Source organism: Vicugna pacos, chromosome 20 (genome assembly GCF_048564905.1).
Source record: "Vicugna pacos chromosome 20, VicPac4, whole genome shotgun sequence".
Classification (NCBI taxonomy): Eukaryota; Metazoa; Chordata; class Mammalia; order Artiodactyla; family Camelidae; genus Vicugna; species Vicugna pacos.
Window position 1 is genome coordinate 282 of NC_133006.1, and position 1153433 is coordinate 1153714.

At 44.5% G+C, this 1153433-nt stretch overlaps 5 protein-coding genes and 5 long non-coding RNA genes across 23 annotated transcripts; 7 read left to right on the plus strand and 3 right to left on the minus strand.

The window, feature by feature from the left end:
- Window positions 1-245: 245 nt before the first annotated feature.
- LOC140687540 (uncharacterized) lies at window positions 246-46256 on the plus strand. The gene is made up of 12 exons (XM_072944658.1): window positions 246-520; window positions 7787-7946; window positions 8351-8627; window positions 11024-11304; window positions 11831-11909; window positions 12150-12218; window positions 34706-34764; window positions 34997-35114; window positions 35651-35774; window positions 40347-40406; window positions 40941-41061; window positions 46159-46256. Exons 3-8 carry the CDS (start codon window positions 8555-8557, stop codon window positions 35000-35002), a joined length of 567 nt encoding a protein of 188 aa, XP_072800759.1. The 5' UTR covers window positions 246-520; window positions 7787-7946; window positions 8351-8554; the 3' UTR covers window positions 35003-35114; window positions 35651-35774; window positions 40347-40406; window positions 40941-41061; window positions 46159-46256.
- Window positions 46257-77074: 30818 nt separating this feature from the next.
- On the plus strand, window positions 77075-595120 carry LOC140687542 (trafficking protein particle complex subunit 9-like). Of its 5 annotated transcripts, XM_072944662.1 has the most exons (17): window positions 542833-543109; window positions 543387-543611; window positions 549646-549845; window positions 550149-550275; window positions 562200-562326; window positions 580243-580363; window positions 580629-580827; window positions 582420-582536; window positions 582955-583129; window positions 583248-583329; window positions 586564-586650; window positions 586985-587055; window positions 588239-588326; window positions 590527-590659; window positions 591047-591100; window positions 593340-593449; window positions 594846-595120. In XM_072944662.1, the coding sequence occupies exons 12-16, from the start codon at window positions 587017-587019 to the stop codon at window positions 593341-593343; spliced, it is 318 nt and encodes a 105-aa protein (XP_072800763.1). In that variant the 5' UTR covers window positions 542833-543109; window positions 543387-543611; window positions 549646-549845; window positions 550149-550275; window positions 562200-562326; window positions 580243-580363; window positions 580629-580827; window positions 582420-582536; window positions 582955-583129; window positions 583248-583329; window positions 586564-586650; window positions 586985-587016; the 3' UTR covers window positions 593344-593449; window positions 594846-595120. The 5 variants fall into 5 exon arrangements, 2 of the variants coding, with proteins under 2 accessions (XP_072800764.1, XP_072800763.1); XR_012061920.1 differs by lacking the exons at window positions 542833-543109; window positions 543387-543611; window positions 549646-549845; ... (12 more) ...; window positions 593340-593449; window positions 594846-595120 and adding exons at window positions 77075-77341; window positions 78734-78902; window positions 100031-100216; ... (2 more) ...; window positions 102693-102917; window positions 103541-103813; XM_072944663.1 differs by lacking the exons at window positions 542833-543109; window positions 543387-543611; window positions 549646-549845; ... (12 more) ...; window positions 593340-593449; window positions 594846-595120 and adding exons at window positions 109090-109171; window positions 163259-163385; window positions 167103-167173; window positions 180341-180868.
- LOC140687651 (uncharacterized) lies at window positions 294551-325502 on the minus strand. The gene is made up of 4 exons (XR_012062054.1): window positions 325303-325502; window positions 322652-322766; window positions 317622-317706; window positions 294551-294626 (listed from the first exon to the last, which is right to left on the minus strand). It is a non-coding gene; the product is annotated as an uncharacterized lncRNA (long non-coding RNA).
- LOC140687652 (uncharacterized) lies at window positions 326366-338149 on the minus strand. Its single transcript, XR_012062055.1, has 3 exons — window positions 337954-338149; window positions 328566-328691; window positions 326366-326530 (listed from the first exon to the last, which is right to left on the minus strand). It is a non-coding gene; the product is annotated as an uncharacterized lncRNA (long non-coding RNA).
- LOC140687653 (uncharacterized) lies at window positions 359443-362256 on the minus strand. Its single transcript, XR_012062056.1, has 3 exons — window positions 362006-362256; window positions 361651-361858; window positions 359443-359651 (listed from the first exon to the last, which is right to left on the minus strand). It is a non-coding gene; the product is annotated as an uncharacterized lncRNA (long non-coding RNA).
- LOC140687533 (uncharacterized) lies at window positions 391914-510964 on the plus strand. 3 transcript variants are annotated; one of them, XM_072944649.1, is made up of 15 exons: window positions 392434-392709; window positions 415485-415543; window positions 415741-415893; window positions 416430-416553; window positions 421123-421182; window positions 421717-421837; window positions 426939-427048; window positions 428388-428511; window positions 452701-452872; window positions 452981-453036; window positions 453326-453465; window positions 457899-458117; window positions 482490-482610; window positions 489268-489394; window positions 510692-510964. In XM_072944649.1, exons 8-15 carry the CDS (start codon window positions 428435-428437, stop codon window positions 510698-510700), a joined length of 921 nt encoding a protein of 306 aa, XP_072800750.1. In that variant the 5' UTR covers window positions 392434-392709; window positions 415485-415543; window positions 415741-415893; window positions 416430-416553; window positions 421123-421182; window positions 421717-421837; window positions 426939-427048; window positions 428388-428434; the 3' UTR covers window positions 510701-510964. The 3 variants fall into 3 exon arrangements, 1 of the variants encoding a protein (XP_072800750.1); XR_012061913.1 differs by lacking the exons at window positions 392434-392709; window positions 415485-415543; window positions 421123-421182; ... (8 more) ...; window positions 489268-489394; window positions 510692-510964 and adding exons at window positions 391914-392104; window positions 416814-416946 and having other exon boundaries at window positions 415776-415893; XR_012061914.1 differs by lacking the exons at window positions 392434-392709; window positions 415485-415543; window positions 421123-421182; ... (8 more) ...; window positions 489268-489394; window positions 510692-510964 and adding exons at window positions 391914-392104; window positions 416835-416946 and having other exon boundaries at window positions 415776-415893.
- LOC140687552 (uncharacterized) lies at window positions 437954-439137 on the plus strand. Its single transcript, XR_012061934.1, has 3 exons — window positions 437954-438054; window positions 438138-438363; window positions 438900-439137. It is a non-coding gene; the product is annotated as an uncharacterized lncRNA (long non-coding RNA).
- LOC140687553 (uncharacterized) lies at window positions 498650-499802 on the plus strand. The gene is made up of 3 exons (XR_012061935.1): window positions 498650-498905; window positions 498989-499214; window positions 499751-499802. It is a non-coding gene; the product is annotated as an uncharacterized lncRNA (long non-coding RNA).
- Window positions 595121-603427: 8307 nt separating the features above from the next.
- Window positions 603428-696752, plus strand: LOC140687539 (uncharacterized). Its single transcript, XM_072944657.1, has 17 exons — window positions 603428-603504; window positions 605901-606181; window positions 606708-606786; window positions 607027-607095; window positions 627758-627784; window positions 629592-629650; window positions 629883-630000; window positions 630537-630660; window positions 635405-635548; window positions 635827-635947; window positions 641045-641154; window positions 642495-642618; window positions 667496-667635; window positions 672074-672292; window positions 693996-694181; window positions 695511-695632; window positions 696663-696752. Exons 1-7 carry the CDS (start codon window positions 603432-603434, stop codon window positions 629886-629888), a joined length of 594 nt encoding a protein of 197 aa, XP_072800758.1. The 5' UTR covers window positions 603428-603431; the 3' UTR covers window positions 629889-630000; window positions 630537-630660; window positions 635405-635548; window positions 635827-635947; window positions 641045-641154; window positions 642495-642618; window positions 667496-667635; window positions 672074-672292; window positions 693996-694181; window positions 695511-695632; window positions 696663-696752.
- On the plus strand, window positions 696669-781827 carry LOC140687543 (trafficking protein particle complex subunit 9-like). Of its 8 annotated transcripts, XR_012061922.1 has the most exons (4): window positions 732490-733007; window positions 755533-755676; window positions 756868-756928; window positions 757459-757503. XR_012061922.1 is itself a non-coding variant. In XM_072944667.1 (3 exons), the coding sequence occupies exons 2-3, from the start codon at window positions 768086-768088 to the stop codon at window positions 781547-781549; spliced, it is 297 nt and encodes a 98-aa protein (XP_072800768.1). In that variant the 5' UTR covers window positions 696669-696783; window positions 768048-768085; the 3' UTR covers window positions 781550-781827. The 8 variants fall into 8 exon arrangements, 5 of the variants coding, with proteins under 5 accessions (XP_072800768.1, XP_072800769.1, XP_072800767.1 ...); XM_072944667.1 differs by lacking the exons at window positions 732490-733007; window positions 755533-755676; window positions 756868-756928; window positions 757459-757503 and adding exons at window positions 696669-696783; window positions 768048-768133; window positions 781301-781827; XM_072944668.1 differs by lacking the exons at window positions 732490-733007; window positions 755533-755676; window positions 756868-756928; window positions 757459-757503 and adding exons at window positions 696669-696783; window positions 768063-768133; window positions 781301-781827.
- Window positions 781828-1153433: the final 371606 nt, after the last annotated feature.

The following is a 1153433-nucleotide window of genomic DNA, read 5'->3' on the forward strand; positions in this document are numbered from 1 at the left end:
CAACAGCTTTGTGTCAGACTTTGGAAGACCGCTGCTGCCCAAGGTGTTCTCTGGCAGTGCAATGACGAATCTAGGTCCCTCTTTCACTGCTACATCAATGAAGTGGACCACTTGGACAAGGCCAAAGCTGGTATCCCTACCATAGCCCTTTACAGTGTTATTCGGCTCCAGGAAGCCATCAGATGCAGCAGGTGTCCAGAGGAGGAGCCGAACAGACTCATGAAATGTGACATCCCCAACTTTATCAACACGGACCAGAACTCTGCCTTTGTGGAAGATGATTTCCTGATTTTGTAACTACCGATTGTTCTAGAAAATAAGCCAGTTGCCCAGAACTCACACAAAGACTTGAATTGAGAAACGTGCTTTCTCAGGTATCTTTCTGAAGATGTGAAGTCTGTCTTTGTATGGAAGGAAGTCCCCTTTCACAAAACTGAATGTGTTTGTGTCTGAGAGAGGGAAATGGAGACAGAAAGACGAAGAAGCAGAAGAGAGCCCCCTCAGAAGAGATCTAGTTAAGGTGAGTTTTTGTGCCTTTAAAAAACATTTGGGGTTTTAGGGGGAACAAAGTATTTACACTGTCTTATTCTCCTCATTGGAAACCTTGGCCCCGTCGTCAGAGTCAGCGGCCTTGAACGGGGGTTGCACGCTGCGTTTCATCTGGCACTGCGACTTCCACGCTCTGCCTTTAGCACGTTGCTTTGCCTGTCAGGGTTGCCACCCTTTTAACTGTAAGGTGAGGAGTCTGGAGTAGATGATCCACCCCAGCTCTGCTGTTTTGCAAATTTCTGATTTCGTATTCGGATGAGTCTGGGATACACCCAGAGCAGTATAAACCAGGCCCTACCTCCTGCCTATTGCTGGGGCATCCCTCAGGTCTGTGCCTTCTACTCAACCCTTTACTGAGCCCAGCTTTTGTCAGGAGCCCAAGTGCCTACCGGGATGGCAGGGGACTTGTCTTTCGTGGTCACGGTGGCCAAGAATTCTATTGGTGTGCTGAAACAACTCTTCTGAGATCCTCCACCCACCCCTGCTCAAACCTAATGACAGCACTACGGTTCCTTTCCTAGGAGGAGGATCAATCCATGGTGCATTTTATGACAATCCTGTCCCCAGGGATGCACGGAAGTTTATCAGCTGAGTGAGGGGAGGTGCCTCTGTGTCCCTGTATCTCTGTCTGCTGACAGTTCGCTGCCACCGGCTACTGAACAAGAAAAGTGCTATTCACCATGTTGTGTGTTTTCCAAATGTGTAGGTGATGGTCTTGTGGCTCGTGCGTGGGCTTTGATTTGGGATGGTGAAGGGCTTATAAATACCTCATCAACATGTATTCGAGGTGGCCTGGTGCCACACAGATTTGATTCATGAAGGCATCAAGCCTGCACACTGGTTTGGAAACAACTTGGTTTTGATCATTCACACTGCATGCATGACTCGCTGCTAATCTCTGGGTGGTTTTTTCATTTCAGATTTATTCACCCCATGTCTTGCTTAAGCTGAAAAATACATTTATTTCACCAGAATATTCTCTGATTCTTTGTTTACACACATCCAGTTTTTTTAATTCCTTTAAAAATGATTCTGTGTTTATAATGCCTCCTAATTTCTATCATCTCTATGTTGCCAGTGGCCTGAGACATGCACCAGATTTGATGCCGGAACAGTTCCACCAAAAGAAATCCCTTTGCCGTAATATCTTTTGAGGAAAATATTATTCTTTAAGGCTCTAACAGTAAATCGTAGAAGAAAGCATGGAACATTTCTTGTAGTTAATACATGTTCATGCGAAAAGAAATGATATTTTCATTAAACAATGTTGATTTTAATAACTTTTACAAATGTGAACATTATTATTCATAATTTAAGTAACCAGATAAAACCACAGTTATTTATTATGAAGATTGAAAACTATTTACATGGTCTCTTAATTAGAAGTAGCTTTATTAGAAGACTGAAGGGTATTTAAAAGATGGAAAAATACCCATGATGACACCATCATTTTTATTAACTAAATATCAAGAACTGTGCAGGGATAAGATTTAACCCTCTGCAAACTGCCAAGTTAGCATGAGGTAGTTTGTGGATGCTGCCAGAGGACAGGACACTCCCCCAGGATCAGAGACAAAGGACTCCCTGCCAGCACAGAAGGCAGCCTGTGGTTCAAGTTCATATTGGTTCCTGAGTTCCTTTCCTATTGCTGTTGTAACAAAGGACCACAGACTCAGTGGCTTAAAGCAATACACATTCATCTTCTCACTGTTCTAGGGTGCAGTAGTGCAAAGTCAATGTCAGTGGGCTAAAACCAAGGAGTGGCCAAGGCTAAGTTCCACACCTAGGCTCTTGGGAGGGATTCATCATCCTACCTTTCCCAGCTTGCAGAGGTGCTCACACTCCTTGGCCCAGGGCCCTGTGTCACTGTGACCTCTGCTGCCACTTTACATCTCTGTCTCTGACTATATAGATATAGAGGAAGAGTCTTCTACATCTGGTATGGACCCTTTTCCCTACATGGACATTGTATCCTTATTTATGTGCAGATGAAAACCCCTTCCCTCCAGGGTGCGGTGGCATCAGCTCACAAGATGACCACTCTGGGCTTTAAGTGTCCTCTTTGTATTGTCATCAGGGAACTTCTCTCTCCATAGTTAGCTCTGTGTTACTTTGTTGTTATATTTTACCCAGAATTACTGAAAGTTTTACTTAAAAGGGATCCTAATTAGCTCTGTTTACCTGTTTCCAGAGCTGAAAGCTTCAGTTCTAGAGTATCAGTTTGATTTTTCCTAAAAATACATTCCAGTATATTTCTCTGGTGAAAGTCTCTACCCTGTTATCTATTCTCCCATCATTTCCTTATTTTCTTGAATATATTAAAAGTATTTTATAGCCTTTATTGGTAACTCTGATGCCTACATCACCTGGGGTTTGCATCCTTTGTCTAATGCTCCTTATTCTCATGTTATCTGTCATATAGTCTGGACATGTTGCATGTCTAGAAATTCTTTATTACATGGCAGACATTGCAAATGAAAAATCCATGTTATCTTCTGTGAGAGCTTTTCTACCTTCCCGTTAGGCAGACAGTGTGAGGGACTGATCATGTCACTCCAATCAGGCGCTGAGGTGGATCAGGACTAAAGTGCCTTTTTTCTTAAAACAGCTTTGAGGTATACTTGGCAAAATAATTTTCACACGTTTAAAGTGTACAGCTTAATATGTTTTGACGTAAGAATATCCCCAAGGAACCATGACCACACTCAAGACAGTGAACATACCCATCACCCACAAAGCTTCTCTCCTGACTTTTTTTGTCCCTCCCTCCCTCCCCGTCTCTTCCCCTGGGAACCATTGATCTGCTTTCTATCACAACATATTGGTTTGCATTTTCAAGATCCTTATATGAATGGATTCATGCAGTATCTACTCTATGTTGTCTGACTTCTTTCATTCAGTGTAATTATTTTGAGAATCATCTGTGTTGCTGTATTAATAGCTTATTTGTCTTATAGTAGAGTATTGTTTAGTGCTGAGTTTTTACTGAAGAGTTTATTGTGAGCAGTGTTTGTATAGACTATCATTTCTTTCTGCATTTACTTCTTGATGGATGCATGGGTTATTTACAACTTGTGCTATTATAAATAAAATAGCAGTGAATATTTGGTTATAAGTCTTTGTATGGACATATGCTTTTCCTTTCTAAAGCACCAGATGAGGAATGTCTGGATTATATGGTACATAGGTGTTTACCTTTTTAAAAGAATCTGTTAAAGACTTTTCCAAAATGGTTGTACTATTGTAAATTCCTCGTGGTGTGTATCAGTTCTGGTTGCTCTACTTCCTTGCCAGCACCTTGTAAGGTCAGTCTTTCTAACTGTATTCATTCTAGTATGTATGTGAACTAGTATCTCACTGTGGTTTTTAAAAGTATTTCTCTAATCATTAATGACACCTTTAATCAGCATCTTTTCATATGCTTATTATCCATCTGGATATCTTTACTGAAGTGTGTTTTCTGGCCTCATTCATTCAGGTGTTTGAATTATTATTGAATTTTGAGACCTCTTTATTCTGGATCAGATACAAAGAGAGACCATTATCAGATATATGATCTGCAAATAGCTTCTGTCTATGGCTTGTCTTTTCATTTGCTTAGCAGTGTTTAGAAGAGCATTGAAGAGTCTTCATGTTCATAAAGTTCACTCTATCAGTTTCTTTTTAAAATAGATGATACTTTTGGTGTCATAGCAAAGAAAAATTTGCCAAACCCAAGGCCATAAAGCTTAAGCCTATGCTTGTTCTCCTAGCTGTTTTATAGTTTTAGATTTCCTATTAAGATCTATGATCCATTTTGAGGTAAATTTTGTATATTTTGTGAGGTGTGAATCAAAGTTCATTTTTTTTTTTTGCGTATCACTATCTAATTGTTCCAGCACTACATGCTGAAAAGATCCTTTCTCCACAGCATCCTTTTTGAGAATCAATTGTCTGTATAAGTCTTGGTTTAGTTCTGAACATTCTATTGTGTTCCATTATTCTATTTTCCTGTTTTACACCAACACCATAATTTCTGATTACTGTAGCTTTATAAAAAAAAAGTTTGAAAATCAGATAGTGCAAGTCTTCCAACATTGTTTTTCTTGTTCAAAGTTGTTTTGGATTTTTGGGATCCTTTGAATTTTTATATGAATTATAGAATAAGTTTTTAAATTCCTTACATCCTGTTCTGCCAAAATTCCACCCATGTCTTTGGCCGTCTCCAGAGCCACATTTTCTGAAGAAGTCTCTCTAGATCCCAGGTGAAAGGAATTTCTCTTTCGTCTGTGCTCAAATCACATTTGATATTATTTGATTCCATTTAATCATATTTGCCTGTATGTACTTGTCTGATCTTTCCAGCCATTTAGTAAATCTCAAAAGATTAGGAATCTTGACTTGGTTCCCTCTGTGTGCTGAGAAACTAGTTCTATGCTTTGCAGGAGTGAGCCCTGCAGTAAGAGGTATCTGCAGCACACATCTAGCTCATTGCTTGAATATTGTCAAGGAATTCTGCAGATTTAGAATTGTTTATTGATTGTTGTCTCCAAGACGGCTCAGTCTTTTTTATTTCTATTGCTACTGCTGCAGTTTCAAAGAACAATGGGCTAGTTATTTTCCAAATATCAAATCATACTCTAATTGTGTTGTCACGCAAATTATGTGCTGCTGTGTCTTAACAACCTGCTTAGTGTTCACAGGCTCCTTCACTCATGGAAAATTTGGGAGAATGTCATATCCTTAGAGATAGCAATGCTGTCTTTGGCGACCTGAGCAGCAGTATCTGAATTCACTCCTGCTGTTTTTCCAGTGTCCCCTCTAGACCTCCTCCAGCCCTCCATGGGGGGCCCTGCAGTTCTGCCCTAGAAAAGCCTGTTGCTTCTCAGGAAGACTTCCCTATGAAACATAATCATGTCCTTCTTGTGGGGACATTCAGTCCAGAGACCTGAAAGCAGGGGAAAATGTTCAGCCTGCTTTTGGTAGAACCTAAATTCTTCCATACTTGTTAGAAGCAATTTCAATGAGGAAACTGTTTTGGCATCTAACAAATCAGCAGAAATGACTGATGAGGAAGATCAGCTTCCCCATCCCACTCAGTCGTCATGTTGATGTGACACACACATTGGCAAACGTTTTCCCCTGTGAGCAACGTAAAGTTCAAGACGTTATGAATGGCTTTTTATTTTTATTTCTTAGTCTTTCCACATTCACTGTGTCTCGTGAGATTATATGAATCCTGCTTATTTTCAGCCCAGCACTAAACTTTTTAAAAGGATCACGTGTTTAAAAGGCTAGTGGACAATTTTTTAGAAGACAGAAATCCTTAGATTTTGGTCCCAGAGTTGAATCTTGGTTAGTGGTGAATGAAAATTCCCGTTAAAATTTTAAATTCAGTGATATAAAGTCTTAAAAATAGTTAAATATTAGTCAATTTCATTAAACACTATAAGAGTTATTTACCTTTAAGCCTGTTTCTGGGGCAATTTTGCAATGATTCCCTCCCTTTATCGATTCCCTCTTTATCAGAATCCTTGAGAGGCCCCTGTCATCATTGTCAGTATCATCATTATCATCATGGAACTGATTCTTCTGGAAGATTCTAGGAAAATAAAGAGATGGACGGGATTATGTGTAGGTCAGTGTGTGCATGTACAATAAGAACAGCTGTCAGGCATTAGATGCAAGATACCCATTTCATTTAGGGGAGAATGTGGTCATGAAATCCTGATGTGGTGAATGAAGGAAGCGGTGGGAACAGGATAGTCAATGCAAAGGAGGAGGAAGTGAGTGAGTTGGAGAGCATAGATCCTTGGTTAGTTGATCAGCACATTGGTAAGAATGAGGGGAGTGTGATGGCAGAATCATGTCCCTCCCCGGCCACAGGGTAGCCACCTGTGACATGTTACTGTACATGGCAAAAGGGATGACAGATATTTTAGGATTAAAAATCTTAGAGGATTTCTGTCTCCTAAATTGTCTATTAGTTAGCCTTTAAACCCATGATACATTATTATAGATTAGTGCAGGGGCACAAATAAAAAGGATTCATATAATTTCACCAGACAAACTGAATGTTGAAAGGATAAGGAAGAAAAACAAAAAGTCACTTATAAGTGCCTTGAACCATAAATTGCTCATGAGGAAATGTTACACAAGGTGAATGTCACAGCCACATACATACTGCCTGAGTGGGATGGGACAAGGGGATCCTGAGATGAGACAATAGGGTGAGTAGTCTGGATTGTCCAGGTGGGCTGAATGTAATCACAGGGGTCCTTAAAATGGAGGATATTTCCCAGCTGAGTTTAAAATCAGAGGGAGGTGTAGCGATGGAGCAATGTTCAGAAAGGCTGCTGACCATGAAAATGGAGGAAGTTGAGGGGCACAAGCTAAGGAAGGTGGGTGACCTCTGTAAACTGGAAAAAAAAAAGGAAACATTCTCTTCTAGACCCTCTAGAAGGAAGGAACCCTGCTGGTATCTTGAATTTATCCCAATGAGAACTGTGTTGGATCTCTGACATCCACAGCCATAAGCTGATAAGTCTGTGCTGGTTTAAGCTATTAAGCTTAATGGAATTTGTTACAGTGGTAATAGGAAAATAATATAGTGAGCGGTAGTGTAAGGGATTAAAGGTCTAGGATGGGGTGTGGAGAGAATTCTGACATTTACACCTAAAAAACAACCAGGTGAAGTGGGAAGGTGTTTTAAGGAAGTCCTACCTGGCAGGGCTGTCAAGCAGACTGGAGTGAGCGAATCCTTGGAGTTAGAGGAATCAGTTAAACCTCTACAAGGAAAATAAGAAATAAAATGTAGCAGGGCTTCAGTGTTAGTAGATGTAGGAATGGAAATGGGCAGAGAGATATAAACATTATTTTGAAATTAGCTACAGGTTTGATGACTGCATGTTTGGGAGAGTTAGCCGATGTGTGGACTGAATGCATCCCCTCAAAATCCATATGTCGAAACCTCATCTCCCAGGGTGATGATATAGGGATGCGGGGCCTTTGGGAGGTGATTAGTAGGATAAAATGAGGTCATGAGAGTAGAGCCCTCATGAATGGTATTAGTGTTCTTATACAGGGCCCCAAAGTGCTTGCTTCTCTCTCCTCTCTGGGCCATGAAGATAGTGGGAAGACAGCCATCTTCGAGCTGGCAATCCTCTCCCAGATACATTGACCTTGAAAGCCTCAGCCTCCAAACCATAAGGAATATGCTGGTTGTTTAAGCCACCCGACACACGGTAATTTGTTACAGAATCCCAGACTGACGAAGACAGTGGAGAATGCCACTGCGTTTGGCACTGATTGCCTGGAGAATGCTGAAACCCAGGGAAGTGGGCAGCACAGACGTTTACTCATTTAATCCTGCCAACACTGTAGGGGATAGAGTCTACATTTTCCTCGCTATTTAAAAGGTAAGGAAAAAGAGGCACAAATAATAACAATGACAACGACAACAACAGCAACAACAGCAACAATAATTTGTCCAAGATTCACACAGAACTCCCTGGAGGGAGAGTGAGAATTAATACTTATGCAGGCTGGCCCCAGAGCCCCTGCTCATAACTACTAAGTCAGATCACCTTGCTTATTTAGATCAGTTTTTTTTCAACTGTGATATGAGTGTACTGTGTCCAGTAACTTATAATTTCAAAATACCTCACTGTAAGGGAAACATTAGTTGCAGGCATTACAACCCACAGAAAGCTAGACATACAAAAATAACTTGTTAGGGCAAGATAACCAATAATGTTTTTAAATATTATACCTGCTGACCCTTTGCAATAAAGTGTTTATTTATAATTCTGTCTGGCTACAGAATAACATCATAATCCTGCATGTGGCTGGTGGCTCCCGTGTTGGACAGCACGGGTCTAGAGAATTTAAATGACTTGCCCAGCCTTGCCCAGGAAGCTCGTGGTGGGATCAGAGCTATAGTCTGGGACTGTTCCTTCCTATCCAACAATTCCCTCATGGAAGTTTAGAAGCTTCTCCTTTGGTGCCCAGCTGTCTATCCGTACTTATGACATCTTGTCAGGTGCCCCGGCCTGCTCCTGAACATCAGCCAGAACCCACTTCTGCTCTTTTTTGGCCAGGTAATACCTTCTAGCAACTTCCATTGCCTTCTTGGCATCAGTTTTTACATGGAAGGGTAGTGGCTAGAGAAGGAAATGTGTCCACATGACAGGTTTTTCATAAATATAGTAGGAGTGGTCAAGAGAAGAAAACCTCAGGAATACGAGTGGAAGCAGGTCATTTAATATACCAAATGCGTACTTTCAATGTATGTTTGTGTTTCCGAGTCCACGCTTGTTCTACTCGTGCATTATAGGCCAACACATCAGGAGACAAGGATTTGGGGCAAGAAATAGCGGCTTTAATTTGTAAAGCCAGCGGAGAAGATGGTAGACCAATGTCCTGGAGAACCATCATCCCAAGTCAGAATTCAGGCTCTTCTTATATTAAAAAGGGGAAGCGGGAATGCTTGGTTGTTGCAAACTTGGTGTATGAATTCTTTATTGTTAGAATCCTTTGTTCTTGCAGCTCTTCACCTGGGTCAGATCCGTGTAAACCTCCAACAAGCAAATGTTATTTTCTATTCTGTATCTTGTTATCTTTATACGAATGGAAAAGTGATAATATCCTTCAAAGTCAGAGCCTTGAGAATAGGGTCTCCTGTATATTTCAGGATCTAGGCAACATTGTTTCACAAAAGGTGCAGAAACAGCAAGACTAAGCCTAGGAAACAGGGCACATGTTTAAAGTCAAAGGAACAGATCTAATATGGAGTCAGATTTGTTCTTTCCTATTTCAGTAGTGCCATGGAGAAGGCACTGTGGGCAGCTTTCTGTAGGGTCCTGGAGGCTTTCTCTCTCAGCCTCTGTGCGCCTCTATTGAAAACCCGTCATCGCTATCTGGCCTGCTGGAAAACCAGTCCGCCTGTTTTGCCCTGAAGTTGTGTTCTGTTTATAACTCATCTCTACTCCTTGGAAAACAACTCAATAAAAACTCAGTTGGTTTCCCACCAGCCCTGAGCAGGGGTGAGGGATAGCATGTTATTATTTTATTAAAAAAATATATAAAAGAGTTTTAAAACAGCACTGGGCACATAGGAGAGAGACAATCAATGCTTCCTGGCTTAAATCGAAAATGATGACTCAGTGAGTCTATGGCTGCTGTATTTGCTGAGCTAGTTACTCCTTTGCTCCATTACACATTTATTTTAACTGAAAAAGAAATATATGCATATGGTTAAAAAAATTCAAACAGAGCAAAAAATACTCAAGTGAAAGAAGTTTTCCCTCATCCTCTGTTCTTACACGCCTCCCTGGAGATGCCAATGTTTACAATCCTTTGTGTGCTTTTCCAGATATGCTATGCAAGTTCCCACCAATGTATGTAAATTCCTTTAAAGTTTTACTTATTTTTAACTTTAAGGGATTTAAATCCTCAAGTGGCTTCTGCCACAGTAATAGAAAAGAAGAAATCTGACTCCATATTAGGTCTGTTCCTTTGACTTTAACCCTGTGCTCTGTCTCCTAGGCTTCTTCTTGCTTGTAAAACAATGTTGCCTAGAGCCTAAAATATACAGGAGAGCCTATTCTGAAGGCTCTGACCTTTAAGGGTATTTAACACTTTTCCAATCATATAAAGATAACACGTTGCAGAATAGAAAATAACGTTTGTTTTGTTGGAGGTTTACAGGGATCTGACCCAGGGAGATAGCTGCAAGAACAAAGGATTCTAACAAGAAGGAATTCCTACACCAAGAAGTTTGCAAAAACCAAGCACATAGGAAAGCAGCCTGAATTCTGACTTGGGGAGATGGTTTTCCAGGACATTAGTTTGCCATCTAGGTCTACAGAAACTTGCTATTCCATGCCCCAACACTTGGTCTCCCAACTTACTGGCCTGTCCTGCACTGAGGAGAATGAATTTGGACTCAATAACACTTCTACCTACCTAGCAAGTTGGACACTGGGACTGAGGGCAGCTCTCCCACACACAGGGGCCTACGGTGAGCCCTTGATTATTCCCCGAGGTTGGGGTGTGGTTTACCCAGGAGGGATGGGGACTCTACACCAACACTCAGGCAGTCTGCTCCTTCTGGGGCTCTGACATTTTACCTCCCGCTCCCTGCCAGCCCAACATTTGGGACAGTGGAGCTAAGGCAGAGATCGTGCCTGCCTGTTTCCCAGCGTGTAAAAGGGGAATATGTACTCTTCCCAAGGTAGTTCTGAGAAACAACACCTGCGGGTGCTTGGTTCCCTGAGCAACAGTAAACCTAGCTCCTTGTGGGGGCAACGGGTATGATACCCGTAGGGTTTCTGCAGAGACCTTAGCTGGAGGGCTGGGCCAGGGACGTAAAAGATGAGCTGTGGGCAATGACGGGTAAGAGAAGGGTGTATAGGCAGGACTGCTGCCTCCTTCGGGGTGCCACAAGAGGTAAAACGCTTTCTCCCCATCTCTGTTACTCCCCTCCCAATTCCAGATAACTGCCTTCCCTCTGCTCCTCCTGTCCATGTGTCTCCCTCCACTTTTCCCCGCCTCCCCTCCTGCTCCCCTATTCTCCCTCCCTCGGTTCCCCTTCTCTCTCAGGACCCAGAGCGGATCGCTGGCCCTCCTGCGCATGCGCAGTTGCTGCCAGCTGGACCGCGGGTTGGAAGCTCCAGCTCCGAGCCGGGGATCGGCCCCAATGGCTTCTCAGCTCTGTCGCCCTGTAGGCCTTTGGCTACTGCCTGGGGCCGGGGCCTCTGGCTGTGGAAGTGCAAGGTGAGGGGATATCGGGAAAGGGGTGAGGCGGCTGCGGGAGGGCGGTCGGCGTGTCACAGCCCCCCAGGGCGCCAGTCAGCGTGTGTTCAGCTGGATTGCTCGGGCCAGACCCCTCTGCCCGCGCCACCTGCCCCGGCGCACCGGCCACAGCTGCCCAGGGCCAGGTGTGCCCCTGCCGCCTCTTGACCCAGCCGGGCTCCCCTCAGTCCGCGGCTGGCATCCGCTTCCCCTCTCCCGCCGGCGAGTCCTCCCCTCCCGGTCTTCCTCTCCTTGGCCGCCGACCCGTCCCCACCACTGGGCGGGCTGTGTCCCGGGCGGGCAGGGTCTGCACACCCGGACGGGGCGGGCGGCTTGGGCTGGGGCTGGGGCTGGCCTCCGAGCGGGGCTGCAGCCCGCGTCCCCCACCCCGCTCTCCCTGCCCCGCGACCCCGGGGCTGCCTTCCTCTCCCTTTCCCGATCCCTGAGGTCCAGATTAGCGGCGTGGGCGCTGCTCCCCAGGCTGAGAGCCCGCGGCTGTAACTCCCAGCTTCTCCTGGTGGAGTCGGGAAAAGGGAGCGGCAGTGCTGAGGGAGCTTCTGTCTCCTTGATCAGGATTTCTGCCCCAGGTAAGTACCTTGAACACTTTCAGGTGTTATGATGGCGGTGCTTGTTGATGTCACATGTTTTTATACTGAGAGGGATTACAGTGGTGAAAGCAGGGCTTGGTTCAGTTAAAAATGAGCTGAAGGCATGAGGCTGTCTCATCCTCCATCATTCACTCTCCCAGGGTGAAACGTGAGACCGTCGATCTTAAAAAGATACTTATAGTCCCTAACTAGTCCAGCCCAGCTACTGTGTGTTAACAGGAACAGCACAACCTGAGGCGTTGGAGACCCAGGGACATTGCACTCCTAAAGAGCTCCTGGCAAAATCTGGTTTGTTTTGGTTTTTTTTGTTTGTTTGTTTTAATTAAATTGTGGGACAGACTAGTAGTATAGAGGGAAAAATAATTGGCAAGAAGGATTTTTTCATATAACAGCTTTATTGTGATATTGTTCACACACCATGAAGTCCACCCACTTGAATGTTACAATTCAGCAGCTTTTAGCATATTCACATTTGTGCAACCATTATTATTCCAGAACGTTTTCATCACATCAGAAAGACCAGTTGAAATGCATGACCTATCCACCCCTTCCCAGTGGTGGTTCTAAAGAAGTTTCTTGGCTGTTCCTGACCATAAATTAACTTGTTACATTCCATGAAATATCTGGGAGGAATTCTAATCAGAATTGCAATGAATCTGTCTATCAAAGCAGGAAGAATTAATGTCTTTATGGCATAAACTTCTTCTACACATGAATATATCTGGGACCCTAACTTTTCATCTGTCCAGAGCCAGGCCTATGGGAAATCCTCATTAATTCTTGGGTTTGTGAATGATGAGATTCAATACATCATTAGATGGAACTGTAGCCTTTCACTGAAGAGAAAAGTAACCTCGTAGAAGCCAAGTGATTCTCTGATGGTTAGAATGAGAGACCGCCAGTGCTGGAGTATTCGAGTGGACTTGGTGCTTGCAGAGTTCTCCACCACCTACAGCTAAGGGGATTACCGTGTTCTTTTACTTTTTTTTTTATGGCGTTGCTTTTATTTTTACTTATTATATAAAATTATTTTTTATTGAAGTGCTGTAAATTTACCATGTTAGCTTCAGATGTACAGCAGAGATTCAGTTATAAGCTTATGCATATGTATATAAATGTTTTTCAGATTGTTTCTAGTACAACTCATTACAAGAAATTGAAAATAGTACCCTGTGCTATATAGTAGGTCCTTGTCATTTAGTTTATATTTATTAATGTGTATCTGTTAATCCTCCCTTTCCTGCCTGCTAACAACAGTTTGCTTTCTATGTCCATGAGTCTATTTCTAGCAGCACCGTTTTTGCTAGCAATATATGCTGGTTGGCTCTTTTCTGTTTCAGTAGTTCCATCTTATGTGTGGGCGTTTTTCTTCTGGTGGGCCTGTGTGTGGTTTGCACACGTGATAATAGAGATCTGTATTTGGGAGAACTCCAGGCCTCGTGTAGTCCCTCGTATGGAGCGCCCACTGAACTGATGCTTGAACTTGGAAAAAAACAGTAAATGTTGGAATTTCCACTATGGTTGAGACTTCCAGGTTTCTATAACCTCTTTAGCCCACCTAAATTTTGGCTGCACCCAATACTGGATAATTTGGTGGAACTTCATGGTATGGTGGTGTAGAGACAGGGCCTTGTATGCTTCTTCTCTTTCCTTTTTCTAACAATCATTTTCCTGGGCCTTCCAGGTACTCCCCCAGAAGGGCCCAGGGCTGGCTTGGTGCTGCACTGAGGCAATATTTGTTAATAAGTCCCTTTCCTCATCTCTTCTGAGCCTCCATTTCCTTCTCTACACAATGAGGGCTTAGACTAGATAAGTGCTTTTCAGTTTCTTTTAAAGCCATGTTTCCTTTGAGAAACAGAAAATTCAAATCTCTCCTCCCATCACAACCCTTTAGATTTTGACACGTCCTCCAAGGAGTCACATAGCTCTTTGTGGTAAATTGATGTGATTGTGATTCCACGTGGCACAGAAAAGACTCTTCAGAGATTTATTGCAGGGAGAGGGCAGGAAAGGGGCAGTATGTCACACTTTCTTGTGTGAGCACTGGAGCAAAGGCTTGGGTTTAAATACAGTGTCTGATGTGGCATCTCTCTAATCTTGCACAATGTGATAAACCTCTATCCCTAGTTTCTTAATGTGTCAAGTTGGGGTGGTAATGTTTTAAGGCTTTTGTGAAACATTATACACATAAGCCATTTGTGTCTCGGTAGATACAAGACCTGCTAGAGAGTCGGAATTTCTTTAAAAATACATATATATTGTCCACATCACTCTGTCTGTGTGTATTTTGAAGTTCCTGGAGGGTGAGGGTTGAGTGTAATGTCCATCGTGGGACAGGTGGCCCATGGGTCTGTGTGCCTCAGATTGCCCCCTCCTCCCCAGTCCTCTTCCTCTCAGTCCAGGATGAAGTTCCCTAGTAGATTTACACACAGGTCTTGTGGAAATGGCTTTTCATTTTATTGTTTCACCAAGGAGGGTTGCCATCATGATCTCTGTGGTCAGGTTTTGGTGACCTGAAGGCTATGCAATTGGGGATTTCTATTTTATAAAAAGAAAAAAAATTACAAATACAAAATTAGACCTAGGTTGGTGGCAGGGGCTTTTGAAAGTGGGGACCATTAGCTTTTTTAGCTTCAGGTGCAGTGGCCTCTGGCCACGAGGACACATCCTCATGCTCTGAATTTGGAGGGACCAGTGGGTTCAGTGGGAATATTTACTGAGTGCATCTCATGGGCTGCGCATTCTCTTATTTGTACTGTGTGTTCCTTATTTGAGATGGTGAGCTGATTTAAACTCAATAGCCTCTTTAAAATAATAGACTTTTTATTTTTAGATGTAATGTAGATTCCCATGTAGTTGTAAGAGATAATATGGAGAGGGCCTATGGACTCTTTGCCCAATTTTCTTTAATAGTTCCATCTTGCAAAGTTGGGGTACTATTCATTCGTGACTCACTAACCCTTTTAGGTTTGTGTTATTGCCCTCACTTCTATTTATGAATAAACTGGTGTTGAGAGAAGCACACAGGTCTGCCCAGGTCACCCACGTGGTTAGTGAAGATTTGGGTGGAACGTGGGCATGGCATTTCCAAGCAGTACCATTATGATGGTCTGTGGCAGGGAGCAGCATTCACTTTGCTTGTTTATTCATTCATTCAACAAACATTTATTGAATAAACTCTGTGGGTCAGATGCTTTCATAGGGTTATCTGATTCTTCAGCAGTATGGAGAATCAGGTAATGTTTTCTTTTTCTTTTTTTTTTTAATATGAGAAAAATATCTCTGAGAGGTTATAATCTCCCCAAAGGAAAAATAGCTCATAAATGAGGGATAGTACATTTGTACAGTTCCTTCTTCTTATGCAAATGGTACCCTAGGCATTTTACATTTGCAAACTTCCATAATCCAGATATATTCTTGTAAGGCAAGAAGTTTTTTTTTTAATTGAAGTATAGTCAAGTTTACAATGTTGTGTCAATTGCAAGGTGGTTTTTTTTTGAATTTTGAATGGAGAAAATATTTTTTGAGGGGGTTAATTAAGTTTATTTATTTGTTTCATTTTTCTAAAATGAGGTACTGAGGATTGAGCCTAGGTCCTTGAACATGCTAAGCACGTGCTCTACCACTGAACTGTACCCTCCTCCCCAAAGCAAGTTTTCTTACCCATTATTCTGCACCTTAGGAGTTCAAATAAATTGGCGTTGAAATCCAGATATTTTGATCCTACTATGGTTCTTTGCATTATATCCTGCTGAGGGGTGGGGAAGCAGTTCCTTTATTCATTCATTTATTCAGCAGTTTTGAGCACCGACTTTGCATCAGGGCCTGCCTAGGTGCTTGGAAACAGAAAACAAGAAATGATCCTTTTCTGCAGGGGATGGAAGCCTAGACCAAAAGCTGGGTAATGTGATCTGAGCTTCAGTAGCCATGTGCAGACGCTGAGGACAAACTTATCCCCGATTTGCTTGGACTTCCCTTGCCTTCTGGCTGGTGCACACCAGGTCGCCGCATCCCAGTGAGGCCCGCAGCCCACAGCACAGTATGTACATCGATTTACCCTCCCTTCTCGGCAGCGCCTGCAACATGAACGCCCCTGACTACATGCAGTGCGCTGAGGACCACCAGACTCTCCCGATTGTGGTCCAACCCGTGGGGATCATCTTAGAGAATTTCTTTTGCATCTATAATGGAATCTCCTTGGTGAGCCAGATCAGACCGTGCGGCTCCCAGTGGGCACTCTGTATCTACTATAGGTATCTCTATGCGCCCGAGAATGGATGGAGTGACTTCCAGACCCACCGCAATGTCATGGGCCTTGTCAACATTACTGACTGCCTCTTGGCCAAGACCTTCTAGAAGCTCCACGCACAGAGGAGCTGTATGGCACCACGCTCTATGACTCTCAGCTCTTTGTCTTTGTGCTGTATGGGGAGGTGGCCGAGCAGCCGCACACCGACGTGGCCTTCAATCTACGAGGACTGCAGGGTGGTGGAGAAGAGGATCGACGACTTCACTGAGTCACTCTTCATCTTGCCCAAGTCCAAGTGGCTGGATGGGGACCCCGAAAATTCTGGGGAGAAGACCCCCCTCCTCTACATCCTATTTGAGAAGGAGGACTTCGTGGGACTGGACACAGACAGCAGGCAAGTCAACCTGAAGGCCGGGCCACCCTGGCTGTGTGACAGATTGCTTCCCTACATCCAGAATGGGATCATCAAGGAGGAGGGCTTTCTTGTAGCCAAGGCGGGAAGGAGGTGTAGCCCGCCGGTTTTCAGACGTTTAAAACTAAATCCGCCTTTGTTTCAGAGAGATCCTTTTAGGGTTAGTGTGGACACTTACTCCCCTCTTTCAGCCAGGACACTTGGGGGGACCCCTGGAGTTGCTGTCCAATAGAGTAGCCACAGCTACTGTTGTTAGTAGTGCTGGGGAGGAGGCCGGTCTGAGCTGAGATGTGCTGTAGGTCAAATGCACATCAGACGCTGAAACTTGTCTAGTAAAAAGAATATAAACTATCTTGTTACTTTCTATATTGATTACACGTCAAAATGATAGTATTTTACATACAGTAGAATAAGTAAGGTCTGTTCTTAAAATCAGTTACTTGGTTTTTTTTGTTGTTGTTACATTTTAAACGTGGCAACTGAGAAACATTATTTACATGACTCTCATTTCATTCCTGTTGGACAGCCTGTCCTGGGACAGTTTCATCCCTTTGCTTATAAATGAGACTCTGAATCCCGAGACGCAGAACGAGGTGCTGGTTGAGCTCAGGGTGGAGCCGATGTCTCCTGCCTCCCAGGCCCAGCACCAGCACGGCTCAGGCCCTCTCCCCTGCCTGACAGCCACCATGCCAAGTTAGGGCATCAGAAACACTGCCAGGGGCTTCCGAATTAGCTCCTTACGCAGGGAAAGGCATGTCACGGTGTATGGGACACAGCAGGGAAAAATTCGTCCTCACTTTGTCCCTGTGATTAGGTCAAAGACCCCACTCTGCCTTGGAAGTGCAGATGATCTCTTCTGGGCTGCCTAACCCCTCACCCTCTACTATGTTTCCCTGTGTATCTTTCAAGCTGTCCCTCGGGCAGAAGAGGGTGAGACGTCTTTGCCGAGAGGTGGTCCCCCTTTACTGGGGAGAGTGAGGTGAGCTGTGTCCCCCCGGCCTACGGCCTCGGGCCTTGAGTCTGGAGAGCGCTCATGGCGGTCCCACAGGTGACGGTCGGAGGACATGGCACGTGCTGCCGGGCCCGCTGTGCAGGAGGGGCTCTGTGATTCTCTGTGATTCTAAGGTCAGATTCTACTTTCTTGTTGTTGGTAAGATGGAGGAGAAGATGCCAGAGAATTGATAAAAAGAAAATCCACACCAGTCCTGTGAATGACAGACACAGGGGATCCGTGTCCCACCTGCGTGTGGTGCCTGGCAGGCTCTGGAATAATTTTCACTTCCTCCCCGGACATTCCTCTATGGCTTAAGGAAGGGGAGAGGCATGTCGTGGCCATGATCTGTACTTGTCCTCACAGGGCCCTGTGATCTACATGCCCACACTACACTTCTGCTCCTTGGAGATGAGGTGTCAGGTTTAGGAAACTGGGCACTGCTGAGGGCATAGCTGCCAGAACCGTGCTACACCAAGGCTGGCTCCGTTCACCTCACCTGTCACCTCCTGTTGAGTCCTAAGGCGTCATTCAAGGTAGGTGCATCGGTGCAATGAAAGCAGGGACCTCCTTCACCCCCTGGACAGACTGGTGGGTGATCAGTGGAAGCCTGGAGCCCTGCCCCAGCCCCACGCCAGTGCCTCCTATTTTGTCATAGGAGGCACTGGTGACATTTTTGCTCAGCAACTGCTTGGCTCTGATTCTGCAGAGCCAACAGAGAATGCCAGCTTGTTTTTGCCTTTTGAAGTCTGCCCTTGGGATTTGGCGGAGTAGCTGGATGTGTGCTTAGCCCATAGTGGTTGACACTGTCACCATTGTTTACCCAGAACCTCGTGTACCAGGCATGGCTGCCGGCATCAAAATACAGCAGCACATTAAACCTCCCTCCTGGTGGGTCTGTCTGTTCTGGTACCATAAGGGCTCAGCCAGCATCTGAACGTCAGTGAGATAACGTGGCCAGTGAGCTCGGGTCAAGCACGTTCTCCTCCAGTGACTTTTACTCCATTGTTGCTTTTACTATTACACAGTCATTAATTTTTTAAACAATGCTTTGGTTCAGGAGCAGAACCTAATTCTCCCCTGTTCCTCTTGGTGGGAGTGAGTAAAGTTGTCCAGCTTGAAATGCGACCACATTTTGTAGCTCAAAAGCTGTCTACACGCATCTAGGTGAAGTTTTGGTTTGGGGCGCTGACCACGTTGGGGTCCCCCGGCAGCATCGCTCCCCTCAGGCCCCTGCCTTCCCTGGATCAGGAGGTGAGGGTGGGTCTCACCGTCCCCGCGTCCCTGTCCTCATCACACTCACGTAATTTCTTGTAAATGCTGTCAAAGTCATTTTTGTTCTCGTGTGTTTCTAATTTTGGCTGTTCCTCTATTCCTTTTTCTATTTTCCTTTATCCCTTATACCACCCCGTGAGCATGTTGTTCGGTCTGAAAATGTGGGCTGTGCACACCCTGCATTGGAATAGCCAGATCGCCCTCTGTGCCGTCTCCATCGCTATAAAAAGCAAAAACTTAACAGTTGCCATGATTCGTATATTATCCTAGTCATCTTATTTTCTACTTTTTTGGAATTTTTGCTATGTTAGCACATCACCCACTGGAGTTTGATATATGTTAAAGTCCTTGCTTTGAGGAACCTATTAGTTCGTCCTTATATTTGGTAACAAATGCTCTCTTACTAATTTTGTTTATTTGTTTTGAAGAAGTGAGATGCGAATTGATTTAGGCGGCTGCTGAGGGATGTTTTTCATGGAGTATTTAAACTTGGAAAGTCAAAATCTGCAGCACCTTGCTTGATTCTGGCTTTTACACAAACGTGCTCGGCACACGGTTCCTGGCTGTCGCTGTGTGACGTGCGTGACGGCGCTTCCTGGCCGGCGGTCACTGGTGAGGAAGTGGCCGGCTCGGGGGTGAGCAGCTGCAGGGGACGCTGTTGGAGGAAGCAGTCACCGGTTTTTTGTTTTTTGGTTTTTTTTTTTGCATTCACCTTCCCAGTGCCATTTACTTTACTTTGCATTCATAGAGGGGCAGGAGCGGGCCTAAAACCATGCCACTCTTTTGTTCCCTTTATGAGGCTGGTTTTTCTAAGTATCAGGAAAACATTGCCTTGTCCTAAGGAGCTGGTTCACTTGGATCTGGTGGACACAGGGACCCCTAAATGGGACCATAGCTTCCTCTCTGCTTCAGCCAGTGGGCATTCAGAGCCGGGTCTGTGGTTTGCCTCAGCAGCCGTGCAGGCCTCCCTGCACCGGCCTTTACTTTTACCCCTTTTTGGCAGTAAATAGCTGACTCTGTGTCTGTTGCAGCTGATGTCCACCACTGACGGCCGTGTGGTTATTTTGCGGTAGTGAGTCTCCAACACCCCTGTCAGCCGTGAAGGGACCTTGCATTCTCACACCGACCCTGGTTCATCTCACCCAGGGAAAGGGCTTGGCCACCACCGTCATGCTGGACATGAGGCCTTGTTTCTCCTTTCATGCTCTGGTCCAAATGTGGACACTTCATCCTTCACTGACTTGGTCTCGCTTGAGACAGTCCAGACTTTCTGAAAGAGTCCATCACATTCTGGGGGGGAACAGAACAGAAGTAAGGGTCGCAAGTAGGAATCTAGGCTGTCTGGGTTGGCAAATGCAGGCTGGGATCTGTGATGGCCGGTCTGTGCCCTGGAAACTGGCCTTTCCCGTGGCTCCCGAGAGAAAAGGGGTCAGAACGAGAACAGACTTGCCTGGGTTGCCACCATCCTCATCTGCTCACTGACAGGAGTGTCAGCTAACTAGGAGCTCCCCCAGACCTCGGGCCCTTCAAACCTCAGATCACGGGAGATCCTTGAGTCCCTTCTTCTGGTCCTTCTTTGTGAGAATCCAGTGCCTTCTGAGGTGACTGGCAGCAGGAGATGCCTCCCCCTCCAGGGAACTCCCTTCGGAGGACTGTGACTCAGTGCACCTTGCTGTGAGCTTGTGGGTTTCCATCGTACTCCCTGCAGAACCAGACTTGAGACTGGCTTAGCGACAGAAATAACAAGACTGATTCCAGGGCAGGGCCAGGTGGAGGGAACAGTGGAAATTGAATGTGACCTCAAACACCTAGGTGGGTGCTGGGGCTGTTACTAAAATGGGGAGCCTGGGAGGTACCTGCCAGGAATCGAAGTCTAGAGTAAATGGTGGACATAAGGCCTTTTTTTTTTTGACATATGGCATTTTTAAGATGCCATTTGTCATCCAAGTTAGGACTTCCAAGAGGCACTCGTGTCTATGAGCCTGGGGCTCAGGTGAAGGAGCTGGACTAGAGATACACATTGGGATTCGTCATTCTTAGCTGGTGTTCACAGCCGTGCAAGTGGATCAGCTCATCTCAAGAGGTGCAGACTGTGTCTGAGGGGGGGCAGGGCTGTGTCTGGTTTGGAGGAAAGCCCGGACCATGCAGCTTTGGTGTGTCAGACAGCGGCGTTTGTGATTTTCAGAGCAATGGCATTTATCCTTAAGGTTCTGGGGGGTGGGCAGGCCCACCCAGGAAGAAATCTGAAGAGAGGGTTTTGGCCACGTGTGCACGTCTTGGGACGATCCAGAGGCTGCAGGGTCCAGAAGGGGAAACTCCTCAGAAGCTGGAGTCGGAGTGGGGAGTTGGGAGAATGTAGTCACACTCTCCTGTGATGAAGGGAGGCAGGCCTAGGGAGTCCGCACCCTAGCGGACTCTCTTTCCCACGAACAAAAGGCAATCAGACAGAAGATTTGAGGTAAGAAGGGATGGGCGTTGGGAGAGGAGCCAACCTGGAGAACGGTGGTTGAACAATTCTTGAATAGTCTCCCTGAAACATAGAGTTAAAAAAACCCAGACTCTTAAGAATATTGATAGTGACTGGGGAGGAGGCAGTTGTTTTTCTGACCTCCTAAGGGTAAGGTATGTATCCGGGGATATACAGAAGAATCGGGCAGTCTGTTCCTGGGGCTTCACCCTTACCAGGGGGAACAGTGCAAGTTTAAAGGGGGAGAAGGGCAGCGGAGGGAAACTAGCCAGGCCCCGTGTCACGTACCAGTCGGCCGCCCTACTTGCGTGTTGCATTCACATCCATGCCTCCCAAGTGGGCGGTGGCAGCCCCGTTTTGAAGATTGGGAAGCCTCCTCAGAGGTTTAAGGAATTGGTTCATTTAGCAGCTAGTAAATGCTGTAGCAGGATTCCAGCAGGGCCTTGTCAGACTTCAAGGGCATGTTCTCTCTACTAATTCCGGTTGTACCTGAAATGGTGAAGTGAGTCAGTTTCGGAGCCTTTCAGAGAAAGTACGCTTTAAGTGCCTCAGGACTGTTGCACAAAGCTCAGTGTTCTTTCATGGTTCGGAACCACCGCAGTGCTTTTTGCCCCACAGATGTAAGGTCTTACTCCTTTGACGATGGCGTGGTTGTAAATGACATACAGGTGCAAAACCACACTTAGCAGCTTCTGAAGGGAAACTCTCCTGTTCTCCCTTGATCGGCTTTCTTCCACGGGATGTAACTGTGCTGCAGCTAAGGCCTGAGCTTTCCGTATAGAGTGAGGGTTTGATATCCAAATTTAGCATAAAACAGTCAGATGGAGAAAATCGAAGATGACAATATATTTTGGGGTTTCATTAGACAAGACATACTATCTGTTAATGGCTCATAAAGCTAATGAGATTGAGTACAGAACATTTCATTTCTTATTTTCTACTGAGAGCTGTCTTCCAACATAAGGTTCTCTGCTTTGGAACTTCAGCTCAGCCACTAGGGCGCCTGTCATTTTGTTGGTGTGATTGCATTTACACAGTGCATGTAATCTGGGCTTCCTTAGCCCCAAACACTCCAGTGCAGAATCATAGGCTGTAGCCATCACTTAGTTATACAAATACTTCTAAAACTATATGATACCAAAAAAATAAATAAATAAAAATAAAGAGAGAGAGGGAGATTGCCTTTATCAAAGTTCCTTTGGATTTTAACTGCAAAGTGTTGTTGAGCAGCTCTGGTTTCCTTTGGATATGAATATATACATTTCTTTGCATGTAACTTGGATTTCAGGCTTGAACACCAAGCTCTTGTTTTCCATGAGCCACAAAAATCATAGCCAAATGACACACGTATGAAACAGTTTATTCTTTTTATCTGAGACAGAATCCTTGAATTTGGGACTTGAGCTGCGACTTTCCTGTTTGCTCTTCCCACCCCTCTTGTCACCTCACTCCTTTTTCCCACGTGGCCTCCAAGAGGTCATGGTCTCATAGGAGCAGGTGGACAAATACCAGTTGGTCGCCAAGCAGTGCTGCTGTAGATGGAGCCAGCCAAGAGCTAAAGGACATCATCAGGGAGGACTTCCTGGAAGAAATTGGCTCTACATTCAGTTCTGAGGACAGAGTAAGAGTCAGCCAGGGGAAGGAATCAAGAGGGTGACTCAGGTGGCAGGAGCAGCCTGGGTAGAGGCCTGGAGGCTTGTGGGGTGAGGACTCGGGGAGACTGCCCTGTGTGGTCCAGGGTGGTGGGTGACCCTGCTTTGAAGGACACTGGAGAGGGCCTAGGGGTGGAGGGCTTTGGAGGAGCTTGGTTTTTACTAGAACTGACACAGAAGAGGCAGTGAAGGGTGTCAGCAGGAAGTGACCCTTAGGAGAGCAGCTCTGCCTGTCCTTTTGAGTCCCACCCCTTCATTCTTTTATTCACAACACACGCAATTCTGAGTGTCTAGGGGAGAGGGGGTGGACCCACAGTAGTAAGCAAAATGTACTTGCTTCTTGAGAGCTTAGCAGTGTCAGAAGTTGACTTAGATTAAAATGTTTTATTAACACAGCAGGGCACCTAATCCAAAGTGCGGAGGTTGGAGGGAAGGAAGACTTCCTTGACAAACAGTTAAAATGAGCCTGGAGGCTAGTGGGAAGTAGCAGCAGGTCACGGGGCCCCTGAGGTCACTGGGGACCTGGTACTGAGGTGAGGATGGACAAGCAGGGTCGGGGGTGGGGCTAGAACTCTACCAGGGAGCCTCTGATGGGTTTGAAGTGGGGGAGATGTAATCAAATTTGTGCTTTGGGAAGGCTGCCTTGGCTGTGTGTGTGTGTGTGTGTGTGTGTGTGTGTAGCGGGGAAGAGGGGGAGGGTGTCACCAACTGGGAGGGTCATTAGAAGACCATTCACAGGCTCGGAGGCCACCAGTGGGAGAGGGGCGTCGGGACTGCTTGGGGACCGCAGGGGCAGAGTGGATGCCGGGTTTCCTTGTGTGGAGGGCTTGTTAGCGGGGTCGCTCTAGCGACACCTTGTGGCTGGAAGTAAACAGATGGAGGCCGCCAGGTGGACTTACCTCTTCTCTCCTTCCCTGCCTTGTGTGATGATCTTAGCTCTGCCAACATATGGAACAGAAGAGCTAAGTTCCAGAGTAGCCCAGGACTTTGCTGGGCTCGTTCAAGTGAGAGCAGATAGGATTTAGGCTTGTGTTGAGATCTGTAAGTTAACTTAGCTAGAAACGTCCTGTCTTTTGGATTTTCATAGGGGTAGTAATTCTTGATAAAGATTGCTTTCTTGGTGAGAGGAAATTTAATACAACTGATGTCTTTCTCAAAAAATATCTTATCTTTTAAGAAATTTAATATTCAAAATAATAGGAATATTTTAAAATGATAAACTAAGGCTTTCGTGTAGTTTCTTTGGTTTCTGAGTTGATGTGTAGGTAGACCCTTTGCATTACATAATAGCACATCTTTGACAGTATTTAAAGAGCTGTTAGTGAGCGCCCCCAATTTGAAAGCATCATTAAAGCTTGCTCTGAAATAGTGAAGTCATATAGGTCTTGTTTGCAGAAGCCAGATATTTGGTTTATAATCTGCAGCATAGCTCCCTTTATAAAATAATAATAGATTCAAAATTAACAAAGTGGAAAATAATTGATTTTTTTTAAAAAATGAAACATAAACTTTCTTGTGCTATTGTTGCAACTGGAAATTTTGAAAAGAAAAATCCTATTGTAATATCATCTAAGTGAAATACATATATGTCTGTCACATTTGAATAGTAACTGCACAGTGGTTTTTGAAGTCAGGATCATTCCAGCTCAGATACTGGCAGTGATGGTGGCTGGTTTTCAATGGAAGAGCCTAAATTTGCTTTCTTAGCTTTATTCTTTTCTTTTCTTATATTTTCTTTTCTTTTCTTTTCTTCTGTTTTCTTTTCTTTTCTCTCTCTCTCTTTTTTTTTTTTTTGGGGGGGGTAGTGCGAGGGTTGAGTAGTGCTGTGCCAGCATGATTTGGGGGCAATTTGTGGGCAGATGTCGTGCAGCAGCAGTGAGATATTTCCATGCATTTTACTTTCCGGACATCACCAGGGAACATGTGTGGTTTGTGCCTGCAGGATGGGATGCTGCAGGACTCCCTGGTCCATCAATGTTATGTCTTGGAGCTGCTCCGGTCAGTGAATGATTTTCTGTGGCTTGGAGCTAATGTGGTCTGATGCAGATGATCAGATGTGTAACTAAAGTACTGTTACTTGAAATAAGAGAAAAGCTAGCAAAAATGTCTCTAAAATACAGGATGAGGGAGGAGAATTGGCTGAGCTGCTTGCAGTGGGGATATTCTTAGGTGACTCCCTCACTGTGTCTCCTGTCACTATCCCCCACAGCCCTGCATGGCAGTCCTACTGAAGCAACCATTCACTTTCTCAGAAACGCGCTGAATTTCCTTGTGCCTCTGATTGTTCACTTTTTTTTTTGAAAGCACATCTTGCCCTTTGCTTAAATGCCATCCCTGCTAGCCACCACTTACACTCATTCTTCTGGACCTCATCCATATATAGCTGCTGAATGAAAGAACAAAATGTAGTATCTCCATTTAGTGGAATATTATTCAGACATAAGAGTGAATAAAAAAGAAAAAATAAATAAAGGGGAATATGAAAAAAGCCATCTGCTCTGGGTAGTCCACCCTGACTGCTCAACCCGGACTTTTCCCTTTGAAACCCCATCCCTTATACCCCACTCTACTATTTTTGATAGTATTTACCACCTTCTAATAAAGTTTAACATTTTCAAAAAAAAAGAGACATGCTGATACCACTTCAACATGGGAAAGCCTTGATAACAGCACGTTAACTGAAAGGAACCAGACACAAACAGCCACATATTGTTGATTTCAGTGATCTTAGAAATGCCCAGAATTGGCTCATGCAGTGGCAGAGAGCAGATGATGGTTGCAAGGGGCTGGGTGGAGGGGGGTTGTGGAGTGACTGCTAGTGACAGGGGTGTTCTATTGGGGTGATGAAGTGTTCTGGAAATAGATGGTGGTGAGGGCTGCACAACCGTGAGTGTGCAGAAGACTGCTGAGCGCTGTCTCTGGGAGTGCTTGTTGTTGGGGCGGCTTTATTTTGTTCTCATCCTGTAATGTGAAGGGTCATCTTGTGCTGAGACCATTCAACTCCTGTGAGTGGTAAGGCTAAGAGACTTTGCAGAGTCATGTTTCTTTTTTCCCCCTTGCTGAGTGTAGGCAAAAATGGTTTAAGCCTGAGAAAGTGCTCCATATGCAGAAATGTCTTTCAGTTTTGGCTGGTGTAAAAATCTTGTGAGCTTTTTAATCATTTAGGACAGTCTGTAGGGGGAAACAGCCTGTGAAGCCTGGGTGAGACTTGGAAGAGCCGCGCTACCCTCCCAGACACGGGTGGGGATTTCACCCCCATTCAGGCAGTGAAGGGCCAAGACCCGTGAGAGGAGTTGACAGTCATGAATATTTATGTGTATCCGCTGCTTCATCTTGGATATTAATTTCTAGCTGAGTCATTTTGTGGCGGCAGCCTCATCCTACATCAGGAATTTATAGTATCTGCTCTTTGAGGTGAAGAGCTGACAGACTTGATTATTTAACAGTCTATCTTGTATTGATATCTCAGATTCCTTTGTCAATCGCAAAACAGCAGAAATACAGACGTCCTTTAATGCCGATGTGATCTGGAGCAGGTTTAGTTTCTGTACCTCAGTGACCTTATCTGCGTGTGGGGAAGATGATAACAGTGCTTCCCTCAGAGGGGCTGGTGAGAGGAGACTGAGAAGCATAAATGGAAGACTTACACGAGATGCTCATGAATGACAAAATTTAGTGCTCTCAGCCTGGTGAGGCCTCAGGGGCAGAGATGTCAGAACAGAGCAGTCCTAGCCAGAGTTCGATCCGCATTGTCAGGTTTTATGATCACTATCACCACTGTGGGTTATCAGGTAGTTTTAAGACTTGGTAATATGAATTCATGAATAATGTTAAAGACTAGACAACTCAGATCCGGTTTACATAGTTCTCAAGATTTCCTGTGAGAAATGGATATTTTTTCCCCATCTTAAATCTGAGTGGATTCTCTAAAAAAATTCTGTAGTCCTCCATCTTTTTCCTTTAATTCTCCTTTTTTTTAAATAAAAGTTTTTAAATGGAGTTACTGGGGACTGAACTGAGGGCCTCATGCGTGCTGAGCACATACTCTCTCAACTGAGGTATACTCTCCCCCATAATTTTTTTAAACTTTACTTTCTTAGTATTCAGAGGTTAGAGGCCTCTAATTCTTTTTTTGGAGACTTGTCCATAAACCGGTAAATCTAAAATTAATGGACAAAATTTGGTTTATTAAAAAAATCATTAGAACTTTTATCAATCCATTCAAAAGGAAATGCTTATTGAGTTAAAATGTTTCTCCTTTATGGTGATTTCTAATTTTTGGTCTAGCTTAACTTATTAAAAGTAATCCTCATCATCATAATGACCAAGCTTGCTGTGAGTGGACACCTACCAAAGGCTAAACTGTTTTTCTCATGTTTTACTTCAAAGCAGGTGTTTGACGGTAGGTATCAATGTCTCCTTTTTGCAGCTGAGGGATTGAGAGGTGGGCAGCTTGTCCCAAATCAAACGCAGCTGGCGGTGCCTAGCTCGGTGCTGGAACCCAGGCTGCACAGGATGCATTCTCAATTTCTCCTCTGATCAGCCTCCCGTTGAGTGGTTTCCCGAACTCCTGTGAGTCCATAAATGACCGATTTTGGCGATCTCAGCCTGATGAGGCCTTCAAAGGAGAGACACCAGTGAGAATGTGAGACAGAGCGGCATAAATTAAAATTGTACATTTTCACAAATGTTGCATTCTCAGGTAATGACTTAAATAGTTTATGTTTTCTTTATATTAGTGCTATGTAAGCACTAAAAACAAAACATTAAAAATGATTATAGTGCAAAATAGGAGTGGGCTTTGAAAGTCCAATCATTGCTAATGATGTTGCTTGTTTTTCTCTAGTGGTGTTTATTGACAGAATAATTTACAATGACTGAATTTGTTTTATGTATGTAGTCTTAGTATGGAGGAAAAGTTTGTCAGTGCATATTGAAAGTAAAATCTTTACTCTTTTCTTTCCTGATGATAAATATGTACGTTGTTTCCATGGCTTAAGTATATTTCCTCATTTGTGAAATTTGAGTGATGCCGTTTACCATGTCTGACTGTGAGAGGTAGACGCCTTGTATACAAAGCATCCAAGAGCTGCTTAGTAAAAATGTGCTGTCACAATGACAGATAGTTTAGAAGGATCAACTGTGAATACTAAAGAGGGTGGCTTGTTTCTGATGCATATTCAATATGGATATATATGAATATGGCTTAAAGTAACAAGGATTCAGGGTTTTGTGTGTGTGTGTGCGTGCAGTATGAAGTTTTAATGAAATCTGTATCATTCTATTGAGACAGGGACTAGTTAAATTGACTTAAGCAGACGACCTTGAAGATTATTTACACAGAATGTGTATTGTTACAACTCAGTGTTCATGCTGCCGTGTAACTATACACTCAGACATTTAAATTCGTAGGACTCTGACCAGAAGCATTAAGTTTAGAAAAATCCACATTGATCATTTTCAGGGAATAAGCTTCTCTCTTTTGTGATTAAAGAAAATTTTGATTTATTTTTCTGCACTCTTAATAGGTTTTAAAATATCAAAACATTGATTTGACATGTCAGCTTTTTTAATAGAAAAAAGCTCATGCTGTTTTAATATGTAAATAAATGTTTTTGTATTTCAATACACTTCTATGATTTCCTGGCTCTTTGAGAAGTATTTTGCAAGATACTTAGATTACCTCCTGTTGGAAAAATACAGACATGACTTTTATGAATATAGGCCTAGTACAGGTCTGTTGGTTTTTGCTACAGTGCAAGACATGAGGACTAGGAGAGCAGTATGTGCTACATAAGCTTTTAGTTATCTGATTCTTGTTTCTGATCCACAGGCAATTTTTGTGTTGCACCTTTCCAGGCAACCAGGAAGGCCTTTTAAGCCATAGGTGGCGCTGTTACACCTTCTTACAGTCTTAACTTTCCTGTTTGTAAAGGAAGTCTTAAACAACGTTTTTTTTTTTTTTTGATTCCTTTGCTTAGTGCTTCAGGGTAGCACAATGTCCATTATGTCTGACTACCTGGAACTATTATTCTGCTTATGTCTTAGTTTTATTCTATCATCTCGCTGTGAACATTTCAGACTTCCTGTGCAAACAGTTGCAACATCGGACTTTTCTTGCAGTGTTAGAAACCAGTGAGCCGGGATTTTATAAAAGAGCTAGAAGCGGCCTCTGGAGCACCTTAAAGCTGAAAAGTGTACTGAGTTCCCTAAGTATTATCCCCACCGCTGTGTGTCAATGGGTGGTAGGAGATTTGGTACATATACAAAGGGGTGTGGTGTTTTGACTTGGGTTTGCGTGCACGCGCTGCCACTGAGCTACGTGATCCTGAGTCAGTTCTTTCTGAGTTTTTCCCTCGTCTGTGAGATGGGGACACTCATTTCTGCTTTGTAGAATTGTGAGAATTAGAAATTATGTAAAGTGTTTAGCACAGTGTGTATGACAAGAGGGCTCATAATCTTAACTGCTGTTTGGTGTGAAGCCATCATTTGATAGTCTTTGGCAATTACTGAGAAACAGGAAAATAAGAAAAGCTGGTTTTATGATGAAAGATATTTGAGGAGGTTCCATAGTTCCTATACACATAATTTAGCATCAGCAGAGTCAGGACAGTTACACAGTCGCCCTGAACCAATGTTAAGCCACAGAATTTTTGTTACTTCATATATGTTGGGGCTTAAGGGGACCCAATACTTATACACATGTTGTGTCCAGCAGCCAACTGAGAGATGACAAAGAAGAACAGGCAGGCGATAAATGTCTCCTTTATTACTGATGAAGCCACGTTCTCCATGAAATTCAGGGCTGTGGGAGAGTGAGTGTCATGACACTATGTCCCAGAATTAGAGACTTATGCAGTCCCAGGTAACTCTGGTCCACAGCGAGCATTCCCTTGAGAGATTCTGACCCATAATGCACAGGACTGTCTTGCCATGGAACTGAGCATCCTGGCTGCTTCCTAAGGGTGGCCAACACTGGAGGGGAAGGAAAGCTTTCATATGCCCTGCTTGTCTCCCCGGACTCACACCTCAATCTGTTAGTGTGAGGAGGGCTAGCCGTGGGCCAGTGGTCAGGAGTGTGAAGGGAGAAGCAGTCTCCCATGGACCAGAGGAGTGGGGAGGAGGGAATCCCCCCTCAGTTTAAACAGGTGGTGGCTTGAAACAGAAGGGTGCTCCTCAAGAGTTTATAAGAGGGGAAATAAGGATTTCCTTTGGGACTCAGAATAGTCATGAAACACAGAAGATGATTAGATGGGAGACTTGTAAATCACTTTCTTATTAAATTGAAATTTGTTGGGCACCAAAAATGTGCTACATTCTTTTCTGAGAGTTTTACAGAAATGAATCCTCCAATTTTCACAACAAGTGAGTAAGAAAGATTTGATTGTTATCCCAGGTTTACAGTGTGGAAATTGAGGCACACAGAGGGTAAGTAATTTGGCCAAGGTAACAGAGCTAGTAAGTGGCAGAGCTGGGATTTAAATCCTGGCTATCTGGTTTCCAGGCTCCCAGGGATGGGCTTTGGGTGTTTACAGGTATCTGCATCCCTGGATCTCTGTACCTCTGCATCAGTTAGACCAGAAAGGACAGGGAAAGTGGAGTTATACAGGTGCTCACAGTCGTGTCTCAGCCACTGTCCATGGAGTGTGCCCCGTGATTGGCATTAATTGTTTTCCAGGCAGTAGATCTGTTCTTATAACAGAAATTTAGTCCATTGAGTTAATCTAGAAACCCTTCCTGCTCTGCTTCTGTCCACGCTTGCCATGTGACTGCCTGCCCGAGATTGGGCCGTGGAGGAGAATCTGTACTCATGGTTGAACTCTGATATTTCAATCTGGTTTGTAGTTTCACATCTCCTGTTACATTAATAAATTAAATTTCTGGTTTTCTTGCATCAGTGTGTCATAAGTTTGCTTAATGTGAAACCAGTCCATGGGAGCCCAGGGGTGCTGACGGTATAATTTCTGAGCATGTGGCATTTCTACCCGTGCAGAAATGGCTGGAGGATGTCCACCTTCCTCACTGATTTCTCCCAGCAGCAGGGTCCTCTCCCACCCCCGGATGTGAGGATGGGATCTCTCTGAGTAGGCCATTCAGAGGCCGAGTCCACCAATCCGAAAATGATGAAGTACCTGGAAGTGGGTTTAATAGAAGACAAGGGCTTCCAGGTTGTCAGATGTGCTGTTCGAGTCCATTTGGTGAAAAGCTGTCCACTGTCTGTGGTTGAGCTGCTTCTTTGCTGTTTAAAAGTCTGTATTACATGAAGGGATTTTAAAAAGCAGAAAGGTGTGATTTCAGGTGGTACATCCGCACCGGTGAGTAGTGCTGGATGACCGCCTGTGTGAGGAATAGACAGAGTCTTACAAACTTCATAAAACAGCTTTTAAAGCTCTTCCATCTGAGTGCACTTCGTATGGGGTCCAGTTCATGACTGGTCGCGCTGAGAGGGCACGTAACTGATGATGGCAGAAAGGACACGGAGGCATCAAAAAGGTCCCAGACATGTTCTGTGTTTAGAGGATGGGGCACAGAGTAACATATTTGAGCTGGTTTTTCATTGAACACTTTTGAGTATTTTCTAGGACTCCCCAATCCCCCATGGTTCCATGCAGCTGGGTGTCCCCTCAGTGCAGCTCTGTCAGCGCTTGCCCTGGGCTGACGCGGTGTCACGGGGAGCAGGACGGTCAGTGTCCCCGGCTCCTCCGAGCTCCGTCTCCTCATCCGCAGAGCCGGGTTTCTCATCCGTGTCTACTTAGTAGGATTGCTGAGAATCACACGTGATGGTTGTCAGGTGTGACTTTTGGTTGTCTCTGTGATTGGCGTATAGTCAATATTTGATAGAAACACTTGTTTTTTATTATAATTGTGGCTCCTAGATTGCAGTGGTTTTTAGTCTGCATTTATTTTTTTATATAAATTTATCCTTATTTTTAAGTAAGCACTTGTATTTATTTATTTTCATGAAGGTACAGGGGATTGAAGCCAGGAACATGTGCGTGCACAAAAGGTGCTCTACAATGGAGTAATACCCACCCTCCTTGTCTGCACTTAAAAATAAATATTTCAATACACAAAATATTTCTTAAACACCATCATGGGTCCTATTTTCTGCATAGACAATTGAATACATATGCCATCTCAATAAGAATAAATGTCATGGGGACATACCTTTCTAAATCTGTTTACGTGTTTTAAAACGATCATAGCTAGTGAAAAACACGAGTCTTGGATCCACTACTTCTTAGGGTCTGCTTTGCCATCATGGGGAATTACATTCTACAGAGAAGGCTTATTGGATCTCATTGATATTTGGATGATTTTGCAATGTTCAAGGCTTTCAAAAGCTGACCGTTTTGTATTTTAAACTAACTACAAAGTTATCTTCTAGAAGTTGTAAGTCCTTAGCTTGTGAAGTGCCCAGTAATTCAGTTTGTATATGTCTGTGTCTCTGTGAACGTGTATGTGTGTGATTTCAGGAATATAGCAATAAGTTCCATATAGCCTTCTGAAATCTTTCTCCTCCAGTTCAAGGTGTAGGTATATATTTACACAAATAAATTGATACTCTTTTGTGATTTGGCATATTGGTGGGAATAAGAGGTTCTCATAATTGTTTCAGAAGGGTTGGGGAGCATGAGCTTAGAAAATGGGAGGAGATAGAGGCAGGGAGGTTCTTTAAACTTTGTGCAAGATGAGAAACAGTAGCTTTTCTTTTTTCTTCTAAAGCAAACTGGCACTGAATTGTAACATACTAATACTCAGAATTGCTTTTCTGATCAGAGACAAGTGCCTCAGATTTTTCAAGGCAACATGAATGATGAAATGTGTTTTAGCAGTTATCTTTAAAAGTAGTTTTATTTTTCAAGTATAAGTCTATAGACTGTTCTTTTTTTCCCAGCTGCACAAGAATTTCTCATTGACCCAGGTACGTGATCAATGTGTTTAGTTTCTTTGGGTTATTTATTTTTTTTAAGTGCTTGATTCATTCTGGTGTGAATGAATGTTTAAAATTTCTGGATTTTGATCTTTAAAACTTGCTGATTTATCAGAACTGCAAAAAACCTGATGTTTGTTCCTTGTTTGGTGGGGCAACCTATTGATTTATGTTGTCTGTTATAGAGGGAAATTCTTCCTCTAGCCTGTAGATAATTAAGTGAATGGTTTGCAGTGTGCCTTAAAAATTATTTGAATGCATTGAGCATGTTTGTCCAGTGAATTTTGGATTGAGTCATAATAATGACTTTGCTTTGATTCTGTGGCTTTTGTCCTCTCCACAAGAATTTGAATTCTCTGTTGCATTTTGTATTCGTGTTCTTAACAGGGGAAGGAATTTTGCATTTTTTACAGAGGTGGGTTTTCCTATCCCCTCTGAATTCCTTCTGTAATTGATACAGCGAAAATCTGTTATTGCAGTGCTTAATTATTTCATAAAAAATTTTTTGGCTTAATCAGAAACAATGACAAAGAATGATAATAAAAAATACTAAAACCTTCCTTCCTTTGAAGAATAGAAATGAGGTGGTCAGGCTCACGCATGCTTTGTACCTGACACACTTACTCTCATGTCATTGTGTATCATGAGTCGGAGATGGAGTTGCTTCAGGTTTATAGATTTTTGTTTTAACATTTGTGTTGAATTCATTCTCTAGGCCTGATGATTCCTGTTGCCTTTGTGGAAAGTGTAGATGAAGGGAAACAAATGCTTTGTTTTGTTTTCAGGAGGCCTGAGATGCTGATGAGAAAAGAGTAGAGGGTGGGCTGAGGAAAATAGTGATAGACCCTAACCTCCAGGCTGAAATTGATGAACAAAGAAATCAATTAAGTGTATCGGTATTTGACTAATAGAAGTCAGACAGCCCAGACTGTCTAGTTATGCCCAAAGGAAAGTACTGAATTCACCTGCAGAATTAGGTGCTTTACCATGTAGAAGCAGCTTACAGCAATCAGAAAAATCAGTGATGAGATATAAAAAGAATATAATATCTTTTATTTCTGAAACTGTTCTACATTAAGTTGTGTAGAGCTAAAATTAAGTTTCAAGCACCAGGAGTTAAGAGTTTAGGTGGTTCTGTGGGATCGTTATTCAGGGATGTGTCTAGACCCTGCTGGAGTGGCCGAAGCTGGCAGGAAAAGATCCAGAGCCAGGATTTGTCATCCTAGGATGTCCTCCATAATGGTTCCATGTGGGAGCCCATGATTGAGTTAACAAGTTGTAACACATCCCAGCCGCCTGTCAACTTTAAGAAAAAAAATGTGCTTATTAACTGCTTTAAAGCAAACACCTGTGCATCCTCACTCCTGTCTCCTTGCCATAAAAAGCAGAGACAATGCCTTGCTTGCATATTTGAGGTTATAGATAGCACACTGCTTATTGCAGAGCAATGACCCAGGCCCTCAGCTATAAACGCCAGGCCTGCGTGGTGTTAGATAGTCTATTATCCCCAAAACAGGGACCAGGCTGGTCTGGTGGTCTGCTTTGTAATGAACATGTCTAAAAAATATATCTTGTTCCCCTCAGCCCATGACTTCCCTAAAGGTAAACTAAGCCTTAGTACTCATGGTGGAGTCTACAATCTCTGTCTCATCCCTTCTTTCCCCAAGTTCCTGCCTACTATCTCACAACTGTTATTGACTTTTTACTTTGATTATACACAATAAATATGGGAGCATTTGAGAGACTCGTGGATTTGGCTCCCTAATCCCTCTCGCTTTCTTTCCTTTTTCCGCAGTCTTGAGAAATTCATTCCGTGTCGGTAAGACTTCCGCCAGCCAGAACCCACAGTTCCAGGTGAGAAGGATGCAGGCTTTATCCCTCCTACCCGAGGGAGAGAGAGGAGATAATTGAGATATGCTCCCCTGTGGTCCCTTCCTGCCCCAGGGCCACTCCAGTTCACCTGCAGCCTTCTGGCCTCTGCTCACAGGGCCTCTGTCCCAGGATTGACCGCAGCCTTTTATTCCCTTGTCAACATTCCCTGTGCCTTTCAGAGGTTGCTCTCTTCTCTGCAATTCAACCCTGGCAGATGTGATGGTGGTCAGCGTGCTGATGGGCAGTTACTTGGGGACTCCCAGGAGCCATGCTGATTCTCCTGAGTCATTCGGGGTTACAGAACTGTCAAGCACTGCAGGAAGCCCATTCACGTGAGTTCAACACAGCATTACATCACTTTCATTTTATTTTTGAATTTTCAGTGGAGAAATTATTTGTAGCACACTGTTCCAGATTTTAGGCCGCCTGCTTTCCTCACCACCATTTCCTTGTTGGCTCTGGTGCTTGTTTTAAGAACCAGGTTTCTTCTCTGGTCATTTGTAGCAGCTGGGCTTGCCGAATCCTTGATTTGCATTTGAAGCAGAATGCTTCTTCGTGATGTCAAACTGATTTTCCTTGTCATGTCTGAATATTTCTTGTACACTCAGCAACAGTTTCAAGTGAAATGCTCTTGTCCAATTTCGGTTAACTAATATTTGCTGATCTCCTGCTTTCATGCTGAGGGCAGTTTCTTCTTCCTGTAATAAATGTTAGCAATTTGCATTTACTATGGAAGGTACTAATCCGAGGTGCTTTTGTTCTTAACAGTTTTACTACAAATCACCCATTAAAATGTACAGCGGATTTTACTCTATGCCCAGAAATGTGCATCCCAGTCAATCTTAGAATATTTTCTTCCCCCCAACAGGAAACCCAGTACGCATAAGCAGACATTATCAACTTCCCCATCCTCCCCAAGCCCCAGGGAGCCACTCTTCTGTCTCTGTGGATTTGCCTGTGCTGAACATTTCATGCAAATCGAGTCACTTCATGTAAGTGGAACCGTCTATTTTGACTGACTTCTTTCACACTGAGTAACGTTTTCAATGTTTGTCCATGTTGTGGCCTGAGTCAGTACTCTATGCTTTGCTATTGTTGAATAATATTTCACTGTATGGCTGGGCCCCTTTGTTTACCCATTCATCACGTGATAGTCATTTGGGTTGTTTCTGTTTTTTTGGCTCTGAAAATTAATGGCGAAAAGTAATGGTGAATATTCCTGTAGGAGTTTTTATGTTAACATTTGTTTTCAGTTCTCTTACTTGTGTGCCCAAGAAGCAGAATTGCTGGATCATTCAGAAGCCAAATGTTCAACTCTCTGAGGACGTGCCAGGATGTTTTCCAAAGTGGTCACGCTGTGTTACATCCTCACCAGCAATGGCTGCGGGCTCTGCTTCCTCTGTGTCCTCATTAGTGCTTGTTAATCTTTTTTTGATTTTAACCTATTGTAGTGAATGTGAAGCGGTTTCTCCTAGTTGTTTTGACTTGATTTCCTTTAGAGCTAATGTTATTGAACACCGTTTCATTGTGCTTATTGGCCATTTGTATATTTTCCTTGAAAAATATCTTTTCAGATTCTTTTTTCATTTTTTAATTGAGTTGCCTTTTTATCGTTGAGCTGTGGAATTTTTTTTTTGATACACAAATTCCTTATCAGATAAATGATTTGAAAAAATTTTCTCCTGAGTGTTGTTTTTTCATTTTCTGGATGGTGTCTTTTGAAGCAAAGTTTTAAAGTTTAATGAACTCCAATTTATCTCTGTTTTCATTTTTCCTTGTGCTTTTGGGGTAATATTTAATATCTGATGTATTTTATTAAAGCTTGTATATATAAAATAACTTAATTCTTAGGACCGTTCTAGGAGATGGGTGCGGTTGTTGTCCCCAGTCTATGCATCGGAGACTGAGATGCAGAGAATTTGACTGACATATTAGTGTCAAAGCTACCCAGTGCTGTGGGAATTCAGACCCTCATGTTTTTCCCTAGCATCTGAGCTCAACACCACCATGCTCCAATCTTTCCAGGAAACGTTAATGAAAAAATCTTTACTTTTTTGATTTCTTGTTAGATTTTTTTCTTATTGGGGACCTCAAATTCTCATTTTCTTTTCGGATATCAGTGTCGATTTATTTTAGGTCTCATGTAGGGAGAAGCATTGCTATCAGTTAACTTCTTTATTACTCACTCTCCAGTGATGATTGTTGCTAGTTGATCTAATCAAGTCATGCTTAAGTCTTTCCTGCTCATGACACTAACAGCAGAGTCATGACTTATAGAATGCTCAAAGAAGAAAGTACTTGATTGATTTTATTTTGCCAACAAATCAAACCAATCAGATAAAACCCTGGTGTTGACACAGACTATAAGCCCTCCAGAATAGGGTCACTGTCTTCATTGTGTTTCATTTGTTGGGTCACAGTGTCTGGATAGTGCCTTGCTGTCCAGCAGTTTTGTGAGGATACGGTGCTCGTGAATCATTGTAAGGACAGAATTTTGACAACAGACTGTGTTGTTCATTTCACGACGGGAAAGGTAATATAGAATTACTGTTCAGATCTGTTTTAAAATTAAGCTTTGAATTTTGAGAATAGTTCAAGAAGCCATACAAAGCTCTTTTTCACTAATTTTAGATCTATCTTAGACACATTATGTTTACATAGCAGAGTAACTTATCAAGTAGATTTGACAAAAGGAGTGTTATATTGATTATTTGTTTTAGTTGAAATATTCTACCAGGGATAAAGTCATAAGTGCCCATAAATGAACAAATATATTTGTATTTAAATGCAACATGGGAGCAGACTACATATGTTTCTATATAATATATATGACTGTGTGTTTTAATCTTTCTGTCAGTGTTTTAATAGTTTTTCAGCAATTTTGTAACTTTAGAATTCTTCTATGGAAATCACCCCCAATTCTAGTGCAGTTTGTACTGTGTATCCTGTCTTATGCATGGGATTCCACTGTCCCCTCAGTGAGGAATTTCCTCTCCTATTGTGTTAGGAGCAGAGTTAAAGGAACTGTGATTTCTAGGCCTTTGCTCTCCATGTGTTTGCAGTTGGCTCTCAGTCACGATTTTCCCTTTCCAGAGTTTTTATTGTTAAATTAGAATTTCTGAAAATAACTATTAATATGTTGCATTGGTCTCCCTAGAAACTTGACGTCTTTGTGCTTTTCAGTTTTCAATTTATGAAAAATGCAAATGCACTCTTGTTTTTAAGTTGTCCTTTTTCAATAGATATTTATCTCTTAATTGATAGAATAATTTTTTCCCAATGAATGAATCGGTGTGCATGTTTTAAAGGATAACTTACTTTTTATTTTTCTTATTGTAACAGTAATATTCATTGTAGAGAATTTAGTAAATAAGGATTAACACAGTAATAACTTCACAATGGCCTCTAATCTCACCTGGAGATACAGTTGTAAGGTTTGAAATTGAGAATTATAAGTCCTCTCAAATTTTTCTTTTTCAAGTACATATTGGTTACTGAGATCCTCGAATTCCCATATGAATTGTAGCAGCAGATAGTCAGTTTCTGCAGAGGAGCCCGCTGGGATTGTGATCGAGACCACGTTGAATATACGGATCGCTCTGGGGAGCACTGCCATTCCAAGAGCACTTTCTTTTGATAGGGGAATGTGTGTGGAGTGTCTGTCCTGGTATTTAGGTCTTCTTTAACTTTTTTTTTCAACAATGCTTTGAGTTTACAGAGTATTATTTTACTTTAATTATCTTTGCCTTTATATTGAGGACAAGTGTGCAAGGTACCGGGATCAGAAGTGTATTTGAGCCCCGCAACTTGCTGCCACCATGGACGCTGCGCTCTTGCTTCACCCGCTGTACAATCTTGCACAGAATACGACCTCAGTAACTCTCTCTTGAATGAATGATTATATGATTGTTGGATGATGCTTGAGAGTCCTTGTGATGATTTTTTTCCCCAGCCTTTCCCCAGTTCTTAACTATGCCCTTTCTCTTCCTAAACTCCAGCCTGGGTTTCAGCCTGCCTGTGGCATTGATTTTCCTTGTCTGTGGACTCTTCCTTTCACTGGTTCCCGATAATGTTACATGTGGGCTGTGGAAACTTGCTAGATGTCAAGAAAGAGCTAATCCATTGTAGGCCAGTATTTTTAGAGTTTGTTATTGTTTTATTGATTGAAATTAAATGAGGCTGCCCCCTGAGCCCTCCCATGAGCACTTTTGACCTTCCTACAGCTGATACTGCTCTAGTTGCTGCATGTGCCCTTTCCCCAGCCTTGATTTTGTAATTGAATAAGTCACCATCACTGGAGCCCTCTCTTTAAAAGATAAAGAGAACATTTGCTCCTTTTCCCTGTTTGGAGACTTCGATGAGATGAGATCCCAGATAAAGAATGGAGCCCCACCTCTTTCTGACCCCCGCTGTTTCCGTTCCTTTCTTCAGGGGAAAAGAGTACAATTCAACAGTATAAAGATTGATTGTGAGCTAATGAGATAGACAAGACAACCGATCATTTATTAAATAACCTTTCATGATAGAAACAAATGTATTATACACACAAACAGCACACAAAGCACTGTAGTACCATGGTTACAATCGTGGGTCCGAGTTCGTGTCCTGCTCTGGAGAGACCAGTCCTGTGAGATGGAGAACTGGTAAGTCGGCTTAGCCTCTCCAGAACTGGTTTTCTGTCCTGCAGAGACGGGGCTCGCTAGGCGTCCCCCCCGTAGAGGTGCTGTGGGGTGTAAATGATGCGCATGGGCAGCCTGAGCACAGCTGCTCATTCCTCGTAAGTGCAGGGTAGCATAGCTTTTGCGGTGATGGCTTTATGACCGCCCCATGTAGACTGTCAGTGCTCTGAAGGGATGCCTTGTGGTTTGGAGATGGGATTCTCACTTCTGTAAATACCCAAGTGTAGTGTTATTGGGCCCTGCTGATTTCAGTCTATTCTTTAGAAAGTACATATTGTAGATATATTTTTCAAGCATGCGTGCTTTTTTTCTTTTACTATTAAAGTTCTACCCTCTCATCTCTTGGTGTTACTTTTCATGGAATCCAGGAAACAGTCCTAAGCTACCTGCCTCTTCACACTTTTCCGTGGTGGTTTCCTTCCCTGATTAGAAGAGGGTTTTGCATAGGAAATTTTATTTGTTCCCCTTTTCTTGGAGTCTCTCTCTCTGTCTGCCCATCTCTCACCTCTCAATCTGTCCATTTCTCAACCCACTGCTTCTTCTGACATGTTCCAAAACGCATTTCAGGTAGCTTACAGAAGAACAGATACCAAATAAACAGGTGAGAAAATGGGGCCCAGTTCAGACAGTGAGGCTAGGAGGCGAGCCTGTGTGAGGGTTGCAGGCGTGAGACACATGCCTCTGCCATGTGACTTATAAGATCGACAGCAGCAGTGTGTTTCAAGCTCCCAGCAGACACAGGGAAGCAGGATTTGAGGGAGATGCTTACTGGCTGTGAAATAAATAAGTGACTTAGGAGAAGCCCAGCCTTTCCAGCTACTAAGGCTTAGGAGAATATTTTGAGTGTCTTCCAAAATCAGAGTATGGCATCTTTTCTTTTTTCAGAGTTCTATGTATAGTTGGTTACATTCTATACCTGGAAATTTCTCCAAAACTGCTTCCCACGTGAGTCCCATGGCTCGGGGATTGGGTGGTTCTGCTCATTGATGGGGGTTGGCCAGAAACAGAAAATGAGAGCCTCAAAGCGGCCTGGGATTTGTCAGTTATGTTTTGTCAGTGCTGTAGGGTTCAAGAAATGCTTTCACCGTTTCTCTCCATCTGAGGCGGCAGCGTAATCTCTTACCAGCATCAGGAGCTCAGGGCCACGGGATGGTGGGGGCTGACTGCACTGCCGTCAAGACAGCTGAGCTAGTCACTGCAGGTGTGGTTCTTTTACATACTGCAGTTCATGCTCTTTACTAGAATGTTTCAACAGGGAGTTAATTAACTGAGTTAATTAACATTTAATAAATATGATCTTTGTTGAAAAGACAGTTATAGGCAGAATATAAGCTGTGAAGTCTTTAAAAACGGTTTCATTACTGAAATTTCATTTGGGGAGATACACGGTTTATCTTATATATGGCTCTCTTTTAAAGTAACAAAGAAACAAGACAGAAAAGGCAGAGGATGATTTCTGTTCTTCCTCTCGGCTTGCAGGTGCCTTCACCTCCAGTGGCATCCATCCAGACACCAGCACTGACACTGGCCGTGCTCAGAACTGCCTCAGCCCTGAAGACACTGCTGACAAATAGAAGGGGGCCACGCCCTGTTACAGCAGGTGCTCTCACTTTGTGGGTCCTTATGTAACTGCGTGGTGTTAATCAGGATCGCCCGTCCTACATTGTGTGACGCTGCTGCTTTGTCTCCTAGTTACTTGTTTCTCTAAGTATTCTTGTATTATTCTCCAATGCATAGTACTACACACCTAAAAATGCTTTTTTTCAGATGAAAAAGAATGTGCATTTAAAATAATAACTCTGAAAAAGGGGGCAAAAAAGGCTATCCTTGTCCCGCTATTCAAAGATAATAATTAACACGTTAACGTATATTTTCATCAGTGTGGATCACCTCTGTCATAAAAAACCAGAGAGCACTCTGTGACTGTTTACTGTGTGGACACCTCCATTTTCCATTCGGCTTTTTATATGTTTTTCTACAATATTCTATCTCCTCTGGCATGATTTTTGATGACCAGTATAGCATTCTGTCTTGTGGAGGCATTGTCCATTTTACTTCGGACTTAAATAAACTTTTAAATTCCAAGTATACTTAACTGAAATACTGAAAAGAGAACTGTGGTGGTAGAGGAAGGCCCTACCTCCCTTCCCCTTATTTCCGAAGAGTAAAAACTGTTGAAAATTTGATATATATGTTTCATGACCTTTATGCCTATGACATACATATATACACACATATGAGAATTCCATGTATACGTGTGTGTATATATGCTTTATTTAAAAATGAGACCATACTATATGTTTTTCTGCAGCTCGCTTTAATCACTCAGGTGTATATCATAGACGTCCTCCCACTCCAGACTCACACGATCCTTTCAGATAGAGTGGAGGGGTCTCCTGATTTGCGGGTGTGGTCTCTTTCCCACGCACACCTTTGGTGAGAGAATGCTGTGGACAAGGCCCTGGACCACGGCGAAATGCCGGCTCCCTCATTGCTCGCAGCTCGTCGTGATTTAACGCATCATTGTCTTGATGGTGGACAGTTAAGTTTTCTCCATTTTCCACTGTCAGAAAGGATATTTGACTGGCATCCTTCTTGTACAGACATTCCTGTGATCTTTTATGAGTATTCCTTTAGTTAAGGCTTCTGGAAATTTAGTCCCTGGATGTGACATTTACATTCATCACAGACTCCATTCAAGTAACTCTAGAAATTCCTTCCATAGGGGAATGAAAAGATGCACAATTACTTATGTAACCAATTCTCTATTGCTGGATATGATTTCACTTCAGTTTTTCTTCCCACCATTGTAAACAGTGCTGTGTAAATGCCCTGATGGGTACATCTTTTTGGACTAAATTTGTTTTTTCCTAGAGGAAACGATTCGTAGAAGTGGTGTTGAGTCAGTGTGTACGTACGTTTTTCAGAGTTTACATATCCATTGACATGTCGTCCTCTGAAAATGTCGCTCATGGTTTCTTCTCCCACAGATGGACACTAGATAGAATATCTTTTAAAAATATTTGCCAATATGATGAGCAAAAGTGCTTTTTCATTGTTTTAGTTTGCATTTGATGACCAGTGAGGTATTGAGCATTTTTCACTCATTAGCCATTTGACTTTTTTAAAATGAATGATTCCTTTTATCCTTTGCACACATTTAAGTGGGGGAGCTTCTTGTTGGTTTGTGACAGCTCTTTGTATGTTATGAACATTAACTTCTTGTCTTCAACAACATGTATCACAGAGCTTTTTCTTGTCATTTCTTGCCTTTCATTTTGTTTAGGAGGATTTTAATTTTGGTAGTGTCTCAAAATATTCTTATGATAATAAATGTATTCCTTATGTGTTTTATCTTTGAAATTATTCTTAAAAATAATTTCTTATACTGGAATAAATCTCCTCTGTAGGTTTTTTTTAATCTCTAAGATGGAGATGATAATAGTACTTGTTAATGTAAGGGTAAGTTGAGTTAATAAGAACAAAGTGTTGTATTTGCTGTTATTAGTACTTTTTTATATTTACATCACTGTCTGTAAATTATCTTGTGGTCCTTATGAGAGGAATAGTATTTATTCTTTCTAGGTGATTGTCTGATTGTCTCAGGACAATTACTGAAGTCATACTTTTCTCTTTGATTTGAAATCCCACCTTTACAAAATACTTGTGTACACTAGAGTCTCTTTTTAAGCTCATGGTTCCCTTCTGTCAATCTGCCTTTCTTACTCCAGCACCATAACTTACATATTGTAAAAATTTATTTAATAATTGGCAGTCTGAATTTTTTTCATTCTTTTCTTCCATCCCAAATTTTCTTGTCTAGTATTATGATTTTATCATTCCTGAAGAATTCCAAAATATTTTGTTCAAGTTAAAAAAAATCAGATTGGAGTTGTCATGGGAGTTTTCAGTAAGTTTTGAATTATTCTGATGAGAACTTACATCTTTACAAAACTGCTTTCCTCCATGCAATTTGTTGATGTCTCTACATTCTCACCTCTTACTTTACCCCTCAGTACAGCCCTGAAGTTTCTCCATTTAGAACATGGGCATTATTTTTTAACTTATTCCAGATTATTGTTTATGTTTTTGTCAATTTTGTAAGTGAAAATTTTTTGCTATTATATTTTTAAACGCTTAAAACTGAAATTTAGAAAGGAAGATTCGGTTTGTAAATACTCACTTTGTATTTTGTCATTTAAAATTGTAAGTATTAAGTAGTTGTTCCAGAATCCTTTCTTTTTTGTTTTTAAAAATTTGTGTCGAAGATTCTCAAAATGTTCATAGCTAAGTAGTATAGGTGGGGAGACAGATGGAGAGAGGTAGTGTGGCTCATGTACAAACTGTGAGCAGTTTCATGGCTGCCTTTAGGCTGGAGAAACCACAGAAGAGCCCAGGTTAGACAAGGAATGGCTTTGTATGCACTTGAAAGCCAGCTTTCCTGCCTGTATGGTGAAGCCTGGTGGGCGTGGCAGGTAGATGATCAAGGTCTGATCAAGGTCATTTGCTGCACAGAGCGCTGTGTCTGTGAGAAATGGTGACCATTGCCATGGCAAATGCTTGGTGCCAGGAACAATGCAGGGGAGCTGGGGAGCCTGTGTTAAGGATTTTCCAGTCCTGGGAGTGGGAAGATCAGACTCTGCATTCAGATCTGAGTTTGAATTAATCCTCTTTAGTTTACTGGACCTCTGACTTTTGTCAAGTTATGCATCCTGTTTGAACTCCTGCTTTGTTGTCTCTCAAAACAGAAGAATTACAGCCTGCTGCTAGAGTGTTTGATCAGGGTAAGTGATTTGTGTCTATAAGATGCCACGTACAGTCACAAGCTCAGTGAGCAATGAGCTGTCCCCTCTTCTCCTGCAAATCAGTGCTCGATAAGTCATCAGCAGAAAGCGAGTCCCTAATTTGTATGTGGTGCAAGGAAGAACAAAACTAACGTCTTGCCTTTCCCTGGCAGTATTCTTAGTTCTTTGCTTCATGTACCTCTTTCCTCCTTCACTCTCCCCTTTCACCTCCTCCACCAAGAGCCTGAGACTCTCTCAGAACACTAGATTCAAATTATTTAAATGGTGGCTCATTCCCATGAAATGACAGTGACTTAAAAAAACTGTACACATCCCAGAATTCATTGTATTTGATTTACACACACACACACGTGCACACACACACACACACACATCAGGCTACCTCCCATTTGCTGAGGGAGAAGGGCCACTTTTTCTGAGTTTTCATTTACTCAGCGTGAGAGCAGTCTCTTAAGCAGAATTTCACCTGGCTTCGTGCATGGTTTTTCAAATTGGATTTCTGCTTTTTGTCCATAAAAATATTCTCCTATTAGAAGACAGGAAGTGGAGACATAGATATTCTGCTGAGATATTGGTGTTATCATATTTGAGTTTTAATGGACATAAGGCGGCATAGAGTCATACATTATTATGGATGAGAATCCATGATGATGTAACTTAGACAAGAATCTGGGTCTCCTGCCATCGTGTCCACGTGGGTGAAGAGGCAACTGGGTGGGGGATGGCAGGGAACCTTCTTGCTTGAGTTCCAGGTTCTTGTTAGTTTTCATTGCTCAGCTGCCTTTAGTTTATGTCCATGAGGCCTCTCATGGGAAGGTCACTATGTCCTGAGAGACTGAGTTACTAATCAGCAGAAAGCTCTGGACCCACTCATATTTTCCAGAGTTTTTCTGCTGACCTGCTGACACTTTATATAAATGAGACCTAACAAACTACTGGATATAAAATACTTATTGTTATCATTTGCCCTCGAGTTCCATAGGAATGGGGTGCTGTCTCAGGCTGTCTAAGGCTAGATCTGAACAAAGATAGGGTGATAGGCTCTGCTGCTGGACCCTCCCCAGTCAAATGGGATTTCCACCTTAGTTTTTAGAATCAGGCAGATGAGTTCAAATCTTGTCTTTACCAGTTATTAACTTTGTGACCTTGGGGAAATAACTACTGTTTTGGTTCCAATTTTCTTTATCTGTAAATAAGTTCAGTATTTATTTTAGGGTTTTTGTTTTAGAATTGAATGTGCTAATTCCCTAATTTATTCCTAAAATACTGATCACATGGTTCTATGCTGGTGCCTTAGTAGTTGATTGCTAAGGGACTCAACAGTGAGAATGGGGGTGGAGCCCCCTGGATCATACAGCTTATATTCCAGGATATGCTTGTAAAAGACAAGATTGCAGTGGATTTTTAGTAAATGTCCATTCCTTTCCTAATCCCCATTGATTGTGTATATATCTTTATACTAATATATGAACAATTTTTTGCAGTTTAAATCTCTTTGTAGTATTTAAAGAATGTAGCTATAACAAAAATACGTGAAATAAAATGACTTGACTTTTATTTTCCTTTCAATAAGCAAAACAAAATAAAATAGAAAAGAAAAGAAAAAGTATTGAAGGAGTAGAAATAATTTTATTTCCGTGGAATCAACTCCCTATGTTAGGTTTTTCCATTGTGTTGTTCAACATCATATAAAATTGACAGGTTGTGACTTCAGTGTTGATAGCTAGGTGAGTATAGTTTCTTTTTGTGGTTGTCTTTGATGAATTATTTGCACTAGATCATAAATGATGTGCATGTTACATATTGGAAATGAGGAAACATTGGAGACATACTACCTCCAATGCAGTCATTTTGTTACTGAGTCCAAACTCGTTCTGCTCGCCACATGACAGGCCAATAAACCGGGAGATGAGGTGTTGGAGCAAGGAATAGTGACTTCACTTGCAATGCTGGCAGACCCAGAAGACGGCAGACTGATGTCCTGGAGAACTATCTTCCCCAAGTAAGAATTCAGTCTCCTTTTATACTAAAAAGGGGCGGGGTTGTGGTTGGTTGTTGCATACTTCTTGCTTTATGAATTGTTTGTCCTTTGAATCCGCTGTTCTTGCAGCTGTCCATGTGGATCAAATCATGGTACCCCTGTAAAACCTCCAAAAAAACAAAGGCTATTCTCTATTATGCAACTTGCCATCTCTACAGAAGTGCAGATGAGCTAACATTTTTAAAGATCAGGGCCAGGAGAATAGGCTTTCCTGCAGATTTCAGGCTAAAGGCAACTTTCTTTTTCAAATGGTGCAGAGCTACCAAGTCTGAGCCCAGGAAACAGGGCACAGGTTTAAACTCAAAGGAACAGATTTAACATAGGGTAAAAACTGTACATTTTATTACAATTCCGTTTCCAGCTTCATAGATAATATTAGTAAGAAATACGAGCAATTTTGTATTTTTGCTTCTTAATAACCGATAAGTGTACCAACTATATTTTGTGAGCAGGGATGCTGTGCAGGCATTGGGGTGACAGCAAACTCTTGTAGGGGGTGGCCGACCCTGCAACATCTCTGATGCCCCGTGAGTGTTGGTGAGGGTCCCCGTAGCCAGGGGCTCTCTTCAGGAACCAGCATATGGGCATTGACCTCTGGAGACCTCTTTTTCGGCTGCAGGAATTTTTTTCAGATATTGAGATTGAAAAATCACTCCAGCTGGGAATAATTAGGGAAAAAAACAAAAGGAAAAGGGTTTGGAGTAGAGTAGAAGAGTAGGACATAAGATCACGGAGCCTGAGTGCTTGGCAGCGGGGCCTCGGGAGAGAGGGGAGCAGAGGTGGGGAGGGGCCTGGCTCCAGAACCAGCTCCTGTAATTGCCCCCGCACGCAAGCCACATAGCTTTAAATTGGCCTGGGCCACCTCTCTGGGCTGGATATCACCCTGGGCAGAACCGTGGTATCTGTAAAGTAAAATGACTTCACAACTATTGCACAGAGCTGCAGGTGTAAGAGAGCCTAAGCCTGTCTCAGAGTGCAGGGGACAAGCGGAAAGGAATGGCAAAATTTCCACTGACAATTGAAATTTTGTTAAATAGCCTGCTACAGTTGTTTGCATCACTTGAATGAATGCAGGCATATTTCTGTGGGCATTTATAGGTTCACTGAACCCCACCAGCCCCTCTTGCCCCCATCGGAGATGGGCTTTCTCAAGCACAGTGCCCCTCCTGCTTGGGTGGAAAACGCTGCTGGTCCTTGCCTGGGGCCGGGCTGCTGCAGGGCACTGAATCCCCGAGGCACGGCCTGTGAGACACGACAGGAACATCTCTGCTCTTGACTGGGTGCCTCCGTTTCCCCTGCAGTGTAAAAATGCCGATGACTGAGTTAGAAGCATGCTTCCAAGCTGTCCATGTCCTTGGCATCCAGAAGCGGAGCCTGGAAGCTTTCGAATTTATCCAGAATGCGGTTTACATTCACCTTCAGCAGGTGAGTGTATGTCCTTACACAAGTGGAGGAATTACTGCAGTTTTCCTGGAACTTTCTCACTACAAGTCCATTTGATTTTTCTGTGCTAGGATTCAGTATGGCCTGCTAAAAACTCTGGAGTGAGATCTTGAAACCCTGATGAAGAGCATTATTTATTTCATTTCTCTATATGATACTCTTTTACTTTTAAAATTCAGAATTTTTGGTTGTTTCAAAAATTTTTGGGGGGGTTGGAGAATCATGTTTGCTCTTACCATCTTTGCAACCTGTTGCTTTGTGCCTCTCACCTGTCTTCTGTCACTTGTGAGGCGGTTCCATTTGTGACCCTGTCCGGGTTGTTCATGTTATAAAACATAAAGCCTGTAAAAGTACAGTCCCTTTTCCTCCGAAGACATTCCACAAATACTCCTTTAACCTGGGTGTGGTTTTAAGAAGACAGAATCTTTAGAACATGTCCTTGCAGGTTGCTAGTGCAAAATCCCAAAATCAATAGTCTAGCTCAACATCTAAAATCTTTCTAATTTACCTTGGAATTGTATGGATAATTGAAGCAGTTTGCTAAGAACTCAGACCAGGTTTAGAATACAGGCTGGTGTAGCTCAGCAGGTCCTCCCAAGCTGATGCTCTGCCAGAGGGCGGGGCCGAGGGGAGAGGGCGGGGCCGAGGGGAGAGGGCGGGTCCTGCCCTCCCTGAGGTGACAATTTCATGGCAAAGACTTTCACCTGGTGAAGAACTTGGAGTTTCTTCTAAGAAGAGTGGGTCTGAAAAGAGTCCAAAAAGCGCGGGAGTGACAAAGTCCCATTTGTCTCAAGTAGGGGAGAGTGGCTGTGGGGCCACGTAGGAGACTCATGTGTCCAGGTGGGCAGTGTTGGTGGCTTCCACTTGAGCGGTGGGACGGTCAGTGTTTAAAAGCGAACATATTGAAGGCATGTTTAGATGGTAAAAAGGAAAAGATGAAGGCTGTCTGTGAATGTAGGATGGAGTAAGGCCCAGGTTTCTGGGTGGATTAATGAGGTAAATGATGGTCCTTCTGTGCTCTGAGGAGGGAAAGCTGCAGAGGGAGTTCTGCGGAAATCTGATGAGTTCAGCTGTGGGTAAAGTGAAAGGTTGTTAGATGTGTGGTCTGGGAGCTCAGGTGAGAGCCAGTAGTGAGTAGGGGGAGGTGAGAGGGACTTTCAAATAATTTTGTATTGTGAACATACAAATAAGTATGAGTAATGACACATTTAACACCTCTATATTCTGGATTTAAAGCCCAGTAACATTTTGCTATACTGACTGCAGAGGTTCTTAATATTTTTTAATAGAAATAAGTAGAAACAAAATAGTGGAGTTAGTGAGCATCTTAGAGTAGATGTGTGTCCTTGTATGTATTTTTATACCTCATCTGTTTATAACCATAATCTACAAAAAGTTATCTTGCTTAGCATAAGAGTTAAACACAGGGACGTGACACACATTGTTGGGGGTTGAAGCTGATCTTCTCGGGCAAATTATGGACCCTCTCTTTGCCTTAGTTGCATCGTCTGTGACTGCCCCAGGGCCCCTCATCACAGCTGATTTCCTAGAGTAGATGTTGGGAGGGAGGCTGCTGAAGGGAGTAAGAGGTGGCAACTGCTAGGGATATTGAAGAGAGACAAAAACAGATTAAAGCCGATAAACTGAGTACAAATACCCTCTAAATAGAAGGAATCCCGCAGTGTTTTGAGCCGCTTATCATAAGGGAAAGAAAATCACTTGGATCCAAAGCTCTTGAGCATATGAATATTGTGGGTGGGAGGGTGTCATTATAAAAGTGTTGAGAAAAGGCCTCTTTGTTTTCCTTGACATTACCAGTAAGGATGGGGAGCAGAAGCGAAACCCTCTGCTTCACAGTTGAAGGTGCTCTTTTGTGTGAAACTGACCAAAGTTTGGAAACCAGTCATCAGCGATGCTGGCAAATGAAGAGGCTTCTGGATTGGGTGGGGCACTTGCTGTGACTTCCAGGTGACCTGCTGGCTGGGGGCTGTGTGGCGGGCAGTAGTTTTGCAGGGTAGCCCGGGCATAATCCTTGGCTCTGATGCTGCTGGTCTGATTAACAGACCTGGGCGCACACTGTCCTAATGGGGCAGCTCGGGATGTGGCCCTGCCGTGCTGAGAGCGAGAAGAGGGCTCCCCTGAGGAGGTGTCCCTGCGGAGAGTGGAAATGTACTCCTGCAGGGGAGGAAGAGCCTCTGAGCAGCGGGCCGGATGCACAGGCAAGACCAGCATGAGCACTGATGTTTCCGGGAGCCGGAAGTCATACAGTGGCCCAAACGGCCTTGTTCCTGAGAGACTGGAGGGAATAGATGCTGAAAAGGCAGGCTAGGGTCAGACCCTCTGGTGGGCTATGAGTGACAGGAGAGGATTGTTCAGGCAGGCATGAGACAACCCTGTGGGCGTCCCAGCTGGGGCGTCACGCCGAAGGGAAGAGCAGAGTTATAGACTTTGCCACTTATTAGCTGTGTGACTTTAAGCAATATCACCCCACGTCTCTCTATATATATCTTCATCTGTAAAGTGACACAGTGACAAGGTCGTGTCATCAGAAGTATTAGCTTAGCTCTGATCCTCTTTGTCGACTCCTGTCAGTGCTTCCCTGCAAGGTTCTGCAATGGCTGCTTTTACTCTGAGACAGGAGGGCGTAGAGGGACACTGTAATACCCGAGGGCAGGAAGGGGTTGCTTTAAAAGCAGACATGTAACAGCCTGCAGCTGCAGACCTGCAGGCAGTTTGGTTGACGGTCCTTGAGAGGACTTTGGAGGCCTTAGCGTCGTCTTAAGTCTTGTTTCCCCTTGGGGACCGGATTTGCCTTTGGGGATTGATGTTGAAGATTTGAGCTTCTGCAAAGCTGTTATCAGAGATGGGTATATACGTAAAATATCATATAAAATAAAATGATTTATTTAACGAGTGCGAATTTGTAGCTGTTAGGAACAGCTCTGTTGGCCTGGTCTCCACGGGGGACACCAAGGGTCAGCAGAGCGTGCAGGAGGGCAGGCAGCCTGCAGTGCTTCTGCGGGGTGTTCTCCCCAGCAGGGCGCTCTGCTGAGTTGAGTCTTCTCTGAGTTTGGTTGCCAGAGGAGCAGACAGCAAATTAATGAGTTCTAGAGGGATTGTATAATGACAGGAAGAAATAGGAACCCGGAGATTTTCCGGACTAAAACACGCTTTGGTTCCTGATTCAGTGTGTTCCATTACAGAATTGATGAGTTGTGTCTATTCTGGAACGTCATTGAAATAAACGTTCAGCCTAAATGTTAAGGGCTTTGTTTTATTTGGCTGGAGGACTCGAGCCGGGATGACAGCCTCTCAGATCACTCTGAGGGACTGCTCCCAAGAGGTAGGGGAGGAGCTAGGATATATAGAAGCTTACAACAAAGACCAGGTAATTGGAACAATAAAACATTGCTTGTTATCTAAAGAAAACCAGATATCTCAAGTTCAAGTATTTACTGCTTTTCTATGTATGGTGAGAAGCAAACATTTGGGTCATTGAATTCATTCCTTTGGCAATCCCCTGGCTATCTAGGGCCAGTATCCTGTCCTTTCTTACTCTGAGTCTGCTCAGAGGGCACCACTGTGAGTGGCTGAGAGGCCGGGCTGTAGGCATGTACTCGCTGGGGGTTGGCAGCAGCCGCTGATGACTCGGATTCAGCATTCTTTGTTTACTGTCATGGTTGCAGTATTTTCATGCACATTGTAGTATTTTCATTCACAGTGCTCCCACTTGGTCCTAAATTCGACCAATATTTTGAGAGAAATTTCATGACCAATTTTGTCCCACGGTGCTAGGATGGCTCATTCCTAGTTCAGGTGAAGAATCTTCTGAGTTGCCATTCAAGGTGTTAGTTTTTTTTGTCAGGCCCTGTTGATACTAAAAGTTCTCTGGATCACCTGTCTTACTAGTCTATTATGATACAGAAAGTGTTTACCCATCTTTGCTCATTCCCAAACCTAGAATCACACTATTATATTTATTTTATTCAGGGTTATAAATTTTATCTGTTTCTTCAAGATGTTTAGCCATCATCAATCTTATGGGCCTAGTTACACATTGGGAATTGTAACAGACAACAATTTTATAAAATAGACAGGATATAAGTAATACAGCTAGTAACGTTAATAAAGTCACGAGTAAGAATTTAATAGTCGAGAAGTTGTATTTTTGGGTTAAAATTTTGCTTGTGTTTCTGAGTTTGATCCTATGAGAAAGTTCATATTTATGGTCAGGGTCAGAGCAGGTATTAATTGGCCAGTTGAAATCTCCCACCTTGTAAGATCAACAGTGGCCTAAACAGAACTATAAATTCTTTTTAGAATAACGTTTCTGAGGGCTATCTAATTAGAGCCTTGGAGTAGGGAAACCCACCAAGGTAACACAGAAGTACTAGACATAGGTAATTTATCATAAACTTAACAATTGGAGTAGTTCATAATCAAAGGTTGGAGAAATTATCAAAGTAATTGATATACAGTCCTGGTCCGGTGTCTTGGGTCAGCTGTCTAGCTCAGATGTCATCTTCTTCTCATCCTGGTATGGAAGCTTTTTCTCCATTTGGGCATTGTTTTCAGGGGAGCAGCACTCGATAGGCCAGTGCAGTGCAGGGGATGTTTCAGATAGGAAATGAATCGGAGACTCCGTTTCCTTCAGCTTTGGTGTTTATGGTCTGGTAAAGAGTACCTGAAAAAGGGTCCTTCCATTCAGGTTGGAGACAGTTCTTTAAGTCATGCCTGTTGCAGTATGTATAACCCCTGGCTGCAGGTCATGGGGCATTGGAACTTTACCCAAGGATAGATTTCTGAGCTTCAGAAACAAACCTAGAGTATCTTTTTCATAATTCAGTTAAACCGTACAGTAATCTGACATAACAGCAAGGAATGATCTGGGAAGTGTCTTAGTAAATATGGACCTCAATTAACAAAACTAGAATTTAATATCCACTAAAATATAATTTATTTTCTCTCTTAAGTTACCCTCAGTTTTCTCAAATATAGCCAAATCAAGATTAATTTTTTACAAGTTAAGTCTGATTATTTGATCATATAGGCTTTTTTAAATTGGCTGTGTTGGAAGTTTTAATACGGAGTCTCAGGGTAGAATGTTAAGGTTTGCTAAGGCCAAGAAAGCCACGTCAAGGCTTTTCATGGGTTTCTGCCTTACAGATTTAGGTAAATTCTTTTCTCTTTAAAATCCTTAAAATATCTTTATACTCCTATATCTGTTAGGAGATGATCTCCCTAGTTTGTTTGATAGAGCCACTGGGGACCTAAGTGTTTTTAGTCTATTGAGGGATCAGATAGAGAGAAAAGATAAGTGTTCCAAGTGTGATTACATAGGTATAATTTATCAAATTGCTGTGAACCATAACTAGCTTAAGGAGAAGAGATTCTTTACGTCTGGGAAACAGGTTAAAAGCCAGTAGTATTTCAAACAATATCAAAAATTATAACCATATTCAGCAGGTTAACCAGTCCCATGTAACTAATTCTTTTAATGAGAGTTTTCATTAGAACTTTAAAATTTCTTACCCAGTTTAGTTCAGTGCTGTAGTTTGAAATTTATTAGAAATCAGTAAATCTCCTTGAAGAGAAAGCATTTTGCAAAACCATTAGAAGAAAACAATTAACTGTCTATAAATGACAAAAATTTAAAAGCATGGTTAAACACCGTTACACTATAATCAATAAAGAAACCTGTTCACTATACCCATAATTATCACTGGTAACATTTCAGATATGCCAGAATTTTAGGGAGTCCATGTAATTTCTACAATACCTATATTAATAATATTTCTCATTCAATATAACCTTAGAAGTTTTATGATTCATTTGACAATTCCATGTTATTTAAAATGCCAAATGAAACTTTATAGTTAAAAATCTCTCTTTGGGATGTTTCAGGGGCCTTCTGTAGCATCCCAAACTTAACTGGAGATTAAAAGAATTTTAATTAATTAAATTAATTTTTATTTAATTAATTAGAATTTTATATTTGGGGAGCTTTGTGAAAGATTTCAGAACACTTGATCAGATAAACATATAGATCACTGTAAAGTAGTACTAATTCATTAACAAGAAAATATGTCAAATGTAAAGGCAGAACAGATCAGCTAAGTGGTATAAGAAGTTTTACAATCTGTTACTGAAGGTGGATTAATATTTTAAGAAAATTTTTTCCTCTTAACAGAGAGAAAACCAAATCTAATCTTGTTCCAGCTAACTTCTAAGATTCCTTTACGTTGCCCAATTTGTTTCTAAACTTAGCCAATTCTGACCATGTACAAAACTCTTCCCTCAGGGTTCCTTTTCCACAAGCCTTCCACAGCTTTCTATACTTATATTAGTGTGTCCCTTATTTTGTCTTCCATTCAGAGGTAACCAGCTTCAGGAGAAAGTCACTATTTTTCATTAACAAAGTATTATTCCATTCTTACATCTTCCTTTACGCATTTATATTACTTTCCTAGGATACTGAGATCATTCCCTTACTAATAGAGACTATTTCAGTGTGGCACCAACCATTTATTAATATTTCTATATACCTTTAGTTTCACTGTAAGAGGAAGTCAAATGTTAAGTAATTCGTATTTCAATGTTATTTTATCTGAAAATGGCATAGCTATTTAATAAAATCTTGTCATTTAACTTAATTTAGCACACCACTAGAGTTTAAAGATACCAAACACTTAGAGATTATCTTAAACATACATTTTAAAAATATATTTTAAATATTTACCCAAAGCTCTCATCTCATTTGCATTTAATTTACTTAAAATTTTACCACAGCACATTACTTTTATTTTTTTTTTTGACAAATCTGCAACAGATATAACAGGATCTTATTTGACTTTCATTAAACCTAGGTACAGTAAAGGTATTATACATAATATTGATGACTTTAAAGATGTCTATATTAATTAGAACATACTTAAACTAAACAATATCAAATATTATCTTAATATTGAATATTTTCCATTTCACATGACGCTGAAAGTCAATTTGTTCAGTTGTTATTTTAAAAATACTTAATGTTTAAGCTCTTATATTTTTACGTCAATTAAGCAGAGCTCTATGACTTTGAATTTTTTTTCTTTAGCAGTAGAAATATCTCACTTCTATAATGTGTACACAGGCTTATAATCAGAAAAAAGCTAGAGATCTCATAGCTTCACTTTAAAACTTACTTATAAGATAGGTATAATAATAGTTGGAGTAAGCTGAATTTGCTTGCTCAAATCACTAAGGCTTACTATTTATGAAACAGACAGTTAAAATTTCTTCACAAAGGCTGAAGGACCCTTCAGAGTTCTGAGTTCTAATATGCCAAAAATTTCTTGGCCTTAAGGTTTATTTCGTTGAGCTAATTAGACTCAGTCCTAGGTCACTGTTTGTTGTATTTATATTTCTGATGTGCAAGACAAAGACACTGTCTTCCAGGTCCCCAGAGAACTGCTCTCTCACCCATGCCGTATTTTATCTCCTTAAATGGCATTTTTGTATCAGTGAGAAGAGCTGTAAACAAAGAATTCCATGTTTTAAAACATTAAGGCTTACTTAAATATGTCTTCCAAAACTTGCATAAGGCATTTAGTAAGATCTCTTTTCCTTGTGTTATAAGTTAAACCCAGGGTAAACCTGTATTTTTTTATTAGCCACTCAAATTAGTTTTTAGTTTTACATTATATTGGACGGCTTATGTAACTATATTGGTTTATTTTAATTTGTTCAATTAATATTTTCAGAGGGACAGATATGTGCCTAGCCTTATAATACCAAGAAGGGGAAGTGTTTTTCCTCTTAAACATATGTATCCCACAACATAAGCAAAAGTTTTGTATAAAGACCATTTAAATATACCAATTTCACAAACTTTTATCTCAATTTTATTAAATCTTATACCTTTAATTTTTATATTTATTAAGTTTAATCAATAATTCTTATTTCTAGAAGGAGTGCCAGAAACCTTTTTTTGTGTGTGTGTGCATTGTATATAATTTTATAGAAGTCTCTAAGATGCCCAAGTTTCAGCCAAAGAGCTTAGGCACTTCTCAGTTTTTAATTTCATTAATTGGTCTGTTATCCCAATTATTGATCAAGTATTTCAGTCTATATATACATATATTTCAAACTGTGGTAAGTAAAATGGGCTTGTTTGAACTTTAGTCTTGGGGGGGAGTAGGTGAACTCTTTGGCCCTTTTTTATTTAACTTTACGTTGTGTAGTATCAAAACCCTGTATGTAAATCCAAAAATGTCCATTTTATGTATTTGATTCAAAATAACCATATAAAAATATTTATCCTTTTGGGATAAGCCACTTAATTTTTTTTTCGACATTTTTACAATCATTTTTCCAGTTATTCAACCTAATTAACATTAATAATTCTAAGTTTTTATTAGCATATCTAGAAACATTTATAAGAAAGGAAAAACACAAACGTAGCTTTTCAAACCAGTTTTATTTTTTTAACTAAGTTCTTAGGTTAACCATTAGATATATTTTTCTACATTTAAACTTGATTTTAATAGAAACCATAAAACAACTGTTTATAATGAGATCTCTTTAAACTTTCACCAATTAAAAAGTTTTCCAAATTAAAAAATCCATCATATGGCCGTCAATTTATATACAAATATAATATATATATAGTGATTTTAAACCAATAAGATGAAGAGGCCCTTCCACATGAGAGTCGGGGTGTTGCCTAAATAAAATTCAAAGGTTTACTCTCCAAAAGCTAAAAGCCTTTGTGGTCCAGGCTGATGCAACAAAGTTTAAGATGGCAAAATATCTGAAAATTGGTACTATCAAAGAATTGCTTAGAATCCCAATTTATTTGCGTGGCCACCATATGTACACAATACTTGAAACTTTTGTATGGTGGAGTCCAAGGTTTCCTTTAAAAAATAAACTAAACATACATATACATACATACACACACTTAAAACACCCAGAGAAAGATAAAACATTTACATTTCAAGGACACAGGAAGAGAAATCCAAGTTACCCCTAAAGGGGATTTTGTTTTTATAAGTTCAGAGTGCCAAAAAATGTTTTTATCAGGCCTGGTTAGTTATTTTCAGAGTGAGTTTTTTTTTTCTTATTCCCAATTAATGTTGTAAATTTTGTATGTACATAAACCTGGCTGGGGTAATAGTTGGAGACTGGCAATCTGTCATTTCTTTTTCTTTTCTTTTCTGTTCTTTATTTTTTTTTTGAAAGTTCTATTCCCCATTGTAAGGTCGGGTTCTCAGAATAAATTTGCTAGTAAGATTTCCCACAGGGACAACTCTGTGTCATGAAGTCTTTGTGTCTACCACTCCTGGAAGATTCTCTGTCACCCGAGAAAGCTGTTACCAGCCAGGAGGATGGTCCGAATTTTGGAGTTGAAAGTTTCCTCATAAGAGTTTTACTTTTATCCTGAAAAATTCAATGGAGGTAACCAAATTGAGGAAAATATTAGACCAGACTCTTACCTAACCACTCAGTCCTGAACCCAGTGTCTTTCAACTTGGACTCACTCAGGATGTCTCCACTGGGTGAGTATTTTCCTCATATGTTTCCACCAGCCCCACTTTGGACATATCCTCAAGGTGGATATTTCCTGTTATCTTTCAACCAGGCCCCACCCAATATGTCTCCACTGGGTGGGTAATTCACCTCAGGTTCTTTCAACTGGAGGGCCACGTACCTGGATACACCGCCAGATAAACTTAGGATCATCAACCAATATGTGAGATCCGAGAACCAAGAGAGACTCACCCAAATTCATCTGGACTCCCCGAGGAGGTGGATGGGCACAAAGGGCCACTGCTGGTACCAAGGCTCCGGTTACTTGGAGAGTTCAGGTGGAGAGAAATCTGCTGTGGTGCTTCATGGTGTCCAAAACTGTTGACTGAAATACATGTGCAGCCTAAAATTTAAGAGTTATGTTTCATTTGGCGGGAGGACTCGAGCCAGGATGACAGCCTGTCAGAACTCTCTGAGGGACTGCTCCCAAGAGGTTGAGGCAGAGCTAGGATATATAGGAGCTTTACAACAAAGACCAGGTTGTTGGAACAATAAAAGATTGCTTGTTATCTAAAGAAAGCCAGGTATCTCAAGTTCAAGAATTTAGTACTTTTGTATGTGTGAGAGGAAGCAAATATTTGGACTCACTGAATTCATTTTTTAGACAAGCACCTAGCTATCTCGGGCCAGTAGCCTGTCCTTTCTTATTCTGAGTCTGCTCAGATGACACCATTGTGAGTTGCTGTAGCAGCTGGGCTGCAGGCCTGTCCTAGCTGGGGGGTGGCGGCAGCCTTTAATGACTTGGTTTCAGTATTCTTTGTTTACTGTCATGGTTGCAGTATTCTCATTCACATTGTAGTATTTTCGTTCACAGACTGATTATGGATAATCTGCAACCTTGGAAAGCAACCGAGATGGAATTACTGCAGGTACCTTCTGCTTTAATAAGCCGTGTGCAAACATAAACAGGGAGGAAGCATACACTTGGATTTGGAGGTGTAGGAAAGGGATCCTGCACATTGCAGGAGAACGCAATGCAGAATTCCTTAAGTCCACCTTTCTTTACTGTAGTGGTTTCTGAGAACAGTTTATGGTAATTAACCAACATTGACAAACTGCACAAATTGCATTTAAGAGCTGGCCGGCTGAAACTTGTGTATTGGAGAGGTGGAATTCAAAGGCAAGTGGTCAGGTGGATTGGAGAGAGATGGAGCCAAGGCCTGGGCCCAGATTCCGGTTTAAATTGCCATTTCTTCACCATAGGGCCTTGAAATAGAATTCAAAATCTCTTAACCTGTTGGTGAATCTGTGAAATGGGCATAACATTCGTTTCACCCTGGGATTGTTGTAAGATCTAAAGAGTATTATAGCACACATGAAGCACTTAACCCACTGGCACTTAGCAGTGTTCACTGTGTGGGGCCGCCCCGCTTAGCATGTGTCAGAGCCGTAAAGGCAGCATTTGTCTGTTGAGGATGCACTTGTAGCCCCTTGGCTAGGTTATGAATTTGGTGATTTCCTATAATCCTTGTAATTCTATGTGCCATGGACAGTTATTTTCATGGACAGATGAGGAATCTCATGGTAAAAAGACTGTATAATTTGCCCAAAATCAGACCATAATTTTGGGTGCAGAGGCCTCGGTTCAGCATGGCCCCCTGGGCCTTCTGCCCTCTCTGTTCAGCACCAGAGCCAGATATGGAGTCGGCTGTTTCCCTGCCCAGAATATCCGGCAGGCCGCAAGACACATCTGGCCCTGTGCTGCTTGAGCAAAAACTCCGAAGGAGAGACAGTTACAAAAGGGATAAACATAAAAACAAACGACAGCAAATTGTGATCAGCTCTGAGAAGGAAAGGAACACGTCTCGCCGTGCAGAGCTGGGAGCTTTCCCGTCTGGGCTGCTCTGGGGGTGTTCATCTCAGCTAAACAATTTCTGCTGCTGCACCAAGGCAGGAAGGCAGGGCGCGTGTGGCCAGGTAGACAGGGCCTCGTTGATCGTACTCATTCCCCATTAAGCGGCAGCTTTCACGGGCACTTACCTAGTAAACAGATGTTGGCCATAATCATCACGCACTTTGCTTGGTAGTTTTCTTGGCCCCAGCATTGAGATGAGGTCATTGAAGCTGGGGAGTTTGCTGCATGCCCGTGATTACCTTGCAAATACCCCGACTGTTCTTTCAATCTAGACTGGTGTGGCTGTCATGTCCCAGCCCTGTGAATGGCATCGTGTAGCTTCTCCCAAGTGGCCCAAATGACTGACATTGATATGCTTAATTCGTTGGAAATAGTATGTGACAATAATAGAAAAAGGTAGTAAGAAATTGTTTGGAAAACTGGAAAAAACCTTTTCTTCCCCAGCTGGGGGAGCGTAACCCGTATCACTCACCCTACTCACTGCCTGTCACCTCCTCCCCGCCGACTCCGTGTTCATAAGCCACACTGAGCCTTGGGAGAACATTTTGCCTCATGACACTTTTGACTAGGACCTGCAACTTCTTTGTCCCTAGTTAACTCTCTCTTCAAAGCCATTCAACTTTTTTGCAGGCTCCTCCACTCAGATGTAAGAATAGCCTCTTTAAACTTCTTGATGCAGCTCCTTAATGAAGATCTTGTGATGGAAACCTAGCCAAAACTGGGATGTATGCATATAGTGACTGCAAACTCAGCACTTTGTTAGTTCAGAATCAGAGGGGTGAGTGACTCAGGAAATGCTTTTTTAAGGTAACAAGGGGAAAGTGAAAGGACGCAGGCTGTGTGAGAAAGAAACATCTCAATCACAGCCAGTAAGGCACCTGTGTTCAGGATGGGGTGTGGCGAGTGCAGAGTTCTCACAAAAAATAGTGGTGTGATGGGAGCGAGGACAGTTGGGTACTTTATTGGGGAGGAAGAAAAGTGGGCTGAACATTTCCTTGTTGAACAAGAGGATTGTGACATGATGTGCTTGTATTTTGGAGAGAAGGGTTTTGTGGGGACAAGCCTAGGAGTACGCTGTATGTCTGGGGAGTCAGCACAACAGAGAAACACAGAGAACCGGGCAGACCCCAAGACCCATGCTGGGGGAGAGACTGCCCACCAATTGGAGCCCTGGAGGCTGCTTCTGTCCCTTAGCTGTGGCCTCAGACCTCCCTTCACAGCCCAGTCCTGTTGATACAAGAATAAAAAACGTTGGGCATGAGAAGGGCTGTGTCCCAGGCTTTCATTGAGCCCCTGGGATGTGCCCCACCAGATTTTGTTCCTTAACTTCATGCAGTAAAGAATTCAAGAGCAAGCCAGTGTTGAGTAAAGGTAGATTTATTCAGAGAGATACATTGAAATGCAAGAGAAACGTCACGAGGTGTGGGGGTTTGATGCTCATATTAGAAGTAGGTACACACTCCACAGATTGAGGGCCTTCCCCAAAGAGGGAGAGAGAGTGGTGACCGCGAGGTGGCACTGTGTTGCTTGTTTTCTTGGGCTTGGTGGTTTCATATGCTAATAAGTAGAAGGACCAGCCTTAGGGTAAGGCGCTGTGGATTCCCAGGGAGTTGGCCATTTCCCACCCTTTGACCTTTTGTGGCTATCATTGGGACTGCCATGTTGCCTGGGGCATGTTATTGACCAAGTTACTAATACAATGGATGTTTACTGAAGCTCAAGATCTGCTAGAAGTTAAATCTCTTCATCCTGAGCCTCAAGGCCTATTGGGGGTTGAATCCTTTAACATTTTGATGTTAATTTCTGTGGCCTTCCTTGAATGGCTGTGCTCTTCCCCCTTCCATCCTGTCTCACTGTGATGACACAGAGACAGCAAAGGTCTGGCCCTACCTGTGCTCTTGCATTTAACTGCGGGAGGTGTGAGGTGGGCTTATGATGACCCTGAATGGTGAGAAAAATGTTTCAGATTTTCCTACGTGAGACATGGGGACCTGACAGCAACCTCCGCAGATTTATCTCACGGGCATTATCGCTTGTGTTGTTATAGAAACAACAGGCAAGCCAAGAAACAAGTATAACTCACAGGGTTGTAGTACTGAGATTTATTATGCTGACACGCTCAGAGGGGCTTCTTTTCCAAAGCTCTGAGCACCTCCAAGACGTGCACATGAGGTTTTATAGGGTTAATTACAAGTATGGGGCTATTAGCCAATAAGGCTCAAACAACAAAAAGCAAGGAATCAGTACACTGAAGCTTATCAATTTGGAACAGATCCCGTTACTGACAATTGTTGTCCTTGGATTTACGTGTTAGCTTATTAGCCCATTAAACTGACACTAAACTTCATGTTTACCAAGTAGCTCAGCAAAACTTAGATCAGTAAACCGACATTATCACACTTAGATTTGTGACTTAGCTTGTTAGCCCAGCTGGGGTTTTCCTTCACAGTGTCACTTATCTTTTTTATTTTTCTTTTTATCTGTTTTTAAGTATTTAACCCAAATTTAATATCAGGGTTTTTTGGGAAAGAAATTTCTCTTTTTCTTTTCTTTGGGGTTCTTTTGGTGGGAAGGTAATTAGATGTATTTATCTGTTAGTGGAGGCCCTGGGGCTTGAACCCAGGACCCCGTGCACGCTAAGCACATGCTCTACCACCCGCCCCTTCATCATTTTCTTTTTGCTTTAGCTGCCAAGAATCTTACAGCTGAATTTGTAGTCGGCCTTTAACACTTGCCCTGACTTCATGGAATCCATTTTTATGAGTTTATCTCCCCCTGGTTTCATTTAAGTATTGAATCTCCATTTTCTCTTCACTCTCCGTTTTGCCTTTTTGTTGTTATGGTTGTTAAGCTGTGTTTAAAAAAATTGTTTAAATTCTCTTTTAGCAAGAGGCTGAATGTAAATATGCAAACAAACAGCACAATTAAATGCTTTTATATATTCTAAGCTGTTTAGTATTTACTTAAAAACCGATTTGAATATTAAAGTGATAACATTTTAAAAATATTTTTTAATTTTTTATAGAGATATAGCTGATTTAAAATATGATATTAGTTTCAGGTGTACAATAGATGCTCCATTTATAGTTACTGTAAAACATTGTCTGTATTCCCTGTGTTGTAAGATACATCCCTCTAGCGTGTTTACATTACATGTTGCAGTTTGTATAAGAAAGTTGGGTAACGCAGAGTCTGGAACGTGGCTGTGTATGACTCAGGTTCACGCTCACCCTGCATGGCAGAGCTCAGGCCTTCACTCCTTTCTGCAGGGGAGCGAGTGGAGGCAGCTCTCATCAGCGCTGGCACCACCCTCTGAGTGGCAGTGACAGCAGTGACTGTGTGTGGACGTGCAAATTGTTTTTCCAAGAGCTTTATATGCGTTTCTGCATTTAATAATCAAAGCCCTCCTGTGAGGAAGCGTTTTAAGTTTTTAATGCATAATACATTTTATTTTGATATTGATAGATTTCAAACCTCTGGAAAATTTACAGGAGTAGTACAATAAACGCTTAGATACAGTTCACCTTAAAGGGCACTATTTGGCTTTCTGTGTCTGGCTTATTTTAGCATAAAATTTCAAGGTTCATCCATATTGTAGCCTGAATCAGTACTTTATTCTTTTTGTTTGATAATATCCTTTTCCATTTTTTTTGGTTTTAGTCTATTTAAAAATATTTTCATTGAAGTCTAGTCAGTTTATAATGTTGTGTCAGTTTCTTGTCTACAGCACAAGACTTCAGTTAAAAAGGAACATACCGGCATTCATTTTCATACTGTTTTTAAACATAAGTTACTATAAGATATTAAATATATTCTCCTGTGCTATACAGTATAAACTTGCTGTTTATTCTTTACATACTCAGTAACTGCAAATCTTGAACTCCCAATTTATTCCTTCCCACACCCTCCCCCCTCTGGTAACCACAGTTTGGTTCCTGTGACTCTGTCTGTTTCTGTTCTGTAGAGAAATTTATCTTTTTGTTTCTTTCTTTTTTTTTTTTTTTGTGATTCCACATGTCAGCAGTCTCATGTGGTATTTTCCTTTCTCTTTCTGGCTTACTTCACTTAGAATGACATTCTCCAGGTCCATTGATGTTGCTGCAAATGGCATTATTTTATTATTATTTTATGGCTGAATAGTAGTCTATTGGACAAATATGCTACAACCTCTTTATCCAGCCATCTGTCAGTGGACATTTCGGTTGTTTCCATGTCTTGCTATTGTAAATAGTGCTGCTGTGAACATTGGGGTGTAGGTGTCTTTTTTAATTAGGGTTCCTTCTGGATATATGCCCAGGAGTGGGATTGCTGGGTCATCTGGGAGGTCAAGGTTTTGTCTTTGATGAACCTGTATAATTTTTCCACAATGGCTCCACCAAACTGCATTCCCACCACAGTGTAGGAGGGTTCCCAATTCTCCGCAGCCTCTCCAGTATTTATTGTCTGTGAACTTCTGAATGATGGCTATTCTGACTGGTGAGAGGTGATATTTGATTGCAGTTTTGATTTGCATTTCTCTGATAATGATATTGAACATTTTTTCATGTGCCTACTGGTCATTTGTGCGTCTTCATTGGAGAAATGTTTCTTTAGGACTTCTGCCAATTTTTGAATTGAATTGTTTGTTTTTCTTTCTTATTAAGTGTAAAAGCTGTTTACATATTCTGGGAATTAAGCCCCTAGCAGTTTCATTTATTGCAAATATTTTCTCCCATTCCATAGGTTGGTTGTCTTTTTGTTTTGCTTACTGTTTCCATAGCTGTGCAAATGTTTGTAAGTTTAATTAGAGCCCTCTTGTATATTTTTGGTTGTTTTTCTATTGCTTGAGTAGACTGCTCTAGGAAAACATTGCTGAGATGTATGTCACATGTTTTGCCTATGGTTGCTTCTAAGAGGTTTATAGTGTCTTGTCTACATGTTTAATTCTTTAACACATTTTGAATTCATTTTTGTGTATGCTGTGAGGGAGTAGTCTAACTTCATTGATTTACATGCAGCTGTGCAGTTTTCCCTGCACCATTTGCTGAAGAGGCTGTCTTTACTCCATTGTATGTTCTCACCTCCTTTGTCAAAGTTTCAATGACCAAAAGTTTGTGGGCCTATTCTTGGTAAATGTGTTTATCCGTTCATTGATGGATGGATATTGTTAGTAACTTTTGGCTACTCTGAATGATACTGCTATGAATATTGATGTGAAATTTTTATGAGAATATGTTTTCATTCTGTTGGCTGTACAGTTGGCCCTCCATATCTGTAGTTTCCACTACATGGATCCAGATGGCTGATTGTAAAGGGACTCGAACATCCTTGGATTATGGTATCCAGGGTGTGGGGTTCCTGAAACCAACCCCCCAAGGGTATTGAGGGATGACTCTACATATAGGAGTGGAATTGCTGAGCCGTATAACTCTAAGCTTTTGAGGAAATACCAGACTTCTCCAAAGAAGTTGCACAATTGTCCCTTTCCCCTGGCCGCATATGAGGTTTCTCTGCCTCCTGAATGACATTTGTTATTGTCCATGATTTGGTAATAACCATCCTAGTGGGTGTAAAATGAGATCTCATTTTGATTTTGATTTGTCTAGTGATGTTGAGCATCTTTTCATATGCTTATTGGCCATTTGTATATGTATCTAAATTCGTGGTAAATTTAAAAATTGGGTCTGTTTTATTGTATTGTTCAGTTGTAAGAATTCGTTATATATCCTGGATGCTACTCTCTTATTAGATAAATGTTTTGCAAAATTGTTCTTCTATTCTGCACATTGTCTTTCACTTTATTTTTTTTAAACATTAAAACAATTTCTTTACAGGGGAGGTAGTTAGATGTAATGATTTATTTTATTTTTCTTGCTAAGCACGCACTCTCTGACTTGAGATACCCATTTCCCCTGTCATTTGACTTTCTTGATGATGTCTTTTGTAAGAAAAGGGTTTTAATTTTGATGAAGTCCAGTTTATCTGCTTTTTTCTTCTATCACTTGTGCTCTTGGTATTGTATCCAGGAAACCAAAGCCTATCCTAGGACCACAAAGATTTATACTGTGTCTTCTTTTAGAAAGTTTATAGGTTTAATTTTTACATTTCTGTCTGTGATCTACTTTGTTTTAATTTTTATTTGTTATATAAAATATGGGTGTTCAGATTCCAGATTGATTCTTTTGCCTGCAGATACCCAGCTGTCCCTGCACAATTTGTTGAATAGACTATTCTTTCAATGGGGTGTTTTTGGCCCCGTAGTGGAAAACTGTCTGTAAATGTAAGTTTTTCCCCGTGGGTTTTTATTGTGTCTCATAGATTTATTTATCCAAACTTATGCCAGCATCATACTGACTTATTACTATAGCATTTTAGTACCTTTTAAAGTGAGTCCTCCAACTTTACTCTTCTTTTGCAAGGTTGTTTTGCCTATCCTGGGCCCCTTGCACGTCCATATTAATTTTGGGATCAGTTTTTCAATTTTTGCAAAGAAGTTAGCTGGAATTTTGATAGGGATTCCACTGTATATGTAGATCATTTTGAGGAGTCTTAATATTTTTAATAATACTGTCTATCATTCCATGGAAATGGGATGTCTTCCATATATGTAGATCTTTTAAAATTTATTTTGGTGATACTTCAAAAAGTTCAATGTACAAATCTTGTAAATTTTTGTTAAATGTATCCCTCATTTTATTTTTAATGCTGCTGTAATTGGACATGCTGAGTTTCTTATGGGTGGGACTATATATCAATCTTCTTATTTCTAGAATTCCTTAACAGCAATTACCCTAGTTATATATTTGCTACTTAAATCTATCCACAACTATTCCCCGCCCCGTGTTATAAGAAACCAAGACCCAAGTTAAGCTACCTGAACACCTATGTGGAAATGTGAAATGAGACCCTTGGGTGGGGCTTTGTGCAGATGATACTGGAGCTTATTCAGGATGGCTTCATCGTAATCTCTTTTAAACAACCCTTCCGGTGTATTTAGTCAGATACATTAAGAACATGCCCTTTTGATGTGCGGAGTAGCTAAGACTATGATTTTCAAATAATTTCTAGTGAGAGTGTTGTTCTTGAAACCTAATTTGCATCAATCTTTGAAGATTTATGTTTCAGGTGCTTTGACTAAAGAACCCCCACCTGTCTTTAATCAATAACGACAACTAAATGCTCAAGCAACATGTAAGAGCTTGAGCAAACTGCCCCCACCCCGTAGTGCTGGGTGGCTGCAGCTGCAACTGGAGTCAGCGCTTACCTATCCCAGTACGCTTGTGCTGATCTGCTCAAAGTGGTTCGTCCAACAGTTTGTCAGTAGTCTGTTGGACAAAGTCATTAAAAATTGATTGAAGGTTGCTGGAATGCAATATATTTTTATTAATGTTAATTAAGCACATATTGAGTGCTTATTGTATGATGGAATTGTCCCTCAGCCTCACATGAATATTATTTCTCATAAAACCTCACATATTTCCTTGTTAATCTCACTTTACAGATAAGGAGACTGACAATTAGGTCTTCTCTCTTTCGGGGGAGCTCATTATCAATGATGGGAAGTTATAAGGAAAAAGATATTTATTCATCATGAGAAAACATTTTTCTGAGGGTCAGCAAAGAAGAAGATGAACACTGAAGAAGGTGATCATTGTTCGAGTGAGACAAGCCCTGGGTTGTGCGGAGTCTGCATCCCTGTCCTAGAGAAGGCACGTGTAGAGCTGCGTACTGGTTGAGGCGGCGTGGCCGCGCAGGGAACGCGGATGCTGGGCCGTTGGGCTGTGCTCAGGCCTGGTGGGGCTTTCTCCTAAGGGCAGCGGACCATCATTGACAGATTTTATGTTGGAGAGTGGGGTGCTCTCGCAGTTCACTTTTGTCTTGTAGAATGCTTGGAAACATTTAGAAGGCTTGGCAGGAGGTGATGTGATGAGTCAGAGTAGGGTGGCTGCGAGGTGTAGCAGTGTTCAATTTTCAAGTGGTTTTCAGGCCCAGGCTTGTGGCTCAGTAGCCGTGTCAGTTTGAATGACGCACTCAAGGAAGTGAAACAATTTATCTAATCAATTGAAGCAGCGATGTACCCAATTCCCAGGACTGTTGTGGAGATCCAGTGAGATAACGTTTGCAGTGTGCAGCATGGTCCCAGCACAGAGTCAGTGCTGAGTGAGTGCCAGTGAGTATCTGGTAGGTCAGGTGTGGGTGGTGGGACTCGGTGTCTGAGGATATCTGGGCCCTGAAGGAGGGGTCCATTCACATCTGTGAGTGATGGGTCTGAGTTGGGAGAGGCACGGAGAACTTAGCCCCCGACCAGAGGCCCTGGGCAGGACGGCTATTGGAGGAGCACCGTGAAGTCAGCTCTTTGCAGGTGGAGTTGGAGGTGCCCTTGTGACATCTAAGTGCAGTGTCACGAGCTGAAAGTGGAGGTCTGCGCCCAGGCTGTGCATTTTCGAATAATGTCAACTCCTGAGGACACCGAAGTATTGATCACTGAACGGAAGTCATACTTTACAGGACAAATGAATAGTAGTATCACCTCTGTCATCAAAGCTCACGTCTATTTATTCATCACTCAGTTTGCTAATTGGGTACTTACAGAGCTCACTTCACCGTCCTCCCGTGGGCTCAGGCTCCACAGAAAAGAGCTGGTGTGCCTTCCTCTTTTCCAGAAGAAGACACATTTAGCTTGTAGCCTTCTGTACCTCGCCAGACTTAGGATATTAGTTTGTTGGTTTAATTGTATTTTCTGTTGGCCATGTCCTGACAGGAGAGAAATTTTACCTCATGGTCATTTTTCAATTAGCTGTTACTGAGAATTGCTGATCTGATACATAGTGTATGTATTATATTAACTTTGTAGAGTAGTTATCATTTTTCTGTCTTTGCCCTTTAATTTTGATTGCCCCTTAAGTGTTCTATCCTTTTTGGGGCCTTATTTTTTTTTAATTAAAAAATGTCTGTTAACAGTTAAGAAAACAAAAACAAAGAAAAAATGCACATGGGAGCTAAATTTAGAAAATGTCTAGTGTGTTTTCTTTCTCGGCAATGGAGGGTTCTAGAAACTCGTGAAAACTTTCATTACACAAGTTCCTTAAAATGCTGATTAAGAAATAAAACCTTCCTTCCTCATCTTTCAAGCTGCACAACTAATTGTCAAGAAAGTGAGGGAAAATTCTCAGAAGCCAAGACAAACGAGAAAGCAGGGTTTCTGAGAGATACGTGAGCGTTAGAAGCCGTGGTGTGCTGGTTGGCTCCTGAACTGATTTTCAGTTGCCTTGACAGGAGGGAAGCAGGTGAGCCCCAGACCTCTCACACTAGGAGTTGGATGGGTGATCATAAAATGGGCCAAGCCCATCCTGAGAATCTTGCTTTACTAAAGGGTGAAATAGGAAAAAAAAATTCCTCAAGACAAGAAAGTAAGAAAAGTCAATTTTGGTGGAAGAGGGGAAAAATAACAAATCCAAATTAAGGATATAGTTTAAAGCTGTTCTGGCATGAGAGTGACCACAAACTCCTGGCAGAAAAGCACAGCTACTCCTTGATTGATAAGTTGTATTTTGAATGAATCAGTGAACAGCTATTCCGAAAAAGGCCTCCAGAGTCTTGTGGATCAAGATACTGGACAGCAAATACCTCTCTTCCAAGGTCTCATTCAAATAACCAGAAAGGTTTTAAAGGAAACTAACAATAATCTGAGTTGTATTTATTGACATTACTATATGCTAAGAATTCAGAGGTGACTATGGAGTTGTCTCCTATTTTATGGACCTTATTTTCTCTTTGGGGAGAAAAATGACATAGTTGGGTATCTTGGTGGAGGAAGGTGTTAGTCTGTTGCAATTAGCCAGGAGAGGAGATTAAGAAAACAGTGAAAGATCGGTGAACTTTTTAGCTGAGGACAGTCTTGTTCACTTGGCTTTTAATTGCAGGCTCAATGAGCTGTCACTGGAGGGAATAGATCTTACGGAGGATGGACTTAGCTCAGGCCTCTTTTGAATGGACAAGTGAACCTGGAAAAAGACAGTCAAATCTGTGCAGACATTAAAGTTCACTTGAACGTGCTGCATCCCTGAGCCAAAGATAGGACAAATATGCAGCAATTCTTGAGGACAGAAGAGTGGTTTTTAAGGTTCTCCAAGAATGAATGCCATGGAACCGAGATGGCCAGTTCTCAAACTGAGACTTTGTTCTTTGGACGGTGTACCCAGCAAGGGTATTGGCCTTTTATATGTTTCCATTTGTCTTTAATACATGTCTGTTGATGAGGACATGGGCACAAATGTTTGACACCTTGTCGAGGCGATTTTGGATACCTGCCTAGAAGCACGGGCACAGTTGTGGCTGCTTCATACATCTTGCAGCCCATCCCTTTCCCCGGCTCCGTGATCACGGCAGAGTGGTTCCTTGTTGACCTGTCCGTTTTCTCTGTGACATCATAACCCATGAAAAGACCGGAGCATATTAACTTGGCTTTGTTAAAGTCAAAGAAACAGATCAAATATGGAGTCAGATTTGTTCTTTCCTATTTCAGTAGTACCATGGAGATGGCAGTTTGGGCAGCTTTTTGTAGTGTCCTGGAGGCTTTCTCTCTCAGGTTCTGGGTGCCTCTATTGAAAACCCTTCATTGCTGTCTGGCCTGCTGGTAATGCACACTGCCTGTTTTGCCCTGAAGTTGTGTTCTGTTTATAAACTCATCTCTACTCCTTGGAAAACAACTCAAGAAAAACTCAGTTGGTTTTCCACCAGCCATGGGCAGGGGTGAGGTAAACCGTGTTATTATTTCATAAAATAATAGTAATAATAGTAATAGTCATAGTAGTAGTACTTGTAGTAATAGTAATAATAATAATAATAATAATAATAATAATAATAATAATAATAATAATAATAATATTAATAGAAGTCTTAAAACAGGACAGAGCACATTGGAGAGAGTCAAAAAATGCTTTCTGGCTTAAATCAAAAGTGATGACTAGTGATTCCATGGCTGCTGTATTTGCTAAGCTAATTACTCCTTTGCTCCATTACACATTTCTTTTATCTGAAAAAGAAATACAAGGAAATGGTTTAAAAAAAACTCAGAGAACAAAAATACACAAGTGAAAGAAGTTTTCCCTCATCCTCTGTTCTTTCAGCCCTCTCTGGAGATGCCTCTGTTTACTATCCTTTGGGTGCTTTTCCAGATATGCTTTGCACATTCCCACCTATGTATGTAAATTCCTTTAAAATTTTAGTTATTTTTAACTTAAAGGGATTTAAATCCTCAAGTGGCTTCTGGCCGGGTAATATAACAGAACTAATCTGACTCCATATTAGATTTGTTCCTTTGAATTTAACCCTGTGCTCTGTCACCTAGGCTTCATCTTGCTTGTAAAACAATGTTGCCTAGAGCCTGAAATAAACAGGAGAGCCTATTCTGAAGCCTCTGACCTTTAAGGATATTTAACACTTTTTCATTCATTAGAAGATAGCAAATTGCAGAATAGAAAATAACGTTTCTTTTGTTGGAGGTTTACAGGGATCTGACCCACGCAGATAGCTGCAAGAACAAAGGATTCTAATAAGAAGGAATTCCTACACTAAGAAGTTTGCACTAACCAAGCACATAGGAAAGGAGCCTGAATTGTGACTTGGGGAGATGGTTTTCCATGACATTAGTTTGCCATCTAGGTCTACAGAAACTTGCTATTCCATGCCCCAACATCTGGTCTCCCAACTTATTGGCCTGTCCTGCACTGAGGAGAATTAATTTCGACTTGGTAACACTCCTATCTACCTAGAAAGCTGGGCACTGGAGCTGAGTGTTATGGAAACAGGCCAGCCAAGAAAAAAGCACCAATCAGAGTGTTGGAGAACTCAGAATTATTATGCCGGTGGGCTCAGAGGGGCTTCGGCTCCGAAGTTTTGAGTACCTCCAAGACGTGCACATGAGGTTTTAAAGGCTTAATTACAAGTAAGGGGGGATTAGCCAATAAGGCTCAAAGAACAAAAAGCAAGGAATAAGTACACTGGAGCTTATCAATTTGTAACAGATCACATTACTGACACTTGTTGAGCTTGGAATTACGAGTTAGGTTGTTAGGCCAATAAACTGACACTAAACTTCAGATTTACGAGATAGCCCAGCAGAATTTAGATCAGTAAACTGACACTTATCACACTTAGATTTGTGACTTAGCTTGTTAGCCCAGCTGGACTTTTCCTTCACATGAGGACAGCTCTCCCACCCCCAGGGAACTACTGTGAGCCCTTGATGTTTCCACTAGGGTGGGTATGGTTTACCCAGGAGGAATGGGGACTATGCACCAACACTCAGGCAGTCTGCTCTGTCTGGGGCTCTGATCTTGTACCATCCCGCTCCCCGCCAGCCCAACACCTGGGACAGTGGAGCTAAGGCAGAGATCCTGCCTGCCTGTTTCCCAGCGTGTAAAAGGGGAATATGTGCTCTTCCCAAGGTAGTTCTGAGCGACAACACCTGCGGGTGCTTGGTTCTCAGAGCAACAGAAAACCCAGCTCCGCGTGGGGGCAACGGGTGTGATCTCCCTAGGGTTTCTGCAGAAGCATCGGACGGAGGGTTGGATCACGGTGGTAAAATTGAGCTGCGGGGCTTGAAGGGTAACAGAAGGTACAGAGGCAGGTCTGCCGCCTAGGGGTGCCCCAGAGGTAAAGCTTTTTTTCTCCAACTCCGCTAAGACCCTCCCTTCTCCAGAGCCCTTCCTTCTCTCTGCTCATCCTGTCCATCTGTATCCCTCCAATTTTCCCGTCCTCTCCACCCCCTCCCATCTTCTCCCTCCCTCGCTGTCCCACCTTCTCTCACAGAACCCAGAGAGGATCGCTGGCCCTCCTGCGCATGCGCAGTCAGTGCCAAGTGGTCCGCTGGTTGGGAGCTCCATATCCGAGCCGGGGATCGGGCCCAAAGGCTTCTCAACTATGTCGCCCGGTAGGCCTTTGGTTCCTGCCTGTTGCCGGGGCCTCTGACTGTGGAAGTGCAAGGTGGGGGGCTCCCAGGAAAGGGGTCAGGCGGCTGCGGGAGGGCGGTCCGCCTGTCACAGACCCCAAGGGCGCTAGTCAGCCCGTGTTCAGATGAATTGCTCAGGCCAGACCCCTCTACCAGCGCCACCTGCCACGGCGCCCCGGCCACAGTGTCCAGGGCCTGGTGTGCACCTGCCACCTCTCACCCAGCCGGGATCCCCTCAGTCCGCGGCTGGCGTCCCATTCCCCTCTCCCTCCCGCTAGTCCTCTCCTCCCGGGCTTCCTCTCCTCGTCCGCCGGCCCGTCCCCGCCCCTGGGCGGGCTGTGTCCCGGGCGGGCGGGGTCTGCGGACCCGGACGGGGGCGGGCGCCTGGGACTGGGGCTGGGGCTGTCCTCCGAGCGAGGCTGCAGCCCGCGTCCCCCTCCCCTCTTTCCCTGCCCCGCGACCCCGGGGCTGCCCTGCTCTCCCTTTCCCGCTCCCTGAGGACCAGCTCTGTGGCGTGGGCGCTGCTACCTGGGCTGAAAGCCTCCGGCTCTAACGCCCAGCTTCTCCTGGTGGAGTCGGGAAAAGGGAGCGTCACTGCTAAGCGAGGTTCTGTCTCCCCCCTCCATGTTTCTGCCGCAGGTAAGTACCTTGAACACTTTCAGGTGTTATGATGGAGGTGCTTGTTGATGTCACGTGTTTTTATAGTGAGAGGGATTGCAGTGGTGAAAGCAGGGCTTGGTTCTGTAAAAAATGTGCTGAAGGCATGAGGCTGTGACATCCTCCTTCCTTCCCTCTCCCAGGGTGAAAGGAGTGATCCTCGATTTTCAAAAGATAGTTACAGTCCCTAACTAGCCCAGCCCAGCTAGTGTGTGTTAACAGGAACAGCACCACCAGAGGCCTTGGAGACCCAGGGATATTGCAGTCCTAAAGTGCTCCTGGCATAGTTTGGCTTGTTTAGGTTTTTTGTTTTTCTTAAATTGTGGGACAGACTAGTGTATAAACTGAAAAATAATTGTTAAGAAATAATTTTCATAGGACTGTTTTATTGTGATATAGTTCACACACCATGAATTCCATCCATTTAAATGGTACAATTCAGCAGCTTTTTGCATATTCACAGTGGTGCATGCATTATTATTCCAGAACGTTTTCATCACTTCAGAAAGAGCAGTGGAAATGAATGACCTATCCACCCCTCCCAAGTGGTGGTTCTAAAGAAATTTCTTGGCTATTCCTGACCATAAATTAACTTGTTATATTCCAAGAAAAATCTGGTAGGAATTCTAAACAGAATTGAAATGAATCTGTCTATCAAAACAGGAAGAATTTATACCTTTATGGCATAAACTTCTTCTACCCATGAATATATCTGGGACCCTATCTTTTCATCTGACCAGAGCCTGGCCCATGTGAAGTTCTCACTACTTTTTGGGCTTGTGAATGATGAGATTCTATACATCGTTAGTTGCAACTGTAGCCTTTCACAGAAGAGAAAAGTAACCTCAGTGAAGCAAGTGACTCTCTGATGGTCAGAAAGAGTGTCAGCCAGTGCTGGAGTGATCCAGTGGACTTGGTGTTTGCAGCTAGATTTCTCGACCACCTACAGTTAAGGGGATTAGAGAGTTCTTTTATTTTTTCTTAATGGCGTTGCATTTATTTTTACTTATTTTTTAAAATTATTTTTTATTTAAGTGTAGTCAATTTACAATGTTAGTTTCAAGTGTACAGCAGAGATTCAGTTATAAACATATGCATATGTATATATATATATGTTTTAGATTGTTTTTAGTATAAATCACTACAAGAAATTGAATATAGTTCCCTGTGTTATGTAGCAGGTCCTTGTCATTTATTTTATATTTACTAATTTGTATCTGTTAATCCCCCCTTTCCTGCCTACTAAACACAGTTTGCTTTCTATGTCCATGAGTCCATTACTAGGAGCACCGTTTTTCCTAGTAATATATGCTCTTTTGCTGCTTTCAGTTTCAGTAATTCCATCTTATCTGTGGGCGCTTTTCTTCTGGTGGCCTTAATGTGGTTTGCACACGTGGTAATAGAGATCTGTATTTGGGAGAACCCCAGGCCTCGTGTAGTCCCTGGTACAGAGTGCCCACTGAATTGATGCTTGAACTGGGAAAAAAGCACAGTAAATGTTGGAATTTCCACTATGGTTGAGAATTCTATAACCTCTTTTGACAAACTTAATATTGGCTGCACCCATTCTGGGTAATTTGGTGGAAATTCATGTTATGGTGGTGAAGAGACGGGGCCTTGTATGCTTCTTCTCTTTCTGTTTTCTAACACTCATTCTCCTGGGACTTTCAGATCCTCCCCTAGAAGTGCCAGGTCTGGCTTGGTGCTGCGCTGAGGCAATATTTGTTAATAAGGCCCTTTCCTCATCTCTTCTGAGCCTCCGGTTCTTTCTCTGCACAATGAGGGCTTAGACTAGATAACTACTTTTCAGTTTCTTTTAAAGCCATGTTTCCTTTGAGAAACAGAAAATGCAAATCTCTCCTCTCAAACCAACCCTTTAGATTTTGAAAAATCCTCCAAGGAGTGACATAGCTCTTTGTGGAAAATGAATGTGATTGTCATTCCAGGTGACACAGAAAAGACTTTTCAGAGATTGATTGCAGGGAGAGGGCAGGAAAGGGGCAGTATGTCACACTTTCTAGTGTGAGCACTGGAGCAGGGGCTTGGATTTAAATACGGTGTCTGACGTGGCCTCTCTCTAATCTTGTAGAATGTGATAAACTACTCTACCTCAGTTTCTTGATGTGTCAAGTTGGGGTGATAATATTTTAAGGCTTTTGTGAAACATTATGCAAATAAGCCATTTGTGTATGGGTAGAAACAAGACCTGCTAGGGATTCAGGGATTTGTTTAAAAAAAAAAATCTTGTCCATAGCACTCTGTCTGTGTGTATTTAGTAGTTCCTGAAGGGTGAGGGTGAGTCTAAAGTCCATCGTGGGACAGGTGGCCCATTATTCTCTGTGCCCCTGAATGCCCCCTCCTCCCCAGTCCTCTTCCTCAGTCCAGGATGAAGTTCCCTAGTAGATTTACTCAGAGGTCTTGTGAAAATGGCTATTCATTTTATTGTTTCACCAAGAAGGGCTGCCATCATGATCTCTGTGGTCAGGTTTTGAAGGGCTGCCATCATGATATCTGGTAAGAATTCTATGGAATTGGGTGTTTCTATTTAATGAAAAGAAAAAAATTACAAATAGAAAATTAGAACAAGGATGGTCACATGGGCTCTTGGAAGTGGACACCATTAGAAGTTGGAGGGACTAGTGGGCTCAGTGGGAATGTTAACTGAGTGTATCTCATGGGCTGGGCATTGTCCTATTTGTACTGTGTGTTCCTTATTTGAGACAGTGAGCTCACCTAACCTCGAAAACCTCTTTAAAAAATTAGACTTTTTATTTTGAGATGTAATGTAGATTCCCATGTGGTAGTAAGAGATAATATGGAGAGAGCCTATGGACTCTTTGCCCAGTTTTCCTTAATGGTTCCATCTTGCAGTGTTGGGGTACAATTCATTACTGACTCACTAACAATTTGAGGTTTGTGTTATTGCCCTCATTTCTATCCACGATTAAATTGGGGCTTAGAGAAGCACACAGGCCTGCCCAGGTCACCCACATTGTTAGTGCAGAGCCTGGTGAACGTGGGCTTGGGATTTCCAGGAAGTATCATTATGATGGTCTTTGGCAGGGAGCAGCATTCACTTTGCTTGTTTATTCATTCATTCAAAAAACATTTATTGAGTAAATTCTGTGGGTCAGATGCTTTCTTAGGGTTATCTGATTCTTCAGCAGTACTGAGAACCAGGTAATGTTTATGTTTTTTAAACTGAGAAAATTAGCTCTGAGAGGTTATAACTCCCCCAAAGGAAGAATAGCTCATAAAGGGGGGATAGTACATTTGTACAGTCACCACTTTTTATGCAGGTGGTACCCTAGGCATTTTACATTTGCAAACATCCGTAATCCAGATATATTCTTGCAAGGCAAGGATTTTTTTTAATTGATGTATAGTCAAGTTTACAATGTTGTGTCAATTGCAAGGTGTTTTTTGACTTTTGAATTAAAAAATACTTTTTCAGGAAGGAAATTAGGAGTATTTATTTGTTTGATTTTTTAAAATGAGGTACTGGGGTTTGAACCCAGGACCTCGTACATGCTAAGCATGTGCTCCACCAATGAACAGTACACTCTACCCCAAGGCAAGTTTTCTTATCCATTACTATGAAGCTAAGGGGTTCAAATCAATTGAATAGAATTCCAGATCTTTTGATCCTACTGTGGTCCTTTTCTTTATATTCTGCTGAAGGGGTTTGGGGAAAGCATATCCTTTGTTCATTTCTGTATTCAGCATTTTTGAGTAGTGACTTCATATCAGAGCCTTGCTAGGTGCTTGGAAATATAAAATAAGAAATGACATTTCTCTGCAGGGGCAGGAAGCCTAGACCAAAAACTGGGTAATGTGATCCGAGCTACAGTAGCCATGTGCAGACTATGAGGACAAACTGTACCCCCGGATTTGCTTTGGCTTCCCTTGCCTTCTGTCTGGTACACACCAGGTCACCGCAACCCAGATGGGCCCATAGCACACAGCAGAGTATGTACCTCGATCTCCTCTCCTGTCTCGGCAGGGCCTGCAACATGAGCATCCCTGACTACGTGCAGTGTGCTGAGGACCACCAGACTCTTCCCGTTGTAGTCCAAACCATGGAGATCATCTCAGAGGAGAATATCTTTTGCATCTATCAGCTACTCACCTCGGTGAGCCATATCAGCCCATGTGGCTCCCAGTGGACACTCTGTATCCACTACAGGCACCGCTATGTGCCCGAGAATGGGTGGAGCGTCTTCCAGAAACACTGCAAGGTCGTGGGCCTTGTCACCATTACCGACTGTCTCTCTGCCAAGGCCTTGGAGAAGCTCCACGTGCAGAGGAGCTGTATGGCACCTCGATAATGACTCTCAGCTCTTTGTCTTTGTACTGCATGTGGAGGAAGTCGAGCAGCCGCGCACCAACGTTGCCTTCAAATTTAGAGGACTGCAGGGTGGTGGAGAAGAGGATCGAGGACTTCACTGAGTCACTCTTCATCTTGCTCAAGTCCAAGTGGCTGGATGGTGGCCCCAAGAATTCTGGGGACAAGATTCCCCTCCCCTACATCCTGTTTGAGAAGGAGGACTTCATGGGACTGGACACAGACAGCAGGTAAGTTTACCTGGAGGCCAGTCCACCCTGGCTTTGTGCCGGATTGCTTCCCTACATCCAGAAAGGGATCAGCAAGGAAGAAGTCTGTCTTGTAGCCAAGGGGGTATGGAGATGCAGCCCGCCGGTTTCCAGACATTTCAAAGTGAATCCGCCTTTGTTTCACAGAGATCCTTTTAGGGTTAGTGTGGACACTTACTCCCGCTTTACAGCCATGACCATGGTGGGACCCCTGGGGTTGCTGTCCAATAAAGTAGTCAAAGCCACTGATGCTAGGAGCACTGGGGAGGAGGCTGGACTGAGCTGAGATGTGCTGTAGGTCAAATGCACATCAGACACTGAGGCTTGTCTAGTAAAAGTATATAAACTATCTCTTTACTTCCTATATTGCTTACATGTCAAAATGATAGTATTTTACATACAGTAGATTAAGTAAGATCTGTTCTTAAAATCAGTTTCTAGTATTTGTTTTTTGTTTGTTGGTTTGTTTCTTTGTTTACCATTTTAAACGTGGCAAATGGGAAACGTTATTTACATGGCTCTCATTTCATTTCTGTTGGGCAGCCTGTCCTGGGACAGTCTCATCCCTTTGCTTATAGATGAGATGCTTAACCCCGAGAGGCGGAACGAGGAGCTGGTTGAGCTGGGGCTGGAGCCGGTGTCTCCTGCCTCCCAGACCCAGCACCTATTCTGCTCAGGCCCTCTCTTCTTGCCCGACAGCCTCCATGCCAAGTTAGGACATCAGAAACACCGCCGGGGACTTCCGAATGAACTCCTTATGCAGGGAAAGGCGTATCACGGTGTATGGGACAGAGCAGGGAAATGTTCATTCTCACTTTTTCCCTGTGATTAAGTCAACGGCCCCACATTGCCTCGGAAGTACAGACAAGCTCTTCTGGGCTGCCTACCCCCCCAACTTCAGCTCTGTTTCCCGGTGTATCTGTTGTGCTGTCCCTCGGGCAGAAGAGGGTGAGATGCCTTTTCCGAGACGTGGAAACCTTTGCTGGGGAGAGTGAGGGAAGCTGTGTTCCCCCGGCCTACGGCCTCTGTCCTTGAGTCTGGAGAGGGCTCATGGTGGTCCCACAGGTGACGGTCGGAGAACCTGGCAAATGTTTCTGGGCCCGCTGTGAAGGAAGTGCTCTGTGACTCTTGAACTTAGCTAAGATCAGATCCTACTCTCTGGTTGTTGGTAAGTTGGAGGAGAAGATGCTAGAGAATTGATAAAAAGAATGTCTAGACCAGCCCTGTGAGTGAGAAGCACAGGGGACACGAGTCCCACCTGCGAGAGACAATGTAGCGGGCTCTGGATGAATTTTCTGTTCCTCCCAGACATACCTCTATGACTTAAGGAAGGGGGAGGCATGCTGTAGCCATGATCTGTACTTGTCCTCTCAGGGCCCTGTGATCTACATGCCCGCACTCCCCATCTGCTTCTTAAGATGAGCTGGCATGTATAGGAGCCTGGGCACTGCTGAGGGCATAGCTGCCAGAACCGTGCTACACCAAGGCTGGCTCCGTTCACCTCTCCTGTCAACACCTGCTGAGGCCCCAGGCATTAGTCAAGGTAGGTGCATCGGTGCAACATAAGCAGGGACCACTTCTCCCCCTGGACAGACTGGTGAGTGAGCAGTGGAAGCCTGGAGCCCTGCCCCAGCCCCCACGCCAGTGCCTCCTCTTTTGTCATAGGAGGCACTGGTGATATTTTTGCTCAACAAATGCTTGTCTCTGAGTCTGCAGCCCCACCAGAGAATGCCAGATTGTTTTTGTCTTTTGAAGTCTGCCCTTGGGACTTGGCGGAGTATCCGGATGTGTAATTAGCCCACAGTGGTTGACACTGTCCCCATTGTTTACCCAGAACCTCGTGTACCAGGCATGGCTCCCAGTATCGAAATACAGCAGCGCATTAAACCTCCCTCCTTTTGGGTCTGTCTGTTCTGGTACCATAAGGGCTCAGCCAGCTTCTGAACGTCAGTGAGATAACGCGGCCAGTGAGTTCGGGTCAAGCACATTCTCCTCCAGTCACTTTTACCCCATTGTTGCTTTTAGTATTCCACAGTCATTAATTATTTAAACAATTCTTTGGTACAGGAGCAGAGCCTAATTCTCTCCTGCTACTCTTGGTGGAAGTGAGTAAAACGGTCCAGACTGAAATGCGACCACAATTTGTAGCTCAAAAGCTGCCTTGAAGCTTGTAGGTGGAATTTTGGTTAGGGGCGCTGACCACGTTGGGGTCCCCCGGCAGCGCCGCTCCCCTCAGGTCCCTGCTTTCCCTGGAGCAGGGGGTGAGGGTGGGTCTCACCATCCCCTCATCCCTGGCCTCACACACTCACGTAAATTCTTGTACATGCTGTCAAAATCATTTTTGTTCTTGTGTGTTTCTAATTTTCTCTTGTTCCTCTTTTCCTTTTTCTTTATTCCTTTTTCAATTGTACTGCCCAGTGAGCATGTTGTTGCATCTGAAAATGTGGGCTGTGCACACCCTGCATTGGAAATAGCCAGATTGCCCTCCATACTGTCTCCATCGCTTTAAAAAGCAAAATCTTAATATCTGTCTTGATCCATGTATTATCCTAGTCATTTTGTATTTTCTAATGTTTTGGAATATTTGCTTTGTTAGCACATTACCCACTGGTGTTAGATACCTGTTAAAATCCTTGCTTTGAGGGACCTGTTTGGTCCTCCTTTTATTTGGTGACAAATGCGCCCTTATTAAATTTGTTTGATTGTTTTGAAGAAGTAAGATGCGAATTGATTTAGTCGGCTGCTCAGGGATTCTTTTCATGGAGTATTTAAACTTGTAAGGTCAAACTCTGCAGCATTTTGCTCGATTCCTGCTTTTACACAAACGTGCTCGGCACGCGGTTCCTGGCTGTCGCTGTGTGACGTGCGTGACGGCGCTTCATGGCCGGTGGTCACTGGTGAGGAAGTGGCCGCCACGGAGGTGACAGCTGCAGGGGACGCTGTTGGAGGAAGCGGTCACCGTTTGGTTCTTTAAATTTTTTTTTTGCATTCAACTTCCCCGTGCCATTTACTTTACTTTGCCTTCATAAAGGGGCAGAATTGGGTCTAAAATCCATGACACTATTTGTTCCCTTTACGAGGCTGGTTTTTCTGGGTATCAGGACAACATGACCTTCTCCTAAGTAGCTGGCTCACCTGGATCTGTTGGACACAGGGACAGCTAAAAGGGCCGTAGCTTCCTCTCTGCTCCAGCCAGTGGGCATTCAGAGCTGGGTCTGTGGTTTGCCTCAGCAGCCGTGCAGACCTCCCTGCCCCGGCCTTTACTTTTAACCCATGTTGGCAGTAAAGAGTTGAATCCGTTTCTGTTGCAGCTGACATCCACCACTGACAGCCGTGTCGTTAGTTTGTGGTAGTCAGTCTCCAACACCCCAGACAACCGTGAAGGAAGATGATTTGGCCGACCTAGGACCCTGGATTCTCACCCTCACCATGGTTCATCTCACCCGGTGGAAGGGTTTGGCCACCACCATCATGCTGAACATGAGGCCTTGTTTCTCCTTTCATGCTCTGGTCCAAATGTGAACACTTCATTTTTCACTGAATTTGTCTCGCTTGAGACAGGCCAGAATATCTGAATGAGTCCATCACATTCTGGGTGGGGAACAGAACAGAAGTAAGTGTCGCAAGTAGATGGAGTCTAGGCTGTCCGGGTTGGCAAATGCAGGCTGGGATCTGTGATGGCTGGGTTGTACACTGGACACAGGTCTTTCCCGTGGCTCCCGGGAGCCCAGGAGTTGGAGTGATAACAGCCTTGCGTGGGTTCCCCCATCCTCATTTGCTCACTGGCAAGTGTGTCTGCTAATTAGGAGCTCCCCCAGACCTCGGGGCCTTCAAAGCTCAGACCACGGGAAAATCTTGAGTCCCTTCTCCTGGGCCTCCTGTGTGAGAATCCAGTGCCTTCTGAGGTGACCAGCGGCAGGAGATGCCTCCCCTTCCAGGGAGCACCCTACGGCGGACTGTTAGTGCACCATGTTGTGAGCTTGTGTGTTTCCGGCCATGGTCCCTGCAAAACCACACTTGAGATCAGCTTATTGGCGAAAATAACAGGACTGATTCCAGGGCAGGGCCTGGGGGAGGGAACAGTGGAAATTGAATGTGACCTGAGACAACTAGGTGGGTGCTGAGGCTGTTACTAAAATGGGGAGTCTGGGAGGTACCTGCCAGGAATCGAATTCCAGAGTAAATGGTGGACATGAGGCATTTTTAAGATGCCATTTTTCATCCAAGTTAGGACTTCAAAGAGGCACTCGGCTCTATGAGACTGGGGCTCAAGTGAAGGAGCTGGACTAGAGATACAAGTTGGGAGTCGTCATTCTTAGCTGGTGTTCACAGCCTTGCATGTGAATTAGATCATCTCGAGAGCTGCAGACTGAGGCTGAGGGAGGGGAGGGCTGTGCCTCGGTTGGAGGAAAGCCCAGACCATGCAGCTTTGGTGTGTCAGCCAGCGGCGTTTGTCATTTTCAGAGCAATCCCATTTATCCTTAAGGGGCCTGGGGTTCAGCAGGGCCAGCCAGAAAGAAATCCAAAGGGACAGTCTTGGCCACGTGTGCGTCTTAGGAAAGTGCAGAGGCTGCAGGATACGGAAGGTTAGAATCCTCAGAAGCTGGAGTTGGAGTGGGGAGAAGGTATTCACAGTCACCTGTGAGGGAGGGAGGGAGGCCTAGGGAGTCCCCACCCTACCGGACTCGCTTTCCCATGAACAGGAGGCAGTCAGACAGAGGATCTGAGGTAAGAAGGATGGGCACTGGGAGGGGAGCCAACCTGGAGAATGGTGCTTGGAAAGTTCTGGAATAGTCTCCCTGAAAAATAGAGTTAAAAATACCCAGACTCTTAAGAATATTGTTAGTGACTTGGGAGGAGGCAGTTGTTTTTCTGGCCTCCTAAGTGTAAGTCATGTATCCAGGGATACACAGAAGATACGGGCAGTCTGTTCCGGGGACTTGATCCTTACCAGGGGGATCAGTGCAAGTTTAAAGGGGCAGAAGGGCAGCGGAGGGAAACTAGCCAGGCCCCGTGTCAGGTAGCAGTCGGCCACCCTACTTGCGTGTTTCATTCACATTCATGACTCCCAGGTGGGCGCTGACAGCCCCCTTTTGGGGATTGGGAAGCCTTCTCAGAGGGGTTAAGGAATTGGTTTGTTTAGCGGTTGATAAATGCTGTAGCAGGATTCAAGCAGAGCCTTGTCAGACTTCAAGGGCATGTTCTCTCTACTGTTTCCAGTACTTCCCTGTTATACCTGGAATGGTGAAGTGGGTCAGATTTGGAGCCTTTCAGAAAAAGTATGATTTAAGTGCCTCAGGACTGTTTCACAAAGCTCAGCGTTCTTTGATGGTTCTGAAGCATGCAGTGCTTTTCGCCCCACAGAGGTAACGTCTAACTCCATTGTGGATGATGTGGTTGCAAATGATATACAGGTGTAAAACCACACTTCGCAGCTTCTAAAGGGAAACTCTCCAATTCTCCCTTGGTCGGCTTTCTTCCACGGGGTGTAACTGTGCTGCAGCATAGGCCTGAGCTTCCGTATGGAGTGAGGATTTAATATCCGATGTTAGCATAAAATGGTCAGATGAAGAAAACCGACATTGACAATTTATTTTTGGGTTTCATTAGTCAAGATATACTATCAGTTAATGGCCCATATTGCAAATGAAATTCAGTATAGGACATTGCATTTCTTCCTTTCTATTTAGAGTTCTCTTACCGAATAAGGTTGCCTGCTTTGGAACATCAGTTTCACCACCACGGCACCTATCAGTGTGTTGGTGTGATTGCATTTACAGAGTGAATGTAATCTGGGCTTCCTCAGCCCCAAACACTTCAGTGCAGAATCACGGGCTGTAGACGTCTGTTAGTCACGCAAATACTTCTAAAATTATATGATGCCAGAAAAGAAAGAAGAGAGAGAGAGAGATTGCCTTTATGAAAGTTCCTTTCAGTTCTAACTGCAAACTGTTGTTGAGCAGCTCTGGTTTCCTTTGGATATGAATATATACATTTCTTTGCATGTAACCTAGGTTTTGGACTAGAACACCAAGTTCTTGCTGTCCACAAGCCACAAAAATAGTAGCCAAATTGCACACGTGTGAAATAGTTTATACTTTTTCTGAGAAAGTATCCTTGAATTTGGGACTTGGACTGTGATTTCTGCTTTTTGCTTCCCTCAACCGTCTTGTAATCTCTCACTCCTTCCCACGTGGTTCCCAAGTGTTCGTGGTCTCAAAGGAGCGGGCAAACGCCCAGTTGGTCACCATGTACTGCTGCTATAGATAGAGACCAGACAAGACCTAAAGGACATTATCGGAGAGGAATTCCTGGAAGAAATGGGCTCTACATTCAGTTGTGAGGACAGAGTAAGAGTCAGCCAGGAGAAGGAGTCAAGAATGTGTCTCAGATCGCAGGTGCAGCCCGGGCAGAGGCCTGGAGGCTTTTGGCGTGGGCACCCGTGGAGAGTGCCCTGTGCGGTCCAGGGTGGAGGGAGCCCCTGCTGGGGAGGACACTGGAGAGAGTCCGGGATGTAGGGCTTTGGAAGAAGTTGAGTTTTACTAGAACTGACACAGTAGGCAGTGAAGGGTGTCAACAGAAGTGACCCTCAGGAAAGGTACTTCTGGTTTTGCTTCTGATATTCTACAGACCGAAGGATCGGGACGGGCGAGAGCAGTTATGTCTGTCCCTTTGAGACCCAACCGGTCATTCATTTATACATTACACGTGCACTTCTGTGAGTCTAGGGGAGAGAGGGTGTAGCCACATTAGTAAGCAAAATGTATTTGCTTCTTGAGAGCTTAGCATTGTCAGAATTTGACTTAGCCTAGAATGTTCTAGGAAGAGAGGAACAAATTGTGGAGGTTGGAGGGAGGGAAGGCTTCCTTGGGAAACAGTCAAAATGAGACTGGAGCAAGTGGGAAGTAGGAGCAGGTCAGGGGCCCCTGTGGTCACTGGGGACCTGTGTACTTAGGTGAGGATGGGCGAGCAGGGTCTGGGGTGGGGCTAGAACTCTAACAGGGAGCCTCTAAAGGGTTTGAAGTGGGGGTTGATGTAATCAAATTTGTGATTTGGGAAGGCTGCCGTGGCTCTCTGTGTTTGTATAGCGGGGAAGAGTGGGTGGGTGCCACCAACTGGGGGATCATTAGAAGACCATTCACAGGCTGGGATATGGGCATCCGGGCTACTTGGGGATGGCAGGGGCAGTGTGGATGCCGGCTTTCCTTATTGGGGGACTTGTTAGCGGGCCGACCTAGAGGCATTTTGTGGCTGGAAGAAAACTGATGGAGGCCGCCAGGTGGATTTTCCTCTTCTCTCCTTCCCTGCCTAGTGTGATGATCTTAGCTCAGCCAACATTTGGAACAAAAGAGCTAGTTTCCAGGGTTGCCCAGGACTTTGTAGAGCTCCTTCGAGTGAGATCTGATAGGATTTAGGTTTGTGTTCAGATCTGGATGTTCACTTAGCTAGAAACGTCCTGTCATTTCGATTTCCATAGGGGTTTTTATTCCTGATAAAGATTGCTTTCTTGGTGAGAGGAAATTTAATACAGCTGTTGTCTTTTTCAAAATAATCATATCATTTAAGAACTTTAATATTCAAAAGAATAGAAATATATAAAATATTTAAGGAAGTCTTTGGTGTAGTTTCTTTGCTTTCTGAGCTAATGTGGAGTTAGAGCCTTTGCATTACTTAATAGCACATCCTTGTCAGTATTTAAAGAGCTGATAGTGGGCGCCCCAGGCCCCACCTCTCAAAGAATCGTTAAAGTTTTCTCTGAAATAGTGAGGTCATAAAGGTCTTGTTTTCAGAAATCAAACGGTTTATAATACGCAGCATAGCCACATTTATAAAATAATAATTAGTTCAAAATTAAGAAAGTGGAGGATAATTGATTTTTTTAAAGCCTATAAATAAACTTTCTTGTGCTAATGTTGCAAATGGAAATTTTGAAAAGAAAAATCCTACTGCAATATCATCTACATGGAATACATATATGAGTTTTACGCTTGAAAAGTAACTGCGCAGTGGTTTCCAAAGTCAGGAGCATTCCAGCTCAGATACTGGCAGTGATGGTTGCTGGTTTTCAATGAAAGAGCCTAAATTTGCCTTCTTAGCTTTTTTATTTTTGTATTGAGAGGGTTGATTAGTGCTTTGCGAGCATGATTTAGGGGCAAATTGAGGGCAGATGTCGTGTAAAAACAGTGAGATATTTCCATGCATTTTATTTTCTGGACATCACCAGGGCACATGTGGGGTTTGTGCCTGCAGGCTGGAATGCTGCAGGACTCCCTAATCCATCACCATTATGTCCTGGAGCTGCTCAGGTCATTGAATGCTTTTCTGTTGCTTGGAGGAAAGGTGGTCTGATGGAGATGATCAGATGTGCAGTTAAAGTGCTATTACTTGAAATAAGAGTAACCTAGAAACATTGCTCTAACAATACAGGATGAGGGAGGAGAATTGTCTGAGCTACTTGCAGTGGGGAGTCTTCTCATGTTTCTCCCACACCGTGACTCCTGCCAATATCCGCCACAGTCCTGCACGGTAGTCCTGCCGAAGCAAGCAAGCACTTTGCTCAGAAACGCACTGAATTTCCTTGTGCCTCTGTTTGTTGGCTTTTTTTTGAAAGCACATTTTGCCCTTTGCTTAAATGCCATCCATGCTAGTCAACTCTTACACTCATTTTTCTGGAACTCGTCCATAAATAGCTGCTGAATGGATGAACAGAATGTAGTATCTCCATGTAGTGGAACATTATTCACACGTAAGAGTGAATGAAAAAGAAAAAAAAAAGAGGAAAATGAAAAATGCCACCTGTTTTGGGAAGTCCACCCTGACTGTTCAACCCACACTTTTCCCTTTGAAACCCAATCACTTATGCTCCACTCTACTCTTTTTGATAGTGCTTACCACCTTCTAATAATCTTTAACGTTTTCAAAAAAAAAAAAAAGAAAGAGATGCTGATACCACTTCAAAATATACAAGCCTTGATAACAGCTTGTTAATTGAAAGGAAGCAGACACAAACGGTCAAATATTGTTGATTTCAGTGATCTGAAATGCCCAGAAAAGGCACATGCAGAGACAGAGAGCAGGTGATGGCTGGAAGGGGCTGGTTGGAGGGGGATTAGGGAGTGACTGCTAGTGATAGGCGGATTCTTTAGGGGTGATGAAGTGTTCTGGAAATAGAAGGTGATGGGTGCTACACAACCGTGATTGTGCAGAAGACTGCTGAGCGCTGTGTCTGGGAGTGCCTGTTGTTGGGGCATCTTTATTTTGTTCTCATCCTGCAATGTGAAGAGCCATCTTCTGCTGTGGTCATTCTACTCCTGTGAGTGGTGAGGGTCAGAGACTTTGCAGAGTCATGTTTCTTTTTTCCCCCTGGGTGAGTGTAGGCAAAAAAAGATTTAAGCCTAAGAAAGTGCTCCATCTGCAGAAATGTCTTTTTGTTTTGCATGGTGTAAAAACCTTGAGAGCTTTTAATCGTTGAGGCCAGTCTGTGGGAGGAAATAGCCCGTGAAGCCTGTTTGAGCCCGGGAAGCACCGTGCATCTCTCCCAGACACGGGTGGGGATTTCACCCCCGTTCAGGCAGTGAAGGGCCCAGACCCGTGAGCAGACTTGACAATCGTGAATATTTACGTGTATCCGCTGCTTCATCTTGGATATTAATTTCAAGCTGAGTCAGTTTGTGGTGGCAGCCTCATCCTACATCAGGAATTTATAGTATCTGCTCTTTGAGGTGAAGACCTGACAGACTTGATTATTTAACAGTCTGCCTTGAATTGATATCTCAGATTCCTTTGTCAAAAGCAAAACAGCAGAAATACAGACGTCCTTTAATGCCAATGTGACCTGGAACGGGATTAGCCTCTGTGCCTCAGTCGCCTTATCTGTGAGTGGGTAAGATGATAACAGTGCTTCCCTCAGAGGAGCTGGTGAGGGGAGAGTCAGAAGCACAAATGGAGGACTTACACGAGGTGCTCATGAATGACCTAGTTTAGTGCTGTCAGTCTGGTGAGGCCTCAGGGGCAGAGATGTCAGAACAGAGCAGTCCTAGCCGGAGCTCGATCCGTGATGGCAGCTGTTATGATCAGTATCACCACTGTTGATTATCAGGTAGTTTATGACTTGGTAATATGAATTCATGAATAATGTTAAAGAACTAGATATCTCAGATCCAGTTTACATAGTCCTCAAAATTTCCTCTGAGAAATAGATGGTATCTTCCCCATCTTAAATCTGAGATGAGTCTCTAAAAAAGTCTGTATTCCTCCATCTTTTTGCTTTAATTCCCCATTTCTTAAAAAACAAAGTTTTTAAATGGAGTTACTGGGGACTGAACTGAGTGCCTCATGCATGCTAAGCACATACTCTCCCACATGAGGTATAACCTCCTCCCTGATTTTTTTTTAATTTACTTTCTTAATTTACGGAGTTTAGAGGCCTCTAATTCTTTTTCTGGAGACTTGTCCATGAACCTGTAAATCTATAATTAATGGACAAAATTTGGTTTATTAAAAAAATCAATAGAATATTGTGCAATCCATCCAAAAAGAAATGCTCATTGACTTAAAATGTTTCTCCTTTAAGGTGATTTCTCCTTTGTGGTCTAGCTTAATTTATTAACAGGCATCCTCATCATCATAATGACCAAACTCGCTGTGAGTGGACACCTACCTAAGGCTAAAATGCTTTCTTCATGTTTTAGTTCATAGCAGGTGTTTGATTGTAGGTATCAGTGTCTCCTTTTTTGCAGCTGAGGGATTGAGAGATGGAGCAGCTTGTCCCAAATTACACGCAGCAGGCTGTGGCTAGCTCGGTGCTGGAACCCAGGCTGCACAGGATGCTTTCTTAATTGCTCCTCTAATCAGCCTCCCGTTAAGTGGTTACCCAAACACCTGTGACTCCATAAATGGCCGAGTTTAGTGATCTCAGCTTGATGATGCCTTCAAAGGAGAGACACCATTGAGAAGGTGAGACAGAGTGGCAGAAATTACAATTGTTTATTTTCACAAATTTATAATTCTCAGGTAATTACTTAAAAAGTTAATTTTATATTTTAGTGCTCTGTAAGCACTAAAAACATAACATTAAAAATAATTATAGTGCAAAAGAGAAGTGGGCTCTGAAAGTCCAACCACTGCTATTGATGTTACCTGTTTTTCTCTAGTGGCCCTTATTGACAGAAATACTTACAAAGACTGAATTGGTTTTATGTAGTCTTAATATGGAAGAAAAGATTGTCAGTGAATATTGTAAGTAAAGTCTTTACTCTTTTCTTTCCTGTTGATGAATATGTAAGTTGTTTTCATGGCTTAAGTACATTTCCTCATTTGTGAAATTTTAGTTATATTGTTTAATTTGTCTGACTGTGAGAGTTAGACGCCTTGTATACAAAGAACACAAGAGGTGCTTAATAAAAGTGCTGTCACAATGACAGATATTTTAGATTGATCAACTCTGAATACTAAAGAGTGTCGCTTATTTCTGATGCATATTTAATAAGTATATGTATGATATATTTGAATATGGTTTAAAGTAACAAGGATTCATTTTTTTTTTGGTGTAGTATGAAGTTTTAATGAAATCTGTATCATTCTAGTGAGACAGGGACTAGTTAAATTGCCTTAATCAGATGACCTTGAAGATTATTTACACAGAATATGTATTGTTACAAATCAGAATTTATGTTGCCGTGTAACCATCCACTCAGATATTTAAATTCGTGGGATTCTGACCAGATCAAATAAGTTTAGTAAAATCCACATTGATCATTTTCAGGGAATAAGCTCCTCTCTTTTGTGATTAAAGAAAATTTTGATTTTTTTCTACACTCTTAACAGGTTTAAAATATCAAAACATTGATTTGACACATTACTTTTTTAATAGAGAGAATAAAGCTCATGCTGTTTTATTATGTAAATAAATATTTTTGTATGTCGACAATCTTGTATGATATTCTGGATCTTTGAGAAGTATTTTGCAAGATATTAGATAACCTACTGTTGGAAAAATACAAACGTGACTTTTATGAACATAGGCGTAGTACAGATCTGTTGGTTTTTGCTACAGTGCAAGACATGAGGCCTAGGATGCCTTTGCTGCCGATTGCCAGGAGGACACATTCCATGTCTCAGTTTCCCCTCCTGTAAAATGAAGTGGCTGAACTGGATTCTTTCCTCTTCTAAGATGAGTTTCCATGAGCCTATGTCTTCTGTTTATATTCAGGAGTATTAGCAGTATCAAATTAAATACTGAATATCCCTCCCTTCCCCCGAATCAAAGTGCAGTATATGCTACATAAGCTTTTAGTTATCTGATTCTCCTTTCTGATCCTACAGGCAATTTTTGTGTTGCATCTTTCCCGGCAACCTGGAAGGTCATTTTAGCCATAGGTGGCACTGTTGCACCTTCTTACAGTCTTAACATTCCTGTTTGTAAAAGAAGGCTTAAATAACTTTATTTTATTTTGATTTCTTTACTTAATGCTTCAGAAGAGCCCAATGTCTTTTATGTGTGTCTACCTGGAAAAGTTATTCTGCTTATATCTTAGATTTATTCTGTCATCTCACTGTGAACATTTCAGACTTGCTGTGCAAGCAATGGGAAAATCGGGCTTTTCTTCTAGTGTTAGAAACCAGTGAGCCGGGATTTTATAAAACAGCTAGAAGCGGCATCTGGACGACCTTAAAGGTGAAAAGTGTATTGAGTTCCCTGAGTTTTGACCCCGCCGCTGTGTGTTAATTGGTGGTAGGAGATTTGGTACATATACGAAGGGGTGTAGTTTTTTGACTTGGGTTTGGTTGCACGTGCTGCCACTGAGCCACGTGAGACTGAGACAGTTCGTTTTGAGTTTTTCCCTCGTCTGTGAGATGGGGACATTCATATATGAATTGTAGAATTGTGAGAATTAGAAATTATGTGCAGTGTTTACCACAGTGTGTATGTCAAGAGGGCTCTTAAACTTTAGCTGCTGTTTTGTGTGAAGCCATCATTTGGGAGTCTTTGGCAATTACTAAGAAACAGGAAAATAAGAAGAGCTGTTTTTATGATGAAAGATATTTGAGGAGGTTCCATAGTTCCTATACCCATAATTTAGCATCAGCAGAGTCAGGACAGTTACACAGTCGCCCTGAACCAATGTTAAGCCACAGAATTATTTGTTGCTTCATATATTTTGGGGCTTAAGGAGATCCAATACTTATACACATGTTGTCTCCAGCAGCCTACTGAGAGATGACACAAAAGAGTAGACAGGCGATAAATGTCTTCTTTGTTACTGATGAAGCCACGTTCTCCATGAACTTCAAGGCTGTGGGAAAATGCGTGTCATGATACTGTGTCCCAGAAATACAGACTCACCCTGTCCCATGTAGCTCTGGGCCACAGCGAGCCTTCCCTTGAGAGGACCTGCCCCTTCATGCACAGGGCTTTCCTGCCATGGAGCTGAGCATCCCAGGTGTTTCCCAATGGTGACCAACACTGGAGTGAAAGGGAGGGTTTCACATGCCCCGCTTGTCTCCCCGGACTCACACCTCACTCTGTTAGTGTGATGAGTGCTAGCTGTGGGCCAGGGGCCAGGGGTGTGAAGGGAGAAGCACTCTCCATGGCCCAAAAGAGTGGTTAGGGGGCATCCCCTCCCTCAGTTTAAACAGGTGGTGGGGTGGAACATAAGGGTACTCCCCAATTGTTTATAAAAGGAGAAATAAGGATGTTCTTTGGGACTTAGGCTAGCCAGGAAACACATAAGATGATTAGAGGGGAGACTTGTAAATCACTTTGATATTAAGTTGACATTTGTTGAACACCCAAAATGTGCTACATTCTTTTCTGAGCATTTTACAGAAATGAATCCTTCAATCTTCTCAACAAGCGAGTAAGGAAGGTTTGATTGTTATCCCAGTTTTACAGTGTGGAAATTGAGGCACACAGAGGGTAATTAAGTTGGCAAAATCACAGAACTAGTAATTGGCAGAGCTGGTATTTAAACCCTGGCTGTCTGGTTTTGAGGCTCCCAGAGATGGGCTTTTTGTGTTTAGCGTTATCAGCATCCCTGAATCTTTGTACCTCTGTGCATCAGTTAGCCTATAAAGGACAGGGAAAGGAGAGTTACATGGGTGCTCATAGTCATGTCTTGCCGCTGTCCACGGAGAGTGCACCGTGATTGGCGTTAATTGTCTTCTGGGCAGTAGATCTGTTCGTATAATAGAAATTTAGTTCATTGAGTTAATCTAGAAACCCTTCCTGCTCCGTTTCTGTCCATGCTTGCCATGTGACTGCCTGCCCGTTATTGGGCAGTGGAGGAGAAAATGTACTCATGGTTGAACTCTGATATTTCAGTCTGGTTCATAGATTCACGTCTTCTGTTACATTAATAAGCTAAGTTTCTGGTTTTCTTGCATCAGTGTCTCATGACTTTGGTTAATGTGAAACCAGTCCATGGGAGCCCAGGGGTGATGACGGTATAATTTCTGAGCACGCTGTGGCACTTCTACCCATGCAGACGTGGCTGAAGGATGTCCACCTTCCTCACTGATTTCCCCCAACAGCAGGGTCCTCTCCCACCCCTGGATGTGAGGTTGGGAGCTCTCTGAGTAGGCCAGTCAGAGGCCCAGTTAACCAATCAGAAAATGATGAAGTACCTGGAAGTGGGTTTAATAGAAGAAAAGGGCTTCCAGGTAGTCAGATGGGCTGTTCGAGTCCATTTGGTGAAAAGCTGTCCACTGTCTGTGGTTTAGCTGCTTCTTTGCTATTGAAAAGTCTGGAGTAGATGAAGGGATTTTAAAAAGCAGAAAGGAATGATTTCAGGTGGTACGTCCACACTGGTGAGAAGTGATGGATGACCACCAGTGTGAGGCATAGACAGAGTCTTACAAACTTCATAAAACAGCATTAAAAGCTCTGCCATCTGAGTGCACTTCATATGGGGTCCAGATCATCACTGGTGACGCAGTGAGGGCAAGTAACTGATGATGGCAGAAAGAACATGGACGCATCAAAAAGGTCTCGTTCACGTTCCCTGTTTAAGGGATGCGGCACAGTGTAATATATTTGAGCTGGTTTTTCACTGAAAAATTTTTAGTGTTTTCTGGGACTCCCCAGTACCCCAAGGGTCTATGCAGCTGGGTGTCCCCTCAGTGCAGCACTGTCAGCGCTTGCCCTGGGCTGACGCGGTGTCACACGGAGTAGGACGGTCAGCGTCCCCGGCTCCTCTGAGCTCCGTCTCCTCATCCGCAGAGCCTGGTTTCTCATCCGTGTCTACTTAGTAGGGTTGTTGAGAATCACACGTGAAGCTTCAGGGGTGACTTGTGGTTGTCTCTGTGATTGGCATATAGTGAATATTTGATAGAAACACTTGTTTTTTTAGTATAATTGTAGTACCTAGGTTGCAGTGGTTTTTAGTCTGCGTTATTTTATAACTTTATTCTTATTTTTTTTGTTTTGCAACTTTGTTTATTTATTTTTATTTTTATTTTTTAACATTTTTTATTGATTTATAATCATTTTACAGTGTTGTGTCAAATTCCAGTGTTCAGCACAATTTTTCAGTCATTCATGGAAATATACACACTCATTGTCACTTTTTTTCTCTGTGATTTATCATAACATTTTGTGTATATTTCCCTGTGTTTATTCTTTTTTTTTTACATTTTTTATTGATTCATAATCATTTTACAGTGCTGTGTCAAATTCCAGTGTTCAGCACAATTTTTCAGTCATTCATGGACATATACACACTCATTGTCACATTTTTTTCTCTGTGATTTATCATAACATTTTGTGTATATTTCCCAGTGCTATACAGTGTAATCTTGTTTATTTATTCTACAATTTTGAAATCCCAGTCTATCCCTTCCCACCCTCTACCCCCCCCCCGGTAACCACAAGTCTGTATTCTCGGTCCATGAGTCTATTTCTGTCCTGTATTTATGCTTTGTTTTTGTTTGTTTTTGTTTTTTAGATTCCGCATATGAGCGATCTCATATGGTATTTTTATTTCTCTTTCTGGCTTACTTCACTTAGAATGACATTCTCTAGGAGCATCCATGTTGCTGCAAATGGCATTATGTTGTCGGTTTTTATGGCTGAGAAGTATTCCATTGTATAAATATACCACATCTTCTTTATCCAGTCACCTGTTGATGGACATTTAGGTAGTTTCCATGTTTTGGCTATTGTAAATAGTGCTGCTATGAACATTGGGGTGCAGGTGTCATCCTGAAGTAGTTTTCCTTCTGGGTACAAGCCCAGGAGTGGGATTCCTGGGTCATATGGTAAGTCTATTCCAGTCTTTTGAGGAATCTCCACACTGCCTTCCATAGTGGCTGCACTATTCTTATTTTTAAATATGCACTTAGTTTATTTATTTTTTTGGAGGTACTGGGGACTGAAGACAGGACATTGTGCATGCTAATCAGGTGCTCTACAACTGAGTAAAACACACCCTCCTTTTCTGCACTTGAATATAAATATTGCTATACACAAAATAGCTCTTAAACACCATCATGGGACCTAGTCACTGTATAGACAATTGAACACGTATGCTATTTCAATAGGAATAAATGTTGATGAGACATACATTTCTGAATCTGTTAATGTGCTTAAAAACGATCATAGGTAGTGATAAACACGAATCTTTGATCCAGTACTTCTTAGGGTCTGTTTTGCCATCAAGGGAAATTACATTCTACAGAGAAGGCTAATTGGGTCTCTTTGATATTTGGATGGTTTAGCAGATGATGAAGACTTTCAAAAGCTGAAAGTTTTGTATTTTAAATTAACTACAAAGTTATCTTCTACAAGTTGTAAGTACTAAGCTTGTGAAGTGCTCAGTAATCCAGGGGGTATGTGTCTGTGTCTGTGTGAACGTTTGTGTGTGTGATATCAGGAAGATAGAAAGAAGTTCCATATAGACTTCTGATAACTTTCTCCTCCATTTCAAGGTGTAGGCATATATTTACATAAATAAATTGATATTCTTTTGTCATTTGGCATGTTGGGAATAAGACTTTCTCATACTTGTTTCAGAAGGGTTAGGGAGGTTGAGCTTAGGAAATGGGAGGATATAGAGACAGGGAGGTTCTTTAAACTCTGCAGAATGAGAAATAGTAACTTTTCTCTTTTCTTCTAGAGCAAACTGTCACTGAATTGTAACATAATATTACTCAGAATTGCTTTTCTGATCAGATACAAGTACCTCAGATTTTTTAAGGCAACATGAAAGATGAAATATGTTTTAGCATTTATCTTTAAAAGAAGTTTTATTTTTCAAGTAAAAGGTTATAGCCTGTTCTTTCTTCCAGCGGTACAAGAAATTCTCATTGATCTATATAAATGACCTCTGTGCTTAGATTCTTTGTGTTTTTTTTTTCTTTAAGTGCTTGTTTCATTGTGGTTTGAATGAATGTTTAAAATTTCTGGATTTTGATCTTTAGAACATGCTGATTTATCAAAACTGTTAAAAACCTGATTGTTCTCTGCTCCTGGTTTGGTGGGACAACCTACTGATTTCTGTTGTCTGTTCAAGAGTGAAATTCTTCCTCTAGCCTGCAGATTATTAAGTGAATGGTTTGCAGTGTGCCTTTAAAATTATTTGTATGCATTGAGCATGTTTGTCCAGTGAAATTTAAATTGACTCATTGTAATGACTTTGCTTTGATTCTGTGGTTTTGATCCTCTCCACAAGAATTTGAATTCTCTGTTGCATTTTGTATACGTGTTCTTAACAGGGGAAGAAATTTTACATTTTTTACAGAGGTGGGTTTTCCTATCCCCTCTGAATGCCTTCTAAAATTGATACATTAAAAATCTGTTATTTCAGTGCATAATTATTTCATAAACTATTTTTTGGCATAATCAGAAACAATGACCAAGAATGATAATAAAAAATACGAAAACCTTCCTTCCTTTGAAGAATAGAAATCAGGTAGTCAGGCTCCCTCATGCTTTGTGCCTGACACACTTAATCTCATGTCATTGTGTATCATGATTCGGAGATGGAGTTGCTTCAGGTTTATAGATTTTTGTTTTAAAATTTGTGTTGAATACTTTCTCCAGACTGATGTTTCCTGTTGGGTTTGTGGAAAGAGTAGAAGGGAAAAAAATACTTTGTTTTGTTTTCAGGAGGCCTGAGTTGATGAGAAAAGTGTTGAGGGTGGGCTGAGGAAAAGAGTGACACTCCCTCTCCTCCTGGCTGAAATTGATGAACAAAGAAATCAATTAAGTATATCGATATTTGACCAATAGAATTTAGCGAGCCCAAACTGGCTAGAAATGCACAACGGAAATTACTGAATTCAGCTGCAGAATGAGGTGCTTTACCAAGTAGAAGCAGCAGAGAGCAATCAGAAAAATCAGTAATATGATGAGATATAAAAGGAATATCTTTTATTTCTGAAACTTTCCTACGGAAAGTTGTGTAGAGCTAAAATTAAGTTTCAAGCATCAGGAGTTAAGAGAGTGGGTGGTTCCGTAGGATCGTTATTCTCGGATGTGCGTAGACCCTGCTAGAGTGGCTGAAGATGGCAGGAAGAGACCCACATCCAGGATTAGTCATCCTAGGGTGTCCTCCATAATGGTTCCATGTGGGAGCCCATGATTGGGTTAACAAATTATAACACAGCACAGTCGCCTCTGAACTTTAAGAAGAAAAAATATGCTTTGGTACTGCTTTGCAAGCAAGTTCCTGTGCATCTTCACTCCAGTCTCCTTTCCTTAAAAAGCAGAGACAATGCTTTGCTTGTGTAGTTGAGGTTTTAGGTAGCACTCTGCTGGTTGCAAAGCAAGGACCGAGACCCTCAGCTATAAACGCTGGGCTTGTGTGTTGTTAGTCTATTATCCCCAAAACAAAGACCTGGCTGGTCTTTTGGTGTGCTTTGTAATGAACATATCTAAAAGTGTATCTTGTTCCCCTCACCCCATGACTTCCCTAAACATACACTAATCCTTTGTACTCATGGTGTATTCTACAATCTCTGCCTCATCCTGTCTTTCCCGAATTTCCTCCTTACTATCTCACAACTGTTAACGAATTTTTCCTTTGATTATACACAATAAATATGGGAACATTTGAGAGGCTCATGGAGATGGCTCCCTACTCCCTCTCGATTTCTTGACTTTTCCCACAGAGTCTTGAATAATCATTCCGTGTCGGTAAGACTTCTGCCAGCCAGAACCCACAGTTCCAGGTGAGAAGGATGCAGGCTTTATCTCTCCAACCGGAGGGAGAGACAGAAGAGAATTGAGATATGCTCCCCCGTGATCCCTTCCTGCCCCAGGTCTACTGCAGTTCACCTGCAGCCTTCTGGCCTCTGCTCAGTGGGCCTCTGTCCCAGGACTAAACTCATCCTTTTCTTCCCTTGTCAACATTTCCGGTACCTTTCAGAACTTGGTCTCTTCCCTGCAATTCAACCCTGGCAGATGTGATGGTGGTCAGCGTGCTGGTGGGCAGTCCTTTGGGGACCCCCAGGAGCCATGCTGATTCTCCTGAGTCTATCAATCTGGGTTACAGAACAGTCGAGCACCGAAGGAAGCCCATTCACGTGATGTCAACACAGCATTTCATCACTTTCATTTTATTTTTAAATTTTCGGTGGAGAAAATATTTGTAGCAAACTCTTCCAGATATTCGCCGCCTGCTTTCCTCACCACCATTTCCTTGTTGGCTCTGGTGCTAGTTTTATGAATCAGGATTCTTCTCTGCTCATTTCTGGCAGCAGGGCTTGCCGAATCCTTGATCTGCATTTGAAGCAGAATGCTTCTTCGTGATGTCAAGGTGATTCTCCTATTTCTGAATATTTCGTGTACACTCAGCAACTGTTTCAAGTGAAATGCTCTTGTCCAATTTTGGTTAACTCACATTTGCTGATCTCCTGCTTTCATGCTGAGGGCAGTTTCTTTTTCCTCTAATAAAAGTTAGCAATTTGCATTTACTCTGGAAGGTACTGCCCCGAGATGCTTTTGTTCTTAACAGTTTTAATACAATTCACCCATTAAAATGTACATCGGTTTTTACTCTATGCCCAGAATTGTGCATCCCATTCAATCTTAGAACATTTTCATCCCCCCAACAGGATGCCCCGTATGCATAAGCAGACATTCCCATCTTCCCCATCCTCCCCCAGCCCCAAGGAGCCACTTTTCTCTCTGTGGATTTGCCTGTGCTGGACATTTAATGTAAATCGAGTCACTTCATGTAAGTGGAACCGTCTATTGTGACCGACTACTTTCACACTGAGTAACGTTTTCAATGTTTGTCCATGTTGTGGCCTGAGTCACTATTCTATTCTTTGCTATTGCTGAATAACTTTCCACTGTATGGCTGGGCCCGTCTGTTTACCCATTCACCAGGTGATAGGCATTTGGGTTGTTTCTGCTTTTTGGCTGTGATGAGTAATGTCGCCGTGGACACTCATGTGGGATTTTTTATGTGGATATCTGTTTTCAGTTCTCTTTCATGTGTGCCCAGAGAGCAGAATTGCTGGGTAAGTCAGAAACGAAATGTTCAACTCTCTGAGGCCCTGCCAGGCTGTTTTCCAAAGTGGCCACGCTGTGTTACGTCCTCACCAGCAAGGGCTGTGCGCTCCACTTCCTCTGTGTCCTCATTAGTGCTTGTTACCATTTTTTTTATTATAACCTATTGTTGTGAGTGTGAAGCGGCTTCTCCTAGTGGTTTTGACTTGATTTTCCTTACAGCTAATGCTATTGAACATCATTTCATTGTGCTTATTGGACATTTCTATGTTTTTCTTGAAAAATACCTTTTCAGAACATTTATTAATTTTTTAATTGAGTTGCCTTTTTATTGTTGAGTTGTAGGTGTTTTTTTTCTTCATTTGGAGATACAAATTCCTTATGAGATAAATGATTTGAAAAAATTTTCTCTAGTGTGTTGTTTTTTCACTTTCTGAATGGTGCCCTTTGAAGCAAAGTTTTAAATTTTGATGAACTCCAATTTATCTCTGTTTTCTTTGTTCCATGTGTTTTGGGCTATTATTTTAAATCTGAAGTATTTTATTTAAGCTTTTATGTATAAAATATCTAAATTTGTAGAAACAGTCTAGGAGATGGGTGCGGTTGTTTTCCCCCGTCTTTGGATAGGAGATTGAGGTGCAGAAAATTTCACTGAAATATCAGTGTCACAGCTACCCAGTGCTGTGGGAGTTCAGACCCCTCATGTTTGTCCCCAGCATTTGTGATCTTCACCACCATGCTCCACTACTGCCTGGAATCATTAATGAAAACATCTTTCCTTTTTTGATTTCTTGTTAGTTTGTTTTCTCATTGGGGACCTCATCTCCTTATTTTCCTTTCGGATGTCAGTGTAGATTTATTATAGGGCTCATGTAGGCAGAAGCATTGCTATCAGTTAACTTCTATATTACTCACTCTCCAGTGATGATTGTTGCTAGTTGACCTAATCAAGTCATGCTTAAGTCTTTCCTGCTCATGACACTAAAAACAGTCATGACTTACAGAACGCTCAAAGAAGAAAGTACTTGATTGATTTTATTTTGCTACCCAATCAAACCAATCAAGTAAAAACCCTAGTGTTGACACAGACTATAAGCCCTCCAGAATAGGGTCACTGTCTTCCTTGTGTTTCATTTATTTGGTCACAGTGTCTGGATAGTGCTTTGCTGTCCAGCAGTTTTGTGAGGATACTGTGCTCGTGAATATTTGTAAGCACAGAATTTTGACAACAGACAGTGTTGTTCATTTCACAAGGGAAAAGATAATATAGAAATACTGCTCAGATCTATTTTAAAATAAAGCTTGGAAATTTGAGAAGAATTCAAGAAGCCATACAAAGCTCTTTTTCACTAATTTTAGATCTATCTTAGATACTTTATGGTTACATAGCAGAGTAACTTATCAAGTAGATTTGACAAGAGGAGAGTTATATTGATTATTTGATTTAGTTGAAATATTCTACCAGGGATAAAGTCATAAGTGCCCATAAATGAACAAATATGTTTGTATTTCTATGCAACATGGGAGCAGACTACATATGTTTCTATATAATATATATGACTGTGTGTTTTAATCTGCCTGTCAGTGTTTTTTATAGTTTTTCAGCAATGTTATAACTTCAGAATTCTTCTAAGTTATTCACTCCCGATATTACTGCAGTTTGTACTGTGTATTCTATCTTATGGATGGGATTCCACTGTCCCCTCAGTGAGGAATTTCCTCTCCTATTCCGTTAGTAGCAGAGTTAAAGGAACTGTGATTTCTAGGCCTTTGCTTTCCATGTGTTTGCAGTTGGCTGTAAATCACGAATTTCCCTTTCTTGAGTTTTCATTTTTCAATAAGAATTTTTAAAATAATTGTTAATATGTTTCACCAGTCTCCCTAGAAACTTGATGTGTTTGTGCTTTTCAGTTTTCAATTTATGAAAATTGTAAATGCACACTTGTTTTTAAGTAGTCCTTTTTCACTAGATATTTGTTTACTTCTTTAGAGTTAAAATAATTTTTTCCCAATGAATGAATCGGTGTTCATGTTTTAAAAGATAACTTACTTTTTATTTTTCTTATTCTAACAGGTATATTTGTTGTACAGAATTTAGAAAATAAGGATAAACAAAATAATAACTTAAAAATGGCCTCTAATCTCACTTGGAGATACAGATGTAAGGTTTGAAATTGAGAATTACAAGTCCTCTGACGTTGTACTTCTCTTTCAAGTACGTTTTGGTTACTGAGACCCTCGAATTCCCATATGAATTGTAGCAGCAGCTAGTCAGTTACTGCAGAGGAGCCCGCTGGGATTGTGATCGAGACCACGTTGTATGTATGCATCGCTCTGGAGAGCACTGCCATCCCAAGAATGCTGTCATCTGATCCAGGAATCTGCGTGGTGTGTCTTTCCAGGTATTTAGGTATTCTTTAATTTATTTCAGCAATGTGTATGGTTTACATAGTATTATTTTATTTATTTTTTGCCTTTATACTGAGGACAAGTGTGCAAGGTACCAGGATTAGAATTGTATTATAGCCCCGCAACTTGCTGCCACCATGGACGCTGCGGTCTCTCTTTGCCCTTTGTAAAATCTCGCACAAAATAGGACCTAAGTAACTCTCTCTTGAAAGAATGATTATATGATTGCTGGATGATGCTTGAGAGTCCTTGTGATGATGTCTTTTTCCCAGACTTTCCTCTCTTCTTAACTATGCCCTTTCCCTTCCTTTCTTCCAGCCTGGGTTTCAGCGTGCCTGTGGCATTGATTTTTCTTGTCTGTGGACTCATCCTTTCACTAGTTCATGATAATGTTACATGTGGGCTGTGGAAACTTGCTAGATGTCAAGAAAGAGCAAATCCATTGCATGCTAGATTTTTTAGAGTGTGTTATTGTATTATCGATTGAAATTAAATCAGGCTGACCCATTGAGCCATCCCCTGAGCTCTTTTCGCCTTCCTACAGGTGATACAGCTCTCGTTGCTGCATGTGCCCTTCCCCCAGACTCGGTTTTGGAGTTGAGTAAGTCACCATCACTGGAGCCCTCTCATTAAAAATGAAGAAAACCTTTGCTCCTTCTCCCTGGTTGGGGACTTGGATGAGATGAGGTAACAGATAAAGAATGGAGCCCCACCTATTTCTGACCACCGCTCTTTCCGTTCATTTCTCCAGGGGAAGGGTACAATTCAAAAATATAAAGATTGTGAGCTAATGAGATAGACAAGACAACCGATCATTTATTAAATATCCTTTCATGCCAGAAACAAATGTATTATACACACAAAAAGCACATAAATTACGGTAGTACTGTGGTTACAAACGTGGGTCCGAGTTCGATTCCTGCTCTGGAGTGACAAGTCCTGTGAGATGGAGAAATGGTAGATCGGCTTAGCCTCTCTTGGACTTGTTTTCTGTCCTGCAGAGATGGGGTTCGCTAGGCATCCCTACCCCGTAGAGGTGCTGTGGTGTGTAAATGACGTGAGTGGGCAGCCCGAGCACACCTGCTCGTTCCTCGTAAGTGCAGGATAGCACAGCTTTTGCGGTGATGCCTTTATGACCACACCGTGTAGACTCTCAGTGCTCCGAAGGGATGCCTTGTGGATTGGAGATGGGATTCTCACTTCTGTAAATACCCAAGAATTGGGTTATTGGGCTTTGCTGATTTGAATCTATTCTTTAGAAAGTACATAATGTAGATATATTTTTCAAACATGCATGCTTTTTAACTTTTATTATTTATACTTCTACCCTCTCATCTCTTGGTGTGACATTTCATGGAATCCAGGAAACAGTCCTAAGCCACCTGCCTCTTCACACTTCTTTGTGGTGGTTTTCTTCCCTGACTAGAAGAGGGTTTTGCATAGGAAATTTTGTTTGCTCCCCTTCTCTTGGAGTCTCCCTGTTTGTCTGCCCATCTCTCACCTGTCCATCTGTCCATTTCTCTACCCACTCATTCTTCTGACTTGTTCCAAGAAGCATTTCAGGCAGCTTACAGAAGAACAGATACCAAATAAACAGGTGAGAAAATGGGGCCAATTTCAGACAGTGAGGCTTGCAGTTGAGCCTGTGTGAGATTTGCAGGCGTGAGACACACGCCTCTGCCTTGTGCCTTATAAGATAGACAGCATCAATATGCCTGAGGCTCCCAGCAGACACAGGGAAACAGGGTTTGTGGGAGATGCTTACTGTCTGTGAAATAAATAAGTGGCTTAGGAGAAGCCCAGACTTTCCAACTACTAAGGCTTAGGAGAATATATTGAGTGTCTTCCAAAATCAGATTATTGCATCTTTTCTTTTTCAGAGTTTTATGTATAGTTGGTTTACATTCTATACCTGGAAATTTCTCCAAAACTGCTGCCCACGTGAGTCCCATGACTCGGGAATGGGGTTGTTCTGCTCATTGACGGGTGTTGGCCAGAAACGGAAAATGACAGCCTCAAAGGAGCCTGGGATTAAGCAGTTATGTTTTGTCAGTGCTGTAGATTTCAGAAAATACTTTTACCATTTCTCTCCGCCTGAGGAAGCAGCGTGCTCTCTTCCCAGCATCAGGAGCTCAGGGCCACGTGATGGTGGGGCTGACTGCACTGCCGTCAAAACAGCTGTGCTAGTCACTGCAGGTGTGGTGCTTTCACGTAGTGCATTTCATGTTCTTTAATAGGTTTCAACAGGTAGTTAATTAACTGAGTTAATTAACATTAAATAAATATAATGCTTTGTTGAAAAGACAGTTATAGGCAGAATATAAGTTGTGAACAATATAAAAACTGTTTCAATACTGAAATTTCAGTAGGGAAGATTCAGTTTATCTTATTTCCACCTCTCTTTAAAAGAGAAAAGAAACAAGACAGAAAAAGCAGAGGATGATTTCTGTTCTTCCTCTCGGCTTGCAGGTGCCTTCACCTCCAGTGGCATCCATCCAGACACCAGCACTGACACTGGCCGTGCTCAGAACTGCCTCAGCCCTGAAGACACAACTGACAAATGGAAGGGGGACGCGCCCTGTTACAGCGGGTGCTTTCAATTTTTGAGTCCTTATGTAACTGTGCGGTGTTATTCAGGATCACCCATTCTGCACTGTGTGACGGTGCTTCGGTGTCTCCTAGTTATTTATTTCTGTAAGTACTCATGTATTTTTTCCAATGTGTGTTACTAGACATCTAAAAATGCATTTTTCAGATGAAAAATAATGTGTATTTAATATAAAATTCTGAAAAAAGGGTCAAAAGGGTCTATCCTGTTCCCAGTATTCAGAGATAATAATTAACACTTTAAAATCTATTTTCTGTTCTTTTCATCAGTGTGTATTACCTCTGTCATAAAAACCAGCAAGCACTGTGTGCCTGTTTGCTGTGTGGAGACCTCCATTTTCCATTCAGCTTATGACAATTTTTTTTACAGTATTCTATCTCCGCTGGCATGATTTTTAATGACCATTATAGCATTCTGTCTTGTGGAGTCCTCGTCCATTTTACTTTGGACTTAAGTAAACTTTTATATTCCAAGTAAACTTAACTGGAATACTGAAAAGAGAACTGTGGTGGTACCGAAAGTCCCCTACTTCCCTTCCCCTTTTTTCCTGAGAGTAAAAACTGCTGACAATGTGGAGTATATATTTCATGACCTTTATGCCTATGTCATATATATATACACATACATAAACTTATATGAGAAATCTATGTATATGTGTGTGTATATATGCTTTATTGAAAAATAAGGCCATACTTTATGTTTTCTGCAGCTCGGTTTATTCACTCAGGTATATATCACAGACGTCCTCTCCTTCCAGACTCACCCGGTCCTTTCAGATAGAGTAGAGTGGTCTCCTGATGTGCAGGTTTGGTCTCTTGTGTAAGGACACCTTTCGTGGGAGAGAACTGTGGACAAGGCCTTGGACCACGCCGAAACACCGGAACTTTAGTGGCCACAGCTCACCGTGATTTACCGCATCATTGTCTTGATGGTGGACACTTAAGTTTTCTCCATTTTCCACTGTCAGAAAGGGTGTCTGACTGGCATCCTTCTTGTACAAACATTCCTGTGATCTTGTATAAGTATTCCTTTAGTTAAGGTTTCTGGAAATTTAGTCCTTGGATGTGACAACTACATAAATCACAGGCTCCTTTCAAGTGAATCTAGAAATTCCTTCTCCTGTGGGGAATGAAAAGATGTAGAATAACTTATGTAACCAATTCTCTATCCGTGGGTATGATTCCACTTCAGCTTTTCTTCCCACCAATGTAAACAGTGCTGTGTAAATTCTCTGATGAGTACATTTATTTGAACTGATTCTTTTTGTAAATGAAACGATTCCTAAAAGTGAAGTTCAACCTGTGTGTACACACGTTTTCCAGGGTTTACATATCCATTGACATGTCGTCCTCCAAAAGATCGCTCACAGTTTGTTGTCTCAAAGATGGACACTAGCTAGAATATCTTTTAAAAATATTTGCCAATATGATGAGCAAAATGATTTTCATTGTTTTAGTTTCCACTTTATGACCAGTGTGGTATTGAGCATTTTTCACTCATTAGCCATCTGACTTTTAAAAAGTGAATGATCCCTTTTGTCCTTTGCAAATATTTAAGTGAGGGAGCTTCTTGTTGCTTTGTGACAGCTCTATGTATATTATGAACATTAGCCCCTTGTCTTCATCAACATGTATCACAGAGCTTTCCCTTGTCATTTTTTGCCTTTCATTTTGTTCAGTAGGTTCATTTTTGTTATGGCCCAAAATAAACTTTAGATAGTAAATGTCTTCTTTTTCGGTTTTATTCTTGATATTATTCTTAGAAATGCTTTCTTATAATGGTATAAATTTCTTCTGTAGGTTTTCTTAATCTCTAAGATGGAGATGATAATAGTGCTTGTCATAGTGAGGAGAAGCTGAATTGATATGAGCAAAGAGTTGTATTTGCTCTTATTAGTACTTTCTAATATTTACATCACTTTCTGTAATTTTTCTTGCAGTCATTTTGACCGGAATAGAATTTGTTTTTTCAAGGGGATTCTGTGATTGTCCCAAGACAATTATTGAATTCCTACTTTGCTCTTTAATTTGAAATCCCACCTGTAAAAATACTTATGTACACTAGAGTCTCTTTTTGAGCTCATGATTTATTTCTGTCAATCTTACTTTCCTACACTAGCACTATATCTTACATATTGTAAAAATTTATTTAATATCTGACAGTGCAAATTTTTTGATTTGCTTTTCGATCCCTATTTTTCTTTGCTAGTATTATGATTTCATTTTTCCTGAAGAATTCTAATATAATTTTTTCAAGTTAAAAAAAAGGATAAGTGTTGTCATGGGACTTTTTGGTAATTTTGAATTATCTTTAGGAGAACGTACATCTTTACAAAACTGTTTTCCTCCATACAAAGGTTGATGTCTCTACTTTCACACTTCTTACTTTACCCCTCAGTACAGTCCTGTACTTCCTCCATATACAACATGGGCATTGTTTTTGAGTTTATTCCAGATTATTGTTGATGTTTTTGTTAATTTTTTAAGTGAGAAATTTTTGCTATTATATTTTTTAACTGTTAAAACTGACACCTAGGAAGGCAGATTCGGTTTGTAAATACTCACTTTGTAACTTCTCATTTAAAATTGTAAGTATTAAGTACTCGATACAGAATCCTTTCTTTTCTGTTTTTAAAAATTTGTTTCCAAGATTCTCAAAATGGTCATAGCTAAGTAGTATAGGTGGGGAGAGAGATGGAGAGAGGTAGTGTGGCTCATGTACAAACTGTGAGCACTTTCATGGCTGCCTTTATGCTGGAAAAGCTGCTGAAGAGTCCAGGTTAGACCAGGGGTGGCTTTGTATGCACTTGAAATCCAGCTTTCCTGCCTGTATGGTGAAGCCTGGTAGGCGTGGCAGGTAGATGATCAAGGTCGAATGGAGGTTATTGGCTGCACAGAGCGCTGTGTCTGAGAACTGGAGACCATCGCCATGGGAAATGCTTGGTGCCAGGAACAATGCAGAGGAGCTGGGGACCCTGTGTGTTAAGGATTATCCAGCCCTCGGAGTGGGAAGTTCAGACTCTGCATTCAGATCTGAGTTTGAATTCATCCTCTTTAGTTTACTTGTCCTCTGACTTTGGTCAAGCTATATACCCTCTTTCACTTCCTGTTTCCTTGTCTCTCAAAGTAGGAGAATTACAGCCTGCTGCTAGAGTGTTTGATCAGGTTAAATAATTTGTGTCTATAAGATGTCATGTACAGTCACAAGCTCAGTGAGAAAAGGGCTGTTGCCTGTTCTTCTGCAACTCAGTGCTTGACAAGACATGGGGGAAAGCCAGTCCGTAATTTGTGTGTGATGCAAGTAGGAACAAAAATAATGTCTTGCCTTTCCCTAGCAGTACTCTTACAGCTTTGCTTCATTTACATCTTTCCTCCTTTCCTTTCCTCTTTCCCATCCTCCACCAAAAGAGCCTGAGACTCTCTCAGAATAATAGATTCAAATTAATTTAAAGGTAGGCTCATTCTCACGAAATAATAGTAACAGAAAAAAAAATCTGTGCACATCCCAGAATACGTTGTATTTGATTTACACACACACACGTGTGCACACACACACACACACACGCACAATCAGGCTACCTCCCACTTGCAGAGGGAGAAGGACCACTTTTTCTGAGTTTTCACTCACTGAGCGTGAGAACAATGTCTCTTACACAGACTTTCACCAGGCTTCGTGCATGGTGTTTTTAATTGAATTTCGGCTTTGTAGCCATAGATATAGTCTCCTAATAGAAAAGAGAAAGTGGAGACATAGACATTCTGCTGAGATATTGGTGTTATCATATTTTAGTTGGAACGGACTTAAGACAGCATAGAGTCATAACATTTCATGGGTGAGAATCCATTTTGTTGTCACTTGGACAAGAACCTGGATCTTCTGCCATCTTGTCCACGTGGGTGAAGAGGCAACTGGGCAGGGGATGGCAGGCATCCTTCTTGCTTGAGTTCCATGTTCTTGCTAGTTTTCATTGCTCAGCTGCCTTTAGTTTATGTCCATGAGGCCTCACATGGGAAGGTCACTCTGTCCTGATAGAATGAGTTTCTTATCAGCAAAAAGCTCTGGACCCACTCATATTTCCCAGAATTTTCTGCTGATCTGCTGACACTTTATATAATTGAGACTTAAGAAAATACTGAATATAAAATCCTTATTGTTATTGTTTGCCCTCGAGTTCCATAGGAATGAGGTGCTGTCTCAGGCTGTCTAAAGTTAGATCTGAACAATGATAGGGTGATAGGTTGTGCTGCTTTACCTCCAAAGTCAAAGGGGATTTCCACCTTAGCTTTTAGAATCAGGCAGATTAGTTCAAATCTTGCCTTTACCAATTATTATCTTTGTGTCTTGGGGGAGAAACTGTACTTTTTTGTGTCCAAATTTGTTTATCTGTAAATAAGTTCAGTATTTATTTTAAGGTTTCTGTTTCAGAATTGAATGAGCTAATACTCTCATTTATACCTAAAATAGTGATTGCATGGTTCTATGCTGGTGCCTTGGTAGTTGATTACTAAGGGACTCCGCAGTGAGATTGGGGGTGGGGGACTCCGGGTTAATAGAGCTTATATTCCAGGATATGCTTGTAAAAGACTGGATGTGCAGTGGATTTTTAGTAAATATCTACTCCTTTCCTAATCTGCATTGATTGTGTATATATCTTTATACTAATATATGAACAATTTTTATTGCAATTTAAATATCTTTGTAGTACTTACAATATGTAGCTTTAAAAAATACGTGAAATAAAATGATTTGACTTTTATTTTCTTTTCAATAAGCATAACAAAACAAAATAAAAAGAAGAAAATGTTTGAAGGAGTAGAAATAATTTTATTTCTTGGAATCAGTTCCGTATAATAGGTTTTTTGTTCGTGTTGTTAAACAGCATATAAAACTGATAAGTTGTGACATTCTGGAAATGAGGAAACAGTGGAGACATACTACCTCTAATGCAGTCACTTTGTTACCAAGTCCAAACTCGTTCTGCTTGCTGCATGACAGGCCAATAAATCGGGAGATGAGATGTTGGAGTAAGGAATAGTGACTTTATTTGAAAAGACGGCAGACCCAGAAAATGGCATATTGATATCCAGTAGAACTCTCTTCCCCAAGGCAGAATTCAGTCTCCTTTTATACTAAAAAGCGGCGGGGATGTGGCTGGTTGTTGCAAACTTCTTGCTGTACGAATTGTTTCTATTTGAAACCCTTTGTTCCTGCAGCTGTTCATGTGGGTCAAATTATGGTGCCCCCGTATAACCTCCAAAAAAAAGAATTTTTTTGCAACTTGCCATCTGTACATAAGTGTAGAAGAGCTAATATCCTTAAAGATCAGAGCCCAGAGAATAGGCCCTCCTGGGTATTTCAGGCTAAAGGCAACATTCTTTTACAAAAGGTGCAGAAACAGCAAGTCTGAGCCTAGAAAACAAGGTACAGGTTTAAAGTCAGACGAACACATCTAACATGGAGTGAAATTTGTTCTTTTCTATTAGAATTACTTTTTCTACCTCATAAATAATTTTAGTAAGAAACATGAGCAATTTTTTTATTTTTGCTTCTTAATAAAGGACTACAACTACACTTTAGTGAGCAGGGATGCTGTGCGTGCTTTGGGGTCACAGCAAACTCTTGTTGGGGGTGCTCGACCCTGCAACATGTCTGATGCCCCGTGAGTGTTGGTGAGGGTCCCCCTAACCAGGGGCTCTCTTCAGGAACCACCATATGGGCATTGACCTCTGGAGACCTGTTTTTCAGCTGCAGGAAAATTTTTCAGAATCTGTGATGGGAAAATCACTCCAGCTGGGTATAATCAGGGAATAAAGGAAGAGGAAAAGGGCTTGAATTAGAGTAGAAGAGAAAGACAGAAGATCAGGGAGCCTGGGGGCTTGGCAGCGGGGCCTCGGGAGAGAGAGTAGCAGAGAAATGGAAGTGACCGTCTACGGAACCAGCTCCTGCACCTTTCCCCGCACCCAAGCCACACAGCTCTTAATTGGACCCAGGAATCTCTCCTGTCTGGATGTCACCCTGGGCAGAACCTTGAGAATCGAAGGTAAGGGGTGGGCAGCACTCACCTAGCGAGTCACTGAGGACTTTGATCAAGTCCACATTGACATTCCCAGTCATATGCCTTCACCTGTTCTTTATCTCAGGATCTGAGAAGCAGGAGCAAGGAACACAGGGAGAGATCCAGGAAGACATCTGACTGTGTTAAGAGACGACAGTCACAGCGACACTGGGAGTGAAAACACTTGTAGCAAAATAAAATAACTTCACAACTATTGCATCAGAGCTGCATGTGTGAGAGAGCCTAAGCCTGTCTCAGAGTGCAGGGGACAAGAGAAAAGGAATGGTAAAATTAACACTGATAATTGAAATTTTGTTAAATAGCCTGCTACAGTTAATTTTATCACTTCAATGTATGCAGGTGTATTTCTATGAGCATTTATAGGTTCACACAACCCCACCAGCCCGTCTTGCCCCCATCGGGGATGGGATTTCTCAAGCACAGTGCCCCTCCTGCTTGCGTGGGCCACGCTGCGGGTCCTCGCCTGGGGCCGCACTGCTACAGGACACTGAGTCCCCGAGGCACGATCTGGGATACATGACAGGAACATCTGTGCTCTTGGCTGAGGGCCTCCGTTTCACCCTGCTGTGTAAGAATGCCGGTGACTCAGTTAGAAGCATGCATCCAAGCCGTCCTTCCGTGTCATCACCATGTAGAAGCAGTGTCTGAATCTTCTGAATTTCTGCAGAATGCGGTTTACAGTCACCTTCAACAAGTGAGTGTGTGTCCTCTTTCAAGTGGAGGAATTACTGCCGTTTTCCTGGAACTTACTCACCACTAGTCCATCTGATTTTTCTGTGCTAGGATTCAGTATGGCCTGCTAATAACTCTGCAGTCAGATCTAGAAACCCTGATGAAGAGGATTATTTATTTTCTTTCTTTAGATGATAGAATTTTATTTTCAAAATTGTGAGTTTTCTGTTCTTGGAGGAATTTTTTCGGGAGTTGGATAAACAACTTTGCTCTTACCATCTTTGTGACCTGTTGCTATATGCGTCTCACCTGTCTTCTGTCACTTGTGAGGCGGTTCCATTTGTGACCCTGTCCTGGTTGTTCATGTAATAAAACATAAAATCTGTAAAAGTACAGTCCCTTTTACTCCGAAGACATTCCACAAATACTCCTTTAATCTGGGTGTGGTTTTAACAAGACACAATCATTAGAACATATACTTGCAGGTTGCCAGTGCAAAATCCCCAAATCAATTGTCTAGCTCAACATCTAAAATCTTTCTAATCTACGTTGGATTTGTATGGATAAGTGAAGTTGTTTGCTAAGAACTCAAGACCAGGTTTATAATACAGGCTGATTTAGCTCAGTAGGTCCTCCCAAGGTGAAGTTCTGCCAGAGGGCGGGGCCAAGGGAAGAGGGCGGGTCCTGCCCTCCCTGAGCTGACAGTTTCATGGCAAAGACCTTCACCAGGTGAAGAAATTGAAGTTTCTTCTAAGAAAATTGGGTCTGAAGAGTCCAAAAAGCGCGGGAGTGACACAATCCCATTTGTCTAAAGTAGGGAAGAGTGGCTGTGGGGCCACTTGGGAGACTCATGAGTCCAGGTGCGTAGTGTTGGTGGCTTCCACTTGAGTGGTAGGACAGTCAGTGGGTAAAAGCGAACAGATTGAAGGCATGTTTTGATGGTTAAAATGAAAGGATCAATGCTGTCTGTGAAGGTAGGATGGAGTAAGGCCCAGGTTTCTGGGTGGATTAATGAGTTAAATAATGGTCCTGCTGTGTTCTGAGGACGGAAAGCAGCAGAGGGAGTTCTGGGGGAAAACTGATGAGTTCAGCTGTGGGTAAAGTGAAAAGGTATTAGATGTGTGATCTGGGAGCTCTGGTGAGAGCCAGTAGTGAGTAGGGGGCGGGGAGAGAGACTTTCAAATCATTTTGTCTTCTGAACATACATATAAGAATGAGTAATGACATAACCCCTCTATATTCTGGATTTAAAACCCAGTAACATTTTGCTATATAGGCTGCAGGGGTTCTCAATTTTTTAATAGAAATAAAATAAATTGAAACAAAACAGTGGAGTTAATGAACATCTTAGAGTTGATGTGTGTCCTTGTATGTATTTTGATTTCTCATCTGTTTATAAACATAATCTACAAAAAGTTAACTTGCTTAGCATAACTGTTAAATAGAGGGACGTGACACACTCTGTTGGTGGCTCAAGGTGATTTCTTGGGCAAATTATGTAGCCTCTCTGTGCCATAGTTGCATCTTCTGTGACTGCCCCCGGGCCCCTCATCACAGCTGATTCCCTAGAATAGATGTTGGGAGGGAGGCTGCTGAAGGGAGTAAGAGGTGGCAACTACTAGGGACACTGAAGAGAGAGACAAAAACAGATTAAAGCCAAGAAACTGAGTGCTAATACACTCAAAGGAGAAAGAATCCCGCAGTGTTTTGAGCCCCTAAGCATAAGGGAAACAAAATCACGTGGATCCAAACTCTTGAGCATATGAGTATTGTGGGTGGGAGGGTGTTATCAGAAAAGGGTTGAAAGAGGCCTTTTGGTTTCCCTTAACGTTTCCAGTAAGGATGGGGCACAGAAGCGAAAACCACCCGCTTCACAGTAGAAGGTGCTGTTTTGTGCAAAACTGACGAAGGTTGGAGACCAGTGATCAGTTGTGCTGGCAAATGAAGAGACTTCTGGATTGGGGCACTTGCTGTGACTTCCAGGTGACCTGCTGGCTGGGGGCTGTGAGGCGGGCAGTAGGTTTGCAGTGTGACCTGGGCATAATCCCTGGCTCTGAGGCCCCTGCAAGTTTCTGCAGCAGCTGCTCTTGCCCTGCGATGGGAGGGCATAAAAGGGCATTGTAGCACACGAGGGCAGGAAGGGGCTGCTTTAAAAGCAGACATGTAGCCTCCTGCAGCTGCAGACCTGCAGGCAGTTTGGTTCATTGTCGTGGAGTGGACTTTGGAGGCCTTAGTGTCGTCTTAAGACTTGTTTTCCCTTGGGGACCGGGTTTGCCTTTGCATATTAATATTGAAGGTTTGGGCTTCTGGCAAAGCTGTTTTCACAGATGGGTATATACGTAACATATCGTATAAAATAAAACGTTTTTATTTAATATGTGGGACTTTGCAGTTTTTGGGAACAGCTCTTTTGACCTGGTCTCCACGGAGGACACTAGCGGTCGGCAGAGCGTGCGGGAGGGCAGGCAGCCTGCAGTGCTGCTGCAGGGGGTTCTCCCCAGCATGGTGCTCTGCTGAGTTCACTCTTCTATGAGTTTGGTTGCCAGAGGAGCAGACAGCATAGTAATGAGTTCTGGTGGGATTGTATAATGACAGGAAGAAAGAGGGAGCCGTAGTTCTTCGGGACTACTACACTCTTTTGGTTCCTGATCCAGTGTGTTCCATTACAGAATTGATGAGTTGTGTCTATTTTGGGACTTGATTGAAATAAACGTGCAGCCTGAATGTTAAGAGTTATGTTTTATTTGTCAGGAGGACTCGAGCCAGGAAGACCGCCTCTCGGAACACTCTGAGGGACTGCTCCCAAGAGTAGGGGAGAAGCTAGGATTATATAGGAGCTTTACAACAAAGACCAGGTAGTTAGAACAATAAAACATTGCTTGTTATCTAAAGAAAGCGAGGTATCTCACGTTCAAGGATTTAGTGCTTTTCAATATATGGGAGGAAGCCAACATTTGGGCTCACTGAATATATTCTTTAGACAAGCACCTAGCTATCTAGGGCCAGTAATCTGTCCTTTCTTATTCTGAGTCTGCTCAGAGGGCACCGTTGTGAGTGGCTGCAGGCCTGTTTTCACTGGGGTGCAGCAGCAGTCGCTGATGACTTGTTTTCAGCATTCTTTGTTTAGTGACATGGTTGCAGTATTTTCATTCACATTGTAGTATTTTCGTTCACAGAAAATTATGATATTACCCTGATTATGGATAATCTGGAACCTTGGAAAGGAACCGAGATGGAATTACTGCAGGTAACTTCTACTTTAATAAGCCGTGTGCAAACATGAACACGGAGGAAGCATACAAAAGGATTCGGTGGTGAATGGGAAGGGTTTCTGCACGTTACAGGAGAAGGCAAGGCAGAATTCCTCTTCTTTGTGGGCAGGGACGTGAGTCCAACTTTCCTTTCTGAAGTGCTTTCTGAGAACAGTTTATGGTAATTAAGGAACATAGACAAACGGTGGCACACATTGCATTTAAGGGCTGGCCGGTTTCAAACTTGGGTATTGGACAGGTGGATTTCATAGGCAAGTGGTCAGGTGGATGGGACAGAGATGGAGCCCAGGCCTGGGGCCATATTAACGTTGAAATCGCCATTACCTCACCATAGCACCTTGGACTAGAATGTAACCACTCTTAACCTGTTGGTGAATCTGTGAAATGGGCATGATAATATTCGTTACTTTCTGGGATTGTTGTAAGTTCTAAAGGGTATTATAGCACACATGAAACACTTAACACACTGGCACTTAGCAGTTTACACTTTGTGCGGCCACCAAGCTTGGCGTGTGTCAGAGCCGTAAAGGCAGTATTTATCTGTTGAGGATGCACTGGTAGCCCCTTGGCTAGGTTGTGAATTTGGTGATTTCCTTTAATACTTGTAACTCTGTGTTCCATGGGCAGTTATTTTCATAGACAGATGAGGAATCTCAGGGTAAAAAAGACTGTAATTTGCCCAAAGTCAGACCATAATTTTGGGTGCAGGGGCCTCGGTTCAGCATGGGCCCCTGGGACTTGTGCCTTCTCCGTTCAGCACCAGAGCCAGATGTGGGCTCGGCTGTTTCCCTGCCCAAAATATCCGGCAGGCCGCAAGACACAACTGGCCCCGTGCTGCTTGAGCAAAATCTCCGGAGGAGAGGCAGTTACAAAAGGGATAAACATAAAAACAGACGACAGCAAACTGTGATCAGCTCTGAGAAGGAAAGGAACACGTCTCGCCGTGCAGAGCTGGGAGCTTTCCCGTCGGGCTGCTCTGGGGGCGTTCATCTCAGCTTACCAAACTCTGCTGCTGCACCAAGGCAGGAAGGCAGGGCGCGTGTGGCCAGGTAGACAGGGCCTCATTGATCGTACTCATTCCCCATTAAGCGACAGCTCTCACGGGCACTTAACTAATAAACAGATGTTGGCCATAATCGTCACGCATTTTGACTGGTAGCTTTATTGGCGCCAACTTTGAGAGGAGGTCATTGAAGCTGGGGAGTTTGCTGCATGCCCGTGATTACCATGGAAATATTCCCACTGGTCTTTCAACCTAGACTGGTGTGGCTGTCATGTCCCGGCCCTGTGAATGGCATCGTGTAGCTTCTCCCAATTGCCCCAAATGACTTACATTGATATGCTTAATTCGTAGGAAATGGTATGTGGTAATAAGGGAAAAAAGGCAGTAAGAAATTGTTTGGAAAACTAGAAAAATACCTATTCTTTCCCGGCTGGGGGAGCGTACCCTGTATCACCCACCCTAATCACTTCCTGTCACCTCCTTCCTGCCGACTCCATGTTCAGAAGCCACTCTGAGCCTTGGGAGAACATTTTGCCTCATGAAACTTTTGACTAGGACCCGTGATTTCTCTGTCCCTGGTTAACTCTCTCTTCAAAGCCATGTAAATTTTTTGCAGGCTCCTCCACTCAGATGTAAGAATAGCCTCTTTAAACTTCTTGATGCAGCTCCTTAATGAAGATCTTGCGATGGAAACCTAGCCAAAACCTGGGAGGTATGCACATAGTGACTGCAACCACAGCACTTTGTGAGTTCAGAATCAGTGGGGTGGGTGACTCAGGAAAGGCTTTTTTAAGGTAATAAGGGGAAAGAGAAAGGATGCAGGCTATGTGAGAAAGAAACATCTCGGTCACAGCCAGCAAGACACCTGTGTTCAGGATGGGGTGTGGCGAGTGCAGAGTTCTCACAAAAAAAGAACTGATGTGATGGGAGGGAGGACAGTTGGGTACTTTATTGGGGAGGAAAAAAGTGGGCTGAACATTTCCTGGTTGAACAAGAGGATTGTGACATGATGTGCTTGTATTTTGGAGAGAAGGGTTTTGTGGGGACAGGCCTAGGAGTACACTGTCTGGCTGGGGAGTCAGCACAACAAAGAAACACTGAGAACCGGGCAGACCCCAAGACCCATGCTGGGGGAGAGGCTGCCTTCAAGCTGGAGCCCTGGAGGCTGCTTCTGTCCCTTAGCTGGGGTCTCAGACCTCCCTTCACAGACCAGTCCTGTTGATAGAAGAATAAAAAAACGTTGGGCATGAGAAGGGCTGTGTCCCAGGCTTTTGTTGAGTCCCTGGGTTGTGCCCCACCAGATTTTGTTCCTTGACTTCATGCAGTAAAGAATTCAAGAGCAAGCCAGTGTTGAGTAAAGGTATATTTATTCAGAGAGATACATTGATAGGCAAGAGAAACTTCACGAGGTGTGGGGGTTTGATGCTCAGATTAGAAGTAGGTACACACTTCACAGACAAGAGTGTGGGCCTTCACCAAAGAGGGAAAGAGTGGTGACCGCGAGGTGGCGATGTGTTGCTTGTTTTCTTGGGCTTGGTGGTTTCATATGCTAATAAGTAGAAGGACCAGCCTTAGGGCAAGGGGCTGGGATTTCCAAGGAGTTGGCCATTTCCCACCCTTTGACCTTTTGTGGCTATCATTGGGACTGCCATGATGCCTGGGGCATGTTATTCACCACGTTACTATTACAATGGGTGTTTACTGAATCTCAAGATCTGCTAGAAGTTAAATCTCTTCATCCTGAGCCTCAAGACCTATTGGGGTTTCAATCCTTCACCATTTCTATGTTAATTGCGGTGGCCTTCCTTGAATGGCTGTGCTCTTCCCCCTTCCATCCTGTATCACTGTGATGACACAGAGACAGCAAAGGCCAGGCCCTACCTGTGCTCCTGCATTTAAAGGCTGCAGGTTTGGGGTGGGCTTATGATGACTCTGAGTGTTGAGAAGGATGTTTCAGATTTTCCCACGTGAGACATGGGGACCTGCCAGCAGCCACTGCAGATTTATCCCACGGGCATTATCCCTTGTGTTGTTATGGAAACAACAGGCCAGCCAAGAAACAAGAATCACTCAGAGGGTTGGAGTATTGAGATTTATTACGTTGGCGGGCTCTGAGGGGCTTCTTTTCCAAAGCTCTGAGCCCCTCCAAGATGTGCACATGATGTTTTATACGGTTAATTACAAGTATGGGACTATTAGCCAATAAAGCTCAAACAACAAAAAGCAAGGAATCAGTACACTGAAGCTTATCAATTTGGAACAGATCCCGTTACTGACAATTGTTCACCTTGGATTTTCGGGTTAGCTTATTAGCCCAGTAAACTGACACTAAACTTCAGATTTACCAGGTATCCCAGCAAAACTTAGATCAGTAAACCGACACTTACCACACTTAGATTTGTGACTTAGCTTGTTAGCCCAGCTGGGGTTTTCCTTCACAGTGTCACTTATCTTTTCTATTTTTCTTTTTTGCTTTTTTTAAGTATTTAATCCAAATTTAATATCAGGGTTTTTTGGGAAAGAAATTTCTCTTTTTCTTTTCTTTGGTGATCTTTTATGGGGGCAGGTAATTAGACGTATTTATCTGTTAGTGGAAGCCCTGGGGCTTCAACCCAGGACCCCGTGCACGCTAAGCACACGCTCTACCACCCGCCCCATCATCTTTTCTTTTTGGTTTAGCTGCCAAGAATCCTACAGCTGAATTTCTAGTCAGCCTTTAACACTTGCTCTGACTTCATGGAATCCATTTTTATGAGTTTATCTCCCCCTAGTTTCATTTAAGTATTGAATCTCCATTTTCTCTTCATTCTCAGGTTTGCCTTTTTGTTGTTAAGGTTGTTACGCTGTTTTTAAAAGAATTGTTTAAATTCTCTTTAGCAAGAGGCTGAATGTGAATAAATACGTAAACAAACAGCACAATTAAATGCTTTTATACATTCTAAACTATTTAGTAGTTACTTAAAAACCGAATTGAATATTAAAGTGATAACATTTTAGAAATATTTTTTAATTTTTTAGAAAGATATAGCTGATTTAAAATATGATATTAGTTTCAGGTGTACAATAGATGCTCCATTTATAGTTACTGTAAAACATTGTCTGTATTCCCTGTGTTGTAAGGTACATCCCTCTAGCGTGTTTACATTACATGTTGCAGTTTGTGTAAGAAAGTTGGGTAATGCAGAGTCTGGGACGTGGCTGTGTCTGACCCAGGTTCACGCTCACCCTGCCTGTCAGAGCTCAGGCCTTCACTCCTTTCTGCAGGGGAGCGAGTGGAGGCAGCTCTCATCAGTGCTGGCACCACCCTCTGAGTGGCAGTGACAGCAGTGACTGTGTGTGGACGTGCAAAGTGTTTTTCCAAGAGCTTTATATGCGTTTCTGAATTTAATAATAAAAGCCCTCCTGTGAGGAAGCGTTTTAAGCTTTTAATGTATAATACATCTTATTTTGATATTGATAGATTTCAAACCACCAGAAAATTTAAAGGAGTAGTAAAATAAAACCTTAAATACAGTTCACCTTAAAGGGCACTATTTGACTTTTTGTGTCTGGCTTTTTAGCATAAAGTTTCAAGGTTCATCCATATTGTAGCCTGAATTAGTACTTTATTCTTTTTGTTTGATAATATCATTTTCCTTTTTTTCATTTTTGGTCTATTTAAAAATATTTTCATTGAAGTCTAGTCAGTTTATAATTTTGTGTCAGTTTCTTGTGTGCAGCACAACATTTCAGTTAATTAGGAACATACCTGTATTCATTTTCATACTCTTTATAAACACAAGATACTATGAGATATTAAATATATTCTCCTGTGCTATACAGTATAAACTTGCTGTTTATTTGTTACATACTCAGTATCTGCAAATCTTGAACTCCCAATTTATTCCTTCCCACACCCTCTCCCCTCTGGTAACCATAGTTTGGTTTCTATGACTCTGTGTCTGTTTCTGTTCTGTAGATAAGTTTATCTTTTTGTTTCTTTCTTTTTTTTTTAGATTCCACCTGTGAGCAATCTCATATGGTATTTTCCTTTCTCTTTATAGCTTACTTCACTTAGAATGACATTCTCCACGTCCATTGATGTTGCTAAAAATTGCATTATTTTATTATTATTTTATGGCTGAATAGTAGTCTATTGGACAAATATGCTACAACCTTTTTATCCAGTCATCTCTCAGTGGACATTTCGGTTGTTTCCATGTCTTGCTATTGTAAATAGTGCTGCTGTGAACATTGGGGTGTAGGTGTCTTTTTGAATTGGGGTTCCTTCTGGATATATGCCCAGGAGTGGCATTGCTAGTTCATATGGGAGGTCAATTTTTTGTCTTTACAGGAACATCTATACACTTTTCCACAATGGCTCCACCAAACTGAATTCCCTCCACTGTGTAGGAGTGTTCCCAATTCTCCGCAGCCTCTCCAGTATTTATTGTCAGTGAACTTCTGAATGATGGCTATTCTGACTGGTGAGAGGTGATACTTGATTGCAGTTTTGATTTGCATTTCTCTGATAATGATATTGAACATTTTTTCATGTGGCTACTGGCCATTTGTACGTCTTCATTGGAGAAATGTTTCTTTAGGACTTCTGCCAATTTTTGAATTGATTGTTTGTTTTTTTTTCATATTAACTGTAAAAGCTGTTTACATATTCTGGGAATTAAGCCCCTAGCAGTTTCATTTATGGCAAATATTTTCTCCCATTCCATAGGTTGGTTGTCTTTTTGTTTTGCTTACTGTTTCCATAGCTGTGCAAAAGCTTGTAAGTTTAATTAGATCCCTCTTGTATATTTTTGGTTGTTTTTCTATTACTTGAGTAGACTGATCTAGGAGAACATTGCTGAGATGTATGTCAGATGTTTTGCCTATGGTTGCTTCTAAGAGGTTTATAGTGTCTTGTTTACATGTTTAAGTCTTTAACAGATTTTAATTCTTTTTTGTGTATGCTGTGTGGCAGTAGTCTAGCTTCAATGATTAACATGCAGCTGTTCAGTTTTCCCTACACCATTTGCTGAAGAGGCTGTCTTTACTCCATTGTATGTTGTCACCTCCTTTGTCAAAGTTTCAATGACCAAAAGTTTGTGGGCCTATTCTTGGTAATTTTGTTTATCTGTTCATTGATGGATGGATATTGTTAGTAACTTTTGGCTACTCTGAATGATACTGCTATGAATATTGATGTGAAATTTTTTATGAGAATATGTTTTCATTCTTTTGGCTGTACATTTGGCCCGCCATATCTGTAGTTTCCACTACATGGATCCAGATGGCTGATTGTAAAGGGACTCGAACATCCTTGGATTATGGTATCCAGGGTGTGGGGTTCCTGAAACCAACCACCCAAGGGTATTGAGGGATGACTCTACATATAGGAGTGGAATTGCTGAGCCATACAACTCTAAGCTTTTGAGGAAATACCAGACTTCTCCAAAGAAGCTGCAGCATTGTCCCTTTCCCCTGGCCGCATATGAGGTTTCTCTGCCTCCTGAATGACATTTGTTATTGTCCATGTTTTGTTTATAACCATCCTAGTGGGTGTAAAATGAGATCTCATTTTGTTCTTGATTTCGCTAGTGATGCTGAGCATCGTTTCATATGCTTATTGGCCATTTGTATATCTATTTAAATTCATGGTAAATTTAAAAATTGTGTCTATTTTCTTGTATTGCTCAGTTGAAAGCATTCGTTATATATACTGGATACTACTCTCTTATTAGATACATGCTTTGCAAAATTTTTCTTCTATTCTGCAAACTGTCTTTTCACTATATTTTTTTAAACATTAAAACAATTTCTTTACAGGGGAGGTAGATAGATGAAATGATTTATTTTATTTTTCTTACTAAGCACGCCCTCTCTGACTTGAGATAACCATTTCCCCTGTCATTTCACTTTCTTGATGATGTCCTTTGTAATAAAAAGATTTTAAATTTGGTGAAGTCCAGTTTATCTGCTTTTTTCTTCTATCACTTGTGCTCTTGGTTTTGTATCTAGGAAACCAAAGCCTATCCTAGGCCCACAAAGATTTATACTGTGTCTTCTTTTAGAAATTTTATAAGTTTAAATTTTACATTTCTGTCTGTGATCTAATTTGAATTAATTTTATTTGTTATATAAAATATGGGTGTTCAGATTCCAGATTGATTCTTTTGCCTGCAGATACCCAGCTGTCCCTGCACCATTTGTTGAATAGGCTATTCTTTCAATGGAGTGTTTTTGGCCCCCAGGTGGAAAACTGTCTGTAAATGAAAGTTTTCCCCGTGGGTTTTTATTGTGTCTCTTAAATTTATTTATCCAAACTTATGCCAGTTTCATACTGACTTAGTGCTATAGCATTTTAGTACACTTTAAAGTGAGTCCTCCAACTTTACTCTTCTTTTTCAAGGTTGTTTTTGCTGTCCTGGGCCCCTTGCACGTCCATATGACTTTTGGGTTCAGTTTTTCAATTTTTGCAATGAAGTTGGCTGGAATTTTGATAGGGATTCCACTGAATATATAGATCACTTTGAGGAGTCTTAACATTTTTAATAATATTGTCAATCATTCCATGAAAATGGAATGTCTTCCATATATGTAGATCTTTTAAAATTTATTTTGTTGATACTTCAAAAAGTTCAATGTACAAATCTTGTAAATTTTTGTTAAATGTATCTCTCACTTTATTCTTAATGCTGTTGTAAAAGGAAAGGCTGAGTTTCTTATGGGTGGTACTATATATCAATCTTCTTATTTCTAGAATTCCTTCACAGCAAATACCCTAGGTATATATTTGCTACATAAATCTATCCACAACTATTCCCCGCCCCGTGTTATAAGAAACCAAGACCCAAGGTAAGCTACTTGAAAACACCTATGTGGAAGTGAGAAATGAGACCCTTGGGTGGGTCTTTGTGCAGATGATACTGAGAGCTTATTCTGAATGGCTTCTTCTTAATTACTTTTAAACAACCCTTTCAGTGTATTTAGTCAGATACATTAAGATTATGCCCTTTTGATGTGCGGAGTAGCTAAGACTATAATTTTCAAATAAATTCTAGTGAGAGTGTTGTACTTGAAACCTAATTTGCATCAATCTTTGAAGATTTATGTTTCAGGAGCTTTGACTAAAGAACACCTATCTTTATTCTATAACGAGGACTAAATGCTCAAGCAACATGTAAGAGTTTGAGCAAACTGCCCCCGCCCCGTAGTGCTGGGTGGCTGCAGCTGTAACTGGAGTCAGTGTTTACCTCTCCCAGTACGCTAGTGCTGATCTGCTCAAAGTGGTTCATCCAACAGTTTGTCAGTAGCCTGTTGGACAAAGTCATAAAACATTGATTGAAGATTGCTAGAATGCAATATATTCTTACTAATATTAATTAAGCACACATTGAGTGCTTACTGTATGATGGAATTGTCCCTCAGCCTCACATGAATATTATTTCTCTTAAAACCTCATATATTTCCTTGTTATTCTCACTTTATAGATAAGGAGACTGAGAATTAGGTCTTCTCTCTTTAGGGGGGAGCTCATTATCAATGATGGGAAGTTGTAAGGAAAAAGATATTGATTCATCATGAGAAAACATTTTTGTGAGAGTCAGCAATGAAGATGAACACTGAAGAATGTGATCATTGTTTGAGTGAGACAAGCCCTGGGTTGTGTGGAGTCAGCATCCCTGTCCTGGACACGGCACGTGTAGAGCTGCGTGCTGGGTGAGGCAGCGCGTCCACGCAGGGAACGCGGATGCTGGGGTCTTAGGCTGTGCTCAAGCCCGGTGGGGCTTTCTCCTAAGGGCAGTGCACCATCATTGACAGATTTTAAGTAGGAGAATAGGCTGCTCTCGTAGTTCACATTTGTCTTGTAGAATGCTTGGAAAAGTTTAGAAGGCTTGGCAGGAGGTGATGTGCTGAGTCAGAGTAGGGTGGCTGCGAGGTGTAGCAGTGTTCAATTTTCAAGTGGTTTTCAGGCCCAGGCTTGTGGCTTAGTAGCCGTGTCAGTTTGAATGACACACACAAGGAATTGAAACAATTTATCTAATCAATTGAAGCAGTGATGTACCCAATTCCCAGGACTGTTGTGGAGATCCAGTGAGATACACTGTGCAGTGTGCAGCGTGGTCTCCAGCACAGAGTCAGTGCTGAGTGAGTGCCAGTGAGTCTCTGGTAGGTCAGTTGAGGGTGGTGGTACTCTGTGACTGAGGATATCTGGTCCCTGAAGGAGGGGTCCATTCACATCTGTGAGTAATGGGCCTGAGTTGGGAGACGCAGGGAGACCTTACCCTCCGACCAGGAGCCCTGGGCAGGACGGCTATGGGAGGAGCACCGTGAAGTCAGCTCTTTGCAGGTTGAGTTGGGAGTGCCCTTGAGATATCTACGCAGAGTCACGAGCTTAAAGAGGAGGTCTGGGCCCAGGCTGTGCATTTTCCTAAAATCTCAACTCCTGAGGACACCGATGTATTGATCACTGAAAGTGAAGTCATACTTTAAAGGACAAATGAATAGTAGTATCATCACTGTCAACAAAGCTCACGTCTATTTATTCATCACTCACTTTGCTAATTGGGTACTTACAGAGCTCACTTCACCGTCCTCCCGTGGGCTCAGGCTCCACAGAGAAGAGCTTGTGTGTCTCCTACTTTTCCAGAAGAAGACACATTTAGCTTGTAGCCTTCTGTACCTCGCCAGACTTAGGATATTAGTTTGTTGGTTTAATTGTATTTTCTGTTGGCCATGTCCTGACAGGAGAGAAATTTTACCTCATGGTCATGTTTCAATTAGCTGTTACTGAGAATTGCTGATCTGATACATAGTGTATGTATTATATTAACTTTGTAGAGTAGTTATCATTTTTCTGTCTTTGCCCTTTAATTTTGTTTGCCCCTTCAGTGTTCTATCCTTTTTGGGGCCTTATTTTTTTTTAATTAAATAATGTCTGTTAGCAGTTAAGAAAACAAAAGCAAAGAAAAAATGCACATGAGAGCTAAATTTAGAAAATGTCTAGTGTGTTTTCTGTCTCGGCAATGGAGGGTTGTATAACCTCTTGGAAACCTTCATTAGACAAGTTTCTTAAAATGCTGATTGAGAAATAAAACCTTCCTTCCTCATCTTTCAAGCTGCACAACTCATTGTCAAGAAAGGGGAAATCCTCAGAAGCCAAGACAAACGAGAAAACAGGGATTCTGGGAGATAAGTGAGCGTTAGAATCCGTGGTGTGCTGGTTGGCTCCTGAACTGATTTTCAGTTGCCTTGACAGGAGGGAAGGAGTTTAGCCCCAGGCCTCGCACACTAGGAGTTGGATGGGTGATCATATAATGGGCCTTGCCCGTCCTGAGAATCTTGGTTTACTAAAGGGTGAAAGAGGAAAAAGAAAATTCCTCAAGACAAGAAAGTAAGGAAAGTCAATTTTTTGGAAGAGGGGGAAAATAACAAATCCAAAGTAAGGATATAGTTTAAAGCTGTTCTGGCATGAGAGTGACCACAAACTCCTGGCAGAAAAGCACAGCTACTCCTTGATTGACAAGTTGTGTTTTGAATGAATCAGTGAACAGCTATTCCGAAAAAGGCCTCCAGAGTCTTGTGGATCAAGATACTGGACAGCAAACACCTCTCTTCCAAGGTCTCATTCAAATAACCAGAAAGGTTTTAAAGGAAAGTAGCAATAATCTGAGTTCTATTTATTGACATTACTATATGCTAAGAATTCAGAGGTGACTATGTAGTTTTCTCCTCTTTTATGGACCTTACTTTCTCTTTGGGGAGACAAAATGACATAGTTGGTTATCTTGGTGGAGGGAGGTGTTAGTCTGTTGCAATTAGCCAGGAGAGGAGATTAAGAAAACAGTGAAGGGTGGGTGAACTTTTTAGCTGAGGACAGTCTTGTTCACTTGGCTTTTAATTGCAGGCTCAATGAGCTGTCACTGGAGGGAATAGATCTTACGGAGGATGGGCTTAGCTCAGGCCTCTTTGGAATGGACAAGTGAACCTGGAGAAAGACAGTCAAATCTGTGCAGACATTAAAGTTCACTTGAACGTGTTCCATCCCTGAGCCAAAGATAGGACAAATATGGAGCACTTCTTGAGGGCAGATGAGTGGTTTTTAAGGTTCTTCAAGAATGAATCCCAGGGAACCGAGATGGCCAGTTGTCAAATTGAGACTTTGTTCTTTGGACGGTGTACCCAGCAAGGGTATTGGCCTTTTATATGGTTCCATTTGTCTTTAATACATGTCTTTTGATGAGGACGTGGGCACAAGTGTTTGACACCTTGTCGAGGCGATTTTGGATACCTGCCTAGAAGCACGGGTACAGTTGCGGCTGCGTCATACATCTTGCAGCCCATCCCTTTCTCCGGCTCTGTAATCACGGCAGAGTGGTTCCTTGTTGACCTGTCCATCTCCTCTGTCACATCATAACCCATGAAAAGACCGGAGCATATTAACTTGGCTTTGTTAAAGTCAAAGTTACAGATCAAATATGGAGTCAGATTTGTTCTTTCCTATTTCAGTAGTGCCATGGAGAAGGCAGTTTGGGCAGCTTTTTGTAGTGTCCTGGAGGCTTTCTCTCTCAGCTTCTGGGCGCCTCTGTTGAAAACCCTTCATAGCTGTCTGGCCTGCTGGAAAAGCACTCTGCCTGTTTTACCCTGAAGATGTGTTCTGTTTATAAACTCATCTCTACTCCTTGGAAAACAACTCAAGAAAAACTCAGTTGGTTTTTCACCAGCCATGGGCAGGGGTGAGATAATCCATGTTATTATTTCATAAAATAATAGTAATAATAGTAATATTAATAGTAGTAGCAGTAGTAGTAGTAGTAATAATAATAATAGTAATAATTATATTAAAAGAATTCTTAAAACACGACTGCACATTGGAGAGAGTCAATAAATGCTTTCTGGCTTAAATCAAAAGTGATGACTCAGTGATTCCATGGCTGCTGTATTTGCTATGCTAGTTACTCCTTTGTTCCATTACACAGTTTTTTTAACTGAAAAAGAAATACAAGCAAATGGTTAAAAAAAAAACTCAAACAGAGCACAAAAATACACAAGTGAAAGCAGTTTTCCCTCATCTTCTGTTCTTTCAGCCCTCTCTGGAGATGCCACTGTTTGCTATCCTTTGGGTGCTGTTCCAGATATGCTTTGCACATTCCCACCTATGTATGTAAATTCCTTTAAAATTTTAGTTATTTTTAACTTAAACGGATTTAAATCCTCAAGTGGCTTCTGACCGGGTAATAGAACAGAACAAATCTGACTCCATATTAGATCAGTTCCTTTGAATTTAACCCTATGCTCTGTCTCCTAGGCTTCATCTTGCTTGTAATCAATGTCGCCTGGAGCCTGAAATATACAGGAGAGCCTATTCTGAAGCCTCTGACCTTTAAGGATATTTAACACTTTTTCATTCATTAGAAGATAGCAAATTGCAGAATAGAAAATAACGTTTGTTTTGTTGGAGGTTTGCAGGGATCTGACCCACGCAGATAGCTGCAAGAAGAAAGGATTCTAACAAGAAGGAATTCCTGCACTAAGAAGTTTGCAACAACCAAGCACATAGGAAAGGATCCTGAATTGTGACTTGGGGAGACGGTTTTCCAGGACATTAGTTTGCCATCTAGGTCTACAGAAACTTGCTATTCCATGCCCCAACATCTGGTCTCCCAACTTATTGTCCTGTCCTGCACTGAGGAGAAAGAATTTCGACTTGGTAACACTCCTATCTACCTAGAAAGCTGGGCACTGGAGCTGAGTGTTATGGAAACAGGCCAGCCAAGAAACAAGCACCAATCGGAGTGCTGGAGTACTCAGAATTATTATGCCGGCGGGCTCAGAGGGGCTTCTGCTCCGAAGTTCTGAGCACCTCCAAGATGTGCACATGAGGTTTTAAATACTTCAATACAAGTAAGGGGATATTAGCCAATAAGACTTAAAGAAAAAAAAGCAAGGAATCAGTACACTGGAGCTTATCAATTTGTAATAGATCACGTTACTGACACTTGTTGAGCTTGGAATTACAAGTTAGGTTGTTAGGCCAATAAACTGACACTAAACTTCAGATTTACGAGATAGCCCAGCAGAACTTAGATCAGTAAACCGACACTTATCACACTTAGATTTGTGACTTAGCTTGTTAGCCCAGCTGGACTTTTCCTTCACATGAGGACAGCTCTCCCACCCCCAGGAAACCACTGTGAGCCCTTGATGTTTCCACTAGGGTGGGGTATGGTTTACCCAGGAGGGATGGGGACTATGCACCAACACTCAGGCAGTCTGCTCTGTCTGGGGCTCTGATCTTGTACCATCCCGCTCCCCGCCAGCCCAACACCTGGGACAGTGGAGCTAAGGCAGTGATCCTGCCTGCCTGTTTCCCAGCGTGTAAAAGGGGATTATGTACCTTTCCAAGGTAGTTCTGAGCGACAACACCTGCGGGTGCTTGGTTCTCAGAGCAAGAGAAAACCCAGGTCCGCGTGGGGGCAATGGGTGTGATCCCCATAGAGTTTCTGCAGAAGCATCCCATGGAGGGCTGGATCAGGGAGGTAAAACTTGAGCTGCGGAACTTGAAGGGTTACAGAAGGGTACAGAGGCAGGTCTGCCGCCTAGGGGTGCCCCAGAGGTAAAGCTTTTTCTCTCCAACTCCGCTAAGACCCTCCCCTCTCCAGATCCCTCCCTACTCTCTGCTCATCGTGTCCATCTGTATCTCTCCAATTTTCCCGTCCTCTCCACCCGCTCCCATCTTCTCCCTCCCTCCCTCCCTGTCCCACCTTCTCTCACAGAACCCAGAGAGGATCGCTGGCCCTCCTGCGCATGCGCAGTCACTGCCAAGTGGTCCGCTGGTTGGAAGCTCTATATCCTAGCCGGGGATCGGGCCCAAAGGTTTCTCAACTCTGTCGCCCGGTAGGACTTTGGTTCCTGTCTGGGGCCGGGGCCTCTGGCTGTGGAAGTGCAAGGTGGGGGGCTCCCGGGAAAGGGGTCAGGCGGTTGCGGGAGGGCGGTCCGCCTGTCACAGTCCCCAAGGGCGCCAGGCAGCCCGTGTTCAGATGAATTGCTCAGGCCAGACCCCTCTACCCGCGCCACCTGCCCCGGCGCCCCGGCCACAGCTGCCAAGGGCCAGGTGTGCCCCTGCCACCTCTCACCCAGCCGGGATCCCCTCAGTCCGCGGCTGGCGTCCCCTTCCCCTCTCCCGCCCGCGAGTCCTCTCCTCCGTGGCTTCCTCTCCTTGGCCGCCGGCCCGTTCACGCCCCTGGGAGGGCTGTGTCCGGGCGGGCGGGGACTGCGGACCCGGACGGGGCGGGGGGCTGGGGCTGGGGCTGGGGCTGACCTCCGAGCAGGGCTGCAGCCCGCGTCCCTCCCCTTTCCCTCCCCCCCGGGGCAGCCCTCCTCTCCCTTTCCCGCTCCCGGAGGACCAGCTCAGTGGCCTGGGCACTGCTCCCTGGGCTGAGAACCTTCGGCTGTAACGCCCTGCTTCTCCAGTTGGAGTCGGAAAAAGGGAGCCTCAGTGCTGAGCGAGCTTCTGTCTCCTCCCTCAGTTTTTCTGCTGCAGGTAAGTACTTTTAACACTTTCAGGTGTTATCATGGCTGTGCTTGTTGATGTCACGTGTTTTTATAGTGAGAGTGATTACAGTGGTGAAAGCAGGGCTTGGTTCTGTTAAAAATGAGCTGAAGGCATGAGGCTGTGACATCCTCCTTCCTTCCCTCTCCCAGGGTGAAAGGAGTGATCCTCGATTTTCAAAAGATAGTTACAGTCCCTAACTAGCACAGCCCAGCTAGTGTGTGTTAAGAGGAACAGCACCACCAGAGGCCTTGGAGACCCAGGGATATTGCAGTCCTAAAGAGCTCCTGGCACAGTTTGGTTTGTTTTGGTTTTTTGTTTTTCTTAAATTGTGTGATAGACTAGTGGTATAAACAGAAAAATAATTGTCAAGAAATATTTCTTCATGTAACAGTGTTATTGTGATATAGTTCACACACCATGAATTCCATCCATTTAAATGTTACAATTCAGCAGCTTTTAGCATATTCACAGTTGTGCAACCATTATTATTCCAGAACGTTTTCATCACTTCAGAAAGACCAGTGGAAATGAATGACCTATCCACCCCTCCGAAGTGGTGGTTCTAAAGAAATTTCTTGGCTATTCCTGACCATAAATTAACTTGTTACATTCCAAGAAAAATCTGGTAGGAATTCTAATCAGAATTGCAATGAATCTGTCTATCAAAACTGGAAGAATTAATGTCTTTATGGCATTAACTTCTTCTACCCATGAATATATCTGGGACCCTATCTTTTCATCTGTCCAGTGTCTGGCCCATGGGAAGTCCTCACTACTTGTTGTACTTGTGAATGATGAGATTCTATACATTGTTAGTTGCAACTGTAGCCTTTCACAGAAGAGAAAAGTAACCTCAGTGAAGCAAGTGACTCTCTGATGGTCAGAAAGAGTGACAGCCAGTGCTGGAGTGATCCAGTGGACTTGGTGCTTGCAACCAGAATTCTCCACCACATACAGTTAAGGGGATTAGAGTGTTCTTTTATTTTTTCTTAATGGCGTTGCTTTTATTTTTACTTATTTTTTTAAATTCTTTTTTATTTAAGTTTAGTCAATTTACAATGTTAGTTTCAGGTGTACAGAAGAGATTCAGTTATAAACATATGCATATGTATATATATGTTTTAGATTGTTTTTAGTATAACTCATTACAAGAAATTGAATATAGTTCCCTGTGTTATACAGCAGGTCCTTGTCATTTATTTTATATTTACTAATTTGTATCTGTTAATCCCCCCTTTCCTGCGTGCTAAACACAGTTTACTTTCTATGTTCATGAGTCCATTTATAGGAGCACCGTTTTTCCTAGTAATATATGCTCTTTGGCTGCTTTCAGTTTCAGTAATTTCATCTTATCTGTGGGTGCTTTTTTTCTGGTGGCCTTTATGTGGTTTGCACACGTGGTAATAGAGATCTGTATTTGGGACAAATTCAGGCCTCTGTAGTCCCTGGTACAGAGTGCCCACTGAATTGATGCTTGAACTGGGAAAAAGGCACAGTAAATTTTGGAATTTCAACTATGGTTGAGAATTCCAGGGTTCTATAACCTGTTTAGACAACCTTAATATTGGCTGCACCCATACTGGGTAATTTGGTGGAAATTCATGGTATGGTGGTGTAGAGACAGGGAATTGTATGCTTCTTCTCTTTCTGTTTTATTACACTCATTCTCCTGGGCCTCCCAGATCCTCCCCCAGAAGGGCCCAGGGCTGGCTTGGTGCTGCGCTGAGGCAATATTTGTTAATAAGGCCCTTTCCTCTACTCATCTGAGCCTCCGGTTCTTTCTCTGCACAATGAGGGCTTAGACTTGATAAGTAATTTTCAGTTTCTTTTAAAGCCATGTTTCCTTTGAGAAACAGAAAATGCAAATCTCTCCTCTCAGCCCAACCCTTTAGATTTTGATAAGTCCTCCAAGGAGTGACATAGCTCTTTGTGGAATATGAATGTGATTGTGATCCCAGGTGAAACAGAAAAGACTCTTCAGAGATTGATTGCAGGGAGAGGGCAGGAAAGGGGCAGTATGTCACACTTTCTAGTGTGAGCACTGGAGCAGGGGCTTGGATTTAAATATGGTGACTGACGTGGCCTCTCTCTAATCTTGTAGAATGTGATAAACTTCTCTACCTCAGTTTCTTGATGTGTCAAGTTGGGGTGATAATATTTTAAGCCTTTTGTGAAACATTATACACATAAGCCATTTGTGTATGGGTAGAAACAAGACCTGCTAGGGATTCAGGGATTTGTTTAAAAAAAATCTTGTCCATAGCAGACTGTCTGTGTGTATTTTAAGTTCCTGGAGGGTGAGGGTGAGTCTGAAGCCCATTGTGGGACAGGTGGGCCATAGTTCTCTGTGCCCCAGATTACCCCCTCCTCCCCAGTCCTCTTCCTCAGTCCAGGATGAAGTTCCCTTGTAGATTTTCTCAGAGGTCTTGTGGAAATAGCTTTTCATTTTATTGTTTCACCAAGAAGTTCTGCCATCATGATCTCTTTGGTCAGGCTTTGAAGGGCTGCCATCATGATATCTGGTAAGAATTCTATGGAATTGGGAGTTTCTATTTAATGAAAAGGAATAAAAATTACAAATAGAAAATTAGAACAAGGGTGGTTTCAGGGGCTCTTTGAAATGGACACCATTAGCTTTGTTGGCTTCAGGTGCTGTGGCCTGTTGCCACGAGGACCCATTCTGTTGCTCTGAAGTTGGAGGTACCAGTGGGTCCAGTGGGAATGATAACTGAGTGTATCTCATGGGCTAGGCATTGACCTATTTGTACTGTGTGTTCCTAATTTGAGACAGTGAGCTCACCTAACCTCAATAACCTCTTTAAAAAATTAGACTTTTTATTTTGAGATGTAATGTTGATTCCCATGTGGTAGTAAGAGATTATATGGAGAGGGATTATGGATCCATTTGCCCAGTTTTCCTTCATGGTTCCATCTTGCAATGGTGAGGTACAATTCATTACTGACTCACTAACAATTTGAGGTTTGTGTTATTGCCCTCATTTCTATTCATGATTAAACTGGGGCTTAGAGAAGCACACAGGCCTACCCAGGTCACCCACTTTGTTAGTGCAGAGTCGGGTGAACGTGGGCTTGGGATTTCCAGGCAGTACCATTATGATGGTCTGTGGCAGGGAGCAGCATTCACTTGCTTGTTTATTCATTCATTCAACAAACATTTATTGAGTAAACTCTGTGGGTCATATGCTTTCTTTGGCTTATCTGATTATTCATCACTACTGAGAATCAGGCAATGTTCATATTTTTTAATCTGAGAAAATTAGCTCTGAGAGGTTATAACCCTCCGAAAGGAAGTAAAGCTCATTAAGGAGGGATAGTACATTTGTACAGTCACCTCTTTTTATGCAGGTGGTACCCTAGACATTTTACATTTGCAAACATCCGTAATTCAGATATATTCTTGTAAGGCAAGGATTTTTTTTTTAATTGAAGTATAGTCAAGTTTACAATGTTGTGTCAATTGCAAGGTGTTTTTTGACTTTTGAATTAAAAAATACTTTTTCAGGAGGGTAATTACGTGTATTTATTTGTTTCATTTTTTAAAATGAGTTACTGGGTTTTGAACCCAGGACCTCGTACATGGTAAAAATGTGCTGTACCACTGAACTGTATCCTCTTCCCCTAGGCAAGTTTTCTTATCCATTATTATGAAGCTTAGGGGATCAAATAATTTGGATACAAATCCAGATCTTTTAATCCTACTGTGGTCCTTTTCTTTATATTCTGCTGAAGGGGTTTGGGGAAATCATTTTCTTTGTTCATTTTTTATTCAGCATTTTTGAGCAGTGACTTTGCATCAGGGCCTTGCTAGGTGCTTGGAAATAGAAAATAAGAAATGACCCTTCTCTGCAGGGGCAGGAAGCCTAGACCAAAAGCTGGGTAATATGATCCGAGATACATTAGCCATGTGCAGACTCTGAGGACAAACTGTACCCCCGGATTTGCTTTGGCTTCCCTTGCCTTCTGGCTGGTACACACCAGGTCACAGCAACCCAGATGGGCCCGTAGCACACAGCAGAGTATGTACCTCGATCTCCTCACCCCTCTCGGCAGGGCCAGCAACATGAGCATCCCTGACTACGTGCAGTGTGCTGAGGACCGCCAGACTCGTCCCGTTGTGGTCCAACCAATGGAGATCATCTCAGAGGAGAATTTCTTTTGCATCTATCAGCTACTCACCTCGGTGTGCCATATCAGCCCATGCGGCTCCCAGTGGACATTCTGTATCCACTACAGGCACCACTATGTGCCCGAGAATGGGTGGAGCGTCTTCCAGACACACCGCAAAGTCGTGGGCCTTGTCACCATTACCAACTGTCTCTCTGCCAAGGCCTTGGAGAAGCTGCACGTGCAGAGGGGCTGTATGGCACCGCGCTTAATGACTCTCAGCTCTTTGTCTTTGTGCTGCATGGGGAGGTAGCCGAGCAGCCGTTCACCGACGTGTCCTTCAATCTACGAGGACTGCAGGGTGGTGGAGAAGAGGATCGAGGACTTCACTGAGTCACTCTTCATCTTGTTCAAGTCCAAGTGGCTGGATGGTGGCCACAAGAATTTTGGGGCAAGATTCCCCTCCTCTGCATCCTGTTTGAGAAGGAGGACTTCATGGGACTGGACACAGACAGCAGGTAAGTTTACCTGGAGGCCAGCCCACCCTGGCTTTGTGCCGGATTACTTCCCTACATCCAGAAAGGGATCAGCAAGGAAGAAGTCTGTCTTGTAGCCAAGGGGGGAGGGAGGTGCAGCCCGCTGGTTTACAGACATTTCAAAGTGAATCCGCCTTTGTTTCAGAGAGATCCTTTTAGGGTTATGTGGACACTTACTCCCGCTTTACAGCCAGGACCATGGTGGGAACCCTGGAGTTGCTGTCCAATAAATTAGCCAAAGCCACTGATGCTAGGAGCACTGGGGAGGAGGCTGGACTGAGCTGAGATATGCTGTAGGTCAAATGCACATCAGATGCTGAGGCTTGTCTAGCAAATGTATATAAACTATCTCTTTACTTCCTACATTGATTACATGTCAAAATGATAGTATTTTACATACAGTTGATTAAGTAAGATCTGTTCTTAAAATCAGTTTCTAGTATTTGTTTTTTGTTTGTTGGTTTGTTTTTTTGTTTACTATTTTATACATGGCAACTGGGAAACTTTCTTTACATGGCTCTCATTTCATTTCTGTTGGGCAGCCTGTCCTGGGACAGTCTCATTCCTTTGCTTTTGGATGAGATGCTTAACCCCGAGAGGCGGAACGGGGCACTGGTTGAGCTGGGGCTGGAGCCGGTGTCTCCTGCCTCTCAGGCCCAGCACCTGTTCGGCTCAGGCCCTCTCTTCTTGCCCGACAGCCACCATGCCATGTTAGGACATCAGAAACACCGCCAGGGACTCCCGAATGAACTCCTTATGCAGGGAAAGGCGTATCACGGTGTATGGGACAGAGCAGGGAAATGTTCATTCTCAGTTTGTCCCTGTGATTAAGTCAAAGTCCCCACTTTGCCTTGGAAGTACAGACGAGCTCTTTTGGGCTGCCTACCCCCCCACCTTCTGCTCTGTTTCCCGGTGTATCTATCGTGCTGTCCCTCGGGCAGAAGAGGGTGAGATGTCTTTGCCGAGAAGTGGTCCCCCTTTGCTGGGGAGAGTAAGGGAAGCTGTGTCCCCCCGTCCTATGGCCTCTGTCCTTGTGTCTGGAGAGGGCTCATGGTGGTCCCACAGGTGACGGTCCGAGAACCTGGCACATGCTGCTGGGCCCGCCGTGAAGGCAGTGCTCTGTGATTCTTGAACTTACCTAAGATCAGATCCTACTTTCTGGTTGTTGGTAAGTTGGAGGAGAAGATGCTAGAGAATTGATAAAAAGAATATCTAGACCAGCCCTGTGAGTGAGAAGAGAAGTGGACCCGAGTCCCACCTGCGAGAGCCCACCTAGCGGTCTCTGGATGAATTTTCTGTTCCTCCCAGATATACCTGTATGGCTTAAGGAAGGGGAGAGGCTTGTCGTGGCCATGATCTGTGCTTGTCCTCACAGGGCCCTGTGATCTACATGCCCGCACTCCCCTTCTGCTTCTTGGGGATGTGCTGGTATGTTTAGGAGCCTGGGCACTGCTGAGGGCATAGCTCCCAGCACCGTGCTACACCGAGTCTGGCTCTGTTCACCTCACCTGTCAACACCTGCTGAGGCCCCAGGCATTAGTCAAGGTAGGTGCATCGGTGCAACGTAAGCAGGGACCACCTTCTCCCCCTGGACAGACTGGTGAGTGAGCAGTTGAAGCCTTGAGCCCTGCCCCAGCCCCCACGCCAGTGCCTCCTCTTTTGTCATAGGAGTCACTGGTGACATTTTTACTCAACAAATGCTTGTTTCTGAGTCTGCAGAGCCACCAAAGAATGCCAGCTTGTTTTTGTCTTTTGAAGTCTGCCCTTGGGACTTGGCGGAGTAGCCGAATGTGTACTTAGCCCACAGTGTTTGACACTGTCACCATAGATTACCCAGAACCTCATGTACCAGGCATGGCTCCCGGCATCAAAATACAGCAGCGCATTAAATCTCCCTCCTTGTGGGTCTGTCTGTCCTGGTACCATAAGAGCTCAGCCAGCTTCTGAACGTCAGTGAGATAACGCGGCCAGTGAGCTCAGGTCAAGCACATTCTCCTCCAGTCACTTTTACCACATTGTTGCTTTTAGTATTCCACAGTCATTAGTTTTTTAAACAATGCTTTGGTGAAGGAGCAGAGCCTAATTCTCTCCTGCTACTCTTGGTGGAAGTGAGTAAAACGGTCCAGAATGAAATGCGACAATAATTTGTAGCTCAAAATCTGCCTAGACGCTTGTAGGTGGAATTTGGGTTAGGGGCGCTGACAACGTTGGGGTCGTCCGGCAGCACCGCTCCCCTCAGGCCCCTGCTTTCCCTGGAGCAAGAGGTGAGGGTGGGTTTCACCATCCCCGCGTCCCTGGCCTCACACACTCACGTAAATTCTTGTACATGCTGTCAAAATCATTTTTGTTCTTGTGTGTTTCTAATTTTCTCGTCTTCATCTTTTCCTTTTTCTTTATTCCTTTTTCACTTGTACTGCCCAGTGAGCATGTTGTTGCATCTGAAAATGTGGGCTGTGCACATCCTGCATTGGAAATAGCCAGATTGCCATCCGTGCTGTCTCAATCATTTTAAAAAGCAAAAACTTAACAGCTGTCTTGATCCATGTATTATCCTCGTCATTTTGTATTTTCTTAATTTTTGGAATATTTACTTTGTTTGCACATTACCCACTGGTTTTTGATACCTGTTAAAATCCTTGCTTTGAGGAACCTGTTTGGTCCTCTTTTTATTTGGTGACAAATGCGCCCTTATTAAATTTGTTTCATTGTTTTGAAGAAGTGAGATGCGAATTGATTTAGGCGGCTGCTGAGGGATTCTTTTCATGGAGTATTTAAACTTGTAAAGTCAAATTCTGCGGCAACTTGCACGATTCCTGCTTTTATACAAACGTGCTCGGCACGAGGTTCCTGGCTGTCGCTGTGTGACGTGCGTGACGGCACTTCCTGGCCGGTGGTCACTGGTGAGGAAGTGGCCGGCTCGGGGGTGAGCATCTGCAGGGGACGTTGTTGGAGGAAGCAGTCACCGTTTGGTTCTTTAATTTTTTTTTTTTTTGCATTCAACTTCCCCGTGCCATTTACTTTACTTTGCCTTCATAAAGGGGCCGAATTGGGTCTAAAATCCATGCCACTATTTTGTTCCCTTTACGAGGCTGGTTTTTCTGAGTATCAGGACCACATGGCCTTCTCCTAAGTAGCTGGCTCACCTGGATCTGTTGGACACAGGGACAGCTAAAAGGGCCATAGCTTCCTCTCTGCTTCAGCCAGTGGGCATTCAGAGCTGGGTCTGTGGTTTGCCTCAGCAGCCGTGCAGACCTTCTTACCCAGGGATTTACTTTTAACCCATGTTGGTAGTAAATAGCTGAATCCGTTTCTGTTGCAGCTGACGTTCACCACTGACGGCCGTGTCATTAGTTTGTGGTAGTCAGTCTCCAACACCCCAGACAACCATGAAGGAAGATGATTTGGCCGACCTAGGACCTTGGATTCTCACCCTCACTATGGTTCATCTCACCCGGTGGAAGGGTGTGGCCACCACCATCATGCTGACCATGAGGCCTTGTTTCTCCTTTCATGCTCTGGTCCAAATGTGGACACTTCATTTTTCACTGAATTTGTCTCGCTTGAGACAGGCCAGAATATCTGAATGAGTCCATCACATTCTGGGTGGGGAACAGAACAGAAGTAAGTGTCGCAAGTAGATGGAGTCTAGGCTGTCCGGGTTGGCAATTGCAGGCTGGGATCTGTGATGGCCGGGCTGTACCCTGGACACAGGCCTTTCCCGTGGCTCCCATGAGCCCAGGAGTTGGAGTGAGAACAGCCTTGCCTGGGTTCCCACATCCTCATCTGCTCACTTTCAAGTGTGTCTGCTAATTAGGAGCTCCCCCAGACCTCGGGCCCTTCAAAGCTCAGACCACGGGAGAACCTTGAGTCCCTTCTCCTGGGCCTCCTGTGTGAGAATCCAGTGCCTTCTGAGGTGTCCAGTGGCAGGAGATGCCTCCCCCGCCAGGGAGCACCCTACGGAGGACTGTTATTCAGTGCACCATGCTGTGAGCTTGTGGGGTTCCGACCATGGTCCCTGCAGAACCACACTTGAGATGGACTTATTGTCATAAATAACAGGACTGATTGCAGGGCAGGGCCGGGGGGAGGGAAGAGTGGAAATTGAATGTGACCTCAGACAACTAGGTGGGTGCTGGGGCTGTTACTAAAATGGGGAGTCTGGGAGATACCTGCCAGGAATCGAATTCCAGAGTAAATGGTGGACATGAGGCATTTTTAAGATGCCATTTTTCATCCAAGTTAGGACTTCAAAGAGGCACTCGGTTCGATGAGCCTGGGGCTCAAGTGAAGGAGCCGGACTAGAGATACACGTTGGGAGTCGTCATTCTTAGCTGGTGTTCACAGCCTTGCATGTGAATTAGATCTTCTCGAGGGCTGCAGACTGAGGCTGAGGGGTGGCAGGGCTGTGCCTGGGTTGGAGGAAAGCCCAGACCATGCAGCTTTGGTGTGTCAGTTAGCTGCATTTGCCATTTTCAGAGCAATGCTATTTATCCTTAAGGGGCCAGGGGGTGGGCAGGGCCAACCAGGAAGAAATCTGCAGGGAGGGTCGTGGCCACATGTGCGTCTTGGGAAGGTGCAGAGGCTGCAGGGTCTGGGAGGGTAGAGTCCTCAGAAGCTGAAGTTGGAGTGGGGAGTGGGGAGAATGTAGTCACAGTCACCTGTGAGGGAGGGAGGGAGGCCTAGGGAGTCCCCACCTTACCGGACTCTCTTTCCCATGAACAGAAGGCAGTCAGACAGAGGATCTGAGGTGAGAAGGGATTGGCAAAGGGAGGGGAGCCAACCTGGAGAATGGTGCTTGGAAAGTTCTGGAGTAGTCTCCCTGAAAAACAGAGTTAAATATACCCAGACTCTTAAGAACATTGTTAGTGACTTGGGAGGAGGCAGTTGTTTTTCTGGCCTCCTAAGGGTAAGGCATGTATCCAGGGATACACAGAAGATACGGGCAGTCTGTTCCGGGGGCTTGATCGTTACCGGGGGAACAGTGCAAGTTTTAAGGGGGAAAAGGGCAGCGGAGGGAAACTAGCCAGGCCCCGTGTCAGGTACCAGTCGGCCGCCCTACTTGCGTGTTGCATTCACATCCATGCCTCCCAGGTGGGCAGTGGCAGCCCCCTTTTGCAGATTGGGAAGCCTTCTCAGAGGGGTTAAGGAATTGGTCTGTTTAGCGGCTAGTAAATGCTGTAGCAGGATTCAAGCAGGACCTTGTCTGACTTCAAGGGCATGTTCTCTCTACTGTTTCCAGTACTTCCCTGTTATACCTGGAATGGTGAAGTGGGTCAGTTTTGGAGCCTTTCAGAAAAAGTATGATTTAAGTGCCTCAGGACTGTTTCACAAAGCTCAGAGTTCTTTGATGATTCTGAAGCACGCAGTGCTTTTCGCCCCACAGAGGTAACGTCTAACTCCTTTGAAGATGACGTGGTTGCAAATGATGTACAGGTGCAAAACCAGACTCTGCAGCTTCTGAACGGAAACTCTCCAGTTCTCCCTTGGTCAGCTTTCTTCCGCGGGATGTAACTGTGCTGCAGCGTAAACCTGAGCTTTCCGTATGGAGTGAGTATTTAATATCCAAAGTTAGCATAAAACGGTCAGATGAAGAAAACCGACGTTGACAATTTATTTTTGGGTTCCATTAGTCAAGATATACTATCAATTAATGACCCATATAGCAAATGGAATTCAGTATAGGACATTGCATTTCTTGCTTTCTATTTAGAGTTCTCTTACAGAATAAGGTTGCCTGCTTTGGAACATCAGCTTCACCACCACGGCACCTATCAGTGTGTTGGTGTGATTTCATTTACAGAGTGAATCTAATCTGGGCTTCCTAAGCCCCAAACACTCCTGTGCAAAATCACGGGCTGTAGCCATCTGTTAGTCACGCAAATACTTCTAAAATTATATGATGCCAGAAAAGAAAGAAGAGAGAGAGAGAGATTGCCTTTATCAAATTTCCTTTCAGTTCTAACTGCAAACTGTTGTTGAGCAGCTCTGGTTTCCTTTGGATAAGAATATATACATTTCTTTGCATGTAACCTGGGATTTGGGCTAGAACACCAAGTTCTTGCTGTCCACAAGCCACAAAAATAGTAGCCAAATTGGACCCGTGTGAAATAGTTTATACTTTTTTCTGAGAAAGTATCCTTGAATTTGGGACTTGGGCTGTGATTTTTGCTTTTTGATTCCCCCACCTGTCTTGTAATCTCTCACTCCTTCCCACGTGGCCCCCAAGGGTTCGTGGTCTTATTAGGAGCAGGCACCCAGTTGGTCTCCATATATTGCCGCTATAGATAGAGCCCAGACAAGACTTAAGGACATTATCAGAGAGGACTTCCTGGAAGAAATGGGCTCTACATTCAGTTGTGAGGAGAGAGTAAGAGTCAGCCAGGAGAAGGAGTCAAGAATGTGGCTCAGGTCGCAGGTGCAGCCCGGGCAGAGGCCTGGAGGCTTTTGGCGTGGGGACCCGGGGAGAGTGCCCTGTGCAGTCCAGGGTGGAGGGAGCCCCTGCTCGGGAGGACACTGGAGACAGTCCGTGGTGTAGGGCTTTGGAAGAAGTTGAGTTTTACTAGAACTGACACAGTAGGCAGTGAAGGGTGTCAACAGAAAGTGACCCTCAGGAAAGGTACTTCAGGTTTTGCTTCTTATATTCTACAGACAGAAGGATTGGGATGGGCGAGAGCAGGTATGTCTGTCCCTTTGAGATCCAACCTGTCATTCATTTATTCATAACACGTGCACTTCTGTGAGTATAGGGGAGAGAGTGTGTAGCCACGATAATAAGCAAAATGTATTTGCTTCTTGAGAGCTTAGCATTGTCAGAAGTTGACTTAGCCTAGAAAGCTCTAGGAAGAGAGGAACAAATTGTGGAGGTTGGAGGGAGGGAAGGCTTCCTTGGGAAACAGTCAAAATGAGCCTGGGGGCAAGTGAGAGGTAGGAGCATGTCAGGGGACCCCTGAGGTCACTGGGAACCTGTGTACTGAGGTGAGGCTGGGCAAGCAGAGTCTGGGGTGGGGCTAGAACTCTAACAGGGAGCCTCTGAAGCATTCGAAGTGGGGTTGATGTAATCAAATTTGTGATTTGGGAAGGCTGCCGTGGCTCTGTGTGTGTAGCGGGGATGAGGGGGTGGGTGCCACCAACTGGGGGATCATAAGAATACCATTCACAGGCTGGAATATGGGCATCGGGGCTACTTGGGGACGGCAGGGGCAGTGTGGATGCCGGCTTTCTTTATGGGGGGCTTGTTAGCGGGGCCGCCCTTGAGGCACCTTGTGGCTGTAAGAAAACTGATGGAGGCTGCCAGGTGGACTTTCGTCTTCTCTCTTTCCCTTCCTTGTTTGATGATCTTAGCTCAGCCAACATTTGGAACAAAAGAGCTAATTTCCAGGGTTGCCCAGGACTTTGTTGAGCTCGTTCGAGTGAGATCTGATTGGATTAAGTTTGTGTTCAGATCTGGATGTTCACTTAGCTAGAAACGTCCTGTCATTTCGATTTCCATAGGGGTTTTTATTCTTGATAAAGATTGCTTTCTTGGTGAGAGGAAATTTAAAACAGCTGTTGTCTTTTTCAAAAAATCCTCTTTTAAGAATTTTAATATTCAAAAGAATACGAATATATAAAATATTTAAGGAAGTCTTTGGTGTGGTTTCTTTCCTTTCTGAGCTAATGTGAAGTTAGAGCCTTTGCATTACTTAATAGCACATCCTTGTCAGTATTTAAAGAGCTGTTAGTGAGCGCCCCAGGTCCCACCTCTCAAAGAATCGTTAAAGTTTGCTCTGAAATAGTGAGGTCATAAAGGTCTTGTTTTCAGAAATCAAACGGTTTATAATACACAGCATAACTCCATTTATAAAATAATAATAAGTTCAAAACTAAGAAAGTGGAGGATAAATGATTTTTTTAAAGCCTAAACATAAATTTTCTTGTGCTAATGTTGCAAGTGGAAATTTTGAAAAGAAAAACCCTACTGCAATATCATCTATTTGGAATACATATATGAGTTTCACGTTTGAAAACTATCTGCGCAGTGGTTTTCGAAGTCAGGAGCATTCCTGCTCAGATACTGGCAGTGATGGTTGCTGGTTTTCAATGGGAGAGCCTAAATTTGCCTTCTTAGCTTTTTGGTTTTTTTATAGTGAGAGGGTTGAGTAGTGCTTTGCCAGCATGATTTTGGGGCAATTTGAGGGCAGATGTCGTGTGCCAGCAGTGAGAAATTTCCATGCATTTTATTTTCTGGACATCACCAGGGCACATGTGGGGTTTGTGCCTGCAGGCTGGAATGCTGCAGGACTCCCTGATCATTCACCTTTATGTCCTGGAGCTGCTCCGGTCAGTGAATGATTTTCTGTGGCTTGGAGATAATGTGGTCTGATGGAGATGATCAGATGTGCAGTTAAAATGCTATTACTTGAAATAAGAGTAACCTAGAAACATTTCTCTAACAATACAGCATGAGGGAGGAGGATTGGCTGAGCTGCTTGCAGTGGGGAGTCTTAGTTGACTCCCTCACCGTGACTCCTGCCAATATCCACCCCAGCCCTGCACGGTAGTCCTGCCGAAGCAAGCAAGCACTTTCCTCAGAAACAGACTGAATTTCCTTGTGCCTCTCCTTGTTGGATTTTTTTGAAAGCACATTTTGCCCTTTGCTTCAATGCCATACATGCTAGTCACCTCTTACACTCATTTTTCTGGCCTCGTCCATAAATACCTGCTGAATGGATGAACAGAATGTAGTATCTCCATATAGTGGAACATTATTCACACGTAAGAGTGAATAAAAAAGACAAAAAAGAAGAGGAAAATGAAAAATGCCACCTGTTTTGGGAAGTCCACTTTGACTGTTCAACCCACACTTTTCCCTTTGAAACCCAATCACTTATGCTCCACTCTACTCTTTTTGATAGTACTTACCACCTTCTAATAATCTTTAACGTTTTCAAAAAAAAAAAAAAAGAAAGAGATGCTGATACCACTTCAAAATGTACAAGACTTGATAACAGCATGTTAATTGAAAGGAAGCAGACACAAATGCCCACATATTGTTGATTTCAGTGATATGAAAAGCCCAGAATAGGCACATGCAGAGGCAGAGAGCAGGTGATGGTTGGAAGGAGCTGGTTGGAGGGGGATTAGGGAGTGACTGCTAGTGACAGGGGGATTCTTTTGGGGTGATGAAGTGTTCTGGAAATAGAAGGTGATGAGGGCTGCACAACCGTGAGTGTGCAGAAGACTGCTGAGCACTGTCTCTGGGAGTGCCTGTTGTCGGGGCATCTTTATTTTTTTCTCATCCTGCAATGTGAAGAATCATCTTCTGCTCTGGCCATTCTACTCCTGTGAGTGGTGAGGGTCAGAGACTTTGTAGAGTCATGTTTCTTTTTTCCCCCTGGCTGAGTGTAGGCAAAAAAGATTTAAGCCTGAGAAAGTGCTCCATCTGCAGAAATGTCTTTTAGATTTGCATGGTGTAAAAATCTTGAGATCTTTTAATCATTGAGGCCAGTCTGTGGGGGGAAATACCCCGTGAAGCCTGGGTGAGCCGGGGAAGAGCCGCGCTTCTCTCCCAGACACGGGTGGGGATTGCACCCCCGTTCAGGCAGTGAAGGGCCCAGACCCGTGAGCAGAGTTGACAATCGTGAATATTTACGTGTATCCGCTGCTTCATCTTGGATATTAATTTCAAGCTGAGTCAGTTTGTGGCGGCAGCCTCATCCTACATCAGGAATTTATAGTATCTGCTCTTTGAGGTGAAGACCTGACAGACTTGAGTATTTAACAGTCTGCCTTGAATTGATATCTCAGATTCCTTTGTCAAAAGCAAACAGCAGAAATACAGAATTCCTTTAATGCCAATGTGACCTGGAATGAGTTTAGTCTCTGTGCCTCAGTGGCCTTATCTGTGAGTGGGAAAGATGATAACAGTGCTTCCCTCAGAGGAGCTGGTGAGGGGAGAGTCAGAAGCACAAATGGAGGACTTACAAAAGATGCTCTTGAATGACCGAATTTAGTGCTCTCAGCCTGGTGAGGCCTGAGGGGCAGAGATGTCAGAACAGAGCAGTCCTAGCCGGAGCTCGATCCGTGATGGAAGCTGTTATGATCAGTATCACCACTGTGCGTTATCAGGTAATTTTAAGACTTGGTAATATGAATTCTTGAATAATGTTAAAGGACTAGACATCTCAGATCCAGTTTACATAGTCCTCAAGATTTCTTCTGAGAAATGGATGGTTTCTTCCCCATCTTAAATCTGAGATGAGTCTCTAAAAAATTCTGTATTCCTCCATCTTTTTGCTTTAATTTTCCATTTCCTAAAAAACCATGTTTTTAAATGGAGTTAATGGGGACTGAACTGAGTGCCTCATGCATGTTAAGCACTTACTCTCCCAAATGAGGTATAATCTCCTCCGTGATTTTTGTTAAAATTTACTTTCTTAGTTTACAGAGTTAAGAGGCCTCTAATTCTTTTTCTGGAGACTTGTCCATGAACCTGTAAATCTATAATTAATGGACAAAATTTGGTTTATTAAAAAATCATTAGAATATTCTGCAATTCATCCAAAAAGAAATGCTCATTGACTTAAAATGTTTCTCCTTTAAGGGGATTTCTCCTGTTTGGTCTAGCTTAATTTGTTAACAGCCATCCTCATCATCATAATGACCAAACTCACTGTGAGTGGACACCTACCTAAGGCTAAAATGTTTTCCTCATGTTTTAATTCATAGCAGGTGTTTGATTGTAGGTATCAGTGTCTCCTTTTTTGCAGCTGAGGGATTGAGAGATGGAGCAGCTTGTCCCAAATTACACGCAGCAGGCTGTGGCTAGCTCGGTGCTGGAACCCAGGCTGCACAGAATGCATTCTTAATTGCTCCTCTTATCAGCCTCCCGTTAAGTGGTTACCCGAACACCTGTGACTCCATAAACGGCCGAGTTTAGTGATCTCAGACTGATGAGGCCTTGAAAGGAGAGACACCATTGAGAAGTTGAGACAGAGTGGCAGAAATTAAAATTGTTCATTTTCACAAATTTTTAATTCTCAGGTAATTACATAAAAAGTTATTTTTTTTATTTTAGTGCTCTGTAAGCACTAAAAACAAAACATTAAAAATAATTATAGTGCAAAAGAGAAGTGAGCTCTTAAAGTCCAACCACTGCTAATGATGTTGCTTGTTTTTCTCTTGTGGCCCTTTTTGACAGAAATACTTACAAAGACTGAATTGGTTTTATGTAGTTTTAATATGGAAGAAAAGATTGTCAGTGAATATTGTAAGAAAAGTCTTTACTCTTTTCTTTCCTGTTGATGAATATGTACTTTATTTTCATGGCTTAAGTACATTTCCTCATTTGTGAAATTTGAGTAATATCGTTTAATTTGTCTGACTGTGAGAGGTAGATGCCTTGTATACAAAGAACCCAAGAGGTGCTTAATAAAAGTGTGTTGTCACAATGACAGATATTTTAGAAGGATCAACTCTGAATACTAAAGAGTGTCGCTTATTTCTGATACATATTCAATATGTATTTGTATGATATATTTGAATATGGTTTAAAGTAACAAGGATTCATTTTTTTTTTTGGTGTAGTATGAAGTTTTAATGAAATCTGTATCATTCTAGTGAGACAGGGACTAGTTAAATTGCCTTAATCAGATGACCTTGAAGATTATTTACACAGAATATGTATTGTTACAAATCAGAATTTATGTTGCCGTGTAACCATCCACTCAGACATTTAAATTCGTGGGATTCTGACCAGATCCGTTAAGTTTAGTAAAATCCATATTGATCATTTTCAGGGAATAAGCTCCTCTATTTTGTGATTAAAGAAAATTTTGATTTTTTTCTACACTCTTAACAGGTTTAAAATATCAAAACATTGATTTGACACATTACTTTTTTAATAGAGAGAATAAAGCTCATGCTGTTTTATTATGTAAATAAATGTTTTTGTATGGCAACAAAATTGTATGATATCCTGGCTCTTTTAGTATTTTGCAAGATACTTAGATAACCTACTGTTGGAAAAATACAAACGTGAATTTTATGAATATAGGCCTAGTACAGATCTGTTGGTTTTTGCTACAGTGCAAGACATGAGGCATAGGAGAACTTTGCTGCTGATTGCCAGGAGGACAGATCCCATGTCTCAGTTTCCCCTCCTGTAAAATGAAGTGGCTGAACTGGATTCTTTCCTCTTCTAAGATGAGTTTCCATGAGCCTATATCTTCTGTTTATATTCAGGAGTATTAGCAATATCAGATTAAATACTGAATATCCCTCCTTTCCCCCGAATCAAAGTGCAGCATGTGCTATATAAGTTTTATTTATCTGATTCTCGTTACTGATCCTACAGGCAATTTTTGTGTTGCATCTTTCCTGGTAACCTGGAAGGTCATTTTACCCATAGGTGGCACTGTTGCACCTACTTACAGTCTTAACTTTCCTGTTTGTAAAAGGAGGCTTAAACAACGTTATTTTATTTTGATTACTTTACTTAATGCTTCAGAATAGCCCAATGTCCATTATGTCTGTCTAACTGGAAAAGTTATTCTGCTTATATCTTAGATTTATTCTGTCATCTCACTGTGAACATTTCAGACTTGCTGTGCAAACAATAGCAAAATCGGGCTTTTCTTCTAGTGTTAGAAACCAGTGAGCCGGGATTTTATAAAACAGCTAGAAGCGGCATCTGGAGGACCTTAAAGGTGAAAAGTGTATTGAGTTCCCTGAGTTTTGACCCCGCCGCTGTGTGTTAATTGGTGGTAGGAGATTTGGTACATATACGAAGGGGTGTAGTTTTTGATATGGTTTGCCTGCACGCGCTGCCACTGAGCCACTTGAGCCTGAGTCAGTTCGTTTTGAGTTTTTCCCTCGTCTGTGAGATGGGGACATTCGTATCTGATTTGTAGAATTGTGAGAATTAGAAATTATGTGCAGTGTTTACCACAGTGTGTATGTCAAGAGGGCTCTTAAACTTTAGCTGCTGTTTTGTGTGAAGCCATCATTTGAGAGTCTTTGGCAATTACTAAGAAACAGGAAAATAAGAAGAGATGGTTTTATGATGAAAGATATTTGAGGAGGTTCCATAGTTCCTATACCCATAATTTAGCATCAGCAGAGTCAGAACTGTTACACAGTCGCCCTAAACCAACGTTAAGCCACAGAATTATTTGTTACTTCATATATTTTGGGGTTTAAGGAGATCCAATACTTATACATATGTTGTCTCCAGCAGCCTACTGAGAGATGACACAAAAGAGTAGACAGGCAATAAATGTCTTCTTTGTTACTGATGAAGCCACGTTCTCCATGAACTTCAAGGCTGTGGGAAAATGCGTGTCATGATACTGTGTCCCAGAAATACAGACTCACCCTGTCCCATGTAGCTCTGGGCCACAGCGAGCCTTCCCTTGAGAAGACCTGCCCTTTCATGCACAGGGCTTTCCTGACATGGAGCTGAGCATCCCGCGTGCTTCCCAATGGTGACCAACACTGGAGTGAAAGGAAGGGTTTCACATGCCCTGCTTGTCTCCCCGGACTCACACCTCACTCTGTTAGTGTAATGAGTGCTAGCTGTGGGCCAGGGGCCAGGGGTGTGAAGGGAGAAGCACCCTCCATGGCCCAGAGGAGTGGTTAGGAGACATCCACTCCCTCAGTTTAAACAGGTGGTTGGATGGAACATAAGGGTGCTCCCCAAGAGTGTGTAAAAGGAGAAATAAGGATTTTATTTGGGACTTAGGCTAGCCAGGAAACAGATAAGATGATTAGAGGGGAGACTTGTAAAACAATTTGATATTAAGTTGACATTTGTTGAACACCCAAAATGTGCTACATTCTTTTCTGAGCATTTTACAGAAATGAATCCTTCAATCTTCTCAACAAGCGAGTAAGGAAGGTTTGATTGTTATCCCAGTTTTACAGTGTGGAAATTGAGGCACACAGAGGGTAATTAAGTTGGCAAAATCACAGAACTAGTAATTGGCAGAGCTGGTATTTAAACCCTGGCTGTCTGGTTTTGAGGTTCCCAGAGATGGGCTTTGGGTGTTTAGCATTATCGACATCCCTGAATCTTTATACCTCTGTGCATCAGTTAGCCTAGAAAGGACAGGGAAAGAGTGTTACACAGGAGCTCATAGTCATTTCTTGGCCGCTGTCCACGGAGAGTGCACCGTGATTGGCGTTAATTGACTTCTGGGCAGTAGATCTGTTCGTATAATAGAAATATAGTCCATTGAATTAATCTAGAAACCCTTCCTGCTCCGTTTCTGTCCATGCTTGCCATGTGACTGCCTGCCCGTGATTGGGCCGTGGAGGAGAAAATGTACTCATGGTTGAACTCTGATATTTCAGTCTGGTTCATAGATTCACATCTTCTGTTACATTAAAAATTTAAGTTTCTGGTTTTCTTGCATCAGTGTCTCATGAGCTTGGTTAATGTGAAACCAGTCCATGGGAGCCCAGGGATGATGACGGTATAATTTCTGAGCACGTTGAGGCACTTCTACCCGTGCAGACGTGGCTGGAGGATGTCCAGCTTCCTCACTGATTTCCCCCAACAGCATGGTCCTCTCCCACCCCTGGATGTGAGGTTGGGAGCTCTCTGAGTAGGCCAGTCAGAGGCCGAGCCCACCAATCAGAAAATGATGAAGTACCTGGAAGTGGGTTTAATAGAAGACAAGGGCTTCCAGGTTGTCAGATGGGCTGTTCGAGTCCATTTGGTGAAAAGCTGTCCACTGTCTGTGGTTGAGCTACTTCTTTGCTGTTGAAAAGTCTGGAGTAGATGAAGGGATTTTAAAAAGCAGAAAGGAGTGATTTCAGGTGGTACGTCCACACCGGTGAGAAGTGATGAATGACCGCCTTTGTGAGTCATAGACAGTCTTACAAACTTCATAAACCAGCTTTAAAAGCTCTTCCATCTGAGTGCACTTCATATGGGGTCCAGATCATCACTGGTCGCACTGTGAGGGCAAGTAACTGATAATGACAGAAAGGACACGGAGGCATCAAAAAGGTCTCAGTCACTTTCCCTGTTTAAAGGATGCAGCACAGTGTAATATATTTTAGCTGGTTTTTCACTGAAAAGTTTTTAGTGTTTTCTGGGACTCCCCAGTGCCCCAAGGTTCCATGCAGCTGGGTGTCCCCTCAGTGCAGCTCTGTCAGCGCTTGCCCTGGGCTGACGCGGTGTCACGGGGAGCAGGACAGTCAGCGTCCCCGGCTCCTCCGAGCTCCGTCTCCTCATCCGCAGAGCCGGGTTTCTCATCCGTGTCTACTTAGTAGGGTTGCTGAGAATCACACGTGATGCTTCAGGTGTGACTTTTGGTTGTCTCTGTGATTGGCATATAGTTAATATTTGATAGAAACACTTGTTTTTTTAGTATAATTGTAGCACCTAGATTGCAGTGGTTTTTAGTCTGCATTTTTTATAACTTTATTCTTATTTTTAAATATGCACTTATTTTTATTTATTTTTTTTGGAGGTACTGGGGACTGAAGCCAGGACATTGTGCATGCTAAGCAGGTGCTCTACAACTGAGTAATACACACCCTCCTTTTCTGCACTTGAAGGTAAATATTGCTATACACAAAATAGCTCTTAAACACCATCATGGGACCTAGTCACTGTATAGACAATTGAACACGTATACTATTTCAATAGGAATAAATGTTTTTGAGACATACATTTCTGAATCTGTTAATGTGCTTAAAAACGATCATAGGTAGTGATAAACACGAATCTTTGATCCAGTACTTCTTGGAGACTGTTTTGCCATCAAGGGAAATTACATTCTACAGAGAAGGCTAATTGGGTTTCTTTGATATTTAGATGGTTTAGCAGATGATGAAGGCTTTCAAAAGCTGACAGTTTTGTATTTTAAAGTAACTACAAAGTTACCTTCTACAAGTTGTTAAGTACTAAGCTTGTGAAGTGCCCAGTAATCCAGGGGGTATGTGTCTGTGTCTGTGTCTGTGTCTGTGTCTGTGTGAACGTTGGTGTGTGTGATTTCAGGAAGGTAGAAAGAAATTCCATATAGACTTCTGATACCTTTCTCCTCCATTTCAAGGTGTTGGCATATATTTACACTAATAAATTGATATTCAGTTGTCATTTGGCATATTGGGAATAAGACTTTCTCATACTTGTTTCAGAAGGATTAGGGAGCATGAGCTTAGGAAATGGGAGGAGATAGAGGCAGGGAGGTTCTTTAAACTTTGTGCAGAATTAGAAACAGTAACTTTTCTCTTTTCTTCTAAAGCAAACTGGCACTGAATTGTAACATACTATTACTCAGAATTGCTTTTCTGATCAGATACATGTACCTCAGATTTTTAAATGCAACATGAATGATGAAATGTGTTTTAGCAGTTATTTTTAAAAGTAGTCTCTTTTCAAGTAAAAGGCTATAGCCTGTTCTTTCTTCTAGCGGTACAAGAAATTCTCATTGTTCTGTTGCAATGATCTATGTGCTTACTTTCTTTTTTTTTTTTTCTTTAAGTGCTTTTTTCATTGTGGTTTGAATGAATGTTTAAAATTTCTGGATTTTGATCTTTAGAATATGCTGATTTCTCAGAACTGTTAAAAACCTGATTGTTCACTGCTCCTTGTTTGGTGGGGCACCCTATTGATTTCTGTTGTCTGTTAAAGAGTGAAATTCTTCCTCTAGCCTGCAGATCATTAAGTGAATGGTTTGCAGTGTGCCTTTAAAATTATTTGTATGCATTGAGCATGTTTGTCCAGTGAATTTTAAATTGACTCATTGTAATGACTTTGATTTGATTCTGTGTCTTTTGCTCCTCTCCACAAGAATTTGAATTCTCTGTTGCATTTTGTATACGTGTTCTTAACAGGGGAAGAAATTTTGCATTTTTTACAGAGGTGGGTTTTCCTATCCCCTCTGAATGCCTTCTAAAATTGATACAATAAAAATCAGTTACTGCAGTGCATAAATATTTCATAAATTACTTTTTGGCATAATCAGAAACAATGACCAAGAATGATAATAAAAAATACGAAAACCTTCCTTCCTTTGAAGAATAGAAATCAGGTAGTCAGGCTCCCTCATGCTTTGTGCCTGACACAATTAATCTCATGTCATTGTGTATCATGATTTGGAGATGGTATTGTTTCAGGTTTATAGATTTTTGTTTTAACATTTGTGTTGAATTCTTTCTCCAGGCTGATGTTTCCTGTTGGGTTTGTGGAAAGAGTAGAAGGGAAAAAAATACTTTGTTTTGTTTTCAGGAGGCCTGAGTTGATGGGAAAAGAGTTGAGGGTGGGCTGAGGAAAAGAGTGTCACTCCCTCTCCTCCTGGTTGAAATTGATAAACAAAGAAATCAATTAAGTATATCGATATTTGACCAAAGGAAGTTAGCGAGCCCAAACTGGCTAGAAATGCACAATGGAAATTACTGAATTCAGCTTCAGAATGAGGTGCTTTACCAAGTAGAAGCAGCTTAGAGCAATCAGAAAATCAGTAATATGATGAGATATAAATGGAATATTATATCTTTTATTGCTGAAACTTTTCTACGTTAAGTTGTGTAGAGCTAAAATTAAGTTTCAATCACCAGGAGTTAAGAGAGTGAGTGGTACTGTAGGATCGTTATTCACGGATGTGCCTAGACCCTGATAGAGTGGCTGAAGATGGCAGGAAAAGGCCCACATCCAGGATTTTCATCCTAGGGTGTCCTCCATAATGGTTCCATGTGGAAGCAGATGATTGGTTTAACAAATTGTAACACACACCAGTCGCCTCTGAATTTTAAGAAGAAAAAATATGCTTTGATACTGCTTTACAAGCAAGTTCCTGTGCATCCTCACTCCAGACTCCTTACCTTAAAAAGCAGAGACAATGCTTTGCTTGTGTAGTTGAGGTTTTAGATAGCACTCTGCTGGTTGTAAAGCAAGGACCGAGACCCTCAGCTATAAACGCTGGGCTTGTGTGTTGTTAGATAATGTATTATCCCCAAAACAAGGACCTGGCTGGTCTGGTGGTCTGCTTTTTAATGAACATATCTAAAAATGTATCTTGTTCCCCTCACCCCATGACTTCCCTAAAGATACACTAATCCTTTGTACTCATTGTGTATTCTACAATCTCTGCCTCATCCTGTCTTTCCCGAATTTCCTCCTTACTATCTCACAACTGTTAACGAAGTTTTCCTTTGATTATACCCTATAAATATGGGAGCATTTGAGAGGCTCATGGAGATGGCTCCCTAATCCCTCTCGATTTCTTGACTTTTTCCACAGAGCCTTGAATAATCATTCCTTGTCGGTAAGACTTCTTCCAGCCAGAACCCACAGTTCCAGGTGAGAAGGATGCAGGCTTTATCTCTCCTACCGGAGGCAGAGACAGAAGAGAATTGAGATATGCTCCCCCGTGATCCCTTCCTGCCCCAGGTCTACTGCAGTTCACCTGCAGCCTTCTGGCCTCTGCTCAGAGGGCCTCTGTCCCAGGACAGACCTCAGCGTTTTCTTCCCTTGTCAATATTTCCTGTGCCTTTCAGAACTTGGTCTCTTCTCTGCAATTCAAACCTGGCAGATGTGATGGTGGTCAGCGTGCTGGTGGGCAGTCCTTTGGGGACCCCCAGGAGCCATGCTGATTCTCCTTAGTCTCTCAATCGGGGTTACAGAACAGTCGAGCACCGAAGGAAGCCCATTCTCGAGATGTCAACAGAGCATTTCATCACTTTCATTTTATTTTTCAATTTTTGGTGGAGAAATTATTTGTAGTGAACTGTTCCAGATATTTGCCGCCTGCTTTCCTCATCACCATTCCTTGTTGTCTCTGGTGCTAGTTTTATAAACCAGGTTTCTTCTCTGGTCATTTCTGGCAGCTGGGCTTGCCGAATCCTTGATCTGTATTTGAAACAGAATGCTTCCTCGTGATGTCAAGGTGATTTTCCTATTTCTGAATATTTCGTGTACACTCAGCAACTGTTTCAAGTGAAATGCTCTTGTCCAATTTCGGTTAACTCACATTTGCTGATCTCCTGCTTTCATGCTGAGAGCAGTTTCTTTTTCCTCTAATAAAAGTTAGCAATTTGCATTTACTATGGAAGATACTGGCCCAAGGTCCTTTTGTTCTTAAGAGTTTTAATACAATTCACCCATTAAAATGTACATCGGTTTTTACTCTATGCCCAGAATTGTGCGTCCCATTCAATCTTAGAATATTTTCATCCCCCCAACAGGAAGCCCTGTACGCATAAACAGACATTCCCATCTTCCCCATCCTCCCCCAGCCCCAAGGAGCCACTTTTCTCTCTGTGGATTTGCCTGTGCTGGACATTTCATGTAAATCGAGTCACTTCATATAAGTGGAAACGTCTATTGTGACTGACTTCTTTCACACTGAGTAACGTTTTCAATATTTGCTCATGTTGTGGCCTTAGTCACTATTCTATGCTATGCTATTGTTGAATAACATTCCACTCTATGGCTGGGCCCCACTGTTTACCCATTCATCAGGTGATACGCATTTGGGTTGTTTCTGTTTTTGGCTGTGATGAGTAATGTCGCCGTGAACACTCATGTGGTATTATTTATGTGGATATTTGTTTTCAGTTCTCTTACGTGTGTGCCCAGAGAGCAGAATTGCTGGGTAAGTCAGAAACGAAATGTTCAACTCTCTGAGGCCCTGCCAGGCTGTTTTCCAAAGTGGCCACGCTGTGTTACATCCTCACCAGCAAGGGCTGCGTGCTCCACTTCCTCTGTGTCCTCTTTAGTGCTTGTTACGCTTTTTTTTTTTATTATACCCTATTGTAGTGAGTGTGAAGCGGTTTCTCCTAGTGGTTTTGACTTGATTTCCCTAACAGCTAATGGTATTGAACATCATTACATTGTGCTTTATGGACATTTGTATATTTTCCTTGAAAAATACCTTTTCAGATACTTTATTAACCTTTTAATTGAGTTGCCTTTTTATTGTTGAGTTGTAGGGTTTTTTTTTTCTTCATTTTGAGATACAAATTCCTTACCAGATAAGTGATTTGAAAAAATTTTCTCCTCTGTGTTGTTGTTTCACTTTCTGGATGGTGCCCTTTGAAGCAAAGTTTTAAATTTTGATGAACTGCAATTTGTCTCTGTTTTCTTTGTTTCTTGTGCTTTTGGGGTATTATTTAAACTCTGAGGTATTTTATTTAAGCTTTTATATATAAAATAACTTAATTCTTAGGACCGTTATAGGAGATGGGTGCAGTTGTTGTCCCCAGTCTATGGATAGGAGACTGAGATGCAGAAAATTTCACTGAAATGTCAGTGTCACATCTACCTAGTGCTGTGGGATTTCAGACCCTCATGTTTGTCCCCAGCATTTGTGATCTTCACCACCATGCTCCACTACTGCCTGGAATCGTTAATGAAAATGACTTTCATTTTTTGATTTCTTGTTAGTTTGTTTTCTCATTGGGGACCTCATCTCCTTATTTTCCTTTCGGATATCAGTGTAGATTTATTTTAGGTCTCATGTAGGCAGAAGCATTGCTATCAGTTAACTTCTTTATTACTCACTCTCCAGTGATGATTGTTGCTAGTTGACCTAACCAAGTCATGCTTAAGTCTTTCCTGCTAATGACACTAAAAACAGTCATGACTTATAGAATGCTCAAAGAAAGTACTTGATTGATTTTATTTTGCTACCCAAACAAACCAATCAAGTAAAAACCCCAGTGTTGACACAGACTATAAGCCCTCCAGAATAGGATCACTGTCTTCCTTCTGTTTCATTTATTTGGTCACAGTGTCTGGATAGTGACTTGCTGTCCAGCAGTTTTGTGAGGATATGGTGCTCGTGAATCATTGTAAGCACAGAATTTTGACAGCAGACTGTGTTGTTCATTTCACAAGGGAAAAGATAATATAGAAATACTGCTCAGATCTATTTTAAAATTAAGCTTGGAATTTTGAGAAGAATTCAAGAAACCATACAAAGCTCTTTTTCACTAATTTTAGATCTATCTTAGACACATATGGTTACATAGCAGAGTAAGTTTTCAAGTACATTTGACAATAGGAGTGTAATATTGATTATTTGTTTTAGTTGAAATATTCTACCTGGGATAAAGTAATCAGTGCCCATAAATGAACAAATATGTTTGTATTTCTATGCAACATGGGAGCAGAGTTCATGTTTCTATATAATATGTATGACTGTGTGTTTTAATCTGTCTGTCAGTGTTTTTATAGTTTTTCAGCAATGTTGTAACTTCAGAATTCTTCTAACATATTCACTCCCGATACTACTGCAGTCTGTACTGTGTATCCTATCTTATGCATGGGATTCCACTGTCCCCTCAGTGAGGAATTTCCTCTGCTATTGAGCTAGTAGCAGAGTTAAAGGAACAGTGATTTCAAGGCCTTTGCTCTCCACGTGTTCGCAGTTTCCTGTCAATCACGATTTTCTCTTTCTTGTGTTTTCATTGTGCAATTAGAATTTTTGAAAATAATTATTAATATGTTTCACCAGTCTCCCTAGAAATTTGATGTGTTTGTGCTTTTCAGTTTTCAATTTATGAAAATTGTAAATGCAGACTTGTTTTTAAGTAGTCCTTTTTCACTAGATATTTGTTTACCTCTTTATAGTTAAAATAATTTTCCCCAATGAATGAATCGGTGTGCATGTTTTAAAAGATACTTTAGTTTTTATTTTTCTTATTCTAACAGGTATATTCGTTGTACAGAATTTAGAAAATAAGGATAAACACAATAATACCTTAAAAATGGCCTCTAATCTCACTTGTAGATACAGTTGTAATGTTTGAAATTGAGAATTACAAGTCCTCTCACTTTGTTCTACTCTTTCAGGTACGTTTTGGTTACTGAGACCCTCGAATTCCCATATGAATTGTAGCAGAAGCTAGTCAGTTATTGCTGAGGAGCCCGCTGGGATTGTGATCAAGACCACGTTGTATGTGTGCTTCACTCTGGGGAGCACTGCCATCCCAAGAATATTGTCATGTGATCCAGGAATTTGCGTGGTTTGTCTTTCCAGGTATTTAGGTCTTCTTTAATTTATTTCAGCAATGTGTATGGTTTACATAGTATTATTTTACTTTAATTTTTGCATTTATACTGAGGACAATTGTGCAAGGTACCAAGATTAGAATTGTATTATAGCCCCGCAACTTGCTGCCACCATGGACGCTGTGGTCTCTCTTTGCCCTTTGTAAAATCTCGCACAAAATAGGACCTAAGTAACTCTCTCTTGAAAGAATGATTATATGATTGCTGGATGACGCTTGAGAGTCCTTGTGATGATGTCTTTTTCCCAGACTTTCCCCTCTTCTTAAATATGCCCTTTCTCTTCCTTTCCTCCAGCCTGAGTTTCAGCCTGCCTGTGGCATTGATTTTCCTTGTCTGTGGACTCTTCTTTTCACTAGTTCATGATAATGTTACATGTCGGCTGTGGAAACTTGCTAGATGTCAAGAAAGAGCAAATCCATTGCATGCTAGTATTTTTAGAGTGTGTTATTGAATTATCAATTGAAATTAAATCAGGCTGACCCATTGAGCCATCCCCTGAGCTCTTTTCGCCTTCCTACAGGTGATACTGCTCTCGTTGCTGCATGTGCCCTTCCCCCAGACTTAGTTTTGGAGTTGAGTAAATCACCATCACTGGAGCCCTCTCTTTAAAAGATGAAGAGAACATTTGCTCCTTCTCCCTGCTTGGGAACTTGGATGAGATGAGGTAACAGATAAAGAATGAAGCCCCACCTCATTCTGACCACTGCTCTTTCCGTTCATTTCTCCAGGGGAAGAGTACAATTCAAAAATATAAAGATTGTGAGCTAATGAAATATACAAGACAACCGATCATTTATTAAATACACTTTCATGCCAGAAACAAATGTATTATACACACAAAAAGCACATAAATTACGGTAGTACTGTGGTTACAAACGTGGGCCGAGTTCGAGTCCTGCTCTGGAGTGACAAGTCCTGTGAAATGGAGAACTTGTAGGTCGGCTTAGCCTCTCCCGGACTTTTTTCTTTCCTGCAGAGACAGGGCTCGCTAGTCATCCCTCCCCCGTAGAGGTGCTGTGGGTTGTAAACGACGCGCGTGGGCAGGCCAAGCACAGCTGCTCGTTCCTCGTAAGTGCAGGATAGCACAGCTTTTGCGGTTACGGCTTTATGATCGCACCGTGTAGACCCTCAGTGCTCCGAAGGGATGTCTTGTGGATTGGAGATGGGATTCTCACTTCTGTAAATACCCAAAGATTGTGTTATTGAGCCTTGCTGATATAAATCTATTCTTTAGAAAGTACATAATGTAGATATATTTTTCAAACATGCATGCTTTTTTTCTTTTATTATTTATACTTCTACCCTCTCATCACGTGGTGTGACTTTTGATGGAATCCAGGAAACAGTCCTAAGCCACCTGCCTCTTCACACTTCTTCGTGATGGTTTTCTTCCTTGACTAGAAGAGGGTTTTGCATAGGAAATTTTGTTTGCTCCCCTTCTCTTGGAGTCTCCCTGTTTGTCTGCCCATCTCTCACCTGTCCATCTGTCCATTTCTCTACCCACTCATTCTTCTGACTTGTTCCAAGAAGCACTTCAGGCAGCTTACAGAAGAACAGATACCAAATAAACAGGTGAGAAAATGGGGCCAAGTTCACAAATTGAGGCTCGGAATTGAGCATGTGTGAGAGGTGCAGGCGTGAGATACACGCCTCTGCCTTGTGACTTATAAGATAGACAGCATCAATGTGCCTGAGGCTCCCAGCACACCCAGGGAAGCAGGGTTTGTGGGAGATGCTCACTGGCTGTGAAATAAATAAGTGGCTTAGGAGAAGCCCAGCCTTTCCAAATACTAAGACTTAGGAGAATATTTTGAGTGTCTTCCAAAATCTGAGTATTGCATCTTTTCTTTTTCAGAGTTTTATGTATAGTTGGTTAACATTCTATACCTGGAAATTTCTCCAAAACTGCTGCCCACGTGAGTCCCATGACTCGGGAATGGGGTGGTTCTGCTCATTGACGGGTGTTGGCCAGAAACGGAAAATGACAGCCTCCAAGGAGCCTGGGATTAAGCAGTTATGTTTTGTCAGTGCTGTAGATTTCAGAAAATGCTTTTACCGTTTCTCTCCATCTGAGGAAGCAGCGTGCTCTCTTCCCAGCATCAGGAGTTCAGGGTCTTGGGATGGTGGGGGCTGACTGCACTGCCGTAAAGACAGCTGAGCTAGTCACTGCATGTGTGGTGCTTTCACGTAGTGCATTTCATGTTTTTTAAAAGGTTTCAACATGTAGTTAATTAACTGAGTTAATTAACATTTAATAAATATGAGGCTTTTTTGAAAAGACAGTTATAGGCAGAATATAAGTTGTGAACACTTTAAAAATGGCTTCATTACTGAAATTTCAGTAAGGAAGATTCAGTTTATCTTATTTACGCCTCTCTTTAAAAGTAACAAAGAAACAAGACAGAAAAAGCAGAGGATGATTTCTGTTCTTCCTCTCGGCTTGCAGGTGCCCTCACCTTCAGTGGCATCCATCCAGACACCAGCACTGACACTGGCCGTGCTCAGAACTGCCTCAGCCCTGAAGACACATCTGACAAATGGAAGGGGGCCGCGCCCTGTTACAGCAGGTGCTCTCACTTTGTGGGTCCTTATGTAACTGCGCGGTGTTATTCAGGATCGCCCTTTCTACACTGTGTGACGGTGCTGCGGTGTCTCCTAGTTATTTGTTTCTGTAACTACTCATGTATTTTTTCCAATGTGTGGTACTAGACATCTAAAAATGCATTTTTCAGATGAAAAATAATGTGTATTTAATATAAAAGTCTGAAAAAAGAGTCAAAAGGGTCTATCCTGGTCCCAGTACTCAAAGATAATAATTAACACTTTAACATCTATTTTCTGTTCTTTTCATCAGTGTGTATCAGCTCTGTCATAAAAACCAGCGAGCACTGTGTGCCTGTTTACTGTGTGGAGACCTCCATTTTCCATTCGGCTTATTACACATTTTTCTACAATATTCTATCTCCCCTGACATGATTTTTAATGACCAGTATAGCATTCTGTTTTGTGGAGGCATCGTCCATTTTACTTCGTACTTAAGTAAACTTTTAAATTCCAAGTATACTTAATTGAAATTCTGAAAAGAGAACTGTGGTGGTACCGAAAGTCCCCTACTTCCCTTCCCCTTTTTTCCTGAGAGTAAAAGCTGCTGACAATGTGGAGTATATATTTCATGACCTTTATGCCTTTGTCATATATATATACACACATACATACACGTATATGAGAAATCTATGTATATGTGTGTGTATATATGCTTTATTGAAAAATAAGGCCATACTATATGTTTTCTGTAGCTCGGTTTATTCACTAACGTATATATCATAGACCTCCTCCCACTCCAGACTCACCCGGTCCTTTCAGATAGAGTAAAGGGGTCTCCTGATGTGCAGGTTTGGTCTCTTGTGTAACGACACCTTTCGTGGGAGAGTACTGTGGACAAGGCCTTGGACCACGCTGAAACGCTGCAACTTTAGTGCCCACAGCTCTCCGTGATTTACCGCATCATTGTCTTGATGGTGAACACTTAAGTTTTCTCCATTTTCCACTGTCAGAAAGGGTGTTTGACTGGCATCCTTCTTGTACAAACATTCCTGTGATCTTGTATGAGTATTCCTTTAGCTAAGGTTTCTGGAAATTTAGTTCTTGGATGTGACAACTTCATACATCACAGGATGCTTTCAAGTGAATCTTGAAATTCCTTCTCCTGTGGGGAATGAAAAGATGTAGAATAACTTATGTAACCAATTCTCTATCGCTGGATATGATTTCACTTCAGCATTTCTTCCCACCATTGTAAACAGTGCTGTGCAAATGTTCTGATGAGTACATCTTTTTGAATTGATTTTTTCTAAATGTAACGATTCCTAAAAGTGGAGTTCAGCCTGTGTGCACACACGTTTTTCAGAGTTTACATATCCATTGACATGTCATCCTCCAAAAGATCGCTCACAGTTTGTTGTCTCAAATATGGACACTAGCTATAATATCTTTTAAACATATTTGCCAATATGACGAGCAAAATGATTTTCATTATTTTAGTTTGCACTTGATGACCAGTGAGGTTTTGAGCATTTTTCACTCATTAGCCATCTGACTTTTAAAAAGTGAATGATCCCTTTTGTCCTTTGCAAACATTTAAGTGGGGGAGCTTCTTGCTGCTTTGTGACAGCTCAATGTGTATTATGAACATTAACCCCTTGTCTTCATCAACATGTATCAGAGAGCTTTTACTTGTCATTTCTTGCCTTTCATTTTGTTCAGTAGGTTCATTATTGTTGTGGCCCAAAATAATCTTAAGATAGTAAATGTCTTCTTTTTGGGTTTTATTCTTAGTAATGCTTTCTTATAATGGTATAAATTTCTTCTGTAGGTTTTTTTAATCTCTAAGATGGAGATGATAATGGTACTTGTTACAGTGAGGAGAAGCTGAATTGATATGAGCAAAGAGTTGTATTTGCTCTTATTAGTACTTTCTAATATTTACATCATTTTCTGTAATTTTTCTTGTGGTCATTTTGACAGGAATAGAATTTGTTTTTTCCAGGTATTCTCTGATTGTAACAAGACAATTATTAAATTCATACTTTGCTTTTTAATTTGAAATCCCACTTGTAAAAAATACTTATGTATACTAGAGTCTCTTTTTGAGCTCATGATTTATTTCTGTCAATCTTACTTTCTTACTCTAGCACTATATCTTACATATTGTAAAAATTTATTTAATATATTACAGTGCGAATTTTTTGATTCTTTTTTCGATCCCTAAATTTCTTGGCTTGTATTATGACTTTATTATTCCTGAAGAATTCTAATATAATTTTTTCAAGTTAAAAAAACCAGATAAGTGTTGTCATGGGATTTTTTAGTAATTTTGAATTATCTTTAGGAGAACGTACATCTTTAAAACTGCTTTCCTCCATACAAAAGGTTGATGTCTCTACTTTCACACTTTTACTTTACCCCTCAGTACAGTCCTGTACTTTCTCCATGTACAACATGGGCATTGTTTTTGAGTTTATTCCAGATTATTGTTGATGTTTTTGTTAATTTTTTAAGTGAGAAATTTTTGCTATTATATTTTTTAACTGTTAAAACTGACACCTAGGAAGGCAGATTCGGTTTGTAAATACTCACTTTGTAACTTCTCATTTAAAATTGTAAGTATTAAGTACTTGTTAAAGAATCCTTTCTTTTCTGTTTTTAAAAATTTGTTTCCAAGATTCTCAAAATGGTCATAGCTAAGTAGTATAGGTGGGGAGACAGATGGAGAGAGGTAGTGTGGCTCATGTACAAACTGTGAGCACTTTCATGGCTGCCTTTATGCTGGAAAAGCTGATAAACAGTCCAGCTTAAACCAGGGTGGCTTTGTATGCACTTGAAATCCAGCTTTCCTGCCTGTATGGTGAAGCCTGGTAAGCGTGGCAGGTAGATGATCAAGGTCGAATGGAGGTTATTGGCTGCACAGAGCACTGTGTCTGAGAATTGGAGACCATCGCCATGGGAAATGCTTGGTGCCAGGAACAATGCAGAGGAGCTGGGGAACCTTGTGTTAAGGATTTTCCAGCCCTGGGAGTGGGAATATCAGACTCTGCATTCAGATCTGAGTTTGAATTCATCCTCTTTAGTTTTCTTGTCCTCTGACTTTTGTCAAGCTATATACCGTCTTTCACTTCCTGTTTTCTTGTCTCTCAAATTAGGAGAATTACATCCTGCTGCTAGAGTGTTTGATCAGGTTAAATAATTTGTGTCTATAAGATGTCACATACAGTCACAAGCTCAGTGAGAAATGGGCTGTCGCCTGTTCTTCTGCAGCTCAGTGCTTGACAAGACATGGGGGAAAGCCAGTCCCTAATTTGTGTGTGATGCAAGTAGGAACAAAATTAATGTCTTGCCTTTCCCTAGCAGTATTCTTACAGCTTTGCTTCATATACTTCTTTCCTCCTTTCCTTTCCCCTTTCCCATCCTCCACCAAAAGAGCCTCTCAGAAAAATAGATTCAAATTACTTTAAAGGTTGGCTCATCCTCATGAAATGATAGTATCATAAAAAAAACTGTGCAAATCCCAGAATATATTTTATATGATTTACACACACACATGTGCGAGCAAACACACACACACACAAAATCAGTCTACCTCCCACTTACAGAGGGAGAAGGTCCACTTTTTCTGAGTTTTCATTCACAGAGAGTGAGAACAATGTCTCTTACACAGACTTTCACCAGGCTTCGTGCATGGTGTTTTTAATTGAATTTCTGTTTGTGGCCATAGATATAGTCTCCTAATAGAAGAGAGAAAGTGGAGACATAGACATTCCACTGAGATATTGGTGTCATCATATTTTAGTTGTAAAGGACTTAAGACAGCATAGAGTCGCAACATTTTATGGGTGAGAATCCATGATGTTGTAACTTAGACAAGAACCTGGGTCTTCTGCCATCTTGTCCACGCGGGTGAAGAGGCAACTGGGCAGGGGATAGTAGGGATCCTTCCTGCTTCACTTCCATGTTCTTGCTAGTTTTCATTTCAGCTGCCTTTAATTTATGTTCATGAGGCCACTCATGGGAAGGTCACTCTGTCCTGATAGATTGAGTTTCTTATCAGCGAAAAGCTCTGGACCCACTCATATTTCCCAGAGTTTTCTGCTGACCTGCTGACACTTTATATAATTGAGACCTAAGAAACTACTGAATATAAAATCCTTATTGTTATCGTTTCCCCTCAAGTTCCATAGGAATGGGGTGCTGTCTCAGGCTGTCTAAAGCCAGATCTGAACAAAGATAGGGTGATGGGCTGTGCTGCTGGACCTACACAGTCGAAGGGGATTTCCACCTTAGCTTTATAATCAGGCAGATTAGTTCAAATCTTGCCTTTACCAATTATTATCTTTGTGTCTTGGGGGAGAATCTGTACTTTTTTGTGTCCAAATTTGTTTATCTGTAAATAAGTTCAGTATTTATTTTAAGGTTTCTGTTTTAGAATTGAATGAGCTAATTCATTCATTTATACCTAAAATAGCGATCGCATGGTTCTATGCTGGTGCCTTGGTAGTTGATTACTAAGGGAATCGGCAGTGAGAATGGGTGTGGGGGACCCCTGGATAATAGAGCTTATATTCCAGGATATGCTTGTAAAAGACTGGATGTGCAGTAGATTTTTAGTAAATATCTACTCCTTTCCTAATCTGCATTGATTGTTTATATATCTTTATACAAATATATTAACAATTTTTATTGCAATTTAAATATTTTTGTAGTATTTACATTATATAGCTATAAAAATACATGAAATAAAATGATTTGACTTTTATTTTCTTTTCAATAAGCAAAACAAAATAAAATAGAAAAGAAAAAAGTCTTGAGGGAGTAGAAATAATTTTATTTCTGTGGAATCAATTCCGTATAATAAGTCTTTGTCATGTTGTTAAACAGCATATAAAATTGATAGGTTGTGACATACTGGAAATGAGGAAACAGTGGAGACATACTACCTCTAATGCAGTCATTTTGTTACCAAGTCCAAACTCGTTCTGCTTGCTGCATGACAGGCCAATAAATGGGGAGATGAGATGTTGGAGTAAGGAATAGTGACTTCATTTGAAAATCTGGCAGACCCAGAAAATGGCATATTGATATCCAGTAGAACTCTCTTCCCCAAAGCAGAATTCAGTCTCCTTTTATACTAAAAAGCGGCGGGGATGTGGTTGGTTGTTGCAAACTTCTCGCTGTACGAATTGTTTGTCCTTGGAATCCTTTGTTCCTGCAGCTGTCCATGGTGGGTCAAATTAAGGTGCCCCCGTAAAACCTCCAAATAAAAGAAAGGTTATTATCTATTTTGCCACTTGCCATCTGTACATAAGTGTAGAAGAGCTAATATCCTTAAAGATCAGAGCCCGGAGAATAGGCTGTCCTGGATATTTCAGGCTAAAGGCAACTTTTTTTCACAAAAGGTGCAGAGATAGCAAGTCGGAGCCTAGAAAACAAGGTACAGGTTTAAAGCCAAACGAACACATCTAACATGGAGTCAAATTTGTTCTTTTCTTTTACAATTTCTTTTTCTAAATCATAAATAATTTTAGTAAGAAACATGAGAATTTTTTTTATTTTTGCTTCTTAATAACGGATTACAACTACACTTTAGTGAGCAGGGATGCTGTGCGTGCCTTGGGGTCACAGCAAACTCTTGCTGGGGGTGGTCGACCCTGTAACATACCTGATGTCCCGTGAGTGTTGGTGAGGGTCCCCCTAACCAGGGGCTCTCTTCAGGAACCACCATATGGGCATTGACCTCTGGAGACCTCTTTTTCAGCTGCAGGAAATTTTTTCAGATTTTGTGATGGAAAAATCTCTCCAGCTGCAGATAATCAGGGAATAAAGGAAGAGGAAAAGGGCTTGAAGTAGAGTAGAAGAGAAGGACAGAATATCAGGGAGCGTGGGGACTTGGCAGCGGGGCCTCGGGAGAGAGAGGAGCAGAGGTGTGGAGGGTCCCGGCTACGGAACTAGCTCCTGCACCTTTCCCCGCACCCAAGCCACACAGCTTTTAATTGGGCCCAGGACTCCCTCCTGTCTGGATGTCACCCTGGGCAGAACTTTGAGAATCGAAGCTAAGGGGTGGTCAACACTCACCTAGGGGGTCACTGAGGACTTTGCTCAAGTCCACATTGACTTTTCCAGTCATGTGCCTTCACCTGTTCTTTATCTCAGGATCTGAGAAGCAGGAGCAAGGAACTCATGGAGAGATCCAGGAAGATATCTGACTGTGTTAAGAGACGACAGTCACAGTGACACGTGGAGCGAAGACACTTGCAGTAAAGTAAAATAACTTCACAAGTATTGCATCAGAGCTGCAAGTGTGAGAGAACCTAAGCCTGTCTCAGAGTGCAGGGGACAAGAGAAAAGGAATGGTAAAATTACCACTGACATTTGAAATTTTGTTAAAAAGAATGCTACTGTTAATTGTATCACTTGAATGTATGCAGGTGTTTTTCTATGAGCATTCATAGGTTCACAAAACCCCACCAGCCACTCTTGCTCCCATCTGGTGTGGGCTTTCTCAAGCACAGTGCCCTTCCTGCTTGGGTGGGCCACGCTGCTGGTCCTCGCCTGGGGCCGGACTGCTACAGGACACTGAGTCCCCGAGGCACGACCTGGGATACATGACAGGAACATCTCTGCTCTTGGCTGAGGGCCTCCGTTTCCCCCTGCAGTGTAAGAATGCCGGTGACTCAGTTAGAAGCATGCATCCAAGCCATCCTTCCGTGTCATCACCATCTAGAAGCGGTGCCTGAATATTCTGAATTTCTGCAGAATGTTGTTTACAATCACCTTGAACAAGTGAGTGTGTGTCCTCTTTCAAGTGGAGGAATTACTGCCGTTTTCCTGGAACTTACTCACCAGTAGTCCATCTGATTTTTCTGTGCTAGGATTCAGTATAGCCTGCTAATAACTCTGCAGTCAGATCTTGAAACCCTGATGAAGAGGATTATTTATTTTCTTTCCTTATATGATAGTATTTTACTTTCAAAATTCTGAGTTTTCTGTTCTTGGAGGAATTTTTTTGGGGTTTGGAGAAACAACTTTGCTCTTACCATCTTTGTGACCTGTTGCTATATGCATCTCACCTGTCTTCTGTCACTTGTGAGGCGGTTCCATTTGTGACCCTGTCCGGGTTATTCATGTTATAAAACATAAAATCTGTAAAAGTACAGAACCCTTTTACTCCGAAGACATTCCACAAATACTCCTTTAATCTGGGTGTGGTTTTAACAAGACACAAACATTAGAACATATACTTGCAGGTTGCCAGTGCAAAATCCCCAAATGAATAGTCTAGCTCAACATCTAAAATCTTTCTTATCTACCTTGGATATGTATGGATAAGTGAAGCAGTTTGCTAAGAACCCAAGACCAGGTTTAGGATACAGGGTGATGTAGCTCAGCGGGTCCTCCCAAGCTGATGCTCTGCCAGAGAGTGGGGTTGAGGGGAGAGGGCGTGCCCTGCCCTCCATGAGCTGACAGTTTCATGGCAAACACCTTCACAAGGTGAAGAAATTGGAGTTTCTTCTATGAACAGTGGGTCTGAAAAGAGCCCAAAAAGCATGGGAGTGACACAATCCCATTTGTCTCAAGTAGGGGAGAGTGGCTGTGGGGCCACTTGGGAGACTCGTGAGTCCAGGTGGGCAGTGTTGGTGGCTTCCACTTGAGCGGTAGGATAGTGGGTAAAAGCGAACAGATTGAAGGCATGTTTAGATGGTAAAAAGAAAGATTTAAAGCTGTCTGTGAAGGTAGGATGGAGTAAGGCCCAGGTTTCTGGGTGGATTAATGAGTTAAATGATGGTCCTGCTGTGCTCTGAGGAGGGAAAGCTGCAGAGGGATTTCTGGGGGAAAACTGATGAGTTCAGCTGTGGGTAAAGTGAAAGGTTGTTAGATGTGTGGTCTGGGATCTCAGGTGAGAGCCAGTAGTGAGTAGGGAGAGGGGAGAGAGACTTTCAAATAATTTTATCTTGTGAACATACATATAAGGATGAGTAATGACACACTTAACCCCTCTATATTCTGTATTTAAAACCCAGTAACATTTTGCTATATTGGTTGCAGGGGTTCTTAATTTTTTAATACAAATAAAATAAATAGAAACAAAATAGTGGAGTTAATGAATATCTTAGAGTTGATGTGTGTCCTTGTATGTATTTTGATTTCTCATCTTTATAAACATAATCTACAAAAAGTTAACTTGCTTAGAATAAGAGTTAAACACAGGGACATGACACACTCTGTTGGGGGTTGAAGGTGATATCTTTGGCAAATTATATAGCCTCTCTTTGCCTTTGTTGCATCTTCTGTGAATGCCCCCGTGCCCCTCATCACAGCTGATTTCCTAGACTAGAAGTTGGGAGGGAGGCTGCTGAAGGGAGTAAGAGGTGGCAACTGCTAGGAACAAAGAAGACAAAGACAAAAACAGATTAAAGCCGAGAAACTGAGTCCTAATACCCTCAAAGGAAAAATAATCCCGCAGTGTTTTGAGCCACTTATCGTAAGGGAAACAAAATCACGTGGATCCAAATCTCTTGAGCATATGTGTATTGTGGGTGGGAGGGTATCATCAGAAAAGGGTTGAGAAGGGGCTTTTTGGTTTCCCTTAACGTTTTCAGTAAGAATGGGGTGCAGAAGCAAAAACCACCCGCTACACAGTAGAAGGTGTTGTTTTGTGCGAAACTGACCAAAGTTTGGAAACCAGTCATCAGTGGTGCTGGGAAATGAAGAGGCTTCTGGATTGGGTGGGGCACTTGCTGTGACTTCCAGGTGACCTGCTGGCTGGGGTCTGTGAGGCGGGCAGTAGGTTTGCAGTGTGACCTGGGCATAATCCCTGGCTCTGAGGCTGCTGGTCTGACTAGCAGACCTGGGCAGATGCAGTCCTATTGGGGCATCTCGCGATGTGGCCTGGGACACCTGCCATGCTGAGGGCGAGAGGAGGGATCCCCTAAGTGGGTGTCCCTGTGAAGAGTAGAAACGTCCTCCTGAAGGGGAGGAAGAGCCTCTGAGCAGCGGGCCGGATGCACAGGCAAGAGCAGCCTGAGCACGGAGATTTCGGGGACCTGGAAGTCATAAAGTGGCCCGAACAGCCTTGTTCCTGAGAAACTGGAGGGAAAAGATGCTGCAAATGCAGGCTAATTTCAGACCCTGTGGTGGGTCATGAGTGATAGGAAAGAACTGGTCAGGCAGGCACGAAAGAACCCTGTGGTTGTCCCAGTTGGGGCGTCACACCAGAGGGAGGAGCAGAGTTATAGACTTTGTCACTTTTTATCTGTGTGACTTTGAACAATAACACCCCACCTCTCTCTCTATATATCTTCATCTGTAAAGTGACAGAGTGACAACTCGTGTCATCAGAAGGCTTAGTTTAGCTCTGATCCTCATTGTCCAGTCCTGTCAGTGCTGCCCTGCAAGGTTCTGCAGTGGGTGCTCTTACCCTGAGATGGGAGGGCGTAGAAGGACATTGTAGCACCCGAGGGCAGGAAGGGGTTGCTTTAAAAGCAGACATGTAGCCTCCTGCAGCTGCAGACCTACAGGCAGTTTGGTTTATGGTCGTGGAGAGGACTTTGGAGGTCTTAGCATCGTCTTAAGACTTGTTTTCCCTTGTGGACCTGATTTGCCTTTGCAGATTAATGTTGAAGATTTGGGCTTCTGGCAAAGCTGTTTTCAGAGATGGGTATATATGTAACATATAGTATAAAATGAAAGGTTTTATTTAATATTTGGGACTTTGTAGCTGTAGGGAACAGCTCTGTTGGCCTGGTTTCCACGGAGGACACTAGCAGTCGTCAGAGCGTGCGGGAGGGCAGGCAGCCTGCAGTGCTGCTGCGGGGGTTCTCCCCAGCAGGACGCTCTGCTGAGTTGACTCTTCTCTGAGTTTGGTTGGCAGAGGAGCAGACAGCAAAGTAATGAGTTCTGGTGGGATTGTATAATGACAGGAAGAAAGAGGGAGCCGTAGTTCTTAGGGACTACTACACTCTTTTGGTTCCTGATCCAGTGTGTCCCATTACACAATTGATGAGTTGTGTCTATTCTGGGACTTGATTGAAATAAACGTGCAGCCTGAATATTAAGAGTTATGTTTTATTTGTCAGAAGGACTCGAGCCAGGATGACCGCCTCTAAGAACACTCTGAGGGACTGCTCGCAAGAGTAGGGGAGAAGCTAGGATTATATAGGAGCTTTACAACAAAGACCAGGTAGTCAGGACAATAAAACATTGCTTGTTATCTAAAGAAAGCCAGGTATCTCAAGTTCATGAATTTAATGCTTTTCAATATATGGGAGGAAGCCAACATTTGGGCTGACTGAATATATACTTTAGACAAGCACCTAGCTATCTAGGGCCAGTAATCTTCCTTTCTTATTCTGAGTCTGCTCAGAGGGCACCATTGTGAATGGCTGCAGGCCTGTCTTCACTGGGGGGTGGCGGCAGCCGCTGATGACTTGTTTTCAGCATTCTTTGTTTAGTGACATGTTTGCAATATTTTCATTCAATTTGTAGTGTTTTCATTCACAGAAAATTATGGTATTACCCTGATTATGGATAATCTGGAAGCTTGGAATGGAACCGAGATGGAATTACTGCAGGTAACTTCTACTTTAATAAGCCATGTGTAAACATGAACACGGAGGAAGCATACAAAAGGATTCGGTGGTGAATGGGAAGGGTTTCTGCACGTTACAGAAGAAGGCAAGGCAGAATTCTTCTTTGTGGGCAGGTATGTGAGTCCAACTTTCCTTTCTGAAGTGCTTTCTGAGAACTGTTTATGGTAATGAACCATCATTGACAAACGGTGACACACATTGCATTTAAGAGCTGGCTGGCTTCAACTTGGGTATTGGACAGGTGGAATTCATAGGCAGTGGTCAGGTGGATGGGACAGAGATGGAGCCCAGGCCTGGGCCCATATTCAGGTTGAAATCGCCATTTACTCACCATAGCGCCTTGGACTTGAATGTAACCTCTCTTAAACTGATGGTGAGTCTGTGAAATGGGCATGATAATATTCGTTACTTCCTGGGCTTGTTGTAAGTTCTGAAGATTATTATAGCACACATGAAGCACTTAACACACTGACACTTAGCAGTGTACACTTTGTTCGACCACCACGCTTGGTGTGTGTCAGAGCCTTAAAGGCAGCATGTGTCTGTTTAGGATGCACTGGTAGCCCCTTGGCTACTTTGTGAATTTGGTGATTTCCTTTAATACTTGTAACTCTGTGTGCTATGGGCAGTTATTTTTATGGACAGATGAGGAATCTCAGGGTAAAAAAGACTGTGTAATTTGCCCAAAGTCAGACCATAATTTTGTGTGCAGGGGCCTCGGTTCAGCATGGGCTTCTGGGCCTTCTGCTCTCTCCGTTCAGCACCAGAGCCAGATGTGGGCTCGGTTGTTTCCCAGCCCAGAATATCCGGCAGGCCACAAGACACACCTGGTCCTGTGCTGCTTGAGCAAAATCTCCGGAGGAGAGGCAGTTACAAAAGGGATAAACATAAAAACAGACGACAGCAAATTGTGATCAGCTCTGAGAAGGAAAGGAACACGTCTGGCCGTGCAGAGCTGGGAGCTTTCCCGTCGGGGCTGCTCTGGGGGCGCTCATCTCAGCTAAACAAGCTGTGCTGCTGCACCAAGGCAGGAAGGCAGGGCGCGTGTGGCCAGGTAGACAGGGCCTCGTTGATCGTACTCATTCCCTATTAAGTGGCAGGTGTCACAGGCACTTAACTAATAAACAGACGTTGGCCAGAATCATCACGCATTTTGCTTGGTAGTTTTATTGGCGCCAACTTTGAGAGGAGGTCATTGAAGCTGGGGAGTTTGCTGCATGCCCGTGATTACCATGGAAATACCCCCACTGGTCTTTCAACCTAGACTGGTGTGGCTGTCATGTCCCAGCCCTGTGAATGGCATCGTGCAGCTTCTCCCAAGTGGCCCAAATGACTGACATTGATATGCTTAATTCGTAGGAAATGGTATGTGGCAATAAGAGAAAAAGGTAGTAAGAAATTGGAAAACTAGAAAATAACCAATTCTTCCCCTGCTGGGGGACCGTACCCTGTGTCTCTCACCCCACTCACTGCCTGTCACCTCCTCCCTGCCGACTCCATGTTCAGAAGCCACTCTGAGCCTTTGAAGAACATTTTGCCTCATGACACTGTTGACTAGGACCTGCGACCTCTCTGTCCCTGGTTAACTCTCTCTTCAAAGCCATTTAAATTTCTTGCAGGCTCCTCCACTCAAATGTAAGAATAGCCCCTTTAAACTTCTTGATGCAGCTCCTTAATGAAGATCTTGGGAAGGAAACCTAGCCAAAACCTGGGAGGTATTCACAGAGTGAATGTAACCTGAGCATTTTTTGACGTTCAGAATCAGAGCGGTGGGAGACACAGGAAGGCCTTTTTAAGTTAGAAAGTGGAAAGAGAAAGACTCGGGATGTTTCAGACTGAAACATCTCGGTCCCAGCCAGCAAGGCACCTGCGTTCAGGATGGTGTGTGGGGAGTGCAGAGTTCTCAAAAAGAAAGAAGTGGTGGGATGGCAGGGAGGACATTTAGGTACTTAACTGGGGAAGGAAAAAGTTGGCTGAACAATTCATGGTTGAACAAGAGGATTGTGACATGATGTGCTTGTATTTTGGAGAGAAGGGTTTTGTGGAGCCAGGCCTAAGGAGAAATCTCTCTGACTGGGGAGTCAGCACAACAAAAAAACACAGAGAACCAGGCAGACCCCATGGCCCCTGATGGGGGAGAGGCTGCCCACCAATTGGAGACCTGGAGGCTGCTTCTGTCCCTTAGCTGGGGTCTCAGACCTCACTTCACATCCCAGTCCTGTTGATACAAGAAAAAATATGTGGGGCATGAGAAGGGCTGTGTCCCAGGCTTCCGTTGAGCCCCTGGGATGTGCCCCACCAGATTTTGTTCCTTGGCTTCATGCAGTAAAGAATTCAAGAACAAGCCAGTGTTGAGTAAAGGTAGATTTATTCAGAGAGATACATTGACAGGCATGAGAAACGTCACGAAGTATGGGGGTTTGATGCTCAGATTAAAAGTAGGCACACACTCCACAGAAATAGTATGGGCCTTCTCCGAAGAGGTAGAGAGAGGGGTTCCTGGGATGTGGCTCTGTGTTGCTCCTTTTCTTGGGCTTCGTGGTTTCATATGCTAATAAGTAGAAGGACCAGCCTTAGGGCAAGGGGCTGGGATTCCAGGGAGTTGGCCATTTTCCACCCTTTGACCTTTTGTGGCTAGCCTTGTGACTGCCATGGTGCCTGGGGCCGTGTTATTCACCATGTTACTATTACAATGGGTGTATAATGAAGCTCAGGATCTACTAGAAGTTAAATCTCTTCATCCTGAGCCTCAAGACCTATTGGGGGTTGAATTCTTCACCATTTTGATGTTAATTGCTGTGGTCTTTCTTGAATGGCTTGCTCTGCCCCCTTCCATCCTGTCTCACTGTGATGACACAGAGAGAGCAAAGGCCGGGCCCTGCGTGTGTTCCTGCATTTAACAGCGGGAGATGTGGGGTGGGCTGAGGATGACTCTGAGTGGTGAGAAATATGTTTCAGATTTTCCCACATGAGACATGGGGACCTGCCAGCAGCCATCGCAGATTTATCTCACGGGCATTATCGCTTGTGTTGTTACGGAAACAACAGGCCAGCCAAGAAATAAGCAGCACTCAGAGGGTGGGAGTACTGAGATTTATTATGCCAGCGGGCTCAGAGGGGCTTCTGTTCCCAAGCCCTGAGCACATCCAAGACGTGCACATGAGGTTTTATAGGGTTAATTACAAGTATGGGGCTTTTAGCCAATAAGGCTCAAACAACAAAAAGCAAGGAATCAGTACACTGAAGCTTATCAATTTGGAACAGATCACGTTACTGACAATTGTTGACTTTGGATTTACGAGTTAGCTTGTTAGCCCAGTAAACTGACACTGAACTTCAGATTTACGAGTTAGCCCAGCAAAACTTAGATCAGTAAACCGACATTTATCACACTTAGATTTGTGACTTAGCTTGTTAGCCCAGCTGGGGTTTTTGTTCACAGTGTCACTCATCTTTTCTATTTTCCTTTTATTTTTAAAGTATTTAATCCAAATTTAATATCAGGATTTTTTTGGAAAGAAATTTCTCTTTTTCTTTTCTTTGGGGCTCTTTTGGGGGGTAGGAAATTAGGTATATTTATCTGTTAGTGGAGGCCCTGGGGCTTGAACCCAGGACCCTGTGCACACTAAGCACACGCTCTACCACCTGCCCCATCATCTTTTTCTTTTTGCTTTAGCTGCCAAGAATCTTACAGCTGAATTTCTAGTCAGCCTTTAACACTTGCCCTGACTTCATGGAATCCATTTTTATGAGTTTACCTCCCCCTGGTTTCATTTAAGTATTGAATCTCCATTTTCTCTTCACTCTCATTTTGCCTTTTTGTTGTTATGGTTGTTAAGCTGTGTTTAAAAAATTGTTTAATTTCTCTTTTAGCAGGAGGCTGAAGTAAATAAATATGTAAACAAACATCACACTTAAATGCTTTTATATATTCTAAGCTGTTTAGTAGTTAATTAAAAACCAAATTGAATATTCAAGGGATAACATTTTTAAATTATTTTTTAATTTTTTATAAAGACATAGCTGATTTAAAATATATGTTTCAGGTGTACAATAGATGCTCCATTTATAGTTACTGTAAAACATTGTCTGTATTCCCTGTGTTGTAAGATACATCCCTCTAGAGTGTTTACATTACATGTTGCAGTTTGTATAAGAAATTTGGGTAACGCAGAGTCTGGGACGTGGCTGTGGCTGACCCAGGTTCACGCAAACCCTGCCTGTCAAAGCTCAGGCCTTCACTCCTGTCTGCAGGGGAGCGAGTGGAGGCAGCTCTCATCAGCGCTGACACCACACTCTGAGTGGCAGTGACAGCAGTGACTGTGTGTGGACGTGAAAATTGTTGTTCCAAGAGTTTTACATGCTTTTCTGCATTTAATAATTACAGCCCTCCTGTGAGGAAGGTTTTAAGTTTTTAATGAATAATACATTTTATTTTGATATTGATAGACTTCAAAACTCCGGAAAATTTACAGGAGTAGTACAATATATGCTTAGATACAGTTCACCTTAAAGGGCACTATTTGCCCTTTTGTGACGGGCTTATTTTAGCATAAATTTTCAAAGTTCATTCATATTGTAGCCTGAATCAGTACATTATTCTTTTTGTTTGATAATATCCTTTTCCTTTTTTTTCGTTTTTGGTCTATTTAAAAATATTTTCATTGAAGTCTAGTCAGTTTATAGTGTTGCATCATTTTCTTGTGTACAGCACAAAACTTCAGTTAAATAGGAACATACCTGCATTCATTTTCATATTCTTTTTAAACATAAGTTACTATAAGTTATTAAATATATTCTCCTGTGCTATACAGTATATACTTGCTGTTTATTGTATACATACTCAGCATCTGCAAATCTTGAACTCCCAATTTATTCATTCCACACCCTCTCCCCTCTGGTAACCATAGTTTGGTTTCTATGTCTCTGTGTCTGTTTCTGTTCTGTAGATAAGTTTATCTTTTTGTTCCTTTGTTTTTGTTTTTTGTTTTTTTTTGTTTTAGATTCCACATGTGAGCGATCTCATATGGTATTTTTCTTTCTCTTTCTGGCTTATTTCACTTAGAATGTCATTCTCCTGGTCCATTCATATTGCTGCAAATGGCATTATTTTATTATTATTTTATTGCTGAATAGTAGTCTATTGGACATATATACTACAACCTCTTTATCCAGTCGTCTGTCAGTGGACATTTAGGTTGTTTCCATGTCTTGATATTGTAAATAATGCTGCTGTGAACATTGGGGTGAAAGTGTCTTTTTGAATTACGTTTCCTTTCGGATATATGCCCTGGAGTGGGTTTGCTGTGTCATCTGGGCCCCCAAGGTTTTGTCTTTTGAGGAACCTCTATACAGTTTTCCACAATGGCTCCACCAAACTGCATTCCCACCACAGTGTAGGAGTGTTCCCAATTCTCCACAGCCTCTCCAGCATTTAGTGTCTATGAACTTCTGAATGATGGCTATTCTGACTGGTGAAAGGTGATACTTGTTTGCAGTTTTGATTTGCATTTCTCTGATAATGATATTGAGCATTTTTTCATGTGCCTATTGGCCATTTGTATGTCTTCATTGGAGAAATGTTTCTTTAGGTCTTCTGCCCATTTTTGGATTGAATTGTTTGTTTTTCTATTTTATCAAGTGTAAAAGCTGTTTACATATTCTGGGAATTAAGCCCTTGTCACTTTCATTTAATGCAACTATTTTCTCCCACTCCATAGGTTGTCTTTTTGCTTTAATTTTTGTTTTCTTTTCTGTGCAAAAGCTTGTAAGTTTAATTAGAACCCACTTGTATATTTTTGCTTGTATTTCTATTGCTTGAGTAGACTGCTCTTGGAAAATATTGTTCAGATATATGTCAGATGTTTTGCCTATGTCTTCTTCTAAGAGGTTTATAGTGTCTTGTCTACAGTTTTAAGTCTTTAAGCCATTTTGAATTCATTTTTTTGTATGTTGTGAGGGGGTAGTCTAACTTCATTGATTTACATGCAGCTGTGCAGTTTTCCCTGCACCATTTGCTGAAGAGGCTGTCTTTGCTCAATTGTATGTTCTCACCTCCTTTGTCAAAGATTCAATTACCAAAAGTTTGTGGGACTATTCTTGGTAATTTTGTTTATCCATTCATTGATGGATGGATATTTTTAGTGACTTTTAGCTACTCTGAATGATACTGCTATGAATATTGATGTGCAAGTTTTTGTGAGAATACATTTCCATTCTGTTGGCTGTACAGTTGGCCCACCATATCTGTAGTTTCCACTTCATGGATCCAGATGGCTGATTGCAAAGGGACTTGATCATCCTTGGATTATGGTATCCAGTGTGGGGGGTTCCTGAAACCAAACCCCCGAGGACACTGAAGGATGACTCTACATGTAGGAGTGGAATTGCTCAGCCACATAACTCTAACCTTTTGAGGAAACATCGGGCTCTTCCAAAGAAGCTGCACCATTGCCCCTTTCCAACGGCTGCATATTGAGGGTATCCATTTCTCTGCCTCCTGACTGACACTTGTTATTGTCCATGTTTTGATTATAACCATCCTAGTGAGTTTAAAATGAGATCTCATTTTGATTTTGATTTCGCTAGTGATGCTGACCATCTTTTCAGATGCTTATTGGCCAATTGTGTATCTATTTAAATCCTTGGCAAATTAAAAAATTGGGTCGATTTTCTTTGTATTGTTCAGTTGTCAGCATTTGTTTTATATCCTGGATACTAGTCTCTTATTAGATATATGCTTTGCAAGATTTTTCTCCTATTCTGCAGATTGTCATTTCACTTTAATTTTTTTAAACATTAAAACAATTTCTTTATAGGGGAGGTAATTAGATTTATTCATTTTGTTTTTCTTCCTTAGCACGCACTCTATCATTTGAGCTACCCCTTTCCCCTTTCATTTCACACTCTTGATGTTGTCCTTTGTAACAAATGATTTTAATTTGATGAAGTCCATTTTATCTATTTTGTTTTATCACTTGTGCTCTTGGTATTGTATCTAGGAAGCCATAGCCTATCCTATGACCACAAAGATTCATACTATGTCTTCTTTTAGAAAGTTCATATATTTAGTTTTTACGTTTCTGTCTGTGATCCATTTTGAATTAATATTTGTTATATAAAATACGGGGTCCAGATTCCAGATTCATTCTTTTGCCTTCAGATACCCAGGTGTCTCTGCTCCATTTGTTGGATATACTATACTTTCAATGGAGTGTTGTTGGCACATTTCTGGAAAACTGACTGTAAATGTAAGTTTCCCCCCAGGATTTTTTATTGTGTCTCATAGATTTCTGCATCCAAACTTATGACAGAAGCATAATGACTTGAGTGCTATAGATTTGCTGTAACCTTTGAGTGAGTCCTCCAAATTTGCTCTTCTTTTTCAAGATTGTTTTGGCTGACCTGGGTCCCTTGCTTTCAATATGAATTTTGGGATCAGTTTTTCAATTTTTGCAAAGAAGTCAGCTGGAATTTTGATAGGGATTCCATTAAATATGTAGATTACTTTGGGAAGTCTTAACATTTTTAACAATATTTTCTACCATTGCATGATCATGGGATGCCTTCCATATATGAAGATATTTTAAATTTTTTTTGGTGATACTTCAAAATATTCAATGTACAAATCTTGTAAACTTTTGTTAAATGTATCTCTCATTTTATTTTTTATGCAGTTGTAAATGGAACGGCTTAGCTTCATAAGGGTGGGACTATATATATCAATTTATTTATTTCTAGGATTCCTACATAGCAAATACCCTAGGTTTATATTTGCTACATTGATCTATCCACAATTCTTCCCACCCCCGTGTCATAAGAAACCAAGACCCAGCTTAAGCCATCTGAACACCTATGTGGAAGTGAGAAATGAGACCTTTGGGTGGGGTTTGTGTAGATGATACTGAGATCTTATTCAGGATGGCTTCATCTTAATTTCTTTTAAACAATCCTTTCAGAGTACATAGTCAGATACATTAGGAAAATGCTGTTTTGATGTGCGGAGGAGCTAAGACTATAATTTTCAAGTAATTTCTAGTGAGAGTGTTGTACTTGAAACATAATTTGCATCAATCTTTGAAGATTTATGTTTCAGGAGCTTTGAGTAAATAATACCTGTCTTTATTCAATAACTACAACTAAATGCTCAAGCAACATGTAAGAGTTTGAGCAAACTGCTCCCGCCCCGTAGTGCTGGTTGGTTGCAGCTGTAACTGGAGTCAGCGCTTACCTTGCCCAGTACACTTGTGCTGATCTGCTCAAAACAGTTCGTCCAACAGTTTGTCGGTAGTCTTTTAGACAAAGCCATAAAGCATTGATTTAAGGTTGCTGGAATGTAATCTATTCTTATTAATATTAAGTAAGCACATATTGAGTACTTACTGTATGTTGGGAATTGTCCCTCAGCCTCACATGAATATTACTTCTAATAAAACCTCTCATATTTCCCTGTTATTTGCACTTTACAGATAAGGAGACTGAGGATTAGGTCTTCTCTCTTTTGGGGGGAGCTCATTATCAATGATGGGAAGTTGTAAGGAAAAAGATATTGATTCATCCAGAGAAAATATTTTTCTGAGATTCAGTATTGAAGAAGGTAACCACTGAAGAGGGTGATCATTGTTTGAGTGAGACGAGCCCCGGGTTGTACGGAGTCAGCATCCCTGTCCTGGACGCTGCACGTGTAGAGCTGCGTGGTGGGTGAGGCGGCGCGGCCGCGCAGGGAAAGCGGATGCCGGGCCGTTGGGCTGTGCTCAGGCCCGGTGGGGCTTTCTCCTAAGAGCAGTGGACCGTCATTGACAGATTTTAAGTAGGCTAGTGCGATGCTCTCGTAGATCACTTTTGTCTTGTAGAATGCTTAGAAAAATTTAGAAGGCTCGGCAGGAGGTGATGTGATGAGTCAGAGTAGGGTGGCTGCGAGGTGTAGCAGTGTTCAATTTTCAAGTGATTTTCAGTCCCAGGTTTGTGGCTCAGTAGCCGTGTCACTTTGGATGACACACCCAAGGAAGTGAAACAATTTATCTAATCAATAGAAGCAGTGATGTACCGAACTCCCAGGACTGCTGTGTAGATCCAGTGAGATAACGTGTGCACAGTGTGCAGCATGGTCCCCAGCACAGAGTCAGTGCTGAGGGAGTGCCAGTGAGTACCTGGTAGGACAGGTGTGGGTGGTGGATCTCGTTGACTGAGGAAATTTGCCCCTGAAGGAGGGGTCTTGTCACATCTGTGAGTGATTGGCCTGAGCTGGGAGAGGCAGGGAGACCTTGCCCCCGACCAAGGGCCCTGGGCAGGATGGCTATGGGAGGAACACCGTGAAGTTAGCTCTTTGCAGGTGGAGTTGGAGGTGCCCTTGAGACATCTAAGTGCAGTGTCACAATCACAGAAGTGGTCTGGTCCCGGGCTGTGCATTTTCCTGCTGAGATATTGATCTCTGAACGCGAAGACATACTTTACAGGACAAGTGAATAGTAGTATCATCTCTCATCAAAGCTCACATCTCTTTATTCATCACTCACTTTGCTAATTGGGTACTTACAGAACACACTTCACTGTCCTCCCCTGGGCTCAGGCTCCACAGAAAAGAGCTGGTGAGTCTCCCTCTTTTCCAGAAGAAGACACACTTAGCTGGTAGACTTCTATACCTCGCCAGACTTAGAATTTTAGGTTGTTGATTTAATTCTATTTTCTGTTGGTCATCTCCTGACAGGAGAGACGTTTTACCTCATGGTCAGTTTTCAATTAGCTGTTACTGAGAATTGCTGGTCTGATCCATAGTGTATTTATTCTATTAACTTTGTAGAGTACTTATCATTTTTCTGTCTTTGCTCTTTAATTTTGTTTGCCCCTTCAATTTTCTATCTTATTTGGGACCTTATTTTATTTTTTAATTAAAAAATGTCTATTAGCAGTTAACAAAACAAAAGCAAAGAAAAAATGCACATGATAGCTAAATTTAGAAAATATCTTGTGTGTTTTCTGTCTCAGCAATGGAGGGTTCTAGAAACTCGTGAAAAGCTTCATTACATAAGTTCCTTTAAATTCTGATTAAGAAATAAAACCTTCCTTCCTCATCTTTCAAGCTGCACAGCTAATTGTCAAGAAAGTGAGGGGAAATTCTCAGAAGCCAAGACAAACCAGAAAGCAGGGATTCTGGGAGATACGTGAGCCTTAGAAGCCCTGGGGTGCCGGTTGGCTCCTGAACTGAGTTTCAGTTGCCCTGGCAGGAGGGCAGGAGGTGAGCCTGTGGCCTCTCACACTGGGAGTTGGATGGCTGTTCTTATATAAGGCCAAACACATCCTGAGAATCCTGCTTTATAAAAGGTTGAATTAGAAAGAAAAGAATAAAAGCATTCCTCAAGGCAAGGAAGTAAGGAAAGTAAAATTTTTTGGAAGCGGGAAAAATAACATATCCAAAGTAAGGATTTAGTTTAAAGCTGTTCTGGCATGAGAGTGACCACAAACCCATGGCAGAAAATCACAGCTCCTCCCGGAAAGAGAAGGTGTGTTTTGAATGAATCAGTGGACAGCCATTCTGAAAAAGGCCTCCAGAGTCTTCTGGATCAAGATACTGGACTCAAACACCTCCCTCCCATGGTCTCATTTAAATAACCAGAAAGGTTTTAAAGGAAAGAAGCCATAATCATAGTTCTATTTATTGACATTACTTTATGCTAGGAATTCAAAGGTGACTATGGAGTTGTCTCCTCTTTTATGGACCTTACTTTCTATTTGACATAGTTGGGGAACTTGGTGGAGGGTGGTGTTAGTATGTTGCAATTAACCAGGAGAGGAGTTTAAGAAAGCAGTGAAGGGTTGGTGACATTTTTCGCTGAGGACAGTCCTGTTCAGTTGGCTTGTAATTACAGGCTCGTTGAGTTGTCACTGGAGGGAATTAATCTTAAGGAATTTGGACTTAGCTCAGGCCTCTTCAGAATGGACAAGTGAACCTGGAGAAAGACAGTCAAATCTGTGCAGACATTGAAGTTCACTTCAACATGTGGTATCCATGAGCCAAAGATAGGACTAGTAGGCAGCACTTCTTGAGGACAGAGGAGTGGTTTTTAAGGTTCTTCAAGAATGAATCCCAAGGTACCGGGATGGCCAGTTGTCAAACTGTGACTTTGCTCTTTGGACGGTGTATCCACCAAGGGTATTGGCCGTTTATAAGTTTCCATTTCTCCTTAATACATGTCAGGTTATGAGGACGTGGGCATAAACGTTTCACACCTTGTCAAGGTGACTTTGGGTACCTGCCTAGAATCATGGGCACAGTTGCGGCTGCGTCATACATCTTGCCGCACATCCCGCTCCCCGGCTCCGTGATCACGGCAGAGTGGTTCCTTATTGAGCTGTCCATCTCCTCTGTGACATCGTAACCAAACAAAAGATTGGAGAGTATTAGCTTGGCTTTTTTCTTTTCTAACATTCCCTTCAAATTATGATGACTGATAGTGGACCCAGTTACGTTTGCAGATGATTTACAAGTAGGGCTGTCAGTACAAACCTTGTAATCCCCGCTGTGTGATCTAGAGAAGAAAGTTACACTCTTTCCAAATTGTTTTGATGCACTTATGTGGGAAAATGATGTATGTTTGAATATGTATTTCCTCTCTTACTCATCATGGCTAGAGATGAATATTTGTAGACATGGAATGAGTACTCTGTATTTGAACTGTATGGTCCCCTAAATTCTCCCCAGCTTTTTAAAGTCATCACTGGAGTGCTACCTCCAGAGTGCCGCAAAGCATCCAACACTGCCTGCTCTTCGGACACTGTAAGTTTCCAAGTTGGAGAAGGCTGCTGGCTGGTGAGGCAATCTCTCGCACATCTCTGGTTGGGTCATGTGAGCTGAGAACACAAGAATTGGCAGACAGTAACTAACCACGATCACGTCCATTTCTGGAACACTCATGGAGGATTTTACACCTATGCTAGTGGAATACGTTATTTCATTTAGTTTTCCCAAAAATCATAATTAGATTTTATCACCTGTATTAAAAAGGAAACTGTCAAAGCGAGTGACGTGCAGACTTTGGACTGGAACACGGGTCTTTCTGATCCCTGTCTCTGTTCCCTCCCCGGCCTATCCTTGCAAATGACCAGGAGACTCTTCCTCTGTCTTGAGTTTCCCTCTGATGTTACCACTCTCTTTGTTTCTAAGAGAGGAAAACAAGTCTAAACTTACTTTCCAGTTGGAAATGGAATGGAGAGTTAACGTTGGAAGCCGGGAGAATCTGTCCTGTGATGAAGTGGTCTCCGAGCCACTTCCACTGGGATGTCACATCACTGTCTGGGCCCCTTGCTCAGCCTGTGCACAGGTGACAGCGCAGTTGTGCCGAGCAGTCCTCCCGGACAGGGCAGTGGGTTGGAAATGAGTTTGGGGATTTGGTTTCATTACACAAGTTCCTGAGGGCCTTGACCTGGCACTTCGAGTGGGAGCATTCCCTGTCCCACAGACTGTGCTCTGGGCCCGTGCAGACCTGACGTGGCCTCAGCCTGAGTCTCAGGGCCCGTGGTGATGAGGAGCATTTTAGCCCAGGGTCTGTCGGAGGCTCTGAGACTACTGGGCTGTGGGACTTTGTCCAGGATGATAATAATTCCTCCCTGAGTTTCAGATTTCCTTGCCTGTGAGCCGGGGTAGTAGTTGTTTCTGAGATGAGTGTAATGATTCAGTAATGGGCGCAGCGTGTGCTGACAGGTAGCTGGGTGCTTTAGGAGCAGAAGTCGCAATCACTCTGTCAGCCTCTCCCTGTGCGCTCTGTGCTTTGAGAAGTTGTGTGTTTGGTGAAAGTCCCGCCCAGACCCTAGGGTCTAGATGAACTGTTGTTCCTTTACTTTCCCTTCCTTTTCCTCTTTCCCTTCTCTGTGTCCCATGTTTAGGTAGCAGATTCCTCTATTTCAGGGAATACGGGCTTTTCTAGTAAAGGGACAGGTGGAATGCGGAGAGGTGGGGCCCAGAGGGGGTCTGGAGTGTCTGCACAGTGCTGCTTCCCTGCGTTTCTGCATCCGATCCCATCAGTGCACTAAGTCAGCCTTCCTCTTCCTTCCTGTGTCATCGGGTCTCTGTTTTAAGGGAAAACCATTTTTATGGGTCTTTTTTCACTTACGTGTTTCATTCAGATGCTTGTTGCTTTTCTCCCTGTGCTTCAGCGTTCCGAGGAGAAAATTCAGCCGTGCAGCATCCTCTCCGAGCTCTACGAGTTGATCGGCTTCCACTGCAAGTCCACCTTCTTCAAGCGGGTGGCCCCCGTGCGGCACGCGGCCCCCGGCATCCCGGAGCCTGGCGGGAAGGCCTGCTCCCGACTCCTCCTGCGGACACTTCCTGGCTACAGTCTGTCACTGGACTTGCAGGACTTCAGCAAATGTGTTGGAACTAAAACATTGCTTCAGCCCCATTAACCATGCCTGGTTTGGGCCCTGCTGTCCTGCCTCATCAGGGTGAATCTTGATTCATTTAGAACAGGGCTCAGCAGACTTTTCCTTTCAAGGGCTTGGGGGTAAATATTTCAGGGTCTGAAAACCTCCTGATCTCTGGTGCAGCTGCTCAGCTCTACTGTTTAGATGCCAGAACAGCCAGATAGTCCACACACCCATAGAGCTTTATTAACAGCGGTGGCTGGGGCTGGATTGGGTGTATGAACTGCAGTTTGCCCCCACAGCCTCCTCAATATTGACACCTGCACCAGAGTGTACATTTGTGACAATGGGTGAACCTACACTGACATGTCATCATCACCCATAGCCCATAGTTGACACTAGGATTTACACATTGTGTTGTGCACTCTGTGGGTTTGGACAGATGTACAATGACATGTATCCACCATCACAGCATCATACAGAGTCGTGTGTCTTAGTGACCTTAAAATGCTCCGTGCTGCACCTCATTCATTGCTCTTTCCCCTCTAGCCTCTGGCAGCCACTGATCTTTCAGTCTCTGTGTTTTTCCCTTTCCCAGAACACCATACAGTTGGAATCAGACAGTTGCTGAAACTTCCCAGATTGGCTTCTTTCACTTGGTAATATGCATTTAAGGTTCCTCCATGTCTTTTCATTCCTTGATAACTCATTTCATTTTAGCACCAAATAATAGTCCATTTTCTGGCGGGACCACAGTTTATTTATCCATTCACCTACTGAAGAAGAGCTTAGTTGCTTCTGAATCCTGTTGAGTATGAATAAAGCTGCTATTAACATCTGTATGCAGATTTGTGTGTGAACATAAGTTTCCATTTCATCGAGTAAACACCAAGGAGCACAGTTGCCGGATCATATGTTAGAATTACGTCTAGCTCTGTAAAAAATTGCCAGACCGTCTTCCAAAGTACCTGGGCCATTTATCATTCCCACCAACAATGCATTATAATTTCTGGTGCTCCACATCCTCACCAGCATTCGGTGCTGTCAGTGTTCTGCATTTTGGCAGTTCTGACAGGTGTGCAGTGGTATCTCGCTGTTTCAGTCTGCATCCCCTTGATGACAGGTGCTGTGGAGCATCTTTCCAAAGGCTTCTTTGGCATCCAGATTTCTTCTTTGATGAGGTGTGTGTTCAGGCATTTTGCTCATTTTTTAATCAGGTTATTCATCCTTCTTGTTGAGTGTAAAGAAATTTTGGTATATTCTGGATTTCAGCCCTTTATCAGTGTGTCCCTGCCCTTCACCTTCAGTGCCAGAGTTGTCCTTTGGGTCTCAGTGGAGTGTCAGATCTTCAAAGAGATTCCCTGTCTTCCCTCAGCCTAAATACTGTCCTTGTATTTTTCACTTTCAGTGACTCATTTTGTTCTTTTTAAATAGCATTTCCCATAATTTGTAAGTATATTAAAGACAAAAGGGCAATGATTGAACACCGCCTGCCCCACCAGGCTGTGTGCCCTGTGAGAGCAGAGGCCCTGTCCCCACTCACCGTTTCCCATGACAGCACATGGCACATGTCCATGTAAAAGTGTGTAACGTGGGGCCAAACCTGATGAGCAGCTATGACGACATGTGTTGTCTACCATTTCTTGAGTAGACTTTGTTTCTGATCTTAATTATTAAATCATATGAATGAAACATGGTTGTTTTGAAAAATAAAACAACAAAGCACACCTCAATGTGATTGGTAATTTCTACTTAGATTTCTGACCCAGGAGGGGATGTTCACCATCATTTTGTGGAGGAGGTTGGGAAGGTAAAGTAAGAGAGTGAGATCAAATAAAGTAAAAATGATAACAGTCAGTTGGCTTTATTTTCACTGAAATAAAAGTTATTTTAAACCCTATCTCAGCTGTTGTCCTGTTGTTTTAAACATTTCTCATAGAATTAAATGGAAGCCCACTAAACCCTGAAAGGGAAACTGTGTGCTCAGGTCCTGAAAATTGTTTATGTCTATTTCTTGAGATACAAATTTCCCTGCTGGTTACAGAAATACGAGGCGGGAACACAACAGTGCACTGCATGTGTCTGCCGGCTTCACGGGCTGCTCAGTGTCAATTTCATTTTCTTGGGTTGCAGTTTAGGACGGATTTCCATGAGAAATATTGCTCAGACTTTTCCTGAATGAAGGATTGAATTTTCCACAGGAAATATTATGAAACAGAGTGACAAGGCACAAGGGTTTCCCATAAAGGAATAGTTGATATAATAAACTCTCACTATGGTGAATACTTTTAATAAAAGCAAGTTGAAAATTTTATCAATAGGTCAAATGGCACATATCCGTCTGAAGAAAAAAGATGCAAATTTTATAGAAGAAGTGGTTTGAATCAAGTAGAAATTATGATTTCTACACTATTTGTTGTAAGAACTTATACTCAGTCTTATCATAATTGCCGGTGGTAGGAAGTGGATCATTATTTATTTATTAAAAAAAATTCACAAGGTGCTATTTGCCCCATTCTTGATGCAGCAGTCCTGTGGTTAGATAAGTTCGGACATTTAGGAAACTTAGCTAGGTTTTCCGGACATTGATTTCAGCCACTTTATATTTACTACAATCTCTTCTTTTGTGTCGGCATATGGTCCATACATAAATATGGGGAGGAACAACCTCCAACTCGGTTTTACAGTGCAAATCGCATGAAATTCAAACCGGCACTAGGAAACAGACTGAGAAACCACAGTAAGGGTTTCTCCTGCAACCCGTTCCCTTTGTGCTGGATGAACGAACGTCTCTCCACATGCTCAGTTCTGAGAGATAAGTGTGTGTGAAAGCCGTCCTTCACCTAGCTTGAAGGGAACACAAAGTTTCTTTTCAGTTGCCAACTCCACTCCATACATATATATGGGGAGGTACAAGCTCCAACTCTGTTTTACAGTGAAAACGGCAGGCACTTCAAACCGGCACTAGGAAACAGACTGAGAAACCAGAGTAAGGGTTTCTCCTGCAACCCGTTCCCTTTGTGCTGGATGAACGAACGTCTCTCCACATGCTCAGTTCTGAGAGATAAGTGTGTGTGAAAGCCGTCCTTCACCTATCTTGAAGGGAACACAAAGTTTCTTTTCAGTTGCCAACTCTACTCCATACATATATATGGGGAGGTACAAGCTCCAACTCGGTTTTACAGTGAAAACGGCAGGCAATTCAAACCGGCACGAAGAAACAGACTGAGAAACCAGAGTAAGGGTTTCTCCTGCAACCTGTTCCCTTTGTGCTGGATGAACGAACGTCTCTCCACATGCTCAGTTCTGAGAGATAAGTGTGTGTGAAAGCCGTCCTTCACCTAGCTTGAAGGGAACACAAAGTTTCTTTTCAGTTGCCAACTCCACTACGTACATATATATGGGGAGGTACAAGCTCCAACTCGGTTTTACAGTGAAAACGGCAGGCACTTCAAACCGGCACTAGGAAACCGACTCAGAATCCAGAGTAAGGGTTTCTCCTGCAACCCGTTCCCTTTGTGCTGGATGAACGAACGTCTCTCCACGTACTCAGTTCTGAGAGATAAGTGTGTGTGAAAGCCGTCCTTCACCTAGCTTGAAGGGAACACAAAGTTTCTTTTCAGTTGCCAACTCCACTCCATACATATATATGGGGAGGTACAAGCTCCAACTCGGTTTTACAGTGAAAACAGCAGGCACTTCAAACCGGCACTAGGAAACAGACTGAGAAACCAGAGTAAGGGTTTCTCCTGCAACCCGTTCCCTTTGTGCTGGATGAACGAACGTCTCTCCACGTGCTCAGTTCTGAGAGATAAGTGTGTGTGAAAGCCGTCCTTCACCTAGCATGAAGGGAACACAAAGTTTCTTTTCAGTTGCCAACTCCACTCCATACATATATATGGGGAGGTACAAGCTCCAACTCGGTTTTACAGTGAAAACGGCAGGCACTTCAAACCGGCACTAGGAAACAGACTGAGAAACCAGAGTAAGGGTTTCTCCTGCAACCCGTTCCCTTTGTGCTGGATGAACGAACGTCTCTCCACATGCTCAGTTCTGAGAGATAAGTGTGTGTGAAAGCCGTCCTTCACCTAGCTTGAAGGGAACACAAAGTTTCTTTTCAGTTGCCAACTCCACTCCATACATATATATGGGGAGGTACAAGCTCCAACTCGGTTTTACAGTGAAAACGGCAGGCACTTCAAACCGGCACTAAGAAACAGACTGAGAAACCAGAGTAAGGGTTTCTCCTGCAACCCGTTCCATTTGTGCTGGATGAACGAACGTCTCTCCACATGCTCAGTTCTGAGAGATAAGTGTGTGTGAAAGCCGTCCTTCACCTAGCTTGAAGGGAACACAAAGTTTCTTTTCAGTTGCCTACTCCACTCCATACATATATATGGGGAGGTACAAGCTCCAACTCGGTTTTACAGTGAAAACGGCAGGCACTTCAAACCGGCACTAGGAAACAGACTGAGAAACCAGAGTAAGGGTTTCTCCTGCAACCCGTTCCCTTTGTGCTGGATGAACGAACGTCTCTCCACATGCTCAGTTCTGAGAGATAAGTGTGTGTGAAAGCCGTCCTTCACCTATCTTGAAGGGAACACAAAGTTTCTTTTCAGTTGCCAACTCCACTCCGTACATATATATGGGGAGGTAAAAGCTCCAACTCGGTTTTACAGTGAAAACGGCAGGCACTTCAAACCGGCACTAGGAAACCGACTCAGAATGCAGAGTAAGGGTTTCTCCTGCAACCCGTTCCCTTTGTGCTGGATGAACGAACGTCTCTCCACATGCTCAGTTCTGAGAGGTAAGTGTGTGTGAAAGCCGTCCTTCACCTAGCTTGAAGGGAACACAAAGTTTCTTTTCAGTTGCCAACTCCATTCCATACATATATATGGGGAGGTACAAGCTCCAACTCGGTTTTACAGTGAAAACGGCAGGCACTTCAAACCGGCACTAGGAAACAGACTGAGAAACCAGAGTAAGGGTTTCTCCTGCAACCCGTTCCCTTTGTGCTGGATGAACGAATGTCTCCCCACATGCTCAGTTCTGAGAGATAAGTGTGTGTGAAAGCCGTCCTTCACCTAGCTTGAAGGGAACACAAAGTTTCTTTTCAGTTGCCAACTCCACTCCATACATATATATGGGGAGGTACAAGCTCCAACTCGGTTTTACAGTGAAAACGGCAGGCACTTCAAACCGGCACTAGGAAACAGACTGAGAAACCAGAGTAAGGGTTTCTCCTGCAACCCGTTCCCTTTGTGCTGGATGAACGAACGTCTCTCCACATGCTCAGTTCTGAGAGATAAGTGTGTGTGAAAGCCGTCCTTCACCTAGCTTGAAGGGAACACAAAGTTTCTTTTCAGTTGCCTACTCCACTCCATACATATATATGGGGAGGTACAAGCTCCAACTCGGTTTTACAGTGAAAACGGCAGGCACTTCAAACCGGCACTAGGAAACAGACTGAGAAACCAGAGTAAGGGTTTCTCCTGCAACCCGTTCCCTTTGTGCTGGATGAACGAACGTCTCTCCACATGCTCAGTTCTGAGAGATAAGTGTGTGTGAAAGCCGTCCTTCACCTAGCTTGAAGGGAACACAAAGTTTCTTTCCAGTTGCCAACTCCACTCCATACATATATATGGGGAGGTACAAGCTCCAACTCGGTTTTACAGTGAAAATGGCAGGCACTTCAAACCGGCACTAGGAAACAGACTGAGAAACCAGAGTAAGGGTTTCTCCTGCAACCCGTTCCCTTTGTGCTGGATGAACGAACGTCTCTCCACATGCTCAGTTCTGAGAGATAAGAGTGTGTGAAAGCCGTCCTTCACCTAGCTTGAAGGGAACACAAAGTTTCTTTTCAGTTGCCAACTCCACTCCATACATATATATGGGGAGGTACAAGCTCCAACTCGGTTTTACAGTGAAAACGGCAGGCACTTCAAACCGGCACTAAGAAACAGACTGAGAAACCAGAGTAAGGGTTTCCCTGCAACCTGTTCCCTTTGTGCTGGATGAACGAAGGTCTCTCCACATACTCAGGTCTGAGAGATAAATGAGTGTGAAAGCCGTCCTTCACCTAGCTTGAAGGGAACACAAAGTTTCTTTTCAGTTGCCAAATCCACTCCATACATATATATGGGGAGGTACAAGCTCCAACTCGGTTTTACAGTGAAAACGGCAGGCACTTCAAACCGGCACTAGGAAACAGACTGAGAAACCAGAGTAAGGGTTTCTCCTGCAACCCGTTCCCTTTGTGCTGGATGAACGAACGTCTCTCCACATGCTCAGTTCTGAGAGATAAGTGTGTGTGAAAGCCGTCCTTCACCTATCTTGAAGGGAACACAAAGTTTCTTTTCAGTTGCCAACTCCACTCCATACATATATATGGGGAGGTACAAGCTCCAACTCGGTTTTACAGTGAAAACGGCAGGCACTTCAAACCGGCACTAAGAAACAGACTGAGAAACCAGAGTAAGGGTTTCTCCTGCAACCTGTTCCCTTTGTGCTGGATGAACGAAGGTCTCTCCAAATACTCAGGTCTGAGAGATAAATGAGTGTGAAAGCCGTCCTTCACCTAGCTTGAAGGGAACACAAAGTTTCTTTTCAGTTGCCAACTCCACTCCATACATATATATGGGGAGGTACAAGCTCCAACTCGGTTTTACAGTGAAAACGGCAGGCACTTCAAACCGGCACTAGGAAACAGACTGAGAAACCAGAGTAAGGGTTTCTCCTGCAACCCGTTCCCTTTGTGCTGGATGAACGAACGTCTCTCCACATGCTCAGTTCTGAGAGATAAGTGTGTGTGAAAGCCGTCCTTCACCTATCTTGAAGGGAACACAAAGTTTCTTTTCAGTTGCCAACTCCACTCCGTACATATATATGGGGAGGTAAAAGCTCCAACTCGGTTTTACAGTGAAAACGGCAGGCACTTCAAACCGGCACTAGGAAACCGACTCAGAATGCAGAGTAAGGGTTTCTCCTGCAACCCGTTCCCTTTGTGCTGGATGAACGAACGTCTCTCCACATGCTCAGTTCTGAGAGGTAAGTGTGTGTGAAAGCCGTCCTTCACCTAGCTTGAAGGGAACACAAAGTTTCTTTTCAGTTGCCAACTCCATTCCATACATATATATGGGGAGGTACAAGCTCCAACTCGGTTTTACAGTGAAAACGGCAGGCACTTCAAACCGGCACTAGGAAACAGACTGAGAAACCAGAGTAAGGGTTTCTCCTGCAACCCGTTCCCTTTGTGCTGGATGAACGAATGTCTCCCCACATGCTCAGTTCTGAGAGATAAGTGTGTGTGAAAGCCGTCCTTCACCTAGCTTGAAGGGAACACAAAGTTTCTTTTCAGTTGCCAACTCCACTCCATACATATATATGGGGAGGTACAAGCTCCAACTCGGTTTTACAGTGAAAACGGCAGGCACTTCAAACCGGCACTAGGAAACAGACTGAGAAACCAGAGTAAGGGTTTCTCCTGCAACCCGTTCCCTTTGTGCTGGATGAACGAACGTCTCTCCACATGCTCAGTTCTGAGAGATAAGTGTGTGTGAAAGCCGTCCTTCACCTAGCTTGAAGGGAACACAAAGTTTCTTTTCAGTTGCCTACTCCACTCCATACATATATATGGGGAGGTACAAGCTCCAACTCGGTTTTACAGTGAAAACGGCAGGCACTTCAAACCGGCACTAGGAAACAGACTGAGAAACCAGAGTAAGGGTTTCTCCTGCAACCCGTTCCCTTTGTGCTGGATGAACGAACGTCTCTCCACATGCTCAGTTCTGAGAGATAAGTGTGTGTGAAAGCCGTCCTTCACCTAGCTTGAAGGGAACACAAAGTTTCTTTCCAGTTGCCAACTCCACTCCATACATATATATGGGGAGGTACAAGCTCCAACTCGGTTTTACAGTGAAAATGGCAGGCACTTCAAACCGGCACTAGGAAACAGACTGAGAAACCAGAGTAAGGGTTTCTCCTGCAACCCGTTCCCTTTGTGCTGGATGAACGAACGTCTCTCCACATGCTCAGTTCTGAGAGATAAGAGTGTGTGAAAGCCGTCCTTCACCTAGCTTGAAGGGAACACAAAGTTTCTTTTCAGTTGCCAACTCCACTCCATACATATATATGGGGAGGTACAAGCTCCAACTCGGTTTTACAGTGAAAACGGCAGGCACTTCAAACCGGCACTAAGAAACAGACTGAGAAACCAGAGTAAGGGTTTCCCTGCAACCTGTTCCCTTTGTGCTGGATGAACGAAGGTCTCTCCACATACTCAGGTCTGAGAGATAAATGAGTGTGAAAGCCGTCCTTCACCTAGCTTGAAGGGAACACAAAGTTTCTTTTCAGTTGCCAAATCCACTCCATACATATATATGGGGAGGTACAAGCTCCAACTCGGTTTTACAGTGAAAACGGCAGGCACTTCAAACCGGCACTAGGAAACAGACTGAGAAACCAGAGTAAGGGTTTCTCCTGCAACCCGTTCCCTTTGTGCTGGATGAACGAACGTCTCTCCACATGCTCAGTTCTGAGAGATAAGTGTGTGTGAAAGCCGTCCTTCACCTATCTTGAAGGGAACACAAAGTTTCTTTTCAGTTGCCAACTCCACTCCATACATATATATGGGGAGGTACAAGCTCCAACTCGGTTTTACAGTGAAAACGGCAGGCACTTCAAACCGGCACTAAGAAACAGACTGAGAAACCAGAGTAAGGGTTTCTCCTGCAACCTGTTCCCTTTGTGCTGGATGAACGAAGGTCTCTCCAAATACTCAGGTCTGAGAGATAAATGAGTGTGAAAGCCGTCCTTCACCTAGCTTGAAGGGAACACAAAGTTTCTTTTCAGTTGCCAACTCCACTCCATACATATATATGGGGAGGTACAAGCTCCAACTCGGTTTTACAGTGAAAACGGCAGGCACTTCAAACCGGCACTAGGAAACCGACTCAGAATCCAGAGTAAGGGTTTCTCCTGCAACCCGTTCCCTTTGTGCTGGATGAACGAACGTCTCTCCACATGCTCAGTTCTGAGAGATAAGTGTGTGTGAAAGCCGTCCTTCACCTAGCTTGAAGGGAACACAAAGTTTCTTTTCAGTTGCAAACTCCACTCCATACATATATATGGGGAGGTACAAGCTCCAACTCGGTTTTACAGTGAAAACGGCAGGCACTTCAAACCGGCACTAGGAAACAGACTGAGAAACCACAGTAAGGGTTTCTCCTGCAACCCGTTCCCTTTGTGCTGGATGAACGAACGTCTCTCCACAAGCTCAGTTCTGAGAGATAAGTGTGTGTGAAAGCCGTCCTTCACCTAGCTTGAAGGGAACACAAAGTTTCTTTTCAGTTGCCAACTCCACTCCATACATATATATGGGGAGGTACAAGCTCCAACTCGGTTTTACAGTGAAAACGGCAGGCACTTCAAACCGGCACTAGGAAACAGACTGAGAAACCAGAGTAAGGGATCTCCTGGAACCCGTTCCCTTTGTGCTGGATGAACGAACGTCTCTCCACATGCTCAGTTCTGAGAGATAAGTGTGTGTGAAAGCCGTCCTTCACCTAGCTTGAAGGGAACACAAAGTTTCTTTTCAGTTGCCAACTCCACTCCATACATATATATGGGGAGGTACAAGCTCCAACTCGATTTTACAGTGAAAACGGCAGGCACTTCAAACCGGCACTAGGAAACAGACTGAGAAACCAGAGTAATGGTTTCTCCTGCAACCCGTTCCATTTGTGCTGGATGAACGAACGTCTCTCCACATGCTCAGTTCTGAGAGATAAGTGTGTGTGAAAGCCGTCCTTCACCTAGCTTGAAGGGAACACAAAGTTTCTTTTCAGTTGCCAACTCCACTCCATACATATATATGGGGAGGTACAAGCTCCAACTCGGTTTTACAGTGAAAACGGCAGGCACTTCAAACCGGCACTAAGAAACACACTGAGAAACCAGAGTAAGGGATTCTCCTGCAACCTTTTCCCTTTGTGCTGGATGAACGAAGGTCTCTCCACATACTCAGGTCTGAGAGATAAATGAGTGTGAAAGCCGTCCTTCACCTAGCTTGAAGGGAACACAAAGTTTCTTTTCAGTTGCCAACTCCACTCCATACATATATATGGCGAGGTAAAAGCTCCAACACGGTTTTACAGTGAAAACGGCAGGCACTTCAAACCGGCACTAGGAAACCGACTCAGAATCCAGAGTAAGGGTTTCTCCTGCAACCCGTTCCCTTTGTGCTGGATGAACGAACGTCTCTCCACATGCTCAGTTCTGAGAGATAAGTGTGTGTGAAAGCCGTCCTTCACCTAGCTTGAAGGGAACACAAAGTTTATTTTCAGTTGCCAACTCCATTCCATACATATATATGGGGAGGTACAAGCTCCAACTCGATTTTACAGTGAAAACGGCAGGCACTTCAAACCGGCACTAGGAAACAGACTGAGAAACCAGAGTAAGGGTTTCTCCTGCAACCCGTTGCTTTTGAGCTGGATGAACGAAGGTCTCTCCACATACTCAGCTCTGAGAGATAAATGAGTGTGAAAGCCGTCCTTCACCTAGCTTGAAGGGATCACAAAGTTTCTTTTCAGTTGCCAACTCCACTCCATACATATATATGGGGAGGTACAAGCTCCAACTCGGTTTTACAGTGAAAACGGCAGGCACTTCAAACCGGCACTAGGAAACAGACTGAGAAACCAGAGTAAGGGTTTCTCCTGCAACCCGTTCCCCTTCTGCTGGATGAACGAACGTCTCTCCACATGCTCATTTCTGAGAGATAAGTGTGTGTGAAAGCCGTCCTTCACCTAGCTTGAAGGGAACACAAGGTTTCTTTTCAGTTGCCTACTCCACTCCATACATATATATGGGGAGGTACAAGCTCCAACTCGGTTTTACAGTGAAAACGGCAGGCACTTCAAACCGGCACTAGGAAACAGACTGAGAAACCAGAGTAAGGGTTTCTCCTGCAACCCGTTCCCTTTGTGCTGGATGAACGAACGTCTCTCCACATGCTCAGTTCTGAGAGATAAGTGTGTGTGAAAGCCGTCCTTCACCTAGCTTGAAGGGAACACAAAGTTTCTTTTCAGTTGCCAACTCCACTCCATACATATATATGGGGAGGTACAAGCTCCAACTCGGTTTTACAGTGAAAACGGCAGGCACTTCAAACCGGCACTAGGAAACAGACTGAGAAACCACAGTAAGGGTTTCTCCTGCAACCCGTTCCCTTTGTGCTGGATGAACGAACGTATCTCCACATGCTCAGTTCTGAGAGATAAGTGTGTGTGAAAGCCGTCCTTCACCTAGCTTGAAGGGAACACAAAGTTTCTTTTCAGTTGCCAACTCCACTCCATACATATATATGGGGAGGTACAAGCTCCAACTCGGTTTTACAGTGAAAACGGCAGGCACTTCAAACCGGCATTAGGAAACAGACTGAGAAACCAGAGTAAGGGATCTCCTGCAACCCTTTCCCTTTGTGCTGGATGAACGAACGTCTCTCCACATGCTCATTTCTGAGAGATAAGTGTGTGTGAAAGCCGTCCTTCACCTAGCTTGAAGGGAACACAAAGTTTCTTTTCAGTTGCCAACTCCACTCCATACATATATATGGGGAGGTACAAGCTCCAACTCGGTTTTACAGTGAAAACGGCAGGCACTTCAAACCGGCACTAGGAAACAGACTGAGAAACCAGAGTAATGGTTTCTCCTGCAACCCGTTCCATTTGTGCTGGATGAACGAACGTCTCTCCACATGCTCAGTTCTGAGAGATAAGTGTGTGTGAAAGCCGTCCTTCACCTAGCTTGAAGGGAACACAAAGTTTCTTTTCAGTTGCCAACTCCACTACATACATATATATGGGGAGGTACAAGCTCCAACTCGGTTTTACAGTGAAAACGGCAGGCACTTCAAACCGGCACTAAGAAACACACTGAGAAACCAGAGTAAGGGTTTCTCCTGCAACCTGTTCCCTTTGTGCTGGATGAACGAAGGTCTCTCCACATACTCAGGTCTGAGAGATAAATGAGTGTGAAAGCCGTCCTTCACCTAGCTTGAAGGGAACACAAAGTTTCTTTTCAGTTGCCAACTCCACTCCGTACATATATATGGGGAGGTACAAGCTCCAACTCGGTTTTACAGTGAAAACGGCAGGCACTTCAAACCGGCACTAGGAAACCGACTCAGAATCCAGAGTAAGGGTTTCTCCTGCAACCCGTTCCCTTTGTGCTGGATGAACGAACGTCTCTCCACATGCTCAGTTCTGAGAGATAAGTGTGTGTGAAAGCCGTCCTTCACCTAGCTTGAAGGGAACACAAAGTTTCTTTTCAGTTGCCAACTCCATTCCATACATATATATGGGGAGGTACAAGCTCCAACTCGGTTTTACAGTGAAAACGGCAGGCACTTCAAACCGGCACTAGGAAACAGACTGAGAAACCAGAGTAAGGGTTTCTCCTGCAACCCGTTGCTTTTGTGCTGGATGAACGAAGGTCTCTCCACATACTCAGTTCTGAGAGATAAATGAGTGTGAAAGCCGTCCTTCACCTAACTTGAAGGGATCACAAAGTTTCTTTTCAGTTGCCAACTCCACTCCATACATATATATGGGGAGGTACAAGCTCCAACTCGGTTTTACAGTGAAAACGGCAGGCACTTCAAACCGGCACTAGGAAGCAGACTGAGAAACCACAGTAAGGGTTTCTCCTGCAACCCGTTCCCTTTCTGCTGGATGAACGAACGTCTCTCCACATGCTCAGTTCTGAGAGATAAGTGTGTGTGAAAGCCGTCCTTCACCTAGCTTGAAGGGAACAAAAAGTTTCTTTTCAGTTGCCAACTCCATTCCATACATATATATGGGGAGGTACAAGCTCCAACTCGGTTTTACAGTGAAAACGGCAGGCACTTCAAACCGGCACTAGGAAACAGACTGAGAAACCAGAGTAAGGGATTCTCCTGCAACCCGTTCCCTTTGTGCTGGATGAACGAATGTCTCCCCACATGCTCAGTTCTGAGAGATAAGTGTGTGTGAAAGCCGTCCTTCACCTAGCTTGAAGGGAACACAAAGTTTCTTTTCAGTTGCCTACTCCACTCCATACATATATATGGGGAGGTACAAGCTCCAACTCGGTTTTACAGTGAAAACGGCAGGCACTTCAAACCGGCACTAGGAAACAGACTGAGAAACCAGAGTAAGGGTTTCTCCTGCAACCCGTTCCCTTTGTGCTGGATGAACGAACGTCTCTCCACATGCTCAGTTCTGAGAGATAAGTGTGTGTGAAAGCCGTCCTTCACCTAGCTTGAAGGGAACACAAAGTTTCTTTTCAGTTGCCAACTCCACTCCATACATATATATGGGGAGGTACAAGCTCCAACTCGGTTTTACAGTGAAAACGGCAGGCACTTCAAACCGGCACTAGGAAACAGACTGAGAAACCACAGTAAGGGTTTCTCCTGCAACCCGTTCCCTTTGTGCTGGATGAACGAACGTCTCTCCACATGCTCAGTTCTGAGAGATAAGTGTGTGTGAAAGCCTTCCTTCACCTAGCTTGAAGGGATCACAAAGTTTCTTTTCAGTTGCCAACTCCACTCCATACATATATATGGGGAGGTACAAGCTCCAACTCAGTTTTACAGTGAAAACGGCAGGCACTTCAAACCGGCACTAGGAAACAGACTGAGAAACCAGAGTAAGGGTTTCTCCTGCAACCCGTTCCCTTTGTGCTGGATGAACGAAGGTCTCTCCACATACTCAGGTCTGAGAGATAAATGAGTGTGAAAGCCGTCCTTCACCTAGCTTGAAGGGAACACAAAGTTTCTTTTCAGTTGCCAACTCCACTCCATACATATATATGGGGCGGTAAAAGCTCCAACACGGTTTTACAGTGAAAACGGCAGGCACTTCAAACCGGCACTAGGAAACCGACTCAGAATCCAGAGTAAGGGTTTCTCCTGCAACCCGTTCCCTTTGTGCTGGATGAACGAACGTCTCTCCACATGCTCAGTTCTGAGAGATAAGTGTGTGTGAAAGCCGTCCTTCACCTAGCTTGAAGGGAACACAAAGTTTCTTTTCAGTTGCCAACTCCATTCCATACATATATATGGGGAGGTACAAGCTCCAACTCGGTTTTACAGTGAAAGCGGCAGGCACTTTAAACCGGCACTAAGAAACAGACTGAGAAACCAGAGTAAGTGTTTCTCCTGCAACCTGTTCCCTTTGTGCTGGATGAACGAAGGTGTCTCCACATACTCAGGTCTGAGAGATAAATGAGTGTGAAAGCCGTCCTTCACCTAGCTTGAAGGGAACACAAAGTTTCTTTTCAGTTGCCAACTCCACTCCATACATATATATGGGGAGGGACAAGCTCCAACTCGGTTTTACAGTGAAAACGGCAGGCACTTCAAACCGGCACTAGGAAACAGACTGAGAAACCACAGTAAGGGTTTCTCCTGCAACCCGTTCCCTTTGTGCTGGATGAACGAACGTCTCTCCACATGCTCAGTTCTGAGAGATAAGTGTGTGTGAAAGCCGTCCTTCACCTAGCTTGAAGGGAACACAAAGTTTCTTTTCAGTTGCCTACTCCACTCCATACATATATATGGGGAGGTACAAGCTCCAACTCGGTTTTACAGTGAAAACGGCAGGCACTTCAAACCGGCACTAGGAAACAGACTGAGAAACCAGAGTAAGGGTTTCTCCTGCAACCCGTTCCCTTTGTGCTGGATGAAAGAACGTCTCTCCACATGCTCAGTTCTGAGAGATAAGTGTGTGTGAAAGCCGCCTTCACCTAGCTTGAAGGGAACACAAAGTTTCTTTTCAGTTGCCAACTCCACTCCATACATATATATGGGGAGGTACAAGCTCCAACTCGGTTTTACAGTGAAAACGGCAGGCACTTCAAACCGGCACTAGGAAACAGACTGAGAAACCAGAGTAAGGGTTTCTCCTGCAACCCGTTCCCTTTGTGCTGGATGAACGAACGTCTCTCCACATGCTCAGTTCTGAGAGATAAGTGTGTGTGAAAGCCGACTTCACCTAGCTTGAAGGGAACACAAAGTTTCTTTTCAGTTGCCAACTCCACTCCATACATATATATGGGGAGGTACAAGCTCCAACTCGGTTTTACAGTGAAAACGGCAGGCACTTCAAACCGGCATTAGGAAACAGACTGAGAAACCAGAGTAAGGGATCTCCTGCAACCCTTTCCCTTTGTGCTGGATGAACGAACGTCTCTCCACATGCTCATTTCTGAGAGATAAGTGTGTGTGAAAGCCGTCCTTCACCTAGCTTGAAGGGAACACAAAGTTTCTTTTCAGTTGCCAACTCCACTCCATACATATATATGGGGAGGTACAAGCTCCAACTCGGTTTTACAGTGAAAACGGCAGGCACTTCAAACCGGCACTAGGAAACAGACTGAGAAACCAGAGTAATGGTTTCTCCTGCAACCCGTTCCATTTGTGCTGGATGAACGAACGTCTCTCCACATGCTCAGTTCTGAGAGATAAGTGTGTGTGAAAGCCGTCCTTCACCTAGCTTGAAGGGAACACAAAGTTTCTTTTCAGTTGCCAACTCCACTACATACATATATATGGGGAGGTACAAGCTCCAACTCGGTTTTACAGTGAAAACGGCAGGCACTTCAAACCGGCACTAAGAAACACACTGAGAAACCAGAGTAAGGGTTTCTCCTGCAACCTGTTCCCTTTGTGCTGGATGAACGAAGGTCTCTCCACATACTCAGGTCTGAGAGATAAATGAGTGTGAAAGCCGTCCTTCACCTAGCTTGAAGGGAACACAAAGTTTCTTTTCAGTTGCCAACTCCACTCCGTACATATATATGGGGAGGTACAAGCTCCAACTCGGTTTTACAGTGAAAACGGCAGGCACTTCAAGCCGGCACTAGGAAACCGACTCAGAATCCAGAGTAAGGGTTTCTCCTGCAACCCGTTCCCTTTGTGCTGGATGAACGAACGTCTCTCCACATGCTCAGTTCTGAGAGATAAGTGTGTGTGAAAGCCGTCCTTCACCTAGCTTGAAGGGAACACAAAGTTTCTTTTCAGTTGCCAACTCCATTCCATACATATATATGGGGAGGTACAAGCTCCAACTCGGTTTTACAGTGAAAACGGCAGGCACTTCAAACCGGCACTAGGAAACAGACTGAGAAACCAGAGTAAGGGTTTCTCCTGCAACCCGTTGCTTTTGTGCTGGATGAACGAAGGTCTCTCCACATACTCAGTTCTGAGAGATAAATGAGTGTGAAAGCCGTCCTTCACCTAACTTGAAGGGATCACAAAGTTTCTTTTCAGTTGCCAACTCCACTCCATACATATATATGGGGAGGTACAAGCTCCAACTCGGTTTTACAGTGAAAACGGCAGGCACTTCAAACCGGCACTAGGAAGCAGACTGAGAAACCACAGTAAGGGTTTCTCCTGCAACCCGTTCCCTTTCTGCTGGATGAACGAACGTCTCTCCACATGCTCAGTTCTGAGAGATAAGTGTGTGTGAAAGCCGTCCTTCACCTAGCTTGAAGGGAACAAAAAGTTTCTTTTCAGTTGCCAACTCCATTCCATACATATATATGGGGAGGTACAAGCTCCAACTCGGTTTTACAGTGAAAACGGCAGGCACTTCAAACCGGCACTAGGAAACAGACTGAGAAACCAGAGTAAGGGATTCTCCTGCAACCCGTTCCCTTTGTGCTGGATGAACGAATGTCTCCCCACATGCTCAGTTCTGAGAGATAAGTGTGTGTGAAAGCCGTCCTTCACCTAGCTTGAAGGGAACACAAAGTTTCTTTTCAGTTGCCTACTCCACTCCATACATATATATGGGGAGGTACAAGCTCCAACTCGGTTTTACAGTGAAAACGGCAGGCACTTCAAACCGGCACTAGGAAACAGACTGAGAAACCAGAGTAAGGGTTTCTCCTGCAACCCGTTCCCTTTGTGCTGGATGAACGAACGTCTCTCCACATGCTCAGTTCTGAGAGATAAGTGTGTGTGAAAGCCGTCCTTCACCTAGCTTGAAGGGAACACAAAGTTTCTTTTCAGTTGCCAACTCCACTCCATACATATATATGGGGAGGTACAAGCTCCAACTCGGTTTTACAGTGAAAACGGCAGGCACTTCAAACCGGCACTAGGAAACAGACTGAGAAACCACAGTAAGGGTTTCTCCTGCAACCCGTTCCCTTTGTGCTGGATGAACGAACGTCTCTCCACATGCTCAGTTCTGAGAGATAAGTGTGTGTGAAAGCCTTCCTTCACCTAGCTTGAAGGGATCACAAAGTTTCTTTTCAGTTGCCAACTCCACTCCATACATATATATGGGGAGGTACAAGCTCCAACTCAGTTTTACAGTGAAAACGGCAGGCACTTCAAACCGGCACTAGGAAACAGACTGAGAAACCAGAGTAAGGGTTTCTCCTGCAACCCGTTCCCTTTGTGCTGGATGAACGAAGGTCTCTCCACATACTCAGGTCTGAGAGATAAATGAGTGTGAAAGCCGTCCTTCACCTAGCTTGAAGGGAACACAAAGTTTCTTTTCAGTTGCCAACTCCACTCCATACATATATATGGGGCGGTAAAAGCTCCAACACGGTTTTACAGTGAAAACGGCAGGCACTTCAAACCGGCACTAGGAAACCGACTCAGAATCCAGAGTAAGGGTTTCTCCTGCAACCCGTTCCCTTTGTGCTGGATGAACGAACGTCTCTCCACATGCTCAGTTCTGAGAGATAAGTGTGTGTGAAAGCCGTCCTTCACCTAGCTTGAAGGGAACACAAAGTTTCTTTTCAGTTGCCAACTCCATTCCATACATATATATGGGGAGGTACAAGCTCCAACTCGGTTTTACAGTGAAAACGGCAGGCACTTCAAACCGGCACTAGGAAACAGACTGAGAAACCAGAGTAAGGGTTTCTCCTGCAACCCGTTCCCTTTGTGCTGGATGAACGAACGTCTCTCCACATGCTCAGTTCTGAGAGATAAGTGTGTGTGAAAGCCGTCCTTCACCTAGCTTGAAAGGAACACAAAGTTTCTTTTCAGTTGCCAACTCCACTCCATACATATATATGGGGAGGTACAAGCTCCAACTCGGTTTTACAGTGAAAGCGGCAGGCACTTTAAACCGGCACTAAGAAACAGACTGAGAAACCAGAGTAAGTGTTTCTCCTGCAACCTGTTCCCTTTGTGCTGGATGAACGAAGGTGTCTCCACATACTCAGGTCTGAGAGATAAATGAGTGTGAAAGCCGTCCTTCACCTAGCTTGAAGGGAACACAAAGTTTCTTTTCAGTTGCCAACTCCACTCCATACATATATATGGGGAGGGACAAGCTCCAACTCGGTTTTACAGTGAAAACGGCAGGCACTTCAAACCGGCACTAGGAAACAGACTGAGAAACCACAGTAAGGGTTTCTCCTGCAACCCGTTCCCTTTGTGCTGGATGAACGAACGTCTCTCCACATGCTCAGTTCTGAGAGATAAGTGTGTGTGAAAGCCGTCCTTCACCTAGCTTGAAGGGAACACAAAGTTTCTTTTCAGTTGCCTACTCCACTCCATACATATATATGGGGAGGTACAAGCTCCAACTCGGTTTTACAGTGAAAACGGCAGGCACTTCAAACCGGCACTAGGAAACAGACTGAGAAACCAGAGTAAGGGTTTCTCCTGCAACCCGTTCCCTTTGTGCTGGATGAAAGAACGTCTCTCCACATGCTCAGTTCTGAGAGATAAGTGTGTGTGAAAGCCGCCTTCACCTAGCTTGAAGGGAACACAAAGTTTCTTTTCAGTTGCCAACTCCACTCCATACATATATATGGGGAGGTACAAGCTCCAACTCGGTTTTACAGTGAAAACGGCAGGCACTTCAAACCGGCACTAGGAAACAGACTGAGAAACCAGAGTAAGGGTTTCTCCTGCAACCCGTTCCCTTTGTGCTGGATGAACGAACGTCTCTCCACATGCTCAGTTCTGAGAGATAAGTGTGTGTGAAAGCCGACTTCACCTAGCTTGAAGGGAACACAAAGTTTCTTTTCAGTTGCCAACTCCACTCCATACATATATATGGGGAGGTACAAGCTCCAACTCGGTTTTACAGTGAAAACGGCAGGCACTTCAAACCGGCACTAGGAAACAGACTGAGAAACCAGAGTAAGGGATCTCCTGCAACCCGTTCCCTTTGTGCTGGATGAACGAACGTCTCTCCACATGCTCAGTTCTGAGAGATAAGTGTGTGTGAAAGCCGTCCTTCACCTAGCTTGAAGGGAACACAAAGTTTCTTTTCAGTTGCCAACTCCACTCCATACATATATATGGGGAGGTACAAGCTCCAACTCGGTTTTACAGTGAAAACGGCAGGCACTTCAAACCGGCACTAGGAAACCGACTCAGAATCCAGAGTAAGGGTTTCACCTGCAACCCGTTCCCTTTGTGCTGGATGAACGAACGTCTCTCCACATGCTCAGTTCTGAGAGATAAGTGTGTGTGAAAGCCGTCCTTCACCTAGCTTGAAGGGAACACAAAGTTTATTTTCAGTTGCCAACTCCATTCCATACATATATATGGGGAGGTACAAGCTCCAACTCGGTTTTACAGTGAAAACGGCAGGCACTTCAAACCGGCACTAGGAAACAGACTGAGAAACCAGAGTAAGGGTTTCTCCTGCAACCCGTTGCTTTTGTGCTGGATGAACGAAGGTCTCTCCACATACTCAGGTCTGAGAGATAAATGAGTGTGAAAGCCGTCCTTCACCTAGCTTGAAGGGATCACAAAGTTTCTTTTCAGTTGCCAACTCCACTCCATACATATATATGGGGAGGTACAAGCTCCAACTCGGTTTTACAGTGAAAACGGCAGGCACTTCAAACCGGCACTAGGAAACAGACTGAGAAACCAGAGTAAGGGTTTCTCCTGCAACCTGTTCCCTTTCTGCTGGATGAACGAACGTCTCTCCACATGCTCAGTTCTGAGAGATAAGTGTGTGTGAAAGCCGTCCTTCACCTAGCTTGAAGGGAACAAAAAGTTTCTTTTCAGTTGCCAACTCCATTCCATATATATATATGGGGAGGTACAAGCTCCAACTCGGTTTTACAGTGAAAACGGCAGGCACTTCAAACCGGCACTAGGAAACAGACTGAGAAACCAGAGTAAGGGATTCTCCTGCAACCCGTTCCCTTTGTGCTGGATGAATGAATGTCTCCCCACATGCTCAGTTCTGAGAGATAAGTGTGTGTGAAAGCCGTCCTTCACCTAGCTTGAAGGGAACACAAAGTTTCTTTTCAGTTGCCTACTCCATTCCATACATATATATGGGGAGGTACAAGCTCCAACTCGGTTTTACAGTGAAAACGGCAGGCACTTCAAACCGGCACTAGGAAACAGACTGAGAAACCACAGTAAGGGTTTCTCCTGCAACCCGTTCCCTTTGTGCTGGATGAACGAACGTCTCTCCACATGCTCAGTTCTGAGAGATAAGTGTGTGTGAAAGCCGTCCTTCACCTAGCTTGAAGGGATCACAAAGTTTCTTTTCAGTTGCCAACTCCACTCCATACATATATATGGGGAGGTACAAGCTCCAACTCGGTTTTACAGTGAAAGCGGCAGGCACTTCAAACCGGCACTAAGAAACAGACTGAGAAACCAGAGTTAGGGTTTCTCCTGCAACCTGTTCCCTTTGTGCTGGATGAACGAAGGTGTCTCCACATACTCAGGTCTGAGAGATAAATGAGTGTGAAAGCCGTCCTTCACCTAGCTTGAAGGGAACACAAAGTTTCTTTTCAGTTGCCAACTCCACTCCGTACATATATATGGGGAGGTACAAGCTCCAACTCGGTTTTACAGTGAAAACGGCAGGCACTTCAAACCGGCACTAGGAAACCGACTCAGAATCCAGAGTAAGGGTTTCTCCTGCAACCCGTTCCCTTTGTGCTGGATGAACGAACGTCTCTCCACATGCTCAGTTCTGAGAGATAAGTGTGTGTGAAAGCCGTCCTTCACCTAGCTTGAAGGGAACACAAAGTTTCTTTTCAGTTGCCAACTCCACTCCATACATATATATGGGGAGGTACAAGCTCCAACTCGGTTTTACAGTGAAAACGGCAGGCACTTCAAACCGGCATTAGGAAACAGACTGAGAAACCAGAGTAAGGGATCTCCTGCAACCCTTTCCCTTTGTGCTGGATGAACGAACGTCTCTCCACATGCTCATTTCTGAGAGATAAGTGTGTGTGAAAGCCGTCCTTCACCTAGCTTGAAGGGAACACAAAGTTTCTTTTCAGTTGCCAACTCCACTCCATACATATATATGGGGAGGTACAAGCTCCAACTCGGTTTTACAGTGAAAACGGCAGGCACTTCAAACCGGCACTAGGAAACAGACTGAGAAACCAGAGTAATGGTTTCTCCTGCAACCCGTTCCATTTGTGCTGGATGAACGAACGTCTCTCCACATGCTCAGTTCTGAGAGATAAGTGTGTGTGAAAGCCGTCCTTCACCTAGCTTGAAGGGAACACAAAGTTTCTTTTCAGTTGCCAACTCCACTACATACATATATATGGGGAGGTACAAGCTCCAACTCGGTTTTACAGTGAAAACGGCAGGCACTTCAAACCGGCACTAAGAAACACACTGAGAAACCAGAGTAAGGGTTTCTCCTGCAACCTGTTCCCTTTGTGCTGGATGAACGAAGGTCTCTCCACATACTCAGGTCTGAGAGATAAATGAGTGTGAAAGCCGTCCTTCACCTAGCTTGAAGGGAACACAAAGTTTCTTTTCAGTTGCCAACTCCACTCCGTACATATATATGGGGAGGTACAAGCTCCAACTCGGTTTTACAGTGAAAACGGCAGGCACTTCAAACCGGCACTAGGAAACCGACTCAGAATCCAGAGTAAGGGTTTCTCCTGCAACCCGTTCCCTTTGTGCTGGATGAACGAACGTCTCTCCACATGCTCAGTTCTGAGAGATAAGTGTGTGTGAAAGCCGTCCTTCACCTAGCTTGAAGGGAACACAAAGTTTCTTTTCAGTTGCCAACTCCATTCCATACATATATATGGGGAGGTACAAGCTCCAACTCGGTTTTACAGTGAAAACGGCAGGCACTTCAAACCGGCACTAGGAAACAGACTGAGAAACCAGAGTAAGGGTTTCTCCTGCAACCCGTTGCTTTTGTGCTGGATGAACGAAGGTCTCTCCACATACTCAGTTCTGAGAGATAAATGAGTGTGAAAGCCGTCCTTCACCTAACTTGAAGGGATCACAAAGTTTCTTTTCAGTTGCCAACTCCACTCCATACATATATATGGGGAGGTACAAGCTCCAACTCGGTTTTACAGTGAAAACGGCAGGCACTTCAAACCGGCACTAGGAAGCAGACTGAGAAACCACAGTAAGGGTTTCTCCTGCAACCCGTTCCCTTTCTGCTGGATGAACGAACGTCTCTCCACATGCTCAGTTCTGAGAGATAAGTGTGTGTGAAAGCCGTCCTTCACCTAGCTTGAAGGGAACAAAAAGTTTCTTTTCAGTTGCCAACTCCATTCCATACATATATATGGGGAGGTACAAGCTCCAACTCGGTTTTACAGTGAAAACGGCAGGCACTTCAAACCGGCACTAGGAAACAGACTGAGAAACCAGAGTAAGGGATTCTCCTGCAACCCGTTCCCTTTGTGCTGGATGAACGAATGTCTCCCCACATGCTCAGTTCTGAGAGATAAGTGTGTGTGAAAGCCGTCCTTCACCTAGCTTGAAGGGAACACAAAGTTTCTTTTCAGTTGCCTACTCCACTCCATACATATATATGGGGAGGTACAAGCTCCAACTCGGTTTTACAGTGAAAACGGCAGGCACTTCAAACCGGCACTAGGAAACAGACTGAGAAACCAGAGTAAGGGTTTCTCCTGCAACCCGTTCCCTTTGTGCTGGATGAACGAACGTCTCTCCACATGCTCAGTTCTGAGAGATAAGTGTGTGTGAAAGCCGTCCTTCACCTAGCTTGAAGGGAACACAAAGTTTCTTTTCAGTTGCCAACTCCACTCCATACATATATATGGGGAGGTACAAGCTCCAACTCGGTTTTACAGTGAAAACGGCAGGCACTTCAAACCGGCACTAGGAAACAGACTGAGAAACCACAGTAAGGGTTTCTCCTGCAACCCGTTCCCTTTGTGCTGGATGAACGAACGTCTCTCCACATACTCAGTTCTGAGAGATAAGTGTGTGTGAAAGCCTTCCTTCACCTAGCTTGAAGGGATCACAAAGTTTCTTTTCAGTTGCCAACTCCACTCCATACATATATATGGGGAGGTACAAGCTCCAACTCAGTTTTACAGTGAAAACGGCAGGCACTTCAAACCGGCACTAGGAAACAGACTGAGAAACCAGAGTAAGGGTTTCTCCTGCAACCCGTTCCCTTTGTGCTGGATGAACGAAGGTCTCTCCACATACTCAGGTCTGAGAGATAAATGAGTGTGAAAGCCGTCCTTCACCTAGCTTGAAGGGAACACAAAGTTTCTTTTCAGTTGCCAACTCCACTCCATACATATATATGGGGCGGTAAAAGCTCCAACACGGTTTTACAGTGAAAACGGCAGGCACTTCAAACCGGCACTAGGAAACCGACTCAGAATCCAGAGTAAGGGTTTCTCCTGCAACCCGTTCCCTTTGTGCTGGATGAACGAACGTCTCTCCACATGCTCAGTTCTGAGAGATAAGTGTGTGTGAAAGCCGTCCTTCACCTAGCTTGAAGGGAACACAAAGTTTCTTTTCAGTTGCCAACTCCATTCCATACATATATATGGGGAGGTACAAGCTCCAACTCGGTTTTACAGTGAAAACGGCAGGCACTTCAAACCGGCACTAGGAAACAGACTGAGAAACCAGAGTAAGGGTTTCTCCTGCAACCCGTTCCCTTTGTGCTGGATGAACGAACGTCTCTCCACATGCTCAGTTCTGAGAGATAAGTGTGTGTGAAAGCCGTCCTTCACCTAGCTTGAAAGGAACACAAAGTTTCTTTTCAGTTGCCAACTCCACTCCATACATATATATGGGGAGGTACAAGCTCCAACTCGGTTTTACAGTGAAAGCGGCAGGCACTTTAAACCGGCACTAAGAAACAGACTGAGAAACCAGAGTAAGTGTTTCTCCTGCAACCTGTTCCCTTTGTGCTGGATGAACGAAGGTGTCTCCACATACTCAGGTCTGAGAGATAAATGAGTGTGAAAGCCGTCCTTCACCTAGCTTGAAGGGAACACAAAGTTTCTTTTCAGTTGCCAACTCCACTCCATACATATATATGGGGAGGGACAAGCTCCAACTCGGTTTTACAGTGAAAACGGCAGGCACTTCAAACCGGCACTAGGAAACAGACTGAGAAACCACAGTAAGGGTTTCTCCTGCAACCCGTTCCCTTTGTGCTGGATGAACGAACGTCTCTCCACATGCTCAGTTCTGAGAGATAAGTGTGTGTGAAAGCCGTCCTTCACCTAGCTTGAAGGGAACACAAAGTTTCTTTTCAGTTGCCTACTCCACTCCATACATATATATGGGGAGGTACAAGCTCCAACTCGGTTTTACAGTGAAAACGGCAGGCACTTCAAACCGGCACTAGGAAACAGACTGAGAAACCAGAGTAAGGGTTTCTCCTGCAACCCGTTCCCTTTGTGCTGGATGAAAGAACGTCTCTCCACATGCTCAGTTCTGAGAGATAAGTGTGTGTGAAAGCCGCCTTCACCTAGCTTGAAGGGAACACAAAGTTTCTTTTCAGTTGCCAACTCCACTCCATACATATATATGGGGAGGTACAAGCTCCAACTCGGTTTTACAGTGAAAACGGCAGGCACTTCAAACCGGCACTAGGAAACAGACTGAGAAACCAGAGTAAGGGTTTCTCCTGCAACCCGTTCCCTTTGTGCTGGATGAACGAACGTCTCTCCACATGCTCAGTTCTGAGAGATAAGTGTGTGTGAAAGCCGACTTCACCTAGCTTGAAGGGAACACAAAGTTTCTTTTCAGTTGCCAACTCCACTCCATACATATATATGGGGAGGTACAAGCTCCAACTCGGTTTTACAGTGAAAACGGCAGGCACTTCAAACCGGCACTAGGAAACAGACTGAGAAACCAGAGTAAGGGATCTCCTGCAACCCGTTCCCTTTGTGCTGGATGAACGAACGTCTCTCCACATGCTCAGTTCTGAGAGATAAGTGTGTGTGAAAGCCGTCCTTCACCTAGCTTGAAGGGAACACAAAGTTTCTTTTCAGTTGCCAACTCCACTCCATACATATATATGGGGAGGTACAAGCTCCAACTCGGTTTTACAGTGAAAACGGCAGGCACTTCAAACCGGCACTAGGAAACCGACTCAGAATCCAGAGTAAGGGTTTCACCTGCAACCCGTTCCCTTTGTGCTGGATGAACGAACGTCTCTCCACATGCTCAGTTCTGAGAGATAAGTGTGTGTGAAAGCCGTCCTTCACCTAGCTTGAAGGGAACACAAAGTTTATTTTCAGTTGCCAACTCCATTCCATACATATATATGGGGAGGTACAAGCTCCAACTCGGTTTTACAGTGAAAACGGCAGGCACTTCAAACCGGCACTAGGAAACAGACTGAGAAACCAGAGTAAGGGTTTCTCCTGCAACCCGTTGCTTTTGTGCTGGATGAACGAAGGTCTCTCCACATACTCAGGTCTGAGAGATAAATGAGTGTGAAAGCCGTCCTTCACCTAGCTTGAAGGGATCACAAAGTTTCTTTTCAGTTGCCAACTCCACTCCATACATATATATGGGGAGGTACAAGCTCCAACTCGGTTTTACAGTGAAAACGGCAGGCACTTCAAACCGGCACTAGGAAACAGACTGAGAAACCAGAGTAAGGGTTTCTCCTGCAACCTGTTCCCTTTCTGCTGGATGAACGAACGTCTCTCCACATGCTCAGTTCTGAGAGATAAGTGTGTGTGAAAGCCGTCCTTCACCTAGCTTGAAGGGAACAAAAAGTTTCTTTTCAGTTGCCAACTCCATTCCATATATATATATGGGGAGGTACAAGCTCCAACTCGGTTTTACAGTGAAAACGGCAGGCACTTCAAACCGGCACTAGGAAACAGACTGAGAAACCAGAGTAAGGGATTCTCCTGCAACCCGTTCCCTTTGTGCTGGATGAATGAATGTCTCCCCACATGCTCAGTTCTGAGAGATAAGTGTGTGTGAAAGCCGTCCTTCACCTAGCTTGAAGGGAACACAAAGTTTCTTTTCAGTTGCCTACTCCATTCCATACATATATATGGGGAGGTACAAGCTCCAACTCGGTTTTACAGTGAAAACGGCAGGCACTTCAAACCGGCACTAGGAAACAGACTGAGAAACCACAGTAAGGGTTTCTCCTGCAACCCGTTCCCTTTGTGCTGGATGAACGAACGTCTCTCCACATGCTCAGTTCTGAGAGATAAGTGTGTGTGAAAGCCGTCCTTCACCTAGCTTGAAGGGATCACAAAGTTTCTTTTCAGTTGCCAACTCCACTCCATACATATATATGGGGAGGTACAAGCTCCAACTCGGTTTTACAGTGAAAGCGGCAGGCACTTCAAACCGGCACTAAGAAACAGACTGAGAAACCAGAGTTAGGGTTTCTCCTGCAACCTGTTCCCTTTGTGCTGGATGAACGAAGGTGTCTCCACATACTCAGGTCTGAGAGATAAATGAGTGTGAAAGCCGTCCTTCACCTAGCTTGAAGGGAACACAAAGTTTCTTTTCAGTTGCCAACTCCACTCCGTACATATATATGGGGAGGTACAAGCTCCAACTCGGTTTTACAGTGAAAACGGCAGGCACTTCAAACCGGCACTAGGAAACCGACTCAGAATCCAGAGTAAGGGTTTCTCCTGCAACCCGTTCCCTTTGTGCTGGATGAACGAACGTCTCTCCACATGCTCAGTTCTGAGAGATAAGTGTGTGTGAAAGCCGTCCTTCACCTAGCTTGAAGGGAACACAAAGTTTCTTTTCAGTTGCCAACTCCATTCCATACATATATATGGGGAGGTACAAGCTCCAACTCGGTTTTACAGTGAAAACGGCAGGCACTTCAAACCGGCACTAGGAAACAGACTGAGAAACCAGAGTAAGGGTTTCTCCTGCAACCCGTTGCTTTTGTGCTGGATGAACGAAGGTCTCTCCACATACTCAGGTCTGAGAGATAAATGAGTGTGAAAGCCGTCCTTCACCTAGCTTGAAGGGATCACAAAGTTTCTTTTCAGTTGCCAACTCCACTCCATACATATATATGGGGAGGTACAAGCTCCAACTCGGTTTTACAGTGAAAACGGCAGGCACTTCAAACCGGCACTAGGAAACAGACTGAGAAACCAGAGTAAGGGTTTCTCCTGCAACCCGTTCCCTTTCTGCTGGATGAACGAACGTCTCTCCACATGCTCAGTTCTGAGAGATAAGTGTGTGTGAAAGCCGTCCTTCACCTAGCTTGAAGGGAACAAAAAGTTTCTTTTCAGTTGCCAACTCCATTCCATACATATATATGGGGAGGTACAAGCTCCAACTCGGTTTTACAGTGAAAACGGTAGGCACTTCAAACCGGCACTAGGAAACAGACTGAGAAACCAGAGTAAGGGATTCTCCTGCAACCCGTTCCCTTTGTGCTGGATGAACGAATGTCTCCCCACATGCTCAGTTCTGAGAGATAAGTGTGTGTGAAAGCCGTCCTTCACCTAGCTTGAAGGGAACACAAAGTTTCTTTTCAGTTGCCTACTCCACTCCACACATATATATGGGGAGGTACAAGCTCCAACTCGGTTTTACAGTGAAAACGGCAGGCACTTCAAACCGGCACTAGGAAACAGACAGAGAAACCAGAGTAAGGGTTTCTCCTGCAACCCGTTCCCTTTGTGCTGGATGAACGAACGTCTCTCCACATGCTCAGTTCTGAGAGATAAGTGTGTGTGAAAGCCGTCCTTCACCTAGCTTGAAGGGAACACAAAGTTTCTTTTCAGTTGCCAACTCCACTCCATACATATATATGGGGAGGTACAAGCTCCAACTCGGTTTTACAGTGAAAACGGCAGGCACTTCAAACCGGCACTAGGAAACAGACTGAGAAACCACAGTAAGGGTTTCTCCTGCAACCCGTTCCCTTTGTGCTGGATGAACGAACGTCTCTCCACATGCTCAGTTCTGAGAGATAAGTGTGTGTGAAAGCCTTCCTTCACCTAGCTTGAAGGGATCACAAAGTTTCTTTTCAGTTGCCAACTCCACTCCATACATATATATGGGGAGGTACAAGCTCCAACTCAGTTTTACAGTGAAAACGGCAGGCACTTCAAACCGGCACTAGGAAACAGACTGAGAAACCAGAGTAAGGGTTTCTCCTGCAACCCGTTCCCTTTGTGCTGGATGAACGAAGGTCTCTCCACATACTCAGGTCTGAGAGATAAATGAGTGTGAAAGCCGTCCTTCACCTAGCTTGAAGGGAACACAAAGTTTCTTTTCAGTTGCCAACTCCACTCCATACATATATATGGCGAGGTAAAAGCTCCAACACGGTTTTACAGTGAAAACGGCAGGCACTTCAAACCGGCACTAGGAAACCGACTCAGAATCCAGAGTAAGGGTTTCTCCTGCAACCCGTTCCCTTTGTGCTGGATGAACGAACGTCTCTCCACATGCTCAGTTCTGAGAGATAAGTGTGTGTGAAAGCCGTCCTTCACCTAGCTTGAAGGGAACACAAAGTTTCTTTTCAGTTGCCAACTCCATTCCATACATATATATGGGGAGGTACAAGCTCCAACTCGGTTTTACAGTGAAAACGGCAGGCACTTCAAACCGGCACTAGGAAACAGACTGAGAAACCAGAGTAAGGGTTTCTCCTGCAACCCGTTCCCTTTGTGCTGGATGAACGAACGTCTCTCCACATGCTCAGTTCTGAGAGATAAGTGTGTGTGAAAGCCGTCCTTCACCTAGCTTGAAGGGAACACAAAGTTTCTTTTCAGTTGCCTACTCCACTCCATACATATATATGGGGAGGTACAAGCTCCAACTCGGTTTTACAGTGAAAACGGCAGGCACTTCAAACCGGCACTAGGAAACAGACTGAGAAACCAGAGTAAGGGTTTCTCCTGCAACCCGTTCCCTTTGTGCTGGATGGACGAACGTCTCTCCACATGCTCAGTTCTGAGAGATAAGTGTGTGTGAAAGCCGCCTTCACCTAGCTTGAAGGGAACACAAAGTTTCTTTTCAGTTGCCAACTCCACTCCATACATATATATGGGGAGGTACAAGCTCCAACTCGGTTTTACAGTGAAAACGGCAGGCACTTCAAACCGGCACTAGGAAACAGACTGAGAAACCAGAGTAAGGGATCTCCTGCAACCCGTTCCCTTTGTGCTGGATGAACGAACGTCTCTCCACATGCTCAGTTCTGAGAGATAAGTGTGTGTGAAAGCCGTCCTTCACCTAGCTTGAAGGGAACACAAAGTTTCTTTTCAGTTGCCAACTCCACTCCATACATATATATGGGGAGGTACAAGCTCCAACTCGGTTTTACAGTGAAAACGGCAGGCACTTCAAACCGGCACTAGGAAACCGACTCAGAATCCAGAGTAAGGTTTCACCTGCAACCCGTTCCCTTTGTGCTGGATGAACGAACGTCTCTCCACATGCTCAGTTCTGAGAGATAAGTGTGTGTGAAAGCCGTCCTTCACCTAGCTTGAAGGGAACACAAAGTTTATTTTCAGTTGCCAACTCCATTCCATACATATATATGGGGAGGTACAAGCTCCAACTCGGTTTTACAGTGAAAACGGCAGGCACTTCAAACCGGCACTAGGAAACAGACTGAGAAACCAGAGTAAGGGTTTCTCCTGCAACCCGTTGCTTTTGTGCTGGATGAACGAAGGTCTCTCCACATACTCAGGTCTGAGAGATAAATGAGTGTGAAAGCCGTCCTTCACCTAGCTTGAAGGGATCACAAAGTTTCTTTTCAGTTGCCAACTCCACTCCATACATATATATGGGGAGGTACAAGCTCCAACTCGGTTTTACAGTGAAAACGGCAGGCACTTCAAACCGGCACTAGGAAACAGACTGAGAAACCACAGTAAGGGTTTCTCCTGCAACCCGTTCCCTTTGTGCTGGATGAACGAACGTCTCTCCACATGCTCAGTTCTGAGAGATAAGTGTGTGTGAAAGCCGCCTTCACCTAGCTTGAAGGGAACACAAAGTTTCTTTTCAGTTGCCAACTCCACTCCATACATATATATGGGGAGGTACAAGCTCCAACTCGGTTTTACAGTGAAAACGGCAGGCACTTCAAACCGGCACTAGGAAACAGACTGAGAAACCAGAGTAAGGGATCTCCTGCAACCCGTTCCCTTTGTGCTGGATGAACGAACGTCTCTCCACATGCTCAGTTCTGAGAGATAAGTGTGTGTGAAAGCCGTCCTTCACCTAGCTTGAAGGGAACACAAAGTTTCTTTTCAGTTGCCAACTCCACTCCATACATATATATGGGGAGGTACAAGCTCCAACTCGGTTTTACAGTGAAAACAGCAGGCACTTCAAACCGGCACTAGGAAACAGACTGGGAATCCAGACTAAGGGTTTCTCCTGCAACCCGTTCCCTTTGTGCTGGATGAACGAACGTCTCTCCACGTGCTCAGTTCTGAGAGATAAGTGTGTGTGAAAGCCGTCCTTCACCTAGCTTGAAGGGAACACAAAGTTTCTTTTCAGTTGCCAACTCCACTCCATACATATATATGGGGAGGTACAAGCTCCAACTCGGTTTTACAGTGAAAACGGCAGGCACTTCAAACCGGCACTAGGAAACAGACTGAGAAACCAGAGTAAGGGTTTCTCCTGCAACCCGTTCCCTTTGTGCTGGATGAACGAACGTCTCTCCACATGCTCAGTTCTGAGAGATAAGTGTGTGTGAAAGCCGTCCTTCACCTAGCTTGAAGGGAACACAAAGTTTCTTTTCAGTTGCCAACTCCACTCCATACATATATATGGGGAGGTACAAGCTCCAACTCGGTTTTACAGTGAAAACGGCAGGCACTTCAAACCGGCACTAGGAAACAGACTGAGAAACCAGAGTAAGGGTTTCTCCTGCAACCCGTTCCCTTTGTGCTGGATGAACGAACGTCTCTCCACATGCTCAGGTCTGAGAGATAAATGAGTGTGAAAGCCGTCCTTCACCTAGCTTGAAGGGAACACAAAGTTTCTTTTCAGTTGCCAACTCCACTCCATACATATATATGGGGAGGTACAAGCTCCAACACGGTTTTACAGTGAAAACGGCAGGCACTTCAAACCGGCACTAGGAAACCGACTCAGAATCCAGAGTAAGGGTTTCTCCTGCAACCCGTTCCCTTTGTGCTGGATGAACGAACGTCTCTCCACGTGCTCAGTTCTGAGAGATAAGTGTGTGTGAAAGCCGTCCTTCACCTAGCTTGAAGGGAACACAAAGTTTCTTTTCAGTTGCCAACTCCATTCCATACATATATATGGGGAGGTACAAGCTCCAACTCGGTTTTACAGTGAAAACGGCAGGCACTTCAAACCGGCACTAGGAAACAGACTGAGAAACCAGAGTAAGGGTTTTTCCTGCAACCCGTTCCCTTTGTGCTGGATGAACGAACGTCTCTCCACATGCTCAGTTCTGAGAGATAAGTGTGTGTGAAAGCCGTCCTTCACCTAGCTTGAAAGGAACACAAAGTTTCTTTTCAGTTGCCAACTCCACTCCAGACATATATATGGGGAGGTACAAGCTCCAACTCGGTTTTACAGTGAAAGCGGCAGGCACTTCAAACCGGCACTAAGAAACAGACTGTGAAACCAGAGTAAGGGTTTCTCCTGCAACCTGTTCCCTTTGTGCTGGATGAACGAAGGTGTCTCCACATACTCAGGTCTGAGAGATAAATGAGTGTGAAAGCCGTCCTTCACCTAGCTTGAAGGGAACACAAAGTTTCTTTTCAGTTGCCAACTCCACTCCATACATATATATGGGGAGGGACAAGCTCCAACTCGGTTTTACAGTGAAAACGGCAGGCACTTCAAACCGGCACTAGGAAACAGACTGAGAAACCACAGTAAGGGTTTCTCCTGCAACCCGTTCCCTTTGTGCTGGATGAACGAACGTCTCTCCACATGCTCAGTTCTGAGAGATAAGTGTGTGTGAAAGCCGTCCTTCACCTAGCTTGAAGGGAACACAAAGTTTCTTTTCAGTTGCCAACTCCACTCTATACATATATATGGGGAGGTACAAGCTCCAACTCGGTTTTACAGTGAAAACGGCAGGCACTTCAAACCGGCACTAGGAAACCGACTGAGAATCCAGAGTAAGGGTTTCTCCTGCAACCCGTTCCCTTTGTGCTGGATGAACGAACGTCTCTCCACATGCTCAGATCTGAGAGATAAGTGTGTGTGAAAGCCGTCCTTCACCTAGCTTGAAGGGAACACAAAGTTTCTTTTCAGTTGCCTACTCCACTCCATACATATATATGGGGAGGTACAAGCTCCAACTCGGTTTTAAAGTGAAAACGGCAGGCACTTCAAACCGGCACTAGGAAACAGACTGAGAAACCAGAGTAAGGGTTTCTCCTGCAACCCGTTCCCTTTGTGCTGGATGAACGAACGTCTCTCCACATGCTCAGTTCTGAGAGATAAGTGTGTGTGAAAGCCGCCTTCACCTAGCTTGAAGGGAACACAAAGTTTCTTTTCAGTTGCCAACTCCACTCCATACATATATATGGGGAGGTACAAGCTCCAACTCGGTTTTACAGTGAAAACGGCAGGCACTTCAAACCGGCACTAGGAAACAGACTGAGAAACCAGAGTAAGGGATCTCCTGCAACCCGTTCCCTTTGTGCTGGATGAACGAACGTCTCTCCACATGCTCAGTTCTGAGAGATAAGTGTGTGTGAAAGCCGTCCTTCACCTAGCTTGAAGGGAACACAAAGTTTCTTTTCAGTTGCCAACTCCACTCCATACATATATATGGGGAGGTACAAGCTCCAACTCGGTTTTACAGTGAAAACGGCAGGCACTTGAAACCGGCACTAGGAAACAGACTGAGAAACCACAGTAAGGGTTTCTCCTGCAACCCGTTCCCTTTGTGCTGGATGAACGAAGGTCTCTCCACATACTCAGGTCTGAGAGATAAATGAGTGTGAAAGCCGTCCTTCACCTAGCTTGAAGGGAACACAAAGTTTCTTTTCAGTTGCCAACTCCACTCCATACATATATATGGGGAGGTACAAGCTCCAACACGGTTTTACAGTGAAAACGGCAGGCACTTCAAACCGGCACTAGGAAACCGACTCAGAATCCAGAGTAAGGGTTTCTCCTGCAACCCGTTCCCTTTGTGCTGGATGAACGAACGTCTCTCCACATGCTCAGTTCTGAGAGATAAGTGTGTGTGAAAGCCGTCCTTCACCTAGCTTGAAGGGAACACAAAGTTTCTTTTCAGTTGCCAACTCCACTCCATACATATATATGGGGAGGTACAAGCTCCAACTCGGTTTTACAGTGAAAACGGCAGGCACTTCAAACCGGCACTAGGAAACAGACTGAGAAACCAGAGTAAGGGTTTCTCCTGCAACCCGTTCCCTTTGTGCTGGATGAACGAACGTCTCTCCACATGCTCAGTTCTGAGAGATAAGTGTGTGTGAAAGCCGTCCTTCACCTAGCTTGAAGGGAACACAAAGTTTCTTTTCTGTTGCAAACTCCACTCCATACATATATATAGGGAGGTACAAGCACCAACTCGGTTTTACAGTGAAAACGGCAGGCACTTCAAACCGGCACTAAGAAACAGACTGAGAAACCAGAGTAAGGGTTTCTCCTGCAACCCGTTCCCTTTGTGCTGGATGAACGAACGTCTCTCCACATGCTCAGTTCTGAGAGATAAGTGTGTGTGAAAGCCGTCCTTCACCTAGCTTGAAGGGAACACAAAGTTTCTTTTCAGTTGCCAACTCCACTCCATACATATATATGGGGAGGTACAAGCTCCAACTCGGTTTTACAGTGAAAACGGCAGGCACTTGAAACCGGCACTAGGAAACAGACTGAGAAACCACAGTAAGGGTTTCTCCTGCAACCCGTTCCCTTTGTGCTGGATGAACGAAGGTCTCTCCACATACTCAGGTCTGAGAGATAAATGAGTGTGAAAGCCGTCCTTCACCTAGCTTGAAGGGAACACAAAGTTTCTTTTCAGTTGCCAACTCCACTCCATACATATATATGGGGAGGTACAAGCTCCAACACGGTTTTACAGTGAAAACGGCAGGCACTTCAAACCGGCACTAGGAAACCGACTCAGAATCCAGAGTAAGGGTTTCTCCTGCAACCCGTTCCCGTTGTGCTGGATGAACGAACGTCTCTCCACATGCTCAGTTCTGAGAGATAAGTGTGTGTGAAAGCCGTCCTTCACCTAGCTTGAAGGGAACACAAAGTTTCTTTTCAGTTGCCAACTCCATTCCATACATATATATGGGGAGGTACAAGCTCCAACTCGGTTTTACAGTGAAAACGGCAGGCACTTCAAACCGGCACTAGGAAACAGACTGAGAAACCAGAGTAAGGGTTTCTCCTGCAACCCGTTCCCTTTGTGCTGGATGAACGAACGTCTCTCCACATGCTCAGTTCTGAGAGATAAGTGTGTGTGAAAGCCGTCCTTCACCTAGCTTGAAAGGAACACAAAGTTTCTTTTCAGTTGCCAACTCCACTCCATACATATATATGGGGAGGTACAAGCTCCAACTCGGTTTTACAGTGAAAGCGGCAGGCACTTCAAACCGGCACTAGGAAACAGACTGAGAAACCAGAGTAAGGGTTTCTCCTGCAACCCGTTGCTTTTGTGCTGGATGAACGAAGGTCTCTCCACATACTCAGGTCTGAGAGATAAATGAGTGTGAAAGCCGTCCTTCACCTAGCTTGAAGGGATCACAAAGTTTCTTTTCAGTTGCCAACTCCACTCCATACATATATATGGGGAGGTACAAGCTCCAACTCGGTTTTACAGTGAAAACGGCAGGCACTTCAAACCGGCACTAGGAAACAGACTGAGAAACCACAGTAAGGGTTTCTCCTGCAACCCGTTCCCTTTGTGCTGGATGAACGAACGTCTCTCCACATGCTCAGTTCTGAGAGATAAGTGTGTGTGAAAGCCGCCTTCACCTAGCTTGAAGGGAACACAAAGTTTCTTTTCAGTTGCCAACTCCACTCCATACATATATATGGGGAGGTACAAGCTCCAACTCGGTTTTACAGTGAAAACGGCAGGCACTTCAAACCGGCACTAGGAAACAGACTGAGAAACCAGAGTAAGGGATCTCCTGCAACCCGTTCCCTTTGTGCTGGATGAACGAACGTCTCTCCACATGCTCAGTTCTGAGAGATAAGTGTGTGTGAAAGCCGTCCTTCACCTAGCTTGAAGGGAACACAAAGTTTCTTTTCAGTTGCCAACTCCACTCCATACATATATATGGGGAGGTACAAGCTCCAACTCGGTTTTACAGTGAAAACAGCAGGCACTTGAAACCGGCACTAGGAAACAGACTGGGAATCCAGACTAAGGGTTTCTCCTGCAACCCGTTCCCTTTGTGCTGGATGAACGAACGTCTCTCCACGTGCTCAGTTCTGAGAGATAAGTGTGTGTGAAAGCCGTCCTTCACCTAGCTTGAAGGGAACACAAAGTTTCTTTTCAGTTGCCAACTCCACTCCATACATATATATGGGGAGGTACAAGCTCCAACTCGGTTTTACAGTGAAAACGGCAGGCACTTCAAACCGGCACTAGGAAACAGACTGAGAAACCAGAGTAAGGGTTTCTCCTGCAACCCGTTCCCTTTGTGCTGGATGAACGAACGTCTCTCCACATGCTCAGTTCTGAGAGATAAGTGTGTGTGAAAGCCGTCCTTCACCTAGCTTGAAGGGAACACAAAGTTTCTTTTCAGTTGCCAACTCCACTCCATACATATATATGGGGAGGTACAAGCTCCAACTCGGTTTTACAGTGAAAACGGCAGGCACTTCAAACCGGCACTAGGAAACAGACTGAGAAACCAGAGTAAGGGTTTCTCCTGCAACCCGTTCCCTTTGTGCTGGATGAACGAACTTCTCTCCACATGCTCAGGTCTGAGAGATAAATGAGTGTGAAAGCCGTCCTTCATCTAGCTTGAAGGGAACACAAAGTTTCTTTTCAGTTGCCAACTCCACTCCATACATATATATGGGGAGGTACAAGCTCCAACACGGTTTTACAGTGAAAACGGCAGGCACTTCAAACCGGCACTAGGAAACCGACTCAGAATCCAGAGTAAGGGTTTCTCCTGCAACCCGTTCCCTTTGTGCTGGATGAACGAACGTCTCTCCACGTGCTCAGTTCTGAGAGATAAGTGTGTGTGAAAGCCGTCCTTCACCTAGCTTGAAGGGAACACAAAGTTTCTTTTCAGTTGCCAACTCCATTCCATACATATATATGGGGAGGTACAAGCTCCAACTCGGTTTTACAGTGAAAACGGCAGGCACTTCAAACCGGCACTAGGAAACAGACTGAGAAACCAGAGTAAGGGTTTTTCCTGCAACCCGTTCCCTTTGTGCTGGATGAACGAACGTCTCTCCACATGCTCAGTTCTGAGAGATAAGTGTGTGTGAAAGCCGTCCTTCACCTAGCTTGAAAGGAACACAAAGTTTCTTTTCAGTTGCCAACTCCACTCCAGACATATATATGGGGAGGTACAAGCTCCAACTCGGTTTTACAGTGAAAGCGGCAGGCACTTCAAACCGGCACTAAGAAACAGACTGTGAAACCAGAGTAAGGGTTTCTCCTGCAACCTGTTCCCTTTGTGCTGGATGAACGAAGGTGTCTCCACATACTCAGGTCTGAGAGAGAAATGAGTGTGAAAGCCGTCCTTCACCTAGCTTGAAGGGAACACAAAGTTTCTTTTCAGTTGCCAACTCCACTCCATATATATATATGGGGAGGGACAAGCTCCAACTCGGTTTTACAGTGAAAACGGCAGGCACTTCAAACCGGCACTAGGAAACAGACTGAGAAACCACAGTAAGGGTTTCTCCTGCAACCCGTTCCCTTTGTGCTGGATGAACGAACGTCTCTCCACATGCTCAGTTCTGAGAGATAAGTGTGTGTGAAAGCCGTCCTTCACCTAGCTTGAAGGGAACACAAAGTTTCTTTTCAGTTGCCAACTCCACTCTATACATATATATGGGGAGGTACAAGCTCCAACTCGGTTTTACAGTGAAAACGGCAGGCACTTCAAACCGGCACTAGGAAACCGACTGAGAATCCAGAGTAAGGGTTTCTCCTGCAACCCGTTCCCTTTGTGCTGGATGAACGAACGTCTCTCCACATGCTCAGATCTGAGAGATAAGTGTGTGTGAAAGCCGTCCTTCACCTAGCTTGAAGGGAACACAAAGTTTCTTTTCAGTTGCCTACTCCACTCCATACATATATATGGGGAGGTACAAGCTCCAACTCGGTTTTAAAGTGAAAACGGCAGGCACTTCAAACCGGCACTAGGAAACAGACTGAGAAACCAGAGTAAGGGTTTCTCCTGCAACCCGTTCCCTTTGTGCTGGATGAACGAACGTCTCTCCACATGCTCAGTTCTGAGAGATAAGTGTGTGTGAAAGCCGCCTTCACCTAGCTTGAAGGGAACACAAAGTTTCTTTTCAGTTGCCAACTCCACTCCATACATATATATGGGGAGGTACAAGCTCCAACTCGGTTTTACAGTGAAAACGGCAGGCACTTCAAACCGGCACTAGGAAACAGACTGAGAAACCAGAGTAAGGGATCTCCTGCAACCCGTTCCCTTTGTGCTGGATGGACGAACGTCTCTCCACATGCTCAGTTCTGAGAGATAAGTGTGTGTGAAAGCCGTCCTTCACCTAGCTTGAAGGGAACACAAAGTTTCTTTTCAGTTGCCAACTCCACTCCATACATATATATGGGGAGGTACAAGCTCCAACTCGGTTTTACAGTGAAAACAGCAGGCACTTCAAACCGGCACTAGGAAACAGACTGGGAATCCAGACTAAGGGTTTCTCCTGCAACCCGTTCCCTTTGTGCTGGATGAACGAACGTCTCTCCACGTGCTCAGTTCTGAGAGATAAGTGTGTGTGAAAGCCGTCCTTCACCTAGCTTGAAGGGAACACAAAGTTTCTTTTCAGTTGCCAACTCCACTCCATACATATATATGGGGAGGTACAAGCTCCAACTCGGTTTTACAGTGAAAACGGCAGGCACTTCAAACCGGCACTAGGAAACAGACTGAGAAACCAGAGTAAGGGTTTCTCCTGCAACCCGTTCCCTTTGTGCTGGATGAACGAACGTCTCTCCACATGCTCAGTTCTGAGAGATAAGTGTGTGTGAAAGCCGTCCTTCACCTAGCTTGAAGGGAACACAAAGTTTCTTTTCTGTTGCAAACTCCACTCCATACATATATATAGGGAGGTACAAGCACCAACTCGGTTTTACAGTGAAAACGGCAGGCACTTCAAACCGGCACTAAGAAACAGACTGAGAAACCAGAGTAAGGGTTTCTCCTGCAACCCGTTCCCTTTGTGCTGGATGAACGAACGTCTCTCCACATGCTCAGTTCTGAGAGATAAGTGTGTGTGAAAGCCGTCCTTCACCTAGCTTGAAGGGAACACAAAGTTTCTTTTCAGGTGCCAACTCCACTCCATACATATATATGGGGAGGTACAAGCTCCAACTCGGTTTTACAGTGAAAACGGCAGGCACTTGAAACCGGCACTAGGAAACAGACTGAGAAACCACAGTAAGGGTTTCTCCTGCAACCCGTTCCCTTTGTGCTGGATGAACGAAGGTCTCTCCACATACTCAGGTCTGAGAGATAAATGAGTGTGAAAGCCGTCCTTCACCTAGCTTGAAGGGAACACAAAGTTTCTTTTCAGTTGCCAACTCCACTCCATACATATATATGGGGAGGTACAAGCTCCAACACGGTTTTACAGTGAAAACGGCAGGCACTTCAAACCGGCACTAGGAAACCGACTCAGAATCCAGAGTAAGGGTTTCTCCTGCAACCCGTTCCCTTTGTGCTGGATGAACGAACGTCTCTCCACATGCTCAGTTCTGAGAGATAAGTGTGTGTGAAAGCCGTCCTTCACCTAGCTTGAAGGGAACACAAAGTTTCTTTTCAGTTGCCAACTCCACTCCATACATATATATGGGGAGGTACAAGCTCCAACTCGGTTTTACAGTGAAAACGGCAGGCACTTCAAACCGGCACTAGGAAACAGACTGAGAAACCAGAGTAAGGGTTTCTCCTGCAACCCGTTCCCTTTGTGCTGGATGAACGAACGTCTCTCCACATGCTCAGTTCTGAGAAATAAGTGTGTGTGAAAGCCGTCCTTCACCTAGCTTGAAGGGAACACAAAGTTTCTTTTCTGTTGCAAACTCCACTCCATACATATATATAGGGAGGTACAAGCACCAACTCGGTTTTACAGTGAAAACGGCAGGCACTTCAAACCGGCACTAAGAAACAGACTGAGAAACCAGAGTAAGGGTTTCTCCTGCAACCCGTTCCCTTTGTGCTGGATGAACGAACGTCTCTCCACATGCTCAGTTCTGAGAGATAAGTGTGTGTGAAAGCCGTCCTTCACCTAGCTTGAAGGGAACACAAAGTTTCTTTTCAGTTGCCAACTCCACTCCATACATATATATGGGGAGGTACAAGCTCCAACTCGGTTTTACAGTGAAAACGGCAGGCACTTGAAACCGGCACTAGGAAACAGACTGAGAAACCACAGTAAGGGTTTCTCCTGCAACCCGTTCCCTTTGTGCTGGATGAACGAAGGTCTCTCCACATACTCAGGTCTGAGAGATAAATGAGTGTGAAAGCCGTCCTTCACCTAGCTTGAAGGGAACACAAAGTTTCTTTTCAGTTGCCAACTCCACTCCATACATATATATGGGGAGGTACAAGCTCCAACACGGTTTTACAGTGAAAACGGCAGGCACTTCAAACCGGCACTAGGAAACCGACTCAGAATCCAGAGTAAGGGTTTCTCCTGCAACCCGTTCCCGTTGTGCTGGATGAACGAACGTCTCTCCACATGCTCAGTTCTGAGAGATAAGTGTGTGTGAAAGCCGTCCTTCACCTAGCTTGAAGGGAACACAAAGTTTCTTTTCAGTTGCCAACTCCATTCCATACATATATATGGGGAGGTACAAGCTCCAACTCGGTTTTACAGTGAAAACGGCAGGCACTTCAAACCGGCACTAGGAAACAGACTGAGAAACCAGAGTAAGGGTTTCTCCTGCAACCCGTTCCCTTTGTGCTGGATGAACGAACGTCTCTCCACATGCTCAGTTCTGAGAGATAAGTGTGTGTGAAAGCCGTCCTTCACCTAGCTTGAAAGGAACACAAAGTTTCTTTTCAGTTGCCAACTCCACTCCATACATATATATGGGGAGGTACAAGCTCCAACTCGGTTTTACAGTGAAAGCGGCAGGCACTTCAAACCGGCACTAGGAAACAGACTGAGAAACCAGAGTAAGGGTTTCTCCTGCAACCCGTTGCTTTTGTGCTGGATGAACGAAGGTCTCTCCACATACTCAGGTCTGAGAGATAAATGAGTGTGAAAGCCGTCCTTCACCTAGCTTGAAGGGATCACAAAGTTTCTTTTCAGTTGCCAACTCCACTCCATACATATATATGGGGAGGTACAAGCTCCAACTCGGTTTTACAGTGAAAACGGCAGGCACTTCAAACCGGCACTAGGAAACAGACTGAGAAACCACAGTAAGGGTTTCTCCTGCAACCCGTTCCCTTTGTGCTGGATGAACGAACGTCTCTCCACATGCTCAGTTCTGAGAGATAAGTGTGTGTGAAAGCCGCCTTCACCTAGCTTGAAGGGAACACAAAGTTTCTTTTCAGTTGCCAACTCCACTCCATACATATATATGGGGAGGTACAAGCTCCAACTCGGTTTTACAGTGAAAACGGCAGGCACTTCAAACCGGCACTAGGAAACAGACTGAGAAACCAGAGTAAGGGATCTCCTGCAACCCGTTCCCTTTGTGCTGGATGAACGAACGTCTCTCCACATGCTCAGTTCTGAGAGATAAGTGTGTGTGAAAGCCGTCCTTCACCTAGCTTGAAGGGAACACAAAGTTTCTTTTCAGTTGCCAACTCCACTCCATACATATATATGGGGAGGTACAAGCTCCAACTCGGTTTTACAGTGAAAACAGCAGGCACTTCAAACCGGCACTAGGAAACAGACTGGGAATCCAGACTAAGGGTTTCTCCTGCAACCCGTTCCCTTTGTGCTGGATGAACGAACGTCTCTCCACGTGCTCAGTTCTGAGAGATAAGTGTGTGTGAAAGCCGTCCTTCACCTAGCTTGAAGGGAACACAAAGTTTCTTTTCAGTTGCCAACTCCACTCCATACATATATATGGGGAGGTACAAGCTCCAACTCGGTTTTACAGTGAAAACGGCAGGCACTTCAAACCGGCACTAGGAAACAGACTGAGAAACCAGAGTAAGGGTTTCTCCTGCAACCCGTTCCCTTTGTGCTGGATGAACGAACGTCTCTCCACATGCTCAGTTCTGAGAGATAAGTGTGTGTGAAAGACGTCCTTCACCTAGCTTGAAGGGAACACAAAGTTTCTTTTCAGTTGCCAACTCCATTCCATACATATATATGGGGAGGTGCAAGCTCCAACTCGGTTTTACAGTGTAAACGGCAGGCACTTCAAACCGGCACTAGGAAACAGACTGAGAAACCAGAGTAAGGGTTTCTCCTGCAACCCGTTCCCTTTGTGCTGGATGAACGAACGTCTCTCCGCATGCTCAGTTCTGAGAGATAAGTGTGTGTGAAAGCCGTCCTTCACCTAGCTTGAAGGGAACACAAAGTTTCTTTTCAGTTGCCAACTCCACTCCATACATATATATGGGGAGGTACAAGCTCCAACACGGTTTTACAGTGAAAACGGCAGGCACTTCAAACCGGCACTAGGAAACCGACTCAGAATCCAGAGTAAGGGTTTCTCCTGCAACCCGTTCCCTTTGTGCTGGATGAACGAACGTCTCTCCACGTGCTCAGTTCTGAGAGATAAGTGTGTGTGAAAGCCGTCCTTCACCTAGCTTGAAGGGAACACAAAGTTTCTTTTCAGTTGCCAACTCCACTCCATACATATATATGGGGAGGTACAAGCTCCAACTCGGTTTTACAGTGAAAACGGCAGGCACTTGAAACCGGCACTAGGAAACAGACTGAGAAACCACAGTAAGGGTTTCTCCTGCAACCCGTTCCCTTTGTGCTGGATGAACGAAGGTCTCTCCACATACTCAGGTCTGAGAGATAAATGAGTGTGAAAGCCGTCCTTCACCTAGCTTGAAGGGAACACAAAGTTTCTTTTCAGTTGCCAACTCCACTCCATACATATATATGGGGAGGTACAAGCTCCAACACGGTTTTACAGTGAAAACGGCAGGCACTTCAAACCGGCACTAGGAAACCGACTCAGAATCCAGAGTAAGGGTTTCTCCTGCAACCCGTTCCCGTTGTGCTGGATGAACGAACGTCTCTCCACATGCTCAGTTCTGAGAGATAAGTGTGTGTGAAAGCCGTCCTTCACCTAGCTTGAAGGGAACACAAAGTTTCTTTTCAGTTGCCAACTCCATTCCATACATATATATGGGGAGGTACAAGCTCCAACTCGGTTTTACAGTGAAAACGGCAGGCACTTCAAACCGGCACTAGGAAACAGACTGAGAAACCAGAGTAAGGGTTTCTCCTGCAACCCGTTCCCTTTGTGCTGGATGAACGAACGTCTCTCCACATGCTCAGTTCTGAGAGATAAGTGTGTGTGAAAGCCGTCCTTCACCTAGCTTGAAAGGAACACAAAGTTTCTTTTCAGTTGCCAACTCCACTCCATACATATATATGGGGAGGTACAAGCTCCAACTCGGTTTTACAGTGAAAGCGGCAGGCACTTCAAACCGGCACTAGGAAACAGACTGAGAAACCAGAGTAAGGGTTTCTCCTGCAACCCGTTGCTTTTGTGCTGGATGAACGAAGGTCTCTCCACATACTCAGGTCTGAGAGATAAATGAGTGTGAAAGCCGTCCTTCACCTAGCTTGAAGGGATCACAAAGTTTCTTTTCAGTTGCCAACTCCACTCCATACATATATATGGGGAGGTACAAGCTCCAACTCGGTTTTACAGTGAAAACGGCAGGCACTTCAAACCGGCACTAGGAAACAGACTGAGAAACCACAGTAAGGGTTTCTCCTGCAACCCGTTCCCTTTGTGCTGGATGAACGAACGTCTCTCCACATGCTCAGTTCTGAGAGATAAGTGTGTGTGAAAGCCGCCTTCACCTAGCTTGAAGGGAACACAAAGTTTCTTTTCAGTTGCCAACTCCACTCCATACATATATATGGGGAGGTACAAGCTCCAACTCGGTTTTACAGTGAAAACGGCAGGCACTTCAAACCGGCACTAGGAAACAGACTGAGAAACCAGAGTAAGGGATCTCCTGCAACCCGTTCCCTTTGTGCTGGATGAACGAACGTCTCTCCACATGCTCAGTTCTGAGAGATAAGTGTGTGTGAAAGCCGTCCTTCACCTAGCTTGAAGGGAACACAAAGTTTCTTTTCAGTTGCCAACTCCACTCCATACATATATATGGGGAGGTACAAGCTCCAACTCGGTTTTACAGTGAAAACAGCAGGCACTTCAAACCGGCACTAGGAAACAGACTGGGAATCCAGACTAAGGGTTTCTCCTGCAACCCGTTCCCTTTGTGCTGGATGAACGAACGTCTCTCCACGTGCTCAGTTCTGAGAGATAAGTGTGTGTGAAAGCCGTCCTTCACCTAGCTTGAAGGGAACACAAAGTTTCTTTTCAGTTGCCAACTCCACTCCATACATATATATGGGGAGGTACAAGCTCCAACTCGGTTTTACAGTGAAAACGGCAGGCACTTCAAACCGGCACTAGGAAACAGACTGAGAAACCAGAGTAAGGGTTTCTCCTGCAACCCGTTCCCTTTGTGCTGGATGAACGAACGTCTCTCCACATGCTCAGGTCTGAGAGATAAATGAGTGTGAAAGCCGTCCTTCACCTAGCTTGAAGGGAACACAAAGTTTCTTTTCAGTTGCCAACTCCACTCCATACATATATATGGGGAGGTACAAGCTCCAACACGGTTTTACAGTGAAAACGGCAGGCACTTCAAACCGGCACTAGGAAACCGACTCAGAATCCAGAGTAAGGGTTTCTCCTGCAACCCGTTCCCTTTGTGCTGGATGAACGAACGTCTCTCCACGTGCTCAGTTCTGAGAGATAAGTGTGTGTGAAAGCCGTCCTTCACCTAGCTTGAAGGGAACACAAAGTTTCTTTTCAGTTGCCAACTCCATTCCATACATATATATGGGGAGGTACAAGCTCCAACTCGGTTTTACAGTGAAAACGGCAGGCACTTCAAACCGGCACTAGGAAACAGACTGAGAAACCAGAGTAAGGGTTTTTCCTGCAACCCGTTCCCTTTGTGCTGGATGAACGAACGTCTCTCCACATGCTCAGTTCTGAGAGATAAGTGTGTGTGAAAGCCGTCCTTCACCTAGCTTGAAAGGAACACAAAGTTTCTTTTCAGTTGCCAACTCCACTCCAGACATATATATGGGGAGGTACAAGCTCCAACTCGGTTTTACAGTGAAAGCGGCAGGCACTTCAAACCGGCACTAAGAAACAGACTGTGAAACCAGAGTAAGGGTTTCTCCTGCAACCTGTTCCCTTTGTGCTGGATGAACGAAGGTGTCTCCACATACTCAGGTCTGAGAGATAAATGAGTGTGAAAGCCGTCCTTCACCTAGCTTGAAGGGAACACAAAGTTTCTTTTCAGTTGCCAACTCCACTCCATACATATATATGGGGAGGGACAAGCTCCAACTCGGTTTTACAGTGAAAACGGCAGGCACTTCAAACCGGCACTAGGAAACAGACTGAGAAACCACAGTAAGGGTTTCTCCTGCAACCCGTTCCCTTTGTGCTGGATGAACGAACGTCTCTCCACATGCTCAGTTCTGAGAGATAAGTGTGTGTGAAAGCCGTCCTTCACCTAGCTTGAAGGGAACACAAAGTTTCTTTTCAGTTGCCAACTCCACTCTATACATATATATGGGGAGGTACAAGCTCCAACTCGGTTTTACAGTGAAAACGGCAGGCACTTCAAACCGGCACTAGGAAACCGACTGAGAATCCAGAGTAAGGGTTTCTCCTGCAACCCGTTCCCTTTGTGCTGGATGAACGAACGTCTCTCCACATGCTCAGATCTGAGAGATAAGTGTGTGTGAAAGCCGTCCTTCACCTAGCTTGAAGGGAACACAAAGTTTCTTTTCAGTTGCCTACTCCACTCCATACATATATATGGGGAGGTACAAGCTCCAACTCGGTTTTAAAGTGAAAACGGCAGGCACTTCAAACCGGCACTAGGAAACAGACTGAGAAACCAGAGTAAGGGTTTCTCCTGCAACCCGTTCCCTTTGTGCTGGATGAACGAACGTCTCTCCACATGCTCAGTTCTGAGAGATAAGTGTGTGTGAAAGCCGCCTTCACCTAGCTTGAAGGGAACACAAAGTTTCTTTTCAGTTGCCAACTCCACTCCATACATATATATGGGGAGGTACAAGCTCCAACTCGGTTTTACAGTGAAAACGGCAGGCACTTCAAACCGGCACTAGGAAACAGACTGAGAAACCAGAGTAAGGGATCTCCTGCAACCCGTTCCCTTTGTGCTGGATGAACGAACGTCTCTCCACATGCTCAGTTCTGAGAGATAAGTGTGTGTGAAAGCCGTCCTTCACCTAGCTTGAAGGGAACACAAAGTTTCTTTTCAGTTGCCAACTCCACTCCATACATATATATGGGGAGGTACAAGCTCCAACTCGGTTTTACAGTGAAAACAGCAGGCACTTCAAACCGGCACTAGGAAACAGACTGGGAATCCAGACTAAGGGTTTCTCCTGCAACCCGTTCCCTTTGTGCTGGATGAACGAACGTCTCTCCACGTGCTCAGTTCTGAGAGATAAGTGTGTGTGAAAGCCGTCCTTCACCTAGCTTGAAGGGAACACAAAGTTTCTTTTCAGTTGCCAACTCCACTCCATACATATATATGGGGAGGTACAAGCTCCAACACGGTTTTACAGTGAAAACGGCAGGCACTTCAAACCGGCACTAGGAAACCGACTCAGAATCCAGAGTAAGGGTTTCTCCTGCAACCCGTTCCCTTTGTGCTGGATGAACGAACGTCTCTCCACATGCTCAGTTCTGAGAGATAAGTGTGTGTGAAAGCCGTCCTTCACCTAGCTTGATGGGAACACAAAGTTTCTTTTCAGTTGCCAACTCCACTCCATACATATATATGGGGAGGTACAAGCTCCAACTCGGTTTTACAGTGAAAACGGCAGGCACTTCAAACCGGCACTAGGAAACAGACTGAGAAACCAGAGTAAGGGTTTCTCCTGCAACCCGTTCCCTTTGTGCTGGATGAACGAACGTCTCTCCACATGCTCAGTTCTGAGAGATAAGTGTGTGTGAAAGCCGTCCTTCACCTAGCTTGAAGGGAACACAAAGTTTCTTTTCTGTTGCAAACTCCACTCCATACATATATATAGGGAGGTACAAGCACCAACTCGGTTTTACAGTGAAAACGGCAGGCACTTCAAACCGGCACTAAGAAACAGACTGAGAAACCAGAGTAAGGGTTTCTCCTGCAACCCGTTCCCTTTGTGCTGGATGAACGAACGTCTCTCCACATGCTCAGTTCTGAGAGATAAGTGTGTGTGAAAGCCGTCCTTCACCTAGCTTGAAGGGAACACAAAGTTTCTTTTCAGTTGCCAACTCCACTCCATACATATATATGGGGAGGTACAAGCTCCAACTCGGTTTTACAGTGAAAACGGCAGGCACTTGAAACCGGCACTAGGAAACAGACTGAGAAACCACAGTAAGGGTTTCTCCTGCAACCCGTTCCCTTTGTGCTGGATGAACGAAGGTCTCTCCACATACTCAGGTCTGAGAGATAAATGAGTGTGAAAGCCGTCCTTCACCTAGCTTGAAGGGAACACAAAGTTTCTTTTCAGTTGCCAACTCCACTCCATACATATATATGGGGAGGTACAAGCTCCAACACGGTTTTACAGTGAAAACGGCAGGCACTTCAAACCGGCACTAGGAAACCGACTCAGAATCCAGAGTAAGGGTTTCTCCTGCAACCCGTTCCCGTTGTGCTGGATGAACGAACGTCTCTCCACATGCTCAGTTCTGAGAGATAAGTGTGTGTGAAAGCCGTCCTTCACCTAACTTGAAGGGAACACAAAGTTTCTTTTCAGTTGCCAACTCCATTCCATACATATATATGGGGAGGTACAAGCTCCAACTCGGTTTTACAGTGAAAACGGCAGGCACTTCAAACCGGCACTAGGAAACAGACTGAGAAACCAGAGTAAGGGTTTCTCCTGCAACCCGTTCCCTTTGTGCTGGATGAACGAACGTCTCTCCACATGCTCAGTTCTGAGAGATAAGTGTGTGTGAAAGCCGTCCTTCACCTAGCTTGAAAGGAACACAAAGTTTCTTTTCAGTTGCCAACTCCACTCCATACATATATATGGGGAGGTACAAGCTCCAACTCGGTTTTACAGTGAAAGCGGCAGGCACTTCAAACCGGCACTAAGAAACAGACTGAGAAACCAGAGTAAGGGTTTCTCCTGCAACCTGTTCCCTTTGTGCTGGATGAACGAAGGTGTCTCCACATACTCAGATCTGAGAGATAAATGAGTGTGAAAGCCGTCCTTCACCTAGCTTGAAGGGAACACAAAGTTTCTTTTCAGTTGCCAACTCCACTCCATACATATATATGGGGAGGGACAAGCTCCAACTCGGTTTTACAGTGAAAACGGCAGGCACTTCAAACCGGCACTAGGAAACAGACTGAGAAACCACAGTAAGGGTTTCTCCTGCAACCCGTTCCCTTTGTGCTGGATGAACGAACGTCTCTCCACATGCTCAGTTCTGAGAGATAAGTGTGTGTGAAAGCCGCCTTCACCTAGCTTGAAAGGAACACAAAGTTTCTTTTCAGTTGCCAACTCCACTCCATACATATATATGGGGAGGTACAAGCTCCAACTCGGTTTTACAGTGAAAACGGCAGGCACTTCAAACCGGCACTAGGAAACAGACTGAGAAACCAGAGTAAGGGTTTCTCCTGCAACCCGTTCCCTTTGTGCTGGATGAACGAACGTCTCTCCACATGCTCAGTTCTGAGAGATAAGTGTGTGTGAAAGCCGTCCTTCACCTAGCTTGAAGGGAACACAAAGTTTCTTTTCAGTTGCCAACTCCACTCCATACATATATATGGGGAGGTACAAGCTCCAACTCGGTTTTACAGTGAAAACAGCAGGCACTTCAAACCGGCACTAGGAAACCGACTGGGAATCCAGACTAAGGGTTTCTCCTGCAACCCGTTCCCTTTGTGCTGGATGAACGAACGTCTCTCCACGTGCTCAGTTGTGAGAGATAAGTGTCTGTGTAAGCCGTCCTTCACCTAGCTTGATGGGAACACAAAGTTTCTTTTCAGTTGCCAACTCCACTCCATACATATATATGGGGAGGTACAAGCTCCAACTCGGTTTTACAGTGAAAACGGCAGGCACTTCAAACCGGCACTAGGAAACAGACTGAGAAACCAGAGTAAGGGTTTCTCCTGCAACCCGTTCCCTTTGTGCTGGATGAACGAACGTCTCTCCACATGCTCAGTTCTGAGAGATAAGTGTGTGTGAAAGCCGTCCTTCACCTAGCTTGAAGGGAACACAAAGTTTCTTTTCTGTTGCAAACTCCACTCCATACATATATATAGGGAGGTACAAGCTCCAACTCGGTTTTACAGTGAAAACGGCAGGCACTTCAAACCGGCACTAAGAAACAGACTGAGAAACTAGAGTAAGGGTTTCACCTGCAACCCGTTCCCTTAGTGCTGGATGAACGAACGTCTCTCCACATGCTCAGTTCTGAGAGATATGTGTGTGTGAAAGCCGTCCTTCACCTAGCTTGAATGGAACACAAAGTTTCTTTTCAGTTGCCAACTCCACTCCATACATATATATGGGGAGGTACAAGCTCCAAATCGGTTTTACAGTGAAAACAGCAGGCACTTCAAACCGGCACTAGGAAACCGACTGGGAATCCAGACTAAGGGTTTCTCCTGCAACCCGTTCCCTTTGTGCTGGATGAACGAACGTCTCTCCACGTGCTCAGTTCTGAGAGATAAGTGTGTGTGAAAGCCGTCCTTCACCTAGCTTGAAGGGAACACAAAGTTTCTTTTCAGTTGCCAACTCCACTCCATACATATATATGGGGAGGTACAAGCTCCAACTCGGTTTTACAGTGAAAACGGCAGGCACTTCAAACCGGCACTAGGAAACAGACTGAGAAACCAGAGTAAGGGTTTCTCCTGCAACCCGTTCCCTGTGCTGGATGAACGAACGTCTCTCCACATGCTCAGTTCTGAGAGATAAGTGTGTGTGAAAGCCGTCCTTCACCTAGCTTGAAGGAAACACAAAGTTTCTTTTCTGTTGCAAACTCCACTCCATACATATATATGGGGAGGTACAAGCTCCAACTCGGTTTTACAGTGAAAACGGCAGGCACTTCAAACCGGCACTAGGAAACAGACTGAGAAACCACAGTAAGGGTTTCTCCTGCAACCAGTTCCCTTTGTGCTGGATGAACGAACGTCTCTCCACATGCTCAGTTCTGAGAGATAAGTGTGTGTGAAAGCCGTCCTTCACCTAGCTTGAAGGGAACACAAAGTTTCTTTTCAGTTGCCTACTCCACTCCATACATATATATGGGGAGGTACAAGCTCCAACTCGGTTTTACAGTGAAAACGGCAGGCACTTCAAACCGGCACTAGGAAACAGACTGAGAAACCAGAGTAAGGGTTTCTCCTGCAACCCGTTCCCTTTGTGCTGGATGAACGAACGTCTCTCCACATGCTCAGTTCTGAGAGATAAGTGTGTGTGAAAGCCGTCCTTCACCTAGCTTGAAGGGAACACAAAGTTTCTTTTCAGTTGCCAACTCCACTCCATACATATATATGGGGAGGTACAAGCTCCAACTCGGTTTTACAGTGAAAACGGCAGGCACTTCAAACCGGCACTAGGAAACAGACTGAGAAACCAGAGTAAGGGTTTCTCCTGCAACCCGTTCCCTGTGCTGGATGAACGAACGTCTCTCCACATGCTCAGTTCTGAGAGATAAGTGTGTGTGAAAGCCGTCCTTCACCTAGCTTGAAGGGAACACAAAGTTTCTTTTCAGTTGCCAACTCCACTCCATACATATATATGGGGAGGTACAAGCTCCAACTCGGTTTTACAGTGAAAGCGGCAGGCACTTCAAACCGGCACTAAGAAACAGACTGAGAATCCAGAGTAAGGGTTTCTCCTGCAACCCGTTCCCTTTGTGCTGGATGAACGAACGTCTCTCCACATGCTCAGTTCTGAGAGATAAGTGTGTGTGAAAGCCGTCCTTCACCTAGCTTGAAGGGAACACAAAGTTTCTTTTCAGTTGCCAACTCCACTCCATACATATATATGGGGAGGTACAAGCTCCAACTCGGTTTTACAGTGAAAACGGCAGGCACTTCAAACCGGCACTAGGAAACAGACTGAGAAACCAGAGTAAGGGTTTCTCCTGCAACCCGTTCCCCTTGTGCTGGATGAACGAACGTCTCTCCACATGCTCAGTTCTGAGAGATAAGTGTGTGTGAAAGCCGTCCTTAACCTAGCTTGAAGGGAACACAAAGTTTCTTTTCTGTTGCAAACTCCACTCCATACATATATATGGGGAGGTACAAGCTCCAAATCGGTTTTACAGTGAAAACGGCAGGCACTTCAAACCGGCACTAGGAAACAGACTGAGAAACCAGAGTAAGGGTTTCTCCTGCAACCCGTTCCCTTTGTGCTGGATGAACGAATGTCTCCCCACATGCTCAGTTCTGAGAGATAAGTGTGTGTGAAAGCCGTCCTTCACCTAGCTTGAAGGGAACACAAAGTTTCTTTTCAGTTGCCAACTCCACTCCATACATATATATGGGGAGGTACAAGTTCCAACTCGGTTTTACAGTGAAATCGGCAGGCACTTAAAACCGGCACTAGGAAACAGACTGAGAAACCAGAGTAAGGGTTTCTCCTGCAACCCGTTCCCTTTGTGCTGGATGAACGAACGTCTCTCCACGTGCTCAGTTCTGAGAGATAAGTGTGTGTGAAAGCCGTCCTTCACCTAGCTTGAAGGGAACACAAAGTTTCTTTTCAGTTGCCAACTCCACTCCATACATATATATGGGGAGGTACAAGCTCCAACTCGGTTTTACACTGAAAACGGCAGGCACTTCAAACCGGCACTAGGAAACAGACTGAGAAACCAGAGTAAGGGTTTCTCCTGCAACCCGTTCCATTTGTGCAGGATGAACGAACGTCTCTGCACATGCTCAGTTCTGAGAGATAAGTGTGTGTGAAAGCCGTCCTTCACCTAGCTTGAAGGGAACACAAAGTTTCTTTTCAGTTGCCTACTCCACTCCATACATGTATATGGGGAGGTAAAAGCTCCAACTCGGTTTTACAGTGAAAACGGCAGGCACTTCAAACCGGCACTAGGAAACAGACTGAGAAACCAGAGTAAGGGTTTCTCCTGCAACCCGTTCCCTTTGTGCTGGATGAACGAACGTCTCTCCACATGCTCAGTTCTGAGAGATAAGTGTGTGTGAAAGCCGTCCTTCACCTAGCTTGAAGGGAACACAAAGTTTCTTTTCAGTTGCCAACTCCACTCCATACATATATATGGGGAGGTACAAGCTCCAACTCGGTTTTACAGTGAAAACGGCAGGCACTTCAAACCGGCACTAGGAAACAGACTGAGAAACCAGAGTAAGGGATCTCCTGCAACCCGTTCCCTTTGTGCTGGATGAACGAACGTCTCTCCACATGCTCAGTTCTGAGAGATAAGTGTGTGTGAAAGCCGTCCTTCACCTAGCTTGAAGGGAACACAAAGTTTCTTTTCAGTTGCCAACTCCACTCCATACATATATATGGGGAGGTACAAGCTCCAACTCGGTTTTACAGTGAAAACGGCAGGCACTTCAAACCGGCACTAGGAAACCGACTCAGAATCCAGAGAAAGGGTTTCTCCTGCAACCCGTTCCCTTTGTGCTGGATGAACGAACGTCTCTCCACATGCTCAGTTCTGAGAGATAAGTGTGTGTGAAAGACGTCCTTCACCTAGCTTGAAGGGAACACAAAGTTTCTTTTCAGTTGCCAACTCCATTCCATACATATATATGGGGAGGTGCAAGCTCCAACTCGGTTTTACAGTGTAAACGGCAGGCACTTCAAACCGGCACTAGGAAACAGACTGAGAAACCAGAGTAAGGGTTTCTCCTGCAACCCGTTCCCTTTGTGCTGGATGAACGAACGTCTCTCCGCATGCTCAGTTCTGAGAGATAAGTGTGTGTGAAAGCCGTCCTTCACCTAGCTTGAAGGGAACACAAAGTTTCTTTTCAGTTGCCAACTCCACTCCATACATATATATGGGGATGTACAAGCTCCAACTCGGTTTTACAGTGAAAACGGCAGGCACTTCAAACCGGCACTAGGAAACAGACTGAGAAACCACAGTAAGAGTTTCTCCTGCAACCCGTTCCCTTTGTGCTGGATGAACGAATGTCTCTCCACATGCTCAGTTCTGAGAGATAAGTGTGTGTGAAAGCCGTCCTTCACCTAGCTTGAAGGGAACACAAAGTTTCTTTTCAGTTGCCTACTCCACTCCATACATATATATGGGGAGGTACAAGCTCCAACTCGGTTTTACAGTGAAAACGGCAGGCACTTCAAACCGGCACTAGGAAACAGACTGAGAAACCAGAGTAAGGGTTTCTACTGCAACCCGTTCCCTTTGTGCTGGATGAACGAACGTCTCTCCACATGCTCAGTTCTGAGAGATAAGTGTGTGTGAAAGCCGTCCTTCACCTAGCTTGAAGGGAACACAAAGTTTCTTTTCAGTTGCCAACTCCACTCCATACATATATATGGGGAGGTACCAGCTCCAACTCGGTTTTACAGTGAAAACGGCAGGCACTTCAAACCGGCACTAGGAAACAGACTGAGAAACCAGAGTAAGGGATCTCCTGCAACCCGTTCCCTTTGTGCTGGATGAACGAACGTCTCTCCACATGCTCAGTTCTGAGAGATAAGTGTGTGTGAAAGCCGTCCTTCACCTAGCTTGAAGGGAACACAAAGTTTCTTTTCAGTTGCCAACTCCACTCCATACATATATATGGGGAGGTACAAGCTCCAACTCGGTTTTACAGTGAAAACAGCAGGCACATCAAACCGGCACTAGGAAACAGACTGGGAATCCAGACTAAGGGTTTCTCCTGCAACCCGTTCCCTTTGTGCTGGAAAAACGAACGTCTCTCCATGTGCTCAGTTCTGAGAGATAAGTGTGTGTGAAAGCCGTCCTTCACCTAGCTTGAAGGGAACACAAAGTTTCTTTTCTGTTGCAAACTCCACTCCATACATATATATGGGGAGGTACATGCTCCAACTCGGTTTTACAGTGAAAACGGCAGGTACTTCAAACCGGCACTAGGAAACAGACTGAGAAACCAGAGTAAGGGATCTCCTGCAACCCGTTCCCTTTATGCTGGATGAACGAACGTCTCTCCACATGCTCAGTTCTGAGAGATAAGTGTGTGTGAAAGCCGTCCTTCACCTAGTTTGAAGGGAACACAAAGTTTCTTTTCAGTTGCCAACTCCACTCCATACATATATATGGGGAGGTACAAGCTCCAACTCGGTTTTACAGTGTAAACAGCAGGCACTTCAAACCGGCACTAGGAAACTGTCTGGGAATCTAGACTAAGGGATTCTCCTGCAACCCGTTCCCTTTGTGCTGGATGAACGAACGTCTCTCCACGTGCTCAGTTCTGAGAGATAAGTGTGTGTGAAAGCCGTCCTTCACCTAGCTTGAAGGGAACACAAAGTTTCTTTTCAGTTGCCAACTCCAATCCATACATATATATGGGGAGGTACAAGCTCCAACTCGGTTTTACACTGAAAACGGCAGGCACTTCAAACCGGCACTAGGAAACAGACTGAGAAACCAGAGTAAGGGTTTCTCCTGCAACCCGTTCCCTGTGCTGGATGAACGAACGTCTCTCCACATGCTCAGTTCTGAGAGATAAGTGTGTGTGAAAGCCGTCCTTCACCTAGCTTGAAGGGAACACAAAGTTTCTTTTCAGTTGCCAACTCCACTCCATACATATATATGGGGAGGTACAAGCTCCAACTCGGTTTTACAGTGAAAGCGGCAGGCACTTCAAACCGGCACTAAGAAACAGACTGAGAATCCAGAGTAAGGGTTTCTCCTGCAACCCGTTCCCTTTGTGCTGGATGAACGAACGTCTCTCCACATGCTCAGTTCTGAGAGATAAGTGTGTGTGAAAGCCGTCCTTCACCTAGCTTGAAGGGAACACAAAGTTTCTTTTCAGTTGCCAACTCCAATCCATACATATATATGGGGAGGTACAAGCTCCAACTCGGTTTTACAGTGAAAACGGCAGGCACTTCAAACCGGCACTAGGAAACAGACTGAGAAACCAGAGTAAGGGTTTCTCCTGCAACCCGTTCCCTTTGTGCTGGATGAACGAACGTCTCTCCACATGCTCAGTTCTGAGAGATAAGTGTGTGTGAAAGCCGTCCTTCACCTAGCTTGAAGGGAAGATAAAGTTTCTTTTCTGTTGCAAACTCCACTCCATACATATATATGGGGAGGTACAAGCTCCAACTCGGTTTTACAGTGAAAACGGCAGGCACTTCAAACCGGCACTAGGAAACAGACTGAGAAACCAGAGTAAGGGTTTCTCCTGCAACCCGTTCCCTTTGTGCTGGATGAACGAATGTCTCCCCACATGCTCAGTTCTGAGAGATAAGTGTGTGTGAAAGCCGTCCTTCACCTAGCTTGAAGGGAACACAAAGTTTCTTTTCAGTTGCCAACTCCACTCCATACATATATATGGGGAGGTACAAGCTCCAACTCGTTTTTACAGTGAAATCGGCAGGCACTTCAAACCGGCACTAGGAAACAGACTGAGAAACCAGAGTAAGGGTTTCTCCTGCAAACCGTTCCCTTTGTGCTGGATGAACGAACGTCTCTCCACGTGCTCAGTTCTGAGAGATAAGTGTGTGTGAAAGCCGTCCTTCACCTAGCTTGAAGGGAACACAAAGTTTCTTTTTAGTTGCCAACTCCACTCCATACATATATATGGGGAGGTACAAGCTCCAACTCGGTTTTACAGTGAAAACGGCAGGCATTTCAAACCGGCACTAGGAAACAGACTGAGAAACCAGAGTAAGGGTTTCTCCTGCAACCCGTTCCATTTGTGCTCGATGAACGAACGTCTCTCCACATGCTCAGTTCTGAGAGATAAGTGTGTGTGAAAGCCGTCCTTCACCTAGCTTGAAGGGAACACAAAGTTTCTTTTCAGTTGCCTACTCCACTCCATACATGTATATGGGGAGGTACAAGCCCCAAGTCGGGTTTACAGTGAAAACGGCAGGCACTTCAAACCGGCACTAGGAAACAGACTGGGAATCCAGACTAAGGGTTTCTCCTGCAACCCGTTCCCTTTGTGCTGGATGAACGAACGTCTCTCCACATGCTCAGTTCTGAGAGATAAGTGTGTGTGAAAGCCGTCCTTCACCTAGCTTGAAGGGAACACAAAGTTTCTTTTCAGTTGCCAACTCCACTCCATACATATATATGGGGAGGTACAAGCTCCAACTCGGTTTTACAGTGAAAACGGCAGGCACTTCAAACCGGCACTAGGAAACAGACTGAGAAACCAGAGTAAGGGATCTCCTGCAACCCGTTCCCTTTGTGCTGGATGAACGAACGTCTCTCCACATGCTCAGTTCTGAGAGATAAGTGTGTGTGAAAGCCGTCCTTCACCTAGCTTGAAGGGAACACAAAGTTTCTTTTCAGTTGCCAACTCCACTCCATACATATATATGGGGAGGTACAAGCTCCAACTCGGTTTTACAGTGAAAACGGCAGGCACTTCAAACCGGCACTAGGAAACCGACTCAGAATCCAGAGAAAGGGTTTCTCCTGCAACCCGTTCCCTTTGTGCTGGATGAACGAACGTCTCTCCACATGCTCAGTTCTGAGAGATAAGTGTGTGTGAAAGCCGTCCTTCACCTAGCTTGAAGGGAACACAAAGTTTCTTTTCAGTTGCCAACTCCATTCCATACATATATATGGGGAGGTACAAGCTCCAACTCGGTTTTACAGTGAAAACGGCAGGCACTTCAAACCGGCACTAGGAAACAGACTGAGAAACCAGAGTAAGGGTTTCTCCTGCAACCCGTTCCCTTTCTGCTGGATGAACGAACGTCTCTCCGCATGCTCAGTTCTGAGAGATAAGTGTGTGTGAAAGCCGTCCTTCACCTAGCTTGAAGGGAACACAAAGTTTCTTTTCAGTTGCCAACTCCACTCCATACATATATATGGGGAGGTACAAGCTCCAACTCGGTTTTACAGTGAAAACGGCAGGCACTTCAAACCGGCACTAGGAAACAGACTGAGAAACCACAGTAAGAGTTTCTCCTGCAACCCGTTCCCTTTGTGCTGGATGAACGAACGTCTCTCCACATGCTCAGTTCTGAGAGATAAGTGTGTGTGAAAGCCGTCCTTCACCTAGCTTGAAGGGAACACAAAGTTTCTTTTCAGTTGCCTACTCCACTCCATACATATATATGGGGAGGTACAAGCTCCAACTCGGTTTTACAGTGAAAACGGCAGGCACTTCAAACCGGCACTAGGAAACAGACTGAGAAACCAGAGTAAGGGTTCTCCTGCAACCCGTTCCCTTTGTGCTGGATGAACGAACGTCTCTCCACATGCTCAGTTCTGAGAGATAAGTGTGTGTGAAAGCCGTCCTTCACCTAGCTTGAAGGGAACACAAAGTTTCTTTTCAGTTGCCAACTCCACTCCATACATATATATGGGGAGGTACAAGCTCCAACTCGGTTTTACAGTGAAAACGGCAGGCACTTCAAACTGGCACTAGGAAACCGACTCAGAATCCAGAGAAAGGGTTTCTCCTGCAACCCGTTCCCTTTGTGCTGGATGAACGAACGTCTCTCCACATGCTCAGTTCTGAGAGATAAGTGTGTGTGAAAGCCGTCCTTCACCTAGCTTGAAGGGAACACAAAGTTTCTTTTCAGTTGCCAACTCCACTCCATACATATATATGGGGAGATAAAAGCTCCAACTCGGTTTTACAGTGAAAACGGCAGGCACTTCAAACCGGCACTAGGAAACAGACTGAGAAACCAGAGTAAGGGTTTCTCCTGCAACCCGTTCCCTTTGTGCTGGATGAACGAACGTCTCTCCGCATGCTCAGTTCTGAGAGATAAGTGTGTGTGAAAGCCGTCCTTCACCTAGCTTGAAGGGAACACAAAGTTTCTTTTCAGTTGCCAACTCCAATCCATACATATATATGGGGAGGTACAGGCTCCAAATCGGTTTTACAGTGAAAACGGCAGGCACTTCAAACCGGCACTAGGAAACAGACTGAGAAACCAGAGTAAGGGTTTCTCCTGCAACCCGTTCCCTTTGTGCTGGATGAACGAACGTCTCTCCACATGCTCAGTTCTGAGAGATAAGTGTGTGTGAAAGCCGTCCTTCACCTAGCTTGAAGGGAACACAAAGTTTCTTTTCAGTTGCCAACTCCACTCCATACATATATATGGGGCCGTACAAGCTCCAACTCGGTTTTACAGTGAAAACGGCAGGCACTTCAAACCGGCACTAGGAAACAGACTGAGAAACCAGAGTAAGGGATCTCCTGCAACCCGTTCCCTTTGTGCTGGATGAACGAACGTCTCTCCACATGCTCAGTTCTGAGAGATAGGTGTGTGTGAAAGCCGTCCTTCACCTAGCTTGAAGGGAACACAAAGTTTCTTTTCAGTTGCCAACTCCACTCCATACATATATATGGGGAGGTACAAGCTCCAACTCGGTTTTACAGTGAAAACAGCAGGCACTTCAAACCGGCACTAGGAAACCGACTGGGAATCCAGACTAAGGGTTTCTCCTGCAACCCGTTCCCTTTGTGCTGGATGAACGAACGTCTCTCCACATGCTCAGTTCTGAGAGATAAGTGTGTGTGAAAGCCGTCCTTCACCTAGCTTGAAGGGAACACAAAGTTTCTTTTCAGTTGCCAACTCCACTCCATACATATATATGGGGAGGGACAAGCTCCAACTCGGTTTTACAGTGAAAACGGCAGGCACTTCAAACCGGCACTAGGAAACCGACTCAGAATCCAGAGAAAGGGTTTCTCCTGCAACCCGTTCCCTTTGTGCTGGATGAACGAACGTCTCTCCACATGCTCAGTTCTGAGAGATAAGTGTGTGTGAAAGCCGTCCTTCACCTAGCTTGAAGGGAACACAAAGTTTCTTTTCAGTTGCCAACTCCACTCCATACATATATATGGGGAGGTACAAGCTCCAACTCGGTTTTACAGTGAAAACGGCAGGCACTTTAAACCGGCACTAGGAAACAGAGTGAGAAACCAGAGTAAGGGATCTCCTGCAACCCGTTCCCTTTGTGCTGGATGAACGAACGTCTCTCCACATGCTCAGTTCTGAGAGATAAGTGTGTGTGAAAGCCGTCCTTCACCTAGCTTGAAGGGAACACAAAGTTTCTTTTCAGTTGCCAAATCCACTCCATACATATATATGGGGAGGTACAAGCTCCAACTCGGTTTTACAGTGAAAACAGCAGGCAATTCAAACCGGCACTAGGAAACCGACTGGGAATCCAGACTAAGGGTTTCTCCTGCAACCCGTTCCCTTTGTGCTGGATGAACGAACGTCTCTCCACGTGCTCAGTTCTGAGAGATAAGTGTGTGTGAAAGCCGTCCTTCACCTAGCTTGAAGGGAACACAAAGTTTCTTTTCAGTTGCCAACTCCACTCCATACAAATATATGGGGAGGTACAAGCTCCAACTCGGTTTTACAGTGAAAACGGCAGGCACTTCAAACCGGCACTAGGAAACAGACTGAGAAACCAGAGTAATGGTTTTTCCTGCAACCCGTTCCCTTTGTGCTGGATGAACGAACGTCTCTCCACATGCTCAGTTCTGAGAGATAAGTGTGTGTGAAAGCCGTCCTTCACCTAGCTTGAAGGGAACACAAAGTTTCTTTTCAGTTGCCAACTCCACTCCATACATATATATGGGGAGGTACAAGCTCCAACTCGGTTTTACAGTGAAAACGGCAGGCACTTCAAACCGGCACTAGGAAACAGACTGAGAAACCAGAGTAAGGGTTTCTCCTGCAACCCGTTCCCTGTGCTGGATGAACGAACGTCTCTCCACATGCTCAGTTCTGAGAGATAAGTGTGTGTGAAAGCCGTCCTTCACCTAGCTTGAAGGGAACACAAAGTTTCTTTTCAGTTGCCAACTCCACTCCATACATATATATGGGGAGGTACAAGCTCCAACTCGGTTTTACAGTGAAAGCGGCAGGCACTTCAAACCGGCACTAAGAAACAGACTGAGAATCCAGAGTAAGGGTTTCTCCTGCAACCCGTTCCCTTTGTGCTGGATGAACGAACGTCTCTCCACATGCTCAGTTCTGAGAGATAAGTGTGTGTGAAAGCCGTCCTTCACCTAGCTTGAAGGGAACACAAAGTTTCTTTTCAGTTGCCAACTCCACTCCATACATATATATGGGGAGGTACAAGCTCCAACTCGGTTTTACAGTGAAAACGGCAGGCACTTCAAACCGGCACTAGGAAACAGACTGAGAAACCAGAGTAAGGGTTTCTCCTGCAACCCGTTCCCCTTGTGCTGGATGAACGAACGTCTCTCCACATGCTCAGTTCTGAGAGATAAGTGTGTGTGAAAGCCGTCCTTAACCTAGCTTGAAGGGAACACAAAGTTTCTTTTCTGTTGCAAACTCCACTCCATACATATATATGGGGAGGTACAAGCTCCAAATCGGTTTTACAGTGAAAACGGCAGGCACTTCAAACCGGCACTAGGAAACAGACTGAGAAACCAGAGTAAGGGTTTCTCCTGCAACCCGTTCCCTTTGTGCTGGATGAACGAATGTCTCCCCACATGCTCAGTTCTGAGAGATAAGTGTGTGTGAAAGCCGTCCTTCACCTAGCTTGAAGGGAACACAAAGTTTCTTTTCAGTTGCCAACTCCACTCCATACATATATATGGGGAGGTACAAGTTCCAACTCGGTTTTACAGTGAAATCGGCAGGCACTTAAAACCGGCACTAGGAAACAGACTGAGAAACCAGAGTAAGGGTTTCTCCTGCAACCCGTTCCCTTTGTGCTGGATGAACGAACGTCTCTCCACGTGCTCAGTTCTGAGAGATAAGTGTGTGTGAAAGCCGTCCTTCACCTAGCTTGAAGGGAACACAAAGTTTCTTTTCAGTTGCCAACTCCACTCCATACATATATATGGGGAGGTACAAGCTCCAACTCGGTTTTACACTGAAAACGGCAGGCACTTCAAACCGGCACTAGGAAACAGACTGAGAAACCAGAGTAAGGGTTTCTCCTGCAACCCGTTCCATTTGTGCAGGATGAACGAACGTCTCTGCACATGCTCAGTTCTGAGAGATAAGTGTGTGTGAAAGCCGTCCTTCACCTAGCTTGAAGGGAACACAAAGTTTCTTTTCAGTTGCCTACTCCACTCCATACATGTATATGGGGAGGTAAAAGCTCCAACTCGGTTTTACAGTGAAAACGGCAGGCACTTCAAACCGGCACTAGGAAACAGACTGAGAAACCAGAGTAAGGGTTTCTCCTGCAACCCGTTCCCTTTGTGCTGGATGAACGAACGTCTCTCCACATGCTCAGTTCTGAGAGATAAGTGTGTGTGAAAGCCGTCCTTCACCTAGCTTGAAGGGAACACAAAGTTTCTTTTCAGTTGCCAACTCCACTCCATACATATATATGGGGAGGTACAAGCTCCAACTCGGTTTTACAGTGAAAACGGCAGGCACTTCAAACCGGCACTAGGAAACAGACTGAGAAACCAGAGTAAGGGTTTCTCCTGCAACCCGTTCCCTGTGCTGGATGAACGAACGTCTCTCCACATGCTCAGTTCTGAGAGATAAGTGTGTGTGAAAGCCGTCCTTCACCTAGCTTGAAGGGAACACAAAGTTTCTTTTCAGTTGCCAACTCCACTCCATACATATATATGGGGAGGTACAAGCTCCAACTCGGTTTTACAGTGAAAGCGGCAGGCACTTCAAACCGGCACTAAGAAACAGACTGAGAATCCAGAGTAAGGGTTTCTCCTGCAACCCGTTCCCTTTGTGCTGGATGAACGAACGTCTCTCCACATGCTCAGTTCTGAGAGATAAGTGTGTGTGAAAGCCGTCCTTCACCTAGCTTGAAGGGAACACAAAGTTTCTTTTCAGTTGCCAACTCCACTCCATACATATATATGGGGAGGTACAAGCTCCAACTCGGTTTTACAGTGAAAACGGCAGGCACTTCAAACCGGCACTAGGAAACAGACTGAGAAACCAGAGTAAGGGTTTCTCCTGCAACCCGTTCCCCTTGTGCTGGATGAACGAACGTCTCTCCACATGCTCAGTTCTGAGAGATAAGTGTGTGTGAAAGCCGTCCTTAACCTAGCTTGAAGGGAACACAAAGTTTCTTTTCTGTTGCAAACTCCACTCCATACATATATATGGGGAGGTACAAGCTCCAAATCGGTTTTACAGTGAAAACGGCAGGCACTTCAAACCGGCACTAGGAAACAGACTGAGAAACCAGAGTAAGGGTTTCTCCTGCAACCCGTTCCCTTTGTGCTGGATGAACGAATGTCTCCCCACATGCTCAGTTCTGAGAGATAAGTGTGTGTGAAAGCCGTCCTTCACCTAGCTTGAAGGGAACACAAAGTTTCTTTTCAGTTGCCAACTCCACTCCATACATATATATGGGGAGGTACAAGTTCCAACTCGGTTTTACAGTGAAATCGGCAGGCACTTAAAACCGGCACTAGGAAACAGACTGAGAAACCAGAGTAAGGGTTTCTCCTGCAACCCGTTCCCTTTGTGCTGGATGAACGAACGTCTCTCCACGTGCTCAGTTCTGAGAGATAAGTGTGTGTGAAAGCCGTCCTTCACCTAGCTTGAAGGGAACACAAAGTTTCTTTTCAGTTGCCAACTCCACTCCATACATATATATGGGGAGGTACAAGCTCCAACTCGGTTTTACACTGAAAACGGCAGGCACTTCAAACCGGCACTAGGAAACAGACTGAGAAACCAGAGTAAGGGTTTCTCCTGCAACCCGTTCCATTTGTGCAGGATGAACGAACGTCTCTGCACATGCTCAGTTCTGAGAGATAAGTGTGTGTGAAAGCCGTCCTTCACCTAGCTTGAAGGGAACACAAAGTTTCTTTTCAGTTGCCTACTCCACTCCATACATGTATATGGGGAGGTAAAAGCTCCAACTCGGTTTTACAGTGAAAACGGCAGGCACTTCAAACCGGCACTAGGAAACAGACTGAGAAACCAGAGTAAGGGTTTCTCCTGCAACCCGTTCCCTTTGTGCTGGATGAACGAACGTCTCTCCACATGCTCAGTTCTGAGAGATAAGTGTGTGTGAAAGCCGTCCTTCACCTAGCTTGAAGGGAACACAAAGTTTCTTTTCAGTTGCCAACTCCACTCCATACATATATATGGGGAGGTACAAGCTCCAACTCGGTTTTACAGTGAAAACGGCAGGCACTTCAAACCGGCACTAGGAAACAGACTGAGAAACCAGAGTAAGGGATCTCCTGCAACCCGTTCCCTTTGTGCTGGATGAACGAACGTCTCTCCACATGCTCAGTTCTGAGAGATAAGTGTGTGTGAAAGCCGTCCTTCACCTAGCTTGAAGGGAACACAAAGTTTCTTTTCAGTTGCCAACTCCACTCCATACATATATATGGGGAGGTACAAGCTCCAACTCGGTTTTACAGTGAAAACGGCAGGCACTTCAAACCGGCACTAGGAAACCGACTCAGAATCCAGAGAAAGGGTTTCTCCTGCAACCCGTTCCCTTTGTGCTGGATGAACGAACGTCTCTCCACATGCTCAGTTCTGAGAGATAAGTGTGTGTGAAAGACGTCCTTCACCTAGCTTGAAGGGAACACAAAGTTTCTTTTCAGTTGCCAACTCCATTCCATACATATATATGGGGAGGTGCAAGCTCCAACTCGGTTTTACAGTGTAAACGGCAGGCACTTCAAACCGGCACTAGGAAACAGACTGAGAAACCAGAGTAAGGGTTTCTCCTGCAACCCGTTCCCTTTGTGCTGGATGAACGAACGTCTCTCCGCATGCTCAGTTCTGAGAGATAAGTGTGTGTGAAAGCCGTCCTTCACCTAGCTTGAAGGGAACACAAAGTTTCTTTTCAGTTGCCAACTCCACTCCATACATATATATGGGGAGGTACAAGCTCCAACTCGGTTTTACAGTGAAAACGGCAGGCACTTCAAACCGGCACTAGGAAACAGACTGAGAAACCACAGTAAGAGTTTCTCCTGCAACCCGTTCCCTTTGTGCTGGATGAACGAATGTCTCTCCACATGCTCAGTTCTGAGAGATAAGTGTGTGTGAAAGCCGTCCTTCACCTAGCTTGAAGGGAACACAAAGTTTCTTTTCAGTTGCCTACTCCACTCCATACATATATATGGGGAGGTACAAGCTCCAACTCGGTTTTACAGTGAAAACGGCAGGCACTTCAAACCGGCACTAGGAAACAGACTGAGAAACCAGAGTAAGGGTTTCTACTGCAACCCGTTCCCTTTGTGCTGGATGAACGAACGTCTCTCCACATGCTCAGTTCTGAGAGATAAGTGTGTGTGAAAGCCGTCCTTCACCTAGCTTGAAGGGAACACAAAGTTTCTTTTCAGTTGCCAACTCCACTCCATACATATATATGGGGAGGTACCAGCTCCAACTCGGTTTTACAGTGAAAACGGCAGGCACTTCAAACCGGCACTAGGAAACAGACTGAGAAACCAGAGTAAGGGATCTCCTGCAACCCGTTCCCTTTGTGCTGGATGAACGAACGTCTCTCCACATGCTCAGTTCTGAGAGATAAGTGTGTGTGAAAGCCGTCCTTCACCTAGCTTGAAGGGAACACAAAGTTTCTTTTCAGTTGCCAACTCCACTCCATACATATATATGGGGAGGTACAAGCTCCAACTCGGTTTTACAGTGAAAACAGCAGGCACATCAAACCGGCACTAGGAAACAGACTGGGAATCCAGACTAAGGGTTTCTCCTGCAACCCGTTCCCTTTGTGCTGGAAAAACGAACGTCTCTCCATGTGCTCAGTTCTGAGAGATAAGTGTGTGTGAAAGCCGTCCTTCACCTAGCTTGAAGGGAACACAAAGTTTCTTTTCTGTTGCAAACTCCACTCCATACATATATATGGGGAGGTACATGCTCCAACTCGGTTTTACAGTGAAAACGGCAGGTACTTCAAACCGGCACTAGGAAACAGACTGAGAAACCAGAGTAAGGGATCCCCTGCAACCCGTTCCCTTTGTGCTGGATGAACGAACGTCTCTCCACATGCTCAGTTCTGAGAGATAAGTGTGTGTGAAAGCCGTCCTTCACCTAGTTTGAAGGGAACACAAAGTTTCTTTTCAGTTGCCAACTCCACTCCATACATATATATGGGGAGGTACAAGCTCCAACTCGGTTTTACAGTGTAAACAGCAGGCACTTCAAACCGGCACTAGGAAACCGTCTGGGAATCCAGACTAAGGGATTCTCCTGCAACCCGTTCCCTTTGTGCTGGATGAACGAACGTCTCTCCACGTGCTCAGTTCTGAGAGATAAGTGTGTGTGAAAGCCGTCCTTCACCTAGCTTGAAGGGAACACAAAGTTTCTTTTCAGTTGCCAACTCCAATCCATACATATATATGGGGAGGTACAAGCTCCAACTCGGTTTTACACTGAAAACGGCAGGCACTTCAAACCGGCACTAGGAAACAGACTGAGAAACCAGAGTAAGGGTTTCTCCTGCAACCCGTTCCCTGTGCTGGATGAACGAACGTCTCTCCACATGCTCAGTTCTGAGAGATAAGTGTGTGTGAAAGCCGTCCTTCACCTAGCTTGAAGGGAACACAAAGTTTCTTTTCAGTTGCCAACTCCACTCCATACATATATATGGGGAGGTACAAGCTCCAACTCGGTTTTACAGTGAAAGCGGCAGGCACTTCAAACCGGCACTAAGAAACAGACTGAGAATCCAGAGTAAGGGTTTCTCCTGCAACCCGTTCCCTTTGTGCTGGATGAACGAACGTCTCTCCACATGCTCAGTTCTGAGAGATAAGTGTGTGTGAAAGCCGTCCTTCACCTAGCTTGAAGGGAACACAAAGTTTCTTTTCAGTTGCCAACTCCAATCCATACATATATATGGGGAGGTACAAGCTCCAACTCGGTTTTACAGTGAAAACGGCAGGCACTTCAAACCGGCACTAGGAAACAGACTGAGAAACCAGAGTAAGGGTTTCTCCTGCAACCCGTTCCCTTTGTGCTGGATGAACGAACGTCTCTCCACATGCTCAGTTCTGAGAGATAAGTGTGTGTGAAAGCCGTCCTTCACCTAGCTTGAAGGGAAGATAAAGTTTCTTTTCTGTTGCAAACTCCACTCCATACATATATATGGGGAGGTACAAGCTCCAACTCGGTTTTACAGTGAAAACGGCAGGCACTTCAAACCGGCACTAGGAAACAGACTGAGAAACCAGAGTAAGGGTTTCTCCTGCAACCCGTTCCCTTTGTGCTGGATGAACGAATGTCTCCCCACATGCTCAGTTCTGAGAGATAAGTGTGTGTGAAAGCCGTCCTTCACCTAGCTTGAAGGGAACACAAAGTTTCTTTTCAGTTGCCAACTCCACTCCATACATATATATGGGGAGGTACAAGCTCCAACTCGTTTTTACAGTGAAATCGGCAGGCACTTCAAACCGGCACTAGGAAACAGACTGAGAAACCAGAGTAAGGGTTTCTCCTGCAAACCGTTCCCTTTGTGCTGGATGAACGAACGTCTCTCCACGTGCTCAGTTCTGAGAGATAAGTGTGTGTGAAAGCCGTCCTTCACCTAGCTTGAAGGGAACACAAAGTTTCTTTTTAGTTGCCAACTCCACTCCATACATATATATGGGGAGGTACAAGCTCCAACTCGGTTTTACAGTGAAAACGGCAGGCATTTCAAACCGGCACTAGGAAACAGACTGAGAAACCAGAGTAAGGGTTTCTCCTGCAACCCGTTCCATTTGTGCTCGATGAACGAACGTCTCTCCACATGCTCAGTTCTGAGAGATAAGTGTGTGTGAAAGCCGTCCTTCACCTAGCTTGAAGGGAACACAAAGTTTCTTTTCAGTTGCCTACTCCACTCCATACATGTATATGGGGAGGTACAAGCCCCAAGTCGGGTTTACAGTGAAAACGGCAGGCACTTCAAACCGGCACTAGGAAACAGACTGAGAAACCAGAGTAAGGGTTTCTCCTGCAACCCGTTCCCTTTGTGCTGGATGAACGAACGTCTCTCCACATGCTCAGTTCTGAGAGATAAGTGTGTGTGAAAGCCGTCCTTCACCTAGCTTGAAGAGAACACAAAGTTTCTTTTCAGTTGCCAACTCCACTCCATACATATATATGGGGAGGTACAAGCTCCAACTCGGTTTTACAGTGAAAACGGCAGGCACTTCAAACCGGCACTAGGAAACAGACTGAGAAACCAGAGTAAGGGATCTCCTGCAACCCGTTCCCTTTGTGCTGGATGAACGAACGTCTCTCCACATGCTCAGTTCTGAGAGATAAGTGTGTGTGAAAGCCGTCCTTCACCTAGCTTGAAGGGAACACAAAGTTTCTTTTCAGTTGCCAACTCCACTCCATACATATATATGGGGAGGTACAAGCTCCAACTCGGTTTTACAGTGAAAACGGCAGGCACTTCAAACCGGCACTAGGAAACCGACTCAGAATCCAGAGAAAGGGTTTCTCCTGCAACCCGTTCCCTTTGTGCTGGATGAACGAACGTCTCTCCACATGCTCAGTTCTGAGAGATAAGTGTGTGTGAAAGCCGTCCTTCACCTAGCTTGAAGGGAACACAAAGTTTCTTTTCAGTTGCCAACTCCATTCCATACATATATATGGGGAGGTACAAGCTCCAACTCGGTTTTACAGTGAAAACGGCAGGCACTTCAAACCGGCACTAGGAAACAGACTGAGAAACCAGAGTAAGGGTTTCTCCTGCAACCCGTTCCCTTTGTGCTGGATGAACGAACGTCTCTCCGCATGCTCAGTTCTGAGAGATAAGTGTGTGTGAAAGCCGTCCTTCACCTAGCTTGAAGGGAACACAAAGTTTCTTTTCAGTTGCCAACTCCACTCCATACATATATATGGGGAGGTACAAGCTCCAACTCGGTTTTACAGTGAAAACGTCAGGCACTTAAAACCGGCACTAGGAAACAGACTGAGAAACCACAGTAAGAGTTTCTCCTGCAACCCGTTCCCTTTGTGCTGGATGAACGAACGTCTCTCCACATGCTCAGTTCTGAGAGATAAGTGTGTGTGAAAGCCGTCCTTCACCTAGCTTGAAGGGAACACAAAGTTTCTTTTCAGTTGCCAACTCCACTCCATACATATATATGGGGAGGTACAAGCTCCAACTCGGTTTTACAGTGAAAACGGCAGGCACTTCAAACCGGCACTAGGAAACCGACTCAGAATCCAGAGAAAGGGTTTCTCCTGCAACCCGTTCCCTTTGTGCTGGATGAACGAACGTCTCTCCACATGCTCAGTTCTGAGAGATAAGTGTGTGTGAAAGACGTCCTTCACCTAGCTTGAAGGGAACACAAAGTTTCTTTTCAGTTGCCAACTCCATTCCATACATATATATGGGGAGGTGCAAGCTCCAACTCGGTTTTACAGTGTAAACGGCAGGCACTTCAAACCGGCACTAGGAAACAGACTGAGAAACCAGAGTAAGGGTTTCTCCTGCAACCCGTTCCCTTTGTGCTGGATGAACGAACGTCTCTCCGCATGCTCAGTTCTGAGAGATAAGTGTGTGTGAAAGCCGTCCTTCACCTAGCTTGAAGGGAACACAAAGTTTCTTTTCAGTTGCCAACTCCACTCCATACATATATATGGGGAGGTACAAGCTCCAACTCGGTTTTACAGTGAAAACGGCAGGCACTTCAAACCGGCACTAGGAAACAGACTGAGAAACCACAGTAAGAGTTTCTCCTGCAACCCGTTCCCTTTGTGCTGGATGAACGAATGTCTCTCCACATGCTCAGTTCTGAGAGATAAGTGTGTGTGAAAGCCGTCCTTCACCTAGCTTGAAGGGAACACAAAGTTTCTTTTCAGTTGCCTACTCCACTCCATACATATATATGGGGAGGTACAAGCTCCAACTCGGTTTTACAGTGAAAACGGCAGGCACTTCAAACCGGCACTAGGAAACAGACTGAGAAACCAGAGTAAGGGTTTCTACTGCAACCCGTTCCCTTTGTGCTGGATGAACGAACGTCTCTCCACATGCTCAGTTCTGAGAGATAAGTGTGTGTGAAAGCCGTCCTTCACCTAGCTTGAAGGGAACACAAAGTTTCTTTTCAGTTGCCAACTCCACTCCATACATATATATGGGGAGGTACCAGCTCCAACTCGGTTTTACAGTGAAAACGGCAGGCACTTCAAACCGGCACTAGGAAACAGACTGAGAAACCAGAGTAAGGGATCTCCTGCAACCCGTTCCCTTTGTGCTGGATGAACGAACGTCTCTCCACATGCTCAGTTCTGAGAGATAAGTGTGTGTGAAAGCCGTCCTTCACCTAGCTTGAAGGGAACACAAAGTTTCTTTTCAGTTGCCAACTCCACTCCATACATATATATGGGGAGGTACAAGCTCCAACTCGGTTTTACAGTGAAAACAGCAGGCACATCAAACCGGCACTAGGAAACAGACTGGGAATCCAGACTAAGGGTTTCTCCTGCAACCCGTTCCCTTTGTGCTGGAAAAACGAACGTCTCTCCATGTGCTCAGTTCTGAGAGATAAGTGTGTGTGAAAGCCGTCCTTCACCTAGCTTGAAGGGAACACAAAGTTTCTTTTCTGTTGCAAACTCCACTCCATACATATATATGGGGAGGTACATGCTCCAACTCGGTTTTACAGTGAAAACGGCAGGTACTTCAAACCGGCACTAGGAAACAGACTGAGAAACCAGAGTAAGGGATCCCCTGCAACCCGTTCCCTTTGTGCTGGATGAACGAACGTCTCTCCACATGCTCAGTTCTGAGAGATAAGTGTGTGTGAAAGCCGTCCTTCACCTAGTTTGAAGGGAACACAAAGTTTCTTTTCAGTTGCCAACTCCACTCCATACATATATATGGGGAGGTACAAGCTCCAACTCGGTTTTACAGTGTAAACAGCAGGCACTTCAAACCGGCACTAGGAAACCGTCTGGGAATCCAGACTAAGGGATTCTCCTGCAACCCGTTCCCTTTGTGCTGGATGAACGAACGTCTCTCCACGTGCTCAGTTCTGAGAGATAAGTGTGTGTGAAAGCCGTCCTTCACCTAGCTTGAAGGGAACACAAAGTTTCTTTTCAGTTGCCAACTCCAATCCATACATATATATGGGGAGGTACAAGCTCCAACTCGGTTTTACACTGAAAACGGCAGGCACTTCAAACCGGCACTAGGAAACAGACTGAGAAACCAGAGTAAGGGTTTCTCCTGCAACCCGTTCCCTGTGCTGGATGAACGAACGTCTCTCCACATGCTCAGTTCTGAGAGATAAGTGTGTGTGAAAGCCGTCCTTCACCTAGCTTGAAGGGAACACAAAGTTTCTTTTCAGTTGCCAACTCCACTCCATACATATATATGGGGAGGTACAAGCTCCAACTCGGTTTTACAGTGAAAGCGGCAGGCACTTCAAACCGGCACTAAGAAACAGACTGAGAATCCAGAGTAAGGGTTTCTCCTGCAACCCGTTCCCTTTGTGCTGGATGAACGAACGTCTCTCCACATGCTCAGTTCTGAGAGATAAGTGTGTGTGAAAGCCGTCCTTCACCTAGCTTGAAGGGAACACAAAGTTTCTTTTCAGTTGCCAACTCCAATCCATACATATATATGGGGAGGTACAAGCTCCAACTCGGTTTTACAGTGAAAACGGCAGGCACTTCAAACCGGCACTAGGAAACAGACTGAGAAACCAGAGTAAGGGTTTCTCCTGCAACCCGTTCCCTTTGTGCTGGATGAACGAACGTCTCTCCACATGCTCAGTTCTGAGAGATAAGTGTGTGTGAAAGCCGTCCTTCACCTAGCTTGAAGGGAAGATAAAGTTTCTTTTCTGTTGCAAACTCCACTCCATACATATATATGGGGAGGTACAAGCTCCAACTCGGTTTTACAGTGAAAACGGCAGGCACTTCAAACCGGCACTAGGAAACAGACTGAGAAACCAGAGTAAGGGTTTCTCCTGCAACCCGTTCCCTTTGTGCTGGATGAACGAATGTCTCCCCACATGCTCAGTTCTGAGAGATAAGTGTGTGTGAAAGCCGTCCTTCACCTAGCTTGAAGGGAACACAAAGTTTCTTTTCAGTTGCCAACTCCACTCCATACATATATATGGGGAGGTACAAGCTCCAACTCGTTTTTACAGTGAAATCGGCAGGCACTTCAAACCGGCACTAGGAAACAGACTGAGAAACCAGAGTAAGGGTTTCTCCTGCAAACCGTTCCCTTTGTGCTGGATGAACGAACGTCTCTCCACGTGCTCAGTTCTGAGAGATAAGTGTGTGTGAAAGCCGTCCTTCACCTAGCTTGAAGGGAACACAAAGTTTCTTTTTAGTTGCCAACTCCACTCCATACATATATATGGGGAGGTACAAGCTCCAACTCGGTTTTACAGTGAAAACGGCAGGCATTTCAAACCGGCACTAGGAAACAGACTGAGAAACCAGAGTAAGGGTTTCTCCTGCAACCCGTTCCATTTGTGCTCGATGAACGAACGTCTCTCCACATGCTCAGTTCTGAGAGATAAGTGTGTGTGAAAGCCGTCCTTCACCTAGCTTGAAGGGAACACAAAGTTTCTTTTCAGTTGCCTACTCCACTCCATACATGTATATGGGGAGGTACAAGCCCCAAGTCGGGTTTACAGTGAAAACGGCAGGCACTTCAAACCGGCACTAGGAAACAGACTGAGAAACCAGAGTAAGGGTTTCTCCTGCAACCCGTTCCCTTTGTGCTGGATGAACGAACGTCTCTCCACATGCTCAGTTCTGAGAGATAAGTGTGTGTGAAAGCCGTCCTTCACCTAGCTTGAAGAGAACACAAAGTTTCTTTTCAGTTGCCAACTCCACTCCATACATATATATGGGGAGGTACAAGCTCCAACTCGGTTTTACAGTGAAAACGGCAGGCACTTCAAACCGGCACTAGGAAACAGACTGAGAAACCAGAGTAAGGGATCTCCTGCAACCCGTTCCCTTTGTGCTGGATGAACGAACGTCTCTCCACATGCTCAGTTCTGAGAGATAAGTGTGTGTGAAAGCCGTCCTTCACCTAGCTTGAAGGGAACACAAAGTTTCTTTTCAGTTGCCAACTCCACTCCATACATATATATGGGGAGGTACAAGCTCCAACTCGGTTTTACAGTGAAAACGGCAGGCACTTCAAACCGGCACTAGGAAACCGACTCAGAATCCAGAGAAAGGGTTTCTCCTGCAACCCGTTCCCTTTGTGCTGGATGAACGAACGTCTCTCCACATGCTCAGTTCTGAGAGATAAGTGTGTGTGAAAGCCGTCCTTCACCTAGCTTGAAGGGAACACAAAGTTTCTTTTCAGTTGCCAACTCCATTCCATACATATATATGGGGAGGTACAAGCTCCAACTCGGTTTTACAGTGAAAACGGCAGGCACTTCAAACCGGCACTAGGAAACAGACTGAGAAACCAGAGTAAGGGTTTCTCCTGCAACCCGTTCCCTTTGTGCTGGATGAACGAACGTCTCTCCGCATGCTCAGTTCTGAGAGATAAGTGTGTGTGAAAGCCGTCCTTCACCTAGCTTGAAGGGAACACAAAGTTTCTTTTCAGTTGCCAACTCCACTCCATACATATATATGGGGAGGTACAAGCTCCAACTCGGTTTTACAGTGAAAACGGCAGGCACTTAAAACCGGCACTAGGAAACAGACTGAGAAACCACAGTAAGAGTTTCTCCTGCAACCCGTTCCCTTTGTGCTGGATGAACGAACGTCTCTCCACATGCTCAGTTCTGAGAGATAAGTGTGTGTGAAAGCCGTCCTTCACCTAGCTTGAAGGGAACACAAAGTTTCTTTTCAGTTGCCTACTCCACTCCATACATATATATGGGGAGGTACAAGCTCCAACTCGGTTTTACAGTGAAAACGGCAGGCACTTCAAACCGGCACTAGGAAACAGACTGAGAAACCAGAGTAAGGGTTCTCCTGCAACCCGTTCCCTTTGTGCTGGATGAACGAACGTCTCTCCACATGCTCAGTTCTGAGAGATAAGTGTGTGTGAAAGCCGTCCTTCACCTAGCTTGAAGGGAACACAAAGTTTCTTTTCAGTTGCCAACTCCACTCCATACATATATATGGGGAGGTACAAGCTCCAACTCGGTTTTACAGTGAAAACGGCAGGCACTTCAAACCGGCACTAGGAAACCGACTCAGAATCCAGAGAAAGGGTTTCTCCTGCAACCCGTTCCCTTTGTGCTGGATGAACGAACGTCTCTCCACATGCTCAGTTCTGAGAGATAAGTGTGTGTGAAAGCCGTCCTTCACCTAGCTTGAAGGGAACACAAAGTTTCTTTTCAGTTGCCAACTCCAGTCCATACATATATATGGGGAGATAAAAGCTCCAACTCGGTTTTACAGTGAAAACGGCAGGCACTTCAAACCGGCACTAGGAAACAGACTGAGAAACCAGAGTAAGGGTTTCTCCTGCAACCCGTTCCCTTTGTGCTGGATGAACGAACGTCTCTCCGCATGCTCAGTTCTGAGAGATAAGTGTGTGTGAAAGCCGTCCTTCACCTAGCTTGAAGGGAACACAAAGTTTCTTTTCAGTTGCCAACTCCAATCCATACATATATATGGGGAGGTACAAGCTCCAAATCGGTTTTACAGTGAAAACGGCAGGCACTTCAAACCGGCACTAGGAAACAGACTGAGAAACCAGAGTAAGGGTTTCTCCTGCAACCCGTTCCCTTTGTGCTGGATGAACGAACGTCTCTCCACATGCTCAGTTCTGAGAGATAAGTGTGTGTGAAAGCCGTCCTTCACCTAGCTTGAAGGGAACACAAAGTTTCTTTTCAGTTGCCAACTCCACTCCATACATATATATGGGGCCGTACAAGCTCCAACTCGGTTTTACAGTGAAAACGGCAGGCACTTCAAACCGGCACTAGGAAACAGACTGAGAAACCAGAGTAAGGGATCTCCTGCAACCCGTTCCCTTTGTGCTGGATGAACGAACGTCTCTCCACATGCTCAGTTCTGAGAGATAGGTGTGTGTGAAAGCCGTCCTTCACCTAGCTTGAAGGGAACACAAAGTTTCTTTTCAGTTGCCAACTCCACTCCATACATATATATGGGGAGGTACAAGCTCCAACTCGGTTTTACAGTGAAAACAGCAGGCACTTCAAACCGGCACTAGGAAACCGACTGGGAATCCAGACTAAGGGTTTCTCCTGCAACCCGTTCCCTTTGTGCTGGATGAACGAACGTCTCTCCACGTGCTCAGTTCTGAGAGATAAGTGTGTGTGAAAGCCGTCCTTCACCTAGCTTGAAGGGAACACAAAGTTTCTTTTCAGTTGCCAACTCCACTCCATACATATATATGGGGAGGGACAAGCTCCAACTCGGTTTTACAGTGAAAACGGCAGGCACTTCAAACCGGCACTAGGAAACCGACTCAGAATCCAGAGAAAGGGTTTCTCCTGCAACCCGTTCCCTTTGTGCTGGATGAACGAACGTCTCTCCACATGCTCAGTTCTGAGAGATAAGTGTGTGTGAAAGCCGTCCTTCACCTAGCTTGAAGGGAACACAAAGTTTCTTTTCAGTTGCCAACTCCACTCCATACATATATATGGGGAGGTACAAGCTCCAACTCGGTTTTACAGTGAAAACGGCAGGCACTTTAAACCGGCACTAGGAAACAGAGTGAGAAACCAGAGTAAGGGATCTCCTGCAACCCGTTCCCTTTGTGCTGGATGAACGAACGTCTCTCCACATGCTCAGTTCTGAGAGATAAGTGTGTGTGAAAGCCGTCCTTCACCTAGCTTGAAGGGAACACAAAGTTTCTTTTCAGTTGCCAAATCCACTCCATACATATATATGGGGAGGTACAAGCTCCAACTCGGTTTTACAGTGAAAACAGCAGGCAATTCAAACCGGCACTAGGAAACCGACTGGGAATCCAGACTAAGGGTTTCTCCTGCAACCCGTTCCCTTTGTGCTGGATGAACGAACGTCTCTCCACGTGCTCAGTTCTGAGAGATAAGTGTGTGTGAAAGCCGTCCTTCACCTAGCTTGAAGGGAACACAAAGTTTCTTTTCAGTTGCCAACTCCACTCCATACAAATATATGGGGAGGTACAAGCTCCAACTCGGTTTTACAGTGAAAACGGCAGGCACTTCAAACCGGCACTAGGAAACAGACAGAGAAACCAGAGTAAGGGTTTTTCCTGCAACCCGTTCCCTTTGTGCTGGATGAACGAACGTCTCTCCACATGCTCAGTTCTGAGAGATAAGTGTGTGTGAAAGCCGTACTTCAACTAGCTTGAAGGGAACACAAAGTTTCTTTTCTGTTGCAAACTCCACTCCATACATATATATGGGGAGGTACAAGCTCCAACTCGGTTTTACAGTGAAATCGGCAGGCACTTCAAACCGGCACTAGGAAACAGACTGAGAAACCAGAGTAAGGGTTTCTCCTGCAACCCGTTCCCTTTGTGCTGGATGAACGAACGTCTCTCCACGTTCTCAGTTCTGAGAGATAAGTGTGTGTGAATGCCGTCCTTCACCAAGCTTGAAGGGAACACAAAGTTTCTTTTCAGTTGCCAACTCCACTCCATACATATATATGGGGAGGTACAAGCTCCAACTCGGTTTTACAGTGAAAACGGCAGGCACTTCAAACCGGCACTAGGAAACAGACTGAGAAACCAGAGTAAGGGTTTCTCCTGCAACCCGTTCCCATTGTGCTGGATGAACGAACGTCTCTCCACATGCTCAGTTCTGAGAGATAAGTGTGTGTGAAAGCCGTCCTTCACCTAGCTTGAAGGGAACACAAAGTTTCTTTTCAGTTGCCTACTCCACTCCATACATATATATGGGGAGGTACAAGCTCCAACTCGGTATTACAGTGAAAACGGCAGGCACTTCAAACCGGCACTAGGAAACAGACTGAGAAACCAGAGTAAGGGTTTCTCCTGCAACCCGTTCCCTTTGTGCTGGATGAACGAACGTCTCTCCACATGCTCAGTTCTGAGAGATAAGTGTGTGTGAAAGCCGTCCTTCACCTAGCTTGAAGGGAACACAAAGTTTCTTTTCAGTTGCCAACTCCACTCCATACATATATATGGGGAGGTACAAGCTCCAACTCGGTTTTACAGTGAAAACAACAGGCACTTCAAACCGGCACTAGGAAACCGACTGGGAATCCAGACTAAGGGTTTCTCCTGCAACCCGTTCCCTTTGTGCTGGATGAACGAACGTCTCTCCACGTGCTCAGTTCTGAGACATAAGTGTGTGTGAAAGCCGTCCTTCACCTAGCTTGAAGGGAACACAAAGTTTCTTTTCAGTTGCCAACTCCACTCCATACATATATATGGGGAGGTACAAGCTCCAACTCGGTTTTACAGTGAAAACGGCAGGCACTTCAAACCGGCACTAGGAAACCGACTGAGAAACCAGAGTAAGGGTTTCTCCTGCAACCCGTTCCCTTTGTGCTGGATGAACGAACGTCTCTCCACATGCTCAGTTCTGAGAGATAAGTGTGTGTGAAAGCCGTCCTTCACCTAGCTTGAAGGGAACACAAAGTTTCTTTTCAGTTGCCAACTCCACTCCATACATATATATGGGGAGGTACAAGCTCCAACTCGGTTTTACAGTGAAAACGGCAGGCACTTCAAACCGGCACTAGGAAACAGACTGAGAAACCAGAGTAAGGGTTTCTCCTGCAACCCGTTCCCATTGTGCTGGATGAACGAACGTCTCTCCACATGCTCAGTTCTGAGAGATAAGTGTGTGTGAAAGCCGTCCTTCACCTAGCTTGAAGGGAACACAAAGTTTCTTTTCAGTTGCCTACTCCACTCCATACATATATATGGGGAGGTACAAGCTCCAACTCGGTTTTACAGTGAAAACGGCAGGCACTTAAAACCGGCACTAGGAAACAGACTGAGAAACCACAGTAAGAGTTTCTCCTGCAACCCGTTCCCTTTGTGCTGGATGAACGAACGTCTCTCCACATGCTCAGTTCTGAGAGATAAGTGTGTGTGAAAGCCGTCCTTCACCTAGCTTGAAGGGAACACAAAGTTTCTTTTCAGTTGCCTACTCCACTCCATACATATATATGGGGAGGTACAAGCTCCAACTCGGTTTTACAGTGAAAACGGCAGGCACTTCAAACCGGCACTAGGAAACAGACTGAGAAACCAGAGTAAGGGTTTCTCCTGCAACCCGTTCCCTTTGTGCTGGATGAACGAACTTCTCTCCACATGCTCAGTTCTGAGAGATAAGTGTGTGTGAAAGCCGTCCTTCACCTAGCTTGAAGGGAACACAAAGTTTCTTTTCAGTTGCCAACTCCACTCCATACATATATATGGGGAGGTACAAGCTCTAACTCGGTTTTACAGTGAAAACAGCAGGCACTTCAAACCGGCACTAGGAAACCGACTGGGAATCCAGACTAAGGGTTTCTCCTGCAACCCGTTCCCTTTGTGCTGGATAAACGAACGTCTCTCCACGTGCTCAGTTCTGAGAGATAAGTGTGTGTGAAAGCCGTCCTTCACCTAGCTTGAAGGGAACACAAAGTTTCTTTTCTGTTGCAAACACCACTCCATACATATATATGGGGAGGTACAAGCTCCAACTCGGTTTTACAGTGAAAACGGCAGGCACTTCAAACCGGCACAAAGAAAGAGACTGAGAAACCAGAGTAAGGGTTTCTCCTGCAACCCGTTCCCTTTGTGCTGGATGAACGAACGTCTCTCCACATGCTCAGTTCTGAGAGATAAGTGTGTGTGAAAGCCGTCCTTCACCTAGCTTGAAGGGAACACAAAGTTTCTTTTCAGTTGCCAACTCCACTCCATACATATATATGGGGAGGTACAAGCTCCAACTCGGTTTTACAGTGAAAACGGCAGGCACTTCAAACCGGCACTAGGAAACAGACTGAGAAACCAGAGTAAGGGTTTCTCCTGCAACCCGTTCCCTTTGTGCTGGATGAACGAACGTCTCTCCACATGCTCAGTTCTGAGAGATAAGTGTGTGTGAAAGCCGTCCTTCACCTAGCTTGAAGGGAACACAAAGTTTCTTTTCAGTTGCCAACTCCACTCCATACATATATATGGGGAGGTACAAGCTCCAACTCGGTTTTACAGTGAAAACGGCAGGCACTTCAAACCGGCACTAGGAAACAGACTGAGAAACCAGAGTAAGGGTTCTCCTGCAACCCGTTCCCTTTGTGCTGGATGAACGAACGTCTCTCCACGTGCTCAGTTCTGAGAGATAAGTGTGTGTGAAAGCCGTCCTTCACCTAGCTTGAAGGGAACACAAAGTTTCTTTTCAGTTGCCAACTCCACTCCATACATATATATGGGGAGGTACAAGCTCCAACTCGGTTTTACAGTGAAAACGGCAGGCACTTCAAACCGGCACTAGGAAACCGACTCAGAATCCAGAGAAAGGGTTTCTCCTGCAACCCGTTCCCTTTGTGCTGGATGAACGAACGTCTCTCCACATGCTCAGTTCTGAGAGATAAGTGTGTGTGAAAGCCGTCCTTCACCTAGCTTGAAGGGAACACAAAGTTTCTTTTCAGTTGCCAACTCCATTCCATACATATATATGGGGAGATACAAGCTCCAACTCGGTTTTACAGTGAAAACGGCAGGCACTTCAAACCGGCACTAGGAAACAGACTGAGAAACCAGAGTAAGGGTTTCTCCTGCAACCCGTTCCCTTTGTGCTGGATGAACGAACGTCTCTCCGCATGCTCAGTTCTGAGAGATAAGTGTGTGTGAAAGCCGTCCTTCGCCTAGCTTGAAGGGAACACAAAGTTTCTTTTCAGTTGCCAACTCCACTCCATACATATATATGGGGAGGTACAAGCTCCAACTCGGTTTTACAGTGAAAACGGCAGGCACTTCAAACCGGCACTAGGAAACAGACTGAGAAACCACAGTAAGGGTTTCTCCTGCAACCCGTTCCCTTTGTGCTGGATGAACGAACGTCTCTCCACATGCTCAGTTCTGAGAGATAAGTGTGTGTGAAAGCCGTCCTTCACCTAGCTTGAAGGGAACACAAAGTTTCTTTTCAGTTGCCAACTCCACTCCATACATATATATGGGGAGGTACAAGCTCCAACTCGGTTTTACAGTGAAAACAGCAGGCACTTCAAACCGGCACTTGGAAACCGACTGGGAATCCAGACTAAGGGTTTCTCCTGCAACCCGTTCCCTTTGTGCTGGATGAACGAACGTCTCTCCACGTGCTCAGTTCTGAGAGATAAGTGTGTGTGAAAGCCGTCCTTCACCTAGCTTGAAGGGAACACAAAGTTTCTTTTCAGTTGCCAACTCCAATCCATACATATATATGGGGAGGTACAAGCTCCAACTCGGTTTTACAGTGAAAACAGCAGGCACTTCAAACCGGCACTAGGAAACAGACTGAGAAATCAGAGTAAGGGTTTCTCCTGCAACCCGTTCCCTTTGTGCTGGATGAACGAACGTCTCTCCACATGCTCAGTTCTGAGAGATAAGTGTGTGTGAAAGCCGTCCTTCACCTAGCTTGAAGGGAACACAAAGTTTCTTTTCAGTTGCCAACTCCACTCCATACATATATATGGGGAGGTACAAGCTCCAACTCGGTTTTACAGTGAAAACAGCAGGCACTTCAAACCGGCACTAGGAAACCGACTGGGAATCCAGACTAAGGGTTTCTCCTGCAACCCGTTCCCTTTGTGCTGGATGAACGAACGTCTCTCCACATGCTCAGTTCTGAGAGATAAGTGTGTGTGAAAGCCGTCCTTCACCTAGCTTGAAGGGAACACAAAGTTTCTTTTCAGTTGCCAACTCCACTCCATACATATATATGGGGAGGTACAAGCTCCAACTCGGTTTTACAGTGAAAACGGCAGGCACTTCAAACCGGCACTAGGAAACAGACTGAGAAACCAGAGTAAGGGTTTCTCCTGCAAACCGTTCCCTTTGTGCTGGATGAACGAACGTCTCTCCACATGCTCAGTTCTGAGAGATAAGTGTGTGTGAAAGCCGTCCTTCACCTAGCTTGAAGGGAACACAAAGTTTCTTTTCAGTTGCCAACTCCACTCCATACATATATATGGGGAGGGACAAGCTCCAACTCGGTTTTACAGTGAAAACGGCAGGCACTTCAAACCGGCACTAGGAAACAGACTGAGAAACCAGAATAAGGGATCTCCTGCAACCCGTTCCCTTTGTGCTGGATGAACGAACGTCTCTCCACATGCTCAGTTCTGAGAGATAAGTGTGTGTGAAAGCCGTCCTTCACCTAGCTTGAAGGGAACACAAAGTTTCTTTTCAGTTGCCAACTCCACTCCATACATATATATGGGGAGGTACAAGCTCCAACTCGGTTTTATAGTGAAAACAGCAGGCACTTCAAACCGGCACTAGGAAACCGACTGGGAATCCAGACTAAGGGTTTCTCCTGCATCCCGTTCCCTTTGTGCTGGATGAACGAACGTCTCTCCACGTGCTCCGTTCTGAGAGATAAGTGTGTGTGAAAGCCGTCCTTCACCTAGCTTGAAGGGAACACAAAGTTTCTTTTCAGTTGCCAACTCCACTCCATACATATATATGGGGAGGTACAAGCTCCAACTCGGTTTTACAGTGAAAACGGCAGGCACTTCAAACCGGCACTAGGAAACAGACTGAGAAACCACAGTAAGGGTTTCTCCTGCAACCCGTTCCCTGTGCTGGATGAACGAACGTCTCTCCACATGCTCAGTTCTGAGAGATAAGTGTGTGTGAAAGCCGTCCTTCACCTAGCTTGAAGGGAACACAAAGTTTCTTTTCTGTTGCCAACTCCACTCCATACATATATATGGGGAGGTACAAGCTCCAACTCGTTTTTACAGTGAAATCGGCAGGCACTTCAAACCGGCACTAGGAAACAGACTGAGAAACCAGAGTAAGGGTTTCTCCTGCAACCCGTTCCCTTTGTGCTGGATGAACGAACGTCTCTCCACATGCTCAGTTCTGAGAGATAAGTGTGTGTGAAAGCCGTCCTTCACCTAGCTTGAAGGGAACACAAAGTTTCTTTTCAGTTGCCTACTTCACTCCATACATATATATGGGGAGGTACAAGCTCCAACTCGGTATTACAGTGAAAACGGCAGGCACTTCAAACCGGCACTAGGAAACAGACTGAGAAACCAGAGTAAGGGTTTCTCCTGCAACCCGTTCCCTTTGTGCTGGATGAACGAACGTCTCTCCACATGCTCAGTTCTGAGAGATAAGTGTGTGTGAAAGCCGTCCTTCACCTAGCTTGAAGGGAACACAAAGTTTCTTTTCAGTTGCCAACTCCACTCCATACATATATATGGGGAGGTATAAGCTCCAACTCGGTTTTACAGTGAAAACAGCAGGCACTTCAAACCGGCACTAGGAAACCGACTGGGAATCCAGACTAAGGGTTTCTCCTGCAACCCGTTCCCTTTGTGCTGGATGAACGAACGTCTCTCCACGTGCTCAGTTCTGAGAGATAAGTGTGTGTGAAAGCCGTCCTTCACCTAGCTTGAAGGGAACACAAAGTTTCTTTTCAGTTGCCAACTCCACTCCATACATATATATGGGGAGGTACAAGCTCCAACTCGGTTTTACAGTGAAAACGGCAGGCACTTCAAACCGGCACTAGGAAACAGACTGAGAAACCAGAGAAAGGGTTTCCCCTGCAACCCGTTCCCTTTGTGCTGGATGAACGAACGTCTCTCCACATGCTCAGTTCTGAGAGATAAGTGTGTGTGAAAGCCGTCCTTCACCTAGCTTGAAGGGAACACAAAGTTTCTTTTCAGTTGCCAACTCCACTCCATACATATATATGGGGAGGGACAAGCTCCAACTCGGTTTTACAGTGAAAACGGCAGGCACTTCAAACCGGCACTAGGAAACCGACTCAGAATCCAGAGAAAGGGTTTCTCCTGCAACCCGTTCCCTTTGTGCTGGATGAACGAACGTCTCTCCACATGCTCAGTTCTGAGAGAAAAGTGTGTGTGAAAGCCGTCCTTCACCTAGCTTGAAGGGAACACAAAGTTTCTTTTCAGTTGCCAACTCCACTCCATACATATATATGGGGAGGTACAAGCTCCAACTCGGTTTTACAGTGAAAACGGCAAGCACTTCAAACCGGCACTAAGAAACAGACTGAGAAACCAGAGTAAGGGTTTCTCCTGCAACCCGTTCCCTTTGTGCTGGATGAACGAACGTCTCTCCACATGCTCAGTTCTGAGAGATAAGTGTGTGTGAAAGCCGTCCTTCACCTAGCTTGAAGGGAACACAAAGTTTCTTTTCAGTTGCCAACTCCATTCCATACATATATATGGGGAGGTACAAGCTCCAACTCGGTTTTACAGTGAAAACGGCAGGCACTTCAAACCGGCACTAGGAAACAGACTGAGAAACCAGAGTAAGGGTTTCTCCTGCAACCCGTTCCCTTCGTGCTGGATGAACGAATGTCTCCCCACATGCTCAGTTCTGAGAGATAAGTGTGTGTGAAAGCCGTCCTTCACCTAGCTTGAAGGGAACACAAAGTTTATTTTCAGTTGCCAACTGCACTCCATACATATATATGGGGAGGTACAAGCTCCAACTCGGTTTTACAGTGAAAACGGCAGGCACTTCAAACCGGCACTAGGAAACAGACTCAGAATCCAGAGTAAGGGTTTCTCCTGCAACCCGTTCCCTTTGTGCTGGATGAACGAACGTCTCTCCACGTGCTCAGTTCTGAGAGATAAGTGTGTGTGAAAGCCGTCCTTCACCTAGCTTGAAGGGAACACAAAGTTTCTTTTCAGTTGCCAACTCCACTCCATACATATATATGGGGAGGTACAAGCTCCAACTCGGTTTTACAGTGAAAACGGCAGGCACTTCAAACCGGCACTAGGAAACAGACTGAGAAACCAGAGTAAGGGATCTCCTGCAACCCGTTCCCTTTGTGCTGGATGAACGAACGTCTCTCCACATGCTCAGTTCTGAGAGATAAGTGTGTGTGAAAGCCGTCCTTCACCTAGCTTGAAGGGAACACAAAGTTTCTTTTCAGTTGCCAACTCCACTCCATACATATATATGGGGAGGTACAAGCTCCAACTCGATTTTACAGTGAAAACGGCAGGCACTTCAAACCGGCACTAGGAAACAGACTGAGAAACCAGAGTAAGGGTTTCTCCTGCAACCCGTTCCCTTTGTGCTGGATGAACGAACGTCTCTCCACATGCTCAGTTTTGAGTGATAAGTGTTTGTGAAAGCCGTCCTTCACCTAGCATGAAGGGAACACAAAGTTTCTTTTCAGTTGCCAACTCCACTCCATACATATATATGGGGAGGTACAAGCTCCAACTCGGTTTTACAGTGAAAACGGCAGGCACTTCAAACCGGCACTAGGAAACAGACTGAGAAACCAGAGTAAGGGTTTCTCCTGCAACCCGTTCCCTTTGTGCTGGATGAACGAACGTCTCTCCACATGCTCAGTTCTGAGAGATAAGTGTGTGTGAAAGCCGTCCTTCACCTAGCTTGAAGGGAACACAAAGTTTCTTTTCAGTTGCCAACTCCACTCCATACATATATATGGGAGGTACAAGCTCCAACTCGGTTTTACAGTGAAAACGGCAGGCACTTCAAACCGGCACTAGGAAACAGACTGAGAAACCAGAGTAAGGGTTTCTCCTGCAACCCGTTCCCTTTGTGCTGGATGAACGAACGTCTCTCCACATGCTCAGTTCTGAGAGATAAGTGTGTGTGAAAGGCGTCCTTCACCTAGCTTGAAGGGAACACAAAGTTTCTTTTCTGTTGCAAACTCCACTCCATACATATATATGGGGAGGTACAAGCTCCAACTCGGTTTTACAGTGAAAACGGCAGGCACTTCAAACCGGCACTAGGAAACAGACTGAGAAACCAGAGTAAGGGTTTCTCCTGCAACCCGTTCCCTTTGTGCTGGATGAACGAACGTCTCTCCACATGCTCAGTTCTGAGAGATAAGTGTGTGTGAAAGCCGTCCTTCACCTAGCTTGAAGGGAGCACAAAGTTTCTTGTCAGTGGCAAACTCCACTCCAGAAATATATATGGGGAAGAATAAGCTCCAACTCGGTTTTACAGTGCAAACCGCAGGCACTTCAAACCGGCACTAGGAATCAGACTGAGAAACCAGAGTAAGTGTTTCTCTTGCAATCCGTTCCCTTTGTGCTGGATGAATGAACGTCTCTCCTCGTGGTCAGTTCTGAGGGAAAAGTGTGTGTGAAAGCCGTCCTTCATCTTGCTTGTTTGGATCACAAATTTTCTTTTTAGATGCATACTCCAATGCATACTTATATATCGGGAGGTTCAAGCTCTAACTGTATTTTACTGTGAAATCTCCAGCAAGTTCAAATTGGCACTGGAAACATACTGGGAAACCAGAGTAATTATTTCTCCTGTATCCCGTTCCCTTGTGCTAAATGAACGAACATCTCTCCACATACACAATTCTGAGAGATGTGTATGTGAAACTCATCCTTCATCCAGCTTGTTGGAAACACAGGGTTTCTTTTCACTATCAAACCCCACTGCATACATATTTATTGCTAGGTACAATCTCTAACCCTTTTTTACACTGTATATTGCAGGAACTTATAAACGGCAGTAGGAAACTGACTGAGAAACCTGAGTATGTGTCTCTCCTGCAACCCTTTCCCTTGGTGCTTGATGAATTAACGTCTATCCACGTGCCCATTTCTGAGAGATAATGTGTGTAGGCGGTCCTTCACCTAGCTTGTTGGGAACGCAATATTCATTTTCAGTTGCAAACTCCACTGCTTATCTATTTATGGGGAAGTACATGTTCCAACTCTGGTTTACTGTGAAATGTTCAGGTATTTCTAACTGGCACTAGGAAACAGACTAAGAAACCAGAGTAAGTGTTTCTCCTCACCCATTTCCTTGTTCTTTGAGAGCGAACGTCTCTCCACATGCTCAGTTCTGAGATATAAGTGTGTGTGAAAGCTTCCTTCAACTAACTTTTTCGGAACGCAAACTTTCTTTTCAGTTTGAAGCTTCACATTTGGAGAGACTTTTTTTCATCTAGCACAATTGAAACTCGTTTCTGTTAGAAACCTCAACCTGGTTTCTCAGTCTGTTTCCTATTTCCGATTTTAATTTCCTGCGATTTTGAATATAAACATTTTTGTAGCTTATACCTCCCCACATATATGTTTGTAGTGTGGTTTCCAAATGAAAAGAATCTTTGTGTTCCCAAAATGCTTGGTGATTGTTGGTTTTCACACACACTTCTCTGTCATATTTGAGCATGTGTAGTGTCGTTCGTCTATGTATCATTAAGTGAATGTGTGTCAGTTATAACACTTACTCTTGTTTCTCATTATGTTTCCTAGAGCTGCTTAGACGTTCCTGCAGTTTTCAGTGTTAAATCGAGTTCGAGCTATTACCTCCCCATATATATGTATATAGTTTTTTTCCAGTAGAAACAACTATGTGTTCCCAACAAGCTAGGTGATCACGGATTTCACAGAAACTTTATTGTCAGAGTTCAGTATGTGAACAGTCGTCCATTCATCTAACCGAAAGTGAATGGGTTGCAGTAGATTCATTTACTCTGTTTTCTCAGTATGTTATTTAGTGTCAACTTGAAGTTCATGCAATTTTCACTGTAAAACCGAGTTGAGCTATTACCCCCCTATTTATGTATGTAGATTGTTTTCCCACTGAATGAAATTCTGTGTTCCCTTCATGCTATTTTTTTGATGGCTTCCACACCGTCTGAACTCTCAGTACTTAGCAAGTGGAGAGACATTTGTTCATATAGCATAAATAGAGTAGGTGCCACTAGAAACTCATACTCTGGTTTCGCTGTATTTTTAATATTTTCGGTTTGAACTTCATGATGTTTTCACTGTAAAACCTAGTTGGAAAACGTACCTGCCAATGTATATTTATGTAGTGTGTTCCTCACTGTAAACAAACTATGTGATCCCGATAAGATTTTTGATTTTCGGCTTTCACACACATTCAATTTTTGAAACTGACTACATGAGGAGGGATTCGTTCATCTACACTAAACAGAATGGATTGCTGTATATACACTTACTGTGGGGTCTGAGTATGTTTCCTAATTCTGGTTTCAAATTGATGCATTTTTCACTGTAAAACCGAGTTGGAGCTAGTATGATCCCATATATATATATATATATATATATATATATATATATATATATATATATATATACAGTGTAGTTTCCCACTCAATAAAACTTTGTTTTCCCAAAAAGCTAGGTAATTGATGACTTTTACACTGACCTAAATCTCAGAATTTAGCATGTGGAGAGAGTTTAGTTCATCTAACCTAAAGGGAATGGTTTGTAGTAGAAACGCTAACTTGGTTTCTCAGTATGTTTCCTAGTGACGGTTTGAATTTCATGCAGTTTTCACTGTAAAACCGAGTTGGAAATATTACCTCCCCATATATATTTATATGGTGTAGTTTTCCAGTGTAAAGGAAGTGTGTGTTCCAAACAAGATAGTTGGTTGACGGCTTTCACACACTCTTAAATCTCAGAATTGAGCTTGAGTTGTGACGTTTTTTCATCTAACATGAAGGGAATGTGTTGCAGTTGAAACATTTACTCTGGTTTCTCAGTATGTTTCCTATTGCCGTTTTGAAGTTTATACACTTTTCACTTTAGACACGAGTTGGAGCTTGTACCTCCCTATATATATATATATATATAGAAAGAGAGTAGTTTCCCACTGGATAGAATGTGTGTGTTCCCAAGTTGCTAAGATGATTGACGGCTTTCACACACAATTAATTCTCAGAATTGAGCATGTGAAGAGACGTTCGTTCTTTTAGCCAAAAGATAATGGTTTGCAGTAGAAAGATCTTCCCTGGTTTGTCAGGATGTTTCTTAGTGTCCGTTTAAAGTTCATGTATTTTTCAGTGTAAACCCGAGTTGGAGGTATTACCCCAATACATATATATATATGTAGTGTTGTTCTGCACTCTTTAGAAACTATGTTTTCCCTACAAGCTAAGCTATGTTTTACATATGCACACATTCATCCCTCATAACTGAGCATGTGTAGAGGCTTTCGTTCAATTAGGATAAAGGGAATTGTTTGCTGTTGAAACACTTACACGGGTTTCTCAGTCTGTTTCCTCGTGCCGGTTTGAAGTTCATGCAGTTCTCACCGTAAAACCGTGTTGAGGCTAGTACCTCCCCATATAAAATCATGTCATGTATTTTCCCCATGAAAAAGATTGTGTTTCCCTAACAAGCTAGGTGTTTGATGGCTTTCACACTCACTTACTCTCAGAATTGAGCATGTTAAGATACGTTCTTTCATCTAGCATAAAGAGAAGAGGTAACACTTGAAATAACTACTCTGATTTCTCAGTATGTTTCCTAGTGGCGGTTTGAAATTCATGCAGTTTTCAGTGTAAAAACGACTTGGAGCTATTACCTTCCAATATAGATATATGTAGTGTATTTCCCCACTCAAAGGAAACTATGTTTTCCCTACAAGCTAAGTTATAGTTTACATTCGAACATATTCAACACTCAGAACTGAGCATGTGGAGAGGCATTCTTTCAACTAGCTTAAAGGGAATGATTTGCAGTAGAAACATTTTCTCTGTTTTCTCAGTATGTTTCCTATTTTGGGTTTGAAGTTCATGCAGTTTTAACTGTAAAACCGATTTGGAACTAGTACCTCCCCATATATAGGTATTTAGTGTTGTTTCCCACTGAAAAGAATTTGTGTGTTCCCAAAAAGTTAGCTTACTAACGGGTTTTATACTCATTTAACTCTCAGAATTGAGCATGTGTAGAGACATTCATTCATATAGCATAAAGGGAATAGTTAGCAATAGAAACACTTACTCTGGTTTCTCAGTATATTAACTAGTGCCGGTCTGAACTTCATGCATTTTTCACTTTTGAACCGACTTGGAACTAGTACCTCCTCATTTATACGTATGTAGTGTATTTCCCCAATCAAAAGTAACTGTGTGTTCCCTACAAGCTAAGTGATAGATGGCTTTCACACAGAGTTAGCTCTCAGAACTGAGCATGGGGTGAAGCGTTAGTTCATCTAGGATGAAGGGAATGGGTTGCAGTTGAAACACTTATCTGGATTTTCAGTTATGTTTCCTAGTGCCAGTTTGAAGTTCATTCAGTTTTCATTGTAAAATTGACTTCGGGCTAGTACCTCCCCATATATATGTATGTAGTTAGTTCGGCACTCAAAAGAAACTGTGTTCCCTACAAGCTAAGTGATAGATGGTATTCTCTAGCATTAAACTCAGAACAGAGCATGTGGACAGGCTTTCATTCGTCTAGTATAAAGGGAATGGTTTGCCCTAGATATAATTACTCTTGTTTCTTAGTATGTTTCCTAGTGTCGGTAAATTTGCTGCAGGTTTCACGGTGAAACAGTTGGACCTAGTACCTCTCCATATATATGAATGTATTGTAGTTTTCCACTCAAAAGAATATGTTTGTTTCCAACAAGCTAGTTGACTGTCGGCTTTCACACACACTTAACTCTCAGAATTGAGCATGTGGAGTCTGGTTCGTTCATCTAGCATAAAGGGAATGGGTAGCATAAGAAACACTTACTCTGATTTCTCAGTATATTTCCTTGTGCCGGTTTGAATTTCATGCAGTTTTCACTGTAAAATCGACTTGGAGCTAGTACCTCCCCATATATATGTATGTAGTGTAGTTCCCCAGTCAAAAGAAACTGTCTGTTCCCCACAAGACTAGTGATAGATGATTTTGCACACATTCAACCCTCAGAACTGAGCCTGTGGAGAGACGTTCGTTCATCTAGGATGAAGGGAATGATTTGCCGTAGAAACACTTACTATGGTTTCTCAGTATATTTCCTCGTGCCAGTTTGAATTTCATGCATTTTTCACTGTGAAACAGAGTTGGAGCTAGTACCTCCCCATATATATTTATATAGTGTTATTCCCAACTCAAAAGAAACTGTGTGTTCCCCAAAAGCTAGGTGATTGACGGCTTTCACGCACACTTAAGTCTCAGAATAGAGCATTTTAAGATACGTTCATTCATCTACCATAAAGGGAATGGGTTGCATTAGAAACACTTACTCTGGTTTCTCTGTTTCGTTCCTAGTGCTGGTTTGAATTTCATGCACTGTTCACTGTAAAGTCGACTTGGAAATATTACCTCCCATATATATGTATGTATTGTTTTTCCCCACTCAAAAGAATCTGTGTGTTCCCTACAAGCTAACCGATAGAAGGCTTTTGAACACATTCATCTCTCAGAACTGAGCATGGAGAGAGGCGTTCATTCATCTAGGATGAGGGCAATGGGTTGCAGTAGAAACACTTAGTCTGGTTTCTCATTATTTTTCCAAAGTCCGGTTTGAATTTCATGCAATTTCCTCTGTAAAACCAGGTTGTTGCTAGTATCTCACCATATAGATATTGTGTAGTTTCCAATAGAAAAGAAACTGTGTTTTCCCAACAAGCTAGTTGTTTGATGGCTTTCACACACATTCAACTCTCAGAATTGAACATGTGTAGAGGCTTTCGTTCATGTAGCAAAAATGGATTTTGTAACTTTAGAAACACTTACTGCGATTTGTACATATGTTTTCTAGTGCCGGTTTAAAGTTCATGCAGTTTTCAGTGTAAAACCATGTTGGAGCTACTACCTATCCATATATATATATGTACTTTAGTTCCACACTCTATAGAAACTGTGTGTTCACAACAAGATAGGTCATTGACTGATTACACGCACATTCAACTCTCAGAATTGAGCATGTGGAGACGCGTTCATTAATGTAGCATAAAGGGATTGAGGAGCCATAGAAACACTTAATGTGATTTCTCAGTATGCTTCTTAGTGTCAGTTTCAAGTTCATGCACTTTTCTCTGTTAAACCGAGTTGGAGCTAGTACCTCCCCATATATATTTATGTCGTGTGTTTTCCCACTGAAAAGAAACTGTGTGTTCCCAACTAGCTAGGTGATTGACGGCTTTCACACACACTCAGCTGTCAGAATTGAGCATGTGGAGAGGCGTTCATTCATCTAGCATAAGTGGAATTTGAAAGCGATTATAATGACCTATGTTGGTATTAAAACAGTAAAGGGAGCATTATTTAAGAGCCTGTATAGTTATGGTCAGCATACATGACAGAATTTCATTTTCAGCAGATTTCTTTTTTTATGGTTCAGAAAACTTAATTCTTTCCTGTAACTGGATATAGATAGTGAATGTTTTATAGTCTTTTAGCAACTGCTTTAAACTAGAATTGTTACTTTGCTTTTGGTCTTTAAACTAAGGGAATATCCAGAATTCCAGCGGCAGTTCAAATGAAAGGGCCTGAACCTTGCCTATTAATTGTTTTAAGTAGAGTAAGAACAACTGTAGACTAGGGTACTGTGGATAACTGAAGGGCTGCTTGGATATGTTATATGTAAGTTATATTTTCAAAAATTATTTATATCATGAAAATCAATCAACCTTGGTGATCTATTTGGTATAATTTAATCTTTAATAATGTAGATTTTGATAGCCCTCTTATTTATGTAACTTATGAAAACAAGTTGGCTTTATATAACTACTTTTTAAATAAATGATTAAATTTTGGGTTTTTTTTATCATTTGCTTCTTAAAAATAGGATATTAATTACACAATATGTATTTTCCTTCAAGTTCATACTTTTTTCCCTAAACTATCTTGACTTGTTTAGATAAGTTAACCCATAGTCTGATTTATTTTAAACACTCAGAATGTTCTTCTGTCTGTTGCTTTATTAGAGAGCAAGAATTCCTTGTTATTTTTAATAAAATATACTTGCAGGAAACTATACTGGGATTCTTTCATTCACAGAGTCAAGCAATGATTCCTGTTTTGTTAGATCAGCTGTCTAGGCCTCTTAACTTCCAAACGATTACATGGACAAAGTTAAAAACGCCATAAATGATCCACTAAGAAAGTTTATTGTGTTCCTTGATTAAAAGTATAAATATGGGTCAGCCTTAAATTCGGATGTAAAGCTGTTATGAATTACATGAGTCTTCTCCAAAATTCTTTTGTTAAACATTTTTTATTGATTTATAATCATTTTACAATGTTGTGTCTAATTCCAGTGTTCAGCACAATTTTTCAGTCATTCATGGACATATACACACTCATTATCACATTTTTTTCTCTGTGAGTTATCATAACATTTTGTGTATATTTCCCTGCAAAATTCTTTAATTTGGGCTTTAAACCCTCCAATAAAATACTGGTTTGAAGGAAGAAGAAAGTCGAGAATTGATTCAATCCAAATTCTATGGGAATAAACAAAGCTAAATGTTTTAGTCATTTTTTGAAGCGGAACAGATATGTTTTCTGCACCATATGATTTTAATATTATTCATCTGAACATACGGTTTAGACACCATGAGACCACAAGCCAACAAACAAGATGTCAGGTAAAGCAAGAAAAAAACTGAGGGGACTTTCTACTGCAAAATTTCCCCTAAATCGAACTGTAATAGAGAACAAATCTGACACCACATTGGATCTGTTCCTTTAGTTTGAAGCACTGTGCCCTGTTTTCCAGGCTTAAACTTGCTGGCTCTGCACCTTTTGTAAAACAACGTTGCCTTTAGCCTAAAACCTACAGGAAAGCCTATTCTCGGGGCTCTGACCTTTAATGATGTTAGCACTTCTGCACTTATGCAAGGATGGCAAGTTGCAAAATAGAGAATAACCTTTGTTTTGTTGGAGGTTTAAAGGGACACCACAGCCTGACCCACATGGATGACTGCAAGAACAAAGAATGCCTGCAGCAAGAAGTTTGCACAGCCAACCACACTCCCTCCCCTTTTTAGCTTAAAAGGGGCCTGAATTCTGACTTGGGCAAGATGATTCTCCAGGACATTAGTCCCCCATCTTCTTGGTCTGCCAGCTTTCTGAATAAAGTTACTATACCTTGCTCCAAAACCTTGTCTCCTGATTTATTTTTGTATCACTGTTGTGTAGCGAGCAGAAAAAGTTTGGCCTCGGTAACAGAACCAGCTTTGTCATTCCGTCTGATGTGAAATCTCTCTGGGTGTACACGTGCTTGCCTGGTGGTGGTGGTGGTGGTAGGCAAAAATATTTCACTTCTCCTGATTTCAATAGCCTAAAATTTCCTGCTATTTAAGTCAAATCTAGACTTTTACAGAATCACCTGCAGATGTGCTTCTGGAAGCCAGAAAAATTCCAACAATGAAAATAATTCTATTGTCTCCAGACAAGATACTTTTCCTCAAAACTAAGTAGCTGTGAGACACACTTCAGGAGTACAGATTGATGCAGTGTGCTTCATTTCCCATGTTGTTCCAACACAATTTTCCAGTTATATCAAAGTAAATTAAAATCGGTCTTCAACAGCAGATGCTCTGGCATGATACAACAATGTCAATTCCACTTATTTATTGAGCCAGAGCAGCTTTAGAGTAAATGATTTTATACCAAACGCCTGCTTGATGTCCTCTCTTCTCCCTTGTGGCTAATTCCTTCTTCTTTCTTCCTAAAAGTTCTCCTGTTATGGAGTTAGCCCTTACTGTGCACATTCAATTGGGAAGGCACAAATTAAATAAATGAGGGGATGACATGCATATTTAATTCTTATTTATACATAAATACAAGCACAGAGGACCTGTGTCTTGGAAGACGTCACTTCCTAATGTGGGCAAGAGGATGGTCTATAGTTCAATCAAAGATCTAAAAGCAGTTTTCTAGGATATAATAAAGCAATGCCTGAGTTATAAGACAGAACAACCCCTGGATGTGAATCAGTGGCACCAACCAGTGGGGGCACATGTGTGCACACACACGCCCATGCACACGGAGCAGCCTTGGAGACACTCCATCTGTGCTGATGGAGCAAAGTCATGCTGGGGAGATGAGGAAAAAGTGCCTAATACAATCAAATCAGGACATCTGAGGAATGGGTAATAGGAGTCAATTGAATTTTCTGCTTTGCTGAAGGTCAAACAAAAACACTTTTAGTTTCAAACGTCATTATTAAAAATGTTCTTAAAGCACAGGAGCCTGTTTTCCTGCCTTGCTTAGTGTCATATGCCATATTAAACATGACAGATTTATGCTTCTCTGACTGTGGAATGGGAAAGGCCTTGCTGTCATATTCTGAATATTAGTCTATGTTTTGCAGCACAGTGGATACTGAAAATGGGGCAAATTGAGTGAATGGGAATGGACATAACCTAGCAGTCATTGACTGTGTGTGATTTGCCAACTTTCTCCAAAAAGTAGGGGTAGCAAGCAAATCAGATAAATTCAGGGATCGTGGGGTGGGGAGTCGGGTGGGCTGAGAGCTGGGTGGTCTCAGGTAGCTGTTTTACTGTGTAAAATAGTGACTATGATCCACAGTGACACACTGTCAAATTCTTGTGCCTGTAGCTGTGATACCTGGCCAAGTCTGTGCAGCCAATTTTATCGATGGTGCATAATGAAAATAACTAACCTTCCCTGAGGACCATCTTATGTGACATCCATTCATTGACTCACTGAATTCCCTAAGCACACTTTTTGGTACATAACAGTCTTAAAATATGAAGCAGAGATAAAATGAAGCTCTAAAGTGTTGAAACCTTGCCCGAAATCATGCAGATGGGAAGATGCCATGCCGGGAGCTAAGCTTGGGCCAGACTACAGAACCTGGAGGGCCCAGCAAGTCCCCTCACTCAGGAACCTGGCCCACAGCCACTGCCAGGCCCTGTTCTGTTTCTATGAGTGTTCATGGGAAAGTGCCATGGACTTAGCATAAATATGACTTGATTAAGGAATTCAAACTGGGATAGAATTTTGTTGGGGACTGTAAGCTGGGAGTGAAACTGTCAGTGAAGTAAGGGAGGAAACAGCCCTGGTTGTAAGAACATTTCTAGGGAAGAAGGCTCCCTAATGGGCTGGCATGGGAATCGCTGTGGTTGTGAGCCCCCTGTTGCCCTGTGTGGGAGTGGGCAGGGAAGGAGAAAGACTGTTCAGACTGGTCAAAGTCACTACAGTTTGTAAAGAGCTGAGGTCTGTTCCCTCACAGCTCAGACACATGCAGGACATGAGGATGCTTAGCTAATGACCAACAGTGGGTAGCAAAGCCCAAGAGTGGGGTGGGGAGGAGAGATGGGACCACCTTCTAGAAGAACCTCTGCCCCAGGGTCCAGGAATGTAATGAATGATTGGGGATTCACAAAGGGTTTTTATGGCCTCATCAGGTAGTTCCTACTTTAAAATGATAGTCTGGAATATATGGTAAAATACGGTGGAATGACTGCTCTTATTTTAGTTTCTGCAAACACTTAAATGGATGGATTTCTATCTCCATTATACAAGCACTGCTGGGTAACCTTTAGAGCCATGTGAGGATCAAATGAGTGAGTACTTATTAATACTATTACCATGCTTCTACTGAATTAACACTTCAGCAACAGTATAATGGCCACGCTTCTTAACAACTGCCTCTGTAAGAGCTCTTGTAAGTCACAAATAAAAATTATAAAGAAAATATATTAAAATAATAACAATTACAGTTACAACAAATATGTTGCTTATAGCAATGATAGTGTTAGCATCTCCCTCTCATATTAAACAATACCCAACATTGGATTCCTTAGGAAGCAATGCCAATGCATGTTTGGACTTTTCAAAGTCTTCAGCCCATGAAGCCTTTTTACTCACATTGGTCCACCACAGCCAGAATTGCTGTTTCTTGCATGGTGGGCTGCCACGCTGCAATGTCCTGGGCTTTTTCTGGCACCATGCGTCTATACTGGATAGTCAAGTTTCCACATACCCACTCTGATTTGCAATATATTGTTCTCCAGAGCCAACGGAGGGGCCACTGGAAAGAGGCCACAGATAAGGTGGTGAACCCAAACTGAATACCTGTTAAAGGAATGGACACACAACATGGAGTGGTGGATGGATGGAAGGACAACAACAATTCCTCTACTCCTGTAAAGAGAGAGGGGCAAATGGTGAACTAAATCCCAAAGAGAAAAGACATTCATGGTAATAATATTATTCAACAGTGAAAGAATCCAAACAAAAGGCAAATATAAAATCTCTCGGAAGAAGACTCATTACAAACTGTTTCTTTCACGTATATAACCTTAGTAGGAATAACATACTTAAAAATCTTCAACCAATCATAGTTATTTGCTGGTAATAAACTTGGGAATCTTGAAGCATATTATTCACTCTCAGTGTTGATAATACAATCTTGGAAGATGATTTGTCATTGAGGATTAAGAAAAAGAATACTGTGGTTGTATATAAGAATTTAAAAAGGAATAAGGAATGTACTTTTGGGAAAGCTCTGCATAGAGAATGTTGGAGGAAATGCACTGAAAATAGGCAAGTGAGCAAGCTCCCTTGAGTCTGGGAAGGTGAGTGCAGCACATTCAGAGAGTCTATGAAGTTATTACAAGTCACAGAAAGGTATGCAATTAAAGTGTCTTCCTAAGCAAAATATCCTTCTTCAGGAATTTTTATCTTGATATTTCTATGGTCTGTGTGGTCACAGGAAGTCAAAGTTATGGTGGTGGCTTAGAAGTTCTTTTCTCTCTGTCTGTAATTTACAGGACATTGCTACAGATGGGGCAGCAGAGATCTGCGGTAAGCTGTTCCATGGGGTGGGGGAGCAGTTAGAAATGATAAGGCCAGAGATCTAAAAGACTTTTAGACCCTAACTGGCAGACTTTTAAGTAAACTAGCACAGGTATGTAACTAAGACAGTGGATGAGAGGCAAGTTTGTAGTCCCTTCAGTGTTACTGCTCAGTCAAGGGATAGGGACCACTCTGGCCAGGAATGGCAAGACAGTGGATTGGGTGGATGGGTAGGAGGAGCTGACATTTGCTTCTGACCTGAGAGGCAGGGGTGTGTTGCAGAAAAACCGACAGTGCTGGAAAGAAGCCTCATGTCCACAGCCTAAAAGGAGCTGTCATATTCAGGGAGGTCACAGAGAAAGAACCAGAGTTAGTGATGCCACAAGGTCAGCAGCGTGGCAGCAGTGATATCAGTATATGTTTCCATAACCCACCTAACCCTACATGAACACATCTGCCTACAGGGGGCAGGTAAGTAGCAGAAATATGTGGAGTGGGTGCAGCCACTGGCAAATTGGCAAGTGGACATCTTAATGAAATGCACTGCTCACAGTCACCATATTGGAAAGAGGGCCCCACACTGTCAGATCCCTTTCTTATTCAAGAGAAACTAGAAATTAAGACTTCATTAGCAATCATCCCTCTTCAAACCCAGAAAAGATATCATTTATAATGACAACAAAGGCACAGACTATTCAGAAATAAATTAATGAAAAATGTTAAAATGATTCTGATAAATGACTTAAAAAGAGAAAAAAATGATAATTGAATGAACAGTAGAATGCACCATCCTCTTCAGTTGGCAGACTCAAATTTGGGGGACTTGAACATTTTTTCTCCAAAATAAATTTAGTATCTGAATGCAAATTTAGTTAATAATCCTGAATGGATTTAAGAAAAAATTCTGAAAGGTGATCCTAAATTTCTTCCAGAAATATACACAAATATACAAATAAAATAATGAGGAGGGATGTTTGAATTTGTAATATTAGGGACATTCTGGAAAAGGATAAAATAGGACCAACTGTAGGAGATATTAATCTATGGTCATGGAAACAGTATAGAAATAGTGCACTGAGAGAATGAATGAAATAGAACACATTTCAAGAATAGACGTGGATATTTAAGAGATTTTAGAAATATTATAAAACTGACACTTAAAATCAGTGGATTCAGGTACTGGTGTAATTAGCTAAATCATTAGAAGGCCTGGTACACTGTCCTCAATTTTGACATTAAAATAAATTCCAGAAAATTTTTAATTAAAAATAAAACACTAGAAATAACCCAACATGATTTAATCTGTTCAGATATTCAAGCGAGAAGAACTTTCTAAAAAGCTTTTGGAACAAAGACCAACAAGAGCAAAGGCCTAGCAACTCAGCAAGGCCAGAAACGCCCCCTGTAAAACAAAGCTGACCCTCTCCCAACCCTCTCTCACGGACCTGTATTGCTCTCTGATACTTTCTATACTTTCTTCTTCCCTTTAAAGTCCAGTTTCTTGGAGAAGTGCCTGCGCTGATGACTCCTCCAGGGCTCAGAGCCCTGCATCCCCCACAGCCCCACCACGGCACTGATACAGGAGTTGCACTGCCGGTGGCTGCGTGTTTCAAACCAGTGGGCATTCTCAGCTCCTGTTTATTTGATTACCAGGTAGCTTTTGCCGTGGACAAATATTTTCCTTTCAGTGGAACATTTTCCCCCGTTAATTTTTGTTTTACTTAAATAAATTTTAAAAGCCCAGGCAGAAAAGTGTGTGTGCACATATGCACACACACAGATACACACAGATCTGTTTTTTAAAGGCTACATTAGTGTAGTCCAACTCCGCCTTTTCCTCAGTTTAGACAAGTAAAGGTGGGCTTTAGCCCTTGCTTTTATGCCCCACACACCCCCCCTTTCTCACTTCGCTCCCTTTAGTCAGTGTTCAAATTCCTCTTAAGCCAGGTTACAGCCTTCTCTGTGTTGCCTCAAATCGTTTTCTCTCAACTGCACTGCTATTCTTCTTTCTCTTGGTGGACCTCTCTTCTCCCATTTGCCATGTACATGGCCCTTTTCCCCAGGGCCTTGTCTTCAGTCCTCCACCTGGCAGGACTGAATCGCCCCCACGGCCTCACCCACAGCTCCTCTGAGCTCCTGACTGGTGAATCCAGCTTAACAACGGACATCACTCCTTATATGTCCCATAGACACTTCGCACTCAAAATGACACACACAGAACCATCTCCTCGAAACCAGCTCCTCTCCTTACACTCCCCCTGCAGATCTGCTCTCCGGATGGGTCACTGGAAAGTCACCTCAGCAGCTCTGTGGCCCGCCGCCCCGGCCCTCCAATCCCCACTGCAGCAGTCACCACTTCTGCCGCCCATGTCTCTCTCTTTCTGCCCACGGCCTCTCAGCAGGCGTGTGCCATTTGTTGTCTGGGTTACCTGCGTTGGTCCCCGAAATATCCTTTCCCCCCAAAATATGGGCCTCTCCCCCTAAAATAGTATCTTCCATTCTGCTGCCAGAATAACCAGATATTCTGCAACATAAACATTATGCAATTCTCTTACTTACAAATAATCCAATATATCCCTGCTTCCTTAAGGATACATTGAAGTCTAAGCACACAAGGCCCATCGTGACAGAGGCCTTGTGCACCTGACATTCCCACCTATGGATCCTTTGTTCTAGCCCTACTTGTTGTTCTTCAGTCTGGCCAAGCCGCTTCATGCTGTGTACACATATATGTCTCCACCTCTCTGCATGAAGTGTCCACTCCCTCTACCACAAAATAGAGAGCTAACGTCCTTTCACCTTTCAAGATTCAGTTCAAATATTTCCAGCTCTAGGAAGTCCAATTTGTGTTCACCTGCTTAGCAATCCATCAACTACTCGCCATGCCTCGCCTAGCCTGGGGAATGCAGACATCAAGTCTTACCTGTTTTGGTCTCCCCAGCAGTTGATACAGTGTTTGGCATAGCAGTGCTCAATGCTTGTTGGTTGGATAAATGAATGAATCAGTAAAGAGATGAGAGGTCTACAATCCCCCCCAGTTACTCAGCTGCCATTTTGGGAAGTTCATTCTGCGGAGTTAAGGAAATGTGAGTGCAGGTGGTGGGCAGACAGAACAGTGGTGAGGGCGTGGGGGAGACAGGCCTGGTCCTGGAGAGCGCAGGATAGGCGTGGGTGGGAGAGCACTGGAGAGAGAGGGAATGGAGGGGGCGGGTGCAAGGAGATGTTGAAGAACAACTGATATTAAATGCAGTAAATTAAATGGAGAACATAATATATGAAGGGGAAATCAAGTTAACAAAGCAAGGGTGGAAAAGGCAGTACCAGAGATGAAGAGCTCTCACTTCATCCCTCACAGCATTTCACTTATGGCACCTGCCCTCTGTGAAGGCAGTGTCAAATTCTTGAGAGACTGGTGTTTGTGCTGTGGGTGCTCTAAGTACAAAACGGTATCTTATGGCTTCCAGATTTTAAGACTGATAGATAATTTCTCTTATGTCCCATGTCTGAGTTCTCAGGCAGCAGGATCATTCGCTGGTGGGGGGAGAGATATTGTGGTTAACAACTCAGGGTTACTCTAATAATCTCAAAGGACAGTGGGGAATTCATGAAAACAAATAAAAGAGAAATTTCACTCAGAAAAAACCATATGTCATATAGAAATTTGTGGGGGCATTGGGGGCAATGTTACCGCCACCTCATCTAACAGTTTTATTTGAGTGTGTTGAAACTCCAAGCTCAAGTCACTTAAACAAGTAGGAGAACCAGGGTCCAGGCTGTGGTGCTCCAGACATGGACGGGAAGATGAAAAGCCTGACTACTGCCTCCGACAGGATCAGTCCAGTCGGGGAGTACAATGGACATGGACACGATCACACACCATCAAGACAAGAATCAAGTGCAATTCATGCCTAGACAGGAGAGCAGATAATCTCTAAATAGTGGAGGGGTCCCTGCCAAGGCTTGGCAAGTGTCCTTCCAGGCAGAAAAGCAGAGAAATATAATTCAGGCGAAGGAGACTAAGGTTGGTGGCTGGGTGCAAGGCCTAACGAAGCACAGATGGAGGGCTCCAGGGTCATCTGTCAGTAGCTGTTCCCCTTCAGCAGCTAAGAGGCATAACTAAAAAGGCAAGTGGGGTGTCATTAATGATCATGGGGAAAACTGGGAGGAGGAAATTGAGGTCAGGAGATCACCACCAAAGGCAATTTATTTTAGAGGAACAAAAATAATTCAAAAAGCACTTGGAAATTCTATCTCCCATGAATGAAAAGAACACAAAATAAGTTTCACTCCAGCGTTGAATACAGAATAACAGACTGCCTACTCTCAGAAATGGATTGAATTTTCCAATTCATCAGGGATTATTTAGATAATAGGAAAACGAATAAATCTGAACAATCTCTCTAGAATAGCTGTTACTCCATCCTGTTATGTAGGGTAGAGTTAGGCTGAATTATTTAATTGATATTTTAATGAGACTATAAATTTCTAAAAGCCTTATCAATTTCTCCCAAAAGCGTACAACTTTTCCTTTCATGACATTTATTTGACTTAATTAGAATAACTTTTTTCCAAGGCTTTTTTTGTGTGTGTTAAAATACCTAATGATATGCTGCCCCCAGAATGTTGTTGTTATTATTAATACTGATAATAGCCCCAATAAGACATATTTACAATTATGACTCATTTTGGAATAACAGGTCATTGGTTTAAAGTCCTTTTGAAAATAAGAAGAATAAACGAACATAATTACTACACCAGGGACAGCAGCTGCACCCTTAATGGAACCTGGTCACTAAACACAACAAAAGCAAAGATGAAACTCAAATCAGACACCAGGCCACAAAGCATAGCTGACTGAAGATGCCACAAGATGACCTTTTATTCACCGAGGGAACCAGATGCATTTCTATGTATAATGTATATTGTTAAAAGCAATTATTTTATATATAGAATGTAATTTAGGAAAAAGAAAACTCCATCTGTAGACTTATAAACAGGAAGCACAAAGGGGTGCCTTTGCCAACAAGAACCTGCATGCATAAATGCAAAGCCTACTGACAAAAATCCTTTCCTGTCTCCTAAGCTTAAAAAAAAACTACTTCAAGGCAGTGGTGAGCTGAAAGGGCTCAGATACAAAACGTGCACATCATCAGCCTTCTAGTAGATAAAAGTGCGCCATGCATAATAGAAAAGATAACGTTTCCTATGGAAATCTATTTTGAGATTCAACAATTTAAAGGCAACTGAGAGCTCAAAACCAAGTTCAACCAAAGAGGAACAGAGCCCAAGCAAATGTACAGAAATGGACAAAGTCATTGGAGAAGGAGGGGATCTGTGTTCTACCGATACTCCAGATCAGCAAATTCATCCTGAATTCAAGCCAGTGATGTGACATGATGTCACTCAAGGAATCAGGCAGAAACCATCAGCCAGAAGAAATAGGAACAATATCAAAGGCAGGTGTGAGATGTGGAAGGGGTGACCCTGTGAACCTTGCTGCAATGAGGCAGGATGTGCTTGCGGGCTTTCTGCACAGGCTGGCTGGCTCACATGACTCTATTTAGAAGGATATCAGCCAACAGCTGTGCCACACGGGCTACAGCCTGAGCTGAGTCACATCTAGTAACGGTTCTGAGTTCATCCTTAGACGACATGACCAGAAGGATCTGAGAATCAATGGAGGAGACGTATCTGAATGAGTATTCCATTTCATTCCTTGGCAGTAAATCTTCAGCTTTGTGCAACATAAATATTGACAAAGATACACACAGGCACCCTATTTGAAAGCCTGACTGCATAATTGCATCTAGTCGAGAAAAGCGGGCTCCGTTTCAGTATGCTAGGACATTGTTTGGCTCGGTAACCAATGCTTCTGAGACCCAAAGCATACTCTAGTATAACCGACAGCACAGAAATCTCCATTGATGACTTACTCATTTCAGGGTATTCATAAAATAACCCCAGTTTGCCCATGGGATACAGATGGTTTTCCCGTTCCCATCATGGGTTGGTCTGTTCTGCTCCCAAAACTGTGGCATCATTAGATTCATGATCCAGCTGTCAAACAGATCAAATTATAAGGCAGGATATTATCAGACCAAGGTCATAAAGGTATTACTGATATCTCAAGCTGAACACATCATCTTCCCAAGAATTTAATTTCTTGTTTTCAGGATAAATTTCTTTTTATTGCTGCCTCCCTACCCTCAAATATTGTGAAAACTAGTCCTGACTACGTGCCTTGGGTTTACCAAAATTGTAACGACTACTACTACTTTATCTCCTACCTCCTTTTCAGGTGTTCATTTTAGCTTTTAGAAGATGCCTTCCCTCATTTGTCTTTTTTACCCCCACTTCTCTCCTATTATCCACCATGGCCTTTCCAGTCTGAAAGTCGTCAGAGAAAATAAGTAAAAGAAAGAAATACAGGTTCTGTGAGCTGGTGATAAGTGCTGTGGAGGAAAATAAAGGAGAGTGAAGAATGTGTGCTAGGGAGGAGTGGGGATGGGGCAGTGACCTTTGAATAAGGCAAAGACTGAAGCAAAGGGGTGGGCAGAGGAGGGGCAGAGGAAACAGTGATCACAGGCCTGGAGGTCCCTCACGCTGGACAGACAGCATGGAGACTGGTGTGGGCCACAGTGAATAGGAAATAAGTGGTGGTTTTGGGGGTGGAGCCTTAGAGGCTGCCGTGAGGATGTGGGCATTTTTCCCTTTGAAGGAATTGCGGAGCCATGGAGGGTCACCGAGCAAAAATGTGATACTCTAATGTTGGATAGAACAGGTCCAAGACCCTAATACAAGCTGAACAAATCAAGGGACAAAGAAGTGACATGCCACCTCAAATTCAGTGCAGAGCTTGAAAGAAACACAGCCTCGACTCCCAGCCCAATGCTCTGTCCCCTTCTGGATGCTGTCCCACAGAGCTGTCTCTAAAGTTATGTTTTTTCCTCACTCAGAGGCTTGTGGGCCAACTGAATGCTTCCCCCTTTTCAAATGGCAATTTATCCTGAAAGGAAATCAGAGTTGGCAGTGAAACAAGGCATGGACCTGTAGCCTACAGAGCTGTTGTCCCTGAAAGCAACAGCTGGCGCGTGGTTTACTCGTGGAGTTCAGCAGAAGAGAAAGAGCAACAACAGACAACTTAGCATCTGGCTGAGTTTCGGCTGACTGCACTGCACGTTTGGATGTATTTCAAATTTGGACAGTGAGGCGGCTTCACACGAAAGGCAGGTGTATACATCATACATGCCCACACGTCTGTATGCATACACACGTAGACACACACAGAGCATATGATGTGACTTGTAAAGAGCTGCCTCTGCTTGGTTTCCCACGGCCTCTAATTTCAGCATTAACCTTTCACTGGCCATGCTCCCAGGTTTGCTACGAGATTTCTTTGCAATGGAACATGCCCTTCGCTTCACAAACGTTCCCCAATTCTTTCAATGACATTAGGGGAAGAGCAGGGAGCCCTGGGAAATGCTGGGGATATGGACTCGAGATACCCCTGAATCTGAATCCACACTTCATGGCTTATTTGTTATTTAACTTTATTTACATTCAAAATGCAATTGTTGCAGATCTCAGAAGATGATTTACACTCACTGCTATGGCAGAATGTTGCGGTTAGTAGACTCACCACAGGATCCTCTTATTCAACACGTTCTTCCAATATTTCAGATATTACTGTATCACAAATGCCCATTTCTATATTTTGATATCTGCTTTTCAGTATAATTATCTTTCTTCTTTATTCTCTATATATTATGATTTTAGAACATTTTTCTGAGAAGTGTTCCACAGGCACTTTACATATGATACTTGGATAAAGAGATCCTGGAGATCAAAACCACATTTAAATCCTTAGATAAACTCAGCTGTGTCATATACATGGCTAGGTTTAGTCTGCTTACTTTGTTACTTTGTTTAGTAATTTTTGTTTCAAAGAACAAGATCCTTCTGTATAGCACAGGGAACTACACTCAATAACTTTTAATAGCCTTTAGTGGAAAAGTATATGACAAGGAATATATATATATATATGAGCCACTATGCTGTACACCAAGAATTAACACAATATTGTAAACCAACTATACTTTCAACAAAAAAAGTTGAAATAAAATTGAGAGATGAAACTTCCACTGCCCAGACTGCTGTCACGATGAAACGATTCAAAGCAGGCCAGGTATTAGCAACCCCCCTGACACAGCAAAACCCCATGTGGGATCTTCCTTTTGAGCAGCACTGGCTATCCGGCTGTGGCCACCTGTAAATAGGGTTGAAGTCACTTAGACCCTTGGCTTGGGATCACCGTGGCCACAGGGGTGGGGGTCACTGCAGCACCTACGAGAATGACGGGGCCAGCCTCCTGCTGAAGCCGCTCCCCAGGCCACAGCCCGGAGCGCTGCAGGCAGGTCTGAGGTCCGGCCGGGGGCGCGCAGCTCCACAGCCACTCGGAGCCCTGCGGTGCGGGTGGCGCTGGGACTACGCTCGTCCATCACCCTCCCTGGCACCCAGACTCGGGATTCTCCTGGGGGAATTTTTCTCTGCCTCATACTTCCTGTCTCAGCATTTGTGGAATCCGGTCCATGCCACAGGGAAGCAGGGCTTTTACCCTCCGGGACCCAAATCCATCACTGTATGGATCCAGGGTGAAACTTCCATGTTAAATCACCTGGCGCTCCCTTCTTGTGCTGAAATGCCCTCCCCTGTCGATGGCATTAGGTCGTATTAGAAGTCCCGACTTGCTTGTCCTTAGCTAAGACTCTGAGCCTCTTGCTCAGTCTTCCTGAGTGGAACCACTCATCTGTGGCAGAAAAGCTTGGGCTGCCGTCCACCCATCATTGTCCTCGGTCTTTTGGGTTTTCTGTTGGGTTATGGTTCTCGTGCAGGGATATCAATTTGCACATGAGAAGCAACTGTAGACATTTTAGAAAATACAGACACTGGATCCTCCCCCCTCTTCAGCCAAGGCTGGAAGCTTTCTCCCTCTAGCAGGGGTTACACAATCATTTGCTTGGGAATTGACCACACATATTGGCATAATCATAGTAAATTGCCCTTTACTCTGTGCTTGCCACGTGGCATTTTCTACTTCATGTTGTCTTTGTACCTTCATTATCACATTTAATCCCTGCATTATTGATTATCACCATTTCTGTTGAGGACACTCCTACTTGCTAATCTTGAATACAAGTATCTTTGATTCTCTTAATCTATTTCATTCCTGAGTTTCCTGTTCCTGAATTTAAAGAGTGAATTATGGACACATGTAAATAAGATTCTCTTATTATATGTATCTGACTCATCCTCTAACCAAATCATATCTGGAGAAGAGAGATTTTCTCTTTTAAACATTTGGTTTTCTTATTATATAGTAGTGCATACACATAGTGGAAAATGTAGAAAACATATAAAGTAAGAAAATTACAGCCATACATTATCTAAACACCAAAGGACAATGCTATGTCATTTGGGGCATTTAACTATTTTTCTTAATATTTTATCATAAAATTTCCCTAGGAAAGTTGCTTAACCCTGGAATTGTACTAGCCTTTTGTCCAGTACAGAATAACATTCCCAGAAATGACCCCAACATCAAAATAGTATGTGAGGCTGGGAAGGCCACAGGGCACTCAGCTTATTCTCTGAGTCCTACAAAGAATGCTGTTAATTCACTGATTTTACACATTCGATGCCTGTGAGTCACTCACTCACTCAGCTGGCTCGGACTGAGACCTACTTTATACCAGTGCCAATCCAAGTGCTGGGGAGACCCCAGAGGGAGCCTGGATCACGGCATCACTTTCCTTCATTTGCTCCCAGAATCCTACTCAAGAACCCCACATGGGATTGGGGGGGTGGAGGCAGGTGAGATATGGTGAAATTCATTTCATTATGTTCCTTTAGACATATTCAAATAGCATGAAAATAGTAGCTAATTTTGATAAGTTTTCTTTTCCCTTCCTATGTATTTTTGAGAATGGGTATAGTTTTGGTGCAGCAAGAGTAATTGATAGATCTTTGGTATGGTAGGATTTTATATGAAAAATTAAGAAGGAAACTGCACTTATACAAAGAGAAGAGGCAGTGAGGAAAAAACAAGCCACCCTTGAACTTGGCTACAATTCAGAATTCCTGGTTTTCAAAAAAGGGAAACAAAATTCAAAATAAATTCCCTAAATATTTTAGCCCATAGTAGAAATACATGGAGGCAAAGTTCAGCTCACTGGAACCTAGAACAATGTGCTTATTTAAGCGAAGGTATAAACAGACCACAGATACTATAATGCATCCTTTACTTTAAACTAGTTCATGTGAGCAAGTTTCATTTCACATGAATTGCTCAGTACCAGTTTAGGAAATATATCCTCCTTGATTGGTAAAAATAGCTCACAGATAACCAGATTCAACAAAATTTATTGTTAAATAATTTACTTATTTCCTTCAGGAAATGCTTTTGAGTAATCTGAGTTAAGTATTTCCTCTATCTGCTGTATTTCTTTTCACAGAGAAAAGTAGTATTATTTGCACATGACCTACTTTTACTTCTCTGGAAATATCTGACTGTGAGCTCAGGGTACGGATTGTCTACTGCACAGTAGGGAAAAAGAAGATTCATTTCACAGCGAAGATCAGAATCTTTTTTTGAGGGGCGTGGTGAGCTGGGGGACAAGGGAAATGCCTTTGTTTCGAGACAGACCCCAGTAATCCATACTGAAGCTGAAAGATGAAGCCATTATGAAGAAATGTGGAAGGACACACTGACACGCAAAGGTGTTCACTCTGCAAAAACAGAAAGAAAGAAAGAAAGAAAGAAAAAATAATTTAACTGCCCTATAAAGAGAATGGACAGAAACTTGGTAATAAGCTAGAGAGAAGGAAGGTTAGTGAAGGGAGGAGAAACAATGAAAGGGAACTTGGATGCGGTGGGCAGAAGAGCAGGTTTCTGGAGCCTACAATGAAGGATGATAAGAAAAAATAAAGTTTAAAAAAGTTACAAAGTTTAAAATAGTTTAAAAATTAAAAAGCAAAGTTAAAAAAATAAATATTTTTATAGTGGCATGGAAGATTTTAAAATGATGGAGGTTTTTTATTTCAAAATTCAAGTTGTTTGAATTTCTCCCCCATTCTCCAAACAACAGTAAGACCTGCTTGTGTAAGTGGTTTTGGGGGACACCACAGAGAGGGGCGAGCTCTGCAGTTAGGTTGGCCAGGAGCAGAATGCTGGTGTGGAAGGCAAGACAGAAGAGAGTTCAACAGTTTCATGAAAACAGAAACTCAAAGCCAGAAATTATCTTAAAATGGTTAGTGTGGTAGGCAGAAAAATGTTCCCCCCCAATATGTCTATGTCCTTATCCCCAGAACATAGGAAGAGGTCAGATTCCCTGGCAAAGGGGGCCTATGGTTGCAGATGTGGTTAAGGTTGCTAACCAGTCGACTCTAAGAGAGACCAGCTGGATTATAGATTTGGGCCCAGTGTAATCACCAGGGTAGTTAAAGGAGGAAGAAAGAGGCAGAAGAGGGGAGAGAGGAGAGGAGATCTGACCACAGGTTCAGAGTCAGAGGCACACAACCATGCTGACCTTGAGAATGAGAAAAGAGGTCACAGGCCAAGAGACGCAGGTGGTCTCTGGAATCCAGAAAAGCCAGATACAGGTTCCCCTGAGGCCTTCAGAAAGAGCCGTGCCAACACTTTGACTTCAGCAGGCTTCTGCATTCAAGAAAACTACAAGTTTAAATTTGCGTTGTTTAGTAGAGACTTTTTCTTTTCTCTTCCTACTACCATGACGTTTGGGGATACTTGTTACAACAGCAACAGAAAGTGAATAGAGTAAGCTCCTTGAAATGTTCAGAAATTGCAGATAACACTGGACTGTCCACTTTGATGTGGGATTGGGCTTATGTGAAAATCAAAAGGACAGTGTGACCTTTGCTAACATCTGCTTTTCTCATTTTAGGAAGAGAACAGTAAGTCAAAACCTCTGTTGTTATTATTTTAGACAAGTGTCTCTTAAAACTTTATGTAACCCTGTGCCTTAGGACCCTAAGAGAGTCTCTTCTTAGAAGAACATGGATTCAGAGAGATAGTGTCTTACATCTGAGTCCCACAGTGGTCTCTTATTGGCAATGAGAGCTTGGGCATATCAGTTACCCTCTTTAAGCCACAGGATCTTCATTTGCAAAAGGAAGATAAGAATAAGGATTGTTTGGGTGATTAACTTGTACACACACACACACACACACACACACATACATATATGTACAACATTTAATACAGTGACTAGCACATACTAGGCACTCAACAAATTCCTGTTATGGATTTTTAAATGCATATATAAAAGGAGGAGAAATTTGCAGGAAATTGTGGGAAAACTAAGTTCATGGCCCCAAAAAGGGCCATCTCTCAATGGGCTCTGATCAGTCAGTCCCCAGTGGTGGGCTAATAAGCAGAGACTATAGCACTTGGGGATTTATGTTAAACATAAAAAGGAAGGTATTTAAACATAATTATTAAACATCAGGTACGTTTATACTTTTGGCTGGATCATCTTATCTGGAGAGATTTAATAAGCAGAGAGTCTCCACTGTTCTAGAGATGGGCATGCAGGAAAATGATGTGGGTGGGTGGGCCATTCTCACCCACCCAAGATCACATGACTGAGTACTCACGGAATTAACACCTCTTGTATGTTATTACAGATGGGCTGTCCTCCCATGATTATTGTCAGCTGTGTCATCAGTTCAAGGAGACATCACATGGGTCACACTGGAATATTAGAAAGAAAATCTCATTTAAATTTTAGATAGCTCTAACATGAAATAAAGTCATTATTTTATGCCTAAAAAAATCTAAGGAGCAGAGAGTAAAGACACTCTTCATTGGGCAACTAAGAGAAAACCTGAAACAGGTTAGATTGTCAGAACACAAAGCTGTATTCACACCTCTTCATTTCTGTATTTTTACAGCCAATACACCAGATCTCATGGATAAGTCACAAATCTGCCCTTAAAGAATGTGATGTAGAAACACGTGGAGTAGTAGTTGACAAAATGGAACAAGAACACCTTCATGGCTGGGTTGTTCTCATAGTCAGTCTGGTCCTTGGGAGCTCTGCAGCTAGAATAAAGAAAAGGTAAGTCTGTAAAACTGTGAACGGCTTTGAGACCCTAATCAAAGCCACGGACACATGAGTTAACACATTTAATATGTGTGTGTGTGTGTATATATATATATATACATATATACACACATACACACACACAATTCACACTGTTTTCATACCAGCTGTTTTGAATTTCTTAACATATCCACTATGTTAATTCCAACTGTACACACTGTTGTAAGAGTTTCTCCCACTAAGAAAGTGATATCCCACAAGGCAAAAAAAAAAAAAAAAGTCACCTGTTCCTTAAAATTTATAAGCACAACAGTATCCAATGGGCAAGAACTGTCCTCTGTTAGGTGTAATTTGAAAGAAAGCTACTTCTAAACATCCTGCTAGATAATATTCTCTTGTCTCCCTGAAAGGCAGTAAGGTAGGACTATTGAAGAAGACAAACAAAACACGGGGCAACTTGCTAGAAGCATTTGGGGAACATAAAACGGGTCATCCTCCTAGTTCAGAATTTGAATTGGTCTTAGTATTTTCAGAAGATGACCACTGAGCAGACCACTGGGAGGACCACCCAGCCACATGCAATGTGTTGGAAGCACTTAACTTAGGCCGCTAAGCCGCTGGGTGGGATACAAGCCAGAGAGAAGAAACATTTATTATAGAAGCTGCAGCTGATGAGAATGGAGTTGCACTAACAGGAACAGCATGGGGGGAAGACACATAACAGTGTGATTACTTGTCCTCTCCGTAACGCGCAAGCAAATCTGCCACTGGAACCACGACCCTCTTCCACTTATTTGCAATACAGAGACTATTTACTTTCAACAACAGGGTACATTATCTAATGTAATTGAAATTATTATTAAGCACTGACATATTTACACAGAGCTTGGACATTCTAAAGCTTCCTTTGTCCCTTTTACTAATGCAAAAATGGAGCTAATTCACTTCTCATATAGGCTAGAGAAAATAGGTTTGCAGTTGAAGTTAACTAAAGACTGTAATGTACTGCAATTGAAGTGCCTAAAAGATAGTCTCTGTTTTGACCTGGTTCTAAAACTGGTGTAGAAATTATCTCAGCTGCAGGAGGAGCTTACCAGAGTCAGTCATCATGATTGCCACTTTCTCATATATGGCGTTCAGGGTCACCATGATGATAAAACTGATATGGGAAGCAGTGATGGGCGTGGCCCACCTGCACAGTCAGGTACTTTTGGATTGGGTCTGTTCCATTCAGGTTCTTGGGAAGTTTTGCAGGAAATACAATGAACACTGAAAGTCCGTAGACAATGATCCCAATAACTGAAACAATGGTTAACAGGACCTGACAACCCAAGAACCCAGCAGCATGAGACTCACTAATGATCGTATTTTTACACAGAAAACTTGCCCCCAACCCAGCTTAAACAGAAAACATGCATGTGTTGTAAACTTCACATAAACGTGAGAAGTGATATAAATCGCACGTAAATGCCATAAGAGACGTGAATATCAGGCATGTTAAATTTTAGGGGAGGAGGAATGAAAGATGTCAAAAAGAATGAGTGCATCCACTAATGTAACACGCTGGCAGCAGGAGCAGCTGTGTGCAGGGCATAGGGAATATATGGGAACTCCACTTTCTGTGAATTTTTCTGTAAACCTAAAACTGCACTAAAGAAGGAAGCCTGTTAAGTATATTTTAATGGGTGAAAATGGGGTAACTGGTGGCATGATCTTTTGGAGGGAAGTCTGTGATAGCAGAACAAATGAAAGTAGCCCTTCTACATCTGTAGAATTACTTAGGTTATGAACTAGTTGTAACCCATGAAGGGGATATGCTTCCTTTCAAGGGAGAACCTATCACTGATTCAGGGGTCAGCAGGTGCTAGCTGTCGTCTTCATTCTGAATAGGACCAGTGAAGCTGTGGACATGCCCTGAGGGAAATAGTGGGAGTGACAGCAGGTCTCTGCTGATGAAAGCTTCACATGCTTTTCATACTCCTTGAGATCTTGAAATGGCAGGTATTCCTACTCCCTGCATTTGCACAAGATTCATGTCCCTAATCCACAGTAGTTTTGACTGTGTGGACCCAAGGGCAGCGGGGGTGTCTGAAGCAAAATTTGCACGTGGCAATAGGGTTTCAGTTCCTCACTAGGCAGGTTTTTTTTCTGGCCACTGAAGAATGAACATTAAAGATCCCATTTTTAAACAGTTTTCCTTCCATCTACCTTCTTGGTCATAGTCCAGAAGCATGTACTCAGTGTCCCTGGCTGCTCCTGATGGGTGCCCCAGAGAGAAAGCTACAAAGAATGTGAATTTCAGGACTAAGTGAACCACATCATGTTATTTACAGTAATAGCAGGCGGCTGGCTTGCACCTGCATGGGAGAGCAGAGGGAGTGTTTACAAGCCCCTCCTGGAGCCACACTCCTGCATCTGGATCCCAGCTCTGATGCTAGCTGTGGGGCCTTGTGCAAATTTCTTAACCTCTAGGGGCTTCAATCTCCTCACCCATATAATGGGGAGATAATAATAGCAATTTATAGGACTATTGTGATGAGTCAATTATTTACTAATTGTGAAAACAATTGGAACATTAACCGCAGGCATGTGAAAAACTCTACCTAAGTATAAGCTATGAATATGGTGACCAAAGTCTTAAAAAGGTGTTTTTTCTTAGTTTTTAAGCCATCAGTTTGTAGAGAAAGCATTTTATTTTCTCCTCTACTCTCTTTCATCATCCTTTTCTTCACAGTTAAGTCTTCATGCTTGTGAAAGGAATAACTTTTTGGTGTGTTTGTGATTAAATGTGAAAATTAGTTAAGGCTGAGAAAAATGTATTATAGAAGGTATATTAAGCCTTCCTCTCTTGTACAGCTCATATAGGCCATTTAAATAGTATGCATTTTTTAAAAGTCTGCATAGTAATTTTTTAATTATGTATTAAGTAAACATAATAGTTAAGAATGCGTAAATACTTACTATTGCTTCAGCACACATCTATTTTTCAAAATCCTCACAATCACCCTGTGGGGAAGGTAATATTATATCTCTTTTACAGATGTGGAAATAGAGCCACATGGAGATGTTGCAATTTGCCCCAAATGAAGCAACTATTAAGTGAAAGTACTGAAATACTCAAAGAGCCCAAAGACACACTAACTGTATAGCACTGTCTCCTTCATGGTCTGTAAAATCAATTCTAATTCATTTCAGAACTTTTACAAACTTGACACATTTCCATTTTTCTTCCAAGCACTTAATGGGTTCACTATTTCTTAAGAAACAGGAAAGCTTTCCGTTCTCCTTCCTCAAGTTTCTTCTTATTTATCATCTTTTCTGATCATAAATTTAACATTTGCTCATTAAAGAAAATTTGAAAGTACTCAGTAGTGGACAGAACTGCTGTCCTGGATCTGTCCCCAGTCTTAGAAGAGGACCCAGAACTTGCTTTAGGATAAATAACCTCCCTTTTGTTTTTAGTCCTGTGATTTAACCTCGATTGACCCACTCTTTCTGAAGCACCAGAAGTAGATCTCAGTTGGTTTAAGACAAATAATACCCCTCATTGTATTGGCCTTGCACATGATTGGAGAATTGGCAAATAACCCAGGAAGAGCCACTATTATGTGAGGAGATACATGCTGGTGCCCATGTGAAACATAAGCTTCTTCTATCAAGAGAGGAAGCTGCCAAAAGAGGCCTGTCTTGGTTTGGATGGATGATCTGGGATGCTGCGTGCCTAGAAGCATCATGCTGAGACATCTTTGGACACAGAATGAAGACAGGACAAAAGCAGCCCTTGACATCATCTGGGCTAGAGTATCTCTCCTTGACTGAAGCCAGACCTCAGACCTGAGGTTTTCATTTACAGGAACCAATAAATCCCATGGATCCCCATTTCTTGGTTGTTGTTTAAACACATTGGAGATTGATTTTGTCACCTACAATCAAAAGACTCCAACTCTGAAAATGAATAAAAAATAAAATAAGAATAATGCTTCAACCTATAGACATAATTCCTTCAGAATGGTGCATTGTTTGTATATTACAAATCATTTTATATATTAATTTAATTCTCCAATCTATCATAAGCGCAACACTTTGACATGTCATAAAATATTTTCATGGACACACTTTTTCATGACTGCATACTATTCTACTTTGTGAAGAGTTGGAAGAATATTTTGGCTGAGATTTTATATATATATATACACATATAAAAGTATGTCTGTGACTTGCATCCATACTGACTTTTCCCTGCCATTTTGAAATAATTCCTGATTAAAAGTTTTTCAAAGCTGAATTAGTGGATTAAAACATATGAATATTTTTGACTCTTGATATCAACTGCCAGACTGCTTTCTAAGAAGGCTTGAGGAGTACACCAGAAATTAACACAGCATTGTAAATCAACCATACTTCACAAAAATTATCCAGTAACCTAGGCATGGGATTGGTGATCACTGGCAATTCATCCTCATAAACAGAGTTGTGTCACTTGAGAAGTGGAAAACTATTTCATTTTGATGTGCACTGAGTGAATTACCATTGAAGTGTGACATCTATTTTTTCTTTTGCGAATGTGTGTTCATCTTCTCTGCCTTCTACGCTTCTGAGATATTTTGATGTTACCTTTGAAGTGATCTGAACTCTCTATGTATTGAAGGAATTAGCCCCTTGTCGGATTTGTAAGCAAATAACATTCTCTGGTGTTTTGTTTAAAATTAGGATGCTCTGATGCATGGAAATCTTTGTATAATTTCCTCTGATACTTACTGTCCATCTAGAGGTTGTATACTCATCCATATTTATTTGTAGTTTTTTTTCTAATTGTGTTACTTTTTAAATGTTTCTGGAATTTATCACAATATATGGTTCACTGTATGATTTCAATCTTTTCTTTTCCCCCAAGTAGCTAACAAGTGTTTCATTCACTGAATAACCTTTATTTATCTCCCTGATTTGTAATGCCTTCCATCTCTTATATTAAATTATTATTGATATCAGAGCCCATATCTGGACTTCCTGCCTTATTTTATAATCTGGCTATTCTTGAACTAGTAAAACTCTCATTATCTTATTAATTTTTATATTACTAATATGATTTTATTCACAATAAACCCAAATCAATTTTATAACTTCTGATATTTTGGAGATATGATCTTTTAATCTAGAATCATGTGATTAAAGCACCTTTTATATCTTTCAGTAGTTTTTACTTTTATTTTTTGATAGTTCCTACTATCCTTTTGTTAGGCTATTCTTAGACATTTTACCTAGGTTGTTACACTTGGAAAATTTTAGAAATTTAATGCCTCCATCTGGTCTCTTAATCAGACCCTGGAGAATCCTAAACCACTGATCTGATTTGAACAAATGAGGTGAAAAGAATTGGGGGAAGCACTGTGAGCAGAAGAGACTGTGGAACCTCCAGAGCGGCGCCCTGCATTGGCTCAGATGTTCTCTGGAAAAAGTTTCCTCTATGAGACTACATAGTTCCCAGCTTGACTTTCAGTTTTCTCAGCATTTCACATTAGATTTTAAAAGTCTGTGGCAGGTTCTTACCCAGAAAAAGAGCACTTGCGCAAAGGGTTATATGTATACACTTTCCCCAGGTGGTAAAGGGAACACGCTCTTCTTCCTAATTAAAAAAACAAGTTTAGTCAATCAAGGGATTACACCAATGAAATGATATTTCTCCTAACTGGTCAGTAAATCCTAAACATAATATAAAAAAAAAATTTCAGACATAGCCTCCTTGTTTGTAAATGCATGGGTTTTTTCCTGTTTTTTTTCCTTTTCTTTTCTGTTAACGATGTCAAACACACAACAAAATATGTACAGTGTTCGTTTTAATACTATTTTTTGAAAATGCACATGTGAACAGTAAACTGTTTCCCTGCCATGCTCTGAGCACCTGATGAGGCCAAGATTTAAAGCTCTATTCCTTAGCTTGCCTTTGATTTCAGAAGTGAAGGTAGTGACAGCTTAGGGTCTGTGCAGGACAGAAAGAATCACAGTTGTCTGCAGCTAACTGGTGTCCACTGTGTGTTTCTTGGTTGAGATTTATGTGTTAATTAGCTACAACTATGAAGTTTAAGAGTTTCCATTTTAGAGTTTATATTTAGAATTTTTTAAGAGATGAAATCAGCAAGAATCAAGATTTAACTGGATTATAAAACCAGATATAGTATAATAATAGCTGTAACTAAGTACATGGCCCTTCCTCTGTGCCAGGAAGCCTTCCAAGTAGATTCTATACATTACTTCGACCCGTCCTTACCACTGTCATGAAGAAGCAACTCTCTTATTCTTATTTTATAGGAAACTATGGCACAGAGAAGTTAAGTTGTCCAAGATCACTCAGGAAGCAAGCTGCTGTGTTCAAATATGAATTTAGGCAACTTCATTCGCAAGATCTCACTACCACAACGCTGGCCTCTCTAAACAATGGAGCATGCTTTCTCAAGTAAAGTAAAATACTTCAAATAAAAAACTAAAAAAAAATAAGGCAATTTTTTAAATAAGGAAGAATGATAAAGTTAAATGAGTCTTCATCTTCAATTTTTCAACAAGCATGTCCCAATGAAAATTTAAACTTATTAGCTTGCAAAATTAAATTTAAACTTGGCAGTTTAAATGACCAAAAAACTTCTCTTCAGTATTTTTTGTATGCTGCCAATATGATAAGTTTTTGTTTTTCAGGACTCAAAAGCATTATGAACATCTAATTTTGTCTAAGATTCAGCTTTCATCTCTGAATGTACAGTCTTTCACCAACATATGCTTTTACCCCCATCTTCAGTTGTAAACAATGGGAACTATTCATAATGGGGATTATTAGAAGCTTATTACATTGTAAAAGACAAATGTCACTTTCTATTGGTAGCTGAACCTCATTTTTTTCCATTTATAAAAAGAGGAGTTTGACCTGCTCCCTCCATATCTTTTCAGTGCCAACATTCTGTAGATCTGTGATTCAATTTATTAAATCTATATTTGGAGACATTTTCAGATACTCCTAGTAAAAGCATTTTTTTCCCAAGAGTTATTCATTCTCACAACCTACTGTCCTGCTGCTGCTGACTGCAAGCACCATCAGCTCTAAATTATCTCAGCTGATGGAAAGAAGCAATAATACAAATGACTCAAAAATCATCTTTTCATAGCTCTGGAATGTTGATACAAAGATATACAGTTTTATTTTTTTAATTTTGCAGCAGGAGTGGCAGCAATAAATTTACATTTCCAGTTATGTAAAATGACTAGCTCAAACACTGCTCAAACACTGATGGCACCTCAACAAATGTTTCCCTGCTTCTTCTACCCTTTCTCTGACTTTAGGATGAGAGCCATGCTGCTTTGTGCACATCCCAGTAGGAAGGGGGAGCAGTGACCGGGACTTAGTTCAAGACAAAGGGGCACCTAGTCTATGATGAAAAGGAGGCCACAATAATGAAGGCGCATTTAAAAAAATGGGAGTCAACTATAAAAACCAATTTGTCTTTCCTTCTACATCTATGTCATTGCAGCTAATTTATATTTTGCATTTTTTATTGGTGTCATGAAAGGATACAAATCAATGCCTCTTTTCATATACACTTATACCAGTCTTTTTCTTTTCCCCCTTTTTACTGTTATTATGAAGGAAGGACCTCACTTCTCTTCTGTGTCCACCATTCCAGGCAGTGCTCCTTCAACTTGGCTGCACATTAGAATAACCAGAGGAGCTTTAAAAACTTCCCTATGCCAGAATGCGCCCCCAGGCCACTAAGTACAATCAGAGTTTGCAGTGATGGAACCCAGGCACCAACATTTTTTAAGGTCCCCTGGTGATTCCAACACGCAGCCAAGGCTGACAAGTCCAGAAGTAAACAGAATAAAGTGCATCTAAACAGCGCCCGCTTTTCCTGGGTAATCTCATCTATCTCCACGTGGGGACACCTCGCCTCCTATTCTGGCCAGACTTGTTCTTCCTGCTCAACCGTCTCCCATTTGTACTCAAGTTCTGCCTGGCACCGCTTCCAGAACTCCAAAAGTAAGGTGACTAACAGAGAGACAGAACAGCAGAATGTGGATCTTCAGTGATGCCTGATGCTTCAGAAATCTGTACTTAATATTTATTACACTTAACACTTTGGTAAATGGTTAATAAAATCACATTTTATTTATAGGCGATACTAAAGAAAAAAATGAGTTAATACCTTTTGTTTAAGAAAAAAGAAAATGTAGATAATTTATTGAACGTTTGGAAACAGACTAGCTCTCTAGCTCAAGGGAAAGGTATTAACGTGATGGTCAGAGGCAGGTGACTGTGTCTGATGCTAAAGTACCTGCTACCAGCATATTATGCCCACTAAAAACACAAATATCGGGGGGAAGGGTGGGTATAGCTCAGTGATAGAGCACGTGCTAAGCATGTACAAGGTCCTGGGTTCAAGCCCCATTACCTCCATTAAAAAAAAAGTAAAAAAAAAGCACAAGTAACTGTCACAATTTAAAAGCACTGCACGGTTCACCATCCAAGCCTTCTCCTCACATCCCTCTGTCTCTTCTGTCCAAAGGACCTGAGGGTGGGGAAGGGGATGAGAATGCTTTAGTAGCCCCTGCATTTCTATTTTCCACCACCCCAGTCACACAAACTTAAAATAATATTCTTAAATATGGAAAACTGCCATTTTTCTCAATCATCGGTAATGTAATTTTTAGAAATCGTCATTGTGTTTTAAGACTCGTAACTTTAAATAGTAGACAAAAACAACATGAAATGTTAATTGAAAATGTGGCTTCAGGGTGAATCCCCTAAGCCCTTCTTCCCACCAGACTGTTACCCCTAGGCCCCAACTCTAGAGAAATTGCAGAATAACCACTGTGTCCTCCACCATTGTACCTGAGTCTCTACAATGCTCTGAGAATAAAGAGGAAAAAGACACAGTCCCTGCTTCCGGGAGCTCCTAGGTGCACAGGACTCATTGTGAAATGATGGCTGAGGAGGCGTGTTAAGAGGGCTTGGATAACAGTCAGCAGAGGGTGCTTGGGGCAGGGAGCCGGAACTGTAGCCAAGGCTCTCCCAGAGGAGAGAACCACTGTGGTGAGCTCTGAGATGCCCTAGAATTGATCAGGTGAACTTATAATGTTAAGGCCATTTCTCCCTGGGGAGCTGCACATGCAAAGGAGGGAGGCCAAAGAGAGCCAGGTCCCTTCCAGGAACTGCAAATAGTCTAGAAGCGAGCACAGGGTGTGGGAGGCAGGTGAGGCAACCAGGTGGAGAGATCACAGGGGCACATCACAAAGGACTCTGTGTGCCTCCAAGGTAGAGGAGACATGCAAAGTGATCTAGAAAGAGACAAGATAGAGGCAGGGAGGACTATTGGCAGGTTCATGTGAAGGCCTGCTGAGGCCCTGCCAGGAGGAGAGAGAAGAAAACATTTCAGCAGGTGGACGGATTGGCCACAGGTGTGATGGAAGGGCAGGAAGAGGTCAAAGATGCCGGCCAGCTTTCTGGCTTTGGCAGTGTCTAAATTATAGTGCCATTCCCTGAAATAAGAAGGGCAAGAACCTCCTAGAGGAAAACATAGGCAAAACATTATCTGACATACATTTCAAAAATTTTCTCCTAGAAGAAATAAAAGCAAGAATAAACAAATGGGACCTAATGAAACTTACAAGCTTCTTCAGAGCAAAGGAAACCAGAAATAAAACAAGAAGAAAACCTACGGAATGGGAGAAAATTTTTGCAAGTGAAACCGACAAAGGCTTGATCTCCAAAATATATAAGCAGCTCATACAACTCAATAAGAGAAAAATAAACAACCCAATCCAAAAATGGGCAGAAGACCTAAACAAGCAATTCTCCAAGGAAGACATTCAAATGATCAAAAAGCACATGAAAAAATGCTCAATATCACTAATCATCAGAGAAATGCAAATCAAAACTACAATGAGGTATCACCTCACACCAGTCAGAATGGCCGTCATTCAAAAATCCACAAATGACAAATGCTGGAGAGGCTGTGGAGAAAGGGGGACCCTCCTACACTGCTGGTGGGAATGCAGTTTGGTGCAGCCACTGTGGAAAACAGTGTGGAGATTCCTCAAAAGACTAGGAATAGACTTACCATATGACCCAGGAATTCCGCTCCTGGGCTTGAATCCAGAAGGAAATCTACTTCAGGATGACACCTGCACTCCAATGTTCATAGCAGCACTATTTACAATAGCCAAAACATGGAAACAGCCTAAATGTCCATCAACAGGTGACTGGATAAAGAAGATGTGGTATATTTATACAATGGAATACTACTCAGCCATAAAAACCGACAACATAATGTCATTTGCAGCAACATGGATGCTCCTGGAGAATGTCATTCTAAGTGAAGTAAGCCAGAAAGAGAAAGAAAAATACCATATGAGATCGCTATTATGTGGAATCTAAAAAACAAAAACAAACAAACAAACAAAAACAAAGCATAAATACAGGACAGAAATAGACTCATGGACAGAGAATACAGACTTGTGTTTACCAGGGGGTTAGACGGTGGAAAGGGATAGACTGGGATTTCAAAATTGTAGACTAGATAAACGACATTACACTGTATAGCACAGGGAAATATACACAAAATGTTATGATAAATCACAGAGAAAAATTGTGCCAATGAGTGTGTATATGTCCATGAATGACTGAAAAATTGTGCTGAACACTGGAATTTGACACAACATTGTAAAATGATTATAAATGAATAAAAAATGTTAAAAAAAAAAGAAGGGCAGGAAGAGGGGCAAGTCATGAGAGGAGACAACTGATTCAGTTCTGGCTGAGTTCCTGTGGGCTCCAGGAGAGATGTGCAGTAGGAAAATAAAACTCTAGAAATCGGGAGAAAGTTCTAGGCTGAGCCAAGTAGTTTTACTGTTTCAAGAGGCTAATGGGTGTGAGTGGACAAGCTCACAAGAAGTGTATAGGGATAGCTCTCACCCTCCTGCATATGGGATGCATTTGGGAGCCTTTAAAAAATAGTGCACCACAGCCTGGAGTGGGGCCTTTGTACTGTTTATTATTTTTTAAATACTTCTTTTCTTTTTGTGGGGAGTATTGAGCATTATTTATTTTAATGGAGGTACTGGGAATTGAACCCAGGACCTCTTGCATGCTAAGCACGTGCTCTACCACTGAGCCGTACCCTCCCCACATTTTTTTGTTTTTAGACACTAGCTCTACCGAGCAGTCAGGGTTGAGAATCAACCTGCAGAGAGCAGAGAGCTTTGGGGTTAGAGAACAAGGAGAAGCTGCCCAGAGCCCTGTAGACCCCACCAGGGGCAGCCGGAGACGCAGGGAGCCTCAGAAGTGCTGTGAGGAATGTGAACTCAACACTCCCCAATGGCAAAGATGACAAACATGTTTCAAGCACCCACTTCCCAGCAGTGTTTGTTCTGACTTTACTAGTTTTCCAGTAATACTGAGTGAGAATAGAAATTATCTGGACACAGGGATCAAATTCAAATGCTGATTATGACCATTATTAGCTGCGTGATTACTGATTAAAAGTTACTCGTCTGCCACGTGTAAAACGGGGGACCAAGCACCGTGCTTGTGGGCTGATGTGAGCGTAATGAAATGACATCTATAAAGGCGCTCCTGACTCTCAGAAGTAATTGCTACTATTGTCCCCAACTGGGACACCAAGAAACAGAGGCACAGAAAGCTTCAAACATTTGCCCAAGATGAGGGTTGAGGTCAGGAATCAAGCCAATGACTTCTTGGATCCAGAGCCCAGGATCTTCTTACGAACAACATGGCACTGCCCAGGCTCCCTGCTCCAAAACCAGCCTCCCTTTGGCTCAGTTCCATGGCATCTGCGCTGCACAGATGTCCTCACTGCCTGCCTGCCCTCCCGGTGTCTGACCCCGGCACTCCTCCCTCTGCCCCACATAGCGCTTCCTTGGGCACACCATCGCTCACGAGGCCATTGTTGTGGCTACTCGGATGTTTACACGGAAACGCAGGTGGCAGCCCAGCTTTTTGCTATACATGCTGCTGTCAGTGGAGGCAAAGAGCTCACAGTTGGTGGGGGAGGCCACTTGTGGTCTCCTCCTTGGCTGGAGAGCTGGATGAAATCCAGTTTCCCTTTGCAACTTAGGCATCCAGCATGAGAGATATGTAAGGCCATCTGGCCTCTCAACATAGAAATGATGCCCCTGCAGTCGTTCTTAACATTGTAATCTCCTGGCTCCACCAGGGAGCAGAGGCCATGGCCTGTTGTCCACCAAGTTTTGTTTCCTTGCACGACAGCTACAATGGGGTGAGTTAACACCGGACCAGAAATTCTACAAAGCCCTCGTGTACTATTTCCTGACACTTGCAGGTCACCAAAATACCCCAGATCCTCCAAGTAAACCACTAGTAAGAGGAACTGAGCTGGCTCGTCTCTCAGACCCCTGAGGGCAGGACTGATTTGGCCTCTCCTGCTCTCGGGATGATCCGTTCTCCTTCTGTGTGCCCTTCCCCGAGTGAAAGGGACTGTTCCTTGTTTATGGGCTAGGGAGTATTTGTGGCTGTCTGATCAGAATCTTCAAAAGTAGAGCTCTTGGTGAGAGTGGAAGCATGGCACCCACGTCTCATGAGCTCAGCTACTCAACAGCCTCATCTAGCTAAGACTGTAGCCAAAACCAGGGGTCCATGCTGTTGAGTGTTGGGTCTGGAGAGCAATGCCTTCACCACTGAGAAGCTGCCCCACCACTTTTGACCTTGTCCCCATTGAGAGGGAGGTGACACATCCATGGGATGAAAGCCACGAGGGCACTAGGTGACTGTGGACCAAGCTGTGACTGGCCGGTCCTGCCCCCCCATGTGACCCATGTTAGCCTCAAGTGCAGAAAATCCCCAAAAAGACCCCTGCTTGAGTGAATGGGTCACATATAAGCCAACTGTTCTCGAGCCGCCTAAGAAGCAACACAGTATATACAGTGAGCCACCCACTCACTGAAGTCCCCAAGGCTCACAGCTCCCTAATGTGACACCAGGTAATCCCAGCAAACAGAAGACCCTTACTTTATAATTGACTTGAGAATTCTACTACCAACACTGCCTTCCACCTTCCACTTATAAAGTTCTTTCCACTCTGTCCCCTGCTCTGCAATTGTGCAATCAGTCCAGAGCTCCTTCATGAGACAGGAGGGAAGGGGGCAGGGCACAGCCATTAAAAGAATGGCACAGCCATTAGCACCGAGACGGTGGAAAAGTCAACTCCCAGTAGAACTTGAGCTTCAATACACACTCACTGAAATACAGCAGGATGCTAAATGGCACTCCTACAGGTGCCAGGACAGGTTCAAGGCTGACCATGAAAGGTCAAAGGGTGAGTGGTGGCCCAATTTCTGGTAATCGCAACACCTTCCCCAAAGCGGTTGGAATATTCCTCCCACTTATTAGCATATGAAGATACTGAGTGCATAAAAACTAACAACCACACCTCGTGGCTGCTCTCTCTGCTGAGGGAGACAGCCCACACTATGTCTGTGGAGTGTGTATCTACTTTTCCTTTAAACTGGAGCACCCAACCCTCACGCCTCATGGCCTTTCTGTTGCCTTCTGAAACAGCCCACTCTGTCTGTGGAGTATATATCTCTCTGAATAAATCTACATTTACTGAATTGTGGCTCTCTCTTGGATTCGTTCCTGTGCAAACCAAGGACCCACACATCACGAGGTGCATCTCAGGGACCCAAATAAGACCTGGGATACGGCCATCCTCTCCCCCACATTTTCCTGTATCATACATTCCTTCCCAAAGGATCTCACCTTGTGCACTCCAAAGTAGACAGCACTCATGTGTCCTGACCTGGATCTGCTTCTGCGTTTATCATTTCTTATGTCCACTAGAACGTCATCTTCATGAGGACAGGGATTTGGTTCTGTTCACAATGAAGCACCAGCACATGACAGGTGCTGGAGAAGTATTAGCTGAATGAATGAGCTGTGGGAAGTCCTGGGAATTCAACCTGGAACTCCTAGCCACTTGGGCCCCAGCTGACTCCAGTTGCTTCCTGCTACTCATGGCTGACCTCTTGCCACCACTCTCTGCTCTGCCATCACCTGAGCCTGGATGAGCTGAGATGAGTACACACCACGGAGAGCATGGTGAATGGTTCACGTTGTTGCAAAACACTCGCCCTCTGACTGCCAGGGGTTACTTAGGATGGACAAACTGAAGGGAGCACCACGTGCACCGCCCTACCCTACAACTCACTTGAAGCACCAGAACTGCACACATGGGAAGCGCTGGCCCTTTCCAACCTAAGGAGAGGGACTATGGATGAGAAGAGGGTCTCTGTCAACTAACAGTCTCTTTAAAAGCCCAGTCTTAGAAAAGCTCTTTAAAGACACTTTTGGTATCTTCCTTGTGTTTCGGTAATCCCTCTAGATTTTGTCATTTTAATCTATGCATCAGAAATACAGATGCTCTTGAAATCTCTATTGATTTTCAATGAAGAAAATCCTCAATTTCCTTCTCTGCCAGGAAAATTACTGCACTTTATATAAAAAAAAGCAGCTTCCCTTTTCAAACACCTAATTTCACAAGAATCAGTGAAGCAGGACATGAAAATCTCGCTGTGCTTTATCACCTACTGGTGGGCAGGAATGAAATGAATGAGTACTGATCTCATGAGACGGCAAGGCTGGGGCTGTCTTATTCCTGCTACAGATGGAAGGGTCCATATCTGTGAAGGGGAGGAAGGACCAAGGATGAGAAACCAACATTTACTAACCCATTTCTCTTTTTCAGAGTCTCAGACAAAACACTGTGATTTTATAAACAAAACAAGAACATCTGCACCCTTTTAAAAGCACGTTACAACTTTACTACTACACACGGCACTCTGTCATTGACCTAAAGGCGAATGACAGACAAGAAATTTGCAGGGATCTTATTCTGTGCTCATCCCTTTTGGTCTTTGGAAACTCAGGAAGTTTGCCTCCTCTCCCTGAGTGTCGTTTTTCTCATCTTTCAAATGGGAGTGTAACAGTCATTCATTTGCTCAGTGTCCATTCGACAACAGGAGACGGCTTATGAAAACAATAATAAAAAAAAGCAAAACAGCAATTCTGATCTATGCTTCTTCCTCCTCCTCCCTGAACATGAACTTACAGGCTAAAATGGCATCTTTCACTAAATCCCGAACGTAAGGAGCAGTTCTGATAAGGAAGTCACAGGATTGCAGGTGTAACCGAGAAATGACCCAGTGAAAAAGAATCAGTTGCCAGCAAATCCTCAAAACCCGTAAGGGTGCAAACCCTGGGAGTTACAGCCATGGGTGGGAGTTCCTTAGTTCCCCATTTCACAAAGCCGAGAACTTTGCAGGGCCCATGAAAGACACAGATAGCCCAGTAAAACCACACCATGTTTTGGAGTACACCGGGGCCACATCGCTGCTGACCTGCACTGCTGTGTGTCCCAGAGCAAGAGCCCTGGACGGGGGTGACTGTGTTTGAGGCTGGACAAGAACTTCCTGTTCTGTCTCTTTTACTCTCTCTCTTCCTGCAATAAAACAACTGGTAGGACTCTGGTGGGGAGCACTGCACCCACATTCTCTGGGAAAGCACACACCAGACAGCTCTAGCTGATCTGAGAGAGGACTATATATACTCCAAAGTCAGGCAGAAGGCTGCCTGTGGCCTTGGGAATCCAAACTAGCTTGTCCTGTTAATCAGGATATTACACATCTAAAGAAAGTGTGCACCAGATGAAGACGATGCCTTAGACAACATCGGTGGTTATGTCCAGCAGTGTCTAAGGACAAGTCATGCTCTGGTAGACGGGAGCATTTTGGTTGCTTTAAGAGTTTGCTACTGAAGGGCCGGGACATTTCATTGGGACTTGAAACTCCAGACCTCTTTACTCACAAAGGCAGACAAGTTAGGTGAGCCAGGTCAGCCTTTATTCCAACTTCCTAACCAAAAGTCTATGAGGTCGAAAATATATTTCTCAGACACTTCTGCAACAAGGGTTCCAGATGTGGCTTTAAAAATGCCCATCAGAGACTGAGATTTGCAAATATTAACTACTATATATAAAAATAGCTAAAAAACTAAATTTCTTCTGTATAGCACAGGGAACAATATTTAATATCTTGTAATAAACTTTAGTAAAAAATATGAAAAGGAATTCATACATATATATGTGAATATGAAGGACTGGAACATTGCGCTGTACATCAGAAATTGACACATTGTAACTGACTATACTTCAATTAAAAAATATATATATATATTGCCCATCAGCAGCATCTGAGTGTCACTGAAAGCAGAAACCCAGATGAATGGAGGCAGAGGTGGTTGGAGGAGCTACGTTATTTTGCTGGGGTGGATGCAGCCGGCATGGCAGAGATCTAGAAGGAATGCGCACAACAGCCACTCACTATCTGAAAGTGAGTTAGTTTAACAGCTTTCTGAAATCCTCACCGCCCCTCCTGATGAGCCAAGTGTCTGGCGTTTCTCTGGAAATCACTAGGCGCAGCCTGGAACTCAAAGGTAAAAATTAAAAAGTGCAGTCAAGTAGCAAAGAGACTGGCAGGACACGTTGGACAAAAGTAGGTCAGAGTCAACAAGGAATGGGGAGGGGATAGAACGTGTGTTGAGGACCCTGAATTCAGGGGTGGATTGTCTATTTTGAGTATTCTGAGTCAGTATGATTAGATGGATTGGTGTGGACTATGGACTAAAATGGTGGCCATCGTTCAGATAAGTGTGTGATTTGGAGTATATTTATTTGAGGAGGGGTTTTTTTTCCCCTTCAACATTGATCATTTCTAGGGAGCAGAAAAATATTCTGCCACACAACATATAAGTGGAAAAGAGATGCTATGGGATGATGGTGGTATGAAAAATTTCAGTACTGCAGTTTCAAGCTTTCCTTAATGAGATGCACAGCAGTAGGTACTTAAAATAAAATAAGGTACTTATAATAAAGACATCATCATATGTACATATCATTTAAGATACACATATGGTACTATAAGTGGGCCTGAAATGTGTTCTGCATTCTAAAATCCGATGAAATAAAATCAGTAGTTCAATATGCCTGTCGGCTCTAAAAACATGATGTAGCTCATGATCACAGAAAGCAAGATCAGCTAGGAAATTTGAGATTTGTCGTTTCCAGTGTCAAAGTTAATATTTTTTGCTTTACTTAAAAAGCATTTTTTTAATTAGGTCTGTCAGCATCCATTGGTATATGGGGTTCAGTAGATGTGTTCAGATGTTCCAGACAGTGAATCAGAGCAAAGACTGAGGTTTAGACAGTAGTTAAATGCCTCACCCGTGTGATCAGCATCCACAAACTGCTTTACTGAAAATCCTTAAAAGTGAGAACTTCATTAAAGCAACGATAAGTGAGGGGAAAAAATAGCTACAGACTAGTGGAAGTTTTGTAACGTGTAACAATGACAAAAGGCTATTCATGAGCATATTTTTAAAAACCCCTACACTTTAATAAGAAAAACAACAATCTGACAACAGGTTGTACACTGCTGTAGGAGAATCCATGCAGGTGGACTCTTATGTGAATGGGGCTGGAGCTGTAGAATTAGTTAGTCTTGCAAGTAACTCAGTTAAACACAAATGCAAATGGGATACACTTCTAGACTATCTGAGTAAACATCTTGGAAAACTTACTCCTCTATGAAGCAATGACAATGGCTTTGTAAAATTTGTCAAAATTAACCTCTGTAGAACTCTGGAAATTAAACCAACACTTCCAGCAATTCGGGGAGTCTTTATTTGAGAAAAAAAACCCAGCTAAATCTCCATAAAGATAGTGAGTTTTGAGGCATTGTAACTTGATCTACCCCATCCCTGTATCCTCACCTAAATGGTGGCCTTTATAAGCAATAGTCTCACAATCAAGGTAGGGGCAGAAGTGATTTAAAGTTACCCAAAAAATCCGCCCCCAGAGAGCTGTCACTATGTGACCTGTCACAAACTCATGCTGTGCAAACAGCCTGTCCCCAGAGTGTGTGTGGGAAACAATCAGCAGTGAGTATCTAACATTACAACTGCCTGAGGCAGTGGGACCAGTAGAGGCTAACTACGTGCTGACTAGGAAACTTAGAAGGCAAAATTGATTAATGAGACGTTCTGGGGGTGAAGGTAGGGTTAAAAAGCTCCAAAAAATTCTGAGAATTGTAGAAGGCAATATACATGTGTGGCACATGGCAAGGAAAGATCTGAGAAAATCCTAAGCCTTCAACTCTGGCTGAACTTGAGGTTCTGCATAAGCAAGAACTAAAGGATACGGAAGAGCTGCTGACTGCATGCCGGTGCTGAGGGCATCCCTCAGCACGTGGACACACAGCCACCTGGCAACAGCTCAAACGATTGTCTCCAGGCATTGAAAGAAATCACTGTCCAATCATTACTACAGTGATGACAACTAGGCTTTCTTCACACACACTGATCTCATGGTCATGCATGATAAAGAAAACAGACTTTACAGAATTTGTTCAGGAAAGTAACTAAATAAATAGCAGCAGCAGCAATGACAATGAAAGCAACGATAAACCCTGGAGATGAGGAAAATCAGGCTTTCAGATCTGCCACATTGTAATATTTTAAATGTCCAGCTTTCAACAGAAAATTACAAGATGTACAAAGAAACAGAAAAGTTTGGTCATAACAGACGGGGAAAAAGTAGTCAACAGAAACTCCCTGAGGTAGCCCAGACACTGGACTTACTAGACAAAGACATAAATAAGCAATTACACATATGTTCAAAAAACTAACAGAAACCATGCCTAAAGGATTAAATTATGTGCTCATCTCATTGTACAGAGAATAACAATAAATAAAATTTATAATAAAAACCAACTAGAAATTCTAGAGATACAAATATAATGACTAAAATAAAAACTTCAATAAGTGGTTTCTCTGTAGATATGAACTTGTTGAAGAAAAAGTCAGTTAAATTAAAACTACTGAGATTTCCCTGTCTGTGGAACAGAAAGAAAAATGAATGAAAAAAAAATGAACACTGTGTCAGAGATAGGTGGGACACCATCAACAATACCAATACACACATAATGGGAGCGCCAGAAGGAGGGAGAGAAAAAAAGGGGCAGAAAGAATATATAAAGAAATAATGGCTGAAAACTTCCCAAATTTGATGAAAATATTAATTTGTACATCCCAGCAGCTCAACAAACTCCATGTGGTATAAACTTAGAGACATCTAAAATAGGCACATCAGATTCAGTGTGTCAAAAGACAAGAATAAAGTATCTTGACAGCCGAAAGAGAAAAGTGGCTCAACATATAGAAAGGCTCCTCAGTAAGACAGTTGATTTCTCATCAAAAACCATGGAGAACAGAAGGCAGTGGATGGTATCATCAAAGAGATAAAAGGAAAAGACTGTCACCAAGTATTTTATAGCCAGCAAAATGATTCTTTAAAAAAATTAAAGGAGAAATTAAGACACTCCTACAAAAACAAAATCTGAAAGAATCCATTGCTAGCAGGCCTGCCCTACAAGAAATACTAAGGATAGTCCAGCAGGTGTAAATGAAAGGACACTCGCCTGAAAAATAAAGAGCACTACTACATGAGTAAAAAAATAAAACAGTATAAATCGGGCATTACATGTAAATGTTTTGTTCTATTTCATGTAAAGGACAACTGCATAAAACAATACTTATGAAACTGTGTAGATGAGCTTATAAATGTATAAAGGTGCAATTTGTATGAAAATGACAGCATGAGGAGGGGGAGGGAAAAGACTGATACCAAAGCAAAGTTTTTGTGTACTGTTGAAATTAAGTTGGTATTCATGTGAACTAGATTGCTTTAAAACAAGATGTTAATTTTACTCTCCAGGGCAATGGAAGAGAAGGAGGAGGAGGAAGAGTAGGAGGAGGAGAAGAAAAAGATAAAATAAACAAATTAAAATGGCACACTTGAAAATGCTTACTATGTACAAAAATGTGTAGTAATAGAGGAATGGGAAAAAAAGACATATAGAAAGTAGACAGCAGTTGTAACTTCAATCTGATAAGAAATTACATTAATATAAATGAATTAAACATTCTAATCAAAATACTAAAGGCAGAAATAAATGGAATAGACAATAGATGAACAACAGAGAATAATCAACAAAAGGAATAGTTGGTTCTTTGAAAAGATCAATAAAATTGACAAATTTTATCTAATACTGAAAAAAAAAGAGAGAAGATTCAAATTACTAAAATGAGAAATGAAAGGAAGGATGTCACTACTGCCCTTACAAAAATAACAAGGAATATAAGGGAATACCATGGATAATTATATAGCCAATAAATGAGATAATCTAGATGAAATGGATAAATTCCTAGAAGGACATAAATGACTGAAGCTAATTCAAGGAGAAATAGAAAACTCAAATAATCCTACAGTAAGTAGTGACTGAAATAGCAATCCAAAACATTCACACAAAGAAATGCTAGGCCCGTATGGCTTTACTGGTGAATTCCATCAAGTACTTAAAGAAAAAACTAAAACAAAAACAAACAAAAAATGCTTCACAAATTCGTCTGAAAATAAAGAGGTGGGCACACTTCCCAATTCATTCAATGAGACTAGTATCACACTGATACGAAAACCAGACAAAGGCATCACAAGAAAACTAAAGACTATCTCTTATGAATATAAATGCAAAAATCCTCAACAGAATACAAGCAAATCCAAAACAGTAACATATAAAATAGACCACTATTAAGTGGGATGTATCCAGGTATGCAAAGGCAGTACAACATACAAAAGTCAATTCATGTAATACACCATATTAATAGAATAATGGATAAAAACTAGGAATAGAAGAGAACTTCCTTAACTTGACAGAGAACATCTATGAAAAACCTGAAGCAAAGATCATACATAATGCAGAAGCACTGAATTATTCCCTCCCAAAATCAACATTGTACTAGAAGTTCTAGTCAAATCAATCAGACAAAGAAAATAAAGCCTCTAGATTAGAAAGAAAGAAATAAAACTGTTTTGATTCCAGATGGCATGATATTATATATTGAAATCACAAGGAATCCACAAAGTAAAAATAGAGAGAAAAGAAAAAAAAATCCTCTTAGAATTAATAACCCAGTCTGACCAAAATTGTAAGACACAAATGAATATATAAAAATTAATTACATTTCTATTCAACAGCAGTGAATAATCTAAAAATAAAATGAAGGAAACCTTTTCATTTACAATAGCATCAAAAAGAATAAAATAATTAGTAATATTAAGAAAAATATGTGGAATACTGAGAAAAATATCTGAAACATGTATATTGAAAACTAAAATACTAGTGATAGAATTTAAAAATGACCTAAAATAAATGGAAAGCTCTTCTGTGTTCATGGATCAGAAGCCTTATTATTGTTAGGATGGCCATTGTCCTCAAAATGACCTATACATTCAATGCAGCTCTGGCTTTTTGGCAGAAATGAACAAGCTGATCCTAAAACTAATATGGAAATGCAAGATACCCAAAATAGTCAAAACAATCTTGAAAAAGAACAAAGTTTTGAAGTTTCCAAATTCAAAACTCACTAACAAAACTGTGATCCATACAGTGTGATACTTGCAGAAAGGACAGAAAAATAGATTGAGAGAAAAGAACTAAGAGACCATAAACAAAGTCTTACACACAGCCATATAATTTTTGACAAAGGTGCCATGACAATCCAATGGGGAAAAATAATCTTTACAAAAATGATGCTGGGACACCTGTACATACACCTGAAAAGAAAGAAAACTGAACTTTTATCTTAACACCATTTATGGAAATTAACTCAAAATAAATCACAGACCTGAAACTATAAAACATTTAGAAAATGAACAATGAGAAAATCTTCAGGACTTTGGATTACAAATACTTGTAATATATGACACCAAAAGCACAAACAACAAAAGGAAAAAATCAAGTAAACTGGACTTCAGTAAAATTAAAAACTTCTGTGCTTCAAAGGACTTCATGAAGAAAGTAAGAAGACAATACACAGGATGGATGAAAATATTTCCAAAATTTTCCCTGATAAGGGACTTTTATCCAGAATAGACAAAGAAGACTTAAAACATGACAATACAAAGACAAATATAATTAAAATGGGCAAAGAATTTGAATAGGTGTTTCTCCAAAGAAGACATACGAATGGGAACTAAGCACATAAAAAGATGTTCAACATCAGTAGGCATTAGGGAAACAGAAATCAAAATCACAATGACATACCACTTCATACCAACTAGGATGACAAATATATATGATATATGATATATAAATATGAATCTATAAACCCAGTTATAAAAAGTGTAGTTGAGGATGTGGAGAAACTGGACTCCTCATACATTATTTCTGGAAATATACAATGCTTCAGTCACTTTAAAACTATATTAGCAATTCCTCAAAAATTTAAAAGTAGAATACATCCCAGCAATTCCATTTTTTGATATATCCTGAAGAGAAGTGAAAATGTGTTCACACAAAAACTTGTCCATGAGCATTTACAGCAGAATTATTCATCATCAACTGATGGATGGATAAGCAATGTGGTGTATTTATAACTATGGCATATTATATGAATACAAAAAGGAATTTGGGTATTGATATATGCTACACGATGGATGAGCCTTGACAACGTCACACTAAATGAAAGACGATAATCAAAAAAGGCAGCATACTGTATGGTTCTACTTATATGAAATGCCTACAACTGGCAAACCCATAGAGGCAGAAAGTAGAGTGGTGGCTGTTGAGGGCTAAGGGAAAGGAAGGTTAGGGACTGACTTACTAAAGGGTACTGGTTCCTTTTGGGGGTGATGGCTACACAACCCTGAAATGTACATAAAACCCTAATGCACACTTTCAAAGGCTGCATTTTATGGTATGTGAATTATATCTCCATAAACCTGTTATTCTTGAAGCTGAGCCCACCTATGGAGCAACTGACACAGCACTGACTGTGGCATCCGGACGGGGACTGACCCACCCGCCCACCGCGAAGGAGAGAAGCACCTGACCCAGTGTTGGAGGGGTGCAATCTTCTTGCCAATGGACACTGTGAGCAGCACAGACGAGGGGGCCAACAGAGCAAGCTGAGTTCATGAAACAGGGCGAAGACACAAAGACCTCTCAATAAAACCATTAAGAGCGTTCAGTCTCTAGGAGAACACATCTTTGTTTTTAAAATCTTTTTATACCTGTTTTATTTTCTATTAGCTTTTTAATCTTTACTTTTTAAACAGTTCTATATGTTTACAATTTTCATTTCATTTTTAATTCTCTTGGATTTGATCTGTTATTGATTATTCACAGGTTTTAAATATTGTGTTTTGATTTTTTTCTTCTTTTTATTAAGGTTTTAAAAAGACATCTCAACTCGATTCCTATTCTTCTTCAACTTGCTCTTCTATTATTGATTATGCACTGTTTTCAAACCTTCTTTTCCTCCATTCTTTTAAAATTCTATTTCTCTCTCTTGTTTTTAAGTTTTATTCCAGCATAGGCCTTAGATAGATAAAGAAATAAACCCCTTTAAGGGCCACAATAGATAACTGATACTCCTTAAGCCACAGTGCCAGAGAGATATGAGCAGTTGAAGAAGCAGAGGAAGTATTCCCAATTAAAAGAGAAAGAGAAATCCCCTGAAAGAACGATCAATGAAATAGATATTAATGGCCTATTAGATCAAGATTTCTAAAAAGAAGTGATCGAATTACTGAAGGAATTAAAAGAGATAGTGTTTAGAGACATAAAATATGTCAAAAACAAAATAGTAGCTATAAAGAAGAGCCAAGTAGAATTGGTAAATTCATTGGCTGAAATGAGATCTGACCTAAAGGCAGTACAACGCAGGCTAGATAATGCAGAGGAACGAATAAGTGACCTAGAAGACAGGACAACAGAAAGCACACAATCAGAACAGTTGAGAGAAAAAAATAAAACACAATGAAAACAATATAAGGAACCTATGGGATAATATAAAGCATGCCAATCTATGCATCATAAGAGTTCCAGAAGGGGAAGAAAGAACAAAGGGGATGGAGAAGGTATTTAAAGAAATCATAACTGAAAAATTCCCAAACATAAAGAAAGAATCAGACACCCAAGTACAGGAGGCTCAGAGGTTCCCAAACAGGAAGAGCCTAAAGAGACTCACACCAAGACAACAAAATCAAGATGGCCAGACTGAAGGATAAAGAAATGATCCTAAAGGCAGCAAGAGAAAAACAAAGAGTGAGTTACAAGAGATGGCTCTCAGCTGATTTCTCTACAGAAACACTACAGGCCAGAAGGGAGTGGAAATATGTATTCAAAGTCCTGAATGAAAAAACAGATGCAGCCTAGGATACTTTCTGCAGCAAGGCTATCCTTTAGAACAGAGGGAGAGGTAATGAATTTCACAGAGAAGAAAAACTAAAAGACTTTAGCAACACTAAACCCATGCTAAAAGAAATATTGTAAGGTACACTCTAAATAAAAAAGAAGCAGGATGATACAGAAATGAGAGCTTATAACTGGAAAGATGATACTACCATGAATTACAAATAGAATAAACATGAAATTGTAAAAGAAGACATCTAAATCATTGAGTGGGAGAGGGAAGCAAGAAAATATAGAGTATCTTTTTTTTCTTCTTTTTTCTTAAATTTTTTGTTCTTGGTAGGATGGGTTTGAGATTACATTACTATCTGTTTAGTACACACAGTCACAGTAATTGGTTAACAGACTTACAAAAAAGTGTAACCACAAGCCAAAAACTTACAAGTGAGTAACAAAAACTAAATACAATCCAAGATAACACAAAGGAAAATTACCATACCACAAAAGGAAGAAGAAAGGAACAAAGAAGAAATATGAAATCAACTGCAAATATAAGTTCAAATAGCAATAAACACTCATTTATCATTAATTACTCTAAATGATAATGGACTAAATGCTCCAGTCAAAAGACAGAGTGGCAGACTGGATAATAAAGCAAGAAACTTCAATAAACTGCATACAAGAGACACACTTTAGGGAGAAGGACACATATAGATTGAGAGTGAATGGACGGAAAAGGATATTCCATGCAAATGGAAACTCCAAAAAAGCAGGTGTAGCAGTTCTGATTTCAGACAAAATAGACTTTAAAACAAGGGCCATAAAGAAAGATAAATAAAGGCATTTTATAATGATTAAAGGAGCAAAACAAGATGAGGATATTATAATCATTAATATATATGCATCCAACATGAGCACCTAAGTACATAAAACAACTACTAACAGAGATAAATGGGGAAATTGATGGGAATACAATCATTGTCAGAAGTTTTAACACCACTTTAACATCACTAGACAGATCTTCCACACAAAAAATAAATAAGGCAACAGAGAAATGAAATGATACATTAGAAAAATTAGATTTAGTGGATATTTTCAGAGCATTACAACCCCCCAAATTAGGATATACATTCTTTTCAAGTGTGCGTGGAACATTTTCTAGGATTCATCATGTACTTGGTCACAAAAGAAGCCTCAAAAATTTTAAGAAGATAGAAATTATCTCAAGCATCTTTACTGACCACAATGCCATTGAAACTAGAAAACAACTTCAGAGAAACAAAGCATAAAAAAAAGGAAAGCATAGAGATTAAACAACATGGTATTAAAAAAAAATGGGTCAATGATGAAATCAAAGTTGAAATTAAGGAATACCTTGAGACAAATGAAAATGAAAACAACCACAAAAAAACTTATGGGACAAAGCAAAAGCAGTGCTAAGAGGAAAGTTTAGAGTGATACAGGCCTTCCTCAAAAAAGAAGAACAATATCATAAAAAAAATCTAACCCACCAGTTAAAAGAACTAGAAACTGAAGAGTAAAAACACCCAAAAGTCAGCAGAAGGAAGGAAATAATTAAGATCTGGGAGGAAATAAATATAATAGAGATTAAAAGTAATAGAGAAAATAATCAATCAAACCAAAAGCAATTTTTTGAAAGAGTAAATAAAATCGAGAACCTCTGGCCAAACTCACAAAGAAGAAAAAAGAGAGAGCACAAATTTGCAAAATAAGAAAGGAAAATGGAGAAATTACAACAAATAACATAGAAATATAGAATATCATATGAGAATATCATGAAAAACTACATAAAAAAAGGGATAACCTAGAGGAGATGGACAAGTTTCTGGAAACATACAGTCCACTAAAACTGAATCAAGAAGAAACTGACCACTTGAACAAACCGATCACTAGGAATGAAATCGAATTAACAATAAAAAAAGAATCCCTACAAATAAAATCCAGAACTGGACAGCTTCACCAGGGAATTCTGCCACACATACAAAGAAGTACTCCTACCAGTCCTTCTCAAACTCTTCCAGAAGACTGAAAAGAAGGAATATTCCCAAACTCATTCTATGAAGCCACAATCACCCTGATACCAAAACCAGGCAAAGACACCACCAATAAAGGGAATTACAGACCAATATCACTGATGAACACAGATGCAAAAAAGTCCTTACCAAAATACTAGCAAATAGAATTCCACAGCACATAAAAAAGATTATACAACATGCTCAAATGGGGTTCATCTCAGGGACACAAAGGTGGTTTAACATATACAAATCAATCAATGTAATACTTCACATCAACAAGAGAAAGGACTAAAACCACATGATCATCTCAATAGATGCATAAAAGCTTTTGATAAAATTCAACACCCATTTATGATAAAAATTCTCACCAAAGTGGGTATTGAGGGAACATAACTCAACATCATGAAAGCTATATATGACAAACCTACAGCCAGCATAGCACTAAATGGTGAAAACCTCAAAAGCTTCTCACTAAATTCTGGGACAAGACAAGGATGCCACTATCACCACTCCTATTCAACATAGGCTTGGAAGTCCTGACCATAGCAATCAGGCAAGTAAGAGAAGTAAAAGGGGTCTAAATTGGAAAAGAAGAGGTAAAAGTGTCACTACATGCAGATGACACGACACTATATATAGAAAACCCTAAAAGGTCCACACCAAAACTACTAGAGCTGATCGAAGAATTTAGCAACGTAGCAGGTTACAAGATTAATGTTCAAAAATCAGTTGCATTTCTTTACACTAATGATGAATCAACAGAAAAAGGAAGTAAAGAAATAAAACACTTTAAAATAGCACCCAAAGTAATAAAATTTCTAGGAATAAATCTAACCACAGAGGTGAGAGAATTATACACAGAAAACTATAAACCATTGGTGAAGGTAATTGAAGAAGACTTTAAAAAATGGAAAGGTATCCCATGCTCTTGGATTGCAAGAATCAATATTGTTAAAATGGTCACACTGCCCAGGGCAATATACAGATTTAATGCAATCCCTGTAAAATTACTCAAGACATATTTCATAGAACTAGAACAAATCACAATAAAATTTATATGGAACCATCAAAGACATAGAAATTCCAGGGTATTACTGAAGAAAAAAAAGAAAGAGCCTGGAGGAATAACTCTCCCAGACTTCAGACAATACTATAGAGTTACAGTCATCAAGACAGCATGGTATTGGTACAAAAACATACATATAGACCAATGGAACAGAATAGAGAGCCCAGAAATGAACCCACAAACTTTTGGTCAACTAATCTTCGACAAAGGAGGGAAGAATATACAATGGAATAAAGACAGTCTCTTCAGCAAGATAAACATAAGACAAGATACAATAAACCTCCTAGAAGAAAATACAGGCAAAATATCTGACATACATCTCAGAAATGTTCCCTTAGGGCAGTCTACCCAAGCAATAGAAATAAAAGCAAGAATAAACAAATGGGACCTAAAGAAACTTACAAGCTTCTGCACAGCAAAGGACACCATATGTAAAAAAAAGACAACCTAAAGAATGGGAGAAAATTTTTGCAAATGAAACTGACAAAGGCTTGATCTCCAGAATATATAAGCAGCTCAAATGACTTAATAAGAAACAACCAAATAACCTAAACCAAAAATGGGCAGAAGACCTAAACAAGCAATTCACCAAGGAAGACATACAAATGATCAATGGGCACATGAAAAAATGCTCAATGTCACTAATTATCAGAGAAATGCAAATCAAAACAACAATGAGGTATCACCTCAAACCAGTCATAATGGCCATCATTCAAAAATCCACAAATGACAAATGCTAGAGAGGCTGTGGAGAAAGGGGAACCTCCTACACTTCTGGTGGGAATGCAGTTTGGTGCAGCCACTGTGGAAAAGAGTATTGAGTTCCCTCAAATGTCTAGGAATAGACTTGCCATATGACCTATGAATCCTGCTCCTGGGCATGTATCCTGAAGGAACCCTACTTCAGGATGACACCTGCATCCCAATGTTCATAGCAGCACTATTTACAGTAGCCAAGACATGGATATAGCCTAAATGTCCATCAGCGGATGACTGGCTAAAGAAGTGGTATATTTATACAATGGAATACTACTCAGCCATATAAACTGACAATATAGGGCCATTTGCAGCAACATGGATGCTCCTGGAGAATGTCATTCTAAGTTAAGTAAGCACGGTAAGAAGGAATAAAGACAAGTTACCCACAGGTACAGTTATTTTGATTAAAATATCCACACAGAAAGCAAGTCACCCTCACGACTGCTGCCAGGAGGAGCATCTGAGTGTAATAGCCCAGCCAAGCAAAGTAGATTCCGAACTTCTCTCCTTAGAATTTCCTGCAGAAAGACAGACGGAAGTTTCAGAAGACACAAATAATCACTCTGTATCTTCATCCTCATGTTAATTTATTTTTTCTTTTTTGGGGGGCATAATTAGGTTTATTTATTTGTTTTTAAATGGAGGCATTGGGGATTGAACCCAGGACCTCATGCATGCTAGACATGCACTCTACCACTGAGCTATACCCTCCCTCCATCATATTAATTTCTGATTCTAAATCAAGGGGGCTTTAAGTTTAAACCTCCGACTCAATTCACTCTTAAAACATATCCGTTTTCATAGCAGCCCCCAAATTCTACCATGAAATAAGAAGTGTTTTATGTATCATAGAAGTACAGATCACTGGCTCACCTGCTGAAGAGAGATAAATGAGAACAGAGCAAAGGAGGGGATGAGGCCAACTCGAGAGCAGATGCAGGGGATCATCACCACTCACTGGACAGTCTGGCACATTCAACAAATCCCCCCAAAAATCATTCTTAACAGGCTTGACACAAGTGGACATCAACAAGTGGCTCAGTCATCTGCTCCTGCCTTATCTCGGGAAAGTCCCTGGAGCAAATGCATCATAAACCACAGATAATAAGGAAATGGCTGATAATGATAACAACTGCGAGTGCAATGTCTGTCTGACAAAATATTTATAAAACTCATTGACATTGAGGGAATGGGAGAGGGCAGGAGGGATGTGGCTGAGGAAGACATTGCCCTGTATTCTTTGTATCTAGCACGTCTGTTGTTCCTAGGTTTTAAAACCTTTTCTCAGTTAATCTGGAGTAGATGGAACAGGCCAGGGAGGCAAGATTAGAAGAAAGGAGGCAGGGCATGAAGTGGTGCCAGGCTGATCCTAAAAGGGAGACCGACACAGACAGGCAGACACAGAGGGTTTAGGGATGAGGTGGAACAATGAGACGGCAGCTCAGGTGTGTCTTGCTGTTGCTGATCCTTCCCTCAACTGGCTCACTGATGATTCGGCAGTGCTGGGTAAAACCTGTGGATTTCCTCAGCTCTGAGTTCTCTCTGAGGCTTCCGGCTCAGTCTGGAGCTAAGATGAGTTCCGTGGGCTTAGCCTAAGGGGGACTCAGCTCTGAGCATAGCCTGGAATCCTGGAAAACTTCACGCAGGAATCCCTTGGGCTGGACCAGTGCTCATAGAGCTGCTGTGAGACCAGCTCCATCGTCAGAGACATGGGCGTGGACCATTCCATGGGGAAAAGGGCTGAGACTGATGCCAAATCAGATAGGAGCGACAAAGTGTGTTCATTCTTATGTGACTGGGCTTTGTGGCCTGCCTCACTGGTGGCAGGCTTAGGATGGTGTCTGGCAGAGAAAACCCTGGCAATGGGTTTGAGATGTCTTGGACTTTCTTGTTAAGCTTTTTGTAATACATTCTTATCAACTATCCATCCTGAAAATGCCAAATTCAAAACTGAAAGAATGTTAGAAGTTGCCTGCTCTAACTGCCCAATGGTAAACACACCCTGCTACAGTTAGAGAGCTGGTCAGGCAGCCTCTGCCTGGATATTTACAGTGACGGGGAGTTCATTACTTCCAAAGGTTACAAGTCGGCAGGAAGGTCAGACAGAATTTTTGAACCTTAAACAGATGTCTGCCTCCTAGTCCTTGCTGAAATGCAAGGAATAATGAGGATCCCTTCAAATGTAGTTTTGCTGATTGTTATCTCTCTCTGCAAAAGCACCCCAATTCTTAACATAAATTTTTCAAAATTCAGCTTTGATTTCTTTTTATCAAACTAATGCCATACATTCAATAAAGAGTCAAACAGTTCTCGAACACCGATTGTAAAAAGGAGCAGTTCCCAACAACTGCCCCATTTCCTGGCCAGAAACAACCACGTTCAGCTCCTACTGCTGACTCTTGGAATACTTACTCCCTTTCTCTGACTAATATCCTTGTAACACAGCCTAATAACTTTTTCAGCTTTATGTATCACCTATTTAACTTTCTATTTTGGAAAATGAGGGTTCAGATCTCTTTCAAACCCCATCTCATCTACATACCCAAACCTTCTTTCTTCCAACCTTTTAATACAGTTACATTATAATTTTCATCAGCTCAGTATCCTTGCTTTACATTATTATTACTCTGTACAGACTATTCAAAGCTGTAGCAATTTGTGCTAGTCTTACCTTTTCTTCCCTACTTTGTTTTCCTGGAGTTAATAATTGTCTTGGTAGTTCATAGCTTAGATTTCTGTGCACTTAACAATTCAACCTCAGACCTTCTCTTAACGAACAACTTTCACAATACTTTCCAATACATTGTCTACAAATTTCATCTCCTTGAATAAATCTCTTCAGATCTCCTTCCACATGGATTAACGACATGCTAGTCTTGTCACAGAGCTCAAGGGGCCACTAGTGGGAAGTAACAAGGGAATACATGGACCAGGAGCAGGGAAAAGATCAACATAATTGCCTTAGCAATACATACTTAAAATAGTGGGAAAATTGTTTTCTTTACAAACACAAACACACACACAAACCCCAAAAGCCCATAAAGAATGATTAAAAAGCGGTCAAACCCATTGCCCTGCCTTCAAATTCTGTATAACACAAAACAAAAATAACAGAAGGAAGATATCAAATAAATATGAATCTCAACTGGGATTGGGTACACTCAGTGGCAGAGTGTGTGCTCAGCATGCATAAGGTCCTAGATTCAATCTTCAGTACCTCCATTAGAAAAAAAAATTAAAAAGAAAAAAAAATTATCAATTTTAAATATTTACATATTAACAAATATCCTCCTTTAAAACTGTGTTCTAAAGGATAACCCGGGTTAAGGAGAAAGTGCCTCTTCGTGACTGATCCTGCTGATAATTGAGGGAGGAAATTAGAGTATGACCACATGAAATAAAATTCCTTATGAAATAATGATCCCGGGTGACAATCATTTTTGGCTGCTGTCATCACAAAAAAGAGAGTCAACTGTAATATTATGTACCTTATGACAGGAGTACAAAACTTCACATAAAAAATATTTTTGCACAAAGTTGAACCTCAATCAGACCAAGCTTTTAGGGGAGGATTAAATCACTTAGCTAAAGCCAATACATAGGATGGAGAAACAAGTCTAACACCATAGGGGAGAATGAAATCAGCCAAACAGGAAATAGAGAAACCCCTCAGCAATTTCAAGGAAAATGAGAAACAGGAAAATTATAGATTAGAACACACTTGAGAGATATGCTAGCTGCAATGTCTGAATCTTGTCTGGATCTTGATTTCAACCCCAAAACTACTTAAAAGTGTATTTTTGTGACAAGCAGGGAATTATTTTGTAACCCTAAAAAAAAGAATATTCCAATTTTATTTGAAAGAGACCTTGTCATTTCACTAATGAAAGGTTAAGCTATGTAGGATTGTCTTCAAAATGACCCCATAGTGGGGGAGGGGAGGAGATGGAGATGAAAGATGCAACAACAGTGACTCTGAGTTTATAATTCTGGAGCTGGGTGACTGATACAGGCAGGCTGGCTGTACTGTTCTCTCTATTTCTGTACATGTTTGAATCTTTCCATAAAATGTGAAACAACAAATAGACTTCAGTGTTTTAAAACCCTCACTTTGAAGGTTAAGAGGTTTGCCCAAGTAGATGGGCAACTGCATGGGGCACTGAGAAAAGAAAGAACAGACACCTGGCTCCAGACCGACCTGGGGCTACCTTGACCCTCCTCTTCTCCTAACCATCCACAGCCAGCCCATAACTGCATCCTGTCAGCCCCACTCCCCAAACGCATTCCTCATTGGCTCCCACCATCTCTCATCTGGCCCAATCCAAGAGCTTCCTACCTGGCCTCCCTGCTTCCTGAGTCCCTGCTATACATTCTCCACATTATCTTTGCAAAATGTGAGTGAGAGAAAATTACTTTAGTGCTTAAGCTATCATGACTGCTTCTCACTGCGCTTAGAGTCTACACTCCTTTCCGTGCTCCTGATGCCCTTCTAAACCTCGCGTCTCATCTCTCTCACCAGCGCTGGCTCCAGTATCTCCTCAAACCTGCTGAGCACATTTGTGCCTCAGGGCCAATAGACAAGCTGCCTCTATTCCATGGGTGACTTTTCCCAGATCTTCAAATTCCAGCCTCCTTTTCACCATCTCAGCTCACATGTAACCTACTCAAAGATAACTTTCTTAACTCACTTCCCCCCAAGACTCCCATCTCAACACTGTGTTATTTCTTCATTTCAATCTGACATTGTTTCCTTATTTGCCCGATTATTTTTGTTTTCTCGGTTGTCCTTGGCCTGTATCCCCCCAGCAGCCTTGCCCAAACAGCATAAGCTCCCGGGGAGCAGCCAGCGCTGGTGCTCTGAGAAGACACATGCTGAGCACGACATTACAATCACGTGGTGTAGTGAAACGGTGTCGAACAGCAGATACAGAAAAGCAGTGAGAATTTCTCTCTTATTTTATAATTTAAATGAAATATAACATTTACTCCTATTTAATGAAGAATTTGGTAGGTCTTTTTTCCCAGTTCCTAGGCAGCAACCGCTAAAGCTTCCAAATTTCCCAAGATAGGAGTGTCTATGCTATTCATGGTGGAACCTTGGATGGCTTGTGTTCATGAGATGACTCAGGATGGGGACTGGCCAGCCAGAGACACCAACCATGTGGTTAGAGGAGTGGGGCTTTAAGCTTTGTGACAAGTGAGTGGCCACCAGGAGAGGAAGGGGCTCAAAGTTTAGGGCTAAGGAAAGGTTTGACTTACAGTTAGGGTTTGGGTTAGCCATGTCGGTAGTGACCCAATAAATCATGGCTTTGTAATAAAGCCTGCAGTAAAAACTTGGGGCAACGAAGTTCAGAGCTCCTGTGAGCTTCCTGGTTGTTAACACTCTTGGAGGACTGTCACACTCAGATGCCATGAGGACAACCCTGAGCCCTTCCCACTGGAGTGCTCTCCACAACAGCTCACCTGATGAGACCTAAGGGCTGCTGCTTGTCTGTGCTTCGAGGAGGAGCCCATTCCCTGTACAGAAGGCCCTGATCGCTGGGGCAGCTGAAGTCCTCTGATGGAGGTTGAAGTGGCACTGGGAATCAGAAGCAAACAGGTGAGTGTCACTGTCACAAAATGTTCACATGTTCTGTTGATAAAATCTGGTGCTAATACTTCATGGTCATTTGTAAATAAGGGGCCCTCACTTGCCAGGAGGGATGGAGGTACCATATAATTTTTCATAATTCTCACCCAGGATTAATATTAACCCCTTGAGGGTCATTTGCAAACGTGGGTGGAAAGGAACGCTTAGATGTCACAGTCCTGGGACCACCTTGCAGATGCTTAATGTCCTACAACCGGGCCAGTCTTCCACAGCAAAAATCTAGGCCACCCAAGTGCCCAAACTGCTGCAGTGGAGGAACACCTGATGGTCCAGCCCCCTCTTTGGGCACCCAGAGGAACCTGGACTCTGGCAGGTTAGGGGCAGGGTCAATTCTAAAACCCAGGCATTTTTGTCCCCACAATTCAGTAGTTATTTGGTGACAGCAAATGGAATATAAACAACAAAGTAACTTGACATGATGTCATATATTTAGCTTACTCAAGAAACAAAGTTTAAATCCAGTCATTCTCCTTCCCACCTGACCTACTTTCCTTTCTCTTGTACTAGCACCAGATTATTACCCACCCAGCCTTAACATGGGTCCTGACTCCACTTACCTCCCTCCCAAACACCACATGAGATGATTCCTCAACCTGGATGTGGGACCAGCAATTACAAGAAGCTTTAGTGGAAAAGAACTGGTTATGCACAGATGCCAACTAAACACTGTAGAATCCTGGTGTCCCACATTAGTAATCATGACAGCTGTTTGCAAGTGTCCCCAAAGTTCATTTAAGACTCTCACTGCTAATTTTGCTGGGACATAAATATGAAACATGTGGACTGCTGGGCTGGACTGCTAAGCTGGGTCTCTAATCCAGGAAGCTCAGTGTCTGCTCCCTGCACCCAGCTCCCTGTTCTGTTCATGCATGTGCATCAAGAAGCTGTTTAATGTCCATTTTAATATCTTAAACAGTGCATTTCAATATTGTCTTCATCCACAAATACGTGTACCACACAGTAGTAATGATCAATCTTAGTATTTGCTTTCTTTGGTCTTAGAGAGTCAGATAAACAGATAGCAAAGATAACAAAGTCATAGAGGGCTATAATATAGTATTTCCTTTATTTCAATGACAAGATTTATTTAAAGAGCTTAGATATAACATCCTTGCATTTATGGCATCATTAAGCATCTGAAGCTGTTACATTATAAAAACTTCATTTCTAGCGAGATGTTATCAGTTAGAGAAGCGCTCGTAAATTTGAGGGGTTGCTGTCATCTCAGACGGAGTCCCTAAAAAATGTCAGCAATCTGCAGTATTGCCATCATGACAAGAACCCAGACAGATGAAATTTGGAAAGCCCTGTGGCTTTCTAGTGCACAGACATAAAATGTTATTTCAGAGGGAAAAGCCTGAATTACAGAAAGTGATAAATGAAATGGTCTAACATGCATTTCTCTTTCAAAGAACTAATACGTCTTTTGTCGATAATAACATCTGTCAGTAATTATGAAAAGAGCTGACAGATGCATAGTACTTAATATAAGCCAGGGCTGTTGTATCACTGACACAGATTCATTAATCCCCATAGCATCTCTACGAGGTTGGTACTACAATTATCCCCATTTTATTGGTGAGGAACTTGATAGACACAGAGGGTAAATGACATTTACAAGGTCGACAGCGAGAAACCAACACAGGTGTTCCAGCTTGAGTCTACGCTCTTGGCCACTTCTCTTTTTTTTTTTTTGGTGGTGGGGAGATAATAAGGTAATTCTGGTGGGGGAGGGGAGGTAATTAGGGTTATATGTCTATTTTAGAGGACGTGATGGGGGCTGAACCCAGGACCTTATGCTTGCTAAGCATGCACCCCATCACTTGAGCTGTGCCCTCACCTCTAGAGTCTATGCTCTTAGCTTCTAATCCTCACTGTCCCATATGGTAACTGTGGGGGAAGTACAGTTCGTTCATTCATTCGCTCGTTAAACTCAGCCTTCCCAGTGCCTGAGATTCAGCAGTGAACAAGACAACATGCTTCCTGCCTTAAATGAGCTTGTCGCCTCCTGATATATTATCTTCATTTTACCCAGGAAGAAACAAGGTCAAGAAGATTAGCCTTTTCCTGTTAACACCGGAGGATACATGAGGTGCTTTATTTCAATTCTGCCATTTGACTTACACCATGGGGAGGGAAAGCTGCCTTGCAAATCCTGGAGCTCACAAACCTGTTAATCCTGAATTTTTTTTAACACTGTCCCTTACTTGATACTTGATCTGAGAAAGGATGAAGTAAACCTAAAAATGTTCTAAGAGAGCTTGTGGTTTATACAAGGTAACTAACCAGCCACTGTTTACTATCCTAACAGGAATCTGTAGGCATATTTCTTTTCTTTCTCTTTTTTCCTTTTTATGGGCAGCTTTTAAAAACCAAATCAAACCAACCAAACCAAATCACTGATAATTCAACAGCAGGTTCTAAATCACCCCCAAGACAGCAGCTAAACTCGGTTTAGACTTACAATGCGGTTTCTGGTGGTTGGATTGGAGAATGTATCTCTATGCTGAATATAAAAGTCATTCACGGAGCTCTTCTCAAATAGGGCAAAGAAAAGCTCTTGTTCCAGTTGTTGATACTTTCATCCACTTGGAGGACTTTCATAAAACATCTCAAGTTATCAAAGGCTGAGGACCGGGTTTTCAGATCATTGGGCTTCAGAGGCAATATTATGTGCAGTATCTCAGCGTATGTACAGAACACCTCCCACAGGGGGTGTACTTTTGCAAATACAAGCTTGTCATCCAAAACCTACATTGGGAGAATGAAAACACAAACCGGGAAAGTATTTTCACATTTTTAGTACACAGATTTTTCTTACGTTGCTGGTAGTTAAAGCACTTGTGTAAACACACACATATGTCACACTGGTAAAAGTGAAGATATAATAAAAATAGATTTGCAATCCATCATACATTTTTGCCTTAAAGATAATTTCTTTGTTGAAATTACTGAAAAGTTATTTAAAATCCTTACAGTTCCTTCGTAAAATAACCAATGTTTTAGATGAAGAAAAGCAAACTTGTTAATTTTTAGTCCAAATTAGTAACTAAAAATAGAAACACCAAAATATTCTTTGCAGTGGTATTGTAATGACAATTTTTTAAATTTCTGAAACCTAGGACTATTTACATATCTGTTCAATATAGTGTTAAACAGCCATTAAAAGGGATTTAAAAGATTTATATTTATTGATATGGAATATATAATAAAAGGAGAAAGTAAAAAAATGTGAAATGATAATTTTCCTTTTTGGAAGGGAAAAATATCTTCATTTGAACAAAAAAAGTTTAGAAGGATTTTATGATTCTTTATGTATAATTAAGGTACAGATGATTTTTAATTCCATTGTTCTTTCATTTTCAATTTTGGGGGGAAACTTTTTATAATAAAAACATCTTTAAAAATGTTCTTGCATAAATACATTAATAGATATATTTATGACTATATTCTCTGGCTATTAAAAAAGATCTCCTAACTGTAGATCTGAAACATACATTCCATAATGCAGATTCTGAGTGACTCGCCTCCCAGCCCACAGCGAAGGCACGGCTAGTGTGACATGTTTCAAATACCATTCCAAGGAACATGCAGGCTCCCAGACAATGGCTGCAAGGGGACTGACACTGATCTGGTTGCTCCCAGCTGCAGACCATCACAGATGAGGTTAGATCCACAGGCTCATGTTTTCTCTGTCAAAAGAAATCAGAAAATGTTAGGCTTTTACTTTCACCAGGGAACAAGAAGTTGTTTCTTTATGCAAAAAAATAACAACAAACCAATTTGAACCTGATGAAAAGACATTTACTCAAAACAGCACAGTAGCAATGAAAGTGTTCTGGCAGACAGGGACTTGTTGGATTCCTGTGAGTGCTGGACTCCTCACATGGAATTTCCTTGGCACTCCAGAAGGCCTGTGGTTGTCCTCATGGGTTTGTGGCCATAAGTGGTGCACAAAAGTCTCTGGCTTTGCCACAATTTCAAAGCCTTTTTGGCTTATGAAAGGTTTTGTCCTCAAATGGAGTTTTCTTGAGTCCAGTCACTGATGTCATTTACCAGAGTTACAGTCCAGATCTGATATTCTAGACTCTTAATATCTTGCAGACATTCAAATGGTTCAGGTTTGGATGTGTATTCACCTCTGCAGGCCTGGACCAAGTCCGATAAAGACACCCGGACAAGTTCAGCAAAATAAAAAGAAATTTTCCTCTCTGCAAGACTGAAATGTCTGTGAAGCTATAAAAACATCTGCACCTACAAAAATAGGGAACCAACTCATCAATAACATATCTATCCATAATGCATGGACATTCAAAATAAATACTGTATTTACTCCTATTAAATTCTATCTGGTTTTTGCCAAACTGTGTCCTAAACTGAAAGGAAGGTAGGTAAATGTAGAGAATTTTTTACCTTTTAAGGAAAAAGGAACCCTCCTACTCGATTGGTGGGAATGTAAATTGGTGCAGCCTCTATGGAGGACAGAAGAGAGGTTCCATAAAAAAATGAAAATAGACTTCCGTGTGATCCAGCAATCCCATTCATGGGTATATGTTTGGAGAAAAATTTAATTCAAAAAGACACATGCACCCCAATGTTCACAGCAGCACTATTTAAAATAGCCAAGACACTGAAACAACCCAAATGTTCACTGACAGATGACTGGATAAAGAAGTTGTGGTATATTATATATATATATATATATGTATATATACATGTATACATATATATACACACACATATATACATACCATGAACACACACACAAATGGAATACTGTTCAGCCATTAAAAAATAAAATAATGCCATTTTCAATAACATGGATGGACCTACAGGGTATTATGCTAAGTGAAATAAGTCAGAGAAAGATAAACAAATATTCTATGTATTAACTTATATGTATATCTAAAAAATAAAACAAATTAATGACTATAATAAAACAGAAATAGACTCACAGGTACACAGAACAGACTTGTGGTTACCAATGGGGAGAAGGAGAAGAGGGGAGGCAGGGAGGGGTTAGGGGATTGAGAGGTAAAAAGTACTACGTATAAAATGGATAGGTTACAGGGCTGTATCATACAGCACAGGGAAATATAGCCATTATTTTATGGTGACTTTAAATGGAATATAATCTATGAAAATGTTGAGCCTCTATTTTGTACACCTGAAACTAATATGATGTAAATCAACGACTCAATTACAAAATTTTTAATCAAAGTTTTCTTTTCATATTATTTGCAATAAGTTAGAAGCCAGCACTCTCAATAGAAACATAGTGCAAGTCACAATTTTCCAGTAATTCCATTTAGAAAATAAAAAGCAATAAGTGAAATTAATTCCAGTAATAATTACATTTATCCCAAAATATCCAATACACTATCATTTCAAAAGTGTGATTGACACTTTTAAAACTTATTAATAATATTTTACATTATTTTTGTTGTACGAAGTCTTGAAAATCTATTATGTATTTTCCACTTATAGAACATCTCAATTCACAATAGCCACATGTGGCTCGTGGCTACCATACTAGACAGACCAGATTACACCATTCACACTTCTGATAAATTAGCTGCTCTTTCTTATTTAAAAAACTTGCAGAAAAGGGTTTAGATATGGCCTCTATCAAACAAAGCAACCGTGACGGTTGGGGATTATCTTCATTATAAAGTGAAAAATAAAGGTAAGAGAGCCATGCTTACACGTATGTTAATGTAACAATACCTTCTTAATTCATTCAGGACTTTACAATCTTTCTTCATATGCCAAGGATTCACTGTCACTGCGCAATGTTTTTCACTATTATCATCTTCGTGATTGAGAGGCTTCTGATGACCCTGCTTTGCGCATCTGTACATAAATTAACAAAACAGAGAAAAAGACCTTATTTAAGATAATTTAGGGGGGAGGGTATAGCTCAAGTGGACGATCATGTTCTTAGCATGCCCAAGGGCCTGGGTTCAATTCCCAGTACTTCTTCTAAAAATAAAATAAATAAATAAAAACCTAATTACCACCCCCCAGCAAAAAATTAATTTATTACTTTAATTAAAAGTTAAAAAAAGATAATTTAGTGCAGGCTTATCAGGCTACAAGAGCTACAATGAATGCCCCCACCCATTAATTTAGAAGAAGTCTCACAGTATTTCTCAACATAAAGGCTAAAATATAATTGAGAACACTTCCTGATGGTCAGAATCATTTTAACAAAAATGTAGATAATTACGTCCGTGGTGTCAAATTTCTGTAAGAGTTGGGCATGGAACATTTAGTAAAAGTGATTTTGCAGCTATCTTTGAAAGAAATGCTGAGAAATGATCTTTTCTGTTGGAAATTAGCCTGCTTTTAAATTCTTCAGTAGGCATACGTGTTTACAAACCAGGCAGGAACTGGATTATATTTTACATATACTTTAGAAACTGATTTGAATTTTGCCCTTTACCTGCAAGGCTATTTCTTAGGTAATAACATAAGCCCATTTCTTAGGTAATAACATAAGCAGGCCACTATACTAAATTTTTTTTCCCTGTTTGCTTAATCCTCACAACAACTCTGTAAGCTGCTATTATTACCCCCATATAACAGATAAAGAGCTTGAGGCAGAAAATAATTTGGGTAACTTGGTAAATGGTGGAGCTGGGTAAGACTGCAGCCAGTCTGACACTCAAGTCCATTCTTTTCACCAATGTCGGATACTGCTACCTACATTCAGCAATGACCGCTAATTTCATATTTAAGTGTGTCATTTCAAAAAGTGCAAAGCTATATTAGTACTGCTGTGTAAATTATCCGTTTGAGATGTGATTGCCAAAAAAAAAAAAAGAAATAAAATCAGGGTGCCACTGAGGGGAGGGCAAACTGCATATGGACGGACACAAGGGGACTTTATGAGGACAAAGTTGCACAAATCTAGAAATAGATAAAATGGCTGACTTGTACAATTATAATGTGTGAATTTTATGGCCTGTAAATTGCACCTTAATACAGCTATTAAATTAAGAAACTGGGATACCAAATTAAGACTAAAACACATATATATATCACACAAAGAACAACAGGCAAATATCAATATTTACTGCACCATTTTCCTTCATGCAGCTTCCGATCCTCACCCGTTCCTGAAAGGATGATTCATTTTTAAAATAGTCTTTAAATTTATTCAGCAAATAATTTTTGACTGCCTACTATGTACCCAGGACTAGTCTAGGCACTTGGAATAGATCAATAAACAAAACAAAATTCCTGTCCTCACGGAGCTTGGTTGGAGTCTAGCTGGGATGGGGGTGGAGATGACAATTCACACAACAGAGCAGCAGAGGAGGTGGCATGTTAGGAAAGAGGAACCATGGAAAAATCAAAAAAGGGCAAGGTAAAGAGAGTTGAGGGTATGGGATGAGGGTGATGTTGTATTAAATACCAGAGCAGGCCACACTGAGGACTGAGGTTAGAACTAAGACTTGGAGGTAAGAAGTCCCAGGTGGACGGAATAACCATCACCAAGGGCAGCGCACACCTCACATGTTCCAGAATGGGGACACGGCTGGAGCTGCGGAGAAGGGTCAGTGCAGGTCCTTCATGGCCTTGGAGGACGTTGTAAGGACTGTGGCTTTTACCCAGAGTGAAATGGGGAGGCACTGCAGAAGGACGACACTATCTAACTTAGGTTTTCGAGGCTCACTTGACTGCCGGGTGAGAATAGTCAAAACGGGTCAGAGATGAAAGGTGGGAAGCCTCTGAAAAGGGCTGTGCAGGAGGAGAGGACAGTGGCTCAGGGCAGGGAAGCAGCAGTCGAGGCAGGAGCCATGGTGAGAAGTGGCTGGGTTCTGGATATGGTTTAAAGGCAGTGTTAAACCAGATCTATTGACAGAATTCATGTGGTATGTCAGTGAAAGTCAGAGTAACTCTAAGCTTTTTAACCCAAGCAGCTGGATGGATTAAGTTTCCACTAACTGAATGGGGGAGGTTGCAGGAAGAACCAGTTTGGGGGGTAGGAGAACAAAGGGCTCAGTTTTTACACATGTTGCTTTTAAGATATCAGAGTTTCAATTGAAGGTGTCAAATCAGTAGAAGATTGTAAGAGTCCAGAGTTGGAGAGAAAAATTCTAGCAGGAGACAGAAATGTGGGAATCATGGGTCACACAGGTGGCACAGGAAGACATGAAACCCAGGTAGTCAAACATTAAGATAACCTGGCATTAACCATAGAAGTTGTCCTTGAGGGCCTGCCTAGTAGGTGTGGATATCAGTCCTAATTCCTGACCACTCGAGTTTTAAAAAGCAACTTACAAATGAATTCGTGCAAGACACTGCCTCCAGTGGGTGGGTCCAGAGCTGGAGTGGGAGAATTGGATGGTGCACGCTACTCCCTACGGTAGAATGTGTGTGTGTGTACACATGTGTGTGTGCGCAGGGGGATGAGATACACCTGGCTTAAGAAAAAGAGCAAGTAAGTCTAGAAGCTGAAAGATGAAAGAACATCCAGATATGGTAGAGGGAACAAGGGAAACACTGTGTACTGTAAGACATATGCCCATAATGCCATTTCCCACCATCCTTTCATCAGGAACACAGTTGGAAAGGGGGGAATTATGTAGATACGTGTGATGTACACAAACTTTCTGACTATGTAACACTGAATATCTACATATGTAGCAAGTTAATGATATTTATATCTGCTTCAAATTTAAAAACAAGTTCACAACAGAGGGAAAATAAAATACTGAGGACTGGTAGAAGTATCATAGAAGGCTCAGAATGGAAGCAAAAGCAGCTTCACCCCACAAAGAATGTCAATAAGAGTCAAGAATGTTTATATTTGCTTAAGAAATTGAGAGTTACAACTTCCTGCTTTAAAGAATTAACATAAGACAGATACCACACTATAAGCAACGTCTATACTGGAGATTTCTTAAAGCTATTTTAGTTCCTGCTTGTTCTGATGTACTCCAGAAACTCTGCAAAGAAAACCTTCTATTCAAAGGCTTAAAGGAATAAAAAAAGAAATAACACTGCATTCTTTTCAGTGTTCTCTGTACTGAAAGTCAATTGCAAATGCAGCACCCTGCCACAGGTCTACATTTTTAACAATAAAGACCTTTGCACAATTTTTCAATTGCTATGTGACTTTGGGTCAGTCTCTCACTAAGAAGCAGAATGGAGTACCAGAAAATGACACATCAGGTCTAAAACTACAGATGTGGGAGATGAACCTACACCAGGAAACAGCTAAGTGGGAGGGTAAGGTTTACCTTTTAAGTTACCGTAAGTGCAGTTACACCTGCTCCCTGCTTCCCCTGTGAAGTGAAGAGCTAGTCTTTTCCAGAAAAGCTCTCATTCTGAGAACTGTCTTCTTTAAAATATTCGGAGATTCTCTTTTAAGGTTCTTTCACTTTTAAGCCTTTCCCCAACTCTACATCCTATAACAAGTGTAAAAATTATCCTATAGCCTATTGTTACAGAACATACTCTACAAAAGCTGAGGTTTCCCGGGGTTTGGATCCCAGAACTCTGCTACCAGATAATCCTAAAGCTTTCCTTCCATAACAGACTCTTCTGCCAATTCCCAGCTGCGGGCAAATTCGGCTTCTCAGACCAGGTAACTTTCTAACTCTGCCTACGAACACTCTGCTGCCAGTAAAGGAACTCTCAGACAGAAAGCACACAATGCCCCTAGTGAGGGTTGCCTCCTTCAATCAATCAAGATGCCATCACCAAGCAAATATTTAAACCAACTGCAAAACCTCTGAAGACAACTTACAAACAATATACTTTCTATGGAGGCATACTATTTGCTCTGGAATAGTGATTTCCATTGGAAGGAACAAAGGACCACATGACCCAAGCAATTTTTTAAAACTGCACATAACCATCCCTCTTCACGTGAGGATTCAGGCAAGACGGTCTTACAGGCCTAGGTGTAACAGAATGACAGCACCTCTAGGAGTAGGGTGAAAAGTAGCGAGGTAGACTTCTAGTGAAAGGGGGTGATGTAATAGGCCCCATCGCCCACTTACCTACCACCACAGGACAATCATCTCAGATCGAGAACAAACACTTTGGGAAACAGGTTGTTTATATTTTTATAGTATTCTGGTGGAAATAACGCCCTGAGTCATGTGAAGTTGTGGCTGCAAAATTGAACAGGGGACTGGACATTTTCACATTCAGGACAAAAGTAGCCCCTGGATAGCCACCATATCTGCTCTCCCCTTGGCCTGTTCACCCCAAAAGCTGCAGGACTCTCCTGCTTGCAATGACACCCACCACTTCTCACAAATTCTTGCAAAGTTCACATCAGCAGCTGGTGGTGTCAAAGTCGCCATTTGTACTGCTATGAAGTCCCTCCATTACTTTATATCCCTTCTATTTTCTCTGTTGTCTTCCTAGCTACACTTGCATCCACAAGATGGTTACCGCACTAACATTGCCTCTGTAATCAGTCCAGGATATAGGAAGTAGAGATTCAACTGTAACCAGTCCCAGAATACTTGTCATCCCACTCTAGTGTCCCAAAAAATACTCTGGCATCCCTCATCTCACTCAAAGAACCACTGCATTACTTAGAGGTTGTAAAATTAGAGGGCTTTCTCTACTGGGAAACACTGTGGCTTGTGGTAGAGTTGTGATTTCAGTTTTTGCAACTACTTACAGGCAAAAAGACATGGCCCGCAAATTTTCTTCAAGCGTTTGATATTTAAACTTTCATTAGATACAGAGCCGGTGGACTAACCGCAATCTATGAACATATGGTCATATTATCAAATAATGTTCATGTCTACCTTACAGACATGTAAGGACTTGGATTACACCTGCAGCCTCTAGGCCTTTAGAATTGGATGTGAAGCATCCTGTGAGATAAAAAACCTCCTATCCAGTCACAGAACACAATTACAGACAACATGACACTAATGTCACTGAATACTTTAGTATAGTCCATGTATGGTTAAGTTACATCTCCAATTTCTCAGAGCTGGAAAGGAGATGTCTAGAAAAGCTGGAAAAGCCCAATTACCAAAACAGCTCAAAAGTTAAAGCAGACTCCTGCACCTCCCAGAACAGAGGGCGGAGGGGGCATTGCCCACCACTCTGTCCTCCCCCAGGACGTGGCATGTGGGGAAGCAGGCAGGAATGGGTGGCTGGGACTCGGAGGTGGAGAGGTGATGAAAGCAAGAGTGGAACTGCTCTGGTCCTAGAACAACAGAGCTGTAAAAAGCTCGGCTTCAGTTCAACCAACTCCCTCTCCCACTTTCCCTCCCACCTACGTGACAAACAGAGCACAGCCAGGCACTTTCTGCCCATGACGGTGACTACTAGCAGGAAAGGGACCAGGATAAAAGCATGTCCTATAAAAGATCAGTCTGATTTTAAGGCTATGTTATAAACAATGAACAGCACTCTCAGAGTGGGACACTTGTGAGGCGCTCAAGTAGGGAGGAGGAGGTTGAGGATCCATTTCCAGCACTTCCATGTCTTTTATCACTCCTATTTCTGACCTTTCCTTTGCCACTTTTTGTAGCACTGCCATCACTGGCAGGTAAAGGGGCAGCAATGTGACTTGGCCGTTTGGCTGATGGGGCTACATTTCCCAGCAGTGGAATGAAAAGGCACTGGAAGAGGATCAGCTGGAAGATGTGCACTGCGGTCCTGGCCTGTGCCAAACACTAACCAGGTGATCCTGGGTTAGGCTCTTAGTCTCTCTGGGCTTCCGGCTGTTTACTTATAAAATAAGGTTTTGTCATTACACAAATATATCCAATATGAAATGTAACGTGAAAGTCAAACATAATGACATCTCACCTGCTTGCCTCAGGGAACTGTACAAGCACTGAACACTATGTGAATGTAAACACAGTCTTAAGAAAACTATTGAGATAAAACGCTAAACTGAACATGGAGATAAAGTTTTTTGGATTTTCTTGGCTTTCTTTTTTAACTGCAACACTGAATTAATAGTTATTAGCTATAATCCACACCACCACCACTGCGAATAAATAAAGAAGGCAAGCACTGCCTGGATGCCTGTTATTGCCCGATGCTAAGCAGGGTGAGGGGTATAAAGGAGGCTGAACAAGTGAGTCTTCTCCAGTTACCAGCTAAGTGAGGAGACACATTGGAAATCACCCAGGAATGGTACCAAGTCAGTACTCAAATCCAAGATTACAGGCTACTGATCATAAACAGTACAGGAATACAAAGAAGAGCTAGAAGTATTTGGAATAAATAGGGAAGACCCTATGAAGGGGATGGGGCTCCAACTAGTTCTCAGGGCAATTCTAATCTGTTTTAACTGAGGACTGGATAGGAAAAGGCTGGTGACTCCTGGTTTTTAATAAGGCACAGGTTACCCTAGGAGGCTAAGTTACATAATGATTGGAAAAAATAATGTAAGTCCAAAATGATGAAGGGTCGAGACTCCCTGGCTGAGATCTGGTTGTGTTAAGTCTTTGACTTGACTGTAGATGTTGGAGCACCAAAACTCTAGGTTGACTGAAAGGGGGGGAGAGAATATCCAAGAATTCAGCAGAAGGAAAAATTCATGTATCAGGGATGAAAGCTCTTCATCAGAGTATCAGCAATCAGAATAGACACTTGAAACCAACAACATACAGTTCAAGAAGCTGACAAAATGTGGAGGGTGGTGAGAGAAAGACAAATCAAAGACCACTCCAAGCCTTTGTGTATTCAAGACCGGAAGAATGATTATCCCACTGAATAAGTGGAGACGCTGCAAGAAAAAAGATTATGAAATCAGCTTTAGACATGTTGAATCTGACGTATGAGCTAAGAGTAGGTTTTCTCTAAGAAGCTCAAAATTCAAAACTGAAGCACAGATGTTGAGTACAGACTTAAGATGCAGATGGACAAGACATGATAAATCTCCTAAAAGAAAACATAGGCAAAACATTATCTGACATAAATCTTAGCAACATTCTCCTAGGGTAATCTACCCAGGCAATGGAAATAAGAGAAAAAAATAAACAAAAGGGACGTAATTAAACTCATAAATTTCTTCACAGCAAAGACAACCATAAGTAAAACAAAAGGAAACAACAAACTACGAATGGGAGAAAATATTTGCAAATGATACGACTAACAGAGGCTTAATTTTCAGAATATATAAGCAGCTCATAGAACTTAATAACAAAAAAACAAACAACTCAATCTTAAAATAGGCAGAAGACCTAAAGAAGCATTTCTCCAATGAAGACACAAATGGCCAATAGGCACATGAAAGAATGCTCGATATCACTAATAAACTGAGAAATTCAAATCAAAACTATAATGAAGTATCAGCTCCCATCAGTCAGAATGGCCATCGCTCAGAAGTTCATGAATGATAAATGCTAGAGAGGCTGTAGAGTGAAGGGTACCCTCTTACACTGCTGGTGGGAATCTAGTTTGGTGTAGTCATTATGGAAAGCATGGAAATCCCTGAAAAAACTAAAAGTAGACTTACCCTATGACCCAGCAATCCCACATCTGGGTATATAACTGGAAAGAACTCCAATGTGAAAAGATACCTGCACACCAGTATTCACAGCACCACTGTATACAATAGCCGAGACATGGAGGAAAGCTAAATGTAGCAACAGATGACTGGATAAAGAAGTTGTGGCATATTTATACACTGGAATACTACTCTACCATGAATAGGACAAAATAAAACCATTTGCAGCAACATGGATGGAGCTAGAGATCATCATTCTAAGTGAAAGCAGCCAGAAACAGAAAAATACCAAATGATACCACTCATATGTGCAATGTAAAAAAAGAGAGAAAAAGACACTGTGAACTCATCTACAGAACAGAAACAGACTTGCAGACTTAGTAAACAGTCAAGGTTACCAGGGAAAGGGGATAGGAAGGGATAAATTTGGGAGTTCGAGATTTACAAATGTCAGCCACTATATATAAAAAGAGATTTTAAGTTAAGTTTCTTCTATATAGCACAGAAACCTATGTTCATTATCTAGCAATAACCTGTAATGAAAAAGCCGATACAGCCACCAACTGAGGAAGCAAGAGAAGAAAGGAGAGTTAGTTATGCTGGGCTAGAGCCGACTTCTAAAATCCTTGTCAGCCACTGAGGCTGCCCCGAGTACACTGAGCTTTCCTTCCAGGGACAGGCGGACATGACATGCGTCCTGCAAACCTGGGGCAGCAGAGGCCGTCCCCAGGTCTGGCCCTAGGGGAGATGGGAGCAAGTCCACCTGCTCCCCTTGGGGCAGCACCCCTCCCTGCAGCCCCCGCCACCTGACTGCACCACGCCTGCCTCTCAGGAAACCACTGACTTGAAAACAAGTGGTCCACGAACATGGGGCAGCGGCAGGGAGATGGGCAGCGACCTGGCAAGCTGGTAGATTTGCCCCCATCTCCCCCACGGCCTGTCAAGGGCTCGGCCTCTGCTGCTCCAGGCACGGTCCGCAGGTCAGCCTGCTCTCGGGAGGAGGGCACGGTGTGGTCAAAGGCAGTGGCGGGTTATGGGGTCTGCCCATGGGAGCCCTTGGATTTGCTTCAAACTCCCCAGCGCATGGCCTGAGCTTGGCCTCTGCTGCCTCAGGTTCGTGGAACTCAGATTACAGGTCAGCCTGCTCCTGGAAGGCGGGTGCTGTGCTGTCAGGGAAAGGTGGCGGCTGCTATGGCGGGATTGGGGCTGCCCTGTGAGAGCGGGGGTTGCAACAATTTCCCGCTGCTGCTGCAGCCATCCCAGCACACTGATCGCACCGAGCCCATCTCCCAGGAGCAGACTGACCTGTAACCTGAGTCCCACTAACCTGGGTCTTTAGAGGCCGCCCCCAAGGTCAGGCCACGGGTAAGATGGGAGCAAATCCAGGGGCTCTCATGGGGCAGTCCCCATTCCATCCGAGGCCCCGCGACCGCACCGCACCCGCCTGCCAGGAGCAGGCCATCGTCTGAGGGCCAGTCGGAGATGCTCTGGAACCGTCCACGCGCCCTCCCAACTCCCGGGGCTGTACCTGCTCTCCTAAACCCGGGTAGAAGCGGCGGCAAAAACGCGGTGTTCAGGAACTACTAATACCGGGGTTACCACGAACCACAGCGGCGGCTGGGACCCGCCTCTGGGTCCTAACGGGACGCGCGGCCGGGACCTCACCTCCGCACCCCTCCCTGGGCGCATCCTCAGCTGCACAGCACAGGCGTCACCCGCCGGGTCCCCGAGAAGCGCGCCCCTACCAGCGCCCTCTTAACTGTCCGGCAGCGGCAGCCGAGCCGCGGGCAAGCGGCGGCCCAGGCCCCAGGCCGTGTTCCTCTTCCAGGAGCTGGTCCAGGAGCAACCGGCTGCCGCCAGCTTCCACGCGTTCTGGGTGGGTTCCGGCGTCCGCGCGTCTGTCCGTCTGCGCGTGCGCGCCCCTCCTCCTCCCGCCCGCAGCGCAAACTGCTCGGGTGGGTCTCCTGCTTTACCGGCCCTGGCCGCTGGGGCCGGGAGGAGCCAGGTGGGGCCCCTCCTGCTTGTCCCGCTGGGTCTCCATCCCCAGAGCCTTCACCCAGCCACCGACTGGGTCCTGGCACAGAACTAGAACCACGACTGCCCTAGGCTAGGCCTCACCCACCCAGCCCCACTTCCCCTGATCAACTTCCCCTCCCTGTTACTACCCTCCCACCACTGGCCAGGCCCAGTCTCCCACCAGACCTTGAAGACAGGGCTCCTTCTCCTCACACCATTGTCCCTGCCCTGACACTCCATCCTGCTAGGTCCTAACCTATGGCCCCTACACCCACAAGCTTACCCCTCATGCCTCAACACAGGACACCCAACAACCTGAAATTATCCCCCTCACCTCTCAGCCAGGTCATTTCCACTCTGATCGGGCCCCACACCTCTCAACCTGTACCCCCACACCATGGGATCCCCTTCAATCTGAGTGCACCCCTACTCTGAGCTCACTCACTCACCCCTCACCCTGTGGTTGGGGTGGGGAAATCCGTGCTCCAGTAATGATGACTACTGCCACCAGTGGGGGATCGAGCCTAGTGTGCACCTTCATAGTTAATGTCTGAGACTACAGGGTGAGGCAGGCTGGGCTGAAGGTGGTTCCAATTCCCGCCTTGGCACCCTGATCCCCGCAGCCTGTGCCTCAACTGACCCGATGGGTCAGGTTGATCCCAGGCTGCCAGCCACTGGCCTTGGGCTTTGGGTGGTTGATGGTACTGATGGTGATCTGGACCCCTAGGGCGGAGGCACTGGGCACGCGGACCTTTGGTGTGGGGGAGTTCAGAGTTTGCACTTGATCCCAGGGTTACACAGCAGATGGTGGGCTGTGTGCATGGGGCTGTGTGCATGGCATGGACTCAGCACAGGTGGGTGCAGGGACCTTGTTCATTCACACCAGGCCAGAGGGAAGAGGAAAGGGAGTTTTTAAAGTGTCAAAGTGAGGAATCCAAAGCTTTAGAGCAAAGTAGGAAGGTGCACTGGCCAGGCCACCATGGATCTCACCGCGACGCTTGTCCCTTGCATCAGGGGAGACTGGCAGTTGACTGGCCAATGAGACATCCCCTGCTGTGGTATAGTTTACAGGCAATTGAAGGGATTTTGAAAGGTAATTTTAATCCAATAATTGTCAGTTTCTCTGCGGTAGATTAGGTCCAAAATCATGGTGAACCTGGCAAGGATCCTGCCTGAAATCCAGCCTGGGACAGTGGAGGAACCACCCAGGAATCATCCACTTAGCTCTCACCAAAAGTCACTGTAATAGAGAAGAACAAATCTGACTCCATATTGGATCTGTTCCTTTTCTTTAACCCTCTGCAGTGTTTTCTAGGCTTAGACTTGCTAGCTCTGCACTTTTTGTAAAACAGGGTTGCCTTTAGCCTGAAATAAACAGGAGAGCCTATTCTCAAAAGTCTGAGCTTTAAGGATATTAACACTTTGCACTCCTATAAAGATAACAAGTTGCAGAATAGAAAAAGTTAGTTTTGTTGCAGGTTTTGCAGAAACACCATGATCTGACCCACGTGGACAGCTGCAAAGGATTCCAAGAACAAGGAATTTCTACACCGACAAGTTTGTAACAACCAACCACAGCCCCTCCACTTTTTAGCAGAATAAGAGCCTGAAGTTGACATGTGGAAGATAGTTCTCCAATATATTAGTCCGCCATTATCTTGGTTTACAACTGTTTATGTAGACCAGGCCTCTGTAAGTCCTCTAACAAAACAAAAGTAGTTTTCTATTCTACAACCTGTTGTCTTTATATAAGTGCAAAAGTGTTAATATCCTTAAAAATCAGAGCCTTGAAAGTAGGCTCTCCTGTATATTTAAGGCTAAAGGCAACATTGTTTTACAAAGGTGCAGAGCTAGTAAAACTAAGCCTAGAAAAGAGGGCAAAGGGTTAAAGCCAAAAGGACAGATCTTCTATGGAGTCAGATTTTTTTCTTTTCTATTATAGTATATTCAATTTTTCTTTTAAGATAGTAAGAATAAAGTTTAGCCTTTTCCCATTTTAAATTGTGCAATTTTCAGGAACATTAAGTGCATTCACAGTGCTGTGAGACCAGCACCACTTGTTTCAGACTATTTCCTTCCTCAAAGTAAAAGCTTGTATACAAAGAGCACCCCACGTCCTACCTCCCCCAGCCCATGACAAGCCCTAATCCCCTTTCTCTCTCTATGTCTTTACCTATCCTGGAGGTTCCCTATCAATGAAATCGTATAAAAGGTGGCTTTTTTTTGGTTTGTCTGCCCACATATCTTAAGTAGGGACGGGTGAATTATTTTTTTTTCACGTGAATTAGCATTTTTGTATTTTGAGAGGAAAGTCCAGATGGATTAAAGATGAGACGTACCATATGAAGCCCTTTTAGTAACTCTGTGTATAATCTCGGGGTAGGCACTGCTGTTCTAAGTGTGAAATCAGAGCCAGAAGGGAGATGCTTAGCTCTTCTTGTGGCAAAATCAAACCAAACAAAAGCAGAAAACAAAGGCCAAGAAAGACAGCTGGAAAGACAAACCACAGCCTGGAAAAACCTTTCCTCATGACCCAAGGTCGGAAAAAAGCTTCACATCCCTGTGGTCCAAAAAGCTCTTGAAGCCCAGTGTTCTGAAAAGAAACAAAACACACAGAGTCAGTTCCAACGAGAGGCAGTGCAGGTGGCCGGTTTGTGCTGGAGATGCTCGACCTCTCAGGTGAGGACACAGGCAGACAGACAGACTGCAGAGACAGCATTGGCCACCATCACCCTGGCAGGTCTTTAGCCCGGTGACAACCAGCCCTGGTGACAATGTGAGCAGGCAGAGGCCCCAGGAGGTACCCTGGAAGGAAGAGCAAATGGACGCTCCTCTCCAGCAGAACAAGGTGTAGGATACATCAAAGTGCCACAGGTGCATCCCTTCCCTAGCAGTGCTGAGCCTTAGAGAAGATCCCACCAAAGTGCTTGCACAATTTTCAAAGATAATGTTTCTTCAGTAACATGAATTCAAAATAATCAATATGTCATCAAGGGATTTTCAGAAGTGACCTGCCCTGGACCCGTACAATACACACACATAAATACACACATATACACATAAATATATACACACATACATACAGGAAAACAGACAGACAGACTGAAACACAGAGAAGCACGGGGAGACAGAGAAACAGAGAGAGAGACAACTCAGAGAGGCACTGAGAGACAGAGACCGAGAGAAAGAACACTGGAGCTGGTAATGAGTGGAACTCACATACATTTTCACAAGTCAGTCTATGTGTCAGAACCTGGTCCCAAAGTCGATCCACCCTCCAGGGGAGGGTGTGGGGATCCCACAAGGGTGTGGGAACAGAAGGCAAAAAATAGGAATCCATTGTGGGGCAGCCCACCACAGAGGCCGAGATGGGACACTGGGCCTGTATTTCAACATGACAGAATGACCTAGGAGGTTGTATGCCAGAGCGGACGATGTCAGAGTTGTATTTAATTTCAGTCTCACGACTGGGAGCGGGGAAGCAAGCAGCAAGGAAAGGGACTTTCTCCAGACCCCAGGGCAGACCCCGGCCTGTGTGGGGTGTGCTTTGAACTCTGCCAGCCCTCTGTGGGGTCCTTCCTTTGCTGAGTCTGTGCACGATCTCCCTGTGATGCGAGCCCGTGGGGGTGACAGAAGCAATAGGTGTTTCTAGGTCTAGAGACAGGATGGGTTCTCTAGGAAGCAGGGGCCAGAATGATCCCCACTGTGCTGATGGGGGATTGGGGAGGCCCTGAGAGGCACATGGCTTGTCCAGGATGATAACACTGCTGAGTAGGGGGAGCCAGGTCTGAACCCAGCTGTGTCTTCAGAGCTGCGGCACTGGTTGCATCCAGGCCTCCCCAGGGCTATGGGGGGGGCCTGAGTTGGTGTCACTGTGTGTGGACATGGCATGGAGTGAGAAATGAGAGATTGGAAGCCCAGAAAGGCCCTTGAGGAGCTTTGTGTCAGGAGGAAGCTTGGAGAAGTGGACCCCAGGAAGTGACCTCACTTCCCTGGCAATAGAGCCCAACAGAACTTGGAACCGAAGTCACCAGGCACCCACTCTGTAGAGAAGTCCCTACTCAGCTCACCTGGTTGGAGACAGAGGCATGTTCTGCTGCATTCCATTATCCTGAGGCCGCAGGCCCCAGAAAGCCCGCAGCGAGGGTCTCTACCAACGCTGCCGGCACTGGGTCAGGTCTCACCCAAGGCACCTCTGGCCTTTTGGACAGAGAGACCCAAAGGTAACACAGGGAGGCCCAGGGCAGGCCCCTCCAGGCTGGGCCACCACTCAGATCCCATCCAGGTAGCCACACGGCCCCATCCTGCCTGGTGGAGGTGGAGCAGTCAAGTTGGGGATGGGTATCTGCCTCAAGAAAGAGAAGGACAGAGGCCTGGGGGGCCCAGTCACATAGACAGCCCAGGACAAAGCTGGCTGGCTGAGATGTGGAGAGGCTGGGAAGGGTCCTGCTGCCCGAGGTGGAGCCCATGCTCTCTGGGTATGTATTTTCCCTCCCGGATGTCTGAGCTGAAAAAGGTTCTGGTCTGATCTAGCAGCAGAGGGTAGAGTCTAAGGAATCAGGAGTGTTCCTGGCCGGGAAGGACTCTGAGACTTCCATGCTGGGTCAGCTGCTGGTCACTATCATTGCAGAGCCAGATACCACATATTGAAAAGAAGCTGATGAATAAGAACACCAACGCCCCCTCCCCAAGTGAAGGGCTGGTGTGTCACTCTTCTGAGGGCCAGCGCAGACTCCTGGTGGGTCTGGATATGGAGGGGTCCCCACCACCATGGCCCACAAATCAGTGGGGCAGGCCTCCGACCCAGACATCACCCAGGGCTCTCCCAGGGACCTACCCGGGGCTGACGGGTAGCTCAGCACACCCTGGTCTGACCTGGAGCACCGTGCCCACCTCGCTGCAAGTCAGGTGGAGGACCAGGAGCCCCCGAAGCAGAGACCAAAGGTCAAAAAGGCAGGGCTGGTGTATGTGTGTAGGTGAGGGTGGGGCAAAGGCTGGGCCACACAGGGAGGTGTCCCTAGAGGCTACTGTTGGGACCAGAAAAAAGAATGGCCTCAGACCACCTGTCTGGAAAAATTCAGTCACAGAACACATCCTGTGGGCACTTTCTGGGTGGGAGCTGTCTGGAAAGCTCTGGGAAGATTTCTGTCCTTGTAGAGGCACATGGAAAGGGAGGCAGGTGCGTAAAATTTTCCTCTCTCACAGCATGAGGTCTTCCACAAGACTTAAAACTCTCTCCACTTCCAATAGTTACAGAGGAGGCAGGGGCAGGGGAAGATGTCACAGACCAAAAATGGGACGAACTGGATCCTGCAGGAGACCTCGAGCTACCTCCTGCCGCTCCTGCAGCTCTTCCTGAACCTGCATCTGCAGCTGGACTGCTGGGCAATGGAGAACCAGTTCAGGCATCACCACCACCTGGGGTAGAGCCCCCTCTGCACCCACCCACACCTTCTTCTCCAAAATGTTTTCCAAAATCCCACCGTCAGTCCCCCCACAAACTTGACGTCCCTTCCGCTGGAGATGTTTTTGTTTCATTTTCTTTAGTTTCCTTTGCTTGTTTCACATCATTTATGACATCCTTTATTTTTCTTTTTAGAGTTTCATGTAATAAAATATAGACTTTTCCCCTTTTAAATTATGCAATTCAGGAGCATTAGGGGTATTCACAATGTTGTGCGACCATCACTACCATCTAGTTTCACACTATTTCTTTCCTCAAAGTGAAACCTTGGATCCAGAGCATGCACTCCCCTCCCTCCTCACCCAGCCCCTGACAACCCCAAGTCCTCTTTCTCTTTGCGTGTCTTTACCTCTACTGGTTGTTCCCTGCCAATGAAATTTTAAAAAAGGATTTTTTCCTTCCTGCCCACATGTTTTCACCTGGGGCTGAGGATTTTTGTTTGTTTTCACTTGAAACAGCATTTTTATTATTTTCAGGGGATATCCAGGGGGATTAAAGATGTGATGCACAAAATGAAGCCCTTTTGGTAACTCTGTGCATAATCTCAGGGTAGACACTGCTGTTCCCCCTGTGACACCACAGCCAGAAGACACAAGGGAGATGCTTAGCTCTTCCTGTGGCAAAAACAAAACAAAACGAATCAAAAAAATTAGTAAAAGCCCAGAAAAATTGCTTGAAAGGCAAACCACAACCTGGAAAATTCATTCCTCATAACCAAAGGTTGGAGAAATTTTTCCCATCCCTGTAGTCCAAAATCCTTTTGAAACTCAGTGTTCTAAACAGAAACAGAACAGGCATGGGCAGTTCCAATGAGAGGCAATGCAGGTGGCCAGTGTGTGTTAGAGATGTTTGACCTCTCAGGTGAGAACAGAGGCAGAGAGAAACACTGCAGAGACAGCATCGGTCACCATCACACTGGCAGTTCTTTAGTCAGGTGACAACCAGCCCTGGTGACAATGTAAGCAGGCAGAGGCTCCAGCAGATCCCCTGGAGGGAAGAGTGAAGGGACACTCCTCTTCAGGAGAACAGGGTGCAGGACGCATCAAAGGGCCACAGATGCATCTCTTCCCCAGAAGATCTGATACTTGCAGTTCATCCCAATAAAATCCTTACACACCTATTCAAAGATGCCTTTTCAAGGGTGTCCATCACAGCACTGGTTGAAACAGTCGGAATTAAGGCAACACTAATATTGATGGAGAGGGGATGGGGTCCATTCGTTCTGGTTCATGTGGATGAATGAATGCTGTTCAGTTGGAAAAGTGGGTGCCTGGTCTCAACCCAATGTCAAGGGAGGCCTCAGGGTGGAAGTATGCAGACCCACTCTCTGCATCCAGGGTCCCATCTGCACGACCACATGTGTGTGAAATCAATATAGATGGAAATTGACCTGATTGTGAGTGTGTGAGAGACAGAGATGGAGAGAGACATACTGAGAGACACAGAGACTGAGACATAAGCACCAAATCATTCATGACAGACACCGCTGTGGGTGGGAATTACAAATCACTTCTTTTTTAGGCAATATTTCAATTTTTTGTACTGTGTCTGTATTACTCTACTAATTCTAAAAGGATTAAAATCCTATGCTAATGTGACCCATTCATTACTCATCTATGGAGTAATTAAAGTACATTAATCCTATTTTTAAAAGAATTTAAAGCCTTCTCAGGACTCAGTTCCATGTCAGCTCAGTGGAAGCAGAGGTTCTCCAGGAGGTCGTGTCTCTTCTCAATCAGCATCCAATACAGGTGAGCAAGAAGTACCCGACTTGGACACTGAAGACTACAATAGATGAGAGAGTGTGTTGAGAGAAATTAAGACCTATATTCAAAGAGAATAATCCCATATTCATGGAGCAGAAGGCTTCATTCTACTAAGATGACAAAGGTCCACGAATAGATCTAAGGATTCAAAGAATGCCTACCCAAATCCCAGGTGGTATTTTGCAGGAATTGACAATCAATCTAAAATTCACGTGGAAAATCCAGGAGGTCAGAATACATGAGTGAATCTTGAAAAAGAAGAACAAAGTTTGAGGAATGGAAAGTCAGATGGAACCCACGGTTAATACAAAACCTCTTTAAGCTGAAGATAACTGAGATTCAAAAGATGCAGAAGAAAAGCTGTCATGGAAGCCAATTCTCTCCTTTCCCTTTTCCCTATTAAGTTAGGTTGATAAAAAAGCCTTTAACTTTCACCATTTAACATGGTAGTTACTTTTCTGGTTGGCTCCTGCGTGTGCATAAATAAAACGTTTCTCTCGTTCATCTCCTCTTTACTTCTGTGGGCTCTTTGGGAGGGACTCTGGATTATGGGGACCTGCTCTTTTCTCACCTTCTTTAGTGACATCTTTTGTCCATGGTGAAGTTCTTAAAAAAAAGAAAAGTCTCATTGGTTTTGGGTCTGATTTGGAACATGTATACCTTTGGAGACCCCCTGGAGGAACAAGGGGGTTCAATACTGCCTGGAGAATTCACTTGTCAAAATGCCTAACAAGACGCTATTTGCAAGGGTTTTTTTTTAAAGATTCTTACCCTAAAACAAATCCCCTATCTAAACCTCTTGGATGATCAAATATAAAGAAAAAAGGAGAATCATGTCTGGCCTAAGAACACTTGCTTAACAAAACGGAAGGACAGAATCAGTTTCAGACCAAAAATTAAAATGCATTTATACCATCAACCCTCCCACCCTTTTGTACACTGTCCTCATGTAATCTGCCAGATGGCCCCCTGGAGAAGGCCCTTTGCCCGGAACTCGTGCTCATTTTCAGAGCTCGGCCAAGCGGGAGGTTGGTCCCCAGGGCCTGAGAGGGGCTATGTGTGAAATCTTCTCTGCTGAGACCCAGCGGACTGAAGGTAACTGTGTTCTCTGAGGGAGAGAGAGCACACCGAGCCTCTGTGGAGGCATCTCTGAGACCCTCCCAAAGGCACAAATCTCTAACTCTGGACACGGGAATTTTTGATTGGCATCTTAGTTGGAAATCTCCTCCTGGATAGAAAGAAGCAGATTCAAGATGTTGCAATTGGATGGGCAGGTCGGCCTCTCGAATTAGTCGATGAGGAGGACACGCAATTCTCTGCAGAAGTAGGAACACCCATCCCTGCTCTGCTGACGTCATGTACAGAGAAACAGACGCGACTCTAGGGGGAATTCAAAACCCACCAACCTTTCTTACCGACGTCAATGTCCCCACTTTATTCTCCTGTCAGGTCTCTGCACAAAAACTGTGGCTCATCCCCAAATATCACACACCCATCACCCTGTACCACTCTGTGTCTGTGTCCAACTCGAGCATTAAGGCCTGTGACCGTTACTGTTAAATCGTGTCCCCCTTTCTGCCCGTCTCCCGCCATCATCCCAGTCCAACCTCGGTGTCTCTCTCCAGGTCAGCAGCACTCTTCCCACTGGCTTCCCATCAGCTTACCTTGCCCTGTTTCCATTGCTTATTCCCCATACGTTACCCACAACGGTCTTATTAAAGTATGAATCAGATCAAGTAGTTCCACATTGCAAAATACTTTCGTGATTTTCCATTGTATTCAGAAGGATATCCAGAGTCCCTACCAAGGCCCTATGTGATCCGGGCCCTCACCGATCTCTGCAGCCTCAGCTCTCACCGTTCTGCTCCAGCCCATCTTCACCGCCCCGATGGTCCCCACCAGGACAGCTGCGTTTCTAACTCCAAGTCTAGTACTTACACTTCTTCCGGCCTGGGAGGCTTTTCTTGTCTGTTACCTACGTGGCTTATTCTTTTGCTTTATTCAGGACTTTGTTCAAATTATTTACCCTCAGAGAGGACTTATCTGACCAGATTATTTAAAATAGCACACACATATTTCCTATTCAAACATTTTCTCTCCTAATATGCTTTATGTTTCTTTGTGGCAATTATTAGTACCTGGCAGTACATCATATATTTATTTGCTTACTGGTTTACTGTCTGTCTTTCTTACTAGACCTATATTCATGGAACCACAAATAACTGTTTTAACCAGTAACTTTCAAACCACCTTTAAATGAATTCTTTTATAAGATGAGAATTTCAGAGGCTTCCACGGGTTGCTTAGGGGAAAAAAGAAAAAGGATTCAGGTTGAACTAATTTATTAAGGACCTGAGAGTTGGTTATTTATTTTATACATAGTAGTGTGTACCTGTTAATCCCAAACTCCTAGTCTAGCAAAAGGCCTAGCTGACTACTATTTTTAAAGGAATTTTTTCTTTTTAAACTGGGGTTGTTTGAGATCTCTTTTCTTCTTCGTTATTTTTCTTTTTTTAAAGATTTTTTTTATTATTTTTTTACATTGAGGTACCGCAAATTGAATCCAGCATGTACTCTACCCCTTGAACTATACCATCCCCTCCAAAGACAATTATTTTTATACTTTGACAATACCATATTGAATTAAGATTTTTGTTCCATTTTCCCTTCATAGAGTTTATAACTGAGGGAGAGAGTCAGAGGAAGCTCTGGGCCAACCCTTCCTTCTCAGCGGGTCACTACACAGCAGAGGAGCTTGGCTGTCTCCAGGCCCAGCTCACCTTTCTGCTCTGAGGGCCGACTCAGGCCACTTCTCTTACAGGCGGCATGTTAGAAGCAGCAGAAAGCCAACTAGCGAGCAACAATGACAAAACTGACCCACCTGCAGTTGGACATCATCTGGTCTGAAACGTACCTCTTAAATCTCTTCTTCTTATTAGTGGATGGTTTTCAAAAATATTCCCAAGGAGATGAATTTCACTCCATTTATTCTGGATTTCTTGGGCCTTCTATGACTTTAACTGCAGGCTTCATTTTCTGCACAACATCTGCAGGGAAGCCAGGCAGAAAACGTGAACAGACCCTGCAGGCCGCGGCTGAGGCCTCCCGTCAAACATCCTTGTTGTGCAGAGCCTACGTTCATGGGACCAGTTTCATTACTGCTGTAATTAGTTCTTGTCCAAGTGTCCCACCGGAAATGTTTCTAGATAGAACGTGGCCTGACGCAGATGAGCAGTGGGGATGTGGGGTGCAGATGACACACAGACTGGAAGGAGAAAAGGGAAATGTTTCTTCAGGCTTCAGTTTGGAAGATTTCTGATTTTTATATGGACATTAAACTTGGTCAGGCTGAAGCACCATTTGCTCTAAGACGGGGTGATGTACACGTATCCCTACAACTTCAAAAAATATGTTGAAGCTGGGCGTAACAGCCTAGGGGACAGACAGCTTTGAGTGACACCTCCGTTCCAGGATGCCTATGATCTCGGGCTCACAAAGAGGAAAAGAATACACATATTTTGCCTCTGTAGTTCTATGTGAAATTATCTTGACCCTTGCCGGATGGTGTAAGATCAGAGAGCATGTAGTCTTTCGTACATCGCAAAGACGACAAGTCTTCTTGATGAGTCAGCACACTGTTTCCGATGGCCCGGGGTCTATGCCAGACATTAGCTGTCTAGACAAATACCACACAGCCCCCCATCCCTCAAGGAGATCACAGTGTGTCGTGGAAGATACAAATTTAAATAGATTTTCAAAACAATGTGGTAAGAGTCACTTTGCATCATATATACTATATGTTCAGAGGGGCTCTTGCACTGCCTGGGGCTGTGTTCTAGAAGATAGGGAAGGTGTCAGAGAGGAAATGCTTTCTGCACTGACATCTGACGGATTCCAGCAAATCTGTAGACCAGGAGAGTGCATGGTGGGGACGGGATTCTCAGCAGCTTGCGTGTCTCGTGCAGACCCCTGGTCATGTCTAAGAGCACTTTGCACTTAGGGAAGGAACGTCAGTGAGGCTAGAGGCTGTGAGGAACTAACGGAAGCTGAGGCTGAAAAAAAGCAGCAATGAGGTGATGAGAAGGTGTGACGTTAAATCAGAGAGCGTGGACTTCCTCACACACGCAGCGTGGAATTCTTTGCGGTTTTAAGGAGGAGAGTGACACAGATTAGTCATTAAAAGTGAGCAAAGTGGATTGTTCACTCTAAAGTACAGCACTGGGGAGACTAGAAAGGGGTGGGAATTAATGCAGTGGGGAGCGAGGAGCAGGGACTTAGTTGGGGGACATTAAGGAATAGAATTGTAGTACTGATGGGGGTGAGGGAGTGGAAAAGTAAAGGAAAACTCCCAGATGTTTGGCACAGAAAAGAGATGGGACAGTGATGCCATTGTTTGAAAAAGTAAAACTAGTTCTGGGCGAGTGTAAATCCAGACAAACAGAGCTTGAGATTTTTATGTGCTAACCAAATGTGAATGTCTACTTGTCAATTAGAAATATATTTCTGGGACTGAACTGAGATGTCCATGCTGGAAAAGATTTGACAGTTAATCATTGGACAGAGGGCAGTTGAAGCCATGGGAATAAATGCCACCCACTGACAGTTTACCAAAGAAAAGGGAAGGAGGGCACTTCTGGTTCAGAAAATATGGCAGACCAGAATCTTGAAGACCCACTCACTTAAGACACATAAAAACGTAGGACAAAATGCTGCCAGTGTTTTCCTGTTTTTTTTTTTAAGGGCACGTTTATTGTGGTATGATACCTGTACAATAAAATACACATATTTCACATGTACTACTTGGTGAATTTGATAAATGTCTACACCCAGAAAACCATAACCACGATCAAGATAGCTAACATTTCCATCACTCCCCAAGAGGGGCACTTTTTGAATCCCCATATTTATCCCTTCCCATCTCCTTCTCTCCCTGTGAACCGTAAGTTTGTTTCTCTATGTCTGTGGGTCTGTTTATCTTCTGTATTTAAGTTCATATGTTTCTTTTTTTGATTCCACATATAAGTGATATCATATGGCATTTTTCTCTTTTTCTGGTTTACTTCACTTAGAATGACTATCTCTACGTCCATCCATGTTGCTGCAAATGACATTATTTGTTTTTTCATGGCTGAGTAGTATTCCATTGTATAAATATACTACTACTTCTTTATCCAGTCACCTGTCAATGGACATTTGGGTTGTTGCCATGTCCTGGCTATTATAAATACTGCTGCTGTGAGCATTGAGGTGCATGTGACTTTTTGAATTAGAGTTTTCTTCTGACATATGCCCGGGAATGGGAAGGCTGGATCATGAGTTAAGTCCATTTTCAGTTTTTAAAGGAACCTCCACACTGACTTCTCTAGTGACAATGCAGCCCATCTTGTGAAAGCAGAGCCATGCTCAGAAAGTAATGGGTATTTCTAAGGGCCAGACATGAAGTGCAGTGAGTGTGGCCTGTTCAAGAATCAGAGGGCAGTCTGCCAGGGCTGGAGGAGAGTGACAAGGGAAGTGTGGTACAGGTAGGAGTCAGACCATGTGGGGACATGGCAGGCTGGGATAAGGAGCCTGGACTTCCAGTAATCCCTTGGTAACCATGGGGCACTGGTTCCAGGACTCACCCTGAAGTCAACATCCATGGATGCTGACGCCTCTTGTATAAAATGACATAGGACTTGCATGGGACTCATGTACATCCCCCCATCTACTTTTATATATATATACAAACTTTTTTTATTGAGTTATAGTCATTTTGCAAAGTTGTATCAAATTCCAGCATACAGCACAAGTTTTCAGTTATACATGAGTATACACATGTATTTGTTGTCACTTTCTCTTTCACTGTGTCCTCCTGTGTACTTTAAGTTATCTCTAGATTACTCATGGTATCTAATACAACATGAATGTTATGTAAGTAGTTGCCAGTGTATGGCAAATTCAAGTGTTGCTTTTTGAAACTCTGTTTTTTCAACAATATTTTCAATCCACCGTTAGTTGAATCTGCTGGATAGGGAGGCCCTAGATATGGAGAATCCCCAAGCTCCTCCTTCCCACATCCTATATTTTCACTGCAAGCACTGAAGGGGTCCAAACATAGAAGAGACCCATCTACCTGCTGGAAACCCTGAGGAATTCCGTCAGCGTATGTAGAGCAGGAGAGAAGGTTTAGGGCCAACTAGTGGGAAAGGAGGGCCTGCCTGGAGAGGATGGAGGAAGGACAGTAGTGGAAGCCATCACGTACTCTTACTGGAACTAGCTGACAGCAGTGAGGGACGCCAAGGAACTGGGTACACGTCACGTGTGGGGCGATCCTGGCCACCAGGTGCAGGGTTCACATAACTGGGACCCAGTTTGCAAGATCAAAATAACAAGGAGGCAAAGGGGCTGCCTCAGTCCCAGGATCCTGACAACGGCCACAGCGACGTGACCCCAGCTAATGCGGTTCCCCTAGTAAGCCAGAAAAATGAAACTCTGAGCCAAGATATTGCAGATTCCACTGCAGCCACATGGATAACTAGATCTCTAACCTGACAAAATGTAACCACCAGAAACAGGAATCTTTCCTTTTCTCTTCCTTTGGAACTTTGGACAGGGAGTCACAAATCTTTGACGGGAACCACCTATAAACCAATAGAGAGCTCACTTTTTCAGGAATAAGCATGGAGAAAAAGAGTGGGGTGATGGTTTAAAGCAGAAGTCAAAGTTGAAGCCCATCTGAGAAATGGTAAAAACATGTTTCTCAATGAATTCGAGTTATGGCAAAAAGAAGGAGGAAGGTTAAGGAAATCTCTATTAATATCCATTCACCATAAAAGACTAGCCAGCCATAAAAAGACAACACCTTAAATTAATAATTTTTTTTTTTGGTGATGAAAAACAATGCCTTAATTTAAAACAAGGCTTGGGCCATCAACAACACTCTGAGAATTGTTGACGAGGAGAACATAAATCTGCATATAGATATGTAAGTGTTCCAAGTCCACCACTCAAAAACAATTAGTCAATCATGTGTCCAGTTGATTGGGAAATCCCAATAAGTAAATAACTCAAAAGTGGGAAAGACATGGGATTAAATAGTGGTAGTGAGCAATGAAATCCAAGATGTATATACCTATATTTTCTTTGTTAATGTAACAAACTTAAAGCAACTGTCTAAAAAGTAGTAACTGGAGCACACAAACACACACACACACAATTTAGAACAACAGAGAGGTAAAATATGCTAAATTTATCATTATTGAGGAACAGGATCTAATAGATTATTTCATTTTTGAGACTCTTATAGGAATACTGGTCCAATTGCATAAAAATTTATGAACTTAGAGATGATTTATAAAGATTTAGAGAGAATTTTCTTTAAGAGGCAATATAGCTTCCAAATCACTGAAGAGAAAATTAACAATAAAAAAATTAATTAATCTAGGTAATATGGAGTAACACTGACCATATTTACCACCCTAAAATAAACCACAAAATGGATAAAATATATGAAGCAATGATTTTTAAGACACGTGGAAGCGATCATCCACTAGGACCTTGCCTTGCCACCTCGATACCAAGGCTCCTAGGCCTCCTACTGCCATCACAAAGGATGTCCACCAGGAGGCGACATTCCCTTCCTCTGCTCCTACTGCAGAGCCAGTCCTGAGCAGTCCTTTTCCAGGTGTTGGCAGGCAGCTCCCAGAAGTGCTCTCGTGGGCCTTGGTCCCTTTTGGCCACCAGCAAAGGGATCAAGGATGAGCAGTGAGCCTCCTTCCTCATCCAAGACCTAGGAAACTATCTGACTTCTGAGCAGCCCTTCACTCTTGTCTGCTGTCTGGTACTCTCCACCCGGCTTCCCGAGTCCCCGGCACGGGCAGCCTGCACACTGGCCACAGCCCATCAGAATCTGTTCCCCCGCCAAGAGGCCACGCATGATCATGAGCAGGGCTCCAGGCCTCTGGAGCAGTGCGGCTTGGACTGGGTCCTGGCCCTGGGCGCGCGAGCTCCATGCCCTTGGTTGAGTCAGTCAACATCTCTAAGCTACAGTTTCCTCATCAGTAAAATGAGGACATAATCAATATGGAAAAAAAACAGAATCTGAGGGGGACTAAATTTCTGGTGATTGAAGATAATTTTAATTTTGATTTATACAGCAAAGGACATCATACAATTTTTACTACATCGTATTTCTAAAGGACAGCTTCTACTATTAAAAGTAATGCATGCACGTACACACAAACACACGTGCAGACACACTGGCTCTAGTCCACATACATCCCCACGGGCACACACACATGGAGTCATGTGCCACCCACACACCCATAACATACGCACAACCACACACATCCTCAGGCGCACACACACACATAACATACAGAACCACATACATCCCCAGGTGCACGTGAGCACACACAAACACACAGTCATGTACAACACACGTCCCCAGGTGCGCGCGTGCACACACACACGTCTTACACACTTTGGCGTTATTCTAAATCAATTTACAATTGAGGGTCACAGTGTCCATTGTTTTATCCACTCAGAAGGTCCTGACTTTGGAGCGTGAAGCAGGAGCTCTCCTCTCTGGAGATGGTCTTTACCAATTACAGTCTCAGTAGAGCCAACATAACTGCTCTGGACCTTTGGAAGTGCAGGCCAGAGCATACCTGGGAGCTCACATCCTGTACATGTAAACATGTTAAGTGCAGTAGGTTCTAAAGTCCTGCCTTTACAAATATACGTTCATTATAAGGGGGAAGACCAGGTTCAAATTTAGAATTCCAAGACACAGGGGAGTCCGGCAAAGAAAGTGAGCGTGTGGGGAGAGCTGATTCCCAGTCTCTGACCACTAGCCTGATCCTTTTCTTCCCAATGCTGGGTCCATCCCTTGCCACAAGTGGCCTTGGATGTTCACAGGGGGACACTCAAAACTCACATTCGGGATCTGCTCATACCCTCCATACATACAGCTGCCCTTTGGCCTCTCTGTGAGTCCTGGGAATCTGAGCTTCCGGGAGAGCCGGTGCAGGCACTAGGAATGGGTCAGGGGCTGCTGAGACAGGGCATCTGGGGTCCTGGGCTTCTAGAGCATGGGATGGAGCCAATGACCCTGCCCCCTTGGCCCTGCTGACTCCACCCCATGGAGGGCATGGCCAGAGGAAGTGTCAGGGCCAGAGGGACCCTCTGCAGTGCAGGACCCAGGGCAGCGGGCCCCCTTGCCGGGGTCTAAGAGCAGAAGGCCTAAGGAAAGATCTGAAGAGGCTGTAAGGTATCTTCATTCCCATTAATTAAACAAAAATAAAAGCATACCACAGGCGTGAGTGGAAAGGGATTTGTTAGAACAAGGGAAGGCACTTGCCAAGGTCTGGCCATAGAGGGCTGGTGGGTTTGTCAGGTTGATGAGGAACCAAGAGGCTGTTAGTCCCTTCTGGGTCTAAACACCTCTTGAATTCCTCCGGGTGACACTGAAATGCAGTGAGACACGGAACTCTCTTAAGTTGTTAAAATCTTCATGGTGAACCATTCAACTCTCTCCTCATTCTTGGCTGCGAAAGCACGATAAACACAGGCCAGAAACTCATCAGCCTGTTGGTTGGTTCACTATCCGTCTGGCGCCTCCTCTTGTAGGAGCCTTTATCACATCACCCAGGGCTGACCCGGCTCAGGATTATAGCTGATTTTCCGCAGGTGGCATCACTTGCTAGTGACATGAAGCAGGCACATTAGCTACCTCCCAAACACTGAGGCTCCTCCTGGGAGGAGCCTTCAGACCCCCAATCCAGCCTCTGCACCACGATGTTCCTTAGTGTCACTACCGGTTTGCTGCCTTGGCCTCTAGCTTTGACCAGATCCTCGCCAGATTGTCGATAAATATCACCCATATACCACATCTAAGCTTGCGGTCCAGATGTGACCATGGTTCTTATTTTCTTCCCATCGATGGATTGTTTGATCTTTGTGTAATCATGTCGACAGCAAGGCCAGTACAGCCCTCTTGAGGCCTCCCAGAGCCGCCTCTGTGTATAACTGTCCTAGCACCCCAGGGGATCGGGTCTGAAGCCTGGCACTCAGACACGAGGATGTCAGCTGGAGAGACAGGAATCCACTCCTGCTGTGGCTTCTGCTGTGGCTCAATGTGGCCATAAAAACGGATCCCACAGGCCCTGACGTCACTTGACTCACTGCAGGGATGCTCCCACACTGCCGCGTTCCCCAAGAGACTGAGGGCTTTCTGCTTGTTCCGGAAGGCCCCACCCCCGAGGGGACACTGGGTCCAGTGGAGCGTCCAGCCTGCTTCCCCGCCAGCCCTTAGGGCCTTTGTGGGGCCTGGAACATCAACTAACCTCCCCTTAGGGACCCCTTTGTCCTTTGCAGCCAACAGACCTAGGTCATAAGCACTTTAACTCACCTGAGGGTGTTTTCCTCACTTCAGGGGCAGTGAGGACTGGGCTTCTTCACACTCCAAGTGCCCCCGGTCTGGATGCAGACAGTCTGGCTCTCCCCCCAGTCCTGCAGGTTCCGGCCACACCTCCTGCTGGTCACGGAGTCTGTGCTGTATTCTCTTCCAGGACAACAGGTGCACTCTGCCCCCCGCCGTGTCCCCACCAGCAGTGGCAGAGGTGGAGGACAGGCGGGTGAGCTTGGGCCTGAGACACTGCCCTGAAATCAGTGCCCCAGAGGCCGCTGGTGACTAGAGGGACCACGGGGAAGAAGGCAGCATGGGATGGGAGGGGGAGGAAGGTTCAGGATAACGAGATGAAAAGGGGAACAGATAGCACCGTGAGGACCTCGACCATGAAAGGGAAGAAGATAGACAGTGACAGCTGGAGCGGTGTTGGCGTTAAAAGCTGCGGGCATTTTCATTTAATTTTATTAATTACCATTACATATAGTGACATATTTTTATTTGATTAAAGATTAGGTGCCATGTCATATAACAGGATATAGTATATTATTTATTAAATAATACATAATAGTAGATATACTAGCATGTTATGTTCTGTTTATTTATTATCAGATAGTATATAATACATATGTAGTTATTTATATACATAATATATAATTCATGCATCTATATAATATATAACACATAACAATGTAGGATTATGAATATTATATTTTACAACAAGATTACATAACAATAATGATGTAATATTATCCATTGTATATCTTGGCTCATGACACATTCTCACCTTAGGTGCCTGTCAGAAGTATTTATGTATTAAAATTAATATTATAAGAAACAGTTGTGAACCTGTCACCCAGCACCAGAACAGGACTATTGACAGTGACATACTGTGTCCTATCCTGCCCTAGGCCTCTTCTCACAGGAAGTAACCAGCATCCTGAATCCTGGCTTACACTTGCCTTGTGTTACTGTCACACACACAACATTTAAGATCAGTTAAAACAAATGAACTGCAGGTACATGCAACGAAGTGGATGCATCATACACCCTATGTTAAATTGAAAAAGTAAGCCCAAGAAGGTAGCCTATAGTGTGCTAAGCTTTTAACTGTGTATATATATGTCAACTAAACTCACTAAATTAAGAACAACTACAGCTAGAGTCCAGGTGGGAGAGGGACAGATAAAAGGTGAGGTGAGCAGATTTGCTGCAGGTGAGCGAGTTCCCTTCAAGTAACATGTCATTCTCTCTGAAGCAGGAGGCAAGGCCATCTGCTGGGAGTCAGGGAAGAGACAGAGGGAAGCTTAGAGGTGTGCAGAGAGCAGAGAATGTTGACACCACTGTGTGGCAAGTGGGGAAATGTGCTCACTAGAGAAATCCTGGAGGATTGCCTGGCAGTGGCAACATGCTGGGCATTGATTTGTAGTCTTAGAAATCTGTGCTGGGAGAGCCTGCTGCCTGCAGGCTCAGAACAAATAGAGCTGGGTGAACCGAGATGGAAGTCATCCTGGTGAGGAAATGAAAAGATCAAGGGTCAAGGGAGTTTTGTTTGTCATAAAGAGAGTGCTGACTGTGGATGCAGAGCTGGAAGGTGGGGAAGTGGAAGTAAGAGGAACGTGGACAGGTAGGAAAGCAGAGGAGTCAGTGCATGATGCCCCAGTGAGGGTGAAGGAGGGCCAACGAGGCTGGTGGAGAAGCAGCTGGATGGCTAGAGTTGGGCACATAAAGGAGAGAGGCTGGACCTGGGGTGGAGACACGCCCGGGTATGAGCCCGGGGGTAGGGTGAATGGGAGGTGTCTGGCTCAGGCTGACGGAGAAGAAGACCCTACAATGACCATACTGGGTGGTGGAGGGAGAATCAACATTGACGTCTTGATGGTAGGCGGTGAGGCAATACAGAGTTGGTGGTCCAGCTGCTCCTGACTGAGGCAGATGAGCAGGGAGGCCAGGGTGGCAGGCACTGCTAGGAATGGACTGGGTTTTCCAGGTGTTCCCAAGAGAGGAGGAGAAATCACCTCATGGGGGAAAGTGAGCACAAGGAGGTCAACCCAGGCTCCTGATCAAACGGAGAGTGTGAGGGGGCAAATCGTCAACTCCAGAGATGGTGGCCTAGGAAGCAGGGACCATGGGTGAAGTGAGGGGACACTCAGAGAAGAGAGAGAGATGAGTCTTCTGGGTGTAGGGGGAAGAGAGGCCCCAGGACAAAGGAGCACAGGGGCACAGTGATGAGGATGGACTGGCTCTGTTGTGACACTGCAGGAATGGCTGGATCTTTGTCCTGAGGGCTTAGTTTGGGGGGGCTACTGGCCTCATGAGGGCCCCCCTCTCAGCAGCCTGGACAGATGCTCCCGCTCCTGATAGCTCTGTGGCCACCACTGTTCCTGGAGGGGCTCTGCCTCCATCTTCTATCAGACATTCCTGCCCAGTCCCCGACTGCCAGCGAGGGAGCCTGGGCCTCAAAGCCGTTTGCCGTGGAGGGACACAGGCTCCTTGGAGAAGCAGGCTGATCTTATTTTTCTCCGTAACCCACGGCCTAGCAAAGCGCCAGCCTATGGGTGGGCCATTCAGGGGCTCGGATACTTCTTAAATTAACTCAAAGCAGTAGAATAGCAGAGCTGGAGGAAGTGACCACTGAGCTCACAGAGTTCACTGCCCACACCCCCATTCTACAGATGAAGAAACAGAGGCCAAGCAGCCAAGGTCATGCTGCTCTTTAATGCTGGCCTCTGTTGGGCATACCAAGTGATGAGCTGCACTGAAGGGCCTGAGAGGGGGCTCTGGGGTCAGACAGCTTGGGTTCAAGTCCCACCCCTGCCATTTACTAGCTGTGTGATTAATGACTGTCCTTCCTGTAAAGTGCCACCTCATTTGTTTGTCATGAACACAGAGTTCCTTGAACAGCAGGACAGAATTCTTTAAAGGTTTGCTGTTGCTTTTGTTACTATTATCACCAAGTGAACCCTGAAATGAAGAACAAAGACAGCAAGATTTTTTATTTTAAAAGATTTTAAAATACGATGATGACTGTTTGATTTAATCTATTCAAGTTTGCATTTGACCATTATTAACAACTGCACAATGGATGACTTTTGAGGAAATGTTACTTCATGTCTTTAATTCTCACTAACTACACAGGCTATTCAACAGGAAGCAATTTTTTTTCCAGGAAGAGGGACAAAAAGTTAACAATATCTCTGTACCTCTCGGTTCCCAGTGAGTTGGTTGTGATCTGTCAACCCAACTTTGGGGAAATGCCCTCTCCTCCTGGGCTCGCTGCACTGCCACGTGGCCTCCAGGGGGCGATTTACCCCCACACGAATCCAGTATCTTGGTTCATATCTTTGCTTCAGATCCCTCAAGGACTGCCCATGCACCAGGGCCCCATCTGCCCCGCCAGTCTCACCTGCTGGCCTCCAGGAAACTATCCTGGGTCTCAACCATCCTCTGTTCCTATGCCCACCCCACTACTCTTCATTTTGTCCTTCAAGTGTGGGCTCCTGTGGCTTGCCACCAAGCAGGGGTCTCCCAGTCCTCCACCTTGGGGAACTGCATCGTCCTGCACAGTGCCTAGCGAAACTGTGTGGAGGCCGGAAGAATACAGAACAACAGGTGCTCAGAGGGGCTGCCTTTCCCACTGCAGGGGCCCTGGAGAGCTTTCTCCCAGCTGGTTATTCACAGGCGCTGAAGCTGTGGAATCTCGATCTTACCAATTTAAAGGGCATCATCACTAATTACAAAAGAAATCATTTTTTCAGTAGCAAAAGGAGAAAAGACTTTGTGCCCCATGCCCCCATCTTTCTTCCTCCGCCTTCAGAGGTGATTCTCACTCTCTGGGCAAGGGTAGAAAGCAACAAACAGAATATTATTTTTCAATGATTCTTCTTTCCCACTCTGAAGATTGCATCCCAAGACTGATGAAGGCTAGGATGGTTTGGCTTCCCTGTACTGAGTATTCAGAGGCTCAGGGTGGAGGGGGTTAGGGAGATAATTCAGCATTATGGAACCAAACAGAGACATTAAAAGGTTCTACTCTAAACAGAAAGGAAGCAGGATGCTATAGAAATGGGAAAACCATCATTGGAAATGAAATAACGAGTTACAATACAATAAACATGAAGATGTAAAAAAGAAAAAGTATATCAAAATACAAAAAGGTGGGAAAGGGAGATGGTAGCAAGAAAAGATAGATTTTTTTCTCTTTCTTTTTCCTTTTTCTCATTATTCTTAGGATGTGTTGGAGCCTACGTGATTATCAGTCTAAAGGAAATAGATATGATAATGGGTTGATATACTTGAAAAATAGGGTAACCACAAATCGAAAGCATATAATAGAGTTGAAAAAAAAAACAAAAAAGAAACAAACTCTAAATGGCTTAAAGACTTAAACATTAGACAAGACGCTAAAAAACTCTCAGAAGAAAACATAGGCAAAACATTATTTGACATATATCTCAGCAGTGTTTTCCTAGGGCAATCCACCCAAGCAACAGAAAATAAAAGCCAAAATAAACAAATGGGACCTAGTTACACCTATCAGCTATTTCAAAGCAATAGAAACCATAAGCAAAATGAAAAGACAACCTATGGAATGTGAGAAAATATTTGCAAAAGATGAGACTGAACATGGCTTAACTTGTAGACTATAAAAATAGTTCATACAACTTAATAAGAAAAAAAAATAAACAACCCAATCCAAAAATGGGCAGAACAACTAAACAAGCAATTCTCCAATGAAGATATACAAATGGCCAATAGGCATATGAAAAAAAGGCACAATATCGCTAATTATCTTAGAAATGCAAATCAAAACTACAATAAGTTATCATCTCACACTACTCAGAATGGCCACCATTCAAACATCCACTCACCATAGATGCTGGAGAGGCTTGGAGAAAAGGGAACCCTCCTACATTATTGCTGGGAATGTAGTTTGGTGAAGCCAATGTGGAAAACAATATGGAGATACCACAAAAGACTAAAAAAAGACATCATTTGATCCAGCAATCCCACTCCTGGGCATATATCCAGAGGGAACCTTAATTTCAAAATATACCTGCACCCCAATGTTCACAGCAGCATTGTTTTCAATGACCAAGACATAGAAGCAACCTAAACGCCCACTGACAAATGACTGGATAAAGATGTAGTATTTTGATATAAAAGAATATTACACAGTTGTAACAAAGAAGGAAATAATGCCATTTACAGCAACATGGATGGACTTGGAGATTATCACACTAAAGTGAAATAACTCAGACAGAGAAAGACAAGTAACATATGATACCACTTATATGTGGAATTTTTAAAAAAGATACAAATAAACTTATTTACCAAACAAAAACAGACTCACAGACTTAGGAAACAAACTTAGGAGTTTGGGATTAACAATTACAAACTACTATATGTAAAACAGACAAACAGCAAGGATTCACTGTAGAACACAGGGGAAAATGTTCAGTATCTTGCAACCTATAATGGAAAAGAACCTGAAAAAGAATAGACTATGTATATGTACAACTGAATCACTATGCTGTATACCTGAAACTAACAAAACAGCTGTATATCTGAAACTAACTAAACATTGTAAATCAACCACATTTCAATTAAAAAAAAAGATAAGCTCTAAATAGCTGTATTCAAAGAAAATCTTCAAATCTTACCTCCTACAAAAAGTAAAATGGGAAGCTTGAGCAGGACCAAATTATACTGAATGAGAGGTTACATACCTTCTCCAGCACGTGGCCCATGGTACACATACATCGTGTTTTCCTTCAGGTAAGAATGGCCCTTACTGCCCAGGGAGCGAGTCCTGCTGGGACAAGGCCTCTGTGGCAGTGGCCTCCTTGTCACCGCTCCATCTCACCAGAAGGCCAGGGTTTTCAGAGGGGAGGGAACACAGAGCTCATACACTTCAGATATATTTCCTGAGAAAAACTGTGGAAAGACCAAATTCACCTGCAGTGCAGGAAACATGAGCACGGCCCCTAAGCAGACTGACAAACCCGAAGCAAGACGGCCCGATGTTCACATCGGAACCAGAACAAAAACCGTCTGGCCCCAGTTAAACGATCACCATCTCACCTGCAATGAACTGTTCGTACTCATTGTCAGGGATGTTTCTGTTGAGACTTGAGAGATCAAAAAAGTCAGACCAGGGAATCCGGACCTGGTGGATGTCCAGGCTCTGCTAATGGTAGAGGCGGCCCCAAGGGGGTATCACCAGCACCGACTCTTCCATTTTCAGCAGGGTCTTCAGGAGGAAGGCGATGTGGATACAGACGCCCCTACGGAGGCTGAAGCCCTCCGGAGGGTTGACATAACACAGAAGGTACCTGGCAGGGAGCAAAGGAGAGAGGGTCTTCAGAGCCAGGTCTCTGCACAGGAATCCCGGCTTAGATAGAACAGATACAATGGGAATCTCTGCACAGCACATGGCCTAGACTCAAGACACGTTCAGCAGCTTCTGGTTTGTATAGTGGAGGCACTGCCCACCGATCTCTGTGTGGCCAATTATTTCGAGTCCGGGAGCACATGCAGAAGACATCTTGGCATCTGTCTATCAACGCTAAGCACCTGACTAGTACCTGAGCACCCGTTCTCCAGGGAATCTCAAACTTCTTGGCCTAAAGACCCCTGTACACTCTTAAATACTGAGGACTTCAAAAGGCTGCTGTTTATGTGGGTTAAATCTATCAATAGTTCCTGTGTTAGAAGTTAAATAAGAACTTTAAAAAATGCTTATGAGTTCACTTAAAAATAATAACAACCTACTACATGATACCATTAATACTCTTAAGCAAAAAATAAGTATATTTTTCTAAACAAAAATCATTAATGAGAGGAATAGCAGTGATTTTAATTTCTGAGAATCTCTTTTGGACTGGTGAGAGCTTAATTCTATCTGCCTCTACATTACCTGTTTTGTGATATCACAGACTAGGTTTTCCCTGGAAAACCCCACAGGAAACTCGGGAGTGCAAGAGTGTGCAAAAGGCAGGTGACTTCCCGGCGTTCCTACGAAAATAGTCTTGCATTTCAGGGGCCTCGGACTCACTTTGATAACTGCTGCCCTACCCTAGGCGAGACTCTCCTACACAAGAGCCAGGCAAGTGTCCTGGCTTCTTTAATGAGTTACCGCAGCAACACCCCTCCCTTCTCTGTGTTAATGTTTCCCACAACCTCCATTACTGCAGATGAGGATGTAATCCTCAACTGAGGCCTCTAATCCCAGAAGACTACCAACCTTGAAAGGGAGGGCCCATCTACCATCTCTACACCCCGCACAGTCTATTTTGAGTCAAGCCCTAGATAACTGCTAATTGACACTGACCCTTGTCTTATTCCTGAGTTTTAGCGAAGGAGCCAACATCTGGATGGAACTGAAATTTCCCTGCTGATATACAAGGCTGATAAACCACCCTATTCCAACATCTGATTCTGGGGCTCTTCAAAACGCGGGTAAGGCCCCGCTTCATAAAAGACGGGTCCTCCACCTGCCCTTCCCAGGGGTTCTGGGAGGCCGCGGCCACGCAGGGCTACCCGGAGTCGCGGTCCAAGCCCCAGAGCCCGAGGGGGAGGAAAGCCGGAGGCTGTGCCCCAGCCCTGTCCCCCCCGCCCCAACCCGCTCCCCGGCACCACAGCCCTCCCCGGCCGCCACACCAACCCGGATCCCACCCCGGTCCATGTCCACTGGCCCCGCCAACGGCGCTGCCGTACGTTTACCGTCTGTGAGACGCCGCCCCAGAAAGGATGTCGGCCGCCGACTGACGCGGCCAGAACTAGTGGCCCGGCCAAGCAAGCCGCCATCCCCAGCAGCAAACACCGCCATGGTCCCGGGCAGCTGCACACTTCCGGAGCCCGCTGCCTGCCCCAGAAGCGCACGCCAGCCCGCGAGGAGCGCGGCGTCTTTATCCATGGCAACGCCGCGGGGCCCTCCCCTAGCGCTTGTGTCTGCGTCCTCCCGAGGCTAGACGTGCGAGAGCAGAACTTTCGGAGCCAATGGGAGCAAGGGCGCGGCCAGGACGGGGGTGGGGGGAGGCTTATGGGGCAGCTGGGTGGGGCCGGGGCGGGCGGGGCCGCGCGGAGGTCCTCAGCTGCAGGTGGCACCGGCCGGAGGCTGGGGCAATGCTGCCAACAGTGGGCGGGGCGGCGGGGCAGCGGGGCGGGGGCACCATCACCTGTCTGTGTGCGGGGCTCAGCCTGGGCTCCGCGGCCTCCGCTTGCACCGGAAGTGGACCCAGGCTACCGGTGGGCAAGATAGAGGACTGAGCCCAGGCAGGCACGGCTGGCCAGGTAGGGCACCTGAAGTGCAGATCCGCCAGGCCGGCTGCCGGCCTTGAATACGCGCTGCTAGGCAGTTTCCAAGAAGACGGGATCTGTCCCAAGAGGGGAGGTAGGGCAGGGTGCCAGATGCCTGGTTGGGTGCGGTCTTACAGGAGAGCCACGTTGAGAGGGTGCAGAGCAGCCCCTGTGTTGGCGGGGCTAGGAATTTGGGGTATAGGGTGGGGATGATGTGTGCCATTCCCTGTGGTCTCCCAAAGAACTCGCACCCCCAAGCAAAGGACCCTGCTCCCTCCACCCTTCACTGCATCCCCTGCCTTCCCCAGCACCACCGCCCCTGCCCCCGGAGGGTCCCATGACCTCTCCCCACACCAGGCACCGTCCCTGTTACAGGTACTTATCTCCTGGTGGTTCCAGCCCAAGGGTGGGGGCTGTATCTGACCAGTTAGGATGCCTGGAGCCTTTGTATGAAACCTCAGACTATAATGCAGGCGTGCACAGAGGCCCCTCAAACAGGATGCCCTGCATTCCCTCCCCACCACGCACCCACAGCGCAGCTGCCACACCAGGCCAAGCCTGCTGGAGGACCGCTGTTCCCTCTCCACCTGTCCCTGATCAAGAGTGCACCGCCCACACTGCTGGGTATTTAGTGGGCCTTAGAAGAGCAGCTGGTATTTTCATGGACAAATATTTGCTCTTTTGGGAAGAGTTGAGTGCAAAGGGATGTAGGGTATGCCTTTTCTGTTGTCCTGGAACTGGTGACTAGGATGCAAACTTAAGTCAAAGCAGTTTTTAGAGAGAGCCGCAATATATCTTACCCAAAGATCACTGTTCCCCTACAAAGGCAACACCACCTGGCGGGTGGGGTCCTGGTCCCTCTTTCTGGAGGTTGGGCTTTGCACCCTCCAGCTGGGACAGAGCCCGAAACAGCTCTGAACACGCTCCAACAGGCTTTCCCAGCACAAACTGCCTTTATTTTGAACCTGGCTGAAGGAAGCAGCTGAGAAATCTGGGTAAATCTTCCTGGGTGTAACCATGCCTTTTGTGCTGAATGAAAGAGCGGCTCTCCACATGCTAACAGCTTAGAACTGAATGTGTGTCGAAGCCTTCATGCATGTAGCATGTTGGGAACAGCGTTTCATGGTGAGGGGAACTCTATAACTTACATGTGTATGGGGAAGCCCTCACTCCAACAGGGTTTTCCTGCACAAACTGCCTTTATTTCGAAATTGGCTCTTGCTGAGAAATCTTGGTAAGTGTTCTTAAGTGTAGCCATGCCCATTATGCAGGATGAAAGAGCGGCTCTACACTTTTTCACATCTCAGAAATGAATGTGTGTTGAAGCCGTCATTCATGTAGCGTGTTGGGAACACAGAATTTAGTGGTGAGAACTAAGTAAATTACATGTCTATGATGAAGCACTCTCTCGAGCTGGGTATTCCAGTGCATACTGCCTTTATTTCGAAACTGGCTTCTCAGAAGCCTGTGGTCTCCACTGCAGGTCTGTCTCCAAACCCAGGGCCAGCATGGTAACTCTGCTCCCCCTGTCTATTCTGGAAGTTCTAGGTGTCCTCCATGGCCCTTCCACCATTATGTTTTTGGAAAACCCCGCAGATGGAATGGGCCTGAGAACAGGAGAGCTGGATGCCAGAAGCCACTGCCCAGTGTGAGGCTCCTGGGAGGGGCATCTCCTCTCCGTGGGCTCTGATCTAACCTCCCCTCTCCCCCACCCCCACCCCTCTCCTCCTGCATTTCCTGATTGATCCCTGGATAATGGTCCATACCAGGAATGACCTGGGAGAGGTTTTATGAGTCTTTAAGTGGAAAAAAAAAAGAAATCTTTAGACAAGTTACTGAAAGTAACTTCCAGCTTTACCGGGAAAGACCTCATTCCAATGTTTAAGGCTAGTTGACAGGGTGTCAAATTGCTTAACCACTCACATCTGAGCAAGTGCTACCTCTCTCTCCAGCTCCCCGCAGCATCCACCTGTGGCAACTTGGCCAAAAGAAGGCAAGAAAGCTCTTTCCCCTCGCCAGCACCAGCGTGGCTTTGGAGTCAGTGGAGGCTGAGAGAAAGAGCCCCGCCCTGAGGTTTGAGGGGCCTCCAGCCACAGCCAGAGGAGCGGGGGTTTTCAGAGTGGCCCAGCAGGGAAACCAGGCAAGGCCACCTGGCCCAAGTCTTCCCTGCCCAGAGAGCCCCATGAACTGCTTTGGGCCACACTCCCCGTTTGGGCCCCCTGCAAAAAGTTACCACGGGAGCCACACCTGAGAATGCAGAAGGACAGCCCTTTAGCCTGGGGTCCCAGCAGGTGTGTCCTGTGAGACCTGTGGCCACATAAGTTCCTTGTCTCTCCAGGTCACTGAAGGGACTGTGCTGGGCATCTTGGTGGTCAGGGACATGGGAACACCTCTAAACTCTGAAGAAGGACAGAGAGACTCTTCCTGGAAGCAAGGATTCCAGGGAGACACCTTGCCCAGAACTGGGGGACTGTGTCCTGAGTAGACCCCTGGGAGGCAATGTGGGGCTGTGGGGTCCTCTTCTGAGAAGGGAGCAGGTGAGTTTTCCGGGGGTGGGGTCCTGCTTTGTCCAGACATGTCCTTGTGTAAGACTCATTTACAAACACCTCCAAGTCCACCTAGGGGTGGCCCCAGAGGTGGGGGTAGAGGAGGAGAGTGAAGGGTGCAGACTTAGGGCCCCCTGAGCCACCCAGGGAGCCAAGGGTCAGTGGGAACATCTTGGGAGTCTAGTGCAGGGGTGGAGGACGAGCACTAAGAACATGCCAAGTCATGCAATAAAGTGACCCATGACCACGAGACACAGGTGGCCGTACACCAAAAGAGGCAGATAAAAATTTAGACCCAGGATCTGAGAACCTTGAGAGGGGCTGGAGGGTCCCAGGAACCCTCAGGAACAGCTCTTCTAGGGGCACAGACATCCCAATACACACATTTCTCATGGAAGCTTTTTGGGGTGCAGAGTGAGTTACCAGGATCCTGAACTTAGTATGGAATCCCACCCCCTTGTTCATCACGGTACCTGGCAATAAATTGCTGTCATTTGTCCCTGGACATGCACAGGGGAGCTGACTGCTGTGGGGGTCACTGCAGGACTAGAATCTTCTGGTGTCTGCTCTGTGACCACAGAAACCCAGGGGGATTTCTCAACGGGAGAACCTGGAGACCATGCCTGCAAGGACCACCCTCATGGGATGGCCAAGGAGCTCGTGGTACCCAGGTCACCAAGTGACGAAGTTGTGAGGTTGCCTGGGGTATCCTGGGGGCATGTAGATTTCTGAGGTCAGCACGTGGGCCCAGCACTGCTGGATGGTCTGCATAAAGAGGGGCCTGCCCTCCTGATGATGGCTCTTAACACCTGCAGGGAAACTGCTCCCAGGGCTCCTGGAGGTCCATATTGAGAGTGTCCTGCCAGCCTTGTGGGGTCACCTTCCCCTGATGCAGAAGCAGACCTCTCTCCCTTGAGGCCCAGGGGACACCTGGCTCAGGTGCCACCTGTGTGCCCTGGACACGCAGAGCCCCAGAGCTCTGGCACAGCCTGGGGTGTGGTGGTGTCCGGGCAAGAAAGGCCCTGGGAAGGGGGTCATTCAAGGGCAGAGGCCACTCTGCAGGGATGCTGGACCTGGCAGCAATGCACTGCTTCAGTACTCCCTTGGGTTGGGTCTCCAACCTGTGGGATGGAAGGACCACTCCTTCCTGCGGTGCAGTCGGGGGAACTAGATCCATCGTCAAGGTCAGCCCTGAAAATGGAGGCTGCGCTACCTCCATTCCTGGAAAGAAAATCAGTCCCCTCCAGTCCAGGTGATTCAGAAAGTCATTCAGCAATGTTCGGGGCCTCCACTTTAGGCTTTGAATTAGAGCTGAGCGGCTTAGGAGGCCAGATCCCTGTCCGTGGCTCCAGGAGCAGGCTTTCTGCTGGGGGACAGGATCCTCACAAACACCTGTGTCTTTGTGGGACACTCCCCTCTGACAAGCTGGGAGGCAGGGTGCAGTTGTGGGAAATCGTGTTTACATGAGCAGAGGGCCACCATGTGGTGGGGGCACAGGAGACTGTGAGAATGAGTCCCACAGCCTTTCTGGAATCAAAAAACTGGCAAATGTGAAAAAGTGCATAATTTTTTTTATTGAACAGGCTGCTTATGTACGTTTGGAGGACCAGGTTCAAGGACTCAGCATCCCTCCAGGACAATAGCCTCAAGAGAAGAACAGACAGAGCAGGAGGAGATCTGGGGTTTCTCCCAGGAATGAGGTGGAACAGGGATTTCTGCAGATTTGCAAGGAGTCCCCGACCACTGAGCATGGGGTTACAGCCCCTCGAGCCCCTGTCATGTTTGGCTTGGGCTCTGGTTCTGGCCTGCTCATGTATTCTTCCAGCAGAGTTCCAGAAACTCAGAGGGTGGAATTAGAGGGGCTGCGTTTGGAACCTAGTGAGAAGTTGGAGGGTCCTTTATATTGAGTCCCTTCATCCTAATCACCGTAGCTGAAGCCCAACACCCCCCAGGCCCCCATGGTTGCCGTGGAGGGAGAACAAGCCTGGCAGGCGACCTAGGGGTCCCACTACTGTGTCCTTCCCTTGTCTTCGTTCCCTTTCACCCCGGAAGGTGTGATTGTCTCGTGTCATGGTGGCCTCCACAATGTCCCTCCCAGTAATCTCTCTTCTCCATCAGGTGGGGTTCCCAACCCCGCTCAGCCTTCTCTGCATGGATGCTGAAGGACCAGGCCCACCTGAAGTTCTGAGCTCGAGCAGTAAGGTGGAAACAAAGAAACCAATGGAAAAAAGAAGCAAGTGATTGTGGCAAAGCTCCCCACCACAGAGAAGCTGCCCTGAGTGGAAGGGAGAGTGTGGGCATGCCCGTTTGTTTCCTATCTCCCAGTGCTCTTAGCTTTCTTATTGCCTACCTGCATGGTTACAACAAAATGATCTGCAAAACTGAAAATATTTACTCTCTTGCTTTTACAGAAAAGGCTGGCCAGCCTCTGGTCCGGTACCAGGCAAGAGATTGGAGTTCCTTTCCAGTTTGGAAACATCTTGGCAGGCCCAGGTTTGCAAAGGTCTTTAAGAGTAGTTACGGAGTTTTGCTTTTAAACTTTTTTACGGCTGTATATACTTGTGAGATGTGGTTGTGATGTATAATTCTGAGCCGGGATTTTCTCAAACTGTTTCTCACTTCTTATACCAGACATTCCTAAATTCCAAGTGGAACTGCATATTAAGGAAGCCATGGAATTTAGCAAAAGGATACAGATCTCATTTCCTTTTAAGCATCGGTGTACCTCCATCATGGCAGTATTTGTTATGTGTTATTGATAGGGGAACTAAGTAGTAAACAGATTAATAGAAAATAGGGGATTTTAGGTACACAGGTTCATCTTTTCAACATTGTTTGTAATATTTGCAGTTTAAGATGACCATTCCTGAGAAACAGGCAGCCTCTTAGAATGAAATAGCATTTCCTCTGAACCATAATTAATTTTTATTTTGTAGACAGCAGGAAGGGTAATAACACGTCACACATTTGGGGACGTCAAAGAGAAAATGTAACTTTCTGGGAGCGCACTCCCCCGCCTCCCCCTGCCCTTTTTACTGTCCCATTCTCCCTGGAAGGCTCTTTCTTATCTTCTGCTCATGGCTCCAGTAACTCTTTCTTCCTCCTTGTTCCTCAGCTGGTAAGGTTAGTTTTCTACTTTGAACAAGCAAACAAGCCAACAGAAGAGAAATTTCACAAGCAACTCCCAGCACATCCGCTCGCCTTCTGATGTCTGTGACCTCACTCTCGGTGCCCCACCGCTTATTAAAAGTGGCATCGAAAGCCAGTTCCTCCAAAAGTCCCCGAGGCCCCATCCCTCCCATCTTCTCTGGGTTGTCACTCCCAAAACCATCCTCTCTTTCACTGCCTCATCTATTTTGTTCTCCTGCTAGTTGGCACCATCAGTATATAAACGTCCATCCTCTTAAACCAACAGCACTCCTTGACCCTAATTCACCCCCACCAATTGCCACCCTGTGTCTTTGCAGCAAATCTTTAAGGAGTTGTTTAAACTCACTGTCTGCATCTTCTCTTGAGCCATCCCCTTTTACACCCATTCTGGCTTTTCGCCTGATCCCTCGCTCTATGGAAACTGCCCTGTCAAGGCCATCAGTGACCCCATGTTGCTAAATATAGTGGTCAATTTTGACTCCTCATCATGCTTGGCCCCTCGGCAGCATTTGACCCAGCTCTTCCATCCCTCCTACCCCGTGTTCCTGCTTCACTCAACCCCCAGCCCATCTCTCTGTCTGTTTCTGCTTTTGGCCTGCTGGCTGGTCCTTTGCCAATGTCTCCTGTTTTTTCCAAACATATACTGTGGGTGTTCCCCAGGGTGGGTTCCTGGGCCTCTCCTCTCTCTCTCTGCTATTCCTTTGGTGGAAGCAACCCAGCCTTGGAAATTGGCATGCCATCAATTTCTCGATTTCTCCAAAATTCCCTGATTTCCCCTTTCCATCTGAGCCTTTATCCCTGAGACTCACATCACATTCTTTTCCTTTCATTCATCTTGCTTTCACATTCATACATATGTTCTACTATGAAATTACTTTTCCAAATTTTGAATCAGTACATATATATCATGTAAAATGCTCAAATATGTATTATTTCCACTAAGATGCTAATTCTACCTTAGAACATTTCTGCACTTCTGTATTTATGTGAATAAAGCGAATAGTATTTCTACAAGCCTCATAGTTAAACACTGTTAGTTTGGGGCTATTATGTAACATGAAATAATGGTACATCAACATAGTCGTTTTTCATTTATTTTTATGTAACACCGAGATGAGGTTTTTGCCCTGAAGACTGGTTTTATTGAAATTTTACCTACGTTACGGACAGTCAGTTTATGTGAAAGCCCTCATTTCTCCCCTTTTTGATATATGCTCCATTTGGCTATATATAACATATAACTTGGCATGAAACAAAATTCCCAAATCATTCACATAATACAATTAATATGTTTAATTATATTTTTTAAATGTTAAAAAGAAAAAGAAAACAGATTCCTCTACCTATTAGGCACTTCTGTGGCAATATGTAACACACCCCTTAACCATGACATTGAAGAACTGAGCTGATACCAGCCCCTTTCCACCTGCTCAGCCCCACCTTTTCCCATCCCCTTTCCCATCCGGAGAGGACATCCCTCCCATTGTCCAGGCCCAGATGTTGGAACCATGTCCTTTCTCTCTCTTTCTTTTACACTCACAGACAGCAAATCCAGCTTGTTAGAAAATTCTGGATATTCTGTCTTAATTAAATACCTGCTCTCTGCTCCCCGCCCTCCTAAGAGCCACCTTCAGCCTTTCCTGGATACCAATAGCCTTCTGTTTCCATCTTTGCTTTCCTACAATCTCTCATCCACACAGAGTCAGAGGGAGCCTGTAAAAACATACATTGGGGGTGGTGGGTGTTGCTCAGTGGTAGGGCGCATGCTTAGCATGCTTGAGATCCTGGGTTCAATCACCAGCACATTCATTAAAATAAATAAATTACTTCCCCCCAAAAAACACAAACACAAAAGCATAAGTTGGACTACATCACCCCTCCCCTCAAAACTCACTAAACGGGTCACCATGTCATTAGGAGCCAAAGTCGTCACAAAGGCCTCAGGACCCGGCGTGCTCTGCCTCTCTGCCCACACTCTCCCCCTCACTCTGGGGGCCTCTGGCTCCAGCTCTTCCTTCTTCCTCCGGATCTATTCTGCTTCAAGTTCATTACTCCGTGAGATCTGCCAGGATTGCCTTATTCTCTCCTGCCTGCCTCCCACCCCACCGCCATCACCCGAGTTTGCTCATATCACTCTTTTTTAAAAATTTTTCCAAACTCTTGCTACCCCAACATGCTGCCTGTTTCCTCTGCTAAAATTCTGAGCCCCCAGTGATGGGGAGTCATGTCTATTTTGTTGACTGATAAAGCCCGAGAGCCTTGGGAACGGTCTAGTTAGGAGATTCCCGTATGTAGTAGGAGCTTATACACATTTGCTGAATGAATGTAGATGCCCTGGTCCAATCCGATGGAGCACTTCTGTGACGTGCTCAAAGAATAACTCTCCTTTCCACCTGAGAGGGGGTGACAACTTCCCTGCTGATTAAAGGCAAGAACTTTTTGCTTTATGCTGTTAACCTTAGGCGGGGAGACTGGGGGATCTTCATATATATTCTTAAATTTGGTTCACTCTGCAGTTGGTCTTTGGTCTCTGTATAATTTTGAGAAACTCTTTATAAGTGATCATTCTTTGATCTGATTGAACAGGTTCCAGGGGGAAGGACCAAGCCTGTCCCATCAGCCATTCTATGTGTCTTGTCCTGGGACCCAGTGGATGCTCAGCATGTAAGTGAACCGACAGGAGTGAGTGAAGAGATGGGAGCATCTCATTATTGTGGCGGATCTCTGTCCAATGCCTTGAGATTTGGGGAAGGGTTTACGAGTGCAGAAGGGAGAGGTCAGGTCCTCTGTGCTTTTCCTGAGTGCCCTGGCCTTACCCATTCCCCCAGCCCCCTCTGGGCAGCCAAGCCAAGGAGCTGGGCCACCAGGGGTTGTGCTGATCAATAATCCACCTTCACCCCAATTCCGGGGGTAGGTACACATGGTTGTAGACACTGGAGTCAGGTCCTTGGAGGAATTCCTCACCGAACTATGTTTTGGACCTTTTATTTTTCTCTAGAACCTCCAGCTGAAGAAGATTGTTTTAGACACATGAAAGTTGAGGACACCTTCTGTCCCCTCACAACCCAGGTGGGGCTGGGAGTCTGCTGTTTCTATAGCCGGTGGGCTCGTGTTGATTTGGGCATCCCTGTGCCTGAATTCCTGCAGTACACTCGGTGGTAAGGATGGGGGTGCCTGGCAGGGAGGGAAGCGGGTTGGGAGACTGTACAGCTGGGCTGATGTTAACCTGGGGTGAGCGGGAGCTTGCTGATGCATGGCATCTCGGGGCAGGGAACTCTCCACACTCAAGAGGGGTTCCCACTCCCGCAGGGTCCCTTTGATCAGGGTGCTGGGCTGTCAGGGGACCACAGGGGTCCCAGTGAGGATTAGGGTGCCTTCAGGCAATGGGAAGTGTGGGGTCCAGTGGCAATTGAATTAACTGTGCACCCAAACCCAGCCCCCACCTCTTTCAGCCTGTTTCCTAATCTGCAAAACTGGAATGTTATTAAACATCTCGCGGGGTCATTGATGGGCTGGGACAGACTACACAGTCAGGAGCTGGAATTCTTCTGTCCCCTGATTGTTTGCCTTCTTTCTGACTATTTGCTCTCATAAGCTCAGTCTCTCTGTCTCTCGCTCTTTCACTTCTAAGTTTCTCTCATGCTCTGGTTTCATTTGATTTCCAACCACCGCCCCTCCCCTCCGCCAAACTCCAGATGAGTGAACTTGATTTCTATGTGTCAGTTCCAAATTCCCAGGAAAGATGCTCTGTCACCCTCTGGATCTTCTGTCCAACCCATGAGTTGTGGCCAGATGAGCGAGTCCCTCTGGGACCAGCAGAGGGTCTCTGCCCAGCCCCCAGCCACCACTGTGGGAGCACATAGCTCTCCGTGGAGGAAGTACTGGCTGTGACCTTGTGTCACTAAGTGTGAATTTATGTCTTCTCTTGAACCACCTTCATCCTCCTAAACAAAGATGAAAATTAAACACTCCCGGGATTTGTGTCATGGAACACTCAGGGTGGGGGCTAATGGGGTTGGAATTTCTGCTGTATTTAAGGGGCTACAGTGAATCCCCAACGAGAGCCTGCAAAGGGAACAGCACCAGCCCCACCCGGCACTTAGGGCGCTGAGTCTGCGTGACGTTGAGCCAGGCTTCTGACCACAGCTCAGGGGTCTGGTCTGACCAGTTAGCCTTTGAAACCAACCAGCTTTGGATTCCTCAATCCCACCCTGAGGTTTTACCTGAACCATCAGCTTCTGTATCTCTGAAGACAGATGCTGAGGACCCTTCACGTAAGCCGTTCGCACAGCCCTGTTCAGGCCTTTGTGCTGCACGGTCTGCCCGGCGAGCTGACCGAGGTTGGTATTTTACTGATGTTAGAAGTAGTCTGGTTTCCCGATGTACTGTTTCACTGAACAAGCAACAGAAGCCACTTCTCGCTGATAAAAGCAGAAAAGGGACATAATGAAAAGATACTGGGAGGGTGTGTGGAGTGGCCAGGACCAGAGCCAACCCAGGAGCTGTAGGAGGTGTTAGGGAGCCCCAGGCACCAGGCTGGGAGGGGTGCTACCGGGCCCCCTGCCACCCCAGAAGGGACCCCCCTCCACCCGACCCTCCACCTCACTCACTGCAGGTTCATGTCCCGGCAGGGCCAGGTCACACTGAAGCCACCAGCACACACCTCAGTTGGGGAGCTGGCCCCGTCTGAGCTGCGGGCGTGCCTGGTGTGGGGAGAGGCCCAGTTAGAGGAAGGCAGTTCCCCTACTGTTCCGAGTTAAGGTGCAAGTCAGTGCCCATCACTCAGGAGAGCCAGGCTGGACGGACCTCATTGTGGTGACTAGGCTGTCTGAGTTCACTTATTACTTTCTACGTTTGAAGGCCCTGGAGGGAGAAAAAGTGAAGGTTCTAGTACTTATTTTGTGTTTCCCACGTACCAGGTGTGGTAAGCAAGCCACTTCAGACAAGGCCCAGAGCAACCACGTAAATAGGCCATGGAGCAAGTCGTGCAGTCAGGCCTCTGTGGTCCCGAAACCCGTGTCCCCATCCGCTCCATAGTTACCAGTGGAAACTAGGGGGATTTATGGGACTGTGTGCTCCTGTGAGGGCTGGGATATGTGTGTTTAAGTCCACATCTTCAGAAACTCGGCTAGAACCACAGCCACTGATTGCACGGTGGCAGAGGAAGGGAGGATTCCAGCCTCTGGTCCAGCTCGTGTGGAGCTCAGAAGTTCTTCCTCCTGTCCTGAAAATAACACCAAATCTGAGGGAGCTGCAAACCCACTGCTCTTCTTAGATCCCAGAAGACTGAGGGGGAAAGCTGCTTCCAACCCAGAGAGGTTGCAAAGGGAACAGCGGGCAGGCTTGGAGAGTCACAGCTCCCAAGGCAGAACCTGCTTTTGTAAGAACCCCGGGGGCAGGCAGATTTAACAGGTCCCTGAGGCCAGCAGGAGGCTCAGTGTGGGGAAATCAGAGTGTGACAACTCCAGGGGGCCAGTCAGAGGGGCCCCATGCTCTTTTTCATGTATTTTACATCCAGGACCGTGTCCTGTTCTCAGAATGAAGGTCAGAGGATAACTCCTCATGCTTCCTGCCTGGAGAGGAGAAAATAACTGTATTGAAATACACCCAGAACATTCTGTTTCGTTGGGGGAAGTTGTTTTTTGTTTGTTTTTTTAATGAGAAATTATTTTACCAGAGCCTAACCAACCTGGGAGAAGGGAAATCCCTTCTGTGTCACCCAAATTGGGGTGGGGGGAAAGAGACACACTTGTGGAGGTCACAGCTCAGGGCACAGGCTCAATGAGAACTAATCACAGGACTGCAGATGCCCTGCTCTGTCCCGCTCCCCCAACACCTTACCTCCATGTCAGTAGGGCCCGTGTGTAATAACAGGAATAATACTAACAGAAGTAAATGTCTCAGGAGTGTCTAGGGAAAACCCAAAGACAGCGGGGAGATGAAAACAAGGACACACAGGCTGTTTTAGCCTCTCACACCAATAGCTGTAGCAAACTACACACAGCCCAGCCCCAGTAGATAAACAGACAACCTCACAGAAGAAATTATTTATTTTGGTTCTCTTACCCAGTGCATTCCATGGTGCATCCTCGCCTAGAATTGAGTGGAAGCAAGTCCATCTCAGAAGGGACATAACTGAAGAGGGATGGCTTCCCAGACTCTGAGGGGCAGAGAGAGCACCAGCCTGGGTTAGAGAAAGGTGAGGGGTGGGGTAGGGTGTGGGCTGCCTTCTTCCCCATATAAGGAACCTTCCTGAGGCCAGCACAGTAGGAGGGAGGGCCATGGGGTGGAAGCAGCCAGACTTCATCCTGAGAACTGTTGGGATGCCTCAAAGGGACCATTCAGGTGCCCAAACTGGGCCCTGATTGAGGGAGCCAGTCGGTCTGACCCAGAGCCCAGGACTGAGGTGGGCTCACAGCAGGCCGGTATTACTTGGCCGGATCCATTTCACTTCTCCGAAGCCCTGTGTAAAACGAAGCGTGGACGGCCTGGTGAGCACAGCTCTGCCCTCAAGACCGGTTTCAACTCCTCTCTTCCCAGAGAACAGCATCTCTGAACCCGTCCTGGGTGACCTCACAGAGATCACCCTAGTGGCCCAGGCTAGTGACCGGGAACATGTACCTTCCTGCAGGCAACCCCTGACGTCCACTGATGCATCATATACTGGCAAAGAGTGAGTCACTGTGCATTGGTCTAACAGCAGAGACTCTGCCAAAGGCCCAAGAGGTGGTGTGTGGGACATGCAGGGGTGCAGGAGTGTAAGCAGTGCAAAAGTGTAACTGGTGACAGGGGTGCAGGGGCTGTGGAGGGCGCAGGCATTTCAGGGGATGTGGGGGTGGAGGGATGCAGAATTGCAGAGAGTAGCAGGGGTGCAGAGGTGCAGGGAGTGTAGGGATGCAGGGAGGTGCTCAGGGACCTGGCCAGGATAAGAAGGCAAGTGCACATCCTTGCAGTCAGCCTGACCCCGGTAGGCTATTGCAATGCTTTTGGGCTGCGGCGGCGGCGGTGGCGGTTGGGAGGCTGCCCGGGCAAGCCGATCGATTTCTTCTCTTCCCTGCAGCCTGGCCTGGGGTGGGGCTTGGCCGCCGGAGATTCGCCAGATGTTGCACTCCAGGTAAGCTTGCTCCTGGTAGGTGGGGCGGTTAGGTCAGAAGGCAGTGGCAGCGGCAGAGGGGCGGAGCGGGTCTACCCCTGGTGAACGGGTGGAATAGCTGCCTTGTCCCGGCTGCTGGGCCTGGGAGCGGCCTCTTCTTCCCCAGGTCGCCGGACACTCCTGTCCCACTCAGCTTGCTGAGTGCGGAGTGGGGGCGGGGCCGTTAAGGTGCGGGACCCACGGGGGGAGGGAGGCTGCCGCGGGGGAGCCGATCAATTCGCTCCGCTCTCCCCAGAGGCGGAGCCAGGGGCGGCTTCTGCTGCCCTAGAGGCGGGACGCGGGTCTCCAGATGAACTTGCTCCTGGGAGGCGGCGGCGGAGGCGGCAGGGGCAGGGGATGTGTTCCAGGGAGTTGCTCCATTTCTTCTCTCCCCCACGGCCTGGCTTGGGGGCGACGTCTGCCGCCGGAGATTTGCCTCAGGTCCGACTCCAGGTGAGCTTGCTCCTGGGAGATGGGTGCGGTGCGGTCAGGGGGCTGGTAAGGTGGTGGCTGCAGGCATAGGGAGGCTGCCCCGGAGGAGACTGTGGATTAGCTCCATGTCTGCACCGCGTGGCCTGAAGGCGGCCTCTGCTGCTCCAGGTCCCGGGACACCCCTGTCCCACTTTGCCTGCTGGGGGCGGGAGGCAGGGTAGTCAGGGTGCAGGGGTGGCGGTGGTCGGGGGCCTGCAGCGGGGGAGCGGACCATTTGCTCCCATCTTCCCCGCGTCTTGTCCTGGGGGCGGTCGCTGTTGCCCTGTGTTATGAGACGCGTGTATCCTAGTCGGCCTGACCCCGGGAGTTGGACTTGGTACTTTGGGGGTGGTGGCAGCAGCGGCAGGCTTTCCCATGGAACTTGTCCATTTGCTCCCACTTCCCCCCATGGTTTGCCCTGGGGGCGGTCCCTGTTGTCCCAAGTTCGTCGGACGTCCATCTCCAGGTCAGCCTGCTCCCTAGAGGAGGCCACTGTGAGGTCATGGGCAAGAGTGGTGGCTGCTGCGGGGGTAGGGGCTGCCTTGGGGAGCTGGTGGATTGGCTCCCGTCTCCCCGATGGCCTGGTGTGGGAGTGGCCTCTCCTGCCCCAGGTCACCAGACGCACCTGTCCCACTCAGCCTGCTGGGGGAGGGGCGCCCTGGGCGGTGCCTTTAAGGTGCGGGGGTGGCGATGGCGGGGGTAGAAGACCTGCAGCGCGGAGCCTGTCAATTTGCTCTCCTCTTCCCCGTGACCAATCCTGGGGGCGTCCTCTGCTGCCCAAGAAGCCGGATGCCCGTCTCCAGGTCAGCTTGCTCCTGGGAGACGGGCCCGATGTGGTCGAGGGGCAGAGGCAGTTGCGACGGCCGGCTGCCCCGCCTAATGGGGCCACTTCTTCTCCTCTCCCCTGACCTGGCCTGGGGACGTCCTCTCTGGCGCAAGATTCGCCTGACACCCCACACCTGGTCTGACTGCTCCTGGAAGGTGGGCGCGGTGAGATCAGGAGGTGGAGAGGACAGGGGCTGCCCCTGGAGAGCTGGAGGATAAGCTCCAATCTCTCTGCAGGCCTGACGTGGGGGCGGCCTCTGCTGCCCCTCGTTCCCAGGTCACACTTCTTCGGGTCATATTTCCCCGGGGTTGCGGTAGGGTGCGGGGGCGTCGGGGTGTTGGCGGGGGTATGGAGCCTGCCGCTCGGGAGCTGGGGGTTTAGCTCCCATCTTTTCCGCAGATTGGCCTGAGGGCAGCCTCTGTTGCTCCAGGTCGCAAAGCAATTTCTCTGACAGCTTAGCCACCGGAGGTGGGCAGGATGGGCTGAGAGGGCTGAGGCAGCCGCCAAGGCAGCGACGGAGGGGGCTGTCCCTGGCCAGCTGGTCAATTTGTTCCCATCTCAACCTTTGCTGCCGCAGTTTCGCAGAACGCCCTTCTCCAGTTTATTCTTCTCCAGGGAGGTGGGCGCAGTGCATGCAGCCCGAGGTCTGGGCTCTCCCTTGGGAGGGGCAGAACTCTCTTGTTCTCCTTTGTCTTTATTCTTCAGCGAAGTGGTTACTGGACGCAATTCTTAATTCTGAGAAAGTGTAGCCTGTGTTATGGAAGAGCTGCTGGACAGTGAGGTTTCTGGGTGGATTTTCACATCAGCTGATGCCCCAGGCAGGCAGGAAAGCTATTACTCAGAGCTTCTTAGTCTGGGGTTGGGGATGGCCCCGCCATCCTCACCATGCTTTTTAAAAATGTGTTACTCCCCTCTTTTTCCTAGGTGACATTTTAGGTTATTGGGTCTCAGATTGCTGACACACTCATCCCTGTTCTCAGACATCTTTTAAACTTGGGTGAAGTGATAAGTAGGGGAAGATAATTTACTGAAAGGTAAGAATACTTAAATTCGCATTAAAGCTACATTCTGTCAATCTTTCTAAAATGATTTTCCTCTGATTCTAAATCCACGACCTAGTGAATGTTGTACTCCTGTGTAAATTATTGATCTTCACATCACATTTGTTGAGTGGTCAACGAGATTTATTAATTAGATTATTCCTGAAAGGAAAAGTTCAGGCTTTTCAGAATTCCTTGTCTGATGTCACCCAGGCAGTCACAGTAGAAGACAGAGCTGATATAAAAATCCCTCAGCTGCCTGAACTGCAAAGCTTCTGGGATTACTGATCCCTGAAATGCAGGTGACTCTTGATGATAATCTGGGGGATGGTTTAAATGATCAGATTCTTCCAGTCCTATAAATGGGTTCCGTGGCCCCAGCCCCGGGAGAACTGGACTTAAGGGCCATATCGTGTGTGGTGGGATGGGAAGGCAAGGTGTAAGAGCTGGAATCACTGAGATTCCACACTCGCTAAACACAGTCTCCAGAGCCTAATTGTTGTCAGGTTCTGTTCTGGATTTGAGAGTGTGTTCATACATGATTCTTGCCCTTCTGGAGTCACTGCCTGGGTGGAAGTAACCTTTACATAGATCTGTGGAGGATGACATTTAAGTAGATGGGCTGTTATGGTTCTCAATGTGCCCAGGCTTGCTCTTCCAGGCACTCGTGGGACTAACGCGAGTCATGTTATTCACTCATTCACTGATTTATTACCCTTGAATTGATCACTCGTCCCACAGTAAGTGAAACAAGGTAACAGGAAGCTGAGTTTTGTCCCCTCTCCTATCACTGATTGTTTTTCAGTCGGGCGCCCTGCGTATGCATTGTGAAACGGTGGTATTTCGTGCCCAATGGGGCAGCACTGTCAGTTCTGAGAATCAGGGGAGACACATGGGTAGGACAGCACCCTGACACACATGGCACCCCCCATCCCGTGAGACAGAATTGTCGATGCTCAGGTGACCCGATGTAGACTGCGGTGCTAAACCTGAGCATGTTTAGTTATCCTGGTGGCTATGAAAATACAGACTACCAGTCGCTAACTCTGGAGACTCTGAGGGTGTGCACCCCAGGATTCTGCATTTTAAGAAGCACTTTAACGAATCCTGATGAAGAGATCTGAGTGTCCCACGGAGAAACACTGGTGTGCGAGGCACCAATATTGAGGATTCTCAGGGAACGATGTCTTTTTAGGATGGTCCATGGGCCCTCACTTTAGACTTTTGCCTTGGGTTTAATTGTATGTGTTCAGAAGTGATGTCTTTCAATTCCAGTGTATGTCAGCATGCTCTGTGCAGGGATTTACTCTCAGTAGATGGCAAAAACTATGATTCTTCAGGTCACCGAGCTACACTGTGAACAATATTTTATTTTGGTTTTCTTTGTAGCAATGCAGAGTCTCCCGAGAAGAGATTTAGACTCAACAGCTTTGTGTCAGACTTTGGAAGACCGCTGCTGCCCAAGGTGTTCTCTGGCAGTGCAATGACGAATCTAGGTCCCTCTTTCACTGCTACATCAATGAAGTGGACCACTTGGACAAGGCCAAAGCTGGTATCCCTACCATAGCCCTTTACAGTGTTATTCGGCTCCAGGAAGCCATCAGATGCAGCAGGTGTCCAGAGGAGGAGCCGAACAGACTCATGAAATGTGACATCCCCAACTTTATCAACACGGACCAGAACTCTGCCTTTGTGGAAGATGATTTCCTGATTTTGTAACTACCGATTGTTCTAGAAAATAAGCCAGTTGCCCAGAACTCACACAAAGACTTGAATTGAGAAACGTGCTTTCTCAGGTATCTTTCTGAAGATGTGAAGTCTGTCTTTGTATGGAAGGAAGTCCCCTTTCACAAAACTGAATGTGTTTGTGTCTGAGAGAGGGAAATGGAGACAGAAAGACGAAGAAGCAGAAGAGAGCCCCCTCAGAAGAGATCTAGTTAAGGTGAGTTTTTGTGCCTTTAAAAAACATTTGGGGTTTTAGGGGGAACAAAGTATTTACACTGTCTTATTCTCCTCATTGGAAACCTTGGCCCCGTCGTCAGAGTCAGCGGCCTTGAACAGGGGTTGCACGCTGCGTTTCATCTGGCACTGCCACTTCCACGCTCTGCCTTTAGCACGTTGCTTTGCCTGTCAGGGTTGCCACCCTTTTAACTGTAAGGTGAGGAGTCTGGAGTAGATGATCCACCCCAGCTCTGCTGTTTTGCAAATTTCTGATTTCGTATTCGGATGAGTCTGGGATACACCCAGAGCAGTATAAACCAGGCCCTACCTCCTGCCTATTGCTGGGGCATCCCTCAGGTCTGTGCCTTCTACTCAACCCTTTACTGAGCCCAGCTTTGGTCAGGAGCCCAAGTGCCTACCGGGATGGCAGGGGACTTGTCTTTCGTGGTCACGGTGGCCAAGAATTCTATTGGTGTGCTGAAACAACTCTTCTGAGATCCTCCACCCACCCCTGCTCAAACCTAATGACAGCACTACGGTTCCTTTCCTAGGAGGAGAATCAATCCATGATGCATTTTATGACAATCCTGTCCCCAGGGATGCACGGAAGTTTATCAGCTGAGTGAGGGGAGGTGCCTCTGTGTCCCTGTATCTCTGTCTGCTGACAGTTCGCTGCCACCGGCTACGGAACAAGAAAAGTGCTATTCACCATGTTGTGTGTTTTCCAAATGTGTAGGTGATGGTCTTGTGGCTCGTGCGTGGGCTTTGATTTGGGATGGTGAAGGGCTTATAAATACCTCATCAACATGTATTCGAGGTGGCCTGGTGCCACACAGATTTGATTCATGAAGGCATCAAGCCTGCACACTGGTTTGGAAACAACTTGGTTTTGATCATTCACACTGCGTGCATGACTCGCTGCTAATCTCTGGGTGGTTTTTTCATTTCAGATTTATTCACCCCATGTCTTGCTTAAGCTGAAAAATACATTTATTTCACCAGAATATTCTCTGATTCTTTGTTTACACACATCCAGTTTTTTTAATTCCTTTAAAAATGATTCTGTGTTTATAATGCCTCCTAATTTCTATCATCTCTATGTTGCCAGTGGCCTGAGACATGCACCAGATTTGATGCCGGAACAGTTCCACCAAAAGAAATCCCTTTGCCGTAATATCTTTTGAGGAAAATATTATTCTTTAAGGCTCTAACAGTAAATCGTAGAAGAAAGCATGGAACATTTCTTGTAGTTAATACATGTTCATGCGAAAAGAAATGATATTTTCATGAAACAATGTTGATTTTAATAACTTTTACAAATGTGAACATTATTATTCATAATTTAAGTAACCAGATAAAACCACAGTTATTTATTATGAAGATTGAAAACTATTTACATGGTCTCTTAATTAGAAGTAGCTTTATTAGAAGACTGCAGGGTATTTACAAGATGGAAAAATACCCATGATGACACCATCATTTTTATTAACTAAATATCAAGAACTGTGCAGGGATAAGATATAACCCTCTGCAAACTGCCAAGTTAGCATGAGGTAGTTTGTGGATGCTGCCAGAGGACAGGACACTCCCCCAGGATCAGAGACAAAGGACTTCCTGCCAGCACAGCAGGCAGCCTGTGGTTCAAGTTCATATTGGTTCCTGAGTTCCTTTCCTATTGCTGTTGTAACAAAGGACCACAGACTCAGTGGCTTAAAGCAATACACATTCATCTTCTCACTGTTCTAGGGTGCAGTAGTGCAAAGTCAATGTCAGTGGGCTAAAACCAACGAGTGGCCAAGGCTAAGTTCCACACCGAGGCTCTAGGGAGGCATTCGTCATCCTACCTTTCCCAGCTTGCAGAGGTGCTCACACTCCTTGGCCCAGGGCCCTGTGTCACTGTGACCTCTGCTGCCACTTTACATCTCTGTCTCTGACTATATAGATATAGAGGAAGAGTCTTCTACATCTGGTATGGACCCTTTTTCTTACATGGACATTGTATCCCTATTTATGTGCAGATGAAAACCCCTTCCCTCCAGGGTGCGGTGGCATCAGCTCACAAGATGACCACTCTGGGCTTTAAGTGTCCTCTTTGTATTGTCATCAGGGAACTTCTCTCTCCATAGTTAGCTCTGTGTTAATTTGTTGTTATATTTTACCCAGAATTACTGAAAGTTTTACTTAAAAGGGATCCTAATTAGCTCTGTTTACCTGTTTCCAGAGCTGAAAGCTTCAGTTCTAGAGTATCAGTTTGACTTTTCCTAAAAATACATTCCAGTATATTTCTCTGGTGAAAGTCTCTACCCTGTTATCTATTGTCCCATCATTTCCTTATTTTCTTGAATATATTAAAAGTATTTTATAGCCTTTATTGGTAACTCTGATGCCTACATCACCTGGGGTTTGCATCCTTTGTCTAATGCTCCTTATTCTCATGTTATCTGTCATATAGTCTGGACATGTTGCATGTCTAGAAATTCTTTATTACATGGCAGACATTGCAAATGAAAAATCCATGTTATCTTCCATGAGAGCTTTTCTACCTTCCCGTTAGGCAGACAGTGTGAGGGACTGATCATGTCACTCCAATCAGGCGCTGAGGTGGATCAGGACTAAAGTGCCTTTTTTCTTAAAACAGCTTTGAGGTATACTTGGCAAAATAATTTTCACACGTTTAAAGTGTACAGCTTAATACGTTTTGACGTAAGTATATCCCCAAGGAACCATGACCACACTCAAGACAGTGAACATACCCATCACCCACAAAGCTTCTCTCCTGACTTTTGTTGTCCCTCCCTCCCTCCCCGTCTCTTCCCCTGGGAACCATTGATCTGCTTTCTATCACAACATAGTGGTTTGCATTTTCAAGATCCTTATATGAATGGATTCATGCAGTATCTACTCTATGTTGTCTGACTTCTTTCATTCAGTGTAATTATTTTGAGAATCATCTGTGTTGCTGTATTAATAGCTTGTTTGTCTTATAGTAGAGTATTGTTTAGTGCTGAGTTTTTACTGAAGAGTTTATTGTGAGCAGTGTTTGTATAGACCATCATTTCTTTCTGCATTTACTTCTTGATGGATGCATGGGTTATTTACAACTTGTGCTATTATAAATAAAATAGCAGTGAATGTTTGGTTACAAGTCTTTGTATGGACATATGCTTTTCCTTTCTAAAGCACAAGATGAGGAATGTCTGGATTATATGGTACACAGGTGTTTACCTTTTTAAAAGAATCTGTTAAAGACTTTTCCAAAATGGTTGTACTATTGTAAATTCCTCGTGGTGTGTATCAGTTCTGGTTGCTCTACTTCCTTGCCAGCACCTTGTAAGGTCAGTCTTTCTAACTGTATTCATTCTAGTATGTATGTGAACTAGTATCTCACTGTGGTTTTTAAAAGCATTTCTCTAATGACTAATGACACCTTTAATCAGCATCTTTTCATATGCTTATTATCCATCTGGATATCTTTACTGAAGTGTGTTTTCTGGCCTCATTCATTCAGGTGTTTGAATTATTATTGAATTTTGAGACCTCTTTATTCTGGATCAGATACAAAGAGAGACCTTTATCAGATATATGATCTGCAAATAGCTTCTGTCTATGGCTTGTCTTTTCATTTGCTTAGCAGTGTTTAGAAGAGCATTGAAGAGTCTTCATGTTCATAAAGTTCACTCTATCAGTTTCTTTTTAAAATAGATGATACTTTTGGTGTCATAGCAAAGAAAAATTTGCCAAACCCAAGGCCATAAAGCTTAAGCCTATGCTTGTTCTCCTAGCTGTTTTATAGTTTTAGATTTCCTATTAAGATCTATGATCCATTTTGAGGTAAATTTTGTATATTTTGTGAGGTGTGGATCAAAGTTCATTTTTTTTTTTTGCGTATCACGATCTAATTGTTCCAGCACTACATGCTGAAAAGATCCTTTCTCCACAGCATCCTTTTTGAGAATCAATTGTCTGTATAAGTCTTGGTTTAGTTCTGAACATTCTATTGTGTTCCATTATTCTATTTTCCTGTTTTACACCAACACCCTAATTTCTGATTACTGTAGCTTTATAAAAAAAGTTTGAAAATCAGATAGTGCAAGTCTTCCAACTTTGTTTTTCTTGTTCAAAGTTGTTTTGGATTTTTGGGATCCTTTGAATTTGTATATGAATTATAGAATAAGCTTTTAAATTCCTTACATCCTGTTCTGCCAAAATTCCACCCATGTCTTTGGCCGTCTCCAAAGCCACATTTTCTGAAGAAGTCTCTCTAGATCCCAGGTGAAAGGAATTTCTCTTTCGTCTGTGCTCAAATCACATTTGATATTATTTGATTACATTTAATCATATTTGCCTGTATGTACTTGTCTGACCTTTCCAGCCATTTAGTAAATCTCAAAAGATTAGGAATCTTGACTTGGTTCCCTCTGTGTGCTGAGAAACTAGTTCTATGCTTTGCAGGAGTGAGCCCTGCAGTAAGAGGTATCTGCAGCACACATCTAGCTCATTGCTTGAATATTGTCAAGGAATTCTGCAGATTTAGAATTGTTTATTGATTGTTGTCTCCAAGACGGCTCAGTCTTTTTTATTTCTATTGCTACTGCTGCAGTTTCAAAGAACAATGGGCTAGTTATTTTGCAAATATCAAATCATACTCTAATTGTGTTGTCACGCAAATTATGTGCTGCTGTGTCTTAACAACCTGCTTAGTGTTCACAGGCTCCTTCACTCATGGAAAATTTGGGAGAATGTCATATCCTTAGAGATAGCAATGCTGTCTTTGGCGACCTGAGCAGCAGTATCTGAATTCACTCCTGCTGTTTTTCCAGTGTCCCCTCTAGACCTCCTCCAGCCCTCCATGGGGGGCCCTGCAGTTCTGCCCTAGAAAAGCCTGTTGCTTCTCAGGAAGTCTTCCCTATGAAACATAACCATGTCCTTCTTGTGGGGACATTCAGTCCAGAGACCTGAAAGCAGGGGGAAATATTTAGCCTGCTTTTGGTAGAACCTAAATTCTTCCATACTTGTTAGAAGCAATTTCAATGAGGAAACTGTTTTGGCATCTAACAAATCAGCATAAATGACTGATGAGGAAGATCAGCTTCCCCATCCCACTCAGTCGTCATGTTGATGTGACACAAACATTGGCAAACATTTTCTCCTGTGAGCAACATAAAGTTCAAGACGTTATGAATGGCTTTTTGTTTTTATTTCTTAGTCTTTCCACATTCACTGTGTCTCGTGAGATTATATGAATCCTGCTTATTTTCAGCCCAGCACTAAACTTTTTAAAAGGATCACGTGTTTAAAAGGCTAGTGGACAATTTTTTAGAAGACAGAAATCCTTAGATTTTGGTCCCAGAGTTGAATCTTGGTTAGTGGTGAATGAAAATTCCCGTTAAAATTTTAAATTCAGTGATATAAAGTCTTAAAAATAGTTAAATATTAGTCAATTTCATTAAACACTATAAGAGTTATTTACCTTTAAGCCTGTTTCTGGGGCAATTTTGCAATGATTCCCTCCCTTTATCGATTCCCTCTTTATCAGAATCCTTGAGAGGCCCCTGTCATCATTGTCAGTATCATCATCATCATCATGGAACTGAATCTTCTGGAAGATTCTAGGAAAATAAAGAGATGGACGGGATTATGTGTAGGTCAGTGTGTGCATATACAATAAGAACAGCTGTCAGACATTAGATGCAAGATACCCATTTCATTTAGGGGAGAATGTGGTCATGAAATCCTGATGTGGTGAATGAAGGAAGCGGTGGGAACAGGATAGTCAATGGAAAGGAGGAGGAAGTGAGTGAATTGGAGAGCATAGATCCTTGGTTAGTTGATCAGCACATTGGTGAGAATGAGGGGAGTGTGATGGCAGAATCATGTCCCTCCCCGGCCACAGGGTAGCCACCTGTGACATGTTACTGTACATGGCAAAAGGGATGACAGATATTTTAGGATTAAAAATCTTAGAGGATTTCTGTCTCCTAAATTGTCTATTAGTTAGCCTTTAAACCCATGATACATTATTATAGATTAGTGCAGGGGCACAAATAAAATGGATTCATATAATCTCACCAGACAAACTGAATGTAGAAAGGATAAGGAAGAAAAACAAAAAGTCACTTATAAGTGCCTTGAACCATAAATTGCTCATGAGGAAATGTTACACAAGGTGAATGTCACAGCCACATACATACTGCCTGAGTGGGATGGGACAAGGGGATCCTGAGATGAGACAATAGGGTGAGTAGTCTGGATTGTCCAGGTGGGCTGAATGTAATCACAGGGGTCCTTAAATTGGAGGATATTTCCCAGCTGAGTTTAAAATCAGAGGGAGGTGTAGCGATGGAGCAATGTTCAGAAAGGCTGCTGACCATGAAAATGGAGGAAGTTGAGGGGCACAAGCTAAGGAAGGTGGGTGACCTCTGTAAACTGGAAAAAAAAAGGAAACATTCTCTTCTAGACCCTCTAGAAGGAAGGAACCCTGCTGGTATCTTGAATTTATCCCAATGAGAACTGTGTTGGATCTCTGACATCCACAGCCATAAGCTAATAAGTCTGTGCTGGTTTAAGCTATTAAGCTTATGGGAATTTGTTACAGTGGTAATAGGAAAATAACATAGTGAGTGGTAGTGTAAGGGATTAAAGGTCTAGGGTGGGGTGTGGAGAGAATTCTGATATTTACACCTAAAAAACAACCAGGTGAAGTGGGAAGGTGTTTTAAGGAAGACCTACCTGGCAGGGCTGTCAAGCAGACTGGAGTGAGCGAATCCTTGGAGTTAGAGGAATCAATTAAACCTCACAAGGAAAATAAGAAATAAAATGTAGCAGGGCTTCAGTGTTAGTAGATGTAGGAATGGAAATGGGCAGAGAGATATAAACATTATTTTGAAATTACCTACAGGTTTGATGACTGCATGTTTGGGAGAGTTAGCCGATGTGTGGACTGAATGCATCCCCTCAAAATCCATATGTCGAAACCTCATTTCCCAGGGTGATGATATAGGGATGCGGGGCCTTTGGGAGGTGATTAGTAGGATAAAATGAGGTCATGAGAGTAGAGCCCTCATGAATGGTATTAGTGTTCTTATACAGGGCCCCAAAGTGCTTGCTTCTCTCTCCTCTCTGGGCCATGAAGATAGTGGGAAGACAGCCATCTTCGAGCTGGCAATCCTCTCCCAGATACATTGACCTTGAAAGCCTCAGCCTCCAAACCATAAGGAATATGCTGGTTGTTTAAGCCACCCGACACACGGTAATTTGTTACAGAATCCCAGACTGACGAAGACAGTGGAGAATGCCACTGCGTTTGGCAATGATTGCCTGGAGAATGCTGAAACCCAGGGAAGTGGGCAGCACAGACGTTTACTCATTTAATCCTGCCAACACTGTAGGGGATAGAGTCTACATTTTCCTCGCTATTTAAAAGGTAAGGAAAAAGAGGCACAAACAATAACAATGACAACGACAACAACAACAACAACAGCAACAATAATTTGTCCAAGATTCACACAGAACTCCCTGGAGGGAGAGTGAGAATTAATACTTATGCAGGCTGGCCCCAGAGCCCCTGCTCATAACTACTAAGTCAGATCACCTTGCTTATTTAATCAGTTTTTTTCAACTGTGATATGAGTGTACTGTGTCCAGTAACTTATAATTTCAAAATACCTCACTGTAAGGGAAACATTAGTCGCAGGCATTACAACCCACAGAAAGCTAGACATACAAAAATAACTTGTTAAGGCAAGATAACCAATAATGTTTTTAAATATTATACCTGCTGACCCTTTGCAATAAAGTGTTTATTTATAATTCTGTCTGGCTACAGAATAACATCATAATCCTGCATGTGGCTGGTGGCTCCCGTGTTGGACAGCACGGGTCTAGAGAATTTAAATGACTTGCCCAGCCTTGCCCAGGAAGCTCGTGGTGGGATCAGAGCTATAGTCTGGGACTGTTCCTTCCTATCCAAGTCCCTCATGGAAGTTTAGAAGCTTCTCCTTTGGTGCCCAGCTGTCTATCCGTACTTATGACATCTTGTCAGGTGCCCCGGCCTGCTCCTGAACATCAGCCAGAACCCACTTCTGCTCTTTTTTGGCCAGGTAATACCTTCTAGCAACTTCCATTGCCTTCTTGGCATCAGTTTTTACATGGAAGGGTAGTGGCTAGAGAAGGAAATGTGTCCACATGACAGGTTTTTCATAAATATAGTAGGAGTGGTCAAGAGAAGAAAACCTCAGGAATACGAGTGGAAGCAGGTCATTTAATATACCAAATGCGTACTTTCAATGTATGTTTGTGTTTCCGAGTCCACGCTTGTTCTACTCGTGCATTATAGGCCAACACATCAGGAGACAAGGATTTGGGGCAAGAAATAGCGGCTTTAATTTGTAAAGCCAGTGGAGAAGATGGTAGACCAATGTCCTGGAGAACCATCATCCCAAGTCAGAATTCAGGCTCTTCTTATATTAAAAAGGGGAAGCGGGAATGCTTGGTTGATGCAAACTTGGTGTATGAATTCTTTGTTTTTAGAATCCTTTGTTCTTGCAGCTCTTCACCTGGGTCAGATCCGTGTAAACCTCCAACAAGCAAATGTTATTTTCTATTCTGTATCTTGTTATCTTTATACGAATGGAAAAGTGATAATATCCTTCAAAGTCAGAGCCTTGAGAATAGGGTCTCCTGTATATTTCAGGATCTAGGCAACATTGTTTCACAAAAGGTGCAGAAACAGCAAGACTAAGCCTAGGAAACAGGGCACAGGTTTAAAGTCAAAGGAACAGATCTAATATGGAGTCAGATTTGTTCTTTCCTATTTCAGTAGTGCCATGGAGAAGGCACTGTGGGCAGCTTTCTGTAGGGTCCTGGAGGCTTTCTCTCTCAGCCTCTGTGCGCCTCTATTGAAAACCCGTCATCGCTATCTGGCCTGCTGGAAAACCAGTCCGCCTGTTTTGCCCTGAAGTTGTGTTCTGTTTATAACTCATCTCTACTCCTTGGGAAACAACTCAATAAAAACTCAGTTGGTTTCCCACCAGCCCTGAGCAGGGGTGAGGGATAGCATGTTATTATTTTATAAAAAAAATATATAAAAATGTTTTAAAACAGCACTGGGCACATAGGAGAGAGACAATCAATGCTTCCTGGCTTAAATCGAAAATGATGACTCAGTGAGTCTATGGCTGCTGTATTTGCTGAACTAGTTACTCCTTTGCTCCATTACACATTTATTTTAACTGAAAAAGAAATATATGCATATGGTTAAAAAAATTCAAACAGAGCAAAAAATACTCAAGTGAAAGAAGTTTTCCCTCATCCTCTGTTCTTACACGCCTCCCTGGAGATGCCAATATTTACAATCCTTTGTGTGCTTTTCCAGATATGCTATGCAAATTCCCACCAATGTATGTAAATTCCTTTAAAGTTTTACTTATTTTTAACTTTAAGGGATTTAAATCCTCAAGTGGCTTCTGCCACAGTAATAGAAAAGAAGAAATCTGACTCCATATTAGATCTGTTCCTTTGACTTTAACCCTGTGCTCTGTCTCCTAGGCTTCTTCTTGCTTGTAAAACAATGTTGCCTAGAGCCTAAAATATACAGGAGAGCCTATTCTGAAGGCTCTGACCTTTAAGGGTATTTAACACTTTTCCAATCATATAAAGATAACACGTTGCAGAATAGAAAATAACGTTTGTTTTGTTGGAGGTTTACAGGGATCTGACCCAGGGAGATAGCTGCAAGAACAAAGGATTCTAACAAGAAGGAATTCCTACACCAAGAAGTTTGCAAAAACCAAGCACATAGGAAAGCAGCCTGAATTCTGACTTGGGGAGATGGTTTTCCAGGACATTAGTTTGCCATCTAGGTCTACAGAAACTTGCTATTCCATGCCCCAACACTTGGTCTCCCAACTTACTGGCCTGTCCTGCACTGAGGAGAATGAATTTGGACTCAATAACACTTCTACCTACCTAGCAAGTTGGACACTGGGACTGAGGGCAGCTCTCCCACACACAGGGGCCTACGGTGAGCCCTTGATTATTCCCCGAGGTTGGGGTGTGGTTTACCCAGGAGGGATGGGGACTCTACACCAACACTCAGGCAGTCTGCTCCTCCTGGGGCTCTGACATTTTACCTCCCGCTCCCTGCCAGCCCAACATTTGGGACAGTGGAGCTAAGGCAGAGATCGTGCCTGCCTGTTTCCCAGCGTGTAAAAGGGGAATATGTACTCTTCCCAAGGTAGTTCTGAGAAACAACACCTGCGGGTGCTTGGTTCCCTGAGCAACAGTAAACCTAGCTCCTTGTGGGGGCAACGGGTATGATACCCGTAGGGTTTCTGCAGAGACCTTAGCTGGAGGGCTGGGCCAGGGACGTAAAAGATGAGCTGTGGGCAATGACGGGTAAGAGAAGGGTGTATAGGCAGGACTGCTGCCTCCTTCGGGGTGCCACAAGAGGTAAAACGCTTTCTCCCCATCTCTGTTACTCCCCTCCCAATTCCAGATAACTGCCTTCCCTCTGCTCCTCCTGTCCATGTGTCTCCCTCCACTTTTCCCCGCCTCCCCTCCTGCTCCCCTATTCTCCCTCCCTCGGTTCTCCTTCTCTCTCAGGACCCAGAGCGGATCGCTGGCCCTCCTGCGCATGCGCAGTTGCTGCCAGCTGGACCGCGGGTTGGAAGCTCCAGCTCCGAGCCGGGGATCGGCCCCAATGGCTTCTCAGCTCTGTCGCCCTGTAGGCCTTTGGCTACTGCCTGGGGCCGGGGCCTCTGGCTGTGGAAGTGCAAGGTGAGGGGATATCGGGAAAGGGGTGAGGCGGCTGCGGGAGGGCGGTCGGCGTGTCACAGCCCCCCAGGGCGCCAGTCAGCGTGTGTTCAGCTGGATTGCTCGGGCCAGACCCCTCTGCCCGCGCCACCTGCCCCGGCGCACCGGCCACAGCTGCCCAGGGCCAGGTGTGCCCCTGCCGCCTCTTGACCCAGCCGGGCTCCCCTCAGTCCGCGGCTGGCATCCGCTTCCCCTCTCCCGCCGGCGAGTCCTCCCCTCCCGGTCTTCCTCTCCTTGGCCGCCGACCCGTCCCCACCACTGGGCGGGCTGTGTCCCGGGCGGGCGGGGTCTGCACACCCGGACGGGGCGGGCGGCTTGGGCTGGGGCTGGGGCTGGCCTCCGAGCGGGGCTGCAGCCCGCGTCCCCCACCCCGCTCTCCCTGCCCCGCGACCCCGGGGCTGCCTTCCTCTCCCTTTCCCGATCCCTGAGGTCCAGATTAGCGGCGTGGGCGCTGCTCCCCAGGCTGAGAGCCCGCGGCTGTAACTCCCAGCTTCTCCTGGTGGAGTCGGGAAAAGGGAGCGGCAGTGCTGAGGGAGCTTCTGTCTCCTTGATCAGGATTTCTGCCCCAGGTAAGTACCTTGAACACTTTCAGGTGTTATGATGGCGGTGCTTGTTGATGTCACATGTTTTTATACTGAGAGGGATTACAGTGGTGAAAGCAGGGCTTGGTTCAGTTAAAAATGAGCTGAAGGCATGAGGCTGTCTCATCCTCCATCATTCACTCTCCCAGGGTGAAACGTGAGACCGTCGATCTTAAAAAGATACTTATAGTCCCTAACTAGTCCAGCCCAGCTACTGTGTGTTAACAGGAACAGCACAACCTGAGGCGTTGGAGACCCAGGGACATTGCACTCCTAAAGAGCTCCTGGCAAAATCTGGTTTGTTTTGTTTTTTTTTGTTTGTTTGTTTTAATTAAATTGTGGGACAGACTAGTAGTATAGAGGGAAAAATAATTGGCAAGAAGGATTTTTTCATATAACAGCTTTATTGTGATATTGTTCACACACCATGAAGTCCACCCACTTGAATGTTACAATTCAGCAGCTTTTAGCATATTCACATTTGTGCAACCATTATTATTCCAGAACGTTTTCATCACATCAGAAAGACCAGTTGAAATGCATGACCTATCCACCCCTTCCCAGTGGTGGTTCTAAAGAAGTTTCTTGGCTGTTCCTGACCATAAATTAACTTGTTACATTCCATGAAATATCTGGGAGGAATTCTAATCAGAATTGCAATGAATCTGTCTATCAAAGCAGGAAGAATTAATGTCTTTATGGCATAAACTTCTTCTACACATGAATATATCTGGGACCGTATCTTTTCATCTGTCCAGAGCCAGGCCTATGGGAAATCTTGGGTTTGTGAATGATGAGATTCAATACATCATTAGATGCAACTGTAGCCTTTCACTGAAGAGAAAAGTAACCTCGTAGAAGCCAAGTGATTCTCTGATGGTTAGAATGAGTGACCGCCAGTGCTGGAGTATTCGAGTGGACTTGGTGCTTGCAGAGTTCTCCACCACCTACAGCTAAGGGGATTACCGTGTTCTTTTACTTTTTTTTTTTATGGCGTTGCTTTTATTTTTACTTATTATATAAAATTATTTTTTATTGAAGTGTTGTAAATTTACCATGTTAGCTTCAGATGTACAGCAGAGATTCAGTTATAAGCTTATGCATATGTATATAAATGTTTTTCAGATTGTTTTTAGTACAACTCATTACAAGAAATTGAAAATAGTACCCTGTGCTATATAGTAGGTCCTTGTCATTTATTTTATATTTATTAATGTGTATCTGTTAATCCTCCCTTTCCTGCCTGCTAACAACAGTTTGCTTTCTATGTCCATGAGTCTATTTCTAGCAGCACCGTTTTTGCTAGCAATATATGCTGGTTGGCTCTTTTCTGTTTCAGTAGTTCCATCTTATGTGTGGGCGTTTTTCTTCTGGTGGGCCTGTGTGTGGTTTGCACACGTGATAATAGAGATCTGTATTTGGGAGAACTCCAGGCCTCGTGTAGTCCCTCGTATGGAGCGCCCACTGAACTGATGCTTGAACTTGGAAAAAAACAGTAAATGTTGGAATTTCCACTATGGTTGAGACTTCCAGGTTTCTATAACCTCTTTAGCCCACCTAAATTTTGGCTGCACCCAATACTGGATAATTTGGTGGAACTTCATGGTATGGTGGTGTAGAGACAGGGCCTTGTATGCTTCTTCTCTTTCCTTTTTCTAACAATCATTTTCCTGGGCCTTCCAGGTACTCCCCCAGAAGGGCCCAGGGCTGGCTTGGTGTTGCACTGAGGCAATATTTGTTAATAAGTCCCTTTCCTCATCTCTTCTGAGCCTCCATTTCCTTCTCTGCACAATGAGGGCTTAGACTAGATAAGTGCTTTTCAGTTTCTTTTAAAGCCATGTTTCCTTTGAGAAACAGAAAATTCAAATCTCTCCTCCCATCACAACCCTTTAGATTTTGACACGTCCTCCAAGGAGTCACATAGCTCTTTGTGGTAAATTGACGTGATTGTGATTCCACGTGGCACAGAAAAGACTCTTCAGAGATTTATTGCAGGGAGAGGGCAGGAAAGGGGCAGTATGTCACACTTCCTTGTGTGAGCACTGGAGCAAAGGCTTGGGTTTAAATACAGTGTCTGATGTGGCATCTCTCTAATCTTGCACAATGTGATAAACCTCTATCCCTAGTTTCTTAATGTGTCAAGTTGGGGTGGTAATGTTTTAAGGCTTTTGTGAAACATTATACACATAAGCCATTTGTGTCTCGGTAGATACAAGACCTGCTAGAGAGTCGGAATTTCTTTAAAAATACATATATATTGTCCACATCACTCTGTCTGTGTGTATTTTGAAGTTCCTGGAGGGTGAGGGTTGAGTGTAATGTCCATCGTGGGACAGGTGGCCCATGGGTCTGTGTGCCTCAGATTGCCCCCTCCTCCCCAGTCCTCTTCCTCTCAGTCCAGGATGAAGTTCCCTAGTAGATTTACACACAGGTCTTGTGGAAATGGCTTTTCATTTTATTGTTTCACCAAGGAGGGTTGCCATCATGATCTCTGTGGTCAGGTTTTGGTGACCTGAAGGCTATGCAATTGGGGATTTCTATTTTATAAAAAGAAAAAAAATTACAAATACAAAATTAGACCTAGGTTGGCGGCAGGGGCTTTTGAAAGTGGGGACCATTAGCTTTTTTAGCTTCAGGTGCAGTGGCCTCTGGCCACGAGGACACATCCTCATGCTCTGAATTTGGAGGGACCAGTGGGTTCAGTGGGAATATTTACTGAGTGCATCTCATGGGCTGCGCATTCTCTTATTTGTACTGTGTGTTCCTTATTTGAGATGGTGAGCTGATTTAAACTCAATAGCCTCTTTAAAATAATAGACTTTTTATTTTTAGATGTAATGTAGATTCCCATGTAGTTGTAAGAGATAATATGGAGAGGGCCTATGGACTCTTTGCCCAATTTTCTTTAATAGTTCCATCTTGCAAAGTTGGGGTACTATTCATTCGTGACTCACTAACCCTTTTAGGTTTGTGTTATTGCCCTCATTTCTATTTATGAATAAACTGGTGTTGAGAGAAGCACACAGGTCTGCCCAGGTCACCCACGTGGTTACTGAAGATTTGGGTGGAACGTGGGCTTGGCATTTCCAAGCAGTACCATTATGATGGTCTGTGGCAGGGAGCAGCATTCACTTTGCTTGTTTATTCATTCATTCAACAAACATTTATTGAATAAACTCTGTGGGTCAGATGCTTTCATAGGGTTATCTGATTCTTCAGCAGTATGGAGAATCAGGTAATGTTTTCTTTATTTTTTTTTTAATATGAGAAAAATATCTCTGAGAGGTTATAATCTCCCCAAAGGAAAAATAGCTCATAAATGAGGGATAGTACATTTGTACAGTTCCTTCTTCTTATGCAGGTGGTACCCTAGGCATTTTACATTTGCAAACTTCCATAATCCAGATATATTCTTGTAAGGCAAGAAGTTTTTTTTTTAATTGAAGTATAGTCAAGTTTACAATGTTGTGTCAATTGCAAGGTGGTTTTTTTTTGAATTTTGAATGGAGAAAATATTTTTTGAGGGGGTTAATTAAGTTTATTTATTTGTTTCATTTTTCTAAAATGAGGTACTGAGGATTGAGCCTAGGTCCTTGAACATGCTAAGCACGTGCTCTACCACTGAACTGTACCCTCCTCCCCAAAGCAAGTTTTCTTACCCATTATTCTGCACCTTAGGAGTTCAAATAAATTGGCGTTGAAATCCAGATATTTTGATCCTACTATGGTTCTTTGCCTTATATCCTGCTGAGGGGTGGGGAAGCAGTTCCTTTATTCATTCATTTATTCAGCAGTTTTGAGCACCGACTTTGCATCAGGGCCTGCCTAGGTGCTTGGAAACAGAAAACAAGAAATGATCCTTTTCTGCAGGGGATGGAAGCCTAGACCAAAAGCTGGGTAATGTGATCTGAGCTTCAGTAGCCATGTGCAGATGCTGAGGACAAAATTATCCCCGATTTGCTTGGACTTCCCTTGCCTTCTGGCTGGTGCACACCAGGTCGCCGCATCCCAGTGAGGCCCGCAGCCCACAGCACAGTATGTACATCGATTTACCCTCCCTTCTCGGCAGGGCCTGCAACATGAACACCCCTGACTACGTGCAGTGCGCTGAGGACCACCAGACTCTCCCGATTGTGGTCCAACCTGTGGGGATCATCTTAGAGAATTTCTTTTGCATCTATAATGGAATCTCCTTGGTGAGCCAGATCAGACCGTGCGGCTCCCAGTGGGCACTCTGTATCTACTATAGGTATCTCTATGCGCCCGAGAATGGATGGAGTGACTTCCAGACCCACCGCAATGTCATGGGCCTTGTCACCATTACTGACTGCCTCTTGGCCAAGACCTTCTAGAAGCTCCACGCACAGAGGAGCTGTATGGCACCACGCTCTACGACTCTCAGCTCTTTGTCTTTATGCTGTATGGGGAGGTGGCCGAGCAGCCGCACACCGACGTGGCCTTCAATCTACGAGGACTGCGGGTGGTGGACAAGAGGATCGAAGACTTCACTGAGTCACTCTTCATCTTGCCCAAGTCCAAGTGGCTGGATGGGGACCCCGAAAATTCTGGGGAGAAGACCCCCCTCCTCTACATCCTATTTGAGAAGGAGGACTTCGTGGGACTGGACACAGACAGCAGGCAAGTCAACCTGAAGGCCGGGCCACCCTGGCTGTGTGACAGATTGCTTCCTTACATCCAGAATGGGATCATCAAGGAGGAGGGCTTTCTTGTAGCCAAGGCGGGAAGGAGGTGTAGCCCGCCGGTTTTCAGACGTTTAAAACTAAATCCGCCTTTGTTTCAGAGAGATCCTTTTAGGGTTAGTGTGGACACTTACTCCCCCTTTTCAGCCAGGACACTTGGGGGGACCCCTGGAGTTGCTGTCCAATAGAGTAGCCACAGCTACTGATGTTAGTAGTGCTGGGGAGGAGGCCGGTCTGAGCTGAGATGTGCTGTAAGTTAAATGCACATCAGACGCTGAAACTTGTCTAGTAAAAAGAATATAAACTATCTTGTTACTTTCTATATTGATTACACGTCAAAATGATAGTATTTTACATACAGTAGAATAAGTAAGGTCTGTTCTTAAAATCAGTTGCTTGGTTTTTTTTTTGTTACATTTTAAACGTGGCAACTGGGAAACGTTATTTACATGACTCTCATTTCATTCCTGTTGGACAGCCTGTCCTGGGACAGTTTCATCCCTTTGCTTATAAATGAGACTCTGAATCCCGAGACGCAGAATGAGGTGCTGGTTGAGCTCAGGGTGGAGCCGATGTCTCCTGCCTCCCAGGCCCAGCACCAGCACGGCTCAGGCCCTCTCCCCTGCCTGACAGCCACCATGCCAAGTTAGGACATCAGAAACACTGCCAGGGGCTTCCGAATTAGCTCCTTACGCAGGGAAAGGCGTGTCACGGTGTATGGGACACAGCAGGGAAAAATTCGTCCTCACTTTGTCCCTGTGATTAGGTCAAAGGCCCCACTCTGCCTTGGAAGTGCAGACGATCACTTCTGGGCTGCCTAACCCCTCACCCTCTACTATGTTTCCCTGTGTATCTTTCAAGCTGTCCCTCGGGCAGAAGAGGGTGAGACGTCTTTGCCGAGAGGTGGTCCCCCTTTACTGGGGAGAGTGAGGTGAGCTGTGTCCCCCCGGCCTACGGCCTCGGGCCTTGAGTCTGGAGAGCGCTCATGGCGGTCCCACAGGTGACGGTCGGAGGACATGGTACGTGCTGCCGGGCCCGCTGTGCAGGAGGGGCTCTGTGATTCTCTGTGATTCTAAGGTCAGATTCTACTTTCTTGTTGTTGGTAAGATGGAGGAGAAGATGCCAGAGAATTGATAAAAAGAAAATCCACACCAGTCCTGTGAATGACAGACACAGGGGATCCGTGTCCCACCTGCGTGTGGTGCCTGGCAGGCTCTGGAATAATTTTCACTTCCTCCCCGGACATTCCTCTATGGCTTAAGGAAGGGGAGAGGCATGTCGTGGCCATGATCTGTACTTGTGCTCACAGGGCCCTGTGATCTACATGCCCACACTACACTTCTGCTCCTTGGAGATGAGGTGTCAGGTTTAGGAAACTGGGCACTGCTGAGGGCATAGCTGACAGAACCGTGCTACACCAAGGCTGGCTCCGTTCACCTCACCTGTCACCTCCTGTTGAGTCCTAAGGCGTCATTCAAGGTAGGTGCATCGGTGCAATGAAAGCAGGAACCTCCTTCACCCCCTGGACAGACTGGTGGGTGATCAGTGGAAGCCTGGAGCCCTGCCCCAGCCCCACGCCAGTGCCTCCTATTTTGTCATAGGAGGCACTGGTGACATTTTTGCTCAGCAACTGCTTGGCTCTGATTCTGCAGAGCCAACAGAGAATGCCAGCTTGTTTTTGCCTTTTGAAGTCTGCCCTTGGGATTTGGCGGAGTAGCTGGATGTGTGCTTAGCCCATAGTGGTTGACACTGTCACCATTGTTTACCCAGAACCTTGTGTACCAGGCATGGCTGCCGGCATCAAAATACAGCAGCGCATTAAACCTCCCTCCTGGTGGGTCTGTCTGTTCTGGTACCATAAGGGCTCAGCCAGCATCTGAACGTCAGTGAGATAACGTGGCCAATGAGCTCGGGTCAAGCACGTTCTCCGCCAGTGACTTTTACTCCATTGTTGCTTTTACTATTACACAGTCATTAATTTTTTAAACAATGCTTTGGTTCAGGAGCAGAACCTAATTCTCCCCTGTTCCTCTTGGTGGGAGTGAGTAAAGTTGTCCAGCTTGAAATGCGACCACATTTTGTAGCTCAAAAGCTGTCTACACGCATCTAGGTGAAGTTTTGGTTTGGGGCGCTGACCACGTTGGGGTCCCCCGGCAGCATCGCTCCCCTCAGGCCCCTGCCTTCCCTGGATCAGGAGGTGAGGGTGGGTCTCACCGTCCCTGCGTCCCTGTCCTCATCACACTGACGTAATTTCTTGTAAATGCTGTCAAAGTCATTTTTGTTCTCGTGTGTTTCTAATTTTGGCTGTTCCTCTATTCCTTTTTCTATTTTCCTTTTTCCCTTATACCACCCCGTGAGCATGTTGTTGGGTCTGAAAATGTGGGCTGTGCACACCCTGCATTGGAATAGCCAGATCGCCCTCTGTGCCGTCTCCATCGCTATAAAAAGCAAAAACTTAACAGTTGCCATGATTCGTATATTATCCTAGTCATCTTATTTTCTACTTTTTTGGAATTTTTGCTATGTTAGCACATCACCCACTGGAGTTTGATATCTGTTAAAGTCCTTGCTTTGAGGAACCTGTTAGTTCGTCCTTATATTTGGTAACAAATGCTCTCTTACTAATTTTGTTTATTTGTTTTGAAGAAGTGAGATGCGAATTGATTTAGGCGGCTGCTGAGGGATTTTTTTCATGGAGTATTTAAACTTGGAAAGTCAAATTCTGCAGCACCTTGCTTGATTCTGGCTTTTACACAAACGTGCTCGGCACGAGGTTCCTGGCTGTCGCTGTGTGACGTGCGTGACGGCGCTTCCTGGCCGGCGGTCACTGGTGAGGAAGTGGCCGGCTCGGGGGTGAGCAGCTGCAGGGGACGCTGTTGGAGGAAGCAGTCACCGGTTTTTTGTTTTTTGGTTTTTTTTTGCATTCACCTTCCCAGTGCCATTTACTTTACTTTGCATTCATAGAGGGGCAGGAGCGGGCCTAAAACCATGCCACTCTTTTGTTCCCTTTATGAGGCTGGTTTTTCTAAGTATCAGGAAAACATTGCCTTGTCCTAAGTAACTGGTTCACTTGGATCTGGTGGACACAGGGACCGCTAAAGGGGACCGTAGCTTCCTCTCTGCTTCAGCCAGTGGGCATTCAGAGCCAGGTCTGTGGTTTGCCGCAGCAGCCGTGCAGGCCTCCCTGCACCGGCCTTTATTTTTACCCCTTTTTGGCAGTAAATAGCTGACTCTGTGTCTGTTGCAGCTGATGTCCACCACTGACGGCCGTGTGGTTATTTTGCGGTAGTGAGTCTCCAACACCCCTGTCAGCCGTGAAGGGACCTTGCATTCTCACCCCGACCCTGGTTCATCTCACCCAGGGAAAGGGCTTGGCCACCACCGTCATGCTGGACATGAGGCCTTGTTTCTCCTTTCATGCTCTGGTCCAAATGTGGACACTTCATCCTTCACTGACTTGGTCTCGCTTGAGACAGTCCAGACTTTCTGAAAGAGTCCATCACATTCTGGGGGGGAACAGAACAGAAGTAAGAGTCGCAAGTAGGAGTCTAGGCTGTCTGGGTTGGCAAATGCAGGCTGGGATCTGTGATGGCCGGTCTGTGCCCTGGAAACTGGCCTTTCCCGTGGCTCCCGAGAGAAAAGGGGTCGGAGCGAGAACAGACTTGCCTGGGTTCCTACCATCCTCATCTGCTCACTGACAGGAGTGTCAGCTAACTAGGAGCTCCCCCAGACCTCGGGCCCTTCAAACCTCAGATCACGGGAGATCCTTGAGTCCTTTTTCTGGTCCTTCTTTGTGAGAATCCAGTGCCTTCTGAGGTGACTGGCAGCAGGAGATGCCTCCCCCTCCAGGGAACTCCCTTCGGAGGACTGTGACTCAGTGCACCTTGCTGTGAGCTTGTGGGTTTCCATCGTGCTCCCTGCAGAACCAGACTTGAGACTGGCTTAGCGACAGAAATAACAAGACTGATTCCAGGGCAGGGCCAGGTGGAGGGAACAGTGGAAATTGAATGTGACCTCAAACACCTAGGTGGGTGCTGGGGCTGTTACTAAAATGGGGAGCCTGGGAGGTACCTGCCAGGAATCGAAGTCTAGAGTAAATGGTGGACATAAGGCCTTTTTTTTTGACATATGGCATTTTTAAGATGCCATTTGTCATCCAAGTTAGGACTTCCAAGAGGCACTCGTGTCTATGAGCCTGGGGCTCAGGTGAAGGAGCCGGACTAGAGATACACATTGGGATTCGTCATTCTTAGCTGGTGTTCACAGCCGTGCAAGTGGATCAGCTCATCTCAAGAGGTGCAGACTGTGTCTGAGGGGGGGCAGGGCTGTGCCTGGTTTGGAGGAAAGCCCGGACCATGCAGCTTTGGTGTGTCAGTCAGCGGCGTTTGTGATTTTCAGAGCAATGGCATTTATCCTTAAGGTTCTGGGGGGTGGGCAGGGCCACACAGGAAGAAATCTGAAGAGAGGGTTTTGGCCACGTGTGCGCATCTTGGGACGATCCAGAAGCTGCAGGGTCCAGAAGGGGAAACTCCTCAGAAGCTGGAGTCGGAGTGGGGAGTTGGGAGAATGTAGTCACACTCTCCTGTGATGAAGGGAGGCAGGCCTAGGGAGTCCGCACCCTAGCGGACTCTCTTTCCCACGAACAAAAGGCAATCAGACAGAAGATTTGAGGTAAGAAGGGATGGGCGTTGGGAGAGGAGCCAACCTGGAGAACGGTGGTTGAACAATTCTTGAATAGTCTCCCTGAAACATAGAGTTAAAAAAACCCAGACTCTTAAGAATATTGATAGTGACTGGGGAGGAGGCAGTTGTTTTTCTGACCTCCTAAGGGTAAGGTATGTATCCGGGGATATACAGAAGAATCGGGCAGTCTGTTCCTGGGGCTTCACCCTTACCAGGGTGAACAGTGCAAGTTTAAAGGGGGAGAAGGGCAGCGGAGGGAAACTAGCCAGGCCCCGTGTCACGTACCAGTCGGCCGCCCTACTTGCGTGTTGCATTCACATCCATGCCTCCCAAGTGGGCGGTGGCAGCCCCGTTTTGAAGATTGGGAAGCCTCCTCAGAGGTTTAAGGAATTGGTTCATTTAGCAGCTAGTAAATGCTGTAGCAGGATTCCAGCAGGGCCTTGTCAGACTTCAAGGGCATGTTCTCTCTACTAATTCCGGTTGTACCTGAAATGGTGAAGTGAGTCAGTTTCGGAGCCTTTCAGAGAAAGTACGCTTTAAGTGCCTCAGGACTGTTGCACAAAGCTCAGTGTTCTTTCATGGTTCGGAACCACCGCAGTGCTTTTTGCCCCACAGATGTAAGGTCTTACTCCTTTGACGATGGCGTGGTTGTAAATGACATACAGGTGCAAAACCACACTTAGCAGCTTCTGAAGGGAAACTCTCCTGTTCTCCCTTGATCGGCTTTCTTCCACGGGATGTAACTGTGCTGCAGCTAAGGCCTGAGCTTTCCGTATGGAGTGAGGGTTTGATATCCAAATTTAGCATAAAACAGTCAGATGGAGAAAATCGAAGATGACAATATATTTTGGGGTTTCATTAGACAAGACATACTATCTGTTAATGGCTCATAAAGCTAATGAAATTGAGTACAGAACATTACATTTCTTACTTTCTACTGAGAGCTGTCTTCCAACATAAGGTTCTCTGCTTTGGAACTTCAGCTCAGCCACTAGGGCGCCTGTCATTGTGTTGGTGTGATTGCATTTACATAGTGCATGTAATCTGGGCTTCCTTAGCCCCAAACACTCCAGTGCAGAATCATAGGCTGTAGCCATCACTTAGTTATACAAATACTTCTAAAACTATATGATACCAAAAAAAAATAAATAAATAAAAATAAAGAGAGAGAGGGAGATTGCCTTTATCAAAGTTCCTTTGGATTTTAATTGCAAAGTGTTGTTGAGCAGCTCTGGTTTCCTTTGGATATGAATATATACATTTCTTTGCATGTAACTTGGATTTCAGGCTTGAACACCAAGCTCTTGTTTTCCATGAGCCACAAAAATCATAGCCAAATGACACACGTATGAAACAGTTTATTCTTTTTATCTGAGACAGAATCCTTGAATTTGGGACTTGAGCTGCGACTTTCCTGTTTGCTCTTCCCACCCCTCTTGTCACCTCACTCCTTTTTCCCACGTGGCCTCCAAGAGGTCATGGTCTCATAAGAGCAGGTGGACAAATACCAGTTGGTCGCCAAGCAGTGCTGCTGTAGATGGAGCCAGCCAAGAGCTAAAGGACATCATCAGGGAGGACTTCCTGGAAGAAATTGGCTCTACATTCAGTTCTGGGGACAGAGTAAGAGTCAGCCAGTGGAAGGAATCAAGAGGGTGACTCAGGTGGCAGGAGCAGCCCGGGTAGAGGCCTGGAGGCTTGTGGGGTGGGGACTCGGGGAGACTGCCCTGTGTGGTCCAGGGTGGTGGGTGACCCTGCTTTGAAGGACACTGGAGAGGGCCTAGGGGTGGAGGGCTTTGGAGGAGCTTGGTTTTTACTAGAACTGACACAGAAGAGGCAGTGAAGGGTGTCAGCAGGAAGTGACCCTTAGGAGAGCAGCTCTGCCTGTCCTTTTGAGTCCCACCCCTTCATTCTTTTATTCACAAAACACGCAATTCTGAGTGTCTAGGGGAGAGGGGGTGGACCCACAGTAGTAAGCAAAATCTACTTGCTTCTTGAGAGCTTAGCAGTGTCAGAAGTTGACTTAGATTAAAATGTTTTATTAACACAGCAGGGCACCTAATCCAAAGTGCGGAGGTTGGAGGGAAGGAAGACTTCCTTGACAAACAGTTAAAATGAGCCTGGAGGCTAGTGGGAAGTAGCAGCAGGTCACGGGGCCCCTGAGGTCACTGGGGACCTGGTACTGAGGTGAGGATGGACAAGCAGGGTCGGGGGTGGGGCTAGAACTCTACCAGGGAGCCTCTGATGGGTTTGAAGTGGGGGAGATGTAATCAAATTTGTGCTTTGGGAAGGCTGCCTTGGCTGTGTGTGTGTGTGTGTGTGTGTGTGTGTGTGTGTAGCGGGGAAGAGGGGGAGGGTGTCACCAACTGGGAGGGTCATTAGAAGACCATTCACAGGCTCGGAGGCCACCAGTGGGAGAGGGGCGTCGGGACTGCTTGGGGACCGCAGGGGCAGAGTGGATGCCGGGTTTCCTTGTGTGGAGGGCTTGTTAGCGGGGTCGCTCTAGCGACACCTTGTGGCTGGAAGTAAACAGATGGAGGCCGCCAGGTGGACTTACCTCTTCTCTCCTTCCCTGCCTTGTGTGATGATCTTAGCTCTGCCAACATATGGAACAGAAGAGCTAAGTTCCAGAGTAGCCCAGGACTTTGCTGGGCTCGTTCAAGTGAGAGCAGATAGGATTTAGGCTTGTGTTGAGATCTGTAAGTTAACTTAGCTAGAAACGTCCTGTCTTTTGGATTTTCATAGGGGTAGTAATTCTTGATAAAGATTGCTTTCTTGGTGAGAGGAAATTTAATACAACTGATGTCTTTCTCAAAAAATATCTTATCTTTTAAGAAATTTAATATTCAAAATAATAGGAATATTTTAAAATGATAAACTAAGGCTTTCGTGTAGTTTCTTTGGTTTCTGAGTTGATGTGTAGGTAGACCCTTTGCATTACATAATAGCACATCTTTGACAGTATTTAAAGAGCTGTTAGTGAGCGCCCCCAATTTGAAAGCATCATTAAAGCTTGCTCTGAAATAGTGAAGTCATATAGGTCTTGTTTGCAGAAGCCAGATATTTGGTTTATAATCTGCAGCATAGCTCCCTTTATAAAATAATAATAGATTCAAAATTAACAAAGTGGAAAATAATTGATTTTTTTTAAAAAATGAAACATAAACTTTCTTGTGCTATTGTTGCAACTGGAAATTTTGAAAAGAAAAATCCTATTGTAATATCATCTAAGTGAAATACATATATGTCTGTCACATTTGAATAGTAACTGCACAGTGGTTTTTGAAGTCAGGATCATTCCAGCTCAGATACTGGCAGTGATGGTGGCTGGTTTTCAATGGAAGAGCCTAAATTTGCTTTCTTAGCTTTATTCTTTTCTTTTCTTATATTTTCTTTTCTTTTCTTTTCTTCTGTTTTCTTTTCTTTTCTCTCTCTCTCTTTTTTTTTTTTTTTGGGGGGGTAGTGTGAGGGTTGAGTAGTGCTGTGCCAGCATGATTTGGGGGCAATTTGTGGGCAGATGTCGTGCAGCAGCAGTGAGATATTTCCATGCATTTTACTTTCCGGACATCACCAGGGAACATGTGTGGTTTGTGCCTGCAGGATGGGATGCTGCAGGACTCCCTGGTCCATCAATGTTATGTCTTGGAGCTGCTCCGGTCAGTGAATGATTTTCTGTGGCTTGGAGCTAATGTGGTCTGATGCAGATGATCAGATGTGTAACTAAAGTACTGTTACTTGAAATAAGAGAAAAGCTAGCAAAAATGTCTCTAAAATACAGGATGAGGGAGGAGAATTGGCTGAGCTGCTTGCAGTGGGGAATATTCTCAGGTGACTCCCTCACTGTGTCTCCTGTCACTATCCCCCAGAGCCCTGCATGGCAGTCCTACTGAAGCAACCATGCACTTTCTCAGAAACGCGCTGAATTTCCTTGTGCCTCTGATTGTTCACTTTTTTTTTTGAAAGCACATCTTGCCCTTTGCTTAAATGCCATCCCTGCTAGCCACCACTTACACTCATTCTTCTGGACCTCGTCCATATATAGCTGCTGAATGAAAGAACAAAATGTAGTATCTCCATTTAGTGGAATATTATTCAGACATAAGAGTGAATAAAAAAGAAAAAATAAATAAAGGGGAATATGAAAAAAGCCATCTGCTCTGGGTAGTCCACCCTGACTGCTCAACCCGGCCTTTTCCCTTTGAAACCCCACCCCTTATACCCCACTCTACTATTTTTGATAGTATTTACCACCTTCTAATAAAGTTTAACATTTTCAAAAAAAAAGAGACATGCTGATACCACTTCAACATGGGAAAGCCTTGATAACAGCACGTTAACTGAAAGGAACCAGACACAAACAGCCACATATTGTTGATTTCAGTGATCTTAGAAATGCCCAGAATTGGCTCATGCAGTGGCAGAGAGCAGATGATGGTTGCAAGGGGCTGGGTGGAGGGGGGTTGTGGAGTGACTGCTAGTGACAGGGGTGTTCTATTGGGGTGATGAAGTGTTCTGGAAATAGATGGTGGTGAGGGCTGCACAACCGTGAGTGTGCAGAAGACTGCTGAGCGCTGTCTCTGGGAGTGCTTGTTGTTGGGGCGGCTTTATTTTGTTCTCATCCTGTAATGTGAAGGGTCATCTTGTGCTGAGACCATTCAACTCCTGTGAGTGGTAAGGCTAAGAGACTTTGCAGAGTCATGTTTCTTTTTTCCCCCTTGCTGAGTGTAGGCAAAAATGGTTTAAGCCTGAGAAAGTGCTCCATATGCAGAAATGTCTTTCAGTTTTGGCTGGTGTAAAAATCTTGTGAGCTTTTTAATCATTTAGGACAGTCTGTAGGGGGAAACAGCCTGTGAAGCCTGGGTGAGACTTGGAAGAGCCGCGCTACCCTCCCAGACACGGGTGGGGATTTCACCCCCATTCAGGCAGTGAAGGGCCAAGACCCGTGAGAGGAGTTGACAGTCATGAATATTTATGTGTATCCGCTGCTTCATCTTGGATATTAATTTCTAGCTGAGTCATTTTGTGGCAGCAGCCTCATCCTACATCAGGAATTTATAGTATCTGCTCTTTGAGGTGAAGAGCTGACAGACTTGATTATTTAACAGTCTATCTTGTATTGATATCTCAGATTCCTTTGTCAACCGCAAAACAGCAGAAATACAGACGTCCTTTAATGCCGATGTGACCTGGAGCAGGTTTAGTTTCTGTACCTCAGTGACCTTATCTGCATGTGGGGAAGATGATAACAGTGCTTCCCTCAGAGGGGCTGGTGAGAGGAGACTGAGAAGCACAAGTGGAAGACTTACACGAGATGCTCATGAATGACAAAATTTAGTGCTCTCAGCCTGGTGAGGCCTCAGGGGCAGAGATGTCAGAACAGAGCAGTCCTAGCCGGAGTTCGATCCGCATTGGCAGGTTTTATGATCACTATCACCACTGTGGGTTATCAGGTAGTTTTAAGACTTGGTAATATGAATTCATGAATAATGTTAAAGACTAGACAACTCAGATCCGGTTTACATAGTTCTCAAGATTTCCTGTGAGAAATGGATATTTTTTCCCCATCTTAAATCTGAGTGGATTCTCTAAAAAAATTCTGTAGTCCTCCATCTTTTTCCTTTAATTCTCCTTTTTTTTAAATAAAAGTTTTTAAATGGAGTTACTGGGGACTGAACTGAGGGCCTCATGCGTGCTGAGCACATACTCTCTCAACTGAGGTATACTCTCCCCCATAATTTTTTTAAACTTTACTTTCTTAGTATTCAGAGGTTAGAGGCCTCTAATTCTTTTTTTGGAGACTTGTCCATAAACCGGTAAATCTAAAATTAATGGACAAAATTTGGTTTATTAAAAAAATCATTAGAACTTTTATCAATCCATTCAAAAGGAAATGCTTATTGAGTTAAAATGTTTCTCCTTTATGGTGATTTCTAATTTTTGGTCTAGCTTAACTTATTAAAAGTAATCCTCATCATCATAATGACCAAGCTTGCTGTGAGTGGACACCTACCAAAGGCTAAACTGCTTTTCTCATGTTTTACTTCAAAGCAGGTGTTTGACGGTAGGTATCAATGTCTCCTTTTTGCAGCTGAGGGATTGAGAGGTGGGCAGCTTGTCCCAAATCAAACGCAGCTGGCGGTGCCTAGCTCGGTGCTGGAATCCAGGCTGCACAGGATGCATTCTCAATTTCTCCTCTGATCAGCCTCCCGTTGAGTGGTTTCCCGAACTCCTGTGAGTCCATAAATGACCGATTTTGGCGATCTCAGCCTGATGAGGCCTTCAAAGGAGAGACACCAGTGAGAATGTGAGACAGAGCGGCATAAATTAAAATTGTACATTTTCACAAATGTTGCATTCTCAGGTAATGACTTAAATAGTTTATGTTTTCTTTATATTAGTGCTATGTAAGCACTAAAAACAAAACATTAAAAATGATTATAGTGCAAAATAGGAGTGGGCTTTGAAAGTCCAATCATTGCTAATGATGTTGCTTGTTTTTCTCTAGTGGTGCTTATTGACAGAATAATTTACAATGACTGAATTTGTATTATGTATGTAGTCTTAGTATGGAGGAAAAGTTTGTCAGTGCATATTGAAAGTAAAATCTTTACTCTTTTCTTTCCTGATGATAAATATGTACGTTGTTTCCATGGCTTAAGTATATTTCCTCATTTGTGAAATTTGAGTGATGCCGTTTACCATGTCTGACTGTGAGAGGTAGACGCCTTGTATACAAAGCATCCAAGAGCTGCTTAGTAAAAATGTGCTGTCACAATGACAGATAGTTTAGAAGGATCAACTGTGAATACTAAAGAGGGTGGCTTGTTTCTGATGCATATTCAATATGGATATATATGAATATGGCTTAAAGTAACAAGGATTCAGGGTTTTGTGTGTGTGTGTGCGTGCAGTATGAAGTTTTAATGAAATCTGTATCATTCTATTGAGACAGGGACTAGTTAAATTGACTTAAGCAGACGACCTTGAAGATTATTTACACGGAATGTGTATTGTTACAACTCAGTGTTCATGCTGCCGTGTAACTATACACTCAGACATTTAAATTCGTAGGACTCTGACCAGAAGCATTAAGTTTAGAAAAATCCACATTGATCATTTTCAGGGAATAAGCTTCTCTCTTTTGTGATTAAAGAAAATTTTGATTTATTTTTCTGCACTCTTAATAGGTTTTAAAATATCAAAACATTGATTTGACATGTCAGCTTTTTTAATAGAAAAAAGCTCATGCTGTTTTAATATGTAAATAAATGTTTTTGTATTTCAATACACTTCTATGATTTCCTGGCTCTTTGAGAAGTATTTTGCAAGATACTTAGATTACCTCCTGTTGGAAAAATACAGACATGACTTTTATGAATATAGGCCTAGTACAGGTCTGTTGGTTTTTGCTACAGTGCAAGACATGAGGACTAGGAGAGCAGTATGTGCTACATAAGCTTTTAGTTATCTGATTCTTGTTTCTGATCCACAGGCAATTTTTGTGTTGCACCTTTCCAGGCAACCAGGAAGGCCTTTTAAGCCATAGGTGGCGCTGTTACACCTTCTTACAGTCTTAACTTTCCTGTTTGTAAAGGAAGTCTTAAACAACGTTTTTTTTTTTTTTTTGATTCCTTTGCTTAATGCTTCAGGGTAGCACAATGTCCATTATGTCTGACTACCTGGAACTATTATTCTGCTTATGTCTTAGTTTTATTCTATCATCTCGCTGTGAACATTTCAGACTTCCTGTGCAAACAGTTGCAACATCGGACTTTTCTTGCAGTGTTAGAAACCAGTGAGCCGGGATTTTATAAAAGAGCTAGAAGCGGCCTCTGGAGCACCTTAAAGCTGAAAAGTGTACTGAGTTCCCTAAGTATTATCCCCACCGCTGTGTGTCAATGGGTGGTAGGAGATTTGGTACATATACAAAGGGGTGTGATGTTTTGACTTGGGTTTGCGTGCACGCGCTGCCACTGAGCTACGTGATCCTGAGTCAGTTCTTTCTGAGTTTTTCCCTCGTCTGTGAGATGGGGACACTCATTTCTGCTTTGTAGAATTGTGAGAATTAGAAATTATGTAAAGTGTTTAGCACAGTGTGTATGACAAGAGGGCTCATAATCTTAACTGCTGTTTGGTGTGAAGCCATCATTTGATAGTCTTTGGCAATTACTGAGAAACAGGAAAATAAGAAAAGCTGGTTTTATGATGAAAGATATTTGAGGAGGTTCCATAGTTCCTATACACATAATTTAGCATCAGCAGAGTTAGGACAGTTACACAGTCGCCCTGAACCAATGTTAAGCCACAGAATTTTTGTTACTTCATATATGTTGGGGCTTAAGGGGACCCAATACTTATACACATGTTGTGTCCAGCAGCCAACTGAGAGATGACAAAGAAGAACAGGCAGGCGATAAATGTCTCCTTTATTACTGATGAAGCCACGTTCTCCATGAAATTCAGGGCTGTGGGAGAGTGAGTGTCATGACACTATGTCCCAGAATTAGAGACTTACGCAGTCCCAGGTAACTCTGGTCCACAGCGAGCATTCCCTTGAGAGATTCTGACCCATAATGCACAGGACTGTCTTGCCATGGAACTGAGCATCCCGGCTGCTTCCTAAGGGTGGCCAACACTGGAGGGGAAGGAAAGCTTTCATATGCCCTGCTTGTCTCCCCGGACTCACACCTCAATCTGTTAGTGTGAGGAGGGCTAGCCGTGGGCAAGTGGCCAGGGGTGTGAAGGGAGAAGCAGTCTCCCATGGACCAGAGGAGTGGGGAGGAGGGAATCCCCCCTCAGATTAAACAGGTGGTGGCTTGAAACAGAAGGGTGCTCCTCAAGAGTTTATAAGAGGGGAAATAAGGATTTCCTTTGGGACTCAGAATAGTCATGAAACACAGAAGATGATTAGATGGGAGACTTGTAAATCACTTTCTTATTAAATTGAAATTTGTTGGGCACCAAAAATGTGCTACATTCTTTTCTGAGAGTTTTACAGAAATGAATCCTCCAATTTTCACAACAAGTGAGTAAGAAAGATTTGATTGTTATCCCAGGTTTACAGTGTGGAAATTGAGGCACACAGAGGGTAAGTAATTTGGCCAAGGTAACAGAGCTAGTAAGTGGCAGAGCTGGGATTTAAATCCTGGCTATCTGGTTTCCAGGCTCCCAGGGATGGGCTTTGGGTGTTTACAGGTATCTGCATCCCTGGATCTCTGTACCTCTGCATCAGTTAGACCAGAAAGGACAGGGAAAGTGGAGTTATACAGGTGCTCACAGTCGTGTCTCAGCCACTGTCCATGGAGTGTGCCCCGTGATTGGCATTAATTGTTTTCCAGGCAGTAGATCTGTTCTTATAACAGAAATTTAGTCCATTGAGTTAATCTAGAAACCCTTCCTGCTCTGCTTCTGTCCACGCTTGCCATGTGACTGCCTGCCCGAGATTGGGCCGTGGAGGAGAATCTGTACTCATGGTTGAACTCTGATATTTCAATCTGGTTTGTAGTTTCACATCTCCTGTTACATTAATAAATTAAATTTCTGGTTTTCTTGCATCAGTGTGTCATAAGTTTGCTTAATGTGAAACCAGTCCATGGGAGCCGAGGGGTGCTGACGGAATAATTTCTGAGCATGTGGCATTTCTACCCGTGCAGAAATGGCTGGAGGATGTCCACCTTCCTCACTGATTTCTCCCAGCAGCAGGGTCCTCTCCCACCCCCGGAAGTGAGGATGGGATCTCTCTGAGTAGGCCATTCAGAGGCCGAGTCCACCAATCAGATGAAGTACCTGGAAGTGGGTTTAATAGAAGAAAAGGGCTTCCAGGTAATCCGATGGGCTGTTTGAGTCCGTTTGGTGAAAAGATGTCCACTGTCTGTGGTTGAGCTGCTTCTTTGCTGTTTAAAAGTCTGTATTACATGAAGGGATTTTAAAAAGCAGAAAGGTGTGATTTCAGGTGGTACATCCGCACCGGTGAGTAGTGCTGGATGACCGCCTGTGTGAGGAATAGACAGAGTCTTACAAACTTCATAAAACAGCTTTTAAAGCTCTTCCATCTGAGTGCACTTCGTATGGGGTCCAGTTCATGACTGGTCGCGCTGAGAGGGCACGTAACTGATGATGGCAGAAAGGACACGGAGGCATCAAAAAGGTCCCAGACATGTTCTGTGTTTAGAGGATGGGGCACAGAGTAACATATTTGAGCTGGTTTTTCATTGAACACTTTTGAGTATTTTCTAGGACTCCCCAATCCCCCATGGTTCCATGCAGCTGGGTGTCCCCTCAGTGCAGCTCTGTCAGCGCTTGCCCTGGGCTGACGCGGTGTCACGGGGAGCAGGACGGTCAGTGTCCCCGGCTCCTCCGAGCTCCGTCTCCTCATCCGCAGAGCCGGGTTTCTCATCCGTGTCTACTTAGTAGGATTGCTGAGAATCACACGTGATGGTTGTCAGGTGTGACTTTTGGTTGTCTCTGTGATTGGCGTATAGTCAATATTTGATAGAAACACTTGTTTTTTATTATAATTGTGGCTCCTAGATTGCAGTGGTTTTTAGTCTGCATTTATTTTTTTATATAAATTTATTCTTATTTTTAAGTAAGCACTTGTATTTATTTATTTTCATGAAGGTACAGGGGATTGAAGCCAGGAACATGTGCGTGCACAAAAGGTGCTCTACAATGGAGTAATACCCACCCTCCTTGTCTGCACTTAAAAATAAATATTTCAATACACAAAATATTTCTTAAACACCATCATGGGTCCTATTTTCTGCATAGACAATTGAATACATATGCCATCTCAATAAGAATAAATGTCATGGGGACATACCTTTCTAAATCTGTTTACGTGTTTTAAAACGATCATAGCTAGTGAAAAACACGAGTCTTGGATCCACTACTTCTTAGGGTCTGCTTTGCCATCATGGGGAATTACATTCTACAGAGAAGGCTTATTGGATCTCATTGATATTTGGATGATTTTGCAATGTTCAAGGCTTTCAAAAGCTGACCGTTTTGTATTTTAAACTAACTACAAAGTTATCTTCTAGAAGTTGTAAGTCCTTAGCTTGTGAAGTGCCCAGTAATTCAGTTTGTATATGTCTGCGTCTCTGTGAACGTGTATGTGTGTGATTTCAGGAATATAGCAATAAGTTCCATATAGCCTTCTGAAATCTTTCTCCTCCAGTTCAAGGTGTAGGTATATATTTACACAAATAAATTGATACTCTTTTGTGATTTGGCATATTGGTGGGAATAAGAGGTTCTCATAATTGTTTCAGAAGGGTTGGGGAGCATGAGCTTAGAAAATGGGAGGAGATAGAGGCAGGGAGGTTCTTTAAACTTTGTGCAAGATGAGAAACAGTAGCTTTTCTTTTTTCTTCTAAAGCAAACTGGCACTGAATTGTAACATACTAATACTCAGAATTGCTTTTCTGATCAGAGACAAGTGCCTCAGATTTTTCAAGGCAACATGAATGATGAAATGTGTTTTAGCAGTTATCTTTAAAAGTAGTTTTATTTTTCAAGTATAAGTCTATAGACTGTTCTTTTTTTCCCAGCTGCACAAGAATTTCTCATTGACCCAGGTACGTGATCAATGTGTTTAGTTTCTTTGGGTTATTTATTTTTTTTAAGTGCTTGATTCATTCTGGTGTGAATGAATGTTTAAAATTTCTGGATTTTGATCTTTAAAACTTGCTGATTTATCAGAACTGCAAAAAACCTGATGTTTGTTCCTTGTTTGGTGGGGCAACCTATTGATTTATGTTGTCTGTTATAGAGGGAAATTCTTCCTCTAGCCTGTAGATAATTAAGTGAATGGTTTGCAGTGTGCCTTAAAAATTATTTGAATGCATTGAGCATGTTTGTCCAGTGAATTTTGGATTGAGTCATAATAATGACTTTGCTTTGATTCTGTGGCTTTTGTCCTCTCCACAAGAATTTGAATTCTCTGTTGCATTTTGTATTCGTGTTCTTAACAGGGGAAGGAATTTTGCATTTTTTACAGAGGTGGGTTTTCCTATCCCCTCTGAATTCCTTCTGTAATTGATACAGCGAAAATCTGTTATTGCAGTGCTTAATTATTTCATAAAAAATTTTTTGGCTTAATCAGAAACAATGACAAAGAATGATAATAAAAAATACGAAAACCTTCCTTCCTTTGAAGAATAGAAATGAGGTGGTCAGGCTCACGCATGCTTTGTACCTGACACACTTACTCTCATGTCATTGTGTATCATGAGTCGGAGATGGAGTTGCTTCAGGTTTATAGATTTTTGTTTTAACATTTGTGTTGAATTCATTCTCTAGGCCTGATGATTCCTGTTGCCTTTGTGGAAAGTGTAGATGAAGGGAAACAAATGGTTTGTTTTGTTTTCAGGAGGCCTGAGATGCTGATGAGAAAAGAGTAGAGGGTGGGCTGAGGAAAATAGTGATAGACCCTAACCTCCAGGCTGAAATTGATGAACAAAGAAATCAATTAAGTGTATCGGTATTTGACTAATAGAAGTCAGACAGCCCAGACTGTCTAGTTATGCCCAAAGGAAAGTACTGAATTCACCTGCAGAATTAGGTGCTTTACCATGTAGAAGCAGCTTAGAGCAATCAGAAAAATCAGTGATGAGATATAAAAAGAATATAATATCTTTTATTTCTGAAACTTTTCTACATTAAGTTGTGTAGAGCTAAAATTAAGTTTCAAGCACCAGGAGTTAAGAGTTTAGGTGGTTCTGTGGGATCGTTATTCAGGGATGTGTCTAGACCCTGCTGGAGTGGCCGAAGCTGGCAGGAAAAGATCCAGAGCCAGGATTTGTCATCCTAGGATGTCCTCCATAATGGTTCCATGTGGGAGCCCATGATTGAGTTAACAAGTTGTAACACATCCCAGCCGCCTGTCAACTTTAAGAAAAAAAATGTGCTTATTAACTGCTTTAAAGCAAACACCTGTGCATCCTCACTCCTGTCTCCTTGCCATAAAAAGCAGAGACAATGCCTTGCTTGCATATTTGAGGTTATAGATAGCACACTGCTTATTGCAGAGCAATGACCCAGGCCCTCAGCTATAAACGCCAGGCCTGCGTGGTGTTAGATAGTCTATTATCCCCAAAACAGGGACCAGGCTGGTCTGGTGGTCTGCTTTGTAATGAACATGTCTAAAAAATGTATCTTGTTCCCCTCAGCCCATGACTTCCCTAAAGGTAAACTAAGCCTTAGTACTCATGGTGGAGTCTACAATCTCTGTCTCATCCCTTCTTTCCCCAAGTTCCTGCCTACTATCTCACAACTGTTATTGACTTTTTACTTTGATTATACACAATAAATATGGGAGCATTTGAGAGACTCGTGGATTTGGCTCCCTAATCCCTCTCGCTTTCTTTCCTTTTTCCGCAGTCTTGAGAAATTCATTCCGTGTCGGTAAGACTTCCGCCAGCCAGAACCCACAGTTCCAGGTGAGAAGGATGCAGGCTTTATCCCTCCTACCCGAGGGAGAGAGAGGAGATAATTGAGATATGCTCCCCTGTGGTCCCTTCCTGCCCCAGGGCCACTCCAGTTCACCTGCAGCCTTCTGGCCTCTGCTCACAGGGCCTCTGTCCCAGGATTGACCGCAGCCTTTTATTCCCTTGTCAACATTCCCTGTGCCTTTCAGAGGTTGCTCTCTTCTCTGCAATTCAACCCTGGCAGATGTGATGGTGGTCAGCGTGCTGATGGGCAGTTACTTGGGGACTCCCAGGAGCCATGCTGATTCTCCTGAGTCATTCGGGGTTACAGAACTGTCAAGCACTGCAGGAAGCCCATTCACGTGAGTTCAACACAGCATTACATCACTTTCATTTTATTTTTGAATTTTCAGTGGAGAAATTATTTGTAGCACACTGTTCCAGATTTTAGGCCGCCTGCTTTCCTCACCACCATTTCCTTGTTGGCTCTGGTGCTTGTTTTAAGAACCAGGTTTCTTCTCTGGTCATTTGTAGCAGCTGGGCTTGCCGAATCCTTGATTTGCATTTGAAGCAGAATGCTTCTTCGTGATGTCAAACTGATTTTCCTTGTCATGTCTGAATATTTCTTGTACACTCAGCAACAGTTTCAAGTGAAATGCTCTTGTCCAATTTCGGTTAACTAATATTTGCTGATCTCCTGCTTTCATGCTGAGGGCAGTTTCTTCTTCCTGTAATAAATGTTAGCAATTTGCATTTACTATGGAAGGTACTAATCCGAGGTGCTTTTGTTCTTAACAGTTTTAATACAAATCACCCATTAAAATGTACAGCGGATTTTACTCTATGCCCAGAAATGTGCATCCCAGTCAATCTTAGAATATTTTCTTCCCCCCAACAGGAAACCCAGTACGCATAAGCAGACATTATCAACTTCCCCATCCTCCCCAAGCCCCAGGGAGCCACTCTTCTGTCTCTGTGGATTTGCCTGTGCTGAACATTTCATGCAAATCGAGTCACTTCATGTAAGTGGAACCGTCTATTTTGACTGACTTCTTTCACACTGAGTAACGTTTTCAATGTTTGTCCACGTTGTGGCCTGGGTCAGTACTCTATGCTTTGCTATTGCTGAATAATATTTCACTGTATGGCTGGGCCCCTTTGTTTACCCATTCATCACGTGATAGACATTTGGGTTGTTTCTGTTTTTTGGCTCTGAAAATTAATGGTGAAAAGTAATGGTGAATATTCCTGTAGGAGTTTTTATGTTAACATTTGTTTTCAGTTCTCTTACTTGTGTGCCCAGGAAGCAGAATTGCTGGATCATTCAGAAGCCAAATGTTCAACTCTCTGAGGACGTGCCAGGATGTTTTCCAAAGTGGTCACGCTGTGTTACATCCTCACCAGCAATGGCTGCGGGCTCCGCTTCCTCTGTGTCCTCATTAGTGCTTGTTAATCTTTTTTTGATTTTAACCTATTGTAGTGAATGTGAAGTGGTTTCTCCTAGTTGTTTTGACTTGATTTCCTTTAGAGCTAATGTTATTGAACACCGTTTCATTGTGCTTATTGGCCATTTGTATATTTTCCTTGAAAAATATCTTTTCAGATTTTTTTTTCATTTTTTAATTGAGTTGCCTTTTTATTGTTGAGCTGTGGAATTTTTTTTTTGATACACAAATTCCTTATCAGATAAATGATTTGAAAAAATTTTCTCCTGAGTGTTGTTTTTTCACTTTCTGGATGGTGTTTTTTGAAGCAAAGTTTTAAAGTTTAATGAACTCCAATTAATCTCTGTTTTCATTTTTCCTTGTGCTTTTGGGGTAATATTTAATATCTGATGTATTTTATTAAAACTTGTATATATAAAATAACTTAATTCTTAGGACCGTTCTAGGAGATGGGTGCGGTTGTTGTCCCCAGTCTATGCATCGGAGACTGAGGTGCAGAGAATTTGACTGACATATTAGTGTCAAAGCTACCCAGTGCTGTGGGAATTCAGACCCTCATGTTTTTCCCTAGCATCTGAGCTCAACACCACCATGCTCCAATCTTTCCAGGAAACGTTAATGAAAAAATCTTTACTTTTTTGATTTCTTGTTAGATTTTTTTCTTATTGGGGACCTCAAATTCTCATTTTCTTTTCGGATATCAGTGTCGATTTATTTTAGGTCTCATGTAGGGAGAAGCATTGCTATCAGTTAACTTCTTTATTACTCACTCTCCAGTGATGATTGTTGCTAGTTGATCTAATCAAGTCATGCTTAAGTCTTTCCTGCTCATGACACTAACAGCAGAGTCATGACTTATAGAATGCTCAAAGAAGAAAGTACTTGATTGATTTTATTTTGCCAACCAATCAAACCAATCAAATAAAACCCTGGTGTTGACACAGACTATAAGCCCTCCAAAATAGGGTCACTGTCTTCATTGTGTTTCATTTGTTGGGTCACAGTGTCTGGATAGTGCCTTGCTGTCCAGCAGTTTTGTGAGGATACGGTGCTCGTGAATCATTGTAAGGACAGAATTTTGACAACAGACTGTGTTGTTCATTTCACGACGGGAAAGGTAATATAGAATTACTGTTCAGATCTGTTTTAAAATTAAGCTTTGAATTTTGAGAATAGTTCAAGAAGCCATACAAAGCTCTTTTTCACTAATTTTAGATCTATCTTAGACACATTATGTTTACATAGCAGAGTAACTTATCAAGTAGATTTGACAAAGGAGTGTTATATTGATTATTTGTTTTAGTTGAAATATTCTACCAGGGATAAAGTCATAAGTGCCCATAAATGAACAAATATATTTGTATTTAAATGCAACTTGGGAGCAGACTACATATGTTTCTATATAATATATATGACTGTGTGTTTTAATCTTTCTGTCAGTGTTTTAATAGTTTTTCAGCAATTTTGTAACTTTAGAATTCTTCTAAAAAATTCACCCCCAATTCTAGTGCAGTTTGTACTGTGTATCCTGTCTTATGCATGGGATTCCACTGTCCCCTCAGTGAGGAATTTCCTCTCCTATTGTGTTAGGAGCAGAGTTAAAGGAACTGTGATTTCTAGGCCTTTGCTCTCCATGTGTTTGCAGTTGGCTCTCAGTCACGATTTTCCCTTTCCAGAGTTTTCATTGTTAAATTAGAATTTCTGAAAATAACTATTAATATGTTGCATTGGTCTCCCTAGAAACTTGACGTCTTTGTGCTTTTCAGTTTTCAATTTATGAAAAATGCAAATGCACTCTTGTTTTTAAGTTGTCCTTTTTCAATAGATATTTATCTCTTAATTGATAGAATAATTTTTCCCAATGAATGAATTGGTGTGCATGTTTTAAAGGATAACTTACTTTTTATTTTTCTTATTGTAACAGTAATATTCATTGTAGAGAATTTAGTAAATAAGGATTAACACAGTAATAACTTCACAATGGCCTCTAATCTCACCTGGAGATACAGTTGTAAGGTTTGAAATTGAGAATTATAAGTCCTCTCAAATTTTTCTTTTTCAAGTACGTATTGGTTACTGAGATCCTCGAATTCCCATATGAATTGTAGCAGCAGATAGTCAGTTTCTGCAGAGGAGCCCGCTGGGATTGTGATCGAGACCACGTTGAATATACGGATCGCTCTGGGGAGCACTGCCATTCCAAGAGCACTTTCTTTTGATAGGGGAATGTGTGTGGAGTGTCTGTCCTGGTATTTAGGTCTTCTTTAACTTTTTTTTTCAACAATGCTTTGAGTTTACAGAGTATTATTTTACTTTAATTATCTTTGCCTTTATATTGAGGACAAGTGTGCAAGGTACTGGGATCAGAAGTGTATTTGAGCCCCGCAACTTGCTGCCACCATGGACGCTGCACTCTTGCTTCACCCGCTGTACAATCTTGCACAGAATACGACCTCAGTAACTCTCTCTTGAATGAATGATTATATGATTGTTGGATGATGCTTGAGAGTCCTTGTGATGATTTTTTCCCCCAGCCTTTCCCCAGTTCTTAACTATGCCCTTTCTCTTCCTAAACTCCAGCCTGGGTTTCAGCCTGCCTGTGGCATTGATTTTCCTTGTCTGTGGACTCTTCCTTTCACTGGTTCCCGATAACGTTACATGTGGGCTGTGGAAACTTGCTAGATGTCAAGAAAGAGCTAATCCATTGTAGGCCAGTATTTTTAGAGTTTGTTATTGTTTTATTGATTGAAATTAAATGAGGCTGCCCCCTGAGCCCTCCCATGAGCACTTTTGACCTTCCTACAGCTGATACTGCTCTAGTTGCTGCATGTGCCCTTTCCCCAGCCTTGATTTTGTAATTGAATAAGTCACCATCACTGGAGCCCTCTCTTTAAAAGATAAAGAGAACATTTGCTCCTTTTCCCTGTTTGGGGACTTCAATGAGATGAGATCCCAGATAAAGAATGGAGCCCCACCTCTTTCTGACCCCCGCTGTTTCCGTTCCTTTCTTCAGGGGAAAAGAGTACAATTCAACAGTATAAAGATTGATTGTGAGCTAATGAGATAGACAAGACAACCGATCATTTATTAAATAACCTTTCATGATAGAAACAAATGTATTATACACACAAACAGCACACAAAGCACTGTAGTACCATGGTTACAATCGTGGGTCCGAGTTCGTGTCCTGCTCTGGAGAGACCAGTCCTGTGAGATGGAGAACTGGTAAGTCGGCTTAGCCTCTCCAGAACTGGTTTTCTGTCCTGCAGAGACGGGGCTCGCTAGGCGTCCCCCCCGTAGAGGTGCTGTGGGGTGTAAATGATGCGCATGGGCAGCCTGAGCACAGCTGCTCATTCCTCGTAAGTGCAGGGTAGCATAGCTTTTGCGGTGATGGCTTTATGACCGCCCCATGTAGACTGTCAGTGCTCTGAAGGGATGCCTTGTGGTTTGGAGATGGGATTCTCACTTCTGTAAATACCCAAGTGTAGTGTTATTGGGCCCTGCTGATTTCAGTCTATTCTTTAGAAAGTACATATTGTAGATATATTTTTCAAGCATGCGTGCTTTTTTTCTTTTACTATTAAAGTTCTACCCTCTCATCTCTTGGTGTTACTTTTCATGGAATCCAGGAAACAGTCCTAAGCTACCTGCCTCTTCACACTTTTCCGTGGTGGTTTCCTTCCCTGATTAGAAGAGGGTTTTGCATAGGAAATTTTATTTGTTCCCCTTTTCTTGGAGTCTCTCTCTCTGTCTGCCCATCTCTCACCTCTCAATCTGTCCATTTCTCAACCCACTGCTTCTTCTGACATGTTCCAAAACGCATTTCAGGTAGCTTACAGAAGAACAGATACCAAATAAACAGGTGAGAAAATGGGGCCCAGTTCAGACAGTGAGGCTAGGAGGCGAGCCTGTGTGAGGGTTGCAGGCGTGAGACACATGCCTCTGCCATGTGACTTATAAGATCGACAGCAGCAGTGTGTTTCAAGCTCCCAGCAGACACAGGGAAGCAGGATTTGAGGGAGATGCTTACTGGCTGTGAAATAAATAAGTGACTTAGGAGAAGCCCAGCCTTTCCAGCTACTAAGGCTTAGGAGAATATTTTGAGTGTCTTCCAAAATCAGAGTATGGCATCTTTTCTTTTTTCAGAGTTCTATGTATAGTTGGTTACATTCTATACCTGGAAATTTCTCCAAAACTGCTTCCCACGTGAGTCCCATGGCTCGGGGATTGGGTGGTTCTGCTCATTGATGGGGGTTGGCCAGAAACAGAAAATGAGAGCCTCAAAGCGGCCTGGGATTTGTCAGTTATGTTTTGTCAGTGCTGTAGGGTTCAAGAAATGCTTTCACCGTTTCTCTCCATCTGAGGCGGCAGCGTAATCTCTTACCAGCATCAGGAGCTCAGGGCCACGGGATGGTGGGGGCTGACTGCACTGCCGTCAAGACAGCTGAGCTAGTCACTGCAGGTGTGGTTCTTTTACATACTGCAGTTCATGCTCTTTACTAGAATGTTTCAACAGGGAGTTAATTAACTGAGTTAATTAACATTTAATAAATATGATCTTTGTTGAAAAGACAGTTATAGGCAGAATATAAGCTGTGAAGTCTTTAAAAACGGTTTCATTACTGAAATTTCATTTGGGGAGATACACGGTTTATCTTATATATGGCTCTCTTTTAAAGTAACAAAGAAACAAGACAGAAAAGGCAGAGGATGATTTCTGTTCTTCCTCTCGGCTTGCAGGTGCCTTCACCTCCAGTGGCATCCATCCAGACACCAGCACTGACACTGGCCGTGCTCAGAACTGCCTCAGCCCTGAAGACACTGCTGACAAATAGAAGGGGGCCACGCCCTGTTACAGCAGGTGCTCTCACTTTGTGGGTCCTTATGTAACTGCGTGGTGTTAATCAGGATCGCCCGTCCTACATTGTGTGACGCTGCTGCTTTGTCTCCTAGTTACTTGTTTCTCTAAGTATTCTTGTATTATTCTCCAATGCATAGTACTACACACCTAAAAATGCTTTTTTTCAGATGAAAAAGAATGTGCATTTAAAATAATAACTCTGAAAAAGGGGGCAAAAAAGGCTATCCTTGTCCCGCTATTCAAAGATAATAATTAACACGTTAACGTATATTTTCATCAGTGTGGATCACCTCTGTCATAAAAAACCAGAGAGCACTCTGTGACTGTTTACTGTGTGGACACCTCCATTTTCCATTCGGCTTTTTATATGTTTTTCTACAATATTCTATCTCCTCTGGCATGATTTTTGATGACCAGTATAGCATTCTGTCTTGTGGAGGCATTGTCCATTTTACTTCGGACTTAAATAAACTTTTAAATTCCAAGTATACTTAACTGAAATACTGAAAAGAGAACTGTGGTGGTAGAGGAAGGCCCTACCTCCCTTCCCCTTATTTCCGAAGAGTAAAAACTGTTGAAAATTTGATATATATGTTTCATGACCTTTATGCCTATGACATACATATATACACACATATGAGAATTCCATGTATACGTGTGTGTATATATGCTTTATTTAAAAATGAGACCATACTATATGTTTTTCTGCAGCTCGCTTTAATCACTCAGGTGTATATCATAGACGTCCTCCCACTCCAGACTCACACGGTCCTTTCAGATAGAGTGGAGGGGTCTCCTGATTTGCGGGTGTGGTCTCTTTCCCACGCACACCTTTGGTGAGAGAATGCTGTGGACAAGGCCCTGGACCACGGCGAAATGCCGGCTCCCTCATTGCTCGCAGCTCGTCGTGATTTAACGCATCATTGTCTTGATGGTGGACAGTTAAGTTTTCTCCATTTTCCACTGTCAGAAAGGATATTTGACTGGCATCCTTCTTGTACAGACATTCCTGTGATCTTTTATGAGTATTCCTTTAGTTAAGGCTTCTGGAAATTTAGTCCCTGGATGTGACATTTACATTCATCACAGACTCCATTCAAGTAACTCTAGAAATTCCTTCCATAGGGGAATGAAAAGATGCACAATTACTTATGTAACCAATTCTCTATTGCTGGATATGATTTCACTTCAGTTTTTCTTCCCACCATTGTAAACAGTGCTGTGTAAATGCCCTGATGGGTACATCTTTTTGGACTAAATTTGTTTTTTCCTAGAGGAAACGATTCGTAGAAGTGGTGTTGAGTCAGTGTGTACGTACGTTTTTCAGAGTTTACATATCCATTGACATGTCGTCCTCTGAAAATGTCGCTCATGGTTTCTTCTCCCACAGATGGACACTAGATAGAATATCTTTTAAAAATATTTGCCAATATGATGAGCAAAAGTGCTTTTTCATTGTTTTAGTTTGCATTTGATGACCAGTGAGGTATTGAGCATTTTTCACTCATTAGCCATTTGACTTTTTTAAAATGAATGATTCCTTTTATCCTTTGCACACATTTAAGTGGGGGAGCTTCTTGTTGGTTTGTGACAGCTCTTTGTATGTTATGAACATTAACTTCTTGTCTTCAACAACATGTATCACAGAGCTTTTTCTTGTCATTTCTTGCCTTTCATTTTGTTTAGGAGGATTTTAATTTTGGTAGTGTCTCAAAATATTCTTATGATAATAAATGTATTCCTTATGTGTTTTATCTTTGAAATTATTCTTAAAAATAATTTCTTATACTGGAATAAATCTCCTCTGTAGGTTTCTTTTAATCTCTAAGATGGAGATGATAATAGTACTTGTTAATGTAAGGGTAAGTTGAGTTAATAAGAACAAAGTGTTGTATTTGCTGTTATTAGTACTTTTTTATATTTACATCACTATCTGTAAATTATCTTGTGGTCCTTATGAGAGGAATAGTATTTATTCTTTCTAGGTGATTGTCTGATTGTCTCAGGACAATTACTGAAGTCATACTTTTCTCTTTGATTTGAAATCCCACCTTTACAAAATACTTATGTACACTAGAGTCTCTTTTTGAGCTCATGGTTCCCTTCTGTCAATCTGCCTTTCTTACTCCAGCACCATAACTTACATATTGTAAAAATTTATTTAATAATTGGCAGTCTGAATTTTTTTTCATTCTTTTCTTCCATCCCAAATTTTCTTGTCTAGTATTATGATTTTATTATTCCTGAAGAATTCCAAAATATTTTGTTCAAGTTAAAAAAAAATCAGATTGGAGTTGTCATGGGAGTTTTCAGTAAGTTTTGAATTATTCTGATGAGAACTTACATCTTTACAAAACTGCTTTCCTCCATGCAATTTGTTGATGTCTCTACATTCTCACCTCTTACTTTACCCCTCAGTACAGCCCTGAAGTTTCTCCATTTAGAACATGGGCATTATTTTTTAACTTATTCCAGATTATTGTTTATGTTTTTGTCAATTTTGTAAGTGAAAATTTTTTGCTATTATATTTTTAAACGCTTAAAACTGAAATTTAGAAAGGAAGATTCGGTTTGTAAATACTCACTTTGTAATTTGTCATTTAAAATTGTAAGTATTAAGTAGTTGTTCCAGAATCCTTTCTTTTTTGTTTTTAAAAATTTGTGTCGAAGATTCTCAAAATGTTCATAGCTAAGTAGTATAGGTGGGGAGACAGATGGAGAGAGGTAGTGTGGCTCATGTACAAACTGTGAGCAGTTTCATGGCTGCCTTTAGGCTGGAGAAACCACAGAAGAGCCCAGGTTAGACAAGGAATGGCTTTGTATGCACTTGAAAGCCAGCTTTCCTGCCTGTATGGTGAAGCCTGGTGGGCGTGGCAGGTAGATGATCAAGGTCTGATCAAGGTCATTTGCTGCACAGAGCCCTGTGTCTGTGAGAAATGGTGACCATTGCCATGGCAAATGCTTGGTGCCAGGAACAATGCAGGGGAGCTGGGGAGCCTGTGTTAAGGATTTTCCAGTCCTGGGAGTGGGAAGATCAGACTCTGCATTCAGATCTGAGTTTGAATTAATCCTCTTTAGTTTACTGGACCTCTGACTTTTGTCAAGTTATGCATCCTGTTTGAACTCCTGCTTTGTTGTCTCTCAAAACAGAAGAATTACAGCCTGCTGCTAGAGTGTTTGATCAGGGTAAATGATTTGTGTCTATAAGATGCCACGTACAGTCACAAGCTCAGTGAGCAATGAGCTGTCCCCTCTTCTCCTGCAAATCAGTGCTCGATAAGTCATCAGCAGAAAGCGAGTCCCTAATTTGTATGTGGTGCAAGGAAGAACAAAACTAACGTCTTGCCTTTCCCTGGCAGTATTCTTACTTCTTTGCTTCATGTACCTCTTTCCTCCTTCACTCTCCCCTTTCACCTCCTCCACCAAGAGCCCGAGACTCTCTCAGAACACTAGATTCAAATTATTTAAATGTTGGCTCAGTCCCATGAAATGACAGTGACTTAAAAAAACTGTACACATCCCAGAATTCATTGTATTTGATTTACACACACACACACGTGCACACACACACACACACACATCAGGCTACCTCCCATTTGCTGAGGGAGAAGGGCCACTTTTTCTGAGTTTTCATTTACTCAGCGTGAGAGCAGTCTCTTAAGCAGAATTTCACCTGGCTTCGTGCATGGTTTTTTAAATTGGATTTCTGCTTTTTGTCCATAAAAATATTCTCCTATTAGAAGACAGGAAGTGGAGACATAGATATTCTGCTGAGATATTGGTGTTATCATATTTGAGTTTTAATGGACATAAGGCGGCATAGAGTCATACATTATTATGGATGAGAATCCATGATGATGTAACTTGGACAAGAATCTGGGTCTCCTGCCATCGTGTCCATGCGGGTGAAGAGGCAACTGGGTGGGGGATGGCAGGGAACCTTCTTGCTTGAGTTCCAGGTTCTTGTTAGTTTTCATTGCTCAGCTGCCTTTAGTTTATGTCCATGAGGCCTCTCATGGGAAGGTCACTATGTCCTGAGAGACTGAGTTACTAATCAGCAGAAAGCTCTGGACCCACTCATATTTTCCAGAGTTTTTCTGCTGACCTGCTGACACTTTATATAAATGAGACCTAACAAACTACTGGATATAAAATACTTATTGTTATCATTTGCCCTCAAGTTCCATAGGAATGGGGTGCTGTCTCAGGCTGTCTAAGGCTAGATCTGAACAAAGATAGGGTGATAGGCTCCGCTGCTGGACCCTCCCCAGTCGAATGGGATTTCCACCTTAGTTTTTAGAATCAGGCAGATGAGTTCAAATCTTGTCTTTACCAGTTATTAGCTTTGTGACCTTGGGGAAATAACTACTTTTTTGGTTCCAATTTTCTTTATCTGTAAATAAGTTCAGTATTTATTTTAGGGATTTTGTTTTAGAATTGAATGTGCTAATTCCCTAATTTATTCCTAAAATACTGATCACATGGTTCTATGCTGGTGCCTTAGTAGTTGATTGCTAAGGGACTCAACAGTGAGAATGGGGATGGGGCCCCCTGGATCATACAGTTTATATTCCAGGATATGCTTGTAAAAGACAAGATTGCAGTGGATTTTTAGTAAATGTCCATTCCTTTCCTAATCCCCATTGATTGTGTATATATCTTTATACTAATATATGAACAATTTTTTTTGCAGTTTAAATCTCTTTGTAGTATTTAAAGAATGTAACTATAACAAAAATACGTGAAATAAAATGACTTGACTTTTATTTTCCTTTCAATAAGCAAAACAAAAGAAAATAGAAAAGAAAAGAAAAAGTATTGAAGGAGTAGAAATAATTTTATTTCCGTGGAATCAACTCCCTATGTTAGGTTTTTCCATTGTGTTGTTCAACATCATATAAAATTGACAGGTTGTGACTTCAGTGTTGATAGCTAGGTGAGTATAGTTTCTTTTTGTGGTTGTCTTTGATGAATTATTTGCACTAGATCATAAATGATGTGCATGTTACATATTGGAAACGAGGAAACTTTGGAGACATACTACCTCCAATGCAGTCATTTTGTTACCGAGTCCAAACTCGTTCTGCTCGCCGCATGACAGGCCAATAAACCGGGAGATGAGGTGTTGGAGCAAGGAATAGTGACTTCACTTGCAATGCTGGCAGACCCAGAAGACGGCAGACTGATGTCCTGGAGAACTATCTTCCCCAAGTAAGAATTCAGTCTCCTTTTATACTAAAAAGGGGGGGGTTGTGGTTGGTTGTTGCATACTTCTTGCTTTATGAATTGTTTGTCCTTTGAATCCGCTGTTCTTGCAGCTGTCCATGTGGATCAAATCATGGTACCCCTGTAAAACCTCCAAAAAAACAAAGGCTATTCTCTATTATGCAACTTGCCATCTCTACAGAAGTGCAGATGAGCTAACATTTTTAAAGATCAGGGCCAGGAGAATAGGCTTTCCTGCAGATTTCAGGCTAAAGGCAACTTTCTTTTTCAAATGGTGCAGAGCTACCAAGTCTGAGCCTAGGAAACAGGGCACAGGTTTAAACTCAAAGGAACAGATTTAACATAGGGTAAAAACTGTACATTTTATTACAATTCCGTTTCCAGCTTCATAGATAATATTAGTAAGAAATACGAGCAATTTTGTATTTTTGCTTCTTAATAACCGATAAGTGTACCAACTATATTTTGTGAGCAGGGATGCTGTGCAGGCATTGGGGTGACAGCAAACTCTTGTAGGGGGTGGCCGACCCTGCAACATCTCTGATGCCCCGTGAGTGTTGGTGAGGGTCCCCGTAGCCAGGGGCTCTCTTCAGGAACCAGCATATGGGCATTGACCTCTGGAGACCTCTTTTTCGGCTGCAGGAATTTTTTCAGATATTGAGATTGAAAAATCACTCCAGCTGGGAATAATTAGGGAAAAAAAAGAAAAGGAAAAGGGTTTGGAGTAGAGTAGAAGAGTAGGACTTAAGATCACGGAGCCTGAGTGCTTGGCAGCGGGGCCTCGGGAGAGAGGGGAGCAGAGGTGGGGAGGGGCCTGGCTCCGGAACCAGCTCCTGTAATTGTCCCTGCACGCAAGCCACATAGCTTTAAATTGGCCTGGGCCACCTCTCTGGGCTGGATATCACCCTGGGCAGAACCGTGGTATCTGTAAAGTAAAATGACTTCACAACTATTGCACAGAGCTGCAGGTGTAAGAGAGCCTAAGCCTGTCTCAGAGTGCAGGGGACAAGCGGAAAGGAATGGCAAAATTTCCACTGACAATTGAAATTTTGTTAAATAGCCTGCTACAGTTGTTTGCATCACTTGAATGAATGCAGGCATATTTCTGTGGGCATTTATAGGTTCACTGAACCCCACCAGCCCCTCTTGCCCCCATCGGAGATGGGCTTTCTCAAGCACAGTGCCCCTCCTGCTTGGGTGGAAAACGCTGCTGGTCCTTGCCTGGGGCCGGGCTGCTGCAGGGCACTGAATCCCCGAGGCACGGCCTGTGAGACACGACAGGAACATCTCTGCTCTTGACTGGGTGCCTCCGTTTCCCCTGCAGTGTAAAAATGCCGATGACTGAGTTAGAAGCATGCTTCCAAGCTGTCCATGTCCTTGGCATCCAGAAGCGGAGCCTGGAAGCTTTCGAATTTATCCAGAATGCGGTTTACATTCACCTTCAGCAGGTGAGTGTATGTCCTTACACAAGTGGAGGAATTACTGCAGTTTTCCTGGAACTTTCTCACTACAAGTCCATTTGATTTTTCTGTGCTAGGATTCAGTATGGCCTGCTAAAAACTCTGGAGTGAGATCTTGAAACCCTGATGAAGAGCATTATTTATTTCATTTCTCTATATGATACTCTTTTACTTTTAAAATTCAGAATTTTTGGTTGTTTCAAAAATTTTTTGGGGGGGTTGGAGAATCATGTTTACTCTTACCATCTTTGCAACCTGTTGCTTTGTGCCTCTCACCTGTCTTCTGTCACTTGTGAGGCGGTTCCATTTGTGACCCTGTCCGGGTTGTTCATGTTATAAAACATAAAGCCTGTAAAAGTACAGTCCCTTTTCCTCCGAAGACATTCCACAAATACTCCTTTAACCTGGGTGTGGTTTTAAGAAGACAGAATCTTTAGAACATGTCCTTGCAGGTTGCTAGTGCAAAATCCCAAAATCAATAGTCTAGCTCAACATCTAAAATCTTTCTAATTTACCTTGGAATTGTATGGATAAGTGAAGCAGTTTGCTAAGAACTCAGACCAGGTTTAGAATACAGGTTGGTGTAGCTCAGCAGGTCCTCCCAAGCTGATGCTCTGCCAGAGGGCGGGGCCGAGGGGAGAGGGCGGGTCCTGCCCTCCCTGAGGTGACAATTTCATGGCAAAGACTTTCACCTGGTGAAGAACTTGGAGTTTCTTCTAAGAAGAGTGGGTCTGAAAAGAGTCCAAAAAGCGCGGGAGTGGCACAGTCCCATTTGTCTCAAGTAGGGGAGAGCGGCTGTGGGGCCACTTAGGAGACTCGTGAGTCCAGGTGGGCAGTGTTGGTGGCTTCCACTTGAGCTGTGGGACCGTCAGTGTTTAAAAGCGAACATATTGAAGGCATGTTTAGATGGTAAAAAGGAAAGGATGAAGGCTGGCTGTGAATGCAGGATGGAGTAAGGCCCAGGTTTCTGGGTGGATTAATGAGGTAAATGATGGTCCTTCTGTGCTCTGAGGAGGGAAAGCTGCAGAGGGAGTTCTGCGGAAAACTGATGAGTTCAGCTGGGGGTAAAGTGAAAGGTTGTTAGATGTGTGGTCTGGGAGCTCAGGTGAGAGCCAGTAGTGAGTAGGGGGAGGTGAGAGGGACTTTCAAATAATTTTGTATTGTGAACATACAAATAAGTATGAGTAATGACACATTTAACACCTCTATATTCTGGATTTAAAGCCCAGTAACATTTTGCTATACTGACTGGAGAGGTTCTTAATATTTTTTAATAGAAATTAGTAGAAACAAAATAGTGGAGTTAGTGAGCATCTTAGAGTAGATGTGTGTCCTTGTATGTATTTTTATACCTCATCTGTTTATAATCACAATCTACAAAAAGTTATCTTGCTTAGCATAAGAGTTAAACACAGGGACGTGACACACATTGTTGGGGGTTGAAGCTGATCTTCTCGGGCAAATTATGGACCCTCTCTTTGCCTTAGTTGCATCGTCTGTGACTGCCCCAGGGCCCCTCATCACAGCTGATTTCCTAGAGTAGATGTTGGGAGGGAGGCTGCTGAAGGGAGTAAGAGGTGGCAACTGCTAGGGATATTGAAGAGAGACAAAAACAGATTAAAGCCGATAAACTGAGTACAAATACCCTCTAAATAGAAGGAATCCCGCAGTGTTTTGAGCCGCTTATCATAAGGGAAAGAAAATCACTTGGATCCAAAGCTCTTGAGCATATGAGTATTGTGGGTGGGAGGGTGTCATTATAAAAGTGTTGAGAAAAGGCCTCTTTGTTTTCCTTGACATTACCAGTAAGGATGGGGAGCAGAAGCGAAACCCTCTGCTTCACAGTTGAAGGTGCTGTTTTGTGCGAAACTGACCAAAGTTTGGAAACCAGTCATCAGCGATGCTGGCAAATGAAGAGGCTTCTGGATTGGGTGGGGCACTTGCTGTGACTTCCAGGTGACCTGCTGGCTGGGGGCTGTGTGGCGGGCAGTAGTTTTGCAGGGTAGCCCGGGCATAATCCCTAGCTCTGATGCTGCTGGTCTGATTAACAGACCTGGGCGCAAACTGTCCTAATGGGGCAGCTCGGGATGTGGCCCTGCCGTGCTGAGAGCGAGAAGAGGGCTCCCCTGAGGAGGTGTCCCTGCAGAGACTGGAAACGTCCTCCTGCAGGGGAGGAAGAGCCTCTGAGCAGCGGGCCGGATGCACAGGCAAGACCAGCATGAGCACTGATGTTTCCGGGAGCCGGAAGTCATACAGTGGCCCAAACGGCCTTGTTCCTCAGAGACTGGAGGAAATAGATGCTGAAAAGGCAGGCTAGGGTCAGACCCTCTGGTGGGCTATGAGTGACAGGAGAGGATTGTTCAGGCAGGCATGAGACAACCCTGTGGGCGTCCCAGCTGGGGCGTCACGCCGAAGGGAAGAGCAGAGTTATAGACTTTGCCACTTATTAGCTGTGTGACTTTGAGCAATATCACCCCACCTCTCTCTCTATATATCTTCATCTGTAAAGTGACACAGTGACAAGGTCGTGTCATCAGAAGTATTAGCTTAGCTCTGATCCTCTTTGTCGACTCCTGTCAGTGCTTCCCTGCAAGGTTCTGCAACGGCTGCTTTTACCCTGAGACGGGAGGGCATAGAGGGACACTGTAATACCCGAGGGAAGAAAGGGGTTGCTTTAAAAGCAGACATGTAACATCCTGCAGCTGCAGACCTGCAGGCAGTTTGGTTGACTGTCCTTGAGAGGACTTTGGAGGCCTTAGCGTCGTCTTAAGTCTTGTTTCCTCTTGGGGACCGGATTTGCCTTTGGGGATTGATGTTGAAGATTTGAGCTTCTGCAAAGTTGTTTTCAGAGATGTGTATATACGTAAAATATCATATAAAATTAAATGATTTATTTAACGTGTGCGAATTTGTAGCTGTTAGGAACAGCTCTGTTGGACTGGTCTCCACGGAGGACACCAAGGGTCAGCAGAGCGTACAGGAGGGCAGGCAGCCTGCAGTGCTTCTGCGGGGTGTTCTCCCCAGCAGGGTGCTCTGCTGAGTTGAGTCTTCTACGAGTTTTGTTGCCAGAGGAGCAGACAGCAAATTAATGAGTTCTAGAGGGATTGTATAATGACAGGAAGAAATAGGAACCCGGAGATTTTCTGGACTAAAACACGCTTTGGTTCCTGATTCAGTGTGTTCCATTACAGAATTGATGAGTTGTGTCTATTCTGGAACGTCATTGAAATAAACGTTCAGCCTATATGTTAAGGGCTTTGTTTAATTTGGATGGAGGACTCGAGCCGGGATGACAGCCTCTCAGATCACTCTGAGGGACTGCTCCCAAGAGGTAGGGGAGGAGCTAGGATATATAGAAGCTTACAACAAAGACCAGGTAATTGGAACAATAAAATATTGCTTGTTATCTAAAGAAAACCAGATATCTCAAGTTCAAGTATTTACTGCTTTTCTATGTATGGTGAGAAGCAAACATTTGAGTCATTGAATTCATTCCTTTGGCAAGCCCCTGGCTATCTAGGGCCAGTATCCTGTCCTTTCTTACTCTGAGTCTGCTCAGAGGGCACCACTGTGAGTGGCTGAGAGGCCGGGCTGTAGGCATGTACTCGCTGGGGGTTGGCAGCAGCCGCTGATGACTCGGATTCAGCATTCTTTGTTTACTGTCATGGTTGCAGTATTTTCATGCACATTGTAGTATTTTCATTCACAGTGCTCCCACTTGGTCCTAAATTTGACCAATATTTAGAGAGAAATTTCATGACCAATTTTGTCCCACGGTGCTAGGATGGCTCATTCCTAGTTCAGGTGAAGAATCTTCTAAGTTGCCATTCAAGGTGTAAGTTTTTTTTTGTCAGACCCTGTTGATACTAAAAGTTCTCTGGATCACCTGTCTTACTAGTCTATTATGATACAGAAAGTGTTTACCCATCTTTGCTCATTCCCATAAATAGAATCACACTATTATATTTATTTTATTCAGGGTTATAAATTTTATCTGTTTCTTCAAGATGTTTAGCCATCATCCATCTTGTGGGCCTAGTTACACATTGGGAAATGTAACAGACAACAATTTTATAAAATAGACAGGATATAAGTAATACAGCTAGTAACGTTAATAAAGTCACGAGTAAGAATTTAATAGTCGAGAAGTTGTATTTTTGGGTTAAAATTTTGCTTGTGTTTCTGAGTTTGATCCTATGAGAAAGTTCATATTTATGGTCAGGGTCAGAGCAGGTATTAATTGGCCAGTTGAAATCTCCCACCTTGTAAGATCAACAGTGGCCTAAACAGAACTATAAATTCTTTTTAGAATAACGTTTCTGAGGGCTATCTAATTAGAGCCTTGGAGTAGGGAAACCCACCAAGGTAACACAGAAGTACTAGACATAGGTAATTTATCATAAACTTAACAATTGGAGTAGATCATAATCAAAGGTTGGAGAAATTATCAAAGTAATTGGTATACAGTCCTGGTCCGGTGTCTTGGGTCAGCTGTCTAGCTCAGATGTCGTCTTCTTCTCATCCTGGTCTGGTAGCTTTTTCTCCATTTGGGCATTGTTTTAAGGTGAGCAGCACTCGATAGGCCAGTGCAGTGCAGGGGATGTTTCAGATAGGAAATGAATCGGAGACTCTGTTTCCTTCAGCTTTGGTGTGTATGGTCTGGTAAAGAGTACCTGAAAAAGGGTCCTTCCATTCAGGTTGGAGACAGTTCTTTAAGTCATGCCTGTTGCAGTATGTATAATCCCCTGGCTGCAGGTCATGGGGCATTGGAACTTTACCCAAGGATAGATTTCTGAGCTTCAGAAACAAACCTAGAGTATCCTTTTCATAATTCAATTAAACCTTACAGTAATGTGACATGACAGCAAGGAATAATCTGGGAAGTGTCTTAGTAAATATGGACCTCAATTAACAAAACTAGAATTTAATATCCAGTAAAATATAATTTATTTTCTCTCTTAAGTTACCCTCAGTTTTCTCAAATATAGCCAAATCAAGATTAATTTTTTACAAGTTAAGTCTGATTATTTGATCATATAGGCTTTTTTAAATTGGCTGTGTTGGAAGTTTTAATACGGAGTCTCAGGGTAGAATGTTAAGGTTTGCTAAGGCCAAGAAAGACACGTCAAGGCTTTTCATGGGTTTCTGCCTTACAGATTTAGGTAAATTCTTTTCTCTTTAAAATCCTTAAAATATCTTTATACTCCTATATCTGTTAGGAGATGATCTCCCTAATTTGTTTGATAAAGCCACTGGGGACCTAAGTGTTTTTAGTCTCTTGAGGGATCAGATAGAGAGAAAAGATAAGTGTTCCAAGTGTGATTACATAGGTATAATTTATCAAATTGCTGTGAACCATAACTAGCTTAAGGAGAAGAGATTCTTTACGTCTGGGAAACAGGTTAAAAGCCAGTAGTATTTCAAACAATATCAAAAATTATAACCATATTCAGCAGGTTAATCAGTCCCTTGTAACTAATTCTTTTAATGAGAGTTTTCATTAGAACTTTGAAATGTCTTACCCAGTTTAGTTCAGTGCTATAGTGTGAAATTTATTAGGAATCAGTAAATCTCCTTGAAGAGAAAGCATTTTGCAAAACCATCAGAAGAAAACAATTAACTGTCTATAAATGACAAAAATTTAAAAGCATGGTTAAACACCGTTACACTATAATCAATAAAGAAATCTGTTCACTATACCCATAATTATCACTGGTAACATTTCAGATATACCAGAATTTTAGGGAGTCCATATAATTTCTACAATATCTATATTAATAATATTGTCTCATTCAATATAACCTTAGAAGATTTATGATTCATTTGACAATTCCATGTTATTTAAAATGCCAAATGAAACTTTATAGTTAAAAATCTCTCTTTGGGATGTTTCAGGGGCCTTCTGTAGCATCCCAAACTTAACTGGAGATTAAAAGAATTTTAATTAATTAAATTAATTTTTATTTAATTAATTAGAATTTTATATTTGGGGAGCTTTTTGAAAGATTTCAGAACACTTGATCAGATAAACATATAGATCACTGTAAAGTAGTACTAATTCATTAACAAGAAAATACGTCAAAAGTAAAGGCAGAACAGATCAGCTAAGTGGTATAAGAAGTTTTACAATCTGTTACTGAAGGAGGATTAACATTTTAAGAAAATTTTTTCCTCTTAACAGAGAGAAAAACAATTCTAATCTTGTACCAGCTTACTTCTAAGATTCATTTACGTTGCCCAATTTGTTTCTAAACTTAGCCAATTCTGACCATGTACAAAACTCTTCCCTCAGGGTTCCTTTTCCACAAGCCTTCCACAGCTTTCTATACTTATATTAGTGTGTCCCTTATTTTTCTTCTATTCAGAAGTAACCAGGTTCAGGAGAAAGTCACTATTTTTCATTAACAAAATATAATTCCATTCTTATATCTTCCTTTACGCATTTATATTACTTTCCTAGGATACTGAGATCATTCCCTTACTAATAGAGACTATTTCAGTTTGGCACCAACCATTTATTAATATTTCTATATACCTTTAGTTTCACTGTAAGAGGAAGTTAAATGTTAAGTAATTCGTATTTCAATGTTATTTTATCTGAAAATGGCATAGCTATTTAATAAAATCTTGTCATTTAACTTAATTTAGCACAACACTAGAATTTAAAGATACCAGACACTTAGAGATTATCTTAAACATACATTTTAAAAATATATTTTAAATATTTACCCAAAGCTCTCATCTCATTTGCATTTAATTTAATTAAAATTTTACCACAGCACATTACTTTTATTTTTTTTTTGACAAATCTGCAACAGATATAACAGGATCTTATTTGACTTTCATTAAACCTAGGTACAGTAAAGGTATTATACATAATATTGATGACTTTAAAGATGTCTATATTAATTAGAACATACTTAAACTAAACAATATCAAATATTATCTTAATATTGCATATTTTCCATTTCACATGACGCTGAAAGTCAATTTGTTCAGTTGTTATTTTAAAAATACTTAATGTTTAAGCTCTTATATTTTTACGTCAATTAAGCAGAGCTCTATGACTTTGAATTTTTTTTCTTTAGCAGTAGAAATATCTCACTTCTATAATGTGTACACAGGCTTATAATCAGAAAAAAGCTAGAGATCTCATAGCTTCACTTTAAAACTTACTTATAAGATAGGTATAATAATAGTTGGAGTAAGCTGAATTTGCTTGCTCAAATCATTAAGGCTTACTATTTATGAAACAGACAGTTAAAATTTCTTCACAATGTCTGAAGGACCCTTCAGAGTTCTGAGTTCTAATATGCCAAAAATTTCTTGGCCTTAAGGTTTATTTCGTTGAGCTAATTAGACTCAGTCCTAGGTCACTGTTTGTTGTATTTATATTTCTGATGTGCAAGACAAAGACACTGTCTTCCAGGTCCCCAGAGAACTGCTCTCTCACCCAGGCCGTATTTTATCTCCTTAAATGGCATTTTTGTATCAGTGAGAAGAGCTGTAAACAAAGAATTCCATGTTTTAAAACTTTAAGGCTTACTTAAATATGTCTTCCAAAACTTGCATAAGGCATTTAGTAAGATCTCTTTTCCTTGTGTTATAAGTTAAACCCAGGGTAAACCTGTATTTTTTTATTAGCCACTCAAATTAGTTTTTAGTTTTACATTATATTGGACGGCTTATGTAACTATATTGGTTTATTTTAATTTGTTCAATTAATATTTTCAGAGGGACAGATATGTGCCTAGCCTTATAATACCAAGAAGGGGAAGTGTTTTTCCTCTTAAACATATGTATCCCACAACACAAGCAAAAGTTTTGTATAAAGACCACTTAAATATACCAATTTCACAAACTTTTATCTCAATTTTATTAAATCTTATACCTTTAATTTTTATATTTATTAAGTTTAATCAATAATTCTTATTTCTAGAAGGAGTGCCAGAAACCTTTTTTTGTGTGTGTGTGCATTGTATATAATTTTATAGAAGTCTCTAGGATGCCCAAGATTCAGCCAAAGAGCTTAGGCACTTCTCAGTTTTTAATTTCATTAATTGGTCTGTTATCCCAATTATTGATCAAGTATTTCAGTCTATATATACATATATTTCAAACTGTGGAAAGTAAAATGGGCTTGTTTGAACTTTAATCTTGGGGGGGAGTAGGTGAACTCTTTGGCCCTTTTTTTTTTAACTTTACGTTGTGTAGTATCAAAACCCTGTATGTAAATCCAAAAATGTCCATTTTATGTATTTGATTCAAAATAACCATATAAAAATATTTATCCTTTTGGGATAAGCCACTTATTTTTTTTTTCGACATTTTTACAATCATTTTTCCAGTTATTCAACCTAATTAACATTAATTATTCTAAGTTTTTATTAGCATATCTAGAAACATTTATCAGAAAGGAAAACACAAACGTAGCTTTTCAAACCAGTTTTATTTTTTTAACTAAGTTCTTAGGTTAACCATTAGATATATTTTTCTACATTTAAACTTGATTTTAATAGAAACCATAAAACAACTGTTTATAATGAGATCTCTTTAAACTTTCACCAATTAAAAAGTTTTTCCAAATTAAAAACTCCATCATATGGCCGTCAATTTATATACAAATATAATATATATATAGTGATTTTAAACCAATAAGATGCAGAGGCCCTTCCACATGAGAGTCGGGGTGTTGCCTAAATAAAATTCAAAGGTTTACTCTCCAAAAGCTAAAAGCCTTTGTGGTCCAGGCTGATGCAACAAAGTTTAAGATGGCAAAATATCTGAAAATTGGTACTATCAAAGAATTGCTTAGAATCCCAATTTATTTGCGTGGCCACCATATGTACACAATACTTGAAACTTTTGTATGGTGGAGTCCAAGGTTTCCTTTAAAAAATAAACTAAACATACATATACATACATACACACACTTAAAACACCCAGAGAAAGATAAAACATTTACATTTCAAGGACACAGGAAGAGAAATCCAAGTTACCCCTAAAGGGGATTTTGTTTTTATAAGTTCAGAGTGCCAAAAAATGTTTTTATCAGGCCTGGTTAGTTATTTTCAGAGTGAGTTTTTTTTTTCTTATTCCCAATTAATGTTGTAAATTTTGTATGTACATAAACCTGGCTGGGGTAATAGTTGGAGACTGGCAATCTGTCATTTCTTTTTCTTTTCTTTTCTGTTCTTTATTTTTTTTTTGAAAGTTCTATTCCCCATTGTAAGGTCGGGTTCTCAGAATAAATTTGCTAGTAAGATTTCCCACAGGGACAACTCTGTGTCATGAAGTCTTTGTGTCTACCACTCCTGGAAGATTCTCTGTCACCCGAGAAAGCTGTTACCAGCCAGGAGGATGGTCCGAATTTTGGAGTTGAAAGTTTCCTCATAAGAGTTTTACTTTTATCCTGAAAAATTCAATGGAGGTAACCAAATTGAGGAAAATATTAGACCAGACTCTTACCTAACCACTCAGTCCTGAACCCAGTGTCTTTCAACTTGGACTCACTCAGGATGTCTCCACTGGGTGAGTATTTTCCTCATATGTTTCCACCAGCCCCACTTTGGACATATCCTCAAGGTGGATATTTCCTGTTATCTTTCAACCAGGCCCCACCCAATATGTCTCCACTGGGTGGGTAATTCACCTCAGGTTCTTTCAACTGGAGGGCCACGTACCTGGATACACCGCCAGATAAACTTAGGATCATCAACCAATATGTGAGATCCGAGAACCAAGAGAGACTCACCCAAATTCATCTGGACTCCCCGAGGAGGTGGATGGGCACAAAGGGCCACTGCTGGTACCAAGGCTCCGGTTACTTGGAGAGTTCAGGTGGAGAGAAATCTGCTGTGGTGCTTCATGGTGTCCAAAACTGTTGACTGAAATACATGTGCAGCCTAAAATTTAAGAGTTATGTTTCATTTGGCGGGAGGACTCGAGCCAGGATGACAGCCTGTCAGAACTCTCTGAGGGACTGCTCCCAAGAGGTTGAGGCAGAGCTAGGATATATAGGAGCTTTACAACAAAGACCAGGTTGTTGGAACAATAAAAGATTGCTTGTTATCTAAAGAAAGCCAGGTATCTCAAGTTCAAGAATTTAGTACTTTTGTATGTGTGAGAGGAAGCAAATATTTGGACTCACTGAATTCATTTTTTAGACAAGCACCTAGCTATCTCGGGCCAGTAGCCTGTCCTTTCTTATTCTGAGTCTGCTCAGATGACACCATTGTGAGTTGCTGTAGCAGCTGGGCTGCAGGCCTGTCCTAGCTGGGGGGTGGCGGCAGCCTTTAATGACTTGGTTTCAGTATTCTTTGTTTACTGTCATGGTTGCAGTATTCTCATTCACATTGTAGTATTTTCGTTCACAGACTGATTATGGATAATCTGCAACCTTGGAAAGCAACCGAGATGGAATTACTGCAGGTACCTTCTGCTTTAATAAGCCGTGTGCAAACATAAACAGGGAGGAAGCATACACTTGGATTTGGAGGTGTAGGAAAGGGATCCTGCACATTGCAGGAGAACGCAATGCAGAATTCCTTAAGTCCACCTTTCTTTACTGTAGTGGTTTCTGAGAACAGTTTATGGTAATTAACCAACATTGACAAACTGCACAAATTGCATTTAAGAGCTGGCCGGCTGAAACTTGTGTATTGGAGAGGTGGAATTCAAAGGCAAGTGGTCAGGTGGATTGGAGAGAGATGGAGCCAAGGCCTGGGCCCAGATTCCGGTTTAAATTGCCATTTCTTCACCATAGGGCCTTGGAATAGAATTCAAAATCTCTTAACCTGTTGGTGAATCTGTGAAATGGGCATAATATTCGTTTCACCCTGGGATTGTTGTAAGATCTAAAGAGTATTATAGCACACATGAAGCACTTAACCCACTGGCACTTAGCAGTGTTCACTGTGTGGGGCCGCCCCGCTTAGCATGTGTCAGAGCCGTAAAGGCAGCATTTGTCTGTTGAGGATGCACTTGCAGCCCCTTGGCTAGGTTATGAATTTGGTGATTTCCTATAATCCTTGTAATTCTATGTGCCATGGACAGTTATTTTCATGGACAGATGAGGAATCTCATGGTAAAAAGACTGTATAATTTGCCCAAAATCAGACCATAATTTTGGGTGCAGAGGCCTCGGTTCAGCATGGGCCCCTGGGCCTTCTGCCCTCTCTGTTCAGCACCAGAGCCAGATATGGAGTCGGCTGTTTCCCTGCCCAGAATATCCGGCAGGCCGCAAGACACATCTGGCCCTGTGCTGCTTGAGCAAAAACTCCGAAGGAGAGACAGTTACAAAAGGGATAAACATAAAAACAGACGACAGCAAATTGTGATCAGCTCTGAGAAGGAAAGGAACATGTCTCGCCGTGCAGAGCTGGGAGCTTTCCCGTCTGGGCTGCTCTGGGGGTGTTCATCTCAGCTAAATAAGTTCTGCTGCTGCACCAAGGCAGGAAGGTAGGGCGCGTGTGGCCAGGTAGACAGGGCCTCGTTGATCATACTCATTCCCCATTAAGCGACAGTTGTCTCGGGCACTTAACTAATAAACAGATGTTGGCCATAATCATCACGCACTTTGCTTGGTAGTTTTATTGGCCCCAGCATTGAGATGAGGTCATTGAAGCTGGGGAGTTTGCTGCATGCCCGTGATTACCTTGCAAATACCCCAACTGTTCTTTCAATCTAGACTGGTGTGGCTGTCATGTCCCAGCCCTGTGAATGGCATCGTGTAGCTTCTCCCAAGTGGCCCAAATGACTGACATTGATATGCTTAATTCGTTGGAAATAGTATGTGACAATAATAGAAAAAGGTAGTAAGAAATTGTTTGGAAAACTGGAAAAAACCTTTTCTTCCCCAGCTGGGGGAGCGTAACCCGTATCACTCACCCTACTCACTGCCTGTCACCTCCTCCCCGCCGACTCCGTGTTCATAAGCCACACTGAGTCTTGGGAGAACATTTTGCCTCATGACACTTTTGACTAGGACCTGCAAATTCTTTGTCCCTGGTTAACTCTCTCTTCAAAGCCATTCAACTTTTTTGCAGGCTCCTCCACTCAGATGTAAGAATAGCCTCTTTAAACTTCTTGATGCAGCTCCTTAATGAAGATCTTGTGATGGAAACCTAGCCAAAACTGGGATGTATGCATATAGTGACTGCAAACTCAGCACTTTGTTAGTTCAGAATCAGAGGGGTGAGTGACTCAGGAAATGCTTTTTTAAGGTAACAAGGGGAAAGTGAAAGGACGCAGGCTGTGTGAGAAAGAAACATCTCAATCACAGCCAGTAAGGCACCTGTGTTCAGGATGGGGTGTGGCGAGTGCAGAGTTCTCACAAAGAAAATAGTGGTGTGATGGGAGCGAGGACAGTTGGGTACTTTATTGGGGAGGAAAAAAAGTGGGCTGAACATTTCCTTGTTGAAAAAGAGGATTGTGACAAGATGTGCTTGTATTTTGGAGAGAAGGGTTTTGTGGGGAGAAGCCTAGGAGTACGCTGTATGTCTGGGGAGTCAGCACAACAGAGCAACACAGAGAACCGGGCAGACCCCAAGACCCATGCTGGGGGAGAGACTGCCCACCAATTGGAGCCCTGGAGGCTGCTTCTGTCCCTTAGCTGTGGCCTCAGACCTCCCTTCACAGCCCAGTCCTGTTGATACAAGAATAAAAAACGTTGGGCATGAGAAGGGCTGTGTCCCAGGCTTTCATTGAGCCCCTGGGATGTGCCCCACCAGATTTTGTTCCTTAACTTCATGCAGTAAAGAATTCAAGAGCAAGCCAGTGTTGAGTAAAGGTAGATTTATTCAGAGAGATACATTGATAGGCAAGAGAAACTTCACGAGGTGTGGGGGTTTGATGCTCATATTAGAAGTAGGTACACACTCCACACATTGTGGGCCTTCCTCAAAGAGGGAGAGAGAGTGGTGACCGCGAGGTGGCACTGTGTTGCTTGTTTTCTTGGGCTTGGTGGTTTCATATGCTAATAAGTAGAAGGACCAGCCTTAGGGCAAGGGGCTAGGATTCCCAGGGAGTTGGCCATTTCCCACCCTTTGACCTTTTGTGGCTAGCATTGGGACTGCCATGTTGCCTGGGGCATGTTATTCACCAAGTTACTATTACAATGGATGTTTACTGAAGCTCAAGATCTGCTAGAAGTTAAATCTCTTCATCCTGAGCCTCAAGGCCTATTGGGGTTTGAATCCTTTAACATTTTGATGTTAATTGCTGTGGCCTTCCTTGAATGGCTGTGCTCTTCCCCCTTCCATCCTGTCTCACTGTGATGACACAGAGACAGCAAAGGTCGGGCCCTACCTGTACTCCTGCATTTAAAGGTGGGAGGTGTGAGGTGGGCTTATGATGACCCTGAATGGTAAGAAAAATGTTTCAGATTTTCCTACGTGAGACATGGGGACCTGACAGCAACCTCCGCAGATTTATCTCATGGGCATTATCGCTTGTGTTGTTATAGAAACAACAGGCAAGCCAAGAAACAAGTATAACTCACAAGGTTGTAGTACTGAGATTTATTTCGCTGGCACGCTCAGAGGGGCTTCATTTCCAAAGCTCTGAGCACCTCCAAGACGTGCACATGAGGTTTTATAGGGTTAATTACAAGTATGGGGCTATTAGCCAATATGGCTCAAACAACAAAAAGCAAGGAATCAGTACACTGAAGCTTATCAATTTGGAACAGATCCCTTTACTGACAATTGTTGTCCTTGGATTTACGTGTTAGCTTATTAGCCCATTAAACTGACACTAAACTTCAGGTTTACCAGGTAGCTCAGCAAAACTTAGATCAGTAAACCGACACTTATCACACTTAGATTTGTGACTTAGCTTGTTAGCCCAGCTGGGGTTTTCCTTCACAGTGTCACTTATATTTTTTATTTTTCTTTTTATCTTTTTTTAAGTATTTAACCCAAATTTAATATCAGGGTTCTTTGGGAAAGAAATTTCTCTTTATCTTTTCTTTGGGGTTCTTTTGGGGGGGAGGTAATTAGATGTATTTATCTGTTAGTGGAGGCCCTGGGGCTTGAACCCAGGACCCCGTGCACGCTAAGCACATGCTCTACCACCCGCCCCTTCATCATTTTCTTTTTGCTTTAGCTGCCAAGAATCTTACAGCTGAATTTGTAGTCGGCCTTTAACACTTGCCCTGACTTCATGGAATCCATTTTTATGAGTTTATCTCCCCCTGGTTTCATTTAAGTATTGAATCTCCATTTTCTCTTCACTCTCCGTTTTGCATTTTTGTTGTTATGGTTGTTAAGCTGTGTTTAACAGAATTGTTTAAATTCTCTTTTAGCAAGAGGCTGAATGTAAATAAATATGTAAGCAAACAGCACAATTAAATGCTTTTATACATTCTGAGCTGTTTAGTAGTAACTTAAAAACCGAATTGAATATTAAAGTGATAGCATTTTAAAAATATGTTTTAATTTTTCATAAAAATATAGCTGATTTAAAATATGATATTAGTTTCAGGTGTACAATAGATGCTCCATTTATAGTTACTGTAAAACATTGTCTGTATTCCCTGTGTTGTAAGATACATCCCTCTAGCGTGTTTACATTACATGTTGCAGTTTGTATAAGAAAGTTGGGTAACGCAGAGTCTGGAACGTGGCTGTGTATGACTCAGGTTCACGCTCACCCTGCCTGTCAGAGCTCAGGCCTTCACTCCTTTCTGCAGGGGAGCGAGTGGAGGCAGCTCTCATCAGCGCTGGCACCACCCTCTGAGTGGCAGTGACAGCAGTGACTGTGTGTGGACGTGCAAATTGTTTTTCCAAGAGCTTTATATGCGTTTCTGCATTTAATAATCAAAGCCCTCCTGTGAGGAAGCGTTTTAAGTTTTTAATGCATAATATATTTTATTTTGATATTGATAGATTTCAAACCTCTGGAAAATTTACAGTAGTACAATAAACGCTTAGATACAGTTCACCTTATAGGGCACTATTTGGCTTTCTGTGTCTGGCTTATTTTAGCATAAAATTTCAAGGTTCTTCCATATTGTAGCCTGAATCAGTACTTTATTCTTTTTGTTTGATAATATCCTTTTCCATTTTTTTTGGTTTTAGTTTATTTAAAAATATTTTCATTGAAGTCTAGTCAGTTTATAATGTTGTGTCAGTTTCTTGTCTACAGCACAAGACTTCAGTTAAAAAGGAACATACCTGCATTCATTTTCATACTGTTTTTAAACATAAGTTACTATAAGATATTAAATATATTCTCCTGTGCTATACAGTATAAACTTGCTGTTTATTCTTTACATACTCAGTAACTGCAAATCTTGAACTCCCAATTTATTCCTTCCCCCACCCTCCCCCCTCTGGTAACCACAGTTTGTTTTCTGTGACTCTGTGTCTGTTTCTGTTCTGTAGATAAGTTTATTTTTTTGTTCCTTTCTTTTTTATTTTTTTAGATTCCACATGTCAGCAATCTCATGTGGTATTTTCCTTTCTCTTTCTGGCTTACTTCACTTAGAATGACATTCTCCATGTCCATTGATGTTGCTGCAAATGGCATTATTTTATTATTATTTTATGGCTGAATAGTAGTCTATTGGACAAATATGCTACAACCTCTTTATCCAGCCATCTGTCAGTGGACATTTCGGTTGTTTCCATGTCTTGCTATTGTAAATAGTGCTGCTGTGAACATTGGGGTGTAGGTGTCTTTTTTAATTAGGGTTCCTTCTGGATATATGCCCAGGAGTGGGATTGCTGGGTCATCTGGGAGGTCAAGGTTTTGTCTTTTGATGAACCTCTATACATTTTTCCACAATGGCTCCACCAAACTGCATTCCCACCACAGTGTAGGAGGGTTCCCAATTCTCCGCAGCCTCTCCAGTATTTATTGTCTGTGAACTTCTCAATGATGGCTATTCTGACTGGTGAGAGGTGATATTTGATTGCAGTTTTGATTTGCATTTCTCTGATAATGATATTGAACATTTTTTCATGTGCCTACTGGCCATTTGTGCGCCTTCATTGGAGAAATGTTTCTTTAGGACTTCTGCCATTTTTTGAATTGAATTGTTTGTTTTTCTTTCTTATTAAGTGTAAAAGCTGTTTACATATTCTGGGAATTAAGCCCCTAGCAGTTTCATTTATTGCAAATATTTTCTCCCATTCCATAGGTTGGTTGTCTTTTTGTTTTGCTTACTGTTTCCTTAGCTGTGCAAAAGTTTGTAAGTTTAATTAGATCCCTCTTGTATATTTTTGGTTGTTTTTCTATTGCTTGAGTAGACTGCTCTAGGAAAACATTGCTGAGATGTATGTCACATGTTTTGCCTTTGGTTGCTTCTAAGAGGTTTATAGTGTCTTGTCTATATGTTTAATTCTTTAACACATTTTGAATTCATTTTTGTGTATGCTGTGAGGGAGTAGTCTAACTTCATTGATTTACATGCAGCTGTGCAGTTTTCCCTGCACCATTTGCTGAAGAGGCTGTCTTTACTCCATTGTATGTTCTCACCTCCTTTGTCAAAGTTTCAATGACCAAAAGTTTGTGGGCCTATTCTTGGTAAATGTGTTTATCCGTTCATTGATGGATGGATATTGTTAGTAACTTTTGGCTACTCTGAATGATACTGCTATGAATATTGATGTGAAATTTTTATGAGAATATGTTTTCATTCTGTTGGCTGTACAGTTGGCCCTCCATATCTGTAGTTTCCACTACATGGATCCAGATGGCTGATTGTAAAGGGACTCGAACATCCTTGGATTATGGTATCCAGGGTGTGGGGTTCCTGAAACCAACCCCCCAAGGGTATTGAGGGATGACTCTACATATAGGAGTGGAATTGCTGAGCCGTATAACTCTAAGCTTTTGAGGAAATACCAGGCTTCTCCAAAGAAGTTGCACAATTGTCCCTTTCCCCTTGCCGCATATGAGGTTTCTCTGCCTCCTGAACGACATTTGTTATTGTCCGTGATTTGGTAATAACCATCCTAGTGGGTGTAAAATGAGATCTCATTTTGATTTTGATTTGTCTAGTGATGTTGAGCATCTTTTCATATGCTTATTGGCCATTTGTATATGTATCTAAATTCGTGGTAAATTTAAAAATTGGGTCTGTTTTATTGTATTGTTCTGTTGTAAGAATTCGTTATATATCCTGGATGCTACTCTCTTATTAGATACATGTTTTGCAAAATTGTTCTTCTATTCTGCACATTGTCTTTCACTATATTTTTTTAAACATTAAAACAATTTCTTTACAGGGGAGGTAGTTAGATGTACTGATTTATTTTATTTTTCTTGCTAAGCAAGCACTCTCTGACTTGAGATACCCATTTCCCCTGTCATTTCACTTTCTTGATGATGTCCTTTGTAAGAAAAGGGTTTTAATTTTGATGAAGTCCAGTTTATCTGCTTTTTTCTTCTATCACTTGTGCTCTTTGTATTGTATCCAGGAAACCAAAGCCTATCCTAGGACCACAAAGATTTATACTGTGTCTTCTTTTAGAAAGTTTATAGGTTTAATTTTTACATTTCTGTCTGTGATCTACTTTGTTTTAATTTTTATTTGTTATATAAAATATGGGTGTTCAGATTCCAGATTGATTCTTTTGCCTGCAGACACCCAGCTGTCCCTGCACAATTTGTTGAATAGACTATTCTTTCAATGGGGTGTTTTTGGCCCCCTAGTGGAAAACTGTCTGTAAATGTAAGTTTTTCCCCGTGGGTTTTTATTGTGTCTCATAGATTTATTTATCCAAACTTATGCCAGCAACATACTGACTTATTACTGTAGCATTTTACTACCTTTTAAAGTGAGTCCTCCAACTTTACTCTTCTTTTGCAAGGTTGTTTTGGCTATCCTGGGCCCCTTGCACGTCCATATTAATTTTGGGATCAGTTTTTCAATTTTTGCAAAGAAGTCAGCTGGAATTTTGATAGGGATTCCACTGTATATGTAGATCATTTTGAGGAGTCTTAATATTTTTAATAATACTGTCTATCATTCCATGGAAATGGGATGTCTTCCATATATGTAGATCTTTTAAAATTTATTTTGGTGATACTTCAAAAAGTTCAATGTACAAATCTTGTAAATTTTTGTTAAATGTATCTCTCATTTTATTTTTAATGCTGCTGTAATTGGAAATGCTGAGTTTCTTATGGGTGGGACTATATATCAATCTTCTTATTTCTAGAATTCCTTAACAGCAATTACCCTAATTATATATTTGCTACTTAAATCTATCCACAACAATTCCCCACCCCGTGTTATAAGAAACCAAGACCCAAGTTAAGCTACCTGAGCACCTATGTGGAAATGTGAAATGAGACCCTTGGGTGGGGCTTTGTGCAGATGATACTGGAGCTTATTCAGGATGGCTTCATCGTAATTTCTTTTAAACAACCCTTTCGGTGTATTTAGTCAGATACATTAAGAACATGCCCTTTTGATGTGCGGAGTAGCTAAGACTATGATTTTCAAATAATTTCTAATGAGAGTGTTGTTCTTGAAACCTAATTTGCATCAATCTTTGAAGATTTATGTTTCAGGGGCTTTGACTAAAGAACACCTGTCTTTAATCAATAACGACAACTAAATGCTCAAGCAACATGTAAGAGCTTGAGCAAACTGCCCCTACCCCATAGTGCTGGGTGCCTGCAGCTGCAACTGGAGTCAGCGCTTACCTATCCCAGTACGCTTGTGTTGATCTGCTCAAAGTGGTTCGTCCAACAGTTTGTCAGTAGTCTGTTGGACAAAGTCATTAAAAATTGATTGAAGGTTGCTGGAATGCAATATAATCTTATTAATATTAATTAAGCACATATTGAGTGCTTATTGTATGATGGAATTGTCCCTCAGCCTCACATGAATATTATTTCTCCTAAAACCTCACATATTTCCTTGTTAATCTCACTTTACAGATAAGGAGACAGACAATTAGGTCTTCTCTCTTTTGGGGGAGCTCATTATCAATGATGGGAAGTTATAAGGAAAAAGATATTGATTCATCATGAGAAAACATTTTTCTGAGGGTCAGCAAAGAAGAAGATGAACACTGAAGAAGGTGATCATTGTTCAAGTGAGACAAGCCCTGGGTTGTGCGGAGTCAGCATCCCTGTCCTAGAGAAGGCACGTGTAGAGCTGCGTACTGGGTGAGGCGGCGCGGCTGCGCAGGGAACGCGGATGCTGGGCCGTTGGGCTGTGCTCAGGCCCGGTGGGGCTTTCTCCTAAGGGCAGTGGACCATCATTGACAGATTTTATGTTGGAGAGTGGGGTGCTCTCGTAGTTCACTTTTGTCTTGTACAGTGCTTGGAAACATTTAGAAGGCTTGGCAGGAGGTGATGTGATGAGTCAGAGTAGGGTGGCTGCGAGGTGTAGCAGTGTTCAATTTTCAAGTTGTTTTCAGGCCCAGGCTTGTGGCTCAGTAGCCGTGTCAGTTTGAATGACGCACTCAAGGAAGTGAAACAATTTATCTAATCAATTGAAGCAGTGATGTACCCAATTCCCAGGACTGTTGTGGAGATCCAGTGAGATAACGTTTGCAGTGTGCAGCATGGTCCCAGCACAGAGTCAGTGCTGAGTGAGTGCCAGTGAGTATCTGGTAGGTCAGGTGTGGGTGGTGGGACTCGGTGTCTGAGGATATCTGGGCCCTGAAGGAGGGGTCCATTCACATCTGTGAGTGATGGGTCTGAGTTGGGAGAGGCACGGAGAACTTAGCCCCGGACCAGAGGCCCTGGGCAGGACGGCTATTGGAGGAGCACCGTGAAGTCAGCTCTTTGCAGGTGGAGTTGGAGGTGCCCTTGTGACATCTAAGTGCAGTGTCACGAGCTGAAAGAGGAGGTCTGGGCCAAGGCTGTGCATTTTCGAATAATGTCAACTCCTGAGGACACCGAAGTATTGATCACTGAACGGAAGTCATACTTTACAGGACAAATGAATAGTAGTATCACCTCTGTCATCAAAGCTCACGTCTATTTATTCATCACTCAGTTTGCTAATTGGGTACTTACAGAGCTCACTTCACCGTCCTCCCGTGGGCTCAGGCTCCACAGAAAAGAGCTGGTGTGTCTTCCTCTTTTCCAGAAGAAGACACATTTAGCTTGTAGCCTTTTGTACCTCGCCAGACTTAGGATATTAGTTTGTTGGTTTAATTGTATTTTCTGTTGGCCATGTCCTGACAGGAGAGAAATTTTACCTCATGGTCATGTTTCAATTAGCTGTTACTGAGAATTGCTGATCTGATACATAGTGTATGTATTATATTAACTTTGTAGAGTAGTTATCATTTTTCTGTCTTTGCCCTTTAATTTTGATTGCCCCTTCAGTGTTCTATCCTTTTTGGGGCCTTATTTTTTTTTAATTAAAAAATGTCTGTTAACAGTTAAGAAAACAAAAACAAAGAAAAAATGCACATGGGAGCTAAATTTAGAAAATGTCTAGTGTGTTTTCTATCTCGGCAATGGAGGGTTCTAGAAACTCGTGAAAACTTTCATTACACAAGTTCCTTAAAATGCTGATTAAGAAATAAAACCTTCCTTCCTCATCTTTCAAGCTGCACAACAAATTGTCAAGAAAGTGAGGGGAAATTCTCAGAAGCCAAGACAAATGAGAAAGCAGGGTTTCTGGGAGATATGTGAGCCTTAGAATCCCTGGGGTGCTGGTTCGATCCTGAACTGATTTTCAGTTGCCTTGACAGGAGGGCAGGATGTGAGCCCCAGGCCTCTGACACTAGGAGTTGGATGGGGGATCATATTATGGGCCAAGCCCATCCTGAGGATCTTGGTTTACTAAAGGGTGAAATAGGAAAAAAAAAATTCCTCAAGGCAAGAAAATAAAGAAAGTCAATTTTGTTGGAAGAGGGGAAAAATAACAAATCCAAAGTAAGGATATAATTTAAAGTTGTTCTGGCATTAGAGTGACCACAAACACCTGGCAGAAAAGCACAGATACTCCTTGATTGATAAGTTGTGTTTTGAATGAATCAGTGAACAGCCATTCTGAAAAAGGCCTCCAGAGTCTTGTGGATCAAGATACTGGACAGCAAACACCTCCCTTCCAAGGTCTCATTCAAATAACCAGAAAGGTTTTAAAGGAAAGAAGCCATGATCATAGTTCTATTTATTAACATTTCTATATGCTACGAATTCAGAGGTGACTATGTAGTTGTCTCCTCTATTATGGACCTTACTTTCTCTTTGGGGAGACAAAATGACATAGTTGGTAATCTTGGTGGAGGGAGGTGTTAGTCTGTTGCACTTAGCCAGGAGAGGAGATTAAGAAAACAGTGAAGGGTGGGTGAAATTTTTAGCTGAGGACAGTCTTGTTCACTTGGCTTTTAATTGCAGGCTCAATGAGCTGTCACTGGAGGGACTAGATCTTACAGAGGATGGACTTAGCTCAGGCCTCATTGGAATGGACAAATGAACCTGGAGAAAGACAGTCAAATCTGTGCAGACATTAAAGTTCACTTGAACGTGCTGCATCCCTGAGCCAAAGATAGGACAAATATGCAGCAATTCTTGAGGACAGAAGAGTGGTTTTTAAGGTTCTCCAAGAATGAATCCAATGGAACCGAGATGGCCATTTGTCAAACTGAGACTTTGTTCTTTGGACGGTGAACCCAGCAAGGGTATTGGCCTTTTATATGTTTCCATTTGTCTTTAATACATGTCTGTTGATGAGGACATGGGCACAAATGTTTGACACCTTGTCGAGGCGATTTTGGATACCTGCCTAGAAGCACGGGCACAGTTGCGGCTGCTTCATACATCTTGCAGCCCGTCCCTTTCCCCGGCTCCGTGATCACGGCAGAGTGGTTCCTTGTTGACCTGTCCGTTTCCTCTGTGACATCATAACCCATGAAAAGACCGGAGCATATTAACTTGGCTTTGTTAAAGTCAAAGAAACAGATCAAATATGGAGTCAGATTTGTTCTTTCCTATTTCAGTACTACCATGGAGATGGCAGTTTGGGCAGCTTTTTGTAGTGTCCTTCAGGCTTTCTCTCTCAGCTTCTGGGCGCCTCTATTGAAAACCCTTCATTGCGGTCTGGCCTGCTGGTAATGCACACTGCCTGTTTTGCCCTGAAGATGTGTTCTGTTTATAAACTCATCTCTACTCCTTGGAAAACAGCTCAAGAAAAACTCAGTTGGTTTTCCACCAGCCATGGGCAGGGGTGAGGTATACCATGTTATTATTTCATAAAATAATAGTAATAATAGTAATAGTAATAGTACTAGAAATAATAATAGTATTATAATAATAATAATAATATAAAAGAAGTCTTAAAACAGGACTGAGCACACTGGAGAGTGTCAATAAATGCTTTCTGGCTTAAATCAAAACTGATGACTTAGTGATTCCATGGCTGCTGTATTTGCTAAGCTAGTTACTCCTTTGCTCCATTACACATTATTTTAACTGAAAAAGAAATGCAAGCAAATGGTTAAAAAAAAAACTCAGACAGAGCACAAAAATACACAAGTGAAAGAAGTTTTCCCTCATCCTCTGTTCTTTCAGCCCTGTCTGGAGATGCCACTGTTTACTATCTTTTGGGTGCTTTTCCAGATATGCTTTGCACATTCCCACCTATGTATGTAAATTCCTTTAAAATTTTAGTTATTTTTAACTTAAAGAGATTTAAACCCTCAAGTGGCTTCTGCCCGGGTAATAGAACAGAACAAATCTGACTCCATATTAGATCTGTTCCTTTGAATTTAACCCTATGCTCTGTCTCCTAGGCTTCATCTTGCTTGTAAAAAATTGTTGCCTAGAGCCTGAAATACACAGGAGAGCTTATTCTGAAGCTCTGACCTTTAAGGATATTTAACACTTTTTCATTCATTAAAAGATAGCAAATTGCAGAATAGAAAATACCGTTTGTTTTGTTGGAGATTTACAGGGATCTGACCCACGCAGATAGCTGTAAGAACAAATGATTCTAACAAGAAGGAATTCCTACACTAAGAAGTTTGCAACAACCAAGCGCGTAGGAAAGGAGCCTGAATTGTGACTTGGGGAGATGGTTTTCCAGAACATTAGTTTGCCAACTAGGTCTACAGAAACTTGCTATTCCAAGCCCCAACATCTGGTTTCCAAACTTATTGGCCTGTCCTGCACTGAGGAGAATGAATTTGGACTTGGTAACACTCCTATCTACCTAGAAAGCTGGGCACTGGAGCTGAGTGTTATGGAAACAGGCCAGCCAAGAAACAAGCACCAATCGGAGTGCTGGAGTACTCAGAATTATTATGCCGGCGGGCTCAGAGGGGCTTCTGCTCCGAAGTTCTGAGCACCTCCAAGACGTGCACATGAGGTTTTAAATACTTCAATACAAGTAAGGGGATATTAGCCAATAAGACTTAAAGAACAAAAAGCAAGGAATCAGTACACTGGAGCTTATCAATTTGTAATAGATCACGTTACTGACACTTGTTGAGCTTGGAATTACGAGTTAGGTTGTTAGGCCAATAAACTGACACTAAACTTCAGATTTACGAGATAGCCCAGCAGAACTTAGATCAGTAAACCGACACTTATCACACTTAGATTTGTGACTTAGCTTGTTAGCCCAGCTGGACTTTTCCTTCACATGAGGACAGCTCTCCCACCCCCAGGAAACCACTGTGAGCCCTTGATGTTTCCACTAGGGTGGGGTATGGTTTACCCAGGAGGGATGGGGACTATGCACCAACACTCAGGCAGTCTGCTCTGTCTGGGGCTCTGATCTTGTACCACACCACTCCCCCCAGCCCAACACCTGGGACAGTGGAGCTAAGGCAGTGATCCTTCCTGCCTGTTTCCCAGCGTGTAAAAGGGGAATATGTGCTCTTCCCAAGGAAGTTCTGAGCGACAACACCTGCGGGTGCTTGGTTCTCAGAGCAACAGAAAACCCAGCTCCGCATGGGGGCAACGGGTGTGATCCCCGTAGTGTTTCTGCAGAAGCATCTGATGGAGGGCTGGATCAGGGAGGTAAAACATGAGCTGCGAGACTTGAACGGTTACAGAAGGGTACAAAGGTAGGCCTGCCATCTCAGGGTGCCCTAGAGGTAAAGTTTTTTCTCTCCAACTCCGCTACGACACTCCCCTATCCAGACCCATCCCTTCTCTGCTCTTCCTGTCCATCTGTATCCCTCCACTTTTCCCCTCTTCTCCACCCGCTCCCATCTTCTCCCTCCCTCGCTGTCCCACCTTCTCTCGCAGAATCCAGAGGATCCATGTCCCTCCTGCGCATGCGCTGTCGGTGCCTGGTGGTCCGCTGGTTCGAAGCTCCATGTCCAAGCCGGGGATTGGCCCCAAATGCTTCTCAACTCTGTCGCCCGTTAGGCCTTTGGTTCCTGCCTGGGGCCGGGGCTTCTGGCTGTGGAAGTGCAAGGTGGGGGGCTCCCGGGAAAGGGTTCAGGCGGCTTCGGGAGGGTGATCTGCCTTTCACAGCCCCCAAGGGCGCCAGTCAGCCCCTGTTCAGCTGAATTTCTCTGGCCAGACCCTTCTGACAGCACCACCTGCCCCGGCGCCCCGGCCACAGCTGTCCAGGTCCAGGTGTGCGCCTGCCACCTCTCACGCAGCCGGGATCCCCTCAGTCCACGGCTGGCGTCCCCTTCCCCTCTCCCGCCCGCGAGTCCTCTCCTCCCGGGCTTCCTCTCCTCGGCCGCCTGCCCGTCCCCACCAATGGGCGGGCTGTTTCCCGGGGGGGCGTGGTCTGCGGACCTGGACGGGAGCGGGCGGCTTATGCTGGTGCTGGGGCTGGCCTCCGAGCGGGGCTGCAGCCCGCACCCCCCCTTTCCCTCCCCCCTAGGGCTGCCCTCCTTTCCCTTTCACCCTCCCTCAGGACCAGCTCAGTGGCGTGTGTGCTGCTCCCGGGGCTGAGGGCCTCTGGCTGTAGCGCCCAGCTTCACCTGGTGGAGTCGGGAAAAGGGAGCATCAGTGCTGAGCAAGCTTCTGTCTCCTCCCTCAGTGTTTCTGCCGCAGGTAAGTACCTTGAACACTTTCAGGTGTTATGATGGCGGTGCTTGTTGATGTCACGTGTTTTTATAGTGAGAGGGATTAACAGTGGTGAAAGCAGGGCTTGGTTCTGTTAAAAATGAGCTGAAGGCATGAAGCTGTGATATCCTCCTTCCTTCCCTCTCCAAGGGTGAAACGTGTGACCGTCGATTTTAAAAAGACAGTTACAGTCCCTAACTAGCCCAGCCCAGCTAGTGTGTGTTAACAGGAACAGCATCACCAGAGGCCTTGGAGACCCAGGGATATTGCAGTCCTAAAGAACTCCTGGCACAGTTTGGTTTGTATTGGTTTTTTGTTTTTCTTAAATTGTGGGACAGACTAGTGGTATAAAAAGAAAAATATTTGTCAAGAAATATTTTTTCATATAACAGCGTTATTGTGATATAGTTCACACACCATGAAGTACATCCATTTAAATGGTAAAATTCAGCAGCTTTTAGCATATTCACAGTTGTGCAACCATTATTATTCCAGAACGTTTTTATCACTTCAGAAAGAGCAGTGGAAATTAATGACCTATCCACCCCTCCCCAGTGGTGGTTCTAAAGAAATTTCTTGGCTAATCTTGACCATAAATTCACTTGTTATATTCCAAGAAAAATCTGGTAGGAATTCTAATCAGAATTGCAATGAATCTGTCTATCAAAACAGGAAGAATTAACGTCTTTATGGCACAAACTTCTTCTACCCATGAATATATTTCGGACCCTGTATTTTCCTCTGTCCAGAGCCTGGCCCATGGGAAGTCCTCACTACTTGTTGGGCTTGTGAATGATGAGATTCTATACATCGTTAGTTGCAGCTGTAGCCTTTCACAGAAGAGAAAAGTAACCTCAGTGAAACAAGTGACTCTCTGATGGTCAGAAAGAGTGACAGCCATTGCTGGAGTGATCCAGTGGACTTGGTGTTTGCAACCAGAATTCTCCACCACCTACAGCTAAGGGGATTAGAGTGTTCTTTTATTTTTTCTTAATGGCATTGCTTTTATTTTTACTTATTTTTTAAATTATTTTTTATTTAAGTGTAGTCAATTTACAATGTTAGTTTCAGGTGTACAGCAGAGATTCAGTTATAAACATATGCATATGTATATATATATGTTTTAGATTGTTTTTAGTATAACTCATTACAAGAAATTGAATATAGTTCCCTGTGTTATATAGCAGGTCCTTGTCATTTATTTTATATTTACTAATTTGTATCTGTTAATCCCTCCTTTCCTGCCTGCTAAATACAGTTTGCTTTCTATGTCCATGAGTCCATTTATAGGAGCACCATTTTTCCTAGTAATATATGCTCTTTGGCTGCTTTCAGTTTCAGTAATTCCATCTTATCTGTGGGCGCTTTTCTTCTGGTGGTCTTTATGTGGTTTGCACACGTGGTAATAGAGATCTTTATTTGGGAGAACTCCAGGTCTCGTGTAGTCCCTGGTACAGAATGCCCACTGAATTGATGATTGAACTGGGAAAAAAACACAGTAAATGCTGGAATTTCCACTATGGTTGAGAATTCCAGGTTTCAATAACCTGTTTAGACAACCTTAATATTGGCTGCACCCATACTGGGTAATTTGGTGGACATTCATGGTATGGTGGTGTAGAGACGGGGCCTTATATTCTTCTTCTCTTTCTATTTTCTAACACTCATTCTCCTGGGCCTTCCAGATCCTCCCCCAGAAGTGCCCAGGGCTGGCTTGGTGCTGCACTGAGGCAATATTTGTTAATAACGCCCTTTCCTCTTCTCCTCTGAGCCTCCGTTTCTTTCTGTGCACAATGAGCGCTTAGACTAGATAAATACTTTTCAGTTTCTTTTAAAGCCATGTTTCCTTTGAGAAACAGAAAATGCAAATATCTCCTCTCAACCCAACCCTTTAGATTTTGGTATGTCCTCCAAGGAGTGACATAGCTCTTTGTGAAAAATTGATGTGATTTTGATTGCAGGTGACACAGAAAAGACTCTTCAGAGATTTATTGCAGGGAGAGGGCAGGAAAGAGGCAGTATGTGACACTTTCTAGTTTGAGCAACGGAGCAGGGACTTGGATTTAAATACGGTGTCTGACGTGGCCTCTCTCTAATCTTGTAGAATGTGATAAACTTCTCTACCTCAGTTTCTTGATGTGTCAAGTTGGGGTGATAATATTTTAAGGCTTCTGTGAAACATTATACAAATAAGACATTTGTGTCTCGGTAGAAACAAGATCTGCTAGGGATTCAGGGATTTGTTTAAAAAAAATTGTTGTCCATAGCACTCTGTCTGTGTGTATTTAGACGTTCCTGGAGGGTGAGGGTGAGTCTAAAGTCCATTGTGGGACAGGTGGCCCATATTTCTCTGTGTCCCAGTTTACCCCCTACTCCCCAGTCCTCTTCCTCAGTCCAGGATGAAGTTCCCTAGTAGATTTACACAGAGGTCTTGTGGAAATGGCTTTTCATTTTATTGTTTCACCAAGAAGGGCTGCCATCATGATCTCTGTGGTCAGGTTTTGAAGGGCTGCCATCATGATATCTGGTAAGAATTCTATGCAATTTGGAGTTCCAATTTAATGAAAAGAAAAAAATTACAAATAGAAAATTAGAACAAGGGTGGTGACAGGGGCTCTTTTAAGTGGACACCATTAGCTTTGTTAGCTTCAGGTGCTGTGGCCTGTTGCCACGAGGACCCATCCTCTTGCTCTGAAGTTGGAGGGACTAGTGGGCTCAGTGGGAATGTTAACTGAGTGTATCTCATGGGCTGGGCATTGTCCTATTTGTACTGTGTGTTCCTTATTTGAGACAGTGAGCTCACCTAACCTCGATAACCTCTTTAAAATATTAGACTTTTAATTTTGAGATGTAATGTAGATTCCCATGTGGTAGTAAGAGATTATATGGAGAGGGCCTATGGGCCCTTTGCCCAGTTTTCTTAATGGTTCCATCTTGCAGTGTTGGGGTACAATTCATTACTGACTCACTAACAATTTGAGGTTTGTGTTATTGCCCTTATTTCTATTCACGATTAAACTGGGGCTTCGTGAAGCACGCAGGCCTGTCCAGGTCACCCACATTGTTAATGCAGAGTCGGGTGAACGTGGGCTTGGGATTTCCAGGCAGTACCATTATGATGGTTTGTGGCAGGGAGCAGCATTCACTTTGCTTGTTTATTCATTCATTCAACAAACATTTATTGAGTAAACTCTGTGGGTCAGATGCTTTCATAGAGTTATCTGATTCTTCAGCAGTACTGAGAATCAGGTAATGTTTATATTTTTTAATCTGAGAAAATTAGCTCTGAGAGGTTATAACCCCCCCAAAGGAAGTATAACTCATAAAGGAGGGATAGAACATGTGTACAGTCACCTCCTTTTATGCAGGTGGTACCCTATGCATTTTACATTTTCAAACATCCGTAATCCAGATATATTCTTGTAAGGCAAGGCATTTTTTAATTGAAGTATAGTCAAGTTTACAATGTTGTGTCAATTGCAAGGTGTTTTTTGACTTTTGAATTAAAAAATACTTTTTCAGCTGGGTAATTAGGTGTATTTACTTGTTTCATTTTTAAAATGAGGTACTGGGGTTTGAACCCAGGACCTCGTACATGCTAAGCATATGCTCTACCAATGAACAATACCCTCTACCCCAAGGCAAGTTTTCTTATCCATTATTATGAAGCTTAGGAGTTCAAATAAATTGAATAGGAATCCAGATCTTTTGATCCTACTGTGGTCCTTTTCTTTATATTCTGCTGAAGGGGGTTGGGGAAGCATTTCCTTTGTTCATTTCTTTATTCAGCATTTTTGAGCAGTGACTTTGCATCAGGGCCTTGCTAGGTGCTTGGAAATAGAAAATAAGAAATGACCTTTCTCTGCAGAGGCAGGAAGCCTAGACCAAAAGCTGGGTAATGTGATCGAGCTACAGTAGCCATATGCAGACTCTGAGGACAAACTGTACCCTTGGATTTGCTTTGGCTTCCCTTGTCTTCTGGCTGGTACACACCAGGTCACCGCAACCCAGATGGGCCCGTAGCACACAGCAGAGAATGTACCTCGATCTCCTCCCCCTCTCGGCAGGGCCTGCAACATGAGCATCCCTGACTACGTGCAGTGTGCTGAGGACCACCAGACTCGTCCCGTTGTGGTCCAATCCATAGAGATCATCTCAGAGGAGAATTTCTTTTGCATCTATCAGCTACTCACCTCGGTTAGCCATATCAGCCCTTGTGGCTCCCAGTGGACACTCTGTATCCACTACAGGCACCGCTATGTGCCCGAGAATCGGTGGAGCGTCTTCCAGAAACACCCCAAGGTCGTGGGCCTTGTCACCATTACCGAATGTCTCTCTGCCAAGGCCTTCGAGAAGCTCCACATGCAGAGGAGCTGTATGGCACATCGCTTAATGACTCTCAGCTTTTTGTCTTTGTGCAGCATGGGGAGGTAGCCGAGCAGACGCGCACCGACGTTGCCTTCAATCTAAGAGTACTGCAGGGTGGTGGAGAAGAGGATCGAGGACTTCACTGAGTCACTCTTCATCTTGCTCAAGTCCAAGTGGCTGGATGGTGGCCCCAAGAATTCTGGGGACAAGATCCCCCTCCCCTACATCCCGTTTGAGAAGGAGGACTTCATGGGACTGGACACAGACAGCAGGTAAGTTTACCTGGAAGCCAGTCCACCTTGGCTGTGTGCTGGATTGCTTCCCTACATCCAGAAAGGGATCAGCAAGGAAGAAGTCAATCTTGTAGCCAAGGGGGGAGGGAGGTGCAGCCCGCCGGTTTCCAGACATTTCAAAGTGAATCCGCCTTTGTTTCAGAGAGATCCTTTTAGGGTTAGTGTGGACACTTACTCCCGCTTTACAGCCAGGAACATGGTGGGACCCCTGGAGTTGCTGTCCAATAAAGTAGCCAAAGCCACTGATGCTAGGAGCACTGGGGAGGAGGCTGGACTCAGCTGAGATGTGCTGTAGGTCAAATGCACATCAGACGCTGAGGCTTGTCTAGTAAAAGTACATAAACTATCTCTTTACTTCCTATATTGATTACATGTCAAAATAATAGTATTTTACATACAGTAGATTAAGTAAGATCTGTTCTTAAAATCACATTCTAGTATTTGTTTTTTGTTTGTTGGTTTGTTTCTTTGTTTCAAATTTTAAACGTGGCAACTGGGAAACTTTCTTTACATGGCTCTCATTTCATTTCTGTTGGGCAGCCTGTCCTGGTACATGCTCATCCCTTTGCTTATAGATGAGATGCTGAGCCCCGAGAGGCAGAACGAGGCGCTGGTTGAGCTGCGGCTGGAGCCGCTGTCACCTGCCTCCCAGGCCCAGCACCTTTTCAGCTCAGGCCATCTCTTCCTGCCCGACAGCCACCATGCCAAGTTAGGACATCAGAAACACCGCCAGGGACTTCCTAATGAACTCCTTATGCAGGGAAAGGCGTATCACGGTGTATGGGACAGAGCAGGGAAATGTTCATTCCCACTTTGTCCCTGTGATTAAGTCAATGGCCCCACTTTGCCTCGGAAGTACAGATGAGCTCTTCTGGGCTGCCTACTCCCCACCTTCTGCTCTGTTTCCCCATATATCTATCGTGTTGTCCCTCGGGCTGAAGAGGGTGAGATGCCTTTGCCGAGACGTGGTCCCCCTTTGCTGGGGTGAGTGAGGGAAGCTGTGTCCCCCCGGCCTACGGCCTCGGTCCATGAGTCTGGAGAGGGCCCATGGTGGTCCCACAGGTGGCGGTCAGAAGACCTGGCATGTGCTACCGGGCCCGCTTTGGAGGTGGTGCTCTGTGATTCTTGAACTTACCTAAGATCAGATCCTACTTTCTGGTTGTTGGTAAGTTGGAGGAGAAGATGCTAGAGAATTGATAAAAAGAATGTCTAGACCAGCCCTGTGAGTGAGAAGCACAGGGGACACTAGTCCCACCTGCGAGAGCCCACCTAGCAGGCTCTGGATGAATTTTCTGTTCCTCCCCAGAAATACCTCTATGGCTTAAGGAAGAGGAGAGGCATGTCGTGGCCATGATCTGTACTTGTCCTCACAGGGCCCTGTGATCTATATGCTCGCACTCCCCATCTGCTTCTTGGAGATGAGTTGACATGTTTAGGAGCCTGGGCACTGCTGAGGGCATAGCTCCCAGCACCGTGCTACACAGAGTCTGGCTCTGTTCACCTCACCTGTCAACTCCTGCTGAGGCCCCAGACATTAGTCAAGGTAGGTGCATCAGCGAAACCTAAGCAGGGACCACCTTCTCCCCCTGGGCAGAGTGGTGAGTGAGCAGTGGAAGCCTGGAGCCCTGCCCCAGCCCCCACGCCAGTGCCACTTCTTTTGTCATAGGAGGCACTGGTGATATTTTTGCTCAACAAATGCTTGTCTCTGAGTCTGCAGACCCACCAGAGAATGCCAGCTTGTTTTTGCCTTTGAAGTCTGCCCTTGGGACTTGGCGGAGTAGCCGGATGTGTACTTAGCCCACAGTGGTTCAGCGCATTAAACCTGCCTCCTTGTGGGTCTGTCTATTGTGGTACCATAAGGGCTCAGCCAGCATCTGAACGTCATTGAGATAACGCGGCCAGTGAGCTAGGGTCAAGCACATTCTCCTCCAGTCACTTTTACTCCATTGTTTCTTTTACTATTCCACAGTCATTAATTTTTTAAACAATGCTTTGGTGCAGGAGCAGAGCCTCATTCTCTCCTGCTACTCTTGGTGGAAGTGAGTAAAACGGTCCAGACTGAAATGCGACAACAATTTGTAGCTCAAAAGCTGCCTAGACGCTTGTAGGTCGAATTTTGTTTAGGGGAGCTGAACACGTTGTGGTCCCCCGGCAGCGCCGCTCCCCTCAGGCCCCTGCTTTCCCTTGAGCAGGAGGTGAGGTTGGGCCTCACCATCCCCGTGTCCCTGGCCTCACACACTCACATAAATTCTTGTACATGCAGTCAAAATCATTTTTGTTCTTGTGTGATTCTAATTTTCTCTTGTTCCTCTTTTCCTTTTCTTTACTCCTTTTTCACTTGTACTGCCCAGTGAGCATGTTGTTGCTTCTGAAAATGTGGGCTGTGCACACCCTGCATTGGAAATAGCCAGATTGCCCTCCGTACAGTCTCCATCACTTTAAAAAGCAACAACTTAACAGCTGTTTTGATCCATCTATTATCTTAGTCATTTTTTATTTTCTAATTTTTTGGAATATTTGCTTTGTTAGCTCATCACCCACTGGTGTTTGATACCTGTTGAAATCCTTGCTTTTGAGGAACATGTTTGGTCCTCCTTTTATTTGGTGACAAATGCGCCCTTATTAAATTTGTTTGATTGTTTTGAAGAAGTAAGATGCGAATTGATTTTGTCGGGTGCTCAGGGATTCTTTTCATGGAGTATTTAAACTTGTAAGGTCAAACTCTGCAGCATTTTGCTCGATTCCTGCTTTTACACAAACGTGCTCGGCACGCGGTTCCTGGCTGTCGCTGTGTGACGTGCATGACGGCGCTTCCTGGCCGTCATGATGAAGTGGCCGCCACGGAGGTGACAGCTGCAGGGGACGCTGTTGGAGGAAGCGGTCACCGTTTGGTTCTTTAATTTTTTTTTTTTGCATTCAACTTCCCCGTGCCATTTACTTTACTTTGCCTTCATAAAGGGGCAGAATTGGGTCTAAAATCCATGACACTATTTGTTCCCTTTACGAGGCTGGTTTTTCTGGGTATCAGGACAACATGACCTTCTCCTAAGTAGCTGGCTCACCTGGATCTGTTGGACACAGGGACAGCTAAAAGGGCCGTAGCTTCCTCTCTGCTCCAGCCAGTGGGCATTCAGAGCTGGGTCTGTGGTTTGCCTCAGCAGCCGTGCAGACCTCCCTGCCCCGGCCTTTACTTTTAACCCATGTTGGCAGTAAAGAGTTGAATCCGTTTCTGTTGCAGCTGACATCCACCACTGACAGCCGTGTCGTTAGTTTGTGGTAGTCAGTCTCCAACACCCCAGACAACCGTGAAGGAAGATGATTTGGCCGACCTAGGACCCTGTATTCTCACCCTCACCATGGTTCATCTCACCCGGTGGAAGGGTTTGGCCACCACCATCATGCTGACCATGAGGCCTTGTTTCTCCTTTCATGCTCTGGTCCAAATGTGGACACTTCATTTTTCACTGAATTTGTCTCTCTTGAGACAGGTCAGAATATCTGAATGAGTCCATCACATTCAGGGTGGGGAACAGAACAGAAGTAAGTGTCGCAAGTAGATGGAGTCTAGGCTGTCCGGGTTGGCAAATGCAGGCTGGGATCTGTGATGGCTGGGCTGTACACTGGACACAGGCCTTTCCCGTGGCTCCTGAGAGCCCATGAGTTGAAGTGATAACAGCCTTGCGTGGATTCCCCCATCCTCATCTGCTCATTGGCAAGTGTGTCTGCTAATTAGGAGCTCCCCCAGACCTCGGGCCCTTCAAAGCTCAGACCATGGGAGAACCTTGAGTCCCTTCTCCTGGACATCCTGTGTGAGAATCCACTGCCTTCTGAGGTGAACAGCAGCAGGAGATGCCTCCCCCTCCAGGGAGCACCCTACGGAGGACTGTTAGTGCACCATGCTGTGAGCTTGTGTGTTTCCGGCCATGGTCCCTACAGAACTACACTTGAGATGGGCTTATTGATGGAGATAACAGGACTGATTCCAGGGCAGGGCCTGGGGGAGGGAACAGTGGAAATTGAATGTGACCTCAGACACCTCGGTGGGTGCTGGGGCTGTTACTAAAATGGGGAGTCTGGGAGATACCTGCCAGGAATGGAATTCTAGAGTAAATGGTGGACATGAGGCATTTTTAAGATGCCATTTGTCATCCAAATTAGGACTTCAAAGAGGCACTCGGGTCGATGAGCCTGGGGATCAGGTGAAGGAGCCGGACTAGAGATACACGTTGGGAGTCGTCATTCTTAGCTGGTGTTCACAGCCTTGCATGTGAATTAGATCATCTCGAGAGCTGCAGACTGAGGCTGAGGGGGGGCAGGGCTGTGTCTTGGTTGGAGGAAAGCCCAGACCATACAGCTTTGTTGTGTCAGTCAGTGGCGTTTGCCATTTTCAAAGCAATGCCAGTTATCCTTAAGGGGCCAGGGGCTGGGCAGGGCCAGCCAGGAAGAAATCTGAAGGGAGGGTCGTGGCCAGGTGTGCGTCTTGGGAAGGTGCAGAGTCTGCAGGGTACGGGAGGGTAGACTCCTCAGATGCTAGAGTTGCAGTGAGGAATGGGGAGAAGTTAGTCACAATCACCTGTGAAGGAGGGAGGGAGGTCTAGGGAGCCCCACCTTACCGGACTCGCTTTCCCATGAACAGAAGGCAGTCAGACAGAGGATCTGAGGTGAGAAGGGATGGGCACTGGGAGGGGAGCCAACCTGGAGAATGGTGCTTGCAAAATTCTGGAATAGTCTCCCTGAAAAATAGAGTTAAAAATACCCAGACTCTTAAGAACATTGTTAGTGACTTGGGAGGAGGCAGTTGTTTTTCTGGCCTCCTAAGGGTAAGGCATGTATCCAGGGATACACAGAAGATACGGGCAGTCTGTTCCGGGGGCTTGATCGTTACCGGGGGAACAGTGCAAGTTTAAAGGGGGAAAAGGGCAGCGGAGGGAAACTAGCCAGGCCCCGTGTCAGGTACCAGTCGGCCGCCCTACTTGCGTGTTGCATTCACATCCATGCCTCCCAGGTGGGCGCTGACAGCCCCCTTTTGGGGATTGGGAAGCCTTCTCAGAGGGGTTAAAGAATTGGTCCATTTAGTGACTAGTAAATGCTGTAGCAGGATTCAAGCAGGGCCTTGTCAGAATTCAAGGGCATGTTCTCTCTACTGTTTCCAGTACTTCCCTGTTATACCTGGAATGGTGAAGTGGGTCAGTTTTGGAGCCTTTCAGAAAAAGTATGATTTAAGCGCCTCTGGACTGTTTCACAAAGCTCAGCATTCTTTGATGGTTCTGAAGCACGCAGTGATTTTCGCCCCAGAGAGGTAACGTCTAACTCCTTTGATGATGACGTGGTTGCAAATGGTGTACAGGTGCAAAACCAGACTTTGCAGCTTCTGAAGGGAATCTCTCCAGTTCTCCCTTGGTCGGCTTTCTTCCTCGGGATGTATCTGTGCTGCAGCATAGGCCTGAGCTTTCCATATGGAGTGAGAGTTTAATATCCGATGTTAGCATAAAACGGTCAGATGAAGAAAATCGATGTTGACAATTTATATTTGGGTTTCATTAGTCAAAATATACTATCAGTTAATGGCCCATATAGCAAATGAAATTGAGTACAGGACATTGCATTTCTTACTTTCTATATAGAGTTCTCTTACAGAATAATGTTGCCTGCTTTGGAACATCAGCTCCACCACTCACGGCACCTATCAGTGTGTTGCTGTGATTGCATTTACAGAGTGAATGCAATCTAGGCTTCCTCAGCCTCAAACACTTCAGTGCAGAATCACGGGCTGTAGCCGTCTGTTAGTCACACAAATACTTCTAAAATTATATGATTCCAGAAAAGAAAGAAGAGAGAGAGAGAGATTGCCTTTATCAAATTTCCTTTCAGTTCTAACTGAAAACTGTTGTTGAGCAGCTCTGGTTTCCTTTGGATAAGAATATATACATTTCTTTGCATGTAACCTGGGTTTTGGGCTAGAACACCAAGTTCTTGCTGTCCACAAGCCACAAAAATAGTAGCCAAATTGCACACGTGTGAAATAGTTTATACCTTTTTCTGAGAAAGTATCCTTGAATTTGGGACTTGGACTGTGATTTCTGCTTTTTGCTTCCCCCACCTGTCTTGTAATCTCTCACTCCTTCCCACGTGGTTCCCAAGTGTTCGTGGTCTCAAAGGAGCGGGCAAACACCCAGTTGGTCACCATGTACTGCTGCTATAGATAGAGCCCAGACAAGACCTAAAGGACATTATCAGAGAGGACTTCCTGGAAGAAATGGGCTGTACATACAGTTGTGAGGACAGAGTAAGAGTCAGCCAGGAGAAGGAGTCAAGAATGTGTCTCAGATCGCAGGGGCAGCCCGGGCAGAGGCCTGGAGGCTTTTGGCGTGGGGACCCGGGGAGAGTGCCCTGTGCAGTCCAGGGTGGAGGGAGCCCCTGCTGGGGAGGACACTGGAGAGAGTCCGGGGTGTAGGGCTTTGGAAGAAGTTGAGTTTTACTAGAACTGACACAGTAGGCAGTGAAGGGTGTCAACAGAAGTGACCCTCAGGGAAGGTACTTCTGGTTTTGCTTCTGATATACTACAGACAAAAGGGTCGGGACGGGCGAGAGCAGGTATGTCTGTCCCTTTGAGATCCAACCCGTCATTCATTTATTCATAACACGTGCACTTCAGTGAGTCTAGGGGAGAGAGAGTGTAGCCACATAAATAAGCAAAATGTATTTGCTTCTTGAGAGCTTAGCATTGTCAGAAGTTGACTTAGCCTAGAATGTTCTAGGAAGAGAGGAACAAATTGTGGAGGTTGGAGGGAGGGAAGGCTTCCTTGGGAAACAGTCAAAATGAACCTGGAGGCAAGTGGGAAGTAGGAGCAGGTCAGGGGGCTCCTGAGGTCACTGGGGACCTATGTACTGAGATGAGGCTGGGCGAGCAGGGTCTGGGGTGGGGCTAGAACTCTACCAGGGAGCCTCTGAACTGTTTGAAGTGGGGTTGATGTAATCAAATTTGTGCTTTGGGAAGGCTGTCGTGGCTTTGTGTGTGTGTGTAGCGGGGAAGAGGTGGAGGGTGCCACCAACTGGGGGATCATTTGAAGACCATTCACAGGCTGGGATATGGGCTTCGGGGCTACTTGGGGACGGCAGGGGCAGTGTGGATGCCGGCTTTTCTTATGGGGGACTTGTTAGCGGGGCTGCCCTAGAGGCACCTTGTGGCTGGAAGAAAACTGATGGAGGCTGCCAGGGGGACATTCCTCTTCTCTCTTTCCATGCCTAGTGTGATTATCTTAGCTCAGCCAACATTTGGAACAAAAGAGCTAATCTCCAGGGTTGCCCAGGCCTTTGTAGAGCTCCTTCGAGTGAGATCTGATAGGATTTAGGTTTGTGTTCAGATCTGGATGTTCACTTAGCTAGAAACGTCCTGTCATTTCGATTTCCATAGGGGTTTTTATTCCTGATAAAGATTGCTTTCTTGGTGAGAGGAAAATTATTACCGCTGTTGTCTTTTTCAAAAAAAATCATATGTTTTAAGAGCTTTAATATTCAAAAGAATAGGAATATATAAAATATTTAAGGAAGTCTTTGGTGTGGTTTCTTTGCTTTCTGAGCTAATGTGGACTTAGAGCCTTTGTATTACTTAATAGCACATCCTTGTCAGTATTTAAAGAGCTGTTAGTGAGCACCCCAGGCCCCACCTCTCAAAGAATCGTTAAAGTTTGCTCTGAAATAGTGAGGTCATAAACGTCTTGTTTTCAGAAATCAAAAGGTTTTAAATACGCACCATAGCTCCATTTATAAAATAATAATAAGTTCAAAATTAAGAAAATGGAGGATAATTGATTTTTTTTAAAGCCTAAACATAAACTTTCTTGTGCTAATTTTGCAACTGGAAATTTTGAAAAGAAAAATCCTACTGCAATATCATCTACGTGGTATATATATATGAGTTTCACGTTTGAAAAGTAACTGCGCAGTGGTTTTCAAAGTCAGGAGCATTCCAGCTCAAATACTGGCAGTGGTGGCTGCTGGTTTTCAATGGAAGAGCCTAAATTTGCCTTCTTAGCTTTTTTTTTTTTTGTACTGAGAAGGTTGAGTAGTGCTTTGCCAGCATGATTTTCGGGCAATTTGAGGGCAGATGTCGTGTTCCAGCAGTGAGATATTTCCATGCATTTTATTTTCTGGACATCACCAGGGCACATGTGGGGTTTGTGCCTGCAGGCTGGAATGCTGCAGGACTCCCTAATCCATCACCATTATGTCCTGGTGCTGCTCCGGTCAGTGAATGATTTTCTGTGACTTGGAGGTAATGTGGTCTGATGGTGATGATCAGACGTGCAGTTAAATGCTATTAATTGAAATAAGAGTAACCTAGAAACATTGCTCTAACAATACAGGATGAGGGAGGAGGATTGGCTGAGCTGCTTGCAGTGGGATGTCTTCTCAGGTGACTCCCTCACCGTGATTCCTGCCAATATCCGCCCCAGCCCTGCACGGTAGTCCTGCCGAAGCAAGCAAGCACTTTGCTCAGAAACGCACTGAATTTCCTTGCGCCTCTGTTTGTTGGCTTTTTTTTGAAAACACATTTTGCCCTTTGCTTAAATGCCATCCATGCTAGTCACCCCTTACACTCATTCTTCTGGACCTCGTCCATACATAGCTGCTGAATGGATGAACAGAATGTAGTATCTCCATGTAGTGGAACATTATTCACACGTAAGAGTGAATAAAAAAGAAAAAAAAAAGAGGAAAATGAAAAATGCCACCTGTTTTGGGAAGTCCACCCTGACTGTTCAACCCACACTTTTCCCTTTGAAACACAATCACTTATGCTCCACTCTACTCTTTTTGATAGTACTTACCACCTTCTAATAATCTTTAACGTTTCCAAAAAAAAATAAAAAATAAAGAGATGCTGATGCCACTTCAAAATATACAAGCCTTGCTAACAGCATGTTAATTGAAAGGAAGCAGACACAAACGGCCAGATATTGTTGATTTCAGTGATCTGAAAAGCCCAGAAAAGGCACATGCAGAGGCAGAGAGCAGGTGATGGTTGGAAGGGGCTGGGTGGAGGGGGATTACGGAGTGAATGCTAGTGATAGGGGGATTCTTTTGGGCTGATGAAGTGTTCTGGAAATAGAAGGTGTTGAGGGCTGCACAACTGTGATTGTGCAGAAGACTGCTGAGCGCTGTGTCTGGGAGTGCCTGTTGTTGGGGCATCTTTATTTTGTTCACATCCTGCAATGTGAAGGGCCATCTTCTGCTGTGGTCATTCTACTCCTGTGAGTGGTGAGGGTCAGGACTTTGTAGAGTCCTGTTTCTTTTCTCCCTCTGGCTGAGTGTAGGCAAAAAAATTTAAGCCTGAGAAAGTGCTCCATCTACAGAAATGTCTTTCAGTTTTGCCTGGTGTAAAAATCTTGAGAGCTTTTAGCCGTTGAGGCTAGTCTGTGGGGGTAAATAGCCTATGAAGCCTGGGTGAGCCCGGGAAGAGCCGCGCTTCCCTCCCAGACACGGGTGGGGATTTCACCCCCTTTCAGGCAGTGAAGGGCCCAGACCCGTGGGCAGACTTGACAATCGTGAATATTTACGTGTATCCGCTGCTTCATCTTGGATATTAATTTCAAGCTGAGTCAGTTTGTGACGGCAGCCTCATCCTACAGCAGGAATTTATAGTATCTGCTCTTTGAGGTGAAGACCTGACAGACTTGATTATTTAACAGTCTGCTTTGAATTGATATCTCAGATTCCTTTGTCAAAAGCAAAACAGCAGAAATACAGACGTCCTTTAATTCCAATGTGGCCTGGAACGGGTTTAGTGTCTGTGCCTCAGTGGCCTTATCTGCGGGTGGGGAAGATGATAACAGTGCTTCCCTCAGAGGAGCTGGTGAGGGGAGAGTGAGAAGCACAAATGGAGGACTTACACGAGATGCTCATAAATGACCGAATTTAGTGCTCTCCGCCTGGTGAGGCCTTAGGGGTAGAGATGTCAGAACAGAGCAGTCCTAGCCGGAGCTCGATACGTGATGGTAGCTGTTATGATCAGTATCACCACTGTGGGTTATCAGGTAGTTTTAAGACTTGGTAATATGATTTCATGAATAATGTTAAAAGACTAGACATCTCAGATCCAGTTTACATAGTCCTCAAGATTTCTTCTGAGAATTGGATGGTTTCTTCCCTATCTTAAATCTGAGATGAGTCTCTAAAAATTTCCGTATTCCTCCATCCTTTTGCTTTAATTCTCTATTTCTTAAAAAACAAAGTTTTTAGATGGAGTTACTGGGGACTGAATTGAGGGCCTCATGCATGCTAAGCACATACTCTCCCAAATGAGGTATAATCTCTTCCCTGATTTTTTTTTTTAATTTACATCTTAATTTTCAGAGGTTAGAGGCCTCTAATTATTTTTCTGGAGACTTGTCCATGAACCTGTAAATCTACAATTAATGGACAAAATTTGGTTTATTAAAAAAAATCTATAGAATATTCTACAGTCCACCCAAAAGGAAATACTCATGGACTTAAAATGTTTCTCCTTTAAGGTGATTTCTCCTGTTTGGTCGAGCTTAATTTGTTAACAGCCATCCTCATCATCATAATGACCAAACTCGCTGTGAGTGGACGCCTAACTGAGGCTAAAATGCTTTGCTCATATTTTACTTCATAGCAAGTGTTTGATTGTAGGTATCAGTGTCTCCTTTTTTGTAGCTGAGGGATTGAGAGATGGGTCAGCTTGCCCCAAATGACACGCAGCTGGCGGTGGCTAGCTCGATGCTGGAATCCAGGCTGCACAGGATGAATTCTCAATTGCTCCTCTAATCAGCTTCCCGTTGAGTGTTTTCCCGAACTCCTGTGAGCCCATAAATGACCGATTTTAGCTATCTCAGCCTGATGAGGTCTTCAAAGGAGAGACACCAGTGAGAATGAGAGGCAGAGTGGCATAAATTAAAATTGTACATTTTCACAAATGTTTTATTCTCAGGTAATGACTGTAAAGGAAATAGTTTTTTAATTTAGTGCTTTGTGAGAACTAAAAACAAAACATTTAAAATAACTATTGTGCAAGAGAGAAGTGGTCTTTGAAAGTCCAACTGTTGCTAATGATGTTACTTGTTTTTTCTAGTGGTGCTTATTTACTGAAAAATTTCCAAACACTGAATTTGTTTTATGTAGTCTTAGTATGAAAGAAAACTTTGTCAGTGAGTATTGTAAGTAAAATCCTTACTCTTTTCTTTCCTGATGATGAATATCTTAGTTGTTTACATGGCTTAAGTATATTTCGTCATTTGTGAAATTTGAGTAATATGGTTTACCTTGTCTGACTGTGAGAGCTGGACGCCTTGTATACAAAGCACCGTAGAGGTGCTTAATAAAAATGTGCTTTCACAGTGACTGATAGTTTAGAAGTATCAACTCTGAATACTAAAAAGGGTAGCTTATTTCTGATGCATATTCAATATGTGTATATATGATATACATTAATATGGCTTAAAGTAACTAGGATTGTTTTTTTTAAGTGCAGTATGAAGCTTTAATGAAATCTGTGTCATTCTAGTGAGACAGGGACTACTTAAATTGCCTTAAGCAGAAGACCTTGAAGATTATTTACACAGAATGTAAGCTCAGAATTCATGTTGCCGTGTAACCATCCATCAGACATTTAATTTCTCGGGATTCTGACCAGAACCATTAAGTTTAGAAAAATCCACATTGATTATTATCAGGGAATAAGCTTCTCTCTTTTGTGACTAAAGAAAATTTTGATTTTTTTCTGCACTCTTTTCAGGTTTTAAAATTTCAAAATTTTGATTTGACATGTCACTTTTTTAATAGAGATAATAAAGCTCATGCTGTTTTAATATGTAAATAAATGTTTTTGTATTTCAATACCCTTCTATGATTTCCTGGCTCTTTGAGAAGTATTTTGCAAGATACTTAGATTACCTACTGTTGGAAAAATACAGACGTGACTTTTATGAATATAGGCCTAGTACAGTTCTGTTGGTTTTTACTACAGTGCAAGACATGAGACCTAGGAGAGCTTTGCTGCTGATTGCCAGGAGGACAGATCTCAGGTCTCAGTCTCCCCTCGTGTAAAATGAAGTGGCTGGACTGGATTCTTTCCTCTTCTAAGATGAGCTTCCATGAGCCTATGTCTTTTGTTTATATTTAGGAGTATTAGCAATATCAGATTAAATACTGAATACCCCTCCATCCCCCCGAAGCAAAGTGCAGTATATGCTACATAAGCTTCTAGTTATCTGATTCTCGTTTCTCATCTTACAGTCAATTTTTGTGTTGCATGTTTCCCGGCAACCTGGAAGGTCTTTTTAGCCATAGGTGGCGCTGTTGCAACTTTTTACAGTCTTAATTTTTCTGTTTGTAAAATAAGGCTTAAACAATGTGATTTTATTTTGATTCCTTTGCTTAATGCTTCAGAATAGCACAACGTCCATTATGTCTTTCTACCTGGAAAATTTTTTCTGCTTATATCATAGTTTTATTCTTTTATCTCGCTGTGAACATTTCAGACTTGCTGTGCAAACAATGGCAAAATCGGGCTCTTCTTCTAGTGTTAGAAACCAGTGAGCCGGGATATTATAAAACAGCTAGAAGCTGCCTCTGGAGCACCATAAAGCTGAAAGGTGTGTTGAGTTCCCTGAGTATTGACCCCGCCGCTGTGTGTTAATTGGTGGGAGTTGATTTGGTACATATATGATGGGGTGTAGTTTCTTGACTTGGGTTTGCCTGCACGTGCTGACACTGAACCATGTGATCCTGAGTCAGCTCGTTCTGAGTTTTCCCCTCGTCTGTGAGAAGGGGACACTCATATCTGCTTTGTAGAATTGTGAGAATTAGTAATTATGTAACATGTTTACCACAGTGGGTATGTCAAGAGAGCTCATAAACTTTAGCTGCTGTTTTGTGTGCAGCCATCATTTTATAGTCTTTGGTAATTACAAAGAAACAAGAAAATAAGAAAAGCTGATTTTATGATGAAAGATATTTGAGGACGTTCCATAATTCCTACACCCATAATTTAGCATCAGCAGAGTCAGAACTGTTACACGGTCGCCCTGGACCAACGTTAAGCCACAGAAATTTTTGTTACTTCATATATGTTGGGGCCTAAGGGGAACCAATACTTATACACATGTTGTCTCCAGCAGCCAACTGAGAGATGACACAAAAGAGTAGGCAGGCGATAAATGTCTTCTTTGTTACTGATGAAGCCACGTTCTCCATGAACTTCAGGGCTGTGGATAAATGAGTGTCATGATACTGTGTCCCAGAAGTAGAGACTCACCCTGTCCCAGGTATCTCTGGGCCACAGCAAGCCTTCCCTTGAGAGAATGAGCCCCATCATGCACAGGGCTGTTCTGCAATGGAGCTGAGCATCCAGGGTGCTTCCCTAGGGTAGTCAACACTGGAGGGAAAGGAAGGGTTTCACATGCCCTGCTTGTCTCCCCGGAATCACAACTCAATCTGTTAATGTGAGGAGGGCTAGCTGTGGGCCAGGGGTCAGGGCTGTGAAGGGAGTAGCACTCTGCATGGCCCAGAGGAGTGGGGAGGAGGTATCCCTTCCATCAGTTTAAACAGGTGGTGGGATGGAACAGAAGGGTTCATCCCATGAGTTTATAAAAGGAGAAATAAGAATTTCCTTTGGGTATTAGTCTAGCCAGGAAACACAGAAGATGATTAGGAAGGAGACTTGTAAACCACTGTAATATTAATTTGACATTTGTTGAGCACCCAAAATGTGCTACATTCTTTTCTGAGCGTTTTACAGAAATGAATCCTTCAATCTTCTCAACAAGCGAGTAAGGAAGGTTTGATTGTTATCCCAGTTTCACAGTGTGGAAATTGAGGCACACAGAGGGTAAGTTGACCAAGGTCACAGAACTAGTAAGTGGCAGAGCAAGTATTTTAACCCTGGCTGTATGGTATTGTGGCTCCCAGAATGGGCTTTGGGTGTTTAGATGTATCTGCATCCCTCGATTTCTGTACGTCTGTGCATCAATTAGCCCAGAAAGGACAGGGAAAGGAGAGTTACACAGGTGCTCACGGTCGTGTCTCGGCAACTGTCCACGAAGAGTGCACCGTGATTAGAATTAATTGTTTTCCAGGCAGCAGATCTGTTGGTATAACAGAAATTTAGTCCATTGAATTCATCTAGAAATCCTTCCTGCTCTGCTTCTGTCCACACTTGCCATGTGACTGCCTGCCCGTGTTTGGGCCGTGGAGGAGAACATATACTCATGGTTGAACTCTGATATTGCAGTCTGGTTCATAGTTTCACATCTTCTGTTACATTAATAAGTTAAATTTCTGGTTTTCTTGCATCAGTGTCTCATGAGTTTGGTTAATGTGAAACCAGTCCATGGGAGCCCAGGGGTTATGATGGTATAAATTTTTAGCACGTTGTGGCACTTCTAGCCATGCAGACATGACTGGGGGATGTACGCCTTTCTCACTGATTTCTCCCAACAGCAGGGTCCTCTCACGGATGTGAGGCTGGGAGCTCTCTGAGTAGCTCAGTCAGAGGCCAAGTCCACCAATCCGAAAATGATGAAGTACCTGGAAGTGGGTTTAATAAAAGTAAAGGGCTTCCAGGTAGTCCGATGGGCTGTTCAAGAAATTTGGTGAAAAGCTGTCCACTGTCTGTGGTTTAGCTGCTTCTTTGCTATTGAAAAGTCTGGAGTAGATGAAGGGATTTTAAAAAGCAGAAAGGAGTGATTTCAGGTGGTACATCCACACCGGTGAGAAGTGATGGATGACCGCCTGTGTGAGGCACAGACAGAGTCTTACAAACTTCATAAAACAGCTTCAAATGCTCTGCCATCTGAGTGCGCTTCATATGGGGTCCAGTTCATCACTGGTCACGCTGTGAGGGCAAGTAACTGACGATGGCAGAAAGGACACGGAGGCATCAAAAAGGTCTCACTCATGTTCCCTGTTTAAAGAATGTGGCACAGTGTATTATATTTGAGCTGGTTTTTCACTGAACAGTTTTTAGTGTTTTCTGGGACTCCCCAGTGCCCCAAGGTTCCATGCAGCTGGGTGTCCCCTCATTGCAGCTCCGTCAGCGCTTGCCCTGGGCTGATGTGGTGTCACGGGAAGCAGGACGGTCAGCGTCCCCGGCTCCTCTGAGCTCCGTCTCCTCATCTGCAGAGCCTGGTTTCCCATCCGTGTCTACTTAGTAGGGTTGCTGAGAATCACACGTGATGGTTATCAGGTGTGATTTCTGGTTGTCTCTGCGATTGGCAAATAGCCAATAATTGATAGAAACTCTTGTTTTTTTTTATTGTAATTGTGTCTCCTAGATTGCAGTGGTTTTTAGTCTGCATTTTTTTATAACTTTACTCATTTTTAAATATGCCCTTATTTTATTTATTTTTTTTTTTGAGGTACTGGGGACTGAAGCCAGGACATTGTGCATGCTATGCAGGTGCTCTACAACTGAGTAATACCCACCCTCCTTTTCTGCACTTAAAAATAAATATTGCAATACACAAAATAGCTCTTAAACTCCATCATGGGACCTGGTCTCTGTATAGGCAAATGAACACGTATACTATTTCAATAAGAATAAATGCTGTTGAGACATAAGTTTCTGAATCTGTTAATGTGCTTAAAAACGATCATAGCTAGTGATAAACACGAGACTTAGATCCAGGACTTTTTAGGGTATGTTTTGCCATCATGGGAAATTACATTCTACCGAGAAGGCTAATTGGGTCTCTTTGATATTTGGATGGTTTAGCAGGTGATCAAGGCTTTCCAAAGCTGACAGTTTTGTATTTTAAACTAACTACAAAGTTATCTTCTAGAAGATGGAAATCCTAAGCTTGTGAATTTCCCAGTAATCCAGGGGGTATGTGTCTGTGTCTGTGTCTGTGTGAACGTTTGTGTGTGTGATTTCAGGAATGTAGAAATAAGTTCCATATAGACTTCTGATATCTTTCTCTTCCAGTTCAAGGTTTAAGCATATACTTACACAAATAAATTGATTTTCTTTTGTCATTTGGCATATTGGCGGGAATAAGAGGTTCTCATACTTGTTTCAGAAGGGTTGGGAAGCATGAGCTTAGAAAACGGGAGGAGAAAGAGGCAGGGAGACACTTCACACTTTGTGCAGTATATGAGAAACGGTAGCTTTTCTTTTCTCTTTTCTTCTAAAGCAAACTGGCTCTGAATTGTAACACACTATTACTCAGAATTGCTTTTCTAATCAGATACAAGTGCCTCAGATTTTTCAAGGCAACATGAATGATGAAATGTGTTTTAGCATTTATCTTTAAAAGTAGTTTTATTTCTCAAGTAAAAGACTATAGCCTGTTTCTTCCAGCGTCTCAAGAAATTCTCATTGATCTATGTACATGTTCTATGTGCTTCTTTTCTTTTCTTTTTTTTTAAGTGCTTGTTTCATTGTGGTGTGAATCAATGTTTAAAATTTCTGGATTTTGATCTTTAGAAAATGCTGATATATCAGAACTGTTAAAAACCTGATTGTTCTTTGGTCCTTGTTTGGTGGGGCACCCTATTGATTACTCTTGTCTGTTAAAGAGAGAAATTCTTCCTCTAGCCTGCAGATCATTAAGTGTATGGTTTGCAGTATGCCTTTAAATTTCATTGAATGCATTGAACATGATTGTCCAGTGAATTTTGAGTTGACTCATAGTAATGACTTTGCTTTGATTCTGTGGCTTTTGCTCCTCTCCACAAGAGCTTGAATTCTCTGTTGCATTTTGTATACGTGTTCTTCACAGTGGAAGAAATTTTGCATTTTTTACAGAGGTGGTTTTTCCTAACACCTCTGAATGCCTTCTGTAATGGATACAACAAAAATCTGTTATTTCAATGCTTAATTATTTCATAAACTAGTTTTTGGCTTAATCAGAAACAATGACAGAGTGATAATAAAAAATAGGAAAACTTTCCTTCCTTTGAAGAATAGAAATCAGGTGGTCAGGCTCACCCATGCTTTGGGCCTGACACACTTAATCTCATGTCATTGTGTATCATGATTCGGAGATGGAGTTGCTTCAGGTTTATTGATTTTTGTTTTAACATTTGTGTTGAATTCTTTCTCCAGGCTTATGTATCCTGTTGGGTTTGTTGAAACTGTAGAAGGGAAACAAAAGCTTTTTTTGGTTTCCGGAGGCCTGAGTTGCTGATGATAAGGGTTGAGGGTGGGCTGAGGAACAGAGTGACACTCCCTCTGCTCCCAGCTGAAATTGATGAACAATGAAATCAATTAAGTGTATCGGTATTTGACCAATAGAAGTTAGCGAGCCCAAACTGGCTAGTTATGCCCAAAGAAAGTACTGAATTCACCTGCAGAATTAGGTGCTTTACCAAGAAGAAGCAGCTTAGAGCAATCAGAAAAATCAGTCCTATGATGAGATATAAAGTAAATATAATATCTTTTATTTCTGAAACTTTTCTACGTTAAGTTGTGTAGAGCTAAAATTAAGTTTCAAGCACCAGGAGTTAACAGTGTGGGTGGTTCTGTATGATCATTATTCAGGAATGTGCCTAGACTCTGCTAGAGTGGCTGAAGCTGGCAGGAAAAGACCCAGAGCCAGGATTTGTCACCTTAGGGTGTCCTCCATAATGGTTCCATGTGGGAGCCCATGATTGGGTTAACAAATTGTAACAGACCCCAGCCGCCTGTCAAATTTAAGAAGAAAACGTATGCTTAGTAACTGCTTTGCAAGCAAGTGCCTGTGCATCCTCACTCCTGTCTCCTTGCCTTAAAAAGCAGAGATAATGCTTTGCTTGCGTAGATGATGTTTTAGATAGCACTCTGCTCATCGCAAAGCAATGACCCAGGCCCACAGCTATAAAGGCTGGGCTTGTGTGCAGTTAGATACTCTATTATCCCCCAAGCAAGGACCTAGCTGGTCTGGTGGTCTGCTTTGTAATTCACATGTCTAAAGAATGTATCTTATTCCCCTCACCCCATGACTTACCTAAAGATACACTAAGCCTTTGTACTCATGGTGGATTCTACAATCTCTGTCTCATCCTTCTTTCCCCAAGTTCCTGCTTACTATCACACAACTGTTAATGACGTTTTCCTTTGATTATACACAATAAATATGGGATCATTTGAGAGGCTCGTGGAGTTGGGTCCCTACGCCCTCTCTCTTTCGTGACTTTTTCCACAGAGTCTTGAGTATTCATTCCCTGTACGTAAGACTTCTGCCAGCCAGAACCCACAGTTCCAGGTGAGAAGGATGCAGGCTTTATCTCTCCTACCCGAGGGAGAGAGAGTAGAAAATTGAGATCTGCTCTTCCGTGGTCCCTTCCTGCCCCAGGTCTGCTCCAGTTCACCTGCAGCCTTCTGGCCTCTGCTCACACTGCCTCTCTCCCAGGACTGACAGCAGCCTTTTCTTCCCTGGTAAACATTTCCTGTGCCTTTTAGAAGTTGGTCTCTTCTCTGCAATACAACCCTGGCAGATGTGATGATGGTAAACGTGCTGGAGGGCAGTCACTTGGGGACTGCCAGGAGCCATGCTGATTCTCCTGAGTCTCTCATTCGGGGTTACAGAACTGTCGAGCAGCAGAGGAAGCCCTTTAACGTGAGGCCAGCTCAGCATTGCATCACTTTCATTTTATTTTTGAATTTTCAGTGGAGAAATTATTTGTAGCAAACTGTTCCAGATTTTTGGCTGCCTGCTTTCCTCACCACCATTTCCTTGTTGGCTCTGGTGCTTGTTGTAAGAACCAGGTTTCTTCTCTGGTTATTTCTAGCAGCTGGGCTTGCCGAATCCTTGATCTGCATTTGAAGCAGAATGCTTCTTCGTGATGTCAAGCTGATTTTCCTATTTCTGAATATTTCGTGTACACTCAGCAACTCTTTCAAGTGAAATGCTCTTGTCCAATTCTGTTAACCCATATTTGCCGATCTCCTGCTTTCATGCTGAGGGCAGTTTCTTCTTCCTGTAATAAAAGTTAGCAATTTGCATTTACTATTTGAAGGTTCTGGCCCTAGGTGCTTTTGTCCTTAACAGTTTTAATACAATTCACCCATTAAAATGTGCAGCGGCTTTTACTCAAAGCCCAGAATTGTGCATCGCAGTCAATCTTAGAATATTTTCATCCCCCAACAGGAAGCCCTGTATGCACAAGCAGTCATTCCCATCTTCCTCATCCTCCCCCAGCCCCAGGCAGCCATTGTTCTCTCTCTATGGATGTGCCTGTGCTGGACATTTCATGTAAAACAAGTTATTTCATGTAAATGGAACTGTCTATTGTGACTGACTTCTTTCACACTGAGTAACTTTTTCAATGTATTTCCAGGTTGTGGCCTGGGTCAGTACTCTATGCTTTGCTATTGCTGAATTATATTCTACTGTATATCTGGGCCCTACTGTTTACCCATTCATCAGGTGATAGTCGTTTGTGTTGTGTCTGCTTTTTGTTTGTGAAGAGTAATGGCGCCGTGAATACTCCTGTAGGAATTTTTATGTGGACATTTGTTTTCAGTTCTCTTACTTGTGTGACCAGAGAGCAGAAATGCTGGGTCATTCATAAACCAAATGTTCAACTCTCTGAGGACCTGCCAGGCTGTTTTCTAAAGTGGCCACCCTGTGTTACATCCTCAAAAGCAAGGGCTGCGCGCTCCGCTTCCTCTGTGTCTTCATTAGTGCTTGTTACACATTTTTTTTATTATAACCTATTGTAGTAAGTGTGAAGCGGTTTCTCCTAGTGGTTTTGACTTGATTTCTTTTACAGCTAATGATATTGAACATCGTTTGATTGTGCTTATTGGCCATTTGTATATTTTCTTTGAAAAATACATTTTCAGATACTTTATACACATTTTAATTGAGTTCTCTTTTTCTTGTTGAGTTGTAGGAGTTTTTTCTTTTATTTGAAGATACAAATACTTAATCAGATAAATAATTTGAAAAAATTTTCTCCTCTCTGATGTTTTTTCACCTTCTGGATGGTGTCCTTTGAAGCAAATTTTTAACATTTGATGAACTCCAATTTATCACTGTTTTCTTTGTTCCTTGAGCTTTTGGGGTAATATTTAAAATCTGAGGTATTTTATTTAAACTTTTATATAAAAAATAACTTAATTCTTAAGACTGTTCTAGGAGATGGGTGCTGTGGCTGTCCCCAGTCTATGGATAGGAGACTGAGGTGCAGAAAATTTCACTGAAATATCAGTGTCACAGCTACCCAGTGCTGTGGGATTTCAGACCCTCATGTTTGTCCCCAGCATTTGTGATCTTCACCACCATGCTCCACTACTGCCTGGAATCATTAATGAAAAAGTTTTCCTTTTTTGATTTCTTGATTGTTTGTTTTCTCATTGGGGAACTCACCTCTTCATTTTCCTTGCAGAGATCTGTGTAGGTTTATTTTAGATCTCATGTACTTATTTATTACACAGGCTCCAGCGATGATTGTGCCTAGTTGATCTAATCAATTCATACTCAAGTCTTTCCTGCTCATGACACTAAAAAGAGAGTCATGATTTACATAATGCTCAAAGAAGAATGTACTTGAGTGATTTTATTTTTCTAACCAATCAAACAAATCAAATAAAAACCCGGTGTTGGAACAGATTATAAGCCCTGCAGAATAGGGTCACTGTCTTCCTTGTGTTTCATTTGATTTGTCACAGTGTCTGGATAGTGCCTTGCTGTCCAGCAGTTTTGTGAGTATACGTTGCTCGTGAATCATTGTAAGGAAAGAATTTTGACAACAGACTGTGTTGTTCATTTCACAAGGGAAAAGATCATATAGAAATACTGCTCAGATTTATTTTAAAATTAAGCTTGGTGTTTTGAGAAGGGTTCAAGAAACCATACAAAAATCTTTTTCACTAATTTTAAATCTATCTTAGACACATTATGCATACATGGCAGAGTAACTTATCAACTAGTTTTGACAAGAGGAGTGTATTATTGATTATCTATTTTAGTTGAAATATTCTACCTGGGATAAAGTAATCAGTGCCCATAAATGAACAAATATGTTTGTATTTCTATGCAACATGGGGGCAGACTTCATATGTTTTTATATAATATATATGACTGTGTGTTTTAATCTGTCTGTCAGTGTTTTTATAGTTTTTCATCAATGTTGTAACTTTAGAATTCTTCTATGGAAATCACCCCCAATTCTAGTGCAGTTTGTACTGTGTATCCTGTCTTATGCATGGGATTCCACTGTCCCCTCACTGAGGAATTTCCTCTCCTATTGAGTTAGTAGCAGAGTTAAAGGAACTGTGATTTCTAGGCCTTTGCTCTCCATGTGTTTGCAGTTGGCTGTCAATCAAGATTTTCTCTTTCGTGAGTTTTCATTGTTCAATTAGAATTTTGGAAATAACAATTAATATGTTGCAACACTCTCCCTAGAAACTTGATGTGTTTGTGCTTTTCAGTTTCCAATTTACAAAAAATGTAAATGCACTCTTGTTTTTAAATAGTCCTTTTTCACTAGATATTTGTTTACTTCTTTATAGTCAAAATATTTTTTTCCCAATGAATGAATAGGTTTGCATGTTTTAAAAGATACCTTACTTTTTAAATTTCTTATTCTAACAGGTATATTCGTTGTACAGAATTTAGAAAATAAGGATAAACACAATTATAACTTAAAAATGGCCTCTAATCTCACCTGGAGATACAGTTGTAAGGTTTGAAATTGAGAATTACAAGTCCTCTCAAACTGTTCTTCTATTTCAAGTACGGTTTGGTTACTGAGATCCTCGAATTCCCATATGAATTGTAGCAGCAGATAGTCAGTTTCTGCAGAGGAACCCACTGGGATTGTGATCGAGTCCACGTTGAATATATGGATCGCTCTGGGGAGCACTGCCATCCCAAGAATGCTGTCATTTGATTCAGGAATGTGCGTGGTGTGTCTGTCCAGGTATTTAGGTATTCTTTAATTTTTTTCAGCATTGCATAGAGTTTACATTGGATTATTTTACTATATATTTTGCCTTTATACTGAGGACAAGTGTGCAAGGTACCGGGATCAGAAGTGTATTGGAGCTCCGCAGCTTGCTGCCACCATGGACGCTGTGCTCTTGCTTCGCCCACTGTACAATGTTGCACAAAATAGGACCTAAGTAACTCTCTCTTGAAAGAATGATTATATGATTGCTGGATGATGCTTGAGAGTCCTTGTGATGATGTCTTTTTCCCAGAATTTCCCCTCTTCTTTACTATGCCCTTTCCCTTCCTTTCCTCCAGCCTGTGTTTCAGCCTGCCTGTGGCATTGATTTTCCTTGTCTGTGGACTCTTCCTTTCACTAGTTCATGATAATGTTACATGTGAGATGTGGAAACTTGCTAGATGTCAAGAAAGAGGAAATCCATTGCATTCTAGTTTTTTTAGAGTGTGCTATTGTATTATCGATTGAAATGAAATCAGGCTGACCCATTGAGCCATCCCCTGAGCTCTTTTTGCCTTCCTACAGGTGATACTGCTCTCGTTGCTGCATGTGCCCTTCCCCCAGACTTGGTTTTGGGGTTGAGTAAGTCACCGTCACTGGAGCCCTCTCTTTAAATGATGAAGAGAACATTTGCTCTTTCTCCCTGTTTGGGGACTTGGATGAGATGAGGCAACAGATAAAGAATGGAGCCCCACCTCATTCTGACCCCCGCTCTTTCCGTTCCTTTCTCCAGGGGAAGAGTACAATTCAAAAATATAAAGATTGTGAACTAATGAGATAGACAAGACAACCGATCATTTATTAAATACCCTTTCATGCCAGAAACAAATGTATTATACACACAAAAAGCACATAAAATACGGTAGTACTGTGGTTACAAACGTGGGTCCGAGTTCGAGTCCTGGTCTGGAGTGACAAGTCCTGTGAGATGGAGAATTGGTAGGTCGGCTTAGCCTCTCTTGGACTTGTTTTCTGTCCTGCAGAGATGGGGCTCGCTAGGCGTCCCTCCCCCGTAGAGGTGCTGAGGGGTGTAAAAGACACGTGTAGGCAGACCGAGCACAGCTGCTCTTTCCTCGTAAGTGCAGGATAGCATCGCTTTTGCGGTGATGGCTTTATGACTGCACCGTGTAGACTCTCAGTGCTCCAAAGGGATGCCTTGCAGATTGGAGATGGGATTCTCACTTCTGTATATACCCAAGGATTGTGTTATTGGGCCTTGCTAATTTGACTCTATTCTTTAGAAAGTACATAATGTAGATATATTTTTCAAACATGCATGATTTTTTCTTTTATTATTTATAGTTCTACCCTCTCATCTCTTGGTGTGACTTTTCATGGAATCCAGGAAACAGTCCTAAGCAACCTGCCTCTTCACACTTCTCCGTGGTGGTTTCCTTCCCTGACTAGAAGAGGGTTTTGCATAGGTAATTTTGATTGCTCCCCTTCTCTTGGAGACTCTCTGTTTTTCTGCCCATCTCTCACCTGTCCATCTGTCCATTTCTCTACCCACTCATTCTTCTGACTTGTTTCAATAAGCATTTCAGGCAGCTTACAGAAGAACAGGTACCAAATAAACAGGTGAGAAAATGGGGCCAAGTTCATACAGTGAGGCTAGGAGTTGAGCCTGTGTGAGAGTTGCCAGCGTGAGACACACGCCTCTGCCTTGTGACTTATAAGATAGACAACATCAATGTGCCTGAAGCTCCCAGCAGACACAGGGAAACAGGGTTTGTGGGAGATGCTCATTGGCTGTGAAATAAATAAGTGGCTTAGTAGAAGCCCAGCCTTTCCAAGTACTAAGGCTTAGGAGAATATTTTAGTGTCTTCCAAAATCAGATTATTGCATCTTTTCTTTTTCAGAGTTTTATGTATAGTTGGTTTACATTCTATACCTGGAAATTTCTCCAAAACTTCTGCCCACGTGAGTCCCATGACTCGGGAATGGGGTGGTTCTGCTCATTGACGGGTGTTGGCCAGAAACGGAAAATGACAGCCTCAAAGGAGCCTGGGATTTATCAGTTATGTTTTGTCAGTGCTGTAGATTTCAGAAAATGCTTTCACCTTTTCTTTCCATCTGAGGCAGCAGCGCGCTCTCTTACCAGCATCAGGAGCTCAGGGCCACGGGATGGTGGGGGCTGACTGCACTGCCGTCAAGACAGCTGAGCTAGTCACTGCAGGTGTGGTTCTTTTACATACTGCAGTTCATGCTCTTTACTAGAATGTTTCAACAGGGAGTTAATTAACTGAGTTAATTAACATTTTATAAATATGATGCTTTGTTGAAAAGACAGTCATAGGCAGAATATAAGTTGTGATCACTTTAAAAATGGTTTCATTACTGAAATTTCAGTAGGAAAGATCCAGTTTATCTTATTTCCGCCTCTCTTTAAAAGTAACAAAGAAACAAGACAGAAAAAGCAGAGGATGATTTCTGTTCTTCCTCTCGGCTTGCAGGTGCCCTCACCTCCAGTGGCATCCATCCAGACACCAGCACTGACACTGGCCGTGCTCAGAACTGCCTCAGCCCTGAAGACACATCTGACAAATGGAAGGGGGCCGCGCCCTGTTACAGCAGGTGCTCTCACTTTGTGGGTCCTTATGTAACTGCGCGGTGTTATTCAGGATCGCCCTTTCTACACTTTGTGACGCTGCTGCGGTGTCTCCTAGTTATTTGTTTCTGTAAGTACTCGTGTAATTTTCCAATGTGTGGTACTAGACATCTAAAAATGCATTTTTCAGATGAAAAATAGTGTGTATTTAATATAAATGTATGAAAAAAGGGTCAAATGGATCTATCCTGGTGCCAGTACTCAGAGATAATAATTAACACATTAACATCTATTTTCTGTTCTTTTCATCAGTGTGTATTACCTCTGTCATAAAAACCAGCGAGCAATGTGTGCCTGTATACTGTGTGGAGACCTCCATTTTCCATTCGGCTTATTACACATTTTTCTACAATATTCTATCTCCCCTGGCATGATTTTTAATGACTAGTATAGCATTCTGTCTTGTGGAGTCCTCGTCCATTTTACTTTGGACTTAAATAAACTTTTAAATTCCAAGTATACTTAACTGAAATTCTGAAAAGAGATCTGTTGTGGTACCGAAAGTCCCCTACATCCCTTCCCCTTTTTTCCTGAGAGTAAAAACTGCTGACAATGTGGAGTATATATATTTCATGACCTTTATGCCTATGTCATATAAATAAACACATACATACACGTATATGAGAAATCTATGTCTATGTGTGTGTATATATGCTTTATTGAAAAATAAGGCCATACTATATGTTTTCTGCAGCTCGGTTTATTCACTCAGGTATATATCACAGACGTCCTCTCTCTCCAGACTCACCCGGTCCTTTCAGATAGAGTAGAGGGTTTTCCTGATATGCAGGTTTGGTCTCTTGTGTAAGGACACCTTTCGTGGGAGCGTACTGTGGACAAGGCCTTGGACCACGCCGAAACACCGGAACTTTAGTGCCCACAGCTCACCGTGATTTACCGCATCATTGTCTTGATGGTGGACACTTAAGTTTTCTCCATTTTCCACTGTCAGAAAGGGTGTTTGACTGGCATACTTCTTATACAAACATTCCTGTGATCTTGTATGAGTATTATTTTCGTTAAGTTTTCTGGAAATTTAGTCCTTGGATGTGACAACTACATAAATCACAGGCTCCTTTCAAGTGAATCAAGAAATTCCTTCTCCTGTGGGGCATGAAAAGATGTAGAATAACTTATGTAACCAATTCTCTATCGCTGGATATGATTTCACTTCAGCTTTTCTTCTCACCATTGTAAACAGTGCTGTGTAAATGCTCTGATAAGTACATCTTTTTGAACTGAATTTTTCTAAATGAAACGATTCCAAAATGTGGAGTTCAGCCTGTGTGTACACACGTTTTTCAGAGTTTACATATCCATTGACATGTCATCCTCCAAAAGATCGCTCACAGTTTGTTCTCTCAAAGATGGACACTAGCTAGAATATCTTTTAAAAATATGTGCCAATATGATGAGCAAAAGTACTTTTTCATTGTTTTAATTTGCACTTGATGACCAGTGAGGTATTGAGCATTTTTCACTCATTAGCCATCTGACTTTTAAAAAGTGAATGATCTCTTTTGTCCTTTGCACACATTTAAGTGAGGCAGCTTCTTGTTGCTTTGTGACAGCTCTATGTATATTATGAACATTAACCCCTTGTCTTCATCAACATGTATCAGAGAGCTTTTCCTTGTCATTTTTTGCCTTTCATTTTGTTCAGTAGGTTCATTTTTGTTGTGGCCCAAAATAATCTTAAGATTGTAAATGTCTTCTTTTTGGGTTTTATTCCTGATATTATTCTTAGAAATACTTTCTTATAATGGTATAAATTTCTTCTGTAGGTTTTTTTAATCTCTAAGATGGAGATGATGATGGTACTTGTTATAGTGAAGAGAAGTTGAATTAATATGAGCAAAGAATTATATTCGCTGTTATTAGTACTTTCTAATATTCACATCACATTCTGTAATTTTTCTTGCGGTCATTATGACTGGAATAGAATTTGTTTTTTCCAGGGGATTCTCTGATTGTCCCAAGACAATTATTGAATTCCTACTTTGCTTTTTAACTTGAAATCCCACCTGTAAAGAATACTTATGGACACTAGAGTCTCTTTTTGAGCTCATGGTTTATTTTTATCAATCTTACTTTCTTACACTAGCACTATATCTTACATATTGTAAACATTTATTTAATATCTGACAGTGCGATTTTTTGATTCTCTTTTCGATCCCAAATTTTCTTGGTTAGTATTATGACTTTATTATTCCTGAAGAATTCTAATATAATTTTTCAAGTTAAAAAAAAAAAAGAAGTGCTGTCGTGGGATTTTTTAGTACTTTTGAATTATCTTTAGGAGAACGTACATTTTTACAAAACTGCTTTCCTCCATACAAAATGTTGATGTCTCTACTTTCACACCTCTTACTTTACCCCACAGTACAGTCCTGTACTTCCACCATGTACAACATGGGCATTATTTTTGAGTTTATTCCAGATTATTGTTGATGTTTTTGTTAATTATTTAAGTCAGAATTTTTTGCTATTGTATATTTTAACTGTTAAAACTGACACCTAGGAAGGCAGATTCGGTTTGTAAATACTCACTTTGTAACTTCTCATTTAAAATTGTAAGTATTAAGTACTTGTTACAGAATCCTTTCTTTTCTGTTTTTAAAAATTTGTTTCCAAGATTCTCAAAATGGTCATAGCAAAGTAGTATAGGTGGGGACAGAGATGGAGAGAGGTAGTGTGGCTCATGTACAAACTGTGAGCACTTTCATGGCTGTGTTTATGCTGGAAAAGCCGCTGAAGAGTCCAGGATAAAACAGGGGTGGCTTTGTATGCAGTTGAAAGCCAGCTTTCTTGCCTGGTGAAGCCTGGTGGGCGTGACAGGTAGATGATCAAGGTCGAATGGAGGTTATTGGCTGCACAGAGCGCTGTGTCTGAGAACTGGAGAATATCGCCATGGGAAATGCTTGGTGCCAGGAACAAAGCAGAGGAGCTGGGGACCCTGTGTGTTAAGGAATTTCCAGCCCTCGGAGTGGGAAGATCAGACTCTGCATTCAGATCTGAGTTTGAATTCATCCTCTTTAGTTTACTTGTCCTCTGACTTTTGTCAAGCTATATACCCTATTTCACTTCCTGTTTTCTTATCTCTCAAAATAGGAGAATTACAGCCTGCTGCCAGATTGTTTGATCAGGTTAAATAATTAGTGTCTATAAGATGCCACGTACAGTCACAAGCTCAGTGAGAAATGGGCTGTCACCTGTTCTTCTGCAACTCAGTGCTTGACAAGACATGTGGGAAAGCCAGTCCCTAATTTGTGTGTGATGCAAGTAGGAACAAAATTAATGTCTTGCCTTTCCCTAGCAGTATACTTACAGCTTTGCTTCATTTACTTCTTTCCTCCTTTCCTTTCCCCTTTCCCATCCTCCACCAAAAGATCCTGAGACTCTCTCAGAATAGTAGATTCAAATTACTTTAAAGGTTGGCTCATCCTCATGAAATGATAGTAACATAAAAAAAATCTGTGCACATCCCACAATACATTGTATTTGATTTACACACACACGTGTGCACACATACACACACACAATCAGGCTACCTTCCACTTGCAGAGGGATAAGGACCACTTTTTCTGAGTTTTCACTCACTGAGCTTGAGAACAATGTCTCTTACACAGACTTTCACCAGGCTTCGTGCATGGTGTTTTTAATTGAATTTCGGCTTTGTGGCCATAGATATAGTCTCCTAATAGAAGAGAGAAAGTGGAGACATAGACATTCCGCTGAGATATTGGTGTCATCATATTTTAGTTGGAAAGGACTTAAGACAGCATAGAGTCGTAATATTATATGGGTGAGAATCCATGATGTTGTAACTTGGACAAGAACAAGGACTTTCTGCCGTCTTGTCCACAAAGGTGAAGAGGCAACTGGGCAGGGGATGGTAGGGATCCTTCTTGCTTGAGTTCCATGTTCTTGCTAGTTTTCATTGCTCAGTTGCCTTTAGTTTATGTCCATGAGGCCTCTCATGGGAAGGTCACTCTGTCCTGATAGATTGAGTTTCTTATCAGCAAAAAGCTCTGGACCCACTCATATTTCCCAGAGTTTTCTGCTGACCTGCTGACACTTTATATAATTGAGACCTAAGAAACTACTGAATATAAAATCCTTATTGTTATTGTTTGCCCTCGAGTTCCATAGGAAGGGGTGCTGTCTCAGGCTGTCTAAAGCCAGATCTGAACAAAGATAGGGTGACAGGCTGTGCTGCTGGTCCTCCACAGTTGAAGGGGATTTCCAACTTAGCTTTATATTCAAGGCAGATGAGTTCAAATCTTGCCTTTACCAGTTATTATCTTTGTGAATTTGGGGAGAAACTGTACTTTTTGGTGTCCAAATTTGTTTATCTGTAAGTAAGTTCAGTATTTATTTTAAGGTTTCTGTTTTAGAATTGAATGAGCTAATACTCTCATTTATACCTAAAATAGTGATCTCATGGTTCTATGCTGGTGCCTTGGTAGTTGATTACTAAGGGACTCCGCAGTGAGATTGGGGGTGGGGGACCCTGGATAATAGAGCTTATATTCCAGGATATGCTTGTAAAAGACTGGATGTGCAGTGGATTTTTAGTAAATATCTACTCCTTTCCTAATCTGCATTGATTGTGTATATATCTTTATACTAATATATGAACAATTTTTATTGCAATTTAAATATCTTTGTAGTATTTACAATATCTAGTTATAAAAATACGTGAAATAAAAAGATTTGAATTTATTTTCTTTTCAATAAGCAAAACAAAATAAAATAGAAAAGAAAAAAGTTTTGAAGGAGTAGAAATAATTTTATTTCTGTGGAATCAATTCCTTGTAATAGGTTTTTTGTTCATGTTGTTAAAAAGCATATAAAATTGATAGGTGGTGAAATACTGGAAATGAGGAAACAGTGGAGACATACTACCTCTAAGGCAGTCAATTTGTTACCAAGTCCAAACTCGTTCTGCTTGCTGCATGACAGGCCGATTAATCGGGAGATGAGATGTTGGAGTAAGGAAAAGAGACTTTATTTGTAAAGCTGGCAGACCCAGAAAATGGCATATTGTTATCCAGTAGAACTCTCTTCCCCAGGGCAGAATTCAGTCTCCTTTTATACTAAAAAGCGGCGGGGATGTGGCTGGTTGTTGCAAACTTCTTGCTGTATGAATTGTTTGTCCTTGAAATCCTTTGTTCCTGCAGCTGTCCATGTGGGTCAAATTATGGTGCCCCTGTAAAACCTCCAAAAAAAAAAGAAAGGTTATTCACTATTTTACAACTTGCCATCTATACATAAGTGTAGAAGAGCAAATATCCTTAAAGATCAGAGCCCGGAGAATAGGCCCTCCTGGATATTTCAGGCTAAAGGCAACTTTCTTTTACAAAAGGTGCAGAGATAGCAAGTCTGAGCCTAGAAAACAAGGTACAGGATTAAAGCCAAATGAACACATCTAACATGGAGTGAAATTTGTTCTTTCTATTACAATTTCTTTTTCTCCCTCATAAATAATTTTAGTAAGAAACATGAGCAATTTTTTTATTTTTGCTTCTTAATAAAGGACTACAACTACAATTTAGTGAGCAGGGATGCTGTGCGTGCCTTGGTGTCACAGCAAACTCTTGTTGGTGGTGGTCGACCCTGCAACATGCCTGATGCCCCGTGAGTGTTGGTGAGGGTCCCCCTAACCAGGGGATCTATTCAGGAACCACCATATGCGCGTTGACCTCTGGCACCTCTTTTTCAGCTGCAGGAAATTTTTTCAGATTCTATGATAGAAAAATCACTCCAGCTAGGGATAATCAGGGAGTAAAGGAAGAGGAAAAGGGCTTGAAGTAGAGTAGAAGAGAAAGACAGAAGCTCAGGGAGCCTGGGGGCTTGGCAGCGCTGCCTCAGGAGAGAGAGGAGCAGAGGTGTGGATGGGACCGGCTACAGAACCAGCTCCTGCAGCTTTCCCTGCACCCAAGCCACACAGCTTTTAATAGGGCCCAGGACTCTCTCCTGGCTGGATGTCACCCTGGGCAGAACCTTGAGAATCGAAGGTAAGGGGTGGGCAGCACTCACCTAGGGGGTCACTGAGGACTTTGGTCAAGTCCACATTGACTTTTCCAGTCATGTGCCTTCACCTGTTCTTTATCTCAGGATCTGAGAAGCAGGAGCAAGGAACTCAGGGAGAGATGCAGGAAGATATCTGACTGTGTTAAGAGACGACAGTCACAGTGACACTGGGAGCGAAGACACTTGCAGCAAAGTAAAATAACTTCACAACCATTGCATCAGAGCTGCATGTGTGAGAGAGCCTAAGCCTGTCTCAGAGTGCAGGGGACAAGCGGAATGGAATGGTAAAATTAACACTGACAATTGAAATTTTGTTAAATAGCCTGCTACTTTTAATTTTATCACTTCAATGTATGCAGGTGTATTTCTATGAGCATTTATAGGTTCACACAACCCCACCAGCCCCTCTTGCCCCCATGGGGGATGGGATTTCTCAAGCACAGTGCCCCTCCTGCTTGCTTGGGCCACGCTGCGGGTCCTCACCTGGGGCCGGACTGCTACAGTACACTGAGTCCCCGAGGCACGGCCTGGGATACATGACAGGAACAACTGTGCTCTTGGCTGAGGGCCTCCATTTCCCCCTGCAGTGTAAGAATGCCGGTGACTCAGTTAGAAGCATGCATCCAAGCCGTCCTTCCGTGTCATCACCATCTAGAAGCGGTGCCTGAATCTTCTGAATTTCTGCAGAATGTGGTTTACAATCACCTTGAACAAGTGAGTGTGTGTCCTCTTTCAAGTGGAGGAGTTACTGCCATTTTCCTGGAACTTACTCACCACTAGTCCATCTGATTTTTCTGTGCTAGGATTCAGTATGGCCTGCTAATAACTCTGCAGTCAGATCTAGAAACCCTGATGAAGAGGATTATTTATTTTCTTTCTTTATATGATAGTATTTTACTTTCAAATTTCTGAGTTTTCAGTTCTTGGAGGAATGTTTTGGGGGTTGGAGAAACAATTTTGCTCTTACCATCTTTGTGACCTGTTGCTATATGCGTCTCACCTGTCTTCTGTCACTTGTGAGGCGGTTCTATTTTTGACCCTGTCCGGGTTGTTCATATTTTAAAACATAAAATCTGTAAAAGTACAGTCCCTTTTACTCTGAAGACATTCCACAAATACTCCTTTAATCTGGGTATGGTTTTAAGAAGACACAATAATTGGAATATATACTTGCAGGTTGCCAGTGCAAAATCCCCAAATTAATAGTCGAGCTCAACATCTAAAATCTTTCTAATCTACCATGGATTTGTATGGATAAGTGAAGTAGTTTGCTAAGAACTCAATCCTCCCAAGCTGATGCTCTGCCAGATGGTGGAGCCGAGGGACGAGGGTGTGTCCTGCCCTTACTGAGCTGACAGTTTCATGGCAAGGACCTTCACCAGGTGAAGAAATTGAAGTTTCTTCTAAGAACAGTGGGTCTGAAATGAGTCCAAAAGCGTGGGAGAGACACAATCACATTTGTCTCAAGTAGGGGAGAGTGGCTGTGGGGCCACCTGGGAGACTCATGAGTCCAGGTGGGCAGTGTTGTTGGCTTCCACTTGAGCGGTGGGACGGTCAGTGGGTAAAAGCGAACAGATTGAAGGCATGTTTAGATGGTAAAGAGGAAAGGATCAATGCTGTCTGTGAAGGTAGGATGGAGTAAGGCCCAGGTTTCTGGGTGGATTAATGAGTTAAATAATGGTCCTGCTGTGTTCTGAGGAGGGAAAGCAGCAGAGGGAGTTCTGGGGGAAAACTGATGAGTTCAGCTGTGGGTAAAATGAAAGGCTGTTAGATGTGTGGTCTGGGAGCTCTGGTGAGAGCCAGTAGTGAGTAGGGGGCGGGGAGAGAGACTTTCAAATCATTTTGTCTTGTGAAATTACATACAAGAATGAGTAATGACACAACCCCTGTATATTCTGGATTTAAAACCCAGTAACATTTTGCTATATTGACTGCAGGGGTTCTTAATTTTTTAATAGAAATAAAATAAATAGAAACAAAATACTGGAGTTAATGAATATCTTAGAGTTGATGTGTGTCCTTGTATGTATTTTCATACCTCATCTGTTTATAAACATAATCTACAAAAAGTTAACTTGCTTAGCATTAGAGTTAAACAGAGGGACGTGACACACTCTGTTGGTGGTTCAAGGTGATTTCTTGGGCAAATTATGTAGCCTCTCTGTGCCTTAGTTGCATCTTCTGTGACTGCCCCCATGCCCCTCATCACAGCTGATTTCCTAGACTAGAAGTTGGGAGGGAGGCTGCTGAAGGGAGTAAGAGGTGGCAACTGCTAGGGTCACTGAAGAGAGAGACAAAAACAGATTAAAGCCGAGAAACTGAGTGCTAATACCCTCAAAGGAGAAAGAATCCCTTAGTTTTTTGAGCCACTTAGCCTAAGAGAAAGAAAATCATGTGGATCCAAAGCTCTTGAGCATATGAGTATTGTGGGTGGGAGGGTTTCATCAGAAAAGGGTTGAGAAAAGGCCTTTTGGTTTCCCTTTACGTTTCCAGTAAGGATGAGGTGCAGAAGAAAAACCACCCGTTTCACAGTTGAAGGTGCTGTTTTGTGCGAAACTGACCGAAGGTTGGAAACCATTCATCAGTGGTGCTGGCAAAAGAAGAGACTTCTGGATTGGGTGGGGCACTTGCTGTGACTTCCAGGTGACCTGCTGACTGGGGGCTGTGAGGCGGGCAGTAGGTTTGCAGTGTGACCTGGGTATAATCCCTGGCATTGAGGCTGCTGATCTGACTAGCAGAGCTGGGCAGACACCGTCCTAACGGGGCTGCTCGGGATGAGGCCTGGGACACCTGCCATGCTGAGGGCGAGAGGAGAGCTCCCCTGAAGTTGTGTCCCTGTGAAGATTAGAAACGTCCTCCTGCAGGGGAGGAAGAGCCTCTGAGCAGCGGGCCGGATGCACAGGCAAGACCAGCCTGAGCACGGAGATTTCAGGAAGCCGGAATTCATACAGGCCCGAACAGCCTTGTTCCTGAGAAACTGGAGGGAAAAGATGCTGCAAATGCAGGCTAAGTTCAGACACTATTGTGTGTCATGAGTGATAGGAAAAGACTGTTCAGGCAGCCACGAGAGAACCCTGTGGTTGTCCCAGTTGGGCGTCACACAGGAGGGAGGAGCAGAGTTATATACTTTGCCACTTATTAGCTGTGTGACTTTGAGCAATATCACCCCACTTCTCTCTCTATATATCTACATCTGTAAAGAGACACAGTGACAAGCTCGTGTCATCAGAATGCTTTGTTTAGCTCTGATCCCCTTTGTCCAGTCCTGTCAGTGCTGCCCTGCAAGGTTCTGCAGCGGCTGCTCTTGCCCTGTGATGGGAGGGCATAAAAGGGCATTGTAGCACCCGAGGGCAGAAAGGGGTTGCTTTAAAAGCAGACATGTAGCGTCCTGCAGCTGCAGACCTGCAGGCAGTTTGGTTCATGGTCGTGGAGAGGACTTTGGAGGCCTTAGCGTCATCTTAAGACTTGTTTTCCCTTGGGGACCTGATTTGCCTTTGCAGATTAATGTTGAAGATTTGGGCTTCTGGCAAAGCTGTTTTCAGAGATGGGTATATACGTAAAATATCATATAAAATAAAATGATTTATTTAACGTGTGCGACTTTGCAGCTGTTGGGAAGAGCTGTGTTGGCCTGGTCTCCACGGGGGACACCAAGGGTCAGCAGAGCGTGCGGGAGGGAAGGCAGCCTGCAGTGCTTCTGCGGGGTGTTCTCCCCAGCAGGGCGCTCTGCTGAGTTGTCTCTTCTCTGAGTTTGGTTGCCAGAGGAGCAGACAGCAAAGTAATGAGTTCTGGAGGGATTGTATAATGACAGGAAGAAATAGGAACCTGGAGATTTTCTGGACTAAAACACGCTTTTGGTTCCTGATTCAGTGTGTTCCATTACAGAATTGATGAGTTGTGTCTATTCTGGAACGTCATTGAAATAAACGTTCAGCCTAAATGTTAAGGGCTTTGATTTATTTGGCTGGAGGACTCGAGCCGGGATGACAGCCTCTCAGATCACTCTGAGGGACTGCTCCCAAGAGGTAGTGGAGGAGCTAGGATAAATAGAATCTTTACAACAAAGATCAGGTAATTGGAACAATAAAATATTGCTTGTTATCTAAAGAAAACCAGATATCTCAAGTTCAAGTATTTAGTGGTTTTCTATGTATGGTGGGAAGCAAACATTTGGGTCATTGAATTCATTCCTTTGGCAAGCACCTGGCTATCTAGGGCCAGTATCCTGTCCTTTCTTGCACTGAGTCTGCTCAGAGGGCACCACTGTGAGTGGCTGAGAGGCCGGGCTGTAGGCATGAACTCGCTGGGGGTTGGCAGCAGCCGCTGATGATTTGGATTCAGCATTCTTTGTTTACTGACATGGTTGCAGTATTTTCATGCACATTGTAGTATTTTCATTCACAGTGTTCCCCCTTGGTCCTAAATTCGACCAATATTTTGAGAGACATTTCATGACCAATTTTGTCCCACGGTGCTAGGATGGCTCATTCCTAGTTCAGGTGAAGAATCTTCTGAGTTGCCATTCAAGGTGTTAGTTTTTTTTATCAGGCCCTGTTGATACTAAAAGTTCTCTGGATCACCTGTCTTACTACTCTATTATGATCCAGGAAGTGTTTACCCATCTTTGCTCATTCCCATACCTAGAATCACACTATTATATTTATTTTATTCAGGGTTATAAATTTTATCTGTTTCTTCAAGATGTTTAGCCATCATCCATCTTGTGGGCCTAGTTACACATTGGGAAATGTAACAGACAACAATTTTATAAAATAGACAGGATATAAGTAATACAGCTAGTAACGTTAATAAAGTCACGAGTAAGAATTTAATAGTCGAGAAGTTGTATTTTTGGGTTAAAATTTTGCTTGTGTTTCTGAGTTTGATCCTATGAGAAAGTTCATATTTATGGTCAGGGTCAGAGCAGGTATTAATTGGCCAGTTGAAATCTCCCACCTTGTAAGATCAACAGTGGCCTAAACAGAACTATAAATTCTTTTTAGAATAACGTTTCTGAGGGCTATCTAGTTAGAGCCTTGGAGTAGGGAAACCCACCAAGGTAACACAGAAGTACTAGACATAGGTAATTTATCATAAACTTAACAATTGGAGTAGTTCATAATCAAAGGTTGGAGAAATTATCAAAGTAATTGGTATACAGTCCTGGTCCGGTGTCTTGGGTCAGCAGTCTAGCTCAGATGTCGTCTTCTTCTCATCCTGGTATGGAAGCTTTTTCTCCATTTGGGCATTGTTTTAAGGTGAGCAGTGCTCTATAGGCCAGTGCACTGCAGGGGCTGTTTCAGATAGGAAATGAATCCGAGACTCCGTTTCCTTCAGCTTTGGTGTGTATGGTCTAGTTAAGAGTATCTGAAAAAGGGTCTTTCCATTCAGGTTGGAGACAGTTCTTTAAGTCATGCCTGTTGCAGTATGTATAATCCCCTGGCTGCAGGTCATGGGGCATTGGAATTTTACCCAAGGATAGATTACTGAGCTTCAGAATCAAACCTAGAGTATTCTTTTCATAATTCAATTAAACTGTACAGCAGTGTGACATAACAGCAAGGAATGATCTGGGAAGTGTCTTAGTAAATATGGACCTCAATTAACAAAACTAGAATTTAATATCGACTAAAATATAATTTTTTTCTCTCTAAAGTTACCCTCAGTTTTCTCAAATATAGCCAAATCAAGATTAATTTCTTTACAAATTAAATCTGATTATTTGATCATATAGGCTTTTTAAATTGACTGTGTTGGAAGTTTTAATACGGAGTCTCAGGATAGAATGTTAATAAGGATTTCTAAGGCCAAGAAAGCCACGTCAAGGCTTTTCATGGATTTTTGCCTTACAGATTTAGGTAAATTCTTTTCTCTTTAAAATCCTTAAAATACCTTTATACTCCTATATCTCTTAGGAGATGATCTCCCTAATTTGTCTGATAGAGCCACTGGGGACCTAAGTATTTTTAGTCTTTTGAGGGATCAGATAGAGAGAAAAGATAACTGTTCCAAGTCTGTATACATAGTTATAATTTATCAAATTGCTGTGAACCATAACTAGCTTAAGGAGAAGAGATTCTTTATGTCTGGGAAACAGGTTAAAAGGCAGTAGTATTTCAAACAATATCAAAAATTATAACCATATTCAGCTGGTTAATCAGTCCCATGTAACTAATTCTTTTAATGAGAGTTTTCATTAGAACTTTAAAATGTCTTACCCAGTTTAGTTCAGTGCTGTAGTTTGAAATTTATTAGAAATCAGTAAATCTCCTTGAAGAGAAAGCATTTTGCAAAACCATCAGAAGAAAACAATTAACTGTCTATAAATGACAAAAGATTTAAAAGCATGGTTAAACACCGTTACACTATAATCAATAAAGAAACCTGTTCACTATACCCATAATTATCACTGGTAACATTTCAGATAAACCAGAATTTTAGGGAGTCCATATAATTTCTACAATACCTATATTAATAATATTTCTCATTCAATATAACCTTAGAAGTTTTATGATTCATTTGACAATTCCATGTTATTTAAAATGCCAAATGAAACTTTATAGTTAAAAATCTCTCTTTGGGATGTTTCAGGGGCCTTCTGTAGCATCCCAAACTTAACTGGAGATTAAAAGAATTTTAATTAATTAAATTAATTTTTATTTAATTAATTAGAATTTTATATTTGGGGAGCTTTTTGAAAGATTTCAGAACACTTGATCAGATAAACATATAGATCACTGTAATGTAGTACTAATTCATTAACAAGAAAATATGTCAAATGTAAAGGCAGAACAGATCAGCTAAGTGGTATAAGAAGTTTTACAATCTGTTACTGAAGGTGGATTAATATTTTAAGAAAATTTTTTCCTCTTAACAGAGAGAAAACCAAATCTAATCTTGTTCCAGCTAACTTCTAAGATTCATTTACGTTGCCCAATTTGATTCTAAACTTAGCCAATTCTGACCACGTACAAAACTTTCCTCAGGGTTCCTTTTCCACAAGCCTTCCACAGCTTTCTATACTTATATTAGTGTGTCCCTTATTTTGTCTTCCATTCAGAGGTAACCAGCTTCAGGAGAAAGTCACTATTTTTCATTAACAAAGTATTATTCCATTCTTACATCTTCCTTTACGCATTTATATTACTTTCCTAGGATACTGAGATCATTCCCTTACTAATAGAGACTATTTCTGTGTGACACCAACCATTTATTAATATTTCTAAACACCTTAATTTCACTGTAAGAGGAAGTTAAATGTTAAGTAATTCATATTTCAATCTTATTTTATCTGAAAATGGCATAGATATTTAATAAAATCTTGTCATTTAACTTAATTTAGCACAACTCTAGAATTTAAAGATATCAAATATTTAGAGATTATTTTAAGCATACATTTTAAAAATATATTTTAAATATTTACCCAAAGCTCTCATCTCATTTGCATTTAATTTACTTAAAATTTTACCACAGCACATTACTGTTATTTTTTTTTGACAAATCTGCAACAGATATAACAGGATCTTATTTGACTTTCATTAAACCTAGGTACAGTAAAGGTATTATAGTTAAGATGGATGATTTTAAAGATGTCTACATTTATTAGAACATACTTAAACTAAACAATATCAAATATTACCTTAATATTGAATATTTTCCAATTCACATGACACTGAAAGTCAATTTGTTAAGTTTTTATTTTAAAAATACTTAATTTTTAAGCTCTTATATTTTTACATCAATTAAGCAGAGCTCTTTGACTTCGAAATTTTTTTTTTTTAGCAGTAGAAATATCTCACTTCTATAATGTGTACACAGGCTTATAATCAGAAAAAAGCTAGAGATCTCATAGCTTCACTTTAAAACTTACTTATAAGATAGGTATAATAATAGTTGGAGTAAGCTGAATTTGCTTGCTCAAATCACTAAGGCTTACTATTTATGAAACAGACAGTTAAAATTTCTTCACAAAGGCTGAAGGACCCTTCAGAGTTCTGAGTTCTAATATGCCAAAAATTTCTTGGCCTTAAGGTTTATTTCGTTGAGCTAATTAGACTCAGTCCTAGGTCACTGTTTGTTGTATTTATATTTCTGATGTGCAAGACAAAGACACTGTCTTCCAGGTCCCCAGAGAACTGCTCTCTCACCCATGCCGTATTTTATCTCCTTAAATGGCATTTTTGTATCAGTGAGAAGAGCTGTAAACAAAGAATTCCATGTTTTAAAACATTAAGGCTTACTTAAATATGTCTTCCAAAACTTGCATAAGGCATTTAGTAAGATCTCTTTTCCTTGTGTTATAAGTTAAACCCAGGGTAAACCTGTATTTTTTTATTAGCCACTCAAATTAGTTTTTAGTTTTACATTATATTGGACGGCTTATGTAACTATATTGGTTTATTTTAATTTGTTCAATTAATATTTTCAGAGGGACAGATATGTGCCTAGCCTTATAATACCAAGAAGGGGAAGTGTTTTTCCTCTTAAACATATGTATCCCACAACATAAGCAAAAGTTTTGTATAAAGACCATTTAAATATACCAATTTCACAAACTTTTATCTCAATTTTATTAAATCTTATACCTTTAATTTTTATATTTATTAAGTTTAATCAATAATTCTTATTTCTAGAAGGAGTGCCAGAAACCTTTTTTTGTGTGTGTGTGCATTGTATATAATTTTATAGAAGTCTCTAAGATGCCCAAGTTTCAGCCAAAGAGCTTAGGCACTTCTCAGTTTTTAATTTCATTAATTGGTCTGTTATCCCAATTATTGATCAAGTATTTCAGTCTATATATACATATATTTCAAACTGTGGTAAGTAAAATGGGCTTGTTTGAACTTTAGTCTTGGGGGGGAGTAGGTGAACTCTTTGGCCCTTTTTTATTTAACTTTACGTTGTGTAGTATCAAAACCCTGTATGTAAATCCAAAAATGTCCATTTTATGTATTTGATTCAAAATAACCATATAAAAATATTTATCCTTTTGGGATAAGCCACTTAATTTTTTTTTCGACATTTTTACAATCATTTTTCCAGTTATTCAACCTAATTAACATTAATAATTCTAAGTTTTTATTAGCATATCTAGAAACATTTATAAGAAAGGAAAAACACAAACGTAGCTTTTCAAACCAGTTTTATTTTTTTAACTAAGTTCTTAGGTTAACCATTAGATATATTTTTCTACATTTAAACTTGATTTTAATAGAAACCATAAAACAACTGTTTATAATGAGATCTCTTTAAACTTTCACCAATTAAAAAGTTTTCCAAATTAAAAAATCCATCATATGGCCGTCAATTTATATACAAATATAATATATATATAGTGATTTTAAACCAATAAGATGAAGAGGCCCTTCCACATGAGAGTCGGGGTGTTGCCTAAATAAAATTCAAAGGTTTACTCTCCAAAAGCTAAAAGCCTTTGTGGTCCAGGCTGATGCAACAAAGTTTAAGATGGCAAAATATCTGAAAATTGGTACTATCAAAGAATTGCTTAGAATCCCAATTTATTTGCGTGGCCACCATATGTACACAATACTTGAAACTTTTGTATGGTGGAGTCCAAGGTTTCCTTTAAAAAATAAACTAAACATACATATACATACATACACACACTTAAAACACCCAGAGAAAGATAAAACATTTACATTTCAAGGACACAGGAAGAGAAATCCAAGTTACCCCTAAAGGGGATTTTGTTTTTATAAGTTCAGAGTGCCAAAAAATGTTTTTATCAGGCCTGGTTAGTTATTTTCAGAGTGAGTTTTTTTTTTCTTATTCCCAATTAATGTTGTAAATTTTGTATGTACATAAACCTGGCTGGGGTAATAGTTGGAGACTGGCAATCTGTCATTTCTTTTTCTTTTCTTTTCTGTTCTTTATTTTTTTTTTGAAAGTTCTATTCCCCATTGTAAGGTCGGGTTCTCAGAATAAATTTGCTAGTAAGATTTCCCACAGGGACAACTCTGTGTCATGAAGTCTTTGTGTCTACCACTCCTGGAAGATTCTCTGTCACCCGAGAAAGCTGTTACCAGCCAGGAGGATGGTCCGAATTTTGGAGTTGAAAGTTTCCTCATAAGAGTTTTACTTTTATCCTGAAAAATTCAATGGAGGTAACCAAATTGAGGAAAATATTAGACCAGACTCTTACCTAACCACTCAGTCCTGAACCCAGTGTCTTTCAACTTGGACTCACTCAGGATGTCTCCACTGGGTGAGTATTTTCCTCATATGTTTCCACCAGCCCCACTTTGGACATATCCTCAAGGTGGATATTTCCTGTTATCTTTCAACCAGGCCCCACCCAATATGTCTCCACTGGGTGGGTAATTCACCTCAGGTTCTTTCAACTGGAGGGCCACGTACCTGGATACACCGCCAGATAAACTTAGGATCATCAACCAATATGTGAGATCCGAGAACCAAGAGAGACTCACCCAAATTCATCTGGACTCCCCGAGGAGGTGGATGGGCACAAAGGGCCACTGCTGGTACCAAGGCTCCGGTTACTTGGAGAGTTCAGGTGGAGAGAAATCTGCTGTGGTGCTTCATGGTGTCCAAAACTGTTGACTGAAATACATGTGCAGCCTAAAATTTAAGAGTTATGTTTCATTTGGCGGGAGGACTCGAGCCAGGATGACAGCCTGTCAGAACTCTCTGAGGGACTGCTCCCAAGAGGTTGAGGCAGAGCTAGGATATATAGGAGCTTTACAACAAAGACCAGGTTGTTGGAACAATAAAAGATTGCTTGTTATCTAAAGAAAGCCAGGTATCTCAAGTTCAAGAATTTAGTACTTTTGTATGTGTGAGAGGAAGCAAATATTTGGACTCACTGAATTCATTTTTTAGACAAGCACCTAGCTATCTCGGGCCAGTAGCCTGTCCTTTCTTATTCTGAGTCTGCTCAGATGACACCATTGTGAGTTGCTGTAGCAGCTGGGCTGCAGGCCTGTCCTAGCTGGGGGGTGGCGGCAGCCTTTAATGACTTGGTTTCAGTATTCTTTGTTTACTGTCATGGTTGCAGTATTCTCATTCACATTGTAGTATTTTCGTTCACAGACTGATTATGGATAATCTGCAACCTTGGAAAGCAACCGAGATGGAATTACTGCGGGTACCTTCTGCTTTAATAAGCCGTGTGCAAACATAAACAGGGAGGAAGCATACACTTGGATTTGGAGGTGTAGGAAAGGGATCCTGCACATTGCAGGAGAACGCAATGCAGAATTCCTTAAGTCCACCTTTCTTTACTGTAGTGGTTTCTGAGAACAGTTTATGGTAATTAACCAACATTGACAAACTGCACAAATTGCATTTAAGAGCTGGCCGGCTGAAACTTGTGTATTGGAGAGGTGGAATTCAAAGGCAAGTGGTCAGGTGGATTGGAGAGAGATGGAGCCAAGGCCTGGGCCCAGATTCCGGTTTAAATTGCCATTTCTTCACCATAGGGCCTTGAAATAGAATTCAAAATCTCTTAACCTGTTGGTGAATCTGTGAAATGGGCATAACATTCGTTTCACCCTGGGATTGTTGTAAGATCTAAAGAGTATTATAGCACACATGAAGCACTTAACCCACTGGCACTTAGCAGTGTTCACTGTGTGGGGCCGCCCCGCTTAGCATGTGTCAGAGCCGTAAAGGCAGCATTTGTCTGTTGAGGATGCACTTGTAGCCCCTTGGCTAGGTTATGAATTTGGTGATTTCCTATAATCCTTGTAATTCTATGTGCCATGGACAGTTATTTTCATGGACAGATGAGGAATCTCATGGTAAAAAGACTGTATAATTTGCCCAAAATCAGACCATAATTTTGGGTGCAGAGGCCTCGGTTCAGCATGGCCCCCTGGGCCTTCTGCCCTCTCTGTTCAGCACCAGAGCCAGATATGGAGTCGGCTGTTTCCCTGCCCAGAATATCCGGCAGGCCGCAAGACACATCTGGCCCTGTGCTGCTTGAGCAAAAACTCCGAAGGAGAGACAGTTACAAAAGGGATAAACATAAAAACAAACGACAGCAAATTGTGATCAGCTCTGAGAAGGAAAGGAACACGTCTCGCCGTGCAGAGCTGGGAGCTTTCCCGTCTGGGCTGCTCTGGGGGTGTTCATCTCAGCTAAACAATTTCTGCTGCTGCACCAAGGCAGGAAGGCAGGGCGCGTGTGGCCAGGTAGACAGGGCCTCGTTGATCGTACTCATTCCCCATTAAGCGGCAGCTTTCACGGGCACTTACCTAGTAAACAGATGTTGGCCATAATCATCACGCACTTTGCTTGGTAGTTTTCTTGGCCCCAGCATTGAGATGAGGTCATTGAAGCTGGGGAGTTTGCTGCATGCCCGTGATTACCTTGCAAATACCCCGACTGTTCTTTCAATCTAGACTGGTGTGGCTGTCATGTCCCAGCCCTGTGAATGGCATCGTGTAGCTTCTCCCAAGTGGCCCAAATGACTGACATTGATATGCTTAATTCGTTGGAAATAGTATGTGACAATAATAGAAAAAGGTAGTAAGAAATTGTTTGGAAAACTGGAAAAAACCTTTTCTTCCCCAGCTGGGGGAGCGTAACCCGTATCACTCACCCTACTCACTGCCTGTCACCTCCTCCCCGCCGACTCCGTGTTCATAAGCCACACTGAGCCTTGGGAGAACATTTTGCCTCATGACACTTTTGACTAGGACCTGCAACTTCTTTGTCCCTAGTTAACTCTCTCTTCAAAGCCATTCAACTTTTTTGCAGGCTCCTCCACTCAGATGTAAGAATAGCCTCTTTAAACTTCTTGATGCAGCTCCTTAATGAAGATCTTGTGATGGAAACCTAGCCAAAACTGGGATGTATGCATATAGTGACTGCAAACTCAGCACTTTGTTAGTTCAGAATCAGAGGGGTGAGTGACTCAGGAAATGCTTTTTTAAGGTAACAAGGGGAAAGTGAAAGGACGCAGGCTGTGTGAGAAAGAAACATCTCAATCACAGCCAGTAAGGCACCTGTGTTCAGGATGGGGTGTGGCGAGTGCAGAGTTCTCACAAAAAATAGTGGTGTGATGGGAGCGAGGACAGTTGGGTACTTTATTGGGGAGGAAGAAAAGTGGGCTGAACATTTCCTTGTTGAACAAGAGGATTGTGACATGATGTGCTTGTATTTTGGAGAGAAGGGTTTTGTGGGGACAAGCCTAGGAGTACGCTGTATGTCTGGGGAGTCAGCACAACAGAGAAACACAGAGAACCGGGCAGACCCCAAGACCCATGCTGGGGGAGAGACTGCCCACCAATTGGAGCCCTGGAGGCTGCTTCTGTCCCTTAGCTGTGGCCTCAGACCTCCCTTCACAGCCCAGTCCTGTTGATACAAGAATAAAAAACGTTGGGCATGAGAAGGGCTGTGTCCCAGGCTTTCATTGAGCCCCTGGGATGTGCCCCACCAGATTTTGTTCCTTAACTTCATGCAGTAAAGAATTCAAGAGCAAGCCAGTGTTGAGTAAAGGTAGATTTATTCAGAGAGATACATTGAAATGCAAGAGAAACGTCACGAGGTGTGGGGGTTTGATGCTCATATTAGAAGTAGGTACACACTCCACAGATTGAGGGCCTTCCCCAAAGAGGGAGAGAGAGTGGTGACCGCGAGGTGGCACTGTGTTGCTTGTTTTCTTGGGCTTGGTGGTTTCATATGCTAATAAGTAGAAGGACCAGCCTTAGGGTAAGGCGCTGGGATTCCCAGGGAGTTGGCCATTTCCCACCCTTTGACCTTTTGTGGCTAGCATTGGGACTGCCATGTTGCCTGGGGCATGTTATTGACCAAGTTACTAATACAATGGATGTTTACTGAAGCTCAAGATCTGCTAGAAGTTAAATCTCTTCATCCTGAGCCTCAAGGCCTATTGGGGGTTGAATCCTTTAACATTTTGATGTTAATTTCTGTGGCCTTCCTTGAATGGCTGTGCTCTTCCCCCTTCCATCCTGTCTCACTGTGATGACACAGAGACAGCAAAGGTCTGGCCCTACCTGTGCTCTTGCATTTAACTGCGGGAGGTGTGAGGTGGGCTTATGATGACCCTGAATGGTGAGAAAAATGTTTCAGATTTTCCTACGTGAGACATGGGGACCTGACAGCAACCTCCGCAGATTTATCTCACGGGCATTATCGCTTGTGTTGTTATAGAAACAACAGGCAAGCCAAGAAACAAGTATAACTCACAGGGTTGTAGTACTGAGATTTATTATGCTGACACGCTCAGAGGGGCTTCTTTTCCAAAGCTCTGAGCACCTCCAAGACGTGCACATGAGGTTTTATAGGGTTAATTACAAGTATGGGGCTATTAGCCAATAAGGCTCAAACAACAAAAAGCAAGGAATCAGTACACTGAAGCTTATCAATTTGGAACAGATCCCGTTACTGACAATTGTTGTCCTTGGATTTACGTGTTAGCTTATTAGCCCATTAAACTGACACTAAACTTCAGGTTTACCAAGTAGCTCAGCAAAACTTAGATCAGTAAACCGACATTATCACACTTAGATTTGTGACTTAGCTTGTTAGCCCAGCTGGGGTTTTCCTTCACAGTGTCACTTATCTTTTTTATTTTTCTTTTTATCTGTTTTTAAGTATTTAACCCAAATTTAATATCAGGGTTTTTTGGGAAAGAAATTTCTCTTTTTCTTTTCTTTGGGGTTCTTTTGGGGGGAAGGTAATTAGATGTATTTATCTGTTAGTGGAGGCCCTGGGGCTTGAACCCAGGACCCCGTGCACGCTAAGCACATGCTCTACCACCCGCCCCTTCATCATTTTCTTTTTGCTTTAGCTGCCAAGAATCTTACAGCTGAATTTGTAGTCGGCCTTTAACACTTGCCCTGACTTCATGGAATCCATTTTTATGAGTTTATCTCCCCCTGGTTTCATTTAAGTATTGAATCTCCATTTTCTCTTCACTCTCCGTTTTGCCTTTTTGTTGTTATGGTTGTTAAGCTGTGTTTAAAAAAATTGTTTAAATTCTCTTTTAGCAAGAGGCTGAATGTAAATATGCAAACAAACAGCACAATTAAATGCTTTTATATATTCTAAGCTGTTTAGTATTTACTTAAAAACCGATTTGAATATTAAAGTGATAACATTTTAAAAATATTTTTTAATTTTTTATAGAGATATAGCTGATTTAAAATATGATATTAGTTTCAGGTGTACAATAGATGCTCCATTTATAGTTACTGTAAAACATTGTCTGTATTCCCTGTGTTGTAAGATACATCCCTCTAGCGTGTTTACATTACATGTTGCAGTTTGTATAAGAAAGTTGGGTAACGCAGAGTCTGGAACGTGGCTGTGTATGACTCAGGTTCACGCTCACCCTGCCTGTCAGAGCTCAGGCCTTCACTCCTTTCTGCAGGGGAGCGATTGGAGGCAGCTCTCATCAGCGCTGGCACCACCCTCTGAGTGGCAGTGACAGCAGTGACTGTGTGTGGACGTGCAAATTGTTTTTCCAAGAGCTTTATATGCGTTTCTGCATTTAATAATCAAAGCCCTCCTGTGAGGAAGCGTTTTAAGTTTTTAATGCATAATACATTTTATTTTGATATTGATAGATTTCAAACCTCTGGAAAATTTACAGGAGTAGTACAATAAACGCTTAGATACAGTTCACCTTAAAGGGCACTATTTGGCTTTCTGTGTCTGGCTTATTTTAGCATAAAATTTCAAGGTTCATCCATATTGTAGCCTGAATCAGTACTTTATTCTTTTTGTTTGATAATATCCTTTTCCATTTTTTTTGGTTTTAGTCTATTTAAAAATATTTTCATTGAAGTCTAGTCAGTTTATAATGTTGTGTCAGTTTCTTGTCTACAGCACAAGACTTCAGTTAAAAAGGAACATACCGGCATTCATTTTCATACTGTTTTTAAACATAAGTTACTATAAGATATTAAATATATTCTCCTGTGCTATACAGTATAAACTTGCTGTTTATTCTTTACATACTCAGTAACTGCAAATCTTGAACTCCCAATTTATTCCTTCCCACACCCTCCCCCCTCTGGTAACCACAGTTTGGTTCCTGTGACTCTGTCTGTTTCTGTTCTGTAGAGAAATTTATCTTTTTGTTTCTTTCTTTTTTTTTTTTTTTGTGATTCCACATGTCAGCAGTCTCATGTGGTATTTTCCTTTCTCTTTCTGGCTTACTTCACTTAGAATGACATTCTCCAGGTCCATTGATGTTGCTGCAAATGGCATTATTTTATTATTATTTTATGGCTGAATAGTAGTCTATTGGACAAATATGCTACAACCTCTTTATCCAGCCATCTGTCAGTGGACATTTCGGTTGTTTCCATGTCTTGCTATTGTAAATAGTGCTGCTGTGAACATTGGGGTGTAGGTGTCTTTTTTAATTAGGGTTCCTTCTGGATATATGCCCAGGAGTGGGATTGCTGGGTCATCTGGGAGGTCAAGGTTTTGTCTTTGATGAACCTGTATAATTTTTCCACAATGGCTCCACCAAACTGCATTCCCACCACAGTGTAGGAGGGTTCCCAATTCTCCGCAGCCTCTCCAGTATTTATTGTCTGTGAACTTCTGAATGATGGCTATTCTGACTGGTGAGAGGTGATATTTGATTGCAGTTTTGATTTGCATTTCTCTGATAATGATATTGAACATTTTTTCATGTGCCTACTGGTCATTTGTGCGTCTTCATTGGAGAAATGTTTCTTTAGGACTTCTGCCAATTTTTGAATTGAATTGTTTGTTTTTCTTTCTTATTAAGTGTAAAAGCTGTTTACATATTCTGGGAATTAAGCCCCTAGCAGTTTCATTTATTGCAAATATTTTCTCCCATTCCATAGGTTGGTTGTCTTTTTGTTTTGCTTACTGTTTCCATAGCTGTGCAAATGTTTGTAAGTTTAATTAGAGCCCTCTTGTATATTTTTGGTTGTTTTTCTATTGCTTGAGTAGACTGCTCTAGGAAAACATTGCTGAGATGTATGTCACATGTTTTGCCTATGGTTGCTTCTAAGAGGTTTATAGTGTCTTGTCTACATGTTTAATTCTTTAACACATTTTGAATTCATTTTTGTGTATGCTGTGAGGGAGTAGTCTAACTTCATTGATTTACATGCAGCTGTGCAGTTTTCCCTGCACCATTTGCTGAAGAGGCTGTCTTTACTCCATTGTATGTTCTCACCTCCTTTGTCAAAGTTTCAATGACCAAAAGTTTGTGGGCCTATTCTTGGTAAATGTGTTTATCCGTTCATTGATGGATGGATATTGTTAGTAACTTTTGGCTACTCTGAATGATACTGCTATGAATATTGATGTGAAATTTTTATGAGAATATGTTTTCATTCTGTTGGCTGTACAGTTGGCCCTCCATATCTGTAGTTTCCACTACATGGATCCAGATGGCTGATTGTAAAGGGACTCGAACATCCTTGGATTATGGTATCCAGGGTGTGGGGTTCCTGAAACCAACCCCCCAAGGGTATTGAGGGATGACTCTACATATAGGAGTGGAATTGCTGAGCCATATAACTCTAAGCTTTTGAGGAAATACCAGACTTCTCCAAAGAAGTTGCACAATTGTCCCTTTCCCCTGGCCGCATATGAGGTTTCTCTGCCTCCTGAATGACATTTGTTATTGTCCATGATTTGGTAATAACCATCCTAGTGGGTGTAAAATGAGATCTCATTTTGATTTTGATTTGTCTAGTGATGTTGAGCATCTTTTCATATGCTTATTGGCCATTTGTATATGTATCTAAATTCGTGGTAAATTTAAAAATTGGGTCTGTTTTATTGTATTGTTCAGTTGTAAGAATTCGTTATATATCCTGGATGCTACTCTCTTATTAGATAAATGTTTTGCAAAATTGTTCTTCTATTCTGCACATTGTCTTTCACTTTATTTTTTTTAAACATTAAAACAATTTCTTTACAGGGGAGGTAGTTAGATGTAATGATTTATTTTATTTTTCTTGCTAAGCACGCACTCTCTGACTTGAGATACCCATTTCCCCTGTCATTTGACTTTCTTGATGATGTCTTTTGAAAGAAAAGGGTTTTAATTTTGATGAAGTCCAGTTTATCTGCTTTTTTCTTCTATCACTTGTGCTCTTGGTATTGTATCCAGGAAACCAAAGCCTATCCTAGGACCACAAAGATTTATACTGTGTCTTCTTTTAGAAAGTTTATAGGTTTAATTTTTACATTTCTGTCTGTGATCTACTTTGTTTTAATTTTTATTTGTTATATAAAATATGGGTGTTCAGATTCCAGATTGATTCTTTTGCCTGCAGATACCCAGCTGTCCCTGCACAATTTGTTGAATAGACTATTCTTTCAATGGGGTGTTTTTGGCCCCGTAGTGGAAAACTGTCTGTAAATGTAAGATTTTCCCCGTGGGTTTTTATTGTGTCTCATAGATTTATTTATCCAAACTTATGCCAGCATCATACTGACTTATTACTATAGCATTTTAGTACTTTTTAAAGTGAGTCCTCCAACTTTACTCTTCTTTTGCAAGGTTGTTTTGGCTATCCTGGGCCCCTTGCACGTCCATATTAATTTTGGGATCAGTTTTTCAATTTTTGCAAAGAAGTCAGCTGGAATTTTGATAGGGATTCCACTGTATATGTAGATCATTTTGAGGAGTCTTAATATTTTTAATAATACTGTCTATCATTCCATGGAAATGGGATGTCTTCCATATATGTAGATCTTTTAAAATTTATTTTGGTGATACTTCAAAAAGTTCAATGTACAAATCTTGTAAATTTTTGTTAAATGTATCTCTCATTTTATTTTTAATGCTGCTGTAATTGGAAATGCTGAGTTTCTTATGGGTGGGACTATATATCAATCTTCTTATTTCTAGAATTCCTTAACAGCAATTACCCTAATTATATATTTGCTACTTAAATCTATCCACAACAATTCCCCACCCCGTGTTATAAGAAACCAAGACCCAAGTTAAGCTACCTGAGCACCTATGTGGAAATGTGAAATGAGACCCTTGGGTGGGGCTTTGTGCAGATGATACTGGAGCTTATTCAGGATGGCTTCATCGTAATTTCTTTTAAACAACCCTTTCGGTGTATTTAGTCAGATACATTAAGAACATGCCCTTTTGATGTGCGGAGTAGCTAAGACTATGATTTTCAAATAATTTCTAATGAGAGTGTTGTTCTTGAAACCTAATTTGCATCAATCTTTGAAGATTTATGTTTCAGGGGCTTTGACTAAAGAACACCTGTCTTTAATCAATAACGACAACTAAATGCTCAAGCAACATGTAAGAGCTTGAGCAAACTGCCCCTACCCCATAGTGCTGGGTGCCTGCAGCTGCAACTGGAGTCAGCGCTTACCTATCCCAGTACGCTTGTGTTGATCTGCTCAAAGTGGTTCGTCCAACAGTTTGTCAGTAGTCTGTTGGACAAAGTCATTAAAAATTGATTGAAGGTTGCTGGAATGCAATATAATCTTATTAATATTAATTAAGCACATATTGAGTGCTTATTGTATGATGGAATTGTCCCTCAGCCTCACATGAATATTATTTCTCATAAAACCTCACATATTTCCTTGTTAATCTCACTTTACAGATAAGGAGACTGACAATTAGGTCTTCTCTCTTTCGGGGGAGCTCATTATCAATGATGGGAAGTTATAAGGAAAAAGATATTGATTCATCATGAGAAAACATTTTTCTGAGGGTCAGCAAAGAAGAAGATGAACACTGAAGAAGGTGATCATTGTTCAAGTGAGACAAGCCCTGGGTTGTGCGGAGTCTGCATCCCTGTCCTAGAGAAGGCACGTGTAGAGCTGCGTACTGGGTGAGGCGGCGTGGCCGCGCAGGGAACGCGGATGCTGGGCCGTTGGGCTGTGCTCAGGCCTGGTGGGGCTTTCTCCTAAGGGCAGCGGACCATCATTGACAGATTTTATGTTGGAGAGTGGGGTGCTCTCGCAGTTCACTTTTGTCTTGTAGAATGCTTGGAAACATTTAGAAGGCTTGGCAGGAGGTGATGTGATGAGTCAGAGTAGGGTGGCTGCGAGGTGTAGCAGTGTTCAATTTTCAAGTGGTTTTCAGGCCCAGGCTTGTGGCTCAGTAGCCGTGTCAGTTTGAATGACGCACTCAAGGAAGTGAAACAATTTATCTAATCAATTGAAGCAGCGATGTACCCAATTCCCAGGACTGTTGTGGAGATCCAGTGAGATAACGTTTGCAGTGTGCAGCATGGTCCCAGCACAGAGTCAGTGCTGAGTGAGTGCCAGTGAGTATCTGGTAGGTCAGGTGTGGGTGGTGGGACTCGGTGTCTGAGGATATCTGGGCCCTGAAGGAGGGGTCCATTCACATCTGTGAGTGATGGGTCTGAGTTGGGAGAGGCACGGAGAACTTAGCCCCCGACCAGAGGCCCTGGGCAGGACGGCTATTGGAGGAGCACCGTGAAGTCAGCTCTTTGCAGGTGGAGTTGGAGGTGCCCTTGTGACATCTAAGTGCAGTGTCACGAGCTGAAAGTGGAGGTCTGCGCCCAGGCTGTGCATTTTCGAATAATGTCAACTCCTGAGGACACCGAAGTATTGATCACTGAACGGAAGTCATACTTTACAGGACAAATGAATAGTAGTATCACCTCTGTCATCAAAGCTCACGTCTATTTATTCATCACTCAGTTTGCTAATTGGGTACTTACAGAGCTCACTTCACCGTCCTCCCGTGGGCTCAGGCTCCACAGAAAAGAGTTGGTGTGCCTTCCTCTTTTCCAGAAGAAGACACATTTAGCTTGTAGCCTTTTGTACCTCGCCAGACTTAGGATATTAGTTTGTTGGTTTAATTGTATTTTCTGTTGGCCATGTCCTGACAGGAGAGAAATTTTACCTCATGGTCATTTTTCAATTAGCTGTTACTGAGAATTGCTGATCTGATACATAGTGTATGTATTATATTAACTTTGTAGAGTAGTTATCATTTTTCTGTCTTTGCCCTTTAATTTTGATTGCCCCTTCAGTGTTCTATCCTTTTTGGGGCCTTATTTTTTTTTAATTAAAAAATGTCTGTTAACAGTTAAGAAAACAAAAACAAAGAAAAAATGCACATGGGAGCTAAATTTAGAAAATGTCTAGTGTGTTTTCTTTCTCGGCAATGGAGGGTTCTAGAAACTCGTGAAAACTTTCATTACACAAGTTCCTTAAAATGCTGATTAAGAAATAAAACCTTCCTTCCTCATCTTTCAAGCTGCACAACTAATTGTCAAGAAAGTGAGGGAAAATTCTCAGAAGCCAAGACAAATGAGAAAGCAGGGTTTCTGGGAGATATGCGAGCCTTAGAATCCCTGGGGTGCTGGTTTGATCCTGAACTGATTTTCAGTTGCCTTGACAGGAGGGCAGGATGTGAGCCCCAGGCCTCTGACACTAGGAGTTGGATGGGGGATCATATTATGGGCCAAGCCCATCCTGAGGATCTTGGTTTACTAAAGGGTGAAATAGGAAAAAAAAAAATTCCTCAAGGCAAGAAATTAAGGAAAGTCAATTTTGTTGGAAGAGGGGATAAATAACAAATCCAAAGTAAGGATATAATTTAAAGTTGTTCTGGCATTAGAGTGACCACAAACACCTGGCAGAAAAGCACAGATACTCCTTGATTGATAAGTTGTGTTTTGAATGAATCAGTGAACAGCCATTCTGAAAAAGGCCTCCAGAGTCTTGTGGATCAAGATACTGGACAGCAAACACCTCCCTTCCAAGGTCTCATTCAAATAACCAGAAAGGTTTTAAAGGAAAGAAGCCATAATCATAGATCTATTTATTAACAGTTCTATATGCTACGAATTCAGAGGTGACTATGTAGTTGTCTCCTCTATTATGGACCTTACTTTCTCTTTGGGGAGACAAAATGACATAGTTTTTAATCTTGGTGGAGGGAGGTGTTAGTCTGTTGCAATTAGCCAGGAGAGGAGATTAAGAAAACAGTGAAGGGTGGGTGAAATTTTTAGCTGAGGACAGTCTTGTTCACTTGGCTTTTAATTGCAGGCTCAATGAACTGTCACTGGAGGGAATAGATCTTACGGAGGATGGACATAGCTCAGGCCTCATTGGAATGGACAAATGAACCTGGAGAAAGACAGTCAAATCTGTGCAGACATTAAAGTTCACTTGAACGTGCTGCATCCCTGAGCCAAAGATAGGACAAATATGCAGCAATTCTTGAGGACAGAAGAGTGGTTTTTAAGGTTCTCCAAGAATGAATCCCATGGAACCGAGATGGCCAGTTGTCAAACTGAGACTTTGTTCTTTGGACGGTGTACCCAGCAAGGGTATTGGCCTTTTATATGTTTCCATTTGTCTTTAATACATGTCTGTTGATGAGGACGTGGGCACAAATGTTTGACACCTTGTCGAGGCGATTTTGGATACCTGCCTAGAAGCACGGGCACAGTTGCGGCTGCTTCATACATCTTGCAACCCATCCCCTTCCCCGGCTCCGTGATCACGGCAGAGTGGTTCCTTGTTGACCTGTCCGTTTCCTCTGTGACATCATAACCCATGAAAAGACCGGAGCATATTAACTTGGCTTTGTTAAAGTCAAAGAAACAGATCAAATGTGGAGTCAGATTTGTTCTTTCCTATTTCAGTAGTACCATGGAGATGGCAGTTTGGGCAGCTTTTTGTAGTGTCCTTGAGGCTTTCTCTCTCAGCTTATTTGCGCCTCAATTGAAAACCCTTCATTGCTGTCTGGCCTGCTGGTAATGCACACTGCCTGTTTTGCCCTGAAGATGTGTTCTGTTTATAAACTCATCTCTACTCCTTGGAAAACAACACAAGAAAAACTCAGTTGGTTTTCCACCAGTCATGGGCAGGGGTGAGGTATACCATGTTATTATTTCATAAAATAATAGTAATAATAGTAATAGTAATAGTACTAGAAATAATAATAGTATAATAATAATAATAATAATTATTATTATTTTATTATTATAATAAAATAAAATTATTTTATTATTATAATAAAAGAAGTCTTAAAACAGGACTGAGCACATTGGAGAGAGTCAATAAATGTTTCTGGCTTAAATCAAAAGTGATGACTTAGTGATTCCATGGCTGCTGTATTTGCTAAGCTAGTTACTCCTTTGCTCCATTACACATTATTTTAACTGAAAAAGAAATGCAAGCAAAAGGTTAAAAAAAAAAACTCAAACAGAGCACAAAAATACACAAGTGAAAGAAGTTTTCCCTCATCCTCTGTTCTTTCAGCCCTGTCTGGAGATGCCACTGTTTACTATCTTTTGGGTGCTTTTCCAGATATGCTTTGCACATTCCCACCTATGTATGTAAATTCCTTTAAAATTTTAGTTATTTTTAACTTAAAGAGATTTAAATCCTCAAGTGGCTTCTGCCCGGGTAATAGAACAGAACAAATATGACTCCATATTAGATCTGTTCCTTTGAATTTAACCCTATGCTCTGTCTCCTAGGCTTCATCTTGCTTGTAAAAAATTGTTGCCTAGAGCCTGAAATACACAGGAGAGCTTATTCTGAAGCTCTGACCTTTAAGGATATTTAACATTTTTTCATTCATTAAAAGATAGCAAATTGCAGAATAGAAAATAACGTTTGTTTTGTTGGAGATTTACAGGGATCTGACCCACGCAGATAGCTGTAAGAACAAAGGATTCTAACAAGAAGGAATTCCTACACTAAGAAGTTTGCAACAACCAAGCGCGTAGGAAAGGAGCCTGAATTGTGACTTGGGGAGATGGTTTTCCAGAACATTAGTTTGCCAACTAGGTCTACAGAAACTTGCTATTCCAAGCCCCAACAACTGGTTTCCAAACTTATTGGCCTGTCCTGCACTGAGGAGTATGAATTTGGACTTGGTAACACTCCTATCTACCTAGAAAGCAGGGCACTGAAGCTGAGTGTTATGGAAACAGGCCAGCCAAGAAACAAGCACCAATCGGAGTGCTGGAGTACTCAGAATTATTATGCCGGCGGGCTCAGAGGGGCTTCTGCTCCGAATTTCTGAACACCTCCAAGACGTGCACATGAGGTTTTAAAGACTTCAATACAAGTAAGGGGATATTAGCCAATAAGACTCAAAGAACAAAATGCAAGGAATCAGTACACTGCAGCTTATCAATTTGTAATAGTTCACATTACTGACACTTGTTGAGCTTGGAATTACGAGTTAGGTTGTTAGCCCAATAAACTGACACTAAACTTCAGATTTACGAGATAGCCCAGCAGAACTTAGATCAGTAAACCGACACTTATCACACTTAGATTTGTGACTTAGCTTGTTAGCCCAGCTGGACTTTTCCTTCACATGAGGACAGCTCTCCCACCCCCAGGAAACCACTGTGAGCCCTTGATGTTTCCACTAGGTTGGGGTATGGTTTACCCAGGAGGGATGGGGACTATGCACCAACACTCAGGCAGTCTGCTCTGTCTGGGGCTCTGATCTTGTACCACACCACTCCCCGCCAGCCCAAAACCTGGGACAGTGGAGCTAAGGCAGTGATCCTTCCTGCCTGTTTCCCAGCGTGTAAAAGGGGAATATGTACTCTTCCCAAGGAAGTTCTGAGCGACAACACCTGCGGGTGCTTGGTTCTCAGAGCAACAGAAAACCCAGCTCCGCATGGGGGCAACGGGTGTGACCCCCGTAGTGTTTCTGCAGAAGCATCTGATGGAGGGCTGGATCAGGGAGGTAAAACATGAGCTGCGGGACTTGAACGGTTACAGAAGGGTACAGAGGTAGGTCTGCCATCTCAGGGTGCCCTAGAGGTAAAGCTTTTTCTCTCCAACTCCGCTACGACACTCCCCTATCCAGACCCATCCCTTCTCTGCTCTTCCTGTCCATCTGTATCCCTCCACTTTTCCCCTCTTCTCCACCCGCTCCCATCTTCTCCCTCCCTCGCTGTCCCACCTTCTCTCGCAGAATCCAGAGAGGATCCATGTCCCTCCTGCGCATGCGCTGTCGGTGCCTGGTGGTCCCCTGGTTCGAAGCTCCATGTCCGAGCCGGGGATTGGCCCCAAATGCTTCTCAACTCTGTCGCCCGTTAGGCCTTTGGTTCCTGCCTGGGGCCGGGGCTTCTGGCTGTGGAAGTGCAAGGTGGGGGGCTCCAGGGAAAGGGTTCAGGCGGCTTCGGGAGGGTGATCCGCCTTTCACAGCCCCCAAGGGCGCCAGTCAGCCCGTGTTCAGCTGAATTTCTCTGGCCAGACCCTTCTGACAGCACCACCTGCCCCGGCGCCCCGGCCACAGCTGTCCAGGTCCAGGTGTGCGCCTGCCACCTCTCACGCAGCCGGGATCCCCTCAGTCCACGGCTGGCGTCCCCTTCCCCTCTCCCGCCCGCGAGTCCTCTCCTCCCGGGCTTCCTCTCCTCGGCCGCCTGCCCGTCCCCACCAATGGGCGGGCTGTTTCCCGGGCGGGCGTGGTCTCCGGACCTGGACGGGAGCGGGCGGCTTATGCTGGTGCTGGGGCTGGCCTCCGAGCGGGGCTGCAGCCCGCAACCCCCCTTTCCCTCCCCCCTAGGGCTGCCCTCCTTTCCCTTTCACCCTCCCTCAGGACCAGCTCAGTGGCGTGTGTGCTGCTCCCGGGGCTGAGGGCCTCTGGCTGTAGCGCCCAGCTTCACCTGGTGGAGTCGGGAAAAGGGAGCATCAGTGCTGAGCAAGCTTCTGTCTCCTCCCTCAGTGTTTCTGCCGCAGGTAAGTATCTTGAACACTTTCAGGTGTTATGATGGCGGTGTTTGTTGATGTCACGTGTTTTTATAGTGAGAGGGATTAACAGTGGTGAAAGCAGGGCTTGGTTCTGTTAAAAATGAGCTGAAGGCATGAAGCTGTGATATCCTCCTTCCTTCCCTCTCCAAGGGTGAAACGTGTGACACTCAATTTTAAAAAGATAGTTACAGTCCCTAGCTAGCCCAGCCCAGCTAGTGTGTGTTAACAGGAACAGCATCACCAGAGGCCTTGGAGACCCAGGGATATTGCAGTCCTAAAGAACTCCTGGCACAGTTTGGTTTGTATTGGTTTTTTGTTTTTCTTAAATTGTGGGACAGACTAGTGGTATAAAAAGAAAAATATTTGTCAAGAAATATTTTTTCATATAACAGCGTTATTGTGATATAGTTCACACACCATGAAGTACATCCATTTAAATGGTAAAATTCAGCAGCTTTTAGCATATTCACAGTTGTGCAACCATTATTATTCCAGAACGTTTTTATCACTTCAGAAAGAGCAGTGGAAATTAATGACCAATCCAATCCTCCCCAGTGGTGGTTCTAAAGAAATTTCTTGGCTAATCTTGACCATAAATTCACTTGTTACATTCCAAGAAAAATCTGGTAGGAATTCTAATCAGAATTGCAATGAATCTGTCTATCAAAACAGGAAGAATTAACGTCTTTATGGCACAAACTTCTTCTACCCATGAATATATTTCGGACCCTATATTTTCCTTTGTCCAGAGCCTGGCCCATGGGAAGTCCTCACTACTTGTTGGGCTTGTGAATGATGAGATTCTATACATCGTTAGTTGCAGCTGTAGCCTTTCACAGAAGAGAAAAGAAACCTCAGTGAAGCAAGTGACTCTCTGATGGTCAGAAAGAGTGACAGCCATTGCTGGAGTGATCCAGTGGACTTGGTGTTTACAACCAGAATTCTCCACCACCTACAGCTAAGGGGATTAGAGTGTTCTTTTATTTTTTCTTAATGGCGTTGCTTTTATTTTTACTTATTTTTTAAATTATTTTTTATTTAAGTGTAGTCAATTTACAATGTTAGTTTCAGGTGTACAGCAGAGATTCAGTTATAAACATATGCATATGTATATACATATGTTTTAGATTGTTTTTAGTATGACTCATTACAAGAAATTGAATATAGTTCCCTGTGTTATATAGCAGGTCCTTGTCATTTATTTTATATTTACTAATTTGTATCTGTTAATCCCTCCTTTCCTGCCTGCTAAATACAGTTTGCTTTCTATGTCCATGAGTCCATTTATAGGAGCACCATTTTTCCTAGTAATATATGCTCTTTGGCTGCTTTCAGTTTCAGTAATTCCATCTTATCTGTGGGCGCTTTTCTTCTGGTTGCCTTTATGTGGTTTGCACACGTGGTAATAGAGATCTTTATTTGGGAGAACTCCAGGTCTCGTGTAGTCCCTGGTACAGAATGCCCACTGAATTGATGATTGAACTGGGAAAAAAGCACAGTAAATGCTGGAATTTCCACTATGGTTGAGAATTCCAGGTTTCAATAACCTGTTTAGACAACCTTACTATTGGCTGCACCCATACTGGGTAATTTGGTGGAAATTCATGGTATGGTGGTGTAGAGACGGGACCTTATATTCTTCTTCTCTTTCTATTTTCTAATACTCATTTTCCTGGGCCTTCCAGATCCTCCCCCAGAAGTGCCCAGGGCTGGCTTAGTGCTGCGCTGAGGCAATATTTGTTAATAACGCCCTTTCCTCTTCTCCTCTGAGCCTCCGTTTCTTTCTGTGCACAATGAGCGCTTAGACTAGATAAATACTTTTCAGTTTCTTTTAAAGCCATGTTTCCTTTGAGAAACAGAAAATGCAAATATCTCCTCTCAACCCAACCCTTTAGATTTTGGTATGTCCTCCAAGGAGTGACATAGCTCTTTGTGAAAAATTGATGTGATTTTGATTGCAGGTGACACAGAAAAGACTCTTCAGAGATTTATTGCAGGGAGAGGGCAGGAAAGAGGCAGTATGTGACACTTTCTAGTGTGAGCAACGGAGCAGGGACTTGGATTTAAATACGGTGTCTGACGTGGCCTCTCTCTAATCTTGTAGAATGTGATAAACTTCTCTACCTCAGTTTCTTGATGTGTCAAGTTGGGGTGATAATATTTTAAGGCTTCTGTGAAACATTATACAAATAAGACATTTGTGTCTCGGTAGAAACAAGATCTGCTAGGGATTCAGGGATTTGTTTAAAAAAAATTCTTGTCCATAGCACTCTGTCTGTGTGTATTTAGAAGTTCCTGGAGGGTGAGGGTGAGTCTAAAGTCCATTGTGGGACAGGTGGCCCATATTTCTCCGTGTCCCAGTTTACCCCCTACTCCCCAGTCCTCTTCCTCAGTCCAGGATGAAGTTCCCTAGTAGATTTACACAGAGGTCTTGTGGAAATGGCTTTTCATTTTATTGTTTCACCAAGAAGGGCTGCCATCATGATCTCTGTGGTCAGGTTTTGAAGGGCTGCCATCATGATATCTGGTAAGAATTCTATGCAATTTGGAGTTCCAATTTAATGAAAAGAAAAAAATTACAAATAGAAAATTAGAACAAGGGTGGTGACAGGGGCTCTTTTAAGTGGACACCATTAGCTTTGTTAGCTTCAGGTGCTGTGGCCTGTTGCCACGAGGACCCATCCTCTTGCTCTGAAGTTGGAGGGACTAGTGGGCTCAGTGGGAATGTTAACTGAGTGTATCTCATGGGCTGGGCATTGTCCTATTTGTACTGTGTGTTCCTTATTTGAGACAGTGAGCTCACCTAACCTCGATAACCTCTTTAAAATATTAGACTTTTAATTTTGAGATGTAATGTAGATTCCCATGTGGTAGTAAGAGATTATATGGAGAGGGCCTATGGACCCTTTGCCCAGTTTTCTTAATGGTTCCATCTTGCAGAGTTGGGGTACAATTCATTACTGACTCACTAACAATTTGAGGTTTGTGTTATTGCCCTTATTTCTATTCACGATTAAACTGGGGCTTCGTGAAGCACGCAGGCCTGTCCAGGTCACCCACATTGATAATGCAGAGTCGGGTGAACGTGGGCTTGGGATTTCCAGGCAGTACCATTATGATGGTTTGTGGCAGGGAGCAGCATTCACTTTGCTTGTTTATTCATTCATTCAACAAACATTTATTGAGTAAACTCTGTGGGTCAGATGCTTTCATAGAGTTATCTGATTCTTCAGCAGTACTGAGAATCAGGTAATGTTTATATTTTTTAATCTGAGAAAATTAGCTCTGAGAGGTTATAACCCCCCCAAAGGAAGTATAACTCATAAAGGAGGGATAGAACATGTGTACAGTCACCTCCTTTTATGCAGGTGGTACCCTATGCATTTTACATTTTCAAACATCCGTAATCCAGATATATTCTTGTAAGGCAAGGCTTTTTTTTTAATTGAAGTATAGTCAAGTTTACAATGTTGTGTCAATTGCAAGGTGTTTTTTGACTTTTGAATTAAAAAATACTTTTTCAGGAGGGAAATTAGGTGTATTTATTTGTTTGATTTTTTAAAATGAGGTACTGGGGTTTGAACCCAGGACCTCGTACATGCTAAGCATGTGCTCCACCAATGAACAGTACCCTCTACCCCAAGGCAAGTTTTCTTATCCATTATTATGAAGCTTAGGAGTTCAAATAAATTGAATAGGAATCCAGATCTTTTGATCCTACTGTGGTCCTTCTCTTTATATTCTGCTGAAGGGGGTTGGGGAAGCATTTCCTTTGTTCATTTCTTTATTCAACATTTTTGAGCAGTGACTTTGCATTAGGGCCTTGCTAGGTGCTTGGAAATAGAAAGTAAGAAATGACCTTTCTCTGCAGAGGCAGGAAGCCTAGACCAAAAGCTGGGTAATGTGATCCGAGCTACAGTAGCCATATGCAGACTCTGAGGACAAACTGTACCCTTGGATTTGCTTTGGCTTCCCTTGTCTTCTGGCTGGTACACACCAGGTCACCGCAACCCAGATGGGCCCGTAGCACACAGCAGAGTATGTACCTCGATCTCCTCTCCCCTCTCGGCAGGGCCTGCAACATGAGCATCCCTGACTACGTGCAGTGTGCTGAGGACCACCAGACTCGTCCCGTTGTGGTCCAATCCATAGAGATCATCTCAGAGGAGAATTTCTTTTGCATCTATCAGCTACTCACCTCGGTTAGCCATATCAGCCCTTGTGGCTCCCAGTGGACACTCTGTATCCACTACAGGCACCGCTATGTGCCCGAGAATGGGTGGAGCGTCTTCCAGAAACACCCCAAGGTCGTGGGCCTTGTCACCATTACCGAATGTCTCTCTGCCAAGGCCTTCGAGAAGCTCCACATGCAGAGGAGCTGTATGGCACATCGCTTAATGACTCTCAGCTTTTTGTCTTTGTGCAGCATGGGGAGGTAGCCGAGCAGACGCGCACCGACGTTGCCTTCAATCTAAGAGTACTGCAGGGTGGTGGAGAAGAGGATCGAGGACTTCACTGAGTCACTCTTCATCTTGCTCAAGTCCAAGTGGCTGGATGGTGGCCCCAAGAATTCTGGGGACAAGATCCCCCTCCCCTGCATCCCGTTTGAGAAGGAGGACTTCATGGGAATGGACACAGACAGCAGGTAAGTTAACCTGGAAGCCAGTCCACCTTGGCTGTGTGCTGGATTGCTTCCCTACATCCAGAAAGGGATCAGCAAGGAAGAAGTCAATCTTGTAGCCAAGGGGGGAGGGAGGTGCAGCCCGCCGGTTTCCAGACATTTCAAAGTGAATCCGCCTTTATTTCAGAGAGATCCTTTTAGGGTTAGTGTGGACACTTACTCCCGCTTTACAGCCAGGAACATGGTGGGACCCCTGGAGTTGCTGTCCAATAAAGTAGCCAAAGCCACTGATGCTAGGAGCACTGGGGAGGAGGCTGGACTCAGCTGAGATGTACTGTAGGTCAAATGCACATCAGACGCTGAGGCTTGTCTAGTAAAAGTACATAAACTATCTCTCTACTTCCTATATTGATTACATGTCAAAATAATAGTATTTTACATACAGTAGATTAAGTAAGATCTGTTCTTAAAATCACATTCTAGTATTTGTTTTTTGTTTGTTGGTTTGTTTCTTTGTTTCAAATTTTAAACGTGGCAACTGGGAAACTTTCATTACATGGCTCTCATTTCATTTCTGTTGCGCAGCCTGTCCTGGTACATGCTCATCCCTTTGCTTGTAGATGAGATGCTGAGCCCCGAGAGGCAGAACGAGGCGCTGGTTGAGCTGCGGCTGGAGCCGCTGTCACCTGCCTCCCAGGCCCAGCACCTTTTCAGCTCAGGCCGTCTCTTCCTGCCCGACAGCCACCATGCCAAATTAGGACATCAGAAACACCGCCAGGGACTTCCTAATGAACTCCTTATGCAGGGAAAGGCGTATCACGGTGTATGGGACAGAGCAGGGAAATGTTCATTCCCACTTTGTCCCTGTGATTAAGTCAATGGCCCCACTTTGCCTCGGAAGTACAGATGAGCTCTTCTGGGCTGCCTACCCCCCACCTTCTGCTCTGTTTCCCCGTATATCTATCATGTTTTCCCTTGGGCTGAAGAGGGTGAGATGCCTTTGCCGAGACGTGGTTCCCCTTTGCTGGGGTGAGTGAGGGAAGCTGTGTCCCCCCGGCCTACGGCCTCGGTCCTTGAGTCTGGAGAGGGCTCATGGTGGTCCCACAGGTGGCGGTCAGAAGACCTGGCATGTGCTACCGGGCCCGCTTTGGAGGTGGTGCTCTGTGATTCTTGAACTTACCTAAGATCAGATCCTACTTTCTGGTTGTTGGTAAGTTGGAGGAGAAGATGCTAGGGAATTAATAAAAAGAATGTCTAGACCAGCCCTGTGAGTGAGAAGCACAGGGGACACTAGTCCCACCTGCGAGAGCCCACCTAGCAGGCTCTGGATGAATATTCTGTTCCTCCCCAGAAATACCTCTATGGCTTAAGGAAGAGGAGAGGCATGTCGTGGCCATGATCTGTACTTGTCCTCACAGGGCCCTGTGATCTACATGCCCGCACTCCCCATCTGCTTCTTGGAGATGAGCTGGCATGTTTAGGAGCCTGGGCACTGCTGAGGGCATAGCTCCCAGCACCGTGCTACACAGAGTCTCGCTCCGTTCACCTCATCTGTCAACTCCTGCTGAGGCCCCAGACATTAGTCAAGTAGGTGCATCAGCGAAACCTAAGCAGGGACCACCTTCTCCCCCTGGACAGACTGGTGAGTGAGCAGTGGAAGCCTGGAGCCCTGCCCCAGCCCCCACGCCAGTGCCACTTCTTTTGTCATAGGAGGCACTGGTGACATTTTTGCTCAACAAATGCTTGTCTCTGAGTCTGCAGACCCACCAGAGAATGCCAGCTTGTTTTTGCCTTTTGAAGTCTGCCCTTGGGACTTGGCGGAGTAGCCGGATGTGTACTTAGCCCACAGTGGTTCAGCGCATTAAACCTGCCTCCTTGTGGGTCTGTCTATTCTGGTACCATAAGGGCTCAGCCAGCATCTGAACGTCATTGAGATAACGCGGCCAGTGAGCTCGGGTCAAGCACATTCTCCTCCAGTCACTTTTACTCCATTGTTTCTTTTACTATTCCACAGTCATTAATTTTTTAAACAATGCTTTGGTGCAGGAGCAGAGCCTCATTCTCTCCTGCTACTCTTGGTGGAAGTGAGTAAAACGGTCCAGACTGAAATGCGACAATAATTTGTAGCTCAAAAGCTGCCTAGTCGCTTGTAGGTCGAATTTTGGTTAGGGGAGCTGAACACGTTGTGGTCCCCCGGCAGCGCCGCTCCCCTCAGGCCCCTGCTTTCCCTTGAGCAGGAGGTGAGGTTGGGCCTCACCATCCCCGCGTCCCTGGCCTCACACACTCACATAAATTCTTGTACATGCAGTCAAAATTATTTTTGTTCTTGTGTGATTCTAATTTTCTCTTGTTCCTCTTTTCCTTTTTCTTTACTCCTTTTTCACTTGTACTGCCCAGTGAGCATGTTGTTGCTTCTGAAAATGTGGGCTGTGCACACCCTGCATTTGAAATAGCCAGATTGCCCTCCGTTCAGTCTCCATCGCTTTAAAAAGCAACAACTTAACAGCTGTTTTGATCCATCTATTATCTTAGTCATTTTTTATTTTCTAATTATTTGGAATATTTGCTTTTTTAGCTCATCACCCACTGGTGTTTGATACCTGTTGAAATCCTTGCTTTTGAGGAACATGTTTGGTCCTCCTTTTATTTGGTGACAAATGCGCCCTTATTAAATTTGTTTCATTGTTTTGAAGAAGTAAGATGTGAATTGATTTAGTCGGCTGCTCAGGGATTCTTTTCATGGAGTATTTAAACTTGTAAGGTCAAACTCTGCAGCATTTTGCTCGATTCCTGCTTTTACACAAACGTGCTCAGCACGCGGTTCCTGGCTGTCGCTGTGTGACGTGCGTGACGTCGCTTCCTGGCCGGCGGTCACTGGTGAGGATGTGGCCGCCACGGAGGTGACAGCTGCAGGGGACGCTGTTGGAGGAAGCGGTCACCGTTTGGTTCTTTAATTTTTTTTTTTGCATTCAACTTCCCCGTGCCATTTACTTTACTTTGCCTTCATAAAGGGGCAGAATTGGGTCTAAAATCCATGCCACTATTTTTTCCCTTTACGAGGCTGGTTTTTCTGAGTATCAGGACAACATGGCCTTCTCCTAAGTAGCTGGCTTACCTGGATCTGTTGGGCAAAGGGACTGCTAAAAGGGCAGTAGCTTCCTCTCTGCTCCAGCCAGTGGGCATTCAGAGCTGGGTCTGTGGTTTGCCTCAGCAGCCGTGCAGACCTTCCTGCCTCGGCCTTTACTTTTAACCCATGTTGGCAGTAAAGAGCTGAATCCGTTTCTGTTGCAGCTGACGCCCACCACGTGGGCCCCCTAACGTGTCGTTAGTTTGTGGTAGTCAGTCGCCAACACCCCAGTCAACAATGAAGGAAGATGATTTGTCCAACCCAGGACCTTGGATTCTCAACCCTACCCTGGTTCATCTCACCTGGTGGAATTGTTTGGCCACCACCATCATGCTGACCATGAGGCCTTGTTTCTCCTTTCATGCTCTGGTCCAAATGTGGACACTTCATTTTTCACTGAATTTGTCTCGCTTGAGACAGGCCAGAATATCTGAATGAGTCCATCACATTCTGGGTGGGGAACAGAACAGAAGTGTCGCAAGTAGATGGAGTCTAGGCTGTCCGGGTTGGCAAATGCAGGCTGGGATCTGTGATGGCTGGGCTGTACACTGGACACAGGCCTTTCCCATGGCTCCTGAGAGCCCATGAGTTGAAGTGATAACAGCCTTGCGTGGGTTCCCCCATCCTCATCTGCTCATTGGCAAGTGTGTCTGCTAATTAGGAGCTCCCCCAGACCTCGGGCCCTTCAAAGCTCAGACCATGGGAGAACCTTGAGTCCCTTCTCCTGGGCCTCCTGTGTGAGAATCCACTGCCTTCTGAGGTGAACAGCGGCAGGAGATGCCTCCCCATCCAGGGAGCACCCTACGGAGGACTGTTAGTGCACCATGCTGTGAGCTTGTGTGTTTCCGGCCATGGTCCCTACAGAACTACACTTGAGATGGGCTTATTGATGGAGATAACAGGACTGATTCCAGGGCAGGGCCTGGGGGAGGGAACAGTGGAAATTGAATGTGACCTCAGACACCTCGGTGGGTGCTGGGGCTGTTACTAAAATGGGGAGTCTGGGAGATACCTGACAGGAATGGAATTCCAGAGTAAATGGTGGACATGAGGCATTTTTAAGATGCCATTTGTCATCCAAATTAGGACTTCAAAGAGGCACTCGGGTCGATGAGCCTGGGGCTCAGGTGAAGGAGCCGGACTAGAGATACACGTTGGGAGTCGTCATTCTTAGCTGGTGTTCACAGCCTTGCATGTGAATTAGATCATCTCGAGAGCTGCAGACTGAGACTGAGGGGGGCAGGGCTGTGTCTTGGTTGGAGGAAAGCCCAGACCATACAGCTCTGGTGTGTCAGTCAGTGGTGTTTGCCATTTTCAAAGCAATGCCAGTTATCCTTAAGGGGCCAGGGGCTGGGCAGGGCCAGCCAGGAAGAAATCTGAAGGGAGGGTCGTGACCACGTGTGCGTCTTGGGAAGGTGCAGAGGCTGCAGGGTAGACTCCTCCGAAGCTAGAGTTGCAGTGAGGAGTGGGGAGAAGTTAGTCACAATCACCTGTGAGGGAGGGAGGGAGGCCTAGGGAGCCCCACCTTACCGGACTCGCTTTCCCATGAACAGAAGGCAGTCAGACAGAGGATCTGAGGTGAGAAGGGATGGGCACTGGGAGGGGAGCCAACCTGGAGAATGGTGCTTGCAAAATTCTGGAATAGTCTCCCTGAAAAATAGAGTTAAAAATACCCAGAATCTTAAGAACATTGTTAGTGACTTGGGAGGAGGCAGTTGTTTTTCTGGCCTCCTAAGGGTAAGGCATGTATCCAGGGATACACAGAAGATACGGGCAGTCTGTTCCGGGGGCTTGATCGTTACTGGGGGAACAGTGCAAGTTTAAAGGGGGAGAAGGGCAGCGGAGGGAAGCTAGCCAGGCCCCGTGTCAGGTACCAGTCGGCCGCCCAACTTGCGTGTTTCATTCACATCCATGCCTCCCAGGTGGGCGGTGGCAGCCCCCTTTTGGGGATTGGGAAGCCTTCTCAGAGGGGTTAAAGAATTGGTCCATTTAGCGACTAGTAAATGCTGTAGCAGGATTCAAGCAGGGCCTTGTCAGAATTCAAGGGCATGTTCTCTCTACTGTTTCCAGTACTTCCCTGTTATACCTGGAATGGTGAAGTGGGTCAGTTTTGGAGCCTTTCAGAAAAAGTATGATTTAAGCGCCTCTGGACTGTTTCACAAAGCTCAGCATTCTTTGATGGTTCTGAAGCACACAGTGATTTTCGTCCCAGAGAGGTAACGTCTAACTCCTTTGATGATGACGTGGTTGCAAATGGTGTACAGGTGCAAAACCAGACTTTGCAGCTTCTGAAGGGAAACTCTCCAGTTCTCCCTTGGTCGGCTTTCTTCCACGGGATGTAACTGTGCTGCAGCGTAGGCCTGAGCTTTCCATATGGAGTGAGAGTTTAATATCCGATATTAGCATAAAATGGTCAGATGAAGAAAATCGAAGTTGACAATTTATTTTTGGGTTTCATTAGTCAAGATATACTATCAGTTAATGGCCCATATAGCAAATGAAATTGAGTACAGGACACTGCATTTCTTACTTTCTATTTAGAGTTCTCTTACAGAATAATGTTGCCTGCTTTGGAACATCAGCTCCACCACTCACGGCACCTATCAGTGTGTTGCTGTGATTGCATTTACAGAGTGAATGCAATCTAGGCTTCCTCAGCCTCAAACACTTCAGTGCAGAATCACGGGCTGTAGCCGTCTGTTAGTCACACAAATACTTCTAAAATTATATGATTCCAGAAAAGAAAGAAGAGAGAGAGAGAGATTGCCTTTATCAAATTTCCTTTCAGTTCTAAATGAAAACTGTTGTTGAGCAGCTCTGGTTTCCTTTGGATAAGAATATATACATTTCTTTGCATGTAACCTGGGTTTTGGGCTAGAACACCAAGTTCTTGCTGTCCACAAGCCACAAAAATAGTAGCCAAATGGCACACGTGTGAAATAGTTTATACTTTTTTCTGAGAAAGTATCCTTGAATTTGGGACTTGGGCTGTGATTTCTGCTTTTTGATTCCCCCACCTGTCTTGTAATCTCTCACTCCTTCCCACGTGGTTCCCAAGTGTTCGTGGTCTCAAAGGAGTGGGCAAACACCCAGTTGGTCACCATGTACTGCTGCTATAGATAGAGCCCAGACAAGACCTAAAGGACATTATCACAGAGGACTTCCTGGAAGAAATGGGCTGTACATTCAGTTGTGAGGACAGAGTAAGAGTCAGCCAAGAGAAGGAGTCAAGAATGTGGCTCAGGTCGCAGGTGCAGCCCGGGCAGAGGCCTGGAGGCTTTTGGCGTGGGGACCCGGGGAGAGTGCCCTGTGCGGTCCAGGGTGGAGGGAGCCCCTGCTGGGGAGGACACTGGAGAGAGTCCGGGGTGAAGGGCTTTGGAAGAAGTTGAGTTTTACTAGAACTGACACAGTAGGCAGTGAAGGGTGTCAACAGAAGTGACCCTCAGGGAAGGTACTTCTGGTTTTGCTTCTGATATACTACAGACAAAAGGGTCGGGACGGGTGAGAGCAGGTATGTCTGTCCCTTTGAGATCCAACCCGTCATTCATTTATTCATAACACGTGCACTTCAGTGAGTCTAGGGGAGAGAGAGTGTAGCCACATAAATAAGCAAAATGTATTTGCTTCTTGAGAGCTTAGCGTTGTCAGTTAGCCTAGAATGTTCTAGGAAGAGAGGAACAAATTGTGGAGGTTGGAGGGAGGGAAGGCTTCCTTGGGAAACAGTCAAAATGAACCTGGAGGCAAGTGGGAAGTAGGAGCAGGTCAAGGGGCTCCTGAGGTCACTGGGGACCTATGTACTGAGATGAGGCTGGGCGAGCAGGGTCTGGGGTGGGGCTAGAACTCTACCAGGGAGCCTCTGAACTGTTTGAAGTGGGGTTGATGTAATCAAATTTGTGCTTTGGGAAGGCTGTCGTGGCTTTGTGTGTGTGTGTAGCGGGGAAGAGGTGGAGGGTGCCACCAACTGGGGGATCATTTGAAGACCATTCACAGGCTGGGATATGGGCTTCGGGGCTACTTGGGGACGGCAGGGGCAGTGTGGATGCCGGCTTTTCTTATGGGGGACTTGTTAGCGGGGCTGCCCTAGAGGCACCTTGTGGCTGGAAGAAAACTGATGGAGGCTGCCAGGTGGACATTCCTCTTCTCTCTTTCCATGCCTAGTGTGATTATCTTAGCTCAGCCAACATTTGGAACAAAAGAGCTAATCTCCAGGGTTGTCCAGGCCTTTGTAGAGCTCCTTCGAGTGAGATCTGATAGGATTTAGGTTTGTGTTCAGATCTGGATGTTCACTTAGCTAGAAACGTCCTGTCATTTCGATTTCCATAGGGGTTTTTATTCCTGATAAAGATTGCTTTCTTGGTGAGAGGAAAATTATTACAGCTGTTGTCTTTTTCAAAAAAAATCATATGTTTTAAGAGCTTTAATATTCAAAAGAATAGGAATATATAAAATATTTAAGGAAGTCTTTGGTGTGGTTTCTTTGCTTTCTGAGCTAATGTGGACTTAGAGCCTTTGTATTACTTAATAGCACATCCTTGTCAGTATTTAAAGAGCTGTTAGTGAGCACCCCAGGCCCCACCTCTCAAAGAATCGTTAAAGTTTGCTCTGAAATAGTGAGGTCATAAACGTCTTGTTTTCAGAAATCAAAAGGTTTTAAATACGCACCATAGCTCCATTTATAAAATAATAATAAGTTCAAAATTAAGAAAATGGAGGATAATTGATTTTTTTTAAAGCGTAAACATAAACTTTCTTGTGCTAATTTTGCAACTGGAAATTTTGAAAAGAAAAATCCTACTGCAATATCATCTACGTGGTATATATATATGAGTTTCACGTTTGAAAAGTAACTGCGCAGTGGTTTTCAAAGTCAGGAGCATTCCAGCTCAAATACTGGCAGTGGTGGCTGCTGGTTTTCAATGGAAGAGCCTAAATTTGCCTTCTTAGCTTTTTTTTTTTTTTTGTACTGAGAAGGTTGAGTAGTGCTTTGCCAGCATGATTTTCGGGCAATTTGAGGGCAGATGTCGTGTTCCAGCAGTGAGATATTTCCATGCATTTTATTTTCTGGACATCACCAGGGCACATGTGGGGTTTGTGCCTGCAGGCTGGAATGCTGCAGGACTCCCTAATCCATCACCATTATGTCCTGGTGCTGCTCCGGTCAGTGAATGATTTTCTGTGACTTGGAGGTAATGTGGTCTGATGGTGATGATCAGACGTGCAGTTAAATGCTATTAATTGAAATAAGAGTAACCTAGAAACATTGCTCTAACAATACAGGATGAGGGAGGAGGATTGGCTGAGCTGCTTGCAGTGGGATGTCTTCTCAGGTGACTCCCTCACCGTGATTCCTGCCAATATCCGCCCCAGCCCTGCACGGTAGTCCTGCCGAAGCAAGCAAGCACTTTGCTCAGAAACGCACTGAATTTCCTTGCGCCTCTGTTTGTTGGCTTTTTTTTGAAAACACATTTTGCCCTTTGCTTAAATGCCATCCATGCTAGTCACCCCTTACACTCATTCTTCTGGACCTCGTCCATACATAGCTGCTGAATGGATGAACAGAATGTAGTATCTCCATGTAGTGGAACATTATTCACACGTAAGAGTGAATAAAAAAGAAAAAAAAAAGAGGAAAATGAAAAATGCCACCTGTTTTGGGAAGTCCACCCTGACTGTTCAACCCACACTTTTCCCTTTGAAACACAATCACTTATGCTCCACTCTACTCTTTTTGATAGTACTTACCACCTTCTAATAATCTTTAACGTTTCCAAAAAAAAATAAAAAATAAAGAGATGCTGATGCCACTTCAAAATATACAAGCCTTGCTAACAGCATGTTAATTGAAAGGAAGCAGACACAAACGGCCAGATATTGTTGATTTCAGTGATCTGAAAAGCCCAGAAAAGGCACATGCAGAGGCAGAGAGCAGGTGATGGTTGGAAGGGGCTGGGTGGAGGGGGATTACGGAGTGAATGCTAGTGATAGGGGGATTCTTTTGGGCTGATGAAGTGTTCTGGAAATAGAAGGTGTTGAGGGCTGCACAACTGTGATTGTGCAGAAGACTGCTGAGCGCTGTGTCTGGGAGTGCCTGTTGTTGGGGCATCTTTATTTTGTTCACATCCTGCAATGTGAAGGGCCATCTTCTGCTGTGGTCATTCTACTCCTGTGAGTGGTGAGGGTCAGGACTTTGTAGAGTCCTGTTTCTTTTCTCCCTCTGGCTGAGTGTAGGCAAAAAAATTTAAGCCTGAGAAAGTGCTCCATCTACAGAAATGTCTTTCAGTTTTGCCTGGTGTAAAAATCTTGAGAGCTTTTAGCCGTTGAGGCTAGTCTGTGGGGGTAAATAGCCTATGAAGCCTGGGTGAGCCCGGGAAGAGCCGCGCTTCCCTCCCAGACACGGGTGGGGATTTCACCCCCTTTCAGGCAGTGAAGGGCCCAGACCCGTGGGCAGACTTGACAATCGTGAATATTTACGTGTATCCGCTGCTTCATCTTGGATATTAATTTCAAGCTGAGTCAGTTTGTGACGGCAGCCTCATCCTACAGCAGGAATTTATAGTATCTGCTCTTTGAGGTGAAGACCTGACAGACTTGATTATTTAACAGTCTGCTTTGAATTGATATCTCAGATTCCTTTGTCAAAAGCAAAACAGCAGAAATACAGACGTCCTTTAATTCCAATGTGGCCTGGAACGGGTTTAGTGTCTGTGCCTCAGTGGCCTTATCTGCGGGTGGGGAAGATGATAACAGTGCTTCCCTCAGAGGAGCTGGTGAGGGGAGAGTGAGAAGCACAAATGGAGGACTTACACGAGATGCTCATAAATGACCGAATTTAGTGCTCTCCGCCTGGTGAGGCCTTAGGGGTAGAGATGTCAGAACAGAGCAGTCCTAGCCGGAGCTCGATACGTGATGGTAGCTGTTATGATCAGTATCACCACTGTGGGTTATCAGGTAGTTTTAAGACTTGGTAATATGATTTCATGAATAATGTTAAAAGACTAGACATCTCAGATCCAGTTTACATAGTCCTCAAGATTTCTTCTGAGAATTGGATGGTTTCTTCCCTATCTTAAATCTGAGATGAGTCTCTAAAAATTTCCGTATTCCTCCATCCTTTTGCTTTAATTCTCTATTTCTTAAAAAACAAAGTTTTTAGATGGAGTTACTGGGGACTGAATTGAGGGCCTCATGCATGCTAAGCACATACTCTCCCAAATGAGGTATAATCTCTTCCCTGATTTTTTTTTTTAATTTACATCTTAATTTTCAGAGGTTAGAGGCCTCTAATTATTTTTCTGGAGACTTGTCCATGAACCTGTAAATCTACAATTAATGGACAAAATTTGGTTTATTAAAAAAAAATCTATAGAATATTCTACAGTCCACCCAAAAGGAAATACTCATGGACTTAAAATGTTTCTCCTTTAAGGTGATTTCTCCTGTTTGGTCGAGCTTAATTTGTTAACAGCCATCCTCATCATCATAATGACCAAACTCGCTGTGAGTGGACGCCTAACTGAGGCTAAAATGCTTTGCTCATATTTTACTTCATAGCAAGTGTTTGATTGTAGGTATCAGTGTCTCCTTTTTTGTAGCTGAGGGATTGAGAGATGGGTCAGCTTGCCCCAAATGACACGCAGCTGGCGGTGGCTAGCTCGATGCTGGAATCCAGGCTGCACAGGATGAATTCTCAATTGCTCCTCTAATCAGCTTCCCGTTGAGTGTTTTCCCGAACTCCTGTGAGCCCATAAATGACCGATTTTAGCTATCTCAGCCTGATGAGGTCTTCAAAGGAGAGACACCAGTGAGAATGAGAGGCAGAGTGGCATAAATTAAAATTGTACATTTTCACAAATGTTTTATTCTCAGGTAATGACTGTAAAGGAAATAGTTTTTTAATTTAGTGCTTTGTGAGAACTAAAAACAAAACATTTAAAATAACTATTGTGCAAGAGAGAAGTGGTCTTTGAAAGTCCAACTGTTGCTAATGATGTTACTTGTTTTTTCTAGTGGTGCTTATTTACTGAAAAATTTCCAAACACTGAATTTGTTTTATGTAGTCTTAGTATGAAAGAAAACTTTGTCAGTGAGTATTGTAAGTAAAATCCTTACTCTTTTCTTTCCTGATGATGAATATCTTAGTTGTTTACATGGCTTAAGTATATTTCGTCATTTGTGAAATTTGAGTAATATGGTTTACCTTGTCTGACTGTGAGAGCTGGACGCCTTGTATACAAAGCACCGTAGAGGTGCTTAATAAAAATGTGCTTTCACAGTGACTGATAGTTTAGAAGTATCAACTCTGAATACTAAAAAGGGTAGCTTATTTCTGATGCATATTCAATATGTGTATATATGATATACATTAATATGGCTTAAAGTAACTAGGATTGTTTTTTTTAAGTGCAGTATGAAGCTTTAATGAAATCTGTGTCACTCTAGTGAGACAGGGACTACTTAAATTGCCTTAAGCAGACGACCTTGAAGATTATTTACACAGAATGTAAGCTCAGAATTCATGTTGCCGTGTAACCATCCATCAGACATTTAATTTCTCGGGATTCTGACCAGAACCATTAAGTTTAGAAAAATCCACATTGATTATTATCAGGGAATAAGCTTCTCTCTTTTGTGACTAAAGAAAATTTTGATTTTTTTCTGCACTCTTTTCAGGTTTTAAAATTTCAAAATTTTGATTTGACATGTCACTTTTTTAATAGAGATAATAAAGCTCATGCTGTTTTAATATGTAAATAAATGTTTTTGTATTTCAATACCCTTCTATGATTTCCTGGCTCTTTGAGAAGTATTTTGCAAGATACTTAGATTACCTACTGTTGGAAAAATACAGACGTGACTTTTATGAATATAGGCCTAGTACAGTTCTGTTGGTTTTTACTACAGTGCAAGACATGAGACCTAGGAGAGCTTTGCTGCTGATTGCCAGGAGGACAGATCTCAGGTCTCAGTCTCCCCTCGTGTAAAATGAAGTGGCTGGACTGGATTCTTTCCTCTTCTAAGATGAGCTTCCATGAGCCTATGTCTTTTGTTTATATTTAGGAGTATTAGCAATATCAGATTAAATACTGAATACCCCTCCATCCCCCCGAAGCAAAGTGCAGTATATGCTACATAAGCTTCTAGTTATCTGATTCTCGTTTCTCATCTTACAGTCAATTTTTGTGTTGCATGTTTCCCGGCAACCTGGAAGGTCTTTTTAGCCATAGGTGGCGCTGTTGCAACTTTTTACAGTCTTAATTTTTCTGTTTGTAAAATAAGACTTAAACAATGTGATTTTATTTTGATTCCTTTGCTTAATGCTTCAGAATAGCACAACGTCCATTATGTCTTTCTACCTGGAAAATTTTTTCTGCTTATATCATAGTTTTATTCTTTTATCTCGCTGTGAACATTTCAGACTTGCTGTGCAAACAATGGCAAAATTGGGCTTTTCTTCTAGTGTTAGAAACCAGTGAGCCGGGATATTATAAAACAGCTAGAAGCTGCCTCTGGAGCACCATAAAGCTGAAAGGTGTGTTGAGTTCCCTGAGTATTGACCCCGCCGCTGTGTGTTAATTGGTGGGAGTTGATTTGGTACATATATGATGGGGTGTAGTTTCTTGACTTGGGTTTGCCTGCACGTGCTGACACTGAACCATGTGATCCTGAGTCAGCTCGTTCTGAGTTTTCCCCTCGTCTGTGAGAAGGGGACACTCATATCTGCTTTGTAGAATTGTGAGAATTAGTAATTATGTAACATGTTTACCACAGTGGGTATGTCAAGAGAGCTCATAAACTTTAGCTGCTGTTTTGTGTGCAGCCATCATTTTATAGTCTTTGGTAATTACAAAGAAACAAGAAAATAAGAAAAGCTGATTTTATGATGAAAGATATTTGAGGACGTTCCATAATTCCTACACCCATAATTTAGCATCAGCAGAGTCAGAACTGTTACACAGTCACCCTGGACCAACGTTAAGCCACAGAAATTTTTGTTACTTCATATATGTTGGGGCCTAAGGGGAACCAATACTTATACACATGTTGTCTCCAGCAGCCAACTGAGAGATGACACAAAAGAGTAGGCAGGCGATAAATGTCTTCTTTGTTACTGATGAAGCCACGTTCTCCATGAACTTCAGGGCTGTGGATAAATGAGTGTCATGATACTGTGTCCCAGAAGTAGAGACTCACCCTGTCCCAGGTATCTCTGGGCCACAGCAAGCCTTCCCTTGAGAGAATGAGCCCCATCATGCACAGGGCTGTTCTGCAATGGAGCTGAGCATCCAGGGTGCTTCCCTAGGGTAGTCAACACTGGAGGGAAAGGAAGGGTTTCACATGCCCTGCTTGTCTCCCCGGAATCACAACTCAATCTGTTAATGTGAGGAGGGCTAGCTGTGGGCCAGGGGTCAGGGCTGTGAAGGGAGTAGCACTCTGCATGGCCCAGAGGAGTGGGGAGGAGGTATCCCTTCCATCAGTTTAAACAGGTGGTGGGATGGAACAGAAGGGTTCATCCCATGAGTTTATAAAAGGAGAAATAAGAATTTCCTTTGGGTATTAGTCTAGCCAGGAAACACAGAAGATGATTAGGAAGGAGACTTGTAAACCACTGTAATATTAATTTGACATTTGTTGAGCACCCAAAATGTGCTACATTCTTTTCTGAGCGTTTTACAGAAATGAATCCTTCAATCTTCTCAACAAGCGAGTAAGGAAGGTTTGATTGTTATCCCAGTTTCACAGTGTGGAAATTGAGGCACACAGAGGGTAAGTTGACCAAGGTCACAGAACTAGTAAGTGGCAGAGCAAGTATTTTAACCCTGGCTGTATGGTATTGTGGCTCCCAGAATGGGCTTTGGGTGTTTAGATGTATCTGCATCCCTCGATTTCTGTACGTCTGTGCATCAATTAGCCCAGAAAGGACAGGGAAAGGAGAGTTACACAGGTGCTCACAGTCGTGTCTCGGCAACTGTCCACGAAGAGTGCACCGTGATTAGAATTAATTGTTTTCCAGGCAGCAGATCTGTTGGTATAACAGAAATTTAGTCCATTGAATTCATCTAGAAATCCTTCCTGCTCTGCTTCTGTCCACACTTGCCATGTGACTGCCTGCCCGTGTTTGGGCCGTGGAGGAGAACATATACTCATGGTTGAACTCTGATATTGCAGTCTGGTTCATAGTTTCACATCTTCTGTTACATTAATAAGTTAAATTTCTGGTTTTCTTGCATCAGTGTCTCATGAGTTTGGTTAATGTGAAACCAGTCCATGGGAGCCCAGGGGTTATGATGGTATAAATTTTTAGCACGTTGTGGCACTTCTAGCCATGCAGACATGACTGGGGGATGTACGCCTTTCTCACTGATTTCTCCCAACAGCAGGGTCCTCTCACGGATGTGAGGCTGGGAGCTCTCTGAGTAGCTCAGTCAGAGGCCAAGTCCACCAATCCGAAAATGATGAAGTACCTGGAAGTGGGTTTAATAAAAGTAAAGGGCTTCCAGGTAGTCCGATGGGCTGTTCAAGAAATTTGGTGAAAAGCTGTCCACTGTCTGTGGTTTAGCTGCTTCTTTGCTATTGAAAAGTCTGGAGTAGATGAAGGGATTTTAAAAAGCAGAAAGGAGTGATTTCAGGTGGTACATCCACACCGGTGAGAAGTGATGGATGACCGCCTGTGTGAGGCACAGACAGAGTCTTACAAACTTCATAAAACAGCTTCAAATGCTCTGCCATCTGAGTGCGCTTCATATGGGGTCCAGTTCATCACTGGTCACGCTGTGAGGGCAAGTAACTGACGATGGCAGAAAGGACACGGAGGCATCAAAAAGGTCTCACTCATGTTCCCTGTTTAAAGAATGTGGCACAGTGTATTATATTTGAGCTGGTTTTTCACTGAACAGTTTTTAGTGTTTTCTGGGACTCCCCAGTGCCCCAAGGTTCCATGCAGCTGGGTGTCCCCTCATTGCAGCTCCGTCAGCGCTTGCCCTGGGCTGATGTGGTGTCACGGGAAGCAGGACGGTCAGCGTCCCCGGCTCCTCTGAGCTCCGTCTCCTCATCTGCAGAGCCTGGTTTCCCATCCGTGTCTACTTAGTAGGGTTGCTGAGAATCACACGTGATGGTTATCAGGTGTGATTTCTGGTTGTCTCTGCGATTGGCAAATAGCCAATAATTGATAGAAACTCTTGTTTTTTTTTATTGTAATTGTGTCTCCTAGATTGCAGTGGTTTTTAGTCTGCATTTTTTTATAACTTTACTCATTTTTAAATATGCCCTTATTTTATTTATTTTTTTTTGAGGTACTGGGGACTGAAGCCAGGACATTGTGCATGCTATGCAGGTGCTCTACAACTGAGTAATACCCACCCTCCTTTTCTGCACTTAAAAATAAATATTGCAATACACAAAATAGCTCTTAAACTCCATCATGGGACCTGGTCTCTGTATAGGCAAATGAACACGTATACTATTTCAATAAGAATAAATGCTGTTGAGACATAAGTTTCTGAATCTGTTAATGTGCTTAAAAACGATCATAGCTAGTGATAAACACGAGACTTAGATCCAGGACTTTTTAGGGTATGTTTTGCCATCATGGGAAATTACATTCTACCGAGAAGGCTAATTGGGTCTCTTTGATATTTGGATGGTTTAGCAGGTGATCAAGGCTTTCCAAAGCTGACAGTTTTGTATTTTAAACTAACTACAAAGTTATCTTCTAGAAGATGGAAATCCTAAGCTTGTGAATTTCCCAGTAATCCAGGGGGTATGTGTCTGTGTCTGTGTCTGTGTGAACGTTTGTGTGTGTGATTTCAGGAATGTAGAAATAAGTTCCATATAGACTTCTGATATCTTTCTCTTCCAGTTCAAGGTTTAAGCATATACTTACACAAATAAATTGATTTTCTTTTGTCATTTGGCATATTGGCGGGAATAAGAGGTTCTCATACTTGTTTCAGAAGGGTTGGGAAGCATGAGCTTAGAAAACGGGAGGAGAAAGAGGCAGGGAGACACTTCACACTTTGTGCAGTATATGAGAAACGGTAGCTTTTCTTTTCTCTTTTCTTCTAAAGCAAACTGGCTCTGAATTGTAACACACTATTACTCAGAATTGCTTTTCTAATCAGATACAAGTGCCTCAGATTTTTCAAGGCAACATGAATGATGAAATGTGTTTTAGCATTTATCTTTAAAAGTAGTTTTATTTCTCAAGTAAAAGACTATAGCCTGTTTCTTCCAGCGTCTCAAGAAATTCTCATTGATCTATGTACATGTTCTATGTGCTTCTTTTCTTTTCTTTTTTTTTAAGTGCTTGTTTCATTGTGGTGTGAATCAATGTTTAAAATTTCTGGATTTTGATCTTTAGAAAATGCTGATATATCAGAACTGTTAAAAACCTGATTGTTCTTTGGTCCTTGTTTGGTGGGGCACCCTATTGATTACTCTTGTCTGTTAAAGAGAGAAATTCTTCCTCTAGCCTGCAGATCATTAAGTGTATGGTTTGCAGTATGCCTTTAAATTTCATTGAATGCATTGAACATGATTGTCCAGTGAATTTTGAGTTGACTCATAGTAATGACTTTGCTTTGATTCTGTGGCTTTTGCTCCTCTCCACAAGAGCTTGAATTCTCTGTTGCATTTTGTATACGTGTTCTTCACAGTGGAAGAAATTTTGCATTTTTTACAGAGGTGGTTTTTCCTAACACCTCTGAATGCCTTCTGTAATTGATACAACAAAAATCTGTTATTTCAATGCTTAATTATTTCATAAACTAGTTTTTGGCTTAATCAGAAACAATGACAGAGTGATAATAAAAAATAGGAAAACTTTCCTTCCTTTGAAGAATAGAAATCAGGTGGTCAGGCTCACCCATGCTTTGGGCCTGACACACTTAATCTCATGTCATTGTGTATCATGATTCGGAGATGGAGTTGCTTCAGGTTTATTGATTTTTGTTTTAACATTTGTGTTGAATTCTTTCTCCAGGCTTATGTATCCTGTTGGGTTTGTTGAAACTGTAGAAGGGAAACAAAAGCTTTTTTTGGTTTCCGGAGGCCTGAGTTGCTGATGATAAGGGTTGAGGGTGGGCTGAGGAACAGAGTGACACTCCCTCTGCTCCCAGCTGAAATTGATGAACAATGAAATCAATTAAGTGTATCGGTATTTGACCAATAGAAGTTAGCGAGCCCAAACTGGCTAGTTATGCCCAAAGAAAGTACTGAATTCACCTGCAGAATTAGGTGCTTTACCAAGAAGAAGCAGCTTAGAGCAATCAGAAAAATCAGTCCTATGATGAGATATAAAGTAAATATAATATCTTTTATTTCTGAAACTTTTCTACGTTAAGTTGTGTAGAGCTAAAATTAAGTTTCAAGCACCAGGAGTTAACAGTGTGGGTGGTTCTGTATGATCATTATTCAGGAATGTGCCTAGACTCTGCTAGAGTGGCTGAAGCTGGCAGGAAAAGACCCAGAGCCAGGATTTGTCACCTTAGGGTGTCCTCCATAATGGTTCCATGTGGGAGCCCATGATTGGGTTAACAAATTGTAACAGACCCCAGCCGCCTGTCAAATTTAAGAAGAAAACGTATGCTTAGTAACTGCTTTGCAAGCAAGTGCCTGTGCATCCTCACTCCTGTCTCCTTGCCTTAAAAAGCAGAGATAATGCTTTGCTTGCGTAGATGATGTTTTAGATAGCACTCTGCTCATCGCAAAGCAATGACCCAGGCCCACAGCTATAAAGGCTGGGCTTGTGTGCAGTTAGATACTCTATTATCCCCCAAGCAAGGACCTAGCTGGTCTGGTGGTCTGCTTTGTAATTCACATGTCTAAAGAATGTATCTTATTCCCCTCACCCCATGACTTACCTAAAGATACACTAAGCCTTTGTACTCATGGTGGATTCTACAATCTCTGTCTCATCCTTCTTTCCCCAAGTTCCTGCTTACTATCACACAACTGTTAATGACGTTTTCCTTTGATTATACACAATAAATATGGGATCATTTGAGAGGCTCGTGGAGTTGGGTCCCTACGCCCTCTCTCTTTCGTGACTTTTTCCACAGAGTCTTGAGTATTCATTCCCTGTACGTAAGACTTCTGCCAGCCAGAACCCACAGTTCCAGGTGAGAAGGATGCAGGCTTTATCTCTCCTACCTCTAGGGAGAGAGAGTAGAAAATTGATATCTGCTCTTCCGTGGTCCCTTCCTGCCCCAGGTCTGCTCCAGTTCACCTGCAGCCTTCTGGCCTCTGCTCACACTGCCTCTGTCCCAGGACTGACAGCAGCCTTTTCTTCCCTGGTAAACATTTCCTGTGCCTTTTAGAAGTTGGTCTCTTCTCTGCAATACAACCCTGGCAGATGTGATGGTGGTAAACGTGCTGGAGGGCAGTCACTTGGGGACTGCCAGGAGCCATGCTGATTCTCCTGAGTCTCTCATTCGGGGTTACAGAACTGTCGAGCAGCAGAGGAAGCCCTTTAACGTGAGGCCAGCTCAGCATTGCATCACTTTCATTTTATTTTTGAATTTTCAGTGGAGAAATTATTTGTAGCAAACTGTTCCAGATTTTTGGCTGCCTGCTTTCCTCACCACCATTTCCTTGTTGGCTCTGGTGCTTGTTGTAAGAACCAGGTTTCTTCTCTGGTTATTTGTAGCAGCTGGGCTTGCCGAATCCTTGATCTGCATTTGAAGCAGAATGCTTCTTCGTGATGTCAAGCTGATTTTCCTATTTCTGAATATTTCGTGTACACTCAGCAACTCTTTCAAGTGAAATGCTCTTGTCCAATTCTGTTAACCCATATTTGCCGATCTCCTGCTTTCATGCTGAGGGCAGTTTCTTCTTCCTGTAATAAAAGTTAGCAATTTGCATTTACTATTTGAAGGTTCTGGCCCTAGGTGCTTTTGTCCTTAACAGTTTTAATACAATTCACCCATTAAAATGTGCAGCGGTTTTTACTCAAAGCCCAGAATTGTGCATCGCAGTCAATCTTAGAATATTTTCATCCCCCAACAGGAAGCCCTGTATGCACAAGCAGTCATTCCCATCTTCCTCATCCTCCCCCAGCCCCAGGCAGCCATTGTTCTCTCTCTATGGATGTGCCTGTGCTGGACATTTCATGTAAAACAAGTTATTTCATGTAAATGGAACTGTCTATTGTGACTGACTTCTTTCACACTGAGTAACTTTTTCAATGTATTTCCAGGTTGTGGCCTGGGTCAGTACTCTATGCTTTGCTATTGCTGAATTATATTCTACTGTATATCTGGGCCCTACTGTTTACCCATTCATCAGGTGATAGTCGTTTGTGTTGTGTCTGCTTTTTGTTTGTGAAGAGTAATGGCGCCGTGAATACTCCTGTAGGAATTTTTATGTGGACATTTGTTTTCAGTTCTCTTACTTGTGTGACCAGAGAGCAGAAATGCTGGGTCATTCATAAACCAAATGTTCAACTCTCTGAGGACCTGCCAGGCTGTTTTCTAAAGTGGCCACCCTGTGTTACATCCTCAAAAGCAAGGGCTGCGCGCTCCGCTTCCTCTGTGTCTTCATTAGTGCTTGTTACACATTTTTTTTATTATAACCTATTGTAGTAAGTGTGAAGCGGTTTCTCCTAGTGGTTTTGACTTGATTTCTTTTACAGCTAATGATATTGAACATCGTTTGATTGTGCTTATTGGCCATTTGTATATTTTCTTTGAAAAATACATTTTCAGATACTTTATACACATTTTAATTGAGTTCTCTTTTTCTTGTTGAGTTGTAGGAGTTTTTTCTTTTATTTGAAGATACAAATACTTAATCAGATAAATAATTTGAAAAAATTTTCTCCTCTCTGATGTTTTTTCACCTTCTGGATGGTGTCCTTTGAAGCAAATTTTTAACATTTGATGAACTCCAATTTATCACTGTTTTCTTTGTTCCTTGAGCTTTTGGGGTAATATTTAAAATCTGAGGTATTTTATTTAAACTTTTATATAAAAAATAACTTAATTCTTAAGACTATTCTAGGAGATGGGTGCTGTGGCTGTCCCCAGTCTATGGATAGGAGACTGAGGTGCAGAAAATTTCACTGAAATATCAGTGTCACAGCTACCCAGTGCTGTGGGATTTCAGACCCTCATGTTTGTCCCCAGCATTTGTGATCTTCACCACCATGCTCCACTACTGCCTGGAATCATTAATGAAAAAGTTTTCCTTTTTTGATTTCTTGATTGTTTGTTTTCTCATTGGGGAACTCACCTCTTCATTTTCCTTGCAGAGATCTGTGTAGGTTTATTTTAGATCTCATGTACTTATTTATTACACAGGCTCCAGCGATGATTGTGCCTAGTTGATCTAATCAATTCATACTCAAGTCTTTCCTGCTCATGACACTAAAAAGAGAGTCATGATTTACATAATGCTCAAAGAAGAATGTACTTGAGTGATTTTATTTTTCTAACCAATCAAACAAATCAAATAAAAACCCGGTGTTGGAACAGATTATAAGCCCTGCAGAATAGGGTCACTGCCTTCCTTGTGTTTCATTTGATTTGTCACAGTGTCTGGATAGTGCCTTGCTGTCCAGCAGTTTTGTGAGTATACGGTGCTCGTGAATCATTGTAAGGAAAGAATTTTGACAACAGACTGTGTTGTTCATTTCACAAGGGAAAAGATCATATAGAAATACTGCTCAGATTTATTTTAAAATTAAGCTTGGTGTTTTGAGAAGGGTTCAAGAAACCATACAAAAATCTTTTTCACTAATTTTAAATCTATCTTAGACACATTATGCATACATAGCAGAGTAACTTATCAACTAGTTTTGACAAGAGGAGTGTATTATTGATTATCTATTTTAGTTGAAATATTCTACCTGGGATAAAGTAATCAGTGCCCATAAATGAACAAATATGTTTGTATTTCTATGCAACATGGGGGCAGACTTCATATGTTTTTATATAATATATATGACTGTGTGTTTTAATCTGTCTGTCAGTGTTTTTATAGTTTTTCATCAATGTTGTAACTTTAGAATTCTTCTATGGAAATCACCCCCAATTCTAGTGCAGTTTGTACTGTGTATCCTGTCTTATGCATGGGATTCCACTGTCCCCTCACTGAGGAATTTCCTCTCCTATTGAGTTAGTAGCAGAGTTAAAGGAACTGTGATTTCTAGGCCTTTGCTCTCCATGTGTTTGCAGTTGGCTGTCAATCAAGATTTTCTCTTTCGTGAGTTTTCATTGTTCAATTAGAATTTTGGAAATAACAATTAATATGTTGCAACACTCTCCCTAGAAACTTGATGTGTTTGTGCTTTTCAGTTTCCAATTTACAAAAAATGTAAATGCACTCTTGTTTTTAAATAGTCCTTTTTCACTAGATATTTGTTTACTTCTTTATAGTCAAAATATTTTTTTTCCCAATGAATGAATAGGTTTGCATGTTTTAAAAGATACCTTACTTTTTAAATTTCTTATTCTAACAGGTATATTCGTTGTACAGAATTTAGAAAATAAGGATAAACACAATTATAACTTAAAAATGGCCTCTAATCTCACCTGGAGATACAGTTGTAAGGTTTGAAATTGAGAATTACAAGTCCTCTCAAACTGTTCTTCTATTTCAAGTACGGTTTGGTTACTGAGATCCTCGAATTCCCATATGAATTGTAGCAGCAGATAGTCAGTTTCTGCAGAGGAACCCACTGGGATTGTGATCGAGTCCACGTTGAATATATGGATCGCTCTGGGGAGCACTGCCATCCCAAGAATGCTGTCATTTGATTCAGGAATGTGCGTGGTGTGTCTGTCCAGGTATTTAGGTATTCTTTAATTTTTTTCAGCATTGCATAGAGTTTACATTGGATTATTTTACTATATATTTTGCCTTTATACTGAGGACAAGTGTGCAAGGTACCGGGATCAGAAGTGTATTGGAGCTCCGCAGCTTGCTGCCACCATGGACGCTGTGCTCTTGCTTCGCCCACTGTACAATGTTGCACAAAATAGGACCTAAGTAACTCTCTCTTGAAAGAATGATTATATGATTGCTGGATGATGCTTGAGAGTCCTTGTGATGATGTCTTTTTCCCAGAATTTCCCCTCTTCTTTACTATGCCCTTTCCCTTCCTTTCCTCCAGCCTGTGTTTCAGCCTGCCTGTGGCATTGATTTTCCTTGTCTGTGGACTCTTCCTTTCACTAGTTCGTGATAATGTTACATGTGAGATGTGGAAACTTGCTAGATGTCAAGAAAGAGGAAATCCATTGCATTCTAGTTTTTTTAGAGTGTGCTATTGTATTATCGATTGAAATGAAATCAGGCTGACCCATTGAGCCATCCCCTGAGCTCTTTTTGCCTTCCTACAGGTGATACTGCTCTCGTTGCTGCATGTGCCCTTCCCCCAGACTTGGTTTTGGGGTTGAGTAAGTCACCGTCACTGGAGCCCTCTCTTTAAATGATGAAGAGAACATTTGCTCTTTCTCCCTGTTTGGGGACTTGGATGAGATGAGGCAACAGATAAAGAATGGAGCCCCACCTCATTCTGACCCCCGCTCTTTCCGTTCCTTTCTCCAGGGGAAGAGTACAATTCAAAAATATAAAGATTGTGAACTAATGAGATAGACAAGACAACCGATCATTTATTAAATACCCTTTCATGCCAGAAACAAATGTATTATACACACAAAAAGCACATAAAATACGGTAGTACTGTGGTTACAAACGTGGGTCCGAGTTCGAGTCCTGGTCTGGAGTGACAAGTCCTGTGAGATGGAGAATTGGTAGGTCGGCTTAGCCTCTCTTGGACTTGTTTTCTGTCCTGCAGAGATGGGGCTCGCTAGGCGTCCCTCCCCCGTAGAGGTGCTGAGGGGTGTAAAAGACACGTGTAGGCAGACCGAGCACAGCTGCTCTTTCCTCGTAAGTGCAGGATAGCATCGCTTTTGCGGTGATGGCTTTATGACTGCACCGTGTAGACTCTCAGTGCTCCAAAGGGATGCCTTGCAGATTGGAGATGGGATTCTCACTTCTGTATATACCCAAGGATTGTGTTATTGGGCCTTGCTAATTTGACTCTATTCTTTAGAAAGTACATAATGTAGATATATTTTTCAAACATGCATGATTTTTTCTTTTATTATTTATAGTTCTACCCTCTCATCTCTTGGTGTGACTTTTCATGGAATCCAGGAAACAGTCCTAAGCAACCTGCCTCTTCACACTTCTCCGTGGTGGTTTCCTTCCCTGACTAGAAGAGGGTTTTGCATAGGTAATTTTGATTGCTCCCCTTCTCTTGGAGACTCTCTGTTTTTCTGCCCATCTCTCACCTGTCCATCTGTCCATTTCTCTACCCACTCATTCTTCTGACTTGTTTCAATAAGCATTTCAGGCAGCTTACAGAAGAACAGGTACCAAATAAACAGGTGAGAAAATGGGGCCAAGTTCATACAGTGAGGCTAGGAGTTGAGCCTGTGTGAGAGTTGCCAGCGTGAGACACACGCCTCTGCCTTGTGACTTATAAGATAGACAACATCAATGTGCCTGAAGCTCCCAGCAGACACAGGGAAACAGGGTTTGTGGGAGATGCTCATTGGCTGTGAAATAAATAAGTGGCTTAGTAGAAGCCCAGCCTTTCCAAGTACTAAGGCTTAGGAGAATATTTTAGTGTCTTCCAAAATCAGATTATTGCATCTTTTCTTTTTCAGAGTTTTATGTATAGTTGGTTTACATTCTATACCTGGAAATTTCTCCAAAACTTCTGCCCACGTGAGTCCCATGACTCGGGAATGGGGTGGTTCTGCTCATTGACGGGTGTTGGCCAGAAACGGAAAATGACAGCCTCAAAGGAGCCTGGGATTTATCAGTTATGTTTTGTCAGTGCTGTAGATTTCAGAAAATGCTTTCACCTTTTCTTTCCATCTGAGGCAGCAGCGCGCTCTCTTACCAGCATCAGGAGCTCAGGGCCACGGGATGGTGGGGGCTGACTGCACTGCCGTCAAGACAGCTGAGCTAGTCACTGCAGGTGTGGTTCTTTTACATACTGCAGTTCATGCTCTTTACTAGAATGTTTCAACAGGGAGTTAATTAACTGAGTTAATTAACATTTTATAAATATGATGCTTTGTTGAAAAGACAGTCATAGGCAGAATATAAGTTGTGATCACTTTAAAAATGGTTTCATTACTGAAATTTCAGTAGGAAAGATCCAGTTTATCTTATTTCCGCCTCTCTTTAAAAGTAACAAAGAAACAAGACAGAAAAAGCAGAGGATGATTTCTGTTCTTCCTCTCGGCTTGCAGGTGCCCTCACCTCCAGTGGCATCCATCCAGACACCAGCACTGACACTGGCCGTGCTCAGAACTGCCTCAGCCCTGAAGACACATCTGACAAATGGAAGGGGGCCGCGCCCTGTTACAGCAGGTGCTCTCACTTTGTGGGTCCTTATGTAACTGCGCGGTGTTATTCAGGATCGCCCTTTCTACACTTTGTGACGCTGCTGCGGTGTCTCCTAGTTATTTGTTTCTGTAAGTACTCGTGTAATTTTCCAATGTGTGGTACTAGACATCTAAAAATGCATTTTTCAGATGAAAAATAGTGTGTATTTAATATAAATGTATGAAAAAAGGGTCAAATGGATCTATCCTGGTGCCAGTACTCAGAGATAATAATTAACACATTAACATCTATTTTCTGTTCTTTTCATCAGTGTGTATTACCTCTGTCATAAAAACCAGCGAGCAATGTGTGCCTGTATACTGTGTGGAGACCTCCATTTTCCATTCGGCTTATTACACATTTTTCTACAATATTCTATCTCCCCTGGCATGATTTTTAATGACTAGTATAGCATTCTGTCTTGTGGAGTCCTCGTCCATTTTACTTTGGACTTAAATAAACTTTTAAATTCCAAGTATACTTAACTGAAATTCTGAAAAGAGATCTGTTGTGGTACCGAAAGTCCCCTACATCCCTTCCCCTTTTTTCCTGAGAGTAAAAACTGCTGACAATGTGGAGTATATATATTTCATGACCTTTATGCCTATGTCATATAAATAAACACATACATACACGTATATGAGAAATCTATGTCTATGTGTGTGTATATATGCTTTATTGAAAAATAAGGCCATACTATATGTTTTCTGCAGCTCGGTTTATTCACTCAGGTATATATCACAGACGTCCTCTCTCTCCAGACTCACCCGGTCCTTTCAGATAGAGTAGAGGGTTTTCCTGATATGCAGGTTTGGTCTCTTGTGTAAGGACACCTTTCGTGGGAGCGTACTGTGGACAAGGCCTTGGACCACGCCGAAACACCGGAACTTTAGTGCCCACAGCTCACCGTGATTTACCGCATCATTGTCTTGATGGTGGACACTTAAGTTTTCTCCATTTTCCACTGTCAGAAAGGGTGTTTGACTGGCATACTTCTTATACAAACATTCCTGTGATCTTGTATGAGTATTATTTTCGTTAAGTTTTCTGGAAATTTAGTCCTTGGATGTGACAACTACATAAATCACAGGCTCCTTTCAAGTGAATCAAGAAATTCCTTCTCCTGTGGGGCATGAAAAGATGTAGAATAACTTATGTAACCAATTCTCTATCGCTGGATATGATTTCACTTCAGCTTTTCTTCTCACCATTGTAAACAGTGCTGTGTAAATGCTCTGATAAGTACATCTTTTTGAACTGAATTTTTCTAAATGAAACGATTCCAAAATGTGGAGTTCAGCCTGTGTGTACACACGTTTTTCAGAGTTTACATATCCATTGACATGTCATCCTCCAAAAGATCGCTCACAGTTTGTTCTCTCAAAGATGGACACTAGCTAGAATATCTTTTAAAAATATGTGCCAATATGATGAGCAAAAGTACTTTTTCATTGTTTTAATTTGCACTTGATGACCAGTGAGGTATTGAGCATTTTTCACTCATTAGCCATCTGACTTTTAAAAAGTGAATGATCTCTTTTGTCCTTTGCACACATTTAAGTGAGGCAGCTTCTTGTTGCTTTGTGACAGCTCTATGTATATTATGAACATTAACCCCTTGTCTTCATCAACATGTATCAGAGAGCTTTTCCTTGTCATATTTTGCCTTTCATTTTGTTCAGTAGGTTCATTTTTGTTGTGGCCCAAAATAATCTTAAGATTGTAAATGTCTTCTTTTTGGGTTTTATTCCTGATATTATTCTTAGAAATACTTTCTTATAATGGTATAAATTTCTTCTGTAGGTTTTTTTAATCTCTAAGATGGAGATGATGATGGTACTTGTTATAGTGAAGAGAAGTTGAATTAATATGAGCAAAGAATTATATTCGCTGTTATTAGTACTTTCTAATATTCACATCACATTCTGTAATTTTTCTTGCGGTCATTATGACTGGAATAGAATTTGTTTTTTCCAGGGGATTCTCTGATTGTCCCAAGACAATTATTGAATTCCTACTTTGCTTTTTAACTTGAAATCCCACCTGTAAAGTATACTTATGTACACTAGAGTCTCTTTTTGAGCTCATGGTTTATTTTTATCAATCTTACTTTCTTACACTAGCACTATATCTTACATATTGTAAACATTTATTTAATATCTGACAGTGCGATTTTTTGATTCTCTTTTCGATCCCAAATTTTCTTGGTTAGTATTATGACTTTATTATTCCTGAAGAATTCTAATATAATTTTTCAAGTTAAAAAAAAAAAGAAGTGCTGTCGTGGGATTTTTTAGTACTTTTGAATTATCTTTAGGAGAACGTACATTTTTACAAAACTGCTTTCCTCCATACAAAATGTTGATGTCTCTACTTTCACACCTCTTACTTTACCCCACAGTACAGTCCTGTACTTCCACCATGTACAACATGGGCATTATTTTTGAGTTTATTCCAGATTATTGTTGATGTTTTTGTTAATTATTTAAGTCAGAATTTTTTGCTACTGTATATTTTAACTGTTAAAACTGACACCTAGGAAGGCAGATTCGGTTTGTAAATACTCACTTTGTAACTTCTCATTTAAAATTGTAAGTATTAAGTACTTGTTACAGAATCCTTTCTTTTCTGTTTTTAAAAATTTGTTTCCAAGATTCTCAAAATGGTCATAGCAAAGTAGTATAGGTGGGGACAGAGATGGAGAGAGGTAGTGTGGCTCATGTACAAACTGTGAGCACTTTCATGGCTGCGTTTACGCTGGAAAAGCCGCTGAAGAGTCCAGGATAAAACGGGTGGCTTTGTATGCAGTTGAAAGCCAGCTTTCTTGCCTGGTGAAGCCTGGTGGGCGTGACAGGTAGATGATCAAGGTCGAATGGAGGTTATTGGCTGCACAGAGCGCTGTGTCTGAGAACTGGAGAATATCGCCATGGGAAATGCTTGGTGCCAGGAACAAAGCAGAGGAGCTGGGGACCCTGTGTGTTAAGGAATTTCCAGCCCTCGGAGTGGGAAGATCAGACTCTGCATTCAGATCTGAGTTTGAATTCATCTTCTTTAGTTTACTTGTCCTCTGACTTTGGTCAAGCTGTATACCCTCTTTCACATCTGTTTTCTTATCTCTCAAAATAGGAGAATTACAGCCTGCTGCTAGATTGTTTGATCAGGTTAAATAATTATTGTCTATAAGATGCCACGTACAGTCACAAGCTCAGTGAGAAATGGGCTGTCACCTGTTCTTCTGCAACTCAGTGCTTGACAAGACATGTGGGAAAGCCAGTCCCTAATTTGTGTGTGATGCAAGTAGGAACAAAATTAATGTCTTGCCTTTCCCTAGCAGTATACTTACAGCTTTGCTTCATTTACTTCTTTCCTCCTTTCCTTTCCCCTTTCCCATCCTCCACCAAAAGATCCTGAGACTCTCTCAGAATAGTAGATTCAAATTACTTTAAAGGTTGGCTCATCCTCATGAAATGATAGTAACATAAAAAAAATCTGTGCACATCCCACAATACATTGTATTTGATTTACACACACACGTGTGCACACATACACACACACAATCAGGCTACCTTCCACTTGCAGAGGGATAAGGACCACTTTTTCTGAGTTTTCACTCACTGAGCTTGAGAACAATGTCTCTTACACAGACTTTCACCAGGCTTCGTGCATGGTGTTTTTAATTGAATTTCGGCTTTGTGGCCATAGATATAGTCTCCTAATAGAAGAGAGAAAGTGGAGACATAGACATTCTGCTGAGATATTGGTGTCATCATATTTTAGTTGGAAAGGACTTAAGACAGCATAGAGTCGTAATATTATATGGGTGAGAATCCATGATGTTGTAACTTGGACAAGAACATGGACCTTCTGCCGTCTTGTCCACAAAGGTGAAGAGGCAACTGGGCAGGGGATGGTAGGGATCCTTCTTGCTTGAGTTCCATGTTCTTGCTAGTTTTCATTGCTCAGTTGCCTTTAGTTTATGTCCATGAGGCCTCTCATGGGAAGGTCACTCTGTCCTGATAGATTGAGTTTCTTATCAGCAAAAAGCTCTGGACCCACTCATATTTCCCAGAGTTTTCTGCTGACCTGCTGACACTTTATATAATTGAGACCTAAGAAACTACAGAATATAAAATCCTTATTGTTATTGTTTGCCCTCGAGTTCCATAGGAAGGGGTGCTGTCTCAGGCTGTCTAAAGCCAGATCTGAACAAAGATAGGGTGACAGGCTGTGCTGCTGGTCCTCCACAGTTGAAGGGGATTTCCAACTTAGCTTTATATTCAAGGCAGATGAGTTCAAATCTTGCCTTTACCAGTTATTATCTTTGTGAATTTGGGGAGAAACTGTACTTTTTTGTGTCCAAATTTGTTTATCTGGAAGTAAGTTCAGTATTTATTTTAAGGTTTCTGTTTTAGAATTGAATGAGCTAATACTCTCATTTATACCTAAAATAGTGATCTCATGGTTCTATGCTGGTGCCTTGGTAGTTGATTACTAAGGGACTCTGCAGTGAGATTGGGGGTGGGGGACCCTGGATAATAGAGCTTATATTCCAGGATATGCTTGTAAAAGACTGGATGTGCAGTGGATTTTTAGTAAATATCTACTCCTTTCCTAATCTGCTTTGATTGTGTATATATCTTTATACTAATATATGAACAATTTTTATTGCAATTTAAATATCTTTGTAGTATTTACAAAATCTAGTTATAAAAATACGTGAAATAAAAAGATTTGAATTTATTTTCTTTTCAATAAGCAAAACAAAATAAAATAGAAAAGAAAAAAGTTTTGAAGGAGTAGAAATAATTTTATTTCTGTGGAATCAATTCCTTGTAATAGGTTTTTTGTTCATGTTGTTAAAAAGCATATAAAATTGATAGGTGGTGAAATACTGGAAATGAGGAAACAGTGGAGACATACTACCTCTAAGGCAGTCAATTTGTTACCAAGTCCAAACTCGTTCTGCTTGCTGCATGACAGGCCGATTAATCGGGAGATGAGATGTTGGAGTAAGGAAAAGAGACTTTATTTGTAAAGCTGGCAGACCCAGAAAATGGCATATTGTTATCCAGTAGAACTCTCTTCCCCAGGGCAGAATTCAGTCTCCTTTTATACTAAAACGTGGCGGGGATGTGGCTGGTTGTTGCAAACTTCTTGCTGTATGAATTGTTTGTCCTTGAAATCCTTTGTTCCTGCAGCTGTCCATGTGGGTCAAATTATGGTGCCCCTGTAAAACCTCCAAAAAAAAGAAAGGTTATTCACTATTTTACAACTTGCCATCTATACATAAGTGTAGAAGAGCAAATATCCTTAAAGATCAGAGCCCGGAGAATAGACCCTCCTGGATATTTCAGGCTAAAGGCAACTTTCTTTTACAAAAGGTGCAGAGATAGCAAGTCTGAGCCTAGAAAACAAGGTACAGGATTAAAGCCAAATGAACACATCTAACATGGAGTGAAATTTGTTCTTTCTATTACAATTTCTTTTTCTCCCTCATAAATAATTTTAGTAAGAAACATGAGCAATTTTTTTATTTTTGCTTCTTAATAAAGGACTACAACTACAATTTAGTGAGCAGGGATGCTGTGCGTGCCTTGGTGTCACAGCAAACTCTTGTTGGTGGTGCAACATGCCTGATGCCCCATGAGTGTTGGTGAGGGTCCCCCTAACCAGGGGCTCTATTCAGGAACCACCATATGCGCGTTGAACTCTGGCACCTCTTTTTCAGCTGCAGGAAATTTTTTCAGATTCTATGATAGAAAAATCACTCCAGCTAGGGATAATCAGGGAATAAAGGAAGAGGAAAAGGGCTTGAAGTAGAGTAGAAGAGAAAGACAGAAGCTCAGGGAGCCTGGGGGCTTGGCAGCGCTGCCTCGGGAGAGAGAGGAGCAGAGGTGTGGATGGGACCGGCTACGGAACCAGCTCCTGCAGCTTTCCCTGCACCCAAGCCACACAGCTTTTAATAGGGCCCAGGACTCTCTCCTGGCTGGATGTCACCCTGGGCAGAACCTTGAGAATCGAAGGTAAGGGGTGGGCAGCACTCACCTAGGGGGTCACTGAGGACTTTGGTCAAGTCCACATTGACTTTTCCAGTCAAGTGCCTTCACCTGTTCTTTATCTCAGGATCTGAGAAGCAGGAGCAAGGAACTCAGGGAGAGATCCAGGAAGATATCTGACTGTGTTAAGAGACGACAGTCACAGTGACACTGGGAGCGAAGACACTTGCAGCAAAGTAAAATAACTTCACAACTACTGCATCAGAGCTGCATGTGTGAGAGAGCCTAAGCCTGTCTCAGAGTGCAGGGGACAAGCGGAATGGAATGGTAAAATTAACACTGACAATTGAAATTTTGTTAAATAGCCTGCTACTTTTAATTTTATCACTTCAATGTATGCAGGTGTATTTCTATGAGCATTTATAGGTTCACACAACCCCACCAGCCCCTCTTGCCCCCATGGGGGATGGGATTTCTCAAACACAGTGCCCCTCCTGCTTGCTTGGGCCACGCTGCGGGTCCTCACCTGGGGCCAGCCTGCTACAGTACACTGAGTCCCCGAGGCACGGCCTGGGATACATGACAGGAACAACTGTGCTCTTGGCTGAGGGCCTCCATTTCCCCCTGCAGTGTAAGAATGCCGGTGACTCAGTTAGAAGCATGCATCCAAGCCGTCCTTCCGTGTCATCACCATCTAGAAGCGGTGCCTGAATCTTCTGAATTTCTGCAGAATGTGGTTTACAATCACCTTGAACAAGTGAGTGTGTGTCCTCTTTCAAGTGGAGGAGTTACTGCCGTTTTCCTGGAACTTACTCATCACTAGTCCATCTGATTTTTCTGTGCTAGGATTCAGTATGGCCTGCTAATAACTCTGCAGTCAGATCTAGAAACCCTGATGAAGAGGATTATTTATTTTCTTTCTTTATATGATAGTATTTTACTTTCAAATTTCTGAGTTTTCAGTTCTTGGAGGAATGTTTTCGGGGGTTGGAGAAACAACTTTGCTCTTACCATCTTTGTGACCTGTTGCTATATGCGTCTCGCCTGTCTTCTGTCACTTGTGAGGCGGTTCTATTTTTGACCCTGTCCGGGTTGTTCATATTTTAAAACATAAAATCTGTAAAAGTACAGTCCCTTTTACTCCGAAGACATTCCACAAATACTCCTTTAATCTGGGTATGGTTTTAAGAAGACACAATAATTAGAATATATACTTGCAGGTTGCCAGTGCAAAATCCCCAAATTAATAGTCAAGCTCAACATCTAAAATCTTTGTAATCTACCATGGATTTGTATGGATAAGTGAAGTAGTTTGCTAAGAACTCAATCCTCCCAAGCTGATGCTCTGCCAGATGGTGGAGCCGAGGGACGAGGGTGTGTCCTGCCCTTCCTGAGCTGACAGTTTCATGGCAAAGACCTTCACCAGGTGAAGAAATTGAAGTTTCTTCTAAGAACAGTGGGTCTGAAATGAGTCCAAAAGCGTGGGAGAGACACAATCACATTTGTCTCAAGTAGGGGAGAGTGGCTGTGGGGCCACTTGGGAGACTCATGAGTCCAGGTGGGCAGTGTTGTTGGCTTCCACTTGAGCGGTGGGACGGTCAGTGGGTAAAAGCGAACAGATTGAAGGCATGTTTAGATGGTAAAGAGGAAAGGATCAATGATTTCTGTGAAGGTAGGATGGAGTAAGGCCCAGGTTTCTGGGTGGATTAATGAGTTAAATAATGGTCCTGCTGTGTTCTGAGGAGGGAAAGCAGCAGAGGGAGTTCTGGGGGAAAACTGATGAGTTCAGCTGTGGGTAAAGTGAAAGGCTGTTAGATGTGTGGTCTGGGAGCTCTGGTGAGAGCCAGTAGTGAGTAGGGGGCGGGGAGAGAGACTTTCAAATCATTTTGTCTTGTGAAAATACATACAAGAATGAGTAATGACACAACCCCTGTATATTCTGGATTTAAAACCCAGTAACATTTTGCTATATTGACTGCAGGGGTTCTTAATTTTTTAATAGAAATAAAATAAATAGAAACAAAATAGTGGAGTTAATGAATATCTTAGAGTTGATGTGTGTCCTTTTATGTATTTTCATACCTCATCTGTTTATAAACATAATCTACAAAAAGTTAACTTGCTTAGCATTAGAGTTAAACAGAGGGACGTGACACACTCTGTTGGTGGTTCAAGGTGATTTCTTGGGCAAATTATGTAGCCTCTCTGTGCCTTAGTTGCATCTTCTGTGACTGCCCCCATGCCCCTCATCACAGCTGATTTCCTAGACTTGAAGTTGGGAGGGAGGCTGCTGAAGGGAGTAAGAGGTGGCAACTGCTAGGGTCACTGAAGAGAGAGACAAAAACAGATTAAAGCCGAGAAACTGAGTGCTAATACCCTCAAAGGAGAAAGAATCCCTTAGTTTTTTGAGCCACTTAGCCTAAGAGAAAGAAAATCATGTGGATCCAAAGCTCTTGAGCATATGAGTATTGTGGGTGGGAGGGTTTCATCAGAAAAGGGTTGAGAAAAGGCCTTTTGGTTTCCCTTTACGTTTCCAGTAAGGATGAGGTGCAGAAGAAAAACCACCCGTTTCACAGTTGAAGGTGCTGTTTTGTGCGAAACTGACCGAAGGTTGGAAACCATTCATCAGTGGTGCTGGCAAAAGAAGAGACTTCTGGATTGGGTGGGGCACTTGCTGTGACTTCCAGGTGACCTGCTGGCTGGGGGCTGTGAGGCGGGCAGTAGGTTTGCAGTGTGACCTGGGTATAATCCCTGGCATTGAGGCTTCTGATCTGACTAGCAGAGCTGGGCAGACACCGTCCTAACGGGGCTGCTCGGGATGAGGCCTGGGACACCTGCCATGCTGAGGGCGAGAGGAGAGCTCCCCTGAAGTTGTGTCCCTGTGAAGATTAGAAACGTCCTCCTGCAGGGGAGGAAGAGCCTCTGAGCAGCGGGCCGGATGCACAGGCAAGACCAGCCTGAGCACGGAGATTTCAGGAAGCCGGAATTCATACAGGCCCGAACAGCCTTGTTCCTGAGAAACTGGAGGGAAAAGATGCTGCAAATGCAGGCTAAGTTCAGACACTATTGTGTGTCATGAGTGATAGGAAAAGACTGTTCAGGCAGCCACGAGAGAACCCTGTGGTTGTCCCAGTTGGGCGTCACACAGGAGGGAGGAGCAGAGTTATATACTTTGCCACTTATTAGCTGTGTGACTTTGAGCAATATCACCCCACTTCTCTCTCTATATATCTACATCTGTAAAGAGACACAGTGACAAGCTCGTGTCATCAGAATGCTTTGTTTAGCTCTGATCCCCTTTGTCCAGTCCTGTCAGTGCTGCCCTGCAAGGTTCTGCAGCGGCTGCTCTTGCCCTGTGATGGGAGGGCATAAAAGGGCATTGTAGCACCCGAGGGCAGAAAGGGGTTGCTTTAAAAGCAGACATGTAGCGTCCTGCAGCTGCAGACCTGCAGGCAGTTTGGTTCATGGTCGTGGAGAGGACTTTGGAGGCCTTAGCGTCATCTTAAGACTTGTTTTCCCTTGGGGACCTGATTTGCCTTTGCAGATTAATGTTGAAGATTTGGGCTTCTGGCAAAGCTGTTTTCAGAGATGGGTATATACGTAAAATATCATAAAATAAAATGATTTATTTAACGTGAGCGACTTTGCAGCTGTTGGGAAGAGCTGTGTTGGCCTGGTCTCCACGGGGGACACCAAGGGTCAGCAGAGCGTGCGGGAGGGAAGGCAGCCTGCAGTGCTTCTGCGGGGGGTTCTCCCCAGCATGGTGCTCTGCTGAGTTGACTCTTCTCTGAGTTTGGTTGCCAGAGGAGCAGACAGCAAAGTAATGAGTTCTGGAGGGATTGTATAATGACAGGAAGAAATAGGAACCTGGAGATTTTCTGGACTAAAACACGCTTTTGGTTCCTGATTCAGTGTGTTCCATTACAGAATTGATGAGTTGTGTCTATTCTGGGACTTCATTGAAATAAACGTTCAGCCTAAATGTTAAGGGATTTGGTTTATTTGGCTGGAGGACTCGAGCCGGGATGACAGCCTCTCAGATCACTCTGAGGGACTGCTCCCAAGAGGTAGGGGAGGAGCTAGGATAAATAGAATCTTTACAACAAAGATCAGGTAATTGGAACAATAAAATATTGCTTGTTATCTAAAGAAAACCAGATATCTCAAGTTCAAGTATTTACTGCTTTTCTATGTATGGTGGGAAGCAAACATTTGGGTCATTGAATTCATTCCTTTGGCAAGCCCCTGGCTATCTAGGGCCAGTATCCTGTCCTTTCTTACTCTGAGTCTGCTCAGAGGGCACCACTGTGAGTGGCTGAGAGGCCGGGCTGTAGGCATGTACTCGCTGGGGGTTGGCAGCAGCCGCTGATGACTCGGATTCAGCATTCTTTGTTTACTGTCATGGTTGCAGTATTTTCATGCACATTGTAGTATTTTCATTCACAGTGTTCCCCCTTGGTCCTAAATTCGACCAATATTTTGAGAGAAATTTCATGACCAATTTTGTCCCACATTGCTAGGATGGCTCATTCCTAGTTCAGGTGAAGAATCTTCTGAGTTGCCATTCAAGGTGTTAGTTTTTTTTATCAGGCCCTGTTGATACTAAAAGTTCTCTGGATCACCTGTCTTACTACTCTATTATGATCCAGGAAGTGTTTAACCTTCTTTGCTCATTCCCATACCTAGAATCACACTATTATATTTATTTTATTCAGGGTTATAAATTTTATCTGTTTCTTCAAGATGTTTAGCCATCATCAATCTTGTGGGCCTAGTTACACATTGGGAAATGTAATAGTCAACAATTTTATAAAATAGACAGGATATAAGTAATACAGCTAGTAACGTTAATAAAGTCACGAGTAAGAATTTAATAGTCGAGAAGTTGTATTTTTGGGTTAAAATTTTGCTTGTGTTTCTGAGTTTGATCCTATGAGAAAGTTCATATTTATGGTCAGGGTCAGAGCAGGTATTAATTGGCCAGTTGAAATCTCCCACCTTGTAAGATCAACAGTGGCCTAAACAGAACTATAATTTCTTTTTAGAATAATGTTTCTGAGGGCTACCTAGTTAGAGCCTTGTATTAGGGAAACCCACCAAGGTAACACAGAAGTACTAGACATAGGTAATTTATCATAAACTTAACAATTGGAGTAGTTCATAATCAAAGGTTGGAGAAATTATCAAAGTAATTGGTATACAGTCCTGGTCTGGTGTCTTGGGTCAGCAGTCTAGCTCAGATGTCGTCTTCTTCTCATCCTGGTATGGAAGCTTTTTCTCCATTTGGGCATTGTTTTAAGGTGAGCAGTGCTCTATAGGCCAGTGCACTGCAGGGGCTGTTTCAGATAGGAAATGAATCCGAGACTCCGTTTCCTTCAGCTTTGGTGTGTATGGTCTAGTTAAGAGTATCTGAAAAAGGGTCTTTCCATTCAGGTTGGAGACAGTTCTTTAAGTCATGCCTGTTGCAGTATGTATAATCCCCTGGCTGCAGGTCATGGGGCATTGGAATTTTACCCAAGGATAGATTACTGAGCTTCAGAATCAAACCTAGTGTATTCTTTTCATAATTCAATTAAACTGTACAGCAGTGTGACATAACAGCAAGGAATGATCTGGGAAGTGTCTTAGTAAATATGGACCTCAATTAACAAAACTAGAATTTAATATCGACTAAAATATAATTTTTTTCTCTCTAAAGTTACCCTCAGTTTTCTCAAATATAGCCAAATCAAGATTAATTTCTTTACAAATTAAATCTGATTATTTGATCATATAGGCTTTTTAAATTGACTGTGTTGGAAGTTTTAATACGGAGTCTCAGGGTAGAATGTTAATAAGGTTTTCTAAGGCCAAGAAAGCCACGTCAAGGCTTTTCATGGATTTTTGCCTTACAGATTTAGGTAAATTCTTTTCTCTTTAAAATCCTTAAAATACCTTTATACTCCTATATCTCTTAGGAGATGATCTCCCTAATTTGTCTGATAGAGCCACTGGGGACCTAAGTATTTTTAGTCTTTTGAGGGATCAGATCGAGAGAAAAGATAACTGTTCCAAGTCTGTATACATAGTTATAATTTATCAAATTGCTGTGAACCATAACTAGCTTAAGGAGAAGAGATTCTTTATGTCTGGGAAACAGGTTAAAAGGCAGTAGTATTTCAAACAATATCAAAAATTATAACCATATTCAGCTGGTTAATCAGTCCCATGTAACTAATTCTTTTAATGAGAGTTTTCATTAGAACTTTAAAATGTCTTACCCAGTTTAGTTCAGTGCTGTAGTTTGAAATTTATTAGAAATCAGTAAATCTCCTTGAAGAGAAAGCATTTTGCAAAACCATCAGAAGAAAACAATTAACTGTCTATAAATGACAAAAGATTTAAAAGCATGGTTAAACACCGTTACACTATAATCAATAAAGAAACCTGTTCACTATACCCATAATTATCACTGGTAACATTTCAGATAAACCAGAATTTTAGGGAGTCTATATAATTTCTACAATACCTATATTAATAATATTTCTCATTCAATATAACCTTAGAAGTTTTATGATTCATTTGACAATTCCATGTTATTTAAAATGCCAAATGAAAATTTATAGTTAAAAATCTCTCTTTGGGATGTTTCAGGGGCCTTCTGTAGCATCCCAAACTTAACTGGAGATTAAAAGAATTTTAATTAATTAAATTAATTTTTATTTAATTAATTAGAATTTTATATTTGGGGAGCTTTTTGAAAGATTTCAGAACACTTGATCAGATAAACATATAGATCACTGTAATGTAGTACTAATTCATTAACAAGAAAATATGTCAAATGTAAAGGCAGAACAGATCAGCTAAGTGGTATAAGAAGTTTTACAATCTGTTACTGAAGGTGGATTAATATTTTAAGAAAATTTTTTCCTCTTAACAGAGAGAAAACCAAATCTAATCTTGTTCCAGCTAACTTCTAAGATTCATTTACGTTGCCCAATTTGATTCTAAACTTAGCCAATTCTGACCACGTACAAAACTTTCCTCAGGGTTCCTTTTCCACAAGCCTTCCACAGCTTTCTATACTTATATTAGTGTGTCCCTTTTTTTGTCTTCCATTCAGAGGTAACCAGCTTCAGGAGAAAGTCACTATTTTTCATTAACAAAGTATTATTCCATTCTTACATCTTCCTTTACGCATTTATATTACTTTCCTAGGATACTGAGATCATTCCCTTACTAATAGAGACTATTTCTGTGTGATACCAACTATTTATTAATATTTCTAAACACCTTAATTTCACTGTAAGAGGAAGTTAAATGTTAAGTAATTCATATTTCAATCTTATTTTATCTGAAAATGGCATAGATATTTAATAAAATCTTGTCATTTAACTTAATTTAGCACAACCCTAGAATTTAAAGATATCAAACATTTAGAGATTATTTTAAGCATACATTTTAAAAATATATTTTAAATATTTACCCAAAGCTCTCATCTCATTTGCATTTAATTTACTTAAAATTTTACCACAGCACATTACTGTTATTTTTTTTTTGACAAATCTGCAACAGATATAACAGGATCTTATTTGACTTTCATTAAACCTAGGTACAGTAAAGGTATTATAGTTAAGATGGATGATTTTAAAGATGTCTATATTTATTAGAACATACTTAAACTAAACAATATCAAATATTACCTTAATACTGAATATTTTCCAATTCACATGACACTGAAAGTCAATTTGTTAAGTTTTTATTTTAAAAATACTTAATTTTTAAGCTCTTATATTTTTACATCAATTAAGCAGAGCTCTTTGACTTCGAAATTTTTTTTTTTTAGCAGTAGAAATATCTCACTTCTATAATCTGTATGCAGGCTTATAAACAGACAAAAGCTAGAGATCTCATAGCTTCACTTTAAAACTTACTTATATTTATAATAATAGTTGGAGTAAGCTGAATTTGCTTGCTCAAATCACTAAGGCTTACTATTTATGAAACAGATAATTAAGATTTCCTCACAAAGTCTGAAGGACCCGTCAGAGTTCTGAGTTCTAAAATGCCAAAAATTTCATGGCCTCAAGTTTTATTTCGTTGAGCTAATTAGGCTCAGTCCTAGGTCACTGTTTGTTGTATTTATATTTCTGATCTGCAAGACAAAGACACTCTCTTCCAGGTCCCCAGATAACTGCTCTGTCACCCAGACCCAATTTTATCTCCTTAATTGACATTTTTGTATCAGTGAGAAGAGCTGTAAACAAAGAATTCCATGTTTTAAAACTAAGGTTTTCTTTATTTTGTCTTCCAAAGCTTGCATAAGACATTTATTAAGGTCTCTTTTCCTTGAGTTATAAGTTAAACCCAGGGTAAACCTATATTTTTTTTTTTAGCTACTCAAATTACTTTTTAGATTTACGTTATATTGGACGTCTCAAGTAACTATATTGGTTTCCTTTAATTTGTTCAATTAATATTTTCAGAGGGATAGACATGTGCCCAGCCTTATAATACCAAGAAGGGGAAGCGTTTTTCCACTGAAACATATCTATCCCACAACATAAGCAAAAGGTTTATATAAAGACCATCTAAATATACCAATTTCACAAACTTTTATCTCAATTTTATTAAATCTTATACCTTTAATTTTTATATTTATTAAGTTTAATCAATAATTCTTATTTCTAGAAGGAGTGACAGAAACCTTTTTTTTGTGGGTGTACATTGTATATAATTTTATAGAAGTCTCTAGGTTGCCCAAGTTTCAGCCAAAGAGCTTAGGCCCTTCTCGATTTTTAATTTCATTAATTGGTCTGTTGTCCCAATCCTTGATCAAGTATTTCAGTCTACATATAAATATATTTTAAACTGTGGTAAATAAAACGGACTTGTTTGAACTTTAATGTTGGGGGGGAGTAGGTGAACTCTTTGGCCCTTTTTTTTTAACTTTACGTAGTGTAGTATCAAAACCCTGTATGTAAATCCAAAAATGTCCATTTTATTTATCTCATTCAAAATAACCATATAAAAATATTTATCCTTTTGGGATAAGCCACTTATCTGTTTTTTTGACATTTTTACAATCCTTTTTCCAGTTATTCAACCTAATTAACATTAATTATACTAAGTTTTTATTAGCATCTCTAGAAACATTTATCAGAAAGGAAAAACAAAAATGTAGCTTTTCAAACCAGTTATATTTTTATATCTGAGTTCTTAGGTTAACCATTAGATATATTTTTCTGCATTTAAACTTTATTTTAATAGGTACCAATAAAACAGCCATTTATAATGAGATCTCTTTAAACTTTCACCAATTAAAAAGTTTTTCCAAATTAAAAAATCCATCATATGGCCATCAATTTATATATATAGAAATAAATATATATATATATATATAGTGATTTTAAACCAATAAGATGAAGAGGCCCTTCTACATGAGAGTCGGGGTGTTGCCTAAATAAAATTCAAAGGTTTACTCTCCAAAAGCTTAAAGCCTTCGTGGTCCAGGCTGATGCAACAAAGTTTAAGATGGCAAAATATCTGAAAATTGGTACAATCAAAGAATTGCTTAGAATCCCAATTTATTTGCGTGGCCACCGTATGTACACAATACTTGAACTTTTGTATGGCAGAGTCCAAGGTTTCCTTTAAAAACTAAACTAAACATATATATACTTACATGCACACACTTAAAACATCCAGAGAAAGATAAAACGTTTACATTTCAAGGACACAGGAAGAGAAATCCAAGTTCCCACTAAAGGGGATTTTGTTTTTATAAGTTCAGAATGCCAAAAAATGTTTTTATCAGGCCTGGTTATTTCCAGAGTGAGTTTTTTTTTTTCTTATTCCCGATTAATGTTGTAAGTTTTGTATGTACATAAATCTGGCTGGGGTTTTACTTGGAGACTGGCAATCTGTCATTTCTTTTTCTTTTCTTTTCTGTTCTTTATTTTTTTTTTGAAAGTTCTATTCCCCATTGTAAGGTCGGGTTCTCAGAATAAATTTGCTAGTAAGATTTCCCACAGGGACAACTCTGTGGCATGAAGTCTTTGTGTCTACCACTCCTGGAAGATTCCCTGTCACCCGAGAATGCTGTTACCAGCCAGGAGGATGGTCCAAAATTTGGAGTTGAAAGTTTCCTCATAAGAGTTTTACTTTTATCCTGAAAAATTCAATGGAGGTAACCAAATTGAGGAAAACATTAGACCAGCCTCTTACCTAACCACTCAGTCCTGAACCCAGTGTCTTTCAACTTGGACCCACTCGGGATGTCTCCACTGGGTGGGTAATTCACCTCAGTTTCTTTCAACTGGAGGGCCACGTACCTGGATACACCGCCAGATAAAACTTAGGATCATCAACCAATATGTGAGATCTGAGAACCAGGAGAGACTCAGCCAAATTCATCTGGACCCCCCGAGGAGGCGGATGAGCACAAAGGGCCACTGCTGGTACCAAGGCTCTGGTTACTTGGAGAGTTCAGGTGGAGAGAAATCTGCTGTGGTGCTTCATGGTGTCCAAAACTGTTGACTGAAATAAACGTGCAGCCTAAAAGTTAAGAGTTATGTTTCATTTGGCGGGAGGACTCGAGCCAGGATGACCGTCTCTCAGAACTCTCTGAGGGACTGCTCCCAAGAGGTTGAGGAAGAGCTAGGATATATAGGAGCTTTACAACAAAGACCAGGTTGTTGGAACAATAAAAGATTACTTGTTATCTAAAGAAAGCCAGGTATCTCAAGTTCAAGAATTTAGTGATTTTGTATGAATGGGAGGAAGCAAATATTTGGACTCACTGAATTCATTTTTTAGACAAGCACCTAGCTATCTCGGGCCAGTAGCCCGTCCTTTCTTATTCTGAGTCTGCTCAGAGGGCACCATTGTGAGTTGCTGCAGTGGCTGGGCTGCAGGCCTGTCCTCGCCGGGGAGTGGCGGAAGCCTTTAATGACTTGGTATCAGTATTCTTTGTTTACTGACATGGTTGCAGTATTCTCATTCACATTGTAGTATTTTCGTTCACAGACCGAATATGGATAATCTGCAAACTTGGAAAGCAACCGAGATGGAATTACTGCAGATACCTTCTGCTTTAATAAGCCGTGTGCAAACATAAACACGGAGGAAGCATACACTTGGATTTGGAGGTGTAGGAAAGGGATCCTGCACATTGCAGGAGAACGCAATGCAGAATTCCTTAAGTCCAACTTTCTTTACTGTAGTGGTTTCTGAGAACAGTTTATGGTAATTAAACAACATTGACAAACGGTGGCACACATTGATTTTAAGGGATGGCCGGCTGCAAACTTTTATATTGGACAGGTGGAATTCATAGGCAAGTGGTCAGGTGGATGGGAGAGAGATGGAGCCAAGGCCTGGGCCCAGATTCCGGTTTAAATTGCCATTTCTTCACCATAGGGCCTTGGAATAGAATGCATACTCTCAACCTGTTGGTGAATCTGTGAAATGGGCATGATAATATTCATTTCTTCCTGGGATTGTTGTAAGATCTAAAGAGTATTATAGCACACATGAAGCATTTAACACCCTGGCACTTAGCAGTGTTCACTCTGTGGGGCCGCCCCGCTTAGCGTGCGTCAGAGCCGTAAAGGCAGCATTTGTCTGTTGAGGATGCACTTGTAGCCCCTTGGCTAGGTTGTGAATTTGTTGATTTCCTTTAATACTTGTAACTCTGTGTGACATGGGCAGTTATTTTCATGGACAGATGAGGAATCTCAGGGTAAAGAAGACTGTGTAATTTGCCCAAGGTCAGACCATAATTTTGGGTGCAGGGGCCTCAGTTCAGCATGGGCCCCTGGGCCTTCTGCTCTCTCCGTTCAGCACCAGAGCCAGATATGGAGTTGGCTGTTTCCCTGCCCAGAATATCCGGCAGGACCCAAGACACACCTGGCCCTGTGCTGCTTGAGCAAAAACTCCGGAGGAGAGGGAGTTACAAAAGGGATAAACATAAAAACAGACGACAGCAAACTGTGATCAGCTCTGAGAAGGAAAGGAACACGTCTCGCCGTGCAGAGCTGGGAGCTTTCCCGTCTGGGCTGCTCTGGGGGTGTTCATCTCAGCTAAACAAGTTCTGCTGTTGCAGCAAGGCAGGAAGGCAGGGCGCATGTGGGCAGGTAGACAGGGCCTCATTGATCGTACTCATTCCCCATTAAGCGGCAGCTTTCACGGGCACTTACCTAGTAAACATTGGCCATAATCTTCACGCAATTTGCTTGGTAGTTTTATTGACCCCAGCTTTGAGATGAGGTCATTGAAGCTGGGGAGTTTGTTGCATGCCCGTGATTACCTTGCAAATACCCCCACTGGTCTTTCAACCTAGACTGGTGTGGCTGTCATGCCCCATCCCTGTGAATGGCATCGTGTAGCTTCTCCCAAGTGGCCCAAGTGACTGACATTGATATGCTTAATTCGTAGGAAATGGTATGTGGCAATAAGAGAAAAAGATAGTAAGAAATTGTTTGGAAAACAAGAAAAAAACCTATTCTTCCCCAGCTGGGGGAGCGTAACCTGTATCACCCACCCTAATCACTGCCTGTCACCTCCTCCCTGAGGATTCTGTGTTCAGAAGCCACTCTGAGCCTTGGGAGAACATTTTTCCTCATGACACTTTTGACTAGGACCCGCGACATCTCTGTCCCTGGTTAACACTCTCTTCAAAGCCGTTTAAATTTTTTGCAGGTTCCTCCACTCTGATGTAAGAATACCCTGTATAACTTCTTGATGCAGCTCCTTAATGAAGATCTTGTGATGGAAACCTAGCCAAAACTGGGATGTATGCACATAGTGACTGCAACTTCAGCACATTGTGAGTTCATAATCAGAGGGGTGGGTGACTCAGGAAAGGCTTTTTTAAGGTAACAAGGGGAAAGTGAAAGGACGCTTGCTGTGTGAGAAAGAAACATCTCGGTCACAGCCAGCAAGACACCTGTGTTCATGATGGGGTGTGGCGAGTGCAGAGTTCTCACAAAGAAAGAAGTGATGTGATGGGAGGGAGGACAGTTGGGTAATTTATTGGGGAGGAAAAAAGTGGGCTGAACATTTCCTGGTTGAACAAGAGGATTGTGACATGACGTGCTTGTATTTTGGAGAGAAGGGTTTTGTGGGGACAGGCCTAGGAGTACGCTGTATGGCTGGGGAGTCAGCACAACAGAGAAACACAGAGAACCGGGCAGACCCCAAGGCCCAAGCTGGGGGAGAGGCTGCCCGCAAATTGGAACCCTGGAAGCTGGTTCTGTCCCTTAGCTGGGGCCTCAGACGTCACTTCACAGCCCAGTCCTGTTGATACAAGAATAAAAAACATTGGGCATGAGAAGGGCTGTGTCCCAGGCTTTCGTTGAGCCACTGGGATGTGCCCCACCAGATTTTGTTCTTTGACTTCATGCAGTAAAGAATTCAAGAGCAAGCCAGTGTTGAGTAAAGGTATATATATTCAGACAGATACATTGAAATGCAAGAGAAACGTCACGAGGTGTGGGGGTTTCATGCACAGATTAGAAGTAGGTACACACCCCACAGACAGAAGGTCTGTCTTCTCCAAAGAGGGACAGAGAGTGGTGACCGCGAGGTGGCGCTGTGTTGCTTGTTTTCTTGGGCTTGGTGGTTTCATATGCTAATAAGTAGAAGGACCAGCCTTAGGGCAAGGGGCTAGGATTCCCAGGGAGTTGGCCATTTCCCACCCTTTGACCTTTTGTGGCTATCATTGGGACTGCCATGGTGCCTGGGGCATGTTATTCACCAGGTTACTATTACAATGGATGTTTACTGAATCTCAAGATCTGCTAGAAGTTAAATCTCTTCATCCTGAGCCTCAAGGCCTATTGGGGGTTGAATCCTTCACCATTTTGATGTCAATTGCTGCGGCCTTCCTTGAATGGCTGTGCTCTTCCCCCTTCCATCCTGTATCACTGTGATGACACAAAGACAGCAAAGGCCGGGCCCTAACCGTGCTCCTGCATTTAACGGCAGGAGGTGTGGTGTGGGCTTATGATGACTCTGAGTGGTGAGAAGGATGTTTCAGATTTTCCCACGTGAGACATGGCGACTTACCAGCAGCCTCCCCAGATTTATCTCACGGGCATTATCGCTTGTGTTGTTATGGAAACAAAAGGCCAGCCAAGAAATAAGAATCACACAGAGGGTTGGAGTACTGAGATTTATTACGCTGGCGGGCTCAGAGGGGTTTCTTTTCCAAAGCTCTGAGCACCTCCAAGACGTGCACATGAGGTTTTATAGGGTTAATTACAAGTATGGGGCTAATACCCAATAAGGCTCAAACAACAAAAAGCAAGGAATCAGTACACTGAAGCTTATCAATTTGGAACAGATCACGTTACTGACAACTGTTGACCTTGGATTTTCGGGTTAGCTTATTAGCCCAGTAAACTGACACTAAACTTCAGATTTACCAGGTAGCCCAGCAAAACTTAGATCAGGAAACCGACACTTATCACACTTTGATTTGTGACTTAGCTTGTTAGGCCAGCTGTGGTTTTCCTTCAGTGTCACTTATCTTTTGAATTTTTCTTTTTTTCTTTTTTTTAATATTTAATCCAAATTTAATATCAGGGTTCTTTGGGAAAGAAATTTCTCTTTTTCTTTTCTTTGGTGATCTTTTAGGGGGGCAGTTAATTAGATGTATTTACCTGTTAGTGGAAGCCCTGGGGCTTCAACCCAGGACCCCGTGCACGCTAAGCACACGCTCTACCACCCGCCCCATCATCTTTTCTTTTTGGTTTCGCTGCCAAGAATCCTACAGCTGAATTTCTAGTCAGTCTTAACACTTGCCCTGACTTCATGGAATCCATTTTTATGAGTTTACTTCCCCCTGGTTTCATTTAAGTATTGAATCTCCATTTTCTCTTCACTCTCCATTTTGCCTTTTGTTGTTATGGTTGTTAAGCTGTGTTTAACAGAATTGTTTAAATTCTCTTTTAGCAAGAGGCTGAATGTAAATAAATATGTAAGCAAACAGCACAATTAAATGCTTTTATACATTCTGAGCTGTTTAGTAGTAACTTAAAAACCGAATTGAATATTAAAGTGATAGTATTTTAAAAATATTTTCTAATTTTTCATAAAAATATAGCTGATTTAAAATATGATATTAGTTTCAGGTGTACAATAGATGCTCCATTTATAGTTACTGTAAAACATTGTCTGTATTCCCTGTGTTGTAAGATACATCCCTCTAGCGTGTTTACATTACATGTTGCAGTTTGTATAAGAAAGTTGGGTAACGCAGAGTCTGGAACGTGGCTGTGTATGACTCAGGTTCACGCTCACCCTGCCTGTCAGAGCTCAGGCCTTCACTCCTTTCTGCAGGGGAGCGAGTGGAGGCAGCTCTCATCAGCGCTGTCACCACCCTCTGAGTGGCAGTGACAGCAGTGACTGTGTGTGGACATGCAAATTGTTTTTCCAAGAGCTTTATATGCGTTTCTGCATTTAATAATTAAAGCCCTCCTGTGAGGAAGCGTTTTAAGTTTTTAATGCATAATACATTTTATTTTGATATTGATAGATTTCAAACCTCTGGAAAATTTACAGGAGTAGTACAATAAACGCTTAGATACAGTTCACTTTAAAGGGCACTATTTGGCTTTCTGTGTCTGGCTTATTTTAGCATAAAGTTTCAAGGTTCATCCATAATTGTAGCCTGAATCAGTACTTTATTCTTTTTGCTTGATAATATCCTTTTCCTTTGTTTTCGTTTTTGGTCTATTTAAAAATATTTTCATTGAAGTCTTGTTAGTTTATAATTTTGTGTTAGTTTCTTGTGTACAGCACAACACTTCAGCTAAATAGGAACCTACCTGTATTCATTTTCATCCTCTTTTTAAACATAAGTTACTATAAGATATTAAATATATTCTCCTGTGCTATACAGTATAAACTTGCTGTTTATTCTTTACATACTCAGTATCTGCAAATCTTGAACTCCCAGTTTATTCCTTCCCACACCCTCTCCCCACTGGTAACCATAGTTTGGTTTCTATGTCTCTGTGTCTGTTTCTGTTCTGTAGATAAGTTTATTTTTTTGTTTCTTTCTATTTTTTTTTTTTAGAGTCCACATGTGAGCAATCTCATATGGTATTTTCCTTTCTCTTTCTGGCTTACTTCACTTAGAATGACATTCTCCAGGTCCATTGATGTTGCTGCCAATGTCATTATTTTATTATTATTTTATGGCTGAATAGTAGTCTATTGGACAAATATGCTACAACCTCTTTATCCAGTCATCTCTCAGTGGACATTTCGGTTGCTTCCATGTCTTGATATTGTAAATAGTGCTGCTGTGTACATTGGGGTGTAGGTGTCTTTTTCAATTAGGGTTCCTTCTGGATATATGCCCAGGAGTGGGATTGCTGGGTCATCTGGGAGGTCAATTTTATGTCTTTAGAGGAACATCTATACACTTTTCCACAATGGCTCCACCAAACTGTATCCCCACCACAGTGCAGGTGTGTTCCCAATTCTCCGCAGACTTTCCAGTATTTATTGTCAGTGAACTTCTGAATGATGGCTATTCTGACTGGTGAGAGGTGATACTTGATTGCAGTTTTGATTTGCATTTCTCTGATAATGATATTGAATATTTTTTTATGTGGCTACTGGCCATTTGTACGTCTTCATTGGAGAAATGTTTCTTTAGGACTTCTGCCAATTTTTGAATTGAATTGTTTGTTTTTCTTTCTTATTAAGTGTAAAAGTTGTTTACATATTCTGGGAATTAAGCCCCTAGCAGTTTCATTTATTGCAAATATTTTCTCCCATTCCATAGGTTGGTTGTCTTTTTGTTTTGCTTACTGTTTCCATAGCTGTGCAAAAGCTTGTAAGTTTAATTAGATCCCTCTTGTATATTTTTGGTTGTTTTTCTATTGCTTGAGTAGACTGCTCTAGGAAAACATTGCTGAGATGTATGTCAGATGTTTTGCCTATGGTTGCTTCTAAGAGGTTTATAGTGTCTTGTCTACATGTTTAAGTCTTTAACACATTTTGTATTCATTTTTGTATATTCTGTGAGGGAGTAGTCTAACTTCAATGATTTACATGCAGCTGTTAAGTTTTCCCTACACCATTTGCTGAAGAGGCTGTCTTTACTCCATTGTATTTTCTCACCTCCTTTGTCAAAGTTTCAATGACCAAAAGTTTGTGGGCCTATTCTTGGTAAATGTGTTTATCCGTTCATTGATGGATGGATATTGTTAGTAACTTTTGGCTACTCTGAATGATACTGCTATGAATATTGATGTGAAATTTTTTATGAGAATATGTTTTCATTCTGTTGGCTGTACATTTGCCCCGCCATATCTGTAGTTTCCACTACATGAATCCAGATGGTTGATTGTAAAGGGACTCGAACATCCTTGGATTATGGTATCCAGGGTGTGGGGTTCCTGAAACCAACCCCCCAAGGATATTGAGAGATGACTCTATATGTAGGAGTGGAATTGCTGAGACATATAACTCTAAGCTTTTGAGGAAATACCAGACTTCTCCAAAGAAGCTGCAACATTGTTCCTTTCCCCTGGCCGCATATGAGGTTTCTCTGCCTCCTGAACGACATTTGTTATTGTCCATGTTTTGGTTATAACCATCCTAGTGGGTGTAAAATGAGATCTCATTTTGTTTTTGACTTCCCTAGTGATGCTGAGCATCTTTTCATATGATTATTGGCCATTTGTATATCTATTTAAATTCGTGGTAAATTTAAAAATTGGGTGTATTTTTTTGTATTGTTCAGTTGTAAGCATTCGTTATATATCCTGGATACTACTCTCTTATTAGATACATGCTTTGCAAAATTTTTCTTCTATTCTGCACATTGTCCTTTAACTATATTTTTTTAAACATTAAAACAATTTCTTTACAAGGGAGGTAGTTTGATGTAAAGATTTATTTTATTTTTTTGCAAAGCACGCACTCTCTGACTTGAGATACCCTTTTCCCCTGTCATTTCACTTTCTTGATGATGTCCTTTGTAAGAAAAAGGTTTTAGTTTTGATGAAGTCCAGTTTATCTGCTTTTTCCTTCTATCACTTGTGCTCTTGGTTTTGTATCTAGGAAACCAAAGCCTATCCTAGGCCCACAAAGATTTATACTGTGTCTTCTTTTAGAAAGTTTATAGGTTTAATTTTTACATTTCTGTCTGTGATCTATTTTCAATTAATTTTATTTGTTATATAAAATATGGGTGTTCAGATTCCAGATTGATTCTTTTGCCTGCAGATACCCAGCTGTCCCTGAACCATTAGTTGAATAGACTATTCTTTCAATGGAGTGTTTTTGGCCCCCTAGTGGAAAAGTGTCTGTAAATGTAAGTTTTTCCCCGTGGGTTTTTATTGTGCCTCTTAGACTTATTTATCCAAACTTATGCCAGTATCATACTGACTTAGTACTATAGCATTTTAGTACACTTTAAAGTGAGTCCTCCAACTTTACTCTTCTTTTTCAAGGTTGTTTTTGCTGTCCTGGGCCCCTTGCACGTCCATGTGAATTTTGGGATCAGTTTTTCAATTTTGCATAGAAGTCAGCTGGAATTTTGATAGGGATTCCACTGAATATATAGTTCACTTTGAGGATTCTTAACATTTTTAATAATATTGTCAATCATTCCATGAAAATGGGATGTCTTCCATATATGTAGATCTTTTAAAATTTATTCTGGTGATACTTCAAAAAGTTCAATGTACAAATCTTGTAAATTTTTGTTAAATGTATCTCTCACTTTATTTTTAATGCTGTTGTAAATGGAAAGGCTGAATTTCTTATGGGTGGGACTATGTATCAATCTTCTTATTTGTAGAATTCCTTCACAACAAATACCCTTGGTATATATTTGCTACATAAATCTATCCACAACTATTCCCCGCCCCGTGTTATAAGAAACCAAGACCCAAGGTAAGCTACTTGAAAACACCTATGTGGAAGTGAGAAATGAGACCCTTGGGTGGGTCTTTGTGCAGATGATACTGAGAGCTTATTCTGAATGGCTTCTTCTTAATTACTTTTAAACAACCCTTTCAGTGTATTTAGTCAGATACATTAAGATTATGCCCTTTTGATGTGCGGAGTAGCTAAGACTATAATTTTCAAATAAATTCTAGTGAGAGTGTTGTACTTGAAACCTAATTTGCATCAATCTTTGAAGATTTATGTTTCAGGAGCTTTGACTAAAGAACAACTGTCTTTATTCTATAATGAGAACTAAATGCTCAAGCAACATGTAAGAGTTTGAGCAAACTGCCCCCGCCCCGTAGTGCTGGGTGGCTGCAGCTGTAACTGGAGTCAGCACTTACCTCTCCCAGTATGCTTGTGCTGATCTGCTCAAAGTGGTTCGTCCAACAGTTTGTCAGTAGTCTGTTGGACAAAGTCATAAAACATTGATTGAAGGTTGCTAGAATGCAATATATTCTTATTAATATTAAGTAAGCACATTGAATGCTTACTGTATGATGGAATTGTCCCTCAGCCTCACATGAATATTATTTCTCTTGAAACCTCACATATTTCCTTGTTATTCTCACTTTACAGATAAGGAGACTGAGAATTAGGTCTTCTCTCTTTGGGGGGAGCTCATTATTAATGATGGGCAGTTGTAAGGAAAAAGATATTGATTCATCATGAGAAAACATTTTTGTGAGAGTCAGCAATGAAGAAGATGAACACTGAAGAAGGTGATCATTGTTCGAGTGAGACAAGCCCTGGGTTGTGCGGAGTCAGCATCCCTGTCCTAGACACGGCACGTGTAGAGCTGCGTGGTGGGTGAGGCGGCGCGGCCGTGCAGGGAAAGCGGATGCTGGGGCCTTAGGCTGTGCTCAGGCCTGGTTGGGCTTTCTCCTAAGGGGAGTGAACCATCATTGACAGATTTTAAGTAGGAGAGTGGGGTGCTCTCATAGTTCATATTTGTCTTCTAGAATGTTTGGAAACATTTAGAAGGCTTGGCAGGAGATGATGTGATGAGTCAGAGTAGGGAGGCTGCGAGGTGTAGCAGTGTCCAATTTTCAAGTGGTTTTCAGGCCCAGGCTTGTGGCTTAGTAGCCGTGTCAGTTTGAAGGACGCACGCAAGGAAGTGAAACAATTTATCTAATCAATTGAAGCAGTGATGTACCCAATTCCCAGGACTATTGTGGAGATCCAGTGAGATACACTGTGCAGTGTGCAGTGTGGTCTCCAGCAGAGAGTCAGTGCTGAGTGAGTGCCAGTGAGTATCTGGTAGGTCAGTTGAGGGTAGTGGGACTCGGAGTCTGAGGATATCTGGTCCCTGAAGGAGGGGTCCATTCACATCTGTGAGTGATGGGCCTGAGTTGGGAGACGCAGGGAGACCTTACCCCCCGACCAGGGGCCCTGGTAAGGACGGCTATGGGAGGAACACCGTGAAGTCAACTCTTTGCATGTGGAGTTGGAGCTGCCTTTGAGACAACTAACTGCAGTGTCACGAGCTTAAAGAGGAGATCTGGGCCCAGGTTGTGCATTTTCCTAAAATCTCAACTCCTAAGGACGCTGAAGTATTGATCACTGAACGTGAAGTCATACTTTAAAGGACAAACGAATAGTAGTATTATCCCTGTCATCAAAGCTCACGTCTATTTATTCATCACTCACTTTGCTAATTGTGTACTTACAGAGCTCACTTCACCGTCCTCCCGTGGGCTCAGGCTCCACAGAAAAGAGCTGGTGAGACTCCCTCTTTTCTAGAATAAGACACATTTAGCTTGTAGCCTTCTGTACCTCGCCAGACTTAGGATATTAGTTTGTTGGTTTAATTGTATTTTCGGTTGGCCATGTCCTGACAGGAGAGAAATTTTACCTCATGGTCATGTTTCAATTAGCTGTTACTGAGAATTGCTGATCTGATACATAGTGTATGTATTATATTAACTTTGTAGAGTAGTTATCATTTTTCTGTCTTTGCCCGTTAATTTGTTTGCCCCTTCAGTGTTCTGTTCTTTTTGGGGCCTTATTTTTTTTTTAATTAAAAAATGTCTGTTAGCAGTTAAAAAGAAAAGCAAAGAAAAAATGCACATGAGAACTAAATTTAGAAAATGTCTAGTGTGTTTTCTGTCTCGGCAATGGAGGGTTCTAGAAACTCCTGAAAACCTTCATTACACAAGTTCCTTAAAACGCTGATTGAGAAATAAAACCTTCCTTCCTCATCTTTCAAGCTGCACAACTCATTGTCAAGAAAGTGAGGGAAAATTCTCAGAAGCCAAGACAAACGAGAAAGCAGGGTTTCTGAGAGATACGTGAGCGTTAGAAGCCGTGGTGTGCTGGTTGGCTCCTGAACTGATTTTCAGTTGCCTTGACAGGAGGGAAGCAGGTGAGCCCCAGACCTCTCACACTAGGAGTTGGATGGGTGATCATAAAATGGGCCAAGCCCATCCTGAGAATCTTGCTTTACTAAAGGGTGAAATAGGAAAAAAAAATTCCTCAAGACAAGAAAGTAAGAAAAGGCAATTTTGGTGGAAGAGGGGAAAAATAACAAATCCAAATTAAGGATATATTTTAAAGCTGTTCTGGCATGAGAGTGACCACAAACTCCTGGCAGAAAAGCACAGCTACTCCTTGATTGATAAGTTGTGTTTTGAATGAATCAGTGAACAGCTATTCCGAAAAAGGCCTCCAGAGTCTTGTGGATCAAGATACTGGACAGCAAACACCTCTCTTCCAAGGTCTCATTCAAATAACCAGAAAGGTTTTAAAGGAAACTAACAATAATCTGAGTTGTATTTATTGACATTACTATATGCTAAGAATTCAGAGGTGACTATGGAGTTGTCTCCTCTTTTATGGACCTTATTTTCTCTTTGGGGAGAAAAATGACATAGTTGGGTATCTTGGTGGAGGGAGGTGTTAGTCTGTTGCAATTAGCCAGGAGAGGAGATTAAGAAAACAGTGAAGGGTGGGTGAACTTTTTAGCTGAGGACAGTCTTGTTCACTTGGCTTTTAATTGCAGGCTCAATGAGCTGTCACTGGAGGGAATAGATCTTACGGAAGATGGACATAGCTCAAGCCTCTTTGGAATGGACAAGTGAACCTGGAAAAAGACAGTCAAATCTGTGCAGACATTAAAGTTCACTTGAACGTGCTCCATCCCTGAGCCAAAGATAGGACAAATATGCAGCAATTCTTGAGGACAGAAGAGTGGTTTTTAAGGTTCTCCAAGAATGAATCCCATGGAACCGAGATGGCCAGTTGTCAAACTGAGACTTTGTTCTTTGGACGGTGTACCCAGCAAGGGTATTGGCCTTTTATATGTTTCCATTTGTCTTTAATACATGTCTGTTGATGAGGGCATGGGCACAAATGTTTGACACCTTGTCGAGGCGATTTTGGATACCTGCCTAGAAGCACGGGCACAGTTGCGGCTGCTTCATACATCTTGCAGCCCATCCCTTTCCCCGGCTCCGGGATCACGGCAGAGTGATTCCTTGTTGACCTGTCCGTTTCCTCTGTGACATCATAACCCATGAAAAGACCGGAGGATATTAACTTGGCTTTGTTAAATTCAAAGAAACAGATCAAATATGAAGTCAGATTTGTTCTTTCCTATTTCAGTAGTACCATGGAGACGGCAGTTTGGGCAGCTTTTTGTAGTGTCCTGGAGGCTTTCTCTCTCAGCTTCTGGGCGCCTCTGTTGAAAACACTTCATAGCTCTCTGGCCTGCTGGAAAAGCACTCTGCCTGTTTTACCCTGAAGATGTGTTCTGTTTATAAACTCATCTCTACTCCTTGGAAAACAACTCAAGAAAAACTCGGTTGGTTTTCCACCAGCCATGGGCAGGGGTGAGGTAAACCGTGTTATTATTTCATAAAATAACAGTAATAATAGTAATAGTAATATTAGTAGTAGTTGTAGTAATATAATAATAATAATAATAATAATAATAATAATAATAATAATAATAATAATAATATTAATAGAAGTCTTAAAACAGGACAGAGCACATTGGAGAGAGTCAAAAAATGCTTTCTGGCTTAAATCAAAAGTGATGACTAGTGATTCCATGGCTGCTGTATTTGCTAAGCTAATTACTCCTTTGCTCCATTACACATTTCTTTTATCTGAAAAAGAAATACAAGGAAATGGTTTAAAAAAAACTCAGAGAACAAAAATACACAAGTGAAAGATGTTTTCCCTCATCCTCTGTTCTTTCAGCCCTCTCTGGAGATGCCTCTGTTTACTATCCTTTGGGTGCTTTTCCAGATATGCTTTGCACATTCCCACCTATGTATGTAAATTCCTTTAAAATTTTAGTTATTTTTAACTTAAAGGGGTTTAAATCCTCAAGTGGCATCTGGCCGGGTAATATAACAGAACAAATCTGACTCCATATTAGATTTGTTCCTTTGAATTTAACCCTATGCTCTGTCACCTAGGCTTCATCTTGCTTGTAAAACAATGTTGCCTAGAGCCTGAAATAAACAGGAGACCCTATTCTGAAGGCTCTGACCTTTAAGGATATTTAACACTTTTTCATTCATTAAAAGATAGCAAATTGCAGAATAGAAAATAACGTTTCTTTTGTTGGAGGTTTACAGGGATCTGACCCACGCAGATAGCTGCAAGAAGAAAGGATTCTAACAAGAAGGAATTCCTACACTAAGAAGTTTGCACTAACCAAGCACATAGGAAAGGAGCCTGAATTGTGACTTGGGGAGATGGTTTTCCAGGACATTAGTTTGCCATCTAGGTCTACAGAAACGTGCTATTCCATGCCCCAACATCTGGTCTCCCAACTTATTGGCCTGTCCTGCACTGAGGAGAATTAATTTCGACTTGGTAACACTCCTATCTACCTAGAAAGCTGGGCACTGGAGCTGAGTGTTATGGAAACAGGCCAGCCAAGACAAAAGCACCAATCGGAGTGTTGGAGTACTCAGAATTATTATGCCGGTGGGCTCAGAGGGGCTTCGGCTCCGAAGTTTTGAGTACCTCCAAGACGTGCACATGAGGTTTTAAAGGCTTAGTTACAAGTAAGGGGGGATTAGCCAATAAGGCTCAAAGAACAAAAAGCAAGGAATAAGTACACTGGAGCTTATCAATTTGTAACAGATCACATTACTGACACTTGTTGAGCTTGGAATTACGAGTTAGGTTGTTAGGCCAATAAACTGACACTAAACTTCATATTTACGAGATAGCCCAGCATAATTTAGATCAGTAAACCGACACTTATCACACTTAGATTTGTGACTTAGCTTGTTAGCCCAGCTGGACTTTTCCTTCACATGAGGACAGCTCTCCCACACCCAGGGAACTACTGTGAGCCCTTGATGTTTCCACTAGGGTGGGGTATGGTTTACCCAGGAGGGATGGGGACTATGCACCAACACTCAGGCAGTCTGCTCTGTCTGGGGCTCTGATCTTGTACCATCCCGCTCCCCGCCAGCCCAACACCTGGGACAGTGGAGCTAAGGCAGAGATCCTGCCTGCCTGTTTCCCAGCGTGTAAAAGGGGAATATGTGCTCTTCCCAAGGTAGTTCTGAGCGACAACACCTGCGGGTGCTTGGTTCTCAGAGCAACAGAAAACCCAGCTCCGCGTGGGGGCAACGGGTGTGATCTCCCTAGGGTTTCTGCAGAAGCATCGGACGGAGGGTTGGATCACGGTGGTAAAATTGAGCTGCGGGGCTTGAAGGGTAACAGAAGGGTACAGAGGCAGGTCTGCCGCCTAGGGGTGCCCCAGAGGTAAAGCTTTTTTTCTCCAACTCCTCTAAGACCCTCCCTTCTCCAGATCCCTTCCTTCTCTCTGCTCATCCTGTCCATCTGTATCCCTCCAATTTTCCCGTCCTCTCCACCCGCTCCCATCTTCTCCCTCCCTCGCTGTCCCACCTTCTCTCACAGAACCCAGAGAGGAGCGCTGGCCCTCCTGCGCATGCGCAGTCAGTGCCAAGTGGTCCGCTGGTTGGGAGCTCCATATCCGAGCCGGGGATCGGGCCCAAAGGCTTCTCAACTACGTCGCCCGGTAGGCCTTTGGTTCCTGCCTGGGGTCGGGGCCTCTGACTGTGGAAGTGCAAGGTGGGGGGCTCCTGGGAAAGGGGTCAGGCGGCTGCGGGAGGGCGGTCCGCCTGTCACAGACCCCAAGGGCGCTAGTCAGCCCGTGTTCAGATGAATTGCTCAGGCCAGACCCCTCTGCCAGCGCCACCTGCCCCGGCGTCCCGGCCACAGTGTCCAGGGCCTGGTGTGCACCTGCCATCTCTCACCCAGCCGGGATCCCCTCAGTCCGCGGCTGGCGTCCCCTTCCCCTCTCCCTCCCGCTAGTCCTCTCCTCCCGGGCTTCCTCTTCTCGTCCGGCGGCCCGTCCCCGCCCCTGGGCGGGCTGTGTCCCGGGCGGGCGGGGTCTGCGGACCCGGACGGGGGCGGGCGCCTGGGACTGTGGCTGGGGCTGTCCTCCGAGCGAGGCTGCAGCCCGCGCCCCCCTCCCCGCTTTCCCTGCCCCGCGACCCCGGGGCTGCCCTGCTCTCCCTTTCCCGCTCCCTGAGGACCAGCTCTGTGGCGTGGGCGCTGCTACCTGGGCTGAAAGCCTCCGGCTCTAACGCCCAGCTTCTCCTGGTGGAGTCGGGAAAAGGGAGCGTCACTGCTAAGCGAGGTTCTGTCTCCCCCCTCCATGTTTCTGCCTCAGGTAAGTACCTTGAACACTTTCAGGTGTTATGATGGCGGTGCTTGTTGATGTCACGTGTTTTTATAGTGAGAGGGATTGCAGTGGTGAAAGCAGGGCTTGGTTCTGTTAAAAATGTGCTGAAGGCATGAGGCTGTGACATCCTCCTTCCTTCCCTCTCCCAGGGTGAAAGGAGTGATCCTCGATTTTCAAAAGATAGTTACAGTCCCTAACTAGCCCAGCCCAGCTATTGTGCGTTAACAGGAACAGCACCACCAGAGGCCTTGGAGACCCAGGGATATTGCAGTCCTAAAGTGCTCCTGGCATAGTTTGGCTTGTTTAGGTTTTTTGTTTTTCTTAAATTGTGGGACAGACTAGTGTATAAACTGAAAAATAATTGTCAAGAAATAATTTTCATAGGACAGTTTTATTGTGATATAGTTCACAAACCATGAATTCCATCCATTTAAATGGTACAATTCAGCAGATTTTTGCATATTCACAGTGGTGCATCCATTATTATTCCAGAACGTTTTCATCACTTCAGAAAGAGCAGTGGAAATGAATGACCTATCCACCCCTCCCAAGTGGTGGTTCTAAAGAAATTTCTTGGCTATTCCTGACCATAAATTAACTTGTTATATTCCAAGAAAAATCTGGTAGGAATTCTAACCAGAATTGAAATGAATCTGTCTATCAAAACAGGAAGAATTTATAACTTTATGGCATAAACTTCTTCTACCCATGAATATATCTGGGACCCTATCTTTTCATCTGACCAGAGCCTGGCCCATGTGAAGTTCTCACTACTTTTTGGGCTTGTGAATGATGAGATTCTATACATCGTTAGTTGCAACTGTAGCCTTTCACAGAAGAGAAAAGTAACCTCAGTGAAGCAAGTGACTCTCTGATGGTCAGAAAGAGTGACAGCCAGTGCTGGAGTGATCCAGTGGACTTGGTGTTTGCAGCTAGATTTCTCGACCACCTACAGTTAAGGGGATTAGAGAGTTCTTTTATTTTTTCTTAATGGCGTTGCATTTATTTTTACTTATTTTTTAAAATTATTTTTTATTTAAGTGTAGTCAATTTACAATGTTATTTTCAAGTGTGCAGCAGAGATTCAGTTATAAACATATGCATATGTATATATATATGTTTTAGATTGTTTTTAGTATAAATCACTACAAGAAATTGAATATAGTTCCCTGTGTTATATAGCAGGCCCTTGTCATTTATTTTATATTTACTAATTTGTATCTGTTAATCCCCCCTTTCCTGCCTGCTAAACACAGTTTGCATTCTATGTCCATGTGTCCATTACTAGGAGCACCGTTTTTCCTAGTAATATATGCTCTTTTGCTGCTTTCAGTTTCAGTAATTCCATCTTATCTGTGGGCGCTTTTCTTCTGGTGGCCTTAATGTGGTTTGCACACGTGGTAATAGAGATCTGTATTTGGGAGAACCCCAGGCCTCGTGTAGTCCCTGGTACAGAGTGCCCACTGAATTGATGCTTGAACTGGGAAAAAAGCACAGTAAATGTTGGAATTTCCACTATGGTTGAGAATTCTATAACCTCTTTTGACAAACTTAATATTGGCTGCACCCATTCTGGGTAATTTGGTGGAAATTCATGTTATGGTGGTGAAGAGACGGGGCCTTGTATGCTTCTTCTCTTTCTGTTTTCTAACACTCATTCTCCTGAGCCTTCCAGATCCTCCCCTAGAAGTGCCAGGTCTGGCTTGGTGCTGCACTGAGGCAATATTTGTTAATAAGGCCCTTTCCTCATCTCTTCTGAGCCTCCGGTTTTTTCTCTGCACAATGAGGGCTTAGACTAGATAACTACTTTTCAGTTTCTTTTAAAGCCATGTTTCCTTTGAGAAACAGAAAATGCAAATCTCTCCTCTCAAACCAACCCTTTAGATTTTGAAAAGTCCTCCAAGGAGTGACATAGCTCTTTGTGGAAAATGAATGTGATTGTGATTCCAGGTGACACAGAAAAGACTCTTCAGAGATTGATTGCAGGGAGAGGGCAGGAAAGGGGCAGTATGTCACACTTTCTAGTGTGAGCACTGGAGCAGGGGCTTGGATTTAAATACGGTGTCTGACGTGGCCTCTCTCTAATCTTGTAGAATGTGATAAACTTCTCTACCTCAGTTTCTTGATGTGTCAAGTTGGGGTGATAATATTTTAAGGCTTTTGTGAAACATTATGCACATAAGCCATTTGTGTATGGGTAGAAACAAGACCTGCTAGGGATTCAGGGATTTGTTTAAAAAAAAAATCTTGTCCATAGCACTCTGTCTGTGTGTATTTAGTAGTTCCTGAAGGGTGAGGGTGAGTCTAAAGTCCATCGTGGGACAGGTGGCCCATGGTTCTCTGTGCCCATGAATGCCCCCTCCTCCCCAGTCCTCTTCCTCAGTCCAGGATGAAGTTCCCTAGTAGATTTACTCAGAGGTCTTGTGAAAATGGCTATTCATTTTATTGTTTCACCAAGAAGGGCTGCCATCATGACCTCAGCCCTCCCCGGCCGCCACACCAACCCGGATCCCACCCCGGTCCATGTCCACTGGCCCCGCCAACGGCGCTGCCGTACGTTTACCGTCTGTGAGACGCCGCCCCAGAAAGGATGTCGGCCGCCGACTGACGCGGCCAGAACTAGTGGCCCGGCCAAGCAAGCCGCCATCCCCAGCAGCAAACACCGCCATGGCCCCGGGCAGCTGCACACTTCCGGAGCCCGCTGCCTGCCCCAGAAGCGCACGCCAGCCCGCGAGGAGCGCGGCGTCTGTATCCATGGCAACGCCGCGGGGCCCTCCCCTAGCGCTTGCGTCTGCGTCCTCCCGAGGCTAGACGTGCAAGGGCAGAACTTTCGGAGCCAATGGGAGCAAGGGCGCGGCCAGGACGGGGGTGGGGGGAGGCTTATGGGGCAGCTGGGCGGGGCCGGGGCGGGCGGGGCCGCGCGGAGGTCCTCAGCTGCAGGTGGCACCGGCCGGAGGCTGGGCCAATGCTGCCAACAGTGGGCGCGGCGGCGGGGCGGCGGGGCGGGGGCACCCTCACCTGTCTGTGTGCGGGGCTCAGCCCGGGCTCCGCGGCCTCCGCTTGCACCGGAAGTGGACCCAGGCTACCTGTGGGCAAGATAGAGGACTGAGCCCAGGCAGGCACGTCTGGCCAGGTAGGGCACCTGAAGTGCAGATCCGCCAGGCCGGCTGCCGGCCTTGAATACGCGCTGCTAGGCAGTTTCCAAGAAGACGGGATCTGTCCCAAGAGGGGAGGTAGGGCAGGGTGCCAGATGCCTGGTTGGGTGCGGTCTTACAGGAGAGCCACGTTGAGAGGGTGCAGAGCAGCCCCTGTGTTGGCGGGGCTAGGAATTTGGGGTATAGGGTGGGGATGATGTGTGCCATTCCCTGTGGTCTCCCAAAGAACTCGCACCCCCAAGCAAAGGACCCTGCTCCCTCCACCCTTCACTGCATCCCCTGCCTTCCCCAGCACCACCGCCCCTGCCCCCGGAGGGTCCCATGACCTCTCCCCACACCAGGCACCGTCCCTGTTACAGGTACTTATCTCCTGGTGGTTCCAGCCCAAGGGTGGGGGCTGTATCTGACCAGTTAGGATGCCTGGAGCCTTTGTATGAAACCTCAGACTATAATGCAGGCGTGCACAGAGGCCCCTCAAACAGGATTCCCTGCATTCCCTCCCCACCACGCACCCACAGCGCAGCTGCCACACCAGGCCAAGCCTGCTGGAGGACCGCTGTTCCCTCTCCACCTGTCCCTGATCAAGAGTGCACCGCCCACACTGCTGGGTATTTAGTGGGCCTTAGAAGAGCAGCTGGTATTTTCATGGACAAATATTTGCTCTTTTGGGAAGAGTTGAGTGCAAAGGGATGTAGGGTATGCCTTTTCTGTTGTCCTGGAACTGGTGACTAGGATGCAAACTTAAGTCAAAGCAGTTTTTAGAGAGAGCCGCAATATATCTTACCCAAAGATCACTGTTCCCCTACAAAGGCAACACCACCTGGCGGGTGGGGTCCTGGTCCCTCTTTCTGGAGGTTGGGCTTTGCACCCTCCAGCTGGGACAGAGCCCGAAACAGCTCTGAACACGCTCCAACAGGCTTTCCCAGCACAAACTGCCTTTATTTTGAATCTGGCTGAAGGAAGCAGCTGAGAAATCTGGGTAAATCTTCCTGGGTGTAACCATGCCTTTTGTGCTGAATGAAAGAGCGGCTCTCCACATGCTAACAGCTTAGAACTGAATGTGTGTCGAAGCCTTCATGCATGTAGCATGTTGGGAACAGCGTTTCATGGTGAGGGGAACTCTATAACTTACATGTGTATGGGGAAGCCCTCACTCCAACAGGGTTTTCCTGCACAAACTGCCTTTATTTCGAAATTGGCTCTTGCTGAGAAATCTTGGTAAGTGTTCTTAAGTGTAGCCATGCCCATTATGCAGGATGAAAGAGCGGCTCTACACTTTTTCACATCTCAGAAATGAATGTGTGTTGAAGCCGTCATTCATGTAGCGTGTTGGGAACACAGAATTTAGTGGTGAGAACTATGTAAATTACATGTCTATGATGAAGCACTCTCTCGAGCCGGGTATTCCAGTGCATACTGCCTTTATTTCGAAACTGGCTTCTCAGAAGCCTGTGGTCTCCACTGCAGGTCTGTCTCCAAACCCAGGGCCAGCATGGTAACTCTGCTCCCCCTGTCTATTCTGGAAGTTCTAGGTGTCCTCCATGGCCCTTCCACCATTATGTTTTTGGAAAACCCCGCAGATGGAATGGGCCTGAGAACAGGAGAGCTGGATGCCAGAAGCCACTGCCCAGTGTGAGGCTCCTGGGAGGGGCATCTCCTCTCCGTGGGCCCTGATCTAACCTCCCCTCTCCCCCACCCCCACCCCTCTCCTCCTGCATTTCCTGATTGATCCCTGGATAATGGTCCATACCAGGAATGACCTGGGAGAGGTTTTATGAGTCTTTAAGTGGAAAAAAAAAAGAAATCTTTAGACAAGTTACTGAAAGTAACTTCCAGCTTTACCGGGAAAGACCTCATTCCAATGTTTAAGGCTAGTTGACAGGGTGTCAAATTGCTTAACCACTCACATCTGAGCAAGTGCTACCTCTCTCTCCAGCTCCCCGCAGCATCCACCTGTGGCAACTTGGCCAAAAGAAGGCAAGAAAGCTCTTTCCCCTCGCCAGCACCAGCGTGGCTTTGGAGTCAGTGGAGGCTGAGAGAAAGAGCCCCGCCCTGAGGTTTGAGGGGCCTCCAGCCACAGCCAGAGGAGCGGGGGTTTTCAGAGTGGCCCAGCAGGGAAACCAGGCAAGGCCACCTGGCCCAAGTCTTCCCTGCCCAGAGAGCCCCATGAACTGCTTTGGGCCACACTCCCCGTTTGGGCCCCCTGCAAAAAGTTACCACGGGAGCCACACCTGAGAATGCAGAAGGACAGCCCTTTAGCCTGGGGTCCCAGCAGGTGTGTCCTGTGAGACCTGTGGCCACATAAGTTACTTGTCTCTCCAGGTCACTGAAGGGACTGTGCTGGGCATCTTGGTGGTCAGGGACATGGGAACACCTCTAAACTCTGAAGAAGGACAGAGAGACTCTTCCTGGAAGCAAGGATTCCAGGGAGACACCTTGCCCAGAACTGGGGGACTGTGTCCTGAGTAGACCCCTGGGAGGCAATGTGGGGCTGTGGGGTCCTCTTCTGAGAAGGGAGCAGGTGAGTTTTCCGGGGGTGGGGTCCTGCTTTGTCCAGACATGTCCTTGTGTAAGACTCATTTACAAACACCTCCAAGTCCACCTAGGGGTGGCCCCAGAGGTGGGGGTAGAGGAGGAGAGTGAAGGGTGCAGACTTAGGGCCCCCTGAGCCACCCAGGGAGCCAAGGGTCAGTGGGAACATCTTGGGAGTCTAGTGCAGGGGTGGAGGACGAGCACTAAGAACATGCCAAGTCATGCAATAAAGTGACCCATGACCACGAGACACAGGTGGCCGTACACCAAAAGAGGCAGATAGAAATTTAGACCCAGGATCTGAGAACCTTGAGAGGGGCTGGAGGGTCCCAGGAACCCTCAGGAACAGCTCTTCTAGGGGCACAGACATCCCAATACACACATTTCTCATGGAAGCTTTTTGGGGTGCAGAGTGAGTTACCAGGATCCTGAACTTAGTATGGAATCCCACCCCCTTGTTCATCACGGTACCTGGCAATAAATTGCTGTCATTTGTCCCTGGACATGCACAGGGGAGCTGACTGCTGTGGGGGTCACTGCAGGACTAGAATCTTCTGGTGTCTGCTCTGTGACCACAGAAACCCAGGGGGATTTCTCAACGGGAGAACCTGGAGACCATGCCTGCAAGGACCACCCTCATGGGATGGCCAAGGAGCTCGTGGTACCCAGGTCACCAAGTGACGAAGTTGTGAGGTTGCCTGGGGAATCGTGGGGGCATGTAGATTTCTGAGGTCAGCACGTGGGCCCAGCACTGCTGGATGGTCTGCACAAAGAGGGGCCTGCCCTCCTGATGATGGCTCTTAACACCTGCAGGGAAACTGCTCCCAGGGCTCCTGGAGGTCCATATTGAGAGTGTCCTGCCAGCCTTGTGGGGTCACCTTCCCCTGATGCAGAAGCAGACCTCTCTCCCTTGAGGCCCAGGGGACACCTGGCTCAGGTGCCACCTGTGTGCCCTGGACACGCAGAGCCCCAGAGCTCTGGCACAGCCTGGGGTGTGGTGGTGTCCGGGCAAGAAAGGCCCTGGGAAGGGGGTCATTCAAGGGCAGAGGCCACTCTGCAGGGATGCTGGACCTGGCAGCAATGCACTGCTTCAGTACTCCCTTGGGTTGGGTCTCCAACCTGTGGGATGGAAGGGCCACTCCTTCCTGTGTTGCAGTCGGGGGAACTAGATCCATCGTCAAGGTCAGCCCTGAAAATGGAGGCTGCGCTACCTCCATTCCTGGAAAGAAAATCAGTCCCCTCCAGTCCAGGTGATTCAGAAAGTCATTCAGCAATGTTCGGGGCCCCCACTTTAGGCTTTGAATTAGAGCTGAGCGGCTTAGGAGGCCAGATCCCTGACCGTGGCTCCAGGAGCAGGTTTTCTGCTGGGGGACAGGATCCTCACAAACACCTGTGTCTTTGTGGGACACTCCCCTCTGACAAGCTGGGAGGCAGGGTGCAGTTGTGGGAAATCGTGTTTACATGAGCAGATGGCCACCATGTGGTGGGGGCACAGGAGACTGTGAGAATGAGTCCCACAGCCTTTCTGGAATCAAAAAACTGGCAAATGTGAAAAAGTGCATAATTTGTTTTATTGAACAGGCTGCTTATGTACGTTTGGAGGACCAGGTTCAATGACTCAGCATCCCTCCAGGACAATAGCCTCAAGAGAAGAACAGACAGAGCAGGAGGAGATCTGGGGTTTCTCCCAGGAATGAGGTGGAACAGGGATTTCTGCAGATTTGCAAGGAGTCCCCGACCACTGAGCATGGGGTTACAGCCCCACGAGACCCCTGTCATGTTTGGCTTGGGCTCTGGTTCTGGCCTGCTCATGTATTCTTCCAGCAGAGTTCCAGAAACTCAGAGGGTGGATTAGAGGGGCTGCGTTTGGAACCTAGTGAGGAGTTGGAGGGTCCTTTATATTGAGTCCCTTCATCCTAATCACCGTAGCTGAAGCCCAACACCCCCCAGGCCCCCATGGTTGCCGTGGAGGGAGAACAAGCCTGGCAGGCGACCTAGGGGTCCCACTACTGTGTCCTTCCCTTGTCTTCGTTCCCTTTCACCCCGGAAGGTGTGATTGTCTCGTGTCATGGTGGCCTCCACAATGTCCCTCCCAGTAATCTCTCTTCTCCATCAGGTGGGGTTCCCAACCCCGCTCAGCCTTCTCTGCATGGATGCTGAAGGACCAGGCCCACCTGAAGTTCTGAGCTCGAGCAGTAAGGTGGAAACAAAGAAACCAATGGAAAAAAGAAGCAAGTGATTGTGGCAAAGCTCCCCACCACAGAGAAGCTGCCCTGAGTGGAAGGGAGAGTGTGGGCATGCCCGTTTGTTTCCTATCTCCCAGTGCTCTTAGCTTTCTTATTGCCTACCTGCATGGTTACAACAAAATGATCTGCAAAACTGAAAATATTTACTCTCTTGCTTTTACAGAAAAGGCTGGCCAGCCTCTGGTCCGGTACCAGGCAAGAGATTGGAGTTCCTTTCCAGTTTGGAAACATCTTGGCAGGCCCAGGTTTGCAAAGGTCTTTAAGAGTAGTTACGGAGTTTTGCTTTTAAACTTTTTTACGGCTGTATATACTTGTGAGATGTGGTTGTGATGTATAATTCTGAGCCGGGATTTTCTCAAACTGTTTCTCACTTCTTATACCAGACATTCCTAAATTCCAAGTGGAACTGCATATTAAGGAAGCCATGGAATTTAGCAAAAGGATACAGATCTCATTTCCTTTTAAGCATCGGTGTACCTCCATCATGGCAGTATTTGTTATGTGTTATTGATAGGGGAAATAAGTAGTAAACAGATTAATAGAAAATAGGGGATTTTAGGTACACAGGTTCATCTTTTCAACATTGTTTGTAATATTTGCAGTTTAAGATGACCATTCCTGAGAAACAGGCAGCCTCTTAGAATGAAATAGCATTTCCTCTGAACCATAATTAATTTTTATTTTGTAGACAGCAGGAAGGGTAATAACACGTCACACATTTGGGGACGTCAAAGAGAAAATGTAACTTTCTGGGAGCGCACTCCCCCGCCTCCCCCTGCCCTTTTTACTGTCCCATTCTCCCTGGAAGGCTCTTTCTTATCTTCTGCTCATGGCTCCAGTAACTCTTTCTTCCTCCTTGTTCCTCAGCTGGTAAGGTTAGTTTTCTACTTTGAACAAGCAAACAAGCCAACAGAAGAGAAATTTCACAAGCAACTCCCAGCACATCCGCTCGCCTTCTGATGTCTGTGACCTCACTCTCGGTGCCCCACCGCTTATTAAAAGTGGCATCGAAAGCCAGTTCCTCCAAAAGTCCCCGAGGCCCCATCCCTCCCATCTTCTCTGGGTTGTCACTCCCAAAACCATCCTCTCTTTCACTGCCTCATCTATTTTGTTCTCCTGCTAGTTGGCACCATCAGTATATAAACGTCCATCCTCTTAAACCAACAGCACTCCTTGACCCTAATTCACCCCCACCAATTGCCACCCTGTGTCTTTGCAGCAAATCTTTAAGGAGTTGTTTAAACTCACTGTCTGCATCTTCTCTTGAGCCATCCCCTTTTACACCCATTCTGGCTTTTCGCCTGATCCCTCGCTCTATGGAAACTGCCCTGTCAAGGCCATCAGTGACCCCATGTTGCTAAATATAGTGGTCAATTTTGACTCCTCATCATGCTTGGCCCCTCGGCAGCATTTGACCCAGCTCTTCCATCCCTCCTACCCCGTGTTCCTGCTTCACTCAACCCCCAGCCCATCTCTCTGTCTGTTTCTGCTTTTGGCCTGCTGGCTGGTCCTTTGCCAATGTCTCCTGTTTTTTCCAAACATATACTGTGGGTGTTCCCCAGGGTGGGTTCCTGGGCCTCTCCTCTCTCTCTCTGCTATTCCTTTGGTGGAAGCAACCCAGCCTTGGAAATTGGCATGCCATCAATTTCTCGATTTCTCCAAAATTCCCTGATTTCCCCTTTCCATCTGAACCTTTATCCCTGAGACTCACATCACATTCTTTTCCTTTCATTCATCTTGCTTTCACATTCATACATATGTTCTACTATGAAATTACTTTTCCAAATTTTGAATCAGTACATATATATCATGTAAAATGCTCAAATATGTATTATTTCCACTAAGATGCTAATTCTACCTTAGAACATTTCTGCACTTCTGTATTTATGTGAATAAAGCGAATAGTATTTCTACAAGCCTCATAGTTAAACACTGTTAGTTTGGGGCTATTATGTAACATGAAATAATGGTACATCAACATAGTCGTTTTTCATTTATTTTTATGTAACACCGAGATGAGGTTTTTGCCCTGAAGACTGGTTTTATTGAAATTTTACCTACGTTACGGACAGTCAGTTTATGTGAAAGCCCTCATTTCTCCCCTTTTTGATATATGCTCCATTTGGCTATATATAACATATAACTTGGCATGAAACAAAATTCCCAAATCATTCACATAATACAATTAATATGTTTAATTATATTTTTTAAATGTTAAAAAGAAAAAGAAAACAGATTCCTCTACTTATTAGGCACTTCTGTGGCAATATGTAACACACCCCTTAACCATGACATTGAAGAACTGAGCTGATACCAGCCCCTTTCCACCTGCTCAGCCCCACCTTTTCCCATCCCCTTTCCCATCCGGAGAGGACATCCCTCCCATTGTCCAGGCCCAGATGTTGGAACCATGTCCTTTCTCTCTCTTTCTTTTACACTCACAGACAGCAAATCCAGCTTGTTAGAAAATTCTGGATATTCTGTCTTAATTAAATACCTGCTCTCTGCTCCCCGCCCTCCTAAGAGCCACCTTCAGCCTTTCCTGGATACCAATAGCCTTCTGTTTCCATCTTTGCTTTCCTACAATCTCTCATCCACACAGAGTCAGAGGGAGCCTGTAAAAACATACATTGGGGGTGGTGGGTGTTGCTCAGTGGTAGGGCGCATGCTTAGCATGCTTGAGATCCTGGGTTCAATCACCAGCACATTCATTAAAATAAATAAATTACTTCCCCCCAAAAAACACAAACACAAAAGCATAAGTTGGACTACATCACCCCTCCCCTCAAAACTCACTAAACGGGTCACCATGTCATTAGGAGCCAAAGTCGTCACAAAGGCCTCAGGACCCGGCGTGCTCTGCCTCTCTGCCCACACTCTCCCCCTCACTCTGGGGGCCTCTGGCTCCGGCTCTTCCTTCTTCCTCCGGATCTATTCTGCTTCAAGTTCATTACTCCGTGAGATCTGCCAGGATTGCCTTATTCTCTCCTGCCTGCCTCCCACCCCACCGCCATCACCCGAGTTTGCTCATATCACTCTTTTTTAAAAATTTTTCCAAACTCTTGCTACCCCAACATGCTGCCTGTTTCCTCTGCTAAAATTCTGAGCCCCCAGTGATGGGGAGTCATGTCTATTTTGTTGACTGATAAAGCCCGAGAGCCTTGGGAACGGTCTAGTTAGGAGATTCCCGTATGTAGTAGGAGCTTATACACATTTGCTGAATGAATGTAGATGCCCTGGTCCAATCCGATGGAGCACTTCTGTGACGTGCTCAAAGAATAACTCTCCTTTCCACCTGAGAGGGGGTGACAACTTCCCTGCTGATTAAAGGCAAGAACTTTTTGCTTTATGCTGTTAACCTTAGGCGGGGAGACTGGGGGATCTTCATATATATTTTTAAATTTGGTTCACTCTGCAGTTGGTCTTTGGTCTCTGTATAATTTTGAGAAACTCTTTATAAGTGATCATTCTTTGATCAGATTGAACAGGTTCCAGGGGGAAGGACCAAGCCTGTCCCATCAGCCATCCTATGTGTCTTGTCCTGGGACCCAGTGGATGCTCAGCATGTAAGTGAACCGACAGGAGTGAGTGAAGAGATGGGAGCATCTCATTATTGTGGCGGATCTCTGTCCAATGCCTTGAGATTTGGGGAAGGGTTTACGAGTGCAGAAGGGAGAGGTCAGGTCCTCTGTGCTTTTCCTGAGTGCCCTGGCCTTACCCATTCCCCCAGCCCCCTCTGGGCAGCCAAGCCAAGGAGCTGGGCCACCAGGGGTTGTGCTGATCAATAATCCACCTTCACCCCAATTCCGGGGGTAGGTACACATGGTTGTAGACACTGGAGTCAGGTCCTTGGAGGAATTCCTCACCGAACTATGTTTTGGACCTTTTATTTTTCTCTAGAACCTCCAGCTGAAGAAGATTGTCTTAGACACATGAAAGTTGAGGACACCTTCTGTCCCCTCGCAACCCAGGTGGGCCTGGGAGTCTGCTTTTTCTATTGCCGATGGGCTCGTGTTGATTTGGGCATCCCTGTGCCTGAATTCCTGCAGTACACTCGGTGGTAAGGATGGGGGTGCCTGGCAGGGAGGGAAGCGGGTTGGGAGACTGTACAGCTGGGCTGATGTTAACCTGGGGTGAGCGGGAGCTTGCTGATGCATGGCATCTCGGGGCAGGGAACTCTCCACACTCAAGAGGGGTTCCCACTCCCGCAGGGTCCCTTTGATCAGGGTGCTGGGCTGTCAGGGGACCACAGGGGTCCCAGTGAGGATTAGGGTGCCTTCAGGCAATGGGAAGTGTGGGGTCCAGTGGCAATTGAATTAACTGTGCACCCAAACCCAGCCCCCACCTCTTTCAGCCTGTTTCCTAATCTGCAAAACTGGAATGTTATTAAACATCTCACGGGGTCATTGATGGGCTGGGACAGACTACACAGTCAGGAGCTGGAATTCTTCTGTCCCCTGATTGTTTGCCTTCTTTCTGACTATTTGCTCTCACAAGCTCAGTCTCTCTGTCTCTCGCTCTTTCACTTCTAAGTTTCTCTCATGCTCTGGTTTCATTTGATTTCCAACCACCGCCCCTCCCCTCCGCCAAACTCCAGATGAGTGAACTTGATTTCTATGTGTCAGTTCCAAATTCCCAGGAAAGATGCTCTGTCACCCTCTGGATCTTCTGTCCAACCCATGAGTTGTGGCCAGATGAGCGAGTCCCTCTGGGACCAGCAGAGGGTCTCTGCCCAGCCCCCAGCCACCACTGTGGGAGCACATAGCTCTCCGTGGAGGAAGTACTGGCTGTGACCTTGTGTCACTAAGTGTGAATTTATGTCTTCTCTTGAACCACCTTCATCCTCCTAAACAAAGATGAAAATTAAACACTCCCGGGATTTGTGTCATGGAACACTCAGGGTGGGGGCTAATGGGGCTGGAATTTCTGCTGTATTTAAGGGGCTACAGTGAATCCCCAACGAGAGCCTGCAAAGGGAACAGCACCAGCCCCACCCGGCACTTAGGGCGCTGAGTCTGCGTGACGTTGAGCCAGGCTTCTGACCACAGCTCAGGGGTCTGGTCTGACCAGTTAGCCTTTGAAACCAACCAGCTTTGGATTCCTCAATCCCACCCTGAGGTTTTACCTGAACCATCAGCTTCTGTATCTCTGAAGACAGATGCTGAGGACCCTTCACGTAAGCCGTTCGCACAGCCCTGTTCAGGCCTTTGTGCTGCACGGTCTGCCCGGCGAGCTGACCGAGGTTGGTATTTTACTGATGTTAGAAGTAGTCTGGTTTCCCGATGTACTGTTTCACTGAACAAGCAACAGAAGCCACTTCTCGCTGATAAAAGCAGAAAAGGGACATAATGAAAAGATACTGGGAGGGTGTGTGGAGTGGCCAGGACCGGAGCCAACCCAGGAGCTGTAGGAGGTGTTAGGGAGCCCCAGGCACCAGGCTGGGAGGGGTGCTACCGGGCCCCCTGCCACCCCAGAAGGGACCCCCCTCCACCCGACCCTCCACCTCACTCACTGCAGGTTCATGTCCCGGCAGGGCCAGGTCACACTGAAGCCACCAGCACACACCTCAGTTGGGGAGCTGGCCCCGTCTGAGCTGCGGGCGTGCCTGGTGTGGGGAGAGGCCCAGTTAGAGGAAGGCAGTTCCCCTACTGTTCCGAGTTAAGGTGCAAGTCAGTGCCCATCACTCAGGAGAGCCAGGCTGGACGGACCTCATTGTGGTGACTAGGCTGTCTGAGTTCACTTATTACTTTCTACTTTTGAAGGCCCTGGAGGGAGAAAAAGTGAAGGTTCTAGTACTTATTTTGTGTTTCCCACATACCAGGTGTGGTAAACAAGCCACTTCAGACAAGGCCCGGAGCAACCACGTAAATAGGCCACGGAGCAAGTCGTGCAGTCAGGCCTCTGTGGTCCCGAAACCCGTGTCCCCATCGGCTCCATAGTTACCAGTGGAAACTAGGGGGATTTATGGGACTGTGTGCTCCTGTGAGGGCTGGGATATGTGTGTTTAAGTCCACATCTTCAGAAACTCGGCTAGAACCACAGCCACTGATTGCACGGTGGCAGAGGAAGGGAGGATTCCAGCCTCTGGTCCAGCTCGTGTGGAGCTCAGAAGTTCTTCCTCCTGTCCTGAAAATAACACCAAATCTGAGGGAGCTGCAAACCCACTGCTCTTCTTAGATCCCAGAAGACTGAGGGGGAAAGCTGCTTCCAACCCAGAGAGGTTGCAAAGGGAACAGCGGGCAGGCTTGGAGAGTCACAGCTCCCAAGGCAGAACCTGCTTTTGTAAGAACCCCGGGGGCAGGCAGATTTAACAGGTCCCTGAGGCCAGCAGGAGGCTCAGTGTGGGGAAATCAGAGTGTGACAACTCCAGGGGGCCAGTCAGAGGGGCCCCATGCTCTTTTTCATGTATTTTACATCCAGGACCGTGTCCTGTTCTCAGAATGAAGGTCAGAGGATAACTCCTCATGCTTCCTGCCTGGAGAGGAGAAAATAACTGTATTGAAATACACCCAGAACATTCTGTTTCGTTGGGGGAAGTTGTTTTTTGTTTGTTTTTTTAATGAGAAATTATTTTACCAGAGCCTAACCAACCTGGGAGAAGGGAAATCCCTTCTGTGTCACCCAAATTGGGGTGGGGGGAAAGAGACACACTTGTGGAGGTCACAGCTCAGGGCACAGGCTCAATGAGAACTAATCACAGGACTGCAGATGCCCTGCTCTGTCCCGCTCCCCCAACACCTTACCTCCATGTCAGTAGGGCCCGTGTGTAATAACAGGAATAATACTAACAGAAGTAAATGTCTCAGGAGTGTCTAGGGAAAACCCAAAGACAGCGGGGAGATGAAAACAAGGACACACAGGCTGTTTTAGCCTCTCACACCAATAGCTGTAGCAAACTACACACAGCCCAGCCCCAGTAGATAAACAGACAACCTCACAGAAGAAATTATTTATTTTGGTTCTCTTACCCAGTGCATTCCATGGTGCATCCTCGCCTAGAATTGAGTGGAAGCAAGTCCATCTCAGAAGGGACATAACTGAAGAGGGATGGCTTCCCAGACTCTGAGGGGCAGAGAGAGCACCAGCCTGGGTTAGAGAAAGGTGAGGGGTGGGGTAGGGTGTGGGCTGCCTTCTTCCCCATATAAGGAACCTTCCTGAGGCCAGCACAGTAGGAGGGAGGGCCATGGGGTGGAAGCAGCCAGACTTCATCCTGAGAACTGTTGGGATGCCTCAAAGGGACCATTCAGGTGCCCAAACTGGGCCCTGATTGAGGGAGCCAGTCGGTCTGACCCAGAGCCCAGGACTGAGGTGGGCTCACAGCAGGCCGGTATTACTTGGCCGGATCCATTTCACTTCTCCGAAGCCCTGTGTAAAACGAAGCGTGGACGGCCTGGTGAGCACAGCTCTGCCCTCAAGACCGGTTTCAACTCCTCTCTTCCCAGAGAACAGCATCTCTGAACCCGTCCTGGGTGACCTCACAGAGATCACCCTAGTGGCCCAGGCTAGTGACCGGGAACATGTACCTTCCTGCAGGCAACCCCTGACGTCCACTGATGCATCATATACTGGCAAAGAGTGAGTCACTGTGCATTGGTCTAACAGCAGAGACTCTGCCAAAGGCCCAAGAGGTGGTGTGTGGGACATGCAGGGGTGCAGGAGTGTAAGCAGTGCAAAAGTGTAACTGGTGACAGGGGTGCAGGGGCTGTGGAGGGCGCAGGCATTTCAGGGGATGTGGGGGTGGAGGGATGCAGAATTGCAGAGAGTAGCAGGGGTGCAGAGGTGCAGGGAGTGTAGGGATGCAGGGAGGTGCTCAGGGACCTGGCCAGGATAAGAAGGCAAGTGCACATCCTTGCAGTCAGCCTGACCCCGGTAGGCTATTGCAATGCTTTTGGGCTGCGGCGGCGGCGGTGGCGGTTGGGAGGCTGCCCGGGCAAGCCGATCGATTTCTTCTCTTCCCTGCAGCCTGGCCTGGGGTGGGGCTTGGCCGCCGGAGATTCGCCAGATGTTGCACTCCAGGTAAGCTTGCTCCTGGTAGGTGGGGCGGTTAGGTCAGAAGGCAGTGGCAGCGGCAGAGGGGCGGAGCGGGTCTACCCCTGGTGAACGGGTGGAATAGCTGCCTTGTCCCGGCTGCTGGGCCTGGGAGCGGCCTCTTCTTCCCCAGGTCGCCGGACACTCCTGTCCCACTCAGCTTGCTGAGTGCGGAGTGGGGGCGGGGCCGTTAAGGTGCGGGACCCACGGGGGGAGGGAGGCTGCCGCGGGGGAGCCGATCAATTCGCTCCGCTCTCCCCAGAGGCGGAGCCAGGGGCGGCTTCTGCTGCCCTAGAGGCGGGACGCGGGTCTCCAGATGAACTTGCTCCTGGGAGGCGGCGGCGGAGGCGGCAGGGGCAGGGGATGTGTTCCAGGGAGTTGCTCCATTTCTTCTCTCCCCCACGGCCTGGCTTGGGGGCGACGTCTGCCGCCGGAGATTTGCCTGAGGTCCGACTCCAGGTGAGCTTGCTCCTGGGAGATGGGTGCGGTGCGGTCAGGGGGCTGGTAAGGTGGTGGCTGCAGGCATAGGGAGGCTGCCCCGGAGGAGATTGTGGATTAGCTCCATGTCTGCACCGCGTGGCCTGAAGGCGGCCTCTGCTGCTCCAGGTCCCGGGACACCCCTGTCCCACTTTGCCTGCTGGGGGCGGGAGGCAGGGTAGTCAGGGTGCAGGGGTGGCGGTGGTCGGGGGCCTGCAGCGGGGGAGCGGACCATTTGCTCCCATCTTCCCCGCGTCTTGTCCTGGGGGCGGTCGCTGTTGCCCTGTGTTATGAGACGCGTGTATCCTAGTCGGCCTGACCCCGGGAGTTGGACTTGGTACTTTGGGGGTGGTGGCAGCAGCGGCAGGTTTTCCCATGGAACTTGTCCATTTGCTCCCACTTCCCCCCATGGTTTGCCCTGGGGGCGGTCCCTGTTGTCCCAAGTTCGTCGGACGTCCATCTCCAGGTCAGCCTGCTCCCTAGAGGAGGCCACTGTGAGGTCATGGGCAAGAGTGGTGGCTGCTGCGGGGGTAGGGGCTGCCTTGGGGAGCTGGTGGATTGGCTCCCGTCTCCCCGATGGCCTGGTGTGGGAGTGGCCTCTCCTGCCCCAGGTCACCAGACGCACCTGTCCCACTCAGCCTGCTGGGGGAGGGGCGCCCTGGGCGGTGCCTTTAAGGTGCGGGGGTGGCGATGGCGGGGGTAGAAGACCTGCAGCGCGGAGCCTGTCAATTTGCTCTCCTCTTCCCCGTGACCAATCCTGGGGGCGTCCTCTGCTGCCCAAGAAGCCGGATGCCCGTCTCCAGGTCAGCTTGCTCCTGGGAGACGGGCCCGATGTGGTCGAGGGGCAGAGGCAGTTGCGACGGCCGGCTGCCCCGCCTAATGGGGCCACTTCTTCTCCTCTCCCCTGACCTGGCCTGGGGACGTCCTCTCTGGCGCAAGATTCGCCTGACACCCCACACCTGGTCTGATTGCTCCTGGAAGGTGGGCGCGGTGAGATCAGGAGGTGGAGAGGACAGGGGCTGCCCCTGGAGAGCTGGAGGATAAGCTCCAATCTCTCTGCAGGCCTGACGTGGGGGCGGCCTCTGCTGCCCCTCGTTCCCAGGTCACACTTCTTCGGGTCATATTTCCCCGGGGTTGCGGTAGGGTGCGGGGGCGTCGGGGTGTTGGCGGGGGTATGGAGCCTGTCACTCGGGAGCTGGGGGTTTAGCGCCCATCTTTTCCGCAGATTGGCCTGTGGGCAGCCTCTGTTGCTCCAGATCGCAAAGCAATTTCCCTGACAGCTTAGCCACCAGAGGTGGGCAGGATGGGCTGAGAGGGCTGAGGCAGCCGCCAAGGCAGCGACGGAGGGGGCTGTTCCTGGCCAGCTGGTCAATTTGTTCCCATCTCAACATTTGCTGCCCCAGTTTCGCAGAACGCCCTTCTCCAGTTTATTCTTCTCCAGGGAGGTGGGCGCAGTGCATGCAGCCCGAGGTCTGGGCTCTCCCTTGGGAGGGGCAGAACTCTCTTGTTCTCCTTTGTCTTTATTCTTCAGCGAAGTGGTTACTGGACGCAATTCTTAATTCTGAGAAAGTGTAGCCTGTGTTATGGAAGAGCTGCTGGACAGTGAGGTTTCTGGGTGGATTTTCACATCAGCTGATGCCCCAGGCAGGCATGAAAGCTATTACTCAGAGCTTCTTAGTCTGGGGTTGGGGATGGCCCCGCCATCCTCGCCATGCTTTTTAAAAATGTGTTACTCCCCTCTTTTTCCTAGGTGACATTTTAGGTTATTGGGTCTCAGATTGCTGGCACACTCATCCCTGTTCTCAGACATCTTTTAAACTTGGGTGAAGTGATAAGTAGGGGAAGATGATTTACTGAAAGGTAAGAATACTTAAATTCGCATTAAAGCTACATTCTGTCAATCTTTCTAAAATGATTTTCCTCTGATTCTAAATCCACGACCTAGTGAATGTTGTACTCCTGTGTAAAATCATTGATCTTCACATCACATTTGTTGAGTGGTCAACGAGATTTGTTAATTAGATTATTCCTGAAAGGAAAAGTTCAGGCTTTTCAGAATTCCTTGTCTGATGTCACCCAGGCAGTCACAGTAGAAGACAGAGCTGATATAAAAATCCCTCAGCTGCCTGAACTGCAAAGCTTCTGGGATTACTGATCCCTGAAATGCAGGTGACTCTTGATGATAATCTGGGGGATGGTTTAAATGATCAGATTCTTCCAGTCCTATAAATGGGTTCCGTGGCCCCAGCCCCGGGAGAACTGGACATAAGGGCCATATCGTGTGTGGTGGGATGGGAAGGCAAGGTGTAAGAGCTGGAATCACTGAGATTCCACACTCGCTAAACACAGACTCCAGAGCCTAATTGTTGTCAGGTTCTGTTCTGGATTTGAGAGTGTGTTCATACATGATTCTTGCCCTTCTGGAGTCACTGCCTGGGTGGAAGTAACCTTTACATAGATCTGTGTAGGATGACATTTAAGTAGATGGGCTGTTATGGTTCTCAATGTGCCGAGGCTTGCTCTTCCAGGCACTCGTGGGACTAACGCGAGTCATGTTATTCACTCATTCACTGACTTATTACCCTTGAATTGATCACTCGTCCCACAGTAAGTGAAACAAGGTAACAGGAAGCTGAGTTTTGTCCCCTCTCCTATCACTGATTGTTTTTCAGTCGGGCGCCCTGCGTATGCATTGTGAAACGGTGGTATTTCGTGCCCAATGGGGCAGCACTGTCAGTTCTGAGAATCAGGGGAGACACATGGGTAGGACAGCACCCTGACACACATGGCACCCCCCATCCCGTGAGACAGAATTGTCGATGCTCAGGTGACCCGATGTAGACTGCGGTGCTAAACCTGAGCATGTTTAGTTATCCTGGTGGCTATGAAAATACAGACTACCAGTCGCTACCTCTGGAGACTCTGAGGGTGTGCACCCCAGGATTCTGCATTTTAAGAAGCACTTTAACGAATCCTGATGAAGAGATCTGAGTGTCCCACGGAGAAACACTGGTGTGCGAGGCACCAATATTGAGGATTCTCAGGGAACGATGTCTTTTTAGGATGGTCCATGGGCCCTCACTTTAGACTTTTGCCTTGAGTTTAATTGTATGTGTTCAGAAGTGATGTCTTTCAATTCCAGTGCATGTCAGCATGCTCTGTGCAGGGATTTACTCTCAGTAGATGGCAAAAACTATGATTCTTCAGGTCACCGAGCTACACTGTGAACGATATTTTATTTTGGTTTTCTTTGTAGCAATGCAGAGTCTCCCGAGAAGAGATTTAGACTCAACAGCTTTGTGTCAGACTTTGGAAGACCGCTGCTGCCCAAGGTGTTCTCTGGCAGTGCAATGACGAATCTAGGTCCCTCTTTCACTGCTACATCAATGAAGTGGACCACTTGGACAAGGCCAAAGCTGGTATCCCTACCATAGCCCTTTACAGTGTTATTCGGCTCCAGGAAGCCATCAGATGCAGCAGGTGGCCAGAGGAGGAGCCGAACAGACTCATGAAATGTGACATCCCCAACTTTATCAACACGGACCAGAACTCTGCCTTTGTGGAAGATGATTTCCTGATTTTGTAACTACCGATTGTTCTAGAAAATAAGCCAGTTGCCCAGAACTCACACAAAGACTTGAATTGAGAAACGTGCTTTCTCAGGTATCTTTCTGAAGATGTGAAGTCTGTCTTTGTATGGAAGGAAGTCCCCTTTCACAAAACTGAATGTGTTTGTGTCTGAGAGAGGGAAATGGAGACAGAAAGACGAAGAAGCAGAAGAGAGCCCCCTCAGAAGAGATCTAGTTAAGGTGAGTTTTTGTGCCTTTAAAAAACATTTGGGGTTTTAGGGGGAACAAAGTATTTACACTGTCTTATTCTCCTCATTGGAAACCTTGGCCCCGTCGTCAGAGTCAGCGGCCTTGAACGGGGGTTGCACGCTGCGTTTCATCTGGCACTGCGACTTCCACGCTCTGCCTTTAGCACGTTGCTTTGCCTGTCAGGGTTGCCACCCTTTTAACTGTAAGGTGAGGAGTCTGGAGTAGATGATCCACCCCAGCTCTGCTGTTTTGCAAATTTCTGATTTCGTATTCGGATGAGTCTGGGATACACCCAGAGCAGTATAAACCAGGCCCTACCTCCTGCCTATTGCTGGGGCATCCCTCAGGTCTGTGCCTTCTACTCAACCCTTTACTGAGCCCAGCTTTTGTCAGGAGCCCAAGTGCCTACCGGGATGGCAGGGGACTTGTCTTTCGTGGTCACGGTGGCCAAGAATTCTATTGGTGTGCTGAAACAACTCTTCTGAGATCCTCCACCCACCCCTGCTCAAACCTAATGACAGCACTACGGTTCCTTTCCTAGGAGGAGGATCAATCCATGGTGCATTTTATGACAATCCTGTCCCCAGGGATGCACGGAAGTTTATCAGCTGAGTGAGGGGAGGTGCCTCTGTGTCCCTGTATCTCTGTCTGCTGACAGTTCGCTGCCACCGGCTACTGAACAAGAAAAGTGCTATTCACCATGTTGTGTGTTTTCCAAATGTGTAGGTGATGGTCTTGTGGCTCGTGCGTGGGCTTTGATTTGGGATGGTGAAGGGCTTATAAATACCTCATCAACATGTATTCGAGGTGGCCTGGTGCCACACAGATTTGATTCATGAAGGCATCAAGCCTGCACACTGGTTTGGAAACAACTTGGTTTTGATCATTCACACTGCATGCATGACTCGCTGCTAATCTCTGGGTGGTTTTTTCATTTCAGATTTATTCACCCCATGTCTTGCTTAAGCTGAAAAATACATTTATTTCACCAGAATATTCTCTGATTCTTTGTTTACACACATCCAGTTTTTTTAATTCCTTTAAAAATGATTCTGTGTTTATAATGCCTCCTAATTTCTATCATCTCTATGTTGCCAGTGGCCTGAGACATGCACCAGATTTGATGCCGGAACAGTTCCACCAAAAGAAATCCCTTTGCCGTAATATCTTTTGAGGAAAATATTATTCTTTAAGGCTCTAACAGTAAATCGTAGAAGAAAGCATGGAACATTTCTTGTAGTTAATACATGTTCATGCGAAAAGAAATGATATTTTCATTAAACAATGTTGATTTTAATAACTTTTACAAATGTGAACATTATTATTCATAATTTAAGTAACCAGATAAAACCACAGTTATTTATTATGAAGATTGAAAACTATTTACATGGTCTCTTAATTAGAAGTAGCTTTATTAGAAGACTGAAGGGTATTTAAAAGATGGAAAAATACCCATGATGACACCATCATTTTTATTAACTAAATATCAAGAACTGTGCAGGGATAAGATTTAACCCTCTGCAAACTGCCAAGTTAGCATGAGGTAGTTTGTGGATGCTGCCAGAGGACAGGACACTCCCCCAGGATCAGAGACAAAGGACTCCCTGCCAGCACAGAAGGCAGCCTGTGGTTCAAGTTCATATTGGTTCCTGAGTTCCTTTCCTATTGCTGTTGTAACAAAGGACCACAGACTCAGTGGCTTAAAGCAATACACATTCATCTTCTCACTGTTCTAGGGTGCAGTAGTGCAAAGTCAATGTCAGTGGGCTAAAACCAAGGAGTGGCCAAGGCTAAGTTCCACACCTAGGCTCTTGGGAGGGATTCATCATCCTACCTTTCCCAGCTTGCAGAGGTGCTCACACTCCTTGGCCCAGGGCCCTGTGTCACTGTGACCTCTGCTGCCACTTTACATCTCTGTCTCTGACTATATAGATATAGAGGAAGAGTCTTCTACATCTGGTATGGACCCTTTTTCCTACATGGACATTGTATCCTTATTTATGTGCAGATGAAAACCCCTTCCCTCCAGGGTGCGGTGGCATCAGCTCACAAGATGACCACTCTGGGCTTTAAGTGTCCTCTTTGTATTGTCATCAGGGAACTTCTCTTTCCACAGTTAGCTCTGTGTTACTTTGTTGTTATATTTTACCCAGAATTACTGAAAGTTTTACTTAAAAGGGATCCTAATTAGCTCTGTTTACCTGTTTCCAGAGCTGAAAGCTTCAGTTCTAGAGTATCAGTTTGATTTTTCCTAAAAATACATTCCAGTATATTTCTCTGGTGAAAGTCTCTACCCTGTTATCTATTCTCCCATCATTTCCTTATTTTCTTGAATATATTAAAAGTATTTTATAGCCTTTATTGGTAACTCTGATGCCTACATCACCTGGGGTTTGCATCCTTTGTCTAATGCTCCTTATTCTCATGTTATCTGTCATATAGTCTGGACATGTTGCATGTCTAGAAATTCTTTATTACATGGCAGACATTGCAAATGAAAAATCCATGTTATCTTCTGTGAGAGCTTTTCTACCTTCCCGTTAGGCAGACAGTGTGAGGGACTGATCATGTCACTCCAATCAGGCGCTGAGGTGGATCAGGACTAAAGTGCCTTTTTTCTTAAAACAGCTTTGAGGTATACTTGGCAAAATAATTTTCACACGTTTAAAGTGTACAGCTTAATATGTTTTGACGTAAGAATATCCCCAAGGAACCATGACCACACCCAAGACAGAGAACATACCCATCACCCACAAAGCTTCTCTCCTGACTTTTTTTGTCCCTCCCTCCCTCCCCGTCTCTTCCCCTGGGAACCATTGATCTGCTTTCTATCACAACATATTGGTTTGCATTTTCAAGATCCTTATATGAATGGATTCATGCAGTATCTACTCTATGTTGTCTGACTTCTTTCATTCAGTGTAATTATTTTGAGAATCATCTGTGTTGCTGTATTAATAGCTTATTTGTCTTATAGTAGAGTATTGTTTAGTGCTGAGTTTTTACTGAAGAGTTTATTGTGAGCAGTGTTTGTATAGACCATCATTTCTTTCTGCATTTACTTCTTGATGGATGCATGGGTTATTTACAACTTGTGCTATTATAAATAAAATAGCAGTGAATATTTGGTTATAAGTCTTTGTATGGACATATGCTTTTCCTTTCTAAAGCACCAGATGAGGAATGTCTGGATTATATGGTACATAGGTGTTTACCTTTTTAAAAGAATCTGTTAAAGACTTTTCCAAAATGGTTGTACTATTGTAAATTCCTCGTGGTGTGTATCAGTTCTGGTTGCTCTACTTCCTTGCCAGCACCTTGTAAGGTCAGTCTTTCTAACTGTATTCATTCTAGTATGTATGTGAACAAGTATCTCACTGTGGTTTTTAAAAGTATTTCTCTAATCATTAATGACACCTTTAATCAGCATCTTTTCATATGCTTATTATCCATCTGGATATCTTTACTGAAGTGTGTTTTCTGGCCTCATTCATTCAGGTGTTTGAATTATTATTGAATTTTGAGACCTCTTTATTCTGGATCAGATACAAGAGAGACCATTATCAGATATATGATCTGCAAATAGCTTCTGTCTATGGCTTGTCTTTTCATTTGCTTAGCAGTGTTTAGAAGAGCATTGAAGAGTCTTCATGTTCATAAAGTTCACTCTATCAGTTTCTTTTTAAAATAGATGATACTTTTGGTGTCATAGCAAAGAAAAATTTGCCAAACCCAAGGCCATAAAGCTTAAGCCTATGCTTGTTCTCCTAGCTGTTTTATAGTTTTAGATTTCCTATTAAGATCTATGATCCATTTTGAGGTAAATTTTGTATATTTTGTGAGGTGTGAATCAAAGTTCATTTTTTTTTTTTGCGTATCACGATCTAATTGTTCCAGCACTACATGCTGAAAAGATCCTTTCTCCACAGCATCCTTTTTGAGAATCAATTGTCTGTATAAGTCTTGGTTTAGTTCTGAACATTGTATTGTGTTCCATTATTCTATTTTCCTGTTTTACACCAACACCATAATTTCTGATTACTGTAGCTATATAAAAAAAAAGTTTGAAAATCAGATAGTGCAAGTCTTCCAACATTGTTTTTCTTGTTCAAAGTTGTTTTGGATTTTTGGGATCCTTTGAATTTTTATATGAATTATAGAATAAGTTTTTAAATTCCTTACATCCTTTTCTGCCAAAATTCCACCCATGTCTTTGGCCGTCTCCAGAGCCACATTTTCTGAAGAAGTCTCTCTAGATCCCAGGTGAAAGGAATTTCTCTTTCGTCTGTGCTCAAATCACATTTGATATTATTTGATTCCATTTAATCATATTTGCCTGTATGTACTTGTCTGATCTTTCCAGCCATTTAGTAAATCTCAAAAGATTAGGAATCTTGACTTGGTTCCCTCTGTGTGCTGAGAAACTAGTTCTATGCTTTGCAGGAGTGAGCCCTGCAGTAAGAGGTATCTGCAGCACACATCTAGCTCATTGCTTGAATATTGTCAAGGAATTCTGCAGATTTAGAATTGTTTATTGATTGTTGTCTCCAAGACGGCTCAGTCTTTTTTATTTCTATTGCTACTGCTGCAGTTTCAAAGAACAATGGGCTAGTTATTTTCCAAATATCAAATCATACTCTAATTGTGTTGTCACGCAAATTATGTGCTGCTGTGTCTTAACAACCTGCTTAGTGTTCACAGGCTCCTTCACTCATGGAAAATTTGGGAGAATGTCATATCCTTAGAGATAGCAATGCTGTCTTTGGCGACCTGAGCAGCAGTATCTGAATTCACTCCTGCTATTTTTCCAGTGTCCCCTCTAGACCTCCTCCAGCCCTCCATGGGGGGCCCTGCAGTTCTGCCCTAGAAAAGCCTGTTGCTTCTCAGGAAGACTTCCCTATGAAACATAATCATGTCCTTCTTGTGGGGACATTCAGTCCAGAGACCTGAAAGCAGGGGAAAATGTTCAGCCTGCTTTTGGTAGAACCTAAATTCTTCCATACTTGTTAGAAGCAATTTCAGTGAGGAAACTGTTTTGGCATCTAACAAATCAGCAGAAATGACTGATGAGGAAGATCAGCTTCCCCATCCCACTCAGTCGTCATGTTGATGTGACACACACATTGGCAAACGTTTTCCCCTGTGAGCAACGTAAAGTTCAAGACGTTATGAATGGCTTTTTATTTTTATTTCTTAGTCTTTCCACATTCACTGTGTCTCGTGAGATTATATGAATCCTGCTTATTTTCAGCCCAGCACTAAACTTTTTAAAAGGATCACGTGTTTAAAAGGCTAGTGGACAATTTTTTAGAAGACAGAAATCCTTAGATTTTGGTCCCAGAGTTGAATCTTGGTTAGTGGTGAATGAAAATTCCCGTTAAAATTTTAAATTCAGTGATATAAAGTCTTAAAAATAGTTAAATATTAGTCAATTTCATTAAACACTATAAGAGTTATTTACCTTTAAGCCTGTTTCTGGGGCAATTTTGCAATGATTCCCTCCCTTTATCGATTCCCTCTTTATCAGAATCCTTGAGAGGCCCCTGTCATCATTGTCAGTATCATCATTATCATCATGGAACTGATTCTTCTGGAAGATTCTAGGAAAATAAAGAGATGGACGGGATTATGTGTAGGTCAGTGTGTGCATGTACAATAAGAACAGCTGTCAGGCATTAGATGCAAGATACCCATTTCATTTAGGGGAGAATGTGGTCATGAAATCCTGATGTGGTGAATGAAGGAAGCGGTGGGAACAGGATAGTCAATGCAAAGGAGGAGGAAGTGAGTGAGTTGGAGAGCATAGATCCTTGGTTAGTTGATCAGCACATTGGTAAGAATGAGGGGAGTGTGATGGCAGAATCATGTCCCTCCCCGGCCACAGGGTAGCCACCTGTGACATGTTACTGTACATGGCAAAAGGGATGACAGATATTTTAGGATTAAAAATCTTAGAGGATTTCTGTCTCCTAAATTGTCTATTAGTTAGCCTTTAAACCCATGATACATTATTATAGATTAGTGCAGGGGCACAAATAAAAAGGATTCATATAATTTCACCAGACAAACTGAATGTTGAAAGGATAAGGAAGAAAAACAAAAAGTCACTTATAAGTGCCTTGAACCATAAATTGCTCATGAGGAAATGTTACACAAGGTGAATGTCACAGCCACATACATACTGCCTGAGTGGGATGGGACAAGGGGATCCTGAGATGAGACAATAGGGTGAGTAGTCTGGATTGTCCAGGTGGGCTGAATGTAATCACAGGGGTCCTTAAAATGGAGGATATTTCCCAGCTGAGTTTAAAATCAGAGGGAGGTGTAGCGATGGAGCAATGTTCAGAAAGGCTGCTGACCATGAAAATGGAGGAAGTTGAGGGGCACAAGCTAAGGAAGGTGGGTGACCTCTGTAAACTGGAAAAAAAAAAGGAAACATTCTCTTCTAGACCCTCTAGAAGGAAGGAACCCTGCTGGTATCTTGAATTTATCCCAATGAGAACTGTGTTGGATCTCTGACATCCACAGCCATAAGCTGATAAGTCTGTGCTGGTTTAAGCTATTAAGCTTAATGGAATTTGTTACAGTGGTAATAGGAAAATAATATAGTGAGCGGTAGTGTAAGGGATTAAAGGTCTAGGATGGGGTGTGGAGAGAATTCTGACATTTACACCTAAAAAACAACCAGGTGAAGTGGGAAGGTGTTTTAAGGAAGTCCTACCTGGCAGGGCTGTCAAGCAGACTGGAGTGAGCGAATCCTTGGAGTTAGAGGAATCAGTTAAACCTCTACAAGGAAAATAAGAAATAAAATGTAGCAGGGCTTCAGTGTTAGTAGATGTAGGAATGGAAATGGGCAGAGAGATATAAACATTATTTTGAAATTAGCTACAGGTTTGATGACTGCATGTTTGGGAGAGTTAGCCGATGTGTGGACTGAATGCATCCCCTCAAAATCCATATGTCGAAACCTCATCTCCCAGGTTGATGATATAAGGATATGGGGCCTTTGGGAGGTGATTAGTAGGATAAAATGAGGTCATGAGAGTATTGCCCTCATGAATGGTATTAGTGTTCTTATACAGGGCCCCAAAGTGCTTGCTTCTCTCTCCTCTCTGGGCCATGAAGATAGTGGGAAGACAGCCATCTTCGAGCTGGCAATCCTCTCCCAGATACATTGACCTTGAAAGCCTCAGCCTCCAAACCATAAGGAATATGCTGGTTGTTTAAGCCACCCGACACACGGTAATTTGTTACAGAATCCCAGACTGACGAAGACAGTGGAGAATGCCACTGCGTTTGGCACTGATTGCCTGGAGAATGCTGAAACCCAGGGAAGTGGGCAGCACAGACGTTTACTCATTTAATCCTGCCAACACTGTAGGGGATAGAGTCTACATTTTCCTCGCTATTTAAAAGGTAAGGAAAAAGAGGCACAAATAATAACAATGACAATGACAACAACAACAACAACAGCAACAATAATTTGTCCAAGATTCACACAGAACTCCCTGGAGGGAGAGTGAGAATTAATACTTATGCAGGCTGGCCCCAGAGCCCCTGCTCATAACTACTAAGTCAGATCACCTTGCTTATTTAGATCAGTTTTTTTTCAACTGTGATATGAGTGTACTGTGTCCAGTAACTTATAATTTCAAAATACCTCACTGTAAGGGAAACATTAGTTGCAGGCATTACAACCCACAGAAAGCTAGACATACAAAAATAACTTGTTAGGGCAAGATAACCAATAATGTTTTTAAATATTATACCTGCTGACCCTTTGCAATAAAGTGTTTATTTATAATTCTGTCTGGCTACAGAATAACATCATAATCCTGCATGTGGCTGGTGGCTCCCGTGTTGGACAGCACGGGTCTAGAGAATTTAAATGACTTGCCCAGCCTTGCCCAGGAAGCTCGTGGTGGGATCAGAGCTATAGTCTGGGACTGTTCCTTCCTATCCAACAATTCCCTCAAGGAAGTTTAGAAGCTTCTCCTTTGGTGCCCAGCTGTCTATCCGTACTTATGACATCTTGTCAGGTGCCCCGGCCTGCTCCTGAACATCAGCCAGAACCCACTTCTGCTCTTTTTTGGCCAGGTAATACCTTCTAGCAACTTCCATTGCCTTCTTGGCATCAGTTTTTACATGGAAGGGTAGTGGCTAGAGAAGGAAATGTGTCCACATGACAGGTTTTTCATAAATATAGTAGGAGTGGTCAAGAGAAGAAAACCTCAGGAATACGAGTGGAAGCAGGTCATTTAATATACCAAATGCGTACTTTCAATGTATGTTTGTGTTTCCGAGTCCACGCTTGTTCTACTCGTGCATTATAGGCCAACACATCAGGAGACAAGGATTTGGGGCAAGAAATAGCGGCTTTAATTTGTAAAGCCAGCGGAGAAGATGGTAGACCAATGTCCTGGAGAACCATCATCCCAAGTCAGAATTCAGGCTCTTCTTATATTAAAAAGGGGAAGCGGGAATGCTTGGTTGTTGCAAACTTGGTGTATGAATTCTTTGTTGTTAGAATCCTTTGTTCTTGCAGCTCTTCACCTGGGTCAGATCCGTGTAAACCTCCAACAAGCAAATGTTATTTTCTATTCTGTATCTTGTTATCTTTATACGAATGGAAAAGTGATAATATCCTTCAAAGTCAGAGCCTTGAGAATAGGGTCTCCTGTATATTTCAGGATCTAGGCAACATTGTTTCACAAAAGGTGCAGAAACAGCAAGACTAAGCCTAGGAAACAGGGCACATGTTTAAAGTCAAAGGAACAGATCTAATATGGAGTCAGATTTGTTCTTTCCTATTTCAGTAGTGCCATGGAGAAGGCACTGTGGGCAGCTTTCTGTAGGGTCCTGGAGGTTTTCTCTCTCAGCCTCTGTGCGCCTCTATTGAAAACCCGTCATCGCTATCTGGCCTGCTGGAAAACCAGTCCGCCTGTTTTGCCCTGAAGTTGTGTTCTGTTTATAACTCATCTCTACTCCTTGGAAAACAACTCAATAAAAACTCAGTTGGTTTCCCACCAGCCCTGAGCAGGGGTGAGGGATAGCATGTTATTATTTTATTAAAAAAATATATAAAAGAGTTTTAAAACAGCACTGGGCACATAGGAGAGAGACAATCAATGCTTCCTGGCTTAAATCGAAAATGATGACTCAGTGAGTCTATGGCTGCTGTATTTGCTGAGCTAGTTACTCCTTTGCTCCATTACACATTTATTTTAACTGAAAAAGAAATATATGCATATGGTTAAAAAAATTCAAACAGAGCAAAAAATACTCAAGTGAAAGAAGTTTTCCCTCATCCTCTGTTCTTACACGCCTCCCTGGAGATGCCAATATTTACAATCCTTTGTGTGCTTTTCCAGATATGCTATGCAAATTCCCACCAATGTATGTAAATTCCTTTAAAGTTTTACTTATTTTTAACTTTAAGGGATTTAAATCCTCAAGTGGCTTCTGCCACAGTAATAGAAAAGAAGAAATCTGACTCCATATTAGATCTGTTCCTTTGACTTTAACCCTGTGCTGTGTCTCCTAGGCTTCTTCTTGCTTGTAAAACAATGTTGCCTAGAGCCTAAAATATACAGGAGAGCCTATTCTGAAGGCTCTGACCTTTAAGGGTATTTAACACTTTTCCAATCATATAAAGATAACACGTTGCAGAATAGAAAATAACGTTTGTTTTGTTGGAGGTTTACAGGGATCTGACCCAGGGAGATAGCTGCAAGAACAAAGGATTCTAACAAGAAGGAATTCCTACACCAAGAAGTTTGCAAAAACCAAGCACATAGGAAAGCAGCCTGAATTCTGACTTGGGGAGATGGTTTTCCAGGACATTAGTTTGCCATCTAGGTCTACAGAAACTTGCTATTCCATGCCCCAACACTTGGTCTCCCAACTTACTGGCCTGTCCTGCACTGAGGAGAATGAATTTGGACTCAATAACACTTCTACCTACCTAGCAAGTTGGACACTGGGACTGAGGGCAGCTCTCCCACACACAGGGGCCTACGGTGAGCCCTTGATTATTCCCCGAGGTTGGGGTGTGGTTTACCCAGGAGGGATGGGGACTCTACACCAACACTCAGGCAGTCTGCTCCTCCTGGGGCTCTGACATTTTACCTCCCGCTCCCTGCCAGCCCAACATTTGGGACAGTGGAGCTAAGGCAGAGATCGTGCCTGCCTGTTTCCCAGCGTGTAAAAGGGGAATATGTACTCTTCCCAAGGTAGTTCTGAGAAACAACACCTGCGGGTGCTTGGTTCCCTGAGCAACAGTAAACCTAGCTCCTTGTGGGGGCAACGGGTATGATACCCGTAGGGTTTCTGCAGAGACCTTAGCTGGAGGGCTGGGCCAGGGACGTAAAAGATGAGCTGTGGGCAATGACGGGTAAGAGAAGGGTGTATAGGCAGGACTGCTGCCTCCTTCGGGGTGCCACAAGAGGTAAAACGCTTTCTCCCCATCTCTGTTACTCCCCTCCCAATTCCAGATAACTGCCTTCCCTCTGCTCCTCCTGTCCATGTGTCTCCCTCCACTTTTCCCCGCCTCCCCTCCTGCTCCCCTATTCTCCCTCCCTCGGTTCCCCTTCTCTCTCAGGACCCAGAGCGGATCGCTGGCCCTCCTGCGCATGCGCAGTTGCTGCCAGCTGGACCGCGGGTTGGAAGCTCCAGCTCCGAGCCGGGGATCGGCCCCAATGGCTTCTCAGCTCTGTCGCCCTGTAGGCCTTTGGCTACTGCCTGGGGCCGGGGCCTCTGGCTGTGGAAGTGCAAGGTGAGGGGATATCGGGAAAGGGGTGAGGCGGCTGCGGGAGGGCGGTCGGCGTGTCACAGCCCCCCAGGGCGCCAGTCAGCGTGTGTTCAGCTGGATTGCTCGGGCCAGACCCCTCTGCCCGCGCCACCTGCCCCGGCGCACCGGCCACAGCTGCCCAGGGCCAGGTGTGCCCCTGCCGCCTCTTGACCCAGCCGGGCTCCCCTCAGTCCGCGGCTGGCATCCGCTTCCCCTCTCCCGCCGGCGAGTCCTCCCCTCCCGGTCTTCCTCTCCTAGGCCGCCGACCCGTCCCCACCACTGGGCGGGCTGTGTCCCGGGCGGGCGGGGTCTGCACACCCGGACGGGGCGGGCGGCTTGGGCTGGGGCTGGGGCTGGCCTCCGAGCGGGGCTGCAGCCCGCGTCCCCCACCCCGCTCTCCCTGCCCCGCGACCCCGGGGCTGCCTTCCTCTCCCTTTCCCGATCCCTGAGGTCCAGATTAGCGGCGTGGGCGCTGCTCCCCAGGCTGAGAGCCCGCGGCTGTAACTCCCAGCTTCTCCTGGTGGAGTCGGGAAAAGGGAGCGGCAGTGCTGAGGGAGCTTCTGTCTCCTTGATCAGGATTTCTGCCCCAGGTAAGTACCTTGAACACTTTCAGGTGTTATGATGGCGGTGCTTGTTGATGTCACATGTTTTTATACTGAGAGGGATTACAGTGGTGAAAGCAGGGCTTGGTTCAGTTAAAAATGAGCTGAAGGCATGAGGCTGTCTCATCCTCCATCATTCACTCTCCCAGGGTGAAACGTGAGACCGTCGATCTTAAAAAGATACTTATAGTCCGTAACTAGTCCAGCCCAGCTACTGTGTGTTAACAGGAACAGCACAACCTGAGGCGTTGGAGACCCAGGGACATTGCACTCCTAAAGAGCTCCTGGCAAAATCTGGTTTGTTTTGGTTTTTTTTGTTTGTTTGTTTTAATTAAATTGTGGGACAGACTAGTAGTATAGAGGGAAAAATAATTGGCAAGAAGGATTTTTTCATATAACAGCTTTATTGTGATATTGTTCACACACCATGAAGTCCACCCACTTGAATGTTACAATTCAGCAGCTTTTAGCATATTCACATTTGTGCAACCATTATTATTCCAGAACGTTTTCATCACATCAGAAAGACCAGTTGAAATGCATGACCTATCCACCCCTTCCCAGTGGTGGTTCTAAAGAAGTTTCTTGGCTGTTCCTGACCATAAATTAACTTGTTACATTCCATGAAATATCTGGGAGGAATTCTAATCAGAATTGCAATGAATCTGTCTATCAAAGCAGGAAGAATTAATGTCTTTATGGCATAAACTTCTTCTACACATGAATATATCTGGGACCCTAACTTTTCATCTGTCCAGAGCCAGGCCTATGGGAAATCCTCATTAATTCTTGGGTTTGTGAATGATGAGATTCAATACATCATTAGATGGAACTGTAGCCTTTCACTGAAGAGAAAAGTAACCTCGTAGAAGCCAAGTGATTCTCTGATGGTTAGAATGAGAGACCGCCAGTGCTGGAGTATTCGAGTGGACTTGGTGCTTGCAGAGTTCTCCACCACCTACAGCTAAGGGGATTACCGTGTTCTTTTACTTTTTTTTTTATGGCGTTGCTTTTATTTTTACTTATTATATAAAATTATTTTTTATTGAAGTGCTGTAAATTTACCATGTTAGCTTCAGATGTACAGCAGAGATTCAGTTATAAGCTTATGCATATGTATATAAATGTTTTTCAGATTGTTTCTAGTACAACTCATTACAAGAAATTGAAAATAGTACCCTGTGCTATATAGTAGGTCCTTGTCATTTAGTTTATATTTATTAATGTGTATCTGTTAATCCTCCCTTTCCTGCCTGCTAACAACAGTTTGCTTTCTATGTCCATGAGTCTATTTCTAGCAGCACCGTTTTTGCTAGCAATATATGCTGGTTGGCTCTTTTCTGTTTCAGTAGTTCCATCTTATGTGTGGGCGTTTTTCTTCTGGTGGGCCTGTGTGTGGTTTGCACACGTGATAATAGAGATCTGTATTTGGGAGAACTCCAGGCCTCGTGTAGTCCCTCGTATGGAGCGCCCACTGAACTGATGCTTGAACTTGGAAAAAAACAGTAAATGTTGGAATTTCCACTATGGTTGAGACTTCCAGGTTTCTATAACCTCTTTAGCCCACCTAAATTTTGGCTGCACCCAATACTGGATAATTTGGTGGAACTTCATGGTATGGTGGTGTAGAGACAGGGCCTTGTATGCTTCTTCTCTTTCCTTTTTCTAACAATCATTTTCCTGGGCCTTCCAGGTACTCCCCCAGAAGGGCCCAGGGCTGGCTTGGTGCTGCACTGAGGCAATATTTGTTAATAAGTCCCTTTCCTCATCTCTTCTGAGCCTCCATTTCCTTCTCTACACAATGAGGGCTTAGACTAGATAAGTGCTTTTCAGTTTCTTTTAAAGCCATGTTTCCTTTGAGAAACAGAAAATTCAAATCTCTCCTCCCATCACAACCCTTTAGATTTTGACACGTCCTCCAAGGAGTCACATAGCTCTTTGTGGTAAATTGATGTGATTGTGATTCCACGTGGCACAGAAAAGACTCTTCAGAGATTTATTGCAGGGAGAGGGCAGGAAAGGGGCAGTATGTCACACTTTCTTGTGTGAGCACTGGAGCAAAGGCTTGGGTTTAAATACAGTGTCTGATGTGGCATCTCTCTAATCTTGCACAATGTGATAAACCTCTATCCCTAGTTTCTTAATGTGTCAAGTTGGGGTGGTAATGTTTTAAGGCTTTTGTGAAACATTATACACATAAGCCATTTGTGTCTCGGTAGATACAAGACCTGCTAGAGAGTCGGAATTTCTTTAAAAATACATATATATTGTCCACATCACTCTGTCTGTGTGTATTTTGAAGTTCCTGGAGGGTGAGGGTTGAGTGTAATGTCCATCGTGGGACAGGTGGCCCATGGGTCTGTGTGCCTCAGATTGCCCCCTCCTCCCCAGTCCTCTTCCTCTCAGTCCAGGATGAAGTTCCCTAGTAGATTTACACACAGGTCTTGTGGAAATGGCTTTTCATTTTATTGTTTCACCAAGGAGGGTTGCCATCATGATCTCTGTGGTCAGGTTTTGGTGACCTGAAGGCTATGCAATTGGGGATTTCTATTTTATAAAAAGAAAAAAAATTACAAATACAAAATTAGACCTAGGTTGGTGGCAGGGGCTTTTGAAAGTGGGGACCATTAGCTTTTTTAGCTTCAGGTGCAGTGGCCTCTGGCCACGAGGACACATCCTCATGCTCTGAATTTGGAGGGACCAGTGGGTTCAGTGGGAATATTTACTGAGTGCATCTCATGGGCTGCGCATTCTCTTATTTGTACTGTGTGTTCCTTATTTGAGATGGTGAGCTGATTTAAACTCAATAGCCTCTTTAAAATAATAGACTTTTTATTTTTAGATGTAATGTAGATTCCCATGTAGTTGTAAGAGATAATATGGAGAGGGCCTATGGACTCTTTGCCCAATTTTCTTTAATAGTTCCATCTTGCAAAGTTGGGGTACTATTCATTCGTGACTCACTAACCCTTTTAGGTTTGTGTTATTGCCCTCACTTCTATTTATGAATAAACTGGTGTTGAGAGAAGCACACAGGTCTGCCCAGGTCACCCACGTGGTTAGCGAAGATTTGGGTGGAACGTGGGCATGGCATTTCCAAGCAGTACCATTATGATGGTCTGTGGCAGGGAGCAGCATTCACTTTGCTTGTTTATTCATTCATTCAACAAACATTTATTGAATAAACTCTGTGGGTCAGATGCTTTCATAGGGTTATCTGATTCTTCAGCAGTATGGAGAATCAGGTAATGTTTTCTTTTTCTTTTTTTTTTTAATATGAGAAAAATATCTCTGAGAGGTTATAATCTCCCCAAAGGAAAAATAGCTCATAAATGAGGGATAGTACATTTGTACAGTTCCTTCTTCTTATGCAAATGGTACCCTAGGCATTTTACATTTACAAACTTCCATAATCCAGATATATTCTTGTAAGGCAAGTAGTTTTTTTTTTAATTGAAGTATAGTCAAGTTTACAATGTTGTGTCAATTGCAAGGTGGTTTTTTTTTGAATTTTGAATGGAGAAAATATTTTTTGAGGGGGTTAATTAAGTTTATTTATTTGTTTCATTTTTCTAAAATGAGGTACTGAGGATTGAGCCTAGGTCCTTGAACATGCTAAGCACGTGCTCTACCACTGAACTGTACCCTCCTCCCCAAAGCAAGTTTTCTTACCCATTATTCTGCACCTTAGGAGTTCAAATAAATTGGCGTTGAAATCCAGATATTTTGATCCTACTATGGTTCTTTGCATTATATCCTGCTGAGGGGTGGGGAAGCAGTTCCTTTATTCATTCATTTATTCAGCAGTTTTGAGCACCGACTTTGCATCAGGGCCTGCCTAGGTGCTTGGAAACAGAAAACAAGAAATGATCCTTTTCTGCAGGGGATGGAAGCCTAGACCAAAAGCTGGGTAATGTGATCTGAGCTTCAGTAGCCATGTGCAGACGCTGAGGACAAACTTATCCCCGATTTGCTTGGACTTCCCTTGCCTTCTGGCTGGTGCACACCAGGTCGCCGCATCCCAGTGAGGCCCGCAGCCCACAGCACAGTATGTACATCGATTTACCCTCCCTTCTCGGCAGCGCCTGCAACATGAACGCCCCTGACTACATGCAGTGCGCTGAGGACCACCAGACTCTCCCGATTGTGGTCCAACCCGTGGGGATCATCTTAGAGAATTTCTTTTGCATCTATAATGGAATCTCCTTGGTGAGCCAGATCAGACCGTGCGGCTCCCAGTGGGCACTCTGTATCTACTATAGGTATCTCTATGCGCCCGAGAATGGATGGAGTGACTTCCAGACCCACCGCAATGTCATGGGCCTTGTCACCATTACTGACTGCCTCTTGGCCAAGACCTTCTAGAAGCTCCACGCACAGAGGAGCTGTATGGCACCATGCTCTACGACTCTCAGCTCTTTGTCTTTGTGCTGTATGGGGAGGTGGCCGAGCAGCCGCACACCGACGTGGCCTTCAATCTACGAGGACTGCAGGGTGGTGGAGAAGAGGATCGACGACTTCACTGAGTCACTCTTCATCTTGCCCAAGTCCAAGTGGCTGGATGGGGACCCCGAAAATTCTGGGGAGAAGACCCCCCTCCTCTACATCCTATTTGAGAAGGAGGACTTCGTGGGACTGGACACAGACAGCAGGCAAGTCAACCTGAAGGCCGGGCCACCCTGGCTGTGTGACAGATTGCTTCCCTACATCCAGAATGGGATCATCAAGGAGGAGGGCTTTCTTGTAGCCAAGGCGGGAAGGAGGTGTAGCCCGCCGGTTTTCAGACGTTTAAAACTAAATCCGCCTTTGTTTCAGAGAGATCCTTTTAGGGTTAGTGTGGACACTTACTCCCCTCTTTCAGCCAGGACACTTGGGGGGACCCCTGGAGTTGCTGTCCAATAGAGTAGCCACAGCTACTGTTGTTAGTAGTGCTGGGGAGGAGGCCGGTCTGAGCTGAGATGTGCTGTAGGTCAAATGCACATCAGACGCTGAAACTTGTCTAGTAAAAAGAATATAAACTATCTTGTTACTTTCTATATTGATTACACGTCAAAATGATAGTATTTTACATACAGTAGAATAAGTAAGGTCTGTTCTTAAAATCAGTTACTTGGTTTTTTTTGTTGTTGTTACATTTTAAACGTGGCAACTGAGAAACATTATTTACATGACTCTCATTTCATTCCTGTTGGACAGCCTGTCCTGGGACAGTTTCATCCCTTTGCTTATAAATGAGACTCTGAATCCCGAGACGCAGAACGAGGTGCTGGTTGAGCTCAGGGTGGAGCCGATGTCTCCTGCCTCCCAGGCCCAGCACCAGCACGGCTCAGGCCCTCTCCCCTGCCTGACAGCCACCATGCCAAGTTAGGGCATCAGAAACACTGCCAGGGGCTTCCGAATTAGCTCCTTACGCAGGGAAAGGCATGTCACGGTGTATGGGACACAGCAGGGAAAAATTCGTCCTCACTTTGTCCCTGTGATTAGGTCAAAGACCCCACTCTGCCTTGGAAGTGCAGATGATCTCTTCTGGGCTGCCTAACCCCTCACCCTCTACTATGTTTCCCTGTGTATCTTTCAAGCTGTCCCTCGGGCAGAAGAGGGTGAGACGTCTTTGCCGAGAGGTGGTCCCCCTTTACTGGGGAGAGTGAGGTGAGCTGTGTCCCCCCGGCCTACGGCCTCGGGCCTTGAGTCTGGAGAGCGCTCATGGCGGTCCCACAGGTGACGGTCGGAGGACATGGCACGTGCTGCCGGGCCCGCTGTGCAGGAGGGGCTCTGTGATTCTCTGTGATTCTAAGGTCAGATTCTACTTTCTTGTTGTTGGTAAGATGGAGGAGAAGATGCCAGAGAATTGATAAAAAGAAAATCCACACCAGTCCTGTGAATGACAGACACAGGGGATCCGTGTCCCACCTGCGTGTGGTGCCTGGCAGGCTCTGGAATAATTTTCACTTCCTCCCCGGACATTCCTCTATGGCTTAAGGAAGGGGAGAGGCATGTCGTGGCCATGATCTGTACTTGTCCTCACAGGGCCCTGTGATCTACATGCCCACACTACACTTCTGCTCCTTGGAGATGAGGTGTCAGGTTTAGGAAACTGGGCACTGCTGAGGGCATAGCTGCCAGAACCGTGCTACACCAAGGCTGGCTCCGTTCACCTCACCTGTCACCTCCTGTTGAGTCCTAAGGCGTCATTCAAGGTAGGTGCATCGGTGCAATGAAAGCAGGGACCTCCTTCACCCCCTGGACAGACTGGTGGGTGATCAGTGGAAGCCTGGAGCCCTGCCCCAGCCCCACGCCAGTGCCTCCTATTTTGTCATAGGAGGCACTGGTGACATTTTTGCTCAGCAACTGCTTGGCTCTGATTCTGCAGAGCCAACAGAGAATGCCAGCTTGTTTTTGCCTTTTGAAGTCTGCCCTTGGGATTTGGCGGAGTAGCTGGATGTGTGCTTAGCCCATAGTGGTTGACACTGTCACCATTGTTTACCCAGAACCTCGTGTACCAGGCATGGCTGCCGGCATCAAAATACAGCAGCGCATTAAACCTCCCTCCTGGTGGGTCTGTCTGTTCTGGTACCATAAGGGCTCAGCCAGCATCTGAACGTCAGTGAGATAACGTGGCCAGTGAGCTCGGGTCAAGCACGTTCTCCTCCAGTGACTTTTACTCCATTGTTGCTTTTACTATTACACAGTCATTAATTTTTTAAACAATGTTTTGGTTCAGGAGCAGAACCTAATTCTCCCCTGTTCCTCTTGGTGGGAGTGAGTAAAGTTGTCCAGCTTGAAATGCGACCACATTTTGTAGCTCAAAAGCTGTCTACACGCATCTAGGTGAAGTTTTGGTTTGGGGCGCTGACCACGTTGGGGTCCCCCGGCAGCATCGCTCCCCTCAGGCCCCTGCCTTCCCTGGATCAGGAGGTGAGGGTGGGTCTCACCGTCCCCGCGTCCCTGTCCTCATCACACTCACGTAATTTCTTGTAAATGCTGTCAAAGTCATTTTTGTTCTCGTGTGTTTCTAATTTTGGCTGTTCCTCTATTCCTTTTTCTATTTTCCTTTATCCCTTATACCACCCCGTGAGCATGTTGTTCGGTCTGAAAATGTGGGCTGTGCACACCCTGCATTGGAATAGCCAGATCGCCCTCTGTGCCGTCTCCATCGCTATAAAAAGCAAAAACTTAACAGTTGCCATGATTCGTATATTATCCTAGTCATCTTATTTTCTACTTTTTTGGAATTTTTGCTATGTTAGCACATCACCCACTGGAGTTTGATATATGTTAAAGTCCTTGCTTTGAGGAACCTATTAGTTCGTCCTTATATTTGGTAACAAATGCTCTCTTACTAATTTTGTTTATTTGTTTTGAAGAAGTGAGATGCGAATTGATTTAGGCGGCTGCTGAGGGATGTTTTTCATGGAGTATTTAAACTTGGAAAGTCAAAATCTGCAGCACCTTGCTTGATTCTGGCTTTTACACAAACGTGCTCGGCACACGGTTCCTGGCTGTCGCTGTGTGACGTGCATGACGGCGCTTCCTGGCCGGCGGTCACTGGTGAGGAAGTGGCCGGCTCGGGGGTGAGCAGCTGCAGGGGACGCTGTTGGAGGAAGCAGTCACCGGTTTTTTGTTTTTTGGTTTTTTTTTTTGCATTCACCTTCCCAGTGCCATTTACTTTACTTTGCATTCATAGAGGGGCAGGAGCGGGCCTAAAACCATGCCACTCTTTTGTTCCCTTTATGAGGCTGGTTTTTCTAAGTATCAGGAAAACATTGCCTTGTCCTAAGGAGCTGGTTCACTTGGATCTGGTGGACACAGGGACCCCTAAATGGGACCATAGCTTCCTCTCTGCTTCAGCCAGTGGGCATTCAGAGCCGGGTCTGTGGTTTGCCTCAGCAGCCGTGCAGGCCTCCCTGCACCGGCCTTTACTTTTACCCCTTTTTGGCAGTAAATAGCTGACTCTGTGTCTGTTGCAGCTGATGTCCACCACTGACGGCCGTGTGGTTATTTTGCGGTAGTGAGTCTCCAACACCCCTGTCAGCCGTGAAGGGACCTTGCATTCTCACCCCGACCCTGGTTCATCTCACCCAGGGAAAGGGCTTGGCCACCACCGTCATGCTGGACATGAGGCCTTGTTTCTCCTTTCATGCTCTGGTCCAAATGTGGACACTTCATCCTTCACTGACTTGGTCTCGCTTGAGACAGTCCAGACTTTCTGAAAGAGTCCATCACATTCTGGGGGGGAACAGAACAGAAGTAAGGGTCGCAAGTAGGAATCTAGGCTGTCTGGGTTGGCAAATGCAGGCTGGGATCTGTGATGGCCGGTCTGTGCCCTGGAAACTGGCCTTTCCCGTGGCTCCCGAGAGAAAAGGGGTCAGAGCGAGAACAGACTTGCCTGGGTTCCTACCATCCTCATCTGCTCACTGACAGGAGTGTCAGCTAACTAGGAGCTCCCCCAGACCTCGGGCCCTTCAAACCTCAGATCACGGGAGATCCTTGAGTCCCTTCTTCTGGTCCTTCTTTGTGAGAATCCAGTGCCTTCTGAGGTGACTGGCAGCAGGAGATGCCTCCCCCTCCAGGGAACTCCCTTCGGAGGACTGTGACTCAGTGCACCTTGCTGTGAGCTTGTGGGTTTCCATCGTGCTCCCTGCAGAACCAGACTTGAGACTGGCTTAGCGACAGAAATAACAAGACTGATTCCAGGGCAGGGCCAGGTGGAGGGAACAGTGGAAATTGAATGTGACCTCAAACACCTAGGTGGGTGCTGGGGCTGTTACTAAAATGGGGAGCCTGGGAGGTACCTGCCAGGAATCGAAGTCTAGAGTAAATGGTGGACATAAGGCCTTTTTTTTTTTGACATATGGCATTTTTAAGATGCCATTTGTCATCCAAGTTAGGACTTCCAAGAGGCACTCGTGTCTATGAGCCTGGGGCTCAGGTGAAGGAGCTGGACTAGAGATACACATTGGGATTCGTCATTCTTAGCTGGTGTTCACAGCCGTGCAAGTGGATCAGCTCATCTCAAGAGGTGCAGACTGTGTCTGAGGGGGGGCAGGGCTGTGTCTGGTTTGGAGGAAAGCCCGGACCATGCAGCTTTGGTGTGTCAGACAGCGGCGTTTGTGATTTTCAGAGCAATGGCATTTATCCTTAAGGTTCTGGGGGGTGGGCAGGCCCACCCAGGAAGAAATCTGAAGAGAGGGTTTTGGCCACGTGTGCACGTCTTGGGACGATCCAGAGGCTGCAGGGTCCAGAAAGGGAAACTCCTCAGAAGCTGGAGTCGGAGTGGGGAGTTGGGAGAATGTAGTCACACTCTCCTGTGATGAAGGGAGGCAGGCCTAGGGAGTCCGCACCCTAGCGGACTCTCTTTCCCACGAACAAAAGGCAATCAGACAGAAGATTTGAGGTAAGAAGGGATGGGCGTTGGGAGAGGAGCCAACCTGGAGAACGGTGGTTGAACAATTCTTGAATAGTCTCCCTGAAACATAGAGTTAAAAAAACCCAGACTCTTAAGAATATTGATAGTGACTGGGGAGGAGGCAGTTGTTTTTCTGACCTCCTAAGGGTAAGGTATGTATCCGGGGATATACAGAAGAATCGGGCAGTCTGTTCCTGGGGCTTCACCCTTACCAGGGTGAACAGTGCAAGTTTAAAGGGGGAGAAGGGCAGCGGAGGGAAACTAGCCAGGCCCCGTGTCACGTACCAGTCGGCCGCCCTACTTGCGTGTTGCATTCACATCCATGCCTCCCAAGTGGGCGGTGGCAGCCCCGTTTTGAAGATTGGGAAGCCTCCTCAGAGGTTTAAGGAATTGGTTCATTTAGCAGCTAGTAAATGCTGTAGCAGGATTCCAGCAGGGCCTTGTCAGACTTCAAGGGCATGTTCTCTCTACTAATTCCGGTTGTACCTGAAATGGTGAAGTGAGTCAGTTTCGGAGCCTTTCAGAGAAAGTACGCTTTAAGTGCCTCAGGACTGTTGCACAAAGCTCAGTGTTCTTTCATGGTTCGGAACCACCGCAGTGCTTTTTGCCCCACAGATGTAAGGTCTTACTCCTTTGACGATGGCGTGGTTGTAAATGACATACAGGTGCAAAACCACACTTAGCAGCTTCTGAAGGGAAACTCTCCTGTTCTCCCTTGATCGGCTTTCTTCCACGGGATGTAACTGTGCTGCAGCTAAGGCCTGAGCTTTCCGTATAGAGTGAGGGTTTGATATCCAAATTTAGCATAAAACAGTCAGATGGAGAAAATCGAAGATGACAATATATTTTGGGGTTTCATTAGACAAGACATACTATCTGTTAATGGCTCATAAAGCTAATGAGATTGAGTACAGAACATTTCATTTCTTACTTTCTACTGAGAGCTGTCTTCCAACATAAGGTTCTCTGCTTTGGAACTTCAGCTCAGCCACTAGGGCGCCTGTCATTTTGTTGGTGTGATTGCATTTACACAGTGCATGTAATCTGGGCTTCCTTAGCCCCAAACACTCCAGTGCAGAATCATAGGCTGTAGCCATCACTTAGTTATACAAATACTTCTAAAACTATATGATACCAAAAAAAATAAATAAATAAAAATAAAGAGAGAGAGGGAGATTGCCTTTATCAAAGTTCCTTTGGATTTTAACTGCAAAGTGTTGTTGAGCAGCTCTGGTTTCCTTTGGATATGAATATATACATTTCTTTGCATGTAACTTGGATTTCAGGCTTGAACACCAAGCTCTTGTTTTCCATGAGCCACAAAAATCATAGCCAAATGACACACGTATGAAACAGTTTATTCTTTTTATCTGAGACAGAATCCTTGAATTTGGGACTTGAGTTGCGACTTTCCTGTTTGCTCTTCCCACCCCTCTTGTCACCTCACTCCTTTTTCCCACGTGGCCTCCAAGAGGTCATGGTCTCATAGGAGCAGGTGGACAAATACCAGTTGGTCGCCAAGCAGTGCTGCTGTAGATGGAGCCAGCCAAGAGCTAAAGGACATCATCAGGGAGGACTTCCTGGAAGAAATTGGCTCTACATTCAGTTCTGAGGACAGAGTAAGAGTCAGCCAGGGGAAGGAATCAAGAGGGTGACTCAGGTGGCAGGAGCAGCCTGGGTAGAGGCCTGGAGGCTTGTGGGGTGAGGACTCGGGGAGACTGCCCTGTGTGGTCCAGGGTGGTGGGTGACCCTGCTTTGAAGGACACTGGAGAGGGCCTAGGGGTGGAGGGCTTTGGAGGAGCTTGGTTTTTACTAGAACTGACACAGAAGAGGCAGTGAAGGGTGTCAGCAGGAAGTGACCCTTAGGAGAGCAGCTCTGCCTGTCCTTTTGAGTCCCACCCCTTCATTCTTTTATTCACAACACACGCAATTCTGAGTGTCTAGGGGAGAGGGGGTGGACCCACAGTAGTAAGCAAAATGTACTTGCTTCTTGAGAGCTTAGCAGTGTCAGAAGTTGACTTAGATTAAAATGTTTTATTAACACAGCAGGGCACCTAATCCAAAGTGCGGAGGTTGGAGGGAAGGAAGACTTCCTTGACAAACAGTTAAAATGAGCCTGGAGGCTAGTGGGAAGTAGCAGCAGGTCACGGGGCCCCTGAGGTCACTGGGGACCTGGTACTGAGGTGAGGATGGACAAGCAGGGTCGGGGGTGGGGCTAGAACTCTACCAGGGAGCCTCTGATGGGTTTGAAGTGGGGGAGATGTAATCAAATTTGTGCTTTGGGAAGGCTGCCTTGGCTGTGTGTGTGTGTGTGTGTGTGTGTGTGTGTGTGTAGCGGGGAAGAGGGGGAGGGTGTCACCAACTGGGAGGGTCATTAGAAGACCATTCACAGGCTCGGAGGCCACCAGTGGGAGAGGGGCGTCGGGACTGCTTGGGGACCGCAGGGGCAGAGTGGATGCCGGGTTTCCTTGTGTGGAGGGCTTGTTAGCGGGGTCGCTCTAGCGACACCTTGTGGCTGGAAGTAAACAGATGGAGGCCGCCAGGTGGACTTACCTCTTCTCTCCTTCCCTGCCTTGTGTGATGATCTTAGCTCTGCCAACATATGGAACAGAAGAGCTAAGTTCCAGAGTAGCCCAGGACTTTGCTGGGCTCGTTCAAGTGAGAGCAGATAGGATTTAGGCTTGTGTTGAGATCTGTAAGTTAACTTAGCTAGAAACGTCCTGTCTTTTGGATTTTCATAGGGGTAGTAATTCTTGATAAAGATTGCTTTCTTGGTGAGAGGAAATTTAATACAACTGATGTCTTTCTCAAAAAATATCTTATCTTTTAAGAAATTTAATATTCAAAATAATAGGAATATTTTAAAATGATAAACTAAGGCTTTCGTGTAGTTTCTTTGGTTTCTGAGTTGATGTGTAGGTAGACCCTTTGCATTACATAATAGCACATCTTTGACAGTATTTAAAGAGCTGTTAGTGAGCGCCCCCAATTTGAAAGCATCATTAAAGCTTGCTCTGAAATAGTGAAGTCATATAGGTCTTGTTTGCAGAAGCCAGATATTTGGTTTATAATCTGCAGCATAGCTCCCTTTATAAAATAATAATAGATTCAAAATTAACAAAGTGGAAAATAATTGATTTTTTTAAAAAAATGAAACATAAACTTTCTTGTGCTATTGTTGCAACTGGAAATTTTGAAAAGAAAAATCCTATTGTAATATCATCTAAGTGAAATACATATATGTCTGTCACATTTCAATAGTAACTGCACAGTGGTTTTTGAAGTCAGGATCATTCCAGCTCAGATACTGGCAGTGATGGTGGCTGGTTTTCAATGGAAGAGCCTAAATTTGCTTTCTTAGCTTTATTCTTTTCTTTTCTTATATTTTCTTTTCTTTTCTTTTCTTCTCTTTTCTTTTCTTTTCTCTCTCTCTTTTTTTTTTTTTTTGGGGGGGGTAGTGCGAGGGTTGAGTAGTGCTGTGCCAGCATGATTTGGGGGCAATTTGTGGGCAGATGTCGTGCAGCAGCAGTGAGATATTTCCATGCATTTTACTTTCCGGACATCACCAGGGAACATGTGTGGTTTGTGCCTGCAGGATGGGATGCTGCAGGACTCCCTGGTCCATCAATGTTATGTCTTGGAGCTGCTCCGGTCAGTGAATGATTTTCTGTGGCTTGGAGCTAATGTGGTCTGATGCAGATGATCAGATGTGTAACTAAAGTACTGTTACTTGAAATAAGAGAAAAGCTAGCAAAAATGTCTCTAAAATACAGGATGAGGGAGGAGAATTGGCTGAGCTGCTTGCAGTGGGGATATTCTTAGGTGACTCCCTCACTGTGTCTCCTGTCACTATCCCCCACAGCCCTGCATGGCAGTCCTACTGAAGCAACCATTCACTTTCTCAGAAACGCGCTGAATTTCCTTGTGCCTCTGATTGTTCACTTTTTTTTTTTGAAAGCACATCTTGCCCTTTGCTTAAATGCCATCCCTGCTAGCCACCACTTACACTCATTCTTCTGGACCTCATCCATATATAGCTGCTGAATGAAAGAACAAAATGTAGTATCTCCATTTAGTGGAATATTATTCAGACATAAGAGTGAATAAAAAAGAAAAAATAAATAAAGGGGAATATGAAAAAAGCCATCTGCTCTGGGTAGTCCACCCTGACTGCTCAACCCGGCCTTTTCCCTTTGAAACCCCATCCCTTATACCCCACTCTACTATTTTTGATAGTATTTACCACCTTCTAATAAAGTTTAACATTTTCAAAAAAAAAGAGACATGCTGATACCACTTCAACATGGGAAAGCCTTGATAACAGCACGTTAACTGAAAGGAACCAGACACAAACAGCCACATATTGTTGATTTCAGTGATCTTAGAAATGCCCAGAATTGGCTCATGCAGTGGCAGAGAGCAGATGATGGTTGCAAGGGGCTGGGTGGAGGGGGGTTGTGGAGTGACTGCTAGTGACAGGGGTGTTCTATTGGGGTGATGAAGTGTTCTGGAAATAGATGGTGGTGAGGGCTGCACAACCGTGAGTGTGCAGAAGACTGCTGAGCGCTGTCTCTGGGAGTGCTTGTTGTTGGGGCGGCTTTATTTTGTTCTCATCCTGTAATGTGAAGGGTCATCTTGTGCTGAGACCATTCAACTCCTGTGAGTGGTAAGGCTAAGAGACTTTGCAGAGTCATGTTTCTTTTTTCCCCCTTGCTGAGTGTAGGCAAAAATGGTTTAAGCCTGAGAAAGTGCTCCATATGCAGAAATGTCTTTCAGTTTTGGCTGGTGTAAAAATCTTGTGAGCTTTTTAATCATTTAGGACAGTCTGTAGGGGGAAACAGCCTGTGAAGCCTGGGTGAGACTTGGAAGAGCCGCGCTACCCTCCCAGACACGGGTGGGGATTTCACCCCCATTCAGGCAGTGAAGGGCCAAGACCCGTGAGAGGAGTTGACAGTCATGAATATTTATGTGTATCCGCTGCTTCATCTTGGATATTAATTTCTAGCTGAGTCATTTTGTGGCGGCAGCCTCATCCTACATCAGGAATTTATAGTATCTGCTCTTTGAGGTGAAGAGCTGACAGACTTGATTATTTAACAGTCTATCTTGTATTGATATCTCAGATTCCTTTGTCAATCGCAAAACAGCAGAAATACAGACGTCCTTTAATGCCGATGTGATCTGGAGCAGGTTTAGTTTCTGTACCTCAGTGACCTTATCTGCGTGTGGGGAAGATGATAACAGTGCTTCCCTCAGAGGGGCTGGTGAGAGGAGACTGAGAAGCATAAATGGAAGACTTACACGAGATGCTCATGAATGAAAAAATTTAGTGCTCTCAGCCTGGTGAGGCCTCAGGGGCAGAGATGTCAGAACAGAGCAGTCCTAGCCAGAGTTCGATCCGCATTGTCAGGTTTTATGATCACTATCACCACTGTGGGTTATCAGGTAGTTTTAAGACTTGGTAATATGAATTCATGAATAATGTTAAAGACTAGACAACTCAGATCCGGTTTACATAGTTCTCAAGATTTCCTGTGAGAAATGGATATTTTTTCCCCATCTTAAATCTGAGTGGATTCTCTAAAAAAATTCTGTAGTCCTCCATCTTTTTCCTTTAATTCTCCTTTTTTTTAAATAAAAGTTTTTAAATGGAGTTACTGGGGACTGAACTGAGGGCCTCATGCGTGCTGAGCACATACTCTCTCAACTGAGGTATACTCTCCCCCATAATTTTTTTAAACTTTACTTTCTTAGTATTCAGAGGTTAGAGGCCTCTAATTCTTTTTTTGGAGACTTGTCCATAAACCGGTAAATCTAAAATTAATGGACAAAATTTGGTTTATTAAAAAAATCATTAGAACTTTTATCAATCCATTCAAAAGGAAATGCTTATTGAGTTAAAATGTTTCTCCTTTATGGTGATTTCTAATTTTTGGTCTAGCTTAACTTATTAAAAGTAATCCTCATCATCATAATGACCAAGCTTGCTGTGAGTGGACACCTACCAAAGGCTAAACTGTTTTTCTCATGTTTTACTTCAAAGCAGGTGTTTGACGGTAGGTATCAATGTCTCCTTTTTGCAGCTGAGGGATTGAGAGGTGGGCAGCTTGTCCCAAATCAAACGCAGCTGGCGGTGCCTAGCTCGGTGCTGGAACCCAGGCTGCACAGGATGCATTCTCAATTTCTCCTCTGATCAGCCTCCCGTTGAGTGGTTTCCCGAACTCCTGTGAGTCCATAAATGACCGATTTTGGCGATCTCAGCCTGATGAGGCCTTCAAAGGAGAGACACCAGTGAGAATGTGAGACAGAGCGGCATAAATTAAAATTGTACATTTTCACAAATGTTGCATTCTCAGGTAATGACTTAAATAGTTTATGTTTTCTTTATATTAGTGCTATGTAAGCACTAAAAACAAAACATTAAAAATGATTATAGTGCAAAATAGGAGTGGGCTTTGAAAGTCCAATCATTGCTAATGATGTTGCTTGTTTTTCTCTAGTGGTGTTTATTGACAGAATAATTTACAATGACTGAATTTGTTTTATGTATGTAGTCTTAGTATGGAGGAAAAGTTTGTCAGTGCATATTGAAAGTAAAATCTTTACTCTTTTCTTTCCTGATGATAAATATGTACGTTGTTTCCATGGCTTAAGTATATTTCCTCATTTGTGAAATTTGAGTGATGCCGTTTACCATGTCTGACTGTGAGAGGTAGACGCCTTGTATACAAAGCATCCAAGAGCTGCTTAGTAAAAATGTGCTGTCACAATGACAGATAGTTTAGAAGGATCAACTGTGAATACTAAAGAGGGTGGCTTGTTTCTGATGCATATTCAATATGGATATATATGAATATGGCTTAAAGTAACAAGGATTCAGGGTTTTGTGTGTGTGTGTGCGTGCAGTATGAAGTTTTAATGAAATCTGTATCATTCTATTGAGACAGGGACTAGTTAAATTGACTTAAGCAGACGACCTTGAAGATTATTTACACAGAATGTGTATTGTTACAACTCAGTGTTCATGCTGCCGTGTAACTATACACTCAGACATTTAAATTCGTAGGACTCTGACCAGAAGCATTAAGTTTAGAAAAATCCACATTGATCATTTTCAGGGAATAAGCTTCTCTCTTTTGTGATTAAAGAAAATTTTGATTTATTTTTCTGCACTCTTAATAGGTTTTAAAATATCAAAACATTGATTTGACATGTCAGCTTTTTTAATAGAAAAAAGCTCATGCTGTTTTAATATGTAAATAAATGTTTTTGTATTTCAATACACTTCTATGATTTCCTGGCTCTTTGAGAAGTATTTTGCAAGATACTTAGATTACCTCCTGTTGGAAAAATACAGACATGACTTTTATGAATATAGGCCTAGTACAGGTCTGTTGGTTTTTGCTACAGTGCAAGACATGAGGACTAGGAGAGCAGTATGTGCTACATAAGCTTTTAGTTATCTGATTCTTGTTTCTGATCCACAGGCAATTTTTGTGTTGCACCTTTCCAGGCAACCAGGAAGGCCTTTTAAGCCATAGGTGGCGCTGTTACACCTTCTTACAGTCTTAACTTTCCTGTTTGTAAAGGAAGTCTTAAACAACGTTTTTTTTTTTTTTTTTGATTCCTTTGCTTAGTGCTTCAGGGTAGCACAATGTCCATTATGTCTGACTACCTGGAACTATTATTCTGCTTATGTCTTAGTTTTATTCTATCATCTCGCTGTGAACATTTCAGACTTCCTGTGCAAACAGTTGCAACATCGGACTTTTCTTGCAGTGTTAGAAACCAGTGAGCCGGGATTTTATAAAAGAGCTAGAAGCGGCCTCTGGAGCACCTTAAAGCTGAAAAGTGTACTGAGTTCCCTAAGTATTATCCCCACCGCTGTGTGTCAATGGGTGGTAGGAGATTTGGTACATATACAAAGGGGTGTGGTGTTCTGACTTGGGTTTGCGTGCACGCGCTGCCACTGAGCTACGTGATCCTGAGTCAGTTCTTTCTGAGTTTTTCCCTCGTCTGTGAGATGGGGACACTCATTTCTGCTTTGTAGAATTGTGAGAATTAGAAATTATGTAAAGTGTTTAGCACAGTGTGTATGACAAGAGGGCTCATAATCTTAACTGCTGTTTGGTGTGAAGCCATCATTTGATAGTCTTTGGCAATTACTGAGAAACAGGAAAATAAGAAAAGCTGGTTTTATGATGAAAGATATTTGAGGAGGTTCCATAGTTCCTATACACATAATTTAGCATCAGCAGAGTCAGGACAGTTACACAGTCGCCCTGAACCAATGTTAAGCCACAGAATTTTTGTTACTTCATATATGTTGGGGCTTAAGGGGACCCAATACTTATACACATGTTGTGTCCAGCAGCCAACTGAGAGATGACAAAGAAGAACAGGCAGGCGATAAATGTCTCCTTTATTACTGATGAAGCCACGTTCTCCATGAAATTCAGGGCTGTGGGAGAGTGAGTGTCATGACACTATGTCCCAGAATTAGAGACTTATGCAGTCCCAGGTAACTCTGGTCCACAGCGAGCATTCCCTTGAGAGATTCTGACCCATAATGCACAGGACTGTCTTGCCATGGAACTGAGCATCCCGGCTGCTTCCTAAGGGTGGCCAACACTGGAGGGGAAGGAAAGCTTTCATATGCCCTGCTTGTCTCCCCGGACTCACACCTCAATCTGTTAGTGTGAGGAGGGCTAGCCGTGGGCCAGTGGTCAGGAGTGTGAAGGGAGAAGCAGTCTCCCATGGACCAGAGGAGTGGGGAGGAGGGAATCCCCCCTCAGTTTAAACAGGTGGTGGCTTGAAACAGAAGGGTGCTCCTCAAGAGTTTATAAGAGGGGAAATAAGGATTTCCTTTGGGACTCAGAATAGTCATGAAACACAGAAGATGATTAGATGGGAGACTTGTAAATCACTTTCTTATTAAATTGAAATTTGTTGGGCACCAAAAATGTGCTACATTCTTTTCTGAGAGTTTTACAGAAATGAATCCTCCAATTTTCACAACAAGTGAGTAAGAAAGATTTGATTGTTATCCCAGGTTTACAGTGTGGAAATTGAGGCACACAGAGGGTAAGTAATTTGGCCAAGGTAACAGAGCTAGTAAGTGGCAGAGCTGGGATTTAAATCCTGGCTATCTGGTTTCCAGGCTCCCAGGGATGGGCTTTGGGTGTTTACAGGTATCTGCATCCCTGGATCTCTGTACCTCTGCATCAGTTAGACCAGAAAGGACAGGGAAAGTGGAGTTATACAGGTGCTCACAGTCGTGTCTCAGCCACTGTCCATGGAGTGTGCCCCGTGATTGGCATTAATTGTTTTCCAGGCAGTAGATCTGTTCTTATAACAGAAATTTAGTCCATTGAGTTAATCTAGAAACCCTTCCTGCTCTGCTTCTGTCCACGCTTGCCATGTGACTGCCTGCCCGAGATTGGGCCGTGGAGGAGAATCTGTACTCATGGTTGAACTCTGATATTTCAATCTGGTTTGTAGTTTCACATCTCCTGTTACATTAATAAATTAAATTTCTGGTTTTCTTGCATCAGTGTGTCATAAGTTTGCTTAATGTGAAACCAGTCCATGGGAGCCCAGGGGTGCTGACGGTATAATTTCTGAGCATGTGGCATTTCTACCCGTGCAGAAATGGCTGGAGGATGTCCACCTTCCTCACTGATTTCTCCCAGCAGCAGGGTCCTCTCCCACCCCCGGATGTGAGGATGGGATCTCTCTGAGTAGGCCATTCAGAGGCCGAGTCCACCAATCCAAAAATGATGAAGTACCTGGAAGTGGGTTTAATAGAAGACAAGGGCTTCCAGGTTGTCAGATGTGCTGTTCGAGTCCATTTGGTGAAAAGCTGTCCACTGTCTGTGGTTGAGCTGCTTCTTTGCTGTTTAAAAGTCTGTATTACATGAAGGGATTTTAAAAAGCAGAAAGGTGTGTTTTCAGGTGGTACATCCGCACCGGTGAGTAGTGCTGGATGACCGCCTGTGTGAGGAATAGACAGAGTCTTACAAACTTCATAAAACAGCTTTTAAAGCTCTTCCATCTGAGTGCACTTCGTATGGGGTCCAGTTCATGACTGGTCGCGCTGAGAGGGCACGTAACTGATGATGGCAGAAAGGACACGGAGGCATCAAAAAGGTCCCAGACATGTTCTGTGTTTAGAGGATGGGGCACAGAGTAATATATTTGAGATGGTTTTTCATTGAACACTTTTGAGTATTTTCTAGGACTCCCCAATCCCCCATGGTTCCATGCAGCTGGGTGTCCCCTCAGTGCAGCTCTGTCAGCGCTTGCCCTGGGCTGATGCGGTGTCACGGGGAGCAGGACGGTCAGTGTCCCCGGCTCCTCCGAGCTCCGTCTCCTCATCCGCAGAGCCGGGTTTCTCATCCGTGTCTACTTAGTAGGATTGCTGAGAATCACACGTGATGGTTGTCAGGTGTGACTTTTGGTTGTCTCTGTGATTGGCGTATAGTCAATATTTGATAGAAACACTTGTTTTTTATTATAATTGTGGCTCCTAGATTGCAGTGGTTTTTAGTCTGCATTTATTTTTTTATATAAATTTATTCTTATTTTTAAGTAAGCACTTGTATTTATTTATTTTCATGAAGGTACTGGGGATTGAAGCCAGGAACATGTGCGTGCACAACAGGTGCTCTACAATGGAGTAATACCCACCCTCCTTGTCTGCACTTAAAAATAAATATTTCAATACACAAAATATTTCTTAAACACCATCATGGGTCCTATTTTCTGCATAGACAATTGAATACATATGCCATCTCAATAAGAATAAATGTCATAGGGACATACCTTTCTAAATCTGTTTACATGTTTTAAAACGATCATAGCTAGTGAAAAACACGAGTCTTGGATCCACTACTTCTTAGGGTCTGCTTTGCCATCATGGGGAATTACATTCTACAGAGAAGGCTAATTGGATCTCATTGATATTTGGATGATTTTGCAATGTTCAAGGCTTTCAAAAGCTGACCGTTTTGTATTTTAAACTAACTACAAAGTTATCTTCTAGAAGTTGTAAGTCCTTAGCTTGTGAAGTGCCCAGTAATTCAGTTTGTATATGTCTGTGTCTCTGTGAACGTGTATGTGTGTGATTTCAGGAATGTAGCAATAAGTTCCATATAGCCTTCTGAAATCTTTCTCCTCCAGTTCAAGGTGTAGGTATATATTTACACAAATAAATTGATACTCTTTTGTGATTTGGCATATTGGTGGGAATAAGAGGTTCTCATAATTGTTTCAGAAGGGTTGGGGAGCATGAGCTTAGAAAATGGGAGGAGATAGAGGCAGGGAGGTTCTTTAAACTTTGTGCAAGATGAGAAACAGTAGCTTTTCTTTTTTCTTCTAAAGCAAACTGGCACTGAATTGTAACATACTAATACTCAGAATTGCTTTTCTGATCAGAGACAAGTGCCTCAGATTTTTCAAGGCAACATGAATGATGAAATGTGTTTTAGCAGTTATCTTTAAAAGTAGTTTTATTTTTCAAGTATAAGTCTATAGACTGTTCTTTTTTTCCAGCTGTACAAGAATTTCTCATTGATCCAGGTACGTGATCAATGTGTTTAGTTTCTTTGGGTTATTTATTTTTTTTAAGTGCTTGATTCATTCTGGTGTGAATGAATGTTTAAAATTTCTGGATTTTGATCTTTAAAACTTGCTGATTTATCAGAACTGCAAAAAACCTGATGTTTGTTCCTTGTTTGGTGGGGCAACCTATTGATTTATGTTGTCTGTTATAGAGGGAAATTCTTCCTCTAGCCTGTAGATAATTAAGTGAATGGTTTGCAGTGTGCCTTAAAAATTATTTGAATGCATTGAGCATGTTTATCCAGTGAACTTTGGATTGAGTCATAATAATGACTTTGCTTTGATTCTGTGGCTTTTGTCCTCTCCACAAGAATTTGAATTCTGTTGCATTTTGTATTCGTGTTCTTAACAGGGGAAGGAATTTTGCATTTTTTACAGAGGTGGGTTTTCCTATCCCCTCTGAATTCCTTCTGTAATTGATACAGCGAAAATCTGTTATTGCAGTGCTTAATTATTTCATAAAAAATTTTTTGGCTTAATCAGAAACAATGACAAAGAATGATAATAAAAAATACGAAAACCTTCCTTCCTTTGAAGAATAGAAATGAGGTGGTCAGGCTCACGCATGCTTTGTACCTGACACACTTACTCTCATGTCATTGTGTATCATGAGTCGGAGATGGAGTTGCTTCAGGTTTATAGATTTTTGTTTTAACATTTGTGTTGAATTCATTCTCTAGGCATGATGATTCCTGTTGCCTTTGTGGAAAGTGTAGATGAAGGGAAACAAATGCTTTGTTTTGTTTTCAGGAGGCCTGAGATGCTGATGAGAAAAGAGTAGAGGGTGGGCTGAGGAAAATAGTGATAGACCCTCACCTCCAGGCTGAAATTGATGAACAAAGAAATCAATTAAGTGTATTGGTATTTGACTAATAGAAGTCAGACAGCCCAGACTGTCTAGTTATACCCAAAGGAAAGTACTGAATTCACCTGCAGAATTAGGTGCTTTACCATGTAGAAGCAGCTTAGAGCAATCAGAAAAATCAGTCTTATGATGAGATATAAAAAGAATATAATATCTTTTATTTCTGAAACTTTTCTACATTAAGTTGTGTAGAGCTAAAATTAAGTTTCAAGCACCAGGAGTTAAGAGTTTAGGTGGTTCTGTGGGATCGTTATTCAGGGATGTGTCTAGACCCTGCTGGAGTGGCCGAAGCTGGCAGGAAAAGATCCAGAGTCAGGATTTGTCATCCTAGGATGTCCTCCATAATGGTTCCATGTGGGAGCCCATGATTGAGTTAACAAGTTGTAACACATCGCAGCCGCCTGTCAACTTTAAGAAAAATAATGTGCTTATTAACTGCTTTAAAGCAAACACCTGTGCATCCTCACTCCTGTCTCCTTGCCATAAAAAGCAGAGACAATGCCTTGCTTGCATATTTGAGGTTATAGATAGCACACTGCTTATTGCAGAGCAATGACCCAGGCCCTCAGCTATAAACGCCAGGCCTGCGTGGTGTTAGATAGTCTATTATCCCCTAAACAGGGACCAGGCTGGTCTGGTGGTCTGCTTTGTAATGAACATGTCTAAAAAATGTATCTTGTTCCCCTCAGCCCATGACTTCCCTAAAGGTAAACTAAGCCTTAGTACTCATGGTGGAATCTACAATCTCTGTCTCATCCCTTCTTTCCCCAAGTTCCTGCCTACTATCTCACAACTGTTATTGACTTTTTACTTTGATTATACACAATAAATATGGGAGCATTTGAGAGACTCGTGGATTTGGCTCCCTAATCCCTCTCGCTTTCTTTCCTTTTTCCGCAGTCTTGAGAAATTCATTCCGTGTCGGTAAGACTTCCGCCAGCCAGAACCCACAGTTCCAGGTGAGAAGGATGCAGGCTTTATCCCTCCTACCCGAGGGAGAGAGAGGAGATAATTGAGATATGCTCCCCTGTGGTCCCTTCCTGCCCCAGGGCCACTCCAGTTCACCTGCAGCCTTCTGGCCTCTGCTCACAGGGCCTCTGTCCCAGGATTGACCGCAGCCTTTTATTCCCTTGTCAACATTCCCTGTGCCTTTCAGAGGTTGCTCTCTTCTCTGCAATTCAACCCTGGCAGATGTGATGGTGGTCAGCGTGCTGATGGGCAGTTACTTGGGGACTCCCAGGAGCCATGCTGATTCTCCTGAGTCATTCGGGGTTACAGAACTGTCAAGCACTGCAGGAAGCCCATTCACGTGAGTTCAACACAGCATTACATCACTTTCATTTTATTTTTGAATTTTCAGTGGAGAAATTATTTGTAGCACACTGTTCCAGATTTTAGGCCGCCTGCTTTCCTCACCACCATTTCCTTGTTGGCTCTGGTGCTTGTTTTAAGAACCAGGTTTCTTCTCTGGTCATTTGTAGCAGCTGGGCTTGCCGAATCCTTGATTTGCATTTGAAGCAGAATGCTTCTTCGTGATGTCAAACTGATTTTCCTTGTCATGTCTGAATATTTCTTGTACACTCAGCAACAGTTTCAAGTGAAATGCTCTTGTCCAATTTCGGTTAACTAATATTTGCTGATCTCCTGCTTTCATGCTGAAGGCAGTTTCTTCTTCCTGTAATAAATGTTAGCAATTTGCATTTACTATGGAAGGTACTAATCCGAGGTGCTTTTGTTCTTAACAGTTTTAATACAAATCACCCATTAAAATGTACAGCGGATTTTACTCTATGCCCAGAAATGTGCATCCCAGTCAATCTTAGAATATTTTCTTCCCCCCAACAGGAAACCCAGTACGCATAAGCAGACATTATCAACTTCCCCATCCTCCCCAAGCCCCAGGGAGCCACTCTTCTGTCTCTGTGGATTTGCCTGTGCTGAACATTTCATGCAAATCGAGTCACTTCATGTAAGTGGAACCGTCTATTTTGACTGACTTCTTTCACACTGAGTAACGTTTTCAATGTTTGTCCATGTTGTGGCCTGAGTCAGTACTCTATGCTTTGCTATTGCTGAATAATATTTCACTGTATGGCTGGGCCCCTTTATTTACCCATTCATCACGTGATAGTCATTTGGGTTGCTTCTGTTTTTTTGGCTCTGAAAATTAATGGTGAAAAGTAATGGTGAATATTCCTGTAGGAGTTTTTATGTTAACATTTGTTTTCAGTTCTCTTACTTGTGTGCCCAGGAAGCAGAATTGCTGGATCATTCAGAAGCCAAATGTTCAACTCTCTGAGGACGTGCCAGGATGTTTTCCAAAGTGGTCACGCTGTGTTACATCCTCACCAGCAATGGCTGCGGGCTCTGCTTCCTCTGTGTCCTCATTAGTGCTTGTTAATCTTTTTTTGATTTTAACCTATTGTAGTGAATGTGAAGCGGTTTCTCCTAGTTGTTTTGACTTGATTTCCTTTAGAGCTAATGTTATTGAACACCGTTTCATTGTGCTTATTGGCCATTTGTATATTTTCCTTGAAAAATATCTTTTCAGATTCTTTTTTCATTTTTTAATTGAGTTGCCTTTTTATTGTTGAGCTGTGGAATTTTTTTTTTGATACACAAATTCCTTATCAGATAAATGATTTGAAAAAATTTTCTCCTGAGTGTTGTTTTTTCATTTTCTGGATGGTGTCTTTTGAAGCAAAGTTTTAAAGTTTAATGAACTCCAATTTATCTCTGTTTTCATTTTTCCTTGTGCTTTTGGGGTAATATTTAATATCTGATGTATTTTATTAAAGCTTGTATATATAAAATAACTTAATTCTTAGGACCGTTCTAGGAGATGGGTGCGGTTGTTGTCCCCAGTCTATGCATCGGAGACTGAGATGCAGAGAATTTGACTGACATATTAGTGTCAAAGCTACCCAGTGCTGTGGGAATTCAGACCCTCATGTTTTTCCCTAGCATCTGAGCTCAACACCACCATGCTCCAATCTTTCCAGGAAACGTTAATGAAAAAATCTTTACTTTTTTGATTTCTTGTTAGATTTTTTTCTTATTGGGGACCTCAAATTCTCATTTTCTTTTCGGATATCAGTGTCGATTTATTTTAGGTCTCATGTAGGGAGAAGCATTGCTATCAGTTAACTTCTTTATTACTCACTCTCCGGTGATGATTGTTGCTAGTTGATCTAATCAAGTCATGCTTAAGTCTTTCCTGCTCATGACACTAACAGCAGAGTCATGACTTATAGAATGCTCAAAGAAGAAAGTACTTGATTGATTTTATTTTGCCAACAAATCAAACCAATCAGATAAAACCCTGGTGTTGACACAGACTATAAGCCCTCCAGAATAGGGTCACTGTCTTCATTGTGTTTCATTTGTTGGGTCACAGTGTCTGGATAGTGCCTTGCTGTCCAGCAGTTTTGTGAGGATACGGTGCTCGTGAATCATTGTAAGGACAGAATTTTGACAACAGACTGTGTTGTTCATTTCACGACGGGAAAGGTAATATAGAATTACTGTTCAGATCTGTTTTAAAATTAAGCTTTGAATTTTGAGAATAGTTCAAGAAGCCATACAAAGCTCTTTTTCACTAATTTTAGATCTATCTTAGACACATTATGTTTACATAGCAGAGTAACTTATCAAGTAGATTTGACAAAAGGAGTGTTATATTGATTATTTGTTTTAGTTGAAATATTCTACCAGGGATAAAGTCATAAGTGCCCATAAATGAACAAATATATTTGTATTTAAATGCAACATGGGAGCAGACTACATATGTTTCTATATAATATATATGACTGTGTGTTTTAATCTTTCTGTCAGTGTTTTAATAGTTTTTCAGCAATTTTGTAACTTTAGAATTCTTCTATGGAAATCACCCCCAATTCTAGTGCAGTTTGTACTGTGTATCCTGTCTTATGCATGGGATTCCACTGTCCCCTCAGTGAGGAATTTCCTCTCCTATTGTGTTAGGAGCAGAGTTAAAGGAACTGTGATTTCTAGGCCTTTGCTCTCCATGTGTTTGCAGTTGGCTCTCAGTCACGATTTTCCCTTTCCAGAGTTTTTATTGTTAAATTAGAATTTCTGAAAATAACTATTAATATGTTGCATTGGTCTCCCTAGAAACTTGACGTCTTTGTGCTTTTCAGTTTTCAATTTATGAAAAATGCAAATGCACTCTTGTTTTTAAGTTGTCCTTTTTCAATAGATATTTATCTCTTAATTGATAGAATAATTTTTTCCCAATGAATGAATCGGTGTGCATGTTTTAAAGGATAACTTACTTTTTATTTTTCTTATTGTAACAGTAATATTCATTGTAGAGAATTTAGTAAATAAGGATTAACACAGTAATAACTTCACAATGGCCTCTAATCTCACCTGGAGATACAGTTGTAAGGTTTGAAATTGAGAATTATAAGTCCTCTCAAATTTTTCTTTTTCAAGTACGTATTGGTTACTGAGATCCTCGAATTCCCATATGAATTGTAGCAGCAGATAGTCAGTTTCTGCAGAGGAGCCCGCTGGGATTGTGATCGAGACCACGTTGAATATACGGATCGCTCTGGGGAGCACTGCCATTCCAAGAGCACTTTCTTTTGATAGGGGAATGTGTGTGGAGTGTCTGTCCTGGTATTTAGGTCTTCTTTAACTTTTTTTTTCAACAATGCTTTGAGTTTACAGAGTATTATTTTACTTTAATTATCTTTGCCTTTATATTGAGGACAAGTGTGCAAGGTACTGGGATCAGAAGTGTATTTGAGCCCCGCAACTTGCTGCCACCATGGACGCTGCGCTCTTGCTTCACCCGCTGTACAATCTTGCACAGAATACGACCTCAGTAACTCTCTCTTGAATGAATGATTATATGATTGTTGGATGATGCTTGAGAGTCCTTGTGATGATTTTTTTCCCCAGCCTTTCCCCAGTTCTTAACTATGCCCTTTCTCTTCCTAAACTCCAGCCTGGGTTTCAGCCTGCCTGTGGCATTGATTTTCCTTGTCTGTGGACTCTTCCTTTCACTGGTTCCCGATAATGTTACATGTGGGCTGTGGAAACTTGCTAGATGTCAAGAAAGAGCTAATCCATTGTAGGCCAGTATTTTTAGAGTTTGTTATTGTTTTATTGATTGAAATTAAATGAGGCTGCCCCCTGAGCCCTCCTGTGAGCACTTTTGACCTTCCTACAGCTGATACTGCTCTAGTTGCTGCATGTGCCCTTTCCCCAGCCTTGATTTTGTAATTGAATAAGTCACCATCACTGGAGCCCTCTCTTTAAAAGATAAAGAGAACATTTGCTCCTTTTCCCTGTTTGGAGACTTCGATGAGATGAGATCCCAGATAAAGAATGGAGCCCCACCTCTTTCTGACCCCCGCTGTTTCCGTTCCTTTCTTCAGGGGAAAAGAGTACAATTCAACAGTATAAAGATTGATTGTGAGCTAATGAGATAGACAAGACAACCGATCATTTATTAAATAACCTTTCATGATAGAAACAAATGTATTATACACACAAACAGCACACAAAGCACTGTAGTACCATGGTTACAATCGTGGGTCCGAGTTCGTGTCCTGCTCTGGAGAGACCAGTCCTGTGAGATGGAGAACTGGTAAGTCGGCTTAGCCTCTCCAGAACTGGTTTTCTGTCCTGCAGAGACGGGGCTCGCTAGGCGTCCCCCCCGTAGAGGTGCTGTGGGGTGTAAATGATGCGCATGGGCAGCCTGAGCACAGCTGCTCATTCCTCGTAAGTGCAGGGTAGCATAGCTTTTGCGGTGATGGCTTTATGACCGCCCCATGTAGACTGTCAGTGCTCTGAAGGGATGCCTTTTGGTTTGGAGATGGGATTCTCACTTCTGTAAATACCCAAGTGTAGTGTTATTGGGCCCTGCTGATTTCAGTCTATTCTTTAGAAAGTACATATTGTAGATATATTTTTCAAGCATGCGTGCTTTTTTTCTTTTACTATTAAAGTTCTACCCTCTCATCTCTTGGTGTTACTTTTCATGGAATCCAGGAAACAGTCCTAAGCTACCTGCCTCTTCACACTTTTCCGTGGTGGTTTCCTTCCCTGATTAGAAGAGGGTTTTGCATAGGAAATTTTATTTGTTCCCCTTTTCTTGGAGTCTCTCTCTCTGTCTGCCCATCTCTCACCTCTCAATCTGTCCATTTCTCAACCCACTGCTTCTTCTGACATGTTCCAAAACGCATTTCAGGTAGCTTACAGAAGAACAGATACCAAATAAACAGGTGAGAAAATGGGGCCCAGTTCAGACAGTGAGGCTAGGAGGCGAGCCTGTGTGAGGGTTGCAGGCGTGAGACACATGCCTCTGCCATGTGACTTATAAGATCGACAGCAGCAGTGTGTTTCAAGCTCCCAGCAGACACAGGGAAGCAGGATTTGAGGGAGATGCTTACTGGCTGTGAAATAAATAAGTGACTTAGGAGAAGCCCAGCCTTTCCAGCTACTAAGGCTTAGGAGAATATTTTGAGTGTCTTCCAAAATCAGAGTATGGCATCTTTTCTTTTTTCAGAGTTCTATGTATAGTTGGTTACATTCTATACCTGGAAATTTCTCCAAAACTGCTTCCCACGTGAGTCCCATGGCTCGGGGATTGGGTGGTTCTGCTCATTGATGGGGGTTGGCCAGAAACAGAAAATGAGAGCCTCAAAGCGGCCTGGGATTTGTCAGTTATGTTTTGTCAGTGCTGTAGGGTTCAAGAAATGCTTTCACCGTTTCTCTCCATCTGAGGCGGCAGCGTAATCTCTTACCAGCATCAGGAGCTCAGGGCCACGGGATGGTGGGGGCTGACTGCACTGCCGTCAAGACAGCTGAGCTAGTCACTGCAGGTGTGGTTCTTTTACATACTGCAGTTCATGCTCTTTACTAGAATGTTTCAACAGGGAGTTAATTAACTGAGTTAATTAACATTTAATAAATATGATCTTTGTTGAAAAGACAGTTATAGGCAGAATATAAGCTGTGAAGTCTTTAAAAACGGTTTCATTACTGAAATTTCATTTGGGGAGATACACGGTTTATCTTATATATGGCTCTCTTTTAAAGTAACAAAGAAACAAGACAGAAAAGGCAGAGGATGATTTCTGTTCTTCCTCTCGGCTTGCAGGTGCCTTCACCTCCAGTGGCATCCATCCAGACACCAGCACTGACACTGGCCGTGCTCAGAACTGCCTCAGCCCTGAAGACACTGCTGACAAATAGAAGGGGGCCACGCCCTGTTACAGCAGGTGCTCTCACTTTGTGGGTCCTTATGTAACTGCGTGGTGTTAATCAGGATCGCCCGTCCTACATTGTGTGATGCTGCTGCTTTGTCTCCTAGTTACTTGTTTCTCTAAGTATTCTTGTATTATTCTCCAATGCATAGTACTACACACCTAAAAATGCTTTTTTTCAGATGAAAAAGAATGTGCATTTAAAATAATAACTCTGAAAAAGGGGGCAAAAAAGGCTATCCTTGTCCCGCTATTCAAAGATAATAATTAACACGTTAACGTATATTTTCATCAGTGTGGATCACCTCTGTCATAAAAAACCAGAGAGCACTCTGTGACTGTTTACTGTGTGGACACCTCCATTTTCCATTCGGCTTTTTATATGTTTTTCTACAATATTCTATCTCCTCTGGCATGATTTTTGATGACCAGTATAGCATTCTGTCTTGTGGAGGCATTGTCCATTTTACTTCGGACTTAAATAAACTTTTAAATTCCAAGTATACTTAACTGAAATACTGAAAAGAGAACTGTGGTGGTAGAGGAAGGCCCTACCTCCCTTCCCCTTATTTCCGAAGAGTAAAAACTGTTGAAAATTTGATATATATGTTTCATGACCTTTATGCCTATGACATACATATATACACACATATGAGAATTCCATGTATACGTGTGTGTATATATGCTTTATTTAAAAATGAGACCATACTATATGTTTTTCTGCAGCTCGCTTTAATCACTCAGGTGTATATCATAGACGTCCTCCCACTCCAGACTCACACGGTCCTTTCAGATAGAGTGGAGGGGTCTCCTGATTTGCGGGTGTGGTCTCTTTCCCACGCACACCTTTGGTGAGAGAATGCTGTGGACAAGGCCCTGGACCACGGCGAAATGCCGGCTCCCTCATTGCTCGCAGCTCGTCGTGATTTAACGCATCATTGTCTTGATGGTGGACAGTTAAGTTTTCTCCATTTTCCACTGTCAGAAAGGATATTTGACTGGCATCCTTCTTGTACAGACATTCCTGTGATCTTTTATGAGTATTCCTTTAGTTAAGGCTTCTGGAAATTTAGTCCCTGGATGTGACATTTACATTCATCACAGACTCCATTCAAGTAACTCTAGAAATTCCTTCCATAGGGGAATGAAAAGATGCACAATTACTTATGTAACCAATTCTCTATTGCTGGATATGATTTCACTTCAGTTTTTCTTCCCACCATTGTAAACAGTGCTGTGTAAATGCCCTGATGGGTACATCTTTTTGGACTAAATTTGTTTTTTCCTAGAGGAAACGATTCGTAGAAGTGGTGTTGAGTCAGTGTGTACGTACGTTTTTCAGAGTTTACATATCCATTGACATGTCGTCCTCTGAAAATGTCGCTCATGGTTTCTTCTCCCACAGATGAACACTAGATAGAATATCTTTTAAAAATATTTGCCAATATGATGAGCAAAAGTGCTTTTTCATTGTTTTAGTTTGCATTTGATGACCAGTGAGGTATTGAGCATTTTTCACTCATTAGCCATTTGACTTTTTTAAAATGAATGATTCCTTTTATCCTTTGCACACATTTAAGTGGGGGAGCTTCTTGTTGGTTTGTGACAGCTCTTTGTATGTTATGAACATTAACTTCTTGTCTTCAACAACATGTATCACAGAGCTTTTTCTTGTCATTTCTTGCCTTTCATTTTGTTTAGGAGGATTTTAATTTTGGTAGTGTCTCAAAATATTCTTATGATAATAAATGTATTCCTTATGTGTTTTATCTTTGAAATTATTCTTAAAAATAATTTCTTATACTGGAATAAATCTCCTCTGTAGGTTTTTTTTAATCTCTAAGATGGAGATGATAATAGTACTTGTTAATGTAAGGGTAAGTTGAGTTAATAAGAACAAAGTGTTGTATTTGCTGTTATTAGTACTTTTTTATATTTACATCACTGTCTGTAAATTATCTTGTGGTCCTTATGAGAGGAATAGTATTTATTCTTTCTAGGTGATTGTCTGATTGTCTCAGGACAATTACTGAAGTCATACTTTTCTCTTTGATTTGAAATCCCACCTTTACAAAATACTTGTGTACACTAGAGTCTCTTTTTGAGCTCATGGTTCCCTTCTGTCAATCTGCCTTTCTTACTCCAGCACCATAACTTACATATTGTAAAAATTTATTTAATAATTGGCAGTCTGAATTTTTTTCATTCTTTTCTTCCATCCCAAATTTTCTTGTCTAGTATTATGATTTTATCATTCCTGAAGAATTCCAAAATATTTTGTTCAAGTTAAAAAAAATCAGATTGGAGTTGTCATGGGAGTTTTCAGTAAGTTTTGAATTATTCTGATGAGAACTTACATCTTTACAAAACTGCTTTCCTCCATGCAATTTGTTGATGTCTCTACATTCTCACCTCTTACTTTACCCCTCAGTACAGCCCTGAAGTTTCTCCATTTAGAACATGGGCATTATTTTTTAACTTATTCCAGATTATTGTTCATGTTTTTGTCAATTTTGTAAGTGAAAATTTTTTGCTATTATATTTTTAAACGCTTAAAACTGAAATTTAGAAAGGAAGATTCGGTTTGTAAATACTCACTTTGTATTTTGTCATTTAAAATTGTAAGTATTAAGTAGTTGTTCCAGAATCCTTTCTTTTTTGTTTTTAAAAATTTGTGTCGAAGATTCTCAAAATGTTCATAGCTAAGTAGTATAGGTGGGGAGACAGATGGAGAGAGGTAGTGTGGCTCATGTACAAACTGTGAGCAGTTTCATGGCTGCCTTTAGGCTGGAGAAACCACAGAAGAGCCCAGGTTAGACAAGGAATGGCTTTGTATGCACTTGAAAGCCAGCTTTCCTGCCTGTATGGTGAAGCCTGGTGGGCGTGGCAGGTAGATGATCAAGGTCTGATCAAGGTCATTTGCTGCACAGAGCGCTGTGTCTGTGAGAAATGGTGACCATTGCCATGGCAAATGCTTGGTGCCAGGAACAATGCAGGGGAGCTGGGGAGCCTGTGTTAAGGATTTTCCAGTCCTGGGAGTGGGAAGATCAGACTCTGCATTCAGATCTGAGTTTGAATTAATCCTCTTTAGTTTACTGGACCTCTGACTTTTGTCAAGTTATGCATCCTGTTTGAACTCCTGCTTTGTTGTCTCTCAAAACAGAAGAATTACAGCCTGCTGCTAGAGTGTTTGATCAGGGTAAGTGATTTGTGTCTATAAGATGCCACGTACAGTCACAAGCTCAGTGAGCAATGAGCTGTCCCCTCTTCTCCTGCAAATCAGTGCTCGATAAGTCATCAGCAGAAAGCGAGTCCCTAATTTGTATGTGGTGCAAGGAAGAACAAAACTAACGTCTTGCCTTTCCCTGGCAGTATTCTTACTTCTTTGCTTCATGTACCTCTTTCCTCCTTCACTCTCCCCTTTCACCTCCTCCACCAAGAGCCTGAGACTCTCTCAGAACACTAGATTCAAATTATTTAAATGGTGGCTCATTCCCATGAAATGACAGTGACTTAAAAAAACTGTACACATCCCAGAATTCATTGTATTTGATTTACACACACACACACGTGCACACACACACACACACACATCAGGCTACCTCCCATTTGCTGAGGGAGAAGGGCCACTTTTTCTGAGTTTTCATTTACTCAGCGTGAGAGCAGTCTCTTAAGCAGAATTTCACCTGGCTTCGTGCATGGTTTTTCAAATTGGATTTCTGCTTTTTGTCCATAAAAATATTCTCCTATTAGAAGACAGGAAGTGGAGACATAGATATTCTGCTGAGATATTGGTGTTATCATATTTGAGTTTTAATGGACATAAGGCGGCATAGAGTCATACATTATTATGGATGAGAATCCATGATGATGTAACTTAGACAAGAATCTGGGTCTCCTGCCATCGTGTCCACGCGGGTGAAGAGGCAACTGGGTGGGGGATGGCAGGGAACCTTCTTGCTTGAGTTCCAGGTTCTTGTTAGTTTTCATTGCTCAGCTGCCTTTAGTTTATGTCCATGAGGCCTCTCATGGGAAGGTCACTATGTCCTGAGAGACTGAGTTACTAATCAGCAGAAAGCTCTGGACCCACTCATATTTTCCAGAGTTTTTCTGCTGACCTGCTGACACTTTATATAAATGAGACCTAACAAACTACTGGATATAAAATCCTTATTGTTATCATTTGCCCTCGAGTTCCATAGGAATGGGGTGCTGTCTCAGGCTGTCTAAGGCTAGATCTGAACAAAGATAGGGTGATAGGCTCTGCTGCTGGACCCTCCCCAGTCAAATGGGATTTCCACCTTAGTTTTTAGAATCAGGCAGATGAGTTCAAATCTTGTCTTTACCAGTTATTAGCTTTGTGACCTTGGGGAAATAACTACTGTTTTGGTTCCAATTTTCTTTATCTGTAAATAAGTTCAGTATTTATTTTAGGGTTTTTGTTTTAGAATTGAATGTGCTAATTCCCTAATTTATTCCTAAAATACTGATCACATGGTTCTATGCTGGTGCCTTAGTAGTTGATTGCTAAGGGACTCAACAGTGAGAATGGGGGTGGAGCCCCCTGGATCATACAGCTTATATTCCAGGATATGCTTGTAAAAGACAAGATTGCAGTGGATTTTTAGTAAATGTCCATTCCTTTCCTAATCCCCATTGATTGTGTATATATCTTTATACTAATATATGAACAATTTTTTGCAGTTTAAATCTCTTTGTAGTATTTAAAGAATGTAGCTATAACAAAAATACGTGAAATAAAATGACTTGACTTTTATTTTCCTTTCAATAAGCAAAACAAAATAAAATAGAAAAGAAAAGAAAAAGTATTGAAGGAGTAGAAATAATTTTATTTCCGTGGAATCAACTCCCTATGTTAGGTTTTTCCATTGTGTTGTTCAACATCATATAAAATTGACAGGTTGTGACTTCAGTGTTGATAGCTAGGTGAGTATAGTTTCTTTTTGTGGTTGTCTTTGATGAATTATTTGCACTAGATCATAAATGATGTGCATGTTACATATTGGAAATGAGGAAACATTGGAGACATACTACCTCCAATGCAGTCATTTTGTTACTGAGTCCAAACTCGTTCTGCTCGCCACATGACAGGCCAATAAACCGGGAGATGAGGTGTTGGAGCAAGGAATAGTGACTTCACTTGCAATGCTGGCAGACCCAGAAGACGGCAGACTGATGTCCTGGAGAACTATCTTCCCCAAGTAAGAATTCAGTCTCCTTTTATACTAAAAAGGGGCGGGGTTGTGGTTGGTTGTTGCATACTTCTTGCTTTATGAATTGTTTGTCCTTTGAATCCGCTGTTCTTGCAGCTGTCCATGTGGATCAAATCATGGTACCCCTGTAAAACCTCCAAAAAAACAAAGGCTATTCTCTATTATGCAACTTGCCATCTCTACAGAAGTGCAGATGAGCTAACATTTTTAAAGATCAGGGCCAGGAGAATAGGCTTTCCTGCAGATTTCAGGCTAAAGGCAACTTTCTTTTTCAAATGGTGCAGAGCTACCAAGTCTGAGCCTAGGAAACAGGGCACAGGTTTAAACTCAAAGGAACAGATTTAACATAGGGTAAAAACTGTACATTTTATTACAATTCCGTTTCCAGCTTCATAGATAATATTAGTAAGAAATACGAGCAATTTTGTATTTTTGCTTCTTAATAACCGATAAGTGTACCAACTATATTTTGTGAGCAGGGATGCTGTGCAGGCATTGGGGTGACAGCAAACTCTTGTAGGGGGTGGCCGACCCTGCAACATCTCTGATGCCCCGTGAGTGTTGGTGAGGGTCCCCGTAGCCAGGGGCTCTCTTCAGGAACCAGCATATGGGCATTGACCTCTGGAGACCTCTTTTTCGGCTGCAGGAATTTTTTTCAGATATTGAGATTGAAAAATCACTCCAGCTGGGAATAATTAGGGAAAAAAACAAAAGGAAAAGGGTTTGGAGTAGAGTAGAAGAGTAGGACATAAGATCACGGAGCCTGAGTGCTTGGCAGCGGGGCCTCGGGAGACAGGGGAGCAGAGGTGGGGAGGGGCCTGGCTCCAGAACCAGCTCCTGTAATTGCCCCCGCACGCAAGCCACATAGCTTTAAATTGGCCTGGGCCACCTCTCTGGGCTGGATATCACCCTGGGCAGAACCGTGGTATCTGTAAAGTAAAATGACTTCACAACTATTGCACAGAGCTGCAGGTGTAAGAGAGCCTAAGCCTGTCTCAGAGTGCAGGGGACAAGCGGAAAGGAATGGCAAAATTTCCACTGACAATTGAAATTTTGTTAAATAGCCTGCTACAGTTGTTTGCATCACTTGAATGAATGCAGGCATATTTCTGTGGGCATTTATAGGTTCACTGAACCCCACCAGCCCCTCTTGCCCCCATCGGAGATGGGCTTTCTCAAGCACAGTGCCCCTCCTGCTTGGGTGGAAAACGCTGCTGGTCCTTGCCTGGGGCCGGGCTGCTGCAGGGCACTGAATCCCCGAGGCACGGCCTGTGAGACACGACAGGAACATCTCTGCTCTTGACTGGGTGCCTCCGTTTCCCCTGCAGTGTAAAAATGCCGATGACTGAGTTAGAAGCATGCTTCCAAGCTGTCCATGTCCTTGGCATCCAGAAGCGGAGCCTGGAAGCTTTCGAATTTATCCAGAATGCGGTTTACATTCACCTTCAGCAGGTGAGTGTATGTCCTTACACAAGTGGAGGAATTACTGCAGTTTTCCTGGAACTTTCTCACTACAAGTCCATTTGATTTTTCTGTGCTAGGATTCAGTATGGCCTGCTAAAAACTCTGGAGTGAGATCTTGAAACCCTGATGAAGAGCATTATTTATTTCATTTCTCTATATGATACTCTTTTACTTTTAAAATTCAGAATTTTTGGTTGTTTCAAAAATTTTTGGGGGGGTTGGAGAATCATGTTTGCTCTTACCATCTTTGCAACCTGTTGCTTTGTGCCTCTCACCTGTCTTCTGTCACTTGTGAGGCGGTTCCATTTGTGACCCTGTCCGGGTTGTTCATGTTATAAAACATAAAGCCTGTAAAAGTACAGTCCCTTTTCCTCCGAAGACATTCCACAAATACTCCTTTAACCTGGGTGTGGTTTTAAGAAGACAGAATCTTTAGAACATGTCCTTGCAGGTTGCTAGTGCAAAATCCCAAAATCAATAGTCTAGCTCAACATCGAAAATCTTTCTAATTTACCTTGGAATTGTATGGATAATTGAAGCAGTTTGCTAAGAACTCAGACCAGGTTTAGAATACAGGCTGGTGTAGCTCAGCAGGTCCTCCCAAGCTGATGCTCTGCCAGAGGGCGGGGCCGAGGGGAGAGGGCGGGGCCGAGGGGAGAGGGCGGGTCCTGCCCTCCCTGAGGTGACAATTTCATGGCAAAGACTTTCACCTGGTGAAGAACTTGGAGTTTCTTCTAAGAAGAGTGGGTCTGAAAAGAGTCCAAAAAGCGCGGGAGTGACAAAGTCCCATTTGTCTCAAGTAGGGGAGAGTGGCTGTGGGGCCACGTAGGAGACTCATGTGTCCAGGTGGGCAGTGTTGGTGGCTTCCACTTGAGCGGTGGGACGGTCAGTGTTTAAAAGCGAACATATTGAAGGCATGTTTAGATGGTAAAAAGGAAAAGATGAAGGCTGTCTGTGAATGTAGGATGGAGTAAGGCCCAGGTTTCTGGGTGGATTAATGAGGTAAATGATGGTCCTTCTGTGCTCTGAGGAGGGAAAGCTGCAGAGGGAGTTCTGCGGAAATCTGATGAGTTCAGCTGTGGGTAAAGTGAAAGGTTGTTAGATGTGTGGTCTGGGAGCTCAGGTGAGAGCCAGTAGTGAGTAGGGGGAGGTGAGAGGGACTTTCAAATAATTTTGTATTGTGAACATACAAATAAGTATGAGTAATGACACATTTAACACCTCTATATTCTGGATTTAAAGCCCAGTAACATTTTGCTATACTGACTGCAGAGGTTCTTAATATTTTTTAATAGAAATAAGTAGAAACAAAATAGTGGAGTTAGTGAGCATCTTAGAGTAGATGTGTGTCCTTGTATGTATTTTTATACCTCATCTGTTTATAACCATAATCTACAAAAAGTTATCTTGCTTAGCATAAGAGTTAAACACAGGGACGTGACACACATTGTTGGGGGTTGAAGCTGATCTTCTCGGGCAAATTATGGACCCTCTCTTTGCCTTAGTTGCATCGTCTGTGACTGCCCCAGGGCCCCTCATCACAGCTGATTTCCTAGAGTAGATGTTGGGAGGGAGGCTGCTGAAGGGAGTAAGAGGTGGCAACTGCTAGGGATATTGAAGAGAGACAAAAACAGATTAAAGCCGATAAACTGAGTACAAATACCCTCTAAATAGAAGGAATCCCGCAGTGTTTTGAGCCGCTTATCATAAGGGAAAGAAAATCACTTGGATCCAAAGCTCTTGAGCATATGAATATTGTGGGTGGGAGGGTGTCATTATAAAAGTGTTGAGAAAAGGCCTCTTTGTTTTCCTTGACATTACCAGTAAGGATGGGGAGCAGAAGCGAAACCCTCTGCTTCACAGTTGAAGGTGCTGTTTTGTGTGAAACTGACCAAAGTTTGGAAACCAGTCATCAGCGATGCTGGCAAATGAAGAGGCTTCTGGATTGGGTGGGGCACTTGCTGTGACTTCCAGGTGACCTGCTGGCTGGGGGCTGTGTGGCGGGCAGTAGTTTTGCAGGGTAGCCCGGGCATAATCCTTGGCTCTGATGCTGCTGGTCTGATTAACAGACCTGGGCGCACACTGTCCTAATGGGGCAGCTCGGGATGTGGCCCTGCCGTGCTGAGAGCGAGAAGAGGGCTCCCCTGAGGAGGTGTCCCTGCGGAGAGTGGAAATGTACTCCTGCAGGGGAGGAAGAGCCTCTGAGCAGCGGGCCGGATGCACAGGCAAGACCAGCATGAGCACTGATGTTTCCGGGAGCCGGAAGTCATACAGTGGCCCAAACGGCCTTGTTCCTGAGAGACTGGAGGGAATAGATGCTGAAAAGGCAGGCTAGGGTCAGACCCTGTGGTGGGTTATGAGTGACAGGAGAGGATTGTTCAGGCAGGCATGAGACAACCCTGTGGGCGTCCCAGCTGGGGCGTCACGCCGAAGTGAAGAGCAGAGTTATAGACTTTGCCACTTATTAGCTGTGTGACTTTAAGCAATATCACCCCACCTCTCTCTATATATATTTTCATCTGTAAAGTGACACAGTGACAAGGTCGTGTCATCAGAAGTATTAGCTTAGCTCTGATCCTCTTTGTCGACTCCTGTCAGTGCTTCCCTGCAAGGTTCTGCAATGGCTGCTTTTACTCTGAGACAGGAGGGCGTAGAGGGACACTGTAATACCCGAGGGCAGGAAGGGGTTGCTTTAAAAGCAGACATGTAACAGCCTGCAGCTGCAGACCTGCAGGCAGTTTGGTTGACGGTCCTTGAGAGGACTTTGGAGGCCTTAGCGTCGTCTTAAGTCTTGTTTCCCCTTGGGGACCGGATTTGCCTTTGGGGATTGATGTTGAAGATTTGAGCTTCTGCAAAGCTGTTTTCAGAGATGGGTATATACGTAAAATATCATATAAAATAAAATGATTTATTTAACGAGTGCGAATTTGTAGCTGTTAGGAACAGCTCTGTTGGCCTGGTCTCCACGGGGGACACCAAGGGTCAGCAGAGCGTGCAGGAGGGCAGGCAGCCTGCAGTGCTTCTGCGGGGTGTTCTCCCCAGCAGGGCGCTCTGCTGAGTTGAGTCTTCTCTGAGTTTGGTTGCCAGAGGAGCAGACAGCAAATTAATGAGTTCTAGAGGGATTGTATAATGACAGGAAGAAATAGGAACCCGGAGATTTTCCGGACTAAAACACGCTTTGGTTCCTGATTCAGTGTGTTCCATTACAGAATTGATGAGTTGTGTCTATTCTGGAACGTCATTGAAATAAACGTTCAGCCTATATGTTAAGGGCTTTGTTTTATTTGGCTGGAGGACTCGAGCCGGGATGACAGCCTCTCAGATCACTCTGAGGGACTGCTCCCAAGAGGTAGGGGAGGAGCTAGGATATATAGAAGCTTACAACAAAGACCAGGTAATTGGAACAATAAAACATTGCTTGTTATCTAAAGAAAACCAGATATCTCAAGTTCAAGTATTTACTGCTTTTCTATGTATGGTGAGAAGCAAACATTTGGGTCATTGAATTCATTCCTTTGGCAATCCCCTGGCTATCTAGGGCCAGTATCCTGTCCTTTCTTACTCTGAGTCTGCTCAGAGGGCACCACTGTGAGTGGCTGAGAGGCCGGGCTGTAGGCATGTACTCGCTGGGGTTTGGCAGCAGCCGCTGATGACTCGGATTCAGCATTCTTTGTTTACTGTCATGGTTGCAGTATTTTCATGCACATTGTAGTATTTTCATTCACAGTGCTCCCACTTGGTCCTAAATTCGACCAATATTTTGAGAGAAATTTCATGACCAATTTTGTCCCACGGTGCTAGGATGGCTCATTCCTAGTTCAGGTGAAGAATCTTCTGAGTTGCCATTCAAGGTGTTAGTTTTTTTTGTCAGGCCCTGTTGATACTAAAAGTTCTCTGGATCACCTGTCTTACTAGTCTATTATGATACAGAAAGTGTTTACCCATCTTTGCTCATTCCCATACCTAGAATCACACTATTATATTTATTTTATTCAGGGTTATAAATTTTATCTGTTTCTTCAAGATGTTTAGCCATCATCAATCTTATGGGCCTAGTTACACATTGGGAATTGTAACAGACAACAATTTTATAAAATAGACAGGATATAAGTAATACAGCTAGTAACGTTAATAAAGTCACAAGTAAGAATTTAATAGTCGAGAAGTTGTATTTTTGGGTTAAAATTTTGCTTGTGTTTCTGAGTTTGATCCTATGAGAAAGTTCATATTTATGGTCAGGGTCAGAGCAGGTATTAATTGGCCAGTTGAAATCTCCCACCTTGTAAGATCAACAGTGGCCTAAACAGAACTATAAATTCTTTTTAGAATAACGTTTCTGAGGGCTATCTAATTAGAGCCTTGGAGTAGGGAAACCCACCAAGGTAACACAGAAGTACTAGACATAGGTAATTTATCATAAACTTAACAATTGGAGTAGTTCATAATCAAAGGTTGGAGAAATTATCAAAGTAATTGGTATACAGTCCTGGTCCGGTGTCTTGGGTCAGCTGTCTAGCTCAGATGTCATCTTCTTCTCATCCTGGTCTGGTAGATTTTTCTCCATTTGGGCATTGTTTTCAGGGGAGCAGCACTCGATAGGCCAGTGCAGTGCAGGGGATGTTTCAGATAGGAAATGAATCGGAGACTCCGTTTCCTTCAGCTTTGGTGTTTATGGTCTGGTAAAGAGTACCTGAAAAAGGGTCCTTCCATTCAGGTTGGAGACAGTTCTTTAAGTCATGCCTGTTGCAGTATGTATAACCCCTGGCTGCAGGTCATGGGGCATTGGAACTTTACCCAAGGATAGATTTCTGAGCTTCAGAAACAAACCTAGAGTATCTTTTTCATAATTCAATTAAACCGTACAGTAATGTGACATAACAGCAAGGAATGATCTGGGAAGTGTCTTAGTAAATATGGACCTCAATTAACAAAACTAGAATTTAATATCCACTAAAATATAATTTATTTTCTCTCTTAAGTTACCCTCAGTTTTCTCAAATATAGCCAAATCAAGATTAATTTTTTACAACTTAAGTCTGATTATTTGATCATATAGGCTTTTTTAAATTGGCTCTGTTGGAAGTTTTAATACGGAGTCTCAGGGTAGAATGTTAAGGTTTGCTAAGGCCAAGAAAGCCACGTCAAGGCTTTTCATGGGTTTCTGCCTTACAGATTTAGGTAAATTCTTTTCTCTTTAAAATCCTTAAAATATCTTTATACTCCTATATCTGTTAGGAGATGATCTCCCTAATTTGTTTGATAGAGCCACTGGGGACCTAAGTGTTTTTAGTCTATTGAGGGATCAGATAGAGAGAAAAGATAAGTGTTCCAAGTGTGATTACATAGGTATAATTTATCAAATTGCTGTGAACCATAACTAGCTTAAGGAGAAGAGATTCTTTACGTCTGGGAAACAGGTTAAAAGCCAGTAGTATTTCAAACAATATCAAAAATTATAACCATATTCAGCAGGTTAACCAGTCCCATGTAACTAATTCTTTTAATGAGAGTTTTCATTAGAACTTTAAAATTTCTTACCCAGTTTAGTTCAGTGCTGTAGTTTGAAATTTATTAGAAATCAGTAAATCTCCTTGAAGAGAAAGCATTTTGCAAAACCATTAGAAGAAAACAATTAACTGTCTATAAATGACAAAAATTTAAAAGCATGGTTAAACACCGTTACACTATAATCAATAAAGAAACCTGTTCACTATACCCATAATTATCACTGGTAACATTTCAGATATGCCAGAATTTTAGGGAGTCCATGTAATTTCTACAATACCTATATTAATAATATTTCTCATTCAATATAACCTTAGAAGTTTTATGATTCATTTGACAATTCCATGTTATTTAAAATGCCAAATGAAACTTTATAGTTAAAAATCTCTCTTTGGGATGTTTCAGGGGCCTTCTGTAGCATCCCAAACTTAACTGGAGATTAAAAGAATTTTAATTGATTAAATTAATTTTTATTTAATTAATTAGAATTTTATATTTGGGGAGCTTTTTGAAAGATTTCAGAACACTTGATCAGATAAACATATAGATCACTGTAAAGTAGTACTAATTCATTAACAAGAAAATATGTCAAATATAAAGGCAGAACAGATCAGCTAAGTGGTATAAGAAGTTTTACAATCTGTTACTGAAGGTGGATTAATATTTTAAGAAAATTTTTTCCTCTTAACAGAGAGAAAACCAAATCTAATCTTGTTCCAGCTAACTTCTAAGATTCCTTTACGTTGCCCAATTTGTTTCTAAACTTAGCCAATTCTGACCATGTACAAAACTCTTCCCTCAGGGTTCCTTTTCCACAAGCCTTCCACAGCTTTCTATACTTATATTAGTGTGTCCCTTATTTTGTCTTCCATTCAGAGGTAACCAGCTTCAGGAGAAAGTCACTATTTTTCATTAACAAAGTATTATTCCATTCTTACATCTTCCTTTACGCATTTATATTACTTTCCTAGGATACTGAGATCATTCCCTTACTAATAGAGACTATTTCAGTGTGGCACCAACCATTTATTAATATTTCTATATACCTTTAGTTTCACTGTAAGAGGAAGTCAAATGTTAAGTAATTCGTATTTCAATGTTATTTTATCTGAAAATGGCATAGCTATTTAATAAAATCTTGTCATTTAACTTAATTTAGCACACCACTAGAGTTTAAAGATACCAAACACTTAGAGATTATCTTAAACATACATTTTAAAAATATATTTTAAATATTTACCCAAAGCTCTCATCTCATTTGCATTTAATTTACTTAAAATTTTACCACAGCACATTACTTTTATTTTTTTTTTTGACAAATCTGCAACAGATATAACAGGATCTTATTTGACTTTCATTAAACCTAGGTACAGTAAAGGTATTATACATAATATTGATGACTTTAAAGATGTCTATATTAATTAGAACATACTTAAACTAAACAATATCAAATATTATCTTAATATTGAATATTTTCCATTTCACATGACGCTGAAAGTCAATTTGTTCAGTTGTTATTTTAAAAATACTTAATGTTTAAGCTCTTATATTTTTACGTCAATTAAGCAGAGCTCTATGACTTTGAATTTTTTTTCTTTAGCAGTAGAAATATCTCACTTCTATAATGTGTACACAGGCTTATAATCAGAAAAAAGCTAGAGATCTCATAGCTTCACTTTAAAACTTACTTATAAGATAGGTATAATAATAGTTGGAGTAAGCTGAATTTGCTTGCTCAAATCACTAAGGCTTACTATTTATGAAACAGACAGTTAAAATTTCTTCACAAAGGCTGAAGGACCCTTCAGAGTTCTGAGTTCTAATATGCCAAAAATTTCTTGGCCTTAAGGTTTATTTCGTTGAGCTAATTAGACTCAGTCCTAGGTCACTGTTTGTTGTATTTATATTTCTGATGTGCAAGACAAAGACACTGTCTTCCAGGTCCCCAGAGAACTGCTCTCTCACCCATGCCGTATTTTATCTCCTTAAATGGCATTTTTGTATCAGTGAGAAGAGCTGTAAACAAAGAATTCCATGTTTTAAAACATTAAGGCTTACTTAAATATGTCTTCCAAAACTTGCATAAGGCATTTAGTAAGATCTCTTTTCCTTGTGTTATAAGTTAAACCCAGGGTAAACCTGTATTTTTTTATTAGCCACTCAAATTAGTTTTTAGTTTTACATTATATTGGACGGCTTATGTAACTATATTGGTTTATTTTAATTTGTTCAATTAATATTTTCAGAGGGACAGATATGTGCCTAGCCTTATAATACCAAGAAGGGGAAGTGTTTTTCCTCTTAAACATATGTATCCCACAACATAAGCAAAAGTTTTGTATAAAGACCATTTAAATATACCAATTTCACAAACTTTTATCTCAATTTTATTAAATCTTATACCTTTAATTTTTATATTTATTAAGTTTAATCAATAATTCTTATTTCTAGAAGGAGTGCCAGAAACCTTTTTTTGTGTGTGTGTGCATTGTATATAATTTTATAGAAGTCTCTAAGATGCCCAAGTTTCAGCCAAAGAGCTTAGGCACTTCTCAGTTTTTAATTTCATTAATTGGTCTGTTATCCCAATTATTGATCAAGTATTTCAGTCTATATATACATATATTTCAAACTGTGGTAAGTAAAATGGGCTTGTTTGAACTTTAGTCTTGGGGGGGAGTAGGTGAACTCTTTGGCCCTTTTTTATTTAACTTTACGTTGTGTAGTATCAAAACCCTGTATGTAAATCCAAAAATGTCCATTTTATGTATTTGATTCAAAATAACCATATAAAAATATTTATCCTTTTGGGATAAGCCACTTAATTTTTTTTTCGACATTTTTACAATCATTTTTCCAGTTATTCAACCTAATTAACATTAATAATTCTAAGTTTTTATTAGCATATCTAGAAACATTTATAAGAAAGGAAAAACACAAACGTAGCTTTTCAAACCAGTTTTATTTTTTTAACTAAGTTCTTAGGTTAACCATTAGATATATTTTTCTACATTTAAATTGATTTTAATAGAAACCATAAAACAACTGTTTATAATGAGATCTCTTTAAACTTTCACCAATTAAAAAGTTTTCCAAATTAAAAAATCCATCATATGGCCGTCAATTTATATACAAATATAATATATATATAGTGATTTTAAACCAATAAGATGAAGAGGCCCTTCCACATGAGAGTCGGGGTGTTGCCTAAATAAAATTCAAAGGTTTACTCTCCAAAAGCTAAAAGCCTTTGTGGTCCAGGCTGATGCAACAAAGTTTAAGATGGCAAAATATCTGAAAATTGGTACTATCAAAGAATTGCTTAGAATCCCAATTTATTTGCGTGGCCACCATATGTACACAATACTTGAAACTTTTGTATGGTGGAGTCCAAGGTTTCCTTTAAAAAATAAACTAAACATACATATACATACATACACACACTTAAAACACCCAGAGAAAGATAAAACATTTACATTTCAAGGACACAGGAAGAGAAATCCAAGTTACCCCTAAAGGGGATTTTGTTTTTATAAGTTCAGAGTGCCAAAAAATGTTTTTATCAGGCCTGGTTAGTTATTTTCAGAGTGAGTTTTTTTTTTCTTATTCCCAATTAATGTTGTAAATTTTGTATGTACATAAACCTGGCTGGGGTAATAGTTGGAGACTGGCAATCTGTCATTTCTTTTTCTTTTCTTTTCTGTTCTTTATTTTTTTTTTGAAAGTTCTATTCCCCATTGTAAGGTCGGGTTCTCAGAATAAATTTGCTAGTAAGATTTCCCACAGGGACAACTCTGTGTCATGAAGTCTTTGTGTCTACCACTCCTGGAAGATTCTCTGTCACCCGAGAAAGCTGTTACCAGCCAGGAGGATGGTCCGAATTTTGGAGTTGAAAGTTTCCTCATAAGAGTTTTACTTTTATCCTGAAAAATTCAATGTAGGTAACCAAATTGAGGAAAATATTAGACCAGACTCTTACCTAACCACTCAGTCCTGAACCCAGTGTCTTTCAACTTGGACTCACTCAGGATGTCTCCACTGGGTGAGTATTTTCCTCATATGTTTCCACCAGCCCCACTTTGGACATATCCTCAAGGTGGATATTTCCTGTTATCTTTCAACCAGGCCCCACCCAATATGTCTCCACTGGGTGGGTAATTCACCTCAGGTTCTTTCAACTGGAGGGCCACGTACCTGGATACACCGCCAGATAAACTTAGGATCATCAACCAATATGTGAGATCCGAGAACCAAGAGAGACTCACCCAAATTCATCTGGACTCCCCGAGGAGGTGGATGGGCACAAAGGGCCACTGCTGGTACCAAGGCTCCAGTTACTTGGAGAGTTCAGGTGGAGAGAAATCTGCTGTGGTGCTTCATGGTGTCCAAAACTGTTGACTGAAATACATGTGCAGCCTAAAATTTAAGAGTTATGTTTCATTTGGCGGGAGGACTCGAGCCAGGATGACAGCCTGTCAGAACTCTCTGAGGGACTGCTCCCAAGAGGTTGAGGCAGAGCTAGGATATATAGGAGCTTTACAACAAAGACCAGGTTGTTGGAACAATAAAAGATTGCTTGTTATCTAAAGAAAGCCAGGTATCTCAAGTTCAAGAATTTAGTACTTTTGTATGTGTGAGAGGAAGCAAATATTTGGACTCACTGAATTCATTTTTTAGACAAGCACCTAGCTATCTCGGGCCAGTAGCCTGTCCTTTCTTATTCTGAGTCTGCTCAGATGACACCATTGTGAGTTGCTGTAGCAGCTGGGCTGCAGGCCTGTCCTAGCTGGGGGGTGGCGGCAGCCTTTAATGACTTGGTTTCAGTATTCTTTGTTTACTGTCATGGTTGCAGTATTCTCATTCACATTGTAGTATTTTCGTTCACAGACTGATTATGGATAATCTGCAACCTTGGAAAGCAACCGAGATGGAATTACTGCAGGTACCTTCTGCTTTAATAAGCCGTGTGCAAACATAAACAGGGAGGAAGCATACACTTGGATTTGGAGGTGTAGGAAAGGGATCCTGCACATTGCAGGAGAACGCAATGCAGAATTCCTTAAGTCCACCTTTCTTTACTGTAGTGGTTTCTGAGAACAGTTTATGGTAATTAACCAACATTGACAAACTGCACAAATTGCATTTAAGAGCTGGCCGGCTGAAACTTGTGTATTGGAGAGGTGGAATTCAAAGGCAAGTGGTCAGGTGGATTGGAGAGAGATGGAGCCAAGGCCTGGGCCCAGATTCCGGTTTAAATTGCCATTTCTTCACCATAGGGCCTTGAAATAGAATTCAAAATCTCTTAACCTGTTGGTGAATCTGTGAAATGGGCATAACATTCGTTTCACCCTGGGATTGTTGTAAGATCTAAAGAGTATTATAGCACACATGAAGCACTTAACCCACTGGCACTTAGCAGTGTTCACTGTGTGGGGCCGCCCCGCTTAGCATGTGTCAGAGCCGTAAAGGCAGCATTTGTCTGTTGAGGATGCACTTGTAGCCCCTTGGCTAGGTTATGAATTTGGTGATTTCCTATAATCCTTGTAATTCTATGTGCCATGGACAGTTATTTTCATGGACAGATGAGGAATCTCATGGTAAAAAGACTGTATAATTTGCCCAAAATCAGACCATAATTTTGGGTGCAGAGGCCTCGGTTCAGCATGGCCCCCTGGGCCTTCTGCCCTCTCTGTTCAGCACCAGAGCCAGATATGGAGTCGGCTGTTTCCCTGCCCAGAATATCCGGCAGGCCGCAAGACACATCTGGCCCTGTGCTGCTTGAGCAAAAACTCCGAAGGAGAGACAGTTACAAAAGGGATAAACATAAAAACAAACGACAGCAAATTGTGATCAGCTCTGAGAAGGAAAGGAACACGTCTCGCCGTGCAGAGCTGGGAGCTTTCCCGTCTGGGCTGCTCTGGGGGTGTTCATCTCAGCTAAACAATTTCTGCTGCTGCACCAAGGCAGGAAGGCAGGGCGCGTGTGGCCAGGTAGACAGGGCCTCGTTGATCGTACTCATTCCCCATTAAGCGGCAGCTTTCACGGGCACTTACCTAGTAAACAGATGTTGGCCATAATCATCACGCACTTTGCTTGGTAGTTTTCTTGGCCCCAGCATTGAGATGAGGTCATTGAAGCTGGGGAGTTTGCTGCATGCCCGTGATTACCTTGCAAATACCCCGACTGTTCTTTCAATCTAGACTGGTGTGGCTGTCATGTCCCAGCCCTGTGAATGGCATCGTGTAGCTTCTCCCAAGTGGCCCAAATGACTGACATTGATATGCTTAATTCGTTGGAAATAGTATGTGACAATAATAGAAAAAGGTAGTAAGAAATTGTTTGGAAAACTGGAAAAAACCTTTTCTTCCCCAGCTGGGGGAGCGTAACCCGTATCACTCACCCTACTCACTGCCTGTCACCTCCTCCCCGCCGACTCCGTGTTCATAAGCCACACTGAGCCTTGGGAGAACATTTTGCCTCATGACACTTTTGACTAGGACCTGCAACTTCTTTGTCCCTAGTTAACTCTCTCTTCAAAGCCATTCAACTTTTTTGCAGGCTCCTCCACTCAGATGTAAGAATAGCCTCTTTAAACTTCTTGATGCAGCTCCTTAATGAAGATCTTGTGATGGAAACCTAGCCAAAACTGGGATGTATGCATATAGTGACTGCAAACTCAGCACTTTGTTAGTTCAGAATCAGAGGGGTGAGTGACTCAGGAAATGCTTTTTTAAGGTAACAAGGGGAAAGTGAAAGGACGCAGGCTGTGTGAGAAAGAAACATCTCAATCACAGCCAGTAAGGCACCTGTGTTCAGGATGGGGTGTGGCGAGTGCAGAGTTCTCACAAAAAATAGTGGTGTGATGGGAGCGAGGACAGTTGGGTACTTTATTGGGGAGGAAGAAAAGTGGGCTGAACATTTCCTTGTTGAACAAGAGGATTGTGACATGATGTGCTTGTATTTTGGAGAGAAGGGTTTTGTGGGGACAAGCCTAGGAGTACGCTGTATGTCTGGGGAGTCAGCACAACAGAGAAACACAGAGAACCGGGCAGACCCCAAGACCCATGCTGGGGGAGAGACTGCCCACCAATTGGAGCCCTGGAGGCTGCTTCTGTCCCTTAGCTGTGGCCTCAGACCTCCCTTCACAGCCCAGTCCTGTTGATACAAGAATAAAAAACGTTGGGCATGAGAAGGGCTGTGTCCCAGGCTTTCATTGAGCCCCTGGGATGTGCCCCACCAGATTTTGTTCCTTAACTTCATGCAGTAAAGAATTCAAGAGCAAGCCAGTGTTGAGTAAAGGTAGATTTATTCAGAGAGATACATTGAAATGCAAGAGAAACGTCACGAGGTGTGGGGGTTTGATGCTCATATTAGAAGTAGGTACACACTCCACAGATTGAGGGCCTTCCCCAAAGAGGGAGAGAGAGTGGTGACCGCGAGGTGGCACTGTGTTGCTTGTTTTCTTGGGCTTGGTGGTTTCATATGCTAATAAGTAGAAGGACCAGCCTTAGGGTAAGGCGCTGGGATTCCCAGGGAGTTGGCCATTTCCCACCCTTTGACCTTTTGTGGCTATCATTGGGACTGCCATGTTGCCTGGGGCATGTTATTGACCAAGTTACTAATACAATGGATGTTTACTGAAGCTCAAGATCTGCTAGAAGTTAAATCTCTTCATCCTGAGCCTCAAGGCCTATTGGGGGTTGAATCCTTTAACATTTTGATGTTAATTTCTGTGGCCTTCCTTGAATGGCTGTGCTCTTCCCCCTTCCATCCTGTCTCACTGTGATGACACAGAGACAGCAAAGGTCTGGCCCTACCTGTGCTCTTGCATTTAACTGCGGGAGGTGTGAGGTGGGCTTATGATGACCCTGAATGGTGAGAAAAATGTTTCAGATTTTCCTACGTGAGACATGGGGACCTGACAGCAACCTCCGCAGATTTATCTCACGGGCATTATCGCTTGTGTTGTTATAGAAACAACAGGCAAGCCAAGAAACAAGTATAACTCACAGGGTTGTAGTACTGAGATTTATTATGCTGACACGCTCAGAGGGGCTTCTTTTCCAAAGCTCTGAGCACCTCCAAGACGTGCACATGAGGTTTTATAGGGTTAATTACAAGTATGGGGCTATTAGCCAATAAGGCTCAAACAACAAAAAGCAAGGAATCAGTACACTGAAGCTTATCAATTTGGAACAGATCCCGTTACTGACAATTGTTGTCCTTGGATTTACATGTTAGCTTATTAGCCCATTAAACTGACACTAAACTTCAGGTTTACCAAGTAGCTCAGCAAAACTTAGATCAGTAAACCGACATTATCACACTTAGATTTGTGACTTAGCTTGTTAGCCCAGCTGGGGTTTTCCTTCACAGTGTCACTTATCTTTTTTATTTTTCTTTTTATCTGTTTTTAAGTATTTAACCCAAATTTAATATCAGGGTTTTTTGGGAAAGAAATTTCTCTTTTTCTTTTCTTTGGGGTTCTTTTGGGGGGAAGGTAATTAGATGTATTTATCTGTTAGTGGAGGCCCTGGGGCTTGAACCCAGGACCCCGTGCACGCTAAGCACATGCTCTACCACCCGCCCCTTCATCATTTTCTTTTTGCTTTAGCTGCCAAGAATCTTACAGCTGAATTTGTAGTCGGCCTTTAACACTTGCCCTGACTTCATGGAATCCATTTTTATGAGTTTATCTCCCCCTGGTTTCATTTAAGTATTGAATCTCCATTTTCTCTTCACTCTCCGTTTTGCCTTTTTGTTGTTATGGTTGTTAAGCTGTGTTTAAAAAAATTGTTTAAATTCTCTTTTAGCAAGAGGCTGAATGTAAATATGCAAACAAACAGCACAATTAAATGCTTTTATATATTCTAAGCTGTTTAGTATTTACTTAAAAACCGATTTGAATATTAAAGTGATAACATTTTAAAAATATTTTTTAATTTTTTATAGAGATATAGCTGATTTAAAATATGATATTAGTTTCAGGTGTACAATAGATGCTCCATTTATAGTTACTGTAAAACATTGTCTGTATTCCCTGTGTTGTAAGATACATCCCTCTAGCGTGTTTACATTACATGTTGCAGTTTGTATAAGAAAGTTGGGTAACGCAGAGTCTGGAACGTGGCTGTGTATGACTCAGGTTCACGCTCACCCTGCATGGCAGAGCTCAGGCCTTCACTCCTTTCTGCAGGGGAGCGAGTGGAGGCAGCTCTCATCAGCGCTGGCACCACCCTCTGAGTGGCAGTGACAGCAGTGACTGTGTGTGGACGTGCAAATTGTTTTTCCAAGAGCTTTATATGCGTTTCTGCATTTAATAATCAAAGCCCTCCTGTGAGGAAGCGTTTTAAGTTTTTAATGCATAATACATTTTATTTTGATATTGATAGATTTCAAACCTCTGGAAAATTTACAGGAGTAGTACAATAAACGCTTAGATACAGTTCACCTTAAAGGGCACTATTTGGCTTTCTGTGTCTGGCTTATTTTAGCATAAAATTTCAAGGTTCATCCATATTGTAGCCTGAATCAGTACTTTATTCTTTTTGTTTGATAATATCCTTTTCCATTTTTTTTGGTTTTAGTCTATTTAAAAATATTTTCATTGAAGTCTAGTCAGTTTATAATGTTGTGTCAGTTTCTTGTCTACAGCACAAGACTTCAGTTAAAAAGGAACATACCGGCATTCATTTTCATACTGTTTTTAAACATAAGTTACTATAAGATATTAAATATATTCTCCTGTGCTATACAGTATAAACTTGCTGTTTATTCTTTACATACTCAGTAACTGCAAATCTTGAACTCCCAATTTATTCCTTCCCACACCCTCCCCCCTCTGGTAACCACAGTTTGGTTCCTGTGACTCTGTCTGTTTCTGTTCTGTAGAGAAATTTATCTTTTTGTTTCTTTTTTTTTTTTTTGTGATTCCACATGTCAGCAATCTCATGTGGTATTTTCCTTTCTCTTTCTGGCTTACTTCACTTAGAATGACATTCTCCAGGTCCATTGATGTTGCTGCAAATGGCATTATTTTATTATTATTTTATGGCTGAATAGTAGTCTATTGGACAAATATGCTACAACCTCTTTATCCAGCCATCTGTCAGTGGACATTTCGGTTGTTTCCATGTCTTGCTATTGTAAATAGTGCTGCTGTGAACATTGGGGTGTAGGTGTCTTTTTTAATTAGGGTTCCTTCTGGATATATGCCCAGGAGTGGGATTGCTGGGTCATCTGGGAGGTCAAGGTTTTGTCTTTGATGAACCTGTATAATTTTTCCACAATGGCTCCACCAAACTGCATTCCCACCACAGTGTAGGAGGGTTCCCAATTCTCCGCAGCCTCTCCAGTATTTATTGTCTGTGAACTTCTGAATGATGGCTATTCTGACTGGTGAGAGGTGATATTTGATTGCAGTTTTGATTTGCATTTCTCTGATAATGATATTGAACATTTTTTCATGTGCCTACTAGTCATTTGTGCGTCTTCATTGGAGAAATGTTTCTTTAGGACTTCTGCCAATTTTTGAATTGAATTGTTTGTTTTTCTTTCTTATTAAGTGTAAAAGCTGTTTACATATTCTGGGAATTAAGCCCCTAGCAGTTTCATTTATTGCAAATATTTTCTCCCATTCCATAGGTTGGTTGTCTTTTTGTTTTGCTTACTGTTTCCATAGCTGTGCAAATGTTTGTAAGTTTAATTAGAGCCCTCTTGTATATTTTTGGTTGTTTTTCTATTGCTTGAGTAGACTGCTCTAGGAAAACATTGCTGAGATGTATGTCACATGTTTTGCCTATGGTTGCTTCTAAGAGGTTTATAGTGTCTTGTCTACATGTTTAATTCTTTAACACATTTTGAATTCATTTTTGTGTATGCTGTGAGGGAGTAGTCTAACTTCATTGATTTACATGCAGCTGTGCAGTTTTCCCTGCACCATTTGCTGAAGAGGCTGTCTTTACTCCATTGTATGTTCTCACCTCCTTTGTCAAAGTTTCAATGACCAAAAGTTTGTGGGCCTATTCTTGGTAAATGTGTTTATCCGTTCATTGATGGATGGATATTGTTAGTAACTTTTGGCTACTCTGAATGATACTGCTATGAATATTGATGTGAAATTTTTATGAGAATATGTTTTCATTCTGTTGGCTGTACAGTTGGCCCTCCATATCTGTAGTTTCCACTACATGGATCCAGATGGCTGATTGTAAAGGGACTCGAACATCCTTGGATTATGGTATCCAGGGTGTGGGGTTCCTGAAACCAACCACCCAAGGGTATTGAGGGATGACTCTACATATAGGAGTGGAATTGCTGAGCCATATAACTCTAAGCTTTTGAGGAAATACCAGACTTCTCCAAAGAAGTTGCACAATTGTCCCTTTCCCCTGGCCGCATATGAGGTTTCTCTGCCTCCTGAATGACATTTGTTATTGTCCATGATTTGGTAATAACCATCCTAGTGGGTGTAAAATGAGATCTCATTTTGATTTTGATTTGTCTAGTGATGTTGAGCATCTTTTCATATGCTTATTGGCCATTTGTATATGTATCTAAATTCGTGGTAAATTTAAAAATTGGGTCTGTTTTATTGTATTGTTCAGTTGTAAGAATTCGTTATATATCCTGGATGCTACTCTCTTATTAGATAAATGTTTTGCAAAATTGTTCTTCTATTCTGCACATTGTCTTTCACTTTATTTTTTTTAAACATTAAAACAATTTCTTTACAGGGGAGGTAGTTAGATGTAATGATTTATTTTATTTTTCTTGCTAAGCACGCACTCTCTGACTTGAGATACCCATTTCCCCTGTCATTTGACTTTCTTGATGATGTCTTTTGTAAGAAAAGGGTTTTAATTTTGATGAAGTCCAGTTTATCTGCTTTTTTCTTCTATCACTTGTGCTCTTGGTATTGTATCCAGGAAACCAAAGCCTATCCTAGGACCACAAAGATTTATACTGTGTCTTCTTTTAGAAAGTTTATAGGTTTAATTTTTACATTTCTGTCTGTGATCTACTTTGTTTTAATTTTTATTTGTTATATAAAATATGGGTGTTCAGATTCCAGATTGATTCTTTTGCCTGCAGATACCCAGCTGTCCCTGCACAATTTGTTGAATAGACTATTCTTTCAATGGGGTGTTTTTGGCCCCGTAGTGGAAAACTGTCTGTAAATGTAAGTTTTTCCCCGTGGGTTTTTATTGTGTCTCATAGATTTATTTATCCAAACTTATGCCAGCATCATACTGACTTATTACTATAGCATTTTAGTACCTTTTAAAGTGAGTCCTCCAACTTTACTCTTCTTTTGCAAGGTTGTTTTGCCTATCCTGGGCCCCTTGCACGTCCATATTAATTTTGGGATCAGTTTTTCAATTTTTGCAAAGAAGTCAGCTGGAATTTTGATAGGGATTCCACTGTATATGTAGATCATTTTGAGGAGTCTTAATATTTTTAATAATACTGTCTATCATTCCATGGAAATGGGATGTCTTCCATATATGTAGATCTTTTAAAATTTATTTTGGTGATACTTCAAAAAGTTCAATGTACAAATCTTGTAAATTTTTGTTAAATGTATCCCTCATTTTATTTTTAATGCTGCTGTAATTGGACATGCTGAGTTTCTTATGGGTGGGACTATATATCAATCTTCTTATTTCTAGAATTCCTTAACAGCAATTACCCTAGTTATATATTTGCTACTTAAATCTATCCACAACTATTCCCCGCCCCGTGTTATAAGAAACCAAGACCCAAGTTAAGCTACCTGAACACCTATGTGGAAATGTGAAATGAGACCCTTGGGTGGGGCTTTGTGCAGATGATACTGGAGCTTATTCAGGATGGCTTCATCGTAATCTCTTTTAAACAACCCTTCCGGTGTATTTAGTCAGATACATTAAGAACATGCCCTTTTGATGTGCGGAGTAGCTAAGACTATGATTTTCAAATAATTTCTAGTGAGAGTGTTGTTCTTGAAACCTAATTTGCATCAATCTTTGAAGATTTATGTTTCAGGTGCTTTGACTAAAGAACCCCCACCTGTCTTTAATCAATAACGACAACTAAATGCTCAAGCAACATGTAAGAGCTTGAGCAAACTGCCCCCACCCCGTAGTGCTGGGTGGCTGCAGCTGCAACTGGAGTCAGCGCTTACCTATCCCAGTACGCTTGTGCTGATCTGCTCAAAGTGGTTCGTCCAACAGTTTGTCAGTAGTCTGTTGGACAAAGTCATTAAAAATTGATTGAAGGTTGCTGGAATGCAATATATTTTTATTAATGTTAATTAAGCACATATTGAGTGCTTATTGTATGATGGAATTGTCCCTCAGCCTCACATGAATATTATTTCTCATAAAACCTCACATATTTCCTTGTTAATCTCACTTTACAGATAAGGAGACTGACAATTAGGTCTTCTCTCTTTCGGGGGAGCTCATTATCAATGATGGGAAGTTATAAGGAAAAAGATATTTATTCATCATGAGAAAACATTTTTCTGAGGGTCAGCAAAGAAGAAGATGAACACTGAAGAAGGTGATCATTGTTCGAGTGAGACAAGCCCTGGGTTGTGCGGAGTCTGCATCCCTGTCCTAGAGAAGGCACGTGTAGAGCTGCGTACTGGGTGAGGCGGCATGGCCGCGCAGGGAACGCGGATGCTGGGCCGTTGGGCTGTGCTCAGGCCTGGTGGGGCTTTCTCCTAAGGGCAGCGGACCATCATTGACAGATTTTATGTTGGAGAGTGGGGTGCTCTCGCAGTTCACTTTTGTCTTGTAGAATGCTTGGAAACATTTAGAAGGCTTGGCAGGAGGTGATGTGATGAGTCAGAGTAGGGTGGCTGCGAGGTGTAGCAGTGTTCAATTTTCAAGTGGTTTTCAGGCCCAGGCTTGTGGCTCAGTAGCCGTGTCAGTTTGAATGACGCACTCAAGGAAGTGAAACAATTTATCTAATCAATTGAAGCAGCGATGTACCCAATTCCCAGGACTGTTGTGGAGATCCAGTGAGATAACGTTTGCAGTGTGCAGCATGGTCCCAGCACAGAGTCAGTGCTGAGTGAGTGCCAGTGAGTATCTGGTAGGTCAGGTGTGGGTGGTGGGACTCGGTGTCTGAGGATATCTGGGCCCTGAAGGAGGGGTCCATTCACATCTGTGAGTGATGGGTCTGAGTTGGGAGAGGCACGGAGAACTTAGCCCCCGACCAGAGGCCCTGGGCAGGACGGCTATTGGAGGAGCACCGTGAAGTCAGCTCTTTGCAGGTGGAGTTGGAGGTGCCCTTGTGACATCTAAGTGCAGTGTCACGAGCTGAAAGTGGAGGTCTGCGCCCAGGCTGTGCATTTTCGAATAATGTCAACTCCTGAGGACACCGAAGTATTGATCACTGAACGGAAGTCATACTTTACAGGACAAATGAATAGTAGTATCACCTCTGTCATCAAAGCTCACGTCTATTTATTCATCACTCAGTTTGCTAATTGGGTACTTACAGAGCTCACTTCACCGTCCTCCCGTGGGCTCAGGCTCCACAGAAAAGAGCTGGTGTGCCTTCCTCTTTTCCAGAAGAAGACACATTTAGCTTGTAGCTTTCTGTACCTCGCCAGACTTAGGATATTAGTTTGTTGGTTTAATTGTATTTTCTGTTGGCCATGTCCTGACAGGAGAGAAATTTTACCTCATGGTCATTTTTCAATTAGCTGTTACTGAGAATTGCTGATCTGATACATAGTGTATGTATTATATTAACTTTGTAGAGTAGTTATCATTTTTCTGTCTTTGCCCTTTAATTTTGATTGCCCCTTCAGTGTTCTATCCTTTTTGGGGCCTTATTTTTTTTTAATTAAAAAATGTCTGTTAACAGTTAAGAAAACAAAAACAAAGAAAAAATGCACATGGGAGCTAAATTTAGAAAATGTCTAGTGTGTTTTCTTTCTCGGCAATGGAGGGTTCTAGAAACTCGTGAAAACTTTCATTACACAAGTTCCTTAAAATGCTGATTAAGAAATAAAACCTTCCTTCCTCATCTTTCAAGCTGCACAACTAATTGTCAAGAAAGTGAGGGAAAATTCTCAGAAGCCAAGACAAATGAGAAAGCAGGGTTTCTGGGAGATATGCGAGCCTTAGAATCCCTGGGGTGCTGGTTTGATCCTGAACTGATTTTCAGTTGCCTTGACAGGAGGGCAGGATGTGAGCCCCAGGCCTCTGACACTAGGAGTTGGATGGGGGATCATATTATGGGCCAAGCCCATCCTGAGGATCTTGGTTTACTAAAGGGTGAAATAGGAAAAAAAAAATTCCTCAAGGCAAGAAATTAAGGAAAGTCAATTTTGTTGGAAGAGGGGATAAATAACAAATCCAAAGTAAGGATATAATTTAAAGTTGTTCTGGCATTAGAGTGACCACAAACACCTGGCAGAAAAGCACAGATACTCCTTGATTGATAAGTTGTGTTTTGAATGAATCAGTGAACAGCCATTCTGAAAAAGGCCTCCAGAGTCTTGTGGATCAAGATACTGGACAGCAAACACCTCCCTTCCAAGGTCTCATTCAAATAACCAGAAAGGTTTTAAAGGAAAGAAGCCATAATCATAGATCTATTTATTAACAGTTCTATATGCTACGAATTCAGAGGTGACTATGTAGTTGTCTCCTCTATTATGGACCTTACTTTCTCTTTGGGGAGACAAAATGACATAGTTTTTAATCTTGGTGGAGGGAGGTGTTAGTCTGTTGCAATTAGCCAGGAGAGGAGATTAAGAAAACAGTGAAGGGTGGGTGAACTTTTTAGCTGAGGACAGTCTTGTTCACTTGGCTTTTAATTGCAGGCTCAATGAGCTGTCACTGGAGGGAATAGATCTTACGGAAGATGGACATAGCTCAAGCCTCTTTGGAATGGACAAGTGAACCTGGAAAAGACAGTCAAATCTGTGCAGACATTAAAGTTCACTTGAACGTGCTGCATCCCTGAGCCAAAGATAGGACAAATATGCAGCAATTCTTGAGGACAGAAGAGTGGTTTTTAAGGTTCTCCAAGAATGAATCCCATGGAACCGAGATGGCCAGTTGTCAAACTGAGACTTTGTTCTTTGGACGGTGTACCCAGCAAGGGTATTGGCCTTTTATATGTTTCCATTTGTCTTTAATACATGTCTGTTGATGAGGACGTGGGCACAAATGTTTGACACCTTGTCGAGGCGATTTTGGATACCTGCCTAGAAGCACGGGCACAGTTGCGGCTGCTTCATACATCTTGCAACCCATCCCTTTCCCCGGCTCCGTGATCACGGCAGAGTGGTTCCTTTTTGACCTGTCCGTTTCCTCTGTGACATCATAACCCATGAAAAGACCGGAGCATATTAACTTGGCTTTGTTAAAGTCAAAGAAACAGATCAAATGTGGAGTCAGATTTGTTCTTTCCTATTTCAGTAGTACCACGGAGATGGCAGTTTGGGCAGCTTTTTGTAGTGTCCTTGAGGCTTTCTCTCTCAGCTTATTTGCGCCTCAATTGAAAACCCTTCATTGCTGTCTGGCCTGCTGGTAATGCACACTGCCTGTTTTGCCCTGAAGATGTGTTCTGTTTATAAACTCATCTCTACTCCTTGGAAAACAACACAAGAAAAACTCAGTTGGTTTTCCACCAGTCATGGGCAGGGGTGAGGTATACCATGTTATTATTTCATAAAATAATAGTAATAATAGTAATAGTAATAGTACTAGAAATAATAATAGTATAATAATAATAATAATTATTATTATTATTATTTTATTATTATAATAAAATAAAATTATTTTATTATTATAATAAAAGAAGTCTTAAAACAGGACTGAGCACATTGGAGAGAGTCAATAAATGTTTCTGGCTTAAATCAAAAGTGATGACTTAGTGATTCCATGGCTGCTGTATTTGCTAAGCTAGTTACTCCTTTGCTCCATTACACATTATTTTAACTGAAAAAGAAATGCAAGCAAAAGGTTAAAAAAAAAAACTCAAACAGAGCACAAAAATACACAAGTGAAAGAAGTTTTCCCTCATCCTCTGTTCTTTCAGCCCTGTCTGGAGATGCCACTGTTTACTATCTTTTGGGTGCTTTTCCAGATATGCTTTGCACATTCCCACCTATGTATGTAAATTCCTTTAAAATTTTAGTTATTTTTAACTTAAAGAGATTTAAATCCTCAAGTGGCTTCTGCCCGGGTAATAGAACAGAACAAATCTGACTCCATATTAGATCTGTTCCTTTGAATTTAACCCTATGCTCTGTCTCCTAGGCTTCATCTTGCTTGTAAAAAATTGTTGCCTAGAGCCTGAAATACACAGGAGAGCTTATTCTGAAGCTCTGACCTTTAAGGATATTTAACATTTTTTCATTCATTAAAAGATAGCAAATTGCAGAATAGAAAATAACGTTTGTTTTGTTGGAGATTTACAGGGATCTGACCCACGCAGATAGCTGTAAGAACAAAGGATTCTAACAAGAAGGAATTCCTACACTAAGAAGTTTGCAACAACCAAGCGCGTAGGAAAGGAGCCTGAATTGTGACTTGGGGAGATGGTTTTCCAGAACATTAGTTTGCCAACTAGGTCTACAGAAACTTGCTATTCCAAGCCCCAACACCTGGTTTCCAAACTTATTGGCCTGTCCTGCACTGAGGAGTATGAATTTGGACTTGGTAACACTCCTATCTACCTAGAAAGCAGGGCACTGGAGCTGAGTGTTATGGAAACAGGCCAGCCAAGAAACAAGCACCAATCGGAGTGCTGGAGTACTCAGAATTATTATGCCGGCGGGCTCAGAGGGGCTTCTGCTCCGAATTTCTGAACACCTCCAAGACGTGCACATGAGGTTTTAAAGACTTCAATACAAGTAAGGGGATATTAGCCAATAAGACTCAAAGAACAAAATGCAAGGAATCAGTACACTGCAGCTTATCAATTTGTAATAGTTCACATTACTGACACTTGTTGAGCTTGGAATTACGAGTTAGGTTGTTAGCCCAATAAACTGACACTAAACTTCAGATTTACGAGATAGCCCAGCAGAACTTAGATCAGTAAACCGACACTTATCACACTTAGATTTGTGACTTAGCTTGTTAGCCCAGCTGGACTTTTCCTTCACATGAGGACAGCTCTCCCACCCCCAGGAAACCACTGTGAGCCCTTGATGTTTCCACTAGGTTGGGGTATGGTTTACCCAGGAGGGATGGGGACTATGCACCAACACTCAGGCAGTCTGCTCTGTCTGGGGCTCTGATCTTGTACCACACCACTCCCCGCCAGCCCAAAACCTGGGACAGTGGAGCTAAGGCAGTGATCCTTCCTGCCTGTTTCCCAGCGTGTAAAAGGGGAATATGTACTCTTCCCAAGGAAGTTCTGAGCGACAACACCTGCGGGTGCTTGGTTCTCAGAGCAACAGAAAACCCAGCTCCGCATGGGGGCAACGGGTGTGACCCCCGTAGTGTTTCTGCAGAAGCATCTGATGGAGGGCTGGATCAGGGAGGTAAAACATGAGCTGCGGGACTTGAACGGTTACAGAAGGGTACAGAGGTAGGTCTGCCATCTCAGGGTGCCCTAGAGGTAAAGCTTTTTCTCTCCAACTCCGCTACGACACTCCCCTATCCAGACCCATCCCTTCTCTGCTCTTCCTGTCCATCTGTATCCCTCCACTTTTCCCCTCTTCTCCACCCGCTCCCATCTTCTCCCTCCCTCGCTGTCCCACCTTCTCTCGCAGAATCCAGAGAGGATCCATGTCCCTCCTGCGCATGCGCTGTCGGTGCCTGGTGGTCCCCTGGTTCGAAGCTCCATGTCCGAGCCGGGGATTGGCCCCAAATGCTTCTCAACTCTGTCGCCCGTTAGGCCTTTGGTTCCTGCCTGGGGCCGGGGCTTCTGGCTGTGGAAGTGCAAGGTGGGGGGCTCCAGGGAAAGGGTTCAGGCGGCTTCGGGAGGGTGATCCGCCTTTCACAGCCCCCAAGGGCGCCAGTCAGCCCGTGTTCAGCTGAATTTCTCTGGCCAGACCCTTCTGACAGCACCACCTGCCCCGGCGCCCCGGCCACAGCTGTCCAGGTCCAGGTGTGCGCCTGCCACCTCTCACGCAGCCGGGATCCCCTCAGTCCACGGCTGGCGTCCCCTTCCCCTCTCCCGCCCGCGAGTCCTCTCCTCCCGGGCTTCCTCTCCTCGGCCGCCTGCCCGTCCCCACCAATGGGCGGGCTGTTTCCCGGGGGGGCGTGGTCTGCGGACCTGGACGGGAGCGGGCGGCTTATGCTGGTGCTGGGGCTGGCCTCCGAGCGGGGCTGCAGCCCGCACCCCCCCTTTCCCTCCCCCCTAGGGCTGCCCTCCTTTCCCTTTCACCCTCCCTCAGGACCAGCTCAGTGGCGTGTGTGCTGCTCCCGGGGCTGAGGGCCTCTGGCTGTAGCGCCCAGCTTCACCTGGTGGAGTCGGGAAAAGGGAGCATCAGTGCTGAGCAAGCTTCTGTCTCCTCCCTCAGTGTTTCTGCCGCAGGTAAGTATCTTGAACACTTTCAGGTGTTATGATGGCGGTGCTTGTTGATGTCACGTGTTTTTATAGTGAGAGGGATTAACAGTGGTGAAAGCAGGGCTTGGTTCTGTTAAAAATGAGCTGAAGGCATGAAGCTGTGATATCCTCCTTCCTTCCCTCTCCAAGGGTGAAACGTGTGACACTCAATTTTAAAAAGATAGTTACAGTCCCTAGCTAGCCCAGCCCAGCTAGTGTGTGTTAACAGGAACAGCATCACCAGAGGCCTTGGAGACCCAGGGATATTGCAGTCCTAAAGAACTCCTGGCACAGTTTGGTTTGTATTGGTTTTTTGTTTTTCTTAAATTGTGGGACAGACTAGTGGTATAAAAAGAAAAATATTTGTCAAGAAATATTTTTTCATATAACAGCGTTATTGTGATATAGTTCACACACCATGAAGTACATCCATTTAAATGGTAAAATTCAGCAGCTTTTAGCATATTCACAGTTGTGCAACCATTATTATTCCAGAACGTTTTTATCACTTCAGAAAGAGCAGTGGAAATTAATGACCTATCCACCCCTCCCCAGTGGTGGTTCTAAAGAAATTTCTTGGCTAATCTTGACCATAAATTCACTTGTTACATTCCAAGAAAAATCTGGTAGGAATTCTAATCAGAATTGCAATGAATCTGTCTATCAAAACAGGAAGAATTAACGTCTTTATGGCACAAACTTCCTCTACCCATGAATATATTTCGGACCCTATATTTTCCTTTGTCCAGAGCCTGGCCCATGGGAAGTCCTCACTACTTGTTGGGCTTGTGAATGATGAGATTCTATACATCGTTAGTTGCAGCTGTAGCCTTTCACAGAAGAGAAAAGAAACCTCAGTGAAGCAAGTGACTCTCTGATGGTCAGAAAGAGTGACAGCCATTGCTGGAGTGATCCAGTGGACTTGGTGTTTACAACCAGAATTCTCCACCACCTACAGCTAAGGGGATTAGAGTGTTCTTTTATTTTTTCTTAATGGCGTTGCTTTTATTTTTACTTATTTTTTAAATTATTTTTTATTTAAGTGTAGTCAATTTACAATGTTAGTTTCAGGTGTACAGCAGAGATTCAGTTATAAACATATGCATATGTATATACATATGTTTTAGATTGTTTTTAGTATAACTCATTACAAGAAATTGAAGATAGTTCCCTGTGTTATATAGCAGGTCCTTGTCATTTATTTTATATTTACTAATTTGTATCTGTTAATCCCTCCTTTCCTGCCTGCTAAATACAGTTTGCTTTCTATGTCCATGAGTCCATTTATAGGAGCACCATATTTCCTAGTAATATATGCTCTTTGGCTGCTTTCAGTTTCAGTAATTCCATCTTATCTGTGGGCGCTTTTCTTCTGGTTGCCTTTATGTGGTTTGCACACGTGGTAATAGAGATCTTTATTTGGGAGAACTCCAGGTCTCGTGTAGTCCCTGGTACAGAATGCCCACTGAATTGATGATTGAACTGGGAAAAAAGCACAGTAAATGCTGGAATTTCCACTATGGTTGAGAATTCCAGGTTTCAATAACCTGTTTAGACAACCTTACTATTGGCTGCACCCATACTGGGTAATTTGGTGGAAATTCATGGTATGGTGGTGTAGAGACGGGACCTTATATTCTTCTTCTCTTTCTATTTTCTAATACTCATTTTCCTGGGCCTTCCAGATCCTCCCCCAGAAGTGCCCAGGGCTGGCTTAGTGCTGCGCTGAGGCAATATTTGTTAATAACGCCCTTTCCTCTTCTCCTCTGAGCCTCCGTTTCTTTCTGTGCACAATGAGCGCTTAGACTAGATAAATACTTTTCAGTTTCTTTTAAAGCCATGTTTCCTTTGAGAAACAGAAAATGCAAATATCTCCTCTCAACCCAACCCTTTAGATTTTGGTATGTCCTCCAAGGAGTGACATAGCTCTTTGTGAAAAATTGATGTGATTTTGATTGCAGGTGACACAGAAAAGACTCTTCAGAGATTTATTGCAGGGAGAGGGCAGGAAAGAGGCAGTATGTGACACTTTCTAGTGTGAGCAACGGAGCAGGGACTTGGATTTAAATACGGTGTCTGACGTGGCCTCTCTCTAATCTTGTAGAATGTGATAAACTTCTCTACCTCAGTTTCTTGATGTGTCAAGTTGGGGTGATAATATTTTAAGGCTTCTGTGAAACATTATACAAATAAGACATTTGTGTCTCGGTAGAAACAAGATCTGCTAGGGATTCAGGGATTTGTTTAAAAAAAATTCTTGTCCATAGCACTCTGTCTGTGTGTATTTAGAAGTTCCTGGAGGGTGAGGGTGAGTCTAAAGTCCATTGTGGGACAGGTGGCCCATATTTCTCCGTGTCCCAGTTTACCCCCTACTCCCCAGTCCTCTTCCTCAGTCCAGGATGAAGTTCCCTAGTAGATTTACACAGAGGTCTTGTGGAAATGGCTTTTCATTTTATTGTTTCACCAAGAAGGGCTGCCATCATGATCTCTGTGGTCAGGTTTTGAAGGGCTGCCATCATGATATCTGGTAAGAATTCTATGCAATTTGGAGTTCCAATTTAATGAAAAGAAAAAAATTACAAATAGAAAATTAGAACAAGGGTGGTGACAGGGGCTCTTTTAAGTGGACACCATTAGCTTTGTTAGCTTCAGGTGCTGTGGCCTGTTGCCACGAGGACCCATCCTCTTGCTCTGAAGTTGGAGGGACTAGTGGGCTCAGTGGGAATGTTAACTGAGTGTATCTCATGGGCTGGGCATTGTCCTATTTGTACTGTGTGTTCCTTATTTGAGACAGTGAGCTCACCTAACCTCGATAACCTCTTTAAAATATTAGACTTTTAATTTTGAGATGTAATGTAGATTCCCATGTGGTAGTAAGAGATTATATGGAGAGGGCCTATGGACCCTTTGCCCAGTTTTCTTAATGGTTCCATCTTGCAGTGTTGGGGTACAATTCATTACTGACTCACTAACAATTTGAGGTTTGTGTTATTGCCCTTATTTCTATTCACGATTAAACTGGGGCTTCGTGAAGCACGCAGGCCTGTCCAGGTCACCCACATTGTTAATGCAGAGTCGGGTGAACGTGGGCTTGGGATTTCCAGGCAGTACCATTATGATGGTTTGTGGCAGGGAGCAGCATTCACTTTGCTTGTTTATTCATTCATTCAACAAACATTTATTGAGTAAACTCTGTGGGTCAGATGCTTTCATAGAGTTATCTGATTCTTCAGCAGTACTGAGAATCAGGTAATGTTTATATTTTTTAATCTGAGAAAATTAGCTCTGAGAGGTTATAACCCCCCCAAAGGAAGTATAACTCATAAAGGAGGGATAGAACATGTGTACAGTCACCTCCTTTTATGCAGGTGGTACCCTATGCATTTTACATTTTCAAACATCCGTAATCCAGATATATTCTTGTAAGGCAAGGCTTTTTTTTTAATTGAAGTATAGTCAAGTTTACAATGTTGTGTCAATTGCAAGGTGTTTTTTGACTTTTGAATTAAAAAATACTTTTTCAGGAGGGAAATTAGGTGTATTTATTTGTTTGATTTTTTAAAATGAGGTACTGGGGTTTGAACCCAGGACCTCGTACATGCTAAGCATGTGCTCCACCAATGAACAGTACCCTCTACCCCAAGGCAAGTTTTCTTATCCATTATTATGAAGCTTAGGAGTTCAAATAAATTGAATAGGAATCCAGATCTTTTGATCCTACTGTGGTCCTTCTCTTTATATTCTGCTGAAGGGGGTTGGGGAAGCATTTCCTTTGTTCATTCCTTTATTCAGCATTTTTGAGCAGTGACTTTGCATCAGGGCCTTGCTAGGTGCTTGGAAATAGAAAATAAGAAATGACCTTTCTCTGCAGAGGCAGGAAGCCTAGACCAAAAGCTGGGTAATGTGATCCGAGCTACAGTAGCCATATGCAGACTCTGAGGACAAACTGTACCCTTGGATTTGCTTTGGCTTCCCTTGTCTTCTGGCTGGTACACACCAGGTCACCGCAACCCAGATGGGCCCGTAGCACACAGCAGAGTATGTACCTCGATCTCCTCTCCCCTCTCGGCAGGGCCTGCAACATGAGCATCCCTGACTACGTGCAGTGTGCTGAGGACCACCAGACTCGTCCCGTTGTGGTCCAATCCATAGAGATCATCTCAGAGGAGAATTTCTTTTGCATCTATCAGCTACTCACCTCGGTTAGCCATATCAGCCCTTGTGGCTCCCAGTGGACACTCTGTATCCACTACAGGCACCGCTATGTGCCCGAGAATCGGTGGAGCGTCTTCCAGAAACACCCCAAGGTCGTGGGCCTTGTCACCATTACCGAATGTCTCTCTGCCAAGGCCTTCGAGAAGCTCCACATGCAGAGGAGCTGTATGGCACATCGCTTAATGACTCTCAGCTTTTTGTCTTTGTGCAGCATGGGGAGGTAGCCGAGCAGACGCGCACCGACGTTGCCTTCAATCTAAGAGTACTGCAGGGTGGTGGAGAAGAGGATCGAGGACTTCACTGAGTCACTCTTCATCTTGCTCAAGTCCAAGTGGCTGGATGGTGGCCCCAAGAATTCTGGGGACAAGATCCCCCTCCCCTGCATCCCGTTTGAGAAGGAGGACTTCATGGGAATGGACACAGACAGCAGGTAAGTTAACCTGGAAGCCAGTCCACCTTGGCTGTGTGCTGGATTGCTTCCCTACATCCAGAAAGGGATCAGCAAGGAAGAAGTCAATCTTGTAGCCAAGGGGGGAGGGAGGTGCAGCCCGCCGGTTTCCAGACATTTCAAAGTGAATCCGCCTTTATTTCAGAGAGATCCTTTTAGGGTTAGTGTGGACACTTACTCCCGCTTTACAGCCAGGAACATGGTGGGACCCCTGGAGTTGCTGTCCAATAAAGTAGCCAAAGCCACTGATGCTAGGAGCACTGGGGAGGAGGCTGGACTCAGCTGAGATGTACTGTAGGTCAAATGCACATCAGACGCTGAGGCTTGTCTAGTAAAAGTACATAAACTATCTCTCTACTTCCTATATTGATTACATGTCAAAATAATAGTATTTTACATACAGTAGATTAAGTAAGATCTGTTCTTAAAATCACATTCTAGTATTTGTTTTTTGTTTGTTGGTTTGTTTCTTTGTTTCAAATTTTAAACGTGGCAACTGGGAAACTTTCATTATATGGCTCTCATTTCATTTCTGTTGCGCAGCCTGTCCTGGTACATGCTCATCCCTTTGCTTATAGATGAGATGCTGAGCCCCGAGAGGCAGAACGAGGCGCTGGTTGAGCTGCGGCTGGAGCCGCTGTCACCTGCCTCCCAGGCCCAGCACCTTTTCAGCTCAGGCCGTCTCTTCCTGCCCGACAGCCACCATGCCAAGTTAGGACATCAGAAACACCGCCAGGGACTTCCTAATGAACTCCTTATGCAGGGAAAGGCGTATCACGGTGTATGGGACAGAGCAGGGAAATGTTCATTCCCACTTTGTCCCTGTGATTAAGTCAATGGCCCCACTTTGCCTCGGAAGTACAGATGAGCTCTTCTGGGCTGCCTACCCCCCACCTTCTGCTCTGTTTCCCCGTATATCTATCATGTTTTCCCTCGGGCTGAAGAGGGTGAGATGCCTTTGCCGAGACGTGGTCCCCCTTTGTTGGGGTGAGTGAGGGAAGCTGTGTCCCCCCGGCCTACGGCCTCGGTCCTTGAGTCTGGAGAGGGCTCATGGTGGTCCCACAGGTGGCGGTCAGAAGACCTGGCATGTGCTACCGGGCCCGCTTTGGAGGTGGTGCTCTGTGATTCTTGAACTTACCTAAGATCAGATCCTACTTTCTGGTTGTTGGTAAGTTGGAGGAGAAGATGCTAGGGAATTAATAAAAAGAATGTCTAGACCAGCCCTGTGAGTGAGAAGCACAGGGGACACTAGTCCCACCTGCAAGAGCCCACCTAGCAGGCTCTGGATGAATTTTCTGTTCCTCCCCAGAAATACCTCTATGGCTTAAGGAAGAGGAGAGGCATGTCGTGGCCATGATCTGTACTTGTCCTCACAGGGCCCTGTGATCTACATGCCCGCACTCCCCATCTGCTTCTTGGAGATGAGCTGGCATGTTTAGGAGCCTGGGCACTGCTGAGGGCATAGCTCCCAGCACCGTGCTACACAGAGTCTAGCTCCGTTCACCTCATCTGTCAACTCCTGCTGAGGCCCCAGACATTAGTCAAGTAGGTGCATCAGCGAAACCTAAGCAGGGACCACCTTCTCCCCCTGGACAGACTGGTGAGTGAGCAGTGGAAGCCTGGAGCCCTGCCCCAGCCCCCACGCCAGTGCCACTTCTTTTGTCATAGGAGGCACTGGTGACATTTTTGCTCAACAAATGCTTGTCTCTGAGTCTGCAGACCCACCAGAGAATGCCAGCTTGTTTTTGCCTTTTGAAGTCTGCCCTTGGGACTTGGCGGAGTAGCCGGATGTGTACTTAGCCCACAGTGGTTCAGCGCATTAAACCTGCCTCCTTGTGGGTCTGTCTGTTCTGGTACCATAAGGGCTCAGCCAGCATCTGAATGTCATTGAGATAACGCGGCCTGTGAGCTCGGGTCAAGCACATTCTCCTCCAGTCACTTTTACTCCATTGTTTCTTTTACTATTCCACAGTCATTAATTTTTTAAACAATGCTTTGGTGCAGGAGCAGAGCCTCATTCTCTCCTGCTACTCTTGGTGGAAGTGAGTAAAACGGTCCAGACTGAAATGCGACAATAATTTGTAGCTCAAAAGCTGCCTAGTCGCTTGTAGGTCGAATTTTGGTTAGGGGAGCTGAACACGTTGTGGTCCCCCGGCAGCGCCGCTCCCCTCAGGCCCCTGCTTTCCCTTGAGCAGGAGGTGAGGTTGGGCCTCACCATCCCCGCGTCCCTGGCCTCACACACTCACATAAATTCTTGTACATGCAGTCAAAATTATTTTTGTTCTTGTGTGATTCTAATTTTCTCTTGTTCCTCTTTTCCTTTTTCTTTACTCCTTTTTCACTTGTACTGCCCAGTGAGCATGTTGTTGCTTCTGAAAATGTGGGCTGTGCACACCCTGCATTTGAAATAGCCAGATTGCCCTCCGTTCAGTCTCCATCGCTTTAAAAAGCAACAACTTAACAGCTGTTTTGATCCATCTATTATCTTAGTCATTTTTTATTTTCTAATTATTTGGAATATTTGCTTTGTTAGCTCATCACCCACTGGTGTTTGATACCTGTTGAAATCCTTGCTTTTGAGGAACATGTTTGGTCCTCCTTTTATTTGGTGACAAATGCGCCCTTATTAAATTTGTTTCATTGTTTTGAAGAAGTAAGATGTGAATTGATTTAGTCGGCTGCTCAGGGATTCTTTTCATGGAGTATTTAAACTTGTAAGGTCAAACTCTGCAGCATTTTGCTCGATTCCTGCTTTTACACAAACGTGCTCAGCACGCGGTTCCTGGCTGTCGCTGTGTGACGTGCGTGACGTCGCTTCCTGGCCGGCGGTCACTGGTGAGGATGTGGCCGCCACGGAGGTGACAGCTGCAGGGGACGCTGTTGGAGGAAGCGGTCACCGTTTGGTTCTTTAATTTTTTTTTTTGCATTCAACTTCCCCGTGCCATTTACTTTACTTTGCCTTCATAAAGGGGCAGAATTGGGTCTAAAATCCATGCCACTATTTTTTCCCTTTACGAGGCTGGTTTTTCTGAGTATCAGGACAACATGGCCTTCTCCTAAGTAGCTGGCTTACCTGGATCTGTTGGGCAAAGGGACTGCTAAAAGGGCAGTAGCTTCCTCTCTGCTCCAGCCAGTGGGCATTCAGAGCTGGGTCTGTGGTTTGCCTCAGCAGCCGTGCAGACCTTCCTGCCTCGGCCTTTACTTTTAACCCATGTTGGCAGTAAAGAGCTGAATCCGTTTCTGTTGCAGCTGACGCCCACCACGTGGGCCCCCTAACGTGTCGTTAGTTTGTGGTAGTCAGTCGCCAACACCCCAGTCAACAATGAAGGAAGATGATTTGTCCAACCCAGGACCTTGGATTCTCAACCCTACCCTGGTTCATCTCACCTGGTGGAATTGTTTGGCCACCACCATCATGCTGACCATGAGGCCTTGTTTCTCCTTTCATGCTCTGGTCCAAATGTGGACACTTCATTTTTCACTGAATTTGTCTCGCTTGAGACAGGCCAGAATATCTGAATGAGTCCATCACATTCTGGGTGGGGAACAGAACAGAAGTAAGTGTCGCAAGTAGATGGAGTCTAGGCTGTCCGGGTTGGCAAATGCAGGCTGGGATCTGTGATGGCTGGGCTGTACACTGGACACAGGCCTTTCCCATGGCTCCTGAGAGCCCATGAGTTGAAGTGATAACAGCCTTGCGTGGGTTCCCCCATCCTCATCTGCTCATTGGCAAGTGTGTCTGCTAATTAGGAGCTCCCCCAGACCTCGGGCCCTTCAAAGCTCAGACCATGGGAGAACCTTGAGTCCCTTCTCCTGGGCCTCCTGTGTGAGAATCCACTGCCTTCTGAGGTGAACAGCGGCAGGAGATGCCTCCCCATCCAGGGAGCACCCTACGGAGGACTGTTAGTGCACCATGCTGTGAGCTTGTGTGTTTCCGGCCATGGTCCCTACAGAACTACACTTGAGATGGGCTTATTGATGGAGATAACAGGACTGATTCCAGGGCAGGGCCTGGGGGAGGGAACAGTGGAAATTGAATGTGACCTCAGACACCTCGGTGGGTGCTGGGGCTGTTACTAAAATGGGGAGTCTGGGAGATACCTGACAGGAATGGAATTCCAGAGTAAATGGTGGACATGAGGCATTTTTAAGATGCCATTTGTCATCCAAATTAGGACTTCAAAGAGGCACTCGGGTCGATGAGCCTGGGGCTCAGGTGAAGGAGCCGGACTAGAGATACACGTTGGGAGTCGTCATTCTTAGCTGGTGTTCACAGCCTTGCATGTGAATTAGATCATCTCGAGAGCTGCAGACTGAGACTGAGGGGGGCAGGGCTGTGTCTTGGTTGGAGGAAAGCCCAGACCATACAGCTCTGGTGTGTCAGTCAGTGGCGTTTGCCATTTTCAAAGCAATGCCAGTTAACCTTAAGGGGCCAGGGGCTGGGCAGGGCCAGCCAGGAAGAAATCTGAAGGGAGGGTCGTGGCCACGTGTGCGTCTTGGGAAGGTGCAGAGGCTGCAGGGTACGGGAGGGTAGACTCCTCAGAAGCTAGAGTTGCAGTGAGGAGTGGGGAGAAGTTAGTCACAATCACCTGTGAGGGAGGGAGGGAGGCCTAGGGAGCCCCACCTTACTGGACTCGCTTTCCCATGAACAGAAGGCAGTCAGACAGAGGATCTGAGGTGAGAAGGGATGGGCACTGGGAGGGGAGCCAACCTGGAGAATGGTGCTTGCAAAATTCTGGAATAGTCTCCCTGAAAAATAGAGTTAAAAATACCCAGACTCTTAAGAACATTGTTAGTGACTTGGGAGGAGGCAGTTGTTTTTCTGGCCTCCTAAGGGTAAGGCATGTATCCAGGGATACACAGAAGATACGGGCAGTCTGTTCCGGGGGCTTGATCGTTACCGGGGGAACAGTGCAAGTTTAAAGGGGGAGAAGGGCAGCGGAGGGAAACTAGCCAGGCCCCGTGTCAGGTACCAGTCGGCCGCCCTACTTGCGTGTTTCATTCACATCCATGCCTCCCAGGTGGGCGGTGGCAGCCCCCTTTTGGGGATTGGGAAGCCTTCTCAGAGGGGTTAAAGAATTGGTCCATTTAGCGACTAGTAAATGCTGTAGCAGGATTCAAGCAGGGCCTTGTCAGAATTCAAGGGCATGTTCTCTCTACTGTTTCCAGTACTTCCCTGTTATACCTGGAATGGTGAAGTGGGTCAGTTTTGGAGCCTTTCAGAAAAAGTATGATTTAAGCGCCTCTGGACTGTTTCACAAAGCTCAGCATTCTTTGATGGTTCTGAAGCACACAGTGATTTTCGTCCCAGAGAGGTAACGTCTAACTCCTTTGATGATGACGTGGTTGCAAATGGTGTACAGGTGCAAAACCAGACTTTGCAGCTTCTGAAGGGAAACTCTCCAGTTCTCCCTTGGTCGGCTTTCTTCCACGGGATGTAACTGTGCTGCAGCGTAGGCCTGAGCTTTCCATATGGAGTGAGAGTTTAATATCCGATGTTAGCATAAAACGGTCAGATGAAGAAAATCGAAGTTGACAATTTATTTTTGGGTTTCATTAGTCAAGATATACTATCAGTTAATGGCCCATATAGCAAATGAAATTGAGTACAGGACATTGCATTTCTTACTTTCTATTTAGAGTTCTCTTACAGAATAATGTTGCCTGCTTTGGAACATCAGCTCCACCACTCACGGCACCTATCAGTGTGTTGGTGTGATTGCATTTACAGAGTGAATGCAATCTAGGCTTCCTCAGCCTCAAACACTTCAGTGCAGAATCACGGGCTGTAGCCGTCTGTTAGTCACACAAATACTTCTAAAATTATATGATTCCAGAAAAGAAAGAAGAGAGAGAGATTGCCTTTATCAAATTTCCTTTCAGTTCTAAATGAAAACTGTTGTTGAGCAGCTCTGGTTTCCTTTGGATAAGAATATATACATTTCTTTGCATGTAACCTGGGTTTTGGGCTAGAACACCAAGTTCTTGCTGTCCACAAGCCACAAAAATAGTAGCCAAATGGCACACGTGTGAAATAGTTTATACTTTTTTCTGAGAAAGTATCCTTGAATTTGGGACTTGGGCTGTGATTTCTGCTTTTTGATTCCCCCACCTGTCTTGTAATCTCTCACTCCTTCCCACGTGGTTCCCAAGTGTTCGTGGTCTCAAAGGAGTGGGCAAACACCCAGTTGGTCACCATGTACTGCTGCTATAGATAGAGCCCAGACAAGACCTAAAGGACATTATCAGAGAGGACTTCCTGGAAGAAATGGGCTGTACATTCAGTTGTGAGGACAGAGTAAGATTCAGCCAAGAGAAGGAGTCAAGAATGTGGCTCAGGTCGCAGGTGCAGCCCGGGCAGAGGCCTGGAGGCTTTTGGCGTGGGGACCCGGGGAGAGTGCCCTGTGCGGTCCAGGGTGGAGGGAGCCCCTGCTGGGGAGGACACTGGAGAGAGTCCGGGGTGAAGGGCTTTGGAAGAAGTTGAGTTTTACTAGAACTGACACAGTAGGCAGTGAAGGGTGTCAACAGAAGTGACCCTCAGGGAAGGTACTTCTGGTTTTGCTTCTGATATACTACAGACAAAAGGGTCGGGACGGGCGAGAGCAGGTATGTCTGTCCCTTTGAGATCCAACCCGTCATTCATTTATTCATAACACGTGCACTTCAGTGAGTCTAGGGGAGAGAGAGTGTAGCCACATAAATAAGCAAAATGTATTTGCTTCTTGAGAGCTTAGCGTTGTCAGTTAGCCTAGAATGTTCTAGGAAGAGAGGAACAAATTGTGGAGGTTGGAGGGAGGGAAGGCTTCCTTGGGAAACAGTCAAAATGAACCTGGAGGCAAGTGGGAAGTAGGAGCAGGTCAAGGGGCTCCTGAGGTCACTGGGGACCTATGTACTGAGATGAGGCTGGGCGAGCAGGGTCTGGGGTGGGGCTAGAACTCTACCAGGGAGCCTCTGAACTGTTTGAAGTGGGGTTGATGTAATCAAATTTGTGCTTTGGGAAGGCTGTCGTGGCTTTGTGTGTGTGTGTAGCGGGGAAGAGGTGGAGGGTGCCACCAACTGGGGGATCATTTGAAGACCATTCACAGGCTGGGATATGGGCTTCGGGGCTACTTGGGGACGGCAGGGGCAGTGTGGATGCCGGCTTTTCTTATGGGGGACTTGTTAGCGGGGCTGCCCTAGAGGCACCTTGTGGCTGGAAGAAAACTGATGGAGGCTGCCAGGTGGACATTCCTCTTCTCTCTTTCCATGCCTAGTGTGATTATCTTAGCTCAGCCAACATTTGGAACAAAAGAGCTAATCTCCAGGGTTGTCCAGGCCTTTGTAGAGCTCCTTCGAGTGAGATCTGATAGGATTTAGGTTTGTGTTCAGATCTGGATGTTCACTTAGCTAGAAACGTCCTGTCATTTCGATTTCCATAGGGGTTTTTATTCCTGATAAAGATTGCTTTCTTGGTGAGAGGAAAATTATTACAGCTGTTGTCTTTTTCAAAAAAAATCATATGTTTTAAGAGCTTTAATATTCAAAAGAATAGGAATATATAAAATATTTAAGGAAGTCTTTGGTGTGGTTTCTTTCCTTTCTGAGCTAATGTGGACTTAGAGCCTTTGTATTACTTAATAGCACATCCTTGTCAGTATTTAAAGAGCTGTTAGTGAGCACCCCAGGCCCCACCTCTCAAAGAATCGTTAAAGTTTGCTCTGAAATAGTGAGGTCATAAACGTCTTGTTTTCAGAAATCAAAAGGTTTTAAATACGCACCATAGCTCCATTTATAAAATAATAATAAGTTCAAAATTAAGAAAATGGAGGATAATTGATTTTTTTTAAAGCGTAAACATAAACTTTCTTGTGCTAATTTTGCAACTGGAAATTTTGAAAAGAAAAATCCTACTGCAATATCATCTACGTGGTATATATATATGAGTTTCACGTTTGAAAAGTAACTGCGCAGTGGTTTTCAAAGTCAGGAGCATTCCAGCTCAAATACTGGCAGTGGTGGCTGCTGGTTTTCAATGGAAGAGCCTAAATTTGCCTTCTTAGCTTTTTTTTTTTTTGTACTGAGAAGGTTGAGTAGTGCTTTGCCAGCATGATTTTCGGGCAATTTGAGGGCAGCTGTCGTGTTCCAGCAGTGAGATATTTCCATGCATTTTATTTTCTGGACATCACCAGGGCACATGTGGGGTTTGTGCCTGCAGGCTGGAATGCTGCAGGACTCCCTAATCCATCACCATTATGTCCTGGTGCTGCTCCGGTCAGTGAATGATTTTCTGTGACTTGGAGGTAATGTGGTCTGATGGTGATGATCAGACGTGCAGTTAAATGCTATTAATTGAAATAAGAGTAACCTAGAAACATTGCTCTAACAATACAGGATGAGGGAGGAGGATTGGCTGAGCTGCTTGCAGTGGGATGTCTTCTCAGGTGACTCCCTCACCGTGATTCCTGCCAATATCCGCCCCAGCCCTGCACGGTAGTCCTGCCGAAGCAAGCAAGCACTTTGCTCAGAAACGCACTGAATTTCCTTGCGCCTCTGTTTGTTGGCTTTTTTTTGAAAACACATTTTGCCCTTTGCTTAAATGCCATCCATGCTAGTCACCCCTTACACTCATTCTTCTGGACCTCGTCCATACATAGCTGCTGAATGGATGAACAGAATGTAGTATCTCCATGTAGTGGAACATTATTCACACGTAAGAGTGAATAAAAAAGAAAAAAAAAAGAGGAAAATGAAAAATGCCACCTGTTTTGGGAAGTCCACCCTGACTGTTCAACCCACACTTTTCCCTTTGAAACACAATCACTTATGCTCCACTCTACTCTTTTTGATAGTACTTACCACCTTCTAATAATCTTTAACGTTTCCAAAAAAAATAAAAAATAAAGAGATGCTGATGCCACTTCAAAATATACAAGCCTTGCTAACAGCATGTTAATTGAAAGGGAGCAGACACAAACGGCCAGATATTGTTGATTTCAGTGATCTGAAAAGCCCAGAAAAGGCACATGCAGAGGCAGAGAGCAGGTGATGGTTGGAAGGGGCTGGGTGGAGGGGGATTACGGAGTGAATGCTAGTGATAGGGGGATTCTTTTGGGCTGATGAAGTGTTCTGGAAATAGAAGGTGTTGAGGGCTGCACAACTGTGATTGTGCAGAAGACTGCTGAGCGCTGTGTCTGGGAGTGCCTGTTGTTGGGGCATCTTTATTTTGTTCACATCCTGCAATGTGAAGGGCCATCTTCTGCTGTGGTCATTCTACTCCTGTGAGTGGTGAGGGTCAGGACTTTGTAGAGTCCTGTTTCTTTTCTCCCTCTGGCTGAGTGTAGGCAAAAAAATTTAAGCCTGAGAAAGTGCTCCATCTACAGAAATGTCTTTCAGTTTTGCCTGGTGTAAAAATCTTGAGAGCTTTTAACCGTTGAGGCTAGTCTGTGGGGGTAAATAGCCTATGAAGCCTGGGTGAGCCCGGGAAGAGCCGCGCTTCCCTCCCAGACACGGGTGGGGATTTCACCCCCTTTCAGGCAGTGAAGGGCCCAGACCCGTGGGCAGACTTGACAATCGTGAATATTTACGTGTATCCGCTGCTTCATCTTGGATATTAATTTCAAGCTGAGTCAGTTTGTGACGGCAGCCTCATCCTACATCAGGAATTTATAGTATCTGCTCTTTGAGGTGAAGACCTGACAGACTTGATTATTTAACAGTCTGCTTTGAATTGATATCTCAGATTCCTTTGTCAAAAGCAAAACAGCAGAAATACAGACGTCCTTTAATTCCAATGTGGCCTGGAACGGGTTTAGTGTCTGTGCCTCAGTGGCCTTATCTGCGGGTGGGGAAGATGATAACAGTGCTTCCCTCAGAGGAGCTGGTGAGGGGAGAGTGAGAAGCACAAATGGAGGACTTACACGAGATGCTCATAAATGACCGAATTTAGTGCTCTCCGCCTGGTGAGGCCTTAGGGGTAGAGATGTCAGAACAGAGCAGTCCTAGCCGGAGCTCGATACGTGATGGTAGCTGTTATGATCAGTATCACCACTGTGGGTTATCAGGTAGTTTTAAGACTTGGTAATATGATTTCATGAATAATGTTAAAAGACTAGACATCTCAGATCCAGTTTACATAGTCCTCAAGATTTCTTCTGAGAATTGGATGGTTTCTTCCCTATCTTAAATCTGAGATGAGTCTCTAAAAATTTCTGTATTCCTCCATCCTTTTGCTTTAATTCTCTATTTCTTAAAAAACAAAGTTTTTAGATGGAGTTACTGGGGACTGAATTGAGGGCCTCATGCATGCTAAGCACATACTCTCCCAAATGAGGTATAATCTCTTCCCTGATTTTTTTTTTAATTTACATCTTAATTTTCAGAGGTTAGAGGCCTCTAATTATTTTTCTGGAGACTTGTCCATGAACCTGTAAATCTACAATTAATGGACAAAATTTGGTTTATTAAAAAAAATCTATAGAATATTCTACAGTCCACCCAAAAGGAAATACTCATGGACTTAAAATGTTTCTCCTTTAAGGTGATTTCTCCTGTTTGGTCGAGCTTAATTTGTTAACAGCCATCCTCATCATCATAATGACCAAACTCGCTGTGAGTGGACGCCTAACTGAGGCTAAAATGCTTTGCTCATATTTTACTTCATAGCAAGTGTTTGATTGTAGGTATCAGTGTCTCCTTTTTTGTAGCTGAGGGATTGAGAGATGGGTCAGCTTGCCCCAAATGACACGCAGCTGGCGGTGGCTAGCTCGATGCTGGAATCCAGGCTGCACAGGATGAATTCTCAATTGCTCCTCTAATCAGCTTCCCGTTGAGTGTTTTCCCGAACTCCTGTGAGCCCATAAATGACCGACTTTAGCTATCTCAGCCTGATGAGGTCTTCAAAGGAGAGACACCAGTGAGAATGAGAGGCAGAGTGGCATAAATTAAAATTGTACATTTTCACAAATGTTTTATTCTCAGGTAATGACTGTAAAGGAAATAGTTTTTTAATTTAGTGCTTTGTGAGAACTAAAAACAAAACATTTAAAATAACTATTGTGCAAGAGAGAAGTGGTCTTTGAAAGTCCAACTGTTGCTAATGATGTTACTTGTTTTTTCTAGTGGTGCTTATTTACTGAAAAATTTCCAAACACTGAATTTGTTTTATGTAGTCTTAGTATGAAAGAAAACTTTGTCAGTGAGTATTGTAAGTAAAATCCTTACTCTTTTCTTTCCTGATGATGAATATCTTAGTTGTTTACATGGCTTAAGTATATTTCGTCATTTGTGAAATTTGAGTAATATGGTTTACCTTGTCTGACTGTGAGAGCTGGACGCCTTGTATACAAAGCACCGTAGAGGTGCTTAATAAAAATGTGCTTTCACAGTGACTGATAGTTTAGAAGTATCAACTCTGAATACTAAAAAGGGTAGCTTATTTCTGATGCATATTCAATATGTGTATATATGATATACATTAATATGGCTTAAAGTAACTAGGATTTTTTTTTTAAGTGCAGTATGAAGCTTTAATGAAATCTGTGTCACTCTAGTGAGACAGGGACTACTTAAATTGCCTTAAGCAGACGACCTTGAAGATTATTTACACAGAATGTAAGCTCAGAATTCATGTTGCCGTGTAACCATCCATCAGACATTTAATTTCTCGGGATTCTGACCAGAACCATTAAGTTTAGAAAAATCCACATTGATTATTATCAGGGAATAAGCTTCTCTCTTTTGTGACTAAAGAAAATTTTGATTTTTTTCTGCACTCTTTTCAGGTTTTAAAATTTCAAAATTTTGATTTGACATGTCACTTTTTTAATAGAGATAATAAAGCTCATGCTGTTTTAATATGTAAATAAATGTTTTTGTATTTCAATACCCTTCTATGATTTCCTGGCTCTTTGAGAAGTATTTTGCAAGATACTTAGATTACCTACTGTTGGAAAAATACAGACGTGACTTTTATGAATATAGGCCTAGTACAGTTCTGTTGGTTTTTACTACAGTGCAAGACATGAGACCTAGGAGAGCTTTGCTGCTGATTGCCAGGAGGACAGATCTCAGGTCTCAGTCTCCCCTCGTGTAAAATGAAGTGGCTGGACTGGATTCTTTCCTCTTCTAAGATGAGCTTCCATGAGCCTATGTCTTTTGTTTATATTTAGGAGTATTAGCAATATCAGATTAAATACTGAATACCCCTCCATCCCCCCGAAGCAAAGTGCAGTATATGCTACATAAGCTTCTAGTTATCTGATTCTCGTTTCTCATCTTACAGTCAATTTTTGTGTTGCATGTTTCCCGGCAACCTGGAAGGTCTTTTTAGCCATAGGTGGCGCTGTTGCAACTTTTTACAGTCTTAATTTTTCTGTTTGTAAAATAAGGCTTAAACAATGTGATTTTATTTTGATTCCTTTGCTTAATGCTTCAGAATAGCACAACGTCCATTATGTCTTTCTACCTGGAAAATTTTTTCTGCTTATATCATAGTTTTATTCTTTTATCTCGCTGTGAACATTTCAGACTTGCTGTGCAAACAATGGCAAAATCGGGCTTTTCTTCTAGTGTTAGAAACCAGTGAGCCGGGATATTATAAAACAGCTAGAAGCTGCCTCTGGAGCACCATAAAGCTGAAAGGTGTGTTGAGTTCCCTGAGTATTGACCCCGCCGCTGTGTGTTAATTGGTGGGAGTTGATTTGGTACATATATGATGGGGTGTAGTTTCTTGACTTGGGTTTGCCTGCACGTGCTGACACTGAACCATGTGATCCTGAGTCAGCTCGTTCTGAGTTTTCCCCTCGTCTGTGAGAAGGGGACACTCATATCTGCTTTGTAGAATTGTGAGAATTAGTAATTATGTAACATGTTTACCACAGTGGGTATGTCAAGAGAGCTCATAAACTTTAGCTGCTGTTTTGTGTGCAGCCATCATTTTATAGTCTTTGGTAATTACAAAGAAACAAGAAAATAAGAAAAGCTGATTTTATGATGAAAGATATTTGAGGACGTTCCATAATTCCTACACCCATAATTTAGCATCAGCAGAGTCAGAACTGTTACACAGTCGCCCTGGACCAACGTTAAGCCACAGAAATTTTTGTTACTTCATATATGTTGGGGCCTAAGGGGAACCAATACTTATACACATGTTGTCTCCAGCAGCCAACTGAGAGATGACACAAAAGAGTAGGCAGGCGATAAATGTCTTCTTTGTTACTGATGAAGCCACGTTCTCCATGAACTTCAGGGCTGTGGATAAATGAGTGTCATGATACTGTGTCCCAGAAGTAGAGACTCACCCTGTCCCAGGTATCTCTGGGCCACAGCAAGCCTTCCCTTGAGAGAATGAGCCCCATCATGCACAGGGCTGTTCTGCAATGGAGCTGAGCATCCAGGGTGCTTCCCTAGGGTAGTCAACACTGGAGGGAAAGGAAGGGTTTCACATGCCCTGCTTGTCTCCCCGGAATCACAACTCAATCTGTTAATGTGAGGAGGGCTAGCTGTGGGCCAGGGGTCAGGGCTGTGAAGGGAGTAGCACTCTGCATGGCCCAGAGGAGTGGGGAGGAGGTATCCCTTCCATCAGTTTAAACAGGTGGTGGGATGGAACAGAAGGGTTCATCCCATGAGTTTATAAAAGGAGAAATAAGAATTTCCTTTGGGTATTAGTCTAGCCAGGAAACACAGAAGATGATTAGGAAGGAGACTTGTAAACCACTGTAATATTAATTTGACATTTGTTGAGCACCCAAAATGTGCTACATTCTTTTCTGAGCGTTTTACAGAAATGAATCCTTCAATCTTCTCAACAAGCGAGTAAGGAAGGTTTGATTGTTATCCCAGTTTCACAGTGTGGAAATTGAGGCACACAGAGGGTAAGTTGACCAAGGTCACAGAACTAGTAAGTGGCAGAGCAAGTATTTTAACCCTGGCTGTATGGTATTGTGGCTCCCAGAATGGGCTTTGGGTGTTTAGATGTATCTGCATCCCTCGATTTCTGTACGTCTGTGCATCAATTAGCCCAGAAAGGACAGGGAAAGGAGAGTTACACAGGTGCTCACAGTCGTGTCTCGGCAACTGTCCACGAAGAGTGCACCGTGATTAGAATTAATTGTTTTCCAGGCAGCAGATCTGTTGGTATAACAGAAATTTAGTCCATTGAATTCATCTAGAAATCCTTCCTGCTCTGCTTCTGTCCACACTTGCCATGTGACTGCCTGCCCGTGTTTGGGCCGTGGAGGAGAACATATACTCATGGTTGAACTCTGATATTGCAGTCTGGTTCATAGTTTCACATCTTCTGTTACATTAATAAGTTAAATTTCTGGTTTTCTTGCATCAGTGTCTCATGAGTTTGGTTAATGTGAAACCAGTCCATGGGAGCCCAGGGGTTATGATGGTATAAATTTTTAGCACGTTGTGGCACTTCTAGCCATGCAGACATGACTGGGGGATGTACGCCTTTCTCACTGATTTCTCCCAACAGCAGGGTCCTCTCACGGATGTGAGGCTGGGAGCTCTCTGAGTAGCTCAGTCAGAGGCCAAGTCCACCAATCCGAAAATGATGAAGTACCTGGAAGTGGGTTTAATAAAAGTAAAGGGCTTCCAGGTAGTCCGATGGGCTGTTCAAGAAATTTGGTGAAAAGCTGTCCACTGTCTGTGGTTTAGCTGCTTCTTTGCTATTGAAAAGTCTGGAGTAGATGAAGGGATTTTAAAAAGCAGAAAGGAGTGATTTCAGGTGGTACATCCACACCGGTGAGAAGTGATGGATGACCGCCTGTGTGAGGCACAGACAGAGTCTTACAAACTTCATAAAACAGCTTCAAATGCTCTGCCATCTGAGTGCGCTTCATATGGGGTCCAGTTCATCACTGGTCACGCTGTGAGGGCAAGTAACTGACGATGGCAGAAAGGACACGGAGGCATCAAAAAGGTCTCACTCATGTTCCCTGTTTAAAGAATGTGGCACAGTGTATTATATTTGAGCTGGTTTTTCACTGAACAGTTTTTAGTGTTTTCTGGGACTCCCCAGTGCCCCAAGGTTCCATGCAGCTGGGTGTCCCCTCATTGCAGCTCCGTCAGCGCTTGCCCTGGGCTGATGTGGTGTCACGGGAAGCAGGACGGTCAGCGTCCCCGGCTCCTCTGAGCTCCGTCTCCTCATCTGCAGAGCCTGGTTTCCCATCCGTGTCTACTTAGTAGGGTTGCTGAGAATCACACGTGATGGTTATCAGGTGTGATTTCTGGTTGTCTCTGCGATTGGCAAATAGCCAATAATTGATAGAAACTCTTGTTTTTTTTTATTGTAATTGTGTCTCCTAGATTGCAGTGGTTTTTAGTCTGCATTTTTTTATAACTTTACTCATTTTTAAATATGCCCTTATTTTATTTATTTTTTTTTTTGAGGTACTGGGGACTGAAGCCAGGACATTGTGCATGCTATGCAGGTGCTCTACAACTGAGTAATACCCACCCTCCTTTTCTGCACTTAAAAATAAATATTGCAATACACAAAATAGCTCTTAAACTCCATCATGGGACCTGGTCTCTGTATAGGCAAATGAACACGTATACTATTTCAATAAGAATAAATGCTGTTGAGACATACGTTTCTGAATCTGTTAATGTGCTTAAAAACGATCATAGCTAGTGATAAACACGAGACTTAGATCCAGGACTTTTTAGGGTATGTTTTGCCATCATGGGAAATTACATTCTACCGAGAAGGCTAATTGGGTCTCTTTGATATTTGGATGGTTTAGCAGGTGATCAAGGCTTTCCAAAGCTGACAGTTTTGTATTTTAAACTAACTACAAAGTTATCTTCTAGAAGATGGAAATCCTAAGCTTGTGAATTTCCCAGTAATCCAGGGGGTATGTGTCTGTGTCTGTGTCTGTGTGAACGTTTGTGTGTGTGATTTCAGGAATGTAGAAATAAGTTCCATATAGACTTCTGATATCTTTCTCTTCCAGTTCAAGGTTTAAGCATATACTTACACAAATAAATTGATTTTCTTTTGTCATTTGGCATATTGGCGGGAATAAGAGGTTCTCATACTTGTTTCAGAAGGGTTGGGAAGCATGAGCTTAGAAAACGGGAGGAGAAAGAGGCAGGGAGACACTTCACACTTTGTGCAGTATATGAGAAACGGTAGCTTTTCTTTTCTCTTTTCTTCTAAAGCAAACTGGCTCTGAATTGTAACACACTATTACTCAGAATTGCTTTTCTAATCAGATACAAGTGCCTCAGATTTTTCAAGGCAACATGAATGATGAAATGTGTTTTAGCATTTATCTTTAAAAGTAGTTTTATTTCTCAAGTAAAAGACTATAGCCTGTTTCTTCCAGCGTCTCAAGAAATTCTCATTGATCTATGTACATGTTCTATGTGCTTCTTTTCTTTTCTTTTTTTTTAAGTGCTTGTTTCATTGTGGTGTGAATCAATGTTTAAAATTTCTGGATTTTGATCTTTAGAAAATGCTGATATATCAGAACTGTTAAAAACCTGATTGTTCTTTGGTCCTTGTTTGGTGGGGCACCCTATTGATTACTCTTGTCTGTTAAAGAGAGAAATTCTTCCTCTAGCCTGCAGATCATTAAGTGTATGGTTTGCAGTATGCCTTTAAATTTCATTGAATGCATTGAACATGATTGTCCAGTGAATTTTGAGTTGACTCATAGTAATGACTTTGCTTTGATTCTGTGGCTTTTGCTCCTCTCCACAAGAGCTTGAATTCTCTGTTGCATTTTGTATACGTGTTCTTCACAGTGGAAGAAATTTTGCATTTTTTACAGAGGTGGTTTTTCCTAACACCTCTGAATGCCTTCTGTAATGGATACAACAAAAATCTGTTATTTCAATGCTTAATTATTTCATAAACTAGTTTTTGGCTTAATCAGAAACAATGACAGAGTGATAATAAAAAATAGGAAAACTTTCCTTCCTTTGAAGAATAGAAATCAGGTGGTCAGGCTCACCCATGCTTTGGGCCTGACACACTTAATCTCATGTCATTGTGTATCATGATTCGGAGATGGAGTTGCTTCAGGTTTATTGATTTTTGTTTTAACATTTGTGTTGAATTCTTTCTCCAGGCTTATGTATCCTGTTGGGTTTGTTGAAACTGTAGAAGGGAAACAAAAGCTTTTTTTGGTTTCCGGAGGCCTGAGTTGCTGATGATAAGGGTTGAGGGTGGGCTGAGGAACAGAGTGACACTCCCTCTGCTCCCAGCTGAAATTGATGAACAATGAAATCAATTAAGTGTATCGGTATTTGACCAATAGAAGTTAGCGAGCCCAAACTGGCTAGTTATGCCCAAAGAAAGTACTGAATTCACCTGCAGAATTAGGTGCTTTACCAAGAAGAAGCAGCTTAGAGCAATCAGAAAAATCAGTCCTATGATGAGATATAAAGTAAATATAATATCTTTTATTTCTGAAACTTTTCTACGTTAAGTTGTGTAGAGCTAAAATTAAGTTTCAAGCACCAGGAGTTAACAGTGTGGGTGGTTCTGTATGATCATTATTCAGGAATGTGCCTAGACTCTGCTAGAGTGGCTGAAGCTGGCAGGAAAAGACCCATAGCCAGGATTTGTCACCTTAGGGTGTCCTCCATAATGGTTCCATGTGGGAGCCCATGATTGGGTTAACAAATTGTAACAGACCCCAGCCGCCTGTCAAATTTAAGAAGAAAACGTATGCTTAGTAACTGCTTTGCAAGCAAGTGCCTGTGCATCCTCACTCCTGTCTCCTTGCCTTAAAAAGCAGAGATAATGCTTTGCTTGCGTAGATGATGTTTTAGATAGCACTCTGCTCATCGCAAAGCAATGACCCAGGCCCACAGCTATAAAGGCTGGGCTTGTGTGCAGTTAGATACTCTATTATCCCCCAAGCAAGGACCTAGCTGGTCTGGTGGTCTGCTTTGTAATTCACATGTCTAAAGAATGTATCTTATTCCCCTCACCCCATGACTTACCTAAAGATACACTAAGCCTTTGTACTCATGGTGGATTCTACAATCTCTGTCTCATCCTTCTTTCCCCAAGTTCCTGCTTACTATCACACAACTGTTAATGACGTTTTCCTTTGATTATACACAATAAATATGGGATCATTTGAGAGGCTCGTGGAGTTGGGTCCCTACGCCCTCTCTCTTTCGTGACTTTTTCCACAGAGTCTTGAGTATTCATTCCCTGTACGTAAGACTTCTGCCAGCCAGAACCCACAGTTCCAGGTGAGAAGGATGCAGGCTTTATCTCTCCTACCCGAGGGAGAGAGAGTAGAAAATTGAGATCTGCTCTTCCGTGGTCCCTTCCTGCCCCAGGTCTGCTCCAGTTCACCTGCAGCCTTCTGGCCTCTGCTCACACTGCCTCTGTCCCAGGACTGACAGCAGCCTTTTCTTCCCTGGTAAACATTTCCTGTGCCTTTTAGAAGTTGGTCTCTTCTCTGCAATACAACCCTGGCAGATGTGATGGTGGTAAACGTGCTGGAGGGCAGTCACTTGGGGACTGCCAGGAGCCATGCTGATTCTCCTGAGTCTCTCATTCGGGGTTACAGAACTGTCGAGCAGCAGAGGAAGCCCTTTAACGTGAGGCCAGCTCAGCATTGCATCACTTTCATTTTATTTTTGAATTTTCAGTGGAGAAATTATTTGTAGCAAACTGTTCCAGATTTTTGGCTGCCTGCTTTCCTCACCACCATTTCCTTGTTGGCTCTGGTGCTTGTTGTAAGAACCAGGTTTCTTCTCTGGTTATTTCTAGCAGCTGGGCTTGCCGAATCCTTGATCTGCATTTGAAGCAGAATGCTTCTTCGTGATGTCAAGCTGATTTTCCTATTTCTGAATATTTCGTGTACACTCAGCAACTCTTTCAAGTGAAATGCTCTTGTCCAATTCTGTTAACCCATATTTGCCGATCTCCTGCTTTCATGCTGAGGGCAGTTTCTTCTTCCTGTAATAAAAGTTAGCAATTTGCATTTACTATTTGAAGGTTCTGGCCCTAGGTGCTTTTGTCCTTAACAGTTTTAATACAATTCACCCATTAAAATGTGCAGCGGTTTTTACTCAAAGCCCAGAATTGTGCATCGCAGTCAATCTTAGAATATTTTCATCCCCCAACAGGAAGCCCTGTATGCACAAGCAGTCATTCCCATCTTCCTCATCCTCCCCCAGCCCCAGGCAGCCATTGTTCTCTCTCTATGGATGTGCCTGTGCTGGACATTTCATGTAAAACAAGTTATTTCATGTAAATGGAACTGTCTATTGTGACTGACTTCTTTCACACTGAGTAACTTTTTCAATGTATTTCCAGGTTGTGGCCTGGGTCAGTACTCTATGCTTTGCTATTGCTGAATTATATTCTACTGTATATCTGGGCCCTACTGTTTACCCATTCATCAGGTGATAGTCGTTTGTGTTGTGTCTGCTTTTTGTTTGTGAAGAGTAATGGCGCCGTGAATACTCCTGTAGGAATTTTTATGTGGACATTTGTTTTCAGTTCTCTTACTTGTGTGACCAGAGAGCAGAAATGCTGGGTCATTCATAAACCAAATGTTCAACTCTCTGAGGACCTGCCAGGCTGTTTTCTAAAGTGGCCACCCTGTGTTACATCCTCAAAAGCAAGGGCTGCGCGCTCCGCTTCCTCTGTGTCTTCATTAGTGCTTGTTACACATTTTTTTTATTATAACCTATTGTAGTAAGTGTGAAGCGGTTTCTCCTAGTGGTTTTGACTTGATTTCTTTTACAGCTAATGATATTGAACATCGTTTGATTGTGCTTATTGGCCATTTGTATATTTTCTTTGAAAAATACATTTTCAGATACTTTATACACATTTTAATTGAGTTCTCTTTTTCTTGTTGAGTTGTAGGAGTTTTTTCTTTTATTTGAAGATACAAATACTTAATCAGATAAATAATTTGAAAAAATTTTCTCCTCTCTGATGTTTTTTCACCTTCTGGATGGTGTCCTTTGAAGCAAATTTTTAACATTTGATGAACTCCAATTTATCACTGTTTTCTTTGTTCCTTGAGCTTTTGGGGTAATATTTAAAATCTGAGGTATTTTATTTAAACTTTTATATAAAAAATAACTTAATTCTTAAGACTGTTCTAGGAGATGGGTGCTGTGGCTGTCCCCAGTCTATGGATAGGAGACTGAGGTGCAGAAAATTTCACTGAAATATCAGTGTCACAGCTACCCAGTGCTGTGGGATTTCAGACCCTCATGTTTGTCCCCAGCATTTGTGATCTTCACCACCATGCTTCACTACTGCCTGGAATCATTAATGAAAAAGTTTTCCTTTTTTGATTTCTTGATTGTTTGTTTTCTCATTGGGGAACTCACCTCTTCATTTTCCTTGCAGAGATCTGTGTAGGTTTATTTTAGATCTCATGTACTTATTTATTACACAGGCTCCAGCGATGATTGTGCCTAGTTGATCTAATCAATTCATACTCAAGTCTTTCCTGCTCATGACACTAAAAAGAGAGTCATGATTTACATAATGCTCAAAGAAGAATGTACTTGAGTGATTTTATTTTTCTAACCAATCAAACAAATCAAATAAAAACCCGGTGTTGGAACAGATTATAAGCCCTGCAGAATAGGGTCACTGTCTTCCTTGTGTTTCATTTGATTTGTCACAGTGTCTGGATAGTGCCTTGCTGTCCAGCAGTTTTGTGAGTATACGGTGCTCGTGAATCATTGTAAGGAAAGAATTTTGTCAACAGACTGTGTTGTTCATTTCACAAGGGAAAAGATCATATAGAAATACTGCTCAGATTTATTTTAAAATTAAGCTTGGTGTTTTGAGAAGGGTTCAAGAAACCATACAAAAATCTTTTTCACTAATTTTAAATCTATCTTAGACACATTATGCATACATGGCAGAGTAACTTATCAACTAGTTTTGACAAGAGGAGTGTATTATTGATTATCTATTTTAGTTGAAATATTCTACCTGGGATAAAGTAATCAGTGCCCATAAATGAACAAATATGTTTGTATTTCTATGCAACATGGGGGCAGACTTCATATGTTTTTATATAATATATATGACTGTGTGTTTTAATCTGTCTGTCAGTGTTTTTATAGTTTTTCATCAATGTTGTAACTTTAGAATTCTTCTATGGAAATCACCCCCAATTCTAGTGCAGTTTGTACTGTGTATCCTGTCTTATGCATGGGATTCCACTGTCCCCTCACTGAGGAATTTCCTCTCCTATTGAGTTAGTAGCAGAGTTAAAGGAACTGTGATTTCTAGGCCTTTGCTCTCCATGTGTTTGCAGTTGGCTGTCAATCAAGATTTTCTCTTTCGTGAGTTTTCATTGTTCAATTAGAATTTTGGAAATAACAATTAATATGTTGCAACACTCTCCCTAGAAACTTGATGTGTTTGTGCTTTTCAGTTTCCAATTTACAAAAAATGTAAATGCACTCTTGTTTTTAAATAGTCCTTTTTCACTAGATATTTGTTTACTTCTTTATAGTCAAAATATTTTTTTCCCAATGAATGAATAGGTTTGCATGTTTTAAAAGATACCTTACTTTTTAAATTTCTTATTCTAACAGGTATATTCGTTGTACAGAATTTAGAAAATAAGGATAAACACAATTATAACTTAAAAATGGCCTCTAATCTCACCTGGAGATACAGTTGTAAGGTTTGAAATTGAGAATTACAAGTCCTCTCAAACTGTTCTTCTATTTCAAGTACGGTTTGGTTACTGAGATCCTCGAATTCCCATATGAATTGTAGCAGCAGATAGTCAGTTTCTGCAGAGGAACCCACTGGGATTGTGATCGAGTCCACGTTGAATATATGGATCGCTCTGGGGAGCACTGCCATCCCAAGAATGCTGTCATTTGATTCAGGAATGTGCGTGGTGTGTCTGTCCAGGTATTTAGGTATTCTTTAATTTTTTTCAGCATTGCATAGAGTTTACATTGGATTATTTTACTATATATTTTGCCTTTATACTGAGGACAAGTGTGCAAGGTACCGGGATCAGAAGTGTATTGGAGCTCCGCAGCTTGCTGCCACCATGGACGCTGTGCTCTTGCTTCGCCCACTGTACAATGTTGCACAAAATAGGACCTAAGTAACTCTCTCTTGAAAGAATGATTATATGATTGCTGGATGATGCTTGAGAGTCCTTGTGATGATGTCTTTTTCCCAGAATTTCCCCTCTTCTTTACTATGCCCTTTCCCTTCCTTTCCTCCAGCCTGTGTTTCAGCCTGCCTGTGGCATTGATTTTCCTTGTCTGTGGACTCTTCCTTTCACTAGTTCGTGATAATGTTACATGTGAGATGTGGAAACTTGCTAGATGTCAAGAAAGAGGAAATCCATTGCATTCTAGTTTTTTTAGAGTGTGCTATTGTATTATCGATTGAAATGAAATCAGGCTGACCCATTGAGCCATCCCCTGAGCTCTTTTTGCCTTCCTACAGGTGATACTGCTCTCGTTGCTGCATGTGCCCTTCCCCCAGACTTGGTTTTGGGGTTGAGTAAGTCACCGTCACTGGAGCCCTCTCTTTAAATGATGAAGAGAACATTTGCTCTTTCTCCCTGTTTGGGGACTTGGATGAGATGAGGCAACAGATAAAGAATGGAGCCCCACCTCATTCTGACCCCCGCTCTTTCCGTTCCTTTCTCCAGGGGAAGAGTACAATTCAAAAATATAAAGATTGTGAACTAATGAGATAGACAAGACAACCGATCATTTATTAAATACCCTTTCATGCCAGAAACAAATGTATTATACACACAAAAAGCACATAAAATACGGTAGTACTGTGGTTACAAACGTGGGTCCGAGTTCGAGTCCTGGTCTGGAGTGACAAGTCCTGTGAGATGGAGAATTGGTAGGTCGGCTTAGCCTCTCTTGGACTTGTTTTCTGTCCTGCAGAGATGGGGCTCGCTAGGCGTCCCTCCCCCGTAGAGGTGCTGAGGGGTGTAAAAGACACGTGTAGGCAGACCGAGCACAGCTGCTCTTTCCTCGTAAGTGCAGGATAGCATCGCTTTTGCGGTGATGGCTTTATGACTGCACCGTGTAGACTCTCAGTGCTCCAAAGGGATGCCTTGCAGATTGGAGATGGGATTCTCACTTCTGTATATACCCAAGGATTGTGTTATTGGGCCTTGCTAATTTGACTCTATTCTTTAGAAAGTACATAATGTAGATATATTTTTCAAACATGCATGATTTTTTCTTTTATTATTTATAGTTCTACCCTCTCATCTCTTGGTGTGACTTTTCATGGAATCCAGGAAACAGTCCTAAGCAACCTGCCTCTTCACACTTCTCCGTGGTGGTTTCCTTCCCTGACTAGAAGAGGGTTTTGCATAGGTAATTTTGATTGCTCCCCTTCTCTTGGAGACTCTCTGTTTTTCTGCCCATCTCTCACCTGTCCATCTGTCCATTTCTCTACCCACTCATTCTTCTGACTTGTTTCAATAAGCATTTCAGGCAGCTTACAGAAGAACAGGTACCAAATAAACAGGTGAGAAAATGGGGCCAAGTTCATACAGTGAGGCTAGGAGTTGAGCCTGTGTGAGAGTTGCCAGCGTGAGACACACGCCTCTGCCTTGTGACTTATAAGATAGACAACATCAATGTGCCTGAAGCTCCCAGCAGACACAGGGAAACAGGGTTTGTGGGAGATGCTCATTGGCTGTGAAATAAATAAGTGGCTTAGTAGAAGCCCAGCCTTTCCAAGTACTAAGGCTTAGGAGAATATTTTAGTGTCTTCCAAAATCAGATTATTGCATCTTTTCTTTTTCAGAGTTTTATGTATAGTTGGTTTACATTCTATACCTGGAAATTTCTCCAAAACTTCTGCCCACGTGAGTCCCATGACTCGGGAATGGGGTGGTTCTGCTCATTGACGGGTGTTGGCCAGAAACGGAAAATGACAGCCTCAAAGGAGCCTGGGATTTATCAGTTATGTTTTGTCAGTGCTGTAGATTTCAGAAAATGCTTTCACCTTTTCTTTCCATCTGAGGCAGCAGCGTGCTCTCTTACCAGCATCAGGAGCTCAGGGCCACGGGATGGTGGGGGCTGACTGCACTGCCGTCAAGACAGCTGAGCTAGTCACTGCAGGTGTGGTTCTTTTACATACTGCAGTTCATGCTCTTTACTAGAATGTTTCAACAGGGAGTTAATTAACTGAGTTAATTAACATTTTATAAATATGATGCTTTGTTGAAAAGACAGTCATAGGCAGAATATAAGTTGTGATCACTTTAAAAATGGTTTCATTACTGAAATTTCAGTAGGAAAGATCCAGTTTATCTTATTTCCGCCTCTCTTTAAAAGTAACAAAGAAACAAGACAGAAAAAGCAGAGGATGATTTCTGTTCTTCCTCTCGGCTTGCAGGTGCCCTCACCTCCAGTGGCATCCATCCAGACACCAGCACTGACACTGGCCGTGCTCAGAACTGCCTCAGCCCTGAAGACACATCTGACAAATGGAAGGGGGCCGCGCCCTGTTACAGCAGGTGCTCTCACTTTGTGGGTCCTTATGTAACTGCGCGGTGTTATTCAGGATCGCCCTTTCTACACTTTGTGACGCTGCTGCGGTGTCTCCTAGTTATTTGTTTCTGTAAGTACTCGTGTAATTTTCCAATGTGTGGTACTAGACATCTAAAAATGCATTTTTCAGATGAAAAATAGTGTGTATTTAATATAAATGTATGAAAAAAGGGTCAAATGGATCTATCCTGGTGCCAGTACTCAGAGATAATAATTAACACATTAACATCTATTTTCTGTTCTTTTCATCAGTGTGTATTACCTCTGTCATAAAAACCAGCGAGCAATGTGTGCCTGTATACTGTGTGGAGACCTCCATTTTCCATTCGGCTTATTACACATTTTTCTACAATATTCTATCTCCCCTGGCATGATTTTTAATGACTAGTATAGCATTCTGTCTTGTGGAGTCCTCGTCCATTTTACTTTGGACTTAAATAAACTTTTAAATTCCAAGTATACTTAACTGAAATTCTGAAAAGAGATCTGTTGTGGTACCGAAAGTCCCCTACATCCCTTCCCCTTTTTTCCTGAGAGTAAAAACTGCTGACAATGTGGAGTATATATTTCATGACCTTTATGCCTATGTCATATAAATAAACACATACATACACATATATGAGAAATCTATGTCTATGTGTGTGTATATATGCTTTATTGAAAAATAAGGCCATACTATATGTTTTCTGCAGCTCGGTTTATTCACTCAGGTATATATCACAGACGTCCTCTCTCTCCAGACTCACCCGGTCCTTTCAGATAGAGTAGAGGGTTTTCCTGATATGCAGGTTTGGTCTCTTGTGTAAGGACACCTTTCGTGGGAGCGTACTGTGGACAAGGCCTTGGACCACGCCGAAACACCGGAACTTTAGTGCCCACAGCTCACCGTGATTTACCGCATCATTGTCTTGATGGTGGACACTTAAGTTTTCTCCATTTTCCACTGTCAGAAAGGGTGTTTGACTGGCATACTTCTTATACAAACATTCCTGTGATCTTGTATGAGTATTATTTTCGTTAAGTTTTCTGGAAATTTAGTCCTTGGATGTGACAACTACATAAATCACAGGCTCCTTTCAAGTGAATCAAGAAATTCCTTCTCCTGTGGGGCATGAAAAGATGTAGAATAACTTATGTAACCAATTCTCTATCGCTGGATATGATTTCACTTCAGCTTTTCTTCTCACCATTGTAAACAGTGCTGTGTAAATGCTCTGATAAGTACATCTTTTTGAACTGAATTTTTCTAAATGAAACGATTCCAAAATGTGGAGTTCAGCCTGTGTGTACACACGTTTTTCAGAGTTTACATATCCATTGACATGTCATCCTCCAAAAGATCGCTCACAGTTTGTTCTCTCAAAGATGGACACTAGCTAGAATATCTTTTAAAAATATGTGCCAATATGATGAGCAAAAGTACTTTTTCATTGTTTTAATTTGCACTTGATGACCAGTGAGGTATTGAGCATTTTTCACTCATTAGCCATCTGACTTTTAAAAAGTGAATGATCTCTTTTGTCCTTTGCACACATTTAAGTGAGGCAGCTTCTTGTTGCTTTGTGACAGCTCTATGTATATTATGAACATTAACCCCTTGTCTTCATCAACATGTATCAGAGAGCTTTTCCTTGTCATTTTTTGCCTTTCATTTTGTTCAGTAGGTTCATTTTTGTTGTGGCCCAAAATAATCTTAAGATTGTAAATGTCTTCCTTTTGGGTTTTATTCCTGATATTATTCTTAGAAATACTTTCTTATAATGGTATAAATTTCTTCTGTAGGTTTTTTTAATCTCTAAGATGGAGATGATGATGGTACTTGTTATAGTGAAGAGAAGTTGAATTAATATGAGCAAAGAATTATATTCGCTGTTATTAGTACTTTCTAATATTCACATCACATTCTGTAATTTTTCTTGTGGTCATTATGACTGGAATAGAATTTGTTTTTTCCAGGGGATTCTCTGATTGTCCCAAGACAATTATTGAATTCCTACTTTGCTTTTTAACTTGAAATCCCACCTGTAAAGAATACTTATGTACACTAGAGTCTCTTTTTGAGCTCATGGTTTATTTTTATCAATCTTACTTTCTTACACTAGCACTATATCTTACATATTGTAAACATTTATTTAATATCTGACAGTGCGATTTTTTGATTCTCTTTTCGATCCCAAATTTTCTTGGTTAGTATTATGACTTTATTATTCCTGAAGAATTCTAATATAATTTTTCAAGTTAAAAAAAAAAAGAAGTGCTGTCGTGGGATTTTTTAGTACTTTTGAATTATCTTTAGGAGAACGTACATTTTTACAAAACTGCTTTCCTCCATACAAAATGTTGATGTCTCTACTTTCACACCTCTTACTTTACCCCACAGTACAGTCCTGTACTTCCACCATGTACAACATGGGCATTATTTTTGAGTTTATTCCAGATTATTGTTGATGTTTTTGTTAATTATTTAAGTCAGAATTTTTTGCTATTGTATATTTTAACTGTTAAAACTGACACCTAGGAAGGCAGATTCGGTTTGTAAATACTCACTTTGTAACTTCTCATTTAAAATTGTAAGTATTAAGTACTTGTTACAGAATCCTTTCTTTTCTGTTTTTAAAAATTTGTTTCCAAGATTCTCAAAATGGTCATAGCAAAGTAGTATAGGTGGGGACAGAGATGGAGAGAGGTAGTGTGGCTCATGTACAAACTGTGAGCACTTTCATGGCTGTGTTTACGCTGGAAAAGCCGCTGAAGAGTCCAGGATAAAACAGGGGTGGCTTTGTATGCAGTTGAAAGCCAGCTTTCTTGCCTGGTGAAGCCTGGTGGGCGTGACAGGTAGATGATCAAGGTCGAATGGAGGTTATTGGCTGCACAGAGCGCTGTGTCTGAGAACTGGAGAATATCGCCATGGGAAATGCTTGGTGCCAGGAACAAAGCAGAGGAGCTGGGGACCTTGTGTGTTAAGGAATTTCCAGCCCTCGGAGTGGGAAGATCAGACTCTGCATTCAGATCTGAGTTTGAATTCATCCTCTTTAGTTTACTTGTCCTCTGACTTTTGTCAAGCTATATACCCTATTTCACTTCCTGTTTTCTTATCTCTCAAAATAGGAGAATTACAGCCTGCTGCCAGATTGTTTGATCAGGTTAAATAATTAGTGTCTATAAGATGCCACGTACAGTCACAAGCTCAGTGAGAAATGGGCTGTCACCTGTTCTTCTGCAACTCAGTGCTTGACAAGACATGTGGGAAAGCCAGTCCCTAATTTGTGTGTGATGCAAGTAGGAACAAAATTAATGTCTTGCCTTTCCCTAGCAGTATACTTACAGCTTTGCTTCATTTACTTCTTTCCTCCTTTCCTTTCCCCTTTCCCATCCTCCACCAAAAGATCCTGAGACTCTCTCAGAATAGTAGATTCAAATTACTTTAAAGGTTGGCTCATCCTCATGAAATGATAGTAACATAAAAAAAATCTGTGCACATCCCACAATACATTGTATTTGATTTACACACACACGTGTGCACACATACACACACACAATCAGGCTACCTTCCACTTGCAGAGGGATAAGGACCACTTTTTCTGAGTTTTCACTCACTGAGCTTGAGAACAATGTCTCTTACACAGAATTTCACCAGGCTTCGTGCATGGTGTTTTTAATTGAATTTCGGCTTTGTGGCCATAGATATAGTCTCCTAATAGAAGAGAGAAAGTGGAGACATAGACATTCCGCTGAGATATTGGTGTCATCATATTTTAGTTGGAAAGGACTTAAGACAGCATAGAGTCGTAATATTATATGGGTGAGAATCCATGATGTTGTAACTTGGACAAGAACATGGACCTTCTGCCGTCTTGTCCACAAAGGTGAAGAGGCAACTGGGCAGGGGATGGTAGGGATCCTTCTTGCTTGAGTTCCATGTTCTTGCTAGTTTTCATTGCTCAGTTGCCTTTAGTTTATGTCCATGAGGCCTCTCATGGGAAGGTCACTCTGTCCTGATAGATTGAGTTTCTTATCAGTAAAAAGCTCTGGACCCACTCATATTTCCCAGAGTTTTCTGCTGACCTGCTGACACTTTATATAATTGAGACCTAAGAAACTACTGAATATAAAATCCTTATTGTTATTGTTTGCCCTCGAGTTCCATAGGAAGGGGTGCTGTCTCAGGCTGTCTAAAGCCAGATCTGAACAAAGATAGGGTGACAGGCTGTGCTGCTGGTCCTCCACAGTTGAAGGGGATTTCCAACTTAGCTTTATATTCAAGGCAGATGAGTTCAAATCTTGCCTTTACCAGTTATTATCTTTGTGAATTTGGGGAGAAACTGTACTTTTTTGTGTCCAAATTTGTTTATCTGTAAGTAAGTTCAGTATTTATTTTAAGGTTTCTGTTTTAGAATTGAATGAGCTAATACTCTCATTTATACCTAAACTAGTGATCTCATGGTTCTATGCTGGTGCCTTGGTAGTTGATTACTAAGGGACTCCGCAGTGAGATTGGGGGTGGGGGACCCTGGATAATAGAGCTTATATTCCAGGATATGCTTGTAAAAGACTGGATGTGCAGTGGATTTTTAGTAAATATCTACTCCTTTCCTAATCTGCATTGATTGTGTATATATCTTTATACTAATATATGAACAATTTTTATTGCAATTTAAATATCTTTGTAGTATTTACAATATCTAGTTATAAAAATACGTGAAATAAAAAGATTTGAATTTATTTTCTTTTCAATAAGCAAAACAAAATAAAATAGAAAAGAAAAAAGTTTTGAAGGAGTAGAAATAATTTTATTTCTGTGGAATCAATTCCTTGTAATAGGTTTTTTGTTCATGTTGTTAAAAAGCATATAAAATTGATAGGTGGTGAAATACTGGAAATGAGGAAACAGTGGAGACATACTACCTCTAAGGCAGTCAATTTGTTACCAAGTCCAAACTCGTTCTGCTTGCTGCATGACAGGCCGATTAATCGGGAGATGAGATGTTGGAGTAAGGAAAAGAGACTTTATTTGTAAAGCTGGCAGACCCAGAAAATGGCATATTGTTATCCAGTAGAACTCTCTTCCCCAGGGCAGAATTCAGTCTCCTTTTATACTAAAAAGCGGCGGGGATGTGGCTGGTTGTTGCAAATTTCTTGCTGTATGAATTGTTTGTCCTTGAAATCCTTTGTCCCTGCAGCTGTCCATGTGGGTCAAATTATGGTGCCCCTGTAAAACCTCCAAAAAAAAAGAAAGGTTATTCACTATTTTACAACTTGCCATCTATACATAAGTGTAGAAGAGCAAATATCCTTAAAGATCAGAGCCCGGAGAATAGGCCCTCCTGGATATTTCAGGCTAAAGGCAACTTTCTTTTACAAAAGGTGCAGAGATAGCAAGTCTGAGCCTAGAAAACAAGGTACAGGATTAAAGCCAAATGAACACATCTAACATGGAGTGAAATTTGTTCTTTCTATTACAATTTCTTTTTCTCCCTCATAAATAATTTTAGTAAGAAACATGAGCAATTTTTTTATTTTTGCTTCTTAATAAAGGACTACAACTACAATTTAGTGAGCAGGGATGCTGTGCGTGCCTTGGTGTCACAGCAAACTCTTGTTGGTGGTGGTCGACCCTGCAACATGCCTGATGCCCCGTGAGTGTTGGTGAGGGTCCCCCTAACCAGGGGCTCTATTCAGGAACCACCATATGCGCGTTGACCTCTGGCACCTCTTTTTCAGCTGCAGGAAATTTTTTCAGATTCTATGATAGAAAAATCACTCCAGCTAGGGATAATCAGGGAGTAAAGGAAGAGGAAAAGGGCTTGAAGTAGAGTAGAAGAGAAAGACAGAAGCTCAGGGAGCCTGGGGGCTTGGCAGCGCTGCCTCAGGAGAGAGAGGAGCAGAGGTGTGGATGGGACCGGCTACAGAACCAGCTCCTGCAGCTTTCCCTGCACCCAAGCCACACAGCTTTTAATAGGGCCCAGGACTCTCTCCTGGCTGGATGTCACCCTGGGCAGATCCTTGAGAATCGAAGGTAAGGGGTGGGCAGCACTCACCTAGGGGGTCACTGAGGACTTTGGTCAAGTCCACATTGACTTTTCCAGTCATGTGCCTTCACCTGTTCTTTATCTCAGGATCTGAGAAGCAGGAGCAAGGAACTCAGGGAGAGATGCAGGAAGATATCTGACTGTGTTAAGAGACGACAGTCACAGTGACACTGGGAGCGAAGACACTTGCAGCAAAGTAAAATAACTTCACAACCATTGCATCAGAGCTGCATGTGTGAGAGAGCCTAAGCCTGTCTCAGAGTGCAGGGGACAAGCGGAATGGAATGGTAAAATTAACACTGACAATTGAAATTTTGTTAAATAGCCTGCTACTTTTAATTTTATCACTTCAATGTATGCAGGTGTATTTCTATGAGCATTTATAGGTTCACACAACACCACCAGCCCCTCTTGCCCCCATGGGGGATGGGATTTCTCAAGCACAGTGCCCCTCCTGCTTGCTTGGGCCACGCTGCGGGTCCTCACCTGGGGCCGGACTGCTACAGTACACTGAGTCCCCGAGGCACGGCCTGGGATACATGACAGGAACAACTGTGCTCTTGGCTGAGGGCCTCCATTTCCCCCTGCAGTGTAAGAATGCCGGTGACTCAGTTAGAAGCATGCATCCAAGCCGTCCTTCCGTGTCATCACCATCTAGAAGCGGTGCCTGAATCTTCTGAATTTCTGCAGAATGTGGTTTACAATCACCTTGAACAAGTGAGTGTGTGTTCTCTTTCAAGTGGAGGAGTTACTGCCGTTTTCCTGGAACTTACTCACCACTAGTCCATCTGATTTTTCTGTGCTAGGATTCAGTATGGCCTGCTAATAACTCTGCAGTCAGATCTAGAAACCCTGATGAAGAGGATTATTTATTTTCTTTCTTTATATGATAGTATTTTACTTTCAAATTTCTGAGTTTTCAGTTCTTGGAGGAATGTTTTGGGGGTTGGAGAAACAATTTTGCTCTTACCATCTTTGTGACCTGTTGCTATATGCGTCTCACCTGTCTTCTGTCACATGTGAGGCGGTTCTATTTTTGACCCTGTCCGGGTTTTTCATATTTTAAAACATAAAATCTGTAAAAGTACAGTCCCTTTTACTCTGAAGACATTCCACAAATACTCCTTTAATCTGGGTATGGTTTTAAGAAGACACAATAATTGGAATATATACTTGCAGGTTGCCAGTGCAAAATCCCCAAATTAATAGTCGAGCTCAACATCTAAAATCTTTCTAATCTACCATGGATTTGTATGGATAAGTGAAGTAGTTTGCTAAGAACTCAATCCTCCCAAGCTGATGCTCTGCCAGATGGTGGAGCCGAGGGACGAGGGTGTGTCCTGCCCTTACTGAGCTGACAGTTTCATGGCAAGGACCTTCACCAGGTGAAGAAATTGAAGTTTCTTCTAAGAACAGTGGGTCTGAAATGAGTCCAAAAGCGTGGGAGAGACACAATCACATTTGTCTCAAGTAGGGGAGAGTGGCTGTGGGGCCACCTGGGAGACTCATGAGTCCAGGTGGGCAGTGTTGTTGGCTTCCAATTGAGCGGTGGGACGGTCAGTGGGTAAAAGCGAACAGATTGAAGGCATGTTTAGATGGTAAAGAGGAAAGGATCAATGCTGTCTGTGAAGGTAGGATGGAGTAAGGCCCAGGTTTCTGGGTGGATTAATGAGTTAAATAATGGTCCTGCTGTGTTCTGAGGAGGGAAAGCAGCAGAGGGAGTTCTGGGGGAAAACTGATGAGTTCAGCTGTGGGTAAAGTGAAAGGCTGTTAGATGTGTGGTCTGGGAGCTCTGGTGAGAGCCAGTAGTGAATAGGGGGCGGGGAGAGAGACTTTCAAATCATTTTGTCTTGTGAAAATACATACAAGAATGAGTAATGACACAACCCCTGTATATTCTGGATTTAAAACCCAGTAACATTTTGCTATATTGACTGCAGGGGTTCTTAATTTTTTAATAGAAATAAAATAAATAGAAACAAAATACTGGAGTTAATGAATATCTTAGAGTTGATGTGTGTCCTTATATGTATTTTCATACCTCATCTGTTTATAAACATAATCTACAAAAAGTTAACTTGCTTAGCATTAGAGTTAAACAGAGGGACGTGACACACTCTGTTGGTGGTTCAAGGTGATTTCTTGGGCAAATTATGTAGCCTCTCTGTGCCTTAGTTGCATCTTCTGTGACTGCCCCCATGCCCCTCATCACAGCTGATTTCCTAGACTAGAAGTTGGGAGGGAGGCTGCTGAAGGGAGTAAGAGGTGGCAACTGCTAGGGTCACTGAAGAGAGAGACAAAAACAGATTAAAGCCGAGAAACTGAGTGCTAATACCCTCAAAGGAGAAAGAATCCCTTAGTTTTTTGAGCCACTTAGCCTAAGAGAACGAAAATCATGTGGATCCAAAGCTCTTGAGCATATGAGTATTGTGGGTGGGAGGGTTTCATCAGAAGAGGGTTGAGAAAAGGACTTTTGGTTTCCTTTTACGTTTCCAGTAAGGATGAGGCGCAGAAGAAAAACCACCCGTTTCACTGTAGAAGGTGCTGTTTTGTGCGAAACTGTCCGAAGGTTGGAAACCATTCATCAGTGGTGCTGGCAAAAGAAGAGACTTCTGGATTGGGTGGGGCACTTGCTGTGACTTCCAGGTGACCTGCTGGCTGGGGGCTGTGAGGCGGGCAGTAGGTTTGCAGTGTGACCTGGGTATAATCCCTGGCATTGAGGCTGCTGATCTGACTAGCAGAGCTGGGCAGACACCGTCCTAACGGGGCTGCTCGGGATGAGGCCTGGGACACCTGCCATGCTGAGGGCGAGAGGAGAGCTTCCCTGAAGTTGTGTCCCTGTGAAGATTAGAAACGTCCTCCTGCAGGGGAGGAAGAGCCTCTGAGCAGCGGGCCGGATGCACAGGCAAGACCAGCCTGAGCACGGAGATTTCAGGAAGCCGGAATTCATACAGGCCCGAACAGCCTTGTTCCTGAGAAACTGGAGGGAAAAGATGCTGCAAATGCAGGCTAAGTTCAGACACTATTGTGTGTCATGAGTGATAGGAAAAGACTGTTCAGGCAGCCACGAGAGAACCCTGTGGTTGTCCCAGTTGGGCGTCACACAGGAGGGAGGAGCAGAGTTATATACTTTGCCACTTATTAGCTGTGTGACTTTGAGCAATATCACCCCACTTCTCTCTCTATATATCTACATCTGTAAAGAGACACAGTGACAAGCTCGTGTCATCAGAATGCTTTGTTTAGCTCTGATCCCCTTTGTCCAGTCCTGTCAGTGCTGCCCTGCAAGGTTCTGCAGCGGCTGCTCTTGCCCTGTGATGGGAGGGCATAAAAGGGCATTGTAGCACCCGAGGGCAGAAAGGGGTTGCTTTAAAAGCAGACATGTAGCCTCCTGCAGCTGCAGACCTGCAGGCAGTTTGGTTCATGGTCGTGGAGAGGACTTTGGAGGCCTTAGCGTCGTCTTAAGACTTGTTTTCCCTTGGGGACCTGATTTGCCTTTGCAGATTAATGTTGAAGATTTGGGCTTCTGGCAAAGCTGTTTTCAGAGATGGGTATATACGTAAAATATCATATAAAATAAAATGATTTATTTAACGTGTGCGACTTTGCAGCTGTTGGGAAGAGCTGTGTTGGCCTGGTCTCCACGGGGGACACCAAGGGTCAGCAGAGCGTGCGGGAGGGAAGGCAGCCTGCAGTGCTTCTGCGGGGTGTTCTCCCCAGCAGGGCGCTCTGCTGAGTTGTCTCTTCTCTGAGTTTGGTTGCCAGAGGAGCAGACAGCAAAGTAATGAGTTCTGGAGGGATTGTATAATGACAGGAAGAAATAGGAACCTGGAGATTTTCTGGACTAAAACACGCTTTTGGTTCCTGATTCAGTGTGTTCCATTACAGAATTGATGAGTTGTGTCTATTCTGGAACGTCATTGAAATAAACGTTCAGCCTAAATGTTAAGGGCTTTGATTTATTTGGCTGGAGGACTCGAGCCGGGATGACAGCCTCTCAGATCACTCTGAGGGACTGCTCCCAAGAGGTAGTGGAGGAGCTAGGATAAATAGAATCTTTACAACAAAGATCAGGTAATTGGAACAATAAAATATTGCTTGTTATCTAAAGAAAACCAGATATCTCAAGTTCAAGTATTTAGTGGTTTTCTATGTATGGTGGGAAGCAAACATTTGGGTCATTGAATTCATTCCTTTGGCAAGCACCTGGCTATCTAGGGCCAGTATCCTGTCCTTTCTTGCACTGAGTCTGCTCAGAGGGCACCACTGTGAGTGGCTGAGAGGCCGGGCTGTAGGCATGAACTCGCTGGGGGTTGGCAGCAGCCGCTGATGATTTGGATTCAGCATTCTTTGTTTACTGACATGGTTGCAGTATTTTCATGCACATTGTAGTATTTTCATTCACAGTGTTCCCCCTTGGTCCTAAATTCGACCAATATTTTGAGAGACATTTCATGACCAATTTTGTCCCACGGTGCTAGGATGGCTCATTCCTAGTTCAGGTGAAGAATCTTCTGAGTTGCCATTCAAGGTGTTAGTTTTTTTTATCAGGCCCTGTTGATACTAAAAGTTCTCTGGATCACCTGTCTTACTACTCTATTATGATCCAGGAAGTGTTTACCCATCTTTGCTCATTCCCATACCTAGAATCACACTATTATATTTATTTTATTCAGGGTTATAAATTTTATCTGTTTCTTCAAGATGTTTAGCCATCATCCATCTTGTGGGCCTAGTTACACATTGGGAAATGTAACAGACAACAATTTTATAAAATAGACAGGATATAAGTAATACAGCTAGTAACGTTAATAAAGTCACGAGTAAGAATTTAATAGTCGAGAAGTTGTATTTTTGGGTTAAAATTTTGCTTGTGTTTCTGAGTTTGATCCTATGAGAAAGTTCATATTTATGGTCAGGGTCAGAGCAGGTATTAATTGGCCAGTTGAAATCTCCCACCTTGTAAGATCAACAGTGGCCTAAACAGAACTATAAATTCTTTTTAGAATAACGTTTCTGAGGGCTATCTAGTTAGAGCCTTGGAGTAGGGAAACCCACCAAGGTAACACAGAAGTACTAGACATAGGTAATTTATCATAAACTTAACAAGTGGAGTAGTTCATAATCAAAGGTTGGAGAAATTATCAAAGTAATTGGTATACAGTCCTGGTCCGGTGTCTTGGGTCAGCAGTCTAGCTCAGATGTCGTCTTCTTCTCATCCTGGTATGGAAGCTTTTTCTCCATTTGGGCATTGTTTTAAGGTGAGCAGCGCTCTATAGGCCAGTGCACTGCAGGGGCTGTTTCAGATAGGAAATGAATCCGAGACTCCGTTTCCTTCAGCTTTGGTGTGTATGGTCTAGTTAAGAGTATCTGAAAAAGGGTCTTTCCATTCAGGTTGGAGACAGTTCTTTAAGTCATGCCTGTTGCAGTATGTATAATCCCCTGGCTGCAGGTCATGGGGCATTGGAATTTTACCCAAGGATAGATTACTGAGCTTCAGAATCAAACCTAGAGTATTCTTTTCATAATTCAATTAAACTGTACAGCAGTGTGACATAACAGCAAGGAATGATCTGGGAAGTGTCTTAGTAAATATGGACCTCAATTAACAAAACTAGAATTTAATATCGACTAAAATATAATTTTTTTCTCTCTAAAGTTACCCTCAGTTTTCTCAAATATAGTCAAATCAAGATTAATTTCTTTACAAATTAAATCTGATTATTTGATCATATAGGCTTTTTAAATTGACTGTGTTGGAAGTTTTAATACGGACTCTCAGGGTAGAATGTTAATAAGGTTTTCTAAGGCCAAGAAAGCCACGTCAAGGCTTTTCATGGATTTTTGCCTTACAGATTTAGGTAAATTCTTTTCTCTTCAAAATCCTTAAAATACCTTTATACTCCTATATCTCTTAGGAGATGATCTCCCTAATTTGTCTGATAGAGCCACTGGGGACCTAAGTATTTTTAGTCTTTTGAGGGATCAGATCGAGAGAAAAGATAACTGTTCCAAGTCTGTATACATAGTTATAATTTATCAAATTGCTGTGAACCATAACTAGCTTAAGGAGAAGAGATTCTTTATGTCTGGGAAACAGGTTAAAAGGCAGTAGTATTTCAAACAATTTCAAAAATTATAACCATATTCAGCTGGTTAATCAGTCCCATGTAACTAATTCTTTTAATGAGAGTTTTCATTAGAACTTTAAAATGTCTTACCCAGTTTAGTTCAGTGCTGTAGTTTGAAATTTATTAGAAATCAGTAAATCTCCTTGAAGAGAAAGCATTTTGCAAAACCATCAGAAGAAAACAATTAACTGTCTATAAATGACAAAAGATTTAAAAGCATGGTTAAACACCGTTACACTATAATCAATAAAGAAACCTGTTCACTATACCCATAATTATCACTGGTAACATTTCAGATAAACCAGAATTTTAGGGAGTCCATATAATTTCTACAATATCTATATTAATAATATTTCTCATTCAATATAACCTTAGAAGTTTTATGATTCATTTGACAATTCCATGTTATTTAAAATGCCAAATGAAACTTTATAGTTAAAAATCTCTCTTTGGGATGTTTCAGGGGCCTTCTGTAGCATCCCAAACTTAACTGGAGATTAAAAGAATTTTAATTAATTAAATTAATTTTTATTTAATTAATTAGAATTTTATATTTGGGGAGCTTTGTGAAAGATTTCAGAACACTTGATCAGATAAACATATAGATCACTGTAATGTAGTACTAATTCATTAACAAGAAAATATGTCAAATGTAAAGGCAGAACAGATCAGCTAAGTGGTATAAGAAGTTTTACAATCTGTTACTGAAGGTGGATTAATATTTTAAGAAAATTTTTTCCTCTTAACAGAGAGAAAACCAAATCTAATCTTGTTCCAGCTAACTTCTAAGATTCATTTACGTTGCCCAATTTGTTTCTAAACTTAGCCAATTCTGACCACGTACAAAACTTTCCTCAGGGTTCCTTTTCCACAAGCCTTCCACAGCTTTCTATACTTATATTAGTGTGTCCCTTTTTTTGTCTTCCATTCAGAGGTAACCAGCTTCAGGAGAAAGTCACTATTTTTCATTAACAAAGTATTATTCCATTCTTACATCTTCCTTTATGCATTTATATTACTTTCCTAGGATACTGAGATCATTCCCTTACTAATAGAGACTATTTCTGTGTGACACCAACCATTTATTAATATTTCTAAACACCTTAATTTCACTGTAAGAGGAAGTTAAATGTTAAGTAATTCATATTTCAATCTTATTTTATCTGAAAATGGCATAGATATTTAATAAAATCTTGTCATTTAACTTAATTTAGCACAACTCTAGAATTTAAAGATATCAAACATTTAGAGATTATTTTAAGCATACATTTTAAAAATATATTTTAAATATTTACCCAAAGCTCTCATCTCATTTGCATTTAATTTACTTAAAATTTTACCACAGCACATTACTGTTATTTTTTTTTTGACAAATCTGCAACAGATATAACAGGATCTTATTTGACTTTCATTAAACCTAGGTACAGTAAAGGTATTATAGTTAAGATGGATGATTTTAAAGATGTCTATATTTATTAGAACATACTTAAACTAAACAATATCAAATATTACCTTAATATTGAATATTTTCCAATTCACATGACACTGAAAGTCAATTTGTTAAGTTTTTATTTTAAAAATACTTAATTTTTAAGCTCTTATATTTTTACATCAATTAAGCAGAGCTCTTTGACTTCGAAATTTTTTTTTTTAGCAGTAGAAATATCTCACTTCTATAATCTGTATGCAGGCTTATAAACAGACAAAAGCTAGAGATCTCATAGCTTCACTTTAAAACTTACTTATATTTATAATAATAGTTGGAGTAAGCTGAATTTGCTTGCTCAAATCACTAAGGCTTACTATTTATGAAACAGATAATTAAGATTTCCTCACAAAGTCTGAAGGACCCGTCAGAGTTCTGAGTTCTAAAATGCCAAAAATTTCATGGCCTCAAGTTTTATTTCGTTGAGCTAATTAGGCTCAGTCCTAGGTCACTGTTTGTTGTATTTATATTTCTGATCTGCAAGACAAAGACACTCTCTTCCAGGTCCCCAGATAAATGCTCTGTCACCCAGACCCAATTTTATCTCCTTAATTGGCATTTTTGTATCAGTGAGAAGAGCTGTAAACAAAGAATTCCATGTTTTAAAACTAAGGTTTTCTTTATTTTGTCTTCCAAAGCTTGCATAAGACATTTATTAAGGTCTCTTTTCCTTGAGTTATAAGTTAAACCCAGGGTAAACCTATATTTTTTTTTTTAGCTACTCAAATTACTTTTTAGATTTACGTTATATTGGACGTCTCAAGTAACTATATTGGTTTCCTTTAATTTGTTCAATTAATATTTTCAGAGGGATAGACATGTGCCCAGCCTTATAATACCAAGAAGGGGAAGCGTTTTTCCACTGAAACATATCTATCCCACAACATAAGCAAAAGGTTTATATAAAGACCATCTAAATATACCAATTTCACAAACTTTTATCTCAATTTTATTAAATCTTATACCTTTAATTTTTATATTTATTAAGTTTAATCAATAATTCTTATTTCTAGAAGGAGTGACAGAAACCTTTTTTTTGTGGGTGTACATTGTATATAATTTTATAGAAGTCTCTAGGATGCCCAAGTTTCAGCCAAAGAGCTTAGGCCCTTCTCGATTTTTAATTTCATTAATTGGTCTGTTGTCCCAATCCTTGATCAAGTATTTCAGTCTACATATAAATATATTTTAAACTGTGGTAAATAAAACGGACTTGTTTGAACTTTAATGTTGGGGGGGAGTAGGTGAACTCTTTGGCCCTTTTTTTTTTAACTTTACGTAGTGTAGTATCAAAACCCTGTATGTAAATCCAAAAATGTCCATTTTATTTATCTCATTCAAAATAACCATATAAAAATATTTATCCTTTTGGGATAAGCCACTTATCTGTTTTTTTGACATTTTTACAATCCTTTTTCCAGTTATTCAACCTAATTAACATTAATTATACTAAGTTTTTATTAGCATCTCTAGAAACATTTATCAGAAAGGAAAAACAAAAATGTAGCTTTTCAAACCAGTTATATTTTTATATCTGAGTTCTTAGGTTAACCATTAGATATATTTTTCTGCATTTAAACTTTATTTTAATAGGTACCAATAAAACAGCCATTTATAATGAGATCTCTTTAAACTTTCACCAATTAAAAAGTTTTTCCAAATTAAAAAATCCATCATATGGCCATCAATTTATATATATAGAAATAAATAAATATATATATATATATATAGTGATTTTAAACCAATAAGATGAAGAGGCCCTTCCACATGAGAGTCGGGGTGTTGCCTAAATAAAATTCAAAGGTTTACTCTCCAAAAGCTTAAAGCCTTCGTGGTCCAGGCTGATGCAACAAAGTTTAAGATGGCAAAATATCTGAAAATTGGTACAATCAAAGAATTGCTTAGAATCCCAATTTATTTGCGTGGCCACCGTATGTACACAATACTTGAACTTTTGTATGGCAGAGTCCAAGGTTTCCTTTAAAAACTAAACTAAACATATATATACTTACATGCACACACTTAAAACATCCAGAGAAAGATAAAACGTTTACATTTCAAGGACACAGGAAGAGAAATCCAAGTTCCCACTAAAGGGGATTTTGTTTTTATAAGTTCAGAATGCCAAAAAATGTTTTTATCAGGCCTGCTTATTTCCAGAGTGAGTTTTTTTTTTTCTTATTCCCGATTAATGTTGTAAGTTTTGTATGTACATAAATCTGGCTGGGGTTTTACTTGGAGACTGGCAATCTGTCATTTCTTTTTCTTTTCTTTTCTGTTCTTTATTTTTTTTTTGAAAGTTCTATTCCCCATTGTAAGGTCGGGTTCTCAGAATAAATTTGCTAGAAAGATTTCCCACAGGGACAACTCTGTGGCATGAAGTCTTTGTGTCTACCACTCCCGGAAGATTCCCTGTCACCCGAGAATGCTGTTACCAGCCAGGAGGATGGTCCAAAATTTGGAGTTGAAAGTTTCCTCATAAGAGTTTTACTTTTATCCTGAAAAATTCAATGGAGGTAACCAAATTGAGGAAAACATTAGACCAGCCTCTTACCTAACCACTCAGTCCTGAACCCAGTGTCTTTCAACTTGGACCCACTCGGGATGTCTCCACTGGGTGGGTAATTCACCTCAGTTTCTTTCAACTGGAGGGCCACGTACCTGGATACACCGCCAGATAAAACTTAGGATCATCAACCAATATGTGAGATCTGAGAACCAGGAGAGACTCAGCCAAATTCATCTGGACCCCCCGAGGAGGCGGATGAGCACAAAGGGCCACTGCTGGTACCAAGGCTCTGGTTACTTGGAGAGTTCAGGTGGAGAGAAATCTGCTGTGGTGCTTCATGGTGTCCAAAACTGTTGACTGAAATAAACGTGCAGCCTAAAAGTTAAGAGTTATGTTTCATTTGGCGGGAGGACTCGAGCCAGGATGACCGTCTCTCAGAACTCTCTGAGGGACTGCTCCCAAGAGGTTGAGGAAGAGCTAGGATATATAGGAGCTTTACAACAAAGACCAGGTTGTTGGAACAATAAAAGATTACTTGTTATCTAAAGAAAGCCAGGTATCTCAAGTTCAAGAATTTAGTGATTTTGTATGAATGGGAGGAAGCAAATATTAGGACTCACTGAATTCATTTTTTAGACAAGCACCTAGCTATCTCGGGCCAGTAGCCCGTCCTTTCTTATTCTGAGTCTGCTCAGAGGGCACCATTGTGAGTTGCTGCAGTGGCTGGGCTGCAGGCCTGTCCTCGCCGGGGAGTGGCGGAAGCCTTTAATGACTTGGTATCAGTATTCTTTGTTTACTGACATGGTTGCAGTATTCTCATTCACATTGTAGTATTTTCGTTCACAGACCGAATATGGATAATCTGCAAACTTGGAAAGCAACCGAGATGGAATTACTGCAGATACCTTCTGCTTTAATAAGCCGTGTGCAAACATAAACACGGAGGAAGCATACACTTGGATTTGGAGGTGTAGGAAAGGGATCCTGCACATTGCAGGAGAACGCAATGCAGAATTCCTTAAGTCCAACTTTCTTTACTGTAGTGGTTTCTGAGAACAGTTTATGGTAATTAAACAACATTGACAAACGGTGGCACACATTGCTTTTAAGGGATGGCCGGCTGCAAACTTTTATATTGGACAGGTGGAATTCATAGGCAAGTGGTCAGGTGGATGGGAGAGAGATGGAGCCAAGGCCTGGGCCCAGATTCCGGTTTAAATTGCCATTTCTTCACCATAGGGCCTTGGAATAGAATGCATACTCTCAACCTGTTGGTGAATCTGTGAAATGGGCATGATAATATTCATTTCTTCCTGGGATTGTTGTAAGATCTAAAGAGTATTATAGCACACATGAAGCATTTAACACCCTGGCACTTAGCAGTGTTCACTCTGTGGGGCCGCCCCGCTTAGCGTGCGTCAGAGCCGTAAAGGCAGCATTTGTCTGTTGAGGATGCACTTGTAGCCCCTTGGCTAGGTTGTGAATTTGTTGATTTCCTTTAATACTTGTAACTCTGTGTGACATGGGCAGTTATTTTCATGGACAGATGAGGAATCTCAGGGTAAAGAAGACTGTGTAATTTGCCCAAGGTCAGACCATAATTTTGGGTGCAGGGGCCTCAGTTCAGCATGGGCCCCTGGGCCTTCTGCTCTCTCCGTTCAGCACCAGAGCCAGATATGGAGTTGGCTGTTTCCCTGCCCAGAATATCCGGCAGGACCCAAGACACACCTGGCCCTGTGCTGCTTGAGCAAAAACTCCGGAGGAGAGGGAGTTACAAAAGGGATAAACATAAAAACAGACGGCAGCAAACTGTGATCAGCTCTGAGAAGGAAAGGAACACGTCTCGCCGTGCAGAGCTGGGAGCTTTCCCGTCTGGGCTGCTCTGGGGGTGTTCATCTCAGCTAAACAAGTTCTGCTGTTGCAGCAAGGCAGGAAGGCAGGGCGCATGTGGGCAGGTAGACAGGGCCTCATTGATCGTACTCATTCCCCATTAAGCGGCAGCTTTCACGGGCACTTACCTAGTAAACATTGGCCATAATCTTCACGCAATTTGCTTGGTAGTTTTATTGACCCCAGCTTTGAGATGAGGTCATTGAAGCTGGGGAGTTTGTTGCATGCCCGTGATTACCTTGCAAATACCCCCACTGGTCTTTCAACCTAGACTGGTGTGGCTGTCATGCCCCATCCCTGTGAATGGCATCGTGTAGCTTCTCCCAAGTGGCCCAAGTGACTGACATTGATATGCTTAATTCGTAGGAAATGGTATGTGGCAATAAGAGAAAAAGATAGTAAGAAATTGTTTGGAAAACAAGAAAAAAACCTATTCTTCCCCAGCTGGGGGAGCGTAACCTGTATCACCCACCCTAATCACTGCCTGTCACCTCCTCCCTGAGGATTCTGTGTTCAGAAGCCACTCTGAGCCTTGGGAGAACATTTTTCCTCATGACACTTTTGACTAGGACCCGCGACATCTCTGTCCCTGGTTAACACTCTCTTCAAAGCCGTTTAAATTTTTTGCAGGTTCCTCCACTCTGATGTAAGAATACCCTGTATAACTTCTTGATGCAGCTCCTTAATGAAGATCTTGTGATGGAAACCTAGCCAAAACTGGGATGTATGCACATAGTGACTGCAACTTCAGCACATTGTGAGTTCATAATCAGAGGGGTGGGTGACTCAGGAAAGGCTTTTTTAAGGTAACAAGGGGAAAGTGAAAGGACGCTTGCTGTGTGAGAAAGAAACATCTCGGTCACAGCCAGCAAGACACCTGTGTTCATGATGGGGTGTGGCGAGTGCAGAGTTCTCACAAAGAAAGAAGTGATGTGATGGGAGGGAGGACAGTTGGGTAATTTATTGGGGAGGAAAAAAGTGGGCTGAACATTTCCTGGTTGAACAAGAGGATTGTGACATGACGTGCTTGTATTTTGGAGAGAAGGGTTTTGTGGGGACAGGCCTAGGAGTACGCTGTATGGCTGGGGAGTCAGCACAACAGAGAAACACAGAGAACCGGGCAGACCCCAAGGCCCAAGCTGGGGGAGAGGCTGCCCGCAAATTGGAACCCTGGAAGCTGGTTCTGTCCCTTAGCTGGGGCCTCAGACGTCACTTCACAGCCCAGTCCTGTTGATACAAGAATAAAAAACATTGGGCATGAGAAGGGCTGTGTCCCAGGCTTTCGTTGAGCCACTGGGATGTGCCCCACCAGATTTTGTTCTTTGACTTCATGCAGTAAAGAATTCAAGAGCAAGCCAGTGTTGAGTAAAGGTATATATATTCAGACAGATACATTGAAATGCAAGAGAAACGTCACGAGGTGTGGGGGTTTCATGCACAGATTAGAAGTAGGTACACACCCCACAGACAGAAGGTCTGTCTTCTCCAAAGAGGGACAGAGAGTGGTGACCGCGAGGTGGCGCTGTGTTGCTTGTTTTCTTGGGCTTGGTGGTTTCATATGCTAATAAGTAGAAGGACCAGCCTTAGGGCAAGGGGCTAGGATTCCCAGGGAGTTGGCCATTTCCCACCCTTTGACCTTTTGTGGCTATCATTGGGACTGCCATGGTGCCTGGGGCATGTTATTCACCAGGTTACTATTACAATGGATGTTTACTGAATCTCAAGATCTGCTAGAAGTTAAATCTCTTCATCCTGAGCCTCAAGGCCTATTGGGGGTTGAATCCTTCACCATTTTGATGTCAATTGCTGCGGCCTTCCTTGAATGGCTGTGCTCTTCCCCCTTCCATCCTGTATCACTGTGATGACACAAAGACAGCAAAGGCCGGGCCCTAACCGTGCTCCTGCATTTAACGGCAGGAGGTGTGGTGTGGGCTTATGATGACTCTGAGTGGTGAGAAGGATGTTTCAGATTTTCCCACGTGAGACATGGCGACTTACCAGCAGCCTCCCCAGATTTATCTCACGGGCATTATCGCTTGTGTTGTTATGGAAACAAAAGGCCAGCCAAGAAATAAGAATCACACAGAGGGTTGGAGTACTGAGATTTATTACGCTGGCGGGCTCAGAGGGGTTTCTTTTCCAAAGCTCTGAGCACCTCCAAGACGTGCACATGAGGTTTTATAGGGTTAATTACAAGTATGGGGCTAATACCCAATAAGGCTCAAACAACAAAAAGCAAGGAATCAGTACACTGAAGCTTATCAATTTGGAACAGATCACGTTACTGACAACTGTTGACCTTGGATTTTCGGGTTAGCTTATTAGCCCAGTAAACTGACACTAAACTTCATATATACCAGGTAGCCCAGCAAAACTTAGATCAGGAAACCGACACTTATCACACTTTGATTTGTGACTTAGCTTGTTAGGCCAGCTGTGGTTTTCCTTCAGTGTCACTTATCTTTTGAATTTTTCTTTTTTTCTTTTTTTTAATATTTAATCCAAATTTAATATCAGGGTTCTTTGGGAAAGAAATTTCTCTTTTTCTTTTCTTTGGTGATCTTTTAGGGGGGCAGTTAATTAGATGTATTTACCTGTTAGTGGAAGCCCTGGGGCTTCAACCCAGGACCCCGTGCACGCTAAGCACACGCTCTACCACCCGCCCCATCATCTTTTCTTTTTGGTTTCGCTGCCAAGAATCCTACAGCTGAATTTCTAGTCAGCCTTAACACTTGCCCTGACTTCATGGAATCCATTTTTATGAGTTTACTTCCCCCTGGTTTCATTTAAGTATTGAATCTCCATTTTCTCTTCACTCTCCGTTTTGCCTTTTGTTGTTATGGTTGTTAAGCTGTGTTTAACAGAATTGTTTAAATTCTCTTTTAGCAAGAGGCTGAATGTAAATAAATATGTAAGCAAACAGCACAATTAAATGCTTTTATACATTCTGAGCTGTTTAGTAGTAACTTAAAAACCGAATTGAATATTAAAGTGATAACATTTTAAAAACATTTTTTTAATTTTTCATAAAAATATAGCTGATTTAAAATATGATATTAGTTTCAGGTGTACAATAGATGCTCCATTTATAGTTACTGTAAAACATTGTCTGTATTCCCTGTGTTGTAAGATACATCCCTCTAGCGTGTTTACATTACATGTTGCAGTTTGTATAAGAAAGTTGGGTAACGCAGAGTCTGGAACGTGGCTGTGTATGACTCAGGTTCACGCTCACCCTGCCTGTCAGAGCTCAGGCCTTCACTCCTTTCTGCAGGGGAGCGAGTGGAGGCAGCTCTCATCAGCGCTGTCACCACCCTCTGAGTGGCAGTGACAGCAGTGACTGTGTGTGGACGTGCAAATTGTTTTTCCAAGAGCTTTATATGCGTTTCTGCATTTAATAATTAAAGCCCTCCTGTGAGGAAGCGTTTTAAGTTTTTAATGCATAATACATTTTATTTTGATATTGATAGATTTCAAACCTCTGGAAAATTTACAGGAGTAGTACAATAAACGCTTAGATACAGTTCACTTTAAAGGGCACTATTTGGCTTTCTGTGTCTGGCTTATTTTAGCATAAAGTTTCAAGGTTCATCCATAATTGTAGCCTGAATCAGTACTTTATTCTTTTTGCTTGATAATATCCTTTTCCTTTGTTTTCGTTTTTGGTCTATTTAAAAATATTTTCATTGAAGTCTTGTTAGTTTATAATTTTGTGTTAGTTTCTTGTGTACAGCACAACACTTCAGCTAAATAGGAACCTACCTGTATTCATTTTCATCCTCTTTTTAAACATAAGTTACTATAAGATATTAAATATAATCTCCTGTGCTATACAGTATAAACTTGCTGTTTATTCTTTACATACTCAGTATCTGCAAATCTTGAACTCCCAGTTTATTCCTTCCCACACCCTCTCCCCACTGGTAACCATAGTTTGGTTTCTATGTCTCTGTGTCTGTTTCTGTTCTGTAGATAAGTTTATTTTTTTGTTTCTTTCTATTTTTTTTTTTTAGAGTCCACATGTGAGCAATCTCATATGGTATTTTCCTTTCTCTTTCTGGCTTACTTCACTTAGAATGACATTCTCCAGGTCCATTGATGTTGCTGCCAATGTCATTATTTTATTATTATTTTATGGCTGAATAGTAGTCTATTGGACAAATATGCTACAACCTCTTTATCCAGTCATCTCTCAGTGGACATTTCGGTTGCTTCCATGTCTTGATATTGTAAATAGTGCTGCTGTGTACATTGGGGTGTAGGTGTCTTTTTCAATTAGGGTTCCTTCTGGATATATGCCCAGGAGTGGGATTGCTGGGTCATCTGGGAGGTCAATTTTATGTCTTTAGAGGAACATCTATACACTTTTCCACAATGGCTCCACCAAACTGTATCCCCACCACAGTGCAGGTGTGTTCCCAATTCTCCGCAGACTTTCCAGTATTTATTGTCAGTGAACTTCTGAATGATGGCTATTCTGACTGGTGAGAGGTGATACTTGATTGCAGTTTTGATTTGCATTTCTCTGATAATGATATTGAATATTTTTTTATGTGGCTACTGGCCATTTGTACGTCTTCATTGGAGAAATGTTTCTTTAGGACTTCTGCCAATTTTTGAATTGAATTGTTTGTTTTTCTTTCTTATTAAGTGTAAAAGCTGTTTACATATTCTGGGAATTAAGCCCCTAGCAGTTTCATTTATTGTAAATATTTTCTCCCATTCCATAGGTTGGTTGTCTTTTTGTTTTGCTTACTGTTTCCATAGCTGTGCAAAAGCTTGTAAGTTTAATTAGATCCCTCTTGTATATTTTTGGTTGTTTTTCTATTGCTTGAGTAGACTGCTCTAGGAAAACATTGCTGAGATGTATGTCAGATGTTTTGCCTATGGTTGCTTCTAAGAGGTTTATAGTGTCTTGTCTACATGTTTAAGTCTTTAACACATTTTGTATTCATTTTTGTATATTCTGTGAGGGAGTAGTCTAACTTCAATGATTTACATGCAGCTGTTAAGTTTTCCCTACACCATTTGCTGAAGAGGCTGTCTTTACTCCATTGTATTTTCTCACCTCCTTTGTCAAAGTTTCAATGACCAAAAGTTTGTGGGCCTATTCTTGGTAAATGTGTTTATCCGTTCATTGATGGATGGATATTGTTAGTAACTTTTGGCTACTCTGAATGATACTGCTATGAATATTGATGTGAAATTTTTTATGAGAATATGTTTTCATTCTGTTGGCTGTACATTTGCCCCGCCATATCTGTAGTTTCCACTACATGAATCCAGATGGTTGATTGTAAAGGGACTCGAACATCCTTGGATTATGGTATCCAGGGTGTGGGGTTCCTGAAACCAACCCCCCAAGGATATTGAGAGATGACTCTATATGTAGGAGTGGAATTGCTGAGACATATAACTCTAAGCTTTTGAGGAAATACCAGACTTCTCCAAAGAAGCTGCAACATTGTTCCTTTCCCCTGGCCGCATATGAGGTTTCTCTGCCTCCTGAACGACATTTGTTATTGTCCATGTTTTGGTTATAACCATCCTAGTGGGTGTAAAATGAGATCTCATTTTGTTTTTGACTTCCCTAGTGATGCTGAGCATCTTTTCATATGATTATTGGCCATTTGTATATCTATTTAAATTCGTGGTAAATTTAAAAATTGGGTGTATTTTTTTGTATTGTTCAGTTGTAAGCATTCGTTATATATCCTGGATACTACTCTCTTATTAGATACATGCTTTGCAAAATTTTTCTTCTATTCTGCACATTGTCCTTTAACTATATTTTTTTAAACATTAAAACAATTTCTTTACAAGGGAGGTAGTTTGATGTAAAGATTTATTTTATTTTTTTGCAAAGCACGCACTCTCTGACTTGAGATACCCTTTTCCCCTGTCATTTCACTTTCTTGATGATGTCCTTTGTAAGAAAAAGGTTTTAGTTTTGATGAAGTCCAGTTTATCTGCTTTTTCCTTCTATCACTTGTGCTCTTGGTTTTGTATCTAGGAAACCAAAGCCTATCCTAGGCCCACAAAGATTTATACTGTGTCTTCTTTTAGAAAGTTTATAGGTTTAATTTTTACATTTCTGTCTGTGATCTATTTTCAATTAATTTTATTTGTTATATAAAATATGGGTGTTCAGATTCCAGATTGATTCTTTCGCCTGCAGATACCCAGCTGTCCCTGAACCATTAGTTGAATAGACTATTCTTTCAATGGAGTGTTTTTGGCCCCCTAGTGGAAAAGTGTCTGTAAATGTAAGTTTTTCCCCGTGGGTTTTTATTGTGTCTCTTAGACTTATTTATCCAAACTTATGCCAGTATCATACTGACTTAGTACTATAGCATTTTAGTACACTTTAAAGTGAGTTCTCCAACTTTACTCTTCTTTTTCAAGGTTGTTTTTGCTGTCCTGGGCCCCTTGCACGTCCATGTGAATTTTGGGATCAGTTTTTCAATTTTGCATAGAAGTCAGCTGGAATTTTGATAGGGATTCCACTGAATATATAGTTCACTTTGAGGATTCTTAACATTTTTAATAATATTGTCAATCATTCCATGAAAATGGGATGTCTTCCATATATGTAGATCTTTTAAAATTTATTCTGGTGATACTTCAAAAAGTTCAATGTACAAATCTTGTAAATTTTTGTTAAATGTATCTCTCACTTTATTTTTAATGCTGTTGTAAATGGAAAGGCTGAATTTCTTATGGGTGGGACTATGTATCAATCTTCTTATTTGTAGAATTCCTTCACAACAAATACCCTTGGTATATATTTGCTACATAAATCTATCCACAACTATTCCCCGCCCCGTGTTATAAGAAACCAAGACCCAAGGTAAGCTACTTGAAAACACCTATGTGGAAGTGAGAAATGAGACCCTTGGGTGGGTCTTTGTGCAGATGATACTGAGAGCTTATTCTGAATGGCTTCTTCTTAATTACTTTTAAACAACCCTTTCAGTGTATTTAGTCAGATACATTAAGATTATGCCCTTTTGATGTGCGGAGTAGCTAAGACTATAATTTTCAAATAAATTCTAGTGAGAGTGTTGTACTTGAAACCTAATTTGCATCAATCTTTGAAGATTTATGTTTCAGGAGCTTTGACTAAAGAACAACTGTCTTTATTCTATAATGAGAACTAAATGCTCAAGCAACATGTAAGAGTTTGAGCAAACTGCCCCCGCCCCGTAGTGCTGGGTGGCTGCAGCTGTAACTGGAGTCAGCACTTACCTCTCCCAGTATGCTTGTGCTGATCTGCTCAAAGTGGTTCGTCCAACAGTTTGTCAGTAGTCTGTTGGACAAAGTCATAAAACATTGATTGAAGGTTGCTAGAATGCAATATATTCTTATTAATATTAAGTAAGCACATATTGAATGCTTACTGTATGATGGAATTGTCCCTCAGCCTCACATGAATATTATTTCTCTTGAAACCTCACATATTTCCTTGTTATTCTCACTTTACAGATAAGGAGACTGAGAATTAGGTCTTCTCTCTTTGGGGGGAGCTCATTATTAATGATGGGCAGTTGTAAGGAAAAAGATATTGATTCATCATGAGAAAACATTTTTGTGAGAGTCAGCAATGAAGAAGATGAACACTGAAGAAGGTGATCATTGTTCGAGTGAGACAAGCCCTGGGTTGTGCGGAGTCAGCATCCCTGTCCTAGACACGGCACGTGTAGAGCTGCGTGGTGGGTGAGGCGGCGCGGCCGTGCAGGGAAAGCGGATGCTGGGGCCTTAGGCTGTGCTCAGGCCTGGTTGGGCTTTCTCCTAAGGGGAGTGAACCATCATTGACAGATTTTAAGTAGGAGAGTGGGGTGCTCTCATAGTTCATATTTGTCTTCTAGAATGTTTGGAAACATTTAGAAGGCTTGGCAGGAGATGATGTGATGAGTCAGAGTAGGGTGGCTGCGAGGTGTAGCAGTGTCCAATTTTCAAGTGGTTTTCAGGCCCAGGCTTGTGGCTTAGTAGCCGTGTCAGTTTGAAGGACGCACGCAAGGAAGTGAAACAATTTATCTAATCAATTGAAGCAGTGATGTACCCAATTCCCAGGACTGTTGTGGAGATCCAGTGAGATACACTGTGCAGTGTGCAGCGTGGTCTCCAGCAGAGAGTCAGTGCTGAGTGAGTGCCAGTGAGTATCTGGTAGGTCAGTTGAGGGTGGTGGGACTCGGTGTCTGAGGATATCTGGTCCCTGAAGGAGGGGTCCATTCACATCTGTGAGTGATGGGCCTGAGTTGGGAGACGCAGGGAGACCTTACCCTCCGACCAGGGGCCCTGGTAAGGACGGCTATGGGAGGAACACCGTGAAGTCAGCTCTTTGCATGTGGAGTTGGAGCTGCCTTTGAGACAACTAACTGCAGTGTCACGGGCTTAAAGAGGAGATCTGGGCCCAGGTTGTGCATTTTCCTAAAATCTCAACTCCTAAGGACGCCGAAGTATTGATCACTGAAAGTGAAGTCATACTTTAAAGGACAAACGAATAGTAGTATTATCTCTGTCATCAAAGCTCACGTCTATTTATTCATCACTCACTTTGCTAATTGGGTACTTACAGAGCTCACTTCACCGTCCTCCCGTGGGCTCAGGCTCCACAGAAAAGAGCTGGTGTGTCTTCCTCTTTTCTAGAATAAGACACATTTAGCTTGTAGACTTCTGTACCACGCCAGACTTAGGAAATTAGTTTGCTGGTTTAATTGTATTTTCTGTTGGCCATGTCCTGACAGGAGAGAAATTTTACCTCATGGTCATGTTTCAATTAGCTGTTACTGAGAATTGCTGATCTGATACATAGTGTATGTATTACATTAACTTTGTAGAGTAGTTATCATTTTTCTGTCTTTGCCCTTTAATTTTGTTTGCCCCTTCAGTGTTCTATTCTTTTTGGGGCCTTATTTTTTTTAAATTAAAAAATGTCTGTTAGCAGTTAAGAAAAAAATAGGAAAGAAAAAATGCACATGAGAACTAAATTTAGAAAATGTCTAGTGTGTTTTCTGTCTCGGCAATGGAGGGTACTAAAACTCCTGAAAACCTTCATTACACAAGTTCCTTAAAATGCTGATTGAGAAATAAAACCTTCCTTCCTCATCTTTCAAGCTGCACAACTCATTGTCAAGAAAGTGAGGGAAAATTCTCAGAAGCCAAGACAAACGAGAAAGCAGGGTTTCTGAGAGATACGTGAGCGTTAGAAGCCGTGGTGTGCTGGTTGGCTCCTGAACTGATTTTCAGTTGCCTTGACAGGAGGGAAGGATGTGAGCCCCAGGCCTCTCACACTAGGAGTTGGATGGGTGATCATATAATGGGCCAAGCCCATCCTGAGAATCTTGCTTTACTAAAGGGTGGAATAGGAAAAAAAAAAATTCCTCAAGACAAGAAAGTAAGAAAAGTCAATTTTGTTGGAAGAGGGGAAAAATAACAAATCCAAAGTAAGGATATAGTTTAAAGCTGTTCTGGCATGAGAGTGACCACAAACTCCTGGCAGAAAAGCACAGCTACTCCTTGATTGATAAGTTGTGTTTTGAATGAATCAGTGAACAGCTATTCCGAAAAAGGCCTCCAGAGTCTTGTGGATCAAGATACTGGACAGCAAACACCTCTCTTCCAAGGTCTCATTCAAATAACCAGAAAGGTTTTAAAGGAAACTAACAATAATCTGAGTTGTATATATTGACATTACTATATGCTAAGAATTCAGAGGTGACTATGGAGTTGTCTCCTCTTTTATGGACCTTATTTTCTCTTTGGGGAGAAAAATGACATAGTTGGGTATCTTGGTGGAGGGAGGTGTTAGTCTGTTGCAATTAGCCAGGAGAGGAGATTAAGAAAACAGTGAAAGATGGGTGAACTTTTTAGCTGAGGACAGTCTTGTTCACTTGGCTTTTAATTGCAGGCTCAATGAGCTGTCACTGGAGGGACTAGATCTTACGGAGGATGGACTTAGCTCAAGCCTCTTTGGAATGGACAAGTGAACCTGGAAAAAGACAGTCAAATCTGTGCAGACATTAAAGTTCACTTGAACGTGCTGCATCCCTGAGCCAAAGATAGGACAAATATGCAGCAATTCTTGAGGACAGAAGAGTGGTTTTTAAGGTTCTCCAAGAATGAATCCCATGGAACCGAGATGGCCAGTTGTCAAACTGAGACTTTGTTCTTTGGACGGTGTACCCAGCAAGGGTATTGGCCTTTTATATGGTTCCATTTGTCTTTAATACATGTCTGTTGATGAGGACATGGGCACAAATGTTTGACACCTTGTCAAGGCGATTTTGGATACCTGCCTAGAAGCACGGGCACAGTTGTGGCTGCTTCATACATCTTGCAGCCCATCCCTTTCCCCGGCTCCGTGATCACGGCAGAGTGGTTCCTTGTTGACCTGTCCGTTTCCTCTGTGACATCATAACCCATGAAAAGACCGGAGCATATTAACTTGGCTTTGTTAAAGTCAAAGAAACAGATCAAATATGGAGTCAGATTTGTTCTTTCCTATTTCAGTAGTACCATGGAGATGGCAGTTTGGGCAGCTTTTTGTAGTGTCCTGGAGGCTTTCTCTCTCAGCTTCTGGGTGCCTCTATTGAAAACCCTTCATTGCTGTCTGGCCTGCTGGTAATGCACACTGCCTGTTTTGCCCTGAAGATGTGTTCTGTTTATAAACTCATCTCTACTCCTTGGAAAACAACTCAAGAAAAACTCAGTTGGTTTTCCACCAGCCATGGGCAGGGGTGAGGTAAACCGTGTTATTATTTCATAAAATAATAGTAATAATAGTAATAGTCATAGTAGTAGTACTTGTAGTAATAGTAATAATAACAATAATAATAATAATAATAATATTAATAGAAGTCTTAAAATAGGACAGAGCACATTGGAGAGAGTCAAAAAATGATTTCTGGCTTAAATCAAAAGTGATGACTAGTGATTCCATGGCTGCTGTATTTGCTAAGCTAATTACTCCTTTGCTCCATTACACATTTCTTTTATCTGAAAAAGAAATACAAGGAAATGGTTTAAAAAAAACTCAGAGAACAAAAATACACAAGTGAAAGAAGTTTTCCCTCATCCTCTGTTCTTTCAGCCCTCTCTGGAGATGCCTCTGTTTACTATCCTTTGGGTGCTTTTCCAGATATGCTTTGCACATTCCCACCTATGTATGTAAATTCCTTTAAAATTTTAGTTATTTTTAACTTAAAGGGGTTTAAATCCTCAAGTGGCATCTGGCCGGGTAATATAACAGAACAAATCTGACTCCATATTAGATTTGTTCCTTTGAATTTAACCCTATGCTCTGTCACCTAGGCTTCATCTTGCTTGTAAAACAATGTTGCCTAGAGCCTGAAATAAACAGGAGACCCTATTCTGAAGGCTCTGACCTTTAAGGATATTTAACACTTTTTCATTCATTAAAAGATAGCAAATTGCAGAATAGAAAATAACGTTTCTTTTGTTGGAGGTTTACAGGGATCTGACCCACGCAGATAGCTGCAAGAAGAAAGGATTCTAACAAGAAGGAATTCCTACACTAAGAAGTTTGCACTAACCAAGCACATAGGAAAGGAGCCTGAATTGTGACTTGGGGAGATGGTTTTCCAGGACATTAGTTTGCCATCTAGGTCTACAGAAACTTGCTATTCCATGCCCCAACATCTGGTCTCCCAACTTATTGGCCTGTCCTGCACTGAGGAGAATTAATTTCGACTTGGTAACACTCCTATCTACCTAGAAAGCTGGGCACTGGAGCTGAGTGTTATGGAAACAGGCCAGCCAAGACAAAAGCACCAATCGGAGTGTTGGAGTACTCAGAATTATTATGCCGGTGGGCTCAGAGGGGCTTCGGCTCCGAAGTTTTGAGTACCTCCAAGACGTGCACATGAGGTTTTAAAGGCTTAGTTACAAGTAAGGGGGCATTAGCCAATAAGGCTCAAAGAACAAAAAGCAAGGAATAAGTACACTGGAGCTTATCAATTTGTAACAGATCACATTACTGACACTTGTTGAGCTTGGAATTACGAGTTAGGTTGTTAGGCCAATAAACTGACACTAAACTTCAGATTTACGAGATAGCCCAGCATAATTTAGATCAGTAAACTGACACTTATCACACTTAGATTTGTGACTTAGCTTGTTAGCGCAGCTGGACTTTTCCTTCACATGAGGACAGCTCTCCCACACCCAGGGAACTACTGTGAGCCCTTGATGTTTCCACTAGGGTGGGGTATGGTTTACCCAGGAGGGATGGGGACTATGCACCAACACTCAGGCAGTCTGCTCTGTCTGGGGCTCTGATCTTGTACCATCCCGCTCCCCGCCAGCCCAACACCTGGGACAGTGGAGCTAAGGCAGAGATCCTGCCTGCCTGTTTCCCAGCGTGTAAAAGGGGAATATGTGCTCTTCCCAAGGTAGTTCTGAGCGACAACACCTGCGGGTGCTTGGTTCTCAGAGCAACAGAAAACCCAGCTCCGCGTGGGGGCAACGGGTGTGATCTCCCTAGGGTTTCTGCAGAAGCATCGGACGGAGGGTTGGATCACGGTGGTAAAATTGAGCTGCGGGGCTTGAAGGGTAACAGAAGGTACAGAGGCAGGTCTGCCGCCTAGGGGTGCCCCAGAGGTAAAGCTTTTTTTCTCCAACTCCTCTAAGACCCTCCCTTCTCCAGATCCCTTCCTTCTCTCTGCTCATCCTGTCCATCTGTATCCCTCCAATTTTCCCGTCCTCTCCACCCGCTCCCATCTTCTCCCTCCCTCGCTGTCCCACCTTCTCTCACAGAACCCAGAGAGGAGCGCTGGCCCTCCTGCGCATGCGCAGTCAGTGCCAAGTGGTCCGCTGGTTGGGAGCTCCATATCCGAGCCGGGGATCGGGCCCAAAGGCTTCTCAACTACGTCGCCCGGTAGGCCTTTGGTTCCTGCCTGGGGTCGGGGCCTCTGACTGTGGAAGTGCAAGGTGGGGGGCTCCTGGGAAAGGGGTCAGGCGGCTGCGGGAGGGCGGTCCGCCTGTCACAGACCCCAAGGGCGCTAGTCAGCCCGTGTTCAGATGAATTGCTCAGGCCAGACCCCTCTGCCAGCGCCACCTGCCCCGGCGTCCCGGCCACAGTGTCCAGGGCCTGGTGTGCACCTGCCATCTCTCACCCAGCCGGGATCCCCTCAGTCCGCGGCTGGCGTCCCCTTCCCCTCTCCCTCCCGCTAGTCCTCTCCTCCCGGGCTTCCTCTTCTCGTCCGGCGGCCCGTCCCCGCCCCTGGGCGGGCTGTGTCCCGGGCGGGCGGGGTCTGCGGACCCGGACGGGGGCGGGCGCCTGGGACTGTGGCTGGGGCTGTCCTCCGAGCGAGGCTGCAGCCCGCGCCCCCCTCCCCGCTTTCCCTGCCCCGCGACCCCGGGGCTGCCCTGCTCTCCCTTTCCCGCTCCCTGAGGACCAGCTCTGTGGCGTGGGCGCTGCTACCTGGGCTGAAAGCCTCCGGCTCTAACGCCCAGCTTCTCCTGGTGGAGTCGGGAAAAGGGAGCGTCACTGCTAAGCGAGGTTCTGTCTCCCCCCTCCATGTTTCTGCCTCAGGTAAGTACCTTGAACACTTTCAGGTGTTATGATGGCGGTGCTTGTTGATGTCACGTGTTTTTATAGTGAGAGGGATTGCAGTGGTGAAAGCAGGGCTTGGTTCTGTTAAAAATGTGCTGAAGGCATGAGGCTGTGACATCCTCCTTCCTTCCCTCTCCCAGGGTGAAAGGAGTGATCCTCGATTTTCAAAAGATAGTTACAGTCCCTCACTAGCCCAGCCCAGCTATTGTGTGTTAACAGGAACAGCACCACCAGAGGCCTTGGAGACCCAGGCATATTGCAGCCCTAAAGTGCTCCTGGCATAGTTTGGCTTGTTTAGGTTTTTTGTTTTTCTTAAATTGTGGGACAGACTAGTGTATAAACTGAAAAATAATTGTCAAGAAATAATTTTCATAGGACAGTTTTATTGTGATATAGTTCACAAACCATGAATTCCATCCATTTAAATGGTACAATTCAGCAGCTTTTTGCATATTCACAGTGGTGCATGCATTATTATTCCAGAACGTTTTCATCACTTCAGAAAGAGCAGTGGAAATGAATGACCTATCCACCCCTCCCAAGTGGTGGTTCTAAAGAAATTTCTTGGCTATTCCTGACCATAAATTAACTTGTTATATTCCAAGAAAAATCTGGTAGGAATTCTAACCAGAATTGAAATGAATCTGTCTATCAAAACAGGAAGAATTTATACCTTTATGGCATAAACTTCTTCTACCCATGAATATATCTGGGACCCTATCTTTTCATCTGACCAGAGCCTGGCCCATGTGAAGTCCTCACTACTTTTTGGGCTTGTGAATGATGAGATTCTATACATCATTAGTTGCAACTGTAGCCTTTCACAGAAGAGAAAAGTAACCTCAGTGAAGCAAGTGACTCTCTGATGGTCAGAAAGAGTGACAGCCAGTGCTGGAGTGATCCAGTGGACTTGGTGTTTGCAGCTAGATTTCTCGACCACCTACAGTTAAGGGGATTAGAGAGTTCTTTTATTTTTTCTTAATGGCATTGCATTTATTTTTACTTATTTTTTAAAATTATTTTTTATTTAAGTGTATTCAATTTACAATGTTAGTTTCAAGTGTACAGCAGAGATTCAGTTATAAACATATGCATATGTATATATATATGTTTTAGATTGTTTTTAGTATAAATCACTACAAGAAATTGAATATAGTTCCCTGTGTTATGTAGCAGGTCCTTGTCATTTATTTTATATTTACTAATTTGTATCTGTTAATCCCCCCTTTCCTGCCTGCTAAACACAGTTTGCTTTCTATGTCCATGAGTCCATTACTAGGAGCACCGTTTTTCCTAGTAATATATGCTCTTTTGCTGCTTTCAGTTTCAGTAATTCCATCTTATCTGTGGGCGCTTTTCTTCTGGTGGCCTTAATGTGGTTTGCACACGTGGTAATAGAGATCTGTATTTGGGAGAACCCCAGGCCTCGTGTAGTCCCTGGTACAGAGTGCCCACTGAATTGATGCTTGAACTGGGAAAAAAGCACAGTAAATGTTGGAATTTCCACTATGGTTGAGAATTCTATAACCTCTTTTGACAAACTTAATATTGGCTGCACCCATTCTGGGTAATTTGGTGGAAATTCATGTTATGGTGGTGAAGAGACGGGGCCTTGTATGCTTCTTCTCTTTCTGTTTTCTAACACTCATTCTCCTGGGCCTTCCAGATCCTCCCCTAGAAGTGCCAGGTCTGGCTTGGTGCTGCGCTGAGGCAATATTTGTTAATAAGGCCCTTTCCTCATCTCTTCTGAGCCTCCGGTTCTTTCTCTGCACAATGAGGGCTTAGACTAGATAACTACTTTTCAGTTTCTTTTAAAGCCATGTTTCCTTTGAGAAACAGAAAATGCAAATCTCTCCTCTCAAACCAACCCTTTAGATTTTGAAAAGTCCTCCAAGGAGTGACATAGCTCTTTGTGGAAAATGAATGTGATTGTGATTCCAGGTGACACAGAAAAGACTCTTCAGAGATTGATTGCAGGGAGAGGGCAGGAAAGGGGCAGTATGTCACACTTTCTAGTGTGAGCACTGGAGCAGGGGCTTGGATTTAAATACAGTGTCTGACGTGGCCTCTCTCTAATCTTGTAGAATGTGATAAACTACTCTACCTCAGTTTCTTGATGTGTCAAGTTGGGGTGATAATATTTTAAGGCTTTTGTGAAACATTATGCAAATAAGCCATTTGTGTATGGGTAGAAACAAGACCTGCTAGGGATTCAGGGATTTGTTTAAAAAAAAAAATCTTGTCCATAGCACTCTGTTTGTGTGTATTTAGTAGTTCCTGAAGGGTGAGGGTGAGTCTAAAGTCCATCGAGGGACAGGTGGCCCATGATTCTCTGTGCCCCTGAATGCCCCCTCCTCCCCAGTCCTCTTCCTCAGTCCAGGATGAAGTTCCCTAGTAGATTTACTCAGAGGTCTTGTGAAAATGGCTATTCATTTTATTGTTTCACCAAGAAGGGCTGCCATCATGATCTCTGTGGTCAGGTTTTGAAGGGCTGCCATCATGATATCTGGTAATAATTCTATGGAATTGGCTGTTTCTATTTAATGAAAAGAAAAAAATTACAAATAGAAAATTAGAACAAGGATGGTCACATGGGCTCTTGGAAGTGGACACCATTAGAAGTTGGAGGGACTAGTGGGCTCAGTGGGAATGTTAACTGAGTGTATCTCATGGGCTGGGCATTGTCCTATTTGTACTGTGTGTTCCTTATTTGAGACAGTGAGCTCACCTAACCTCGAAAACCTCTTTAAAAAATTAGACTTTTTATTTTGAGATGTAATGTAGATTCCCATGTGGTAGTAAGAGATAATATGGAGAGAGCCTATGGACTCTTTGCCCAGTTTTCCTTAATGGTTCCATCTTGCAATATTGGGGTACAATTCATTACTGACTCACTAACAATTTGAGGTTTGTGTTATTGCCCTCATTTCTATCCACGATTAAATTGGGGCTTAGAGAAGCACACAGGCCTGCCCTGGTCACCCACATTGTTAGTGCAGAGTCTGGTGAACGTGGGCTTGGGATTCCCAGGAAGTATCATTATGATGGTCTTTGGCAGGGAGCAGCATTCACTTTGCTTGTTTATTCATTCATTCAAGAAACATTTATTGAGTAAATTCTGTGGGTCAGATGCTTTCTTAGGGTTATCTGATTCTTCAGCAGTACTGAGAACCAGGAAATATTTATATTTATTAAACTGAGAAAATTAGCTCTGAGAGGTTATAACTCCCCCAAAGGAAGAATAGCTCATAAAGGGGGGATAGTACAATTGTACAGTCACCACTTTTTATGCAGGTGGTACCCTAGGCATTTTACATTTGCAAACATCCGTAATCCAGATATATTCTTGCAAGGCAAGGATTTTTTTTAATTGATGTATAGTCAAGTTTACAATGTTGTGTCAATTGCAAGGTGTTTTTTGACTTTTGAATTAAAAAATACTTTTTCAGGAGGGAAATTAAGTGTATTTATTTGTTTGATTTTTTAAAATGAGGTACTGGGGTTTGAACCCAGGACCTCATACATGCTAAGCATGTGCTCCACCAATGAACAGTACCCTCTACCCCAAGGCAAGTTTTCTTATCCATTACTATGAAGCTAAGGGGTTCAAATAAATTGAATAGGAATCCAGATCTTTTGATCCTACTGTGGTCCTTCTCTTTATATTCTGCTGAAGGGGGTTGGGGAAGCATTTCCTTTGTTCATTTCTTTATTCAGCATTTTTGAGCAGTGACTTTGCATCAGGGCCTTGCTAGGTGCTTGGAAATAGAAAATAAGAAATGACCTTTCTCTGCAGAGGCAGGAAGCCTAGACCAAAAGCTGGGTAATGTGATCCGAGCTACAGTAGCCATGTGCAGACTATGAGGACAAACTGTACCCCCGGATTTGCTTTGGCTTCCCTTGCCTTCTGTCTGGTACACACCAGGTCACCGCAACCCAGATGGGCCCATAGCACACAGCAGAGTATGTACCTCGATCTCCTCTCCTGTCTCGGCAGGGCCTGCAACATGAGCATCCCTGACTACGTGCAGTGTGCTGAGGACCACCAGACTCTTCCCGTTGTAGTCCAAACCATGGAGATCATCTCAGAGGAGAATTTCTTTTGCATCTATCAGCTACTCACCTCGGTGAGCCATATCAGCCCATGTGGCTCCCAGTGGACACTCTGTATCCACTACAGGCACCGCTATGTGCCCGAGAATGGGTGGAGCGTCTTCCAGAAACACTGCAAGGTCGTGGGCCTTGTCACCATTACTGACTGTCTCTCTGCCAAGGCTTTGGAGAAGCTCCACGTGCAGAGGAGCTGTATGGCACCTCGATAATGACTCTCAGCTCTTTGTCTTTGTACTGCATGTGGAGGAAGTCGAGCAGCCGCGCACCGACGTTGCCTTCAAATTTAGAGGACTGCAGGGTGGTGGAGAAGAGGATCGAGGACTTCACTGAGTCACTCTTCATCTTGCTCAATTCCAAGTGGCTGGATGGTGGCCCCAAGAATTCTGGGGACAAGATCCCCCTCCCCTGCATCCCGTTTGAGAAGGAGGACTTCATGGGACTGGACACAGACAGCAGGTAAGTTTACCTGGAGGCCAGTCCACCCTGGCTTTGTGCCGGATTGCTTCCCTACATCCAGAAAGGGATCAGCAAGGAAGAAGTCTGTCTTGTAGCCAAGGGGGGATGGAGATGCAGCCCGCCGGTTTACAGACATTTCAAAGTGAATCCGCCTTTGTTTCAGAGAGATCCTTTTAGGGTTAGTGTGGACACTTACTCCCGCTTTACAGCCATGACCATGGTGGGACCCCTGGGGTTGCTGTCCAATAAAGTAGCCAAAGCCACTGATGCTAGGAGCACTGGGGAGGAGGCTGGACTGAGCTGAGATGTGCTCTAGGTCAAATGCACATCAGACACTGAGGCTTGTCTAGTAAAAGTATATAAACTATCTCTTTACTTCCTATATTGATTACATGTCAAAATGATAGTATTTTACATACAGTAGATTAAGTAAGATCTGTTCTTAAAATCAGTTTCTAGTATTTGTTTTTTGTTTGTTGGTTTGTTTCTTTGTTTACCATTTTAAACGTGGCAAATGGGAAACGTTATTTACATGGCTCTCATTTCATTTCTGTTGGGCAGCCTGTCCTGGGACAGTCTCATCCCTTTGCTTATAGATGAGATGCTGAACCCCGAGAGGCGGAACGAGGAGCTGGTTGAGCTGGGGCTGGAGCCGGTGTCTCCTGCCTCCCAGGCCCAGCACCTATTCTGCTCAGGCCCTCTCTTCTTGCCCGACAGCCTCCATGCCAAGTTAGGACATCAGAAACACCGCCGGGGACTTCCGAATGAACTCCTTATGCAGGGAAAGGCGTATCACGGTGTATGGGACAGAGCAGGGAAATGTTCATTCTCACTTTTTCCCTGTGATTAAGTCAACGGCCCCACATTGCCTCGGAAGTACAGACGAGCTCTTCTGGGCTGCCTACCCCCCCAACTTCAGCTCTGTTTCCCGGTGTATCTGTTGTGCTGTCCCTCAGGCAGAAGAGGGTGAGATGCCTTTTCCGAGACGTGGAAACCTTTGCTGGGGAGAGTGAGGGAAGCTGTGTTCCCCCGGCCTACGGCCTCTGTCCTTGAGTCTGGAGAGGGCTCATGGTGGTCCCACAGGTGATGGTCGGAGAACCTGGCACATGTTTCTGGGCCCGCTGTGAAGGAAGTGCTCTGTGACTCTTGAACTTAGCTAAGATCAGATCCTACTCTCTGGTTGTTGGTAAGTTGGAGGAGAAGATGCTAGAGAATTGATAAAAAGAATGTCTAGACCAGCCCTGTGAGTGAGAAGCACAGGGGACACGAGTCCCACCTGCGAGAGATAATGTAGCGGGCTCTGGATGAATTTTCTGTTCCTCCCAGACATACCTCTATGACCTAAGGAAGGGGAGAGGCATGCTGTAGCCATGATCTGTACTTGTCCTCTCAGGGCCCTGTGATCTACATGCCCGCACTCCCCATCTGCTTCTTAAGATGAGCTGGCATGTATAGGAGCCTGGGCACTGCTGAGGGCATAGCTGCCAGCACCGTGCTACACCAAGTCTGGCTCCGTTCACCTCTCCTGTCAACACCTGCTGAGGCCCCAGGCATTAGTCAAGGTAGGTGCATCAGTGCAACATAAGCAGGGACCACTTCTCCCCCTGGACAGACTGGTGAGTGAGCAGTGGAAGCCTGGAGCCCTGCCCCAGCCCCCACGCCAGTGCCTCCTCTTTTGTCATAGGAGGCACTGGTGATATTTTTGCTCAACAAATGCTTGTCTCTGAGTCTGCAGCCCCACCAGAGAATGCCAGATTGGTTTTGTCTTTTGAAGTCTGCCCTTGGGACTTGGCGGAGTATCCGGATTTGTAATTAGCCCACAGTGGTTGACACTGTCCCCATTGTTTACCCAGAACCTCGTGTACCAGGCATGGCTCCCAGTATCGAAATACAGCAGCGCATTAAACCTCCCTCCTTTTGGGTCTGTCTGTTCTGGTACCATAAGGGCTCAGCCAGCTTCTGAACGTCAGTGAGATAACGCGGCCAGTGAGCTCGGGTCAAGCACATTCTCCTCCAGTCACTTTTACCCCATTGTTGCTTTTAGTATTCCACAGTCATTAATTATTTAAACAATTCTTTGGTACAGGACCAGAGCCTAATTCTCTCCTGCTACTCTTGGTGGAAGTGAGTAAAACGGTCCAGACTGAAATGCGACCACAATTTGTAGCTCAAAAGCTGCCTTGAAGCTTGTAGGTGGAATTTTGGTTAGGGGCGCTGACCACGTTGGGGTCCCCCGGCAGCGCCGCTCCCCTTAGGTCCCTGCTTTCCCTGGAGCAGGGGTTGAGGGTGGGTCTCACCATCCCCTCGTCCCTGGCCTCACACACTCACGTAAATTCTTGTACATGCTGTCAAAATCATTTTTGTTCTTGTGTGTTTCTAATTTTCTCTTGTTCCTCTTTTCCTTTTTCTTTATTCCTTTTTCATTTGTACTGCCCAGTGAGCATGTTGTTGCATCTGAAAATGTGGGCTGTGCACACCCTGCATTGGAAATAGCCAGATTGCCCTCCATACTGTCTCCATCGCTTTAAAAAGCAAAATCTTAATATCTGTCTTGATCCATGTATTATCCTAGTCATTTTGTATTTTCTAATGTTTTGGAATATTTGCTTTGTTAGCACATTACCCACTGGTGTTAGATACCTGTTAAAATCCTTGCTTTGAGGGACCTGTTTGGTCCTCCTTTTATTTGGTGACAAATGCGCCCTTATTAAATTTGTTTGATTGTTTTGAAGAAGTAAGATGCGAATTGATTTAGTCGGCTGCTCAGGGATTCTTTTCATGGAGTATTTAAACTTGTAAGGTCAAACTCTGCAGCATTTTGCTCGATTCCTGCTTTTACACAAACGTGCTCGGCACGCGGTTCCTGGCTGTCGCTGTGTGACGTGCGTGACGGCGCTTCCTGGCCGGCGGTCACTGGTGAGGAAGTGGCCGGCTCGGGGGTGACACCTGCAGGGGACGCTGTTTGAGGAAGCGGTCACCGTTTGGTTCTTTAATTTTTTTTTTTTGCATTCAACTTCCCCGTGCCATTTACTTTACTTTGCCTTCATAAAGGGGCAGAATTGGGTCTAAAATCCATGACATTATTTGTTCCCTTTACGAGGCTGGTTTTTCTGGGTATCAGGACAACATGACCTTCTCCTAAGTAGCTGGCTCACCTGGATCTGTTGGACACAGGGACAGCTAAAAGGGCCGTAGCTTCCTCTCTGCTCCAGCCAGTGGGCATTCAGAGCTGGGTCTGTGGTTTGCCTCAGCAGCCGTGCAGACCTCCCTGCCCCGGCCTTTACTTTTAACCCATGTTGGCAGTAAAGAGTTGAATCCGTTTCTGTTGCAGCTGACATCCACCACTGACAGCCGTGTCGTTAGTTTGTGGTAGTCAGTCTCCAACACCCCAGACAACCGTGAAGGAAGATGATTTGGCCGACCTAGGACCCTGGATTCTCACCCTCACCATGGTTCATCTCACCCGGTGGAAGGGTGTGGCCACCACCATCATGCTGACCATGAGGCCTTATTTCTCCTTTCATGCTCTGGTCCAAATGTGGACACTTCATTTTTCACTGAATCTGTCTCGCTTGAGACAGGCCAGAATATCTGAATGAGTCCATCACATTCTGGGTGGGGAACAGAACAGAAGTAAGTGTCGCAAGTAGATGGAGTCTAGGCTGTCCGGGTTGGCAAATGCAGGCTGGGATCTGTGATGGCTGGGCTGTACACTGGACACAGGTCTTTCCCGTGGCTCCCGAGAGCCCAGGAGTTGGAGTGATAACAGCCTTGCGTGGGTTCCCCCATCCTCATCTGCTCACTGGCAAGTGTGTCTGCTAATTAGGAGCTCCCCCAGACCTCGGGCCCTTCAAAGCTCAGACCACGGGAAAATCTTGAGTCCCTTCTCCTGGGCCTCCTGTGTGAGAATCCACTGCCTTCTGAGGTGACCAGCGGCAGGAGATGCCTCCCCCTCCAGGGAGCACCCTACGGCGGACTGTTAGTGAACCATGCTGTGAGCTTGTGTGTTTCCGGCCATGGTCCCTGCAAAACCACACTTGAGATCAGCTTATTGGCGAAAATAAAAGGACTGATTCCAGGGCAGGGCCGGGGGGAGGGAATAGTGGAAATTGAATGTGAGCTGAGACAACTAGGTGGGTGCTGAGGCTGTTACTAAAATGGGGAGTCTGGGAGGTACCTGCCAGGAATCGAATTCCAGAGTAAATGGTGGACACGAGGCATTTTTAAGATGCCATTTTTCATCCAAGTTAGGACTTCAAAGAGGCACTCGGCTCTATGAGACTGGGGCTCAGGTGAAGGAGCCGGACTAGAGATACAAGTTGGGAGTCGTCATTCTTAGCTGGTGTTCACAGCCTTGCATGTGAATTAGATCATCTCGAGAGCTGCAGACTGAGGCTGAGGGAGGGGAGGGCTGTGCCTCGGTTGGAGGTAAGCCCAGACCATGCAGCTTTGGTGTGTCAGCCAGCGGCGTTTATCATTTTCAGAGCAATCCCATTTATCCTTAAGGGGCCTGGGGGTCAGCAGGGCCAGCCAGAAAGAAATCCAAAGGGAGAGTCTTGGCCACGTGTGCGTCTTAGGAAGGTGCAGAGGCTGCAGGATACGGAAGGTTAGAATCCTCAGAAGCTGGAGTTGGAGTGGGGAGAAGGTATTCACAGTCACCTGTGAGGGAGGGAGGGAGGCCTAGGGAGTCCCCACCCTGCCGGACTCGCTTTCCCATGAACAGGAGGCAGTCAGACAGAGGATCTGAGGTAAGAAGGATGGGCACTGGGAGGGGAGCCAACCTGGAGAATGGTGCTTGGAAAGTTCTGGAATAGTCTCCCTGAAAAATAGAGTTAAAAATACCCAGACTCTTAAGAATATTGTTAGTGACTTGGGAGGAGGCAGTTGTTTTTCTGGCCTCCTAAGTGTAAGTCATGTATCCAGGGATACACAGAAGATACGGGCAGTCTGTTCCGGGGACTTGATCCTTACCAGGGGGATCAGTGCAAGTTTAAAGGGGCAGAAGGGCAGCAGAGCGAAACTAGCCAGGCCCCGTGTCAGGTAGCAGTCGGCCGCCCTACTTGTGTGTTTCATTCACATCCATGACTCCCAGGTGGGCGCTGACAGCCCCCTTTTGGGGATTGGGAAGCCTTCTCAGAGGGGTTAAGGAATTGGTTTGTTTAGCGGTTGATAAATGCTGTAGCAGGATTCAAGCAGAGCCTTGTCAGACTTCAAGGGCATGTTCTCTCTACTGTTTCCAGTACTTCCCTGTTATACCTGGAATGGTGAAGTGGGTCAGATTTGGAGCCTTTCAGAAAAAGTATGATTTAAGTGCCTCAGGACTGTTTCACAAAGCTCAGCGTTCTTTGATGGTTCTGAAGCATGCAGTGCTTTTCGCCCCACAGAGGTAACGTCTAACTCCATTGTCGATGATGTGGTTGCAAATGATATACAGGTGTAAAACCACACTTCGCAGCTTCTAAAGGGAAACTCTCCAATTCTCCCTTGGTCGGCTTTCTTCCACGGGGTGTAACTGTGCTGCAGCATAGGCCTGAGCTTCCGTATGGAGTGAGGATTTAATATCCGAAGTTAGCATAAAATGGTCAGATGAAGAAGACCGACATTGACAATTTATTTTTGGGTTTCATTAGTCAAGATATACTATCAGTTAATGGCCCATATAGCAAATGAAATTCAGTATAGGACATTGCATTTCTTCCTTTCTATTCAGAGTTCTCTTACCGAATAAGATTGCCTGCTTTGGAACATCAGTTTCACCACACGGCACCTATCAGTGTGTTGGTGTGATTGCATTTACAGAGTGAATGTAATCTGGGCTTCCTCAGCCCCAAACACTTCAGTGCAGAATCACGGGCTGTAGACGTCTGTTAGTCACGCAAATACTTCTAAAATTATATGATGCCAGAAAAGAAAGAAGAGAGAGAGAGAGAGATTGCCTTTATCAAAGTTCCTTTCAGTTCTAACTGCAAACTGTTGTTGAGCAGCTCTTGTTTCCTTTGGATATGAATATATACATTTCTTTGCATGTAACCTAGGTTTTGGACTAGAACACCAAGTTCTTGCTGTCCACAAGCCACAAAAATAGTAGCCAAATTGCACACGTGTGAAATAGTTTATACTTTTTTCTGAGAAAGTATCCTTGAATTTGGGACTTGGACTGTGATTTCTGCTTTTTGCTTCCCTCAACCGTCTTGTAATCTCTCACTCCTTCCCACGTGGTTCCCAAGTGTTCGTGGTCTCAAAGGAGCGGGCAAACACCCAGTTGGTCACCAGGTACTGCTGCTATAGATAGAGCCCAGACAAGACCTAAAGGACATTATCGGAGAGGAATTCCTGGAAGAAATGGGCTCTACATTCAGTTGTGAGGACAGAGTAAGAGTCAGCCAGGAGAAGGAGTCAAGAATGTGTCTCAGATCGCAGGTGCAGCCCGGGCAGAGGCCTGGAGGCTTTTGGCGTGGGCACCCGGGGAGAGTGCCCTGTGCAGTCCAGGGTGGAGGGAGCCCCTGCTGGGGAGGACACTGGAGAGAGTCCGGGATGTAGGGCTTTGGAAGAAGTTGAGTTTTACTAGAACTGACACAGTAGGCAGTGAAGGGTGTCAACAGAAGTGACCCTCAGGAAAGGTACTTCTGGTTTTGCTTCTGATATTCTACAGACCGAAGGATCGGGACGGGCGAGAGCAGGTATGTCTGTCCCTTTGAGACCCAACCGGTCATTCATTTATACATTACACGTGCACTTCTGTGAGTCTAGGGGAGAGAGCGTGTAGCCACTTTAGTAAGCAAAATGTATTTGATTCTTGAGAGCTTAGCATTGTCAGAAGTTGACTTAGCCTAGAATGTTCTAGGAAGAGAGGAACAAATTGTGGAGGTTGGAGGGAGGGAAGGCTTCCTTGGGAAACAGTCAAAATGAGACTGGAGCTAGTGGGAAGTAGGAGCAGGTCAGGGGCCCCTGTGGTCACTGGGGACCTGTGTACTTAGGTGAGGATGGGCGAGCAGGGTCTGGGGTGGGGCTAGAACTCTAACAGGGAGCCTCTAAAGGGTTTGAAGTGGGGGTTGATGTAATCAAATTTGTGATTTGGGAAGGCTGCCGTGGTTCTCTGTGTTTGTATAGCGGGGAAGAGGGGGTGGGTGCCACCAACTGGGGGATCATTAGAAGGCCATTCACAGGCTGGGATATGGGCATCGGGGCTACTTGGGGATGGCAGGGGCAGTGTGGATGCCGGCTTTCCTTATTGGGGGACTTGTTAGCGGGCCGACCTAGAGGCATTTTGTGGCTGGAAGAAAACTGATGGAGGCCGCCAGGTGGATTTTCCTCTTCTCTCCTTCCTTGCCTAGTGTGATGATCTTAGCTCAGCCAACATTTGGAACAAAAGAGCTAATTTCCAGGGTTGCCCAGGACTTTGTAGAGCTCCTTCGAGTGAGATCTGATAGGATTTAGGTTTGTGTTCAGATCTGGATGTTCACTTAGCTAGAAACGTCCTGTCATTTCGATTTCCATAGGGGTTTTTTACTTCATAAAGATTGCTTTCTTGGTGAGAGGAAATTTAATACAGCTGTTGTCTTTTTCAAAAAAATCATATCATTTAAGAACTTTAATATTCAAAAGAATAGAAATATATAAAATATTTAAGGAAGTCTTTGGTGTAGTTTCTTTGCTTTCTGAGCTAATGTGGAGTTAGAGCCTTTGCATTACTTCATAGCACATCCATGTCAGTATTTAAAGAGCTGATAGTGGGCGCCCCAGGCCCCACCTCTCAAAGAATCGTTAAAGTTTTCTCTGAAATAGTGAGGTCATAAAGGTCTTGTTTTCAGAAATCAAACGGTTTATAATACGCAGCATAGCCACATTTATAAAATAATAATTAGTTCAAAATTAAGAAAGTGGAGGATAATTGATTTTTTTAAAGCCTATACATAAACTTTCTTGTGCTAATGTTGCAAGTGGAAATTTTGAAAAGAAAAATCCTACTGCAATATCATCTACATGGAATACATATATGAGTTTTACGCTTGAAAAGTAACTGCGCAGTGGTTTTCAAAGTCAGGAGCATTCCAGCTCAGATACTGGCAGTGATGGTTGCTGGTTTTCAATGGAAGAGCCTAAATTTGCCTTCTTAGCTTTTTTATTTTTGTATTGAGAGGGTTGATTAGTGCTTTGCGAGCATGATTTTGGGGCAAATTGAGGGCAGATGTCATGTAAAAACAGTGAGATATTTCCATGCATTTTATTTTCTGGACATCACCAGGGCACATGTGGGGTTTGTGCCTGCAGGCTGGAATGCTGCAGGACTCCCTAATCCATCACCATTATGTCCTGGAGCTGCTCAGGTCATTGAATGCTTTTCTGTTGCTTGGAGGAAAGTTGGTCTGATGGAGATGATCAGATGTGCAGTTAAAGTGCTATTACTTGAAATAAGAGTAACCTAGAAACATTGCTCTAACAATACAGGATGAGGGAGGAGAATTGTCTGAGCTACTTGCAGTGGGGAGTCTTCTCATGTTTCTCCCACACCGTGACTCCTGCCAATATCCGCCACAGTCCTGCACGGTAGTCCTGCCGAAGCAAGCAAGCACTTTGCTCAGAAACGCACTGAATTTCCTTGTGCCTCTGTTTGTTGGCTTTTTTTTGAAAGCACATTTTGCCCTTTGCTTAAATGCCATCCATGCTAGTCAACTCTTACACTCAGTTTTCTGGAACTCGTCCATAAATAGCTGCTGAATGGATGAACAGAATGTAGTATCTCCATGTAGTGGAAGATTATTCACACGTAAGAGTGAATAAAAAAGAAAAAAAAAGAGGAAAATGAAAAAGGCCACCTGTTTTTGGAAGTCCACCCTGACTGTTTAACCTACACTTTTCCCTTTGAAACCCAATCACTTATGCTCCACTCTACTCTTTTTGATAGTGCTTACCACCTTCTAATAATCTTTAACGTTTTCAAAAAAAAAAAAAAGAAAGAGATGCTGATACCACTTCAAAATATACAAGCCTTGATAACAGCTTGTTAATTGAAAGGAAGCAGACACAAACGGTCAAATATTGTTGATTTCAGTGATCTGAAATGCCCAGAAAAGGCACATGCAGAGGCAGAGAGCAGGTGATGGCTGGAAGGGGCTGGTTGGAGGGGGATTAGGGAGTGACTGCTAGTGATAGGCGGATTCTTTAGGGGTGATGAAGTGTTCTGGAAATAGAAGGTGATGGGTGCTACACAACCGTGAGTTTGCAGAAGACTGCTGAGCGCTGTGTCTGGGAGTGCCTGTTGTTGGGGCATCTTTATTTTGTTCTCATCCTGCAATGTGAAGAGCCATCTTCTGCTGTGGCTGTTCTACTCCTGTGAGTGGTGAGGGTCAGAGACTTTGCAGAGTCATGTTTCTTTTTTCCCCCTGGGTGAGTGTAGGCAAAAAAAGATTTAAGCCTAAGAAAGTGCTCCATCTGCAGAAATGTCTTTTTGTTTTGCATGGTGTAAAAACCTTGAGAGCTTTTAATCGTTGAGGCCAGTCTGTGGGAGGAAATAGCCCGTGAAGCCAGTTTGAGCCTGGGAAGCACCGTGCATCTCTCCCAGACACGGGTGGGGATTTCACCCCCGTTCAGGCAGTGAAGGGCCCAGACCCGTGAGCAGACTTGACAATCGTGAATATTTACGTGTATCCGCTGCTTCATCTTGGATATTAATTTCAAGCTGAGTCAGTTTGTGGCGGCAGCCTCATCCTACATCAGGAATTTATACTATCTGCTCTTTGAGGTGAAGACCTGACAGACTTGATTATTTAACAGTCTGCCTTGAATTGATATCTCAGATTCCTTTGTCAAAAGCAAACAGCAGAAATACAGAATTCCTTTAATGCCAATGTGACCTGGAACGAGTTTAGTCTCTGTGCCTCAGTGGCCTTATCTGTGAGTGGGAAAGATGATAACAGTGCTTCCCTCAGAGGAGCTGGTGAGGGGAGAGTCAGAAGCACAAATGGAGGACTTACAAAAGATGCTCTTGAATGACCGAATTTAGTGCTCTCAGCCTGGTGAGGCCTGAGGGGCAGAGATGTCAGAACAGAGCAGTCCTAGCCGGAGCTCGATCCGTGATGGAAGCTGTTATGATCAGTATCACCACTGTGCGTTATCAGGTAATTTTAAGACTTGGTAATATGAATTCTTGAATAATGTTAAAGGACTAGACATCTCAGATCCAGTTTACATAGTCCTCAAGATTTCTTCTGAGAAATGGATGGTTTCTTCCCCATCTTAAATCTGAGATGAGTCTCTAAAAAATTCTGTATTCCTCCATCTTTTTGCTTTAATTTTCCATTTCCTAAAAAACCATGTTTTTAAATGGAGTTAATGGGGACTGAACTGAGTGCCTCATGCATGTTAAGCACTTACTCTCCCAAATGAGGTATAATCTCCTCCGTGATTTTTGTTAAAATTTACTTTCTTAGTTTACAGAGGTAAGAGGCCTCTAATTCTTTTTCTGGAGACTTGTCCATGAACCTGTAAATCTATAATTAATGGACAAAATTTGGTTTATTAAAAAATCATTAGAATATTCTGCAATTCATCCAAAAAGAAATGCTCATTGACTTAAAATGTTTCTCCTTTAAGGGGATTTCTCCTGTTTGGTCTAGCTTAATTTGTTAACAGCCATCCTCATCATCATAATGAGCAAACTCACTGTGAGTGGACACCTACCTAAGGCTAAAATGTTTTCCTCATGTTTTAATTCATAGCAGGTGTTTGATTGTAGGTATCAGTGTCTCCTTTTTTGCAGCTGAGGGATTGAGAGATGGAGCAGCTTGTCCCAATTACACGCAGCAGGCTGTGGCTAGCTCGGTGCTGGAACCCAGGCTGCACAGAATGCATTCTTAATTGCTCCTCTTATCAGCCTCCCGTTAAGTGATTACCCGAACACCTGTGACTCCATAAACGGCCGAGTTTAGTGACCTCAGACTGATGAGGCCTTGAAAGGAGAGACACCATTGAGAAGTTGAGACAGAGTGGCAGAAATTAAAATTGTTCATTTTCACAAATTTTTAATTCTCAGGTAATTACATAAAAAGTTATTTTTTTTATTTTAGTGCTCTGTAAGCACTAAAAACAAAACATTAAAAATAATTATAGTGCAAAAGAGAAGTGAGCTCTTAAAGTCCAACCACTGCTAATGATGTTGCTTGTTTTTCTCTTGTGGCCCTTTTTGACAGAAATACTTACAAAGACTGAATTGGTTTTATGTAGTTTTAATATGGAAGAAAAGATTGTCAGTGAATATTGTAAGAAAAGTCTTTACTCTTTTCTTTCCTGTTGATGAATATGTACTTTATTTTCATGGCTTAAGTACATTTCCTCATTTGTGAAATTTGAGTAATATCGTTTAATTTGTCTGACTGTGAGAGGTAGATGCCTTGTATACAAAGAACCCAAGAGGTGCTTAATAAAAGTGTGCTGTCACAATGACAGATATTTTAGAAGGATCAACTCTGAATACTAAAGAGTGTCGCTTATTTCTGATACATATTCAATATGTATTTGTATGATATATTTGAATATGGTTTAAAGTAACAAGGATTCATTTTTTTTTTGGTGTAGTATGAAGTTTTAATGAAATCTGTATCATTCTAGTGAGACAGGGACTAGTTAAATTGCCTTAATCAGATGACCTTGAAGATTATTTACACAGAATATGTATTGTTACAAATCAGAATTTATGTTGCCGTGTAACCATCCACTCAGACATTTAAATTCGTGGGATTCTGACCAGATCCGTTAAGTTTAGTAAAATCCATATTGATCATTTTCAGGGAATAAACTCCTCTATTTTGTGATTAAAGAAAATTTTGATTTTTTTCTACATTCTTAACAGGTTTAAAATATCAAAACATTGATTTGACATGTCACTTTTTTAATAGAGAGAATAAAGCTCATGCTGTTTTATTATGTAAATAAATGTTTTTGTATGGCAACAAAATTGTATGATATCCTGGCTCTTTTAGTATTTTGCAAGATACTTAGATAACCTACTGTTGGAAAAATACAAACGTGAATTTTATGAATATAGGCCTAGTACAGATCTGTTGGTTTTTGCTACAGTGCAAGACATGAGGCATAGGAGAACTTTGCTGCTGATTGCCAGGAGGACAGATCCCATGTCTCAGTTTCCCCTCCTGTAAAATGAAGTGGCTGAACTGGATTCTTTCCTCTTCTAAGATGAGTTTCCATGAGCCTATATCTTCTGTTTATATTCAGGAGTATTAGCAATATCAGATTAAATACTGAATATCCCTCCTTTCCCCCGAATCAAAGTGCAGCATGTGCTATATAAGTTTTATTTATCTGATTCTCGTTACTGATCCTACAGGCAATTTTTGTGTTGCATCTTTCCTGGTAACCTGGAAGGTCATTTTACCCATAGGTGGCACTGTTGCACCTACTTACAGTCTTAACTTTCCTGTTTGTAAAAGGAGGCTTAAACAACGTTATTTTATTTTGATTACTTTACTTAATGCTTCAGAATAGCCCAATGTCCATTATGTCTGTCTAACTGGAAAAGTTATTCTGCTTATATCTTAGATTTATTCTGTCATCTCACTGTGAACATTTCAGACTTGCTGTGCAAACAATAGCAAAATCGGGCTTTTCTTCTAGTGTTAGAAACCAGTGAGCCGGGATTTTATAAAACAGCTAGAAGCGGCATCTGGAGGACCTTAAAGGTGAAAAGTGTATTGAGTTCCCTGAGTTTTGACCCCGCCGCTGTGTGTTAATTGGTGGTAGGAGATTTGGTACATATACGAAGGGGTGTAGTTTTTGATATGGTTTGCCTGCACGCGCTGCCACTGAGCCACTTGAGCCTGAGTCAGTTCGTTTTGAGTTTTTCCCTCGTCTGTGAGATGGGGACATTCGTATCTGATTTGTAGAATTGTGAGAATTAGAAATTATGTGCAGTGTTTACCACAGTGTGTATGTCAAGAGGGCTCTTAAACTTTAGCTGCTGTTTTGTGTGAAGCCATCATTTGAGAGTCTTTGGCAATTACTAAGAAACAGGAAAATAAGAAGAGATGGTTTTATGATGAAAGATATTTGAGGAGGTTCCATAGTTCCTATACCCATAATTTAGCATCAGCAGAGTCAGAACTGTTACACAGTCGCCCTAAACCAACGTTAAGCCACAGAATTATTTGTTACTTCATATATTTTGGGGTTTAAGGAGATCCAATACTTATACATATGTTGTCTCCAGCAGCCTACTGAGAGATGACACAAAAGAGTAGACAGGCAATAAATGTCTTCTTTGTTACTGATGAAGCCACGTTCTCCATGAACTTCAAGGCTGTGGGAAAATGCGTGTCATGATACTGTGTCCCAGAAATACAGACTCACCCTGTCCCATGTAGCTCTGGGCCACAGCGAGCCTTCCCTTGAGAAGACCTGCCCTTTCATGCACAGGGCTTTCCTGACATGGAGCTGAGCATCCCGCGTGCTTCCCAATGGTGACCAACACTGGAGTGAAAGGAAGGGTTTCACATGGCCTGCTTGTCTCCCCGGACTCACACCTCACTCTGTTAGTGTAATGAGTGCTAGCTGTGGGCCAGGGGCCAGGGGTGTGAAGGGAGAAGCACCCTCCATGGCCCAGAGGAGTGGTTAGGAGACATCCACTCCCTCAGTTTAAACAGGTGGTTGGATGGAACATAAGGGTGCTCCCCAAGAGTGTGTAAAAGGAGAAATAAGGATTTTATTTGGGACTTAGGCTAGCCAGGAAACAGATAAGATGATTAGAGGGGACACTTGTAAAACAATTTGATATTATGTTGACATTTGTTGAACACCCAAAATGTGCTACATTCTTTTCTGAGCATTTTACAGAAATGAATCCTTCAATCTTCTCAACAAGCGAGTAAGGAAGGTTTGATTGTTATCCCAGTTTTACAGTGTGGAAATTGAGGCACACAGAGGGTAATTAAGTTGGCAAAATCACAGAACTAGTAATTGGCAGAGCTGGTATTTAAACCCTGGCTGTCTGGTTTTGAGGTTCCCAGAGATGGGCTTTGGGTGTTTAGCATTATCGACATCCCTGAATCTTTATAACTCTGTGCATCAGTTAGCCTAGAAAGGACAGGGAAAGGAGTGTTACACAGGAGCTCATAGTCATTTCTTGGCCGCTGTCCACGGAGAGTGCACCGTGATTGGCGTTAATTGACTTCTGGGCAGTAGATCTGTTCGTATAATAGAAATATAGTCCATTGAATTAATCTAGAAACCCTTCCTGCTCCGTTTCTGTCCATGCTTGCCATGTGACTGCCTGCCCGTGATTGGGCCGTGGAGGAGAAAATGTACTCATGGTTGAACTCTGATATTTCAGTCTGGTTCATAGATTCACGTCTTCTGTTACATTAAAAATTTAAGTTTCTGGTTTCCTTGCATCAGTGTCTCATGAGCTTGGTTAATGTGAAACCAGTCCATGGGAGCCCAGGGATGATGACGGTATAATTTCTGAGCACGTTGAGGCACTTCTACCCGTGCAGATGTGGCTGGAGGATGTCCAGCTTCCTCACTGATTTCCCCCAACAGCATGGTCCTCTCCCACCCCTGGATGTGAGGTTGGGAGCTCTCTGAGTAGGCCAGTCAGAGGCCGAGTCCACCAATCAGAAAATGATGAAGTACCTGGAAGTGGGTTTAATAGAAGACAAGGGCTTCCAGGTTGTCAGATGGGCTGTTCGAGTCCATTTGGTGAAAAGCTGTCCACTGTCTGTGGTTGAGCTACTTCTTTGCTGTTGAAAAGTCTGGAGTAGATGAAGGGATTTTAAAAAGCAGAAAGGAGTGATTTCAGGTGGTACGTCCACACCGGTGAGAAGTGATGAATGACCGCCTTTGTGAGTCATAGACAGTCTTACAAACTTCATAAACCAGCTTTAAAAGCTCTTCCATCTGAGTGCACTTCATATGGGGTCCAGATCATCACTGGTCGCACTGTGAGGGCAAGTAACTGATAATGGCAGAAAGGACACGGAGGCATCAAAAAGGTCTCAGTCACTTTCCCTGTTTAAAGGATGCAGCACAGTGTAATATATTTTAGCTGGTTTTTCACTGAAAAGTTTTTAGTGTTTTCTGGGACTCCCCAGTGCCCCAAGGTTCCATGCAGCTGGGTGTCCCCTCAGTGCAGCTCTGTCAGCGCTTGCCCTGGGCTGACGCGGTGTCACGGGGAGCAGGACAGTCAGCGTCCCCGGCTCCTCCGAGCTCCGTCTCCTCATCCGCAGAGCCGGGTTTCTCATCCGTGTCTACTTAGTAGGGTTGCTGAGAATCACACGTGATGCTTCAGGTGTGACTTTTGGTTGTCTCTGTGATTGGCATATAGTTAATATTTGATAGAAACACTTGTTTTTTTAGTATAATTGTAGCACCTAGATTGCAATGGTTTTTAGTCTGCACTTTTTATAACTTTATTCTTATTTTTAAATATGCACTTATTTTTATTTATTTTTTTTGGAGGTACTGGGGACTGAAGCCAGGACATTGTGCATGCTAAGCAGGTGCTCTACAACTGAGTAATACACACCCTCCTTTTCTGCACTTGAAGGTAAATATTGCTATACACAAAATAGCTCTTAAACACCATCATGGGACCTAGTCACTGTATAGACAATTGAACACGTATACTATTTCAATAGGAATAAATGTTTTTGAGACATACATTTCTGAATCTGTTAATGTGCTTAAAAACGATCATAGGTAGTGATAAACACGAATCTTTGATCCAGTACTTCTTAGAGACTGTTTTGCCATCAAGGGAAATTACATTCTACAGAGAAGGCTAATTGGGTCTCTTTGATATTTAGATGGTTTAGCAGATGATGAAGGCTTTCAAAAGCTGACAGTTTTGTATTTTAAAGTAACTACAAAGTTACCTTCTACAAGTTGTAAGTACTAAGCTTGTGAAGTGCCCAGTAATCCAGGGGGTATGTGTCTGTGTCTGTGTCTGTGTCTGTGTGAACGTTGCTGTGTGTGATTTCAGGAAGGTAGAAAGAAATTCCATATAGACTTCTGATACCTTTCTCCTCCATTCCGAGGTGTTGGCATATATTTACACTAATAAATTGATATTCAGTTGTCATTTGGCATATTGGGAATAAGACTTTCTCATACTTGTTTCAGAAGGATTAGGGAGCATGAGCTTAGGAAATGGGAGGAGATAGAGGCAGGGAGGTTCTTTAAACTTTGTGCAGAATTAGAAACAGTAACTTTTCTCTTTTCTTCTAAAGCAAACTGGCACTGAATTGTAACATACTATTACTCAGAATTGCTTTTCTGATCAGATACATGTACCTCAGATTTTTAAATGCAACATGAATGATGAAATGTGTTTTAGCAGTTATTTTTAAAAGTAGTCTCTTTTCAAGTAAAAGGCTATAGCCTGTTCTTTCTTCTAGCGGTACAAGAAATTCTCATTGTTCTGTTGCAATGATCTATGTGCTTACTTTCTTTTTTTTTTTTCTTTAAGTGCTTTTTTCATTGTGGTTTGAATGAATGTTTAAAATTTCTGGATTTTGATCTTTAGAACATGCTGATTTCTCAGAACTGTTAAAAACCTGATTGTTCACTGCTCTTTGTTTGGTGGGGCACCCTATTGATTTCTGTTGTCTGTTAAAGAGTGAAATTCTTCCTCTAGCCTGCAGATCATTAAGTGAATGGTTTGCAGTGTGCCTTTAAAATTATTTGTATGCATTGAGCATGTTTGTCCAGTGAATTTTAAATTGACTCATTGTAATGACTTTGATTTGATTCTGTGTCTTTTGCTCCTCTCCACAAGAATTTGAATTCTCTGTTGCATTTTGTATACGTGTTCTTTACAGGGGAAGAAATTTTGCATTTTTTACAGAGGTGGGTTTTCCTATCCCCTCTGAATGCCTTCTAAAATTGATACAATAAAAATCAGTTATTGCAGTGCATAAATATTTCATAAATTATTTTTTGGCATAATCAGAAACAATGACCAAGAATGATAATAAAAAATACGAAAACCTTCCTTCCTTTGAAGAATAGAAATCAGGTAGTCAGGCTCCCTCATGCTTTGTGCCTGACACACTTAATCTCATGTCATTGTGTATCATGATTCGGAGATGGTATTGTTTCAGGTTTACAGATTTTTGTTTTAACATTTGTGTTGAATTCTTTCTCCAGGCTGATGTTTCCTGTTGGGTTTGTGGAAAGAGTAGAAGGGAAAAAAATACTTTGTTTTGTTTTCAGGAGGCCTGAGTTGATGGGAAAAGAGTTGAGGGTGGGCTGAGGAAAAGAGTGACACTCCCTCTCCTCCTGGTTGAAATTGATAAACAAAGAAATCAATTAAGTATATCGATATTTGACCAAAAGAAGTTAGCGAGCCCAAACTGGCTAGAAATGCACAATGGAAATTACTGAATTCAGCTTCAGAATGAGGTGCTTTACCAAGTAGAAGCAGCTTAGAGCAATCAGAAAATCAGTAATATGATGAGATATAAATGGAATATTATATCTTTTATTGCTGAAACTTTTCTACGTTAAGTTGTGTAGAGCTAAAATTAAGTTTCAATCACCAGGAGTTAAGAGAGTGAGTGGTACTGTAGGATCGTTATTCACGGATGTGCCTAGACCCTGATAGAGTGGCTGAAGATGGCAGGAAGAGACCCACATCCAGGATTTTCATCCTAGGGTGTCCTCCATAATGGTTCCATGTGGAAGCAGATGATTGGGTTAACAAATTGTAACACACCCCAGTCGCCTCTGAATTTTAAGAAGAAAAAATATGCTTTGATACTGCTTTACAAGCAAGTTCCTGTGCATCCTCACTCCAGACGCCTTGCCTTAAAAAGCAGAGACAATGCTTTGCTTGTGTAGTTGAGATTTTAGATAGCACTCTGCTGGTTGTAAAGCAAGGACCGAGACCCTCAGCTATAAACGCTGGGCTTGTGTGTTGTTAGATAATGTATTATCCCCAAAACAAGGACCTGGCTGGTCTGGTGGTCTGCTTTTTAATGAACATATCTAAAAATTTATCTTGTTCCCCTCACCCCATGACTTCCCTAAAGATACACTAATCCTTTGTACTCATTGTGTATTCTACAATCTCTGCCTCATCCTGTCTTTCCCGAATTTCCTCCTTACTATCTCACAACTGTTAACGAAGTTTTCCTTTGATTATACCCTATAAATATGGGAGCATTTGAGAGGCTTATGGAGATGGCTCCCTAATCCCTCTCGATTTCTTGACTTTTTCCACAGAGTCTTGAATAATCATTCCTTGTCAGTAAGACTTCTTCCAGCCAGAACCCACAGTTCCAGGTGAGAAGGATGCAGGCTTTATCTCTCCTACCGGAGGCAGAGACAGAAGAGAATTGAGATATGCTCCCCCGTGATCCCTTCCTGCCCCAGGTCTACTGCAGTTCACCTGCAGCCTTCTGGCCTCTGCTCAGAGGGCCTCTGTCCCAGGACTGACCTCAGCGTTTTCTTCCCTTGTCAATATTTCCTGTGCCTTTCAGAACTTGGTCTCTTCTCTGCAATTCAAACCTGGCAGATGTGATGGTGGTCAGCGTGCTGGTGGGCAGTCCTTTGGGGACCCCCAGGAGCCATGCTGATTCTCCTTAGTCTCTCAATCGGGGTTACAGAACAGTCGAGCACAGAAGGAAGCCCATTCTCGAGATGTCAACAGAGCATTTCATCACTTTCATTTTATTTTTCAATTTTTGGTGGAGAAATTATTTGTAGTGAACTGTTCCAGATATTTGCCGCCTGCTTTCCTCATCACCATTCCTTGTTGTCTCTGGTGCTAGTTTTATAAACCAGGTTTCTTCTCTGGTCATTTCTGGCAGCTGGGCTTGCCGAATCCTTGATCTGTATTTGAAACAGAATGCTTCCTCGTGATGTCAAGGTGATTTTCCTATTTCTGAATATTTCGTGTACACTCAGCAACTGTTTCAAGTGAAATGCTCTTGTCCAATTTCGGTTAACTCACATTTGCTGATCTCCTGCTTTCATGCTGAGAGCAGTTTCTTTTTCCTCTAATAAAAGTTAGCAATTTGCATTTACTATGGAAGATACTGGCCCAAGGTCCTTTTGTTCTTAAGAGTTTTAATACAATTCACCCATTAAAATGTACATCGGTTTTTACTCTATGCCCAGAATTGTGCGTCCCATTCAATCTTAGAATATTTTCATCCCCCCAACAGGAAGCCCTGTACGCATAAACAGACATTCCCATCTTCCCCATCCTCCCCCAGCCCCAAGGAGCCACTTTTCTCTCTGTGGATTTGCCTGTGCTGGACATTTCATGTAAATCGAGTCACTTCATATAAGTGGAAACGTCTATTGTGACTGACTTCTTTCACACTGAGTAACGTTTTCAATATTTGCTCATGTTGTGGCCTTAGTCACTATTCTATGCTATGCTATTGCTGAATAACATTCCACTCTATGGCTGGGCCCCACTGTTTACCCATTCATCAGGTGATACGCATTTGGGTTGTTTCTGTTTTTGGCTGTGATGAGTAATGTCGCCGTGAACACTCATGTGGTATTATTTATGTGGATATTTGTTTTCAGTTCTCTTACGTGTGTGCCCAGAGAGCAGAATTGCTGGGTAAGTCAGAAACGAAATGTTCAACTCTCTGAGGCCCTGCCAGGCTGTTTTCCAAAGTGGCCACGCTGTGTTACATCCTCACCAGCAAGGGCTGCGTGCTCCGCTTCCTCTGTGTCCTCTTTAGTGCTTGTTACGCTTTTTTTTTTATTATACCCTATTGTAGTGAGTGTGAAGCGGTTTCTCCTAGTGGTTTTGACTTGATTTCCCTTACAGCTAATGCTATTGAACATCATTACATTGTGTTTTATGGACATTTGTATATTTTCCTTGAAAAATACCTTTTCAGATACTTTATTAACCTTTTAATTGAGTTGCCTTTTTATTGTTGAGTTGTAGGGTTTTTTTTTCTTCATTTTGAGATACAAATTCCTTACCAGATAAGTGATTTGAAAAAATTTTCTCCTCTGTGTTGTTGTTTCACTTTCTGGATGGTGCCCTTTGAAGCAAAGTTTTAAATTTTGATGAACTGCAATTTGTCTCTGTTTTCTTTGTTTCTTGTGCTTTTGGGGTATTATTTAAACTCTGAGGTATTTTATTTAAGCTTTTATATATAAAATAACTTAATTCTTAGGACCGTTCTAGGAGATGGGTGCAGTTGTTGTCCCCAGTCTATGGATAGGAGACTGAGATGCAGAAAATTTCACTGAAATATCAGTGTCACATCTACCTAGTGCTGTGGGATTTCAGACCCTCATGTTTGTCCCCAGCATTTGTGATCTTCACCACCATGCTCCACTACTGCCTGGAATCGTTAATGAAAATGACTTTCATTTTTTGATTTCTTGTTAGTTTGTTTTCTCATTGGGGACCTCATCTCCTTATTTTCCTTTCGGATATCAGTGTAGATTTATTTTAGGTCTCATGTAGGCAGAAGCATTGCTATCAGTTAACTTCTTTATTACTCACTCTCCAGTGATGATTGTTGCTAGTTGACCTAACCAAGTCATGCTTAAGTCTTTCCTGCTAATGACACTAAAAACAGTCATGACTTATAGAATGCTCAAAGAAAGTACTTGATTGATTTTATTTTGCTACCCAATCAAACCAATCAAGTAAAAACCCAGTGTTGACACAGACTATAAGCCCTCCAGAATAGGATCACTGTCTTCCTTCTGTTTCATTTATTTGGTCACAGTGTCTGGATAGTGACTTGCTGTCCAGCAGTTTTGTGAGGATATGGTGCTCGTGAATCATTGTAAGGACAGAATTTTGACAACAGACTGTGTTGTTCATTTCACAAGGGAAAAGATAATATAGAAATACTGCTCAGATCTATTTTAAAATTAAGCTTGGAATTTTGAGAAGAATTCAAGAAACCATACAAAGCTCTTTTTCACTAATTTTAGATCTATCTTAGACACATATGGTTACATAGCAGAGTAAGTTATCAAGTACATTTGACAATAGGAGTGTAATATTGATTATTTGTTTTAGTTGAAATATTCTACCTGGGATAAAGTAATCAGTGCCCATAAATGAACAAATATGTTTGTATTTCTATGCAACATGGGAGCAGAGTTCATGTTTCTATATAATATGTATGACTGTGTGTTTTAATCTGTCTGTCAGTGTTTTTATAGTTTTTCAGCAATGTTGTAACTTCAGAATTCTTCTAACATATTCACTCCCGATACTACTGCAGTTTGTACTGTGTATCCTATCTTATGCATGGGATTCCACTGTCCCCTCAGTGAGGAATTTCCTCTCCTATTGAGCTAGTAGCAGAGTTAAAGGAACAGTGATTTCAAGGCCTTTGCTCTCCACGTGTTCGCAGTTTCCTGTCAATCACGATTTTCTCTTTCTTGTGTTTTCATTGTGCAATTAGAATTTTTGAAAATAATTATTAATATGTTTCACCAGTCTTCCTAGAAATTTGATGTGTTTGTGCTTTTCAGTTTTCAATTTATGAAAATTGTAAATGCAGACTTGTTTTTAAGTGGTCCTTTTTCACTAGATATTTGTTTACCTCTTTATAGTTAAAATAATTTTCCCCAATGAATGAATCGGTGTGCATGTTTTAAAAGATACTTTAGTTTTTATTTTTCTTATTCTAACAGGTATATTCGTTGTACAGAATTTAGAAAATAAGGATAAACACAATAATACCTTAAAAATGGCCTCTAATCTCACTTGTAGATACAGTTGTAATGTTTGAAATTGAGAATTACAAGTCCTCTCACTTTGTTCTACTCTTTCAGGTACGTTTTGGTTACTGAGACCCTCGAATTCCCATATGAATTGTAGCAGAAGCTAGTCAGTTATTGCTGAGGAGCCCGCTGGGATTGTGATCAAGACCACGTTGTATGTGTGCTTCACTCTGGGGAGCACTGCCATCCCAAGAATATTGTCATGTGATCCAGGAATTTGCGTGGTTTGTCTTTCCAGGTATTTAGGTCTTCTTTAATTTATTTCAGCAATGTGTATGGTTTACATAGTATTATTTTACTTTAATTTTTGCCTTTATACTGAGGACAATTGTGCAAGGTACCAAGATTAGAATTGTATTATAGCCCCGCAACTTGCTGCCACCATGGACGCTGTGGTCTCTCTTTGCCCTTTGTAAAATCTCGCACAAAATAGGACCTAAGTAACTCTCTCTTGAAAGAATGATTATATGATTGCTGGATGATGCTTGAGAGTCCTTGTGATGATGTCTTTTTCCCAGACTTTCCCCTCTTCTTAAATATGCTCTTTCTCTTCCTTTCCTCCAGCCTGGGTTTCAGCCTGCCTGTGGCATTGATTTTCCTTGTCTGTGGACTCTTCTTTTCACTAGTTCATGATAATGTTACATGTCGGCTGTGGAAACTTGCTAGATGTCAAGAAAGAGCAAATCCATTGCATGCTAGTATTTTTAGAGTGTGTTATTGAATTATCAATTGAAATTAAATCAGGCTGACCCATTGAGCCATCCCCTGAGCTCTTTTTGCCTTCCTACAGGTGATACTGCTCTCGTTGCTGCATGTGCCCTTCCCCCAGACTTAGTTTTGGAGTTGAGTAAATCACCATCACTGGAGCCCTCTCTTTAAAAGATGAAGAGAACATTTGCTCCTTCTCCCTGCTTGGGGACTTGGATGAGATGAGGTAACAGATAAAGAATGAAGCCCCACCTCATTCTGACCACTGCTCTTTCCGTTCATTTCTCCAGGGGAAGAGTACAATTCAAAAATATAAAGATTGTGAGCTAATGAAATATACAAGACAACCGATCATTTATTAAATACACTTTCATGCCAGAAACAAATGTATTATACACACAAAAAGCACATAAATTACGGTAGTACTGTGGTTACAAACGTGGGCCAAGTTCGAGTCCTGCTCTGGAGTGACAAGTCCTGTGAAATGGAGAACTTGTAGGTCGGCTTAGCCTCTCCCGGACTTTTTTCTTTCCTGCAGAGACAGGGCTCGCTAGTCATCCCTCCCCCGTAGAGGTGCTGTGGGTTGTAAACGACGCGCGTGGGCAGGCCAAGCACAGCTGCTCGTTCCTCGTAAGTGCAGGATAGCACAGCTTTTGCGGTTACGGCTTTATGATCGCACCGTGTAGACCCTCAGTGCTCCGAAGGGATGTCTTGCGGATTGGAGATGGGATTCTCACTTCTGTAAATACCCAAAGATTGTGTTATTGAGCCTTGCTGATATAAATCTATTCTTTAGAAAGTACATAATGTAGATATATTTTTCAAACATGCATGCTTTTTTTCTTTTATTATTTATACTTCTACCCTCTCATCACGTGGTGTGACTTTTGATGGAATCCAGGAAACAGTCCTAAGCCACCTGCCTCTTCACACTTCTTCGTGATGGTTTTCTTCCTTGACTAGAAGAGGGTTTTGCATAGGAAATTTTGTTTGCTCCCCTTCTCTTGGAGTCTCCCTGTTTGTCTGCCCATCTCTCACCTGTCCATCTGTCCATTTCTCTACCCACTCATTCTTCTGACTTGTTCCAAGAAGCACTTCAGGCAGCTTACAGAAGAACAGATACCAAATAAACAGGTGAGAAAATGGGGCCAAGTTCACAAATTGAGGCTCGGAGTTGAGCCTGTGTGAGAGTTGCAGGCGTGAGACACACGCCTCTGCCTTGTGACTTATAAGATAGACAGCATCAATGTTCCTGAGGCTCCCAGCACACACAGGGAAGCAGGGTTTGTGGAAGATGCTCACTGGCTGTGAAATAAATAAGTGGCTTAGGAGAAGCCCAGCCTTTCCAAATACTAAGACTTAGGAGAATATTTTGAGTGTCTTCCAAAATCTGAGTATTGCATCTTTTCTTTTTCAGAGTTTTATGTATAGTTGGTTAACATTCTATAACTGGAAATTTCTCCAAAACTGCTGCCCACGTGAGTCCCATGACTCGGGAATGGGGTGGTTCTGCTCATTGACGGGTGTTGGCCAGAAACGGAAAATGACAGCCTCCAAGGAGCCTGGGATTAAGCAGTTATGTTTTGTCAGTGCTGTAGATTTCAGAAAATGCTTTTACCGTTTCTCTCCATCTGAGGAAGCAGCGTGCTCTCTTCCCAGCATCAGGAGTTCAGGGTCTCGGGATGGTGGGGGCTGACTGCACTGCCGTAAAGACAGCTGAGCTAGTCACTGCATGTGTGGTGCTTTCACGTAGTGCATTTCATGTTTTTTAAAAGGTTTCAACATGTAGTTAATTAACTGAGTTAATTAACATTTAATAAATATGAGGCTTTTTTGAAAAGACAGTTATAGGCAGAATATAAGTTGTGAACACTTTAAAAATGGCTTCATTAGTGAAATTTCAGTAAGGAAGATTCAGTTTATCTTATTTACGCCTCTCTTTAAAAGTAACAAAGAAACAAGACAGAAAAAGCAGAGGATTACTTCTGTTCTTCCTCTCGGCTTGCAGGTGCCCTCACCTCCAGTGGCATCCATCCAGACACCAGCACTGACACTGGCCGTGCTCAGAAATGCCTCAGCCCTGAAGACACAACTGACAAATGGAAGGGAGCCGCGTCCTGTTACAGCGGGTGCTCTCACTTTGTGGGTCCTTATGTAACTGCGTGGTGTTATTCAGGATCGCCCTTTCTACACTGTGTGACGGTGCTGCGGTGTCTCCTAGTTATTTGTTTCTGTAACTACTCATGTATTTTTTCCAATGTGTGGTACTAGACATCTAAAAATGCATTTTTCAGATGAAAAATAATGTGTATTTAATATAAAAGTCTGAAAAAAGAGTCAAAAGGGTCTATCCTGGTCCCAGTACTCAAAGATAATAATTAACACTTTAACATCTATTTTCTGTTCTTTTCATCAGTGTGTATCAGCTCTGTCATAAAAACCAGTGAGCACTGTGTGCCTGTTTACTGTGTGGAGACCTCCATTTTCCATTCGGCTTATTACACATTTTTCTACAATATTCTATCTCCCCTGACATGATTTTTAATGACCAGTATAGCATTCTGTTTTGTGGAGGCATCGTCCATTTTACTTTGTACTTAAGTAAACTTTTAAATTCCAAGTATACTTAATTGAAATTCTGAAAAGAGAACTGTGGTGGTACCGAAAGTCCCCTACATCCCTTCCCCTTTTTTCCTGAGAGTAAAAGCTGCTGACAATGTGGAGTATATATTTCATGACCTTTATGCCTTTGTCATATATATATACACACATACATACACGTATATGAGAAATCTATGTATATGTGTGTGTATATATGCTTTATTGAAAAATAAGGCCATACTATATGTTTTCTGTAGCTCGGTTTATTCACTAACGTATATATCATAGACCTCCTCCCACTCCAGACTCACCCGGTCCTTTCAGATAGAGTAAAGGGGTCTCCTGATGTGCAGGTTTGGTCTCTTGTGTAACGACACCTTTCGTGGGAGAGTACTGTGGACAAGGCCTTGGACCACGCTGAAACGCTGCAACTTTAGTGCCCACAGCTCTCCGTGATTTACCGCATCATTGTCTTGATGGTGAACACTTAAGTTTTCTCCATTTTCCACTGTCAGAAAGGGTGTTTGACTGGCATCCTTCTTGTACAAACATTCCTGTGATCTTGTATGAGTATTCCTTTAGCTAAGGTTTCTGGAAATTTAGTCCTTGGATGTGACAACTTCATACATCACAGGATGCTTTCAAGTGAATCTTGAAATTCCTTCTCCTGTGGGGCATGAAAAGATGTAGAATAACTTATGTAACCAATTCTCTATCGCTGGATATGATTTCACTTCAGCATTTCTTCCCACCATTGTAAACAGTGCTGTGCAAATGTTGTGATGAGTACATCTTTTTGAACTGATTTTTTCTAAATGTAACGATTCCTAAAAGTGGAGTTCAGCCTGTGTGCACACACGTTTTTCAGAGTTTACATATCCATTGACATGTCATCCTCCAAAAGATCGCTCACAGTTTGTTGTCTCAAAGATGGACACTAGCTATAATATCTTTTAAACATATTTGCCAATATGACGAGCAAAATGATTTTCATTATTTTAGTTTGCACTTGATGACCAGTGAGGTTTTGAGCATTTTTCACTCATTAGCCATCTGACTTTTAAAAAGTGAATGATCCCTTTTGTCCTTTGCAAACATTTAAGTGGGGGAGCTTCTTGCTGCTTTGTGACAGCTCAATGTGTATTATGAACATTAACCCCTTGTCTTCATCAACATGTATCAGAGAGCTTTTACTTGTCATTTCTTGCCTTTCATTTTGTTCAGTAGGTTCATTATTGTTGTGGCCCAAAATAATCTTAAGATAGTAAATGTCTTCTTTTTGGGTTTTATTCTTAGAAATGCTTTCTTATAATGGTATAAATTTCTTCTGTAGGTTTTTTTAATCTCTAAGATGGAGATGATAATGGTACTTGTTACAGTGAAGAGAAGCTGAATTGATATGAGCAAAGAGTTGTATTTGCTCTTATTAGTACTTTCTAATATTTACATCATTTTCTGTAATTTTTCTTGTGGTCATTTTGACGGGAATAGAATTTGTTTTTTCCAGGTATTCTCTGATTGTAACAAGACAATTATTAAATTCATACTTTGCTTTTTAATTTGAAATCCCACCTGTAAAAAATACTTATGTATACTAGAGTCTCTTTTTGAGCTCATGATTTATTTCTGTCAATCTTACTTTCTTACTCTAGCACTATATCTTACATATTGTAAAAATTTATTTAATATATTACAGTCTGAATTTTTTGATTCTTTTTTCGATCCCTAAATTTCTTGGCTTGTATTATGACTTTATTATTCCTGAAGAATTCTAATATAATTTTTCAAGTTAAAAAAAAAAGATAAGTGTTGTCATGGGATTTTTTAGTAATTTTGAATTATCTTTAGGAGAACGTACATCTTTAAAACTGCTTTCCTCCATACAAAAGGTTGATGTCTCTACTTTCACACTTTTACTTTACCCCTCAGTACAGTCCTGTACTTTCTCCATGTACAACATGGGCATTGTTTTTGAGTTTATTCCAGATTATTGTTGATGTTTTTGTTAATTTTTTAGGTGAGAAATTTTTGCTATTATATTTTTTAACTGTTAAAACTGACACCTAGGAAGGCAGATTCGGTTTGTAAATACTCACTTTGTAACTTCTCATTTAAAATTGAAAGTATTAAGTACTTGTTACAGAATCCTTTCTTTTCTGTTTTTAAAAATTTGTTTCCAAGATTCTCAAAATGGTCATAGCTAAGTAGTATAGGTGGGGAGACAGATGGAGAGAGGTAGTGTGGCTCATGTACAAACTGTGAGCACTTTCATGGCTGCCTTTATGCTGGAAAAGCTGATAAACAGTCCAGCTTAAACCAGGGTGGCTTTGTATGCACTTGAAATCCAGCTTTCCTGCCTGTATGGTGAAGCCTGGTAGGCGTGGCAGGTAGATGATCAAGGTCGAATGGAGGTTATTGGCTGCACAGAGCACTGTGTCTGAGAATTGGAGACCATCGCCATGGGAAATGCTTGGTGCCAGGAACAATGCAGAGGAGCTGGGGAACCTTGTGTTAAGGATTTTCCAGCCCTGGGAGTGGGAATATCAGACTCTGCATTCAGATCTGAGTTTGAATTCATCCTCTTTAGTTTACTTGTCCTCTGACTTTTGTCAAGCTATATACCGTCTTTCACTTCCTGTTTTCTTGTCTCTCAATTTAGGAGAATTACATCCTGCTGCTAGAGTGTTTGATCAGGTTAAATAATTTGTGTCTATAAGATGTCACATACAGTCACAAGCTCAGTGAGAAATGGGCTGTCGCCTGTTCTTCTGCAGCTCAGTGCTTGACAAGACATGGGGGAAAGCCAGTCCCTAATTTGTGTGTGATGCAAGTAGGAACAAAATTAATGTCTTGCCTTTCCCTAGCAGTATTCTTACAGCTTTGCTTCATTTACTTCTTTCCTCCTTTCCTTTCCCCTTTCCCATCCTCCACCAAAAGAGCCTCTCAGAAAAATAGATTCAAATTACTTTAAAGGTTGGCTCATCCTCATGAAATGATAGTATCATAAAAAAAACTGTGCAAATCCCAGAATATATTTTATATGATTTACACACACACATGTGCGTGCAAACACACACACACACAAAATCAGTCTACCTCCCACTTACAGAGGGAGAAGGTCCACTTTTTCTGAGTTTTCATTCACAGAGAGTGAGAACAATGTCTCTTACACAGAATTTCACCAGGCTTCGTGCATGGTGTTTTTAATTGAATTTCTGTTTGTGGCCATAGATATAGTCTCCTAATAGAAGAGAGAAAGTGGAGACATAGACATTCCGCTGAGATATTAGTGTCATCATATTTTAGTTGGAAAGGACTTAAGACAGCATAGAGTCGCAACATTTTATGGGTGAGAATCCATGATGTTGTAACTTAGACAAGAACCTGGGTCTTCTGCCATCTTGTCCACGCGGGTGAAGAGGCAACTGGGCAGGGGATAGTAGGGATCCTTCCTGCTTCACTTCCATGTTCTTGCTAGTTTTCATTTCAGCTGCCTTTAGTTTATGTTCATGAGGCCACTCATGGGAAGGTCACTCTGTCCTGATAGATTGAGTTTCTTATCAGCGAAAAGCTCTGGACCCACTCATATTTCCCAGAGTTTTCTGCTGACCTGCTGACACTTTATATAATTGAGACCTAAGAAACTACTGAATATAAAATCCTTATTGTTATCGTTTCCCCTCGAGTTCCATAGGAATGGGGTGCTGTCTCAGGCTGTCTAAAGCCAGATCTGAACAAAGATAGGGTGATGGGCTGTGCTGCTGGACCTACACAGTCGAAGGGGATTTCCACCTTAGCTTTATAATCAGGCAGATTAGTTCAAATCTTGCCTTTACCAATTATTATCTTTGTGTCTTGGGGGAGAAACTGTACTTTTTTGTGTCCAAATTTGTTTATCTGTAAATAAGTTCAGTATTTATTTTAAGGTTTCTGTTTTAGAATTGAATGAGCTAATTCATTCATTTATACCTAAAATAGCGATCGCATGGTTCTATGCTGGTGCCTTGGTAGTTGATTACTAAGGGAATCGGCAGTGAGGATGGGGGTGGGGGACCCCTGGATAATAGAGCTTATATTCCAGGATATGCTTGTAAAAGACTGGATGTGCAGTAGATTTTTAGTAAATATCTACTCCTTTCCTAATCTGCATTGATTGTTTATATATCTTTATACAAATATATTAACAATTTTTATTGCAATTTAAATATTTTTGTAGTATTTACATTATGTAGCTATAAAAATACATGAAATAAAATGATTTGACTTTTATTTTCTTTTCAATAAGCAAAACAAAATAAAATAGAAAAGAAAAAAGTCTTGAGGGAGTAGAAATAATTTTATTTCTGTGGAATCAATTCCGTATAATAGGTCTTTGTCATGTTGTTAAACAGCATATAAAATTGATAGGTTGTGACATACTGGAAATGAGGAAACAGTGGAGACATACTACCTCTAATGCAGTCATTTTGTTACCAAGTCCAAACTCGTTCTGCTTGCTGCATGACAGGCCAATAAATGGGGAGATGAGATGTTGGAGTAAGGAATAGTGACTTCATTTGAAAATCTGGCAGACCCAGAAAATGGCATATTGATATCCAGTAGAACTCTCTTCCCCAAAGCAGAATTCAGTCTCCTTTTATACTAAAAAGCGGCGGGGATGTGGTTGGTTGTTGCAAACTTCTCGCTGTACGAATTGTTTGTCCTTGGAATCCTTTGTTCCTGCAGCTGTCCATGGTGGGTCAAATTAAGGTGCCCCCGTAAAACCTCCAAATGAAAGAAAGGTTATTATCTATTTTGCAACTTGCCATCTGTACATAAGTGTAGAAGAGCTAATATCCTTAAAGATCAGAGCCCGGAGAATAGGCTGTCCTGGATATTTCAGGCTAAAGGCAACTTTTTTTTACAAAAGGTGCAGAGATAGCAAGTCGGAGCCTAGAAAACAAGGTACAGGTTTAAAGCCAAACGAACACATCTAACATGGAGTCAAATTTGTTCTTTTCTTTTACAATTTCTTTTTCTAACTCATAAATAATTTTAGTAAGAAACATGAGAAATTTTTTTTATTTTTGCTTCTTAATAACGGATTACAACTACACTTTAGTGAGCAGGGATGCTGTGCGTGCCTTGGGGTCACAGCAAACTCTTGTTGGGGGTGGTCGACCCTGTAACATACCGGATGTCCCGTGAGTGTTGGTGAGGGTCCCCCTAACCAGGGGCTCTCTTCGGGAACCACCATATGGGCATTGACCTCTGGAGACCTCTTTTTCAGCTGCAGGAAATTTTTTCAGATTTTGTGATGGAAAAATCTCTCCAGCTGCAGATAATCAGGGAATAAAGGAAGAGGAAAAGGGCTTGAAGTAGAGTAGAAGAGAAGGACAGAATATCAGGGAATGTGGGGGCTTCGCAGCGGGGCCTCGGGAGAGAGAGGAGCAGAGGTGTGGAGGGTCCCGGCTACGGAACTAGCTCCTGCACCTTTCCCCGCACCCAAGCCACACAGCTTTTAATTGGGCCCAGGACTCCCTCCTGTCTGGATGTCACCCTGGGCAGAACTTTGAGAATCGAAGCTAAGGGGTGGTCAACACTCACCTAGGGGGTCACTGAGGACTTTGCTCAAGTCCACATTGACTTTTCCAGTCATGTGCCTTCACCTGTTCTTTATCTCAGGATCTGAGAAGCAGGAGCAAGGAACTCATGGAGAGATCCAGGAAGATATCTGACTGTGTTAAGAGACGACAGTCACAGTGACACGTGGAGCGAAGACACTTGCAGTAAAGTAAAATAACTTCACAACTATTGCATCAGAGCTGCAAGTGTGAGAGAACCTAAGCCTGTCTCAGAGTGCAGGGGACAAGAGAAAAGGAATGGTAAAATTACCACTGACATTTGAAATTTTGTTAAAAAGAATGCTACTCTTAATTGTATCACTTGAATGTATGCAGGTGTTTTTCTATGAGCATTCATAGGTTCACAAAACCCCACCAGCCACTCTTGCTCCCATCTGGTGTGGGCTTTCTCAAGCACAGTGCCCTTCCTGCTTGGGTGGGCCACGCTGCTGGTCCTCGCCTGGGGCCGGACTGCTACAGGACACTGAGTCCCCGAGGCACGACCTGGGATACATGACAGGAACATCTCTGCTCTTGGCTGAGGGCCTCCGTTTCCCCCTGCAGTGTAAGAATGCCGGTGACTCAGTTAGAAGCATGCATCCAAGCCATCCTTCCGTGTCATCACCATCTTGAAGCGGTGCCTGAATATTCTGAATTTCTGCAGAATGTTGTTTGCAATCACCTTGAACAAGTGAGTGTGTGTCCTCTTTCAAGTGGAGGAATTACTGCCATTTTCCTGGAACTTACTCACCACTAGTCCATCTGAATTTTCTGTGCTAGGATTCAGTATAGCCTGCTAATAACTCTGCAGTCAGATCTTGAACCCCTGATGAAGAGGATTATTTATTTTCTTTCCTTATATGATAGTATTTTACTTTCAAAATTCTGAGTTTTCTGTTCTTGGAGGAATTTTTTTGGGGTTTGGAGAAACAACTTTGCTCTTACCATCTTTGTGACCTGTTGCTATATGCATCTCACCTGTCTTCTGTCACTTGTGAGGCGGTTCCATTTGTGACCCTGTCCGGGTTATTCATGTTATAAAACATAAAATCTGTAAAAGTACAGAACCCTTTTACTCCGAAGACATTCCACAAATACTCCTTTAATCTGGGTGTGGTTTTAACAAGACACAAACATTAGAACATATACTTGCAGGTTGCCAGTGCAAAATCCCCAAATGAATAGTCTAGCTCAACATCTAAAATCTTTCTTATCTACCTTGGATATGTATGGATAAGTGAAGCAGTTTGCTAAGAACCCAAGACCAGGTTTAGGATACAGGCTGATGTAGCTCAGCGGGTCCTCCCAAGCTGATGCTCTGCCAGAGAGTGGGGTTGAGGGGAGAGGGCGTGCCCTGCCCTCCATGAGCTGACAGTTTCATGGCAAACACCTTCACAAGGTGAAGAAATTGGGGTTTCTTCTATGAACAGTGGGTCTGAAAAGAGCCCAAAAAGCATGGGAGTGACACAATCCCATTTGTCTCAAGTAGGGGAGAGTGGCTGTGGGGCCACTTGGGAGACTCGTGAGTCCAGGTGGGCTGTGTTGGTGGCTTCCACTTGAGCGGTAGGATAGTGGGTAAAAGCGAACAGATTGAAGGCATGTTTAGATGGTAAAAAGAAAGATTTAAAGCTGTCTGTGAAGGTAGGATGGAGTAAGGCCCAGGTTTCTGGGTGGATTAATGAGTTAAATGATGGTCCTGCTGTGCTCTGAGGAGGGAAAGCTGCAGAGGGATTTCTGGGGGAAAACTGATGAGTTCAGCTGTGGGTAAAGTGAAAGGTTGTTAGATGTGTGGTCTGGGATCTCAGGTGAGAGCCAGTAGTGAGTAGGGAGAGGGGAGAGAGACTTTCAAATAATTTTATCTTGTGAACATACATATAAGGATGAGTAATGACACACTTAACCCCTCTATATTCTGTATTTAAAACCCAGTAACATTTTGTTATATTGGTTGCAGGGGTTCTTAATTTTTTAATACAAATAAAATAAATAGAAACAAAATAGTGGAGTTAATGAATATCTTAGAGTTGATGTGTGTCCTTGTATGTATTTTGATTTCTCATCTTTATAAACATAATCTACAAAAAGTTAACTTGCTTAGAATAAGAGTTAAACACAGGGACATGACACACTCTGTTGGGGGTTGAAGGTGATATCTTTGGCAAATTATATAGCCTCTTTTTGCCTTTGTTGCATCTTCTGTGAATGCCCCCATGCCCCTCATCACAGCTGATTTCCTAGACTAGAAGTTGGGAGGGAGGCTGCTGAAGGGAGTAAGAGGTGGCAACTGCTAGGAACAAAGAAGACAAAGACAAAAACAGATTAAAGCCGAGAAACTGAGTCCTAATACCCTCAAAGGAAAAATAATCCCGCAGTGTTTTGAGCCACTTATCGTAAGGGAAACAAAATCACGTGGATCCAAATCTCTTGAGCATATGTATATTGTGGGTGGGAGGGTATCATCAGAAAAGGGTTGAGAAGAGGCTTTTTGGTTTCCCTTAACGTTTTCAGTAAGAATGGGGTGCAGAAGCAAAAACCACCCGCTACACAGTAGAAGGTGTTGTTTTGTGCGAAACTGACCAAAGTTTGGAAATCAGTCATCAGTGGTGCTGGGAAATGAAGAGGCTTCTGGATTGGGTGGGGCACTTGCTGTGACTTCCAGGTGACCTGCTGGCTGGGGTCTGTGAGGCGGGCAGTAGGTTTGCAGTGTGACCTGGACATAATCCCTGGCTCTGAGGCTGCTGGTCTGACTAGCAGACCTGGGCAGTTGCAGTCCTATTGGGGCATCTCGCGATGTGGCCTGGGACACCTGCCATGCTGAGGGCGAGAGGAGGGATCCCCTAAGGGGGTGTCCCTGTGAAGAGTAGAAACGTCCTCCTGCAGGGGAGGAAGAGCCTCTGAGCAGCGGGCCGGATGCACAGGCAAGAGCAGCCTGAGCACGGAGATTTCGGGGACCTGGAAGTCATAAAGTGGCCCGAACAGCCTTGTTCCTGAGAAACTGGAGGGAAAAGATGCTGCAAATGCAGGCTAATTTCAGACCCTGTGGTGGGTCATGAGTGATAGGAAAGAACTGGTCAGGCAGGCACGAAAGAACCCTGTGGTTGTCCCAGTTGGGGCGTCACACCAGAGGGAGGAGCAGAGTTATAGACTTTGTCACTTTTTATCTGTGTGACTTTGAACAATAACACCCCACCTCTCTCTATATATATCTTCATCTGTAAAGTGACAGAGTGACAACTCGTGTCATCAGAAGGCTTAGATTAGCTCTGATCCTCATTGTCCAGTCCTGTCAGTGCTGCCCTGCAAGGTTCTGCAGTGGGTGCTCTTACCCTGAGATGGGAGGGCGTAGAAGGGCATTGTAGCACCCGAGGGAAGGAAGGGGTTGCTTTAAAAGCAGACATGTAGCCTCCTGCAGCTGCAGACCTACAGGCAGTTTGGTTTATGGTCGTGGAGAGGACTTTGGAGGTCTTAGCATCGTCTTAAGACTTGTTTTCCCTTGGGGACCTGATTTGCCTTTGCAGATTAATGTTGAAGATTTGGGCTTCTGGCAAAGCTGTTTTCAGAGATGGGTATATATGTAACATATAGTATAAAATGAAAGGTTTTATTTAATATTTGGGACTTTGTAGCTGTAGGGAACAGCTCTGTTGGCCTGGTTTCCACGGAGGACACTAGCAGTCGTCAGAGCGTGCGGGAGGGCAGGCAGCCTGCAGTGCTGCTGCGGGGGTTCTCCCCAGCAGGACGCTCTGCTGAGTTGACTCTTCTCTGAGTTTGGTTGGCAGAGGAGCAGACAGCAAAGTAATGAGTTCTGGTGGGATTGTATAATGACAGGAAGAAAGAGGGAGCCGTAGTTCTTAGGGACTACTACACTCTTTTGGTTCCTGATCCAGTGTGTCCCATTACACAATTGATGAGTTGTGTCTATTCTGGGACTTGATTGAAATAAACGTGCAGCCTGAATATTAAGAGTTATGTTTTATTTGTCAGAAGGACTCGAGCCAGGATGACCGCCTCTAAGAACACTCTGAGGGACTGCTCGCAAGAGTAGGGGAGAAGCTAGGATTATATAGGAGCTTTACAACAAAGACCAGGTAGTCAGGACAATAAAACATTGCTTGTTATCTAAAGAAAGCCAGGTATCTCAAGTTCATGAATTTAATGCTTTTCAATATATGGGAGGAAGCCAACATTTGGGCTGACTGAATATATACTTTAGACAAGCACCTAGCTATCTAGGGCCAGTAATCTTCCTTTCTTATTCTGAGTCTGCTCAGAGGGCACCATTGTGAATGGCTGCAGGCCTGTCTTCACTGGGGGGTGGCGGCAGCCGCTGATGACTTGTTTTCAGCATTCTTTGTTTAGTGACATGTTTGCAATATTTTCATTCAATTTGTAGTGTTTTCATTCACAGAAAATTATGGTATTACCCTGATTATGGATAATCTGGAAGCTTGGAATGGAACCGAGATGGAATTACTGCAGGTAACTTCTACTTTAATAAGCCATGTGTAAACATGAACACGGAGGAAGCATACAAAAGGATTCGGTGGTGAATGGGAAGGGTTTCTGCACGTTACAGAAGAAGGCAAGGCAGAATTCTTCTTCTTTGTGGGCAGGTATGTGAGTCCAACTTTCCTTTCTGAAGTGCTTTCTGAGAACTGTTTATGGTAATGAACCATCATTGACAAACGGTGACACACATTGCATTTAAGAGCTGGCTGGCTTCAACTTGGGTATTGGACAGGTGGAATTCATAGGCAGTGGTCAGGTGGATGGGACAGAGATGGAGCCCAGGCCTGGGCCCATATTCAGGTTGAAATCGCCATTTACTCACCATAGCGCCTTGGACTTGAATGTAACCTCTCTTAAACTGATGGTGAGTCTGTGAAATGGGCATGATAATATTCGTTACTTCCTGGGCTTGTTGTAAGTTCTGAAGATTATTATAGCACACATGAAGCACTTAACACACTGACACTTAGCAGTGTACACTTTGTTCGACCACCACGCTTGGTGTGTGTCAGAGCCTTAAAGGCAGCATGTGTCTGTTTAGGATGCACTGGTAGCCCCTTGGCTACTTTGTGAATTTGGTGATTTCCTTTAATACTTGTAACTCTGTGTGCCATGGGCAGTTATTTTTATGGACAGATGAGGAATCTCAGGGTAAAAAAGACTGTGTAATTTGCCCAAAGTCAGACCATAATTTTGTGTGCAGGGGCCTCGGTTCAGCATGGGCTCCTGGGCCTTCTGCTCTCTCCGTTCAGCACCAGAGCCAGATGTGGGCTCGGTTGTTTCCCAGCCCAGAATATCCGGCAGGCCACAAGACACACCTGGTCCTGTGCTGCTTGAGCAAAATCTCCGGAGGAGAGGCAGTTACAAAAGGGATAAACATAAAAACAGACGACAGCAAATTGTGATCAGCTCTGAGAAGGAAAGGAACACGTCTGGCCGTGCAGAGCTGGGAGCTTTCCCGTCGGGGCTGCTCTGGGGGCGCTCATCTCAGCTAAACAAGCTGTGCTGCTGCACCAAGGCAGGAAGGCAGGGCGCGTGTGGCCAGGTAGACAGGGCCTCGTTGATCGTACTCATTCCCTATTAAGTGGCAGGTGTCACAGGCACTTAACTAATAAACAGACGTTGGCCAGAATCATCACGCATTTTGCTTGGTAGTTTTATTGGCGCCAACTTTGAGAGGAGGTCATTGAAGCTGGGGAGTTTGCTGCATGCCCGTGATTACCATGGAAATACCCCCACTGGTCTTTCAACCTAGACTGGTGTGGCTGTCATGTCCCAGCCCTGTGAATGGCATCGTGCAGCTTCTCCCAAGTGGCCCAAATGACTGACATTGATATGCTTAATTCGTAGGAAATGGTATGTGGCAATAAGAGAAAAAGGTAGTAAGAAATTGGAAAACTAGAAAATAACCAATTCTTCCCCTGCTGGGGGACCGTACCCTGTGTCTCTCACCCCACTCACTGCCTGTCACCTCCTCCCTGCCGACTCCGTGTTCAGAAGCCACTCTGAGCCTTTGAAGAACATTTTGCCTCATGACACTGTTGACTAGGACCTGCGACCTCTCTGTCCCTGGTTAACTCTCTCTTCAAAGCCATTTAAATTTCTTGCAGGCTCCTCCACTCAAATGTAAGAATAGCCCCTTTAAACTTCTTGATGCAGCTCCTTAATGAAGATCTTGGGAAGGAAACCTAGCCAAAACCTGGGAGGTATTCACAGAGTGAATGTAACCTGAGCATTTTTTGACGTTCAGAATCAGAGCGGTGGGAGACACAGGAAGGCCTTTTTAAGTTAGCAAGTGGAAAGAGAAAGGACTCAGGATGTTTGAGACTGAAACATCTCGGTCCCAGCCAGCAAGGCACCTGCGTTCAGGATGGTGTGTGGGGAGTGCAGAGTTCTCAAAAAGAAAGAAGTGGTGGGATGGCAGGGAGGACATTTAGGTACTTAACTGGGGAAGGAAAAAGTTGGCTGAACAATTCATGGTTCAACAAGAGGATTGTGACATGATGTGCTTGTATTTTGGAGAGAAGGGTTTTGTGGAGCCAGGCCTAAGGAGAAATCTCTCTGACTGGGGAGTCAGCACAACAAAAAAACACACAGAACCAGGCAGACCCCATGGCCCCTGATGGGGGAGAGGCTGCCCACCAATTGGAGACCTGGAGGCTGCTTCTGTCCCTTAGCTGGGGCCTCAGACCTCACTTCACATCCCAGTCCTGTTGATACAAGAAAAAATATGTGGGGCATGAGAAGGGCTGTGTCCCAGGCTTCCGTTGAGCCCCTGGGATGTGCCCCACCAGATTTTGTTCCTTGGCTTCATGCAGTAAAGAATTCAAGAACAAGCCAGTGTTGAGTAAAGGTAGATTTATTCAGAGAGATACATTGACAGGCATGAGAAACGTCACGAAGTATGGGGGTTTGATGCTCAGATTAAAAGTAGGCACACACTCCACAGAAATAGTGTGGGCCTTCTCCGAAGAGGTAGAGAGAGGGGTTCCTGGGATGTGGCTCTGTGTTGCTCCTTTTCTTGGGCTTCGTGGTTTCATATGCTAATAAGTAGAAGGACCAGCCTTAGGGCAAGGGGCTGGGATTCCAGGGAGTTGGCCATTTTCCACCCTTTGACCTTTTGTGGCTAGCCTTGTGACGGCCATGGTGCCTGGGGCCGTGTTATTCACCATGTTACTATTACAATGGGTGTATAATGAAGCTCAGGATCTACTAGAAGTTAAATCTCTTTATCCTGAGCCTCAAGACCTATTGGGGGTTGAATTCTCCACCATTTTGATGTTAATTGCTGTGGTCTTTCTTGAATGGCTTGCTCTGCCCCCTTCCATCCTGTCTCACTGTGATGACACAGAGAGAGCAAAGGCCGGGCCCTGCGTGTGTTCCTGCATTTAACAGCGGGAGATGTGGGGTGGGCTGAGGATGACTCTGAGTGGTGAGAAATATGTTTCAGATTTTCCCACATGAGACATGGGGACCTGCCAGCAGCCATTGCAGATTTATCTCACGGGCATTATCGCTTGTGTTGTTACGGAAACAACAGGCCAGCCAAGAAATAAGCAGCACTCAGAGGGTGGGAGTACTGAGATTTATTATGCCAGCGGGCTCAGAGGGGCTTCTGTTCCCAAGCCCTGAGCACATCCAAGACGTGCACATGAGGTTTTATAGGGTTAATTACAAGTATGGGGCTTTTAGCCAATAAGGCTCGAACAACAAAAAGCAAGGAATCAGTACACTGAAGCTTATCAATTTGGAACAGATCACGTTACTGACAATTGTTGACCTTGGATTTACGAGTTAGCTTGTTAGCCCAGTAAACTGACACTGAACTTCAGATTTACGAGTTAGCCCAGCAAAACTTAGATCAGTAAACCGACACTTATCACACTTAGATTTGTGACTTAGCTTGTTAGCCCAGCTGGGGTTTTTGTTCACAGTGTCACTCATCTTTTCTATTTTCCTTTTATTTTTAAAGTATTTAATCCAAATTTAATATCAGGATTTTTTTGGAAAGAAATTTCTCTTTTTCTTTTCTTTGGGGCTCTTTTGGGGGGTAGGTAATTAGGTATATTTATCTGTTAGTGGAGGCCCTGGGGCTTGAACCCAGGACCCTGTTCACACTAAGCACACGCTCTACCACCTGCCCCATCATCTTTTTCTTTTTGCTTTAGCTGCCAAGAATCTTACAGCTGAATTTCTAGTCGGCCTTTAAAACTTGCCCTGACTTCATGGAATCCATTTTTATGAGTTTACCTCCCCCTGGTTTCATTTAAGTATTGAATCTCCATTTTCTCTTCACTCTCAGTTTTGCCTTTTTGTTGTTATGGTTGTTAAGCTGTGTTTAAAAAATTGTTTAATTTCTCTTTTAGCAGGAGGCTGAAGTAAATAAATATGTAAACAAACATCACACTTAAATGCTTTTATATATTCTAAGCTGTTTAGTAGTTAATTAAAAACCAAATTGAATATTAAAGGGATAACATTTTTAAATTATTTTTTAATTTTTTATAAAGACATAGCTGATTTAAAATATATGTTTCAGGTGTACAATTGATGCTCCATTTATAGTTACTGTAAAACATTGTCTGTATTCCCTGTGTTGTAAGATACATCCCTCTAGAGTGTTTACATTACATGTTGCAGTTTGTATAAGAAAGTTGGGTAACGCAGAGTCTGGAACGTGGCTGTGTATGACTCAGGTTCACGCTCACCCTGCCTGTCAGAGCTCAGGCCTTCACTCCTTTCTGCAGGGGAGCGAGTGGAGGCAGCTCTCATCAGCGCTGGCACCACACTCTGAGTGGCAGTGACAGCAGTGACTGTGTGTGGACGTGAAAATTGTTGTTCCAAGAGTTTTACATGCTTTTCTGCATTTAATAATTAAAGCCCTCCTGTGAGGAAGGGTTTTAAGTTTTTAATGAATAATACATTTTATTTTGATATTGATAGACTTCAAAACTCCGGAAAATTTACAGGAGTAGTACAATAAATGCTTAGATACAGTTCACCTTAAAGGGCACTATTTGCCCTTTTGTGACGGGCTTATTTTAGCATAAATTTTCAAAGTTCATTCATATTGTAGCCTGAATCAGTACATTATTCTTTTTGTTTGATAATATCCTTTTCCTTTTTTTTCGTTTTTGGTCTATTTAAAAATATTTTCATTGAAGTCTAGTCAGTTTATAGTGTTGCATCAGTTTCTTGTGTACAGCACAAAACTTCAGTTAAATAGGAACATACCTGCATTCATTTTCATATTCTTTTTAAACATAAGTTACTATAAGTTATTAAATATATTCTCCTGTGCTATACAGTATATACTTGCTGTTTATTGTATACATACTCAGCATCTGCAAATCTTGAACTCCCAATTTATTCATTCCACACCCTCTCCCCTCTGGTAACCATAGTTTGGTTTCTATGTCTCTGTGTCTGTTTCTGTTCTGTAGATAAGTTTATCTTTTTGTTCCTTTGTTTTTGTTTGTTTTTTTGTTTTAGATTCCACATGTGAGCGATCTCATATGGTATTTTTCTTTCTCTTTCTGGCTTATTTCACTTAGAATGTCATTCTCCTGGTCCATTCATATTGCTGCAAATGGCATTATTTTATTATTATTTTATTGCTGAATAGTAGTCTATTGGACATATATACTACAACCTCTTTATCCAGTCGTCTGTCAGTGGACATTTAGGTTGTTTCCATGTCTTGATATTGTAAATAATGCTGCTGTGAACATTGGGGTGAAACTGTCTTTTTGAATTACGTTTCCTTTCGGATATATGCCCTGGAGTGGGATTGCTGTGTCATCTGGGCCCGCAAGGTTTTGTCTTTTGAGGAACCTCTATACAGTTTTCCACAATGGCTCCACCAAACTGCATTCCCACCACAGTGTAGGAGTGTTCCCAATTCTCCACAGCCTCTCCAGCATTTAGTGTCTATGAACTTCTGAATGATGGCTATTCTGACTGGTGAAAGGTGATACTTGTTTGCAGTTTTGATTTGCATTTCTCTGATAATGATGTTGAGCATTTTTTCATGTGCCTATTGGCCATTTGTATGTCTTCATTGGAGAAATGTTTCTTTAGGTCTTCTGCCCATTTTTGGATTGAATTGTTTGTTTTTCTTTTTTATCAAGTGTAAAAGCTGTTTACATATTCTGGGAATTAAGCCCTTGTCACTTTCATTTAATGCAACTATTTTCTCCCACTCCATAGGTTGTCTTTTTGCTTTAATTTTTGTTTTCTTTTCTGTGCAAAAGCTTGTAAGTTTAATTAGAACCCACTTGTATATTTTTGCTTGTATTTCTATTGCTTGAGTAGACTGCTCTTGGAAAATATTGTTGAGATATATGTCAGATGTTTTGCCTATGTCTTCTTCTAAGAGGTTTATAGTGTCTTGTCTACAATTTTTAGTCTTTAAGCCATTTTGAATTCATTTTTTTGTATGTTGTGAGGGAGTAGTCTAACTTCATTGATTTACATGCAGCTGTGCAGTTTTCCCTGCACCATTTGCTGAAGAGGCTGTCTTTGCTCAATTGTATGTTCTCACCTCCTTTGTCAAAGATTCAATTACCAAAAGTTTGTGGGACTATTCTTGGTAATTTTGTTTATCCATTCATTGATGGATGGATATTTTTAGTGACTTTTAGCTACTCTGAATGATACTGCTATGAATATTGATGTGCAAGTTTTTGTGAGAATACATTTCCATTCTGTTGGCTGTACAGTTGGCCCACCATATCTGTAGTTTCCACTTCATGGATCCAGATGGCTGATTGCAAAGGGACTTGATCATCCTTGGATTATGGTATACAGGGTGGGGGTTCCTGAAACCAACCCCCCGAGGACACTGAAGGATGACTCTACATGTAGGAGTGGAATTGCTCAGCCACATAACTCTAACCTTTTGAGGAAACATCGGGCTCTTCCAAAGAAGCTGCACCATTGCCCCTTTCCAACGGCTGCATATTGAGGGTATCCATTTCTCTGCCTCCTGATTGACACTTGTTATTGTCCATGTTTTGATTATAACCATCCTAGTGAGTTTAAAATGAGATCTCATTTTGATTTTGATTTCGCTAGTGATGCTGACCATCTTTTCAGATGCTTATTGGCCAATTGTGTATCTATTTAAATCCTTGGCAAATTAAAAAATTGGGTCGATTTTCTTTGTATTGTTCAGTTGTAAGCATTTGTTTTATATCCTGGATACTAGTCTCTTATTAGATATATGCTTTGCAAGATTTTTCTCCTATTCTGCAGATTGTCATTTCACTTTAATTTTTTTAAACATTAAAACAATTTCTTTATAGGGGAGGTAATTAGATTTATTCATTTTGTTTTTCTTCCTTAGCACGCACTCTATCATTTGAGCTACCCCTTTCCCCTTTCATTTCACACTCTTGATGTTGTCCTTTGTAACAAATGATTTTAATTTGATGAAGTCCATTTTATCTATTTTGTTTTATCACTTGTGCTCTTGGTATTGTATCTAGGAAGCCATAGCCTATCCTATGACCACAAAGATTCATACTATGTCTTCTTTTAGAAAGTTCATATATTTAGTTTTTACGTTTCTGTCTGTGATCCATTTTGAATTAATATTTGTTATATAAAATACGGGGTCCAGATTCCAGATTCATTCTTTTGCCTTCAGATACCCAGGTGTCTCTGCTCCATTTGTTGGATAGACTATACTTTCAATGGAGTGTTGTTGGCACATTTCTGGAAAACTGACTGTAAATGTAAGTTTCCCCCCAGGATTTTTTATTGTGTCTCATAGATTTCTGCATCCAAACTTATGACAGAAGCATAATGACTTGAGTGCTATAGATTTGCTGTAACCTTTGAGTGAGTCCTCCAAATTTGCTCTTCTTTTTCAAGATTGTTTTGGCTGACCTGGGTCCCTTGCTTTCAATATGAATTTTGGGATCAGTTTTTCAATTTTTGCAAAGAAGTCAGCTGGAATTTTGATAGGGATTCCATTAAATATGTAGATTACTTTGGGAAGTCTTAACATTTTTAACAATATTTTCTACCATTGCATGATCATGGGATGCCTTCCATATATGAAGATATTTTAAAATTTTTTTGGTGATACTTCAAAATATTCAATGTACAAATCTTGTAAACTTTTGTTAAATGTATCTCTCATTTTATTTTTTATGCAGTTGTAAATGGAACGGCTTAGCTTCATAAGGGTGGGACTATATATATCAATTTATTTATTTCTAGGATTCCTACATAGCAAATACACTAGGTTTATATTTGCTACATTGATCTATCCACAATTCTTCCCACCCCCGTGTCATAAGAAACCAAGACCCAGCTTAAGCCATCTGAACACCTATGTGGAAGTGAGAAATGAGACCTTTGGGTGGGGTTTGTGTAGATGATACTGAGATCTTATTCAGGATGGCTTCATCTTAATTTCTTTTAAACAATCCTTTCAGAGTACATAGTCGGATACATTAGGAAAATGCTGTTTTGATGTGCGGAGGAGCTAAGACTATAATTTTCAAGTAATTTCTAGTGAGAGTGTTGTACTTGAAACATAATTTGCATCAATCTTTGAAGATTTATGTTTCAGGAGCTTTGAGTAAATAATACCTGTCTTTATTCAATAACTACAACTAAATGCTCAAGCAACATGTAAGAGTTTGAGCAAACTGCTCCCGCCCCGTAGTGCTGGTTGGTTGCAGCTGTAACTGGAGTCAGCGCTTACCTCGCCCAGTACACTTGTGCTGATCTGCTCAAAACAGTTCGTCCAACAGTTTGTCGGTAGTCTTTTAGACAAAGCCATAAAGCATTGATTTAAGGTTGCTGGAATGTAATCTATTCTTATTAATATTAAGTAAGCACATATTGAGTACTTACTGTATGTTGGGAATTGTCCCTCAGCCTCACATGAATATTACTTCTAATAAAACCTCTCATATTTCCCTGTTATTTGCACTTTACAGATAAGGAGACTGAGGATTAGGTCTTCTCTCTTTTGGGGGGAGCTCATTATCAATGATGGGAAGTTGTAAGGAAAAAGATATTGATTCATCCAGAGAAAATATTTTTCTGAGATTCAGTATTGAAGAAGGTAACCACTGAAGAGGGTGATCATTGTTTGAGTGAGACGAGCCCCGGGTTGTACGGAGTCAGCATCCCTGTCCTGGACGCTGCACGTGTAGAGCTGCGTGGTGGGTGAGGCGGCGCGGCCGCGCAGGGAAAGCGGATGCCGGGCCGTTGGGCTGTGCTCAGGCCCGGTGGGGCTTTCTCCTAAGAGCAGTGGACCGTCATTGACAGATTTTAAGTAGGCTAGTGCGATGCTCTCGTAGATCACTTTTGTCTTGTAGAATGCTTAGAAACATTTAGAAGGCTCGGCAGGAGGTGATGTGATGAGTCAGAGTAGGGTGGCTGCGAGGTGTAGCAGTGTTCAATTTTCAAGTGATTTTCAGTCCCAGGTTTGTGGCTCAGTAGCCGTGTCACTTTGGATGACACACCCAAGGAAGTGAAACAATTTATCTAATCAATAGAAGCAGTGATGTACCGAACTCCCAGGACTGCTGTGTAGATCCAGTGAGATAACATGTGCACAGTGTGCAGCATGGTCCCCAGCACAGAGTCAGTGCTGAGGGAGTGCCAGTGAGTACCTGGTAGGACAGGTGTGGGTGGTGGATCTCGTTGACTGAGGAAATTTGCCCCTGAAGGAGGGGTCTTGTCACATCTGTGAGTGATTGGCCTGAGCTGGGAGAGGCAGGGAGACCTTGCCCCCGACCAAGGGCCCTGGGCAGGATGGCTATGGGAGGAACACCGTGAAGTTAGCTCTTTGCAGGTGGAGTTGGAGGTGCCCTTGAGACATCTAAGTGCAGTGTCACAATCACAGAAGTGGTCTGGTCCCGGGCTGTGCATTTTCCTGCTGAGATATTGATCTCTGAACGCGAAGACATACTTTACAGGACAAGTGAATAGTAGTATCATCTCTCATCAAAGCTCACATCTCTTTATTCATCACTCACTTTGCTAATTGGGTACTTACAGAACACACTTCACTGTCCTCCCCTGGGCTCAGGCTCCACAGAAAAGAGCTGGTGAGTCTCCCTCTTTTCCAGAAGAAGACACACTTAGCTGGTAGACTTCTATACCTCGCCAGACTTAGAATTTTAGGTTGTTGATTTAATTCTATTTTCTGTTGGTCATCTCCTGACAGGAGAGACGTTTTACCTCATGGTCAGGTTTCAATTAGCTGTTACTGAGAATTGCTGGTCTGATCCATAGTGTATTTATTCTATTAACTTTGTAGAGTACTTATCATTTTTCTGTCTTTGCTCTTTAATTTTGTTTGCCCCTTCAATTTTCTATCTTATTTGGGACCTTATTTTATTTTTTAATTAAAAAATGTCTATTAGCAGTTAACAAAACAAAAGCAAAGAAAAAATGCACATGATAGCTAAATTTAGAAAATATCTTGTGTGTTTTCTGTCTCAGCAATGGAGGGTTCTAGAAACTCGTGAAAAGCTTCATTACATAAGTTCCTTTAAATTCTGATTAAGAAATAAAACCTTCCTTCCTCATCTTTCAAGCTGCACAGCTAATTGTCAAGAAAGTGAGGGGAAATTCTCAGAAGCCAAGACAAACCAGAAAGCAGGGATTCTGGGAGATACGTGAGCCTTAGAAGCCCTGGGGTGCCGGTTGGCTCCTGAACTGAGTTTCAGTTGCCCTGGCAGGAGGGCAGGAGGTGAGCCTGTGGCCTCTCACACTGGGAGTTGGATGGCTGTTCTTATATAAGGCCAAGCACATCCTGAGAATCCTGCTTTATAAAAGGTTGAATTAGAAAGAAAAGAATAAAAGCATTCCTCAAGGCAAGGAAGTAAGGAAAGTAAAATTTTTTGGAAGCGGGAAAAATAACATATCCAAAGTAAGGATTTAGTTTAAAGCTGTTCTGGCATGAGAGTGACCACAAACCCATGGCAGAAAATCACAGCTCCTCCCGGAAAGAGAAGGTGTGTTTTGAATGAATCAGTGGACAGCCATTCTGAAAAAGGCCTCCAGAGTCTTCTGGATCAAGATACTGGACTCAAACACCTCCCTTCCATGGTCTCATTTAAATAACCAGAAAGGTTTTAAAGGAAAGAAGCCATAATCATAGTTCTATTTATTGACATTACTTTATGCTAGGAATTCAAAGGTGACTATGGAGTTGTCTCCTCTTTTATGGACCTTACTTTCTATTTGACATAGTTGGGGAACTTGGTGGAGGGTGGTGTTAGTATGTTGCAATTAACCAGGAGAGGAGTTTAAGAAAGCAGTGAAGGGTTGGTGACATTTTTCGCTGAGGACAGTCCTGTTCAGTTGGCTTGTAATTACAGGCTCGTTGAGTTGTCACTGGAGGGAATTAATCTTAAGGAATTTGGACTTAGCTCAGGCCTCTTCAGAATGGACAAGTGAACCTGGAGAAAGACAGTCAAATCTGTGCAGACATTGAAGTTCACTTCAACATGTGGTATCCATGAGCCAAAGATAGGACTAGTAGGCAGCACTTCTTGAGGACAGAGGAGTGGTTTTTAAGGTTCTTCAAGAATGAATCCCAAGGTACCGGGATGGCCAGTTGTCAAACTGTGACTTTGCTCTTTGGACGGTGTATCCACCAAGGGTATTGGCCGTTTATAAGTTTCCATTTCTCCTTAATACATGTCAGGTTATGAGGACGTGGGCATAAACGTTTCACACCTTGTCAAGGTGACTTTGGGTACCTGCCTAGAATCATGGGCACAGTTGCGGCTGCGTCATACATCTTGCCGCACATCCCGCTCCCCGGCTCCGTGATCACGGCAGAGTGGTTCCTTATTGAGCTGTCCATCTCCTCTGTGACATCGTAACCAAACAAAAGATTGGAGAGTATTAGCTTGGCTTTTTTCTTTTCTAACATTCCCTTCAAATTATGATGACTGATAGTGGACCCAGTTACGTTTGCAGATGATTTACAAGTAGGGCTGTCAGTACAAAGCTTGTAATCCCCGCTGTGTGATCTAGAGAAGAAAGTTACACTCTTTCCAAATTGTTTTGATGCACTTATGTGGGAAAATGATGTATGTTTGAATATGTATTTCCTCTCTTACTCATCATGGCTAGAGATGAATATTTGTAGACATGGAATGAGTACTCTGTATTTGAACTGTATGGTCCCCTAAATTCTCCCCAGCTTTTTAAAGTCATCACTGGAGTGCTACCTCCAGAGTGCCGCAAAGCATCCAACACTGCCTGCTCTTCGGACACTGTAAGTTTCCAAGTTGGAGAAGGCTGCTGGCTGGTGAGGCAATCTCTCGCACATCTCTGGTTGGGTGATGTGAGCTGAGAACACAAGAATTGGCAGACAGTAACTAACCACGATCACGTCCATTTCTGGAACACTCATGGAGGATTTTACACCTATGCTAGTGGAATACGTTATTTCATTTAGTTTTCCCAAAAATCATAATTAGATTTTATCACCTGTATTAAAAAGGAAACTGTCAAAGCAAGTGACGTGCAGACTTTGGACTGGAACACGGGTCTTTCTGATCCCTGTCTCTGTTCCCTCCCCGGCCTATCCTTGCAAATGACCAGGAGACTCTTCCTCTGTCTTGAGTTTCCCTCTGATGTTACCGCTCTCTTTGTTTCTAAGAGAGGAAAACAAGTCTAAACTTACTTTCCAGTTGGAAATGGAATGGAGAGTTAACGTTGGAAGCCGGGAGAATCTGTCCTGTGATGAAGTGGTCTCCGAGCCACTTCCACTGGGATGTCACATCACTGTCTGGGCCCCTTGCTCAGCCTGTGCACAGGTGACAGCGCAGTTGTGCCGAGCAGTCCTCCCGGACAGGGCAGTGGGTTGGAAATGAGTTTGGGGATTTGGTTTCATTACACAAGTTCCTGAGGGCCTTGACCTGGCACTTCGAGTGGGAGCATTCCCTGTCCCACAGACTGTGCTCTGGGCCCGTGCAGACCTGACGTGGCCTCAGCCTGAGTCTCAGGGCCCGTGGTGATGAGGAGCATTTTAGCCCAGGGTCTGCCGGAGGCTCTGAGACTACTGGGCTGTGGGACTTTGTCCAGGATGATAATAATTCCTCCCCGAGTTTCAGATTTCCTTGCCTGTGAGCCGGGGTAGTAGTTGTTTCTGAGATGATTGTAATGATTCAGTAATGGGCGCAGCGTGTGCTGACAGGTAGCTGGGTGCTTTAGGAGCAGAAGTCGCAATCACTCTGTCAGCCTCTCCCTGTGCGCTCTGTGCTTTGAGAAGTTGTGTGTTTGGTGAAAGTCCCGCCCAGACCCTAGGGTCTAGATGAACTGTTGTTCCTTTACTTTCCCTTCCTTTTCCTCTTTCCCTTCTCTGTGTCCCATGTTTAGGTAGCAGATTCCTCTATTTCAGGGAATACGGGCTTTTCTAGTAAAGGGACAGGTGGAATGCGGAGAGGTGGGGCCCAGAGGGGGTCTGGAGTGTCTGCACAGTGCTGCTTCCCTGCGTTTCTGCATCCGGTCCCATCAGTGCACTAAGTCAGCCTTCCTCTTCCTTCCTGTGTCATCGGGTCTCTGTTTTAAGGGAAAACCATTTTTATGGGTCTTTTTTCACTTACGTGTTTCATTCAGATGCTTGTTGCTTTTCTCCCTGTGCTTCAGCGTTCCGAGGAGAAAATTCAGCCGTGCAGCATCCTCTCCGAGCTCTACGAGTTGATCGGCTTCCACTGCAAGTCCACCTTCTTCAAGCGGGTGGCCCCCGTGCGGCACGCGGCCCCCGGCATCCCGGAGCCTGGCGGGAAGGCCTGCTCCCGACTCCTCCTGCAGACGCTTCCTGGCTACAGTCTGTCACTGGACTTGCAGGACTTCAGCAAATGTGTTGGAACTAAAACATTGCTTCAGCCCCATTAACCATGCCTGGTTTGGGCCCTGCTGTCCTGCCTCATCAGGGTGAATCTTGATTCATTTAGAACAGGGCTCAGCAGACTTTTCCTTTCAAGGGCTTGGGGGTAAATATTTCAGGGTCTGAAAACCTCCTGATCTCTGGTGCAGCTGCTCAGCTCTACTGTTTAGATGCCAGAACAGCCAGATAGTCCACACACCCATAGAGCTTTATTAACAGCGGTGGCTGGGGCTGGATTGGGTGTATGAACTGCAGTTTGCCCCCACAGCCTCCTCAATATTGACACCTGCACCAGAGTGTACATTTGTGACAATGGGTGAACCTACACTGACATGTCATCATCACCCATAGCCCATAGTTGACACTAGGATTTACACATTGTGTTGTGCACTCTGTGGGTTTGGACAGATGTACAATGACATGTATCCACCATCACAGCATCATACAGAGTCGTGTGTCTTAGTGACCTTAAAATGCTCCGTGCTGCACCTCATTCATTGCTCTTTCCCCTCTAGCCTCTGGCAGCCACTGATCTTTCAGTCTCTGTGTTTTTCCCTTTCCCAGAACACCATACAGTTGGAATCAGACAGTTGCTGAAACTTCCCAGATTGGCTTCTTTCACTTGGTAATATGCATTTAAGGTTCCTCCATGTCTTTTCATTCCTTGATAACTCATTTCATTTTAGCACCAAATAATAGTCCATTTTCTGGCGGGACCACAGTTTATCTATCCATTCACCTACTGAAGAAGAGCTTAGTTGCTTCTGAATCCTGTTGAGTATGAATAAAGCTGCTATTAACATCTGTATGCAGATTTGTGTGTGAACATAAGTTTCCATTTCATCGAGTAAACACCAAGGAGCACAGTTGCCGGATCATATGTTAGAATTACGTCTAGCTCTGTAAAAAATTGCCAGACCGTCTTCCAAAGTACCTGGGCCATTTATCATTCCCACCAACAATGCATTATAATTTCTGGTGCTCCACATCCTCACCAGCATTCGGTGCTGTCAGTGTTCTGCATTTTGGCAGTTCTGACAGGTGTGCAGTGGTATCTCGCTGTTTCAGTCTGCATCCCCTTGATGACAGGTGCTGTGGAGCATCTTTCCAAAGGCTTCTTTGGCATCCAGATTTCTTCTTTGATGAGGTGTGTGTTCAGGCATTTTGCTCATTTTTTAATCAGGTTATTCATCCTTCTTGTTGAGTGTAAAGAAATTTTGGTATATTCTGGATTTCAGCCCTTTATCAGTGTGTCCCTGCCCTTCACCTTCAGTGCCAGAGTTGTCCTTTGGGTCTCAGTGGAGTGTCAGATCTTCAAAGAGATTCCCTGTCTTCCCTCAGCCTAAATACTGTCCTTGTATTTTTCACTTTCAGTGACTCATTTTGTTCTTTTTAAATAGCATTTCCCATAATTTGTAAGTATATTAAAGACAAAAGGGCAATGATTGAACACCGCCTGCCCCACCAGGCTGTGTGCCCTGTGAGAGCAGAGGCCCTGTCCCCACTCACCGTTTCCCATGACAGCACATGGCACATGTCCATGTAAAAGTGTGTAACGTGGGGCCAAACCTGATGAGCAGCTATGACGACATGTGTTGTCTACCATTTATTGAGTAGACTTTGTTTCTGATCTTAATTATTAAATCATATGAATGAAACATGGTTGTTTTGAAAAATAAAACAACAAAGCACACCTCAATGTGATTGGTAATTTCTACTTAGATTTCTGACCCAGGAGGGGATGTTCACCATCATTTTGTGGAGGAGGTTGGGAAGGTAAAGTAAGAGAGTGAGATCAAATAAAGTAAAAATGATAACAGTCAGTTGGCTTTATTTTCACTGAAATAAAAGTTATTTTAAACCCTATCTCAGCTGTTGTCCTGTTGTTTTAAACATTTCTCATAGAATTAAATGGAAGCCCACTAAACCCTGAAAGGGAAACTGTGTGCTCAGGTCCTGAAAATTGTTTATGTCTATTTCTTGAGATACAAATTTCCCTGCTGGTTACAGAAATACGAGGCGGGAACACAACAGTGCACTGCATGTGTCTGCCGGCTTCACGGGCTGCTCAGTGTCAATTTCATTTTCTTGGGTTGCAGTTTAGGACGGATTTCCATGAGAAATATTGCTCAGACTTTTCCTGAATGAAGGATTGAATTTTCCACAGGAAATATTATGAAACAGAGTGACAAGGCACAAGGGTTTCCCATAAAGGAATAGTTGATATAATAAACTCTCACTATGGTGAATACTTTTAATAAAAGCAAGTTGAAACTTTTATCACTAGGTCAAATGGCACATATCCGTCTGAAGAAACAAGATGCAAATTTTATAGAAGAAGTGGTTTGAATCAAGTAGAAATTATGATTTCTACACTATTTGTTGTAAGAACTTATACTCAGTCTTATCATAATTGCCGGTGGTAGGAAGTGGATCATTATTTATTTATTAAAAAAAATTCACAAGGTGCTATTTGCCCCATTCTTGATGCAGCAGTCCTGTGGTTAGATAAGTTCGGACATTTAGGAAACTTAGCTAGGTTTTCCGGACATTGATTTCAGCCACTTTATATTTACTACAATCTCTTCTTTTGTGTCGGCATATGGTCCATACATAAATATGGGGAGGAACAACCTCCAACTCGGTTTTACAGTGCAAATCGCATGAAATTCAAACCGGCACTAGGAAACAGACTGAGAAACCACAGTAAGGGTTTCTCCTGCAACCCGTTCCCTTTGTGCTGGATGAACGAACGTCTCTCCACATGCTCAGTTCTGAGAGATAAGTGTGTGTGAAAGCCGTCCTTCACCTAGCTTGAAGGGAACACAAAGTTTCTTTTCAGTTGCCAACTCCACTCCATACATATGTATATGTACCTCGTTCATCCAGCACAACGGGAACGGGTTGCAGGAGAAACCCTTACTCTGGTTTCTCAGTCTGTTTCCTAGTGCCGGTTTGAAGTGCCTGCTGTTTTCACTGTAAAACGGAGTTGGAGCTTGTACCTCCCCATATATATGTATGGAGTGGAGTTGGCAACTGAAAAGAAACTTTGTGTTCCCTTCAAGCTAGGTGAAGGACGGCTTTCACACACACTTATCTCTCTGATCTGAGCATGTGGAGAGACGTTCGATCATCCAGCGCAAAGGGAACGGGTTGCAGGAGAAACCCATACTCTGGTTTCTCAGTCTGTTTCCTAGTGCCGGTTTGAAGTGCCTGCCGTTTTCACTGTAAAACGGAGTTGGAGCTTGTACCTCCCCATATATATGTATGGAGTGGAGTTGGCAACTGAAAAGAAACTTTGTGTTCCCTTCAAGCTAGGTGAAGGACGGCTTTCACACACACTTATCTCTCTGAACTGAGCATGTGGAGAGACGTTCGTTCATCCAGCGCAAAGGGAACGGGTTGCAGGAGAAACCCATACTCTGGTTTCTCAGTCTGTTTCCTAGTGCCGGTTTGAAGTGCCTGCCGTTTTCACTGTAAAACGGAGTTGGAGCTTGTACCTCCCCATATATATGTATGGAGTGGAGTTGGCAACTGAAAAGAAACTTTGTGTTCCCTTCAAGCTAGGTGAAGGACGGCTTTCACACACACTTATCTCTCAGAACTGAGCATGTGGAGAGACGTTCGTTCATCCAGCACAAAGGGAACGGGTTGCAGGAGAAACCCTTACTCTGGTTTCTCAGTCTGTTTCCTAGTGCCGGTTTGAAGTGCCTGCCGTTTTCACTGTAAAACCGAGTTGGAGCTTGTACCTCCCCATATATATGTATGGAGTGGAGTTGGCAACTGAAAAGAAACTTTGTGTTCCCTTCAAGCTAGGTGAAGGACGGCTTTCACACACACTTATCTCTCAGCACTGAGCATGTGGAGAGACGTTCGTTCATCCAGCACAAAGGGAACGGGTTGCAGGAGAAACCCTTACTCTGGTTTCTCAGTCTGTTTCCTAGTGCCGGTTTGAAGTGCCTGCCGTTTTCACTGTAAAACCGAGTTGGAGCTTGTACCTCCCCATATATATGTATGGAGTGGAGTTGGCAACTGAAAAGAAACTTTGTGTTCCCTTCAAGCTAGGTGAAGGACGGGTTTCACACACACTTATCTCTCAGAACTGAGCATGTGGAGAGACGTTCGTTCATCCAGCACAAAGGGAACGGGTTGCAGGAGAAACCCTTACTCTGGTTTCTCAGTCTGTTTCCTAGTGCAGGTTTGAAGTGCCTGCCGTTTTCACTGTAAAACCGAGTTGGAGCTTGTACCTCCCCATATATATGTATGGAGTGGAGTTGGCAACTGAAAAGAAACTTTGTGTTCCCTTCAAGCTAGGTGAAGGACGGCTTTCACACACACTTATCTCTCAGAACTGAGCATGTGGAGAGACGTTCGTTCATCCAGCACAAAGGGAACGGGTTGCAGGAGAAACCCTTACTCTGGTTTCTCAGTCTGTTTCCTAGTGCCGGTTTGAAGTGCCTGCCGTTTTCACTGTAAAACCGAGTTGGAGCTTGTACCTCCCCATATATATGTATGGAGTGGAGTTGGCAACTGAAAAGAAACTTTGTGTTCCCTTCAAGCTAGGTGAAGGACGGCTTTCACACACACTTATCTCTCAGAACTGAGCATGTGGAGAGACGTTCGTTCATCCAGCACAAAGGGAACGGGTTGCAGGGGAAACCCTCACTCTGGATTCTCAGTCGGTTTCCTAGTGCCGGTTTGAAGTGCCTGCCGTTTTCACTGTAAAACCGAGTTGGAGCTTGTACCTCCCCATATATATGTATGGAGTGGAGTTGGCAACTGAAAAGAAACTTTGTGTTCCCTTCAAGCTAGGTGAAGGACAGCTTTCACACACACTTATCTCTCAGAACTGAGCATGTGGAGAGACGTTCGTTCATCCAGCACAAAGGGAACGGGTTGCAGGAGAAACCCTTACTCTGGTTTCTCAGTCTGTTTCCTAGTGCCGGTTTGAAGTGCCTGCCGTTTTCACTGTAAAACCGAGTTGGAGCTTGTACCTCCCCATATATATGTATGGAGTGGAGTTGGCAACTGAAAAGAAACTTTGTGTTCCCTACAAGCTAGGTGAAGGACGGCTTTCACACACACGTATCTCTCAGAACTGAGCATGTGGAGAGACGTTCGTTCATCCAGCACAAAGGGAACGGGTTGCAGGAGAAACCCTTACTCTGGTTTCTCAGTCTGTTTCCTAGTGCCGGTTTGAAGTGTCTGCCGTTTTCACTGTAAAACCGAGTTGGAGCTTGTACCTCCCCATATATATGTATGGAGTGGAGTTGGCAACTGAAAAGAAACTTTGTGTTCCCTTCAAGCTAGGTGAACGACGGCTTTCACACACACTTATCTCTCAGAACTGAGCATGTGGAGAGACGTTCGTTCATCCAGCACAAAGGGAACGGGTTGCAGGAGAAACCCTTACTCTGGATTCTCAGTCTGTTTCCTAGTGCCGGTTTGAAGTGCCTGCCATTTTCACTGTAAAACCGAGTTGGAGCTTGTACCACCCCATATATATGTATGGAGTGGAGTTGGCAACTGAAAAGAAACTTTGTGTTCCCTTCAAGCTAGGTGAAGGACGGCTTTCACACACACTTATCTCTCAGCACTGAGCATGTGGAGAGACGTTCGTTCATCCAGCACAAAGGGAACGGGTTGCAGGAGAAACCCTTACTCTGGTTTCTCAGTCTGTTTCCTAGTGCCGGTTTGAAGTGCCTGCCGTTTTCACTGTAAAACCGAGTTGGAGCTTGTACCTCCCCATATATATGTATGGAGTGGAGTTGGCAACTGAAAAGAAACTTTGTGTTCCCTTCAAGCTAGGTGAAGGACGGCTTTCACACACACTTATCTCTCAGAACTGAGCATGTGGAGAGACATTCGTTCATCCAGCACAAAGGGAACGGGTTGCAGGAGAAACCCTTACTCTGGTTTCTCAGTCTGTTTCCTAGTGCCGGTTTTAAGTGCCTGCCGTTTTCACTGTAAAACTGAGTTGGAGCTTGTACCTCCCCATATATATGTATGGAGTGGAGTTGGCAAATGAAAAGAAACTTTGTGTTCCCTTTAAGCTAGGTGAAGGACGGCTTTCACACACACTTATCTCTCAGCACTGAGCATGTGGAGAGACGTTCGTTCATCCAGCACAAAGGGAACGGGTTGCAGGAGAAACCCTTACTCTGGTTTCTCAGTCTGTTTCCCAGTGCCGGTTTGAAGTGCCTGCCGTTTTCACTGTAAAACCGAGTTGGAGCTTGTACCTCCCCATATATATGTATGGAGTGGAGTTGGCAACTGAAAAGAAACTTTGTGTTCCCTTCAAGCTAGGTGAAGGACGGCTTTCACACACACTTATCTCTCAGCACTGAGCATGTGGAGAGACGTTCGTTCATCCAGCACAAAGGGAATGGGTTGCAGGAGAAACCCTTACTGTGGTTTCTCAGTCTGTTTCCTAGTGCCGGTTTGAAGTGCCTGCCGTTTTCACTGTAAAACCGAGTTGGAGCTTGTACCTCCCCATATATATGTATGGCGTGGAGTTGGCAACTGAAAAGAAACTTTGTGTTCCCTTCAAGCTAGGTGAAGGACGGCTTTCACACACACTTATCTCTCAGAACTGAGCATGTGGAGAGACGTTCGTTCATCCAGCACAAAGGGAACGGGTTGCAGGAGAAACCCTTACTCTGGTTTCTCAGTCTGTTTCCTAGTGCCGGTATGAAGTGCCTGCCGTTTTCACTGTAAAACGGAGTTGGAGCTTGTACCTCCCCATATATATGTATGGAGTGGAGTTGGCAACTGAAAAGAAACTTTGTGTTCCCTTCAAGCTAGGTGAAGGACGGCTTTCACACACACTTATCTCTCAGAACTGAGCATGTGGAGAGACGTTCGTTCATCCAGCGCAAAGGGAACGGTTTGCAGGATAAACCCATACTCTGGTTTCTCAGTCTGTTTCCTAGTGCCGGTTTGAAGTGCCTGCCGTTTTCACTGTAAAACCGAGTTGGAGCTTGTACCTCCCCTTATATATGTATGGAGTGGAGTTGGCAACTGAAAAGAAACTTTGTGTTCCCTTCAAGCTAGGTGAAGGACGGCTTTCACACACACTTATCTCTCAGAACTGAGCATGTGGAGAGACGTTCGTTCATCCAGCACAAAGGGAACGGGTTGCAGGAGAAACCCTTACTCTGGTTTCTCAGTCTGTTTCCTAGTGCCGGTTTGAAGTGCCTGCCGTTTTCACTGTAAAACCGAGTTGGAGCTTGTACCTCCCCATATATATGTATGGAGTGGAGTTGGCAACTGAAAAGAAACTTTGTGTTCCCTTCAAGCTAGGTGAAGGACGGCTTTCACACACACTTATCTCTCTGAACTGAGCATGTGGAGAGACGTTCGTTCATCCAGCGCAAAGGGAACGGGTTGCAGGAGAAACCCATACTCTGGTTTCTCAGTCTGTTTCCTAGTGCCGGTTTGAAGTGCCTGCCGTTTTCACTGTAAAACCGAGTTGGAGCTTGTACCTCCCCATATATATGTATGGAGTGGAGTTGGCAACTGAAAAGAAACTTTGTGTTCCCTTCAAGCTAGGTGAAGGACGGCTTTCACACACACTTATCTCTCAGAACTGAGCATGTGGAGAGACGTTCGTTCATCCAGCACAAAGGGAACGGGTTGCAGGAGAAACCCTTACTCTGGTTTCTCAGTCTGTTTCCTAGTGCCGGTTTGAAGTGCCTGCCGTTTTCACTGTAAAACCGAGTTGGAGCTTGTACCTCCCCATATATATGTATGGAGTGGAGTTGGCAACTGAAAAGAAACTTTGTGTTCCCTTCAAGCTAGGTGAAGGACGGCTTTCACACACACTTATCTCTCAGAACTGAGCATGTGGAGAGACGTTCGTTCATCCAGCACAAAGGGAACGGGTTGCAGGAGAAACCCTTACTCTGGTTTCTCAGTCTGTTTCCTAGTGCCGGTTTGAAGTGCCTGCCGTTTTCACTGTAAAACCGAGTTGGAGCTTGTACCTCCCCATATATATGTATGGAGTGGAGTTGGCAACTGAAAAGAAACTTTGTGTTCCCTTCAAGCTAGGTGAAGGACGGCTTTCACACACACTTATCTCTCAGCACTGAGCATGTGGAGAGACGTTCGTTCATCCAGCACAAAGGGAACGGGTTGCAGGAGAAACCCTTACTCTGGTTTCTCAGTCTGTTTCCTAGTGCCGGTTTGAAGTGCCTGCCGTTTTCACTGTAAAACCGAGTTGGAGCTTGTACCTCCCCATATATATGTATGGAGTGGAGTTGGCAACTGAAAAGAAACTTTGTGTTCCCTTCAAGCTAGGTGAAGGACGGGTTTCACACACTCTTATCTCTCAGAACTGAGCATGTGGAGAGACGTTCGTTCATCCAGCACAAAGGGAACGGGTTGCAGGAGAAACCCTTACTCTGGTTTCTCAGTCTGTTTCCTAGTGCCGGTTTGAAGTGCCTGCGGTTTTCACTGTAAAACCGAGTTGGAGCTTGTACCTCCCCATATATATGTATGGAGTGGAGTTGGCAACTGAAAAGAAACTTTGTGTTCCCTTCAAGCTAGGTGAAGGACGGCTTTCACACACACTTATCTCTCAGAACTGAGCATGTGGAGAGACGTTCGTTCATCCAGCCCAAAGGGAACGGGTTGCAGGAGAAACCCTTACTCTGGTTTCTCAGTCTGTTTCCTAGTGCCGGTTTGAAGTGCCTGCCGTTTTCACTGTAAAACCGAGTTGGAGCTTGTACCTCCCCATATATATGTATGGAGTGGAGTTGGCAACTGAAAAGAAACTTTGTGTTCCCTTCAAGCTAGGTGAAGGACGGCTTTCACACACACTTATCTCTCAGAACTGAGCATGTGGAGAGACGTTCGTTCATCCAGCACAAAGGGAACGGGTTGCAGGGGAAACCCTCACTCTGGATTCTCAGTCGGTTTCCTAGTGCCGGTTTGAAGTGCCTGCCGTTTTCACTGTAAAACCGAGTTGGAGCTTGTACCTCCCCATATATATGTATGGAGTGGAGTTGGCAACTGAAAAGAAACTTTGTGTTAACTTCAAGCTAGGTGAAGGACAGCTTTCACACACACTTATCTCTCAGAACTGAGCATGTGGAGAGACGTTCGTTCATCCAGCACAAAGGGAACGGGTTGCAGGAGAAACCCTTACTCTGGTTTCTCAGTCTGTTTCCTAGTGCCGGTTTGAAGTGCCTGCCGTTTTCACTGTAAAACCGAGTTGGAGCTTGTACCTCCCCATATATATGTATGGAGTGGAGTTGGCAACTGAAAAGAAACTTTGTGTTCCCTACAAGCTAGGTGAAGGACGGCTTTCACACACACGTATCTCTCAGAACTGAGCATGTGGAGAGACGTTCGTTCATCCAGCACAACGGGAACGGGTTGCAGGAGAAACCCTTACTCTGGTTTCTCAGTCTGTTTCCTAGTGCCGGTTTGAAGTGTCTGCCGTTTTCACTGTAAAACCGAGTTGGAGCTTGTACCTCCCCATATATATGTATGGAGTGGAGTTGGCAACTGAAAAGAAACTTTGTGTTCCCTTCAAGCTAGGTGAAGGACGGCTTTCACACACACTTATCTCTCAGAACTGAGCATGTGGAGAGACGTTCGTTCATCCAGCACAAAGGGAACGGGTTGCAGGAGAAACCCTTACTCTGGATTCTCAGTCTGTTTCCTAGTGCTGGTTTGAAGTGCCTGCCATTTTCACTGTAAAACCGAGTTGGAGCTTGTACCACCCCATATATATGTATGGAGTGGAGTTGGCAACTGAAAAGAAACTTTGTGTTCCCTTCAAGCTAGGTGAAGGACGGCTTTCACACACACTTATCTCTCAGCACTGAGCATGTGGAGAGACGTTCGTTCATCCAGCACAAAGGGAACGGGTTGCAGGAGAAACCCTTACTCTGGTTTCTCAGTCTGTTTCCTAGTGCCGGTTTGAAGTGCCTGCCGTTTTCACTGTAAAACCGAGTTGGAGCTTGTACCTCCCCATATATATGTATGGAGTGGAGTTGGCAACTGAAAAGAAACTTTGTGTTCCCTTCAAGCTAGGTGAAGGACGGCTTTCACACACACTTATCTCTCAGAACTGAGCATGTGGAGAGACGTTCGTTCATCCAGCACAAAGGGAACGGGTTGCAGGGGAAACCCTCACTCTGGATTCTCAGTCGGTTTCCTAGTGCCGGTTTGAAGTGCCTGCGGTTTTCACTGTAAAACCGAGTTGGAGCTTGTACCTCCCCATATATATGTATGGAGTGGAGTTGGCAACTGAAAAGAAACTTTGTGTTAACTTCAAGCTAGGTGAAGGACAGCTTTCACACACACTTATCTCTCAGAACTGAGCATGTGGAGAGACGTTCGTTCATCCAGCACAAAGGGAACGGGTTGCAGGAGAAACCCTTACTCTGGTTTCTCAGTCTGTTTCCTAGTGCCGGTTTGAAGTGCCTGCCGTTTTCACTGTAAAACCGAGTTGGAGCTTGTACCTCCCCTTATATATGTATGGAGTGGAGTTGGCAACTGAAAAGAAACTTTGTGTTCCCTTCAAGCTAGGTGAAGGACGGCTTTCACACACACTTATCTCTCAGAACTGAGCATGTGGAGAGACGTTCGTTCATCCAGCACAAAGGGAACGGGTTGCAGGAGAAACCCTTACTCTGGTTTCTCAGTCTGTTTCCTAGTGCCGGTTTGAAGTGCCTGCCGTTTTCACTGTAAAACCGAGTTGGAGCTTGTACCTCCCCATATATATGTATGGAGTGGATTTGGCAACTGAAAAGAAACTTTGTGTTCCCTTCAAGCTAGGTGAAGGACGGCTTTCACACACACTTATCTCTCAGAACTGAGCATGTGGAGAGACGTTCGTTCATCCAGCACAAAGGGAACGGGTTGCAGGAGAAACCCTTACTCTGGTTTCTCAGTCTGTTTCCTAGTGCCGGTTTGAAGTGCCTGCCGTTTTCACTGTAAAACCGAGTTGGAGCTTGTACCTCCCCATATATATGTATGGAGTGGAGTTGGCAACTGAAAAGAAACTTTGTGTTCCCTTCAAGCTAGGTGAAGGACGGCTTTCACACACACTTATCTCTCAGAACTGAGCATGTGGAGAGACGTTCGTTCATCCAGCACAAAGGGAACGGGTTGCAGGAGAAACCCTTACTCTGGATTCTCAGTCTGTTTCCTAGTGCCGGTTTGAAGTACCTGCCATTTTCACTGTAAAACCGAGTTGGAGCTTGTACCACCCCATATATATGTATGGAGTGGAGTTGGCAACTGAAAAGAAACTTTGTGTTCCCTTCAAGCTAGGTGAAGGACGGCTTTCACACACACTTATCTCTCAGCACTGAGCATGTGGAGAGACGTTCGTTCATCCAGCACAAAGGGAACGGGTTGCAGGAGAAACCCTTACTCTGGTTTCTCAGTCTGTTTCCTAGTGCCGGTTTGAAGTGCCTGCCGTTTTCACTGTAAAACCGAGTTGGAGCTTGTACCTCCCCATATATATGTATGGAGTGGAGTTGGCAACTGAAAAGAAACTTTGTGTTCCCTTCAAGCTAGGTGAAGGACGGCTTTCACACACACTTATCTCTCAGAACTGAGCATGTGGAGAGACGTTCGTTCATCCAGCACAAAGGGAACGGGTTGCAGGAGAAACCCTGACTCTGGTTTCTCAGTCTGTTTCCTAGTGCCAGTTTGAAGTGCCTGCCTTTTTCACTGTAAAACCGAGTTGGAGCTTGTACCTCCCCATATATATGTATGGAGTGGAGTTGGCAACTGAAAAGAAACTTTGTGTTCCCTTCAAGCTAGGTGAAGGACGGCTTTCACACACACTTATCTCTCAGAACTGAGCATGTGGAGAGACGTTCGTTCATCCAGCACAAAGGGAACGGGTTGCAGGGGAAACCCTTACTCTGGATTCTCAGTCTGTTTCCTAGTGCCGGTTTGAAGTGCCTGCCATTTTCACTGTAAAACCGAGTTGGAGCTTGTACCACCCCATATATATGTATGGAGTGGAGTTGGCAACTGAAAAGAAACTTTGTGTTCCCTTCAAGCTAGGTGAAGGACGGCTTTCACACACACTTATCTCTCAGCACTGAGCATGTGGAGAGACGTTCGTTCATCCAGCACAAAGGGAACGGGTTGCAGGAGAAACCCTTACTCTGGTTTCTCAGTCTGTTTCCTAGTGCCGGTTTGAAGTGCCTGCCGTTTTCACTGTAAAACCGAGTTGGAGCTTGTACCTCCCCATATATATGTATGGAGTGGAGTTGGCAACTGAAAAGAAACTTTGTGTTCCCTTCAAGCTAGGTGAAGGACGGCTTTCACACACACTTATCTCTCAGAACTGAGCATGTGGAGAGACGTTCGTTCATCCAGCACAAAGGGAACGGGTTGCAGGAGAAACCCTTACTCTGGTTTCTCAGTCTGTTTCCTAGTGCCGGTTTTAAGTGCCTGCCGTTTTCACTGTAAAACTGAGTTGGAGCTTGTACCTCCCCATATATATGTATGGAGTGGAGTTGGCAACTGAAAAGAAACTTTGTGTTCCCTTCAAGCTAGGTGAAGGACGGCTTTCACACACACTTATCTCTCAGAACTGAGCATGTGGAGAGACGTTCGTTCATCCAGCACAAAGGGAACGGGTTGCAGGAGAAACCCTTACTCTGGTTTCTCAGTCTGTTTCCCAGTGCCGGTTTGAAGTGCCTGCCGTTTTCACTGTAAAACCGAGTTGGAGCTTGTACCTCCCCATATATATGTATGGAGTGGAGTTGGCAACTGAAAAGAAACTTTGTGTTCCCTTCAAGCTAGGTGAAGGACGGCTTTCACACACACTTATCTCTCAGAACTGAGCATGTGGAGAGACGTTCGTTCATCCAGCACAAAGGGAACGGGTTGCAGGAGAAACCCTTACTGTGGTTTCTCAGTCTGTTTCCTAGTGCCGGTTTGAAGTGCCTGCCGTTTTCACTGTAAAACCGAGTTGGAGCTTGTACCTCCCCATATATATGTATGGCGTGGAGTTGGCAACTGAAAAGAAACTTTGTGTTCCCTTCAAGCTAGGTGAAGGACGGCTTTCACACACACTTATCTCTCAGAACTGAGCATGTGGAGAGACGTTCGTTCATCCAGCACAAAGGGAACGGGTTGCAGGAGAAACCCTTACTCTGGTTTCTCAGTCTGTTTCCTAGTGCCGGTTTGAAGTGCCTGCCGTTTTCACTGTAAAACCGAGTTGGAGCTTGTACCTCCCCATATATATGTATGGAGTGGAGTTGGCAACTGAAAAGAAACTTTGTGTTCCCTTCAAGCTAGGTGAAGGACGGCTTTCACACACACTTATCTCTCTGAACTGAGCATGTGGTGAGACGTTCGTTCATCCAGCGCAAAGGGAACGGGTTGCAGGAGAAACCCATACTCTGGTTTCTCAGTCTGTTTCCTAGTGCCGGTTTGAAGTGCCTGCCGTTTTCACTGTAAAACCGAGTTGGAGCTTGTACCTCCCCATATATATGTATGGAGTGGAGTTGGCAACTGAAAAGAAACTTTGTGTTCCCTTCAAGCTAGGTGAAGGACGGCTTTCACACACACTTATCTCTCAGAACTGAGCATGTGGAGAGACGTTCGTTCATCCAGCACAACGGGAACGGGTTGCAGGAGAAACCCTTACTCTGGTTTCTCAGTCTGTTTCCTAGTGCCGGTTTGAAGTGCCTGCCGTTTTCACTGTAAAACCGAGTTGGAGCTTGTACCTCCCCATATATATGTATGGAGTGGAGTTGGCAACTGAAAAGAAACTTTGTGTTCCCTTCAAGCTAGGTGAAGGACGGCTTTCACACACACTTATCTCTCAGAACTGAGCATGTGGAGAGACGTTCGTTCATCCAGCACAAAGGGAACGGGTTGCAGGAGAAACCCTTACTCTGGTTTCTCAGTCTGTTTCCTAGTGCCGGTTTGAAGTGCCTGCCGTTTTCACTGTAAAACCGAGTTGGAGCTTGTACCTCCCCATATATATGTATGGAGTGGAGTTGGCAACTGAAAAGAAACTTTGTGTTCCCTTCAAGCTAGGTGAAGGACGGGTTTCACACACACTTATCTCTCAGAACTGAGCATGTGGAGAGACGTTCGTTCATCCAGCACAAAGGGAACGGGTTGCAGGAGAAACCCTTACTCTGGTTTCTCAGTCTGCTTCCTAGTGCCGGTTTGAAGTGCCTGCCGTTTTCACTGTAAAACCGAGTTGGAGCTTGTACCTCCCCATATATATGTATGGAGTGGAGTTGGCAACTGAAAAGAAACTTTGTGTTCCCTTCAAGCTAGGTGAAGGACGGCTTTCACACACACTTATCTCTCAGAACTGAGCATGTGGAGAGACGTTCGTTCATCCAGCACAAAGGGAACGGGTTGCAGGAGAAACCCTTACTCTGGTTTCTCAGTCTTTTTCCTAGTGCCGGTTTGAAGTGCCTGCCGTTTTCACTGTAAAACCGAGTTGGAGCTTGTACCTCCCCATATATATGTATGGAGTGGAGTTGGCAACTGAAAAGAAACTTTGTGTTCCCTTCAAGCTAGGTGAAGGACGGCTTTCACACACACTTATCTCTCAGAACTGAGCATGTGGAGAGACGTTCGTTCATCCAGCACAAAGGGAACGGGTTGCAGGGGAAACCCTCACTCTGGATTCTCAGTCGGTTTCCTAGTGCCGGTTTGAAGTGCCTGCCGTTTTCACTGTAAAACCGAGTTGGAGCTTGTACCTCCCCATATATATGTATGGAGTGGAGTTGGCAACTGAAAAGAAACTTTGTGTTCCCTTCAAGCTAGGTGAAGGACGGCTTTCACACACTCTTATCTCTCAGAACTGAGCATGTGGAGAGACGTTCGTTCATCCAGCACAAAGGGAACGGGTTGCAGGAGAAACCCTTACTCTGGTTTCTCAGTCTGTTTCCTAGTGCCGGTTTGAAGTGCCTGCCGTTTTCACTGTAAAACCGAGTTGGAGCTTGTACCTCCCCATATATATGTATGGAGTGGAGTTGGCAACTGAAAAGAAACTTTGTGTTCCCTTCAAGCTAGGTGAAGGACGGCTTTCACACACACGTATCTCTCAGAACTGAGCATGTGGAGAGACGTTCGTTCATCCAGCACAACGGGAACGGGTTGCAGGAGAAACCCTTACTCTGGTTTCTCAGTCTGTTTCCTAGTGCCGGTTTGAAGTGCCTGCCGTTTTCACTGTAAAACCGAGTTGGAGCTTGTACCTCCCCATATATATGTATGGAGTGGAGTTGGCAACTGAAAAGAAACTTTGTGTTCCCTTCAAGCTAGGTGAAGGACGGCTTTCACACACACTTATCTCTCAGAACTGAGCATGTGGAGAGACGTTCGTTCATCCAGCACAAAGGGAACGGGTTGCAGGAGAAACCCTTACTCTGGTTTCTCAGTCTGTTTCCTAGTGCCGGTTTGAAGTGCCTGCCGTTTTCACTGTAAAACCGAGTTGGAGCTTGTACCTCCCCATATATATGTATGGAGTGGAGTTGGCAACTGAAAAGAAACTTTGTGTTCCCTTCAAGCTAGGTGAAGGACGGCTTTCACACACACTTATCTCTCAGAACTGAGCATGTGGAGAGACGTTCGTTCATCCAGCACAAAGGGAACGGGTTGCAGGGGAAACCCTCACTCTGGATTCTCAGTCGGTTTCCTAGTGCCGGTTTGAAGTGCCTGCCGTTTTCACTGTAAAACCGAGTTGGAGCTTGTACCTCCCCATATATATGTATGGAGTGGAGTTGGCAACTGAAAAGAAACTTTGTGTTCCCTTCAAGCTAGGTGAAGGACGGCTTTCACACACTCTTATCTCTCAGAACTGAGCATGTGGAGAGACGTTCGTTCATCCAGCACAAAGGGAACGGGTTGCAGGAGAAACCCTTACTCTGGTTTCTCAGTCTGTTTCCTAGTGCCGGTTTGAAGTGCCTGCCGTTTTCACTGTAAAACCGAGTTGGAGCTTGTACCTCCCCATATATATGTATGGAGTGGAGTTGGCAACTGAAAAGAAACTTTGTGTTCCCTTCAAGCTAGGTGAAGGACGGCTTTCACACACACGTATCTCTCAGAACTGAGCATGTGGAGAGACGTTCGTTCATCCAGCACAACGGGAACGGGTTGCAGGAGAAACCCTTACTCTGGTTTCTCAGTCTGTTTCCTAGTGCCGGTTTGAAGTGCCTGCCGTTTTCACTGTAAAACCGAGTTGGAGCTTGTACCTCCCCATATATATGTATGGAGTGGAGTTGGCAACTGAAAAGAAACTTTGTGTTCCCTTCAAGCTAGGTGAAGGACGGCTTTCACACACACTTATCTCTCAGAACTGAGCATGTGGAGAGACGTTCGTTCATCCAGCACAAAGGGAACGGGTTGCAGGAGAAACCCTTACCCTGGTTTCTCAGTCTGTTTCCTAGTGCCGGTTTGAAGTGCCTGCCGTTTTCACTGTAAAACCGAGTTGGAGCTTGTACCTCCCCATATATATGTATGGAGTGGAGTTGGCAACTGAAAAGAAACTTTTTGTTCCCTTCAAGCTAGGTGAAGGACGGCTTTCACACACACTTATCTCTCAGAACTGAGCATGTGGAGAGACGTTCGTTCATCCAGCACAAAGGGAACGGGTTGCAGGAGAAACCCTTACTCTGGTTTCTCAGTCTCTTTCCCAGTGCCGGTTTGAAGTGCCTGCCGTTTTCATTGTAAAACCGAGTTGGAGCTTGTACCTCCCCATATATATGTATGGAGTGGAGTTGGCAACTGAAAAGAAACTTTGTGTTCCCTTCAAGCTAGGTGAAGGACGGCTTTCACACACACTTATCTCTCAGAACTGAGCATGTGGAGAGACGTTCGTTCATCCAGCACAAAGGGAACGGGTTGCAGGAGAAACCCTTACTCTGGTTTCTCAGTCTGTTTCCTAGTGCCGGTTTGAAGTGCCTGCCGTTTTCACTGTAAAACCGAGTTGGAGCTTGTACCTCCCCATATATATGTATGGAGTGGAGTTGGCAACTGAAAAGAAACTTTGTGTTCCCTTCAAGCTAGGTGAAGGACGGGTTTCACACACACTTATCTCTCTGAACTGAGCATGTGGAGAGACGTTCGTTCATCCAGCGCAAAGGGAACGGGTTGCAGGAGAAACCCATACTCTGGTTTCTCAGTCTGTTTCCTAGTGCCGGTTTGAAGTGCCTGCCGTTTTCACTGTAAAACCGAGTTGGAGCTTGTACCTCCCCATATATATGTATGGAGTGGAGTTGGCAACTGAAAAGAAACTTTTTGTTCCCTTCAAGCTAGGTGAAGGACGGCTTTCACACACACTTATCTCTCAGAACTGAGCATGTGGAGAGACGTTCGTTCATCCAGCACAAAGGGAACGGGTTGCAGGAGAAACCCTTACTCTGGTTTCTCAGTCTGTTTCCTAGTGCCGGTTTGAAGTGCCTGCCGTTTTCACTGTAAAACCGAGTTGGAGCTTGTACCTCCCCATATATATGTATGGAGTGGAGTTGGCAACTGAAAAGAAACTTTGTGTTCCCTTCAAGCTAGGTGAAGGACGGCTTTCACACACACGTATCTCTCAGAACTGAGCATGTGGAGAGACGTTCGTTCATCCAGCAAAACGGGAACGGGTTGCAGGAGAAACCCTTACTCTGGTTTCTCAGTCTGTTTCCTAGTGCCGGTTTGAAGTGTCTGCCGTTTTCACTGTAAAACCGAGTTGGAGCTTGTACCTCCCCATATATATGTATGGAGTGGAGTTGGCAACTGAAAAGAAACTTTGTGTTCCCTTCAAGCTAGGTGAAGGACGGCTTTCACACACACTTATCTCTCAGAACTGAGCATGTGGAGAGACGTTCGTTCATCCAGCACAAAGGGAACGGGTTGCAGGAGAAACCCTTACTCTGGATTCTCAGTCTGTTTCCTAGTGCCGGTTTGAAGTGCCTGCCATTTTCACTGTAAAAGCGAGTTGGAGCTTGTACCACCCCATATATATCTATGGAGTGGAGTTGGCAACTGAAAAGAAACTTTGTGTTCCCTTCAAGCTAGGTGAAGGAAGGCTTTCACACACACTTATCTCTCAGCACTGAGCATGTGGAGAGACGTTCGTTCATCCAGCACAAAGGGAACGGGTTGCAGGAGAAACCCTTACTCTGGTTTCTCAGTCTGTTTCCTAGTGCCGGTTTGAAGTGCCTGCCGTTTTCACTGTAAAACCGAGTTGGAGCTTGTACCTCCCCATATATATGTATGGAGTGGAGTTGGCAACTGAAAAGAAACTTTGTGTTCCCTTCAAGCTAGGTGAAGGACGGCTTTCACACACACTTATCTCTCAGAACTGAGCATGTGGAGAGACGTTCGTTCATCCAGCACAAAGGGAACGGGTTGCAGGAGAAACCCTTACTCTGGTTTCTCAGTCTGTTTCCTAGTGCCGGTTTTAAGTGCCTGCCGTTTTCACTGTAAAACTGAGTTGGAGCTTGTACCTCCCCATATATATGTATGGAGTGGAGTTGGCAACTGAAAAGAAACTTTGTGTTCCCTTCAAGCTAGGTGAAGGACGGCTTTCACACACACTTATCTCTCAGAACTGAGCATGTGGAGAGACGTTCGTTCATCCAGCACAAAGGGAACGGGTTGCAGGAGAAACCCTTACTCTGGTTTCTCAGTCTCTTTCCCAGTGCCGGTTTAAAGTGCCTGCCGTTTTCACTGTAAAACCGAGTTGGAGCTTGTACCTCCCCATATATATGTATGGAGTGGAGTTGGCAACTGAAAAGAAACTTTGTGTTCCCTTCAAGCTAGGTGAAGGACGGCTTTCACACACACTTATCTCTCAGCACTGAGCATGTGGAGAGACGTTCGTTCATCCAGCACAAAGGGAACGGGTTGCAGGAGAAACCCTTACTGTGGTTTCTCAGTCTGTTTCCTAGTGCCGGTTTGAAGTGCCTGCCGTTTTCACTGTAAAACCGAGTTGGAGCTTGTACCTCCCCATATATATGTATGGCGTGGAGTTGGCAACTGAAAAGAAACTTTGTGTTCCCTTCAAGCTAGGTGAAGGACGGCTTTCACACACACTTATCTCTCAGCACTGAGCATGTGGAGAGACGTTCGTTCATCCAGCACAAAGGGAACGGGTTGCATGAGAAACCCTTACTCTGGTTTCTCAGTCTGTTTCCTAGTGCCGGTTTGAAGTGCCTGCCGTTTTCACTGTAAAACGGAGTTGGAGCTTGTACCTCCCCATATATATGTATGGAGTGGAGTTGGCAACTGAAAAGAAACTTTGTGTTCCCTTCAAGCTAGGTGAAGGACGGCTTTCACACACACTTATCTCTCTGAACTGAGCATGTGGAGAGACGTTCGTTCATCCAGCGCAAAGGGAACGGGTTGCAGGAGAAACCCATACTCTGGTTTCTCAGTCTGTTTCTTAGTGCCGGTTTGAAGTGTCTGCCGTTTTCACTGTAAAACCGAGTTGGAGCTTGTACCTCCCCATATATATGTATGGAGTGGAGTTGGCTACTGAAAAGAAACTTTTTGTTCCCTTCAAGCTAGGTGAAGGACGGCTTTCACACACACTTATCTCTCAGAACTGAGCATGTGGAGAGACGTTCGTTCATCCAGCACAAAGGGAACGGGTTGCAGGAGAAACCCTTACTCTGGTTTCTCAGTCTGTTTCCTAGTGCCGGTTTGAAGTGCCTGCCGTTTTCACTGTAAAACCGAGTTGGAGCTTGTACCTCCCCATATATATGTATTGAGTGGAGTTGGCAACTGAAAAGAAACTTTGTGTTCCCTTCAAGCTAGGTGAAGGATGGGTTTCACACACACTTATCTCTCAGAACTGAGCATGTGGAGAGACGTTCGTTCATCCAGCACAAAGGGAACGGGTTGCAGGAGAAACCCTTACTCTGGATTCTCAGTCTGTTTCCTAGTGCCGGTTTGAAGTGCCTGCCGTTTTCACTGTAAAACCGAGTTGGAGCTTGTACCTCCCCATATATATGTATGGAGTGGAGTTGGCAACTGAAAAGAAACTTTGTGTTCCCTTCAAGCTAGGTGAAGGACGGCTTTCACACACACTTATCTCTCAGAACTGAGCATGTGGAGAGACGTTCGTTCATCCAGCAGAAAGGGAACGGGTTGCAGGGGAAACCCTCACTCTGGATTCTCAGTCTGTTTCCTAGTGCCGGTTTGAAGTGCCTGCCGTTTTCACTGTAAAACCGAGTTGGAGCTTGTACCTCCCCATATATATGTATGGAGTGGAGTTGGCAACTGAAAAGAAACTTTGTGTTCCCTTCAAGCTAGTTGAAGGACGGCTTTCACACACACTTATCTCTCAGAACTGAGCATGTGGAGAGACGTTCGTTCATCCAGCACAAAGGGAACGGGTTGCAGGAGAAACCCTTACTCTGGTTTCTCAGTCTGTTTCCTAGTGCCGGTTTTGAAGTGCCTGCCGTTTTCACTGTAAAACGGAGTTGGAGCTTGTATCTCCCCATATATATGTATGGAGTGGAGTTGGCAACTGAAAAGAAACTTTGTGTTCCCTTCAAGCTAGGTGAAGGACGGCTTTCACACACACTTATCTCTCAGAACTGAGCATGTGGAGAGACGTTCGTTCATCCAGCACAAAGGGAACGGGTTGCAGGAGAAACCCTTACTCTGGTTTCTCAGTCTGTTTCCTAGTGCCGGTTTGAAGTGCCTGCCGTTTTCACTGTAAAACCGAGTTGGAGCTTGTACCTCCCCATATATATGTATGGAGTGGAGTTGGCAACTGAAAAGAAACTTTGTGTTCCCTTCAAGCTAGGTGAAGGACGGCTTTCACACACACGTATCTCTCAGAACTGAGCATGTGGAGAGACGTTCGTTCATCCAGCACAACGGGAACGGGTTGCAGGAGAAACCCTTACTCTGGTTTCTCAGTCTGTTTCCTAGTGCCGGTTTGAAGTGCCTGCCGTTTTCACTGTAAAACCGAGTTGGAGCTTGTACCTCCCCATATATATGTATGGAGTGGAGTTGGCAACTGAAAAGAAACTTTGTGTTCCCTTCAAGCTAGGTGAAGGACGGCTTTCACACACACTTATCTCTCAGAACTGAGCATGTGGAGAGACGTTCGTTCATCCAGCACAAAGGGAACGGGTTGCAGGAGAAACCCTTACTCTGGTTTCTCAGTCTGTTTCCTAGTGCCGGTTTGAAGTGCCTGCCGTTTTCACTGTAAAACCGAGTTGGAGCTTGTACCTCCCCATATATATGTATGGAGTGGAGTTGGCAACTGAAAAGAAACTTTGTGTTCCCTTCAAGCTAGGTGAAGGACGGCTTTCACACACACTTATCTCTCAGAACTGAGCATGTGGAGAGACGTTCGTTCATCCAGCACAAAGGGAACGGTTTGCAGGAGAAACCCTTACTCTGGTTTCTCAGTCTCTTTCCCAGTGCCGGTTTGAAGTGCCTGCCGTTTTCATTGTAAAACCGAGTTGGAGCTTGTACCTCCCCATATATATGTATGGAGTGGAGTTGGCAACTGAAAAGAAACTTTGTGTTCCCTTCAAGCTAGGTGAAGGACGGCTTTCACACACACTTATCTCTCAGCACTGAGCATGTGGAGAGACGTTCGTTCATCCAGCACAAAGGGAACGGGTTGCAGGAGAAACCCTTACTGTGGTTTCTCAGTCTGTTTCCTAGTGCCGGTTTGAAGTGCCTGCCGTTTTCACTGTAAAACCGAGTTGGAGCTTGTACCTCCCCATATATATGTATGGCGTGGAGTTGGCAACTGAAAAGAAACTTTGTGTTCCCTTCAAGCTAGGTGAAGGACGGCTTTCACACACACTTATCTCTCAGAACTGAGCATGTGGAGAGACGTTCGTTCATCCAGCACAAAGGGAACGGGTTGCAGGAGAAACCCTTACTCTGGTTTCTCAGTCTGTTTCCTAGTGCCGGTTTGAAGTGCCTGCCGTTTTCACTGTAAAACGGAGTTGGAGCTTGTACCTCCCCATATATATGTATGGAGTGGAGTTGGCAACTGAAAAGAAACTTTGTGTTCCCTTCAAGCTAGGTGAAGGACGGCTTTCACACACACTTATCTCTCTGAACTGAGCATGTGGAGAGACGTTCGTTCATCCAGCACAAAGGGAACGGGTTGCAGGAGAAACCCTTACTCTGGTTTCTCAGTCTGTTTCCTAGTGCCGGTTTGAAGTGCCTGCCGTTTTCACTGTAAAACCGAGTTGGAGCTTGAACCTCCCCATATATATGTATGGAGTGGAGTTGGCAACTGAAAAGAAACTTTGTGTTCCCTTCAAGCTAGGTGAAGGACGGCTTTCACACACACTTATCTCTCAGAACTGAGCATGTGGAGAGACGTTCGTTCATCCAGCACAAAGGGAACGGGTTGCAGGAGAAACCCTTACTCTGGATTCTCAGTCTGTTTCCTAGTGCCGGTTTGAAGTGCCTGCCATTTTCACTGTAAAAGCGAGTTGGAGCTTGTACCACCCCATATATATGTATGGAGTGGAGTTGGCAACTGAAAAGAAACTTTGTGTTCCCTTCAAGCTAGGTGAAGGACGGCTTTCACACACACTTATCTCTCAGCACTGAGCATGTGGAGAGACGTTCGTTCATCCAGCACAAAGGGAACGGGTTGCAGGAGAATCCCTTACTCTGGTTTCTCAGTCTGTTTCCTAGTGCCGGTTTGAAGTGCCTGCCGTTTTCACTGTAAAACCGAGTTGGAGCTTGTACCTCCCCATATATATGTATGGCGTGGAGTTGGCAACTGAAAAGAAACTTTGTGTTCCCTTCAAGCTAGGTGAAGGACGGCTTTCACACACACTTATCTCTCAGAACTTAGCATGTGGAGAGACGTTCGTTCATCCAGCACAAAGGGAACGGGTTGCAGGAGAAACCCTTACTCTGGTTTCTCAGTCTGTTTCCTAGTGCCGGTTTGAAGTGCCTGCCGTTTTCACTGTAAAACGGAGTTGGAGCTTGTACCTCCCCATATATATGTATGGAGTGGAGTTGGCAACTGAAAAGAAACTTTGTGTTCCCTTCAAGCTAGGTGAAGGACGGCTTTCACACACACTTATCTCTCTGAACTGAGCATGTGGAGAGACGTTCGTTCATCCAGCACAAAGGGAACGGGTTGCAGGAGAAACCCTTACTCTGGTTTCTCAGTCTGTTTCCTAGTGCCGGTTTGAAGTGCCTGCCGTTTTCACTGTAAAACCGAGTTGGAGCTTGAACCTCCCCATATATATGTATGGAGTGGAGTTGGCAACTGAAAAGAAACTTTGTGTTCCCTTCAAGCTAGGTGAAGGACGGCTTTCACACACACTTATCTCTCAGAACTGAGCATGTGGAGAGACGTTCGTTCATCCAGCACAAAGGGAACGGGTTGCAGGAGAAACCCTTACTCTGGATTCTCAGTCTGTTTCCTAGTGCCGGTTTGAAGTGCCTGCCATTTTCACTGTAAAAGCGAGTTGGAGCTTGTACCACCCCATATATATGTATGGAGTGGAGTTGGCAACTGAAAAGAAACTTTGTGTTCCCTTCAAGCTAGGTGAAGGACGGCTTTCACACACACTTATCTCTCAGCACTGAGCATGTGGAGAGACGTTCGTTCATCCAGCACAAAGGGAACGGGTTGCAGGAGAATCCCTTACTCTGGTTTCTCAGTCTGTTTCCTAGTGCCGGTTTGAAGTGCCTGCCGTTTTCACTGTAAAACCGAGTTGGAGCTTGTACCTCCCCATATATATGTATGGCGTGGAGTTGGCAACTGAAAAGAAACTTTGTGTTCCCTTCAAGCTAGGTGAAGGACGGCTTTCACACACACTTATCTCTCAGAACTGAGCATGTGGAGAGACGTTCGTTCATCCAGCACAAAGGGAACGGGTTGCAGGAGAAACCCTTACTCTGGTTTCTCAGTCTGTTTCCTAGTGCCGGTTTGATGTGCCTGCCGTTTTCACTGTAAAACCGAGTTGGAGCTTGTACCTCCCCATATATATGTATGGAGTGGAGTTGGCAACTGAAAAGAAACTTTGTGTTCCCTTCAAGCTAGGTGAAGGACGGCTTTCACACACACTTATCTCTCTGAACTGAGCATGTGGAGAGACGTTCGTTCATCCAGCACAAAGGGAACGGGTTGCAGGAGAAACCCTTACTCTGGTTTCTCAGTCTGTTTCCTAGTGCCGGTTTGAAGTGCCTGCCGTTTTCACTGTAAAACCGAGTTGGAGCTTGAACCTCCCCATATATATGTATGGAGTGGAGTTGGCAACTGAAAAGAAACTTTGTGTTCCCTTCAAGCTAGGTGAAGGACGGCTTTCACACACACTTATCTCTCAGAACTGAGCATGTGGAGAGACGTTCGTTCATCCAGCACAAAGGGAACGGGTTGCAGGAGAAACCCTTACTCTGGATTCTCAGTCTGTTTCCTAGTGCCGGTTTGAAGTGCCTGCCATTTTCACTGTAAAAGCGAGTTGGAGCTTGTACCACCCCATATATATGTATGGAGTGGAGTTGGCAACTGAAAAGAAACTTTGTGTTCCCTTCAAGCTAGGTGAAGGACGGCTTTCACACACACTTATCTCTCAGCACTGAGCATGTGGAGAGACGTTCGTTCATCCAGCACAAAGGGAACGGGTTGCAGGAGAATCCCTTACTCTGGTTTCTCAGTCTGTTTCCTAGTGCCGGTTTGAAGTGCCTGCCGTTTTCACTGTAAAACCGAGTTGGAGCTTGTACCTCCCCATATATATGTATGGAGTGGAGTTGGCAACTGAAAAGAAACTTTGTGTTCCCTTCAAGCTAGGTGAAGGACGGCTTTCACACACACTTATCTCTCAGAACTGAGCATGTGGAGAGACGTTCGTTCATCCAGCACAAAGGGAACGGGTTGCAGGAGAAACCCTTACTCTGGTTTCTCAGTCTGTTTCCTAGTGCCGGTTTTAAGTGCCTGCCGTTTTCACTGTAAAACTGAGTTGGAGCTTGTACCTCCCCATATATATGTATGGAGTGGAGTTGGCAACTGAAAAGAAACTTTGTGTTCCCTTCAAGCTAGGTGAAGGACGGCTTTCACACACACTTATCTCTCAGAACTGAGCATGTGGAGAGACGTTCGTTCATCCAGCACAAAGGGAACGGGTTGCAGGAGAAACCCTTACTCTGGTTTCTCAGGCTCTTTCCCAGTGCCGGTTTGAAGTGCCTGCCGTTTTCACTGTAAAACCGAGTTGGAGCTTGTACCTCCCCATATATATGTATGGAGTGGAGTTGGCAACTGAAAAGAAACTTTGTGTTCCCTTCAAGCTAGGTGAAGGACGGCTTTCACACACACTTATCTCTCAGCACTGAGCATGTGGAGAGACGTTCGTTCATCCAGCACAAAGGGAACAGGTTGCAGGAGAAACCCTTACTGTGGTTTCTCAGTCTGTTTCCTAGTGCCGGTTTGAAGTGCCTGCCGTTTTCACTGTAAAACCGAGTTGGAGCTTGTACCTCCCCATATATATGTATGGCGTGGAGTTGGCAACTGAAAAGAAACTTTGTGTTCCCTTCAAGCTAGGTGAAGGACGGCTTTCACACACACTTATCTCTCAGAACTGAGCATGTGGAGAGACGTTCGTTCATCCAGCACAAAGGGAACGGGTTGCAGGAGAAACCCTTACTCTGGTTTCTCAGTCTGTTTCCTAGTGCCGGTTTGAAGTGCCTGCCGTTTTCACTGTAAAACGGAGTTGGAGCTTGTACCTCCCCATATATATGTATGGAGTGGAGTTGGCAACTGAAAAGAAACTTTGTGTTCCCTTCAAGCTAGGTGAAGGACGGCTTTCACACACACTTATCTCTCTGAACTGAGCATGTGGAGAGACGTTCGTTCATCCAGCGCAAAGGGAACGGGTTGCAGGAGAAACCCATACTCTGGTTTCTCAGTCTGTTTCCTAGTGCCGGTTTGAAGTGCCTGCCGTTTTCACTGTAAAACGGAGTTGGAGCTTGTACCTCCCCATATATATGTATGGAGTGGAGTTGGCAACTGAAAAGAAACTTTTTGTTCCCTTCAAGCTAGGTGAAGGACGGCTTTCACACACACTTATCTCTCAGAACTGAGCATGTGGATAGACGTTCGTTCATCCAGCACAAAGGGAACGGGTTGCAGGAGAAACCCTTACTCTGGTTTCTCAGTCTGTTTCCTAGTGCCGGTTTGAAGTGCCTGCCGTTTTCACTGTAAAACCGAGTTGGAGCTTGTACCTCCCCATATATATGTATGGAGTGGAGTTGGCAACTGAAAAGAAACTTTGTGTTCCCTTCAAGCTAGGTGAAGGACGGGTTTCACACACACTTATCTCTCAGAACTGAGCATGTGGAGAGACGTTCGTTCATCCAGCACAAAGGGAACGGGTTGCAGGAGAAACCCTTACTCTGGTTTCTCAGTCTGTTTCCTAGTGCCGGTTTGAAGTGCCTGCCGTTTTCACTGTAAAACCGAGTTGGAGCTTGTACCTCCCCATATATATGTATGGAGTGGAGTTGGCAACTGAAAAGAAACTTTGTGTTCCCTTCAAGCTAGGTGAAGGACGGCTTTCACACACACTTATCTCTCAGAACTGAGCATGTGGAGAGACGTTCGTTCATCCAGCACAAAGGGAACGGGTTGCAGGGGAAACCCTCACTCTGGATTCTCAGTCGGTTTCCTAGTGCCGGTTTGAAGTGCCTGCCGTTTTCACTGTAAAACCGAGTTGGAGCTTGTACCTCCCCATATATATGTATGGAGTGGAGTTGGCAACTGAAAAGAAACTTTGTGTTCCCTTCAAGCTAGGTGAAGGACGGCTTTCACACACACTTATCTCTCAGCACTGAGCATGTGGAGAGACGTTCGTTCATCCAGCACAAAGGGAACAGGTTGCAGGAGAAACCCTTACTGTGGTTTCTCAGTCTGTTTCCTAGTGCCGGTTTGAAGTGCCTGCCGTTTTCACTGTAAAACCGAGTTGGAGCTTGTACCTCCCCATATATATGTATGGCGTGGAGTTGGCAACTGAAAAGAAACTTTGTGTTCCCTTCAAGCTAGGTGAAGGACGGCTTTCACACACACTTATCTCTCAGAACTGAGCATGTGGAGAGACGTTCGTTCATCCAGCACAAAGGGAACGGGTTGCAGGAGAAACCCTTACTCTGGTTTCTCAGTCTGTTTCCTAGTGCCGGTTTGAAGTGCCTGCCGTTTTCACTGTAAAACGGAGTTGGAGCTTGTACCTCCCCATATATATGTATGGAGTGGAGTTGGCAACTGAAAAGAAACTTTGTGTTCCCTTCAAGCTAGGTGAAGGACGGCTTTCACACACACTTATCTCTCTGAACTGAGCATGTGGAGAGACGTTCGTTCATCCAGCGCAAAGGGAACGGGTTGCAGGAGAAACCCATACTCTGGTTTCTCAGTCTGTTTCCTAGTGCCGGTTTGAAGTGCCTGCCGTTTTCACTGTAAAACGGAGTTGGAGCTTGTACCTCCCCATATATATGTATGGAGTGGAGTTGGCAACTGAAAAGAAACTTTTTGTTCCCTTCAAGCTAGGTGAAGGACGGCTTTCACACACACTTATCTCTCAGAACTGAGCATGTGGATAGACGTTCGTTCATCCAGCACAAAGGGAACGGGTTGCAGGAGAAACCCTTACTCTGGTTTCTCAGTCTGTTTCCTAGTGCCGGTTTGAAGTGCCTGCCGTTTTCACTGTAAAACCGAGTTGGAGCTTGTACCTCCCCATATATATGTATGGAGTGGAGTTGGCAACTGAAAAGAAACTTTGTGTTCCCTTCAAGCTAGGTGAAGGACGGGTTTCACACACACTTATCTCTCAGAACTGAGCATGTGGAGAGACGTTCGTTCATCCAGCACAAAGGGAACGGGTTGCAGGAGAAACCCTTACTCTGGTTTCTCAGTCTGTTTCCTAGTGCCGGTTTGAAGTGCCTGCCGTTTTCACTGTAAAACCGAGTTGGAGCTTGTACCTCCCCATATATATGTATGGAGTGGAGTTGGCAACTGAAAAGAAACTTTGTGTTCCCTTCAAGCTAGGTGAAGGACGGCTTTCACACACACTTATCTCTCAGAACTGAGCATGTGGAGAGACGTTCGTTCATCCAGCACAAAGGGAACGGGTTGCAGGGGAAACCCTCACTCTGGATTCTCAGTCGGTTTCCTAGTGCCGGTTTGAAGTGCCTGCCGTTTTCACTGTAAAACCGAGTTGGAGCTTGTACCTCCCCATATATATGTATGGAGTGGAGTTGGCAACTGAAAAGAAACTTTGTGTTCCCTTCAAGCTAGGTGAAGGACGGCTTTCACACACACTTATCTCTCAGAACTGAGCATGTGGAGAGACGTTCGTTCATCCAGCACAAAGGGAACGGGTTGCAGGAGAAACCCTTACTCTGGATTCTCAGTCTGTTTCCTAGTGCCGGTTTGAAGTGCCTGCCATTTTCACTGTAAAAGCGAGTTGGAGCTTGTACCACCCCATATATATGTATGGAGTGGAGTTGGCAACTGAAAAGAAACTTTGTGTTCCCTTCAAGCTAGGTGAAGGACGGCTTTCACACACACTTATCTCTCAGCACTGAGCATGTGGAGAGACGTTCGTTCATCCAGCACAAAGGGAACGGGTTGCAGGAGAATCCCTTACTGTGGTTTCTCAGTCTGTTTCCTAGTGCCGGTTTGAAGTGCCTGCCGTTTTCACTGTAAAACCGAGTTGGAGCTTGTACCTCCCCATATATATGTATGGAGTGGAGTTGGCAACTGAAAAGAAACTTTGTGTTCCCTTCAAGCTAGGTGAAGGACGGCTTTCACACACACTTATCTCTCAGAACTGAGCATGTGGAGAGACGTTCGTTCATCCAGCACAAAGGGAACGGGTTGCAGGAGAAACCCTTACTCTGGTTTCTCAGTCTGTTTCCTAGTGCCGGTTTGAAGTGCCTGCCGTTTTCACTGTAAAACCGAGTTGGAGCTTGTACCTCCCCATATATATGTATGGAGTGGAGTTGGCAACTGAAAAGAAACTTTGTGTTCCCTTCAAGCTAGGTGAAGGACGGGTTTCACACACACTTATCTCTCAGAACTGAGCATGTGGAGAGACGTTCGTTCATCCAGCACAAAGGGAACGGGTTGCAGGAGAAACCCTTACTCTGGTTTCTCAGTCTGTTTCCTAGTGCCGGTTTGAAGTGCCTGCCGTTTTCACTGTAAAACCGAGTTGGAGCTTTTACCTCCCCATATATATGTATGGAGTGGAGTTGGCAACTGAAAAGAAACTTTGTGTTCCCTTCAAGCTAGGTGAAGGACGGCTTTCACACACACTTATCTCTCAGAACTGAGCATGTGGAGAGACGTTCGTTCATCCAGCACAAAGGGAACGGGTTGCAGGGGAAACCCTCACTCTGGATTCTCAGTCGGTTTCCTAGTGCCGGTTTGAAGTGCCTGCCGTTTTCACTGTAAAACCGAGTTGGAGCTTGTACCTCCCCATATATATGTATGGAGTGGAGTTGGCAACTGAAAAGAAACTTTGTGTTCCCTTCAAGCTAGGTGAAGGACGGCTTTCACACACACTTATCTCTCAGAACTGAGCATGTGGAGAGACGTTCGTTCATCCAGCACAAAGGGAACGGGTTGCAGGAGAAACCCTTACTCTGGTTTCTCAGTCTGTTTCCTAGTGCCGGTTTTGAAGTGCCTGCCGTTTTCACTGTAAAACGGAGTTGGAGCTTGTATCTCCCCATTTATATGTATGGAGTGGAGTTGGCAACTGAAAAGAAACTTTGTGTTCCCTTCAAGCTAGGTGAAGGACGGCTTTCACACACACTTATCTCTCAGAACTGAGCATGTGGAGAGACGTTCGTTCATCCAGCACAAAGGGAACGGGTTGCAGGAGAAACCCTTACTCTGGTTTCTCAGTCTGTTTCCTAGTGCCGGTTTGAAGTGCCTGCCGTTTTCACTGTAAAACCGAGTTGGAGCTTGTACCTCCCCATATATATGTATGGAGTGGAGTTGGCAACTGAAAAGAAACTTTGTGTTCCCTTCAAGCTAGGTGAAGGACGGCTTTCACACACACGTATCTCTCAGAACTGAGCATGTGGAGAGACGTTCGTTCATCCAGCACAACGGGAACGGGTTGCAGGAGAAACCCTTACTCTGGTTTCTCAGTCTGTTTCCTAGTGCCGGTTTGAAGTGTCTGCCGTTTTCACTGTAAAACCGAGTTGGAGCTTGTACATCCCCATATATATGTATGGAGTGGAGTTGGCAACTGAAAAGAAACTTTGTGTTCCCTTCAAGCTAGGTGAAGGACGGCTTTCACACACACTTATCTCTCAGAACTGAGCATGTGGAGAGACGTTCGTTCATCCAGCACAAAGGGAACGGGTTGCAGGAGAAACCCTTACTCTGGTTTCTCAGTCTGTTTCCTAGTGCCGGTTTGAAGTGCCTGCCGTTTTCACTGTAAAACTGAGTTGGAGCTTGTACCTCCCCATATATATGTATGGAGTGGAGTTGGCAACTGAAAAGAAACTTTGTGTTCCCTTCAAGCTAGGTGAAGGACGGCTTTCACACACACTTATCTCTCAGAACTGAGCATGTGGAGAGACGTTCGTTCATCCAGCACAAAGGGAACGGGTTGCAGGAGAAACCCTTACTCTGGTTTCTCAGTCTGTTTCCCAGTGCCGGTTTGAAGTGCCTGCCGTTTTCACTGTAAAACCGAGTTGGAGCTTGTACCACCCCATATATATGTATGGAGTGGAGTTGGCAACTGAAAAGAAACTTTGTGTTCCCTTCAAGCTAGGTGAAGGACGGCTTTCACACACACTTATCTCTCAGAACTGAGCATGTGGAGAGACGTTCGTTCATCCAGCACAAAGGGAACGGGTTGCAGGAGAAACCCTTACTCTGGTTTCTCAGTCTGTTTCCTAGTGCCGGTTTGAAGTGCCTGCCGTTTTCACTGTAAAACTGAGTTGGAGCTTGTACCTCCCCATATATATGTATGGAGTGGAGTTGGCAACTGAAAAGAAACTTTGTGTTCCCTTCAAGCTAGGTGAAGGACGGCTTTCACACACACTTATCTCTCAGAACTGAGCATGTGGAGAGACGTTCGTTCATCCAGCACAAAGGGAACGGGTTGCAGGAGAAACCCTTACTCTGGTTTCTCAGTCTGTTTCCTAGTGCCGGTTTGAAGTGCCTGCCGTTTTCACTGTAAAACCGAGTTGGAGCTTGTACCTCCCCATATATATGTATGGAGTGGAGTTGGCAACTGAAAAGAAACTTTGTGTTCCCTTCAAGCTAGGTGAAGGACGGCTTTCACACACACGTATCTCTCAGAACTGAGCATGTGGAGAGACGTTCGTTCATCCAGCACAACGGGAACGGGTTGCAGGAGAAACCCTTACTCTGGTTTCTCAGTCTGTTTCCTAGTGCCGGTTTGAAGTGTCTGCCGTTTTCACTGTAAAACCGAGTTGGAGCTTGTACATCCCCATATATATGTATGGAGTGGAGTTGGCAACTGAAAAGAAACTTTGTGTTCCCTTCAAGCTAGGTGAAGGACGGCTTTCACACACACTTATCTCTCAGAACTGAGCATGTGGAGAGACGTTCGTTCATCCAGCACAAAGGGAACGGGTTGCAGGAGAAACCCTTACTCTGGTTTCTCAGTCTGTTTCCTAGTGCCGGTTTGAAGTGCCTGCCGTTTTCACTGTAAAACTGAGTTGGAGCTTGTACCTCCCCATATATATGTATGGAGTGGAGTTGGCAACTGAAAAGAAACTTTGTGTTCCCTTCAAGCTAGGTGAAGGACGGCTTTCACACACACTTATCTCTCAGAACTGAGCATGTGGAGAGACGTTCGTTCATCCAGCACAAAGGGAACGGGTTGCAGGAGAAACCCTTACTCTGGTTTCTCAGTCTGTTTCCCAGTGCCGGTTTGAAGTGCCTGCCGTTTTCACTGTAAAACCGAGTTGGAGCTTGTACCACCCCATATATATGTATGGAGTGGAGTTGGCAACTGAAAAGAAACTTTGTGTTCCCTTCAAGCTAGGTGAAGGACGGCTTTCACACACACTTATCTCTCAGAACTGAGCATGTGGAGAGACGTTCGTTCATCCAGCACAAAGGGAACGGGTTGCAGGAGAAACCCTTACTCTGGTTTCTCAGTCTGTTTCCTAGTGCCGGTTTGAAGTGCCTGCCGTTTTCACTGTAAAACTGAGTTGGAGCTTGTACCTCCCCATATATATGTATGGAGTGGAGTTGGCAACTGAAAAGAAACTTTGTGTTCCCTTCAAGCTAGGTGAAGGACGGCTTTCACACACACTTATCTCTCAGAACTGAGCATGTGGAGAGACGTTCGTTCATCCAGCACAAAGGGAACGGGTTGCAGGAGAAACCCTTACTCTGGTTTCTCAGTCTGTTTCCTAGTGCCGGTTTGAAGTGCCTGCCGTTTTCACTGTAAAACCGAGTTGGAGCTTGTACCTCCCCATATATATGTATGGAGTGGAGTTGGCAACTGAAAAGAAACTTTGTGTTCCCTTCAAGCTAGGTGAAGGACGGCTTTCACACACACGTATCTCTCAGAACTGAGCATGTGGAGAGACGTTCGTTCATCCAGCACAACGGGAACGGGTTGCAGGAGAAACCCTTACTCTGGTTTCTCAGTCTGTTTCCTAGTGCCGGTTTGAAGTGTCTGCCGTTTTCACTGTAAAACCGAGTTGGAGCTTGTACATCCCCATATATATGTATGGAGTGGAGTTGGCAACTGAAAAGAAACTTTGTGTTCCCTTCAAGCTAGGTGAAGGACGGCTTTCACACACACTTATCTCTCAGCACTGAGCATGTGGAGAGACGTTCGTTCATCCAGCACAAAGGGAACGGGTTGCAGGAGAAACCCTTACTCTGGTTTCTCAGTCTGTTTCCCAGTGCCGGTTTGAAGTGCCTGCCGTTTTCACTGTAAAACCGAGTTGGAGCTTGTACCTCCCCATATATATGTATGGAGTGGAGTTGGCAACTGAAAAGAAACTTTGAGTTCCCTTCAAGCTAAGTGAAGTACGGCTTTCACTCACACGTATCTCTCAGAACTTAGCATGTGGAGAGACGTTCGTTCATCCAGCACAACGGGAACGGGTTGCAGGAGAAACCCTTACTCTGGTTTCTCAGTCTGTTTCCTAGTGCCGGTTTGAAGTGTCTGCCGTTTTCACTGTAAAACCGAGTTGGAGCTTGTACATCCCCATATATATGTATGGAGTGGAGTTGGCAACTGAATAGAAACTTTGTGTTCCCTTCAAGCTAGGTGAAGGACGGCTTTCACACACACTTATCTCTCAGCACTGAGCATGTGGAGAGACGTTCGTTCATCCAGCACAAATGGAACGGGTTGCAGGAGAAACCCTTACTCTGGTTTCTCAGTCTGTTTCCTAGTGCCGGTTTGAAGTGCCTGCCGTTTTCACTGTAAAACTGAGTTGGAGCTTGTACCTCCCCATATATATGTATGGAGTGGAGTTGGCAACTGAAAAGAAACTTTGTGTTCCCTTCAAGCTAGGTGAAGGACGGCTTTCACACACACTTATCTCTCAGAACTGAGCATGTGGAGAGACGTTCGTTCATCCAGCACAAAGGGAACGGGTTGCAGGAGAAACCCTTACCCTGGTTTCTCAGTCTGTTTCCTAGTGCCGGTTTGAAGTGCCTGCCGTTTTCACTGTAAAACCGAGTTGGAGCTTGTACCTCCCCATATATATGTATGGAGTGGAGTTGGCAACTGAAAAGAAACTTTGTGTTCCCTTCAAGCTAGGTGAAGGACGGCTTTCACACACACTTATCTCTCAGAACTGAGCATGTGGAGAGACGTTCGTTCATCCAGCACAAAGGGAACGGGTTGCAGGAGAAACCCTTACTCTGGTTTCTCAGTCTGTTTCCTAGTGCCGGTTTTAAGTGCCTGCCGTTTTCACTGTAAAACCGAGTTGGAGCTTGTACCTCCCCATATATATGTATGGAGTGGAGTTGGCAACTGAAAAGAAACTTTGTGTTCCCTTCAAGCTAGGTGAAGGACGGCTTTCACACACACTTATCTCTCAGCACTGAGCATGTGGAGAGACGTTCGTTCATCCAGCACAAAGGGAACGGGTTGCAGGAGAAACCCTTACTCTGGTTTCTCAGTCTGTTTCCCAGTGCCGGTTTGAAGTGCCTGCCGTTTTCACTGTAAAACCGAGTTGGAGCTTGTACCTCCCCATATATATGTATGGAGTGGAGTTGGCAACTGAAAAGAAACTTTGAGTTCCCTTCAAGCTAAGTGAAGTACGGCTTTCACTCACACGTATCTCTCAGAACTTAGCATGTGGAGAGACGTTCGTTCATCCAGCACAACGGGAACGGGTTGCAGGAGAAACCCTTACTCTGGTTTCTCAGTCTGTTTCCTAGTGCCGGTTTGAAGTGTCTGCCGTTTTCACTGTAAAACCGAGTTGGAGCTTGTACATCCCCATATATATGTATGGAGTGGAGTTGGCAACTGAATAGAAACTTTGTGTTCCCTTCAAGCTAGGTGAAGGACGGCTTTCACACACACTTATCTCTCAGCACTGAGCATGTGGAGAGACGTTCGTTCATCCAGCACAAATGGAACGGGTTGCAGGAGAAACCCTTACTCTGGTTTCTCAGTCTGTTTCCTAGTGCCGGTTTGAAGTGCCTGCCGTTTTCACTGTAAAACTGAGTTGGAGCTTGTACCTCCCCATATATATGTATGGAGTGGAGTTGGCAACTGAAAAGAAACTTTGTGTTCCCTTCAAGCTAGGTGAAGGACGGCTTTCACACACACTTATCTCTCAGAACTGAGCATGTGGAGAGACGTTCGTTCATCCAGCACAAAGGGAACGGGTTGCAGGAGAAACCCTTACCCTGGTTTCTCAGTCTGTTTCCTAGTGCCGGTTTGAAGTGCCTGCCGTTTTCACTGTAAAACCGAGTTGGAGCTTGTACCTCCCCATATATATGTATGGAGTGGAGTTGGCAACTGAAAAGAAACTTTGTGTTCCCTTCAAGCTAGGTGAAGGACGGCTTTCACACACACTTATCTCTCAGAACTGAGCATGTGGAGAGACGTTCGTTCATCCAGCACAAAGGGAACGGGTTGCAGGAGAAACCCTTACTCTGGTTTCTCAGTCTGTTTCCTAGTGCCGGTTTTAAGTGCCTGCCGTTTTCACTGTAAAACCGAGTTGGAGCTTGTACCTCCCCATATATATGTATGGAGTGGAGTTGGCAACTGAAAAGAAACTTTGTGTTCCCTTCAAGCTAGGTGAAGGACGGCTTTCACACACACTTATCTCTCAGCACTGAGCATGTGGAGAGACGTTCGTTCATCCAGCACAAAGGGAACGGGTTGCAGGAGAAACCCTTACTCTGGTTTCTCAGTCTGTTTCCTAGTGCCGGTTTGAAGTGCCTGCCGTTTTCACTGTAAAACCGAGTTGGAGCTTGTACCTCCCCATATATATGTATGGCGTGGATTTGGCAACTGAAAAGAAACTTTGTGTTCCCTTCAAGCTAGGTGAAGGACGGCTTTCACACACACTTATCTCTCAGAACTGAGCATGTGGGGAGACGTTCGTTCATCCAGCACAAAGGGAACGGGTTGCAGGAGAAACCCTTACTCTGGTTTCTCAGTCTGTTTCCTAGTGCCGGTTTGAAGTGCCTGCCGTTTTCACTGTAAAACGGAGTTGGAGCTTGTACCTCCCCATATATATGTATGGAGTGGAGTTGGCAATTGAAAAGAAACTTTGTGTTCCCTTCAAGCTAGGTGAAGGACGGCTTTCACACACACTTATCTCTCAGCACTGAGCATGTGGAGAGACGTTCGTTCATCCAGCACAAAGGGAACGGGTTGCAGGAGAAACCCTTACTCTGGTTTCTCAGTCTGTTTCCTAGTGCCGGTTTGAAGTGTCTGCCGTTTTCACTGTAAAACCGAGTTGGAGCTTGTACATCCCCATATATATGTATGGAGTGGAGTTGGCAACTGAAAAGAAACTTTGTGTTCCCTTCAAGCTAGGTGAAGGACGGCTTTCACACACACTTATCTCTCAGAACTGAGCATGTGGAGAGACGTTCGTTCATCCAGCACAAAGGGAACGGGTTGCAGGAGAAACCCTTACTCTGGTTTCTCAGTCTGTTTCCTAGTGCCGGTTTGAAGTGCCTGCCGTTTTCACTGTAAAACTGAGTTGGAGCTTGTACCTCCCCATATATATGTATGGAGTGGAGTTGGCAACTGAAAAGAAACTTTGTGTTCCCTTCAAGCTAGGTGAAGGACGGCTTTCACACACACTTATCTCTCAGAACTGAGCATGTGGAGAGACGTTCGTTCATCCAGCACAAAGGGAAGGGGTTGCAGGAGAAACCCTTACTCTGGTTTCTCAGTCTGTTTCCCAGTGCCGGTTTGAAGTGCCTGCCGTTTTCACTGTAAAACCGAGTTGGAGCTTGTACCACCCCATATATATGTATGGAGTGGAGTTGGCAACTGAAAAGAAACTTTGTGTTCCCTTCAAGCTAGGTGAAGGACGGCTTTCACACACACTTATCTCTCAGAACTGAGCATGTGGAGAGACGTTCGTTCATCCAGCACAAAGGGAACGGGTTGCAGGAGAAACCCTTACTCTGGTTTCTCAGTCTGTTTCCTAGTGCCGGTTTGAAGTGCCTGCCGTTTTCACTGTAAAACTGAGTTGGAGCTTGTACCTCCCCATATATATGTATGGAGTGGAGTTGGCAATTGAAAAGAAACTTTGTGTTCCCTTCAAGCTAGGTGAAGGACGGCTTTCACACACACTTATCTCTCAGAACTGAGCATGTGGAGAGACGTTCGTTCATCCAGCACAAAGGGAACGGGTTGCAGGAGAAACCCTTACTCTGGTTTCTCAGTCTGTTTCCTAGTGCCGGTTTGAAGTGCCTGCGGTTTTCACTGTAAAACCGAGTTGGAGCTTGTACCTCCCCATATATATGTATGGAGTGGAGTTGGCAACTGAAAAGAAACTTTGTGTTCCCTTCAAGCTAGGTGAAGGACGGCTTTCACACACACGTATCTCTCAGAACTGAGCATGTGGAGAGACGTTCGTTCATCCAGCACAACGGGAACGGGTTGCAGGAGAAACCCTTACTCTGGTTTCTCAGTCTGTTTCCTAGTGCCGGTTTGAAGTGTCTGCCGTTTTCACTGTAAAACCGAGTTGGAGCTTGTACATCCCCATATATATGTATGGAGTGGAGTTGGCAACTGAAAAGAAACTTTGTGTTCCCTTCAAGCTAGGTGAAGGACGGCTTTCACACACACTTATCTCTCAGCACTGAGCATGTGGAGAGACGTTCGTTCATCCAGCACAAAGGGAACGGGTTGCAGGAGAAACCCTTACTCTGGTTTCTCAGTCTGTTTCCCAGTGCCGGTTTGAAGTGCCTGCCGTTTTCACTGTAAAACCGAGTTGGAGCTTGTACCTCCCCATATATATGTATGGAGTGGAGTTGGCAACTGAAAAGAAACTTTGAGTTCCCTTCAAGCTAAGTGAAGTACGGCTTTCACTCACACGTATCTCTCAGAACTTAGCATGTGGAGAGACGTTCGTTCATCCAGCACAACGGGAACGGGTTGCAGGAGAAACCCTTACTCTGGTTTCTCAGTCTGTTTCCTAGTGCCGGTTTGAAGTGTCTGCCGTTTTCACTGTAAAACCGAGTTGCAGCTTGTACATCCCCATATATATGTATGGAGTGGAGTTGGCAACTGAATAGAAACTTTGTGTTCCCTTCAAGCTAGGTGAAGGACGGCTTTCACACACACTTATCTCTCAGCACTGAGCATGTGGAGAGACGTTCGTTCATCCAGCACAAAGGGAACGGGTTGCAGGAGAAATCCTTACTGTGGTTTCTCAGTCTGTTTCCTAGTGCCGGTTTGAAGTGCCTGCCGTTTTCACTGTAAAACCGAGTTGGAGCTTGTACCTCCCCATATATATGTATGGCGTGGAGTTGGCAACTGAAAAGAAACGTTGTGTTCCCTTCAAGCTAGGTGAAGGACGGCTTTCACACACACTTATCTCTCAGAACTGAGCATGTGGAGAGACGTTCGTTCATCCAGCACAAAGGGAACGGGTTGCAGGAGAAACCCTTACTCTGGTTTCTCAGTCTGTTTCCTAGTGCCGGTTTGAAGTGCCTGCCGTTTTCACTGTAAAACCGAGTTGGAGCTTGTACCTCCCCATATATATGTATGGAGTGGAGTTGGCAACTGAAAAGAAACTTTGTGTTCCCTTCAAGCTAGGTGAAGGACGGCTTTCACACACACTTATCTCTCAGCACTGAGCATGTGGAGAGACGTTCGTTCATCCAGCACAAAGGGAACGGGTTGCAGGAGAAACCCTTACTCTGGTTTCTCAGTCTGTTTCCTAGTGCCGGTTTGAAGTGCCTGCCGTTTTCACTGTAAAACTGAGTTGGAGCTTGTACCTCCCCATATATATGTATGGATTGGAGTTGGCAACTGAAAAGAAACTTTGTGTTCCCTTCAAGCTAGGTGAAGGACGGCTTTCACACACACTTATCTCTCAGAACTGAGCATGTGGAGAGACGTTCGTTCATCCAGCACAAAGGGAACGGGTTGCAGGAGAAACCCTTACTCTGGTTTCTCAGTCTGTTTCCTAGTGCCGGTTTGAAGTGCCTGCCGTTTTCACTGTAAAACCGAGTTGGAGCTTGTACCTCCCCATATATATGTATGGAGTGGAGTTGGCAACTGAAAAGAAACTTTGTGTTCCCTTCAAGCTAGGTGAAGGACGGCTTTCACACACACGTATCTCTCAGAACTGAGCATGTGGAGACACGTTCGTTCATCCAGCACAACGGGAACGGGTTGCAGGAGAAACCCTTACTCTGGTTTCTCAGTCTGTTTCCTAGTGCCGGTTTGAAGTGTCTGCCGTTTTCACTGTAAAACCGAGTTGGAGCTTGTACCTCCCCATATATATGTATGGAGTGGAGTTGGCAACTGAAAAGAAACTTTGTGTTCCCTTCAAGCTAGGTGAAGTACGGCTTTCACTCACACGTATCTCTCAGAACTTAGCATGTGGAGAGACGTTCGTTCATCCAGCACAACGGGAACGGGTTGCAGGAGAAACCCTTACTCTGGTTTCTCAGTCTGTTTCCTAGTGCCGGTTTGAAGTGTCTGCCGTTTTCACTGTAAAACCGAGTTGGAGCTTGTACATCCCCATATATATGTATGGAGTGGAGTTGGCAACTGAATAGAAACTTTGTGTTCCCTTCAAGCTAGGTGAAGGACGGCTTTCACACACACTTATCTCTCAGCACTGAGCATGTGGAGAGACGTTCGTTCATCCAGCACAAAGGGAACGGGTTGCAGGAGAAACCCTTACTGTGGTTTCTCAGTCTGTTTCCTAGTGCCGGTTTGAAGTGCCTGCCGTTTTCACTGTAAAACGGAGTTGGAGCTTGTACCTCCCCATATATATGTATGGCGTGGAGTTGGCAACTGAAAAGAAACTTTGTGTTCCCTTCAAGCTAGGTGAAGGACGGCTTTCACACACACTTATCTCTCAGCACTGAGCATGTGGAGAGACGTTCGTTCATCCAGCACAAAGGGAACGGGTTGCAGGAGAAACCCTTACTGTGGTTTCTCAGTCTGTTTCCTAGTGCCGGTTTGAAGTGCCTGCCGTTTTCACTGTAAAACCGAGTTGGAGCTTGTACCTCCCCATATATATGTATGGAGTGGAGTTGGCAACTGAAAAGAAACTTTGTGTTCCCTTCAAGCTAGGTGAAGGACGGCTTTCACACACACTTATCTCTCAGCACTGAGCATGTGGAGAGACGTTCGTTCATCCAGCACAAAGGGAACGGGTTGCAGGAGAAATCGTTACTCTGGTTTCTCAGTCTGTTTCCTAGTGCCGGTTTGAAGTGCCTGCCGTTTTCACTGTAAAACTGAGTTGGAGCTTGTACCTCCCCATATATATGTATGGAGTGGAGTTGGCAACTGAAAAGAAACTTTGTGTTCCCTTCAAGCTAGGTGAAGGACGGCTTTCACACACACTTATCTCTCAGTACTGAGCATGTGGAGAGACGTTCGTTCATCCAGCACAAAGGGAACGGGTTGCAGGAGAAACCCTTACTCTGGTTTCTCAGTCTGTTTCCCAGTGCCGGTTAGAAGTGCCTGCCGTTTTCACTGTAAAACCGAGTTGGAGCTTGTACCTCCCCATATATATGTATGGAGTGGAGTTGGCAACTGAAAAGAAACTTTGTGTTCCCTTCAAGCTAGGTGAAGGACGGGTTTCACACACACTTATCTCTCAGAACTGAGCATGTGGAGAGACGTTCGTTCATCCAGCACAAAGGGAACGGGTTGCAGGGGAAACCCTTACTGTGGTTTCTCAGTCTGTTTCCTAGTGCCGGTTTGAAGTGCCTGCCGTTTTCACTGTAAAACCGAGTTGGAGCTTGTACCTCCCCATATATATGTATGGAGTGGAGTTGGCAACTGAAAAGAAACTTTGTGTTCCCTTCAAGCTAGGTGAAGGACGGCTTTCACACACACTTATCTCTCAGAACTGAGCATGTGGAGAGACGTTCGTTCATCCAGCACAAAGGGAACGGGTTGCAGGGGAAACCCTCACTCTGGATTCTCAGTCGGTTTCCTAGTGCCGGTTTGAAGTGCCTGCCGTTTTCACTGTAAAACCGAGTTGGAGCTTGTACCTCCCCATATATATGTATGGAGTGGAGTTGGCAACTGAAAAGAAACGTTGTGTTCCCTTCAAGCTAGGTGAAGGACGGCTTTCACACACACTTATCTCTCAGAACTGAGCATGTGGAGAGACGTTCGTTCATCCAGCACAAAGGGAACGGGTTGCAGGAGAAACCCTTACTCTGGTTTCTCAGTCTGTTTCCTAGTGCCGGTTTTGAAGTGCCTGCCGTTTTCACTGTAAAACGGAGTTGGAGCTTGTATCTCCCCATATATATGTATGGAGTGGTGTTGGCAACTGAAAAGAAACTTTGTGTTCCCTTCAAGCTAGGTGAAGGACGGCTTTCACACACACTTATCTCTCAGAACTGAGCATGTGGAGAGACGTTCGTTCATCCAGCACAAAGGGAACGGGTTGCAGGAGAAACCCTTACTCTGGTTTCTCAGTCTGTTTCCTAGTGCCGGTTTGAAGTGCCTGCCGTTTTCACTGTAAAACCGAGTTGGAGCTTGTACCTCCCCATATATATGTATGGAGTGGAGTTGGCAACTGAAAAGAAACTTTGTGTTCCCTTCAAGCTAGGTGAAGGACGGCTTTCACACACACGTATCTCTCAAAACTGAGCATGTGGAGAGACGTTCGTTCATCCAGCACAACGGGAACGGGTTGCAGGAGAAACCCTTACTCTGGTTTCTCAGTCTGTTTCCTAGTGCCGGTTTGAAGTGTCTGCCGTTTTCACTGTAAAACCGAGTTGGAGCTTGTACATCCCCATATATATGTATGGAGTGGAGTTGGCAACTGAAAAGAAACTTTGTGTTCCCTTCAAGCTAGGTGAAGGACGGCTTTCACACACAATTATCTCTCAGCACTGAGCATGTGGAGAGACGTTCGTTCATCCAGCACAAAGGGAACGGGTTGCAGGAGAAACCCTTACTCTGGTTTCTCAGTCTGTTTCCCAGTGCCGGTTTGAAGTGCCTGCCGTTTTCACTGTAAAACCGAGTTGGAGCTTGTACCTCCCCATATATATGTATGGAGTGGAGTTGGCAACTGAAAAGAAACTTTGTGTTCCCTTCAAGCTAGGTGAAGGACGGCTTTCACACACACTTATCTCTCAGAACTGAGCATGTGGAGAGACGTTCGTTCATCCAGCACAAAGGGAACGGGTTGCAGGAGAAACCCTTACTCTGGTTTCTCAGTCTGTTTCCTAGTGCCGGTTTGAAGTGCCTGCCGTTTTCACTGTAAAACGGAGTTGGAGCTTGTACCTCCCCATATATATGTATGGAGTGGAGTTGGCAACTGAAAAGAAACTTTGTGTTCCCTTCAAGCTAGGTGAAGGACGGCTTTCACACACACTTATCTCTCAGAACTGAGCATGTGGAGAGACGTTCGTTCATCCAGCACAAAGGGAACGGGTTGTAGGAGAAACCCTTACTCTGGTTTCTCAGTCTGTTTCCTAGTGCCGGTTTGAAGTGCCTGCCGTTTTCACTGTAAAACGGAGTTGGAGCTTGTACCTCCCCATATATATGTATGGAGTGGAGTTGGCAACTGAAAAGAAACTTTGTGTTCCCTTCAAGCTAGGTGAAGGACGGCTTTCACACACACTTATCTCTCAGCACTGAGCATGTGGAGAGACGTTCGTTCATCCAGCACAAAGGGAACGGGTTGCAGGAGAAACCCTTACTGTGGTTTCTCAGTCTGTTTCCTAGTGCCGGTTTGAAGTGCCTGCCGTTTTCACTGTAAAACCGAGTTGGAGCTTGTACCTCCCCATATATATGTATGGAGTGGAGTTGGCAACTGAAAAGAAACTTTGTGTTCCCTTCAAGCTAGGTGAAGGACGGCTTTCACACACACTTATCTCTCAGAACTGAGCATGTGGAGAGACGTTCGTTCATCCAGCACAAAGGGAACGGGTTGCAGGAGAAACCCTTACTCTGGTTTCTCAGTCTCCTTCCCAGTGCCGGTTTGAAGTGCCTGCCGTTTTCACTGTAAAACCGAGTTGGAGCTTGTACCTCCCCATATATATGTATGGAGTGGAGTTGGCAACTGAAAAGAAACTTTGTGTTCCCTTCAAGCTAGGTGAAGGACGGCTTTCACACACAATTATCTCTCAGCACTGAGCATGTGGAGAGACGTTCGTTCATCCAGCACAAAGGGAACGGGTTGCAGGAGAAACCCTTACTGTGGTTTCTCAGTCTGTTTCCTAGTGCCGGTTTGAAGTGCCTGCCGTTTTCACTGTAAAACCGAGTTGGAGCTTGTACCTCCCCATATATATGTATGGCGTGGAGTTGGCAACTGAAAAGAAACGTTGTGTTCCCTTCAAGCTAGGTGAAGGACGGCTTTCACACACACTTATCTCTCAGAACTGAGCATGTGGAGAGACGTTCGTTCATCCAGCACAAAGGGAACGGGTTGCAGGAGAAACCCTTACTCTGGTTTCTCAGTCTGTTTCCTAGTGCCGGTTTGAAGTGCCTGCCGTTTTCACTGTAAAACGGAGTTGGAGCTTGTACCTCCCCATATATATGTATGGAGTGGAGTTGGCAACTGAAAAGAAACTTTGTGTTCCCTTCAAGCTAGGTGAAGGACGGCTTTCACACACACTTATCTCTCTGAACTGAGCATGTGGAGAGACGTTCGTTCATCCAGCGCAAAGGGAACGGGTTGCAGGAGAAACCCATACCCTGGTTTCTCAGTCTGTTTCCTAGTGCCAGTTTGAAGTGCCTGCCGTTTTCACTGTAAAACCGAGTTGGAGCTTGTACCTCCCCATATATATGTATGGAGTGGAGTTGGCAACTGAAAAGAAACTTTTTGTTCCCTTCAAGCTAGGTGAAGGACGGCTTTCACACACACTTATCTCTCAGAACTGAGCATGTGGAGAGACGTTCTTTCATCCATCACAAAGGGAACGGGTTGCAGGAGAAACCCTTACTCTGGTTTCTCAGTCTGTTTCCTAGTGCCGGTTTGAAGTGCCTGCCGTTTTCACTGTAAAACCGAGTTGGAGCTTGTACCTCCCCATATATATGTATGGAGTGGAGTTGGCAACTGAAAAGAAACTTTGTGTTCCCTTCAAGCTAGGTGAAGGACGGCTTTCACACACACTTATCTCTCAGAACTGAGCATGTGGAGAGACGTTCGTTCATCCAGCACAAGGGAACGGGTTGCAGGGGAAACCCTCACTCTGGATTCTCAGTCGGTTTCCTAGTGCCGGTTTGAAGTGCCTGCCGTTTTCACTGTAAAACCGAGTTGGAGCTTGTACCTCCCCATATATATGTATGGAGTGGAGTTGGCAACTGAAAAGAAACTTTGTGTTCCCTTCAAGCTAGGTGAAGGACGGCTTTCACACACACTTATCTCTCAGAACTGAGCATGTGGAGAGACGTTCGTTCATCCAGCACAAAGGGAACGGGTTGCAGGAGAAACCCTTACTCTGGTTTCTCAGTCTGTTTCCTAGTGCCGGTTTTGAAGTGCCTGCCGTTTTCACTGTAAAACGGAGTTGGAGCTTGTATCTCCCCATATATATGTATGGAGTGGAGTTGGCAACTGAAAAGAAACTTTGTGTTCCCTTCAAGCTAGGTGAAGGACGGCTTTCACACACACTTATCTCTCAGAACTGAGCATGTGGAGAGACGTTCGTTCATCCAGCACAAAGGGAACGGGTTGCAGGAGAAACCCTTACTCTGGTTTCTCAGTCTGTTTCCTAGTGCCGGTTTGAAGTGCCTGCCGTTTTCACTGTAAAACCGAGTTGGAGCTTGTACCTCCCCATATATATGTATGGAGTGGAGTTGGCAACTGAAAAGAAACTTTGTGTTCCCTTCAAGCTAGGTGAAGGACGGCTTTCACACACACGTATCTCTCAGAACTGAGCATGTGGAGAGACGTTCGTTCATCCAGCACAACGGGAACGGGTTGCAGGAGAAACCCTTACTCTGGTTTCTCAGTCTGTTTCCTAGTGCCGGTTTGAAGTGTCTGCCGTTTTCACTGTAAAACCGAGTTGGAGCTTGTACATCCCCATATATATGTATGGAGTGGAGTTGGCAACTGAAAAGAAACTTTGTGTTCCCTTCAAGCTAGGTGAAGGACGGCTTTCACACACACTTATCTCTCAGCACTGAGCATGTGGAGAGACGTTCGTTCATCCAGCACAAAGGGAACGGGTTGCAGGAGAAATCGTTACTCTGGTTTCTCAGTCTGTTTCCTAGTGCCGGTTTGAAGTGCCTGCCGTTTTCACTGTAAAACTGAGTTGGAGCTTGTACCTCCCCATATATATGTATGGAGTGGAGTTGGCAACTGAAAAGAAACTTTGTGTTCCCTTCAAGCTAGGTGAAGGACGGCTTTCACACACACTTATCTCTCAGTACTGAGCATGTGGAGAGACGTTCGTTCATCCAGCACAAAGGGAACGGGTTGCAGGAGAAACCCTTACTCTGGTTTCTCAGTCTGTTTCCCAGTGCCGGTTAGAAGTGCCTGCCGTTTTCACTGTAAAACCGAGTTGGAGCTTGTACCTCCCCATATATATGTATGGAGTGGAGTTGGCAACTGAAAAGAAACTTTGTGTTCCCTTCAAGCTAGGTGAAGGACGGGTTTCACACACACTTATCTCTCAGAACTGAGCATGTGGAGAGACGTTCGTTCATCCAGCACAAAGGGAACGGGTTGCAGGGGAAACCCTTACTGTGGTTTCTCAGTCTGTTTCCTAGTGCCGGTTTGAAGTGCCTGCCGTTTTCACTGTAAAACCGAGTTGGAGCTTGTACCTCCCCATATATATGTATGGAGTGGAGTTGGCAACTGAAAAGAAACTTTGTGTTCCCTTCAAGCTAGGTGAAGGACGGCTTTCACACACACTTATCTCTCAGAACTGAGCATGTGGAGAGACGTTCGTTCATCCAGCACAAAGGGAACGGGTTGCAGGGGAAACCCTCACTCTGGATTCTCAGTCGGTTTCCTAGTGCCGGTTTGAAGTGCCTGCCGTTTTCACTGTAAAACCGAGTTGGAGCTTGTACCTCCCCATATATATGTATGGAGTGGAGTTGGCAACTGAAAAGAAACGTTGTGTTCCCTTCAAGCTAGGTGAAGGACGGCTTTCACACACACTTATCTCTCAGAACTGAGCATGTGGAGAGACGTTCGTTCATCCAGCACAAAGGGAACGGGTTGCAGGAGAAACCCTTACTCTGGTTTCTCAGTCTGTTTCCTAGTGCCGGTTTTGAAGTGCCTGCCGTTTTCACTGTAAAACGGAGTTGGAGCTTGTATCTCCCCATATATATGTATGGAGTGGTGTTGGCAACTGAAAAGAAACTTTGTGTTCCCTTCAAGCTAGGTGAAGGACGGCTTTCACACACACTTATCTCTCAGAACTGAGCATGTGGAGAGACGTTCGTTCATCCAGCACAAAGGGAACGGGTTGCAGGAGAAACCCTTACTCTGGTTTCTCAGTCTGTTTCCTAGTGCCGGTTTGAAGTGCCTGCCGTTTTCACTGTAAAACCGAGTTGGAGCTTGTACCTCCCCATATATATGTATGGAGTGGAGTTGGCAACTGAAAAGAAACTTTGTGTTCCCTTCAAGCTAGGTGAAGGACGGCTTTCACACACACGTATCTCTCAAAACTGAGCATGTGGAGAGACGTTCGTTCATCCAGCACAACGGGAACGGGTTGCAGGAGAAACCCTTACTCTGGTTTCTCAGTCTGTTTCCTAGTGCCGGTTTGAAGTGTCTGCCGTTTTCACTGTAAAACCGAGTTGGAGCTTGTACATCCCCATATATATGTATGGAGTGGAGTTGGCAACTGAAAAGAAACTTTGTGTTCCCTTCAAGCTAGGTGAAGGACGGCTTTCACACACAATTATCTCTCAGCACTGAGCATGTGGAGAGACGTTCGTTCATCCAGCACAAAGGGAACGGGTTGCAGGAGAAACCCTTACTCTGGTTTCTCAGTCTGTTTCCCAGTGCCGGTTTGAAGTGCCTGCCGTTTTCACTGTAAAACCGAGTTGGAGCTTGTACCTCCCCATATATATGTATGGAGTGGAGTTGGCAACTGAAAAGAAACTTTGTGTTCCCTTCAAGCTAGGTGAAGGACGGCTTTCACACACACTTATCTCTCAGAACTGAGCATGTGGAGAGACGTTCGTTCATCCAGCACAAAGGGAACGGGTTGCAGGAGAAACCCTTACTCTGGTTTCTCAGTCTGTTTCCTAGTGCCGGTTTGAAGTGCCTGCCGTTTTCACTGTAAAACCGAGTTGGAGCTTGTACCTCCCCATATATATGTATGGAGTGGAGTTGGCAACTGAAAAGAAACTTTGTGTTCCCTTCAAGCTAGGTGAAGGACGGCTTTCACACACACTTATCTCTCAGCACTGAGCATGTGGAGAGACGTTCGTTCATCCAGCACAAAGGGAACGGGTTGCAGGAGAAACCCTTACTGTGGTTTCTCAGTCTGTTTCCTAGTGCCGGTTTGAAGTGCCTGCCGTTTTCACTGTAAAACCGAGTTGGAGCTTGTACCTCCCCATATATATGTATGGCGTGGAGTTGGCAACTGAAAAGAAACTTTGTGTTCCCTTCAAGCTAGGTGAAGTACGGCTTTCCCACACACGTATCTCTCAGAACTTAGCATGTGGAGAGACGTTCGTTCATCCAGCACAACGGAAACGGGTTGCAGGAGAAACCCTTACTCTGGTTTCTCAGTCTGTTTCCTAGTGCCGGTTTGAAGTGTCTGCCGTTTTCACTGTAAAACCGAGTTGGAGCTTGTACATCCCCATATATATGTATGGAGTGGAGTTGGCAACTGAATAGAAACTTTGTGTTCCCTTCAAGCTAGGTGAAGGACGGCTTTCACACACACTTATCTCTCAGAACTGAGCATGTGGAGAGACGTTCGTTCATCCAGCACAAAGGGAACGGGTTGCAGGAGAAACCCTTACTGTGGTTTCTCAGTCTGTTTCCTAGTGCCGGTTTGAAGTGCCTGCCGTTTTCACTGTAAAACCGAGTTGGAGCTTGTACCTCCCCATATATATGTATGGCGTGGAGTTGGCAACTGAAAAGAAACTTTGTGTTCCCTTCAAGCTAGGTGAAGGACGGCTTTCACACACCCTTATCTCTCAGAACTGAGCATGTGGAGAGACGTTCTTTCATCCATCACAAAGGGAACGGGTTGCAGGAGAAACCCTTACTCTGGTTTCTCAGTCTGTTTCCTAGTGCCGGTTTGAAGTGCCTGCCGTTTTCACTGTAAAACCGAGTTGGAGCTTGTACCTCCCCATATATATGTATGGAGTGGAGTTGGCAACTGAAAAGAAACTTTGTGTTCCCTTCAAGCTAGGTGAAGGACGGCTTTCACACGCACTTATCTCTCAGAACTGAGCATGTGGAGAGACGTTCGTTCATCCAGCACAAAGGGAACGGGTTGCAGGGGAAACCATCACTCTGGATTCTCAGTCGGTTTCCTAGTGCCGGTTTGAAGTGCCTGCCGTTTTCACTGTAAAACCGAGTTGGAGCTTGTACCTCCCCATATATATGTATGGAGTGGAGTTGGCAACTGAAAAGAAACTTTGTGTTCCCTTCAAGCTAGGTGAAGGACGGCTTTCACACACACTTATCTCTCAGAACTGAGCATGTGGAGAGACGTTCGTTCATCCAGCACAAAGGGAACGGGTTGCAGGAGAAACCCTTACTCTGGTTTCTCAGTCTGTTTCCTAGTGCCGGTTTTGAAGTGCCTGCCGTTTTCACTGTAAAACGGAGTTGGAGCTTGTATCTCCCCATATATATGTATGGAGTGGAGTTGGCAACTGAAAAGAAACTTTGTGTTCCCTTCAAGCTAGGTGAAGGACGGCTTTCACACACACTTATCTCTCAGAACTGAGCATGTGGAGAGACGTTCGTTCATCCAGCACAAAGGGAACGGGTTGCAGGAGAAACCCTTACTCTGGTTTCTCAGTCTGTTTCCTAGTGCCGGTTTGAAGTGCCTGCCGTTTTCACTGTAAAACCGAGTTGGAGCTTGTACCTCCCCATATATATGTATGGAGTGGAGTTGGCAACTGAAAAGAAACTTTGTGTTCCCTTCAAGCTAGGTGAAGGACGGCTTTCACACACACGTATCTCTCAGAACTGAGCATGTGGAGAGACGTTCGTTCATCCAGCACAACGGGAACGGGTTGCAGGAGAAACCCTTACTCTGGTTTCTCAGTCTGTTTCCTAGTGCCGGTTTGAAGTGTCTGCCGTTTTCACTGTAAAACCGAGTTGGAGCTTGTACATCCCCATATATATGTATGGAGTGGAGTTGGCAACTGAAAAGAAACTTTGTGTTCCCTTCAAGCTAGGTGAAGGACGGCTTTCACACACACTTATCTCTCAGCACTGAGCATGTGGAGAGACGTTCGTTCATCCAGCACAAAGGGAACGGGTTGCAGGAGAAATCGTTACTCTGGTTTCTCAGTCTGTTTCCTAGTGCCGGTTTGAAGTGCCTGCCGTTTTCACTGTAAAACTGAGTTGGAGCTTGTACCTCCCCATATATATGTATGGAGTGGAGTTGGCAACTGAAAAGAAACTTTGTGTTCCCTTCAAGCTAGGTGAAGGACGGCTTTCACACACACTTATCTCTCAGAACTGAGCATGTGGAGAGACGTTCGTTCATCCAGCACAAAGGGAACGGGTTGCAGGAGAAACCCTTACTCTGGTTTCTCAGTCTGTTTCCCAGTGCCGGTTAGAAGTGCCTGCCGTTTTCACTGTAAAACCGAGTTGGAGCTTGTACCTCCCCATATATATGTATGGAGTGGAGTTGGCAACTGAAAAGAAACTTTGTGTTCCCTTCAAGCTAGGTGAAGGACGGGTTTCACACACACTTATCTCTCAGAACTGAGCATGTGGAGAGACGTTCGTTCATCCAGCACAAAGGGAACGGGTTGCAGGGGAAACCCTTACTGTGGTTTCTCAGTCTGTTTCCTAGTGCCGGTTTGAAGTGCCTGCCGTTTTCACTGTAAAACCGAGTTGGAGCTTGTACCTCCCCATATATATGTATGGAGTGGAGTTGGCAACTGAAAAGAAACTTTGTGTTCCCTTCAAGCTAGGTGAAGGACGGCTTTCACACACACTTATCTCTCAGAACTGAGCATGTGGAGAGACGTTCGTTCATCCAGCACAAAGGGAACGGGTTGCAGGGGAAACCCTCACTCTGGATTCTCAGTCGGTTTCCTAGTGCCGGTTTGAAGTGCCTGCCGTTTTCACTGTAAAACCGAGTTGGAGCTTGTACCTCCCCATATATATGTATGGAGTGGAGTTGGCAACTGAAAAGAAACGTTGTGTTCCCTTCAAGCTAGGTGAAGGACGGCTTTCACACACACTTATCTCTCAGAACTGAGCATGTGGAGAGACGTTCGTTCATCCAGCACAAAGGGAACGGGTTGCAGGAGAAACCCTTACTCTGGTTTCTCAGTCTGTTTCCTAGTGCCGGTTTTGAAGTGCCTGCCGTTTTCACTGTAAAACGGAGTTGGAGCTTGTATCTCCCCATATATATGTATGGAGTGGTGTTGGCAACTGAAAAGAAACTTTGTGTTCCCTTCAAGCTAGGTGAAGGACGGCTTTCACACACACTTATCTCTCAGAACTGAGCATGTGGAGAGACGTTCGTTCATCCAGCACAAAGGGAACGGGTTGCAGGAGAAACCCTTACTCTGGTTTCTCAGTCTGTTTCCTAGTGCCGGTTTGAAGTGCCTGCCGTTTTCACTGTAAAACCGAGTTGGAGCTTGTACCTCCCCATATATATGTATGCAGTGGAGTTGGCAACTGAAAAGAAACTTTGTGTTCCCTTCAAGCTAGGTGAAGGACGGCTTTCACACACACGTATCTCTCAAAACTGAGCATGTGGAGAGACGTTCGTTCATCCAGCACAACGGGAACGGGTTGCAGGAGAAACCCTTACTCTGGTTTCTCAGTCTGTTTCCTAGTGCCGGTTTGAAGTGTCTGCCGTTTTCACTGTAAAACCGAGTTGGAGCTTGTACATCCCCATATATATGTATGGAGTGGAGTTGGCAACTGAAAAGAAACTTTGTGTTCCCTTCAAGCTAGGTGAAGGACGGCTTTCACACACAATTATCTCTCAGCACTGAGCATGTGGAGAGACGTTCGTTCATCCAGCACAAAGGGAACGGGTTGCAGGAGAAACCCTTACTCTGGTTTCTCAGTCTGTTTCCCAGTGCCGGTTTGAAGTGCCTGCCGTTTTCACTGTAAAACCGAGTTGGAGCTTGTACCTCCCCATATATATGTATGGAGTGGAGTTGGCAACTGAAAAGAAACTTTGTGTTCCCTTCAAGCTAGGTGAAGGACGGCTTTCACACACACTTATCTCTCAGAACTGAGCATGTGGAGAGACGTTCGTTCATCCAGCACAAAGGGAACGGGTTGCAGGAGAAACCCTTACTCTGGTTTCTCAGTCTGTTTCCCAGTGCCGGTTTGAAGTGCCTGCCGTTTTCACTGTAAAACCGAGTTGGAGCTTGTACCTCCCCATATATATGTATGGAGTGGAGTTGGCAACTGAAAAGAAACTTTGTGTTCCCTTCAAGCTAGGTGAAGGACGGCTTTCACACACACTTATCTCTCAGCACTGAGCATGTGGAGAGACGTTCGTTCATCCAGCACAAAGGGAACGGGTTGCAGGAGAAACCCTTACTGTGGTTTCTCAGTCTGTTTCCTAGTGCCGGTTTGAAGTGCCTGCCGTTTTCACTGTAAAACCGAGTTGGAGCTTGTACCTCCCCATATATATGTATGGCGTGGAGTTGGCAACTGAAAAGAAACTTTGTGTTCCCTTCAAGCTAGGTGAAGTACGGCTTTCACACACACGTATCTCTCAGAACTTAGCATGTGGAGAGACGTTCGTTCATCCAGCACAACGGAAACGGGTTGCAGGAGAAACCCTTACTCTGGTTTCTCAGTCTGTTTCCTAGTGCCGGTTTGAAGTGTCTGCCGTTTTCACTGTAAAACCGAGTTGGAGCTTGTACATCCCCATATATATGTATGGAGTGGAGTTGGCAACTGAATAGAAACTTTGTGTTCCCTTCAAGCTAGGTGAAGGACGGCTTTCACACACACTTATCTCTCAGCACTGAGCATGTGGAGAGACGTTCGTTCATCCAGCACAAAGGGAACGGGTTGCAGGAGAAACCCTTACTCTGGTTTCTCAGTCTGTTTCCTAGTGCCGGTTTGAAGTGCCTGCCGTTTTCACTGTAAAACCGAGTTGGAGCTTGTACCTCCCCATATATATGTATGGCGTGGAGTTGGCAACTGAAAAGAAACTTTGTGTTCCCTTCAAGCTAGGTGAAGTACGGCTTTCACACACACGTATCTCTCAGAACTTAGCATGTGGAGAGACGTTCGTTCATCCAGCACAACGGAAACGGGTTGCAGGAGAAACCCTTACTCTGGTTTCTCAGTCTGTTTCCTAGTGCCGGTTTGAAGTGTCTGCCGTTTTCACTGTAAAACCGAGTTGGAGCTTGTACATCCCCATATATATGTATGGAGTGGAGTTGGCAACTGAATAGAAACTTTGTGTTCCCTTCAAGCTAGGTGAAGGACGGCTTTCACACACACTTATCTCTCAGCACTGAGCATGTTGAGAGACGTTCGTTCATCCAGCACAAAGGGAACGGGTTGCAGGAGAAACCCTTACTCTGGTTTCTCAGTCTGTTTCCTAGTGCCGGTTTGAAGTGCCTGCCGTTTTCACTGTAAAACCGAGTTGGAGCTTGTACCTCCCCATATATATGTATGGAGTGGAGTTGGCAACTGAAAAGAAACTTTGTGTTCCCTTCAAGCTAGGTGAAGGACGGCTTTCACACACACTTATCTCTCAGAACTGAGCATGTGGAGAGACGTTCGTTCATCCAGCACAAAGGGAACGGGTTGTAGGAGAAACCCTTACTCTGGTTTCTCAGTCTGTTTCCTAGTGCCGGTTTGAAGTGCCTGCCGTTTTCACTGTAAAACGGAGTTGGAGCTTGTACCTCCCCATATATATGTATGGAGTGGAGTTGGCAACTGAAAAGAAACTTTGTGTTCCCTTCAAGCTAGGTGAAGGACGGCTTTCACACACACTTATCTCTCAGCACTGAGCATGTGGAGAGACGTTCGTTCATCCAGCACAAAGGGAACGGGTTGCAGGAGAAACCCTTACTGTGGTTTCTCAGTCTGTTTCCTAGTGCCGGTTTGAAGTGCCTGCCGTTTTCACTGTAAAACCGAGTTGGAGCTTGTACCTCCCCATATATATGTATGGAGTGGAGTTGGCAACTGAAAAGAAACTTTGTGTTCCCTTCAAGCTAGGTGAAGGACGGCTTTCACACACACTTATCTCTCAGAACTGAGCATGTGGAGAGACGTTCGTTCATCCAGCACAAAGGGAACGGGTTGCAGGAGAAACCCTTACTCTGGTTTCTCAGTCTCCTTCCCAGTGCCGGTTTGAAGTGCCTGCCGTTTTCACTGTAAAACCGAGTTGGAGCTTGTACCTCCCCATATATATGTATGGAGTGGAGTTGGCAACTGAAAAGAAACTTTGTGTTCCCTTCAAGCTAGGTGAAGGACGGCTTTCACACACACTTATCTCTCAGCTCTGAGCATGTGGAGAGACGTTCGTTCATCCAGCACAAAGGGAACGGGTTGCAGGAGAAACCCTTACTGTGGTTTCTCAGTCTGTTTCCTAGTGCCGGTTTGAAGTGCCTGCCGTTTTCACTGTAAAACCGAGTTGGAGCTTGTACCTCCCCATATATATGTATGGCGTGGAGTGGCAACTGAAAAGAAACGTTGTGTTCCCTTCAAGCTAGGTGAAGGACGGCTTTCACACACACTTATCTCTCAGAACTGAGCATGTGGAGAGACGTTCGTTCATCCAGCACAAAGGGAACGGGTTGCAGGAGAAACCCTTACTCTGGTTTCTCAGTCTGTTTCCTAGTGCCGGTTTGAAGTGCCTGCCGTTTTCACTGTAAAACGGAGTTGGAGCTTGTACCTCCCCATATATATGTATGGAGTGGAGTTGGCAACTGAAAAGAAACTTTGTGTTCCCTTCAAGCTAGGTGAAGGACGGCTTTCACACACACTTATCTCTCAGCACTGAGCATGTGGAGAGACGTTCGTTCATCCAGCACAAAGGGAACGGGTTGCAGGAGAAACCCTTACTGTGGTTTCTCAGTCTGTTTCCTAGTGCCGGTTTGAAGTGCCTGCCATTTTCACTGTAAAACCGAGTTGGAGCTTGTACCTCCCCATATATATGTATGGAGTGGAGTTGGCAACTGAAAAGTAACTTTGTGTTCCCTTCAAGCTAGGTGAAGGACGGCTTTCACACACACTTATCTCTCAGAACTGAGCATGTGGAGAGACGTTCGTTCATCCAGCACAAAGGGAATGGGTTGCAGGAGAATCCCGTACTGTGGATTCTCACTCTGTTTCCTAGTGCCGGTTTGAAGTGCCTGCCGTATTCACTGTAAAACCGAGTTGGAGCTTGTACCTCCCCATATATATGTATGGAGTGGAGTTGGCAACTGAAAAGAAACTTTGTGTTCCCTTCAAGCTAGGTGAAGGACGGCTTTCACACACACTTATCTCTCAGAACTGAGCATGTGGAGAGACGTTCGTTCATCCAGCACAAAGGGAACGGGTTGCAGGAGAAACCCTTACTCTGGATTCTCAGTCGGTTTCCTAGTGCCGGTTTGAAGTGCCTGCCGTTTTCACTGTAAAGCCGAGTTGGAGCTTGTACCTCCCCATATATATGTATGGAGTGGAGTTGGCAACTGAAAAGAAACTTTGTGTTCCCTTCAAGCTAGGTGAAGGACGGCTTTCACACACACTTATCTCTCAGAACTGAGCATGTGGAGAGACGTTCGTTCATCCAGCACAAAGGGAACGGGTTGCAGGAGAAACCCTTACTGTGGTTTCTCAGTCTGTTTCCTAGTGCCGGTTTGAAGTGCCTGCCGTTTTCACTGTAAAACCGAGTTGGAGCTTGTACCTCCCCATATATATGTATGGAGTGGAGTTGGCAACTGAAAAGAAACTTTGTGTTCCCTTCAAGCTAGGTGAAGGACGGCTTTCACACACACTTATCTCTCAGCACTGAGCATGTGGAGAGACGTTCGTTCATCCAGCACAAAGGGAACGGGTTGCAGGAGAAACCCTTACTCTGGATTCTCAGTCGGTTTCCTAGTGCCGGTTTGAAGTGCCTGCCGTTTTCACTGTAAAACCGAGTTGGAGCTTGTACCTCCCCATATATATGTATGGAGTGGAGTTGGCAACTGAAAAGAAACTTTGTGTTCCCTTCAAGCTAGGTGAAGGACGGCTTTCACACACACTTATCTCTCAGCACTGAGCATGTGGAGAGACGTTCGTTCATCCAGCACAAAGGGAACGGGTTGCAGGAGAAACCCTTACTCTGGTTTCTCAGTCGGTTTCCTAGTGCCGGTTTGAAGTGCCTGCCTTTTTCACTGTAAAACCGAGTTGGAGCTTGTACCTCCCCATATATATGTATGGAGTGGAGTTGGCAACTGAAAAGAAACTTTGTGTTCCCTTCAAGCTAGGTGAAGGACGGCTTTCACACACACTTATCTCTCAGAACTGAGCATGTGGAGAGACGTTCGTTCATCCAGCACAAAGGGAACGGGTTGCAGGAGAAACCCTTACTGTGGTTTCTCAGTCTGTTTCCTAGTGCCGGTTTGAAGTGCCTGCCGTTTTCACTGTAAAACCGAGTTGGAGCTTGTACCTCCCCATATATATGTATGGCGTGGAGTTGGCAACTGAAAAGAAACTTTGTGTTCCCTTCAAGCTAGGTGAAGGACGGCTTTCACACACACTTATCTCTCAGAACTGAGCATGTGGAGAGACGTTCGTTCATCCAGCACAAAGGGAACGGGTTGCAGGAGAAACCCTTACTGTGGTTTCTCAGTCTGTTTCCTAGTGCCGGTTTGAAGTGCCTGCCGTTTTCACTGTAAAACCGAGTTGGAGCTTGTACCTCCCCATATATATGTATGGAGTGGAGTTGGCAACTGAAAAGAAACTTTGTGTTCCCTTCAAGCTAGGTGAAGGACGGGTTTCACACACACTTATCTCTCAGAACTGAGCATGTGGAGAGACGTTCGTTCATCCAGCACAAAGGGAACGGGTTGCAGGAGAAACCCTTACTCTGGTTTCTCAGTCTGTTTCCTAGTGCCGGTTTGAAGTGCCTGCCGTTTTCACTGTAAAACCGAGTTGGAGCTTGTACCTCCCCATATATATGTATGGAGTGGAGTTGGCAACTGAAAAGAAACTTTGTGTTCCCTTCAAGCTAGGTGAAGGACGGCTTTCACACACACTTATCTCTCAGCACTGAGCATGTGGAGAGACGTTCGTTCATCCAGCACAAAGGGAACGGGTTGCAGGAGAAACCCTTACTCTGGTTTCTCAGTCGGTTTCCTAGTTCCGGTTTGAAGTGCCTGCCGTTTTCACTGTAAAACCGAGTTGGAGCTTGTACCTCCCCATATATATGTATGGAGTGGAGTTGGCAACTGAAAAGAAACTTTGTGTTCCCTTCAAGCTAGGTGAAGGACGGCTTTCACACACACTTATCTCTCAGAACTGAGCATGTGGAGAGACGTTCGTTCATCCAGCACAAAGGGAACGGGTTGCAGGAGAAACCTTTACTCTGGTTTCTCAGTCGGATTCCTAGTGCCGGTTTGAAGTGCCTGCCGTTTTCACTGTAAAACCGAGTTGGAGCTTGTACCTCCCCTTATATATGTATGGAGTGGAGTTGGCAACTGAAAAGAAACTTTGTGTTCCCTTCAAGCTAGGTGAAGGACGGCTTTCACACACACTTATCTCTCAGAACTGAGCATGTGGAGAGACGTTCGTTCATCCAGCACAAAGGGAACGGGTTGCAGGAGAAACCCTTACTCTGGTTTCTCAGTCTGTTTCCTAGTGCCGGTTTGAAGTGCCTGCCGTTTTCACTGTAAAACCGAGTTGGAGCTTGTACCTCCCCATATATATGTATGGAGTGGAGTTGGCAACTGAAAAGAAACTTTGTGTTCCCTTCAAGCTAGGTGAAGGACGGCTTTCACACACACTTATCTCTCAGAACTGAGCATGTGGAGAGACGTTCGTTCATCCAGCACAAAGGGAACGGGTTGCAGGAGAAACCCTTACTCTGGTTTCTCAGTCTGTTTCCTAGTGCCGGTTTGAAGTGCCTGCCGTTTTCACTGTAAAACCGAGTTGGAGCTTGTACCTCCCCATATATATGTATGGAGTGGAGTTGGCAACTGAAAAGAAACTTTGTGTTCCCTTCAAGCTAGGTGAAGGACGGCTTTCACACACACTTATCTCTCAGCACTGAGCATGTGGAGAGACGTTCGTTCATCCAGCACAAAGGGAACGGGTTGCAGGAGAAACCCTTACTCTGGTTTCTCAGTCGGTTTCCTAGTTCCGGTTTGAAGTGCCTGCCGTTTTCACTGTAAAACCGAGTTGGAGCTTGTACCTCCCCATATATATGTATGGAGTGGAGTTGGCAACTGAAAAGAAACTTTGTGTTCCCTTCAAGCTAGGTGAAGGACGGCTTTCACACACACTTATCTCTCAGAACTGAGCATGTGGAGAGACGTTCGTTCATCCAGCACAAAGGGAACGGGTTGCAGGAGAAACCCTTACTCTGGTTTCTCAGTCGGATTCCTAGTGCCGGTTTGAAGTGCCTGCCGTTTTCACTGTAAAACCGAGTTGGAGCTTGTACCTCCCCATGTATATGTATGGAGTGGAGTTGGCAACTGAAAAGAAACTTTGTGTTCCCTTCAAGCTAGGTGAAGGACGGCTTTCACACACACTTATCTCTCAGAACTGAGCATGTGGAGAGACGTTCGTTCATCCAGCACACAGGGAACTGGTTGCAGGAGAAACCCTTACTCTGGTTTCTCAGTCTGTTTCCTAGTGCCGGTTTGAAGTGCCTGCCGTTTTCACTGTAAAACATAGTTGGAGCTTGTACCTCCCCATATATATGTATGGAGTGGAGTTGGCAACTTAAAAGAAACTTTGTGTTCCCTTCAAGCTAGGTGAAGGACGGCTTTCACACACATTTATCTCTCAGAACTGAGCATGTGGAGAGACGTTCGTTCATCCAGCACAAAGGGAACGGGTTGCAGGAGAAACCCTTACTCTGGTTTCTCAGTCTGTTTCCTAGTGCCGGTTTGAAGTGCCTGCGGTTTTCACTGTAAAACCGAGTTGGAGCTTGTACCTCCCCATATATATGTATGGAGTGGAGTTGGCAACTGAAAAGAAACTTTGTGTTCCCTTCAAGCTAGGTGAAGGACGGCTTTCACACACACTTATCTCTCAGAACTGAGCATGTGGAGAGACGTTCGTTCATCCAGCACAAAGGGAACGGGTTGCAGGAGAAACCCTTACTGTGGTTTCTCAGTCTGTTTCCTAGTGCCGGTTTGAAGTGCCTGCCGTTTTCACTGTAAAACCGAGTTGGAGCTTGTACCTCCCCATATATATGTATGGAGTGGAGTTGGCAACTGAAAAGAAACTTTGTGTTCCCTTCAAGCTAGGTGAAGGACGGCTTTCACACACACTTATCTCTCAGAACTGAGCATGTGGAGAGACGTTCGTTCATCCAGCACACAGGGAACGGGTTACAGGAGAAACCCTTACTCTGGTTTCTCAGTCTGTTTCCTAGTGCCGGTTTGAAGTGCCTGCCGTTTTCACTGTAAAACCTAGTTGGAGCTTGTACCTCCCCATATATATGTATGGAGTGGAGTTGGCAACTGAAAAGAAACTTTGTGTTCCCTTCAAGCTAGGTGAAGGACGGCTTTCACACACACTTATCTCTCAGAACTGAGCATGTGGAGAGACGTTCGTTCATCCAGCACAAAGGGAACGGGTTGCAGGAGAAACCCTTACTCTAGATTCTCAGCCGGTTTCCTAGTGCCGGTATGAAATGCCTGCCGTTTTCACTGTAAACCCGAGTTGGAGCTTGTACCTCCCCATATATATGTATGGAGTGGAGTTGGCAACTGAAAAGAAACTTTGTGTTCCCTTCAAGCTAGGTGAAGGACGGCTTTCACACACACTTATCTCTCAGAACTGAGCATGTGGAGAGACGTTCGTTCATCCAGCACAAAGGGAACGGGTTGCAGGAGAAACCCTTACTCTGGTTTCTCAGTCTGTTTCCTAGTGCCGGTTTGAAGTGCCTGCCGTTTTCACTGTAAAACTGAGTTGGAGCTTGTACCTCCCCATATATATGTATGGAGTGGAGTTGGCAACTGAAAAGAAACTTTGTGTTCCCTTCAAGCTAGGTGAAGGACGGCTTTCACACACACTTATCTCTCAGAACTGAGCATGTGGAGAGACGTTCGTTCATCCAGCACAAAGGGAACGGGTTGCAGGAGAAACCCTTACTCTGGTTTCTCAGTCTGTTTCCTAGTGCCGGTTTGAAGTGCCTGCCGTTTTCACTGTAAAACCGAGTTGGAGCTTGTACCTCCCCATATATATGTATGGAGTGGAGTTGGCAACTGAAAAGAAACTTTGTGTTCCCTTCAAGCTAGGTGAAGGACGGCTTTCACACACACTTATCTCTCAGAACTGAGCATGTGGAGAGACGTTCGTTCATCCAGCACACAGGGAACGGGTTGCAGGAGAAACCCTTACTCTGGTTTCTCAGTCTGTTTCCTAGTGCCGGTTTGAAGTGCCTGCCGTTTTCACTGTAAAACCTAGTTGGAGCTTGTACCTCCCCATATATATGTATGGAGTGGAGTTTGCAACTAAAAAGAAACTTTGTGTTCCCTTCAAGCTAGGTGAAGGACGGCTTTCACACACACTTATCTCTCAGAACTGAGCATGTGGAGAGACGTTCGTTCATCCAGCACAAAGGGAACGGGTTGCAGGAGGAACCCTTACTCTGGTTTCTCAGTCTGTTTCCTAGTGCCGGTTTGAAGTGCCTGCGGTTTTCACTGTAAAACCGAGTTGGAGCTTGTACCTCCCCATATATATGTATGGAGTGGAGTTGGCAACTGAAAAGAAACTTTGTGTTCCCTTCAAGCTAGGTGAAGGACGGCTTTCACACACACTTATCTCTCAGAACTGAGCATGTGGAGAGACGTTCGTTCATCCAGCACAAAGGGAACGGGTTGCAGGAGAAACCCTTACTCTGGTTTCTCAGTCTGTTTCCTAGTGCCGGTTTGAAGTGCCTGCCGTTTTCACTGTAAAACCGAGTTGGAGCTTGTACCTCCCCTTATATATGTATGGAGTGGAGTTGGCAACTGAAAAGAAACTTTGTGTTCCCTTCAAGCTAGGTGAAGGACGGCTTTCACACACACTTATCTCAGAACTGAGCATGTGGAGAGACGTTCGTTCATCCAGCACACAGGGAACGGGTTGCAGGAGAAACCCTTACTCTGGTTTCTCAGTCTGTTTCCTAGTGCCGGTTTGAAGTGCCTGCCGTTTTCACTGTAAAACCTAGTTGGAGCTTGTACCTCCCCATATATATGTATGGAGTGGAGTTTGCAACTTAAAAGAAACTTTGTGTTCCCTTCAAGCTAGGTGAAGGACGGCTTTCACACACACTTATCTCTCAGAACTGAGCATGTGGAGAGACGTTCGTTCATCCAGCACAAAGGGAACGGGTTGCAGGAGAAACCCTTACTCTGGTTTCTCAGTCTGTTTCCTAGTGCCGGTTTGAAGTGCCTGCGGTTTTCACTGTAAAACCGAGTTGGAGCTTGTACCTCCCCATATATATGTATGGAGTGGAGTTGGCAACTGAAAAGAAACTTTGTGTTCCCTTCAAGCTAGGTGAAGGACGGCTTTCACACACACTTATCTCTCAGAACTGAGCATGTGGAGAGACGTTCGTTCATCCAGCACAAAGGGAACGGGTTGCAGGAGAAACCCTTACTCTGGTTTCTCAGTCTGTTTCCTTGTGCCGGTTTGAAGTACCTGCCGTTTTCACTGTAAAACCGAGTTGGAGCTTGTACCTCCCCATATATATGTATGGAGTGGAGTTGGCAACTGAAAAGAAACTTTGTGTTCCCTTCAAGCTAGGTGAAGGACGGCTTTCACACACACTTATCTCTCAGAACTGAGCATGTGGAGAGACGTTCGTTCATCCAGCACACAGGGAACGGGTTGCAGGAGAAACCCTTACTCTGGTTTCTCAGTCTGTTTCCTAGTGCCGGTTTGAAGTGCCTGCCGTTTTCACTGTAAAACCTTGTTGGAGCTTGTACCTCCCCATATATATGTATGGAGTGGAGTTGGCAACTGAAAAGAAACTTTGTGTTCCCTTCAAGCTAGGTGAAGGGCGGCTTTCACACACACTTATCTCTCAGAACTGAGCATGTGGAGAGACGTTCGTTCATCCAGCACAAAGGGAACGGGTTGCAGGAGAAACCCTTACTCTGGTTTCTCAGTCTGTTTCCTAGTGCCGGTTTGAAGTGCCTGCGGTTTTTACTGTAAAACCGAGTTGGAGCTTGTACCTCCCCATATATATGTATGGAGTGGAGTTGGCAACTGAAAAGAAACTTTGTGTTCCCTTCAAGCTAGGTGAAGGACGGCTTTCACACACACTTATCTCTCAGAACTGAGCATGTGGAGAGACGTTCGTTCATCCAGCACAAAGGGAACGGGTTGCAGGAGAAACCCTTACTCTGGTTTCTCAGTCTGTTTCCTAGTGCCGGTTTGAAGTGCCTGCCGTTTTCACTGTAAAACTGAGTTGGAGCTTGTACCTCCCCATATATATGTATGGAGTGGAGTTGGCAACTGAAAAGAAACTTTGTGTTCCCTTCAAGCTAGGTGAAGGACGGCTTTCACACACACTTATCTCTCAGAACTGAGCATGTGGAGAGACGTTCGTTCATCCAGCACAAAGGGAACGGGTTGCAGGAGAAACCCTTACTCTGGTTTCTCAGTCTGTTTCCTAGTGCCGGTTTGAAGTGCCTGCCGTTTTCACTGTAAAACCGAGTTGGAGCTTGTACCTCCCCATATATATGTATGGAGTGGAGTTGGCAACTGAAAAGAAACTTTGTGTTCCCTTCAAGCTAGGTGAAGGACGGCTTTCACACACACTTATCTCTCAGAACTGAGCATGTGGAGAGACGTTCGTTCATCCAGCACACAGGGAACGGGTTGCAGGAGAAACCCTTACTCTGGTTTCTCAGTCTGTTTCCTAGTGCCGGTTTGAAGTGCCTGCCGTTTTCACTGTAAAACCTAGTTGGAGCTTGTACCTCCCCATATATATGTATGGAGTGGAGTTTGCAACTAAAAAGAAACTTTGTGTTCCCTTCAAGCTAGGTGAAGGACGGCTTTCACACACACTTATCTCTCAGAACTGAGCATGTGGAGAGACGTTCGTTCATCCAGCACAAAGGGAACGGGTTGCAGGAGGAACCCTTACTCTGGTTTCTCAGTCTGTTTCCTAGTGCCGGTTTGAAGTGCCTGCGGTTTTCACTGTAAAACCGAGTTGGAGCTTGTACCTCCCCATATATATGTATGGAGTGGAGTTGGCAACTGAAAAGAAACTTTGTGTTCCCTTCAAGCTAGGTGAAGGACGGCTTTCACACACACTTATCTCTCAGAACTGAGCATGTGGAGAGACGTTCGTTCATCCAGCACAAAGGGAACGGGTTGCAGGAGAAACCCTTACTCTGGTTTCTCAGTCTGTTTCCTAGTGCCGGTTTGAAGTGCCTGCCGTTTTCACTGTAAAACCGAGTTGGAGCTTGTACCTCCCCTTATATATGTATGGAGTGGAGTTGGCAACTGAAAAGAAACTTTGTGTTCCCTTCAAGCTAGGTGAAGGACGGCTTTCACACACACTTATCTCAGAACTGAGCATGTGGAGAGACGTTCGTTCATCCAGCACACAGGGAACGGGTTGCAGGAGAAACCCTTACTCTGGTTTCTCAGTCTGTTTCCTAGTGCCGGTTTGAAGTGCCTGCCGTTTTCACTGTAAAACCTAGTTGGAGCTTGTACCTCCCCATATATATGTATGGAGTGGAGTTTGCAACTTAAAAGAAACTTTGTGTTCCCTTCAAGCTAGGTGAAGGACGGCTTTCACACACACTTATCTCTCAGAACTGAGCATGTGGAGAGACGTTCGTTCATCCAGCACAAAGGGAACGGGTTGCAGGAGAAACCCTTACTCTGGTTTCTCAGTCTGTTTCCTAGTGCCGGTTTGAAGTGCCTGCGGTTTTCACTGTAAAACCGAGTTGGAGCTTGTACCTCCCCATATATATGTATGGAGTGGAGTTGGCAACTGAAAAGAAACTTTGTGTTCCCTTCAAGCTAGGTGAAGGACGGCTTTCACACACACTTATCTCTCAGAACTGAGCATGTGGAGAGACGTTCGTTCATCCAGCACAAAGGGAACGGGTTGCAGGAGAAACCCTTACTCTGGTTTCTCAGTCTGTTTCCTTGTGCCGGTTTGAAGTACCTGCCGTTTTCACTGTAAAACCGAGTTGGAGCTTGTACCTCCCCATATATATGTATGGAGTGGAGTTGGCAACTGAAAAGAAACTTTGTGTTCCCTTCAAGCTAGGTGAAGGACGGCTTTCACACACACTTATCTCTCAGAACTGAGCATGTGGAGAGACGTTCGTTCATCCAGCACACAGGGAACGGGTTGCAGGAGAAACCCTTACTCTGGTTTCTCAGTCTGTTTCCTAGTGCCGGTTTGAAGTGCCTGCCGTTTTCACTGTAAAACCTTGTTGGAGCTTGTACCTCCCCATATATATGTATGGAGTGGAGTTGGCAACTGAAAAGAAACTTTGTGTTCCCTTCAAGCTAGGTGAAGGGCGGCTTTCACACACACTTATCTCTCAGAACTGAGCATGTGGAGAGACGTTCGTTCATCCAGCACAAAGGGAACGGGTTGCAGGAGAAACCCTTACTCTGGTTTCTCAGTCTGTTTCCTAGTGCCGGTTTGAAGTGCCTGCGGTTTTTACTGTAAAACCGAGTTGGAGCTTGTACCTCCCCATATATATGTATGGAGTGGAGTTGGCAACTGAAAAGAAACTTTGTGTTCCCTTCAAGCTAGGTGAAGGACGGCTTTCACACACACTTATCTCTCAGAACTGAGCATGTGGAGAGACGTTCGTTCATCCAGCACAAAGGGAACGGGTTGCAGGAGAAACCCTTACTCTAGATTCTCAGCCGGTTTCCTAGTGCCGGTTTGAAGTGCCTGCCGTTTTCACTGTAAACCCGAGTTGGAGCTTGTACCTCCCCATATATATGTATGGAGTGGAGTTGGCAACTGAAAAGAAACTTTGTGTTCCCTTCAAGCTAGGTGAAGGACGGCTTTCACACACACTTATCTCTCAGAACTGAGCATGTGGAGAGACGTTCGTTCATCCAGCACAAAGGGAACGGGTTGCAGGAGAAACCCTTACTCTGGTTTCTCAGTCTGTTTCCTAGTGCCGGTTTGAAGTGCCTGCGGTTTTCACTGTAAAACCGAGTTGGAGCTTGTACCTCCCCATATATATGTATGGAGTGGAGTTGGCAACTGAAAAGAAACTTTGTGTTCCCTTCAAGCTAGGTGAAGGACGGCTTTCACACACACTTATCTCTCAGAACTGAGCATGTGGAGAGACGTTCGTTCATCCAGCACAAAGGGAACGGGTTGCAGGAGAAACCCTTACTCTGGTTTCTCAGTCTGTTTCCTTGTGCCGGTTTGAAGTACCTGCCGTTTTCACTGTAAAACCGAGTTGGAGCTTGTACCTCCCCATATATATGTATGGAGTGGAGTTGGCAACTGAAAAGAAACTTTGTGTTCCCTTCAAGCTAGGTGAAGGACGGCTTTCACACACACTTATCTCTCAGAACTGAGCATGTGGAGAGACGTTCGTTCATCCAGCACACAGGGAACGGGTTGCAGGAGAAACCCTTACTCTGGTTTCTCAGTCTGTTTCCTAGTGCCGGTTTGAAGTGCCTGCCGTTTTCACTGTAAAACCTTGTTGGAGCTTGTACCTCCCCATATATATGTATGGAGTGGAGTTGGCAACTGAAAAGAAACTTTGTGTTCCCTTCAAGCTAGGTGAAGGGCGGCTTTCACACACACTTATCTCTCAGAACTGAGCATGTGGAGAGACGTTCGTTCATCCAGCACAAAGGGAACGGGTTGCAGGAGAAACCCTTACTCTGGTTTCTCAGTCTGTTTCCTAGTGCCGGTTTGAAGTGCCTGCGGTTTTTACTGTAAAACCGAGTTGGAGCTTGTACCTCCCCATATATATGTATGGAGTGGAGTTGGCAACTGAAAAGAAACTTTGTGTTCCCTTCAAGCTAGGTGAAGGACGGCTTTCACACACACTTATCTCTCAGAACTGAGCATGTGGAGAGACGTTCGTTCATCCAGCACAAAGGGAACGGGTTGCAGGAGAAACCCTTACTCTAGATTCTCAGCCGGTTTCCTAGTGCCGGTTTGAAGTGCCTGCCGTTTTCACTGTAAACCCGAGTTGGAGCTTGTACCTCCCCATATATATGTATGGAGTGGAGTTGGCAACTGAAAAGAAACTTTGTGTTCCCTTCAAGCTAGGTGAAGGACGGCTTTCACACACACTTATCTCTCAGAACTGAGCATGTGGAGAGACGTTCGTTCATCCAGCACACAGGGAACGGGTTGCAGGAGAAACCCTTACTCTGGTTTCTCAGTCTGTTTCCTAGTGCCGGTTTGAAGTGCCTGCCGTTTTCACTGTAAAACCGAGTTGGAGCTTGTACCTCCCCATATATATGTATGGAGTGGAGTTGGCAACTGAAAAGAAACTTTGTGTTCTCTTCAAGCTAGGTGAAGGACGGCTTTCACACACACTTATCTCTCAGAACTGAGCATGTGGAGAGACGTTCGTTCATCCAGCACACAGGGAACGGGTTGCAGGAGAAACCCTTACTCTGGTTTCTCAGTCTGTTTCCTAGTGCCGGTTTGAAGTGCCTGCGGTTTTCACTGTACAACCGAGTTGGAGCTTGTACCTCCCCATATATATGTATGGAGTGGAGTTGGCAACTGAAAAGAAACTTTGTGTTCCCTTCAAGCTAGGTGAAGGACGGCTTTCACACACACTTATCTCTCAGAACTGAGCATGTGGAGAGACGTTCGTTCATCCAGCACAAAGGGAACGGGTTGCAGGAGAAACCCTTACTCTAGATTCTCAGCCGGTTTCCTAGTGCCGGTTTGAAGTGCCTGCCGTTTTCACTGTAAACCCGAGTTGGAGCTTGTACCTCCCCATATATATGTATGGAGTGGAGTTGGCAACTGAAAAGAAACTTTGTGTTCCCTTCAAGCTAGGTGAAGGACGGCTTTCACACACACTTATCTCTCAGAACTGAGCATGTGGAGAGACGTTCGTTCATCCAGCACAAAGGGAAAGGGTTGCAGGAGAAACCCTTACTCTGGTTTCTCAGTCTGTTTCCTAGTGCCGGTTTGAAGTGCCTGCCGTTTTCACTGTAAAACCGAGTTGGAGCTTGTACCTCCCCATATATATGTATGGAGTGGAGTTGGCAACTGAAAAGAAACTTTGTGTTCCCTTCAAGCTAGGTGAAGGACGGCTTTCACACACACTTATCTCTCAGAACTGAGCATGTGGAGAGACGTTCGTTCATCCAGCACACAGGGAACGGGTTGCAGGAGAAACCCTTACTCTGGTTTCTCAGTCTGTTTCCTAGTGCCGGTTTGAAGTGCCTGCCGTTTTCACTGTAAAACCTAGTTGGAGCTTGTACCTCCCCATATATATGTATGGAGTGGAGTTGGCAACTGAAAAGAAACTTTGTGTTCCCTTCAAGCTAGGTGAAGGACGGCTTTCACACACACTTATCTCTCAGCACTGAGCATGTGGAGAGACGTTCGTTCATCCAGCACAAAGGGAACGGGTTGCAGGAGAAACCCTTACTCTAGATTCTCAGCCGGTTTCCTAGTGCCGGTTTGAAGTGCCTGCCGTTTTCACTGTAAACCCGAGTTGGAGCTTGTACCTCCCCATATATATGTATGGATTGGAGTTGGCAACTGAAAAGAAACTTTGTGTTCCCTTCAAGCTAGGTGAAGGACGGCTTTCACACACACTTATCTCTCAGAACTGAGCATGTGGAGAGACGTTCGTTCATCCAGCACAAAGGGAACGGGTTGCAGGAGAAACCCTTACTCTGGTTTCTCAGTCTGTTTCCTAGTGCCGGTTTGAAGTGCCTGCCGTTTTCACTGTAAAACCGAGTTGGAGCTTGTACCTCCCCATATATATGTATGGAGTGGAGTTGGCAACTGAAAAGAAACTTTGTGTTCCTTTCAAGCTAGGTGAAGGACGGCTTTCACACACACTTATCTCTCAGAACTGAGCATGTGGAGAGACGTTCGTTCATCCAGCACAAAGGGAACGGGTTGCAGGAGAAACCCTTACTCTGGTTTCTCAGTGTGTTTCCTAGTGCCGGTTTGAAGTGCCTGCCGTTTTCACTGTAAAACCGAGTTGGAGCTTGTACCTCCCCATATATATGTATGGAGTGGAGTTGGCCACTGAAAAGAAACTTTGTGTTCCCTTCAAGCTAGGTGAAGGACGGCTTTCACACACACTTATCTCTCAGAACTGAGCATGTGGAGAGACGTTCGTTCATCCAGCACAAAGGGAACGGGTTGCAGGAGAAACCCTTACTCTGGTTTCTCAGTCTGTTTCCTTGTGCCGGTTTGAAGTACCTGCCGTTTTCACTGTAAAACCGAGTTGGAGCTTGTACCTCCCCATATATATGTATGGAGTGGAGTTGGCAACTGAAAAGAAACTTTGTGTTCCCTTCAAGCTAGGTGAAGGACGGCTTTCACACACACTTATCTCTCAGAACTGAGCATGTGGAAAGACGTTCGTTCATCCAGCACACAGGGAACGGGTTGCAGGAGAAACCCTTACTCTGGTTTCTCAGTCTGTTTCCTAGTGCCGGTTTGAAGTGCCTGCCGTTTTCACTGTAAAACATTGTTGGAGCTTGTACCTCCCCATATATATGTATGGAGTGGAGTTTGCAACTTAAAAGAAACTTTGTGTTCCCTTCAAGCTAGGTGAAGGACGGCTTTCACACACACTTATCTCTCAGAACTGAGCATGTGGAGAGACGTTCGTTCATCCAGCACAAAGGGAACGGGTTGCAGGAGAAACCCTTACTCTGGTTTCTCAGTCTGTTTCCTTGTGCCGGTTTGAAGTGCCTGCGGTTTTCACTGTAAAACCGAGTTGGAGCTTGTACCTCCCCATATATATGTATGGAGTGGAGTTGGCAACTGAAAAGAAACTTTGTGTTCCCTTCAAGCTAGGTGAAGGACGGCTTTCACACACACTTATCTCTCAGAACTGAGCATGTGGAGAGACGTTCGTTCATCCAGCACAAAGGGAACGGGTTGCAGGAGAAACCCTTACTCTAGATTCTCAGCCGGTTTCCTAGTGCCGGTTTGAAGTGCCTGCCGTTTTCACTGTAAACCCGTGTTGGAGCTTGTACCTCCCCATATATATGTATGGAGTGGAGTTGGCAACTGAAAAGAAACTTTGTGTTCCCTTCAAGCTAGGTGAAGGACGGCTTTCACACACACTTATCTCTCAGAACTGAGCATGTGGAGAGACGTTCGTTCATCCAGCACACAGGGAACGGGTTGCAGGGAAACCCTTACTCTGGTTTCTCAGTCTGTTTCCTAGTGCCGGTTTGAAGTGCCTGCCGTTTTCACTGTAAAACCGAGTTGGAGCTTGTACCTCCCCATATATATGTATGGAGTGGAGTTGGCAACTGAAAAGAAACTTTGTGTTCCCTTCAAGCTAGGTGAAGGACGGCTTTCACACACACTTATCTCTCAGAACTGAGCATGTGGAGAGACGTTCGTTCATCCAGCACAAAGGGAACGGGTTGCAGGAGAAACCCTTACTCTGGTTTCTCAGTCTGTTTCCTAGTGCCGGTTTGAAGTGCCTGCGGTTTTCACTGTACAACCGAGTTGGAGCTTGTACCTCCCCATATATATGTATGGAGTGGAGTTGGCAACTGAAAAGAAACTTTGTGTTCCCTTCAAGCTAGGTGAAGGACGGCTTTCACACACACTTATCTCTCAGAACTGAGCATGTGGAGAGACGTTCGTTCATCCAGCACAAAGGGAACGGGTTGCAGGAGAAACCCTTACTCTAGATTCTCAGCCGGTTTCCTAGTGCCGGTTTGAAGTGCCTGCCGTTTTCACTGTAAACCCGAGTTGGAGCTTGTACCTCCCCATATATATGTATGGAGTGGAGTTGGCAACTGAAAAGAAACTTTGTGTTCCCTTCAAGCTAGGTGAAGGACGGCTTTCACACACACTTATCTCTCAGAACTGAGCATGTGGAGAGACGTTCGTTCATCCAGCACAAAGGGAACGGGTTGCAGGAGAAACCCTTACTCTGGTTTCTCAGTCTGTTTCCTTGTGCCGGTTTGAAGTGCCTGCCGTTTTCACTGTAAAACCGAGTTGGAGCTTGTACCTCCCCATATATATGTATGGAGTGGAGTTGGCAACTGAAAAGAAACTTTGTGTTCCCTTCAAGCTAGGTGAAGGACGGCTTTCACACACACTTATCTCTCAGAACTGAGCATGTGGAGAGACGTTCGTTCATCCAGCACAAAGGGAACGGGTTGCAGGAGAAACCCTTACTCTGGTTTCTCAGTCTGTTTCCTTGTGCCGGTTTGAAGTACCTGCCGTTTTCACTGTAAAACCGAGTTGGAGCTTGTACCTCCCCATATATATGTATGGAGTGGAGTTGGCAACTGAAAAGAAACTTTGTGTTCCCTTCAAGCTAGGTGAAGGACGGCTTTCACACACACTTATCTCTCAGAACTGAGCATGTGGAGAGACGTTCGTTCATCCAGCACAAAGGGAACGGGTTGCAGGAGAAACCCTTACTCTAGATTCTCAGCCGGTTTCCTAGTGCCGGTTTGAAGTGCCTGCCGTTTTCACTGTAAACCCGAGTTGGAGCTTGTACCTCCCCATATATTTGTATGGAGTGGAGTTGGCAACTGAAAAGAAACTTTGTGTTCCCTTCAAGCTAGGTGAAGGACGGCTTTCACACACACTTATCTCTCAGAACTGAGCATGTGGAGAGACGTTCGTTCATCCAGCACAAAGGGAACGGGTTGCAGGAGAAACCCTTACTCTGGTTTCTCAGTCTGTTTCCTTGTGCCGGTTTGAAGTACCTGCCGTTTTCACTGTAAAACCGAGTTGGAGCTTGTACCTCCCCATATATATGTATGGAGTGGAGTTGGCAACTGAAAAGAAACTTTGTGTTCCCTTCAAGCTAGGTGAAGGACGGCTTTCACACACACTTATCTCTCAGAACTGAGCATGTGGAAAGACGTTCGTTCATCCAGCACACAGGGAACGGGTTGCAGGAGAAACCCTTACTCTGGTTTCTCAGTCTGTTTCCTAGTGCCGGTTTGAAGTGCCTGCCGTTTTCACTGTAAAACCGAGTTGGAGCTTGTACCTCCCCATATATATGTATGGAGTGGAGTTGGCAACTGAAAAGAAACTTTGTGTTCCCTTCAAGCTAGGTGAAGGACGGCTTTCACACACACTTATCTCTCAGAACTGAGCATGTGGAGAGACGTTCGTTCATCCAGCACAAAGGGAACGGGTTGCAGGAGAAACCCTTACTCTGGTTTCTCAGTCTGTTTCCTAGTGCCGGTTTGAAGTGCCTGCGGTTTTCACTGTACAACCGAGTTGGAGCTTGTACCTCCCCATATATATGTATGGAGTGGAGTTGGCAACTGAAAAGAAACTTTGTGTTCCCTTCAAGCTAGGTGAAGGACGGCTTTCACACACACTTATCTCTCAGAACTGAGCATGTGGAGAGACGTTCGTTCATCCAGCACAAAGGGAACGGGTTGCAGGAGAAACCCTTACTCTAGATTCTCAGCCGGTTTCCAAGTGCCGGTTTGAAGTGCCTGCCGTTTTCACTGTAAACCCGAGTTGGAGCTTGTACCTCCCCATATATATGTATGGAGTGGAGTTGGCAACTGAAAAGAAACTTTGTGTTCCCTTCAAGCTAGGTGAAGGACGGCTTTCACACACACTTATCTCTCAGAACTGAGCATGTGGAGAGACGTTCGTTCATCCAGCACAAAGGGAACGGGTTGCAGGAGAAACCCTTACTCTGGTTTCTCAGTCTGTTTCCTTGTGCCGGTTTGAAGTGCCTGCCGTTTTCACTGTAAAACCGAGTTGGAGCTTGTACCTCCCCATATATATGTATGGAGTGGAGTTGGCAACTGAAAAGAAACTTTGTGTTCCCTTCAAGCTAGGTGAAGGACGGCTTTCACACACACTTATCTCTCAGAACTGAGCATGTGGAAAGACGTTCGTTCATGCAGCACACAGGGAACGGGTTGCAGGAGAAACCCTTACTCTGGTTTCTCAGTCTGTTTCCTAGTGCCGGTTTGAAGTGCCTGCCGTTTTCACTGTAAAACCGAGTTGGAGCTTGTACCTCCCCATATATATGTATGGAGTGGAGTTGGCAACTGAAAAGAAACTTTGTGTTCCCTTCAAGCTAGGTGAAGGACGGCTTTCACACACACTTATCTCTCAGAACTGAGCATGTGGAGAGACGTTCGTTCATCCAGCACAAAGGGAACGGGTTGCAGGAGAAACCCTTACTCTGGTTTCTCAGTGTGTTTCCTAGTGCCGGTTTGAAGTGCCTGCCGTTTTCACTGTAAAACCGAGTTGGAGCTTGTACCTCCCCATATATATGTATGGAGTGGAGTTGGCAACTGAAAAGAAACTTTGTGTTCCCTTCAAGCTAGGTGAAGGACGGCTTTCACACACACTTATCTCTCAGAACTGAGCATGTGGAGAGACGTTCGTTCATCCAGCACAAAGGGAACGGGTTGCAGGAGAAACCCTTACTCTGCTTTCTCAGTCTGTTTCCTTGTGCCGGTTTGAAGTACCTGCCGTTTTCACTGTAAAACCGAGTTGGAGCTTGTACCTCCCCATATATATGTATGGAGTGGAGTTGGCAACTGAAAAGAAACTTTGTGTTCCCTTCAAGCTAGGTGAAGGACGGCTTTCACACACACTTATCTCTCAGAACTGAGCATGTGGAAAGACGTTCGTTCATCCAGCACACAGGGAACGGGTTGCAGGAGAAACCCTTACTCTGGTTTCTCAGTCTGTTTCCTAGTGCCGGTTTGAAGTGCCTGCCGTTTTCACTGTAAAACCTTGTTGGAGCTTGTACCTCCCCATATATATGTATGGAGTGGAGTTGGCAACTGAAAAGAAACTTTGTGTTCCCTTCAAGCTAGGTGAAGGACGGCTTTCACACACACTTATCTCTCAGCACTGAGCATGTGGAGAGACGTTCGTTCATCCAGCACAAAGGGAACGGGTTGCAGGAGAAACCCTTACTCTAGATTCTCAGCCGGTTTCCTAGTGCCGGTTTGAAGTGCCTGCCGTTTTCACTGTAAACCCGAGTTGGAGCTTGTACCTCCCCATATATATGTATGGATTGGAGTTGGCAACTGAAAAGAAACTTTGTGTTCCCTTCAAGCTAGGTGAAGGACGGCTTTCACACACACTTATCTCTCAGAACTGAGCATGTGGAGAGACGTTCGTTCATCCAGCACAAAGGGAACGGGTTGCAGGAGAAACCCTTACTCTGGTTTCTCAGTCTGTTTCCTAGTGCCGGTTTGAAGTGCCTGCCGTTTTCACTGTAAAACCGAGTTGGAGCTTGTACCTCCCCATATATATGTATGGAGTGGAGTTGGCAACTGAAAAGAAACTTTGTGTTCCTTTCAAGCTAGGTGAAGGACGGCTTTCACACACACTTATCTCTCAGAACTGAGCATGTGGAGAGACGTTCGTTCATCCAGCACAAAGGGAACGGGTTGCAGGAGAAACCCTTACTCTGGTTTCTCAGTGTGTTTCCTAGTGCCGGTTTGAAGTGCCTGCCGTTTTCACTGTAAAACCGAGTTGGAGCTTGTACCTCCCCATATATATGTATGGAGTGGAGTTGGCCACTGAAAAGAAACTTTGTGTTCCCTTCAAGCTAGGTGAAGGACGGCTTTCACACACACTTATCTCTCAGAACTGAGCATGTGGAGAGACGTTCGTTCATCCAGCACAAAGGGAACGGGTTGCAGGAGAAACCCTTACTCTGGTTTCTCAGTCTGTTTCCTTGTGCCGGTTTGAAGTACCTGCCGTTTTCACTGTAAAACCGAGTTGGAGCTTGTACCTCCCCATATATATGTATGGAGTGGAGTTGGCAACTGAAAAGAAACTTTGTGTTCCCTTCAAGCTAGGTGAAGGACGGCTTTCACACACACTTATCTCTCAGAACTGAGCATGTGGAAAGACGTTCGTTCATCCAGCACACAGGGAACGGGTTGCAGGAGAAACCCTTACTCTGGTTTCTCAGTCTGTTTCCTAGTGCCGGTTTGAAGTGCCTGCCGTTTTCACTGTAAAACATTGTTGGAGCTTGTACCTCCCCATATATATGTATGGAGTGGAGTTTGCAACTTAAAAGAAACTTTGTGTTCCCTTCAAGCTAGGTGAAGGACGGCTTTCACACACACTTATCTCTCAGAACTGAGCATGTGGAGAGACGTTCGTTCATCCAGCACAAAGGGAACGGGTTGCAGGAGAAACCCTTACTCTGGTTTCTCAGTCTGTTTCCTTGTGCCGGTTTGAAGTGCCTGCGGTTTTCACTGTAAAACCGAGTTGGAGCTTGTACCTCCCCATATATATGTATGGAGTGGAGTTGGCAACTGAAAAGAAACTTTGTGTTCCCTTCAAGCTAGGTGAAGGACGGCTTTCACACACACTTATCTCTCAGAACTGAGCATGTGGAGAGACGTTCGTTCATCCAGCACAAAGGGAACGGGTTGCAGGAGAAACCCTTACTCTAGATTCTCAGCCGGTTTCCTAGTGCCGGTTTGAAGTGCCTGCCGTTTTCACTGTAAACCCGTGTTGGAGCTTGTACCTCCCCATATATATGTATGGAGTGGAGTTGGCAACTGAAAAGAAACTTTGTGTTCCCTTCAAGCTAGGTGAAGGACGGCTTTCACACACACTTATCTCTCAGAACTGAGCATGTGGAGAGACGTTCGTTCATCCAGCACACAGGGAACGGGTTGCAGGGAAACCCTTACTCTGGTTTCTCAGTCTGTTTCCTAGTGCCGGTTTGAAGTGCCTGCCGTTTTCACTGTAAAACCGAGTTGGAGCTTGTACCTCCCCATATATATGTATGGAGTGGAGTTGGCAACTGAAAAGAAACTTTGTGTTCCCTTCAAGCTAGGTGAAGGACGGCTTTCACACACACTTATCTCTCAGAACTGAGCATGTGGAGAGACGTTCGTTCATCCAGCACAAAGGGAACGGGTTGCAGGAGAAACCCTTACTCTGGTTTCTCAGTCTGTTTCCTAGTGCCGGTTTGAAGTGCCTGCGGTTTTCACTGTACAACCGAGTTGGAGCTTGTACCTCCCCATATATATGTATGGAGTGGAGTTGGCAACTGAAAAGAAACTTTGTGTTCCCTTCAAGCTAGGTGAAGGACGGCTTTCACACACACTTATCTCTCAGAACTGAGCATGTGGAGAGACGTTCGTTCATCCAGCACAAAGGGAACGGGTTGCAGGAGAAACCCTTACTCTAGATTCTCAGCCGGTTTCCTAGTGCCGGTTTGAAGTGCCTGCCGTTTTCACTGTAAACCCGAGTTGGAGCTTGTACCTCCCCATATATATGTATGGAGTGGAGTTGGCAACTGAAAAGAAACTTTGTGTTCCCTTCAAGCTAGGTGAAGGACGGCTTTCACACACACTTATCTCTCAGAACTGAGCATGTGGAGAGACGTTCGTTCATCCAGCACAAAGGGAACGGGTTGCAGGAGAAACCCTTACTCTGGTTTCTCAGTCTGTTTCCTTGTGCCGGTTTGAAGTGCCTGCCGTTTTCACTGTAAAACCGAGTTGGAGCTTGTACCTCCCCATATATATGTATGGAGTGGAGTTGGCAACTGAAAAGAAACTTTGTGTTCCCTTCAAGCTAGGTGAAGGACGGCTTTCACACACACTTATCTCTCAGAACTGAGCATGTGGAGAGACGTTCGTTCATCCAGCACAAAGGGAACGGGTTGCAGGAGAAACCCTTACTCTGGTTTCTCAGTCTGTTTCCTTGTGCCGGTTTGAAGTACCTGCCGTTTTCACTGTAAAACCGAGTTGGAGCTTGTACCTCCCCATATATATGTATGGAGTGGAGTTGGCAACTGAAAAGAAACTTTGTGTTCCCTTCAAGCTAGGTGAAGGACGGCTTTCACACACACTTATCTCTCAGAACTGAGCATGTGGAGAGACGTTCGTTCATCCAGCACAAAGGGAACGGGTTGCAGGAGAAACCCTTACTCTAGATTCTCAGCCGGTTTCCTAGTGCCGGTTTGAAGTGCCTGCCGTTTTCACTGTAAACCCGAGTTGGAGCTTGTACCTCCCCATATATTTGTATGGAGTGGAGTTGGCAACTGAAAAGAAACTTTGTGTTCCCTTCAAGCTAGGTGAAGGACGGCTTTCACACACACTTATCTCTCAGAACTGAGCATGTGGAGAGACGTTCGTTCATCCAGCACAAAGGGAACGGGTTGCAGGAGAAACCCTTACTCTGGTTTCTCAGTCTGTTTCCTTGTGCCGGTTTGAAGTACCTGCCGTTTTCACTGTAAAACCGAGTTGGAGCTTGTACCTCCCCATATATATGTATGGAGTGGAGTTGGCAACTGAAAAGAAACTTTGTGTTCCCTTCAAGCTAGGTGAAGGACGGCTTTCACACACACTTATCTCTCAGAACTGAGCATGTGGAAAGACGTTCGTTCATCCAGCACACAGGGAACGGGTTGCAGGAGAAACCCTTACTCTGGTTTCTCAGTCTGTTTCCTAGTGCCGGTTTGAAGTGCCTGCCGTTTTCACTGTAAAACCGAGTTGGAGCTTGTACCTCCCCATATATATGTATGGAGTGGAGTTGGCAACTGAAAAGAAACTTTGTGTTCCCTTCAAGCTAGGTGAAGGACGGCTTTCACACACACTTATCTCTCAGAACTGAGCATGTGGAGAGACGTTCGTTCATCCAGCACAAAGGGAACGGGTTGCAGGAGAAACCCTTACTCTGGTTTCTCAGTCTGTTTCCTAGTGCCGGTTTGAAGTGCCTGCGGTTTTCACTGTACAACCGAGTTGGAGCTTGTACCTCCCCATATATATGTATGGAGTGGAGTTGGCAACTGAAAAGAAACTTTGTGTTCCCTTCAAGCTAGGTGAAGGACGGCTTTCACACACACTTATCTCTCAGAACTGAGCATGTGGAGAGACGTTCGTTCATCCAGCACAAAGGGAACGGGTTGCAGGAGAAACCCTTACTCTAGATTCTCAGCCGGTTTCCAAGTGCCGGTTTGAAGTGCCTGCCGTTTTCACTGTAAACCCGAGTTGGAGCTTGTACCTCCCCATATATATGTATGGAGTGGAGTTGGCAACTGAAAAGAAACTTTGTGTTCCCTTCAAGCTAGGTGAAGGACGGCTTTCACACACACTTATCTCTCAGAACTGAGCATGTGGAGAGACGTTCGTTCATCCAGCACAAAGGGAACGGGTTGCAGGAGAAACCCTTACTCTGGTTTCTCAGTCTGTTTCCTTGTGCCGGTTTGAAGTGCCTGCCGTTTTCACTGTAAAACCGAGTTGGAGCTTGTACCTCCCCATATATATGTATGGAGTGGAGTTGGCAACTGAAAAGAAACTTTGTGTTCCCTTCAAGCTAGGTGAAGGACGGCTTTCACACACACTTATCTCTCAGAACTGAGCATGTGGAAAGACGTTCGTTCATGCAGCACACAGGGAACGGGTTGCAGGAGAAACCCTTACTCTGGTTTCTCAGTCTGTTTCCTAGTGCCGGTTTGAAGTGCCTGCCGTTTTCACTGTAAAACCGAGTTGGAGCTTGTACCTCCCCATATATATGTATGGAGTGGAGTTGGCAACTGAAAAGAAACTTTGTGTTCCCTTCAAGCTAGGTGAAGGACGGCTTTCACACACACTTATCTCTCAGAACTGAGCATGTGGAGAGACGTTCGTTCATCCAGCACAAAGGGAACGGGTTGCAGGAGAAACCCTTACTCTGGTTTCTCAGTGTGTTTCCTAGTGCCGGTTTGAAGTGCCTGCCGTTTTCACTGTAAAACCGAGTTGGAGCTTGTACCTCCCCATATATATGTATGGAGTGGAGTTGGCAACTGAAAAGAAACTTTGTGTTCCCTTCAAGCTAGGTGAAGGACGGCTTTCACACACACTTATCTCTCAGAACTGAGCATGTGGAGAGACGTTCGTTCATCCAGCACAAAGGGAACGGGTTGCAGGAGAAACCCTTACTCTGCTTTCTCAGTCTGTTTCCTTGTGCCGGTTTGAAGTACCTGCCGTTTTCACTGTAAAACCGAGTTGGAGCTTGTACCTCCCCATATATATGTATGGAGTGGAGTTGGCAACTGAAAAGAAACTTTGTGTTCCCTTCAAGCTAGGTGAAGGACGGCTTTCACACACACTTATCTCTCAGAACTGAGCATGTGGAAAGACGTTCGTTCATCCAGCACACAGGGAACGGGTTGCAGGAGAAACCCTTACTCTGGTTTCTCAGTCTGTTTCCTAGTGCCGGTTTGAAGTGCCTGCCGTTTTCACTGTAAAACCTTGTTGGAGCTTGTACCTCCCCATATATATGTATGGAGTGGAGTTTGCAACTTAAAAGAAACTTTGTGTTCCCTTCAAGCTAGGTGAAGGACGGCTTTCACACACACTTATCTCTCAGAACTGAGCATGTGGAGAGACGTTCGTTCATCCAGCACAAAGGGAACGGGTTGCAGGAGAAACCCTTACTCTGGTTTCTCAGTCTGTTTCCTTGTGCCGGTTTGAAGTGCCTGCGGTTTTCACTGTAAAACCGAGTTGGAGCTTGTACCTCCCCATATATATGTATGGAGTGGAGTTGGCAACTGAAAAGAAACTTTGTGTTCCCTTCAAGCTAGGTGAAGGACGGCTTTCACACACACTTATCTCTCAGAACTGAGCATGTGGAGAGACGTTCGTTCATCCAGCACAAAGGGAACGGGTTGCAGGAGAAACCCTTACTCTAGATTCTCAGCCGGTTTCCTAGTGCCGGTTTGAAGTGCCTGCCGTTTTCACTGTAAACCCGTGTTGGAGCTTGTACCTCCCCATATATATGTATGGAGTGGAGTTGGCAACTGAAAAGAAACTTTGTGTTCCCTTCAAGCTAGGTGAAGGACGGCTTTCACACACACTTATCTCTCAGAACTGAGCATGTGGAGAGACGTTCGTTCATCCAGCACACAGGGAACGGGTTGCAGGGAAACCCTTACTCTGGTTTCTCAGTCTGTTTCCTAGTGCCGGTTTGAAGTGCCTGCCGTTTTCACTGTAAAACCGAGTTGGAGCTTGTACCTCCCCATATATATGTATGGAGTGGAGTTGGCAACTGAAAAGAAACTTTGTGTTCCCTTCAAGCTAGGTGAAGGACGGCTTTCACACACACTTATCTCTCAGAACTGAGCATGTGGAGAGACGTTCGTTCATCCAGCAAAAAGGGAACGGGTTGCAGGAGAAACCCTTACTCTGGTTTCTCAGTCTGTTTCCTAGTGCCGGTTTGAAGTGCTTGCGGTTTTCACTGTACAACCGAGTTGGAGCTTGTACCTCCCCATATATATGTATGGAGTGGAGTTGGCAACTGAAAAGAAACTTTGTGTTCCCTTCAAGCTAGGTGAAGGACGGCTTTCACACACACTTATCTCTCAGAACTGAGCATGTGGAGAGACGTTCGTTCATCCAGCACAAAGGGAACGGGTTGCAGGAGAAACCCTTACTCTAGATTCTCAGCCGGTTTCCTAGTGCCGGTTTGAAGTGCCTGCCGTTTTCACTGTAAACCCGAGTTGGAGCTTGTACCTCCCCATATATATGTATGGAGTGGAGTTGGCAACTGAAAAGAAACTTTGTGTTCCCTTCAAGCTAGGTGAAGGACGGCTTTCACACACACTTATCTCTCAGAACTGAGCATGTGGAGAGACGTTCGTTCATCCAGCACAAAGGGAACGGGTTGCAGGAGAAACCCTTACTCTGGTTTCTCAGTCTGTTTCCTTGTGCCGGTTTGAAGTGCCTGCCGTTTTCACTGTAAAACCGAGTTGGAGCTTGTACCTCCCCATATATATGTATGGAGTGGAGTTGGCAACTGAAAAGAAACTTTGTGTTCCCTTCAAGCTAGGTGAAGGACGGCTTTCACACACACTTATCTCTCAGAACTGAGCATGTGGAGAGACGTTCGTTCATCCAGCACAAAGGGAACGGGTTGCAGGAGAAACCCTTACTCTAGATTCTCAGCCGGTTTCCTAGTGCCGGTTTGAAGTGCCTGCCGTTTTCACTGTAAACCCGAGTTGGAGCTTGTACCTCCCCATATATATGTATGGAGTGGAGTTGGCAACTGAAAAGAAACTTTGTGTTCCCTTCAAGCTAGGTGAAGGACGGCTTTCACACACACTTATCTCTCAGAACTGAGCATGTGGAGAGACGTTCGTTCATCCAGCACAAAGGGAACGGGTTGCAGGAGAAACCCTTACTCTGGTTTCTCAGTCTGTTTCCTAGTGCCGGTTTGAAGTGCCTGCCGTTTTCACTGTAAAACCGAGTTGGAGCTTGTACCTCCCCATATATATGTATGGAGTGGAGTTGGCAACTGAAAAGAAACTTTGTGTTCCCTTCAAGCTAGGTGAAGGACGGCTTTCACACACACTTATCTCTCAGAACTGAGCATGTGGAGAGACGTTCGTTCATCCAGCACACAGGGAACGGGTTGCAGGAGAAACCCTTACTCTGGTTTCTCAGTCTGTTTCCTAGTGCCGGTTTGAAGTGCCTGCCGTTTTCACTGTAAAACCTAGTTGGAGCTTGTACCTCCTCATATATATGTATGGAGTGGAGTTGGCAACTGAAAAGAAACTTTGTGTTCCCTTCAAGCTAGGTGAAGGACGGCTTTCACACACACTTATCTCTCAGAACTGAGCATGTGGAGAGACGTTCGTTCATCCAGCACAAAGGGAACGGGTTGCAGGAGAAACCCTTACTCTAGATTCTCAGCCGGTTTCCTAGTGCCGGTTTGAAGTGCCTGCCGTTTTCACTGTAAACCCGAGTTGGAGCTTGTACCTCCCCATATATATGTATGGAGTGGAGTTGGCAACTGAAAAGAAACTTTGTGTTCCCTTCAAGCTAGGTGAAGGACGGCTTTCACACACACTTATCTCTCAGAACTGAGCATGTGGAGAGACGTTCGTTCATCCAGCACAAAGGGAACGGGTTGCAGGAGAAACCCTTACTCTGGTTTCTCAGTCTGTTTCCTAGTGCCGGTTTGAAGTGCCTGCTGTTTTCACTGTAAAACCGAGTTGGAGCTTGTACCTCCCCATATATATGTATGGAGTGGAGTTGGCAACTGAAAAGAAACTTTGTGTTCCCTTCAAGCTAGGTGAAGGACGGCTTTCACACACACTTATCTCTCAGAACTGAGCATGTGGAGAGACGTTCGTTCATCCAGCACAAAGGGAACGGGTTGCAGGAGAAACCCTTACTCTGGTTTCTCAGTCTGTTTCCTAGTGCCGGTTTGAAGTGCCTGCCGTTTTCACTGTAAAACCGAGTTGGAGCTTGTACCTCCCCATATATATGTATGGAGTGGAGTTGGCAACTGAAAAGAAACTTTGTGTTCCCTTCAAGCTAGGTGAAGGACGGCTTTCACACACACTTATCTCTCAGGACTGAGCATGTGGAAAGTCGTTCGTTCATCCAGCACACAGGGAACGGGTTGCAGGAGAAACCCTTACTCTGGTTTCTCAGTCTGTTTCCTAGTGCCGGTTTGAAGTGCCTGCCGTTTTCACTGTAAAACCTAGTTGGAGCTTGTACCTCCCCATATATATGTATGGAGTGGAGTTTGCAACTTAAAAGAAACTTTGTGTTCCCTTCAAGCTAGGTGAAGGACGGCTTTCACACACACTTATCTCTCAGAACTGAGCATGTGGAGAGACGTTCGTTCATCCAGCACAAAGGGAACGGGTTGCAGGAGAAACCCTTACTCTGGTTTCTCAGTCTGTTTCCTAGTGCCGGTTTGAAGTGCCTGCGGTTTTCACTGTAAAACCGAGTTGGAGCTTGTACCTCCCCATATATATGTATGGAGTGGAGTTGGCAACTGAAAAGAAACTTTGTGTTCCCTTCAAGCTAGGTGAAGGACGGCTTTCACACACACTTATCTCTCAGAACTGAGCATGTGGAGAGACGTTCGTTAATCCAGCACAAAGGGAACGGGTTGCAGGAGAAACCCTTACTCTGGTTTCTCAGTCTGTTTCCTAGTGCCCGTTTGAAGTGCCTGCCGTTTTCACTGTAAAACCGAGTTGGAGCTTGTACCTCCCCATATATATGTATGGAGTGGAGTTGGCAACTGAAAAGAAACTTTGTGTTCCCTTCAAGCTAGGTGAAGGACGGCTTTCACACACACTTATCTCTCAGAACTGAGCATGTGGAGAGACGTTCGTTCATCCAGCACACAGGGAACGGGTTGCAGGAGAAACCCTTACTCTGGTTTCTCAGTCTGTTTCCTAGTGCCGGTTTGAAGTGCCTGCCGTTTTCACTGTAAAACCTAGTTGGAGCTTGTACCTCCCCATATATATGTATGGAGTGGAGTTTGCAACTTAAAAGAAACTTTGTGTTCCCTTCAAGCTAGGTGAAGGACGGCTTTCACACACACTTATCTCTCAGAACTGAGCATGTGGAGAGACGTTCGTTCATCCAGCACAAAGGGAACGGGTTGCAGGAGAAACCCTTACTCTGGTTTCTCAGTCTGTTTCCTAGTGCCGGTTTGAAGTGCCTGCGGTTTTCACTGTAAAACGGAGTTGGAGCTTGTACCTCCCCATATATATGTATGGAGTGGAGTTTGCAACTTAAAAGAAACTTTGTGTTCCCTTCAAGCTAGGTGAAGGACGGCTTTCACACACACTTATCTCTCAGAACTGAGCATGTGGAGAGACGTTCGTTCATCCAGCACAAAGGGAACGGGTTGCAGGAGAAACCCTTACTCTGGTTTCTCAGTCTGTTTCCTAGTGCCGGTTTGAAGTGCCTGCGGTTTTCACTGTACAACCGAGTTGGAGCTTGTACCTCCCCATATATATGTATGGAGTGGAGTTGGCAACTGAAAAGAAACTTTGTGTTCCCTTCAAGCTAGGTGAAGGACGGCTTTCACACACACTTATCTCTCAGAACTGAGCATGTGGAGAGTCGTTCGTTCATCCAGCACAAAGGGAACGGGTTGCAGGAGAAACCCTTACTCTAGATTCTCAGCCGGTTTCCTAGTGCCGGTTTGAAGTGCCTGCCGTTTTCACTGTAAACCCGAGTTGGAGCTTGTACCTCCCCATATATATGTATGGAGTGGAGTTGGCAACTGAAAAGAAACTTTGTGTTCCCTTCAAGCTAGGTGAAGGACGGCTTTCACACACACTTATCTCTCAGAACTGAGCATGTGGAGAGACGTTCGTTCATCCAGCACAAAGGGAAAGGGTTGCAGGAGAAACCCTTACTCTGGTTTCTCAGTCTGTTTCCTTGTGCCGGTTTGAAGTGCCTGCCGTTTTCACTGTAAAACCGAGTTGGAGCTTGTACCTCCCCATATATATGTATGGAGTGGAGTTGGCAACTGAAAAGAAACTTTGTGTTCCCTTCAAGCTAGGTGAAGGACGGCTTTCACACACACTTATCTCTCAGAACTGAGCATGTGGAGAGACTTTCGTTCATCCAGCACACAGGGAACGGGTTGCAGGAGAAACCCTTACTCTGGTTTCTCAGTCTGTTTCCTAGTGCCGGTTTGAAGTGCCTGCCGTTTTCACTGTAAAACCTAGTTGGAGCTTGTACCTCCCCATATATATGTATGGAGTGGAGTTGGCAACTGAAAAGAAACTTTGTGTTCCCTTCAAGCTAGGTGAAGGACGGCTTTCACACACACTTATCTCTCAGAACTGAGCATGTGGAGAGACGTTCGTTCATCCAGCACAAAGGGAACGGGTTGCAGGAGAAACCCTTACTCTAGATTCTCAGCCGGTTTCCTAGTGCCGGATTGAAGTGCCTGCCGTTTTCACTGTAAACCCGAGTTGGAGCTTGTACCTCCCCATATATATGTATGGAGTGGAGTTGGCAACTGAAAAGAAACTTTGTGTTCCCTTCAAGCTAGGTGAAGGACGGCTTTCACACACACTTATCTCTCAGAACTGAGCATGTGGAGAGACGTTCGTTCATCCAGCACAAAGGGAACGGGTTGCAGGAGAAACCCTTACTCTGGTTTCTTAGTCTGTTTCCTAGTGCCGGTTTGAAGTGCCTGCCGTTTTCACTGTAAAACCGAGTTGGAGCTTGTACCTCCCCATATATATGTATGGAGTGGAGTTGGCAACTGAAAAGAAACTTTGTGTTCCCTTCAAGCTAGGTGAAGGACGGCTTTCACACACACTTATCTCTCAGAACTGAGCATGTGGAGAGACGTTCGTTCATCCAGCACAAAGGGAACGGGTTGCAGGAGAAACCCTTACTCTGGTTTCTCAGTCTGTTTCCTAGTGCCGGTTTGAAGTGCCTGCCGTTTTCACTGTAAAACCGAGTTGGAGCTTGTACCTCCCCATATATATGTATGGAGTGGAGTTGGCAACTGAAAAGAAACTTTGTGTTCCCTTCAAGCTAGGTGAAGGACGGCTTTCACACACACTTATCTCTCAGAACTGAGCATGTGGAGAGACGTTCGTTCATCCAGCACACAGGGAACGGGTTGCAGGAGAAACCCTTACTCTGGTTTCTCAGTCTGTTTCCTAGTGCCGGTTTGAAGTGCCTGCCGTTTTCACTGTAAAACCGAGTTGGAGCTTGTACCTCCCCATATATATGTATGGAGTGGAGTTTGCAACTTAAAAGAAACTTTGTGTTCCCTTCAAGCTAGGTGAAGGACGGCTTTCACACACACTTATCTCTCAGAACTGAGCATGTGGAGAGACGTTCGTTCATCCAGCACAAAGGGAACGGGTTGCAGGAGAAACCCTTACTCTGGTTTCTCAGTCTGTTTCCTAGTGCCGGTTTGAAGTGCCTGCCGTTTTCACTGTAAAACCGAGTTGGAGCTTGTACCTCCCCATATATATGTATGGAGTGGAGTTGGCAACTGAAAAGAAACTTTGTGTTCCCTTCAAGCTAGGTGAAGGACGGCTTTCACACACACTTATCTCTCAGAACTGAGCATGTGGAGAGACGTTCGTTCATCCAGCACACAGGGAACGGGTTGCAGGAGAAACCCTTACTCTGGTTTCTCAGTCTGTTTCCTAGTGCCGGTTTGAAGTGCCTGCCGTTTTCACTGTAAAACCGAGTTGGAGCTTGTACCTCCCCATATATATGTATGGAGTGGAGTTTGCAACTTAAAAGAAACTTTGTGTTCCCTTCAAGCTAGGTGAAGGACGGCTTTCACACACACTTATCTCTCAGAACTGAGCATGTGGAGAGACGTTCGTTCATCCAGCACAAAGGGAACGGGTTGCAGGAGAAACCCTTACTCTGGTTTCTCAGTCTGTTTCCTAGTGCCGGTTTGAAGTGCCTGCGGTTTTCACTGTAAAACCGAGTTGGAGCTTGTACCTCCCCATATATATGTATGGAGTGGAGTTGGCAACTGAAAAGAAACTTTGTGTTCCCTTCAAGCTAGGTGAAGGACGGCTTTCACACACACTTATCTCTCAGAACTGAGCATGTGGAGAGACGTTCGTTCATCCAGCACAAAGGGAACGGGTTGCAGGAGAAACCCTTACTCTGGTTTCTCAGTCTGTTTCCTAGTGCCGGTTTGAAGTGCCTGCCGTTTTCACTGTAAAACCGAGTTGGAGCTTGTACCTCCCCATATATATGTATGGAGTGGAGTTGGCAACTGAAAAGAAACTTTGTGTTCCCTTCAAGCTAGGTGAAGGACGGCTTTCACACACACTTATCTCTCAGAACTGAGCATGTGGAGAGACGTTCGTTCATCCAGCACACAGGGAACGGGTTGCAGGAGAAACCCTTACTCTGGTTTCTCAGTCTGTTTCCTAGTGCCGGTTTGAAGTGCCTGCCGTTTTCACTGTAAAACCTAGTTGGAGCTTGTACCTCCCCATATATATGTATGGAGTGGAGTTTGCAACTTAAAAGAAACTTTGTGTTCCCTTCAAGCTAGGTGAAGGACGGCTTTCACACACACTTATCTCTCAGAACTGAGCATGTGGAGAGACGTTCGTTCATCCAGCACAAAGGGAACGGGTTGCAGGAGAAACCCTTTCTCTGGTTTCTCAGTCTGTTTCCTAGTGCCGGTTTGAAGTGCCTGCGGTTTTCACTGTAAAACCGAGTTGGAGCTTGTACCTCCCCATATATATGTATGGAGTGGAGTTGGCAACTGAAAAGAAACTTTGTGTTCCCTTCAAGCTAGGTGAAGGACGGCTTTCACACACACTTATCTCTCAGAACTGAGCATGTGGAGAGACGTTCGTTCATCCAGCACAAAGGGAACGGGTTGCAGGAGAAACCCTTACTCTGGTTTCTCAGTCTGTTTCCTTGTGCCGGTTTGAAGTGCCTGCCGTTTTCACTGTAAAACCGAGTTGGAGCTTGTACCTCCCCATATATATGTATGGAGTGGAGTTGGCAACTGAAAAGAAACTTTGTGTTCACTTCAAGCTAGGTGAAGGACGGCTTTCACACACACTTATCTCTCAGAACTGAGCATGTGGAGAGACGTTCGTTCATCCAGCACACAGGGAACGGGTTGCAGGAGAAACCCTTACTCTGGTTTCTCAGTCTGTTTTCTAGTGCCGGTTTGAAGTGCCTGCCGTTTTCACTGTAAAACCTAGTTGGAGCTTGTACCTCCCCATATATATGTATGGAGTGGAATTTGCAACTTAAAAGATACTTTGTGTTCCCTTCAAGCTAGGTGAAGGACGGCTTTCACACACACATCTCTCAGAACTGAGCATGTGGAGAGACGTTCGTTCATCCAGCACAAAGGGAACGGGTTGCAGGAGAAACCCTTACTCTGGTTTCTCAGTCTGTTTCCTAGTGCCGGTTTGAAGTGCCTGCCGTTTTCACTGTACAACCGAGTTGGAGCTTGTACCTCCCCATATATATGTATGGAGTGGAGTTGGCAACTGAAAAGAAACTTTGTGTTCCCTTCAAGCTAGGTGAAGGACGGCTTTCACACACACTTATCTCTCAGAACTGAGCATGTGGAGAGACGTTCGTTCATCCAGCACACAGGGATCGGGTTGCAGGAGAAACCCTTACTCTGGTTTCTCAGTCTGTTTCCTAGTGCCGGTTTGAAGTGCCTGCCGTTTTCACTGTAAAACCTAGTTGGAGCTTGTACCTCCCCATATATATGTATGGAGTGGAGTTTGCAACTTAAAAGAAACTTTGTGTTCCCTTCAAGCTAGGTGAAGGACGGCTTTCACACACACTTATCTCTCAGAACTGAGCATGTGGAGAGACGTTCGTTCATCCAGCACAAAGGGAACGGGTTGCAGGAGAAACCCTTACTCTGGTTTCTCAGTCTGTTTCCTAGTGCCGGTTTGAAGTGCCTGCGGTTTTCACTGTAAAACCGAGTTGGAGCTTGTACCTCCCCATATATATGTATGGAGTGGAGTTGGCAACTGAAAAGAAACTTTGTGTTCCCTTCAAGCTAGGTGAAGGACGGCTTTCACACACACTTATCTCTCAGAACTGAGCATGTGGAGAGACGTTCGTTCATCCAGCACAAAGGGAACGGGTTGCAGGAGAAACCCTTACTCTAGATTCTCAGCCGGTTTCCTAGTGCCGGTTTGAAGTGCCTGCCGTTTTCACTGTAAAACCGAGTTGGAGCTTGTACCTCCCCATATATATGTATGGAGTGGAGTTGGCAACTGAAAAGAAACTTTGTGTTCCCTTCAAGCTAGGTGAAGGACGGCTTTCACACACACTTATCTCTCAGAACTGAGCATGTGGAGAGACGTTCGTTCATCCAGCACAAAGGGAACGGGTTGCAGGAGAAACCCTTACTCTGGTTTCTCAGTCTGTTTCCTAGTGCCGGTTTGAAGTGCCTGCCGTTTTCACTGTAAAACCGAGTTGGAGCTTGTACCTCCCCATATATATGTATGGAGTGGAGTTGGCACCTGAAAAGAAACTTTGTGTTCCCTTCTAGCTAGGTGAGGGACGGCTTTCACACACACTTATCTCTCAGAACTGAGCATGTGGAGAGACGTTCGTTCATCCAGCACAAAGGGAACGGGTTGCAGGAGAAACCCTTACTCTGGTTTCTCAGTCTGTTTCCTAGTGCCGGTTTGAAGTGCCTGCCGTTTTCACTGTAAAACCGAGTTGGAGCTTGTACCTCCCCATATATATGTATGGAGTGGAGTTGGCAACTGAAAAGAAACCTTGTGTTCCCTTCAAGCTAGGTGAAGGACGGCTTTCACACACACTTATCTCTCAGAACTGAGCATGTGGAGAGACGTTCGTTCATCCAGCACAAAGGGAACGGGTTGCAGGAGAAACCCTTACTCTGGTTTCTCAGTCTGTTTCCTAGTGCCGGTTTGAAGTGCCTGCCGTTTTCACTGTAAAAGCGAGTTGGAGCTTGTACCTCCCCATATATATGTATGGAGTGGAGTTGGCAACTGAAAAGAAACTTTGTGTTCCCTTCAAGCTAGGTGAAGGACGGCTTTCACACACACTTATCTCTCAGCACTGAGCATGTGGAGAGACGTTCGTTCATCCAGCACAAAGGGAACGGGGTGCAGGAGAAACCCTTACTCTGGTTTCTCAGTCGGTTTCCTAGTTCCGGTTTGAAGTGCCTGCCGTTTTCACTGTAAAACCGAGTTGGAGCTTGTACCTCCCCATATATATGTATGGAGTGGAGTTGGCAACTGAAAAGAAACTTTGTGTTCCCTTCAAGCTAGGTGAAGGACGGCTTTCACACACACTTATCTCTCAGAACTGAGCATGTGGAGAGACGTTCGTTCATCCAGCACAAAGGGAACGGGTTGCAGGAGAAACCCTTACTCTGGTTTCTCAGTCAGATTCCTAGTGCCGATTTGAAGTGCCTGCTGTTTTCACTGTAAAACCGAGTTGGAGCTTGTACCTCCCCTTATATATGTATGGAGTGGAGTTGACAACTGAAAAGAAACTTTGTGTTCCCTTCAAGCTAGGTGAAGGACGGCTTTCACACACACTTATCTCTCAGAACTGAGCATGTGGAGAGACGTTCGTTCATCCAGCACAAAGGGAACGGGTTGCAGGAGAAACCCTTACTCTGGTTTCTCAGTCTGTTTCCTAGTGCCGGTTTGAAGTGCCTGCCGTTTTCACTGTAAAACCGAGTTGGAGCTTGTACCTCCCCATATATATGTATGGAGTGGAGTTGGCAACTGAAAAGAAACTTTGTGTTCCCTTCAAGCTAGGTGAAGGACGGCTTTCACACACACTTATCTCTCAGAACTGAGCATGTGGAGAGACGTTCGTTCATCCAGCACAAAGGGAACGGGTTGCAGAAGAAACCCTTACTGTGGTTTCTCAGTCTGTTTCCTAGTGCCGGTTTGAAGTGCCTGCCGTTTTCACTGTAAAACAGAGTTGGAGCTTGTACCTCCCCATATATATGTATGGAGTGGAGTTGGCAACTGAAAAGAAACTTTGTGTTCCCTTCAAGCTAGGTGAAGGACGGCTTTCACACACACTTATCTCTCAGAACTGAGCATGTGGAGAGACGTTCGTTCATCCAGCACAAAGGGAACGGGTTGCAGGACAAACCCTTACTCCGGTTTCTCAGTCTGATCCTAGTGCCGGTTTGAAGTGCCTGCCGTTTTCACTGTAAAACCGAGTTGGAGCTTGTACCTCCCCATATATATGTATGGAGTGGAGTTGGCAACTGAAAAGAAACTTTGTGTTCCCTTCAAGCTAGGTGAAGGACCGCTTTAACACACACTTATCTCTCTGAACTGAGCATGTGGAGAGACGTTCGTTCATTAAGCAGAAAGGGAACGGGTTGCAGGAGAAACCCTTACTCTGGTTTCTCAGTCTGTTTCCTAGTGCCGGTTTGAAGTGCCTGCCGTTTTCACTGTAAAACCGAGTTGGAGCTTGTACCTCCCCATATATATGTATGAAGTGGAGTTGGCAACTGAAAAGAAACTTTGTGTTCCCTTCAAGCTAGGTGAAGGACGGCTTTCACACACACTTATCTCTCAGTTCTGAGCATGTGGATAGACGTTCGTTCATCCAGCACAAAGGAACGGGTTGCAGGAGAAACCCTTACTCTGGATTCTCAGTCGGTTTCCTAGTGCCGGTTTGAAGTGCCTGCCGTTTTCACTGTAAAACCGAGTTGGAGCTTGTACCTCTCCATATATATGTATAGAGTGGAGTTGGCAACTGAAAAGATACTTTGTGTTCCCTTCAAGCTAGGTGAAGGACGGCTTTCACACACACTTATCTCTCAGAACTGAGCATGTGGAGAGACGTTCGTTCATCCAGCACACAGGGAACGGGTTGCAGGAGAAACCCTTACTCTGGTTTCTCAGTCTGTTTCCTAGTGCCGGTTTGAAGTGCCTGCCGTTTTCACTGTAAAACCTAGTTGGAGCTTGTACCTCCCCATATATATGTATGGAGTGGAGTTTGCAAATTAAAAGAAACTTTGTGTTCCCTTCAAGCTAGGTGAAGGACGGCTTTCACACACACTTATCTCTCAGAACTGAGCATGTGGAAAGACGTTCGTTCATCCAGCACAAAGGGAACGGGTTGCAGGAGAAACCCTTACTCTGGTTTCTCAGTCTGTTTCCTTGTGCCGGTTTGAAGTGCCTGCCGTTTTCACTGTAAAACCTAGTTGGAGCTTGTACCTCCCCATATATATGTATGGAGTGGAGTTGGCAACTGAAAAGAAACTTTGTGTTCCCTTCAAGCTAGGTGAAGGACGGCTTTCACACACACTTATCTCTCAGAACTGAGCATGTGGAGAGACGTTCGTTCATCCAGCACAAAGGGAAAGGGTTGCAGGAGAAACCCTTACTCTAGATTCTCAGCCGGTTTCCTAGTGCCGGTTTGAAGTGCCTGCCGTTTTCACTGTAAAACCGAGTTGGAGCTTGTACCTCCCCATATATATGTATGGAGTGGAGTTGGCAACTGAAAAGAAACTTTGTGTTCCCTTCAAGCTAGGTGAAGGACGGCTTTCACACACACTTATCTCTCAGAACTGAGCATGTGGAGAGACGTTCGTTCATCCAGCACAAAGGGAACGGGTTGCAGGAGAAACCCTTACTCTGGTTTCTCAGTCTGTTTCCTAGTGCCGGTTTGAAGTGCCTGCCGTTTTCACTGTAAAACCGAGTTGGAGCTTGTACCTCCCCATATATATGTATGGAGTGGAGTTGGCAACTGAAAAGAAACTTTGTGTTCCCTTCAAGCTAGGTGAAGGACGGCTTTCACACACACTTATCTCTCAGAACTGAGCATGTGGAGAGACGTTCGTTCATCCAGCACAAAGGGAACGGGTTGCAGGAGAAACCCTTACTCTGGTTTCTCAGTCTGTTTCCTAGTGCCGGTTTGAAGTGCCTGCCGTTTTCACTGTAAAACCGAGTTGGAGCTTGTACCTCCCCATATATATGTATGGAGTGGAGTTGGCAACTGAAAAGAAACTTTGTGTTCAATTCAAGCTAGGTGAAGGACGGCTTTCACACACACTTATCTCTCAGAACTGAGCATGTGGAGAGACGTTCGTTCATCCAGCACAAAGGGAACGGGTTGCAGGAGAAACCCTTACTGTGGTTTCTCAGTCTGTTTCCTAGTGCCGGTTTGAAGTGCCTGCCGTTTTCACTGTAAAACCGAGTTGGAGCTTGTACCTCCCCATATATATGTATGGAGTGGAGTTGGCAACTGAAAAGAAACTTTGTGTTCCCTTCAAGCTAGGTGAAGGACGGCTTTCACACACACTTATCTCTCAGAACTGAGCATGTGGAGAGACGTTCGTTCATCCAGCACAAAGGGAACGGGTTGCAGGAGAAACCCTTACTCTGGTTTCTCAGTCTGTTTCCTAGTGCCGGTTTGAAGTGCCTGCCGTTTTCACTGTAAAACCGAGTTGGAGCTTGTACCTCCCCATATATATGTATGGAGTGGAGTTGGCAACTGAAAAGAAACTTTGTGTTCCCTTCAAGCTAGGTGAAGGACGGCTTTCACACACACTTATCTCTCAGAACTGAGCATGTGGAGAGACGTTCGTTCATCCAGCACAAAGGGAACGGGTTGCAGGAGAAACCCTTACTCTGGTTTCTCAGTCTGTTTCCTAGTGCCCGTTTGAAGTGCCTGCCGTTTTCACTGTAAAACCGAGTTGGAGACTGTACCTCCCCATATATATGTATGGAGTGGAGTTGGCAACTGAAAAGAAACTTTGTGTTCCCTTCAAGCTAGGTGAAGGACGGCTTTCACACACACATATCTCTCAGAACTGAGCATGTGGAGAGACGTTCGTTCATCCAGCACAAAGGGAACGGGTTGCAGGAGAAACCCTTACTCTGGATTCTCAGTCGGTTTCCTAGTGCCGGTTTGAAGTGCCTGCCGTTTTCACTGTAAAACCGAGTTGGAGCTTGTACCACCCCATATATATGTATGGAGTGGAGGTGGCAACTGAAAAGAAACTTTGTGTTCCCTTCAAGCTAGATGAAGGACGGCTTTCACACACACTTATCTCTCAGAACTGAGCATGTGGAGAGACGTTCGTTCATCCAGCACAAAGGGAACGGGTTGCAGGAGAAACCCTTACGCTGGTTTCTCAGTCTGTTTCCTAGTGCCGGTTTGAAGTGCCTGCCGTTTTCACTGTAAAACCGAGTTGGAGCTTGTACCTCCCCATATATATGTATGGAGTGGAGTTGGCAACTGAAAAGAAACTTTGTGTTCCCTTCAAGCTAGGTGAAGGACGGCTTTCACACACACTTATCTCTCAGAACTGAGCATGTGGAGAGACGTTCGTTCATCCAGCACAAAGGGAACGGGTTGCCGGAGAAACCCTTACTCTGGTTTCTCAGTCTGTTTCCTAGTGCCGGTTTGAAGTGCCTGCCGTTTTCACTGTAAAACCGAGTTGGAGCTTGTACCTCCCCATATATATGTATGGAGTGGAGTTGGCAACTGAAAAGAAACTTTGTGTTCCCTTCAAGCTAGGTGAAGGACGGCTTTCACACACACTTATCTCTCAGAACTGAGCATGTGGAGAGACGTTCGTTCATCCAGCACAAAGGGAACGGGTTGCAGGAGAAACCCTTACTCTGGTTTCTCAGTCTGTTTCCTAGTGCCGGTTTGAAGTGCCTGCCGTTTTCACTGTAAAACCGAGTTGGAGCTTGTACCTCCCCATATATATGTATGGAGTGGAGTTGGCAACTGAAAAGAAACTTTGTGTTCCCTTCAAGCTAGGTGAAGGACGGCTTTCACACACACTTATCTCTCAGCACTGAGCATGTGGAGAGACGTTCGTTCATCCAGCACAAAGGGAACGGTGTGCAGGAGAAACCCTTACTCTGGTTTCTCAGTCGGATTCCTAGTGCCGGTTTGAAGTGCCTGCCGTTTTCACTGTAAAACCGAGTTGGAGCTTGTACCTCCCCATATATATGTATGGAGTGGAGTTGGCAACTGAAAAGAAACTTTGTGTTCCCTTCAAGCTAGGTGAAGGACGGCTTTCACACACACTTATCTCTCAGAACTGAGCATGTGGAGAGACGTTCGTTCATCCAGCACAAAGGGAACGGGTTGCAGGAGAAACCCTTACTCCGGTTTCTCAGTCTGATCCTAGTGCCGGTTTGAAGTGCCTGCCGTTTTCACTGTAAAACCGAGTTGGAGCTTGTACCTCCCCATATATATGTATGGAGTGGAGTTGGCAACTGAAAAGAAACTTTGTGTTCCCTTCAAGCGAGGTGAAGGACCGCTTTCACACACACTTATCTCTCTGAACTGAGCATGTGGAGAGACGTTCGTTCATCCAGCAGAAAGGGAACGGGTTGCAGGAGAAACCCTTACTCTGGTTTCTCAGTCTGTTTCCTAGTACCGGTTTGAAGTGCCTGCCGTTTTCACTGTAAAACCGAGTTGGAGCTTGTACCTCCCCATATATATGTATGGAGTGGAGTTGGCAACTGAAAAGAAACTTTGTGTTCCCTTCAAGCTAGGTGAAGGACGGCTTTCACACACACTTATCTCTCAGAACTGAGCATGTGGAGAGACGTTCGTTCATCCAGCACAAAGGGAACGGGTTGCAGGAGAAACCCTTACTCTGGTTTCTCAGTCTGTTTCCTAGTGCCGGTTTGAAGTGCCTGCCGTTTTCACTGTAAAACCGAGTTGGAGCTTGTACCTCCCCATATATATGTATGGAGTGGAGTTGGCAACTGAAAAGAAACTTTGTGTTCCCTTCAAGCTAGGTGAAGGACGGCTTTCACACACACTTATCTCTCAGAACTGAGCATGTGGAGAGACGTTCGTTCATCCAGCACAAAGGGAACGGGTTGCAGGAGAAACCCTTACTGTGGTTTCTCAGTTGGTTTCCTAGTGCCGGTTTGAAGTGCCTGCCGTTTTCACTGTAAAACCGAGTTGGAGCTTGTACCTCTCCATATATATGTATAGAGTGGAGTTGGCAACTTAAAAGATACTTTGTGTTCCCTTCAAGCTAGGTGAAGGACGGCTTTCACACACACTTATCTCTCAGAACTGAGCATGTGGAGAGACGTTCGTTCATCCAGCACACAGGGAACGGGTTGCAGGAGAAACCCTTACTCTGGTTTCTCAGTCTGTTTCCTAGTGCCGGTTTGAAGTGCCTGCCGTTTTCACTGTAAAACCTAGTTGGAGCTTGTACCTCCCCATATATATGTATGGAGTGGAGTTTGCAAATTAAAAGAAACTTTGTGTTCCCTTCAAGCTAGGTGAAGGACGGCTTTCACACACACTTATCTCTCAGAACTGAGCATGTGGAAAGACGTTCGTTCATCCAGCACAAAGGGAACGGGTTGCAGGAGAAACCCTTACTCTGGTTTCTCAGTCTGTTTCCTTGTGCCGGTTTGAAGTGCCTGCCGTTTTCACTGTAAAACCTAGTTGGAGCTTGTACCTCCCCATATATATGTATGGAGTGGAGTTGGCAACTGAAAAGAAACTTTGTGTTCCCTTCAAGCTAGGTGAAGGACGGCTTTCACACACACTTATCTCTCAGAACTGAGCATGTGGAGAGACGTTCGTTCATCCAGCACAAAGGGAAAGGGTTGCAGGAGAAACCCTTACTCTAGATTCTCAGCCGGTTTCCTAGTGCCGGTTTGAAGTGCCTGCCGTTTTCACTGTAAACCCGAGTTGGAGCTTGTACCTCCCCATATATATGTATGGAGTGGAGTTGGCAACTGAAAAGAAACTTTGTGTTCCCTTCAAGCTAGGTGAAGGACGGCTTTCACACACACTTATCTCTCAGAACTGAGCATGTGGAGAGACGTTCGTTCATCCAGCACAAAGGGAACGGGTTGCAGGAGAAACCCTTACTCTGGTTTCTCAGTCTGTTTCCTAGTGCCGGTTTGAAGTGCCTGCCGTTTTCACTGTAAAACCGAGTTGGAGCTTGTACCTCCCCATATATATGTATGGAGTGGAGTTGGCAACTGAAAAGAAACTTTGTGTTCCCTTCAAGCTAGGTGAAGGACGGCTTTCACACACACTTATCTCTCAGAACTGAGCATGTGGAGAGACGTTCGTTCATCCAGCACAAAGGGAACGGGTTGCAGGAGAAACCCTTACTCTGGTTTCTCAGTCTGTTTCCTAGTGCCGGTTTGAAGTGCCTGCCGTTTTCACTGTAAAACCGAGTTGGAGCTTGTACCTCCCCATATATATGTATGGAGTGGAGTTGGCAACTGAAAAGAAACTTTGTGTTCAATTCAAGCTAGGTGAAGGACGGCTTTCACACACACTTATCTCTCAGAACTGAGCATGTGGAGAGACGTTCGTTCATCCAGCACAAAGGGAACGGGTTGCAGGAGAAACCCTTACTGTGGTTTCTCAGTCTGTTTCCTAGTGCCGGTTTGAAGTGCCTGCCGTTTTCACTGTAAAACCGAGTTGGAGCTTGTACCTCCCCATATATATGTATGGAGTGGAGTTGGCAACTGAAAAGAAACTTTGTGTTCCCTTCAAGCTAGGTGAAGGACGGCTTTCACACACACTTATCTCTCAGAACTGAGCATGTGGAGAGACGTTCGTTCATCCAGCACAAAGGGAACGGGTTGCAGGAGAAACCCTTACTCTGGTTTCTCAGTCTGTTTCCTAGTGCCGGTTTGAAGTGCCTGCCGTTTTCACTGTAAAACCGAGTTGGAGCTTGTACCTCCCCATATATATGTATGGAGTGGAGTTGGCAACTGAAAAGAAACTTTGTGTTCCCTTCAAGCTAGGTGAAGGACGGCTTTCACACACACTTATCTCTCAGAACTGAGCATGTGGAGAGACGTTCGTTCATCCAGCACAAAGGGAACGGGTTGCAGGAGAAACCCTTACTCTGGTTTCTCAGTCTGTTTCCTAGTGCCGGTTTGAAGTGCCTGCCGTTTTCACTGTAAAACCGAGTTGGAGACTGTACCTCCCCATATATATGTATGGAGTGGAGTTGGCAACTGAAAAGAAACTTTGTGTTCCCTTCAAGCTAGGTGAAGGACGGCTTTCACACACACATATCTCTCAGAACTGAGCATGTGGAGAGACGTTCGTTCATCCAGCACAAAGGGAACGGGTTGCAGGAGAAACCCTTACTCTGGATTCTCAGTCGGTTTCCTAGTGCCGGTTTGAAGTGCCTGCCGTTTTCACTGTAAAACCGAGTTGGAGCTTGTACCACCCCATATATATGTATGGAGTGGAGGTGGCAACTGAAAAGAAACTTTGTGTTCCCTTCAAGCTAGATGAAGGACGGCTTTCACACACACTTATCTCTCAGAACTGAGCATGTGGAGAGACGTTCGTTCATCCAGCACAAAGGGAACGGGTTGCAGGAGAAACCCTTACTGTGGTTTCTCAGTTGGTTTCCTAGTGCCGGTTTGAAGTGCCTGCCGTTTTCACTGTAAAACCGAGTTGGAGCTTGTACCTCTCCATATATATGTATAGAGTGGAGTTGGCAACTTAAAAGATACTTTGTGTTCCCTTCAAGCTAGGTGAAGGACGGCTTTCACACACACTTATCTCTCAGAACTGAGCATGTGGAGAGACGTTCGTTCATCCAGCACACAGGGAACGGGTTGCAGGAGAAACCCTTACTCTGGTTTCTCAGTCTGTTTCCTAGTGCCGGTTTGAAGTGCCTGCCGTTTTCACTGTAAAACCTAGTTGGAGCTTGTACCTCCCCATATATATGTATGGAGTGGAGTTTGCAAATTAAAAGAAACTTTGTGTTCCCTTCAAGCTAGGTGAAGGACGGCTTTCACACACACTTATCTCTCAGAACTGAGCATGTGGAAAGACGTTCGTTCATCCAGCACAAAGGGAACGGGTTGCAGGAGAAACCCTTACTCTGGTTTCTCAGTCTGTTTCCTTGTGCCGGTTTGAAGTGCCTGCCGTTTTCACTGTAAAACCTAGTTGGAGCTTGTACCTCCCCATATATATGTATGGAGTGGAGTTGGCAACTGAAAAGAAACTTTGTGTTCCCTTCAAGCTAGGTGAAGGACGGCTTTCACACACACTTATCTCTCAGAACTGAGCATGTGGAGAGACGTTCGTTCATCCAGCACAAAGGGAAAGGGTTGCAGGAGAAACCCTTACTCTAGATTCTCAGCCGGTTTCCTAGTGCCGGTTTGAAGTGCCTGCCGTTTTCACTGTAAACCCGAGTTGGAGCTTGTACCTCCCCATATATATGTATGGAGTGGAGTTGGCAACTGAAAAGAAACTTTGTGTTCCCTTCAAGCTAGGTGAAGGACGGCTTTCACACACACTTATCTCTCAGAACTGAGCATGTGGAGAGACGTTCGTTCATCCAGCACAAAGGGAACGGGTTGCAGGAGAAACCCTTACTCTGGTTTCTCAGTCTGTTTCCTAGTGCCGGTTTGAAGTGCCTGCCGTTTTCACTGTAAAACCGAGTTGGAGCTTGTACCTCCCCATATATATGTATGGAGTGGAGTTGGCAACTGAAAAGAAACTTTGTGTTCCCTTCAAGCTAGGTGAAGGACGGCTTTCACACACACTTATCTCTCAGAACTGAGCATGTGGAGAGACGTTCGTTCATCCAGCACAAAGGGAACGGGTTGCAGGAGAAACCCTTACTCTGGTTTCTCAGTCTGTTTCCTAGTGCCGGTTTGAAGTGCCTGCCGTTTTCACTGTAAAACCGAGTTGGAGCTTGTACCTCCCCATATATATGTATGGAGTGGAGTTGGCAACTGAAAAGAAACTTTGTGTTCAATTCAAGCTAGGTGAAGGACGGCTTTCACACACACTTATCTCTCAGAACTGAGCATGTGGAGAGACGTTCGTTCATCCAGCACAAAGGGAACGGGTTGCAGGAGAAACCCTTACTGTGGTTTCTCAGTCTGTTTCCTAGTGCCGGTTTGAAGTGCCTGCCGTTTTCACTGTAAAACCGAGTTGGAGCTTGTACCTCCCCATATATATGTATGGAGTGGAGTTGGCAACTGAAAAGAAACTTTGTGTTCCCTTCAAGCTAGGTGAAGGACGGCTTTCACACACACTTATCTCTCAGAACTGAGCATGTGGAGAGACGTTCGTTCATCCAGCACAAAGGGAACGGGTTGCAGGAGAAACCCTTACTCTGGTTTCTCAGTCTGTTTCCTAGTGCCGGTTTGAAGTGCCTGCCGTTTTCACTGTAAAACCGAGTTGGAGCTTGTACCTCCCCATATATATGTATGGAGTGGAGTTGGCAACTGAAAAGAAACTTTGTGTTCCCTTCAAGCTAGGTGAAGGACGGCTTTCACACACACTTATCTCTCAGAACTGAGCATGTGGAGAGACGTTCGTTCATCCAGCACAAAGGGAACGGGTTGCAGGAGAAACCCTTACTCTGGTTTCTCAGTCTGTTTCCTAGTGCCGGTTTGAAGTGCCTGCCGTTTTCACTGTAAAACCGAGTTGGAGACTGTACCTCCCCATATATATGTATGGAGTGGAGTTGGCAACTGAAAAGAAACTTTGTGTTCCCTTCAAGCTAGGTGAAGGACGGCTTTCACACACACATATCTCTCAGAACTGAGCATGTGGAGAGACGTTCGTTCATCCAGCACAAAGGGAACGGGTTGCAGGAGAAACCCTTACTCTGGATTCTCAGTCGGTTTCCTAGTGCCGGTTTGAAGTGCCTGCCGTTTTCACTGTAAAACCGAGTTGGAGCTTGTACCACCCCATATATATGTATGGAGTGGAGGTGGCAACTGAAAAGAAACTTTGTGTTCCCTTCAAGCTAGATGAAGGACGGCTTTCACACACACTTATCTCTCAGAACTGAGCATGTGGAGAGACGTTCGTTCATCCAGCACAAAGGGAACGGGTTGCAGGAGAAACCCTTACGCTGGTTTCTCAGTCTGTTTCCTAGTGCCGGTTTGAAGTGCCTGCCGTTTTCACTGTAAAACCGAGTTGGAGCTTGTACCTCCCCATATATATGTATGGAGTGGAGTTGGCAACTGAAAAGAAACTTTGTGTTCCCTTCAAGCTAGGTGAAGGACGGCTTTCACACACACTTATCTCTCAGAACTGAGCATGTGGAGAGACGTTCGTTCATCCAGCACAAAGGGAACGGGTTGCCGGAGAAACCCTTACTCTGGTTTCTCAGTCTGTTTCCTAGTGCCGGTTTGAAGTGCCTGCCGTTTTCACTGTAAAACCGAGTTGGAGCTTGTACCTCCCCATATATATGTATGGAGTGGAGTTGGCAACTGAAAAGAAACTTTGTGTTCCCTTCAAGCTAGGTGAAGGACGGCTTTCACACACACTTATCTCTCAGAACTGAGCATGTGGAGAGACGTTCGTTCATCCAGCACAAAGGGAACGGGTTGCAGGAGAAACCCTTACTCTGGTTTCTCAGTCTGTTTCCTAGTGCCGGTTTGAAGTGCCTGCCGTTTTCACTGTAAAACCGAGTTGGAGCTTGTACCTCCCCATATATATGTATGGAGTGGAGTTGGCAACTGAAAAGAAACTTTGTGTTCCCTTCAAGCTAGGTGAAGGACGGCTTTCACACACACTTATCTCTCAGCACTGAGCATGTGGAGAGACGTTCGTTCATCCAGCACAAAGGGAACGGGGTGCAGGAGAAACCCTTACTCTGGTTTCTCAGTCTGTTTCCTAGTGCCGGTTTGAAGTGCCTGCCGTTTTCACTGTAAAACCGAGTTGGAGCTTGTACCTCCCCATATATATGTATGGAGTGGAGTTGGCAACTGAAAAGAAACTTTGTGTTCCCTTCAAGCTAGGTGAAGGACGGCTTTCACACACACTTATCTCTCAGAACTGAGCATGTGGAGAGACGTTCGTTCATCCAGCACAAAGGGAACGGGTTGCAGGAGAAACCCTTACTCCGGTTTCTCAGTCTGATCCTAGTGCCGGTTTGAAGTGCCTGCCGTTTTCACTGTAAAACCGAGTTGGAGCTTGTACCTCCCCATATATATGTATGGAGTGGAGTTGGCAACTGAAAAGAAACTTTGTGTTCCCTTCAAGCTAGGTGAAGGACCGCTTTCACACACACTTATCTCTCTGAACTGAGCATGTGGAGAGACGTTCGTTCATCCAGCAGAAAGGGAACGGGTTGCAGGAGAAACCCTTACTCTGGTTTCTCAGTCTGTTTCCTAGTACCGGTTTGAAGTGCCTGCCGTTTTCACTGTAAAACCGAGTTGGAGCTTGTACCTCCCCATATATATGTATGGAGTGGAGTTGGCAACTGAAAAGAAACTTTGTGTTCCCTTCAAGCTAGGTGAAGGACGGCTTTCACACACACTTATCTCTCAGAACTGAGCATGTGGAGAGACGTTCGTTCATCCAGCACAAAGGGAACGGGTTGCAGGAGAAACCCTTACTCTGGTTTCTCAGTCTGTTTCCTAGTGCCGGTTTGAAGTGCCTGCCGTTTTCACTGTAAAACCGAGTTGGAGCTTGTACCTCCCCATATATATGTATGGAGTGGAGTTGGCAACTGAAAAGAAACTTTGTGTTCCCTTCAAGCTAGGTGAAGGACGGCTTTCACACACACTTATCTCTCAGAACTGAGCATGTGGAGAGACGTTCGTTCATCCAGCACAAAGGGAACGGGTTGCAGGAGAAACCCTTACTGTGGTTTCTCAGTTGGTTTCCTAGTGCCGGTTTGAAGTGCCTGCCGTTTTCACTGTAAAACCGAGTTGGAGCTTGTACCTCCCCATATATATGTATGGAGTGGAGTTGGCAACTGAAAAGAAACTTTGTGTTCCCTTCAAGCTAGGTGAAGGACGGCTTTCACACACACTTATCTCTCAGAACTGAGCATGTGGAGAGACGTTCGTTCATCCAGCACAAAGGGAACGGGTTGCTGGAGAAACCCTTACTCTGGTTTCTCAGTCTGTTTCCTAGTGCCGGTTTGAAGTGCCTGCCGTTTTCACTGTAAAACCGAGTTGGAGCTTGTACCTCCCCATATACATGTATGGAGTGGAGTTGGCAACTGAAAAGAAACTTTGTGTTCCCTTCAAGCTAGGTGAAGGACGGCTTTCACACACACTTATCTCTCAGAACTGAGCATGTGGAGAGACGTTCGTTCATCCAGCACAAAGGGAACGGGTTGCAGGAGAAACCCTTACTGTGGTTTCTCAGTCTGTTTCCTAGTGCCGGTTTGAAGTGCCTGCCGTTTTCACTGTAAAACCGAGTTGGAGCTTGTACCTCCCCATATATATGTATGGAGTGGAGTTGGCAACTGAAAAGAAACTTTGTGTTCCCTTCAAGCTAGGTGAAGGACGGCTTTCACACACACATATCTCTCAGAACTGAGCATGTGGAGAGACGTTCGTTCATCCAGCACAAAGGGAACGGGTTGCAGGAGAAACCCTTACTCTGGATTCTCAGTCGGTTTCCTAGTGCCGGTTTGAAGTGCCTGCCGTTTTCACTGTAAAACCGAGTTGGAGCTTGTACCACCCCATATATATGTATGGAGTGGAGGTGGCAACTGAAAAGAAACTTTGTGTTCCCTTCAAGCTAGGTGAAGGACGGCTTTCACACACACTTATCTCTCAGTACTGAGCATGTGGAGAGACGTTCGTTCATCCAGCACAAAGGGAACGGGTTGCAGGAGAAACCCTTACGCTGGTTTCTCAGTCTGTTTCCTAGTGCCGGTTTGAAGTGCCTGCCGTTTTCACTGTAAAACCGAGTTGGAGCTTGTACCTCCCCATATATATGTATGGAGTGGAGTTGGCAACTGAAAAGAAACTTTGTGTTCCCTTCAAGCTAGGTGAAGGACGGCTTTCACACACACTTATCTCTCAGAACTGAGCATGTGGAGAGACGTTCGTTCATCCAGCACAAAGGGAACGGGTTGCCGGAGAAACCCTTACTCTGGTTTCTCAGTCTGTTTCCTAGTGCCGGTTTGAAGTGCCTGCCGTTTTCACTGTAAAACCGAGTTGGAGCTTGTACCTCCCCATATATATGTATGGAGTGGAGTTGGCAACTGAAAAGAAACTTTGTGTTCCCTTCAAGCTAGGTGAAGGACGGCTTTCACACACACTTATCTCTCAGAACTGAGCATGTGGAGAGACGTTCGTTCATCCAGCACAAAGGGAACGGGTTGCAGGAGAAACCCTTACGCTGGTTTCTCAGTCTGTTTCCTAGTGCCGGTTTGAAGTGCCTGCCGTTTTCACTGTAAAACCGAGTTGGAGCTTGTACCTCCCCATATATATGTATGGAGTGGAGTTGGCAACTGAAAAGAAACTTTGTGTTCCCTTCAAGCTAGGTGAAGGACGGCTTTCACACACACTTATCTCTCAGAACTGAGCATGTGGAGAGACGTTCGTTCATCCAGCACAAAGGGAACGGGTTGCAGGAGAAACCCTTACTCTGGTTTCTCAGTCTGTTTTCTAGTTCCGGTTTGAAGTGCCTGCCGTTTTCACTGTAAAACCGAGTTGAAGCTTGTACCTCCCCATATATATGTATGGAGTGGAGTTGGCAACTGAAAAGAAACTTTGTGTTCCCTTCAAGCTAGGTGAAGGACGGCTTTCACACACACTTATCTCTCAGAACTGAGCATGTGGAGAGACGTTCGTTCATCCAGCACAAAGGGAACGGGTTGCAGGAGAAACCCTTACTCTGGTTTCTCAGTCTGTTTCCTAGTGCCGGTTTGAAGTGCCTGCCGTTTTCACTGTAAAACCGAGTTGGAGCTTGTACCTCCCCATATATATGTATGGAGTGGAGTTGGCAACTGAAAAGAAACTTTGTGTTCCCTTCAAGCTAGGTGAAGGACGGCTTTCACACACACTTATCTCTCAGAACTGAGCATGTGGAGAGACGTTCGTTCATCCAGCACAAAGGGAACGGGTTGCCGGAGAAACCCTTACTCTGGTTTCTCAGTCTGTTTCCTAGTTCCGGTTTGAAGTGCCTGCCGTTTTCACTGTAAAACCGAGTTGAAGCTTGTACCTCCCCATATATATGTATGGAGTGGAGTTGGCAACTGAAAAGAAACTTTGTGTTCCCTTCAAGCTAGGTGAAGGACGGCTTTCACACACACTTATCTCTCAGAACTGAGCATGTGGAGAGACGTTCGTTCATCCAGCACAAAGGGAACGGGTTGCAGGAGAAACCCTTACTCTGGTTTCTCAGTCTGTTTCCTAGTGCCGGTTTGAAGTGCCTGCCATTTTCACTGTAAAACCGAGTTGGAGCTTGTACCTCCCCATATATATGTATGGAGTGGAGTTGGCAACTGAAAAGTAACTTTGTGTTCCCTTCAAGCTAGGTGAAGGGCGGCTTTCACACACACTTATCTCTCAGAACTGAGCATGTGGAGAGACGTTCGTTCATCCAGCACAAAGGGAACGGGTTGCAGGAGAAACCCTTACTCTGGATTCTCAGTCGGTTTCCTAGTGCCGGTTTGAAGTGCCTGCCGTTTTCACTGTAAAACCGAGTTGAAGCTTGTACTTCCCCATATATATGTATGGAGTGGAGTTGGCAACTGAAAAGAAACTTTGTGTTCCCTTCAAGCTAGGTGAAGTACGGCTTTCACACACACTTATCTCTCAGAACTGAGCATGTGGAGAGACGTTCTTTCATCCAGCACAAAGGGAACGGGTTGCAGGAGAAACCCTTACTCTGGTTTCTCAGTCTGTTTCCTAGTGCCGGTTTGAAGTGCCTGCCGTTTTCACTGCAAAACCGAGTTGGAGCTTGTACCTCCCCATATATATGTATGGAGTGGAGTTGGCAACTGAAAAGTAACTTTGTGTTCCCTTCAAGCTAGGTGAAGGACGGCTTTCACACACACTTATCTCTCAGAACTGAGCATGTGGAGAGACGTTCGTTCATCCAGCACAAAGGGAACGGGTTGCAGGAGAATCCCGTACTGTGGATTCTCAGTCTGTTTCCTAGTGCCGGTTTGAAGTGCCTGCCGTATTCACTGTAAAACCGAGTTGGAGCTTGTACCTCCCCATATATATGAATGGAGTGGAGTTGGCAACTGAAAAGAAACTTTGTGTTCCCTTCAAGCTAGGTGAAGGACGGCTTTCACACACACTTATCTCTCAGAACTGAGCATGTGGAGAGACGTTCGTTCATCCAGCACAAAGGGAACGGGTTGCAGGAGAAACCCTTACTCTGGATTCTCAGTCGGTTTCCTAGTTCCGGTTTGAAGTGCCTGCCGTTTTCACTGTAAAACCGAGTTGGAGCTTGTACCTCCCCATATATATGTATGGAGTGGAGTTGGCAACTGAAAAGAAACTTTGTGTTCCCTTCAAGCTAGGTGAAGGACGGCTTTCACACACACTTATCTCTCAGAACTGAGCATGTGGAGAGACGTTCGTTCATCCAGCACAAAGGGAACGGGTTGCAGGAGAAACCCTTACTCTGGTTTCTCAGTCTGTTTCCTAGTGCCGGTTTGAAGTGCCTGCCGTTTTCACTGTAAAACCGAGTTGGAGCTTGTACCTCCCCATATATATGTATGGAGTGGAGTTGGCAACTGAAAAGTAACTTTGTGTTCCCTTCAAGCTAGGTGAAGGACGGCTTTCACACACACTTATCTCTCAGAACTGAGCATGTGGAGAGACGTTCGTTCATCCAGCACAAAGGGAACGGGTTGCAGGAGAATCCCGTACTGTGGATTCTCAGTCTGTTTCCTAGTGCCGGTTTGAAGTGCCTGCCGTATTCACTGTAAAACCGAGTTGGAGCTTGTACCTCCCCATATATATGTATGGAGTGGAGTTGGCAACTGAAAAGAAACTTTGTGTTCCCTTCAAGCTAGGTGAAGGACGGCTTTCACACACACTTATCTCTCAGAACTGAGCATGTGGAGAGACGTTCGTTCATCCAGCACAAAGGGAACGGGTTGCAGGAGAAACCCTTACTCTGGATTCTCAGTCGGTTTCCTAGTGCCGGTTTGAAGTGCCTGCCGTTTTCACTGTAAAACCGAGTTGGAGCTTGTACCTCCCCATATATATGTATGGAGTGGAGTTGGCAACTGAAAAGAAACTTTGTGTTCCCTTCAAGCTAGGTGAAGGACGGCTTTCACACACACTTATCTCTCAGAACTGAGCATGTGGAGAGACGTTCGTTCATCCAGCACAAAGGGAACGGGTTGCAGGAGAAACCCTTACTCTGGTTTCTCAGTCTGTTTCCTAGTGCCGGTTTGAAGTGCCTGCCGTTTTCACTGTAAAACCGAGTTGGAGCTTGTACCTCCCCATATATATGTATGGAGTGGAGTTGGCAACTGAAAAGAAACTTTGTGTTCCCTTCAAGCTAGGTGAAGGACGGCTTTCACACACACTTATCTCTCAGCACTGAGCATGTGGAGAGACGTTCGTTCATCCAGCACAAAGGGAACGGGTTGCAGGAGAAACCCTTTTGCTGGTTTCTCAGTCTCTTTCCTAGTGCCGGTTTGAAGTGCCTGCCGTTTTCACTGTAAAACCGAGTTGGAGCTTGTACCTCCCCATATATATGTATGGAGTGGAGTTGGCAACTGAAAAGAAACTTTGTGTTCCCTTCAAGCTAGGTGAAGGACGGCTTTCACACACACTTATCTCTAGAACTGAGCATGTGGAGAGACGTTCGTTCATCCAGCACAAAGGGAACGGGTTGCCGGAGAAACCCTTACTCTGGTTTCTCAGTCTGTTTCCTAGTGCCGGTTTGAAGTGCCTGCCGTTTTCACTGTAAAACCGAGTTGGAGCTTGTACCTCCCCATATATATGTATGGAGTGGAGTTGGCAACTGAAAAGAAACTTTGTGTTCCCTTCAAGCTAGGTGAAGGACGGCTTTCACACACACTTATCTCTCAGAACTGAGCATGTGGAGAGACGTTCGTTCATCCAGCACACAGGGAACTTGTTGCAGGAGAAACCCTTACTCTGGTTTCTCAGTCTGTTTCCTAGTGCCGGTTTGAAGTGCCTGCCGTTTTCACTGTAAAACCGAGTTGGAGCTTGTACCTCCCCATATATATGTATGGAGTGGAGTTGGCAACTGAAAAGTAACTTTGTGTTCCCTTCAAGCTAGGTGAAGGACGGCTTTCACACACACTTATCTCTCAGAACTGAGCATGTGGAGAGACGTTCGTTCATCCAGCACAAAGGGAACGGGTTGCAGGAGAATCCCGTACTGTGGATTCTCAGTCTGTTTCCTAGTGCCGGTTTGAAGTGCCTGCCGTATTCACTGTAAAACCGAGTTGGAGCTTGTACCTCCCCATATATATGAATGGAGTGGAGTTGGCAACTGAAAAGAAACTTTGTGTTCCCTTCAAGCTAGGTGAAGGACGGCTTTCACACACACTTATCTCTCAGAACTGAGCATGTGGAGAGACGTTCGTTCATCCAGCACAAAGGGAACGGGTTGCAGGAGAAACCCTTACTCTGGATTCTCAGTCGGTTTCCTAGTGCCGGTTTGAAGTGCCTGCCGTTTTCACTGTAAAACCGAGTTGAAGCTTGTACCTCCCCATATATATGTATGGAATGGAGTTGGCAACTGAAAAGAAACTTTGTGTTCCCTTCAAGCTAGGTGAAGTACGGCTTTCACACACACTTATCTCTCAGAACTGAGCATGTGGAGAGACGTTCGTTCATCCAGCACAAAGGGAACGGGTTGCAGGAGAAACCCTTACTCTGGTTTCTCAGTCTGTTTCCTAGTGCCGGTTTGAAGTGCCTGCCGTTTTCACTGTAAAACCGAGTTGGAGCTTGTACCTCCCCATATATATGTATGGAGTGGAGTTGGCAACTGAAAAGTAACTTTGTGTTCCCTTCAAGCTAGGTGAAGGACGGCTTTCACACACACTTATCTCTCAGAACTGAGCATGTGGAGAGACGTTCGTTCATCCAGCACAAAGGGAACGGGTTGCAGGAGAATCCCGTACTGTGGATTCTCAGTCTGTTTCCTAGTGCCGGTTTGAAGTGCCTGCCGTATTCACTGTAAAACCGAGTTGGAGCTTGTACCTCCCCATATATATGTATGGAGTGGAGTTGGCAACTGAAAAGAAACTTTGTGTTCCCTTCAAGCTAGGTGAAGGACGGCTTTCACACACAGTTATCTCTCAGAACTGAGCATGTGGAGAGACGTTCGTTCATCCAGCACAAAGGGAACGGGTTGCAGGAGAAACCCTTACTCTGGATTCTCAGTCGGTTTCCTAGTGCCGGTTTGAAGTGCCTGCCGTTTTCACTGTAAAACCGAGTTGGAGCTTGTACCTCCCCATATATATGTATGGAGTGGAGTTGGCAACTGAAAAGAAACTTTGTGTTCCCTTCAAGCTAGGTGAAGGACGGCTTTCACACACACTTATCTCTCAGAACTGAGCATGTGGAGAGACGTTCGTTCATCCAGCACAAAGGGAACGGGTTGCAGGAGAAACCCTTACTCTGGATTCCCAGTCGGTTTCCTAGTGCCGGTTTGAAGTGCCTGCCGTTTTCACTGTAAACCCGAGTTGGAGCTTGTACCTCCCCATATATATGTATGGAGTGGAGTTGGCAACTGAAAAGAAACTTTGTGTTCCCTTCAAGCTAGGTGAAGGACGGCTTTCACACACACTTATCTCTCAGAACTGAGCATGTGGAGAGACGTTCGTTCATCCAGCACAAAGGGAACGGGTTGCAGGAGAAACCCTTACTCTGGTTTCTCAGTCTCTTTCCTAGTGCCGGTTTGAAGTGCCTGCCGTTTTCACTGTAAAACCGAGTTGGAGCTTGTACCTCCCCATATATATGTATGGAGTGGAGGTGGCAACTGAAAAGAAACTTTGTGTTCCCTTCAAGCTAGGTGAAGGACGGCTTTCACACACACTTATCTCTCAGAACTGAGCATGTGGAGAGACGTTCGTTCATCCAGCACAAAGGGAACGGGTTGCAGGAGAAACCCTTACGCTGGTTTCTCAGTCTCTTTCCTAGTGCCGGTTTGAAGTGCCTGCCGTTTTCACTGTAAAACCGAGTTGGAGCTTGTACCTCCCCATATATATGTATGGAGTGGAGTTGGCAACTGAAAAGAAACTTTGTGTTCCCTTCAAGCTAGGTGAAGGACGGCTTTCACACACACTTATCTCTCAGAACTGAGCATGTGGAGAGACGTTCGTTCATCCAGCACAAAGGGAACGGGTTGCCGGAGAAACCCTTACTCTGGTTTCTCAGTCTGTTTCCTAGTTCCGGTTTGAAGTGCCTGCCGTTTTCACTGTAAAACCGAGTTGAAGCTTGTACCTCCCCATATATATGTATGGAGTGGAGTTGGCAACCTAAAAGAAACTTTGTGTTCCCTTCAAGCTAGGTGAAGGACGGCTTTCACACACACTTATCTCTCAGAACTGAGCATGTGGAGAGACGTTCGTTCATCCAGCACAAAGGGAACGGGTTGCAGGAGAAACCCTTACTCTGGTTTCTCAGTCTGTTTCCTAGTGCCGGTTTGAAGTGCCTGCCGTTTTCACTGTAAAACCGAGTTGGAGCTTGTACCTCCCCATATATATGTATGGAGTGGAGTTGGCAACTGAAAAGTAACTTTGTGTTCCCTTCAAGCTAGGTGAAGGACGGCTTTCACACACACTTATCTCTCAGAACTGAGCATGTGGAGAGACGTTCGTTCATCCAGCACAAAGGGAACGGGTTGCAGGAGAATCCTGTACTGTGGATTCTCAGTCTGTTTCCTAGTGCCGGTTTGAAGTGCCTGCCGTATTCACTGTAAAACCGAGTTGGAGCTTGTACCTCCCCATATATATGTATGGAGTGGAGTTGGCAACTGAAAAGAAACTTTGTGTTCCCTTCAAGCTAGGTGAAGGACGGCTTTCACACACACTTATCTCTCAGAACTGAGCATGTGGAGAGACGTTCGTTCATCCAGCACAAACGGAACGGGATGCAGGAGAAACCCTTACTCTGGTTTCTCAGTCTGTTTCCTAGTTCCAGTTTGAAGTGCCTGCCGTTTTCACTGTAAAACCGAGTTGAAGCTTGTACCTCCCCATATATATGTATGGAGTGGAGTTGGCAACTGAAAAGAAACTTTGTGTTCCCTTCAAGCTAGGTGAAGGACGGCTTTCACACACACTTATCTCTCAGAACTGAGCATGTGGAGAGACGTTCGTTCATCCAGCACAAAGGGAACGGGTTGCAGGAGAAACCCTTACTCTGGTTTCTCAGTCTGTTTCCTAGTGCCGGTTTGAAGTGCCTGCCGTTTTCACTGTAAAACCGAGTTGGAGCTTGTACCTCCCCATATATATGTATGGAGTGGAGTTGGCAACTGAAAAGAAACTTTGTGTTCCCTTCAAGCTAGGTGAAGGACGGCTTTCACACACACTTATCTCTCAGAACTGAGCATGTGGAGAGACGTTCGTTCATCCAGCACAAAGGGAACGGGTTGCAGGAGAAACCCTTACTGTGGTTTCTCAGTCTGTTTCCTAGTGCCGGTTTGAAGTGCCTGCCGTTTTCACTGTAAAACCGAGTTGGAGCTTGTACCTCCCCATATATATGTATGGAGTGGAGTTGGCAACTGAAAAGAAACTTTGTGTTCCCTTCAAGCTAGGTGAAGGACGGCTTTCACACACACTTATCTCTCAGAACTGAGCATGTGGAGAGACGTTCGTTCATCCAGCACAAAGGGAACGGGTTGCAGGAGAAACCCTTACGCTGGTTTCTCAGTCTGTTTCCTAGTGCCGGTTTGAAGTGCCTGCCGTTTTCACTGTAAAACCGAGTTGGAGCTTGTACCTCCCCATATATATGTATGGAGTGGAGTTGGCAACTGAAAAGAAACTTTGTGTTCCCTTCAAGCTAGGTGAAGGACGGCTTTCACACACACTTATCTCTCAGAACTGAGCATGTGGAGAGACGTTCGTTCATCCAGCACAAAGGGAACGGGTTGCAGGAGAATCCCGTACTGTGGATTCTCAGTCTGTTTCCTAGTGCCGGTTTGAAGTGCCTGCCGTATTCACTGTAAAACCGAGTTGGAGCTTGTACCTCCCCATATATATGTATGGAGTGGAGTTGGCAACTGAAAAGAAACTTTGTGTTCCCTTCAAGCTAGGTGAAGGACGGCTTTCACACACACTTATCTCTCAGAACTGAGCATGTGGAGAGACGTTCGTTCATCCAGCACAAAGGGAACGGGTTGCAGGAGAAACCCTTACTCTGGATTCTCAGTCGGTTTCCTAGTTCCGGTTTGAAGTGCCTGCCGTTTTCACTGTAAAACCGAGTTGGAGCTTGTACCTCCCCATATATATGTATGGAGTGGAGTTGGCAACTGAAAAGAAACTTTGTGTTCCCTTCAAGCTAGGTGAAGGACGGCTTTCACACACACTTATCTCTCAGAACTGAGCATGTGGAGAGACGTTCGTTCATCCAGCACAAAGGGAACGGGTTGCAGGAGAAACCCTTACTCTGGTTTCTCAGTCTGTTTCCTAGTGCCGGTTTGAAGTGCCTGCCGTTTTCACTGTAAAACCGAGTTGGAGCTTGTACCTCCCCATATATATGTATGGAGTGGAGTTGGCAACTGAAAAGTAACTTTGTGTTCCCTTCAAGCTAGGTGAAGGACGGCTTTCACACACACTTATCTCTCAGAACTGAGCATGTGGAGAGACGTTCGTTCATCCAGCACAAAGGGAACGGGTTGCAGGAGAATCCCGTACTGTGGATTCTCAGTCTGTTTCCTAGTGCCGGTTTGAAGTGCCTGCCGTGTTCACTGTAAAACCGAGTTGGAGCTTGTACCTCCCCATATATATGTATGGAGTGGAGTTGGCAACTGAAAAGAAACTTTGTGTTCCCTTCAAGCTAGGTGAAGGACGGCTTTCACACACACTTATCTCTCAGAACTGAGCATGTGGAGAGACGTTCGTTCATCCAGCACAAAGGGAACGGGTTGCAGGAGAAACCCTTACTCTGGATTCTCAGTCGGTTTCCTAGTGCCGGTTTGAAGTGCCTGCCGTTTTCACTGTAAAACCGAGTTGGAGCTTGTACCTCCCCATATATATGTATGGAGTGGAGTTGGCAACTGAAAAGAAACTTTGTGTTTCCTTCAAGCTAGGTGAAGGACGGCTTTCACACACACTTATCTCTCAGAACTGAGCATGTGGAGAGACGTTCGTTCATCCAGCACAAAGGGAACGGGTTGCAGGAGAAACCCTTACTCTGGTTTCTCAGTCTGTTTCCTAGTGCCGGTTTGAAGTGCCTGCCGTTTTCACTGTAAAACCGAGTTGGAGCTTGTACCTCCCCATATATATGTATGGAGTGGAGTTGGCAACTGAAAAGAAACTTTGTGTTCCCTTCAAGCTAGGTGAAGGACGGCTTTCACACACACTTATCTCTCAGCACTGAGCATGTGGAGAGACGTTCGTTCATCCAGCACAAAGGGAACGGGTTGCAGGAGAAACCCTTTTGCTGGTTTCTCAGTCTCTTTCCTAGTGCCGGTTTGAAGTGCCTGCCGTTTTCACTGTAAAACCGAGTTGGAGCTTGTACCACCCCATATATATGTATGGAGTGGAGTTGGCAACTGAAAAGAAACTTTGTGTTCCCTTCAAGCTAGGTGAAGGACGGCTTTCACACACACTTATCTCTAGAACTGAGCATGTGGAGAGACGTTCGTTCATCCAGCACAAAGGGAACGGGTTGCCGGAGAAACCCTTACTCTGGTTTCTCAGTCTGTTTCCTAGTGCCGGTTTGAAGTGCCTGCCGTTTTCACTGTAAAACCGAGTTGGAGCTTGTACCTCCCCATATATATGTATGGAGTGGAGTTGGCAACTGAAAAGAAACTTTGTGTTCCCTTCAAGCTAGGTGAAGGACGGCTTTCACACACACTTATCTCTCAGAACTGAGCATGTGGAGAGACTTTCGTTCATCCAGCACACAGGGAACGGGTTGCAGGAGAAACCCTTACTCTGGTTTCTCAGTCTGTTTCCTAGTGCCGGTTTGAAGTGCCTGCCGTTTTCACTGTAAAACCGAGTTGGAGCTTGTACCTCCCCATATATATGTATGGAGTGGAGTTGGCAACTGAAAAGTAACTTTGTGTTCCCTTCAAGCTAGGTGAAGGACGGCTTTCACACACACTTATCTCTCAGAACTGAGCATGTGGAGAGACGTTCGTTCATCCAGCACAAAGGGAACGGGTTGCAGGAGAATCCCGTACTGTGGATTCTCAGTCTGTTTCCTAGTGCCGGTTTGAAGTGCCTGCCGTATTCACTGTAAAACCGAGTTGGAGCTTGTACCTCCCCATATATATGAATGGAGTGGAGTTGGCAACTGAAAAGAAACTTTGTGTTCCCTTCAAGCTAGGTGAAGGACGGCTTTCACACACACTTATCTCTCAGAACTGAGCATGTGGAGAGACGTTCGTTCATCCAGCACAAAGGGAACGGGTTGCAGGAGAAACCCTTACTCTGGATTCTCAGTCGGTTTCCTAGTGCCGGTTTGAAGTGCCTGCCGTTTTCACTGTAAAACCGAGTTGAAGCTTGTACCTCCCCATATATATGTATGGAATGGAGTTGGCAACTGAAAAGAAACTTTGTGTTCCCTTCAAGCTAGGTGAAGTACGGCTTTCACACACACTTATCTCTCAGAACTGAGCATGTGGAGAGACGTTCGTTCATCCAGCACAAAGGGAACGGGTTGCAGGAGAAACCCTTTTGCTGGTTTCTCAGTCTCTTTCCTAGTGCCGGTTTGAAGTGCCTGCCGTTTTCACTGTAAAACCGAGTTGGAGCTTGTACCTCCCCATATATATGTATGGAGTGGAGTTGGCAACTGAAAAGAAACTTTGTGTTCCCTTCAAGCTAGGTGAAGGACGGCTTTCACACACACTTATCTCTCAGAACTGAGCATGTGGAGAGACGTTCGTTCATCCAGCACAAAGGGAACGGGTTGCAGGAGAATCCCGTACTGTGGATTCTCAGTCTGTTTCCTAGTGCCGGTTTGAAGTGCCTGCCGTATTCACTGTAAAACCGAGTTGGAGCTTGTACCTCCCCATATATATGTATGGAGTGGAGTTGGCAACTGAAAAGAAACTTTGTGTTCCCTTCAAGCTAGGTGAAGGACGGCTTTCACACACAGTTATCTCTCAGAACTGAGCATGTGGAGAGACGTTCGTTCATCCAGCACAAAGGGAACGGGTTGCAGGAGAAACCCTTACTCTGGATTCTCAGTCGGTTTCCTAGTGCCGGTTTGAAGTGCCTGCCGTTTTCACTGTAAAACCGAGTTGGAGCTTGTACCTCCCCATATATATGTATGGAGTGGAGTTGGCAACTGAAAAGAAACTTTGTGTTCCCTTCAAGCTAGGTGAAGGACGGCTTTCACACACACTTATCTCTCAGAACTGAGCATGTGGAGAGACGTTCGTTCATCCAGCACAAAGGGAACGGGTTGCAGGAGAAACCCTTACTCTGGATTCTCAGTCGGTTTCCTAGTGCCGGTTTGAAGTGCCTGCCGTTTTCACTGTAAAACCGAGTTGGAGCTTGTACCTCCCCATATATATGTATGGAGTGGAGTTGGCAACTGAAAAGAAACTTTGTGTTCCCTTCAAGCTAGGTGAAGGACGGCTTTCACACACACTTATCTCTCAGAACTGAGCATGTGGAGAGACGTTCGTTCATCCAGCACAAAGGGAACGGGATGCAGGAGAAACCCTTACTCTGGTTTCTCAGTCTGTTTCCTAGTGCCGGTTTGAAGTGCCTGCCGTTTTCACTGTAAAACCGAGTTGGAGCTTGTACCTCCCCATATATATGTATGGAGTGGAGTTGGCAACTGAAAAGAAACTTTGTGTTCCCTTCAAGCTAGGTGAAGGACGGCTTTCACACACACTTATCTCTCAGAACTGAGCATGTGGAGAGACGTTCGTTCATCCAGCACAAAGGGAACGGGTTGCAGGAGAAACCCTTACGCTGGTTTCTCAGTCTGTTTCCTAGTGCCGGTTTGAAGTGCCTGCCGTTTTCACTGTAAAACCGAGTTGGAGCTTGTACCTCCCCATATATATGTATGGAGTGGAGTTGGCAACTGAAAAGAAACTTTGTGTTCCCTTCAAGCTAGGTGAAGGACGGCTTTCACACACACTTATCTCTCAGAACTGAGCATGTGGAGAGACGTTCGTTCATCCAGCACAAAGGGAACGGGTTGCCGGAGAAACCCTTACTCTGGTTTCTCAGTCTGTTTCCTAGTTCCGGTTTGAAGTGCCTGCCGTTTTCACTGTAAAACCGAGTTGGAGCTTGTACCTCCCCATATATATGTATGGAGTGGAGTTGGCAACTGAAAAGAAACTTTGTGTTCCCTTCAAGCTAGGTGAAGGACGGCTTTCACACACACTTATCTCTCAGAACTGAGCATGTGGAGAGACGTTCGTTCATCCAGCACAAAGGGAACGGGTTGCAGGAGAAACCCTTACTCTGGTTTCTCAGTCTGTTTCCTAGTGCCGGTTTGAAGTGCCTGCCGTTTTCACTGTAAAACCGAGTTGGAGCTTGTACCTCCCCATATATATGTATGGAGTGGAGTTGGCAACTGAAAAGTAACTTTGTGTTCCCTTCAAGCTAGGTGAAGGACGGCTTTCACACACACTTATCTCTCAGAACTGAGCATGTGGAGAGACGTTCGTTCATCCAGCACAAAGGGAACGGGTTGCAGGAGAATCCCGTACTGTGGATTCTCAGTCTGTTTCCTAGTGCCGGTTTGAAGTGCCTGCCGTATTCACTGTAAAACCGAGTTGGAGCTTGTACCTCCCCATATATATGTATGGAGTGGAGTTGGCAACTGAAAAGAAACTTTGTGTTCCCTTCAAGCTAGGTGAAGGACGGCTTTCACACACACTTATCTCTCAGAACTGAGCATGTGGAGAGACGTTCGTTCATCCAGCACAAAGGGAACGGGTTGCAGGAGAAACCCTTACTCTGGATTCTCAGTCGGTTTCCTAGTGCCGGTTTGAAGTGCCTGCCGTTTTCACTGTAAAACCGAGTTGGAGCTTGTACCTCCCCATATATATGTATGGAGTGGAGTTGGCAACTGAAAAGAAACTTTGTGTTCCCTTCAAGCTAGGTGAAGGACGGCTTTCACACACACTTATCTCTCAGAACTGAGCATGTGGAGAGACGTTCGTTCATCCAGCACAAAGGGAACGGGATGCAGGAGAAACCCTTACTCTGGTTTCTCAGTCTGTTTCCTAGTTCCGGTTTGAAGTGCCTGCCGTTTTCACTGTAAAACCGAGTTGAAGTTTGTACCTCCCCATATATATGTATGGATTGGAGTGGGCAACTGAAAAGAAACTTTGTGTTCCCTTCAAGCTAGGTGAAGGACGGCTTTCACACACACTTATCTCTCAGAACTGAGCATGTGGAGAGACGTTCGTTCATCCAGCACAAAGGGAACGGGTTGCAGGAGAAACCCTTACTCTGGATTCTCAGTCGGTTTCCTAGTGCCGGTTTGAAGTGCCTGCCGTTTTCACTGTAAAACCGAGTTGGAGCTTGTACCTCCCCATATATATGTATGGAGTGGAGTTGGCAACTGAAAAGAAACTTTGTGTTCCCTTCAAGCTAGGTGAAGGACGGCTTTCACACACACTTATCTCTCAGAACTGAGCATGTGGAGAGACGTTCGTTCATCCAGCACAAAGGGAACGGGTTGCAGGAGAAACCCTTACTCTGGTTTCTCAGTCTGTTTCCTAGTGCCGGTTTGAAGTGCCTGCCGTTTTCACTGTAAAACCGAGTTGGAGCTTGTACCTCCCCATATATATGTATGGAGTGGAGTTGGCAACTGAAAAGAAACTTTGTGTTCCCTTCAAGCTAGGTGAAGGACGGCTTTCACACACACTTATCTCTCAGCACTGAGTTTGTGGAGAGACGTTCGTTCATCCAGCACAAAGGGAACGGGTTGCAGGAGAAACCCTTTTGCTGGTTTCTCAGTCTCTTTCCTAGTGCCGGTTTGAAGTGCCTGCCGTTTTCACTGTAAAACCGAGTTGGAGCTTGTACCTCCCCATATATATGTATGGAGTGGAGTTGGCAACTGAAAAGAAACTTTGTGTTCCCTTCAAGCTAGGTGAAGGACGGCTTTCACACACACTTATCTCTAGAACTGAGCATGTGGAGAGACGTTCGTTCATCCAGCACAAAGGGAACGGGTTGCCGGAGAAACCCTTACTCTGGTTTCTCAGTCTGTTTCCTAGTACCGGTTTGAAGTGCCTGCCGTTTTCACTGTTAAACCGAGTTGGAGCTTGTACCTCCCCATATATATGTATGGAGTGGAGTTGGCAACTGAAAAGAAACTTTGTGTTCCCTTCAAGCTAGGTGAAGGACGGCTTTCACACACACTTATCTCTCAGAACTGAGCATGTGCAGAGACGTTCGTTCATCCAGCACACAGGGAACGGGTTGCAGGAGAAACCCTTACTCTGGTTTCTCAGTCTGTTTCCTAGTGCCGGTTTGAAGTGCCTGCCGTTTTCACTGTAAAACCGAGTTGGAGCTTGTACCTCCCCATATATATGTATGGAGTGGAGTTGGCAACTGAAAAGTAACTTTGTGTTCCCTTCAAGCTAGGTGAAGGACGGCTTTCACACACACTTATCTCTCAGAACTGAGCATGTGGAGAGACGTTCGTTCATCCAGCACAAAGGGAACGGGTTGCAGGACAATCCCGTACTGTGGATTCTCAGTCTGTTTCCTAGTGCCGGTTTGAAGTGCCTGCCGTATTCACTGTAAAACCGAGTTGGAGCTTGTACCTCCCCATATATATGTATGGAGTGGAGTTGGCAACTGAAAAGAAACTTTGTGTTCCCTTCAAGCTAGGTGAAGGACGGCTTTCACACACACTTATCTCTCAGAACTGAGCATGTGGAGAGACGTTCGTTCATCCAGCACAAAGGGAACGGGTTGCAGGAGAAACCCTTACTCTGGATTCTCAGTCGGTTTCCTAGTGCCGGTTTGAAGTGCCTGCCGTTTTCACTGTAAAACCGAGTTGGAGCTTGTACCTCCCCATATATATGTATGGAGTGGAGTTGGCAACTGAAAAGAAACTTTGTGTTCCCTTCAAGCTAGGTGAAGGACGGCTTTCACACACACTTATCTCTCAGAACTGAGCATGTGGAGAGACGTTCGTTCATCCAGCACAAAGGGAACGGGTTGCCGGAGAAACCCTTACTCTGGTTTCTCAGTCGGTTTCCTAGTGCCGGTTTGAAGTGCCTGCCGTTTTCACTGTAAAACCGAGTTGGAGCTTGTACCTCCCCATATATATGTATGGAGTGGAGTTGGCAACTGAAAAGAAACTTTGTGTTCCCTTCAAGCTAGGTGAAGGACGGCTTTCACACACACTTATCTCTCAGAACTGAGCATGTGGAGAGACGTTCGTTCATCCAGCACACAGGGAACGGGTTGCAGGAGAAACCCTTACTCTGGTTTCTCAGTCTGTTTCCTAGTGCCGGTTTGAAGTGCCTGCCGTTTTCACTGTAAAACCGAGTTGGAGCTTGTACCTCCCCATATATATGTATGGAGTGGAGTTGGCAACTGAAAAGTAACTTTGTGTTCCCTTCAAGCTAGGTGAAGGACGGCTTTCACACACACTTATCTCTCAGAACTGAGCATGTGGAGAGACGTTCGTTCATCCAGCACAAAGGGAACGGGTTGCAGGAGAATCCCGTACTGTGGATTCTCAGTCTGTTTCCTAGTGCCGGTTTGAAGTGCCTGCCGTATTCACTGTAAAACCGAGTTGGAGCTTGTACCTCCCCATATATATGTATGGAGTGGAGTTGGCAACTGAAAAGAAACTTTGTGTTCCCTTCAAGCTAGGTGAAGGACGGCTTTCACACACACTTATCTCTCAGAACTGAGCATGTGGAGAGACGTTCGTTCATCCAGCACAAAGGGAACGGGTTGCAGGAGAAACCCTTACTCTGGATTCTCAGTCGGTTTCCTAGTGCCGGTTTGAAGTGCCTGCCGTTTTCACTGTAAAACCGAGTTGGAGCTTGTACCTCCCCATATATAAGTATGGAGTGGAGTTGGCAACTGAAAAGAAACTTTGTGTTCCCTTCAAGCTAGGTGAAGGACGGCTTTCACACACACTTATCTCTCAGAACTGAGCATGTGGAGAGACGTTCGTTCATCCAGCACAAAGGGAACGGGTTGCAGGAGAAACCCTTACTGTGGTTTCTCAGTCTGTTTCCTAGTGCCGGTTTGAAGTGCCTGCCGTTTTCACTGTAAAACCGAGTTGGAGCTTGTACCTCCCCATATATATGTATGGAGTGGAGTTGGCAACTGAAAAGAAACTTTGTGTTCCCTTCAAGCTAGGTGAAGGACGGCTTTCACACACACTTATCTCTCAGAACTGAGCATGTGGAGAGACGTTCGTTCATCCAGCACAAAGGGAACGGGTTGCAGGAGAAACCCTTACTCTGGTTTCTCAGTCTGTTTCCTAGTGCCGGTTTGAAGTGCCTGCCGTTTTCACTGTAAAACCGAGTTGGAGCTTGTACCTCCCCATATATATGTATGGAGTGGAGTTGGCAACTGAAAAGAAACTTTGTGTTCCCTTCAAGCTAGGTGAAGGACGGCTTTCACACACACTTATCTCTCAGCACTGAGCATGTGGAGAGACGTTCGTTCATCCAGCACAAAGGGAACGGGTTGCAGGAGAAACCCTTACTCTGGTTTCTCAGTCGGTTTCCTAGTGCCGGTTTGAAGTGCCTGCCGTTTTCACTGTAAAACCGAGTTGGAGCTTGTACCTCCCCATATATATGTATGGAGTGGAGTTGGCAACTGAAAAGAAACTTTGTGTTCCCTTCAAGCTAGGTGAAGGACGGCTTTCACACACACTTATCTCTCAGAACTGAGCATGTGGAGAGACGTTCGTTCATCCAGCACAAAGGGAACGGGTTGCAGGAGAAACCCTTACGCTGGTTTCTCAGTCTGTTTCCTAGTGCCGGTTTGAAGTGCCTGCCGTTTTCACTGTAAAACCGAGTTGGAGCTTGTACCTCCCCATATATATGTATGGAGTGGAGTTGGCAACTGAAAAGAAACTTTGTGTTCCCTTCAAGCTAGGTGAAGGACGGCTTTCACACACACTTATCTCTCAGAACTGAGCATGTGGAGAGACGTTCGTTCATCCAGCACAAAGGGAACGGGTTGCCGGAGAAACCCTTACTCTGGTTTCTCAGTCTGTTTCCTAGTTCCGGTTTGAAGTGCCTGCCGTTTTCACTGTAAAACCGAGTTGGAGCTTGTACCTCCCCATATATATGTATGGAGTGGAGTTGGCAACTGAAAAGAAACTTTGTGTTCCCTTCAAGCTAGGTGAAGGACGGCTTTCACACACACTTATCTCTCAGAACTGAGCATGTGGAGAGACGTTCGTTCATCCAGCACAAAGGGAACGGGTTGCAGGAGAAACCCTTACTCTGGTTTCTCAGTCTGTTTCCTAGTGCCGGTTTGAAGTGCCTGCCGTTTTCACTGTAAAACCGAGTTGGAGCTTGTACCTCCCCATATATATGTATGGAGTGGAGTTGGCAACTGAAAAGTAACTTTGTGTTCCCTTCAAGCTAGGTGAAGGACGGCTTTCACACACACTTATCTCTCAGAACTGAGCATGTGGAGAGACGTTCGTTCATCCAGCACAAAGGGAACGGGTTGCAGGAGAATCCCGTACTGTGGATTCTCAGTCTGTTTCCTAGTGCCGATTTGAAGTGCCTGCCGTATTCACTGTAAAACCGAGTTGGAGCTTGTACCTCCCCATATATATGTATGGAGTGGAGTTGGCAACTGAAAAGAAACTTTGTGTTCCCTTCAAGCTAGGTGAAGGACGGCTTTCACACACACTTATCTCTCAGAACTGAGCATGTGGAGAGACGTTCGTTCATCCAGCACAAAGGGAACGGGTTGCAGGAGAAACCCTTACTCTGGATTCTCAGTCGGTTTCCTAGTGCCGGTTTGAAGTGCCTGCCGTTTTCACTGTAAAACCGAGTTGGAGCTTGTACCTCCCCATATATATGTATGGAGTGGAGTTGGCAACTGAAAAGAAACTTTGTGTTCCCTTCAAGCTAGGTGAAGGACGGCTTTCACACACACTTATCTCTCAGAACTGAGCATGTGGAGAGACGTTCGTTCATCCAGCACAAAGGGAACGGGATGCAGGAGAAACCCTTACTCTGGTTTCTCAGTCTGTTTCCTAGTTCCGGTTTGATGTGCCTGCCGTTTTCACTGTAAAACCGAGTTGAAGTTTGTACCTCCCCATATATATGTATGGATTGGAGTGGGCAACTGAAAAGAAACTTTGTGTTCCCTTCAAGCTAGGTGAAGGACGGCTTTCACACACACTTATCTCTCAGAACTGAGCATGTGGAGAGACGTTCGTTCATCCAGCACAAAGGGAACGGGTTGCAGGAGAAACCCTTACTCTGGATTCTCAGTCGGTTTCCTAGTGCCGGTTTGAAGTGCCTGCCGTTTTCACTGTAAAACCGAGTTGGAGCTTGTACCTCCCCATATAGATGTATGGAGTGGAGTTGGCAACTGAAAAGAAACTTTGTGTTCCCTTCAAGCTAGGTGAAGGACGGCTTTCACACACACTTATCTCTCAGAACTGAGCATGTGGAGAGACGTTCGTTCATCCAGCACAAAGGGAACGGGTTGCAGGAGAAACCCTTACTCTGGTTTCTCAGTCTGTTTCCTAGTGCCGGTTTGAAGTGCCTGCCGTTTTCACTGTAAAACCGAGTTGGAGCTTGTACCTCCCCATATATATGTATGGAGTGGAGTTGGCAACTGAAAAGAAACTTTGTGTTCCCTTCAAGCTAGGTGAAGGACGGCTTTCACACACACTTATCTCTCAGCACTGAGCATGTGGAGAGACGTTCGTTCATCCAGCACAAAGGGAACGGGTTGCAGGAGAAACCCTTTTGCTGGTTTCTCAGTCTCTTTCCTAGTGCCGGTTTGAAGTGCCTGCCGTTTTCACTGTAAAACCGAGTTGGAGCTTGTACCTCCCCATATATATGTATGGAGTGGAGTTGGCAACTGAAAAGAAACTTTGTGTTCCCTTCAAGCTAGGTGAAGGACGGCTTTCACACACACTTATCTCTAGAACTGAGCATGTGGAGAGACGTTCGTTCATCCAGCACAAAGGGAACGGGTTGCCGGAGAAACCCTTACTCTGGTTTCTCAGTCTGTTTCCTAGTACCGGTTTGAAGTGCCTGCCGTTTTCACTGTTAAACCGAGTTGGAGCTTGTACCTCCCCATATATATGTATGGAGTGGAGTTGGCAACTGAAAAGAAACTTTGTGTTCCCTTCAAGCTAGGTGAAGGACGGCTTTCACACACACTTATCTCTCAGAACTGAGCATGTGCAGAGACGTTCGTTCATCCAGCACACAGGGAACGGGTTGCAGGAGAAACCCTTACTCTGGTTTCTCAGTCTGTTTCCTAGTGCCGGTTTGAAGTGCCTGCCGTTTTCACTGTAAAACCGAGTTGGAGCTTGTACCTCCCCATATATATGTATGGAGTGGAGTTGGCAACTGAAAAGTAACTTTGTGTTCCCTTCAAGCTAGGTGAAGGACGGCTTTCACACACACTTATCTCTCAGAACTGAGCATGTGGAGAGACGTTCGTTCATCCAGCACAAAGGGAACGGGTTGCAGGACAATCCCGTACTGTGGATTCTCAGTCTGTTTCCTAGTGCCGGTTTGAAGTGCCTGCCGTATTCACTGTAAAACCGAGTTGGAGCTTGTACCTCCCCATATATATGTATGGAGTGGAGTTGGCAACTGAAAAGAAACTTTGTGTTCCCTTCAAGCTAGGTGAAGGACGGCTTTCACACACACTTATCTCTCAGAACTGAGCATGTGGAGAGACGTTCGTTCATCCAGCACAAAGGGAACGGGTTGCAGGAGAAACCCTTACTCTGGATTCTCAGTCGGTTTCCTAGTGCCGGTTTGAAGTGCCTGCCGTTTTCACTGTAAAACCGAGTTGGAGCTTGTACCTCCCCATATATATGTATGGAGTGGAGTTGGCAACTGAAAAGAAACTTTGTGTTCCCTTCAAGCTAGGTGAAGGACGGCTTTCACACACACTTATCTCTCAGAACTGAGCATGTGGAGAGACGTTCGTTCATCCAGCACAAAGGGAACGGGTAGCCGGAGAAACCCTTACTCTGGTTTCTCAGTCGGTTTCCTAGTGCCGGTTTGAAGTGCCTGCCGTTTTCACTGTAAAACCGAGTTGGAGCTTGTACCTCCCCATATATATGTATGGAGTGGAGTTGGCAACTGAAAAGAAACTTTGTGTTCCCTTCAAGCTAGGTGAAGGACGGCTTTCACACACACTTATCTCTCAGAACTGAGCATGTGGAGAGACGTTCGTTCATCCAGCACACAGGGAACGGGTTGCAGGAGAAACCCTTACTCTGGTTTCTCAGTCTGTTTCCTAGTGCCGGTTTGAAGTGCCTGCCGTTTTCACTGTAAAACCGAGTTGGAGCTTGTACCTCCCCATATATATGTATGGAGTGGAGTTGGCAACTGAAAAGTAACTTTGTGTTCCCTTCAAGCTAGGTGAAGGACGGCTTTCACACACACTTATCTCTCAGAACTGAGCATGTGGAGAGACGTTCGTTCATCCAGCACAAAGGGAACGGGTTGCAGGAGAATCCCGTACTGTGGATTCTCAGTCTGTTTCCTAGTGCCGGTTTGAAGTGCCTGCCGTATTCACTGTAAAACCGAGTTGGAGCTTGTACCTCCCCATATATATGTATGGAGTGGAGTTGGCAACTGAAAAGAAACTTTGTGTTCCCTTCAAGCTAGGTGAAGGACGGCTTTCACACACACTTATCTCTCAGAACTGAGCATGTGGAGAGACGTTCGTTCATCCAGCACAAAGGGAACGGGTTGCAGGAGAAACCCTTACTCTGGATTCTCAGTCGGTTTCCTAGTGCCGGTTTGAAGTGCCTGCCGTTTTCACTGTAAAACCGAGTTGGAGCTTGTACCTCCCCATATATAAGTATGGAGTGGAGTTGGCAACTGAAAAGAAACTTTGTGTTCCCTTCAAGCTAGGTGAAGGACGGCTTTCACACACACTTATCTCTCAGAACTGAGCATGTGGAGAGACGTTCGTTCATCCAGCACAAAGGGAACGGGTTGCAGGAGAAACCCTTACTGTGGTTTCTCAGTCTGTTTCCTAGTGCCGGTTTGAAGTGCCTGCCGTTTTCACTGTAAAACCGAGTTGGAGCTTGTACCTCCCCATATATATGTATGGAGTGGAGTTGGCAACTGAAAAGAAACTTTGTGTTCCCTTCAAGCTAGGTGAAGGACGGCTTTCACACACACTTATCTCTCAGAACTGAGCATGTGGAGAGACGTTCGTTCATCCAGCACAAAGGGAACGGGTTGCAGGAGAAGCCCTTACTCTGGTTTCTCAGTCTGTTTCCTAGTGCCGGTTTGAAGTGCCTGCCGTTTTCACTGTAAAACCGAGTTGGAGCTTGTACCTCCCCATATATATGTATGGAGTGGAGTTGGCAACTGAAAAGAAACTTTGTGTTCCCTTCAAGCTAGGTGAAGGACGGCTTTCACACACACTTATCTCTCAGCACTGAGCATGTGGAGAGACGTTCGTTCATCCAGCACAAAGGGAACGGGTTGCAGGAGAAACCCTTACTCTGGTTTCTCAGTCGGTTTCCTAGTGCCGGTTTGAAGTGCCTGCCGTTTTCACTGTAAAACCGAGTTGGAGCTTGTACCTCCCCATATATATGTATGGAGTGGAGTTGGCAACTGAAAAGAAACTTTGTGTTCCCTTCAAGCTAGGTGAAGGACGGCTTTCACACACACTTATCTCTCAGAACTGAGCATGTGGAGAGACGTTCGTTCATCCAGCACAAAGGGAACGGGTTGCAGGAGAAACCCTTACTCTGGTTTCTCAGTCTGTTTCCTAGTGCCGGTTTGAAGTGCCTGCCGTTTTCACTGTAAAACCGAGTTGGAGCTTGTACCTCCCCATATATATGTATGGAGTGGAGTTGGCAACTGAAAAGAAACTTTGTGTTCCCTTCAAGCTAGGTGAAGGACGGCTTTCACACACACTTATCTCTCAGAACTGAGCATGTGGAGAGACGTTCGTTCATCCAGCACAAAGGGAACGGGTTGCAGGAGAAACCCTTACTGTGGTTTCTCAGTCTGTTTCCTAGTGCCGGTTTGAAGTGCCTGCCGTTTTCACTGTAAAACCGAGTTGGAGCTTGTACCTCCCCATATATATGTATGGAGTGGAGTTGGCAACTGAAAAGAAACTTTGTGTTCCCTTCAAGCTAGGTGAAGGACGGCTTTCACACACACTTATCTCTCAGAACTGAGCATGTGGAGAGACGTTCGTTCATCCAGCACAAAGGGAACGGGTTGCAGGAGAAACCCTTACTCTGGATTCTCAGTCGGTTTCCTAGTGCCGGTTTGAAGTGCCTGCCGTTTTCACTGTAAAACCGAGTTGGAGCTTGTACCTCCCCATATATATGTATGGAGTGGAGTTGGCAACTGAAAAGAAACTTTGTGTTCCCTTCAAGCTAGGTGAAGGACGGCTTTCACACACACTTATCTCTCAGAACTGAGCATGTGGAGAGACGTTCGTTCATCCAGCACAAAGGGAACGGGTTGCAGGAGAAACCCTTACTCTGGTTTCTCAGTCTGTTTCCTAGTGCCGGTTTGAAGTGCCTGCCGTTTTCACTGTAAAACCGAGTTGGAGCTTGTACCTCCCCATATATATGTATGGAGTGGAGTTGGCAACTGAAAAGTAACTTTGTGTTCCCTTCAAGCTAGGTGAAGGACGGCTTTCACACACACTTATCTCTCAGAACTGAGCATGTGGAGAGACGTTCGTTCATCCAGCACAAAGGGAACGGGTTGCAGGAGAATCCCGTACTGTGGATTCTCAGTCTGTTTCCTAGTGCCGGTTTGAAGTGCCTGCCGTATTCACTGTAAAACCGAGTTGGAGCTTGTACCTCCCCATATATATGTATGGAGTGGAGTTGGCAACTGAAAAGAAACTTTGTGTTCCCTTCAAGCTAGGTGAAGGACGGCTTTCACACACACTTATCTCTCAGAACTGAGCATGTGGAGAGACGTTCGTTCATCCAGCACAAAGGGAACGGGTTGCAGGAGAAACCCTTACTCTGGATTCTCAGTCGGTTTCCTAGTGCCGGTTTGAAGTGCCTGCCGTTTTCACTGTAAAACCGAGTTGGAGCTTGTACCTCCCCATATATATGTATGGAGTGGAGTTGGCAACTGAAAAGAAACTTTGTGTTCCCTTCAAGCTAGGTGAAGGACGGCTTTCACACACACTTATCTCTCAGAACTGAGCATGTGGAGAGACGTTCGTTCATCCAGCACAAAGGGAACGGGTTGCAGGAGAAACCCTTACTCTGGTTTCTCAGTCTGTTTCCTAGTGCCGGTTTGAAGTGCCTGCCGTTTTCACTGTAAACCCGAGTTGGAGCTTGTACCTCCCCATATATATGTATGGAGTGGAGTTGGCAACTGAAAAGAAACTTTGTGTTCCCTTCAAGCTAGGTGAAGGACGGCTTTCACACACACTTATCTCTCAGAACTGAGCATGTGGAGAGACGTTCGTTCATCCAGCACAAAGGGAACGGGTTGCAGGAGAAACCCTTACTGTGGTTTCTCAGTCTGTTTCCTAGTGCCGGTTTGAAGTGCCTGCCGTTTTCACTGTAAAACCGAGTTGGAGCTTGTACCTCCCCATATATATGTATGGAGTGGAATTGGCAACTGAAAAGAAACTTTGTGTTCCCTTCAAGCTAGGTGAAGGACGGCTTTCACACACACTTATCTCTCAGAACTGAGCATGTGGAGAGACGTTCGTTCATCCAGCACAAAGGGAACGGGTTGCCGGAGAAACCCTTACTCTGGTTTCTCAGTCTGTTTCCTAGTTCCGGTTTGAAGTGCCTGCCGTTTTCACTGTAAAACCGAGTTGAAGCTTGTACCTCCCCATATATATGTATGGAGTGGAGTTGGCAACTGAAAAGAAACTTTGTGTTCCCTTCAAGCTAGGTGAAGGACGGCTTTCACACACACTTATCTCTCAGAACTGAGCATGTGGAGAGACGTTCGTTCATCCAGCACAAAGGGAACGGGTTGCAGGAGAAACCCTTACTCTGGATTCCCAGTCGGTTTCCTAGTGCCGGTTTGAAGTGCCTGCCGTTTTCACTGTAAAACCGAGTTGGAGCTTGTACCTCCCCATATATATGTATGGAGTGGAGTTGGCAACTGAAAAGAAACTTTGTGTTCCCTTCAAGCTAGGTGAAGGACGGCTTTCACACACACTTATCTCTCAGAACTGAGCATGTGGAGAGACGTTCGTTCATCCAGCACAAAGGGAACGGGTTGCAGGAGAAACCCTTACTCTGGTTTCTCAGTCTGTTTCCTAGTGCCGGTTTGAAGTGCCTGCCGTTTTCACTGTAAAACCGAGTTGGAGCTTGTACCTCCCCATATATATGTATGGAGTGGAGTTGGCAACTGAAAAGAAACTTTGTGTTCCCTTCAAGCTAGGTGAAGGACGGCTTTCACACACACTTATGTCTCAGAACTGAGCATGTGGAGAGACGTTCGTTCATCCAGCACAAAGGGAACGGGTTGCAGGAGAATCCCGTACTGTGGATTCTCAGTCTGTTTCCTAGTGCCGGTTTGAAGTGCCTGCCGTATTCACTGTAAAACCGAGTTGGAGCTTGTACCTCCCCATATATATGTATGGAGTGGAGTTGGCAACTGAAAAGAAACTTTGTGTTCCCTTCAAGCTAGGTGAAGGACGGCTTTCACACACACTTATCTCTCAGAACTGAGCATGTGGAGAGACGTTCGATCATCCAGCACAAAGGGAACGGGTTGCAGGAGAAACCCTTACTCTGGTTTCTCAGTCTGTTTCCTAGTGCCGGTTTGAAGTGCCTGCCGTTTTCACTGTAAAACCGAGTTGGAGCTTGTACCTCCCCATATATATGTATGGAGTGGAGTTGGCAACTGAAAAGTAACTTTGTGTTCCCTTCAAGCTAGGTGAAGGACGGCTTTCACACACACTTATCTCTCAGAACTGAGCATGTGGAGAGACGTTCGTTCATCCAGCACAAAGGGAACGGGTTGCAGGAGAATCCCGTACTGTGGATTCTCAGTCTGTTTCCTAGTGTCGGTTTGAAGTGCCTGCCGTATTCACTCTAAAACCGAGTTGGAGCTTGTACCTCCCCATATATATGTATGGAGTGGAGTTGGCAACTGAAAAGAAACTTTGTGTTCCCTTCAAGCTAGGTGAAGGACGGCTTTCACACACACTTATCTCTCAGAACTGAGCATGTGGAGAGACGTTCGTTCATCCAGCACAAAGGGAACGGGTTGCAGGAGAAACCCTTACTCTGGATTCTCAGTCTGTTTCCTAGTGGCGGTTTGAAGTGCCTGCCGTTTTCACTGTAAAACCGAGTTGAAGCTTGTACCTCCCCATATATATGTATGGAGTGGAGTTGGCAACTGAAAAGAAACTTTGTGTTCCCTTCAAGCTAGGTGAAGGACGGCTTTCACACACACTTATCTCTCAGAACTGAGCATGTGGAGAGACGTTCGTTCATCCAGCACAAAGGGAACGGGTTGCAGGAGAAACCCTTACTCTGGATTCTCAGTCGGTTTCCTAGTGCCGGTTTGAAGTGCCTGCCGTTTTCACTGTAAAACCGAGTTGGAGCTTGTACCTCCCCATATATATGTATGGAGTGGAGTTGGCAACTGAAAAGAAACTTTGTGTTCCCTTCAAGCTAGGTGAAGGACGGCTTTCACACACACTTATCTCTCAGAACTGAGCATGTGGAGAGACGTTCGTTCATCCAGCACAAAGGGAACGGGTTGCAGGAGAAACCCTTACTCTGGTTTCTCAGTCTGTTTCCTAGTGCCGGTTTGAAGTGCCTGCCGTTTTCACTGTAAAACCGAGTTGGAGCTTGTACCTCCCCATATATATGTATGGAGTGGAGTTGGCAACTGAAAAGAAACTTTGTGTTCCCTTCAAGCTAGGTGAAGGACGGCTTTCACACACACTTATCTCTCAGAACTGAGCATGTGGAGAGACGTTCGTTCATCCAGCACAAAGGGAACGGGTTGCAGGAGAAACCCTTTTGCTGGTTTCTCAGTCTCTTTCCTAGTGCCGGTTTGAAGTGCCTGCCGTTTTCACTGTAAAACCGAGTTGGAGCTTGTACCTCCCCATATATATGTATGGAGTGGAGTTGGCAACTGAAAAGAAACTTTGTGTTCCCTTCAAGCTAGGTGAAGGACGGCTTTCACACACACTTATCTCTAGAACTGAGCATGTGGAGAGACGTTCGTTCATCCAGCACAAAGGGAACGGGTTGCCGGAGAAACCCTTACTCTGGTTTCTCAGTCTGTTTCCTAGTGCCGGTTTGAAGTGCCTGCCGTTTTCACTGTAAAACCGAGTTGGAGCTTGTACCCCCCATATATATGTATGGAGTGGAGTTGGCAACTGAAAAGAAACTTTGTGTTCCCTTCAAGCTAGGTGAAGGACGGCTTTCACACACACTTATCTCTCAGAACTGAGCATGTGGAGAGACGTTCGTTCATCCGGCACACAGGGAACGGGTTGCAGGAGAAACCCTTACTCTGGTTTCTCAGTCTGTTTCCTAGTGCCGGTTTGAAGTGCCTGCCGTTTTCACTGTAAAACCGAGTTGGAGCTTGTACCTCCCCATATATATGTATGGAGTGGAGTTGGCATCTGAAAAGTAACTTTGTGTTCCCTTCAAGCTAGGTGAAGGACGGCTTTCACACACACTTATCTCTCAGAACTGAGCATGTGGAGAGACGTTCGTTCATCCAGCACAAAGGGAACGGGTTGCAGGAGAATCCCGTACTGTGGATTCTCAGTCTGTTTCCTAGTGCCGGTTTGAAGTGCCTGCCGTATTCACTGTAAAACCGAGTTGGAGCTTGTACCTCCCCATATATATGTATGGAGTGGAGTTGGCAACTGAAAAGAAACTTTGTGTTCCCTTCAAGCTAGGTGAAGGACAGCTTTCACACACACTTATCTCTCAGAACTGAGCATGTGGAGAGACGTTCGTTCATCCAGCACAAAGGGAACGGGTTGCAGGAGAAACCCTTACTCTGGATTCTCAGTCGGTTTCCTAGTGCCGGTTTGAAGTGCCTGCCGTTTTCACTGTAAAACCGAGTTGGAGCTTGTACCTCCCCATATATATGTATGGAGTGGAGTTGGCAACTGAAAAGAAACTTTGTGTTCCCTTCAAGCTAGGTGAAGGACGGCTTTCACACACACTTATCTCTCAGAACTGAGCATGTGGAGAGACGTTCGTTCATCCAGCACAAAGGGAACGGGTTGCAGGAGAAACCCTTACTGTGGTTTCTCAGTCTGTTTCCTAGTGCCGGTTTGAAGTGCCTGCCGTTTTCACTGTAAAACCGAGTTGGAGCTTGTACCTCCCCATATATATGTATGGAGTGGAGTTGGCAACTGAAAAGAAACTTTGTGTTCCCTTCAAGCTAGGTGAAGGACGGCTTTCACACACACTTATCTCTCAGAACTGAGCATGTGGAGAGACGTTCGTTCATCCAGCACAAAGGGAACGGGTTGCAGGAGAAACCCTTACTGTGGTTTCTCAGTCTGTTTCCTAGTGGCGGTTTGAAGTGCCTGCCGTTTTCACTGTAAAACCGAGTTGGAGCTTGTACCTCCCCATATATATGTATGGAGTGGAGTTGGCAACTGAAAAGAAACTTTGTGTTCCCTTCAAGCTAGGTGAAGGACGGCTTTCACACACACTTATCTCTCAGAACTGAGCATGTGGAGAGACGTTCGTTCATCCAGCACAAAGGGAACGGGTTGCAGGAGAAACCCTTACTCTGGTTTCTCAGTCTGTTTCCTAGTGCCGGTTTGAAGTGCCTGCCGTTTTCACTGTAAAACCGAGTTGGAGCTTGTACCTCCCCATATATATGTATGGAGTGGAGTTGGCAACTGAAAAGAAACTTTGTGTTCCCTTCAAGCTAGGTGAAGGACGGCTTTCACACACACTTATCTCTCAGCACTGAGCATGTGGAGAGACGTTCGTTCATCCAGCACAAAGGGAACGGGTTGCAGGAGAAACCCTTACTCTGGTTTCTCAGTCGGTTTCCTAGTGCCGGTTTGAAGTGCCTGCCGTTTTCACTGTAAAACCGAGTTGGAGCTTGTACCTCCCCATATATATGTATGGAGTGGAGTTGGCAACTGAAAAGAAACTTTGTGTTCCCTTCAAGCTAGGTGAAGGACGGCTTTCACACACACTTATCTCTCAGAACTGAGCATGTGGAGAGACGTTCGTTCATCCAGCACAAAGGGAACGGGTTGCAGGAGAAACCTTTACTCTGGTTTCTCAGTCTGTTTCCTAGTGCCGGTTTGAAGTGCCTGCCGTTTTCACTGTAAAACCGAGTTGGAGCTTGTACCTCCCCATATATATGTATGGAGTGGAGTTGGCAACTGAAAAGTAACTTTGTGTTCCCTTCAAGCAAGGTGAAGGACGGCTTTCACACACACTTATCTCTCAGAACTGAGCATGTGGAGAGACGTTCGTTCATCCAGCACAAAGGGAACGGGTTGCAGGAGAAACCCTTACTCTGGTTTCTCAGTCTGTTTCCTAGTGCCGGTTTGAAGTGCCTGCCGTTTTCACTGTAAAACCGAGTTGGAGCTTGTACCTCCCCATATATATGTATGGAGTGGAGTTGGCAACTGAAAAGAAACTTTGTGTTCCCTTCAAGCTAGGTGAAGGACGGCTTTCACACACACTTATCTCTCAGCACTGAGCATGTGGAGAGACGTTCGTTCATCCAGCACAAAGGGAACGGGTTGCAGGAGAAACCCTTACTCTGGTTTCTCAGTCGGTTTCCTAGTTCCGGTTTGAAGTGCCTGCCGTTTTCACTGTAAAACCGAGTTGGAGCTTGTACCTCCCCATATATATGTATGGAGTGGAGTTGGCAACTGAAAAGAAACTTTGTGTTCCCTTCAAGCTAGGTGAAGGACGGCTTTCACACACACTTATCTCTCAGAACTGAGCATGTGGAGAGACGTTCGTTCATCCAGCACAAAGGGAACGGGTTGCAGGAGAAACCCTTACTCTGGTTTCTCAGTCTGTTTCCTAGTGCCGGTTTGAAGTGCCTGCGGTTTTCACTGTAAAACCGAGTTGGAGCTTGTACCTCCCCATATATATGTATGGAGTGGAGTTGGCAACTGAAAAGAAACTTTGTGTTCCCTTCAAGCTAGGTGAAGGACGGCTTTCACACACACTTATCTCTCAGCACTGAGCATGTGGAGAGACGTTCGTTCATCCAGCACAAAGGGAACGGGTTGCAGGAGAAACCCTTACTCTGGTTTCTCAGTCGGTTTCCTAGTGCCGGTTTGAAGTGCCTGCCGTTTTCACTGTAAAACCGAGTTGGAGCTTGTACCTCCCCATATATATGTATGGAGTGGAGTTGGCAACTGAAAAGAAACTTTGTGTTCCCTTCAAGCTAGGTGAAGGACGGCTTTCACACACACTTATCTCTCAGAACTGAGCATGTGGAGAGACGTTCGTTCATCCAGCACAAAGGGAACGGGTTGCAGGAGAAACCTTTACTCTGGTTTCTCAGTCTGTTTCCTAGTGCCGGTTTGAAGTGCCTGCCGTTTTCACTGTAAAACCGAGTTGGAGCTTGTACCTCCCCATATATATGTATGGAGTGGAGTTGGCAACTGAAAAGTAACTTTGTGTTCCCTTCAAGCAAGGTGAAGGACGGCTTTCACACACACTTATCTCTCAGAACTGAGCATGTGGAGAGACGTTCGTTCATCCAGCACAAAGGGAACGGGTTGCAGGAGAAACCCTTACTCTGGTTTCTCAGTCTGTTTCCTAGTGCCGGTTTGAAGTGCCTGCCGTTTTCACTGTAAAACCGAGTTGGAGCTTGTACCTCCCCATATATATGTATGGAGTGGAGTTGGCAACTGAAAAGAAACTTTGTGTTCCCTTCAAGCTAGGTGAAGGACGGCTTTCACACACACTTATCTCTCAGCACTGAGCATGTGGAGAGACGTTCGTTCATCCAGCACAAAGGGAACGGGTTGCAGGAGAAACCCTTACTCTGGTTTCTCAGTCGGTTTCCTAGTTCCGGTTTGAAGTGCCTGCCGTTTTCACTGTAAAACCGAGTTGGAGCTTGTACCTCCCCATATATATGTATGGAGTGGAGTTGGCAACTGAAAAGAAACTTTGTGTTCCCTTCAAGCTAGGTGAAGGACGGCTTTCACACACACTTATCTCTCAGAACTGAGCATGTGGAGAGACGTTCGTTCATCCAGCACAAAGGGAACGGGTTGCAGGAGAAACCCTTACTCTGGTTTCTCAGTCGGATTCCTAGTGCCGGTTTGAAGTGCCTGCCGTTTTCACTGTAAAACCGAGTTGGAGCTTGTACCTCCCCTTATATATGTATGGAGTGGAGTTGGCAACTGAAAAGAAACTTTGTGTTCCCTTCAAGCTAGGTGAAGGACGGCTTTCACACACACTTATCTCTCAGAACTGAGCATGTGGAGAGACGTTCGTTCATCCAGCACAAAGGGAACGGGTTGCAGGAGAAACCCTTACTCTGGTTTCTCAGTCTGTTTCCTAGTGCCGGTTTGAAGTGCCTGCGGTTTTCACTGTAAAACCGAGTTGGAGCTTGTACCTCCCCATATATATGTATGGAGTGGAGTTGGCAACTGAAAAGAAACTTTGTGTTCCCTTCAAGCTAGGTGAAGGACGGCTTTCACACACACTTATCTCTCAGAACTGAGCATGTGGAGAGACGTTCGTTAATCCAGCACAAAGGGAACGGGTTGCAGGAGAAACCCTTACTCTGGTTTCTCAGTCTGTTTCCTAGTGCCCGTTTGAAGTGCCTGCCGTTTTCACTGTAAAACCGAGTTGGAGCTTGTACCTCCCCATATATATGTATGGAGTGGAGTTGGCAACTGAAAAGAAACTTTGTGTTCCCTTCAAGCTAGGTGAAGGACGGCTTTCACACACACTTATCTCTCAGAACTGAGCATGTGGAGAGACGTTCGTTCATCCAGCACACAGGGAACGGGTTGCAGGAGAAACCCTTACTCTGGTTTCTCAGTCTGTTTCCTAGTGCCGGTTTGAAGTGCCTGCCGTTTTCACTGTAAAACCTAGTTGGAGCTTGTACCTCCCCATATATATGTATGGAGTGGAGTTGGCAACTGAAAAGAAACTTTGTGTTCCCTTCAAGCTAGGTGAAGGACCGCTTTCACACACACTTATCTCTCTGAACTGAGCATGTGGAGAGACGTTCGTTCATTAAGTAGAAAGGGAACGGGTTGCAGGAGAAACCCTTACTCTGGTTTCTCAGTCTGTTTCCTAGTGCCGGTTTGAAGTGCCTGCCGTTTTCACTGTAAAACCGAGTTGGAGCTTGTACCTCCCCATATATATGTATGAAGTGGAGTTGGCAACTGAAAAGAAACTTTGTGTTCCCTTCAAGCTAGGTGAAGGACGGCTTTCACACACACTTATCTCTCAGTTCTGAGCATGTGGATAGACGTTCGTTCATCCAGCACAAAGGAACGGGTTGCAGGAGAAACCCTTACTCTGGATTCTCAGTCGGTTTCCTAGTGCCTGTTTGAAGTGCCTGCCGTTTTCACTGTAAAACCGAGTTGGAGCTTGTACCTCCCCATATATATGTATAGAGTGGAGTTGGCAACTGAAAAGATACTTTGTGTTCCCTTCAAGCTAGGTGAAGGACGGCTTTCACACACACTTATCTCTCAGAACTGAGCATGTGGAGAGACGCTCGTTCATCCAGCACACAGGAAACGGGTTGCAGGAGAAACCCTTACTCTGGTTTCTCAGTCTGTTTCCTAGTGCCGGTTTGAAGTGCCTGCCGTTTTCACTGTAAAACCGAGTTGGAGCTTGTACCTCCCCATATATATGTATGGAGTGGAGTTGGCAACTGAAAAGTAACTTTGTGTTCCCTTCAAGCAAGGTGAAGGACGGCTTTCACACACACTTATCTCTCAGAACTGAGCATGTGGAGAGACGTTCGTTCATCCAGCACAAAGGGAACGGGTTGCAGGAGAAACCCTTACTCTGGTTTCTCAGTCTGTTTCCTAGTGCCGGTTTGAAGTGCCTGCCGTTTTCACTGTAAAACCGAGTTGGAGCTTGTACCTCCCCATATATATGTATGGAGTGGAGTTGGCAACTGAAAAGAAACTTTGTGTTCCCTTCAAGCTAGGTGAAGGACGGCTTTCACACACACTTATCTCTCAGCACTGAGCATGTGGAGAGACGTTCGTTCATCCAGCACAAAGGGAACGGGTTGCAGGAGAAACCCTTACTCTGGTTTCTCAGTCGGTTTCCTAGTGCCGGTTTGAAGTGCCTGCCGTTTTCACTGTAAAACCGAGTTGGAGCTTGTACCTCCCCATATATATGTATGGAGTGGAGTTGGCAACTGAAAAGAAACTTTGTGTTCCCTTCAAGCTAGGTGAAGGACGGCTTTCACACACACTTATCTCTCAGAACTGAGCATGTGGAGAGACGTTCGTTCATCCAGCACAAAGGGAACGGGTTGCAGGAGAAACCCTTACTCTGGTTTCTCAGTCTGTTTCCTAGTGCCGGTTTGAAGTGCCTGCCGTTTTCACTGTAAAACCGAGTTGGAGCTTGTACCTCCCCATATATATGTATGGAGTGGAGTTGGCAACTGAAAAGAAACTTTGTGTTCCCTTCAAGCTAGGTGAAGGACGGCTTTCACACACACTTATCTCTCAGCACTGAGCATGTGGAGAGACGTTCGTTCATCCAGCACAAAGGGAACGGGTTGCAGGAGAAACCTTTACTCTGGTTTCTCAGTCTGTTTCCTAGTGCCGGTTTGAAGTGCCTGCCGTTTTCACTGTAAAACCGAGTTGGAGCTTGTACCTCCCCATATATATGTATGGAGTGGAGTTGGCAACTGAAAAGTAACTTTGTGTTCCCTTCAAGCAAGGTGAAGGACGGCTTTCACACACACTTATCTCTCAGAACTGAGCATGTGGAGAGACGTTCGTTCATCCAGCACAAAGGGAACGGGTTGCAGGAGAAACCCTTACTCTGGTTTCTCAGTCTGTTTCCTAGTGCCGGTTTGAAGTGCCTGCCGTTTTCACTGTAAAACCGAGTTGGAGCTTGTACCTCCCCATATATATGTATGGAGTGGAGTTGGCAACTGAAAAGAAACTTTGTGTTCCCTTCAAGCTAGGTGAAGGACGGCTTTCACACACACTTATCTCTCAGCACTGAGCATGTGGAGAGACGTTCGTTCATCCAGCAGAAAGGGAACGGGTTGCAGGAGAAACCCTTACTCTGGTTTCTCAGTCTGTTTCCTAGTGCCGGTTTGAAGTGCCTGCCGTTTTCACTGTAAAACCGAGTTGGAGCTTGTACCTCCCCATATATATGTATGGAGTGGAGTTGGCAACTGAAAAGAAACTTTGTGTTCCCTTCAAGCTAGGTGAAGGACGGCTTTCACACACACTTATCTCTCAGCACTGAGCATGTGGAGAGACGTTCGTTCATCCAGCACAAAGGGAACGGGTTGCAGGAGAAACCCTTACTCTGGTTTCTCAGTCGGTTTCCTAGTGCCGGTTTGAAGTGCCTGCCGTTTTCACTGTAAAACCGAGTTGGAGCTTGTACCTCCCCATATATATGTATGGAGTGGAGTTGGCAACTGAAAAGAAACTTTGTGTTCCCTTCAAGCTAGGTGAAGGACGGCTTTCACACACACTTATCTCTCAGAACTGAGCATGTGGAGAGACGTTCGTTCATCCAGCACAAAGGGAACGGGTTGCAGGAGAAACCTTTACTCTGGTTTCTCAGTCTGTTTCCTAGTGCCGGTTTGAAGTGCCTGCCGTTTTCACTGTAAAACCGAGTTGGAGCTTGTACCTCCCCATATATATGTATGGAGTGGAGTTGGCAACTGAAAAGAAACTTTGTGTTCCCTTCAAGCTAGGTGAAGGACGGCTTTCACACACACTTATCTCTCAGCACTGAGCATGTGGAGAGACGTTCGTTCATCCAGCACAAAGGGAACGGGTTGCAGGAGAAACCCTTACTCTGGTTTCTCAGTCTGTTTCCTAGTGCCGGTTTGAAGTGCCTGCCGTTTTCACTGTAAAACCGAGTTGGAGCTTGTACCTCCCCATATATATGTATGGAGTGGAGTTGGCAACTGAAAAGTAACTTTGTGTTCCCTTCAAGCAAGGTGAAGGACGGCTTTCACACACACTTATCTCTCAGAACTGAGCATGTGGAGAGACGTTCGTTCATCCAGCACAAAGGGAACGGGTTGCAGGAGAAACCCTTACTCTGGTTTCTCAGTCTGTTTCCTAGTGCCGGTTTGAAGTGCCTGCCGTTTTCACTGTAAAACCGAGTTGGAGCTTGTACCTCCCCATATATATGTATGGAGTGGAGTTGGCAACTGAAAAGAAACTTTGTGTTCCCTTCAAGCTAGGTGAAGGACGGCTTTCACACACACTTATCTCTCAGCACTGAGCATGTGGAGAGACGTTCGTTCATCCAGCACAAAGGGAACGGGTTGCAGGAGAAACCCTTACTCTGGTTTCTCAGTCGGTTTCCTAGTGCCGGTTTGAAGTGCCTGCCGTTTTCACTGTAAAACCGAGTTGGAGCTTGTACCTCCCCATATATATGTATGGAGTGGAGTTGGCAACTGAAAAGAAACTTTGTGTTCCCTTCAAGCTAGGTGAAGGACGGCTTTCACACACACTTATCTCTCAGCACTGAGCATGTGGAGAGACGTTCGTTCATCCAGCACAAAGGGAACGGGTTGCAGGAGAAACCCTTACTCTGGTTTCTCAGTCGGTTTCCTAGTTCCGGTTTGAAGTGCCTGCCGTTTTCACTGTAAAACCGAGTTGGAGCTTGTACCTCCCCATATATATGTATGGAGTGGAGTTGGCAACTGAAAAGATACTTTGTGTTCCCTTCAAGCTAGGTGAAGGACGGCTTTCACACACACTTATCTCTCAGAACTGAGCATGTGGAGAGACGCTCGTTCATCCAGCACACAGGAAACGGGTTGCAGGAGAAACCCTTACTCTGGTTTCTCAGTCTGTTTCCTAGTGCCGGTTTGAAGTGCCTGCCGTTTTCACTGTAAAACCTAGTTGGAGCTTGTACCTCCCCATATATATGTATGGAGTGGAGTTTTCAACTTAAAAGAAACTTTGTGTTCCCTTCAAGCTAGGTGAAGGACGGCTTTCACACACACTTATCTCTCAGAACTGAGCATGTGGAGAGACGTTCGTTCATCCAGCACAAAGGGAAAGGGTTGCAGGAGAAACCCTTACTCTGGTTTCTCAGTCTGTTTCCTTGTGCCGGTTTGAAGTGCCTGCCGTTTTCACTGTAAAACCGAGTTGGAGCTTGTACCTCCCCATATATATGTATGGAGTGGAGTTGGCAACTGAAAAGAAACTTTGTGTTCCCTTCAAGCTAGGTGAAGGACGGCTTTCACACACACTTATCTCTCAGAACTGAGCATGTGGAGAGACGTTCGTTCATCCAGCACAAAGGGAACGGGTTGCAGGAGAAACCCTTACTCTGGTTTCTCAGTCTGTTTCCTAGTGCCGGTTTGAAGTGCCTGCCGTTTTCACTGTAAAACCGAGTTGGAGCTTGTACCTCCCCATATATATGTATGGAGTGGAGTTGGCAACTGAAAAGAAACTTTGTGTTCCCTTCAAGCTAGGTGAAGGACGGCTTTCACACACACTTATCTCTCAGCACTGAGCATGTGGAGAGACGTTCGTTCATCCAGCACAAAGGGAACGGGTTGCAGGAGAAACCCTTACTCTGGTTTCTCAGTCGGTTTCCTAGTGCCGGTTTGAAGTGCCTGCCGTTTTCACTGTAAAACCGAGTTGGAGCTTGTACCTCCCCATATATATGTATGGAGTGGAGTTGGCAACTGAAAAGAAACTTTGTGTTCCCTTCAAGCTAGGTGAAGGACGGCTTTCACACACACTTATCTCTCAGAACTGAGCATGTGGAGAGACGTTCGTTCATCCAGCACACAGGGAACGGGTTGCAGGAGAAACCCTTACTCTGGTTTCTCAGTCTGTTTCCTAGTGCCGGTTTGAAGTGCCTGCCGTTTTCACTGTAAAACCTAGTTGGAGCTTGTACCTCCCCATATATATGTATGGAGTGGAGTTGGCAACTGAAAAGAAACTTTGTGTTCCCTTCAAGCTAGGTGAAGGACCGCTTTCACACACACTTATCTCTCTGAACTGAGCATGTGGAGAGACGTTCGTTCATTAAGTAGAAAGGGAACGGGTTGCAGGAGAAACCCTTACTCTGGTTTCTCAGTCTGTTTCCTAGTGCCGGTTTGAAGTGCCTGCCGTTTTCACTGTAAAACCGAGTTGGAGCTTGTACCTCCCCATATATATGTATGAAGTGGAGTTGGCAACTGAAAAGAAACTTTGTGTTCCCTTCAAGCTAGGTGAAGGACGGCTTTCACACACACTTATCTCTCAGTTCTGAGCATGTGGATAGACGTTCGTTCATCCAGCACAAAGGAACGGGTTGCAGGAGAAACCCTTACTCTGGATTCTCAGTCGGTTTCCTAGTGCCTGTTTGAAGTGCCTGCCGTTTTCACTGTAAAACCGAGTTGGAGCTTGTACCTCCCCATATATATGTATAGAGTGGAGTTGGCAACTGAAAAGATACTTTGTGTTCCCTTCAAGCTAGGTGAAGGACGGCTTTCACACACACTTATCTCTCAGAACTGAGCATGTGGAGAGACGCTCGTTCATCCAGCACACAGGAAACGGGTTGCAGGAGAAACCCTTACTCTGGTTTCTCAGTCTGTTTCCTAGTGCCGGTTTGAAGTGCCTGCCGTTTTCACTGTAAAACCTAGTTGGAGCTTGTACCTCCCCATATATATGTATGGAGTGGAGTTTTCAACTTAAAAGAAACTTTGTGTTCCCTTCAAGCTAGGTGAAGGACGGCTTTCACACACACTTATCTCTCAGAACTGAGCATGTGGAGAGACGTTCGTTCATCCAGCACAAAGGGAAAGGGTTGCAGGAGAAACCCTTACTCTGGTTTCTCAGTCTGTTTCCTTGTGCCGGTTTGAAGTGCCTGCCGTTTTCACTGTAAAACCGAGTTGGAGCTTGTACCTCCCCATATATATGTATGGAGTGGAGTTGGCAACTGAAAAGAAACTTTGTGTTCCCTTCAAGCTAGGTGAAGGACGGCTTTCACACACACTTATCTCTCAGAACTGAGCATGTGGAGAGACGTTCGTTCATCCAGCACAAAGGGAACGGGTTGCAGGAGAAACCCTTACTCTGGTTTCTCAGTCTGTTTCCTAGTGCCGGTTTGAAGTGCCTGCCGTTTTCACTGTAAAACCGAGTTGGAGCTTGTACCTCCCCATATATATGTATGGAGTGGAGTTGGCAACTGAAAAGAAACTTTGTGTTCCCTTCAAGCTAGGTGAAGGACGGCTTTCACACACACTTATCTCTCAGCACTGAGCATGTGGAGAGACGTTCGTTCATCCAGCACAAAGGGAACGGGTTGCAGGAGAAACCCTTACTCTGGTTTCTCAGTCGGTTTCCTAGTGCCGGTTTGAAGTGCCTGCCGTTTTCACTGTAAAACCGAGTTGGAGCTTGTACCTCCCCATATATATGTATGGAGTGGAGTTGGCAACTGAAAAGAAACTTTGTGTTCCCTTCAAGCTAGGTGAAGGACGGCTTTCACACACACTTATCTCTCAGAACTGAGCATGTGGAGAGACGTTCGTTCATCCAGCACAAAGGGAACGGGTTGCAGGAGAAACCTTTACTCTGGTTTCTCAGTCTGTTTCCTAGTGCCGGTTTGAAGTGCCTGCCGTTTTCACTGTAAAACCGAGTTGGAGCTTGTACCTCCCCATATATATGTATGGAGTGGAGTTGGCAACTGAAAAGTAACTTTGTGTTCCCTTCAAGCAAGGTGAAGGACGGCTTTCACACACACTTATCTCTCAGAACTGAGCATGTGGAGAGACGTTCGTTCATCCAGCACAAAGGGAACGGGTTGCAGGAGAAACCCTTACTCTGGTTTCTCAGTCTGTTTCCTAGTGCCGGTTTGAAGTGCCTGCCGTTTTCACTGTAAAACCGAGTTGGAGCTTGTACCTCCCCATATATATGTATGGAGTGGAGTTGGCAACTGAAAAGAAACTTTGTGTTCCCTTCAAGCTAGGTGAAGGACGGCTTTCACACACACTTATCTCTCAGCACTGAGCATGTGGAGAGACGTTCGTTCATCCAGCACAAAGGGAACGGGTTGCAGGAGAAACCCTTACTCTGGTTTCTCAGTCGGTTTCCTAGTTCCGGTTTGAAGTGCCTGCCGTTTTCACTGTAAAACCGAGTTGGAGCTTGTACCTCCCCATATATATGTATGGAGTGGAGTTGGCAACTGAAAAGAAACTTTGTGTTCCCTTCAAGCTAGGTGAAGGACGGCTTTCACACACACTTATCTCTCAGAACTGAGCATGTGGAGAGACGTTCGTTCATCCAGCACAAAGGGAACGGGTTGCAGGAGAAACCCTTACTCTGGTTTCTCAGTCGGATTCCTAGTGCCGGTTTGAAGTGCCTGCCGTTTTCACTGTAAAACCGAGTTGGAGCTTGTACCTCCCCTTATATATGTATGGAGTGGAGTTGGCAACTGAAAAGAAACTTTGTGTTCCCTTCAAGCTAGGTGAAGGACGGCTTTCACACACACTTATCTCTCAGAACTGAGCATGTGGAGAGACGTTCGTTCATCCAGCACAAAGGGAACGGGTTGCAGGAGAAACCATTACTCTGGTTTCTCAGTCTGTTTCCTAGTGCCGGTTTGAAGTGCCTGCCGTTTTCACTGTAAAACCGAGTTGGAGCTTGTACCTCCCCATATATATGTATGGAGTGGAGTTGGCAACTGAAAAGAAACTTTGTGTTCCCTTCAAGCTAGGTGAAGGACGGCTTTCACACACACTTATCTCTCAGAACTGAGCATGTGGAGAGACGTTCGTTCATCCAGCACAAAGGGAACGGGTTGCAGGAGAAACCCTTACTCTGGTTTCTCAGTCTGTTTCCTAGTGGCGGTTTGAAGTGCCTGCCGTTTTCACTGTAAAACCGAGTTGGAGCTTGTACCTCCCCATATATATGTATGGAGTGGAGTTGGCAACTGAAAAGAAACTTTGTGTTCCCTTCAAGCTAGGTGAAGGACGGCTTTCACACACACTTATCTCTCAGAACTGAGCATGTGGAGAGACGTTCGTTCATCCAGCACAAAGGGAACGGGTTGCAGGAGAAACCCTTACTGTGGTTTCTCAGTCTGTTTCCTAGTGCCGGTTTGAAGTGCCTGCCGTTTTCACTGTAAAACCGAGTTGGAGCTTGTACCTCCTCATATATATGTATGGAGTGGAGTTGGCAACTGAAAAGAAACTTTGTGTTCCCTTCAAGCTAGGTGAAGGACGGCTTTCACACACACTTATCTCTCAGAACTGAGCATGTGGAGAGACGTTCGTTCATCCAGCACAAAGGGAACGGGTTGCAGGAGAAACCCTTACTCCGGTTTCTCAGTCTGATCCTAGTGCCGGTTTGAAGTGCCTGCCGTTTTCACTGTAAAACCGAGTTGGAGCTTGTACCTCCCCATATATATGTATGGAGTGGAGTTGGCAACTGAAAAGAAACTTTGTGTTCCCTTCAAGCGAGGTGAAGGACCGCTTTCACACACACTTATCTCTCTGAACTGAGCATGTGGAGAGACGTTCGTTCATTAAGCAGAAAGGGAACGGGTTGCAGGAGAAACCCTTACTCTGGTTTCTCAGTCTGTTTCCTAGTGCCGGTTTGAAGTGCCTGCCGTTTTCACTGTAAAACCGAGTTGGAGCTTGTACCTCCCCATATATATGTATGAAGTGGAGTTGGCAACTGAAAAGAAACTTTGTGTTCCCTTCAAGCTAGGTGAAGGACGGCTTTCACACACACTTATCTCTCAGTTCTGAGCATGTGGATAGACGTTCGTTCATCCAGCACAAAGGAACGGGTTGCAGGAGAAACCCTTACTCTGGATTCTCAGTCGGTTTCCTAGTGCCTGTTTGAAGTGCCTGCCGTTTTCACTGTAAAACCGAGTTGGAGCTTGTACCTCCCCATATATATGTATAGAGTGGAGTTGGCAACTGAAAAGATACTTTGTGTTCCCTTCAAGCTAGGTGAAGGACGGCTTTCACACACACTTATCTCTCAGAACTGAGCATGTGGAGAGACGCTCGTTCATCCAGCACACAGGAAACGGGTTGCAGGAGAAACCCTTACTCTGGTTTCTCAGTCTGTTTCCTAGTGCCGGTTTGAAGTGCCTGCCGTTTTCACTGTAAAACCTAGTTGGAGCTTGTACCTCCCCATATATATGTATGGAGTGGAGTTTTCAACTTAAAAGAAACTTTGTGTTCCCTTCAAGCTAGGTGAAGGACGGCTTTCACACACACTTATCTCTCAGAACTGAGCATGTGGAGAGACGTTCGTTCATCCAGCACAAAGGGAAAGGGTTGCAGGAGAAACCCTTACTCTGGTTTCTCAGTCTGTTTCCTTGTGCCGGTTTGAAGTGCCTGCCGTTTTCACTGTAAAACCGAGTTGGAGCTTGTACCTCCCCATATATATGTATGGAGTGGAGTTGGCAACTGAAAAGAAACTTTGTGTTCCCTTCAAGCTAGGTGAAGGACGGCTTTCACACACACTTATCTCTCAGAACTGAGCATGTGGAGAGACGTTCGTTCATCCAGCACAAAGGGAACGGGTTGCAGGAGAAACCCTTACTCTGGTTTCTCAGTCTGTTTCCTAGTGCCGGTTTGAAGTGCCTGCCGTTTTCACTGTAAAACCGAGTTGGAGCTTGTACCTCCCCATATATATGTATGGAGTGGAGTTGGCAACTGAAAAGAAACTTTGTGTTCCCTTCAAGCTAGGTGAAGGACGGCTTTCACACACACTTATCTCTCAGCACTGAGCATGTGGAGAGACGTTCGTTCATCCAGCACAAAGGGAACGGGTTGCAGGAGAAACCCTTACTCTGGTTTCTCAGTCGGTTTCCTAGTGCCGGTTTGAAGTGCCTGCCGTTTTCACTGTAAAACCGAGTTGGAGCTTGTACCTCCCCATATATATGTATGGAGTGGAGTTGGCAACTGAAAAGAAACTTTGTGTTCCCTTCAAGCTAGGTGAAGGACGGCTTTCACACACACTTATCTCTCAGAACTGAGCATGTGGAGAGACGTTCGTTCATCCAGCACAAAGGGAACGGGTTGCAGGAGAAACCTTTACTCTGGTTTCTCAGTCTGTTTCCTAGTGCCGGTTTGAAGTGCCTGCCGTTTTCACTGTAAAACCGAGTTGGAGCTTGTACCTCCCCATATATATGTATGGAGTGGAGTTGGCAACTGAAAAGTAACTTTGTGTTCCCTTCAAGCAAGGTGAAGGACGGCTTTCACACACACTTATCTCTCAGAACTGAGCATGTGGAGAGACGTTCGTTCATCCAGCACAAAGGTAACGGGTTGCAGGAGAAACCCTTACTCTGGTTTCTCAGTCTGTTTCCTAGTGCCGGTTTGAAGTGCCTGCCGTTTTCACTGTAAAACCGAGTTGGAGCTTGTACCTCCCCATATATATGTATGGAGTGGAGTTGGCAACTGAAAAGAAACTTTGTGTTCCCTTCAAGCTAGGTGAAGGACGGCTTTCACACACACTTATCTCTCAGCACTGAGCATGTGGAGAGACGTTCGTTCATCCAGCACAAAGGGAACGGGTTGCAGGAGAAACCCTTACTCTGGTTTCTCAGTCGGTTTCCTAGTTCCGGTTTGAAGTGCCTGCCGTTTTCACTGTAAAACCGAGTTGGAGCTTGTACCTCCCCATATATATGTATGGAGTGGAGTTGGCAACTGAAAAGAAACTTTGTGTTCCCTTCAAGCTAGGTGAAGGACGGCTTTCACACACACTTATCTCTCAGAACTGAGCATGTGGAGAGACGTTCGTTCATCCAGCACAAAGGGAACGGGTTGCAGGAGAAACCCTTACTCTGGTTTCTCAGTCGGATTCCTAGTGCCGGTTTGAAGTGCCTGCCGTTTTCACTGTAAAACCGAGTTGGAGCTTGTACCTCCCCTTATATATGTATGGAGTGGAGTTGGCAACTGAAAAGAAACTTTGTGTTCCCTTCAAGCTAGGTGAAGGACGGCTTTCACACACACTTATCTCTCAGAACTGAGCATGTGGAGAGACGTTCGTTCATCCAGCACAAAGGGAACGGGTTGCAGGAGAAACCATTACTCTGGTTTCTCAGTCTGTTTCCTAGTGCCGGTTTGAAGTGCCTGCCGTTTTCACTGTAAAACCGAGTTGGAGCTTGTACCTCCCCATATATATGTATGGAGTGGAGTTGGCAACTGAAAAGAAACTTTGTGTTCCCTTCAAGCTAGGTGAAGGACGGCTTTCACACACACTTATCTCTCAGAACTGAGCATGTGGAGAGACGTTCGTTCATCCAGCACAAAGGGAACGGGTTGCAGGAGAAACCCTTACTCTGGTTTCTCAGTCTGTTTCCTAGTGGCGGTTTGAAGTGCCTGCCGTTTTCACTGTAAAACCGAGTTGGAGCTTGTACCTCCCCATATATATGTATGGAGTGGAGTTGGCAACTGAAAAGAAACTTTGTGTTCCCTTCAAGCTAGGTGAAGGACGGCTTTCACACACACTTATCTCTCAGAACTGAGCATGTGGAGAGACGTTCGTTCATCCAGCACAAAGGGAACGGGTTGCAGGAGAAACCCTTACTGTGGTTTCTCAGTCTGTTTCCTAGTGCCGGTTTGAAGTGCCTGCCGTTTTCACTGTAAAACCGAGTTGGAGCTTGTACCTCCTCATATATATGTATGGAGTGGAGTTGGCAACTGAAAAGAAACTTTGTGTTCCCTTCAAGCTAGGTGAAGGACGGCTTTCACACACACTTATCTCTCAGAACTGAGCATGTGGAGAGACGTTCGTTCATCCAGCACAAAGGGAACGGGTTGCAGGAGAAACCCTTACTCCGGTTTCTCAGTCTGATCCTAGTGCCGGTTTGAAGTGCCTGCCGTTTTCACTGTAAAACCGAGTTGGAGCTTGTACCTCCCCATATATATGTATGGAGTGGAGTTGGCAACTGAAAAGAAACTTTGTGTTCCCTTCAAGCGAGGTGAAGGACCGCTTTCACACACACTTATCTCTCTGAACTGAGCATGTGGAGAGACGTTCGTTCATTAAGCAGAAAGGGAACGGGTTGCAGGAGAAACCCTTACTCTGGTTTCTCAGTCTGTTTCCTAGTGCCGGTTTGAAGTGCCTGCCGTTTTCACTGTAAAACCGAGTTGGAGCTTGTACCTCCCCATATATATGTATGAAGTGGAGTTGGCAACTGAAAAGAAACTTTGTGTTCCCTTCAAGCTAGGTGAAGGACGGCTTTCACACACACTTATCTCTCAGTTCTGAGCATGTGGATAGACGTTCGTTCATCCAGCACAAAGGAACGGGTTGCAGGAGAAACCCTTACTCTGGATTCTCAGTCGGTTTCCTAGTGCCTGTTTGAAGTGCCTGCCGTTTTCACTGTAAAACCGAGTTGGAGCTTGTACCTCCCCATATATATGTATAGAGTGGAGTTGGCAACTGAAAAGATACTTTGTGTTCCCTTCAAGCTAGGTGAAGGACGGCTTTCACACACACTTATCTCTCAGAACTGAGCATGTGGAGAGACGCTCGTTCATCCAGCACACAGGAAACGGGTTGCAGGAGAAACCCTTACTCTGGTTTCTCAGTCTGTTTCCTAGTGCCGGTTTGAAGTGCCTGCCGTTTTCACTGTAAAACCTAGTTGGAGCTTGTACCTCCCCATATATATGTATGGAGTGGAGTTTTCAACTTAAAAGAAACTTTGTGTTCCCTTCAAGCTAGGTGAAGGACGGCTTTCACACACACTTATCTCTCAGAACTGAGCATGTGGAGAGACGTTCGTTCATCCAGCACAAAGGGAAAGGGTTGCAGGAGAAACCCTTACTCTGGTTTCTCAGTCTGTTTCCTTGTGCCGGTTTGAAGTGCCTGCCGTTTTCACTGTAAAACCGAGTTGGAGCTTGTACCTCCCCATATATATGTATGGAGTGGAGTTGGCAACTGAAAAGAAACTTTGTGTTCCCTTCAAGCTAGGTGAAGGACGGCTTTCACACACACTTATCTCTCAGAACTGAGCATGTGGAGAGACGTTCGTTCATCCAGCACAAAGGGAACGGGTTGCAGGAGAAACCCTTACTCTGGTTTCTCAGTCTGTTTCCTAGTGCCGGTTTGAAGTGCCTGCCGTTTTCACTGTAAAACCGAGTTGGAGCTTGTACCTCCCCATATATATGTATGGAGTGGAGTTGGCAACTGAAAAGAAACTTTGTGTTCCCTTCAAGCTAGGTGAAGGACGGCTTTCACACACACTTATCTCTCAGCACTGAGCATGTGGAGAGACGTTCGTTCATCCAGCACAAAGGGAACGGGTTGCAGGAGAAACCCTTACTCTGGTTTCTCAGTCTGTTTCCTAGTGCCGGTTTGAAGTGCCTGCCGTTTTCACTGTAAAACCGAGTTGGAGCTTGTACCTCCCCATATATATGTATGGAGTGGAGTTGGCACCTGAAAAGAAACTTTGTGTTCCCTTCTAGCTAGGTGAGGGACGGCTTTCACACACACTTATCTCTCAGAACTGAGCATGTGGAGAGACGTTCGTTCATCCAGCACAAAGGGAACGGGTTGCAGGAGAAACCCTTACTCTGGTTTTTCAGTCTGTTTCCTAGTGCCGGTTTGAAGTGCCTGCCGTTTTCACTGTAAAACCGAGTTGGAGCTTGTACCTCCCCATATATATGTATGGAGTGGAGTTGGCAACTGAAAAGAAACTTTGTGTTCCCTTCAAGCTAGGTGAAGGACGGCTTTCACACACACTTATCTCTCAGAACTGAGCATGTGGAGAGACGTTCGTTCATCCAGCACAAAGGGAAAGGGTTGCAGGAGAAACCCTTACTCTGGTTTCTCAGTCTGTTTCCTTGGGCCGGTTTGAAGTGCCTGCCGTTTTCACTGTAAAACCGAGTTGGAGCTTGTACCTCCCCATATATATGTATGGAGTGGAGTTGGCAACTGAAAAGAAACTTTGTGTTCCCTTCAAGCTAGGTGAAGGACGGCTTTCACACACACTTATCTCTCAGAACTGAGCATGTGGAGAGACGTTCGTTCATCCAGCACAAAGGGAACGGGTTGCAGGAGAAACCCTTACTCTGGTTTCTCAGTCTGTTTCCTAGTGCCGGTTTGAAGTGCCTGCCGTTTTCACTGTAAAACCGAGTTGGAGCTTGTACCTCCCCATATATATGTATGGAGTGGAGTTGGCATCTGAAAAGTAACTTTGTGTTCCCTTCAAGCTAGGTGAAGGACGGCTTTCACACACACTTATCTCTCAGAACTGAGCATGTGGAGAGACGTTCGTTCATCCAGCACAAAGGGAACGGGTTGCAGGAGAATCCCGTACTGTGGATTCTCAGTCTGTTTCCTAGTGCCGGTTTGAAGTGCCTGCCGTATTCACTGTAAAACCGAGTTGGAGCTTGTACCTCCCCATATATATGTATGGAGTGGAGTTGGCAACTGAAAAGAAACTTTGTGTTCCCTTCAAGCTAGGTGAAGGACGGCTTTCACACACACTTATCTCTCAGCACTGAGCATGTGGAGAGACGTTCGTTCATCCAGCACAAAGGGAACGGGTTGCAGGAGAAACCCTTACTCTGGTTTCTCAGTCGGTTTCCTAGTTCCGGTTTGAAGTGCCTGCCGTTTTCACTGTAAAACCGAGTTGGAGCTTGTACCTCCCCATATATATGTATGGAGTGGAGTTGGCAACTGAAAAGAAACTTTGTGTTCCCTTCAAGCTAGGTGAAGGACGGCTTTCACACACACTTATCTCTCAGAACTGAGCATGTGGAGAGACGTTCGTTCATCCAGCACAAAGGGAACGGGTTGCAGGAGAAACCCTTACTCTGGTTTCTCAGTCGGATTCCTAGTGCCGGTTTGAAGTGCCTGCCGTTTTCACTGTAAAACCGAGTTGGAGCTTGTACCTCCCCTTATATATGTATGGAGTGGAGTTGGCAACTGAAAAGAAACTTTGTGTTCCCTTCAAGCTAGGTGAAGGACGGCTTTCACACACACTTATCTCTCAGAACTGAGCATGTGGAGAGACGTTCGTTCATCCAGCACAAAGGGAACGGGTTGCAGGAGAAACCATTACTCTGGTTTCTCAGTCTGTTTCCTAGTGCCGGTTTGAAGTGCCTGCCGTTTTCACTGTAAAACCGAGTTGGAGCTTGTACCTCCCCATATATATGTATGGAGTGGAGTTGGCAACTGAAAAGAAACTTTGTGTTCCCTTCAAGCTAGGTGAAGGACGGCTTTCACACACACTTATCTCTCAGAACTGAGCATGTGGAGAGACGTTCGTTCATCCAGCACAAAGGGAACGGGTTGCAGGAGAAACCCTTACTCTGGTTTCTCAGTCTGTTTCCTAGTGGCGGTTTGAAGTGCCTGCCGTTTTCACTGTAAAACCGAGTTGGAGCTTGTACCTCCCCATATATATGTATGGAGTGGAGTTGGCAACTGAAAAGAAACTTTGTGTTCCCTTCAAGCTAGGTGAAGGACGGCTTTCACACACACTTATCTTTCAGAACTGAGCATGTGGAGAGACGTTCGTTCATCCAGCACAAAGGGAACGGGTTGCAGGAGAAACCCTTACTGTGGTTTCTCAGTCTGTTTCCTAGTGCCGGTTTGAAGTGCCTGCCGTTTTCACTGTAAAACCGAGTTGGAGCTTGTACCTCCTCATATATATGTATGGAGTGGAGTTGGCAACTGAAAAGAAACTTTGTGTTCCCTTCAAGCTAGGTGAAGGACGGCTTTCACACACACTTATCTCTCAGAACTGAGCATGTGGAGAGACGTTCGTTCATCCAGCACAAAGGGAACGGGTTGCAGGAGAAACCATTACTCCGGTTTCTCAGTCTGATCCTAGTGCCGGTTTGAAGTGCCTGCCGTTTTCACTGTAAAACCGAGTTGGAGCTTGTACCTCCCCATATATATGTATGGAGTGGAGTTGGCAACTGAAAAGAAACTTTGTGTTCCCTTCAAGCTAGGTGAAGGACCGCTTTCACACACACTTATCTCTCTGAACTGAGCATGTGGAGAGACGTTCGTTCATTAAGCAGAAAGGGAACGGGTTGCAGGAGAAACCCTTACTCTGGTTTCTCAGTCTGTTTCCTAGTGCCGGTTTGAAGTGCCTGCCGTTTTCACTGTAAAACCGAGTTGGAGCTTGTACCTCCCCATATATATGTATGGAGTGGAGTTGGCAACTGAAAAGAAACTTTGTGTTCCCTTCAAGCTAGGTGAAGGACAGCTTTCACACACACTTATCTCTCAGAACTGAGCATGTGGAGAGACGTTCGTTCATCCAGCACAAAGGGAACGGGTTGCAGGAGAAACCCTTACTCTGGATTCTCAGTCGGTTTCCTAGTGCCGGTTTGAAGTGCCTGCCGTTTTCACTGTAAAACCGAGTTGGAGCTTGTACCTCCCCATATATATGTATGGAGTGGAGTTGGCAACTGAAAAGAAACTTTGTGTTCCCTTCAAGCTAGGTGAAGGACGGCTTTCACACACACTTATCTCTCAGAACTGAGCATGTGGAGAGACGTTCGTTCATCCAGCACAAAGGGAACGGGTTGCAGGAGAAACCCTTACTGTGGTTTCTCAGTCTGTTTCCTAGTGCCGGTTTGAAGTGCCTGCCGTTTTCACTGTAAAACCGAGTTGGAGCTTGTACCTCCCCATATATATGTATGGAGTGGAGTTGGCAACTGAAAAGAAACTTTGTGTTCCCTTCAAGCTAGGTGAAGGACGGCTTTCACACACACTTATCTCTCAGAACTGAGCATGTGGAGAGACGTTCGTTCATCCAGCACAAAGGGAACGGGTTGCAGGAGAAACCCTTACTGTGGTTTCTCAGTCTGTTTCCTAGTGGCGGTTTGAAGTGCCTGCCGTTTTCACTGTAAAACCGAGTTGGAGCTTGTACCTCCCCATATATATGTATGGAGTGGAGTTGGCAACTGAAAAGAAACTTTGTGTTCCCTTCAAGCTAGGTGAAGGACGGCTTTCACACACACTTATCTCTCAGAACTGAGCATGTGGAGAGACGTTCGTTCATCCAGCACAAAGGGAACGGTTTGCAGGAGAAACCCTTACTCTGGTTTCTCAGTCTGTTTCCTAGTGCCGGTTTGAAGTGCCTGCCGTTTTCACTGTAAAACCGAGTTGGAGCTTGTACCTCCCCATATATATGTATGGAGTGGAGTTGGCAACTGAAAAGAAACTTTGTGTTCCCTTCAAGCTAGGTGAAGGACGGCTTTCACACACACTTATCTCTCAGCACTGAGCATGTGGAGAGACGTTCGTTCATCCAGCACAAAGGGAACGGGTTGCAGGAGAAACCCTTACTCCGGTTTCTCAGTCTGATCCTAGTGCCGGTTTGAAGTGCCTGCCGTTTTCACTGTAAAACCGAGTTGGAGCTTGTACCTCCCCATATATATGTATGGAGTGGAGTTGGCAACTGAAAAGAAACTTTGTGTTCCCTTCAAGCGAGGTGAAGGACCGCTTTCACACACACTTATCTCTCTGAACTGAGCATGTGGAGAGACGTTCGTTCATTAAGCAGAAAGGGAACGGGTTGCAGGAGAAACCCTTACTCTGGTTTCTCAGTCTGTTTCCTAGTGCCGGTTTGAAGTGCCTGCCGTTTTCACTGTAAAACCGAGTTGGAGCTTGTACCTCCCCATATATATGTATGAAGTGGAGTTGGCAACTAAAAAGAAACTTTGTGTTCCCTTCAAGCTAGGTGAAGGACGGCTTTCACACACACTTATCTCTCAGTTCTGAGCATGTGGATAGACGTTCGTTCATCCAGCACAAAGGAACGGGTTGCAGGAGAAACCCTTACTCTGGATTCTCAGTCGGTTTCCTAGTGCCTGTTTGAAGTGCCTGCCGTTTTCACTGTAAAACCGAGTTGGAGCTTGTACCTCCCCATATATATGTATAGAGTGGAGTTGGCAACTGAAAAGATACTTTGTGTTCCCTTCAAGCTAGGTGAAGGACGGCTTTCACACACACTTATCTCTCAGAACTGAGCATGTGGAGAGACGCTCGTTCATCCAGCACACAGGAAACGGGTTGCAGGAGAAACCCTTACTCTGGTTTCTCAGTCTGTTTCCTAGTGCCGGTTTGAAGTGCCTGCCGTTTTCACTGTAAAACCTAGTTGGAGCTTGTACCTCCCCATATATATGTATGGAGTGGAGTTTTCAACTTAAAAGAAACTTTGTGTTCCCTTCAAGCTAGGTGAAGGACGGCTTTCACACACACTTATCTCTCAGAACTGAGCATGTGGAGAGACGTTCGTTCATCCAGCACAAAGGGAAAGGGTTGCAGGAGAAACCCTTACTCTGGTTTCTCAGTCTGTTTCCTTGTGCCGGTTTGAAGTGCCTGCCGTTTTCACTGTAAAACCGAGTTGGAGCTTGTACCTCCCCATATATATGTATGGAGTGGAGTTGGCAACTGAAAAGAAACTTTGTGTTCCCTTCAAGCTAGGTGAAGGACGGCTTTCACACACACTTATCTCTCAGAACTGAGCATGTGGAGAGACGTTCGTTCATCCAGCACAAAGGGAACGGGTTGCAGGAGAAACCCTTACTCTGGTTTCTCAGTCTGTTTCCTAGTGCCGGTTTGAAGTGCCTGCCGTTTTCACTGTAAAACCGAGTTGGAGCTTGTACCTCCCCATATATATGTATGGAGTGGAGTTGGCAACTGAAAAGAAACTTTGTGTTCCCTTCAAGCTAGGTGAAGGACGGCTTTCACACACACTTATCTCTCAGCACTGAGCATGTGGAGAGACGTTCGTTCATCCAGCACAAAGGGAACGGGTTGCAGGAGAAACCCTTACTCTGGTTTCTCAGTCGGTTTCCTAGTGCCGGTTTGAAGTGCCTGCCGTTTTCACTGTAAAACCGAGTTGGAGCTTGTACCTCCCCATATATATGTATGGAGTGGAGTTGGCAACTGAAAAGAAACTTTGTGTTCCCTTCAAGCTAGGTGAAGGACGGCTTTCACACACACTTATCTCTCAGAACTGAGCATGTGGAGAGACGTTCGTTCATCCAGCACAAAGGGAACGGGTTGCAGGAGAAGCCCTTACTCTGGTTTCTCAGTCTGTTTCCTAGTGCCGGTTTGAAGTGCCTGCCGTTTTCACTGTAAAACCGAGTTGGAGCTTGTACCTCCCCATATATATGTATGGAGTGGAGTTGGCAACTGAAAAGAAACTTTGTGTTCCCTTCAAGCTAGGTGAAGGACGGCTTTCACACACACTTATCTCTCAGCACTGAGCATGTGGAGAGACGTTCGTTCATCCAGCACAAAGGGAACGGGTTGCAGGAGAAACCCTTACTCTGGTTTCTCAGTCGGTTTCCTAGTGCCGGTTTGAAGTGCCTGCCGTTTTCACTGTAAAACCGAGTTGGAGCTTGTACCTCCCCATATATATGTATGGAGTGGAGTTGGCAACTGAAAAGAAACTTTGTGTTCCCTTCAAGCTAGGTGAAGGACGGCTTTCACACACACTTATCTCTCAGAACTGAGCATGTGGAGAGACGTTCGTTCATCCAGCACAAAGGGAACGGGTTGCAGGAGAAACCTTTACTCTGGTTTCTCAGTCTGTTTCCTAGTGCCGGTTTGAAGTGCCTGCCGTTTTCACTGTAAAACCGAGTTGGAGCTTGTACCTCCCCATATATATGTATGGAGTGGAGTTGGCAACTGAAAAGTAACTTTGTGTTCCCTTCAAGCAAGGTGAAGGACGGCTTTCACACACACTTATCTCTCAGAACTGAGCATGTGGAGAGACGTTCGTTCATCCAGCACAAAGGTAACGGGTTGCAGGAGAAACCCTTACTCTGGTTTCTCAGTCTGTTTCCTAGTGCCGGTTTGAAGTGCCTGCCGTTTTCACTGTAAAACCGAGTTGGAGCTTGTACCTCCCCATATATATGTATGGAGTGGAGTTGGCAACTGAAAAGAAACTTTGTGTTCCCTTCAAGCTAGGTGAAGGACGGCTTTCACACACACTTATCTCTCAGCACTGAGCATGTGGAGAGACGTTCGTTCATCCAGCACAAAGGGAACGGGTTGCAGGAGAAACCCTTACTCTGGTTTCTCAGTCGGTTTCCTAGTTCCGGTTTGAAGTGCCTGCCGTTTTCACTGTAAAACCGAGTTGGAGCTTGTACCTCCCCATATATATGTATGGAGTGGAGTTGGCAACTGAAAAGAAACTTTGTGTTCCCTTCAAGCTAGGTGAAGGACGGCTTTCACACACACTTATCTCTCAGAACTGAGCATGTGGAGAGACGTTCGTTCATCCAGCACAAAGGGAACGGGTTGCAGGAGAAACCCTTACTCTGGTTTCTCAGTCGGATTCCTAGTGCCGGTTTGAAGTGCCTGCCGTTTTCACTGTAAAACCGAGTTGGAGCTTGTACCTCCCCTTATATATGTATGGAGTGGAGTTGGCAACTGAAAAGAAACTTTGTGTTCCCTTCAAGCTAGGTGAAGGACGGCTTTCACACACACTTATCTCTCAGAACTGAGCATGTGGAGAGACGTTCGTTCATCCAGCACAAAGGGAACGGGTTGCAGGAGAAACCATTACTCTGGTTTCTCAGTCTGTTTCCTAGTGCCGGTTTGAAGTGCCTGCCGTTTTCACTGTAAAACCGAGTTGGAGCTTGTACCTCCCCATATATATGTATGGAGTGGAGTTGGCAACTGAAAAGAAACTTTGTGTTCCCTTCAAGCTAGGTGAAGGACGGCTTTCACACACACTTATCTCTCAGAACTGAGCATGTGGAGAGACGTTCGTTCATCCAGCACAAAGGGAACGGGTTGCAGGAGAAACCCTTACTCTGGTTTCTCAGTCTGTTTCCTAGTGGCGGTTTGAAGTGCCTGCCGTTTTCACTGTAAAACCGAGTTGGAGCTTGTACCTCCCCATATATATGTATGGAGTGGAGTTGGCAACTGAAAAGAAACTTTGTGTTCCCTTCAAGCTAGGTGAAGGACGGCTTTCACACACACTTATCTCTCAGAACTGAGCATGTGGAGAGACGTTCGTTCATCCAGCACAAAGGGAACGGGTTGCAGGAGAAACCCTTACTGTGGTTTCTCAGTCTGTTTCCTAGTGCCGGTTTGAAGTGCCTGCCGTTTTCACTGTAAAACCGAGTTGGAGCTTGTACCTCCTCATATATATGTATGGAGTGGAGTTGGCAACTGAAAAGAAACTTTGTGTTCCCTTCAAGCTAGGTGAAGGACGGCTTTCACACACACTTATCTCTCAGAACTGAGCATGTGGAGAGACGTTCGTTCATCCAGCACAAAGGGAACGGGTTGCAGGAGAAACCCTTACTCCGGTTTCTCAGTCTGATCCTAGTGCCGGTTTGAAGTGCCTGCCGTTTTCACTGTAAAACCGAGTTGGAGCTTGTACCTCCCCATATATATGTATGGAGTGGAGTTGGCAACTGAAAAGAAACTTTGTGTTCCCTTCAAGCGAGGTGAAGGACCGCTTTCACACACACTTATCTCTCTGAACTGAGCATGTGGAGAGACGTTCGTTCATTAAGCAGAAAGGGAACGGGTTGCAGGAGAAACCCTTACTCTGGTTTCTCAGTCTGTTTCCTAGTGCCGGTTTGAAGTGCCTGCCGTTTTCACTGTAAAACCGAGTTGGAGCTTGTACCTCCCCATATATATGTATGAAGTGGAGTTGGCAACTGAAAAGAAACTTTGTGTTCCCTTCAAGCTAGGTGAAGGACGGCTTTCACACACACTTATCTCTCAGTTCTGAGCATGTGGATAGACGTTCGTTCATCCAGCACAAAGGAACGGGTTGCAGGAGAAACCCTTACTCTGGATTCTCAGTCGGTTTCCTAGTGCCTGTTTGAAGTGCCTGCCGTTTTCACTGTAAAACCGAGTTGGAGCTTGTACCTCCCCATATATATGTATAGAGTGGAGTTGGCAACTGAAAAGATACTTTGTGTTCCCTTCAAGCTAGGTGAAGGACGGCTTTCACACACACTTATCTCTCAGAACTGAGCATGTGGAGAGACGCTCGTTCATCCAGCACACAGGAAACGGGTTGCAGGAGAAACCCTTACTCTGGTTTCTCAGTCTGTTTCCTAGTGCCGGTTTGAAGTGCCTGCCGTTTTCACTGTAAAACCTAGTTGGAGCTTGTACCTCCCCATATATATGTATGGAGTGGAGTTTTCAACTTAAAAGAAACTTTGTGTTCCCTTCAAGCTAGGTGAAGGACGGCTTTCACACACACTTATCTCTCAGAACTGAGCATGTGGAGAGACGTTCGTTCATCCAGCACAAAGGGAAAGGGTTGCAGGAGAAACCCTTACTCTGGTTTCTCAGTCTGTTTCCTTGTGCCGGTTTGAAGTGCCTGCCGTTTTCACTGTAAAACCGAGTTGGAGCTTGTACCTCCCCATATATATGTATGGAGTGGAGTTGGCAACTGAAAAGAAACTTTGTGTTCCCTTCAAGCTAGGTGAAGGACGGCTTTCACACACACTTATCTCTCAGAACTGAGCATGTGGAGAGACGTTCGTTCATCCAGCACAAAGGGAACGGGTTGCAGGAGAAACCCTTACTCTGGTTTCTCAGTCTGTTTCCTAGTGCCGGTTTGAAGTGCCTGCCGTTTTCACTGTAAAACCGAGTTGGAGCTTGTACCTCCCCATATATATGTATGGAGTGGAGTTGGCAACTGAAAAGAAACTTTGTGTTCCCTTCAAGCTAGGTGAAGGACGGCTTTCACACACACTTATCTCTCAGCACTGAGCATGTGGAGAGACGTTCGTTCATCCAGCACAAAGGGAACGGGTTGCAGGAGAAACCCTTACTCTGGTTTCTCAGTCTGTTTCCTAGTGCCGGTTTGAAGTGCCTGCCGTTTTCACTGTAAAACCGAGTTGGAGCTTGTACCTCCCCATATATATGTATGGAGTGGAGTTGGCACCTGAAAAGAAACTTTGTGTTCCCTTCTAGCTAGGTTAGGGACGGCTTTCACACACACTTATCTCTCAGAACTGAGCATGTGGAGAGACGTTCGTTCATCCAGCACAAAGGGAACGGGTTGCAGGAGAAACCCTTACTCTGGTTTTTCAGTCTGTTTCCTAGTGCCGGTTTGAAGTGCCTGCCGTTTTCACTGTAAAACCGAGTTGGAGCTTGTACCTCCCCATATATATGTATGGAGTGGAGTTGGCAACTGAAAAGAAACTTTGTGTTCCCTTCAAGCTAGGTGAAGGACGGCTTTCACACACACTTATCTCTCAGAACTGAGCATGTGGAGAGACGTTCGTTCATCCAGCACAAAGGGAAAGGGTTGCAGGAGAAACCCTTACTCTGGTTTCTCAGTCTGTTTCCTTGGGCCGGTTTGAAGTGCCTGCCGTTTTCACTGTAAAACCGAGTTGGAGCTTGTACCTCCCCATATATATGTATGGAGTGGAGTTGGCAACTGAAAAGAAACTTTGTGTTCCCTTCAAGCTAGGTGAAGGACGGCTTTCACACACACTTATCTCTCAGAACTGAGCATGTGGAGAGACGTTCGTTCATCCAGCACAAAGGGAACGGGTTGCAGGAGAAACCCTTACTCTGGTTTCTCAGTCTGTTTCCTAGTGCCGGTTTGAAGTGCCTGCCGTTTTCACTGTAAAACCGAGTTGGAGCTTGTACCTCCCCATATATATGTATGGAGTGGAGTTGGCATCTGAAAAGTAACTTTGTGTTCCCTTCAAGCTAGGTGAAGGACGGCTTTCACACACACTTATCTCTCAGAACTGAGCATGTGGAGAGACGTTCGTTCATCCAGCACAAAGGGAACGGGTTGCAGGAGAATCCCGTACTGTGGATTCTCAGTCTGTTTCCTAGTGCCGGTTTGAAGTGCCTGCCGTATTCACTGTAAAACCGAGTTGGAGCTTGTACCTCCCCATATATATGTATGGAGTGGAGTTGGCAACTGAAAAGAAACTTTGTGTTCCCTTCAAGCTAGGTGAAGGACGGCTTTCACACACACTTATCTCTCAGCACTGAGCATGTGGAGAGACGTTCGTTCATCCAGCACAAAGGGAACGGGTTGCAGGAGAAACCCTTACTCTGGTTTCTCAGTCGGTTTCCTAGTTCCGGTTTGAAGTGCCTGCCGTTTTCACTGTAAAACCGAGTTGGAGCTTGTACCTCCCCATATATATGTATGGAGTGGAGTTGGCAACTGAAAAGAAACTTTGTGTTCCCTTCAAGCTAGGTGAAGGACGGCTTTCACACACACTTATCTCTCAGAACTGAGCATGTGGAGAGACGTTCGTTCATCCAGCACAAAGGGAACGGGTTGCAGGAGAAACCCTTACTCTGGTTTCTCAGTCGGATTCCTAGTGCCGGTTTGAAGTGCCTGACGTTTTCACTGTAAAACCGAGTTGGAGCTTGTACCTCCCCTTATATATGTATGGAGTGGAGTTGGCAACTGAAAAGAAACTTTGTGTTCCCTTCAAGCTAGGTGAAGGACGGCTTTCACACACACTTATCTCTCAGAACTGAGCATGTGGAGAGACGTTCGTTCATCCAGCACAAAGGGAACGGGTTGCAGGAGAAACCATTACTCTGGTTTCTCAGTCTGTTTCCTAGTGCCGGTTTGAAGTGCCTGCCGTTTTCACTGTAAAACCGAGTTGGAGCTTGTACCTCCCCATATATATGTATGGAGTGGAGTTGGCAACTGAAAAGAAACTTTGTGTTCCCTTCAAGCTAGGTGAAGGACGGCTTTCACACACACTTATCTCTCAGAACTGAGCATGTGGAGAGACGTTCGTTCATCCAGCACAAAGGGAACGGGTTGCAGGAGAAACCCTTACTCTGGTTTCTCAGTCTGTTTCCTAGTGGCGGTTTGAAGTGCCTGCCGTTTTCACTGTAAAACCGAGTTGGAGCTTGTACCTCCCCATATATATGTATGGAGTGGAGTTGGCAACTGAAAAGAAACTTTGTGTTCCCTTCAAGCTAGGTGAAGGACGGCTTTCACACACACTTATCTCTCAGAACTGAGCATGTGGAGAGACGTTCGTTCATCCAGCACAAAGGGAACGGGTTGCAGGAGAAACCCTTACTGTGGTTTCTCAGTCTGTTTCCTAGTGCCGGTTTGAAGTGCCTGCCGTTTTCACTGTAAAACCGAGTTGGAGCTTGTACCTCCTCATATATATGTATGGAGTGGAGTTGGCAACTGAAAAGAAACTTTGTGTTCCCTTCAAGCTAGGTGAAGGACGGCTTTCACACACACTTATCTCTCAGAACTGAGCATGTGGAGAGACGTTCGTTCATCCAGCACAAAGGGAACGGGTTGCAGGAGAAACCATTACTCCGGTTTCTCAGTCTGATCCTAGTGCCGGTTTGAAGTGCCTGCCGTTTTCACTGTAAAACCGAGTTGGAGCTTGTACCTCCCCATATATATGTATGGAGTGGAGTTGGCAACTGAAAAGAAACTTTGTGTTCCCTTCAAGCTAGGTGAAGGACCGCTTTCACACACACTTATCTCTCTGAACTGAGCATGTGGAGAGACGTTCGTTCATTAAGCAGAAAGGGAACGGGTTGCAGGAGAAACCCTTACTCTGGTTTCTCAGTCTGTTTCCTAGTGCCGGTTTGAAGTGCCTGCCGTTTTCACTGTAAAACCGAGTTGGAGCTTGTACCTCCCCATATATATGTATGGAGTGGAGTTGGCAACTGAAAAGAAACTTTGTGTTCCCTTCAAGCTAGGTGAAGGACAGCTTTCACACACACTTATCTCTCAGAACTGAGCATGTGGAGAGACGTTCGTTCATCCAGCACAAAGGGAACGGGTTGCAGGAGAAACCCTTACTCTGGATTCTCAGTCGGTTTCCTAGTGCCGGTTTGAAGTGCCTGCCGTTTTCACTGTAAAACCGAGTTGGAGCTTGTACCTCCCCATATATATGTATGGAGTGGAGTTGGCAACTGAAAAGAAACTTTGTGTTCCCTTCAAGCTAGGTGAAGGACGGCTTTCACACACACTTATCTCTCAGAACTGAGCATGTGGAGAGACGTTCGTTCATCCAGCACAAAGGGAACGGGTTGCAGGAGAAACCCTTACTGTGGTTTCTCAGTCTGTTTCCTAGTGCCGGTTTGAAGTGCCTGCCGTTTTCACTGTAAAACCGAGTTGGAGCTTGTACCTCCCCATATATATGTATGGAGTGGAGTTGGCAACTGAAAAGAAACTTTGTGTTCCCTTCAAGCTAGGTGAAGGACGGCTTTCACACACACTTATCTCTCAGAACTGAGCATGTGGAGAGACGTTCGTTCATCCAGCACAAAGGGAACGGGTTGCAGGAGAAACCCTTACTGTGGTTTCTCAGTCTGTTTCCTAGTGGCGGTTTGAAGTGCCTGCCGTTTTCACTGTAAAACCGAGTTGGAGCTTGTACCTCCCCATATATATGTATGGAGTGGAGTTGGCAACTGAAAAGAAACTTTGTGTTCCCTTCAAGCTAGGTGAAGGACGGCTTTCACACACACTTATCTCTCAGAACTGAGCATGTGGAGAGACGTTCGTTCATCCAGCACAAAGGGAACGGGTTGCAGGAGAAACCCTTACTCTGGTTTCTCAGTCTGTTTCCTAGTGCCGGTTTGAAGTGCCTGCCGTTTTCACTGTAAAACCGAGTTGGAGCTTGTACCTCCCCATATATATGTATGGAGTGGAGTTGGCAACTGAAAAGAAACTTTGTGTTCCCTTCAAGCTAGGTGAAGGACGGCTTTCACACACACTTATCTCTCAGCACTGAGCATGTGGAGAGACGTTCGTTCATCCAGCACAAAGGGAACGGGTTGCAGGAGAAACCCTTACTCTGGTTTCTCAGTCGGTTTCCTAGTGCCGGTTTCAAGTGCCTGCCGTTTTCACTGTAAAACCGAGTTGGAGCTTGTACCTCCCCATATATATGTATGGAGTGGAGTTGGCAACTGAAAAGAAACTTTGTGTTCCCTTCAAGCTAGGTGAAGGACGGCTTTCACACACACTTATCTCTCAGAACTGAGCATGTGGAGAGACGTTCGTTCATCCAGCACAAAGGGAACGGGTTGCAGGAGAAACCTTTACTCTGGTTTCTCAGTCTGTTTCCTAGTGCCGGTTTGAAGTGCCTGCCGTTTTCACTGTAAAACCGAGTTGGAGCTTGTACCTCCCCATATATATGTATGGAGTGGAGTTGGCAACTGAAAAGTAACTTTGTGTTCCCTTCAAGCAAGGTGAAGGACGGCTTTCACACACACTTATCTCTCAGAACTGAGCATGTGGAGAGACGTTCGTTCATCCAGCACAAAGGGAACGGGTTGCAGGAGAAACCCTTACTCTGGTTTCTCAGTCTGTTTCCTAGTGCCGGTTTGAAGTGCCTGCCGTTTTCACTGTAAAACCGAGTTGGAGCTTGTACCTCCTCATATATATGTATGGAGTGGAGTTGGTAACTGAAAAGAAACTTTGTGTTCCCTTCAAGCTAGGTGAAGGACGGCTTTCACACACACTTATCTCTCAGCACTGAGCATGTGGAGAGACGTTCGTTCATCCAGCACAAAGGGAACGGGTTGCAGGAGAAACCCTTACTCTGGTTTCTCAGTCGGTTTCCTAGTTCCGGTTTGAAGTGCCTGCCGTTTTCACTGTAAAACCGAGTTGGAGCTTGTGCCTCCCCATATATATGTATGGAGTGGAGTTGGCAACTGAAAAGAAACTTTGTGTTCCCTTCAAGCTAGGTGAAGGACGGCTTTCACACACACTTATCTCTCAGAACTGAGCATGTGGAGAGACGTTCGTTCATCCAGCACAAAGGGAACGGGTTGCAGGAGAAACCCTTACTCTGGTTTCTCAGTCGGATTCCTAGTGCCGGTTTGAAGTGCCTGCCGTTTTCACTGTAAAACCGAGTTGGAGCTTGTACCTCCCCTTATATATGTATGGAGTGGAGTTGGCAACTGAAAAGAAACTTTGTGTTCCCTTCAAGCTAGGTGAAGGACGGCTTTCACACACACTTATCTCTCAGAACTGAGCATGTGGAGAGACGTTCGTTCATCCAGCACAAAGGGAACGGGTTGCAGGAGAAACCATTACTCTGGTTTCTCAGTCTGTTTCCTAGTGCCGGTTTGAAGTGCCTGCCGTTTTCACTGTAAAACCGAGTTGGAGCTTGTACCTCCCCATATATATGTATGGAGTGGAGTTGGCAACTGAAAAGAAACTTTGTGTTCCCTTCAAGCTAGGTGAAGGACGGCTTTCACACACACTTATCTCTCAGAACTGAGCATGTGGAGAGACGTTCGTTCATCCAGCACAAAGGGAACGGGTTGCAGGAGAAACCCTTACTCTGGTTTCTCAGTCTGTTTCCTAGTGGCGGTTTGAAGTGCCTGCCGTTTTCACTGTAAAACCGAGTTGGAGCTTGTACCTCCCCATATATATGTATGGAGTGGAGTTGGCAACTGAAAAGAAACTTTGTGTTCCCTTCAAGCTAGGTGAAGGACGGCTTTCACACACACTTATCTCTCAGAACTGAGCATGTGGAGAGACGTTCGTTCATCCAGCACAAAGGGAACGGGTTGCAGGAGAAACCCTTACTGTGGTTTCTCAGTCTGTTTCCTAGTGCCGGTTTGAAGTGCCTGCCGTTTTCACTGTAAAACCGAGTTGGAGCTTGTACCTCCTCATATATATGTATGGAGTGGAGTTGGCAACTGAAAAGAAACTTTGTGTTCCCTTCAAGCTAGGTGAAGGACGGCTTTCACACACACTTATCTCTCAGAACTGAGCATGTGGAGAGACGTTCGTTCATCCAGCACAAAGGGAACGGGTTGCAGGAGAAACCCTTTCTCCGGTTTCTCAGTCTGATCCTAGTGCCGGTTTGAAGTGCCTGCCGTTTTCACTGTAAAACCGAGTTGGAGCTTGTACCTCCCCATATATATGTATGGAGTGGAGTTGGCAACTGAAAAGAAACTTTGTGTTCCCTTCAAGCTAGGTGAAGGACCGCTTTCACACACACTTATCTCTCTGAACTGAGCATGTGGAGAGACGTTCGTTCATTAAGCAGAAAGGGAACGGGTTGCAGGAGAAACCCTTACTCTGGTTTCTCAGTCTGTTTCCTAGTGCCGGTTTGAAGTGCCTGCCGTTTTCACTGTAAAACCGAGTTGGAGCTTGTACCTCCCCATATATATGTATGGAGTGGAGTTGGCACCTGAAAAGAAACTTTGTGTTCCCTTCTAGCTAGGTGAGGGACGGCTTTCACACACACTTATCTCTCAGAACTGAGCATGTGGAGAGACGTTCGTTCATCCAGCACAAAGGGAACGGGTTGCAGGAGAAACCCTTACTGTGGTTTTTCAGTCTGTTTCCTAGTGCCGGTTTGAAGTGCCTGCCGTTTTCACTGTAAAACCGAGTTGGAGCTTGTACCTCCCCATATATATGTATGGAGTGGAGTTGGCAACTGAAAAGAAACTTTGTGTTCCCTTCAAGCTAGGTGAAGGACGGCTTTCACACACACTTATCTCTCAGAACTGAGCATGTGGAGAGACGTTCGTTCACCCAGCACAAAGGGAAAGGGTTGCAGGAGAAACCCTTACTCTGGTTTCTCAGTCTGTTTCCTTGGGCCGGTTTGAAGTGCCTGCCGTTTTCACTGTAAAACCGAGTTGGAGCTTGTACCTCCCCATATATATGTATGGAGTGGAATTGGCAACTGAAAAGAAACTTTGTGTTCCCTTCAAGCTAGGTGAAGGACGGCTTTCACACACACTTATCTCTCAGAACTGAGCATGTGGAGAGACGTTCGTTCATCCAGCACAAAGGGAACGGGTTGCAGGAGAAACCCTTACTCTGGTTTCTCAGTCGGATTCCGAGTGACGGTTTGAAGTGCCTGCCGTTTTCACTGTAAAACCGAGTTGGAGCTTGTACCTCCCCTTATATATGTACGGAGTGGAGTTGGCAACTGAAAAGAAACTTTGTGTTCCCTTCAAGCTAGGTGAAGGACGGCTTTCACACACACTTATCTCTCAGAACTGAGCATGTGGAGAGACGTTCGTTCATCCAGCACAAAGGGAACGGGTTGCAGGAGAAACCCTTACTCTGGTTTCTCAGTCTGTTTCCTAGTGCCGGTTTGAAGTGCCTGCCGTTTTCACTGTAAAACCGAGTTGGAGCTTGTACCTCCCCTTATATATGTACGGAGTGGAGTTGGCAACTGAAAAGAAACTTTGTGTTCCCTTCAAGCTAGGTGAAGGACGGCTTTCACACACAATTATCTCTCAGAACTGAGCATGTGGAGAGACGTTCGTTCATCCAGCACAAAGGGAACGGGTTGCAGGAGAAACCCTTACTCTGGTTTCTCAGTCTGTTTCCTAGTGCCGGTTTGAAGTGCCTGCCGTTTTCACTGTAAAACCGAGTTGGAGCTTGTACCTCCCCATATATATGTATGGAGTGGAGTTGGCAACTGAAAAGAAACTTTGTGTTCCCTTCAAGCTAGGTGAAGGACGGCTTTCACACACACTTATCTCTCAGAACTGAGCATGTGGAGAGACGTTCGTTCATCCAGCACAAAGGGAACGGGTTGCAGGAGAAACCCTTACTCTGGTTTCTCAGTGTGTTTCCTAGTGCCGGTTTGAAGTGCCTGCCGTTTTCACTGTAAAACCGAGTTGGAGCTTGTACCTCCCCATATATATGTATGGAGTGGAGTTGGCAACTGAAAAGAAACTTTGTGTTCCCTTCAAGCTAGGTGAAGGACGGCTTTCACACACACTTATCTCTCAGAACTGAGCATGTGGAGAGACGTTCGTTCATCCAGCACAAAGGGAACGGGTTGCAGGAGAAACCCTTACTGTGGTTTCTCAGTCTGTTTCCTAGTGCCGGTTTGAAGTGCCTGCCGTTTTCACTGTAAAACCGAGTTGGAGCTTGTACCTCCTCATATATATGTATGGATTGGAGTGGGCAACTGAAAAGAAACTTTGTGTTCCCTTCAAGCTAGGTGAAGGACGGCTTTCACACACACGTATCTCTCAGAACTGAGCATGTGGAGAGACGTTCGTTCATCCAGCACAAAGGGAACGGGTTGCAGGAGAAACCCTTACTCCGGTTTCTCAGTCTGATCCTAGTGCCGGTTTGAAGTGCCTGCCGTTTTCACTGTAAAACCGAGTTGGAGCTTGTACCTCCCCATATATATGTATGGAGTGGAGTTGGCAACTGAAAAGAAGCTTTGTGTTCCCTTCAAGCTAGGTGAAGGACCGCTTTCACACACACTTAACTCTCTGAACTGAGCATGTGGAGAGACGTTCGTTCATTAAGCAGAAAGGGAACGGGTTGCAGGAGAAACCCTTACTCTGGTTTCTCAGTCTGTTTCCTAGTGCCGGTTTGAAGTGCCTGCCGTTTTCACTGTAAAACCGAGTTGGAGCTTGTACCTCCCCATATATATGTATGAAGTGGAGTTGGCAACTGAAAAGAAACTTTGTGTTCCCTTCAAGCTAGGTGAAGGACGGCTTTCACACACACTTATCTCTCAGTTCTGAGCATGTGGATAGACGTTCGTTCATCCAGCACAAAGGAACGGGTTGCAGGAGAAACCCTTACTCTGGATTCTCAGTCGGTTTCCTAGTGCCGGTTTGAAGTGCCTGCCGTTTTCAGTGTAAACCCGAGTTGGAGCTTGTACCTCCCCATATATATGTATAGAGTGGAGTTGGCAACTGAAAAGATACTTTGTGTTCCCTTCAAGCTAGGTGAAGGACGGCTTTCACACACACTTATCTCTCAGAACTGAGCATGTGGAGAGACGTTCGTTCATCCAGCACAAAGGGAACGGGTTGCAGGAGAAACCCTTACTCTGGTTTCTCAGTCTGTTTCCTAGTGCCGGTTTGAAGTGCCTGCCGTTTTCACTGTAAAACCGAGTTGGAGCTTGTACCTCCCCATATATATGTATGGAGTGGAGTTGGCAACTGAAAAGAAACTTTGTGTTCCCTTCAAGCTAGGTGAAGGACGGCTTTCACACACACTTATCTCTCAGAACTGAGCATGTGGAGAGACGTTCGTTCATCCAGCACAAAGGGAACGGGTTGCAGGAGAAACCCTTACTGTGGTTTCTCAGTCTGTTTCCTAGGGCCGGTTTGAAGTGCCTGCCGTTTTCACTGTAAAACCGAGTTGGAGCTTGTACCTCCTCATATATATGTATGGATTGGAGTTGGCAACTGAAAAGAAACTTTGTGTTCCCTTCAAGCTAGTTGAAGGACGGCTTTCACACACACTTATCTCTCAGAACTGAGCATGTGGAGAGACGTTCGTTCATCCAGCACAAAGGGAACGGGTTGCAGGAGAAACCCTTACTCCGGTTTCTCAGTGTGATCCTAGTGCCGGTTTGAAGTGCCTGCCGTTTTCACTGTAAAACCGAGTTGGAGCTTGTACCTCCCCATATATATGTATGGAGTGGAGTTGGCAACTGAAAAGAAACTTTGTGTTCCCTTCAAGCTAGGGGAAGGACCGCTTTCACACACACTTATCTCTCTGAACTGAGCATGTGGAGAGACGTTCGTTCATTAAGCAGAAAGGGAACGGGTTGCAGGAGAAACCCTTACTCTGGTTTCTCAGTCTGTTTCCTAGTGCCGGTTTGAATTGCCTGCCGTTTTCACTGTAAAACCGAGTTGGAGCTTGTACCTCCCCATATATATGTATGAAGTGGAGTTGGCAACTGAAAAGGAACTTTGTGTTCCCTTCAAGCTAGGTGAAGGACGGCTTTCACACACACTTATCTCTCAGTTCTGAGCATGTGGATAGACGTTCGTTCATCCAGCACAAAGGAACGGGTTGCAGGAGAAACCCTTACTCTGGATTCTCAGTCGGTTTCCTAGTGCCGGTTTGAAGTGCCTGCCGTTTTCAGTGTAAAACCGAGTTGGAGCTTGTACCTCCCCATATATATGTATAGAGTGGAGTTGGCAACTGAAAAGATACTTTGTGTTCCCTTCAAGCTAGGTGAAGGACGGCTTTCACACACACTTATCTCTCAGAACTGAGCATGTGGAGAGACACTCGTTCATCCAGCACAAAGGGAACGGGTTGCAGGAGAAACCCTTACTCTGGTTTCTCAGTCTGTTTCCTAGTGCCGGTTTGAAGTGCCTGCCGTTTTCACTGTAAAACCGAGTTGGAGCTTGTACCTCCCCATATATATGTATGGAGTGGAGTTGGCAACTGAAAAGAAACTTTGTGTTCCCTTCAAGCTAGGTGAAGGACGGCTTTCACACACACGTATCTCTCAGAACTGAGCATGTGGAGAGACGTTCGTTCATCCAGCACAAAGGGAAAGGGTTGCAGGAGAAACCCTTACTCCGGTTTCTCAGTCTGATCCTAGTGCCGGTTTGAAGTGCCTGCTGTTTTCACTGTAAAACCGAGTTGGAGCTTGTACCTCCCCATATATATGTATGGAGTGGAGTTGGCAACTGAAAAGAAGCTTTGTGTTCCCTTCAAGCTAGGTGAAGGACCGCTTTCACACACACTTAACTCTCTGAACTGAGCATGTGGAGAGACGTTCGTTCATTAAGCAGAAAGGGAACGGGTTGCAGGAGAAACCCTTACTCTGGTTTCTCAGTCTGTTTCCTAGTGCCGGTTTGAAGTGCCTGCCGTTTTCACTGTAAAACCGAGTTGGAGCTTGTACCTCCCCATATATATGTATGAAGTGGAGTTGGCAACTGAAAAGAAACTTTGTGTTCCCTTCAAGCTAGGTGAAGGACGGCTTTCACACACACTTATCTCTCAGTTCTGAGCATGTGGATAGACGTTCGTTCATCCAGCACAAAGGAACGGGTTGCAGGAGAAACCCTTACTCTGGTTTCTCAGTCTGTTTCCTAGTGCCGGTTTGAAGTGCCTGCCGTTTTCAGTGTAAAACCGAGTTGGAGCTTGTACCTCCCCATATATATGTATAGAGTGGAGTTGGCAACTGAAAAGATACTTTGTGTTCCCTTCAAGCTAGATGAAGGACGGCTTTCACACACACTTATCTCTCAGAACTGAGCATGTGGAGAGACGTTCGTTCATCCAGCACAAAGGGAACGGGTTGCAGGAGAAACCCTTACTCTGGTTTCTCAGTCTGTTTCCTAGTGCCGGTTTGAAGTGCCTGCCGTTTTCACTGTAAAACCGAGTTGGAGCTTGTACCTCCCCATATATATGTATGGATTGGAGTTGGTAACTGAAAAGAAACTTTGTGTTCCCTTCAAGCTAGGTGAAGGACGGCTTTCACACACACTTATCTCTCAGAACTGAGCATGTGGAGAGACGTTCGTTCATCCAGCACAAAGGGAACGGGTTGCAGGAGAAACCCTTACTGTGGTTTCTCAGTCTGTTTCCTAGTGCCGGTTTGAAGTGCCTGCCGTTTTCACTGTAAAACCGAGTTGGAGCTTGTACCTCCTCATATATATGTATGGATTGGAGTTGGCAACTGAAAAGAAACTTTGTGTTCCCTTCAAGCTAGGTGAAGGACGGCTTTCACACACACTTATCTCTCAGAACTGAGCATGTGGAGAGACGTTCGTTCATCCAGCACAAAGGGAGCGGGTTGCAGGAGAAACCCTTACTCCGGTTTCTCAGTCTGATCCTAGTGCCGGTTTGAAGTGCCTGCCGTTTTCACTGTAAAACCGAGTTGGAGCTTGTACCTCCCATATATATGTATGGAGTGGAGTTGGCAACTGAAAAGAAACTTTGTGTTCCCTTCAAGCGAGGTGAAGGACCGCTTTCACACACACTTATCTCTCTGAACTGAGCATGTGGAGAGACGTTCGTTCATTAAGCAGAAAGGGAACGGGTTGCAGGAGAAATCCTTACTCTGGTTTCTCAGTCTGTTTCCTAGTGCCGGTTTGAATTGCCAGCCGTTTTCACTGTAAAACCGAGTTGGAGCTTGTACCTCCCCATATATATGTATGAAGTGGAGTTGGCAACTGAAAAGAAACTTTGTGTTCCCTTCAAGCTAGGTGAAGGACGGCTTTCACACACACTTATCTCTCAGTTCTGAGCATGTAGATAGACGTTCGTTCATCCAGCACAAAGGAACGGGTTGCAGGAGAAACCCTTACTCTGGATTCTCAGTCGGTTTCCTAGTGCCGGTTTGAAGTGCCTGCCGTTTTCACTGTAAAACCGAGTTGGAGCTTGTACCTCCCCATATGTATGTATAGAGTGGAGTTGGCAACTGAAAAGATACTTTGTGTTCCCTTCAAGCTAGGTGAAGGACGGCTTTCACACACACTTATCTCTCAGAACTGAGCATGTGGAGAGACACTCATTCATCCAGCACACAGGAAACGGGTTGCAGGAGAAACCCTTACTCTGGTTTCTCAGTCTGTTTCCTAGTGCCGGTTTGAAGTGCCTGCCGTTTTCACTGTAAAACCTAGTTGGAGCTTGTACCTCCCCATATATATGTATGGAGTGGAGTTTTCAACTTAAAAGAAACTTTGTGTTCCCTTCAAGCTAGGTGAAGGACGGCTTTCACACACACTTATCTCTCAGAACTGAGCATGTGGAGAGACGTTCGTTCATCCAGCACAAAGGGAACGGGTTGCAGGAGAAACCCTTACTCTGGTTTCTCAGTCTGTTTCCTTGTGCCGGTTTGAAGTGCCTGCCGTTTTCACTGTAAAACCGAGTTGGAGCTTGTACCTCCCCATATATATGTATTGAGTGGAGTTTGCAACTGAAAAGAAACTTTGTGTTCCCTTCAAGCTAGGTGAAGGACGGCTTTCACACACACGTATCTCTCAGAACTGAGCATGTGGAGAGACGTTCGTTCATCCAGCACAAAGGGAACGGGTTGCAGGAGAAACCCTTACTCCGGTTTCTCAGTCTGATCCTAGTGCCGGTTTGAAGTGCCTGCCGTTTTCACTGTAAAACCGAGTTGGAGCTTGTACCTCCCCATATATATGTATGGAGTGGAGTTGGCAACTGAAAAGAAGCATTGTGTTCCCTTCAAGCTAGGTGAAGGACCGCTTTCACACACACTTAACTCTCTGAACTGAGCATGTGGAGAGACGTTCGTTCATTAAGCAGAAAGGGAACGGGTTGCAGGAGAAACCCTTACTCTGGTTTCTCAGTCTGTTTCCTAGTGCCGGTTTGAAGTGCCTGCCGTTTTCACTGTAAAACCGAGTTGGAGCTTGTACCTCCCCATATATATGTATGAAGTGGAGTTGGCAACTGAAAAGAAACTTTGTGTTCCCTTCAAGCTAGGTGAAGGACGGCTTTCACACACACTTATCTCTCAGTTCTGAGCATGTGGATAGACGTTCGTTCATCCAGCACAAAGGAACGGGTTGCAGGAGAAACCCTTACTCTGGTTTCTCAGTCTGTTTCCTAGTGCCGGTTTGAAGTGCCTGCCGTTTTCAGTGTAAAACCGAGTTGGAGCTTGTACCTCCCCATATATATGTATAGAGTGGAGTTGGCAACTGAAAAGATACTTTGTGTTCCCTTCAAGCTAGATGAAGGACGGCTTTCACACACACTTATCTCTCAGAACTGAGCATGTGGAGAGACGTTCGTTCATCCAGCACAAAGGGAACGGGTTGCAGGAGAAACCCTTACTCTGGTTTCTCAGTCTGTTTCCTAGTGCCGGTTTGAAGTGCCTGCCGTTTTCACTGTAAAACCGAGTTGGAGCTTGTACCTCCCCATATATATGTATGGATTGGAGTTGGCAACTGAAAAGAAACTTTGTGTTCCCTTCAAGCTAGGTGAAGGACGGCTTTCACACACACTTATCTCTCAGAACTGAGCATGTGGAGAGACGTTCGTTCATCCAGCACAAAGGGAACGGGTTGCAGGAGAAACCCTTACTCTGGATTCTCAGTCTGTTTCCTAGTGCCGGTTTGAAGTGCCTGCCGTTTTCACTGTAAAACCGAGTTGGAGCTTGTACCTCCCCATATATATGTATGGAGTGGAGTTGGCAACTGAAAAGAAACTTTGTGTTCCCTTCAAGCTAGGTGAAGGACGGCTTTCACACACACTTATCTCTCAGCACTGAGCATGTGGAGAGACGTTCGTTCATCCAGCACAAAGGGAACGGGTTGCAGGAGAAACCCTTACTGTGGTTTCTCAGTCTGTTTCCTAGTGCCGGTTTGAAGTGCCTGCCGTTTTCACTGTAAAACCGAGTTGGAGCTTGTACCTCCTCATATATATGTATGGAGTGGAGTTGGCAACTGAAAAGAAACTTTGTGTTCCCTTCAAGCTAGGTGAAGGACGGCTTTCACACACACTTATCTCTCAGAACTGAGCATGTGGAGAGACGTTCGTTCATCCAGCACAAAGGGAACGGGTTGCAGGAGAAACCCTTACTCCGGTTTCTCAGTCTGATCCTAGTGCCGGTTTGAAGTGCCTGCCGTTTTCACTGTAAAACCGAGTTGGAGCTTGTACCTCCCCATATATATGTATGGAGTGGAGTTGGCAACTGAAAAGAAACTTTGTGTTCCCTTCAAGCTTGGTGAAGGACCGCTTTCACACACACTTATCTCTCTGAACTGAGCATGTGGAGAGACGTTCGTTCATTAAGCAGAAAGGGAACGGGTTGCAGGAGAAACCCTTACTCTGGTTTCTCAGTCTGTTTCCTAGTGCCGGTTTGAAGTGCCTGCCGTTTTCACTGTAAAACCGAGTTGGAGCTTGTACCTCCCCATATATTTGTATGAAGTGGAGTTGGCAACTGAAAAGAAACTTTGTGTTCCCTTCAAGCTAGGTGAAGGACGGCTTTCACACACACTTATCTCTCAGTTCTGAGCATGTGGATAGACGTTCGTTCATCCAGCACAAAGGAACGGGGCGCAGGAGAAACCCTTACTCTGGATTCTCAGTCGGTTTCCTAGTGCCGGTTTGAAGTGCCTGCCGTTTTCACTGTAAAACCGAGTTGGAGCTTGTACCTCCCCATATATATGTATAGAGTGGAGTTGGCAACTGAAAAGATACTTTGTGTTCCCTTCAAGCTAGGTGAAGGACGGCTTTCACACACACTTATCTCTCAGAACTGAGCATGTGGAGAGACGCTCGTTCATCCAGCACACAGGAAACGGGTTGCAGGAGAAACCCTTACTCTGGTTTCTCAGTCTGTTTCCTAGTGCCGGTTTGAAGTGCCTGCCCTTTTCACTGTAAAAACTAGTTGGAGCTTGTACCTCCCCATATATATGTATGGAGTGGAGTTTTCAACTTAAAAGAAACTTTGTGTTCCCTTCAAGCTAGGTGAAGGACGGCTTTCACACACACTTATCTCTCAGAACTGAGCATGTGGAGAGACGTTCGTTCATCCAGCACAAAGGGAACGGGTTGCAGGAGAAACCCTTACTCTGGTTTCTCAGTCTGTTTCCTAGTGCCGGTTTGAAGTGCCTGCCGTTTTCACTGTAAAACCGAGTTGGAGCTTGTACCTCCCCATATATATGTATGGACTGGAGTTGGCAACTGAAAAGAAACTTTGTGTTCCCTTCAAGCTAGGTGAAGGACGGCTTTCACACACACTTATCTCTCAGCACTGAGCATGTGGAGAGACGTTCGTTCATCCAGCACAAAGGGAACGGGTTGCAGGAGAAACCCTTACTCCGGTTTCTCAGTCTGATCCTAGTGCCGGTTTGAAGTGCCTGCCGTTTTCACTGTAAAACCGAGTTGGAGCTTGTACCTCCCCATATATATGTATGGAGTGGAGTTGGCAACTGAAAAGAAACTTTGTGTTCCCTTCAAGCTTGGTGAAGGACCGCTTTCACACACACTTATCTCTCTGAACTGAGCATGTGGAGAGACGTTCGTTCATTAAGCAGAAAGGGAACGGGTTGCAGGAGAAACCCTTACTCTGGTTTCTCAGTCTGTTTCCTAGTGCCGGTTTGAAGTGCCTGCCGTTTTCACTGTAAAACCGAGTTGGAGCTTGTACCTCCCCATATATTTGTATGAAGTGGAGTTGGCAACTGAAAAGAAACTTTGTGTTCCCTTCAAGCTAGGTGAAGGACGGCTTTCACACACACTTATCTCTCAGTTCTGAGCATGTGGATAGACGTTCGTTCATCCAGCACAAAGGAACGGGGCGCAGGAGAAACCCTTACTCTGGATTCTCAGTCGGTTTCCTAGTGCCGGTTTGAAGTGCCTGCCGTTTTCACTGTAAAACCGAGTTGGAGCTTGTACCTCCCCATATATATGTATAGAGTGGAGTTGGCAACTGAAAAGATACTTTGTGTTCCCTTCAAGCTAGGTGAAGGACGGCTTTCACACACACTTATCTCTCAGAACTGAGCATGTGGAGAGACGCTCGTTCATCCAGCACACAGGAAACGGGTTGCAGGAGAAACCCTTACTCTGGTTTCTCAGTCTGTTTCCTAGTGCCGGTTTGAAGTGCCTGCCCTTTTCACTGTAAAAACTAGTTGGAGCTTGTACCTCCCCATATATATGTATGGAGTGGAGTTTTCAACTTAAAAGAAACTTTGTGTTCCCTTCAAGCTAGGTGAAGGACGGCTTTCACACACACTTATCTCTCAGAACTGAGCATGTGGAGAGACGTTCGTTCATCCAGCACAAAGGGAAAGGGTTGCAGGAGAAACCCTTACTCTGGTTTCTCAGTCTGTTTCCTTGTGCCGGTTTGAAGTGCCTGCCGTTTTCACTGTAAAACCGAGTTGGAGCTTGTACCTCCCCATATATATGTATGGAGTGGAGTTGGCAACTGAAAAGAAACTTTGTGTTCCCTTCAAGCTTGGTGAAGGACCGCTTTCACACACACTTATCTCTCTGAACTGAGCATGTGGAGAGACGTTCGTTCATTAAGCAGAAAGGGAACGGGTTGCAGGAGAAACCCTTACTCTGGTTTCTCAGTCTGTTTCCTAGTGCCGGTTTGAAGTGCCTGCCGTTTTCACTGTAAAACCGAGTTGGAGCTTGTACCTCCCCATATATATGTATGGAGTGGAGTTGGCAACTGAAAAGAAACTTTGTGTTCCCTTCAAGCTAGGTGAAGGACGGCTTTCACACACACTTATCTCTCAGCACTGAGCATGTGGAGAGACGTTCGTTCATCCAGCACAAAGGGAACGGGTTGCAGGAGAAACCCTTACTCCGGTTTCTCAGTCTGATCCTAGTGCCGGTTTGAAGTGCCTGCCGTTTTCACTGTAAAACCGAGTTGGAGCTTGTACCTCCCCATATATATGTATGGAGTGGAGTTGGCACCTGAAAAGAAACTTTGTGTTCCCTTCTAGCTAGGTGAAGGACGGCTTTCACACACACTTATCTCTCAGAACTGAGCATGTGGAGAGACGTTCGTTCATCCAGCACAAAGGGAACGGGTTGCAGGAGAAACCCTTACTCTGGTTTCTCAGTCTGTTTCCTAGTGCCGGTTTGAAGTGCCTGCCGTTTTCACTGTAAAACCGAGTTGGAGCTTGTACCTCCCCATATATATGTATGGAGTGGAGTTGGCAACTGAAAAGAAACTTTGTGTTCCCTTCAAGCTAGGTGAAGGACGGCTTTCACACACACTTATCTCTCAGAACTGAGCATGTGGAGAGACGTTCGTTCATCCAGCACAAAGGGAACGGGTTGCAGGAGAAACCCTTACTCTGGTTTCTCAGTCTGTTTCCTAGTGCCGGTTTGAAGTGCCTGCCGTTTTCACTGTAAAACCGAGTTGGAGCTTGTACCTCCCCATATATATGTATGGAGTGGAGTTGGCAACTGAAAAGAAACTTTGTGTTCCCTTCAAGCTAGGTGAAGGACGGCTTTCACACACACTTATCTCTCAGCACTGAGCATGTGGAGAGACGTTCGTTCATCCAGCACAAAGGGAACGGGTTGCAGGAGAAACCCTTACTCTGGTTTCTCAGTCTGTTTCCTAGTGCCGGTTTGAAGTGCCTGCCGTTTTCACTGTAAAACCGAGTTGGAGCTTGTACCTCCCCATATATATGTATGGAGTGGAGTTGGCACCTGAAAAGAAACTTTGTGTTCCCTTCTAGCTAGGTGAGGGACGGCTTTCACACACACTTATCTCTCAGAACTGAGCATGTGGAGAGACGTTCGTTCATCCAGCACAAAGGGAACGGGTTGCAGGAGAAACCCTTACTCTGGTTTCTCAGTCTGTTTCCTAGTGCCGGTTTGAAGTGCCTGCCGTTTTCACTGTAAAACCGAGTTGGAGCTTGTACCTCCCCATATATATGTATGGAGTGGAGTTGGCAACTGAAAAGAAACTTTGTGTTCCCTTCAAGCTAGGTGAAGGACGGCTTTCACACACACTTATCTCTCAGCACTGAGCATGTGGAGAGACGTTCGTTCATCCAGCACAAAGGGAACGGGTTGCAGGAGAAACCCTTACTCTGGTTTCTCAGTCTGTTTCCTAGTGCCGGTTTGAAGTGCCTGCCGTTTTCACTGTAAAACCGAGTTGGAGCTTGTACCTCCCCATATATATGTATGGAGTGGAGTTGGCACCTGAAAAGAAACTTTGTGTTCCCTTCTAGCTAGGTGAGGGACGGCTTTCACACACACTTATCTCTCAGAACTGAGCATGTGGAGAGACGTTCGTTCATCCAGCACAAAGGGAACGGGTTGCAGGAGAAACCCTTACTCTGGTTTCTCAGTCTGTTTCCTAGTGCCGGTTTGAAGTGCCTGCCGTTTTCACTGTAAAACCGAGTTGGAGCTTGTACCTCCCCATATATATGTATGGAGTGGAGTTGGCAACTGAAAAGAAACTTTGTGTTCCCTTCAAGCTAGGTGAAGGACGGCTTTCACACACACTTATCTCTCAGAACTGAGCATGTGGAGAGACGTTCGTTCATCCAGCACAAAGGGAACGGGTTGCAGGAGAAACCCTTACTCTGGTTTCTCAGTCTGTTTCCTAGTGCCGGTTTGAAGTGCCTGCCGTTTTCACTGTAAAACCGAGTTGGAGCTTGTACCTCCCCATATATATGTATGGACTGGAGTTGGCAACTGAAAAGAAACTTTGTGTTCCCTTCAAGCTAGGTGAAGGACGGCTTTCACACACACTTATCTCTCAGCACTGAGCATGTGGAGAGACGTTCGTTCATCCAGCACAAAGGGAACGGGTTGCAGGAGAAACCCTTACTCCGGTTTCTCAGTCTGATCCTAGTGCCGGTTTGAAGTGCCTGCCGTTTTCACTGTAAAACCGAGTTGGAGCTTGTACCTCCCCATATATATGTATGGAGTGGAGTTGGCAACTGAAAAGAAACTTTGTGTTCCCTTCAAGCTAGGTGAAGGACGGCTTTCACACACACTTATCTCTCAGAACTGAGCATGTGGAGAGACGTTCGTTCATCCAGCACAAAGGGAACGGGTTGCAGGAGAAACCCTTACTCTGGTTTCTCAGTCTGTTTCCTAGTGCCGGTTTGAAGTGCCTGCCGTTTTCACTGTAAAACCGAGTTGGAGCTTGTACCTCCCCATATATATGTATGGAGTGGAGTTGGCAACTGAAAAGAAACTTTGTGTTCCCTTCAAGCTAGGTGAAGGACGGCTTTCACACACACTTATCTCTCAGAACTGAGCATGTGGAGAGACGTTCGTTCATCCAGCACAAAGGGAACGGGTTGCAGGAGAAACCCTTACTCTGGTTTCTCAGTCTGTTTCCTAGTGCCGGTTTGAAGTGCCTGCCGTTTTCACTGTAAAACCGAGTTGGAGCTTGTACCTCCCCATATATATGTATGGACTGGAGTTGGCAACTGAAAAGAAACTTTGTGTTCCCTTCAAGCTAGGTGAAGGACGGCTTTCACACACACTTATCTCTCAGCACTGAGCATGTGGAGAGACGTTCGTTCATCCAGCACAAAGGGAACGGGTTGCAGGAGAAACCCTTACTCCGGTTTCTCAGTCTGATCCTAGTGCCGGTTTGAAGTGCCTGCCGTTTTCACTGTAAAACCGAGTTGGAGCTTGTACCTCCCCATATATATGTATGGAGTGGAGTTGGCAACTGAAAAGAAACTTTGTGTTCCCTTCAAGCTTGGTGAAGGACCGCTTTCACACACACTTATCTCTCTGAACTGAGCATGTGGAGAGACGTTCGTTCATTAAGCAGAAAGGGAACGGGTTGCAGGAGAAACCCTTACTCTGGTTTCTCAGTCTGTTTCCTAGTGCCGGTTTGAAGTGCCTGCCGTTTTCACTGTAAAACCGAGTTGGAGCTTGTACCTCCCCATATATTTGTATGAAGTGGAGTTGGCAACTGAAAAGAAACTTTGTGTTCCCTTCAAGCTAGGTGAAGGACGGCTTTCACACACACTTATCTCTCAGTTCTGAGCATGTGGATAGACGTTCGTTCATCCAGCACAAAGGAACGGGGCGCAGGAGAAACCCTTACTCTGGATTCTCAGTCGGTTTCCTAGTGCCGGTTTGAAGTGCCTGCCGTTTTCACTGTAAAACCGAGTTGGAGCTTGTACCTCCCCATATATATGTATGGAGTGGAGTTGGCAACTGAAAAGAAACTTTGTGTTCCCTTCAAGCTAGGTGAAGGACGGCTTTCACACACACTTATCTCTCAGAACTGAGCATGTGGAGAGACGTTCGTTCATCCAGCACAAAGGGAACGGGTTGCAGGAGAAACCCTTACTCTGGTTTCTCAGTCTGTTTCCTAGTGCCGGTTTGAAGTGCCTGCCGTTTTCACTGTAAAACCGAGTTGGAGCTTGTACCTCCCCATATATATGTATGGAGTGGAGTTGGCAACTGAAAAGAAACTTTGTGTTCCCTTCAAGCTAGGTGAAGGACGGCTTTCACACACACTTATCTCTCAGCACTGAGCATGTGGAGAGACGTTCGTTCATCCAGCACAAAGGGAACGGGTTGCAGGAGAAACCCTTACTCTGGTTTCTCAGTCTGTTTCCTAGTGCCGGTTTGAAGTGCCTGCCGTTTTCACTGTAAAACCGAGTTGGAGCTTGTACCTCCCCATATATATGTATGGAGTGGAGTTGGCACCTGAAAAGAAACTTTGTGTTCCCTTCTAGCTAGGTGAGGGACGGCTTTCACACACACTTATCTCTCAGAACTGAGCATGTGGAGAGACGTTCGTTCATCCAGCACAAAGGGAACGGGTTGCAGGAGAAACCCTTACTCTGGTTTCTCAGTCTGTTTCCTAGTGCCGGTTTGAAGTGCCTGCCGTTTTCACTGTAAAACCGAGTTGGAGCTTGTACCTCCCCATATATATGTATGGAGTGGAGTTGGCAACTGAAAAGAAACTTTGTGTTCCCTTCAAGCTAGGTGAAGGACGGCTTTCACACACACTTATCTCTCAGAACTGAGCATGTGGAGAGACGTTCGTTCATCCAGCACAAAGGGAACGGGTTGCAGGAGAAACCCTTACTCTGGTTTCTCAGTCTGTTTCCTAGTGCCGGTTTGAAGTGCCTGCCGTTTTCACTGTAAAACCGAGTTGGAGCTTGTACCTCCCCATATATATGTATGGACTGGAGTTGGCAACTGAAAAGAAACTTTGTGTTCCCTTCAAGCTAGGTGAAGGACGGCTTTCACACACACTTATCTCTCAGCACTGAGCATGTGGAGAGACGTTCGTTCATCCAGCACAAAGGGAACGGGTTGCAGGAGAAACCCTTACTCCGGTTTCTCAGTCTGATCCTAGTGCCGGTTTGAAGTGCCTGCCGTTTTCACTGTAAAACCGAGTTGGAGCTTGTACCTCCCCATATATATGTATGGAGTGGAGTTGGCAACTGAAAAGAAACTTTGTGTTCCCTTCAAGCTTGGTGAAGGACCGCTTTCACACACACTTATCTCTCTGAACTGAGCATGTGGAGAGACGTTCGTTCATTAAGCAGAAAGGGAACGGGTTGCAGGAGAAACCCTTACTCTGGTTTCTCAGTCTGTTTCCTAGTGCCGGTTTGAAGTGCCTGCCGTTTTCACTGTAAAACCGAGTTGGAGCTTGTACCTCCCCATATATTTGTATGAAGTGGAGTTGGCAACTGAAAAGAAACTTTGTGTTCCCTTCAAGCTAGGTGAAGGACGGCTTTCACACACACTTATCTCTCAGTTCTGAGCATGTGGATAGACGTTCGTTCATCCAGCACAAAGGAACGGGGCGCAGGAGAAACCCTTACTCTGGATTCTCAGTCGGTTTCCTAGTGCCGGTTTGAAGTGCCTGCCGTTTTCACTGTAAAACCGAGTTGGAGCTTGTACCTCCCCATATATATGTATAGAGTGGAGTTGGCAACTGAAAAGATACTTTGTGTTCCCTTCAAGCTAGGTGAAGGACGGCTTTCACACACACTTATCTCTCAGAACTGAGCATGTGGAGAGACGCTCGTTCATCCAGCACACAGGAAACGGGTTGCAGGAGAAACCCTTACTCTGGTTTCTCAGTCTGTTTCCTAGTGCCGGTTTGAAGTGCCTGCCCTTTTCACTGTAAAAACTAGTTGGAGCTTGTACCTCCCCATATATATGTATGGAGTGGAGTTTTCAACTTAAAAGAAACTTTGTGTTCCCTTCAAGCTAGGTGAAGGACGGCTTTCACACACACTTATCTCTCAGAACTGAGCATGTGGAGAGACGTTCGTTCATCCAGCACAAAGGGAAAGGGTTGCAGGAGAAACCCTTACTCTGGTTTCTCAGTCTGTTTCCTTGTGCCGGTTTGAAGTGCCTGCCGTTTTCACTGTAAAACCGAGTTGGAGCTTGTACCTCCCCATATATATGTATGGAGTGGAGTTGGCAACTGAAAAGAAACTTTGTGTTCCCTTCAAGCTAGGTGAAGGACGGCTTTCACACACACTTATCTCTCAGAACTGAGCATGTGGAGAGACGTTCGTTCATCCAGCACAAAGGGAACGGGTTGCAGGAGAAACCCTTACTCTGGTTTCTCAGTCTGTTTCCTAGTGCCGGTTTGAAGTGCCTGCCGTTTTCACTGTAAAACCGAGTTGGAGCTTGTACCTCCCCATATATATGTATGGAGTGGAGTTGGCAACTGAAAAGAAACTTTGTGTTCCCTTCAAGCTAGGTGAAGGACGGCTTTCACACACACTTATCTCTCAGCACTGAGCATGTGGAGAGACGTTCGTTCATCCAGCACAAAGGGAACGGGTTGCAGGAGAAACCCTTACTCTGGTTTCTCAGTCTGTTTCCTAGTGCCGGTTTGAAGTGCCTGCCGTTTTCACTGTAAAACCGAGTTGGAGCTTGTACCTCCCCATATATATGTATGGAGTGGAGTTGGCACCTGAAAAGAAACTTTGTGTTCCCTTCTAGCTAGGTGAGGGACGGCTTTCACACACACTTATCTCTCAGAACTGAGCATGTGGAGAGACGTTCGTTCATCCAGCACAAAGGGAAAGGGTTGCAGGAGAAACCCTTACTCTGGTTTCTCAGTCTGTTTCCTTGGGCCGGTTTGAAGTGCCTGCCGTTTTCACTGTAAAACCGAGTTGGAGCTTGTACCTCCCCATATATATGTATGGAGTGGAGTTGGCAACTGAAAAGAAACTTTGTGTTCCCTTCAAGCTAGGTGAAGGACGGCTTTCACACACACTTATCTCTCAGAACTGAGCATGTGGAGAGACGTTCGTTCATCCAGCACAAAGGGAACGGGTTGCAGGAGAAACCCTTACTCTGGTTTCTCAGTCTGTTTCCTAGTGCCGGTTTGAAGTGCCTGCCGTTTTCACTGTAAAACCGAGTTGGAGCTTGTACCTCCCCATATATATGTATGGACTGGAGTTGGCAACTGAAAAGAAACTTTGTGTTCCCTTCAAGCTAGGTGAAGGACGGCTTTCACACACACTTATCTCTCAGAACTGAGCATGTGGAGAGACGTTCGTTCATCCAGCACAAAGGGAACGGGTTGCAGGAGAAACCCTTACTCTGGTTTCTCAGTCTGTTTCCTAGTGCCGGTTTGAAGTGCCTGCCGTTTTCACTGTAAAACCGAGTTGGAGCTTGTACCTCCCCATATATATGTATGGAGTGGAGTTGGCAACTGAAAAGAAACTTTGTGTTCCCTTCAAGCTAGGTGAAGGACGGCTTTCACACACACTTATCTCTCAGCACTGAGCATGTGGAGAGACGTTCGTTCATCCAGCACAAAGGGAACGGGTTGCAGGAGAAACCCTTACTCTGGTTTCTCAGTCTGTTTCCTAGTGCCGGTTTGAAGTGCCTGCCGTTTTCACTGTAAAACCGAGTTGGAGCTTGTACCTCCCCATATATATGTATGGAGTGGAGTTGGCACCTGAAAAGAAACTTTGTGTTCCCTTCTAGCTAGGTGAGGGACGGCTTTCACACACACTTATCTCTCAGAACTGAGCATGTGGAGAGACGTTCGTTCATCCAGCACAAAGGGAACGGGTTGCAGGAGAAACCCTTACTCTGGTTTCTCAGTCTGTTTCCTAGTGCCGGTTTGAAGTGCCTGCCGTTTTCACTGTAAAACCGAGTTGGAGCTTGTACCTCCCCATATATATGTATGGAGTGGAGTTGGCAACTGAAAAGAAACTTTGTGTTCCCTTCAAGCTAGGTGAAGGACGGCTTTCACACACACTTATCTCTCAGAACTGAGCATGTGGAGAGACGTTCGTTCATCCAGCACAAAGGGAACGGGTTGCAGGAGAAACCCTTACTCTGGTTTCTCAGTCTGTTTCCTAGTGCCGGTTTGAAGTGCCTGCCGTTTTCACTGTAAAACCGAGTTGGAGCTTGTACCTCCCCATATATATGTATGGACTGGAGTTGGCAACTGAAAAGAAACTTTGTGTTCCCTTCAAGCTAGGTGAAGGACGGCTTTCACACACACTTATCTCTCAGCACTGAGCATGTGGAGAGACGTTCGTTCATCCAGCACAAAGGGAACGGGTTGCAGGAGAAACCCTTACTCCGGTTTCTCAGTCTGATCCTAGTGCCGGTTTGAAGTGCCTGCCGTTTTCACTGTAAAACCGAGTTGGAGCTTGTACCTCCCCATATATATGTATGGAGTGGAGTTGGCAACTGAAAAGAAACTTTGTGTTCCCTTCAAGCTTGGTGAAGGACCGCTTTCACACACACTTATCTCTCTGAACTGAGCATGTGGAGAGACGTTCGTTCATTAAGCAGAAAGGGAACGGGTTGCAGGAGAAACCCTTACTCTGGTTTCTCAGTCTGTTTCCTAGTGCCGGTTTGAAGTGCCTGCCGTTTTCACTGTAAAACCGAGTTGGAGCTTGTACCTCCCCATATATTTGTATGAAGTGGAGTTGGCAACTGAAAAGAAACTTTGTGTTCCCTTCAAGCTAGGTGAAGGACGGCTTTCACACACACTTATCTCTCAGTTCTGAGCATGTGGATAGACGTTCGTTCATCCAGCACAAAGGAACGGGGCGCAGGAGAAACCCTTACTCTGGATTCTCAGTCGGTTTCCTAGTGCCGGTTTGAAGTGCCTGCCGTTTTCACTGTAAAACCGAGTTGGAGCTTGTACCTCCCCATATATATGTATAGAGTGGAGTTGGCAACTGAAAAGATACTTTGTGTTCCCTTCAAGCTAGGTGAAGGACGGCTTTCACACACACTTATCTCTCAGAACTGAGCATGTGGAGAGACGCTCGTTCATCCAGCACACAGGAAACGGGTTGCAGGAGAAACCCTTACTCTGGTTTCTCAGTCTGTTTCCTAGTGCCGGTTTGAAGTGCCTGCCCTTTTCACTGTAAAAACTAGTTGGAGCTTGTACCTCCCCATATATATGTATGGAGTGGAGTTTTCAACTTAAAAGAAACTTTGTGTTCCCTTCAAGCTAGGTGAAGGACGGCTTTCACACACACTTATCTCTCAGAACTGAGCATGTGGAGAGACGTTCGTTCATCCAGCACAAAGGGAAAGGGTTGCAGGAGAAACCCTTACTCTGGTTTCTCAGTCTGTTTCCTTGTGCCGGTTTGAAGTGCCTGCCGTTTTCACTGTAAAACCGAGTTGGAGCTTGTACCTCCCCATATATATGTATGGAGTGGAGTTGGCAACTGAAAAGAAACTTTGTGTTCCCTTCAAGCTAGGTGAAGGACGGCTTTCACACACACTTATCTCTCAGAACTGAGCATGTGGAGAGACGTTCGTTCATCCAGCACAAAGGGAACGGGTTGCAGGAGAAACCCTTACTCTGGTTTCTCAGTCTGTTTCCTAGTGCCGGTTTGAAGTGCCTGCCGTTTTCACTGTAAAACCGAGTTGGAGCTTGTACCTCCCCATATATATGTATGGAGTGGAGTTGGCAACTGAAAAGAAACTTTGTGTTCCCTTCAAGCTAGGTGAAGGACGGCTTTCACACACACTTATCTCTCAGCACTGAGCATGTGGAGAGACGTTCGTTCATCCAGCACAAAGGGAACGGGTTGCAGGAGAAACCCTTACTCTGGTTTCTCAGTCTGTTTCCTAGTGCCGGTTTGAAGTGCCTGCCGTTTTCACTGTAAAACCGAGTTGGAGCTTGTACCTCCCCATATATATGTATGGAGTGGAGTTGGCACCTGAAAAGAAACTTTGTGTTCCCTTCTAGCTAGGTGAGGGACGGCTTTCACACACACTTATCTCTCAGAACTGAGCATGTGGAGAGACGTTCGTTCATCCAGCACAAAGGGAAAGGGTTGCAGGAGAAACCCTTACTCTGGTTTCTCAGTCTGTTTCCTTGGGCCGGTTTGAAGTGCCTGCCGTTTTCACTGTAAAACCGAGTTGGAGCTTGTACCTCCCCATATATATGTATGGAGTGGAGTTGGCAACTGAAAAGAAACTTTGTGTTCCCTTCAAGCTAGGTGAAGGACGGCTTTCACACACACTTATCTCTCAGAACTGAGCATGTGGAGAGACGTTCGTTCATCCAGCACAAAGGGAACGGGTTGCAGGAGAAACCCTTACTCTGGTTTCTCAGTCTGTTTCCTAGTGCCGGTTTGAAGTGCCTGCCGTTTTCACTGTAAAACCGAGTTGGAGCTTGTACCTCCCCATATATATGTATGGAGTGGAGTTGGCAACTGAAAAGAAACTTTGTGTTCCCTTCAAGCTAGGTGAAGGACGGCTTTCACACACACTTATCTCTCAGAACTGAGCATGTGGAGAGACGTTCGTTCATCCAGCACAAAGGGAACGGGTTGCAGGAGAAACCCTTACTCTGGTTTCTCAGTCTGTTTCCTAGTGCCGGTTTGAAGTGCCTGCCGTTTTCACTGTAAAACCGAGTTGGAGCTTGTACCTCCCCATATATATGTATGGAGTGGAGTTGGCAACTGAAAAGAAACTTTGTGTTCCCTTCAAGCTAGGTGAAGGACGGCTTTCACACACACTTATCTCTCAGCACTGAGCATGTGGAGAGACGTTCGTTCATCCAGCACAAAGGGAACGGGTTGCAGGAGAAACCCTTACTCTGGTTTCTCAGTCTGTTTCCTAGTGCCGGTTTGAAGTGCCTGCCGTTTTCACTGTAAAACCGAGTTGGAGCTTGTACCTCCCCATATATATGTATGGAGTGGAGTTGGCACCTGAAAAGAAACTTTGTGTTCCCTTCTAGCTAGGTGAGGGACGGCTTTCACACACACTTATCTCTCAGAACTGAGCATGTGGAGAGACGTTCGTTCATCCAGCACAAAGGGAACGGGTTGCAGGAGAAACCCTTACTCTGGTTTCTCAGTCTGTTTCCTAGTGCCGGTTTGAAGTGCCTGCCGTTTTCACTGTAAAACCGAGTTGGAGCTTGTACCTCCCCATATATATGTATGGAGTGGAGTTGGCAACTGAAAAGAAACTTTGTGTTCCCTTCAAGCTAGGTGAAGGACGGCTTTCACACACACTTATCTCTCAGAACTGAGCATGTGGAGAGACGTTCGTTCATCCAGCACAAAGGGAACGGGTTGCAGGAGAAACCCTTACTCTGGTTTCTCAGTCTGTTTCCTAGTGCCGGTTTGAAGTGCCTGCCGTTTTCACTGTAAAACCGAGTTGGAGCTTGTACCTCCCCATATATATGTATGGACTGGAGTTGGCAACTGAAAAGAAACTTTGTGTTCCCTTCAAGCTAGGTGAAGGACGGCTTTCACACACACTTATCTCTCAGCACTGAGCATGTGGAGAGACGTTCGTTCATCCAGCACAAAGGGAACGGGTTGCAGGAGAAACCCTTACTCTGGTTTCTCAGTCTGTTTCCTAGTGCCGGTTTGAAGTGCCTGCCGTTTTCACTGTAAAACCGAGTTGGAGCTTGTACCTCCCCATATATATGTATGGAGTGGAGTTGGCACCTGAAAAGAAACTTTGTGTTCCCTTCTAGCTAGGTGAAGGACGGCTTTCACACACACTTATCTCTCAGAACTGAGCATGTGGAGAGACGTTCGTTCATCCAGCACAAAGGGAACGGGTTGCAGGAGAAACCCTTACTCTGGTTTCTCAGTCTGTTTCCTAGTGCCGGTTTGAAGTGCCTGCCGTTTTCACTGTAAAACCGAGTTGGAGCTTGTACCTCCCCATATATATGTATGGAGTGGAGTTGGCAACTGAAAAGAAACTTTGTGTTCCCTTCAAGCTAGGTGAAGGACGGCTTTCACACACACTTATCTCTCAGCACTGAGCATGTGGAGAGACGTTCGTTCATCCAGCACAAAGGGAACGGGTTGCAGGAGAAACCCTTACTCTGGTTTCTCAGTCTGTTTCCTAGTGCCGGTTTGAAGTGCCTGCCGTTTTCACTGTAAAACCGAGTTGGAGCTTGTACCTTCCCATATATATGTATGGAGTGGAGTTGGCAACTGAAAAGAAACTTTGTGTTCCCTTCAAGCTAGGTGAAGGACGGCTTTCACACACACTTATCTCTCAGAACTGAGCATGTGGAGAGACGTTCGTTCATCCAGCACAAAGGGAACGGGTTGCAGGAGAAACCCTTACTGTGGTTTCTCAGTCTGTTTCCTAGTGCCGGTTTGAAGTGCCTGCCGTTTTCACTGTAAAACCGAGTTGGAGCTTGTACCTCCCCATATATATGTATGGAGTGGAGTTGGCAACTGAAAAGAAACTTTGTGTTCCCTTCAAGCTAGGTGAAGGACGGCTTTCACACACACTTATCTCTCAGCACTGAGCATGTGGAGAGACGTTCGTTCATCCAGCACAAAGGGAACGGGTTGCAGGAGAAACCCTTACTCTGGTTTCTCAGTCTGTTTCCTAGTGCCGGTTTGAAGTGCCTGCCGTTTTCACTGTAAAACCGAGTTGGAGCTTGTACCTTCCCATATATATGTATGGAGTGGAGTTGGCAACTGAAAAGAAACTTTGTGTTCCCTTCAAGCTAGGTGAAGGACGGCTTTCACACACACTTATCTCTCAGAACTGAGCATGTGGAGAGACGTTCGTTCATCCAGCACAAAGGGAACGGGTTGCAGGAGAAACCCTTACTGTGGTTTCTCAGTCTGTTTCCTAGTGCCGGTTTGAAGTGCCTGCCGTTTTCACTGTAAAACCGAGTTGGAGCTTGTACCTCCCCATATATATGTATGGAGTGGAGTTGGCAACTGAAAAGAAACTTTGTGTTCCCTTCAAGCTAGGTGAAGGACGGCTTTCACACACACTTATCTCTCAGCACTGAGCATGTGGAGAGACGTTCGTTCATCCAGCACAAAGGGAACGGGTTGCAGGAGAAACCCTTACTCTGGTTTCTCAGTCTGTTTCCTAGTGCCGGTTTGAAGTGCCTGCCGTTTTCACTGTAAAACCGAGTTGGAGCTTGTACCTCCCCATATATATGTATGGAGTGGAGTTGGCACCTGAAAAGAAACTTTGTGTTCCCTTCTAGCTAGGTGAGGGACGGCTTTCACACACACTTATCTCTCAGAACTGAGCATGTGGAGAGACGTTCGTTCATCCAGCACAAAGGGAACGGGTTGCAGGAGAAACCCTTACTGTGGTTTCTCAGTCTGTTTCCTAGTGCCGGTTTGAAGTGCCTGCCGTTTTCACTGTAAAACCGAGTTGGAGCTTGTACCTCCCCATATATATGTATGGAGTGGAGTTGGCAACTGAAAAGAAACTTTGTGTTCCCTTCAAGCTAGGTGAAGGACGGCTTTCACACACACTTATCTCTCAGCACTGAGCATGTGGAGAGACGTTCGTTCATCCAGCACAAAGGGAACGGGTTGCAGGAGAAACCCTTACTCTGGTTTCTCAGTCTGTTTCCTAGTGCCGGTTTGAAGTGCCTGCCGTTTTCACTGTAAAACCGAGTTGGAGCTTGTACCTCCCCATATATATGTATGGAGTGGAGTTGGCACCTGAAAAGAAACTTTGTGTTCCCTTCTAGCTAGGTGAGGGACGGCTTTCACACACACTTATCTCTCAGAACTGAGCATGTGGAGAGACGTTCGTTCATCCAGCACAAAGGGAACGGGTTGCAGGAGAAACCCTTACTGTGGTTTCTCAGTCTGTTTCCTAGTGCCGGTTTGAAGTGCCTGCCGTTTTCACTGTAAAACCGAGTTGGAGCTTGTACCTCCCCATATATATGTATGGAGTGGAGTTGGCACCTGAAAAGAAACTTTGTGTTCCCTTCTAGCTAGGTGAAGGACGGCTTTCACACACACTTATCTCTCAGAACTGAGCATGTGGAGAGACGTTCGTTCATCCAGCACAAAGGGAACGGGTTGCAGGAGAAACCCTTACTCTGGTTTCTCAGTCTGTTTCCTAGTGCCGGTTTGAAGTGCCTGCCGTTTTCACTGTAAAACCGAGTTGGAGCTTGTACCTTCCCATATATATGTATGGAGTGGAGTTGGCAACTGAAAAGAAACTTTGTGTTCCCTTCAAGCTAGGTGAAGGACGGCTTTCACACACACTTATCTCTCAGAACTGAGCATGTGGAGAGACGTTCGTTCATCCAGCACAAAGGGAACGGGTTGCAGGAGAAACCCTTACTGTGGTTTCTCAGTCTGTTTCCTAGTGCCGGTTTGAAGTGCCTGCCGTTTTCACTGTAAAACCGAGTTGGAGCTTGTACCTCCCCATATATATGTATGGAGTGGAGTTGGCAACTGAAAAGAAACTTTGTGTTCCCTTCAAGCTAGGTGAAGGACGGCTTTCACACACACTTATCTCTCAGCACTGAGCATGTGGAGAGACGTTCGTTCATCCAGCACAAAGGGAACGGGTTGCAGGAGAAACCCTTACTCTGGTTTCTCAGTCTGTTTCCTAGTGCCGGTTTGAAGTGCCTGCCGTTTTCACTGTAAAACCGAGTTGGAGCTTGTACCTTCCCATATATATGTATGGAGTGGAGTTGGCAACTGAAAAGAAACTTTGTGTTCCCTTCAAGCTAGGTGAAGGACGGCTTTCACACACACTTATCTCTCAGAACTGAGCATGTGGAGAGACGTTCGTTCATCCAGCACAAAGGGAACGGGTTGCAGGAGAAACCCTTACTGTGGTTTCTCAGTCTGTTTCCTAGTGCCGGTTTGAAGTGCCTGCCGTTTTCACTGTAAAACCGAGTTGGAGCTTGTACCTCCCCATATATATGTATGGAGTGGAGTTGGCAACTGAAAAGAAACTTTGTGTTCCCTTCAAGCTAGGTGAAGGACGGCTTTCACACACACTTATCTCTCAGCACTGAGCATGTGGAGAGACGTTCGTTCATCCAGCACAAAGGGAACGGGTTGCAGGAGAAACCCTTACTCCGGTTTCTCAGTCTGTTTCCTAGTGCCGGTTTGAAGTGCCTGCCGTTTTCACTGTAAAACCGAGTTGGAGCTTGTACCTTCCCATATATATGTATGGAGTGGAGTTGGCAACTGAAAAGAAACTTTGTGTTCCCTTCAAGCTAGGTGAAGGACGGCTTTCACACACACTTATCTCTCAGAACTGAGCATGTGGAGAGACGTTCGTTCATCCAGCACAAAGGGAACGGGTTGCAGGAGAAACCCTTACTGTGGTTTCTCAGTCTGTTTCCTAGTGCCGGTTTGAAGTGCCTGCCGTTTTCACTGTAAAACCGAGTTGGAGCTTGTACCTCCCCATATATATGTATGGAGTGGAGTTGGCAACTGAAAAGAAACTTTGTGTTCCCTTCAAGCTAGGTGAAGGACGGCTTTCACACACACTTATCTCTCAGCACTGAGCATGTGGAGAGACGTTCGTTCATCCAGCACAAAGGGAACGGGTTGCAGGAGAAACCCTTACTCTGGTTTCTCAGTCTGTTTCCTAGTGCCGGTTTGAAGTGCCTGCCGTTTTCACTGTAAAACCGAGTTGGAGCTTGTACCTTCCCATATATATGTATGGAGTGGAGTTGGCAACTGAAAAGAAACTTTGTGTTCCCTTCAAGCTAGGTGAAGGACGGCTTTCACACACACTTATCTCTCAGAACTGAGCATGTGGAGAGACGTTCGTTCATCCAGCACAAAGGGAACGGGTTGCAGGAGAAACCCTTACTGTGGTTTCTCAGTCTGTTTCCTAGTGCCGGTTTGAAGTGCCTGCCGTTTTCACTGTAAAACCGAGTTGGAGCTTGTACCTCCCCATATATATGTATGGAGTGGAGTTGGCAACTGAAAAGAAACTTTGTGTTCCCTTCAAGCTAGGTGAAGGACGGCTTTCACACACACTTATCTCTCAGCACTGAGCATGTGGAGAGACGTTCGTTCATCCAGCACAAAGGGAACGGGTTGCAGGAGAAACCCTTACTCTGGTTTCTCAGTCTGTTTCCTAGTGCCGGTTTGAAGTGCCTGCCGTTTTCACTGTAAAACCGAGTTGGAGCTTGTACCTCCCCATATATATGTATGGAGTGGAGTTGGCACCTGAAAAGAAACTTTGTGTTCCCTTCTAGCTAGGTGAGGGACGGCTTTCACACACACTTATCTCTCAGAACTGAGCATGTGGAGAGACGTTCGTTCATCCAGCACAAAGGGAACGGGTTGCAGGAGAAACCCTTACTCTGGTTTCTCAGTCTGTTTCCTAGTGCCGGTTTGAAGTGCCTGCCGTTTTCACTGTAAAACCGAGTTGGAGCTTGTACCTTCCCATATATATGTATGGAGTGGAGTTGGCAACTGAAAAGAAACTTTGTGTTCCCTTCAAGCTAGGTGAAGGACGGCTTTCACACACACTTATCTCTCAGAACTGAGCATGTGGAGAGACGTTCGTTCATCCAGCACAAAGGGAACGGGTTGCAGGAGAAACCCTTACTGTGGTTTCTCAGTCTGTTTCCTAGTGCCGGTTTGAAGTGCCTGCCGTTTTCACTGTAAAACCGAGTTGGAGCTTGTACCTCCCCATATATATGTATGGAGTGGAGTTGGCACCTGAAAAGAAACTTTGTGTTCCCTTCTAGCTAGGTGAAGGACGGCTTTCACACACACTTATCTCTCAGAACTGAGCATGTGGAGAGACGTTCGTTCATCCAGCACAAAGGGAACGGGTTGCAGGAGAAACCCTTACTCTGGTTTCTCAGTCTGTTTCCTAGTGCCGGTTTGAAGTGCCTGCCGTTTTCACTGTAAAACCGAGTTGGAGCTTGTACCTCCCCATATATATGTATGGAGTGGAGTTGGCAACTGAAAAGAAACTTTGTGTTCCCTTCAAGCTAGGTGAAGGACGGCTTTCACACACACTTATCTCTCAGCACTGAGCATGTGGAGAGACGTTCGTTCATCCAGCACAAAGGGAACGGGTTGCAGGAGAAACCCTTACTCCGGTTTCTCAGTCTGTTTCCTAGTGCCGGTTTGAAGTGCCTGCCGTTTTCACTGTAAAACCGAGTTGGAGCTTGTACCTTCCCATATATATGTATGGAGTGTAGTTGGCAACTGAAAAGAAACTTTGTGTTCCCTTCAAGCTAGGTGAAGGACGGCTTTCACACACACTTATCTCTCAGAACTGAGCATGTGGAGAGACGTTCGTTCATCCAGCACAAAGGGAACGGGTTGCAGGAGAAACCCTTACTGTGGTTTCTCAGTCTGTTTCCTAGTGCCGGTTTGAAGTGCCTGCCGTTTTCACTGTAAAACCGAGTTGGAGCTTGTACCTCCCCATATATATGTATGGAGTGGAGTTGGCAACTGAAAAGAAACTTTGTGTTCCCTTCAAGCTAGGTGAAGGACGGCTTTCACACACACTTATCTCTCAGCACTGAGCATGTGGAGAGACGTTCGTTCATCCAGCACAAAGGGAACGGGTTGCAGGAGAAACCCTTACTCTGGTTTCTCAGTCTGTTTCCTAGTGCCGGTTTGAAGTGCCTGCCGTTTTCACTGTAAAACCGAGTTGGAGCTTGTACCTTCCCATATATATGTATGGAGTGGAGTTGGCAACTGAAAAGAAACTTTGTGTTCCCTTCAAGCTAGGTGAAGGACGGCTTTCACACACACTTATCTCTCAGAACTGAGCATGTGGAGAGACGTTCGTTCATCCAGCACAAAGGGAACGGGTTGCAGGAGAAACCCTTACTGTGGTTTCTCAGTCTGTTTCCTAGTGCCGGTTTGAAGTGCCTGCCGTTTTCACTGTAAAACCGAGTTGGAGCTTGTACCTCCCCATATATATGTATGGAGTGGAGTTGGCAACTGAAAAGAAACTTTGTGTTCCCTTCAAGCTAGGTGAAGGACGGCTTTCACACACACTTATCTCTCAGCACTGAGCATGTGGAGAGACGTTCGTTCATCCAGCACAAAGGGAACGGGTTGCAGGAGAAACCCTTACTCTGGTTTCTCAGTCTGTTTCCTAGTGCCGGTTTGAAGTGCCTGCCGTTTTCACTGTAAAACCGAGTTGGAGCTTGTACCTCCCCATATATATGTATGGAGTGGAGTTGGCACCTGAAAAGAAACTTTGTGTTCCCTTCTAGCTAGGTGACGGACGGCTTTCACACACACTTATCTCTCAGAACTGAGCATGTGGAGAGACGTTCGTTCATCCAGCACAAAGGGAACGGGTTGCAGGAGAAACCCTTACTCTGGTTTCTCAGTCTGTTTCCTAGTGCCGGTTTGAAGTGCCTGCCGTTTTCACTGTAAAACCGAGTTGGAGCTTGTACCTCCCCATATATATGTATGGAGTGGAGTTGGCAACTGAAAAGAAACTTTGTGTTCCCTTCAAGCTAGGTGAAGGACGGCTTTCACACACACTTATCTCTCAGAACTGAGCATGTGGAGAGACGTTCGTTCATCCAGCACAAAGGGAAAGGGTTGCAGGAGAAACCCTTACTCTGGTTTCTCAGTCTGTTTCCTTGGGCCGGTTTGAAGTGCCTGCCGTTTTCACTGTAAAACCGAGTTGGAGCTTGTACCTCCCCATATATATGTATGGAGTGGAGTTGGCAACTGAAAAGAAACTTTGTGTTCCCTTCAAGCTAGGTGAAGGACGGCTTTCACACACACTTATCTCTCAGAACTGAGCATGTGGAGAGACGTTCGTTCATCCAGCACAAAGGGAACGGGTTGCAGGAGAAACCCTTACTCTGGTTTCTCAGTCTGTTTCCTAGTGCCGGTTTGAAGTGCCTGCCGTTTTCACTGTAAAACCGAGTTGGAGCTTGTACCTCCCCATATATATGTATGGACTGGAGTTGGCAACTGAAAAGAAACTTTGTGTTCCCTTCAAGCTAGGTGAAGGACGGCTTTCACACACACTTATCTCTCAGAACTGAGCATGTGGAGAGACGTTCGTTCATCCAGCACAAAGGGAACGGGTTGCAGGAGAAACCCTTACTCTGGTTTCTCAGTCTGTTTCCTAGTGCCGGTTTGAAGTGCCTGCCGTTTTCACTGTAAAACCGAGTTGGAGCTTGTACCTCCCCATATATATGTATGGAGTGGAGTTGGCACCTGAAAAGAAACTTTGTGTTCCCTTCTAGCTAGGTGAAGGACGGCTTTCACACACACTTATCTCTCAGAACTGAGCATGTGGAGAGACGTTCGTTCATCCAGCACAAAGGGAACGGGTTGCAGGAGAAACCCTTACTCTGGTTTCTCAGTCTGTTTCCTAGTGCCGGTTTGAAGTGCCTGCCGTTTTCACTGTAAAACCGAGTTGGAGCTTGTACCTCCCCATATATATGTATGGAGTGGAGTTGGCAACTGAAAAGAAACTTTGTGTTCCCTTCAAGCTAGGTGAAGGACGGCTTTCACACACACTTATCTCTCAGAACTGAGCATGTGGAGAGACGTTCGTTCATCCAGCACAAAGGGAAAGGGTTGCAGGAGAAACCCTTACTCTGGTTTCTCAGTCTGTTTCCTTGGGCCGGTTTGAAGTGCCTGCCGTTTTCACTGTAAAACCGAGTTGGAGCTTGTACCTCCCCATATATATGTATGGAGTGGAGTTGGCAACTGAAAAGAAACTTTGTGTTCCCTTCAAGCTAGGTGAAGGACGGCTTTCACACACACTTATCTCTCAGAACTGAGCATGTGGAGAGACGTTCGTTCATCCAGCACAAAGGGAACGGGTTGCAGGAGAAACCCTTACTCTGGTTTCTCAGTCTGTTTCCTAGTGCCGGTTTGAAGTGCCTGCCGTTTTCACTGTAAAACCGAGTTGGAGCTTGTACCTCCCCATATATATGTATGGACTGGAGTTGGCAACTGAAAAGAAACTTTGTGTTCCCTTCAAGCTAGGTGAAGGACGGCTTTCACACACACTTATCTCTCAGAACTGAGCATGTGGAGAGACGTTCGTTCATCCAGCACAAAGGGAACGGGTTGCAGGAGAAACCCTTACTCTGGTTTCTCAGTCTGTTTCCTAGTGCCGGTTTGAAGTGCCTGCCGTTTTCACTGTAAAACCGAGTTGGAGCTTGTACCTCCCCATATATATGTATGGAGTGGAGTTGGCACCTGAAAAGAAACTTTGTGTTCCCTTCTAGCTAGGTGAAGGACGGCTTTCACACACACTTATCTCTCAGAACTGAGCATGTGGAGAGACGTTCGTTCATCCAGCACAAAGGGAACGGGTTGCAGGAGAAACCCTTACTCTGGTTTCTCAGTCTGTTTCCTAGTGCCGGTTTGAAGTGCCTGCCGTTTTCACTGTAAAACCGAGTTGGAGCTTGTACCTTCCCATATATATGTATGGAGTGGAGTTGGCAACTGAAAAGAAACTTTGTGTTCCCTTCAAGCTAGGTGAAGGACGGCTTTCACACACACTTATCTCTCAGAACTGAGCATGTGGAGAGACGTTCGTTCATCCAGCACAAAGGGAACGGGTTCCAGGAGAAACCCTTACTGTGGTTTCTCAGTCTGTTTCCTAGTGCCGGTTTGAAGTGCCTGCCGTTTTCACTGTAAAACCGAGTTGGAGCTTGTACCTCCCCATATATATGTATGGAGTGGAGTTGGCAACTGAAAAGAAACTTTGTGTTCCCTTCAAGCTAGGTGAAGGACGGCTTTCACACACACTTATCTCTCAGAACTGAGCATGTGGAGAGACGTTCGTTCATCCAGCACAAAGGGAACGGGTTGTAGGAGAAACCCTTACTCTGGTTTCTCAGTCTGTTTCCTAGTGCCGGTTTGAAGTGCCTGCCGTTTTCACTGTAAAACCGAGTTGGAGCTTGTACCTCCCCATATATATGTATGGAGTGGAGTTGGCAACTGAAAAGAAACTTTGTGTTCCCTTCAAGCTAGGTGAAGGACGGCTTTCACACACACTTATCTCTCAGCACTGAGCATGTGGAGAGACGTTCGTTCATCCAGAACAAAGGGAACGGGTTGCAGGAGAAACCCTTACTCTGGTTTCTCAGTCTGTTTCCTAGTGCCGGTTTGAAGTGCCTGCCGTTTTCACTGTAAAACCGAGTTGGAGCTTGTACCTCCCCATATATATGTATGGAGTGGAATTGGCAACTGAAAAGAAACTTTGTGTTCCCTTCAAGCTAGGTGAAGGACGGCTTTCACACACACTTATCTCTCAGAACTGAGCATGTGGAGAGACGTTCGTTCATCCAGCACAAAGGGAACGGGTTGCAGGAGAAACCCTTACTCTGGTTTCTCAGTCGGATTCCTAGTGCCGGTTTGAAGTGCCTGCCGTTTTCACTGTAAAACCGAGTTGGAGCTTGTACCTCCCCTTATATATGTACGGAGTGGAGTTGGCAACTGAAAAGAAACTTTGTGTTCCCTTCAAGCTAGGTGAAGGACGGCTTTCACACACACTTATCTCTCAGAACTGAGCATGTGGAGAGACGTTCGTTCATCCAGCACAAAGGGAACGGGTTGCAGGAGAAACCCTTACTCTGGTTTCTCAGTCTGTTTCCTAGTGCCGGTTTGAAGTGCCTGCCGTTTTCACTGTAAAACCGAGTTGGAGCTTGTACCTCCTCATATATATGTATGGATTGGAGTGGGCAACTGAAAAGAAACTTTGTGTTCCCTTCAAGCTAGGTGAAGGACGGCTTTCACACACACGTATCTCTCAGAACTGAGCATGTGGAGAGACGTTCGTTCATCCAGCACAAAGGGAACGGGTTGCAGGAGAAACCCTTACTCCGGTTTCTCAGTCTGATCCTAGTGCCGGTTTGAAGTGCCTGCCGTTTTCACTGTAAAACCGAGTTGGAGCTTGTACCTCCCCATATATATGTATGGAGTGGAGTTGGCAACTGAAAAGAAGCTTTGTGTTCCCTTCAAGCTAGGTGAAGGACCGCTTTCACACACACTTAACTCTCTGAACTGAGCATGTGGAGAGACGTTCGTTCATTAAGCAGAAAGGGAACGGGTTGCAGGAGAAACCCTTACTCTGGTTTCTCAGTCTGTTTCCTAGTGCCGGTTTGAAGTGCCTGCCGTTTTCACTGTAAAACCGAGTTGGAGCTTGTACCTCCCCATATATATGTATGAAGTGGAGTTGGCAACTGAAAAGAAACTTTGTGTTCCCTTCAAGCTAGGTGAAGGACGGCTTTCACACACACTTATCTCTCAGTTCTGAGCATGTGGATAGACGTTCGTTCATCCAGCACAAAGGGAACGGGTTGCAGGAGAAACCCTTACTCTGGATTCTCAGTCGGTTTCCTAGTGCCGGTTTGAAGTGCCTGCCGTTTTCAGTGTAAAACCGAGTTGGAGCTTGTACCTCCCCATATATATGTATAGAGTGGAGTTGGCAACTGAAAAGATACTTTGTGTTCCCTTCAAGCTGGGTGAAGGACGGCTTTCACACACACTTATCTCTCAGAACTGAGCATGTGGAGAGACGTTCGTTCATCCAGCACAAAGGGAACGGGTTGCAGGAGAAACCCTTACTCTGGTTTCTCAGTCTGTTTCCTAGTGCCGGTTTGAAGTGCCTGCCGTTTTCACTGTAAAACCGAGTTGGAGCTTGTACCTCCCCATATATATTTATGGAGTGGAGTTGGCAACTGAAAAGAAACTTTGTGTTCCCTTCAAGCTAGGTGAAGGACGGCTTTCACACACACTTATCTCTCAGAACTGAGCATGTGGAGAGACGTTCGTTCATCCAGCACAAAGGGAACGGGTTGCAGGAGAAACCCTTACTGTGGTTTCTCAGTATGTTTCCTAGTGCCGGTTTGAAGTACCTGCCGTTTTCACTGTAAAACCGAGTTGGAGCTTGTACCTCCTCATATATATGTATGGATTGGAGTTGGCAACTGAAAAGAAACTTTGTGTTCCCTTCAAGCTAGTTGAAGGACGGCTTTCACACACACTTATCTCTCAGAACTGAGCATGTGGAGAGACGTTCGTTCATCCAGCACAAAGGGAACGGGTTGCAGGAGAAACCCTTACTCCGGTTTCTCAGTCTGATCCTAGTGCCGGTTTGAAGTGCCTGCCGTTTTCACTGTAAAACCGAGTTGGAGCTTGTACCTCCCCATATATATGTATGGAGTGGAGTTGGCAACTGAAAAGAAACTTTGTGTTCCCTTCAAGCTAGGGGAAGGACCGCTTTCACACACACTTATCTCTCTGAACTGAGCATGTGGAGAGACGTTCGTTCATTAAGCAGAAAGGGAACGGGTTGCAGGAGAAACCCTTACTCTGGTTTCTCAGTCTGTTTCCTAGTGCCGGTTTGAATTGCCTGCCGTTTTCACTGTAAAACCGAGTTGGAGCTTGTACCTCCCCATATATATGTATGAAGTGGAGTTGGCAACTGAAAAGGAACTTTGTGTTCCCTTCAAGCTAGGTGAAGGACGGCTTTCACACACACTTATCTCTCAGTTCTGAGCATGTGGATAGACGTTCGTTCATCCAGCACAAAGGAACGGGTTGCAGGAGAAACCCTTACTCTGGATTCTCAGTCGGTTTCCTAGTGCCGGTTTGAAGTGCCTGCCGTTTTCACTGTAAAACCGAGTTGGAGCTTGTACCTCCCCATATATATGTATGGAGTGGAGTTGGCAACTGAAAAGAAACTTTGTGTTCCCTTCAAGCTAGGTGAAGGACGGCTTTCACACACACTTATCTCTCAGAACTGAGCATGTGGAGAGACGTTCGTTCATCCAGCACAAAGGGAACGGGTTGTAGGAGAAACCCTTACTCTGGTTTCTCAGTCTGTTTCCTAGTGCCGGTTTGAAGTGCCTGCCGTTTTCACTGTAAAACCGAGTTGGAGCTTGTACCTCCCCATATATATGTATGGAGTGGAGTTGGCAACTGAAAAGAAACTTTGTGTTCCCTTCAAGCTAGGTGAAGGACGGCTTTCACACACACTTATCTCTCAGCACTGAGCATGTGGAGAGACGTTCGTTCATCCAGAACAAAGGGAACGGGTTGCAGGAGAAACCCTTACTCTGGTTTCTCAGTCTGTTTCCTAGTGCCGGTTTGAAGTGCCTGCCGTTTTCACTGTAAAACCGAGTTGGAGCTTGTACCTCCCCATATATATGTATGGAGTGGAATTGGCAACTGAAAAGAAACTTTGTGTTCCCTTCAAGCTAGGTGAAGGACGGCTTTCACACACACTTATCTCTCAGAACTGAGCATGTGGAGAGACGTTCGTTCATCCAGCACAAAGGGAACGGGTTGCAGGAGAAACCCTTACTCTGGTTTCTCAGTCGGATTCCTAGTGCCGGTTTGAAGTGCCTGCCGTTTTCACTGTAAAACCGAGTTGGAGCTTGTACCTCCCCTTATATATGTACGGAGTGGAGTTGGCAACTGAAAAGAAACTTTGTGTTCCCTTCAAGCTAGGTGAAGGACGGCTTTCACACACACTTATCTCTCAGAACTGAGCATGTGGAGAGACGTTCGTTCATCCAGCACAAAGGGAACGGGTTGCAGGAGAAACCCTTACTCTGGTTTCTCAGTCTGTTTCCTAGTGCCGGTTTGAAGTGCCTGCCGTTTTCACTGTAAAACCGAGTTGGAGCTTGTACCTCCTCATATATATGTATGGATTGGAGTGGGCAACTGAAAAGAAACTTTGTGTTCCCTTCAAGCTAGGTGAAGGACGGCTTTCACACACACGTATCTCTCAGAACTGAGCATGTGGAGAGACGTTCGTTCATCCAGCACAAAGGGAACGGGTTGCAGGAGAAACCCTTACTCCGGTTTCTCAGTCTGATCCTAGTGCCGGTTTGAAGTGCCTGCCGTTTTCACTGTAAAACCGAGTTGGAGCTTGTACCTCCCCATATATATGTATGGAGTGGAGTTGGCAACTGAAAAGAAGCTTTGTGTTCCCTTCAAGCTAGGTGAAGGACCGCTTTCACACACACTTAACTCTCTGAACTGAGCATGTGGAGAGACGTTCGTTCATTAAGCAGAAAGGGAACGGGTTGCAGGAGAAACCCTTACTCTGGTTTCTCAGTCTGTTTCCTAGTGCCGGTTTGAAGTGCCTGCCGTTTTCACTGTAAAACCGAGTTGGAGCTTGTACCTCCCCATATATATGTATGAAGTGGAGTTGGCAACTGAAAAGAAACTTTGTGTTCCCTTCAAGCTAGGTGAAGGACGGCTTTCACACACACTTATCTCTCAGTTCTGAGCATGTGGATAGACGTTCGTTCATCCAGCACAAAGGGAACGGGTTGCAGGAGAAACCCTTACTCTGGATTCTCAGTCGGTTTCCTAGTGCCGGTTTGAAGTGCCTGCCGTTTTCAGTGTAAAACCGAGTTGGAGCTTGTACCTCCCCATATATATGTATAGAGTGGAGTTGGCAACTGAAAAGATACTTTGTGTTCCCTTCAAGCTGGGTGAAGGACGGCTTTCACACACACTTATCTCTCAGAACTGAGCATGTGGAGAGACGTTCGTTCATCCAGCACAAAGGGAACGGGTTGCAGGAGAAACCCTTACTCTGGTTTCTCAGTCTGTTTCCTAGTGCCGGTTTGAAGTGCCTGCCGTTTTCACTGTAAAACCGAGTTGGAGCTTGTACCTCCCCATATATATTTATGGAGTGGAGTTGGCAACTGAAAAGAAACTTTGTGTTCCCTTCAAGCTAGGTGAAGGACGGCTTTCACACACACTTATCTCTCAGAACTGAGCATGTGGAGAGACGTTCGTTCATCCAGCACAAAGGGAACGGGTTGCAGGAGAAACCCTTACTGTGGTTTCTCAGTATGTTTCCTAGTGCCGGTTTGAAGTACCTGCCGTTTTCACTGTAAAACCGAGTTGGAGCTTGTACCTCCTCATATATATGTATGGATTGGAGTTGGCAACTGAAAAGAAACTTTGTGTTCCCTTCAAGCTAGTTGAAGGACGGCTTTCACACACACTTATCTCTCAGAACTGAGCATGTGGAGAGACGTTCGTTCATCCAGCACAAAGGGAACGGGTTGCAGGAGAAACCCTTACTCCGGTTTCTCAGTCTGATCCTAGTGCCGGTTTGAAGTGCCTGCCGTTTTCACTGTAAAACCGAGTTGGAGCTTGTACCTCCCCATATATATGTATGGAGTGGAGTTGGCAACTGAAAAGAAACTTTGTGTTCCCTTCAAGCTAGGGGAAGGACCGCTTTCACACACACTTATCTCTCTGAACTGAGCATGTGGAGAGACGTTCGTTCATTAAGCAGAAAGGGAACGGGTTGCAGGAGAAACCCTTACTCTGGTTTCTCAGTCTGTTTCCTAGTGCCGGTTTGAATTGCCTGCCGTTTTCACTGTAAAACCGAGTTGGAGCTTGTACCTCCCCATATATATGTATGAAGTGGAGTTGGCAACTGAAAAGGAACTTTGTGTTCCCTTCAAGCTAGGTGAAGGACGGCTTTCACACACACTTATCTCTCAGTTCTGAGCATGTGGATAGACGTTCGTTCATCCAGCACAAAGGAACGGGTTGCAGGAGAAACCCTTACTCTGGATTCTCAGTCGGTTTCCTAGTGCCGGTTTGAAGTGCCTGCCGTTTTCACTGTAAAACCGAGTTGGAGCTTGTACCTCCCCATATATATGTATAGAGTGGAGTTGGCAACTGAAAAGATACTTTGTGTTCCCTTCAAGCTAGGTGAAGGACGGCTTTCACACACACTTATCTCTCAGAACTGAGCATGTGGAGAGACACTCGTTCATCCAGCACACAGGAAACGGGTTGCAGGAGAAACCCTTACTCTGGTTTCTCAGTCTGTTTCCTAGTGCCGGTTTGAAGTGCCTGCCGTTTTCACTGTAAAACCTAGTAGGAGCTTGTACCTCCCCATATATATGTATGGAGTGGAGTTTGCAACTTAAAAGAAACTTTGTGTTCCCTTCAAGCTAGGTGAAGGACGGCTTTCACACACACTTATCTCTCAGAACTGGGCATGTGGAGAGACGTTCGTTCATCCAACACAAAGGGAACGGGTTGCAGGAGAAACCCTTACTCTGGTTTCTCAGTCTGTTTCCTAGTGCCGGTTTGAAGTGCCTGCCGTTTTCACTGTAAAACCGAGTTGGAGCTTGTACCTCCCCATATATATGTATGGACTGGAGTTGGCAACTGAAAAGAAACTTTGTGTTCCCTTCAAGCTAGGTGAAGGACGGCTTTCACACACACTTATCTCTCAGAACTGAGCATGTGGAGAGACGTTCGTTCATCCAGCACAAAGGGAACGGGTTGCAGGAGAAACCCTTACTCTGGTTTCTCAGTCTGTTTCCTAGTGCCGGTTTGAAGTGCCTGCCGTTTTCACTGTAAAACCGAGTTGGAGCTTGTACCTCCCCTTATATATGTACGGAGTGGAGTTGGCAACTGAAAAGAAACTTTGTGTTCCCTTCAAGCTAGGTGAAGGACGGCTTTCACACACAATTATCTCTCAGAACTGAGCATGTGGAGAGACGTTCGTTCATCCAGCACAAAGGGAACGGGTTGCAGGAGAAACCCTTACTCTGGTTTCTCAGTCTGTTTCCTAGTGCCGGTTTGAAGTGCCTGCCGTTTTCACTGTAAAACCGAGTTGGAGCTTGTACCTCCCCATATATATGTATGGAGTGGAGTTGGCAACTGAAAAGAAACTTTGTGTTCCCTTCAAGCTAGGTGAAGGACGGCTTTCACACACACTTATCTCTCAGAACTGAGCATGTGGAGAGACGTTCGTTCATCCAGCACAAAGGGAACGGGTTGCAGGAGAAACCCTTACTCTGGTTTCTCAGTCTGTTTCCTTGGGCCGGTTTGAAGTGCCTGCCGTTTTCACTGTAAAACCGAGTTGGAGCTTGTACCTCCCCATATATATGTATGGAGTGGAGTTGGCAACTGAAAAGAAACTTTGTGTTCCCTTCAAGCTAGGTGAAGGACGGCTTTCACACACACTTATCTCTCAGAACTGAGCATGTGGAGAGACGTTCGTTCATCCAGCACAAAGGGAACGGGTTGCAGGAGAAACCCTTACTGTGGTTTCTCAGTCTGTTTCCTAGTGCCGGTTTGAAGTGCCTGCCGTTTTCACTGTAAAACCGAGTTGGAGCTTGTACCTCCTCATATATATGTATGGATTGGAGTGGGCAACTGAAAAGAAACTTTGTGTTCCCTTCAAGCTAGGTGAAGGACGGCTTTCACACACACGTATCTCTCAGAACTGAGCATGTGGAGAGACGTTCGTTCATCCAGCACAAAGGGAACGGGTTGCAGGAGAAACCCTTACTACGGTTTCTCAGTCTGATCCTAGTGCCGGTTTGAAGTGCCTGCCGTTTTCACTGTAAAACCGAGTTGGAGCTTGTACCTCCCCATATATATGTATGGAGTGGAGTTGGCAACTGAAAAGAAGCTTTGTGTTCCCTTCAAGCTAGGTGAAGGACCGCTTTCACACACACTTAACTCTCTGAACTGAGCATGTGGAGAGACGTTCGTTCATTAAGCAGAAAGGGAACGGGTTGCAGGAGAAACCCTTACTCTGGTTTCTCAGTCTGTTTCCTAGTGCCGGTTTGAAGTGCCTGCCGTTTTCACTGTAAAACCGAGTTGGAGCTTGTACCTCCCCATATATATGTATGAAGTGGAGTTGGCAACTGAAAAGAAACTTTGTGTTCCCTTCAAGCTAGGTGAAGGACGGCTTTCACACACACTTATCTCTCAGTTCTGAGCATGTGGATAGACGTTCGTTCATCCAGCACAAAGGAACGGGTTGCAGGAGAAACCCTTACTCTGGATTCTCAGTCGGTTTCCTAGTGCCGGTTTGAAGTGCCTGCCGTTTTCAGTGTAAAACCGAGTTGGAGCTTGTACCTCCCCATATATATGTATAGAGTGGAGTTGGCAACTGAAAAGATACTTTGTGTTCCCTTCAAGCTGGGTGAAGGACGGCTTTCACACACACTTATCTCTCAGAACTGAGCATGTGGAGAGACGTTCGTTCATCCAGCACAAAGGGAACGGGTTGCAGGAGAAACCCTTACTCTGGTTTCTCAGTCTGTTTCCTAGTGCCGGTTTGAAGTGCCTGCCGTTTTCACTGTAAAACCGAGTTGGAGCTTGTACCTCCCCATATATATTTATGGAGTGGAGTTGGCAACTGAAAAGAAACTTTGTGTTCCCTTCAAGCTAGGTGAAGGACGGCTTTCACACACACTTATCTCTCAGAACTGAGCATGTGGAGAGACGTTCGTTCATCCAGCACAAAGGGAACGGGTTGCAGGAGAAACCCTTACTCCGGTTTCTCAGTCTGATCCTAGTGCCGGTTTGAAGTGCCTGCCGTTTTCACTGTAAAACCGAGTTGGAGCTTGTACCTCCCCATATATATGTATGGAGTGGAGTTGGCAACTGAAAAGAAACTTTGTGTTCCCTTCAAGCTAGGGGAAGGACCGCTTTCACACACACTTATCTCTCTGAACTGAGCATGTGGAGAGACGTTCGTTCATTAAGCAGAAAGGGAACGGGTTGCAGGAGAAACCCTTACTCTGGTTTCTCAGTCTGTTTCCTAGTGCCGGTTTGAATTGCCTGCCGTTTTCACTGTAAAACCGAGTTGGAGCTTGTACCTCCCTATATATATGTATGAAGTGGAGTTGGCAACTGAAAAGGAACTTTGTGTTCCCTTCAAGCTAGGTGAAGGACGGCTTTCACACACACTTATCTCTCAGTTCTGAGCATGTGGATAGACGTTCGTTCATCCAGCACAAAGGAACGGGTTGCAGGAGAAACCCTTACTCTGGATTCTCAGTCGGTTTCCTAGTGCCGGTTTGAAGTGCCTGCCGTTTTCACTGTAAAACCGAGTTGGAGCTTGTACCTCCCCATATATATGTATAGAGTGGAGTTGGCAACTGAAAAGATACTTTGTGTTCCCTTCAAGCTAGGTGAAGGACGGCTTTCACACACACTTATCTCTCAGAACTGAGCATGTGGAGAGACACTCGTTCATCCAGCACACAGGAAACGGGTTGCAGGAGAAACCCTTACTCTGGTTTCTCAGTCTGTTTCCTAGTGCCGGTTTGAAGTGCCTGCCGTTTTCACTGTAAAACCTAGTAGGAGCTTGTACTTCCCCATATATATGTATGGAGTGGAGTTTGCAACTTAAAAGAAACTTTGTGTTCCCTTCAAGCTAGGTGAAGGACGGCTTTCACACACACTTATCTCTCAGAACTGAGCATGTGGAGAGACGTTCGTTCATCCAACACAAAGGGAACGGGTTGCAGGAGAAACCCTTACTCTGTTTTCTCAGTCTGTTTCCTTGTGCCGGTTTGAAGTGCCTGCCGTTTTCACTGTAAAACCGAGTTGGAGCTTGTACCTCCCCATATATATGTATTGAGTGGATTTTGCAACTGAAAAGAAACTTTGTGTTCCCTTCAAGCTAGGTGAAGGACGGCTTTCACACACACTTATCTCTCAGAACTGAGCATGTGGAGAGACGTTCGTTCATCCAGCACAAAGGGAACGGGTTGCAGGAGAAACCCTTACTCTGGTTTCTCAGTCTGTTTCCTAGTGCCGGTTTGAAGTGCCTGCCGTTTTCACTGTAAAACCGAGTTGGAGCTTGTACCTCCCCATATATATGTATGGAGTGGAGTTGGCAACTGAAAAGAAACTTTGTGTTCCCTTCAAGCTAGGTGAAGGACGGCTTTCACACACACTTATCTCTCAGAACTGAGCATGTGGAGAGACGTTCGTTCATCCAGCAGAAAGGGAACGGGTTGCAGGAGAAACCCTTACTCTGGATTCTCAGTCGGTTTCCTAGTGCCGGTTTGAAGTGCCTGCCGTTTTCACTGTAAAACCGAGTTGGAGCTTGTACCTCCCCATATATATGTATAGAGTGGAGTTGGCAACTGAAAAGAAACTTTGTGTTCCCTTCAAGCAAAGTGACGGACGGCTTTCACACACACTTATCTCTCAGAACTGAGCATGTGGAGAGACGTTCGTTCATCCAGCACAAAGGGAACGGGTTGCAGGAGAAACCCTTACTGTGGTTTCTCAGTCTGTTTCCTAGTGCCGGTTTGAAGTGCCTGCCGTTTTCACTGTAAAACCGAGTTGGAGCTTGTACCTCCTCATATATATGTATGGATTGGAGTTGGCAACTGAAAAGAAACTTTGTGTTCCCTTCAAGCTAGGTGAAGGACGGCTTTCACACACACGTATCTCTCAGAACTGAGCATGTGGAGAGACGTTCGTTCATCCAGCACAAAGGGAACGGGTTGCAGGAGAAACCCTTACTCCGGTTTCTCAGTCTGATCCTAGTGCCGGTTTGAAGTGCCTGCTGTTTTCACTGTAAAACCGAGTTGGAGCTTGTACCTCCCCATATATATGTATGGAGTGGAGTTGGCAACTGAAAAGAAGCTTTGTGTTCCCTTCAAGCTAGGTGAAGGACCGCTTTCACACACACTTAACTCTCTGAACTGAGCATGTGGAGAGACGTTCGTTCATTAAGCAGAAAGGGAAAGGGTTGCAGGAGAAACCCTTACTCTGGTTTCTCAGTCTGTTTCCTAGTGCCGGTTTGAAGTGCCTGCCGTTTTCACTGTAAAACCGAGTTGGAGCTTGTACCTCCCCATATATATGTATGAAGTGGAGTTGGCAACTGAAAAGAAACTTTGTGTTCCCTTCAAGCTAGGTGAAGGACGGCTTTCACACACACTTATCTCTCAGTTCTGAGCATGTGGATAGACGTTCGTTCATCCAGCACAAAGGAACGGGTTGCAGGAGAAACCCTTACTCTGGTTTCTCAGTCTGTTTCCTAGTGCCGGTTTGAAGTGCCTGCCGTTTTCACTGTAAAACCGAGTTGGAGCTTGTACCTCCCCATATATATGTATAGAGTGGAGTTGGCAACTGAAAAGATACTTTGTGTTCCCTTCAAGCTAGATGAAGGACGGCTTTCACACACACTTATCTCTCAGAACTGAGCATGTGGAGAGACGTTCGTTCATCCAGCACAAAGGGAACGGGTTGCAGGAGAAACCCTTACTCTGGTTTCTCAGTCTGTTTCCTAGTGCCGGTTTGAAGTGCCTGCCGTTTTCAGTGTAAAACCGAGTTGGAGCTTGTACCTCCCCATATATATGTATGGATTGGAGTTGGCAACTGAAAAGAAACTTTGTGTTCCCTTCAAGCTAGGTGAAGGACGGCTTTCACACACACTTATCTCTCAGAACTGAGCATGTGGAGAGACGTTCGTTCATCCAGCACAAAGGGAACGGGTTGCAGGAGAAACCCTTACTGTGGTTTCTCAGTCTGTTTCCTAGTGCCGGTTTGAAGTGCCTGCCGTTTTCACTGTAAAACCGAGTTGGAGCTTGTACCTCCTCATATATATGTATGGATTGGAGTTGGCAACTGAAAAGAAACTTTGTGTTCCCTTCAAGCTAGGTGAAGGACGGCTTTCACACACACTTATCTCTCAGAACTGAGCATGTGGAGAGACGTTCGTTCATCCAGCACAAAGGGAACGGGTTGCAGGAGAAACCCTTACTCCGGTTTCTCAGTCTGATCCTAGTGCCGGTTTGAAGTGCCTGCCGTTTTCACTGTAAAACCGAGTTGGAGCTTGTACCTCCCCATATATATGTATGGAGTGGAGTTGGCAACTGAAAAGAAACTTTGTGTTCCCTTCAAGCTAGGTGAAGGACCGCTTTCACACACACTTATCTCTCTGAACTGAGCATGTGGAGAGACGTTCGTTCATTAAGCAGAAAGGGAACGGGTTGCAGGAGAAATCCTTACTCTGGTTTCTCAGTCTGTTTCCTAGTGCCGGTTTGAATTGCCTGCCGTTTTCACTGTAAAACCGAGTTGGAGCTTGTACCTCCCCATATATATGTATGAAGTGGAGTTGGCAACTGAAAAGAAACTTTGTGTTCCCTTCAAGCTAGGTGAAGGACGGCTTTCACACACACTTATCTCTCAGTTCTGAGCATGTGGATAGACGTTCGTTCATCCAGCACAAAGGAACGGGTTGCAGGAGAAACCCTTACTCTGGATTCTCAGTCGGTTTCCTAGTGCCGGTTTGAAGTGCCTGCCGTTTTCACTGTAAAACCGAGTTGGAGCTTGTACCTCCCCATATATATGTATAGAGTGGAGTTGGCAACTGAAAAGATACTTTGTGTTCCCTTCAAGCTAGGTGAAGGACGGCTTTCACACACACTTATCTCTCAGAACTGAGCATGTGGAGAGACACTCATTCATCCAGCACACAGGAAACGGGTTGCAGGAGAAACCCTTACTCTGGTTTCTCAGTCTGTTTCCTAGTGCCGGTTTGAAGTGCCTGCCGTTTTCACTGTAAAACCTAGTTGGAGCTTGTACCTCCCCATATATATGTATGGAGTGGAGTTTGCAACTTAAAAGAAACTTTGTGTTCCCTTCAAGCTAGGTGAAGGACGGCTTTCACACACACTTATCTCTCAGAACTGAGCATGTGGAGAGACGTTCGTTCATCCAGCACAAAGGGAACGGGTTGCAGGAGAAACCCTTACTCTGGTTTCTCAGTCTGTTTCCTTGTGCCGGTTTGAAGTGCCTGCCGTTTTCACTGTAAAACCGAGTTGGAGCTTGTACCTCCCCATATATATGTATTGAGTGGAGTTTGCAACTGAAAAGAAACTTTGTGTTCCCTTCAAGCTAGGTGAAGGACGGCTTTCACACACACGTATCTCTCAGAACTGAGCATGTGGAGAGACGTTCGTTCATCCAGCACAAAGGGAACGGGTTGCAGGAGAAACCCTTACTCCGGTTTCTCAGTCTGATCCTAGTGACGGTTTGAAGTGCCTGCCGTTTTCACTGTAAAACCGAGTTGGAGCTTGTACCTCCCCATATATATGTATGGAGTGGAGTTGGCAACTGAAAAGAAGCATTGTGTTCCCTTCAAGCTAGGTGAAGGACCGCTTTCACACACACTTAACTCTCTGAACTGAGCATGTGGAGAGACGTTCGTTCATTAAGCAGAGAGGGAACGGGTTGCAGGAGAAACCCTTACTCTGGTTTCTCAGTCTGTTTCCTAGTGCCGGTTTGAAGTGCCTGCCGTTTTCACTGTAAAACCGAGTTGGAGCTTGTACCTCCCCATATATATGTATGAAGTGGAGTTGGCAACTGAAAAGAAACTTTGTGTTCCCTTCAAGCTAGGTGAAGGACGGCTTTCACACACACTTATCTCTCAGTTCTGAGCATGTGGATAGACGTTCGTTCATCCAGCACAAAGGAACGGGTTGCAGGAGAAACCCTTACTCTGGTTTCTCAGTCTGTTTCCTAGTGCCGGTTTGAAGTGCCTGCCGTTTTCAGTGTAAAACCGAGTTGGAGCTTGTACCTCCCCATATATATGTATAGAGTGGAGTTGGCAACTGAAAAGATACTTTGTGTTCCCTTCAAGCTAGATGAAGGACGGCTTTCACACACACTTATCTCTCAGAACTGAGCATGTGGAGAGACGTTCGTTCATCCAGCACAAAGGGAACGGGTTGCAGGAGAAACCCTTACTCTGGTTTCTCAGTCTGTTTCCTAGTGCCGGTTTGAAGTGCCTGCCGTTTTCACTGTAAAACCGAGTTGGAGCTTGTACCTCCCCATATATATGTATGGATTGGAGTTGGCAACTGAAAAGAAACTTTGTGTTCCCTTCAAGCTAGGTGAAGGACGGCTTTCACACACACTTATCTCTCAGAACTGAGCATGTGGAGAGACGTTCGTTCATCCAGCACAAAGGGAACGGGTTGCAGGAGAAACCCTTACTGTGGTTTCTCAGTCTGTTTCCTAGTGCCGGTTTGAAGTGCCTGCCGTTTTCACTGTAAAACCGAGTTGGAGCTTGTACCTCCCCATATATATGTATGGAGTGGAGTTGGCAACTGAAAAGAAACTTTGTGTTCCCTTCAAGCTAGGTGAAGGACCGCTTTCACACACACTTATCTCTCTGAACTGAGCATGTGGAGAGACGTTCGTTCATTAAGCAGAAAGGGAACGGGTTGCAGGAGAAATCCTTACTCTGGTTTCTCAGTCTGTTTCCTAGTGCCGGTTTGAATTGCCTGCCGTTTTCACTGTAAAACCGAGTTGGAGCTTGTACCTCCCCATATATATGTATGAAGTGGAGTTGGCAACTGAAAAGAAACTTTGTGTTCCCTTCAAGCTAGGTGAAGGACGGCTTTCACACACACTTATCTCTCAGTTCTGAGCATGTGGATAGACGTTCGTTCATCCAGCACAAAGGAACGGGTTGCAGGAGAAACCCTTACTCTGGATTCTCAGTCGGTTTCCTAGTGCCGGTTTGAAGTGCCTGCCGTTTTCACTGTAAAACCGAGTTGGAGCTTGTACCTCCCCATATATATGTATAGAGTGGAGTTGGCAACTGAAAAGATACTTTGTGTTCCCTTCAAGCTAGGTGAAGGACGGCTTTCACACACACTTATCTCTCAGAACTGAGCATGTGGAGAGACACTCATTCATCCAGCACACAGGAAACGGGTTGCAGGAGAAACCCTTACTCTGGTTTCTCAGTCTGTTTCCTAGTGCCGGTTTGAAGTGCCTGCCGTTTTCACTGTAAAACCTAGTTGGAGCTTGTACCTCCCCATATATATGTATGGAGTGGAGTTTGCAACTTAAAAGAAACTTTGTGTTCCCTTCAAGCTAGGTGAAGGACGGCTTTCACACACACTTATCTCTCAGAACTGAGCATGTGGAGAGACGTTCGTTCATCCAGCACAAAGGGAACGGGTTGCAGGAGAAACCCTTACTCTGGTTTCTCAGTCTGTTTCCTTGTGCCGGTTTGAAGTGCCTGCCGTTTTCACTGTAAAACCGAGTTGGAGCTTGTACCTCCCCATATATATGTATTGAGTGGAGTTTGCAACTGAAAAGAAACTTTGTGTTCCCTTCAAGCTAGGTGAAGGACGGCTTTCACACACACTTATCTCTCTGAACTGAGCATGTGGAGAGACGTTCGTTCATCCAGCACAAAGGGAACGGGTTGCAGGAGAAACCCTTACTCTGGTTTCTCAGTCTGTTTCCTAGTGCCGGTTTGAAGTGCCAGCCGTTTTCACTGTAAAACCGAGTTGGAGCTTGTACCTCCCCATATATATGTATGGAGTGGAGTTGGCAACTGAAAAGAAACTTTGTGTTCCCTTCAAGCTAGGTGAAGGACGGCTTTCACACACACTTATCTCTCAGAACTGAGCATGTGGAGAGACGTTCGTTCATCCAGCAGAAAGGGAACGGGTTGCAGGAGAAACCCTTACTCTGGATTCTCAGTCGGTTTCCTAGTGCCGGTTTGAAGTGCCTGCCGTTTTCACTGTAAAACCGAGTTGGAGCTTGTACCTCCCCATATATATGTATAGAGTGGAGTTGGCAACTGAAAAGAAACTTTGTGTTCCCTTCAAGCAAAGTGAAGGACGGCTTTCACACACACTTATCTCTCAGAACTGAGCATGTGGAGAGACGTTCGTTCATCCAGCACACAGGGAACGGGTTGCAGGAGAAACCCTTACTCTGGTTTCTCAGTCTGTTTCCTAGTGCCGGTTTGAAGTGCCTGCCGTTTTCACTGTAAAACCTAGTTGGAGCTTGTACCTCCCCATATATATGTATGGATTGGAGTTTGCAACTTAAAAGAAACTTTGTGTTCCCTTCAAGCTAGGTGAAGGACGGCTTTCACACACACTTATCTCTCAGAACTGAGCATGTGGAGAGACGTTCGTTCATCCAGCACAAAGGGAACGGGTTGCAGGAGAAACCCTTACTGTGGTTTCTCAGTCTGTTTCCTAGTGCCGGTTTGAAGTGCCTGCCGTTTTCACTGTAAAACCGAGTTGGAGCTTGTACCTCCCCATATATATGTATGGAGTGGAGTTGGCAACTGAAAAGAAACTTTGTGTTCCCTTCAAGCTAGGTGAAGGACGGCTTTCACACACACTTATCTCTCAGAACTGAGCATGTGGAGAGACGTTCGTTCATCCAGCACAAAGGGAACGGGTTGCAGGAGAAACCCTTACTCTGGTTTCTCACTCTGTTTCCTAGTGCCGGTTTGAAGTGCCTGCCGTTTTCACTGTAAAACCGAGTTGGAGCTTGTACCTCCCCATATATATGTATGGAGTGGAGTTGGCAACTGAAAAGAAACTTTGTGTTCCCTTCAAGCTAGGTGAAGGACGGCTTTCACACACACTTATCTCTCAGAACTGAGCATGTGGAGAGACGTTCGTTCATCCAGCACAAAGGGAACGGGTTGCAGGAGAATCCCTTACTGTGGATTCTCAGTCTGTTTCCTAGTGCCGGTTTGAAGTGCCTGCCGTATTCACTGTAAAACCGAGTTGGAGCTTGTACCTCCCCATATATATGTATGGAGTGGAGTTGGCAACTGAAAAGAAACTTTGTGTTCCCTTCAAGCTAGGTGAAGGACGGCTTTCACACACACTTATCTCTCAGAACTGAGCATGTGGAGAGACGCTCGTTCATCCAGCACACAGGAAACGGGTTGCAGGAGAAACCCTTACTCTGGTTTCTCAGTCTGTTTCCTAGTGCCGGTTTGAAGTGCCTGCCGTTTTCACTGTAAAACCGAGTTGGAGCTTGTACCTCCCCATATATATGTATGGAGTGGAGTTGGCAACTGAAAAGAAACTTTGTGTTCCCTTCAAGCTAGGTGAAGGACGGCTTTCACACACACTTATCTCTCAGAACTGAGCATGTGGAGAGACGTTCGTTCATCCAGCACAAAGGGAACGGGTTGCAGGAGAAACCCTTACTGTGGTTTCTCAGTCTGTTTCCTAGTGCCGGTTTGAAGTGCCTGCCGTTTTCACTGTAAAACCGAGTTGGAGCTTGTACCTCCTCATATATATGTATGGAGTGGAGTTGGCAACTGAAAAGAAACTTTGTGTTCCCTTCAAGCTAGGTGAAGGACGGCTTTCACACACACTTATCTCTCAGAACTGAGCATGTGGAGAGACGTTCGTTCATCCAGCACAAAGGGAACGGGTTGCAGGAGAAACCCTTACTCTGGTTTCTCAGTCTGTTTCCTAGTGCCGGTTTGAAGTGCCTGCCGTTTTCACTGTAAAACCGAGTTGGAGCTTGTACCTCCCCATATATATGTATGGAGTGGAGTTGGCAACTTAAAAGAAACTTTGTGTTCCCTTCAAGCTAGGTGAAGGACGGCTTTCACACACACTTATCTCTCAGAACTGAGCATGTGGAGAGACGTTCGTTCATCCAGCACAAAGGGAACGGGTTGCAGGAGAAACCCTTACTCTGGTTTCTCAGTCTGTTTCCTAGTGCCGGTTTGAAGTGCCTGCCGTTTTCACTGTAAAACCGAGTTGGAGCTTGTACCTCCCCATATATATGTATGGAGTGGAGTTGGCAACTGAAAAGAAACTTTGTGTTCCCTTCAAGCTAGGTGAAGGACGGCTTTCACACACACTTATCTCTCAGAACTGAGCATGTGGAGAGACGCTCGTTCATCCAGCACACAGGAAACGGGTTGCAGGAGAAACCCTTACTCTGGTTTCTCAGTCTGTTTCCTAGTGCCGGTTTGAAGTGCCTGCCGTATTCACTGTAAAACCGAGTTGGAGCTTGTACCTCCCCATATATATGTATGGAGTGGAGTTGGCAACTGAAAAGAAACTTTGTGTTCCCTTCAAGCTAGGTGAAGGACGGCTTTCACACACACTTATCTCTCAGAACTGAGCATGTGGAGAGACGCTCGTTCATCCAGCACACAGGAAACGGGTTGCAGGAGAAACCCTTACTCTGGTTTCTCAGTCTGTTTCCTAGTGCCGGTTTGAAGTGCCTGCCGTTTTCACTGTAAAACCTAGTTGGAGCTTGTACCTCCCCATATATATGTATGGAGTGGAGTTTGCAACTGAAAAGAAACTTTGTGTTCCCTTCAAGCTAGGTGAAGGACGGCTTTCACACACACTTATCTCTCAGAACTGAGCATGTGGAGAGACGTTCGTTCATCCAGCAGAAAGGGAACGGGTTGCAGGAGAAACCCTTACTCTGGATTCTCAGTCGGTTTCCTAGTGCCGGTTTGAAGTGCCTGCCGTTTTCACTGTAAAACCGAGTTGGAGCTTGTACCTCCCCATATATATGTATAGAGTGGAGTTGGCAACTGAAAAGAAACTTTGTGTTCCCTTCAAGAAAAGTGAAGGACGGCTTTCACACACACTTATCTCTCAGAACTGAGCATGTGGAGAGACGTTCGTTCATCCAGCACACAGGGAACGGGTTGCAGGAGAAACCCTTACTCTGGTTTCTCAGTCTGTTTCCTAGTGCCGGTTTGAAGTGCCTGCCGTTTCACTGTAAAACCTAGTTGGAGCTTGTACCTCCCCATATATATGTAGGGAGTGGAGTTTGCAACTTAAAAGAAACTTTGTGTTCCCTTCAAGCTAGGTGAAGGACGGCTTTCACACACACTTATCTCTCAGAACTGAGCATGTGGAGAGACGTTCGTTCATCCAGCACAAAGGGAACGGGTTGCAGGAGAAACCCTTACTGTGGTTTCTCAGTCTGTTTCCTAGTGCCGGTTTGAAGTGCCTGCCGTTTTCACTGTAAAACCGAGTTGGAGCTTGTACCTCCCCATATGTATGTATGGAGTGGAGTTGGCAACTGAAAAGAAACTTTGTGTTCCCTTCAAGCTAGGTGAAGGACGGCTTTCACACACACTTATCTCTCAGCACTGAGCATGTGGAGAGACGTTCGTTCATCCAGCACAAAGGGAACGGGTTGCAGGAGAAACCCTTACTCTGGTTTCTCAGTCTGTTTCCTAGTGCCGGTTTGAAGTGCCTGCCGTTTTCACTGTAAAACCGAGTTGGAGCTTGTACCTCCCCATATATATGTATGGAGTGGAGTTGGCAACTGAAAAGAAACTTTGTGTTCCCTTCAAGCTAGGTGAAGGACGGCTTTCACACACACTTATCTCTCAGAACTGAGCATGTGGAGAGACGTTCGTTCATCCAGCACAAAGGGAACGGGTTGCAGGAGAAACCCTTACTCTGGATTCTCAGTCGGTTTCCTAGTGCCGGTTTGAAGTGCCTGCCGTTTTCACTGTAAAACCGAGTTGGAGCTTGTACCTCCCCATATATATGTATGGAGTGGAGTTGGCAACTGAAAAGAAACTTTGTGTTCCCTTCAAGCTAGGTGAAGGACGGCTTTCACACACACTTATCTCTCAGAACTGAGCATGTGGAGAGACGTTCGTTCATCCAGCACAAAGGGAACGGGTTGCAGGAGAATCCCTTACTGTGGATTCTCAGTCTGTTTCCTAGTGCCGGTTTGAAGTGCCTGCCGTATTCACTGTAAAACCGAGTTGGAGCTTGTACCTCCCCATATATATGTATGGAGTGGAGTTGGCAATTGAAAAGAAACTTTGTGTTCCCTTCAAGCTAGGTGAAGGACGGCTTTCACACACACATATCTCTCAGAACTGAGCATGTGGAGAGACGCTCGTTCATCCAGCACACAGGAAACGGGTTGCAGGAGAAACCCTTACTCTGGTTTCTCAGTCTGTTTCCTAGTGCCGGTTTGAAGTGCCTGCCGTTTTCACTGTAAAACCTAGTTGGAGCTTGTACCTCCCCATATATATGTATGGAGTGGAGTTTGCAACTTAAAAGAAAATTTGTGTTCCCTTCAAGCTAGGTGAAGGACGGCTTTCACACACACTTATCTCTCAGAACTGAGCATGTGGAGAGACGTTCGTTCATCCAGCACAAAGGGAACGGGTTGCAGGAGAAACCCTTACTCTGGTTTCTCAGTCTGTTTCCTTGTGCCGGTTTGAAGTGCCTGCCGTTTTCACTGTAAAACCGAGTTGGAGCTTGTACCTCCCCATATATATGTATTGAGTGGAGTTTGCAACTGAAAAGAAACTTTGTGTTCCCTTCAAGCTAGGTGAAGGACGGCTTTCACACACACTTATCTCTCTGAACTGAGCATGTGGAGAGACGTTCGTTCATCCAGCACAAAGGGAACGGGTTGCAGGAGAAACCCTTACTCTGGTTTCTCAGTCTGTTTCCTAGTGCCGGTTTGAAGTGCCTGCCGTTTTCACTGTAAAACCGTGTTGGAGCTTGTACCTCCCCATATATATGTATGGAGTGGAGTTGGCAACTGAAAAGAAACTTTGTGTTCCCTTCAAGCTAGGTGAAGGACGGCTTTCACACACACTTATCTCTCAGAACTGAGCATGTGGAGAGACGCTCGTTCATCCAGCACACAGGAAACGGGTTGCAGGAGAAACCCTTACTCTGGTTTCTCAGTCTGTTTCCTAGTGCCGGTTTGAAGTGCCTGCCGTTTTCACTGTAAAACCTAGTTGGAGCTTGTACCTCCCCATATATATGTATGGAGTGGAGTTTGCAACTTAAAAGAAACTTTGTGTTCCCTTCAAGCTAGGTGAAGGACGGCTTTCACACACACTTATCTCTCAGAACTGAGCATGTGGAGAGACGTTCGTTCATCCAGCAGAAAGGGAACGGGTTGCAGGAGAAACCCTTACTCTGGATTCTCAGTCGGTTTCCTAGTGCCGGTTTGAAGTGCCTGCCGTTTTCACTGTAAAACCGAGTTGGAGCTTGTACCTCCCCATATATATGTATAGAGTGGAGTTGGCAACTGAAAAGAAACTTTGTGTTCCCTTCAAGAAAAGTGAAGGACGGCTTTCACACACACTTATCTCTCAGAACTGAGCATGTGGAGAGACGTTCGTTCATCCAGCACACAGGGAACGGGTTGCAGGAGAAACCCTTACTCTGGTTTCTCAGTCTGTTTCCTAGTGCCGGTTTGAAGTGCCTGCCGTTTCACTGTAAAACCTAGTTGGAGCTTGTACCTCCCCATATATATGTAGGGAGTGGAGTTTGCAACTTAAAAGAAACTTTGTGTTCCCTTCAAGCTAGGTGAAGGACGGCTTTCACACACACTTATCTCTCAGAACTGAGCATGTGGAGAGACGTTCGTTCATCCAGCACAAAGGGAACGGGTTGCAGGAGAAACCCTTACTCTGGTTTCTCAGTCTGTTTCCTAGTGCCGGTTTGAAGTGCCTGCCGTTTTCACTGTAAAACCGAGTTGGAGCTTGTACCTCCCCATATGTATGTATGGAGTGGAGTTGGCAACTGAAAAGAAACTTTGTGTTCCCTTCAAGCTAGGTGAAGGACGGCTTTCACACACACTTATCTCTCAGCACTGAGCATGTGGAGAGACGTTCGTTCATCCAGCACAAAGGGAACGGGTTGCAGGAGAAACCCTTACTCTGGTTTCTCAGTCTGTTTCCTAGTGCCGGTTTGAAGTGCCTGCCGTTTTCACTGTAAAACCGAGTTGGAGCTTGTACCTCCCCATATATATGTATGGAGTGGAGTTGGCAACTGAAAAGAAACTTTGTGTTCCCTTCAAGCTAGGTGAAGGACGGCTTTCACACACACTTATCTCTCAGAACTGAGCATGTGGAGAGACGTTCGTTCATCCAGCACAAAGGGAACTGGTTGCAGGAGAAACCCTTACTCTGGATTCTCAGTCGGTTTCCTAGTGCCGGTTTGAAGTGCCTGCCGTTTTCACTGTAAAACCGAGTTGGAGCTTGTACCTCCCCATATATATGTATAGAGTGGAGTTGGCAACTGAAAAGAAACTTTGTGTTCCCTTCAAGCAAAGTGAAGGACGGCTTTCACACACACTTATCTCTCAGAACTGAGCATGTGGAGAGACGTTCGTTCATCCAGCACACAGGGAACGGGTTGCAGTAGAAACCCTTACTCTGGTTTCTCAGTCTGTTTCCTAGTGCCGGTTTGAAGTGCCTGCCGTTTTCACTGTAAAACCGAGTTGGAGCTTGTACCTCCCCATATATATGTATGGAGTGGAGTTGGCAACTGAAAAGAAACTTTGTGTTCCCTTCAAGCTAGGTGAAGGACGGCTTTCACACACACTTATCTCTCAGAACTGAGCATGTGGAGAGACGTTCGTTCATCCAGCACAAAGGGAACGGGTTGCAGGAGAATCCCTTACTGTGGATTCTCAGTCTGTTTCCTAGTGCCGGTTTGAAGTGCCTGCCGTATTCACTGTAAAACCGAGTTGGAGCTTGTACCTCCCCATATATATGTATGGAGTGGAGTTGGCAACTGAAAAGAAACTTTGTGTTCCCTTCAAGCTACGTGAAGGACGGCTTTCACACACACATATCTCTCAGAACTGAGCATGTGGAGAGACGCTCGTTCATCCAGCACACAGGAAACGGGTTGCAGGAGAAACCCTTACTCTGGTTTCTCAGTCTGTTTCCTAGTGCCGGTTTGAAGTGCCTGCCGTTTTCACTGTAAAACCTAGTTGGAGCTTGTACCTCCCCATATATATGTATGGAGTGGAGTTTGCAACTTAAAAGAAAATTTGTGTTCCCTTCAAGCTAGGTGAAGGACGGCTTTCACACACACTTATCTCTCAGAACTGAGCATGTGGAGAGACGTTCGTTCATCCAGCACAAAGGGAAAGGGTTGCAGGAGAAACCCTTACTCTGGTTTCTCAGTCTGTTTCCTTGTGCCGGTTTGAAGTGCCTGCCGTTTTCACTGTAAAACCGAGTTGGAGCTTGTACCTCCCCATATATATGTATTGAGTGGAGTTTGCAACTGAAAAGAAACTTTGTGTTCCCTTCAAGCTAGGTGAAGGACGGCTTTCACACACACTTATCTCTCTGAACTGAGCATGTGGAGAGACGTTCGTTCATCCAGCACAAAGGGAACGGGTTGCAGGAGAAACCCTTACTCTGGTTTCTCAGTCTGTTTCCTAGTGCCGGTTTGAAGTGCCTGCCGTTTTCACTGTAAAACCGAGTTGGAGCTTGTACCTCCCCATATATATGTATGGAGTGGAGTTGGCAACTGAAAAGAAACTTTGTGTTCCCTTCAAGCTAGGTGAAGGACGGCTTTCACACACACTTATCTCTCAGAACTGAGCATGTGGAGAGACGTTCGTTCATCCAGCACAAAGGGAACGGGTTGCAGGAGAAACCCTTACTCTGGATTCTCAGTCGGTTTCCTAGTGCCGGTTTGAAGTGCCTGCCGTTTTCACTGTAAAACCGAGTTGGAGCTTGTACCTCCCCATATATATGTATAGAGTGGAGTTGGCAACTGAAAAGAAACTTTGTGTTCCCTTCAAGCAAAGTGAAGGACGGCTTTCACACACACTTATCTCTCAGAACTGAGCATGTGGAGAGACGTTCGTTCATCCAGCACACAGGGAACGGGTTGCAGGAGAAACCCTTACTCTGGTTTCTCAGTCTGTTTCCTAGTGCCGGTTTGAAGTGCCTGCCGTTTTCACTGTAAAACCTAGTTGGAGCTTGTATGTATATGTATGGAGTGGAGTTGGCAACTGAAAAGAAACTTTGTGTTCCCTTCAAGCTAGGTGAAGGACGGCTTTCACACACACTTATCTCTCAGAACTGAGCATGTGGAGAGACGTTCGTTCATCCAGCACAAAGGGAACGGGTTGCAGGAGAATCCCTTACTGTGGATTCTCAGTCTGTTTCCTAGTGCCGGTTTGAAGTGCCTGCCGTATTCACTGTAAAACCGAGTTGGAGCTTGTACCTCCCCATATATATGTATGGAGTGGAGTTGGCAACTGAAAAGAAACTTTGTGTTCCCTTCAAGCTAGGTGAAGGACGGCTTTCACACACACTTATCTCTCAGAACTGAGCATGTGGAGAGACGCTCGTTCATCCAGCACACAGGAAACGGGTTGCAGGAGAAACCCTTACTCTGGTTTCTCAATCTGTTTCCTAGTGCCGGTTTGAAGTGCCTGCCGTTTTCACTGTAAAACCTAGTTGGAGCTTGTACCTCCCCATATATATGTATGGAGTGGAGTTTGCAACTTAAAAGAAACTTTGTGTTCCCTTCAAGCTAGGTGAAGGACGGCTTTCACACACACTTATCTCTCAGAACTGAGCATGTGGAGAGACGTTCGTTCATCCAGCACAAAGGGAAAGGGTTGCAGGAGAAACCCTTACTGTGGTTTCTCAGTCTATTTCCTTGTGCCGGTTTGAAGTGCCTGCCGTTTTCACTGTAAAACCGAGTTGGAGCTTGTACCTCCCCATATATATGTATTGAGTGGAGTTTGCAACTGAAAAGAAACTTTGTGTTCCCTTCAAGCTAGGTGAAGGACGGCTTTCACACACACTTATCTCTCTGAACTGAGCATGTGGAGAGACGTTCGTTCATCCAGCACAAAGGGAACGGGTTGCAGGAGAAACCCTTACTCTGGTTTCTCAGTCTGTTTCCTAGTGCCGGTTTGAAGTGCCTGCCGTTTTCACTGTAAAACCTAGTTGGAGCTTGTACCTCCCCATATATATGTATGGAGTGGAGTTTGCAACTTAAAAGAAACTTTGTGTTCCCTTCAAGCTAGGTGAAGGACGGCTTTCACACACACTTATCTCTCAGAACTGAGCATGTGGAGAGACGTTCGTTCATCCAGCACAAAGGGAACGGGTTGCAGGAGAAACCCTTACTCTGGTTTCTCAGTCTGTTTCCTAGTGCCGGTTTGAAGTGCCTGCCGTTTTCACTGTAAAACCGAGTTGGAGCTTTTACCTCCCCATATATATGTATGGAGTGGAGTTGGCAACTGAAAAGAAACTTTGTGTTCCCTTCAAGCTAAGTGAAGGACGGCTTTCACACACACTTATCTCTCAGAACTGAGCATGTGGAGAGACGTTCGTTCATCCAGCACAAAGGGAACGGGTTGCAGGAGAATCCCTTACTGTGGATTCTCAGTCTGTTTCCTAGTGCCGGTTTGAAGTGCCTGCCGTATTCACTGTAAAACCGAGTTGGAGCTTGTACCTCCCCATATATATGTATGGAGTGGAGTTGGCAACTGAAAAGAAACTTTGTGTTCCCTTCAAGCTAGGTGAAGGACGGCTTTCACACACACTTATCTCTCAGAACTGAGCATGTGGAGAGACGCTCGTTCATCCAGCACACAGGAAACGGGTTGCAGGAGAAACCCTTACTCTGGTTTCTCAATCTGTTTCCTAGTGCCGGTTTGAAGTGCCTGCCGTTTTCACTGTAAAACCTAGTTGGAGCTTGTACCTCCCCATATATATGTATGGAGTGGAGTTTGCAACTTAAAAGAAACTTTGTGTTCCCTTCAAGCTAGGTGAAGGACGGCTTTCACACACACTTATCTCTCAGAACTGAGCATGTGGAGAGACGTTCGTTCATCCAGCACAAAGGGAAAGGGTTGCAGGAGAAACCCTTACTGTGGTTTCTCAGTCTATTTCCTTGTGCCGGTTTGAAGTGCCTGCCGTTTTCACTGTAAAACCGAGTTGGAGCTTGTACCTCCCCATATATATGTATTGAGTGGAGTTTGCAACTGAAAAGAAACTTTGTGTTCCCTTCAAGCTAGGTGAAGGACGGCTTTCACACACACTTATCTCTCTGAACTGAGCATGTGGAGAGACGTTCGTTCATCCAGCACAAAGGGAACGGGTTGCAGGAGAAACCCTTACTCTGGTTTCTCAGTCTGTTTCCTAGTGCCGGTTTGAAGTGCCTGCCGTTTTCACTGTAAAACCTAGTTGGAGCTTGTACCTCCCCATATATATGTATGGAGTGGAGTTTGCAACTTAAAAGAAACTTTGTGTTCCCTTCAAGCTAGGTGAAGGACGGCTTTCACACACACTTATCTCTCAGAACTGAGCATGTGGAGAGACGTTCGTTCATCCAGCACAAAGGGAACGGGTTGCAGGAGAAACCCTTACTCTGGTTTCTCAGTCTGTTTCCTAGTGCCGGTTTGAAGTGCCTGCCGTTTTCACTGTAAAACCGAGTTGGAGCTTTTACCTCCCCATATATATGTATGGAGTGGAGTTGGCAACTGAAAAGAAACTTTGTGTTCCCTTCAAGCTAAGTGAAGGACGGCTTTCACACACACTTATCTCTCAGAACTGAGCATGTGGAGAGACGTTCGTTCATCCAGCACAAAGGGAACGGGTTGCAGGAGAATCCCTTACTGTGGATTCTCAGTCTGTTTCCTAGTGCCGGTTTGAAGTGCCTGCCGTATTCACTGTAAAACCGAGTTGGAGCTTGTACCTCCCCATATATATGTATGGAGTGGAGTTGGCAACTGAAAAGAAACTTTGTGTTCCCTTCAAGCTAGGTGAAGGACGGCTTTCACACACACTTATCTCTCAGAACTGAGCATGTGGAGAGACGCTCGTTCATCCAGCACACAGGAAACGGGTTGCAGGAGAAACCCTTACTCTGGTTTCTCAATCTGTTTCCTAGTGCCGGTTTGAAGTGCCTGCCGTTTTCACTGTAAAACCTAGTTGGAGCTTGTACCTCCCCATATATATGTATGGAGTGGAGTTTGCAACTTAAAAGAAACTTTGTGTTCCCTTCAAGCTAGGTGAAGGACGGCTTTCACACACACTTATCTCTCAGAACTGAGCATGTGGAGAGACGTTCGTTCATCCAGCACAAAGGGAAAGGGTTGCAGGAGAAACCCTTACTCTGGTTTCTCAGTCTATTTCCTTGTGCCGGTTTGAAGTGCCTGCCGTTTTCACTGTAAAACCGAGTTGGAGCTTGTACCTCCCCATATATATGTATTGAGTGGAGTTTGCAACTGAAAGGAAACTTTGTGTTCCCTTCAAGCTAGGTGAAGTACGGCTTTCACACACACTTATCTCTCTGAACTGAGCATGTGGAGAGACGTTCGTTCATCCAGCACAAAGGGAACGGGTTGCAGGAGAAACCCTTACTCTGGTTTCTCAGTCTGTTTCCTAGTGCCGGTTTGAAGTGCCTGCCGTTTTCACTGTAAAACCGAGTTGGAGCTTGTACCTCCCCATATATATGTATGGAGTGGAGTTGGCAACTGAAAAGAAACTTTGTGTTCCCTTCAAGCTAGGTGAAGGACGGCTTTCACACACACTTATCTCTCAGAACTGAGCATGTGGAGAGACGTTCGTTCATCCAGCAGAAAGGGAACGGGTTGCAGGAGAAACCCTTACTCTGGATTCTCAGTCGGTTTCCTAGTGCCGGTTTGAAGTGCCTGCCGTTTTCACTGTAAAACCGAGTTGGAGCTTGTACCTCCCCATATATATGTATGGAGTGGAGTTGGCAACTGAAAAGAAACTTTGTGTTCCCTTCAAGCAAAGTGAAGGACGGCTTTCACACACACTTATCTCTCAGAACTGAGCATGTGGAGAGACGTTCGTTCAACCAGCACACAGGGAACGGGTTGCAGGAGAAACCCTTACTCTGGTTTCTCAGTCTGTTTCCTAGTGCCGGTTTGAAGTGCCTGCCGTTTTCACTGTAAAACCTAGTTGGAGCTTGTACCTCCCCATATATATGTATGGAGTGGAGTTTGCAACTTAAAAGAAACTTTGTGTTCCCTTCAAGCTAGGTGAAGGACGGCTTTCACACACACTTATCTCTCAGAACTGAGCATGTGGAGAGACGTTCGTTCATCCAGCACAAAGGGAACGGGTTGCAGGAGAATCCCTTACAGTGGATTCTCAGTCTGTTTCCTAGTGCCGGTTTGAAGTGCCTGCCGTATTCACTGTAAAACCGAGTTGGAGCTTGTACCTCCCCATATATATGTATGGAGTGGAGTTGGCAACTGAAAAGAAACTTTGTGTTCCCTTCAAGCTAGGTGAAGGACGGCATTCACACACACTTATCTCTCAGAACTGAGCATGTGGAGAGACGTTCGTTCATCCAGCACAAAGGGAAAGGGTTGCAGGAGAAACCCTTACTCTGGTTTCTCAGTCTGTTTCCTTGTGCCGGTTTGAAGTGCCTGCCGTTTTCACTGTAAAACCGAGTTGGAGCTTGTACCTCCCCATATATATGTATGGAGTGGAGTTTGCAACTGAAAAGAAACTTTGTGTTCCCTTCAAGCTAGGTGAAGGACGGCTTTCACACACACTTATCTCTCTGAACTGAGCATGTGGAGAGACGTTCGTTCATCCAGCACAAAGGGAACGGGTTGCAGGAGAAACCCTTACTCTGGATTCTCAGTCGGTTTCCTAGTGCCGGTTTGAAGTGCCTGCCGTTTTCACTGTAAAACCGAGTTGGAGCTTGTACCTCCCCATATATATGTATAGAGTGGAGTTGGCAACTGAAAAGAAACTTTGTGTTCCCTTCAAGAAAAGTGAAGGACGGCTTTCACACACACTTATCTCTCAGAACTGAGCATGTTGAGAGACGTTCGTTCATCCAGCACACAGGGAACGGGTTGCAGGAGAAACCCTTACTCTGGTTTCTCAGTCTGTTTCCTAGTGCCGGTTTGAAGTGCCTGCCGTTTCACTGTAAAACCTAGTTGGAGCTTGTACCTCCCCATATATATGTAGGGAGTGGAGTTTGCAACTTAAAAGAAACTTTGTGTTCCCTTCAAGCTAGGTGAAGGACGGCTTTCACACACACTTATCTCTCAGAACTGAGCATGTGGAGAGACGTTCGTTCATCCAGCACAAAGGGAACGGGTTGCAGGAGAAACCCTTACTGTGGTTTCTCAGTCTGTTTCCTAGTGCCGGTTTGAAGTGCCTGCCGTTTTCACTGTAAAACCGAGTTGGAGCTTGTACCTCCCCATATGTATGTATGGAGTGGAGTTGGCAACTGAAAAGAAACTTTGTGTTCCCTTCAAGCTAGGTGAAGGACGGCTTTCACACACACTTATCTCTCAGCACTGAGCATGTGGAGAGACGTTCGTTCATCCAGCACAAAGGGAACGGGTTGCAGGAGAAACCCTTACTGTGGTTTCTCAGTCTGTTTCCTAGTGCCGGTTTGAAGTGCCTGCCGTTTTCACTGTAAAACCGAGTTGGAGCTTGTACCTCCCCATATATATGTATGGAGTGGAGTTGGCAACTGAAAAGAAGCTTTGTGTTCCCTTCAAGCTAGGTGAAGGACGGCTTTCACACACACTTATCTCTCAGCACTGAGCATGTGGAGAGACGTTCGTTCATCCAGCACAAAGGGAACGGGTTGCAGGAGAAACCCTTACTCTGGTTTGTCAGTCGGATTCCTAGTGCCGGTTTGAAGTGCCTGCCGTTTTCACTGTAAAACCGAGTTGGAGCTTGTACCTCCCCTTATATATGTATGGAGTGGAGTTGGCAACTGAAAAGAAACTTTGTGTTCCCTTCAAGCTAGGTGAAGGACGGCTTTCACACACACTTATCTCTCAGAACTGAGCATGTGGAGAGACGTTCGTTCATCCAGCACAAAGGGAACGGGTTGCAGGAGAAACCCTTACTCTGGTTTCTCAGTCGGTTTCTAAGTGCCGGTTTGAAGTGCCTGCCGTTTTCACTGTAAAACCGAGTTGGAGCTTGTACCTCCCCATATATATGTATGGAGTGGAGTTTGCAACTGAAAAGAAACTTTGTGTTCCCTTCAAGCTAGGTGAAGGACGGCTTTCACACACACCTATCTCTCTGAACTGAGCATGTGGAGAGACGTTCGTTCATCCAGCACAAAGGGAACGGGTTGCAGGTGAAACCCTAACTCTGGTTTCTCAGTCTGTTTCCTAGTGCCGGTTTGAAGTGCCTGCCGTTTTCACTGTAAAACCGAGTTGGAGCTTGTACCTCCCCATATATATGTATGGAGTGGAGTTGGCAACTGAAAAGAAACTTTGTGTTCCCTTCAAGCTAGGTGAAGGACGGCTTTCACACACACTTATCTCTCAGAACTGAGCATGTGGAGAGACGTTCGTTCATCCAGCACAAAGGGAACGGGTTGCAGGAGAAACCCTTACTCTGGATTCTCAGTCGGTTTCCTAGTTCCGGTTTGAAGTGCCTGCCGTTTTCACTGTAAAACCGAGTTGGAGCTTGTACCTCCCCATATATATGTATAGAGTGGAGTTGGCAACTGAAAAGAAACTTTGTGTTCCCTTCAAGCAAAGTGAAGGACGGCTTTCACACACACTTATCTCTCAGAACTGAGCATGTGGAGAGACGTTCGTTCATCCAGCACACAGGGAACGGGTTGCAGGAGAAACCCTTACTCTGGTTTCTCAGTCTGTTTCCTAGTGCCGGTTTGAAGTGCCTGCCGTTTTCACTGTAAAACCTAGTTGGAGCTTGTACCTCCCCATATATATGTATGGAGTGGAGTTTGCAACTGAAAAGAAACTTTGTGTTCCCTTCAAGCTAGGTGAAGGACGGCTTTCACACACACTTATCTCTCAGAACTGAGCATGTGGAGAGACGTTCGTTCATCCAGCAGAAAGGGAACGGGTTGCAGGAGAAACCCTTACTGTGGTTTCTCAGTCTGTTTCCTAGTGCCGGTTTGAAGTGCCTGCCGTTTTCACTGTAAAACCGAGTTGGAGCTTGTACCTCCCCATATGTATGTATGGAGTGGAGTTGGCAACTGAAAAGAAACTTTGTGTTCCCTTCAAGCTAGGTGAAGGACGGCTTTCACACACACTTATCTCTCAGCACTGAGCATGTGGAGAGATTGTTCGTTCATCCAGCACAAAGGGAACGGGTTGCAGGAGAAACCCTTACTCTGGTTTCTCAGTCGGTTTCCTAGTGCCGGTTTGAAGTGCCTGCCGTTTTCACTGTAAAACCGAGTTGGAGCTTGTACCTCCCCATATATATGTATGGAGTGGAGTTGGCAACTGAAAAGAAACTTTGTGTTCCCTTCAAGCTAGGTGAAGGACGGCTTTCACACACACTTATCTCTCTGAACTGAGCATGTGGAGAGACGTTCGTTCATCCAGCACAAAGGGAACGGGTTGCAGGAGAAACCCTTACTCTGGTTTCTCAGTCTGTTTCCTAGTGCCGGTTTGAAGTGCCTGCCGTTTTCACTGTAAAACCGAGTTGGAGCTTGTACCTCCCCATATATATGTATGGAGTGGAGTTGGCAACTGAAAAGAAACTTTGTGTTCCCTTCAAGCTAGGTGAAGGACGGCTTTCACACACACTTATCTCTCAGAACTGAGCATGTGGAGAGACGTTCGTTCATCCAGCAGAAAGGGAACGGGTTGCAGGAGAAACCCTTACTCTGGATTCTCAGTCGGTTTCCTAGTGCCGGTTTGAAGTGCCTGCCGTTTTCACTGTAAAACCGAGTTGGAGCTTGTACCTCCCCATATATATGTATAGAGTGGAGTTGGCAACTGAAAAGAAACTTTGTGTTCCCTTCAAGCAAAGTGAAGGACGGCTTTCACACACACTTATCTCTCAGAACTGAGCATGTGGAGAGACGTTCGTTCATCCAGCACACAGGGAACGGGTTGCAGGAGAAACCCTTACTCTGGTTTCTCAGTCTGTTTCCTAGTGCCGGTTTGAAGTGCCTGCCGTTTTCACTGTAAAACCTAGTTGGAGCTTGTACCTCCCCATATATATGTATGGAGTGGAGTTTGCAACTTAAAAGAAACTTTGTGTTCCCTTCAAGCTAGGTGAAGGACGGCTTTCACACACACTTATCTCTCAGAACTGAGCATGTGGAGAGACGTTCGTTCATCCAGCACAAAGGGAACGGGTTGCAGGAGAAACCCTTACTCTGGTTTCTCAGTCTGTTTCCTAGTGCCGGTTTGAAGTGCCTGCCGTTTTCACTGTAAAACCGAGTTGGAGCTTTTACCTCCCCATATATATGTATGGAGTGGAGTTGGCAACTGAAAAGAAACTTTGTGTTCCCTTCAAGCTAGGTGAAGGACGGCTTTCACACACACTTATCTCTCTGAACTGAGCATGTGGAGAGACGTTCGTTCATCCAGCACAAAGGGAACGGGTTGCAGGAGAAACCCTTACTCTGGTTTCTCAGTCTGTTTCCTAGTGCCGGTTTGAAGTGCCTGCCGTTTTCACTGTAAAACCGAGTTGGAGCTTGTACCTCCCCATATATATGTATGGAGTGGAGTTGGCAACTGAAAAGAAACTTTGTGTTCCCTTCAAGCTAGGTGAAGGACGGCTTTCACACACACTTATCTCTCAGAACTGAGCATGTGGAGAGACGTTCGTTCATCCAGCAGAAAGGGAACGGGTTGCAGGAGAAACCCTTACTCTGGATTCTCAGTCGGTTTCCTAGTGCCGGTTTGAAGTGCCTGCCGTTTTCACTGTAAAACCGAGTTGGAGCTTGTACCTCCCCATATATATGTATAGAGTGGAGTTGGCAACTGAAAAGAAACTTTGTGTTCCCTTCAAGCAAAGTGAAGGACGGCTTTCACACACACTTATCTCTCAGAACTGAGCATGTGGAGAGACGTTCGTTCATCCAGCACACAGGGAACGGGTTGCAGGAGAAACCCTTACTCTGGTTTCTCAGTCTGTTTCCTAGTGACGGTTTGAAGTGCCTGCCGTTTTCACTGTAAAACCTAGTTGGAGCTTGTACCTCCCCATATATATGTATGGAGTGGAGTTTGCAACTGAAAAGAAACTTTGTGTTCCCTTCAAGCTAGGTGAAGGACGGCTTTCACACACACTTATCTCTCAGAACTGAGCATGTGGAGAGACGTTCGTTCATCCAGCACAAAGGGAACGGGTTGCAGGAGAAACCCTTACTGTGGTTTCTCAGTCTGTTTCCTAGTGCCGGTTTGAAGTGCCTGCCGTTTTCACTGTAAAACCGAGTTGGAGCTTGTACCTCCCCATATGTATGTATGGAGTGGAGTTGGCAACTGAAAAGAAACTTTGTGTTCCCTTCAAGCTAGGTGAAGGACGGCTTTCACACACACTTATCTCTCAGCACTGAGCATGTGGAGAGATTGTTCGTTCATCCAGCACAAAGGGAACGGGTTGCAGGAGAAACCCTTACTCTGGTTTCTCAGTCGGTTTCCTAGTGCCGGTTTGAAGTGCCTGCCGTTTTCACTGTAAAACCGAGTTGGAGCTTGTACCTCCCCATATATATGTATGGAGTGGAGTTGGCAACTGAAAAGAAACTTTGTGTTCCCTTCAAGCTAGGTGAAGGACGGCTTTCACACACACTTATCTCTCTGAACTGAGCATGTGGAGAGACGTTCGTTCATCCAGCACAAAGGGAACGGGTTGCAGGAGAAACCCTTACTCTGGTTTCTCAGTCTGTTTCCTAGTGCCGGTTTGAAGTGCCTGCCGTTTTCACTGTAAAACCGAGTTGGAGCTTGTACCTCCCCATATATATGTATGGAGTGGAGTTGGCAACTGAAAAGAAACTTTGTGTTCCCTTCAAGCTAGGTGAAGGACGGCTTTCACACACACTTATCTCTCAGAACTGAGCATGTGGAGAGACGTTCGTTCATCCAGCACAAAGGGAACGGGTTGCAGGAGAAACCCTTACTCTGGATTCTCAGTCTGTTTCCTAGTGCCGGTTTGAAGTGCCTGCCGTTTTCACTGTAAAACCGAGTTGGAGCTTGTACCTCCCCATATATATGTATAGAGTGGAGTTGGCAACTGAAAAGAAACTTTGTGTTCCCTTCAAGCAAAGTGAAGGACGGCTTTCACACACACTTATCTCTCAGAACTGAGCATGTGGAGAGACGTTCGTTCATCCAGCACACAGGGAACGGGTTGCAGGAGAAACCCTTACTCTGGTTTCTCAGTCTGTTTCCTAGTGCCGGTTTGAAGTGCCTGCCGTTTTCACTGTAAAACCTATTTGGAGCTTGTACCTCCCCATATATATGTATGGAGTGGAGTTTGCAACTTAAAAGAAACTTTGTGTTCCCTTCAAGCTAGGTGAAGGACGGCTTTCACACACACTTATCTCTCAGAACTGAGCATGTGGAGAGACGTTCGTTCATCCAGCACAAAGGGAACGGGTTGCAGGAGAAACCCTTACTGTGGTTTCTCAGTCTGTTTCCTAGTGGCGGTTTGAAGTGCCTGCCGTTTTCACTGTAAAACCGAGTTGGAGCTTTTACCTCCCCATATATATGTATGGAGTGGAGTTGGCAACTGAAAAGAAACTTTGTGTTCCCTTCAAGCTAGGTGAAGGACGGCTTTCACACACACTTATCTCTCAGAACTGAGCATGTGGAGAGACGTTCGTTCATCCAGCACAAAGGGAACGGGTTGCAGGAGAAACCCTTACTCTGGTTTCTCAGTCTGTTTCCTAGTGCCGGTTTGAAGTGCCTGCCGTTTTCACTGTAAAACCGAGTTGGAGCTTGTACCTCCCCATATATATGTATGGAGTGGAGTTGGCAACTGAAAAGAAACTTTGTGTTCCCTTCAAGCTAGGTGAAGGACGGCTTTCACACACACTTATCTCTCAGAACTGAGCATGTGGAGAGACGTTCGTTCATTCAGCACAAAGGGAACGGGTTGCAGGAGAATCCCTTACTGTGGATTCTCAGTCTGTTTCCTAGTGCCGGTTTGAAGTGCCTGCCGTATTCACTGTAAAACCGAGTTGGAGCTTGTACCTCCCCATATATATGTATGGAGTGGAGTTGGCAACTGAAAAGAAACTTTGTGTTCCCTTCAAGCTAGGTGAAGGACGGCTTTCACACACACTTATCTCTCAGAACTGAGCATGTGGAGAGACGCTCGTTCATCCAGCACACAGGAAACGGGTTGCAGGAGATACCCTTACTCTGGTTTCTCAGTCTGTTTCCTAGTGCCGGTTTGAAGTGCCTGCCGTTTTCACTGTAAAACCTAGTTGGAGCTTGTACCTCCCCATATATATGTATGGAGTGGAGTTTGCAACTTAAAAGAAACTTTGTGTTCCCTTCAAGCTAGGTGAAGGACGGCTTTCACACACACTTATCTCTCAGAACTGAGCATGTGGAGAGACGTTCGTTCATCCAGCACAAAGGGAAAGGGTTGCAGGAGAAACCCTTACTCTGGTTTCTCAGTCTATTTCCTTGTGCCGGTTTGAAGTGCCTGCCGTTTTCACTGTAAAACCGAGTTGGAGCTTGTACCTCCCCATATATATGTATTGAGTGGAGTTTGCAACTGAAAAGAAACTTTGTGTTCCCTTCAAGCTAGGTGAAGGACGGCTTTCACACACACTTATCTCTCTGAACTGAGCATGTGGAGAGACGTTCGTTCATCCAGCACAAAGGGAACGGGTTGCAGGAGAAACCCTTACTCTGGTTTCTCAGTCTGTTTCCTAGTGCCGGTTTGAAGTGCCTGCCGTTTTCACTGTAAAACCGAGTTGGAGCTTGTACCTCCCCATATATATGTATGGAGTGGAGTTGGCAACTGAAAAGAAACTTTGTGTTCCCTTCAAGCTAGGTGAAGGACGGCTTTCACACACACTTATCTCTCAGAACTGAGCATGTGGAGAGACGTTCGTTCATCCAGCAGAAAGGGAACGGGTTGCAGGAGAAACCCTTACTCTGGATTCTCAGTCGGTTTCCTAGTGCCGGTTTGAAGTGCCTGCCGTTTTCACTGTAAAACCGAGTTGGAGCTTGTACCTCCCCATATATATGTATAGAGTGGAGTTGGCAACTGAAAAGAAACTTTGTGTTCCCTTCAAGCAAAGTGAAGGACGGCTTTCACACACACTTATCTCTCAGAACTGAGCATGTGGAGAGACGTTCGTTCATCCAGCAGAAAGGGAACGGGTTGCAGGAGAATCCCTTACTGTGGATTCTCAGTCTGTTTCCTAGTGCCGGTTTGAAGTGCCTGCCGTATTCACTGTAAAACCGAGTTGGAGCTTGTACCTCCCCATATATATGTATGGAGTGGAGTTGGCAACTGAAAAGAAACTTTGTGTTCCCTTCAAGCTAGGTGAAGGACGGCTTTCACACACACATATCTCTCAGAACTGAGCATGTGGAGAGACGCTCGTTCATCCAGCACACAGGAAACGGTTTGCAGGAGAAACCCTTACTGTGGTTTCTCAGTCTGTTTCCTAGTGCCGGTTTGAAGTGCCTGCCGTTTTCACTGTAAAACCGAGTTGGAGCTTGTACCTCCCCATATATATGTATGGAGTGGAGTTGGCAACTGAAAAGAAACTTTGTGTTCCCTTCAAGCTAGGTGAAGGACGGCTTTCACACACACTTATCTCTCAGAACTGAGCATGTGGAGAGACGTTCGTTCATCCAGCAGAAAGGGAACGGGTTGCAGGAGAAACCCTTACTCTGGATTCTCAGTCGGTTTCCTAGTGCCGGTTTGAAGTGCCTGCCGTTTTCACTGTAAAACCGAGTTGGAGCTTGTACCTCCCCATATATATGTATAGAGTGGAGTTGGCAACTGAAAAGAAAATTTGTGTTCCCTTCAAGCAAAGTGAAGGACGGCTTTCACACACACTTATCTCTCAGAACTGAGCATGTGGAGAGACGTTCGTTCATCCAGCACACAGGGAACGGGTTGCAGGAGAAACCCTTACTCTGGTTTCTCAGTCTGTTTCCTAGTGCCGGTTTGAAGTGCCTGCCGTTTTCACTGTAAAACCTAGTTGGAGCTTGTACCTCCCCATATATATGTATGGAGTGGAGTTTGCAACTGAAAAGAAACTTTGTGTTCCCTTCAAGCTAGGTGAAGGACGGCTTTCACACACACTTATCTCTCAGAACTGAGCATGTGGAGAGACGTTCGTTCATCCAGCACAAAGGGAACGGGTTGCAGGAGAAAGCCTTACTCTGGTTTCTCAGTCTGTTTCCTAGTGCCGGTTTGAAGTGCCTGCCGTTTTCACTGTAAAACCGAGTTGGAGCTTGTACCTCCCCATATATATGTATGGAGTGGAGTTGGCAACTGAAAAGAAACTTTGTGTTCCCTTCAAGCTAGGTGAAGGACGGCTTTCACACACACTTATCTCTCAGAACTGAGCATGTGGAGAGACGTTCCTTCATCCAGCACAAAGGGAACGGGTTGCAGGGAAACCCTTACTCTGGTTTCTCAGTCTGTTTCCTAGTGCCGGTTTGAAGTGCCTGCCGTTTTCACTGTAAAACCGAGTTGGAGCTTGTACCTCCCCATATATATGTATGGAGTGGAGTTGGCAACTGAAAAGAAACTTTGTGTTCCCTTCAAGCTAGATGAAGGACGGCTTTCACACACACTTATCTCTCAGAACTGAGCATGTGGAGAGACGTTCGTTCATCCAGCACACAGGGAACGGGTTGCAGGAGAAACCCTTACTCTGGATTCTCAGTCGGTTTCCTAGTGCCGGTTTGAAGTGCCTGCCGTTTTCACTGTAAAACCGAGTTGGAGCTTGTACCTCCCCATATATATGTATAGAGTGGAGTTGGCAACTGAAAAGAAACTTTGTGTTCCCTTCAAGCAAAGTGAAGGACGGCTTTCACACACACTTATCTCTCAGAACTGAGCATGTGGAGAGACGTTCGTTCATCCAGCACACAGGGAACGGGTTGCAGGAGAAACCCTTACTCTGGTTTCTCAGTCTGTTTCCTAGTGCCGGTTTGAAGTGCCTGCCGTTTTCACTGTAAAACCTAGTTGGAGCTTGTACCTCCCCATATATATGTATGGAGTGGAGTTTGCAACTTAAAAGAAACTTTGTGTTCCCTTCAAGCTAGGTGAAGGACGGCTTTCACACACACTTATCTCTCAGAACTGAGCATGTGGAGAGACGTTCGTTCATCCAGCACAAAGGGAACGGGTTGCAGGAGAAACCCTTACTCTGGTTTCTCAGTCTGTTTCCTAGTGCCGGTTTGAAGTGCCTGCCGTTTTCACTGTAAAACCGAGTTGGAGCTTGTACCTCCCCATATATATGTATGGAGTGGAGTTGGCAACTGAAAAGAAACTTTGTGTTCCCTTCAAGCTAGGTGAAGGACGGCTTTCACACACACTTATCTCTCAGAACTGAGCATGTGGAGAGACGTTCGTTCATCCAGCACAAAGGGAACGGGTTGCAGGAGAATCCCTTACTGTGGATTCTCAGTCTGTTTCCTAGTGCCGGTTTGAAGTGCCTGCCGTATTCACTGTAAAACCGAGTTGGAGCTTGTACCTCCCCATATATATGTATGGAGTGGAGTTGGCAACTGAAAAGAAACTTTGTGTTCCCTTCAAGCTAGGTGAAGGACGGCTTTCACACACACATATCTCTCAGAACTGAGCATGTGGAGAGACGCTCGTTCATCCAGCACACAGGAAACGGGTTGCAGGAGAAACCCTTACTCTGGTTTCTCAGTCTGTTTCCTAGTGCCGGTTTGAAGTGCCTGCCGTTTTCACTGTAAAACCTAGTTGGAGCTTGTACCTCCTCATATATATGTATGGAGTGGAGTTTGCAACTTAAAAGAAACTTTGTGTTCCCTTCAAGCTAGGTGAAGGACGGCTTTCACACACACTTATCTCTCAGAACTGAGCATGTGGAGAGACGTTCGTTCATCCAGCACACAGGGAACGGGTTGCAGGAGAAACCCTTACTCTGGTTTCTCAGTCTGTTTCCTTGTGCCGGTTTGAAGTGCCTGCCGTTTTCACTGTAAAACCGAGTTGGAGCTTGTACCTCCCCATATATATGTATTGAGTGGAGTTTGCAACTGAAAAGAAACTTGTGTTCCCTTCAAGCTAGGTGAAGGACGGCTTTCACACACACTTATCTCTCTGAACTGAGCATGTGGAGAGACGTTCGTTCATCCAGCACAAAGGGAACGGGTTGCAGGAGAAACCCTTACTCTGGTTTCTCAGTCTGTTTCCTAGTGCCGGTTTGAAGTGCCTGCCGTTTTCACTGTAAAACCGAGTTGGAGCTTGTACCTCCCCATATATATGTATGGAGTGGAGTTGGCAACTGAAAAGAAACTTTGTGTTCCCTTCAAGCTAGGTGAAGGACGGCTTTCACACACACTTATCTCTCAGAACTGAGCATGTGGAGAGACGTTCGTTCATCCAGCACAAAGGGAACGGGTTGCAGGAGAATCCCTTACTGTGGATTCTCAGTCTGTTTCCTAGTGCCGGTTTGAAGTGCCTGCCGTATTCACTGTAAAACCGAGTTGGAGCTTGTACCTCCCCATATATATGTATGGAGTGGAGTTGGCAACTGAAAAGAAACTTTGTGTTCCCTCCAAGCTAGGTGAAGGACGGCTTTCACACACACATATCTCTCAGAACTGAGCATGTGGAGAGACGCTCGTTCATCCAGCACACAGGAAACGGGTTGCAGGAGAAACCCTTACTCTGGTTTCTCAGTCTGTTTCCTAGTGCCGGTTTGAAGTGCCTGCCGTTTTCACTGTAAAACCGAGTTGGAGCTTGTACCTCCCCATATATATGTATGGAGTGGAGTTTGCAACTTAAAAGAAACTTTGTGTTCCCTTCAAGCTAGGTGAAGGACGGCTTTCACACACACTTATCTCTCAGAACTGAGCATGTGGAGAGACGTTCGTTCATCCAGCACAAAGGGAAAGGGTTGCAGGAGAAACCCTTACTCTGGTTTCTCAGTCTGTTTCCTTGTGCCGGTTTGAAGTGCCTGCCGTTTTCACTGTAAAACCGAGTTGGAGCTTGTACCTCCCCATATATATGTATTGAGTGGAGTTTGCAACTGAAAAGAAACTTTGTGTTCCCTTCAAGCTAGGTGAAGGACGGCTTTCACACACACTTATCTCTCTGAACTGAGCATGTGGAGAGACGTTCGTTCATCCAGCACAAAGGGAACGGGTTGCAGGAGATACCCTTACTCTGGTTTCTCAGTCTGTTTCCTAGTGCCGGTTTGAAGTGCCTGCCGTTTTCACTGTAAAACCGAGTTGGAGCTTGTACCTCCCCATATATATGTATGGAGTGGAGTTGGCAACTGAAAAGAAACTTTGTGTTCCCTTCAAGCTAGGTGAAGGACGGCTTTCACCCACACTTATCTATCAGAAATGAGCATGTGGAGAGACGTTCGTTCATCCAGCACACAGGGAACGGGTGGCAGGAGAAACCCTTACTCTGGTTTCTCAGTCTGTTTCCTAGTGCCGGTTTGAACTGCCTGCCGTTTTCACTGTAAAACCTAGTTGGAGCTTGTACCTCCCCGTATATATGTATGGAGTGGAGTTTGCAACTTAAAAGAAACTTTGTGTTCCCTTCAAGCTAGGTGAAGGACGGCTTTCACACACACTTATCTCTCAGAACTGAGCATGTGGAGAGACGTTCGTTCATCCAGCACAAACGGAACGGGTTGCAGGAGAAACCCTTACTGTGGTTTCTCAGTCTGTTTCCTAGTGCCGGTTTGAAGTGCCTGCCGTTTTCACTGTAAAACCGAGTTGGAGCTTGTACCTCCCCATATGTATGTATGGAGTGGAGTTGGCAACTGAAAAGAAACTTTGTGTTCCCTTCAAGCTAGGTGAAGGACGGCTTTCACACACACTTATCTCTCTGAACTGAGCATGTGGAGAGACGTTCGTTCATCCAGCACAAAGGGAACGGGTTGCAGGAGAAACCCTTACTCTGGTTTCTCAGTCTGTTTCCTAGTGCCGGTTTGAAGTACCTGCCGTTTTCACTGTAAAACCGAGTTGGAGCTTGTACCTCCCCATATATATGTATGGAGTGGAGTTGGCAACTGAAAAGAAACTTTGTGTTCCCTTCAAGCTAGGTGAAGGACGGCTTTCACACACACTTATCTCTCAGAACTGAGCATGTGGAGAGACGTTCGTTCATCCAGCAGAAAGGGAACGGGTTGCAGGAGAAACCCTTACTCTGGATTCTCAGTCGGTTTCCTAGTGCCGGTTTGAAGTGCCTGCCGTTTTCACTGTAAAACCGAGTTGGAGCTTGTACCTCCCCATATATATGTATAGAGTGGAGTTGGCAACTGAAAAGAAACTTTGTGTTCCCTTCAAGCAAAGTGAAGGACGGCTTTCACACACACTTATCTCTCAGAACTGAGCATGTGGAGAGACGTTCGTTCATCCAGCAGAAAGGGAACGGGTTGCAGGAGAATCCCCTACTGTGGATTCTCAGTCTGTTTCCTAGTGCCGGTTTGAAGTGCCTGCCGTATTCACTGTGAAACCGAGTTGGAGCTTGTACCTCCCCATATATATGTATGGAGTGGAGTTGGCAACTGAAAAGAAACTTTGTGTTCCCTTCAAGCTAGGTGAAGGACGGCTTTCACACACACATATCTCTCAGAACTGAGCATGTGGAGAGACGCTCGTTCATCCAGCACACAGGAAACGGTTTGCAGGAGAAACCCTTACTCTGGTTTCTCAGTCTGTTTCCTAGTGCCGGTTTGAAGTGCCTGCCGTTTTCACTGTAAAACCGAGTTGGAGCTTGTACCTCCCCATATATATGTATGGAGTGGAGTTGGCAACTGAAAAGAAACTTTGTGTTCCCTTCAAGCTAGGTGAAGGACGGCTTTCACACACACTTATCTCTCAGAACTGAGCATGTGGAGAGACGTTCGTTCATCCAGCAGAAAGGGAACGGGTTGCAGGAGAAACCCTTACTCTGGATTCTCAGTCGGTTTCCTAGTGCCGGTTTGAAGTGCCTGCCGTTTTCACTGTAAAACCGAGTTGGAGCTTGTACCTCCCCATATATATGTATAGAGTGGAGTTGGCAACTGAAAAGAAACTTTGTGTTCCCTTCAAGCAAAGTGAAGGACGGCTTTCACACACACTTATCTCTCAGAACTGAGCATGTGGAGAGACGTTCGTTCATCCAGCACACAGGGAACGGGTTGCAGGAGAAACCCTTACTCTGGTTTCTCAGTCTGTTTCCTAGTGCCGGTTTAAAGTGCCTGCTGTATTCACTGTAAAACCGAGTTGGAGCTTGTACCTCCCGATATATATGTATGGAGTGGAGTTGGCAACTGAAAAGAAACTTTGTGTTCCCTTCAAGCTAGGTGAAGGACGGCTTTCACACACACTTATCTCTCAGAACTGAGCATGTGGAGAGACGTTCGTTCATCCAGCAGAAAGGGAACGGGTTGCAGGAGAATCCCTTACTGTGGATTCTCAGTCTGTTTCCTAGTGCCGGTTTGAAGTGCCTGCCGTATTCACTGTAAAACCGAGTTGGAGCTTGTACCTCCCCATATATATGTATGGAGTGGAGTTGGCAACTGAAAAGAAACTTTGTGTTCCCTTCAAGCTAGGTGAAGGACGGCTTTCACACACACATATCTCTCAGAACTGAGCATGTGGAGAGACGCTCGTTCATCCAGCACACAGGAAACGGTTTGCAGGAGAAACCCTTACTCTGGTCTCTCAGTCTGTTTCCTCATGCCGGTTTGAAGTGCCTGCCGTTTTCACTGTAAAACCTAGTTGGAGCTTGTACCTCCCCATATATATGTATGGAGTGGAGTTTGCAATTTAAAAGAAACTTTGTGTTCCCTTCAAGCTAGGTGAAGGACGGCTTTCACACACACTTATCTCTCAGAACTGAGCATGTGGAGAGACGTTCGTTCATCCAGCACAAAGGGAAAGGGTTGCAGGAGAAACCCTTACTCTGGTTTCTCAGTCTGTTTCCTTGTGCCGGTTTGAAGTGCCTGCCGTTTTCACTGTAAAACCGAGTTGGAGCTTGTACCTCCCCATATATATGTATTGAGTGGAGTTTGCAACTGAAAAGAAACTTTGTGTTCCCTTCAAGCTAGGTGAAGGACGGCTTTCACACACACTTATCTCTCTGAACTGAGCATGTGGAGAGACGTTCGTTCATCCAGCACAAAGGGAACGGGTTGCAGGAGAAACCCTTACTCTGGTTTCTCAGTCTGTTTCCTAGTGCCGGTTTGAAGTGCCTGCCGTTTTCACTGTAAAACCGAGTTGGAGCTTGTACCTCCCCATATATATGTATGGAGTGGAGTTGGCAACTGAAAAGAAACTTTGTGTTCCCTTCAAGCTAGGTGAAGGACGGCTTTCACACACACTTATCTCTCAGAACTGAGCATGTGGAGAGACGTTCGTTCATCCAGCAGAAAGGGAACGGGTTGCAGGAGAAACCCTTACTCTGGATTCTCAGTCGGTTTCCTAGTGCCGGTTTGAAGTGCCTGCCGTTTTCACTGTAAAACCGAGTTGGAGCTTGTACCTCCCCATATATATGTATAGAGTGGAGTTGGCAACTGAAAAGAAACTTTGTGTTCCCTTCAAGCAAAGTGAAGGACGGCTTTCACACACACTTATCTCTCAGAACTGAGCATGTGGAGAGACGTTCGTTCATCCAGCACACAGGGAACGGGTTGCAGGAGAAACCCTTACTCTGGTTTCTCAGTCTGTTTCCTAGTGCCGGTTTGAAGTGCCTGCTGTATTCACTGTAAAACCGAGTTGGAGCTTGTACCTCCCGATATATATGTATGGAGTGGAGTTGGCAACTGAAAAGAAACTTTGTGTTCCCTTCAAGCTAGGTGAAGGACGGCTTTCACACACACTTATCTCTCAGAACTGAGCATGTGGAGAGACGCTCGTTCATCCAGCACACAGGAAACGGGTTGCAGGAGAAACCCTTACTCTGGTTTCTCAGTCTGTTTCCTAGTGCCGGTTTGAAGTGCCTGCCGTTTTCACTGTAAAACCGAGTTGGAGCTTGTACCTCCCCATATATATGTATGGAGTGGAGTTTGCAACTTAAAAGAAACTTTGTGTTCCCTTCAAGCTAGGTGAAGGACGGCTTTCACACACACTTATCTCTCAGAACTGAGCATGTGGAGAGACGTTCGTTCATCCAGCACAAAGGGAACGGGTTGCAGGAGAAACCCTTACTCTGGTTTCTCAGTCTGTTTCCTAGTGCCGGTTTGAAGTGCCTGCCGTTTTCACTGTAAAACCGAGTTGGAGCTTGTACCTCCCCATATATATGTATGGAGTGGAGTTGGCAACTGAAAAGAAACTTTGTGTTCCCTTCAAGCTAGGTGAAGGACGGCTTTCACACACACTTATCTCTCAGAACTGAGCATGTGGAGAGACGTTCGTTCATCCAGCACAAAGGGAACGGGTTGCAGGAGAATCCCTTACTGTGGATTCTCAGTCTGTTTCCTAGTGCCGGTTTGAAGTGCCTGCCGTATTCATTGTAAAACCGAGTTGGAGCTTGTACCTCCCCATATATATGTATGGAGTGGAGTTGGCAACTGAAAAGAAACTTTGTGTTCCCTTCAAGCTAGGTGAAGGACGGCTTTCACACACACATATCTCTCAGAACTGAGCATGTGGAGAGACGCTCGTTCATCCAGCACACAGGAAACGGTTTGCAGGAGAAACCCTTACTCTGGTTTCTCAGTCTGTTTCCTAGTGCCGGTTTGAAGTGCCTGCCGTTTTCACTGTAAAACCTAGTTGGAGCTTGTACCTCCCCATATATATGTATGGAGTGGAGTTTGCAATTTAAAAGAAACTTTGTGTTCCCTTCAAGCTAGGTGAAGGACGGCTTTCACACACACTTATCTCTCAGAACTGAGCATGTGGAGAGACGTTCGTTCATCCAGCACAAAGGGAAAGGGTTGCAGGAGAAACCCTTACTCTGGTTTCTCAGTCTGTTTCCTTGTGCCGGTTTGAAGTGCCTGCCGTTTTCACTGTAAAACCGAGTTGGAGCTTGTACCTCCCCATATATATGTATTGAGTGGAGTTTGCAACTGAAAAGAAACTTTGTGTTCCCTTCAAGCTAGGTGAAGGACGGCTTTCACACACACTTATCTCTCTGAACTGAGCATGTGGAGAGACGTTCGTTCATCCAGCACAAAGGGAACGGGTTGCAGGAGAAACCCTTACTCTGGTTTCTCAGTCTGTTTCCTAGTGCCGGTTTGAAGTGCCTGCCGTTTTCACTGTAAAACCGAGTTGGAGCTTGTACCTCCCCATATATATGTATGGAGTGGAGTTGGCAACTGAAAAGAAACTTTGTGTTCCCTTCAAGCTAGGTGAAGGACGGCTTTCACACACACTTATCTCTCAGAACTGAGCATGTGGAGAGACGTTCGTTCATCCAGCAGAAAGGGAACGGGTTGCAGGAGAAACCCTTACTCTGGATTCTCAGTCGGTTTCCTAGTGCCGGTTTGAAGTGCCTGCCGTTTTCACTGTAAAACCGAGTTGGAGCTTGTACCTCCCCATATATATGTATAGAGTGGAGTTGGCAACTGAAAAGAAACTTTGTGTTCCCTTCAAGCAAAGTGAAGGACGGCTTTCACACACACTTATCTCTCAGAACTGAGCATGTGGAGAGACGTTCGTTCATCCAGCACACAGGGAACGGGTTGCAGGAGAAACCCTTACTCTGGTTTCTCAGTCTGTTTCCTAGTGCCGGTTTGAAGTGCCTGCTGTATTCACTGTAAAACCGAGTTGGAGCTTGTACCTCCCGATATATATGTATGGAGTGGAGTTGGCAACTGAAAAGAAACTTTGTGTTCCCTTCAAGCTAGGTGAAGGACGGCTTTCACACACACTTATCTCTCAGAACTGAGCATGTGGAGAGACGCTCGTTCATCCAGCACACAGGAAACGGGTTGCAGGAGAAACCCTTACTCTGGTTTCTCAGTCTGTTTCCTAGTGCCGGTTTGAAGTGCCTGCCGTTTTCACTGTAAAACCGAGTTGGAGCTTGTACCTCCCCATATATATGTATGGAGTGGAGTTGGCAACTGAAAAGAAACTTTGTGTTCCCTTCAAGCTAGGTGAAGGACGGCTTTCACACACACTTATCTCTCAGAACTGAGCATGTGGAGAGACGTTCGTTCATCCAGCACAAAGGGAACGGGTTGCAGGAGAATCCCTTACTGTGGATTCTCAGTCTGTTTCCTAGTGCCGGTTTGAAGTGCCTGCCGTATTCACTGTAAAACCGAGTTGGAGCTTGTACCTCCCCATATATATGTATGGAGTGGAGTTGGCAACTGAAAAGAAACTTTGTGTTCCCTTCAAGCTAGGTGAAGGACGGCTTTCACACACACTTATCTCTCAGAACTGAGCATGTGGAGAGACGTTCGTTCATCCAGCAGAAAGGGAACGGGTTGCAGGAGAAACCCTTACTCTGGATTCTCAGTCGGTTTCCTAGTGCCGGTTTGAAGTGCCTGCCGTTTTCACTGTAAAACCGAGTTGGAGCTTGTACCTCCCCATATATATGTATAGAGTGGAGTTGGCAACTGAAAAGAAACTTTGTGTTCCCTTCAAGCAAAGTGAAGGACGGCTTTCACACACACTTATCTCTCAGAACTGAGCATGTGGAGAGACGTTCGTTCATCCAGCACACAGGGAACGGGTTGCAGGAGAAACCCTTACTCTGGTTTCTCAGTCTGTTTCCTAGTGCCGGTTTGAAGTGCCTGCTGTATTCACTGTAAAACCGAGTTGGAGCTTGTACCTCCCGATATATATGTATGGAGTGGAGTTGGCAACTGAAAAGAAACTTTGTGTTCCCTTCAAGCTAGGTGAAGGACGGCTTTCACACACACTTATCTCTCAGAACTGAGCATGTGGAGAGACGTTCGTTCATCCAGCAGAAAGGGAACGGGTTGCAGGAGAATCCCTTACTGTGGATTCTCAGTCTGTTTCCTAGTGCCGGTTTGAAGTGCCTGCCGTTTTCACTGTAAAACCTAGTTGGAGCTTGTACCTCCCCATATATATGTATGGAGTGGAGTTTGCAATTTAAAAGAAACTTTGTGTTCCCTTCAAGCTAGGTGAAGGACGGCTTTCACACACACTTATCTCTCAGAACTGAGCATGTGGAGAGACGTTCGTTCATGCAGCACAAAGGGAAAGGGTTGCAGGAGAAACCCTTACTCTGGTTTCTCAGTCTGTTTCCTTGTGCCGGTTTGAAGTGCCTGCCGTTTTCACTGTAAAACCGAGTTGGAGCTTGTACCTCCCCATATATATGTATTGAGTGGAGTTTGCAACTGAAAAGAAACTTTGTGTTCCCTTCAAGCTAGGTGAAGGACGGCTTTCACACACACTTATCTCTCTGAACTGAGCATGTGGAGAGACGTTCGTTCATCCAGCACAAAGGGAACGGGTTGCAGGAGAAACCCTTACTCTGGTTTCTCAGTCTGTTTCCTAGTGCCGGTTTGAAGTGCCTGCCGTTTTCACTGTAAAACCGAGTTGGAGCTTGTACCTCCCCATATATATGTATGGAGTGGAGTTGGCAACTGAAAAGAAACTTTGTGTTCCCTTCAAGCTAGGTGAAGGACGGCTTTCACACACACTTATCTCTCAGAACTGAGCATGTGGAGAGACGTTCGTTCATCCAGCAGAAAGGGAACGGGTTGCAGGAGAAACCCTTACTCTGGATTCTCAGTCGGTTTCCTAGTGCCGGTTTGAAGTGCCTGCCGTTTTCACTGTAAAACCGAGTTGGAGCTTGTACCTCCCCATATATATGTATAGAGTGGAGTTGGCAACTGAAAAGAAACTTTGTGTTCCCTTCAAGCAAAGTGAAGGACGGCTTTCACACACACTTATCTCTCAGAACTGAGCATGTGGAGAGACGTTCGTTCATCCAGCACACAGGGAACGGGTTGCAGGAGAAACCCTTACTCTGGTTTCTCAGTCTGTTTCCTAGTGCCGGTTTGAAGTGCCTGCTGTATTCACTGTAAAACCGAGTTGGAGCTTGTACCTCCCGATATATATGTATGGAGTGGAGTTGGCAACTGAAAAGAAACTTTGTGTTCCCTTCAAGCTAGGTGAAGGACGGCTTTCACACACACTTATCTCTCAGAACTGAGCATGTGGAGAGACGCTCGTTCATCCAGCACACAGGAAACGGGTTGCAGGAGAAACCCTTACTCTGGTTTCTCAGTCTGTTTCCTAGTGCCGGTTTGAAGTGCCTGCCGTTTTCACTGTAAAACCGAGTTGGAGCTTGTACCTCCCCATATATATGTATGGAGTGGAGTTTGCAACTTAAAAGAAACTTTGTGTTCCCTTCAAGCTAGGTGAAGGACGGCTTTCACACACACTTATCTCTCAGAACTGAGCATGTGGAGAGACGTTCGTTCATCCAGCACAAAGGGAACGGGTTGCAGGAGAAACCCTTACTCTGGTTTCTCAGTCTGTTTCCTAGTGCCGGTTTGAAGTGCCTGCCGTTTTCACTGTAAAACCGAGTTGGAGCTTGTACCTCCCCATATATATGTATGGAGTGGAGTTGGCAACTGAAAAGAAACTTTGTGTTCCCTTCAAGCTAGGTGAAGGACGGCTTTCACACACACTTATCTCTCAGAACTGAGCATGTGGAGAGACGTTCGTTCATCCAGCACAAAGGGAACGGGTTGCAGGAGAATCCCTTACTGTGGATTCTCAGTCTGTTTCCTAGTGCCGGTTTGAAGTGCCTGCCGTATTCACTGTAAAACCGAGTTGGAGCTTGTACCTCCCCATATATATGTATGGAGTGGAGTTGGCAACTGAAAAGAAACTTTGTGTTCCCTTCAAGCTAGGTGAAGGACGGCTTTCACACACACTTATCTCTCAGAACTGAGCATGTGGAGAGACGTTCCTTCATCCAGCACAAAGGGAACGGGTTGCAGGAGAAACCCTTACTCTGGTTTCTCAGTCGGTTTCCTAGTGCCGGTTTGAAGTGCCTGCCGTTTTCACTGTAAAACCGAGTTGGAGCTTGTACCTCCCCATATATATGTATGGAGTGGAGTTTGCAACTGAAAAGAAACTTTGTGTTCCCTTCAAGCTAGGTGAAGGACGGCTTTCACACACACTTATCTCTCTGAACTGAGCATGTGGAGAGACGTTCGTTCATCCAGCACAAAGGGAACGGGTTGCAGGAGAAACCCTTACTCTGGTTTCTCAGTCTGTTTCCTAGTGCCGGTTTGAAGTGCCTGCCGTTTTCACTGTAAAACCGAGTTGGAGCTTGTACCTCCCCATATATATGTATGGAGTGGAGTTGGCAACTGAAAAGAAACTTTGTGTTCCCTTCAAGCTAGGTGAAGGACGGCTTTCACACACACTTATCTCTCAGAACTGAGCATGTGGAGAGACGTTCGTTCATCCAGCACAAAGGGAACGGGTTGCAGGAGAAACCCTTACTCTGGATTCTCAGTCGGTTTCCTAGTTCCGGTTTGAAGTGCCTGCCGTTTTCACTGTAAAACCGAGTTGGAGCTTGTACCTCCCCATATATATGTATAGAGTGGAGTTGGCAACTGAAAAGAAAATTTGTGTTCCCTTCAAGCAAAGTGAAGGACGGCTTTCACACACACTTATCTCTCAGAACTGAGCATGTGGAGAGACGTTCGTTCATCCAGCACACAGGGAACGGGTTGCAGGAGAAACCCTTACTCTGGTTTCTCAGTCTGTTTCCTAGTGCCGGTTTGAAGTGCCTGCCGTTTTCACTGTAAAACCTAGTTGGAGCTTGTACCTCCCCATATATATGTATGGAGTGGAGTTTGCAACTGAAAAGAAACTTTGTGTTCCCTTCAAGCTAGGTGAAGGACGGCTTTCACACACACTTATCTCTCAGAACTGAGCATGTGGAGAGACGTTCGTTCATCCAGCACAAAGGGAACGGGTTGCAGGAGAAACCCTTACTCTGGTTTCTCAGTCTGTTTCCTAGTGCCGGTTTGAAGTGCCTGCCGTTTTCACTGTAAAACCGAGTTGGAGCTTGTACCTCCCCATATATATGTATGGAGTGGAGTTGGCAACTGAAAAGAAACTTTGTGTTCCCTTCAAGCTAGGTGAAGGACGGCTTTCACACACACTTATCTCTCAGAACTGAGCATGTGGAGAGACGTTCGTTCATCCAGCACAAAGGGAACGGGTTGCAGGGAAACCCTTACTCTGGTTTCTCAGTCTGTTTCCTAGTGCCGGTTTGAAGTGCCTGCCGTTTTCACTGTAAAACCGAGTTGGAGCTTGTACCTCCCCATATATATGTATGGAGTGGAGTTGGCAACTGAAAAGAAACTTTGTGTTCCCTTCAAGCTAGATGAAGGACGGCTTTCACACACACTTATCTCTCAGAACTGAGCATGTGGAGAGACGTTCGTTCATCCAGCACACAGGGAACGGGTTGCAGGAGAAACCCTTACTCTGGATTCTCAGTCGGTTTCCTAGTGCCGGTTTGAAGTGCCTGCCGTTTTCACTGTAAAACCGAGTTGGAGCTTGTACCTCCCCATATATATGTATAGAGTGGAGTTGGCAACTGAAAAGAAACTTTGTGTTCCCTTCAAGCAAAGTGAAGGACGGCTTTCACACACACTTATCTCTCAGAACTGAGCATGTGGAGAGACGTTCGTTCATCCAGCACACAGGGAACGGGTTGCAGGAGAAACCCTTACTCTGGTTTCTCAGTCTGTTTCCTAGTGCCGGTTTGAAGTGCCTGCCGTTTTCACTGTAAAACCTAGTTGGAGCTTGTACCTCCCCATATATATGTATGGAGTGGAGTTTGCAACTTAAAAGAAGCTTTGTGTTCCCTTCAAGCTAGGTGAAGGACGGCTTTCACACACACTTATCTCTCAGAACTGAGCATGTGGAGAGACGTTCGTTCATCCAGCACAAAGGGAACGGGTTGCAGGAGAAACCCTTACTCTGGTTTCTCAGTCTGTTTCCTAGTGCCGGTTTGAAGTGCCTGCCGTTTTCACTGTAAAACCGAGTTGGAGCTTGTACCTCCCCATATATATGTATGGAGTGGAGTTGGCAACTGAAAAGAAACTTTGTGTTCCCTTCAAGCTAGGTGAAGGACGGCTTTCACACACACTTATCTCTCAGAACTGAGCATGTGGAGAGACGTTCGTTCATCCAGCACAAAGGGAACGGGTTGCAGGAGAATCCCTTACTGTGGATTCTCAGTCTGTTTCCTAGTGCCGGTTTGAAGTGCCTGCCGTATTCACTGTAAAACCGAGTTGGAGCTTGTACCTCCCCATATATATGTATGGAGTGGAGTTGGCAACTGAAAAGAAACTTTGTGTTCCCTTCAAGCTAGGTGAAGGACGGCTTTCACACACACATATCTCTCAGAACTGAGCATGTGGAGAGACGCTCGTTCATCCAGCACACAGGAAACGGGTTGCAGGAGAAACCCTTACTCTGGTTTCTCAGTCTGTTTCCTAGTGCCGGTTTGAAGTGCCTGCCGTTTTCACTGTAAAACCTAGTTGGAGCTTGTACCTCCTCATATATATGTATGGAGTGGAGTTTGCAACTTAAAAGAAACTTTGTGTTCCCTTCAAGCTAGGTGAAGGACGGCTTTCACACACACTTATCTCTCAGAACTGAGCATGTGGAGAGACGTTCGTTCATCCAGCACACAGGGAACGGGTTGCAGGAGAAACCCTTACTCTGGTTTCTCAGTCTGTTTCCTTGTGCCGGTTTGAAGTGCCTGCCGTTTTCACTGTAAAACCGAGTTGGAGCTTGTACCTCCCCATATATATGTATGGAGTGGAGTTGGCAACTGAAAAGAAACTTTGTGTTCCCTTCAAGCTAGGTGAAGGACGGCTTTCACACACACTTATCTCTCAGAACTGAGCATGTGGAGAGACGTTCGTTCATCCAGCAGAAAGGGAACGGGTTGCAGGAGAAACCCTTACTCTGGATTCTCAGTCTGTTTCCTAGTGCCGGTTTGAAGTGCCTGCCGTTTTCACTGTAAAACCGAGTTGGAGCTTGTACCTCCCCATATATATGTATAGAGTGGAGTTGGCAACTGAAAAGAAACTTTGTGTTCCCTTCAAGCAAAGTGAAGGACGGCTTTCACACACACTTATCTCTCAGAACTGAGCATGTGGAGAGACGTTCGTTCATCCAGCACACAGGGAACGGGTTGCAGGAGAAACCCTTACTCTGGTTTCTCAGTCTGTTTCCTAGTGCCGGTTTGAAGTGCCTGCCGTTTTCACTGTAAAACCTAGTTGGAGCTTGTACCTCCCCATATATATGTATGGAGTGGAGTTTGCAACTTAAAAGAAACTTTGTGTTCCCTTCAAGCTAGGTGAAGGACGGCTTTCACACACACTTATCTCTCAGAACTGAGCATGTGGAGAGACGTTCGTTCATCCAGCACAAAGGGAACGGGTTGCAGGAGAAACCCTTACTCTGGTTTCTCAGTCTGTTTCCTAGTGCCGGTTTGAAGTGCCTGCCGTTTTCACTGTAAAACCGAGTTGGAGCTTGTACCTCCCCATATATATGTATGGAGTAGAGTTGGCAACTGAAAAGAAACTTTGTGTTCCCTTCAAGCTAGGTGAAGGACGGCTTTCACACACACTTATCTCTCAGAACTGAGCATGTGGAGAGACGTTCGTTCATCCAGCACAAAGGGAACGGGTTGCAGGAGAATCCCTTACTGTGGATTCTCAGTCTGTTTCCTAGTGCCGGTTTGAAGTGCCTGCCGTATTCACTGTAAAACCGAGTTGGAGCTTGTACCTCCCCATATATATGTATGGAGTGGAGTTGGCAACTGAAAAGAAACTTTGTGTTCCCTCCAAGCTAGGTGAAGGACGGCTTTCACACACACATATCTCTCAGAACTGAGCATGTGGAGAGACGCTCGTTCATCCAGCACACAGGAAACGGGTTGCAGGAGAAACCCTTACTCTGGTTTCTCAGTCTGTTTCCTAGTGCCGGTTTGAAGTGCCTGCCGTTTTCACTGTAAAACCGAGTTGGAGCTTGTACCTCCCCATATATATGTATGGAGTGGAGTTTGCAACTTAAAAGAAACTTTGTGTTCCCTTCAAGCTAGGTGAAGGACGGCTTTCACACACACTTATCTCTCAGAACTGAGCATGTGGAGAGACGTTCGTTCATCCAGCACAAAGGGAAAGGGTTGCAGGAGAAACCCTTACTCTGGTTTCTCAGTCTGTTTCCTTGTGCCGGTTTGAAGTGCCTGCCGTTTTCACTGTAAAACCGAGTTGGAGCTTGTACCTCCCCATATATATGTATTGAGTGGAGTTTGCAACTGAAAAGAAACTTTGTGTTCCCTTCAAGCTAGGTGAAGGACGGATTTCACACACACTTATCTCTCTGAACTGAGCATGTGGAGAGACGTTCGTTCATCCAGCACAAAGGGAACGGGTTGCAGGAGAAACCCTTACTCTGGTTTCTCAGTCTGTTTCCTAGTGCCGGTTTGAAGTGCCTGCCGTTTTCACTGTAAAACCGAGTTGGAGCTTGTACCTCCCCATATATATGTATGGAGTGGAGTTGGCAACTGAAAAGAAACTTTGTGTTCCCTTCAAGCTAGGTGAAGGACGGCTTTCACCCACACTTATCTATCAGAACTGAGCATGTGGAGAGACGTTCGTTCATCCAGCACACAGGGAACGGGTGGCAGGAGAAACCCTTACTCTGGTTTCTCAGTCTGTTTCCTAGTGCCGGTTTGAAGTGCCTGCCGTTTTCACTGTAAAACCTAGTTGGAGCTTGTACCTCCCCATATATATGTATGGAGTGGAGTTTGCAACTTAAAAGAAACTTTGTGTTCCCTTCAAGCTAGGTGAAGGACGGCTTTCACACACACTTATCTCTCAGAACTGAGCATGTGGAGAGACGTTCGTTCATCCAGCACAAACGGAACGGGTTGCAGGAGAAACCCTTACTCTGGTTTCTCAGTCTGTTTCCTAGTGCCGGTTTGAAGTGCCTGCCGTTTTCACTGTAAAACCGAGTTGGAGCTTGTACTTCCCCATATGTATGTATGGAGTGGAGTTGGCAACTGAAAAGAAACTTTGTGTTCCCTTCAAGCTAGGTGAAGGACGGCTTTCACACACACTTATCTCTCAGCACTGAGCATGTGGAGAGACGTTCGTTCATCCAGCACAAAGGGAACGGGTTGCAGGAGAAACCCTTACTCTGGTTTCTCAGTCTGTTTCCTAGTGCCGGTTTGAAGTGCCTGCCGTTTTCACTGTAAAACCGAGTTGGAGCTTGTACCTCCCCATATATATGTATGGAGTGGAGTTGGCATCTGAAAAGAAACTTTGTGTTCCCTTCAAGCTAGGTGAAGGACGGCTTTCACACACACTTATCTCTCAGAACTGAGCATGTGGAGAGACGTTCGTTCATCCAGCACAAAGGGAACGGGTTGCAGGAGAATCCCTTACTGTGGATTCTCAGTCTGTTTCCTAGTGCCGGTTTGAAGTGCCTGCCGTATTCACTGTAAAACCGAGTTGGAGCTTGTACCTCCCCATATATATGTATGGAGTGGAGTTGGCAACTGAAAAGAAACTTTGTGTTCCCTTCAAGCTAGGTGAAGGACGGCTTTCACACACACATATCTCTCAGAACTGAGCATGTGGAGAGACGCTCGTTCATCCAGCACACAGGAAACGGGTTGCAGGAGAAACCCTTACTCTGGTTTCTCAGTCTGTTTCCTAGTGCCGGTTTGAAGTGCCTGCCGTTTTCACTGTAAAACCTAGTTGGAGCTTGTACCTCCCCATATATATGTATGGAGTGGAGTTGGCAACTGAAAAGAAACTTTGTGTTCCCTTCAAGCTAGGTGAAGGACCGCTTTCACACACACTTATCTCTCAGACCTGAGCATGTGGAGAGACGTTCGTTCATCCAGCACAAAGGGAACGGGTTGCAGGAGAATCCCTTACTGTGGATTCTCAGTCTGTTTCCTAGTGCCGGTTTGAAGTGCCTGCCGTATTCACTGTAAAACCGAGTTGGAGCTTGTACCTCCCCATATATATGTATGGAGTGGAGTTGGCAACTGAAAAGAAACTTTGTGTTCCCTTCAAGCTAGGTGAAGGACGGCTTTCACACACACATATCTCTCAGAACTGAGCATGTGGAGAGACGCTCGTTCATCCAGCACACAGGGAACGGGTTGCAGGAGAAACCCTTACTCTAGTTTCTCAGTCTGTTTCCTAGTGCCGGTTTGAAGTGCCTGCCGTTTTCACTGTAAAACCTAGTTGGAGCTTGTACCTCCCCATATATATGTATGGAGTGGAGTTTGCAATTTAAAAGAAACTTTGTGTTCCCTTCAAGCTAGGTGAAGGACGGCTTTCACACACACTTATCTCTCAGAACTGAGCATGTGGAGAGACGTTCGTTCATCCAGCACAAACGGAACGGGTTGCAGGAGAAACCCTTACTGTGGTTTCTCAGTCTGTTTCCTAGTGCCGGTTTGAAGTGCCTGCCGTTTTCACTGTAAAACCAAGTTGGAGCTTGTACCACCCCATATATATGTATGGAGTGGAGTTGGCAACTGAAAAGAAACTTTGTGTTCCCTTCAAGCTAGGTGAAGGACGGCTTTCACACACACATATCTCTCAGAACTGAGCATGTGGAGAGACGCTCGTTCATCCAGCACACAGGAAACGGGTTGCAGGAGAAACCCTTACTCTGGTTTCTCAGTCTGTTTCCTAGTGCCGGTTTGAAGTGCCTGCCGTTTTCACTGTAAAACCTAGTTGGAGCTTGTACCTCCCCATATATATGTATGGAGTGGAGTTGGCAACTGAAAAGAAACTTTGTGTTCCCTTCAAGCTAGGTGAAGGACGGCTTTCACACACACTTATCTCTCAGAACTGAGCATGTGGAGAGACGTTCGTTCATCCAGCACAAAGGGAACGGGTTGCAGGAGAATCCCTTACTGTGGATTCTCAGTCTGTTTCCTAGTGCCGGTTTGAAGTGCCTGCCGTATTCACTGTAAAACCGAGTTGGAGCTTGTACCTCCCCATATATATGTATGGAGTGGAGTTGGCAACTGAAAAGAAACTTTGTGTTCCCTTCAAGCTAGGTGAAGGACGGCTTTCACACACACATATCTCTCAGAACTGAGCATGTGGAGAGACGCTCGTTCATCCAGCACACAGGAAACGGGTTGCAGGAGAAACCCTTACTCTGGTTTCTCAGTCTGTTTCCTAGTGCCGGTTTGAAGTGCCTGCCGTTTTCACTGTAAAACCGAGTTGGAGCTTGTACCTCCCCATATATATGTATGGAGTGGAGTTGGCAACTGAAAAGAAACTTTGTGTTCCCTTCAAGCTAGGTGAAGGACGGCTTTCACACACACTTATCTCTCAGAACTGAGCATGTGGAGAGACGTTCGTTCATCCAGCACAAAGGGAACGGGTTGCAGGAGAAACCCTTACTCTGGATTCTCAGTCGGTTTCCTAGTGCCGGTTTGAAGTGCCTGCCGTTTTCACTGTAAAACCGAGTTGGAGCTTGTACCTCCCCATATATATGTATAGAGTGGAGTTGGCAACTGAAAAGAAACTTTGTGTTCCCTTCAAGCAAAGTGAAGGACGGCTTTCACACACACTTATCTCTCAGAACTGAGCATGTGGAGAGACGTTCGTTCATCCAGCACAAAGGGAACGGGTTGCAGGAGAAACCCTTACTCTGGTTTCTCAGTCTGTTTCCTAGTGCCGGTTTGAAGTGCCTGCCGTTTTCACTGTAAAACCTAGTTGGAGCTTGTACCTCCCCATATATATGTATGGAGTGGAGTTTGCAACTTAAAAGAAACTTTGTGTTCCCTTCAAGCTAGGTGAAGGACGGCTTTCACACACACTTATCTCTCAGAACTGAGCATGTGGAGAGACGTTCGTTCATCCAGCACAAACGGAACGGGTTGCAGGAGAAACCCTTACTGTGGTTTCTCAGTCTGTTTCCTAGTGCCGGTTTGAAGTGCCTGCCGTTTTCACTGTAAAACCGAGTTGGAGCTTGTACCTCCCCATATATATGTATGGAGTGGAGTTGGCAACTGAAAAGAAACTTTGTGTTCCCTTCAAGCTAGGTGAAGGACGGCTTTCACACACACTTATCTCTCAGAACTGAGCATGTGGAGAGACGTTCGTTCATCCAGCACAAAGGGAACGGGTTGCAGGAGAATCCCTTACTGTGGATTCTCAATCTGTTTCCTAGTGCCGGTTTGAAGTGCCTGCCGTATTCACTGTAAAACCGAGTTGGAGCTTGTACCTCCCCATATATATGTATGGAGTGGAGTTGGCAACTGAAAAGAAACTTTGTGTTCCCTTCAAGCTAGGTGAAGGACGGCTTTCACACACACATATCTCTCAGAACTGAGCATGTGGAGAGACGCTCGTTCATCCAGCACACAGGAAACGGGTTGCAGGAGAAACCCTTACTCTGGTTTCTCAGTCTGTTTCCTAGTGCCGGTTTGAAGTGCCTGCCGTTTTCACTGTAAAACCGAGTTGGAGCTTGTACCTCCCCATATATATGTATGGAGTGGAGTTGGCAACTGAAAAGAAACTTTGTGTTCCCTTCAAGCTAGGTGAAGGACGGCTTTCACACACACTTATCTCTCAGAACTGAGCATGTGGAGAGACGTTCGTTCATCCAGCACAAAGGGAAAGGGTTGCAGGAGAAACCCTTACTCTGGTTTCTCAGTCTGTTTCCTTGTGCCGGTTTGAAGTGCCTGCCGTTTTCACTGTAAAACCGAGTTGGAGCTTGTACCTCCCCATATATATGTATTGAGTGGAGTTTGCAACTGAAAAGAAACTTTGTGTTCCCTTCAAGCTAGGTGAAGGACGGCTTTCACACACACTTATCTCTCTGAACTGAGCATGTGGAGAGACGTTCGTTCATCCAGCACAAAGGGACGGGTTGCAGGAGAAACCCTTACTGTGGTTTCTCAGTCTGTTTCCTAGTGCCGGTTTGAAGTGCCTGCCGTTTTCACTGTAAAACCTAGTTGGAGCTTGTACCTCCCCATATATATGTATGGAGTGGAGTTTGCAACTTAAAAGAAACTTTGTGTTCCCTTCAAGCTAGGTGAAGGACGGCTTTCACACACACTTATCTCTCAGAACTGAGCATGTGGAGAGACGTTCGTTCATCCAGCACAAACGGAACGGGTTGCAGGAGAAACCCTTACTCTGGTTTCTCAGTCTGTTTCCTAGTGCCGGTTTGAAGTGCCTGCCGTTTTCACTGTAAAACCGAGTTGGAGCTTGTACCTCCCCATATATATGTATGGAGTGGAGTTGGCAACTGAAAAGAAACTTTGTGTTCCCTTCAAGCTAGGTGAAGGACGGCTTTCACACACACTTATCTCTCAGAACTGAGCATGTGGAGAGACGTTCGTTCATCCAGCAGAAAGGGAACGGGTTGCAGGAGAAACCCTTACTCTGGATTCTCAGTCGGTTTCCTAGTGCCGGTTTGAAGTGCCTGCCGTTTTCACTGTAAAACCGAGTTGGAGCTTGTACCTCCCCATATATATGTATAGAGTGGAGTTGGCAACTGAAAAGAAACTTTGTGTTCCCTTCAAGCAAAGTGAAGGACGGCTTTCACACACACTTATCTCTCAGAACTGAGCATGTGGAGAGACGTTCGTTCATCCAGCACACAGGGAACGGGTTGCAGGAGAAACCCTTACTCTGGTTTCTCAGTCTGTTTCCTAGTGCCGGTTTGAAGTGCCTGCCGTTTTCACTGTAAAACCGAGTTGGAGCTTGTACCTCCCCATATATATGTATGGAGTGGAGTTTGCAACTTAAAAGAAACTTTGTGTTCCCTTCAAGCTAGGTGAAGGACGGCTTTCACACACACTTATCTCTCAGAACTGAGCATGTGGAGAGACGTTCGTTCATCCAGCACAAACGGAACGGGTTGCAGGAGAAACCCTTACTGTGGTTTCTCAGTCTGTTTCCTAGTGCCGGTTTGAAGTGCCTGCCGTTTTCACTGTAAAACCGAGTTGGAGCTTGTACCTCCCCATATATATGTATGGAGTGGAGTTGGCAACTGAAAAGAAACTTTGTGTTCCCTTCAAGCTAGGTGAAGGACGGCTTTCACACACACTTATCTCTCAGAACTGAGCATGTGGAGAGACGTTCGTTCATCCAGCACAAAGGGAACTGGTTGCAGGAGAAACCCTTACTCTGGTTTCTCAGTCTGTTTCCTAGTGCCGGTTTGAAGTGCCTGCCGTTTTCACTGTAAAACCGAGTTGGAGCTTGTACCTCCCCATATATATGTATGGAGTGGAGTTGGCAACTGAAAAGAAACTTTGTGTTCCCTTCAAGCTAGGTGAAGGACGGCTTCACACACACTTATCTCTCAGAACTGAGCATGTGGAGAGACGTTCGTTCATCCAGCACAAAGGGAAAGGGTTGCAGGAGAAACCCTTACTCTGGTTTCTCAGTCTGTTTCCTTGTGCCGGTTTGAAGTGCCTGCCGTTTTCACTTTAAAACCGAGTTGGAGCTTGTACCTCCCCATATATATGTATTGAGTGGAGTTTGCAACTGAAAAGAAACTTTGTGTTCCCTTCAAGCTAGGTGAAGGACGGCTTTCACACACACTTATCTCTCTGAACTGAGCATGTGGAGAGACGTTCGTTCATCCAGCACAAACGGAACGGGTTGCAGGAGAAACCCTTACTGTGGTTTCTCAGTCTGTTTCCTAGTGCCGGTTTGAAGTGCCTGCCGTTTTCACTGTAAAACCGAGTTGGAGCTTGTACCTCCCCATATATATGTATGGAGTGGAGTTGGCAACTGAAAAGAAACTTTGTGTTCCCTTCAAGCTAGGTGAAGGACGGCTTTCACACACACTTATCTCTCAGAACTGAGCATGTGGAGAGACGTTCGTTCATCCAGCACAAAGGGAACGGGTTGCAGGAGAAACCCTTACTCTGGTTTCTCAGTCTGTTTCCTAGTGCCGGTTTGAAGTGCCTGCCGTTTTCACTGTAAAACCGAGTTGGAGCTTGTACCTCCCCATATATATGTATGGAGTGGAGTTGGGAACTGAAAAGAAACTTTGTGTTCCCTTCAAGCTAGGTGAAGGACGGCTTTCACACACACTTATCTCTCAGAACTGAGCATGTGGAGAGACGTTCGTTCATCCAGCACAAAGGGAACGGGTTGCAGGAGAAACCCTTACTCTGGTTTCTCAGTCTGTTTCCTAGTGCCGGTTTGAAGTGCCTGCCGTTTTCACTGTAAAACCGAGTTGGAGCTTGTACCTCCCCATATATATGTATGGAGTGGAGTTGGCAACTGAAAAGAAACTTTGTGTTCCCTTCAAGCTAGGTGAAGGACGGCTTTCACACACACTTATCTCTCAGAACTGAGCATGTGGAGAGACGTTCGTTCATCCAGCAGAAAGGGAACGGGTTGCAGGAGAAACCCTTACTCTGGATTCTCAGTCGGTTTCCTAGTGCCGGTTTGAAGTGCCTGCCGTTTTCACTGTAAAACCGAATTGGAGCTTGTACCTCCCCATATATATGTATAGAGTGGAGTTGGCAACTGAAAAGAAACTTTGTGTTCCCTTCAAGCAAAGTGAAGGACGGCTTTCACACACACTTATCTATCAGAACTGAGCATGTGGAGAGACGTTCGTTCATCCAGCACACAGGGAACGGGTTGCAGGAGAAACCCTTACTCTGGTTTCTCAGTCTGTTTCCTAGTGCCGGTTTGAAGTGCCTGCCGTTTTCACTGTAAAACCTAGTTGGAGCTTGTACCTCCCCATATATATGTATGGAGTGGAGTTTGCAACTTAAAAGAAACTTTGTGTTCCCTTCAAGCTAGGTGAAGGACGGCTTTCACACACACTTATCTCTCAGAACTGAGCATGTGGAGAGACGTTCGTTCATCCAGCACAAAGGGAAAGGGTTGCAGGAGAAACCCTTACTCTGGTTTCTCAGTCTGTTTCCTTGTGCCGGTTTGAAGTGCCTGCCGTTTTCACTGTAAAACCGAGTTGGAGCTTGTACCTCCCCATATATATGTATTGAGTGGAGTTTGCAACTGAAAAGAAACTTTGTGTTCCCTTCAAGCTAGGTGAAGGACGGCTTTCACACACACTTATCTCTCTGAACTGAGCATGTGGAGAGACGTTCGTTCATCCAGCACAAAGGGAACGGGTTGCAGGAGAAACCCTTACTGTGGTTTCTCAGTCTGTTTCCTAGTGCCGGTTTGAAGTGCCTGCCGTTTTCACTGTAAAACCGAGTTGGAGCTTGTACCTCCCCATATATATGTATGGAGTGGAGTTGGCAACTGAAAAGAAACTTTGTGTTCCCTTCAAGCTAGGTGAAGGACGGCTTTCACACACACTTATCTCTCAGAACTGAGCATGTGGAGAGACGTTCGTTCATCCAGCACAAAGGGAACGGGTTGCAGGAGAAACCCTTACTCTGGTTTCTCAGTCTGTTTCCTAGTGCCGGTTTGAAGTGCCTGCCGTTTTCACTGTAAAACCGAGTTGGAGCTTGTACCTCCCCATATATATGTATGGAGTGGAGTTGGCAACTGAAAAGAAACTTTGTGTTCCCTTCAAGCTAGGTGAAGGACGGCTTTCACACGCACTTATCTCTCAGAACTGAGCATGTGGAGAGACGTTCGTTCATCCAGCACAAAGGGTACGGGTTGCAGGAGAATCCCTTACTGTGGATTCTCAATCTGTTTCCTAGTGCCGGTTTGAAGTGCCTGCCGTATTCACTGTAAAACCGAGTTGGAGCTTGTACCTCCCCATATATATGTATGGAGTGGAGTTGGCAACTGAAAAGAAACTTTGTGTTCCCTTCAAGCTAGGTGAAGGACGGCTTTCACACACACATATCTCTCAGAACTGAGCATGTGGAGAGACGCTCGTTCATCCAGCACACAGGAAACGGGTTGCAGGAGAAACCCTTACTCTGGTTTCTCAGTCTGTTTCCTAGTGCCGGTTTGAAGTGCCTGCCGTTTTCACTGTAAAACCTAGTTGGAGCTTGTACCTCCCCATATATATGTATGGAGTGGAGTTTGCAACTTAAAAGAAACTTTGTGTTCCCTTCAAGCTAGGTGAAGGACGGCTTTCACACACACTTATCTCTCAGAACTGAGCATGTGGAGAGACGTTCGTTCATCCAGCACAAAGGGAAAGGGTTGCAGGAGAAACCCTTACTCTGGTTTCTCAGTCTGTTTCCTTGTGCCGGTTTGAAGTGCCTGCCGTTTTCACTGTAAAACCGAGTTGGAGCTTGTACCTCCCCATATATATGTATTGAGTGGAGTTTGCAACTGAAAAGAAACTTTGTGTTCCCTTCAAGCTAGGTGAAGGACGGCTTTCACACACACTTATCTCTCTGAACTGAGCATGTGGAGAGACGTTCGTTCATCCAGCACAAAGGGAACGGGTTGCAGGAGAAACCCTTACTCTGGTTTCTCAGTCTGTTTCCTAGTGCCGGTTTGAAGTGCCTGCCGTTTTCACTGTAAAACCGAGTTGGAGCTTGTACCTCCCCATATATATGTATGGAGTGGAGTTGGCAACTGAAAAGAAACTTTGTGTTCCCTTCAAGCTAGGTGAAGGACGGCTTTCACACACACTTATCTCTCAGAACTGAGCATGTGGAGAGACGTTCGTTCATCCAGCACAAAGGGAACGGGTTGCAGGAGAAACCCTTACTCTGGTTTCTCAGTCGGTTTCCTAGTGCCGGTTTGAAGTGCCTGCCGTTTTCACTGTAAAACCGAGTTGGAGCTTGTACCTCCCCATATATATGTATGGAGTGGAGTTGGCAACTGAAAAGAAACTTTGTGTTCCCTTCAAGCAAAGTGAAGGACGGCTTTCACACACACTTATCTCTCAGAACTGAGCATGTGGAGAGACGTTCGTTCATCCAGCACAAAGGGAACGGGTTGCAGGAGAAACCCTTACTCTGGTTTCTCAGTCTGTTTCCTAGTGCCGGTTTGAAGTGCCTGCCGTTTTCACTGTAAAACCTAGTTGGAGCTTGTACCTCCCCATATATATGTATGGAGTGGAGTTTGCAACTTAAAAGAAACTTTGTGTTCCCTTCAAGCTAGGTGAAGGACGGCTTTCACACACACTTATCTCTCAGAACTGAGCATGTGGAGAGACGTTCGTTCATCCAGCACAAACGGAACGGGTTGCAGGAGAAACCCTTACTCTGGTTTCTCAGTCTGTTTCCTAGTGCCGGTTTGAAGTGCCTGCCGTTTTCACTGTAAAACCGAATTGGAGCTTGTACCTCCCCATATATATGTATGGAGTGGAGTTGGCAACTGAAAAGAAACTTTGTGTTCCCTTCAAGCTAGGTGAAGGACGGCTTTGACACACACATATCTCTCAGAACTGAGCATGTGGAGAGACGCTCGTTCATCCAGCACACAGGAAACGGGTTGCAGGAGAAACCCTTACTCTGGTTTCTCAGTCTGTTTCCTAGTGCCGGTTTGAAGTGCCTGCCGTTTTCACTGTAAAACCTAGTTGGAGCTTGTACCTCCCCATATATATGTATGGAGTGGAGTTTGCAACTTAAAAGAAACTTTGTGTTCCCTTCAAGCTAGGTGAAGGACGGCTTTCACACACACTTATCTCTCAGAACTGAGCATGTGGAGAGACGTTCGTTCATCCAGCACAAAGGGAACGGGTTGCAGGAGAAACCCTTACTGTGGTTTCTCAGTCTGTTTCCTAGTGCCGGTTTGAAGTGCCTGCCGTTTTCACTGTAAAACCGAGTTGGAGCTTGTACCTCCCCATATATATGTATGGAGTGGAGTTGGCAACTGAAAAGAAACTTTGTGTTCCCTTCAAGCTAGGTGAAGGACGGCTTTCACACACACTTATCTCTCAGAACTGAGCATGTGGAGAGACGTTCGTTCATCCAGCACAAAGGGAACGGGTTGCAGGAGAAACCCTTACTCTGGTTTCTCAGTCTGTTTCCTAGTGCCAGTTTGAAGTGCCTGCCGTTTTCACTGTAAAACCTAGTTGGAGCTTGTACCTCCCCATATATATGTATGGAGTGGAGTTGGCAACTGAAAAGAAACTTTGTGTTCCCTTCAAGCTAGGTGAAGGACGGCTTTCACACACACTTATCTCTCAGAACTGAGCATGTGGAGAGACGTTCGTTCATCCAGCACAAAGGGAACGGGTTGCAGGAGAATCCCTTACTGTGGATTCTCAGTCTGTTTCCTAGTGCCGGTTTGAAGTGCCTGCAGTATTCACTGTAAAACCGAGTTGGAGCTTGTACCTCCCCATATATATGTATGGAGTGGAGTTGGCAACTGAAAAGAAACTTTGTGTTCCCTTCAAGCTAGGTGAAGGACGGCTTTCACACACACATATCTCTCAGAACTGAGCATGTGGAGAGACGCTCGTTCATCCAGCACACAGGAAACGGGTTGCAGGAGAAACCCTTACTCTGGTTTCTCAGTCTGTTTCCTAGTGCCGGTTTGAAGTGCCTGCCGTTTTCACTGTAAAACCTAGTTGGAGCTTGTACCTCCCCATATATATGTATGGAGTGGAGTTTGCAACTTAAAAGAAACTTTGTGTTCCCTTCAAGCTAGGTGAAGGACGGCTTTCACACACACTTATCTCTCAGAACTGAGCATGTGGAGAGACGTTCGTTCATCCAGCACAAAGGGAAAGGGTTGCAGGAGAAACCCTTACTCTGGTTTCTCAGTCTGTTTCCTTGTGCCGGTTTGAAGTGCCTGCCGTTTTCACTGTAAACCGAGTTGGAGCTTGTACCTCCCCATATATATGTATTGAGTGGAGTTTGCAACTGAAAAGAAACTTTGTGTTCCCTTCAAGCTAGGTGAAGGACGGCTTTCACACACACTTATCTCTCTGAACTGAGCATGTGGAGAGACGTTCGTTCATCCAGCACAAAGGGAACGGGTTGCAGGAGAAACCCTTACTCTGGTTTCTCAGTCTGTTTCCTAGTGCCGGTTTGAAGTGCCTGCCGTTTTCACTGTAAAACCGAGTTGGAGCTTGTACCTCCCCATATATATGTATGGAGTGGAGTTGGCAACTGAAAAGAAACTTTGTGTTCCCTTCAAGCTAGGTGAAGGACGGCTTTCACACACACTTATCTCTCAGAACTGAGCATGTGGAGAGACGTTCGTTCATCCAGCAGAAAGGGAACGGGTTGCAGGAGAAACCCTTACTCTGGATTCTCAGTCGGTTTCCTAGTGCCGGTTTGAAGTGCCTGCCGTTTTCACTGTAAAACCGAGTTGGAGCTTGTACCTCCCCATATATATGTATGGAGTGGAGTTGGCAACTGAAAAGAAACTTTGTGTTCCCTTCAAGAAAAGTGAAGGACGGCTTTCACACACACTTATCTCTCAGAACTGAGCATGTGGAGAGACGTTCGTTCATCCAGCACACAGGGAACGGGTTGCAGGAGAAACCCTTACTCTGGTTTCTCAGTCTGTTTCCTAGTGCCGGTTTGAAGTGCCTGCCGTTTTCACTGTAAAACCTAGTTGGAGCTTGTACCTCCCCATATATATGTATGGAGTGGAGTTTGCAACTTAAAAGAAACTTTGTGTTCCCTTCAAGCTAGGTGAAGGACGGCTTTCACACACACTTATCTCTCAGAACTGAGCATGTGGAGAGACGTTCGTTCATCCAGCACAAACGGAACGGGTTGCAGGAGAAACCCTTACTGTGGTTTCTCAGTCTGTTTCCTAGTGCCGGTTTGAAGTGCCTGCCGTTTTCACTGTAAAACCGAGTTGGAGCTTGTACCTCCCCATATATATGTATGGAGTGGAGTTGGCAACTGAAAAGAAACTTTGTGTTCCCTTCAAGCTAGGTGAAGGACGGCTTTCACACACACTTATCTCTCAGAACTGAGCAGGTGGAGAGACGTTCGTTCATCCAGCACAAAGGGAACGGGTTGCAGGAGAAACCCTTACTCTGGTTTCTCAGTCTGTTTCCTAGTGCCGGTTTGAAGTGCCTGCCGTTTTCACTGTAAAACCGAGTTGGAGCTTGTACCTCCCCATATATATGTATGGAGTGGAGTTGGCAACTGAAAAGAAACTTTGTGTTCCCTTCAAGCTAGGTGAAGGACGGCTTTCACACACACTTATCTCTCAGAACTGAGCATGTGGAGAGACGTTCGTTCATCCAGCACAAAGGGAACGGGTTGCAGGAGAATCCCTTACTGTGGATTCTCAGTCTGTTTCCTAGTGCCGGTTTGAAGTGCCTGCCGTATTCACTGTAAAACCGAGTTGGAGCTTGTACCTCCCCATATATATGTATGGAGTGGAGTTGGCAACTGAAAAGAAACTTTGTGTTCCCTTCAAGCTAGGTGAAGGACGGCTTTCACACACACTTATCTCTCAGAACTGAGCATGTGGAGAGACGCTCGTTCATCCAGCACACAGGAAACGGGTTGCAGGAGAAACCCTTACTCTGGTTTCTCAGTCTGTTTCCTAGTGCCGGTTTGAAGTGCCTGCCGTTTTCACTGTAAAACCTAGTTGGAGCTTGTACCTCCCCATATATATGTATGGAGTGGAGTTTGCAACTTAAAAGAAACTTTGTGTTCCCTTCAAGCTAGGTGAAGGACGGCTTTCACACACACTTATCTCTCAGAACTGAGCATGTGGAGAGACGTTCGTTCATCCAGCACAAAGGGAAAGGGTTGCAGGAGAAACCCTTACTCTGGTTTCTCAGTCTGTTTCCTTGTGCCGGTTTGAAGTGCCTGCCATTTTCACTGTAAAACCGAGTTGGAGCTTGTACCTCCCCATATATATGTATTGAGTGGAGTTTGCAACTGAAAAGAAACTTTGTGTTCCCTTCAAGCTAGGTGAAGGACGGCTTTCACACACACTTATCTCTCTGAACTGAGCATGTGGAGAGACGTTCGTTCATCCAGCACAAAGGGAACGGGTTGCAGGAGAAACCCTTACTCTGGTTTCTCAGTCTGTTTCCTAGTGCCGGTTTGAAGTGCCTGCCGTTTTCACTGTAAAACCGAGTTGGAGCTTGTACCTCCCCATATATATGTATGGAGTGGAGTTGGCAACTGAAAAGAAACTTTGTGTTCCCTTCAAGCTAGGTGAAGGACGGCTTTCACACACACTTATCTCTCAGAACTGAGCATGTGGAGAGACGTTCGTTCATCCAGCAGAAAGGGAACGGGTTGCAGGAGAAACCCTTACTCTGGTTTCTCAGTCGGTTTCCTAGTGCCGGTTTGAAGTGCCTGCCGTTTTCACTGTAAAACCTAGTTGGAGCTTGTACCTCCCCATATATATGTATGGAGTGGAGTTGGCAACTGAAAAGAAACTTTGTGTTCCCTTCAAGCAAAGTGAAGGACGGCTTTCACACACACTTATCTCTCAGAACTGAGCATGTGGAGAGACGTTCGTTCATCCAGCACACAGGGAACGGGTTGCAGGAGAAACCCTTACTCTGGTTTCTCAGTCTGTTTCCTAGTGCCGGTTTGAAGTGCCTGCCGTTTTCACTGTAAAACCTAGTTGGAGCTTGTACCTCCCCATATATATGTATGGAGTGGAGTTTGCAACTTAAAAGAAACTTTGTGTTCCCTTCAAGCTAGGTGAAGGACGGCTTTCACACACAGTTATCTCTCAGAACTGAGCATGTGGAGAGACGTTCGTTCATCCAGCACAAACGGAACGGGTTGCAGGAGAAACCCTTACTCTGGTTTCTCAGTCTGTTTCCTAGTGCCGGTTTGAAGTGCCTGCCGTTTTCACTGTAAAACCGAGTTGGAGCTTGTACCTCCCCATATATATGTATGGAGTGGAGTTGGCAACTGAAAAGAAACTTTGTGTTCCCTTCAAGCTAGGTGAAGGACGGCTTTCACACACACTTATCTCTCAGAACTGAGCATGTGGAGAGACGTTCGTTCATCCAGCAGAAAGGGAACGGGTTGCAGGAGAAACCCTTACTCTGGATTCTCAGTCGGTTTCCTAGTGCCGGTTTGAAGTGCCTGCCGTTTTCACTGTAAAACCGAGTTGGAGCTTGTACCTCCCCATATATATGTATAGAGTGGAGTTGGCAACTGAAAAGAAACTTTGTGTTCCCTTCAAGCAAAGTGAAGGACGGCTTTCACACACACTTATCTCTCAGAACTGAGCATGTGGAGAGACGTTCGTTCATCCAGCACACAGGGAACGGGTTGCAGGAGAAACCCTTACTCTGGTTTCTCAGTCTGTTTCCTAGTGCCGGTTTGAAGTGCCTGCCGTTTTCACTGTAAAACCGAGTTGGAGCTTGTACCTCCCCATATATATGTATGGAGTGGAGTTTGCAACTTAAAAGAAACTTTGTGTTCCCTTCAAGCTAGGTGAAGGACGGCTTTCACACACACTTATCTCTCAGAACTGAGCATGTGGAGAGACGTTCGTTCATCCAGCACAAACGGAACGGGTTGCAGGAGAAACCCTTACTGTGGTTTCTCAGTCTGTTTCCTAGTGCCGGTTTGAAGTGCCTGCCGTTTTCACTGTAAAACCGAGTTGGAGCTTGTACCTCCCCATATATATGTATTGAGTGGAGTTTGCAACTGAAAAGAAACTTTGTGTTCCCTTCAAGCTAGGTGAAGGACGGCTTTCACACACACTTATCTCTCAGAACTGAGCATGTGGAGAGACGTTCGTTCATCCAGCACAAAGGGAACGGGTTGCAGGAGAAACCCTTACTCTGGTTTCTCAGTCTGTTTCCTAGTGCCGGTTTGAAGTGCCTGCCGTTTTAACTGTAAAACCGAGTTGGAGCTTGTACCTCCCCATATATATGTATGGAGTGGAGTTGGCAACTGAAAAGAAACTTTGTGTTCCCTTCAAGCTAGGTGAAGGACGGCTTTCACACACACTTATCTCTCAGAACTGAGCATGTGGAGAGACGTTCGTTCATCCAGCACAAAGGGAACGGGTTGCAGGAGAATCCCTTACTGTGGATTCTCAGTCTGTTTCCTAGTGCCGGTTTTAAGTGCCTGCCGTATTCACTGTAAAACCGAGTTGGAGCTTGTACCTCCCCATATATATGTATGGAGTGGAGTTGGCAACTGAAAAGAAACTTTGTGTTCCCTTCAAGCTAGGTGAAGGACGGCTTTGACACACACATATCTCTCAGAACTGAGCATGTGGAGAGACGCTCGTTCATCCAGCACACAGGAAACGGGTTGCAGGAGAAACCCTTACTCTGGTTTCTCAGTCTGTTTCCTAGTGCCGGTTTGAAGTGCCTGCCGTTTTCACTGTAAAACCTAGTTGGAGCTTGTACCTCCCCATATATATGTATGGAGTGGACTTTGCAACTTAAAAGAAACTTTGTGTTCCCTTCAAGCTAGGTGAAGGACGGCTTTCACACACACTTATCTCTCAGAACTGAGCATGTGGAGAGACGTTCGTTCATCCAGCACAAAGGGAACGGGTTGCAGGAGAAACCCTTACTGTGGTTTCTCAGTCTGTTTCCTAGTGCCGGTTTGAAGTGCCTGCCGTTTTCACTGTAAAACCGAGTTGGAGCTTGTACCTCCCCATATATATGTATGGAGTGGAGTTGGCAACTGAAAAGAAACTTTGTGTTCCCTTCAAGCTAGGTGAAGGACGGCTTTCACACACACTTATCTCTCAGAACTGAGCATGTGGAGAGACGTTCGTTCATCCAGCACAAAGGGAACGGGTTGCAGGAGAAACCCTTACTCTGGTTTCTCAGTCTGTTTCCTAGTGCCGGTTTGAAGTGCCTGCCGTTTTCACTGTAAAACCGAGTTGGAGCTTGTACCTCCCCATATATATGTATGGAGTGGAGTTGGCAACTGAAAAGAAACTTTGTGTTCCCTTCAAGCTAGGTGAAGGACGGCTTTCACACACACTTATCTCTCAGAACTGAGCATGTGGAGAGACGTTCGTTCATCCAGCACAAAGGGAACGGGTTGCAGGAGAATCCCTTACTGTGGATTCTCAGTCTGTTTCCTAGTGCCGGTTTTAAGTGCCTGCCGTATTCACTATAAAACCGAGTTGGAGCTTGTACCTCCCCATATATATGTATGGAGTGGAGTTGGCAACTGAAAAGAAACTTTGTGTTCCCTTCAAGCTAGGTGAAGGACGGCTTTGACACACACATATCTCTCAGAACTGAGCATGTGGAGAGACGCTCGTTCATCCAGCACACAGGAAACGGGTTGCAGGAGAAACCCTTACTCTGGTTTCTCAGTCTGTTTCCTAGTGCCGGTTTGAAGTGCCTGCCGTTTTCACTGTAAAACCTAGTTGGAGCTTGTACCTCCCCATATATATGTATGGAGTGGAGTTTGCAACTTAAAAGAAACTTTGTGTTCCCTTCAAGCTAGGTGAAGGACGGCTTTCACACACACTTATCTCTCAGAACTGAGCATGTGGAGAGACGTTCGTTCATCCAGCACAAAGGGAACGGGTTGCAGGAGAAACCCTTACTGTGGTTTCTCAGTCTGTTTCCTAGTGCCGGTTTGAAGTGCCTGCCGTTTTCACTGTAAAACCGAGTTGGAGCTTGTACCTCCCCATATATATGTATGGAGTGGAGTTGGCAACTGAAAAGAAACTTTGTGTTCCCTTCAAGCTAGGTGAAGGACGGCTTTCACACACACTTATCTCTCAGAACTGAGCATGTGGAGAGACGTTCGTTCATCCAGCACAAAGGGAACGGGTTGCAGGAGAAACCCTTACTCTGGTTTCTCAGTCTGTTTCCTAGTGCCGGTTTGAAGTGCCTGCCGTTTTCACTGTAAAACCGAGTTGGAGCTTGTACCTCCCCATATATATGTATGGAGTGGAGTTGGCAACTGAAAAGAAACTTTGTGTTCCCTTCAAGCTAGGTGAAGGACGGCTTTCACACACACTTATCTCTCAGAACTGAGCATGTGGAGAGACGTTCGTTCATCCAGCAGAAAGGGAACGGGTTGCAGGAGAAACCCTTACTCTGGATTCTCAGTCGGTTTCCTAGTGCCGGTTTGAAGTGCCTGCCGTTTTCACTGTAAAACCGAGTTGGAGCTTGTACCTCCCCATATATATGTATAGAGTGGAGTTGGCAACTGAAAAGAAACTTTGTGTTCCCTTCAAGCAAAGTGAAGGACGGCTTTCACACACACTTATCTATCAGAACTGAGCATGTGGAGAGACGTTCGTTCATCCAGCACACAGGGAACGGGTTGCAGGAGAAACCCTTACTCTAGTTTCTCAGTCTGTTTCCTAGTGCCGGTTTGAAGTGCCTGCCGTTTTCACTGTAAAACCTAGTTGGAGCTTGTACCTCCCCATATATATGTATGGAGTGGAGTTTGCAACTTAAAAGAAACTTTGTGTTCCCTTCAAGCTAGGTGAAGGACGGCTTTCACACACACTTATCTCTCAGAACTGAGCATGTGGAGAGACGTTCGTTCATCCAGCACAAACGGAACGGGTTGCAGGAGAAACCCTTACTGTGGTTTCTCAGTCTGTTTCCTAGTGCCGGTTTGAAGTGCCTGCCGTTTTCACTGTAAAACCGAGTTGGAGCTTGTACCTCCCCATATATATGTATGGAGTGGAGTTGGCAACTGAAAAGAAACTTTGTGTTCCCTTCAAGCTAGGTGAAGGACGGCTTTCACACACACTTATCTCTCAGAACTGAGCATGTGGAGAGACGTTCGTTCATCCAGCACAAAGGGAACGGGTTGCAGGGGAAACCCTTACTCTGGTTTCTCAGTCTCTTTCCTAGTGCCGGTTTGAAGTGCCTGCCGTTTTCACTGTAAAACCGAGTTGGAGCTTGTACCTCCCCATATATATGTATGGAGTGGAGTTGGCAACTGAAAAGAAACTTTGTGTTCCCTTCAAGCTAGGTGAAGGACGGCTTTCACACACACTTATCTCTCAGAACTGAGCATGTGGAGAGACGTTCGTTCATCCAGCACAAAGGGAACGGGTTGCAGGAGAATCCCTTACTGTGGATTCTCAGTCTGTTTCCTAGTGCCGGTTTGAAGTGCCTGCCGTATTCACTGTAAAACCGAGTTGGAGCTTGTACCTCCCCATATATATGTATGGAGTGGAGTTTGCAACTTAAAAGAAACTTTGTGTTCCCTTCAAGCTAGGTGAAGGACGGCTTTCACACACACATATCTCTCAGAACTGAGCATGTGGAGAGACGCTCGTTCATCCAGCACACAGGAAACGGGTTGCAGGAGAAACCCTTACTCTGGTTTCTCAGTCTGTTTCCTAGTGCCGGTTTGAAGTGCCTGCCGTTTTCACTGTAAAACCTAGTTGGAGCTTGTACCTCCCCATATATATGTATGGAGTGGAGTTGGCAACTGAAAAGAAACTTTGTGTTCCCTTCAAGCTAGGTGAAGGACGGCTTTCACACACACTTATCTCTCAGAACTGAGCATGTGGAGAGACGTTCGTTCATCCAGCACAAAGGGAACGGGTTGCAGGAGAATCCCTTACTGTGGATTCTCAGTCTGTTTCCTAGTGCCGGTTTGAAGTGCCTGCCGTATTCACTGTAAAACCGAGTTGGAGCTTGTACCTCCCCATATATATGTATGGAGTGGAGTTGGCAACTGAAAAGAAACTTTGTGTTCCCTTCAAGCTAGGTGAAGGACGGCTTTCACACACACATATCTCTCAGAACTGAGCATGTGGAGAGACGCTCGTTCATCCAGCACACAGGAAACGGGTTGCAGGAGAAACCCTTACTCTGGTTTCTCAGTCTGTTTCCTAGTGCCGGTTTGAAGTGCCTGCCGTTTTCACTGTAAAACCGAGTTGGAGCTTGTACCTCCCCATATATATGTATGGAGTGGAGTTGGCAACTGAAAAGAAACTTTGTGTTCCCTTCAAGCTAGGTGAAGGACGGCTTTCACACACACTTATCTCTCAGAACTGAGCATGTGGAGAGACGTTCGTTCATCCAGCAGAAAGGGAACGGGTTGCAGGAGAAACCCTTACTCTGGATTCTCAGTCGGTTTCCTAGTGCCGGTTTGAAGTGCCTGCCGTTTTCACTGTAAAACCGAGTTGGAGCTTGTACCTCCCCATATATATGTATAGAGTGGAGTTGGCAACTGAAAAGAAACTTTGTGTTCCCTTCAAGCTAGGTGAAGGACGGCTTTCACACACACTTATCTTTCAGAACTGAGCATGTGGAGAGACGTTCGTTCATCCAGCACAAAGGGAACGGGTTGCAGGAGAAACCCTTACTCTGGTTTCTCAGTCTGTTTCCTAGTGCCGGTTTGAAGTGCCTGCCGTTTTCACTGTAAAACCGAGTTGGAGCTTGTACCTCCCCATATATATGTATGGAGTGGAGTTGGCAACTGAAAAGAAACTTTGTGTTCCCTTCAAGCTAGGTGAAGGACGGCTTTCACTCACACTTATCTCTCAGAACTGAGCATGTGGAGAGACGTTCGTTCATCCAACACAAAGGGAAAGGGTTGCAGGAGAAACCCTTACTCTGGTTTCTCAGTCTGTTTCCTAGTGCCGGTTTGAAGTGCCTGCCGTTTTCACTGTAAAACCGAGTTGGAGCTTGTACCTCCCCATATATATGTATGGAGTGGAGTTGGCAACTGAAAAGAAACTTTGTGTTCCCTTCAAGCTAGGTGAAGGACGGCTTTCACACACACTTATCTCTCAGAACTGAGCATGTGGAGAGACGTTCGTTCATCCAGCACAAAGGGAACGGGTTGCAGGAGAAACCCTTACTCTGGTTTCTCAGTCTGTTTCCTAGTGCCGGTTTGAAGTGCCTGCCGTTTTCACTGTAAAACCGAGTTGGAGCTTGTACCTCCCCATATATATGTATGGAGTGGAGTTGGCAACTGAAAAGAAACTTTGTGTTCCCTTCAAGCTAGGTGAAGGACGGCTTTCACACGCACTTATCTCTCAGAACTGAGCATGTGGAGAGACGTTCGTTCATCCAGCACAAAGGGTACGGGTTGCAGGAGAATCCCTTACTGTGGATTCTCAATCTGTTTCCTAGTGCCGGTTTGAAGTGCCTGCCGTATTCACTGTAAAACCGAGTTGGAGCTTGTACCTCCCCATATATATGTATGGAGTGGAGTTGGCAACTGAAAAGAAACTTTGTGTTCCCTTCAAGCTAGGTGAAGGACGGCTTTCACACACACATATCTCTCAGAACTGAGCATGTGGAGAGACGCTCGTTCATCCAGCACACAGGAAACGGGTTGCAGGAGAAACCCTTACTCTGGTTTCTCAGTCTGTTTCCTAGTGCCGGTTTGAAGTGCCTGCCGTTTTCACTGTAAAACCTAGTTGGAGCTTGTACCTCCCCATATATATGTATGGAGTGGAGTTTGCAACTTAAAAGAAACTTTGTGTTCCCTTCAAGCTAGGTGAAGGACGGCTTTCACACACACTTATCTCTCTGAACTGAGCATGTGGAGAGACGTTCGTTCATCCAGCACAAAGGGAACGGGTTGCAGGAGAAACCCTTACTGTGGTTTCTCAGTCTGTTTCCTAGTGCCGGTTTGAAGTGCCTGCCGTTTTCACTGTAAAACCGAGTTGGAGCTTGTACCTCCCCATATATATGTATGGAGTGGAGTTGGCAACTGAAAAGAAACTTTGTGTTCCCTTCAAGCTAGGTGAAGGACGGCTTTCACACACACTTATCTCTCAGAACTGAGCATGTGGAGAGACGTTCGTTCATCCAGCACAAAGGGAACGGGTTGCAGGAGAAACCCTTACTCTGGTTTCTCAGTCGGTTTCCTAGTGCCGGTTTGAAGTGCCTGCCGTTTTCACTGTAAAACCGAGTTGGAGCTTGTACCTCCCCATATATATGTATGGAGTGGAGTTGGCAACTGAAAAGAAACTTTGTGTTCCCTTCAAGCAAAGTGAAGGACGGCTTTCACACACACTTATCTCTCAGAACTGAGCATGTGGAGAGACGTTCGTTCATCCAGCACAAAGGGAACGGGTTGCAGGAGAAACCCTTACTCTGGTTTCTCAGTCTGTTTCCTAGTGCCGGTTTGAAGTGCCTGCCGTTTTCACTGTAAAACCTAGTTGGAGCTTGTACCTCCCCATATATATGTATGGAGTGGAGTTTGCAACTTAAAAGAAACTTTGTGTTCCCTTCAAGCTAGGTGAAGGACGGCTTTCACACACACTTATCTCTCAGAACTGAGCATGTGGAGAGACGTTCGTTCATCCAGCACAAACGGAACGGGTTGCAGGAGAAACCCTTACTCTGGTTTCTCAGTCTGTTTCCTAGTGCCGGTTTGAAGTGCCTGCCGTTTTCACTGTAAAACCGAGTTGGAGCTTGTACCTCCCCATATATATGTATGGAGTGGAGTTGGCAACTGAAAAGAAACTTTGTGTTCCCTTCAAGCTAGGTGAAGGACGGCTTTCACACACACTTATCTCTCAGAACTGAGCATGTGGAGAGACGTTCGTTCATCCAGCACAAAGGGAACGGGTTGCAGGAGAAACCCTTACTCTGGTTTCTCAGTCTGTTTCCTAGTGCCGGTTTGAAGTGCCTGCCGTTTTCACTGTAAAACCGAGTTGGAGCTTGTACCTCCCCATATATATGTATGGAGTGGAGTTGGCAACTGAAAAGAAACTTTGTGTTCCCTTCAAGCTAGGTGAAGGACGGCTTTCACACACACTTATCTCTCAGAACTGAGCATGTGGAGAGACGTTCGTTCATCCAGCAGAAAGGGAACGGGTTGCAGGAGAAACCCTTACTCTGGATTCTCAGTCGGTTTCCTAGTGCCGGTTTGAAGTGCCTGCCGTTTTCACTGTAAAACCGAGTTGGAGCTTGTACCTCCCCATATATATGTATAGAGTGGAGTTGGCAACTGAAAAGAAACTTTGTGTTCCCTTCAAGCAAAGTGAAGGACGGCTTTCACACACACTTATCTATCAGAACTGAGCATGTGGAGAGACGTTCGTTCATCCAGCACACAGGGAACGGGTTGCAGGAGAAACCCTTACTCTAGTTTCTCAGTCTGTTTCCTAGTGCCGGTTTGAAGTGCCTGCCGTTTTCACTGTAAAACCTAGTTGGAGCTTGTACCTCCCCATATATATGTATGGAGTGGAGTTTGCAACTTAAAAGAAACTTTGTGTTCCCTTCAAGCTAGGTGAAGGACGGCTTTCACACACACTTATCTCTCAGAACTGAGCATGTGGAGAGACGTTCGTTCATCCAGCACAAACGGAACGGGTTGCAGGAGAAACCCTTACTGTGGTTTCTCAGTCTGTTTCCTAGTGCCGGTTTGAAGTGCCTGCCGTTTTCACTGTAAAACCGAGTTGGAGCTTGTACCTCCCCATATATATGTATGGAGTGGAGTTGGCAACTGAAAAGAAACTTTGTGTTCCCTTCAAGCTAGGTGAAGGACGGCTTTCACACACACTTATCTCTCAGAACTGAGCATGTGGAGAGACGTTCGTTCATCCAGCACAAAGGGAACGGGTTGCAGGGGAAACCCTTACTCTGGTTTCTCAGTCTCTTTCCTAGTGCCGGTTTGAAGTGCCTGCCGTTTTCACTGTAAAACCGAGTTGGAGCTTGTACCTCCCCATATATATGTATGGAGTGGAGTTGGCAACTGAAAAGAAACTTTGTGTTCCCTTCAAGCTAGGTGAAGGACGGCTTTCACACACACTTATCTCTCAGAACTGAGCATGTGGAGAGACGTTCGTTCATCCAGCACAAAGGGAACGGGTTGCAGGAGAATCCCTTACTGTGGATTCTCAGTCTGTTTCCTAGTGCCGGTTTGAAGTGCCTGCCGTATTCACTGTAAAACCGAGTTGGAGCTTGTACCTCCCCATATATATGTATGGAGTGGAGTTTGCAACTTAAAAGAAACTTTGTGTTCCCTTCAAGCTAGGTGAAGGACGGCTTTCACACACACATATCTCTCAGAACTGAGCATGTGGAGAGACGCTCGTTCATCCAGCACACAGGAAACGGGTTGCAGGAGAAACCCTTACTCTGGTTTCTCAGTCTGTTTCCTAGTGCCGGTTTGAAGTGCCTGCCGTTTTCACTGTAAAACCTAGTTGGAGCTTGTACCTCCCCATATATATGTATGGAGTGGAGTTGGCAACTGAAAAGAAACTTTGTGTTCCCTTCAAGCTAGGTGAAGGACGGCTTTCACACACACTTATCTCTCAGAACTGAGCATGTGGAGAGACGTTCGTTCATCCAGCACAAAGGGAACGGGTTGCAGGAGAATCCCTTACTGTGGATTCTCAGTCTGTTTCCTAGTGCCGGTTTGAAGTGCCTGCCGTATTCACTGTAAAACCGAGTTGGAGCTTGTACCTCCCCATATATATGTATGGAGTGGAGTTGGCAACTGAAAAGAAACTTTGTGTTCCCTTCAAGCTAGGTGAAGGACGGCTTTCACACACACATATCTCTCAGAACTGAGCATGTGGAGAGACGCTCGTTCATCCAGCACACAGGAAACGGGTTGCAGGAGAAACCCTTACTCTGGTTTCTCAGTCTGTTTCCTAGTGCCGGTTTGAAGTGCCTGCCGTTTTCACTGTAAAACCGAGTTGGAGCTTGTACCTCCCCATATATATGTATGGAGTGGAGTTGGCAACTGAAAAGAAACTTTGTGTTCCCTTCAAGCTAGGTGAAGGACGGCTTTCACACACACTTATCTCTCAGAACTGAGCATGTGGAGAGACGTTCGTTCATCCAGCAGAAAGGGAACGGGTTGCAGGAGAAACCCTTACTCTGGATTCTCAGTCGGTTTCCTAGTGCCGGTTTGAAGTGCCTGCCGTTTTCACTGTAAAACCGAGTTGGAGCTTGTACCTCCCCATATATATGTATAGAGTGGAGTTGGCAACTGAAAAGAAACTTTGTGTTCCCTTCAAGCTAGGTGAAGGACGGCTTTCACACACACTTATCTTTCAGAACTGAGCATGTGGAGAGACGTTCGTTCATCCAGCACAAAGGGAACGGGTTGCAGGAGAAACCCTTACTCTGGTTTCTCAGTCTGTTTCCTAGTGCCGGTTTGAAGTGCCTGCCGTTTTCACTGTAAAACCGAGTTGGAGCTTGTACCTCCCCATATATATGTATGGAGTGGAGTTGGCAACTGAAAAGAAACTTTGTGTTCCCTTCAAGCTAGGTGAAGGACGGCTTTCACTCACACTTATCTCTCAGAACTGAGCATGTGGAGAGACGTTCGTTCATCCAACACAAAGGGAAAGGGTTGCAGGAGAAACCCTTACTCTGGTTTCTCAGTCTGTTTCCTAGTGCCGGTTTGAAGTGCCTGCCGTTTTCACTGTAAAACCGAGTTGGAGCTTGTACCTCCCCATATATATGTATGGAGTGGAGTTGGCAACTGAAAAGAAACTTTGTGTTCCCTTCAAGCTAGGTGAAGGACGGCTTTCACACACACTTATCTCTCAGAACTGAGCATGTGGAGAGACGTTCGTTCATCCAGCACAAAGGGAACGGGTTGCAGGAGAAACCCTTACTCTGGTTTCTCAGTCTGTTTCCTAGTGCCGGTTTGAAGTGCCTGCCGTTTTCACTGTAAAACCGAGTTGGAGCTTGTACCTCCCCATATATATGTATGGAGTGGAGTTGGCAACTGAAAAGAAACTTTGTGTTCCCTTCAAGCTAGGTGAAGGACGGCTTTCACACGCACTTATCTCTCAGAACTGAGCATGTGGAGAGACGTTCGTTCATCCAGCACAAAGGGTACGGGTTGCAGGAGAATCCCTTACTGTGGATTCTCAATCTGTTTCCTAGTGCCGGTTTGAAGTGCCTGCCGTATTCACTGTAAAACCGAGTTGGAGCTTGTACCTCCCCATATATATGTATGGAGTGGAGTTGGCAACTGAAAAGAAACTTTGTGTTCCCTTCAAGCTAGGTGAAGGACGGCTTTCACACACACATATCTCTCAGAACTGAGCATGTGGAGAGACGCTCGTTCATCCAGCACACAGGAAACGGGTTGCAGGAGAAACCCTTACTCTGGTTTCTCAGTCTGTTTCCTAGTGCCGGTTTGAAGTGCCTGCCGTTTTCACTGTAAAACCTAGTTGGAGCTTGTACCTCCCCATATATATGTATGGAGTGGAGTTTGCAACTTAAAAGAAACTTTGTGTTCCCTTCAAGCTAGGTGAAGGACGGCTTTCACACACACTTATCTCTCTGAACTGAGCATGTGGAGAGACGTTCGTTCATCCAGCACAAAGGGAACGGGTTGCAGGAGAAACCCTTACTGTGGTTTCTCAGTCTGTTTCCTAGTGCCGGTTTGAAGTGCCTGCCGTTTTCACTGTAAAACCGAGTTGGAGCTTGTACCTCCCCATATATATGTATGGAGTGGAGTTGGCAACTGAAAAGAAACTTTGTGTTCCCTTCAAGCTAGGTGAAGGACGGCTTTCACACACACTTATCTCTCAGAACTGAGCATGTGGAGAGACGTTCGTTCATCCAGCACAAAGGGAACGGGTTGCAGGAGAAACCCTTACTCTGGTTTCTCAGTCGGTTTCCTAGTGCCGGTTTGAAGTGCCTGCCGTTTTCACTGTAAAACCGAGTTGGAGCTTGTACCTCCCCATATATATGTATGGAGTGGAGTTGGCAACTGAAAAGAAACTTTGTGTTCCCTTCAAGCAAAGTGAAGGACGGCTTTCACACACACTTATCTCTCAGAACTGAGCATGTGGAGAGACGTTCGTTCATCCAGCACAAAGGGAACGGGTTGCAGGAGAAACCCTTACTCTGGTTTCTCAGTCTGTTTCCTAGTGCCGGTTTGAAGTGCCTGCCGTTTTCACTGTAAAACCTAGTTGGAGCTTGTACCTCCCCATATATATGTATGGAGTGGAGTTTGCAACTTAAAAGAAACTTTGTGTTCCCTTCAAGCTAGGTGAAGGACGGCTTTCACACACACTTATCTCTCAGAACTGAGCATGTGGAGAGACGTTCGTTCATCCAGCACAAACGGAACGGGTTGCAGGAGAAACCCTTACTCTGGTTTCTCAGTCTGTTTCCTAGTGCCGGTTTGAAGTGCCTGCCGTTTTCACTGTAAAACCGAGTTGGAGCTTGTACCTCCCCATATATATGTATGGAGTGGAGTTGGCAACTGAAAAGAAACTTTGTGTTCCCTTCAAGCTAGGTGAAGGACGGCTTTGACACACACATATCTCTCAGAACTGAGCATGTGGAGAGACGCTCGTTCATCCAGCACACAGGAAACGGGTTGCAGGAGAAACCCTTACTCTGGTTTCTCAGTCTGTTTCCTAGTGCCGGTTTGAAGTGCCTGCCGTTTTCACTGTAAAACCTAGTTGGAGCTTGTACCTCCCCATATATATGTATGGAGTGGAGTTTGCAACTTAAAAGAAACTTTGTGTTCCCTTCAAGCTAGGTGAAGGACGGCTTTCACACACACTTGTCTCTCAGAACTGAGCATGTGGAGAGACGTTCGTTCATCCAGCACAAAGGGAACGGGTTGCAGGAGAAACCCTTACTGTGGTTTCTCAGTCTGTTTCCTAGTGCCGGTTTGAAGTGCCTGCCGTTTTCACTGTAAAACCGAGTTGGAGCTTGTACCTCCCCATATATATGTATGGAGTGGAGTTGGCAACTGAAAAGAAACTTTGTGTTCCCTTCAAGCTAGGTGAAGGACGGCTTTCACACACACTTATCTCTCAGAACTGAGCATGTGGAGAGACGTTCGTTCATCCAGCACAAAGGGAACGGGTTGCAGGAGAAACCCTTACTCTGGTTTCTCAGTCTGTTTCCTAGTGCCGGTTTGAAGTGCCTGCCGTTTTAACTGTAAAACCGAGTTGGAGCTTGTACCTCCCCATATATATGTATGGAGTGGAGTTGGCAACTGAAAAGAAACTTTGTGTTCCCTTCAAGCTAGGTGAAGGACGGCTTTCACACACACTTATCTCTCAGAACTGAGCATGTGGAGAGACGTTCGTTCATCCAGCACAAAGGGAACGGGTTGCAGGAGAATCCCTTACTGTGGATTCTCAGTCTGTTTCCTAGTGCCGGTTTGAAGTGCCTGCCGTATTCACTGTAAAACCGAGTTGGAGCTTGTACCTCCCCATATATATGTATGGAGTGGAGTTGGCAACTGAAAAGAAACTTTGTGTTCCCTTCAAGCTAGGTGAAGGACGGCTTTCACACACACATATCTCTCAGAACTGAGCATGTGGAGAGACGCTCGTTCATCCAGCACACAGGAAACGGGTTGCAGGAGAAACCCTTACTCTGGTTTCTCAGTCTGTTTCCTAGTGCCGGTTTGAAGTGCCTGCCGTTTTCACTGTAAAACCTAGTTGGAGCTTGTACCTCCCCATATATATGTATGGAGTGGAGTTTGCAACTTAAAAGAAACTTTGTGTTCCCTTCAAGCTAGGTGAAGGACGGCTTTCACACACACTTATCTCTCAGAACTGAGCATGTGGAGAGACGTTCGTTCATCCAGCACAAAGGGAAAGGGTTGCAGGAGAAACCCTTACTCTGGTTTCTCAGTCTGTTTCCTTGTGCCGGTTTGAAGTGCCTGCCGTTTTCACTGTAAACCGAGTTGGAGCTTGTACCTCCCCATATATATGTATTGAGTGGAGTTTGCAACTGAAAAGAAACTTTGTGTTCCCTTCAAGCTAGGTGAAGGACGGCTTTCACACACACTTATCTCTCTGAACTGAGCATGTGGAGAGACGTTCTTTCATCCAGCACAAAGGGAACGGGTTGCAGGAGAAACCCTTACTCTGGTTTCTCAGTCTGTTTCCTAGTGCCGGTTTGAAGTGCCTGCCGTTTTCACTGTAAAACCGAGTTGGAGCTTGTACCTCCCCATATATATGTATGGAGTGGAGTTGGCAACTGAAAAGAAACTTTGTGTTCCCTTCAAGCTAGGTGAAGGACGGCTTTCACACACACTTATCTCTCAGAACTGAGCATGTGGAGAGACGTTCGTTCATCCAGCAGAAAGGGAACGGGTTGCAGGAGAAACCCTTACTCTGGATTCTCAGTCTGTTTCCTAGTGCCGGTTTTAAGTGCCTGCCGTTTTCACTGTAAAACCGAGTTGGAGCTTGTACCTCCCCATATATATGTATGGAGTGGAGTTGGCAACTGAAAAGAAACTTTGTGTTCCCTTCAAGCAAAGTGAAGGACGGCTTTCACACACACTTATCTCTCAGAACTGAGCATGTGGAGAGACGTTCGTTCATCCAGCACACAGGGAACGGGTTGCAGGAGAAACCCTTACTCTGGTTTCTCAGTCTGTTTCCTAGTGCCGGTTTGAAGTGCCTGCCGTTTTCACTGTAAAACCTAGTTGGAGCTTGTACCTCCCCATATATATGTATGGAGTGGAGTTTGCAACTTAAAAGAAACTTTGTGTTCCCTTCAAGCTAGGTGAAGGACGGCTTTCACACACACTTATCTCTCAGAACTGAGCATGTGGAGAGACGTTCGTTCATCCAGCACAAACGGAACGGGTTGCAGGAGAAACCATTACTGTGGTTTCTCAGTCTGTTTCCTAGTGCCGGTTTGAAGTGCCTGCCGTTTTCACTGTAAAACCGAGTTGGAGCTTGTACCTCCCCATATATATGTATGGAGTGGAGTTGGCAACTGAAAAGAAACTTTGTGTTCCCTTCAAGCTAGGTGAAGGACGGCTTTCACACACACTTATCTCTCAGAACTGAGCATGTGGAGAGACGTTCGTTCATCCAGCACAAAGGGAACGGGTTGCAAGAGAAACCCTTACTCTGGTTTCTCAGTCTGTTTCCTAGTGCCGGTTTGAAGTGCCTGCCGTTTTCACTGTAAAACCGAGTTGGAGCTTGTACCTCCCCATATATATGTATGGAGTGGAGTTGGCAACTGAAAAGAAACTTTGTGTTCCCTTCAAGCTAGGTGAAGGACGGCTTTCACACACACTTATCTCTCAGAACTGAGCATGTGGAGAGACGTTCGTTCATCCAGCACAAAGGGAACGGGTTGCAGGAGAATCCCTTACTGTGGATTCTCAGTCTGTTTCCTAGTGCCGGTTTGAAGTGCCTGCCGTATTCACTGTAAAACCGAGTTGGAGCTTGTACCTCCCCATATATATGTATGGAGTGGAGTTGGCAACTGAAAAGAAACTTTGTGTTCCCTTCAAGCTAGGTGAAGGACGGCTTTCACACACACATATCTCTCAGAACTGAGCATGTGGAGAGACGCTCGTTCATCCAGCACACAGGAAACGGGTTGCAGGAGAAACCCTTACTCTGGTTTCTCAGTCTGTTTCCTAGTGCCGGTTTGAAGTGCCTGCCGTTTTCACTGTAAAACCTAGTTGGAGCTTGTACCTCCCCATATATATGTATGGAGTGGAGTTTGCAACTTAAAAGAAACTTTGTGTTCCCTTCAAGCTAGGTGAAGGACGGCTTTCACACACACTTATCTCTCAGAACTGAGCATGTGGAGAGACGTTCGTTCATCCAGCACAAAGGGAAAGGGTTGCAGGAGAAACCCTTACTCTGGTTTCTCAGTCTGTTTCCTTGTGCCGGTTTGAAGTGCCTGCCGTTTTCACTGTAAACCGAGTTGGAGCTTGTACCTCCCCATATATATGTATTGAGTGGAGTTTGCAACTGAAAAGAAACTTTGTGTTCCCTTCAAGCTAGGTGAAGGACGGCTTTCACACACACTTATCTCTCTGAACTGAGCATGTGGAGAGACGTTCTTTCATCCAGCACAAAGGGAACGGGTTGCAGGAGAAACCCTTACTCTGGTTTCTCAGTCTGTTTCCTAGTGCCGGTTTGAAGTGCCTGCCGTTTTCACTGTAAAACCGAGTTGGAGCTTGTACCTCCCCATATATATGTATGGAGTGGAGTTGGCAACTGAAAAGAAACTTTGTGTTCCCTTCAAGCTAGGTGAAGGACGGCTTTCACACACACATATCTCTCAGAACTGAGCATGTGGAGAGACGCTCGTTCATCCAGCACACAGGAAACGGGTTGCAGGAGAAACCCTTACTCTGGTTTCTCAGTCTGTTTCCTAGTGCCGGTTTGAAGTGCCTGCCGTTTTCACTGTAAAACCGAGTTGGAGCTTGTACCTCCCCATATATATGTATGGAGTGGAGTTGGCAACTGAAAAGAAACTTTGTGTTCCCTTCAAGCTAGGTGAAGGACGGCTTTCACACACACTTATCTCTCAGAACTGAGCATGTGGAGAGACGTTCGTTCATCCAGCAGAAAGGGAACGGGTTGCAGGAGAAACCCTTACTCTGGATTCTCAGTCGGTTTCCTAGTGCCGGTTTGAAGTGCCTGCCGTTTTCACTGTAAAACCGAGTTGGAGCTTGTACCTCCCCATATATATGTATAGAGTGGAGTTGGCAACTGAAAAGAAACTTTGTGTTCCCTTCAAGCTAGGTGAAGGACGGCTTTCACACACACTTATCTTTCAGAACTGAGCATGTGGAGAGACGTTCGTTCATCCAGCACAAAGGGAACGGGTTGCAGGAGAAACCCTTACTCTGGTTTCTCAGTCTGTTTCCTAGTGCCGGTTTGAAGTGCCTGCCGTTTTCACTGTAAAACCGAGTTGGAGCTTGTACCTCCCCATATATATGTATGGAGTGGAGTTGGCAACTGAAAAGAAACTTTGTGTTCCCTTCAAGCTAGGTGAAGGACGGCTTTCACTCACACTTATCTCTCAGAACTGAGCATGTGGAGAGACGTTCGTTCATCCAACACAAAGGGAAAGGGTTGCAGGAGAAACCCTTACTCTGGTTTCTCAGTCTGTTTCCTAGTGCCGGTTTGAAGTGCCTGCCGTTTTCACTGTAAAACCGAGTTGGAGCTTGTACCTCCCCATATATATGTATGGAGTGGAGTTGGCAACTGAAAAGAAACTTTGTGTTCCCTTCAAGCTAGGTGAAGGACGGCTTTCACACACACTTATCTCTCAGAACTGAGCATGTGGAGAGACGTTCGTTCATCCAGCACAAAGGGAACGGGTTGCAGGAGAAACCCTTACTCTGGTTTCTCAGTCTGTTTCCTAGTGCCGGTTTGAAGTGCCTGCCGTTTTCACTGTAAAACCGAGTTGGAGCTTGTACCTCCCCATATATATGTATGGAGTGGAGTTGGCAACTGAAAAGAAACTTTGTGTTCCCTTCAAGCTAGGTGAAGGACGGCTTTCACACGCACTTATCTCTCAGAACTGAGCATGTGGAGAGACGTTCGTTCATCCAGCACAAAGGGTACGGGTTGCAGGAGAATCCCTTACTGTGGATTCTCAATCTGTTTCCTAGTGCCGGTTTGAAGTGCCTGCCGTATTCACTGTAAAACCGAGTTGGAGCTTGTACCTCCCCATATATATGTATGGAGTGGAGTTGGCAACTGAAAAGAAACTTTGTGTTCCCTTCAAGCTAGGTGAAGGACGGCTTTCACACACACATATCTCTCAGAACTGAGCATGTGGAGAGACGCTCGTTCATCCAGCACACAGGAAACGGGTTGCAGGAGAAACCCTTACTCTGGTTTCTCAGTCTGTTTCCTAGTGCCGGTTTGAAGTGCCTGCCGTTTTCACTGTAAAACCTAGTTGGAGCTTGTACCTCCCCATATATATGTATGGAGTGGAGTTTGCAACTTAAAAGAAACTTTGTGTTCCCTTCAAGCTAGGTGAAGGACGGCTTTCACACACACTTATCTCTCTGAACTGAGCATGTGGAGAGACGTTCGTTCATCCAGCACAAAGGGAACGGGTTGCAGGAGAAACCCTTACTGTGGTTTCTCAGTCTGTTTCCTAGTGCCGGTTTGAAGTGCCTGCCGTTTTCACTGTAAAACCGAGTTGGAGCTTGTACCTCCCCATATATATGTATGGAGTGGAGTTGGCAACTGAAAAGAAACTTTGTGTTCCCTTCAAGCTAGGTGAAGGACGGCTTTCACACACACTTATCTCTCAGAACTGAGCATGTGGAGAGACGTTCGTTCATCCAGCACAAAGGGAACGGGTTGCAGGAGAAACCCTTACTCTGGTTTCTCAGTCGGTTTCCTAGTGCCGGTTTGAAGTGCCTGCCGTTTTCACTGTAAAACCGAGTTGGAGCTTGTACCTCCCCATATATATGTATGGAGTGGAGTTGGCAACTGAAAAGAAACTTTGTGTTCCCTTCAAGCAAAGTGAAGGACGGCTTTCACACACACTTATCTCTCAGAACTGAGCATGTGGAGAGACGTTCGTTCATCCAGCACAAAGGGAACGGGTTGCAGGAGAAACCCTTACTCTGGTTTCTCAGTCTGTTTCCTAGTGCCGGTTTGAAGTGCCTGCCGTTTTCACTGTAAAACCTAGTTGGAGCTTGTACCTCCCCATATATATGTATGGAGTGGAGTTTGCAACTTAAAAGAAACTTTGTGTTCCCTTCAAGCTAGGTGAAGGACGGCTTTCACACACACTTATCTCTCAGAACTGAGCATGTGGAGAGACGTTCGTTCATCCAGCACAAACGGAACGGGTTGCAGGAGAAACCCTTACTCTGGTTTCTCAGTCTGTTTCCTAGTGCCGGTTTGAAGTGCCTGCCGTTTTCACTGTAAAACCGAGTTGGAGCTTGTACCTCCCCATATATATGTATGGAGTGGAGTTGGCAACTGAAAAGAAACTTTGTGTTCCCTTCAAGCTAGGTGAAGGACGGCTTTGACACACACATATCTCTCAGAACTGAGCATGTGGAGAGACGCTCGTTCATCCAGCACACAGGAAACGGGTTGCAGGAGAAACCCTTACTCTGGTTTCTCAGTCTGTTTCCTAGTGCCGGTTTGAAGTGCCTGCCGTTTTCACTGTAAAACCTAGTTGGAGCTTGTACCTCCCCATATATATGTATGGAGTGGAGTTTGCAACTTAAAAGAAACTTTGTGTTCCCTTCAAGCTAGGTGAAGGACGGCTTTCACACACACTTGTCTCTCAGAACTGAGCATGTGGAGAGACGTTCGTTCATCCAGCACAAAGGGAACGGGTTGCAGGAGAAACCCTTACTGTGGTTTCTCAGTCTGTTTCCTAGTGCCGGTTTGAAGTGCCTGCCGTTTTCACTGTAAAACCGAGTTGGAGCTTGTACCTCCCCATATATATGTATGGAGTGGAGTTGGCAACTGAAAAGAAACTTTGTGTTCCCTTCAAGCTAGGTGAAGGACGGCTTTCACACACACTTATCTCTCAGAACTGAGCATGTGGAGAGACGTTCGTTCATCCAGCACAAAGGGAACGGGTTGCAGGAGAAACCCTTACTCTGGTTTCTCAGTCTGTTTCCTAGTGCCGGTTTGAAGTGCCTGCCGTTTTAACTGTAAAACCGAGTTGGAGCTTGTACCTCCCCATATATATGTATGGAGTGGAGTTGGCAACTGAAAAGAAACTTTGTGTTCCCTTCAAGCTAGGTGAAGGACGGCTTTCACACACACTTATCTCTCAGAACTGAGCATGTGGAGAGACGTTCGTTCATCCAGCACAAAGGGAACGGGTTGCAGGAGAATCCCTTACTGTGGATTCTCAGTCTGTTTCCTAGTGCCGGTTTGAAGTGCCTGCCGTATTCACTGTAAAACCGAGTTGGAGCTTGTACCTCCCCATATATATGTATGGAGTGGAGTTGGCAACTGAAAAGAAACTTTGTGTTCCCTTCAAGCTAGGTGAAGGACGGCTTTCACACACACATATCTCTCAGAACTGAGCATGTGGAGAGACGCTCGTTCATCCAGCACACAGGAAACGGGTTGCAGGAGAAACCCTTACTCTGGTTTCTCAGTCTGTTTCCTAGTGCCGGTTTGAAGTGCCTGCCGTTTTCACTGTAAAACCTAGTTGGAGCTTGTACCTCCCCATATATATGTATGGAGTGGAGTTTGCAACTTAAAAGAAACTTTGTGTTCCCTTCAAGCTAGGTGAAGGACGGCTTTCACACACACTTATCTCTCAGAACTGAGCATGTGGAGAGACGTTCGTTCATCCAGCACAAAGGGAAAGGGTTGCAGGAGAAACCCTTACTCTGGTTTCTCAGTCTGTTTCCTTGTGCCGGTTTGAAGTGCCTGCCGTTTTCACTGTAAACCGAGTTGGAGCTTGTACCTCCCCATATATATGTATTGAGTGGAGTTTGCAACTGAAAAGAAACTTTGTGTTCCCTTCAAGCTAGGTGAAGGACGGCTTTCACACACACTTATCTCTCTGAACTGAGCATGTGGAGAGACGTTCTTTCATCCAGCACAAAGGGAACGGGTTGCAGGAGAAACCCTTACTCTGGTTTCTCAGTCTGTTTCCTAGTGCCGGTTTGAAGTGCCTGCCGTTTTCACTGTAAAACCGAGTTGGAGCTTGTACCTCCCCATATATATGTATGGAGTGGAGTTGGCAACTGAAAAGAAACTTTGTGTTCCCTTCAAGCTAGGTGAAGGACGGCTTTCACACACACTTATCTCTCAGAACTGAGCATGTGGAGAGACGTTCGTTCATCCAGCAGAAAGGGAACGGGTTGCAGGAGAAACCCTTACTCTGGATTCTCAGTCTGTTTCCTAGTGCCGGTTTTAAGTGCCTGCCGTTTTCACTGTAAAACCGAGTTGGAGCTTGTACCTCCCCATATATATGTATGGAGTGGAGTTGGCAACTGAAAAGAAACTTTGTGTTCCCTTCAAGCAAAGTGAAGGACGGCTTTCACACACACTTATCTCTCAGAACTGAGCATGTGGAGAGACGTTCGTTCATCCAGCACACAGGGAACGGGTTGCAGGAGAAACCCTTACTCTGGTTTCTCAGTCTGTTTCCTAGTGCCGGTTTGAAGTGCCTGCCGTTTTCACTGTAAAACCTAGTTGGAGCTTGTACCTCCCCATATATATGTATGGAGTGGAGTTTGCAACTTAAAAGAAACTTTGTGTTCCCTTCAAGCTAGGTGAAGGACGGCTTTCACACACACTTATCTCTCAGAACTGAGCATGTGGAGAGACGTTCGTTCATCCAGCACAAACGGAACGGGTTGCAGGAGAAACCATTACTGTGGTTTCTCAGTCTGTTTCCTAGTGCCGGTTTGAAGTGCCTGCCGTTTTCACTGTAAAACCGAGTTGGAGCTTGTACCTCCCCATATATATGTATGGAGTGGAGTTGGCAACTGAAAAGAAACTTTGTGTTCCCTTCAAGCTAGGTGAAGGACGGCTTTCACACACACTTATCTCTCAGAACTGAGCATGTGGAGAGACGTTCGTTCATCCAGCACAAAGGGAACGGGTTGCAAGAGAAACCCTTACTCTGGTTTCTCAGTCTGTTTCCTAGTGCCGGTTTGAAGTGCCTGCCGTTTTCACTGTAAAACCGAGTTGGAGCTTGTACCTCCCCATATATATGTATGGAGTGGAGTTGGCAACTGAAAAGAAACTTTGTGTTCCCTTCAAGCTAGGTGAAGGACGGCTTTCACACACACTTATCTCTCAGAACTGAGCATGTGGAGAGACGTTCGTTCATCCAGCACAAAGGGAACGGGTTGCAGGAGAATCCCTTACTGTGGATTCTCAGTCTGTTTCCTAGTGCCGGTTTGAAGTGCCTGCCGTATTCACTGTAAAACCGAGTTGGAGCTTGTACCTCCCCATATATATGTATGGAGTGGAGTTGGCAACTGAAAAGAAACTTTGTGTTCCCTTCAAGCTAGGTGAAGGACGGCTTTCACACACACATATCTCTCAGAACTGAGCATGTGGAGAGACGCTCGTTCATCCAGCACACAGGAAACGGGTTGCAGGAGAAACCCTTACTCTGGTTTCTCAGTCTGTTTCCTAGTGCCGGTTTGAAGTGCCTGCCGTTTTCACTGTAAAACCTAGTTGGAGCTTGTACCTCCCCATATATATGTATGGAGTGGAGTTTGCAACTTAAAAGAAACTTTGTGTTCCCTTCAAGCTAGGTGAAGGACGGCTTTCACACACACTTATCTCTCAGAACTGAGCATGTGGAGAGACGTTCGTTCATCCAGCACAAAGGGAAAGGGTTGCAGGAGAAACCCTTACTCTGGTTTCTCAGTCTGTTTCCTTGTGCCGGTTTGAAGTGCCTGCCGTTTTCACTGTAAAACCGAGTTGGAGCTTGTACCTCCCCATATATATGTATTGAGTGGAGTTTGCAACTGAAAAGAAACTTTGTGTTCCCTTCAAGCTAGGTGAAGGACGGCTTTCACACACACTTATCTCTCTGAACTGAGCATGTGGAGAGACGTTCGTTCATCCAGCACAAAGGGAACGGGTTGCAGGAGAAACCCTTACTGTGGTTTCTCAGTCTGTTTCCTAGTGCCGGTTTGAAGTGCCTGCCGTTTTCACTGTAAAACCGAGCTGGAGCTTGTACCTCCCCATATATATGTATGGAGTGGAGTTGGCAACTGAAAAGAAACTTTGTGTTCCCTTCAAGCTAGGTGAAGGACGGCTTTCACACACACTTATCTCTCAGAACTGAGCATGTGGAGAGACGTTCGTTCATCCAGCAGAAAGGGAACGGGTTGCAGGAGAAACCCTTACTCTGGTTTCTCAGTCGGTTTCCTAGTGCCGGTTTGAAGTGCCTGCCGTTTTCACTGTAAAACCGAGTTGGAGCTTGTACCTCCCCATATATATGTATGGAGTGGAGTTGGCAACTGAAAAGAAACTTTGTGTTCCCTTCAAGCAAAGTGAAGGACGGCTTTCACACACACTTATCTCTCAGAACAGAGCATGTGGAGAGACGTTCGTTCATCCAGCACACAGGGAACGGGTTGCAGGAGAAACCCTTACTCTGGTTTCTCAGTCTGTTTCCTAGTGCCGGTTTGAAGTGCCTGCCGTTTTCACTGTAAAACCTAGTTGGAGCTTGTGCCTCCCCATATATATGTATGGAGTGGAGTTTGCAACTTAAAAGAAACTTTGTGTTCCCTTCAAGCTAGGTGAAGGACGGCTTTCACACACACTTATCTCTCAGAACTGAGCATGTGGAGAGACGTTCGTTCATCCAGCACAAACGGAACGGGTTGCAGGAGAAACCCTTACTGTGGTTTCTCAGTCTGTTTCCTAGTGCCGGTTTGAAGTGCCTGCCGTTTTCACTGTAAAACCGAGTTGGAGCTTGTACCTCCCCATATATATGTATAGAGTGGAGTTGGCAACTGAAAAGAAACTTTGTGTTCCCTTCAAGCAAAGTGAAGGACGGCTTTCACACACACTTATCTCTCAGAACTGAGCATGTGGAGAGACGTTCGTTCATCCAGCACACAGGGAACGGGTTGCAGGAGAAACCCTTACTCTGGTTTCTCAGTCTGTTTCCTAGTGCCGGTTTGAAGTGCCTGCCGTTTTCACTGTAAAACCGAGTTGGAGCTTGTACCTCCCCATATATATGTATGGAGTGGAGTTGGCAACTGAAAAGAAACTTTGTGTTCCCTTCAAGCTAGGTGAAGGACGGCTTTCACATACACATATCTCTCAGAACTGAGCATGTGGAGAGACGCTCGTTCATCCAGCACACAGGAAACGGGTTGCAGGAGAAACCCTTACTCTGGTTTCTCAGTCTGTTTCCTAGTGCCGGTTTGAAGTGCCTGCCGTTTTCACTGTAAAACCTAGTTGGAGCTTGTACCTCCCCATATATATGTATGGAGTGGAGTTTGCAACTTAAAAGAAACTTTGTGTTCCCTTCAAGCTAGGTGAAGGACGGCTTTCACACACACTTATCTCTCAGAACTGAGCATGTGGAGAGACGTTCGTTCATCCAGCACAAAGGGAAAGGGTTGCAGGAGAAACCCTTACTCTGGTTTCTCAGTCTGTTTCCTTGTGCCGGTTTGAAGTGCCTGCCGTTTTCACTGTAAAACCGAGTTGGAGCTTGTACCTCCCCATATATATGTATAGAGTGGAGTTTGCAACTGAAAAGAAACTTTGTGTTCCCTTCAAGCTAGGTGAAGGACGGCTTTCACACACACTTATCTCTCTGAACTGAGCATGTGGAGAGACGTTCGTTCATCCAGCACACAGGGAACGGGTTGCAGGAGAAACCCTTACTCTGGTTTCTCAGTCTGTTTCCTAGTGCCGGTTTGAAGTGCCTGCCGTTTTCACTGTAAAACCTAGTTGGAGCTTGTACCTCCCCATATATATGTATGGAGTGGAGTTTGCAACTTAAAAGAAACTTTGTGTTCCCTTCAAGCTAGGTGAAGGACGGCTTTCACACACACTTATCTCTCAGAACTGAGCATGTGGAGAGACGTTCGTTCATCCAGCACAAACGGAACGGGTTGCAGGAGAAACCCTTACTGTGGTTTCTCAGTCTGTTTCCTAGTGCCGGTTTGAAGTGCCTGCCGTTTTCACTGTAAAACCGAGTTGGAGCTTGTACCTCCCCATATATATGTATGGAGTGGAGTTGGCAACTGAAAAGAAACTTTGTGTTCCCTTCAAGCTAGGTGAAGGACGGCTTTCACACACACTTATCTCTCAGAACTGAGCATGTGGAGAGACGTTCGTTCATCCAGCACAAAGGGAACGGGTTGCAGGAGAAACCCTTACTCTGGTTTCTCAGTCTGTTTCCTAGTGCCGGTTTGAAGTGCCTGCCGTTTTAACTGTAAAACCGAGTTGGAGCTTGTACCTCCCCATATATATGTATGGAGTGGAGTTGGCAACTGAAAAGAAACTTTGTGTTCCCTTCAAGCTAGGTGAAGGACGGCTTTCACACACACTTATCTCTCAGAACTGAGCATGTGGAGAGACGTTCGTTCATCCAGCACAAAGGGAACGGGTTGCAGGAGAATCCCTTACTGTGGATTCTCAGTCTGTTTCCTAGTGCCGGTTTGAAGTGCCTGCCGTATTCACTGTAAAACCGAGTTGGAGCTTGTACCTCCCCATATATATGTATGGAGTGGAGTTGGCAACTGAAAAGAAACTTTGTGTTCCCTTCAAGCTAGGTGAAGGACGGCTTTCACACACACATATCTCTCAGAACTGAGCATGTGGAGAGACGCTCGTTCATCCAGCACACAGGAAACGGGTTGCAGGAGAAACCCTTACTCTGGTTTCTCAGTCTGTTTCCTAGTGCCGGTTTGAAGTGCCTGCCGTTTTCACTGTAAAACCTAGTTGGAGCTTGTACCTCCCCATATATATGTATGGAGTGGAGTTTGCAACTTAAAAGAAACTTTGTGTTCCCTTCAAGCTAGGTGAAGGACGGCTTTCACACACACTTATCTCTCAGAACTGAGCATGTGGAGAGACGTTCGTTCATCCAGCACAAAGGGAAAGGGTTGCAGGAGAAACCCTTACTCTGGTTTCTCAGTCTGTTTCCTTGTGCCGGTTTGAAGTGCCTGCCGTTTTCACTGTAAAACCGAGTTGGAGCTTGTACCTCCCCATATATATGTATTGAGTGGAGTTTGCAACTGAAAAGAAACTTTGTGTTCCCTTCAAGCTAGGTGAAGGACGGCTTTCACACACACTTATCTCTCTGAACTGAGCATGTGGAGAGACGTTCGTTCATCCAGCACAAAGGGAACGGGTTGCAGGAGAAACCCTTACTGTGGTTTCTCAGTCTGTTTCCTAGTGCCGGTTTGAAGTGCCTGCCGTTTTCACTGTAAAACCGAGTTGGAGCTTGTACCTCCCCATATATATGTATGGAGTGGAGTTGGCAACTGAAAAGAAACTTTGTGTTCCCTTCAAGCTAGGTGAAGGACGGCTTTCACACACACTTATCTCTCAGAACTGAGCATGTGGAGAGACGTTCGTTCATCCAGCAGAAAGGGAACGGGTTGCAGGAGAAACCCTTACTCTGGTTTCTCAGTCGGTTTCCTAGTGCCGGTTTGAAGTGCCTGCCGTTTTCACTGTAAAACCGAGTTGGAGCTTGTACCTCCCCATATATATGTATGGAGTGGAGTTGGCAACTGAAAAGAAACTTTGTGTTCCCTTCAAGCAAAGTGAAGGACGGCTTTCACACACACTTATCTCTCAGAACTGAGCATGTGGAGAGACGTTCGTTCATCCAGCAGAAAGGGAACGGGTTGCAGGAGAAACCCTTACTCTGGTTTCTCAGTCGGTTTCCTAGTGCCGGTTTGAAGTGCCTGCCGTTTTCACTGTAAAACCGAGTTGGAGCTTGTACCTCCCCATATATATGTATGGAGTGGAGTTGGCAACTGAAAAGAAACTTTGTGTTCCCTTCAAGCTAGGTGAAGGACGGCTTTCACACACACTTATCTCTCAGAACTGAGCATGTGGAGAGACGTTCGTTCATCCAGCACAAACGGAACGGGTTGCAGGAGAAACCCTTACTGTGGTTTCTCAGTCTGTTTCCTAGTGCCGGTTTGAAGTGCCTGCCGTTTTCACTGTAAAACCGAGTTGGAGCTTGTACCTCCCCATATATATGTATGGAGTGGAGTTGGCAACTGAAAAGAAACTTTGTGTTCCCTTCAAGCTAGGTGAAGGACGGCTTTCACACACACTTATCTCTCAGAACTGAGCATGTGAAGAGACGTTCGTTCATCCAGCACAAAGGGAACGGGTTGCAGGAGAAACCCTTACTCTGGTTTCTCAGTCTGTTTCCTAGTGCCGGTTTGAAGTGCCTGCCGTTTTAACTGTAAAACCGAGTTGGAGCTTGTACCTCCCCATATATATGTATGGAGTGGAGTTGGCAACTGAAAAGAAACTTTGTGTTCCCTTCAAGCTAGGTGAAGGACGGCTTTCACACACACTTATCTCTCAGAACTGAGCATGTGGAGAGACGTTCGTTCATCCAGCACAAAGGGAACGGGTTGCAGGAGAATCCCTTACTGTGGATTCTCAGTCTGTTTCCTAGTGCCGGTTTGAAGTGCCTGCCGTATTCACTGTAAAACCGAGTTGGAGCTTGTACCTCCCCATATATATGTATGGAGTGGAGTTGGCAACTGAAAAGAAACTTTGTGTTCCCTTCAAGCTAGGTGAAGGACGGCTTTCACACACACATATCTCTCAGAACTGAGCATGTGGAGAGACGCTCGTTCATCCAGCACACAGGAAACGGGTTGCAGGAGAAACCCTTACTCTGGTTTCTCAGTCTGTTTCCTAGTGCCGGTTTGAAGTGCCTGCCGTTTTCACTGTAAAACCTAGTTGGAGCTTGTACCTCCCCATATATATGTATGGAGTGGAGTTTGCAACTTAAAAGAAACTTTGTGTTCCCTTCAAGCTAGGTGAAGGACGGCTTTCACACACACTTATCTCTCAGAACTGAGCATGTGGAGAGACGTTCGTTCATCCAGCACAAAGGGAAAGGGTTGCAGGAGAAACCCTTACTCTGGTTTCTCAGTCTGTTTCCTAGTGCCGGTTTGAAGTGCCTGCCGTTTTCACTGTAAAACCGAGTTGGAGCTTGTACCTCCCCATATATATGTATTGAGTGGAGTTTGCAACTGAAAAGAAACTTTGTGTTCCCTTCAAGCTAGGTGAAGGACGGCTTTCACACACACTTATCTCTCTGAACTGAGCATGTGGAGAGACGTTCGTTCATCCAGCACAAAGGGAACGGGTTGCAGGAGAAACCCTTACTGTGGTTTCTCAGTCTGTTTCCTAGTGCCGGTTTGAAGTGCCTGCCGTTTTCACTGTAAAACCGAGCTGGAGCTTGTACCTCCCCATATATATGTATGGAGTGGAGTTGGCAACTGAAAAGAAACTTTGTGTTCCCTTCAAGCTAGGTGAAGGACGGCTTTCACACACACTTATCTCTCAGAACTGAGCATGTGGAGAGACGTTCGTTCATCCAGCAGAAAGGGAACGGGTTGCAGGAGAAACCCTTACTCTGGTTTCTCAGTCGGTTTCCTAGTGCCGGTTTGAAGTGCCTGCCGTTTTCACTGTAAAACCGAGTTGGAGCTTGTACCTCCCCATATATATGTATGGAGTGGAGTTGGCAAATGAAAAGAAACTTTGTGTTCCCTTCAAGCAAAGTGAAGGACGGCTTTCACACACACTTATCTCTCAGAACAGAGCATGTGGAGAGACGTTCGTTCATCCAGCACACAGGGAACGGGTTGCAGGAGAAACCCTTACTCTGGTTTCTCAGTCTGTTTCCTAGTGCCGGTTTGAAGTGCCTGCCGTTTTCACTGTAAAACCTAGTTGGAGCTTGTGCCTCCCCATATATATGTATGGAATGGAGTTTGCAACTTAAAAGAAACTTTGTGTTCCCTTCAAGCTAGGTGAAGGACGGCTTTCACACACACTTATCTCTCAGAACTGAGCATGTGGAGAGACGTTCGTTCATCCAGCACAAACGGAACGGGTTGCAGGAGAAACCCTTACTGTGGTTTCTCAGTCTGTTTCCTAGTGCCGGTTTGAAGTGCCTGCCGTTTTCACTGTAAAACCGAGTTGGAGCTTGTACCTCCCCATATATATGTATAGAGTGGAGTTGGCAACTGAAAAGAAACTTTGTGTTCCCTTCAAGCAAAGTGAAGGACGGCTTTCACACACACTTATCTCTCAGAACTGAGCATGTGGAGAGACGTTCGTTCATCCAGCACACAGGGAACGGGTTGCAGGAGAAACCCTTACTCTGGTTTCTCAGTCTGTTTCCTTGTGCCGGTTTGAAGTGCCTGCCGTTTTCACTGTAAAACCGAGTTGGAGCTTGTACCTCCCCATATATATGTATAGAGTGGAGTTTGCAACTGAAAAGAAACTTTGTGTTCCCTTCAAGCTAGGTGAAGGACGGCTTTCACACACACTTATCTCTCTGAACTGAGCATGTGGAGAGACGTTCGTTCATCCAGCACACAGGGAACGGGTTGCAGGAGAAACCCTTACTCTGGTTTCTCAGTCTGTTTCCTAGTGCCGGTTTGAAGTGCCTGCCGTTTTCACTGTAAAACCTAGTTGGAGCTTGTACCTCCCCATATATATGTATGGAGTGGAGTTTGCAACTTAAAAGAAACTTTGTGTTCCCTTCAAGCTAGGTGAAGGACGGCTTTCACACACACTTATCTCTCAGAACTGAGCATGTGGAGAGACGTTCGTTCATCCAGCACAAACGGAACGGGTTGCAGGAGAAACCCTTACTGTGGTTTCTCAGTCTGTTTCCTAGTGCCGGTTTGAAGTGCCTGCCGTTTTCACTGTAAAACCGAGTTGGAGCTTGTACCTCCCCATATATATGTATGGAGTGGAGTTGGCAACTGAAAAGAAACTTTGTGTTCCCTTCAAGCTAGGTGAAGGACGGCTTTCACACACACTTATCTCTCAGAACTGAGCATGTGGAGAGACGTTCGTTCATCCAGCACAAAGGGAACGGGTTGCAGGAGAAACCCTTACTCTGGTTTCTCAGTCTGTTTCCTAGTGCCGGTTTGAAGTGCCTGCCGTTTTAACTGTAAAACCGAGTTGGAGCTTGTACCTCCCCATATATATGTATGGAGTGGAGTTGGCAACTGAAAAGTAACTTTGTGTTCCCTTCAAGCTAGGTGAAGGACGGCTTTCACACACACTTATCTCTCAGAACTGAGCATGTGGAGAGACGTTCGTTCATCCAGCACAAAGGGAACGGGTTGCAGGAGAATCCCTTACTGTGGATTCTCAGTCTGTTTCCTAGTGCCGGTTTGAAGTGCCTGCCGTATTCACTGTAAAACCGAGTTGGAGCTTGTACCTCCCCATATATATGTATGGAGTGGAGTTGGCAACTGAAAAGAAACTTTGTGTTCCCTTCAAGCTAGGTGAAGGACGGCTTTCACACACACATATCTCTCAGAACTGAGCATGTGGAGAGACGCTCGTTCATCCAGCACACAGGAAACGGGTTGCAGGAGAAACCCTTACTCTGGTTTCTCAGTCTGTTTCCTAGTGCCGGTTTGAAGTGCCTGCCGTTTTCACTGTAAAACCTAGTTGGAGCTTGTACCTCCCCATATATATGTATGGAGTGGAGTTTGCAACTTAAAAGAAACTTTGTGTTCCCTTCAAGCTAGGTGAAGGACGGCTTTCACACACACTTATCTCTCAGAACTGAGCATGTGGAGAGACCTTCGTTCATCCAGCACAAAGGGAAAGGGTTGCAGGAGAAACCCTTACTCTGGTTTCTCAGTCTGTTTCCTTGTGCCGGTTTGAAGTGCCTGCCGTTTTCACTGTAAAACCGAGTTGGAGCTTGTACCTCCCCATATATATGTATTGAGTGGAGTTTGCAACTGAAAAGAAACTTTGTGTTCCCTTCAAGCTAGGTGAAGGACGGCTTTCACACACACTTATCTCTCTGAACTGAGCATGTGGAGAGACGTTCGTTCATCCAGCACAAAGGGAACGGGTTGCAGGAGAAACCCTTACTGTGGTTTCTCAGTCTGTTTCCTAGTGCCGGTTTGAAGTGCCTGCCGTTTTCACTGTAAAACCGAGTTGGAGCTTGTACCTCCCCATATATATGTATGGAGTGGAGTTGGCAACTGAAAAGAAACTTTGTGTTCCCTTCAAGCTAGGTGAAGGACGGCTTTCACACACACTTATCTCTCAGAACTGAGCATGTGGAGAGACGTTCGTTCATCCAGCAGAAAGGGAACGGGTTGCAGGAGAAACCCTTACTCTGGTTTCTCAGTCGGTTTCCTAGTGCCGGTTTGAAGTGCCTGCCGTTTTCACTGTAAAACCGAGTTGGAGCTTGTACCTCCCCATATATATGTATGGAGTGGAGTTGGCAACTGAAAAGAAACTTTGTGTTCCCTTCAAGCAAAGTGAAGGACGGCTTTCACACACACTTATCTCTCAGAACTGAGCATGTGGAGAGACGTTCGTTCATCCAGCAGAAAGGGAACGGGTTGCAGGAGAAACCCTTACTCTGGTTTCTCAGTCGGTTTCCTAGTGCCGGTTTGAAGTGCCTGCCGTTTTCACTGTAAAACCGAGTTGGAGCTTGTACCTCCCCATATATATGTATGGAGTGGAGTTGGCAACTGAAAAGAAACTTTGTGTTCCCTTCAAGCTAGGTGAAGGACGGCTTTCACACACACATATCTCTCAGAACTGAGCATGTGGAGAGACGCTCGTTCATCCAGCACACAGGAAACGGGTTGCAGGAGAAACCCTTACTCTGGTTTCTCAGTCTGTTTCCTAGTGCCGGTTTGAAGTGCCTGCCGTTTTCACTGTAAAACCTAGTTGGAGCTTGTACCTCCCCATATATATGTATGGAGTGGAGTTTGCAACTTAAAAGAAACTTTGTGTTCCCTTCAAGCTAGGTGAAGGACGGCTTTCACACACACTTATCTCTCAGAACTGAGCATGTGGAGAGACGTTCGTTCATCCAGCACAAAGGGAAAGGGTTGCAGGAGAAACCCTTACTCTGGTTTCTCAGTCTGTTTCCTAGTGCCGGTTTGAAGTGCCTGCCGTTTTCACTGTAAAACCGAGTTGGAGCTTGTACCTCCCCATATATATGTATTGAGTGGAGTTTGCAACTGAAAAGAAACTTTGTGTTCCCTTCAAGCTAGGTGAAGGACGGCTTTCACACACACTTATCTCTCTGAACTGAGCATGTGGAGAGACGTTCGTTCATCCAGCACAAAGGGAACGGGTTGCAGGAGAAACCCTTACTGTGGTTTCTCAGTCTGTTTCCTAGTGCCGGTTTGAAGTGCCTGCCGTTTTCACTGTAAAACCGAGCTGGAGCTTGTACCTCCCCATATATATGTATGGAGTGGAGTTGGCAACTGAAAAGAAACTTTGTGTTCCCTTCAAGCTAGGTGAAGGACGGCTTTCACACACACTTATCTCTCAGAACTGAGCATGTGGAGAGACGTTCGTTCATCCAGCAGAAAGGGAACGGGTTGCAGGAGAAACCCTTACTCTGGTTTCTCAGTCGGTTTCCTAGTGCCGGTTTGAAGTGCCTGCCGTTTTCACTGTAAAACCGAGTTGGAGCTTGTACCTCCCCATATATATGTATGGAGTGGAGTTGGCAAATGAAAAGAAACTTTGTGTTCCCTTCAAGCAAAGTGAAGGACGGCTTTCACACACACTTATCTCTCAGAACAGAGCATGTGGAGAGACGTTCGTTCATCCAGCACACAGGGAACGGGTTGCAGGAGAAACCCTTACTCTGGTTTCTCAGTCTGTTTCCTAGTGCCGGTTTGAAGTGCCTGCCGTTTTCACTGTAAAACCTAGTTGGAGCTTGTGCCTCCCCATATATATGTATGGAATGGAGTTTGCAACTTAAAAGAAACTTTGTGTTCCCTTCAAGCTAGGTGAAGGACGGCTTTCACACACACTTATCTCTCAGAACTGAGCATGTGGAGAGACGTTCGTTCATCCAGCACAAACGGAACGGGTTGCAGGAGAAACCCTTACTGTGGTTTCTCAGTCTGTTTCCTAGTGCCGGTTTGAAGTGCCTGCCGTTTTCACTGTAAAACCGAGTTGGAGCTTGTACCTCCCCATATATATGTATAGAGTGGAGTTGGCAACTGAAAAGAAACTTTGTGTTCCCTTCAAGCAAAGTGAAGGACGGCTTTCACACACACTTATCTCTCAGAACTGAGCATGTGGAGAGACGTTCGTTCATCCAGCACACAGGGAACGGGTTGCAGGAGAAACCCTTACTCTGGTTTCTCAGTCTGTTTCCTTGTGCCGGTTTGAAGTGCCTGCCGTTTTCACTGTAAAACCGAGTTGGAGCTTGTACCTCCCCATATATATGTATAGAGTGGAGTTTGCAACTGAAAAGAAACTTTGTGTTCCCTTCAAGCTAGGTGAAGGACGGCTTTCACACACACTTATCTCTCTGAACTGAGCATGTGGAGAGACGTTCGTTCATCCAGCACACAGGGAACGGGTTGCAGGAGAAACCCTTACTCTGGTTTCTCAGTCTGTTTCCTAGTGCCGGTTTGAAGTGCCTGCCGTTTTCACTGTAAAACCTAGTTGGAGCTTGTACCTCCCCATATATATGTATGGAGTGGAGTTTGCAACTTAAAAGAAACTTTGTGTTCCCTTCAAGCTAGGTGAAGGACGGCTTTCACACACACTTATCTCTCAGAACTGAGCATGTGGAGAGACGTTCGTTCATCCAGCACAAACGGAACGGGTTGCAGGAGAAACCCTTACTGTGGTTTCTCAGTCTGTTTCCTAGTGCCGGTTTGAAGTGCCTGCCGTTTTCACTGTAAAACCGAGTTGGAGCTTGTACCTCCCCATATATATGTATGGAGTGGAGTTGGCAACTGAAAAGAAACTTTGTGTTCCCTTCAAGCTAGGTGAAGGACGGCTTTCACACACACTTATCTCTCAGAACTGAGCATGTGGAGAGACGTTCGTTCATCCAGCACAAAGGGAACGGGTTGCAGGAGAAACCCTTACTCTGGTTTCTCAGTCTGTTTCCTAGTGCCGGTTTGAAGTGCCTGCCGTTTTAACTGTAAAACCGAGTTGGAGCTTGTACCTCCCCATATATATGTATGGAGTGGAGTTGGCAACTGAAAAGTAACTTTGTGTTCCCTTCAAGCTAGGTGAAGGACGGCTTTCACACACACTTATCTCTCAGAACTGAGCATGTGGAGAGACGTTCGTTCATCCAGCACAAAGGGAACGGGTTGCAGGAGAATCCCTTACTGTGGATTCTCAGTCTGTTTCCTAGTGCCGGTTTGAAGTGCCTGCCGTATTCACTGTAAAACCGAGTTGGAGCTTGTACCTCCCCATATATATGTATGGAGTGGAGTTGGCAACTGAAAAGAAACTTTGTGTTCCCTTCAAGCTAGGTGAAGGACGGCTTTCACACACACATATCTCTCAGAACTGAGCATGTGGAGAGACGCTCGTTCATCCAGCACACAGGAAACGGGTTGCAGGAGAAACCCTTACTCTGGTTTCTCAGTCTGTTTCCTAGTGCCGGTTTGAAGTGCCTGCCGTTTTCACTGTAAAACCTAGTTGGAGCTTGTACCTCCCCATATATATGTATGGAGTGGAGTTTGCAACTTAAAAGAAACTTTGTGTTCCCTTCAAGCTAGGTGAAGGACGGCTTTCACACACACTTATCTCTCAGAACTGAGCATGTGGAGAGACCTTCGTTCATCCAGCACAAAGGGAAAGGGTTGCAGGAGAAACCCTTACTCTGGTTTCTCAGTCTGTTTCCTTGTGCCGGTTTGAAGTGCCTGCCGTTTTCACTGTAAAACCGAGTTGGAGCTTGTACCTCCCCATATATATGTATTGAGTGGAGTTTGCAACTGAAAAGAAACTTTGTGTTCCCTTCAAGCTAGGTGAAGGACGGCTTTCACACACACTTATCTCTCTGAACTGAGCATGTGGAGAGACGTTCGTTCATCCAGCACAAAGGGAACGGGTTGCAGGAGAAACCCTTACTGTGGTTTCTCAGTCTGTTTCCTAGTGCCGGTTTGAAGTGCCTGCCGTTTTCACTGTAAAACCGAGTTGGAGCTTGTACCTCCCCATATATATGTATGGAGTGGAGTTGGCAACTGAAAAGAAACTTTGTGTTCCCTTCAAGCTAGGTGAAGGACGGCTTTCACACACACTTATCTCTCAGAACTGAGCATGTGGAGAGACGTTCGTTCATCCAGCAGAAAGGGAACGGGTTGCAGGAGAAACCCTTACTCTGGTTTCTCAGTCGGTTTCCTAGTGCCGGTTTGAAGTGCCTGCCGTTTTCACTGTAAAACCGAGTTGGAGCTTGTACCTCCCCATATATATGTATGGAGTGGAGTTGGCAACTGAAAAGAAACTTTGTGTTCCCTTCAAGCAAAGTGAAGGACGGCTTTCACACACACTTATCTCTCAGAACTGAGCATGTGGAGAGACGTTCGTTCATCCAGCAGAAAGGGAACGGGTTGCAGGAGAAACCCTTACTCTGGTTTCTCAGTCGGTTTCCTAGTGCCGGTTTGAAGTGCCTGCCGTTTTCACTGTAAAACCGAGTTGGAGCTTGTACCTCCCCATATATATGTATGGAGTGGAGTTTGCAACTTAAAAGAAACTTTGTGTTCCCTTCAAGCTAGGTGAAGGACGGCTTTCACACACACTTATCTCTCAGAACTGAGCATGTGGAGAGACGTTCGTTCATCCAGCACAAACGGAACGGGTTGCAGGAGAAACCCTTACTGTGGTTTCTCAGTCTGTTTCCTAGTGCCGGTTTGAAGTGCCTGCCGTTTTCACTGTAAAACCGAGTTGGAGCTTGTACCTCCCCATATATATGTATGGAGTGGAGTTGGCAACTGAAAAGAAACTTTGTGTTCCCTTCAAGCTAGGTGAAGGACGGCTTTCACACACACTTATCTCTCAGAACTGAGCATGTGAAGAGACGTTCGTTCATCCAGCACAAAGGGAACGGGTTGCAGGAGAAACCCTTACTCTGGTTTCTCAGTCTGTTTCCTAGTGCCGGTTTGAAGTGCCTGCCGTTTTAACTGTAAAACCGAGTTGGAGCTTGTACCTCCCCATATATATGTATGGAGTGGAGTTGGCAACTGAAAAGAAACTTTGTGTTCCCTTCAAGCTAGGTGAAGGACGGCTTTCACACACACTTATCTCTCAGAACTGAGCATGTGGAGAGACGTTCGTTCATCCAGCACAAAGGGAACGGGTTGCAGGAGAATCCCTTACTGTGGATTCTCAGTCTGTTTCCTAGTGCCGGTTTGAAGTGCCTGCCGTATTCACTGTAAAACCGAGTTGGAGCTTGTACCTCCCCATATATATGTATGGAGTGGAGTTGGCAACTGAAAAGAAACTTTGTGTTCCCTTCAAGCTAGGTGAAGGACGGCTTTCACACACACATATCTCTCAGAACTGAGCATGTGGAGAGACGTTCGTTCATCCAGCAGAAAGGGAACGGGTTGCAGGAGAAACCCTTACTCTGGTTTCTCAGTCTGTTTCCTAGTGCCGGTTTGAAGTGCCTGCCGTTTTCACTGTAAAACCTAGTTGGAGCTTGTACCTCCCCATATATATGTATGGAGTGGAGTTTGCAACTTAAAAGAAACTTTGTGTTCCCTTCAAGCTAGGTGAAGGACGGCTTTCACACACACTTATCTCTCAGAACTGAGCATGTGGACAGACGTTCGTTCATCCAGCACAAAGGGAAAGGGTTGCAGGAGAAACCCTTACTCTGGTTTCTCAGTCTGTTTCCTAGTGCCGGTTTGAAGTGCCTGCCGTTTTCACTGTAAAACCGAGTTGGAGCTTGTACCTCCCCATATATATGTATTGAGTGGAGTTTGCAACTGAAAAGAAACTTTGTGTTCCCTTCAAGCTAGGTGAAGGACGGCTTTCACACACACTTATCTCTCTGAACTGAGCATGTGGAGAGACGTTCGTTCATCCAGCACAAAGGGAACGGGTTGCAGGAGAAACCCTTACTGTGGTTTCTCAGTCTGTTTCCTAGTGCCGGTTTGAAGTGCCTGCCGTTTTCACTGTAAAACCGAGCTGGAGCTTGTACCTCCCCATATATATGTATGGAGTGGAGTTGGCAACTGAAAAGAAACTTTGTGTTCCCTTCAAGCTAGGTGAAGGACGGCTTTCACACACACTTATCTCTCAGAACTGAGCATGTGGAGAGACGTTCGTTCATCCAGCAGAAAGGGAACGGGTTGCAGGAGAAACCCTTACTCTGGTTTCTCAGTCGGTTTCCTAGTGCCGGTTTGAAGTGCCTGCCGTTTTCACTGTAAAACCGAGTTGGAGCTTGTACCTCCCCATATATATGTATGGAGTGGAGTTGGCAACTGAAAAGAAACTTTGTGTTCCCTTCAAGCAAAGTGAAGGACGGCTTTCACACACACTTATCTCTCAGAACAGAGCATGTGGAGAGACGTTCGTTCATCCAGCACACAGGGAACGGGTTGCAGGAGAAACCCTTACTCTGGTTTCTCAGTCTGTTTCCTAGTGCCGGTTTGAAGTGCCTGCCGTTTTCACTGTAAAACCGAGTTGGAGCTTGTACCTCCCCATATATATGTATGGAGTGGAGTTGGCAACTGAAAAGAAACTTTGTGTTCCCTTCAAGCTAGGTGAAGGACGGCTTTCACACACACTTATCTCTCAGAACTGAGCATGTGGAGAGACGTTCGTTCATCCAGCACAAAGGGAACGGGTTGCAGGAGAAACCCTTACTCTGGTTTCTCAGTCTGTTTCCTAGTGCCGGTTTGAAGTGCCTGCCGTTTTAACTGTAAAACCGAGTTGGAGCTTGTACCTCCCCATATATATGTATGGAGTGGAGTTGGCAACTGAAAAGAAACTTTGTGTTCCCTTCAAGCTAGGTGAAGGACGGCTTTCACACACACTTATCTCTCAGAACTGAGCATGTGGAGAGACGTTCGTTCATCCAGCACAAAGGGAACGGGTTGCAGGAGAATCCCTTACTGTGGATTCTCAGTCTGTTTCCTAGTGCCGGTTTGAAGTGCCTGCCGTATTCACTGTAAAACCGAGTTGGAGCTTGTACCTCCCCATATATATGTATGGAGTGGAGTTGGCAACTGAAAAGAAACTTTGTGTTCCCTTCAAGCTAGGTGAAGGACGGCTTTCACACACACATATCTCTCAGAACTGAGCATGTGGAGAGACGCTCGTTCATCCAGCACACAGGAAACGGGTTGCAGGAGAAACCCTTACTCTGGTTTCTCAGTCTGTTTCCTAGTGCCGGTTTGAAGTGCCTGCCGTTTTCACTGTAAAACCTAGTTGGAGCTTGTACCTCCCCATATATATGTATGGAGTGGAGTTTGCAACTTAAAAGAAACTTTGTGTTCCCTTCAAGCTAGGTGAAGGACGGCTTTCACACACACTTATCTCTCAGAACTGAGCATGTGGAGAGACGTTCGTTCATCCAGCACAAAGGGAACGGGTTGCAGGAGAAACCCTTACTCTGGTTTCTCAGTCTGTTTCCTTGTGCCGGTTTGAAGTGCCTGCCGTTTTCACTGTAAAACCGAGTTGGAGCTTGTACCTCCCCATATATATGTATTGAGTGGAGTTTGCAACTGAAAAGAAACTTTGTGTTCCCTTCAAGCTAGGTGAAGGACGGCTTTCACACACACTTATCTCTCTGAACTGAGCATGTGGAGAGACGTTCGTTCATCCAGCACAAAGGGAACGGGTTGCAGGAGAAACCCTTACTGTGGTTTCTCAGTCTGTTTCCTAGTGCCGGTTTGAAGTGCCTGCCGTTTTCACTGTAAAACCGAGTTGGAGCTTGTACCTCCCCATATATATGTATGGAGTGGAGTTGGCAACTGAAAAGAAACTTTGTGTTCCCTTCAAGCTAGGTGAAGGACGGCTTTCACACACACTTATCTCTCAGAACTGAGCATGTGGAGAGACGTTCGTTCATCCAGCAGAAAGGGAACGGGTTGCAGGAGAAACCCTTACTCTGGTTTCTCAGTCGGTTTCCTAGTGCCGGTTTGAAGTGCCTGCCGTTTTCACTGTAAAACCGAGTTGGAGCTTGTACCTCCCCATATATATGTATGGAGTGGAGTTGGCAACTGAAAAGAAACTTTGTGTTCCCTTCAAGCAAAGTGAAGGACGGCTTTCACACACACTTATCTCTCAGAACTGAGCATGTGGAGAGACGTTCGTTCATCCAGCACACAGGGAACGGGTTGCAGGAGAAACCCTTACTCTGGTTTCTCAGTCTGTTTCCTAGTGCCGGTTTGAAGTGCCTGCCGTTTTCACTGTAAAACCTAGTTGGAGCTTGTACCTCCCCATATATATGTATGGAGTGGAGTTTGCAACTTAAAAGAAACTTTGTGTTCCCTTCAAGCTAGGTGAAGGACGGCTTTCACACACACTTATCTCTCAGAACTGAGCATGTGGAGAGACGTTCGTTCATCCAGCACAAACGGAACGGGTTGCAGGAGAAACCCTTACTGTGGTTTCTCAGTCTGTTTCCTAGTGCCGGTTTGAAGTGCCTGCCGTTTTCACTGTAAAACCGAGTTGGAGCTTGTACCTCCCCATATATATGTATGGAGTGGAGTTGGCAACTGAAAAGAAACTTTGTGTTCCCTTCAAGCTAGGTGAAGGACGGCTTTCACACACACTTATCTCTCAGAACTGAGCATGTGGAGAGACGTTCGTTCATCCAGCACAAAGGGAACGGGTTGCAGGAGAAACCCTTACTCTGGTTTCTCAGTCTGTTTCCTAGTGCCGGTTTGAAGTGCCTGCCGTTTTAACTGTAAAACCGAGTTGGAGCTTGTACCTCCCCATATATATGTATGGAGTGGAGTTGGCAACTGAAAAGAAACTTTGTGTTCCCTTCAAGCTAGGTGAAGGACGGCTTTCACACACACTTATCTCTCAGAACTGAGCATGTGGAGAGACGTTCGTTCATCCAGCACAAAGGGAACGGGTTGCAGGAGAATCCCTTACTGTGGATTCTCAGTCTGTTTCCTAGTGCCGGTTTGAAGTGCCTGCCGTATTCACTGTAAAACCGAGTTGGAGCTTGTACCTCCCCATATATATGTATGGAGTGGAGTTGGCAACTGAAAAGAAACTTTGTGTTCCCTTCAAGCTAGGTGAAGGACGGCTTTCACACACACATATTTCTCAGAACTGAGCATGTGGAGAGACGCTCGTTCATCCAGCACACAGGAAACGGGTTGCAGGAGAAACCCTTACTCTGGTTTCTCAGTCTGTTTCCTAGTGCCGGTTTGAAGTGCCTGCCGTTTTCACTGTAAAACCTAGTTGGAGCTTGTACCTCCCCATATATATGTATGGAGTGGAGTTTGCAACTTAAAAGAAACTTTGTGTTCCCTTCAAGCTAGGTGAAGGACGGCTTTCACACACACTTATCTCTCAGAACTGAGCATGTGGAGAGACGTTCGTTCATCCAGCACAAAGGGAAAGGGTTGCAGGAGAAACCCTTACTCTGGTTTCTCAGTCTGTTTCCTTGTGCCGGTTTGAAGTGCCTGCCGTTTTCACTGTAAAACCGAGTTGGAGCTTGTACCTCCCCATATATATGTATTGAGTGGAGTTTGCAACTGAAAAGAAACTTTGTGTTCCCTTCAAGCTAGGTGAAGGACGGCTTTCACACACACTTATCTCTCTGAACTGAGCATGTGGAGAGACGTTCGTTCATCCAGCACAAAGGGAACGGGTTGCAGGAGAAACCCTTACTGTGGTTTCTCAGTCTGTTTCCTAGTGCCGGTTTGAAGTGCCTGCCGTTTTCACTGTAAAACCGAGTTGGAGCTTGTACCTCCCCATATATATGTATGGAGTGGAGTTGGCAACTGAAAAGAAACTTTGTGTTCCCTTCAAGCTAGGTGAAGGACGGCTTTCACACACACTTATCTCTCAGAACTGAGCATGTGGAGAGACGTTCGTTCATCCAGCAGAAAGGGAACGGGTTGCAGGAGAAACCCTTACTCTGGTTTCTCAGTCGGTTTCCTAGTGCCGGTTTGAAGTGCCTGCCGTTTTCACTGTAAAACCGAGTTGGAGCTTGTACCTCCCCATATATATGTATGGAGTGGAGTTGGCAACTGAAAAGAAACTTTGTGTTCCCTTCAAGCAAAGTGAAGGACGGCTTTCACACACACTTATCTCTCAGAACTGAGCATGTGGAGAGACGTTCGTTCATCCAGCACACAGGGAACGGGTTGCAGGAGAAACCCTTACTCTGGTTTCTCAGTCTGTTTCCTAGTGCCGGCTTGAAGTGCCTGCCGTTTTCACTGTAAAACCTAGTTGGAGCTTGTACCTCCCCATATATATGTATGGAGTGGAGTTTGCAACTTAAAAGAAACTTTGTGTTCCCTTCAAGCTAGGTGAAGGACGGCTTTCACACACACTTATCTCTCAGAACTGAGCATGTGGAGAGACGTTCGTTCATCCAGCACAAACGGAACGGGTTGCAGGAGAAACCCTTACTGTGGTTTCTCAGTCTGTTTCCTAGTGCCGGTTTGAAGTGCCTGCCGTTTTCACTGTAAAACCGAGTTGGAGCTTGTACCTCCCCATATATATGTATGGAGTGGAGTTGGCAACTGAAAAGAAACTTTGTGTTCCCTTCAAGCTAGGTGAAGGACGGCTTTCACACACACTTATCTCTCAGAACTGAGCATGTGGAGAGACGTTCGTTCATCCAGCACAAAGGGAACGGGTTGCAGGAGAAACCCTTACTCTGGTTTCTCAGTCTGTTTCCTAGTGCCGGTTTGAAGTGCCTGCCGTTTTAACTGTAAAACCGAGTTGGAGCTTGTACCTCCCCATATATATGTATGGAGTGGAGTTGGCAACTGAAAAGAAACTTTGTGTTCCCTTCAAGCTAGGTGAAGGACGGCTTTCACACACACTTATCTCTCAGAACTGAGCATGTGGAGAGACGTTCGTTCATCCAGCACAAAGGGAACGGGTTGCAGGAGAATCCCTTACTGTGGATTCTCAGTCTGTTTCCTAGTGCCGGTTTGAAGTGCCTGCCGTTTTCACTGTAAAACCGAGTTGGAGCTTGTACCTCCCCATATATATGTATGGAGTGGAGTTGGCAACTGAAAAGAAACTTTGTGTTCCCTTCAAGCTAGGTGAAGGACGGCTTTGACACACACATATCTCTCAGAACTGAGCATGTGGAGAGACGCTCGTTCATCCAGCACACAGGAAACGGGTTGCAGGAGAAACCCTTACTCTGGTTTCTCAGTCTGTTTCCTAGTGCCGGTTTGAAGTGCCTGCCGTTTTCACTGTAAAACCTAGTTGGAGCTTGTACCTCCCCATATATATGTATGGAGTGGAGTTTGCAACTTAAAAGAAACTTTGTGTTCCCTTCAAGCTAGGTGAAGGACGGCTTTCACACACACTTATCTCTCAGAACTGAGCATGTGGAGAGACGTTCGTTCATCCAGCACAAACGGAACGGGTTGCAGGAGAAACCCTTACTGTGGTTTCTCAGTCTGTTTCCTAGTGCCGGTTTGAAGTGCCTGCCGTTTTCACTGTAAAACCGAGTTGGAGCTTGTACCTCCCCATATATATGTATGGAGTGGAGTTGGCAACTGAAAAGAAACTTTGTGTTCCCTTCAAGCTAGGTGAAGGACGGCTTTCACACACACTTATCTCTCAGAACTGAGCATGTGGAGAGACGTTCGTTCATCCAGCACAAAGGGAACGGGTTGCAGGAGAAACCCTTACTCTGGTTTCTCAGTCTGTTTCCTAGTGCCGGTTTGAAGTGCCTGCCGTTTTAACTGTAAAACCGAGTTGGAGCTTGTACCTCCCCATATATATGTATGGAGTGGAGTTGGCAACTGAAAAGAAACTTTGTGTTCCCTTCAAGCTAGGTGAAGGACGGCTTTCACACACACTTATCTCTCAGAACTGAGCATGTGGAGAGACGTTCGTTCATCCAGCACAAAGGGAACGGGTTGCAGGAGAATCCCTTACTGTGGATTCTCAGTCTGTTTCCTAGTGCCGGTTTGAAGTGCCTGCCGTATTCACTGTAAAACCGAGTTGGAGCTTGTACCTCCCCATATATATGTATGGAGTGGAGTTGGCAACTGAAAAGAAACTTTGTGTTCCCTTCAAGCTAGGTGAAGGACGGCTTTCACACACACATATCTCTCAGAACTGAGCATGTGGAGAGACGCTCGTTCATCCAGCACACAGGAAACTGGTTGCAGGAGAAACCCTTACTCTGGTTTCTCAGTCTGTTTCCTAGTGCCGGTTTGAAGTGCCTGCCGTTTTCACTGTAAAACCTAGTTGGAGCTTGTACCTCCCCATATATATGTATGGAGTGGAGTTTGCAACTTAAAAGAAACTTTGTGTTCCCTTCAAGCTAGGTGAAGGACGGCTTTCACACACACTTATCTCTCAGAACTGAGCATGTGGAGAGACGTTCGTTCATCCAGCACAAAGGGAAAGGGTTGCAGGAGAAACCCTTACTCTGGTTTCTCAGTCTGTTTCCTTGTGCCGGTTTGAAGTGCCTGCCGTTTTCACTGTAAACCGAGTTGGAGCTTGTACCTCCCCATATATATGTATTGAGTGGAGTTTGCAACTGAAAAGAAACTTTGTGTTCCCTTCAAGCTAGGTGAAGGACGGCTTTCACACACACTTATCTCTCTGAACTGAGCATGTGGAGAGACGTTCGTTCATCCAGCACAAAGGGAACGGGTTGCAGGAGAAACCCTTACTCTGGTTTCTCAGTCTGTTTCCTAGTGCCGGTTTGAAGTGCCTGCCGTTTTCACTGTAAAACCGAGTTGGAGCTTGTACCTCCCCATATATATGTATGGAGTGGAGTTGGCAACTTAAAAGAAACTTTGTGTTCCCTTCAAGCAAAGTGAAGGACGGCTTTCACACACACTTATCTCTCAGAACTGAGCATGTGGAGAGACGTTCGTTCATCCAGCACACAGGGAACGGGTTGCAGGAGAAACCCTTACTCTGGTTTCTCAGTCTGTTTCCTAGTGCCAGTTTGAAGTGCCTGCCGTTTTCACTGTAAAACCTAGTTGGAGCTTGTACCTCCCCATATATATGTATGGAGTGGAGTTTGCAACTTAAAAGAAACTTTGTGTTCCCTTCAAGCTAGGTGAAGGACGGCTTTCACACACACTTATCTCTCAGAACTGAGCATGTGGAGAGACGTTCGTTCATCCAGCACAAACGGAACGGGTTGCAGGAGAAACCCTTACTGTGGTTTCTCAGTCTGTTTCCTAGTGCCGGTTTGAAGTGCCTGCCGTTTTCACTGTAAAACCGAGTTGGAGCTTGTACCTCCCCATATATATGTATGGAGTGGAGTTGGCAACTGAAAAGAAACTTTGTGTTCCCTTCAAGCTAGGTGAAGGACGGCTTTCACACACACTTATCTCTCAGAACTGAGCATGTGGAGAGACGTTCGTTCATCCAGCACAAAGGGAACGGGTTGCAGGAGAAACCCTTACTCTGGTTTCTCAGTCTGTTTCCTAGTGCCGGTTTGAAGTGCCTGCCGTTTTCACTGTAAAACCGAGTTGGAGCTTGTACCTCCCCATATATATGTATGGAGTGGAGTTTGCAACTTAAAAGAAACTTTGTGTTCCCTTCAAGCTAGGTGAAGGACGGCTTTCACACACACTTATCTCTCAGAACTGAGCATGTGGAGAGACGTTCGTTCATCCAGCACAAAGGGAAAGGGTTGCAGGAGAAACCCTTACTCTGGTTTCTCACTCTGTTTCCTTGTGCCGGTTTGAAGTGCCTGCCGTTTTCACTGTAAACCGAGTTGGAGCTTGTACCTCCCCATATATATGTATTGAGTGGAATTTGCAACTGAAAAGAAACTTTGTGTTCCCTTCAAGCTAGGTGAAGGACGGCTTTCACACACACTTATCTCTCTGAACTGAGCATGTGGAGAGACGTTCGTTCATCCAGCACAAAGGGAACGGGTTGCAGGAGAAACCCTTACTCTGGTTTCTCAGTCTGTTTCCTAGTGCCGGTTTGAAGTGCTTGCCGTTTTCACTGTAAAACCGAGTTGGAGCTTGTACCTCCCCATATATATGTATGGAGTGGAGTTGGCAACTGAAAAGAAACTTTGTGTTCCCTTCAAGCTAGGTGAAGGACGGCTTACACACACACATATCTCTCAGAACTGAGCATGTGGAGAGACGCTCGTTCATCCAGCACACAGGAAACGGGTTGCAGGAGAAACCCTTACTCTGGTTTCTCAGTCTGTTTCCTAGTGCCGGTTTGAAGTGCCTGACGTTTTCACTGTAAAACCTAGTTGGAGCTTGTACCTCCCCATATATATGTATGGAGTGGAGTTTGCAACTTAAAAGAAACTTTGTGTTCCCTTCAAGCTAGGTGAAGGACGGCTTTCACACACATTTATCTCTCAGAACTGAGCATGTGGAGAGACGTTCGTTCATCCAGCACAAAGGGAAAGGGTTGCAGGAGAAACCCTTACTCTGGTTTCTCAGTCTGTTTCCTTGTGCCGGTTTGAAGTGCCTGCCGTTTTCACTGTAAAACCGAGTTGGAGCTTGTACCTCCCCATATATATGTATTGAGTGGAGTTTGCAACTGAAAAGAAACTTTGTGTTCCCTTCAAGCTAGGTGAAGGACGGCTTTCACACACACTTATCTCTCTGAACTGAGCATGTGGAGAGACGTTCGTTCATCCAGCACACAGGGAACGGGTTGCAGGAGAAACCCTTACTCTGGTTTCTCAGTCTGTTTCCTAGTGCCGGTTTGAAGTGCCTGCCGTTTTCACTGTAAAACCTAGTTGGAGCTTGTACCTCCCCATATATATGTATGGAGTGGAGTTTGCAACTGAAAAGAAACTTTGTGTTCCCTTCAAGCTAGGTGAAGGACGGCTTTCACACACACTTATCTCTCAGAACTGAGCATGTGGAGAGACGTTCGTTCATCCAGCACAAACGGAACGGGTTGCAGGAGAAACCCTTACTGTGGTTTCTCAGTCTGTTTCCTAGTGCCGGTTTGAAGTGCGTGCCGTTTTCACTGTAAAACCGAGTTGGAGCTTGTACCTCCCCATATATATGTATGGAGTGGAGTTGGCAACTGAAAAGAAACTTTGTGTTCCCTTCAAGCTAGGTGAAGGACGGCTTTCACACACACTTATCTCTCAGAACTGAGCATGTGGAGAGACGTTCGTTCATCCAGCACAAACGGAACGGGTTGCAGGAGAAACCCTTACTCTGGTTTCTCAGTCTGTTTCCTAGTGCCGGTTTGAAGTGCCTGCCGTTTTCACTGTAAAACCGAGTTGGAGCTTGTACCTCCCCATATATATGTATGGAGTGGAGTTGGCAACTGAAAAGAAACTTTGTGTTCCCTTCAAGCTAGGTGAAGGACGGCTTTCACACACACTTATCTCTCAGAACTGAGCATGTGGAGAGACGTTCGTTCATCCAGCACAAAGGGAACGGGTTTCAGGAGAATCCCTTACTGTGGATTCTCAGTCTGTTTCCTAGTGCCGGTTTTAAGTGCCTGCCGTATTCACTGTAAAACCGAGTTGGAGCTTGTACCTCCCCATATATATGTATGGAGTGGAGTTGGCAACTGAAAAGAAACTTTGTGTTCCCTTCAAGCTAGGTGAAGGACGGCTTTCACACACACTTATCTCTCAGAACTGAGCATGTGGAGAGACGTTCGTTCATCCAGCACAAAGGGAACGGGTTGCAGGAGAATCCCTTACTGTGGATTCTGAGTCTGTTTCCTAGTGCCGGTTTTAAGTGCCTGCCGTATTCACTGTAAAACCGAGTTGGAGCTTGTACCTCCCCATATATATGTATGGAGTGGAGTTGGCAACTGAAAAGAAACTTTGTGTTCCCTTCAAGCTAGGTGAAGGACGGCTTTCACACACACATATCTCTCAGAACTGAGCATGTGGAGAGACGTTCGTTCATCCAGCACAAACGGAACGGGTTGCAGGAGAAACCCTTACTCTGGTTTCTCAGTCTGTTTCCTAGTGCCGGTTTGAAGTGCCTGCCGTTTTCACTGTAAAACCGAGTTGGAGCTTGTACCTCCCCATATATATGTATGGAGTGGAGTTGGCAACTGAAAAGAAACTTTGTGTTCCCTTCAAGCTAGGTGAAGGACGGCTTTCACACACACTTATCTCTCAGAACTGAGCATGTGGAGAGACGTTCGTTCATCCAGCACAAAGGGAACGGGTTGCAGGAGAAACACTTACTCTGGATTCTCAGTCGGTTTCCTAGTGCCGGTTTGAAGTGTCTGCCGTTTTCACTGTAAAACCGAGTTGGAGCTTGTACCTCCCCATATATATGTATAGAGTGGAGTTGGCAACTGAAAAGAAACTTTGTGTTCCCTTCAAGCAAAGTGAAGGACGGCTTTCACACACACTTATCTCTCAGAACTGAGCATGTGGAGAGACGTTCGTTCATCCAGCACACAGGGAACGGGTTGCAGGAGAAACCCTTACTCTGGTTTCTCAGTCTGTTTCCTAGTGCCGGTTTGAAGTGCCTGCCGTTTTCACTGTAAAACCTAGTTGGAGCTTGTACCTCCCCATATATATGTATGGAGTGGAGTTTGCAACTTAAAAGAAACTTTGTGTTCCCTTCAAGCTAGGTGAAGGACGGCTTTCACACACACTTATCTCTCAGAACTGAGCATGTGGAGAGACGTTCGTTCATCCAGCACAAACGGAACGGGTTGCAGGAGAAACCCTTACTGTGGTTTCTCAGTCTGTTTCCTAGTGCCGGTTTGAAGTGCCTGCCGTTTTCACTGTAAAACCGAGTTGGAGCTTGTACCTCCCCATATATATGTATGGAGTGGAGTTGGCAACTGAAAAGAAACTTTGTGTTCCCTTCAAGCTAGGTGAAGGACGGCTTTCACACACATTTATCTCTCAGAACTGAGCATGTGGAGAGACGTTCGTTCATCCAGCACAAAGGGAACTGGTTGCAGGAGAAACCCTTACTCTGGTTTCTCAGTCTGTTTCCTAGTGCCGGTTTGAAGTGCCTGCCGTTTTCACTGTAAAACCGAGTTGGAGCTTGTACCTCCCCATATATATGTATGGAGTGGAGTTGGCAACTGAAAAGAAACTTTGTGTTCCCTTCAAGCTAGGTGAAGGACGGCTTTCACACACACTTATCTCTCAGAACTGAGCATGTGGAGAGACGTTCGTTCATCCAGCACAAAGGGAACGGGTTGCAGGAGAATCCCTTACTGTGGATTCTCAATCTGTTTCCTAGTGCCGGTTTGAAGTGCCTGCCGTATTCACTGTAAAACCGAGTTGTAGCTTGTACCTCCCCATATATATGTATGGAGTGGAGTTGGCAACTGAAAAGAAACTTTGTGTTCCCTTCAAGCTAGGTGAAGGACGGCTTTCACACACACATATCTCTCAGAACTGAGCATGTGGAGAGACGCTCGTTCATCCAGCACACAGGAAACGGGTTGCAGGAGAAACCCTTACTCTGGTTTCTCAGTCTGTTTCCTAGTGCCGGTTTGAAGTGCCTGCCGTTTTCACTGTAAAACCTAGTTGGAGCTTGTACCTCCCCATATATATGTATGGAGTGGAGTTGGCAACTGAAAAGAAACTTTGTGTTCCCTTCAAGCTAGGTGAAGGACGGCTTTCACACACACTTATCTCTCAGAACTGAGCATGTGGAGAGACGTTCGTTCATCCAGCACAAAGGGAAAGGGTTGCAGGAGAAACCCTTACTCTGGTTTCTCAGTCTGTTTCCTTGTGCCGGTTTGAAGTGCCTGCCGTTTTCACTGTAAAACCGAGTTGGAGCTTGTACCTCCCCATATATATGTATTGAGTGGAGTTTGCAACTGAAAAGAAACTTTGTGTTCCCTTCAAGCTAGGTGAAGGACGGCGTTCACACACACTTATCTCTCTGAACTGAGCATGTGGAGAGACGTTCGTTCATCCAGCACAAAGGGAACGGGTTGCAGGAGAAACCCTTACTGTGGTTTCTCAGTCTGTTTCCTAGTGCCGGTTTGAAGTGCCTGCCGTTTTCACTGTAAAACCGAGTTGGAGCTTGTACCTCCCCATATATATGTATGGAGTGGAGTTGGCAACTGAAAAGAAACTTTGTGTTCCCTTCAAGCTAGGTGAAGGACGGCTTTCACACACACTTATCTCTCAGAACTGAGCATGTGGAGAGACGTTCGTTCATCCAGCACACAGGGAACGGGTTGCAGGAGAAACCCTTACTCTGGTTTCTCAGTCTGTTTCCTAGTGCCGGTTTGAAGTGCCTGCCGTTTTCACTGTAAAACCTAGTTGGAGCTTGTACCTCCCCATATATATGTATGGAGTGGAGTTTGCAACTTAAAAGAAACTTTGTGTTCCCTTCAAGCTAGGTGAAGGACGGCTTTCACACACACTTATCTCTCAGAACTGAGCATGTGGAGAGACGTTCGTTCATCCAGCACAAACGGAACGGGTTGCAGGAGAAACCCTTACTGTGGTTTCTCAGTCTGTTTCCTAGTGCCGGTTTGAAGTGCCTGCCGTTTTCACTGTAAAACCGAGTTGGAGCTTGTACCTCCCCATATATATGTATGGAGTGGAGTTGGCAACTGAAAAGAAACTTTGTGTTCCCTTCAAGCTGGGTGAAGGACGGCTTTCACACACACTTATCTCTCAGAACTGAGCATGTGGAGAGACGTTCGTTCATCCAGCACAAAGGGAACGGGTTGCAGGAGAATCCCTTACTGTGGATTCTCAGTCTGTTTCCTAGTGCCGGTTTTAAGTGCCTGCCGTATTCACTGTAAAACCGAGTTGGAGCTTGTACCTCCCCATATATATGTATGGAGTGGAGTTGGCAACTGAAAAGAAACTTTGTGTTCCCTTCAAGCTAGGTGAAGGACGGCTTTCACACACACATATCTCTCAGAACTGAGCATGTGGAGAGACGCTCGTTCATCCAGCACACAGGAAACGGGTTGCAGGAGAAACCCTTACTCTGGTTTCTCAGTCTGTTTCCTAGTGCCGGTTTGAAGTGCCTGCCGTTTTCACTGTAAAACCTAGTTGGAGCTTGTACCTCCCCATATATATGTATGGAGTGGAGTTTGCAACTTAAAAGAAACTTTGTGTTCCCTTCAAGCTAGGTGAAGGACGGCTTTCACACACACTTATCTCTCAGAACTGAGCATGTGGAGAGACGTTCGTTCATCCAGCACAAAGGGAAAGGGTTGCAGGAGAAACCCTTACTCTGGTTTCTCAGTCTGTTTCCTTGTGCCGGTTTGAAGTGCCTGCCGTTTTCACTGTAAACCGAGTTGGAGCTTGTACCTCCCCATATATATGTATTGAGTGGAGTTTGCAACTGAAAAGAAACTTTGTGTTCCCTTCAAGCTAGGTGAAGGACGGCTTTCACACACACTTATCTCTCTGAACTGAGCATGTGGAGAGACGTTCGTTCATCCAGCACAAAGGGAACGGGTTGCAGGAGAAACCCTTACTGTGGTTTCTCAGTCTGTTTCCTAGTGCCGGTTTGAAGTGCCTGCCGTTTTCACTGTAAAACCGAGTTGGAGCTTGTACCTCCCCATATATATGTATGGAGTGGAGTTGGCAACTGAAAAGAAACTTTGTGTTCCCTTCAAGCTAGGTGAAGGACGGCTTTCACACACACTTATCTCTCAGAACTGAGCATGTGGAGAGACGTTCGTTCATCCAGCAGAAAGGGAACGGGTTGCAGGAGAAACCCTTACTCTGGATTCTCAGTCGGTTTCCTAGTGCCGGTTTGAAGTGCCTGCCGTTTTCACTGTAAAACCGAGTTGGAGCTTGTACCTCCCCATATATATGTATGGAGTGGAGTTGGCAACTGAAAAGAAACTTTGTGTTCCCTTCAAGCAAAGTGAAGGACGGCTTTCACACACACTTATCTCTCAGAACTGAGCATGTGGAGAGACGTTCGTTCATCCAGCACACAGGGAACGGGTTGCAGGAGAAACCCTTACTCTGGTTTCTCAGTCTGTTTCCTAGTGCCGGTTTGAAGTGCCTGCCGTTTTCACTGTAAAACCTAGTTGGAGCTTGTACCTCCCCATATATATGTATGGAGTGGAGTTTGCAACTTAAAAGAAACTTTGTGTTCCCTTCAAGCTAGGTGAAGGACGGCTTTCACACACACTTATCTCTCAGAACTGAGCATGTGGAGAGACGTTCGTTCATCCAGCACAAACGGAACGGGTTGCAGGAGAAACCCTTACTGTGGTTTCTCAGTCTGTTTCCTAGTGCCGGTTTGAAGTGCCTGCCGTTTTCACTGTAAAACCGAGTTGGAGCTTGTACCTCCCCATATATATGTATGGAGTGGAGTTGGCAACTGAAAAGAAACTTTGTGTTCCCTTCAAGCTAGGTGAAGGACGGCTTTCACACACACATATCTCTCAGAACTGAGCATGTGGAGAGACGCTCGTTCATCCAGCACACAGGAAACGGGTTGCAGGAGAAACCCTTACTCTGGTTTCTCAGTCTGTTTCCTAGTGCCGGTTTGAAGTGCCTGCCGTTTTCACTGTAAAACCTAGTTGGAGCTTGTACCTCCCCATATATATGTATGGAGTGGAGTTTGCAACTTAAAAGAAACTTTGTGTTCCCTTCAAGCTAGGTGAAGGACGGCTTTCACACACACTTATCTCTCAGAACTGAGCATGTGGAGAGACGTTCGTTCATCCAGCACAAAGGGAAAGGGTTGCAGGAGAAACCCTTACTCTGGTTTCTCAGTCTGTTTCCTTGTGCCGGTTTGAAGTGCCTGCCGTTTTCACTGTAAAACCGAGTTGGAGCTTGTACCTCCCCATATATATGTATTGAGTGGAGTTTGCAACTGAAAAGAAACTTTGTGTTCCCTTCAAGCTAGGTGAAGGACGGCTTTCACACACACTTATCTCTCTGAACTGAGCATGTGGAGAGACGTTCGTTCATCCAGCACAAAGGGAACGGGTTGCAGGAGAAACCCTTACTCTGGTTTCTCAGTCTGTTTCCTAGTGCCGGTTTGAAGTGCCTGCCGTTTTCACTGTAAAACCGAGTTGGAGCTTGTACCTCCCCATATATATGTATGGAGTGGAGTTGGCAACTGAAAAGAAACTTTGTGTTCCCTTCAAGCTAGGTGAAGGACGGCTTTCACACACACTTATCTCTCAGAACTGAGCATGTGGAGAGACGTTCGTTCATCCAGCAGAAAGGGAACGGGTTGCAGGAGAAACCCTTACTCTGGTTTCTCAGTCGGTTTCCTAGTGCCGGTTTGAAGTGCCTGCCGTTTTCACTGTAAAACCGAGTTGGAGCTTGTACCTCCCCATATATATGTATGGAGTGGAGTTGGCAACTGAAAAGAAACTTTGTGTTCCCTTCAAGCAAAGTGAAGGACGGCTTTCACACACACTTATCTCTCAGAACTGAGCATGTGGAGAGACGTTCGTTCATCCAGCACACAGGGAACGGGTTGCAGGAGAAACCCTTACTCTGGTTTCTCAGTCTGTTTCCTAGTGCCGGTTTGAAGTGCCTGCCGTTTTCACTGTAAAACCTAGTTGGAGCTTGTACCTCCCCATATATATGTATGGAGTGGAGTTTGCAACTTAAAAGAAACTTTGTGTTCCATTCAAGCTAGGTGAAGGACGGCTTTCACACACACTTATCTCTCAGAACTGAGCATGTGGAGAGACGTTCGTTCATCCAGCACAAACGGAACGGGTTGCAGGAGAAACCCTTACTCTGGTTTCTCAGTCTGTTTCCTAGTGCCGGTTTGAAGTGCCTGCCGTTTTCACTGTAAAACCGAGTTGGAGCTTGTACCTCCCCATATATATGTATGGAGTGGAGTTGGCAACTGAAAAGAAACTTTGTGTTCCCTTCAAGCTAGGTGAAGGACGGCTTTCACACACACTTATCTCTCAGAACTGAGCATGTGGAGAGACGTTCGTTCATCCAGCAGAAAGGGAACGGGTTGCAGGAGAAACCCTTACTCTTGATTCTCAGTCGGTTTCCTAGTGCCGGTTTGAAGTGCCTGCCGTTTTCACTGTAAAACCGAGTTGGAGCTTGTACCTCCCCATATATATGTATAGAGTAGAGTTGGCAACTGAAAAGAAACTTTGTGTTCCCTTCAAGCAAAGTGAAGGACGGCTTTCACACACACTTATCTCTCAGAACTGAGCATGTGGAGAGACGTTCGTTCATCCAGCACACAGGGAACGGGTTGCAGGAGAAACCCTTACTCTGGTTTCTCAGTCTGTTTCCTAGTGCCGGTTTGAAGTGCCTGCCGTTTTCACTGTAAAACCTAGTTGGAGCTTGTACCTCCCCATATATATGTATGGAGTGGAGTTTGCAACTTAAAAGAAACTTTGTGTTCCCTTCAAGCTAGGTGAAGGACGGCTTTCACACACACTTATCTCTCAGAACTGAGCATGTGGAGAGACGTTCGTTCATCCAGCACAAACGGAACGGGTTGCAGGAGAAACCCTTACTGTGGTTTCTCAGTCTGTTTCCTAGTGCCGGTTTGAAGTGCCTGCTGTTTTCACTGTAAAACCGAGTTGGAGCTTGTACCTCCCCATATATATGTATGGAGTGGAGTTGGCAACTGAAAAGAAACTTTGTGTTCCCTTCAAGCTAGGTGAAGGACGGCTTTCACACACACTTATCTCTCAGAACTGAGCATGTGGAGAGACGTTCGTTCATCCAGCACAAAGGGAACGGGTTGCAGGAGAAACCCTTACTCTGGTTTCTCAGTCTGTTTCCTAGTGCCGGTTTGAAGTGCCTGCCGTTTTCACTGTAAAACCGAGTTGGAGCTTGTACCTCCCCATATATATGTATGGAGTGGAGTTGGCAACTGAAAAGAAACTTTGTGTTCCCTTCAAGGTAGGTGAAGGACGGCTTTCACACACACTTATCTCTCAGAACTGAGCATGTGGAGAGACGTTCGTTCATCCAGCACAAAGGGAACGGGTTGCAGGAGAATCCCTTACTGTGGATTCTCAATCTGTTTCCTAGTGCCGGTTTGAAGTGCCTGCCGTATTCACTGTAAAACCGAGTTGGAGCTTGTACCTCCCCATATATATGTATGGAGTGGAGTTGGCAACTGAAAAGAAACTTTGTGTTCCCTTCAAGCTAGGTGAAGGACGGCTTTCACACACACATATCTCTCAGAACTGAGCATGTGGAGAGACGCTCGTTCATCCAGCACACAGGAAACGGGTTGCAGGAGAAACCCTTACTCTGGTTTCTCAGTCTGTTTCCTAGTGCCGGTTTGAAGTGCCTGCCGTTTTCACTGTAAAACCTAGTTGGAGCTTGTACCTCCCCATATATATGTATGGAGTGGAGTTTGCAACTTAAAAGAAACTTTGTGTTCCCTTCAAGCTAGGTGAAGGACGGCTTTCACACACACTTATCTCTCAGAACTGAGCATGTGGAGAGACGTTCGTTCATCCAGCACAAAGGGAAAGGGTTGCAGGAGAAACCCTTACTCTGGTTTCTCAGTCTGTTTCCTTGTGCCGGTTTGAAGTGCCTGCCGTTTTCACTGTAAAACCGAGTTGGAGCTTGTACCTCCCCATATATATGTATTGAGTGGAGTTTGCAACTGAAAAGAAACTTTGTGTTCCCTTCAAGCTAGGTGAAGGACGGCTTTCACACACACTTATCTCTCTGAACTGAGCATGTGGAGAGACGTTCGTTCATCCAGCACAAAGGGAACGGGTTGCAGGAGAAACCCTTACTGTGGTTTCTCAGTCTGTTTCCTAGTGCCGGTTTGAAGTGCCTGCCGTTTTCACTGTAAAACCGAGTTGGAGCTTGTACCTCCCCATATATATGTATGGAGTGGAGTTGGCAACTGAAAAGAAACTTTGTGTTCCCTTCAAGCTAGGTGAAGGACGGCTTTCACACACACTTATCTCTCAGAACTGAGCATGTGGAGAGACGTTCGTTCATCCAGCAGAAAGGGAACGGGTTGCAGGAGAAACCCTTACTCTGGTTTCTCAGTCGGTTTCCTAGTGCCGGTTTGAAGTGCCTGCCGTTTTCACTGTAAAACCGAGTTGGAGCTTGTACCTCCCCATATATATGTATGGAGTGGAGTTGGCAACTGAAAAGAAACTTTGTGTTCCCTTCAAGCAAAGTGAAGGACGGCTTTCACACACACTTATCTCTCAGAACTGAGCATGTGGAGAGACGTTCGTTCATCCAGCACACAGGGAACGGGTTGCAGGAGAAACCCTTACTCTGGTTTCTCAGTCTGTTTCCTAGTGCCGGTTTGAAGTGCCTGCCGTTTTCACTGTAAAACCTAGTTGGAGCTTGTACCTCCCCATATATATGTATGGAGTGGAGTTTGCAACTTAAAAGAAACTTTGTGTTCCCTTCAAGCTAGGTGAAGGACGGCTTTCACACACACTTATCTCTCAGAACTGAGCATGTGGAGAGACGTTCGTTCATCCAGCACAAACGGAACGGGTTGCAGGAGAAACCCTTACTGTGGTTTCTCAGTCTGTTTCCTAGTGCCGGTTTGAAGTGCCTGCCGTTTTCACTGTAAAACCGAGTTGGAGCTTGTACCTCCCCATATATATGTATGGAGTGGAGTTGGCAACTGAAAAGAAACTTTGTGTTCCCTTCAAGCTAGGTGAAGGACGGCTTTCACACACACTTATCTCTCAGAACTGAGCATGTGGAGAGACGTTCGTTCATCCAGCACAAAGGGAACGGGTTGCAGGAGAAACCCTTACTCTGGTTTCTCAGTCTGTTTCCTAGTGCCGGTTTGAAGTGCCTGCCGTTTTAACTGTAAAACCGAGTTGGAGCTTGTACCTCCCCATATATATGTATGGAGTGGAGTTTGCAACTGAAAAGAAACTTTGTGTTCCCTTCAAGCTAGGTGAAGGACGGCTTTCACACACACTTATCTCTCAGAACTGAGCATGTGGAGAGACGTTCGTTCATCCAGCACAAAGGGAACGGGTTGCAGGAGAATCCCTTACTGTGGATTCTCAGTCTGTTTCCTAGTGCCGGTTTTAAGTGCCTGCCGTATTCACTGTAAAACCGAGTTGGAGCTTGTACCTCCCCATATATATGTATGGAGTGGAGTTGGCAACTGAAAAGAAACTTTGTGTTCCCTTCAAGCTAGGTGAAGGACGGCTTTGACACACACATATCTCTCAGAAATGAGCATGTGGAGAGACGCTCGTTCATCCAGCACACAGGAAACGGGTTGCAGGAGAAACCCTTACTCTGGTTTCTCAGTCTGTTTCCTAGTGCCGGTTTGAAGTGCCTGCCGTTTTCACTGTAAAACCTAGTTGGAGCTTGTACCTCCCCATATATATGTATGGAGTGGAGTTTGCAACTTAAAAGAAACTTTGTGTTCCCTTCAAGCTAGGTGAAGGACGGCTTTCACACACACTTATCTCTCAGAACTGAGCATGTGGAGAGACGTTCGTTCATCCAGCACAAAGGGAACGGGTTGCAGGAGAAACCCTTACTGTGGTTTCTCAGTCTGTTTCCTAGTGCCGGTTTGAAGTGCCTGCCGTTTTCACTGTAAAACCGAGTTGGAGCTTGTACCTCCCCATATATATGTATGGAGTGGAGTTGGCAACTGAAAAGAAACTTTGTGTTCCCTTCAAGCTAGGTGAAGGACGGCTTTCACACACACTTATCTCTCAGAACTGAGCATGTGGAGAGACGTTCGTTCATCCAGCACAAAGGGAACGGGTTGCAGGAGAAACCCTTACTCTGGTTTCTCAGTCTGTTTCCTAGTGCCGGTTTGAAGTGCCTGCCGTTTTCACTGTAAAACCGAGTTGGAGCTTGTACCTCCCCATATATATGTATGGAGTGGAGTTGGCAACTGAAAAGAAACTTTGTGTTCCCTTCAAGCTAGGTGAAGGACGGCTTTCACACACACTTATCTCTCAGAACTGAGCATGTGGAGAGACGTTCGTTCATCCAGCACAAAGGGAACGGGTTGCAGGAGAATCCCTTACTGTGGATTCTCAGTCTGTTTCCTAGTGCCGGTTTGAAGTGCCTGCCGTATTCACTGTAAAACCGAGTTGGAGCTTGTACCTCCCCATATATATGTATGGAGTGGAGTTGGCAACTGAAAAGAAACTTTGTGTTCCCTTCAAGCTAGGTGAAGGACGGCTTTCACACACACATATCTCTCAGAACTGAGCATGTGGAGAGACGCTCGTTCATCCAGCACACAGGAAACGGGTTGCAGGAGAAACCCTTACTCTGGTTTCTCAGTCTGTTTCCTAGTGCCGGTTTGAAGTGCCTGCCGTTTTCACTGTAAAACCTAGTTGGAGCTTGTACCTCCCCATATATATGTATGGAGTGGAGTTTGCAACTTAAAAGAAACTTTGTGTTCCCTTCAAGCTAGGTGAAGGACGGCTTTCACACACACTTATCTCTCAGAACTGAGCATGTGGAGAGACGTTCGTTCATCCAGCACAAAGGGAAAGGGTTGCAGGAGAGACCCTTACTCTGGTTTCTCAGTCTGTTTCCTTGTGCCGGTTTGAAGTGCCTGCCGTTTTCACTGTAAACCGAGTTGGAGCTTGTACCTCCCCATATATATGTATTGAGTGGAGTTTGCAACTGAAAAGAAACTTTGTGTTCCCTTCAAGCTAGGTGAAGGACGGCTTTCACACACACTTATCTCTCTGAACTGAGCATGTGGAGAGACGTTCGTTCATCCAGCACAAAGGGAACGGGTTGCAGGAGAAACCCTTACTGTGGTTTCTCAGTCTGTTTCCTAGTGCCGGTTTGAAGTGCCTGCCGTTTTCACTGTAAAACCGAGTTGGAGCTTGTACCTCCCCATATATATGTATGGAGTGTTGTTGGCAACTGAAAAGAAACTTTGTGTTCCCTTCAAGCTAGGTGAAGGACGGCTTTCACACACACTTATCTCTCAGAACTGAGCATGTGGAGAGACGTTCGTTCATCCAGCAGAAAGGGAACGGGTTGCAGGAGAAACCCTTACTCTGGATTCTCAGTCGGTTTCCTAGTGCCGGTTTGAAGTGCCTGCCGTTTTCACTGTAAAACCGAGTTGGAGCTTGTACCTCCCCATATATATGTATGGAGTGGAGTTGGCAACTGAAAAGAAACTTTGTGTTCCCTTCAAGCAAAGTGAAGGACGGCTTTCACACACACTTATCTCTCAGAACTGAGCATGTGGAGAGACGTTCGTTCATCCAGCACACAGGGAACGGGTTGCAGGAGAAACCCTTACTCTGGTTTCTCAGTCTGTTTCCTAGTGCCGGTTTGAAGTGCCTGCCGTTTTCACTGTAAAACCTAGTTGGAGCTTGTACCTCCCCATATATATGTATGGAGTGGAGTTTGCAACTTAAAAGAAACTTTGTGTTCCCTTCAAGCTAGGTGAAGGACGGCTTTCACACACACTTATCTCTCAGAACTGAGCATGTGGAGAGACGTTCGTTCATCCAGCACAAACGGAACGGGTTGCAGGAGAATCCCTTACTGTGGATTCTCAGTCTGTTTCCTAGTGCCGGTTTTAAGTGCCTGCCGTATTCACTGTAAAACCGAGTTGGAGCTTGTACCTCCCCATATATATGTATGGAGTGGAGTTGGCAACTGAAAAGAAACTTTGTGTTCCCTTCAAGCTAGGTGAAGGACGGCTTTGACACACACATATCTCTCAGAAATGAGCATGTGGAGAGACGCTCGTTCATCCAGCACACAGGAAACGGGTTGCAGGAGAAACCCTTACTCTGGTTTCTCAGTCTGTTTCCTAGTGCCGGTTTGAAGTGCCTGCCGTTTTCACTGTAAAACCTAGTTGGAGCTTGTACCTCCCCATATATATGTATGGAGTGGAGTTTGCAACTGAAAAGAAACTTTGTGTTCCCTTCAAGCTAGGTGAAGGACGGCTTTCACACACACTTATCTCTCTGAACTGAGCATGTGGAGAGACGTTCGTTCATCCAGCACAAAGGGAACGGGTTGCAGGAGAAACCCTTACTGTGGTTTCTCAGTCTGTTTCCTAGTGCCGGTTTGAAGTGCCTGCCGTTTTCACTGTAAAACCGAGTTGGAGCTTGTACCTCCCCATATATATGTATGGAGTGGAGTTGGCAACTGAAAAGAAACTTTGTGTTCCCTTCAAGCTAGGTGAAGGACGGCTTTCACACACACTTATCTCTCAGAACTGAGCATGTGGAGAGACGTTCGTTCATCCAGCACACAGGGAACGGGTTGCAGGAGAAACCCTTACTCTGGTTTCTCAGTCTGTTTCCTAGTGCCGGTTTGAAGTGCCTGCCGTTTTCACTGTAAAACCTAGTTGGAGCTTGTACCTCCCCATATATATGTATGGAGTGGAGTTTGCAACTTAAAAGAAACTTTGTGTTCCCTTCAAGCTAGGTGAAGGACGGCTTTCACACACACTTATCTCTCAGAACTGAGCATGTGGAGAGACGTTCGTTCATCCAGCACAAACGGAACGGGTTGCAGGAGAAACCCTTACTGTGGTTTCTCAGTCTGTTTCCTAGTGCCGGTTTGAAGTGCCTGCCGTTTTCACTGTAAAACCGAGTTGGAGCTTGTACCTCCCCATATATATGTATGGAGTGGAGTTGGCAACTGAAAAGAAACTTTGTGTTCCCTTCAAGCTAGGTGAAGGACGGCTTTCACACACACTTATCTCTCAGAACTGAGCATGTGGAGAGACGTTCGTTCATCCAGCACAAAGGGAACGGGTTGCAGGAGAAACCCTTACTCTGGTTTCTCAGTCTGTTTCCTAGTGCCGGTTTGAAGTGCCTGCCGTTTTAACTGTAAAACCGAGTTGGAGCTTGTACCTCCCCATATATATGTATGGAGTGGAGTTGGCAACTGAAAAGAAACTTTGTGTTCCCTTCAAGCTAGGTGAAGGACGGCTTTCACACACACTTATCTCTCAGAACTGAGCATGTGGAGAGACGTTCGTTCATCCAGCACAAAGGGAACGGGTTGCAGGAGAATCCCTTACTGTGGATTCTCAGTCTGTTTCCTAGTGCCGGTTTTAAGTGCCTGCCGTATTCACTGTAAAACCGAGTTGGAGCTTGTACCTCCCCATATATATGTATGGAGTGGAGTTGGCAACTGAAAAGAAACTTTGTGTTCCCTTCAAGCTAGGTGAAGGACGGCTTTGACACACACATATCTCTCAGAACTGAGCATGTGGAGAGACGCTCGTTCATCCAGCACACAGGAAACGGGTTGCAGGAGAAACCCTTACTCTGGTTTCTCAGTCTGTTTCCTAGTGCCGGTTTGAAGTGCCTGCCGTTTTCACTGTAAAACCTAGTTGGAGCTTGTACCTCCCCATATATATGTATGGAGTGGAGTTTGCAACTTAAAAGAAACTTTGTGTTCCCTTCAAGCTAGGTGAAGGACGGCTTTCACACACACTTATCTCTCAGAACTGAGCATGTGGAGAGACGTTCGTTCATCCAGCACAAAGGGAACGGGTTGCAGGAGAAACCCTTACTGTGGTTTCTCAGTCTGTTTCCTAGTGCCGGTTTGAAGTGCCTGCCGTTTTCACTGTAAAACCGAGTTGGAGCTTGTACCTCCCCATATATATGTATGGAGTGGAGTTGGCAACTGAAAAGAAACTTTGTGTTCCCTTCAAGCTAGGTGAAGGATGGCTTTCACACACACTTATCTCTCAGAACTGAGCATGTGGAGAGACGTTCGTTCATCCAGCACAAAGGGAACGGGTTGCAGGAGAAACCCTTACTCTGGTTTCTCAGTCTGTTTCCTAGTGCCGGTTTGAAGTGCCTGCCGTTTTAACTGTAAAACCGAGTTGGAGCTTGTACCTCCCCATATATATGTATGGAGTGGAGTTGGCAACTGAAAAGAAACTTTGTGTTCCCTTCAAGCTAGGTGAAGGACGGCTTTCACACACACTTATCTCTCAGAACTGAGCATGTGGAGAGACGTTCGTTCATCCAGCACAAAGGGAACGGGTTGCAGGAGAATCCCTTACTGTGGATTCTCAGTCTGTTTCCTAGTGCCGGTTTGAAGTGCCTGCCGTATTCACTGTAAAACCGAGTTGGAGCTTGTACCTCCCCATATATATGTATGGAGTGGAGTTGGCAACTGAAAAGAAACTTTGTGTTCCCTTCAAGCTAGGTGAAGGACGGCTTTCACACACACATATCTCTCAGAACTGAGCATGTGGAGAGACGCTCGTTCATCCAGCACACAGGAAACGGGTTGCAGGAGAAACCCTTACTCTGGTTTCTCAGTCTGTTTCCTAGTGCCGGTTTGAAGTGCCTGCCGTTTTCACTGTAAAACCTAGTTGGAGCTTGTACCTCCCCATATATATGTATGGAGTGGAGTTTGCAACTTAAAAGAAACTTTGTGTTCCCTTCAAGCTAGGTGAAGGACGGCTTTCACACACACTTATCTCTCAGAACTGAGCATGTGGAGAGACGTTCGTTCATCCAGCACAAACGGAACGGGTTGCAGGAGAAACCCTTACTGTGGTTTCTCAGTCTGTTTCCTAGTGCCGGTTTGAAGTGCCTGCCGTTTTCACTGTAAAACCGAGTTGGAGCTTGTACCTCCCCATATATATGTATGGAGTGGAGTTGGCAACTGAAAAGAAACTTTGTGTTCCCTTCAAGCTAGGTGAAGGACGGCTTTCACACACACATATCTCTCAGAACTGAGCATGTGGAGAGACGCTCGTTCATCCAGCACACAGGAAACGGGTTGCAGGAGAAACCCTTACTCTGGTTTCTCAGTCTGTTTCCTAGTGCCGGTTTGAAGTGCCTGCCGTTTTCACTGTAAAACCTAGTTGGAGCTTGTACCTCCCCATATATATGTATGGAGTGGAGTTTGCAACTTAAAAGAAACTTTGTGTTCCCTTCAAGCTAGGTGAAGGACGGCTTTCACACACACTTATCTCTCAGAACTGAGCATGTGGAGAGACGTTCGTTCATCCAGCACAAAGGGAAAGGGTTGCAGGAGAAACCCTTACTCTGGTTTCTCAGTCTGTTTCCTTGTGCCGGTTTGAAGTGCCTGCCGTTTTCACTGTAAAACCGAGTTGGAGCTTGTACCTCCCCATATATATGTATTGAGTGGAGTTTGCAACTGAAAAGAAACTTTGTGTTCCCTTCAAGCTAGGTGAAGGACGGCTTTCACACACACTTATCTCTCTGAACTGAGCATGTGGAGAGACGTTCGTTCATCCAGCACAAAGGGAACGGGTTGCAGGAGAAACCCTTACTCTGGTTTCTCAGTCTGTTTCCTAGTGCCGGTTTGAAGTGCCTGCCGTTTTCACTGTAAAACCGAGTTGGAGCTTGTACCTCCCCATATATATGTATGGAGTGGAGTTGGCAACTGAAAAGAAACTTTGTGTTCCCTTCAAGCTAGGTGAAGGACGGCTTTCACACACACTTATCTCTCAGAACTGAGCATGTGGAGAGACGTTCGTTCATCCAGCAGAAAGGGAACGGGTTGCAGGAGAAACCCTTACTCTGGTTTCTCAGTCGGTTTCCTAGTGCCGGTTTGAAGTGCCTGCCGTTTTCACTGTAAAACCGAGTTGGAGCTTGTACCTCCCCATATATATGTATGGAGTGGAGTTGGCAACTGAAAAGAAACTTTGTGTTCCCTTCAAGCAAAGTGAAGGACGGCTTTCACACACACTTATCTCTCAGAACTGAGCATGTGGAGAGACGTTCGTTCATCCAGCACACAGGGAACGGGTTGCAGGAGAAACCCTTACTCTGGTTTCTCAGTCTGTTTCCTAGTGCCGGTTTGAAGTGCCTGCCGTTTTCACTGTAAAACCTAGTTGGAGCTTGTACCTCCCCATATATATGTATGGAGTGGAGTTTGCAACTTAAAAGAAACTTTGTGTTCCATTCAAGCTAGGTGAAGGACGGCTTTCACACACACTTATCTCTCAGAACTGAGCATGTGGAGAGACGTTCGTTCATCCAGCACAAACGGAACGGGTTGCAGGAGAAACCCTTACTCTGGTTTCTCAGTCTGTTTCCTAGTGCCGGTTTGAAGTGCCTGCCGTTTTCACTGTAAAACCGAGTTGGAGCTTGTACCTCCCCATATATATGTATGGAGTGGAGTTGGCAACTGAAAAGAAACTTTGTGTTCCCTTCAAGCTAGGTGAAGGACGGCTTTCACACACACTTATCTCTCAGAACTGAGCATGTGGAGAGACGTTCGTTCATCCAGCAGAAAGGGAACGGGTTGCAGGAGAAACCCTTACTCTTGATTCTCAGTCGGTTTCCTAGTGCCGGTTTGAAGTGCCTGCCGTTTTCACTGTAAAACCGAGTTGGAGCTTGTACCTCCCCATATATATGTATAGAGTGGAGTTGGCAACTGAAAAGAAACTTTGTGTTCCCTTCAAGCAAAGTGAAGGACGGCTTTCACACACACTTATCTCTCAGAACTGAGCATGTGGAGAGACGTTCGTTCATCCAGCACACAGGGAACGGGTTGCAGGAGAAACCCTTACTCTGGTTTCTCAGTCTGTTTCCTAGTGCCGGTTTGAAGTGCCTGCCGTTTTCACTGTAAAACCTAGTTGGAGCTTGTACCTCCCCATATATATGTATGGAGTGGAGTTTGCAACTTAAAAGAAACTTTGTGTTCCCTTCAAGCTAGGTGAAGGACGGCTTTCACACACACTTATCTCTCAGAACTGAGCATGTGGAGAGACGTTCGTTCATCCAGCACAAACGGAACGGGTTGCAGGAGAAACCCTTACTGTGGTTTCTCAGTCTGTTTCCTAGTGCCGGTTTGAAGTGCCTGCTGTTTTCACTGTAAAACCGAGTTGGAGCTTGTACCTCCCCATATATATGTATGGAGTGGAGTTGGCAACTGAAAAGAAACTTTGTGTTCCCTTCAAGCTAGGTGAAGGACGGCTTTCACACACACTTATCTCTCAGAACTGAGCATGTGGAGAGACGTTCGTTCATCCAGCACAAAGGGAACGGGTTGCAGGAGAAACCCTTACTCTGGTTTCTCAGTCTGTTTCCTAGTGCCGGTTTGAAGTGCCTGCCGTTTTCACTGTAAAACCGAGTTGGAGCTTGTACCTCCCCATATATATGTATGGAGTGGAGTTGGCAACTGAAAAGAAACTTTGTGTTCCCTTCAAGGTAGGTGAAGGACGGCTTTCACACACACTTATCTCTCAGAACTGAGCATGTGGAGAGACGTTCGTTCATCCAGCACAAAGGGAACGGGTTGCAGGAGAATCCCTTACTGTGGATTCTCAATCTGTTTCCTAGTGCCGGTTTGAAGTGCCTGCCGTATTCACTGTAAAACCGAGTTGGAGCTTGTACCTCCCCATATATATGTATGGAGTGGAGTTGGCAACTGAAAAGAAACTTTGTGTTCCCTTCAAGCTAGGTGAAGGACGGCTTTCACACACACATATCTCTCAGAACTGAGCATGTGGAGAGACGCTCGTTCATCCAGCACACAGGAAACGGGTTGCAGGAGAAACCCTTACTCTGGTTTCTCAGTCTGTTTCCTAGTGCCGGTTTGAAGTGCCTGCCGTTTTCACTGTAAAACCTAGTTGGAGCTTGTACCTCCCCATATATATGTATGGAGTGGAGTTTGCAACTTAAAAGAAACTTTGTGTTCCCTTCAAGCTAGGTGAAGGACGGCTTTCACACACACTTATCTCTCAGAACTGAGCATGTGGAGAGACGTTCGTTCATCCAGCACAAAGGGAAAGGGTTGCAGGAGAAACCCTTACTCTGGTTTCTCAGTCTGTTTCCTTGTGCCGGTTTGAAGTGCCTGCCGTTTTCACTGTAAAACCGAGTTGGAGCTTGTACCTCCCCATATATATGTATTGAGTGGAGTTTGCAACTGAAAAGAAACTTTGTGTTCCCTTCAAGCTAGGTGAAGGACGGCTTTCACACACACTTATCTCTCTGAACTGAGCATGTGGAGAGACGTTCGTTCATCCAGCACAAAGGGAACGGGTTGCAGGAGAAACCCTTACTGTGGTTTCTCAGTCTGTTTCCTAGTGCCGGTTTGAAGTGCCTGCCGTTTTCACTGTAAAACCGAGTTGGAGCTTGTACCTCCCCATATATATGTATGGAGTGGAGTTGGCAACTGAAAAGAAACTTTGTGTTCCCTTCAAGCTAGGTGAAGGACGGCTTTCACACACACTTATCTCTCAGAACTGAGCATGTGGAGAGACGTTCGTTCATCCAGCAGAAAGGGAACGGGTTGCAGGAGAAACCCTTACTCTGGTTTCTCAGTCGGTTTCCTAGTGCCGGTTTGAAGTGCCTGCCGTTTTCACTGTAAAACCGAGTTGGAGCTTGTACCTCCCCATATATATGTATGGAGTGGAGTTGGCAACTGAAAAGAAACTTTGTGTTCCCTTCAAGCAAAGTGAAGGACGGCTTTCACACACACTTATCTCTCAGAACTGAGCATGTGGAGAGACGTTCGTTCATCCAGCACACAGGGAACGGGTTGCAGGAGAAACCCTTACTCTGGTTTCTCAGTCTGTTTCCTAGTGCCGGTTTGAAGTGCCTGCCGTTTTCACTGTAAAACCTAGTTGGAGCTTGTACCTCCCCATATATATGTATGGAGTGGAGTTTGCAACTTAAAAGAAACTTTGTGTTCCCTTCAAGCTAGGTGAAGGACGGCTTTCACACACACTTATCTCTCAGAACTGAGCATGTGGAGAGACGTTCGTTCATCCAGCACAAACGGAACGGGTTGCAGGAGAAACCCTTACTGTGGTTTCTCAGTCTGTTTCCTAGTGCCGGTTTGAAGTGCCTGCCGTTTTCACTGTAAAACCGAGTTGGAGCTTGTACCTCCCCATATATATGTATGGAGTGGAGTTGGCAACTGAAAAGAAACTTTGTGTTCCCTTCAAGCTAGGTGAAGGACGGCTTTCACACACACTTATCTCTCAGAACTGAGCATGTGGAGAGACGTTCGTTCATCCAGCACAAAGGGAACGGGTTGCAGGAGAAACCCTTACTCTGGTTTCTCAGTCTGTTTCCTAGTGCCGGTTTGAAGTGCCTGCCGTTTTAACTGTAAAACCGAGTTGGAGCTTGTACCTCCCCATATATATGTATGGAGTGGAGTTTGCAACTGAAAAGAAACTTTGTGTTCCCTTCAAGCTAGGTGAAGGACGGCTTTCACACACACTTATCTCTCAGAACTGAGCATGTGGAGAGACGTTCGTTCATCCAGCACAAAGGGAACGGGTTGCAGGAGAATCCCTTACTGTGGATTCTCAGTCTGTTTCCTAGTGCCGGTTTTAAGTGCCTGCCGTATTCACTGTAAAACCGAGTTGGAGCTTGTACCTCCCCATATATATGTATGGAGTGGAGTTGGCAACTGAAAAGAAACTTTGTGTTCCCTTCAAGCTAGGTGAAGGACGGCTTTGACACACACATATCTCTCAGAAATGAGCATGTGGAGAGACGCTCGTTCATCCAGCACACAGGAAACGGGTTGCAGGAGAAACCCTTACTCTGGTTTCTCAGTCTGTTTCCTAGTGCCGGTTTGAAGTGCCTGCCGTTTTCACTGTAAAACCTAGTTGGAGCTTGTACCTCCCCATATATATGTATGGAGTGGAGTTTGCAACTTAAAAGAAACTTTGTGTTCCCTTCAAGCTAGGTGAAGGACGGCTTTCACACACACTTATCTCTCAGAACTGAGCATGTGGAGAGACGTTCGTTCATCCAGCACAAAGGGAACGGGTTGCAGGAGAAACCCTTACTGTGGTTTCTCAGTCTGTTTCCTAGTGCCGGTTTGAAGTGCCTGCCGTTTTCACTGTAAAACCGAGTTGGAGCTTGTACCTCCCCATATATATGTATGGAGTGGAGTTGGCAACTGAAAAGAAACTTTGTGTTCCCTTCAAGCTAGGTGAAGGACGGCTTTCACACACACTTATCTCTCAGAACTGAGCATGTGGAGAGACGTTCGTTCATCCAGCACAAAGGGAACGGGTTGCAGGAGAAACCCTTACTCTGGTTTCTCAGTCTGTTTCCTAGTGCCGGTTTGAAGTGCCTGCCGTTTTCACTGTAAAACCGAGTTGGAGCTTGTACCTCCCCATATATATGTATGGAGTGGAGTTGGCAACTGAAAAGAAACTTTGTGTTCCCTTCAAGCTAGGTGAAGGACGGCTTTCACACACACTTATCTCTCAGAACTGAGCATGTGGAGAGACGTTCGTTCATCCAGCACAAAGGGAACGGGTTGCAGGAGAATCCCTTACTGTGGATTCTCAGTCTGTTTCCTAGTGCCGGTTTGAAGTGCCTGCCGTATTCACTGTAAAACCGAGTTGGAGCTTGTACCTCCCCATATATATGTATGGAGTGGAGTTGGCAACTGAAAAGAAACTTTGTGTTCCCTTCAAGCTAGGTGAAGGACGGCTTTCACACACACATATCTCTCAGAACTGAGCATGTGGAGAGACGCTCGTTCATCCAGCACACAGGAAACGGGTTGCAGGAGAAACCCTTACTCTGGTTTCTCAGTCTGTTTCCTAGTGCCGGTTTGAAGTGCCTGCCGTTTTCACTGTAAAACCTAGTTGGAGCTTGTACCTCCCCATATATATGTATGGAGTGGAGTTTGCAACTTAAAAGAAACTTTGTGTTCCCTTCAAGCTAGGTGAAGGACGGCTTTCACACACACTTATCTCTCAGAACTGAGCATGTGGAGAGACGTTCGTTCATCCAGCACAAAGGGAAAGGGTTGCAGGAGAGACCCTTACTCTGGTTTCTCAGTCTGTTTCCTTGTGCCGGTTTGAAGTGCCTGCCGTTTTCACTGTAAACCGAGTTGGAGCTTGTACCTCCCCATATATATGTATTGAGTGGAGTTTGCAACTGAAAAGAAACTTTGTGTTCCCTTCAAGCTAGGTGAAGGACGGCTTTCACACACACTTATCTCTCTGAACTGAGCATGTGGAGAGACGTTCGTTCATCCAGCACAAAGGGAACGGGTTGCAGGAGAAACCCTTACTGTGGTTTCTCAGTCTGTTTCCTAGTGCCGGTTTGAAGTGCCTGCCGTTTTCACTGTAAAACCGAGTTGGAGCTTGTACCTCCCCATATATATGTATGGAGTGTTGTTGGCAACTGAAAAGAAACTTTGTGTTCCCTTCAAGCTAGGTGAAGGACGGCTTTCACACACACTTATCTCTCAGAACTGAGCATGTGGAGAGACGTTCGTTCATCCAGCAGAAAGGGAACGGGTTGCAGGAGAAACCCTTACTCTGGATTCTCAGTCGGTTTCCTAGTGCCGGTTTGAAGTGCCTGCCGTTTTCACTGTAAAACCGAGTTGGAGCTTGTACCTCCCCATATATATGTATGGAGTGGAGTTGGCAACTGAAAAGAAACTTTGTGTTCCCTTCAAGCAAAGTGAAGGACGGCTTTCACACACACTTATCTCTCAGAACTGAGCATGTGGAGAGACGTTCGTTCATCCAGCACACAGGGAACGGGTTGCAGGAGAAACCCTTACTCTGGTTTCTCAGTCTGTTTCCTAGTGCCGGTTTGAAGTGCCTGCCGTTTTCACTGTAAAACCTAGTTGGAGCTTGTACCTCCCCATATATATGTATGGAGTGGAGTTTGCAACTTAAAAGAAACTTTGTGTTCCCTTCAAGCTAGGTGAAGGACGGCTTTCACACACACTTATCTCTCAGAACTGAGCATGTGGAGAGACGTTCGTTCATCCAGCACAAACGGAACGGGTTGCAGGAGAATCCCTTACTGTGGATTCTCAGTCTGTTTCCTAGTGCCGGTTTTAAGTGCCTGCCGTATTCACTGTAAAACCGAGTTGGAGCTTGTACCTCCCCATATATATGTATGGAGTGGAGTTGGCAACTGAAAAGAAACTTTGTGTTCCCTTCAAGCTAGGTGAAGGACGGCTTTCACACACACATATCTCTCAGAAATGAGCATGTGGAGAGACGCTCGTTCATCCAGCACACAGGAAACGGGTTGCAGGAGAAACCCTTACTCTGGTTTCTCAGTCTGTTTCCTAGTGCCGGTTTGAAGTGCCTGCCGTTTTCACTGTAAAACCTAGTTGGAGCTTGTACCTCCCCATATATATGTATGGAGTGGAGTTTGCAACTGAAAAGAAACTTTGTGTTCCCTTCAAGCTAGGTGAAGGACGGCTTTCACACACACTTATCTCTCTGAACTGAGCATGTGGAGAGACGTTCGTTCATCCAGCACAAAGGGAACGGGTTGCAGGAGAAACCCTTACTGTGGTTTCTCAGTCTGTTTCCTAGTGCCGGTTTGAAGTGCCTGCCGTTTTCACTGTAAAACCGAGTTGGAGCTTGTACCTCCCCATATATATGTATGGAGTGGAGTTGGCAACTGAAAAGAAACTTTGTGTTCCCTTCAAGCTAGGTGAAGGACGGCTTTCACACACACTTATCTCTCAGAACTGAGCATGTGGAGAGACGTTCGTTCATCCAGCACACAGGGAACGGGTTGCAGGAGAAACCCTTACTCTGGTTTCTCAGTCTGTTTCCTAGTGCCGGTTTGAAGTGCCTGCCGTTTTCACTGTAAAACCTAGTTGGAGCTTGTACCTCCCCATATATATGTATGGAGTGGAGTTTGCAACTTAAAAGAAACTTTGTGTTCCCTTCAAGCTAGGTGAAGGACGGCTTTCACACACACTTATCTCTCAGAACTGAGCATGTGGAGAGACGTTCGTTCATCCAGCACAAACGGAACGGGTTGCAGGAGAAACCCTTACTGTGGTTTCTCAGTCTGTTTCCTAGTGCCGGTTTGAAGTGCCTGCCGTTTTCACTGTAAAACCGAGTTGGAGCTTGTACCTCCCCATATATATGTATGGAGTGGAGTTGGCAACTGAAAAGAAACTTTGTGTTCCCTTCAAGCTAGGTGAAGGACGGCTTTCACACACACTTATCTCTCAGAACTGAGCATGTGGAGAGACGTTCGTTCATCCAGCACAAAGGGAACGGGTTGCAGGAGAAACCCTTACTCTGGTTTCTCAGTCTGTTTCCTAGTGCCGGTTTGAAGTGCCTGCCGTTTTAACTGTAAAACCGAGTTGGAGCTTGTACCTCCCCATATATATGTATGGAGTGGAGTTGGCAACTGAAAAGAAACTTTGTGTTCCCTTCAAGCTAGGTGAAGGACGGCTTTCACACACACTTATCTCTCAGAACTGAGCATGTGGAGAGACGTTCGTTCATCCAGCACAAAGGGAACGGGTTGCAGGAGAATCCCTTACTGTGGATTCTCAGTCTGTTTCCTAGTGCCGGTTTTAAGTGCCTGCCGTATTCACTGTAAAACCGAGTTGGAGCTTGTACCTCCCCATATATATGTATGGAGTGGAGTTGGCAACTGAAAAGAAACTTTGTGTTCCCTTCAAGCTAGGTGAAGGACGGCTTTGACACACACATATCTCTCAGAACTGAGCATGTGGAGAGACGCTCGTTCATCCAGCACACAGGAAACGGGTTGCAGGAGAAACCCTTACTCTGGTTTCTCAGTCTGTTTCCTAGTGCCGGTTTGAAGTGCCTGCCGTTTTCACTGTAAAACCTAGTTGGAGCTTGTACCTCCCCATATATATGTATGGAGTGGAGTTTGCAACTTAAAAGAAACTTTGTGTTCCCTTCAAGCTAGGTGAAGGACGGCTTTCACACACACTTATCTCTCAGAACTGAGCATGTGGAGAGACGTTCGTTCATCCAGCACAAAGGGAACGGGTTGCAGGAGAAACCCTTACTGTGGTTTCTCAGTCTGTTTCCTAGTGCCGGTTTGAAGTGCCTGCCGTTTTCACTGTAAAACCGAGTTGGAGCTTGTACCTCCCCATATATATGTATGGAGTGGAGTTGGCAACTGAAAAGAAACTTTGTGTTCCCTTCAAGCTAGGTGAAGGATGGCTTTCACACACACTTATCTCTCAGAACTGAGCATGTGGAGAGACGTTCGTTCATCCAGCACAAAGGGAACGGGTTGCAGGAGAAACCCTTACTCTGGTTTCTCAGTCTGTTTCCTAGTGCCGGTTTGAAGTGCCTGCCGTTTTAACTGTAAAACCGAGTTGGAGCTTGTACCTCCCCATATATATGTATGGAGTGGAGTTGGCAACTGAAAAGAAACTTTGTGTTCCCTTCAAGCTAGGTGAAGGACGGCTTTCACACACACTTATCTCTCAGAACTGAGCATGTGGAGAGACGTTCGTTCATCCAGCACAAAGGGAACGGGTTGCAGGAGAATCCCTTACTGTGGATTCTCAGTCTGTTTCCTAGTGCCGGTTTGAAGTGCCTGCCGTATTCACTGTAAAACCGAGTTGGAGCTTGTACCTCCCCATATATATGTATGGAGTGGAGTTGGCAACTGAAAAGAAACTTTGTGTTCCCTTCAAGCTAGGTGAAGGACGGCTTTCACACACACATATCTCTCAGAACTGAGCATGTGGAGAGACGCTCGTTCATCCAGCACACAGGAAACGGGTTGCAGGAGAAACCCTTACTCTGGTTTCTCAGTCTGTTTCCTAGTGCCGGTTTGAAGTGCCTGCCGTTTTCACTGTAAAACCTAGTTGGAGCTTGTACCTCCCCATATATATGTATGGAGTGGAGTTTGCAACTTAAAAGAAACTTTGTGTTCCCTTCAAGCTAGGTGAAGGACGGCTTTCACACACACTTATCTCTCAGAACTGAGCATGTGGAGAGACGTTCGTTCATCCAGCACAAAGGGAAAGGGTTGCAGGAGAAATCCTTACTCTGGTTTCTCAGTCTGTTTCCTTGTGCCGGTTTGAAGTGCCTGCCGTTTTCACTGTAAACCGAGTTGGAGCTTGTACCTCCCCATATATATGTATTGAGTGGAGTTTGCAACTGAAAAGAAACTTTGTGTTCCCTTCAAGCTAGGTGAAGGACGGCTTTCACACACACTTATCTCTCTGAACTGAGCATGTGGAGAGACGTTCGTTCATCCAGCACAAAGGGAACGGGTTGCAGGAGAAACCCTTACTCTGGTTTCTCAGTCTGTTTCCTAGTGCCGGTTTGAAGTGCCTGCCGTTTTCACTGTAAAACCGAGTTGGAGCTTGTACCTCCCCATATATATGTATGGAGTGGAGTTGGCAACTGAAAAGAAACTTTGTGTTCCCTTCAAGCTAGGTGAAGGACGGCTTTCACACACACTTATCTCTCAGAACTGAGCATGTGGAGAGACGTTCGTTCATCCAGCAGAAAGGGAACGGGTTGCAGGAGAAACCCTTACTCTGGATTCTCAGTCGGTTTCCTAGTGCCGGTTTGAAGTGCCTGCCGTTTTCACTGTAAAACCGATTTGGAGCTTGTACCTCCCCATATATATGTATGGAGTGGAGTTGGCAACTGAAAAGAAACTTTGTGTTCCCTTCAAGCAAAGTGAAGGACGGCTTTCACACACACTTATCTCTCAGAACTGAGCATGTGGAGAGACGTTCGTTCATCCAGCACACAGGGAACGGGTTGCAGGAGAAACCCTTACTCTGGTTTCTCAGTCTGTTTCCTAGTGCCGGTTTGAAGTGCCTGCCGTTTTCACTGTAAAACCTAGTTGGAGCTTGTACCTCCCCATATATATGTATGGAGTGGAGTTTGCAACTTAAAAGAAACTTTGTGTTCCCTTCAAGCTAGGTGAAGGACGGCTTTCACACACACTTATCTCTCAGAACTGAGCATGTGGAGAGACGTTCGTTCATCCAGCACAAACGGAACGGGTTGCAGGAGAAACCCTTACTGTGGTTTCTCAGTCTGTTTCCTAGTGCCGGTTTGAAGTGCCTGCCGTTTTCACTGTAAAACCGAGTTGGAGCTTGTACCTCCCCATATATATGTATGGAGTGGAGTTGGCAACTGAAAAGAAACTTTGTGTTCCCTTCAAGCTAGGTGAAGGACGGCTTTCACACACACTTATCTCTCAGAACTGAGCATGTGGAGAGACGCTCGTTCATCCAGCACACAGGAAACGGGTTGCAGGAGAAACCCTTACTCTGGTTTCTCAGTCTGTTTCCTAGTGCCGGTTTGAAGTGCCTGCCGTTTTCACTGTAAAACCTAGTTGGAGCTTGTACCTCCCCATATATATGTATGGAGTGGAGTTTGCAACTTAAAAGAAACTTTGTGTTCCCTTCAAGCTAGGTGAAGGACGGCTTTCACACACACTTATCTCTCAGAACTGAGCATGTGGAGAGACGTTCGTTCATCCAGCACAAAGGGAAAGGGTTGCAGGAGAAACCCTTACTCTGGTTTCTCAGTCTGTTTCCTTGTGCCGGTTTGAAGTGCCTGCCGTTTTCACTGTAAAACCGAGTTGGAGCTTGTACCTCCCCATATATATGTATTGAGTGGAGTTTGCAACTGAAAAGAAACTTTGTGTTCCCTTCAAGCTAGGTGAAGGACGGCTTTCACACACACTTATCTCTCTGAACTGAGCATGTGGAGAGACGTTCGTTCATCCAGCACAAAGGGAACGGGTTGCAGGAGAAACCCTTACTCTGGTTTCTCAGTCTGTTTCCTAGTGCCGGTTTGAAGTGCCTGCCGTTTTCACTGTAAAACCGAGTTGGAGCTTGTACCTCCCCATATATATGTATGGAGTGGAGTTGGCAACTGAAAAGAAACTTTGTGTTCCCTTCAAGCTAGGTGAAGGACGGCTTTCACACACACTTATCTCTCAGAACTGAGCATGTGGAGAGACGTTCGTTCATCCAGCACAAAGGGAAAGGGTTGCAGGAGAAACCCTTACTCTGGTTTCTCAGTCTGTTTCCTTGTGCCGGTTTGAAGTGCCTGCCGTTTTCACTGTAAAACCGAGTTGGAGCTTGTACCTCCCCATATATATGTATGGAGTGGAGTTGGCAACTGAAAAGAAACTTTGTGTTCCCTTCAAGCTAGGTGAAGGACGGCTTTCACACACACTTATCTCTCAGAACTGAGCATGTGGAGAGACGTTCGTTCATCCAGCACACAGGGAACGGTTTGCAGGAGAAACCCTTACTCTGGTTTCTCAGTCTGTTTCCTAGTGCCGGTTTGAAGTGCCTGCCGTTTTCACTGTAAAACCTAGTTGGAGCTTGTACCTCCCCATATATATGTATGGAGTGGAGTTTGCAACTTAAAAGAAACTTTGTGTTCCCTTCAAGCTAGGTGAAGGACGGCTTTCACACACACTTATCTCTCAGAACTGAGCATGTGGAGAGACGTTCGTTCATCCAGCACAAACGGAACGGGTTGCAGGAGAAACCCTTACTCTGGTTTCTCAGTCTGTTTCCTAGTGCCGGTTTGAAGTGCCTGCCGTTTTCACTGTAAAACCGAGTTGGAGCTTGTACCTCCCCATATATATGTATGGAGTGGAGTTGGCAACTGAAAAGAAACTTTGTGTTCCCTTCAAGCTAGGTGAAGGACGGCTTTCACACACACTTATCTCTCAGAACTGAGCATGTGGAGAGACGTTCGTTCATCCAGCAGAAAGGGAACGGGTTGCAGGAGAAACCCTTACTCTGGATTCTCAGTCGGTTTCCTAGTGCCGGTTTGAAGTGCCTGCCGTTTTCACTGTAAAACCGAGTTGGAGCTTGTACCTCCCCATATATATGTATAGAGTGGAGTTGGCAACTGAAAAGAAACTTTGTGTTCCCTTCAAGCAAAGTGAAGGACGGCTTTCACACACACTTATCTCTCAGAACTGAGCATGTGGAGAGACGTTCGTTCATCCAGCACACAGGGAACGGGTTGCAGGAGAAACCCTTACTCTGGTTTCTCAGTCTGTTTCCTAGTGCCGGTTTGAAGTGCCTGCCGTTTTCACTGTAAAACCTAGTTGGAGCTTGTACCTCCCCATATATATGTATGGAGTGGAGTTTGCAACTTAAAAGAAACTTTGTGTTCCCTTCAAGCTAGGTGAAGGACGGCTTTCACACACACTTATCTCTCAGAACTGAGCATGTGGAGAGACGTTCGTTCATCCAGCACAAACGGAACGGGTTGCAGGAGAAACCCTTACTGTGGTTTCTCAGTCTGTTTCCTAGTGCCGGTTTGAAGTGCCTGCTGTTTTCACTGTAAAACCGAGTTGGAGCTTGTACCTCCCCATATATATGTATGGAGTGGAGTTGGCAACTGAAAAGAAACTTTGTGTTCCCTTCAAGCTAGGTGAAGGACGGCTTTCACACACACTTATCTCTCAGAACTGAGCATGTGGAGAGACGTTCGTTCATCCAGCACAAAGGGAACGGGTTGCAGGAGAAACCCTTACTCTGGTTTCTCAGTCTGTTTCCTAGTGCCGGTTTGAAGTGCCTGCCGTTTTCACTGTAAAACCGAGTTGGAGCTTGTACCTCCCCATATATATGTATGGAGTGGAGTTGGCAACTGAAAAGAAACTTTGTGTTCCCTTCAAGCTAGGTGAAGGACGGCTTTCACACACACTTATCTCTCAGAACTGAGCATGTGGAGAGACGTTCGTTCATCCAGCACAAAGGGAACGGGTTGCAGGAGAATCCCTTACTGTGGATTCTCAATCTGTTTCCTAGTGCCGGTTTGAAGTGCCTGCCGTATTCACTGTAAAACCGAGTTGGAGCTTGTACCTCCCCATATATATGTATGGAGTGGAGTTGGCAACTGAAAAGAAACTTTGTGTTCCCTTCAAGCTAGGTGAAGGACGGCTTTCACACACACATATCTCTCAGAACTGAGCATGTGGAGAGACGCTCGTTCATCCAGCACACAGGAAACGGGTTGCAGGAGAAACCCTTACTCTGGTTTCTCAGTCTGTTTCCTAGTGCCGGTTTGAAGTGCCTGCCGTTTTCACTGTAAAACCTAGTTGGAGCTTGTACCTCCCCATATATATGTATGGAGTGGAGTTTGCAACTTAAAAGAAACTTTGTGTTCCCTTCAAGCTAGGTGAAGGACGGCTTTCACACACACTTATCTCTCAGAACTGAGCATGTGGAGAGACGTTCGTTCATCCAGCACAAAGGGAAAGGGTTGCAGGAGAAACCCTTACTCTGGTTTCTCAGTCTGTTTCCTTGTGCCGGTTTGAAGTGCCTGCCGTTTTCACTGTAAAACCGAGTTGGAGCTTGTACCTCCCCATATATATGTATTGAGTGGAGTTTGCAACTGAAAAGAAACTTTGTGTTCCCTTCAAGCTAGGTGAAGGACGGCTTTCACACACACTTATCTCTCTGAACTGAGCATGTGGAGAGACGTTCGTTCATCCAGCACAAAGGGAACGGGTTGCAGGAGAAACCCTTACTGTGGTTTCTCAGTCTGTTTCCTAGTGCCGGTTTGAAGTGCCTGCCGTTTTCACTGTAAAACCGAGTTGGAGCTTGTACCTCCCCATATATATGTATGGAGTGGAGTTGGCAACTGAAAAGAAACTTTGTGTTCCCTTCAAGCTAGGTGAAGGACGGCTTTCACACACACTTATCTCTCAGAACTGAGCATGTGGAGAGACGTTCGTTCATCCAGCAGAAAGGGAACGGGTTGCAGGAGAAACCCTTACTCTGGTTTCTCAGTCGGTTTCCTAGTGCCGGTTTGAAGTGCCTGCCGTTTTCACTGTAAAACCGAGTTGGAGCTTGTACCTCCCCATATATATGTATGGAGTGGAGTTGGCAACTGAAAAGAAACTTTGTGTTCCCTTCAAGCAAAGTGAAGGACGGCTTTCACACACACTTATCTCTCAGAACTGAGCATGTGAAGAGACGTTCGTTCATCCAGCACACAGGGAACGGGTTGCAGGAGAAACCCTTACTCTGGTTTCTCAGTCTGTTTCCTAGTGCCGGTTTGAAGTGCCTGCCGTTTTCACTGTAAAACCTAGTTGGAGCTTGTACCTCCCCATATATATGTATGGAGTGGAGTTTGCAACTTAAAAGAAACTTTGTGTTCCCTTCAAGCTAGGTGAAGGACGGCTTTCACACACACTTATCTCTCAGAACTGAGCATGTGGAGAGACGTTCGTTCATCCAGCACAAACGGAACGGGTTGCAGGAGAAACCCTTACTGTGGTTTCTCAGTCTGTTTCCTAGTGCCGGTTTGAAGTGCCTGCCGTTTTCACTGTAAAACCGAGTTGGAGCTTGTACCTCCCCATATATATGTATGGAGTGGAGTTGGCAACTGAAAAGAAACTTTGTGTTCCCTTCAAGCTAGGTGAAGGACGGCTTTCACACACACTTATCTCTCAGAACTGAGCATGTGGAGAGACGTTCGTTCATCCAGCACAAAGGGAACGGGTTGCAGGAGAAACCCTTACTCTGGTTTCTCAGTCTGTTTCCTAGTGCCGGTTTGAAGTGCCTGCCGTTTTAACTGTAAAACCGAGTTGGAGCTTGTACCTCCCCATATATATGTATGGAGTGGAGTTGGCAACTGAAAAGAAACTTTGTGTTCCCTTCAAGCTAGGTGAAGGACGGCTTTCACACACACTTATCTCTCAGAACTGAGCATGTGGAGAGACGTTCGTTCATCCAGCACAAAGGGAACGGGTTGCAGGAGAATCCCTTACTGTGGATTCTCAGTCTGTTTCCTAGTGCCGGTTTTAAGTGCCTGCCGTATTCACTGTAAAACCGAGTTGGAGCTTGTACCTCCCCATATATATGTATGGAGTGGAGTTGGCAACTGAAAAGAAACTTTGTGTTCCCTTCAAGCTAGGTGAAGGACGGCTTTGACACACACATATCTCTCAGAACTGAGCATGTGGAGAGACGCTCGTTCATCCAGCACACAGGAAACGGGTTGCAGGAGAAACCCTTACTCTGGTTTCTCAGTCTGTTTCCTAGTGCCGGTTTGAAGTGCCTGCCGTTTTCACTGTAAAACCTAGTTGGAGCTTGTACCTCCCCATATATATGTATGGAGTGGAGTTTGCAACTTAAAAGAAACTTTGTGTTCCCTTCAAGCTAGGTGAAGGACGGCTTTCACACACACTTATCTCTCAGAACTGAGCATGTGGAGAGACGTTCGTTCATCCAGCACAAAGGGAAAGGGTTGCAGGAGAAACCCTTACTCTGGTTTCTCAGTCTGTTTCCTTGTGCCGGTTTGAAGTGCCTGCCGTTTTCACTGTAAACCGAGTTGGAGCTTGTACCTCCCCATATATATGTATTGAGTGGAGTTTGCAACTGAAAAGAAACTTTGTGTTCCCTTCAAGCTAGGTGAAGGACGGCTTTCACACACACTTATCTCTCTGAACTGAGCATGTGGAGAGACGTTCGTTCATCCAGCACAAAGGGAACGGGTTGCAGGAGAAACCCTTACTCTGGTTTCTCAGTCTGTTTCCTAGTGCCGGTTTGAAGTGCCTGCCGTTTTCACTGTAAAACCGAGTTGGAGCTTGTACCTCCCCATATATATGTATGGAGTGGAGTTGGCAACTGAAAAGAAACTTTGTGTTCCCTTCAAGCTAGGTGAAGGACGGCTTTCACACACACTTATCTCTCAGAACTGAGCATGTGGAGAGACGTTCGTTCATCCAGCAGAAAGGGAACGGGTTGCAGGAGAAACCCTTACTCTGGATTCTCAGTCGGTTTCCTAGTGCCGGTTTGAAGTGCCTGCCGTTTTCACTGTAAAACCGAGTTGGAGCTTGTACCTCCCCATATATATGTATGGAGTGGAGTTGGCAACTGAAAAGAAACTTTGTGTTCCCTTCAAGCAAATTGAAGGACGGCTTTCACACACACTTATCTCTCAGAACTGAGCATGTGGAGAGACGTTCGTTCATCCAGCACACAGGGAACGGGTTGCAGGAGAAACCCTTACTCTGGTTTCTCAGTCTGTTTCCTAGTGCCGGTTTGAAGTGCCTGCCGTTTTCACTGTAAAACCTAGTTGGAGCTTGTACCTCCCCATATATATGTATGGAGTGGAGTTTGCAACTTAAAAGAAACTTTGTGTTCCCTTCAAGCTAGGTGAAGGACGGCTTTCACACACACTTATCTCTCAGAACTGAGCATGTGGAGAGACGTTCGTTCATCCAGCACAAACGGAACGGGTTGCAGGAGAAACCCTTACTGTGGTTTCTCAGTCTGTTTCCTAGTGCCGGTTTGAAGTGCCTGCCGTTTTCACTGTAAAACCGAGTTGGAGCTTGTACCTCCCCATATATATGTATGGAGTGGAGTTGGCAACTGAAAAGAAACTTTGTGTTCCCTTCAAGCTAGGTGAAGGACGGCTTTCACACACACTTATCTCTCAGAACTGAGCATGTGGAGAGACGTTCGTTCATCCAGCACAAAGGGAACGGGTTGCAGGAGAAACCCTTACTCTGGTTTCTCAGTCTGTTTCCTAGTGCCGGTTTGAAGTGCCTGCCGTTTTCACTGTAAAACCGAGTTGGAGCTTGTACCTCCCCATATATATGTATGGAGTGGAGTTGGCAACTGAAAAGAAACTTTGTGTTCCCTTCAAGCTAGGTGAAGGACGGCTTTCACACACACTTATCTCTCAGAACTGAGCATGTGGAGAGACGTTCGTTCATCCAGCACAAAGGGAACGGGTTGCAGGAGAATCCCTTACTGTGGATTCTCAGTCTGTTTCCTAGTGCCGGTTTGAAGTGCCTGCCGTATTCACTGTAAAACCGAGTTGGAGCTTGTACCTCCCCATATATATGTATGGAGTGGAGTTGGCAACTGAAAAGAAACTTTGTGTTCCCTTCAAGCTAGGTGAAGGACGGCTTTCACACACACATATCTCTCAGAACTGAGCATGTGGAGAGACGCTCGTTCATCCAGCACACAGGAAACGGGTTGCAGGAGAAACCCTTACTCTGGTTTCTCAGTCTGTTTCCTAGTGCCGGTTTGAAGTGCCTGCCGTTTTCACTGTAAAACCTAGTTGGAGCTTGTACCTCCCCATATATATGTATGGAGTGGAGTTTGCAACTTAAAAGAAACTTTGTGTTCCCTTCAAGCTAGGTGAAGGACGGCTTTCACACACACTTATCTCTCAGAACTGAGCATGTGGAGAGACGTTCGTTCATCCAGCACAAAGGGAAAGGGTTGCAGGAGAAACCCTTACTCTGGTTTCTCAGTCTGTTTCCTTGTGCCGGTTTGAAGTGCCTGCCGTTTTCACTGTAAACCGAGTTGGAGCTTGTACCTCCCCATATATATGTATTGAGTGGAGTTTGCAACTGAAAAGAAACTTTGTGTTCCCTTCAAGCTAGGTGAAGGACGGCTTTCACACACACTTATCTCTCTGAACTGAGCATGTGGAGAGACGTTCGTTCATCCAGCACAAAGGGAACGGGTTGCAGGAGAAACCCTTACTCTGGTTTCTCAGTCTGTTTCCTAGTGCCGGTTTGAAGTGCCTGCCGTTTTCACTGTAAAACCGAGTTGGAGCTTGTACCTCCCCATATATATGTATGGAGTGGAGTTGGCAACTGAAAAGAAACTTTGTGTTCCCTTCAAGCTAGGTGAAGGACGGCTTTCACACACACTTATCTCTCAGAACTGAGCATGTGGAGAGACGTTCGTTCATCCAGCACAAAGGGAACGGGTTGCAGGAGAATCCCTTACTGTGGATTCTCAGTCTGTTTCCTAGTGCCGGTTTGAAGTGCCTGCCGTATTCACTGTAAAACCGAGTTGGAGCTTGTACCTCCCCATATATATGTATGGAGTGGAGTTGGCAACTGAAAAGAAACTTTGTGTTCCCTTCAAGCTAGGTGAAGGACGGCTTTCACACACACATATCTCTCAGAACTGAGCATGTGGAGAGACGCTCGTTCATCCAGCACACAGGAAACGGGTTGCAGGAGAAACCCTTACTCTGGTTTCTCAGTCTGTTTCCTAGTGCCGGTTTGAAGTGCCTGCCGTTTTCACTGTAAAACCTAGTTGGAGCTTGTACCTCCCCATATATATGTATGGAGTGGAGTTTGCAACTTAAAAGAAACTTTGTGTTCCCTTCAAGCTAGGTGAAGGACGGCTTTCACACACACTTATCTCTCAGAACTGAGCATGTGGAGAGACGTTCGTTCATCCAGCACAAAGGGAAAGGATTGCAGGAGAAACCCTTACTCTGGTTTCTCAGTCTGTTTCCTTGTGCCGGTTTGAAGTGCCTGACGTTTTCACTGTAAAACCGAGTTGGAGCTTGTACCTCCCCATATATATGTATGGAGTGGAGTTGGCAACTGAAAAGAAACTTTGTGTTCCCTTCAAGCTAGGTGAAGGACGGCTTTCACACACACTTATCTCTCAGAACTGAGCATGTGGAGAGACGTTCGTTCATCCAGCACAAAGGGAACGGGTTGCAGGAGAAACCCTTACTCTGGTTTCTCAGTCTGTTTCCTAGTGCCGGTTTGAAGTGCCTGCCGTTTTAACTGTAAAACCGAGTTGGAGCTTGTACCTCCCCATATATATGTATGGAGTGGAGTTGGCAACTGAAAAGAAACTTTGTGTTCCCTTCAAGCTAGGTGAAGGACGGCTTTCACACACACTTATCTCTCAGAACTGAGCATGTGGAGAGACGTTCGTTCATCCAGCACAAAGGGAACGGGTTGCAGGAGAATCCCTTACTGTGGATTCTCAGTCTGTTTCCTAGTGCCGGTTTGAAGTGCCTGCCGTATTCACTGTAAAACCGAGTTGGAGCTTGTACCTCCCCATATATATGTATGGAGTGGAGTTGGCAACTGAAAAGAAACTTTGTGTTCCCTTCAAGCTAGGTGAAGGACGGCTTTCACACACACTTATCTCTCAGAACTGAGCATGTGGAGAGACGTTCGTTCATCCAGCACAAAGGGAACGGGTTGCAGGAGAATCCCTTACTGTGGATTCTCAGTCTGTTTCCTAGTGCCGGTTTTAAGTGCCTGCCGTATTCACTGTAAAACCGAGTTGGAGCTTGTACCTCCCCATATATATGTATGGAGTGGAGTTGGCAACTGAAAAGAAACTTTGTGTTCCCTTCAAGCTAGGTGAAGGACGGCTTTCACACACACATATCTCTCAGAACTGAGCATGTGGAGAGACGCTCGTTCATCCAGCACACAGGAAACGGGTTGCAGGAGAAACCCTTACTCTGGTTTCTCAGTCTGTTTCCTAGTGCCGGTTTGAAGTGCCTGCCGTTTTCACTGTAAAACCTAGTTGGAGCTTGTACCTCCCCATATATATGTATGGAGTGGAGTTTGCAACTGAAAAGAAACTTTGTGTTCCCTTCAAGCTAGGTGAAGGACGGCTTTCACACACACTTATCTCTCAGAACTGAGCATGTGGAGAGACGTTCGTTCATCCAGCACAAAGGGAACGGGTTGCAGGAGAAACCCTTACTGTGGTTTCTCAGTCTGTTTCCTAGTGCCGGTTTGAAGTGCCTGCCGTTTTCACTGTAAAACCGAGTTGGAGCTTGTACCTCCCCATATATATGTATGGAGTGGAGTTGGCAACTGAAAAGAAACTTTGTGTTCCCTTCAAGCTAGGTGAAGGACGGCTTTCACACACACTTATCTCTCAGAACTGAGCATGTGGAGAGACGTTCGTTCATCCAGCACAAAGGGAACGGGTTGCAGGAGAAACCCTTACTCTGGTTTCTCAGTCTGTTTCCTAGTGCCGGTTTGAAGTGCCTGCCGTTTTAACTGTAAAACCGAGTTGGAGCTTGTACCTCCCCATATATATGTATGGAGTGGAGTTGGCAACTGAAAAGAAACTTTGTGTTCCCTTCAAGCTAGGTGAAGGACGGCTTTCACACACACATATCTCTCAGAACTGAGCATGTGGAGAGACGCTCGTTCATCCAGCACACAGGAAACGGGTTGCAGGAGAAACCCTTACTCTGGTTTCTCAGTCTGTTTCCTAGTGCCGGTTTGAAGTGCCTGCCGTTTTCACTGTAAAACCTAGTTGGAGCTTGTACCTCCCCATATATATGTATGGAGTGGAGTTTGCAACTTAAAAGAAACTTTGTGTTCCCTTCAAGCTAGGTGAAGGACGGCTTTCACACACACTTATCTCTCAGAACTGAGCATGTGGAGAGACGTTCGTTCATCCAGCACAAAGGGAAAGGGTTGCAGGAGAAACCCTTACTCTGGTTTCTCAGTCTGTTTCCTTGTGCCGGTTTGAAGTGCCTGCCGTTTTCACTGTAAAACCGAGTTGGAGCTTGTACCTCCCCATATATATGTATTGAGTGGAGTTTGCAACTGAAAAGAAACTTTGTGTTCCCTTCAAGCTAGGTGAAGGACGGCTTTCACACACACTTATCTCTCTGAACTGAGCATGTGGAGAGACGTTCGTTCATCCAGCACAAAGGGAACGGTTTGCAGGAGAAACCCTTACTCTGGTTTCTCAGTCTGTTTCCTAGTGCCGGTTTGAAGTGCCTGCCGTTTTCACTGTAAAACCGAGTTGGAGCTTGTACCTCCCCATATATATGTATGGAGTGGAGTTGGCAACTGAAAAGAAACTTTGTGTTCCCTTCAAGCTAGGTGAAGGACGGCTTTCACACACACTTATCTCTCAGAACTGAGCATGTGGAGAGACGTTCGTTCATCCAGCAGAAAGGGAACGGGTTGCAGGAGAAACCCATACTCTGGTTTCTCAGTCGGTTTCCTAGTGCCGGTTTGAAGTGCCTGCCGTTTTCACTGTAAAACCGAGTTGGAGCTTGTACCTCCCCATATATATGTATAGAGTGGAGTTGGCAACTGAAAAGAAACTTTGTGTTCCCTTCAAGCAAAGTGAAGGACGGCTTTCACACACACTTATCTCTCAGAACTGAGCATGTGGAGAGACGTTCGTTCATCCAGCACACAGGGAACGGGTTGCAGGAGAAACCCTTACTCTGGTTTCTCAGTCTGTTTCCTAGTGCCGGTTTGAAGTGCCTGCCGTTTTCACTGTAAAACCGAGTTGGAGCTTGTACCTCCCCATATATATGTATGGAGTGGAGTTTGCAACTTAAAAGAAACTTTGTGTTCCCTTCAAGCTAGGTGAAGGACGGCTTTCACACACACTTATCTCTCAGAACTGAGCATGTGGAGAGACGTTCGTTCATCCAGCACAAAGGGAACGGGTTGCAGGAGAAACCCTTACTGTGGTTTCTCAGTCTGTTTCCTAGTGCCGGTTTGAAGTGCCTGCCGTTTTCACTGTAAAACCGAGTTGGAGCTTGTACCTCCCCATATATATGTATGGAGTGGAGTTGGCAACTGAAAAGAAACTTTGTGTTCCCTTCAAGCTAGGTGAAGGACGGCTTTCACACACACTTATCTCTCAGAACTGAGCATGTGGAGAGACGTTCGTTCATCCAGCACAAAGGGAACGGGTTGCAGGAGAAACCCTTACTCTGGTTTCTCAGTCTGTTTCCTAGTGCCGGTTTGAAGTGCCTGCCGTTTTCACTGTAAAACCGAGTTGGAGCTTGTACCTCCCCATATATATGTATGGAGTGGAGTTGGCAACTGAAAAGAAACTTTGTGTTCCCTTCAAGCTAGGTGAAGGACGGCTTTCACACACACTTATCTCTCAGAACTGAGCATGTGGAGAGACGTTCGTTCATCCAGCACAAAGGGAACGGGTTGCAGGAGAAACCCTTACTGTGGTTTCTCAGTCTGTTTCCTAGTGCCGGTTTGAAGTGCCTGCCGTTTTCACTGTAAAACCGAGTTGGAGCTTGTACCTCCCCATATATATGTATGGAGTGGAGTTTGCAACTGAAAAGAAACTTTGTGTTCCCTTCAAGCTAGGTGAAGGACGGCTTTCACACACACTTATCTCTCTGAACTGAGCATGTGGAGAGACGTTCGTTCATCCAGCACAAAGGGAACGGTTTGCAGGAGAAACCCTTACTCTGGTTTCTCAGTCTGTTTCCTAGTGCCGGTTTGAAGTGCCTGCCGTTTTCACTGTAAAACCGAGTTGGAGCTTGTACCTCCCCATATATATGTATGGAGTGGAGTTGGCAACTGAAAAGAAACTTTGTGTTCCCTTCAAGCTAGGTGAAGGACGGCTTTCACACACACTTATCTCTCAGAACTGAGCATGTGGAGAGACGTTCGTTCATCCAGCAGAAAGGGAACGGGTTGCAGGAGAAACCCATACTCTGGTTTCTCAGTCGGTTTCCTAGTGCCGGTTTGAAGTGCCTGCCGTTTTCACTGTAAAACCGAGTTGGAGCTTGTACCTCCCCATTTATATGTATAGAGTGGAGTTGGCAACTGAAAAGAAACTTTGTGTTCCCTTCAAGCAAAGTGAAGGACGGCTTTCACACACACTTATCTCTCAGAACTGAGCATGTGGAGAGACGTTCGTTCATCCAGCACACAGGGAACGGGTTGCAGGAGAAACCCTTACTCTGGTTTCTCAGTCTGTTTCCTAGTGCCGGTTTGAAGTGCCTGCCGTTTTCACTGTAAAACCGAGTTGGAGCTTGTACCTCCCCATATATATGTATGGAGTGGAGTTTGCAACTTAAAAGAAACTTTGTGTTCCCTTCAAGCTAGGTGAAGGACGGCTTTCACACACACTTATCTCTCAGAACTGAGCATGTGGAGAGACGTTCGTTCATCCAGCACAAAGGGAACGGGTTGCAGGAGAAACCCTTACTGTGGTTTCTCAGTCTGTTTCCTAGTGCCGGTTTGAAGTGCCTGCCGTTTTCACTGTAAAACCGAGTTGGAGCTTGTACCTCCCCATATATATGTATGGAGTGGAGTTGGCAACTGAAAAGAAACTTTGTGTTCCCTTCAAGCTAGGTGAAGGACGGCTTTCACACACACTTATCTCTCAGAACTGAGCATGTGGAGAGACGTTCGTTCATCCAGCACAAAGGGAACGGGTTGCAGGAGAAACCCTTACTCTGGTTTCTCAGTCTGTTTCCTAGTGCCGGTTTGAAGTGCCTGCCGTTTTCACTGTAAAACCGAGTTGGAGCTTGTACCTCCCCATATATATGTATGGAGTGGAGTTGGCAACTGAAAAGAAACTTTGTGTTCCCTTCAAGCTAGGTGAAGGACGGCTTTCACACACACTTATCTCTCAGAACTGAGCATGTGGAGAGACGTTCGTTCATCCAGCACAAAGGGAACGGGTTGCAGGAGAAACCCTTACTGTGGTTTCTCAGTCTGTTTCCTAGTGCCGGTTTGAAGTGCCTGCCGTTTTCACTGTAAAACCGAGTTGGAGCTTGTACCTCCCCATATATATGTATGGAGTGGAGTTGGCAACTGAAAAGAAACTTTGTGTTCCCTTCAAGCTAGGTGAAGGACGGCTTTCACACACACTTATCTCTCAGAACTGAGCATGTGGAGAGACGTTCGTTCATCCAGCACAAAGGGAACGGGTTGCAGGAGAAACCCTTACTCTGGTTTCTCAGTCTGTTTCCTAGTGCCGGTTTGAAGTGCCTGCCGTTTTCACTGTAAAACCTAGTTGGAGCTTGTACCTCCCCATATATATGTATGGAGTGGAGTTTGCAACTGAAAAGAAACTTTGTGTTCCCTTCAAGCTAGGTGAAGGACGGCTTTCACACACACTTATCTCTCAGAACTGAGCATGTGGAGAGACGTTCGTTCATCCAGCACAAAGGGAAAGGGTTGCAGGAGAAACCCTTACTCTGGTTTCTCAGTCTGTTTCCTTGTGCCGGTTTGAAGTGCCTGCCGTTTTCACTGTAAAACCGAGTTGGAGCTTGTACCTCCACATATATATGTATTGAGTGGAGTTTGCAACTGAAAAGAAACTTTGTGTTCCCTTCAAGCTAGGTGAAGGACGGCTTTCACACACACTTATCTCTCTGAACTGAGCATGTGGAGAGACGTTCGTTCATCCAGCACAAAGGGAACGGGTTGCAGGAGAAACCCTTACTCTGGTTTCTCAGTCTGTTTCCTAGTGCCGGTTTGAAGTGCCTGCCGTTTTCACTGTAAAACCGAGTTGGAGCTTGTACCTCCCCATATATATGTATGGAGTGGAGTTGGCAACTGAAAAGAAACTTTGTGTTCCCTTCAAGCTAGGTGAAGGACGGCTTTCACACACACTTATCTCTCAGAACTGAGCATGTGGAGAGACGTTCGTTCATCCAGCACAAAGGGAACGGGTTGCAGGAGAAACCCTTACTCTGGTTTCTCAGTCTGTTTCCTAGTGCCGGTTTGAAGTGCCTGCCGTTTTAACTGTAAAACCGAGTTGGAGCTTGTACCTCCCCATATATATGTATGGAGTGGAGTTGGCAACTGAAAAGAAACTTTGTGTTCCCTTCAAGCTAGGTGAAGGACGGCTTTCACACACACATATCTCTCAGAACTGAGCATGTGGAGAGACGCTCGTTCATCCAGCACACAGGAAACGGGTTGCAGGAGAAACCCTTACTCTGGTTTCTCAGTCTGTTTCCTAGTGCCGGTTTGAAGTGCCTGCCGTTTTCACTGTAAAACCTAGTTGGAGCTTGTACCTCCCCATATATATGTATGGAGTGGAGTTTGCAACTTAAAAGAAACTTTGTGTTCCCTTCAAGCTAGGTGAAGGACGGCTTTCACACACACTTATCTCTCAGAACTGAGCATGTGGAGAGACGTTCGTTCATCCAGCACAAAGGGAAAGGGTTGCAGGAGAAACCCTTACTCTGGTTTCTCAGTCTGTTTCCTTGTGCCGGTTTGAAGTGCCTGCCGTTTTCACTGTAAAACCGAGTTGGAGCTTGTACCTCCCCATATATATGTATTGAGTGGAGTTTGCAACTGAAAAGAAACTTTGTGTTCCCTTCAAGCTAGGTGAAGGACGGCTTTCACACACACTTATCTCTCTGAACTGAGCATGTGGAGAGACGTTCGTTCATCCAGCACAAAGGGAACGGTTTGCAGGAGAAACCCTTACTCTGGTTTCTCAGTCTGTTTCCTAGTGCCGGTTTGAAGTGCCTGCCGTTTTCACTGTAAAACCGAGTTGGAGCTTGTACCTCCCCATATATATGCATGGAGTGGAGTTGGCAACTGAAAAGAAACTTTGTGTTCCCTTCAAGCTAGGTGAAGGACGGCTTTCACACACACTTATCTCTCAGAACTGAGCATGTGGAGAGACGTTCGTTCATCCAGCAGAAAGGGAACGGGTTGCAGGAGAAACCCATACTCTGGTTTCTCAGTCGGTTTCCTAGTGCCGGTTTGAAGTGCCTGCCGTTTTCACTGTAAAACCGAGTTGGAGCTTGTACCTCCCCATATATATGTATAGAGTGGAGTTGGCAACTGAAAAGAAACTTTGTGTTCCCTTCAAGCAAAGTGAAGGACGGCTTTCACACACACTTATCTCTCAGAACTGAGCATGTGGAGAGACGTTCGTTCATCCAGCACACAGGGAACGGGTTGCAGGAGAAACCCTTACTCTGGTTTCTCAGTCTGTTTCCTAGTGCCGGTTTGAAGTGCCTGCCGTTTTCACTGTAAAACCGAGTTGGAGCTTGTACCTCCCCATATATATGTATGGAGTGGAGTTTGCAACTTAAAAGAAACTTTGTGTTCCCTTCAAGCTAGGTGAAGGACGGCTTTCACACACACTTATCTCTCAGAACTGAGCATGTGGAGAGACGTTCGTTCATCCAGCACAAAGGGAACGGGTTGCAGGAGAAACCCTTACTGTGGTTTCTCAGTCTGTTTCCTAGTGCCGGTTTGAAGTGCGTGCCGTTTTCACTGTAAAACCGAGTTGGAGCTTGTACCTCCCCATATATATGTATGGAGTGGAGTTGGCAACTGAAAAGAAACTTTGTGTTCCCTTCAAGCTAGGTGAAGGACGGCTTTCACACACACTTATCTCTCAGAACTGAGCATGTGGAGAGACGTTCGTTCATCCAGCACAAAGGGAACGGGTTGCAGGAGAAACCCTTACTCTGGTTTCTCAGTCTGTTTCCTAGTGCCGGTTTGAAGTGCCTGCCGTTTTCACTGTAAAACCGAGTTGGAGCTTGTACCTCCCCATATATATGTATGGAGTGGAGTTGGCAACTGAAAAGAAACTTTGTGTTCCCTTCAAGCTAGGTGAAGGACGGCTTTCACACACACTTATCTCTCAGAACTGAGCATGTGGAGAGACGTTCGTTCATCCAGCACAAAGGGAACGGGTTGCAGGAGAAACCCTTACTGTGGTTTCTCAGTCTGTTTCCTAGTGCCGGTTTGAAGTGCCTGCCGTTTTCACTGTAAAACCGAGTTGGAGCTTGTACCTCCCCATATATATGTATGGAGTGGAGTTGGCAACTGAAAAGAAACTTTGTGTTCCCTTCAAGCTAGGTGAAGGACGGCTTTCACACACACTTATCTCTCAGAACTGAGCATGTGGAGAGACGTTCGTTCATCCAGCACAAAGGGAACGGGTTGCAGGAGAAACCCTTACTCTGGTTTCTCAGTCTGTTTCCTAGTGCCGGTTTGAAGTGCCTGCCGTTTTCACTGTAAAACCTAGTTGGAGCTTGTACCTCCCCATATATATGTATGGAGTGGAGTTTGCAACTTAAAAGAAACTTTGTGTTCCCTTCAAGCTAGGTGAAGGACGGCTTTCACACACACTTATCTCTCAGAACTGAGCATGTGGAGAGACGTTCGTTCATCCAGCACAAAGGGAAAGGGTTGCAGGAGAAACCCTTACTCTGGTTTCTCAGTCTGTTTCCTAGTGCCGGTTTGAAGTGCCTGCCGTTTTCACTGTAAAACCGAGTTGGAGCTTGTACCTCCCCATATATATGTATTGAGTGGAGTTTGCAACTGAAAAGAAACTTTGTGTTCCCTTCAAGCTAGGTGAAGGACGGCTTTCACACACACTTATCTCTCTGAACTGAGCATGTGGAGAGACGTTCGTTCATCCAGCCCAAAGGGAACGGGTTGCAGGAGAAACCCTTACTCTGGTTTCTCAGTCTGTTTCCTAGTGCCGGTTTGAAGTGCCTGCCGTTTTCACTGTAAAACCGAGTTGGAGCTTGTACCTCCCCATATATATGTATGGAGTGGAGTTGGCAACTGAAAAGAAACTTTGTGTTCCCTTCAAGCTAGGTGAAGGACGGCTTTCACACACACTTATCTCTCAGAACTGAGCATGTGGAGAGACGTTCGTTCATCCAGCAGAAAGGGAACGGGTTGCAGGAGAAACCCTTACTCTGGTTTCTCAGTCGGTTTCCTAGTGCCGGTTTGAAGTGCCTGCCGTTTTCACTGTAAAACCGAGTTGGAGCTTGTACCTCCCCATATATATGTATAGAGTGGAGTTGGCAACTGAAAAGAAACTTTGTGTTCCCTTCAAGCAAAGTGAAGGACGGCTTTCACACACACTTATCTCTCAGAACTGAGCATGTGGAGAGACGTTCGTTCATCCAGCACAAAGGGAACGGGTTGCAGGAGAAACCCTTACTCTGGTTTCTCAGTCTGTTTCCTAGTGCCGGTTTGAAGTGCCTGCCGTTTTAACTGTAAAACCGAGTTGGAGCTTGTACCTCCCCATATATATGTATGGAGTGGAGTTGGCAACTGAAAAGAAACTTTGTGTTCCCTTCAAGCTAGGTGAAGGACGGCTTTCACACACACTTATCTCTCAGAACTGAGCATGTGGAGAGACGCTCGTTCATCCAGCACAAAGGGAACGGGTTGCAAGAGAATCCCTTACTGTGGATTCTCAGTCTGTTTCCTAGTGCCGGTTTTAAGTGCCTGCCGTATTCACTGTAAAACCGAGTTGGAGCTTGTACCTCCCCATATATATGTATGGAGTGGAGTTGGCAACTGAAAAGAAACTTTGTGTTCCCTTCAAGCTAGGTGAAGGACGGCTTTCACACACACATATCTCTCAGAACTGAGCATGTGGAGAGACGCTCGTTCATCCAGCACACAGGAAACGGGTTGCAGGAGAAACCCTTACTCTGGTTTCTCAGTCTGTTTCCTAGTGCCGGTTTGAAGTGCCTGCCGTTTTCACTGTAAAACCTAGTTGGAGCTTGTACCTCCCCATATATATGTATGGAGTGGAGTTTGCAACTTAAAAGAAACTTTGTGTTCCCTTCAAGCTAGGTGAAGGACGGCTTTCACACACACTTATCTCTCAGAACTGAGCATGTGGAGAGACGTTCGTTCATCCAGCACAAAGGGAAAGGGTTGCAGGAGAAACCCTTACTCTGGTTTCTCAGTCTGTTTCCTTGTGCCGGTTTGAAGTGCCTGCCGTTTTCACTGTAAAACCGAGTTGGAGCTTGTACCTCCCCATATATATGTATTGAGTGGAGTTTGCAAATGAAAAGAAACTTTGTGTTCCCTTCAAGCTAGGTGAAGGACGGCTTTCACACACACTTATCTCTCTGAACTGAGCATGTGGAGAGACGTTCGTTCATCCAGCACAAAGGGAACGGGTTGCAGGAGAAACCGTTACTGTGGTTTCTCAGTCTGTTTCCTAGTGCCGGTTTGAAGTGCCTGCCGTTTTCACTGTAAAACCGAGTTGGAGCTTGTACCTCCCCATATATATGTATGGAGTGGAGTTGGCAACTGAAAAGAAACTTTGTGTTCCCTTCAAGCTAGGTGAAGGACGGCTTTCACACACACTTATCTCTCAGAACTGAGCATGTGGAGAGACGTTCGTTCATCCAGCAGAAAGGGAACGGGTTGCAGGAGAAACCCTTACTCTGGTTTCTCAGTCGGTTTCCTAGTGCCGGTTTGAAGTGCCTGCCGTTTTCACTGTAAAACCGAGTTGGAGCTTGTACCTCCCCATATATATGTATAGAGTGGAGTTGGCAACTGAAAAGAAACTTTGTGTTCCCTTCAAGCAAAGTGAAGGACGGCTTTCACACACACTTATCTCTCAGAACTGAGCATGTGGAGAGACGTTCGTTCATCCAGCACACAGGGAACGGGTTGCAGGAGAAACCCTTACTCTGGTTTCTCAGTCTGTTTCCTAGTGCCGGTTTGAAGTGCCTGCCGTTTTCACTGTAAAACCTAGTTGGAGCTTGTACCTCCCCATATATATGTATGGAGTGGAGTTTGCAACTTAAAAGAAACTTTGTGTTCCCTTCAAGCTAGGTGAAGGACGGCTTTCACACACACTTATCTCTCAGAACTGAGCATGTGGAGAGACGTTCGTTCATCCAGCACAAACGGAACGGGTTGCAGGAGAAACCCTTACTGTGGTTTCTCAGTCTGTTTCCTAGTGCCGGTTTGAAGTGCCTGCCGTTTTCACTGTAAAACCGAGTTGGAGCTTGTACCTCCCCATATATATGTATGGAGTGGAGTTGGCAACTGAAAAGAAACTTTGTGTTCCCTTCAAGCTAGGTGAAGGACGGCTTTCACACACACTTATCTCTCAGAACTGAGCATGTGGAGAGACGTTCGTTCATCCAGCACAAAGGGAACGGGTTGCAGGAGAATCCCTTACTGTGGATTCTCAGTCTGTTTCCTAGTGCCGGTTTTAAGTGCCTGCCGTATTCACTGTAAAACCTAGTTGGAGCTTGTACCTCCCCATATATATGTATGGAGTGGAGTTGGCAACTGAAAAGAAACTTTGTGTTCCCTTCAAGCTAGGTGAAGGTCGGCTTTCACACACACATATCTCTCAGAACTGAGCATGTGGAGAGACGCTCGTTCATCCAGCACACAGGAAACGGGTTGCAGGAGAAACCCTTACTCTGGTTTCTCAGTCTGTTTCCTAGTGCCGGTTTGAAGTGCCTGCCGTTTTCACTGTAAAACCTAGTTGGAGCTTGTACCTCCCCATATATATGTATGGAGTGGAGTTTGCAACTTAAAAGAAACTTTGTGTTCCCTTCAAGCTAGGTGAAGGATGGCTTTCACACACACTTATCTCTCAGAACTGAGCATGTGGAGAGACGTTCGTTCATCCAGCACAAAGGGAAAGGGTTGCAGGAGAAACCCTTACTCTGGTTTCTCAGTCTGTTTCCTTGTGCCGGTTTGAAGTGCCTGCCGTTTTCACTGTAAAACCGAGTTGGAGCTTGTACCTCCCCATATATATGTATTGAGTGGAGTTTGCAACTGAAAAGAAACTTTGTGTTCCCTTCAAGCTAGGTGAAGGACGGCTTTCACACACACTTATCTCTCTGAACTGAGCATGTGGAGAGACGTTCGTTCATCCAGCACAAAGGGAACGGGTTGCAGGAGAAACCCTTACTCTGGTTTCTCAGTCTGTTTCCTAGTGCCGGTTTGAAGTGCCTGCCGTTTTCACTGTAAAACCGAGTTGGAGCTTGTACCTCCCCATATATATGTATGGAGTGGAGTTGGCAACTGAAAAGAAACTTTGTGTTCCCTTCAAGCTAGGTGAAGGACGGCTTTCACACACACTTATCTCTCAGAACTGAGCATGTGGAGAGACGTTCGTTCATCCAGCAGAAAGGGAACGGGTTGCAGGAGAAACCCTTACTCTGGTTTCTCAGTCGGTTTCCTAGTGCCGGTTTGAAGTGCCTGCCGTTTTCACTGTAAAACCGAGTTGGAGCTTGTACCTCCCCATATATATGTATAGAGTGGAGTTGGCAACTGAAAAGAAACTTTGTGTTCCCTTCAAGCAAAGTGAAGGACGGCTTTCACACACACTTATCTCTCAGAACTGAGCATGTGGAGAGACGTTCGTTCATCCAGCACACAGGGAACGGGTTGCAGGAGAAACCCTTACTCTGGTTTCTCAGTCTGTTTCCTAGTGCCGGTTTGAAGTGCCTGCCGTTTTCACTGTAAAACCTAGTTGGAGCTTGTACCTCCCCATATATATGTATGGAGTGGAGTTGGCAACTGAAAAGAAACTTTGTGTTCCCTTCAAGCTAGGTGAAGGACGGCTTTCACACACACTTATCTCTCAGAACTGAGCATGTGGAGAGACGTTCGTTCATCCAGCACAAACGGAACGGGTTGCAGGAGAAACCCTTACTGTGGTTTCTCAGTCTGTTTCCTTGTGCCGGTTTGAAGTGCGTGCCGTTTTCACTGTAAAACCGAGTTGGAGCTTGTACCTCCCCATATATATGTATGGAGTGGAGTTGGCAACTGAAAAGAAACTTTGTGTTCCCTTCAAGCTAGGTGAAGGACGGCTTTCACACACACTTATCTCTCAGAACTGAGCATGTGGAGAGACGTTCGTTCATCCAGCACAAAGGGAACGGGTTGCAGGAGAAACCCTTACTCTGGTTTCTCAGTCTGTTTCCTAGTGCCGGTTTGAAGTGCCTGCCGTTTTAACTGTAAAACCGAGTTGGAGCTTGTACCTCCCCATATATATTTATGGAGTGGAGTTGGCAACTGAAAAGAAACTTTGTGTTCCCTTCAAGCTAGGTGAAGGACGGCTTTCACACACACTTATCTCTCAGAACTGAGCATGTGGAGAGACGTTCGTTCATCCAGCACAAAGGGAACGGGTTGCAGGAGAAACCCTTACTGTGGTTTCTCAGTCTGTTTCCTAGTGCCGGTTTGAAGTGCCTGCCGTTTTCACTGTAAAACCGTGTTGGAGCTTGTACCTCCCCATATATATGTATGGAGTGGAGTTGGCAACTGAAAAGAAACTTTGTGTTCCCTTCAAGCTAGGTGAAGGACGGCTTTCACACACTCTTATCTCTCAGAACTGAGCATGTGGAGAGACGTTCGTTCATCCAGCACAAAGGGAACGGGTTGCAGGAGAAACCCTTACTCTGGTTTCTCAGTCTGTTTCCTAGTGCCGGTTTGAAGTGCCTGCCGTTTTAACTGTAAAACCGAGTTGGAGCTTGTACCTCCCCATATATATGTATGGAGTGGAGTTGGCAACTGAAAAGAAACTTTGTGTTCCCTTCAAGCTAGGTGAAGGACGGCTTTCACACACACTTATCTCTCAGAACTGAGCATGTGGAGAGACGTTCGTTCATCCAGCACAAAGGGAACGGGTTGCAGGAGAATCCCTTACTGTGGATTCTCAGTCTGTTTCCTAGTGCCGGTTTGAAGTGCCTGCCGTATTCACTGTAAAACCGAGTTGGAGCTTGTACCTCCCCATATATATGTATGGAGTGGAGTTGGCAACTGAAAAGAAACTTTGTGTTCCCTTCAAGCTAGGTGAAGGACGGCTTTCACACACACATATCTCTCAGAACTGAGCATGTGGAGAGACGTTCGTTCATCCAGCACACAGGAAACGGGTTGCAGGAGAAACCCTTACTCTGGTTTCTCAGTCTGTTTCCTAGTGCCGGTTTGAAGGGCCTGCCGTTTTCACTGTAAAACCTAGTTGGAGCTTGTACCTCCCCATATATATGTATGGAGTGGAGTTTGCAACTTAAAAGAAACTTTGTGTTCCCTTCAAGCTAGGTGAAGGACGGCTTTCACACACACTTATCTCTCAGAACTGAGCATGTGGAGAGACGTTCGTTCATCCAGCACAAAGGGAAAGGGTTGCAGGAGAAACCCTTACTCTGGTTTCTCAGTCTGTTTCCTTGTGCCGGTTTGAAGTGCCTGCCGTTTTCACTGTAAAACCGTGTTGGAGCTTGTACCTCCCCATATATATGTATTGAGTGGAGTTTGCAACTGAAAAGAAACTTTGTGTTCCCTTCAAGCTAGGTGAAGGACGGCTTTCACACACACATATCTCTCAGAACTGAGCATGTGGAGAGACGCTCGTTCATCCAGCACACAGGAAACGGGTTGCAGGAGAAACCCTTACTCTGGTTTCTCAGTCTGTTTCCTAGTGCCGGTTTGAAGTGCCTGCCGTTTTCACTGTAAAACCTAGTTGGAGCTTGTACCTCCCCATATATATGTATGGAGTGGAGTTTGCAACTTAAAAGAAACTTTGTGTTCCCTTCAAGCTAGGTGAAGGACGGCTTTCACACACACTTATCTCTCAGAACTGAGCATGTGGAGAGACGTTCGTTCATCCAGCACAAAGGGAACGGGTTGCAGGAGAAACCCTTACTGTGGTTTCTCAGTCTGTTTCCTAGTGCCGGTTTGAAGTGCCTGCCGTTTTCACTGTAAAACCGAGTTGGAGCTTGTACCTCCCCATATATATGTATGGAGTGGAGTTGGCAACTGAAAAGAAACTTTGTGTTCCCTTCAAGCTAGGTGAAGGACGGCTTTCACACACACTTATCTCTCAGAACTGAGCATGTGGAGAGACGTTCGTTCATCCAGCACAAAGGGAACGGGTTGCAGGAGAAACCCTTACTCTGGTTTCTCAGTCTGTTTCCTAGTGCCGGTTTTAAGTGCCTGCCGTTTTAACTGTAAAACCGAGTTGGAGCTTGTACCTCCCCATATATATGTATGGAGTGGAGTTGGCAACTGAAAAGAAACTTTGTGTTCCCTTCAAGCTAGGTGAAGGACGGCTTTCACACACACTTATCTCTCAGAACTGAGCATGTGGAGAGACGTTCGTTCATCCAGCACAAAGGGAACGGGTTGCAGGAGAATCCCTTACTGTGGATTCTCAGTCTGTTTCCTAGTGCCGGTTTGAAGTGCCTGCCGTATTCACTGTAAAACCGAGTTGGAGCTTGTACCTCCCCATATATATGTATGGAGTGGAGTTGGCAACTGAAAAGAAACTTTGTGTTCCCTTCAAGCTAGGTGAAGGACGGCTTTCACACACACATATCTCTCAGAACTGAGCATGTGGAGAGACGCTCGTTCATCCAGCACACAGGAAACGGGTTGCAGGAGAAACCCTTACTCTGGTTTCTCAGTCTGTTTCCTAGTGCCGGTTTGAAGTGCCTGCCGTTTTCACTGTAAAACCTAGTTGGAGCTTGTACCTCCCCATATATATGTATGGAGTGGAGTTTGCAACTTAAAAGAAACTTTGTGTTCCCTTCAAGCTAGGTGAAGGACGGCTTTCACACACACTTATCTCTCAGAACTGAGCATGTGGAGAGACGTTCGTTCATCCAGCACAAAGGGAAAGGGTTGCAGGAGAAACCCTTACTCTGGTTTCTCAGTCTGTTTCCTTGTGCCGGTTTGAAGTGCCTGCCGTTTTCACTGTAAAACCGAGTTGGAGCTTGTACCTCCCCATATATATGTATTGAGTGGAGTTTGCAACTGAAAAGAAACTTTGTGTTCCCTTCAAGCTAGGTGAAGGACGGCTTTCACACACACTTATCTCTCTGAACTGAGCATGTGGAGAGACGTTCGTTCATCCAGCACAAAGGGAACGGTTTGCAGGAGAAACCCTTACTCTGGTTTCTCAGTCTGTTTCCTAGTGCCGGTTTGAAGTGCCTGCCGTTTTCACTGTAAAACCGAGTTGGAGCTTGTACCTCCCCATATATATGTATGGAGTGGAGTTTGCAACTGAAAAGAAACTTTGTGTTCCCTTCAATCTAGGTGAAGGACGGCTTTCACACACACTTATCTCTCAGAACTGAGCATGTGGAGAGACGTTCGTTCATCCAGCACAAAGGGAACGGGTTGCAGGAGAAACCCTTACTGTGGTTTCTCAGTCTGTTTCCTAGTGCCGGTTTGAAGTGCCTGCCGTTTTCACTGTAAAACCGAGTTGGAGCTTGTACCTCCCCATATATATGTATGGAGTGGAGTTGGCAACTGAAAAGAAACTTTGTGTTCCCTTCAAGCTAGGTGAAGGACGGCTTTCACACACACTTATCTCTCAGAACTGAGCATGTGGAGAGACGTTCGTTCATCCAGCACAAAGGGAACGGGTTGCAGGAGAAACCCTTACTCTGGTTTCTCAGTCTGTTTCCTAGTGCCGGTTTGAAGTGCCTGGCGTTTTCACTGTAAAACCGAGTTGGAGCTTGTACCTCCCCATATATATGTATGGAGTGGAGTTGGCAACTGAAAAGAAACTTTGTGTTCCCTTCAAGCTAGGTGAAGGACGGCTTTCACACACACTTATCTCTCAGAACTGAGCATGTGGAGAGACGTTCGTTCATCCAGCACAAAGGGAACGGGTTGCAGGAGAAACCCTTACTGTGGTTTCTCAGTCTGTTTCCTAGTGCCGGTTTGAAGTGCCTGCCGTTTTCACTGTAAAACCGAGTTGGAGCTTGTACCTCCCCATATATATGTATGGAGTGGAGTTCGCAACTGAAAAGAAACTTTGTGTTCCCTTCAAGCTAGGTGAAGGACGGCTTTCACACACACTTATCTCTCAGAACTGAGCATGTGGAGAGACGTTCGTTCATCCAGCACAAAGGGAACGGGTTGCAGGAGAAACCCTTACTCTGGTTTCTCAGTCTGTTTCCTAGTGCCGGTTTGAAGTGCCTGCCGTTTTCACTTTAAAACCTAGTTGGAGCTTGTACCTCCCCATATATATGTATGGAGTGGAGTTTGCAACTTAAAAGAAACTTTGTGTTCCCTTCAAGCTAGGTGAAGGACGGCTTTCACACACACTTATCTCTCAGAACTGAGCATGTGGAGAGACGTTCGTTCATCCAGCACAAAGGGAAAGGGTTGCAGGAGAAACCCTTACTCTGGTTTCTCAGTCTGTTTCCTTGTGCCGGTTTGAAGTGCCTGCCGTTTTCACTGTAAAACCGAGTTGGAGCTTGTACCTCCCCATATATATGTATGGAGTGGAGTTTGCAACTGAAAAGAAACTTTGTGTTCCCTTCAAGCTAGGTGAAGGACGGCTTTCACACACACTTATCTCTCTGAACTGAGCATGTGGAGAGACGTTCGTTCATCCAGCACAAAGGGAACGGGTTGCAGGAGAAACCCTTACTCTGGTTTCTCAGTCTGTTTCCTAGTGCCGGTTTGAAGTGCCTGCCGTTTTCACTGTAAAACCGAGTTGGAGCTTGTACCTCCCCATATATATGTATGGAGTGGAGTTGGCAACTGAAAAGAAACTTTGTGTTCCCTTCAAGCTAGGTGAAGGACGGCTTTCACACACACTTATCTCTCAGAACTGAGCATGTGGAGAGACGTTCGTTCATCCAGCAGAAAGGGAACGGGTTGCAGGAGAAACCCTTACTCTGGTTTCTCAGTCGGTTTCCTAGTGCCGGTTTGAAGTGCCTGCCGTTTTCATTGTAAAACCGAGTTGGAGCTTGTACCTCCCCATATATATGTATAGAGTGGAGTTGGCAACTGAAAAGAAACTTTGTGTTCCCTTCAAGCAAAGTGAAGGACGGCTTTCACACACACTTATCTCTCAGAACTGAGCATGTGGAGAGACGTTCGTTCATCCAGCACACAGGGAACGGGTTGCAGGAGAAACCCTTACTGTGGTTTCTCAGTCTGTTTCCTAGTGCCGGTTTGAAGTGCCTGCCGTTTTCACTGTAAAACCTAGTTGGAGCTTGTACCTCCCCATATATATGTATGGAGTGGAGTTGGCAACTGAAAAGAAACTTTGTGTTCCCTTCAAGCTAGGTGAAGGACGGCTTTCACACACACTTATCTCTCAGAACTGAGCATGTGGAGAGACGTTCGTTCATCCAGCACAAAGGGAACGGGTTGCAGGAGAAACCCTTACTCTGGTTTCTCAGTCTGTTTCCTAGTGCCGGTTTGAAGTGCCTGCCGTTTTAACTGTAAAACCGAGTTGGAGCTTGTACCTCCCCATATATATGTATGGAGTGGAGTTGGCAACTGAAAAGAAACTTTGTGTTCCCTTCAAGCTAGGTGAAGGACGGCTTTCACACACACTTATCTCTCAGAACTGAGCATGTGGAGAGACGTTCGTTCATCCAGCACAAAGGGAACGGGTTGCAAGAGAATCCCTTACTGTGGATTCTCAGTCTGTTTCCTAGTGCCGGTTTTAAGTGCCTGCCGTATTCACTGTAAAACCGAGTTGGAGCTTGTACCTCCCCATATATATGTATGGAGTGGAGTTGGCAACTGAAAAGAAACTTTGTGTTCCCTTCAAGCTAGGTGAAGGACGGCTTTCACACACACTTATCTCTCAGAACTGAGCATGTGGAGAGACGCTCGTTCATCCAGCACACAGGAAACGGGTTGCAGGAGAAACCCTTACTCTGGTTTCTCAGTCTGTTTCCTAGTGCCGGTTTGAAGTGCCTGCCGTTTTCACTGTAAAACCTAGTTGGAGCTTGTACCTCCCCATATATATGTATGGAGTGGAGTTTGCAACTTAAAAGAAACTTTGTGTTCCCTTCAAGCTAGGTGAAGGACGGCTTTCACACACACTTATCTCTCAGAACTGAGCATGTGGAGAGACGTTCGTTCATCCAGCACAAAGGGAAAGGGTTGCAGGAGAAACCCTTACTCTGGTTTCTCAGTCTGTTTCCTTGTGCCGGTTTGAAGTGCCTGCCGTTTTCACTGTAAAACCGAGTTGGAGCTTGTACCTCCCCATATATATGTATTGAGTGGAGTTTGCAACTGAAAAGAAACTTTGTGTTCCCTTCAAGCTAGGTGAAGGACGGCTTTCACACACACTTATCTCTCTGAACTGAGCATGTGGAGAGACGTTCGTTCATCCAGCACAAAGGGAACGGGTTGCAGGAGAAACCCTTACTGTGGTTTCTCAGTCTGTTTCCTAGTGCCGGTTTGAAGTGCCTGCCGTTTTCACTGTAAAACCGAGTTGGAGCTTGTACCTCCCCATATATATGTATGGAGTGGAGTTGGCAACTGAAAAGAAACTTTGTGTTCCCTTCAAGCTAGGTGAAGGACGGCTTTCACACACACTTATCTCTCAGAACTGAGCATGTGGAGAGACGTTCGTTCATCCAGCAGAAAGGGAACGGGTTGCAGGAGAAACCCTTACTCTGGTTTCTCAGTCTGTTTCCTAGTGCCGGTTTGAAGTGCCTGCCGTTTTCACTGTAAAACCGAGTTGGAGCTTGTACCTCCCCATATATATGTATAGAGTGGAGTTGGCATCTGAAAAGAAACTTTGTGTTCCCTTCAAGCAAAGTGAAGGACGGCTTTCACACACACTTATCTCTCAGAACTGAGCATGTGGAGAGACGTTCGTTCATCCAGCACACAGGGAACGGGTTGCAGGAGAAACCCTTACTCTGGTTTCTCAGTCTGTTTCCTAGTGCCGGTTTGAAGTGCCTGCCGTTTTCACTGTAAAACCTAGTTGGAGCTTGTACCTCCCCATATATATGTATGGAGTGGAGTTTGCAACTTAAAAGAAACTTTGTGTTCCCTTCAAGCTAGGTGAAGGACGGCTTTCACACACACTTATCTCTCAGAACTGAGCATGTGGAGAGACGTTCGTTCATCCAGCACAAACGGAACGGGTTGCAGGAGAAACCCTTACTGTGGTTTCTCAGTCTGTTTCCTAGTGCCGGTTTGAAGTGCCTGCCGTTTTCACTGTAAAACCGAGTTGGAGCTTGTACCTCCCCATATATATGTATGGAGTGGAGTTGGCAACTGAAAAGAAACTTTGTGTTCCCTTCAAGCTAGGTGAAGGACGGCTTTCACACACACTTATCTCTCAGAACTGAGCATGTGGAGAGACGTTCGTTCATCCAGCACAAAGGGAACGGGTTGCAGGAGAATCCCTTACTGTGGATTCTCAGTCTGTTTCCTAGTGCCGATTTGAAGTGCCTGCCGTATTCACTGTAAAACCGAGTTGGAGCTTGTACCTCCCCATATATATGTATGGAGTGGAGTTGGCAACTGAAAAGAAACTTTGTGTTCCCTTCAAGCTAGGTGAAGGTCGGCTTTCACACACACATATCTCTCAGAACTGAGCATGTGGAGAGACGCTCGTTCATCCAGCACACAGGAAAAGGGTTGCAGGAGAAACCCTTACTCTGGTTTCTCAGTCTGTTTCCTAGTGCCGGTTTGAAGTGCCTGCCGTTTTCACTGTAAAACCTAGTTGGAGCTTGTACCTCCCCATATATATGTATGGAGTGGAGTTTGCAACTTAAAAGAAACTTTGTGTTCCCTTCAAGCTAGGTGAAGGACGGCTTTCACACACACTTATCTCTCAGAACTGAGCATGTGGAGAGACGTTCGTTCATCCAGCACAAAGGGAAAGGGTTGCAGGAGAAACCCTTACTCTGGTTTCTCAGTCTGTTTCCTTGTGCCGGTTTGAAGTGCCTGCCGTTTTCACTGTAAAACCGAGTTGGAGCTTGTACCTCCCCATATATATGTATTGAGTGGAGTTTGCAACTGAAAAGAAACTTTGTGTTCCCTTCAAGCTAGGTGAAGGACGGCTTTCACACACACTTATCTCTCTGAACTGAGCATGTGGAGAGACGTTCGTTCATCCAGCACAAAGGGAACGGGTTGCAGGAGAAACCCTTACTCTGGTTTCTCAGTCTGTTTCCTAGTGCCGGTTTGAAGTGCCTGCCGTTTTCACTGTAAAACCGAGTTGGAGCTTGTACCTCCCCATATATATGTATGGAGTGGAGTTGGCAACTGAAAAGAAACTTTGTGTTCCCTTCAAGCTAGGTGAAGGACGGCTTTCACACACACTTATCTCTCAGAACTGAGCATGTGGAGAGACGTTCGTTCATCCAGCAGAAAGGGAACGGGTTGCAGGAGAAACCCTTACTCTGGTTTCTCAGTCGGTTTCCTAGTGCCGGTTTGAAGTGCCTGCCGTTTTCACTGTAAAACCGAGTTGGAGCTTGTACCTCCCCATATATATGTATAGAGTGGAGTTGGCAACTGAAAAGAAACTTTGTGTTCCCTTCAAGCAAAGTGAAGGACGGCTTTCACACACACTTATCTCTCAGAACTGAGCATGTGGAGAGACGTTCGTTCATCCAGCACACAGGGAACGGGTTGCAGGAGAAACCCTTACTCTGGTTTCTCAGTCTGTTTCCTAGTGCCGGTTTGAAGTGCCTGCCGTTTTCACTGTAAAACCTAGTTGGAGCTTGTACCTCCCCATATATATGTATGGAGTGGAGTTTGCAACTTAAAAGAAACTTTGTGTTCCCTTCAAGCTAGGTGAAGGACGGCTTTCACACACACTTATCTCTCAGAACTGAGCATGTGGAGAGACGTTCGTTCATCCAGCACAAACGGAACGGGTTGCAGGAGAAACCCTTACTGTGGTTTCTCAGTCTGTTTCCTAGTGCCGGTTTGAAGTGCGTGCCGTTTTCACTGTAAAACCGAGTTGGAGCTTGTACCTCCCCATATATATGTATGGAGTGGAGTTGGCAACTGAAAAGAAACTTTGTGTTCCCTTCAAGCTAGGTGAAGGACGGCTTTCACACACACTTATCTCTCAGAACTGAGCATGTGGAGAGACGTTCGTTCATCCAGCACAAAGGGAACGGGTTGCAGGAGAAACCCTTACTGTGGTTTCTCAGTCTGTTTCCTAGTGCCGGTTTGAAGTGCCTGCCGTTTTCACTGTAAAACCGAGTTGGAGCTTGTACCTCCCCATATATATGTATGGAGTGGAGTTGGCAACTGAAAAGAAACTTTGTGTTCCCTTCAAGCTAGGTGAAGGACGGCTTTCACACACTCTTATCTCTCAGAACTGAGCATGTGGAGAGACGTTCGTTCATCCAGCACAAAGGGAACGGGTTGCAGGAGAAACCCTTACTCTGGTTTCTCAGTCTGTTTCCTAGTGCCGGTTTGAAGTGCCTGCCGTTTTAACTGTAAAACCGAGTTGGAGCTTGTACCTCCCCATATATATGTATGGAGTGGAGTTGGCAACTGAAAAGAAACTTTGTGTTCCCTTCAAGCTAGGTGAAGGACGGCTTTCACACACACTTATCTCTCAGAACTGAGCATGTGGAGAGACGTTCGTTCATCCAGCACAAAGGGAACGGGTTGCAGGAGAATCCCTTACTGTGGATTCTCAGTCTGTTTCCTAGTGCCGGTTTGAAGTGCCTGCCGTATTCACTGTAAAACCGAGTTGGAGCTTGTACCTCCCCATATATATGTATGGAGTGGAGTTGGCAACTGAAAAGAAACTTTGTGTTCCCTTCAAGCTAGGTGAAGGACGGCTTTCACACACACATATCTCTCAGAACTGAGCATGTGGAGAGACGTTCGTTCATCCAGCACACAGGAAACGGGTTGCAGGAGAAACCCTTACTCTGGTTTCTCAGTCTGTTTCCTAGTGCCGGTTTGAAGTGCCTGCCGTTTTCACTGTAAAACCTAGTTGGAGCTTGTACCTCCCCATATATATGTATGGAGTGGAGTTTGCAACTGAAAAGAAACTTTGTGTTCCCTTCAAGCTAGGTGAAGGACGGCTTTCACACACACTTATCTCTCTGAACTGAGCATGTGGAGAGACGTTCGTTCATCCAGCACAAAGGGAACGGTTTGCAGGAGAAACCCTTACTCTGGTTTCTCAGTCTGTTTCCTAGTGCCGGTTTGAAGTGCCTGCCGTTTTCACTGTAAAACCGAGTTGGAGCTTGTACCTCCCCATATATATGTATGGAGTGGAGTTGGCAACTGAAAAGAAACTTTGTGTTCCCTTCAAGCTAGGTGAAGGACGGCTTTCACACACACTTATCTCTCAGAACTGAGCATGTGGAGAGACGTTCGTTCATCCAGCAGAAAGGGAACGGGTTGCAGGAGAAACCCTTACTCTGGATTCTCAGTCGGTTTCCTAGTGCCGGTTTGAAGTGCCTGCCGTTTTCACTGTAAAACCGAGTTGGAGCTTGTACCTCCCCATATATATGTATAGAGTGGAGTTGGCAACTGAAAAGAAACTTTGTGTTCCCTTCAAGCAAAGTGAAGGACGGCTTTCACACACACTTATCTCTCAGAACTGAGCATGTGGAGAGACGTTCGTTCATCCAGCACACAGGGAACGGGTTGCAGGAGAAACCCTTACTCTGGTTTCTCAGTCTGTTTCCTAGTGCCGGTTTGAAGTGCCTGCCGTTTTCACTGTAAAACCGAGTTGGAGCTTGTACCTCCCCATATATATGTATGGAGTGGAGTTTGCAAGTTAAAAGAAACTTTGTGTTCCCTTCAAGCTAGGTGAAGGACGGCTTTCACACACACTTATCTCTCAGAACTGAGCATGTGGAGAGACGTTCGTTCATCCAGCACAAAGGGAACGGGTTGCAGGAGAAACCCTTACTGTGGTTTCTCAGTCTGTTTCCTAGTGCCGGTTTGAAGTGCCTGCCGTTTTCACTGTAAAACCGAGTTGGAGCTTGTACCTCCCCATATATATGTATGGAGTGGAGTTGGCAACTGAAAAGAAACTTTGTGTTCCCTTCAAGCTAGGTGAAGGACGGCTTTCACACACACTTATCTCTCAGAACTGAGCATGTGGAGAGACGTTCGTTCATCCAGCACAAAGGGAACGGGTTGCAGGAGAAACCCTTACTCTGGTTTCTCAGTCTGTTTCCTAGTGCCGGTTTGAAGTGCCTGCCGTTTTCACTGTAAAACCGAGTTGGAGCTTGTACCTCCCCATATATATGTATGGAGTGGAGTTGGCAACTGAAAAGAAACTTTGTGTTCCCTTCAAGCTAGGTGAAGGACGGCTTTCACACACACTTATCTCTCAGAACTGAGCATGTGGAGAGACGTTCGTTCATCCAGCACAAAGGGAACGGGTTGCAGGAGAAACCCTTACTGTGGTTTCTCAGTCTGTTTCCTAGTGCCGGTTTGAAGTGCCTGCCGTTTTCACTGTAAAACCGAGTTGGAGCTTGTACCTCCCCATATATATGTATGGAGTGGAGTTGGCAACTGAAAAGAAACTTTGTGTTCCCTTCAAGCTAGGTGAAGGACGGCTTTCACACACACTTATCTCTCAGAAGTGAGCATGTGGAGAGACGTTCGTTCATCCAGCACAAAGGGAACGGGTTGCAGGAGAAACCCTTACTCTGGTTTCTCAGTCTGTTTCCTAGTGCCGGTTTGAAGTGCCTGCCGTTTTCACTGTAAAACCTAGTTGGAGCTTGTACCTCCCCATATATATGTATGGAGTGGAGTTTGCAACTTAAAAGAAACTTTGTGTTCCCTTCAAGCTAGGTGAAGGACGGCTTTCACACACACTTATCTCTCAGAACTGAGCATGTGGAGAGACGTTCGTTCATCCAGCACAAAGGGAAAGGGTTGCAGGAGAAACCCTTACTCTGGTTTCTCAGTATGTTTCCTTGTGCCGGTTTGAAGTGCCTGCCGTTTTCACTGTAAAACCGAGTTGGAGCTTGTACCTCCCCATATATATGTATTGAGTGGAGTTTGCAACTGAAAAGAAACTTTGTGTTCCCTTCAAGCTAGGTGAAGGACGGCTTTCACACACACTTATCTCTCTGAACTGAGCATGTGGAGAGACGTTCGTTCATCCAGCACAAAGGGAACGGGTTGCAGGAGAAACCCTTACTCTGGTTTCTCAGTCTGTTTCCTAGTGCCGGTTTGAAGTGCCTGCCGTTTTCACTGTAAAACCGAGTTGGAGCTTGTACCTCCCCATATATATGTATGGAGTGGAGTTGGCAACTGAAAAGAAACTTTGTGTTCCCTTCAAGCTAGGTGAAGGACGGCTTTCACACACACTTATCTCTCAGAACTGAGCATGTGGAGAGACGTTCGTTCATCCAGCAGAAAGGGAACGGGTTGCAGGAGAAACCCTTACTCTGGTTTCTCAGTCTGTTTCCTAGTGCCGGTTTGAAGTGCCTGCCGTTTTCACTGAAAAACCGAGTTGGAGCTTGTACCTCCCCATATATATGTATAGAGTGGAGTTGGCAACTGAAAAGAAACTTTGTGTTCCCTTCAAGCAAAGTGAAGGACGGCTTTCACACACACTTATCTCTCAGAACTGAGCATGTGGAGAGACGTTCGTTCATCCAGCACACAGGGAACGGGTTGCAGGAGAAACCCTTACTCTGGTTTCTCAGTCTGTTTCCTAGTGCCGGTTTGAAGTGCCTGCCGTTTTCACTGTAAAACCTAGTTGGAGCTTGTACCTCCCCATATATATGTATGGAGTGGAGTTTGCAACTTAAAAGAAACTTTGTGTTCCCTTCAAGCTAGGTGAAGGACGGCTTTCACACACACTTATCTCTCAGAACTGAGCATGTGGAGAGACGTTCGTTCATCCAGCACAAACGGAACGGGTTGCAGGAGAAACCCTTACTGTGGTTTCTTAGTCTGTTTCCTAGTGCCGGTTTGAAGTGCCTGCCGTTTTCACTGTAAAACCTAGTTGGAGCTTGTACCTCCCCATATATATGTATGGAGTGGAGTTGGCAACTGAAAAGAAACTTTGTGTTCCCTTCAAGCTAGGTGAAGGACGGCTTTCACACACACTTATCTCTCAGAACTGAGCATGTGGAGAGACGTTCGTTCATCCAGCACAAAGGGAACGGGTTGCAGGAGAATCCCTTACTGTGGATTCTCAGTCTGTTTCCTAGTGCCGGTTTGAAGTGCCTGCCGTATTCACTGTAAAACCGAGTTGGAGCTTGTACCTCCCCATATATATGTATGGAGTGGAGTTGGCAACTGAAAAGAAACTTTGTGTTCCCTTCAAGCTAGGTGAAGGTCGGCTTTCACACACACATATCTCTCAGAACTGAGCATGTGGAGAGACGCTCGTTCATCCAGCACACAGGAAACGGGTTGCAGGAGAAACCCTTACTGTGGTTTCTCAGTCTGTTTCCTAGTGCCGGTTTGAAGTGCCTGCCGTTTTCACTGTAAAACCTAGTTGGAGCTTGTACCTCCCCATATATATGTATGGAGTGGAGTTTGCAACTTAAAAGAAACTTTGTGTTCCCTTCAAGCTAGGTGAAGGACGGCTTTCACACACACTTATCTCTCAGAACTGAGCATGTGGAGAGACGTTCGTTCATCCAGCACAAAGGGAAAGGGTTGCAGGAGAAACCCTTACTCTGGTTTCTCAGTCTGTTTCCTTGTGCCGGTTTGAAGTGCCTGTCGTTTTCACTGTAAAACCGAGTTGGAGCTTGTACCTCCCCATATATATGTATTGAGTGGAGTTTGCAACTGAAAAGAAACTTTGTGTTCCCTTCAAGCTAGGTGAAGGACGGCTTTCACACACACTTATCTCTCTGAACTGAGCATGTGGAGAGACGTTCGTTCATCCAGCACAAAGGGAACGGGTTGCAGGAGAAACCCTTACTATGGTTTCTCAGTCTGTTTCCTAGTGCCGGTTTGAAGTGCCTGCCGTTTTCACTGTAAAACCGAGTTGGAGCTTGTACCTCCCCATATATATGTATGGAGTGGAGTTGGCAACTGAAAAGAAACTTTGTGTTCCCTTCAAGCTAGGTGAAGGACGGCTTTCACACACACTTATCTCTCAGAACTGAGCATGTGGAGAGACGTTCGTTCATCCAGCAGAAAGGGAACGGGTTGCAGGAGAAACCCTTACTCTGGTTTCTCAGTCGGTTTCCTAGTGCCGGTTTGAAGTGCCTGCCGTTTTCACTGTAAAACCGAGTTGGAGCTTGTACCTCCCCATATATATGTATAGAGTGGAGTTGGCAACTGAAAAGAAACTTTGTGTTCCCTTCAAGCAAAGTGAAGGACGGCTTTCACACACACTTATCTCTCAGAACTGAGCATGTGGAGAGACGTTCGTTCATCCAGCACACAGGGAACGGGTTGCAGGAGAAACCCTTACTCTGGTTTCTCAGTCTGTTTCCTAGTGCCGGTTTGAAGTGCCTGCCGTTTTCACTGTAAAACCTAGTTGGAGCTTGTACCTCCCCATATATATGTATGGAGTGGAGTTTGCAACTTAAAAGAAACTTTGTGTTCCCTTCAAGCTAGGTGAAGGACGGCTTTCACACACACTTATCTCTCAGAACTGAGCATGTGGAGAGACGTTCGTTCATCCAGCACAAACGGAACGGGTTGCAGGAGAAACCCTTACTGTGGTTTCTCAGTCTGTTTCCTAGTGCCGGTTTGAAGTGCGTGCCGTTTTCACTGTAAAACCGAGTTGGAGCTTGTACCTCCCCATATATATGTATGGAGTGGAGTTGGCAACTGAAAAGAAACTTTGTGTTCCCTTCAAGCTAGGTGAAGGACGGCTTTCACACACACTTATCTCTCAGAACTGAGCATGTGGAGAGACGTTCGTTCATCCAGCACAAAGGGAACGGGTTGCAGGAGAAACCCTTACTCTGGTTTCTCAGTCTGTTTCCTAGTGCCGGTTTGAAGTGCCTGCCGTTTTAACTGTAAAACCGAGTTGGAGCTTGTACCTCCCCATATATATGTATGGAGTGGAGTTGGCAACTGAAAAGAAACTTTGTGTTCCCTTCAAGCTAGGTGAAGGACGGCTTTCACACACACTTATCTCTCAGAACTGAGCATGTGGAGAGACGTTCGTTCATCCAGCACAAAGGGAACGGGTTGCAAGAGAATCCCTTACTGTGGATTCTCAGTCTGTTTCCTAGTGCCGGTTTTAAGTGCCTGCCGTATTCACTGTAAAACCGAGTTGGAGCTTGTACCTCCCCATATATATGTATGGAGTGGAGTTGGCAACTGAAAAGAAACTTTGTGTTCCCTTCAAGCTAGGTGAAGGACGGCTTTCACACACACATATCTCTCAGAACTGAGCATGTGGAGAGACGCTCGTTCATCCAGCACACAGGAAACGGGTTGCAGGAGAAACCCTTACTCTGGTTTCTCAGTCTGTTTCCTAGTGCCGGTTTGAAGTGCCTGCCGTTTTCACTGTAAAACCTAGTTGGAGCTTGTACCTCCCCATATATATGTATGGAGTGGAGTTTGCAACTTAAAAGAAACTTTGTGTTCCCTTCAAGCTAGGTGAAGGACGGCTTTCACACACACTTATCTCTCAGAACTGAGCATGTGGAGCGACGTTCGTTCATCCAGCACAAAGGGAACGGGTTGCAGGAGAAACCCTTACTGTGGTTTCTCAGTCTGTTTCCTAGTGCCGGTTTGAAGTGCCTGCCGTTTTCACTGTAAAACCTAGTTGGAGCTTGTACCTCCCCATATATATGTATGGAGTGGAGTTGGCAACTGAAAAGAAACTTTGTGTTCCCTTCAAGCTAGGTGAAGGACGGCTTTCACACACACTTATCTCTCAGAACTGAGCATGTGGAGAGACGTTCGTTCATCCAGCACAAAGGGAACGGGTTGCAGGAGAAACCCTTACTCTGGTTTCTCAGTCTGTTTCCTAGTGCCGGTTTGAAGTGCCTGCCGTTTTAACTGTAAAACCGAGTTGGAGCTTGTACCTCCCCATATATATGTATGGAGTGGAGTTGGCAACTGAAAAGAAACTTTCTGTTCCCTTCAAGCTAGGTGAAGGACGGCTTTCACACACACTTATCTCTCAGAACTGAGCATGTGGAGAGACGTTCGTTCATCCAGCACAAAGGGAACGGGTTGCAGGAGAATCCCTTACTGTGGATTCTCAGTCTGTTTCCTAGTGCCGGTTTGAAGTGCCTGCCGTATTCACTGTAAAACCGAGTTGGAGCTTGTACCTCCCCATATATATGTATGGAGTGGAGTTGGCAACTGAAAAGAAACTTTGTGTTCCCTTCAAGCTAGGTGAAGGACGGCTTTCACACACACATATCTCTCAGAACTGAGCATGTGGAGAGACGCTCGTTCATCCAGCACACAGGAAACGGGTTGCAGGAGAAACCCTTACTCTGGTTTCTCAGTCTGTTTCCTAGTGCCGGTTTGAAGTGCCTGCCGTTTTCACTGTAAAACCTAGTTGGAGCTTGTACCTCCCCATATATATGTATGGAGTGGAGTTTGCAACTTAAAAGAAACTTTGTGTTCCCTTCAAGCTAGGTGAAGGACGGCTTTCACACACACTTATCTCTCAGAACTGAGCATGTGGAGAGACGTTCGTTCATCCAGCACAAAGGGAACGGGTTGCAGGAGAAACCCTTACTATGGTTTCTCAGTCTGTTTCCTAGTGCCGGTTTGAAGTGCCTGCCGTTTTCACTGTAAAACCGAGTTGGAGCTTGTACCTCCCCATATATATGTATGGAGTGGAGTTGGCAACTGAAAAGAAACTTTGTGTTCCCTTCAAGCTAGGTGAAGGACGGCTTTCACACACACTTATCTCTCAGAACTGAGCATGTGGAGAGACGTTCGTTCATCCAGCAGAAAGGGAACGGGTTGCAGGAGAAACCCTTACTCTGGTTTCTCAGTCGGTTTCCTAGTGCCGGTTTGAAGTGCCTGCCGTTTTCACTGTAAAACCGAGTTGGAGCTTGTACCTCCCCATATATATGTATAGAGTGGAGTTGGCAACTGAAAAGAAACTTTGTGTTCCCTTCAAGCAAAGTGAAGGACGGCTTTCACACACACTTATCTCTCAGAACTGAGCATGTGGAGAGACGTTCGTTCATCCAGCACACAGGGAACGGGTTGCAGGAGAAACCCTTACTCTGGTTTCTCAGTCTGTTTCCTAGTGCCGGTTTGAAGTGCCTGCCGTTTTCACTGTAAAACCTAGTTGGAGCTTGTACCTCCCCATATATATGTATGGAGTGGAGTTTGCAACTTAAAAGAAACTTTGTGTTCCCTTCAAGCTAGGTGAAGGACGGCTTTCACACACACTTATCTCTCAGAACTGAGCATGTGGAGAGACGTTCGTTCATCCAGCACAAACGGAACGGGTTGCAGGAGAAACCCTTACTGTGGTTTCTCAGTCTGTTTCCTAGTGCCGGTTTGAAGTGCGTGCCGTTTTCACTGTAAAACCGAGTTGGAGCTTGTACCTCCCCATATATATGTATGGAGTGGAGTTGGCAACTGAAAAGAAACTTTGTGTTCCCTTCAAGCTAGGTGAAGGACGGCTTTCACACACACTTATCTCTCAGAACTGAGCATGTGGAGAGACGTTCGTTCATCCAGCACAAAGGGAACGGGTTGCAGGAGAAACCCTTACTCTGGTTTCTCAGTCTGTTTCCTAGTGCCGGTTTGAAGTGCCTGCCGTTTTAACTGTAAAACCGAGTTGGAGCTTGTACCTCCCCATATATATGTATGGAGTGGAGTTGGCAACTGAAAAGAAACTTTGTGTTCCCTTCAAGCTAGGTGAAGGACGGCTTTCACACACACTTATCTCTCAGAACTGAGCATGTGGAGAGACGTTCGTTCATCCAGCACAAAGGGAACGGGTTGCAAGAGAATCCCTTACTGTGGATTCTCAGTCTGTTTCCTAGTGCCGGTTTTAAGTGCCTGCCGTATTCACTGTAAAACCGAGTTGGAGCTTGTACCTCCCCATATATATGTATGGAGTGGAGTTGGCAACTGAAAAGAAACTTTGTGTTCCCTTCAAGCTAGGTGAAGGACGGCTTTCACACACACATATCTCTCAGAACTGAGCATGTGGAGAGACGCTCGTTCATCCAGCACACAGGAAACGGGTTGCAGGAGAAACCCTTACTCTGGTTTCTCAGTCTGTTTCCTAGTGCCGGTTTGAAGTGCCTGCCGTTTTCACTGTAAAACCTAGTTGGAGCTTGTACCTCCCCATATATATGTATGGAGTGGAGTTTGCAACTTAAAAGAAACTTTGTGTTCCCTTCAAGCTAGGTGAAGGACGGCTTTCACACACACTTATCTCTCAGAACTGAGCATGTGGAGCGACGTTCGTTCATCCAGCACAAAGGGAACGGGTTGCAGGAGAAACCCTTACTGTGGTTTCTCAGTCTGTTTCCTAGTGCCGGTTTGAAGTGCCTGCCGTTTTCACTGTAAAACCTAGTTGGAGCTTGTACCTCCCCATATATATGTATGGAGTGGAGTTGGCAACTGAAAAGAAACTTTGTGTTCCCTTCAAGCTAGGTGAAGGACGGCTTTCACACACACTTATCTCTCAGAACTGAGCATGTGGAGAGACGTTCGTTCATCCAGCACAAAGGGAACGGGTTGCAGGAGAAACCCTTACTCTGGTTTCTCAGTCTGTTTCCTAGTGCCGGTTTGAAGTGCCTGCCGTTTTAACTGTAAAACCGAGTTGGAGCTTGTACCTCCCCATATATATGTATGGAGTGGAGTTGGCAACTGAAAAGAAACTTTCTGTTCCCTTCAAGCTAGGTGAAGGACGGCTTTCACACACACTTATCTCTCAGAACTGAGCATGTGGAGAGACGTTCGTTCATCCAGCACAAAGGGAACGGGTTGCAGGAGAATCCCTTACTGTGGATTCTCAGTCTGTTTCCTAGTGCCGGTTTGAAGTGCCTGCCGTATTCACTGTAAAACCGAGTTGGAGCTTGTACCTCCCCATATATATGTATGGAGTGGAGTTGGCAACTGAAAAGAAACTTTGTGTTCCCTTCAAGCTAGGTGAAGGACGGCTTTCACACACACATATCTCTCAGAACTGAGCATGTGGAGAGACGCTCGTTCATCCAGCACACAGGAAACGGGTTGCAGGAGAAACCCTTACTCTGGTTTCTCAGTCTGTTTCCTAGTGCCGGTTTGAAGTGCCTGCCGTTTTCACTGTAAAACCTAGTTGGAGCTTGTACCTCCCCATATATATGTATGGAGTGGAGTTTGCAACTTAAAAGAAACTTTGTGTTCCCTTCAAGCTAGGTGAAGGACGGCTTTCACACACACTTATCTCTCAGAACTGAGCATGTGGAGAGACGTTCGTTCATCCAGCACAAAGGGAAAGGGTTGCAGGAGAAACCCTTACTCTGGTTTCTCAGTCTGTTTCCTTGTGCCGGTTTGAAGTGCCTGCCGTTTTCACTGTAAAACCGAGTTGGACCTTGTACCTCCCCATATATATGTATTGAGTGGAGTTTGCAACTGAAAAGAAACTTTGTGTTCCCTTCAAGCTAGGTGAAGGACGGCTTTCACACACACTTATCTCTCTGAACTGAGCATGTGGAGAGACGTTCGTTCATCCAGCACAAAGGGAACGGTTTGCAGGAGAAACCCTTACTCTGGTTTCTCAGTCTGTTTCCTAGTGCCGGTTTGAAGTGCCTG

What these genes read in the sequence shown, in the direction of transcription:
- LOC140687540 (XM_072944658.1), top strand. Translation starts at nt 8,555, where the DNA reads ATGACATCTTGTCAGGTGCCCCGGCCTGCTCCTGAACATCAGCCAGAA. An exon ending in TCTGGCTGTGGAAGTGCAAG is followed by an intron (nt 11,305 to 11,830) that starts GTGAGGGGATAT and finishes TGTAACTCCCAG; the next exon opens with CTTCTCCTGGTGGAGTCGGG. An exon ending in AGAGCTCCTGGCAAAATCTG is followed by an intron (nt 12,219 to 34,705) that starts GTTTGTTTTGGT and finishes CTTTTTCCGCAG; the next exon opens with TCTTGAGAAATTCATTCCGT.
- LOC140687533 (XM_072944649.1), top strand. Translation starts at nt 428,435, where the DNA reads ATGTCCTTGGCATCCAGAAGCGGAGCCTGGAAGCTTTCGAATTTATCC. An exon ending in CCTCAGTGTTTCTGCCGCAG is followed by an intron (nt 453,466 to 457,898) that starts GTAAGTACCTTG and finishes GTCTTTGTGCAG; the next exon opens with CATGGGGAGGTAGCCGAGCA. An exon ending in GCCGCGCCCTGTTACAGCAG is followed by an intron (nt 482,611 to 489,267) that starts GTGCTCTCACTT and finishes TTCCCCCTGCAG; the next exon opens with TGTAAGAATGCCGGTGACTC.
- LOC140687542 (XM_072944662.1), top strand. Translation starts at nt 587,017, where the DNA reads ATGAAAGTTGAGGACACCTTCTGTCCCCTCGCAACCCAG. An exon ending in TCTGTCCCCTCGCAACCCAG is followed by an intron (nt 587,056 to 588,238) that starts GTGGGCCTGGGA and finishes GTATCTCTGAAG; the next exon opens with ACAGATGCTGAGGACCCTTC. An exon ending in TGCCCGGCGAGCTGACCGAG is followed by an intron (nt 588,327 to 590,526) that starts GTTGGTATTTTA and finishes CTCTCTTCCCAG; the next exon opens with AGAACAGCATCTCTGAACCC.
- LOC140687539 (XM_072944657.1), top strand. Translation starts at nt 603,432, where the DNA reads ATGACATCTTGTCAGGTGCCCCGGCCTGCTCCTGAACATCAGCCAGAA. An exon ending in GATCAGGATTTCTGCCCCAG is followed by an intron (nt 606,787 to 607,026) that starts GTAAGTACCTTG and finishes GTGTGTTAACAG; the next exon opens with GAACAGCACAACCTGAGGCG. An exon ending in AGAGCTCCTGGCAAAATCTG is followed by an intron (nt 607,096 to 627,757) that starts GTTTGTTTTGGT and finishes CTTTTTTTCCAG; the next exon opens with CTGTACAAGAATTTCTCATT.
- LOC140687543 (XM_072944664.1), top strand. Translation starts at nt 732,917, where the DNA reads ATGGTGGCCCCAAGAATTCTGGGGACAAGATCCCCCTCCCCTGCATCC. An exon ending in GGACTGGACACAGACAGCAG is followed by an intron (nt 733,008 to 757,458) that starts GTAAGTTTACCT and finishes CTCGGCTTGCAG; the next exon opens with GTGCCCTCACCTCCAGTGGC. An exon ending in ACAGCGGGTGCTCTCACTTT is followed by an intron (nt 757,593 to 781,300) that starts GTGGGTCCTTAT and finishes CCTGTGCTTCAG; the next exon opens with CGTTCCGAGGAGAAAATTCA.